This window comes from Phaenicophaeus curvirostris, chromosome 13 (assembly GCF_032191515.1).
Source record: "Phaenicophaeus curvirostris isolate KB17595 chromosome 13, BPBGC_Pcur_1.0, whole genome shotgun sequence".
In the NCBI taxonomy this organism is placed as follows: Eukaryota; Metazoa; Chordata; class Aves; order Cuculiformes; family Cuculidae; genus Phaenicophaeus; species Phaenicophaeus curvirostris.
In genome coordinates this window covers 6,161,354-7,314,786 of record NC_091404.1, presented here as the reverse complement: position 1 = coordinate 7,314,786, position 1,153,433 = coordinate 6,161,354, and the positions used below count along the sequence as shown (strand labels likewise).

At 38.3% G+C, this 1,153,433-nt stretch overlaps 6 protein-coding genes and 1 long non-coding RNA gene across 28 annotated transcripts; 4 read left to right on the top strand and 3 right to left on the bottom strand.

Annotated features, from left to right (window-relative positions):
* Positions 1-37,456: 37,456 nt before the first annotated feature.
* On the bottom strand, positions 37,457-39,461 carry LOC138726216 (uncharacterized). The gene is made up of 3 exons (XR_011338393.1): positions 39,414-39,461; positions 37,986-38,114; positions 37,457-37,781 (listed from the first exon to the last, which is right to left on the bottom strand). It is a non-coding gene; the product is annotated as an uncharacterized lncRNA (long non-coding RNA).
* Positions 39,462-39,733: 272 nt separating this feature from the next.
* GRIA3 (glutamate ionotropic receptor AMPA type subunit 3) lies at positions 39,734-186,633 on the top strand. 7 transcript variants are annotated; one of them, XR_011338334.1, is made up of 16 exons: positions 39,734-39,970; positions 40,445-40,603; positions 73,407-73,646; positions 105,935-106,122; positions 125,109-125,162; positions 126,666-126,827; positions 129,956-130,123; positions 132,636-132,740; positions 134,050-134,157; positions 135,313-135,519; positions 143,592-143,968; positions 151,409-151,607; positions 165,585-165,832; positions 166,391-166,505; positions 183,376-183,490; positions 185,540-185,679. XR_011338334.1 is itself a non-coding variant. In XM_069867312.1 (16 exons), exons 1-15 carry the CDS (start codon positions 39,880-39,882, stop codon positions 185,783-185,785), a joined length of 2,667 nt encoding a protein of 888 aa, XP_069723413.1. In that variant the 5' UTR covers positions 39,734-39,879; the 3' UTR covers positions 185,786-185,787; positions 186,385-186,632. The 7 variants fall into 7 exon arrangements, 6 of the variants coding, with proteins under 6 accessions (XP_069723413.1, XP_069723414.1, XP_069723412.1 ...); XM_069867312.1 differs by lacking the exon at positions 166,391-166,505 and adding an exon at positions 186,385-186,632 and having other exon boundaries at positions 185,540-185,787; XM_069867313.1 differs by lacking the exon at positions 183,376-183,490 and adding an exon at positions 186,385-186,632 and having other exon boundaries at positions 185,540-185,757.
* Positions 186,634-197,813: 11,180 nt separating this feature from the next.
* Positions 197,814-243,277, bottom strand: THOC2 (THO complex subunit 2). 3 transcript variants are annotated; one of them, XM_069867566.1, is made up of 39 exons: positions 243,115-243,277; positions 236,710-236,768; positions 235,231-235,322; positions 233,976-234,027; positions 232,198-232,268; positions 231,346-231,467; positions 230,457-230,590; positions 229,654-229,820; positions 229,296-229,388; positions 227,543-227,698; positions 227,104-227,276; positions 226,767-226,962; positions 224,743-224,784; positions 223,758-223,888; positions 223,569-223,670; positions 222,463-222,547; positions 221,346-221,439; positions 220,783-220,863; positions 220,377-220,473; positions 218,446-218,563; positions 217,484-217,663; positions 216,746-216,910; positions 215,987-216,262; positions 215,396-215,537; positions 212,806-212,963; positions 211,372-211,500; positions 210,747-210,878; positions 210,482-210,666; positions 209,573-209,757; positions 209,174-209,276; positions 208,361-208,797; positions 207,452-207,510; positions 205,920-205,955; positions 201,743-201,880; positions 201,368-201,437; positions 201,136-201,293; positions 200,403-200,479; positions 200,251-200,298; positions 197,814-198,602 (listed from the first exon to the last, which is right to left on the bottom strand). In XM_069867566.1, the coding sequence occupies exons 1-38, from the start codon at positions 243,174-243,176 to the stop codon at positions 200,271-200,273; spliced, it is 4,785 nt and encodes a 1,594-aa protein (XP_069723667.1). In that variant the 5' UTR covers positions 243,177-243,277; the 3' UTR covers positions 197,814-198,602; positions 200,251-200,270. The 3 variants fall into 3 exon arrangements, 1 of the variants encoding a protein (XP_069723667.1); XR_011338364.1 differs by lacking the exons at positions 197,814-198,602; positions 200,251-200,298; positions 200,403-200,479; positions 201,136-201,293; positions 201,368-201,437 and having other exon boundaries at positions 201,777-201,880; positions 206,628-207,510; XR_011338365.1 differs by lacking the exons at positions 197,814-198,602; positions 200,251-200,298; positions 200,403-200,479; positions 201,136-201,293; positions 201,368-201,437 and having other exon boundaries at positions 201,782-201,880; positions 206,719-207,510.
* A 9,315-nt stretch (positions 243,278-252,592) lies between these two features.
* XIAP (X-linked inhibitor of apoptosis) lies at positions 252,593-270,637 on the top strand. Of its 5 annotated transcripts, none has more exons than XM_069867301.1 (7): positions 252,593-252,611; positions 261,536-262,442; positions 263,981-264,080; positions 265,667-265,745; positions 266,382-266,415; positions 267,759-267,974; positions 268,875-270,637. In XM_069867301.1, the coding sequence occupies exons 2-7, from the start codon at positions 261,569-261,571 to the stop codon at positions 269,066-269,068; spliced, it is 1,497 nt and encodes a 498-aa protein (XP_069723402.1). In that variant the 5' UTR covers positions 252,593-252,611; positions 261,536-261,568; the 3' UTR covers positions 269,069-270,637. The 5 variants fall into 5 exon arrangements, with proteins under 5 accessions (XP_069723402.1, XP_069723400.1, XP_069723401.1 ...); XM_069867299.1 differs by lacking the exon at positions 252,593-252,611 and adding an exon at positions 253,046-253,155; XM_069867300.1 differs by lacking the exon at positions 252,593-252,611 and adding an exon at positions 254,304-254,462.
* A 10,194-nt stretch (positions 270,638-280,831) lies between these two features.
* STAG2 (STAG2 cohesin complex component) lies at positions 280,832-357,440 on the top strand. Of its 4 annotated transcripts, none has more exons than XM_069868000.1 (34): positions 280,832-280,963; positions 317,399-317,546; positions 319,284-319,362; positions 320,491-320,652; positions 323,253-323,349; positions 324,577-324,653; positions 325,712-325,916; positions 327,081-327,232; positions 329,135-329,208; positions 329,321-329,444; positions 330,557-330,655; positions 330,752-330,831; positions 331,342-331,449; positions 332,280-332,391; positions 332,980-333,097; positions 333,823-333,926; positions 334,802-334,894; positions 335,100-335,189; positions 336,404-336,607; positions 338,056-338,126; positions 338,548-338,635; positions 338,740-338,820; positions 341,814-341,906; positions 344,402-344,576; positions 345,048-345,187; positions 346,347-346,448; positions 348,603-348,751; positions 349,270-349,398; positions 349,756-349,961; positions 350,391-350,580; positions 350,696-350,779; positions 352,212-352,338; positions 352,672-352,749; positions 355,532-357,440. In XM_069868000.1, exons 2-34 carry the CDS (start codon positions 317,503-317,505, stop codon positions 355,553-355,555), a joined length of 3,759 nt encoding a protein of 1,252 aa, XP_069724101.1. In that variant the 5' UTR covers positions 280,832-280,963; positions 317,399-317,502; the 3' UTR covers positions 355,556-357,440. The 4 variants fall into 4 exon arrangements, with proteins under 4 accessions (XP_069724101.1, XP_069724100.1, XP_069724098.1 ...); XM_069867999.1 differs by lacking the exon at positions 355,532-357,440 and adding an exon at positions 353,293-353,596 and having other exon boundaries at positions 350,666-350,779; XM_069867997.1 differs by having other exon boundaries at positions 280,834-280,963; positions 350,666-350,779.
* A 39,871-nt stretch (positions 357,441-397,311) lies between these two features.
* On the top strand, positions 397,312-415,810 carry SH2D1A (SH2 domain containing 1A). Of its 3 annotated transcripts, none has more exons than XM_069867391.1 (5): positions 397,312-397,348; positions 402,215-402,493; positions 412,314-412,377; positions 414,579-414,714; positions 415,072-415,810. In XM_069867391.1, exons 2-5 carry the CDS (start codon positions 402,357-402,359, stop codon positions 415,110-415,112), a joined length of 378 nt encoding a protein of 125 aa, XP_069723492.1. In that variant the 5' UTR covers positions 397,312-397,348; positions 402,215-402,356; the 3' UTR covers positions 415,113-415,810. The 3 variants fall into 3 exon arrangements, with proteins under 3 accessions (XP_069723492.1, XP_069723493.1, XP_069723491.1); XM_069867392.1 differs by lacking the exon at positions 397,312-397,348 and adding an exon at positions 401,319-401,522; XM_069867390.1 differs by lacking the exon at positions 397,312-397,348 and having other exon boundaries at positions 401,691-402,493.
* Positions 415,811-420,549: 4,739 nt separating this feature from the next.
* On the bottom strand, positions 420,550-1,082,911 carry TENM1 (teneurin transmembrane protein 1). Of its 5 annotated transcripts, none has more exons than XM_069868106.1 (33): positions 1,082,825-1,082,911; positions 890,143-890,247; positions 654,879-655,157; positions 629,872-630,132; positions 577,006-577,246; positions 564,609-564,847; positions 552,943-553,098; positions 547,631-547,830; positions 546,025-546,235; positions 543,236-543,337; positions 541,956-542,150; positions 538,424-538,624; positions 519,026-519,211; positions 517,873-517,896; positions 514,865-515,011; positions 503,696-503,912; positions 496,721-496,840; positions 494,710-494,971; positions 491,810-492,077; positions 486,126-486,269; positions 481,260-481,509; positions 480,354-480,374; positions 476,635-476,867; positions 466,697-466,851; positions 448,586-448,952; positions 446,301-446,811; positions 441,093-441,265; positions 438,357-438,592; positions 432,482-432,778; positions 427,938-428,325; positions 426,043-427,263; positions 425,416-425,558; positions 420,550-424,075 (listed from the first exon to the last, which is right to left on the bottom strand). In XM_069868106.1, exons 3-33 carry the CDS (start codon positions 655,093-655,095, stop codon positions 423,317-423,319), a joined length of 8,145 nt encoding a protein of 2,714 aa, XP_069724207.1. In that variant the 5' UTR covers positions 655,096-655,157; positions 890,143-890,247; positions 1,082,825-1,082,911; the 3' UTR covers positions 420,550-423,316. The 5 variants fall into 5 exon arrangements, with proteins under 5 accessions (XP_069724207.1, XP_069724209.1, XP_069724210.1 ...); XM_069868108.1 differs by having other exon boundaries at positions 552,943-553,095; XM_069868109.1 differs by lacking the exon at positions 517,873-517,896.
* Between the last annotated feature and the right edge of the window lie 70,522 nt (positions 1,082,912-1,153,433).

Sequence of the window (1,153,433 nt, the reverse complement as noted above, 5' to 3'; positions counted from 1 at the left end):
TGCATCCCAGGAGGCCAGCAATCCAGGTGCAGGGCTTCGAGGCTGGATACAGCAGCGCAGTTCTTCCCCTGTCCAAGGCTCCCCAGGGGAGCTGACGAGGCTGGGCATGCAAGGGGCAATCACCAGCTGCTGCAAATCTGTTTATTCATATGGCAAAAGGTGGATTGAAGCATGCAGTTCACTGCTTTCCACACTATTGCAAACACCGTCAGGCCAGTGCACAGTAACATCACAAAGGCAAATTTGACAGTAACAACCAGTTATTCTCTTTTTTTCAATGAAACAGGAGGGTGTATTCTGCTCTTGTTGGCTATGCAAACATTGACTCATAGAATCATAGAACAGTTAGGTTTGGAAGGGACCTTAAAGATCATCCAGTTCCAACACCTCCCACTAGATCAGGTTTCCCAAGGCCCATCCAACCTGGCCTTGAACACCTCCAGGGATGGGGCAGCCACAACTTCCTTGGCAACCTGTTTCAGTGCCTCACCACTCTCACAGTGAAAAAATTCTTCCTTCTTATGTTGAGGATTCCAGAACTGGACACAGTACTGCAGATGAGGTCTGGAAGATGAGGAAGGAAGAAAGATAGATCAAAGCCCTGGAACTTGCAGTGATGATGTTGAATGGGATAAGCAATGAAGTACACAATGATACATAAACAGTGGGGGTAACGAAGTCATTTGGTTTCTATCATTATGATGGAAATATTTTATTTGTGATTAGAGAGAAGACCTACTTATTTTATTCCAATTCCAAATAGGTTAGTAATGAACCAAAACCAGAGTTATGCCAAACAGACAATGTTCAACGGTATCACTGAAGAAAACAAGCAGTAGTGTGGTTACATTATTAGTAGACTAAGAGCATTATTACCCATAGTAGTTCTGTAGCCATCAAACTATTATTTAATAAAGCAAGAAAAGAAATAAAGCAACATGTTAGATCCAGAATGGTGATAGAAATCTCCCCAGTACACAAAGTGGAACGAGGAATACATCTATCCTAATGCTAATGCCAGTCATTTCAACAACGTAAGGCATAAAGCATCAGACGGTTCTCAGTAAGCTGCATCTCCTTCCACCAGATCTTTCTCTTCCCATTCACTTATATCCAGCACAATAAAACATAGGCTGTGAATCCTTAATTACAGGTACATATAAGCACTCTTTTGAAGATGGTGTGTTATATTGATTTTCTCTCCTAGATGCCTCAACGTTTAATAATAATAATAAAAAGAAACATCTAAATTGCATCTGCCACACCATTAAAAACACTTCACAGTCTAGCTCTGTTAGTCCCAGATTTTCTGTTCTTTTCTTTAGAATGACCCCAGTTCATTACATGGGAACCAGGGCAGGAGGGAGCTTTTGTTAAGCTTTTTATTTGAAACTATTCATTTTTATTTAAAAGCCTGCTTCATAACAGAAAATTCACTGGGATTTTTCCATATTCTAGGGCAGGTAAAGGAGTCTGGAAAAAAAAGTGTCTTGCTGCAATACTGCTATTTCATGTACTAACTCTGTATGTGCAAATGAAGTCAAACATAGTCATTGAGAGAGGAAAATTAACTGAAAGTGTCTATAGGTTAGTCAAACAGAATCTGGAAATTAATCTGCTCAGCTGAACATCCCAAAGGCCAACCTGAGTCAACAAAGCTGTTGCATATACCAATGTGGTTGTAAATAAGCTGAAGAACATTCACTGCAGAGACTGCATTTAGATGGATTGACACTTTACGTATGTTGTGGTTGGTGGAAGTTGTTCCTCATCTTCACCTCATTGTCCTCTTTTGGTGCTCTGAAATTCAGAAGGAATACAATGATAGGAGGACAAAGAGTGCTCTGATCCTGATTCAGCACCACTTGCTTCTTTGAGTGGTAAATAAAAGATAATTCCTCAGTTTGTACAAGTGCATAAAAGCGATGTAAGCATTGTAGCCAAAATAGATGTAAACTGCACCCTTCTCCAGAGACACCTGAGTGCTCACGTGCCACCTAGTTAATAAGGTCATAGACTACAAGGCCAAGAGAAATCTCTATGCTGTTATTATCTAGATGTTTTAAACATCTATGAACTTATTCGTGTTTTAACTGGAGTTCTAAGAAAAACATCTTCTTTTGATTTTCAAATTACCATGGATAGGATTCTTCACAACCTTGATTAAATTGTTGCAAGATCTAATAACTCCTACTGTTAAAACTGTGAATCCTATTTTTAGCCTGAATGTATCTGGCTTCTATATCTAACCACTGAACCTTTGTTAAAGCTTTGTTTGCAGACTGAAGATACTATTATCATAGTTATGTTCTCCACACTGGTTCTTATTTACAGTTGTCCTCTTTCCTTTTCATCTTCTTGTTGGTAAACTAAACAGACTAAATTCCTGGTGCCTATATATTCTCCAGTCTTCTAAGTATTCCTGCACCTCTCCATTTTAACAAAAGCCTTTCGAATTGCAGTTTTACAGCACAGGTCTCACCAGTATCAAATAGAGAAATAATATTTCCTCCTAATCAGTACTCTCTATTTATATATTCAAATATCTCATTAACCCATCTTGCCTCAGTATCACACTGTGATGGTTACCTGCCAGGATCACCCAGCTGTATTATAGTCAGTGCTTCCATGTCAGTCTTTTACCTTATAAATATGTCTTGGCTGTTATGTGTAAGACTTCAGTTCTGTTTATGTTACATTTTTTGCCTATCTTTGGACATCCTAGATGTGACACTGCACACTCAGATAATTACTCTATTTACCCTATATATCAGCAATTTATTTCTCCTTCACTTTTAATCATCATTACAGTATGTTAATTTTTATTAAGTCTTAACTGTCCAAAGACATGGTCCTAGTCCCTGAAGATAATTACTAAGGAGTCACAGTTTTCAGAGTTAACAATGAAAAGACAAACCTTATAACATGACTGATTTAAAGTATGCAACGTTTATGATATTTTTCTAAGCAACAAACAGGATTGTATGTATTGTAAAGATGTTGTGGTCCACATGCTTTATGCTCAGTTTATCATGTATTTGTTTCCTTGTTTTCTAATGCCAATGCAGGGAATTGTGCATTTGTGTCCTGTGCCGCACCCTTTGACTGGTAGTTTCAGCTGTGTGGGGAAAAAAGTCTCTGAATGTAATTACTTGCTTTCTGCTAGCATGAAGTCATAAGAAAATAGAGGAAGGTGTATTTGTAAGGTTCATTATGAGTCATTAGTGCGTACTCAGTTCAGCATCTCAAATATTTGGGCTAAAGGAGTAAACTTACTGCTTTGTAACCACCAATCTTGACTAGCTCTCACAGAAAGGGAGAAGAGAAACCACGAGGAAACTGCCCTGCTATTTACAGCAAGTTTCTTTATCTATATTAAACATATAATGCTGAACCTATCTTTAAAAGTTAGCAGCTTATCTCAGGTGTAGTATCTCTCAGCTGGTTCTGTTTCAAGAAGAACCTCAAACCACCTGAGCTTTACAGAAAAGTCCTTCAGCAACCCTAATTGCCAGACTCTGAAATCGTACAATGTATAACAAAGACTGAAGAAAAGATTTTGTCTTTATTTTAGTTATTAGAGCTCAGCACTTTGACTGTAATCCATAATAACTCTCTTGAGACATCATCTATCCTTCCCCTTAATGTTAACTTGTTTCCAAGCTGTTCTCCTGTAAAGGTTGCTTGCTGGCAACTCCATTTCATATACACTTTTAAACTTGTGGCTGAAAGTTATTCCTGTTCAAATAGCTCATTTCAAGGATTCAGGTATTTGCTAATTTTCCATTAATACTATTCTGGATAATCCGATGAGGAGCTCATTGGCTGTAGGCCAAAAAAAAAAAAAAAAAAAATTTCTGGCACACATCAATTTTAAATGTTTTCTGACCATAAAAGTTCTTATCTGTCAATATTTCATGAGGGTAGTTGTTAGAATAGAATTTAGCTGTGACAAGAACATCATGTGGAAACAGGTAGTCAGAGTAGAATATAGAAGTTAAGGTCCTGTTGAGAGAATCCTTTTAAGGCTCTTCCACCACTTGGTTGGCTTTACAAGCTCCCCTTGGCACAAAACAGTTAAATAACCTTTGTATTCAACAGAGACTATATACTGGGGGGTGGAAGTGGGTTGTTTTTTTTTATAGCAGTATGTGATTTAGGGATTATTAAGGCAACAGTGGCAGAGACTCTTAAATCATAGCAGAGCTTCATGTTAAATTACATAGTGCCGAGTTCCGTGCTTCTGGGTAGTTTTTCTTATTAATGCTTGTTAGCATGTACTTTAGAGTTACATGTCTCTCACAGTGACTTATGGGTCTAGGTCTTGCTTCTGCTCATAAATAAAAGCATCCTCCCAACAGCTGCCTGGACCACTAACCACCTGTGAAGGTAAACTGTCCCAGGGAGCCACCCAGCTCCTTCCCTGAAGGCCATTACCAGATGTTCTCTCAGTCCGTCTGTGTTAGGGGGTTTGCCTGATCTGTTGCCCTAGTATCCCTCTTATTATCCACTACATTAAATCTACATGAGGAGATCCCTAGCTCTTTCTGGTCAGCCTCTTAGGCGTTCTGCCTCAGGCTAGACCCTAACCACAGCCAATGAAGTCTGTACCAAATTGGGGTTTGCACGCTCCTGTGGCTCCATTCAGAGTTCACCTTCTCCTTGTCATTATCAAGCAAACTCATGCTAGAAGCCAGGCTTCAAATGAAGCCTCATAAACATCAGTTTTAGAGACTTTTCTCCAGCTCAAATGAAAACCAAACACTATTCTCATTTGTTCTGTCAAACTATGAACAGGTAACTCCAGGAGCTATTTCATATTTCTATCCAGATTTCTAGTTCAGAATTCAGTTTCAAGGTTTTGTTTTCCTGTAGAATTTATTCCTTTAGGATGTTACTGCAATTAAAGTCTCCAGTGGTTTCTTTTTTTCACTGTGTGGAATGAATCTTGCCTGTCCTGTGATTCTTAAATACTCAGAACTCCAACAGAAGTTTGATACCAATATTTTAATAAAAATAGACGCTCACTAGGATATTTGGTGTAGCCACTCTACATGTTTTTAATTAAGTGCTCTACAGATGCAAGTTTTATGAGCAATATTTGCCTAGTAATGGTTACATTTTTACCAGTGCAAGAGAATTACATGTCCAATTGTCCCTTCCTAAGCTTCTGCTTCTCAGATGGTGAACAAATTAAACAAAGAAGCTGCTGCTACCTGTTACTCTTATTTGTTTTAGAAGAATATTTCTTGTCTCTGCAGTGAATACATGGTATAGTATTTCATAATAGACCACTCTGAAGTACTGTTGTTCCCAACTTCAATCTGGAGAGCTAAGGCACAGGAGGAAAAAGACAACTTTAAGTTGCAGACCAATGCTGAGATTCTGGAGGTAGCTCCAAGGAAACTGCTAGATCTGCATGGTACAGTACAGCAGCACAGGCTCAGGTGCAAGGAGAAGGACTAAGATGTTGCATGTCAGAGCCAGCTGGTTCAGCAGTAGCTCTAGGATTTCTGCAGGACATTGCATCACCAAATAGAGCCATACTGAATATGATTTCTTTACAGTTACACAGAAACAAATCCATGTCTCCTGCGATACCAGTAATCATGAGACAGTAATCCTCCTTCCTCCTGTTATTCATCTTCTGGGTGTGCAGATCTCTTTGCTGAACAGGAGGACTAAGAATTTCAGACTGAATATTCTGAAAGCTTCACAAGCTCATAGCTAGCAGGCAAATGGAGATAGCCAATGCTGTACTATACATCAAAGAGAAGAGGAAGAAAATATATCTGTTACCCAACACTGCTGCAACCATTAGGCTACACTGCTTTGAAAATACGTGATTATTATTTTCTTGTCTATTTATAGCTTTAAAACAAGCTTTTCTTAGCTGTAGTGTATGTAAGTTCTTGACTCTTATTTTCAAAGCTCCATATTCTTCAGTTCTAGTAAATGTCTTGAAATATTTCACCTAAATGAAAACTTGCATATAAATATTCAATGAGTTCTGCTGACCAGAATAGATGTGCTCATTTATCCTTCAGGCAGACATTTTAGAGAGTCAGGAACAGTTATGCTTACGTGGGGTTTGGTCAAGAAAGTACATATCTCTGTCAGTATTGAGCTTTCCTGTTGCTCTGTTGCATTCAGCCCACCTGCTCTTGATACAAAATATTTATGTATGACTCCTGTAATAAAAACTGTAATAAAAGATTACTCCCTCCTTTCAATTTCCTCTCATGTTTCTGAACCTGGTTTCATGTCTCCCTTCCACAGCCTCTGGTTCTTTTCTTTTTGCTCACAAGCTGTGTTTTCTAGGCTTGTTTTAAGCATCTCTTAGTCCTCTGAGAGGACTGGCCAAGGTCTGTAGGGAAGTTCCTGACAAGAATCCAGGACCTAGAATTCCTAAATCTCTACCCACTATATAGACTATCATGGGGATACTAAAAAATAAAACATTTTTACCACATCACAGGGGGTCTTAACAATGCCAATCTTGAATGATATATTATCAATGAACATTGACATTTACCAGGATCGTGAATGTGGAAGTACAAAACATAATTTGACGAAGGATTCTACTCAACTGTAGCTAACAACAGCCGTATATTTGGGAAGCTCCTTTACTTTGCTTTTATAGAAAGAGACCTGGGAATCTGAAGAAGGACATTTAATAGCATATGCAACGCCAGAAAAAGATAGACTAAAAAGGGGCAAAGTCAGATTTATCTTTGACCAAAGGTGAAAACCATCAGTGGATGGTAGATCTTTACAGAATACAACATAAAATGAAATAAACCACGTTACAGTCATTTCTGTATTCAACTCCTATAGCTGCAGTCATGGTATAGTTCCAATATTTTTTCTGGATACCTCCATAAATACAGTTATCCTAGATAAAATCTGGTTTTATCAGGATTAGCTCCATTACTAATGTGATTTCTGACCTCTGTATTCTATCTCACTTCAGACAGCACAGCACTTTCAAGTATATCAATGCCTAGGCTGGCAAAATTGCCTCCCAAGATAATCAGGTTTTGTAAGTAGTTTTCCTGAGTATGAACTACAACAGAGCAAATATCTTCCATGTTATTGGAAAGACCTTACATTTTTGTAATCAATTCAGCTTTTAAAAGAGCTCACTAAATTCAGTATTTGCACAGTTAGCCCGAAACTGCTTAACTGTAATGAGCAATGAATATCAATTAAGTCATTACTAATGAAAGCCTAACCTAGCCTAAGCACAATTAATTTCTGTTGAAAACTGACCCCTCAAAATGTTACTAAATTGACCTGATTCTGTTTTAATGGAAATATTTTTTTACATTTAAATATTTTAACAAGCCATGTCAACTTTATAAAAGAGGGTGTCCAATTTCAAAAGCTTCCCTTTTCATTTACAGATGCATACATCTTGGAAAGTTAATACACCATATGTGATGAGAAATTTCTGCATAGTGATTTAAAAGCACAGAGAGCTGTTTGTACCCAAGAGCCCCATCTTAAAAGACGTGAACACACTGATCCTAACATCCTGGGTATATTCTGCAAAAGAAAAGGCCTGATCCTTCACGTTTCTAAAGAATAATGTCATCTGATCTCCCTACCAAGGTTCCTTTAAAGGAGGGGAGCCCTTCCTATGGGGGGTTACAAACACCACTGCAAAAAGGGAGGGTCAAGCCCAGAGGACCATCAGATTCAGAGCCTATGGAACTGAGATATTAGTGCTATAAATCCCTCTCAAGACATGAAGAGGATTGGAGCTGCTCTTCCTCTTGCTTAGTATGATCTGTCTGCATGGTTCTCCAGAGTTCAAAATATATGAAGTATGTGACACAGAATAGGTTTGTTCATTTATCTCAGCTGCCAGTGAATGAATTGTATTTCTGTAGGGCTATTGTACCAAAATATCTGAGAAGACTTGGGGCTATTTCTTATAACAGAACTGAAATTTAAAATGTATTTGCCACACCAAGCTCAGGGAAAAAGTTTGCCTTGGAAAGTTTTGTTTCATATCAAACCATTATAAGACAAACAAAGGAAATGAGGCACTACAGGAGTAACCAATCAGTTCTTGTCTCTTATGTCTGATAATTCACCAGTTCTAGCATTTCATCGGAATACAGAAGACCCGATTTAAATCCCTTAAAATTCAGGACAAATGTTCTAATCTCCCAGGCCTGATGGCTCTCTTGTTTAACTCTTCCAGGTCAGTGAGTAGTGGATAGAGCTCCTCCTGCAGAGGGGACGCTGTGGATGCTGCTCCATCCCAGCAGACGCAGCGCAGTAAGAACAGATTAGGCCAGCAGCCAAGCAGCAATACCCTCCAGGCTCCCATATCCCCTACACCTTGCGATAAACACTGGACCATTGACTGGCTAGTTGTAAATACACCATTTTCCTCTTCTTCCAACTTCAGACAATTTGTGGCATGCAAATTAAATTTGGAAATTTGGATCAGCCACAGTGGCCAGCATCTTGGGAACGAACAGTAATTCATGTTCTTTTTGTGCTTGAATTTAACTGATCACTCCACTTTAAAAGGAGCTCTGAAAATCAATGCAATAAATAAATACCAGTATCAAGGTCTGTACTTGTTTGTTATGAAATCCATTGTTTTAAATGAAAATTTCAATACTCACACATACTACAAAGGAGGATCATTGTAAATTTTCACCCAACATTCACATACTGCAGGGTACATCCATAGAATTTGTAGAGGTTATTACATGTTTTTACTTGTAGGTTTCTTTATTATTGATTTAAAACCTGTTAGCCAGAAGGCTTGCTGACATCAAGCTTTATTTTTATTTATTTTTTACAGCGAGGAAAGCTAGTCAGGGCTCTAAGCCTTCAGACGCTGGTAAGGTGCACGATTTCATGCACAGCCTTTTAAAACTACAGCAAAAGGCTATGCAAATATGCCAATTTCTTTTACAGAGTTGAAATCCGCTTCAATAGTTCTTGTGAGAGAAGAGATAAATCTATATGAATTCATTTGCATCAAAAGCCCATTGACAACCAGCTTTCAAGAGTAGCTCTGGTGCTTTCTTTGTCCTAAAGTGGAACGTGGATTTTTTTATTTTCTAATGCAAACAGAACACAGAAGTGAAAATGGACTGTTATAGACTGAATACTTCCCATACCAGGCAGCCTGCACCGGTTTCTACCTAGAGGTCTATCATGCATCCTCTTCAGAGCCAACAGAAAATATTTGCACCATCAGTCATTATCTACGTAATCCTTCTCCCACATCACCCAGTTTGGAAGTAATAGTCAATGCTATATACTGGGGCCTATAACCTATATATTTAAAATAACTAATACAACTGAGTTTTCCTCATGAGTTTGGTCCTAAGAAACATTACAGAGAAAAATCTGAACTGCCTTAACTTCGCTGGTCTAGAGATTAACCAGTGAATGTGTAAGAGATTTTTAGCTCATTTCCTTGAATTGACCTAGTTATTCTCCAGAGCAGAAGTGCACCACTATTCTCATGACAAACGATGCCAACTTTGCAAGCCAGTTGGAAGAGTACTTGTGTCCCTAGTCTGTTCAACACAGTCCTGGGGTGTCAGCACAGCAGGAACTCAGAGAGGTGAGAGACAGCTCCCAAATGCTTTATGCCATTCCTGTGGGTGATGGCTGGGAGTCTAGGGTCTCCACTCAGCTGAAGATCAAAGGACAGACAGTTCTTGCTTAGTTTACCAGCTCTGGCAAAGGAAATGTGCGTGTGTTCTCCAAGACAGACAAATCTTTTGGGGCAGTAAGAAGGCTTGATTTAGTCTTGTGCTTTTTTTTCTCATTACAAGTAAATTAAAGTGTTCATTAATTCTGATCTGTTATTTTTGAAAGCAAAAAAGTTTTCTACTGTTACAGAACTCCTAGAAATTTCCTGTATGTGTTCGTGTCAGGATTAACTGAGGCCAGGCCACCTGTCATTTCTGAGGTTTTGTTCCACATTACTTTAGTTTCTTTAGGTGTTACAATGGTTGACCTTGCTTAAAACAAATAGCCAGACATAGAATCCCTAATGTTATTGGTATTCATCATCCATACACCACCTGGGTAGTTCCTGTGCACTATAAATGGCTTTGGCTGTGCTCTTTGTCTGGGGAAGGATCCTGAAAGTGACATTTGCTAGATATTTCCAGTTAAAGTAAGAGAAACTGAGAGAGAGGGAGAGAAAAAGGACAATACTTCAGTGCTTTTGTAGGTACTGCCATTTTCATTCTTAATAAAAGGCATACCAAGGACAAGAGTGACTGGAAAATTTAAGGGGAAATCATGAAGTTTAGCAGATTCTGGCTAGGTTCACTGCTCAAGCTGCATAAAATATTTAAAAGTATTATAAGAGGCCTAGAGTAAAGTACCTCTGATAGTGCTGCTTAAATCTAAGTTTATGGAGAATTAACACCCGGTAAAACTGTTTAAAAAGGAAAGATTAATAACCTCTGGGTCTTGACAAATGGCAAATAGAAACATAAGACTTTTCCTTTACCTAGTTCTGACTGAAACCTTTAATTCCCATCCAATTAAAACTAGGCAGTAGAACAACAGGGGCATTGAGAACAAAGACTGAAGTAAAAACTGACACTGAGTTACCTGAGCTTGATCCTACAGTTAATACAAAATATGATGAAGTTCATATGAGTATCTCAAGTTTTGGTATCCAGCTAGAGACAAAAGCAAGCATATAAGATAGCATTTGCTGAAGCTCCTAATTGGCTGGCATTCATAGCAAATTATTTGATTAACTAACTTGCTTTCCCACAGCAAGGATCTTAACTTTGAAGCCTTCAAAACTCAAGTACATTTTGAATAATCAGAGAACTCCAACACATGTTGCTGTAGCAGTTAAAATTACTGTTGGTTTTTTTGTGTGCCATCAGTGCAAGTTACCATTTCCTTAGAAAAATACAGAGGGAGCATCTGCCAGGGCTTTGGCCTTGCCAGTTAACATAACCAAGCAACTTAGATTAACCTTAACAAATGGAAATCAACCAAGTTGGCCAGATCTAAGCTGAAGTCATTGAAATCTGTGCATCAGAGGCTGACTACCATGAAGGTATCATCCGTCAGCGAAATACCACAAGTGGACTCCTGGCGAGAATATTTTCTGAAATGGATTCAAAATACTTGTCCAGAGTTCAGGTCACTGCCTTTTAAAAACACTTAATATTTGCTCTAGGGTTACCTAATCCTAAATGTTTGATTATCACCTTAGCATCTCAGCCTGTGGAAAGCAGGTATCTTCCCCAGATTCCATCAGACAGAAAGGTTTCTGGGAAAAACTCCTTGATGGACCAGTATGTGATTTTTCTTTTCACTTTTCTATCTCCCTATATTGGCAATACACACAAGATCATTCAACTGATTTCACAGAGGGATAGTATTCACATGAATATGCCTGCTAATCTATATATAAATCGATTAGATGCATATTTTAAAGGAATATTGCCTGCAGATTCTATCCAAGAACTGAAAATTCATAAATTTGGGCCGTATTAAAGCAATCATGACTGATGGAGAGGGTGTTTCTTTTCAGCTATGTGTGCCAAAAATTAGCTTATCTGGCAATTAACTGCTAGGAAAATCCCACCTGTCAGTCATCGCTGCATAAATAAGTACTAGATGGGGGGGATGGGAGGAGGCTTGTCATTAGTCACTAGGAAATGCCAGACAGCTCATGTTTCACTGTTATAGAACATGCAAGTACTAAGAAAAACCATGAACAGTTACCTTTTAAGGTATTATAATCATATGTTGGCCTGCAAGTTGATCATTCTTATACAGCATTTAGAGATCAGCATAGTAACTGATAAGAAAATAGGACTATACCAGATTTATAATTTTCAGTACAATCACTACTGAAATTGCTTTCAGTATGCTTTCATCACCCACAGATACAGGTAGTGAGGAGGCTTTTTTGAGCAAGGAGCAGGATGCTCTTTCAGTATTTCTGTCCACTATTGTGCTTCATTGCAATGTATAAGAAGAATAATAAAGAAGAAATATAGCAGCAATTATAAATTACTAACAAAATAAATTTATATTTCATATTTATATAAATACATATATCTTCCTCAGATGTATTTAAGTATTAAAAAATATACAAATGAGCATCACTTATATAAATATGCCAAAACATTATAAATAAATAAGCATAACCTACCTCATTAACAAAACATGACCAAATTTATTCTGTTTCCGTATAGGCAAAGGAAGCTCAGTTTGTGTTTGTCTGGTGGTCTTTAAGCTCCAGCTTGCACAGAAATAATTGCACAGACTCACTTTCTTGTGTATGGCAGATGCTCTCTTAATGTGTTTTTAAGATGAACCTTGACTTCCTCAGCCCTAAGCTGCTCTGTAGAGGCACTCGCAAGAGCACAGTATGGCAAGACACCTGTGTTGTCCTGCCCCTTAATTTTTTCAGTCCTACTGTGAAACAAATGCGAGCCATTGGCGACTGATCCCATGTTACAGCAGCCCTAAAACCACTTCTACACTCAGTCAAGTGCCCCTTCACCTGAGATTAAATAGGATGCTGCTCTGCATACATTTGTTTGTCTCTGGAAAGGTTAAAACTGAAACCCAGTTCTCCACAAGACAGCACATACAGAAGTTCACTGATCTGTCAAGGCACATATTAGAGAATCGCATGCAGTTCTGATGCTTCCACATTAGGAACCAATAGTCACGCAAAGGCTTTTTTCCATCTTGAATCTTTTTTCCATCACGAATCACCAGGGTGATTCATCCCCCTCTTCCCTTTCTAGCAGCAATATTCAGTACCAAGAACCTTCACAGCAATATATTCCAGGATGAACAATCAGCTAGTCTAGTTTACCGTGGATGCTATAAATATTACTAACTTTACATGCTGGTGCGCATATGGACTGAAATCCTTACCTCCTCAAAATGGGTGGGAGCTTTGCCAGTCACTACACTGTGATCAAGATTTCACACACTGTAGCTTAAAATGTAAAATATCAACATATGTGATGGGTACAGAACCCCACCCATCTGCTGTACCTTTGGCAGGTATTCTGTATAACAATGATAAGATCGTTTCTACATGACTTATTTTCTTGAAGTAATGTATTCTCAATGGAGTTATGTGTAGTGATGATACCCAGGCAAGAGTAGCTGCTTCCAGATATGTTACCAAATATATCTAGTTGAAATCCTAAGATTTCAGAACAAGAAATCTAATAAGGCCTATCAGAGAATATTTTAACACAGCAATCTGCCCTTGGGCAAGTAAGAACTAATGAAGCCACTGTATTGATATTTTAGCCCAGACAAAAAGCAGACTTCGTAATTTGGTGCAGACATATTCCCTTCTGCAGCAGGCCTAGCGAGTTTGTATATCATACAGAATTTGTATATAGCATATTACAAAGCTCCCTCCAGAGAAAATCAGCCAGGTTGTGTACGTGCCGTGTAACACCCACAGACAAGATTGCACCTTGCTTGGAAAAGATGCCCTAGCAAGGAGACAGGAATGGGAGAATAGTTAGTAGAGAGGCAGCACAATGTCAGGTAAAGGGGAAGATGATGATTCAGTGCTTCAGAACTTTGTTTTTCAACACTAAAGAGATCCTAAATAGAACAAGAGAGCACATTTGTTTATGATACATATGAAGTGGAAGGCATTATTTTCTATTTAGCTGGTAACCACAAATTGTAATATAGAGCATTTTCATTGAGAGAGCTCACATACTAGTCAATATTTAGTTGTAAGTGTATTTTATTTTTAAGAGCGTTGAATCTTTTCAGATTCACGAATATAAATATTACAATATCTTACAGAAAGGCTTCGCTCTAATTTTAGGTCTAATGTCTTGGATTAGGATTCAGGCAGGTGAGCTGTCAGTTCTGTCCTGCCACCTACTTTCTGTGTAACGATGGGCATATCCAATTTTCAGTTTCAGCTTTTCACCCACGGTATAGGAATAGCAGCAATCGCACTTTTGCTTGCCACAGCTATTCATCTCTCTTGCATATGCACAGCCTTCTGACTTTTTTCCAAAACCTGATATATATTATAAATTGTAAGATATACGCCCTATTGTCTTCTCTGGGAAAGTATTTGTTTTATTTATGGCTGTACTGTAGATCCATTTTCCTTGATCTTGTATGACCGCACTGCTGTTATATAAATGATGACATTGATAATTGTATAGAGTCAGCATCCAATTAAGCCTTCATTAAAGATGCCCCAAAACAAGGAAGTTGTTTGCTGATGGAAAGTTAAAGATAAAACAAATAGAAGAAGCCAGGCATACATTTCAGTAATGCAGAAAAATTGGTGTCTAACATAAACTTATCTATATGTCTAGAAGCTATGAATTCTTCTGGAGTCTGGTCTACCTGTTTATCACCTTGCCCTGAAAACTTTTCCTAGCTATTTTCAATCTTGTTAGGTTTTAATCTGAACTAGGACTTAATTTGAGGTTTTATCAGGTGTTTCTCCATGCCACAATTGTATAGTCTTGGTTTTCATCATTAAAAACTTCTTTTTTTTTTTCTACTGTGTTAGGAGTACATTATGGATGGCTGTTCTGTATTGTCCAAATGAGGTAGAGCAATGGATATGCTGCAGTTACTTGTAAACTTCCTACTTTAGAGCTCTTTACTGAAAGCAAATTGGAATAGAAATGGCTGGTTCAAAGCAGAATGGTTAAATGAAAAGATACGTATTCAGTTTCAGTTATCCTCAACGTCTAATCACATCACTTATTACTTTATCAGTTCTATAAGCATTGTTAAAGTAAGAGGTACCAGAGAAAGTACCACTATAATTTTTTGTTACTTTTTTAATGAAAAGCAAGGCCTTTCAGGTATTAAGAGCATTGCTTGTTGGGGTGAGTGTTTTGTCATTTCAAAAGTCCTTCAGAGATGAAGAGTACTTTTGGTTCTGTGTTTATCAGGCAAATGTTTCTGAACTCAGTTTAGGAATGAGCTGGTATATTCTAAGATGGAGTAAGGCCAAAGTCTTGCTGGTTCTGCAAAGTCCTGCTGGTCAGTAATCACTCTGATGGACCTGCAGCCTCTGTCAGTGGAAACTGGGCTGGGAGCTCAGGAGTGTGTTTGCTTAGACGCTAGTTCTGCTGTCTTGCGCTCCAGCTCCTGTCAGTGACATTCTCTATTACCACTGCTTCTGCACCTGATGCCCCATAACATGAAAGTGCTGCTTCCTTTGTGGGTTCAACAAGGGAGTAAATTAGAGCAGCAGCCATCAGCCCAACTCCAGCTCACAGTGCAGTACCTCTAACTGCAGAAGACTATATATATATATATATATATACACATTGCCTGTTATTTCTGGAGCAGCTTCAAATTGCCTAAGAATGTCACAATAAGCAAATGAAAGACAAATGAACTCAATTAAAGATAAAGGGGGAAGGAGGAGCTGGTTTTTCAAAACTGCTTATATGATTTAGAGCTGCAACTCCTGTCATAACTCCCAGTTCACTGGGAATTGGCTGTCTAAATCTTTCAAGATCCTTTGAAAACTACCACCCAGTAATTCTTCTCTGGGCAGATATCACTAGCTCTTGCTTTTCCCCAATGAGATAAGTGTATCATAAATAACGTTCAGCAAAATAACTCCATAATATGTGCTTTTTATACACTTTTTATACACTTTCATGAGGGTAAAATACTGTCTGTATAAAAAGTTAAAATGGTTTAGTTCTGCCATGGATTAATACTTATTTAAAATGTAAAATATTGATTCTTTGCCAAATCTCATCTAGGGTAGCGCTTACCAAGTCTGTCTTCCATTTCACTTTGGTTTAAAGGATCATAGATGTTCCATTACCCAATAAGCCAAATAAATCAGAGAGGCTAAAACCTTAGATTCAAAATGAAGTGTATCTAAAGGCTAAAAAAAAGTGTATTGTATTAGAGGTAGGTAAATACTGTAAAAATGCATTCACCTCACTGAAATTATATATACACCCCACCTCTATGGCCTAAAAAGTTTATTTTTTGGTGCACACAAGCAAAAGGATTCTTTAGTTCCAAGCCAAGATGAATTTCATTGAATGTTTTGGCATGTGTCAGCACTCATGTTTGTGTGACCCACATGGAGTATGCTCACCCCAAACAGTAAATATCTGCTCCAGGCTGATCGGTTTTGGGGACCTTTCCACTAAAACAGTATGAACGTGTCTCAGAAAACCACAACAAGAGGAAAATGAGTTAATTGGCTAAAGCAAATTTATTTGTGGCCATTTCATTGAGAAACACTACTAATTCCGTGCTTTGGAGAAGATACTTTGCATGGGGAAGCATACTTAGCATGGGAAGATACTTAGCATTGACTTTAGCCATCCGGAAACTTGATAATCAGTCTAAATTCATGTAGGCTTCCACATGGTCAAGAGATATCACAAAGGCATTAATTCCATCTATTTTGGACTCTTAATTTAGGGCAATATGAAATGCCTTCCGGTGGTACCTATCTCCTGGCTATGGATAGAGCATCAGATAATTTAGCTTTGACTAATACTAGATGTCTAGCACTAGGTGAGATGAATTCTATAGCTTTACAATTTGTTTCACACATTCCGCAAAGGACCATGTGTGATATTAAAGTCTCCGAGCATCCATGTCTGTAGCTCCTCCATACTACCTAGACAGTTCCTTCATGTTCTCCAAATACCACCCATCCCTGTCCCATCCAGGCAGCCCTGGGTCTGAGCTGGACTTTGCCACAATTATTTTTTTGTGCTCCCAAGAGATGCCATGCGCAAAGCACAGAATGTTTCAGAAGAAGCAGACAAGTTGGATAAACATTTGGAAATGTGTGTCGGTGATCATGGCCTTCCTGGTCCCTTCAGATGCGTTGGTCACATCAGATTGCATATCACTTTCATCCATGTTCAGGATAAATTGCTATATGTTTGTATAAAATTTAAAACATTGTGTTGGCTTGTGATCATTTTATCAGGTGATAGATCACACTGTAACAGCAGCCTCTCCTTCCTGCCAACTTTAGTGTTAATAAAAATACTGGAGTATGTTGGAACACAAACTAGTCCTTAAGCGTTACCAATAGAAGCAAGAAAGTTGATATCCCCTCAGTAACATCCCTCTAAGCTGTCCTGGTTTATATTGCTGTTATAAGCATTTTAAAAGCAAAATTTGATGTGGTACTAATTCAGATGCCTTGAAGATTCAGTACGGCACCTCAGGAGTGTTGCCATTATCAACCAGGTACACACTCCTGCCAAAGTGACAAGATCCACCTTCTAGGAATGCTGACTAGAATTCATTGTCCTGAATGAACTGCTTATTATTTCAGCTAGTACTGACATCAGACTAACCAGTCTGTTATTCTCCATATCATTCTTCTAATACACTGGGACCGTGTTGGCAATTACTGGCTGTTTGATGTTTTCTTAGATTGCCAAAGTGCATTAAAATTAATATTACTGGTTGAGAGTGCACTCCACCACTTTAAGACTCCTGGAGTGGACCTATCTGTGCATATTGGTCTGAAAACAGTTTTGGTTTAGTTTAAAGATTTAGTTTGAAGATTTAACAGATGTGGCTTCAGATCCTGGTTTGTTTCATTTTATAAACATTTCTGAATGTCTCTGTTTTCTAAGCATATCATGTGAGGTATTGCTGTCTTACTTGATACTAGAGGATGTATTTTGAGTCATTCCATAAGAAATCCTGTAATCCTGCATGCTGTTTGTCTTTCTCATTGGAGTAATTCCATAGAAGTGAAAAAGGAACATAAATATGAGAAGAATTTGATCAAGACTTCAGGTTGCATTTCCAGAACAAATAGTTCCCAGTTAGAAAAGTTGGATGTGGTTCGTCTGTGAGTGATGTCCAATTTACAGATACACACACACAGACATCATACTGATAAAGGTGGGTTAAACTCCCCATTTTAGTATCTGATCTTCCTCAGATCTGTATGTATTTGAACAAGGCCAAGTCTTAATTTGTAACGACAACAAAGACCTTACCAGCTTTCAGTTCTCATCTGCTCTGCAAGCAAAGAAATATATAAGTGTATATACATACATATATGTGCTTTAGAAACGAAAGCAACAAAGAAGAGAGGGAGGCAGAGGCATTGGCTAAAGTAAATTGTGGAATTCTGGGAATGATCAGAAATTTTAGAAAGTGAAATGGAAAATTAATCAGGGTTCCATCCTACATCAGGACATATTTTCAGAATAAATAGCCCAATGACTCTGTCCATAAGGCAAAGCAGGTGTTTTGAGGAAGCAAGAATGTTCTCATGTTCTCAGAGTGGGTGCAGATTTCTTGTGTATCATCCTTATTGCTCCTCAGCCTAAGCACAAGGTGATATTTTAAGGGAGGAAGCAGGGAGATCAGAAATAAGAGCATTCCAGCTTGAATGTATCAGTTGCCAAATGATATTGTAAGATTTACATATATATGATAATGAACCAAATAGGTCTACTCAGTCATAAGAAAAGAATATTAGAAAGGTTGATGTATTGATGTTATTACAAAATACAGAGCGAAAATACATTTGAAAGTAATTTTTTCCCCATTTCATTATAGTTTACAATATGCACACTCAATACTGGCCATTAGCTCTGTAAACTAGGATATAATGGCTTTTCACCTAATCCTAAGCAGTGCCATTATAAGCAATTTTAGCATATTTTATTGGGTCAGTGAAAATTTTATTCTCTGAAAGGTTGTAAGAGAACGAATTACTTTATTAAAAATACAGCATCGTACCATGTGCAGTTTGGAGGGCTAACCCACAGCCAGTGAGATTCCTGGCTTTAACAGACAACCTGAGCTCACAAGCGAAGTGCTTCTCCTCTGTGTGTGTGTCTCTTGCAGGCAGTAGCCAGGGACTGCCATCTCTAGCAACGCTCAGACCTGCTGCCAAAGTTCATGATCTCTAGGAATCTTAAGACAGATAGGTTCTACTGCAATTATTCTACAAACAGGTTAACTTAGCAGCCACTGCTGGATAATCTGCTATTAACTATCAGGTATTTCACTGTCTAGCACCTCCATCAGAGGGAGGAGGAAAGCAAGTACTAAGGAGAGCTCAAGTCCTTTCCATCTGAAGACTCGAGATGTGGGTTATTTTATCTTCCTAAGTGTAACTCCTACATAACCAGGAGAAGGGCAGCGAGTGTTAATGTCAGATTGAGAGGCTGTGGTGTGAGTGTGCTGCTCTGAAATCTGCACAGGTCTTCTCTAAAGACGGGATCTCATGGTGTAGGAAGCCTAGAGGTACAGCACATTGCTGGGTCTTCTCTACTCCATGCTACACTACTTAGAGCGCAAAGAGGCTGGGGTGAGACTGGTGTGTGAGGCTACGACACGGTAGCCAGATATGTAAGCTGATGTGTCTCAGGGCATTATAAATGACAGACTTGATTGTGGCAACTCATACACAATGATTTTTCAGGCTTTTTCAGTATAGATGACTTTCCAAACAAATCAGAGATTTGTGAGAGGTGAAGTTAAGCCTTTTTTTTTTTTTTCTGTTAGTTACCCTTCTTGGATTCCTTATAGACCACTACTCTCTGTGTCTGAAAACCACTGCTGTAAACACGCACACAAATCAAGCAGTGGCACTAATGCTGTTTGTAGGCTGTCATTCACTTCACATTTATTTTGTCTCTCTGGACTGCAAGCTTTTCAGGGCAGGAACTGCCATTTTCTGTGTATAATGCTCCAACACAGCAAGGACTTGATTTCAGGTGACAATGCTGGAACCCCAACAATGAATAACAACAATGACTGAGCACAATAATTGTCATCCAGTGTCAGGAAGGATTTCTCCACGGAAACCCAGCAAGTCAGAGACCTGATTACAATGAGGCTGAGAAGGAGGTAAAAGAAGCTTTCCCTCTGACTACTGACTCAGTCTTTACTTATTTTTGCAACTATTTTATTGGTACAGTAGGACAAAGATGTTGGGAGTAAAGTGCATTTCTTCCTATAGCTACTGTACTTGCAAAAAAGTGCAGCACAAAATGTTGCAACCATGCCTGCTCTTACATGCAGCTGTCTAAATACTGACACAAATATTGTACCCATGCTGCTCACTCTAGAAATCTGACATTTCTCAAGATGAGGCCAAATATGTTTACAGATAGATTTCTGAATTTATTCAAGCTGAAAGGTACTTCTCATCTTTTGAAATGTCAGACTGCTGCTCCAAGAAAAATGAGTACAAGAGGTAGGGCCACTGTTGCACAGCTCCATTTTTAAATGAGCAATATCTGATTGAAGATCCCAGCATTCGTACAGCTCAGAGTTTTGTTATGATATATTGGCTGCACTGGCAGAGTGTAGTTACCTGAGATCACTGATTATTTGCTTCAATTGAATGCCCACAGCAGTCCCAAAATTCTAGTATCCTTTACAACCCTTATATGTATTTCAACAGCTGTAATATCACCTGAGGGGCTGTACTTTTTAAATTAGTGGTTTAATAAGCTACAGGGCACAGGTTTCCTATAGACCTGCTCTGTAGACAGGTAAGGAGAGGCTCAAGGAGAGGACAACATAGTTGAATCTTGCTGTGAATTTGCAGCAAGGAGGTTACCTGTGTGTAAAGCAGTACTGAAAGTGTCAAAAAAATATGATCTAATGTATCCTGCTTCAACTCCCAGTACCTATACCTTTCACACAACTTATGCCTCCTCTACACTTTAGGAGTTCTCTATAAAATCCATGTATAATACCTAAGCCCTTATACCATACTGTTTGTGTACCTTCCAGCAGGAGATATTTTTAAACAGAAAGTGTCTGTTAAGAGTATGGAAAGTGCCATTTTTTTTCATTCTAGAATAACTCAATAATTTGTTTTGACTATTTGCCTCAAAATTGCTTGGATATGGTGAATGCACCACATCAGAAAATCAAGCAGAAGAACAGGACATTAAAAATGGTTAATAAATCATCTGACTGTTAACAAAAAAAACCTGATTCCTCTGGTAGTACTGGAACCATGTTAAGAGCCTGCTGCAAGATAGTAATGTGGATTTGCTATTGCTGCTGAAGCCTCGATTGAACCTCAGTGCCAGAGTACAAATTACCTAGTCTACACCTATCAGTGGAATCACTTTGACCCAACTCTTTGCTAGTGCAAGAAGATTTTAGTTTAATATTGTCCAGTACAAAATTAAAGGTTAGATCATCTGTAACAGCAGCAAGGTTTAATTGTGGTAAAAGCACCGTAAAAGACTGGGTCACCTTGCTTCCATTAAAAGAAATAAAAAGTGAAGCAGCTTGGAAAATCTGCCTGTAATTTTTTGATGTTATATTTTAGGTTTCCCTTTCCCTTAGTAAAGGTGTCTGTTGTCAGCACATCACTTTTTACAAACCTCAGTGCTCAACATAGCTGTTTTATTTTCACTTGTCTCTTCAGACAATTTCATCATGGTCTTTCTTCTCTTTTTCCCATATGGAATCCTTCTGTGGATGTAGAAGAGAGGAATAATGATACTCAAATGACTTTTTAATATAGCTAGTGCTGTTGCTTTGGACAAGGCAAGGGTACATGGAATTTATTCTAAAGATTCTATATTATAGAGAATTTTATCAGGTAGGATTTTTATAAACAGGCTGTAAATAACACCTAGCTGTAAATAATAACGGTCCATAAATAGCACTTCACTTATACAGAGGACTGTATGAAAAAAATTACAAGAACGGGTCAAATCAAGGAGAGTAAGGTCCATAAGAAATCTCTGAGCATCCCCAGCAGGCATGGGAGAAGCAGCACAACTTGCAGTCATTCTGCTGTGGTGATATATGTCTACAAAGAATTTGAATTCTTCCAGTATCTTCTAAATATCTGACTTCAAATATCTTCCTTCTGGAGACACCCATGAAACTTGCTGGAAAGTTCATCTTTGTGTAAGATGCTGATTTGAACAGACATTAGAGACAGGAAAAACATTGTTCCCTCCTCTCCCTTGATTTTGGAAAGCCAAACAAAGAGGGAGGCTGAAGGCTGTAGCAGAGTTAGGAGGAGCTGCCTCTTAGTCCAACAATTTTCTGTCCAAAGAAGCAAAATATATTCTCTGAAATGAACACCTAAGACAAAAGTGCGGTGCTTGGTGCTTCCCACGAGGCTCCAGGTGCTGGTACGAGAACTATCACAAACCTAGGCAGGCAAGTCCAGAACTTCCACAGCCTCCTTCTAGTTAATAAACCCAGGTGTTTAACTGATTCAAAAGATGTTTATTAATGTGGTCTTACGTTGAAGTTGTTGTAAAAATTACTAAGTATAAAAAAAAAATCAATTAAAGACAACGTAGGAGGGAAGGGATTAAACTGCGGAGTTCTCAGTGCAGGATCAATGCCTATATTTTCCTAGTATACTTTTTATTAGTAAAAACTATGATAGTTTCATATAAGATGGAATAAATGCACTAAATACATGAACTCTGATCTTGGGCAGGCTTTGGATACACACACCCCTACACACAATCTCTCAGAGATCCTCAGTGTCTCACACTTACGAAACCATATGTGGTAGACTGAGTCTATATTTGCTGCTGCAGCAAACGTTTACACCTAATGATGACAAGTGTATCCTCTTTATGACATAAACAATTGATTTTCAAGCAAAGATAAAAGAATTATGTATTATGTATTCCATCTGTAAAACTAATTAACTCCTTTGATTTAGCTGAGAAAGGTGATGTTTTCTGAAGCTCAGCTTTACTGAAAATTGACCTTTCCATCTACAAACATACCATTTAATTTACAAGAGAAACAAAACCTTCGGAATTGTATTTACTCAGTAACTTTAATAAAGGTCATCCCTTTTCAGAAACAATTGTAAATGTGGCATATAGCCTTTCATATTTTGGAAAGTGTTACTTGAATCTCCACACCCAAATAGAACACTGTATTTTTGAATTAAAAACAACAAAATAAATAAGAACAAAGAAATTTTACAGTCTAGATCTAAGATGTTGTAATTAACCCTTAGCTTTTATTCTTCCTTAGGACTATTTTCTTGAGTCTTCTGTGACTAAGGTCAACTAATGTTCCATACCTATACTACATATTAAGAATGAATGTTATGTGTTTTAAAAGGTCCACCAAGTTCAGCAGGAAATAGAAGGAGGCTTTTTCTTTGACCTTTAGGAAGGAGACTTGGCAAATTCACTGAAGAAAAGCTTATTTAACTGAGATATGGAGGCCTCAGTCCAGCAAAGCACTTTAGTATGTGATTGAGCTTAAGCATGAGTAGCCCCTCTACAGCCAGTGGGTCTACTCCTGTGCTTGGAGGCAGCTATTTATTATACGTATTGTAGCTGAGCCCTGGGATGTCAAGCTGGAGCACAGCCCTGCTGTGTGACAAACTGAAAAATCCCAACAGAACAATGGACTATGCTAAAAAGCTGACAACCTCAGTGAAGGGGTTTTTTTTTAATTATTAAGACCTTTCTGAGATCAGGGAAAATAATTGCTCTGGATTCCAGGTATGGAAAGGGGCATCCAGACAGAACTTCCTTGTTGCTTCTGTCTCTCACGCTTACCTGTATAGCTGGAAGGACTGAGGTTTTTAATCTGCCACTTCTCAAATAGAAACTACAAGTGAAAGTGATTTGGAAGAGAGCCCTTTAAAGTTTGTACAATCTAAAGAGGAAATAATCAAATGAGAAAGCTAAGACAAACAGGGATTTAAACTCTTTTTTTTCACTCTTGGTTTCTCTCCAAAGGCGTGTTCTTTCTGGAGAGTGGACAGTGCTAAAGATGGTGCTCAGGTAGAGAGCTCTCTGCCATCTCCTGTGATGCTGTAATATGAAAAAGGATTGGAAGTGGATGTGAAACAGTTGTTTTAAAGCATGGACCTTCTGAAGGAAAGCCATTCTCATACAAGGTATTTGTGATGCTCTTCAGTGTATAGATACTATAAGCAATTGCAGAACCCTTCAAACAGCTTCAGTGAAGAAAGGATTTACATAAATCCAATAAAAAAGCTTACATTTGTCATCATACGATAACATTTCAAACTAGCATGTGGAAAATTCTGCCTAATAGAATTAACCAGAGAATTGGATGGCTCAGGACATTTCAGTCAGATTAATACTAATCTTACAATGATTTACAGTGTGAAGAAACTTTCTCTACAGAATAAACATACCAGAGTCAGTTCAAAAATGTTATAACTGCTGCCTTCAATGCTGTTACACCTGGGATGTATTAAAATTGTCCTCCCAAGAAACCTCTTCTACAGTTTTTAACCATTACTAAGTCCCGTTGCCTTTAAGAGCCTGATATAATTGTGAATGAATCCAAATTACTGAGTTTTTTTCTTCTTCAGAGTGACATACTCATCCTGTGTTTTGTGCACTAAAATTTGTAAGGTAAAATTTAAGTTTGGGAGCTGCTGGAACAAGAAATTGTTTTGCAGAGTCAGCATAAAGAGTCCTCTAAGAAAAATCTAGTGTACAACCTATAACAGGACTAAGCCAAAATACGTTGCTAGATACAGAACTGTTCTGGACTACTTAAGTTTCTTGTGGGTTCAATAACACACAGGTCCTAGAGGCTTCTTGCTTGTAAAAAGTTTGACCAAAGGTGAACCAGCTTCCAGCATCATTCATTCGAGATTATCACTATGGTCTTCAACATTGCCATCAGCATCTGACCTTGCTCAGAAAGCAGAAATGAACCAACTTCCAAGGACTCAGCAAATAAATCAGCTAAAACTAACACAAGTAAAAATTGTATTATGCCCTGACATAATAAAATGAAGCACATCTAGACTGGACTCAGCAGCGAATGGGTGGGAGGGAGGTAGCAGCTTTTCACAGGGACACCAATTCTGTTTTGTTACCGAACATAAACCCCTTCACCAAGCTCTCAGCCAGCTTCCTGGATCTTGCAGACACACTGTCAGATTAGATGTCCAGAGCCAGGACAGATGAAAAAGAACAACTTCTCTTTCGTGGTCATTTCCTTATCCAACTGAAAGAGGAAGGAAAGCGTGGTCGTCTTTCCCTCTGCTCCTAAAGAATAAAAGCAGTTTGTTGGTGTTCTTGCAGTAAAGTGAAGGTTCAATCCCATGCTTTTTGTGCCACGTATTTTATGTTCTTCTTTGAGGCAGTGAAATTCAATTGTAAAGGCAGCAGTTTCTAAAATGCTTGTGTGTCTTTACCGATGACAGTCTTACCGGTCTGTTCCAGTCAAGTTCTACAAGTCCTTTAGTATACCTTTTCCCTGTTCCAGAAAAAAAAAGTGTGTGAATGTGGAATATGAGTTAAAAAATTGTTAATATTCAGTCCATGTGTTCAGTTGTCTAAAAGAGACACTAGTAAATGCATTTTTCTTTTCTGACTTTAACTCTGAAAATAAACATCTATAGCTTTTACTGCTAATGATTAGATTTTGTAGAAGTTACTATGTTAAGATAACATATTTCATAATAAGCACTGCCTCGAACCAAGTAGTAAAATCAGTCTGAGGGCGAGTACTGAAAAGGTTCTTTTATTAACACAGGAATCTCTTTAACACAAAATTCCAAATGACAAATACATCCACTGACAAGCACCAGCTGTGCTAGAGTTTCAAATTTATCTTATAGAGACCATGGGTACTAAAAACGTGCCCTTCACCCTTCAGACTGGGCATAAATATTTCAATAAAGAGAATTCTGAACGTATTTCATTCCATTTTTTGAAAGAAGAGTAAGAAAAATTCTGTGTGTTTGTGTGAACAGGCTCAAATGTTGCAACAGTATTTGTTATTTGTAATGGTATTTGTGAATGGGATTTGTCTTTGAAAACTTACTCATAAGGGATTGCAGATATTGCACTTGCAAATGTAACGCTTCTGGCTGCAGTTCCAACATTCAAGCAGCATGCCAAGGGGCTGATTGGGAAGCGTTTGGCACACAGCATTATCTAGCTCTGTTCACACTCCCTCATATTTTCCTCCTTCCTTCTCTTCTTCTTCGGTTGACACAATTTTCCACTAGCGGTTTAGAAACTGAAGAGAAAAAATAACAAGTTCCCATGTATTCCTTAAATATTCAGAAGTCCCAGTGATCACAGTGGGAAGTTTGCATATGAAAAGATGACAAGGTTGGGTTGTAACCAAAATCCATATTCAAAAAAATGGCAAAAGCTTATGCTCCTAAGCTTTTGAGGTGATTAGAATGCAGCGATCCCATGTTTCTGTTTAGCTGCTATTCTAATCCAGGCAACCAGACGGTATAAATATATATAAAATAGACCAAAAGTTTCCTATTGAAACTTCAATCTTGCTTAATTAGTATTTTTCTGTTCTTTCTTTTTATAATCATTCAGAAGAAATAAGCAATAAAGTGAGCATCCTACCTAAGAAATGCATGTAAAGGGCTGGAAAAAATAAAGTGGTGATGTCATTTTTTCAGTGCTTCAGTATTCCGTATCCCTTCTGTAGCTTCTAAACTGCTTCAAGCTCCTTGCTAACATTTGATTAAGACATCACATGGTATCTGGAAGGTGATATGGCAGCTGCCCCCAGGCAATTTGAAACAAAAAATAGAGGTGTGACTGCGCCCACACACATATGGACTGTATTGACTTACACAGAACTGGTCTTCTGAAACTGGTGACAGATAGCCAATGAGTCTAGGTCTTCAGCTGTGCTCAGAAAAACACTGTTCTGACTAGATTTTGCTGACTTCTTTGGAGCAGTGTATTAACTCTCGCATAAACTGCCTGCGCACATTTCTCTATTTTAAATGCATTTCATTCTTTCATGGTTTTGTGAGCCTCTGTTTGATGACAAAGTAGCTCTTCGCTTGTCAGAGGCTGAATGCCACTTCTGTACAGCGCTGGGGCTTTTTGTGCCTGGCTATCAGTGCATGCCAGTGTTCAACAGCAGAGTGATGAATTCATAAAACGTACTCGCTGCTCGGCATTAAAAATTCTGCGCCACTAGGATGTGATAATTGTACTGACTTGAGAAAATGTTTGGGGGTTTGGTATTACAAAAAGTCTTTGTGTCTGGGAGTTGATGCTCTAACCCCTACAAGTATGAGAGTACTTCTGCAGCATTCCCCTCCTTGCTAAATAGCGTTCTGGCTGATGTGCTCAGCTTTCGTCTGGAAGTATTAGCGAAGGCTTCCTTTCCTCTTTTACACATGGTGCTGCTAGAATTAATTTTCTTCCCCCCAAGACTGTTTTTGGTAAATAAGATATCACACGGGTTTGAGCAAATAAGCATTTGCACTGGAAGTATTCACAAAGCTGTTTTGAAAGGGTTGATGTGTTTGCAGATCATTCAGATATGGGCCAGAAACAATGGTATGTGACTGGGGTGACCAGTAATGCTTACAAAACCTAGAGAGCTGATACTTCATTCATTTAATATGTAAAGAAGATGAATAGTGCTATTGCCTTTAATTCCTCTGGAGGGTTTTTCACATGAATATGTATATGCAGACCCTGCTGTTCCCTTTATAGATTAAGTTTTGGAAAACTGAAAGTTTCTCATTAATGCTGAAGCTAGAAGGGGAAAACACAGTCATTGACTATATGTGGTTACAAAGTATGTATTTTATTACATGCAGTCATTAACTCCTTACATCTCTTAATGTAGTGGTAAACAGTTGCTCTTAGCAAAGTTTCTCACGTTTATGTGACCGTGTCATTTAAGAGAGAGGCTTCTGGAGGGAGATGAAGGAATGTCAGAGAAATGAGAAGAGCTACTCTGAGTATACGATAATCAAAATTCTCTAATCTAGACCTGTTTACATATAGGCTGCTGCATCTATATCTCACCAGGAAGTTACCAGGCCTCTCAGAATTATAGAGCAGCTTTTGCTGATTTACATCGTTTTCAGGTACCTAAATTAGTGACTTGATTTCAGCAGGTACTATTAGCAATTTCAACATAATGGAAAATCCACTACTCAGAGCAGTTATTCTCTCTGCTTATAAACTGTGTTCAGATGAAGAGTCAGTTGCCTAACAAGGGAATAAGAGTTTGTTTTTCACCTCTCTATTTCAATTTCTTTATACCAGTCAGTCAGTCAGTCATCCCTGGTTCTGCAAACAGAAAACTGCTAAGCCTTTTTTTAAAAAAAACATGTATCACATAATGTGTTCTTTGAGGGTTTGAGCCTGTGCCCATTGAGGTCAATGACAAAGCTTCTATTGACTTCAGTGATACAGAATCAGGCCCTGAGGCTCAAAAGAATTGGTGCATTGTTAATCCCTTGGTGCTAGCAGGCAGAAGGGGCTTGTAAACACATATCCCCCTGCCAATAAATGTATGCCTAGCAGTTAGCATTTCTTGAACCCAAAGCATATGCACTTCATTTCCATATAGGTTTTTAGAAGTCTAAATGAAGCACAGTCCCTCCCTAGGCTCCCAGAGTTAACTTTTCTACCTTTGGATTAAAGCATCATTAATTAGCAACCCAAATTTTGCTGAATTAATCAGACCAGACACAATTCCAGCATATTTATGTACAGAACTAGAGGTATAGTCTGCTTGTTTTATTATCTTCTCTGTCATCAATCATGTGCAGTACATTTTACAGAGTAAAGTTTTGAAATGATTAACTGCCCTGTTCCCCCATAGTACTTCACACATTTGATCGATTTCTAGTCATTCCATTCAGCCCTGACCTTGCTGTGTTACAGTCATTCCTATAGCTCCAAATACAGTTAATCTGTGCTTAGTGTCTGAATTTATAGCTGAACAACCAAAATATTTAAATATCAACTAACTTTTGCTTGTGTCTATATTCTTTCTGGCTTCCTAAATTGTTATGCTATGATTTCAATACTCCACAGAAAAATTGTAGGGCCAGCTCCTGAGGTCTATAATCCTTTCTCCAGCAGAAAAATCTACTGAAGATGGAAGTAAACACCCAAAATTTGCAAGGTTATTTGGCTAAATATCCTGTTTGTTTGTTTGTTTGTTTGGGGGGGGGGGAAAGCCTATTTAGAATACCTGTTGACGTCTTTGAAACACTGAAAAATATTGAGCAAGGGGGTGAGGCCTGGGGGGAATATAGACATTTTTCTAATAATCTAAATCCAGAGGTATGTAACTTTATCACGTCTGTGTGAAACAGCTTTCCTTTCCATGCTGCTCCTAGGATAATGGAGCTGCTTTTGTGATCAAACTACCTTTCACCTCCAAATCATTTTTTGGGCTAGAGTTCAAACAGGTACTCTACTGAAGAGAAGGAAAAGCCATGGAGCTGAAATACATGATAACCCCTACCTGAGCAGTTTTGCCCAGAGTGGGGAATCTGTTTATGGCGCAGTCTCACTCAGCAGTCCTGTTCACATTTTTAAGAATCAGTTATGCCGGCTTTTGTGTCAAAAATAGGCTTTCACTGCTCTCTTGCTTCTGCTTTTCATAAAGAGTCAAAGTAGTTTGCACGTGTGAGCTGGATTCTTACAAGCAACATCAGGATTGAAAGTTTCAGAAGTTTCAGTGTGTTACAGTTGACAAACTCCACTGACCGGCTTCGGTCTTCAAGGCATCATTGGGGGTGCAATTAGAAGGCAATGGTTATCATACAGAAACCATTGAAGGCCTTGTTTAAAAGACTGTACTTGGTTGTGAGATTGGGAAAGGAGAGAATATAACTTGACTCTCAGGGCCTCAAATGAGTTTGCAGAACAGAGAATTTGAAAGTGCATTTTGAATCTTAAAAGGAATATGTTTGGTTTAGCGATTGATAGGAATGGTTGGTCTTGATGATCCAGTGGGTCTCTTCCAACCTGGTGATTCTATGATTCTAAGTAATCAAGAGATACGTAAGACTCCACAGTGCTGTTTTTACAAAGCTGTTGCAGAGCATTTAATTTCTGGGTCAGCTGGGAGCATTCAACCTTCTGAATCAGAAATGTATTTCTTGTCATGGGGAATGCATACATATACATACTGAAAGGTTTTAAGATGTGATGATCATGATGAACGTGGCCTAATCAAAATAAAATTAGAATAGTATTTCCTCCTCTTTTTTGTATCTGTGATCTAATAACTTGGAACCCCGTGTGATGTTCACTGATGTCAGTGAGGGTTTCTTTTTCACTGTGCATGGGGCTAGAACTTTATCTCAAGGTTACATTTTTATATTTCTAGGCTTAATGGTCTGATGACCTTGAGGCAGCCTGTGAACTTTGAAAAATGCTGTTGCTACTAAGAGCTGCCACTCAGTTTGCCTTTGACTTGAGTAGTCTAAGTCATCTTGAAAGTTCCAAAACCTCACTAGTTCAGCAAAAGCCTTTTGATGAACACCAACTACTTTGAGAGAGTAGATCTTCCCTGATGAATCAATTTTGGAAATTTTAGTTATGTTTTGTCATCAAAAATGAATGTTGCTGACAGATGTGAGAAGTGCAGTCAGCTGATCTTTGCATTTTTAGCTTACAGCTATAGTTCTGAGAAAAATAATTTTCATGTATCTATTTTAGAAGATCACTATCAGCTTATTTCAAATGCATCATAATCAAGGCATATGTGAGTGTAAAGTTATGGGGACTCTGCTATTTGATCAAATGAGTCTTTGCAAATATAAGACCTACAGGAATAATTTCTAACAAAAAACCTGGTACATATGTTGTATACCAAAAAAAGGCAGAAATTAGTTGACTTTCAGTTCATTATTGTGCAAAGTATGGAGAATGCATTCACTGAGAACAAGTAAAACATCTGGATTCTGGTCTTGTTTTAAATACGAATCTCAGCACTTATGGAGCTCCCAATGTCATCTCCAATGTGAAATAACTGGTTTAACTTGAGCAAAGCTCATGCTGTAATCAAGGAAGCTGTGGCATAAGCTAAAACTGCAGAATGTATCTGGAGTACACGACCATACTCACATAGTTCTATGTCTGTGTGGAGACATGGCCTGACATGTACTTGGGTTTGACAGTAGGTCTGCAGAGGTATTTCTTCAGCTGCTAATTATCATTTGCTTGAGTTTCTTTATAAATTGACCTATAGAGTATTCTAGGACAATTTCTGCCTTTCCTGAATTAGTTTCATCCTCTGAATTACAGTGTCATCCCCAAGCCTCTTTTTCCTAGTCAGGCAGGGTCCTCTCCACAAAAATAACATACGAACTGACCTGTTAAAGCAACATCTCTGGACTGGTTACCATCATTTATCTGTACACAGATCCATTGTTGACTGCTACCTGAACCAGAGCTGAGAGGGCTCCTGGTTCTCTAGGCCATATTTTACAGCTACCTGTCATCGTATTTACAACAACGCAGGCTGCTGAGGTGACACCTTGCAGCATTCTTCTGCAAAAAGGGACAGGGCATGTGGAGCGAAGGGTCAAATGCTTAGTAAAGATGTATATAAACTGACAGGCAGCTTCTAGCAAAAGCCACATGGGAGACAAATAATTCAGAAACTACAGAGTCCAGGAGATGCAAATTTTGAAAAACTGTGGTCATTATAGTCGAATTCATGCAGCGTTAGAATAATGCCCTGTCTCCTTTCTTAGTGCAGATATTTTGACACTTCATGTGTGCCTTAAAGCCACACTCGCTGAAAACTTCATGAGCACTGTTCTACTTAGGAGCTGAATTCAGCTCTAATGGGAAAGCCAGGTTCAAAGTTCATATATATCTAGGCATAAGGGATTGGATGATGCTAGGTGGAATGGGGTGACCTTTAGGCTATAAATAAACTTGCAGTGAAAACATCTCCTTTGGTGCTGCTGTCATTGGTTTTCACCTTTGACAGCAGAATGTTGCCCTAAAGAATAATAGAAACAAGTGCTTTCCAAAAGATTTCCAGTATGTCAGTTTTCATATATACTTAATACTTCAAAAGCTTAAAACAGCACTCCAAAAATTTACAGCACCAAGGAGCCCTATTTAGCAATGCCTTTCCATTAATCTGCTTTTTTTTTTTTTCAACAGTGTAATTATGTTAGAAAAAAGGAAAACAACTGTGTATTCATGGTCCAATTTAATACTCCCCAATACTTTGCTAAAGCACTGCAGTGAATCAGTTGGAGTTAATTATCATACAAGATTACACTGCAAGTAACAACAATATGTCAAAGTAATGTGCAAGGTCTGCCTTGCAACACAAAAGCAAGAAATTTTGAAGTTAAGTCTAAAATTATGTGTTTGCATTTCCTCCTTTACTCACTACATCACACTTAAAGTATTAGAGCCCGAAAGAAACCTTGTTTAAGACTGGCCACTTCTTAGCTAACCCTTTTGAAAACTGTGTACAGCTGATTAACAAGAAGGTGTTAAGGACAATTCTGAAATGTCTTGCTTTTAGAGATTTAATTAGCTGGTTAATACCATGAAAGTAATTGTGGACTCGGATGCTGCTTAGAGTCAGTGTCATAACTGAGGTACAGGAGAAAGAGCTACTATTTCTGAGAACAAGGGATTTTTATGTAAACAGGTATCAAGGGAGAACTATAAGGTGACCTCTCTGCCAGCTTCTCCCATTCTGCCACATTCTTCTTATTCAAAAAAAACCAAAAAATCCATGCTCTTTTATTTTATATTTTCCTATGTGTGAAGAAGAAATATCTTATGAAATATTTTAAATAAAAAATTGTAGTCCTATCTTTCCTATTGTTCCCAAGCCACCCTTGCACCTTTACACCATGGGTATGTAGGAACAAAATAGTCTCTTAGCTTTATTCAACTACCATTGAAGTCAATAGAATGATGCTTAATGAATGTAATGAGTTTTAGATTAAACTCTAAGCTACTGCATCACAAGTACCAAGGAAATAGCTTCTGACTCATGGAAAAGAAGGATTTGACTTGATTTACATTTCTTGTTTTGCATTTGTTAAGATGCACAAATTATTATCTGACATTGAGCATCCAGTTACGGTTTTATGTTTTAAACAGTTCTCTGTAGTACTGGAGTGGCCTCTGGCAGAAAGGGGAACAATCACATTTCATTTAGAAAGCAATATAAAAGATAAAATAATTTAAGAGTAAAAAAATCTTTCAAGATTTCTTTAAAAATTTGAAGCAGAAAAAATCACAGAGCTTCTTTTTTTAGCTAATTTTGCACTCTTGAAACATGATTCTTCAGGGGGTACATATGCAGCTAAGCTGAACAGTAAAAACTATTTTTAAATTCAAAATTACAGAATAATTTTAAAATGAAAGGAAACTTCTGCCTGAAATTTAGTCTTAAGAGATGCACAGAAGGACCTGCTACCCGGTTCCTAAACAATACACATGGAAGGGTGAAAAGAGTGGTGTCAAATCTATAGATTATTCAGTGGTGTGCAGGCATTGATCAGAACCTTTGTGCCACGCAAAATATGGTAACTGCATTTACATCGCTGAAAAGTTTATCCTGCTCCACAGTAGAATCTATTTCATTGATCTAAGGTGCTTTCACTGGATGAGGATTTGGTCTAGCATATTTTGAAGAGCAAGACTAAGAACTGTGGGACTGTGGACACTGACTATGGGCGCCTCTTCCTTGATTTTGTCTGAGTCAGTCACACTGTGAAGTCTGCTTTCAAACTTAGTGAAAGTAACGGTTATATGTACAACACAGAGCTTTGTCATCAAAAGTAGGATGCTCTAGGAACACCTTGAGTTAGACAAAGTTCCCAAAAATAGACATTTAGAGATAGCAGTGATCTTACCCTCATGTCAGTGCTTGAGTGCTTAGTTATAATTGAATGCTCATGGGGACACAACAGAACTCAAACCAGGATCCTAGCAGTTTACGTGTTCAAGAGCAGTTTCAACATAAGCTGATACTAAAACAACATTTAACAGATGATAATAAATAAATATCTCTCTTCCTGCAAAGCAGGCCTGTGGACTCCTTAGGACTCATGGGCTGCTTCTGAAGAGTCTGCAAAAGGTAATTAAGAAGAGTAAATGTGCTATCAGTCCACCGCAGTTTGCTGTATAAGGACCACTGCAGATCTGAAAAATGCTTAAGATTCTTCAAACTGATGTGAGGTGAGAATTGCTATTACAAAACCCTTCTGCAATTGTTTTTTTTGTTTCTTTTGCCTTCTCTTGGGCTGAACAGCAAACAAATAGTCATTCGGTTTTATACTGTAATTATCAAGATCCAGCACAATTGCTACAAGGTGTGACCTGCAAAGCCAAACAACTTGTAATTAGGAACGGAAGTTTCATAAAGTATGAGAACACTGCTTTTAGCATTGGCTATATTAATATCAGATCTTTTCAAATAAGCCAGTGGGTTTCTGTAGGATTTTCTTGTTTCATGACACTGCAGATTATCAGAACCACATTGTGTTATTCACATCTATGTAAGTGTAGAACTGTAGTCATCTTTGTAGTCTCAGTTAATGCCACTGAAATCAATAAAATAAATCACGTTAGGTGAAATTCATCTCTGTGAAGATGGATAATGCAAGCCCTTCACAACAAGAAAAATATGATTTAAAGACTCTGTATTTATCTTTTAGTATAGAGGGATCAAAACCTCCAGCCTGTGCAATAGTGTGCAATGTTGGAGTAGGATATCTCTTTCTTCCTATAATTTTTCTCTGCTGCCTTCTCAGATTCTGGACTGTTCTGTAAATTCTCTATACTGACAGTTTGCTAGCATCCTTGGTGTTTTTCTTCAATTTACTGTCTTTTTAGACCTTGAGATGCTGTTGGAATTGGATGGTAAGTTAGGTATGTCTCTAAGTGAGAGAAGAAAAGAGGTCTTAAAGTACAAGTGCTGCTCATTCTTACTATGTCTGCTGTATGCATCTCTTTCAAAAGAAATGTTTTCTATTCATGGAAGTTCCATAGGAAAATCTTTTTACATTCAAGGCAACATTTCTTGGATAACAACAGTAGTTACTACCTTACTCTCAAAACTCTGTAACCAGACTGGTGACTGGTAGGAATCTCTCTCTGATCAATTGGAACAGAACAAATCTTAAGTCCTTAAAACTTCATTTAAAAACGTAACTTCTTTTTTGTCTAAACATCCATTTCTGAGAATCTCTGTGCTGTTTTCTAAAGACATTTTCATTAAAAGACACTACCACAAATTTGAACTGAGATGAGGTGAGTTATGGTAATATACAAGCACATACTGGGAGGAAAATAGATTTTTTATTTGCAAACAATCATTTGAAGTGATTATTCACTACTTAGGGCTAAGAGAGATTGCCTTTAAGGAGAATATAGTTCAGTAATTATATACAGAAATTAAATATTTGGTGGTCAGATCTTGCACAGTTGAAGTGGGTATGAACTGGGTGTAACTCCCAAGATTGCTTGAAAACTGTTTTCATAGGTATAAAACAAAAAGAGGGAGAGGATTCACTTTATTAACAGTGTACAGGGGATACCGCTTTTTTTCTTATTATTATTTACTGTTTCCTTAAGTAATAAATACAGGTAAGCACAGAAAAGTACAGGTTTAAATAAGAACTGCAGGGCTGTGTTATGCTAGCAGTGCCTAGTGTACAGTTAGTCAGAGAGCAGAAGGTAATATAAATTGTTTCTGACATCATGGGACTATAATAACACTACATTTCCACCAGTCCCATAGCACTAAGGAGAATCAGAAGCATGTATCCTGAAGATACCACAAACTCAAAAAAAATGAAGATATTTGCACATGCTATTTCGACATTTGTGTCTTAGCTGTGCAATTGTGATATATATAGGTTATTACTGTAATAGTCCATGTTTGGTTCTGATAAAAGTAGCTGCATGAATTTGCTTCTGCTACCTAAAGTTCAATTAGACTCCAGTCATGGAGTAATTACTTCTATTTATCAACAACCTTCCTATCTGACCCGGCTCCTATATAAAACCTCATCACCCTTTCATGTACTAGAACATATTGCTTTGTGTCAGACCACATTATTCTGCCTGGATGTCCTGGGTAAAATCCTGGCACTTATGACAAGGGTAATAAAACTACCATACATTTCTGTGGTTCTCGGATTTTACCCGTTAACTGTTCTTGGAAAAAATTAATAACAACCAAGCAATGATTCAGGTAGTCTCTTATCCTGTCTCTAACATGGTACAAAAACTTTCAGAGAATGTTAGACATACTTTAAACTCTGATCATGCATAAGAACAGGTCTGTCTTGAGGCAACCAGGAGCTACATTTTGCCATGAATTCTGAATATTAATCCCAACAGCTTCTTACTCGTTAGTCTAATGAATTTACTCAATTAACTCATATAAAAATTGAAACTTTTAAAACCAATTCTTTTTTCCAAGAATACTGTGTAAAATTTTATAAATAAGCCATAAACTGCATAGCAGAATATTTCTGTTAAACTGCCTCTCATCTGCTGGCTTTTAATTTCATTTTGTATCTCTGCTATTGCATGGTAATGAAAGGTAAACAGGAGAGCTTCAATAGTTTGTTCTATGCCCACTTTTAATATAATCAAATCTCAACTAGATGTCCTTTTGACCTGCTTTTCAAAATGTATGAAGCTGTAATACCTATATTCATTTTCCTTCTTTTGACACTGTACTTTCCCCTTGACCCCTTCTTATCTGTAGTTTCATCTTCTCCCTGAATCCTTCCTCATCTTTGTTTCTGTCTCTCCCCACTATCACTCTATCTGTTAACTGTCTATTGTAGAATTAATCAGTTTAGCTAATCAAAATGCTGACATTAACATACGCTCAGTTAATTGTGTCTCCTTTGTTTTTATGAAGAATTAACCAGTTTAAAACATAAAGGCTGTGAGACACATTTGATAATACATTTATTGGCAATTATAACCTGATTTGGTTGGTATTGGGAGAAGCATAATGATTTCTAGAAGCTCACTGCCTGAGCATCTCTTGCAATTAGAAACAAGAATGACAAAGTGATAAAGTCAGCTCAGCATTGCCAGAGTGAAGCTGGAGCCACAGAATCCTGGTGTGGATTTTGCCAGTTCTTTATGCTAACACTATGGGTTTACCCTAGTAATACCGAAAGCTCAGTAAGAACACTGTGTCCCAAATTCCATAGCATTTTTCTAATCCACTATTAGACGTTATAATGAGAACATATTAGCTAATTAGAAATCATTACCTCCTCCTGCTCAGGTAGATAGTACTCAGAATCCCCTGGTGTCCCAGAACACTATAAATCTTCTAAACATGAAGCTCTGGTTATTCTGAAAAAGCTTGGTTCTATTTAGTTAGGAAAGGTTTGGGAAAGCATCTGGTATGACCTCAGTTACCACGGAACTCATTAACTCGAGTCACTGAGCATCCCTAGCACAGTATATAAACTATTTGCACGGCATTAATATCCATATAAAGCCAACTAATCTGCTGTTTTTTCCTAGGACACACTGGGTTCACTGTAAGAAAGATAAACTGGGATAGGGTCTCTTCGGGTTTCTCCAAAATCTACACGGGACGGCTGTTGTACCATTTGTATCTGCAAATAGCACCATGAGACTCATTGTCTAAATGAAAAGCAAAGTGCATATTGAAAACGCTAATAATAATAATAATAACATGTATATTAGGAGCATAACGAAAATTTACTTTTCTCTTAGCACAAATATACTTTTGATTATAACAAGACTCTCCATTTCGAGATGAGGCTGTGAAGCACTGTTTCATCCAAGATGAGGTACCCACTCTACCTAGTATGTATGAAAATAAGATTCTGACACACGCCACCTTCATTCATGGTTATTTTATCTCTTCTCTTGTCCTAACATCTATGATGTTAAACATAATTTCTTTCATCATTTTTTCAGTACTTCGTCAGCTGTCAGTGTGGCAGGTGGCAGTCAGACTGGAATGCACAGCAGTAGGAACAGGGAGAGCAGGTGAACAGGAAGAAAGTAGGGCCACTAAGAAAGGATACAAAAAAGAGGACAGCAGGATTTTGCAGGGAATGTGTTAGAAATGGGCGAGAGGTAGGTTGAATGGGCAAAGATACGTACTTTGCAACCAGAAAGAAAAATTATTTGCCTACAGGAATGTGCTTTTCACAACTGTCTCAAATGTGTAAATGTCACGTATCTGTCTGCAGCTTTCGGGTCTGATATTCTTACCAAATGACAAAGAAAAGAGTGTTCTACAGTAAAGCTGGGCTGTTGCTCTAGTTCTTACTTCTGAGTCTTACAACTTCTTGCCTAGATGAGCTGGGCCGGTTCCTTTGCTTGACTTTTAAGTTTCCAGATCTGCAAAATAAGAATACAGCTGCGCTGTGTGGGGATGTTTACAGTAATTCATAGGTAATATTTGTTGAGTGCCTTGAGCTTGAAGAGTGCTATAAATATAAAGATGGCCTTTATACTCCAGTTATCTCTACAGATAACCACTTCTTTAAATAGAGAGATAAAGTGACAACTGCGATCTCAATCTAAACAGGGAATGCTACCAGCCACCCTGCAGCCTGATCCCTGCCTGAACTGAAATAGACTCCATCTTCTGGGCATGATCCTCCTAAAGGGACACACAACGTGTAGCAAGCAACGCACGCGCCTACGAGTAGCACATGTATGCTGCTAAAGGCATTTGTTATGCTCCTGCATCACTGGTGTGATGCCCTGTTCTTCACCTGTGCATCTGGCTTCCTTCAAGAGCAGCGTTTGGAATCCCTGATGTTATTCATCAGTGTATGTGCAGTAACCCGCCACCGTCTTACATCTCGAGTACTAGCAGGGAGCTACAGCCAGTGGCGCTGGTTGATTATTTTGCAAACGCAACACCAATTGCTTTTGATATATTACCCCTAACACGACTGAGCACAGCCCCACCGAGCACCAGAGTTTGAGATGATGAAAAAAAGGAGAACGCACAAGAGGACCAAGGGAAAACACCCTGCTCAAATCAGAGGGAAAGGAAACATTAAGTGAAGAATAATCTTCTTTAGGCTTATGAGATGGATTAGGTGACCTAATATCTCATTTCTGTCTCCATTTTGTACGGTTTTGTGAGCCTCAAAGCAGCAAAAAGAGGAAGGAGCCGCAGGATGCATGTAGCGAGGTGTCACTGGCGGGGGAGCAGCCCGCACCGGGCACACCCGCCCTGCCGGCCTTCTTCCAGCTTCAGGGATGAAGCGGAGAGACTTTGTAAGATTTCCTTCCTTTCCAGGAGCTTGGGAAACACCTAATATTCCTTCGTGTGGGCTAAACTCGTCTCTCTCCGGCCCGCGGCGCTGCGGGAGGAGGCTGGGGAGCGCTCGGGGCAGGGAAAGCGCATCGTCCCCGCTCCTCGTGTCCCTTTTTGCCGTCCCCTCCCCTCCGGCTGCCCCGTGGCCCTTTGCAGTCCCCTCCCTCCGGCTGCCGTTCATCCCCCGGCTGCCCGGGGGTCCCTGCCTGCATCCCGCATCCCGCATCCCGCATCCTCCTCCCGCCGCTGGGGCCGCGCTGCCCGCCCCGCACACACATGCACGCACACACCCGCCCGCCGAGGCGATGCAGCTTTAAAGGGACCGGCTGCGGCTTTAAAGGGACCGGCTGCAGCCCGGGGCCCACGTGAGCCGCCGAGCTCCCTCCGGCCGCAGCCCCGAGCGCTGCCGCCGCCAGACGCCAGCCAGCCCGCCTCACGCCAAGTTTGATCGATAACTAATTCCTCCCCCCAGCACCACCCGCCTTCTTCTTCTCCTCCTCCTCCTCCTCCTCCTCGCCGGCTCCGCTCCCCACCATCTTTGGGGGAAGTCCCTGCGCTGGGGGGGCTGCTGGAGACGGGGGGAGAGCAGCCAATGAGCCCTCCCAGGCTGGGGTGAAGGCAGGAGGAGAGGGGTTTGGGGAAGGGAAGAGAGGGGAAGAAAAAAAAAAAAAGAAAAAAAAAAAGAAAAAGAGAAGAAAGGAGGGGGACCATCCTTCCCACTGCCTCCGCCAGCATCACCACCACCATTGACGCGACTCCGAGCCTCCAGTTGCGCCCATGCCGGTGCCGCCGGTCTCGGTTTAGGGCTTGAACCGCAAGGGGCTGAAGAAAATGGGGCAGAGCGCGCCCCGGACCCTCCTGCTGCTGCTGGCGGGGCTGCTGGGGGAAGCGCTGGCGGGGTTCCCCAACACCATCAGCATCGGTAAGCGGCCCAGGGCAGCTCTCGGGGGGGTGAGGCGGCTCCGTCCCTGCCCGCGGGGTCGGGGGCTGCCGGGGCTGGGCTGCCTCCCGGAGAGGCGCATCCCGTGCGGCGAGGACCGCGGGGGAACCGGGGGAACCCGCTCCGGGGCGCTCGGAGCCTTCCCCCTCCCCATCCCGGCTCCCGGCGCAGCCCCCAGCGCATCCTCCTCCCCGACTCTTCGCGAGCGTCCCTGCCCTTCTTTTCGAGGTGCCCCCGCGGCTCCCGGGAGCTCAGGGGCTCAGCGTGGCTTAAAAAGCTCAACTTTAGGCTTGGAGCGTGTATTTCGAGGAGCTGCCCTGCCAGGGGGATGTGCTCGCTCCCCTGCTTCCCGTCCTGAGACGTGCAGGATGCAAATGTAACTTATTCCCGCTGTTTCTCCTCAAGAAATGAATTCTAAAATACCTTTTCCCCTTTTTTTTCTTCCTCCCATCCTAGGTGGACTTTTCATGAGGAACACTGTTCAGGAGCACAGCGCGTTTCGATTTGCAGTGCAGTTATACAACACGAACCAAAACACCACAGAAAAGCCCTTCCATTTGAACTATCATGTAGATCACTTGGATTCTTCCAACAGTTTTTCAGTGACAAACGCTTGTAAGTAAATACAGGCTTTTAAAAATAAATATTTATTTGTTATCTGTCATTACAGTCATTTTCGCCCTGGCAGCCTGTAGCGCTTTTTCTTACCATGTAGCGTGAGAGATGTGGGTACTGACGTGGGATTTAGTAGATTTGCAGCATTATATGGTTGAATAATACCTCAGGGAAAGTTCTCTCACCGCATCTTTTCACCCCTTTAGTTTTGTTTTCCACAAAACCCAACCATGTTATTTATGTAGCAGGGCTGTGTAGCTGCAATCAGTGAACTGCTGATGAAGTAATGTCCCTTTTCTGTTGAAGCTACAACCTAGCTGTGTGAAACAGCGTTATTTGTTACTATTACCATATAGGAATAAAATAGGAACAGCTGTCTGCCAGTGACCTTGAGTGGACAAAGCTGGAGGGGCTCAATTGCCTCCTCTGCCCTGAAATATTGAGTTGTTTTCTTACAGTGCGAGTCCTGTTAAAAGCTGAGGAGGCTGTGAACTGACAAATGCCCTTAGAGCTGAGGGGAGAGAAAATGGAATCGGAACGCTTAGTGTTATGAGAAATAGCTCTGCACGAGCAGTGTTTTAGTGTAATTTGAGCCTTTATTAAAAGAAGAAGCGAAATAGAACTTTGAGTGGTGTTAATGTGGTGTTAAAATGCGAAAATCTTTTTCTGAAAGACTGGTGTGTGTTCTGCATTTTAAAAAGCGCTCCTTTACCAATAGCAGTTCTTGAATATTTGTTTTCCTGATGTGTCCAAATTCAGTTTTATACAGGTTTTTATTGTAAACCTTTGAAAATGAATGGAGCCTTCTTGCGAGGTAGTTGCATGCGTTCTGCTGTATATAGATGTACGTACCTGATGTAAAGGAGTTCTGAATGCAGCGTACTAACTTTGTGTTATGAACGTAATTCCTGTTCGTTAATGAAGTATTGGAGTACAGAAAGCTAGTATCTTGTTATAAATCAATTTCATGTTTTGAAAATCTTGTTTCTTTAGATTTTTGTTTGTTGGGGTTAGGGTAGTTCTTATAACCGTGTCCCACACTATATAATCAGAAGGCCAGACAAGTAGGTATTTTATCCTTCTAGGATTTCAGGTATTTTTCTGAGAAAGGTGATGGTTAGAAAATATACAGTAAGGAAATATTTGGATAAATTTTGGATTGATATTCTAACATATCCCCCATGTGACTGCTTCTTGCTAGTGCAGCATTACACTTTTTAGAGGGTTTTGAATTAGGACCTTTAAAACTTTTGCAGGGGGGTTAATTATATAATATCAAATAAAAACTTTTTTGTAAAGTGGAAAAAAATGATAAATAAAAGCGTGTCTCTACTTTGCATCTTACTCTACTAATCCTATCCAGCCTCAACAGCTCTTACAACAAACATCAGACTATTAATCCTTAATCAGTGTAATCCCTTCAAGAGGCTGTATCTCAAATGTAGCTTCCTAAATATCAATTATATGGATTTAAACTAAATACATTAAACTGGGTGATTAATTATTAATTGTTTTTTAAAAGTTCTACCAGCACTTCTTTACGGATCCCACCAAGACAAGTGAACCGTAGGCTCATTCAGCAGCGGTCAATGTATTGTTTAGTCGGTGTGCTTCTTGTCTTCTGACATGTAATGATTTTTGTCATTGCTCAGTGAAAGCTGTGGCAATTTTAGTAAGATAAGATGCTTCTCTGTAGTGTAGGGCTGCGTGTTCCAAGACACATATTACCAGTGTAGTAAAACTGGGAAAACTTAAACTCTGGAGAAACTGTAGACTAGAGGATACCAACCTACAGTAACTGGTTTAGAAATAGAAGATGTGAAAAAGAAACAGGAGGAGGAAGATGGAAAGAGGACCTTGTCCATAGCTATGTCAACCATCTGGTTGTAGTGTTGTTAGGAAACTAAAACAGTGAGTCCAAGTCATCAGTCGTATAGGTCTCAGTAGCTCAGAATGAAAAAAAACGGAAGAACAGTTGCTCTTTTTGGATCTGGAAGCAATTATCTTTGAAAGTTAGAGTGTTCATACATATCAGTGCATTAGAGTGAACTGACAGCTAACATGTAAAATGTTCTGGCCTAACTACCCTTAATCACCTCTGCACTTCCCAGTGGAGTGGCAGATAGTCTCAGGGTGCTGCTTCCTTCCATGAGGAATTCTTTCCACAACATTTTTACTTCTCTTAGAGATAAGCATAAATTGTATCCAGTGCTGTCACACAGCCATTTGATCAATATTTACAAATTGGCAGGGAACCATTGGAGAGAAACCTGCAGTGACTGGCTGCCTTCACTGGAGAGAGGGAGGCTATGACTGACTTTGTGGTGGGGCAGGTGAAGGGAAATCGGACGAAGCAGCATGTGTAGTGTGAGCCTAGTGCCTGTACTAGCTGGTATCCATAAAATAATAACTTTTCATTCTCCTTTGCTTTGATTTATATGATAGTGGTTGTAGTAAGTGTTCATGTGTGCAGGAGTTGAGGGGGTCTCTGCTCGAGAAAGACTCATGTTCTTGATGCACAGCTGCACATCCTGCTTGGTGCAATCTGGTGCATTCCAGAGGCAGGAGAAAAAAAATCTCTTCTGAAGTATGCTTGTAAGCCAGAGCTAAAACAACCACCTCTGGTAGGGCTTATCTGGCAACACCCCAAAATGGGAATAAACTTGTTTAGAAGCAGAAGATTCCTGCCCTAAGCCCCTCCCTCTCATTCCTTTTTCAGTTAAATGATGCATAATCTGATTCATGTACATGTATTCCCTGCTTCACTGCTGGCACCAAGCCCCTCTCTGTATATTTAATTTACACGCATGCATACAGTATTCATCCACACTGTATTTATCTGACCCCCTGTTTATATAGCTGTATGATATCTTAACAGAGAGCAAATGCAAACACGGATGAAAAATCCAGCGTATTTAAAGGTGAATTGAAGTTTATCTGTTGGCTCTGGGGAGATTTATTACATCTTTTAAAATATGCAGCTTTTTGCCATCACAGAAAACAGAAGGGAAGAAAGTTAACTTGACCTATGAATGAATAAAATCAAGTAAAACACGGATGTTATCTTTTCTTCAAAAATGCTTATGTAGGTTGCGAGATGGCTTTTTCAGAATAACTCAAATGTATAAATTCATCACTGAAGCATCTTTTATTATTTTCTTGTAATCTCTGATGAAGGATGTAAGTATTAAGGTTGAGTTATGTGTGCAGTTGTGTAGATCTTATTCCCTAGAAATAACCCGCGTATGTCTTTCTGCTCTGCACTTGTAGTGCACTACACTAACACTGCTCCAGCCTCTGCAGTGTCAGCTCATTAGCACACAGATCTCATATTCCCTCTCTGCACTGTCATTGCAAAAAATTGCTGTTGTACACCTTTACAGCCAACAAATGTGCACTTGTGTTATGTACAATTTTCAAGAAATATTTAGAAAAGTAAACTCAACCTTAGCCCCCATGGAATTTCTCGGAAGAAAACGTTAGTTTTCATTAAGATCTGTTGATCATGTAATGATAGTGGTGGGATATGTGCGGGTGAAAAGGGGCTGTGATTGCAGAATCTAATTAATCTACAGGCATATTCCATCTCTCGGTTAAACCTGAGAGCTGCAAATTCTTGTCCCATTAATTTTTCCGAGTCATTTCTCGTATATCTTCTGAACCCAGAAGGCTGTTTTATATTTTACTGAATGTTGATGTGTAGTCTTTTCCACAGACACTCATTCTTTAGGAGACCAAGGGAGGATACAATTACATGCTTACCTTAAGTAGCTAAAATCCTGTAAGTGATTGTATGGGCACTTCCTTGACAGGGTCTGATTTCAGTCTTTCTTTGAAAATTTTTTGTTAGCATCTTGTGTTTAATCTTTAAAATTCAGCTTGGAAGATTTTAATGGGGAAAGTGCCCGCTTGTTGTTCTGAGACCATTGCAGAAAATGATACCATAGGTCTAGTAGCAGGCCATTTTTCCAGTTTAACTGTGTTATCCCTTTCCCAAAGCACAGGTGCACGTGTATAAGTGTGTTCACATGCACATTCACCTGCACACGTGCGTGCATGCACACACGCACTTTTTCATTAGGTGCTGCTCAGCATTTCTTTTTGCCAGTGGGCGGATAATTTTCTTGCCTTGCATCTGTGCTCTCTTTGGCCAGCTGGCAGAGGATGCTGATGCTGAAAGTGGTCAGCTCCCTTCTGCCAAAAGCATAAGCATGTCTCACTGTGAGTCTTGCCAAACATGGGCTGTATACTGGTGTTTTTGTGTGAGTAGAGACCACAGGGCAGGTGCCTCACTCTCCCAATAAGGAATGCACTGTGGTTTTTCCCAGTGTTCTGTGGTAGAACACCTGGAAATGTGCTTTCTACACAAATCTGTTCATTACAGATTCCTGAAAATGCCTTTTGTGCTGCAGAACATGCTCAAGTATTGTATGTTACTGTGGGGTTACAAAGAAAATCATCTGCTTTAGCTTAGGGGTCAAAGCTTGTGCTATTTTTTTGGGTAGGTGGAAAGGGGAAGGGTGTGTTCCAACTATGTGGAAGCGCAGATGGTTTGTCTTTAGGCTGAATGTGATCTCGGTGTTAGCAGAGGGAACCATACTGCTTCTGAGTATATTTTATTATTTCTTGAATCAGTTTTAAAATAAGCTGATGCTGCACCCTCCACTGCACCCATAGTGTTTCCATACTGTTTAGATGTCAGGGCTCCATTTTACTCACGCTGTAGAGATGGAGAAAAATCTCATACAAATTTTTTTGAGGAACTCCGAATTCCCCAGCATGATGAGGAGCACCATTTACTCGTTCAGTTTCGGACAGATTTTGTGCTGATGCAGAAATGAAATTGTTCACTTTTCCAGCGTAGCACTGGGCCTGAAGGACCCGTGAGACTATTGGCGTGGGTTGGAGAGCTGCTGATTACCTATGCATTCTAATAAAATGTGTAACGGTGGCAGTTACCTCTAGGAGGAAATGGAGGTGCCATGATGGGAAACAAGCAAGTGACAGTAGCTTTTAACAGCAGCAAAATGCCACAGTCTTGTTGAAGGCTGATTTGGAAGCTTGTCCGAGAGCCACAGAAAACAGTTCTTTCCTCTGAGCTCACTGTGTTCGGTGTCTGGGAGGTGGGTGGCCATCCTACTGTAAGTGTAGGACTGTTATGCAAGAAGGTGTGAAATGAGGGAGCTGATGTATCTTTAATGGTTCTTTATTATCACAATCCGTTGATTTAACATTTTTCCATTTAAAGTACACATTTTGCCATTACCAATTTTGGAATGCTAATTTTGATTCAGTTAGGCATCCTTAAAATGCTTTAGAATATGTTATTTTTAAAGCAGCGACAGTTGGCTTTCATAGTTCAGTTTCAAACCAAGTCAACCATACAATTGAAAACTCAGGTTTGTTGATTGTGAGAGAGATGTTTATGTTGAATTTGTATTTGGTATTACAGCCCAAGACCAGTACTTTCTGTGCTGCGGTAACATATACATCATTAGAAGGCCCCGGCACCTTTTGAAGGGAGTTTGTAGCCTAAAACGTCCGTACCTGGTTTTGTGAGTTTTGATACACAGGGGCTTTTACCTCCACTGGAACCATGTAGAGATCTAAAACCAGAGATTTAAAAACTATTGATCTAGGACAAACCAGTCTCTGTGAAGCTGATGATGATCACTGCAGTGAAGCAATTTCCAGATTTCATCCATGGGGATTCTTTTTCTTCTACATGTGCATGTGTTACATTTCTCATCATAGGCAGAGGGATGCTTTCTTCAATTTTATCAGTCGCTTTATATTACCGTTGCTCTTCAGAATATAAGATGCCCTGGAAATCTGAAACTTCAAATCATCTTGGGGTTTTTCGTGTGCGGTCATCTGATGAAGACTCCAAAGTTAAACATTCGTGTTCAGCTGTTTGTAGTCATTGCGGTGTGGACACTATCTCAGAGCTTCATAGTGTGTACGTACTCTAGCCTGGCTGTAGCAGGGGTTTTTGGGGTATTTCCACCAGATATGCAGAGTTAATTTACCGGTGCATACCTGTATGTGAAACAGTCCAAGGCAGTGCGTGCCGTTTTAGTTGATCTCACCAAGATGTCATAAATAAACAGAGCAAGAGAGAAACTGGTAAGGTTTCTGTGTGAAGAGGAAGAGTGAATGTAGGAAGGAGCTATGTCAATGAATCCAACTAGCAGTCATTCCTGCATATCCTTCTTGTGGTGACGGAGGCACTGGGTCTATTTTATCTTAACTGCTTCTAAAATAGTGAGTGGCAACGTGCAGCCCTTACGCGTAAACTGCACGGGAGGCACAGTAGCCCTTATGTGTGAGGATCAACCTACAGGGACTCTGTGCTGCAGATAACTTGCCCAGACACTTGTAAAAAGGGTAAATTGCTCTCCTAGAATTGGATAATAGCCCAGGTGAGCGCTCTTCTGCTGGAACAGTGTGACCTATCTCGTCACTTGTATGTAATTATTTTGCTCTGCTATTTGGATGTTTCAGATAGACTGGAAGGTTTTTGTTTGTTTTTGGGTTTTTTCCAAACAATTTACAACCTGTTCACTTTCAGATCACGTGTAAGTTATGTGATTGCATTTGGATACTTCACCCTGCCCTTGTGTTGGGCTTGTGTTTGTTGGAGTTTATTCAAATACGAAACAAAAAAAGCAAAATAAAAAAGCAAGAACACCCCCTCCCAAACCCTCACCTACTATTCTGGCTTGTGAAAAACAAATTTAAATTAGCACTTACGAGTTTGCTGTCCTTGCCAGAAGACAACGTGTTCCCACTGACACACCTGGGAGAACATGTGTCATAGCTGTACAGCTATCTGTCACTTGACAAAGGAAAAATTTTCAGCTCCTTACCTGAAGTAAGCAAAGCTGTTGGAAAGAAAGCAAGTTTACTACTGAAAATTTCTTTGTCTCCCTCACAGCCCGAGTCTCCACTTCTGTAGCACAGAAGTGCTGGGTTCTTGCCTACCTAACCCACACTCAGTCTGCTCATTTGGGAGTGGGAACAAAAATCCATCTTTACTAGAACCATCGGAGCAAGTTGCCTGTTGATGTCTCCCAGGGAGGTCTGTAGAACTCGCTGTAGTCAGAATCTCACAGCTGCCAGATTTTTCAGCAGATAAGTGGTAGTGCATATCAGGGATTGGTTCCTTCCATGATTTCTCTGTCTGATTTCTATTTCAGAGATCTTAGTCTGAGATAGGTGCTGCAGCCCATTTAGTGAACATAGATCAGGTCTTACGAATCACAGGGTCACTGTATCTTCACGCACATCTTGATTGATCTTTGCACCTGCTGTGTATGCTGAATTTCTTAAAACTTTTCAGTGGTTCTTGTTTTCAATGTGGTTTTCTTCTGAGGGGGAGAGATGGCTTGGGGAGAGATGGTAATGAACTTCCTGTGGCCTCGTTACAGGAGAACGTGGTAAGATGTTGGTTTTTAGTGATTACAGGGGGTTTGTCTTCTTTGGCTTTACCACTTGTGTCACTAAGTTTGGATTCTAATGAAGTCTGATGGTCAGAAAACTCAAGCTCCCCTGCATTCTTTTTTCCCAGCAGTCAGATGAGAGCTAATTAGTGTCTATTGATTTGCAAAGGACTGACCCGGGGTCTAACCCTGCATTGGAATGAAACTGCTAGGGGGATTCTAAATTGTCTAGCATGTTTAATGCACTCGGCCATCTTTCTCTGGGGTGTTTGTGCAGTGGTCAGGTCACATCTCCAGAGTGGCTTCAGTGCCTTTGTGGAGTATGTCAAAAGGAGCTGGACCTGAGCAAATGCTGAATGAGCAGGCTGCTATCACACTTTGAATTTCTTTTTCAAAACATTGCTTTATTTGTGCCTATTTACTTAGAACTTGTTGGTGAATAATCATAAAAAGAAAAAATGTACGAGGTCATCCTATCCTAGCTGATCCTCTTTCTTTCCTGTTTCAGCCATGTCAGCAGCACGATTCTCTTGACTAATGGTAGTTTTCATATATATTGAATGCCTCGGCCAGCTCACACTGTTCCTCCATGGAACCATTATCCCACTGCTGTTATGTGCATCCTGGAAAGGAATTGTATATCCCAGAATGTTATGCTGCATGATTGGAAATGATGGGAGCTGCGTGACTTGCTAATCTTTCATTTCAGATGTAGTTCCAAGAGGGTTTTAAAGATTAGATTGGGAATCAACCAGAAAATTAGAGAATTAAAAATAAAAGATTTTTAAATGGCTTCAGAGTTCAAAAAAATGACTCTGTTTCAGTTAAGTCAAACATTTTGTTTTGGAAATGATGATTTCTGGGTTTTGTACGTCTTTTTTTGTTGACTGAAAGAATTTAGTGAAGTCTGTCCGAGTTAGCAGGATGTTTCTGCAGACGTGCATCTGCCTTTTTCAATATAAAAGCACCTGTTCTGCCCAATTTTTATAATGACATATAGATAATTGATGTGGGGAAGAAAACCCAAAACTCTGTGTTTTGGAAGAAGCAGTCTACTTTTTTCAGGGTATATAGTCCAAGATGATTGTGATGGATTTTATAGACAGACATTTTTTGTCAGATAAAGTGTGTATAGCATGTCTTTCCACACCATCTACAGGCAACTAACTTTATTACCTGGAGAGACAGTGAGATAAGCCCATAATCGATCAAAATGAGATCAGTTAACCCTCTTGAAGTTTTACACTGCTTCAGTTTGGTGCTCCAGGGACAGAAGTTGCGTTGTTTGAAGCATGAATCAGTACAGCTTTTCTACATGCAGAGGGTAGTAAATGTAGTGATGGTTTCTACAACCACAATGTCCTGTTTCCATTTGTATGCATCAAGTGTGCTTTACTGCCAGTTGTGTTGTGCTATATAACATAAAAGTAAGTTGCAAGCAGTGATAGGTAGTTGGGTATATCTGCAGTGGCCACTGGGACCTAAATGTTTTAGTGCTTCATTGTTCTACCCTAACAGAAGGAAAAAAACCCAACCCTTTATATCCTGTTAGATAAATAGGGACAGTCAAGGTACATAATGGAGTCTTCCTCTGGTCTGATTTACACCAGTGTAAATTTGGAGTAGCTCTGCAGGAGTTTGAAGGAGTGAAACCAGTAAGAGGTAAAAACAGAGTGGTCCCTTGTGGAGTGTTCCTAGCTTTAAGCCTCTGGATAAGTGGGGCATGTGGGTCCAGGACAGCTAATGGATTCTTCAAGGGAGACTCAGAAGATCTTAATCAGTTGTGCACCTCTTCTCCAGGACTCCCCAGGTTGTCCAGACTCTTGACTTCAACAGCTAACTGAATACACCCTTGTGTAGCATTGCACATATTTCTTCTTGGAACTTTGGGGAGTTTAACAAAACGTTCACGTTCAGCAGTAATAAGTGTCCCTTTATAAATGATGCTGGGTATCTCAGAAGTATCTGTAATAGACTGTGTAGGGCAGAATCTGCCAGGGAAAGATTTTGTTTTTCAACTGACACAAAGTAGTGTAAATCAAATAGTCTCCAGTGGAAAGTGCTGACCTTGCTTTTAGCAGAAGTTACTTATACCAGCTCTACTCCCAGATTTTCTTCCCCCCCCACCCCCTCCTTCCCCATATATGTGGTTTTGTAGCTGTGAACCTTTCACTGCTTCTCTCTCTCTCTCTCTGCATCAGTTTATGGATTTTGCAGTTCTTTTATGAATAGACGCTGTGTGACATTAAAGACCATACTCTTTTGTGAAATTTAACTCAGTGTCTCTTATGTGCTTGCATGAATAGTGATAGTCCTGATTGAAAAACATGGCATCTCTTTTTCAGTCGCTCTAGAGGTAATTCAAGAAAAGATCTCTGGCAAAACAGGATCTTTTGGCTGAAGCATAAAGCTAACATTTGAATCTATTTTCATCTATAAAAATACCCTGTATTTTTCATGAATAGTGAACCTATTGTGGGTAGTGATGCTGCTAGCTCCTGCATCCTGGTCGGGTTCCAGCTTGGATCATTATCAACATAAATCAGTTATTCTCCTGGAAGCTTTATTCAGATAAATTATCTGCACTTCCTGTCTTAAATTCTTATTGTGTTGTTCTGCAGTGCTAGCCCCTGTTTCACATAAGATGCATTTGAGATTTGAGTTGAGGCAATCTCTGCATACACTGGAGGATACAATTTGATATTAAAGTATATTTTCCTTGTGGGCTCTCTGAAAAGATTTTATGCTTCCTGGGTAATGTCTGGAGATTCCCTGTGTTAATAAGAATGGTTTTGTTAATTGATTCTAGAATCTGCTGCTCTGGAATAGTCTGCCTTAATTAGGATCTTCACAGGAGTTTAAAAGCGGCATCTTTTCTGGACAAAATTGCAAGCAGGATCAATATGATTTCTCCTTTCTGCTATGTGGTATCTAAAAAGGCTTGTATCAGGCCTCTCTACTTCTTGTGCATGCTGGGTTGAATTCAATCTATTGCAACGTTCTCTGTGAGGAGATTAAAATCTGCTTGGAAATAACTTAATTAAAAATGATTATTAATTGTGTTTTCAAGAAGCCTGTGTGAAGCTATGTGTGAAATATAAATCCGTCATTTCAGTTTCTCAGGAATTCTGTGTATGTGGAATGCACTTGCAAGAAGTATTGGAAGGCTCCAGAGACAGGAGACCTCCTTCTGCAAAATGGATATGAGAAGGGCAGTAGCAGTTTAAGGTTCTCTATTGCTATCCTGCCAGCCTCAGTCCTGGATGAAAGATGCTATAGAAGTATAAATTGTTAAGATCAAACCTCCTGGATAATCAGGAGACTGTGACTTTGTTCTGCGTGGCAGAGAAGGACCTGCAGTTCAGAGCTGCTGCCTGCCTTCTCTGCCGAGCCTGCAAGCAAAGGGTCAATTAGTGCCAGCTCCAGGAGCGCACTTCCAAAGGCCTGTGTCCACTTGGAACTGGTCACTTAAGCTCTCGTTATGGACTTGAGGTTAATAGCAGTATACAATGCTACTTAATCTTTTACTTGAAACCAAGAGACTTTATTTTACTGGTTTAGCCATCCTCTTTGCCAATTTGGGGCGTTTTTTTGTGACTAAGCCCAACTTTAAATCTCCTGGGGGAGTGTATCATGTTGTGCTGTGATGATTACAGTTCCAGTGTGCAGTGATTTATCACCAGTATGGAATAAAAAGCAGTAACTTTAAAATATTGATGATCAAAGCAATAAAGCAGCTTGATAAATACACCCATTCTTAAAAGCTGGCTTTTCTCTATGAATGGTCTGTGTACAATGTTGTTTTTAATAATATAATCAAGAGTTTCACAAAAACAGCCACTGCCTTTCCATTTACAAAGGCATCTTCCACAGCGTGGCCTGTCTCATTTCTCAGAGATGTAGAGGCACCAACTGGCTTGTGAGCTTCTCCTGTCCACTGGAAAGCAAGTGCCCTCTTTCTGAAGAATTTGATGCCATTAATCTTTTCCTGTCATCCATTATGTTAGAAACATCCCCCTGCAATGCTTTCTTGCTAAGGCTGGGTGTGCTGGTTGTCCTTCATGTTATACTCACTCTAAGCTCTTAAATTGGATAATGCTACAACTTGAAGATTATTGTAATTGCCAGGATATAAATTTTCTGAGCAACAGGCTTTAAGACTGCAAAGCGGTTGTAGTGGTTGCTTATCGCTGTAGATGGAACAATGTGACTCTTCACCCTTGGTGCAGCCGTGCTGTGGTTACCTGGATGTGCACACATACACTGGTGTTCCCTGCTCAGTTCAGAGGGCTTGGGCATTTCTGGAGAGCTCAGCTGGTGGAGTTTTCTTTGGAGCATTGCACTCTGTATGATGTCCATGAGAAAGGAATTGCTGCAGTCCAGTGCTGTACTGAGCTGTCTGCAGCAATGCCTCGTGGTGGCACAAATCCTGCCTGGAAGAAGGTGAGTGCACGCCAACCTCTAGGTTCTTGGGAGGACTGATCATTCCTTCCTTTTCCCTAGAGCATGCACCAGGCATCTTGTGACTTCTAACCAGTGAAATCAAGTAGGAAACTTAATAACTCTCCATGGTTAGGAGATTTTTCCTTCGGGAGAAGATCCATTTGGAGCCTCGGTGCCGATGACCTCCTGGTCTGCAGGCTGAGCTGAGCAGCAGTGGTGTTGCTATGCTAGCCCAGAGCCCAGCAGAGAGTCGCTTCAACCACAGCAATTGGATCTTTTTTCACTTCAGGGCTTTGGAAGTTTTCTTTGGGATCTGTGCTCTGCAGAGATTTTTTTTTTCTTTTCCCTTCAGTCAGCTGTCTTTAGTCCTTTTCTCTGTTCTTGCCTTGCTTTGATAGATAGAAGCAGATAGACCGTAATTTGAAAAAAAAAAAAAGGAGCTATTTCACTTCCCAGTGATAGCAAACGGGCCTGTGAATGGTGCCTTCTGTTCCCTGTCTGCCTGAGCTCACCTCGCACCCGTCAGCCTCAGCTTTAGCCTTGTTCCTGTTGAGCTGTTAGGTTTGTTTTGCTCTCAAAAGAGTTTCATACAGAGGTAGTTAAAGATCCCAAACTTGCTCGCGTTTCCACAGAAGCAGTGTTAGTTGTCCACAGCTTGGTTTTACTCAGATCGCCAGAGCTTCCTCTGAATGTGGTTTGACTTTTGATGCGGTTACAAATCCTTGAGATTGTGTGAGTTTCTGGCAGAGCTAGAGTCGCTGCAACATCGGAGCAATCCTGGTGCTTTCAGTGGAGCTGGTGTATAAATACAGTAACTGGGTGAATGGAAAGCTGATAGCATAGTTCTTCAGTATTTCTTTAGTTTCTTGCAGCCTGCCATGCCTTTTGCGCTGAAATGAGACTTCTGTAGCTCCCAGTGATGAACACCCTAAAACAAATGACCGAGATTAGTATTATTTATAGATAACCACCAAGATCATTCATTCCTCTCAAGCTGTTTATTTTTGGACAGCCCAGTGAAACTGATGAAATTGCCTGTTGTCTGAAATGCTTCTGCCAGTTGTTTGAATGAACAGTATTGATTATAGTTACAGGACTATTCATCTCTTACTGGCACGCATACAATACATGTATCATAAAAGTATTGTCTCTGTTGACAGCTGGGTTATGAAATGATACACTGAATTATACGTCCTTATAGGCTGTGTAAACATAGACTTCTTGGTTCTAATTCAGAAGTATTTAAAGTTACTTAAAGGAATACATAGCAGAGTATCAGACTCTGAAGAGTATTATAGTACCTTCATTAGAAACAACCAGTTAATAAATTTATGTTGAAATGAGCTGACACGATGGGAACCCCAACAGGTGCTAACTGATCTAAACAATCTCCTGCTGTGGAGGTGGAGAAAATCTTATTTATTAAAGGTGTAAAGGATTTGTTAGATGATGTTGATAGAAAAGAGACTCTTTAAACCTACTCTATTACTGCAGCTTTTTTTTTCTTTCCTAAATCAAAGAAAACCTTGAGGCAAGGCCTTTTTGTGGTGTATACAGTAGCAGTCTTCTAGCTTCACAGCAATTACCTTCATCTTTCTGTTTTTTTTATTTTAAAAAAATGCTATGATGCAGTGATCATATGCATCTACACTTACACTCAAAAGTTTTCCATTCTTCATTCTGTCGCTTGCTTAATGGCGTGTATCCCAGTTGCATGGGTTGCTCCATCACGTTGCCTTTTGCCGAGGGATTCACTGGAGAGAAGCTCAGCAGATGGCCCTTTGGCGGCAGCTTCTGTCCGTTTGCTGGAACAATCTGTTGTTCTAACTCAGAATGGGTTAGAACAAACCCCAAATGTTGAAATAAAAGCCTCTGTTGCATTTTAGAGGATGTGACCCTTCATTGATGCATTGCTGTATATTTAAAGGATTCATATTTTGAAAAACTGTGATGGTTAAATAAAGATTAGATAGATTTTTTTCAGTACTGTGCTTGAAAATTTCCATTGTCTTGCACTGTAGTCATGAGAGATCAAAAACATATTGAAGTGCTTGGAGCAACTTTTTCCTAAGTTTTTCTAACGCTTACTTGGTTATCTCTGAAATAAAACCATTGTTTCCAGCAGATGCCCTGAGAGCAGATTTACCCTATATATGCCTGAGCTAACTGGTACATTGAACGTAACTTGGAGGGTACACAGTGGTGACAGAGGTAACTGTAGAACGCTTGAGTGTTTTTTAACATATATTTTCAGTTGAAGTAAATTTGTTAAGGAATTGAATTTAAGGTTTTATACAATCTGTCCAAGTCACAGCTGGAGTAGATTGACTTAGCATGCCGTGTGTAAGTGGATGGGAGCATATTTATATCACCGTGATTCTTGTAATGGTACTTAACAGCTCTTTTTGGCAGTATAGGCGATAGGAATCTTTACAAATTTGTGTTGCTTGGTTGCCAAATGATCACATTCTTCTTCAGCTTGCGTTACCTATGATAGCTTTCAAATGGAATTTTTTTATCATAATTTCTGTTTTCCACAGTATAAGCTATCAATTTCCTGAAGACGAAAATAATTTTTTTTCTCTTGTTCTTTCATACTTTTTCTTCATAGTCTGAGGTTTTTCTTTACCAGTAAGTAATACATTTTTAACCAGGAAAAACTTCATTTAAGCAGTTCTTGTCCTTGGTATTTCAGATCCTAGCAAGCCACTCTGCCTGCTTTGCCTACTCAGTACTTCTGCTTTCTTTCCCTTTGCATCGGTCTCTGAAGTTGTTGTAGTACAATGGCATTAGTTGATGGTGGTTTATTTTTAAATTCTTTTAAAATTTAATCTCCTGTTATGAGACAGGATATTTACATGCTCATGCTCTGCAAAAGCAGATGAGTTAGTGGAATAAACGTCCTACACCTTCATGGGAGAACAGACCCTCCCCACCCCTGTGCTGTCATTGCACAGTTGGGTTCTGTGGATAATTTGTGCGGTGCAGTGGCTGTCAGGGTACAGTAGCGAGGATGAAACTCTAGCTACTGCACTTGGCAAAATTTAGGGGTCTCTTAAGCTGTGAATGATTCTGCTTAATTGTTCCAAAGCCTTCCCTGCTGAAGCGATGGATCAGAGCAGCATAAACTGAACCGTAGTGGTGGCTGAACTTGCTCCTGCTGCTTGTGAACCGGATCTACTGTAAATGCAAACAGTAGGTGCTCTTATCGCTGATTATATCGCTCTCCTTATTGCTGATTAAAGCCTGGATGCTGGTTTGACTGTTCAGCTGCAATATCAAGTTATCAAAAAGCTAACTTTGGAGTTGAAAAGCAGGTATTTTTGCTTGGTACATATTCTCAATACCTTTGGTTTTCTGGCTTCCTTGGCAGAAAGAACAGCTTGAGGGTGAAAAAATGCACAGTGGTGAATCTCTCCTTTTTCTTTTTTTAAAGTATGAAAAGCAGTGATATTTTCTACTGCTTAGTTCATGGTAGAGAAAGCTTCCTGGGAATCCTAAGGAAGGGCAGCCTTCCCTGAGTAGTATTTTCTCACTCTTCTGTGCAGCTGCAGTATGACTGATTCTGTCCTGCTTGTCTTATAAAGATACAAGATCAATTATGATAATAAGGATTACACACGATGGTTATCTGGATTCATAAGAGAAGAATAGCAGAGAGGGAAGTAGGGAAGGGCAATATTATTATTTGAGAGAATGCTTGTACACAGCTTGTAATTAAAAATATTAATGCGTGATATTCTTCAATGTTCTGTGCACTTCTCCATGAAGATGTTAACAGCTTGTTGGAGAATTTGTATGTTGAAATTGGGCATTCTAATGTCCAAACTTGCCTTTCAACAGTCTGCTCAGCTGTATAAAATGTTGGGTGGATATTCTGATTCAGGCCCCTACTTTGTTCTTTGCCTGTAGCAATATCCATTGCAAGAGCCAGTGTGCTGGTGCATAGTCTCCACCATGATCTTCCATTAGATGTCAGTCAAATCTCTGCTTCTGGATGTGTTCTTGTCTTTCAAGAAAGTGAGACCACGTGGGCTTGCTTAGCTTAAATAACCGATTATTTTTCAGATCTAGTTAATCACAAGCCGAGGTTCTTCACCTGAACAGTCTTTCCAGGGCCATCTTTTCAAGTAGCCTTTTCTAGTCCTAGGCATCAATTTAACTTTTTAAAACACAGAAACTTTGACTATGGTGTTTTAGAGCAAGAACCCTTACTTTCTAAATCAAGTTTCCTCTTATGGTAGATTTTCCTTATTTTTTTTAAAAGTCTAATTTTTTTTTTCAGACCAAACTTGTGTTTATTCTTTTCCACTGCAATTGCCATGGATTAACTGCACACCTCCTGTGCTTATATGAAGGAAAAAAACTTTAAAATTATATGTACAGTGGCATCATTGTGTATATGACTGTAATCATTAATGTTTCCTAATAAGCTACACAGCAATATGATTGCTTGATTTCTGAGAAGTGTCATAAAGATGAGTTAAGTTTTATGAGATGAGATGAATTTCTCACTTGCTTCCCCACTGGTCTCCCAAAACTGATATTCAGAAATAAATCTTTAAGGAGAAGAATTTAATTATCTGCATTTCCCACATCATTGGCTCTAATTAACTGGCTACGCTTTGGATTCTTTCCTTCATTTGGGAAGTTTGAATGCACACTGTAAACAGGCTGGTTTTAGAAAGAGAATGTGGCTTGTCAGAAGGCTACAACTCTGTACAGCATGATGAGGTTCACTTATTGGCTTGACCCAGCACATTCATTCTGCTAAGCTGAAATAATGAGAATCTTAGATACTGTACTTATTTACATGTATTTGAACTGTCCTTTTTGTAAAAGAAAATATTTTTATTTATTACCAGCAGTTTAATGATTTCTCTTCATTGCCTAGTAATATACTCCATGTTATGTTTTTATTCAAAGTTAACTGTAATAGCAGAATATTTTTTAAGAATAGTTTTGGGGACTGGGAGGCAGAAAGGAGAGGACCATGGAATTGAAGGGAATCCACAGCTTAGAAGAGGTTCCAGAGCCAAGAGAGTTAAATTGTGCCTTTTTCAAAGGTGCAAAATTTCTTGAAAGTACTCCCTTCTAGGGCACGACCTCGGTGTGTTTGCTGGTGCTGCTTTGAAACATTTTCAATTCATGTATCATGGGTAGATTTTATGGAAGGGAAGTTTTCTTTCTCAAGAACAGAAATGAAATTGTAGTTGCTTCTTTTGGAACTAATGTGTAGTCTGTATCTGTATATTTATGGCTACTGAATTATCCTGCTTCTGTCGATCTCTTTCTGTTCCCGTAGTCCCTTGACAAAATAACAGGTCAGATGCTGAATATTTTGATTCCTCCAGAGTAGAGAGGAGGCTTCTGTCAGTTGGTCACCATCTGAATCTATGTAAAACCTGAGAATTTTAATGGAAGGAAAGATTTTTATCGAACCTACATCAAAACAGAATAAAATCCCAAAGGTTCTGTGCTTAAAGAGACACCATGAATTTATGTATTACATATACTCTGTGTAGAAGTGTCTTTCTTGCCATCTTTACTGATAGCACCTACATGACTGTCATAGGAAGAAACCAGAGGGGGGTAAAAACATTTCTTTTTCTTTTCTCATTTATTTTTTGCAAGTAGCAGCAATTTCTGACCTGTTGCAGGATTGCATCCCGGTGTTAGTTACTCCCATCACTTTCTGTCTTCATTTTTTATACAGTAACAAGAAAAAGAGGAAGAACTGTATATACAAGTATGCTGTTAAATCCATACAATTTTTTGAGAGAGCTGGGCTGAGGGAGGGTCTTGAAACTGCATTGAAAATGATTTTGAATCCAGCTGAGAATGAAACAAATACTTAAAAAAGGATGAGAAAAAGAAGTTGGGATAACACAAATTTACTACTCAAACAAAGAAAAATAAACTATTCCAGTACAGTAACTCAAATCCTGATTGCTTCTCCATAATAGGATGACTTCAATAGGATTTAATTTAAGACTAGTTGCGTTAAGCTATGGAAAAATGCAGAGCTAGGAAGGGGTGATTTTGTTTGTTTTTAAATTATTTTGATGGTTATGAAATAATCTGAGAATTTTCAGTTCATGGAGGTTGTAATTTGGTTTGCTTGAAGTGGTTTCTGGAGGTCTCAAGACTTCTTGAAATATTGGGCTGACAGTGCTTAATGAAAGCTAGTGACAGCCTAACTGCATTAGCATTTCTGGCGTGTTTTTGCAGACGTCTTGGTTTAGTGGAAAACTGTAGAGGTCAGGAGCTTGCTGCATGTCCATACAGTTACTCCAGGGTTCAAAACCATGCTCTTAACCAGAAATGGTGTTACAAATATGTTACTCTAATGAGGAAGATTAGAAGCAAATCAGAATATTTTTGAATGTTCCACACTTACTGCAGATTCAGCAGTGAGTTCAGCCCCAGAGGCAGAGTGGCATAATAGAGGGACTTGAATGCCTGTTTTTCTTTTTGAGGTGATCTCTGTAGAACAGGACGTAAGAAATATTGTCTGGGCTTCTTTGGGAGCTTGGAAGAGCTGATAAATTCATCAGTCCTTTTTAAGAAGCTCTGCTGGAGGGTTTAAATCTTCATGTCTTCAATTTATTAAGCTATTACGAGAAAGTCATTCCATTGTTATCAAATTCATATTTTCTTATAGAAGTTTCTATGCTATTTTTGTTACAGAAGGGTATTGTCTCACTGGTAACATTGCCAGTGGGAAGGAGGGCTCAAATTGGCTCATGTAAATGGCAAACATACAGAGAAATTGGGGTATGAAGAAGTCTTCTGTACCTATAACTGACATTTCTTGGAAAAATGAGGTCTCTGATGCCTTCTGTTATAGTCTGGAGAGACACTTCACATAGTCTATTAATCTGTCTGAAAAGCTTTACTGCCCGGGTTCGCCAAGTAAGTCCTATTCTGAGGCCTACAAAATTTTCAAGTTCAAAAATAATCTTTTGATGGACCACTTTGAAAAGCCTGACACTGTCAGGGAGTCTGAGACAAGGAAAATTCAGTTACAGTAGGCTGGCATTAGCTCCATACAATGCATTAATTTAAACAAATACAAACACACATTGTCATAGTCCTTTCTGTTGTCTGCTATTTCAATAGGCTGGGTAGAATTACTTAAAATATGTCTATATGTGGAGAAAGAGAGATTTCCTGGCTCAGAACATAAGTTTATGATGAGCGGCTTTTTGCTAAATGATGTGGATGCTTCTCTTTGTGACCAAGGGCATGAGGTTTAACAAGGCCAAATGCCGAGTCCTGCACTTGGGGCACAACAACCCTGTGCAGTGCTACAGACTGGGAGAAGTCTGGCTGGAAAGCTGCCTGGAGGAGAGGGACCTGGGGGTGTTGGTTGACAGCGACTGAACATGAGCCAGCAGTGGCCCAGGGGGCCAAGAAGGCCGATGGCATCTTGGCTTGGATCAGAAACGGCGTGACCAGCAGGTCCAGGGAGGTTCTTCTCCCTCTGTACTCAGCACTGGTGAGACCGCTCCTCGAATCCTGTGTTCAGTTCTGGGCCCCTCACCACAAGAAGGATGTTGAGGCTCTGGAGCGAGTCCAGAGAAGAGCAACAAAGCTGGTGAAGGGGCTGGAGAACAGGCCTTATGAGGAGTGGCTGAGAGAGCTGGGGGTGTTTAGCCTGGAGAAGAGGAGGCTGAGGGGTGACCTCATTGCTCTCTACAACTACCTGAAAGGAGGTTGTGGAGAGGAGGGAGCTGGGCTCTTCTCCCATGTGACAGGGGACAGGACAAGAGGGAATGGCCTCAAGCTCCGCCAGGGGAGGTTCAGGCTTGACATCAGAAAAAAATTTTTCACAGAAGGGGTCATTGGGCACTGGCAGAGGCTGCCCAGGGAGGGGGTTGAGTCACATTCCCTGGAGGTGTTTAAGGGACGGGTGGATGAGGTGCTGAGGGACATGGTTTAGTGTTTGATAGGAATGGTTGGACTCGACGATCCTGGGGGTCTTTTCCAACCTAGTGATTCTATGATTCTGTGACTTTTACACTGATTTTAGCAAAAGGAAAATACTTTAAATTCAGAATCATTGATCTATAAAACCTGGGAGGTATTTTGAAAAATTTAACATGTTTATATTTGGTAGGACTTGGGTGTCTTTAGTTATGGTAAGAAGTCATTAGTAGTCTCTAACTGGAGTCACATACCATCACAAATCAGTTTCTATTCTGTTGTGCATAGCAAGCTGATTTTTTTTTAAAGGTTATTTGAAAGTGAGCTGAAAAATTTATCAAGTTCATTGAGTTCATGAAACGGTTCCTGCTATGCATACGCCTGTGCCTGCTGTGAATAAAGGCGTCCTTGCTGACAGCGCCCAGCCATGTCATCCAAACTGGCAGCATTCCTCTCCGGTTTGCTATCTCTCCATGAGATCCTTCCTCTATTTAGCGCAGTTTGTTCAGTGTTTGACTCCTGGAACAGGTGATGCTGCAGATAATGGATAACCAGCAATGGGGACAAGCCTTCAGGGTGGTGGGGTTCTGCTGCAAGAGCCCATCCTGCAGCTGAGAGCAGAGCGAGAGCAGTGGTGCAAGTGTGTGAGGATTTTCCTTAAGACAGAGGCATTTATTGCTTCCCGTCATCCGCACTGCTGCAGTTAAGCTGTTTGGGGCTGGTTGGCTGGCTATAGGAACCGCTGTCATCGGGGTATGGCAGTGACATTTCAGGCTGTTGCTCCAACTTTGTGCTGGGTTGGGTACTGTACGGTTGTGTTAGAGATGCTGGTAAGACTCATCTGCTTCTTCCTTGGCTGTACAATAACCCCTAAATGGGCTAATTCCTTATCGAATGGCAAGGGACTGGTTGGGAGTCACTGGAGTGACTTACTGAGGGAAGGATCCACAGTGCATTTCTAAATTCATGCTTGTTTTCTGCCATAAGGATTAGAGATTTTGTTCCCACAGCCAGAGAAGACTTGGATGGTGTTGTGGTTCCTTGGTTGTTTTGGACTTCCTCACATCAGTTTACCTCTGCCTCCTGAGTTTACGGTGTTGTTGCAGGATGTGTGGAATTTGTTGGTGTATACAAGCAAGGTGTTAGCAGATTTAGTGATTGTTGTGAAAAGCGAGGGATGAGAATTTCTTAGATACTTCTAATAAGTGTTGCTATTACAGAGGGGTTTGGATTAAGGATGCTAATGCATCTCTGAGAATGGAGCACATCTGTGAACCAAGAGGCTAAGGAGTGAGTTCCAACATTTATTTTAGTAGCAACAAAGTTGCTTAAATTTGTGTTTTATTTAAATGCAAAGGTACATCACATTAAAACAGGCTTATGTTTGAAACACAGTACAAGTTATTAAATCAAATCACATATTAGAAACTCATAGTGTGAAACCACTAAGCAGTTTACAGTGAGCAGACTGGTTAACTGTATATACACGACAACAAGAATTCATGACGTAGCTGATATTAACCTTTATGAGTATTTGGTATGGAGTGCGCACAATCTAACCTATCGAGTTCCACTTTTTCAATCAAAAGAACTGCCAGCAACTTCAGGTGTTGTTTGCAGAAAAGATTAAAATAAAGGGACGACCAAGATGCTTTTGCACATAAAACTTTGCTTCCCTGAGTCACCTGAAAATTTTCAAGAGGAACCAAGGTTTCAGGCTTAGGAGCCTCTTGTGTAGGAGAATGTGGATGTGAAGCTTCAATTGTTACCCATTGATGATAAGCCATGGTATGAACGAAGTGTGTACCTTGGTAACTTTGAATGTCAGAGTATTTTCAGAGGAACACTTGTGTGTTACTGCTGTTTCAGATATGGAGGATCTGTAATGGAGATAGAATAATCCACATTTTTTAAAAATAGCAGTAGTTTTGCATTCATTTGTATTTATGTTGATGAGACTACAAACATGATGAGATTGCAGCAGTATCCTCTGGCCTGGGTGGTGCTTGCGAATAAAAGAGCTGCTAACTTAGAGCACTGGAAGTTACAGAAGTCTTCTTATTTTCTGCTAACAACTTGCAGGTTTGAGAGAGAGAGATGGGAGAAAGGGCTGTTCTTTGAAGTCACTGATGTGCAGGTGTACTCCTGCTAGGAGAGGTTTTAGGTGTTAACAGAGGAGGTTTAGAGGTGTTAACTAGGGAAGTGTGCGAGTGCTGTGGTGTAAATCATAGAATTGTAGAATAGTTAGGTTTGGAAGGGACCTTAAAGATCACCTAGTTCCAACCCCCCTGCCATGAGCAGGATCATCCCACTAAATCAGACTGAATCGCGTGGGTGCCGCTAGTACAGCTCGGTTGTGATGCATCACTGGCAGAGGACCTCCATCACTGAGGCGAGCCTCTTGCTGATTTGACCCTCAGCCCTCATTCACTGCCTTCTGCACACACTTCAGTCTGTGTCTGTTCATCAAAACACTGATGTGTGTGCTTTAATTTGTGCATGCAGCTGTAGGATGCAGGTCATTCAGTAAAGCCTTGCTGGTGTCACTGAAGCAATTCCGTGCCTGTAGACGAAGGTTCACCAGAATGCGGTTTTTCAGGTGTGTGTGGTTCCAGAGAAATTAAGGTGCTGCCCCATGCTGCCATTGTCTCAGAACACACTAGATTTTGATGAGAACTTCTACAATCTCTTGAGTAGAACCAAAGGGCTGCTAGTCTCCTTTGATATGAGGCATTTAGCTCTTCTCTGTCAATGGAAGATAGGAGGAGTTCCATTTCTCTATCACCGTCACAGGTAGCCCTGCAGGCCACAGCCTGATGCTGTTGGCGGTGTTTAATGGGATTATTCTCTGCTGATGAGTGCAGCAGGGTCTCATGGAGCACAGAAAATCAGTGGAGTTGCCACAAGTTAACATTTCACTATACAGCTGGCTTTGGATCAGTATTTAAAGCTACAACAATCTGTCCAAACTCTAATATTAACAAATAATTTCAAAATCGGCCTGTCTCACTTGGCTGACCCCTCCTCTGAAAGGGCAGCAATCCGTTAAGAATTAACATGCAGCAATGTGACTTTTCTTTCACAATCAGGCTCTTGCTGTACCATTTCCATCAATTTTGGCTTCCACATTATTCAGCTGTGCACCAGACAACTCTTTGTTATGTGCCAATTAACCCAGCTTGATAAATAGTGATTATGCATAATTTGTACAGAATAATATTCTTGTTTTTCCCTGTAAATAAGAGACTGGCTTAGCTGAGGGTACTGGTCTGTGGATTACTGTCAGATGTGTTTGTGAAGGTCCAGGAGGCTGGTAGCAAGGACTCTGGATTGTAAGGCAAATAGAAATGATACCAAGAATAAAACTTGACTGGGGCGGGGGGAGAAGTGCACTTATGTTTTTGTGAAGGGAAGTGAGATTTTGGTTTTGCAGTCCTGTAGTTTGCTCTTTCAGTGTACTGAATAGGTCCCTCAGTTCTAGTCCAGCTATCACTGAAGTCCATGGGAGCTTCTCCAATGATGTTGGAGGGTACCTGATTTGGACCCCTAAGGAGCATCTTGAAATGATTTCCCTGGGTGCTGAAGCCAGGTTTTCACAGCTATTCAGTTTCCTCTCCTGCAGAAACTGATCCGAAGTCTCTCAGACTTACAGCCTGACAGCAGTGGGACTTGAGGAGTAGGTCAGAATTGCCTGGCCCTATGAACCTTGAGTAAACAAGGGAGGAGATACAGAAATGTGAAATCCAGTCCACTGGTCTAAGATGTATTTGCAGTGACAGCACTTGCTGGAATTCTATTGCAGAGCCTCCAGGAAGGCGTTAGGGACTATTGCTTTGGGTACACTGGGCTGTCCGTCAGCCAGCACCATGCTCTGCACACATACAGCCAACTGGAAGCCCTCTGGAGCTGGAGGGAGGCTGCCTCCACAGCTGCTGCTTTGGTGATTGCATCCCCTTTCTCCTTGGATAACCTTAATCCTGGCCTTTACCTCATGGTGAATTTTACCCAGTTCAGTGATTCCAGGTGTGTTGCCATTTTGCCTCTTCTGTCTCATCCTCTGTAATGTATCCCCACAGGCCTATAAATGGTACCACCTCAGCAGACTCAGCTCATCTTTCATCACATTGCCAGAGCCTTGGTTTGATTTATTGCCTTTCACCACAGTGGCCCAGAATGAAGTCAACTCCTGAAATCACTTAGGAAAGGATGTGCTGAACAAGCATACATTTAATAATATGCCTTGGCGTTTTTGCTTCCTTCATACTGGGATGTTCCAATGAAATAAGAAATCCCTCCAGTGTATCACAGTGCTAGAGCTGCTGCTGATTCACAGCTCTGAGGTGCAGCATTGCCATTAACTGCTGCCTTTTTATTCAGCCCTACGTTCCGCTGAACGTCGTCAACTGCAAAATGCTGCTGTTTTCTGATGGGTCTGACTGACTTATTTATTCTTCATACCACAAAATGCTTGCTTTATTCTTAGCCTGTTGTTTAAGTATTGATGAAATATCTGAAATAGGTCATCTCTGAAGATGGTAACAATAGCTCCATGGATACTCTGCGGTCTACCACATCTTGTCAAATTCATGGAATCATAGAATGGTTTGAGCTGCAAGGAACCTTAAAGATAGTCCAGTTCCAATGCCCCTGACATGGGCAAGAACACCTCCCACTAGAATAGGTTGCTCAGTCATCCAGCCTTGGGGCATCCACGACTTCTCTGGGCAGCCTTTACCAGTGCCTCACCTCTCTCACAGGGAAGAATTTCTTCCTAATATCTAATCCAAATCTCCCCTTTTCCAGCTTGAAACCATTTCTCTTCTTCCTAGCCCCTTTCCAGCTTTCCTGTAGCCCCTTTCTGTACTGGAAGGCTGCTCTAAGGTCTCCCTGCAGCCTTCTGTTTTCTGGGCTGAACCAGCCCAACTCTCTTAGCCCTTGCTTGTATGGGAGGACCTGTGTCTCCCTCATAGGTGTTAGCCCATCTTTCATATTGTATATACATAACCTATTTATAACATAATAGAATATTGTGTTAGAATATACGTCACAGAAAGGACTGTCTGCTTACATATATAGGATAGACTAAGCTTTTTCTTAAAGGACAAAAGCTCAACGAAGTGCTTTATATTCATATGTTAAGTCTCTTAACACTTCCTAAACCTGGGGCCAGTGCCTGAACTCTTAAGCATCCAGGATGGTGGAGCTGTCCATCGGGAGCGGAGTGTTGGCGTTGCAGATACTGCTGTTGGCATGGCATTAATTCTCCTGGAGAAAATGGGCAGAGGCATCACAAAAGGTAGATACCGATGCCTTTTTCATTTCTCTCCAGCAGTGGGTTTAATTGACTATGAAAAGAAGACTCTTGCTGCTCCTCCTACATATCCTTTGGTGTCAGGACCAGCATAGGCAGTAAGTGGAAGAGCTCACAAATAACAAAAATCCGCAGCTTATAAGTCTGAGTTCTGCAACTGTTAAAGTCTTAATTCTAAGAGCTTTTTGTTTTCAACTGCGCGATATGTCTTTGATGTCTTCCTTGTGAGCAGCTTGCAGGTGTCGTGGGGTCTGGATAGAAAGTGGTCTGTTAACTGTAGAAGATTGTGGATGACCAGGATGTGTTTAAAAATAGAAAACTTGGCTATAATTTGTAGTGTCTGATCTGAGAGTTTAAACTCAATCTTATAAAGATACAAGCAAAATAATGTAGTAATCTGATCAGCATATACTTAAGTATAGTCCTCAAGTGCCTAGCATATTTTTTAAATAATCCTCAAACAGTTGATTTGTATGGCATGTGTATATATCCTCTCACCTTTAATCCATTTTAAGCTTTAAACCCCTGTTTTGCTTCCCTCAGAGTCCTATAGATTATAGTTCAAATTGAGCCGTGATAATCTGATTCATAGCTTTTCAAAATGAGCATTCGCATTGAACTCTGAATCCGTGGTGTTTTAAAAAATCAGCATGTAACAGCGATGGCAGTTAAACAAAATCTTTTTATAATTTGGACCTATTGATAAGGGGCTGATGCTTTTCCTGGAAACTGGGTGGATTGACTTGTGGGTTTCTTCTGACATCAGAAATGTCTTTTTAATGAAAAGTCTTTTTAATGAAAAGTGAAATGTACATTATAATTTGGTAGGTTTGCAGGACAAGATACTTATTTTGTGCTTTAGTTTCATCAAGGTTCTGCATTTTTATTTTATTTTTAGCTTTGTGGCCAGTAAGCTGAAAACAGAGGTATCTCAGACTCTGCATGATCTCAAGTCTGGGACTTGAGACTCGGTGATCCGGTGGCCAGTAAGCTGAAAACAGAGGTATCTCAGACTCTGCATGATCTCAAGTCTGGGACTTTGGACTCGGTGATCCGGTGGGTCTCTTCCAACCTGGTTATTCTGTGAAGTCTGGAAGCAGCTGGGGGACTAACCAGTGATTGAGTGTGTAATAGCACAAGTAGCATAGCCTGTTCCAGGCCAGTCAGACCACCTGCAGTATGTTGCACGACCAGAAGAAAACCTTTCAGAAAGCTAAGCACAGCTTTCCCAGGGCTCAACCATAGAATCATTAAGGTTGGAAATTGGAAAAGACCTCAAGTTAGCATTGGCCCAACCCCACCATGCTTACTAAACCATGTCCTGAGTAACTGTGTCTACATGTTTTTTGAACACCTCCAGGGATGGAGACTCCACCACTTCCCTGGACAGCCTGTTCCAATACTTCACTACTCCTTTGTTAAACAAATTTTTTCTAACGTGCAGTCTAAACCTCCCCTCATCCTAACTTGAGGCCATTTCTTCTTGTTCTAAATCGAGGTGGTGATCAGTCTGACTTTGTCTGTCATATGCTTTGATGCTCAAGGATGTCCTTGTTATTGATGTTTTTTAAAATAACAAACCTTCTATTTGCATATATATCAGGCTGGCAGCTTGAGGGCAGAGAGGGTTTGGTCGAGGTTTACCTTTATCTGAGTAGAGTTACGATAATGGACAAAGTACATTAAACCTGAATGAACTTCAGCTACCTTTCTCAGAGAGCTTTGTGAAACTGTGCCTTTCATCAGTCTTTCCATGTAAAAGCACCTGGCTTCAGATAATGCGCTTGTTTCTCTTGGCAGTCATTGCATGTCTCGACAGGTACCTATCACGGTGTGCGTGAGACTTTACACTGCCAGTGTTCCTACTAGCACTGTTACAGCCTGGGGTTTTTTTTGTTGCAAGTTGGCATTTTTCATACACTCATAAAATTCAAACAAATGTTTTAGCGTGACGAGAAGATCCAGCACGCAACAAATTGGTGTTCATTGTTAGGGATTTATTTGACCGTAGTAGTGTATATAAAGGCTGAAATGTTTAAAGTTTAATGAGTCCAGTCATGTACATCATAAATAACTTGGCATACTGAAGGAAACCAAGGTTGTGGTAATGTATTTGTACAGCACCCAGCACCCAGGAGCTGTAATTGTGGTCAGGGTTCCAAAGTCATCCTGAAAAGCAGCTAAGAAATAGAGACTTATTTAGTAATGTGTAGTGGAGTTGTGATAGAGTGATAAAATAATTTTGAATGGTTTCTTGACCGGAGAGTGTTTGGGGATGCTTTGATCTGGCCATGTGTTTTGAATTACATACCAGTAAATGGTTTGTAAAACATGAATCCTTATGCTTTTCATTTGCAGTTTAATAATATGGCCCTCCCAGTGCCTCAAGGTGCTGTCTTTATTTTGCCGATTCTTCTAAAAAGAAATGCAAATTGAAGGAAGCCTGTATGTTTGAAGAAGGGACTAGACAGCAAATCAACCTGAGTAGTTTGTTATAAAAGGAACTAGATGAAACACACTGCAGTTACATCACTTAGAAAACAATTGCCATAAATGAAGTAACAAGAGTAAATGATAACTTTGTTTTGCACTCTGCTGTGAGGTTTGGAGTTAGGATTCTTTTTTTTTCAGGGGATTTTTTTTGTGTTTGTAAGAGCACATCATTTGTTAGGTAGGATGAGAAGCGATGTTATAGCCAATAACTCAGGAAGATTTGTATTCACTTCAAAGCTGTAACTTCCTTGGTTCCCTCCCACCTCCAAGACTGTTCACTAATAACTATTTCAGAAATTGATGTTTTCAGAAATGCTTATTTTCTCAGCTGAATGTTAAACAATTCAGTGAAATATTCTTGACAGAATTTAGTGCCTTAACAATTTAAATGTAAAAGCTAGTTTTACTTGACATAGGTAAATGTGGTTTGCTTAATTTTTGATTTTTTTTAATATGATGAGTTTGTCATTAAAAGAAGGTCTCAAGCCTGATTGCCTGGTGAATCTAAAAAGTAGCTCCCAAAAGCAGCTCATTCTCCATTCACAGCACTGCTGTGCTGGTCTCAAGGTAGAGGGAGTGTGCCTTTTCATTCAGCGTATTAAAACAAAAGGGAAAGAGAGCAGTAGGGGCATGGTCGATCTCTCCGAGAACCTGTATGCTTACTGTGTGAAGTGACGTTAATGATAACCTTTGCATTATTCCAGCTAGGAAGTCATAGGATGGAGCCTTAGGTAGAAAATAGCAACTGCTCTGAGATGTGCTGCATATCATTCTGTTATAAAGTAATGCCATTAGTCTGCTGGCAGAGGCTGGCAATGAGAATTGTCTGGAATCCAACACAATTGGCAGAGGAAAGTGGAGGGAATAAAATTATTTCACAGCTGAGGAAAACACAGAACACAAACCCAAGGAACTGGTATGACAACACGCAATAACATCAGTTGTGATTGGGGTCCTACAGCGCCTTTCATCCCAAAAAGCTGTATGATCGTCAATAAGGTACACCTTACAGTGTCCCTTTGACATCGGTTAGTTTTGTCAGACCTATTTCATAAGAAATTGATGTGAACAAAGGGGAAATTACTTGTCCATACAAGCAGTATCGAAGAAGGAAGAGTGTCTGAGGTATTGTAACCTCCAGCCCCTGCCTCCAGAACTACCAGCCCGTTGCACCTCTGGGCAGAAGTGCACTGTTTGCCATGCTTGGGAGGATTCTGCTGACTTCTGCAAGTCAGTCATTAAAGATCTATGTGATCTAGTGGAAATGGTGTGTTAAGATCCACCCATTACCATATTTTTTTTGTTGGCGTTATACATCATAGAATCATAGAATCACCAGGTTGGAAAAGACCCCCAGGGTCATCGAGTCCAACCATCCCCATCAATCACTAAGCCATGTCCCTCAGCGCCTCGTCCACCCGCACCTTAAACACCTCCAGGGAAGGTGACTCAACCTCCTCCCTGGGCAGCCTCTGCCAGTGCCCAGTGACCCTTTCCATGAAATCTTTTTCCTAATGTTCAGCCTAAACCTCCCCTGGCGGAGCCTGAGGCCATTCCCTCTTGTCCTGTCCCCTGTCACTTGGGAGAAGAGGCCAGCACCCTCCCCTCCATAACCTCCTTTCAGGTAGTTGTAGAGAGCAATGAGGTCTCCCCTCATCTTGTCTTTAAAAAAGCAAACCCCCAAACTACTTTTAAATGTACCTAGTAATGCTTCAGGTTTTTGTAGTAAGAACTGGAAGCGAAAAAAAAAAAAGGGGGGGGGGGAGATAGGGGCAGGGAGTGAGAGAGATGCCAGAACGTTTTTACTTTAGCTTCTAAGGCAATAGACAGCAGAATTGTTAAGAGTCTGTACAGCCTGGGTGTGTCAGGAATCCTCACAGTCATTAACAGGTACAAGAACTAAAGGCCATTAGAAAGCAAAAATTAAATTTTAACATCTAATAACTTGTGTGAAGTGGAGCATCTTTTCAGATTCCCACCTGGGGTCTGAGTGGAAAAAAACCTCACATCTGGTTAATCATGGCAAGTTTCTGGAGGGGAGATGATTTGACTGGAGGGAGAATGGAACTGCTGGTGGTCATTGAGTTACACTGATGTTTGGGATGGCTCAGCTGTTAATCTGTACAGAAACAAAGATTTGTTTGGATTTGGGTTGGCATTTTTGGTTGCCTTTTCATTTTCTTTTTTTTTTTAAGCAAATCTGCTTACCACTGTGATCACTCTGGCTCTGAGCGTTTTCCTTCCCTGACTGGAAACACTTCAGTCTCATGACCTGAAAGTTCCTGATCTTCTCTTGACATGTTTGAGAATTCACAGGCTTCTGTCATAGCATCCTTTCCTTTCCTGAAAATGATAGCATGTGGCAGGTAACTTATTCTGAGAACAAGCCCAAAGTTGAGGCTCTGTTAATAAATGCACCTTGTACCTAATGCCAATATAATGGCTTATTAGGATCCCCCGTGTGATAACTGCTGCTCAGGACCTCTGTCCCTTGTTTGTGGAGGCTGCAACTTTTTCAGATCAGGTTGTAAAGCAATTTGTTTATGTGCTGTCATTGGAAATGGATGCACACCCACAGTATTAATAACAATAATTGAGAGCAGTTTCATAAAGGCATAGCTCAGCAGGAAAAAAAATTGCTCTTTTTTTTGGAGGAATGAGGTTGCTTCAGGATTTGTCCAAATCACTTCTTTAACAGCCAAAGTATGTGTTTGACCATCTGCGTTTTTTGAATAGGGAGAAACAAATATAAATCAACTGTGATTAATTGAGGAAAACACCAAAATTCTTGCTTGAACAGTGTTTATCTAAGACAGTCATGCAAAACAGAATTTTAAGGGACAAAAACCTTGAACCATTTTTAAACTGTTGGCCACAGTTTCTTGGTGCCGTATCTCCAAGAACAAGAGAGAGCACAAACTGGACCAGTTCTTAGCTGGTTTCAAGCACAAGGGAACTGGTCCGTGCTGGAGCCGGCCACTGTCGGTTACCTTCAGCACTGCACCCGTTCTCACTGCCTGATACCTGATAAGAAATAACAGGTGAACCCCTGGTTATTTGAAATACTCAGGTTTAGGATCAGGAGATATTAGAGAATATGTTTTGTTTGCCTTGCAAGAAGGGACATTTCCTGGAATACTTGCTCTTCTCTGCTTACTCTGCAGTACAGAATCTACATTTTAAAAAAATGGTAAACTAGGCCATTAATAAATGATGTAAAAGCAGCCTGATCTGTGAGGTCCTGACTCAGTGTATGTGAGGACACCCAGCTCTGCTAGCCCTGCATCAGTGATTATTCCGATGGAATGAGAGCACTTGCACACCATTGAAATGTTTGGAGACTGCCAGACTTTCTAATGTAGTCTTTATTTTTCCTTTTTTTCCCACCTTTAAGTTACTGACCTCTATTTGTTACTTCAGCAGATAATGTTTTTAGTAGTGTTTCTACTTTATATCCTGCTGCTATCTAATTTTAAAAAATGCCTTTTGAAAAGGGTATTTAATTCCTCAGTCATGCCTCTGGGAACAAAATCTTGTTTCTTTTATATCTTACCTTTACTGTGGCTGAGAACTTCTGCAAACTTTTCTTCAGAAATCACTGCTTGTTATTTCCTCTGTGTTCATCATGTGTGTCTCTTTTCTGTTTATACCAGTTGTTATTTGCTGCTGGTATCAACCACTGGTCATGTTCTGTTACAGTGGCTTAAACACTTAAAGAAATTCCTTAATAGCTTTTCTATTTTTGCATCTGGATCTCTGGGAAGAAAATCGAATTTTCACACCTGACTGCCTGTTTGAGGTGTTATCCATGATGCTGTGTCAATGAGCTGATATTGTGGAGAATCCTTTTGAAAATTACTTTAACGGGCATTAATGAGTCCGAATGGTAGCATTTATGGTAGGAAATGTTTTGTGATGGTGCTTCTAGGAGTAACAATGCTGTATATTTCTGTGCAGAAGTCATGACTTCTTTACTGGTAATTACTTCCACTTGCTTTATGTGAAGTTAAATATGCAACAATTTGGCAACAATGGCTAATGGGGCTAGTTGAAAATTGTTGTTAAATCCAGTTCTTGACAAAAGAAATTGGTAATGTTGAATTAACATTTTTCTGGGAAAACTTTAGCCCTTTACAAATGGGACTTGCTCATCTCAGTCCAGAAATATTTTGATTCAGAACTGCAGCCATTCTTTAGAGTATTTCAGTTGTGTAATCTTTATTATGGGCCAGAGCCCCAGCATCTCGCGTACCAGGCTCCCCTTGCTGTCTCTGATGCTGTCTCCCTCAATGGAGGGAACCAAGGGTCAGAAGAAACTTACTCTGTTCCTACAGCTGAACAACAAGGAAACTTTTCTGTGCAACTCTCATGAAGTTGACAGCATTTATAGATTCAATTACTTTTAATTTTTGTCCAAAACGGACATTGTTCAATCTCTATAAAATATGAGGAACGCAGTAGTTCCCCAGATAAGTGCACATGGAACAAAATACCTTTAACTGCATTTTGATTATTTTCTGGTGCTAGATGAGTTCCTTGGGACACCAAAAGGATTGACTGAAAGCCTCTAGGTTAAGAGATACCAGCTTTTGTTCCATGAAGCAACAATGTGTGTTTCTTATTTGTTTTGCCAGTAATGAGCCATATGTTTTCCAAGTTGCTTCTGAAAGATTTTAACACTCTTGTTAAGAAGCCACCATAGTTCTCACTGAAAAAGACAGCACCTAGATTTCATGCAGAGATTTCAGAGTTGTGGACTGTAACATCTAGATTTCTTTGAAGCAGATCTGAATCAGAGTGGGGTTAGCATGGAAAACTGTATCTCAGTATTTTAGGCAGACCTGATATTTGTTATGTAGATGCTAGCAGTGGGTAAATATTTTCCAGACAAGCGATATGATCCCTTGTTTGTTTTTAAAGAATATGGAGAGATTAGTGGATTATAACAATACAGCAGGAGAAATCACAATCAAAAATATGCTCAGGCAAGTTTAATTGTGACAAAGTTGGTACAACTCACAGCTGCACTGAAGTTAGTGTTGATTATCTCGTGAATTTATTCCATCTGCTGCATCATACAGAATGATTTCAGGGTTGCTTAGAAGGCTTATTTCACATATACTTTAAAAGTTTGTTTGCCTTCTTTTATATGTCAGACTTTAACACCCCTGTCTGTCTTTGTTAGTCTGTTCACAGTTTTCCCGAGGAGTTTATGCCATCTTTGGATTCTATGACCAGATGTCGATGAACACACTGACGTCATTTTGTGGAGCCCTTCACACATCCTTCGTCACCCCCAGCTTCCCAACAGATGCCGATGTGCAGTTTGTCATCCAGATGCGGCCGGCATTAAAAGGAGCCATCTTGAGTCTCTTGACTTATTATAAGTGGGAGAAGTTTGTGTACCTCTATGACACAGAACGAGGTAAGCACCATTGTTTTAAGTGATTTTTCTATTTTATATCTTGCTATAAGTATTGCCAAGATTAGTACGTGCAGCCCATCCCAATATTCTTCTGGGTGCAGGAAGCACTTCCTGATAGTCCTAGGAAACAAATCTGTTCTTTAGAAACTAAAATGGATGGATAAATTAAGAGACGGCATCTTAATATTACTGATCATTTGTAAAGAGATTGTCTGGAGGATAGTGTTAGCAGTGTGAGCATTCTTCTGGTTTCCATGGAACCACAGACTCAATGCTTGCCACTGTTTTTGAGTCCATGCAAAATAAATAAAGTTGGTACTGTGAGGTAGGCTGTTAAGCAGGACCTTACACTGTGCGTGACATTGCAAATCCTACGCCACTTTAGACAAATGTGCATTTTTTCCATCACTGGGCAAAGATGATCCATACCAAGATACACTCTGGAGACATCCAGGCTTCAATAATGGTTTAAGAATATAATGCATAAGATGTAATAGGGCTCTGCTGGAGGAAAGGTGCTCTAGATATGTCACATGGATATCCAGGGATGAATTTAGATACATGACAAGAATGACCAAAGATATATTTTGCTAAATGAAAGCACATTAAGACCTGTGTTTCCATGCTTCAGCCGATTGTTAACTACTAAGAAGCACCAAAGGTCGCAATTCCTGTCAAAACGAGATGTAAGCATATTTTCTGTGAGGGATCTTGCGTATTTCTGTGGAGCAGTGGTTGTCATCTGCTCTGAGTGTACACAATTTGCTTGGTTGCAGATTTCACTTAGGTAATATTTTTTGCAGCAGAACGATGTGCCGACTGCCTTTCTCAACAGCTTCATGATTAACTACTCCAAGATCATCTTCATATCAGAGTGGTCTGGATAGAGCCAAAGAAGCTTAGATTCCATTCTCAGCTCCCATGACAAAATTCTGATACTCCAGGCTACTGCATATTGATAAAGATCAAGATCAAGTCTTCAACTTGCTTTTCACACTGAAGATTAATAGCATTACCCAATTAAGGACATATCATATGCTAAAAGAAAGTAATTCTTAGTCTGATTTTAGCTGAATGCCAAGAGTTCAGAATTTTCTGGTTCATTTGGAGGCTTTGAGTATTTCTAGTGTTGAAAGACACCATCTGTGAGATCAAATAAGAAGGTATGGAGAAGTTAAGAATGCCATTATTTTTTAAATCTTTTAAAACCATTACCCAAATGTCCATATTTCTGATTTAGTCCACTTCTAAATGAAAGCTCCTGTGAATACGCCATTTGTCTGAGTAAGAAAGGTTTGATGTGACCAAATGCAATAAACTTTACAGCATGTGATAAAGTAAAAAGTCATGTGTTCCGGGGCTGATGAAACTTGTCATGATTACAGCTAATAAAGTTTGCTTTGGAAAGAGTTGCATTGGTCATCCCAGATCATGCCTAATAAGAAATTTGGCACTTACAGACTGAAAAAATTATCCAAAGCGGTGAGAGTTTCATTGGAACTTGTCTAGATGATGTGACTATCAGACTAACTGAGACAGTAATAGAAGTCATGAGGGAAGACTTGTGGACTCAGACTTGTGTTATTCTATAGTTTCTATACGACGTATAGTTTCTATATGACCTTTTGGTAGACACAGTCTAATCATGAGTTTATTATGATGAGTTGGAACAGTTTAGGTTGTGTCTAGGCTTCATTTTGCCTTGTTTATACTAAGTTTTTAATCACAAGCTAAAAGAGCTCTTGCTGGTAAAATTAGCCTTAGGAATCTGACTTTACCTCTGTTACCTTCTGCCCTTTGTCTTGACTGCCCATTCACATCCTACACATGATCTTAAAATTACTAATCAAGATCACGTTGTGTGCCTGCAGTGGCTCGTATGCGTGTTATGGTGGCCGTATGTTATGTCAGACATTCAGATGAAGTGTCAGAGAACAAAATCTGAATTAATGACAGTGCCGCTGACTCTAGGATTATAAAATGTAGCTCAGGGTTAGAAGATAAAGGACAGCTTCAGATGGAAGAGGCATTGGAGCATACAGGTAGCTTGGAGGTGGGCTTTGAGTTGCTTGGGGTAACTTTCCTTGTCTCATCTCTCCTTCCTGTACACCTATCCCTGTTGCTGCTGTTTAGTAACATATTTGCCATCTGCTAAAAGAGGGATACAAATAAACAGTTGATTACCTTCTCTCACTGCTCATTTAGGTTAAAATGAACTTGGTAGCAGTCTTTCAGAGTTATAATTGCTGTATTTTTCAGCATTAAAATAAATAAATAAATAAGGTGCATATAGGAGGGGGAGGCAGGGCAATCAGGTGCTGAGAAATAGACATTAGATTCCTTTGTTTTGTGAGCATTAAGTGTGGGTGACAGCATTGAAACATTTGGCAATTCCAGTAGGCTGCCTAATTTCTTGTCATAGTCCTTCAAATACAAAAAATCATCCCAAGAGGTGGAACAGTAATAATGGTGAATGACTCCTTGTGTCAGATAGTGAATAGGCTGTACATGTTCCTATGCTGAGATGGCACTGGAAATGAAAACACTAGAGCTGTCACATTTTTTAATAATTCCTATCTTAGATACTGAACTGCTTTGGGGCACAAACGCTGCAGAGAGAAGATGTTAAGCAGTTTACTGTCAGTTCCTGAAATAAACTATCATTTAAATACTGCCTTTCTATGAAGATTATTATCTCCATGGTTTGTTCTGAGAATCTGAGAAATAACAAAGCATTAGACTACCCTTTCTTACTTTGAATATTAGTTTAGGACTGAATTGTTTTTGCAAGTAGTTTTACAGTGTTCTGCTGAAGAAAAACACTGCCATGTATTAAACATTGCATTTACTATTAATAAATACTGCAGCATATTACAGATGCCATGCAGAACTGAATAAACCTTCTTGTGGTTTTATACTGCTTATTGAACTATTTCATTGTAAGCTTAGGAGAATGGAGAATCAGCTTTATAGAACTGTTTTCCTTAAGCAGTGGCTTTTTTCTTCTTTGCCATCAAATCATATAATCATACGGTTTCCGCTTTGGTGACATTAGGCACAAAACTGTGATATTTGGATCCTGCAATGAAGACAAAGATAAATCTCAAACAATAGAATAAAGTGAAGATCTACAATTACACAGATAGGTGGTGAAGCCTTTAATCCAGTGAGTTAGTGTGTATGTGGTACATGTTTATATTTGTAAGTACATTATTTTCTGTTGCTATGAGATGACTGAATGTTGCAGATTGTGCTCTCAAATGTATATTTATGTGCAGGTGCAAAATTCAGTTTCTTACTGCTAAAGCACATAGAAAGAAAAATAAAATGTGGGATTTATGAATTCCATCAGCAAGAATTACATCTTATCATTGCCTGTTTCAGTTGCTGGACATGCTCTTCTGTGAAGAAACTGAAATTTAAAAGAAATACTAAATTGCCTGTTCTCCTGTTAGTACCAGCAGAAAAAAAAGAAGTTATACTTTGCAGAGGGTAACAATGCATTGGGAAATGGCTGCTGAGGGAAGAAAGGGCATTAAGCAGCATATAGAAGAAATAGTTATATGTTCATTCCGTGCCACATGCTTTTAGTTCATGTGAAAGGGAGAAGCAGGGTGGTTTTCTGTTTGTATTAACTCATATCAGTAAGTGTTGGTTGCTGTGATGTGTGTAAAATATCTGATTAATTATATGGTGCTAACTGCCTCAGTAGGCTTCTCTGCAGTAGAACTAAGACTAATTAAGATTGCATCAGGACAAAATAAGGTGGGGTTACATACAGAAAGCTATTAAGAATTTGGGTAGCACTTGTCAGGAAAATCACCTCTTGCATCTCATGCTGAGGATTGTTTCATCAAAACCCTCAGGTTTATTTCTAGTCTTCAGGTCTGTTTCTCTTCTTGCTATGTTGCTGTAGATCAGATGTTATTCCACTGAATTCAGTGGACCAGTTTAGCACTGATATGGATATCTGGAGAAGTAAGCTTTTGGTTTTCGTAGTCATCTTAATGTTATATGAAAGTTTGAAGACTTGTCATTTAATTATAAAAATGGAATGGTAGGTTGTAATACCAAAGTATTTGTTTACTTTAGTTTCAATAATGTTTCTTAAGTAATGTTTCAGTTTATTTTTGCCTGAGAAACACTGTTTTGTACAGATTGTTCCCTTTCCATCTGTCAGTACAACACAGGCATTTTGTCCTTACTTACTTTGATTTGTCATACCTACTGTGCACAAAGACGTTGATTTCTGTCATGCAGATAATTTAGACAAAATTGCACCGAGTGATTTCTGTGATATACATCAAGTCTTCTTCCTCTTCCTTCAGATCATGGGAGTCATCACAGGACAGGCAAGTGACTGGCTTTGTGTAATGCCAGCCTACACAATGGGATCTCAGTCTAGACAGATGTACAGAGAGATCACAATCTTTATGGCATTGTAACCAAATACCTCTCCAAATCTGAAATTCTTCTCTGGTTCAGTTTTGATTTAGTATGTCAGTAGGTATGTAGCAATACCTCAAATCAAGAAAAAAGCTTCAGCAAGTAGGGTTATTGTTGGCTAATTTTATTTTATGTTTTTTTTAAGTTGCTTAACACTGTCTGGATGAAGGCTGAGGCACAGAAGCGTTCATCTAAACCCTTGGGTTATGTGGCTAAGAAGAGTTGAAAATATCAGCTTTAAAAGCAGTTACAACTTTAATGCTTATTACCACTGAAACAAAAATTTAACCTGAACTTAACGGATGGGTAAGAATGCAGAATGTCTGAAAATACAGCTTCAGAAAACATGATCTGTTTTAGTCCCCTTAAATATAAAGCATTTGGTACCCAGTTGCATAAAGCAATGGCAGCTAAAGAGCCAAAAAGGAAAAAAAATTGATCGTTATGTGGAAGGCATCGAATCGCCTTAATTTGGGTTCAAGGCAATGAGGTCTGATTCACTGCCTTTCCTGAAGACAAAGAATAACTCTTCTGTTAAGTTCTGATTTTACAAAATGAGGTTAGTTGTCTATTGCTATCAAAGGACAAGACACTTCTGTACTTCTTTCCCTGGAGAATGTGAGATTGGAGCTGATAAAAGAAGCAGTATGTAGAACTAGGCTCATTATATCTTCCATGAAATTAAATTGATGGATTTTTTTTTTTTTATGAAATAAGGATTGAACTGAAAATGACTGATACATAGAACATAACATTTCATTTTTTGCAAAAAAATCTAGGGTAAGATTAATTTTTGTGGGATCTGAAAAGGTGCTGCTTCATACCTGGTGCATTCCTACGGATTTTTGAATGTTGGTTCTGCTGGACTGAGTCTCTTCTGAAAACAGCAGTGACAGGTGTAATCCAACCCAGAATGACTGATTGCTGCTTATAAGCACCTTCTATCAGCAGACAGGTGCAAAAGAACTACTGCTTCCACTTAGCTCATTTGTTAAACCCTATATTGTCTTTCTACACATCAGGAACTTTTATCTTGATTTTTATAAATCATACTTCAGTAAGAGGGAAAAATGGAACTGGTGATAGCAGCTACACCAACATTAGTAAACCCTGAATTCAGTACCCCCTGGACAGTCAAATGTCTAAAGAATCAATAGCTGAGCTGTTCATTAACATGTTTATTCTTCAGAGCAGGGAAGTTGTTCCATTAACTGGAAAACTGATCTGAATCTTTTGCGTGATGGAAAAGGATTTAAGGCTGGCTCACGGTTTCCTCAGAATTAAACATGGGCTTGTTCCATTTTAAAATTATAATTCCTGTTTGCTAGTATGCTTATACTTGTTTAATTCTTCTCAGTTGCACCTAAAAGGTTGATGAGACATATTCTACTTACACTATGAAAACTATGAAAGGAGTTAAATTCTTGACATTATCTTCTGTAAATATCAGTCAGTAGTGAAGAATAATGGAATGTTCAAAGCATGTTTAGAAGCCTGTAAAACACCAAGAGTGATGAAACAGGGAAGAGTCACTGCAAACCTTGGTTCTTCTAAGGTTTTCTTCTCTTTTGCAGGAGTGTTTTGGATAGCAGCCCAGGATCATGGGGGTGACATGTAGACAACATCAATTGCTAGCATTTAGGTAGCTATGTAGATGAGCTCATTCTTATTTCCCACTTCCTTATATGCTGCAAAATGCACAGCAAGGAATAAAATCTTGGCAGGATCTCCAAGCTGAGGCTTGGCCTCCATAACACAGGAACAGACGTCACAGGTCTGTACATTTGAAGAATCATGTGTCCCAGAGACAACCATTCAGAAGTTTTCTCCTAACTCACGATCTCTGCTAAAGATAACTTGTAGCATGGCCACAAAATGCTGCATCTTTTGCATGGCCTTGCTTGAAAGGATGTGATGTAGGTTCCAAGTTTTCAAGCTCTGGTACAATAGAGAACACACACAGTGTAAAGACGCTTATGGTAGAAAATCGATTATTTAGATTTAAAGAACAATCCTGCTTCATATAGTTATGTGCAATAAGGAAATGATCTGTTTCTTTCACTATCAATGTTTTGGGAATGAGTGATTTTACCATCCTGCAATGCCTAGAATTTGTATTGATATAGAATGGAAAGTCATAGATACTGCTTAGCAATGTTTGTATGAAATATAAGTAATTTACCCTGACAAAGAGGCAAATCTTGACATGTTTATTTAGGGCGCATTGCTTGGTTGCTTTCAGCAGTGTAATGTATGAAATAAGGCACTATTCAGGAAACATGCCAGAACCTTAAATGAAACATTGCAGGATTGCAGGACTGTTTGACTTTACTGCCTAAACGTGTTCGGCAGTAATCTAGCTTTTGATAATCACTCTCCATTTATCTCCCCTGTAATCTCTGAAGTCTCATACAGACTCCTTTTATCTTGGTCTCTGTGGTACACAGGCACAGAAGAAAGCCCTTTTACTGATCCTTCCCCAAACAAACATAGAGACCCTGTGTGGGAGAATGGATGTTGGCTGGGTTTTTTGGGTGAACTGAGAGCCTTAAGCGTTTTTCTCCTGATCTTTCCCATTAGCTGGTATTTGTTTAGCTTACCCCTGGTAATCACTTAAACCATTTTTCTAGCTTATGAACAAGAGGAGTGAGTCAACTTTGAAAGTCATCCAGCATGAGATGTATCGTACTGGCAAGACTCAGATGCAGCCGAAGACCAGCAGCACAGAGTTCATGGCAGAATTCTGTATGGCACCTTTGTGTCTCTTTACAAGTCTTGTGTAAAGAATGGGTTCAGTTTGGTATTCAGATGCCCGGGCAAAACGCCTGAGTATCGCTTGAAGCTGTTGGTAGGCACACTGCTGCAGCAGCATTTTCCAACAACAAGAGGAGTATCTGCACTTGTTCCACAAATTTGTGTCTTGTTTCATGGGGCCCCTGAGAATAAGGAAGCATGTCAGCCCATTCATGAAAAGCAGGAACACCAGAGCAAGAGTGTAGTATGACAAAGCCCCGATACTGCTTGTGCAGTGACGACGTGATGTCATCCATTCTTCCATCTGCACACAGTAGTAAGTGTGAATCTGGTTGTGGCTGAGAAAGCAGCAGAGTCTGACCTCACTTCATGTGAAATCAGCTTGTAAAACAAGTCAGAATGTTCAGGGTACAGAGTATGAACAGGAATATAGATGTGGATAAGTAATTTCTGGCAGTCTAAACCATGCTGTGTGAAAGCATGATGTGTGCAACCCTCATGGTCCTAAAAAAAGCAGCTGGAACTCTCAGGAACATGAGCTGGAGCCCTGAATATCTTAAGTAGTAAACAGAGAACTAGCCGCATTGACACTCAGCCATGACTTAGAGATTAAGTCTGTAAACAATTGTTATTTATAAACTGACTTGTGTAAATGCATGCATTTAAATATTTAGCTTTCCATAAATATGCATGTTTTATCAACTTTTGGTATAGCCATAACATCTAACGCTTTTATTGTATGCACAAGCAATTTAAGTGGCAGAAGGTTTTTTTCCCCGCTTCATTTTGTGTTTATCAGCAAGGCTTAAATGTGAGATTCTGACCATTTACAGATTCCTTGAAACAAAGATGAAGTTCAGTATAGTTACCAAGTAGAGAATGAGGGGGGAAGGGCTGAAGAGATACATGAGAGGGTTTGTTGCCCCTTTAGCTCTGAGACAAGGGCAAGAACTTGATACAAAGCCAAGCCTTAGAGGTGATAGAAAGGCTTCACTTGGAACAAGGTGGAATTTGTTGGTCTCAGGGAGGAGATGGGACTGTTTAGACCACAAAGGAAGGCTGTAGAAAAGAAAGGACTGTCCATAAATTTTATCAAATCTATTTAACCAATCTCACCCAATAGATCTAGGAGTATACTTAAAGTTACTTCGTTTATTGATTTGCATCTGTATATGCAGTATAGCTTTAAAGCCTGGAAGTCTTTGGTGTCCAGAGCAAGGCTAGCTTCACCTGGGGAGCGGTGGTGATTCTGTTTGTGGAAGTGAACTGTCTTATTGAATTAAAGTCTGTGCAATGGGAGATGGTACTTTGTGTGAGACTGAAGAAAGCAGCACTATTTATTAATAGAATCAAGATGAAGCAATTTTCAGGCATGTATCAGAGAGATGTGTAGCATGGTGTTAGCATGTGAATTTTACTATATATTTCAGTGGAGTGGCATGTTCTGGTTATCCGGCGTTTTCAAAGAAGGAACGTTTTGACATCCTTTACCTTAATGCAGTTATGATGGCAGTATTTAGCATGTTAGTATTCTTACAAGCCTGCAAATTTTATCACCTTTCACTGGATCTTGACTGCATGTTTACTCCTCCTGTGTATCTTTCCTCACCTAGAAGTAGTTCATTCTTAACCTGAGTGACCTGAGCTATTGCTGGTGGCCCATCGTATTTTGTGGAACAATGGCTGTTTCTTATTCACAATGAAGGAACAGATACCCTACACGTGCTATGGAGACCTCACTTCTGTGGGTATAATGTGATAGTGAGAAGATCCCAGCCCAGGCAAATGAACGATTCACCAGGTGAAGAACTTCTGTGGAATGAGCATGGGCTGCTGTGGCTTGATAGAGTGACTACCATAGTTATGAGTGATTAAGAAAAAATGCAAACCACATGGGAGATTTCTCCAATGGTTGAGGAATGTGTAAGTGTCCCGATTTAGCCCTCCTGGCTGGTGGCTGCCACTGGGTAGCATAGTCCTGATTTCTACTCCAAAAAGGGAAAGGAATAAGGGAGAGAGAGTTATGGGTTGGGAAAATAATAAATAAAGCAGCTTTAATGAAACAATAACAAGGAAAAATAATAAGAAAATAATAAAATATATACAAAACCAAAATCAGGTTCCCCTGATGATAATTATGTCACCACTCATGCTGTAGGACAGGCACCGGAGACGTCTCAGACTGGACTCAGTGGCGAACAGGATTCACGAACATGAATTGGGATTGTAGGCAGAGTCTTTCTAGGATGCTGGCCATAGACAATGATAGCTTGACCCTCGTGATCCCTCAGCTTTATAGTGATATGACATATATGGAATGGAGTACTCTGTTGACCAATTTTGGGTCACCTGTTCTGTCCACTCCTTCCTGCAGGTGTGACCCTTTTTTGCCCTTTGACTTAGGGCATTTCACCAACTTTTGTAGTATTTGAAAAACATGTCCTTCAGAAAATGCAGTTTCTTGATAAGTTAGAGTATTCATTGTTGTTTGGTTCAAACCAGGACACTGAGTAAAATGAAGTATCTCAACAAGTTAGTAAATCAAAGCTTCTCCTTTCATAGAGTGGCCTCTCACATTCCAATGCAGGCTCTCAGCTGAGCAATAACATGCTGTTTTCTCACTGCCAAAGGAAAGGCATCATATGAAGTTTGAATTTTTTTCATGCAGGACTATATAGCATGGTGTGTAAAAATTGAGCTTTGTTAAAGTCTTGGTGCTTTTATATGATTTTCATTTGATAATCTCAAGCAACAATGAATGAAAATCAACAATATCTGTATGGGGCATGCAAGGGATTTCAGTCCTCTTTTTCAGATGGAAGTTGTGTTGTACTGATCAGCAGGTTAACAACCTGATCTTCATCTACTTATATACATGGAAATACCTTTGAGCTGAAAGTAGGGTGAACTTTGAAGAGACGTGCGGAATGTCATCCTGGAAGTCAGTGGCCATGGTTACTGATAAAAAACCATCTTTTTCATATTCCTACACAAGAATTCCCTTATATTTCACCACAGATTTCCCTTCTCACCTAGAGAAAAACTTGTGCCTCTGAAAAAACTCTTAATGGGTTACTGATAAGCTTTGCATTTAAAGTAGTTAATTAAATGGTGTTTGCCATGGAGTTTATATGAAGTAATCCATTGCTTATGGCTTCAATACATTCCTTCATCTATGACACTTGGCCCTTTTAGATGTAGTGTCCTCTTTCAGACATCAGGGAATTTACCAAACTGGTTTAACCACATGCCTTTTTCTTCTCAGAAAATAACAGCTGTCTCAGTAAGCATAAAGATGACTTGAATGCTTTGTAGAAGAAAAATAAATGTGAATGTATTTATGACAAACCCACTCAGCTGGCAGGTAAAATGACCTCATATTGTATTTAGGTTAAGGAGTTTTTAAAGGATTTTTCTCTTACAGAGATAGATTTTTCTCTGGTTTCTCATGACACATTTAAAATCACACTTTTTTTAAACTCTCCTTGCAATTCACAGTAGGACAGCACTGTGAGCATGCATTTCAGAAGGTACATGAGACAGTGTGCTACTGTAGTACTGTGGAATGAAATATACCCCCATAAAGTGATTAAGCATTAATCTCTAAAGAAAAAAAGTGAGAAATTCCTGACATTAATTTTATACTCGATAACAACTGATTATTCATTTCTTCAGCTCTGGATGCACAGCTTTTCCTGGCTACTTCGTTTTCTTTGATTCATGACTCAAAGAATCATTGGGAGAGAAAGGTGACCTAAGGTTTTATTACTCCTGATCCTGAGCTCATTGTGTTCCTAGCCTGTTGCTTTGTACTTAGAAGTATTTCTGACTTACCTTGGTTGTCAGCAGCCCGAAGAAACAAATCACCAGTCAGTGATTTGCACAGCATAGCAGCATTAGTCAGGGCATCTCTTGGCTTTGTTCAAGAGATTAAGCACAGAGTTGTCATCTCTTACAACAGCGAAGTATTCCTTTTACTGCTGAAGTGTTTCTCCTTCAGATTTTAGGACCTGATTCCTCAGGCATCACTCTGTGAAACGCGTGTGCTGTAGAGTCTGGATTTGCATGTGAGGTAGGTCTGTGCTCCCTCCAGGTGAGTGGGATGGAGCCTAAGTCAGGTGAGGGGTTTTTGCCAAGGTAGCAGTAGCTCAGTGAGCGGTGTGGGCTAGCACATCATATCTGAAACTGAAGAATTTCATAAGCCAGACTGCTGGAAACACAACTCCAGTTGTGTTCTCTGTCGCAGCACGGTGTTCTGTGCTAGGGCTGTGAATGCTTAGTAAGCTGTGGGCATTGCAGTTCATCACTGACACGATAAAACAGCTTCAGTCTATAGAAAGGTTAACAGATACCAAGCAGAGGTGGTTAAGGTTTCTTAGGAGCTCCTGAGGTGGTGTTTGATTTGGGGATGTTTTTTCCAGTGCTGGTAATAATAGTATGCAGTGAATTGCCAGGGCTGTGCAATCCTAGATCGAAGAGGACTGCTGTTATTTGCATAAAGTGCTAATGTCTTGATAGCATTTCTGCTGCTGCTTATGAAATGATGAGTTATTTCTCCACTCTCTACTCATGCAGAGCAGAGTTTTAATAATTCATTTTCTATAACTTGGATTACGATAATCTGCCCAACTGTCCTTGAGAATGGGTTTATAAAGGCATGTGGCCACTCCAGACACTGCATTGAACCATACTACCCAAAGACAGATTCAAATTTCTTTGTTCAGTTCTGGTGGATTTTTTAATCAGCACTTATGTGTTGTGAGCATTTAGCAGAGGCTCCTTTCCCCTTTGTGAAGTAGGAGACATGTAGCTCTAGTTTACACTAATGAAACGGCCGTTGATTGCTGAAAACCCTTTTTCGTTCACTTCATGTTCTCCTTAGGACACATTCTACAAAGGAGTCTCAGAGACAATGGCTCTGAGCTGTTCTTAAGGTTGTCTGTGTCTCAGTCATAGTTAAGGAGACTTTTTCCAGAGAAGTAAATGCATGACAGGGGGTCATTAAAGATTTTCTCATGGTACTTTAGAATATTGTAAGCACTCTGAAACTGTCAGATAAATATGACAAATAACGCAGGTGCTTTCAGGTGTCTTTTTTTACCAAGGTGTTCTGTGCTGGTCACTCAAAGGGCATAACATTGTCGGTTTTGTAGCAATGGCTATAAATGGCCTTGTAAATGTATATTATGATCCCCTTGTTGATATAAAAATAATTATGTAGTCTCAGAATTAATATGGGAAAGCATTTATTACAACTCTTGGGCGCCTTCAATTCAGTATGAGTGGTGTAGTTAATACCCAAGTATGGGTGGTTCTGATGGATGAATACATCAAATAAAATGTTGAATAAATTTATGATATAAACAATATATTTCCTCTATTGAATGGGATTTTCAGTTGTCATTATGTCCTGATGAGCCATCTAAAATATATGAAAGAATACATAATTGTCACTCATTTTTATGAAATGTCAAAGCCGTATACTACATCCATTAATTAATGAAGAATTTGACGATTTTAAGTCAGAACTGCAGTATAAAATCCTTTCAGTGCAGTTTAATTATTTTACCAGCATTATATACACATAACACCATCATAGTCCAGACTAGATTGTGTCATGATCTGCTCCTAAGACTATAGATACTGTAAATGTGTCTCTACATCATGGACTGCTATTTGCTGTAATTTTAGTTCTTACTGTCTTTTTTTCCCCTGCTTAAAAAAGGGGGTAATTATGATTTTACATGTAAATATTAGTCGTCAGTTTGTGTAGTTTATTGTTATCTTTAATTAGCAAGATAAGGCTTCATTTTTAAAGGGGCAGGGAGGGAGGACAAAAAAAAGGGAAATAAAGCAACCCGTCTTCTGACGTTGTTTGGCTCAGCAAGATCAAACCTTCCAGCTGACTACACTGGTGTCAGTAATTGCTCTGTAGATAGAATTGCCTATTGCTTAGTAGTACTAACATTATTGGTCAGTTGGTTTTGTCCATGAACTGACAATGATAACCTTAGATTACATCAAGTTTTTATTAAGAAATAAAATCAAATTATCCCTGGCTGTAGACAAATAATAATGAGTTATGTGAACATATGACTATTGCAGTAACATTTTTGCAGAGAGTTCTTGGAAATAAAACCCCATACCGTCCTGTTTGCTTTTTCTGCCTTTTGTTCCACAGTTCTTTACCTCCTTCACCTACATAGGCAATGGACAAGCCTACCTATTTTTAATGACCTTGTGGTGGTTGCCACGAAGAGGTGGAGGGATGGGGGCGGGAGGGGAGATCTGAGCTTCTCTTTGAAAAAGGAGGTATGTGAGGGGGTGAGTACAAGGATGCATAAGTTATTGCAGCCTCAAGGCAGCAGTAATTTATGCACTGACAGTTTGAGTTTCATGTTATGCTATTTTTTAAAAAAAAAAAGCCTTACAAAGTAACTGCCTCTGTTTTATTAGTGTATGTGTTGGACACGGAGATATTCCACATCATGGAGACAGTTTGAACACAAACATCTGAAACAGATTCATGACAGTGTGGCAGTCATCCTATTCAGTAAGAAAAAAAAAAAAACAAACTAGTAATATGGAAAGGATAGTTACTTTCCAAGATTTAACATGAACTTGGGTGCCCTGAAGGATTTTTCAGGATTGTTTTCATTGTTTATTTGTTATTAAATATATCAATGAAAGTGAAAATTACTGCTTTAGATTATACATATATATTGTATTAGTGCAATTATTATTGTAGTTGTCCTCTCTGGAACCATTTTGCTCTGTTTCTCAAAGAAAGCAACAAAATGGATGTGAATGGCATACATTTGAATAATGACTATTGCAGTTTGCATGTTTTCCTTATGCTACAAATCAGAGAAAAGTCTGGCTGCACAGAGCATCTATATAAGACCAAATTGTGCTTCCCATTTGACGTGAGCCATATAATAATACTGAATTAAAGCACCATTTGCTTACAAGGAAATATTAAGATTGGCTATTTGATTATGATTCCCATTTATATAGCAGTAATTTTCATTAGTTTAACAATTACTGTGAGACTACACATCTGGAATCATAAATAAGAACAGGGGCATCAGAAGTTTGAAGTGTGTAGAATTATAGAGAGTTTTCATTAATAATATATATGAAGCTGAACGTACTAAGTGCAAGCAGCTGTAGACCATTACAGTTTAGATTTAATTTAAGTAATCTCTGGACTGACCTTCTTCAAAAAGTGGCCACAGTAGGCAATGGAAACACATCATTGTCTCTCTTAAAGTGTATTTTAGATGCCAGCAGCATCCTCATAACACTTTATTTGGTCTCCTATGAAAATCATGGATAAAAAGATAATGGGAGCAGTGATGGTATTTATTCTTAAGTTTTAACTGCTATTCATTTTGCATAGATATGCTCTTGGCTTATGGGATATTCATCTGTGTTTTTCTGCATATAGTGGTTTTTGTAACTCTAGTGACCTCCATTGGACTATAAAGCTGGATTTTGTCAAAATGTTTGTAACATTAAAACTTTTACTGCAGAGGATTCAGACTGCTGAACTTAATGAAGTTGGTTCAGTTGAGTAAAAATCAGAATATGCCTGAGAGCACAGAAAAAGCCATTCATTGCATTTCTTTGAAGTGAAGCAATGGAGATTTGCCCAGGTGAAGATTTAGCCTTATGTGTTTAAAAATAATTTGACAGGTCCATTTCAAACAACAGAATTGTAGCACAGAGATAAAAACTCGTGCAAAATCACTATTACGGAAGAAGCTGAAATATTCTCCTGTAGTTTGATTTTCAAATGTGTTCTTTTTTTCTGAATCCCAGATAGGTAATTTTTAGGACTTCACACGAATAACAGATGCTATTTAAAATATTTGCTTAAGAACAATTGAGTTCATTGTATCAATAATGGGAAGTTTTATTGTGGGCCACTTTGTAATATTTTGATTGTCATGTTTTGTACCACTGTTCAGGTCAGGTGTTAGAAATCCACTGAAGTTTTGTATTTAACCTGCAGTCATTGCTGAGGGCAAGGAGGGAGTACATTTTTGCTTTCTGTTTCTACAGCATCTGCGACAATGGGAGTTCTTGAGAACTACTTTAAAAAAATAATTGCTGATTATGACACTAGAATGAAGGGAAATGGAGAGGCTTCAGTGGCCATTTTGCTAGAAAATTGAGAATTAGCTTCAGTTTTATTACTTGAGTTATGTTTCTAGGAGTTACAGTATGAAGAATAGTGGCCTCAGTTGTCATATGGAGACCTGACTCTAGAAGCAATAAAACCAGAAATGGCTGTGCCACAAGGGAAACTAGCTTCCCGTAAACTAATAAAAATGATGTTCTAATGATTTCTGTGTGATTCTTCAGGGATTTTTTAGGGGCCTATTTGTTAAAGAAGAGCTGAAAGCTGTTTTATTTCCCTGGTTTTACTTTTTTTTAATAGTGTTCCTTTTACAGAATTCTGTCCTTTACAGAATTTTCCTTGGTGCAGTGCACCCTCTTCATGTCTTTTCTCATTTCCCTTCCCAGGGCTTTCTACTTTATTCTGTCATAATGTGGCACTGGGTTCCTCAATATCAGTAACAATTGTATATTTTTCTCTCCTGACTGACAGAATTAAAGCTTAGAGAGAAAATTTTGTTCAAGTTAAAGTCAAGTGGAACTTGAGAAAGTGTGGGAAATGTTGAGTGAAACAGAAATTACAAAATTCGTTTTGAACCAAGCTGGGGGGAAAAAAGAGTCTGCAAAAAGTCTGATCCGTATTATTTCAAGTCTAACTTTTAGTTTAATCTTTGTTCAGATTTTGAAAGTAAAAGTTATTAACTTTCATTTTAAAAAAATATTTTCCTTCACTTTTTTCAGCCAGAGTTTTAAATTCATTTTGGCCTGAATTAACTTGTAGCTGTCGTCCCCTCCTCTCCTAAAGTGCTGGTCTTCCAGTAAATGTAATGCTAATTGAAAAAAATTTGCCAGCTCTCTTACTGAGTTAATGGAGCTGTAATTGCTAACGGGACGCTTCCCTAAACGGTAAGTGAAGTTATATGTCCATATGTGACTCACGCAGGACATCAAAGAACATGTTTAATTTATTTCAGAATAGCCAATGGCCACATTTTACTGAAGAAAACCAGCCAGCAGTAAACCCACTGCTTGTTGCCAAAAATAAATGTATCGGGACATTATTTTAGCAATCTCTGTGTGTCAGTTAAATGTTACATCATACTATTATATACAAGGATGTAATTTTAATGAGACTAGAATTATTTCCACACCTGCCTCCAATTGTTCTCATCCGCAATTCGTTTCATTTTATTAATAACTATTTTTAAAAAATGAATCACAATTGAAATACTCTAAACATAAATATGTTCCTATGTTAAATTTGGTCAAAAGCAAAATGGATAGTTAGCAATTATTTTTAACATTAATTTACAGAATTATTGCCCTTCTGTATTATATAAAATTATTTAGCATTCATTGATTCATCTATAGATATTAATAAACATTTACAAAATAGAAAGCATTAAATTATCGTTAACGTACTTTGCCAAGACAAATATAGCAGATTTTGCGTAAAATTTTTCAGGTGCAGAGCAAACTTTTTCACCTCTTTTTTGGTTTGTTTTTTTAATTTATTTTTTTTTTATTTTCTGCGCAGTGTAGTTTTTTCCCCTGTGAATTTTGCATACTGTTGCATAGTGTTGATCACGTTATCTCCGTAGGCTTCTTAAACATTCACTTAAGCTTCACTTAAGCAACAGCTTAGTGAAGTGAGTAATAACGTATTATTTTATTGATGTAAAAGAGAGATGCTTTCCCTTTGCCTCAGCTGTTAGTTTGGATCTGGATTGGGAATGATTCTCAGAAACAGAAGTCTAAACCATGCCCGTGGTAAGGAGCTATTTACAAGCTAAGGCTATTGAGAGCAGGTTCTACCAGACACAAGAACCATCACACAAGCAGCAGTCAGGTTTGCTTGCTGTCATATTTCTTGCACAGTACTTTCCAGATAGACCAATCTGTTATTTTTGTCTGATCTCATAAAGAAGATGAATAGTGCTGTGGCACCACTGGAGCCAAATGAAGCCAGAGTACTTAGCTGCATCTTCTAGTGATTAGAGTATTTTTGCAGATGGAGTAGATGAACCTGGACAAAATCTAGTGTTGAGGTTATCTTATCTCTTAGCCCCAGTGGCGTGTATCATTTATTCTTACACTAGTCCTGCAAATACTGTGATAAAACCCTTGTTGAATTTGGTGAGAGCTTTTCATTTGTCCTATTCAGTTTTCAAAGCAAAAATCCTAAGCAATGGGAGAAAAGCTCCAAAATCCATTAGGCTCAGTAATTAATACTCTGCTAGGAGAGCAAGTTTTTCTGAATTCCTTGTGGAGTACAGAGTAGTTGGTGTCTCTTTCCTCAACTGTAGCCCTGAGCATAAAAGACCAGTGCCTACTATTGTGTTTTAGAAAACAACTCTGCCACAGCATGAGAAGGAGAATTGGCCCTTCCAGACCTGTGGTCTCTCTAGATTAAGTCAAATTGCAAGGTCATCCTGATTTTTTTCATCTACAGTTAGTAGAAACATAGTTTAAAAGGCAAGCCTTTATCCATTGGGGTCTTGTTTTCCAATGGTGCCTGGAAGTGACTTTATGTGTGAACTTTTTATGCATGAACTCTTTCACTAATTGGATTATTGCATTCAGCTGCTCTGAGTTGCTTTGACAATGCCCAGTGGAGCCTCTACCTTCTGTGGGCAATGGTACAGTCATGGTGCATCAGTTTCACTGCAATATAGCTCTGTTAAAACCATCACATTTGCTGGCCATTCAATAAAGGTCATTCTGTTTGTGACAGAACAAACCAGCCAGAAAAGAATTACACAGCTTCTGGCCAAGAAAAAAAAAGTAAGAGCACCATAGCAGCATTCTGTCCTTTAAGATCTCTCCCTGGTTTTTTTGTCCCTTGGGATTCTTTCCAAAGAATGAAGTGTATTATCCATGCAACTTTTGGGAGAAAGAATATTTTAAATAGCCTCTTAGCAATACATCACCCAAGTCAGTGCGAGCATGTCAGATACAGACATTGCAGTTTTATTTACTATGCAGTGTAGGGGAATGCAGTCTGTGTATCCAGCAAAGTAGGGAAAAGCTGACTTCCACCACATTCCACCTGAGTGTGGGACAACTACTTTAATGCAGTCTGAATGTTGCCACATGAGAGGTTTCATTTCCCACCTTCCTTTGTGCTAGTAATGATATTCTGGAGAAAAATTCCAAGAGAAGTCAATTGGAGGTATGTCTACTACATTAGACTTTACCGTGCTGCTTGAATCTCATGTCTGTTGACCATGAATTGATCTCTGAGTTCCTAAAAGATAACAATTTGGTTTCTAATTTACCCTTTTTCTCTTCTTTGGCCATTATAAAATAAATAAATATTTATTAAATAAATATTTAAATAAATAAATAAATAAATATTATAAAATAGATCTTTTAAAAGATCTAAGTTACTTGTCATGTGTTGCAAGAGCTACATGCTCATTTCTTGTCAACAGTCATGAGTTTCCACTTTGGTAAGTGCTGCTGGTAAGAATTAGAGTCCTGGTGGTGAGTTCATCCATCAGAATGAAGCTGAGAAAGATAACAGGCAAAGCTGACAAACAGAGCTGAAGAGTAATTTTTTATGCATAAAAAAATGAGATGTTGTTTTGCCTAATCACAGAATTATCTTTAATACTTCACTGCAGTTAGCCAGTACATGTTAAAAATTAACTTAAAGAGACAAGCCATGTTGTTGTGTTCAACCAGAAATAATAAGCCACCAGCACGTAGAAAAATGGTGGAGTTTACAGTGCAAAATCATCAAATCCCCTTGCCGATGTCTGTTTAACCGTGTAAGCAGTCTGATTATAGCACCTGATGCTGTTCCTGCCACGGTGAATGACAAAACTCCTCTGAGATGTTGGAAAAGCATTCAGTGATTTGGATTAGGTGAATTACTTTGCTTCAAAAGAAATATGTGCTGGTCTAGACTGCAATAAAGACTTCTTACAGCTGTTGACAGGCTATGCAACTATGGCCTGATCTCTGAGGCAAAGAATTAGATGAAAAATGTTGCAAATTATTGGCTTTTAAGTTCTGAATGGCTTGGGACCCTTCAGGTCATTCAGGTTTATATGCTTAGGTCTATACTCAGACTTTCTGTGAAGTTTTCTGGGGATAACACGTACTAATCTGTTTGGGAATATGGCTGGAATAGTCACAAGTGATCTCTGAGTTCCCATAACAATTGCACATAGTTTTAGCTGAAGCAGATTTAGGCTTATGTTGATGGCCAGGGTTTAAAAACTCTTTGTAGGGAAGGGAGAAGAGCTGCTCTAACTCTATGTTAGAGATATATATAGCTGCTATAGCTGCTATGTTAACACAGTTAACACAGTTAACATAGCTCTCCTCGTGCTTCACCCCCAAGATGTTATAGTTCCAGGATGTGAGAAGGAAAGTAAAATATTACTGTAAGTGGAAGATTGGGTGGTGGCATTATGTGGAAGGCTGAGGAACTGGAAAGCTGAGTTGTTTCTCCTATGCTGGTCAGGATAGGTAATGGCATAAATCTACTCCTCTCCAGAGTCCTGAGTATGGAGGATGTTTGAGGGTGTGCTTAAGTCAGATACATACTGGAGGCCTTTTAAAACAGGGAGAAAACTTTTGCTGTGTAAAAAGAAAAGGAATCAATGAAGTGATGGGGCATGCTCCAAACAGTAAGCCAGAAAATAAGACATTGAAAGCTAAGACCTCAGTAAAAGCTGTTAAGTGTAGCAGTACAGTCAGAATGTGATTCTTGACCTCTTGCTACACTATGGTATATAGCCCTGTGGTAATAATAGTGTTTAAAGAATATGGGTTCTAAATGTTTGGGATTTTTTTCAGAAACAACAATAACAACTTTTTGCTGTAAAAAGAATGATGTTGGATTGATATTTCACTGCAGGGGGAGGGGTGGTTCATCTTGAGTACAATCAAAGGGGACCGGCTCCCTCGAGTAAGCATAGGCATTATATTTTGAGCCTAGAACATCTGTACATTAATAATTAGTAAGGTTAGATGGAAATTTTTTATTGAACTCAACTCCAGTTGCTCAGAGGCGTGACTGACCTGTTTTTCTCTTGCTTTTCATACCTGCATAGAGATAATTACGGTGGCAGAAAGTGTTAAAACAAAGAATTCTTATTTAGTTTACTTGACTAAACAAGTACCACCCTGATAAAGGAAGGCAATAGTGGAATGAAAATCATAGAATCATCAAATGGTTTGGATTGGAAGGGGCCTTAAAGATCATCCAGTTCCAATTCCCCTGCCATGGGCAAGGACACCTTCCACCTGACCAGGCTGCTCAAAGCCCCATCCAGCCTGGCCTTGAACACCTCCAAGGCAGCCACGACTTCTCTGGGCAACCTTGCCAGTGCCTCACCACTCTCACAGTGAAGAATTTCTTCCTAGTATCTGATCTAAACCTCCCCTCTTTCTTGAAACAGTTCCCCAACATCTCATCCCTGCACGCTCTGATAAAGAGCCCCTCCCCTGCTTTCCTGTAAAGCCCCTTTTAAGTATCGGAAGGCTGCTATAGGGTCTCCTTGGAGCCTTCTCATCTCTAGGCTGGACAACTCCAACTCTCCCAGCCTGTCCTCCTATGAGAGATGCTCCAGACCTCAGATCATCTTCATGACCTCCTCTGGACTGGCTTTAATAGATCCATGTCTTTCCTGTGCTGAGGACTCTAGAACTGAATGCGGTTCTTCAGGTGCAGTCTCACAAGAGCAGAGTAGAGAGGGAGAATCACCTCCTTCGACCTGCTGCTCTCAATCCATTCTCTGCCCAGCCTGTAATTGTGCTTGGGATTGTCCTGAGCCAGGTGCAGGACCTTGCATTTGGCATTCATGAGGTTTGCCCAGGTCCACCCTTCAGGTCTGTCAAGGTCTGTTTGGATGGCATCCCTTCCGTCCAGCGTGTTGACTGCACCACGCAGCTTAGTGTCATTGCTGAGGGTGCCTCAATCCCACTGTCCATGTCTGCGACAAAGATGTTAAACAACGTTAGTCCCAATACCGACCCCTGTGGAATGCCACTTGTTGCTGGTCTCCACTTGGACATTAAGCTGTTGACTCCAGCTCTTTTAGAACATCTTGTTTTAATGTATTGATTTGCACAGAACACCTAAACCTTTCCAGTCTATGTACCAGGGACCTCCCTTGTTCTGTGAAATTGTTCAGTTTACCACATTCGTGATAAAGGGAGGGATCAGAACTATCAGTGCTTGTGCTTCTAGCTGTGTGTACTATTCAATGTACATTTTCTCCTTCAGATTAGATAATACTAAACATTTTGCATATTTTATCGTAGTTTGCTAACCATGCAATCAGATTTGTGAGGATTTGGAGTCGTGGAAGAGTAGCCATGCATCAGTATAATAGCAAAACAAATGGAAATGAAGAGTTCTTTTGTTTCACTGAATATTGGATTGATTATTCAAATAGCATATAAACATTTTAAATAATAGTAAACACTTGGCAGTATAAGTGGGTGCAAAGCCTAAAATATTTGAGTGTAGAGAGTAACTGATCCAGACAATATGTCTTTCACAGCTTCCTGATTTTACAAAACAACTTTGAGAAAATATTAAGTGCAATTTAGTTTGAAACTATGAAAACGGGGAGTTTGTAATTTAAATGTAATCCCTTCCTTGTCTAATAGATACTATACCACTTTGCAACCTTGGAGGGGAATTTTGTAACTCTCTGTTCTTTTTCGAGCTAATAATGGATAGTCTCAGATACGTGTACATCCCATTTAGTCAGGCAGTCCTTATCTGTGCACTTGTTGAACATGTTCCAGTGAAATAACTAATTAACAGTGTATCCCATAGAGAATTCTGTGCCACTTTTTAAGCAGGCCACAGAGTACATCTTCTGAGAAGCACATATCCTGTTTTCATAAGTGATTTCCAAAGTCATGCAGGACAGGTCTTGCAGTGTTATTCAGGATTTTAACATACACGTAGTCACACTGTGAAAAGCACCTCAATGAGATACGTGCCGGGCTGCAATTTAAGTCAGTGGTGTGCAGGTACCCCACCTGCTGAGATTATTCAGCATATACATCTTCATTGCCTCTGAAAACATACTCCTGCCATCCCACCCAAGTGGGTTTTGAAACTGAAACACAGATACCTGTGAAAATTCTGTCTATGTTGCACTATGAGGTAAGCCTGTTTTCTGAGAGGATCATAGGCAAAAGATTTAGGTTGTTTCAAATTCTCTGGTCCTTATCGTTTCTGGATCACTTAACAGAATCTTGATGTTTTACCAAGTGGACATGCAAGGACAAGAATTTTTTTTTATTTTTATTGATAATATAAAACCAAGAAACATAGTTTTAGTTGTTCAGTGATTTTCCTGAATATACCCATATATTGTCCAGCAGCGGTTAATGAAGATCTAGAGGTCATTAGCTCTTGAAGGAAGCCGAACCTTTCATTGATACTGTTTCATGTTCATAGTGACCAGCAGTGTATGCTTCCATTATGCTCATTCTGGGGCGTGTTTTGTGGGTATACACTTGCCTGTTATCAAGTCCTTTATATGCAAGACAACTTTTTGTCCAAGATGGTCAAGTGTGGTAAGATTGAGCCTCTGCTGAAATTGCCTTTGAAGTCATATAGGTTATTTTGTGAGTTATTCCCTGTAAAGCCCATCATACTGGTATTTCTAAACCATCAGTTATCAGAGCAGTAAACTAGATAAACTCTGCTTGTGCCTAACTTTTGCTTGTTACTTTTTTTTTTTTTTGTGATAGACCAAAATTGCATTATGCCTTCTTATGCAAAGTCCATTTGTGGAGCATAAAAATGAATGGAATGGCACCATGGGGAATTGGAATGCAATCCATGGGAAAAATGTCTTGGAAGGGGGAGTGCTTTGGTCACAAACTATCTTGCGTGCTGTAGAAAAGTCTGAATCTGAAGCCTAGCCCTTGCTGATGTGTTGAGCCAACTCTGAGAATGGTCTCCCTCTCCTTTCTTCCCCAGCTGAACACCCTGACAGCTGGAGGAATGAAGGGAGAGTTAAACTTCTGTAGCACATTCCTGTCTCTATTTAGCAAATATTTATGCTGAAATGTTTGTACATCTCTATATAATCCAGCCTAACATTTCATCTGAGCTGCCTTCCTGAACCAAATCAGGAGTAGCATATTCAGTAATTGGCCACAGATGATTAAATCTGGACGGAGGTGCCCATCTGAGGTTACTGGCTACAGCTCCTGTATTTAGAAGTTGCAAAATATAAAGCAGCAGCCAAAAAACCTTGTGTGTTAGCAGAGAAGGGATGACTAATGCTAAAATTCTTAATGATTTTTTCTATAAGAGACCTCTAAAATTTAAATAGGATTAAAAGGTTGAATAATAAAAGCAAGGCATTGTTTCTCTTTAATCTCTTTCTTCAGCAGCAGGTAAAGGCCTAGGAATTTCCTTACTAGCAGTGGTGAGTCTCTACTCAGTAGGTTATATGAGCCTGTTGTGTGTCACCACCCTGCAGAATAAACCAGGTCTTTTTGATACACAGAACATAAGGCTGCAAGAAGTAATGGTGTTAAGGCAATGAGAGAGAGCCCTGACCCGGCACATCCTCTTTCTGCCACCCCAGCTGGGTGAAATGTTTTGAAAGGCAACCTGTTACCCCCGTGCTTTGTGCTGGGTCAGGTGTTGTCTATTGGTGTCTCACTAATTCTCTGCTGTTGTTGTAAATGGTCATTCTGGGGCCTCACTGCAGGAGGAATCAGTATGAAGCAAGTTAGAGGATATATTCTATACTCTGGTCAATGCAGTAGAACTACACTTATATGTTCAAGCCCAGTTCAGACCAAATCTATATTGCCTAGTGGTGTGGGAGGTATACAGAGCTGCTCTGAATTAATGAGGGCTTGCAATTAATGAATACACCATTGTTATGAATGCAAGCACTTGTATGGAAAAAAAATAGGTAAATGTGCTCTTTGCTAACAGCCATTGACAAAAAGAGGCAGAAATAGCCAACTGTAACTAAAAAGGAGCACACGTGCAAACTGTGAGTATGAATCCATAAATTATCATTAATATATATATATTATCATCAAAACTCATTTAAATTTCAGAATATTTTTTAAATTGGTACTCACCCTTTGATTGCTTTTTTTTTTTTTTGGTGTTCAGAATAAATAAAAGGAAATTAACTCACGAGTTGAGACATGAGACACATTCCACCTGCAAGGGCAATTAAAATGCTGGATACCAAAGGGTGAGATGTTGATGAAGAGAGACTTTGAAAGGCTGATAACATCTGTTAATGAAAATTCTCAGAGGCAAAAGATTTGTTTACTCAGGTAGTCTGAGAAACAAAGTGTAGGTAAAGGTTAGGGAGAGGAATAAATATTTTTCTAACATGATTGACTGAAGGTCAGGTAGAAAGAATAATTTTACGATGTTTGAGGACAATTCAACCAGCACAATTCTTTTCCAAGACATTTATCTGAGGTGAATCCAGGGGATTTTTTGTGATGAATATGTATTTCAATTCATAGTCTGATTATCATAATCTCCTGTGATTGTTTCTTCAGAGGAATAATATTTATCTTCTTTGGACTCAGCAGTTCCAGGCATGTTTTTGAGAGAAGGCAGTCAGCAATGCTCTTGCACACTCATTCTAAAACCTCTCTCTCTATATATGTATCTCACATATAACTTGTGTTATCAATAATTCTAAGTTTGCAGCATACATGGAAATTACGTTTTTACCTCTACAGATGAATGCAGTGATACGTGAGACCAAATTTTAGCTATTTTCAAAACCCTCTGCTGTTGATAAATGTATAATTTTCCTTTTTCCAGAACATTTAGTACCCACAACAGTATATATGCACTAATGTTCTCTTCTGGCTAAAATAGCTATTTAAGCTTGAAAAAAAAATTAATTTTTATTTCCTTTCTTAGATGATAATTCCAAAAAATACTTTGCTTTTTTTACTTTATTGTAATTATATCATAATTGCGCAACTTTACCTGGAATAATAAATAATGTTTTCCTTCAGTATCCCAGTTCACTGAGAGTGAGGTAGCTTTCGATTTACTATAGCAAATAAGAAGAAAATATATTCTGAGATATCATGCTAAAGTTTTTATTATATCATTTCAGTGACTATCATGTTTGTAGGCAGTATAGGAATCTTTAAAAGTATATGTTCAACTATGTTACAGCTTGAAATAAAAATAAATCTAGATACGAATCAGGACAACCTGAATTTGAAAATTGGCTCTATTGCTAATTCTCTGACAGGCTAGAGCATATTTTTATCCTATGTCAAATTTATGTCTTAGGTTATCTCATACGGGAATGCTGACAATAAAATCTGTTCATTTTCTTTGAGCATGTTTCACCGTGTTGTTAACATTATTTGTGGTTTTGTAGAATTTTCTCAAAGCTGAATGACTCAGAAACATCTCTTGTGAAGTGCCCTGCTTTGCGTTAAGTGTGGACCACACTGTGGGAGGGTCAGGCCCAGGTATGAGGTACTTCTGAAACAACGAAGCTGGGCTAAAACGTGTCATTAAGACAGAGATAAGTCAGAAGTTTTACAGACTTGTTGAAGAGAGGAAGGAAATACATAGAGCCATATCAGTGCCAGTGGGAAGACCAGCATTAGTGTTATATACAGAAGTAAACCTTCTGTTTCTGAAATAAAGACCGTGTTCACTGCTCCATCAGCCACAGTCAAGCCCCAAGAACGGTAGTTCATGAGCTTGGCGCATCGCTGAGCAACAGCACACTGCTGCATTATTGCTCCGGTGGCTTTTCATTTTCTGTGTTTCTCCAGGTCATCCAATAGGCCAAATAGATCTCTTGGAAGCCAGTATTGTCACCAAAAGATAAGTTAAGTTCTCAATGTCTTGCAGCGTCTGCACATGCTTCCGTTTGGGGTTTTGTAAGTTTTCCATTTGAGAACTGGCTTCACGTGGAATGTGCTACAGTTGTTTTGCAGACAAGTTACATTTTCTTTTCCAGCCTGATAGCTGCAAATTCTGTGGTTCCTAATTAGAATCGTTTTGCTGAGTTAAATACATAAACACAATTATATATGTATTTCTGAGGTGCAGTAATTAGCCTCATCAGTTGAGTACTAGTCAACATGTTTGGATTTTTGTTCTCTTTTATTTTTTCAGTTGCAGGTAAAGGTTGTGGGTGTACCTATATGACGATGTGTTATGCAACTTCATTCTTTTATATGTTTTCTTCCACTGATTTCCACGCATGTTGCAAGCAGAGAAATTATACAGCATTTCTTTCTCTTGACTAGGAAGAGAACCTAAGAGAATGTGCCTGAAGTTAAAGACAGGGTAAGGCCAAAGCATCTCACTTATGGCATCTGACATGGAGAGGGTTATGGCTGAAATATTTTCAAAAGAAAAGATCAAGGTGAAATGCATTCAGAAAGAGCCATTTTAAAAAAAAAAATCAAAATAAAGAAAAATAAGACATTTACTTGCAGCCAGCAGATCTCTCTTCCTGCATGTTTTGCTGTATCCCATCCCGAGCAAATGTGGACCAGATGGTTTCTGTAAATTCTCCTTTAGAGCCAGGCCAAGTTCACATTCACTCAACCAAGCTGACATATCTATTTGTGTACGTTTCTCTGGTTTTGGATGACAGGTTGCAATAATGTAATATATGTACAGGGGAAGCTAGAGATTTACTGAATTGAAAAAGCAGAAGAAAAAAAGTAACGTTGCTGTGTTTGCTGCTTGGTTCAGAAGGTTGTCTGCTGCCAGAATAGTGAAGTGTAACACTTTATGTGCTGGTTACCAGATAGAAGTGATCAGGCCAAAACGAGATGGGATGCAGTTACTCCATGTTTATTTAATAATTTGAACTGAAAGAGCACCCCAATCTACTAGTCCTTTGCTGCATCTCTTACTGGTGACTGATTTAGTAGCTTATTCCTTGCTTCTTCCTTTGCTATAAAGTTGTATAGTATATGTATAACATATACAAAGCATACCTGTCTTTCTGACATGTTTGGGTTTTGAATGATGGGGAGTGTTTTGGGTTGGCTAGTTGTTTGTCACTCACACCTAACGCATTGATCTGTTTGCTTTTAAATTAGTGCTAAGCTCAGAGCCAAACACACAGAATATCTAAGTATATCTCAGCTTAGAGACCTCTGGTGCATTTGGAACGTAAGCTGGTGTTATAGAATTGTCTTGGGGAAGCACTTGCCGCGATGGCTGCTTTTCTGGTGAGTTCCTTATATCTTTGTCAAACACAACTCCACATGTAAATTGCTGAAGTTCACTCAAGGGCCAGAATCTTAGTTCTTCATATCGTGACCCAGATACGTAGTTCAAAACACGAGTATTCAGATCAGAGCTGATGTTCATTCAGCTGATGCAAACACGCTCCCTGCCAGGAAAATACACCCCTCAAAGATCTGTGTTGCTCAGCAAGACAAAAGGAAGAGGGACTGCAAGCAAATGCTATTTCATTTCTAATAGGAGGCTAAGGTCCAATTCTTACCAGGAACATCCAGAAAAAGAGTGATTTACCTAAGTGGGTAATCCTTTTTCAGTAAGTACTTTGGTGCCAATTGTGAGGGCTCCTGTGGTGCTACAGATGTTCCGGTGTGGTCATTTGCTGATGGCACATTAACGATTGCTGTTATTTAAACAAGTTCAGTGATATAGTACATAGAATTTCATCTGGCTGAGCAAACTGCTCCAATGAATTTTGCTTGTATGTGGATGTCGAAAAAGTTATGAGCTTTCATATATGTAAAAGAGTGAAATGTCCTCTTTACATGTGTTAGTAGGGTCAGCTGAGAGATGTTTGTATCAAAGGGATGATCTGAAAGAATAAGATACAGGCTTTGCTTCCCTGGCAGAAGTGTGAAGACACCACATGAATTTGTGTATGAGTCCAGCTGCAGGGAGGACTGCCTGGAATGTAATTCTCTCCTGGGTTTTAAAATACGGAGAGAGAGCATTGCAACAAATAATGTTTTCCCTGCTTTGAGGGAAGTTTATATTGAGTATTTTCCTTCTTTGCAACCTTCTGTCAGCAAAATTCAAAACATTTCCTTCAGCTCACTAAGTAGTAGGCTGGACACTTATTTTGAGTTTTACTACTATAGTTGCCTCCAGCCCAATCATTTTCCAGACTGTTTAAATGAGGGTTAACTCTTTTAAATCATCAATATTCTAAGAATAAGTCAGACATACACACATTTTAATATTAAAGCAAGGATTGTCTAAGCTTTTAGTAGGTGTAAATCAGATTGACTTGGGTGATTGCTTTCAAAGATCACAGGAACAGCCCCTCCCCAGTACACAGCAAAAAGGGACCACAATGTAATGGAGGTCTGTTCCATCACCTGGCAAGCGTGGGCATCGCCATCGGGTGGCCAGACACCTCTGTAAATCAGTAATGACAACATGTTAATAACGTAGAGCAGTGGAGGGATGCAGTGCCATCAGATGAGCCTGCCTCAGAAGCAGTGCTTCCAGGGAAAACATTCTTCCATCCTGCTGCTTTTTCACATCAAAGACATGAGTAAGGAAAAAGAGATTGAAAGATCAGATTGGGGTCTGAATGAATTTTTCCTGTTGTCTGTGTTTGTGTTGATGACTAGAATGAACAACCTCTGAATTTTAATGATAGTATTCTGAACCTGTTCTGAGGTGATCACATTGCTGTCATCTTCTAGGAAGACGTCAGTTTTTCTTGTCTCATCTAATTTTTTTTGGCTTTATCAATTGAAGTAGTATAAACCTGCAATGGTATTAATGAAAGCCTTTCTTTTGTGGCTTCTTCACAGACCTGGGGCGAATTATCAGTTGTTTAGTCTTTTGGGACAGATCTGATGCAGACCATAAAAAACTACAAAATAGAGGCAGTTGCCATGACTGGCTGGTTTTCTTTAGGGTGAGTGAGATGAGGGGCACCCATGAGAGTTCAGCACCTCTGGGGTGCTCAGGGGCAACATCTCTTGTGAAGCCTTCGTGTGGTGTGTTTACTGGCAGTTAGGGAATGGCAAATCTCTGTGTACAAGTCTGGTCACTGACATGCACAAAATCAGGAAAATAATTTCTGCATTCATTACCCAGGCAGTACCTGAACTGTCACAGCTTGTGTTGTTCTGCTAAGGAGAAAGAAAAGTTCACATTTGAAGATAAAATGATCCTTTTATTTAAACAATCACGCTGCTTATGTAAGAGCTCTCTTAATGGTAAAGTACAGCTGGAGCCCGGAACATGTTGTTTACAGAACTATCATGTAACGAATAGCAATGTAAAATGAAGTAAATGGCTGTGAAGGCAATAGGCATGGAGAGAAATGGGAGACTGGGAACAGCAAATGCGTGTTTGCAAAGCTGGAGTGTGCTGCCTTCCTGAAAGCAGGAGGTTTGAGCCGTGTTTTTGTAAAGCAAAGGGAGTGGGCTGTGTAAAGGTCATCAGAGGACTGGCCTAATGAACCATCACGGGAAGGGCAAATGTACTTCTCAAAGTGAGGATGGGAGAGGGCCCAAGAGAGGGGAGCTGACACACCGCAGACAGTGACCACAGTCTCTTTCAGGAGCTGACAAGGGTGGAGGGGACTGTGGCTATAAAGACTTAAGTGTGACAAGGAGAAAAAGGAGGTAGAAAAGAATGATGAAGCTTTGGAACGTTTTCACGCTAAGATTGCAGTAATTGTATTTTCATGCATAGGATAAAGTAACCTTGCTTTTCTCTTTCTTGAAATAGTAACCACTGACTAACACACACACACGTGCAAAAGCACACACGCTCACACTCATGCCAACATGCAGCTGCACCAAACTATGGAAATTGCCCAGCTTTCTTCTGAGATACTCAAGGTTTGACAAGGCGAGCTCTGACTCAAACAGCATTAACTGAAACTGGGTGCAGTTAACCAATGGGTCTGCTCTGCAGCAGGTTCATTTTCACTTCTTGCCTTGAAAAAATTTATATGTGTTATTAGCAAAAAATAGAGCTTTTTTTTCAAAGTGTCATTTTTTTTATAATGTGTTGAAGCATTTTGTTCAGTTTGTAGTGGAAATAAAATGGATGGGGGGACAGTTTTCTGTTGTTTACAGCAAGTTCAGGGTTCAAACTTGGACATTATATGAATGATGGAACAAAGTTGTAAATATTCATTGCTTAGTGGAATCGTCATTTTTAAAAGCACATCTTTGAACACAAAGCGTTTGTAATCTCCATTAGTGGTATCTATGTTCCCCCATCAAAATTCCTTGTTTGCAGCCAACCAAATATCTTAGGCTTAGATCTTCCTCCTGCATGTAATGGAATCACAATGCTGTCACAGACATCAGAGTATTTTTGTAAAATACGACGTTAAGGAAGACCGAGTTCATTGTACTATACATATGTAAATGCCTCCCTTTCAGTAGTCTCAGGGGAAAGAAGATGCCAGAAAGAATTCTCAGCCAGCATATGTACTAATTGTCACCACCTTTCATGGGATAGTAAAGTGCATTCATACAAAGAAAAGTATTAAGGAGGCTGCACAGGGAAAGTGAGGGCATTTGAGTGAGACATAAAGTCACATGGCAAATTATAATAATCTAACTGCAATCTAGAAAAACCACTCTTTCCTTGTTTGTGTCTGTAACGAGGTAATGATGCAGCTCCTCTGGCTTCAGCCAGCCACTATAGATCTACAGCAGGCTACGGAAGATCAGAATACAGCATAAGTTCTTTGTTATCAATATGCCCTTACTACGATAGCTGAGTTCAGAGTAGCTATTGGTATAATTCGTAACAGTGAATATGTTTTGCTGTAGCTGAAACTCCTTTCGATTTCAGAAGCATAGGGTACTGCTTATCGCAGAGTATGACTGATTGATTGTTGGTCTTGTATGTTTGTGTTTGGATGTGTGAAGCTTCTCAAATCTGGCTGTGGATAAGAAATCCACTGCATGACTGAATGAGTGGACTGAAGGTTTTGCAAATAAATTATCTGGACAGAAGCAGTTCTCATGGATGCCTTGTACAGAGAAACTCGGCTGAAAACCACTGTGTGTGCTTGGAGTAGATGACCTCTGCCTTTAATTGGCATCCATCCAGATTCAAAACAGACAGAACTATGCAAAAATTTTAATTTCCTGAATCGAAACAGGTAGATCACCAAATTCCCAGCTGCCTACATATAATAAAGGGATGCAAATCAGTGTCCGGTGGCTCCTACGTAGCGTGAGTTGAAGGAGATTACTGCTCCCTGTTCCACCACCTTTCACTTAGGGACTCAACCAGAGTTCTGTCTGCTGTATAGGCACGGCTGTTCACAGGGAATGTAATGCTGTTTGCTTGCATAATTTCTCACTGTGCAGTCTTTGGTCATTCTATACTGCTGCTCTTCTCTATTGAGGCTGCTAAATGAATTGGTATTACCTTAATGAAAGCATTGAAAGTGTGGTTAATGCTGCTAGACTCCATATTTAAAAACATTTTTTGAAATCAAAGTGAATATCACTAAAGTATTCTCCTGTGGTTCATGGCTCCAATAACACGTACGATGACTTAATTTTCATTCTTGTGCAGTGCCTGGATCTTTGCCACTTAATGACCCATTGCAGCAGTCTGCACCGGCAAATTACCCCTTCTGTCCGGCTCTCCAAGCTGATGGACTTTTGCCCAAGTAATGGCTGCAGGCTCCTATTCTCAGCTGGCACAGACCCCAGCACGACCATAAACATCCCTAAGAGGATCATAATATGATATATTGGACAGATTCTGATACGTCTCACAGTAATATAGTGCCAAGCAATTCTGCTGAAGTCAGTGACTTTGGCAGTGGCGTAGCTGAAAGAAGAAACTGGTCCTTTCACTGTTGCTTTCTCAAGTAACGAAGCACTTACAGGCTGTTGGCTAGTCTGTGTCCTTTTAGATGACACAAGTTTCTGTGCACCGTTTGTCGAATGTCCAAAATAGTTTTTGTTTTTGTTTCATTTTTAAATGTTTGCATTGTCTCTTCCCCCTACAGGATTCTCTATTCTTCAGGCAATTATGGAAGCAGCAGTACAGAACAACTGGCAAGTGACAGCCAGATCTGTAGGAAGCATAAAGGATGTTCAAGAGTTCAGAAGAATCATAGAGGAGATGGACAGGCGGCAAGAAAAAAGATATTTAATTGACTGTGAAGTAGACAGAATCAACACCATTTTGGAACAGGTAATATGCTTTACAGAAATTGTGATCTCTCTGTGAGAGGCATCATTAACATTAATGTCTGTTTCTAGAAATTAATTAAATATCCATTGAGATGTGAGTCCCAACAACTGGCCGATTACCTAGTAAAATTAAAATGTCTCAGTGATGCTCATATTTGGTGGCAGTACTTGCAAATAACCTACAGGAAATGTCTCTGTGATATTTTTTCCCAAATGTTAATAATGAATTATTTTTAAGTAGGTTAAGAACCTAAAAGTTCAGCTGCCAGTGTAACATTACTGGCATCAGGGCTACTTGGAGGGATTGCTAGACGGGTGCAATTTGTTAAGTGGAACATGAAACAAGAAATAAAAAGCCAGTGAAGTAGTTTTGAATCATCTTAGAGAAGTCTTAAATGGAAGTATTGCTAATGAGAATTTCAGCTGGTAGACCAAGCAGCTCACTAGCACTTTTTGATTTGTACATCCCATCCCTCTGTACAGCTGGTGCTGTTGACAGGCTTAAATTGTGGGCGGTAAAGCCTAAACGTCTTCACTGGGGAAGATGCACTTTTGGGTGACTGTTCTGTTATTACCTGGACTTCACAATGTTTGCTTTGCCCCAGAGGAATGGCCATAATCCCTGGCCATCCCAGGGGGCTCCTCAGAATGCCTGCACCACCAGATGTGCTGTGCAGTGTCTTTGAGAGGTTTAGTAACAGATACACATCACAGGGAGTAGAAGCAGGATAGGTCCCTCTTACCTGGGCAAAGCTAATGTTGGTGTGTAAATAAATCCGTGCTGATTGTTTATTCATAGGCATGTGGGAATTCACTTACATTAAGACAGAAAAACCTGCTGATAATTGCAACTTCATAAACTTAACTCTGTGTTTATAGGTCAGAAGGAACATTGACATTTCAGGAAGTGTCAGCATGTCTCTTAGAAATGTTGCATTGTAATCTAGTAGCAAACTGACCTTACTGCCATAAATCCTGGGAGATTCAAAAGCTACATTCACTGAGTTCTTTCTCAAAACATTCAGGTCCTGTCAAGAATCAAGGCATATCGCTGAGCATCAGTCTGCCAGGACTGAATTGCTATAGTCAGGGCCAGGTCCTGTAGCTGCTGGTTAGAGAGGGTAGCAGGAAGGAAAGATGCTCAGAGAACATAGCAGAAGCCGATGATGATCCACAGCTCTCACAGCTAGTGTGGTTGTGGTGCTAATGCATATCATTGCATTTTACATTGTATTTTTAGTCAGTGTGGTAAATGCTCTTTGGAGAAATTCATACAGCAAAGTGTGAGAAACTTCTTTTTTTTCTTCCATTTGCTCATGTTGTTGCTAAAGATAAAGAACACCATACCCACAGCCATCTCCTGAAAATAATGCATGAGAGCACTCCTGAGCCAAGCTAAAGTACCTCTTTGGGACCACTCTCAGCTGGGGGACAGGCCTTTTGTTTGATCTCCCTAACTCCATTTACATTTGGTTGTCTCTTTTTCTTACATTGTGCAAGTAAGAGAAGAAAATAATCAAACCACTCTAGCCCCTAAAATGAAAGCTATATACCAAGTAAACCACATAGCAAAAATCTGGGGAGTTCTTCTGCAGGCATTCTAAATTCAAACCTAGGGAACTTGTAATTTTATTAAATGTTTGATTCAGCTTTCTATCCATCTGTGTAACTAAAGATTTGCTATTGGGGCCTCCAGGTTTCCCCAAACTCTACAGTACACTGTACAGTACTCATGCTTTTGCATAATTAGAGCCTTTCTGTTGTCATTATTGTATTACATACCGCCCATCACTGTACTGTTAGGTGACTCTTTATTATGCCAGCTGTCCATCTTTTGAAATTTATTTACACAAAATTATGACATTTCCGCTAAATTATTATCCTAAACAATCTCAAATATTTCTAAAAGACCTTAAAATTTTCTTGCAGTTGGATTTTAGCCAATCAGTTGAACGCTATCAGTGCTTTGTTTTGCAACCCAATCCTGCAGATGTTTTCACAAAGTCAGTGTGTTCTATGTCATCCTGTTGATGTAATAAGACTGTTTCTGTATAATTTCATAGAAGTTACTAATGAGCAAATTTGTTTGAATTTACAGTACCAAAAGTGGATTTAGAACGTTTTGTTTAGGAAACCAAGCAAACTAAACATACCTTCTGAGATAAATACTCTAGTATTAACAATGTCTTTTAGCAGTCTAGCAGGAGGGGCCTGGGTAGGCAGCGCTTTTTAATGAGTATAAACCCACTTATTTTACTAGGACCAGTCACTTTACAAGGAATTGCCCAAGCAGATGCCAGGCTTGTGCCTCTGACACTAAAAATATCTTTTGGCAACAATTTCCAGAGGTTTGATTTTTTTGATCTGATACTGAAAAGCAATGACTTAAGTTTCTGCAGGAAAAGTTAGTGATGTTAGACCCCAGGCTGATGGCTGAGAAATTATTTGGTTTAGGCTTTCCCTTCCATCTCTTCTGCTTACCTTGTTATCTTCTTAAGTAGTTAAAAATCTCACATATATGTATGGTTCTTAAATCCACCTAGCCAGTTTGCTCAAGGGAGTGGTGAGTTGTCTTTTTAGCCAACTGTTTCTACTGATAGTATAGCATCGAGGGGAAAGATAACGCTGGATTTGCATTTTTCAAATCTAGCATTTTATTGCAGTTTAGAAAGTCAAATTGGTGCTTTTTGTGGAGTCTGCTCAGCTTCTGCCTGCACAACTGTAGGTGGCTTTGAAAAGCTTTTTCCCAGTGAGAGCAAAGGGAAGCCAAGACTCTCAACCTTTTATGGCAGAGTACTGATGGACAAACTCTGTCCCACAGAGTGCTGGCAGAGGCTGCCTTAGCCCAGCTGCCTTCCCATTCCTTTCCCTTTAGTTGGCCTCCTTAGGAGCCTTCAAAGGTCAAACCTCCCATCACCTTGTGGGAGTGAAGCCTCCATCCAGAGAGGGAATTCGGCGTGGTCGCTGTGGGGATGTGTGGCACCTGCCATTTCATTTTCTCAGGGACAACAGGAGCATTTGCCAGTGAGCCTTGGATTTCAGAAGCTTAAGTAAGACTTATTCAAGAACAAAAGTCATATCAGAAATAAACAGTCTGTAAACCACTAAACAGTCTACGCACGTGCGGAGTTTTCTATCAGACTTTTGGGCTCTTGGCCAGGCCATTCGGCAAGCTTGTCAATTCTCTGCTCCAGAAACCGCATATCATGGCTTTGTGTTAGCACTTGGATTAAATAAGAATGACTTCTCCTGTGTCAGGCTGGTCGGCATGTGCCGTTCTCTTGCTTTGATGCTTTTTTCAGCCAGTGCAAAACAGGGTATACCTCTCTTCCAGAAGTGTAGGCTTATCTGAAGGCAATTACACATCTAAGGTTTTTCTTCATAGACTTCAAGTCCTGTTGGAATATTCTGTAGCTTCCTCCAGCAATATACAGACATGTGGAGTCAGTGACCTTGAGTATTCCATATGCCTTTAGCATCCGGCGTATCTGTATGCACCTATGTTTCCAGGATCTGAAACCTGTCATGTGAAGTAGTTCTCCTCTCAGAGCTGGCTGGTACCCAGGAAAGGATCTCTCCCAGCTGTCTCACACTGGTGTGTAAATGTAAGGTAGGGGAAGGAGGACGCCTCAGCTCCTGCTCTGCTTGAGTAACCTTTTTTTTGCCACGTTTCACTCTGCAGCGTGTCTGGTTTTGTTCCTTTTCCAGAGAATCTTGTGATGGGGCCCCATATTGTATCCTAGAGGTGGATGCGCTGCCCAGCTCACCTCTGGCCCTGTCTCTTCAGCTGCAGGGTAAAGGGAAGCAGAGAGATTAATAGTCATCCTGTAAGTTACCATCTGTTTGTTCACTTGCCCTATAGTTCTGTAACCACTGAGCATGTGGATCCTTGCACAACAAAACTATACTCAATTTAATCATCTAGTGGCCTCTATAGCATACAGATAGCAACATTTATGTCATGCAGTATTCATGCACTTCCCACATGTCTTGTCCCTTGATGCTAAAGTATTCCAGTATTCCTTCACAAATAGATAGAATTTTTTTTTCTCATGAACAGAATGTTTTCTTCTGAGAACTAACAGTAAGCTTTAGCCTGTTCAACCGTGTATTTAGAGACATGTTTTTGAGTTAAGAAATAGGTTTTTCTTATTCCCAAGATAACAAGCTGTATTTCAGACTAGAGTGGCTTTATGTCCATTTAGAAGAAAATCTCCTGAGGGAAAATAAGGAGGAAGAAACTCCATTCAGGATCAAAAATGGTAAAACTTTACAAAAGACCTGTTTATTCCAGAGACTCTGTGCTTTTATCAAAAGGATGCTATCTCAAAACATAGTCATAGAGGTTAGGCTGCAAAGCAACGTCTCTGTTGAGTGGAGGCATCTCACAAAGCAGAAGCAATATTACAGTAGAGAATGCAGTCCCCCAAATTTCACAATGACAGTCAAACTCGGCGTAAAGCGTCTGCAGGACTAAAAAGAGTGATCTGATTGACTGAACTTTGTCAAGTGCAAGCACTGAATATGGCTTGGCCTTTGAGTTTGAAATTAGGAATATGGTTGGCAGGTTTTCAATACAGCTGCATCGCTCTGCAAAGATGTGAGGAGTGTGTTCACCGCACAACAGCTTCCACATTTGGGGTGTCATAAGAGTAAACACAAAACTGCAGTATTTGATTGACCAGTAGTCACCAAAACCAACAAAAATGAAAAATGTAAGTGGAGAAAATCAACACCACTTTCATTTAAGCTTCGTGGTTTATGTGTTACATAAATGGATATTATGGGGTGGGCTTGCTTGTGTTCTCTGCAGCAATTAACAGTATAACTGCCTATAAACACAGTGGGATGCTTGAAGGAGGAGCCGAGCTATGAGTAGCTTCAGCTTCTACTTTGCTTATGTACCCCAGTGGTGCTGTGTCCTCTGAAGGTAGAGCCTCCACCACTGACCATGTCCCTGCCGTGTTCTTCAGGGCTCGGTGCCACAGCTGTGACACAGCCCGATCCTGTCCTCTGTGTGGAGCCGTGCAGAGCAGAGGAGGGGCTGCAAGCTGAAGCTCTGAAAGAGTATTGGGTGTGTACAGTGTTGTGTAACATCACTCAGAAACTGGTACAGTGCATTTTTTACATTTCCAGTGAACTAGAAACTTAAAATTTAGAACATTTCTTCATTTAGTGCCCGTGAGTATTGTTGAAACCAGGATCTAAAGCAGAATGAAGGGTCACAACTTTCCTTTCACATCTAGAGTTTCAGCAGCTCACAGGTCCATATGGGCCCATGGGGAGGAAAGGGGAATTACTTGGGTCCATCATCCTAAAGACCGTAACTAGCAGAAGGTAAGTTAAAACTAGGCATGTGTCAAAAGCAACAGTGATATCTACCTTAAAGGGCCTGCTCCTGTCAGCAGTAAAACTAATAAAAGGCTGGAGATGGGTTGCTAAAGCAGAGAGAAGTAACATTTTGGGTTAATCTGCCCCATGTATAGTACATTTCACACATATCTGAGGAGAGAATTTCTAGCTTCTACATAGTAATGTCTTTCCAAAGCCATCACCCAGGCTTCATAAAGTAAGGCGGATTCCAAATGACAGGAATTTAACAGAGTATTAGTCATCTTGTAGAATGGCTGAGGTAATGGCACACAAAGCTTAGAAGTGTTCAAAAGGCATTAAAGCACAGTTTGAAATGTATCTGATTGGTAATAATAATAATTAATACAAAATGTCTCACCGTAAATGTACAAGCTGCAGGATGTGGAAGACCAGTGCCAAGCAGCTCTGGTTTCTTATGCCAGGGGCAAATGAACCTGAAGTCACCATTAGAGTCTTTATTTTTCTGTGATAGCAGCAATTACTCATTTTATATTTTATGATAATTCATGGGATATAAATGCACACGCGTGCATCTCTGCTTTTGCTATTTTGCGTGTCTTTACCACAGCATTTGCGGCAGGCTTTTATGCAGTTACAGATGTATTTATGTGGCAACCTCTGCATTGCCATTAAGTGTAGAGAGAACCAAAACCTTTTCTCAGTTACACTGCTGCAAGCACAGAATCAACCATTATTCCGAGTTATCCTGGAGACAATATTTAAATTGATACAATGTGCTCATGGAGAGATTGTATTTGCTTTGAACTTCAGTGAATAGGTAGCTGTAAAAGCACAATTTGCCACATAGCTCGCCTTTCTCTGCAGCTTTTCAGTGCGCAGAATGTGTGCGTGTGTGTGTTTGCTCTCAGAAAGTCCTCTGGGGGTCCCACTCATTATTTAGCCTGTGTCCACACTGTCTGAGCTGCTTGTGCAGCTGGCACTAATTGTTGCCCTTGTTGACGGCCTCAGTAGAAAAGCTGAGCCTGAGAGCCGTTTGAGGTGACCTCTCACTCCTGCATTTGACATACTTTGGAGGCAAAGGTATGTGCTGATGCTTCTCGTGCCCTACCTGGACTCTGTGGAGAGGATTTGGTCTTCTGTTAGCTGTACTGACATTGTTCAAAAACAACGTTTACAAGAAGTCACAGATACAGGGAATTGGACGGAAAGGGAAAACCAGCTAGAATTTGTTCAGTGTGTGACCTGAGTTTTTTGTCCCACTCTGTTTGTCCATCTCCCCATCCCTAATTGCTCTGGGAGTCTTTATCACCTCTTCTAAGCCCCTGGTTGTTTTTAAAATCCCTTATTCACACATCTCTTCCAGGTTTTAAAAAATTAGTGTTGTATAGAAGTTTCTTTGTTGCAGTCCTAGCGTTTAATGTGGTTCTTTCTTCTCCATAATAAAGGATAAGCCCTTTCATCTTTGCAGACATTACCTTAATTTCTGCATCTGTCTCTCAAATAGTTTAATGCTTGAAACTCTGCTTCTAACCAAAGGCTTCCCTTAATTAGTTTCCAAGGCAACCATCTTGGCAACAATTCAGAGGAGCCAACTGCAGGGAGAGGAAGGAAACATGCTATCAAAATGAATAGTAATAGCACAATACCACAGTGCAACAGGCGTTGTACATCACCAGTGACAGCGCGATAGTTCTGCTGTCTCCCAAGTTCATTTACAAGGGAAGAAGTCCTAACTCAGTAAAAGAAAAGCCACACAAGAGCATATGTCTTTTTTTTATTATTATTTAGAGCTGACTAAGCCAGGATTAATGGCTTCGGTGCAATCTGAATCATGCATCTAGGGGAAGAAGAGACCCTCTGGTGCTTTTCAGGGCCCCTCGTGCATCAGGATGTTCCCAAGTGCATTTTCTAGAGCACTGTTAGACCACAGTGCAAATAGCAAGATGTTTGGAGTGGGGACCGCCGCCCTGGGGTTTTTTAGCCTAGATGGTAGTGGTGCAGTGTATAAGACACTGGCAACTGGCAGCTATGGCCTTGCAGGGGGTAGCCCCTAAATATGAGGTCCCTGAGTGTGGCCCAGAGCTATGGTGCATTTGCTTTGGGCCACAGGTGAGTTTGGATCAGGCCATAACATGGCAAAGCTCTGTCCCGGCGCAAATCACTCACTGCTTGTAATTACACGTTCACACGTGATTCCTGTCTCTCATACCACTGCAATTCCACTGGCCACTGTGGAGCAGATTAAAGCTACAAGGGTGTCACGGTTTAGACCCACACAGCTAAACTTTGGCAGCTAAAACCATACAGTCGAGCTCCCAAATCCTTTTCCCCCTCCCCACAGGCAAAGGGGACAAGGAAATGAGAGGAAAAAGACTTGCATGTTGGAAACTAAAACTACAGCTTTAATAAAATAATAATAATAATATTACTACTACTACTATTATTACTATTATTATATACACAAATATATGAGATCGTGCCCTCACCCCTCAATAACTATGTGCAGAGCAGACACAAGGGAATGGATCCACAGCTGGGAGGGAGCTGGACTCAGGAACTGGTTTCAGGATCACACAGATCTGGGATCAGGAGCGGCCAGATGGACACGGTCCTCAGTGGACATCAGCCATGGCAGAAGAGAGCAAGACCCTCATGATCTCTGAATTTTATAGTGAGTATAATGTGTATGGGATGGAATACTCTGCTGGTCAGTTTAGGGTCGCTGCCCCGTTCACCCCTCCTTGCAGGTGTGTCCCCCTTCCACCAGCTTGTGGGTGGCCTTGGTTAAGTATAAGCTTTGGCCTTTTTGCATACCAGTGCCCTGTGATATCACTTCTAGAGAAGAACACTCTCTCAAAAACCTGCAGTTAGTTTTCAGAGAATCAAGATACTTAGAGCAGCTGAGTTAGTCACAAAACTGACCCTAATTTAGCTCAAACCACAACACAGGGATAGAGTAGGCTAAATTTATGAGGAACGAGGTTCTAGAAGTCATTAACTACACCTCAGTCACAAACTCATCCCACACAATTCAGCCAGTAAGATGGAAAACAGCATAACAATTTTAGAGGAAGTTAATGTTCCCAGGCTTAAGAAAAGTCCATGTTACTAAATAAAATTTATTTGTGTCACACGGTGGGTGTGTATGTATAGGTGTAATGGCATATGTACTACTGGAAGCTCATTATTCCAAGATGTGTAATGAATAAAATATAAATAGACCCTTCAAAATACCCTGAGTATCTTCTGCCCTAGGAGAATGTACGTAAGCAATCAGAAAGGAGAAATATTGCTGTAACTTTATTACCTCATAGGAGTAAAATGGCCTTTTCTGCTGCATAGTCTAGTAAAAATAAATTAATTCTTCATAATCTCTTTGGTTCATGGTTTGTGCATGAAGTTATATGAGGAATATTGCAGAGCACTCTTTATAGGGAAGCAGAACAAACTTTTCAAACTCATTCGAAGTGTTGAAAAGAGCAAACCGAATGCAATTCTAGCCAAACTAAAATTCCATTTATAATAAAAGTATTAAAAAAAGTAGCCTTTTTTTCCTAGAGGAAGTTACACCGATTTGTTATCATTTCTTAGGGCATTTTAAAAGGAAAGGTAATGCTAAAAAGGAATAAAGAAAAAAAAAAAGAATGGCTACTATTCAGTAGTACTGTTCAGTTTCAGTATGCTTGAAGGCAGTGCTCTGCAGTACAAAACCCCTTCCCAAAGGTTCTTGTGTGAGCACTGGGACTGAATTACTGCGACACTTCTGGGTTATATCCAAATAATAGTTTGAAGTGATCCTGACATGCAGTAATGGTTTACATAAGCAGAATTCTGTTTCCAAGGACTCTTGTTCAATTCCGTGGAGTAGTACTAGGATTTTACTCTGATGTGTTGTTGGGAGGTATGGAGAAAATGGAAAATTTATATATTTTTAAAATGAAAACTGTATGCCTCAGTTTACCCAATTTCTTCCTCTCTTCCCCCAGCAGATACACACCCTTTTATGTTGTGAGCAGCTAACTTTGAAGGAGTTTTATTTTCCCTCTTGGACATGAGAACAAGAAATGAGCATTGTTTATATTTGTCTGTGATTGCAAGAGTGTACTCTTAACAGTCAACATACAGTTTCATAGCATTGAAAGCTGAAAGGGACAGTTAGATGCCATCGCCTGTGTCACAGGAGTTAGGCATGGGTCGCAGAGGTCACTGAGGAACGGCTTTTTAATTATGTGCATATGCCTTCAAGCTGCATGACAGTGCTGAAGCATTTGTGATTCCTGCACGTTTGGGAAAGTAAGAATAAATGTAAGATTACTATTATTAATAGTTTGAAAGTGACTTCAAAATTTGTAAAACTAAAGTGATGGATTCTAGTCTGGAAGTCAGTTTTGATATACCTGATGTAGACTGGTAGGTCTGCAACGAGAGCACCCACGACTGCTGAGAAGCAAGGAGGTGGCGTAAGTAAAGAGAGTATATATGAATTCGGAAACAGGGATGTTATTTTGATGGGACCATGTTACATGAAATGGGAGCTGGTTGTGTTGTAGATTAAAGGAAATTTAACCATGAATGTTGCTAGGGAAAGGCAGTCAACTCTAGTAGTACAACCAGGTGCATGTATTTGCTTAACTTTTCTGAGCTAAGAGGAATCAACTAAGAAATACTGGTGTGTTTTGAAAAGGTGGTTGTGTGTCACTGGAAAGCATGTGATGGTTAGTGAAAGTCTTACGCATTTGAGCAGTGAAGGTAAATTCCTGTTCTTTGGGGCTTTCTAGAGTATCAGAGCAGAGATAGCAGTGGTACCTTTTCATCCTCAAGTTAGCAGAACCTCATGTCTCTTCTCAGAGGTGGTGAACTCAGGCTTAAGCGACAATGTATTTCCACAGGGTCTTGGCTGTTGAACAAGTGTGATATTTGATGGGGTGAGATGCAAGATAGATTAATATTCCAGAATTTATCAGAAACAGTAGGAAGGCAGAATATAGTGAAGATCTTTCTCTGTGTACCTTTTCTATCAGCTAATGCAAATTTCAGTTTCCCTGAACTCTTTGGAAGATCCATGTAGAGAAACAGAAATGGCAGAGTTCCATTCTCCCAAATCAGTTGTCTTCAAAGTTATTCCAGCTTTGATGACAACAGTACATCAAAAATCTTCAGACCTACGTATGGAAATTACTGCTGCAAAGTAACATTTTAATGTAATTAAGTCATTTACTTTCCGTAATCACAATTGCAAAAATTCCTCCAAAACACAATTATTTTTATTTTATTAATCTCACTCAAGAAGCTAGAGAATTCACTAATTAAAAATTTCTACAACACATCTCATCAAGGAAGCTCTCTGGGAACAAGTGTCTTCTCTTGAGAATATTCAGGCAAAGTAAGGAGCGAAGGTCTTAGCAATTTTGAGTATCCCTTTCATATGCTACAAAGATTTATTGTTATGATTGTAACAACCCCCAATATCTGATCTTGGTTTTAGTAAAATAGCTTCAAGTGAGGAAGGGTATCTTGAGTTTTGGTTGTTTTAATGTGAAGGAAATGTGAAGAGAGATGCAGTCCCGAGAAATGTAACACACTTCTCATTTGCCTAAACAAATAAGAGATTTTGATATAAAGAGAAGTTAATTTAATGATTTTTATTTGACTTAAAGAATAAATAATTGTGATTATGAATGTCAGTTACCAGGGGTTGTAGGACTCTTCATCTTGGTGTCCTCCAGGGTCTAATGTTTTGCAGTAGAATGTCCGTTAACAATAACTGTGCCGGCAGATTAGTTAATCTGACAATATTGCTAAATCAAGCCAAGAAAAATGAATTCAGGAAAATTCTTTCAGGGCACAGAAAGTTCACAGAAAACTTTGTTGTCATGCTGAAAGAAATTGCAAGTATCATGCCCTCAGAACCTACCTTGCAGTTTGTAGTTTTTTTCCTAAGTAATTTCTAATGTAACCTTTTATGCACAAATGAAATGCATATTCCACTACACAGTCTTCAATCTTCAGATGTCAGATTGGTTATGGGAAAAGGAAGTTTAGCCATATGGAGGGAGAGCGAAGTACAATACTGCTTTCAGATGTTGCATTTAATTACCCTCCAAGGACTAACATGCACAACCATCATCTGTCTGGAGATGGCCCAGAAGCAAAATTTCACTCTTGATGTGACTGTCATCATGGAGAGAGGCAAGGGAGAGAAGGGCACAAAAAGGGGGACAGAGAGAGAAAAACTTCAGTAAAATGCTTCAGATCCTTACTTCGCTGCATGCATTTCTGTTGCCTTCTTCTGGGAGATTATGTTTTCTAGGAGATTACCTCCCGTGAGAGATACATTGCGGAAAAGCCAAAACCTGTTTGAAAAATAAACGAAAACAAATGATCTTGATACTGTGTTATAGAGGAAAGTGGGATTTGGGTTATGAGGTGTAGTCACGAATGTCTAAGATGGCAATTGCACAGAAGTGAAATTCTTATGTCCCCCTACACTGCACAAAAATAGAAAATCCAGCAATGGGACTGTGTATGGATTTGTGACATTCCCTAAAGGACATGAAGCCTCTGAAATGGTGGATAAGTTAATCTCAACTATATATGCAGTTATTTTTATCTGCAACAAATAATATGCATGTGAAATCTTCATCTTAATATTTAATACATTCTTCATTTAATATTTAATTCAAATGTAATACAGTAATCATTCTTCATATAAAAGAAATCATTGTTTACCGCATAGTTTACAGCATCACAATCCCTGGTGCCCAGATTCCCATCCTGTTAATACTAAGTGAAGAAATAAATCACCTTCCCTGGGTCTGCACTACAATTGCAATAATGAGGGTTTGACTCTATGTATGACAGAAGCCACGTCTACCAAACGTGGAAGTGGTTTAATTTCCGTGGAATTAAAGGGAGGACAAGAATCACTTGTTAAGCTGTGACAGACCACCAGTAGCTGAGTCATATATTTTGCCCCTGTGGGATTGCAGTTCCTTTGGAAACTGATGTTGGCATGACAGAAAGAGGGAAAACCATGGCACCACAAAAAGCTAATTTTTGTAAATTTACTGAGGGAAGAGCGAGCTTGTCTAGTGTTTATAATCCTTAAAGGGAACTCGTTCTTTCTGCAAGAGCACGTGTGTAAGTTGGAAAACAGGGGAGCAGGCTCTGCAGACTTACAGTAAGGTGGATCTGCTGAGGTTACAAGGGATCTTATTTTCTCTGTAGCATCCGCTTAGAAATCCTGTTCACATTTCAGGAGAACTTTTGTTTTCTGTTCTCCTGCAATTTATCCTACTCCTCTCTGGAAAATTTACCTGACAAGGGGTGACCTGTGCAAAGTAAACATAGTGAGGAATCATTGTGTATGGCTGTCAAATGCCGTTGCACTTTGCTTTTGTGGTAGCACTGTAGAAGGTAACTGCATTGCTGTTAAGAGTGCAATGACCCCAGAGAACTGAAAAGCAGAGGCTGCAAGGCCCCTGGGCAGTTCCCCTGACTGTAGCAAGAGTATACAGGAGCAGGAGGGGGGTCAGAGAGAGGACTCTTTTAGAGCTGAAGGGCTTCTTCATTTCTCCTTTCTTGTGTGGGAGAAACAGAGCTGAGATCTAGTACGTTGCAGATGCCGCTCCAGATAAGCCAAACGTCCTGGCTAACATGCTCGCAGGAACTTTTAGGGCCGTGACTTCAGCTTGTATTGAATTATCACCCTGATACTCTGTTAGTCTTCTTTCTTAAGTGTGTCCTGAAGACCAAATCAGCCAGTGCCACTGGTCCAGTAGGGTGCTGCATCACAGGGCACAACTTCACAATCCAATATCAAGTGGGAGCTGCTCAGATCTGGGATGAGTTATAAGTAACTCCATCTGTGGAATAGAAATGCTATCAATAGGCATAGAAACTAGAAAACACCTGACCTGATACCCAGGAGATAAGACAGTGTGCTCCACAACAATTTAGACTTGCCAGACAGTTGTTGCTGTGCCTGGTACCCATGCTGCTCCCACAAAGTGCAATCAGCACTGAGAGCTGGTCTTGACAATGCTGTTGAAATTTTTTTAGATGCGAGTCCATTTATCTGTTTTGCTTGTTTGCTGCTGAAAACATCTTTTATCATGCCATCACTTCTGGCATTTGCACGCTGCTCTGAAGGTAAAGGTGTCATAATTTCATTTCTAAAGTGAGGTGTAACAGCACATAACCGCTCAGCTGGAGGTTAAGCTCTCCCTTCCTCAGAAACCTACACCTGTACTTAAAAATTAGTGGAAATGCTTGAAGTTAAATGTGGGCTTTTTGCAAAAGTAGAACCCAAATTAATGAATAAATAATGTCAACGCAGAAAACAAAATCCTGTTTTACTCTGAGCTTATAGGAAATCTCATTTTTCTTGATGCCTTTTTAAAACCTAGGAAAGAAGAATTCTAGAGTTAAACTGCCTCACTGTTCCCAGAAATGGGTGAAATGGAAAGACACATTACAGCAGGTCGGATCCCTGCCTGTCATTCCATTTAAGTGGCATATTTCTGCCACTTGTCAGGTATGAAAAGCACAGTAAAAATCTTTAGACCTTCTTTGTGGTAATACTGCCTGTCAGCATTAGTATTTTGTGTTATGGGAAGATCTAATAGACTCATAAAAGTCTCATAGTCTTTACTTTTGTGATCTAATTTTTTTCTTTCTTTTTTTATTTGTAAAGAAAGGATGATAAATAACTTTGATTAAGGAAACTAAGCTGACCAGATGGCAATGGATTCAAATGAAGGGAAGATGAGCTCCGAACGGGTATTAATTGGACCTGGTAGTTGTCTTTTCACTGCTGCCAAAATTATGATAGCTACTTCTCTAGGTAAAAGAGCAAGCATATCCTCTTAGCTTGTATTTTTCAATTACTTCAAAATCAAAGCCCACAGAGGCAGTAAGGTGGATGTAAAAGTGACTGAACTGCTGGGCTTAGAGAGTTGTGATCAGCACACAAAGACCAGCTGGAGGCTAGTTACTATTTGGAGTACCCTGCAGGCACTGGGACTAATACTGTTTAACCTCTCTATTAATGATCTGAAGGTTAGGGGATGGAGTGCGCTCTCAGCAAGTTTGCAGATGATCCTAAATTAGGAGGACTATTTGATACACCAGGTGGTTGTGCTGCAGTGGTGTGACAGGCTGGTGAACTGGACAGAGGGGAACCTCATCAAGTTCAACAAAGGGATATGCCAAGCCCTGCACCTGGGGAGGAATAAACCCATGCACCAGCACAGAGGTAGAGGCTTCTTGGCTGGAAAGTAGCTCTGCAGAGAAGGATCTCAGGGTCCTAGCAGAGAAGCTGGGCACAAGCCAGCACTGCGCTTTCACAGCAAAGAAGACCAGCAGCATCCTGGGCTGCGTAGGATTATCATGGCTAGCAGGTCAGTAGAGGTGATCCTTCCCTTCTACTCAGCACTAGTGAGGCTGTGTCTGAAGTGCCATCTACAATTCTGGGCTCATTAGGGTAGGAAAGGCATGGACATCCTGGAGCAAATCCAGTGAAGGGCCCCTATGATAATTAAGGGACTGGAGCATCTGACATACAAGGAAAGGCTTAAAGAACTTGCGTTGTGTAGCCTGGAGAGGAGAAAGCACGGGAGGAGTATTAATAATACCTACAAATACCTGATGGTAAGGGATGAAGAAGATGGAGCCAGACTTTTCTTGGAGAGTCTCTCTGAGTTTCAGAGTTTCAGCAGTGCCCAGCTACAAGACAAGAGGCAAGGACACAAAATGAAATGCAGAAAATTCTGTTTAAAAATAAAAAAAAAAAGTCATTTTTATTGTATGGTCAGACATTGAAACAGGCTGCCCAAAGAGCTCAAGGAATCTCTGTCTTTGGGGATATTCAAAATCTGACTGGACACAGTCCTGAGCAGCCTGCTCTAGCTGCCCTTGCATTGAGTTAGGGGGCTGGAATAGACAACCCCTAGTGGCCCCTGCCAGCTACCCCTGTTCTGTGATTTTCTCCATCCATAAATGAAAAAATTTCTTTCTCTTTTATAAATCAGAGGCAAACCATTGATATTTTTAAAAGACAAAAACAAGACGCTCAGCTCCACCTTCCAAACTTGCACTGTTCTTCCATTGCTTGATTTCTTTTGAGCCCACAGTCTTGTCTTTTGTTAACCCATTTCTTCCCTGCCTCTGCTCTGTTACTGCTGTTTACCTACACACTATGTTCTTACCGTTGTAGTTCCTTGTCACATCCTTGGAGACATATTCCAGCAAAACCCTCAGATCTGTCTCTATCACCACTGTTTAAAATAGTTTCCCTGTCTTGACTTTCATCTAAATTTCCTCATAGTGTTCCCTTTGCTCTTAACTCTAACATTTTAATTTTCATGGCCAAAAAACCCAGATCTGTGTTCTGTCCCCGGAACTATCTATGGTTGTAATTTGAGTAGGGAATAAGTCAAAAAATAATGGAGTAATTGTGAGGTTAGAATTAAAGTTATTTTGCTGCTTCTTCACTGTGCTTCCTTTTAGGTGTTATGTAGCCTTTGAACTACATTATGAAAGAATCATCGTTATTGCTTTAGAAATGTCACGATGCTCCATACCAATTTAATGTCATCCTGTTAATCTCTATAATACCGTCTTCCAAAACTGTAAGAAAAATTTAAAAGCTAAGGCAAAAAATGTAGTTGTCTATTAATTATCATGATGACTGATGCAGTGGAACCAAGTTCTCTTTATGCTTTCATTCAAAAATAACTTCCCCAGGCAAATGAAAAATTAAAATTGGCAATGCTGACTTAATTTCTCAAATCTGGCTTAGAGGTCTAGACTTCCAGTAAGCCTGGTGCTGGCCAGCAGATTTGGCTTTTATTTTAAAACTAGATACATTTTTATTATTTTCCCTCTGGATTTTCTCTTAATTAATTGGAAATATCCAAAGAGTTAATTAAAAATACAAACTTTATTTGGTTCCATATCAAACCTCACATTGTGATCTTTTTATCTACAAGGGAAGAATTATGAGGGATCGGAAGTCTGAATTATTCATGATGGTTTCCAGGCATTTTTTACCCTCCTCCTTTGTTCAGTATAAAACCTTATAAGCTTTTCTTTCAGTCAAGGTGAAAGCAATATTAAGTCTCAGAAGTGAAACTTAGCAAAGGCATGTATCTCTGTGAAATCCTTGTCCTGTAATCCTGGCTTTCTATTCACCACAGCTATTCAATATCCCACTTTCTATATAAGCTTCACAATATATAAGCAGTTGATGAGATTTATGTGTTATACTCCTGTTTTCCTTCTTCATAAAAAAGCTTTATCCATCCCTTTGCTCCCCTAGGAGTAACACTCATGTCTGTGATTGCTTCTGCTGGGCTCGCTAATCCAGCAGCTCCATTCAGGTTGCTAGATGGTTCATAGAGGATGAAAAGTGAGGGAGGAGAGTTGTGTTTGTTAAGATTTAGGACAGCATATGTAATAAATTTTGAAAGCATTGTTAAGATCCAGTTAAATAATTATGAACAAACATGGTTGATTGTGCGAGCAGAAATACTGGCAGGTCACCTCTGAAAGATGCTTTATGAATCAAAGCTTGACTCTTGTATGTCTAAGGGACCTCTCTAAGGGACTAAACAGAATTATTTCGGGTCATTTTGGAGACATGACAACAGATGAGATGGAAGTTGAGTCTGATCTATGCTATGAGTCCTGCATTTCCATTTTGCAGGATTGCTCCTGATGCCTGTAGCAGCTCCATGTATGTTTTTCTTACAGCCTCTGACTTATCTGCTGTGATATTTTTCTCTTAAATAAACAGATTTCTGGATAGAAATGTAAAGGCTTTCTTACTTGATATTAAGGTTAAAACAACAAAGAGTATTGCTGTTGTTAAATAAGTTCCTTGTCTCTAACCTTTTGAAAGTAAATCACTGCCTTTAAGGTGAAATTAAAACATACAGAGAATTCAGTATGCAAATAGCATGCATACCAGATGATCTGAAGGAAGCCTGCACATTTCCATAGAAAACAAATGTGAATGTAGAAAAACAGATGCTTTCCACCAGCAGAGTGTACATACAGTTCTCAAGAGGACCCGAACAGCAATTTATTTTCAGACTGCTGGAAATATGCAAATTCCTACAGAATTAAATGTGAATTTAAAAGAAATGGCATCTATTAAGGACATGACAAACCAAGGAGGCAGTTGGGAACTTAATAATTTAATCAAGAACTTTAACAGGCTCAGCAGTATGTCTAAAGTCAATGACTCAAATGTCATCTGTTTTTAGCAAAGGCGTTAAGTGGTCATGTTGGAAAAACGTCTTTTAGAGTGTGGCATTTGGAGCATTTATCTGTGACCATAGAGAAGGATGTTAGTACAGTGTATAGAGATTTTGAGGTTATTGTTCATCAGAAATCATCATCTGTCCACTTGAGCTGCTCATGGGATATAGACAGTGATACATCTGGGGTATATCACCAGCATTGTGTTTATTAACTGTTTTTAACTTTAGCCCAGCAAGTCTGAGTAAGCTTGATTCTGTCCTGATGCACAGGTAATCACCACAATCGTTAATTAAATTCTTGCTGTTGGACATTGTTTCACCTGATGGCTGTGGGACTGGATGGATGCTATTGAGATTGTAATCTGAAGGCAAGTCAATAATGCTAAATGCAGCGGCATGACCTTGCGCAAGGGGTGTTTCTGGTGAGCCAGCAGCCAACGACATAGACACGGGAAGTGGGTTTTTAACTCCTTTTTGCAAAGGCACGATATTACTGGAGTGGGGCTGAGCACATGAGATGGCAGAATTCAGGGTTGCCAGTCAGTGCTGCCTCCACTCTTCCCCAATAACCTTAAAGAATGCAGCTGCTCAGTTCATCCTGCTGCTTTTTAGTGTCCTGGCAATTCCATTTAATGACTCCATTTGCACGGAGGGGTGCCCAAGTGGAGCCAGGGAGGGCAGGAGATGTTGATTTAGTGGAATGTCCAACATCACATTTAGTATAAATTTTGACAAAACGTGTAAGGTCAGATGTGTCCATGTAGATACACTGGAAGTGACAAGTGTTGAGGCCTTTTGAAAGCTGTCAAAAAGCAATGAAGGTCACTCCTTATAATTTTAGGAATTTAACTTCAAACGTTCATATATGACAAAGCTTGGCCAGGGTTCTCATGGCAGGAAAGCCCCTGTACGATCTGTAGCCCACAGAGCTCCACTGTGCTGTGCAGTTTAATGAACAGAGGGAGTGACTGGGCTGTGTCACCTGCCTCTCGTATGCTCCACAAACAAGCAACAAAGGAAACAGAAATTTACTGAGTGGCGTACATATAGTTTTACCTCATTTCACAGCGGAAATACTCTGAATTAACTAAAATTAACCTGGTCAGCAGGGAAGACTCTGTGATCATGAGGGTGAGTTTGCCAGGTAAGGTCATCTCCGCAAGCAGAATCTTCTCAGCCTTGTGAGATATTCTTCCTTGTACTCTGTCCAGGTGTTGTAAAACCACAAATGACTTCATTGTCTCTGTAAGCCACAGATATGTAATACTCATGTTGTCCATCGATCGCTCATAGAGGATTACTAAAATGTTTGTTCTCTGGCTCTTTTCCACTGGTGAAAAGTCATCCTCTTACAACTGAACAATATGTATTTTTTTTCTTCACACAGGTTGTAATCCTCGGCAAACATTCTAGAGGCTATCACTATATGTTAGCTAACCTGGTAAGCACTTTTTTTCATTACAAGTACTGCTAAGTTTTAGAGGGTAGTGTATTCTGTTCAGGTTGTGTCAACTTTAATCAGTAAAAAAGGAAATGCATGGATGAGTTCTTGGATTTTGAGAAATTATTTCAGTAAACACTAGAATGGTATGTTGTAGTCATTTGCACTCAATTATGGTTTTTCTTTTGTCTAAGACTCTTACAGCCTTTGATAATTTTAAAATAATAATTTAATTTTATGTTTCCCACTAATTTGTATCCTCGTAAATAAGACACTTGATAACTGTAATCTTCTCTGCAACATATTGGAAATTTAAGCACCCCAGGAAAAATAATTGTAGCTACATAAAGTAAGTGGTACATAAAGTAAATGGTGAAAAGCTGCAAATTCTATCAATTCTCTTAAGTAAACTAGCCAGGACGTTCAGCTGTTTCTTTGTATTTCAGAGTATAGAGTTGTGCCTGTGTATGTGTCGGCCAGGACAAGACTGTACATTTTTTTCTGTATCAGAGCTTCTTCTGGATTCTAGAATTTACTTTCAGGGATGTTTATGATGCCTGTGAAACACCATCTGCTAGAGTTCCTTAGAAAAAGTGTTATATTATAGCAGATCCTGCAGCAAGACTAATTTTGGGTTTTGTGTCTACTGTGAGTGGAAAGATGTTTTTCCAGAACTCACACTTCCAAGTTTGCAGTCCCACTTAGAATTCTCTCTGTATCCATGTATTGATGTGATTAAAGCAGAAAATACAAATTTTAAAATACTTTTATTTAGTCTAAGTACTGTATGACTTTAAGATGTGTCATTTTGTTTTACAAGAACCACTCATGATCTCACTGATTAGCGTGTGCACAGAAATACAGAGGTTCTCATTCTGGGTTGCCTTTTAGCATGTGTAACAATTGACATTCAGATAAACATGACTGCAATCAAGTCATGCTAATCAAAAAGACACCAATTTACTGCCTCAGGTATAAATAACAACAGAGTGGGAGAGACTCATACCCTTACATTTGTGAGTGAAATGTTAAGTAGTGCTGTGACGAGAACTGCCTAGCAAGAGGTGGGTGCTGTGCCTCCAAAGAACAGTGTGGGAGTTGAGTGGTTTTCTGCTCCCGTTGCTGAAACTTTGTGTGCATTTTGCTGGGCAAATGGGGCTGAGGCATTTGACCATGTTTCCACTGTGCTGAGGAGAAAAGATGAAATAGTACTTCAAGTTTCACCACTATTTTCTTTTTGATTAGTGAATGCTACCTACCACATTGCCACAGCACAGCAGGGCAGTTTGCTATTGCAAAGGTCTGAAAAGAAGACATCTTAAACTCTATTCTATGCTACCATCAAAATTGTGGTCGTAATTGTCTCCTTGGTAGAATGTTTTCAGATAACAAGAGGGAAATGAATCAGATGCTTTTGTGCTATGCTTATAACAGATAAAAATGAGCCAAAGAAAAGAGCCTTTGGATGGCAATGATTATTTTTTTCTACATGTGTCCTCCCAGGGCTATACAGACATTGTTCTGGAGAGAGTAATGCATGGAGGTGCCAACATTACTGGATTCCAGATTGTTAATAACGAAAACCCAATGGTTCAACAGTTTCTACAACGCTGGGTGAGGCTTGATGAGAGGGAATTCCCAGAAGCCAAAAACTCACCATTAAAGGTATTTATTTTACCTTCATAGTCATGGAGACTGTAGGAGTTGCTTTTAACAATTATTTGGGATTTTTTTAACCCAAGGTGTGTGCGTACATGTGATAAAGATCCCTGATTACATTGTCTTGTAATGTTCACTGCCCTTCCAGAAGAAAGAAAGAGTCAGGGGCCGTTAGTTGGACACAAGTGCCTACCACAGTGGGAGTTCCTCAGAGGCAAAGGCTTGGTCTTGCAAATCCTGTTGTTGTGTAGTGGATATAAAAACTTTTAACTTGAACTTCATGAGTTAGTTCTTGAGCTGGATATGGTTAGGTTGGTTTTTAGATGCCTTTTTAGGCCTTAAAATCTGTCACTCCCAGAATCCCAGTGCTCCACATCATGTATCCTGACTGTCTCAGGGAAGGCAAACCTATCGAAGAACAGCCGTGATGAGATAGTTCATGTCTTTCCTGCTTGATTTGGGAGGGACACATGCAAATTTATGAACAGATTTGGAATTCAAAATTACTCCAAGGAACAGGAGCAATGTCTTTTATCAGTAAGACAAGATTCAAAGAAGCATAAAATACCAGCTAGGAAGGAAAAACGTAGTCTAGCCAATGCATGGGGGGATACAAGGGTAGGGTGGTAGCACTGTGTTGGACTATAGATGGAATAGGAACCAGTTATGGGGTCTGCTGCCAGAAGGCAAATGCCGTTCGGAGTTATGCATTTCCATCCTTGCGATTGTGTGATTTCTGTGGGGAAGGAAAATTATCTTAATCCCACACCATCCCACAGCCTTGCAGGGGAAGCAGAGAAAGGCAAACAGAGGCCCACAAAACTCATATTAGTGTATTGTTCCCTGTTGAGTCGGACCTGGGCCTGCTTTCTAAAGCTTCCTAGCACTGATGCAGAAGTGAAGATAAGTATCATACTAATCTTAAAAGCTCTGAAATATATAACATTTACCTTGGAAGATTTTATTCCACTTGAAAGCAATTTACCTTCAGGGAAAAATGATTTTCAGTCCTTAAAAAAGAATCTTAAGTATATGGTATAAATGCAAAGATTACGTTACCTTTCCACAAATGTAGCAGTCATTATAGAAACGTGCACAGTATTTGTCAATCAGACAAAAAGCATACTTAAAAATTGAGGTACAATATTTTTGATTAGGAAATAAAATTGCCTACAGATTAAAGCCATGATGTTTAATTTATTCTGTATTTTATCAGCCTTTCCCTTCTCTTTCTCTTTTTTCTCTTTGCATGCTCATGCATTTATAAGTAGAATTCAAATAAAGTAGAAAATTAGATAGCTCTCTTGGCATGACTTGGAAGGGACTGCATTAAGGTTACTGACAATTGATGCAGTCTACTGAAAAAATTATCACCGTGTAAATTTTATGTAGTGCTAGATTGGACAGCTATTAAAGATTTTTTTTTTAATACAAGAACAAATACCTTAAAATTACTATCTGTTTCTGTATTTTTGTATGGAATGTGATGTATAAACTTTGTTAACATCCTAAAAGAGCAGGAGGTGATCATTGCAAAGCATCGCAGGAGAAGGTAAAGCTGGGCAGGATCAGAGGAGTGCCTGTACCTAAATACAGTCAGAGCTGGAACCACCCCCAACACCCTCAGTGAGGGTTTGTCATCTGCTGTTGTTTATCTCTGTACGAATGGCTGCTGTATAACCTTCTTCGCAACCCTGTCTTTACACTCTTTTTTTTATCAGATACAAGTCTCTTGATCTGCACATACAGATACACCTCATTCTGTGCAGATTTCCTGAGGCTTTGTATCAAACGGAAGAGCTTGCAATAAGATAATACACATTGTTAAGAAATGCAGACCACCAGTTGTGCTGTCCTGCCCTACAGGATAGAATTAACTTCTGAATTTAATAAGTCTTGTCCACAAAGAGAAGAGTTGAATGTGCAGTTGAAGCCTGGATTTCTGCCCTTCTAATTCACGCATGGGCAGCATGTCTTCAGGCGCTAACTCGCAGTGTAAGGTTCATCAGGAGCCAGGTTCTCTATGGTATCACACAGCCAAAAGAAGGGCAGGCACACCAGTACGTGCAGATACCCTTTATATCCTTTTTTTTCTTCTCTTCGTTCTCTTACAAACGCTGCAAATATGAAGAAGTCAGTTACCAGGGATTTGAAATCCAGTCTTACACACCGAGCATATTAAATTGTTCCCAGTATGTTCATGTTGAAACAGTCTCCTATACACAGACCATTAAATTATCAGTGTGCTGAAATGCCCTTGAAACCCAGGGATGCCATATGTAAAGCCTGGGCCTCTCTAGGAGGGAAGAGGTTTCAGACAAACAGATCAGTGTGGAAACAATGCGAAAAAAACCACCTCTGTGATATTTCGTAGGTGAGTTAAATATATGGCACTGGGAGATGGCACCAGATATTACACATACAACAAGCAACGGAGAAATTTGGCAGCAACGTGAACAAGTAGTAAGGAGTCTGGGGGTTTTGTAGAATGGTTGCTGCTACGCACAGGTTAACGCACACCCCCTCTGATTTACTGTGGAGTAAGAGAAGGCAGATCAGAAATTTCAAAGGAGATGTAATGCTTGAAGTGTATTTCGTGATTACTTGCTTGAATAGCTGTCTTCTAAGAAAAGTAATCTGATCTGTTCCTTGCCACAGATGCTACCTAATCAGGATTGTGGTCCAAACAGAAATGATCTATGTTAACTTCAGTTCAAAACTGTCTCGGCAATCTTGTTAAAAAGATAAAGAACACTCCAAAGAAAAACCAAATTTGAGCTCTTCTTTGCTATTGGTAGCATTATGGGCCAGCATGGAATTGCATACTGTTGTAGTGACCTCATTTAGATGAACGAGCTTCCAATTAAATTTCAGCTTTGTGCAACTGTAAACTGGTTTTGTTATTTTGCAGCTGTATGCTGTACAAAATGAAAATATTTTTTGTTTCTTAATTGAAATAGATGGAATTGTTAAACTACACAAAGCACCTGTGGCAAGACAGAGAGCAGGCAAAAGGGCTTGCCAAGCATGATTCTTCTGAGAGTGTTTTAATGAAGAGAAGGACTAGACCTGATAAAACTGAGGCGATTCCAAGAATGCAGTTTTTCACCATATTTTATTTGCATCAATTTTAGTATACATCTGCGCTGACCCATGATGCAGTCCTAGTCATAGCAGAGGCTTTCCGTTACCTCCGAAGACAGCGTGTGGATGTCTCCAGGAGAGGTAGTGCTGGAGACTGCCTGGCTAATCCTGCAGTACCATGGAGCCAAGGGATTGATATAGAAAGAGCACTGAAAATGGTAAGAGCAAACAAAGTAGCTCATGAATGTGTATAGTTCACAACAGCAACGATTCTGCTGGGACCGAACTTGCATCGTACTCCATGTGCGCGAAGTTTCTGTACTCACAAGAAAAGCTGCAGGTCCTCAAAGAAATTAAAAAAAAAAAGGCTTTGGCCAAAATCACATCAATCTGGCACTGGTGCAGCAGCTGCCAGATTGTCCAAAGCAGAGCACCTATAATCTGACTTCCCCATAGCACCCAAGCTTCTTGTGAAATTGAGCATGAGCCGTTTTGCAAATGAATGTGTATGGGGGGTTTCTAAAATCAGGCTGAGGCTTCAGATTTGACAAACAGAACTAGACTGGGTCCTCAGTCTGTGTATTTTAAATCTTAATGGGATTTATGAACCTATACACGTTGTGTGCAATTCTGATAATGTGCCAGTAAAAAGTCACAGAATCACAGAATCACAGAATAACCAGGTTGGAAGAGACCCACCGGATCACCGAGTCCAACCGTTCCTACCAGATTGGTCAACTCAGATTGGTTTAAAGCAGTGGAAAAATGTTGTCAGTCATGGAGTACTGCTGAATTTCAGCACCAACCTGAACCATGACACGATTTAGCCTCAAACCAGTTCTGATTCCTGGCATAACTTTGCACTAAGCTTAATATACCTTCTGCATGCTCTGTGTTTGTCCCTAACACTAGTTACTGCATAGTATCCTACCTCACTTCTGTTTCTGATTTTGTCAATTTTTAACTCATTTTAGACTGCCAAGTGTGTTAGCAAGTGACAACAGGAAAAACTAGGCAACATTTTTTGTATATAAGAGACAAGAATATGGTCTGCTTCTTCTCTGGCTCAAATAACTCTAAAACAAACATGTTAGAATTGATTATATTAATGCAGACATAGAACTGGAGTGAGGGAGGTCAAAATTAGGCCCGTGTTAGGTGTAAACAAATCCTAGGTCAGACTTCATATGCTTAGCTTAATTACTGCTTTTTCTCAATTACTAAATTGGAAGGGTTTTATCAGAAGGTTAGAATAAGTTAGAGAAGGTATAATCAGATTATGTCACTCTTAAGAGTGAGAGAGATGATTCAGTCTGACATTTCCAGAGCTCTTTTTATGCCATTATATCATGTCCTAACAAATGCCTTACTGCACACTCACTGATGTGGCATTACACACTTTTGAAAATAAGTTAAATTGAACCTTCACAGTAGTTAAAGAATTTGTACTGTCCATTTGAACTTAATCACAAGCAAAACATGAAATTCCTCCAAATGAGATGCGAGGTATTCGTGTCAACAAGGAAAACCAGTGTTGTTACAGGACACTCCTCGTTCAGGAAAATTTTAAAAACACAATTCATAAGATATACAAAGCCAAACTCATGATTGGCAAAAAATGTGTTCTGTGTCCTTTTAACTTTCTGGAGTCAGGAATAACTCACACATTCTTCCACACCCCTGAAATGATATAAACTGTTTTAAGAAAGGTTCAAATCCACTTACTGATAAAAAGCATCACACTCCTCGTGTGCCGCTCTGAATTTGGCTCACTGGAAAATTTAAGGTCCAAGGAATTTCTGCTGTTTTCTATAGCCTTGTCCACCGTAACAAGTTCAATTGCACCATCTCTGAACTGTAGCTAGCAGATCAGTCAGCAGCCCTGAGCAGTTTCCCTTTGACTAATATTCCATCACCTATTCCTGTAATTTCTACTGCATTTTTCTAAATATTAAAGCTAATTTACCTCTACTGAGGTTTCAGACTGTTACCCCTTCTGCCTGAGATGACAGCTTGTCAGTGTTGATAAGCGATAAATGGAAATATCTCAGCCTTTCATAAAAGGAAATAAGAACGATTCTTTTCTTTGAGACAAAGTACTTTATATTTCCCCTTACAGTGATTCATGTGAGTAGGTAATGCTAATGACTTACTGTCTGTACACCCATCTAACCAAATTGAGACCAAAACTCCATAAGCAGTAGAGACAATCATCTGTGCTCATTCAGAGAAGGCATTAATTGCTTGCTCCTACGCTGGGGCTAATCTTGAAAGACTTCCTGGAATGAGCAATGATACAGGATTCTGGTCCATAGCGCAAATCCCTGTGTGCCATATTGTGATGGGTTTAATGACACTAAATTCTTCCATGTGCCTCGCCAATACTCCATGCTGTATCAGTGAACTCAGCGTGACTAAGCATGACAGAATCAGTCTTACATTTAACATACATGCAGGAGTAACTTCACTTATAATTATATGCAGCTCTCTCTGCGGTAGTGAGTCACCAGCTGAGTACTAACTGACAAAGAATATGTACAGCTGAAACTGAGAGAACTGGGAATTTTTTTTTTGTTAAGAAGAATATAATTGGCTGTGTAAAAATTGCTACAAGTCTCTTTTATAGATAAAAATTATGCTACAGCTAGTCGGTTCCAGTAAAGTGTAATGGAGGGAAAAATAAAGTGCGTATTTTATTAAGATGGGGGGGTTTTATGTTTATCCCTTAAGGTGCAAGTCCAAGGAATGACAGGGAACATCCAGTTTGACACCTATGGGAGGAGAACAAATTACACAATTGATGTGTATGAAATGAAAGCCTCTGGATCGCGGAAGGTGAGTTTCTAGATATGCATCCAGATTTCACATCTTCACAGATATTTATACCAACAAGCTAATAAAACTTGAAAATACCACCCAGGGGATGTAATAACAGAGCCCTGAGGAAACCCCACCTTCTTGCCGTCTTCCCTATCCAAGAAACCTTGTTCTATTCTGTTCCTGGACCAAACTGCTCACCCTGCTTAAGTATCTTCATTGGTTTCCATGTCAACCTCAGACCCCACTTTTTCCCTTAAAACCCTTCTGGAGTTATTCTGCTGCGAAGCATAATACCTGCTGTCACGTTCCTGTACTCAGCCCTGTCTCCTAAATTCTTCTCCATCTTTCCTTTCCTCTGTGTAACAGGCCATGGAGAAGTAGAGAAGCTGGAGCCAGGGTATTAGAAACCTTCTGAAATTAACAGAAAATAACTTTGGTTTTAATTAGAATTTGTCACTCGTTCTGTTGTCTCCTAAATAAAGTGTAGATTCTAAGTGATATGGTTGTCTAGATCTCTGTTACAAAAGAAATCTAGGGCAGATTTTTAAAGAATAATTGGGTAGAAAGGTCTCAGGAGTGTCGATAGAAGAGTCTGGCCAAGGCATGTAGATCCCCCTGATTTCACCTGGCAATAGGTACTTAACCTGCTTAGTCACCGTTGACACTCCTTAAACTCTTCTGCACATATTTGATAACTAAATACCTCTGGACATGGCCCAGCCACTCAGCTGGGTTTACAATGCAGACAAAATTGTTACTTCTGTGTTTTACAGAAATACAAAAACTAATGGAACAGCATAGCAATGTAGCCCCAGCACCATGAAGGTCAGCACAAGCCAGCTGACAAATTGTCACCTCTTGCTCAGAGAGTGTTTTGTATCCCGTACGGACGACAGTGCCATTGTGCCTGCATTGCTAACGCTGTCTATGCATCTGCAGGGACTGTATTCACTGTCGGAACTGCAGTTTTTATGGATAAAAAATTCAAAAGCACTGCTATGCAGTTTATTTTCTTGTCTATAGTGTATTCTTCTGCTGTGGATACGTGGGAATTTATTCCACTGGCACCGTGATGATGTGAATTTAGATAGGGAGAATTTAATGTGTCTGTACTTTTAGATTTGGCTAGTGTTTATTTGCACATGGGCTTGAGAACATTGTTTCTTTAAGGAAATTAAATTAAAGCTAAGGTAGTCCTTTAATGGCAAAAATGTTGCCTGAATAAGTATCACAAAGCCATATGTTTTGACAGTTCCTGCTGCAAGTTCATGCACCAGAGTCCTTGTAAATGTATGTGATGAGGTAACAATCTCTGTTTTTATAGGCTGGTTATTGGAATGAATATGAAAGATTTGTGCCAGCATTAGATCAGTTGCCCTCTAATGACACTTCATCTGTGGAGAACAGAACTATAGTAGTCACAACCATCTTGGTAAGTTTTATGTTCTTAGTGTGTTTGTGTTTAGGAAACAAGGCACGTGGCTCCTGAGGTGGGTCAGGAACCTTGACGAGAGGAAAATGTTGAATAGTGTGGGACTTCAAGTGACTGAAAAGTTCAGTATCTTGCAGAGCTGTACTGAGGGCTTGACCCTGCAAACTTCTGTCTGTATCAGTAAGTTTACTCACAGGAGGAGCTCGCTGAGCTCAACGTTGCGCTTTGCTGCTTCTCAGACACTTGAACTCAATCACACGCCACTTAACTGAAGTTATTACGCATGCATGTAGATGACTGCAGGATCTGACCTTCCTGCTGTAGGTCAAATCCTGCACCCCTCACCCAGGTACTGCTCCTGTAAACTCAACCCCTGTGGACTGAGTAAGGGTGACACAACGAAGCCCACAGAGAACCAGAACTGCTCTAGCACTGGGTGAAAAGCAACTTGCACTCATTCAGTTCCGCAGGAGTAATGTTCTTCCTGTGTCTCATAAACAGCAGCACCAGTGTCAGTCCCGATGCCTCTAGTAGATGTGCTCTGTACTGTATTGTTTGTGACTTTTATGCCTGTTACAATTCTACTAAGCATGAGCCAATTTTATGCTATTTCCTGAAGCACTGTATTTTATACTCCTATGGATTTAGTGAGATATAATCAGCATTTCAGCTAGAATTTTCCAAGAAGGCTAAGGGAATTTATTGACAAAAATTGCTGCTGAAGATTTTAGCCTAGCTTCCCTCTAGGCTGCTTTGAAAATATCTATATCAGAGCCCCATCCTGGGCCACTGGGGCCCTAGGAAATTATTTTGATGGTACAGGTGTTGGGTACATCAGTTCTTCATACACCAAAACCTGAACTGTTAACTACAGTGATGCTATTTGACTGTCTATTTAGGCCTGATCCTGCAAAAAAGAGTAACGTTGTTAAAGTAGAGTAGCCCTGTTGTCTTCAGTGGGTCCACACTAGGGTTCAAATCAATAGTTTGTCAATTTTTCAACTGCAAAAGATTGTCTTTCTAACTTCTGTACCAGAGCAGGAAATACTGTAAATACGTGCCAGTAATATAAGGGATAATGACAGCTCTCGTTTTGTATGTTTTAAAGCTGTGTTTTACATTCATAGACTTTTGATCTTTACTTTTGTTTCAAAGGAATCACCATATGTAATGTATAAGAAAAACCATGAACAACTAGAAGGGAATGAGAGATATGAAGGATATTGTGTAGACTTAGCTTCTGAAATAGCAAAACATGTTGGAATAAAATACAAACTGTCAATTGTTGGAGATGGGAAATATGGAGCTAGGGACCCTGAGACTAAGATATGGAATGGCATGGTGGGTGAACTGGTCTATGGGGTAAGTTTCTCTTAACCTTCATTTTAATGTTCTTTATAAAAAGCTATGCTCAAAGTTAATGAACTGCAAAATAAAGATCATCTGTTTGAATACCACCTGTAAAATTCTAGATATTTCTTTGTAGTGCTGTTTTTACAGTCTCCTTTTCTAACTGTTTCATTGCAGGAAAGTGTCATTTTTTTACTGTTGTTCTCAAAATCAGAGTCCGCAAAATGTTGAGAATTGGCATTGGGCAAATTTCAAATTTTTGTCTATAGCAGAATTTCCAATTTGCCCTTCATATGCTGATTTTGCATTTGCCGATTCTCCTTTTGCTCTCCTGGTCTTTTAAGTGCTGGCAAGGTGCCCCTTCCGTTAAAGGTCTGATCCTGTGATGCTGACCCTCCTTGAATCACTAATGTCAGTTTGTGTTTGACCAGAGACTAATGACTCAGCCCCATAGTTGCTTTTCAGGATAAGAAGCAATGCAGGTGTGAAATCACCCACATCTATTTTTCTTTAAAAATCAACTGTCAGACAGAAAAAAAGAGAAAATACTAATTCATTACATTCCTTTTTATAGTTCTATATTGAGTGTGCATTGCTTTGCTTAGTAAGAACAAAAACAGTCCGGAATTGCCATTTTAGAAAATTCTTTGAAAATGAGAATTTTTGAATACAGATAAACCAGATGGAAGGGGGAGAAAATTGGCTTTGCAGAAAAGACTTTACAAGCTGATATTTCATCTTTGCTTTTTTTCCCCCCCAAATGCTAATGAGATGATTTGTGATTCCGCCCAAATCTTCTTTACAGTTTATTTTTAACAAGCTTTCCTTTATTAAAAATATCTGAGCAGAAGTGATTATTTCCATTGCCTCCTTTTGTTCCATGGCAGAGTGTAATTTCTAAAAGTACCTCGAAATTTCCCTGGGACAACATATCATCATTTTTACAAAACATTTGGTGAGATAATTCAAATGAATCGGTCTTTTCAAACTGATAGCTAGCTTTGCAAAAGTTTTCTTGTCCTGGAGCAGTCAGTCCTGATGTCTTATTGCATTCTTGGTAGCCTATTTGACTTAAGAATATTTTATATGAACAATGATGTTCTTGTAGTACTGTATTCAAGGGAAGGAGGGAGGGAAGTCTGCTGATCAGAGAAAGTAAACAGGGCTCTGGACCCCTGAGTTATGTCTTCACGTCCCTGTTGCATTGAGGTTTGACATTATGCAAATCTAGTCAGCTCCTCGGTTCTGCAATTTGGGAAACCAGTGTTACCTGTCTTAGAGAGAATACAAGCATATTGAGAACCTCTGAAGCAAAGGTTTAGTTCAGTTCCAAGCATAATCATGTTGCAGTGGAAACCTAAAACCTCAGTTTCCCTGTGTATGATTCAAGAAATACCAAGAATATTAAAATATGAGCATTTCTCCTCTTTCAAGTCAGTGTTTTCTTGGATAAAGAGTCACAAAAATCACCAGAAGGACAGAACACCTCCCGTGTGAGGAAATGCTGAGAGGGTTGGGGTTGGTCAGCCTGGAGAAGGCTCCTGAGAGTTTTTACTGTGACCTTCCCATACTTGCAGGGTGCTTATAGGAATGATGGGGGCAGGTGTTTTAGCAGGACCTTTTGCAATAGGACAAGAGGTTTTAAACTAAAGGAGGGGAGATTCAGACTAAATATAAGGAAGAAAATTTTTATGATGAGGGTGGTAAAACATTGGCACAGGTTGCTCAGAGAGGTGGTAGAAGGCCCATCCCTGGAAACATGCAAGGTCAGGTTGGATGAGGCTCTGAGCAACCTGATCTTGTTGAAGACGTCCCTGCTTACTTCATGAGGGTTGGACTGGATGACCTTTAAAGATCCCTTCTAACCCAAGCTATTCTGTGATTTTATGATAAACAGGTTGCCTGCAGCTGCCTTTTCCACAATCCCTTGGGACAAGCCCAGCTCATAGCATTCTGCCTCTGTAGTATCAAACTGAGCCCTAGCTACTTCCCCTTGACCTGACCGTACTTGTGAACTTCCCACACCAGCGAAAACCAGCCCTGCAGGCACCACAGACGATACCTTAAAACAACCCCAAACCCACCCACCAGTGTCATTTTTTTGTGCAAAAGGTCCGTTCCTTTGTAGTCTGCAACAAAGTTCTCATCTGTGTTTTCTCATTAATGAAAAACTGAGGAATGATTCCCACTCTGACCCCCAACAGCTCCTTTTCTCACACTGGGAGCTTAGTTACTGAAGCCTCTTAACTGCAGCACTCAATTATTCAAAGGTCAGATGTGTCCCTTGAGGTTTGACTGTAGACCCAGGTTAATGCTTACAGTCCAGTGCTGCTGAGCTAGCTCCCATCCTGCTGAGCTGAGCTGAGCTACTGGGCTGGCAAGCTGTCTAGAAATCCACCTGGCTTTCTGTAAGCAGGGAAACAGCCCCTGAACTCTGTGTACAAACCTCACCAGCCCTCCGGGCCCTTTTCCAGCCCTGTTTGCAAGCATGATGAAATACCCTTGGCCTCTTTCTCCATCTGTTGAGAGGGGCATGTGTACCACGCTCACAAGGATGAGGACAAAGCTCTTTGAAGATGAGGAGTGCTCTGGAAGTGCTAATTATTTGGAGCAAGTGCTTCATTTACGTGCTGACTTTCTGTTCTCTCAGGGGCTTAAAACTCTATTAGGGAACTAAAACTGTACGTTTCCCCTAATGCCCCTGCAAAATCACTGTCATATTTGGCTCCTCTAGATTCCATTTTGGGAAGACAAGAGGGAGATTAGATTTTAAATGCCTTTATTAGCAGATATGGAAGAGAGGCATGGGGGTATAAAAGGGGCTTGATTGGTTTTGGTACCAGTTATCCGGCAGCTGAACTGAGCTGCGGCAGAAAGCGCAGTCTTTTAGACTGTATTTGTCTCAAGTGATAACAGTGACTAGGCATTTGTCAAATGCAGCAAATTCCTGGCCCAACAGGCTTCTCACCACCACCTGGCACTGCTGTGAAGTCTCACCAGGCTTTTTGAATACTGAACCCTTTTTTGCATAGCCCTATGCATAAAACTCTTTTCTAAAATTGCTCTTAGGACAGTCACAGGAAGTGAAAGGCTTGCCATTTTAATGCTAAAACCCTAATTAACTGTAATTAAATGTTTAGTTTGTGCCAGTTGGTTTTTACTGTCGCTCTTGCTTCCTGTGGGATGCAGCGGAGAGTCAGGAGAGGAAGTGCAGCCAGGCTCTCGCAGCCTCCAGACAACTATGTTTTAGGGCTCAGAATGGTGAGGAGCAGGGGAGGGACGGGAGGTGGCTCAGTGTGCTCTGAGCTGTTCCCAAAGTGACAGGGCTGCTGTGTGCCAGCACTGTGGGTCCCCACGCTGACCAGCAGAGCTCTGAGTCCTGTGTGAGACTGACCAGAGGTCTGCACTAACTAAGCTAACAGGAACATTCTCAAGCGTTGTGCATTACTTTGAGATAGAAGCACTGAAACACTTCCCATTGGAAATTCTCCCTCCCCTGTCTCATGCCACATCAGGGCTGGGCGTACGGCACAGAAGTCTGCTAAACCATAGTGCCCCCCAAAGTCAAGGACAGCCTCAGCTGGCCTTCTCAGCTCTTTCCTTGGGGCTTCACAATGGGCTCTACAAGCAGATGTGGTTGCAGAGGAGCACTTGTTCTTTGGCACCATAGGAATGGCAGCCCTGGAGGCAGGGGGTTCTGGCCAAGCAGAGGTCCCCGGACTCCGTTGCTTCAGATAGGAGAACCCAGAGGTCTTGTTAGAGAGGAACTAACAGGGTATAGCGGTTTGTTGGCAGTTCTCTGATGTTGCTAGTAGTAGTAGTAGTAGTAATACTAGCCATAATAATGAATAACGATAATGATAAAATTTGACATAAAAATGAAATTTATTTGAGTTTTAATAAATCCAAAAATGTTGGTTCAGGTTGAAGAAAACCTTAATTTTGCTGTGTTACTCTGATGGTTTCAAAATAATACTCTTCTTCCTACCAGAAAAAAAAAATCTACCAACTCAAGCACTATTATTTTTAAAACTAAGAGAAATTTCTGAAACATAGAGGAAACTTTTGACAGAATAAAAATAGCAAGTAGGGAAAGCTTTTTTTCTTGGACGTTTTAGACAAGGGAAGTAGCTAAATCATTCTCAGTCTGGGAGACTGAATTACTATTTAAATTTAACCAGCAAAGCAAACCAGCAAGGCTGTCCTCCGGTGATCTGCCCGCTAACGATGTGTGCCCTCCACTTGGGCTGATGAGCAGCAGCACCTCCCACTGTGCACGCCCTGGTGCACCGGGCTTTGTACCCGCCAGCTGCTGAGCACTAGACAGTCATCTTTTCTCTTCTGTAGGGTAAGCCTTTTTCTGTAGGCTTTTATTTCTTCTTTCCCTTTTAAAGCAGGCTGCTGTTCTTCATTCACTGTTCAGCCAGGGAAAGCCTTCCCTCGCTGGGCCTGATGCTTTTCACATCGCTGAGGCTAATTGACAGTAGGTTTAACACAGATCTTAATTGTAACTACAAATGCTTCGGGAGTGGAAAGAGAAGCCAGAGCTTACAGTCTTCAAAACTCTCCTCAGGAAAAAAAGTCTTTATAAAAACCTTTCAGTATGTAAGATGGTATAAAGTAACGAAGCGGGGACGTAAAGGACAGACAGTCCTCCAAATGCCGGCAGCCTCCTCAGTCTGTTGCAGTGGGACCACCTACACATCTCCCTGCCTTTAACAGACTAACCAGCCTTGCATGGTGCTGGCCTCTCCAGCTCTCTCAGCAGCAGGAGAAAGACTGCAGATGGCATGTACAGCCTTTGAATTGTAGTGGAGAGGAAGACTAATTTGATTGCTGAATCTCCTGAAAATGTCCCATGTGCTCTTAGTCTGTGGCAGAGCCTGTGAACGGGAGAAGCTCGCCCTTTGTCCCTCAGCCCTGGTTTCTACAGGAGGGAAGCCCAGGTACAAGTGCCCAAAGGCAGCCACGGACACCCCAGCCCCCGTGGAGCGGGGACAGGACTGCAGCCCTGGCACACAGCCGTGCTGGTGTGGTCCTGCACTTTGACTGACCTGCATCCGAGCACGGACAGAGGAAGTGTGTTTTATATCCACAGCTCAAAAACCAGATGTACCCTTAATTCCTTCATCTGCATTCAGCAGTAGTGTCTCAGAAGGAACTGTGGGCATCTACATAAAGCACACATGGACTGAACATTAACAAACTGACAGACAAGGCCAACTGCAGTTTTTACACCTTAATACCTTTTAATACTGCTCAGCTAATACACATAAAGACTTCAGTGCAGCATGTTGCTAGTGAGATATCAGCTATTGTTTTAAATAAGTGTAACATTGCCACCGTGGCCCAGCCTCTCCACACACTCAGATATCCTTGGATGTACTGGATTCTCTTTACAAGGTAGCTTTTACCAGCAGACGCCACAGGTGATGTGTTGCTCTGTCTGACGCTCTTTTCTGATACTTGAAAGCCTCACAACGCACTGAGAAGTCCCACAATGTGCTCTGTTGTCATTCCAGGGCAGTCTCTTCTGATGCCACTGTGTACCTGCATTCAGTACTTCTGGGATGCTTGGAGGTTTGGCTCCCAATGGAAATGGGGCAGTGTCCCTCTGCTTTGGTCTGCATATAGTCTGAGTGCCAGCTGGCTTCCCATCACACAAGTGACTGCAGCCCAGACCCACTTCTTAAAAAGCAACACCAGCAAAGAAATTGTTCAGTTCTGCAAGCATGAGTGATGTTCAGGCAGGAGCAGTGGCCGGTATCTCTTGCTGTCTCTAATGCATGGCTCTGAAGTTAGGAAGACTCACCTTGAAGCCTATAAACTGAAGAATTCCATCTCTCCTTTTGGATTACAGAGGTGGAACATCTTACCAGCTTTCTTTCGCCATAAAGAGGGATGTTTCCATTTGCTACTTTTTCTCCCTCCCCTTAAGCATCTTGAGGTCTGCAGCCCCGCTGGGGTCAGCTTTGAACAGAGCGGGTAGCACCTCTTTGCTGCGTGTCCTCTCTATATCGGTCTCTCCCACACTAGTAGGCAAAGACAGAACAAGCCTCAGAGGAATCCGTGACATTTCTTGCCCAGCTCAAATGCAGTGAAGATGATGTTTGAAACACCATTAGTCATGAGTGATTAGCCAAGCTTAGTTGTTGAGGTTCTTAAACTCCCCTCCAGTTCTGCACAGGGAGAGCATAGTTGTGGCTGTGTTCTTTTTAATCGAGCTCAATTTTTATGGGTTCTGCTTATCTGCAGCTATAACAGGGAGGGAAATTCACAACTGTGCTGCAATTATTAATGATCCTTTAGGGTGCTTAGAGCTCTCCATAAGCTCTCCATTTCAAATACACTATCTCTAAATGAATAAGCAAAGAGCAGTCTGTTTTTTAGCCTCTCTGGTACAACTAATATGCAGGGAAGTGGTGAGGGACAAGGCTCGGGTGCTGGATTGTAGTAGGTCCCCTCTTAGTGCCCTGGTTGTCAAGGGTTTCCTGAGTCCCTTTGTTTGAATCCGTGCTTGTTCCCTCTGCAGAAAACAATTGCTGCCATATCCATTTAGGGCATGAGGGTGTTTGTTGCTGTTTCCAGTATATCAAGCACCAATCAAAAATGGTAGGAAAGCAGGACGACAGAAATGCATCAGAAAAATATATGTTTGTATCCCCTGTAATATTAAAATGCAATTTAAAATCATTTAAAAAGAAATCCCTACTGTATGATATCAATAAGGACATGGTAACAGTCAGGCCTTTAAAAGCTGATTTGTCTGTGCTTCAGCGCAGCATCAGCTTCATCCTGTCAAAAACCCCACAGAAACATCCTGCATCAACTCAGCTGCTCATGAAGGAGATACAGACTTTATTGCATGCTGCATCAGCACTTACAAAGAGCTCCACCGTGTCTACTTTGGTAATTAAAATATTACTTTGGGAGAATTAAATTTCTTCAAGTCCAGGAAAACGCTACAGAAACTAAATGCTCTTATAGCTGAACCAGCCTTTTCCTACCTTAATGAGCTTTTGCAAGGCTGGCTGTCCAGGAGCAGAAGTTCCAGGCAGTAAGGAACCTGCCTCCCACCTGAGCTTCACTTTGTGTGGAATCATCGCCAAGACTTTGCAGGAGTCCTGATTCATTAAACTTGCTCTAATAAGGATTAATTTGTAAGTACCTCATTAGTTTGAGATGAAATACGGTAGCCATGGTCAAAGTGCTAAGAGTTCTAGCCAACCATGGCCTCTGGCTGCATTTAAAACTGATATTCTGTGTGCATCTCATATTGGTTCAGGGTATACCAACACGGTGGTGAAAGGTGCAATGAGATGAGAACGTGCTTCCAGGTGACGCAGACCAGAGCATGGTCTACGCTATAGACCTATAGAGCTAAGTTCTGTATAATAGAATGGCATAGCTTATACTGCAAAATACCATGTTACATTCTTCTCAGGTAACCTAGGCTATTTACTTCTCATGGACCTGTAATTCTGTATGATTGTCCTTCAGTGACCACAGAAAGGGTGGGCTATCTGGTTCTTATCACCCCACTACTTTACCATCTTCTGTCTCTTATTGCAATGGGATTTCAATGGAGTATCTGAGAGGCAGCACCCAAATGCAGCTGAAATTCAGAGACTGGTTACTTCTTTTAGGTTCCCTTTAAAGATCCTGGTCTGATCAGTAAGGCAGGAGAACTTGTAGAAAGAATGGACAAGAGCAAATTAAAATATAACAAACATAATTTGCCCAGAGTCTTCAAGACAGATGAATGGAAAGAGTCTGTCGCTAGAAAATGATGTTGTTGCCATCACACTGTCCAGTTTGCGTAGTGTTTGTTCATCTATTTTAACTTATTAGATTAACAAATACATGTTGATACATATCTACCTCTGTCTCGAGGCCCTTGCACGTATTTGGTAGTCATTTTTCATGTTAATAGTTTTCTGGCAATATCACGCAGTCCTTAACTAAAGTGACTGTGAACTAGGTTGCAAAGAAAATGCCCCCTTGTAATTTATCATCTGAGACTCTAGATTGTGAATATGTTGTGACTGTTTTGTAACTAACTTGCGTTTGTTTTCGTTTTTCAGAGAGCAGATATAGCTGTTGCACCCCTCACCATAACATTGGTGCGAGAAGAAGTCATCGACTTTTCTAAACCCTTTATGAGCCTGGGCATCTCCATCATGATCAAGAAGCCTCAGAAATCTAAACCGGGCGTATTCTCTTTCCTGGATCCTTTGGCTTATGAAATTTGGATGTGTATAGTCTTTGCTTACATTGGCGTCAGCGTAGTTCTTTTCCTAGTCAGCAGATTCAGCCCTTATGAATGGCACTTGGAAGACAGCAATGAAGAACCACGTGACCCTCAGAATCCTCCTGACCCTCCAAATGAATTTGGAATATTTAACAGCCTTTGGTTTTCCCTGGGTGCCTTTATGCAGCAAGGATGCGATATTTCTCCAAGGTTTGTTCCATACCACTCCATCACCTTTTTGCATTTTATGGTCATTTTCTAATGCCATGGTGCATATATGTTACTTTTTCAAATTTCTTTTTAATTCCAACTTTTATTTTGACATTCATTTCAATGCTAAGCATCATCATAAAGCCGCCTTGCTTGCTGAAATTAACCTCCAGAGTGAGTGGCATTGTGTTAAAATGCCAATTATGCATTTCGGCCAAACTTATATACACCATGTTGAGGCTGTAAAATGCATAGGGTTTTCTGTTTTCAGCAATGCTTGGAGGGCTACCGTGTTTTTGCTGCATATCTCATTTTTACGGTCATCTCCTTGGTGCATATAACATTCTGCTTTGCAAAATAAGAATTGTTTTTGAAAACTCACATGCAACAGCACTTTAAAACACCTCCACTCCCATCGTGGCTTCTGCTGTGCTTTTTACTTTCCTTTGACCCTAATTTCTCTTAGTTTTGTTCTTCTTGAAGCATCCTTTCATCTGTTACTAATTTGCTTACCATCATCTTCCTTACGTTCCAGTCTCCATGTGTTCCTCTCTGACAGTTATTGTGTTCTACCCTGTATGTGTATATTGTTGTAATTCAGTCTGATCTGTTGTCCCTGTATTAATAGTCAATATGGTCTAAGTAAGCATTGCCAGTTTCCACAAAGATTTCTTTCTTACTCGTGAAGACAGTCTATCTATATTAAATAGCATTTGATACTAGATCTGATTTAACAGAGAGCACTGGTGTTAACTATTGCATTTCTTTTTTAAAGAAGCACTTTGAAAACCACTTGAGAATAGTGAAGCTCTCTGTAACTGAACAATGCACACCACAGATGTTTTTTGAATAATATATATAATGCTTCTGCATTTACACCGGTAAAATACTTTGGTGATTTTCCTGGGGATAAGCAGTAAAATTATCTCATTTCTTAGTGATGGGGCACTAGTTCTGTTTTGTACGACAGTGTGTTAATAACCAGTTTACCTCTATTTTAATTATTAAAAATACCTACTTAGTACAAACAGGATGCAGATTTTCCTTTTAATGAGGTTGTTAATTAAAGCAAGAGAGATCTTTTGTAATTAAGCACTTAAATTCAAAATACACCTTGTCGATCTCCATATAGCTGTGTACCTTTTTCAGTACCCGAATCACTGACAGGTTACCAGGTTTACCTGGCCATGCAGGGATCTCCAGTAGCCTCAGTGAAGCAAGTGATAAAACTTCTATGAAGTTTTATGGAAAGGATCATGATTTTACCTGTGACAATGTAATAATCCTCTAAGTTCACAGTCATTGCACATTCAAATGTCTTAATGATCACAGTGAAATCCAGGAGTTTCAGAGATGCTAGTGTGTGCCTGCTGGTATTTGATGCAAGCCGTGGATATGTTTTAGAGTTCTTGGTAGCAGCCATTAGATTTCGTATTTGTTGACAGATGCACATATATCCCATACGAAATGTGTATATTTATGCCTGGATATGGACACGTTAGACTTCGCAGAGTTATCAGTGTTTGGTTGTGCTGCCTCACTGTATAGCTAGAGCTGTGAGCCTTCTCCTCCTGTTTATACACTGTGTTTCTGCTTTATTCCTGAAGTTTGTATTAGAACTTTGCCTCTCTGCTTGCTGTTAAAGGTGATGAGTAGTGATAACATTTAAATTGCTGTTGACCATGTGTGTGCCCAATATAAAGGACCGGGAAATAAGCACTGGGACATCACATGGAAAGCTGCAGGCACTGCACTGTTTCTACTAGGTCTCTTTATTGACAGTAAATAGAAGTGCATAGGATTTTTGTTAAGCTCTCATATGACTCTCTGACATGTTCAGCCTTTTACCTTATATAATGAGTGGAACATACTCTAGTTTTTTTCAATACTACCATGATAAGTGCCTTGTTAATACCTACCAAAAAGAAAGAGACAGCAGTAAACCTATTTGTTTCATTTATCCGTCAGAAGCTATTAGCTCAGTATTAATACATGGCCCTCGTTTGAAGACATTGTCCAGTTATTTTGTTATCTTTCATGATAACAGATTCCAGGCAGTTGCATGCACTGATAGTGAAAATAGAAATTTAATACCTTGGTTTAAATTCCAGAAACACTGTTCCTTTGACCAATATGTTGATTTAAGTTGATTAAATGTCAGATTTCTTTTCCGTAGAAGGGTCTATTCCAGAGCATTCCATTCTGAATCCATAACTTTGTAAGGTTACGCCATTCACAGTACATTGATGATATGAATGTTTCATACTATTTTATTGCCATTAAAAGGGGCTTCATTCTTCCATTGTGAGTTTTGTCTGAATAAATTTCTTATATGAGAGCATGCAGCACTTGTAGAGAGATGCCGACAAGCAGTCTGGAGAGATCACTTTTGTGCTTGCTGATAAAGGCTCTTTCAGCTGCCTTTGTGTGGAACAGCTGTGACATCTAATGACTAGTTAGATCTATCCTCGGTGAGTATGCTGTGTGGATATTCCAGAGGATATATCCCTATACTCTCCTCTCTGTATTTAATAGGAGTCATCTAAACAGAATCAGATAGCAGACAAAGGATGGGGGTTAGTGCATCCCTTGATGGAATGAGCCGTTGTTCCAGCAGTTTTCTTCTGCTATCAAAGGCTGCCGCGTTTTCTGCATAGTGAGCTAAAGCATTCAAAATTCACTTTTGGTGGATCAAAAATAGATTATTAAACTTGCTTTAATGTGAGTTGTGTACAGCAAATGGAATCAGGAGCAAACACGGTCAAATTTGTAACACTATTCTAAGCAAAAGTATCTTTTAAATCTCTATGAGAGCATGTATTTTCATTTTGCTCTTTATTCATGTGGAACAAAGAGGCTAGATTAATTAATTGCTGATGGAAAAAGACAGGGGGTTCATTAAAAATTATCTCATGAGGCTGATCATTTTAAGGGGTGTATTTCTAGATGCCTGTTTTCACAGCAGAAGGCTGAAGAGACTCCTATTAAAGGCCATGGGAATGACTTTGTGGGACTTTCAAAACAGCAATGAGAGTTGGGTGACTAGGTATTTCTGAAACTCCCACTGCCAGTTCCTATGATGGAAGCATCTCAAGTCAGCGCTTCAGATGCTGTAGTTGATTGTGCTCTGTGTCCAGAGGTGAGGCGAGGGCAGCCTGCCCGGGTGAGGCTGGCAGGAGAGGCAGAGGGCTGGCTGGGTGTGTGAGCAAGGGGCTGAGCCCACAGCTCCGGGGGCACCAGGCAGCATGTGCACAGAACAGGGATGGGTTCTGGACAAGGAGAGTTTGCACCAAAGTTGCTCAGGATTATTTATCAATATAACAGCCATCTTGTATTGATCAGAAGAGCCCAGTTAAACACTGAGTAGTGTGAGAAGCTTTTTATCTCTGTGTACTGTTGGAAATCAAATCTGTTTAATGACCATAAGTAGAAACAAAATTCAAGCTATTTTGATAAATAAATGAGGTTTTGTTTGAATGTAATATTCTTCTGGAAACTGAATGTGAATTGGAATATTTATTTTGTTCTTCTCTTGTTACTAATTTGCTCTCATTTGACTCCATGCTTCCTTTTAAATTTCCTCTCAAGGTATGCACTTTTCCTGTTTACTTCCTTTTGAAATCATCATCTGACGTTGTTTTGATAATTGAGTTACAATTCTGTTATTCCAAGTCTTTGTTACGCCTCTCATATTTTAACACACTAATTCACTTTAAAATAATGTTGTTCAAAGTATCTCTTTATTGAGGTAATTTGGAAAAATGACATGTTGGCATAAAGCATTAGTTGTTTGTTTCTAAATTACAACACTGTGCACTTTGACAGGTATGTCTTCATCAGAAAAAGTGGTGCTGGTATTAAAAGCTGTGATTGATTTTTCTGTAATTATGATCTGAGTAATGGACAAATGTTTCTGTGGTTCACAGTTCAAACCATACAAGTATTTTCTTATTACCAGCCTGGTGTTTGTCTACTAATCCTTTTTTCTCCCGCATCCCTCTACACCAGCCCCTGCAGTGGGTATAAGGAGTCTTCCTATCAGCAGATGGACTGGGGTGAACTGGGATCCTTTGGACAAGGAGGCTGTCAGGCCATGCTTGTCCCATGTTTTTGGTCTTTGACTCTTGTCTGTCTGTCTTCCCTTCAGTGTCAGCTTTGTGGTTTGTTTTGGTTTTATTTTGCCCCATCCTGTGCTCCCACCAATTACAGCTCTGTCAGCCCAGAATGCTTCACAGCAGCAGCTGTTGAATCTTCCTTTTCGTGTCCGTTGGAAGACTCTGGGAGAAACACTCTGTAGTGACATGCAGTTTTCTTTCAAGCGACCTCAACTCTTCTGAGAACAGCTTTGGTCCTCATCTAGCAAGCCCCCTCTCTTGTATGTAGGACCCACAGGGAATTGCCTTCTTTGCCGAGGGATCCAGCTGTGCCTACCTTCCTCTGCCTCTCAGCTCTTCTCCTTTTTTTGTCCTGTATCTGTCTGGCTTGGTTCATGCAGGTTGCAGGATCTCTGGGGCAAGTTATTTTTACCTTTCTCTGTGTGTAGTACGTCCTGTGAGCATGCAGCTCGACACAGACCTTTTATGTTACAGCAGCGTGGGCTTGAGGTTTCACTGGTTTGGAAAGCGCTTGTCTTCTGCACATCTTCATCCCAGCAACCCATCTGTCCTGCTAACAAAAGGGGCAGCTACCAATGCAAGTAAGACATTTCCTATGGGAAGCTGTAGGCAGAATGAACACATACTATTTTGTTTCAGTAGTTCCATTGAATTTATTTAAATGCCCCAGCAAGTCTTTTTTTCATCTTTGTCTTTTAAGACCTACTATAATGCAAGAGGGCCACAGGAGCCTGGAAACCCCATATGAAGCTAGTTTTACTGTGTGCAAGTGGATGTTTCATCTGCTGTACCTGGCAGCCAAACTTCTGCTCAGTCTGGCTCGGAAACTGTCCATCTCTCTGCAGGGAGGGGGAATTCAACTCCAGGTCTTTTCTGAAGGCAGAAAGTACGTAGTGGAGGAATGAGCAAAAGGAAGATTAATTTCACCTGATGTAGCCATCTAAAAGCAATAGTCTGCGTTTCAGTTAGGCATCTCGGTTCCCTCCAAAGTCATGAGACAGATGGGCACCTTCAGATTTATCCCACACTAGAGCAGGTGCAATAAATCTCTTTTTGAAGGTGTCTGTCTTCTCTCTTTTTCTCTACTGGCTCCAAAGGGAGTCTTACACGATGAGTTCAGCAGGCACTGCTTTGTAGTTGCCTGAAATTACACCAATGCTTGTTGAAAGCTAATTGGGTGTGTAGGGTATTGAGTTTTACAAAGCAGCTAAAGCCAAGACCCTAACTGGTAAGGGATCTGGCCAGAAAGGACTTTTAGCCACCTGTAAATTCCCAAGATACTCACTGGAGACCTACAAAGAATGTAGAGCAAGGTAGAGAGATTCCTTGACTTACTACATTATTCTGGATATATATTTCTGCAGCTTACCTTTGCAGCTACTCAGCAGCCTTCTGTTAGTAAGCACAGCTGGAGACAGATCAGATTGAAATTTGGAAGCCTTTTATCCTCTTGGGAGACCCTCAAAAAAGGCAGGGAAGCTTCATCCACTTGTTGGTGATGGACGCATGTGTGCCTGCCCTGAGGAAGCGCACAGAGGCCAGAGCGATGGCTATGACTCTCTTGAGTTCACACATCAAAAATCATTCCTTCCTGATGGACAAAGAGATGATGCTTTACTCCTCAAGCTTCCCTAAGCTTTGTAACTACCTAAACTGCCTTGTGCCTTGGTAGGGACTTGATGCAGCAGTCCTGAGGTGTGTGCTGCACTGGCAGGAGCCTGCCTGCATCTGCCCTCTCAGTGGGAGCTGCTGCTGCTTCAGTTTCTTGGGCAGACAAGAGCAGAGGATAGTGCTTCACCTCTTAGTTTGTGTCTCCGCGTTTCTCTAACCCATTCCAGATTGCTCTCTATTGTGTTGGCAACTTTTTTTCATTGATGTGTTTTTTAATGTTGAATGGATACTTTTTTCTTTCTTTTGTTCATAATAATTTAATGGGATTTTTTTAATGGCTTTGCCAATCACAGGCTCTGGCCAAGACTAGGCAGTTTTCCAACCAGCTGACCCCCCCGTGTCGATGGGGTAAGGGCATGTCACAAGGCTTTTGCTTTTTTCCCGTCTCCATCTGTTGGTAGGACAACTTGTACCCACTGTCTGGGGATGGCACTGAGGGGCTTGAAGGGAACAAATAAACAGGTAAGAGTTTTCTTGCTTTCTGTTTCTTCCCTTCATACAAACTGAGGACTACAGCACACAGGTTCCACAGATTTAGTGGATGTGGGATTGATTCTTCCTCCGCTGCTATCAGTAGCGTTAAGGGAAGATATGAAAAAGCTTTGTCTCAGCTCCTGAAATGGTTCCTGGTCAACAGTCTGTGTTTGAAGAATGAGCACTGTACGTGGCAGCGCAGTCCCCCAACCAGCTGCTCAGAGTGTGGCTGTGACATCTTTCAGCCCCAAACAAATATTTTGATCCTGATGTTCCATTGCTTTAAAGCATAGTGAGCTTTTACTGAAAGGACCTAGACCTTCTGACCACTAAGCATTTTGTAATTATATGTTTACAAATAGCCTTTTGGTTTTTTTTAGTCCTTATGGTATCCCTTTAAAGAAAAAAAAAACCAAAGAAAACAAAAAAAGCCCTAAAACTACAAGCAAAACAGAACACTTTTTTTTCTGCTTTCTTCACTTTTTCTGGTGATTATATAGCAGGAATATGCTTAACTTGGAACAGTGCAACATGCAAATTTTAATTAACATAAAACAAACCAGCCTTTCTCCTCATTTCAATATGCAGGTTCAGTCTGTAATTCTTGCTAGGCTGTGATGAGAGAAGGATACTGGATCATTTTTGTTTTATTCCTTTGAATGTTGACTTGGATTCCTTTTTGCAGTTTACTCCATGTTTCATTTTGATAGTCCATGCAGTAAAAGGTACATTCATGTCCTTCAAGCTGGGCAGCCCTCAAAGAAACATAATGCTGGCATATCACAGCAGGCAAAACCAGACTCTGAGAAAGGCTGGGAAATGCTGGGCAAGCAAAGACAAAAGTTTTCTGACAAAAGACTTCTCCAGCCAAGGGTCTGTGGATGTCAGGAGAGCTTGCTCTTCTCCAAGCCTCTGATGTGGTTGGCTTAGATGAATTATTTCTTTATTGGCCGTTCTCGTTTTCACTGAAAGACTGGAGAGAGAGTTTAACTAGGTAAGACCAGGTGCACACTATGTTTTCTGGAAAGCTATGAGGAACTGTCTCACAGTCGGCCTGTTCACAGATACCTGGAGGATCTGGACAAAAGGGTTGGGCATGTGAATTTCTCTTCAACGATGGGGAAAAAAGATAATCAAGGAATGTCTTCAAAGCAATTTGATGATGTGTGTTTTTCCATAGATCTCTCTCAGGGCGAATTGTCGGAGGAGTCTGGTGGTTCTTCACTCTCATCATTATCTCTTCCTACACTGCTAATCTTGCTGCCTTCCTCACGGTGGAAAGGATGGTGTCTCCCATAGAGAGCGCAGAGGACCTGGCTAAACAAACTGAAATAGCCTATGGCACTTTGGACTCAGGATCAACCAAAGAATTCTTTAGAGTAAGTGTTAAATCTCCATTAGAGCTTTTCTAAACTCTAAGTGCCTAATATACAGTTTTCAATCATTTGTTTCTACGCAATTGTAATAGCTGTTCTTGGTAAAAGCTGCTTTGTGCAATCAGGACGGCCTGAATGCAGATTTTAATATGAAAAGGCATTTTATCAAAAATGAGTTATCTTGGTCAGTCTGAAACACATCAGGATGGAAAACCTTTGCTATCGTGGGAACGTTTTTTTAACACCAGTTTCAGACCCTCAGTCTGATGAGCACTAATGCAAGCGTTAGCACAATATTTAGCAAGGAGAACTCTTGGAGGAGTGATGCTCTTGACCTACTTGCTCTGTTTGCCCAGCTGGCAGCCGTTAATGACATCTGACATCAGTGTTTCCTTGCCAGAATGGGAAGGGGGATGGGAGGTGTGTGTTGCCATTTCTATATGATGCATTGATTGCTGCACTTGTTGTTGTGTCTTCAGTGCTCGCCAGTGGCTGACTGAGGCTGCGTCGAGCAGTCTGGGGTGAAATGTTTGTACCCCAAAGTGTATTCACCTTGGTTAGGGAAATGTTGGGTTTGCAGTATTTGGCGGGGAGGGGAATATACGCTCTTCTTTAAGATCATCTTTTATTTTTCTACTTGCCAAGCCACAAACTGAACTGCAGAGAATTTGGTGAGGGTCATTAAAGCCTCTAAATATGGCCTCAGACCTCTTTTATATTTCTAAAAACATTGTGACCTGAAAAGCTCTTCCTTCTGGCCTTTACAAGGGCGAACTGAAATGCTCAGCCCTTTCAGGCAGCTCATGGTGCCAATCAGATGCCATTCAAACCGACCTTTTTTGTGTAGAAAAGTGGTCAGTGCTGCAGGACTAATTATCACCAGTCACGTATATTGGCCAGGTGCTAGCGTGAGGGAGGTGAAAAAACCTTACTGCTGTAGGCTGATTGAATACTGATGGCTCCTTGAATTTGCTTAAGATTTCAATCGAAGACCACACAAACCCATACGTGTATGTATAAATCAGATGTAAAGCTGGAAGTGAATGCAAAGGTATTTTATGAAGCTTTTGTATTCTGCCTTACTTATATGTGACGGCTTTATATAAAAATAGATACTCAATAGTTCTTAATTAACTGTAGTGGCTGGTATGTTACAACAGCTTCTGTTTATATTAAGATCCTGTAAGATAAGCACTGACCTTGTAAGGGTGACATGAGTGTGTAAAAAATTGTATTCGCTTTAATTAGCAGCCTTAGGCAGTATTATGTGCACAGCAAAAATTAGTTGAGTAGATTTGGTCAGAAGTGGTAGCACAACTTGATTAGAAATATCAGTGCTGTTTACAGACTGTTCTTGGGGCAGGCAGGGATCTTCTTTTGAGTATCTCATTACCGTTAATACAGAAAGAGGAATTGTATGGGGGTGTTTCTTCATTTCTTTAATAGTTTGACATAACAAGGAAATCCCTTCTCACCCAGAGATCAAAGGAACCAGTGTTTTGTGTGAAAGGATACAAAGTCTAGCAAATGTATGAATACTTTGTTGTGCTGTTAATAGTCTTGAGATGAGCTGTGACTCCTGGTGCTGGAGAAAGCGAGGCTGTAAATGAGGATGATCTGTCAGGAGCTGGCAGGTCCATCACACAGGGAGAGAAGTCAGATGGGGAAGGAGGAGAGGAGAGCCCCGGTAGTGGTGGAGCAGGGTGTAATGCCTGCTCTGGGTGGTCTGGATGGGCCAAGTGGGAAAGAGAATGGGTCCCAAGTGGTGCTTCTCTTTCCTTGATGTTCTCAAGGCTGGCAACATAATTTCAGTAGTATTAACTTTTGCAGAGTAATTAATTTGAATAGAGTGATGCAGCCATGGTACTATTTTAATTAGAGTCTTCTTGATTTGAGAAGGGCAAAAGCTTTGCCTTGGATTAAATGCATATGTTCACATAAATTCTTCATTGTACAGTCCTTATTAGCTGTTTAATAAGATGGTAATGATGGCTGAAACTTGAAATAACTCTTAGAGGACTCTTGGTTTCTGAGCACCTGCTGCGCAGATTATGCCTGCTTGGTGGCTTGGGATATTTTTCTCCCTGGAAGTGCTTTTCTCACTACTATTAGAGCATCAGTGGGAGTGACAACGGCCTGAGTCAGGAAAAGCCGTGAGTTCTCCTGGGTGCAGCGTGATGCTTATTCCCTCTGTGAAGGAAAAGTCCTCCTGTACCCATTCCCCACCAGCATTTAACCACTTCAGGCAACAGCTGGATGAGTGAGTCACGATCATCTACCCAGTGAGAAAGGGAGATTCTGAGGGGATGGCTGTGTGAGCAAGTTAGTGCAATCCTTTCTTAAACTGATGGCCCATGTATATGTACAGACTGGCTGTGGTGTGTAAGAGGTGGCTAAATCTTCCCTAAAGGTGGAAGAAATTACCTGGCTGTGAGCAGGCAGTCAGCAGATGTGCAGAGGCACCAAGAGCAGTAACTTGGTTTGTAGCTGGGCCATGGCTTCGTACAAGATGCACCAAACGGAGTCTCTCTGGCATCCCATAAAGAAGCTTGTATTGTTATATCACTTCCTACAGCAGTAACGCTAAAATGTTTCTCAAGCAGATGTTAGTCAGATATCAATCTTAATAGCTGCTGTTGGCCAGTGAAAGGTTCCAGGCTGACAACAGCAAGGAATAATTGTCTCCTAATTCATCATAGAGGGACCACACATAAATGAGCTTCAGATACCCACCTCTGTGTGCTAGAAGGAGCTCCTTTAGAGCTTTCATTCCATGGCTCCTTTCTGCCAACCCCACTTCCAACTAGGGTCACTTTTGAAGGTTTCTTTTACGATGTTACCTATCTGCTAGGAACTGGACCAATACCAGCGCCTCATTTTGGATGAGCAGATGGTAATGACTTTCAGCCACTTCAGACCTGGGCAGACTCCAGCTAGTGACCTATTTTGTAGTGTTGGCTGTTTCCCTAAACATCACAATATCTCCCAGGTAGATGCTGTCCCAACTATACAGATTAAAGATAGATACACCTTGCTGTTTCAGGCACTCACTGCTGTCAGCATGACATTGCTTTCACAGTTACGACAAGAGAGCTTATTTTTTCTAACAGTTTCACAGCAGGCACTATTCACATTCTTTACTTGTTGGTGACTCTCTACATCAGGGCATTTGTCCCCCAGTATATCTAAGAAGCAGATGAGCCTTCCTGTATTTTCATGGTTGTTGCTTGTTTCTGCTCAGAAACATTTTACATTTTGCATTAATTAGCTTATAAAGGCATTTAAATGGCAATCAATAGATTACATCAATTCCCTTTTGGTTTTCAAAGGGCATTCATCCATATTGAAAAGGAAAAGAAAGAACCTCTCCTTAGATATTTATTAACATACGATCTCAGATTAAGCACTCTGAAGTAACTCTTTCTTGAAAACTGGCAAAGGACTGTACTAGAGAGCAGTTTCAAATCACAAAGCTACTACTTTTAGGGGTGTACCTATAAGAATTAACATCATCTAATACATTCAATTAAAGCTTCGGCATACCTGGGCAGCTCATCAAATCAACATAACACAATTTAATCCAAATTCAGTGCTAAGCCTAAGTATACTACCACAGTCTAATAGGTTTCACACCTCCAATATGCATATATTCAAAAGGCATAACCTTTACAACCAATTAATAATTCTCATGTAAACTTGTCTGTATTTAAACTTCAGTAGAAACAAAACATGTTTCCAGACAATTAGAAATATAATTTGCTCTTGAATTTATGGTGGTTCCTTTTAATTGATAGCAGATATCTGTGTTAAGAGGCTTTTGTAAAATAACTTGGAAAATATGTGTTAGATCACGGGCAGACACAGCTGACCTACTAGTACGCTGTACTGAAAACTTGACATTTCTGAGGCACTAGTAGGTTACACCCACTTATAAGATAGAGAGCTCACTGGTTTCCTCTGGTGATGAAGTTGTGTGAAGACAAGAGGCAAGGAAGATAAATTCTGCCAGCAAGTGATTTAGGTAAGGAAAAGACTTGAATTTTGAACCAATGGCTGCCATGTGATTTTTATGCATTCTGTGCAATCAAGCAATATTGAGATCATCATTAGAGCCTATTAAAAACACGACAGTGAACTCTGGGCCCGCAGCAATAAGGGTTTCGTCCGTAGTTAAACTCTTTGATTTTTAATTTCAAAATTTATCTTGCTAGTGAAGATGAAGGACTTATTTCTAGTACAGCATTCATACAAATGCTTTGCTTTTACCTCTGTATAAAATCACGATTAGCAGTTTTAAGCTCCCTGTGTTCTTGGCATCAGGCAAAACAACACAGTCATCATAACAAATGCCTGATGCACATATTGAAGTGTGACTGTATTTATGAACTTGAAAGACTAGAACATCACAGAAAAGTGATAGGTTAAAATATGAGCTTGTTTAGATCTCTGACAGGCAACGTGGCAGTGATTAATCAGAAAAATTGCAGTGGTTTAACTGTTTTTCAACACAAGGTGTTACTCACCTGTATATTATCTCTCCCTTCCCTGTTTGCAGTAGGTAAGGGTGTGCACAGGCATTAAAAGGTGAGTGTCTGTGCACAGAGAGATCACAGCATCTCCACTCCACAGTGTTCGCCGTTATGTGAATGATAGATGGTCGGCTTGTGGGGGGCATTCTCTTAATCAGTTGGACCTCTTTTCTTCCACATGGCTAACAGGCAGTTTTAAAGACAGCAGGAAATCAAATGTGACATAATTACAAAAGAAATGCTTTCCCATAAAGTGATCTAATGTCTTTAAGCCTATAGACTGGAGAGGAAAATGTATCCTTACGGGAACTAAAATTAACGGCTCATCCATCATCTACTCCTTGGAAGGAAAACGTTTGGCTGGAACCACAGTTAAGATGTCTGAACCATTTTACTAATTTCAGCAAACAAACCAAGATTCAACAAAGCTTTCAGTCAACGCTTAATAGCAAATATTTGAATAAATCTCTCCTTTATCTTCAGTAACTCATTACATTTGTCTGTCAGCTCTCCTTGTGTTTGTGGTTTACGCGTTCCAGCTCACCTACGTCTCGTTACTGCTCAGAAGTCACTCTTTGTAAGCAGAAGGTTGCTGGTTGCAGTGTAGAGGTGACCAATTTCCTTGGGTCAGTTGGTGCGCGTGGAGGCAGCCCACGGTGAAGCCTGGCACAGCCGCTAGCAATGGGTTAATGCTGTAACTGCGTCTGCACCACAGAGGCAAGCAGAGAGCGCCTGGGGGAAAAATCACTTGCTGTTTGAATGCTCTACTTTTTTGAGAGCAGCTCTAGGATAATGATAATGACATTGCTCAAGACAGCAAGGACCCTGGTTTTTTCAAGTCTCTTCTACTTTACGTAATGCTGCTGTGTCACATTAATACATGCTTGTTAGGGATTCATTTTAAATACATGGGTGCTGATAAATCGCACACAGCGCTGCCGCTGTTACTTCATGTAATTAGAAAATACGTGAAGGTTTGGAAACTCTAATGATGTGAATATGAAACATTCCCTCTTGCAGTCCACTGGGATTTCTCCATCATTGCCTGTATATTGGCCTATTCTGTCTGGAGCTGAAAACTCATTAGACCTGACAGTGTTCAGATCGTGTGCTGGAAACGCCGTTCTCTGTTAATTTATTACGGGCCAAATCCAGAGCAAGGCTGGTGTGCTGCTCGGTTGCCCAGACGAGACTGTTCTGCTAAAAGTGTCACTGCTGGAAAGATGCCTCTTAGCCTGAAGGCTGACGTAATCCATCCCTCCAGCCAGCTTGGGTGCATGCTGCCCCCTGCTCCCCGGGCAGACCCACAGACAGACAGACAGACAGACAACACGTGCGCGTCACAGCCCTGCTGACCCACCCCTGCCATCTCCCCGAGCAGCCTCACAGTGCTCTTCCTTGGGGTGAGCGCTGGCGCTGGCCATGAATCACGAGAGCATTTACAAAGACAGCTCGTCTCTTGGTAAAGACTTCCATTTTAATTTCCCAATCAGTAGGGCAACAGGGAGGAATAGATGGCAGCAATAAAATGAGGAGATGAGTGTGGGAGTAGTCTGAAGTTCAATATTGTGCCAGGAAAGGACGTCTTAAAATCTTGATTTATATTCTGCTGCTCAGACTGTTCCTGACATGTCAGTGACGTCTAGTTACAGCTGGAGTGACTCTTTGCTTGTCGGTATGAGCAGCGCTCGCTCCAGAAGAGATGTCTGTTAAAGCAGCTGCAGCACATTAGCTTGCTACCAAAGCTCATGTTTTCAAAATGACCGTGGTACACAGGAGGAAAGTCTCAAAAGAAAACTCCTGCAGTATTGTATTATTTTATAAGATTAAGTTTCCTTTGTAGTCAGGCCCCTACCTATGTCAGGTGTGGAAAAACTGTAGTGTTGCTGAAGCCTGGGAGGAGGCTCCTGGAGGGCTCTCTCCAGGAGACAGTAAGTGTCCTCACAGCCTCCATAAAGGAGTGTCTGAATCTTGACTTTGGGCATCCTAGAGGAAAGCGGGCAGCCCTGGGCTTTGTGGTCCTAAGCCTTCAGCTCTCCAGGCTTCATGTGGCCCAAAGGGAAAGGAAAACACCATTTCTAAAGCAGAAGTTATAATGTCATTGCTGTGAACAGCAAACCAACATAATTATGTCTCCCATCACAAACTTGACTGTGAAATATTATTCACCAGTTCACCTTTCCTTTTACATTTATGCATATGTTGTCCAGGATTTGTGTATTCCTACAAATACACAGACTAGTTTACGTATGCATGCTTTAATCTTGCTTTTCTGTGTCATCCTACAAATTCATAAACCATGGGCAGAGTTTGATAGATTTGGGGCTTGGCCTTGCTAAATGAGAAATGCCCTGTCCATGCTTGTGGCATCTGACCTACTTTCTTCTGCCAAGAATGTAATAAAAACAAGTGCTTCATGTAATGATGGGATTGATTTTTCTGTCCATATAGGTAAGTAAATTGCTGGCATCACTAGTTATCTGTGGCTAAAAGCTGTGACATTGATCTATTAGGCTTTGCCCTATGACCTTCAGTAAATGACATCTCTGCATTCATGTCTGCACTTGGGAGAGGGGACTAATGGTGCCCTCTGGCCTTCACGAGACCTAATTTTTCCTTCTCAGTAAAGGGCTTGGAAATCTCAGGCAGAGGTATCTTAGTAATATTTATCATGTTCTTATTATTAATGTAGCATCATTAGGCCAGCTTCTATGTGCTCCAGAGCTGACATTGGGTTGAGGACTCTGACCATTGTCCCTCACTCCTCCCAGAGGCAGCTGTGCAGGGGCGACTCAATGTCAGGCTTGCAGTGGAGCAGAAAGGCATCAAATCAAAGCCTTATCCAAAGGACCAAGGCAGCGGTAGCCACTCCATCGCTGTTTGCCACATTGAAAGCCCAAGAAAGCAACTGCCTAAAACTGCTGAATCTCGAAGCAATCCCCAAGCCAAGCAACAGCAGTGGTACCCAGGCAGTCGGATGGGGGGTTTTCACTCCTGTTTAGTAACTTGCTTTTTAATGGTTCATAAGCTACTGGATTCATTAGCTGCTGTAGAAGAGCTAATTGCACACATGGAAGGAGAGCAATGAGTGATAATAATGAAGTTGAGGTTCACATTTAACTACCTAAGTTCATATCAGCGAGGCATGCATCTATACAAAGGCAGTGGGTATTATTCAGATTAAATACCTGCACTGGTTTTAGTGCAGACCTTTGTGTTTTGTATCAGCAACATCTGTCTGGCTTAGGGCTATAAATTTCCCTTGTTGAAGAGCTATAAAGTGGTCATAGGACTGATGTAGCAGAGCAGTGTGTTAACTCTGCTGCTTTCGGTCCTTTATTGATGTCGCTGCTTACTTTTGTGTGCATGCCATGGTCAAGATGCTCCATCAACTTGGCACTTGTCTCATTCCCATTTGCTGCACTTCCCTGTATGATGTACTGCATTTCAATGTATGCTGCTCTACTCCAAAGTATTCTAAACTTTACATAGCCTGAATTCAGCACTGAAACCAGGCAGCTGTAACTGGCTTCCTTCTGGGTCTCCTCCCTCTCCAGTATGGCCTTTCCATGTCTTACACAGATATTGCCCAGCATGAAGCATCCTCCTGTTCTTCCTTATAGCCCTACTTCTGGATTATGGTGGGGGGGAGCAGAATTTATCTTTCTCCCCTCACTCCTTCTTTTTCAGCTTGTTTATCACTCACTTAGTTTTTAAGACAGAAGTAAAAATGTAGCATCAGCATAATCTCCAGTTTTAAACATACAGAGGAAGAAAGGGAGAATATAAAAATTAACTTTAAAAGTAAAATTGATTTGGCTGAATTTGGCCTATGACTGGGTGATCGACAATAATTAGCTGTAAGAGAACAATTTAAATTTTACTGCCGGGAAATAATTTCCTAGTACCTGTCATAAGAAACAAAGGGCCTATTCTGATCATTTTAATAAAATATCGCAATGGAGTGCATGAGGTGGGCATTTTGAAGAAGACCTGCAAGTTCCAGAGGAGGTAGCAGAGAGGGCAAAGCATTCTAAAATGATCAAAGGGCATCTCTGTAACGTACTTTAACTGGAGAGGAAAAATACTGTTTCTTTCCAATATAATAGGTTCACTGCTGCTCAGTAATGGAAGGAGGTGACGCATCATCACTTTTAGCAGAAGCATGATACAGGTGTCTGCAAAGGGGGCAAGGTAATTCGGTCAGTGGGAGAAGGCTTCAGTCACAGAGATATTTTAGAGCTAAATTTAACCAATGTCAAGGAATTGTCCAAGATGTGCTGGCTTTTGCAATATATCTCTACGTTGTTTGGGGTGCGGAAAAGTGAAACCAAGGCATCTGGTCCCGCTCTGCTGGAGCTGGGTTTGTGGGTGCTGAGGTTTTTTTCAGTGGGTTAAAGAAGTAGCTGCAACTGAGAGACAAACCTGCTTCCTTCCCTTTGCCTGGAACACACGCCCTTCCCTGCGCAGTTGCACCGTGGGGTTTGTCTGACTTTTCGTGTCAGTACTGGAGCCAACCACACCTCAAAACTAGGAGAATTAGAATGAAAGATGGTGTTAAAATTGTGGAGTGATTGAATTGACACTCACTTTTAAGATTAACACATTGCTACGCAAAGGCAACATGTATGTAGGTACCAGTTAGTAACGGGCCAAGTGACATCTCGGCATGGGAGCTACTGGTTTTGCTGACACAGAACGGAGCTGCTGGCACTCTCACGCTGAGGTGTGTGGATCATAGTTCTGCATAAACATCTCCAAATGAAGAAAAAAGCCAGCATTATTGATAAAGCAAAGGCTAGCTCTATTTATATCTGCAGTAAGCTTGCGGTAATGAAAAGATGCTTTAATGTGTCCCAAAGCCTAGATGAAACACTGAAAATGTTGCTTTTTAAAAAAAAAAAAGATAATACTATCCCCTTGAAATCCTGAGGAAACGTGTGTGACGGACTTCTTGAGAGCAATATCAAAGAAATGAAATAGGAGTTGCAGAGCATAGGGAGTTACTGCAGTTATGGGCTTTGAATTGGTTTAAATCTTTACTGTTAAGCTTTTTTTTTCTAAGTATCTCTTTAGAAGTAACACTTTAATGAGGGCAGAAATGTTTTGCTGCCACTGAACTTTAGCAGCAGTGCAGGTCTGTCAGACCTTGCTTTATTTTGGAGTGTAAATCCTTTCTCTGTGGCTGCTGCCAGGCCCCTCTCACAGGTGTCAGGCTCCTGGCAGGGGCAGCATGAATGGCTATAGAGGAGGATAGATGGGTGAAAATGTTCTTTCAGTACATGTTTTGCAGCTTTATAATTCAAAGGAAAAGAATGTTTCCTTTTTTGAAAGTCTTTTAGGGGCTTCTGGGGATTTTTTTTTGAGGCAACTAGAAAATAGGAAAGGGGAAAGTATTTACTCAAAATATTGTCTTTTGTTTCATCTCCTTGTATCTTCGACCAGCTTTAACCAACTGTTTTTTCGTGCTGTTGAGCAGGTGTAAAATACAGCTCCTGGGGCAGAAAAAGCCCTCAAGCACTTCTGAGTAGATTTGCAAGTTTCGTAATTCCTCTGCTGGCACTGTCCCTTTCTCTAAGAAGCCTCATCATAAATCATTGGTTTGTCCTCATTATGAAATTGGGGGAATGGCTGCAAAGAGCAGCACTGACTGAGCAGGACACGGTGGCCAGAGCCCATCACCTTCCTGGTCCCCACTCCCAGGATATCTGTGGGTCCTCCCCCAGGCTCCCCTAGGCAGGCTCTGGCCCCTCCAAACCCATATGTGCTCAGAAAAATAGAATCATTTAGGTTGGAAAAAACTTTTAGCATCAAGTCCAACCATAAACCTACCACTGCTAGTTCCACTAGTAAACCTTCCTCCATGGTCTTTTAGATACCTCCAGGGGATAGTGCCTGATGTGTTTTATCTTAACCTTTCCCAGTCGGTACCTTCTGTGTTCGTTTCTAGTTTGCATTTTTGTCTACTTCTACTATATCAGACTGCTATAGTCATTTAGTTAATTTGGTAATAACAGGATATTATAAAAATCCCATTTGGCAGAAGAAGAGGTGGGCAATGATCATATAGAAATGTACCGATTTTTATTAGCCACATCATCCAAAACAGTTAAATGAAGGGAGAAAACTAGAAAGCTTAGGCTATTTGTTGAACTTGAAAAGAGATCTGGTTTTCAGTTGTGGAATTTGGGTTTTTGAAGCATGAATGATGATATTCACCCTTTGCCCTTGGAGCAGGGAACGTGCTTTGTTTGGACCATTTGCAGTCCCGAGTACGCTGTTGGCACTCATCAGATAACTGTTATTATTAACAATGCACAGATGTATTGGCAATTGCTTTTAGGTAGTCAGGCCAGCTGGAAAGATTATGAAAGAACTTATTACAGACAGATATTCTGGTGTGAGTTAGAAGATGAAAAGGAAAAGAAATTCTGGTTTATCCGAGTAATTAAAGGCACACTGCAGAGGAAAACAAGCAAAAGCATACGTAGTGCACACAGTTTTTGAGGGTTAACCACTTTAGCGTGGTGAGAGATATAGAGTAGAGCTGTACTTATACCTTGCTTTTGTCCCTTAGGTGCCCATTTGCAAATATAAATGGGCAGGTGCGTTTGCATTACTTATTTTAAAAGAAGATGAAGGTTGTAAGGGCAAGCACCTTGAAACTAGGACACGTTGCTGTTGCTCACCCTGTCTCCGTGTTGGCCAGCTAGGCTGCTTCTGTTACTTGTTCTGCATGAGGGAGCTGCACAAGAAGAGCAGGGGGGTCAGCTGCCGGCAGTGCTGTGCCGTGCACCGTGTAGTGCTCTGTGTGAGATCTGCTGCCTCCAGGGCACAGGGATGGTGGCAGCCACCACAGCCCAGCACCTCTGGTAGCCCTGGGGTCTCCAGGGCCCCTCTAGCAGCTGTCTGGGAGCAGGGCTGTGCCCTGGGCAGCTCCTGGCAGGGAAGGAATTGTGCAAATGCCCACGGAGTGGTTTAGGTTGGAAGGGACATTAAAGATCATGCAGTTCCCACCTTCTGCCATGGGCAGGGACACCTCCTGTGTCCCTGGATCAGGGGGCTCAAGGCCTCATCCAGCCTGTCCTGGAGCACCACCAGGGATGGGACATCCATGACTTCTCTGGGCAAACGGTTCCAGTGTCTCACCACCCTCACAGGAAAACATTTCTTCCTAATATCTCCTGTAAATCTCCTCTCTTTCAGCTTAAACTATCCCCCTCCATCCTATCCCCGCACTCCCTGATAAAGAGCCTCTCCCCAGCTTTCTTGTAGGTCCCCTTTCAGTACTGGAAGGCTTCTATGGGGTTTCCTTCTCTTCTCTAGGCTAAACAAGCCCAACTGTCTTTACTGTTGTAAAAGCAAGAGACCTAGGTCACCGTTCTCAAAGAGGACGCCTCAAGTGAGCGGTAATAAAGCAGCTAGCAGCGAGTTTCAGCTGCTGAGCGAGATCCCCAGTGAGACTGTCCTTGGGCAGGACCTGCTGTTGGCCGAGGCTCGGAGCTGTGCCTGTCCAGGTCCCACTGCTTGAGGCTGCCCACTGGATCGAGTCCAACCATTCCTATCAAACACTAAACCTTGCCCCTCAGCGCCTTGTCCACCCGTCCCTTAAACACCTCCAGGGAAGGTGACTCAACCACCTTCCTGAGCAGCCTGTTCCACTGCCCAGTGACCCTTTCCGTGAAAATTTTTTACCTAATGTCCAGCCTGAACCTCCCCTGGCAGAGCTTGAGGCCATTTCCTCTCGTCCTGTCCCCTGTCACTTGGGAGAAGAGGCCAGCTCCCTCCTCTCCACAACCTCCTTTCAGGTAGTTGTAGGGAGCAATGAGGTCTTCCCTCAGCCTTCTCTTCTCCAGGCTAAACCATTTGTACCTCCCTTCTTCCCACCATTTCTTCACTTTAGCAAATAAAGCCAAATGACCCATCTTTAGCTAAGAAATGCTCTCAGCTGAAATCCTTCTTGCTTGTTTCTCACACCCCACCACCCAGCCAGCTTCTAATGAAGCTGCACTGTATTGTTGTCTCTCTGATTTCCTATTGTCAGCTGGGCTGATTTTAATTGGTTTGCATTTTCAGTTGTTTTTCAGCTCATCAGGAAGGATAATTAAAATAAAATTTTGCCCTCCATGCTCCTCTACATCCATTCTAGCGATGCTAGCTGAGCATGTTAATCTGTAGAACAATGAAGGCAGGGCTTACTCCCTCTGAAATGTTTGGAGACTGGTTGTTAAGCATTACATTATTCAAAACACATTAAATTGTCCTGAATGAGGAGGAAACGTGTGTTGATGATCAAGCTGATGGGCATTAACAGTCTTCTGCCACAAGTTTGTTAAATTTGAAGTGGATTTAGCTACTGCCTGCTTCATTCCCATTCTGCAAGGAAAGCTGTGGACAGGAAACTGGCAAGAAGTAGGAGGCATAAATTCGAGATACCCACAGCTTGGACTCGAAAGCCTTATAAATCCTTTGGATTTCTAGACTTCTGAGAAATACAGTTGGCATTACTGCATTCTGTCGACCAAGCAGGAAAGTTTAACTGGTAGTCCAGGATGTGAATGCTTAAGAGTCTGGAGGAGGCTTTGAAGACTGAGGGTGGTTTAAATGTTAGTGGTGGGGAAGAGGGAGAAGGGGAAGTAACACATTTCTCAGCATTTCCAGAATTACCAAATCTGTGTGCTGAGCTAGAGGCTGTTAGGATTGGCTTATACTCAAAATGAGGAAAACAGCAGAAAAAATATATTTACATGACACACAAGCAGTTAACCAGCAATTTTTTCAGCTTCTTGGTAATATTTTTTTGCTATCTTTTAGGAAAATGTGAAACTGGATTTTGAAAATTTGACTATTGATTACTAAAGGATTTCATAATTACTATTCCTATCCTTCATATGAGCATCACTATCAGAAGCCACTAGAACTATCCTGTCTTGTGTATCATAGACCTGCCATCCCTGCTGTGAAATGCATACTCCTGCCTTGCTGGGAACTTGTAATAAGCAAGTGCCAGTGTTTCATAGCTGTGAGAAAGCACAAAACCCAATGCCGAGGATTTGTGCAAAGAGGAGAGGCTGCTTTTGCATCTGTTGGCCGTGATGGATGAGCTGCGATTTAACATCCTCCCTCTGGTTCAGCAGGAGATAAACCTTCCACAGAGCAGAACTGGTGGCACTGGGACGGGCACACACCATTTCTCATTCTGCCTGCCAGGCTGACAGTTACATGGCAATTAGTAGAATCAATGTTTAAGATCTTTCCCCCTCCCCAACCATTTTATGGATTGGTTATTGTTCAGGGGGGCAACGTGTCCCACTCCAACCTACCTCAACTTTCTTTGCTTAAATCTAACTGATTAGGGGTGCGAATTATACCTCTAAGCCGACTAAGGCCAAGGAGCTCAGCCTTGTACTTTGGCCAACATGTCTCATTTCCCTCCTTTCATCTCTCCCAGAGGTCAAAAATAGCTGTCTACGAGAAAATGTGGTCGTACATGAAGTCAGCCGAGCCCTCAGTGTTCACCAAAACGACGGCGGATGGGGTGGCAAGGGTGCGGAAGTCGAAGGGGAAGTTTGCCTTCCTGCTGGAGTCGACGATGAACGAGTACATCGAGCAGCGCAAGCCCTGCGACACCATGAAAGTCGGCGGCAACCTGGATTCCAAGGGCTATGGTGTAGCAACCCCCAAAGGCTCAGCATTAAGGTGGGTGGAATAATATAACAATATCCATGTTGTTATAGTATTCCACCTACCCTGATGTATTGTGTTGTCATTTTCTTTCTTGTGGATTTTGAGGTAACTTTAAAGTTTAAAATCTTCAGTATTCCATGGAGTTAAATAAGACGGTAAATTATGGTTTTGTTTATTTAATGCATCCATTTTTTTAGTGTTCTCTTCGTGTTGTCCTTTCTGATTGTTTGTTGCTGTTTTAATTTTACAGTTCAATGGCTTTTTCAATTTAAATGGTAAAAGCCGAGTTAACCTGCCATATGTGACGAATGTTAACTGCATGATGTGGTGTTCTTGTTACTTTTTTTCTCAAAGACGATTTCCCCATCCCGCACACTTCAGTTTGAGCAAATGTTATCCTCCATGCCACCTTCCAATATTTAACCCTGTATTTGCTGTACAGACATTTTGATAGCTCCACGTTCTGTGAAATTTTAGCCAATTTGTCCTCTTGTGCTCCTTTATTTATACGTTACGATTTCCTAAGCATTTGTGCATTTTTTCTTACAAGTTATGTTTTATCGTTTCAAGAAATGCTGTTAACCTGGCAGTATTAAAACTGAATGAGCAAGGCCTCTTGGACAAATTGAAAAACAAATGGTGGTACGACAAAGGAGAGTGCGGCAGCGGGGGAGGTGACTCCAAGGTCAGCCTCAATGTCACCACAATCGGGTACCTTAGCAAAGAGTAATCGGCAAGGCTGTTATTTTACTTCGCAAGAAAAAAAAAAACAACAAAACCAGATTAAAACCACTTGAATAATTGTGGTGGGGGAAAAAGCAAGCTATTTGCTTGCCCAGTAGCTCTTTAAAAGAAACGGTCTTATTTAATATCGTCATCAGGCTTGGTCAAGCTTGGAAACCTTATTTAACTAACAGATAGAAAGTCCAGTATTGGTGGGACCTAAGCAGATCAAATCAGTGCTTGTAAATGTACAAGAAACAAGTGAACACATCTGGCCACCGTACTAACCCCTGAGGTCAAGGCTTCAAGCTGTGACGCAGAGTGGGTTTTGAGAGGCTTTTTTTCAGCAGGATCAGCTGTGCCAAGCACAGACCTAGAGGCAAGAGGGCTTTCTTCTCCTTTGCTCTTTTGGAGAAAGGTCAAGCAAACCAGTCCCAGCACGCATTGCTTTGCTGGCCTGAACTGGTGCCACCAGAGCCCCTGGGAGGAACTCTGGTCTCCAGAAAAGAGCTGCTTGAGTGGGTCTGTGGCTCAAGGATGAGAAGGGTGGCTGCTCATGTGATCGAGAGACAAGAATTAAGCAATGATCATAACAAAGGGGTAAAGTTATGCAGAGGTGGTAGTCACCTATTGTAAAATAATAGCAGTAACAGTAATGTATGAGGAGATACAGCTTGCCAATAGGCAAAGCTGAAACAAGAGAGAAGTTCCTTGCAACAGGGAAGTGTATTGATGCACTAAAATGGAAAGAAATCTTAAGGAAAGAGGGGTTTGGAATTTTGCCTAGAATATTCAAATGCCACATTTGATATGCTACCGACCAATCTCTGCACATACCTGTGCAGCAGTGCGGCCTTTGCTTGTAGTGCTTTTGAAACAGATGATTCAAATCCTAGCTCCATTGACAGTAGTGACAATGCTGTCACTGCCTTTTGATGAGCTGAGGTTTCCCTCACTCTTTCAGGCAGCCTGAATGTAAGCAAAACTCTCAAAGTTGCTTTAATGTGCTCGTGTGTTGCAAAAATTAACTAGCGTGCTTTCATCTTACCAATCATTTCCTGTAAAACTGGCAATTTCTGCAGTCTTTAACCTGGTGAGGAGAAGCTGTAGGTAGTCGGCTGGGTACTATTAGTCACCTTGGGCACAGAAATTACCACAAAAAATAATTTAAGATACATTGGGATACTGAAAAGTGCTGAGATTAATTTTCATAGAGACACTCCTACATCTAGTAAAACCAGTTCCTTAAGGAACAAGAACTCCTAATCAGTCTTATAAAAATGCTTCAGCTTTGGTCCAAAATCGATAGCGACAGTGTTCTCAGTAAACCACAATTTTGGACAATTACTGCAAATTACGGCTGCATTCTGTTAATAAGAGTTGCTTACAGTTGGCTGTGTAGGAAATAACTCATCTACTCTTCTCTGATGTTAACAAAAGCCACTGTGTAATAATACAGGAAGGAAAAGCTCTCAATTTCAGGTTTGTTCAGTAACTGGAGGTCTGCAGTGCTCAGCAGCAGCCTGGAGATGAATGCAAGCTTTTTTTCTGCTTTTTAGCTTTGCTGCTCATCCTTCACACAATGTTTTTATATAATGTTATACTTGCCAGTATATTAAATGTTTAATATTCTCCTGGGATCCACCACCGCATTGTCTAATGGTGCCTCCATGAAAGAAAACTCTTTGTACAAACCAGCTTCAATGAACTTCATTGCTTCAAGTTCATTGAATTAAACCCAGCCAACTAATGCTTACAGCCCTGAGGAAACTGAAAAGGATTTTTAGAATAGTCATAATTAGGGCAGGGCCATCCTTCTATTTTTGCTTGTGCTGAAAGACCTTTTAGAAAGAGCAGCATCGTCTGTTAACAAGCCCTTGGCCCTGGCCAGTGAGTGAGTGGAGTCAGGTGTGCTGTGATACCACGGGTAGGTGTCTCACGAAGAGAGAAGGGGAGCAAGCACGATGATGCATGTTTTGCTGGTTTAATCCATAAATCACAAAAGTGCTGTTTTTCAGCAGTTCATCATTGGACGCTGAGATGAAGGACTACTTGTTATTTTGAGCTACAGTCAGCTCTCGGGGGCATGGCTCAGCCTGTAAAAGTCCCCAGGGAGGAGAACATGGGTCAGAGAAGACCTCCCACAGAAGGAGAGGCAGGGAAAGGGTTAGTTCACTCTAGAGATGCTGTAAATTAAAGGGCTTTTTTGTTAAGAGGTGGCTTTTCCTTTGAGGTGGCATTTTAAAGGCATGGAGTGCTGCAGGCTGTGATGCTGTGGCATTGTGGCATTGTGGCAGACTGGCAGATGCCTTCCTATCAGTGCAAACCCCCATCGTTGGCCACCAATGCAGAGTTCAGGCTGTGCGAAACCCCGTGGGAGCCCTGCTACCCTCTCAGGGAAGGCGAGTACCAGTGCTGCTCTCTGGGCACTACAGCTGCCATGATCTTGCTGGCTTCTCTCTCCGCCTCTCCGTCCTCCCACCAGAATCCTGAGTAACCCTCATCATCTCATCTCATGTCTCTGGTTAATTGTTTATATGAATGAAGCTTCATTTATAGAGCATTTCAGAGGCATTGCTTCAAAACTGTTCATTTTTTACATTTTCCCTTAAAGGAGGCGGCGGTAGCTGGGGGGAATCAGAGAGGGTGGGGTGGTGAGGGTGCCTCAGGTGGAGATGCAGACCTTGCACCTCATCACACGGGGTGGCACGGGGACCATTACTCACTTGGGGCAGCTCTCTCTACCGGCTAAGCTAACAGAACATCTCTCTTAACTTCGCCAGTAGAGACCCAGCCTTGGGAAATTGCTGCCCCAAGTTTGTAATCAGCTCCTTCCTGCCTACTGCCAACTAGCTGTGTGTAGCTGCGAGTCACTGCAAACTGATAGTGCCAGTTTCTTAAGGTGATTTCTCTGTGCAGTCTGCTATTCTAGCTTGCACTGAAAGCCAGAGGTAAGTATACAGCCTGTTTACTTTTGCCAGTACCCAGTCACCCAGAAAATTCCCTCCCGTGCTCATCCTCCCTGCAGTTTAGGATGCGGTTCACCTGTGCTTGGAGATGAATGATTCCAAGTTATGAGTTCACCTCTTGATATCCTATCTTCATCGCCACTGGGAAATTAAACAGTGACTTCAAGTTTCACAAGGATTTTGAGCCTTGCAGCGGGGAAAAAGAAAAGGTATTCAATTGACTTTCTGCAAGTTTTTAAATCTGTTCAGTTGCACAGGTTAGACCTGTGAGCATCCCACATTCCTGGGGGCAACTTGTAATTTAAGATTATAGAGATTGTGCTGTCTTAATGAGATTGTTTTAAAGGCCTCAGCTGACATATGTCTCATTTTTCAGTGCTACCAGTATACGCCAGTGCTGGTGTGGAGCAGAGGGTGCCGGTCTACCCTGCAGTATCTTCCCTGCCAGTACTGCCCTGGCGAAGGAGTTAGCCCATATCAGTAGCGGTCATTATTTAAGAAGTGTGAAGTGGGACGTGCTCCATCCATACATAACTTGTCTGCAATGCATGTCAGTATGGGTGGGCTGATTTGGCTGATGCAGACATTCTGGTGCATGCATCAAAATTTACTCACTTAGCGTTCCTAAACGAGCGTAAATTTAGTTTCATCCGTCAGATTCATGGCAAAATTGTACAGTCTTTAAATTTGCTTCTACGTGTGAGCTGATTTCTCAATTATGAGAATAAATAGCAGTTATAAAAAAAAACATATTCCAGGAAATATGTTACAGTGTATTATGAGTTTGAAAACTAATTATTTTGTTTATTATACAATCCTATCATCTCAGAGCTGAGTGATGGCTGAATAGGAATTTAACAAGAAATAGACAAAAGGGGATGCAGACAGTGGTAGCAGGCTGAGTGACTTAAGTGAAACTAATTATTCTGTTGCATAGGAACAATTTTCTGCTGAGATAAATTTCTGTAGTTCTGCTGTTAATACATTTCTTGTATTCTTATACCTTCATGGTAACATTTAATGACAACTTGCACAGAAGGAAATTGTCTGAAAGCAGCGTCTCGCCAACTTCACATGCCAAGATTCCTCGCTAATTATTTGACTTAATTTCTTTAATATATCCTTTTTTAGGCTGACACCTCTTTTGGAGTACATCTGTGAAATGACATGCGATGTAATACTACTTCATTTTTCAGTTGTTTCTTTTTAACCATAGGATTACTCTTCCAGCGTGCTAGTTGAGTTCTGCCCTCAGAGCCCATTACATTCCCAAGCCCTTCTGAGCTGTGAGTGTAGCCATCAGCAGATGGGATTTGTTCCCCCATTTCTCTGTGCTATTTCACTATGATACTTTTGCAGCACAGCCGTTAGCATTTGAGGCATAATTTTTTTAAGTGGCATATTTTTAGAGGAAATCTGCTATGCATTATTTTAGATGATACCTGACATCTAAAGAGCACCATTGCCAAATGTGTTGTGCTTTAAAGAGAACATTTTGGGAAATGGCTATCTTATAAAGATGAAGCACAATTTATTTGAGCAATTTGTTTGAAATTATGTTCATCAGCATGAATTTACTTGCCACCCATTCTATAGGCATGGGTTATGAGCTGGAAAAAGATAAAATGGCTGGTCAGAGCCAGTGATAGTAGCACAGAGCTAATTCACGCTCAGAGGTAGGAAAGTAATACGAAATTATTGTGCAAATTAGTGACAAAGCAAAATAATACTTTAAAAGGACGACATCAGAATATTTGTTTAATTGACAGCTATTACTTTATAGCATATTAGGAAAAAAGTGCTGTGTATGTTTTGTGCCAATGATCCCTTAATGCTCTAGGAGCTCATCAGAGCATCTCACTTAGAGCATTGCCAAAAAGGGCAGAGAGCCTGCCCTGGTTTGTAGAAACGCCTGTGATGATGTGCAGATTGTTCAAGGGTATTTTCCTGGAAATGTAACTAGGAGACTTAGAGTGAGAATTTGGGATGCTTAGGCTGGAAGGAGCTGGTGGAGTCAGGGCTGGCAGCTGAGAACTGAGAACCATTTTATTTTACGTGTGTAGCCTTTAGCGTTGTGGGGACTAGCTTTGCTGCCTTGATGGAGTCGGACCTGAGCGTGAAAGGCAGTGTGCTTGGGCAGTGTTAACTTTGGCAGAGCAGGGCCTCGTGCAGCAATGCTACGTGCTGCATGAGATCTTAGAGAAAGGCTTGTGTGACTCATTCAGTCAAGTTGATAATACCTGTGGTGCTTAACAGTTAATTTCCATAAATTGCTTGCATGAGTCATTTATCCTGCATTGTAAGCACCAGTATGGGAAAAGCTGAGCTCCTTGGGACTGAAAAAGGAAAAAAGGAAAAGCAGCAGCTGGAAGTGGGTCTCCCAGCAGCAGGAGCTGGGCCCTTCCTTTGAACATCTCCCTGGTGGTCTGGACTTGGCTGTTTCCTCTTTAATGGTAACTGCTGTCACTTAACACACAAAGGGAAAGTAAATGCCTTTCTTCTTCTTCTTCAAAGTAATTCTAGCATTTCACACGTGGACTCAGGCAGTTGTGCTGTGCTGGTGGATTGCTCTGTGCTGCCCGCACTGTAATAATGGGTCAGAAGCCTCTAGATTTATACAAGCGACGTAGCTGTTCTTTGAGTGTCTTGTGTAGCCTTTGGACTAAGCAGCACCTACCCGCAGCCTGCTGAGGAGATGGAGAGCAGGAGTCACAGAAGAAGCCGTCCCAAGAGGAAAACAAATCATAGAAGACGGGGGCAAAAGTGGATGTGTCTAGAGGCAAGAGAAAGAGAAGGTGAGGGGATAGCCCGCACGCAAGGTAAGTTGAGTCTCTTGCTCATATCCATCCAGGTTAGAAAGGATCCAGGCAATGATAGGAAAAACTGCTCAGTTTCAGATGTTGTAGGTTTGAGTGTGACATTAAGTACTTGCCCTGCTATATTCTGCCTCCCTGTTCAGGTAGCTCTTCCTCCCACCCTTTCGCCACATCTGTACCTCAAGTCTCGGGCACTGCTGTACATGAACTACAAAGACTTGTTGTGCCTTGCATTTCCTAATCCAATAGATGTGTATCATTGCATTAGCGCTTGGCACTTCTATTAAATTACGATGCTGTTAGTACAGAGTTTAATTGATTTCAGCTACATTTATGAAATGTATAAATATACTTTCCTATAGACAGTTGCTACTGCCAAACGTGGGTTGCAATCTCTCTCCAGAGTGGTGGAACTTGCAGGTTCAGCTGGTGTGTTCAGAGTGTGTGTAGGTGTTACAGTGGCATCATGCATGTATGTCTTCCACATTGCAGCAAATACAGCAATAGTAAAACCACCTGGATTTAAAATGCATAGGTAGTTACTGCAAGGGAAAACCCCACAAATTCCACAAGGATGCAGTGATTGCTCGAACCTGCCTCTGAAAAAAAAGGCAAGAAACCCTGAACTGACTGAAAGAATACTGTTTATGGAAAAACACAGTAAAGAAGACTAGAAAAGAAGCTCTGTTCCAGAGAACTATTGCAGCTACTAAATACTCAGTAGTAACTGAAAAACCCCCGATAGATCATTTGCATAGAGTTCAAATGCCCATTGCCAAACCTGTGTTTGGCATCCTTTGCAAAGCTTCTCATTTGCCATCAGAGCAGAACCCAAAGTCAGTATGCCCGTGCAGGGGTCACTCGTGCCCTTTGAAGTGAAGCTGTCACGCTGTGTCAGCGCAGCAGGAGAGGACACTGCCTGTCTCCACCTCCTGCAGTTGTTGGCTCTGTCACTGGCAACATCACAGCATAAACCAGTTTTTAAAATTATGTTGTATGCTGCTTCGTAGGGAAGATTTTTGTCATCCTGTGACACTGCTCAGTACTAAAAGGCACAAAAAGAGGACCTGAAGGAGCGTCCCAGCCCCACTGTCAGTGATGGGCACGGCTGAGTCCACAGCCAGGGAGCTGTAGTCCTGGGGCGCTTCTCCCCAGCACCTTCCTTGGCACCTTGAGCAAAGGAAACTGCTTCTGGCTCTGCTACGGAGCATCCTTCTGCCAGGAGATCCATCACTGTGCCTGGTGCCTCCCAGAACCTTTGCAGCCACCAACATGCAGTGTATTTCTTCAGTGGCGGGGGGATATATGGGGCTCGAGGCGTAAGTTTTAATCTTCTAATTTTGAAAGCTCTTTGTCTTTTCAAACTAGATGGCTTTCACTTTTATTCCTTCCTATGCCCGTCCTTAAAGCTTTCAAATACCTCAAACATTAAATCTTTTAAACATGCACTGCTGGTAACACAGGGCAGGGAAACAATGGTGCAGGTCTGAAATGGTAGCAAAGAGCAACCAAATGTTCATTTCTTAAAGGGGAAATGCCTGGTGCTTTTTCCATGAATATGAAATGTTCAGTGTGAAATACAGATCCCTTTTTGAGATGGAAGATGACAAATAGGAATAGTGAGTGACCATATGTTTTCACACCCTTATTTTCAGGGCACTGTTCACTTCTGCCTGAAGTACTGGGTAACTCCAGTCTTCAAACAAATGTGGGTTTTAATAATAAGCCCATTTCTATCCAAAACCTTCCCCATCACTGACATGTGGGTGCATGGAGACATTGCTATATTGGTAAATTATGACAGGTAGATAAATCTGATCTCAGAAAGAGCAGAACATTTGGACAATGCATTCACCCACAGGTTTTGTATCTAGTCAGAAGTTATCTCAGTAACAAGATCTGACAAAAAGTCCATTCAATAGTTGCAGATCAGGCTGGAATTTATAGAGCTCGGGGAAATAAAATGGCTGATTTGATTTAGATGGGTCTTTAACCTCAAGCTATGGCCTCTAGAGAATAATGCTGGCTTTGGTATGTCTTCCTGGATTGTTTCTATCTTTATATTTTAATGATACCAAGATGGTTGTTAGTGAGATTTTTATGGTATCCTGTCAAATTAAAGAGAGTGCCCAGGCTTGATTTCTGCATTTGTCGGTGCCCCATGCTGCCGTGTGCCCGCACAGGCGGGTTCAGGGACACGGCGGTGAGCCACTTGCCTTCTGGCTTGCTCAGCTACAGTGAGCAGAACTAGAGCCCTCTTTTCAGCTCCTCTTCCTCCTGTCAGAACCGGGCAGGAAGGCTGCGAATCTGGCCTGATGTGTGGCTTCAAGGGGTTTCTCTGAGGTGCTGGATGCACGGGGCTGAAATCTCAGAGCAATGGTGCAGATGTTCAGGTGGTTCTCCCTGTCCCTTCACATATTTACCTCACAGAGCATGGTAAATGTGGCACTTCCCACATGTCCACAACAAGCCTCCCACTCTGCCTCCTCTGAAGTTAGTGATTTGCCAGTGGTGCCAGCAGGAACAATTATAATAATTCAGTGTTTTCAGTAGTTTTACCCTAGAGGATTTTAGGAAGCCCTGTGAATTGAGAAAATGCTTTCTTGTTTGCGCTTTAGTCGAATTGCCTTTTCTCTGACACTGTGAGGTAGATTTTAGAAACCCAGGCACTTAGTGTCTAAACTCTGAAGTTACAATGTTGGTTGGATTGTACTGAGGTCAGCAATCCCAGGGATGCTCCAGCCAGCAAGGATGGTTTTGGTCATAAGAAACGAGAAAAACAATTCTTACTGCAGAAGTGAGTGAGCTCTAAATATGTCACATTCCTAAACTAAAGGGATTTGGTACTCATAGCAGGGATTAAAAATAAAACAAGTCAAAACTCACTGTATAATGTGCTAACCAAGACCTGGTACCAGCATGGACTTTCACCTCGTTCATGTCACTGGGATTTGGATGGGACAGTGAAGAGCCCTTGCAGGGGATTCAGCCCTTGATCTGACTGCGCGGCTTGGCCAGGGCCACACACTGACTCGGAGGGAGGACGTCATGCTGCATTAATCTTGCAATCTTCAGAGGGTCAGCTTTGCCAGAAACCTCCTGTGGCTTTTTGTTGCTCTGATCCTACAAATCAGCAATAAACCTGGCCTAGCCAGATATTAGACCAGATTTACAGCTGTTCTGTGCTCATGCTGTGTGACACAGCTGGAGCCCAAGGGTGTCTTTGGTGCTATGATTTTGCTTCCCCTGATGTACCCAAATGGCCAGTGCCAGGGTACATTAAAACACAGACAGCTTTGCTGTAAATAGTGCATCCCTGGTGATGTGCGCCTGCATTTCTGTAGCATTTCTCCAACCAGAGTTATCTGGTATCTGGTATTGTACTGCTGGGAAAAAAATGAAAAAGAGCGTGTTAGTGACCATGCAGGATTTCACGTTGTGGGAGATGTGTTATCAAGTACACAGGGAAATCATGTCTCTACCCTTCTAGCCAGACCTGCTAACAGTGTTTGGAGCCAACATCCATCTGCCTTGTGAGAAGGAAACCTGTTGCACTGGCCTTGAGTTTCTTAGCTTCATCACTGAATGAACTTTTTGTCTCTGGGTGAGATGGCACACACACCTCCCCAGTGCCTCTGGGGACATAGACAACCTGCCTTTGTAGCACTGCAGAAGCCACCAAGCTCTCCTGTGCAAGGACCACTCACAAGAGCAGTGGAGCTGCCATGTTTGGAGCTCTTGCCCGGAGGTTGGCATCCTCCTGAGCCAGCCAGGCAGCCGAGCATCCCTGCCTGGGCTGAGATGCTGATCAGCTCTTCTGCAGCTTGTTCTCTGCTATCCTGAGCCTCCACTCTGGGCACAAGTAGAGAAAGGATGTTTTCAAGGGCAGAGAGGAGATCTCACTGCTGATCTTCCTCCTGGCTCTTCCTTCTTTCTTCTTCTTTTCTTCTTTCTGGTCTTCCTTCAAGAGGGTGATTTCTTCACCCTCTACCCCCCGGAAAGCTACATTTGAACTCTCAAGGTGCCGCAAGTGACAGAGCTGAGAAAATGCCACATGGTACCCTGTATGCCTAATAGTCTATGGAACATCAGAAACTGTCTGATGGTGGGTGTAGGAACACCTGCAGTTTGTAAAACCCAGATGGGGAAAGGTGCCAGGTCAGCCCTCAGGCAGCCCCACTATCTGGGAGATTCAGTGCAACCCAAGCACTGCCCACCTGTGCAACTCCCAGTAAGCTCTTCAATTAGTGCTTCAAAGAGACTTCACTTCTTACACCTTGTCTTTGGAGCTTCCTTTTCTGAAAGATTGCATCTACAAAATTACGAACTAATTCTGCATGATGGTTCATCTGGTTTGAGGGAACAACATGCTGCCTTCTGTGTTCATTTGCTCTCCTTGGCAATGATCGTTTTTTGGGTATAACATTTATATTACACCCATTACAGTGTAGAATGGGATGTGAATTATCCAAAGCTGTTCCAATCATCACTTAAATCTTTATTGATTGTAAGCAATAAATATAACTGCGGTTTTGCTGAGACTTCATGCCATTCGAACACAGCTACTCACAGCCAATGAAAGTGTACAGATTATTAGGCGAGATTTTCAAGTTCCAAAGTGACTTTGCTCCTAAATTTCACCTGTAGCAGTTGCTGGCTTTCCGCTGTGTCACCTGCTGCAGCTCGTGAGAACCAACCCAAACACTTGCTACAAAGCCACTAGCATCAGTACATCCCAATGGTCATTCCTGGAAAATGGCCCTTTCTTGGCAAGATGAGGATGTTCTTTTCGTAAATTAACAGCACTTTTCCAAGAAGCTGCTCAGACTCTTCTCTGCAGTCCAGTTTTGTTCAGGGAAAGGTCCTGCTTGCAGCACCAGAACATAAACAGGATGGCCAATAACTGGAATGAGGTTGCCAAAGAACACAACCTCTTCCAGCATTCAGAGTTGTCTGCATGACTTCATCCTGCTGGGGCTCCTTCTTAAGCTGGTAAAAGAGTGATGGCGCTAAATAAAATATATGGTTTAGGGTTATCTGCTTCATATAGGTGCAGGTGAAATCACGAAAATGAACATAAAAGGTCATGAATCAAATTTAAAACCTGTTATGATTTACAGTTTGAGGGGGGTTGAACTCATATCTCCTCACATTTGGGACTGATAAAGAACTATTTCTTTGATGATAAATTTACTTTTCTTCTAAATCAATTCAATTTCTTCTAATTCAAACTTGTTCTGGCCAGAAAGAAATATTATAATGCCACGAGTTTTCTCAATGGAAATAAAAATTACTGCAGCTAACCTGAAACTGTGGCTGTGTCGAGAGGAGGCAGGGCAAGAAGTCCCTCCCTCAGACAGGGTGAGTAAATCTCAAAGGGAAGTAGAAAGAGAGAGCAGATGACCTCTGCATCATCGTGTTCCTCCTTTTCCATAGTAAGGGCGTGGATGGAAAATAGGTAATAATGAAATAGAAATGTCATAGATGCTCTATAACACCCAGAATGGTTAACATACTCAGCCTGAAAGCAGTGCTGTATTTTATGCAAGATCTCAACCTTCATGACAAAGAAGTGCTGTAGCAATTCTTGGATTTGGAGGGAGTGGTGGCCAGGATTTTTAAACTGTACCCGAAGCTTTGGAGATCTAGTTCAGAGGTGAGATTTCAATGAGTGAATGCATGTCGCTTTTCAAAAATCAGTTCACTCTGTCAACATCATCCTGTTAGAGGCACCAGGGCTTTTGGGGCTCGTGTCCTGAGCCAAGCAGGGCTGAAATGCAGCAGGGAGGAGGCCCCAGAGCCACACAGCCAAGGGAGGAGGAGGTTCCGTTTGAGATGGTGCCATGTCGCATCTGGAAAATAACTGGCATTACTTGTTTTCTAGCAGTAACTGGTGGCCAAAGAGGGGAGGGTTATGCTACTGGCACCTGAGCAGGGTCTCCTAACACAGAGCAGAAAGACCAAACTGCTGAGACACCGATAAAGCCCTCCTCTGTCCCAGGTGTAAAATCATGTTTGCAGCAGACCGATAAAGTAAAGCCTGTGAGAATAGATGGGCACAGAGCTTCTTAAAGTCATGCTCTCTTAAACAAATCAACCATAGCAGGTGGCTTAATTTGCCAGTGAGGGCAATGCTGGTCAGTCTGAGGCTTCTAGTGCTATTTCTCCAGACTCGAGTCTTCCAGTCATGTGTAGATGACAGCAAAAAAAATCTTAGTGGCGTTTAGTAAAGCTGCCCAGTAGATCCAGCTTCATGTGATTAAGCCTGGGTCTGACAAACCTACTACATCTGGGTGGAAAGCACAAGCAAACAAAGAAAAAAAACCTTCAGTTACATCGAGGAAGAAAAACCTTGCAAGGTTCTGCCCAAGAGTGCTGTCCTTAATATCCAAAACACTAGCGTTCCAATATGAATTGCCTCAGCTTGTTTTCATGGGCATACAGAGCGCAACAAGAGAGCACAAGCTCTCAAACCTCTGAACATTTTGCTTTGATAAAAAACAACAAAACTAATAGAGAGCTGATCTGGAAACCACACGAGGGGAGATGAAAAAGAATCCCGTCATAAATTAAGGCAGAGGAAAAACAGATGAAGCCACCCGGGAAAGGGCCGAGGACCTCATAGGATATCCTGTATAGCCCAACAACAGCAACCTAATTAAAAACGCAGCTGGAAAGCACAAAATGATGAGGAAATGGAAGTCTTTTGAGATGGAGGCTCAGAAACTCAGCAAATGATCCTCTGAGCTGTTTCTGGGGTGGCACAACTGGCCAGAGTGGCTGGTGGGCAGCTCCCATGGGACCCAGACAAGTCATTCAGTCTCTCTGTTCCTCTGCCTCTAAAGCAATAAAAAAATTAAAAAAAAATCTCTTCCTCCAACAAACAGAGCCTGGGCAAGCTATGAAAAATCCTTTTCCCAAAGCCTCCAGTAGAGCCCCGTGCTTCCCTCTGTAACAGCCAACAAAACACTTAGAAACGTGGTAGCTTTCAACCTGCCAGCATGGACAGGGTGCTGACACTGCCCAGGAGCCATTTCTGGGACAAGCTGAGTTGCAAGCAGAGTCACAGTACGGAGGATTCACTTTCAACATGCACTGCTTGAGTACTCGGCAAGAAAAAATACCACAATTCAGACATGCCCTTCTGCACCTCCATCATGGCCAAAGCCACGCCTGATTCTGACTATTACATTGAAAAAGCCTAGACTGCTACTCAGAGATGAGCAGTCAGAAAATGTACCAGCAGTCAGGCTCATTTTTCAATATATTTACTTAACTCAGGAATTCAGGAGCTGGGAAGTCTATCCCGCACCGTCTCACACTGCATCCCTGTGGGTGAAGCACCAGACCATGAGTCGCGGAGGCATCACGCCTTCTCTCACCATCAGGTCACTCAAATCCTGCTGCACAGGAGAGCAGCTCTTGTATTAGGAGTTCTTGGGATTAATTTCCTGGAAGCAGACAAGATTGTCCCTTAGGACTTTGATCAAACAAGCTGCATTTCGTGCTCCATCTGTGATACACAAATCAGTGCCTTTTCTAGCACATGGAGAGTGCTTCTTCGCTCAGGTATGCGCTGTTCCTCCCAGCATCACCTACTACTTCATCTCAGACTTTCCTCCCCAGCCCCTCCTTACACGCCAGGCAGGGCAGCATTCAGCCCCGCAGCACCAGAGCAGCGCAGTATGGTGACAGCTCCATCGGCAAAGGGCTGGTGGGCCTGAAATTTGCAGCAGCTCTGTGGCGCTTGTCCGTCTGTCCTGCTCTGCTCCTTGTGCTGGGACACATGATGGAACAAATTGCTGCCTTCCTTACGGGGCCTGAGGGCTTGCAGAACCTCACCTGACAAACAGGGCCATGATATACTATAGTGAAAACCCCAGTTCAAGCAAATTCCCATCTGTTTAGTTAAGATAATTTTAGTTTACCAGGGCTTGGGGTTTTTTTGGCAGTTGCATGTGCACAATTAACTGCAATCTTGGCTTTAAAAAAAAAAATAAAGCACCCTAATTAGCATGTTAAGCCTCCTCATTTCCCAATACTGTATAATGTTGTGAAAGCTAATCTATAATGTATTGGATGTTATGCAAATTCTCTGTACTCCATATGGGGTTTATAAAGGCATGCAAATTAAAAATAGTGTTTGGAATAGGACAGGGGGGAGGGGAAAATTTGCACAATAAAATATGCGGATAGGAGAAAAGGTGTTTATAACCTTCTCCCTATTGTTTGTGTATTCTCAGCTGCACAGTGGTTTTCAAAGCAGAGAGATGGATTGCATAAAATCTCTCCAAATTGGATAGTTTTTAAATGAAATTTGAAATGAGAGCGCTGTTCTCTAAGCAATAATCCACACCACTCTTTCTGCTGGGCTTGTAACGGGTGGGTGAAGGCATTCAGCTGTCAATGACTTGCATTGCAATAGCCTAAATCATGCATGGCTTCTTGTAGCGTATTTGCTCGGGCGTCTCCAGGGGCTTTATCCCAACACAGCTGCCCAGGAGAGGCCACAGGGTTGGCTTGGCCAGGACCTGACCGGTCCCCATCAGCATAAATCAACACGGCAGGTGCGTTACCCGCGGCACCCAGGGCGTTTACAGTGTCCCTCTGGAGCATCCTTTCTGATTCTGTTGGTATGTTATAGTCCTTCCTATAGGTGGATGCAAATGTAGGTGTAATGCAGGTGGCTTTTTACGATGCCACTGGATCAGGGCAGAGGGGCTCTGTGCCTGTTGCCAAAGCCGAGCCAGCAAACACATCCCGTCTCGTGAGGCTTGTCGCTGCCGCCCATCAGCTGTGTCCAGCTGCGCGCATACAGCCTTCCCTGATTGATACTTAATTAGATTACATCTGCTGCTTAAAAATAGCAATTTTACAAAAATAAAATCTTGGCTGGTGTCAAAACAAGCCCAGTGCAGAGCAGGAGGAGCGGTGCTGCCTCTGCCTGGCCAGCCAGGAATCTCTGCAGGCACAGGCTGTGCTGGCCTCACTGCACTTGAGGCTGGGGACCAGCAGTTCTCCCCAGCTTAATGGCTTTTCCCTGCTTTCACCCTCCCTGCTGGCCTCAGTAACACCATGCCTTATGAGGAAGAGCTGAGAGAGCTGGGGGTGTTTAGCCTGGAGAAGAGGAGGCTGAGGGGAGACCTCATTGCTCTCTACAACTACCTGAAAGGAGGTTGTGGAGAGGAGGGAGCTGGGCTCTTCACCCAAGTGACAGGGGACAGGACAAGAGGGAATGGCCTCAAGCTCCTCCAGGGGAGGTTTTGGCTGAACTTTAGGAAAAAAAATTTCACGGAACGGGTCATTGGGCACTGGCTGCCCAGGGAGGTGGTTGATTCACCTTCCCTGGAGGTGCTCAAGGGATGGGTGGACGAGGCGCTGAGGGGCATGGTTTAGTGATTGATGGGAATGGTTGGACTCGATGATCCGGTGGGTCTCTTCCAACCTGATTATTCTATGATTCTATGCTGATTCACACCGGTGCAGCCTATGGAGCATGCATGTGGTGCCCCTCGACCTGCCTGGGCAGCCTGTCCCCCTCTCCACGAGCTGCCACGCTCGAGGGTGGCACCTCACACCCTCTCTCCTCCCAAAGGGCACGTAGCACTTCCAGGCGCAGGACTTTTCAACATCAGCCACCAGCAGGTCTCGTGGCCGTTTCAGAGGCAGCTTCTTGGCAGATTAGGGAATGGGTCCTTTCTTCACCAGCTACTTTTTCCAGTGTCTGCCTTCCCCAGGCAGGGCAGGGTTAAGCCGCTGCTGCTGCTTGGGGCCTCTGAGCCCTCCCAGCCTGTGGAGATTTCCCCAAATGCTGCTATGTAAGTTTACAATTCAGGTGTTTTGTTTAGGTTGCCATGCTCCCGAGTCTCTTCTGCTCTGTAGAGTCCTGCACTTCAGGCAGGAGTGGGAGACAGGCAGAGACCAGTGAGACGTGAGCTGGGTCAGGACATAGGCTGAGCTCCTGCACGATGGTTCCCCAGCCATGTGGTGCGTGCGTCTGGTGTTCACGCTGTCACGGGGAGCCCAGTATTAGCCCATGAAAAATGGCACAGCACTGGGAAGGAGCCATCCCCTTCTTCCCCACCAGCTGCCCCACACGGCCGCAAGTGTCCCCCTGAGGAGGGAGCGGGGATCAAAGCTCTTCAAGCAGGAGCAGGAACTGGAGATGGCCCTAGCACAGAGAGCCCGGCTCCAGGAAACAGGCAGGAAAATCCCTGAGACATCACACAAGGAAGAAATGGAAATGGCAAAACCCAACTGAGGGCTCCTCTGTTGCCACTGTTGCACAAGAAAGGGACAAGGGAGCTCTGGATCCCTGAGTTACGGGCTCCAGAGTCAGCAGCTCTCTCCATCCTGCCAACTTTTCCCACTATGGGTCAGTTTCCACTAGTGTTTCTGTGTTCACTAATTTGCTTCATAAAGGTCTGCATTTGTTTATTCTCCGCTGCAGTTCCCTGGCCTGATGGAGTTGGGGATGCAGCAGCTCCAGCGGTGCCTCTCAGCACGGCTCCTACAGGAGCAACTGCAGGAGCTGGAGAAATCACTGTGATACTGGCAAAAGCTCCCTCCGTGACATCCATCGTGGGTTTTTTTGCTTTGCAGATGTACACATACACCCAGGTGCAGGGTCTGCCTGGGGGCCTGGAGCCACAAGGGCTATTTTCCCGTAGGAAGCCGCGGTTGCTCGTTAGCAGGGCTTGCTGTCTGTTAGTGTAATATGAGGGGTCCTGCTAGATCCAGCCCATGCTGATCTTGTGAAGCTACTGTTAATGCCTGTGATCGTACAAAACTGGGAAATTGGCATTGCTTTGTTTATACTGCCTTCATTTAACAGTGAGTGCCGATTACTCAAAGCGATATGGGCAGGACCTGGTAATATAGTGTTGCTCTAGCATTAACTTAAGGGGATGATCCAGTTGCCTGCAGTGTAAATACTTTGTGGCCAGGAACCCTGCTTTATCGCTTTGTATAGTTTTAAAGTAGTTTAAAGATTGAATAACATAAAATAACATAATATAATGTTATTTATGTTATTTCCCACGTGAAGAACTCCTGTAAACCTTGCAGTATTGAAACTCAGTGAACAAGGCATCTTAGACAAGCTGAAAAACAAATGGTGGTACGATAAGGGTGAATGTGGAGCCAAGGACTCCGGAAGTAAGGTCAGTCGCTGAAGGTCTTTTTGTACTGATTAGCAATCACATTTTGACCCACTGTCTGTTTATACAAAGAATGACTTTCAAAAGTTGGTATTTACATTTTGAAGGCTGAAAGAAAAGAATAGAAAAAAATAATTGTCTCTGAGTATGACAGAAGTTTTCTTTTATGCAGTAACAGACTGTAGTTGTAAGTATGTTTTACTGTTTGAGTATTTTGCTAGAAAAACATGGACAGGGAAACCCCCGAGGCCTCCCAAGCTGGTATCGTCATTTAAATGTGCAAGTGTGAGCACGGTCAATGTGTATTATTCAGGCCAACATTTTTTCTTATTTTTGGTTTTATTGAAAGCCCACATTTTTGTTTCACAGTTGTGACTCTCTACATGTCAGTTTGGGGAACAGTCATATGCTTGCTAAGGGTGGGCAATTTCAGACCAGACCCATGATGGGAAAAAACACCCTTCCTGCCCCATTTCTCAGTTTGGTTTGAAATCAGTTTGATTTAAAAACAAAACAAGCAAACCCAACAAGAAATACAATTGGTAACTCATTACATAACTATTGTATGTTCCTTTTTATTCTGCTTTGAAACCTTTTGCTGCTGTGCTGCCCTGTTCCTCCCCAGCCGTGCTGCCAGGCCAGCCTGGCTCCAGCAGTTCCTCAGGCAGGATCACTGAAGAACTCGGTGGCGATCCCACTACTGAGGTGGATCAATGGGGTACCCACACACTTAAGTTGCAGGAAATATTTATTTCCACCGTCCAGTTGAAAGAAAACACAGGATTTTTTTCCTAATGCCTGTAGGGACATTGAGGAGAAAATCACTGTAGAAGTGCTGGGCTTGTTGGAGTAAAGGACATTTTCAAAGGCACCAAGAGGAGGAGAAATCCAGCTCTGGCTGAAATCAGTCACAGTTGAGTGCCTGGCTCCCCTGTCAGAGGACAATTTCAAGTTCCATGGAAGCCAATAATAAAAATCTATTTATTTCAGCTGGGCTGGAAGTTGCTTAGGGCACAACCCTGTAGCTGTTGTATGAGATAAACCTGAGATCATGGGGCATCTGAATGCACAGCAGCTGCAGAAGGAAAACATCATTGAAAAGAGGTGTAAATGTGTAATCTCTTTAGTTTAAATGGCAGGCTGTTTGCTACAAGTGCAGCTATCCAAACTGCCTCTGAAACGCACAGATACAAGGTAGATCATGTTTTATTCTGACTCTGTGGAAGTTTTTTGTTGTCCCTGGAGATACTTGTAAACTGTGTGCAGCCTACCCGGGGCCGTGGTGCCCGTATCGATTCCTGCACGCAGCCAGCCGGCCCGCACAGCAGCAACAGAGTTGTGGTTCTGTTTAGTCCCATTAGAGTCCTGTTTTTCAGAAATGCTAGCCTTCTTCCCCATCTGACATGTACTGAAGGAAGGTGAACGCTGGCCAGCATCTTCTGGTTTTATTGGACAACGGGGTTTATTCAGTAAATCGCTCTCCCTCAGGCACTGAAGGTGCTAGTTTAGCTTAGGGCCCTGCTGCTTGACCTTAAAGTAACTGACCATCTTCCTAGGGCGGGTTTTTTTTCCCCTAATCTTTGAAAAAAAAGGTAGATAAGTTTAGCAGCATCTCAGTAATTCTATTTACGTTCACCAAAACCAAGTGCGTAGTGGTTTGGGCTTTCCTTTTTCTAGTTTTCTAATGGCCTCCTGTAAAACCTGCTGTTTCACACAGCCGCTGCCTTCCCCAGCAGAGCTTTCCCAAGCTGCCTTTGCCACCAGAGATGCTCGGCCACGGACGGGTTTGCTCTGGGGAAGTTGGTGGTGAAAAAATATCTCATGGCCTTTGAGTCAGGCAGGTTTTCACCCGCCAAAGGGTGGGAGACGGAGCCATCGCGGCTGGGCAGCCCCAGGCTGCCAGGGACAGGGGGGACAGCGCCGAGCCACGAGCGGGACGCTAAACACCGTCAGTGTAGTTATGCCAGCTAGGCCTCAGTGCAAAGTAGCCTGTTGTCTGTCTGTCTGTCTGCTCCTCGCAGCCAAACTAACGGCGTGGCTCATTTCTCTTAGGACAAGACGAGCGCTCTGAGCCTGAGCAATGTTGCTGGGGTTTTCTATATCCTGGTCGGGGGCCTCGGGCTGGCCATGATGGTGGCGCTGATCGAGTTCTGCTACAAGTCGCGGGCCGAGTCCAAGCGAATGAAACTCACCAAGAACACGCAGAACTTCAAACCCGCTCCCGCCACCAACACCCAGAATTATGCTACCTACAGAGAAGGCTACAATGTGTACGGCACAGAAAGTGTGAAAATCTAGGGGTACGGCTATGGGCCGGGAACTAAAACCCTCTGAGTCTTCCTTCTTCCTTTCCTTTTTTTTTTTTGTGATATTTTGTTGTATGTGTGAGCAGACTGCTGCAAAAGGGCTTCTGAAACATCATCTGGTGGCAGTCTCAAAGTATAAGGGATTTAAGTTCCTTCCCTGAACAGAATTAAGCTTGGTGCCATCCTATTTTACGAACAGGGATAGTTGGCTTCGTGCTGAAGAGCACAGCTCCTCTCCCTGGCATTGTGCTAGTTCAGTACATATAAAAGTGTTCTGTTAATTTCTTTAAAAATTACTGTAATCAGAATTTACATATCTGTCTCTCTAGTGACCTTTTCCCCTTTGTTTTTTAAGCTATAAGGACAGGTAAGTGCTTTTAGGAAGTCCCCAAAAACATCTACAATAGAATAAAATCAAAATTTCACTAGAAAGTATGATTTCTAAAGCGTGAAAATTAGAGTTGAATTGCTGAAGAGTGACTCTGGAAAAGCCTTTTTAGCCCATTGCTCACAGGCTGCACCTCTCCCTAGGCTGAGCTTCCCTGCCCATCACTGTCAGGCAGTGATGAAATCTTTCTGATTTTATTATAGATCCTCACCCTGACAGCACGCAAGAGGAGAAGCAGCAGAGAATGTGGCTACTTCATGGATTCGGACCACCTGAGCCAGTCGTACTCTCTCTGAGGTGTCAGGCATGACACGCATTGATGATGGTGCAATGTACTTTTAATAGGAAAAACTGATATTTTTTCCTTCAGTGCCTTATGGAAGACTCTGAGACTCACAACAATGCAAACCATCACCGAAATATTCTTGCTTTGCTCGAAAGAAGAAAAAGTAAAAGTCAAAGGAAAGAAGAAAAGAAAAAAAGAAAAAAAAGGAAGAAAGAAAAGAAAAGAAAAAGGAAAGGAAAGGGAAAGAAAAAGAGAAAAAGAAAAAAGAAAAAGAAAAAAAGAAAAAGAAAAAGAAAAAAGAAAAAGAAAAAAGAAAAAGAAAAAAGAAAAAGAGATAAAGAAAGGACTGGTAAAAAGATATTAGTATGTGTAAAAAAATCAGTGCAACAAAAGCCATTCTTTGATACCACTGCACAGTAACTGAACTTGTATCCTGAAAGCAAACCGCAGCTGGTTTCATCAGCCACCCCAATCTTATCAAATTATGAAACTCCTCCTGATACAAAGCCTCAGAAATCTGCTGCGTGCGAACACGGACTGGCCTATCACTGCTTGTATGAGTTGATGTCAAGATGTTTCAGTATTTACTTACCAGTGGTGTGATTTTTTTTTTTTCTGAGCCACTTTAAACTCTCCAGCTAATTTGCGCAATTCTGTATAGCAGTAAAAAGCGTAACACCTGAGGAAAAGAATCTGTGCATTAAAACCAGTTAAGGTCAATGACTGTGAATCTGTAAATGCAAAAGAGAGGAATTTGCAGAACTGCATGTCTTGCTTCCAGATCAGTAAATTAATTTCTCACAAAGTAGCTAAAGTGTGGGCAGAAAATATTGCATTCTTTTTGGTTTTTTTCTATCATCAGGCATACCTACAGGTGCTTTATTACCATGACATTGGGTGGCTTTTAAAAAAAAAAAAAAAAAAAAGAGAAGCTACTTGCTGTTTAGGTTCAGACCATATATCTCTTTTCTTGCTGTGCATTTGTGTTTTAATTCACTGTTTAATATCAAGCAATGAAGCAAGAGAAGCGCAGGTTAGTTTTTCTAAGGCCTGCTTCTGCTTCACCCCAGTTCTCTCACAACCAGCACTGTGCTCAGCTAACGCTTCTTGGTAAAGGTCATTTTAGAACAGAGTAAGGAAAGAGGATAGTAACTCAAATTACAGCTGCAGTTGCAGAGTACTATTAAGCGATCTAACATGACTCCTGCTAGTACTGTTATATTATATCAGCTCCTGCCAACTCTTGTTTCATGGCTACTGGTGAGAGGATGCTCCTGTCCTTGCCCCCTCTCTAAAGAGGACTCCGCGCTCCAGCCAACGCTGCTACAGGTAGGGGCTCGCTATTACCTACATCCAATGTCTTAGACAGCAGCAGCAGCGTTTCAGCCTTGAACCTCTGCCTGGAAACTACTTAACTTCATCTTTAAAAATTAAAAAAAAAAAGCAAAAGACAAAAAAAAATACCTTTAAACATATTGTCAGTCACATGGGAAATATTCAGTGGAATATCTGCATACTAATTACCTCTAATCGACAATATGTATTTTCTGTAGTTTATTATTATAGAGTTTTATTTCATCAGTAACATACAATGAAAAAGAAACGCATTTAAACCAGTCTGACCTTTAGGCGTTTAGTTTGCTGATGATAGATTTGAACTTTTAATAGGATTTAAAAAAAAAAAAAAGAAAAGGATTAGATGGGGAAAGTCTTGTTAAAAATAAGGTTTTCCCACAAAAATGTAATATAAAATAATTTTAAAAGCTCATAGGGGAATAATTTATTGTTCAAGTTTTTAACAAGGTATTGAGAAAAATTTGTTGTTTCATTTTCATTTTCCTTTCATGAAACTGTGATTTTTTTTCAACTTCTAAACGCAATCGCGTCCCCAGCAAGGGCGAGCTAAAGCTGTGCAGTTATGAGTTGTATTTAAAACAAATACCTTTCTTAAAAGCTGTATAAAAGATGTATGTTTATCAAATCAATTTTTAAGAGTGGAGGCTTCACACCAGTGAAGAGAGTTTGGTAAATGGTTCGATATTTTTTAAACTTGCATGTAAAACTAAAACAAACTGTGTTGAGTGCTTACCAATTCTGGCTACCAACTTCAAGCTATCGGAAGTTTGGCAGTAGTCTCATGATGATTTGTTTCAATATATTTTTTTCATTTGTTTTGCTTTGGGGGGTTTGGGGTTCTTTCCTTTATCTTGTTTTTTTTTTTTATTTTTTCCCTCTCCTTTCGTTTTTTTGTAATTCAAGTTCCTGGTTTTGGTTGTTGAAACTGCACTTCAGTGAGCAGAAAAATTGCCAAGCAAACTAATGGCTGTAAAAGCATAAACTGCATGTGTGGGCATCAATTACTGAGCCTCATTTTAATGAGGTGTTGTACAAAGAGTTTTAATACATTTTGTAAATAAAACTGTAAAGAAAAAAAAAAATAGCCTATCTTTCCTCCAGAGGAGGGAGAGACCCTACCTACTGCTGTCCCTTTGGCCAGGCTGGCCTGTCTCTCTCTCTAGTTGGGATGCCCCACAGGTTTTTAGCTTGGGACCAGGCGGTGTCTTGGACTCCAGTGATGCCACAAATGCTTCGCCCTCAACACTGAGCAAAGGACACTGCTGGGAAATGTGGATTTGTGGTTTGGTACCCTGCAAACAAATTAATTGTTTTTTCTTGATGAATGAAAGGGGTTGATTTTGGCTGAGTCCAAGGGGCACCCTGCAGGGAGGAGGGAAGGGGCAGGGGGAGCCCGAAGGGCTGCAGCCAGGGCGGGAGACGTTGTGCCCTGCCCCTGGGGTGGCCAGCAGCACAGGTAAATAAAGTCTTCAAATGTTGGCTTTACAGATGTGTTTTCCTGCAGTTCCCACATTTTTAGCAATGCTATTAAAAAAACAAACTTGACTCAACATCGCAGTTAATCCCAACTCTGATTTATTGAGCTTACCTCATCTATGGTTGGGTTTTTCCAAGTCACCACAAATTATGAACTGCAGAAATCCTGGTATTAAGCAGACAGTGTGCACCCAAATCACACCCCAGCAAGTGCAGCCTCTCCGGGGGTACCCCTGGCCCAACCAACCTGGTGGGTCCCATCAAGAACCAGCTCCCACTGGGCTCTTTCCAGGGCCACCGTGGGTGATGTTCCCCAGTGAGCACCCAGTGCCTTCTGGGGGCTGAGCCAGAGCAGTGCTCGACTTCACTCAGGTGGCTGGGGATCTCAAGATCACCTGCTGAAAAAGAGAAATCCAACAGTGAAGGTCCTAGGCAAGTGGTGCTGCTGCAGAGAAGTCTGGCATGGGGCCTGAGTGAGCAGTCTGGTTCCTGCTGGCCAAAGCACACCCTGAAACCCAAGCAGAGGAGTTGCAGGGAGTGCCCCTGCCGTGGTGTCTCCGGCTGTGGGGATAACCAGTATGCAGACGATACTGGTCCCTTTCCCAGGTCAGCACCGTGTGTCCCGGCTGTGGGGTGCTGAGCCTGGCCCCATCTCCTGCAAAGCTGCCACCAGCTGCTTGTACGTGAGGGCAGCAGGGGTGTAGACACAGAGGCTGAACCCACCTGTGTGTCTTCTGCAGCAGCAAAGTAAACTCAGGAATAAGCAAAGCATAAATAAGTTCGATAAACAGCAATTATTTGACCCTAACTCATCTGACAAAGCTAAATGTTTCAGGTTGTTCTGAGGATGAGAAAAGTGCTGTGCTTGGCACTGCTGGGCTCTGTCCTGTGCTGAAAGGACACCAAGTGCCCACACAATGAATGCAGGGAAGCATGAAAAAAAAAAAAAATAATGTTGTTCTGTCCTTTAGCCTTCATTTCGTGCTCAACATCTAGGCCAACAAGGGTGGGGTGCATTTTCTAGTTCCCCACTGCCTAATGTCCACACGGAGCCCAGCACCAGCCGCAGGAGTGAACGATGCTCCCTTAGCCATGAAGCTGCTACAACACACCACTGCGAGTAGGGCTTAACCTGCCTGCTGAGCCCCAGCACCAAGCTGGGAGGGGGGAGCGTGACAGCCAAGCCAGACTGATGCCCAAGCCTGGTCCTATGTGAGCAGCCACTGTGGTGCTGCCCTACCAGGCTCACACAGAGCACCAGATCCTAGCAAAACAGTGTTAGGGTTTGCCAATAAATATGCATCGGGCCAAATGAGGCAATTAGGAGTGGCACAAAGTAGCATGGATGCACCCAGCAAACTGTGATGGGGCAGGGGGCAGCCCCACTTGGGGCTGTGGCCATGGGGACAGCATGTGGGAGCGGGTCCTGCTGTCCTGGCCCAGGCTGGGGCTAGCAGGGCCCCAGAGCATTCCCCAGGCTGCAGGGATAAGGTGTTTGAGGCCAAGACCTGGACTTTGCAACACAGGCTGCAGCAAAGGCAGTAGCGTTATTGCAACAGCTCTGGAATGCAGTGCTCTAGCATGTCCCAAAGTGCCTTTGCCTCTAGAGATTTGCGGGAGAAGAATACAATGAAAATTACAGAATAACTCATTGTGGTTTCAGATCCATCAGTGGGAGTAAAAGGATCTCAATGGTGTTCAAGAACAGCCCTAAAAACCCTAAACCCATAGCATCTCCTCCTTATGGCTAAGAGCACAACTAACAACAAAATAAAATAATATTAAGGTAGTAATAATAATATCGTTCATAACTAATATTAATAATAAGCTGTAAAACAACCCCTGTATTATTATGGCAGTTTTCTTTCCAAGGTTTCATAGAAAGCACTGCCTATTTTTAAAAAAAATATTTATTGCTATTAAAATAGTAAGTCATCATAGTTATTAAAATTAAATTACAAAATTTCTTCAGTCCTCATATTCATCATCTCACGCTGGAAAATTGACTCTGTTTTCCAGGCAGCAATACATAAACAAGCTCTATTCAATTAAACTAAAGGATTTAAGTACAGAGATATTATTTTCATGGATATTATAAATTTCAAAGTCATATTAACTCAGAACACAATACATGTAAAATTGGTATCAGGGAGGCCGGTGCCTGCAGCCCAGCACTCCGTGGAGCTGTGCTAGGCGCTCCCGCGGCACTGGGAATGCAGGAGAGGCCCAGACTGGCATCACACTGTAGACTAACATAACATAGACTCATAGAATCACCAGGTTGGAAAAGACCCCCAGGATCATCGAGTCCAACCATTTCCATCAATCACTAAACCATGTCCCTCAGCACCTCATCAACCCGTCCCTTAAACACCTCCAGGGAAGGTGAATAAACCACCTCCCTGGGCAGCCTCTGCCAGTGCCCAATGACCCTTTCTGTGAAATCTTTTTTCCTAATGTCCAGCCTAAACCTCCCCTGGCAGAGCCTGAGGCCATTCCCTCTCGTCCTGTCCCCTGTCACCTGGGAGAAGAGCCCAGCTCCCTCCTCTCCACAACCTCCTTTCAGGTAGTTGTAGAGAGCAATGAGGTCTCCCCTCAGCCTCCTCTTCTCCAGGCTAAACACCCCCAGCTCTCTCAGCCACTCCTCATAAGGCCTGTTCTCCAGCCCCTTCACCAGCTTCGTTGCTCTTCTCTGGACTCGCTCCAGAGCCTCAACATCCTTCTTGTGGTGAGGGGCCCAGAACTGAACACAGGATTCAAGGAGCGGTCTCACCAGTGCCAAGTACAGAGGGAGAAGAACCTCCCTGGACCTGCTGGTCACGCCGTTTCTGATCCAAGCCAAGATGCCGTTGGCCTTCTTGGCCACCTGGGCCACTGCTGGCTCATGTTCAGTCGCTGTCAACCAACACCCCCAGGTCCCTCTCCTCCAGGCAGATTTCCAGCCAGACCTCTCCTAGTCTGTAGCTGCACAGGATTGTTGTGCCCCAAGTGCAGGAAAATAGGAAGGTTGGGCAGCTGCTGCTGCATCTCACCCAGCCCAGGAGGCACCGTCACAGCAGGTGCCCCCTCCTGCGTGGCACCCTATGGAAAGGCAAGTTTGGCTAAAATCTCCCTCCTGCTCTAGAGCTCAGTTCTTTTCTTCATTGCATCAGTCATCAGCAAAGAAATTGCCGAGACTGGTTTGTAACGGGGTAGCGTCACTGCAACAGCATCAACAAAGCCCTCAAGCTTCCCCCAGGTGTGGGCAGCAGCAGCAACCACCCCGTGAGACAAGGAGCACTGGACACTGTGCTGGTACCCAGAGAGGAGCTGGAGGAAAGGAGCTGCCATACAGCCTTGCAGCCAGCAAAAGAGCGAAACCTGTGCCTGCCCCTAGCGCTCCCTTTCCCCATGTAGCTGCTGGTTAGTGTAGTTGGCAAAGCTTGCTGGAAGCACCCAGGTCACTGGTTTTGCTGGGCACGCTGGCACAGGCAGGCTGACGTGCTGAGTGACGGTGCCTCCACGGGCCAGCACCAAGGGCAGGATAATGAAACCTTCATATACACACCAAGTATTTATTTATTGCAGTTTCTAACACTGATGTGCTAGCCTTAAATTATTTATGATGGCTCTGGCATTTCAGGATGCTCCCACTCTGCAGCAACCATTAATCAGAAGCGCAGGAGGGGGCAGGATGGGCAGGGAAGGCACCGTGACAACGATAGAGCACAGGGTGGGGGAGAGTGGAGCCAAAGCTCTCCAGCAGCGCGTTGTTTCCAGGTAGTGAAGAGGGTGTTGACATCTCCAAGAAAGCAGGCAGAACTGACACCTAAAGTTGAACTAGGAGCCAATTTGTAGCAGCAGACAAGGAACTAAACTAGGATGAGTGGTGCCCCTTGGCCTGCCCTGGCAGAGAGTTACAGGGGAGTCTCCCATTTTCTATTTTGTTGTGTGTTCAGGCCTTTCTTATTCTTGTTTTAGGCAGTGTTAAAGAAGCAGTGAGGAGCTGAAGGCAGCAGAAAACAAGCTAAAGCCAAAAAGAGATGGCTCTGAGGAAGGGCTGAGAAGCACCTCATGTAATTAGAGAACTGCCCTCTAGAAGAAGGGACCTGCACACACACCACAGGGTGCCTAGGCCTGAGGAAATGGGCCAAGCTGGTGACTGGTCCATGAAGGGTTAACAGGGTCCATGCAAGCACCCTGGAGTGTGAAAGCAAGGAGAGGGTGAGGCCCATAAAACCTATAAAAATGCACAACACAAACCCCAGCCATGATGCTGGTAATGACTGGCGCTTTAGATAACGTTTAGCATATAAATAAAGTAATTGACCAATTAATGAGTGTATGACAGATGCTTGATATGCTGTAATGAGTAGGGAAATGTATGATGTAACACAATAAATTGATTAAAGGACTATAAAAGCAGCACCACAGTCTGTGTGGAGAGCGGGAGCAGTGCCTGCGTCCAGACCCGACAGCAAGATGCTGCTGGAGGGTTTTGGGTCAAGGCCACAAGTGTTGAGGCAAACAAGGACACGAAGGTTTGGTCCTGCTGCAGAGACCGAGCAGGGCACAGCAAGGGAAAGGGAATAATGCCAGAGAGCCATGGGCGTATGCAACCAGGCAGCTCCACACATAAACCTGGAGTAAATCCCATCCTTTGGGCCACTGAGAGCCCAGCAGCCAGTCGCGTTTAGCCAGGAGCCTGCAGACGCCGTGGGGCCGTGGAAACGAGTATGAATGGTTTCCCTCTCCTTCAAGCAGAAGCAAATCCATGCTGATGCTCAGAGGCTTTCACTGCAGGATGCAGGCCTGCATTGTTTGGAGCAACACTGACATGCAGCGGCCGGCTGCGCCGCTTTCCCCTAGCCACTCCTCGACACCCCCAAACCCCAGCCAGCAGCCGTCCGAACCCCAGAGTCACTATCGCTGTCCTACAAGGAGCTTGTGCAGTCAGCCCAGAGCCCCCCAGCATGTCCCCAGTGGAAAAGCACCCAGGAACCTATAGGAAAAGCAGTTCCCAGCCAGCCCACCCCTTCAGGCTCACAGCACCCTGGGTTTGCACTCATTTAACCCATCTCCATCTGACCAACTCCTGCCCACCCCTGCTGCTGTGACAGCTTTCGGTGCAGGGCTGGCATTTGCTGAGAGAGAGGTGTTTGCTGTGTGCTTGGGGAGCAGATTTTAATATCACTCGAAGCTTTTCAACAAATATTGGATTTGAATTCCAAATATGGGCTGAGAAGGCTAATTACCAAAAATCCTACAAAATTAATGTAAGAGCCACAGTTTGATCTAAGGCAAATAAATATAAATGGTATTTATTTAATATTCCCATGCCCTTTAAACAAGGGAAGTTTGCCATACTCAGGGAAAATAGCTTATTATAAAATAGCTGAAGCTGTGACCTATCACAGATGCTGCAGATTACACAGCAGAATTAGGATATCACATCAGACAAGGCTTAATTAATGGGTGCTTTGTACCAGGTTTTCCCCAAGCCATGGGCTGGGAGCAGAGCAGGATGCACTGCAGGGGGCTGCCCTCCTGCCAGCCCAGCCCCGTCTGTTCTTCCCCACCACCCTCTCAAACGTAATTGATAGGATTGATGCCAGTTGTGCTTACAGCCACACAACCTGGCCAGCTCTGGAAACACAGTCCTCTTCTTTTCCCCAGCGTTCAGGGACTCCCTGACTCTCCCTTTTCCACTCAGAATCTCTGGCCTCTCCCATTCCCCCCATGAACTGTAATCCATGCACAGCTCCCTTCCCCATGCGACTGAGTCCTCTAACTAGGTAGGTAACTCTTACCTGATTCCTTTCCTGATTTGTCTGTCTTCCTTGCACTGTGGGACAAGGGTTTGTAATCTCCTCCAATTCTTTCAGAAATAACCTGTAATTGATAAGGACAAAGGTAAGTAGAAGAGTTTGCCTGTTCAAGTCTATAGGCTCTACAATTTCTTAATATTCAGTACTTTCAAACAGCCACCAAGACAACACTGTTCTGTCCCACATCACTGAAAACACAAACTGATCTTCAGCGAGCACCAGGGATGCTCAGCTTCTGATCCAAGTTCCCTTTCTCTGGATTACATTTGAAAAAAAAACAACCACCACCAAACAAAAACCCCATAATATTTAAGAGACTCGTGTGTTTAATAGTACTAATACTTGATACAAACGTTAGGGTTTTTATCGTCATAGTCAGTAAATATTCTGTTAGCTACAGGTTTGCTTTTCTTAATGTTGAATCCATGCAAAAATTGTATTTCTAAACACTGCCTGGAATGAAACGAATTAATTCGCTTTGCAGACAGTACCTGTAGGCCAAGATCACTTTCCGCAATTAAAAATCTGGGAAGTTACAACTCCGCACAAAGCAGTAATTTGAAGCAGACGCCTGCTCCATCTCCTCTGTGCCCCATCATCTACTTAAGTGTCGACAGTGTCACACGCTTGGGCACGGCAATGGTTCAGATCCTCATCACTTCCGAGAAGACACGGGCTCATCGCTTCAGGCACAGACAAGGGCACATTACACTTTTTTTTTTTAAACAGAGAAACAAAATGCTCAGAGGAGAAGATTGCTGTATTGCAGGTCATTGAAAGGTCTTTCTGTTGCTGGCATAACATTTTCCCCATTGTTTGTCATGCATTTTATGAACCAGCAGTTGTTTTAACCAGCAGTTAAAATAGCTAATTCATGATGATGTTTTATTAGGTTCAACTCTATGAGACACACTATCAGTTTAGCACAGAACTTCCCATATACATTTTACCAATTTCAAATAGTCATTACAGGCAAATTCTAACCAAACACCAACTCACTAGCCAAATCACACTGCCTGTCTCAGCTTGATCTGCTGATGATATACAGGCTCCTGTCTGTCACCAAAGATTTCCTCGACAGAGAAATGACCCTCAGACACAGGCTCCTCATATATAATTTTTCTGGACAAAGGGGAGCACAGGACAGGAGAGATCCATACAGGTGTGACACTCCGCAGTTGGGTTTAAACACAGCACACAGAAGCTAACTTAGCAATTAAAATAGGACTTAGATTTTTATCATCATTTCCTTGTGTGCTCTTGTATTAAAGGTTCAGTTAAACAGAATATTGACTATTTAAATCTATTATACGTTTCTCAGAGCAATCATGAAAAATTCGCTTGCTCTGATCGAGCTGTATTTCATACACTTCCCCGTGAGCAAACCCCATTCCCCAAGCCTCTGCAACAGGGACCGATCTCCCTGTGCAAACTTGATTTGTATCAATTTCATTAATAAGCCTCTTTCTCGGAAGACACAGCCAACAGAAAGCATTTATGGGAATCACTGCTGCTATGATCAGAGTGCTTAGCAGAGGGACACAGAATTCAGGCAACAGAGACCAGTATTGCACGCTGATGGGAATAATACAAACCGCAGCAGCCCAGCAGGCTAATCAATCTTCTGCTTGTCAATCAAAGTGTAACTTCGCAAACTATGATCATTTTTCCCTCAGTTAGTTTGTAAAAAATGAGAACCCTTTCTTTTATGTAATGATTCCAGTATTATAGGAACTGGAAGTCCCAGGAGAAGCTGTAGGTAAAAGAAATCTCAGTTACCATCACTTTACAACAATGAAATATTTCAAGCTACTTGGATCCTACACATCCTCCAAGAAACTGGTCCTTAACTTGAATGACTTTATAAAGGGACTGTTATTTGCTTTGTATTTGCTGTGCCTTGTAGCAATAGAGGAAAACTCCAACCTTTAGGTAGCAGCTCTGACAGCTCTCACTACTTCTGCTCGTCATCTTCTGAAGCTGTATGTAGGCCGTAACATTTTAGTTTTGTTAATATTCCAGTCTTACTGTTGTGAAATGGCTCCCACTGGCATCAGATCCTCTTCTTCACACTCAACAGTGTACTGCATTGATTTTAAGATGAGGATGAGGAGCAGTATCTGAATTTAGAAAGGACACCGAAGATACAGTAAACACAAAGGCTGAGGAGAAACTGCTCGGTGCAGTCTGATATCACAACTCAACCGATCTATCTGTGAATGGCACCAAAAGGGAAGCTTCCTCTCCAGGTCACCACATCCACCATACCTGCAGATGCAGAGACAAACTCAGACTAAACGAAGACCTTTTCAGAGCACTGCCTTATCAGTGTAATTTGACTAAATTAGGAAATGAGGGGGAAAAAAAGTGTCAGAGATTTTAATTTTAATTGGATGAGGGCCAAATGCCTCAAGAACAATGTAAACTTGACTGAACACAGGAAGTCAAGCCCTGAGTGTCTGGAAGCCACTGGCAAAGCAGCACGTCTGGCACTGTACAGCAGGGATTGCACCCGGTCCACAAGGAGAGACTGAGGGCTCTCAGGTGAAGGCAGAAATCACCCTCCCACAACTCCAACTAATCAAATTTTCCTTATAATACATAAAGCAATAAAGTGACCACACAGAGAATGATTTACGACCCATTGAGAAAACTATTGTTTATTTAGAAAAAAGGTTACACTGGTAGAATTCAGCAGATAAAAAAATTCTTTTTTTTTTTTTAAAAATGTCATTGTGAAACTTTTCAGACTAAAGTTCAGCAAATACAAAGCTCCTGTAGCTGTAATTGAAACTTATTTTATTTCAGTTTTGAAGAGAGCATTTCCAATCAATCTAAAAACAACATGACAAACAAATGTGTGGCAAGGGACAACTGAGCACAGGTTTTTGCTGGGATGGAAGGGACGGGGTTCATTCTTCAATTCTTTAAAGAAGTCAACATTGTACACAATATACAAATAATCCCTTAAGCATTGCATGGAAACAGTGCTCCCACTTGACTTTTTTTTTTTTCAGTCACCGATATTAAAAACAGGCCAAGTAATAAATAAAAACTGAGTTTAAATGAGGTAAATCCAAAAAAGTTCAGTAACTGTTTATTTGTGGTTTTCAAACATCTAAAAGAATGCATTTCAAATTGAAAGAATGACTAAACTCAGGCAGTATTTTCGACAACCTAAAGCGGAACTCTGTACACATGAAACCTCATTTGCACTATGGCAACTGTTTGTTTGCAGCACATTGTGCTAAAATATGGAATAGGTAACACTTTCAGCCAGGTACTGAAAATAAATGTGTAAGAAACTAAGCAACAAGTTAAAATACAGTAATGTACAACTCAACAATTAAATCCTCAGCATGGGGAAATAAAGCAGAGAACTGAATAATTTAAGGAGATGCAGATGGGTCCTCTTCATTCACAAATTTGTGTGCAAGCTATACTCTGGAAAATACATTTCTGGTCACAGCTGGATATCTTCCCATTTCAATCTCGCCTGCAACAAAGGCATACATAACTGGAATTAGATACTGTTCAAATGAACACTGATCTCACAATCTGGCATTTTATTCTATTCACAATTCAAAGAATGAGGGGGGAAAAGAAAGCTATTTTCATCAATCGTTCATTCCCTAACTCTAGTTTAATCCACAGCAAGAACTACATTAACATAAGTAGTGAAACACTAAAAATACCAAAAAAAAAAGGAGGGAGGAAGGCGATTCTGCCCCTCTGTTCCTCTCTTGTGAGACCTCATCTGGAGTATTGTGTCTAGTTCTGGAATCCTCAACATAAGGATATGGAGCTGTTCGAATGGGTCCAGAGGAGGCTACAAAGATGATCAGAGGGCTGCAGCACCTCCCATACCAGGACAGGCTGAGAGAGTTGGGTTTTTTCAGCCTGGAGAAGAGAAGGCTCCAAGGACACCTTACAGCAACCTTCCAGTACCTGAAGGGGCTACAAGAAAGCTGGGGAGGGACTGCTCACAAAAGCTTGTAGTGATAGGATGAGCGGCAATGGATATAAACGGGAGAGGGGAAGATTTAGACTAGACATAAGGAAGAATTTCTTCACCATGAGGGTGGTGAGGCACTAGAACAGGTTGCCCAGGGAAGCTGTGGCTGCCCCATCCCTGGAATTGTCCAAGGCCAGGCTGGATGGGCCTTGGGCAGCCTGATCCAGTGGGAGGTGTCCCTGCCCATGGCAGGGGGGTGGAACTGGATGATCTTTAAGGTCTCTTCCAACCCAAACTGTTCTATGATTCTGTGAAACAAGAAACAAGTAGTCTCTTGTGAAGGTAAAAGCCCTTTTAGAGGTACAGCTCCATCAAAACATTACTACCTCAAAAAAAAAAAAAAAAAATTGCAGTCACTCAGATGTTGTATACTAAGAAGAGAGTTACAAAACATACACTAAAAAAGAGAACAGGATTAGATTCCATACCCCTAAAACTACATCTAAGTCTCCACATAATTGCATAGGTCTGAAAAAAAATTTCAGAACAGTGTCAGCTTCAAATAACAATTTATTTTTCTATAAACTTCCATCTCAATATGGGTTACTTAAAAAATACCCTGAAGATTTTCTTTTTGCAAATAGTTAATGCCTCCATATGGAAATTTTCTTTCGGCTTCTTCCTCTTTACATCTAATCAGATAACAGATTAAGCAGAGATAATGGACTGACTTACTATATTATATAGCAATATGGTTTAAAAGCTACTGCTTTTGTTAAAGATGAAAGAAGAGGATACAAAAATTGAGTTTTCAACATATTAGGCAAGGTATTCCTAATTAAGTGGTAGATTATCAAGACTGATGACTACCAGGATCACATGGATTCACTTCACCTTTCAAACAAGAAACTACACTAAACACCGCTGACCCCCAACCCCACCCTTTTCTCTGGAGCAGGGTTAGGTGGTGCAAAAGGATTTAAGCCTCTATATAGTCTCTATGCTGATGATGGGTAGTTTTCTCCCCGGGATAAAATGAAAGTAACCCAACAAATCACCAAGAAATTGGCCCAGACCAACCAAAAACCCCACAAAGCCCACCCTTTTCACACTTGGGCTGTTTGTATATCCTTCACCAATTAAAAGGAGCCACAGGAGATATCAAGTCAGAGTAAATCATATTTTTTACCTTGACTGGAACAATCTTCATTATCTGTGCTTGTCTGAGGATTTATGAGTAGATTCAACGTTAAGGAAAAAAAAATATGCATTACACCACATAAAATAAAAAGGAAGCTCATTTTCTGTATTTTTCTGAAATGTTAATGTGTACAAGGATATTGTTTCTTTTCTTCTTTCCCTCCAGTGCTGTCTCGTTTTTCTTTCTTTTCTGTTTTTTCTTTGTCATGTCTTGACTCCTTCAGAAAATACACATATTGGAAAAAGTTTACTATAGTACACATTGTACAGTTGGATTAGAAGGATTATACATACTTAAAAGTTATAACTGGCCACAGCTTAAAAAAAAACAACAGTCAGAATGACAGTAATCAGCTTCTATTATTTCTAAGATAATTCTAATTTTGTCTTACAGTTGTACAATAATCGCTATCACTAAAGAGTTACAACTGGGTGCTATTGTTTGGTATTTTACAAATATGATTACAACATACTTAATCTGTTTTCACAAAAAAAAAGCTGCTGACACATGCACTTGAAAATCTGAATACGGACTAGTTTATATGTAAATTAACCCTGCTTTCAAATATTTGCTCACCAAACCAGTCTGCAAATATTCTAGATTATTCAAAACCTAAAGTGCAAGATCTGAATTTTCCTGGCTACTGTCAAAATGAACTACTCCAGTTTACCCTGCCAAGTCTGACTGCTGAAATACTTAAAAGCCACAAGATAACAGGATTTCCAGAAGTGTTATCCTACATATTCACAGTGTATCTTTTTTAAATTCAGACCATAAAGCAGCAATAAAAGTTTGGAAAAAAGAATCAACTTGTTCTGTCAACAAAAGAAAAAAAAAAAATCAAGTCAAGAACATGAGAATTGCTTAGTTTACCTTTTTGCTACCAGAGGAGCTCTTCTCCATCTTTTCTGCTTTAATTGAATCACCTTTCTCTTTCCCAGAAGACTTTGATTTGTTCTTCTCCTTCTCCTTTTCATTTAAGCGAGGGGAATCAGAAGGACTTTCACTTTTACTATGTTTTGAAGAACCAGCTAAAAACACAAGAGAAAGTTGTAATTCACAACAAGTAAAAGCCTAATACACAAAGATAAAATAAAATACATACTTGTCCCATTTTCCTCTTTGCGTCGTTTAGTTGAATCCTGTGGTATCTCTCGGTCACTGTTTGAATGATCCTGGCACCAAATACAATGATGCAGATGTTAGCAGATTAAAACTTACTCCTGAAGTAGCACCTGCTTACAATGTTGTTTTGGAGAACTAATTTTTGAATATTTAAAATGTATAAAGCTTCTTGCAATCAGTTTTGAAGGGAAAAGTTTTGAATATGTTATTGTAAACCGACCTTTGAAAAAGTAACAGAACAAAAGAAAAACTACTCTGATACAGATCACTTCTGCTTGAACAGGCATTACTTCGAACAGGAAGTCTTCCAAATACAGACCAACTTTCTAAACTAATCCATAAAAATTTCACCAACCCTTTTTCGATCTTTCCTCTCCTTTTCATCTTTCTTCTCTCTCTCTCTGGATCTTTCCCTTGACTTGTCCAAATCTTTCTTCTCCACTTCTCTCTCTTTACTCTTGGACAGTGTTGGAGTAGTGTGGTTAATGTAGTGCTGTTAAATTAAGGCAATATCACCAAATATTAATGTGTATTCCTAGATGTGCAAATAGCAAGTCTTACTCTAGAGTAACATATCTAGCTATATCTAGCTCCAAGTGTGAAATAAAACATTAACACTTTACCAGCAAAAAAAAAAAAAGTGAACACACTTTCAAACTTGTTATCTATAATATAACCTATAGCTTTGTTTTCTCAGCACTGGAAATTCAAGAACATTTTCTCTTAATTGAAAGACTTATATTAAATACAGTTTTTCACCAGTATTGTTTGAGACATCAAAACAAATCAGACAGCAGCACTATTGAAAATGGACATGCAGACTGCTGGACTGACCAAACACGTGCAATCTTGCCTGGAATGAACGAACAGAATCAGGTTCTGATTAATTTTTAATAATGTTAATCCACCAAAATTTAAGCCAATACTTTGAATAATATGTTTTTTCATCTGAAGTAATTAAAAACTCCACCTTAAGCCTAAGCTTCAAATGATAAAAGCAGCTGAACGTTAAAGAATTGGGTTTGCTCTGTAATGTGTTCTTGGTTGTTATTCCCCTCTCTTCTAAGCAGTTTTGATAAGTTTTGTAAAACATGCTACTAATGCTGTCTTTTGAAATACAGTTGTACAGTTTGATTTCTCTAAAAAGTATTTTTCATAAAATACGAATAAGAGCACATTTTAAATAAAAAGCACCTTTCCTTGGTGTTTATATACATAAGTTACAGCAACACACAGCTTTAAACCAGTATACTTTGAACTCTCCCCAGCTTCATAAGCTATCAGTTTCATTTGGGAAAAAAAAAAAGTATCTTTAAATTAAAATGTCGTCTGTACTTCTTTTTAGAGATGTATCTTACTTAAAGGACACCAAAGAATGAGGCAAGTGGAAGATTAGTTTAGAGCAACCTAGAAATCACTTGAACCAAAGCAAATATTATTTCAAATATTTTTATTCTTTTAATTAAATTAATCCTGCCCCCTTCTCCAGTTCCTGTAAATGTTTAACTTACCAAAACTTGATGTTACTGGTCCTATGTTAAAAGTAACACTGACAATGCTAGGTCTCTTTTACTTTTATTGCTTAGCTGGATTTTTATCACCCTCCTACACCAGAGACTGAAGCTTCAATACTCCTTTCACAAGATACTTTTTTTTTCTGCTCACTCCTCTTTTCTTGTCCTACTTCCTACATCGCCATTCCACAAGTAAGTTTATCCTTGCTCCCTTTTTTGCTGTTGACTTTGAACAGTGACTTGCAAATATTCTTTTTCTATGAAGCCTCATTCAATTGTTTCCCAGAGACACGTTCCATGTGAGAAACAAACATGTAGCTCTGCCTTCTCCTGTTACATTTCTTACATTCACATGGTTGCTCACAACACATTCCACGGCTCTTCTACCATCCCAGAGCAGAGTTTTAGAAAACTGCACCCTTCACACCCCATTTACAAGAAAAGGCTGGATTTAGCTCATCAGGCTTTACAATCTTGCTTCTAGAAATGCTGCTAACTGAAACTATACCAAATTTTGGGTACTGTTACATGTTGTGTAACCTGGGCAAAGGCCCAGGCAAGAACAAACACAAACCTAACTCAAGTCTGGACCATTTATTATATAGCCTGCAATGTACATCAACACTTTAATAGTCTGGCCTCAGAAACTGGGCTATTTCAGGAGTAAAGAAAGCCTGCATGCATACAGCAGCACTAGACTTTTAACTTTCAGTTGAAGCTCAACTCATATATCTCACAGGCTTCTGAAAAACCCATCCTTTCCCCTATCAAGTACATGGCAGTAAAGCAGAGAATTTAAGTGGTATTATACCATGTATATAGAACATCATCAGGAAGTGCCTTAAGTCTGTTAGAATGGCACTGAAGAATGAAAATTAGTTCATTAAGGGAGAAAGAAGACAGCATTTAGAAAAAGGAAAGGGTTGGACATCCCCATCCCCCAAGCACTTAATATATCCATGAAAAAGTCACAGCTCCAATACACTTCCAGCTAAGTGTGGAAAAAAAACATTATAGTTAATTCTACACAAACCCATTATAGTTAATTCTAAATTTTAACTTTTTTAATTGACTGGAAAAAGCTGTTTGTTAATAATTTAATTACAAATAGCTCCACTGTCTGCTTGATTACTACAATCAATAATTGTAGTAATTCAGCTTAAGCAATGAAAACTTAAGTGAAGTTTCAGTTAACCAGTTGAAACTTGACTAATACAGTAAGGGAGGGAAGTGAGATTACGTAGACACCATATACCACAGGTCAGACATGAGCTCAAGACAAATATTATTGTTTCCTAATCTCTAAAAACCTAAACATACAAGATAGCATGACAGTGATGTATAAAATTTTTTTGTAAGTATACAGATTCAATCTATAGACGCTATAATTTCATCAACTGAAGAATCAAAGGATGCTTCCTATAAACACTCTCCCTATAAGCAGGTATGGTGGGTATTGGAACGATTCGTTTTAAAAGAAAGAAAAAAAAAACATCAGCAAGTGTCAATTATAAAATTAGAGGTATTTTGAAGTAAAACAAAATGTTCTGAACACTGTTTATACAGATAGGCACAAGTAAAACAGCACTGTAAATACAGAATAAGAATTGATAATCTATTATGCATTTTTAAATTAAGTTTATAGGAGTGTATCTAGGATTACTTCTAAGTTATTCAGGAAATTGAAATGGTCACCATTTTCCAAGTGATAAACATTTGTGCTATCTAGTTACACATGGATACTGATGCGTAATCAAAAATGTTAAAAGCAACTTCAGAAGATGTGATCCATTTCCTATTAGCCATATATCTTAATATTAGTATGTTTACTGTACTTGTGACTGTACAATGCAAGTGGTTGAGTTTAAAGAAAGAATAGCTGCAGAATCTGCCTAAAATGGGCCGTTCAAAAATGTCATTCAACTCTCATCCCACTCCACTCAGCACTTTTCAAGCCACAACTGGATACTGTGCTCAGTTTTGGTCCCTGCTGTACAAAAAAGATGTGGCCAGGCTGGAGAAGATCCAGAGAAAGTCCACAAAGAAGATCAAAGGACAGAGAAGGCTGCCACATGAGGAGAGGGCGAGAGAAAAGGAGCCTTAGGGGAGACCTTACCACCATGTTCCAGCATTTAAGGGTGGCTACAAAGAAGATGGAGACACCCTTTTTACAGGGAGTCACACCAAAAAGACAGCACAGGTTACTCCTGGAGAAATTCCAATGCGACACAAGAGGAAAATTTTTCACAAGGAAAGCAATAAGCCATTGGAATTATCTTCCTAGGAAAGTGGTGCATATCCCAACATCAGACCCTTAAGATTCAGCTGGACAGGGTGCTGGGCCATCTTGTCTAGACCGTGCTTTTGCCAAGAAAGGCTGGACTAGATAAGCCCTGAGGTCCCTTCCAACCTGGTATTCTATGATTCTAAGAACTCTTGAACATATTTTTAACACAGATTATTATAAAATACTGGATCTGAAGTGCGTTTACAGGAAGTAAATTCATGAAGAGGTTGCCCATGATGCTTAGAACTACAGTACCACAGCACTACAACATTATACAACAGCAGCAAGACGAAGAGTACTGACATTCCAGACCTAAGCCTCAAATATTTTTGGTTTTCAATATCTTATAAATAGGGACTATTTTAATTGTTCCAATATCTCTTCAGGAAAAAAAATGGCTTAATCATAAGGACATTACTTAAAATTCACAAGTTTCAGAGAGGATCAGAAAATACACTGACCCATAAAATCTCCTTTCTAATATTGACAGAAAGGTAAAGTTCAGGGGATTTTCACTATCTTCCTTTCACATAACCATTCTTCTCCTGTAAAGAGGTTCTATACAGCAGAGTGAAAAAAAAAATCCCTCTGTCACTACACTAGTATTCACAGGAATGGAATTTGAATTTTTTGATGGAATTTGCCACAAGACCAAAAAGTTAAGTTCTCTCAACTTAAAACATGGGTGAAAATATGAAAGTAAGCTTTGGTGGTGTCTAAAAGATTCAAACCTTTGCTGAAGAGTCCTTGAGTTCGTTGATGTTGTCCTGTAGAAAATGAATGGAGATGACACGTAAGCTGGAATAGTTTTCAGAAACCAGAGGAACTTTGGGAAGCATGGTCGTACCCTTGAAACAAAAACCAGCTACTCCTTCTGGAATAAATCTTATGTTAATAACGTACACTGAATAATGCTCGGAATGGAAATATTTTTTAAAAAGAAAGGAGAAAAAGACAGTCATATCTACTCTCTGGATCTAATCAAGTAAACTACAAAATGTCTTTATCTCTAATTCTTCATAGAACAGTAAAAAACACTCTCCTGCCAAGATAAAATATAAAGAAAAAAAATCTTAACTTTAAATACAGCTGAACCACAGATGAAACAGGTTTAAAATGTTTTTAAACCTGTATCTTCTCCACTTTCTGTTAAATGTGGTAGAAGACATTAGAATGACTTTACACTGCCACTCAAAAACTAGGCAAGAAAAAAATTTGTCCTTTTGAGTAGTTATCACTATCACCTGCTTCCTCAAACCCAAAACCAGTAACAGCTGTTTGAGTCCTCCAAAATTAGCCTTAATCTATCAAGTAAATTTTACATAGAAAACTAAGTACTCAAGAAAAAAGAAAAGCTTTTTCTAAAGTTGGTAAGATGGTGAAGTTTAAAGGCCCACATAATCCATCACAGTGCTCTTGATGAAGTATTAGTGACTTACAGTTTCAAACGTTCAACGTACTGCAAATTCAAAGATTCCATGAACATAGATGGTTTAGAAATAAAATAAATATGGAGCAAGGAATGGCTACCCTGAGTCTTCAAGTAGGCTACGCCCATGGTTTTGTGCTGCGCTTGAATGCTTGGGGTTTCTCTTTGCTGGGTAGTAGGCTTGGTTGCCACATCTGGTTTTATCGTAACGCAGGGCTCAACATGGTGGGAACCCATTGGAAATAAACAAACCTCGAAGGGAAGGTACAACAGAAGCTCATGCGCATTGAATACACACAACTACAGGAGAACTGATCACCAAGGAGACTTTAAAATGGAACTCCTTTCTTTCAAGGATCCTCCTTAGAAGGCACATATCGGTATGATGATCATCAAGAAGCCTGATGAATTCAGAGGCATTGTACATCCCGTATCATCCAGGAATCTTCAGTGCTATAGATTCTTCAATAGAAGTGCAGAAAAATATGCTCCGCTCTGCTGCAAAGACTCGTTTGCTTGTAGCTACCATTGCACTCCAAAAAAACTGACTGCTTAAAACCATGAGGCACTTCTGTGTAAAAATTCTCTTGCAATTTCCAAACACTATTTACAAAATTTGTGCTAGGTCCTTGAAGCATTATTTTGGTTAAGTAAAAATATTTTTATAGAAAAAAGACAGTCCACCAATAAAGAAAAGGTATGCATTTTCTAATGCAACATAAAACCTCCAGTGGCTCCAGTGTATACTTGGCACAAAACTTGAAGGAAGTCGAACATTGGCATCCCAAACTCGTGAGCCTAACATGGGTGCTGCCTTCCTCAGGCTATACTAACCTTTACTGTTGAGGAATGTGATGGAGAAGAATGTGTATCAACTTTACGGCGTTTTTGTTCTGAGGAAAGAGAAGAACAATAGCATTGTGAAATCACAATTAAAAGATGATAAACTCTCTGAAGGATCAAAATAATTTAAGCTAGATTTAAATTCTTACCACTATGTAAATTTCTTTTCTTAAGCTAGAGTTACCAACATGCCTTGACCCTCTCTTTAATAAAGTTTGCAGGAAAAACGTCATGTGAACTGACTGCTACAAATTTATGCTCCCTTCAGACTTCCATCTTATGTAAGACTATCTGAATTTCAGAGGAGCTGCTACAAAGGCCCTGAAATACTGAACTCAAATGCAAAGCAGTACTCCTTCACTTGTTTACCTTAAGCAGTGCAAGTATAAAACTCAACATCAGCCACAGATTATAGAAACTTAAAATACCAATTTTAAGGATTTGTTAACCCTTAATATAAGAAGGAACTGGTAAAGCTTACTGTGTCCTTCTTAAGGACACAAAGACCTACATATTCCACATCCCCTCTTTTCTTTCAATTTAAAGGTTACTATGAAACTCTGACTACACTCTTAGGTTTTTGTGTTACATTTTTGCAAAACTTGAAAGGCCACAGTTACATTAAAAGTAATTCAGATTTACATGAAAAAAATTGGCAGGCTTTATGAAAATGAGCACTCACGAAAGACATGAAGTTCCCACGTTCACACAGTTCACCTTTCAGAGATACCCTGACTACCTACTCGAGGCACTAACTGTATTTAAAAGCCAGTGCCACAATGTTAGTTGTTATGTAGCAGTTCTTTCTTGCCAAGTCTAGCATCTTTTGATATTCAGTGGTTTTTCAGCGTCACATTCTATTTTTCTAGATGTGAACAGAAATCAAAAATGCAAACTTACCCCTTTCAGATTCTGATGTTTCTGATCTGGGAACAGGTGACTTCAAGGACCCAGCTACTGGCATCTTTTCTCCTCCTTTAGCATTTTCCTTGGATTTGATTTCCTTCGCTACATCTCTTTCTCTCGATGGCTCCTTCTCTCTCTCCTTTTCTGCAGTCGACTTTGACTCAACGATGGTAACAACTGTCTTCGATTTTTCTTCTTTTGAAGCTTTTTCTTCTTTCTTGACTTTTTCCTTCTCCTTGTCAGATTTTGGCGTTTTCTCCTTGATCTCTCTTGCTTTGTCATCTTTGTTTACCCGTTCTTCCTTTGGTTTATCTTTCCCATCCTTCCCAAGTGCCTTCATCTCTGGAGTGGCAGCTGGAGTCTTCTCTTTTTTTTCTTTATCTTTTTCCTTCCCACTTTTTTCTTTATCATCCTTCTCTTTAATAATTTTGCTGCATCAAAAATAAAAAGGCCAATTAGCACACATACAAAGCCACCTCTAGTTTTATCACAAAATGTTTACTTCTGATGGTTTGACAAAACATCCCAAAGCAGTTACTGCGAGACCTCAGGTGTGCTGTCTCTTTATCAGAGCAGTAAAAAACAACAGGTCTCATTTGTTTTATCTTCATTTAGCTCAAATGGAATGCATTTAACAAGTGTCAGATCATTACAGTTGTATATTTGGAATAAATTATCTTATTTATTGAACTTTGAAACAAAGTATGTGGAATCCCTACATAAAAAAGACAAGGCAGGTCAGTTTCAAGTGTAATTCTATGGTCTGGACAGAAGAAAATAGAGAACATCAGAGTATTTTATCCCCACCTGTTGGAAGCACTGTTTCCATTGCTTGTCGTCACCTTTGGTGCAGCGTTGACAGCTTTATTAATAACTTTCACTACACCCTGAGATTTCTCCTTCAGTTTATCTGTTTAAAAAAGAGAATAATTTCATTTCTACAAGTTAGTATAAATCTTATTGGTTAAAATAAAACAAGCACCTAGGGACACTCGTGTAAGAACACGTGTAACATACAGTTAAAAATAGGTAACTAAATGTAGAACACCCTCTTCCCAAAACAATTCAAAATAAAGAACACACAATGACCCTATTTAGCATCGCATTTAGATATTTTCTTTTAACGAGTCAAATTTTGAGAGAGCAGCCTGCAATGTCAGAACAATTCTACTAAAAATAAATAAATTAAACAAAAGGTTTGTTTACCAGTCTCCTCAGTAGTGCCTTCTTCCAGTCTAACTGTATTTATTGTGAGAGACGCAGGCATCCCAGCACCACCTGGCCCATTTTGTACTGTTGCAGCTACAGCATTCCTGGCAGGTGGGTCTTTGTGGTGGAATTCATTTTCAGGTATCATGAAAGGCTTCCTACTTTTCAACTGCCCAGAATAGCTGTAAGTCGCACAGATTGTTAAATATGCACAAACAAAGCAAAACATGGGTTGAATTTTAAATGAGGATCTATCTAAGAGTTCATCTGTTACTTATTTCACAGTTTTTCCCAATTGATACGCAGTTTCTTCCCCCTTTATGGATGAGCTCAAAAGAGAAAAAAAAACAAAGCAAACAACAAATAGAAAGACACTGGACACCGAAGCAGCCCTACATCCACACCTTCTTCACCACCACCACACAGCCCACACACGTGCACGCCAAACATACAGAAGAACCAGCCTACTGAAAAAAGTATACAATTGTCAAGGCAACCTGAATCGTCCCTCACACATGTGGATGATTCTGCATCACACAGACTTAGAACATAAGTATTATAGTATCATATAAACTTCCAATATCTAAATGGTCCTGCATAAGTAGCCCTTGGCGTTTTTCACTTTACATTTCCCATTTACGTGCTACTATACTATTTCTCTAAAATTAAGCTACCCTCTTGTGAGTGGAAATCTTTAAAGTGTTTTACTAGAGTCTTGTAAAGGAAATGAGCGATCATCCAGCACAAAATGAAAGTTTTCATTCACACCGCCAGCCCCAAGATGCAGGATAGCAAAATCTTCTGTGATAAGGTAAAAATCAAACATTAGGACTGTAACAGTTCCGAGTCTTTAGAAGCCTTTCATGATCCACTTTTAACCACTTTCTTAAAGTAAGGTGTTGTTACCCCATAGCCAACGCATATAGGTCAGGTCTCTTCTCTTTCTCTTCCTGACATATCTTATGTACTCTTCTTTCCAAGGCTTGTCCCAGGTTCAGCACTTTTGGATACCACGGAAGGATTTTGGTCAGCACAATCAGGATATTTCTGATATGTGTATATTCACCAGTTTCAAGGCAGTGCACAGAAGCCTAGAACACAAATTAAATCTAATGAGGTCAGGTTTTATTAAAGCTTCCAAAACTCTAAGTTTCTCAGCACCTTTATTTACCTTAGTTAATTTATAGTGCCATTTGTGTACCACATGTCTAAAATTCTCATAATCCAACTGATCAGCTTTATTTCCACCATCAAATCCAGTTGCCCGTAATATAGTTAGGAAGCCTGGATAGTTGCCACATTCCTAAGAAGAAAAAAAGAAAAAAAAAATCTTTCTCTAGGAAGAACAAAACCACTAAACTCTGCACAAGTTAACGATAACTGAAGAACATTTTCACTGATTCTGCTAAAGAACTATGATGCAATCACACTTAACAAGACTAAAACACTTTCTTAAAAGCTTATTTATGTTCAAATTTTATTTGGGGGCAAGAGAAAAGTTTATTCATAATTTAATGAACTTCTGCAAGGATATTATGAGTTTCCACATGGTCCCTCAATTATGTTCAAGACAAGCTATGAGGAAATCAGAAAAATAAAACTTTTTTAGTCACTGTATTTTTTTGACACTATTGAAAATTACTTCTATCAAAGCCACATGAATTACAGAAACTCAATTCTAAGATTATGCCATCAGAAAAATTCAAACATACACAATTTCACTAAATCCATTTTTACTGTGCCGAATTACACAAGTGATCATTATATAGTCTCATAAGCAAACTCATTTCACTTACCTTTTCATATATGACTCTGTCACTGTGCCATCTAGTCACAGTCTCCAGCATACAGCATAAAAACCTGCCATATCTACTAGCTTCATTTTCAGTGCAACTTGCAACTGTATATATAATATCAGAGAAAACCTGTGAATAGGAGTAACAAAAAGTTACAATGAATTTACAAAAGGAAACCAACAAGAATTTCACATTTCTCTTATCTCAACCACCATTAAGCTCATTTCTAAGCATACAGGACCTCTCAAAAATCTCAGTTTGTTTTCAAGACTTTATTACCTAAACGCTTGTTCTTCAGACTTAGACCACAAGATAAGCACTGCATGTAGCTGCTGCTGACACAGAGTCATAGTGTGTTTTCATTGTTAGTCTGTATTCCTTGGAACATAACTGTTGTGCTTTCAAATTAACTGTTTGAGCAGGTAAAAGTAAACACCTAGCTAGGCTGATGCAAAAGGTTTTTTCCTGCAGGTTCATCACACAGGGCTCATGCAGTTGCCTCCTTCTGTCACCTAGAACATGGACTGAATATTTAACTTACAATGCTTTTTTGGACCTATAAAATCAAAGCAGACACCGACCTTAAATTTCGCATCTCAATGAAAACCAATCTTAATTTAATATTCATATAGAAACAACCTTCACCATAACTGTTTACAATACAGCCCCATAAACCTCCTTTTAATCAAAGCTCATAGTCAAACCTGTTACAACTGCACAGACAATGCGCTAACTTAATGTGACTTCTTATAGCACTTAGTGCCAGAATAGTATTGACACCCTGAACACTACAGTCAACTGGTACTGCTGGAGCTGAATGCGTCCTGCAAGATTCTTTCAGCCGTTTTCTCCACCTTTTTCCTCCAAATGAGAAAAAGAATGGCTATATGGACAGTGAGAACAGCCTGCCTCCTCCAAACTGTCCCATTTGACCCAGAAAGTCAGGCTGCTACGGCTATCATAAGCACTCCCCATGTCCCCACACGAGTCCTCCCCCATGTCTCAGCAGCGATATGAACTAGTCCACTGCCTGTAGCACCATTTGCCAGGGTCAAAAGGGTCCTAAGGGTGTTGCTGGTATAAGAAGCTTAAAGTTGATACCATGGCAGTAGGGCACACCCAACTAGAAGGGAAGGGTTGGATGAGGTCAATAGAAACACAGACCACTAGAGGGCTGCAAAACATGAATGGAACTTCTATGACCTGGCTTTAAGTCCCACCAGGATCAATCAAATATTACATTTCTTGAAAATAATGCCCCAGAAAAATTTGGTTTGTAGAATGTGAAGTACAAAAGAGAACTTTTCATTGTTGCAGATTCTCAAACATAGGTAATTACTTTGTTTACCTCTTTCAGGAGGCAAGTGGGATACTAATTTTGCATGTTCATAACAGTAATTAAGTGTATACACACACAGAGTTCTAGCTACTTACTCTGTCATAGCAGAGAAGCGTGGAGAAGTTGGGTGTTTTCTGCTGATGCACCAGTTCTACAAAGTGAGCACAATAAACGGCATCGATTGCCGAAAAAATGCATCGAGGAAATATACATAACTGCAAGAACTTCGTGATAGTCTCATTTTTGGTAGACTCTTTAAAAACAAAGAAGTTGAGAGAGAAAAAAGGAAGAAAGAAAAAAAAAAAAGTTAGTTAATGGGTTAACACTCAACTACTCTCTTCACAGGAAGTTCAGTGTCACACATCCATATCCATATCCTAGAGTTTGTACATTATTAGGCTGCTTGTAATCCAGACATATCTTTGGCACTGCCTAGAAAAAGTCAAAATAAGCTGCACTGTTCAAGGACTAGGGGAAGGGTATGAGGATGGTTGTGGCAAATCTTTATTTCTTACTGGGAAAATTCTTTTTAATACACAGTGAGGGGGAGGAAAACAAGTTCAGAAAAAATTTCAGTGAACTTCTCCAGCTGCTCAAATTCTGTGTATTAGCAAAAGGAACACCATCTGCTATTTCTGTAGAAGACTTGTTTTAACTTTTCTAGATGGAGCTGACTTTTAGCTGCTTCCTAAGAAATGGAAGAAGACGCTATCTACATACACAATCCCCTAACAATCATTTTTCCAATCAACCAAACAATTATAGGACTTTAGAGGAACAGTGTTCAGTAAACCACCATTCCAATACACACACACATTTTGTGAAAGTTGTTTTCACTGAGTAAAGACTACACTGTACACTGAACAGTTACCTCTTCCGTTTAAATCAGCTACTGGTTGGTCAGCAGAACAGCCTAACATATACCCCAACTGGTCCCATACTAGCTCTTGCCAAGTTAACAAGGAGCATAAAAACAAGCTTGGTAGGATGTACAGCAGAAAAAGAAGGTGGGAAGAAAATAAACATATGGCCAAAGCACAGAACTGAAGACTACAAATTGATGCCTTCAGAGGAAGAACAGTCATGGTCCTCATGAGGTCAACTGGTGTTTTTGCACTGGGTTTCTTGTAGAGGCTATAGGTCACAAGTCATAAGACCCAGGATTTACTTGCTTCGATTCTGTGATGCTCATGGAATAAAAGCTTGTTCAAGAACAGATTGTTGGCTTTTAAGTAAAAGTTTTATGTTGATTTTATTTCATTTTAGTATCCACCCCTCAAAGTTTACAACAAGGCTCCAATACCAAGAAAAACATAAACCAGGAGAATGGCAGGTCACAGAAGAATCAATCAAATGGGAAAGTTTTACTTCAAAAGTGTAAGAGTAAAGCAAGTACACAGCCAGCCAGAACAGCTAGTTTCCGGTTGTTAAAACTACCAGTATACTTGCTCTGCCAAAATTACCCTACTCTTAATAAAACCACGCCATCAAAGGTATCTATGCAAAAAGCCAGACTTCAAAAAAAAACAAAAACAAAAAACCCTACAACTACAGTGGCTGTGCTGTTCAATTTCCTCATGTTGCACAATTACTTTGAACAGGAAAATTGCTGAAAAAGTTAAGTTTGTCTCCAGATACAATGATGGGAAACTTCTTACAGCTGAACCCTCAGCACCCAAGCACTAATGACAGCTTCTCCCCACACATCTGTATTAAGAGCACATGTTTATATACAGATCTCACACACACAATTCTCCACATGCTTTTGGGCGCTCCCCTTAAGCAGACAAATTTGTCAGTAAACTCTAGACCAAGTTTCAGTCAGGTTGTAATTTTTCAACTGGCAATTTCACATAGCTAATTAGCCATCTCTACCACTACATCAAATATTTATTGTGAATAACCTTTCTTGATTTAACTGTCAAGGTTTCTCCATTAAACCAGTTGGGTTCTTACACGAGTCAGACAATAAAATGCTTTTCCACTGGATTATGCTAGGCTCCTTGGGACAGACGAAAAACTACTTCCAGATACAAACTGAAAGTTCTTCCAGAGAAAACTGACCAGACGAAAACATTTCAGATTAACCATACTAACAGAGTTCACAATCAATAGGAAACATTACAGAGGCTTTGTCAGAAAAAAAAAGTTTGTTCTTCCTTCTATCTGTCATATGAGCCATATGCATGCTGTTTCATTTTGTGGTGCTGTTAGGCTGGCACGATAATTGTCACTGGAGTGGAGTTTGTTACCATCCAAATACTGGCATATTTCTCTTAATCGCAGAACTTACTTTAAGTTAACTCAAACCGCTCATTGAGAGTTTGCATGACTATTTCTTGAAATGCAACAATCATCTTAACAGCACTCTAACTGAAGCAAATAAACGCAATTACAACTTTCCACTGAATTGGTCAACCTCTTATTTTCTAAATCAGTGCAATATTTAAAAGGTCTTGACATTGAAAGAAACAAACAAAACATCTCCCTGAAAATGAACTACTCAGCACTTACAGCAAAGACACATTACATTCTAATTAAAAGTTTAACTTGCTAATAGACCTCAAACATGTAAGAAATCAAATTTTAAAATCAACATTAGGAGTATTAGTTCAAGCTGAATTTTTAGTTCTGGGGACAGCAATGACAAAAACATCCAGATTGTTTCCTCCTACACACACTTACTTGCCAGAAGCCAGTTATCCTTCTCTAGTTTCAGTCTCTGTAGAACCCTCTGCACATGTTCCAACTGCTTCTTCTCCTCTTCTAGGAGCTTGTCCTGAAGAGCTGTGCAACGTTCTTTTTCTTTTTTCTTTTTATTTGGAGGCTACAAAACGTCAATGCAACTCAGTATTGTACTAACACTTACTACAGACAGAGCAACTAAACTTTTGATAATGTTAAAGAATACTTGAAAAGCTTTATTTCACTAATGTTCTGCTCTAGTAATCAACTGATTTTTTATTAACACTGGCTGACTAGAAGTTAAGAAAAAAAGGGATCAGCTAAACCACAGACATTTTCGACCACATGTCGAAGATGGCCTTCTGAAACAGATTTTCCGGTAATTTTCGTTTAATGAAGTCACTGGTACTTTTAATATGGGCATTGTAAGGAAGAGTCAATCCAAATTATGTGAACATGACAAAGCAGAGTGAATGAATCGGGTGACAAAACCTCCCACATCTAAATGACCTTAATATAAGATCACACACAAAAAAGAAGTATTTCAAGGTTAGAAAGTTTAAAGCAGACCATTAAAATATATTAGCTCACCATTTCCTGATTGTCATCTATGGCTTTCATCTGGACTTTTAGTTTATTGACTTCTCTGTCATAGCTGCTGTGTGGGACAGCAAGGTCATACATAGTCAAAGACCAGAACGTAGCATAGAATTGAGGACTGATGTCATCCCAAACCTTGGGAAGGTGCAGGGAAATCACAGCATCATGAACAGGAGCCATCACCAGCTCACATGATGTAATGTATTTGTGAACTTTGTGCTGCTGTTTATTTCCCTTCTCAGCTTTTTTTAGTTCATCATACTTCGACTACGGGTAAAAAAAAAAAAAAGAAAAAGAAAAGTGAAGAAATCCAATATAATTTAACTCTACCTAACAAACATTTACATATGTAAAATAACATTTATGTACATGATACACTGAAGAACATCGTACAGAACTTTTAGTATTCATCCACAGTGGATGAATTTATCTTCACTGATGCTGCTACCTATGTTACAGTAACACATACTGCAACAAGTAAAAACTGTTCTCAATAGTTAACATATCAGATGCAAGGGTAAATTTATTTCTGACATTTCCTAAGATACCATGCCTTCTGGTAAAGATTTCCCTCCCAGAAAACATCCATCCAAAATATCCGCAGGATAACCTGTTCCAGCCACAGCTTCTCTTTCTACCTCTACTCAAAGCTTCTGCAGGTTCTATTTTAGCAATCTTAAGCCTTAGCAAGAACCTAATGCAGATATTGATAATGTGTGACATAGCAGCACTAAGAAGAGTTTTACTTACTGAAATATGGTGTGCATACATGGGCCTTGAGAGGAAAAATGCAGCATCATGAGGTGTATGAAACTCATTACAGAGAACATCAATAGAAGGCACTCGCTTAATATAATCCTCTGTGCTTAGATTGGAGGCTAAAAACCCACCAAATTGTACCAGGGTGTCATGGCACTATAGATGAAAGAAAAAACAGCACATAGTATTATTTTGAACAAAAGTGAAGTTACGGAGAGTTTGAAAACTTTTTTCTTTTTTTTTCCTTTAAAAAAAGTTAACAATACAATACAGCAAGAATCTTCTCATGAGAGAAGAGATGCTAAATTTTCTATGCCACATCTTTCTGTCACTCAGTGACTCAACTGTAAGGAAGACAAGAGCTCTGCAAAGCCAGCACAACTCTAACAGCATTCTGTTCTACCAGAATGAAATGAAACTAGTTCCTACCAAAAGAAATCAGGCCACTGCTTTAAAAAAAAAAAATTCCTCTAACAAAGCAAGGAAAGCCAACTTAAGAAATAAGAACTTAACTTATAACAGAGGATGTTTTAATCTTTCACTCAGAAGTCATTTGTCAATATTTATTTAATACGCCCATATATTTTATTACTGAGACCACTGCAACTAATTTTGAAAATTCTTATATATTCTTATTTACATGTTGAACTCTTATACATTGTGCTGACATGCTAGAAGCTACCAGAAAAAAAGGAAGGGAACGTATAAATTGCAAGTGTTTTTACTTGCCTGATCATACAGTTTTCCCACCAGCTTCAGATGTTTTTCCCCTCCCTCTTGAAAGATCACACCATTTCTCTGTTGAGCCATAAGCAGGCACAGTGGAAGGGCAAGATCATGGTCCAATAACGCATCCTTCAGTCGCTGAGAAGATTTTTTAGTATTCCTGATTTGGCCAAAGTATCCACCCTGCATAGTACAGAAAAAGTTACCCAAGTCTGGAAACAATGCATCACAAATGAAAACCAGGTGTGCTTCTGACTGCAGAAATACTGATACATTAACACTGATAAGAGTTTCCTGTTCATCAATAAAACCCTCTCTGAATGCTGCCTTGCATGTACGTATATGTAAATCAGAGACTAACTAGTCTAGCATGCTACTGATTAGCCTTTTACACAGTAAATGAGTGACATCTCAGCTCAGGCATCATGACACTGCATTTATGACCCAAGTTGGCCAGAATCTGCTCAAAGTCTCTTCTCTGTTCAATATAGGAATTTCAAATTTCGGTTCCCATTACAGGTGTTCAGCTCCCTGCAGAGCTGAGTCTAGGTCAGACTCAACTAAGCCTTGGATGCCAAGGCTGAAACAGTTATAGCTGTTAAAAAGGTTTACATTACATCCCTCAACAGGGAGCTGCTACCCCCAGAGTAGGGCTGAAACTGAAAGACTGCACAACCTACAAGCTCACTAACTGCTTTAATTCACAGGTCTATCATATAACACTGAATAATGAAAGCTGCTTTCGTTAATACGAGATGCTGTGAAACAATAATTAAGGCTCATGTATATCGATATATATGTATATCATGTATATCAATAGTCTTAGCTGCTGTCTGCAAGGCCTGTAAGCTCAACCAAGTAGGTAGCTCTAACTAAAGCAGTAACACCTTTCTCAGCTATGCCGCTAGAGGTCATGAATTTAGAAGCACCACTACAACGCAAGAGCTATTATCAAACAAACGCACCTCAGCTTTCAGTTGTTCTCCACCAGTCATTGCTTCCAACTGTTCCATTGTCATTTCTTCTGTAATTTCTATCCCTGCCATTTTCTGTACTACCTCCTTTAAAATAAGTAAATCAAAGCTGCACAGAAAACAGAAAAGTGGAGTAAAGATAAGAAAATTCTTTTACAAAATGGAAGCTATGAGATTAAATACGCAGTACAAAGCAACACTATGACGCGTGTTAAAATAAACAACATTTTCATCCTTTTTCGAAGGAACTACTATGCTGAGTGCACAAGAATATCTTTACTGCAAGCAAAGTTAGTACCCGAAAGCAATGCAAGCATTCAACAGCTGGATTTCAGAACTCCTTCAGAACAATTCCATTGTTTCAGAAAATAGCAAGTGTGCTGCTATTAACTTTCCATCAACAAATTAATCAAAGTTTATTGCTCCCTTTTGCTCTTTTACACTGTTCATACTGTATTGAGATTGTTATTTCACAAAAAAGGAACATTTCAGATTTTATTAAAAATCTCTAGAATAGTACAGAGCCTTCAAAATTTAATGGCAAAGTTAGTCTGGAGAGACTATTTGGAACACAGAAAACATTTTTTACTTAAAACACAGAATATGTGAAACACTCCAATAATCATCCCAGGCAGAGACTAGGCTTTACTTCCTGCTCTGAATTCTGTAAGGGCAATGACTTCTCACAAAAGCATAAGAAATTGTATCATGCTCATTCAAATAAGCAATATTTTCCAGAAACTTCTGCAATTTGTGTGACCTACTTAAGAAAAATGTTGATCTATGCTCTCTAAAACAAGGTTTCATATTGAAATAATTTATATTGTTTATATTTTAGTTTGCTGTTCCATCTGTATGTACTTTATCCACTAACTACGCAATACCAGCATACACTCCAAATCAAATACTTGAATAATCCAGTGTTATGGAACTGGTCGTAGTGATAAATCTATTACATTTCCACCATCCCAAACATTAAACTAAACATTAAAAATTATATGATTTTTTGTTTTTCAAAATACTCCAAAGCTAAATACTTTATTCTGGGGAAAGACAAGAAACATTACTTACCTCTCCTCTGTAGTTCAATGTGATTGTACCATCATCAGAATACAAAACAAATTAGGGACAGGGGAGCACATGAGACTGAGCGTCTACATTGCAGGGAATGGAAAAAACTACATTTCTCAACATAAATATCCTCAAGTAACATGTTGTGTTACCTCCATGGGCAAGCTGTCTTTCAGTAAGCATAAGGGGATTCATAATACGAAAAAGTTGATACGCGCCTATGTCATAAGAGTAACACATTAAAGTTACATAAATAAATGAAACAATACTACTAAGTGATGACGATGGAAGGACAAAAGGAAACTAAAAACTCAAATTGCAAACTTTGCTTAAATTTTTTTGTGATTATTAACAACAATATATCAAGAAGCAATTTAACAGCCATTAAAAAAACTGGACAAAGTATTTAATGCAACATTAAAATATCAAGAGTCATCTCTGCAGAGAAGACAGTGTGAGGAAAAAATCCCAAAACTGTTACAGTCAAACCCTTTTATATCATGGATACTTATTTTTTAAATAACGTACAATCATCTCTGTGACAATATTAGAGGCCAGCAGGATTTTTCCTTGTCTGGTTAGATGTTAAGAAAACTGTATTAAAATTGGTTACAATTGAAAAAAAGCAGTATTTCAAAAATAGTATGTCACTACTGTAAAATCAGAGGAAAAATAACGTATTGAAGAGTATAATTTTCTTTCTATTTAAGTTTCTTAACCTTCCTGGTATTATGAATGGAGTTTTACCACTACTAAAGTAAACTACCACATCGAGTGCCTGTGTATCAGCAAATACCCAAATAATACATTATAGAAGTTGAGTTTATAAAGAACAGTTGTGGAAAACTTACCTTTTCCCAGCTTTCAGTTGATTGGCAACATACTGAAGTAGACCAGCAAGTTCAATAGGGTATTTTCGGAAAACTGCACCACAAAAGCTAGCCAGACCTAAAGCAAAGACGAATAGCTGTGACTGCACCTCATGAAATAGTAATCATTAAATAAGCATTAACAAAGTACACGTGAAATGTTAGCAATATCTACATTTTTGTAATACAAAGAAAAAAACATTTTTATTGATTAAACTTGATTAAATTCAAAGAAATAAAATATTTCTATTGATTAAGCTCATTGTTTTGTTTAAAATATCTGCTGGTAAATCCAAGTGAAATATTGGTCATAATGATTAACAGTATAATCATAGGGAACATGAAATATTTTAAACATTAATGTAACAAATAAAACAAGAATACTAACTCTGCAGCCAGCTCGAGATTGTGGTGTCATCATGCTTCATCCTCTCCTTTTCAGGGTTTGCCAGAGCTTCAATGATACAGTCTTCAGTGGAGTTAAAAAGAATATTTTCCTCAATTTGTAAAAACAAAAGCTACACAGACTGTTCTTCCAGCTACAGATTTGGTAGTGTATCATCATGATATGCAATTAGAGCAACTGGAGACCTACTAACACAGTTACGGTTTAAAAAAAAAAAAATATAATCATGAAAGGAATGGTAATTCAAAAAGGAGTATTCACCTCACTGTTTATAGGACCACTATGCTTTCAAGAACATAGTCAAAGTAGTAAAAAAAAAAAACCCTTAAAAATAAAGCATCTGTTCATACTGTGAAAGAACAAATAGAGAGGGTTCTGTAACTCATTAAGTGTGCAAAGGTATTTGCAAACTTCACTAAAATTTCCAGCAAAAAGCAGCAAAACCAGAAAATAGAAGATGTATTTACTCACAGACAACAGTTTAAATCTGGCTACAACTGCAGCTTCATCAGTAACTAGACATATTGATTTACAGAAAAGGATACATGCCAAGACATCGTAGTTCAACGAAGTTAGGTATTTCAGTGAATCAACAACTGGAGTTATTAAGTTATCATACTTTTGTATTTGTGATAATATCTGAAAGTTAGAAAAGACATTTAGCTCAACAGGAGTAGTATAGTATTCATTATCTTTCACATAATAAACCAAAATTTTTGAAGACTATGTCTTCAAAACATACACAAAATACCCTTTGAAATTAATTTTTCTGAAAGTAGTTTAGGACTTTCTAAGTAATAGGTAATCTCATTAATTTATCTAGTAACTTAGAGATATCATTGAAACATGTTTTTGATATGTTAAAACAATCTTCTATTATTATTATTCTTTCCAATTATCAAAAAATCATGAAAACATTTAACTTGGCTTCTTTTTTCCACTAAGATTTCTTAAGAATCCTAAACCTTAGCAGTAAGAGTTTCTGTTCCTATTTATAATAAAAGGCCACTAAAAAAAAGAAACAAATGAACTTAGGTCATGAAAGAATCCAAGTAAACTACTAATCATTTCGAATCTTCCCTCTGCTACAAGACAGTGCCAGGCCACGTGTGTACTGCAGTATTAATTTCTTCAAGTAAAATCTAAAAAAAATAGCAGATCAATATTCACAAGTCACATTTGTGAATAAGTTGGTGGCCAATCAGCATGCCGTCACACCTTTCAAGCATTCTGTAGCACCAGCTAATCTTAAAAACCCTCCCCATGTAGAGAGCATTTCAGCTTTTCTCCCAAATTAACCTGGTGTGTATGTGGTGTGGTGATGATACAACTGAGCAACTTAACTTGAACTGCGTTCTGAATGATGTGATCAGCACATCCCAGTACCTCTGAGACCCACCTGAGCTGTCTCAAACTAAATACTTCACTCCTATAAATAAGCGGATATCATTTTCTGTGCAGTTGCGGCTATTCAAGAGCTATTGTCGTATTTAATATCTCAGACCTGTGCACTACCAGGAAAGTACCATATTTTAAAATTTGCATCAAAAGAAATAAACAATGGAGTCAGAACTGCCCTCCCACAAAGACAGCAAGTCCCTTCCTATTCTTTAATATCTATTGTTAGGATAAAACAGTATTCAAATACATGTGACTACATACATAATCAAATAAAATTGTAGGATTGCTGTGGCTGAGCTTCCCAATTTGTCTTCCAGAGGGTTTCACATTTTCCTTTGTTAAACGCCTGTAAAAAGAAAATACATTTTATCGCAACAGACAAGCTGAAAGAATACCAGAGCAACAGGTGAGTTCCAATGAAGAAGCACCTTTATTAGTCGCAGAGACTAAAAATGCATCCACTTGTGGGAATTTAAGAAACCTAAGCAGGGAGAAGTCACTCCTCTGGGAATCTGAAATGTATAATCCTACAACATGCAGACAATACAAACAAACCAGTTGTACCTATATTACTGTGGACTGTGTTTTAGTTGCAACTTTGAGTGCTCTGCATATGGAATCTGTCAAGCGAGACCTGTACCACATAAAAATAGCATGTGATACTGCTAACCTCTCCTGCAAATTTCATTTAGCCACAGATCAGTCATTTTGCATTTACTGCATTCTGATCATTGAAAAATAATACTTATTTCATTCAGTTACACTTCCACAGCACTCCCTGCTGAAGATTCCCTACTGAGTTTAACGTGAAAACTGAAGCTGATACACAAAAGTAAATCATACATATAGCAATCTCAACTGACAGCACCGTGGTCCACCTGCACAACTGAAATACACTGTACAGGAGAAGGGATGTAAAGTTCTGTGGTCTTTGATAGCTATGCAACAAGTCAGAGGAGAATCAAAATAACCGTTTCTAACTTTCACAGCTGCAAGTCTTTTACCCAGTAATAATTATTCCACCTTGCCTATAGAGAAATGCTTTTATCACACTATAAAACCATAGCATTTGCATTTGGCAACAACAAATTTATCAAACAACAGTATGCCCACGGAAAAGGTTCCAAATAATTTAATGGGATGTTTTTCGCCAATTAAATACCCTTGTTGGCAACAAATTTGTCTGTATCCACACTTACTTGACAGTTTTTAACCACAGTACATTAAATACTTCATGAACAGTGAAATTACTGAGTCATTAGAAAGGGAATGTATTTTGTCAAGTTTGGAGGGGGTTTTTTTCCAGTTAGTGACATGCAATACATTGTATAGTGTCTGGTCACTATTTATGCAATTAGACAACTTACTTCATGATATATTTGGCTCGGTCTATGGTTTGTGCTTTAACTTTCACTAGAAGTGGGTGACTATTGTATGTATCATTCTTCCATTGCCCATACAGACGGTACCTTGAAAGGTCAGAAAGGAAAAATATGTTTAGCATTGACAATGCAAGACACTGCTTCCAAAGAAGGTAAAAAAATTATTCTACTCACCGGTACTGGTATGGAAAAGTTTTGAACATTCCCCATAATTCTTCAGACATGCAAGCATTGCAGTCCATCAGAGAAAGAGATGGAAGTAAGACTTGATCGGTAATACTCAACAAACAGCTGAACAATATCTCCTGAGAAAAAGACAAAAATTTGAGGTAATCCTCAAGTAAGCACATCAGATGCAATGCTATGCAGATGCATGGAGCTGCACATTTTAGTAAACTGATTAAAGTGCAACAGGACAAAGTAAGATTTTGGGAACTGCTCTCAACACATTAAGGTATTTTCCTTGCCACTACTTGCATTCTCAAGCTTCCAGATAAACTCGAAGGCATTATACGTACTCCCAAGGCACAGTACCAATTTCCATCTTTTCAGTATCCTATCCTCGCCAAAACAAAGCAAAAAAAAAAAAAAAAACAAACACCCAAACCAAAAACACAACTAGTTTGTACAAGTTAATCTCAACTGGACACTGGTTTCATTGAGACAATTCTTCATAATACAGTAAACCTGAAAATCTTTCAAATTAACATTAAAAAAAAAAAATGAAAGAAATTATCCAATTAAGAAAAATTAGCTATTTTACCTCCCCTACTTCTAATTTCTTTTTGTCTATGCTTTTCTGGGGTAAATTCTTTAAGATACAAGATGCCACCACAAAAAATGTATTTAAATAGTTGAAAATATTTGCTCAGAATCAAGTGGAGTAAGAAGCAGAAAGCACTGAATTAAAACAAGACGAGTTCTGAAGAACACAGGAGTGAAAGGAAAGAAAAAAAACCAAGACTAAAACAGGAGAGGCATTAAGAGGCATTAGTACACCTGGTTGACTCAAATTTGCCTATTAAAACCAAGATCAAGTATATAATCTATATTTGTTGAAGCACAAAACTCTACAGAGAAAGAAGAGTTGGACAGTTATTAAAAGTCTGGTCTCAACAACAATCTCGCACAAAACCACCTTCCTTCAAAATAAACTCACCATTTTCTCTTTATCCTCTTGCTTGCTTCCATCAGATTGAAACTGAAACAAAGACAGTCATGTTAATTACAGAATAATTATCATAACAGTTTCAGTTCCAGAACAACGCTACCTCAGCAAAAGCATGAAACTGAAGAGCCACATGGCTAGTAAATGTTTAGTTTTCCAGATCTGTCAGCGCTGCAATATTTTTGAGCAGAAATACAAATGCATACATGAAGTGCATTGGTTACACATACAAGAGCTTTGTAGACTTTTGTTCAAAAGAGGTTAATAACTAGAATATCAAGGAAACGTTATTATATATGAAATATTGGATTTTCTTACTGGAGAGCAGGGGAAAAAAAAAAAGCCCTAAGCACTCACCTTCTATCTGAAAGAACCCCAGAACTTCCATTCACATTACTAACTGCCAAAGACTATTTTCCCCATCTTTCTCTCACAATACTATCCTCTTAAGCATGTAGCCTTCATTATTAAGTTGCTTCCTTCCCTCTTCTTCCACTCACCATGAAAAGCATATTAAGCTGTCACACCAGTAAGTGCGCAATTATTTTAAAGGTACACTTGAGCATGAAAGCTGCAGTGCATTGTTAGTAGTCTTATTTTAAACTACTGTATGGGTTAACTTACAGTCACATCACCTCCAGTTATAAGTATTTCTACTATGTGTTAAATGTAGCTTCATAACTAGAACATGCTGATGGCAATAGTGCATTAAAATCAACTTTCCCTATGTTACCTTAACCACTCTGTCACTGACGAATTTCTTCACAGTTCCAACCTAGAGCAAATGAGCTAAATGTTGCTCATTCTTGTCAGAAACACATTAAACTGTTATGTTCACATATTTTCAGCAGAACTGCATGAGACTTCTATAACCAAGTAACCTCCATTCTACTGTAGATACCCACAGAAACACAGGTTTTCTCACAACCTTCAGTACTTCACGGTAATTATAAAGTAGTCCTAATAGCCTGCTGACAGCAGTAAAGTGAATTATGTCCTTGAAATTATAATTTCCAAATAACTGCAAAGTCGCTGCACAGCTTATCATTCTTCAATATCTATCTTCTCACAGGCCATCAAAAAATAAGCTTGCTATAGAGCCAGAGTATTAACCATTGGGAGATCTTATTACGGATGAGAAGATGGTGAGAATAGGATACCCTCCTACAAACATATGGAAATAGGGGAAGATGGAAATGTTCAAAGTCACTACGGTCTTATCACAAAGACTACTTGGAATCCAAACTTAATGCAGCTTCTGTTACCCTATCATTGCATCTTGGAACCACATGAGACCAAACTCTCTGGTCAAAATCTGTTAAGTTAGACAAAAATATCTTAAATCCCAATAATTATCTGTGCTCTTCACACTGCAACATCAAATGCAACTGGGCATAAAAGCTTTCCCTCAGGCAGTATGTAAATTTTGAACATTCTAATATTTCTTAGTGGTACATTAATACTTTCAAGGAAAAGAAGTTAAAACTGAAAATCTCCCCTCCAGTATCATTTAGATCAACCAAACACTCCAACTTTCACTTGTTAAGTTAAAATAAAAAGCTATATTAAAAAAAAGACATTTTTAGGATTGGGGAGGGGTTTTGGTTTTTTTTTAAATAATGAAAACATTATTTCAAAAACCATGAGTTCTAAAAGTTTCTCTGAGCTATTTTAAAAATTTAGTATAATGTCCATTTTTTTAAACAAATATCCCTAAACAAATAGATAAAGTTTTAAGAGATTAAGACAATAATGAGAAAATAATTACCACTAAATATTCTTGGTTATAAATCTAAAGTGCCATAAATTGTTCATCAAAATGTTTGTTATGTGTATTGATCATAAAAATTACCAAGAACTAAAATCAGATTCTCCAAATTTGTCCTTAGCCAAAAAAATTTTTTATGCTTCAATATTTGAACATACACAAAATTATTAAGACTTGAGCATTTTTTTGACATCAGAAGAATAACTGGTGTTTTTCAAGTTTTGACAAGCTGTTCCGTCATACCAACCTCTTTCATAAACGCTTTTCCAAGACGCACCACTTTTGCGAATAAAATGGGATCATGGGAGAGATGAGGACCAAGGTAACAAAGCATGTTGAACACTTCCTTTCTCAAGTCCTCAAAGCTATCTGCTTGTTTTGGTGCTCTCTTGTTTGGCAAAGACGAAACTGGTGACCCTTTAGCTCCTTTAGGCACACCAACTCTGGAAAATAAGATGTGCAGCATTTACATGAGTGGCAATTTTAGAAATGCATCAATACCTTTAGGCTTATTTGTGAATTTATGCTTATACGTAAATAGTATGTTCCCCTGGGCAGTAACAGAAATCTACTTTTCTCCTTACCTGCGGTACAGAGGTTCAATTGTCACATGTACAAGCTGGCATAGAGCAATTGCAATAGGCTTGTGTGAAGTAGCATAAAACGGAGGCATCTGATCCATAATGCTTTGTGCATGCTGCCAATCACCAATTTTTAATAAAGCTTCCAATAAACCAAGCTTTTGATTATCAGGAGGCTGCAAGAGAGAAAACAATGAAGGAGTATATTCATAAAGTCTTCTTAATCCACAGCTAGAGACTAAAACTAATATTTCAACTACGTCATAAAAAAAATACATAAAGCAAAATACACAAAAATAAGCACTACGTGGATGCAAAAGAAAGAAGACCTAAACCCTATAAGAAGTACCTGTCTGTTTCAAACAGACAATGTTTCATAACAACTATTTATTTTAAAAGAATTTGAACTCATTTTATTGGTAAGGAAACTATTCACACACACCTTTTCAGTTTTCTCTTCCTCTTTTTCTTTTTCCTTCTCCTTTTCCTCAGTCTTTTCAGAGGATAAGACAACCATCGTAAGCTTTCGGACAATTTGCTTAGCTTCCACTATCTCCCGCTTGTGTTCCTCAATAATGGCATTATCCCCCGGGAGAAGCTAAAAAAACAGAACAAGCATTATCTCTGAAAACTAAAGTGACCTGCTGCTACTTTTGATCAAACAAGCTCAAAGCAGAAGTTTGTCCTTCCTTTGTACTATAGTCAGACAAACTTACTCCCTGAACCATTCTTTTCCTTGGAAAGGTAAAAGGTTTAAAGAGCTACACTTTTGTCATTTGAAAACACAGGTAAACCCACTGAGCTTCACCAAGAACTACCCAGTGCAGAATTTCAAGGGGTAAATCATATCTTCAGGATGCAATATGTATTATATATGGGTGTGTGTACACATACACAAATAGAAAAAAGTTCTTACAGGCTTGGAAAGGGAAGGGCACGTAGGGGGAACTTTCTTGATAAGAACAATCATCCTGACAGCTGCTATTGTATAGGAGCTACACAACATATACTGCTTAAGATTCAACACCTACATGCTATTTTTTTCCTTGAAACTCCCATAAGTTAATTAAGCTTGAACTAGAATCAGGAAAAAATGTCATCCCAAACATGCAAAGACGGACAGAGAGAAACTTGGTAGAGACACTCGGGAATGAAAGGAGACAAAAAATGAGACTGAGAATTAACATGATGATGGTGATCAGTGTAACTGAACGCAGGGACCATGCCCATAGCTATACAGGCCACTGTAATTCTGATTTTGAGCACTTGTTCTCCAAGCTTAAAAACATTACTTAAGAAACTAGCATTATCATCATGCACTCCCTCCCTCCACACTGATTACCAGACGTACACTTCTGCTCCACCCGATACATTTTTAGCTAAAACACTCCCATGAAAGCAAAGACAGTGATTGACGAGTCAGACTGTGACTAATGCTATTAACTGCCATGCAAACTAATGTCAGGACTACAATCCTAAATTTCCATAACCGTAATTAGAGCTCATTGATTTCATTTCAGTGGAAGAGTTAAGAGTCTTAAAATATCTACAGATATTCTGCTATTAAAAATTCATGTATAATCTAAAGTTATTTTGATAACTGTGACATTCTGTTTACCATCTGTCAAGTCAGTAAGTTGGTTGGTTGATAAGACTAAATTGATTAAATCCAAACTTGTAACTACATTTTCCTCTTTCAACCTAAAAAATAGTCCGAATTCCTCTGGGGGGAATGAGAGGCCTATTCAGGAATATGTAAGACTCTTCTTAAAAAAAAAAATTCCTAGTATTAAACTAAAAAAAAAAAATGTAAGGAGGTGACTGTCCTACCACTTTTTTTCCAAAACTGATCTTGTAAAGCAAAACACTCGAAAGGTCTAGTTCTTAAGGAAGATGACTCAGGCATTTAGAGCGTTCAGGCATGTACCTCCTACCTCCTATTCAGGCAGGAGGTAAACAATCTGGAGGATGCTACACAGATAATTCAAACAAAGCGTATCAGCATTCATATTTCAGTGTGTGATTATTTAAATGTGCAGCATTAGAATGTGTTGGAAATTTTAAAAGACATTAAATGTGTACGTACACAGATATGTCCTGAATCTGAAGCTTTAGGAATACAGTGAAATAACTGGCTTTCTTTTTAAAATTTTCTTAGTTTTGGCTTTTCTTGACAGAGTAACAGAGTCACTTACGTGAACATAAAGGTCTTCCAAATCTATGAGATTATGTTGCAAAAGGACAGCAGCAACTCTGTATAAGGAGGAAGGTGTCTCCCCACTTGGATCCTAAAAGACAAGATTACAAATTTCAGAAAAAAGCAACCACTGCAAACAGTCATGAAACAGCAAAGAAACTACCCAACACGCAGATGAAACATTAAGTCACAGTTCTCCTCATCATCGTTATTTAACTGCTACTAATCCAAACCCACTATACTATTTAATTTCTATTTAAAAAAATTCACAGCAAAAATTAAGAGACACTGACTACAGTTCAAAACTGAGTGCAAGCAATCACTAAATGCAAAAATTCAGAATAGAAATATATTACCTGATAAAATTTGAATTTGAATCCAAGGATATGGCATAAAGTTTGGGGTTCACACATGTACATGTAAGACTCTATCAGTGGTACAAAGAAGTCATCGTATTCAGGCCTGCATTCATAGACTTCCAGGATTATATCCAAAACTCTATTAGGATCAAGGTTAAAACATCCTAGTGGAGAACAGAGTAGAAAAGCTTAGCCTTGCTACCTTTCATCTTCATTCTGATACTAAACCATAAACGCATTAGTTCTGAAAAATATTTTTTTTCCAATTAAAACTGAATCTGGAATTATCTACAACATAATAATGTGGATCATGTGCATATACAATACCTATTGATTTTGACTTCTGGTGAATACTGAACTAGGCAATGATATTAAACAGGACTTCCACAAAAACTAGATATTACCATCTTAAGGTGAATATTCAATAAGTAAAAAATAAAAACTATAAGAAGTAAAAATCCAACTTCACTAATACTACAGTATTAGAAAATGCACAGGCTGCTTCCTCTCCCCTTGGGCTAACATGTGTGATATATAGTCACACAGATAAGCCAGCTGGAAATTATTTTACACCCAAAACCTTGTTCGAGTTTGACCTAGACCCTGATCCACCTCGTAACTGCATCTCTCTTTCCTTCCCCAAAAGCCATTTCCACTACACCACAACCTGCTGTAAATCAGTACTTTAAAACAACTAAGAATTTACAAGAAATCTATTTGCAATTCCTCAAATTCGAGAATACTCTGTAGTTGTAAGACTAAGAAAACCAGTGCCCATAATCCTTCAACAAATTACCTACCTATTAAAGACTTGATATTTTCAAGGATTAAATCACTAGTGATATTTCCAGATAAGTCTTGCCCCAATTCTGCAATGAGTTTTGCATAACCTTCATTCTCTTCTCTTAACAAGTTAAACTTCTGTTGTTTATAACTGCAAAGAAATAGAAATTAAACACTACTGTGTAACATGTCCAGAGTAAAGTTTGTTTATGCTCCTATCAGTATTAAATTTGTTATGCAAATTGCTAATTTTGAACAGATTTTTAAAGAACTTGTAATTTACTTGATCTGTTGTAAAAATTACAGAATGGTACAGTGAATACCTGCAAGGTAAGGAGCATTATCCAAACAAACCTAGCTCTCATTTCAAATGCAGACCATTGAAAAGCAAGATTATGCTAATACTTAACAGTAAAGCTTGTTCTTCCACGCTATGCTGGAAAATTGCTCTGTAACAGCTTGTGCTTAAGGACCTATTCTAGTTTCAAGTCGTGTTCTTTGAGACTGGTAATGAAACATTGGATGCAGAAACAAAAAAACAGAAGTACACCACAGAAGCATATTCTGTGTTGTCAAAACTAACAGGACTATATTTGCTTATTTATGAAAACAAATGCCCATGCTTAACAGCAATAATGAATTTTCTTATACTTTGTAAGGTCACATTTGTCACAAATAAAATCAAGTATTTATTCTGCAATTCAGAATTGCTGTAGCAAAAGCCACAGCAATAGATAATATGAAAAAAGATTTTACATTTCTCAAGTTTGAAAGCATAAGAGAGCTAACAAAGTTCTTCTGTCAGTGACAAGTTGAAGCATTACACCTTGTTAGATAATATTAACAGACTAATTACTATTGTCCCTCCCCACCCATTCCCCAAACCACCCTTGCCCCAAAACTTACAACAGTTTTGTCTTTATTTTAACAGATTTCTGATTGAATTGCTGAGATTGCTTAATAAGTCCTAGTGACTCCAGTGTCTCTGGATCTAAACGCTCCTTCAGGACAGTGTCCGAAACAAGATACTAAAAGAAACCAGAAACATACATCAAATTTCTCAGTTATAAAGAAACTATCTGATTATTACTTTAGGCTACACACGTGTTCTGACCACAAAACAAAAGGTCAGATATCATGATACCATGATACTAAATACATTCTGCTTCAAACATAGAAGTGAACAAAACTAAGAAACTATTCAACTGAAAATAGAACTTTACAGTAGGAGATTTTACAGACAAGAGCACCTTGAAGAAACAAGCCCTAGAACCCTAACTGCTGGTTACAAATTGCATACCATCTAGATATATCATTACCAAGAACTATGTATTTACATAAAGCTTATACCCATTCTCTCATATTCTGGGAGAAAAGCCTTGTTTTCATAGGCTGAATTTTCCTACAAATCAAGCTTATTCCGTGTGGTTAGGAATGTCACTTCTAAACAAAGAGGAGGTTACATAAGGGAGAAATCCAACTCAAAACATACTTCACAAGCAAAATTTCTGTTGAACTGACAGTGAAAAATGTCAGTTGCTTCAAAACTCTTTAAAGAACTCAAGGGACAATTCTACTTTACCATAACACTTCTAAGATGCATTTTTAAATTATTTGGAAACATTAAAAGACTCTAATGGTCTTTTCCTACAAAAAAAAAAAAGCAAACAAAACCACACAAGCTGCATAACTCTTGGATTTTTTTCTTGTCAGAGTTTGGCATACACTTTACCAAATGTGTTTCTAACTGCAACTTACCAGACAGGCTAATACCAGTTGGGTAAAGTGATCTCTCTTACTTTTCTCTTCTAAACAACTTGTTTCAATATCTAGTGTAAAAGAAGATAGAAAAAAAGGAATAAAGAAATCACTACTTGTGGAATATATAGGAATTTTTTCTTTATAACTATTTTGATAAATGCTAGTGATATAAATAAGCTGCTTTGCATTGTGTTAACATGTTAGCTTCTTGCTGTTTTCCACCTTCTTATCCACCTTCAGGTCCACATAATATTTTGACGACAATTCCAACACATCCACAAATTTCATGAAGAGGTAAAACAGAAGCCAGAAAAATTTCTCTTGTCCTTCTCTCTGCTGAAATAAGGTTTATGGCAACCATTAACAATCAATAATAAGCACAAAATAAGAGAAACATGAATCACCAAAAAGAACTGCATGTTTCTAGCCTTAATGTTATGTGCTAGTCTCTAGTCTCTTTCCTTGTGTCTTCAGAGTAGCTCCCCATTTACTGACTGGTCTGCAGTCTTTTACTAGCTAGGATTCTGTATATTCTTTCTTTTTTGCATTGTCAAATTCTGAATGGAATTCTGTGGAAAGGCAGGTCACAAAACAATGGCCAAGGAAGCCCACCTGGCTGAAATAGTTACATGCAGCACATTATTACAGGAAGTGAGGGGTTGGGACTCATCCCAGAGTTTGCAAGAGTTCCTCAGCCATACTATTTCACTGATACTAGTGGAGGCATGGCATTTGGCTACACACTAATTTGAAGGGAAGGAGACATAGAAAAAAAAAATTAGAAAAGGCAGACATACACTAGTTTCAGTTATTCAAGTAGTTCAGGAAGCAACTCAGAAGTTTTCTAACTGAGCTTAAAAACCAAAAGGGTTATCAATGCGATAGTGCATTACAGAAATTAATTATTACAAAAAGACACAACAAGTACACAGAATGAACCATTATTCATAAAACAAAGACAAAATACATTTAGCTATTACATGTAACTGGGGCTGCATATGCAAACTCCATTAGGTGCCTCTGCAGAGGCAGCCACAGCACAGCCACACACCTTCAGTGCAAAGAACAAAGCAGGATCTATGATGAGCAGATTGCAAAAAACTTGCTCAAATTTTTTGAAAAAACATTGATACATAGAACAAGTCAGAAATGGCAAGCAGTTAAGCAGTTAAAATTGATATGGAATCATGTACCCAGGATTAAAATGCTAAAAACAAAAAAAAACCCCACAGAAACAGCTTTGGATCAACATTACAACATAAAAATCCAGAAGTTATTGCCAGAATACACATCTTTAAAGCCTGCTCACCATGTCATTTGCCTTTAGATTTCTGGACAATTTGTACAAGCTCTATTTCACTAACAGCAACTGCACAGATAAAAATATTTACAGGACATATTCTGAGAACCGAGGATCTACCTACCAGTACCTACCAACTTTTATTTAAAATACTTATAAGAATGATAACACTAAGTCATTGATTCCATTAGCTAACATCCAACATGCTTAGAAGCTATCTCCTTTAACTATTCTTGGTAGATCAATTTCCACTGCCTTTAATCGACAAACTTCTGGAAACAATAACAGAACAAAGCAGAAGGTAAAGACATTAACAACTAAGACACAGACACACAGAATAATCAACATGTATGTTTCTAAAGAGAAGTCATGGTTTACAGATTTAATGACATCTCCTTAAGAAGTCAACAAGCAAATGCACAAATGTACTTCTCCAAACTTTCTGCAATACTGAAAGGAAGGGAACCTAGCTTACCTAATATGCAGAATACATCAGCTAGGATGGACGGCATGTCTTCCCGAAATTCCTAAAAAGGAAAGAGATCACACTTAGTAAACACAAAAAATCAAATATTTACACTTAAAAAATTCTTATTCCATTACATAAAACAATACTCCACCATAAAGGTAAGTTCAGATTAATAACACACTATTATTACTAATTATATTGGTAATAATTAATAATTCGGATTCATCAATAATGAAGAGGTTCAATTATTGACTAATACCTAACCAAAGCACTGTACTAATTATTGATATGTAACGAAATAACATAACATTTCAATGTAATTTAAAGGAGCACCTAGTGCCAGGGACAAACCCCTCTTGTTATTGCCTCCATTTCTCTAGCACAACACAACTCCTTGATTGAGAGGCAGCACTAGCCTGCACAGTAAATTACACTTCCTCAGGCACTGCACAAATCATAATTTTCTACTGCAACAAAAGATCAAACATTATTACATGCTATCCCAACAGCAAGGTGCGCTCCGGCCTTGGCTTCTCACAAACCAAATGCGGAAGCCAATACCTAAAAAGGTTATCCAAACACATTACTGCAAAATGTACTTTTTCTTTATGTTCCATACACATCCACACAGCAATTTCAGAACTCGCAAAGAAGAACTACTCATCTTCAGAAGATGTTTTAAAAATGTATTTTCTTCATATTTGTATTTTTGTAGGAACATCAACCTTAGAAGTTTATAGAAAAATACTGTCTTCCCTACTTCCTCGATTTATTTGAAGCACTTTAAGGAAACCCTTTTTCAAACACATAATAAGCCTAACGCATTATTCTTAAAGCAGTCACGAGACCTGGATATCTCAACAGTAAAATGGCAGGCACATTGTTGCACTGTAAGAAAGATGCAAATTATAAAAGCCAGTAGGTGGCATTACACACACACTGCATCAGAAAATAAAATTCATCTTTAGCATTTACTAAAAATTTCAGTCTCCAAATGCCTTTAAAAAATTATTTACTTTTTAATTTATGGTAACATGAATACATCTATTCCTTACCACAAAAATTAGGGGAAAAACATGAAATCCAGAGAGATTACATTTATTTCAAGTGCATAGAAACAGAGAAAATTGACTTGATCAGAACAACTTTTTCAGACATGAAAAAAGCCTGTTGAGTATCACCTGGCTTGACTTTCATTTGGTTTCTATGAAGAAAACCCAAAAATTTAGTAAGTATGCAATTATTGCAAAAATATACTTACTATGACATCACCAAGAACATTAGAAGCTTGATCATGCTTCAAGTTTCCTCTGACAACGTGGTATGCAAGCTCATACAAAGCCTGTTGGATATCTGTTGAAAGAAAGCAGATAATTAAGGAACATTAAAACGCAGATTTATTTATTTTTTAAATGGACAGATTAACTTTACCCATCAGAGTGCTTTTGGCAAGGAACACTAATTGCTAAAAACCTGAATATAGCAGGACTGGTTCAGACATAAACATTAGTAAAATGTAACTCTACTACTTTGAAAGCCAGTTCAAGAGGACAGTTTCATGAAGTAATTTAAGATGAACACAAACCTGCCATAAGCATAACTTCACACACCTCTGCAAGTGGCTCCACATCGTGGACAATCTGTTACACAGGTACAGCAACAGATCTGACCTGTGCCCGTAAGCTCTGGTAAACTGGGCTTCAACAAAAAGTCTTTCTGGAACTAAATGGCAGAAATGCAAGTGCCAGTGGATCCAGAACTGGATGCAAGTGCCAGAACTGGATCCAGGTCACATGGACTCAAACAAATTCTCAGCAGTCAGCATCTCTGTACCACACTCCAGATGGCCCAAATTTCCAGGGTTTTTTTCCATCACCAGAAAGACTTCAACTATTTCTACCATCTGTTAATTCCTCCAATACAGCCACTTGTATCTATCTAGCTATTCACGCTGGATCTTTGAGATCCCAACAGCAAAAGACAAAAAAAGTAAACAGCATATAGAAATTGTCAACCTCTGTCTACAGCAGAAAACATCTGGTGATCTTTCTTCAAAAACTTCAGGAACAGGGATTTTGCTTTGTTGAACAATAAATTCTTGTTACTTAAATATTACTTATAATTTACATTGAGATGCTTTTGTTTCTCTTTTCTGCTATTACAATTGCCCACCATGACTATTTCAACAAGAACTCAAAACACAGTTGAGGTCTTAGTAACACAGAAGCTTTTCTTCCAACACATTCTGCAAAGCAAAAGAAGTGTAATTTTTCTTTAAATACCAAAGATTTCTTAAAGTGAGGATTCAAAACTTGGAGAGTGGTGTCTTTCACTAACAAAGAAGAAAATTTCTAACTCGGGTACCATTGTAGAAATCCCTTTCTGCAGTAAGCACTCACTGTAAGCATGCATTCCTGTCTGAATATTTAACTTTTAGAATAGAATCCAATTCTACGCTAGCTATGCAAAACGGAAAGCCATTTTCTATAGCACAGACCAAACACAGGGCTTCCCCATCACCACTTACTACTGCTCAAGAGATCTCTCACCTAGACCCCTGAATAAAAACCCAGCTGGGGACATTTGTATCGCCTCACTATTTGTAGTGTTCGGCTTTAGCATGCAGTACTGGTCACTATATAGGAGTGTTCCAAGTAGACAGAGGCAGAGGTACCACCATCAACTGTTTCCCAGGCCTGCTTTATTTAATTAAAAACAATCAAAAAAACACATAACTTACCTCTGAAAACCACATTATCATGGCTTTTGTTTTCACTGAGAGTGCGACATAGTTGCACACTGAAACCAAACAAACAAAGAAAAAAACCCATTAAAATAGATATTAGCATACACACACAAGTGTTTGGGAGCTTTTGTTGTTGTTCTGGCTAAAGTAACTGTAAATTTGGGCAGTTTAAATGGCTGACTATTTTTTACATTTCATAAAAAGTAATTTACAGAAGTTAGACAGCAAAGAAATAAAAGAATCCCAATAGATCTCATACATGCATATACCACACATTAAGAATATATTCTTACTATTACACGTGCTTACACACAGAAAAGTGAGAACATGAGGTAATTTTGGTACATGAAAGCAAGTGCTAGCATTAACCTAATTTTGTTAACCAGTAAGGAAATGTTTCTCATAGAAACACTACGATTGTTTTCAAACTCTGGCCTGTAAAATATTTTTAACACTAAACCTTATGGTAAGACAGATATTCACCTGTTCTAGCTACTAAGAGAATCCACTATAGGATGCAAAGATCTGTCATGTTATTTGTCATTAGTCACACCTGAGGTTCCCTTGACCAAATGAGCTGAACATAAAAAGTACTGTACTGTTCCATGAAATAACCTTTGTGTGTTATAAAATAAAAGATTAAAGAGCAGGCTTCTCCACTACACGACAGCTTAGAAACAGACATGCTCCCAAGCTACACTCATTCTCTCCCCCCTATACCACTACTGCCACCTCAGCATGAGGCTTCAAAAGCAGATTCACATTTAAAAGCGACAGTATTTTAAAAAAGGTAGTGATTTACCTACAATACAATCAATATCAGTGAATATCTTAAGAACTTTCAACCAAAAGTTTCACGTATTTTTCATCAGAAAATCTTACATGTGCAGAGGCTGAAGATGTACCAGAGCAACATTTATTCCTACCTAAGATGGCAAGAGTACAAGTTCCTGTGGGAGCAATCTTCAAGTATCTTTTCACGTAAGGCAGGTACATACAATTATTACAGTGCCTTACCGTGAAACAGAAACAGTAAAAAAGGACTCTGTAGCAATCCATTGCTCATTCTATTTGCATCCTATGCAGATTATCACCTCTCTAGCAGGACTAAACAGCTGTTCAAGCAATCAAAGGACTATAATTAGCAAATAGAAGGTATATGCACACTTTAAAGACAATTGGAAAACAGGCAGTTTCACATACAACGTAATCAGCAGAAACACGTAAACTCAGCAAAAAAACAATGGTATGGCTAAGATGTTCTAAATGCTGTTGGAAAGAATGCAATATATTTGGAAATGACCAGAACAGAGGCAGCAAAATAGGGGAACATGTAATTAGGGGTTTTTTTCATGAATAGTTAAGTACAAGTTTTTTCAACAAGCAGATTTTCCCACCCCCCACAACTGCCCAGAGAGTGTATCAGTTTGTTCTAAGTCGTATTTCCTTAAATTTTAATTACTTCTCCATATAAAAATTTACCCTATAAGCACTCATTTGTAAGCTCAGTACATAAATAACAGCAAAGTAAAACAAGCGATTCTCAAAATTATCTACTGAGCTGCACACTTTGACCCCTATGGCATAAGGGGGTATCATCAGCCAGGTTACATGAGTAACAACCCTGGCTGCTCGGACCGAAGAGTTCACATATGTATATTGTCTACAGAGTTTTAGCCTCTTCCAATTCCCTTTCCAACAAAACCAAAACAGTACTACCAACTTCACATACCCTTAAGAGAGAAACCTGGTTAATCAATGTAGCAACACTAGTTAAGATCAGTCTGTAAAGCAACTCACTTTATACCCGCAATTAACCCCCCCAAATTATTACATTGGAAAAAAAAGTAAAAAGTTCTTTTTGTGAAAGTCTACATGGAAAATTTCTGGTAGAAGAAAAGAATATTTGTACTCTTAAGATCTAAATTAATAATGGTACTTATATCCTTTTGTACAGGTACCCTGTCTCTAAAGGAGGATGACCTTTTCCGAAGGTGCAGGTAGTACAGCTAAGCTAATTTATTGTCTTGTTGCTGCAGAAATGAGCACATTCACTGATACTACTTGCCTTCTTGGCCACACAGTTCTAGCCCTCATGTCAGTTAAATCAGTTAAACTGACAAACCTGGTCAAAAAACAAGTCTCCAACGACTCTCAAGTTGAAGCAGCTTACCAGGAGGTCAGAGCAGAGAGAGTCCTGGTGAATGTAGGCACCAGAAGCAGCTCTCCCTTCCAGAACTAATAAGCTGGAGGTTAGGTCATCTAGTCCTATCTGAGTGCATCATAAATTAAAATTAATTAAAAAGAAAAAAAAAAGCCACAGTGCTTTCTCATTTAAACAATGCCCGCACCAACAAATATTTAACAGATCCACTTTTCAGTTCAATAGATCTAAACTGTCTCTTGTCTGTTAGAAGTTCCTTCGAAACTTTTATTGCTCTCATTTTGTTCATTGCCGCAAGCCTAGGATGGACAACTTCCCTGCTGTACTAAGACCTATATCCCTTCATCTGAGGATAAAACTGTGTAATACAAGTAAAATTCAATTTAAAAATAGGAGAGCCTAGAAAACAATCACCATTATCACAGAATCACTTTTGAATACTCCAAAATTAAATTTGTTTTGGACTGAAATGGGATAGATTTGCTTAAGCATCAAATTCTGAAGCAGTGTTAAGCACTCATTGAACAAGTTTTTAAGGCAGAGTCAAAAGCCAACTGAACCTAAGCCTCCTATTCATACACAACTCCCTATATCCTCAGGTACAGCAGTAATTATCACAAAGTGCATGTGCCTGCAAATATTTAAGCATATGAATATTTTAATTGACATGGGTAGTTCTTCAGTTGAGATAAAGTACAACAAATCACATTTTGCAGCCAGGATGGCAAACCTACAACTAAACTGTTTTCCTGACTCTCAGCCCTTCAACTTAACACTGTGACATTCTTAATGCAAGTAAAGCAACAAACATATTGGGAGTGCTTGAAAGACTGAGTCTCAAAATTTCATGTTCACAGAACCTTAAGCTTCTCTGCTTTTTCTTGAAGCTGAACACAGTGCATAGACTGCCAGCCAAGTCCGTTACTAAAGCCCTACTACCTCACTGAAGGATTCTCAAGGTGTTTAATCTACCACAAAAAGAGGTAAGGTATCAGTCTAACCCTAAGTGTTTGCCATTGTATGTGTATTGTAGATGCCCGTGCGGGCTACGGTCATAGACCAGCACCTTACTGCGGAAGACACCTTACAAAACCGTACAATCTCACTACAATGGACAGTGTGTGTACACACTAACAGGCCTGTGAGCAGTCCAGATTGATCAGCATAAGCAGTCCCACACAGATTCCAACTCAGCCTCTACACAATATCTGGCAGTAGTAAAACAAATGCACATCAGTAATAAATTGTAGGCAGAGAAGGGTCTAAATAAAACAGAAAATGACAGGTAAGATAACCACATCCTGACCAATTTATATATAGTTTTGGCAGCTAGGAATACTTTCAACTACCATGAGGTATGTGTACTTCTATTGGCTATTATTGCACATCAGTAGCTGGATTAATTAAATCATAGCACGTAGAGTTTTGAACAAGGTCTCCAAATAATCTCCAATACCTAAAGGGCCACTGCTACCTAAGTCCTACAATGCTGCCTTACTAATTAACATTGTAACACTTCAGCAGGTAAGGATTTTATATGTATCTTGATTTTTGGCCATTACTGTTACATCATGACAAACTGATCACACATCATCTTGGCCTGATACAGTCAGATCACCTAAGCCATTTCACACTCCAGTGAATATTTTTTTTCTTTCCTTAAGACCTAATCTTTTCTTTCTCCTAATTGAGGGGCTTTTTTCCTGTAATCCTCACTTTTCAACAAAGTTGGTATTTGTCTCCCTGTGAATAAGTCCACCACTTTGTTTAAAACCAAAACAAACCCCTCCATACAAGAGTGAATGTTCTGACTTCATGCATGGGTTTTATCAGACCAGGCTTCCAAAGAGGGGAAAAACAAGCAAACAAAACCCAAAACACTTAAAATCTTGCAAATCTTGTATTTACTAGAACTGCCAGTTCTGACCTTTCACAGTATCCCTTCCCACACCCCACTTCTACTTCTTAATTGATATAATGCATTGTCTTAACACTGAAGAATAAACCCACAAGGCTGGAACTGTAGCCTAGACTTAGGCCTAGACCTAATTTATATCTCTTTCCCACATATCTAATATTTGTTTAGATACATAATTTAATAAATCTAGGCAGTATCATTACATTTATTTTTGATGTTATTTAAAGTAACAGAAGAATATTTCATGTGCTTCATTCTGGGGAAAAAGCATCATAATTTTATTTTCCTCCTGTAAAACAGAAGACAGGAAGTTTTGGAGAAAGAAATACAAAAGTTACACACTTGAAGATTTCCCCCAAAAAAGTTAGTTTTCTAAAAAGTTGTCTAGATAGTGGCTACAGATACATTCCGTTGCTTCCAGAAAGTGAGTGCATACATATTCCACGTGTTTATAAAGCTATCGCTGCAAAAACTGACAACTGTTATCCAGAGACAATTATGTTTCTTTTAAAGTGTATGGCCTCTTTTGCAAACTGCTCTATAAATCATGCCTGGAATTGTACTGCAGCAATATTCCAAATTAAGTGTTAATGCCAGAAACACAGGAATTTAGCCTATTATTTTGTTCTATTGGTCCCACAGCAGTTTAATGTTCTCTTCCCATTGTGGTTAGGAAGTACAGCTCTAGGGGAAGCATCATCAACAGTTTTATCATGGTCAAAAGTGAAGTAACTTGCCTCTTACGCAGCTAAAAGTTCTGAGAATTCAATGCAAATCAAGGCAGCTGCCATTATATGATCAGCTAAAACATTTCGGATCCTGTGCAAACTCCACAGTCCGTGATCATAATGGAGCGTGTTACAAAAACCATGATCATATGTGACTAGTTCCAGCAAAAATGCCTGAACAACCATTACAGAAAAGCTAGCAAGTGCATCTATAGATATATGTTATATATAAAAGTCAAACTTGTTTTATTATAGTGATTTGAGTATTTTTGAAAGGTACTAGTATACACTTATTCACCATATACTTTGTTTTTCATACAGAAGTTTCTAAACTCTGAAGTCCAATAAAAAGATCTCTGTGCTTATTGCATCAACATTGCCATGTTGGATGCAAATTCAGCTATTGCCAGAAAATCTCAAGCAGAAGATCAAAAAAAGCAAAGCAAATCCCAGCACTGTTCGAGGGCTCCTGAACAACTTTTATTATTGTTGGAAATACAAGTACATAAGGGATTTTTCTTTGGCCTTGTATCATTCACACGAAAACACGTTGAACTTGCATACTAACTTGATAACAGCTCCAAAAACAATTCAAAGCCAAAAATGGCATTGCTATAAAGAGGGGCCCCTTCACCACAAAAACAGAGGGTCCAGGGAGAACGGTGTTTTGTACAGTGAGCCTCTACGCTCTCTGTTCTATACTCCACCACCTTTTTCTTCATGCACAGGGAGGATTATTACTTCAACTGCACGACCTTTTAAAACAGATGAACATAAAAAAAGAAAAACTAACAAAAGAGAGTATCAAAAAGTATTTCTCAAACTGGTCCCCCAAACACCCATATTTGAAACTGTATAGGTTTTTAGTCAAGAGAAACACCAGAAGCGCATGGAAGAATTAAAATAAGGGCGTTTAAACACGTACAGTTATCACACAGGGCAGCCTCATCCAAGCTAACACAGTAACACGAAATCGATAACTGGTGAACAGGCCGCACTCCTGAAACGCTGCCCGCAGCACAGGGAACCTGCCACGTTAGGATTGCTTGAAAGGGCCACACAGGAGGCCCTGGCCGGGAGAACTCCCAGCACACCTGGAACGATCCGGGAGGCCGGACCCAGGCCCCTCGGCACACAAAGGTTACTTTGTAGGGCGAGCAGGAACGATAAAGCGATCCCGCCTCGCCTCAACCAAGGGATACAGCGCTGGGCAGAGGTGGGAAGGGGGCCGAGACGCGAGGTAACGGCAGAAAACGCGCCGGGAGGGTTCGGTTGGATACTGGGAAACGGTTCTTCCCCCCGAGGGCGGCGGGGCCGCGGAACCGCTCCCCGGGGAAACGGCCGCGGCGCCGAGCCGGACCGAACCCCATCGGCACCCGGACAGTGCCCTCCGAGGCGGGGGTCGACGGTCCCCGCGGGTCCCTCCCGGCTCGGGCCGCTCCGCCCGGGGAGGCGAGGGGGCAGCGCGGCCGCCTCGGGCCCCGCGGTCCCGGTGGGAGGGAGAGAGGGGAGCCCGGCGCGGAGAGCCCCGCGGCGAGGCCGCGGCCCGCCACCACCCGCCCGCCCCGCAAGCCGCGCCCCACACTCACAACTCGCTCTTGCCCCCCTTCTCCCAGTTCTTTATCCACTCGGCAGGGAGCAGCGCCGCCATCTTCCCCGGGTGGCGCCGAGAGCCCGGATGGTGCCGAGCCAGGGCCCGGGTCAGAGGGAAACGCAACGGCCGCGGGGGACGACGGGACAGCGCGCGCCGCCGGGCCCGCCTCCTTTCGCGAGGCCCCGTCTCCCTCCGCGCGCGGAACCGTTACTTAGTCCACCCGTCTCCTTCCGCGCGGGACCGTCTCCTCCCACCGCCAGCCCCTTCGGGTCCCGCCTCCGCCAACCGCCCGGCCCCGTCTCCCTCCGCGCTGCCCGGCCCCGCCTCCTCCCGTGCTCCGCCTCCTGCCACAGCGCAGCGGCTCTTTTCGCCACACGCCTCGTGTTCCTCCGCGCCCGCCCTGCCGGGCCCTTTTGGAAGCGAGGGGCTGAAGGCGTCGGGGCACGGCGGGTACCTGCAGCTGATTTGTATGTTTAGTTGTCATGCAATATAAACCTGTCTTGTATCAAAAGATCACATACAATCTCCAGACGTGGATGAATAACTTGAAAGAATAAACCGTCTCTTAGAGTTTATCGTTGCACTAGCCCTTGTTATCTGGTTTAATTAGATATAATCACATTCATTCCCATTCTTTCTGACTGCAGCCTTGTTAAAATTCCTTATGTAAGCGTAAATATCCAGGCACAGGTGAGCTAGAAGTTATTATTCAAGCTAATCCCATGTTTTAGTTCTGAAAGCACAAAAACTATACATAATATTCTAATATGTAATAGGTTAGTAACTTATAATAAATAATCCTTAAGTTGCAAGAATTTATTGATGTGCTTAATTGTCTTGTTGGATGGAGTTGTCTTGGGTCACAGAGAAGCTGCAGAGTCTCCAGATGTGATTGGATAACCTAAAAAATAAACATTCCCTGGGGAATGCAGCTACACACGCTGCTTGTGCAAGCTGGGATGCCTTAAAATCATAGATTCATAGAATCACTAGGTTGGAGAAGACCCCCAGGATCACGGAGTCCAACCATTCCTATCAATACTGACTGCTCCTGCAAGTGCTCTGATCCCTCAACCATCGCTGGGAGCAGTTGCACTAAAAATATTGTCTTCCTTTTCTCTTGGCCAGAACTACAACCTTCTTTTTAAAGATCCTGTATGTTTGGGCGGGGTGGAGGGAGGTTGTTTATTTTTTTTTTTTTAAATGTTGACTTCATACTATGCCAACACCGTGAAATGCTGATTTTAACTGTTTCAGTCCATGGACTTCTGCAGCAGGTGCCTGTGGTCTGGGTCTGTGACAGCAGCACAGTGCCATGTAGTCCTAATAACCAAGTAGTATTCTATAACATTCACATTTTAGTTAGCAAACACGATAATTATTGACATGAGAGCAGATTTTCAAAGATGTTAGAGATGCAGTTGAGATGACTGGGACCATAAAAAGATAATCAGAAACCATAAAAGTAGGACAGATGCCTGGCTTGTGTGGCTACCCGGGTTCAGTACGTTTATCTCCCAGGCACTTGACTGCAACTTCAACTATATTTGGATATCTGAATCTTAGAATATACACAATTAAGGTATCATTAAAGTGCAATATAGCTTTCAAAGGATGAGAGTTTTAAGTGGTTTCATGGTTTCTGAATCTCCACAAAGTGAATGTCACCAAAAGGAATTTTAGAAAACCTGTAGGTGTTGCAGATGCAGCATTCGACAGTGACTCAGTAAAAGAGTATTTTGTTTTTGCAAGGGCTGGGTTATTAATTAAACAGCTTATTGAATACTTAAATAAATATGAAATAATTAGGCCTGGGATTACAGTGAAGTCAATTAATGTCAAACAATTTTACCAAGTCATCATTACTACATTTTCCATGTCATCTATACATTTCATTTCTATTAACTAAATATTACAGTGAAATCGTGGTGACTAGTGCAACTTTTCCAGTAAATGAAATGCATTAGCTGGAGGTGGTGATATGCTGCAATTCTTTTGTGCGGTAGATACTTTTTAAGTTATTTACAATCCATTTAGAGCCTGTTCTTGTGAATATTTATGTTGAGTAATTTTACCTGCAAAGACTTGCACAGACGTGACTAAAGTTTTTCTCTTATACGAAGATTTGCAAAGTCATGTCCTAATATATTACATTTTTTTCATATGTAAATATATTGATTTGTAGCTCAGAATTATTTACACTTTTCAACACATTGTAATTTTTAGTTCCAAAATATTGTTCTCAAGTTTTTAATAAAAACAATTAAGAATACTAAATAAGCATAGGTAGTGAAACAGTTTTCTTGTAAGTCCACATGACATACTGTCTTTTCTCAGAAATTATCATCAAACAAAAGACTATATAGTTCCAACTTCATATTTAGAATTAGAGAAAAAAAGGAAGGAAAAAGCATATAAGAAATTATGACTGCAAATTAAGTATACTTGAGTTTTAGAGATGTATTTGTTCTAGACATAGTTTGCTTGCCATTTTTTCATTAATATTACTGACAGTTAAGATTGATACAAGAGGGAAAAAATGGATTTGCATCTTTTTAAAGGACCTAAATAAAGTTATGTAGCACCTGCCTAAAATGTGTTTTAGGAATTCTCTTGCAGATAGTTTAGCCATTACACATTTGCAAATATAATTAATGTCAATCAATACCCCCAGGTCCTTCTTCTCCAGGCAGCTTTCCAGCCAGACTTCTCCTAGTCTGTAGCTGCTCAGGGTTGTTGTGCCCCAAGTGCAGGACCCGTCACTTGGCCTTGTTAAACCTCCTGCCATTGGACTCTGCCCAGCGGTCCAGCCTGTTCAGATCCCTTTGGAGCCTCCCTGCCCTCCAGCAGATCGACACTTCCACCCAGCTTAGTGTCGTCTGCAAACTTGCTAAGGGTGCACTCGATGCCTTCATCCAGGTCATTGATAAAGACATTGAACAGGGCTGGACCCAGCACTGAGCCCTGGGGAACCCCACTTGTCACTGGCCTCCAGCTGGATTTCACACCATCTCCCACCACTCTCGGGGCCCGGCCACCCAACCAGATTTCCACCCAGAGGAATGTTTGCCCGTCCAGGCCAGAGGCTGATAGTTTCCTGTCAGAAGGAAAGATGATGATGACTACAAAGGCGCGATATGTTACACTGAGGTCTTAGGTCACCTACTGTGCTTTCTGCCTGAATAGAGAAGCAATCTGAATGTTTTGTCCCAACTGCATTAAAGAAGATGCCTGTGTTCAGCACTATGGTAACAGCTGGATACCAGTAGTAAGCTATTTAGCTTAATGACAAATACAAGGTTTTCAAGGGTATAGTACATTATCCAGAAAACAGTTAGAAGAAAATTAGTGTTCATTTCATCTTATAAAAATATATTTATTCTTGGCTTTCTAAATGAATACTACAGACACCAATAAGGAGAGGGGGAAGTGAACAAAAGCAGAAGAAATAAACCGTCTAACAGCTCATTTCCTCTGTATTAACCCACTCCATGAATTCAGGTGACAAGGCATAACTTTCTTATCTGCTCTGAGGAGTAAACAACTGAATGCTTTACTTTTCTTTCACAGACATTTAAGAATGACTGTTTGGAATAAAATGTCCGTTATTTTTTGGCTTTTATATCATGTCCGTGTAAGAATTGATTACTCTGTGTTCCTTTTTTTTTTTTTTTTAAACTCTGTCATTGATGATTTTCTTGTTCTTTTCTGGGGGCATTTCCTAAATTCTCGTGCAGAAGGAAAAGGGCACAAAGAAAGCATGCTTCCACGTTTTCCAGATGATTTCCATTTGTAAATGTTGTTCAGGCAAGTAAGGATCCTAGAGATTATCTTGTACCAGCTGTTTCTATTCAGCTAGGCAACTAAAAGGAGAAACATTCTTAGGTAGTGATTGCCAAACAGATCTTACAGCTTTGGGGATTTTTTTATAGCTAAACTCAATGTCACTTCATCATCCTGAGCTATAAAATGTACCAGATATAATTAAGGTCAGGGGATGTGGCGAAACAAGCTGTTTGGGAAAGGTTTGCATGTTTTCAGCTCACAGAAAGCATAGTTGTTTCACTAAAAGTTGTTTGTTGTTTGCCTTTCCTACCCACTTTCCAACACAGGCAAGGGCCAACCATAGATGTAGGTTCCATTTCCAAACCCTGTTGACCTGCAAGTCTTTTGGTCAAGGTGTTGAAACAGTTGCATTCATCTTCTTAACCTGTTGGTTCTGTGTATGTTAATGCACATGCTGGTGAAGAATGGAAGCAGAAAGAAAGGAGCATTAAGCTCCTCCACATGCCAATGAAGAAGGGGCTCTGCTTGTTAAAAATGGTGCTGGGAGCAATGCCTGGAGCAACGCGGTTGGAAACTGCTTTTGGCAGGCAGCAGACCAGTTATTTGCTTCACAATATATTTCGTTCTACTTCAATGTGTATTTCTTTCTGATCAGGGTGTACAGCTCTAAAGAGTGCTATTTGTTCATTTCAGGTCAGCATGAATAAGGAGAGACAGCCCTCCCCTCAAAAAAAACCCTGGTTCAGGGGTTTCAATGGCTTTGAACAATGGAGAAATCCATAAATACAGGGGGGGAAAAAAGAGAACTGTTTCTTTAATCACAGTCTCACCAAATGAGAAAGTGTTAGGGCAGAAGTGGAGATCTGCGTGTCAGTTACTGCTGGGATTTGTCTGAAGGATGGGGACAAGCTGTTCTAAGGAGCTTTGCTCCCAGCCTATGCTGGAGCTATTGTACAGACAATTCCTGTTTGCCTCCTCCAAAGAATGAAGGCACAATGAAAAAAATTAGTCAATATATTAAGAAACATTTTGTCTTCCAGTACATGCACCTTCCTAGCAAGTGCTGCATCAAAATCAGTTATGGGAGTCCTAATATAATAGTCTCTAAATTGTGAAAATATGGAAAAAAAATAGGAATTTTTGCATATTTTGTAAGCTGAACGGTGGAAGTATGACTGGCAATGGAATAGAAAGTCTTGCAGCATTACCTGAGTCCACTAACGCAGAAAGGCAGAGGACAACTTGTAAAGCAGGTATTCCTGAACTCACAGCTTGTCAGTCACTTGTTTGTCTAATAGGTGGATATTCTTCAGGATGTGCCTGTGTCATTGTACCTTGTGGATTACATACATCCCACAGATAATGGTATTTGACTTAACTGCACTCTGCTGACAAAATACCTTTGCTAACTTCAGCCCGTAATTAGCCGGAGTCGCACATACGAAGGGTCTGGCAAAGCATCTCCATGGCAGCAGCTATTCAGGAACAGGAGAGCCAGGCTGGTGTCCGAGCAGCCCTACAGCATATGCTTACAGTTTATGCTCCTGTCCTCTTGGATGTGTCCAGAGACACTCCGAGATGACTGGAGCATCTGCAGAGGCTTGGCTGGGTGCTGGTGGTGCAGGTAGAAGAAACAGGATCCTGTCACCACTTGTCAGTGGAGGGGCATTAATTGCAGCTTGCCAGAGCTGATTGGCATGGTGGTTATTGAAGTTTGTAGTTCCCCCATGATACATGTGAGGAAAAAAAAAGTTTTAAAGCTGTAGGCACTTGTGCTGATTTATTATGAGATCATTAGTGCATTGAGAAAATATGCAAGTTTGAAGGTAAAACCTAAATTTGATCAGTCGAACTCATATCAACATGGTCCACACCCTCATCTGGCTTGTGTCACTTGGATATCGGGTGTGTTAAAATGAAACTGTGTCTGTGGCTAATGATAATCATGTAAGAGGAAATCTAACCTGAAGCTTCACCTAAACTTGGAGTTTGCAGGCTGTGAAGTGTCATAGATGCTATTTCTTAAATATTGGGGTTTATTTCTGTTATGTTTCCTTATCTTTTAATTCAGTGAGGCATAGGTGCTAGATCTTTTTGGGGTTGTTTTATCCAAGTTCTCAATTCAGACATCAAAACCTGCAAGTCGGTCTCTTCAAAAATGCCTAAAACCAATCTGCTTCATTTCGAAACATATCAAAACCTCAACAGAGCAATGGTCTTTGTGAAAATCATTGCTAATGAATGTATTAATAATGTGGTATGACAAGGATTTATAAGATTAAGCGTTCACATTGTTAAGGTACACACTTCTTACTGTGTCATATTGTGCCAAAGATCCTTAAATAAATGATCTTGCCTTGGACTGATGTGGAATGAGTTTAGATTGATGTGACTGCAGTAGAGCTGTTTCTCAAATGGTGAAACATGCACAGTTATCATCTTGGCATTTTTAGGCAACCAAATTTTCCCTGGCTTAAGCAGATATTGGCTGTAATGCTCAAGCATTTTACATTTGATTTTTTTTTCTATTAAGGAAATAGAGAATGCAAATGAAAACAGAAAAATGGTATGTGCATATATTACAGAGAGATCTAGACTTTTTATTTGAAAGGTGTGTTTTTTAAAATGTCAGTCAGTTGTGTCTAAAACAATTTGTTTCCACAGCACATTTCTTGAGACCGTCTCTGTTTGCATTAAAGAAAGTGCCTGAAATACTTAAGTAATGGGTTCGTTTTATTTCCCTGAAAAACAATCTGCGTTTTCCGTACACTTTTCCTGTTTAGAAAGTACTCAATTTCTTGGTTTTACTCTGTAAAGATGCCCTCAAGATTTCAAACTGAGAGAAATGCCAGAGCCCTGAGAAACTGGCCCAGGCATTGCCAGTGAGGAGCTGGAAAAGTTATTTATTCTCGTGAAAGAGAGAGGGCCATAGTAACCTCATCAGATGCCAGAAGTATGGAAACAAGGCTAAGGATATAATTGCTTTTAAGAGCCACTGTAAAATATGAAGGGCTTCAAATTATTTTTGTAGAGCAAAACCTGTAAGAATTAGATCTACAGGAATTAATTTAGATTGTGAGCTAAGTAGATTACTTTGCCTGAAGTTAATCACGGACGTAATCACATCTTTGCAGTATCAAATTACAAAAGGTTTATAGCACTGCAGTCAGGTTGTTGTTTTGTTCACAAGAAATATTAACAAGAACCTATCTGTAGCAATACCTTTTCTCAATGTATTTCAGAAGTATCACACCTTTTGAATTATTTTTCATTTAGTTCAGGGAAGTCTTTTGTTTATTTCTTATAGGCTCAGCATCACCATTAAGCTGCATCAGCAAATGTTATATTTTAGGGTCACTCTTTTTTGGAATGATTTCGAAGCGGTTATGTGGAATTGCATCCGAAGTTACTGAGTATTGTTGTTGATTACTAAATATTCATTATGATTTTTTCTAATCAGCCAATGGGAGATTGCTACTACTTCATTATTTATAGTAATGGAAGTTGCTGTAGTTACTTATAACAACTAGAAGCCTTGAATCAAATTAGGGCGTAATAGACACCCTGAACAACATGAAGTGAGATTCCAAAATGGCTTTCAGTCTAAGTGCTGGGATCTGCAAACATTCTGCCACATTGTATAATTAGACTCCTTCTCCTGAAATTGTCCAGTGCTGTCTGCCACAAGTCTTTGGAGATGAAAGATTTGAAAACATAGGTCCCTGCTGATCATATGCACAGTGGGGAAACCATCAAAGTTTGAGAAGGTTACTCTGAGTAGCTGACTTTTCTTGAGGACAGCAGGAAGCGGGTCCCCTACGTAGAGCCGAATACTTTGGCTACATTAAAACTTGTTGGATCATGAGGACAAGTGAGTTTCTAAAAAAGAAAGATTAATGGAATGTTTTATTGTCGCATAACAACCATCTTAGTTTTGAAAATTATTAGGGGATTTTTGGCTACAACCACCAAAGAAAATAGCCTCAGGCTTCTGTCTGATTTGGAAAATTCCAGTCCAAATACATGGAATTGGTGATAGCTGGAGAGAACACGATCCTGGGCAAACTTGTTAATAAGTAGCACTACCTGCTTGGCTTTAACACTCCGGTGATTTCATAGAATCATAGAATCATAGAATAACCAGGTTGGAAGAGACCCACCGGCTCATCAAGTCCAACCATTCCCATCAATCACTAAACCGTGTCCCTCAGCACCTCGTCCACCCGTCCCTTAAAACCCTCCAGGGAAGGTGAATCAACCCCCTCCCTGGGCAGCCTGTTCCAGTGCCCAATGACCCTTGCTGTGAAATCTTTTTTCCTAATGTCCAGCCTAAACCTCCCCTGGTGGAGCTTGAGGCCATTCCCTCTCGTCCTGTCCCCTGTCACTTGGGAGAAGAGCCCAGCTCCCTCCTCTCCACATCCTCCTTTCAGGTAGTTGTAGAGAGCAATGAGGTCTCCCCTCAGCCTCCTCTTCTCCAGGCTAAACACCCCCAGCTCTCTCAGCCGCTCCTCATAAGGCCTGTTCCCCAGCCCCCTCACCAGCTTTGTTGCTCTTCTCTGGACTCGCTTCAGAGCCTCAACATCCTTCTTGTGCTGAGGGGCCCAGAACTGAACACAGGGGTTTGGAAGCAATTACAAGGCAGCCCTGGCCGCACTGGGTGGCGTTACGGGTGGGCACCTCGTGTCGAGCGTGGGGGGATCCTTCCCTTGTGCACCCGGCTAAGGGAAGTCTGTACATTTCAAGAGTGAGTAACCACGCTGCCAAGCAATCTGTCAGGTGGTCCCTAAGAAACGCGCTTCATGAAGGTCAGATTTGTGACTTGGTTGGCATCGATCGTGTCGGCAGCATCCCAGAGCTGGCAGGATGGAGTCCCGGGCTCTGCCACGTGCAGGGACGAACTGGTGTCAGTACCAAAAATGACGGCAAATCAACTCTCTAAGACTCATTTTGGAGTTTTAGAAAGGAAGCACCTGTTCTCAGTGCCAGCGATCTCCAGCAATCGTGTGCAGCGAGATGAGGGCTGGGACAGAAGGGGTGTCCCACCTACACACATGGAGATAAATCTTCCCAGAAATCTTACGCATATTCTGTTACTCTCCGAGGACTAATTTTAATGTTATTATGAACTTCACGACAATCAAAACTCTCGCTGTTTGGAGCTTTGCCTCCAGCCTTGGCTGTGAGATTGGGGGCGGGGGGGGGCAGAGCAAGGGAGGAGCCCAGAAACCGCCTGGAGAACGCGCCGTGAAATGAAGGGGCTGCTCGAGGTGCTGAGGGAGGAGAGGCAGCTCCGTCCCGGCTGGGGGGCGCGGGGGGGGACGAAGAAACGCGGGGGGGACGGAGAAACGAGGAGGGGACGGAGAAACGCGGGGGACGATGCGGCCGCACGCTCTGCCCTGCCCGGCGGCGGCCGCTGCGCGCCGCTCCCGCCCCAGCCCGCCAGGGGGCGCTGCACCCTCAGCCCGCCAGGGGGCGCTGCACCCTCAGCCCACCAGGGGGCGCTGCACCCTCAGCCCGCCAGGGGGCGCTGCCCCCCCACCCCGGCCCGCCAGGGGGCGCCGCTCCCCAACCCAGCTCGACAGGGAGCGCCGCTCCCCCAGCCCGCCAGGGGGCGCCGCGCCCCCAAGAGCGTCCGGCGGGGCTGCCGGGCGCCGCCATTTTCTCAGCGCGCCGCACGCTGCCTGCGGCCGGCGCCGAGGGGACACGGTGAGTTGCGAGGGCGGGCGCGGCCCCCCGGGCGATAGGCGGGACGGGACGGGACGGGCTCCCCCGCAGCCCCCTTCGAAGGCGGCTCCGAGAGGCGGGGGCCGGGAGAGCCGCCGCCTCGGCCTGCCCGGGCGGGTGAGGCGTTGCCATGGGAACGGGCGGGCCCAGCGCCCCCCGCAGCTCCTGAGGGGAGCTGGTCCCTTCTCCTCCCCGGTGCTGGTCCCTTCTCCTCCCCGGCGATGGGTGGCAGGGCGACAGGGAACGGCCTCAAGCTGCGCCAGGGGACGTTCAGGTCGGACCTCGGGAGCAATTTCCTCAGCGAAAGGGTTGTTGGGCGCTGGCAGGGCTGCCCGGGGCGGTGGTGGCGTCCCCGTCACTCAAGGGGTTTAGAAGGCGGGGAGGTGAGGTGTCCGGGGAGCTCGTTTGGTAGTGGACGGGAGCGGTTGGACTCGGTGATCTCAAAGGTCTTTTCCAACCAAGCGATTCTGTGATTCCTGCTCGGGTCCCCGCGCCCCGGCTGCCCGCATGGAGGAAGCGCCTTTCCGTGAGCAAGACACTTAATTCCCTGTTCTCCTTATATAAGGAAAGAAAAAAAAAAATCGTTGTGTTAGTACCAACTTTTGTGGCCACCCTTGTTCTTTGGACATATTATCTTGCCTTCCCTTGCCCCCACTCCCCTTTTTATTACTAGACCCGCCCCTTTCTCCAAAGCCTTTTCTTACTGATAAAAGCAGTTTTGTTCAGGTTTTCTACGGTGACAATTCAGTAGTTACTAAGAAAAGAGTTCACTCAGATCATATTTTTTTTTCAGCTGTTATTCAAACTTCAGTTCAAGCAGTTCTCTTTTGCACCGTGACTATGCATTTATGCTGATACATTTCTCTTTAACAGTGTTTTTCTATTCCTGTACTACTGTCTCTCTGATGCTTCTGTCTTCCTCGCTGAGGCCCTAAAAATGGATGTGAGAAACTATTATTAGTCTTGGTAATTTCTGTCCTTTTAAAACTGTTATTAATCTGGATCTACTAAAATGTATAGATTTGTTCTTGAAATAGCTTTTAGATATTCTTGCAGAACTGCTTTCATTATTCCTTCATTGCTAGAGTCTTATGCTGTCATTTTAGTATTTCATACAGCTAAGTGGGAAGATTTTGTTTCTTAAATGAACAATTAGAAACTACAAGATCTTAACCTTTGATTTTTAACCTTTGATTTTTCTATTAACAGGACTGTAAATATTGGATTTTTTTCCTTAAGATTGGTGGAAAGTAGAAATGAAACTAGTATCTGCCTTGATTGGTCTATTACTAAACTTGGACTGATTGGATACTTTCTTAGGGAAAAGCTACTGCAAGTACCCTTTGCATTTTTTTGTTTTGGGAGTTAACAGCGTACAGTCCTTTGCTGTTTCTTATTTTTCATAGCATGTGGTCTGTTTTGCAGAGTTCTAATCTGAAATATTCTGAACATGATGACTGAAAGTAAGGCTCGAGAAATAGCAAGATTTTTGTATGTAGAAAAAAAAATGTAGCTGTGCATGAAGGTTGAAAGTATGTTAAGACTGAAGAAAGCATGATGCAAAGTATCAATTGAATGTCACCCCTATCATATAGGATGTAAAAAATGAAGCTGTGCTGATCTTACAATTCATTGCCTTTCCCCTTCTATGTTTCAGAGAGTTTCTTACTAAATAGAAAGGCAAGCAGAGTGCTTTCAACAGATGCAACTTCCATATTTCACTTTTGGTACAATTGTAATTCAAATTAAACCCCAAGTCATCCCAATTTCCTGAAAACTATTAAAATAGAGAAGATAATTCAGGAGAGATTTACAAATTTGCAAGATCACAAGGTGTGTATATGTATGTAAAAATATATATCGTTCTTTTGCCATTCTTTAATGGCAAAACATTTGTGCTAGTGACACCAGAAGATTTTGTGATGCTGCTGCAGCATCAGGCTGAGTTAAATGAATGTGAATAATGAACTAAGTAGCACTGGCTTGGTTCATTAGTGGTTGGGAGTCTTAGCTGGGTGGAAGTGAACCCCCTCTCCAGTGGCCAAGGCAGAAAGCAACTAGCTGTTGGTACTGATGTGATTTTACAATTTCTTTCTTTAGAATCCAGAAGATTTAGCGGTTTTACAGCGGTATTAGTCATGTTGCTGTAGCTGAAGCTCCATATCATTGTCTCCTTGATGAAAGACACCCTCTTTTTCCATCTTTTTCTTAAATTAGAAGTTTCAGTGATTTGTGAAAGAATGTAACACTTCAAAGCTAGATCACAGCTCATGTTTGGGAACGGACATTTATCCCAGGACACTGCAGGTTTTGCTAGGCATTTTTTACTATTGGCATTCTACTTAATATGCCCCTATTGATGGGGTAGTTTTTTATTTCTTAATCAAAAGAGCAGCAACTCATCTTTTAGGGATTACATTTTTACAGTGATACGCTTCATAATCACAGATTTAAACTATTTGATTTATTTATCTCATCTGCTTCACAGTTGACAAAAGCAACTTGTCATTTCTCTTTTAGGAGGGTAGGAATGGCATAGCCCACAAAATGTATTGGTAGGTTTTCCTGGATGGAAGTATGCTTCAAATTGTATTAAATACAACTTCCAAGCAGTTTTCTAGAGGGGATATGTCTGGAAGTTTAGTCCCAATTTTGTAAGGAAGAGCTTGAAGTTAAATCGAATTTCTGTTAATAATACAGCAGTTAATGAATTAAATGTTCTAAAGTTAAAACATAAAGATTATATAAAATGTAGATTTTATATCACTTGGATTGTATGTCTAAAATTAAAATGTGTACTATAAAGATGAATGAAAGATTTATTCCCCTCCCCATATGGTAGTGTTGTAGTACTGAATTTGAAATGTATTTTCATAGCGAGTTGTGTAAGAAGCCTTTTATAACAGGAAGAAGAGTAGAATAATTAAACAAATTAACATACTGGTAGGGGATATAGAAATGGGATGGGAAGTTAATTGGCTGATTTTCCGAAGCGTTGGCAGAGGGGAAAGCCAGATATGTAAAAATTATTCTTTCCTTGTGATTTGCCTGAAAGAATACTTACAGACACTTGAAAAGCTTCAGTGGCACAATTCAAGTGACTTTGTAATTAAAAATTGATAGCTGAATCATACACAGACTTCTGTATGATTTACAGAAATACAATGCTTTTCACTAAAGATATTTCATTATATTCCTACTAATGCCATGGATAAAACATGCCTTTTACTGGAAATGCCAGAGGAATTGGAGCCCACCAGGATTGCTCCTTCCTTTTTTATAGTTCTGTTCTGTTTTGGTGGGTGTTATTTGAAGTCCTATGTTCTTGGTGTTGGCTCTTCTTTTACCTTTAGTCTCTCTTTCCATCTCTTTCTCAGTATGCTTGAGGTTGGGTAGGATTTTTTTACTGTGTTGGTTTGGGGTTTTTGGGTGTGTTTTTGGGGGTTTTTTTGAGTTGCCACCCTCTGCCCTTGTCACTTGTAGGCAATTCATTTCAGCAGCAGCAGCAGCTGTCAGAACTAAACCTTTGCTTTATACACTGATTCATACATCCTGTAATGGTTCTGATTATGTCTTATGTTTGACTTTTGACATCTCTGTAGGATCTTGTACTTAGGCTACTGCATGTCCGTTTCTTTCCATAGCAGCTGGTTTTCACTCCTTCCTTCTCATACATACAGCTAAAGCTCTTCTGAAGACGTTCATCTTGCAAGTTCACAAAAATGATTTTTTTTTTCCCTCTGCCCTTGGCAGATGCAAATTCATCCCACTCTTATCTACTGGGACCACTGCCATTAATCCGTTCTTCTTGTTCATTGCTGTTTTCCATACCTATAAGACTCTTTCATGAAGGAAAATACAGTATGAAAATCATTCTCAAAATGGTATATTTCTGTTAGTCATATTTATTTCTAAGATGTAGAGTGTGTAAATGTCTTTGTGACTGGAATAAAGAATTAGGTGGATCTAATAGCCTATTATAACCTTGAGCAGCTGACTGACTTCCTGTGATGATAAATCCTGATGGGAAGCTAAGTAGGACCTGTTTGAAAAACAGACAAACGCAGCTGAGGTGATGGATTTATGCAAGCTTTGGCACTGAATCAGAAGGTGCTGTAGTAGGTACAGACCCTCTTTATAAAATGAAGTTAAAGAATACATCTAAGCAAATTGCTTTAAAAATTATATTAATAATATGTTGTAAATATGTTAAGATTTGCCTGTTTAAATAAATCCTGTGTTTCTTGTGGTTTTAGTCATCATAAATACACTTTTAGCTAGCAGCATGCCCCTTCCTTGATCTAATTACAGGTGAGCATGCACAAAGTGAAATTCAGTGAAGTGACATGTGCGTAATCTGGGTGTCAGCTGGTACAGTGTGTTCTGTTTGATGTTTACTTGCTGCACTACTCTCACATTTCAAAATGCAGTCAACGATAAACACTAGTGCTACACTTGTAGTCAGCATGTCAAGCAGTGGAAGCTCCATGTTCACGTACACTTTGGTCAGCAACATGAGGCTGTGCCAGTAGGATTCTGACTTGGAGGTTACTGCCATGCTTGTCACGTGGAAGAATTAAAAATAACTCCTTATATTGTCAATATGCATTAGGATTAAGGATGGAAATAATCATGTCTAATAAAATACGCTTGAAAGAGGAAAGTGGGATCCCCACTTTTCCTTTAAAGCGTTGGAGATCTAGGTAATGCAGTGATGTACTTTTGCATAAAATCATACCTGTTCATATTTTTAGCTGAATTGGACATGTTTGTCTTGCAAAACCAAAATGTACAATTTTGCATAAATTAACATTTTTGCTATGAAATTTTACATTTTGTTTTCCCTTCTGAAATGTGATCAATAAACTATAAGTTGGTACTTGTGCTTGAAAGTGGGAAGTATCTTGTGACAAATACCTTCAGTTCTTTAAAAGTAGGATTAAATTTGGCTCAGCTTCTGCAAGTTTTTCAGGCTAGAACAGGCTGCTGGTATGTATTGTTAAGTCTTGTGTACACAAGTTGTCTTAGTTGGCTGCTTTTTATTAATTTATGTTTCTCAGCCATAAACCATTCAAAAATTTACCTTCAGTTATTTTTCTTCTGTAGTTAGTCTTTGTCTGAGTGCTGTTATGGGGCAAGGTGTTGTTCTAAGTTGTTATTCCAACTAGCTAGAGTAAGGCAACTATTAGAATATCTGGGTAGGACTACTATTCCTAAGCTAGTTTTAATTTTATACTTTGAACAGCTGACAGTTGTTTGAACTAGAAATAATTTAACTCGATGTTGCATTTGAAGTACTACTAATGGTGTATTTAAAGCACTACTTACATAGGCAAAGAGTTTGCTTCAATGCTTAATAAATATGTTAAGGTCTCTTTCTCGTAGATGAAATTATACTGAAATGTACACCAGCTATGGTTAGAGGGTCTGGCATAAGGAAAGGGCTTCATAATGCAAACGGAGCGGATACCTGTGAGGGATTTAACCTGCTTCTGTCATTGCAGTATTTAGATGTGGTTTAGAGGCTTCTAGAACGATGTTTGAATCTTTCTGTTCCAAAAGATCAAGAGTAAATAATGTGGTTGGTATAATTTGAAACCATTACTTCATAGTAAAGAACTGTTGTGATTGGACCTTCTGTCAGTACTTACTGCTCTTTTGATGGGGGCTTTTCACGCTGTTTTGATTGTGAGGATATTGATAGATTGCTTGCCTCCAGAGAATCCAAATGTGACAAATATTTTGATTATCATTGTGTTGAAGGCATATTCTTTTTATTCACAGTGTTAACAAGAGGTGTCTTGAGGTAGAAAATACTGTTTGAAAGAATAAAGCTGCTAATCTCCATGTTGTGAGTGATGAATGCTTTATGTATAGGATTTTAGATTTATCTTAATGTTTATTTCCAATTATGTTTTCACTCAGTTGATAGAACTTCCAGTACAGTAAATAGAGAATTTTTTAAACTGTATTTTTCTCCTGCTTAAGTTACTGCTGCATACACATACCGAATTGTAGGTTGTTTTGTTTGTTCAGTTTTGCTTAGCATTCACAGTCAATTAGAAGTAATCAGTAAAACTGAAAAAGCACATCTCAGTTAACTGAATACCATCTCATTCCTGATTTTTAATATTTCAGTTTAGTCTTTGATCGTCTTCCTCCCCTCTTTGTGTCTTTGCTCAAGTGTTTCCTTCTCGCAGTCTTTATTGTAGTATTTGGTCACCCCATATGGCATAAATAACAAAAAAGCACAAACCAAAGGCGATCTTTGTATCTGCAGTAAATTCTTGAGGTCTGTCAGGCTTGAACCTTGGTCTGCTGTTATCCCTGATTGCACGAAGGCCAAGGAAGGCAAACTGCAGAGAGCAGCTGAGTCGATCACCTCTGATTTGCCACAGTTATTTCATACGCAACAGATCAAAAGGGGATGTAGAAACTCTACTCTGATTTTATAATAAAAATAAACTGAAAAAATTAGATATGTAAAAATTGAAGTAGAGTGAGTTGTTTTTTTCACTGTTTCTGAACTTTTTTCTATGTAAGTGAAATAGAAATGAAGGCAAACTTGGCAAGTTTGCGGACGACACTAAGCTGGGTGGAAGTGTTGATGTGCTGGAGGGTAGGGAGGCTCTGCAAAGAGATCTGAACAGGCTGGACCGCTGGGCTGAGTCAAATGGCATGAGGTTTAACAAGGCCAAATGCTGGGTCCTGCACTTGGGGCACAACAACCCTGTGCAGCTACAGACTAGGAGAAGTCTCTCTAGAAAGCTTCCTGGAGAAGGACCTGGGGGTGTTGGTTGACAGCTGACTGAATATGAGCCAGCAGTGTGCCCAGGTGGCCAAGAAAGCCAACGGAATCTTGGCTTGGATCAGAAACGGCGTGACCAGCAGGTCCAGGGAGGTTCTTCTCCCTCTGTACTCGGCACTGGTGAGACCGCTCCTCGAATCCTGTGTTCAGTTCTGGGCCCCTCACCACAAGAAGGATGTTGAGGCTCTAGAGCGAGTCCAGAGAAGAGCAACAAAGCTGGTGAGGGGGCTGGAGAGCAGGTCTTATGAGGAGCGGCTGAGAGAGCTGGGGGTGTTTAGCCTGGAGAAGAGGAGGCTGAGGGGAGACCTCATTGCTCTCTCCAGCTACCTGAAAGGAGGTTGTGGAGAGGAGGGAGCTGGCCTCTTCTCCCAGGTGACAGGGGACAGGACAAGAGGGAATGGCCTCAAGCTCCGCCAGGGGAGATTTAGGCTGGACATTAGGAAAAAATTCTTCACAGAAAGGGTCATTGGGCACTGGCAGAGGCTGCCCAGGGAGGTGGTTGATTCATCTTCCCTGGAGGTGTTTAAGGCACGGATGGACGAGGTGCTAAGGGACACGGTTTAGTGTTTGATAGGAATGGTTGGACTCGATGATCCGGTGGGTCTCTTCCAACCTGGTTATTCTATGATTCTATGATTCTATATGGCTAGTCATACATTGAAAGCATATGCATTTGTTTTGTCTTTTCAACATATATTTTGAAAGAGTCTCTGAAGGATGTGACATGGGCTTTCTTTGTGTTCTTGTAAAAAGTCACAACATGACTCAAAAGGCATGCAAACAAGAAAGATGGTATGCTGCTACTGGTATTTGAGTAATCCAAATTATTCTGTGAATGCAGTGTAGCACTGATGATGCTAGAGCAATAACATCACTTGATATCTTTACAGAAATGGTCTTAGGGGGTTTAAAATATGATTTTAAAAGGAAATAACATTAACTTTTAAACTTTTGTTATAAAAATTGATTGTTTCTAGGATGGATGTATTGTGACGGCTTTCGTATTACTACATGTATTTACGGATATTTTTTTCTTTGCCCTTCAAAGTCAAAACAATCATATAGGTCAGATTTGTAGGTCAGTCAACGTAATTTATTCAGAAGCTATTTTTGAATTTGCCAAGCTAAACCAGAAGACCACAGTATAATTTCTAGTGTTATTACATTGGTCAGGAACTAACTTGCAGAAGCTGGTGCTCAGAAGGAGTTCTGTATCCATGATAACATGAAGCAAGCGTGCTGGGTCTCTAACGTCATATTTTCTGAGCCTGCTCATAGGTTAATTATCTTTGTCATCTTGGGAGACACAGGAACTTTTCATAGAGGGTGTAGGGAGGGCATGGGAAGGTGAAAACACTGTCGTGGGCATGATTGCGAGTATGGGATTTATCTGCGTAGTCCCTGATGCTGATATTGAAAGCAGAGCACAGTACTTTGGTAAAATGCCCCAGTAAAACATCTGATAATTTCTAATTCATGAGGTATTTTGCTAAGAGGAATACAGAGATGTCCATCTTTACAATATAACACAAATCCAAAGGCTTTTTTCTTTTTGATGATGTTTTTACCAGTTGATGCCCATCAGTAATGGGCATGGTAGTCATGGCCTTAGTACAGGGAAAAATAAAGGTAGTTGTGTTGTTGTTAGAACTGGACTGTAAAATCTTACAAATGTCATCTGGCTTAGATCAGTATTTTAAATTCAGTAACTTCTCATTTCAGGTTCAGAATGCCTTTTGGCAGGGTTTTTGCCTAAAGCTTTTGTTAAATATTGTTGTTCATTCTTTCATTGTTTAAGAAGTAGAGCATGCTTTTAAGGCTCTAAATAAATAAACAAACCAGTGTGTTTTCCAGGTACATTTTTTTTGGCCTGTAAGACTTAATGATCTTCCTGCCTTTCTTTGTAGATATTTTTGTTCTGTTTTTAATGTCCTGATGTTTGTGTAGTGGGGGAGGCAGGCAAGAGTGAGATGGGAGGGAAGAGGCATTATTTTAATATATCAAGGATGGCTAGTTTAATTCAGCCAGTTTCCAGGCTTGCATACAGGTGTGATCTGTTCTTCTGTCTGTGAAATTAAATCATCTATTCTTTGTTTAGGATATCTGAAAAGAGAGCTCTACTTATGAAGAGATGACGTGTAATGGCCCAGATAACTCAGAAGCTTGTGCTTCTCCAGACATGGACCATGACCAGGAATGGGCACAAGAACACTACAGACTAGGAACTTTTGTTGGATTTCCCCTTGACTGTCCGGTTTCAGTGTCAGCACTAGCACGAGCTGGCTTCGTTTATACTGGAGAAAGTGACAAAGTGAAGTGCTTCAGTTGTCATACAACTATTGAAGGATGGGTGCCTGGGGATTCTGCAGTTGAGAGACACAAACAGCTTTCTCCAGATTGCAAATTTATTACTGAATCTACTTTTCTGGAAAATAACATACATCCTCTTGGCCAGAACTACCGGCATAGAACTGAAAATGGCTCCAGCAGTTCAGCGCTGCTCTGTACACTGGATGATCCATCCGACCTGGAGGCAGATTACCTTTTGAGAACTAGACAGGTTGTGGATATGTCAGATACTTTGTATCCTAAAACCCCTGCTATGTGCATGGAAGAAACAAGGTTAAAGTCTTTTCAGGACTGGCCCCCTGATAGCCAGTTGACACCAAAGGAATTAGCTAATGCGGGATTCTATTATACAGGCGTTGGTGATCAAGTGGCATGTTTTTGTTGTGGTGGAAAATTAAAAAGGTGGGAACCCAGTGACAGAGCTTGGTCAGAACACAAGAGGCATTTTCCCAAATGCTTTTTCATCCTGGGCCGGGATGTTGGAAATGTTCCAAGTGAATCTATTCCTGCTGACCACGGGAGAAGTGGTCTGAACAATGCAGAGCATCCCAGGAATCCATCTATGGCAAAATATGGAAGACGCTTACAAACATTTTTAGCTTGGATATATCCAGTTAACAAGGAGCAACTTGCTGAAGCTGGATTCTATAGCATAGGTAAGCCAGATCTTAAAAGGGCTAATATTTTGTATGTGTGTCTCGTTATGCAGAAATAAGCATTTTTAATTCTAGTAGAGAATGATCTACCAGAATTTCTTTACTCTGTAAAAAGCTTTTCATACTTCTCATGTAAAATGATATACATTATGTCAAGTATTTTTAATAGCAAAGTATGAACTCTGTCATACATTTATTTTTAGCAGTAAAACATCAAAATTTCCTTGCCTGCAAACCACCTCATTATAGATCTTTCACAATGACAACTACAGAAGTTAATATTTTTTAACAAATGAAGTGCTGTCCTTCAGATACCTACCAGATGTCTGAGGAGTGGGCTAGTGACCCATACAGAAGCCTTTGAACAAGACAATTCAGGTTGTGTGCCGTTTTATTTTGTTAACTTGTGTTTGCATTATCATAGCATTCGGACACCCAAACCTAAAAATTACCATTACCATTATGACCTGCTGCAAAACCTTTATGAAGACAGTGACTCCAGTGGAAGAGTTTTACTCCTAGACATATAGAGTATGACGTGGATAAGACTCCAATGTCTTTGTGCATTGGTCTCCCAAGTAGATTGAATTGCACGGTGCCTTTAAAGCTCTTTGAAATTCTTCAATGAGAGATGCTGTACAAGTGCAAAGTGTTGATATTATTAGATCACAAAGAAAAGGGGATTATCTGGGATAATGTCTTGCTCTCATCTTAATTAGCTTCTCTCTTAGCAGCTCTCTGAAGAATTTTTAAATTTTGATTCCGTTTGTTCCGCTTGTGGCCATAAATAAGACCTTTGATATATTCTTGTACAGATGATATATGGGCAATACTTGTACCCCGTAGAACTGTGTTTATTGATTTCTTCTTGGATTCCTAGAAGTACTGAGCTTCTGACAGTCCATGGAGATCTGTACGCGGAGGTGCACTATATGGGCCCCAGCTTAACAGACCCGATGCCTGCTGAAGTTACTTCCATGAAGACTCTTTCGATTTAGCTCCGTAGGAAAAGTGCGCCAATACCTCCTCTCATTTCAATGAACACAATATCTAAGCAGTTTCTGGCACAGTCTTTGCTTACAGTAGGTCTAGAGCTAGAACAGAGGGAACGCGATTTCTCCTAACATCTCCTCAGTCAGTTGTGCTACTGCTGTACAGAGCCTGTTAATCTGAAAGGTGAAATGGAGGACTGGAAGCATGGAGGCATCCTTAATGCTCTATGGTAGACTACTTCACGGCTTGTTTACCAGTGGGTTGAACTACTTGATAACAGATATTTTTCAGCTTCTGCTTTTCTATCTGCATAATTACTTGTTAAAATAAAATTCAGGAATATTTCATGTGATTCTTATTTGGTATTTTTTAAGCTGAAGACTCTCCTGAACATTTGTTTCAAATCACATGTCCTCCCTGAAAATGGAGTTCTTTTTGGTTTCAAATGCTAATCAGTAAAAAATATCTTTTGTTAATAATGTAAAATTTTAGTTGAAAAATTATTGTTATGCCTACTAGAAGTAACTATTCTTATGTTTCCTCAGGTAATGGTGATCATGTTGTGTGTTTCCACTGTGGTGGAGGATTGCAAGAATGGAAGGAAAATGAAGACCCATGGGATCAACATGCCAAATGGTTTCCCGGGTGAGGTGTTTTTTACTATTTTCTTGCTGCATTTCTGGATTTTATGTACAGTATATTACATTTAATGACAGAGCATACTAATAAAGGCCTCAGAAGGTTGACGATGGTTTAATATTGTTTAGGCTTTTGCAAATAGATTGATTTCTTTTTCTAATTGCCCTTCTCCACTTCCTTTTCCTTCATTGTTGTCGTGTAGGCACTGAAGGAATAGTCTTATATGCTCTACATTTTTCCTTTTCAATATGTAGAGAAGATATTAAGGAATCTTTTTGCACGTGTCCTTATTTTTGTTGTTCCATCTGTTCTACCTTCTGTAGTCCTGCTATCATATGGATAATCATTGACATAACAGCTTTCATGTTATATTGGAAGCCTCAAAGGAGGATATTGACCCTATTTTGTCTTTGAGAGGTAGGAGGGAGTTCTTCTGAAGCATGGAGGGAAGAGAACTAAATCTCAAGAGGTTGAGGGCACAATTAATTTGTTAGAAATTATCAGTTTAAAAGACTGGTCTGGAATTGTACCTTTTCAGTAACTATTATTTTTAAGTCAGCATTGTTTGTATGTCAGCTTGTTTGTAAGAATTATTAAAGAGAAGATTTCTGTGTCTGCACTTAGAATGCCAGGGCTAGGAGGGCTGAGGTTTGTGATTATGTATCTGATTTTTTTCCTCTGGTTATCCTAGTGCTACTTTCTAATTGGTATTTTAGTAGCCACATACATATGAAAGTATGTAACTTCTATTAGGATACAAAATTACTAAATTGGTGTCATGAGTCACAGAAACCTGAAGTTGTTAGTAGAGCTGGTGAATTCAAAATACTCTTCTGTATAATTTTCAAGGGTTGAGGATTCCACAACCAGAAGTAGTTTTTAGGATGATTTCCTACTTTGTCTAAAATCTGCCTTGAGGAAAGGAGGAATGACTCATGTCTTGCAGGTGTATAAAACTGTCCAAGTACAAAGACTGAGCTACTTGTATAATATTGATAAAATTAATGTATTTTATGTGTTAGCTGCCAAATTCATCTTCTGTGGTGAAAGGCTCTCTGGAGGCTGGACATTGGTATTTATGCATTAGCTGATGCTTTTTTTTTTTTTTCAATAGTGGTGCAGGCAGCTTTACATTTATTAGTGTCTGCCACTTGAAAGAGATGCCTTTCCAAGTTTTCAGATTGTTGCAGAGAATGGTTGAGACACCTTTTTTCCTACATTTCAAACCTCCATAAATGGGTTTGAATTGTGTTTAGGTCCTAAGGCACCTATCTGACCAGGGACTGCTTTTCTTTGATTGCAAAAGACTAAAAGAATCAACATTTTAATGTAAAGTTCTTTTTTATTGGAGTCTACTTTTATAAGCCTGTGACATCAGCTGTCAATGGCCAGCAAGTCTTATGTTTCTGTTTCAACAGAAATATAAAAAAGATAACATCTTATCACTTCAGCGGTACTTTTTAGAAATGTTTAAGTTATGTTAATGATGTTGGCTAAACATTTAGAGATTTCAAAAGCAAGCATTCTGTATGATGTAGGAAATGTATCAAAGTTTATGCAGTTTTATTATAACTAAGTATTTTCATTTATAGGTGCAGATTTGTGAGAAAAGAAAAGGGGATAGAATTTATAAATAATGTTCACTTAAGAGATGGATGTAGGGATTCAACAGTAAGTGTCTTTCTTATTAATGAGATATCATTTTGTTGAAATAGAAAACAATCTTACCTCTTTTTATATGAAGTTGCTCTTCTAATTATCTGCGTATCATTTGGTCCTCCTGCTTCTTCTTTCATTGGCAGAAAGGAAGAGACAGCAAAGTATGTTTTAGGTTTGTCCTTCAGGGCTTACAGATCTCTCAGTTATCCTTAGATGGATCACGGGTAGGGTACCTTGTACAAGTTGTGTATTTGATACTGAACAAATGCTGGGGGTTTTTTATAGCCTGGGAACCTAAGGTTTATGATGAATAATTTCCTTGAAGTGTAGAAGATAATCTTTCTTTTCTTGTTGGCAGAGCACTGTTAAACTTGGATGCAGTGAATAAAAAGTAAAACCAATGTTATTTTAGAATTTGATAGACTAAGAACCATGTCAATACTGTTATAGCAAAGCTGAGTTAAATTTAAAAACAATATGAAAGACGTAACAAAACACAGATCCCTTTGCAGTTGTTCAGAGCAGACTTACTGGTTTTAGTCAGTGAGATAACTGAGAGCAAATATCTATTTTCTGTCTTGTAGATGCATAGTTTTCCATCTACCTTCTCCTGAACTGTATTTTTTTCTGTTTATTTTTCACTTTTAGACAGAAGCTGCTGAACGGACAATACTGCCTGAAGGTATTTGTTTAGAAAGAAAACCCAAACCAACCAGCCCCCTTTATTTTGGAATAACCATGTTTGAATGGATAGTAAAGGAATTGGTTAATTTCAAAAATAAATAAAGTACGACAGATTGTTGGATAATACACTTCCATTGCAACATTGCTTCTAAACAACTGTGGAATGAATTTTATTTCTCTTAGGGGAAATCTAATCATGGTTGTTGGGTAAATATTGTAAAGTAAAGATTGTGAACCATTAAAGAAGTATGTATAGGAAGCAGTCTTATTTTTATAGCTGGTAAGTATGCATCAAGTATTGAATTAGTAGTGCTGTGGGATGAATGCTAAAGAACACTGAAATGAAACAATCATTGTTGCTTTGCATGAGGCAGGAAGAGATTGTCTGTTGAATGGCAAGGACTGGGAAGCTGAGAAAGCTTAAACAGCTTGTTTTGTGTTCCAATATTATGCATTCCTGCGATGCTTTTCCCAAATACCAAGCAATAAAAAGACAAGACAGTTAAAGGGGTAGCAGGAAGACAGTCAAGCAGCTTAATCAAAGGGATTAATGGCTGCTCTTAATAAGACTGCTTACACAAAAGAGATTATAGAAATTTCTCTCATGCTGCTCATTTATGGGAGTGAAAATTAGGTTAAAAAATGTTGCCCTTTGAAGAATCTTTTTAAGTGAAGAAGAAATTAGTCATTTATATGTAACAGAAGAACTGGAAATATGACAATCTGCTTACAAATCCATTAAAACAATTATATTGGAAAGAGGAAGGGGGAGGTCCCAGAGAGCAAGAAATGGTTTCCCAAAGTAATGTTGTGTGTTCTCATGGGCAGACTTACTTGCTTGCTGATTGTGCTGTGTTTTGAAGTTTTTGGATTCCAAGTAGTTATTGGTTTCTCTTAACATATGTATGATTTTTATTTTTCTTCCCTAAACTGAATTCAAATTAATGTAATGTTAACGAATACTTACGTACCTATTGCACCTTGGAATTTTGGATGAATTTCAGTTATGGAATTTGTGATGTTAATTATGTAAGACATTTTATTTAAGAAATTGAAGCAATTTATTTAAATAGCAAATTTAGGAGGATTTCTATATTATAAATACATGAAGGGAGACTGGGAGAACTAGGATGGAAGAAATTTCAAATCTGCAGTAGCTGGTGTTTTGACAATGCAGTTTTTACAACTAGCAAATTTCTCAAATCAGAAATACACTGCCTTTGGCTACCTGTTTACAAAGGTGTCATAGATTACTATAGTGAATACTGTCCGATGATTAGACGTATCCTTGTTAAATTGTTTTTTTCTTTCTTTTTTTTTTTTTTTAATTTCTTGTTTTAGATGATCTCTTACAGAATCCTTTGGTACAAAGTGCCATAGACATGGGTTTCAGTTTGTCTGAGATTAGGAACACGATGGAAAAGAAATTGCAGATGTCTGGAGAAAGTCACACATCTGTTGAGGAACTGGTAGCAGACTTAAGTGCTCAGAAAGAAAATACAAGGGAAGAAGAAATCCCAGTTGAGAAAGATGAGCTTATTCACTTACAAAACCTCTGTGTGTACTTTCATATTAGCTCTTTAGTCTGTGAAATAGATCTTATTGTTATCTGTCTATTCTGCCGTCTGATACAGGTCTCACTTAAGGTGAAGTTACAGTATTGGAACTTTAAATTCTATAGTTATTTTTTGACATACACCACTCCCCCTCAGGAGACTTGTACTTTAAGACAAGCGTACGAGTGAATTCAAATGGAAAAGACCATCTGGTTGGCATTATAGGCAGATAGCTTACTAGCCCACTCTTTTTAAAAAGACTTTTAAGGGACATCATTGGGGGAAGAGAGCTTGCAAGGAAAATGGACGTTGTTTTTGTGGTTGGCTGTGCAGAGCTTTCCCCAAGTAGCCGGGGAAGGCAATTGAAGTTTGCATTTTCAGATGGGATGTCCTAGAATAATAAAGAGCTCAGGTACAATGCAAAATTGATTCTGTACTAAATTCTTAAGCTTTTGAAGTATGGGCATTCTGAAAATGGGAGCAGGGAAGGAAATTACATCCTCATCCTTTTCCTTGGGGAAACGCTGGGAAAAAAAAAGGAAAATCCAAATTATTTCAGCAGTATCCACAAGACTTTCTTCCACCTTTTGTACCAGTTTTGTGAAAGCTGTCTATGGGAAGTCTGCAGAAAGAATGGTTCATGATTTAAATATGCATATCCTAAATTCTACAGCGTTTCAAGGTCTTGCAACATACATAGCTGAATTCCCTGCTTGCATTGGCCTGGGAAATGTAATGCGATGAGATAGGGTTTCCTATCTCTTGTAATTTTTTTCTTTTTAAAGGTGTCACCTTTAAATCGTATGAAGACAACCTTGTCCCTGTGTGTAAATTAAAAAGAGAGAGAGAAAGATTCAATGGTACTAAGTATGTTAACTTTTTTTGCGCTTATTTTCCTTAGATCTCAGTACTGAGGAGAAGTTAAGACGTTTGCAGGAAGAAAAGCTTTGTAAAATCTGTATGGCTAAAGAGATATCAGTCGTCCTCATTCCCTGTGGTCACCTGGTTGCCTGTAAGGAATGTGCTGGAGCACTTACTGAATGCCCCCTGTGTCGTACAGATATTATGAAAAGACAGGAAGTTTTTATGTATTAGTGGAATATACAGCACTGTGTATGTTTCCCACTTTTCTGCTTTATATGTGTGTAATGTAATGTAAAACAATGAAGTGAATTCCAGGATGCAGTCATATGGCAGCAGCTTTTTCTGCTGTCAAACTCTACTTTTAACAATTTAAAAATTATTTTCCTTAAGTTAATTTTTTTATATGTAAAAAAAACAATATTGAAAGGCAAATATATATATATATTCTGTAACTTTCAATGTACGGACCTGATTTGGGAAAGCTGAAATCATGCAAAGCTTTATTTATGTGACCATTCCTTTGCTTCACTTTGTTTGAACTCTGCACAACTGAAGTTTATGCAAATACATTTTCATAAAGAGTCTGTCACTATATAAAATTTGTAAATAAGAGAATTTTACAATTATTATATACATGTATGTTGTGTTTGAGATTTTTAGCGTCTCAAAATCGCTATGCAAGATTGAAAATGTTACCTTATTTCTGTAACTTTGGTTGTGACATAATTCAGCCAAGTCGTATACACCTGCTGCTGAAAGATATCACCTCCTGTTTGCTACTGCTGCTTTAAGTTTGTCTGCTTTGATACCTAACTCCTGTCTTCCCATTTTTTTTTTTTTCTGGTTTAAGATTTATAAATTGGCTCCAGTAAACTCGTTTTAGCTATCCATTTTTCGCAAAAATACCTAAATGTATATTTATTTCATTCCTTAAAAGAGAACTCAGCAGGAATGAAGGAGATTTTACATACCTTGTGCCCTTCATGAAAGGAGCAGTCTCATTTTAGAACTGCCCCTCCGCATAGGTGTTCATTGTTTGATTTTTTTTTCCTTGTGCTTTTTATTTTACTATTTAGCACTATCTTAACTCATTTTGCTAGTACTTTGCAATGTTCTGTTTGTCTATGTTTTCATAAGAGGAGATTAAACTATCTGCACGAAAATGCTTTTTTTTTAAATTCACAAATAATGTTAAAATGGCCCATTTTTGTTCTTGACAATTAAATTAAAAAGTTAAGAACTATCCTAGTGAGAGTACCTTAAAATACAGAATAAACTATTTCATATTGGACTGATCCTTCATTCTCCAGTTACAAAAATTCAGCAGCTTTGTGTTCAAGTACAGCTGATTTACAATTGCTCTGTGTAATTATGCGACTTCCTTCTTTTGTGGAGCTGCTACTGTGTCACATGTATATATTTTTATCTCTGAATCCTACACACTAATATATTTAGAATATAGAGAATATAGTTTTTCACAGGACAAAAGTTTTTAATCGAACACACAAAAATTTAATGTCTACTTTTTCTATTTTTTTAAATATGTTTTGTGGTTATGTGCTGGTGTAATGTTGTGACTATTTAAAATAAAGTGCAACCCATTTGTCCCTTGATCAGTGTATTTGATTCTCACATGCAAAAAAAGCCCAGAAATGTTTTGTTTTGTAACAAATTTAACTGTTAACTAATTTAACCTGAGTATTATTAAGGATAATAAATATATTTTAGTTGGAGAATAAGTGAAATCTATTTTATAAATGAAAGTTCCTGAATTATAACATTAAAATTATATTTTTGCTATTTGTTTGTAATGAATTAGACTTTGGTTCTTAGCAATACATGGTGACTAGAAATTCATAAAGAATTGAGCACAGAGAAGCTTTATTTTGCATTTTTGTGCCTTTGTGCAGAGTTGAGTGTTTCAGATGATTCACAGATATGGGGATTTTTCAGGACAGATACAGAGTGGCAATCCTGCCAGGCTTGTTTCTACCTCCCTTTTTCATTTACAGAGAGGGATTTCTGTACTTTCCAAGGGAAATTAAAGGGCAGGGGGTGTTTGCCTATGAGCTGGTGTATCTGGCCTGAAATAGTTTGTTTAGTCAGCAGATGGTTTGTTACCTAACCTTGACCTAAGTCATGTGAGAGGGACTACTGGATGAGCTGGATCCAACTTGCAGCTTCAGAACTTGGCATGTGGTGCAACAAAACCCTGTCTAGGGTAAGAGATCGACTAAGTTTTACTTAGAACTGTTACAAAACTAAACCCATGGTTTTGGATGCAAGTAGAGCATGCAAACCGTCTGAGGAAAGCCTGGAAGTCAGTCACAAACAGTACCTACTAAACTGAAATGTCGAGCAAACACATTGATTGTCCAAATAATATGCAAGTGGATAGCAGAAATGCTTCATGTTAAAGCTTGTTAACTTTTAACAGGTGTGCGACATCCCTTTCTGTAACTTTTTGATACATGTTATAAAAGATACAGCTGTAAAAGTAATTCAATTGTTAATTGCTTAGGAGCATTATAGGGTTACATGCCTGTTAGCGAGATGACAAAATAACTGCTCTGGAGGTTTAGGGCTTTTAAAAAACTAAAATCAGAGTTCTATTCAGAGTAGATGTGAAAAAATAATTAGCATAGTCATCAGATTTTGACAGTTTGAATTAGGAAGATCTTTGTTCAAATTACTTTTGATTTTCAGTATCTTAAAGAAACAGAAGAAATTCCATGGACATGGATACTGGGCTGAGAACTTAAGGAGACTGAAAGAAGGATGCAGATCAATGGAGTAGAGGCTCAGGTGCTTTGAAAAGGAGGTACCAGGGTGTCTTTGGGAGTTCATTTGTATTAAAGAGTTACTTGGAATGAAGAGCTATGGAATATATTTGTGTATCAGTATTCAGTAACTTGCTTCTAGCAGCTCCTATCAAAAAGCTTTCTTACTTCCATTTTACTTGCGATGGCAGAACTATTTGCTGCTCTAAATGCATGGGAAGTTTACAAGGGGTTTTAATAATATGTTCTGGAATTGATATTGTTTAGAAATTGCATGCCTAATATAGGGACATAAGTTAAAATAAGGAATACCCAAAGATCCATTTTTTTCTTATGCATTTAGCTTTTTCTTATTGCCTTTAAACATGGGGCCTGAAACAACACCAATGTACTCTGCTGGTTGCTGCAGCTTGTATCCTACAGATACTTAGCTGTCCCTACCCCTTGTGTTTAGGGACTTGATCTAGAGCTCATAGCACAAGAAAAACATTTTCAATAAGAGTATTTAAACACTTATTTTAACCTTGCCTCATCAGTTTTGAACATGAAGCTCTACTGTTTATTTTTGTTGGCTGTATCTGCAGCGTGAAGCTACAGGACAAATAGTTTGTCAAAGTTTTCAAAGCATTTTTGTTAACCTAAGACATGGGGTTTTAAAGTCAGCTTTTATGCTTGGTTTTATTCAAGATTGACAAAGAATTAAATACAGTGGGCTGTTAAACTGGAATTGTAACTGAGTGGGAGGTTACTGCAGACACTCGATCACCATGTTCATGTGAAACTTCAAGCGTCTGTGGTGCGCAGGAGGACTAGGTGTTACAAGGGGCGGGGCATTTGCTGCTGTAGTACTTAGTAACTGCTTAGAAGAAAACCCGTTCTGCCTTTCAAAGCATGCAAGTACCCATGTATGATGTTGTAAGGTCTACCCCAAGGGAAGGTTGGCTTTCCATGGAGCAAAGGAGGAGCTGGAGATTTCTTTAGTTTTGCATTGTTTTTCTGCAGCACTAGGAATGCCAGCAGCCTGCTGTTGCCTTTTGTAGCCTCTTTTGTACCCTCTGCTTTATGCCTAACTGACTTAGATTAGCAAGAAGGTGAGGTGCTGTAGAGCAGGGTAGGGAAGCGTCGCCACTGCTGCCCAGAGGCTTTGTCTTGCCTGTCTTGGGCAGAATGGCTGGAGCAACCTTAGCTCTTGAACCTGCTATGTGAAGGGTGATGGTTGTCTTCTCATTTATTGTCCAGTGACAGAGACTGTCCAGTGAGATCACCTTCACTCCTCATGGTACAGAAGTATGAGGAAAAAACTCTCTCTTTTACTGTTTTGGGTTTTTTTTTGTGTTTGTGTGTGTGTATTTTACATGCATAAATGTCACTGTAGCTTGGAAATTTGATCAGGAAAATCTTACCTCCCCAGCTATGTTATTAATTATATTGTGATTATGTAATATCTCAAGGTAGGCGAAAACTACTTTGTTGCCTTTGGATAATTATTAATTTACAGTTTTATAACCTGGACAGCTATTGATGGTGGCTAAGGTAAAATGCTCTATAAGTTAGAATATCTGGAAATGTATTGGAGAGATAATTGCATTAGGGTTTTGCTCTTTGGCTGAAAAATGGAGTTTACTATCAAAAACTGACAAGCACTCAGGCAGAGTCCCACTGTGGAAGCGTCTAGGAGAATAATAACTGCTGAAAAGACAATTTTAGTAGAGACATAGGATCACCTGCAAATTTGGAGAATGAATTAATCTAACTTCTGGAAATCACCAAGACGGCTAGCATTAAAATTCATTCATGCTGTATCTCTTTGATCTTATGAAGTTAGATCTTGCTGTAGAACTCTTGGCAAAATTTCTCTTAAATCACTTAGTTGAGAGTGATGTAAGAGCACTTAAGCCAAATAGCTAATTTTCTAAGTACAGCTTTTCCAAGGTGGGTGTCAAGCTCCGGTAGCCACCTCCTTTTGACTCTTGTGTAACAGAGTAAGGCTTCTGCATCTGGAATTGACTTTCCCTCCCTCTCCTGCATCACCAGCCTGTGTGATGTTATTGGAGTCAGGATGGGGGCTTTCTTGGGAGGGATGAGCCACCAAGAAAATAACTTGCTTCAAATGTCTCTTTTGATGTTTTGCAAAATGTACCAAAGTAACATGAATTTGACTTCTATATCTGCGTCACAATTTAGCCCTTTTATAACTTGGTTAAAAGTTGTTTTGTAAAGCTTGATCTGCAATTTCAGGTTTCTGTAAGGATGAACCATGATCTGGGTTTGAAGCTTCACCTCTGCTGGAACCAGTGGTATGGAGAAAGGAGGGGTTGGTCATTGGGAATTGCTGTCCTCAGCACTTGTAGTGAGCATCCCGCGAGTGCCTTCTGCCTTGGAGTGGAAACACACTTTGTTTGCAGCTGCTGGCACTGAGGCTTTGCAGGACTTCTACAATTGTGCTAAAGGAAGTTACAGTCTAAAAGAAGTATTTTTATCTTAACGGTTTTGAACATCTGTGCAACCCACCACAATCTCATTAACTGTTGTGTTCCTTGCTACTTGTTATGCTTTGTACCACTTAATGAAAATCTGTATTGGAGCTAAGGACAAGACCGCACTTTGCGTTGCTTCCAGCTCCCACTGTGTCAAAGAGTTGAAGCAGCAAGAAAGGCCTTGAGCACCAAGAAGCCTTGAAGCTGGTTGATGATGAAATCTAAACCAAAGGAAAGTGTTAGGTATACATGTAGGATCTTGAGAATGGGGTAGGTCAGCTGCAGAAACCCATGCAAGCTTATCATCTAAAAGAGTAATTGATTCCTTGACCTTATCTGTCATATAAGCAACAACCCCCGCATAGCATGCGCTGCCACTTCAACCCTCTAAGTTGTAGCCTCAGTAGTTTGTGGGGAAAAGAAGATAAAACAATCCACTGTCATCAACCAAACCTGCTGTTTGCCTGCAAATACAGGAGACAGTGGTCCCATTTATTTGATAGAGGGTTTTCTTCCAAGTTTAAACATAAATGTATTTGATTTTATTGTTTACAATTGTTTTGCTCTATGGCCCTTGGCAGAGTTTGAGATGAATAATGACACTTCTGTCCCAGTTCCACTCCAACCTCATCTAACCACAAGCCAGCCTCCTTCCTCCCCTTCTCAGGCAACGCCCTGGCTCCATGTCAAAGTCTCGTCGGGGCTGAAGCGCTAGGAACTCCAACCAGCTGAGAACAGCTTTATGTTCTGGACAGGTGAGTTGCCTCACATGCCAAGAGTATGGTGTAGCTTCACTGTTTCTTCTTCAGCTGTGGCTTAGCTAAAGCTGATTCCTCAGCTCTGTGCTGTTTGCTGCTGTTTGGCCTGATTGACCTTATTTCAGTTCTTGCTTGCTTCTTGCCACAGTCCTTTCTCTGTCATACCATCTGTTCCTTCCTGCATTTAATCATGCCCTTCCACGTATCCAGCTTACCCAATATGAAACACGTTTATCTGGTTCCTGTGCTTCTTCCGCAGACTTTGTCACTGATGCTGTCGTGGTGCCTGACTCATAAAATGGTCAGTGATTCATGATCCCTCTGCCTGGACTTAGCAAAAGGACACAAGCATGTCTTGGTCATGTCTCCCAAACCTCTCCTGTGTCTGGCAACAGGAGCAGATCATGTCCCAGATCCAGGACAGGTGGCCTGAATGGTTATGCTTACACTTACGTAAGGTGAGGTTGTGCCTCGGGTGAAAGCAACTCCTCTTGACTGAAGCTAAGAGAAGGGCAATTCATTATTTCCCACCAATAACTGAACTGGACTGGCCTTTACAGGGTTTGGTGATGAAAACTTTAAAACACAGCTAAGGGATTTTTTACCTGCTAGCAAGAGCACCCCACTTCAAACAGGGGAATGAGCGTGGGGCTCTGGGTAACAAGAGGCACAGCTGACTAAAGAAAGCTGTGGACAATGCAATTAGCAGGAAGGCATTTGTGACTTTCTGGCATTCTACTCATTTCCAGAGCTGATAATGAAGGGGAGTTTGAACTTCCATCCTTTTTAGTGACATAGGACAAACCGTGCTTCTGTGCTCCTTTACAGGTCTGACAACATGGCAAACAGAAACCTACCGAATCAAAGAAAATTCAGACTTGAGTTAAGTCGAGGAAAGACCTGAGGTGAGAATTAGGGACACACAGGGAGATTTATGTAAGTCACAAAAGAAGGAAGAAACTATTCACAGAACAGAAAAAGGCCTCGGCAGCTACTCATGTGCAGTCTCTCTCCTGCAAATTATGGGAAAGTAACCCATTTTTTGGTCTTTATTTTTGTTTCTTATGTAATAGCACATCTCCAGAAGGATTTAGATCAGAATTCCCTAGAGTGACTAAGCCAGTTTCAAAAATCTGGGAAACAAAATCTCATTGGGAAGACTGCTTTTCCACTCTGTGCTCAACTAAACAGATAAAAATATGGCTATTTCAGATAGGCCATCAAAGTTACCACCTCACCTTGGAATTAATCCAATATACAAATTCTGGTTTGTTTTCCAGTTCTTGTAAGCAAACACTTTTGAAAAATAAAAGGAATGAAGGAATGGTAAAAGATTATGGCTGTTTTTTAACAAATAGAAAAGAGGAAATGGAGCTGCAGAGGGGGTTCCTATTCTGCTGTTTGCAAAGAAAAGGAAGCAACATGAGCATGAATCTCCTGCCTGGAAGAATGAAGCAGCCATCTGGCAGCTTGAGTTCATTCTGATCTTCTCTAGTGCTGAACCTCTAGCCATTAATTCAGGCATGGAATCTACCCTTTATCTAACCTCTCTTTGCTCAGTTTCTTAACTGGGTGACTGATCAAGAGCACTCTTTGGATCAAGCATAGTGAAAGTCCCGTTTTAAAATGTTTGTTAAATCCTCTGTGAATTGGGCTCTGTATCAGAAATGGTGGACTTTGAAGCTCCTAAGGAGTAGCCATTATGAGAAAGGTGATATGGTCCCATAGAATACGTTCTCCTGCAGTTTTCCACAGAACTTTCTATCAGATGCCAATTCCCTCTAGGAAGGTCAGAATTTAAAATATCTCTATTCCATATCACGCTTGGATAAAAACTTTTTTTCTTTGCCTTTTACTTTTTTTCATTGTATTGGAAAGGATTTTGGTATGATCTTTGATTTCTTCACAGAGTCTGAACAAAACAGTACAAGCCCATTCTGGAATTGTTAGCTTAGAAAGAAGTGATGTGCTAGCGGAGCCTTTCATCTCATCTTCTCTGTTGTACCAACTGGAAGTCTCAGTTCCAGAAGCAGGATCAGTTCATGGGGAAAATGCAGAAGGCAAGCTCTTCAGAGAGCCAGGTTTTTTCCCCTATAAAGATAACAAACACAATGGTTAAGAACTTGTTCCACTTGTCTGCCCCCTGCATTCCTACCCACCATTTCTCAGTGTCCTGACTCAGAGGACAGAATTGTTGCATTTGCTACCTACATATGTGCTCTATAAACTGGTTTATGCATTTATTTGCATGATCCACATCTGGTGCTACATCAGGAATCCTCCCAGGACACCGCTAGTTTAAGAAATTCCTACCTTCTTGTCAATGGAGCAAAGCAGAAGCATTCCTGGCCTCCATAGGAGTGCATTGCACCTTCAGTTGTGCTGACTGAACTACTTCTGTCATTGTGCTCTAAAGAGCATTGAGAAATTACCTGGTTTAGGAAATAAAAAAATGAAACCCCTCCCTTAGAAAACAAATGGCCCACCCCCCTCTTCTGATGAGGCAACAGTTTTGCTTAGACAGCCACTACGCAAACAGCAGAATGGAACAACTGGGAGGAGGAAATGAACTGGAGAGTGCAAAACCCTCTTAGCTGCAGGCTCCGCGACCAACGGTTTGTAACATGCTGCTGCGCCTGGAGCCTGGTTTCCATGCTTAGGTGTCACAAGTTTAAAAAGCTGAATTCTGTCCTGTGAGTCAGGACACCTAGAAATGTCATGAATCTGGGCTTCCCTGCTCTGAGTCAGCTTGGGAAATGGGCTGAACTCTGCCAGGGTAGGCACATGCACACTCATTTCTTCAAAAACACACTCTACAAAACTATGTAACATTTTCTTCTGTGAAAAACGTTTACCTAAAAAAAAAAATCTCAGCCCCGAGGTCAAGAGTGAACTATGGTGGTTTTGGAATAGACCAAATATCTGATGCACATGCTAATGTGTGGACTCGATGCACAGCTCACTTGGAAGCTGCCTCTGCCTTGTACCTCTGCCAGCTCTCAGTAGGCTACTGTATTTTTACCAAGTTTTGGATTTGAATTGTGACACGAGTGACCCTACTGTGTCTCAAGCAGAGGATGCATTACTGGAATCCCACATGCAGGCAAAATGTTAGTTTTGGAAGCGTGTAGTTTATATTAATGGCAAAGTTCTCTATCTGGCAGCAGTCAGAAGGTGGCTTTGCAGGGAAGGCACAAGTGGACCAGTCTCCATTCCATCTATTTCTGTCTTTTAACAACCATCCAAATCATGGGCAAGTTGAAAATTTATTTGAAGTTTGACATTAGTTTTTTTCTTTTTAAAACATATTATCTTTTGTTTATAATTCTTCTACCATTTCCAGACTGAAGTTAACAAATTCACACCAAAGATCAGCATCTGCAGCTGTAACTGAAAACTTGAATGTAGTTTTATGAGTAGTTATTCAGGACACTATTTTAAAGTGTTCCCTGTAAGGGAATATTTTTTTTTCTTAGTTTTTACCCTAATCTTGACAGGACATGAAAAAAAACTTTCTGAAACATTAATTCAAGCTACAGAATACAATTTATTTTTGTAAGTCTGTCTCAGTACCAACTGACAGATTATATCTCGAATTGCTAGGTGACATCAACTGATGTTACACAGTTTTTTCTATTTTAAACTCTTCTTACCTGATCAGAATTTCCATTCTAAGTGTCATTTGCTCTGGATGCCTTATCTCAGTTTTTAAAAGACTGGAACTGACAGATACTTTTCTTTTAAGTGTCCTGCCTTTGTTAGGCAGGTGAGCAGCTAACTCAGCTTAATGCCTGCTTAGTTATGCTAACGCTGTGCCCAAAATTAAAAGTAGGATGATTAGAGACTAATTACCAGGACAAAACTACTGACCTAACTATGAGCTCTGTGCAACTATTCAGCATGAGGAACGTGCTTAGCATTACACAATACAGGGAAGAAAATTGAAGAAAATTGTAGAACGAACTACCAGATTGTGTGTTCAGAAAAATAAAGGTCACAAAATTTATTGCTGGTCACTCGAAGCGTTCTACACTGCTTATACACGATCGGTTCAAGTTCGCGTGAATCTTCACGCAGGGAGAAAAAAGGAATCGCACTCAGAACCTAGAAGCAAAAGTCAATTTAAACTGGGATCTCTCTTTGTGATGGGCAGAAGGAGGAAATATTCCAGGAGAAAGCTCCCGACCACAAGAAAAGCCAAGCATGCCAGCGAACACTGCTGCTGTCTGCATCGCCTTGTTCTCCATGTGAGAATTAATTGATAACTTTTGCTGCAGCTGGTTTGAATGTTTAATTATTTTGTAATGTGAATCTGTCTTATATCAAGAGATAATATGCAGACAATCTCTAGACGTGGATAAATCATAGAAGAGTTTGGGTTGGAAGGGAACTTAAAGATCATCTAATTCCAACCTCCCTGCCATGAGCAGGGACAGCTTCCACTAGATCTGGCTGCCCAAGGTCCATCCAACCTGGCCTTGAACACCTTCAGGGATGAGGCAGCCACTTCTCTGGGCAACCCGGGCCAGTGCCTCATCACTCTGAGTGAAGAAACACTTCCTTGTGTCTAGTCTAAATTGCCCCTCTCCAGTTTACAGAATCACAGAATCACTAGGTTGGAAAACACCCACTGGATCATTGAGTCCAACCATTCCTATCAGTCACTAAACCATGTCCCTCACCCAGCACCTCATCCGCCCGTGCCTTAAACACCTCCAGGGAAGGTGACTCAACCCCCTCCCTGGGCAGCCTCTGCCAGTGCCCAATGACCCTTTCCGTGAAAATTTTTTTTCTGATGTCCAGTCTGAACCTCCCCTGGCGGAGCTTGAGGCCATTCCCTCTCGTCCTGTCCCCTGTCACTCGGGAGAAGAGCCCAGCTCCCTCCTCTCCACAACCTCCTTTCAGGTAATTGTAAAGAGCAATGAGGTCTCCCCGCAGTTTGTAGCCTCCGTTTGTCTCCCCTAGTTTACAGCCATTGCTCCTAATAACCTGAAAAAATATAAACATATAGATATTACTTAGACATATATAAAATATATTTTCATATAACATATGAAATATATATGAAATATATATGAAATATATATGAAATATATTCATATAATATATATAATATAAACTATATAAATATATAAGTATTATATAAATATATAAGTATTACATAAATACATGTGACTATATATATTTTGTATATAATATATAACTATGTATTATATAAGCACATAACGTGCACTATGCATATTACACATTTATATTATGATACAGTATATATTACGTATGTATATTATAATAATTTATATTATCATATTTATAATATATATGGTCATATATATTATACATGTATAAATAACCAGAAAGAAGAAACTCCCACGAGTTACAAGAACTTATCGATGTGCTTAACCGTCTCCTAGGACGCAGTTGTCTCGGGGTCAAGCGAGAACCCGCAGAGACGGTTGGACAACCCGAAAAACAAACACCCCCCGGGGGCTCCCACGCTTCTTTGTCTAAAACCAGCAGCCACCCGCACCGCTTTCGCCAGGCGGGACGCCTTGTTTGGAAGGAGCGGCCTTGCCGGCTCCGGCTCCTCCAGGCCGAGGCCTTCTCCTCCCCTCCCCGCCCCGCAGGCCTCGCCCCCCGCCGCTCCCGCTCCTTTTACGGCCGCCCTCGCGCCTCGGTCCCCCCCCCCCCCCCCGCCCCCGCGGCCCCGCCCCGCGCACGCGCCGCGCGTTGTTTACGCCGCCCCGCGCGGCCGCCCGCCCGCGCGCTCCCCCCGGCAGGTGTCGCCCCTCGCCCAGGAGAGCGGGCGCCGCCGCTCGCCCGCCAGGTGGCGCCCGCGGCCCTCCCCTCAGCTCGGCAGCCGCCGCGCAGCGAACACCCCAAACAATCCCCCGCGCCGCCGCCAAATTAAACAACCTGCCCGCTCCCTTTCGCCCTCCCGAACCGCCCCCCCCAACACCCCCCCCCCCTCCACCACCCCCAACCCCCTCAACGACGAGGCCCGGGCGCCGGGACGGGACGGGCCTGACGGCCGGCGACCGCGTCGCGGGGCTTAAGGGAAAGGAGCTACGGGCCCGGGGCCTGCTCGCCGCCTGCGCCCGCCGCTGGGGGAAGGTAAGTTAGAAAATGGCGGCGAAGCTTCTGGAAGTTTGGCGGGGGGACTGGCGATGGCGGCGGCCGGGGCGGCGGGGCCGGGGGGGGCCGCGGAAACAAGATGGAGGCCGCGCGGGCACATCGCTCCGGCCCCTCGCGCTCCCCCCCCCCCCTCCACCTCGCTCCGCGCTTCCCCCCCCCCCGCCAGGCCTGGCGGGGGGGGGGGGGAAGCGCGGAGCGAGGTGGAGGGGGGGGGGGGAGCGCGGAGCAGCCTCGGTGCCCGCCCGCATCCGAGTTAAAATGGAGAACCAGCTCCTCCGCCCTTCTCCCGAGCCGAGCGGGGGCTGCCGGCAAGATGGAGGCTTAGGCATTGTGTGTGTGTGAGAGAGGGAGGGCAGGCAGGCCGCGCGGCGAGGGGAAGGGGTCGGTGCCCCGCGGAGGAGGGCGCTGCGCCGCGCAGCAGAAAATGGTGGGGAAGGCAGAGAGGGCAGAGCGGCCCCGCTTCCCGCCGGCAGGCAGGCAGGCAGGCGAGACCTCCCTGCGCAGGGCAGTGGGGGGGAGACTCCGAGGCGGCTCCGCCGATGGGGGGAAGCTCCCGGACGGCCCTTAACCAGGGTTCTGCCGCCCCGGTGGGGACGTGGGGATCGATTCGGTGCCTCCCGGAGAGGCTTGGCCGGCGACAGAGGGTTCCCCGCTCACGGTGGGGGACTCGGGAAACCAACCCTCTGTCTCCCCCTGCCCCAGTGGGGACGTGGGGAACCGACTGCCTATGTTCTCTTGTCCCGGTGGGGACGTGAGGACCGACCTTCGCCTCCCCCTGTCCCAGTTAGAACGAGGGGACTGACCCGCTGTCTCTCCCTGCGGGACCCCCCTGCTCCGGTGGGGACTTGGGGACCGACCCGCGCCTCCCTTGTCCCGATAAGGACGAAAGGACCGACCCTCTGCCTTCCCCCGGGAAGCTACCGAACCCCTCTGCTCCGGTGGGGACCGACCCGCTGCCCCCCCTGCCCCGGTGAGGACGAGGGGACCGACCGGCTGCCTCCCCCGGGCAGCCCCCGGCCCGGCGCCCAGCTCTGGGCAGGGCTTTGTGGGGTGAGTTTTCCTCCCCCCGGGTGCCTCGGGGGGGATCTCCCCGGCGCTGCCCGCGCACAGGAAGAGTTGTGGCAGCTTCCGTGCGCCTTTCCCTGTTTGTTTTTTGTAAGGAAGGGGCCTTTGCCAAGTTGCGCGGGGCCGCCCGGTGCCGGGAGCCGCGTGTTGCAGGAGCCCCGCCGGGCTCTCGGCGGCCCTGCTGGGGGAGGGGGCAGGGGGAGGAGGAGGAAGAAAGCTCCTCGCTGGGGGGTTTTGGCGCCACTTTTGTTTTATATAGCGCTTCTCTGCCCCCTCCTCCTCGGCACGCACTGAACTGAGCTGAACCCTGCCCAGGTAGGAAGCGAGAGCTTTCCTGGTGTTTCTCTTTTCTCGGCGCTTATTTTCTCTACACGGGGTTTAAACAACAGCGACAAACAAACAACAAGCCCCACACAGTTGTAGCCGTGGCGAGGGACCTGGAGGGGCAGGGGGCGAGGAGCAGGCCCTGGCTTTCGGGCGTCCCTGTTTTTGGGGCGTCCTGCATTTCTCCCAGGCCGTAGGGAGGGGCCTGGCGGGGCCGGGAGCGAGCGAGGAGTGGGCCCTGGCTCTGTCCCAGCCCCGGCCGTGGCGAGGGGACCCTGGCGGGGCCGGGAGCGGCGACCGGGCCCTGGCTCCGGGGCGTCCCGCTTCTATCCCGGCCGTGCGCGCCGGCCCCGCCGCCTCTCGCCGCCTGCCCGGTGCGATTCCTCGGTCCCCTAGAAGCCCGGGACCTACCGCCCCCGGCTTTTGTCCTCCGCGCGGAGCAGAGACGCTCAGCTGTTTTGTTTGGTCTTTTTTTTTGGTTTTTTTGTTTGTTTGTTTGTTTATTTCTTACGCGGCGCTCGCCGCCCGCGCCCCCCCACGGGATGCGGCGCCGGGAGTTAACGCGAAGTTTGCGTGGCCGGAGTTGCGGGGGGCGGCCGGTGCCGGGTCTCCCCTCCAGGCCGCGGTGCTCGGGGCGGCGGCGCCGGCGCGGCGCCATGGCGGGGCTCGCGTTCCCCAAGTGCGTCACGGGCGGCCCCGCGCCGGGCCCGGCCTGCTCGGGCCGCCGCCGCCCATTGGCCGCCCCGAGCGCCGGCGGCGGCGCCAAGGTCACCGCGCGGAACGGGCCCTTTACGGCTGGTTTTGTATCGTCCTGCGTGGGGGCAGGAGTTGGGCTCGGTGGTCCTCGTGGGTCCCTTCCAACTCGGGTCATTCTGTAACCGGCAACAGCCTTTCTCATGCTAAGGGGTTCCCGAGCGTAGGTCTCGCTGCTAACTCTTGGCAATTCAGCCTCCGTTTGTGATCGATGATTTTTCTTGTTGGTAATGCTTGGCCGTTTAAAACAACTTTTCCCCCTTTCTGTAGCGTCTTTTCTCTGTATCCATTGTCTATTCCTACATTATTATTCCTGCAGTGTTTATCTGGTATTGAACTCTCCAGACTTACAAAACGCCAGTGGGTAGGCTGATTGGTCATGTGCAGGTAAAAAAATACCACGAGGGATTGTGTAACTGACAGACATTCTTCTGTGGCTTTTTAGTATTACTTGCTCATTATCCCCGACTTTTAGTTTTCCAGGTAAATCTCAATGGTGGTCAGTCGCAATCGCAGAGTCACAGGTCTGTTGTGGGGTGCTCTACTGTTGGTTTTGTTTTGGTTTGGTTTTTTTTCCACTTTGTAACCATGATAACAAGGAGAAGGCAGCCACCATGCTGGTGGCGCTGGAGCTGAATGGAGTGGAATCCCCACTGCTGGTCTGAGTAATTCAGCCAAGACTGAGACAGGTCCAGAGTTATAGAAAGGAGAAAAATATGAATTAATTCCCAGATCTAACATATACCTTGGTATGCAACTGATGCGGCTAGTGTGCTACCTTAGCAAAACCAGTGGCATCTTACTGTGTTGCATATAGGTTGATTTTATGCAACCTGTGAGAGAAATCCATCAGTTTCTGTATCTGCCTTTTGTATGAAGTTAGCTGTGGTCAACTTAAGGTTGGATATTGTGTAAGCTTAAATTCAAACAAACAAAAACAGTCATGGAACTAGGGGATGGGAGAGACTTTTAATATTCCTGTGAAACTTCCTAGTGCTCAGGTATCTTCCCAGTTATGTGCTTGGGCCAGAGTTAAGTTTTTGGAGGTTTTTCATCCATTTACAGTTGCAGGAAGAGACTACTGAGTAAAGTAAATGGTCAGTGTAAAAATTTGTTAAACCTGTATTTAAGTAGGCTAGTTACATTTTATGTACAATTTTTTTCTTTTAGTCATAGAGTCTTGATGTTTTGTAACCAAAAGCTGAAATTATTGGTTTGAGTAAGTTGGCTCAAAATAATGATGCTGCGATATTCAAATATATTTTTAAAAAACTGTGTTCTGTGAAATGACAAAAAATGTGTGGGTTCGTGACTTCATAAGACATTGGGATTTAAAATGTTTTGTGCTGCTTGCTGGGTGTTCTGTTTTTAAAACAGGGGTATTCAGCAAGCTGGCCATTAGTTTAACTTGGATTCCACAAACATATCGCATTCCAGCTTTATGTGTTGAAGTCTTCAAAGGCGTAAATGTGTGGAATTAAAGAATTTTCACTTGGAAGGAGCATAAACAGAATTGTCAGTTAAATGCTCTCTTTAGTTGTTTGTTTCAGTGTGACTTATCAACAGCAACTGAATTATTTTTTTAAAAAATGTAACGCAGACAGTGTCTCCTGAATATTGCATGTTACTACAGACTCCTGTAGGAAATAGCTGTGGGCACAAACCATTGAGAGTGCGTGCTCTTGCTGATGGGAGCAACTACATTAGACTTAGTCACATTGTGAAATAATGTTAGCGCATCAGAGCATTATGAACTTTTTTTAATTAGATCACTCTTTGTCACTTATGGCTCAAATTTAGAGTGATTTGAGAGTCCTCATTTGTCATTATTTGTGGTGCTACTCTCTTGGGTGTTTTACTGCAGGCAAATATTATAGGAGAGATTAGGTTTCCTGGAGCTTATGTGCTGGCATAAATGGGTTGTTTAAGGTTTCTGTAAAACATACACTTTGCTTATGTTTACTGATTGAATCCCCAAAAGCAAATATTTCTGCTGGTTACTTAATGCCTCTTGGTTTTGTTACTGGAATGCTGTGTTTTGTCAAATGAGAACTGTGTGATCTCTGTGTAGAGTGTGACCATTTCTTTGATTAATTTAGTAACTTAGGAGAATGTTGTGAGTGTGCAGAATGGTGCTCTTGGGTTTTAGTGGTGTGATGTGTTGTGCGTGTAAGTAAGAAAACATACTGGAAAAGAATGTGTTGTAGATTTTATCTCTGTCAGCTAAATGCTAGAATTTCCAAGAGCTTCATCTGCTTCAGTAATTGTCTTGTAATAGAAAGAAGTGATTGATAGCAGCCATCAACATATCAGTTTAATATTCTTAAAAAAGCTCAGCGTGCTTTCTCAGTATCACTTAAACCTCCCCGTACTGAAAACTTCAGCTTCCTCGCGTGGGGATCATTGATGAAGAAGGGAAGAGAATGAAACGATAATTTAGTTCTTGGGAAACTGGGATAAGCAGGGAGTTGGAGTTTTAAGGTTGAAAAACAGGAGGCTTATGGAGGCATGGAAATAGCTCATTTCCTTGTGCATCAAGAACATGTACATGATGACATGTAAGCCTATTGCACTGGTTTAGATTCAATGCTATCCGGCGTTTTAGATAACTTCTGCTTTTGGAGTCCAAAGGTAAGTAAAAATGGCAGTTCTTTATGGTCCCAAAGCTCTTCTGCCACTATCCCTCCTAGTCCCACAGTTTGATCTCTTCTTCCTGCCTCCTAACTCTTCTGTCTCTTTGGCTACAGACAGAGGTGGGACTAAATGGAGCTACGTGAAGATTAAACGTCTTGGTTAAGATATTGGATTAATTCCTGCCAGGCAGGAGTTTCTAGTGTGCCAAGTCACTTGCCACAGTCAGCTGGGGTTTGGGCTCCTCCTGGAGCAGCAGCTGGTTATGCCGAGTCAGTGGTGGTTGTCTGTGGCCTCAGGTTGTGGTGCTGCAGGGGCCACCCCTGTCCCCAGGGGGTGCTGTTGGCCGGGAGGGTGCAGGCTGGGCAACAGGAGCAGTGAGTGCCGGAGACTTTTGGTAATGTTTGTGGTGTTGCAGCAGCACAGCTGAAGCTGTTGCATTAGCATTGTGGTTTTTTCTAGGAGACTGCTTTCTGGAGTAAACCGGTTAAACTCTTCCACCGCTTTGTGAGCAGAGTTCATGTTTGGAGATGAGTCTGGTGACTTCAGTTGGCTTTTGTATTAGGAAGATATCTGCTTTCCGAAAGTTGTGTATCTTTGCGATTTAAGGGTAAGCCTTTGAAATCTGATGTGACTTTTAGCTATGTCTGATATGTATTTATGAGTGGTATAGTGAAAACTTCTGTTACTGGAGTTGGAAATAAAAATCTTCTTCTAATTGTTTATTGTTTCAATTAGAATTGAAGCTTTCTCATGTTGTTGTCCATAAGTAAGAATTTGGTGAAGTGGTGAAGTTGGTTTTTTTTGGTTTTTTTTTTTTTTTAATCATCTCAGTTTGATGGTCAGGATCTAGATCAGAGCCCTACCTTGAATGGGTTGTCGTAGCCGTATTTCACAGTATCCTCTTTCACTTGTACAGTAGTAGCTCCAAGTCTTGTACTATTAAGAAAATACCAGATCTATGAGATACTGGGTAGGAAAGAAGGAAAACGAGAGATTTCTTTCATCTCTTTAACTTTTTCCCTCAGCTGATCAGATCTGAGGAGAGACCTGGCCCCCAGTTTTGGAGGTAGGGATGTGGGAAACTCCGATCCCCCAAGGTAACCCCTTGACTTCCATTTGACAGCTCTTTTTTAGCCTTTACCAGGGACATAGTCGAGTGGAGGAACCCAGGCATAGTCTGGTTTTGAACTTTTTCATCCCAGTTTGAGTGAGAAATAAAGGGCACGTAGGACTGCATTTGTATGCAGTTCTCTCTTACTGTGACTTCAGAGGGAAATTAAGTTAGCTGTCATCCAACTTCTTTATCCGAGTACACACTTTATGTTCAGGTATGTACTTTATTGATGTCTGTTATGTACGTTTTTTGATTGTGTAACTGTGTAACCTGTAACTTCCCCCTCCGGAGGGCTTATTTTTGAAGAAGCATATAATCAGAAGAGTGAGTAGATGTGAGAAGATTGGCATATATTGGGAGGTAGATTGTGATCTGTGATTGCAAAGTTAACCATGATGCTTGCCCAAAAGCAACTATCTAGAGTTGAGTGTCTGTGTTGTTTGGGGCTTTTTTTTTCTTTTTTTTTTTTTTGGTAGATGAATGTTGATTTTTTTTATGGCTCTGAATCTGTTGGTTTATTAGTTCTGCCCTTGCACAACCTTTTATGCATTTTACCTTTTTATGCTTTTATTTCAGCAAAGGTGAGTTGTTGGATTAGAGTGAGGAACTGCATGTGAGACGAAGTCAGTGGGACAGTATTTGTTTTCCACAGCAGTTTTTTTGTTAGTACTTCTGTGCAGCTCCTAGAGCAAAAAGTAATTTTGCATTTGTTCCCATTGTTTTAGGGTTCATAGGGCAAGCCCATGACTTCTGCTTATACTTCGAAATTGGTTTCAGGTGGTGCATGCTGCTGTGTAATACTTATGGCTGCAGTGGTCTTGATTGATAAGTAGTGTAGCTGGAGTCCAAACTTCAGGGTGTTCTATTAGCAGAGTCATGAAAATAAATTGACATTTCAGAAAACACAAAATGTTTCTGAAACTACATGCCATTTAAAAAAGAAACAACAGACTGTAGGAATGTGTGCTTTGTTTAGTTGAGATTGCATTCCAAAATTAGCTTTGAGTTGCTGTCCAGGTTTGGTGAAATGATGCTCAACTTCTGGCTGGTGAGCTTTGGGAGATCTGCAGGACAACTGACCTAACCTGCAGGCTTCCCCTGCATTCCTCTCTTCCCCAGTTGTTCCCTGCCTCCACTGAGTGACAGGCGTCATTTACTGTACATGCTTCTCAGTGTGATGCTTCCTGAGGAGATGTGATGTAGTGCATGTCACATACAAAAAGGGCCTAATTGCATTTCTTTTTCTATGGCTTGATACATGTGGCCTGCTTAGAAGGAGATGGATATTTTTGATATGGAGGTTATGTTGTAGTTCTTGGTTATGGCTGATATTTTTTTTTTTTTTTACTTAAGGTAGGATTTCATCCTAAGTTTTATGAAATAATATTTTCCTCACGGTATCTCATCTGGGGGAAAAAAACATCAACTTTTACTTAATTTGCAAAAAAATTAACCTGTTCAAGATATGGCGTTTCTGTCTTTCATGCAATTACCTGTTGTTAATTTAGGTAAAATTCCCAGTTCGTCCCTTAAGATGGTCCAGCTCTGGAAATTGGGAACATGTCAAACCTTAATAAGCAGATAATATACAAGTAATGTAAATGGCTGATTTTATTTGCCAGAGTGTAATCTTGAAGCAGGGAGTGTTCAGTATTGGGAGATTTTGTGTAGAGTAGGGGTGTGAATATTGAAGATGCGATATTTTTTATGTTACTTTTATTATTGTACTGTGGGCAATGGAAAATACAGATAACTGAAGTTACTAAAAAACCCAGTGCAAATCATAAAAGATAGTAACACAGTGTTGTAATTCACGTAGCATGCATTTGAGGTGTCACTTTTAATTTGAAGGTGATTTTATATGACATGAGTCCTAGAATAAGATTTTTTTTTTTATAGTTGTGGATATAGTTTCTGACTAATTTAATTTGGTTAATAAGCGGTGCATCCTGACCACTGGCAATATTTTTCATTTCAATTCTGATCTTCTTGGAAACAGAGACTTGATTAATTATGTTGTTTTTTTCAAGGGAGAAGACTGGAAACTTGATAGTGACTTTTTTCAAAACAATAATCACTGGTGGCTGCAGTCAACATATGGCAGTGCTATGTTTGTGGCAGGAAAATAGGAATTAAAATTTACGTGGACTATTGTATCATGGTTTAGGATAAAGAATACAATTTAAATGTAATTGAAAAGGAAGAACTGTAGTATTAATAATTTAAGATCCATGACATAAGTATTTTTCAGATTTTATTGTTCTAATGGTCTTTTGGGATGGGAATGATATCCTTATAGGAAAGTTCCAGTTTGGAGTGCTTCTATGTACTCTGGGGGTTTTTTTGATCATTGCCTTATGTGTCTATTTGAAAACTATATCCAAAGTACTTGCTTTGAACTCCACATAAAATTTACGTTTGCTTTATGAATGGGCAGTTGCTTCCCAGAAGTGGTGCCGCAATGAGAAAATTGTGTTCTGTGTCACAGGATCGTATCGGGGGAGAAGGCCCTCTGGAGGTCTGGTCCAGCCTCCTCCTTACAGCTTGTCCAGTTAGACCAGGTTACTCAGGAGTTTGTCCAGTCAAGTTTTATGTATCTCAGTATGGCGTTCCTACAACCTCTCTGGCAACTTGGTATGATCTTTTTATTGGAAGGTTTTGTTTTTTTTTTTTTTATTTTGGGTACTGAAGTCATCTTAAATCCCTACGAAGATTCATGCCCTTCCAGCCCCAGGTATATGATTGGAACGTATTCTTGATGATAGATGCCTGGGAAGCTAATGACCTGGTTTGGAGCTGATTGTGATTTTTATTGGGAATTATTGAAGAGAGAGAAGTGAATGGCTGCAGAATTTTTTTTTTTTTGGTGCCTTCTTTCCTCTCTCCTCTGGTCGGGTTTGCTGTGTTTGTTCTCCTGTTGTCCATGTTAAAGCTTCATTACTGAGTCTATGACAAGGGCTTGTAAATAAAACTTCTTTCCTGAGCATTTACCTGTTTGCTTAAGTGTCATCCATGCACCGATCAAAATGATTGTTCTCACAGTTTTCATATTTAAGCGGTGATATTTTTATTCCTTCTCATAAGTATTTTTTCTAGAAATCTACAGTTCAGTTGAAACTATGGTAACCAGAAAGGAAAGCTGCACAGTTATCTATCGCATCTCTGGTATAGCTCTGTCATTACTTGCCTGGTAAACAGTTGGCCAAAAAAAAGGTGAAACTGGCTCTTGCATATTGATTTACCAAATGTAGAAATGGTTTGTTAAGGCAGGTACTTAAATGATTATGGAAAGCATTTGGGTTTTTTTCTCATGTGCTGCTGGATTACATTTGTCTTAAATGTTCCATGTTCAAGCTGCTATTGTTTTATTAAGTGGGCTTCCATTTGACTTTGGTAAGCTGTATTTTCAAAACCAATGTATTTATAGTGGCATTTGTTTTAATTTTCAAGATGTTCATGAACTAAAAAGTAGTGGTTATGTATCAAAGTCTGCATACTGCATTACTGCTCTACTGTGAAATAGAACAGATTTTGTAAACCAGAAGACCTGTGGCTTTACAGTTGAAAAATAATCAGAAAAATCAGCCTTTAGGCGTTTTATTTCTCTTGCTGCATTGCATTATCTTTCTGGTTATACTGCTCAGTTTCTATTCAGCAATGTAATGGTTTTATGAAAGTTAATGAAGTTGTGTACTTCTGAGAGTATATTTGTGCCTCAGAGCAGTAGTCGCTGCTGAGCAAGAATTTTCAAAGGTGGCAAGACACAGGTTGTATACATCAGTACGATATAAAAGGTCAAAAACATTTTTAGAAACTCTGTTCAGTAACACTTGAAGAAAGTAAAAGAAGCCATGTTCCTTGTATGCTGTTGGTCAGGCGTTAGGGTTCTTTATGCTTATGCCAAACGTGGTAACAGCCCCTGTAAAACTAAATTATCTTTTTTTCCCCTTTTTGTGCCAAGGGGACATAAACGATATGTTAAATGCATACCTTGGATTCAGAACTGGTTAGGGGAGTGTTGTTTACAGACAGGATTTATGCATTCTTGCATAGACTTGGGCTTAGTCTTTATGTATCTCAAGTGAAGAGAACGTGGAAAAATCCTGACAGTTCTTGGGTGCCAGATTGAGTCCATGTTCCTAGTAGCTTGAGGTTTTAAGAAACTACTGCAAGTTTTCAATTCCTTTGCAGTAAGGACTATTTGACAGTATATAAGGAATTAAGCATTCTAGAAGGTGCTCTGGGATTACCAGGATGAAGGAATGCATACCAAGGAAGATGGGAGAGACAGGTGAGTGTAGGAATATGTTGGTGCTTACTAGAACCATTTCAAAAGTATATTCCATGTCTGCATCACTGTCACTTTTTTTGTTTCTATTGTGGAGTATGTTTGCACTGAATTATTGGGAACATCCAGTATAAATAACTGCTTTTATGTAAATCTTAGTTTTGGAGTGCATTGTCCTGTCAGGTGTGGAATGGTTGTCTTAAATACTTGATCAAGTTAGGAATTAAAAAATTAAACATTAAATCCTTTTTTGGGGGGGTACCTGGAAGAGAGAAATCAAGCTGGCAATCCGTTGAAAGCAAAGTTCTTTCTTTACCATGAGGGTAGTCGATTGAGTGGCTGGTTACTTATCTGGTGTGAAAGAATGGAATTGAGCAGCTGGGTAACTGGAAATAATTTTTGAATGGAACTCTACATGCAGAGTTTCCTCCCTCTTTCATAGTGTTCTTCCTTCCATACTTGTTCCCTTCAAGCTACCGAAGAGGTTCGTTCCCCTTTTGCTAGGCCAGTTCAGTGGCTCACTGCTGCTGAAGGGGGTGGTCCTGTTTGTGGTCTGGCCACATACTTCTGTGGTTTGCCTTCAGCCTGTGCTTTCTGTCCATTTGAGCCCCATAGGTGAATTGCACTGAGGAGCTAAACTGTGAAGAAGAGTAGTTTTCTGTGCATTAAATATCTGTGGAGTCAAATGAATGCTATTTCTCCATGGGAAAGAATACAGGAGCTTTTGGCTGGTAAGAATGTAGAAATGAGAAGGTTTGCCTCCTTCAGTAGTTTTAAGTGTTGCATCAGTTGTGTGGTCCAGCTGAAGTGGCAATGTTTTCCACAACTGTAGGACCAGGAAAATAGAACTTTACTCTTGCTGTCATGTGTTACTTTTCTACGTGATTTTACTCTTAAAAACTGGATGATACGGCAGTTTGAAAAGTAATCCACTCATCTTTGCAGTGATGTGAGTTTTACTTTTTTTTCCTGAAAGGTTGCATAATCTGTCATAGATCAATTAGAACTCTGCAAGGAAATTCAGGACTGCTGTTGATTTGCATTAATTTATGTAGGCATGAAGGTCATGTACGTTTTCCCTTGGTTTCAGTCTATGCACTGGTTAGGGGTTGTGCAGGTGTTACTTGGAATGAGGTGGCTAGGGGTAAGAGAAGATCTGGGAATGGTTATAGAAGAGCTCCCTCCCCTCAGGATTTTCTTCCAGCCTCAGCATGGTTAATCAGATGCTGTTGTCAAAACCCTGCTAGACCTCCTCCTTCAGTTGGATGCTTACCAGCCTGTTGTGGTAAGATCTTATTATAAGCCTTTGCACTCTTGAGTTTTCCGTGGTTTGTGGAAGCTGTAGTGCCAGTTCTGTACGTGAGGTCTGTCTTCGTCCTTTCTACAGAATATGGGACATCCTATGCAATGATCTTATGTCCCATCCCTCCCAACTTGTCTCCCTTTCAGCTTCTGAGTTTCTCAGGGTGTGCTGAGGCTACAGGTCTCACCTCTGGGAGTACTTGGTAATTGAACCAGACTTTACACTTTCTTAATCTCATAAAATATTAATATTGTCCTTCAGAGATACTGAGAAAGAGAACCATTAGTTCTGGGACACAATGCCTGTTTCTCCTTCCTACCTCACTTTAGGGTCAGTTCAGAGCGTTTTGTTTTCTTCCAGTCTTGGAAGAAAACTTGCAGAGTGTTTTTTTACAACGTGGGATCCTCTGAATACCTTTTTTTCAACTAGCTAAGAAGATGCCAGCTTTCTTCTTGAGGTGTTTAGGAAGAGCTTTACTGTTGATCGATAAGAAACTATGGCATAGTGATTCGGTGCTTAGTTTCTCACCATTTTAGAATTTAAATCTGGGGAAACTGGTCTGCTTAGGCAGAAGCTATGATTTGTCGAAAACAAGCTTCTATCCGAATAATCAAACTGACAGTTACACCGTAGGCTGTGATCTTGTTTTACGAAGCTGTGGTCTGGTCAGAAACATTAGACAATGGGAAAGCAACACATGCAAAATTTTTGGTGTTCCGCAGATCATGTTACGTTGTACAGAGGGCTGTCGAGATTTAGGTTGTTCAGCATCCATTCATATAAGCCATGTTGGAATGGGAGGTATTTTTTTTTGTGTGAAATTTGTAGAAGGTGGCGAGCACAGCTAGTGGGCATTTGTTCTTCCCAGTTTTGCAGGTGCTCTTTTGGAGGACTGTTGTGAATATAGCCATAATTGCCTGAGCGCTCTCAGTTTCTCTTTACTGCTGTTGAAATGTTTCTGTGGGACTTCCCTGCTTGGAGGCATGCCAAAATGAGTGTGTGGGAAGACTTAATACTTGCTACTTACATAGCATTTTGTGTGTTCACAGTCTTCTGCAAATATTAACTAATCTTTATTTAACATTTGAGCCCAATTTCTGTCAGTATAAATCAGTAACAGCCAGTTATGACCCCTACTTTTTTCGATATCAAAAGAATGAAATGCTGTAACTAGTGTAGTTAAGAACAATCTTTATCATCTTATTAACATACTGTTTTTGTCAGTCTACCTTCTGGCTTAGTTCAGTGTAGAGAAAAGTTATGAATAGAGTATAGTACTACTCCTCAGGAGGTCCATGAGTTGTAGGATGCTGACTGCTGGAAAGAATGGCATTTCGTTCATTTTGCGTGTGGTGCTTCAAGCTTCTCTGTGCTAGTTTTTGTTTGTGTTGTATTAGGGTTTATTTCTTTCCAGTCTGGGAAGCCATAGCGTGTTCATAATAAGTGATGCTTGTTCATTCTGAACTTGCTTCTTAAGAACTGTCATTCATCTTAAAATGTAGTTTTAAATTGAGTTTTACTTTACTTGCTGTATACCAGTACTGAGAAGATATTAAGGCTTTCCATGTCTCTTTTCTGGCATTACAGGTAGTAGTTTTCAGGTAACTGGTACTTATTTGTAACTGGTATGACAAATTCATTAAGCTGTTAGTGTTTTGACTACACTAAAGTTCTCACAGTACCAAACCCAAAGTAGCTGTGTACATTTTCACTAGGGTTCTGTATTCTGCTTTGAAAATTTACTATTACTTTGGGGTTTGTCTATGCTCTTGGTAAGCTGTAAATGACTTGTGTATTGCATGGAAGTATTTTGTTGCGGCAGTGTCTGGAAAATCAGCATACAGGTTAAACCCAAATATTTATAATTAATAAGAATGCCCCTTTTTGTGTGTCAGTTTTTGTAGAAAGCTATGAAGTTGTAGCTTTTACTACCCAAATTTTCTATTGCTTGTTTTTCTTTTGAAGAGATTGTTAAATATTCTTTTCTTCAGGTAGTTTAGAACTTTAACGTTCATGAATTGATGAATATGTGTCTTTGCAAATTGGATTGGGTATGTTTCCACATTACCCATCCCTTTAAAGAGAGGCCTCAGCAGTTCTGACTTAAGCTTCAAAATTTTGTCATTCTAACTTTTCCTTAGGGAGTTACGCATGGAAACTTGCAAGAATGGTTGTCTATACAGTAAATAGCGTGCTAGAAATGGCGTGGATTGTTTAGGAATAAATACTGAGATCTGGGCCATCTTAGTGCAGGTGGAGTACCTTGCTAAGTGCTCTCTTATTTTCTGCACCAGGACTCATCTGGTTACTTTTCTCCGGTGTTGTATTGCACCTTGGAGACTTACAGGGAACACTGAGCAAAATGAAGTGGTGCACGGGGCATATTGGCCTTAAAAACTTTTAACAGGAAGAGCTGAAAGAGAAATTTTCTAATCAGTGTAAATTAATCAATCTGACAGTAATGAATCGTCTCTGGAAGTACATAGCAGAATTTTGAAAACAAAATATTGTTAGTCTGCAGGCAAGTTTGAATTGTAACATGTAACGCAATTAAAGGCTATAGACTTTCTCCCTCAGAAATTTACTGTTAGAATGGTTCATCTCTTACTTCCTTAAATGTTTTGGTTTTGGCCAAACAAGTCACTAGCTTTAAATGGGTTGTTAGGTATTAATTTCATGTCGAGTTTTAGTTAATGAGATTTTTGAGTTTTGGTTAATGAGGGGCTTTGTTGTAAAGTTTGTTAGCTTTAGAAATTAAATGGCTCCGGGACTTTGGACCTTTATTATACGTTTTAAAGGTAGCTGGCTTTTTAAAAAAAATAGTGTTGTACAGAAATTAATAGCATGCATCAGTATCTTATGAGCAGGCTGGGTACTGTTCTAAGGATTCTTCTCATCTTAGTTAAAATGAAATAAAAGTGTGTTAACCAAGATAAGTTGGATATGAACATAGTAAAATTATTAATTTTGTTTGTTTTCTGGTAATAGCATGGGTTTTTTTAGAAGCTACACAGATGAATGAAGGAAATCATTAGAAACAGAACTAGTTCTCATTACGTACTCTTATGTTATTAAACTGCTCAGTGGTGAATGCTGTCTGTAATTGAATAAAGCTAGTCGTGGCTTTATGCAGAGTAATGGCAGATTGTAATCATGTCTGATACGCTGGAGAAACACTGTAATAGTAATGGATTATGGAACCTAAATGAGACCACTCTTGGCTGTACTTAGTAAAACGAGCTTGTAGTTCTTTGTTCAGTGGGAATGTATCACCTTTCTGTTACATCTTTGCTGCTTTCACTGCTGTTTTATGTAGGATTTCGGTAAAGGTGATCACCTACAGAACAGAGCTTATTCAAATGGCACAGAACAGAGTGAGTTATGAATTGATGTTGTTGGAAAAGCAGCACGTTGGGCTTTTGTCTCATAGCTGGCTGGGTAACACTTGGTACCGGTATCTGGATGCTGTGCTAAATATGCGCCGTAGTGTGACAGTCGTAGAGGTTAAGCTGGGTCTGGAGCAGCGTGTGGTGACTTTTAAAGCAGTTGTAGCCTACCAAAACAGTATGGGCTGTTCTGTTGATGTAATTTATCAGTCAGTCATCTCTGCTGTGGCGTGTCTCTCACTGATTTTGAAGAGGTGTGTTCTTACACTAGCCACAGAACTTCAGTTGAGCCAACTCAACGAACTGTTGGAAAGCTAATTTATTCGAAGAGAAATTAATAGATCATTGCTCAACAAATGATCTGACAAGTGCCCTTGGCTTATCAGGTATGGACAAAAGTAAATGCAAGGAGAAGGGGACAGTGGGACTGTTCCTTTCACCTGTAGCAACTCATCTATTTTATCGTGTTATCAAGCTACTATGAGTATTGTTTGTAGTTTCTTTCATTACTTAGCAAAGAAGAGGAGGGATACAGTTAAAGCTATCTGTTCATATTGGTATAAAATGTGCTGTCATCTGTTAATTGATGGGAACAATGGAAAAAAATTTTGCAATTGCTAGTACTTGGCCAAGTTGTTCCCATTGAACAGCTTCCTTTTCTGCAGGTGAATGGCAATCTGAGAAGGCATATAGAAGGCAGAGATTGTGAAATTGGGAAGCAAGTGGAAGTACTGGAAGCGCTTAAGTTTGAAAAATGTATTTCACGTAATGTCTATGTAACACATTGTGTATTCTAAGTTTTTAGTAATAACAGTGTAAAACCTTTCACCGCTGGAGAATATGATGGTTTTAAATATATACTTAATGTTTGGGAAGTGGTAGTTTCTGTACAAAAGATTTAATGACATTTAGAGTTGAAGGGCTTGTGTCGCAGGTTGTACCTTGTAACTTGTGTAGTATAGTAGAACATAGCCTGTGGGATAGCATTAGACATCTGGGGGATCGGTGCTCAAGTGTCTCTCTGAGCCACTAATGTGGGAATAGATTGTGCCCCAGATAAAATGGAGGAAAATGCTGCAGTTGAAACATGTAGATGATGGAATTAACCAGTTAGACACATCAAACAGTGTAAGCTGCATGTTGCTCTGAAAATACTGCTATTTCGGGCATCATGCAAAAGCTTCACTATTGCAGTTGTCATGTGCAGAAGTGATACAGCAAATAAGAACAGTTATTATAACTTCATGATAATAAGCAACAAATAAAAACTGCTGCTGGAATGAAAAATGTTACTTGAAAAATATATTTCACCAGCGTTCTTACTAGATCCTCAAGTTTTGAGAAAGCAACGCTAAGGAATGTTTCTAGATACATGTGGAATGAGATCAAAAGGAGAGGAAAATAAGTTGCCTAGTTTGAGAGAAATATAAAGTATCATGTAATAGAATTGTCAAAAATGGTAAGAAAATAGCATGTTCATTATTGTTTACAGTGTGTTGATAAATCAGCATTACAGGAAGTGCCAACTTAGGGCAGTAAGGAGTGTCTGAGGGAAATGTTGCAGAAGGTATTTAGTAACATGATTGGAAATACTGTTTTGCATTGCTATCTACTATATACCGTAGTATGTACTACAGTATTTTGGTTTATATTTTATGTCTATATTTTATTTTCCTTATAGTTTACTGGTTTTAATGGACAAAGGATGTATTTATTTTTACTTCCGCAGGTACTGTGTTTTGGTATGTATATTAAGATTGTGCTTCTTCTTGAAATACCATAGGATTTTAATGCTTTAGAGTAACAATGACGTTTGGAAGTCATGTGCTCTGTGCCACCTTTTGCATCCCTTCTCCCCTTTCTTCTCCGTTCTTGGCCTCTTCCACCCCTAGGTGTTCTTTCAGCACTAAATTCAACCAGTACTTGGTCAAGTAGGGGCCTTTGTTATCTCTATTGCTTAATGCTGATTTTAATGTAACACATTTAACTTCCAGGACTAATCTGGCATTATGTGTTCACGCAAAATGATCAGCCGTGTCGCTGTGTGCCTCAGTGTAATCTATGTTCAGTTTCCACGACTGGATGATCTGGTCTTGCTTTGTCCAAGGACTCTTGCAGTGTGATTCTGTGTCTTGTTGGCACAGAAGGCAGATGCTTTTGCAGAATCCTGAGAGATGGTGTGATTTAAGTATCACGCTGCAGTTTTTGATTGTCCTGTAAATTAGATCTTCCTGTGCTTATACTCTTCCCCATGTGACTTAATTTTGGAATGAGACACTTATTTATTCAGGAAATACCACAGAGTTACTTAGAGCAGACCCGGTTATTCTTCCCCTGAGCGCTGTTCCTTGTGGACAATGACAGTGTAGATGGGTATACCTGTTGGTGTGCTGTATCTTCCTGTATTGCTTTATGGGATACACAATGAAATTCCTAAGTTATATTGAAGTTTCTAATAACTGTGAATTATTACTAGAATACTAAACTTCTCTCCATTGAGAGCCTAATTGAAATAAAGGCACAATATACTGCAGAAAAGTCAGTGCTACTGATTTTGTTTAATAAAGACTAAATTATATGGTAGGTAAATACTGTCCATTTCATAATGACTGAATATTAATCTTCTTATTCTAATTTGGTAGTAGTTACCTTCCTGAAGTAATTCTTTATCTATACCATTTTAATTTGTTTCCCGTCTCCCTCAATCCTGCTCCCACATATTTAGATTTATGAATAGCATCTGTCTTTTGACATTGTTAACTCCTCTGTCTTTTGGAATTCTCTGAATGATGTGGTAGTGCTGCTCTATTGAATTGCATTAATAATAAAAATAATAGTCTTGCATTAATGTTTACTAATTCTTTGTAAGGTAAATGGACTTCAGTGTAGCATGTGGGAAGAGGAGAGTTGCAGATAATGTTGATGTACACTGATGGGTTTGCATTAGCAACTGCCACCGACAAGGGGTAGGAAACTCCATCAGGACTCTATAAAAACCTTCTACACTGAAGAAAGCCCAGGAAGGACACTGGTTTTTGAGGACCCATTCATAACTGTGGAAGTGGGCCTGATCACTTAGTACCAGTTAAGGCAAAAAGGTGGAAAAGAGAAGTAAAATGTTTTCTGTCACTGTTTCTTGGTTAGATGTGCGGCTTCCTCTGCAGTATAGCAAAAGTACTTTTTTTATAAATATATTGTTAGGCTTCTGTAGATTTCCCTGCTTCTTAGAAGTGTGAAGGCCCAAAGTCAGCTTAGTTTTAGTTCCAGTTTATAAAGCATTTCTTGGACTAAAATTTCATTTTGGCCTTTTGATGGAGAGTATAAAAACCAAGCAGTTTCTCACTGGCCTCAGGAAGAATTTCCACACCAGACCAGTGAATTTCAATTGAAATGATCAATTACTTTTGAGTGAGCGTATAGTATTGTACTCTTGAATAAATGTTTGTAAGAAATTTTCTGTTTGAATAATTCTCCTTTATTTTTTGGTGTGTACTGCTTTTAAAGTATGCTACATGAACTATGCTGTGAAAACACAACCTTATGAGAATATTCGAAGGCCACAGGTAACACATGAGCTGGTGTGTTGCTGCGATTTGAGGAATGTGGGGTTTGTTCCTGTACTCGGGCAAAGCTAGTGAAGGGATTTTGTCTGAGTGTTGGTGACCCTGGTTTTGTGAGCTCTGTATTTTTAGTGAGGGAAGCTTGATACTGGGTTCTTCTATGGTATTTCAATTGTTCTTTGGAGTAGCCAAAACCATCTCGGTAGGTTGACTGTTCTCATTTCTTTGTACAGTATGTCTAGCTTAAAGGCTTATTTTAAAACTCATTCCCCTCTAAGAATTCCTCTATTTCATGTCAGTCTCATTTATTCTGGTGTTTTTCTGGAAACTACACTGAAGTCCAGTCATGGGGAGAAAAAAAAAAAGTATGTATTTGGTTCTTAATGGTTTTTTTTTTTCACATGTCTAAAGCATGTGAGATTGAAGTAGGTAGCCTCTTGAAAAATGTTTTGGATTCCACAGTATTCTTAGCAGCTTAAATTAATTTTTTGTGTGTGTGTGTCTCACAGCCCTGGTTGAACACACCGTAGCCTTTTCAGGGAACAGGACAAAGCTTGCCTTGTCTGAAGTGTAACTGTTTGGTTAATAGCCTGTTTTAAGGAGTCAGTTTGGTGTTAAAAAGCTGTCTTTTTTTTTTTTAAATAAGTAAGGGTTACACATTTGCAAATATTTGTGGCGGGGAACTTTTTTTAATAGATAGACATTCTGCAAATGGGTTTCACTGAACATCATCTCACTTGTAGCCTGAGGACTGTGGCTTTTCTTCCCAACCATGGGTAAATCTGCTGGTGACTTCTCGCCTGGATATGGGCTTTGACTGCCTGTACTCTGTGTGCTTGTAGGCTTTTTAGTGCCTTAGAGAAGAACTGTGGAAGCCTTCCAGAAGCTCCAAGCAGTTATCACAGGTTGAAGTGAGAGTTATAAAATTGTGTAAAAACGCAGAACTCGTGGTTTCCTTCTGATCGGTATGGGATCACAGAGGATGTGGGGAGCCTGAGCTATAGGGGTAGCTAAATCAATCGCTAGAGATGCAAGTGACAGTGCTGTCTGTATGTTAACACTCAAGAAGGGTGGGAGAACTAGACAGCATCTGTTATGATGCATTGCCCTTTTTTTGTTTCACCCCACATATGAAAACACAGGCTCTCTGGAGTAGTCATGGCGGAAGTCTTGTCTACTATAAAACAGCTGGGGGAAGACAGGGAAGGTGAATACTTCTTATTCATCTCTGCAGTTTTCTTTGGGTTGCGGATGTTCATTACTCTTTGTGGTTTCGAGTGGGTTTATTGGAAAACAGGTAACCTGTATCCAATGTAACGAAGTTTCTCATCTGTGAAAGTTTTGTTTCAAATGGCTGGCAATTGATTTATTAAATGATAATGTATTCAGTTTTTCTTAAGGAAAACTGCTCTTCACGGGTGATTTTATGTCTGTATAAAAATACTCAAATACCAATATTTTCTGTGGAAAAGGGGAGTTTTGACTGAACAAATGTTTTTGATAGTAAATTCTCGTCACTCATGACAAAATGCATGTGCACCCTTTCATTCACGTGACTGAGGGGCCTGGAATGCTGCGGTACTGCTGGTTCATTTTGTTAGCTTTTAACTGCCAAGGTTAACCCCAGTCATGTGGTCTTTTGCTTTTTCCCCCTCTCACCAGCAGTGTGGAGTGGTTGTTACCTGCCTGTGCAGAGCTGGATGGGCGCTATTGATGCTGCTTTCATCAGCCATAAGTAGTTTCTAGAGAACATCTTGAAGACATATTGTTTCCTTGGGGATTTATTGCATTTGCAACATCACACCTCTGTTCCTGCTGGTTACAGAATAGGATTACCAGCCATTAGTATCAAATATTTAAACATAGTCACCATATAGTGTCTCCCTTCTCATTTGTGATTTTTATCCTAGTCATTATCAAGGATCTCTCTAGTGTGTTTTTCTTGACTTCTTTCATGGTCTGGTTTTTTTTTTTCTCTGTACTCCTCATTCCAGTATAAATTCTGTTTAGTTGTTGGTCTTGTTGACAAAAATGTTGATAGATTTATACAAAATGAATTTTTCTGCAAAATATTTTTTCTTCATTTTTCTGAGGAAGATAGAAGTTCGTTCCTTCCCACCCACCCAGTCATCAGTCAGTCTCTTTTTAAAAGAGCTATTTGAGGTAGGTGCTTTGTATTGTTTCTCCCTGTTTTGTTTCCCTAAGAAAACTGAAAAATCCGTCCAGAATTTTTGGGTTTTGGCTTCGCGTTGCCTAGATGAGAACTGTTAACAGATACCATGGCATATTGCACATCAGAGGCTATGTGATACGTGAGAACAAATGGTATTTCAGCCAATGGCTTTAAACCCTTTTTCTTTGTTTGGTTTTGTCTATTAGAGCCTATGCCCCTGCCCCTACTGTCATACTTCGTTTACATTGTGCCATTGTGCTGGAGATGGATGTGTTTTAAACCACTGCTGCTCATACAAAATGAGATTCAGCACAGGGAATCATCCTAGTGCATGAACCTTGATGTGTTCATTGCTGAGAGATTTAGTTTAAACAGGCAACCGGAGCACTTCTTTGTCACAAATACTTGCTTCCATTTTGAAGAAGAAAATTGCTTTGGTTAAGGGAAACCATTTAATGGCATCACTTTTATACTAGTGCTTGAGTGATGTAAATATTGCAATACAGCAAACACTTGGAGATCTCTTGAACTGAAAATTGCTATTTGTGTTGCTCCAAGGAGTCACCTCATGTAAAGTGAATTGCTTGATGAGTACTTCACTTTCTTCAGGGCTATTGGAGGAAGTGAAAGTATTTTGGTATCTGCCTTTGGAAATAATGCTGGACAAGTGTATTTTTCTCTGTAAAGTTATTTTTTTCGCTTCTGTTTAAACTCAAGGAAATAGATTCTTGGAAACCAGGTGAAGATACATTGAAACTATTAAAATTCCCAATTTATACTATATAGGTTTTCACCTATCGGAGTCAAAGCAGCTTTAATTTTCCCCCTAATGTGTACTTTTTGGAGGATTGAGTGGACTAACTGTGACTGCAATTCTAAAATGTGTATACTCAGTTGGGCTGTAATACAGAATTAAATAGAGAAGTACTGTCATGTTAAGAATGGTTAAACCTTTGTTGCTGTAGTATGTTACTTGTCTGTAGTCATCGTGCAGTTAATAACGTCATTATATGGTCTGATAGAGAATGGCATACAATTATTTTGCTTGGGAAGAAGAGATTACTTGTAAATTGTACAGAGAAACCTGATGACATTCTGTTAGACCTAAACTGGTGAGATGTCCTTTGTGTTTTGGCTTTTTTGTAGTCAGTGTAAAATGGCAGAATTATTTCCTTAACTTTGTCCTATATGTTAGGTGTTTTATGCATTTGTGAGAAAGCTGTGTTAACAAAGATTTTGATGGGAGTACTTGCTGTTTCTCTGTGCCACTACTACCAGGGTGAAAAGGCTTCTTTAGAGCTTGTGCATTTACTGTGTGTAAATTCAGTGCTAAGAGTTGATATCTAATTTTTAACACTTGCTATACTTTCTTATTTATATCATTACACATAGATCTTGATTGGAGTTCATTCCCTGGGAAACCTGTGCAGAGCTCTGTAAATCAAGAGAGGCATCTCTGTTTCTTGTTAAAGCTTTTTTTTAATTTCTCAGATGGTGTTTGTCATTTCATTTTGCTGTTGAAACTGCTGTGACTTTGCCACTCTTGTGCTTTAGTTCTTCAAATGCTCTAGCTGCGTTCTTAGACCTTCCCTTACCATGCAAGTTGAAGTTCATGAGTAGTTAATTACCTCATGGTTTGTGGTCCATCATCAGTCTTCTCTGACCTTTCTGAAAGTTCTGTGGTGCTGTCTGGCTCCTTCTCTGCTGTTCTTACCTTTGTTTTTTCCCTGCAGCTAAGACTTGCAGAAGAGGATTTCTACTAGTCTGTGGCCTAGCAAGTGTATCTTGTTGTGATCAGCTGCAGAAGGTGTTTGCATACCTTTTGGGTTTTTTTTCTTTAGCCTTGTTTTCTTAGTGGGCTGTGTATTGCACCAGATTCTGCGGTTCTAGAGTAGTGCTTACGCTTATTATAAAGTCTTAAGTTAATTCACATAGTAATAAAATTTATGTTCTGTAATTAATTTTTTTTGCAAGTGTCTGTTTGACAGTAATGAATTGGTAGCAGTTCCTAAAATGTCTGTTGACTGTCTAGAGAATTGTAGGAAAGCTGGCATTTTAAAATGTTTCTCCTAACTGAAAGAAGTGGGCAGCGTTATATTAACCCATCTTCTCTCAGAAAAACTTCCCAAACTTACAACTGAACTATATATATATAAAATAATAAAATAGATGGATTATTTTTCTCTCAACTTCTGAGTTTAAAGGATAAATACTTACCTTTATTCTCAAAACCACCCTGAAATTAAAATGCCATGGGTAGAGGTAGCAGCTATGTTTCTAAAAAAAACAAAACCAAAACTGAACCACCAAACAAGAAGCCCAACTTGACGTGGTGTGATCTATTATCACTCTTGTCTCTTTGGCTCCTAATAGCAGTTGAAAATGATGACTCTGATTGCAGGTTCATTTTAGGTTGCTTGCAAGACTAAATTCATAGTGTTTAATGATCTACGATTTTCGTACCCTAGGGCAAGATTATAGTAAGTGGAGGTCAAGCTGAACAACTGCCAGACCTAATTTGCACTCGGATAAAAATGTTCTTGTCTAACAATTAGATGGAATGTTATTACCTCTTTCCCTAACTTTTGCTAAAATTTGGTTTATATTGTTTCAACACCAGGGCAGTCTGATGCCAAGAAAGCATCCTCTGAATGGAATATTAGGCTCACCTTTTGAGTTTATGAAATTGGTAGGATTGAGTATATGTATTAATGGCTCCTGGCATAGTTGCTGTGGAGGGGATAGGCGAGTTATTCCAAATAGAGTGTTTCCTTAAGATATTAACTCTTATTATTATATCCATGAGAAAGCAGCAGCCAGTGATGCTGAAATAGAGGGAAGAAAAGAAACTTGGAACAATGTAACCCCTTTGATTGTTTCCACTGGAGTCTTCCAGGACAAATCTGATAAGCCTGTTTCTGTTAGTCTGTTATGGTCTTCAGCTGATTTGTTAGTAACCTGTGTTTGGCCACCTATGTAATTGATCATGATGAAAGCAATGAGAAGTTTTTTCATATACATTAGATGAGGAATTAAATGTAGCTGTTTTGTTGGGTGATGCTGATTTCCAGTGGCATGGCTGTAGAGGAATTTCGTTTAAATTTTAGAAAATTTTGAGTGCAAACTTGTTTGAAATCTGTTTGAAAGATATACTTGTAATCCCAGTAAGCAGTACAACAGCATGAGAATTCTGTACTGCTGATTGATTTTTAAGAGCAATTCTAAACATAAGTGGCTTTTTGAGTAAGCAGAGCGCAATGTTGGCAGTTTGCATTACTAATGTAAAGAGATTAATACAGCAGCTTATTGCTGATCCAGTCAGTGCCTGGGGCATTAAAATCATGACTTGAAAAAAAAATGTTAGTTGGTGATACTTAAGTATGCTAGATTATTTTTTTTTCTATAAAAATATTTTAAGCGTGCATGAATCCTCATCCACTTACTTAATTTGTTGTCTGTTCCCTTTTCTCATAATGATCAGCTAGCCCTGTGCTAACAAACTATATGTAACCAATTATTATGTTTTTTAAAAAAATGAGGCCTTAGTTTCAGGAGCTGTGAACTTCCTCTAAGTAGTAAATGATTTCGCAGAATCTTAGCAGGTGGAGGACTTTTAATTTGCCACTAGATGTTATGATTAGATGTTAGAATCTTGAGTGGCGATCGTAAGCCATAAAAATAATTTGTAAGAACAAAATCCGTTAGCCATAAGTAAGAGCAGAGTCTGAGTTCAACGTCGGAGTAATAAATATTATGTCATTGATGGCTAATTAAGCCAAAGAAACACTGCTCTTGAATAAGCAGTGAAGACAACCCAATAACTTAATACGGGGAATTCAACTAGGCTCAATTTTGTATTCTTAAAATTGAAGTATGTGGTTTAGAGGAAGTATATTGACGTATCTCAGCATCACATCACTGTACAACATAAAATGGAGTAGAAAGATCAAAGCAAACTGAAAGAGGTATTGCCTATTTCAAATAATCCCTCTTCTGTCTAACTATTTAAAATAGCTGGAATTACTATTCACTGAGAAGTCAGAGAAGCTAAAGGAGGACTTAAGCCCCCCTGTACACTTAACAGTACGCTGTGTTCGTACCTGCTGAGTTACCATTTCCAGTTTAATTGTGGGGAGATAGAGTGGTATCTGTGAATTTGGTACCAAACGGGGGAAGAGAAGCCTGCGCCAAGAGTAGGAATGCAGTTAATTATGAAACCACAGCAATTGTTGGGGTAGATGTGTGGACAGATACAGCACTTGAAATCTAGCAATTCTTGTTTTAATAATTAGAGGTCATTTAATACTGCTAAGTCAGATATGATCAGCAACTGAAACGCACAAGGTGATGATGCAGTTCAGGTAATAAATTAAAAGCTGAAGCTGTAGTGAGTGACTGAAGCATTTTTTTCCCATGTCATTGTTGGACAACTGTAAGTTTGGATAGTTGAACTCTTGTTTTCCATCCCACTATTGGAGGTTGCCACCCATGTAACGAAAGCCAACAAAATGGGGTTTGTCCGCTCTTTACTCCTTCCTGATTTGTGGATCAAAATATTGTCTTTAATTGTTAGTGAGGATGAGCTGTCACCAATAGATCTGACTGCAAACGAGAGCAAATGAAACTTGTTTTCTTTTGTTGTTTTGGGTTTGCTGTTTGTTAGTTTTTTTGGGTTTTTTTGTTCAGTGGAATGATAATATTTGATCTAGTTGAGTTCTCCCCTCAGGGCAGCAGCCTCTTAAGAGCCCTAGGAAAAGACTGTTCAGCAGTCAATTTATCTGAATTTGGCACACAAAATCATCAAGTATTAAACTACTGTATGAATTAAAATGCACCTGCTGTAAATGCAGGCAGCATGCGATGAAATGTTACTTCACAATTTATTTGTACTTGGTGGCTGACTTAGCAGAGAAAACTGGGTTTGATATGCCTTGTATTAAAGGAACTGGTAAATTATGATGGCTAAAGGGAGATTTTGTGTTTGAGGTAGGGAAAAACAATTGCTTGAATTCTCTGGTTGTGCCCAAGATGGCATTTTTGTCTCTGCTGTAAGGAAGAAAAAAAAAAAAAAATCCCACCTTTAGCATGTGAGACTTGTTTCCCCTGCTGGAGGTGATGGCATCGGTGAGCAACTGATACCTCCCAGGCCAAGAAGACTGCTGAGAGCTCCATGTGATTCCAAGAGCATGGGGCAGGTCTGAATTCAGCAAACTGATGCTGTAGGGTACACTCGATTCCAGACTGCCTTTCTCGGAGTGGGGGAAGGGGGAGGAATCATAGCACATGTAGCTTATTTAGGAGACATCTGGCACTACTGCACTTTTTTTTTTTTTCCTAAGAAGAAGAAAATACAGGAAAAAAAGAATGAAAGTAACTACCTGATCTCAACAGCTTCTACTGTGTGACTGGACTAAGTGAGATAGAAAATACTTCTAAATCTACAACTATCTATTGAACATTTGTTCAAGTAAAGTATTTACTACAAATTATGATACTTTCATAGCCTGACTAGCAAAATTTCAACAAAATACAAATTTAGCTGTGGGCTCAAACTGTCTCTTGAAGAAGGAGGGGAACTCATAGCTTTACTTACATGATGAATTTACTCAAGAACAGGCATGTAAGGGCATAGCTTTTTGGTAGTTTTTCTTTTTAGATTAAATGAAGAAACCAAATGTTTAATTTTGGTTGATTTAACAAGCTGTACATTTCATATTTTTAAATCTGTATGGAATGGATGCTCCTGCGTCCCTGTGGTGCCTAATGCATCGTATTTTAAAGACTTTCAAAGGAAGATAATTTCTAAAGGAGAAATCTCACTAACCTTTGCTTCAGAATACTTTATACACATCAAGAGTTTCTCAGCATTTGTTAGCTTACTTAGTAAAATATTTAGTTTGTCTCTAAAAAAACTGGCTTTGATACTTTTTCTTCACGTTAGCTTTTGTAAAACGTACTATGGTATAGGTCTCCCAGTTGGCACAATTTATTACCTGCCACGAGTAAGCAATTACTGCGTTGAAAGAACCTGCAGATCTGAATAACGCCAATATTTTTACAGTGTTCTTAGGACCTGTGCAAGTGGCCAGCTGGTTTCCTCTGGATGCTAATGAATGGCAGTAGCTAACTCTAGGTCCCAGTACATTAGCACCAATTAGCACGAGTCATCTCCTACAAAATTCTAAGAGGGCTCTGTTTTGGGATGAAAAAAGGAAGAGAGTGATTTTTAGACTTGGTGATGATAATGTGGGGTTTTTTTTGTTGTTGTTGTTTTTTTAATCTGGTAACGAATTTATTAATGTATTATTAGCATTCTGCATTGTGGATATATTCGGTTCTCTAAATTGTGTGTGGGAAAGCCATGCATGTCACAATTGCTGTTTCATACAAAATTAATATTCAGTGCTGCAAATCTCTGAACAAACCAGTTGGGATTTTAGCCCAAGTGTTATGAGGGAGAACAAGAACAAAATGCTGGGTATTAAAAATCTTCAAGTTATGACTGAGGATGTATGGAGCACAGATGTTCTGAGGTTGGCAGAATCGCAGAGAACTTTTAATGAAAGGTAACAAGGTTTTTATGTCTTCTGTTTTAGAGGTGAAGCCAACTTTTGCATACATGAGTAGTTGCTTCAGTTTTATTTTGTAAAGATGATCATTTAGATTGATTGTTGCAAGAGCCATAATCCATTTATGAAAGGCTTAAGTTTTAGCTGTCATAGTGCTTGGTTTGGATGCGGCACGATGTTTTTATTCCTTGTTTCTTAAATATTCCTTTTCCTTTTGGATGTCATAGATTTTCATTTCAGCCAGAGAGACATAGACAACTGCTCTTGGTTATTTACGCAAACATCAAGGTAATGGCAGGTTTTGGAGCTTCACTAAAAATGGTTTTATATAGCTGTTGTGAGGCTGATAATGCTGCTAGTCATTGGGCTGAGGGTGCAGGGCTGCTGTGGTGCTACAGGTGACCCTTAGGATGCCCGAGAAAGGGATGTCCATTGGTAGTCCAGCCCTCTTACAAAAAAACACGTGGGCTAGCATGGGGGAAGAAAGCAGGATGGAAGGGGAACGGGGCATGAAGTCTTCCGACACACCAACCACCCCCAACCTGCTCCCTACACCCACATCCCCTTTTATTAAAAAAATAAACATATATATATATTAAAGATCCATCTTAAGACTAATGCACTTTGTCTTGTGCTGGTATGCTTTTCTGTTTATCTGTGCTGGACTTAGTTATCGTTTGGAAGCAGTTCAGCCATTTTTATGTTGTGTTGAAGCTTCAGCTAGCAAAGTCTGGTGGATCTCAGCTGACAAAATGCAGAACTGAGTGGGTTCTCCTTTTCTCTTCTTTTGGAAGGCTTGGGATCACAGGGCATAGGTGTACAGTGAACTCTTAAAAGGGCTATCCACAGTTTGCTATGACCTGAGCTGATGTCAGCAGACTCTGGGAGATGGGCTTGAGGGATTTTAACTTTCCACTCTTCAGCAGTTTTGTTTTACAGGGTTTTCCCTTCTTTCAGTCATCTAATGTGTTACAATAGTAGCTGCTGCTATTGTGGCATGTACAGTGTAGTCCCCCCACTAGAATTTAAAATAAAATGCAGTTCTTGGAAATCCCCTAGCAAAGTTTTGAGGACAAAGGCCCGCTGACCTGGACTTTTCAAAGAGGAAAATCTATGTGGTAGGAGGGGAAGCTGAGGCTCCTGTAAAGCAAGACAACTTGCAGGGTCACATTGATCAGTGGAAGAAGAAAAAATAGAAGTTGCCAGATGGGATACCTTATCAGTTGGAAAACCCTGCCTCTGTTGTGTGTACTGAAGCAATTCATTGCTGCTGGCTGCACATTTGAACTGTGCTAATCCTGTTCTAGACTTCTGCTGTGCAGCTTGTTACTCGATTGCTGTGGACAGTGCGTGTGTGTCTTCATCCCTAGCATGTGTAAGAGTCACATTTTCAAGGGATCATGGAAAGGACTGAATTTAAGAAAAAAGTAGTCTGGAAAGGGGCATATTGATCTATTCTGTAGTTTAGTTTGGAAAATTAGGGCGTTTAGGCAGCTGGGAGGTATGCTTGTCTTGTATTATAAATGAGCTAACCCTCCTCTTTTGGCTTGTCTTGACTTTTTTTTTTTTTTTGGTTGTCATCCGGCTTGGCTTTTAGTCTTCCTGAGAGTCTCATTTTCCACGCAGTTGGACTGCAACATCTGGAAGCCATCTCTTCTTTGGCAGGGAAAGACGTGACAGACACAATGAGGTGTAACTTCTACTTTTGTTATCTTACCTTTGCCTTTTTTAAAAACATTCAAACCCAAACCATTTTAAAGATGTATAGGAATTTCAGGTGTATTTTAGCAAAGCTCAGGAATACTGTTGAGCAGAATCACTAGAGACTAATATAGCTATTACTCCCTTTAGTAAGGGCAATAGTTTCATTTATTGCACAGGTGATAAATATTACAATATTTTATAATGGTTATTCTAAATGTTTTAAACCCATATTGCAATGGACAATGTAGATTGCTGAACACCAGTATAAAAATCTTATATGATGATTCAAACCATAATATAAATATATTTGAAATAGTATTTAACTTACTGCGTTAAAGATACTGGCATTATTAACGGTACTTTAATGAATAGTCGTATGACTGTGAAGCACTGTAGAAAATTCTTTTCCTTCCATAATAAATGTTGCACATATGTATTCAATAAAAACAGCAGAAGTTCAAAAAATACTTCTAATGATGATGAAGTTGAGGTTGGCAGAGTTCTTAGGGTGGTACTTGCACCTTATGCACTTTTCAAGTCTCGAAACTTTAGGTTTTAGCCTTTTTTTGATGCGCCTTTCAAACCTTCCTTCACCTCCAAATAAAGCCTATTTAAGCTTTTGCTTTCACAGCATTAAACAGTGAAAACAAATCTTGCTTTCTGTTCACATTCCCTCTGGGGACCTATGTTTTCCATGTTTGGCTGTTCCCGGGCTGTCTGTCTCTCAGGTTCTAGTGGTCATAGTCAGATGCTAGCTGGGCTTCTCATCTGAAGGGTAGGAAGTAGCAGCAGGATATGTAGGTATATGTACAGTCTGGTGTTTAATGAAAATGTGGGGAATGTGCTTGGAAAAGGAGTAAGGAGAGTGCTTTGAGGTGGTGGTAACTAAGACTGGGCAGGTGCCTGATGCGTTTCCAGGTGCAGCATGCTTGTCTTCCTCTCATGGGTTGGTCACAGAATAGGTGCTTCCCTGCAGGGCTGCCTCCTCCCTTGGCAGGTAGTTGCGTGCACAAGTGGGAGCCCAACGCAGCATCTGGCTTTGCCTCTCCAGAGCCGCACAATGTCAGACAGTTGCCTGCAGCTGCCCACCAAAGGGAAGGAGAGAAATATTAGCAGTAGCTATTGCAAGGATTCCAGTTCGCCACTTCTCTTCAGTATGTCTGGTCCTTCTGGTGGTGCGCTGTCAGTGGCAAAGCTAGTCATTGGCGTTGTAAAGGAGTACAGTTCAGCTACTTGGGATACTGCATCTAGTGACTTGCGTGGCTGGAAAAGGTGTTGATTCAATTGGCTGATCCAATGGAGAGCTAACCATTGAGGGAGGAAATGGTTTTGTTTTCCAGACTTGGTTGCTGCTAGTTTGAGTGCTAGGAGGGAGTAGAAACTTTCCTGTGTGTTTGGGCTGTGGGAAGGGAGAGTACTGCTTTCAGCAGCAGCCCACAGTGACAGAAAGCATGTTCCGAGATGGCTGTTTGCCACTTAATCAGCAGACCTGATGCATGAACTAATGAGCAAATATTATAAAAATTGAATAAAGAGCAGGCCAGGGGAAAAAAAAATGGTAGTGTGTTAGCATTAAATCCACAGCCACTGTAATGCTGCTTTTTCTTTCTTTTTTTTTTTTTTTTTTTGAAAGATGAAAAGAGGTGTATGGACAGAAGTGGTGTGGAGGGGGGTGTAAGAGTTGGAAGCTTAGAAAACAATAAATTGTGAAGAAAGAGACTGAAATATTAAGACTTGTGTAAATTGGGTCATTTAGGTTCTTTGTTGGAATGTTAACTGTTCAGCGACTTCCGCACTGTGGACTGTTGTTGTGGATACAGACCATGTCTCTGCTGGTAAGCGCGGAATAATGTAGATTGATGATGTCTAGTTCAGGTCTTCTTGTAAAGGAATTAGAGGACCCGTTTGTTAAGTAAACAGCGCAAGAACAACCACACATCTGAAGGTATTAATTGCATTATTGTTCAGTTTAGTCTTCATTATGCTATCATAATATGATCAAAACTGCTGATACAGGTGTAATTACATCATGTTAAAGTACAGTTGTTACAATACAGAATGCTACTTGAAATGTGTTTTCTGTATTTTACTCAAATTATAGAATTGCTTTAAAGCTTATTTGCAACTGAAATATTAGGTTGTGTAATATTAGTAGGAATAGTACACATAGAATACACAATACAGTCTTTCAGATCTGCTGGGAATGTCATGCAGTTCCTCAAAGTCTCGCTTTAAAGACGAGATTAGTGCAAAAAAATATGAGGAAACAAACTTATTTGAGGGGGGGGAAAAAACCCCAAACCTTAACAAAAGTTTAGTTATATTCTAGCTTTGCAGAAAAGGAATGAGGGGCATGATGTGGTTAACAGCTTTCTCTTCCAAAATAGTTAAGGGAAGATATCGGACATACTTCTGATCCTTTATTTAAATTTGATCTGACTAGCATTGTGGCTGTTGTGGCGGCATAATTGGTTCTGAAACATCAGCAGCTCTCATTCATGGGTAGATAAATAATTCAGGGATGAACTTTAGCCACACACTTCAGCATCGGAATTTTAGAAGCTCCTGTTTTCTGAATTAAGCAAGTGAGGTCCTTGATTTTTTTTTTTTTTACAGGTGATGATCAGAATTACAGGGAAAAATCAATACATCTCTTGATAACCATCCTGCATTTCCAAAAATCTTTGTCCTGTCCACATAGCCATTTTTAAACTTTGCATCTCTGCAAATAACTGCTTTACTAGTTTGTCGTGCAAAATGTCCAGATAATAGATGCCAAAAAAAGCACCTTGCTGTGAGCTTTTTCAGTACTACTCTGGTTACTGCGTGTATACAAGTGTGTGAAACACAGGCTTCTTTGACAAGTCTTGTGATTCTTTGTATTTTGTGTGTGTGTATGTGTATGCTTATTCCTTTACCAAAGTCTGCTTGTTAAAGTATATTAATGTTTGTTTAGCCTATTCATGCATGTAACAGAAATGGTAACAGGACAGGTAGCACTCAGCAGCTGCTTATTGCATGTGTTATTGTGTGAATCGCACTGGTGAATTTTGTCACTTTCTTGCCAGTTCTTAGCATTTGGCCCATATATTTGGTTAAATCACAACCACACTGAATGATTTATTTATGTGTTAGGGAAAAATGACCTTTTAAAATTTGAATCTGTTTTTCAGTGATGACATATTAGAGTTCTTTACAGTGCTTTCTTCTTAGCTCTTGCTTTTATCATTCAAACAATTTAAATAGAAACTCCTCTTAGATTTTGAGTTGGTATCATTATATATGATGAGTGTTGCTGGACTACTACTGTTGTTCCAGTCGTTTCTAGTTCATTAATGTTTCGTTAGTAAAATCTTAAATAGCATGGTACAGTAAAGGGATACATGATTTCTGCTTTTAGAATGGGTTTTGAAATTCTTCTGCTTGCTTTTGAAGAACGAATACCGAGATAGGTTGTACCACAGCAGCTGTATGCGTTTCTGTGTTTGGAGGAGTCATTGAATCAAATGTATATGCGTTTTTTTCGGAAAAGGTGCGGGAATCTTCTGGAGTCTTTGTGGCCTAAATATAAATCTAAAGGAAATATACAACAATATTATTGCAGTTTTAGCAATGTATTACAAAGTTTATTGCTTAGAAATAACTAGGTCAACCTCTGGATGACCTGTCTTTTGGAGTTTCTTCAGTTAGCTTTAGGCTAGAGCTCCACCTTGTGATCTTTCAGCAGGATACATTTTCCTTTTATAGTTAATAATTTAATTATGACTTCACAAAGTTGAGTGACTTCAAGTTTTCACAGACTTAAGAGATTTCAGTATCTCCTTGGGAAAATTCAAGTTGGAATTCTTTGCACCAAAACGAAACTGAAGCAGGGCTGCCTTTAATGATGCCTTTCAGTTTAGATTTAACTTCTTCAAATAATCTGTTTATTAGAGCACCTTTAGTATGTAACAGACTTTCACTTTTTGGAATGGCATCTGCAAGAATTTCACTTTCCTCGTTCAGACTTCACTGTGGTAAACTTGGCGTGTTTTAGAAGTTCTGGTAGGATGCTCATATGGACTGTTTTCCTTTCTCATTCACCCCGACCCGGGTGTTTTGAATGAGTCATCAAGTCTGTGCACGAAGAATACATGGCTGGCTGTGATCCTGCATTTCCAGAAGGCATTTACTGAGATGATGGATAATGGGGAGTGACCAATGCCAGTTGTTTTCCATACCAGAACAAGAGAACATCAAATAAAATTGGAAAGTGGTAAATTCAAAGTTTATGAATGTGCTTCTTGGCAGTATGGAGTTTGCTGGGGGAGTTCTTACATGAAATGCTGTCACTGCTGGATTTTGAGTTCAAAAAGTAATTGGAAAAGTACTGATAAGGGGTTGTAAGGTACAGGGACATACTCACTAGATGAAAAAAATCCCTGAGTTGTTTCTGGATGCTGGGAAGGTATTCAGGGAAAACCTTGCTAATAAGAACAAAGCAAATGTTTTTTTTCCGTGGGCAGCTCCTGTTGGCCCCTGCCAGAGAGGACATGCTGAGCTGGGTTGGCCCTGCTGGTTGAGAATAAATGGTCTCTGTTGTGTCCTGTACATCTCTTAAAATTACCTTTACTGGGATAGATGCAAGGGTGGGTTTTTTGGTGGTTTTTTTTTTTTTTGGTCATTTGTGGGAGTTTGAGCTTGATGCTGGAGGTCCTTTACAGTCTTACTGATGTATTCTTTCAAGGTGTTCATCTGTAGCTACTGTTTTCCATCATACCAGTATATGGTTGCACTCATGAGGGGGCAGAGTTTCTTCTTCATTCAAGAAAAACTCTGCCTTGCCTAGAAACTCACCAGTTTACTTGAAATGCAAAACTTAGGAGTTTAATGCTTCAGCATCTAACAAGAACTTGATATTTCTTTCCCGTTCTATGAGGTGATTCTGACCAAACAGTGCCATGTTTTTTTTTCATCTTCTGTGGTTTGTACTGAGATGAACAGTTCTTACAAGAAATTCAAACTGGTGTAAACTGCAGTTGGCTGCTTTTGTCAAGTGGCTTGTTTGACTTGTTTGATGTAAATAATGTCTTTCATAATTGTTTGCCTGTCCTTTTTCATAGTTCTGTTAATAATTTTTTTCTTCAAAATATGTGTGATTGTAAGAATTTTATTGGTAATTTTTGTAAAATTTGATAGGACAGTAGATTTGCTTTCCGTAAAGAGAGCTAAAATACATTAATTCTGTGAACAAGTGGTCAGCTTGCTTTTTTTCTCAGCACTTCAAAATTTTATGGAATGGTTAATTTTGGTATTGTAAATAGGCTGTACTAATGAGCCATGATACAAAATTTGCATGTCAGTGTACAGATCCTCACTTCAGTAGATTTGTTGCTTCTCAACATTGAAAAATGTAAGCTAGAAAAAGTCAAATAACTTGTTGAGAGACAGGCTGAACTTGAAACTGTGCAGTGCAGGTTTTAAAGTTTTCATCTTTGCTTTGCACTGGGACTGAATCACAAGGATGGCCTCCAAAAGCACTTGTGTGGCTGGATCTCTACGTTTTTTTAACTTCTTTTCATTTTCTCTCCTGTCTTCCTTTCCTTGTCTCACCCCCAGGCCCTACACACTAGAGCAGGTGCTGCCCTGATGACCAAGGCACTGAAGCGCACTGTGGTATTTTCCAAGTTAAAATTGCTGACAGGAATAAGAGCAAATCTTGTATATATGAATGTATGTGTATACAAAGTATTTGTAATCTAGTGTGCAGGGCATTTTGATGCATTGCCAACTGAGCATATAGTTTTACAGACAGCCTGGATGGTATAATAACTCCTTGCCACCATAGAAGGGACTTTTACTTTTCCCTCCCCTGCTCATGGCTACAGAGTCTTGTGTTTCCCAGGCATTGGCTCTGGATACCTGCTGTTCCACGAGTTTAACTTGATAAGTCAGGGAAAAAAAATTCTTGAGGTATCTTTTGCCCATTTTACTGGGGAATTGAATTGGGTGATACTGAATGGCAGTGCCTGCAAAGATAAATGGCTGGGACAGGGATATTACCCTGCCTGTGAATAATGGTTTGCTAAAGAGAGTGTATATATGGAGCAGAAGAAGAGGAAACACTCTTGTCATGTGTCCATGTGGTTTTGGAGAAGAGAGGAGTGGGGTGACAAAGGTTGCTCTCATTCTGCAGCAGTGATGTTTTTGAAGCTTCATCTAATACTGTGTTTGGGATGGAACATGCTTTAGCATTTACAGACTGTCTTGAGATTCACTTGTCTTATCTTGAACCTCCCCTCTTTTTGCCACTATCTCTTTCCATTCTGGTTCTCTGCTTTTATGTAATTGTGTGAAATGTGAAGAAAGAGAAGATAATAAGTTCAGGGCTTATGCTTTCCCTCAGCTCTCTGAATTCTGGAAGCTGCAGTGGCCCCTAGCATTCAGAATAAGCACTTGCAGGAAAAAAAAAAATAGTCCAGCCTCTATCTACATGCTCAATTGAAATGCAGTCTCTGAAGCACAACTACCAGACATCGAGCAATGTGTGCTTAGCATGCCAAAATCAAATCTTTCCCTTAAATACCTAATCACTCCAGCAACCTGTAGAGTCAGCAGACTTTGAAAGTTTTTCTCCTTGCTGTTCCATCTTTAAAACACCTGAACATCGTGCTTTCCTAATTCAACTGTGTAAAAGTTAGCCTGGGGCAATTGGCATAGAAAACTTCAGCTTGCATAGTTAAATATTGCATTTGAAGTACCCAGTGAGTTTTTCCCCGTAAAATATTGGAAAATGAGATAAATAACGAAGTTTATGAATAGTTGGCAATATTATAAGTAAGCTGAAAAGCAATCATTTAACAGTCATGATGAAATGCTATGGTTTTTTCTGATTTTTCTCTTAGTAATATGGGTGGTATTATCTTCCTTGAAGTTCTTAGTCTTGTCAAATGCTTTAAATGTTAAAACTGTTGTAAGCCTGGTTTTATCAGCTCTGTAAGACAGGGAGTTGTGAAACAGCTGGTTATAAGAACTTGTTGTAATAGCTTATCTTTATGGAAAATGTCATGGAACTTCATAAATCAGAGATACAAAGGCAGTGTATATAATGTCCTTAAACGTACACATACTGTGCTTTAAATTTAACATCAAATCTGGTTTTGGTTTGGCTAAAGAGAAATATCCTAGTGTTGCGAAGCCTGGGCTCTGCAGTACATGGTGTTACAGGTCAAACTTAGATCTAGTATAGATTTAGAAAATATAAACTTATTACTTGCAAGGTGTTAATGAAAACCATTCCAGCTTGCTCATCCTATTCAAAAACTGTTTTTTTGCCAAATGCTTTTGTATTTTTTTATCTTACTATGATGCTTTTAAGATTTTTTTGCAGGTACTTTGTAGTAAGATAATTGGAGGAGTCAAAAATATAAAATCTTTAAACAGGAAAAAGCTTGATTGGAAACAGAGGGCAGCATAATCTGAGTCTTCTGTGTTTCTAACTTTTTTATCCTTTCGTGTGTTGAAAAAGTATTCACTGTATTTATTCATTTATTTTATTCTAGAAGTTGTCCACTGCAAAGGAAGAAAGAAAAGTAAGCGTGTACCTCTTTTGACCAGTTTTTAAACATCTTTCTAATCCAGTGGTGTTCCAGAAGATGATAAAGAAATGATAGCAGCTCCAGAAATACCAACTGATTTTACTCTCCTTCAGTAAGTGTTTTAAGAGTTTGTAATTTTTTTTGAAATGTGCTGACTCTTTTCAGTGTTAATACCTGTGGTTGGTTTTCCCTTGGAAACAAGGAAACTAAATGGGAGGATAGAGTTCTAGATTTTTTCCTGTTGAGATGTTGATAAAGCATTCTGGATTACTGAGCATTAATTAAAAGAGTATTTTAGAAAGGCTTAATTATTTTAAATAAACTTTTAAAGTTTGCTAGTAGGAAGCCATTGTGACGGACAGTTTTTTTTGTGGTGTACTTCTCATGATTTTGTCTTCAAAACTGAAATGTTTGAATAAGGAACTCTTATTAGTAATACCAAAAGAAGTTTCCTTCGTTAAAGCATGTTTATGTAGAGAGAGGAAGCAGTTGAGGTATTTGTCCTTAATAACTGGGGCAGGACACCTAGTATTTAAAATGCCTAATGCCAAATGCCTTAGTTAAAGCCAGAATCATAGCTTCCCTCAGGCGTCATCAGCTACTTGGTGTTTTTGACATAATTTTATTATCTCGCTAGTCTTTGCACAGTTGTTAAGAAACAGATTTGTATCAGTGAGGGTTGGTTATATGGGTTTACTTCCTTTAATGAGATGTAAAGAAAAACTGGAACATGGTTTAGTAGGAAATACTGTTTTTACAGCTGTTTCTAATGCTTTTTTACTCAGTTCATTGCTTGGAGATACATTTAGAGTTTGTGTTCTATTATTTTCTGTGAAAATAAGAAAACTTAAGTTTTGAAGAAGAAATAGTTTGCACCTTTTTCTTTCTTTCTCTTTGCCCCTGCCCCAGGTTGGGACTTTTATCAGTCCATATCACAGTACATAGCCAACAAAACCAGAAATTGCAAAATGCATGTTAGAGGGCAGCGAGCTCTTGTCAGACACTTGCAACAGTTGAGGGACCTTAAGTTTCTGGATTACTGTAAAACGTTATTAAAAAATGCGTAGGAATGGGTTTTCCCATGCGCTTGGCTATCTTTGCGATTGCCTTGTTAATTGAATTAGGTGGTGTTTATCAGGAATTTGTGATAGCAGCTGGAATTCATCATACTGCATTGCATGTATGTGTTAAAACAAGATCTGGTAGCATCATTTAAGTTGTATTCTACAGGAAATGTATAAATAGAGAACACTTAGCTTACATATTCTCTAGTAATTCTGGTGATTTCACATGCCATCCACCCTCAGTCAATATTGGCAGTAAGGGATTTTTATATTGATGCAGTATATTTTAATGATGTAAAAAAATTAAACAAATGAGAAAATTCATTTGTTGCTTAGCATCTTTTTATCTTCTGAGCCTAAACAGAACTACAGTCCATCTTCTAGATGAGGGAATGTGGTAGTTTCCTTTTTTGCTGTTGGGTTTGTCCTCTTTTTTATTTTGTTTTATTTAAGTGTTTGTGGCAGATATTTATAGTGCTCTCTGCTTTTTGAGGTGGTGTAATATTTGTCACGTGCCAAAAGCAAGGTTCCCAGCCTGTTGTTTTTTTCTACCCACTTTCACATCTTTTTACCTTCTTCACAGGAAAATTGTTGGGAGAAGGCAAGGTAGGGTTTGAGTGTGAGGCTGTGCTCTAATCTCTTCCTTGACAGTAGACTTAGTGAAACTTTTTGTTTCGTCTGTTAGAGTTGACTTACTGGGCTGAGAGCATAATGTGACTTTGTATAGTGCATTTAAGAATGTTTCTGATGAAATTTGTAAATGAATTATCATTTTATCCTTGCAGGGAGTCTGAAACACACTTCTCTTCCGATACAGACTTCGAGGATATTGAAGGAAAAAACCAAAAACAAGGCAAAGGAAAAGTATGTTCAGTTTATAGGGATACTGAAACACTTCTACGGTTACCAACTGAAGAGTTCAGCACTCGCTTTGGAGCTGAATGAGCTAGGAAGATTTTCTGAAAATGCGAGTGTTCTGTGAAGGGTTCATATTTGTATTTGCATTGAAATGCGTAATCTTGAGTATTTGCATGATACTTCCTTAGTGCTACGAAGGCGTGATGGGAGGTGTGGGAGAATAAGATTAGCTTTGATTTGATTAGTTCCTCTGCACGTGTTCCATCTTACACTTGGTGCTCATACAGCCTCTTTTGGCTGGTGTTATTAGACTTGTAATTTGAAAAGTGAACAGAAACCATTAAGGCAGTTAAAAGGGGTATTTCTATAGGTCGCAGAGAGTAGGTTACAGTCCCTGAGTAGGGGGGCGGTCTGACTCAATGAGCAGTCCTTCTCTTGCGGGACAGTTGCCCTCCCACCTGGGTGACTCCTGTGGTCCTGGCCTGTCACAGCCGCAAATGGCTCCTCCGTTGCTCTGACGCAGGCAGGCTGCTGCGTGCCTGTTGGCCTGGGCTGTGGCTGCCTCACCGGGTACCCCACGTACCTCTGCTGCTACAGAGCACATGGTTATTATGGGGTGGTGATAAATAGTTTTATACCACAGCCATTTAATTTCTGGTTGTTTTTTTTTCTTTCTGTGAGTCATACTTAATTTGAGGAATTGCATACAAAGACTCCTGTCTGCTCTTCTTCACCCCCACTATATGCCCAAAGTAAAAACCAAAAGGTTCATGAATTGCAGGAGAGACTTTATAATGTAATGTGTTAAGGGAATTGCCATAGCTATTTAAATAAGATGTGTACAGTCTGTTTTGCAATTTAAACATGAGAAAAATATTTGTGTTGTACATGGTCATGCTGTTTTCATTTGCCAGAAGATTTTAAATGAGGGAAGGAGGGAATGGAACCCGTACAATTCCTGTTAGTCCTTGAATCCATCAGGATCAGCTATTATATTCAATATTTGGATTTTAAGTCTGGTTCCTGAAAATAAAAAGCCATGTGTCTAGTTGTCATGGTAGGATTAACAATTTTTTTTTTTTTCAAAATTGCTACTGAATACCTGATTAAAACTTCCTGTGTGTGTGATTGCAGACCTGTAAAAAAGGAAAAAAAGGACCAACAGAAAAGGGGAAAAGTGGGAACGGAGGAGGGAAACCTGGTGGTCCGAATCGGATGAATGGACATCACCAACAGAATGGTGTGGAAAACATGATGCTGTTTGAGGTGGTTAAAATGGGCAAGAGTGCTATGCAGGTAAGACTTTGGATATCTGTGACTTGGATGAGTAAACAATTTAAATACAGCAATATTTTCCTGTACGTGTGATTTAATTAAATGAAGCCTAAAGTTAATTTTCTTCCTCCGATTTGTAGTTTTTGGTTCCAGATGACGTTTAAAAGCGGTTTTGCACTGTTAAGGTTTGAATTTTAACAAACTAATGTTTCATTTCTAAATGTCAGGTGTGAGTAATCACATATATTATGAAGAAATTTAAGCTATGATTCAAAGTCAGTTTTCAGTGTCCTGAATTAAGAAAGGTTATTTTAGATTACGTGACTTTAAGGCCTTTTTGTGTGTCTGTAATTAAATACAAATGTGGTTTATGTCTGTAGTTGTCATAGAACTTCAGAATCTATTGGTTTTAGGTGTTCTCAGAACTTAGATTTTCTGACAGGAAATAACTGCTTCTCTTCTCTCACCCAAAGTAAAATCACTAGTTGTAACCTTAAGACTGCTTTTCAGATGTCACCCAAGTTGACTTGGCTGATGTATATTGCAACACTTAAATGGGCTGGAATTTAGGTCAAGAAATTCTAACTTGTTAGAAGTCTCTGCGTTTACCAATACAAGTCAGTCTAGTAAGAAATGCAGCACTTTTTTTTTTTTTAAATTTATTTTATTTTGTTTATTTTTCCCCTAAAATGAAGCAGTTAAATCAGTGAAGCGTTTGCTTGGCTGTGAACCTTTGAGTGACGAGTGGGTTAATGTGTCAGCCTGTCAGCCATGAAGCTTTCCTGCTGACTCACTCATGTGACTCCTCAGCAGCCTCCCAGAAAGGCTTTCTTTGGGATTGGCAATCTAGAGTTTACAGTTTCTGTGCTACCCGTGCAGGAAGCTGGGTCTGTGTGCAGTCCTCGGGCTCTTGCATTAGAGCTGGAAACCTTGAAGCCTGAATTCCTTGGCAGAAATTCAGTTCAGATTTTTAAAAAAGAACAGAGTACTTTGATGTGTTTGCAAAGAGAAATTGTAATACTTCCGTCGTTTGTTTTGTTCTGCCATATTTTGAAGTGAGTGGAAACACTGGACTTCGAATAAGTGGTATTGTGTGTGCTGCGTTTTCAGCCAGTTATCAGCAATTGTATCTTTGTGGCATTTTAACTGTTTAAGATAATATATAGTCAAAATTTTCTACTTTACAAGAGTAAGAGGGACTTTTGCCAGGCCTGATTACTCTATTCAGTTGGAGGACTGATACCTGAGTAATAGAGTGAATCTTAGTCAATGTTTTTGTCAAAATAAAGGAAAACAGATTTCTCAAATTACTTCTAAAGTCAAGTCCACTTCAGCACTCAGTGCAAAAGATTTTTTTCTGTGGCCCTCAGCACTTGCTTACCTGAAAAGATTTTTTTTTTTAATAATAATTTTTATTTTATTGTATTTTGTTTTACAATCCCTTCCGTACCTTCTTCTGAGCTAGTGTTCTCTGGCAAAACCAGACAGTTCATCAACTGAGTTTCAAGAAACTACTGTTTTGCTGGAGGTTCTTTATAAATACATTCTGAAAACAAGCCTGTCTTACTGTTTGTCCTGTCCCTAGTATTATTATATTCTTGCATGATGTTCTTCTTTATAAGGTGAATTTGAGATGGTTCCTAGATTATTCCCCGCCCTTCCACCCCCCCCCCCGAATAGTCAGGTCAGTTCTAGTTTGTAGGTTCTGCACCTCCTTGGAAGACTGTGAGTTTTACTTGGAGTTTTGTATTTTTTTGTCTTGCTGACCCAAGTTGTCTGTCATACCGTAAATGATCTTGAAATTGGGGAAGAAGGATTTAGCTGTAACTTTGTTCAGAAATTGTTCTGCATGCAACATATTAAAAACCTCAAAACTGAGAGTTTGATACTGAAGCGAGTCTCTTGTGCCTGTGTTAATAAATTAATTGTATGGCATATGCTTTTATGACTTGTGAAGAACACAGTTTGTACCATATATGTGGATAATTTAAACATTAATTGCATGTAAATTCTGTTTTCTCAAAACCATTATCACAGGGTTCCTATTAATTTGCTTCCCTTTAAGGCATTTTTAGTTAGTTTAGTTAATGCAGAGTAATTAATGTCTGTGCAGTATAGGGCAAGGCTGTAAATTCTGTCACAGCTGATGTGCTTGGAGCACAGCTTATCAATGGAGCAACATTTTTGTTGAAGAGTATAGGGAGTTGTAGCTCTTGGAACTGAGTACTTAATAATATATGTAGAGAAAGGGCACTAGTTTAAAGGGAAGAAAAAAAAAAAAAAAGAAGGGTAAACCCTTTTCTGTGAAATAACCACACTCTTCCTTTGCATTCTTCCTCAAAAGTTACAGTAGAACCCTTTACGTAATTCCTGTGCTTTGTGCTTATATTTAAGTGTCAGTTTTGTACTTGCATATGTTTATAGAATAAAATGAGTTCTTCAAAAATCATTCTGTGGCAGTAAAGCACCATTCAAACTTTTTGATGTGTATTAATAAAAAATCCACAGAGTTCAAGTTATTTTATGGAGGGAACAAGAATCACTTACTGGAAAGCAGTTAAATAGTGCTGTCTTCCGTTTATGAAAACTAAAAAATGACTTTTGTATTTGTTTCTTTTCAGTCTGTAGTGGATGACTGGATAGAGTCATACAAACATGACAGAGATATAGCACTGCTTGATCTCATTAACTTCTTTATTCAGTGTTCTGGCTGCAAAGGTAAGATACTGAAATGTTTAGTCATCTAAGTAATAGCACATTGTGATGTGATGTCATTCTTTGCTTTTATACCATGTGTTCTGTAGGACTGTTCCATCCCTGCAGCTACTTTACATTATTAGATTCTTGTAGTTAAGCTGAAGGTGGGAGCAGGAAGTTTGGATATATTATACTGTAATCACACCAGAGTGTGCAGTACTGGTGTTGTTTCACAAAACCCTCCCCCCACCTCTCTCCCCCCATAGCCTGGCTTGCTCAATCCTGGAATTCTACTTTGGATTTATGTACTTAATCATTTGAATCTTTTAAGATTGTTTCATATCCTTTGTAGAGATGCTTGATTTAAAAGATATTATGGACATCTTCGTGGTAGCTGGTCCACTGTAAGATTGTATTTCCATAATTTTTCTTAGTTTCTGGTTTTCTTTCCTCATTTCCATGTCTTGCATTCTTTTTCTTCTTGCCTCCTTTTGAAGAGAAGGCAACTTACCCTGCAGTGTTGCTGCAGTAGAACAGGATGTAATTTGTTCTGCTCAAGCGTTTCTCTGTCCTGATAAACTTATAATGTGCATAAATCTCCAGAAAGCTAACAGCATTCCTTAGAGGTTATCCATGCTCTCAAGAGCAGTGACCTTTTGATTATTGTTACCAGATAAATCTAGAGTCTTTGAATGCTCTTTTGAGGTAATCGTTGTCGTGAATTTTGCAGTAAACTTTAGGAGATCTATTTGGTTTTTGTCACCATTCACACTCTAACAGTTTTAGGCTAAGTTAAATAGACATTGAGTGAAATGGCTGTATTTATTACAGTACAGAAGGTAATAAGTAGCAGTAGAATTGTTCAAAACTGTCTTACACCAAGTAGAGTTCTGAAAGGTCACTTCTGATTAGTGTAGTCTCTCAGCTGATGAAGAGGTCTGGCACGAGTATCTCTGACTTCTGAATACGAGCGAATGAGTAAATTCTAGAGGTGCATGTGTACACAGACAAACATGCTTGTAAAAAAGAATAATAATAAAACCAGTGTATTTAAGAAAGAGAAAGTATTCGTGCCAGGTGCCTGTTATAGACTGACACTATACTAAAAAATGTGTAACTTCTTAAAAAGTGCATATATAATATGCGGGTTATCTAAAAACTGATCATTTTTAAATGGTAGCAGGAGGTATGTCACTTATCTACCTCTTTTGTATTAAAAGTGCTAATAATCTAATATCTGAATTGTAGGAGTTGTTACAGCAGAGATGTTCCGACATATGCAGAATTCTGAAATAATCCGAAAAATGACTGAAGAATTTGATGAGGTAATTTAATGAAGTGCTGATAATGTATTGATAGTAATTTTTCATTTTACCTGTCTTACTCCTTTTGTATTACATTGCTACGTGTTTCTTTCCGGGGTAGTGTCAGCTGCAAGAATGACAGGACTTGTATGAATGAAAATATTGCACTTCCTTCTTTCACTGAACTTGTGAGACTAGGGAGAAAAACTCTGCCTGTGTATTATTTTATTAATGGTTTAAGAAGTCAATATCGACTTTCAGTTTTTGAATGGAGGGAACTCCTACTACTGCAGGGCTATGTGGGATGCCTCCCTGTTCCTGCTGTCTGTGTAAGGCTTTTAAGTCTTTAACTTCTGAAATGGTTGCTGAATTTATTCCTATGCATTCATTAATTACAAATTGTTGGGATTTGAATTTGATAATTCTGCAGTTGAAGACTTACAGCTTTGTCTTTCGTAGGGATTATGACTATTTTTTTCCTTTAAATTGTCACTTCTTTGCTTTTCCGCTGAGTATTGGGGTAAAAGAGATGCATTTTTGAGTGATTTTTTTTTGGGGGGGGTTTATTTTTGCGTGGTATCCTTTTCACTCTGTGTTCCACAAACCGTAAAGGTAGCTTTAAAACCTTCTACTTAAATTTATCTAATACAGAAATAATCCCCATCCCAATTAAAATTCAGAAGAAATTGTTAACTTTACCAGAGTTTACCAAAACATTGTTAACTTTTCCACTAGAGGAAAAAATCTAGTATGTTTTTGTGTAAAAGTATTATAGCATTCCTTAGAACTATCTCAGTGCATGAATATATTTGATTACTGTAAGGCAATATTGTATGAAATCTATAAGGTAGGACAGAAAGAAGAACTAAGTAGTTATTTCACTATATCTGGTTTTATGCATTTTTGATGATGGGTATCTCTGCATGTAACAAGTCTGAGCTGCAAAGTAGATGACTATTTGTGCAATCAAGAGGTTTGGGCTTTAAAGTTACACCCGTCTTTTTTTAGTCTTTGTTTAATAAAATAACTGTAGAGATATTTGAAAGAGTCTCCTGTTACCCTTTTTCTTTTTTTAATAGGATAGCGGAGATTATCCACTAACTATGGCTGGTCCTCAGTGGAAGAAGTTCAAATCCAGTTTTTGTGAGTTCATTGGAGTACTCGTCCGACAATGTCAATATAGCATCATATATGACGAATATATGATGGATACTGTCATTTCACTGCTTACGGGGCTGTCAGACTCGCAAGTCAGAGCATTTCGGCACACTAGCACTCTGGCAGGTCAGTGAATTATATTTATCTGTGTATTGCTTCCGTGTCGTGTTTTGTGTTGCACAGGGAAGATTTGTTCTACTTGTTGATATTCAGTGTTCAATGTGTTTCATTGTGTGATACAGACTATTATTTTGAAGCATTCTCTGCCAGCTGTCTGGTACTTTTTTTTTTTTTGTGTTAGCTTTGAGTCTAGTAGAAAAAGTTAAACAGAAGGAAACTTCTCAGTTGATCCTACAAGTTTGTCTTTCATCGTAATAAGGCTGTAGGTTTTTTTTTTTAAACCTCAAATGCAGCTGAAGTTGCTTATGCTGTGCATTAAGTCAAGCAGGAGTCATATTTTAGATTGGCTGCAATTTTTACTACAAATTTCAATTGTGTTGTATATTGAGGCCATGGCATAATGTAATTGAAAGTAGCATTTCCAGTAATTACATTAGAAATAATTTTAAATAATGCTTCATCAGGGGTACAGCCACAGTTATGAAAGTTCTGAAGAAACGCAAGTACGCTATTGCCCACTTTCGGGATCATGGGGTGGGCATATTTGTCTGCACTCCGTTGAAAAGAGTTGATTCAGAAGTAGGAGCACAAAAAAACCCTGCCCAAGTGTGTTTTATATTTTGGCTTCTGGTTGGCCAGTGACCTTCCTCTGCTTTGTCAAGTAAAGGCATATTTAAAGAAAATGCCCCTCATTAATTAAGTTGAGAGGGAAAAGAGTGGTTCAATACGGTGGCATTGTTCAGGATGTTTCCTTTTGAAGGAAGAAACCTTGCGTATTTGAGGTTGAATGATTCGGTAATACCAGTCTGCTAACCAATTCTAATAATGGAATCCTTTTAGTATTTCCTGGGTTATATTTGTAAATACTGCATTTCATCTTCATTTTTGAGGGGAAGCACAGCCTATATCTCAATTCAACAATAATGGTTATTGTATTAAAAAATTGACAGAGAGAAAAGAACAAATGGTGAGTGCTTTATGTATTGTGTTGATAAGTACTGATGCAGTGCTTGCTAAAACACTGATAGAGTCCTTAAGTTTGCATCTCAAGAAACTTACAGTGAATATATTTTCATAAATACAGAAAAGGTCAACACGAGAACACATCGATTATTATAATTTTTCATAGATCGGGTACTCTTTTAAAAAATTCCTCTCACTTCTTTGTAGCCATGAAGCTGATGACTGCTTTAGTGAACGTGGCATTAAATCTAAGTATTAACATGGACAACACACAACGGCAGTATGAAGCAGAACGAAATAAAATAATTGGGAAACGAGCTAATGATCGGCTGGAACTCTTACTGCAGAAAAGAAAGGAGGTTTGTGCAACTGTCTATAGCTGGTGTGTGTAGGAGGAGTGTTGATAAATGTTCTGTAATTCTTTTTTTCTGTAAAGGTAGTTCTTAGTCTGCTTCATTCTTTAAGTGCTAATATTTAATGTTTGAAGAAAATTAAGTACATTGAAAGGTACTTTATACTGTCTTGCTTTCTGTAAAAAGAGAGAAGTGTAGACTCTTTAAAAAAAAATTCAGGTAGTGCTGTCTCAGTAAAGTTAGCAAAGGAGACTTCAATCAGTAATAGATAATTCCTTGTATTTCCTGACTAGTTTCCTAAACTAAGCTCCAATAATTAAGAAAAATTACCATGCATTGACTGGTTTTTGCTTCTAGAGAAGGACCCAATGATCTTGGGGCAAATACTTTTATGATGTCAGTACTGATTTCCACAGAAAGTGTTTAAAGGCTTTAGATAAGGTTTTTTCTTCTACAGAAAACACTACCAAAATTGAAATGCGCAATTACTTGTATTTTCCTTATTGCTGTGTAAAAGGGACTTGCTGATTCACTGCTGACAGCAGTGTCTTGTTGAAAGCCCAAATTCATTCACATTTAAGGGTGTGTTTTCTTTTTTTGAGGGGAACCAGTATTTTGTTTTGTGTTTTGTTTGTTTGGTTTAGACATTAGAAATAACCTTCTCGTGAACAAAGGAAACATTTCCCCTTAGTTCTTCAGCTTTTGTGTAACAGCCTGTTAATGCTTCTACTTTCTTGATGATTCGGATAAATTTGTCCCCTGCATCTCACAAAAATCTTGCTGTTCGAGTTTCCCTCTTCCTACTTCAGAGGCCACTGTGAGCAAGTGCTAGGTTTAGGCCCAGAACGTGTTTAATATTTTGCTTTATTAGTCCTTTTCTTCTGCTGCTTAGTCCTTTTCTTCTAATTGTACGTTTTCCATTCTTACACAAATTCCTAAATCTTACGATGCTATGGAAACTCTTTGTTCTCGATGGTTTTCTAAACTCCTGTGGGAGAGGTCTTTTTAGCTTCTGTATCCATACCCCCGCGCTGTACACCATGCCCTTGCAGTCTGGTAATATCTCTTGATGGTTTCCTTAGGGGAAAGGACAAGTCCTTGACTATTAAGTCAGTTGTCTCAATTTGTCCTACCTTTACAGTTTGAAGTGCAAAAAGAATAAATACTTGTCTGCTGACAGTATTTAGTTATTTTCAAATCTTTTAACTGACTTCCTTGCACTTTCAAAACAAATACAGTGTTTAAAAACACTGCAAATATCACTGTACAGCTCGTTTTCATGCCTTGCTCTTGTGTTGTTACTCTGAGACTGGATTTGTTTCCTCTGTTATTTTTCAGCTCGATATTATTAAATTAACATTTCCTATAATACCTTACTTTGGTTTGTTTCATAATTAAGTAATAGATGAGGAGGAAAGAGGTATTCAAAGCAGTTTATGCTGCTCATGTAGACATAAAGTTCTTCATCTATATCTTGCCTGTTGAGTTTACAGATCCTTTAGTTGATGGAAAAAACTTGTAATGGAATTCACACAGTTTAGGTATTGTTCTAATAATGTGTCCATAAGAATATCATAAGTGTATTAAACATTGGACTTAAAAAGTTACTGGAAAATTAAATCAAGTTCTCTTTTAAATAATTTAAGAAGGAGCTTGCAGAAGCCTAAGATGTCTTTATTACAGTTGAACAGTTTTCCAATGGTCAGAATTACTAAAATTTATATGCAATTGTATGCTGAAGTTCCATAAATAATAGCATGTTGAAGTGTGAAACAGATTTGTGAATGTTTCAGGAAAGGATGTAGCAGCCACACGTGCAAAAGTTAACCTAATGTAGTTTGTCTAGTGTCAGTGCCATCTTGACTGTAGAAATGCCGCTCACTGTTTATGTACTCTTCATTCTTCCAGCTTCAGGAAAATCAGGATGAAATAGAAAACATGATGAATGCAATATTTAAAGGTGTTTTTGTGCATAGATACCGGTAAGTTTCTCTTAGTAAGTAATTTGTAGTGTCATTGATGTGTTTTGGAGGCTGATGACAAGCTATTTCTAATTATTCATCTGTTTGATCCTATTGCCCTCTCTCTCCACAGGGATGCAATTGCTGAAATAAGAGCTATCTGTATTGAAGAGATTGGAATATGGATGAAGATGTACAGTGATGCTTTTCTCAATGACAGCTACTTAAAGTATGTAGGGTGGACTATGCATGATAAGGTAGGCTGCACTGGAGAAGAATAGCATAGCTTTATGTTTTCAGTTGTTGATTTGTCAGGCTGGGTTCTGATCTCTTAACCATCAGTCGCTGCTTTCCTTATCACTTGAAAACACTGACATTTCAACGTATGTATAAAATAGACTGCATTCTTCTGAACGGTTTTAAACAGTATACGTAGGTCCTGAAGGAACTGTTATTTGTAATAAAATGGCTTTTTCTGTATATTTATTGCTGATACAGACTACTACCTCATATGACTTAACTATTTAAAATTAATGCATTTCACATGGAATAATCCAGCCATACAGCCTACCTGTCCTTCTGTTTTACCAAGTTAATAAACCTTTTAGCATTCTCGACTAGCTGTAAAGAGCATGGGAAAAGTCCCGTTTTGCGCTCCGAAGTGCTTCAAGCTTCTACCAGCTGGCAGCTAGAGATTATTCTCTGCTTAGAGTAGTCAACAGATATAGCTTACTCCTTGATTCATTGATGAGTATTATCGCATTGTCTCCGTTCTTGTGCTGAAGACTTCAAGCTACTGAATATGAAATGAAACAGATGAGGAGTGCTCACTCATGATATGGTGTTCTTGGGTTTGGTATCAAAAATCAATAACCTCTGGCAGTGGGGTGGTAAGCAGCTGCTAGTTGTCCTAGGATTTTGCAAAGTATTTCTGTATCTGTACCTTTAAAAGCATTCCCTGCTAATGTAAATCTGGTACTTCAGGAGCGATGTTTCTCTCTATCTACTTGGTAATTCTGATCTAGCAAGATAGGGTCGCTAATAATACAGATGCTGTCAGTTTTAATTTAAGTGAAAGGCAACACTTTGAATCCTACTTAGAAGTATCTTGAGCATTAGAGTACATCTTTAAGTCAAAATACACTTCATTCTTTACAGAGATAACTGCAGTAAGACATTGGTGGGGTTGGGATGGTTTTTTTCTTCACTGGCTTATTACAAACAAGGACCTGTTCTTATGTCATTAACATGATTAGTCATAGTATATCTTGACAAGATTTTGTCTTTGAATTTAGACTGCAGTGTATGATTTGAAGATCACGTCTCTTCCTATACTTGACTTTTAATCCAGTTCTTAATTTTATTTTAGCAAGGAGAAGTAAGACTGAAATGCCTAACTGCTTTGCAAGGGCTTTACTATAATAAAGAGCTTAATTCCAAATTGGAACTCTTCACCAGTCGGTTCAAGGTTAGTGTAACTTCGTATTTTTAGGTACATATGAATATGTTTAAAGTTGTATTATGCTTCTTTCCTCTTTGAAAATACTTTCTTTTGTGTTCTTAGGATAGAATTGTGTCTATGACCCTTGACAAAGAATATGATGTTGCAGTCCAAGCAATAAAATTACTCACTCTTGTTTTACAGTAAGTACTTGTGTACCTCCTTATCTGACCTACAGTAGATACTGAAACTTATAAGTATTTCTCATGATTGTGGGCGGGGAGAGCAGCTTGACAGAATTCACATAATCCAAAATCCAGAGAAATGCCTATGCATCTTACACTTGAAAAAAATGTTATTTCAAAAGCAGTCTGGCTAGGTAGTTACATATTTACCACAGTTAAATATGTGTAAAGGCTAGAAACTCCCTGAATTCTGGATATCGTGGAATATTTGAACTGAAGAAATATAGGAAATATTGAACATTACACAGTAGTTGAACTTCTGAGCATAACTTTATACCAAACATTCTTGCTTCAGCACTGATTTTTTTTGTTTAGGAGGACTTCGGAAATAACCTATCTTGTTTTGGGTTTTTGGGTGATAATTTAAGGAAAATGTTTACGTTCTCCTTCATTTCCATCTCCTTTGTTAGAGTTCATGCTCTTCTTGACTCAGCTTTTTTCTTTCCTTCTTCCCATCCCCACCTCTAGGAGTAGCGAAGAAGTTCTGACTGCAGAAGACTGTGAAAATGTCTACCATCTGGTTTATTCAGCTCATCGGCCAGTGGCAGTTGCGGCAGGGGAGTTTCTGTATAAAAAGTAAGATGGAGAAATTATTGTTAACTTCTTGTTCCTGTAGATCTTATTGTGCATTAATACTGTGATTCTCATTACTTTTAATTAAGAAAAGGAAAAACTGAATAATGAAGTAGCCTTAAGAAATAACTTGCATAAAAATTAACACTACTACACTTTGTGAACTGTTGCAGTTTTTCTGAATGGAAAATAGAGACTAATTTCCAAGGCTGTGCTTTAAAACCTACAGGGAGTATAAGACAAACGTTCTTATGTCATATTTTTTCCTATCCTTCCTGTGCTCTGTGAATCATGTTAAAATGCACATATAGTTGGGTACCTAGAAGTTGTGCTTGTGTCATAACAAGTGTTTTCCCATTTGTACTTTCTCTGTCCCCCCAAATTTGGCTCATAGGACTGTTTCGTGTGTTATTTTTATGTTTTTAAAGAAGGGAAGAAAAAAAAGGGAGATTTGACACATCTGTCAGCTGTGTAGGGAAACAAAAGTTTACATCTATACTTTTCAAACCTTCCAATATTTCTTTGCTGCTTTAAAGTCTCGTGTGGGGAGAGTCAAAAATGTAGTTTGCTAAAGAGGAGCATGAGACCTGAAGCACCTGCAGTTATCGGTCATTTCTGTAATAATATGTTCTACTACAAACAGTCAGTGAAATAAGAACTCGGCATATATAAATTGTTCAAATAGTGCTTGTCCCAAATTACTTCCTTTCAAAGTAGAATGTGGAGCCAAGCAACATGGTATTAAGTATGTGTTTGTAAAAAAAAGGTCTTGATATGACCGTGGCAAAGGCTGTGAAGAAGAAACTTATCCTGAAGTAATTATTTTTCTTTAGGCTTTTCAGCCGCAGAGATCCTGAAGATGATGGAATACTCAAAAGGAGGGGAAGACAAAGTCCGAATGCTAATCTTGTAAAAACATTAGTGTTTTTCTTCTTGGAAAGTGAAGTAAGTTGTGTTTCAGGGATATGCATGGGTTTGTGTTGTGTGGTTTGTTTGTATAGTCATTGCTTTGTTTTTCCCCACTCACTGGTTAATAACAGTGAATCTGTCCTGGTTTTCCTGTTACTTGAGCAATTTGGGGATTGAAAGCCTATTTTATGTGGTTGTGTTTATTTAAAGGATCTGTGTAGTACATGGTGTTGAAACAGACTGTGATCTCTACTCTGACAAATAGGCTGAAGAATGATGGAAGAATAATTTATAGATGGAAAGAAATTTTGATTTAGGAGATCTGTAAGGGGGGCAATGGGAGGGAAAAAAACCCCAAACAAAGAACCCCCCCACAATCCATTCCACCCTCCAACCACCAAGTTCTGACAGATATTGTGGCACTACCCTTCATAGCAGGTGGTCTGGATTCATCTTCTGAAGTTACTTAGGGAAGTGAGGCTTCTGTTGAACTAAAGAGCCTGTGCAAAATTTTCTGTGTTTTTTTGGCACAGGCAAGAGCCAAGAGAGGAAAATAGCCTGTATTATAGCAAATTCTGTAATGAACTGTATCGCTGATAAAGACTTATTCTGTTTTTATTTTAGTTGCATGAACATGCTGCTTATCTTGTGGACAGTATGTGGGACTGTGCAACAGACCTCTTGAAGGACTGGGAATGTATGAACAGTCTTCTGTTGGAGGAGCCTCTCAATGGAGAAGAACGTAAGACATTTTCTTAGTTCTTTCTTCATATTGCTACGCGGTTTCTTAGTCTTGATTTATAAGGAAAATAGAATGTTTACCTTTATGAATCTCCAGATACTTTCTATTTTTACATGACTATAATACATCAGTAATACTAATTGCAAAATGTGAGGAAGAGTTCCAGGAGATCACTTCTGGTATGGAAGTGAGACAGAACAGTGGTGGAAAGAAAAGAGGGAGAAAAGAGAGGTAATAAACGTGCAGTGTCCAGTTGCTCTATTTTTCCATAGGTTCAGACTGCACTTCTGGCATTAGAGAAACTAAGTTGCTTTTGAAACTGTTTGATTTATTGAGTATTATAATGACCCTATAGAAAACCAGTGTCATCTCTTTAATGTCAGTAAGACCAAACCAATACCGTGGCATAATTTTGTAAATGGACCTAGGAGATGGACCTCTGAAAAATGAAGAGGAACTAAGTTTATAATAAGCCTTGGTATTTGTTTCATCCTGTCCTGTGACTCATCAAGTGATATTTCCTCCATTTTAAATATTTTATTGTGTTGTTTTGTAAGGTGCTTATCTTCTGTCCCGTGTGCTACCCTCACCCCTGGACAGGAGCTATTGGCCTAATTGCCTTCTTTTTTTCTTTAAAAAACAAACACATTTTGATCCTTAGACACTAATACTTGTGGAAAATGAAAAATCAAACTGTGTGTTAACATCTGTTTCTTAAATTTCAGCTTTAACAGATAGACAGGAAAGCGCACTGATTGAAATAATGCTTTGTACAATTCGGCAAGCAGCTGAATGTCATCCTCCTGTGGGAAGAGGAACTGGGAAAAGGGTAGGAAGCAAAAAGCTACTTGTCTATCTAGAGATATGGGAATGGCTTATGTGTGGACAGTGTGGGAAGAAGGAAAAAACTGTAGGCTGTCGCTGCTGAAGGGACTGAATTCATAAATTCAGCTTTAGTCTCTACAGCCTCTAGTATCTGACTACCCTTGCTAGTTCACTTTTCCTGGACTTTGCATGTGCTTAATGCTGTTTGAACAACTGTATTTGTTTTTACTATTAAAATAAGAAATTGATTCTGAAAGAATTATAGGTTGGGAAGGAGAACAAAAAACAGTGTTTGGGAAAGTTAAAACCGTTTTCAATTTGAAAGAGCAGAATTGGGGAAGGGAGTATACCTCATAGTCTCTTTGGAAGGAGGACAGTGCACCAATTAACTTTGATTATATAGAGTTTAGGCAGCCCTCTCGTATTGAGGCATTAAGCAGGCAAGGAAACAGTTTTCAAGTCTGGTGCAGCTTTTGGTAAGAAACCCATTTAGGTACAGGTTTAAAAGTTGTATGAAGATCAGATTGATGTATGAATTGAGTAAATATCTTTAAAAATGTAAGTAAGCTGAAAGGTTTGCTGTTCTTTCATTGTCAAGAAAAACAATTGGATCATGATGTTTTGTTGCAGGGAAGGCAAACCTTTTGTTCTAGATTGGCAACTTCTGTTTCCAAGATAATCTCAATGGTATTAGGTTTAACTTTGAATTGCATTTTTTGAGTGCTGAATATTTTTTAATAAGCCATTTTGGGTTTTTTTACTTTGGTATTTTACAGTGATGTTAGAAGGTCTGTGTACCTAATTGCCATTTTATTAAAGATAATGAAACTTTGCACCAGAAGTTTTAGTTGTAAAATCCTCACAATACCGATGTTTTAGGTGCTCACAGCAAAGGAGAAGAAAACCCAGTTGGATGACAGGACAAAAATTACTGAGCTTTTTGCAGTGGCACTTCCTCAGTTGCTGGCAAAGGTAGTTTTAATTGTGCTGAATTCAAACTAATGAACTGTTGTTGTAATGTTAACAAGTATAATTTCTGTAATTGACTGTTTGGCTTGTAATAGACTGTGTGTCTTCATTTTCTTCTTATTACTCTTTATTAATATGTGATTGTTCTGTAATGAATTGTGTTGTCCAAGACTTTTTCATTAAAACTTTTTCCTTGTCTATTTTACAGTATTCTGTAGATGCAGAAAAAGTCACCAACTTACTGCAGTTGCCACAGTACTTTGATTTGGAAATCTATACAACAGGGCGATTAGAAAAGGTAAAGTAACAATCAAAAGCACTTGACAGAAAACGAGAAAACAGATTTTGCACTCAGTCACTGGAATTTCAGTCACCATTGTAGGTGCAGGTCTTTATGTGAGATTTAACTTATTGTAACCCTAGTTGAGAATGAAACTTGGACTTCAGAGCTGTGACTGGCTGCTGTGCTTAGACATACAAAAGTTTGTTTTCTAAGGCCTGTTTATTGTTTTTTAACAGAGTCTTGTTAGATAAAAGTTAGATAAACTTGATGTGACAGCATTTATTGTTGGGTTATGGTCACGTTTGGAGGTGTGCTGCCTGAGAACATAAAGGCTGTAGAAATAGCATGGTAATTTTTGTGTTCACTAAAACTAATAAACCACCATGCTCATTGCATGAGTTGCAATATGAGATGACAAATTGCGTAGTTACTGCTCTCATTTTACCTGCTATGGTGATGAAGTTGGTGTGAGCTGCTCTAATCTCTCTTTTTCTCTGTCTCAGATGCGCTATTTTGCTGTATTGTGAAGCAAGTAGCTGGAAATCACTAGGGTCAAAAAAGTAATAAAAAATTCAGTTCACAGCGTAGCCTAGCAGTGATAGATCAGCAGAGAGCAACTCAAGTTGGGAGGAGTCATATAAGGACAACTGAAGTTGGTTTCATTGCCAGCGTTTAACTGTTATGAAACTAAATCTTCAGTTGGACCAAGTTGCCCAGGGAAGTTGTGGCTGCCCCGTCCCTGGAGGTGTTCAAGGCCAGGTTGGATGGGCCTTGGGCAGCCTGATCCAGTGGGAGGTGTCCCTGCCCATGGCAGGGGGATTGGAACTGGATGATCTTTAAGTTCCCTTCCAAGACAAACTATTCAGTGATTCTGTGATTAATTATACAGCTTTTAAGACTGTGTGTAAATGTTTGTGTAAGTCAGAGATAAATGCTTCTGTGTGTTCAGCAGTTGTCATTGAAAATTCAATTGTTAGATAAAACCGTACTGACAATTGGAATTTTTTAATGACTTTTTAAAATGCATTGGCTCTTTAGCTTTCGATAAGCTCCTACTTAGTTTTTGCTGAATACTTTCCAGGAGTGTTTTGTGTTCTGTGTCATAGTTACAATAGTAATAAGTTGAATTTCCTTCTTATAATTTGTCAAGGTTTCTTAAAAGTATATAATGTACGTGTGTGTGTATTTATAAATACACTTTTTTTTTCCATACCTCATCTTTCTTGTAGCATTTGGATGCCTTACTGCGACAAATCCGGGATATTGTGGAGAAACACACAGACATAGATGTTTTGGAAGCCTGTTCAAAAACATACCACGCTCTCTGTAATGAGGAATTCACCATCTTTAACAGGGTTGATATTGCAAGAAGTCAGTTAATAGATGAATTGGCAGACAAGTTTAATCGACTTCTTGAAGACTTCCTGCAAGAGGTATTTTAGTGTGCAAGATCAACCTTTCCTGCCCCTGTAAATATTTCCACTGTGTTTTTCTGACTTCCTATGGAAGTCAATGACTTAGGAATAGGAACTTACCACTGACTTCCAAAACTGTTAAGTCAAGCCCAGTAACAGAACGGTATTACTACTGTGATTGTGTGAACTCAGACTGGTGTTTTATATTAAGGATGGTGGGTTTAATTTTCATTTTGTTTTGACAAGTGTCTTTTGGGAGTTAAGTATCAGATAAATTATGAAATTACATAGACTTTTCACCTTTAGGTTTTGAAGCTCCTGTTTTTGAGATATGGCATTATAATTCTACTAGGATTCTGTTCAGATGTACTTGTGTTGCTAGCCTGCATATTGCTGTTGATAAATATCGGAATCTCTGGAAAACACTCCCCCTCCTTCCTGAATGCAAGCAGAAGCAGTTAATAGCTTAAAAATCACTTTGTTCTCACACTGTGCTAATCTGAAGAGTGAGGGTTTTCTGATACAGTATTTAACTTCGCTATGTGGTATCTTTTGATATTCAGACAAAACTTGTTTCTCTTCCTCCTCATCTGTGATAAAGAGCATGGGAAGTGTCTTTTTAACAACTTCATTCTCTACATTTCCAGATAGAGACACTTTTTATCAAGTTTTGCTACTGTTAGTCTTGCTTACTGGCCACTGTAGAAAACCTAGATAGATCTGGGCTGTGTAATGCACCTAGTAATCTGTTTATTTCCCTCTTTGTGAGTAAAAGAACAAGAGGTAAAGCAAAGAAATGAAATGTCAAGTGGTTAGCTTTAAGGAAAATGGCAAATAATGCTTGTAATAGTGTTGAAATCCCCAGTGCTTTGATAAGATTGTGCAACTACAGAGCACTAAAAAGCATTGGAGAGTATCTCTCATACACCAAGAAGTTTCTGTGACCTTAAGTAGTTTATCCTCTGTACTTACATACTTTTTGGACCCTTCCCTTTTTTACTCCTTTCTCCAAATGTAACTTTATTAGAACTTGTGGGAAAATTGAACAAAACCTTTCCCTTACCTTTCTCAAGACTCTTTCATGATTAAAGTATGACTGGGGTACTGACCTGTCGCCCATCTAGTCCAGTATCTATTGTCTGACAGTGGCCTCTGCTGGATTCTTCAGAGAAAATTGAAGCACCTACATAATATGTTGTATTCCACCAGCCTAGACTTTTCTCTTTTTTTTCCCTCCTCTTCTCCGTCTTTTCCCTGCGGCTTGTCCTTGCACTGTGGGCTGTTTCTAAACATGAACGGCCACCTTCTATCTCACACTCTTTAACTCTTCTAAAAACAAATGTGTCATAGTCCTTTTCTTTTTTTTTTTTGATGGTGGTTTGTTTTTTAGTCTTCTTAAATTCCCTGATTTGCTTAACATACATTGCTTGGGGTCTAAGTGAGATCATTATGTGATTACTGAATAGGGCGAAGAACCTGATGAAGATGATGCTTATCAAGTCTTGTCAACACTGAAGAGAATCACTGCGTTTCACAAGTAAGCAGGCTTCTGCAAACATCTGTCAAGGCTTCGAGGTGGAGTCTTGTCTGTGCTTTTTTTTTTTTTTTAATTTGGTATTTCAGCTTTTTAAGCTAATTTGGAGGTTTTGGTGTAGTGTGAATGAGAAGTGTGCAGAACATGATGCATTTTGAATATATGAAGAAGTATATGCAAAACTGAAATCTTGTGGGGTTTTCTGCTTTGGTGTTTTTATGTGGATTTGTTGGCTTTTTTTGTGGGGGGAATTTTTGTTTGGTGATGGGTGTTGGGTTTTTTGGTTGTTTTTCTGGGGAGTGGTTTGGGGTTTGGTTTCTTTTTTTTTTTTTTTGACCAGTTAAAGCTTTAGTAGTTGTTAACATGAAGTTGCAGAAATAATGTTAGTTAAATTACAACTTGGCTTTATTTCTAATGCTTCCAGTGCTCATGACCTATCACGATGGGACTTGTTTGGCTGCAACTACAAGTTATTGAAAACTGGTATTGAAAATGGAGACATGCCAGAACAGGTCTGTAGTTAAAATATGTTTTTTAGGTACAACAATAAATAGCTTTTGTTGCTGTCTTTTGTTGCCCTTTGTCATCTGATGCGTTTCTTTCCTTTTGGTTTCAGATCGTTATTCATGCACTGCAGTGCACTCATTATGTAATCCTCTGGCAGCTAGCAAAAATTACTGAAAGCAGTTCCACAAAGGTATGCCTTGTTCCAGTTGCATGAGTAAATAAACATTTGTACAGTCCTGCAGTGTCATTAAGTGAGATCTGTGATGGAATTAATTAATACTAAGAAGTTTGGGGTTTTTTTTATACTGATACCTGCCTGTATCTGCATTTCTAATAAGTTCTTCAGAATCCAGCTTTAGGAGGAGGAAGGCTTGACTTTCAAACCTGCTGTTTCTCTAAATTATTACATTTTTATTATTTCAATGTCAATATTATGTTTAATTTGACAGATTTTTAAAGTAATTGTAGTAAATAAATGCAATGCCTATTAGTGTGGTACAGTATCAATACTAAGGAGGGGTAGAATACCACTTATAAAACATAGTATAATAAGTCTTCTCTTAAGTAGTGGGTTTGAATCGTTTGCAAACTGTGAAATATAAGTGACAAGTCAGTGAGATGTAAGCATTTGCACACCACTGTGGTATTCTTGTTGCTCAATATGTTGCAATCACTTTGCTGTTCATCAGTCTTTTAAATGTGTTGTTAAAGACATGAAAGTAAGTTAAATTTCAGACTTCCTCAGGGAATCAGGAGGCCTGTTCTTGTTCTATGTATAGTAATCCTGAAGGGCAGAGCGCTGGCAAATGTCATCTTTCTAATTTCACTTCTTTAAAAATCTTGGAGGAAGGATTAAGGTTTCTTGTATGGACAGTGTTGCTTAAAGAAGGTGATTGTGATCCACTGTGCTAACTGCTTAGTGAAACTCTTGTAAAAGTCAGATAGTTTACAGGAGAGTTTTTAAGTGCTGAAATGTTTTGTTGGTTTTTTTACATTACAAAAAAAAAACCAACAAACCAAACAACCCACCCGCCCAAATTAAAATCAGATATACTCTTTCTGGAACCCTTCCACAGTCCTGTATGTAGGGAGTATTTTGTGCTCTGTTTCTGGAAATTTATTCTGGAATTGCACCGTATTATTGAAGCTAGTGATAACAAATACTTCATTTGTGTCAGAGTTGAAATACCTAAATTATTCAGGTTTTTTTTAACACTTTGATTCCCATACTTATAAGTAATGTAAGAAAAAGAAGTTAGAGGCATCTGTCATAATTTACTAGGGAATAAACAAAGAGAACTCATTACATTACATTAATAATATATGATCAATAGTTCATAATTTATATTTAATAAATAATCCATTACAATAAACTTAATTTAATGTGAGGATGTATAATTTTTTTTCTTTATTCATCATGTTAACACTTCAATAGTCAAAGGAATAATTGCGGCTTTACTGATTTTCAGTAATTACAATCTGAAGGTCTGTAAATGGGAACTCCTACAACACTGGGTGGCTGGCTAGTTTACCATGTAGGTTTTAATGGCTTTTAACGTTTCCAAAACCAAAATTGTGAGATATAGAGTGGATACATAGATTGGTGAAAACCACTCATATGAGTGAAAGGATATGGTATCTTTGTTAGCTTAGTCTTCCAAAGGTAAACAACAGTCAGTTATTTCTACTAGTGAATAAAGCTTTATCATGAGCCTGATATCAGAAGCTGAGCTAAATACTGAAAAGTTAGATTAGAAGTTAAGATTAGCTTAGCTATTTTGCAGAAAATATAATTGTGGTAGTACTTTGAACAGGAATGAAAAGAACTTATTTGAAATGTGGTCCTTATATTGAGACTATTTTCTGTTCCTGTATAATAAAACTTGGTAAATCGGAGCTTTCATAGGTTTAACTACTGAGCTACAACTATTTTATAGTACTTAACTGCTTAACTACTGCCAAGTATACCAGGTGTGTATTGAAATTCCTTTGCTTTCTGCTCAGTGGCCATGGAACATAACAGCAAAGAGGTTGAAATGTGAAACCAGAAGTGACAGAAATGTGCTGTGTCTAAAGATTTTATTTTTTAATTTCTTTCCTCTGACAGAATTAACTGCTCACTACGTGCTGTTTGTGAACAGGTTGACTCTGTATGGGTGTTAGCTTCCTAATGCAGGCTGCTGAAATAGACTACATAAACTGTTCTGGTTTTATTAAGATTTAAATGAATAATTCTGTATGAAGGGAAGAAAATATTTCCATGTGTAACTTTCTGAACATCAATATAATAATCTCAGTGGTAAATGTTGAGAGAAAAGGTTTTATGTAGTGAAGGTGTTGTAAAATCACGTTATAGTTAAACTCATTGTCAAGAAGCAGCTGTTGCTTTTGTGATTCTTCTTCAGATTAAATGACAGATGGTACCAATGTGTTGCCTACTTTCTTGAAGGAAAACTTATTTTGGTTTAGATTGCACGGATAGTTGTTAAACTTATCGCAGTGGTATTTCTTTGTCTGGACTGATGCTGGTCTTCTGTAATATGACTTCCCCAGTTGTGCATGGGCTGGTATCTTCACATGATTGAGTAATGCTAACTGTGCAGATGGTATTTGTACTAATGTAATCCTTCATTTGTTCAATAATCTACTGTTTTGGAAGTTACTGCAACACTTAAAACTACAATTTTTTTTGTTCAATGGAAGAAGTGAAGAAAATGACAACTCTCACCTGAATTTGTTACTTTATACTCATGCAGTGAATTTAAAAAAAAGAGGCAGTAACATGAAGCCATGTTTGTTCTAGTTATAAATGTTTATCCAAAATCGGTCCTCTAGATTGAAAATGCAGATATTTTAAAGAGAAAACATTTTATGCTGTGGGGTTTTTTTGTGTGGGGACATGTTGGTGAGGTTGTTACAGTTTTGGTTTTTTTGGTTTTGTAACTTCGCTAGTTTCATCCCAGCTTTCATTTCTTTTTGCAGTACCCAGGATGACAAAATTGATGAAATTGCTACTTGCTATTTTTATTTGTAATGGCTAATTTTAAATAATGCCTTAAATGAACTAGAATGTTACAACTATGTACGAGGTCCGTGGTGAATAGCTCTCTGAAAATGCATATACTAAATGTGACTATAAAATTACAAAAGCCAAACTGTTACATGAAATCCTTCTCTTTAAAGGAGGATCTTCTACGTCTGAAGAAGCAGATGAGAGTGTTCTGTCAAATCTGTCAACACTACCTGACCAATGTAAACACTGCTGTTAAAGAACAGGTCAGTGACTTATTTTTACTTCTGGTCTTCTAATATTATCAAATAATGAAAAGTTCCTCTTGCTAATATTTTTAGAGTTTACATGGGAATGTGATGTGTCTTCGATGTTTAGGCCAAGTGCCTTTTTAGTCTGAATACATATCGTACTTGAGTGCTTCCCCTCCTTTAGGTAATTTAGATGGGGTTTTAGAATCAATTTAAACTTGATTCTAATAGTTTCAGGCAGCATAAACTATTATTCAAAGGGGGCTTTTGTTTGTTTCTTCAAACCATGACTGAGTAGGCACACTGTTAGAAGCCTTCTGGTTCATAAGTTAGGTGGAAAAGTTCCATTTCAAAGCTTTTGCTTCCCATGTGGCCATGACACATGCCTCTGGTGCAGCTGATTGTGGGTTTGTAGGCTTAGAGTTGCAAGAGTTAAGGAGAACTCTTTACAAGAGATAGAACTAAAAAAATAACTTATCTTTGCATGCTTTTACATTCCCACATTTGTACTATATGTGTGCCCATCCACTCAAGTCCTGTGAATAGAACTTGCCTCCTTTTGCTGTAAAACTCTGAGGACTTATAGAGGCAGCTTCTCATGTCTGTTTCCCTTCTCCATGATGCTGCATACAGAATGTATTCCTCTGTTCTAGAGTCCCAGGATTTTGGGCATCTCTGAATTGGGAGGAAAAAAAACGCGTACTTAACATGAGTGTGTATGTGTGTTTTATACATGCACAGATGTGCACTGTAACCTAGGGTGTTTCATTGTTGGAAAGTGGTATTTCTTTTTTTGTGGTCACCCTTAGGTACACTCACAAGCTGCTTAAATATTAACGATATTGTTTAGAGTTGTTTGGAGACCATTCTTGGCAGGTCCTTGGAAGCCTCAACAATGATGTACTGCTCAGAAGACGTGTGAGCAGTTTTCATTTTACCAGTCAATCCCTCAGATATGTCCTTTGTGGGAGAGACTTTTAAATGTACCTAAGTTGTTAGAAACTTCAGAAATAAAATATGTAGGTTTTTAATCCACACAAATAGTGCCTGACATTTTAGGCAAAAACTCTTCCCCCACCCCCCTCTGAGAAAAATGAAGACATGAAGGTTTCAGGGGCTGTTTTTAGTTTTTCTTCTGTTTCAGACAGAATTGAGACATCAGCTTGGGAAGTACTTGTCCTGAGTACCGAGGGCAATGGGGTTGAAAGAGGAGATTGGGCTGTAGAGGCTGTCTCTCTTCAGGCCTGTGGTCAAATAGTTCTCTAGCCCGGACACTCACGGGAGTTTCAGGTTCTGGTGAAGAGCACAGGTTACTGATAGCAGGATCAATTCTAAGTAAATGCCATTAACAACCCTTACAATGTTAAAATTACTGGGGGACAAACCCCATCTCTTTATGGGGGAAGGACGAAACTATCTTCTGGGTATGTTTTTTAATTAAACAAATAGAAAAACAGGAGGTTTTTTGCTGCTAAACGTAATAATAACCTGCTTGAGCTTGAAGTTGAAGGTCTGGTCCACTGAATCACACAGCTGCAGTTTGTGAAATTTGCTGTAACAAGAATATTCCTGGAACTGAATAGGCACATCCTGTGTTGGAGAGCTGTCTAGTGTCAAAATCACAAGGTGTAGAGTGTGAAAGTGTGAGCTACAAAAATTACTGAAGCTCTGAGTAGGTCTTTTTAAAAGGCTGCTTAACTCGCAGTCTTGGGCAAATGCTCTAGAACTGCCTCTGTCATGTACGGTACAATAGCCACACTTCTGCTTTCCTTCTGTAATATCATGAAAAGGGCACAAGGGACTTCAGAGGACCACAAGTATTCCTGTGACCAGGAAATTAGTAATGTTTGCTTCGAGGAGTTAGAGAACAGATCTTTCCATTAAAATGGAAGTACTTAAGAGATTAGAGTCAAAGAGATGAAATGCAACACTAAGTAGTGTGTTGCCTTGGTCTGTGAGTTTGAAGAATGTCAGTCCAGGTGTTGATATGTTGGAACTTTCAGGGAAGGCGGAGTACAGACATTTATAGCTCATGTCAGATGCCCGAGTTAGCCACCAAAATGAAGAGATGGTTGCTTTTTTGGAAGCAAGACATCATTTATGATTTAGAGGGATTGAATGACCTCAGCTGTTAGATGTTTTACAAATGTGATTGAAGCCATTTTCAAAAAAAGAAAGAAAATGGCAAACTGTACCGTGAGTGGTGTACGCGGAGTTTTCTTGTGACCTAATGTAGTACGCATTGGGCAGAATTTCAGGCTGCTCATTTGTTAATCTCACAATGTTTTAATATTTAATTGACTTTGTGCAATATTTGGAGAACCAGTGTTGATAAGAACTCCTGTAAGAAGCTGTACATATTGTGACTTCCAGCTGGCCTGTGTAGTTGATTAGGACTTAAATGGCTTGTGTACCTCATTGGCCTCTAACTATTTTGTTAAGTGGGAACATGTTATTCTAAATAAAATCCAATTACGGAGCAAATATTTACTAAGGTTTCTTTTTAATAGGCATTCACAATTCTATGTGATGTGTTGATGATCTTCAGTCATCAGATTATGACAGGAGGACGTGACATGTTGGAGCCACTTGTTTACACTCCTGATTCTTCACTGCAATCCGAACTACTCAGTTTTATTTTAGATCATGTCTTCATTGATCAGGATGATGATAATAATAGTGCAGGTTTGTAGAAAACTTCCATTTCCTTTTATTTTTTGCTTTCTAACTAATGCACTTGGGTTTTTATGTTTTTTGTGTTTTTATTTTCTTCTTTTCTGGCATTGGGAGGTGTGCATGGACATAAAAGTAGGTTTGCCTTTTAAATGTTAGCAGCTGATGTCGGGGGGTAGCCATGGCAGGGTATTGGAATTAAGTGGTCTTTAGGGTCCCTTCCAACTCAAACTTTTCTGTGATTAAAGCATTTTATGTTTTGGGGACATAGGATAATCATGGTTAGGGGTTTGATTTAATTCGCACAGTTACATATGTCTGTATCAGGAAAAGTGACTTGTCAGTAGGTAATGAAATGCGGTGCTGCCAGAACTGAGATTTGTTTTTCTGAATCCTAATCATCAGCCCACATCACTTTGTATATCAGTGCTTAGATATGAAGTACTGAAACCTGACAGTGTTCATGTTCTGAACTCTTTCTAGATGGACAACAGGATGATGAAGCTAGCAAAATTGAAGCATTGCACAAAAGAAGAAATCTGCTTGCAGCTTTCTGTAAACTCATTGTATATACTGTGGTGGAAATGAACACAGCTGCGGACATTTTCAAGCAATATATGAAGGTAAATTTGAAGCCTAGTAGTGATAATTCATATGACTACTAGAATACAGTAACTGTGGGGCTTTTTATCGTTATTTTTTTTTTTTTTACCTAGCAAGGCTACAGATTCAGAGTGTGAAGACTTGGTAGTTTGTAGGCGCTTTAAAGTTCTTTTTCCATAAGAAGGTAAACAATGACTGAGAAGGGAGCTGTGAAACCAGTGTGTTGGGTAGCAGGGAGGGAGGAAGGAAACCTGATAATTATTTTTACTCTGTTTTTAATAGATTTATTTTCTTATCCTGATTGATAGTGTATTTTTAATTTAGTTATTAGTTTAGCAGGCCTCTGGAGAATCTTCTCACACAGGACAACTCCATGATGTCTAGCTTCAACAAATAATTTCAGTTCAAACTTTGTAGAAGAGAAAAAAATATGTTCTGTGAGTTCTACCTACCAACTGTGTGCTCCCCCAGCAATGTTGTCTTTATATCTGTTTCTATCTTACTTAAATATAAAAAAACCTTCTTGGCTCCTGGGATTCACAGCTGCACAGTAATACAAGTTCTCATTTTGTGAATGTGATAAAGCTTTACTCCTTGGTGATTATCTTAAAAAAATTAAAATTTGGGCAGCCTGCTTTTGTCTGAGTGTCCTACATATATTTTGAATCTCTAAATAACTTACTGGGTCTTTATCAAACCTGAAATACTTAAAAAACTGAACAGGCAGCTGTCTTCATTGGAAAAATCATGGCTATGTAGCTATCTATAAGTGCTTACTTTCAGAGGAGAAAAGGGAAAACTGCACACCACAGTTAAAGGAGTTACTAAAAAGGTTAGAATTTAATCTTGTACCCTGAAGGGGTGAACACGTCACTAACAAATGTGTCGTGCCTTGAAGATAAATAGGTCATTCTGCCTCTGAAGTAATACTGATTACAAGAATGAAAAAAGTGGATGTGCTCTTTCTGATCTGTATTTTTCATCATTTTGGAGGTCTATAAGGATATCTTTTTTGATGGTGTAATCATGAACATGTTACATGTTTTCCTTATAAAAATACTCGAACATTTCTTTCAAATAGCAAATCCTACATGTTGTTTTCTGAAGAATTTAGTAGTTCAGTAGTAATGTTTTCTACTAAAATCAAAAGTTAACCTTTTATTTTCTTTTTTGTCCTAGTATTACAATGACTATGGTGATATTATTAAAGAAACGATGAGTAAAACAAGACAGATAGACAAAATCCAATGTGCTAAAACACTTATTCTTAGCTTGCAGCAGGTAAGAATAATTTACAATATTTTTATGCATGAAATTCCGTACTGTTGATCACATCCTGTTGTTTAATAGCTAGTGTGAGGTGTTGATGAAGAATTTCTTACGTAAGGTCTAAATAGAGACACATTTTCTGCAGCTATTCAAAAAACTGCCATAAGTCTTCTTATACTTACACTTTCCGTAGCACAGTATTTGGTATGTGGGAATCCAATAAATACAAAGTGAATATGACTCTGTGGTACCTTCTTAACTCTGGAACAGTGGCCTGAGTCAGGTATTCAGAAATGTGTTATGGAATTTGTAGTTTACCTGCCATGAGCAGGTAAACAAGGGAAAACACATCCAGCCTCCGTGGTGGGGTTTTGTGGTTTTGTTTGTGTTTAGGGTTTTTGTTTTGCTTTGTGCTTTTGTTTTGTGGTGTGTTTTTGTGTGTGTGTTTTGTTCTATTTGTTTTTATAAACTATACTGAGAAGTAATGGGAAGTTTTAGTAATTCGGTATTTCTTAATGTTTGGTAGGGACTTCACCCATCTTTGAAATTAAAACATGATTTAATGCTCTCTTCAATAAATGAGCTTGTTTGTGTGGAGACCTGATGAATTCAGTGGAGGTCAGAATTGGATTCATCTGTTCACATGAACCATCTGCATGAATCTTATTTACAGGATCAGAACAATAAAGTCTTATCTCTGCAAACCACTGTATATAGATCTCTGCTGTTGTTGAAAGGAAAAATGCACCCCAACTTGTCCTCTGTTTCCACACCCCTCTTCGTCAGTACTAGCAGCCATAGAGCCACATAGTGTATATGAATCACTGATACTGGTTGAGAACTAATCAAGGTCCTTAATGAAGACCTTAAGCTGGTGTATCTGTATGGATATTGCTAATGCAAGGGAGGATAAGGCTTTACCTTTTGGTAGCAACACGACTTTAAGTAGCTGGTGAAACTGCAATATAAAATATGCAACTAAATACCAAGTTCTACAGTTTTTGCTGACTTTTCACCAGAGTTGACAAACTTTTGTTGTATTGAGTAAATGCTATCCTTATTAGCCTTTTCTGTCTAATGAATAACTGGCCCTTTATATTGTAAAGGGGAGACAGGGGAAGTGAATGTACTAAGTGCAGTTTTGCACATAGTAGAGAGGTAGTTACGCAACCCCGCTATGACAATAAGAGTAACATGAGGAAACCCAAGTACTGTAAAACAAACAACGAAAATAGAAGAACACCTGTTAAGTTAAATGTGAAATTAGCGCTTGTTTTCTAGGAAAACATCTTAAAAAAGAAACTAACCATAAAATAAATACTACGTGTGATAGTGGATAAAGTAAGTAAGAGCCAGTGAGCTGCACCAACATAAACTGGAAGTATGAAGCTATGGGCCAAAGCATTTATATAAATGAAAAGTTAATGTTTATAGCTCTAGTAAGTCTGGATTTGGTTTATTCTGTGTTATATGAGACTGTGAAGAATGTGTGTGTTACACAAAATCAGAAAATAATAGAAAAACTGTTGTTAATTTGTTTTAATTGAAAGGAATTACAGTCAAATTCAGTAAGCTGAGAAAAGGATTGGTCAAAGCATGAGATTGTAAAGTTCAGGATGTTCAGCTTTGCCAGCTGTTGATGAATAGTTAAAAGTCTAATCCTCAGGGGCAATGTTTCTGCTGTCTTCAGCAACTTCCCTGTAGACCTGTTTCCATTTTAAAATTTCTTCATTATTCTCTGTGTTTTGGAAAGGTGAAAAAAAGATAATTAGAAAGTAGTAGTTTGACAAACTGTAATAGTAAAGACCAGTTGAGAATTTACCCCATTTATTTCTTCTCTGTTCACGTATGTATTTTGGAATCCTACTAATTTTTAATATTCTGAACTGTAGAACACCTCATAGAGGGAAGTGCTGCAATCTGTTATCCAACATATTTACGCTTTGTGTGCTCGGACACTGCATTTCAAGGATGAACTCTGAAGTGCAGACTGTTCAGGGATAGCCTTGACTTGGCTTTCCTAAACCTTCATGCTTGTCTTTTGGGGTTATCAAATTAATTTAAAAAAAGCTGTAGAAAAAACTTTTAAAATGAAATATAGCTCTGTGTTGATTAGTTTAGCATAATCTTCTAATAAATGAAAATCTCCCCTTTCATTTCTTACAGCTTTTCAATGAAATGATTCAAGAAAATGGTTATAATTTTGACAGATCTTCACCAACATTCAGTGGCATAAAGGAACTTGCTCGACGTTTTGCTTTAACATTTGGACTGGATCAGTTGAAAACAAGAGAAGCTATTGCTATGTTACACAAGTAATTGCATGCTTTTGTATTACTTCCCTTTTTGTAAACACTTCTTGACTAATAGTAAAACATCTCTTCAGTCTTTCAAAATCAATTTGCTAATGCAAAACACATCAGCACTAGAGACTATATATCCCGTTTGTAAATTATCAGATTGTTGTAGTTTTGGTTTAGAATTAAACTGAAATGCTAAATAACATTGTCTTTGGCATCATTGTAAAAGCCCATAAATGATAGCAGTGTTGATGCTATCATGCAAAGCATTTTTAATGTCTTGTCTGTAACAGTAAGATGTAATCCACTTCACTGTTAGTGGTGGTCATGCAGAAAACTTGAAATAAGAGGTATGGTAGAAAGGGTCCAGATTCAAATTATGAATAGTGTTCACTTTTTTGTGAGAATGTGGACACATTGAACTACTGCATTTTGATGCAGAGGAAAGGCTTTCAGTTTTGACAGCTCCCAGTGCTTAAAACTTTTTCTTATATTTTGTGCTTTATGTGACTTAATTTTTAACTTTTTCTTAGGGATGGCATAGAATTCGCTTTTAAGGAGCCTAATCCACAAGGTGAGAGCCACCCACCGTTAAATTTGGCATTTCTTGATATTCTGAGTGAGTTCTCCTCCAAACTTCTCAGACAAGACAAAAGAACAGTGTAAGTATTTTCTTAATATTTTTAATATTTGTAATGATAACTGTAGAAGACATGCATTTGAATAAACACATATTTAGTAGATGTATTGCATTCATCTGAAGTGGAATCCTTGGCATATTAAGATAATTTTACACTTAATGCAGTGAAGTATAATCACAAAGGGTAAATCCTATTTACCCTTGTTATTCTTATTTTGTGGTGGATGGTCAGGTACTATATTCTGGGTTTCCTGTTGTGAGACCTTTTTGTTAAGGAGATGAGGAGCATTGGGTGTTCATTTCAGTAATTACTTATCTTGATATGTTAACATTTTGTTACAGATGTTCTGCATCTTTATATTATTTTTTCCATTTAAAGGTATGTTTACTTGGAGAAGTTTATGACCTTTCAGATGTCTCTACGAAGAGAAGATGTGTGGCTTCCTCTTATGTCGTACAGAAACTCTCTGTTAGCTGGTGGGGATGATGATACTATGTCAGTGATTAGTGGAATTAGTAGTCGAGGATCTACAGTAAGAAATAAGAAGACAAAGCCAGCAACAGGGAAACGGAAAGTACCTGAAGGTAGGTAGAACTTTCCTTATCTTAAAATTTTCTGAAGTAGATATTCACGTGAACCGCATGTCAGATGCTGTTTGTTACTTTGAGTGAGTTCATATGCTTTAAGGTTTTTTATTTTTTTAAATGGAATAACTTCTGTGCATATATATAGGTCTTAGAAAACTACTCGTTTGAAGAATCTGAATAACATAACACTGATTCACAAAAGGAAATAAAGGCACTACACTGCATTAAGTGGCAGGGTATAAAAGTGTTTTAAATAGTCCAGCCAGTGGTTATAGAATCCAGGGCTATGGGGCCCTTGTAAGGCTGTGGCAAAGGGTAAAGAAATTGATTCTCAGTAGTGGAGAGTACATGTATTTAAGTCATGTTTGAATGTTCAGTTTTAGACTAGCTTGAAAAGAGTTACTGATGTCTTGTGTTTCATTCAAGCTGAAGAAAGCAGCAGTAGTGACAGTATGTGGCTGAACAGGGAGCAGACAATGCACACACCAGTCATGATGCAGACACCTCAGCTAACTTCCACAATAATGAGGGAGCCCAAGAGATTGCGACCTGAAGAAAGTTATATGGGTGTCTATCCTATGCAGCCTGAACACCACCAAGCTCCACTCGATTACAAGTACGTAGATGAATAGGTCTGCTTTGTGTTTGTGTTCATACACAAAACCAGTTTGTGTTTAAAATAGAATAATGGTCTTTTTAAGCACGCAAGTAACGTGGATGTTGGCTCAAAGGCAACAGGAAGAAGCCGCGCGACAACAACAGGAGAGGGCAGCGATGAACTATGTCAAGCTGAGAAGCAACCTGCAACACGCTATGTGAGTGAAATGTTCCTTCACTGGTTTGGGAAGGGTTTATTAAATGCAATGTTACTCCTGTACGTTCTAAGAGGGATATATGTTCTAGTTCTTCGGTAGCGTTCTTCAGTGTCTTACAATTTTAATTTGACTTAGAAAAGCACTGGTCAAAGTGCATGGTGATGCTTTTAGCAGAATAGATCAGTTTGACTTCTTTCTTATTTTTGAACCTAAGTTCTAGAAAAATTAAATAGTAGTGAGCTTTGTAATAACAGGAACTGGTTGTTGAATTGAATCCTACCTAGCAGATACATATAATCAGTGCAACATGTGTAAGTAACGCCATAATGTATTCCTAACTGCGGAATCATTTTTAGAACTGAAATACACTTTAAAATAGATGTGCAATGTGTGAAGCAGAAAGTTTCCATTCAGTTTTTCTCCTGTTTTTCTCCTTTTGACTTCAGAGTTCAGCTGCTTTTTTGTTTAAAAAAACCCCAAACTATTGCTTTTAAAGAAACTGTCTCCAGCATTTCTGTAATTAATGCAGATTTTGCCTGACCTAAACTGACACCAATGTTGAGAGGAATTCTGTAGTACCAGTTTTTGTAGAACTTCCTAACCCAAACACATGTGAAGGAAGGTGAAGACAGTCTAATGTTTCTTAAATGAATGTTGGCCTTCAGAGGTCATACATTCTTACTGTGGTGTCCTTTATTTTATTGTTAGTTGCATGTCCATTTTGACAAGAATGCTAGTGAAATTATGGTCTAGAGCTAGTTAAACTTGAGGGAGGGGAAGGACAGCTTTAGAAGCTTTCTGCTTTAAGGAAGGCTATGTTTCTATAGAAGAGAAGTACGAGAGAAGTATAAATTCAATACCATTATTTCTTGTAACACGGTAACATAGTGACACTAACATAGTTTAGTTATCCTCACTCCTTAAGTTTCTCATAAGGTCTGATTGTTGCTTGTAGAATTTGGGAGGAAAGAGGATGAAAGACTATTTGGGAATATCTGAAAAGGGATTTAGGCATGCAGTGTATCACTAAATCACTCTTCCTTGCCTTGTCGTAAGACAGGAAAAGTTTTTCTTTAAGAGGCAAAATTTATGTTATTTCTCAGTTGAGCATAAACGCTTGCATTGACATCTCTGAATTAGATGTGTTTTTTCATCTCCTGTCAATTTCCACAACATCTTGGGATACCCATTTAGAGATGTATCACAAAGTTTCACAAGTTGATCTTCGTTAGTCTTTCTCCCTCACTCTCTTAGTATCTTCTGTCTGGCTAAATACCAGCCTTCTTTAATAATTGTTATGCATTTATTTACTTTATTTTCTATCTAATGGAATTACCATCTTTTGGCAGTTCCTTACTGAATATTAGCTTTCTAAGCATTCAGATAAAACTTGACTTGATTTAGTGCTAAAATTTATGCTTTCTCGTTTCAGTCGACGTGGTACAAGTCTAATGGAAGATGATGAAGAGCCAATTGTTGAAGATGTGATGATGTCATCAGAAGGGCGGATTGAAGATCTCAATGAAGGCATGGATTTTGACACCATGGACATAGACCTAGTAAGAAATTTGGTTGTCTTTTTAGTGGATTTGGGATTTTCTATTTCTGCTTTTAAATAAGGTCTTTGAATCAAATATTCCTTTTGGTGAAACAGAAGAATCATTCTTGTTGATCTCTGCATTCTTAAATGGCTGTGCCATTATCTGTATGCAAGTGCCATCTGTTCAAACTGCCACACAAAAAGCAACACTTCCTGTAGCAATAATGTGAGAGATGAACATTTATCCCAGTAAATTCTTACCCCTTGAAAGCTGAGATTCGTTTATAACAGTTGAAAAACTGGGTTTTTTCAGATGTTACAGTTAACATGTTTATTTGCTTGCTTTCTAAAGCCACCATCAAAGAACAGGAGAGAAAGAACGGAACTAAAACCAGATTTCTTTGACCCCGCTTCAATCATGGATGAATCGGTAGGTTAACTTACATAAGAGGAAAATACTATAAAATCAGGTTACCATACTCCTCAAATTTTGAAAGGAAAGAAAGCAATCTTTAGGTTGTCTTCATTAGCTTATTTTGGCAGACTGGTACAGTCAGTGAAATATTTTATGCTGTAATTCGGCTTCATAAATTCTAAGGTAGTCAGTATTCTTTGCAAGTTTATAGGACTTTTGTTCTTAATACTTTGTATGTAGTTATGTAAAAATCAAAAGCCTTTCAATCTGTGAAGAATACACATCTAGTGTGGGAAAGATGATTGCAGAAGCTGGTAGCTAAGAGCTTTTAAAAAAAAAAATCAGTTGTGCATACACCATACTAAAGAATGAGCTTAGCTGGGTGACTGTGTCATTGCCAATTGTCAGCATTGGGTGGTTTGCGGATTAGGCTTTTTTTTTTTTTTAAATTGGCATATTTATTTTGTGCATAAGTAAGATAATGGAGAAAATAGATAATAGAGATAATGCAGATACCTGTTTATAGAGATGAGAGGTATTTTTTCTTTCCATATGAAGTTTTAGGTCCAAAACATCTGAAGTCTGTAGTTTCTGCTTGCAGTTGCCCTTTTTTCCGACTTGATAAATCTGCAGTCTCTATTCTTTTAAAAATCTGCATGAGGGATTCCTTCTGTCTTGAACCACTTGTAATGTATGCAGCCATTTTTGACCTTGCGTAGCTGGTAGAAAATTACACTGGAAATAACAAGCTGCAGCCAGCCAGCAGAGGACAGTACAACAAGGCTTCCTGGGAAACTTGGACAGCTTGGTGGAATTTGGAAGACGGTTATGTGGTTTTTTTACAGTATTGTTGCAGCGTGAACTTGTTCCTGTTATGGGAGAAAGAAGTCAAATACTGTTTAAAATGCTAATCCATATATTTTGTACCAGTAGGCCTTTGCTTTAGTAATGATGAATCAGATTAGGTTGTGCATCTACCTGTTGTGCGTTCTATTCTTGAAGTAGCACCAAGAAAGTAAACCACCTGTTTTCTGATGTTCTGTTTTAAAATAGTTCTTGCCCTCCTCTTCCTGACTTTCAATTGATTGATCTGTGAAATGCCGGTCATTTTTTTTCAATCCAGCGATGCTGAAAATTTGGTCTTTAACAGGTGCATTTCATTCAGAAACTGTTCAGCTTTTCGGTTTCCAAACCTAATTAAGAATAGTTTCAGTAGGTTTACTGTTAGCTAGGTTTCTTTCCTCTGACTTTATATTTCTCAGTCATCGCCCCACGTGAGCCCGGGCTTTGCCAGGCGCTCCCTGGCTGCACTGTGGGAGCAGCACCGCAGGATGGCAGCCGGCTACAGCTGCATCGCTCTGCAAGCTTACGGAGTGGTGGCCGGCTCCCATCTGCCAGCGGAACAGATGCGCTTCTGCAAGGAGGGAGCGGGGTGCTCCGTGGGCACGGGGGTACCAGCTAGTAAACCTTTCTGCCAGACAGGACACAGCAAGGGTGGGGATTCTGGAAGCAGGACTGCAGAAAACGGTTGCATCACAGAACGCAGCTGCTCTTTAGCATAAACCCTGCTGAAATGAATTCAGCCGTCTAGATGGGGAAGGCTCTGGAGTTTAGGAGACAAGATGAATCCGTATTAAATCAGAGCTGAATTTATCAGTTGATATTTTAAATGCAAAAAACCAGTTTCATAAATGCAAAAACCCTTCTCTGAGTAAAGTTAACTTGCTTTATTCATATAATTTATTTCAGAGGCCCATTGTCCTGGGAGTTTGTTGCACTTTTTACATAGACCCAGACATAATAAAGCTATTTCATTTTTTCAAATGCACATTGTTTATGATGAAAATTTTAGTCTTGTCTTCTCACTTTCTGATATGTCCAGTTATTGCTGGCACCAGAGGCAGTTTTATCTTAGTGTGCTGTATTGTATGATGCATCGAAACTGAATTTAATACCAAGAACAGTAAAAATCAGTCTGTAAACAGATAAATGTGAACAGCAGTGTTAAGGTTCAAGAACATGAAGTCTCCTGTGGCACTTTCTGATTTTATGAAGTCCTATAAAAGCTAGGACAGTCACAGGATCTAGATCTCTGGATTGGGGTTTTCCTTTGCATCTCAGCGGCAATACCTACTTTAATTGGCATAGAAGACTATATGACTTGCTCCCATATTGGAAGTGGAAGCAGATTCTCCATTGCAGGAAAGCTTTTTCTTCACTTAATCACACAGTCTCCTGGAGGACAGTAATTTGATTTTTACCTGATTATTGTTTGATTTTTCACTGTCTTCCTGACAAGAGTTGATATATTTAATGGGAAATATTAAGTTTGCGCCCTGGCTAGCTGCTGCGAGCTTGCCTGTTGTTTTTATGAACACAGACACAGCAGCAGCCAGCATACAGAGTGGTTTGTCCCAGGCTTAGCTGCTGGAAGCTACACACTTGGTTTGAAGTGAAGGCCTGTAGAATGCCATTGTCAAAGAATTTGTAAGTTAAGCAACTAACTAAAAATTATTTTGCAATTAATACCTAAAATAATTAAAGCACAGTCTTTATCACATTCCTACTGGTGTAGTTAATTTCAAATGTGGGAAAAATACTTCCTAATGAATGAGGTGCCCTTTTCATAGTATTACATAAAATCAGAAGTGTGGTTGATTTGGTTTGGAAGAGAAATAAACTTATAATGCCTTAACATATCTTGAAGTGTCTTAATCTTAAATCATATACTGATTGCTTTGTTTTGTTAAATGTGTAGTAGACTACAAATTGACACCATTTCTAACTTTTTTTTTAGGTTCTTGGGGTGTCAATGTTTTAATACCAGAGCAGCAAATAAATCAGTGGTGAAGTCATTTTCTAAGTGGAAGAGGAAGTTTTTCAATACAAAATTGTGATAGATACAGTGAAATTCTGAACAGATTTTTCTCTAAGGAGAATGACATGCTTTCAAGATCAAGTGCATTGAAGGGGCAGTTTTGTTTGCCTGAAAAAAAAGAAATGTAAAGGACAAGTAAACAATTTGAGGATAAGCTACACTTTTTGTTGGGAAAAAATTTCAATATTTTATTTATGTGTTATCAGTTTATTTCTGGATCATAAGAAGTATTCCCTCTGAGTTTTAATCTAACAGTCTGAGAGGTGTTTGGTACAGATTTGAGCCCCTCTCTATACGTTTGCTGGCTATACTAAATAATCATGAGCTCTGCTGGATTGCTGTTTACATCCTTGAACTGAAGTAACAGGCGAATTGGTTTTCTCAGTGATAGAACCAGAAGAGTGTCGGTATTTTAAATTAAATGCAAACTTCAGCAACAGAAGGTTTGTATTAATTAATCATGGGGAAAAAAATTACATAAAGCAGAATTTTAACAGCTTTATTAATCTAAAACACACTTTTATTCTGAAAGCTTCATGCTCGCCTTCTCAGAAAAGTGCATAAACTATGAACTACAACGAAGTAACAGATCTCAGTCATGCTTGCCCATTACCAACCCTGAAAGTTTGCTTGTCCTTTAAGAAAAATGTAATGTTGTGAAATTCCTTCCAGTAGTGCCACTGTATTTTGTCTCCAAATAAAAGAAGCTTATTGTAGTATGTTTGCAGAAAAATTCTAAACAAAAATTATACAGCTTATTAGAGTGTGGGAATAGGGATCTAAATTTTAAATAAAATTATATATATATATAAATTGGTGCTGATTTTATAATTGCGCAGTTTGTTTAGTTTTTTCTTACTTTTAAATTCCAACTTAAAATTATGAGGTTTCAGAAATATATTGAAAGTTTAACAATGTTTAAAAATAGAAGAGCATGAGAATTCATGCTTTAAAAATGATTTTTAAATTTGTATTTTATATTGTTTTATCTATCTGTCTTTGCAAGCAGTCTTCAGGTTAAAGATACTTCTAACAGGTTACAGTACATTTCCTCTGTATGTAAATTAGATTGGATAATAGAAATTCATAAACAACCCATAATATTCTTTGAAAGCTAAGCTTTAAACTTCATTTTGTGTCCATTCACAAATAAATTAAATTTGGTCTAAAACAGAAAGTGGATCTATGCCATTTTGACATCAACTCATTTTGCAAGGCTTAGGCAGCTAGACATCATTTTAAAGGAAATATTAACTTATATTACATATGTATATTTTTTGTCAGTTGTCTCTCAGTTCTTGAGGTATATTATTTTAATCATTCCATGCCTTAATATGCTTGCAATACAAGAACCTCCCCAAATGGGTGAATACAAAAAGGCTTCCTGTTTTTTAGACTCAGAAATTAAACATTCGGCTGTGGTAGCCAAAAACCATAGATTATCTAAAGGATCATGATAAAATATAATTATTTTACTAAGTCATGGGTTAACAACAAACTCAAAACTAGATCTGCCTAACTCATTTTACATAAATAAATACTCTCATGTCTAAAAGTACTGCCTATATTGTTTTTCACACCACTGCATTTAATAGAACTGCTGAGAGGACTGTATATATGATTTTAAACTTAAGTTGATTTTTCTTACTCTTGAAGGAGTGTTTCTTTGTGAAAGCAGTTCTTACGGCTTTGTTTTCAACCAGCTAAAAATGTTTTATATATTTACCTTAACCTGTTGTCCTCCACATTCTATTGTCCTAATTGTACTGTTTTCTGATTTGTATTTATGTCTTGAGACAGTAACTTTTTGAATAAAAATAAACCTACAGTATGTTGTATGTTTGATCTTTTTAAATCGGGGTTAGGGGAGGACAGTGAAGAAAGGGGTATGAGTAATGCAAATGTTATGTTTATAGAAATCAAAATCTTTTTCCATGTCTTTTAAGTGTTTGTCTCAGAGTTGGGATAATGTATGGAAAACTGCACTGTTTTATATTTGTAATAAATTGTACAAGTTTTTAAAATGTGAATAAAGCACTAATTGGGTAATAATTTAAAGTAGAAAAGTTAATGCAATCATGATTGTTTTAAATATGATTTAATTTGAGATGAACTTGTTAAAAGAATTAGTGTATATACAGAGTGAGCTTTTTGAGAGGTTAGTACCTGCAAATAAAATTTTTAAAATTTGTATAGAACTTTTAAATGCCAAGAAATCAATGCTTAATTATTTTGTGTTACATTTTCTAAATGTGTATCAATAGCCTTTCTGTTGGTTTCCTTTTCCTGTTAACTTCTATCTGATGTTATTCAAAATGCTTTTGGTTCAGACATTGGAGATATTGTGTACAGTCCAATTGAGCTACCACTAAAAGTGTATGCTACTTTCATTTCTTACGTTTATTATATACCTGCTGATAACAACATTCTGAGCTTAATTGGCAACACGGCAAGGAATTGAGGGGAGAAACCCTAATAAACACCTCATCTCCTCCCATCCCCCCCTGCACAACTACTGAGCAGCTCTGGCTGTGTCTTAAACTCCTTTCTGTTACAAGGCTTTTTAAAGTAGTCATTTAAAAGTCTTCGAACGCTTCTAATCCTTGCTAATGTATCTTTGGATGTTTTTTAAAAAAAAATTATTATTATTACAGATGTTCATTCCTGTCTCTAAATCCTGCTGTAAGTTCAATAGTATCTTGTGAAAAATGTTTTTAGTGGGTTCTAAGTTTATAACACAAGCAAAATTCCTTTGCTATACAACGTAAAGTCTGTTCTAGTTACAACATTTTTGGTACAGAAGCCTGTAAATGGAAGAAATTCAAGTTTTGAAGAGATATGATAAAAATGTAGAAAACAACAATTCAGAGAAATTAAAGCCTGTCCTCTAGTTTGCCAAAGAGGCCACAGAGAAGATCCTGACATAGAATGAAATTCAAAGGAATAGTCTTCACATATTCTGTAACAAGTATTTCTTGATATTAAACAACCAAAGACAATATATAAGAAGATAGCGATTGCTGTTGTTTGTTTGGTTTTTTCCTTCGGACGGTGTGGTGCCGATTCCTGTAGCTTGTTACAGGCAGTAAGTCCCCATCTTTAATCTCAGTGTAACTGAAGAATTGCCCTTGTAAAATTTACTCCTCTCTGTTTTCATGGCAATTTACACATACGCTTGTCCTAGCATGGGATTGTAGGGTGCCAACACTCTTAACTTCTACCCATAAAAAACCTTAAGTTTTTTGAGACGCTTTGATTCACAATAGTGTTGTGCTGCTTTTCAATCTATAGCTACCATTTTTTTACTAGCCTGGTGAACGTCATGGACTTGAGCATTTGTCAAAGTTGTAAATTAGTGCTTCAGAATTACTTCTTTGAACATATACTCATTTCTACTTTTAATTTAATTTTTTTTAATCAGTTCATGATTCTGAAACATAGTTTATGCCATTCCCTCAGTTTTCATAATCCTAAGCTATCTCTAGTGCTGAGATTGTTTACTTCCTGGTATTTATTGGCACCCAGAAAGGATCATCTCTTTGTAGGAGGTGGATGATGATGCGGAAAACAAGGTAATGTAGGACGATACTGCTCTATAATTCTATTTAAAAAAGTAACAACTCCATGTCAGTTGTGCTTCTCATTTTCCTTGGTTGTCTTTCTGTCCTGTATCCCTTCTTCACGTTGCTGAGCTTTCTTCAGTGTATTTCTTCGATTAAATTTTAATATTTTTTTTAAGTTTTCAACAGCTAAACTTTGAGTTGTTACAGGTTCTTTGAAAATGAATGCCTTCTGACTAAGGATTCAATTGCTTATTTTAATGCATTTTTTGTAGCTGTTGCAAGATTTCATAGGTGTAATCTATAGTGGCAGTACAGTGCTAAGAAGTGATAACTTTCCCCTCTAAAATGATCCTGAATGTGTTGTATTGTCTGGCAGCACCCTGCATGCAAACTTGCATTCTACTAGAGAAAACTTATGGTTCTTCGTAATGTAATCATGCTTCCCAAAACTGATTGTGTTATTTCTGCTAGGCTTTTCCAAGTATTTTTTGATGGGAAAAGAGGAAAAAAAAGCTGATTATGTTTTGCCTATATTACTATTTTTGTCCAAGAAAAAGCTGCAGCTACCAGTTTTAAAATTGAAATCTATGTTCAGCTGTGGAAACAGCTTGAATTCTGCACTTTTGGAAGAGCTAATAAAAAAACCCCAAAACAGTAAACTGTAAATCAAAATGATGAAATCTCTAGGGGTCCTGGAACATTTCAAGTCAGGAAAGGAAGTGAAGGTGGTTGTTAACTTCATGAAAGCATTCAAGTAAGGTTTTGGAGAAATGGATTAATTAGTTTGGTCCTGACAGGTCCTTGTGTTGAGGTGGGTAACAAGCAGGTTGGATTGATGCAAACAGTGGTGGTTTGTTTCACGTTTGCCAGGCTGTGGACGTACCTAGAATGCTCTCTTGAATAAGTAACCAACATCCTGTTTCTTTCCATTCTCTAAGACTGCCTTTGAGAAAGCCTTTTCTTTTTCCCCCTCCTCCTTCCTTCTTTTCTCACCACCCCTCAATACAGTTGTGACCGATTAGTCACAATTTCAGGGGGGAGTGTGTCCTTGTGCCTATTTAACTTTTTTCTAGACTGCTTATTAAATGTATTTGACCTGAACTTAAATTTTTTCCTGTGCACCTTTCTCTCAAAATTGCCTGTAACGTCTGTCAACAGGCATTGTGGGAGAGTGGTTCCTTGGGAATTGATGTGAACACTGTGCAGTAGTTAATGCAGTCAGTGGTTGGGTTGGCTCAGACCTGTACGTGTGATGGGGCTTCATTCCAGCCTTCTGATCTTGCCCTGCTCAGCCTGATTATTTGTCAGATAGAAGGCTTCAGCCTGAGTTCTATGTTGGCAGCTCCATGTGAAACCCCTTTCTTAACACACCATATGGCCATTCCAGGAAGCCATGCAATTTGTTGTCACTTTTTAAATAGCAGTTAAACCACAGTTCTTGAATGATGTACGCACGGATCTTTTGTGACTTTTTCACAGGTTTGTATTCTGTTCTGTTTCCTTTTTTTTAGACAGCTGAACCTCCACCAAGAGCAAAAAAGCAAACCACATCCACTTGTTTTTCATATTGCATGCAAGATATGGCATATCTTGTATTTAGCTTGCTTTTCGTATTTTTCATCTTAAAATACTGAACTGTCCTTTAGACAGCTGTTCCTACCTATCAACTGACAAAACATGTCTTTTCATTATTTCTGTTGCTGGCTCATTATCTTCTGCATCTTGAAAAGTACATTTTTGGGGTGGTTTTTAGACTGAAGTCTTCCATTACAACCAGGAATTTAAGTGCTCTACAAAACCTAGTGTGGATTAGGGAAGTAGTTTTTCAGTGACAAAGCCATCTTGTCACTTCCATACTTTTGAGGCACTGTTGTTATAGTTTAAGGGTGTGTTGTTTAAATACAAGTACCTGGAGAAGCCTACAGATTTGGATTATCGGGTTCCCTTGTTTAGGAACTGTTTTTTTTCTTACTCATATCCATAGCTTGTACTTGGTGAAAACAACTTGAAGAACCATGGAGCTAAAAAGAACAGATGTTCTATTTAAAGTTGCTTTCATTACAGTTTTTTTTTTTCCCCACAACACTTCATCATCTGCTTCAGAAGGCCTTTTAACTTGTGTAGTTCTCTAGCTCACCTGGGTTGGCTTCATAGATCTGACAGAAAGCAGTGGTGCCCAGTAGAACAGAGACTACCAGGGACATGATTCTGGCTGTCTGCATTATCTTTCTTTTCCTGGGGTTTGTGTCAAGTTAACCAAAGAGAACAGCTCGTTTATGTTTGTTGTGGCATACTGGAGATTTGTCCTAGAATGTGACAGATCCACAGGTTCAGTAGATTCAAACAGTTCAGAAGCATCATCTCTTCACATGCTGTTCCTTTTGTTAACAGTATTAGATTTAGGTCACTTGATCTGCTATTAAAGTTCAAAAGACGTGTCTTTTAGACTTTTCTTAAAACGCTATCTGCAAGGAAAGTCAGTTTTATTTAATTTTTTTCCTTTAAATTTAATTTGCTGTTCACTTCCTGTGATTTACCACAAATCATGTGTGGAGGGATCCATAGAACCAAAGCACATCTTGCAGTGGTGTATGATCAAAACCATTGTGACTTGGTAGGATGGACATACCATGTCTTGCAGGTGTGCAGTGGCTCACGTTCTACCCAACACACACATGTATGCGTGAATCACGGCACCAATCTAGTTTACAGCAGCTGGGACCAGTCAACGTGCTGGGCCGCTGGCTTGACAGCTTGGCCACAGAACGATTTCGCTGCGGGCTCTGCCTTGCAGCATGGTGTCAGACGTTTGGTGCCCATCTCTCCTCTGAAAGAGTAATTGTTTAGTCCTCTGCTAGCTCTTCAGCAAGCTGCCAGTGGCCTTGCGGTTCTGTAACCCTGGGTCAACCACCTTTTGACTCCACCAAAGGAGTTACCTTTGCTGTCCAGTTCATTTTCTCTTGATCGGTGTGGTCAGCTTGAGCTGCTCAGCTTGAGCAGTTGGGTCTCGCCTGCCTGCGAGAAAATTGCAGAGAAATAAACCAGCTTGGTTTTGGGCCAAGGCTTTCAGACCACTCTGTTGTAGGAGCAAAAAGCCAGATTTGATGCATCAGCGTGCGAGAGGTCTCTTGTCCCATAGCTAATGTTTTACCCAAGACATTGTGTTTTGAACACTCAAAAGACTAGAAGCAGTTGTAACTCATTCCTGCTTAGCTTTTGAGGAAGGCCACCTGAAACGAGGACCAAAAACGTCAGTGCTTTTATTCCGCAGTCTTTGTGTGAGTTCAGAAGACCCTTCTTACTCCACTCTAACTGCTCAGGAGAGCAGTGTGAGCTACCATCTCCATCCTTAGGTGCTGCTGTAGGTGACGGGCAGTGAGCAAAAGTGTTTGAGGGTATTGAAATGGCAGGCAGTCCATGACCCTCTCGAAGCCTCTGCTGGGCTCTCCCAGTTCCTTGTGCTCCTCTTCAGCTGCAGGCTCAGCAGTCAACACGCTACTCCAGGCATGACCTGGCTGGAGCCGAGACCCACCACGAGTTGGTCTGCCATGCAGGGGGGCTGCCCTGAGGAAAGAGAAGATCATCTTTAATTGACTTAATTCAGGATCAAGCAGTTCTCACATTCAGCTGTCTCAGCAGGCATTTCCAGAATTACAAGGCAAATATATTTTACTGTATACCATATTAATATTTTACTCTTTGAGGGAGTACTTAATATTCTGCATGTACCTGTTCAGTCACTGGATCTGCATCAGCAGAGGTTTCGTCTGTTGGAATGAGGGTTGATGCTGGTTGGGAGAGGTGCAGAGCCCCCTCGGCCCCGCAGCCTGCCCACTTTCCATCTGGTTAACACTCGTGGCAAGACTAAGCGTGATAAAATGATCTTAGGAGAATGGAGTGTAAAAGGTGGGGTGTGGCGTGACCCCTTCTGCGGGGCCCAGTGACTGGGATGGACCTGAGCCCCATGATGCGAACGTCGCTGCTGTGCTTGGCTAATCTGTGGCTGCAGCCTGGGAGGAGGTCTCTGGGTTTTCTGTGGGTTTTTTTCTCTTCTTCCACCCTCACCCCCCACGCTTTGTACCTGCAGATCTTCACAAACTGTAAATGTCTACAAGAACAAACAAATAAGCAGAGATGTTCCTATTGCTTTATGGTAACAACAAAAAAAATATCCCTTTTTTCAGAGGAGAGAAGGTCATGATAAGCCACTTCAGGGTGAAGATAAAATTGGTTAACAAGCCTCTTCGTACAAAGTGCTTCATGTTCTCCTCTCCCAAGAACAGCTCTGCAGCCTTCACCTCTGCAGAGACTTTCACCTTTCAGCAGACGGAGGATTACCTCTGTGCTAATGAACAAAATGCCAAGTACTCTTGAAACCGAAAGGAATTAATTTCTAGATTAAAATGGTCTAAGTTCTCTGTCTTAGGAAAATATTAATATGTTAGAAAAATATTAAATTACAGGAGCCTCTAATAGAAATAAAGGAGCCAGCAGAGTGGAAAGGTAAAACATGAGATGTTTACGTGGTTTTAGTGGCTGAGAAATCTGAGAACAAACTGTACTTTTCAGTACTGTCAGGATGCGATTTACAGATGTTCTGGTTTGGATGTGTAATGGAAAATATGTTTTAAGTGCTGGAACGTCACTGTGGTGAGGATTGCTGTATTTCCCACTGGAAGAAAAGGTCAGGTAAGTGATGCTTTGCTCCTGGGAAGATGACTTAATTGTTCTCTCATTAGGCCAGAAATTTGGGGAAGAGAATACTTTTGCATTCAGGCTTAAGTGCAGCATAAACATGGCTAAATTTATTCTAGGACCTAGAATAGCTCAGGAGTGTAAGTAGTGGTGTGCTACGCTGTACAAAACCTCTTTTATCTCCCCTCATAGATACTCCAGGAGCCTGATAGACGCCTGTCGTCTGCAGTGTAAAATGATCCCGTTCTGTCGCATGATCATTGTGTTGGTTTTCAATAGGTGCGTGGCCAGTAGAAGGGCTCCCTTAAGAGGCTCAAGCCCTAATACGAATTCCACGCTGACCATAACGCCTTGTGGGGAAGCATTTGGGCTTGTTTCAGGTCCTTATAATGCCCCTCACTATGGGTCAGTGGGACCTGAATGCACTTCAAGCTGGTTATTCCATCACAAGGACCCACTCTTCTTGCTTTGTCATGTAGGGCCCTTCTCAAGGTAACGCTCTAAGGAGATTCTCGCCGTACTGGAGTGATCTCTTGTTGGGGCTTTGGGAAGAGGTTCTTTCTGAATCATCAGGTTAAAAAAACATGTGTGTCAACCTCTCTTGGACTGTATTTTCTCTACTAGAGTGTCTTACTGTGCCCTCCTAGTGGCCCTCCAGCTAGAAAGAAAAATTAATTCAAAGGTCTGAGCATGTTCAGTGGGAATCTGGGATGGAAGTTCCACAAAAGCCAGTTATCCCACTTCCCATATTTACCCCTAATTTCCATTTTCTTAGCTCTTCTGAATGGATTTGTCACGGCTATGAGATTTTTTCACCCTGGAAAATACTATTCTGATTAATTTTTCCCTTTCTCCCCCGTTGTGGTTGCCTGATGTAGTGGTTGGGTCAGTGTCTTACCACCAGCATCCATCGCCTTGGCCCCTACAGTGGCGTCTTGAAGCAGTAGGTGCTGTGAAGTGGATACCAATAAAGCATAAAGGCAGTAAAGTGAGAAATCACATAGCTACTGCTGTATATTAGATGATGGCATAAGATATACTTGTATATAATTTCATTAACAGCACTTAAATTAGTTCTTTTCAGCCTAGGGTATGAAATCGGCAGTCTGTCCAAAGTGCTGTCCTTCATTCTTTTATTGCATTCTTTCCCCTAAAGTTGTTAGAGTTTATTAACTTATTCCACAATTGATTGTCAAATGTGTTCTTGGCATAGAGAAAGACAAAAAAAACCCTCCAAACCCTACAATTTTTATTTAAAATTTGAATATTTTAAACTGGAATTTATTTGACTTCACATTCAGCTGCCGAGCTGGTGTGATGCAGACTCCTGCACCTATTAGGACTAATCGGTGTCATTTTAAAAGGAATTTAGGATCTATCAAATTTGATATGCTTTTCACTAAATGATGAATATCTCTGTCTCCACCCTCTCTCAGTGGTAGTCAGTGTCCTTGGTGCTGTAGGTGGATTTGTTTTAAGCCAGGCTAAAACTCTGCAGGCTCTTCCAATCAGCAAAGCATCGTTACAGCGATAAAAAGAAATGCCAGAGGAAGTGGGAGCAAACCCCTCTTCTTTCTCAAGCTAGGATCGTAAAACCTTGGCTGAATTGGTTTTCTTTGCCTCCTTTTATGGTTCACGTAGCTGGCTCCGTAAGCCTGATTTATGTTTTACAGCATCTCTTCAGTGGTGGCTCAGCATCCGTGTGCTCCCTGGGGCCGGCGCCGGGGAGGGGATCCGGGCTGGGGAACCACAGAGGAGGGAGAGCAACTTACTGGAGATGGACTGGGAGTGGCTGGGGAGCCGTGGCAGCACAGGAATGGGTGTCCTCTTCATCAATGGGGGAAACCAACGCCTCAGAGAGTCTGTTCTGCCCAAGTGGATGGCTCTGCTGGTGGATCCTCGCTCTGGGGTGGTTGGAGGGTTTTCAAACTGCTCCTTATTGCTCTCCTTGCAAAGATGTGCAAGACAGTGCTCTAGGAAGGGCTTGTGTTGGAAACTTTCCATATAGATGAATTTTCACCACCCTGTTACATCATGCTCAGAGATGGAGAGGCTTCTGCTTGCCTTGTTTTAAGAGTTGCTGTGTGTTAAGCAGGGCAGTTTCTCACAGAGAGGTTCTGCAGCAGAGGTGGAGGTGCTGGAGGGGAGGGGTGAGGGTTTGCACCTCCAAGTATGGTTTCTTGGGCTGTCTTGGTGGGGCCACGAGTCAGGTGCTGCCCTGTCTGACACCAGGTAGAACATTTCTGCATGGGCACTATGGATGCAAACGTGAAGATTCACACGAGGAGATGGTTGGGTCCTTGCTCGGCAGGTGACATCGGCTGTTTTGAATGCTCCAAAGTGGAATTTTAGCAAAAAGAGGATCCTCTGTCACTGTAACTGCTTGACAGAAGGCTGAGCTGTGGGGACCGTAGAGCAGGTGTCTGACTTAGAGACGTCTTCTCTGGTGCCAGAACGGTGTCTAAGCTGTTGGACACATTTGCTGGAATCGTTATATTACCTTGCAGAATTGGTGAAGTCTGTGATTCTGTGCGAGGCGGATGGAAGCCACATGGAGCCTCTCACCTAAATTGTCATTTCTAATCATCTCTTTCTGTGTATCCCAAAAGACCGCTTTCTACAGCTTTTCAAAATTTACGTGCAAATTAAAATCAAACTTCCTCTTGAACAAGTGCTGCGTACGTCTGTCTGAATAATGCAGTGCCTCGCAGCCCAGCAGAACACAGACATTCGAAATTTGGGGTCCATTTCACAGCGTCCAGGCACGTCTGTACAAAAGCGGCATCACACAGTGGGACCGAGTGCCCTCCGTGGAGAGGAGGGGATGCTACAGCCCCTGCTAGTGGATTCCCAGCTTCTAGGAGCCTGAAGGCAGTGATGAGCCAGAGCTGCACAACCTCAGGACAAGTGGACAAGGAACAGGGGTGAGAGAAAAGGGACAGTAGCAAATTCCAGTACTGCTCGGCTTCATTAATTTAGATGCCTTCAGACACCTTTTGCCGCTCTGCAAATGCTCATAAATGAAGTTGGGGAGTGCTAAAGGCCATTCCGGGCATCCACCTAAAAAACCCAACATGACGTGAAGTGTGGGATCATGGGGTGTGAGCTGTGGGCTGGGCTGTGTGGGCACGATGAGCTGAGTCTGTTGTGCTTGGGGGGATGGACCTGCAAGTGGAGAAGAGGAGATATTGAGATGCATGTTAAAAACCCAAAAGTATCAAGAAAGGGGGAAACCCAGGAAATTTGTTAATACCATTCAAGCTGGTTATCTGGCAGTTAGGTGGACTTGGTCATCTCCCAGGAAAAGAGCCATTAAGGAAAATGGACCTGCCAGCAAGTGGAGAGAGATGTGATTGAGGAGGAAACTGCTGGTGCTGCTTTATAAAATCTGGGCTTTGAAGGAAACTGCGGTGTTGGGTGGAAAATCTGAAGTCATTAAAATGGAAGAGGAAGTCGCAGAGGTACGTAGAAGGCAAAAAGCTCTGCAGAATCATTGATGCCGAGACAGCGGGAGCCCTGCTCAGGTAGGTGAGGGCAGGAAAAGCAACTCCTCGCTGTGTGAGAACAGGCCCCTTTGGCTGGGAAAGCTTCCCCGGCAGCGGGGCTGTAATGCTCATCCTGGTTGATCTCCTGCAGCTTTCTGAAGCTTTTCCATCACAAAATCCCGCCTGTCAGATGAATGAGAGGGGCCCTGTCTCACTAGCTGTAAAACTCCAGCCAGGTGAGAGAAAAGCTTGTCTACGCAATGCACCAGGCTCTGGCTTCACTCCAGACTCGCAGCCCCAGAGTGGTCCCATCAGTGAACACTCAGTCCTTCCCCAAGCCCAAGACCTGTTTGCTTACACTGCTGGGTCCATGGGCACAGCCCCTCCTGCAAATGAGTGTGACTGGTTTGAGCCTTCTGGTGCGTGTGGAGCCATTCCCTGGAGGTCCCTGGGCGCTGATGTGGTGATTGCAGATGGCCTTAGTCCCACAGCCAGATGAGACCTGGGTGGAAACCAGAGCTTGCAGACTTCCAGCGTGTAGGGCTTGTGGCCCCTATTGCAGTGTCTCGTGGCTCCTGCTTGTCCCCTTCGCTCTTCTATGCAGACACAGGCAACCTCCACCTCTGCAAACCTCTGAAACCTGCAACAAGCTGCACAAACTGCCAAGAGATGAGGAAGCCGCATCATTGTGGGATTGGCAGGTTTTATTGATCTGTTTGAAATGTAAGTGCTTATGGGAATATAGGAATCCTGGGAGGGTGATGATAAGGAGATGCGATGTTTTCTTCAAGCAGAACAGACCATAGATCAGTAAAGACCAAATGCTAAATTGTGGCTGTCTGATTTTGCAACATCAGATAAGGAATCCATCTTATGTCTAAATGAATGGTTTTATCCCTCTGGATTAAGTATAATAAGGCACATAATGTAATACCTGCTGTTGGTGAGGTTAGTGAGACCTTTCCTCGATGCCACTAAGCACTGAGCAGGAACCTGGGGACCTCGGCCCCCTCCTCATCCCTGTGTTGGCGGTGGGGGAAGGGATTTGACTCCACTGTGCTTAGGCTGCTGCTGCTTCTTCCTCCAGGTGCAAGTTAAAAACACCAACAAAAGAAAAAAAAAAAAAAAAACAAGTAAAATGAGCAGCAGCATTTCCAACCTGCCCTGTGGAAGGTGTAATAAAGGATTTGAGTCTTTCCTGAGAATTAGACTGTGGATTAGTGGAAAGAAGGCTTCAGGTTGGGGAGGCTGGAGGAAATGATCCCCAGGGCACAGTATTTGGAGGGGACGGGGCAGATCAGCCCGCACTGCATACCTCCTGCTGCCTGTACTCTGCCAGCCTGGGTTCCATCCTGCAAGTGTCCGTCTGTCCATCCCCTGTGGCCCAGCACAGGTATCTTTCCTGCTTCTCGTGTCTCGGGGCTTGGATGTGAGCACTCCCACCACCTCACGCAGGGTGAGGAACCCCCATGTCCTCTGGGTTTGTGAGAAAAGTCTGTGGACAGGTTTCATGGCCTTTCCTGGCAGTTCTGTCGGGGGAGGGGGGAAAAAAGCATAAATCCTTTTGAGGAAGGAGTTTCCCCCCTTCCTATGGGGTGCTCCAGCCTTTCAAACACATAATTAAATGTTTATCCTAGTGAACTGCTCACTCTGTGTCTCTGCAGCCAGGCTCGAGTGGGTTGAGTTGGGTCACTAATGAAAAACGGATATTTGCATTTCTGTTTCAAATGGTGTTGAAAGCAGCAGACATGAGAGGTGCCACTTGGTGAGTGATTACTGCGTTTCATCACTTGGCACGTGACTCTTGTCTGTCCAGTGCTTTTATGCCAGATTTCCAAAAAGACCCATCACTTGCCTGGGGATGATTTTTTAAAAGTGCGTCATCTGCTTCAAGTACAAAGCAGATGAACAGTCGTATAAACGTGATCTGTCATTCGTGTGCTTGAGTCAAAGCATTCTCTCTTTGAAAATCCAAATACCTGTTCATCTTCAATCAGAGCTGCTGCCTCCTAGTTTTTTTCCCAATTTATTTATTTTTAATATCTTGCTGCTACTCTGGCTGCGCTCCAGCATTAAATACCGGGGGACAAAATGTGTGCAACTCACTGGTGAGAATGTGCTGGGAAAGGAATGTGATTTGTGTTTGTTTGCGTGCAGTGACAAAATTGAAGTGTAAATAAGGGTTCAGGCTGTTTAAATCTGACACTGCGCTCCGTGCTGCCTGGTGGTAAATCTGCGTGTCCTGTGTCCCAGAGGGAGGAGGTACAGGAGGGTGTCTCAGCTCTGGCTGCAAAGCAGAGCCAGTTGGTAAGGAAAAAACCAGTGAAATGCTGGGGGGAATGGGCTCAGTGGGTAAGGGGAACGGCTCCTGCCTCCAGCTCCCTCAATAGCTGGATTCAGGGAGAACCAGTTTTCAATCCAGGAGGGGATTTTCCAAGGAAGCAGAGGGACCACCTCCCAAAAAGGAGAGGTCAAGTCCTGGGAAGAGGGTTGGTCTCAGCGCTACTGAGGGCTGTTTCCAGAGAAAAAGCATATTTATAGCGTGACCCGGCAGTCGCAGTGTGATATATCTGCAGTGCTGCAAGGCCCTTGTTCCTGCCAAGATATTTGGGGTGGCTGGGCCATTGAAATATTTTAGGCAAGGTGCAACAACAGCTGCCATCGAAGCTTGCACAGAGGAGAAAGAAGAGTCTGGGCACGGCAGCAGCAACCCTGAGCCCTCTGCCCACAACAGCACATCAGCTCTACCACCCCTCCCCAGACTGTTTAATTTCTGAAGGTGTCTGCAAGAGCTCAGGTCTATTATTAGCATCTTTAACTTATTTATGTTTGGAGCGCAAGTATGATGAAAAGAAAAAGGTTCAACTCTTCTTAATCCTTCTGTTTATTTATTCCTGCCCGCAAGCCTGGCTTTCCCATGGGAGACACAGCTCAGCCTTTTCATCCTCCCCATTCAGGGAGCTGCAGGAGGGGCAGAGGGAAGGCAAGTACCTGTGTTGCTCCCTCCACCCAGACCCTCCCTGGTCTGCAGCCAAGAAAAAACCTGCTGCTTTCGGTTCAATTCTTACCTGTCCTAGAGCTCCATATCCCTCCATTTCCCCGCTCTTGTGCTCCCAAGACCACAGCTACTGCTGGGGTTGCTTATTTTTCAAAACAAAGAAACAAAATTAGTGCTGGGGCTGCTGATGTGCAGCTGAGGAGCATTTCGAGTAGACAAGGTGCTGAGGGGCATGGTTTAGTGTTTGATAGGAATGGTTGGACTCGATGATCCCGTGGGTCTTTTCCAACCTGGTGATTCTATGATTCTATGCCACCCCATCCTCCCAAACTCCACAAGGATTTTGACCAGTCTCATTTAGAGCCTAGGAGCCCTGCTGGGGGCTTTGAAATCATTCAGCAATTTGTTTTGGGTTTATTTTTCTAGATTTCCATCCTGTTAGCAGGATTCCTGCTCTCCAGCCTGCTGCTGGCAGGGCTGCGCTGGGGCTACAGTGCGCAGCAGCACCTCAGCCCACCGCTCCCTTCTCAAAGGTGGAAACATCCCTGCTCTGTGTCCCCCTGTGGCACAGCCGGACTCCAGAAGGGGCAAAAATCACATTTTTATAAAATCCACAATCTTGCACTTGCCTTGAGTTAAGAACCTGTACCCCAGGCTCCCACCCACCCCAGAGCCCTTCCAGGCACTCAGAGCCACCAGGAACGTACAGAACCGTGTCCTTTGTGTTGTGGGTCACTCACAGGCAAAGAAGGGTGCTGGAAAGGAAAGAGGAGTGTCTGCTTTCTCCAAGGATAAAATCACTGTTTGGTGGAACCACAAGAGACTTTGCAGATGGAATAGGTGGAAGAAGGAAGCGGCTCTGCTGCTGCCCATGCAGGCAACACCCAGCATCGGATGTTTTGGACCTTGCTGTGGGTTCCAAAATACGGAGGGATTTGTGCAGCCTGAAGGAAAGGACCCTGCAGCACCGCCCCACAAGCCACAGGGATCAGTGTGATGCAGTTGTACGTGGCAAAGGAAATATTTCCATTGATTTCAAGAGGCTCAATTGAGGCTAAAAAACGTGCGTGTTAAGATGAGTTTTGTTCTCCATAGCATTACATTGATTTGTCCTGTACTGGCACCGCTCGGCACAGGAGCAGGATGGGTCCCCACGGGGCCACTTGTGAGATCAGATCTATACAACGTGCAGTTGGGGAGCAACTTATCTCTGAAATCAGCTGCCTAAAGGACAGCTGGCTTTTCCACTACATTTTCTGGCTGTATGCTCTTTCCTGATAAAAAGGGGAAAAAATAGCTTCATCCTTCCTTCCTGGCAGTGGCCACTGCAAATTTAATTTAACATATGTAATTTAAGGACTGGGGGGCAGCAGTAAGACCAGAGCTTAGGAGGTTTTGGAAGCTATTAAATAACAGTGCTTAACAACGATTAAAAAATTAACTTTATTTCCTTCCCACAGGTGAGAGTTAGATCTTTCCTTCCCCTCAGAGCGCAGCTGAGGCTTGCAGGCAAGGGGAGGGGGACGCTGATGAGATTAAATGGGGTTTTCTCAATAAGAGCAGGGGGCCCGGCTTTGCCTTCCTGTAGGAAACGGGGAATTTGCGTAGCGGGGGTGGAAAAGGCCATCAAATCCCTGCTGTAAGATCCAGGTGGAAACAAGCTGCGTTGTTTTCCCGTGAGACAGGCAAATAGGACCAAGGGAGAGCTGTTGCCTGTGGTTGACTGTGGTATCTTACCCCATGGTAAGCCCCCAGTGATTTGCTTGTTTGAGCTTGGATTTTATGCAGATGCTAATACAAGCCGTTAGCATAAAGCAGCAGCCACAGGCACCGTTCATCTTAAGCAGTGGAAACAACCTGTCTTAAACCGAACACCTAAACCACAGCAAAGGTAAAACCTTGTAGCTGGGGGTTTGCATGAGGAAGTGGGATGGTTGTGCTTTTCATGGTCTGTTTTATTTATTTGTTGAAGTTATGGGCATCCTTACATGATGCAAGCTTCTCTTTGTTTTAACCAGTTGTTCCTCATGTTAATCCTACTGCCACTGCTCTGGAAGGAGCAGAGAGAGTTTTCCCAGCAATAACGTGATAAATGTGACAATCTTTCAGTGGTTTGGTGTTAGAGGGGCTGGAGGTTTTGCCCCATTGTGTTCCTTGTGGTGTTTCTCTTTCACACGCTCTCAGGAAAGGCAAATGCATGAACTTAAAACCAAACTGGAAGGTTCATTTTTAAAAACGATACAAAGAATAAATAATCCTGACCCAAAGCAAGCTGCATGTCTCACCCTGAGCACATCCCATTTGATTCTGAGGCAGACAGACCAGGCTTTCCTGGGCTGCATCCCACGATGGAGGCCAACGTGAACCTTTTGTGTCGAACCAAGCACCGAGCAACCACTGGCACTCGTGGGGATGTTCAAGGAAGGTAAGTGACCAAGGGGGAGGTAGTGAGGCAGCGGCTGTGAATGGGTGCAGCATCCACTTGTTGTTGTAGTGAGAGCAGGAGAGGGCAAGGATATTATATGAGGGTGATGTTTTGGACAGCAACCACACCGTGTTTCCACCTCCGTATTCCCAGCATCAGTGGGAGCTGCCAGCGTCCCATGCTGCGTGTGGCCCTGCTCTGCCTGTGCTGGGGGGTGACATGGCAAGGGGGAGTCTCAGCGAGGAGCGGGAGGCCCTGGGTAGACCGTGGTTAAAATAGCTGATGGTGGAAAACCCCTTGGTGCGAGAGGATGAGGAGGAGCCCAGGCCCACCAGATGTGCAACTCTGCACTGTTCCTAGGGCTTTGGGCACATCATGCTTTGGGCTGAGGCAGAGCTGGCTTCACCAACACCCCAGCCTGACCCATCATGCCATCTCACAGCCTTCTCCTCTCTAGCCTGCCTGTGACTGCCTTTTCCCTGAAATCTCTGTCCTTCTTCATCAAATTATCCCAGTGCAGTCACCAGTGAGAGCATTCCTGGAGCAGACGCTCAGCTGTCCTGGGGCAGAGGCGCACTTGCTTCTGATGCTTCAAAAGCCTCCTGGTTGTTCCCCGTGTCCCCTTTGGCACTGTGGTGCGTAGGCGGTCTAGCAGGCAGGGGGACGCGGTGCCAGCACTGATTCCTCACTGCCCTCCCTCCTCCTCCTCATCTTGCACACAAGAGAAAGGCATAAGTGATGGTAGATGCATGGGGCAGCCTGAGCACGGCGTGTCAGCCACAGGGTGAGTGCCACGTGCCACAGTGAATCCCCTTGGCCTTCCCAGGGATGAGTGCATTGGGTTTGTTGATTGCTTTTTTCTGGCTATGTCCTAGTACTGCCACTGCCCAGGCACCTGCTGGGCCCCCAGCCACAGCGGTTGTGGTTACGGCCCCTCTTCTTGCAAAGCATCCCCCCCAGGTTAGTTATGGCCAAGGCTTTACTCTAGACAGCCTGAACAGGGCTGCTGTGCTTATGCCTCTGTCTGGAAGGCAGAAATATGAACAATGGTGTTAGGGTGTCCCAGCCCCTTTCTCCTGCTTTTTGGCCTGGGTCAATCATGGGCACTGGGTCAGGGCTGGTTTTCCAGCTGGACTTAAGGCTGAGCCAGGTTCTGTCGTAAAACCTGTGCTCCTTCATCTCCTCTTTAATATTTATGTTCAGACTGCAGAGGTTGGAAATACTTCCAATCGATAGAATAGTTTGACAAAACCAATCAATAAAACATTATAAAAAGTAGTGAAAGATGGAGGAGAGATCCATTGGCTGTAAAGCTCTGCTGCTGAGCACAGCCTCTCCAGACAGGGAACGTGAATTGCTGGCGGTTTCCAAAATCTACCTGTTCCCCTGGGGTGAGGAATAGGAGCGTTTAACATCTGCTGCTTCTGGGGTGGGTTCTGTAGGGCTGTAATGGCATCAGTGGAGCACCTGCGCTCTCCTTTAAGAACAAAACCATCAGCTAAACCTCTTGTTTGTGGGCCCAGACTGAGATTGTGCAGAGGCTCATGGTCTTCAGGGCATCCTCATGCCCCTGAGCACCCTCATGCCTGCGTGGAGTGAAGGTTGGGGGTCTAAGGGCGGGTGCTGCTCGGGCACGGGGCAGAGATGCTGAGGTGGCAGCAGGGAGCGTGGTGCTGAGGAGTCGGGATCTGCATCACCAGTGCAGCCAGTAACTGTACCTGGGGACAGGTAGCAAAGCTAGCCTGATGCCATATCAGCCACTGAGATCTGCAGATAACCCAGCTCATGTTTCATGGCAAAAGCGTATGAGATTCCTTGGGGTCTGGCTAACCTTTCCACCTGGGAGAAAGAGGCAAACAAAACTTGAAGTCCATAGCGAGGAACATCAGATTGTTCTGCAGAGCCTCTGTTACTGATGCAGCCACCCACATTATTTTTCCTTCATTTAATTAAAACCCAGGAAATGTAAACTGTGACAGTTCTGCTAAGAGGAAGTGGTGCCACAGATCACTTCCTCAGCAAAGACAATTATGGCATGTTTGTGCTTTTTGTTTTAGTCTGCAGCTGTAGGTGCATCCCTGCTGGGCACCGGCATGGAATCACCAGGTTGGAAGAGACCCACCGGATCATCGAGTCCAACCATTCCTATCAAACACTAAACCATGTCCCTCAGCGCCTCGTCCACCCGTGCCTTAAACACCTCCAGGGAGGGCAACTCAGCCTCCTTATGATGCTCTTTCCTCTTGCAGGATGTAGAGAATGTACTTCAGTGCTCAAATCCTGGTGCCATGCAATGCAGGTCGAGAGCTATGTGCGAAGGAGTAGGGGGAGGGAGCCAAGGAGCTGAGGATATGGATTTGCAGAGCCTGGACTGAGAAGGTAACAGGTAATACAAAAACCCAAGCAACTACTCCACTGTACCTGAGATGGGTCTGAGTGCACCACAGTTAGCAGCAGCTCAGTTGTAGAGCCACCGCGTCCTCAGTCGAGGCACACGTGAATTGTTCATCTCAGTAATTACTGACTTTGAAGCATAATTTCCACACATCTCCTCATTACTTCAGCTCCTTTTGCTGCCACTGTTTTACTCAGGGGTCAAATCTTGTCCAGCAAACCAGGTGGACTTTGTGAAAGACTCAGGACAGGGAGAATCGTGGGGCCAGGCTCTCTCACCCCACGAAGCACCAGTTGAAGGTGTTGGGGTGTTCCCCTGGGGAAAAGGCAGGGCTGGAAGGGAGCTGCCCTGCTACCCCAGGGTTGGGCTGTGGGCCATTGAGGATGGAGGGAGGCTGCTTCTCTGTCTTGCTTTATTCCTTTTGATAGAACAAATAGAACTCCACTCTAGTTCCTCCCTGTCTGGTGAGGCTGTGCAGCATTTTGTGAGGCCCTGGGAAAGGCAGTGTTTTGCAGCTGCTAGTGGTCACTTGGTCCTCTGCCTCGTGCAGTGTGAATGGCTCCCTCACCTCCTGGTTTCAGGCCAGAGAGATGTTAGTTCCATTGAAGATGGCACACTACTTGCAGAGGGTTCCTTTTTTTTTGAGGAGCTTTAATTTTCCAAATTAAAAATGAAAGAAAGAGAGGAAGAGGCAGGCGGGGCGAACAGCAGTGTGCGTTGACCCTCACCATCATTACACATGGATGAGTCTCACCAAATAGTATTTCAGGAAAAAAAGGGAAAGCGGAACACAGAAACAAGCACATACACTGGCACCTTTTAATTTGTCGTAAGCCCATGTGTGCATGCAGTGCATTTTGTTGAAGCCTTCATCAGCTGCTCCTTTAGCGCCTGGTGCCCGTGGGGACCCCTGGAATAGAGTATCTCCCAGGTCTTGTGCCGGGGGGGCCCAGGGGTGCATTGTGCAGGGTGTCCTGTGCCACTCAGACACCAGTGAAGAGGCTGGAGAAGGCTGAACTGGAACCAGCCTTTTCCCCAGGAACCACTAAAGTCTTTAGGCAGTGGGAGTGCCTCACCTCGCTTAGGGTTCCCACTGGATTAGTGCTCCTGGAGTTAGATATACACGTTAATATTACCGTTGCAGAGCTAACAGTGTTTGGCTGTACGGGAACATTGTAAATTTGAGTCTTTACCTGTCACCTGCGCTCTTCTTGATTTTAGAGCACTTGGTGGAACCCAGAGTATTTAACAGCACTCCAGCTCTGACAAATGGTTACGGATGCACATAAGATAGAAAGATTAGCAGCTCAGCTGTCTGATTAATATGTAAATATACCCAGTTATGTATGAGTGCTCTTAATGAAGTAACGCACACTTCTACCTCCATATATCAAAGGTGATTGATGGAGAAAGCATTTCAGGTGCCTGCTGGAAAGTGTAAAAGTTGTTTTTTCTATATCTTTCCTTTAAAAAAAAATCTGTAGACCTAGGGCTGAGATTTCCTAAGGGAGAAAAACTCAACCCAGTCTGAGTTTAATCTAAACTAATCCAAATTGTTGGCCATGCTCCTGCAGTATCTGTAAATTCTCAGATAGGAATAATCCATCAGGATCTTGTATAACAATCCACATGGTATCTTAAATAAACCTTCTCTTCGGCTGTAGCTTGCAGCTGACACCTACTGTAAATTATTTGATGATACTTTATATGAAAGGCTATAGGCTGGAACGAATGTTGTGGTGAAGGCAAGAGGCTCCAGCCCTGTGAACGCTGCTCCTGAGCTGCTGCTTCCACTCTGCTTGTGTTGCAGCAGATCCCTGCTCCCCAGCCTGCCGATCAGTCGAGCGGTGCCTTCTGTGGGGCTGTGCGGGGCAGATGTGCTGCTTGGGAAAATCAAATACAAATCCCAAGGCATCAATGGATTTGTGCAGTACGAAGGGCCACTGCGAGCTCAGATCTTAGGCTGAATATCAGGAAAAAATTTTTCACAGAAAGGGTCATTGGGCACTGGAGCAGGCTGCCCAGGGTAGGGGTTGATTCACCTTCCCTGGAGGGGTTTAAGGCACAGGTGGACGAGGTGCTAAGGGACATGGTTTAGTGTTTGATAGGAATGGTTGGACTCGATGATCTGGTGGGTCTCTTCTAACCTGGTGATTCTATGACTCTATGATCTGCAGTGCGGGGTGATGATGGCTGCACCAGGGCAGGGGCTGTCACCCTTAGCTTGTGCCCCGTCCCGTGGCCAAGCAGCCACATGTGTCCGGCAGGTGAAGCTGGCAGCACTCGGGGCAGCGGGGCATGTCGGACAGGCAGCACGGTGACGTGGCTTTGCCTTGTGGGGAGGGCAGCCCTGGAACCACCCCTGAGAACATCACTGTGACTCACATCAGACTTTCATCCTGCCCCTAAAAACCGCTGTGTCTGTTTCAAGATCGCTCTGCAAAATAAAGACCATTATGCTGGAAGCGGGTGGCGGGGTTGGGGGGGAAGTTTTGCAGTGGTAGTAAAATTGGGTGCGATGCTGCAAGCTAAGCACTGCATAATGTCTGCTTCCCGGGACGGGAGCTGTAAAGTGCTTGATTGCCGCAAGATCTCGCACAGATAAATGCACTACAGTGTGTGGATGTCAAAGGAGTCTAAAATATTCAAATCCTGTTAGAGCTCTCCTTTGCTTCATCCTTCTTGCTCCTGCAGGGATCTGGGGGGCTCCGAGCACACATCATTTTCACCTCCTCTCCAGGCTGCAGGGAATCATAGCCTGTCACCCTCTGGTGAAGCTGGACTGGATGGGAGTCCTGTTCAACACATCTCGCCTTGCTGCCTCCTTGTCCTGGTGTCTCATAGCTAGCTGAGGCTATAATTGCTTTCTCTAGGTTTTTCCGTGCCCCTAGCCAGGGTTTTTTTGGTATTGGTTTTTGATAGTCAGACCTGTTCTAAGAGCAGGAGTTGGAGCAGCGTGAAGTTTCCATATTACAAATATTTGCTGACATTCTCTCTGTAAGCAGAAGCATCATCTTGGTCAGCAGGGGAAGGGGGAGTGACAAGGCAGAAAGGTGGCCTGTCTTGATGCCACCAGCAGAAACATAAAGCACTGCCACACGCCCACTGTGCGCAGGGCTGGTTTCAGCTCTGGAGAGGAACATTTGGGAGGCAGCTTCCCTTGTGTTGGCTTGAGGGAGAGCCCTGTGGCAGCTGTGAGGGCAGCAGGGTGATCCATGGCTCCTGCCAGGGCGGGTGCCAGTCCCTGAGCACCATTTGCACATTTCTCCATAAATAAGTACCATTGCTGGCTCTGAAGGCTTTCCTACAATCATCTTTACTGGCAATCTTTATCACAGTATTTTTCCCCCTAAATGAAGCAACCTGGACACGTGCTCTGGCATTTGAAATGTTTCCTTTTATTTTCCTCCAGTTCCTCTGATGCAGGAGAATGAACTCCTTGTAAGCACTAACCTAGATAATGGTTTATTGTATTCTGGATTACAAATTCATTTAAGATAATTATTAGGCTGACGTTTAAAGCTTTCAATGCAAACCAATGCAACTAAACATGAAATAATACTTCATAATTCATGCAGAGAAAGGTCTTTGTCTGCAGCTAGCATTTCAGAAGAAAATGTTATATGAGAACATTCAGTCCCCATTACACCATTGTCCAGCTAATGGGTGCTGAACTGGGAACGTAATGCTGTTGTTTCTCTCCCCTGATGTCTTCATGGGTTTGTCCTGGTCATTCCCTTTTACTCACTGTTTATGTATTAAAATAAAGCTGTTCCTGCAGCGGTCACCAAGGTCTCTGTCAGGAATCCCATCCTCCCTAGGATGTGCCTTGCAGCATTCAGTGTGCGTTAATGCCGCTGATGAGGAAGGAGATGTGTCCTTGGCCAGCCTGGAGCAGGGAAAGCTGACAGCACTGGCCACCACGTGAGAGGATCCCCAGCACTGACTCAAAATGCTGAGGGACCCTTCTTCTGTTTCTTCATGTGAGTCAGTGGCTTCAGCACCTTGTTTCAGACTTCCATCATCCTCCTGCTGAAAGTCCCTGCACTGCCTTCTCTTCCCACCCTTCCGTGAAAGGTACGTAGAAGAGCAAATCAATGGTGATGTGGGTTGTGTTCCCCATGAGCCACTCTGGTTTTCAGCTGGAAGATGTTTAAGTGTAAAACAGCCAAAAAATGATCTCTGAGACAGATTGGGTAAAAAAATCAGTGAAGGATACAGCTCTCCTTTGAAAGACTGAGGAGACTGGTCCATCACCAGTGTTTATAACAGGTGTGAGACACCCAAAATTGATTATTTATTCCCACCCAAGATGGTTCAGTTTCGTGTCTCCCCATCTTTGGAGATGACCCTTGCTGTCAGGCTTTGGGCTCCCCTGAACATGAGCTCCCACCTAAGCCACCGTAGTCAGCTGCAGAAGGGGGTTCATGGGGTTGGGATGGGATGCCCGTGGTTGGCAGGCTCAGGCTGTCCTGGGAGAACAGCAGTCTGAGTTCTGACTTTTAAGTCAAAATTATTTATAGGTTTTTACCCATTGACTCTTTGGTGGTTTTGAAACAGAAATACACTCAGGGTAGACCGAACTTTAAGTTCTTCAGAAAAGTTGGTCACTCCTTTATTAAATGTTGTTGCAGCTCACAGACCTAATATAAATATATATATAATATATATAAAATTTCTGTACATATATATAAATATGGATGTAGTATATTCACTCTGCTGTCATGTAACAAGTTACTTATGTATTAATAATTACTAACAGCACAGATCTTAGATCTTTCTCAGTGGAGAGTGTCCAAAATTTCTGCTGTTTGATCCTTCCTTAAGGCTTCAAATGCTTTGATCCTACACTGCAAAAACAGGCTTAACGTTATTCAAGAATCATCCAGTATTTCAAAGCTGGGCTTCTTAATTTAACACTGTTTTTAAACCATGGCTGCTAAGCAGAGCCAGCCTCTGTGTCCCTTGCTGAGGGTCAGCATTGTGGGTGTGCATTGCAAAGTCCAAACCCATCTTCATGTTGAGTTCAGCTTCACTCTGTCATTTGCATTCAGCCCTTTACAGCCATATCTGGATTTTTTTATGGCAGATTTTTTTTTTTCTCCTTCAATTCTAAACCAATTTAAAGCCTTTTAATGGCAGTAAGTGTACACCTGATCTGCCATTTTCAAGCTGCAATTTATGTTGTCTCACAGCAGCATTAATTCCAGCACCCGAGGCGGGAGAAGGGCTTACTGCCGTCAGACTGATGAGCAGGAATGGATCTGTGCTATTTAATTAGGAGCAGCAGCTGCTTCCCACAGAGCCGCTTGCACGTTGCCTGGAGGCAGCGCGAGTGCCAACCATCCTGTAAGGCACGGGCCAGACCTGGCCCCCTCCTCGTACCCACCCACAGTGGGAAAAATCCCTCTGAGTGGGGAAGCAGCCTGGCATGGGGCTCCCAGCGCCTCACCAAGGCTCCTCCACTGCCTCGCTAGCTACAAATTCATCAGATCAACCCTAGGGGCACAGCACTCCTGGTTTTTTGAACTGAGATTCAGCTTGAGTGCAATCATGTTTTGGGAACCTTAAAGATAACGTATCTGTGAGGTGTAGGATAAAGAAACCCACCCCATTTCTTCCTTCCTGTAGGAGAGCGTTGCTGTTTTTCATGCTACAAATTTCTTTGGTTTTGCAGAAGATTTTGGCAGCCCTGGAGAGTCCTGCTTGCTCCAAATGATTTGGTTCAGCAAGGTTGTCACTGCAGGAGAGACACTGGCTTACTATAAACTCTCCATATTTTTCAACCAGTGAAAAATTGTCGAGGAAGAATGTATATTGGCAGTGGCCTTTGATCTATTTTTCAAGGGCAGAAATGAAACCCTACATCTCATGATACAGACATAAACCATCAGGAAACTTGTACTTGTCAGAAGAAGTATAGTGCACGATATTTTCCTTTTCACTGTCTTTGTCCCAAGCCTTGTACATGGGACAAACACTTCTTATAAGCTTCTAGGAGACTCCAGGGGAAGGGGAAAAAAAAGATTAGGAAAATGACAGATAAAACTGGAAACAGCAGGGCGTGATGGAGATATTTGCATATAATTGTGTGTGAGCACAATCATAACCCTCTTACAGAAGGATGGCATCAAAGTCTACCCTGTCAGCAAATCAATTTTGAGACCCTTCATTTTTTTTCACCACATCAGTTCTCTACAGTTATTTTCCTTTATAATTTAGGCCCATCCAACCTACCTACTGGGATTTATGGACTGAAATTTGGCATAGCTTTGTTTTATCTGTCATGCCAAAAGCCAGATAAACATAGCTTTATTAATTGGGGCTGGAAATTGCGGGGTTAAGGGGTGATGAGAAACGTGCCTGAACCAGGGATGCAGGCAGTGGTCCGACACAGGCAGCTTCGCAGCGCGGGTCCAGTCTTTAATCATCCAGCTTAACGGCACAGATTGCTGGCAAGCCCCCTCCGCTGGGAGAAACCAGTCCTCGATCCCTTCTCTTGAAACATTTCCTTATCTAATTCTGTCTCCAAACCTCTTCTGTATTTGAGAAATGTGTTGGTTTTTTTTTTTTTTTCATATGGGAAGGAAAATGATACAAACGAAGCTTAGTAATTTTCAGAATATATTGGGACGAAAAGGCATTTATTTGGTCAGATACCAGCTACACTCTGCAGGAAAGTCATTGATAATGCAGGAAAGGCATTCGATACATGCAGAAACATTCAATAAATGTGTCATGTTTGGGGAAAACAAGTTTCAGCTGGTGTCATATCATGGGATGGAGAGTCCCACAGTCACCCTCCCCGTGCGGCACAGCACAGGGTGACACTGCGTACTCCGCATTGGCAGGTCCGGGGGACTGGTCACTGGGAATGGCCCCACAGCTCTCCTGAACTGGTTGCATGGATTTTCTGTGGCAGTTGGGTCATCATGGTTGGGCAGCAATGAAAGCAAGATGCCGCTGTGCCAGGATTCGGAAACCAGCTGGGGACAATCCAGCTTGACACCAGTCCTAGACAAATATGTAACAGTGTGTGCAAGGGTATGACTAATGAAGGATGGAGAGTTATTCCATCACTGTAGGGTTACAGAAAAGAACTTGATATCTTTTTAATGAGATTGCAAATTAGACTGCTAAAGGTAATAATGTTGTTGTAATTTACAGAGATATTTGATTCTTCAAAGCTATTGATTAAGGAATTAGAATTATATAAAATTAATATAGTACATACTGAGTGGATTTCAAGGCAGCAGATTTACAAGCCTCACAACACACCTGCAAACGGGAGAGAGTGAGTATGTGTCTGCCCAGGTCTGGTGCGGCTCAGGTCTTGCTCTTTCACAATTTAACATGTCTGTCAGTGGTTTGGGGAAGAAAATGGAACATACATAGGTGACTTTAAACCAGAAGAAAGGTGAAGAATGAGGTAGTAAGTCACCAGGGCTGAGCATTTGGGCTTTGTAACTTGGCACAAATAAACAGTGTTTGTTTTTAGTGAGGTCAAGCATCAAGCCCGGCATCCTGGAAGCCAGGAGCGAGGCTGTGTTTGCAGGGCAGGGATTTCTGCCCAGACAAGCAGGGAGCCAGAGAGTGACTGAAACATTGCGGTGAATTAAAGCTCCTCATCCAGCACTATAGCCTGAAGGTACAGAAACAATTTTGGTGGGATAAAGAGGGTCATTGCAGCACTGGTCAGGAGGCGCTGTTGTTTCTGTGTTGGATGACATGTGAATATTTCTGAAACATGTGCCTACTTCTGGTCTCTTAGGAAAACCTCTGCTGCTGTGGAAGATCCCCAGAGGAGGTGGGAAAGCATCGTGCGTTGCAGTTTCTGCCTGGCAGAGAGAGAATGAGCCGTGTAACCATCATGCCTGGCTGCCCACGGGGCTGTCTGAAGGGCTTGGCACTGCTGATGTCCTGTCCTTGCTGTGGGTGCCTGGCCACGATGGAGTCCTGAACCCCTGGTGCCTTCCAGAGCTGCTCTGAAGAGGTGTATGGAAACACAGGTTTGGTAAACGCTGTCAGAGGTAGGAGAAGATCCTGTGGCAGGCAGCCCAAAGCGGGAGAATGCAGAGCAAAGAGGGTTGTCCCAGCGAGGAGGCATTGCCGGGGTGATTTACCACTGCAGGGCTTGGAGCAAGAAGTGACCGGCTGGAGTGTGTTACAGGAGCTGATTGCAGGGGTCCTTTGTGACCTTATGATCTATGAACTGTGCTGCACGTTTCAAGTAATCCCTGGCACTGGTGGATTAAATGTGTGACAGCTCAACCCAGATGAGCTTTGTCTTGCTAAAGCCCCACCTTGGAGTGAGTTGCTCGCTCCCATTTCCTTGCTGCGGCTTTGCGTGCTCTGGGCACACTGATGAGTACGGGAACGGGGAGGGGAACAGAGGGATTGAGGCAATACATGTTGCATTTCCCCTTTGCTTCTGCATTTTGCTCCTCCATAGTTGCTAGGTGAGAATCAGCTGCAGTCTTCAAAGATTAGAAATATTTAAAAATCATCCCCTTTGCTCAAGGGAAAGGTGGCATAGCGAACAACTGCTTCTTTCCCTGCGAGATCAATAACACCCTGCAGGAAGCTAAATCGTCCTTTATTAATCTGATGAATTAGCCAGATACAGGGAGGAAGAGATCAACAGCATGGAAAATAAATGCATGCCCTGAAGCAAAGTTTGTCAGCTATGGAAATAGAAGTGTCTTTCCTTTTATCCATAACAAATAATCTTGAAAGTTAAACTAGGAGACCAAAGTGACTTCTGAGGTTTATCAGTGCGACGCTGATAGAGGAACTCGCTTCTCTCTTTGAAAGGCAATTACACAATCGCGCAGAGACAAGCAGTTTCTCTGCTGTGCTGCTGGATTAGAAAGCTTGAATATCTTCCTCTTTATACTTCAAGAGGGCCTGATTCAGCAACGTACTTATGTACATGTTTCAGTATCAGAGTCACTTAAGGGAGCTCAGCTTTAGCCTTGCAGAGTCAGGATCCTGGAAAAAAGTGAAATGAAACAACATCAGATTTCCATCTTGTATTGAAGAAGGCAAAACTGAATTTTCACAGAATCACTAGGTTTGAAAAGACCCACAGGATCATTGAGTCCAACCATTCCTATTGTTCCTATTTTCATAATAAGGAACAAAAAGCAGCATCCCTAAGCACCTACCCTGGAGACACAGCCGTGGCCCTTGTTTTCTCTATTGCCTTCATAGGGACAAACTGCACACCACCAAGAATCTCAGTGGCTTTCTTTCTGAAAATGGCATGGTTAAGTCTCCCTGTGTAAAATGTGGTCAGCTTTTCAACAGTTTCTACAGAGCCTTCAGTTGCATTGATTTGACTGAGTCAGGGCTGCTTTCTTTTTGGATTTTCAAAGGAAAACACTCAGTTTGCCAGTGTGGAGAGACTCCTGCTGTAACTTGTTCCCCAGTTTTTGTTTTCCTTCTAGACCATGGTATAGCATCACCCAGCCATGCCTTCCTTGGGCTGGAGCAGCCCAAACCCAGCAGCTCTGCCACAAGAAGCTGGGGCAGATTCATGTGGCAAAAGGAGAGTTTTGCTTTCTGCAGCTGCATTGTCTCTGCAGTGCTTGCAGGAGCTTTTGCACACCTACTAATTTCCTAGTAAAATAAGCACGAACTTCCGTGACAGAGCCAGGATGACTGAGATACCGACTCTTACATCATTAGTGTTTTCATAAGAATAAGAATTTAAGTGTTTATTCTCTAAGTCACAGTTTCTAGGTTAAATTGTCAGAAAATGCTTGAAAAAAATTTAAGTCAGATTTAGGATTTGAGAGCATGTCAGAATTTGAAAATAGCTGAGCTTGGCGAACTGCATTGATAGCTATGGCTTTGAAACTGCCGTTGGGGGGCAGATTTTTTAAGGTGCGTTAAAGTCACTCTGGAAGATCTTCAGGCAGAGAGAAGTGCATGGATCTTGGTGTATTTTCACAAGAGAGTTAAGGGCTGCATTTTCCCCACAGAACTCTAGAAACTGAGTCACAATTAAATGTGACTACTACTACTTTCCAACCTACTTTTATTTTTTATTTGATAGAAGATAGAAGTACACAAATAATCGCTTACCATTAGTTGGTCTGTGCAAGCCACAAGCTGTTATCAAACAGGAAGAGAGGAAATTTGCAGGTGCAAAACCTACTTGAAATGTTGAACTACCTCCAGTGTCAATGCTTTGCTTATTTCCCACCCTATGGGCAGATAAAATTTTTTTGAACCTTTAATCTACAGGACCGAATAAAGTTATGTAAATCTGGTGCGATGAGGAAGGCTTTTAAGCTATGATGGGTATATCATGGTCCTCTCCCGTTCTGTGATATTGTTTTACAGCCAGGCCATAATAGCAATGACAGACATGCTTGATTGAGTTTTGTCTCTCTATTAATCTATGGAGTCATTTGCAGGTTGAAATGAAGATCTATGTGTATCTGTGAAACTAGGAATACACTGAAAAATTATCCTTTTAATACTGAGCGTGGAGATTCCCCTGTGTTATTATAGGAGTGCATTTTAGTATTGGAGTCTTTGGAAGCTTCTCATTATAACTGTGATTTATTTTTTAGTGGTTTTCCCCCATAAAGTAATATTAGAGATTAAGGAGCATATATTTCAGGTAATAGTGAAAACCTGAAGATTAAGGCAAGGTACTGAGAATGTGAGTGCATGAGAGATGGTAAAGATGACTCATTTCTCTAATGCATGGGGTGAAAGCTTAACTGAAAGGGTGAACAGATGAGAGGCAGAGCACAAGTGGTGTTTTATTGTCAGATCCAGAAAAATGTCATTTCAGACTCGCAGGGGAATTCTGCCTGGGCTCTCCCATTATGAGTGCAATTTGTTCTACATGAAAGAAACTGATGACAGGGGGACAGGTGGCCTTTTGCAGCAGGACGAGGAAGAGAGCAACACGTTCCAGGTGGGGTCTGACTTGCAATGCCACGTACCAAAGGAGCCAGGAAGGCTGACTGTGTCCTTGATGGTGAGGATGAGGCAAGGACACGTATGACCAATGGGGAAAGCCTATCCCGAGTCTGCAGCAGTGGAAGGGTTTGGAGAGACCATCGAATCCCTTAGATGTAAGGTTAAGTCCACCCGTTGCAGCACTGGAAGGGCTTTTGTCCCTTTGGTTTTGCAGAAGGGGATATCTGCATGCTGCTGTTGAAGCCTTGTGCAGCCGCAGTCATCCTATGCAGCCCTGGAGGGTTCTCGTTGCCTCTGTGAAATGGAGATAACAGCCCTTCTTATCTACAAGGCTTTCTCTCAGATATCAAGATGATTAAACACACGCATTTGTAAAATGCGCATCAGCAGCTCTTATTATTGATGACAATGATGACTGGGAGCAATGAGTCAAAGTGAAAAGTCAAAATACAAGGTGAGGCAGTGGTGAGATGGCAGCTCCCCAGTCACCGAGCCCTCTTTCATGGCTTTTGCTGCCGGGGCTGCTTCCCATCCAGAAGCAGGGATTCTGCCAACAGCCAGGCAGCCCCAGTTGTGGAACAGGCAAGGGGGTTGTAGGTACTTCTTGTCTAATTGAGACCACATCCCTTCACTTGAGAAGGCGTGTCCCCAGCCACCATGTGCAGCATGAAGCAGTGCCAGAAGCAGACATCAAGATGTTGAGGTGGGATGAGGGTCGCTGGAGATAGCTCTGAACATCCTTGGTGGTACCTGGTCTGAATTTCCCTTCTCTCTTTGAGAAAGAAGAGGAAGAGAAGACAAAGTGAAAGTCTTCTGTGCCCAAAGTCCATGTCCTTAGGCTCCCCACCTACTCACCTCATCTGCACCCAATTCCACACTCTCAGACGACGTCTAATGGGAGATCTGATCACACACTTGTCAGAATCAATGGCAAGGCTTCCCTGCTGCAGGACCAAGCTTCTGCACGGAAAATGTCAGTAGGAGAAAAAATTCTTTGCACTAATCATCTTACCCATCCAAAGACTTTTGATCCAATCTAAGTGGAAAATTATAACCTTTGCCAAAGAGTGGAAGGTGTTCAGTGTTCAGGCTGTTCAGTGGAAGGTGGCAGGTTGCTCCGGATCTTGTGGGCTTGAGCTTGAACCCAGAAGGTGGTTTGTTTTTACGTCTCATGTTGACTAAGTTCTCCTCTCTCATTTAGAGAGGGTGGTGTTGCTGTAAGGGAGGATATTCAGATGATTGTTGCCTTGGGCCCTTCAGAAAAATTGCCACATTTTACATTAAGGGCAACCTTCCTCACGTAGTACATCGCTGCAATTAATTGTCTTGACACATGATTAGTACCTAGGGGCAAGGACAGATCGTTCTGTTGATTGGGCAGGGATGCATTATTAATTGTATAAACTGGCTCATAGTCAAAGGACACAAACCAGTGGCTGTGGTTGTTGTCACTGTGGAACTGATATTTGAAAGAGTGCAGATGATTTGTGGTGGGGCAACGCTCCTTGACCATCACAATATTATTAAGATCCTCTCACTGCAGCTTGTAAGAAATGAATCTTTAAACCTGATCGTCCCCTAACACCAGGTCACTCACTATTTCTGTTGTGCTGCACCCTCCCATTTGCTCCTGTTTCTTTTGCCTCCTTGCACAGACCCGGCATCTGGCAGCCTGAACAGTGCGGGTAGCTTCTCCCTGGCTAGCAGTTAGGGGTTTTGTACTTAAAAAATGAACTGGCTGACCTTGACTCATTCTGAAATGATGTGCTGTCCCATTTAGAGATTTAGTTCCATTTTCTGCCAAGAAGTCATTTTGAAAGGAAATAAGTTCATGAAGGATGCTACAAGATTTAGTGGAGCAGAAGTAAAAGAAGCAAAAATAATAATAATGGTTGTACCATGTCATTCATACTCTCTGCATCCCACATAGCTGAAGCAATTTTATAGCTATTGTTAGACTGTGCAGGATCTCTTCTTAGTATTAATTACTAGACAATATAATACAATTCAAGCCTTACATCCTTCACTGAAATGAATCCTAAAGTATTTCACTGCTGATTACAGGCTGTACATACTAATGCAGATGCTTTGGAGAGCACACTTGGGCATACAGGAGGCAGCCACAGATGGGGAGGAACAACGGCACCTCAGAGGTGATCACAGCATCCACGGGGTCCTGAATTTGTACAGAGGAAGCTGCCAGGTAGAAACCAAATAAAAGTCAAAAATCCCAGGTTGAGAGGAATATGTGAGTTGTGATGCATCATGAAGGTGGGATGACATATTATGTTTTTTCAGGTGGATGCTGTTAATTGTGTCATGCAGCACCTGCAGCATCTCTGCTAACCAGGAGGTGTTTCCATGCACTGTATTTCATTAATATTCATTCTCTTTTTGTTTCCAGGCTGTGCAGGCTCAGATGGGAGCAGCTGATGCTTACACACTTTCAGTTATGTCTTGTGTGAGCAGCTTAAGTGCTCATTTCTAAACCCATCTGACATGTCTTCAGCTGGTGGTGGTGGTAGGTCTCTGGCAGTGCCCATGATGGGGAGGACACTCCTGCCCTCACCAGGGCACTGCAGGAGCCTTGGGATGCCTGTCCTGCCCCAGCGCTGTGCTGGGATAGCTGCCCAGATGCCTGATGAGCTGCCTGCCTGTGTGCAGCTTCACATCCACAATTTCTCATCTTGACAGCATCACTCTCCACTCTCATTACATTAGAACTAGAAATTGTACATACCAACTTTTTAGAGGGACACCTGAAGGGAAATGCATGTTATGTTACGTGCTGTTATTAGGTGCCTCAGGCTCCAGCAATCTTTTTTTCTGCCAGCACTGATTCATTAAACAACATACGGAAATATAATAGTGGCCGATATTAGGTTATATCCCCCTTGCTAACCCTAATTTTTCTTCTTAATTTTTAGTTCCAGCGTTTTGCATTGTTGTAATGAAAACAAATTGTACAGGAGAACACAGACCTACTGAATTCTAGCTTTTTGTCTTGTTCTACAAGGCCCATGTGTTTCACTGACAGGACTTTTATATATTTGAAATTAAAAAAGAGAGACTTCTCAATCTAAAAATTACCTTTATTTACTTGGGATGCCAAATGAAGAATAAATTTCTCAACTTTAACAACATTCAAGAGTAGCAGGCCATTGTATCAGAAAACGTCCAGGGCCTTGGAAAGTTTATGTAGAAGACAAGGCAGGGAAAACAGGAAGATACGTGAGATATTGAAAGAAGATGACCAAAAAAATGACTTAAGAAATATAGAAAAACATACTCTTTCTCACTTGAGAAACTCCCTAATTCGAATGGCAAGAGTAACTTAGTTTTGGTTTAGCTGATAGCAAGGCTCGATGCACGCAGAGATGTTCTGTGCCATCTTCTGCAGAACACACTGAATGGTTGCGACATTCTGGTTTTCACAGGGACTAAGCTCTGCACCACCTTGTTGTGTGGACGTGCAATACTGTTTTTCCAGTTGATCATCTTTGCACTTGTGTCAAACCTCATAACCAACAGAATTAAAAGTAAACTAACGTAAACCACAGCACGTAATAAGTAAGGTATGGGAGCTGCTTCTGGGGGACCACTCAGTGCACACAATGGGGAATGGACAGGCAGTTACAGTGCACGGCTAAAATACTGTAGTCAGGTGGGAGTTTCTGTCTAGCTGAATTGTGTTCTCAGCCACTTGCACATTATTCCCTTGGTTTCTGTTCTCTGTTGCACCTGTGGTGATGGTGCAAGGGAAGATGTGATGGAAAATCTCACCATATCAGGAGCCCCAGCATGTCTTTCTCCTGTGAAGCTCCCATGGCATGGACACTATCACTAAAGCCTTTTTTGTTAAAGCCAGGGCTTGGGAAGTTCTGATTAGGTGGCATGTTGCTGGGCTCTGTTTGCAGGTTTTTGTTGCAGTTGCTCAAGGTGTTGCAGGCGTGTGGTATTGCCCCGGGGCTCTTGGTGCCCCATGCAAAGGCCAACTGGCTGGCAATGGTGTTCCCTCTGATCTTGGGGCTTGAGGAGGGTTTGCCTGCATGCATCCATCCTTGTGCCTTCTGCAGGTGGATTGCCAAAGGATTCGGAGCTGCAGGGCAGCCCTGATGCCTCATCAATCCGTGGTGGGGTAGGGGGCTCAAAGGTTCAGGACTTGATGGGGATGGAGGGTTGAAATAGTGGAGAAAAGGAGAAGGATGGTGTTTCCTTTCCCATGTTGACTATGGTCTTTCTCTTGGCAGAAGTCTTGTTTCTACAACCATTGCAGATGATTTCTTCCTTCAGATGAAGGTCCGCGTCAGACCTCACGATGCCTCTTGATGCAACAATGAGTAGCTTGACTTGCACAGCTCATAGCAGAGCCTCATGAGGGAAACCCAGCAGCCCCAGTGACGCCACAGCTGCAGGAGAACCTGAGCTGGCTGCGGAATTATTGCATAACACTTCTTTCCCCATCCTGTCAGAAATGAGCCCCCTGCCCTGCTTCTACTCACATTCTGAAATTTAAAACGTCCGTAAGTATTAATGACTTCAGAGATGCTCCGGAAAAGAACTTGAGAAGATTAAAATGGTAATAACAGTGATATACTCATCTGTAATAAAAGCCAAGTGCCCTGTTAACCAAATACTTAATTTCTTAATTCAATTTAAACCCTGCTATGACAAATTTGCTCTTTTTAAGCAGACAAAAATATTTTCAACTGGTGACACGTATTTTACATTCCTTTAAAAATTATTATCTTAAGATACACTAATGACAAAGAGAAGACATGTGTGTGGGTGCTTGGGGCAAGAATAGGGCAGACATGTTTTTCAGAGTGAATTTATTACTGTTTTCACTTGTTATGATATCACTTGTCATGTTTTTTGTTATGGTTAATAGTTAATTTGCATATTAATATTTATTATTGCTCTGGCCCTCAGAAGGTTTCCAGGGCTTTGGAGGTCAAAGGGAATGCTGACAAACTTCTCACGCTCCAGCTACAACTGGAATGTGCTCAGCCAGTGGCAGAGGAGTTCTTTGTTGTGTGATTGTATCGCTCCACATAGGCAGAGGTGAATTTTGCATGTGAATTTAAAACTTCACTGAAATTAAAATGGAAAGATAGCCCTGTGGACTGGCAGGGCTCCCCATGTCAGATTTTCCTGTAGTGTCTCTGGTACTCTAGATATGGGTGACCTCTTCATTTTTTGTTGTAAGCACTAATGTGTGAATAATTTTCTAGGTAAAACAAAGGTTGAACTTTTGAAGCAAATGTATACAACATGACCTTTGCATCTCTTAGTCACTGTCAGGCTTTGCTGAGTGCTCTGCACCTTGTCATTCAGTAAAGCAATAAAGAAATGAAATGTACTAATGTGACCTTTATGAAAATATTTAAAATGATAGTTTAATTTTTAAACTCCCTTTATGGTGTTAAAATAAGCTCAATAAACTTTGATAGTAAATTACATTCAGATGGAGGTCAACTTAAATAACATTGTCTTTACGATAGTCAGCAAATTATGTCCTGAACTACTGCTTCAAGAAAAAAAGCCCCATGTTTAGGGTGGGACTACTGACCTTTTCAATTTTTTGATAATAAGTCAGCTGCTATTGAATCTTTGGTACTTGACCTGGAACCTTAGGTCTTTTCTTCCTGAACGTGCTGGCCAGGCTATCAAGAAGATATTGTAGACGAACATCTCTCAGCAGCTACAGCAGATGGGTCTTATACATTTGAGCCACAACATTGTATATAGTTTCATCTTTATAAAAGACTTGCACAAAAAGAGGACCAAAAGACTATTTGAGGGGAGGATGAAGAAATGAAACGTAATAGTCTAAGAAAGATTATAAAGTTTTTTGATAGTGAAAAAGATTTCTTGGTCTTCATATAAAATGACATGGTTTGCTGGGTGATCATTACAGATCAGGCTGTAATATCAGGCTGAGTTCGTGACTCTGGAATACCTGTTGCAAATTGAAAATGTCATAGGCTTGCAGTTCACAAATGTAAGCTGGAAACGAGTGCTGTGTGATGGCTGAAATTTGTATATGAGATACAAGTTATTTAGAAATGTGTATACAAGACTCTGTGTTACATCTTATATGGAGGGATCTTAAACTATTTCACAAACACATATTTCTCAGAATTGTTTTGCCAAAGTGTGTTCCTTCTGTGGTTCGTGGTGGTACAGCAGCCTTCATCCAGTGACCTGGATACAATTTTGATCTCTGCTTTGTCTAACTCAGCAAAACATAAGAAGGTGAAGGATGTGTTAGCATGGGCTCTGTTGGTTGTTTTAATCCATGAGAAGTATCAACTTTCTACTTGTCCTCTTGCAAAATTAAGTCCTTCTCCACAGAGCCATTCTTTAGTTGCCTGTATTGACTAGACAGAGCTTGAACAGGGACCAAAATTGCTTTGATAAATAGATAAGATTAGAGGAAACAATGGTGCTTCAGCTCTACTCACCCTGTCCTGCATCTGTGCTGGCTCAGGCTGGCTGCAGTACAAGGTCCGACACAAAATAACCAGAGACTGTGCCTATAACTCTTTTTATTTAACAAATAGTAAGGTAATCAGCTATGATCACTTTCAAAATAGTTCCCTTCTGAATTGACACACAACTGCATATAGTGCAGCCAACATTCAAGGCAATTCCGCAGGTTATTTTCTGAAAGACTGTTTTTTCTGCTTTCACATCTTCTACTGACAAAAAAAAGGGTTCCTGAGCACCATTTTTAGCTTTGGAATCTCTTGACTGTAAGCCTCGGTCAGTAATGTAAAAGTTTCTGTCTCGGATTTCTTTGGTTTCACAAGAAACTTGGTGTTAACTTGCTGTTCACACCAATGTTTTCCGGCCAAGGGTAGGAAAATGTCTATATTTGAACATGCATCCACTCACGCTGAGTGAAGCAAGCGAGCTGAGCCTTGTCTCGCTGTGACAGGTTAGACCATGTTCTATAACTGTCTCTTTGTATTTCCCCTTCCACTCTTTGCTCCCAAGCTATAGGGTTAGACTCAGGGTTTTTTGTGCCACACTTTGTATATCATAGTGGAAGGGGACATGTTGCCTGTCATGAAGGAAGTGCCAGGGAATCTAAATACAGTGAGAAAATACATTAATGCCCACATCTTGGGTAGACCAGGAGCTATTACTGGAGGGCTGACTATTTCTTATGGCTGTCTGGAGGTTTCTGTTTCTTTGAAGCTGAGGACAACACAGTGAAGGCATGGGAGTTAATGTTCAGTGAGGGGAAGAGAGAAAGAGGAAAAGCAGAGTTTGTACTAACAAGGAAAATGAGCAGAAGGGAAGGAAACACATCTTATCTCTGGGTGGTAAAAAGGTGGATGCACGTTCTATACTAATGGGTGCTATTTTCTGGAGAAACGGTGATATCTTCTAGCAGGTGATCTGGATTGCAGTACTAAAGGCTCATTGCTTTGCTCCTGATGCCACTCTAGGCTTAGGTAATTTAACATTTTCTGTATAAAGAAATAAACTCCTGAATGAGTTTTACTGTATAATTTTCAGTGAATGTAATTTGAAAAGGCTTCAGTAAAACAGCTCTTTACCCCTTGTAGGAAACGGAGAAGTAAGAGGTCAAAAATTAGTGATCTAGTTTCATGTTATTAGATTTCCCCCAATAAAGGTGGCAGTGAATATACTGCATTAACAGAACGCCAACTATGTAGAACAAATGGATTATGATACTTTTTTTTATGGTCGTACTATAAATACTCTGTCCCTGCATACCTTTGCCATTGGAAGTTAGGAATGACATTTAAAGACATGTAAAGAAAGCACATAATCTCTTCTCCATAAAAGTTACTTTCACTTTCTCATGACTAATTAAGAATAGGAGGACATTTTTAAGCACTGGTCCTTTCTTCTTGAAGAAGTAATACAGACACTGGATTGAAAGTCTTCCTCATCTTATCCTGGCTTACTTTGACCTTGACTCTGAGGGTTCAGACATGCTTGGGACGTGGCTTCCCAACCAACAGTGCTGCCCAAGCGTGCTTGCCAAGTGGGAAATGATTCACTGCAAGCACTTGCCTGAGAGCCCCTCCTCTCAGAGAGTAAATATCTGGTATGGATTGAAAGCAGTGACCTAGAGTTACGTGGATCCCCTGCATCACTCAGACTTCATCTGCTTAGCCTCTAACCTTTAAGAAACCCACATCTGTCTTAGGGAATGTCCTTCAGTGCACAGAGCTGTGGCAGTGATATGAGGAGTAAGAGTCTCTCTTGGCCAATAAATGTTGTCTTGGCCAGCTCAATTTCATTTGCTCTTTTCTCTCATTGTATTTGATTTAGTCTGCAAGCAATAGTCAAATGAAAAGGACGAGGCTTTTGTCCACCCACAGACTTTCCCTGTGCTGTTTGGAGATGCTAGAACTACAGGGCTCTGCCAATCTGTGCTACGCATCGTGCCGTGCAGGAAGGGTCTAACCAGAAGTTGAATGCTGGGTGGTCCTTGCTTAAAGATTGCTGCTCTCCAAAAACACGCGCTTCCTGTTGTCTGCTGAGAGGAGTTTCACCTGCTCTTGCTACAAGCAGGGCAGTGTTGCTGTTGATTTCAGTCAGAACAGAGTTAGAGCTACTAATCATCTGACTATCGGTGTAGCTTATGATCTGATGGTACAGCCTGACGTTGAGTCCAACGTAAATTTTCTTTCCTGGGCTGACGCAAAGTAACTCAATTGCAGTCTTTCACCAACGGGAAAAGATCAAGCTTAACGAGGGCATTTTTCAGCATCTGTCAGGAAAAAAACCCAAAAAATCCCCTTAATATGCACAGGTATTTTAAAATGCATAAGCACCACATATATATGTGTGTGTGCATATACACACACATCTTCAATTCTGTTTTTTTTTAAAGAGTAGAAAAGTAATTTTTTGTTGCTGAAGTCTGATGTAGGCCAGAAAAGCAGACTGTGCCCAAAATACTACGGCAAAACTTTCAAAGAACAAGTAACATGACCAGAATTTGTTCTTTTTTTCCTTATTGAGATCGTGTGTGCCTGTTTTGCTGACAGTCTAGCTTGTGAAAGGAACATGCAATGAAGTCCACCACCAGTGTGCTCTCTATACAAAGTACCCAGCATTGAAGTGTTTGTGTATTTTTGTGTGCTGAGACCAATGTAACATCACTACAACAGATTTTGATCAATTTATGAACTGAAAAATGTCCCCTTAGTGCAACAAAAGAATACAGGCTGTACCAAACTATTTACTCTGACAGTTTGTTTAGACCTGGCTAATAAAACACCTAAAAATTAAAAAAAAAAAAATCTATATATTTCCCCTTTGTGCTGTTACAGGTAGACTTATGATTGGCATCTCAAAATACTAGAAACTCAAGCTGAAAACTGGAATGTGCACACAGAACATTTTTATTTTGCCATGAGCAATGTTTGGTTTAGGGTGAAGCAGTTTGTGCATCATCACAACTTGATAGTGTAGGATGATGAGGTGAGCACAATCATAAAAGAAAACCAGATTATACAATAAACTGTTCCCTTTGCGATCAAAGGGTACGTACTGCATTCTATATTTATGAAACTTCAGCACAGTGTAGTTTGCCTGACCCTACAATTGTGTACTGGGAAGGAGAGGCTTCATAATGGACCAGAGGTTTGTAGCAGGAAAGCAGTTCAATATGTGCTTCCAGGGCAGTGGAGGCCTCTGCGCTCCTTGCACACATTATTGGCATCTTGAGAATGGGCTGAGATAGATATCAGGTAAAATAAAAATGCATAAAACACTTTATTCTGTGAGTTTTCAGAGTTCAATGAAGCCTATTAGAAAAACCCAAAATGTTTGAGAAGTGACTTGTCTCCAGAGAATAAACACTTACACAGGGAAAAAATAATGGCTAGCAAAGGACGTTTTAATGTAACTCTGAAAAGTATAACGAGATCCAGTGCATGGAATCTGGAGCCAGGCAAATTCAGATTGGAAACATGACCTACATTTTTAATAGTGAGTGTGATTAGCCATTGGCACAAAGTACCCACAAAGTAGTGAATTCGCTCCTGTTGATGGCTTGAATCAAAGCTAGATGCCTTTCTGGGAGATAAGCTTTAGTCAAAAATAGTTATACTTTAGTCAAACACATGCTCAATATAGAGGTAATTGGGGAATGTAATGGCCTGTGATATCCAGGAGGTCAGGCCAGATGGTATAATGATCCCTTCTGGCCTTAAACTCAATGAATCTCAGAATGAATATAAATGCTATCATCTGGATGTGCATTTGAAATAATTGCAGGCAGAGATTAGACACGCAATTGCATATGGCTCAGAATTGATAAACTTTCCTCCCCTCCAGAACAAAAGCCCTTATTTATGCCTAATTACACGGTGCTGTTATAATTTAGATATATTTCTGTTAGGAACTCTGATGGGATGTCAGCAAATCAATTTTAACTACTGTGTATGTGTTGTGAGCAAATCCAGTTTCCAAAGCTTGCTCACACAGGATTGTATCCAGGACGAGCTCCAGCATGGACACTTACTCCACCCTGAGAGTGTCATTATATGATTTAGGCTTGTTGACTTTGAAGGTGATTCAGTTAAATCATAAGGACGTGGAAGTCCTAGTTCGCAAAGCAGCTGGGTGCCTAATGCTTATGACTACTCATGCACTGCTGAATTTTATGGGAAAGGGTTCAAAGAGTGTTAGCAGAAAATAAGAAAGTGCAAGCTTCTGTGAGTAGTTTTGCTTATGCTAACATTATCTCAAATGACATCTCCGCTTCATAATGCACAAGCACCTGCAAAATAGCCAGCTGTTGCAATGCTTCTGGAGAAAGAAGTATGAATATCAACTGGTAAAAGAAACCGCATTAAAATACAGATAACTTTTAATATGAATTTCACCATACTATGTAACTTTCAATTTTAGTGTTATCTCACTTACAAAGCTTTCAAAACAACTGCACAGGTAAGCAGTGAGACCATACAGAGGAAATAATATTGTTATAGTTCAGCAAAATGTCATAATTTACGGTATGTGGGTATCTACCTGTGCTCAGAAGACAAATGTTGATGAGTATAAAGTTACATTCATAAAGGCCCATAACCTTTCGCATTTTTGGTTCTCCCCTAGAATTAACTCTGACCGCATCAAACCCCCAATTTCCAGGTAATGAGGAAGTTTTTTTTCTCAAGTTCTGAGTTCAGAAATGCTCACAGTACCTCGTGTGCCACTTGAGGAGTTCAAATTCTAAGGTAAGGAGATTTTCTTCGGGCTATATGTTTAATTTGAAGAGGGCAAAGCTTGGAGCTGCCCTCACAACTACTTAAACATTCGAGCAGGTCTGTGACAGTCTAGTCCTGTACGTTGGCCTTTCTCAAACTGAATGAGATCTGAACAATGTATGTATCCGGGAGCATAAATCTGGAATCTGTACCTGCATCCACACTTTATTTATTATAAGCGTCTTTCATTATCTTCAGGTTTTTTTTCTCCCCAGGCAACGTACATAGAATATAATGACTAACATAATGGCTGTAGAAATATATGCTAATCTGAACTTTAAGCCAAAATTTCATAGTTCTTCTGTATCAATGCTTAGAACCTTACAGATCATTGTGCAGTTTCTAGTTGTGGCTTGCATCTTCCAGCCTCTTTCTTTTCAGCTCAGGAGGGAAACTTGGTATTGGTGACTCTGCAGGGACTCTGTAGAACAGCCAACATTTTACTGAATCTCAGCTTTGCTTTCTTATGTGAATAGCAAGTCTCTGCAGATACTATTCTATCCTGTTGTTCTGAATATTTTGTTAGATTACAACAAAAATGAAAGTGACACGAAATAATGAAAATCATATTTAAAGTTAGCTGTGTTTTAATGTGGCATTTTGCCAGTTAAGTATTTTCTCAAGAACATTGCAGTAGCTGCTGATTTTGAAGCTGCTTTTGTAGTGCTTATATAAGGACAGCATTTACGATAATACAGCCGTAAACTACCAATACAGGTGTCTTACTTTTTATCTTGCTTTATAGCCCTTTATACAAGGCCTTCGTATGACAGTTCTGCAGTAACAGTAATTTCATAGAGGTCATGAAGGTCATTCTTATTTTCAGTCAAATAACAATATCTGAGTATTTTAATGATGCTGTTGTGTTAGTTTTATAATGTTCAGAATTGTTATAAAATTCAACAATGTATGAAAATGTCATCGCTAGGGCTGAATGAAGCAACTCATCTGAAAATGAAAATCTGCCCAGTTCAATGAAAATGTTCAAAAAAACTTCAGGCAGTTTCATTTTGTCTCACCTACCTCCACTTCTCAGGTACTTCTACAAGTCCCAATGCCTGAAATATCATCATAGTTGATTTTTCTAGACAAAGGAAGTGTTTAGGGCTAGTTATCTAAACTTAAGTACAGCATTTGGTACAGTGCCACGTGGAAAGTTACTAGCTACAATAGGAGACTAGTACAGAAATTGAAAAGTTACTAACAAAGTGAGGAGGAGTAGTAGTAGTAGAAGGCAATAGAGGGAAGGCAGTAGAGTTTCCCAGGCATCAGCCTTGGCCCTGATATTATTTAACTTTTTTTTATTAATGATGATCCCATAAAAAACAAGTGTGTACTAATGGAATTTACCAGTGGCATAAGGGAGGGAGGTCCTGTCACTGCAGAGATGAATAAAACTCTCATTTAGGAAGAACTGAATGACCTTGAGGACCAGGATAGGATAAAATGGATTAAATTCAGAAGTATTTGAGTGCAAGTTCATGCATCTGGGTCTTGTTAACCCACAGGTAAGTAAAGAATAAGGAGGGGAAACGCAGAGAACATACAAAACGAGGTATTTTCATTAGGGTAATGAAATGCTGGTAATGCTGTATGAGGTACGTGTTAGAAATCGTTCAGGATAGTGTGTGCTGTTTAGAAATAATTCACTTCACTTTTGGGAAGCTATCGAAAAAGATGATTAGAGTGACCATGGGAGGGGAGAGGCTTAAATGTGAGAGAAGTTTGGTAAAATGAAGGCTGAGGGAGGCTGCTATAAATACTGCATGGGCATAAGCTCCAGGAAGAGAAAACATCTATTTAAACTAAAGGACAACACTGGCACAAGAACAAATGAGTATAAATTGGTCATGAATAAATTTAGGATGGAAATTGGAAGCAGGTTCCCAAACAACAGAACAATGATGTTCTGCGATTGCTTTCCAATAAGAGTGGAAACAACAACAAAAACCCCAAGCTACTTTCAGATGGAGTATAATGAGTTTCTGAAAGGGATTATATGATGTGTTTGGCTAAGATAGCAGGGAAGTAGTCTTGATGACCCAAGAGGTCTTTGCAGGCCTATCTTTCTAAGCCTGTTTTTCATGACCAAATATTTCAGAGCACTTTTAAGTGCTTCCTTTCCTTCATGTATTTTTTAGATAATTTTTTTTATAGTATACTGCAGGGACTGCTAGCTGGACTGATTTAGGGAAGGCACAAAACTGTGGTGTTCAAAATATGCTGAATACCCTTCAAATCAAACAAGAAAACTGTCCAGCATCCTACAGGGCAAGGGTTGGGATGCTTAAAGAAGTCACCATTTTCAGTGGAAGGCAATGGGGACTAAGTCCAAACACAAGCAGCACATCTTTGAGACTTAGTTCTGTGTCATTTCTCCTGCTTTCCTGAGCCTGCTGCTCTGTCTTATAGTTTGTCTTCTCATCCCCACTGCTCGTATGCAGCAGTACAAAACAGGATGGCTAACAACACTCTAGATGCATAAGACATGGTGCAAGGCTGTGCTAGTGATGTCATGGATATGACTCCTTCACAGTCAATGAAGCACCTATGTCCTTCGGTTTGGTTTATCCTGCTTGGTTCTTCCTTAATGCTCACTTAGTGTCCCTTGTTCCAAAGTCCCACATTTCCATTACTTCTTAAAAGGTGCGTATCCCCTAGTCAATGTGGCCATAAAGGGATTTGTATGGAAGCCCTGGCATCACGGTTCAGTAGCTGAAATTTTATGGGTTACTAATGCACAAAAGCAAAATTGGGTGTTTACAGCTCTTTAGTATGCAGGCTGGCCTTGTAAGGTGGTGACTCCCTTATGAAGAAAACATCTCATAGTCAAAGGTTTTATGATTTTCTACCTATGCTTTAGTTGAAATCTGATGAGTGGGGCAATGAGATCTGCATGATTGCATGATTCAGATTCTTTTACGCTCCACCAAACTACACACACATTTTTTTTCTGAAATAAACCATTAATATTGAGAATAGGTTAAGAAATGGGCAAGTTAGATGTAATTCCCAAGAGTTAAAGGCAGTCTGGAAAAGGAGAAGAACTAGGCAGCAGCTTTATGAGGGAAGGGTGCTTTGCTTCCACCTTGTCACCATCCACATTAATCACATTTGTAGCAGGCAGCAGTTCTACCTTTTAGTGCAAATACTTTAACAACTGGTTTAAAAAACCGAGCAGGATAGCGGAGTCCCCAGGTCCACATAAATGGGGTAATGAACACCCGCGTAACAATATAGAAAAGCTATAAACACGGTGGTGGAAGTTTTCAGTCCCTCTTCAGCTGAGGTTTTCTGCAGCTTTCTCAGCCCCTTAGGTGCTAGGCAGGGGGACAGCCACATGCTGGGGTGTCTCTGTGAGGCAAGAGGCTCACGGTGCTGCTGAAAGCTGCAGCTTTGCCATCGGTGGCTTGGTGCAATGCACCATGTGGGAGCTACCCTGTGACTTGCTGGTCAGAGATACCCATCCCTCAACAGGAAAACCTAAAGCATTTTAAGGGAAAAGCCATACTAAAGGTCAGAATTGAAAGTCATGCACCGTGAAACAATCACGAGAAAACATTTTGATTGATTGAAACTTACGAAGAGCAACCCATCTTTTCAGTGTTTTTTAAATTTAATTTTTGTTCCTGAAATGTGTGTATCTAGAGAGCTATTTTTTCACCCATCCTTAACTTCAACCGGGACATCATGTTCTGTGAACACCTGGATGAGATGATTTCATTCTGCACTGTCCTGCTAGCAAACTCAATTTAAAACGAATCAATCATAAGCACAACCTGTACTTATTGCTGTGTTTTAGTGAGTTATTACTGAGACACCCAAGTGTGAGAACGTGGCTCATCAGTGTAGCAGCCTTGAGCAAGAGATGAATTCAGCCCTGAGCTCACTACAGCCCAAAGGGGCTGGCCGGGCGGTCACGGTCACAGGGGTATCTGTGCATCGTTACTGCTGTGCGGTGCCACTCAGCACCAGGAAACCTGCTCAGTTTTTCCATGGGTGGAAAAATGGGTGTATAAAAGCACATTTTCAACTTGTTTGCAAACAGGCTCGTTTGTAAGCATGTGCGTATAGGAGCTTTCAAGTGACAACCGTGCTGAGAAGATATCTGTGACCACAGCGGGTGAGAGAAATATTTTTTCAGGTATGTTTCTGGATTTGGCTGCCCACTCATGCCCCACATGTGCCACCGATGGTGTTAGGAAGGATGTGAGGGGCCTCCTTGCCTGTGTTGAGGCTGTTGCCTGCCTCCAAGCAGAAATAATGAGCGCCCTTGATATTAACAGTGGTTAAACACAACCACAGGGAAAAAACCCACTCATGAGGTTAATCAGCCAGGGGCTGGCATCTGTGGGTGCTCCCATGGAGCATTGTCCACGACCTGAAGCAAGTGACCTGGCAGGGCAGGGACGGCAAGGTTGTCTTTCTCCCTCTAGTTCCTCACCATTGGGGACTTTAAAAATGAGAGGTTAAAAATAATCCGTGCTTTGCAGAGGACCTTTGGGGTCCTGTTTTGCCTTTCTTTGTCACCCATTGGGTTAATCCTGGAGGATAAAAATGCCTGATGGCAGCTGCTGACAATGGTGCCGCAGTCCTGGCCTCCCCGCCATGACCCAGGGTGGCCACTGGCCCTGCAGCCGTTGTGTCCTTCATTGTCACGTCAGGTCCCTGGTGAGCGGGGAGTCGCATGGGTGAGGGTGGGCTGTGAAATGACACCTCTATGCATGAACTGCGAAGCCGTGAGGATGTTACAGCCTGCAAAAAAAGGAAAACAAAAAGGGGCAAAGGAAAACAAGATCACACAAAAGCTGTGCTCGTTCCTCACTCTTCCCTCAGTGCTGTCTCACCCTGTGCGAAGGCTTCAGAAGTGTGAACACATCCTGTTTACTTCTGCCACCAAGACAGAGATGCTGAGGGGAGCACGCGGCTGAGGAGCAGTCGGAGGCAGCGCCGTGCGCAGGGAGAGCTGCAGCCCAGCATGGATGCACTGCCCATCTACCATGGGGCCATCACCCGCCAGGCTGGAGAGAAGCTGTTGCTGGCAGCAGGCACGGATGGCAGCTACCTGCTGCGGGACAGTGAGACCATCCCTGGAGTCTACTGCCTCTGTGTACTGTGAGTGCGGGTAGCCCCATACGGCTGCCACCAACCCCCTGGGGTGCAGGGCAGGGGTCTAGGAGTGGGGTGTTGGGAAGCGCTGGTTAGGTGGTAGCTGATTTCCAACCTTAGCATCCATAGTACAGTGACAAAATATATCCTAAAATTTGGAGATGTGTGTGACTTTTATCTCCTTCACCTTGACTTAAGGCAGAGGCGTGCATAAGGAGCGCGGGATCCTTTGCAGAGAAGCACGTTTTGCCTTGCAGGGCCCATGCTTCCTATGGGCTTAAAACAAAAAGAGAAAGCAGACCTGGTGTACGGAGGGAGGACGAGTGAGGTATCACGGAAAAGTGCCGGGAAACTTGGGATGGTGTGCACTACATCTACGTGCTGGATTAACCTCTTGCTTTCTGCTCTGCTTCTCTAACGCACTCGTGCTTAGCAACATCTCCAGCATCCTTTTTGGTTTGGGCTGCTCTTTGTCAGGTGATGTGTCCCCGGAGCCATTGGGCTTGGGATAAACTACCTGCTAAGTACACGAAGTACTGATGGGTAACGATCCAAGTGGTAATGTTTCATCAAATAGGGTGAAAGGGGAAAGATCTGATGGAATGATCTGTCAGAGAGAGTGCAGAGAGGTTGCCCTGAGAGAGCTGGGGGACTTTATAGTCATGCGACCTCATTTTAATGAGACAATTTAATTACCCTACTTCTGGCAAAAGCAGAAGTCTTGCAAGTTCTGAGAGATAGCACTGTACAACTAAGTACCATTGCATCGAATGAACAAAGATGTGTCTACCAGACACAGACACTTGTGTCTTGCTTCAGTAGGAGAAGGAATACAGGAGAATACCACTTTAGAGCCAGCCAAAAATTAGCTAACAGAGGGCACTCAGCTGTCTTGCAAAAAAACAGAAGAGGAGGAAGAGTCCTAAGTCAAGTTTGCCCTAATTATCTTGAATAAGTTTCCAGTAATATGTAATTAAGCCCTGGGTGAGCATAATAATTCCCTGGTTGTAGACCAGTAAATGGAATCATGCAAGGAGGTTATAGGCAATCCAGAAATACAGAACCTTCTTTTCAGGGAAGATCTTTGTGACAGAAGATGTATTTTTTCTTTTCTTGTGAAATCAGAAGGTGAACCAAGATAGGCGTTGCTGCTAACAAATTCCTTAACAGCTAGCTGAAAAATGGGGAATAAGAAGCATCTTGAGTTAAATGAAAACAGAATAGACATAGCAAAAGGTAAGGACTGCTATGATTCCTGTGATGGGAATAGGCAATAAAAGTAGAATCTCTTTTAAATAACCATCAGAGGAAATGGTGATATATCTCCTTAAGACTCAGAAGTCATTCAGTGCAGGCGAAACACTAAGGCATTAGAGAAAGGGTCAGGCAGAATGTTACAGTACTGAATAAAATAGAGAATCCTAAAATTAGTCCACCATTACTCTAAATCAGGGTGTAGGTATGTTACAAGGTCTTTCATCTGCACACAATCAGTTGGGATTTTTTTTTCTGTATTAGGGGTAATTTATGTCCTTTGGAAGAAATTTCGTGAATGAATTAAAATATATAAAATGAAAATAGGAAGAGCAGAAAGGATTGCTACCTATGAAGCACTGTCCTTGGAGGAAATGAAAAGAGACTTCAATAAGAAACAGAACCCTACCTAATTGTTTCTGGAAGTTAAGGGTCACTCAAGTCTTCATGTTACTTTGCATTCAAATATATATTCTAAGCAAAGAGGTAAAAGCAAAAAATATTACTGTTGGATGTTATGTAGGCTTCTTGTAGAATACAGATCTCAATAAATTTTTTTATAAGGAAAATTTTCAGTGGCATCTCGGCTAAATCTAGGTAACATTTACCGAAGGAGAGTATTTTAGTGGAAAGATTGGAGGAGCCAATGGGGAAGGCATGAGAGATGTAGTTATATATTCAATGGAGGATGCTAGGCCTGGTTTTGGTAAAATAAACCAATGGACAACCCCCTTCCCCAAATTCCAGTCTGAACATCATGCACAGAGATGAAATAGGTGGCAAACTTTTGTGCATGAGAGCTTTGATAAAAATTGAGGGAAACATGTATTTGCTGTGTTCACTCTTTAAGGAAAATGAAAATAAAAGAAAGAGTAAGTATTTCTCTGCTTTTTAAATATTTCCTTCTAAATAAATAATGGACATTTTTAGGAATAACAAATTAATAAATATATATTTTGGTTCAGAATCTGTGCTGAAGATCACTCTAGAAATAGCTAGATATATCAAACATGCAGTTACTGGAAGTACTGAAGGGATCTTTGAAACATGAGAAATGAAGTCAGTTAGCCATTAGATACATTGCAATAAGTATCAGAGCTAAACAAAGAATTTTACATCTTTCCAGTGACAATTCCTTGTAGAAGGGAACTTTTTCATACTGCCAGTGATGTTTCTATTGCTCTTAGAAAAGAAAAAGAGGAAAAATCGTCCTGTTTTCCAAAATTAGAACTTGTCCTCTTTCCCCTCTCCTTGTACTTCCCAGGAGAAATAAAACAAAACAAACCCAACCCCTCTCCCCCAGTTCCCCAGATCCAAGTCTTCATAGGATTGTGGTATTTTTGCTGTTTTTTTAATTCCCTTGGGAAAAGAAAGGAGTTGTTGAAACTAAAAGGCACAGTTCTGATGAAGAGAGATGAAAATTTAATCAAAAAAGTCATTAACAAAATATTTGGACGACAGTACTGTCGTCAGCTTGAATTCACATCGGTGGCTGCTCTGCACTCCAGCTCCAGGCACAGTAATTGGTAAGTCCTGCTTAGGCTCAAACAATGCTTGTTTTTCCAACTGCACAAGCTTTTAAAGGCAGTGCCACCTTCCCTCCCCTCTACCCAGGCTCTCCCCAAAAGCCCGAACATATTTGGCTGGTCCTTCAGTCTCCTAAGGCACGTAATAAGGGCAGTGTTCACGGTCAGGCTCATTCGCCTTTTGATTTTCCAATTAAAAAGCGGAGCCCTGACCTTTAAAAAGGAGAAGACCTTTAAAACCGAGAAGAGTCAAAGCCTTCACGAATCCCTTGTGACTGACACTGATTTTACAGGGCAAGCATAAAAGAGGTAGTAGCATAAAACCTGACCTACAGAGATGGGTAAGTGCAGCAGGCGGGCCCCTGTTGTTGGAGCGTTTGACTAGAAAACTCTGCTTTCTTTCCTCTTTATTTCTCCTGAGGTACTGCTTTATCTTCTTTGAATGTTTCTTTCCACTGTCCGAACTCACTTTGTGCACGTGGCATCCTGCAAGCCTTCAAAGAGAGAGTGTTTTTTGGTGTGGCTGTGGCAAAGCACAAAGAACCGACTTTCATAAATATTTAAAGGCCACAATTAAATTCTACGTGGAAACGGGGAAAGGTTTTAATTTTCAACAGTGTCCCCTGGGACTCTTGCAAACAAAGGTGCTGCCTGCAGATTTTGGCAAAGTTTTTTAATCATGAATGCTCCCAGGACCTTAGTTGTATGAATACCAATATTAAACTGAGAATAAACACTTCAAGGATGTTGTTCATCAGATTTCAAATTGTGCTAGTAGAGGAGCACAGTCTTTTCCTGGATATTATTTAGGGTTGCATTGAAAGCAAGGAGAATTTTGATGTTCCTGAAAACTGGGCTAGGGGAAATGCATATGCTTAAAAAAATGTACATGTTTTACCTGTTTTACATGCTCTACATGCAGTACTCAAAGGTTTTAGTATCAAACTCTGATTGTTCCAGGGAGCTTTCTTTACTGGTTGTTTTCCTCTGTGCTCAATACCCCATTTGACGTTTTTAGCACCCTCAGAAATCCTCTCTGCTCACCGCTACTAATGAAGTCAATGGGGGACACAGGGCTCAATAACGGTGGCTGGTTTGAGAAGCAGCCTCTTAAACCATGCCTGAAAAATACATAAATAAAATGCTTGAGAGTGTCAAAATCACCGCTTTCCTTTGCAGATATATGAGTGCACATGCAGAAACAAGCAGCTCATGCACGAATTGGCAAAGATAAGGCATTTGTAGTCTGGGTCTTAAAATTCATATACATGAAAATACTTGGAATGTTAGTAGTTGTTTCATACCTTTAAGTAAGGTAAACAAGACACACTTGTCAAACTCCGTGTTCAAATTAGTTGTTCAAAACCAGCCATTCAGGTACCGTGCTGCATTCAATTTGTGGAGAACTATCAAAAGCTGGAAGAGAAAGCTGTTTAGAGCTCTTGAAGCAACAGTAATGGCAACAGGGATAGGCTGCAGTTCTATCAGATTTTACGTGTGTTATTTATTCTGTCACCATAACCACAAGTGCACAAGTTCAAGCAACATGCTGAAACTTTCTGATGCAGGAGATGTATCAGCTGTATGGCACTGAAGGTGCAATACAGGATCACGAGCCAGCTTCAGCTTAACAATTCTTTTGTTTCCCATGTAGTATTTTTGATAGAAATGGCAGAATAATTGCATTTATTATAACACTGCACATGATAATCATCATCATTTAAAATGTAATTTGGAACAAAAGTGTCTTTCTGAGGAAGAGTCCCTCAATTCAAGGTTGCTGTTGTAAATGTTACACGCTATTTTCAGCTTTGAAAAAAGTCGTCTACAACACAACGATAAATTCCACTGAGGTGAGTATTTCAACTCCCTGGTAATCGATGTGAGCTTCTCTTTGCTGAGAGCAACTTGTCTAATGGCCTTCAGATAATCCAATGTCTTGTCTTGGAAAGATTTTAGCAAGTTGGACAACGTGAAATGTGGGTAACGGCTATGCTAATGAATCTGTAAATGACAGAATAGACAGAAACGTTACATCACAGAACCTAGATTAGCTCTACTCTGGTTTTGTAGGCTTGAGTTTCGAGGATTTAGTTGAAGCAGTGGTTCAGGTTCAGGGATTTTGTGGTCTGGACAGTGCCTACCTTGCTTTGAGAGAAACAGGAAATCTGGCAGCGGGCTCAGTCACTCCCAAGCAAACTGAGAAAGCAACACACGTACATCGCTCATGGCTTGAGATTGTGGGTGCTGCTTAGCTGAGTGCCCGTGGTAAAACCAGCCCAGGCACTGTGCGGCTCCAACTGTTACCAACATTTAGGGAGTGTTTCTCTTGCATCCTAGACAGTCACCACTGCTTGGATACTGCAAGAGATGTATATATCTTCCTTCAAACAAATTATACATCGTACTCTAAAAACTGGGCAACACCCCACCAGCAATTGGAAGATTATTGTTTTTAATGTGGGAGAAATATTGTTTTGCCTAACATGTTTACTTTCCTGGCACTTCTGCTTTCTCCATCCCTAAATAAGGTTGAGACAGACGCCAAAGAAACATAATTTCAATCTGAAAGGTTGAAAAGTGGCAAAGTGATAAGAAACTAAGTACGGGCAGTGTATAATGTTCAGGACCGCTGTCTGTATGGCACATCCCTCTGGTTTTTAAGCAATATTGTAAAGTCAAATTCCAAGGTGAGGTTGGGATGCAAATATATCAGGTAAGAAGAGATGATTGATACAGGGCAAAGAAATCAGATGAGAAAGCTATGTGAAGAGGAAGAAAATGATGCCATTTATTGCTGACATGGCTTTTCCTCATCTCTCTGTCTTTTTCCCTTTATATTTGTTACATTGCAGACCCAGAAATGAATACAAATTAGTTTAACAACATTTCCCAACTGAGATATAAAACATTTGGAAATGATTTTAAAATACACCATGCAGCTGAAATGTCATGGTTAATTTTAATCTGCAGCATGCGGCTAATCTCCTCTGACTATTTCAATGGCACAGAAGATTGTAATTATTCACCTGTTAAAGTAAATGTGGCTTTAACAAGTCTGATCACAGTTGAAAAGGAGGAGTAGAGAGGACAGGTAGACAGATGCTGTCTCAGTATGTCATCTGTGAATGATGCCTTTGTAGCTCCTTGGGAGGAATTATCTAGCTATAAAGGAAAAACTATGAAGTGGATTGTTTCCTTTAATAGCAACTTTTTCCACATTTTCCTTGCATAAAGTTTTCCTGGTGATGGTATTGCAACAGAGACAGTGCTAGTGCAGTTCCCAGCTGGTTTAACAAATCTTTTGTTACGGGGATGAAAAAATAACAGAGATGATATAAAAATGTAATTAGTGATGACAAACCTACTCTTTCATAAGTGCTGTCCAACATTGTCCTTACAGCAGTGGCTGTTCTCTGCTTCCCCTCATCACCATTTGGGCATCTTTTGCCTTTGATTAAAAATATTATAGGGCCTTGTCAATCAAGCTACTAATAGCTCTTCTCCCTGGAGCTTCAATGTCACAAAAGAGGAGCTTTGCAATTGGGATTGAGACTTGTGACCATCCTCAGGCCAGGGGGAACCCTTCATTGGGTCTTTGCCTGGATGTCAAGAGCCGGTCCTCCTCGAAGGTGTGCTGTGAGAGTGCTTGCTGAAATCCTTCTCTCAGTGACATACGTCCACCTCCTATTGATTTTTTTCATCAGGGAGAGGAGTTCAGGTCACTGAGAGACTGTATCTCACCAAGTAATGGCTACAAGACAAGAGGGAATGGCCTCAAGCTCTGCCAGGGGAGGTTCAGGCTGGACATTAGGAAAAAATTTTTCACAGAAAGGGTCATTGGGCACTGGCAGAGGCTGCCCAGGGAGGTGGTTGAGTCACCTTCCCTGGAGGGGTTTAAGGGATGGGTGGATGAGGTGCTAAGGGACACGGTTTAGTGTTTGATAGGAATGGTTGGACTCGATGATCCGGTGCATCTCTTCCAACCTGGTTATTCTAGGATTCTATGATTCTATGATTCAAAGCACAGGCTGTGACAGAGACTCCTAGGAAATAGCACCATGCCCAGCCCACGCAGTGTTTGGGTTTAGGCTGTAGCTCTGTGGCCACACCACATAGAGGAAAGCTGTGTCACAGTAGGAACTTTTTTTCTGCCATGAGCCGAGTGTGGAAAAGCTGAGCTGTCCCCTCATGGTGGCTGAGGAATTTCTCATCTCCCAAGAGCTAAGCAAGCTCCAGTAAATGCACTTTCGCACTTACTTTTGTTTGATGTTAAGTGTTTTGCTCTTTGGAAAGTAATGTTCAATCCAATCTCAATTTTAATTTTTGTAATTAACTTTTGTTTTAAGAAAAACATCTTGATCTTCCTTCAGTCCATGCTGATCTCAGTTAATGTTGGGTAGTTTCAATCACAAAAACCTTTCTCACAGGAGGCAGTGCTCATGTAGCAGTGAGGAGAACTTGTCTCATCAAAATCATGCCATTCTCACATGGAAGGTAAAAAGCACTTTGAAGTGGTAATGAAGTAAGTTCCTGCTGCTTAACAGAAAGTTTTGATAAGATCATGTATGTTGGGAGAGAGCTTATGAGAAGGGCTGTAATTTATTTTATGGAAACAAAGACCCCCATGGAAAATACATGCACAGCTTTCGGAAGTTTTAAGAAAGGACGTGTTAGTACAAGATGGTCCAAGGTCCCTACTGGGAGACAAGGTCCCTACTGGGAGACATTGGATTCCCTGACCATGGACACATCTAGTGGCTTAGAGGGATGTGCTTTTAAACAACCAGATTTTGAGCTGTAGCCTCAAACACCAGTGACTGTGGTGCCATGCATGGGCTGAACAGTGTTGTCTTTCCACATCTTTCCTTCCTCCCACAGCCACAGCAGGTCTCTCATGCCTCTTCACAAGGGCCCTTTGTGGCCCTGTTGAAATCCTTGGTGGATTGCAGCAGTCGACCTTGCTGGGGAGAGAAGTGGGGGCAGCAGTGGCTGTTTTCCTCCTTAGGTTTCCATGAAGTGAGCACAGCTGGCCACTTTTCATGACCACAGCTGGCACCTTTCATGGTGCCAAGAGGAAAGTCGTGTCTCTGGGGAAAATGCTCCCTCGTTAACAGGAGGAGGTGCATGAAGCTGTGCTGGGGTCTTGGGGTTGCATCCTGTAGGGCAACGCCTCAACTGCTGCACAAGAAATTTATCCCTGCAGCAGCCCCAGTGGGAAGGAACATCTCAGTGTCTTCTGCCTCTGTATTTAATCACAGTGGGAGTCGAGTGGTGAGGGGAGAGCTCACAAATCATGACAGGCATTTTTGCTCTCACTTCCTGGCTTTGTAGCCGTGTGACAGCTGTTAACAACTTCCTGCTTGGGTGAATTTCTATCAGACACTGCTTTGCAAAGGTTGCTGTAATGACTTTTTAACAAGAATTTATCCAGAAGCTATGACACAGAGTGTAAGTAATTGCAATCATACGGTATTTGTGTCATTGATGGTTTTTGCTATTTTGTAGTAATTACTATAATACCATGTATAATTGGAAAGAAATATAGTATTTTTCTGCTTCTTAAGAATAAGAATTGATAGTGAAATAGGGAATGGTCCCTAAAGTATTGCTGACTGTTCATGTAAATCTTTATGGTATGAAATGAAATCTTAATTCTTTGATACCATCTAAACTAGTGTCTAAACTAGTTCCTAAACTAGGAACTACTGTCAATTGTCTCAGCTTCTGAGTCAAATTTTTTGATATTGGTATAGTAACCTACAAAATATGTAATTCACTGTTCTGGGTTTGTAAGAGAAACAAAACTGACTCTGGACATGAGTATGTCTTGTGTTATTATTGTATGACGCCTTATTCGCAGAAGACCAAGAAGGCCAATGGCATCTTGGCTTGTATCAGAAACGGTGTGACAAGCAGGTCCAGGGAGGTTATCCTCCCTCTGTACTCGGCACTGGTGAGACCGCTCCTCGAATACTGTGTTCAGTTCTGGGCCCCTCACCATAAGAAGGATGTTGAGGCTCTGGAGAGAGTCCAGAGAAGAGCAACAAAGCTAGTGAAAGGGCTGGAGAACAGGCCTTATGAGGAGCGGCTGAGAGAGCTGGGGGTGTTTAGCCTGGAGAAGAGGAGGCTGAGGGGAGACCTCATTGCTCTCTATAACTACCTGAAAGGACGTTGTAGAGAGGAGGGTGCTGGCCTCTTCTCCCAAGTGACAGGGGACAGGACAAGAGGGAATGGCCTCAAGCTCCGCCAGGGGAGGTTTAGGCTAGACGTTTGGAAAAAATTCTTTACAGAAAGGGTCATTGGGCACTGGAACAGGCTGCCCAGGGAGGTGGTTGAGTCACCTTCCCTGGAGGTGTTTAAGGCACGGGTGGACGAGGTGCTGAGGGACATGGTTTAGTGTTTGATGGGAACGGTTGGACTCGATGATCCGGTGGGTCTCTTCCAACCTGGTTATTCTGTGATTCTGTGATTCTGTGAAGACTCGATTTTAAGAAGAAGGAAGATTCCACACTTTTATAAGTATCCTTTATTAGTATTTGAGAGTTAGGAATGTATGAGTAAGGCAAAGAGTACTGTATCTCGCTTTTGTGGGTCTAGCTTTGCAAATAAATTACACACATGCTATTGCTTCTGGGAACATCTGCATTTAAATCAATCACAATATAATAATGCTACCTGCCAATATTACACATTCTCTTTCCCAGGGAAGGTATGTTTCGTACATGTCACTGAAAGAAGATCACTGTAAAAAATAATAAAAATGCTGAAGGAGGAATAAAAGCAGCATCACTTAACCTAGAATAACTGAATAAACTAGATCTGAGTCAGACTAACCATACTCATCCAAAAAGAACTCAGTAGGTTGAACATTGCTTCTGACCTGTGTCTCAGTTTCCCTATCTACCTAGAGCCTTTATGGATGAATTAATTTCTAAGGAAAGGTTAGCAGATGAACTGACTCCCATATGACAGAACGTATTCTTTTGAAACCTGACAATAGAAATGGGTAATAAATACCTGTTTATTTTTCTTTTTTTTCACAGTCACCAGGGTTATGTTTATACTTACAGAGTGTCCAAGACAGAAACTGGATCCTGGAGTGCTGAGGTGTGTACTTCTTTCTCTACTGAACATTTCTACAGCCTGTTTTATGTTTGTATTGATTTAATGAAATATATTCAAATTATTCATGTTTCTGCATAGTCTGATTTTCATTGAAGGTAATTGATCTTGTGTGTGCCCATCACTAAGATGTCTTGGTGCCACTTCTGACAGTCTCAAACTCATAAATTAATTCCCTGTTACATTTCAGCTGTTGCATAATGCACTAGTGCATTATTTTGCATCATTTTAAATGGCAAAAATATTGTGGTTTTATATTTGACAAGCACAATCACTTCCCTTCTATCCCACATACCTTTACCATCAGAATATCTAACTAAATCCTTTTCAATCTACAGTGTTATAAAGTTATTTTTTCTCCAGATTAATACATAATGGGTGATATATATATATATATATGGTAGCCAAAACTTGATACAGAATACATTTTCACCTATCTGATAAGAAACTGATAACTCAAGTCTAGACCAGCACAATTTGCAATATGGATGCCTATTAAGTTGATGGAACTGGGATGCTAACCTGTATTTCTTTTATGACGGTCTTGTTCTTTGGATGTACTCTGTGCATTATTTAATAATTAGCTTTCTGTTTGCACATTAATGAACACTGGCCGCAAACATTTTTCTGGACAGGCATAATTCCTTGGCCATTATTATAACAGAAGTGGTTTCAGTGCTTTAGAAGACAAGACTGATTCCTGGGGTTACTCAGAAGCAGACTGGGGAGTAAAAGGGACTCACGTTACTATGGAGTAAATAACTACTTGTGTCACCCTTGCTGCCCAGGAACAATCCACCCATTCATTCCTGTAAGGCATTAGGAACACCCTGTGGATTTGTACTGCCAAAGCAGAAGGGTTTTTGGGGCAGGATGGAGCTGATAGGGCACCAGGCATAACAGGATAAGCATCAATGTCCCAGAAAGGATACTGGGGCCCCAGGGAGCCCCACCTGTGGGGAATAATTCCCCTGAGCAGGGCTGCATCCTACTTTGGCCCCAGGCAATGTTAGTGCCTGATGTGAAGTTTCTCTGGTATTACATAGGCCTTCTTTGACCACCACTGGCCTCCTACTTATGGGTCTTGGGCTTTTCTTCACTGTATTTTAGGTAAATCTTATCTGTACTTCACAGTGTAGACGTCCTGAAAGTCCAGGTCTCTCTGTACATCCTCTGCAGGGAAAGGTACTAGCTATCGACCCGTGATGCCAACCCATTCTTTAAGCAAATGGAAACATTTAAGTAAATGTTGCTGAGACCATGTTGGCCTCAGCCATTTGAAACAGCAGCCTAAATCCAATTTATCCCCATAAGACGTGCCTTCAAGGTGAAAACAGCTGCAGCTGGTGCTTTCCTCTCTCTCCTTCCTTCCGAGTGGCTGGCTGGCCTCTGAGCAAGCTTGAGTTGCGTCTGACTTCCCAGGACTAGGCAGGGTAATTAAAACAGTGCTGGTAAAATCTCAGCCCATGAAAAGCCTCTAGCTGTTGCCAGTGCAGGCAGGGTTTAGCCCACATCTGCTGGGGAGAGCAGCATCCCTCAGGTTGGACTATGACAGCAGCACCTATGCTTGTCCTCCTATGCTTTGGTGGAGAGGAGTTACTACAAGCGTGCCCTGAAGGATTTAAGAGGAACATTGGATTTTTGATTAAAACCAGACACAGTTTCATTTCACAGTGTTTGAAAAGATGTTAATGTGGGAAGTTAGAAAATCTCGCACTTTATATAAATAGGTGACATTTTGCTTCTGCCTTTATACAAGAGACAATAGGAACACTCAATGAACACATAAGCCAGTAGTGACTGCTCAGAGAAAGGCTGGCAAAGAGGCTATCTTCATGCCTGAATTTAGTGGTGTAAGGACTCCCCCTCCACACTGAAGTGCCAGGTAGCTCTCTGGGTTGTTTTACTGGTATTTCCCAGCTGGAAGTATCTTACTGATACATACCAGGCTGGAGATTAAATCACCGTCTGCAATAACTCAGAGTCAGATATAGTGAAAGATCGCTTGGGGATTTGCCTAATAAGCATGCAGCTCTGGGTTTCTCTTATAGTGGGACCCAGCCTTATATCACCACACTGCTGGAAACTGCTCGTAGCGCAGGGCAGCAAGGCCTGGGAAAAGGAGTAAAGTAGTATGGCTCATTGACTCAGCTTCCCCTCTCGCCTCTTGTCCCTTGGTTTTGCAGACAGCACCCGGGGTCCACCGGAGGCTCTTTCGGAAAATGCACAACCTCATTTCAGCCTTCCAGAAACCCGACCAAGGCATCATAACGCCCCTGCAGCACCCAGTCATCAACTGCGCGAAAGCCAAACGCTCCCCAGGTACTCATGGAGCAGAGGGAGCCTTGGGTGGGCTGAGCAGAGCCCTCCACGGTGGGAGGGATGGAGATCTTGGATTCATTTGCACCTTTGCCACGAACTAGCCAGCAGGGTGGCATAGCAAAAGTATGTCCTAACTGTGCTACTATGTGATTGAAAGGGTGGCACTCAGGGGCTCGTTAGGGATGGGGCCTGTCAGTGTGATGAGGAAATGGATTTTGAATATGCATCCTTGAGAGATATACCAGGAGTGGCTACCTGCCTTCCCCAGCATCCACACTTTTCTATGTAATTACTTTCTGGACTCTCCATTTTCTTGTAGTGTTCATCCTTTCATATCTTTGTGATTATTTTTCTTAGGGAGAAATGAAGGCCATGACTTCCGCCTGCAGCCATCATGAAGACATCTCCTTAAGTGTGACATAACCATGTCTTCCAGTGCCTCCTCTAGTCCATGCTCTAAACCCGAACAATTTATATGATAGTTAATACAACTCCATGAGTTTTCTTGTAACATTTGCAGAAATGTGTATTTCATAGAATTTATAGCTCAAAATTTAGAAGTTTTAAGTTTCAGAATGTTTTGAAGTTAAGGTTTATTTTTTTTGTAAGGGAAAAGATAAAAATATCAACTACTATACAGTGTAATATCTTTTTTTTCTGTATGTACTCTCAAGTACAAAATATTTTGCACTTCAAGATTAGTTCCTAATTAATAATTAGTACCTTTTCTTTACTTAACTTTGGACTCAGCTTTCTTTTTTGCCTGGTTGGTATTTCTGCAGATCTGGGCAAGTCCTCTTTTCCAGCTTCAGGAAAATTGCTTACGTTAAGATGTCTTTGACTTGGGTGATCTGTGCGACTGTCATTCATGCAGTTTCTTTCCAGAAGTGGCACCATGAGAATCCCCACTAACTAATTTTCAGTCATACCAGGCTCTCTGTGCTGTAACGTGGCAGAACTAGCTGCCACTATTTGGGTGTACAAAATGCATGGTTTGCACAAACAATCAAAAGCTTAAGCAGTGCACTGCATAACCAAGAACAACCAGTGACAGGAAGAACACCCTTCTTTGCTTTTAGACTTTCTCTGTACTTGAAACTGCAGCCAGTTTAAAAGAAATAAATTATTTTTACATTACACTGTCTCTGCTTTTCCTTTATCTGTCAGTTTGTTGCTGTGCTGCTGATAGGCTCCTGGAAGAGAGGTTTGAATCTGCAGAACTCATCAGCTGTTCAGGGTTAGCACCCGGCTACTGGAGATTGTAGAGTATTTGCCTTTTACATGCAGGGATTAACAAGCACGATCACACTGCCCTACCTGAACTGGTGGATGGTAGAAAATACTTTTGAACAGACTGGGTGTCCTACAGCCCTCTTGTTTCGCGAGATATACATCCATATATATATATGAACACTCTTAAAGATTGTGTAGCAGACTTTGTGTTGCTCTTCCATTTTTTTCTGTACAGCTTGGAAGGAAAGAACTGCTTCCTAAGAGGTAAAGAGGCTTTTTCCAGAAACACTAGGCTACAAGCTCAGGAGAGCAAGTCAGAAAAAATTCCACCATACACAACCAACCCATGGCTTGGTGGCAGGGTGAGAGGCATCTCAGCCACCTTCCTCTGAGAGTCCCAATGCGTTTGTATCTGCATTTGGGATACTTTCACGGGGCTTATGTATACTCCTCCACACTTAACCATCTTAATTGTTGGTTCCCTGCATCCTGCCTTGTCTTCACTTCACTAAAGGCAAGCTGGATGCAAACAATGACAGAGTTAAATGGGCTGTAAGTGCAGGACTTGGCAAGGTTGCACAGCTTCAAGCAGCGTTTGATAAGGCTGGAAGGTTTACCTGCTTTGTTTTTGGGTGGTTTTTTTTTTTTTGTTTGTTTGTTTGTTTTTCATTACCCATAGATGGCTGTGTGTGAGGGTGAGAGAGAGTGGAAGCAATAAAACATCTTCTTTGAAGCACATGTACAGTGTAACCCAGCAACAAGAATAAAAGTAATAAATAAATGGCTCAATTGTAACAGGGACTGGTGGGCAATACTATTGCAAAGCTGCAACAATTTCTGTTTATTACTCAGTTTCTGTCTAAACGAAGGCCAAATTTCCTTTGCAGTGAAATATCCTGTCCCCTTACTGGTTACATCTTATTTTATACTGTGTGTGCTTGTGTTGCACCTCCTTCTTTCATGCACTTGCTGGTTGAAACAAGGGTCTTAATACAGTGCCATACTCTGGCAAATCCAGCACGATTTTATGATTTACTCTTTAATAAAACATTTAAAGGCTTCCCCCCCCCCCAATTGTTACATAATTCAGCAAATGCCAACCATGGAGGCGCTACCACCGCCAGCTGGTTTGCTTGTGCCCATTGAACCTTTCCCTCCTGCTCTGTGCCTTAAAGGTTTGCTGTCTTGCTGCATGTCTGTGGTGGCTGTCCTTGGCCGTGTCTGTCTAGCTTTGTGCTCCTGCGAGCCATCTTTCCCCGAAGCCACCCGACTTGCTGAGTGCTGGCAGTGTCTGTGTGTGCCCCCAGGCTTCCTGAGAGAGCTCTTTTGCTTTCTTTGCTGGGTCTAAACTCCTGGTTGACATGGCCTCTCTTGGGACCAGGAAAGGGTGTGTTTGGAAATGATCCGTGGCAGATGATCGCACTGCGGTGGGGATAAATGTAGTGGGAAACACTTTGCCCAAGGGCTGTTTCCTATAGAAATGTCCTGTTGGCTTCAAGCAAGCGCTGAGCCTGTCAGAACTGCCTGTGCAAACATAAACTGCACAAGGACAGCAGCCGCTCATCCACTCGGAGGTTCAGTGAGTTGAGGATAACTACTTTGATGATGTCTGACTCCAAAAGTGCATTGTTCTTCTAAAAAATGCATAAAATATGCCAGGAGATGCCATTTTTGTTCAAAGCTGAGAATGTAATTTCAGTTTCTGACGTAAATTATTAACACAAAGGCTTGTTTCTGTTGTTTCTTTTTGGGTACTCATGGGTCTGCAATTGCTGTAGGCATAAACAAGGTGGAAACAGAGAAAAGCTCATGGTACCTGAGGGACAAGGAATTGATGTTTGGTCATGGGAAGAATGATATGGAAATTATATAGATCTTATGCTTTGACTTAGGTGTGAAAAGCTACAGATTTTTCAGAGAGCAGCAGCTGACTTGTGGGCATGACTTCCCGGGTAAAGTCTGTATCTCCTGCCTCTTCCTTCCCAGCACCACTGCCGGGCTGCAGCCAAACTGGGACACAGTCCCTCCCTGCTGTGGTTGTTCTGCCCTGTGCCCCCAACCCTAGACTTCCCCTGTCCCTTTCCCCTGGGTGCCCTGGCTCTGACAGCTGATTTTGCGGCTCTGTGTGGGGACTCAGCATTCCCCGCTCTGGCTTCTCCCCAGCAAAGGTAATGCCACTGCTCTGCAGCAACTAATCCTGCCACAGCTCTCATTTTGCCTCCACTAAGCCCTCTCCTACTCCCGGGCTATGGCCATGACAGACCTCCTGTGGCACTAAATCAATACCATCTCCCAGGCTGCTTTTCTTTTTTTTTTTTTTTTCTACTGAGCACCCCTTTGGCCTTGCTTCCTTCTTATCCATCTAACACAACTATTCCAGCCTCAACCCTCACACTGAGTTATTGCCTAGCCCAGCTGCTCCCATCTGTTTTTCACCATGCAACCTTTCCTTCAGCCTTAAACACTCCTTCTGCCCCTCCAGTTTACTGTGTGCTCCTCTCTGCTGCACACACTGGGCTTTTTGTTTTTCCTCACGCACATGCTTTTGTTACACGCAGTCATTCATCTTCATCTATTTGAGGCAGCTCTACAGAATGTGCTTGTACTTAAACTTTGCTCCTCATCTCCTACCACCACCATTGACTTCACCCACTCAGTTCTTGGAAGTGCAAAGGCATTTAGCAGAATTTTCTTCTCACTCGCATTTGTTCTGATGAAATGTAATAATCTGTGCACAAAAACTGGCTGTATTTTCACCAGGGAAACCTGCAGAGGTATACAGGTGAACTTTGGTCAATCAGAAGTAAAATTAAGTCTTACTAGGAAAACCCTGCCCCCAACTTCTGAATCAACCAATATTGTCTGAAGTTATACGGAAGCACCTGTTGCTAACATGACCAGAATATCCCAAATACCTTGTGTAAACAAACACAATGTCACACACCATCAGTTTGCACCTTTATTTTTTAAAAATGAAATAGTCAAAGTACTTTCTTTTTCAAATATCGACACATAATATATTAACTTTTAATATTTACAGCGTGTTGCTGGGATGTTCTTGTAGAAAATGCATGCTTCTGGTCTGAAACCCAGAGCAAAATGCATCAGACCATTTAACTGCAGCCATATAACATAAACCTGTACAGTACCCAGTCACTATTCAGCACAGGAGTTAGAGCAGGAATAAAAAAATTGGAATCTACTGTTTCCTAGCAACAAGGCTGAGGCCATTATAACACAATTTCTGTAAGATCAGAACCTCCAACTGGTGTTAGACAGAAACTGAAGATCTTGGCATACATTGTAAACATTTTTATTGTTGATGAGAAAGCTAAAAAGGAACGTTACTTTGACATATATCGTATGCTATGCTTCTCTTTCTCGTTTATTGACACTTCTGCCTGAAGAGTCTGAAGATTTAATGCTTTATCATGGTTCATACAAGTAAAATACTGTCAAGGACACGATTTGATATACTAACATTTATTCAAAGGCTGAAGTCCACCATGAGATCTAAGGAAAAACTGGAAATTGTCAAACACATTTCCTTAGACAACGAACGGCAGGTGACAAATGCCTGGACAAATCCACAGCGAGTCCGACTCCATGGTTCCCAGTTTCTGACGAGAAGCGATTCCTCTGACAGTCAGGATGCTTTTGACCTGGTAATGTTTTGTATTGAGTATGGGTTTAAATAACAGTCAGCATTTGACAGGGAAACCCTTACGGCTGTTGCTGGCAGCTTGATCTGAGCGTCGATGTACTAGATCAGCTGCACTACAGTGAATCCACCCGAGCAAATTAACACCCTGCCAGGGATCTGCCCATCTCTTTTTGCTTAAGCTAAACCAGAGGCTCCTCCGCCTTAAACTGCTTTCCCCTTTGGAACTGTACCTTGGCTTCCAGCAGCACTGATTGCCACTGCTCACGCTGGAAAAGCTGCTGCTCTGTAACCCTGGCCCTGGTCACTGGTGGAGAAGGGGCTTGGTGAGCAGTGGAGACCAGGGCTGAGACCCAGAGCTTCAGGAGTGCTCATGGCCAAGGAGAGAGAGGCCATGTCCACCTAGCTAGTGCACAATTGAGAGGACGTTAAAGAGCTCTAACCAAACAGCTAGGATGTGTATACCGGATGCACATTGACCAGTTCATATATATTTATTTGGTTATGTTCTACATAGATATCTATCTATATATATATTTATACCTTTGAAATGTTCTAGATTTGCTAAATAAATATGAAAGCAAAGGAAACCTTACATGTACACACTATTTGTTTGGCTATCATAAAAATATAGCACGCAATTCTCATGGTAGGTATTTGCTACAGGATAGTGTGCAAGAGTGGTTTTTATCTTATTTTATTTTATTTTATTTTATTTTATTTTATTTTATTTTATTTTATTTTATTTTATTTTATTTTATTTTTTCAACTTTCAGAACCTTGCTTTCAGTGCAGAATGCTACCATCAAATTATCTGGTCTATATAACAGTTAAAATTTCCATGCCATTATTTTTATTTTTTGCTTTTTTCTCATTTGGGTTTCTAGGCTATAGTGCAAAATTAAAAAAAAAAAAAAAGGAAAAGCTACAAAAACACTAGGGCAAAAACAATGGAGAATGAAATGTTCCCTGCCTCCATCTGAGGTTGTTCATGAACAAGATGGTCCAAAGCTATTTGTTTGCTACAGTTCTCATGAATCACTGCTGGAGAGCCCATGTGTAGCTATGACATCAGTCTCCAGTGCTCTTTCAAATATTAACTCATTTCTTTAGTGCTGTCATCTCAGCACGACATTTTTATTTAGTTTCCTAAATTTGTGAAACTGTTAGAATGAAGGCAATTTTTTTTTTTGCTTTTGTAACCGGGCCACGTAATGTCCTGTGATTCTTTATGCATCCATCTCCTAAGAAATATTGTTCAAAAATGTACCTTAGACTGGGCCCAGGAACTGGGAAAAAGCCAAATCTACTTTCAGCAACAAACTTGCAACACATTTCACTCTGACCTTTTGGCATAATATGAGAACAACAGTAATCAAGGCAGTATTAAAAAACACAGCTGTAGGTAATACAAAGTGCATTTCCTGCATATAATACAAATATAACTTTAAGAAACTAAAGGCACAAGCTAACTAAATATGTATTAGATACTAGAAATGCACAGTTCAAGGTATTCTAATAGCTTCAAATATCTGTTTATAATGGATATTTAAAGCAGATTGAAAATGATACCTCATTAGTGAATCACAAAAAAGTATAATTGCTTAAAATATAAGTAAAATAGACTCTAATATTGACATCTTGGATCAGTGATAAAATACGTCATCACATTTATGAATGCGCTTCCTATATACAATTCATAAATTATTATTCCATTGATTAAAAGCATATTAGAGGCTCAAGGATCTGAAGGTCCATTTTTAGGCTGGTGTGGAGGTATTCAAGTTCTCCGTGATTGTATGGAAAATTACGGAAATCAGAGCTGTCAAATGTGGGTGTTGTCAGCTCCCAATTCTGTACATTAGTTAAGGATGAGCCTGATCAAATTGTGTACATGCAGATTTTGGTCCACAGTTCCCCCTGGCTGGGGAGTAGAGGGTGGTTTTTAGGATCAGGCTCTCACTCAGCCTGATCCTGCACCCCTAAAGCTGTGCTGGCTCCTGGGGGAGCGGAAGGAGTCTGGAAAGAGACACTAATGGTGTGAGGTTGAGACCTGAGTCCAAACCCCTGGGTGGTGGGTAGGTCTCAGGTGCCAGTTCAGGCTCATCTCTAACTTCAGGACAGTCTGCTCCACTTGCCCAAAATCAAGGGAAAAAGAAAAATAGAGAGAAAGGAAGAAAGACAAAGAAAGCACTTTGTTGGCTTCTGTAAATACGAGCAGAAATTGTTTCAATATATTTACTATGTTTTGAAAGAAATGTGCAATAACATCACTGTTACGGATACACAGGCTCTATAACAAGACTTCTAGCTCCCTTGGAAAGTCAGCAAAGGAAATCAGCGTACCCGTCCCTCCCTCTCTGAAAGCCCCCCTCCCCTCCTGAAAATCAGGTCTTTTAAAAATGACAAGCTGAAAGAAGGATCACCCACTCTGCTAAGAAATAACTGTGCCAGCAGTGCATGATACCTTGGGAAATAAACGTTTCTGCCCATGCAATATAATGCTTTTATATGTGCTCTGGATACTGAGCTGAAATGTGAAGTCACCCCCAAATGTTCTACTTTATCAACATATTTACTACCCATAGATTCATCAACTCCCAACCCACCGATCTTCTTCAGACTTGAAAAAAATGAGTAATATAACAGGATTATTAATTTGAGATGAAAAGAATGCAATGCCTCTACCTAAGAACACTGCAATTTCCAAATGATCCGTGGAATCCTGGCCTAATTACAACAGACTGGACTGATGCTGCATGGCTCATTGTTACTGCACTGTGTGGCCCCTCCCAGTCCCAAAAGCGCTGAGTTGAAGCCCAGTCTGGGGCACACAGATGTCAGTGGAGGGAGTCCTATTGACTACAGGGCTCACAAAGCCCTTCTTTGGCCACCTCCGACACCTGACGAAGCCCAGCAGTGCCACCCTACATCCCTCTGCCAGGAAGATCTACGCTTCGGCTTAACCCAGTGTCGAGCAAAACCTTGGGAGAGAGGCCTCGAGTGCAAGAGTAGATGCAATGTGGTGTTAACCACTGAGTGGCTGAGAGGTGGCTGTGGCTGAACAAACCTAAAGGCCATAAGGGACAGTCTTTTATGTACGGTATCCAATAAACGTCAGATTTCCCAGGTTAGAAAAATCCCCTAGATGGTAGCTGTGAGGAATGACATGTGCAGGGTTGGTGAGCAACTACGAAGTTTTCATACACGGTCTGGTTTCTGTATGCAATTCCTTGAACTAATGGGAGATCTCACTGGGATAAAAACTACTCAGTAAACACCGGTTTCAGAATCAGGTTCTATAACCTTTTAAATAACTGGTGAATTATTAAATTAACAACAACAAAGAAGTTGTGTTTTTTTAAGAAGAAGGCAGAGCATCATGTGCTCTCCCGTGCCCTGCAGAGATGTGCGGGTGTCACCCCGGGCACCTCACGTGCAGGTCATGCTGCTCAGCTGTCAGGACTCTGCCTCTGAAATTTTTGAATACTGCCACACAAGAACTAAAAATCGTCACTGTCATCTCTCAAAGAGTTAAACGAACAATATTAAAATACCATCTTCTGTCACATTTAAAGGCAGTTGGATATGTTTTTTCCTCTATATTTATATATACAGAGTTCTGATCTAGAAAACCCAATACAATAAACCATTTTTACGTTTAAAAACAGGCAGTCTTTGGTGACGCAAAGGCAGAAATTTTCTTTGTTACCTTCTGCCTATTTCACTCTGTCTCATAAAGTGAATATTATTGGCACTGTCAGAAAGTTCAAGATACTGCTCCACAGATAAAACAAAATATCCATCGTAGCCTTGTACCCGCCCAGTGCTTAAAAGCTGCTGTTTCTCTCCATCTGTCCATGCCCTAATACCTTCTTCCCCATCCTGCAGCCGTCTCTGCTCCTTAGTCCAGGCCTGAGCCACAGCCCTCTGCCTGGCTATCTCTAAGACATGGTTTTTTTCTTCCTCCACCGTTGTTCCATACCGAACATTAAAGCACAGTGCGCCGTGCTGGAGCTGGATGTCAGCGAAGCGTCTAGTCCTCCCGTTGATCACAGAAGTCATCTGCGACACTGTGACGTTGACACCGTTCTCCAAAATGCGCCGTCCTCCAGTGTTGCCTATAAGGGCCAAATCTTCTTCCAAAGACCCCAGCTTGATGAAGTAATGCGTGTCTCGGCCCTCTATGGTGAAATGAAGGTTCTCCAGATAGTGAGCGTTGTTGAGGATGGCAGCGATGCGCCGGCTGTCCTCGTTAGCCACGCCTATAATGTCAGCGGTCACTATACCATCCTTTATAGCAAATTTGATGCCTCTTCCAAATACTGAAGGAACAGCTGCAAACCTCGCTTGCTTCACTCCCTCATAGCACTTGCCTTCACTGTACCTGGGTGTCATAGGAAGTTGATCCAAGGATATAAAGTTTCGGAGTTGCTTTTGTAGCTCACACTGAATACCAAGGATAGTCTGGAAAAGAAAATATCAATAAAGTTTGCAGGAGTGGCATCTTGCAGTTCATTATAGTGTCTCACAGACCCTGCCAATCTCTTAATTTCTTAGAATGGATCTTCAATTTGTTTGTAAGACATTGTGCAGCTACATCTGCAGAGCCTGCATATATGCACAAGCTTTCTAATCACCTAAGGTATTGCTTTCTGTCTCATGGACTCTTTAGTTACTAGAAAATAAAGGTAAACTGTGTTTATCACAGTTTATATTTTGGCATTTATTCCTTTTTTCCCCCCTCCTTTCCTTTATTCATTATTCTAATAGTTGGTTCTTCGACTCTTAGGCATGGGGAAACCTGAACTCAAAGCTGTACTCTGACCCATGATTACATGCTTCGTCTCTGTGCATCTAATTACGCCTTCTGTAAAATAGCAACAAGTGGTTTTATAGCCCATTATTTAAGGAAAACAAGCTGTGAAGGTCTCATGACCTCAAGACAACAGGAAGTACTTCAGATCTGAAGATCTTGCCCCCCATTGAGGCTAAAAAGCCCCTCACTCCAATCATCTGTTTTGTCTTTTAACACTATACCCATCACTAAATTTTTTCCGTCTTTGTAACAGCTTCTTTAATTGTCTCAGTAACAGTTTTACATGGGCATGTAATTATACTTCCTTTTCCTGACTACATTACAGGAAAGGCATCTTTTCTCTTTTATCTTTGCAAAATTGTATTTTTTTTTTTAACAGATGCTCCTATGGTCAAATGTAAAACATGAACACCTGCTCAAAATATCTCCTGCTCCTGCTGCAGGTACATTGATTGCTAGACCCTGATAGCTGCTGCATGGCTCTTCTTTAAGCCCTGGAGCAAGGCTGACTTCTACACATTCCTCTACAAAGCCATATCAAAATTTCTGTTTCCCTGCAATAATTAGACAGAGGTACAGATTTGAAAAGTTGTTTATACTCTCAGTGATTTAGCATCTTTTATAGCACCTTTGCCTAGTATAGATGAAAAACAGTGTGTTTAATGGTTTTATTTCCACAAATTCTTTTTGTAGCTTTTTCAATTTTCAATCTTCAATCACTTTATTCTTTTGCCTCTCCTGCCCCTCCAATTGGGATGATTTCTCTATAAACAGCTGCAAAGTTTCTTCCCTGTGTTCTCCTTAAAACTCTCCTCTGCTCCGATTCCTGTACAGGCTGTGACAACTCTAAAGTTTCTACCATTGTTAGACTATTTGCTTTGCCTATTATATTGACTGTTACAGTCACATTGTTTCCCCGGTCTCCAACATTTTCTAATCAAATTCCTTAATTTAGAATTAAAAGCAGCTGAACAGAGCTTTTGCTAACCTTTCCGGGATCCCACTCTTGGGTTTTTGTTTGAAGCTGTAGAAGTTCATATGTTGTCTCCAAATCTTCTATCTCTGGTTTTGGGAATCCAGGTAGTACATTGTGCAACTGGAAACCAAACAGCTCTAGCCAACTTCCAATGTCTACAAAACAAGAGAAGAATGCTGGAAATAAGCTGCACGTAAATCCTAGAAAAAGTGAGGGTAGTTTGCAGAAATTCTAGCTATGCAAAAATAACGATTTCATTTCAGTTTATGATTTCAGTACTGGTTACAGCATTTATTGTAGCAAACAAATTATTTGATTACAAAGCATAGCCATACTCAAATCAATAGTGTACCTTCTATTTGTTTATAATGGAAAAATTTTAAATTAATCTGCTTCCATTCTTCCCCTAATTTTAGCACTTAGAAAGCAGCAGAACAACTATTAATTATTTTCTTGTTTACCAGAGAAGGCTACAGAACAATTTCAGTAAGACATTACCTATTAAAGAAATGACTTTACATATACATAAGATTAAAGCCAAATAGCAACTTTGGATGCACACAAAAGATTTCTGGAATCCTGAATCCATAGCAGAATTTGATCGAAAGTTGTATATTCATGATAGGCATGTTATTTTACCTGTTGTATATTTAGCAACATCTTGGGTTCTGCCAACTGGGTAATTATTTTCAAATGAGTAGAGATTAAAAGGTTGTGGGACAGCATTCAGGTGTTTCCATATATGATGGTTTGGCGTTGTCCACCGACCAGCAATGACATCATAGTCCCGCTGACCCAGATGAACTAATTTAGTAAGAGAATCATAAAGACCCCCATGAAATCCAATGATGACCTGGAAATCTGGATTAGTGTCCTGGTAGATCTCTCCATATGGGGTGTACAAAATTTCTTTTATGACTTGGCCCCGACTGCTAAATACAGCTAGAGGTGTTCCAGTGTTATCACAAGCAACATAATATTCTTCTCCACTGCTTAATTCCATTGCAATGAGATGACCTTGAAGATCATAATATAGGGATGTTATTTCTGAGCTACTATGGTTGTACAAGTGGGTAACTCTTATGGGGTTGGAGAGATCAGCGTAGAAGAACTGTAAGTGTTGTCCTAGGCTTGATTTGCTTGCAACTCGTCTTCCAAGACCATCATAACAGTACTGCACAGTCCAGCCAGACACTTTGTTGTATGCTTTGTTCAGCAGACCATTAGAGTTGTACTCAAAGATCTCATTGCCTCTTTGCCTAAGAAAACCATCTTCATCCATCTTATATTGAATTTCTCCAAGTCTGGTAATGCGATCTCTCAGATCATATCTCAGAGGAGTGAGGCGTGCACTGTTTCCATGGCTCAGCAAGTTGATGTTGCCATTAAGGTCATAGCTGTAGCGCCACTGGGTTTTATCATTCACAGACACAGTCTGAAGTTGACCATCAGCATCATATTCGTAAAAATATCTTGTTATATTAGCATCTACACCTACGCGTATATCACAGATCACCATACGACCCATATTGTCATACTGGATGGTCATCCAGTAAGCGATAGACTTGAGAATTTCATATTGCACTTCAATCACTTGACCATTGGCACTAAAAATTTTGGTGTGTTTCATCACAGTGGTGGTTATAACTTGGTTTAAATCATAATTAATTACACTGAATTTCCCAAATTGTTCAGTCCTGCCGGAGACATCAACGTAACGGTACAGATCTATGGGAAGAGGCGTCTCGTTTATCATGGCTTGCATGCTTGTGACACGGAAATTGTTATAGCTGTAGTCAAATCTGGCATTTACAAGCCCTTCTTCACTAAACCTGAAGATTTGTCGACCAATCAGCGGACCTGCCCAAAGCAAACAGGGAAAAGAGGGAGAGTGAGAAAAATGATGAATGACGTCCACAGTATACTTAACCTACAGATCTAGCACAGATAAAAGATGAACTCAAATACACTCTAGAGCCTTATTGGTACTTGGCTGTCTCAGAACGTACCATTAACTAAGAATACGTAAGATTATTCTCTCGCAAACCTTTATTAATGCTTGCTCTGCAAAATATTTATATTTTATTAACATGGTTTAAATGAATGCTGTTTTATTAATAACTATGATTTCTATTTACTCACAAGATAATTCTAAATGAAATTTATTTTACATGGTGATTTTCTTCCTCATATAAGCAGCCCTTTCGAATTTATGTTATATTATGGTATAAACAGGGAAACTTGAAAATATAAACAATAAAACAACATGATTTAGTATTTAGCAAATATCCACACAGTGGAATAAGAACAAATATTAGAAGAGCTATTCCACACCAAGTCATAAAAAGAAAACTATATTTCAAATGGGACTGCTATATATGCCTGTGGACACAGACATAAAGATATACACACCTATTTTTCTATTGAAACATAAAATACAAGAATGTGTAGACATAACAATAATGGAATTTCCTGCCAGGTAAGTGCAAGGTAGGGGCCAAAAACTTCAGCAAAGTAGTTGCAGTTACACAAACCTGTTTGCCTGTATCTGATGGTACAGATGAACCCATCATGCATTAAATGTATTGTTTTAATAACCCCAGAAGACTCCTCATAGGTGAACGTGACTTGAGTAGTATCATAAAGAATCTCGGAAAGTCGGGACTGTTTGGTGTATTTGTAAAGGACTCTGCGTCCTGTCCCAGGATATAATGTTTGCAGAAGGCGTCCGTCTCTGGTGACGTCCTGTATGAAAGCCGCGTTGCTGTCTGGAGGGGTATAGATGTTGCGGTAGTACCCGACGGACAGCATGGTTTGCAAGGCGTGGCGCACCATGCTCGGCATGGTGACCGAGAGCAGGTAGTTGGACTGGTCGTACTCAAAGATGTAGCGGCGCTGGCTGTGCAACAGGAGCATCACGGACTGCAATCAAACAGGAATGGCAGTGTAAGTGGCTGATCAAACAAATTATTATTCATGTAGTGAGCACCTTAAGGTTAAGGAAATGCTGAAACAACCATCTATTCTTGTAGTTTGCTTTTACTGTCTGTATGCCAAGTGAAGCTTTCAGCTCCAGGAGACCTGGCCAGCAAGGTGGTACAAAACAGGAGGAGAATAATAAGTCTGGCGGTAAGGACCCCCAAACTGGAAGGCAGATGTGGCTCTCAGTAGCATTTCAGCCTCATGCTGACTTGCTATGTTGCTTTGAAATATCTAGGTCATCCTTCCAGGAAGCAATAACAGAGGGAGCGTCTTTCTTACGAACAGGCAAAGCATCTGCATCGGCAGATGTTTCCAGGGGAGGTGGAAAGGGAAACTTTCAATGATATGTACAAGGTGTTTAGGTTTTATTGGCACTCTGCATATCTTTAGCGCACACCTACCCCTTTTTCTGTATGTCTTCTATTAAATGCACATCGCACCAGAGGTCACAGTATCTCCACACATACAGATGGACGAAAATAGTCTGCAGGTTCTTTGGTGTGACTACTTCTATCTCTGTTTTTTAATGTTTACAAAGAATATAATTTCTACACAGGTACTTGATATTTGCCTTGTGTTCATAGAATCATTAAGGTTGGAAAAGAACTCTAAGATCATCACATCCAGCTGCTGGTTAATTGTGGCTGGTCAATGAAATCTGTTTGGTTGGTTTGGCAGATCAATGTGTCAGCATGGCAGACATTTTTCTGTGCAAATTTAAAACTTGCGTTCTGTAAATCTTTTCACCAGTCAGGTGCAAAGTCACAGTGACACACAGTACAAGCTTATTTGTTAACAGTCACTGTTCGAACAAGTATAATGAAAACACAGAGTGAAAATTATGGGGGAACTTTGTAGCCTTCCCCCACCAGTGGCTTGGCTGGACTAGAGCACTGCACATCCTTGTCACTCTGAGCTGAAACGGAGAGCTGACACTGCACAGTTCTTAGCTCACGGCTCGAACCGACCAGGCACATAAGCAAATTTGTCAGACATCTGCATTATTGAGACATCATGGTGAAACAATGTCTTAGGAGGACGTATGACTGCTTTTTCATAGAGCATTAGGGAAAGGAATCAGAAAAAAAAAGGCTTTTTTTTTTTTGCTCTAAGCTCAAAAACCTTCTCTGGGAAGAAAACACCAAGAGCTCAGCCCTGCAACGTATTAAGTAACTGTGGCCCAGAGCCACTTTCCTCTGAAAAAAAACCAAGAGCTTATTCAAAGGCTCAAAGATAGGCTAAGCTTTGGCCATCCTCCCTGCACTCCACCCTCCTAAGATGTATTTCTTCCCGCCCTTGGTGAAAGGCATCTGTCACCGATACACAAACCAGAGAGCACCAACATATGCCACTCACAAGTTACTCTCTGCCAACTGGTGACGAAAAACCTTTACAATGAGCTTTTTCTGATCGCTTTATTGCTGGTCTGCCAAGCATTTCTAACACGCACAGTGTTTATTTTGTTTTCACCTTCAGTTAAGAGTCCCCAATCTGCAGTAAACCACTGGCTGAACTCTCTCCTAGCACTGATATGACGCCTCTCTCTATATACTGCTCCCGGGCCTGTTTTTAAGCTGTCTGCCATTGACAGAGTATGAATAACAAGATCAGAAACATCTCTAATATAACTTTAGTGCCCCTGTGTGCCGATTTTACAGCACTTTGTGGTTTTTCCACTTCTGTCCAGGACAGTAAAAGGATAGACAGTACAAGGGTTGGTGACTTAGTATCCTCTCTAGCCTATTAGAAGATACCATAAAAAGAAAAAAAAATTAATTCCCAATTCATCTTAATAATATTACAATAGATTTTTCAACTCTTCGCACAAACTGGGTTCTAATTGTTTTAAAGGATTTCAGGGGGTAGCTCATAAAACATCCAAAAAGCTGTCATTTTATAAAAGCAACCAGTGTCTGTTCAACCACGTAATGATTGATGCTGCATGGTATATTGAGACAAACAGCGAGTGGCAATTACTTGGAGCTCTATTGGGAATACACAGAAATGCTGAGCACCACCACTAGATGTCATTTCTGTCCAACATACACAAACAGCCACTCATCTGTTTTGTCTGGTGATAAACCGCAGGATTTTGGAAGCAAGCTTGGAGTATTCAGGAGATTTTATAACACCATTAACTAACTGAAGGAAGTGACCAAAATAAGAGGAAAAGAATCTCGTCAGTAACAATGATTTACAGTGCTACCATCATAGTGCTTTTTGAAACTTAAAGTATTTTGGCTGATTTTGGAAGGGGTAGAGATTTTTGAAGATGTACAATTAACTAACTCATCAAATGGTAAAAAATGAAGAATTAAATAACTATGAATTGGAAGACAACTATAGAATTGCTTTTTTGAAAAAAGGAATCGTGTCTTATGAGGTTTCAGACAACCTTTAGCAGTCATTACATAATTAACATCATGAGTTATTGACTTTAATGGAGCCACAAAATGATATCTCAATGTCTCATTTTGACAGTGAATCCATCTTTCTTTGGCACAAGGAACAAACACTGATGAAAGTACATTAAATAGCTGAAGATTATGTCCATATTCAGAATGACTTGCAATGATTTTAATGATGAGTTACACACACGAAGCCTGCTGCTAACTGAACCAGTAATCTTTTGCTATTTGCTTCTACAACATCAAGAGTTGGCCACTTATACAGAATTCCAGAATAACAGTTTTATGACTTCATTTAAAAGCTCATCATAAACTAAGAACAAAGTGGTTTGGAAAGATAAGAAGCATCCATTTTTCCAAAATTACAGTCCATTAGTCCCAAAGGAAAAATAAAAGATTCCTCCAAAAGGCACATTGCTCAAATATTTGAAAGTTGTATTAAATGTCTGTTTACTTGCAATTTGCAGGAGAGCATACAGACAAAAGAAGCCCTAACAAATTTATCTGAACCAAACTTCTGAAGCTTCTAGAGTTTGACAATCTTGTTAACACAGGCAAAAACCATACTGCATGCAGACAAGAAAAGAATCGCATTTTTATGCATTCCCCAGTCTAAATAATTTTCTTCTCTGGGTTAGGTTTAAGTTTTTTCAGGATCAAGCTTAAATGTATTCGAAATAAGTAGAGCAAAGTTTATCTTAAAGGTACACATTTGGAACTTTTTAATGTATAAATAACTTCAAAGTCATTGGATTTGCTGCATGTAATAACCCCTATCTGTGTTACCTCACCTGCCCCCTCCTACCCTTTCCCTGTGCTTAAGAAGTTTAGAGAAAATATTCTGCAAACTCAGGACATGTTGGATAGTCCAAGACGTTGCTGTTTTTAAAAGAGTTGTTAAAAGGACATTGTTTGAATACAATTTCACACTATGTTCTGAAAGCTTTAAAGAGATAGATTGTTTTTGTCGCTTTGAGAGACAAGACCAAATGAGATGCCTCTGCAGATGAAGGAGATGCTGTTCTTCCTTAGGCTGTAGACTTATTCCCTCATTTTGTGAACATTACCTTTAGACATAAATGAAAATTACAATGCTCAAGCAATTTAGACATGAAGACACAATAAACGCAGAGCAATAATTCATTCCACAGTAATATTCCCCCCGCCCCCCAAAATGGCCTTCATAAATATGGAAGTCATCTTTCTCCTCACAGGTCCAATCTCTTTTTTACAACACAGCACTGAATAGGTGCAAGCTTGTACTCACAAGGTTATTGTTTTGGCTTAAAAGAACTGTGTTTGTGGGGAGCAAAACGTTTCCTTCCAGTGACTGTTGTATTTTTGACTATGTTATAACGAGTAGCAACATGTTTTTGAACAGCGAGACTGTCCTTTGTTCACTTAAACTTAGACTGAGACCAAGAAGTCATTTTTACCTACCAATTAAATATGCGGTGCTGATAACTTTCTCCAGAACTCAGCTATGCCAGGTTTGAATGGGTGACACATAGGCCTATGTGTGCCCAGAGACATTTTTATCTACTTAGGTAACTGTACGTATATTTCTGTTTTAAAAGTCCTAAATACTCTCGACAGAGGTAGTATTATAGGATAGCTCACCATGTAATATCTATATAAAACCAAATATTTTGGCCTTGGTACAACAATCCACTTTTAAAATTATTTACCTTTTCTAAGTATGTGTAACTCCATATTTTACCATCTGCCCATGTTCTGGAAATAATGTTCCCACTCGGATCATACTCCATTTTCTCCGTCCAGGTTCCTCTTTGGATATAGGTGACTAATCCAGAATGTGAGTAAGTGATATTGACCTCATTGTACTTGCTGATGGGCGACCATAAAACTGGGCGTCCTATCTGATCATACATAATCCGAAGAGTGAATTTTCGGTGATCATCATAAATCTTCCCTGTTCTGGTTACGTGATCGAAATCAATGGAAAGCAGATTTCTGTTGTGGGCCTGAACACAAAAATACAGTAAGGTAAGAAAACAATGCACCTTAATAACACACAATGAAAACATTTCAGTGCCTGCTCTAATCAAAATGCGCAATCGTTTAACATTATGATGTTAAATTTAGACCTTTTTTCAATACAAGAAAACAGAAAAATATTCAGTGAGAAACAGGAGGACCAAGAAACAAAATGCTGCTTGCATTTATTATTATGATACTTTGCATTACAGGATGCTTCCTATTTCCATGTGCTAAACCCTCACCTCTGCTCACACCTTTTCCTAAGTTTTTTTTCTTTTTTATCAACTTTCACCTCTCTGTGGTTGAACTTCTTGCTTCCATCAAAAGAGCCCGATTCGTGATGACAAAATGTATCTGTCCAGTGCCTTCATCATCTACCTTCCTACACCATTCAGTCACCGGGCAATCACTATTAAACTCCATTTAAATCACACATATAATTTAAAGAACCATAAGACATCGTTCATCGACTTGCCTTTTTCAGATCAATACTTGATGCGCTCACATTAATCTACTGCATTTTATCTAATCACTTGTATTAATCTATTTCAATTAATAAACTCCTTGCAGCAGAGAGGATGCCAGCGCAGGTGTTATCGCAGTGCACAGCGCAGTGCTTGCTCCTTACTGAGACCTGGAGGCATAGCTATAAAGTAAATGGTTAAGAATACCTGTTTAATAATTCAAGCTGGGATCATATGGTGGTAGTGATTAGAAAGAACATTTTTTTTCTCTCTCCCCTTTCTGTTTTTAGATACAAAATAATTTGAAAATCAAGAAGAAGCAGGTGTTCTTTCTTCAACTACCATTCCTGGGGTTTTATATACACACACGTCTAACTTTAATAGTGTTCATTTACAATAGCTGTAAAATACCTATATACCCCTGTAGACTGCTGTAACTATTACAATTTATGCTCTAATGATGGTTAAGGAGCCCAAGTAAAATGTGGTACTCAGTTCAGCTCAGCTATATTTGCTTGTATGCAGTCTGATGGATAAAGTTTATTATATTTCTTTGCAAACTTCTTGCAGTTTCTGAAAACAAACCCTCTTGGTTGTAAAATAATTGAAAAGCAAGCAGGGGATATACCCTGGCTCATATTCATTTACGGTCTATATACTTATTTAATTTTCTTGTTGCTGTTATTATTATTATTACCGTAGAAAGCAGCTAGGAGAAATGAAAGTCTTGAATACAAATTGCTTTCAATATAAATTTCAGGGACGATAGAATAAATAAAAATGAAAACCAAACAGGCAGAATTAGCAGCGAAGTGGATAACAGCAGTGTTCGAAAGCTCAGAGTTAAAATAAGGTTCGGGTGGATGCCATTACTTCCCTTATAGTCCATGTTTTATGTCTCATTTGTTTGTTTTCTTACACTAGATTTAAGTTAAATTTAACACCCTTCTTAAGGCAAGACAATATGATACATGAGTAGCAGGCCTCATTTCAATGTTGTCACTGAAAAGCTGATTTCAAATCCCCCTGGCTCCTTAAAGACGACTCCTGCAACAAACATACAATGTAGTAAAAAGCTCCTGCGAGAGGCTGGAGCTCGTGTTCTGTTAGAAGCCCAGGAAAAGTGGTTTCTGAAAGCAATATCAAGTCAGAATTACAGCTGATGAAAACAGGGAGAAAATTCAGCTTATTTCAATAATAACACTAGTAGAGCATTGAAAGATAGATTTATTATATATTTTTAAACACTCGTTGACTCTACTTCTATTATCTTTATAGCTAGAAATTTTGCAGTGTAAATATTCACATAAATGTGCTCTTCTCTTGACTTTCATTCTGAAACCACCTACAAAGTGTGGATAAGATGAGATCTTGTATTATTCCCTTATCTGTGTTTTGATTTGAGTCAATATAAATTGATACACACTGGCAGAGGATTTGGTCCTATTATTAGAACTTGCTGTAAGACTGGTAAATAAAAGGAGATCATTTGCTAAACGCAATAATAAACATAGCTGTCAAAGCCTGTATCTGCACGACTTCTGAACTGAGGCCAGTGAGTTACTTCCTTTTTTGTTATTATAAAAAAAAAAAAAGGCAAAAATAAGTAAGACCAGCCAAGCATTCAGTTTTCAAATTTGTAGGTATTCATTTGTAAAACCTGGACTGCATCCAATGCCAAGTTCCTCTAAGTTATGCAAAAGACATGAGGGAACAGAGCTGCATTCTAATCAGTGCATTACTATGCATCATGCTCATTGGTTTTAACAACAGACTTTGCTTCATTTTTAGAAGTCAATTAAAATAGCAGTTCGATTGATAAAAAAGAAGTCTTGCTAGATTAAGATTGATGTTAAAATGCCTGATTGTACATAGATTTATTATTAATATAAAATGCATACATGCCTACAGACTGTTTTATATATTCTCAGGAAGCACCAGGGCAGGCAGTTCCGCACTTAAAGGAAACCTGTGATGAATTCCTGTTTCCCACATTGATTTAGATACTGAGATAAAGTTAGATGTCTGTTCTAGCATTTCCGTTAACTTACTTCTGCTCTAGCTCTAGAGCAGGGAATCGCACCATGCAAAAAATCTCACTTTTTAAAACACAATGTTTACAGTATTATTCAAAGCATGCTAACAGCAGCCTCATTCCAGAACTGTAAATAACACTAATATAGTGGTGTGCTTTCAAGAAGGTCGCTAACTGCAATTAAGAATTAAAAATGTTAGGACCAGGCACAAAAAGAAAACCTTTCTTCTCTTAAACTAGGTCATCCTTTATCTCATCTCCAGTTACCTGCCTTCTAATTTATACCTCTTAGCATTCAAAGCCACTTGCTTCAATGATGGTATCAGCATTGATCTCTAAGTAACATCTTTAAACCTCATTCCTATGCTTTTTTTTTCCTCAGAAAACTCTTCCATTGTGCTGGTTTTTTTTTCTTTAACTGAGGGCTTCTGCAAGTCTATTCATTTCCGTTGAGAACTGGTCCAATCCCCAGAGCTTTTCTTTACATATAGTTTCAAAGTTCAGCATAGTTCTTTCTGTCCTACATTGCAAGCTTTCCAACACAATTCCTATTACACCAGTCATGGCATATTAAGTGTTTAAAAACTTTCTTTTTAAATGTACTCACTAGAAGTTTTCAGAAGGTCCCAACAGAACCTCACCCAGCATAAGGGCTTCTAATGATGCTACGTTTTTTTTCCCACAGTACTCAACAGCAAGCCTTAAATCCCTTTCATTATTTGGTGTACTGCTTCAAAGACACTTTATGATGATATTTTTGCTTCTGCTGTCCTGCATATTTTCTTTAATCACCAGGGAAAGACAGCTGTCTCTGGGTAAATTCTGCCGCTCCCTTGCCTTCCCTGCCAGCTGCCTTGTTCCAGCTCCTTCTACCTCCACCGACTTCCCATTAGCATCCTTTGCAAACTTCTCAGTGCTATAATTAAATACCAGGACCCATATATTTCACCTATCCTCCAAAGTCCTTCTTCCTGGCAGTAACAGCCTTGATAGTCCATTTGTCCCATTTTCTTGTCTATTTACACGCTGTAGCCCATGCACAGAATATTTCTCCTCTTTCCCACTATCAAACCCTCATTTAATGTGCTTTCCCACTGGGTTCCCTCAGCCTCTCCCTAACAGCTCTCAAGCAGATGGTCCTAATGTCCTGTATAGTTGAGGAAGGGGAAAACATTTTAATACAGGTAGCTGGCTTGACTTCTGCATAGACAGGGACAATCCCTTGGTCTTGGGTAGGTATAAAAAGACGCAATTTACAGAAATAACAATGCAATGGCCAGCTGCTGTGATGCTAGTGGATACTTTTGGAAGGACAGACAACATAAGACAGCAGCGCATCAAAAATCATTCCAACACTTCATCTTCTACCCCCTCACTGGATAAAGGTGAAGGGGGACAAGGAGGAGTACATGAGCAGTTCTGTGCACCAACAGCCTGATCCAGAGGCAGGTCAATCAGTTGAGCTCTAGCTCCAGCCAGAATCCATTTAATCCTACCAATTTGTGAATTTCCTCCTCTTCTTTTGGCAGACAATATTAAGGATCATGCAGAAGCAAGTGAAAATGAGTTAAAAGAACCTGCAATCAATTTCAATACTAGAAAATATAATCTGCACAACAGGAAAACTGTGCAGGATGAGGAACTTCTATTTAATATAACTGTAACAAACAACTTGGCCCAGGCAACGTAAGCAGAATAGATAGTTGACTCTATCCTTTCTGTTTAAGATTTTATTACATAAGATTCCTAAAGAAACATGTGCCACAAAGTCATTCAAACACAAAATCACACAAAAGTCAATTAGTGAATGTGAAACATGGAGTCCATACTTTGGATCTTGCCTTCATAACACATTTGCCACTGTAATAAGTTCAGCTGTTCCCTAGACAGGGCTATGAAAAACCACATTATGCTAGAATGAAGGCAGGCAGAAGGTGGGTAAGGAAAACTAAATGAAGCTTTTCTGCACTTGTAAGATCCTAATAAAGTAACTGTGACTATTAAATCTGAAGATGTTCTTTCAAATCCTAATGAAGTAACTGTGACTATTAAATCTGAAGATGTTCTTTCAAACAGGTGTTTCACATGCACTGGTCAGTCTTGCCAGATCATCCAAGTATTATCTTTTTAATTGATCAAAGCAGTTGAAAGCTAAACAGAAAATACACTTAAAAATATATAGCATCTTATAACCAAAAGATAATTCAGAGACTTTAATAGCCATCTTTATATTTTAAGAGTTAATAGATGTACCTTCAGAGATAACATCTATCCAGAAAGGCTGTGGTTAATAATGCAACATTTTTTAAGGCTGAAATTCCCAGTTGTACTACTGGTACAGGTATTTTAAGGGGTATTCATGTGAAAACCAGAACTGATTTCATAAAAAACCTGTTCTGCAAGGTAGCAGTCTCTTTGAGCCTTAGTGTTACCTAATTAAATGCTGAATGTTGACCATCTGCCATTGTAATCTGTGAGTTCTCCTCACAGATAAAAATAAACCACAGATGCAGTGTTAAAGTAACTCTTCATTAGAGCCACAGTGTCAGAGGGAATGAGGGGGTTTGAGAGCATGTGGTAGAGAGCAGAATACATAGTGTCTGGATACATAGCAAGGAAACGCTCTGGCCAGGACACCCAAGATGTGCCCTGGGAGACCATCTGCCCCCGGCACAGACGGGCACCTGTCATTTCCCCCACAAGAAAGAAGGTCGATAGATCTGAGAGAGGCAGAATGTGGCTCCAACTCTCTGCTGTGCCAGAGTAACTACACATCGTCCTTTGCTCACAGCTTCTTCCAAAGCCATAATTAAGTTCTTAGTTGAAAAAGAAGAGGAAGAGAAAAAGTAATTATGACTAGAGGTCAAGTCTCACAACCAATATCAAACAGAGATCAAACATCCCTGCGACTGTCACAGAAATTTGGTTTTGAAATTCATGGCTGGGGCCCACTATTGATACAAACTTTCCATTGCTCTTCCTAGGAAGTAGCATATTTCAACAGGATTTTAGTTCAATGGTTTTCAAAGGGAATACTGCACTTGACACAAGAGGAAGCCTTACCCTTAGCCTTCTCTCAAACGTGGAGATATTGCCTTTGGTCTGCTCCCTCCTTTGCCTCCATTCAATAAGATTTGAATTATGCTCTCCAGGAAGGGAGATATTGCACTTCCCCAAAGTGGGGCTGACAACCCCTGCTAGAATATGAGGCTCCGTGTTAAGCGTTATTTCCATTCCACTGGCAAAGGTGACTCTCAGAGACCCATCTGGGCTGACCCGGTAGATATTCTGTGTGTTATCTGTCAAAAGAACAACAAACAAAAAACAGTGAACAGAGGAAAGTTCAGATCTCCAGATTTATGAAGCAAATGTTAGGTGCAAAGGGCTTTGTCCCTAGGTTACACACAGCTGAACATACACCAAATGCAGTGTGTTTTTTGCAACGGTAACCTTCAGGCCTTCCGATGTCTAAAGAGCTTTTTATTGCGATTGGCCTGATGATTTCCATGGTGAAGGTTTCCTGCAGTAGGAATAAAGAGATTTGCTTGCAGCTTAAAAGAATGTAACCCCATAGGCTGGGTTTTGACCACCGATATTCTGTTTATTTTAGCACACAGGGATGCGTTAATGGAACAGAATCATAGAATAGTTTGGGTTGGAAGGGACCTAGATCATCTAGTTCCAACTCCCCTGCCATGGGCAGGGACACCTCCCACTGGATCAGGCTGCCCAAGGCCCATCCAACCTGGCCTTGAACACCTCCAGGGATGGGGCAGCCACAGCTTCCCTGGGCAACCTGAGCCAGTGCCTCACCACCCTCACTGTGAAGAAATTCCTCCTTATGTCTAGTCTAAACCTGCCCCTCTCCAATTTATAGCCATTGCCCCTAGTCCCATCACTACAAGCCTTTGTAAACAGTCCTTCTTCAGCTTTCTTGTAGCCCCTTCAGGTACTGTAAGGATAGTGTATCAGAATATCTGAGGTCAAGCAAGAAAGCTGTTTTCAGAATGTCTAAGGTGATGGCCAGTGTCCCATTCAGTCCCTTTTCCCCGTATCACTGTACTGAAACCTCTTCTCTTTCCCATTAGAAGCAGGAACCTGGGGTAGAGGCACAGTGAGAGTCAACCATGAGCCTGAAGCCTGGTGCAAGAGACCCACTGGAAAGTGGTTGTTGGCAGAAAAATGAATAGGTCCAGAGCAGGTCTCCACTGGAAGGACGCGATGCTGTAGAGCTGCTGCATGCTCCCTTTTCCCTGCCTGTGCACTGCAATTCCTCCAGGGCAGGCAGAGCTGTGCCACGTTACCTTGCATTTGGTCATGCTAGGGATATGTGTGCAGGAGGTTACTGTGGCTCAGATGCCTGGGGGCAACTCCATCATGAGTCCGGACATTTAGTGCTGCGAGATAAAGTGAGAGTCTCACCCTTAAAATGCAATCAAATTCATACCAGCTAAGGACTATGAAAAGCACACAGAAGTAACTGCTCCAGCTTCTGAGACCAGAATATGTGGAAAATAGTTGGGTGTATCAGAAAGTGAAGATAGCAGGCATTAAGTTAAAAGAGACTTTGTAACTTGGATGTAAGGGCATCACGCCTGACTGGTTGTTCACAGGGTGCTAGTTTCATGGAGATGTGGAAATATGCAAATTATATGAATTCATAAATATGATAGGTATGATAATAACTACAGCTGTTCATCTCTGGAACTGCCCATAGAGAGCTAGCACTTTCCTGAGACAGAATGTGGTAACATACCAACTTTGAGGGGTTTCAGATTTAAGGACAGACATACAATCAGGCAGTCAGTAGATGATGCAGAGAGCAGATGGGGTCACTTGGACAGCCTAACAGGTGATACAGCAACATAATACACTACTTCCATTTCTTCAGTGCTATCTCTGCAATGCAAGAGTGAAGATGAATGAATGAGTATCTGGTGAGGTGAGTTCTTCCTATTTTTTTTTTTTTTTAGATCAGAAGCTGAGAGGCAGAAAAGCTTTGTGATTTACTCAAAGTTACAAAGCTTTTCCAGAGCAGACCTGGAAGGAAATCAGAGAGCTATTTCCCAGCCTCTGCTCTCTCAAAGCCTGAACAATCCACTGATAACAGCAAAATCCCCAAGGAGAAAAAACACTCAGATCAATCAAACTATATAAAACCAGAACTTTGATGATGAATCTTCAAAATATGGATGAGGACAGTGAGGCACTTCCATTAGGCAGAGGGTAAATTCTCCTCGAGAGAGATGATATTGCCAGGGAAATACTGTGGTGTCTACAGGGGTTGAGTCAAAAGCTCATTTCTAAGGCAGCCACCAGCAGAGGTGGGTCATGCTTTTCTCCTTTCTACAAGCACTGTAGAACCAGGACACTGCACTACAAGAAAGCATTCACAACATTGGTCAAGCAAAGCATTTCGGTGCTAAACGTCAGCGGAGTTTGTCATTCTTCTGGGCAGCAGTTGTCAGAACAGCAAAGCTCAGTGTATAATAGGTCAGTCCAAGTCCTCCAGATGCTGAAGGAGAAAGTAGCACATAAAGCCTGGAGACATCAGAGATTTCAATAACTACAATCTATCCATGGGAGTCTTCTAGGAGGAAAAGTACTCACTTGTGGTTTGATTCTAATTGGTACCCCAGGAGAATTATAAGTACTATCTAGCTATTTGTATTGAAGCAGGGAGGAAACAAAAGAACAAATTCTAATATCTTTCTTTTTGGCAAACAGTTAAGAATGCAATAATATCTAGAGTTTGAAACTTAATGATTAGGGAAGAAATAACAGAAATGCTTTCATTACCTTGTTTTAAAGTATAAATTGTAGAGGTAGCTGAGAAGTTTGTGGCTGTGATCACGTTCTCTCTGTTAGAAGTATCCAGTTCTACTCGTGTCAGTTTTTCAACATCGCTGTGAAAACTGCTGACTTCTCCCGTCGGGAAGGTCGCATTGGTCAGATGGCCATCTGAGTCATACCTGCAAGACATGATGTTAAAAGAGCCATGAAGAAAATCCATCACTATTGTCTCCTAGATACTCCTAAAAGCAAAAAAAAAAAAAAGAAGGAAAAAAGTAAGAAGCATTGTCAGCACTGCACAATAAGGTAATAATCGGTGCATTTATTCAGTCAGAATACATTCATTCCCAAATGCAAATTCCTGCTTAGACTCTTTTTTTCAGTGCTGCTGGATACAAAAGCAACTGAGATGCTATCTGCATCATTCAGCTTCTGCCAGATCCAGGGTTTAGCCTGCTGGGATGTGATACGGGAGGGCGGCCGCTGGAGGTCACTCAGCATTCAGCAACCAACTCACCCTGAAAAGGCGTCTCCTTACCCGTTAAACTTAAATAACACCAATTCTTGGATTCTGCAACACTCAAACCCTGCCTTTTGTTGCTGATGTGTGAAGTGCATAATATGAATGGTGAATTTAAAAAGGGCACATAAAGTGTAACAATAGTGACAAAATTAGATTGAAATCTGCAGCGATTAAGTTGCTACGTTGTTTTTCCCCTTGAGTTATGTTTCCCACAAGCCTATTCAAATCGGCAGGAACTTCTCACCACAAGTAACAGCACCAGAACCTAGAGCACATTTTAGTTCACCTAAATTTCATCAGAGCTAAAGAAATTGTTTTTGTTTAAGGTACTTTATATGAATGAGGCCATGTTATAAAAAAGTCAATAATTAATTCAAAAGCTCTGGAACAGTGTTTCTAACAGGTCTTTTCAGTTCTACAGATATATTTGTTGTTTCTGATGGTTCCCAGGGAAAACAATGCACAGCACTGCCTGGTACTTGACATAGTTTCACATGAATGCCTTCCATCTTAAAAACCTTATTGATGCTAACACGTTTTTATTCAATCAAGACACCTCACTGATACTGCAGATGTATTTGAATGAGTAAAATCAACTCATGTTCATAAAACAGAAGCCTATTTGTGCAGGTAGGAAAACATAATTAAGTTTTCATGTTTTATTAACTGTCTCCTCTCATTCACAAAACATATTCTCAGCCGGTCTATCAACTGACAAAGCTCCACTACCTCCAACTAAGCTCTTCCAATTCACATCAGCAGATGATCTGGCTATGCCCTTCACTTTAATGTGTTGGCATCATCTCCTTAGGATCTTTATTTCCTGCTATTTAGTCAGACAAAATCTATATATCACAAGAAGTTTTGGTGAAAAAAAACAGGAATTTTTCTCTCACCCCCAGTATAAAAAAGAAAAACAGAGCTGCTCTTCTTTCCAAACAGTGGAGAATGAACTAGTGACCATCTTGTGGGTTTTGACAAATAAATTAATCAAATGTTAAATAGCATATAATCTCTCTCTCTCTCTCTCACCTCTTACTGCCCTCAAATATATCATGAGACTTATTTGCATTCTCCCCTTATGCCAGTTCTGTGTAAATAGACTGAGTGCCACACCCAGCGATTAAAACTGACTCTGATCTCTACTTTTCATCATTAGGAAACTCCATTAGCATTAGGCAGTTATATTTCATTTACTGCTTGACCACAATCTGTTTAGATATCACATCTCTGCTTAGATATGACAGCTTGCTAGGTTATTCAGATTTTCTACCGTACCATAGAAAAATCCACAAACCACGCATTTTTAAGGCGTAAATATACCCAATTTAGTGGAATGTACTTGTGTGCAAGATCCATCTTTGCTAAGGATCCAGTTTTGCTGCTGATGGTGCTGATGATCAGATACAAAACTTACTGTGTGGCTGAAAATGGGATAAATTTGTTACTGGATGGCTGGCCAGATGAGGTACTGAATTATAACGAGACCAGAACACATGCCAATGGACTCTTACTCATGTAGATGGCCCCACTGACTTCAAGGAGAACATGCAGATTACTGACTCAATAACTATTCCACAGAGTGACCATCTAGAAAGGTTTTTCTTAATTCTAGTTGGCTTCAAGAAACCCAGCCCTCTGAGGGCAGGTTCTGCCACGTTTCACATGATGAATAATAGCACATGCAGACTCGATTCCTGCAGAGCAATGTCCTACCCATATTAATAGGGGCAGAATCACGACACATGTCTTAATGTTAGTTTGGGGCCCAGTTATGCCACTGTTAATCATGTCAGTGACCGTTTAATCATGCAAATAATTGCATTGATTTCAGTACTCACATGAGGAAGTGCTCACCAATATTTGAAATACACACTTGGGGATATAGCTTCACAATCCATTTGCATTTCTCTATGTAGTACAGTTAAGAATTATATCACTTCAAAGGGAAAGAGGTCTAATTAATTTTTTCAGAGATAGTTGTTTCTTGCAGGTGTTTTCTTGTCCTTGATTTAATAGAGGCCCAGTGCTCCCCCTCCCATTTTACAGCTTTAATGATACAGCATTAAAAAAATCTAGATGACTGAAAATTGTACATTAGCTATAATTTTATGCAAGAGCTCTTTCAGTACTTCCATTCCATCAGATTAGAGTAGATTGATGACAAGTACTTTTGTAGGTGGTTTTCTACCTCTTAATAATTTCCCTCTGTGAGTGAATCTGACATATCCGTAGATGTTCTGAACAGTTCATTATCTTTGCTCATATTCCCAAGCGTGTGTGATACGTGTTGTTAAACAAACTCATCCCCATTTCAGCTTGACAGTGCCATGGGTTGAACTTTGGGATGTGAATGCAAATCTAGCTTAAACAGAGAAGATGATTCGAAGCAATCTGAAAGTTGCTCGTATGATAATTCTCTTTGCTCCAATGCTATATTCATATAGGACTCAGAAGCCATTCGCCTGTACGTTAAAAAAAAAATCTAATTTTCAAACTGAAATTGGGTTTTAGTTTGAACGTGACCTGTCTGGAAAACAATGTCTGGTAAAAGGATAACTAAGACCATCACGCCCCTTGACCTGTGTATGGCAGAAGGTGAGCAGTACCTCCTGAAAGCTCATCTACTCAGCACAGCGCTGACTGCAGTCAGCTGCCCCTCTGCCTGCAGCAGGCTGGGTGACACCCTGCGCATCAGCCATTCAGGAATTTGCCATAGATTGTGAAGGTCACTTAAAATATTGGACTGAACATAAATACTGATGACACGACTTCATTATTTAAACTCTGCTGATGTTTTTGCAATGCTAACAGTTGTAATCCTGTTAATTTCTACTCACTGATCAAGACTGGTGGAAGTGCATAGTCATGCAAAGCCTGGACAACTTCAAGTGAGGACAGTGTTATCTAGCCTGCAGTTAAAACCATGGAAGTATGAACAACTGTTTAATTTAGCAAAAATTCTTTGTGTTAATCACAGATATCATATCAATCCTTCTAAGACACAGGAATCTCTTTGTGAAAACATCTCTTACATACAATGGGAGGCACTTGAAAGCAGGTGAAATCCTTTAAAAGATCTTACTAAGCATGAGTCATACTTTAACAAACAACTTGCCAGAAGACAATAGGCACAAGCAATAATTGTGTGAGTTTACACTCAGTGTCAATGGGACAGAGTAAGAATACTGAGACTGAGAAGCACATGACTAAAAATAATCTGCTCTAACAATAAAGGCTCTGCAACAATGCACAGTGTTCAGCATTTTAAGAAGTCATAGGCATGACTTGGAGCTATGGTAGAAGCTTTTTGAAATTGTCACTAGTCCATGATCTGGATTATGCCATCCTCAAGAAGGGATTTAAATGGATCACTCTCAGTGCTAAAATTATTACAAAGCATATACTTTAAGTCAATCCTGCTTATAAAAGGTGACACTCAGATCGGTGTTTACACAGCACCAGGCCAACAGTGAACTTTGCCTTGTTGAAAGATCATTTAAATTAATATCAACAGAGGCCTGACAGTGAGAACTAAACCAGGAAGGCCCTGTATAATTTTGTTTTCCCATACATTGTCAACAATGACCCTCTCTAACGGTTTATACTTATGTCCACCCTATCAACTTAGTCTTTGGCATAATAATAGAGGGCAGGATGGAAAAACATCCCCTTGAATAAAAAAATCCCACACGCTATGTAGTAGATCTGCCTGCTTTTACCCTGCTTCCATTTTAGGAAAACATAATTTAAAAAACCTGTAACGATGGTGACTCAACTACCTCTCCAGGTGACTTATGCAGTAACGTAATTCTCCTTAATGTGTTTTCTGTTCATATTTCACCTGGACAGCTTTTCATTTTAGTTTTTGACCATGAACTCCAATGCTCCATAAAAAGCAGGCATTACTACCCTCTTTAAGACTCCAAACTAATACTGCAATGTTAACAAATTATTTCCACCCGTCTTTTGTCACACCCTCAGTCAAGGACTATGACAAATAATTACAAATAACGAGAAACTGATACATCACAACTCTTTATAAATAAAAAATGAACTTTCTCTTGGCTTGTTCTCTCTCTGGGACCAGAAAGTGATGTTCTGACGGCATCTTTAACTGTCTTGTCCTGCTCTTTAGAAGTCCTGTCAAAATTCTCCCGAATGTCTTTCTTACGAGGCTATTCCTACTACCCTTATACATATCCTTTGGCTATTAGATACCCTTTTATTATTATTATATATCCTCTCCCCCTACTGATAAAGATAAATCCACTCCTGTCTTTGAATATTCCTTTCGCTGGGATTCTCAGTTTCCTTAGCAACTCTCACTTCTCTGGTAAGTATTCTAATTTTCCCGTTTTTACTTTCCTCAGGAATTTTGTAACAAACTACCTCTACCTCTTTAGTTACAAAAGATTCCACAATCATATTTTCATTTAGACAAACTGATTCTCAATAATAAACTGCAAATGAAGTATAACTTCAGGCAGTTTCTGCTACACTTAATGGGCACTATGTACAGAGCTTTTACATGTTTCATTGTAAAATCTTGTACAACAGCACTACTTGTCCTTTCTCATGCAGCGTTGGTAGCAGAATGTCTTCTTAAACTACTAGAGCTGACTAAAGATTTTTCAATGTCCCTTGAAAATAGGGCTCCTTACATCAGATATTTAATGTCATGGACTTACTCATACACAGTTGTCCATCCGTTTTCATCACTTTTGGTTGCTAAAAGCCCTGTGTTTCCAGGATATGTCATCAGAGCCAGGTTGTAGCCTTGGGCATAAACTCTTTTAAGAACACCATTGGTGCTTATTGTCAGCCAGTACACTTGGCCCCCGGGCACCACAACCCACAGGGGCAGCCCACTCGTGTCTCTGCGGATGTGAACCGAATTCCCGTTGCTGCTGGTGATGGTGCCAATATCTCCATCCCCGCTGTAGGTGAAATTGTAAATGTAGTCCCTCGTTATGAGGTTGAGCGTGTGCAGGTGGGTGCCGTTGATGGTGAACTGATACAGTTCTTGGTCTGCTGGTGATGCAATCTCATACATATTCGTGTCACTAAGATGAGGCTTGTTTCGGCTAACAGCACGGATGCGAACATTGCCAAGGTCTGCTACATACAGTGTGTCATCAGGAGACACTGCTAGAGAAGAAGGAGCTTTCAGCTTTGCGTCTTTGGCATATCCACCATCACCTGGAGAAGAAATGGTAATTTTAGTAATCTATAATGCCCACATTTAAGCTAATCCTCATAGCCTGACATGCTGCTTCTCCTCAGTATCATTTACAGGTCAATAAAACAGTATCTTCTTCCAACTAATTAAATCCATATTACCTAAGGTTGGTGCAATTCTATATCAGTTTCAGTCAAGGCAAACAAGAAAACAAATTATCTAATTTAAACCATTTTTGCTAAGGCCAAAACCCTGCTGCTCAGGAAAGCATTAATGGCAAAATTGTGTAAGAAAAAATCCATGACACCTGAAGTTTAATTCCCCGTTCTTTGTCTGCTGGTATATAGTTAAAGTAGAATTGTGTTATAAATAAAACAAAGAGAAAATAAACCCCAGTAATTTACCTTAAATGACACTGAAGCAAAACATTAGATCATACTTATTAAAAACTCGACACTACAGGAACATAAAACAAGATTAATAGTAAAAAAAGGGCCTTGAGAACAACCCCTACCACTATAACTTAGACAATTTGCTTGGTTTGTATACTTTAAGGTTTGAGGAGGACATTTGCATTATCATGGACTGTATATGCATATCAAAATGACTTTATATGAGCAGAATTTTCTGTAACTAACAAGAAAGCAGATTAAACCTCACTCTTAGAGAAAAAACATTATGGTTTGCAGTGTTCCCCTTCTCCTGACTGAGAAATGAAATATGGTGGAGATTTTGAGCTCACCCTATGCTTCCTTAGAGATGGATGAATTAGCTGGTGTTCTGACCCCGCCTTTTACCAACACAGCACTGTCACAATCATTAGATTTGCCACAGTTTTTAATTTGTGAGCACTGAGGGCAGTTTCCCTCAATAGGAACTCTAAAGGGGGCCCTTTCCAGCACTGATCTGCCATAGCTGTAACTGAAGCTGGCAGCGCTTGGCAATACACATGAAGCTTTGACTATCATTACAATGCTGGGTCAGCAGCCCACCTTCTCCTGATGATCATTTACATTTTTTCTCTCCATTCTTGACATACTTAATGTTTTCTTGTCAGCAGTTAACCTTTTAATTGAAATGAAGTCTTCTTAAGACTTAGGATGACATTATGGAACTGAACACAGTGGTTCCTAGAGACGACAAGATGACAACATAGAGCACACCTCTGCATATGGGAACGCTTTCCTTTGTCCTGGTATGAAATATGCTTTTATGAGAAATAAAAGCCCCAATTTGTTTTGGCCCACGCAGTAAAGAGGAGCTGGGTTGCTGAGAATGTCCAGTGGTGCAGTGCATATCTGGCACTGGCTGTTCCAGTTTAAAGCACACAAAGAAGAAATTCTGAACATTATGTGTTTGCATTATTTTGCTTGTTGTGCAGCATGACACAAGCGATGAAAAGGCTTAAACTAGTGTTTATCACTGGATGTGAAACACCTTGGCACCATTATTGGTGAGAAGGGCTGCCAATCCAGTAGCATTTAGGTATTATCTGGTACCATTTTCAACATGAGCAAACATTGTTGGAACAGAAAAGGCACACTTGGAGCTGTGCAACCTCTGTATCAAAAGAGGAAAAGCTAAGTCTACTCTGAGGTTTCTTCAGTGCCAACTGGAAGACTCGCATCTCTACATCCCATGGATGAAATCCACACAGAGCTGCTCATATGGTTCTCAGCTTTCCAAGGCAAATGAATCATTGCTCATCTCTCCTTCCCCTTGTCATTTTACTAATCTGCATCTGTGCCAGGGGTTCTCAACAGATAAGGCAGGAAACAACGAGCATCATCTTACCTGAAAAACAGTCACAATTTGGATCAATCTTGCAGTCACAATCTGATGGGGCTCCAGCGATTATAGAGATCTCACCGTTGGTTGTGACCTGTTGTATACGGTTGATCTTTCTTTCATCTGTCTCTGCAATGTAGAGTATCCCGCTGTGAGATACAGCGATTGCCCTGGCTGACTCCAGGGTGGAATGGATGGCCACCTTGCTGACGATGAAGTGGTCGATGCCCGGCACCTGGCAGTGAATGGGTCGCCCTGCAATAATGCGCACACGCCTGTTCTCAGAGATCTGCAGGACAATGTTGTTGTCAAGGACATATAGTGAGTTGTCCAGAGGGTTCACCGTGAGGTCTGTTGGCCACTCCAACCGCACCTGGAAATAAAAAATTAAGGGTAAGGCAGGGAAAGAAAAAGGAAAAAGAATTACTAAGGCAGTAAGGCAGTTTCATTCAGCCACCTCTGATCACCGTGCCATCAACACACAGTGGATTCACTCAGCACTGCTTCTCTAGTATGTACCTTTAATTGGGTTTGGCATTCAACAAGTATGCTCTTTTCTGAGGCCCAGCTCCACTGTGGAACAAAATGTGATTTGAAAAGTAATTTAGCACCCTCTAAGAGGTATTTGCACAAGTCCATTAAGGTGAGAACTTTATTATACCTATGCAGTCATGTAAATAAAACCACACATTTCATGCCATGCAACATCAGCCAGATAATTTTCCAGGTCTGAACGTTATTGTTTCAAGGTTGCAGTCAACACTGGCAGAGAGGAAAACAGTTAGCGGTCGTCAATGTCCTAACGCTTTAATTGACTGTTAGTACAAAAGGGAAATGACATACTAAAGAATATGACACATTCCCACAACTTATTTACTAAGCAAGAAATGATAATATGATATAGTCCATATGAAATATAAGCTCGTTAATTCTTTGCAACATAATAATACACCAACATATCACACTTCACATGATACAATAGCCAAGCTGTAATTACTTATAATGATTTTGCTTTATGAATTCAGTTTTCAGAAATTGATTGAGTAAATTCTTCACATTTAAGGTCAGCTTTTTGCTTTTCTCCGTGAAGGTGAGAGTGCCAACCAAGCACTTTTCAGACCATGCTGGAGGAAATTCCAGAATGACTTCACTCATCTAGTACCTGTTGCATCAGGATGTGGAGGAATTAAACATGCTCCCAATTAAAGGTGGGGCAGCCTGTCAACCTGAAAGACAACTGGTATGCAGCCTGCTGATTGTAGCATTTACTGGCCAGAGCTTCATATTCCTCCTGTGGAGTAAGCTCAATAGGCAGTGCAGGATTGCTGAAATGGGAAACAACAACAGAGTAGACCAGTCCCTCTCCCCAGCTAATGGCCAGTGAAGGATTTGGATCGCAGCTTGTCTATGGAAAGGTCAGAGAACAACTGAGCCACCGAGATTGCAAGACAGCCTGTTTTTGTCTGCCTGAGGATGCTTTGCTTGTTATCCTTTGTGAAGAGATAGCTGCTTTTATCTGAGAGGAATTTTTCTAGACTAAATATTTCAATTGTCAGAAGAGAATAAATACCAGGCTGAAATGTAATGGTTTTATATCCTTTATATGTCACAGAAGCTTCTATTATTTCATTTACTGATTTTGTTGCTGGTTTTGCTCATTTTTCCACTGAGCTAATTAAAAGGTCTATGAATGTAGAAATCACAGATGCTAATACAATGCTCAACATTGAGGAATAACATATGGTGGAGTGTGTGGCCATCGCAAGCCACCTGCTCACCTGGGGTCAGGTCAGGAACCAGGCTGGAGGCCAAGTCTCTCCCTTTCTCAAGCATCAGTATTTCCTGAATAATCTCATTTCCAAGAAGTACATTGCTGGTTTGATAATTGATGTTTTAATAAAGTGAGGGCATTGCGGCTACCGTGTCTCATCCTGCATGGTTACAGGGCACACCACACAATTATGAAGGCTCACAGAGTAATCGAATTCCTCCTTGTGCCCAGTCCATTTCTAGACAGCATAATAACTGGCATTAAGACTAATGCTGTTGGGTTCAAGATCTCTTCTGAACCAGGTGGCAGAGTCCTTCCAAATGATGATAAATGTGGTGAAACAGTTGGAAACAGAGTCCTTCCAGAAAGGTGCTGATTTCTGTGTGTGTGTGTGAGATGGTTCAGACTCTTAACTGCTGCACTAGGGCTGGTTTACACACTGCTGTTAGCCCATGTGTTGACTGTGAGTTCCCTGGGACACCAAATAAAAATCTTCAGTTAGCATTAAAATCTCTAAATGGCTATCTTCAGGAAACTTGGAGAAAAAACATATTTGCGAAGCATTGCAAATTTTTAATGCAGAACATTTGATTGGTGTAGCAAAGTAAATGGATTATTTTTAATGGGAAACAGACATCCTCAACCTTAATGGTCTCCTTCACAGATCACTGTTGTAAAAATTATCTTTGATTAACTGTAACTAGATTATTAGTGATAAAACTTTGAGCTGAAACTATCTGCATTTGCTGTAATGACTCTGCATAACACCTGCCATGCCTTAGCAGCTAGTTTTGCTTTGTGGAGTAGCTACACTGCCTTTGCCCAGTGAATAATTTGAATTCCTCCTGCTGTGCAGCTATGTGGCTGATAAACAGGGACTGGTTTGGGCCAATACAATTGCTTCTCTGGTTGATTTGAGGCTGATCTGGTTTACTGAGACAGAATAAACTTCTATGTAACTGTCCATTTCACTTGCAGTGATATGCTTAAAGCTTAGTCCTAACAGCTGTTAACTGCCTGCATAGTGGTCACACCTTGCATTGTGGTAAAATAAACACAATTTTAGTTACCACACCGGTACCTAGCTCTCTGTTCTGCAAATCTCATGGAGGACATGGCTACTGCTTTTCTTTTCTGGGTTTAAACTGGTCATGGATGTATTTATGGTTTAATCCAAGGTGGATTACCTGTCTGGAGACTGCAGCACAAAAATCAGCTGCTGCTCACTGCAAGCTTATGCTAGTGCAGCTGGAGGGGGAAAAATGGTGTAATAGGCCAATTAAAACCAAACATACACACAAACACAAAGCCCTTAGCATTCCTAATCTGAAGAAGAATTTAGCAGATTTAGAAAAAAATCTGCAATGTTCTTGTCAGGATGAGACTTCAAGCCATCTTAAACTGGTGTAAAATGGTGCTACTGCGGTCCCACCCCATCCCTTGCCCCAGCAGCAAGGCTGGCGTTAAGTGCTCCTACAGAGAGCAGGTACAGGACAGTTTGCTGGTTCAAAACTAATCACCTAAATCTGCTTAAACTGAAATGTAACTGCATTCAGGTTCACTGTTAGCTTGAAAAGCCACTGATTGTTTCTTTTCCTTTAAAGCAAGCTGCCCTCTGGCAGGTTTCTGTGACCAAACCATCAGTTGTGCTTCACTTGGAGCCAATAAACGTATTACAGAGAAGCACTTCAATTCTCAACTGATACAACTGTGCCTATTAAAAAGTTTTTCCAGACAAAACCTCAGTTAAGATTAGAATATTAAATCATTTAATATACATTTTAATTTGAAGCAATACTTCATAAGCCTCTGTAAGAAGTTCTCTCCCACACATCTATGTTTTTCTTATAACTCAAAACCGGTCCAATTGCAAATGTTTTTCCTCATGTTTAATGGGGTCTTTTTTTCAGGCAGTGTACAGAAATGGTATTGCTGATTATCCATTATAAACAACCAGACAAGGCTTGTTCAGTAGCAGTCAGTACCTCACCGTGCTTCACAGACTGAAATTTTCAGGTGACAGTTCTGGTTTGGTTCACTGAAGACTAAGTACATGCAATGGAAATCTCTGCTGAAACAAGGGAACCCTTCAGCAATAAGACGTTTTGCATGTAAGTATTAACATGTCAGCTTTTCTGGGAATTCAGCATTTAACTGTCACCATAAAGGCTCTAGCTATATCTAATAATTGATGTCTGGCTTGAGATGTGCAAGAACAACACCTACTGGTCTGGCTTTCTAATACATTTTTTCATGTCAAGTGTTCTGGAAAACACTAAGTGCACTAAGGTGGCTTCAGTTTAAATGGATTTTCACTGAGATATCTACATTTAGGTGGTTAAATAGCTTTCAGACCCAAATGGTATTTTTTGTGTTTGTTTCTTTCTTGCAAAATGTACATATGCTTCCATAACTTCTCCCTACCTAGCAAAGCTTTACAACTTATTAAATAATGTGAGTTTTTTTGCGAAGTAGCACAGATAGGAAAGCCTGTACTCATATATTTCTTAAACATACACACTCGCACATGTACACGCATTTAACTGTTAGTTTGTGAAGAATACCGTTTCACTTCTGGTTTTGACCATATGGCTAAAACTTTCTGCACATTTTGCGTGACATTTTATGGCTGTGGCATTTTTGGTACTGTTTTAAACAAATTAGATCAAAACAAATTCTACCGTTCATATCCAAATAAGAAAATTAAACAGGGAAAATTTATCCTTGTCTGCAGATGCAGGTTTCAAGAGCTTAACTATTGGGTTCCAGGGGCAAATTTCACTGGGACAAGTTTCATTTATCATGGATTAAAAGAAGCTGCATAAATCCCTAAAAAGGCTTCATCGTCGCTTTGATTTCTTGCCATGCATTGCTTGTATATTTTGATTCAATTCCATGTAGTAGCATGAAATTAATGCCAATTTTTTTTCTGATAGTCTTGACTGATGGATTACTTCCTATCTGTACTGCTCAGCTTCAAGCATTTCTGTTTACGCTACCTTTGCCTTTATTTAGCTCTATGATATGCAGTTGCAGACCTGATCATAGCTTCTTCCGTGCTTCTCTTTTGCTGCTAACTTCCTTTTTCCATCCCTTCTTATTTGTACTCACTTCAGCTGTTGTCTCCAGGCCAAACTCTTTTACTCAACACAACATACTTCTACATAGTGTTTTGCTCTCTTCCCACATGAACTCCTCTTTCTCCTTCCTTCTGCAAGAGCAATGGCTCCAAGGAACGACTTGCACAGACAGCCCATCAGGAGTGCACATGTAGTTTACAAGGCTGAAGGAGACTGGGTTCTGCCTCCCTGAACTTTCTACAGGATGTCTCACTGCATATATTTCTCTCTATTTTCTCACAGTTGACAACCACAGATATTTTTTCATCATTTTCTGTCAGTTTGCTCTCACTTCTAGACTCTTTCTTTTGTTGACACTGAAACTGTCAGCGCCTCTCAGCAGCTTAGCTTTTTTTTATTAATGGCACACAGAGATAGAATTCAGCTCCTGTGGTCTGACACCGGGGAACCCTTCCCCATGGGGGGAGCACTGCCTCCTCCCATGCTGGAGGAGCCTTTGTTTCTCATGCTCCTTATGCTGCTTATTATACAATTCAGAATTATACAGTTCAGCTGCAGCAGTCCCTGCTCTAAACTTTACAAATGTTGCTCTCTCTGCATTCATTGTTCCCTAGTGAAAAACCCAAATACATGCGTTTTGCAGCCTAATGACCACTGTTTTCTGCCCTGAGCTGAGAAAGCAGCGGTGGCACATGTACAGATGCAGCTCAGAGGTCTGAGGCCACCAGTTCTGTGGCATCAAGACTCAGGTAGTCTCCTTGCCAACCTGCCTTTGCAGTCAATTATTTGCAGCAGATGAGGGACCCAGCGCGGAAACGTGAAGACAAGGCACCACTCCAGCAGTTTTCACTGCTTGTCTTCACTTCCCTTGCCACAAGATTTGCTATGGTCTCGCTTTCCAGCTCTCAAGTTTCATAATTTCTTTTTAAGGATTTTTCTGCTTCACAACTTCAAAGACTGTATGAGGATTCTTGGGGCTACTAAATCAATAGGAAAAGTTGATTTCTATGGGGATAGGTTTTGCACCATCTTTATTTAATAACAGATGGAATATTATCCAGAATCACATAAGCCCACTGACTATGAAAATCAATAAGATTTAGATTCCTAAGACAGTTAAGTCTGTTTAAACATGGTACCCTTGTTTTATACAGGCTATGGAAGAAATACTTTGTTAAATGCCCAGAAGGAAATACGAAGTACTTTGAGCAGACTGGTTCCTCTGAGAGGAGGAATCTTAGATTCTTCAATTAAAATACCTCAAAATAGACCACAAATTTGAATCTAACCCAAACACATTTCCAGTGCTGGAGTGGGAATAGATGCCCTCCAAACATACTACTGCTGTTAATGTGCATGGCCAAAAGGAGGGAGTGGGACCAGGTGGAAATCTAGCTAACACAGTTCTGTTTCCATTTTGCTACACTTTCTAAGTTGCGTTTCCAGGTCCTGCACTTGTCAGATGAGGTGGCACAAAAATAAGGCTGCCTAATTCTTAATAAATCTCTCACCAGTTTTGGCCTCAACTTTCCATTTTGGCTCAGAAGTTCTAGGTACAGAAAGCCAGTGTGCTGCTAATGCAGGAAAGGTGGGAGGATGATCCTGAAAAGCTTTAATTGAGGCAGTAATTAGAAGCTGTTTGAGACCACTGGAGGCTGGAGCTAGTACCTTATAGCGTCTTTTGCTTCCAGTAACTACTCAGGTTCATAAAAGCATCAGGCATCTTGCATTTTGCAGAACAAACAAGACAACTACATTCCATGCAGCAATCCTTCTATGTAAGAATTTATATTGCCCAGATACTCTTAAGAAAACACACTGGAGAGTGTTTGAATCGAGTCTGAGACTCCAAGCAGGCACTCTGCTTTAAATTTATGTGAGCTAAGGGCTCTGGTTACTGCTGTAATACATATTTGAATATGCATTATCAGATTGTGCCAGAAAAGTTTACAGGAGTGAATTTTAGGACTAATGTTTTTTCAAGCACAATTCAAGAAATCCCACTCAACTAAGTAATTCATTTTAAGCCTGGCATGTAAAAGGAGAGGCACCCAGTTTTCTGCCTTCCCAAAAGACTCCAAAGATTTTAAAAGTGCACCTGAAATTAGGTTTTCAACAGATTACTAATCAGATAGCAAAATAAAATTTTTATAGCTAAGCTCTAGAACTAGAAAGGCACAGTAAGGCTCTAAACCTAGGAGGGCTCAGGAAAGCTCTATAAAGCCTCTTGCAAAACAATAAAAAAAAGGGGTGGGGGACAGGGACATGCAGGAGGTCCTAGAAAGGGTCCCTGGGAAGTTCTGTATTCAGAAAGGGCTCATAAGGTGCTGGATCTAGAAAAGCCTGCTGAGCTAGAAAGGGCTGCAGAAGGGCTTTGGAGAAGTGCTAGGCAGACTCTGAGAAAAAGCTCTAAAAGGTTTCAAACCATCCCAAGTAAAAGATCTAACGAGTCTCCAGACATGCTCCAGAAGCTATGGATGCCTCCCGCCCTGACTCAAAAACCGTTCTAGATTTAGAAAGGCCACAGATCTACAAAGGCACTAGATGTATTCAGAAAGCCTCTTGACAGCTCCAGCAAAGTTCTAAATCTCTGGATCAGGCTCTCAGCAACTTCTAGATCTATTAAGCAACAGGAATCTCTAGACAGTGCTAGATCTAGAAAGATCCATTTAAAATGTCTTCATTTCTTTATTCTCCAAATCAAATCCAAAAAGACTCAAGCAAATAGTGTAAGTTATAACTCCTTCCCAATGGGAGCATACAAAAATCATTTCACAATACAATTAGTTCCTTATGACAAGGCTACTTATACCAAGACTCAACCATCTGACCTGTCCCCAGATTTCTGGCATCCTTTTCATGAGCACTTATTTTAGTTCATGGCAGTAATAGCAAGAAACACATTGGTTTTATTGTCACTATTCATACGGACACAGAAAAATAGCTCTGAACTGGCAAGGAAAATAGAAGAACAAAGAAATACATACGGATGGAGGACCTAACAGGTTTTACATCATACCATGACTTTTCCCAGCTCTCACCAGAGAGCTACACACTGTTCAGTTTCCCCTTTTGCTTTGAGCTGTTGATTGAATGGCTATGGAGTGATGTTCAGACATTTATGATTTTCCTGCAATGTGACCTACATTGCTAAACTTCACAAATTTATTCTCCAAGGCAATGCATCATTTTGCATGCCATACCCATCCCAAAGGAATTTATCAGCAGAAGATGAGGCCCAGTTTGTAAAAGCTGAATGTCCTTCAGACATTTTTAGCTAATTTGTTTGTAAATGTGAGTGTTATTGTCAGAGTAACATCCTACATAAAATGGCCCTCTCTATCATTCTGTGTGCATCTCTCTCTGTGGCCTAAACTTCATAAAACACAGCTATAAACCTAATGGCTCTATGGCATCAAATGGATACAACCAATTTCTGGCTTGACATTTGCATTTTTTTTAACTCCACTGACAGTGTCTTTTCATTTTTTTTTACCCTTGGCAGAAACAAGGGTAGAAAAGATGCTGAAGCAAACGTGGAATATTGAAGAGGGGAAATCAGACATTCTGAGCTGTCATTGCCCAGGCTGCAGCTCCTGCCACGCTACAGTCTGTGGTTGCCACCGCTTACTTTCGTCTGAATTCTGCAGCTTGTAAGCATAACTCAGGGCAAACCTAGTCCTAATAATAATACAGGAGATACAACTAATACCTCTAAAGCAATAATTCTTGGTACTAAAGCTTTTTCAGTCTTTGTTTATAACCAGCTTTGAGACCTGAGAAGTACCCAGGCAGCAAGGGAACAACACCCTCTACAGTCCCCTCATGCAGACATGCTTCAAAGTTCTGCTCTTTGCAAGCTGTTATCATTACAGGATTGTTTTGACAGGATTTGCAGATTTTCAGGTTCCCCTTAGCACCTGGAGCAATTTGCAGGCCAGAAGTAACACTGTGCTGGCTTTTTTTGACCCTCCTTCTGCTGGTTATTGCAGTAAAATGCTTTCAGTCATAAAACCGTACCCACACTTTCTTCTACAGCTTTCAAATGCAGCAGTTTGCAGCTATGTAAAATTTAAATGACCTGACAATAGAATTAAATGCCTATCCTGCTTTTTTTCATTTATGCTGGTTTTATGCTTTGATTTCTGTGGCTTTCTCTCAATCTGTGCTGCTGTGAAGACAGACTAGAAGGGGAAAGACCAGTCCCCACTTCTCTAAGATGTACGGCAATCTTCCTCTCACTTAGTCAATGCAATGGGCAATATGAAAGGCTTGGAATAGAGACAATAAAGACAGCTCCACATAAAGCTTGATGATGATGATGATGATGATGATGATTATTCAATTTATAACACAAAACCTGTTACATCTCTGTGTCTCCCCTAGATGTGCAAAGGGTTGGTTGGTGAGGAGAACAACATACACACAGTACCAGCCCTGACAACTTAAGAAAAGCCAGCTAATGTAGGAGTTGCCTTCATCAAAGCAAATATTTCATAAATCAAAAGCAGCCTGTGTTATAAGTAGATGTGGATGAACAACTGGATTAAAAGAAAAGGAGGGACATTTTCTGCTCAACCTGCCTCTGCACGTTCCTATCAGCATCCACATTTCCTTGTCAGCAGACCTTCTTGGGGCTTTTACTCCAGGACGTCAGGGACCAGCTTTCACTATCCGATTACTTACCTACAGTACATGTAGAAACCATATACATACACATGTACATAGACATCATTATATACGCATATATAGGTATATATTAGGAGTACATGATGCCCCATCCCTAGAGGTGTTTAAGGCCAGGTTGGATGGGCCTTGGGTAACCTGATCTAGTAGAATGTTCCTGCCAATGGCAGGGGGGTTGGAACTGGATGATCTTTAAGGTCCCTTCCAACCCTAACTATTCTATGATTTGATATATATTCTTCACGCATACAATTTGTCCACTGTGTCTCCTCAACAGACAGAAATAGTGAGATGTAGACACTGATATATCTATCCAACCCGCTGCAAACTCCTACCAGTCTGGCAAAACTGTGCTAAACATTTTCAGCAGCGTAATTCAGCACAGCAGATACAAGGCCTCTGCCACAAGTAACTCGCCAGTTAGCCTCAATCATACAGAAATCATGTGTAAATAAGAGAGGTAGTCAAAGGCTACATGCACATAAAGAATAAAAAGTGAAGCAACCATATAAGTTCTTCCTTGGGAAGGACCAGGTGGAGAGCCTCAAAAAGAGCCAGGCTTTTCATCTAGGAACTCCTTTCCTGGAGAGCTAAAAGAGGATTAGGTGTTTGGGAAACTGGGCAGTGTGCGAGGTCCTCAGCTGGTGGGCAAGTTGGAAGAAGCCCAGGGGAGGCAGAGCATTTTGGGTGTACTGGTATTGCTGGGTGGATACGTATGAGCCTTGTACACATTTCACAGCGTTTGGTGAGTGTGGAGGTTTCATTTAGTCACAAAGGTGAACCTGAAAGCAACTAGACTCAGGGCTGAGCTACCACCTTCTTGCCAGCCTTCCTATTCTTACAGAATTTTCTCCCTTCTTGCAATTTCTCATTAAAAACAAATACTTAAAAAAGCAATTTAAATTTGGCTCTGTGTGGCAAAAAGTAAGAGAAAAGTCATGAGCAGAGGTCTGCCAGGTCTCCTTCACTCCACCATCGAGTGTCTAGCACTCCGTGCCTCAACAATCAAAGGAAAGGATGCAATCACTGGAAGAGCTGATTAAAATGTGCATAGCCTTTTACTCAGTAGTAATGCATTATTTATGGCAGACAATTGAAATAAATTGCTATTTTGCAGGTGACCAATATAAAAAGAGCACTTGGGCTTTAAGGAAGAAATTGCAGCATGACTTCATCGCACGCTATCTCATTTCTATGACTAACATTGCAAATTCAGAGATAGAATAATTTGGTTAGAATATAAATTAGTTGTGATGAAACTATATTGCTTTCTGTTTGATATTCTGAAAAACACTTTATACACCTACAAGTTTGATTCGTGAGCTCTCACAGACTTTTTTCCACCTGAGGTCCTAATCCTATGAGCCTCTTTTCTCTCAGTCCCTGTTAAAGAGAGGCTACTTAACCTCTCCTCTACCCTGGGAACAGCTTATTTTATCTTCTACCTGAAGATCCTTTTTTAAAAAGGCTTTAAGCTTGCTTTTGCTTGAAAGTATGGATTCTAGCGACTGCTTGGTTCCTACATATGCTATTATAGCTGGAATTATTTCGTATAGGCTTTTGGTTTCCAAAGGCTGACAATTAAGTGGGGGGAGGGGTGTGTGTGTCTCATTTTTGAAAATATTTGAAAATATCACAGTAAAGGCTCTGTCCATTACCTGTTCTGGTCTCTTTTTCAGAAACATAGACCTTCTCTTAGGGTACAGTTGCTCCTTGCTACACACTCACCACTCACTACCCTTTCAATTAAGCCTCGAAAAGCACCCAGTGAGAAGCCCCAGTTGCACTGAAGTCAGTGGCAAACCACTTGATGATTTTGCTGGGCCGTGACTTCCACTCTAGTTAGCTTCTCTGGTACTCCAGCAAAGCCAGAGAAAAAAGAACTTGAAATTAAGCAGCAGAGTAAAAAGAACCAGAGAATAAGATAACTTTATACTGGCAAAAATAACAGCTTTTCTGGGCTCCTTCATACAGCAAAAATTAGAAAAAAATAATAATAAGGATATTTTCTAAAAAGCAAAAATGGGAAGATCACAAATAAATATTAAAGGGCCTAGAAATTGTCATTTCTGCTTCGTGTACTTTTTGTTCAGCAATTTCATGAATGCACATAAAACATTTTTCTGCAAAGCACTGAAAAACACAGTTCAGAGATTTGGAATATTTATGAAACATGAATTACATGCAACCAAAACACTGTATCAGAAGCCTCACACTGGTAGAGGACTAGAAGTAAATCAAGAGCGTGGGGAGTTTTACAATACTTTGCTACCATGAAAACAAAGTTTTCGCTTTTTGATGTCATGCAGCCTCCTTAATACAATTAGAATATTATGCATCTAGTGTTTAAAAAAGCAAATGAGAAAGCATTTTGTGCTTTCTACTTTTACAAGAATGCAGTACATACTGTTGCCTGTGTAGCAAAGCATCTAAACAGATAGTGTGTCTTCCTCTGACCTGCAATGCTAATTAGATAATTGGCTCCATGTAATCCCACAGTTGCTTTGTGATATCCTATTCTCAATGTGGCTTAAAGGCATTTCAACCTACAATCAGTTTGATATTTATACTAGCAGCTTGCTCCTCCTGCTTCTCACCCCTTCATCAGATATTTTTGACTTTCACATTTTCCTTTCCTGCCTCCAAACATACCCAGCAAAAGTTCTGTTCAGGCTGTGCTTGCTCCAATGAGCAGACCCTCATTGCTGCTTTCAAGTGAGGTCACCATGTCCTGGGAACTTTTTGTTCTGCTCAAAAGGTTTCCATAACGCCACTGAAGCATATTGTGCCTGTGCAGATGCTGGTGGGGAGTGCCTGCAGTGCTTGTGACTGCAGGAGCAATGTCAGCATTTGCATTTTTGAGATATATTTTCAAGCAATTCTGCTCATCTTTACTTGTGCTTTCCACTATCCTGTCTCTCGCTTCGCTATTTCAAGTAGGTCATCAACAGCATTACTTACTGCTCTCTCCTCCATCAATCAAAGAAGGCTGTCCAAGACATGACATTATTGGCACGTGTGGGTCACCTTTAAACCCTGGTCTAGAAATCAGCCTTTTAATTTGACCTGCGCAAGCAAATTGCCTATGTCACATTTTTATAAGGAAGCAAAACATTTTGCAGTGTCACTGAAGTTTATGTGAAGCAACACAATATAGATGGTTCCCTCATGCGGAGAACTGCTGAACAAAGGCTGATGAAGTGCAAATGTCAAGAAAAAGTCTTCAAACCAGACCTTTCATTTTGGAACACAGCAGTGACAGTTATTAACACCATCAATCAGGCTGCAGCTATTGCTTTGGCACAGACTCATGCCTAGCAAGACTGACATCAGCACGAGAACAAGGCCATGGCTGCAGGCTAAGAGAAAGCTCTTGGGATTCATTTTCTGTTGCCTTGCAAATATTTGGTCTCTATATTTGCAGAGACTGTGCTTGAGATCGGCTTAAACAGTTCCCAAATACTAACTGCTACCACTCGCACAGATAAATGACTTGAGGTTCAGACTGGTTGAAATTCAGCCCACATATTTCTCATGGGAGGAAACATAAAGTATGACATTGCAAGATGGTAGAAATATCTGCTAATTCTCTTCTCAGCTTTCACCATGGCCATGGAGACAGAAGAGAAGTGAAGGTTATTGCTCAAGCTGAACTGAAGTGTTTTTACTTTCACACAAAACCTCCCACAACATCAATATAACTTCTATGAACAGTGGATCTAATGAAGTCTGGTTTCCTAAGGACTTCCGTCTCATGGCTGACTGACTTGGGAGTTTAATAAGATCCAAGCACCAAATGAAGCTTTTCCCGTGAATGGAGCATTTATTAGATCCTGAGTAGAATCTCTGGAGTTTAATAAAAGAAAGTTCATGCTGCAATATTTCCTTTTGAGAGGGCACTTCAGGTCTCTCTCCTCCAACTGGATTAATACTTTTTATGGAAAGAGTAGGAATTTAATTGCTGCAAAGGCTGGTGGCCTTACACAAATTTGTCTGAAATTGGCCCAAGGTTTGGATTCACTGTGAGGAAACGAATACTGACAGACAGACATACCACCACAATGTGCTATCATTTGCTACTAATTACAAGGCTAAAAAAATTTCTGTATACCCTAGGGATGCAGAAAACATTACAAGAGTTTGCACATCTGAGAAAAAGAGCAACATAGTGATGCCCCTGATCTAGACAGAATCAAGCTCAACTTCATCAGGCAGCAAACCAGAATGATAATACCCTCTCTTTTCCTTCTCTCCCTCTTAATCCCAGTCTCCTCCCTCAGTGGCTTGTGGCCAGGAGGTGCTGCCACAGGTCCTGCTGTGGTGGTGGTCCCCTTCGCCAGCCCAATGCTGGTACATGCTCAGAGAGCAGTCAGCTGTGCAGCAATTCAAGAAGTCAGTAGGAGTATTTTAGACCACAGCTTATGTCCCTGATTTAGAGTACCTACAATAGCTTTCCTATCCAAAAGCTATGGGGAGGTAGGGGATGTAGCAGGGAATTCTGTTCTCTTTGGCTGGGCGTCAGCTGACAGAAGGAAACACTCAACAAGACTGTAGAGTTGGGAGATCAGTTAGCTCAGTCCACGGGGCCTCCAGCTCGGATGCAGACATATAAGGTTCAAGATGGGTTTATTATTCATTTAATTAATCTACAACAAAACAGTTTTCAAAGAACAAATGATGAATGCGGCCAAATTATTGTCAGTGGTGCCCCATGACAGGATGAGGGGAAATGGGCACAAACTGGAGCACAGAAAGTTCCACCTGAACACGAGGAAAAACTGCTTTACTGCGAGGGTGATGGAGCTCTGGAATAGGCTGCCCAGGGAGGGTGTGGAGTCTCCTTCACTGGAGATATTAAAAACCCACTTCGACACACTCCTGTACAACCTGCTCGAGGTGACCCTGCTTTACCAGGTGGGTTAGACTGCATGATCTCCTGAGGTCCCTTCCAATTCCCACCATTCTGTGGTTCTGTGAGGTGAATATTAAAAATCACAGAACAGATGAAGACCAACACCATCCTTTGATACTCTTGAAAAATATTTTGTCTTGAAAATTGAGCTCTCACTCATGTTCTAGTACGCAGGGTTTCACAGGCAGCATTTTAAAAAAATATGACCAGCTCTAACAGAACAGAAGATACTGGAATAACTAATTTAATATAGGTGTCTGCTAAAATCCTGGCACCAATGGTGACTGTTGAGTATATATACATATATATTCATAAACTCAGCTCTGAAGAGCCATTTTCTTTAAAGTCGCTCCTTATTAACTCATTGAAGAACACTAAAATAATCTGTGCTGAGAAGAAAAGTCCTCCAAGTTTTGTACACACTGAAACTGTATTGAGAACAGCGACATACCGTATAAACATCTCAAATGATTGCCCTTTTCCTTCTAAATTCAGATTAACATCCTCTCAGTGAAGTCCGAGATCAAAGTAATTAGTCAGGGCTTCATTTGCCACAACATACACTCTTTCCAAGCCCAGCTGTCCTTCCTTCCTCCTGTTACAAAAGCAGACTACTATGCTCCAGAATGAGAAGGAGGTGAATAACCAACACAGAATAAGCGTTTCTATCAAAACTGATATTAGAATAAATGATTAAAACCTTTCATAATCAACTCATTTATTAAAGTGAATGCCTTAAAGTGAAAGCTTGTTGTTTATGGTAGTTTTTGCACTGGGCAGCTATTCTATGCGTTTACTTCAAGAGTATATTTTTGTACTTTGGTAAATCAAGAAATATTGATTTTGATCAAGTAATTGATTTTATTGTCAGAACAAATTTAGCTTTAAGAATTGATTTTATTAACCTACTTCATAACTGCCTCAAAGCAGCAATTTGTGAGCAACCCACAATCTCTGGATGTAAATGACATTTGTAATTTAGCCAAAAAACAATTTAAGTGGAGACTGGCCAAATTAATTTTTCATTTATGTTTATACCATTCTGGAATAAACTCAGCAGTCTTGCAAAGATACATAACTGTTTCTGACTAAGTGAAAATATCATTCCCTTATTTTCAGTGATATAATTTCAGATTAACATGCTTGACTTCAATAGGATGTGATTATTTCATAGGATTTTCTGGTTATCAGCAACAATTTTGAAAGAAGACTGTCAAGCAAATTTGGTACAGCTACTTTTCAGAACATACACTTCTGGCATTCATTTTTTGTCTGTGTTTTACTGCATATGTGGAAAACTTCAAAAGTATGGATTTTGTGAAAAAGTTCAATAAATAGATTCACTTAAAGCCCCACAAAAAAGTCCTCCAAACAAGAAATGCTTCCAAAAGTACATCTGTACTGCAGACTGTCAACAATGTGACTTATTATACAGTATTACTACACTCAGACTTAGAAAATGAGACTGTCCACTTTTTAAAGACACTTTAATATGCCATGATTTATTATGTTGTTTAGAATATTTACTGGCATGCATTCACAACTTATCTGAGGATTATCTCTATCTACATAGCAAGAACACATCTTGCTTTGCAAGAATGCTGAAACATTTGCAAAATTTTGAGAATGCGCAGCGATAGTTTCCTGTAGCTGCTGCAGCACGGAAGCACCTGAATTGTTCATGGCAAACAAAAATTTATTTCTGCTTCTCTGAAAAGAAGGCCCTGCCCAAGCTGAATGTTGATGTCCGGAGAGCAATACGAAGAAGAATTTGCTCTATGACATGCTTTTTCTTATCTATGATTTTGCAGAAGCCCTTTCTCAATGGCTTTGGAACTATGTTGTTAAGTAAGGTAAACTAAACCTGTTTCTGGCAAGTAGTCAACCTCCCCAAACCCAGGATTTTAAGACTATTTAAATCTAGTCACAAAAATTCAGCATATTTGGTTTCAGCCCCAAATGTTTACCTTTTAAATTTAATTTCAATTTAAAAAAAAAATTATTTCTACATTTGTCAGACCCTCTGCTGCAACTTATTTGCTTAAAGGTCTTTGTGAAAATTTGAATACATATACACAGCCACACTTGAAATGGCCAGTAAAGCAATTATCTGTACAGCCTGGGATGCAGATCATAAGGAGATGGCAGGGAGCAGACGTTGCACCTGGCACCATTCCTTGCACCTCAGAGATGTCTAATCTGGTTATTGATGCCCCAGGCAGTTGTTACATGTACCCAAGAAGCAAGTAAATGTGCTTCAGGGAGCTTTAAGTTCCACGAAGCATTGCTCCTGCCAGCTGGTACATAGCAATGGAGTGGTGAGTCCGTGCCTCCAGGTGGGGAGCACTGCTTGCTGTGGTGGCTTCATCTGCAGGACTGGCTCTCCTGCAAGAATTGGTGCCAGAGCAGAAGCCAAGGTGCCCAGAAGCCATATGATCAAGATGGTTACTAGGCTAGTTTAAACTTTGGCTTAGCACAACTAAGCCAATGGACCCTATTCTGCTTTACATGGATAATTATGTGTCTATGGGACCAGAGGGTACACGAATGCCTGTCTCTCCCAGGATTGGGAACAGGAAAGCTGAGGTTCCTCTGCCTGCATTTGCAAACACATAGGGTGCAGTGACAGGTGAAATGGAACAAGGACACATATTTGTGCTTTGACTCTAATAATAAAATGCTCAAGTGCTTCTGTGACAGCAGCATTAGATTCCATAGTATGTCCCAGTGAACTCTGGTAGGAACTACCCAAAGTATTGACCCCAGATTCTTCACGTATGTGAATACAAGATCATAGTCACCTGCTATTACTCCACTTAGAAACAAGGAACAAGCCCTTATCATTATTACAAAGTTTATTTTAACTGTGATTTTCCAATTGTGAAAGACTAAGAAAACGGCAGGGAGAAAATTACATGCAAAATTAACCGAGTCCTGGATATTAGCTTACAGAGGCCATAACATAACTTTAGTACGTCACTTGAATGCCTCAGGGTTTTTTCAAATATAGCTTTCCCCTCATTCTGAAGCTGATTAATTCAAGTATATATTGGCAAAGGCAAATCCTTTTCTTGTGCTGGCTGTAAGTATGGCTTACTGACAAGTCGAGAGCACCATTTATGTTTCTCCATGTTTATGTATCTCTTTTAGAATTAACTAGAGGTGTGGTAAGTGTCTTTTAGTCCAATTTCTTTTACACCGCTTTTGAAATAGGAACTGAAAGGCACTTTGAGAAATGTATTGAAATGCAGTAGCTTCATTACAATACCACCGTTGTGGTAATTATTTACTGTAACATGCATTTTTCACATTTAATAGTTCAAGAAAATCAGGCTGAATGCTGGACTAAAGGATAGCACTCTAAACTTCTGACAAACTCTTAGAAGATATATCTCAGAGTAGCAAGCAACTTTCTAAAGCAGTTTGTACTCTTTATATAAACCCCTCTACACATTCATATGCCATCTTCCAAAGAAAGGTCAAGATTGTGCATTTGTATGGCACACCTTAAAATAATAACATGAAGGGAATTTCGGCTGCATTTTGTGCAGCCCAGAATTATCTGATTCATCCAGCATATTCTAATATAAAATCCTTACACAAGAAACTAGGTTATCTGTCTCCACAATGTGTAGAAAAGTGACAACACATGAAAACCAGGTGTCTACCTGAGTGATGTCCATTCCAGAATCGCAGCTCAATGGCTGGGTTGATGTGAGGCCATTCGAACCTATTATTGTTGTGATCACACCATTCTCATCAATTTTCCGAATCATGGTACCGTCAACGAAGTAAATAAATCCATGCTTATCTACAGTGATACCTGGATGAGGGGAAAGGGTAAAAAAGAGGGTTAGCACTGACATTATCTAGATTAAAAAGTATGAGATGAAAATGTTTCCTCTCCCCTTAAAACTCTGAAAATCTGCTGATTAAAAAAAGTATGACTGTAATTTTTTTCTACTCATTGCTTATTTGAGACTTATACAACTCGTACATGGGAAGCTCATACCCACATATCAAACTGTCTTTGACTTACAGAGAAAGCAGGAAGATACGAACAAGAAACAGTAGAAAACAGAACAAAAAAGCAGAGGCTTTGCTTGCAGTGTAATTCCATATATATAGAATTTAGCTCTTCAACCTTTGCTTCATGTCCATTACAAAGTGGGAGAAGACAAGCTTTTCTAAAACGTTAGCTTACAGTTGATTTTTCTTCATTTTCATTCCAGCTCAAAAAGTACTTTATCCATGTTAGATTTGTGAAATCCTTTCTACTGAACCTGCTCGATTTCTTGCTTTAAAGTATTTCATAGTTTCCCATTTAAAGTTGCATAACTTTGCAATTATAGCAGCTGCTGTGCACAGCCAAGCTATTTTAATAATGAATTTATGTTGTGCTACACAGAAATGAAAGGCACAGGACTTGAACAGATGGTTTGGACAGTGGCTTATATGGTTCTTGATTTTTGTCCCCTGCATTTAGCATAACCGAAGGCTGCATGTACTCCGAGTTTACAAAACACTTGTCTACATGCCAGTTTAGGATCTCACACAGCAATTCCACATACCATTAAAAAAAGAAAAAAAGCCCAAACTGAATTCCCTCACCTCCCAGACCCATTTCCATATACTTAATTTAATTTCTTTAAATATCTAGGAACACTTGCAGCTGGGGGCAAGGCAGAGTAAGCAGTCTTGGGGGCAGGACCAGGCAGCACTGATGGGAAACATGCATCTCCCACACAATCTCCCCAGGGCCCTAAGTAAATCTGTACCTGGCATTTGGAAATGCCTGGTAACTGAGTTTAAGTTACACACATGTTTGAGTGTAAGACGCTTTCTCTTACAGTGCTGACTGTAACCCAGTAGCAGGGACCCAAACCAAACTGCCCATGACCACTTCTTTTCTAACAGAAAGCAGCAATAAGATCTACATCAGATTTCTACAGCAACCAGGAGATTAGCGAGGGCTTGACAGTCCCTTTGCCGGAGCAGGCTGACCTCTTTCACCAGAGGATTCCCATCCCTTACTCTGGCTGAGAGGGAGACAGACACTTGAGCGAGGCTGCTCTTGGGTGCACCTTGCCATCATACTCCCACAGCCCAGAGGTGCCTCTTCACTGTAGGTAATATTTAGGCACCTTGCAGAGCTCTGAGAGTATCATCACAAAAAACCTCCCAAGGCCACAGCAGTAAACTTCAGTGGTCCCTCTGTGTCTGGCTTTCAGGATATCTATCAGCACATCGGTGGAAGCTGAAATTAATCCTTTAAACTGCCAGTCAAGTGTATTCATGTGGCTGTGAGCTGCCACTAGAAACCGCCATCCCCTCACCTTCTCCATCCAGGACAAAAAATACCTGCAGACTGCTGAAATGCCACAGGATATCGTGTTAGGCTAGACCGCTTTGTTACGTGAAACAGGTGATCGCTGACGTGTCCTGTTCTTTAGGAGAGATGTCACCTGGGGGTTAGGTGGAGCAGCTGTGGGGATATCTGGGAGGTTATAAAAAGGCAAAAGGAAGCACAGCTATATTAAGGTCTGGTTCCCTGTCAGTCTGAGCTCACAGATAGTGCCTCCTTGCTACTTACTACCCCAGAGCAACTTTACTCCTTGGAGAGTAACAATGTTTTTGGAAACTACACAGTGACTGGCAAGCTTACGGTTGTTGTCTGCTTCTGAGAAGTCCAGTTATAAATCCATGTGGCAGAAGGTTTGAAGGTGAGCTGAGGTAAAGAGTGCATATATGAAGCAAGACTGCGTTGACTCTGCTGCCACAGTTTGGGGCCATGGAGCAGGTGGAGCTGGGCTCTGAAGCACCTCCTGCAGCTCTCACTGGGATGCTCAGAGGTTCCTGCCCTCCTGCCTGGGCTCTCCCCTGCTCCGATCAGCTTTATGCTGTAAAAGCTGAAGCATGCTAAAGGATTATTAGTAAATGGAAAAGCTGCTAGGAAATTGTTCTAGGTTTTCTTTCTTCAGGGATGCGTGACAATTGGACACAAAAGTCTCTTTAGTCCTAAGCTCCTACCACTTTCTTGAAGGTCTCTTCAAGACTCCTTTTGAGAAGAAAAAGCCATGCTGGACTGCTGTGGCAGAGAAGGTGCGAGGAATGAGGACTGCTATCTGTTATAGTTACGGGTTGTATGCAGCTGTGATTACTGGGGATGGTTTTAACCTTGTTAATACAGCACTGTGGAGCAATATTACATTTGATTTGCTTTCCAGTGTGGTTCACAGGCTCAAATGAGAAACCTGATGTGGATGGGAACCACAGCACATGTGCTGTGTCTTAGTCTGCCTTTGCAGAGGAGTGGCAGTGCATGGTAAGCAAGGAGCTATGCTTCTCACCTGAGTAGCACAGCATGGATCAGATCCCTGCCATGGATAATACAAGGCCAGGATCTATTACTAGGGCAAATGCATCTTCTGTTTTACGCAATTTTCCTGTGAACAGATGGCTGTGTTGGCTGCAAACCATCCATTATATAAAAATCAAAAATTATGCTGCAATGAAATAAAGCTACTCAGCTGTGTTGCTGAATGGATTTCAAACACTGACTATATAGGAAAACCAAAGAGCCTTTAATGTTAATAAGTGTATATTTTGCTTTCCAGCCCTTGCAGAAAGCCAATCTATCTGCAGAGCAAATACATATGCCAGTGCGATGTTGTAAGCAAGCCCAAGTCTTCAGTATCTGTACTAGATAATAAATTCCTATACTTCCCAATCAGCCAGTTTCTTCAAGCACCAGTGTATATATGTTCAACAACAAACTACTGCTTCCAATGCTTACTCTGTATACTAAAACAACACGACTTTGCCCTTTTGAACAAATTACTTGTACATTTAAGTCTTGTTGACAAATACCTTATATAAGGCATCCATTGCAAACCAAAACACTGATTTGTGGCTAAACTGTCCCAATTTATTCATTATTCAAGTTGGATTCATTAATGATCCTGTCACATCTTGCATGATGCTTCCCGTAATCTGTATTCCAAGAGCTTAATTTTAATCCTTTTCTGACGTATGGTGTAATGCAGAATCAAATCACATGCAGCACTTCAACTGTGCTTTAATCACAGATAAGAGGAAGCATGCACATGCTGAGTGCAAATAGGAACACTGCTCACTCCATGAGTGAGCAAAAAAGGTCTATTTTTTATGTATCTTTTCTTTGCACAAGAGAATGAGATGTAGTTTGCATTAGGCTCTCAGTCTGATTCTGGTTTTTTTTATGGAACCACAGCACTAAACCGCATGCCCAACTGATACTGTCTTTGGGCACAAATGTGATGTGTTGCACACAACAGACTTACCTTGCTTGGATATAAGATTCCTCATTAAACACTGATGTCTGAGTAAGGACAAAATAACCTCGTGCAAGGATTTAGTCTTGTCCTTTGACTCAGGGCTCAGCACAACCCGTTTTTCCAAGTAACATGCTTGTACTGAAGGGCTGTTTTTAGTCATGTTCAATCCCTGGGACTCTCTTACATAGGACTACATTTTATACCTGAATGTAAAGCAGTAGCTCTTGTGAACATCTGTCTCCAGTAGATTTGTGTGCTGACATTTTGGAACAATATTTATAACACTTAGAGATCTTTTAATCAGTACCATTTAAATTCTGTTAACTAACATTAACAATGAGCTGCTGCTAGTGCAATTGGACATGGCTACTAAGCATCATCACTAGAAAGAATGCAGAAAAAGTTTTGCACTTTATAGATGCTTTCTGCATAAACGAAAACTTAGGAGATGGGCTGAGAACAACCACGATAAATATAGAAGGCTAGCTATAACTTCTCCTTTTATATGCTCTCAGGAGTGATTTTGGCTAAAGGGTTACTTCCCTTGACAGATCTGCCTTAGCGTACGTATGTACATGATTACAATACAAACAACACTTTGAAAGTTAAATGATCACTTTTGCATGTAGTTCTCATAGGTATAAATTCAAAATGCATATGATTATTATAGCTATGATATTTCAGTCTAGAAATTTTAGCATTTCATCATTAGTGGAGCTAAAAATAGTGATTAAAAGATATACAGTAAATTTCCCATTAAAATAAATTCTTCCCCTCCTTCCTCCAGTACAGCACGCACTTGCATTTTAAGAGACACTCTTTTTTTGGAATAAATCCTCTTCAAACACATCAATAAACAGCAGCTAGAGCTATATATTTCCCACTTACAGAAATTCTACTTTACACTTCTGCCTAGCTAAAAACTTCTCACATGAGCATTTTACATAGAAAACTTCTAATTAAACTTCTGAAGAATTTGTACAAGAACATCTAATACTACCTGTGAGGACTGATAAAAGAGAATGCCACCTTCTGCTGAAGAAAAACTATATCTAGAAGGAACTTCAGATTCTCATAAAACTTTTAATGGGAAGAAGTGAATCAAATTGGTTAATTATCATTTTATGGTTGGTAAAAGGGCAAATTACATGCCATCCATTTCTAAACTTCTAAATGTCTCCAGTGCTTTTAATTAAAGCTGCCATCTAGAAACTACTAAAGCAATTTTATGCAATTAGTTATTTATAGGTTACCATAATACACCACTCAAAATATGATTCAAGTGATTTGCAGTCTGCTGCTTTGTGATCTTTGTCATCTTTACTTCATTACTGTCTCGGTACTAGCAGCAAAATATTCAGCAGTTCTTTGTCAGCTGAAACGTGACTTTAGGACTTGCACTTGAGCATTCTCTTTAGATGCACAGAGTTGGAGCAAACAGCATTTTTAACTACTTGACTGTGAATGGAAATGTCCTGCTTCCAGTCTGAGACCAGGGTCATACTTAGTGCTGACAGTGGCTAGCAGAAAAGCGGATAACATGCATCCAGATGAAGGTTGGATGAAATTGAGGAAAACTTGCTATCCAAAAAGTTTAACTTAAATGATCTACAAGATTTCTAGACTTCTGAAATCATAGCTAAGACTACTGAAGAGAAAAGTAAGGAATAAATTTTGATGAATCAAAAATGGCACGAGGTGATTTTTTGCTGGTTCTGATACACACAACAATGATTTGAGGCTGCAAATCACCTTGGTCTGTCTACTTCTTACTTTATATATTGCTAAAGAAACATATCATCCCGTTCTGTTTTCCATTTTGAATTGTATGGAAGCATTGAAAATGTCATAGGAATTTACAGAATACCAAGGATTCCTGAATAAATAGTATTGACTGCTACCTATGACAAGGTGGTCTTGTTTTCACAGAACACTATACTAAGAATTTAGTCTGCATCCTACTCAAGGTAATAGGAATCTATAAACTGAGGAGAAGCAGGCACTAAATGGGCTACTGTCAATTGACAGATGTAAAAGTTTAATCTGAGCAGTTGTTCTTACAGCTTTATTTACTTTAGAAAGTATTCCTGCAGATGGTGAGTAACAAGACTGATTATTTCAGGATGCAAGCTACTGGGGTTGAACACATTTTCAAAACCACGATTTCTTTTAGTAGTATTTCCTTAGTAAAGTAATTTCAAGCAAAATGAATAAAACTACACTGCAGAACCAATTTTTAATTTAAGCTTTCATTTGTGTTGCTGGTTCATGGCTATGAGTCTGAGTGAAAAAGGTTCTTTGCTACAGCTTTGTATAAGGTATTTTTATGCATGGGATTTAGAATTTACTCCAGCCTTCTACATTTCCCTAGAGTTTACTTTGAGGTCACTGCATTTGTAGTGAGGTCACTGCAATGCATTCCACTACTCTGTACTCAGCATGCAACTTTTAATTTCTTGAGGCGCACTGACTGTGTACACAGCTTGCACAGACAGTGTGTGCATCTATCTTCTAATTCCAGACTCCAGTCTCGACCCAGGAGTGAAAAAGCAGACACTGCAAGACCTTAGATGTTTACATATTGGGATTTAGTACCTGGGCTTCCAAACCTTGTAAATCACTTCCAATGCTTAGGGTTAAACCATTGGAAGGACTTACTGTTTTCACAAAAGTTACTTCACGTTTCCACCACAGCTGTCCTGTGTGAGTGCTCTGAGGTGATCACAAATACAAGGTAATTGAAATCAGATGTTAATCTAAGATACTTTTGTTGGTATACTTGACTGGGAGACACTAGCTCAGCAAAAATGTGGTAACTCAATTGTCTCAGTCTCTCACTGCCTCCGTCAATTAAGCTTGGAAAGTCAAATCTACTTACATGTCTAAAGCCCACTTATTTTAGAAGGTCAGGGTAGGTAAATGTTTAATGTCTTTGATCCAGGCATTGGCTTTGCAGTGCTAAGTAGAACAACTCCCAGGTTTTCTAATTAATGTTAGTGCTTCTCACTGCTCCGATACTCAATGACTAATCTAGTTAAAATCAGAACACTACGCTTTAGTGCGCTATTATAAATACTAGTCCAGATTGTTTAAAAGATAGTGACTGGATGTGTCATAAATACTTTTTATCAAAAAATTCCCAAACCTACCAACAGAATTCCCCACCCCAAAATTAAAATCTGTTACTTGGGAAAGCTCAAGTGATTGGAAATCAGTGATTAATATCATCCGTAGTTACTTCTTCATTTTCAATATCTGCTTGTGTAATAAATGTCTTCAGCTTGTCACAGATCTCATTTTACGTCCCCACCTTGTGTTATTTCACATTCTGCTTAAGTACTTGGTCATCTATTACATGACTCATTAGTCTGAGTTCTCTACAGAATTAAAGAAAGTTGCAGTAAAAATAATATATTGAAGTTCAAATTTCAACTACATCACCCATGCATGTTTAAAAGCATCTTTCAAAGTCAGCTCAACATACAATAGTGCAAGATTAATGGTCACTAAGCCTCATCTCTAGTTCTTCACTGAAAAGTGGGAACAGATTGAACAAAGCTACGTGTGTTTGTTACCTGCAAAATAAAAGTTGTGGAAAGCAGATCAAATCAGAAATGATTAGTGCGACTTCATGATGTTTTCCTCTCTGGCATTTATTTCCTGATCACTAGGCAAAGGCAGTCTTGCCAAATAAATATAATGTGAAATAGAAGTTGAGGAAAGACCTAAATCATTAAATAATAATCTAGGACTCTCCCAAAACCTACCTGCATGCCCACTGAAGTAGAAAAATCATTATGAGTTAAAAAAGTTATACTATCATTTGAAGCAACTTTTATTCAGGAAAGCAAATAAGAGTATTTGAATTTCCACTTATTAACCTACTTTTGAGAATGTTAAGAAACAGGATGAAGTTTCACAAATGTTACACAGTTGGTATTTCTTATCAATTTTGCAAATGGATAAATGGAGTCATACAGATAAGCATTCAGTGTCACAAGCAGCTGGCAGCAAAAATAAGAATGAAACTTTAGACCTGTAACTAACCAAGGTCAGATGGCCAGTAAACAGAGTTATTTCTCAGATACTACCTTTCTACCAAGGAAGAGGTAAATTTACTTTTCATTTATAACAGGGGGAAAAAGGAATACTCAGGACAAAATAAGGTGGCAAATGAAAAAAAAGCAAAAAAAAGCTAAGACATGTCAACTTAAAAAATAAATGCTAATCTGGTCTGGTCATGGAGTAATGCAAGTGATTATATTTAATAAAATCTTGGCAGTGACTCCGCCTCTCTGCATTGTCAGTTACTTATTTTTGCACTGTAAAAATCTCAGAGGTGAGAAGTTAGAAGCAATCAATTTATTTCTGTAGTCAAATACTACATAACATTTTGTCACTTTGTGTTCAAGTACTCTTAAACATGGATACGATGCTACTGAGTCTGTGGAATCACCAACATTTTTGACAGTTTTCTGCCTCCTAGAAAAAGATATTTGTGCGCATACTGTTTGCTGTTATTTCAGTAGAAATGTGATGTCTTCTGACTTGACAATTATTCCAATAACAAGCAAAATAAGTGATTCAAAAGAATCTCTAAAATTGTATATATGTGAGACTTCCAGGTTTCTTAATAAATTGTAGATCTATGGGTAACCAAGCATGTACTTCCTATACTTTCCCAGATTATTCAACTAGTTTAGAGCAAAACAAGGACCCGTACTTATTAATAAGTACCATTGTGATAACGCACAGCTAATTGTTTGTGCTGTGCTGGTGAGCACAGGTCAATGCTACATTCTCCTAGGCCCTGTACAAAAACAGAATGCAGCAGACCGAAGTTCCTTGAGATTAAAATCCAGATCCCCAAACATAATAAATCTGACAACTTCAAACTGATGTAATTTAGAGTAAATGCAGAAATCAAATGCCATTCCTTCAACTTGCCAACATACTAGCGTTGGCTGCTACCAGTTAATTTTTTAGTATTTGCTGGCTGCCCCAGAACTCATTAATTGTACTTTTATTCCTTTTAATTTCTTTATGACTAGAACCTTCTGTTAAGGAAGCCAGCATGAGTATTTTTGAAGTAAATAGCATATTACAAATTTTCACCAACACACTTCCCCAATAAGAAAATAAGATAGAACAACTACTTGTAATTAGATATGATCAGTTGTAATCAGCAATAAAACATTGATCATTTTCCTGCTAAAGGATTTGAAAACCTTTGTTTTCTACTACTTTTAGAATTGATTCATTACATTAATTAGCTGCCCAAAGATTAACATTTATTTGCATGTGCTTCACACTTACCTTCCATCATTAAAGACATGTTAAAGTCACACCACAATTACAATGTGTCCCTTGCTAAGCCCTGAAACAGGATTATTTGCTTGTCTTAGGGACATTTCTGCCTTGATATACATTCTAATACAGCTTTCCTTTATAGCTCATGAACAATAATCAAAACCCTTCCTTAGAGCTAGTCATTAAGGGGGGTGTGGGGTGTGTGCTATGGGAGGAACATGCCCAGAGCACACTCAGAGCTCTGCCATGGCAGATTCTGAGTATCCTTTGTTTTGGGAATTTCAGTGGGAACTGAGGGCGTTCAGCTGCTTTAGAGCACCAAATCCAGAGATTTTATTTATCACTGTTCTAATGCACACTGCGAGGGGATTAATCATGGCTCTGGTGGCGATTCAACCCTTCGTAAGTGTTTTACATGTGACAATACAGGATGCACTCTTGACAGGAAGGCTGCAGCAAAGTGCTGATTTCATGTGCAGTAGATGAGACGTTCATAATTTACAAAGTGCATTTAATGAGGAAGGACAAGCTAAAATTCCAAATAAACCTGATTTTGCTGTCTGATTTGAACAGCACTGACTTAATGGGTATGAGTAAGCTCCATTAACATTACAAGAATCACCTGAATGCATAAAATATAAAAAAATTGACTTTGCGACCATATTATTTGGCTAAAAGTTAATTATAATTAAATGCTACCACCTTGCAATAGAAAGGTAATAAATGAGAAGTGCTGTCACACAAGGAAAGGGTATTTCAGTGATGCCAGCTGGAGTGGGCTGCTCATGCTACTCCTTCATAAAGGACTGGTTGTATTAAAAACATGAGTGAGCTTTATGAAATGATTTAGCTATTTTATATTTGGTTAAATCATCACCTCAGACCCATTTTTGTACATCCAGTTGTATCTGAGTTTCTAAATAAAGGAAGGAAATGACAGATGACCAACACTAAGTACTTCAGATATGTTCTTTTCTTACCTCTTGGACTGTTGAGAGAGGCCTCGGATGCCTTTCCACCATCGCCACAGTGACTCTGGTCAAATGGAAGGCACTGATCACCTGTTCCTGCAACCACATCTGCGTTTTTGGCCAGATCCTTTGTTTCAACGAGAGATTTTGCTTTGTAGACTTTTCTGGTGTTTGTATCTGATAAGTAAAGGGATTCTGATACTGGATCAACGGCCAAGTAATATTTATGTGCAGGGCTTGTACTGAAACAGAAGAGAAGAGCATCAAAGTTAAATTGTTTTTCTTTTTAATCTCCATTCATGGTAGCATAACACTTCTGAAGACATGTGTTCAGTGATAGGGAGGTGACAGAGGCATAAGTGAGACCAGCTTTAAGGTAGCTGGTAGCAAGCACCACTGCTGAGAAGGAAGGAGCCAGTGCCAGTGGCAGAACATGACCAGCCAGCTACGTACCAGGTAGCAAGCTTATGTAGCGAATGGTACTGGTGGGGTTAGTCTGTCCATTAGTACCAAGCCACCCAGTACGAAGTAACTTCAGCTTAGTTATAATTATTACTATCAACAGCAAGGTCCTTTTTCTATACCTGATAAGTCTCAGTACACTTAGAACTGAAAACAAATCAACAACTTGCGGCAACATGAATCACAGACTGCTCTGCATATACACAAATACCCACTCTTGGTTATTTTTATCAGTTTCTAGACCTTAGGAAATATGAAGGTGTGAAACATGGTGCCTTAATTCATGCCGACTGTATTGTCAGGAGCAAGGCAGAAGGCCAAGTACTGTCAGTGCAAATGGGCATGAATTAATACACCATAATTCATGCACTGAAGTGCCTTATTGAGATTATACAATGTTATTAAAAATATTTACATATGTTAATTAAATGGTGAGGATCATAAATTCTGATCAAAGAACTTGGCTGCATCTTATTAAGAAGCAAGACTTTTTGTTTCTATTTGAGTCCTATCTGCTCTGCAGACTACAAAGATTTTCAGATTTCTATATTTTTTATTTTTGTAAGAGACATTTAACTAACACTTAAGATTAAGGAAATGAGCTACCCCTCTCAGTTTTGTCAGTTCTGTTTGTGGTGGGTTTGACAACACTTGGTGTAGAGTTTCTTCTGCAGGGCTCGTTTCTTATGCCCACAACAAACCAGGAAAGGAAGAATCTAGATAAAATAGAACTGAAGAACTGGTAGAGGCTCCAGGACAGATATGTCATGTCTGAGATGAAACTGATTTATTTTACTGATTGGATTTCAGGTTGATTGCGACTCTAAATATGAAGCTTTTGCTTGGTTGAGGCAGATACTACGCTTTATTAATCATTTATTAGACAGTGCTACCTTACTGAGCAAGGTTGCAAAACAAAGTAAATATTACTTACCAGTATATTTTATTTTAGCAATCTAGTGAATACTTATTATAATACTAAGGAATGTCTAACAGATGATCAGCTGAAATCCTATTTCCATTTATAAGTGATAAGGCTAATGTTGTACCATGAGAAATGTGATAGAGCTTGTGCCTATTTCTCTCAGTTCTCACTCTCCATTCAAAAAGGGATAGGAACTACTTGGCATCTTTGAGGACTGGGCCACAAGCTAGGCTGGTGTAAAGCTGACCTTAGTCATAAACATCTATAAAGACAGAAGGGGGAAATATGAGAAGAGGTTTTCCCACATTTGGGGAACAGATGTGAAACCCAGCTGAAGGAAACACAGGGAATGAGACAACAGTTGTATGATGAAAGATGAGTAAGAGGATGAGCTAAAAGCAATTAACGTGAAATTATATATGACCAGTATTATAAAATTTTGTTTGTTGAAGACATTAAGAATCATTAGTGCTCTCTGGACTGAGCTCAGAAGAGACTGGTTAGCCAAATGATGGCTTTTAAATAAAATACTTCTGTGGGAAAAGTTGCAAGGAGAATTCTAGATTTTAAGTAAACATGCTGTTCATCATGCAGAAACTGGGGTCATTATATATCTTCCTTGTAGGCACATTTTCTGTCATCCCTGTCATTTCACTTACTAGACCGTCTGTTAGATAGAAAACTCTTGAAGTTTGTGCTTAAAGCCTTGCATACTGAGAGGTTTAAATTTAAAGAGCATTAGTAAAAAATGAAACAAAATGAAGCACTTGATATCTTTCCAGAAGTTTGCAATCAAATCTGATTTTATTTAAATTAGCCTGTTAAAAACTATGTCAAGTAGACTAGGATTTACAATTAATCTCTCCAAAACAATTTATTACTATCCTGTAGGAAGTTTCTTCCCTATAATCTCAAGGCCTAGTTTCCAACTTGATGACAAGAAAAACAAACAGAAGTTGTTGTTAAACAGTTGAAAATAAGATCAGTCACCTTCTCTGTTTACTGGTCTCCAGACTCCATCCCTTTTTACACAGTATTCTCTTTGTCTGGGTAAAAAGAACCCTTTTTCCTTGCTCTTTCGGAGACTAAAATTGTGTTGAAGAACTGGATTGTGAAGCCTTTTCCTGCTCGAAATATCATGAGCCTCTGACACCTTTTACGTGTTGCTTCCTCATGTTTCTTTGAGAATCCTAAAAATTTCCACTGTGACTATGGTCTTTACAGCCACAAGAGAATGGAATATAGTGGGAGTCCTGAGTACACTTCCATAACCTCAAACACTACCTTAACTTCAAGTGATTTCCTCCAATTTTCCACAGATTTCACTTAGAATACACTCAGAGGCAATTGTTATTGTAATTAATAGGGCTGGGCATTTGCACTAAAAGATAGAACCTTGCAGTTACCAACTAGGAATTATTCTTTCTTTTTGAACTTTCACTCTAAAATGTAAGATGTAGCATCATCTGTAAGTAGGCTAGCAAATAATCCGTAGCTTTTAATAGCATTTGTGTGGCTAAAGCGAGTAATCCAACCAGTACTCTCATCTGGCAAACATCATTTTAGTCCCTGCTCTGCTTCGTACTAGCTTGGGTTGTCCTACTGCTGGTTTATTTATCTCATTTAAGTACTGAAAATCAAAGAACTTTGTTTCTAAGGATACAGAGTGCCTTGCAATCTCTTTTTAGACTGCAAGGTAGTTTCTGCAGCTGGATTGTTACAACCAACTCCCTCACTGTCTGTCACAGAAGTCTGATGTGCAATGTTTATTCTTTTAAAGAAATCCCTACACTGCAATGCCAAAATGCTAACTGGAAAGCGGGGAAGAAAGCCACTTTGTTTCTCTTTGGCTGGATAAGCAAGGACTCAACTATGACAGTGTCCTCAATTCTGGGGCTTGCTCTGCACCTTCTATGACTGGGGCAGACTTTGAAGTCAGTAGTATCCTAGAACTGCTAAAGCACAGTCGTCTATGTGTGATTCTGAAGCCTTTTTTATTATTCCTTTATTGCCAAAACTCCAGTTTTCTTTGTTGACTATATCCATGATCATTCAAATACTACGTGAAATGCATATAACAGCTATGGAATGCATTCGCAGCTTTAGGATTTGAGCCTCTCCATCTCTACTTGATGAGCAGCAACATGATTTTTAGAGAGAGACTTCACTTCTTCAAAGGGAACAAATCAAACCTACTTTACTATAAACAAAGGTGAATTTGATTAACATTTGTATTTATTAAATTCAGAGTGTTTCTCTATATCCAGATTTCTTAAAGGCTTTTTGTAAGACTGTTTCCTTGAACGTGGTTCACATATTACTGTTTCTGTATTTTACTTACCTATGTCTTGTGTCTCTATTCCTAGTAAGACAAATTGGTTCAGGTTTATAAAAAAGAAAAAGACAAGAGACGTTAGTCATCAACAAAACACTATTCTCTGCTATACAGTTCACAGAGCTGTATCCATATAACAAAACGTTGTTTATCCTGTTACTCAGTATTATTTCTTTCTCTCAAACTGCTTCCTTTCCACTGCCTGCATATTGTCAAGTTAATTCTGAACTATCAGCACACGATAGCTAGTTGGAGATTCATGGGTGCTAAATAAGAGAAATTTAGTAACAGTGTCTGAACTCTCTCCTGCCTCCCCAGCCGGCCCTGAAAGGGAATGAGAAGCTAGAGTCATAATTACAGGGGAGTCATTAATGATGGCACAGGCACTGCCTGAGACATGTCCATCTGCAATGCCAGGTTTGCTCTTGTCTGCTTAAACTCGTCATATCCTCTGTTACAGATGAGGTACAATTTCATTGCATTAAATATGCTATCTTCAGCCATGACGCTATGATCTGACATCATATTGCACATACTTGCTATTGAAATGTGGGGTTTTCTTCAAAAATGGATTTGGAATACATGGAATATTTTACGTCTTTTAGAGAAAACTTATGAAAAATCTCACAGGAAATAAAAGTAGCTGTATTAATTCTGCACTTTGTATAAATTCATTATGCAAAACTCGCTCTAAAGGCCTCTTAAGATGCCCCTTTTAACTGATGACTTAAAAGTAAATGTAAGTTTTCTGATGAGTTTGGTTGGCAGTCCATGAGACTGATGCTCACAAGGTAACTAAATGTGGTGGCTGCTGTAAGTCACAACTGAAACAAAAGGCTCACTGTAGTTTGTATAGGCAAACCACAACCATGAGATTGAACACTAGTCAGAGAAAGCCGGTTATTTTTTTACCTTAATTCTAATATCCCAATTGAATTTCCAGAGGGAAAGATCCGTCTGACAAAATTGAAGTCACCAACATACATACTGCCATCAGGCCCAGAAGCAAGAGCAACCGGGGCAAAGAGTTTGCTGTTGAGCGCGAGACTGTTGCAGTTGGAGCAAGAGACACTTCTCTGGTGTCCATTGCCCATCACGGTTGAGATGACTGGCGGCTGCTGGGAAATGAACATGTTTTCACCATTTCCTTTGTGTACAATTCCTGAGGGGGGTGCCGAAAACAGAGATTAAAAAAAAAGCAAGTATGTAGCATTGAAACTATTCCACAGATTGTGATTATGCAGTCGTCTAGAAAATCAGATTACCAAAACAGCAAGAACCATCGGATCTTTCAAAGACTTCCAATTCTGTTCAGTCCCACGCTTTACCATCACCATTTTGTCGATTAGTGGTTAGTGGTTATTTTAAAAGCCTATATCATGAGGAGAACTCACGGTTGGTTAATGCGCTAACAAATTGACTGTTAATTGCAGTGCTATCTGATTTCTTAGGGATTGCTACTTTAATATTCATTTTATTCATAAATTTTTATTAGGTAGCAGAGGAATTTCTTAGGCAGTTTGAATATTTAATTAAAGGAGATTAGTAGCAGGGCTGCCATGCATTTTTCAAAAAAGAGCACTGAGTGGCAGTACAAAATCAGTATTCAAATTTAAATGCAAGTTCTTTATGGTATATAAAAATGGTGCCAAGTGCAGCAAAGCCAGGTTAAGTCAAAGAGTAATTCTGAGGCACAAGTGAATTTCCTATCAGCAAGACTATATTAAATACTGCTATAAAGTTTAAAGCAACCTTCCAATGTGCTGGTATTTTAGCACTGGTCTGTAGCATACCTTGTTTAAAGTCTTCCCAATTACTACGTTGGTGATACCAGAACCAGTACAAATGGATATTTTATCAAGCTAATAGCTGTAGCGATTATTTTAGGTAATGTGGCAATATAGTTGAGAAGTACCTTTAAAATGACATGTTATTGTGATATTTTGGCTATTTCTGAATGGAGGATAGATATTATCTTAGACCACAGTCCAAAATCTCTTATTTCCCTTGGACTTCATCAGAAAAGCAGCACAATTAGAGGAATAAACACAAAGAAATATCCTTTCTAGAGGACTTTCACACTGGGGAATGAGCATATTCTAAATAACACGGGAAGTATATGTTGAGATTCATCCCAAAAGTATTTATGTACCGTTTCTACCAATTTCTGTTAAACTATTCTTTTGTAGCTTTCAGGTATGTCTGAAGCTAAAATTCTCTTTGGAAATTACTGAGTGCTGCCATAGCTATTTTGAAGGGAATTGTATTTAAAAAAAATATTTCTGAACAACAGAGGACAGAATACACGTATTTGTCTAAACATTGGCTTATAAAAAGCATCTTGGAAATATGCCAATAAAATTACTGGCAATATCCTCCCTTACACACTGGATAAAAATAACAGTAGATGAAGATGCTGTCTTTTGTCTGAAATTAACAATGTAGTATTTCGACTGCCTCATGCAAATGCCAGTAAATAATTAGGGCTCTGGAGAATATGTTTTGCTGTCAATAAATGTAAGCATGTGACTAATTTCAGGCTTTTGAATTGCTGCTTTAATTTTAGTCACTGCTGTATTGCACTGGGGCTGAAATTACCGTAAAGCATAAAGTCCCTGTAAAATTACTCCTCCTTTGCCCTGATAAATAAAAATGGAATCAATACACTTGCCCATCAGAAGAAAAATCTAATTCAAAGAATACTCTAAAAAAATCGGTTAACAGCACATTCATTTTTATTCATGAGATATAGGTATCTTTAAAAGGCTCCATACAGGAACTAGTATTTATGGTATGCGTTCACTTCTTGATTATGAGAAATACCCTGAAGACCTTCCAAACTGACCAAAGCCTTTGTGTTAGAAAACATTAAACTCAAATCATGTAATGAACTGAAAGTGATCAGACCTCTAAACTGGAGGGGGCAAAACGTGGGAAAGGAACAGTTCGGTACAGCTGGGAGCAGGATGTGATCCCTTGTTAACCTCATAGTTATATCGATGCTAAACCATATACATTCAAAAAGCTCATGTTTCCAATGGCAGCCACAATGGAGCACTATATGCTATTTCCCATCTACACTGCTGGAAACAGACATCTTTGTCTTTCCTTTTTTTTTTTTTTTTTTAAAGAAGCTTACATTTGGCAGGAGAACACAGTTTTCACTTGCTCTGGTTTCTACATGTCAATACTTGTAGCTCAACAGCTTAGACTGTGCTATGAAGTACAATTCCATAAAGCTGCATCTATTTATTTTTAAAACTTTCCTGCTGTACTTAATCTATTTCATTACATCTCTAAGATGAATAGTCTTTATGGGGTGGGAGGTAAGCATATCCACCCTATCTCTGAGCAGGAACATTGTGCACAGCAGCAGACCAGCTGGAAGACAAGGCTTCCAGGTTGAAGTTAGCTAAAAGCTATTCAGGACTAATCAATTAACCAAGCAGAGTGCTCCGAATTTTAGTTTGAAAACAAAGTTATAACTTGCAATAGAAATTTTTTAGAAATACATTTATGTCATATTTCTGTAGTTAGACCAGTGACAGTGCTTCAGAAACAGATGCAAATTTCATGCTTGTAAAAAGAGCAGCTATTCATACATACAGGAGAAAGTGAAAAATCTTAATATACTATTACTAGAGAAGGCTATTCAATCTTTTCATTTCGCTCAAGGTGGCATGGAAAGAAATCTAAAATTTATAACTCTAAGTTTGAATCATATTCTTGTTCTTATTTAAAGTACATTTTATATATCTGAAATAGAAGAGCAGTTCACTAGTTTATAGTTAAGACCAGAGGCACACTTGCTACTTTTATCCTTTTGGTTAACACAGTTCATTATTTGGTTTTGTTGCTTTAATAAGAGACTATAGGCTGCTCTGCTAGGTATGCACTAACTATAGTACAGTCATTATTTTTCCGTTCCTTGCTGCTTTTCTAGTTTCTACACTTGAGCCAGGTGTGCATGCTCCAAGTCCATCATAATCACGAGGAACACCTGAAACATCACTGGGCTTTGACATTCTCACTGGAGATGCTCTTGCATGTGAACTATAAAAACAGAAGAGACACACCTATTTTCAAGTCAGACTTGCTTACGCCCTCCCCTCCTCATATTGTATCCCTGTAAGTAATGGATAGATGTTTATCACCTGTCCTCTGGCTTCAGCCTTGATCACGCCCAACGCATTGGGAACAGGAGAGGAAGAGGAGCAGGTATAAGAAGCTGCGCATTCCCCATCCTTGTTATCATGTAGCAGGCACAGCCTGCATGATTTCATGTGGCTAGCAGGTCAGTGCTCTCTGGTGTTCTCAGCCACACAGCTGAGATAGGGCCAGAATGCAATTTGTCACCGTGTTTCCATGCTCAAGAAAGCAATGATTTAGCCCCGTTCAGATTACAATTGTAGACTTTACAAAATCTCAGAACATGTTAGTGCCTATGGGGTGAATCGCGGTAGTAACCGCTGCAGTTAGCAGACAGTCATATAAACTGGAGTTACTGCCAGCAATTTAATCTTGAAATTAAACTATGCAAGTGGTAAATTGGCACTAAGAAGTAGACTATGGGGCTCACAGTTGGGGGCTGAGCTGACTGAGGTCAGATTACTCTTTGTGTTAAATGTCAATAGCTGGCATTTAAAAGAGACAATCTATACAAACCAATAAGACAGGGTATGAAAGAATTGCTGTTTAAAATGTCAAACTATTTTAAATCAAAACAGAAATCCAGATAATTTACAAACTAAAGCTGACCTTTTGTATTTGGAATATTTATACTGTAGCTGTGCATTCAACAACAGAACTTGTAAAAACCGGACAGCCATACATCTGTGCATGAATCTTCATTAACAGAAGTTTGGAGATGGAAATAGATTTTAGTGGACAGACTCTCAGCTGGAGGAAATTGAGAGAACTTTACTGAATCCAATACTCTGCTGATTTATAAGTGCAGAAATCTGACCCCAAGTTTCTCTTCCCCTGGACAGTGAGATATGTTTATTGGCAAACCCATATTTTTCTAGTTACCATAATTTATCTGCAAGCATTTTTTCAGTAATTTAATCCCGTTAGTTCCTGATTGTAGATGTTAAGGGAGGAAAAGAAAAACCTCCAGGAATAAACCAAAAGCAACCAGAAAATGGATTCCAGTCTCCATCCTTCAAAAATCTCTGTGCAGGGTTAATGTTATGACACCAAAAGCATTTACAGTGTTTTTCTAATGCTCCAAGGGGTACTGAATGACCTGCCCTGAAGAATAACTTATTGTGCTTCTCAACAGAGTGGGTAGCCACAAAAGCTTCTGCATGCCAGACTGGTGTTGTGCTTCTGGAAGTGCCACCTTGGACTCAGCTGGTTTGTTTGCAAGCAGTATTTGCCTCCCTGGTGCTGTAATGCTACTAACTGATGTGAGTAATAGGATAAATTAGGTGTGTAGACACTTCATCTGAGAATATAACATACCCTAAATTGACCTAAAATGTGGTACTTGTATAATGAGAGGGTGAAAATGAACCCAAATTAATTTGCCTGTTTCCCATCCAAGTGACCACAATGCGTTAGTGATCGCAAGAGTTACTGATATTAAATATCTGCAAGACAGAACATTAAAAATATCCTTTCAGTTGGCATTTACAGTTCAGTTCTCAATAAATGAGGGTGCACATTCAAAGAGGATTACACATTAGGAAGTGTAATGCTTAAAATCTGAACAATTAATTCCTTTAAAATTTGTATTCTTCTTTTACGCGGCCAGTTAATACAGGAAGGACTTACCACTTTGTGGATTTAATACATGGTGTTTGTTTATAGACCAGCCTCCCAGATTTGAAGCATCCATTTCAAAGCCTTGAAGGATTACTGTTCTCTTCTCCCACAGAACAAAATCAGGACATGTTTCATATTCATATCCCACCGACACTGCAAACAAATAATTAAATGTCTATCAGTCTACCTTTTTCTCTGTGAACTGCTGGGTAATTTTTCATTCCTATCATTCCAGGTTTTGATAGTCAACAGTCAAGTAATGGTGCCATTAATTTTCCTCTCCTTGATTGCTATTGTTGAATGGCAGTTTTTAAAAAAAGGGTTTTAAGAGATTAGTATGTTATTACAGCTATACTTAATACTGTTTCAAAGCAGAAATTTTTCTGTTGTATCAGTTATGGATTTCTTAAGAGTAAAAATCTCTTCCAATGACTCCTGACTTGATTATTTATTGCATTTCTGCTAATTAACTGAATAACATCTTAGACAGAAAAAAAATCCACCTTAAACCAAAACAGTTTTAATTTGTTTGCTAATCGTAAAAACTGTAGTTAAGCAGAAATGGATTGCCAAGCTGAAAATTTCTAGAATTAAGCATTGATTTGAATAAGACTGCACATCACACAACTCCCCTCTGCAACTGTCCAAAATACCTACTGAAAATCTTGTATTTCCCTAAGGATGATGGTTTTCAGGGGTGTTCAAACTGACCAAAACACCCCTTCCCTTTAGTCCTTCAGTAAAACAAAAAAACCCCTTCAGAATCGAATTTTGATATCTCTTATATACAAACCCTTTTCTTTTACAAGTTATCTCCTCCTGCTAATCTTTTTAGGTTTCAGTGCAACCCATTCATAAAGGCAGAATGTTACTTAAGACACAAACCCCCCAAATCTATCTAGGAAATACTGAGATAGTTCAGCCTTTCCAAAATAAAAACGTCTTTACAAGTATTTTAAGATACAAAATTAAAAAAAAATTTAATAAACAGTTTTCTGACATTTTCAATATTTTCTTCTCATTTTTTTGTATGTAGCAGCTTTTAGGTACGTTTTACCTGAACCATAAATAGCTTTAATACCAGCTAAATTCCATTACTGGATGCAATCAAAATATTTTGACCAGCTACAGTAGGGAGCATTTGTGTAAGATGAATGTTTTATGGCAAAGTGAAAGCTGTTCCTTACAGCAACTTCACTTAGAGCTGCTTCATCATTTTAGAAGAAAGAACCTGTTTGTGCAGCTAAACTCTGTCTTGTAAAAATCACATCTCCTTAAGCACTGTAAATATTGTATGTCGCAAACATTACAGGTTTCAGTCTGAGGGTCCAACAGCCACTCTTTCAAATTTTTCTGTTACAGGAGCTCTTGTGACTAACATCAGCAATATTTCTGGGTAACTCCCTGGGCTGAGGGCCCAGCTGCGGGCACGGAGCTTTTTCCAGAACAGCCGCATCCCGTGCGTGGATGAGACATCAAGGCTCAGTAACTGACACGCTATTTTCTACGTGTTAATGCAGAGAGGAGACAAAAGGGCACATCTGTCCTATCAAGCAACCTCACACTTGCCACCTACACGTTAGCATCTTAACTCCATTCATCCACTTAACAAGTTCAATCCTGGGTCAGATGCGTATACAAGGACCTATTATACAAAGTCACTCAGCCTTGCTCAGTGAACCGTTACAAGCCCACAGGACAGTTCAGCGGTGACTGTGAGGTACCATGCTGATACTTGGGTCAGGGGAGGCATAAGCATCTGAGAATCGGTGCCAATGGATCCACGGTGGCACATTTACCAGGGCTGTAGCTAACGCTGTAAAGCGCCTGCTACTCCCTGCCTATAACTGAAGTTTCTGAGCTGCCAAATACCCTCTAGAGGCTATCATCCCCCTTCTTCCAAGTTCACTGTTCCTTGCTCTCATAGTTACTGTGCATCGCTGCCTTTTTCTCCCTTCTCATCAGTGAGGGACCTGTGGGTATACACTCACTTCATGGGTGTCTACAACCATGTTTCTATGTATACTTAGGCATATTTATGCAAGAGGGCTATCTTCCAAAAAGGAATGCTAAACTAGCATCTCCTGAAACATTTAAGTGGAGATAATGATGTGCCATCGATAACAATTTCCTATCAGTTGTTTTGCATGCAAAGTAATTAAGGTGAACATAAGAATTGTAAAGTCAACCAAGTGACTGCAGTGCCACTCTAAAAATGTTTTCTTACTGGCAGGTTTTGCAAAACGTAATTTTGGAAGTGAATTGACAATCTCAGCCATTCTACCCTCATTGCAGGGTGTTATTTTCTGGTCAAACTAATTTATGGCCCTTTTTCTGAGATGAGATTTCACTGCCTGAAGGAGAATTGTAGTGACTATATTTTTGGACACTAATAGCCAGCAAATACAGTTCTTTGTAGTCATAAAATGGATTTAAAAAGATTTACTGAAATCATCTGTACCAAAAATCTATTCTTCTCATACAACTATTTAGAAGATGAACAATAATTTGTTAGTAGTGCCAGCGTATCACAGTTTAAGGTCTGTTGCCAAAATACAGGTAAGAAATAAAGGACACAATTAAACAGGACAGTAACCTCTACTTCAACCTCTCCTGAAATATTTCTACTTCTCAGCATCTTCTTTGAACAATGAATATAATGAACTCAACCAAAGTAACAAGTAGAGTAATAAACAGTGTAAACGTTTGACTATTCTGCTTGACAGCTGGTTAATATTCACACCCAGAAGGGTTAGTCTTTGCACATGACTTGATGCTGCTGTGTGGGTGCCAGTGTTTGCAAGAGTAAGACTGAGTATGTCAATTATACAAGCACATTTATTGACATTTCTACTGAAATCCTTCTTTTCCTATGTTAAATTACAAGGTAACAAAGACTTTACCAGCAAGGTTTAGTGTGTCAACATCCACATGATGTTTTTTTCATTCAGAACAAAGAATGCTACTTTATCATCATATCAACTGTTACTCTGAGAAAATGGCCTCTTGTCAGGGACTTGGGGACTAGACAGACACCACTGAACACTTCTCCAACAAATTTAAACACAACTACTTGTGCGTGGAAATATGCTCAGAAAGTCTTCTTTTCTGTAATTGGTTATGTGATCATTGCTGTCAATAATCCTGAAGAAGAATAAAGATGTTTATAGTACATATAAAACCAAAGACAGATGGTTATATTCCTGAGTTCCAGGACTTCAACCTGCTACAATTTAATTTAATTAAACTGAAAACTGAACAGAATGCATTATTAAATATTGGTAATGTACTGGCAGAGGAAATTATTTTGACAAAAATTCATATAATGGATTCATATAAAGGGCCCTGACTACTACAGTGTGTCAAATTAAATAAAGTTTTATTGGAATCTAACAAAGCATGCTAACAAAGCACTCAAAATATGAAGATTTTTGTTTCTGTTTTGCAAGAAGCATAATTAAACTAAACTTCAAATAAAAGAAAAAAAAACAAGCAGCAATTAAATAATTTATGTGTTGTTATCCAGCACTATTGCATAAGCCTTATTCATATTTAAACTTATTATGCTCATCTACTTCTAATTTGGGAATCTGTAACTACAGTATCATTTCATAAGATGTTATGCATTTGATTTAAATTGTTTTAAATTCCAGATATGTACTGGACTTCATGAGCATCAGAAGACTCTTAAATGATGCAGAAGGAGCAGGCATACTCAACTGTTCTCCCTTGAACATGTTAGTGTTACTGTGCAGTGACAGACTCTGAACACGGGGCGCGTGTGGCTGTGCTGCGGAAAGACCCAAGTTGCACCCATGACCCATCTGGTCCTGCCTGATCCCCTACAGGAGTGCCAAAGGACACACTGGAATTTGTTTTCATTTCTGCATTTGCGAAGAGCTGCGCAAGTGAATCCCACAACCCACTTAATATGTTCCCTCACTGCAGAACAGTAGCAGGAATCTGCACCTGCAATGGGCAGGGCTAGATGTGCCCCCTAACCAGGAGATTTCATGAGACTGACTGAAACAGGCGCTCCTGCTCCCCACTGTGCACCACACTGGGAAGGCTCAGAGCCCTCTCTGGTGTCAGTGCCAGTACTTAACCCTTTGAAAACTTGGCCAGCCTTCTGCAGATGTGCCAGATGTGGTAGGATGCAGACAAGATGAGGCAGCAATTCAAGACGCCTTGCACTAAGGCTGGTGTGTTGATCACTTTAGGCCAACGTAATGTGTGAATTCCAGCTGCAATGAGGAGACTTGGGCTTCTGCACTAGCACTCATAGCAGATCAGGAAACTAATGAAGCTGAAAATTTATCACTTATTTTCTAGTCGCTTCGGTTTTCAGCTGAATTCGTTCCTGATCTGGCTCATTTAATGATCAAATGGGTGTGAGTGGTGGCCCAGGGGTAAGGAGAGAATGTGGGAACGTCCCTTCTGGCAGCAGCCTGCAGTTGTATCTGTTGAAGTAGACTGTGGGACCACAGCCCTAGAATAAACTCCTTGTTTTCTGATACATTCCTATGTGCGTTGCATGATTTAAATCATACTTCATATTTTGGTCTTATAATTACTTGTGGACACCAGTGGCTGTGTCTGCAGTATTCTCTAGGTAGAAATTACTAGGCAAGTGCTATAGTCCTCCTTTCTCCCACCACCTCTCCACACAGTTGCCCCACGGACTACCTGGCTAGGAGCATACGATAACACAGTCACACACTAGATGCCCTGGGAGTTACAGGGCACGCGTAGACTGGATGGCACCTTTTGGCTTTGCATGAGTCAATTTGCAGGCACACTACCTGTATGGACAACACAGCAGGTTCTGAAGAGAGCTTCTGGCTACCCCTCAGAACAGCATTTTCACGTACAGAATGAGGCGTATTCCTCGCAAGGGCAGATGGCTCCATGTGGCCCTTGCTATTCTCGTTTTATAGCCTGCTACAGCTCCTCTGACTTAAAAAGCAAAGCAAAACTGCTAAGGAAGTGAATAGGGCTTATTCACAATACTAAGCTTCGCTGGTAAGGTAAATAATCTTCATGGAAAATATCTATAAGATTAGTCCATTAAGGAACATAACCCCAAATTCAATTTAAAAAATAGTAAGCCTTTTAAAAAACAAATAATGAAATTAATCAAAATAAAGTCCAGCTAAATAAAATGTATGTGCACAGGCAGCACTTCTGTAGCTATTCTCAGCATCGTTGCTTATGACACTTGGTAAAGAATGCCTGTGAAACATGATTTTCACATAAACATCTTTAAACCACAAATCAAGAAGTTTTAACTGTTGGGGATGTGAAATGTAGTAAGAAAGGATGCCTAAAAGTTAGAATTTTGTGAACCTTAAGTGGAAATGACATTTTAAATGTCACAGCCAAAAAATGACAGAAACAATGACACACCAAAGGTCATATTCAAAGTAACATTCAAAAACAAAGACAGCTGAATATAATGCCATTAGTACATAACCATTCTCCAAGGGAAAAGGGGATTTTCAAATTGATTACATTAGAAAGATGACATTGGAAGAACAAGAAAATAAATGTTCTTAGGAAATCATACCAGTCACTTTAGCTGAAGAGGCATTTGATTTAAAAGAATGTAAGTGCAGTAACAAAATTTATAAGCCATATTTTCCTGGCTTGATGTGCGTGAGCACTTCTGCTTACATCAAGGTGATTCTACATACCCATTGCCTCAGCCAGACCAGAAACCTTCTGTCCGTATATATCTGTCTTATTCCAGGCAAATGTGTACACCAAATTGGCTGCAGCAGGAAACCATTTTTGAAGCAAACGTCCTTCAACAGCAACTATCAGATGGACTTTTGTCATTCCAGAAGGAATGGTTGTGTGTGTCAAAATAATGCGCAGCAAAGTTTTATACCCAGGAGTTCGGCTACTGAGATAACTCAGCTTCACAAAACTTGAAGGAATTGGGATTTCCTCTTGAACCACCTTGGAAAAGAACACATAATTATATCTGTAGCCAAGAAAAATGCAAAATTATAATAACAGCAGCAGGTGCTTATTTTATGTTTCACAATCATGATGTGCACAACAATTCCACTTAGAACACTGACGTCTTCTGTGTTTATTTCAGCAATGCAGCAGCCAGGCATACTGCAAAATGTCCAACACAGGAAACTGCTTGGTCAACTTACTGGATGGCGGTTCGTCTATTTTGATAAAGAGCCTCTTTCTCCAATGCTTTAATCTTGTCTACTGAGGAGCAAATACTATCTCTGTGGACATGTTCTTACATATAAGCTCTACAACTTTACGTTGGCTTTATTATTTGGTTTACTTGATAAGTTTTCTTAACCAGAATATAGTTAAAAACTTCTAAAAAATCCGTACGCACTTCAGGTACTCCATTATGATCTGAAGATATTATCCTGCAGATAATAACTCTAACTTGGTGAGAGCTAAAAAAGAAAACAAATCTTCCTGCTAAACCTTCTTCTGTGCAAAAGTGCTTGCAGAAAGGCTGAGCTCCAGCAGGAAGGGGCACAGCGTATGCAGGAGCAGCATAAGGAACATAACAAGCTAACTGGGGACACATAGCAGTGAAGATAAAACAGTCTGGGCGTCACGGTCACCTAGCTAACAGGTTAGTCCCCAGGGAGTGCAACAGGGTTCATATCCCATGGCATTGCTGTCAGTGCCGCTGCCTGAATCCCTTGGATTAAAGCTGTCTTGGATATGCCCACTGCAGGGTAGTATCAGTTCGTGGCTGCAATGAAGATAAGCTCTCAGCAACTAGAAGGACTGCAAAGGCTGTTAGCTTGTGAAGGAAAAAATGAAACTTGGCCTTGACCTTTTGAATGATGTGGGCCTTGGAGCTACAAAAACGGATTTAGCTCTTGTGATCTCCTGAGAGAAAGGAGCTCTTCTGGGATAGACTGTGAGGAAGAGCAGGCAAGAGAAGAAAGCAGCTTCTTGGAGGATGCCACCACAGTCACTCAAAAGCCATTAAAACTAGACTGTGTTTAATAAGGTTAACAATTTTAGTGTATTTCCGTAATAACAAGCCAATCTGTCTCAATGTTAAATTTGTCATGCTTGAAAAATACGAACCATTTTGTTTATATTCCCCAGTTTTTCTTTTTTTTTTTTTTTTGTTTAACAATAGATTACTTCACTTTCAAAACATTTTTATTTACAAATTGCAACAGCATCCCTGTCATAGTATTGCTGCAGCAGAGCTGGAGGCCTGCCAGCACTTGTCGTTTTGACATATAAAATGTAGTGTTGCCAGGGAAATCCTGCTCGCTTTACTGTTCCTGATTTGCAGCGTTCCCCTTCTTTCCTGCTGACATCCCAGCTGCCCCCTCTGTCATACATCTGACATCTCTTCTCATTTTTTTAATAGAAAAGCAGGAAGAAATATTCATGCATTAATACTTGCTAATATATCTTCTTCTCCTATTATTCTGGGTTACTCTTTGTTCATTTCTCACTACTGTACAATGAAACTTAACACTCTAAGGACCTGCAGTGACAAAAAAAAGGACTGGAGGCAGTTTCTCTCTGAGTAGACTGTGTCTTTGGGTACCTTGCTGTTATAAGACGACACAGGAATACCTCACATGGAGTAATGTGACCCAGTTTTTTCCTGCTAGTGTGCATCAGTTATTCTTAATTTACGTTCATTAGTTGCACTTTAATACTTTCTGTGAAACAACACTATAGCCATCAAATGTGATAATGTTTTTAATAGTTATGGAGACATCTAGACATAATTGAGTTCAATCAGAGGTCTCTTACATGCAGATTAAAATCCCTTAATCAGAAGCCACACTTCTAAGAGAAGAAGAGAAAAGACTGGAAATATTCCTGTCTACAGGTAGCCTCCAAAATATCTTCCAGACTCACTCACTGAAATTTAAAGGGAACCCAAAAGAGGCCTTATGCTTGAACAACAAACTAAAAATTATGGGAGTTGACGTGATCTGAAACCTGTGTGGTTGTATTTTGTTGGGTGTTTGACCCATATAATCCTTTAAGTCCCAAATAAAAGAATGGTTAAAGGTTAATGAGCAATTGGTTTGAAACACTTAAGGGAGTGCCAAGAAAAAAGACATTTAAATAAAAAAAGTCCTAAAGATGATGTTAAAAATGCCCTACCTCAGAAAAAGAGTAATAAAACCCAAGAAGCTAAAACATAGCTGGAGATACTACTATAAAGAAATAGAAGATGTGAATGGATGAAATGTCCTAGGAGTCTTTATAGCACCTTGGGTTCTGTTTCACGTTGATGTATGGGGAAGTTGTGTATCCGTAACCTCGGAGTGGTTTTGTGCATCACTATAACTAAACCAGAATTTCAATAATAAATCATGTTAGGACTCCTCACTTTATTCTACTTGTAGGTAAGAAATTAAATACATTGAAATATTATCAGAAAATAAAAAAGGAGGAAAAGAGAAAAGCATCCCGTGAAACAGTACTAAAGAGATACGGATTGTCACTCTGAAGAGTGAATAACATGGTAGTTAACTGTTCTCTATTTGGTATCATCTCCTAAAATTGTCTAGAACTCGTTATGCAACTGAACAAATTGTTAATTTGAAAGTTCTTTTATTACCTGTAGCTCTGGAATAACGGTTCCTCTTTCAGGACAGGACCCTCCAAATGCTGTCAAGGGTGAAGGGAGTACAATCGGATTTGGGCTGATAAAGCTACTGATGTCACAAGATGGTGTGTCTGACTCTGTTCTTTGCATTACGACTTTGTCTATGATGATAAATCTATTCCAAGGCAACCAAAGTGTCCGTTTTTCAGATATAAAAGGAGATCTGTCAAAAACCAAAGTGACAGAGATGCCTCCCACAGCCACAAGGTCAAAACTGGAAGAGAAAACAAAATGCTTTGTTTCTTATTTTTTTATCATAGTATTGCCACAACTTTAAATGCATCACAAACAATGTTGTGTAATGATGCTCATTACACCCCTTAATGCACTATGTGAAATCATTCAAGCAAGCCTTCCTGGCACTACTTTAGTGTGCATGAAGAAGCTTTACCTCTCTGTGCTTTCTCCCTGTAAGCATCAATAGCAAGGTACAGTGCTTCGCTGTTATTTGACCTATCTCCCCGCTATTTACCAACTAGAATCAATACTAATGAGTCATCTGTAACAAGAGCGTGGACTCCCTTACTTTGGCTTATACGAAAAGCAATTCCTAGCCCAGAAAAGGGATGCTACTCATAATCTATGCAGGTACAGCATGCAGAATAAGAAGACTTTAAGTCTGTTAGTCCTTTTCTCTATTAACATATCCTTTTCCCTTCTTCTAAAAGTAGCAGGAGGAAAAGGTTGAGTACACTGAGCAGGAGACCCCCCTGTGAGGTATATGAAATTTTTTGGAAAGATGCAGATTAATTGCACTGAGAACTGAATCAGCTCTTGTACATAAGGCAGGTGATCCTCTTGAGAGCTATTGTGAAGAACCTTTGGCATATCTGGGCTGCAAAGCAGTGGGACATAGAAGGCACAATATAGTCTCAATTTTCTGAGTTTCTGACATCCACAGTCAGGCAACATAAGGTAATATGTAAATAGACACTTCACCCTCTGTATTATTGAATGCATCTATTATGGAGGCTTTTGATGGTAACAAACTGTGATAAGAAGTCAGACTTAATTATGCATATCTCATCACATTTCCCAAATGACACCGATTACAGTCACAGCGAAATACAGGTAGCATATTTTAATGCAACAACTTTATCCTGGGTAGTGTTGAGAGGAAATGATAATTACTAACTTTCAGTAGTGCGATTTGAAAGTCAATAACTGAAGTAAAATAAATATGCATGCTCCTTACTTTTATAAATTGATAAAGCCAAATAAAAAAAAAAATTGTGGAAGCAGTGACCAATTACACTTTTTCCCAGTTGGAAAGCAGTTTCTGATTTTTTGCCATTCACAACTAACCAAGGAAGATGAAGTCCTTAAACTGCCCTTAGCACTTTATTTCAAGTTAATGAGCAAATTGCAAATAGATGCCCTACCCTAGAGTGGAATGTAGAGGAACTTCTTCTCTCTTCAAGAACTGAACTCAGCCGTACAAGGCTGGGGAAGAGAGGGAAGGCTGCATTGTTCAGGGCTGGCTGTGGAAAAACAATTTAACCATTTTGGCTCAGGAAAGAGCCTGTCCTCACTTTTACTTGTGTGGCTCTGGTGATCAGCTAAAGGAGTTAACTTAATTGATGCCTGAATAAACCACCTGGGAGACTCACAGTTAACAACAGAAAAAAGAAAAGGAAAGACAGGAAATTCTCTAAAAAACCTGTCTAGTGAAAATATTCAAATGTTGAGAAGGTACTGTTACAGCAGTAAAGTTTTGACTCCAGGTGTTTGAATGCCACTGTCACCTTGTTGCTGTGGAGTTTTTTTTTTCTCTTTCTTATTTGGTCCCTTTATCACAGAGAGCTCTAATTAAAGGTACTCCCAGAACAGAGGACCAGATGCTATCCTTGATCTACACTATGAACAGTGACATCTATGCACATTTTGTACATAAATAGAAGATCATATACAGCCCTAACTGTGCAAATCTAAACCAGCCAAACACCATACATGAAAGTCTGACCTTCCATCTTGTCGACTGATGGTGTATCCATACTCATTGTGGTGCAGAAAACTGACATTCACTCCAACCAAAGGCGTTCCATCTATTGCTGCCACCTGGCCTCGAATGACACAAGCCCGCCTGTAACAAAAGGAGTAGAAGGCAGCATGTTAGACACATCAGGAGGGTGAGAAGGGCACTGACTTCAGAAACTGTGCTATAATTCTGTCCCAGACAGACAGAACTACTCTGATATCATTATGACTGTTGATTTTGAAGGAAAATTCAAACAAGTCCAAAAGATTAATTTGAAAAACCATTATCTCATGAAGATGACACACATACACTCTTGCAGGAATTGCTGTTGTATTGAGAATATATTTCCATTTCCGGCTATATTTCAGGATATCATTTGTTCTGCCACTGAATAGCACAGCAAACGTTTCACTGATAGTGTGATTTAGCTTGCTGCAGCTCTAGGGGGTGATGATTTGTGAAAGGGGAGAACGAAACCTCATTCTCTGCTGCTAAGAATAGGGCATCACTGTCTATTAGAAAAAAGCTGAACTAATATGATAAGGCAGCAGAGAGACGCGTGGTCTTCACTGCACTTCAGAAAGTTATATAGGTAAATTCAGAGAATGCCTAATCAAGTGTAACATACCTTTTTCTCAATCCCCTGTCACATGTTTTGCCCTTTTAAATTCCCTCTGGGATGTGTTGGTACCCACTTTCCAGCATGAAAATCCTCCCATTCGAGTAAAGAGGTTGGAATAAGGCAGCACACAGAATGCATCGAAGTCAACGGACAGGAAAGTGAACTCACTACTAAGTGGGTCTAATCAGAGGCTAACAGGATCACAGAATCATAGAAAATGAGAGCTGAAAGGAAATACAAGACTTTACCTTATCCATTCCTTTGCCTCAGGTAAGATCAACTATACCTACATTACTCCAGACAGACGCTTGTCTAACTCCATAACCTCACCAAATAACCCATTCCAACTCTTCTTTAGAAGGGCTTTACTCATGGCAAATTTTTCCTACTGTCTAATTTGAATCTCCACTGCTGCCCTTTAAGACCATTACTTTCACCCTAGAAACAGAAATGGTAAAGAAATCACTCTCTTTTTCTCAGCTTTACTTTATTATGTATTTGAAGACTGCAATGGAAAGGAAACAAGTCTCATCAAGGATGAGGAATAATATGCAAAATACCCTTATGGTGCAGATTAGGACCTAGCTGGATTTTCTAAGGGCTTACAGAGGTACATTCCACTGCAACACCTTACAGTATTTTGTCTTGTGCTGTCAGGTATGCTAAATTAGCGTATTTCCACCAGATGAATGGATCCAGGTCTTGGGATCTAATGATACAATTGCACATATTTCCTGGAATTGTGGTTCCACATAACGAAGTGAAGTGTGTACGCAAGAGTCTTTTGATAATGTTAAGACATTTTAGGTCAAACTCAATAGAATACATACAAAAGTAACCACTGCTAATTACTTGATATAAGCAGTAAGCATAAATTTAGACATATTTGTTTCTCTCTCAGTTTGAAAGTTCATGGTAGACCTCAAAAGGTACATCCTACCTTTGCTCAGTGAATATGTAACCTAAAGGAAAAACTTAACAGCTCCTATGATGAAAGTTATTTAGGAGTCTATATATGAACTTAAAAAATATCCCTTGAGTGATTTAATTAATTATGATCCAATGAAATCATATGCACAAACCGGACACTATAAATTTCTGAAATTTCTGACTTGTTTCATAAGGTGCCATTCTCCAAAGCCATTCGACAGGACACTCATTTATCACAATGATATCATCAAAGCCAGCTGACTATGACCTGAGAAAATGCAACTGGTAGAAATTAACCCCTTTGTGAGTATATAATTCACTATGGTTTTTAATATGAATTCCATGCTCTCAGAACACAGAAAGCACCAATTTTCAGCAAAGATATTGATAAATTCCCGAGGAATGGGAGAGGCTGAATTACTGCCAATATGCAAAATGGAGTTCTACTTTACCACCTTTTTGTTTTATATATTAACTACATTGGTTGTGACCCTATCTGTGGGCAAAACCTGCTGCTGCACTGAAGGCAATCAAGCTCTTGTGTGTCTCAACAGACTCACCGAACAGAATAGCCGGGTTCAATTACTCTTTGATTTGTTAGAGCAGAAAATGCCAGTTTCTCTTGTTTTCTCATATTTCTAACGTCAATAGACCTGCCTTTCCTTTTCTAATCCCTTTAGTAGTGTAGTCCATACATTTACAACACACATCGGTGTGAGAGAGACCCCTAAGAGTGATCATTATTCAGTACATTATTCTCCTACTTCTGTTTGTTCATTCCACACAGGCCTGTCTTCTGACTCTACTCTGTCCTCATATTTTATCAAGCAGATTTATGTAATAACAACTCATCAAAGTCTTCATTATTTCACGCATACTCTTTCCTTCCTCGACTCATTCACTTTTCTCGTTATCCATAAATAATATGAAGAGACATATCTTTCAACTTTCTTGCTCCTATTTTATTTGTCGTATTTTACAAGCCACAGACATTTACAGTATGTGATAAAGACTCATAAACCTCATTATTCTACATTTATCTGTAGTGAACTGTCTTTGCAATCTTTTAGATTTTAAATGTTTTAAGCCTGCCTCTGTGTCGCTACATTTGCCCTCATTATTTATTGTCTTTTTATTATCTACTTCAAGTCGAAAAGCCATCTACTCTCTGGCCCCTCTTGAATTACTGGCTTCTACTAAATCTCTGACTAAGTGTTTGATCAGAAATAGTTTTAATTTTTGCATTTACTGTGGGTAGGAAAACATTTTTCAGTTACTTTATGACTGGCACTAATCTCAAAGGCTTCGGGAGGTAACAAACAAGTCTCCAGTCTGCAGCAGGTTCTCCCTCCTTTCCCAATAACCTGACAGCCCAAAAAGCAGATAACTGTGCCTGGAGGCATGCTGGTATGCAGATTCCCTGCAGCTTTGCTGCTTGCAGAAGACCTCACTTAATTCCTTTTCTTACCAGAGCTTTCAGGGCATGTTCTCTCCAGTGATGTCACTTCATACTCAACTGCCACTTCACGCTTCCTTGCTTCAACATTTACCCTCTTTCCAGATGAGCTATAGACCTTGCTACCACTCACTGCTTCTCTTAATTTTAACAGAGAAACCTCTAAAGATGATTCTTGATGTGCTGTATGCCCCTTTCCTATTCCCAGCATCTAAGATTTATTCTACACTATTTACTCTACATTGTGATTGGCCTGTTTTTCTTTATCATGGGGATAATACCTCATACTGCCTCCCCAACAGTCACCTACATGCAACGATTGCATAATCTTGGACTAAGGCTACCCAAGTTGTTTTAACAAATGTCTTTTCTAATTTGGAGGAGCTGGGAAGGAACATGCTCCTGATAAACCACCCTAGTGTTTTCAAATGCATTAAGGATGTTTCTAGTTCCCTGGCAAGTTGTACTAAATCTGCAACTCCAGAGGGAGCAGTTGGCTTTTTGAGAGAAAAGCAGAGATTCCCAGGGGTTGCAGGTGGCCTAAAAGAAGCAGGATTTCTCTGCCGGTGCTTCACGGGTCATTCCACTGAGGATCTCAATTCAGTGTGTCTCAACTCTGTGCCATCAGGCATTTGTTTGACATCTCTAATTTAAAATATAAATGGAAATTTAAAATTCTAGATGCATTCTCTACTTGTAAAGCATTTTATTATTCCCCCACCATTTTGCTTTGCTCTGCTACTACTTATTTGCTATTTTTTTTGCTCTTGTTTTGTGTGTTACATTGCCAGTATTTGCTGAGACATTAGGCTCAGATGTGGAACTCTGTCAGGCAACTTGTGAATTCACACGTGCCACATTATCAGAAGCTGTCATTTACTGTATTACATTTCTGATTAAAATCTTCAATCAGAGAAATTAAGCTAAAGGCTAGTAAGGTACATTCATTTCTTCCTGCTGACAATGTTGCTGTAAGCAGCCTTTGAAGGGTAATTAATTCAGTACCATACACTGGACCCTTTTTGTAGGCAATTTGCAGCGAGTCGAATAGCTTGCCAGCAGCATGCATTAAAAATATTCAGCAAAGAAACAAGCTAAAAACCTTCCTGAGAACAATAGTTGATAAAAACATTTTAATCTGCTACACCCTGCTATATGCAGTAGGTCAAAACCGTTCCCGATGTAAGCAAGTACATTTCCATTTATTCAGAATGTGTCTAATCTACCTTTCAGCACATTACAGTTTAAGTTGGGAGCTTGTAAAAACTCAGTAGAAATGACATAGCTTTGGCATAATAAAAAGCAAACTATGTTTTGAAAACATTTAGCTCCTTGACACTATTCCTTGTGTAGTATTTAGCCACGGCTCAATGCAACACCCTGACAGCACTGCAGAAGCCAAATGTTAAAAAATTAGATTTAAGCTAAAGTTCAAGATGCAAATGAAAAAGTATGGTGTCAAAACAGTTTTCAAAACAAGTACTTTTACTATTTCCCATGATGTTGAAAATGTCAGGATATAGCAGAGACAAAACACTCTCAGTCTGAAGGACAGAGATAATATTCATCATTTTTTTGATAGCTTTCCCAAATCTATTCAAATTTACTTTGGCTTTATCTACAGTGAACTCCATGTAAATATCACCCATACTGGAGTTCTACCGACCTATTGTACAGTAAAACACTGTAAAATACTGTACAAACATTGTAAAAAACTTCTTTAATCTTCCTATTGGTCTCAGAGAGTATTTGCAAAGGAGGAAAAAAAGAAAAGTTGAAATTCGAGCACCAGTGGGAATACATGCCGGTGCTCTGAAATAAATAACTAGTTCATCCAGTCCTTCCAACACTTAATGGTGAACCACCAGTGCTATAAAGCAAGTGACACTGCAGGCAGCCATGACTCGATATCATCATCTGCCTGGATGCAACCTTTTCAGCAATAAATGCAAGAAGATTAAAAAACCCTAAGCATTCTTTGGTCTGCACTAGATAGGCAGGATCACAGATTACTGATATTTTAGTGTAGTAACAGTTGTCTTTCTATATTTTTTTCAGTAATCTTAATTCCCAGGAGAAGAACAAACAGTAGATGACAGTCAGATTGACAGTGTCAGAGGAAGATTTCTGAACAGAGGCAGCACAACCAAGCTGTTGCCTCCTCCTGAGATCTGTCATCCTTGAGGAAAATTCTGGCAGTTTTTAATAATATTTGACTTACGGATGAGCAATTTTTCAACAGCCTGGAAGACCTGAGGATCAAGCAAAGTGTGGACCAATGAATTCCTCAAGGTGCCCAGCACATTGCAGATTACTGTTGACAAAATCCAGGAGACATGGCACAGTGAAAGTCTCCAGGCACCGCCCTGATTCCAAAGATACTGCCAGCTTCATCTGCATCCCAATGATCTTCTCACCAAACTAACTAGAAATTTCTTTACAGTAAGAGGAAATGATATCTTGGGTGTGAACAATGCACCAACACAAGTACAAGTTGTATTTCTCAGTTGTATAAAGTAGCAAACCATGGCGAGGGTGGGCTGCTGCTTCCACACGAGCTTTCACTGCTTTTCGTTCTTCAAAGGCATGGCAGATATCAGGGTAAAGAAATGAAATACTGTACTCAGAAAAAGCTTTTAAATCCAAGTTAAATCCTATCAATGATAGCTTTAAAAGATCAGTTCCTTATATCTATAAAAGCACGTTGATGGGATTATGTGCAATCTGGCTGCTAACATTTGCAATGTCACAGAACATTGTACAGGCAACTTGAGTGCTCACCTCCTCTCTGGAAACACCTCACTGTAAGGCATTTTGATAAGAAAATATTTCACTGATGACTTTTAGTTTAAACGGCCCACAGCCTGCGAAGGACCTCACACCGGGTGCAATGACACTGTTTGTTCAGCCAGAGACCTGCCACTGGTGGGTGCTTTGCATGGAGTTCATTTTCATGTGCTATTGTTCTACATATTTATAACACCCTGTTACATTATTAATAGTGATTAAATGTTTAGCTATTTCAGATCAATAAAGAGACTGTTTACATATTTACTTTATTAAAAATGAATAAGTTGCAAAAAGAAAGTGAGCTGAATTTGTGCAGAGCTACGGAATGAAGTCAAGGTTGTAACCTAAGTGCTATGCAGTATACTGTGAAAATATAATAATTCTTATGCCCTTATTACTGGAACACGGTTTACCTAATGTAAAGGCCTAGTTGACAGGGGTAATAGTTAGGTGATGTGGATGATTTGTGGATCTCTGTCAGCATTTAAGTTATAGCTTCCCAGGCGAACTACAGCATAAAACCTCATGTGCCCCTGCATTTCAAATGCTCAAGAAAATATGCGTTACCAAGTTTTCTGAGGAACTAAGTGCCGCTTTTCCTACAGCACAGTCTCTTTTCCTGTTAAAGGGCAAGCCAATCTCACAAACTCTCAGAGATCACTCTGCTGTTCGCATGACAGCTTGAGAGTAACACACAGCACAAAACGGCAAACTCAACACTAGTCTATCAACATGCAGTGAAACAAAAAAAAACCCCGTTTAATTAGGTATCTCGATTATATGTAAGTGACACATGTCAATTACAATGTGCAATTACAACTACCAATCAAATTCTAATGGGCAGAAAGATGACTGAATACAGTGCATATGAATCCAACTTGTCCTTCAGCATCTTGCCATTACACGTAGCTACATCACTTATTTCGTAACTATAAGATAGCTTACCTTCCACAACAAAGTCTTGTTGATAAGCGTATTAGAGTTTGTTGTAACACTTCTGTGAGCTAGACAGGTAGTAATGAGTATCTGATAAATGAGATCCTCATTTGATCACCAATGAAGAATTCTCAGCTATCCAGATATTGCTGTTTCTTTCCTGGTTAAATAATTTCATTGCAGTTCTCAATATTCAGAAAAGTCTTTAACCTGTAAGAAAACTCACCTGCTCTCAAATAAGACATCTCCTGGGATTACATGAGTGCTTTCCTTCCCAATAAGGAATCTGATTCGATCGTAAAAGAGCCTCGGAGGATGCTGAGAGAAAGGCGGTTGGCTGTGCTGAATGAGATCAAGGGGGTCAGGCGAACCCTGGCAGAGAGGACTTGCATAACAATTGCTTTGCTGACAACAGTCAGGGTCTACACAGTCTGTCAAGCCATCTGAAATGAAAAGAATGGAAAGTTCAGAAAATTGAGTGATTCTGATAATGAAACACTGTGTTTACTATGGGAGAGCACAGGAACTTTTTAATCAATTTAAGGTATGCTGATTATGACACATTCAAACTCAATAAAGCATTAAAGTACAGGCTTAGACCAGGAAGGCTCTTTCTGCGTAGTCATTAGCACCGTATCACCGTACTCCACACCATGATAAGAAAACAGAACCTAGATACTAAGTGAATATGTATGGAAGAGTGGGACTGCCCTCACGGCAGAACAGGCAGAAGAAGAAAACCACTACAGTACTTGTTAGTCCAATGGGTGCATGATCCACACTATGGAGCTGATATCCCTAATAATCCTTTATTGTTTATTGTCACTACTACCTGTTCACTCCTGTTGAAGAATACACATTTGCTAACCAGTCTGCAATAATGAATCTGAAATGTTATCTAACTCTCATAAGCATCCTCACTACAGCAGTAAAAAAGGTATTTGTTATAGCTGTCTGACTTCTATTTTAAGCCCTACAATAGTTTTATTGGTGCTTTAGGATGTTTACTATTCATTTATTGGTTGCAATACTAGAATGATCCAAACCCAGCAGAATCATGACTACAGCCCTTTTGTAGTTGGTGATATATAAATATACACCTTGATGCAGACTCTATCCCAGTGACCTGACAGATACCGTCTTCTCCACAGGTGTTTGCATCAGGAAAACAAATTTCGAAAGTGACAATAAGCCTATTCCTCCTCCCTCCATTCTAAAATATGAAACCCAGGAGAAATAAGTGATTTTTTTTCAAAAAACTACATTTCTTCATGGAGAAACTTGCAACATTTGTGGCTGAAATTCAGTTACTTAAATGTCCAAACTTTATGACAACAAGTGAAGCACTGAAGTGCATCTAATTTAAGCACCTAAATAAAATTAAAATTGGGCTATTGGCTTTTAATTGCTTCTATCAGCAGCTTAGACATCCAAACTGCCTAAATTACACTCCCACCCAGAAACAGATTTAATAAAGTATAGTAAAATATCCAGCTATCTTCTTAAGCATCTATTTTGTGACCTGGCTGTTTCTAACTCGACAAGCACACTGTTGCACATAAAGCAAAATTAAGGCATTGTATCCTTCAACAAAGACATCTCTTTGCCTTTTAAACAAGGTCGGTCTGAATAAATGTGGAGCCATCATAGTGTTGTATGGATTTCCCTCGTGTTAAAATCAGAATGCTATAGGATTAAAATACTGTCAGATGTTTTCACTTCATGCTTCGACTTATCATGCTCTGCTCATACCAACACTTTGGTGCCTATGAACTTTTAACTCCAAAGGGCAAACTGCGTTATCAGGGAAGCTGCTGCTGTTTTGTTATTTACTTCAATGGGTGCGAGACCAACCCTCAGACAACTCTGCTCTTTTCTCAGTTGAGCACACTGCACTGTCTGAATGCTTAGTAAATAACAGCATAAAATATTCACTTTGAAAAGAAAGCAAAAGCCCTTCTACAGAACAAACAAGTATTAAGAAATGGGCTTTCCTGGAATCTGAAAATCCTTGCCTGACCTTGAGCAAGGTAATTGCTTGGTTAAGCAAAAAATATTAACAAATCTATTCTACTGCAGCTGGGAAATCAGCTAGAGCAGGCTAGTTTTTGTGAAAATGAGCCAAGGGCAACTGTAGATAGCTAGCAACACTAATCGAAGACCCTTGCATCCAGCAAGGCCGGCATAGCTACAGGTCAGTGGATGCTTTAAATTCTTTCCACATACCCCCAGTCCTGAAGACATTTGCCAGTGGTGGGAGGAGAGCGTCAAGGGAAACGTTGATTTCACTGACTTCAAGTGTTGACACTTTATGTTCACGAAAAGTGCTTCCTCTTATTTATCTAAGAATGAAACTTCCTATATTACTAATAAGTGAACTGAAAAGCATCAAATTAATATTAGGTTCTCAAAGACTGCATATATTAAAGAATTCCACTAGACTTGAAAATGCAATAAAGAAATTAAAATCTTTTGCTTTTCCTTTATACTGGGGCAGATGTCTGTGGAAGGCTCTGATGTGGCTAGGCATAGCCACTGACGCCTGGTCTCTACGGATGGAATGGTAATGGCAGTGACAAGTCTTGCTCAAGGAGTCAAGGCACTTTCTGGAAGGGACTAATTTCTACAAGGTGACTGCTGCCTGCCTGGGAAACTCGATAAACATTGGTCTGGCAGAAAAAGCATCAATCGGAAAAAAGGCACAGTTACTTCAGAATAACAGTATCCATGGGGAAGCTATTTTGGAGTAATTTATTCCACAGTAGCTATTCTGATTAATTTTTATCTTGTCAACAAGCCATTAGATGTGGGAAATGAGCTGACCTGATTCTCTTATTTATTTAAGAAATAAACATGAAAAGTCATAGAAATATTAGAATATGAAGATTTGCTTAGAAAAGAAATAGTTATAAAAATATCAATTAAATACTCGGCTTTATTTAATAGAGTCCTCATTCTTCTTCACTTCGGTCAACAGGTTACATGCCTGGGAAAAAACACTGCATTCATGTACACAAAAAGAAACCAAGTAAAGGTTCCATCTTCCAGTCAGATTCAATTTTCATCTTTTCCTTGCAGTTTACTTGTCAGCAAAGTGACGATGGTATAAACTCTTACAGGTTCTGCTAATGGAGTTATTTCGGTATAAATTACTTGCACTTGGTTTCATTTGCCTCTCCAGGCTCTCAGGGCTACAAAAGAGTGGCTTTCTCATTAGTAAGGTTATGAAGTCCCAGAAGAATGTCTGAATAACCCATGGTGAGCACAGCATTTGTTCTAACACCACCATGAAAATACGAAGCACTGGATACACCAAAACCAGCTCACGGCCTTGGGAGCTGAGGCTGCAAAGCTGGCAGAAGGAAAAATTGCCAACAAAAATATAAATGTTAATGCAAAGTAGCAGCCTTCAGGTTACAAATTATCATTGATGGCTTTTCTCTCTTGCAAGCTGTATTTTTTTTTTCAATTTTTAAATCTTTTCATTGATTAGAGGACAATTTGTTTTGGTCTCTCCTTTCAACTATGCAGATTGAAACAGATGATAGGCCTGGAGAAGACACTCCATGGCAGTGAGGCAGGAGGCGCAGCAGCACCAGCTCCTCTAGGGACTCTCGACGTTGCATATTTGGCTCAGGCCTAACTCAGGTCACTGGGTGTATGTATTTAAGAAGCATTAACTAAAATTTTCTGAATAATGGAACTTCTAGATTTTCCACGCAATCAAACAACATTTAGAAAAGAAATCTACCTGCATAAAACTGAAAAATATTTCTCACATTTTGTACTGAAGTAAAAGAATAAAACACCTATTTTGGAACAAACAGGGAACTCTTAAGGCCAGATAAAATCTTTGTTCCACTTGAGGCTCATTTATGACTTTGTTTTTAACTTATATGATTTAAAAGAAAGAAAGAAAACAAATCTAAATCCCAAAACCAAATTACAGTAATTCAACATGACATCCATTAAAATGAACCAAGTAAAATAAACCGGTACAGAATTCACAACTTACATATGGAGGCAGTTTATGATAATGGAAATCATATTAGTAAGTGCATGCATTTCAACAAACTAATCCTATTTGAAATGAGACTTTTAATCTAGGAGAATAACTCAAAATCAAATCTGGTTTAGAAACTATAGCATCAAACTCAAAGTCACTTGAAAATGCTACAAATGTATTACTGAATTGTCAACCAACGGTCACATTTTTTAGTTAAGTTTTCATATCAGCAACTAACTATTAAAGAACTTACCATGTTAAGAAAACAACAGGGTTTCTACTAAATCTCAGAAGGCAAGCGTCAGTAATATGAACAAACTACCACAAACAGCAAAACCTGTAATTCTTACAGCAGGGGAACCTCTTTACTTAAGTTTTTACTGTCAATTACCACAAAGTGCATCAGAGCACAGGTGCAGAATAAAATGTATAACAGGGGTGTGATAACAAAGTGATTCAAATTTTGATGAGTCTGAGATTATGGTTTCACATCTTCCAGGTATGATGTTTTGAATGCAAGGGACAACAATGGACTAGGACTTTCATTTTAGTAAGTAAATTAGGCAATTAAAATATTTCTAACATTACTACTACAACAGAATTCACAAAGATCAACTTGAGGGTAAAAAGCACTTCATAGCATTCAAATAACTTAAACTCAAAGAGTAGGTAAAGCATGCCAAGCCAAATTGCTCTGTTTGCAGTCAAACCATTCTTCTCTTCATTTCTGTAGTTCACAGTTAGGACAAGATTTTCCCATTTCCTTGCTGAGGAAGGAATCCTTTCAGGAAGCTTTCCATAAGGAATGATATTAATACCTACTGTGTCAGCAGTTTGTGTCAATGGAATCACACAATATTTTCCATCAAATTAAATATATTTTATAGCTTATACATTTATATATTTATTTATTTATGTTTTTCTTTTAATATGATGTAAAGAATGCCATAAATGTGATGAAATGAACCTGCAGTCATGAAAGACACTGTGCTAAGTACAACACATTCTCTAATGTACACCTTACAATTTTTAATACATGGATGATTGCTTTCAGCAGCTAGACAAATTGGGAATGGCGCTATGGACCCACCACTCCACTGGTTACTGTCTGGCAGTTTACTTCTTTACTTACCATGTTTAGGCAAATGCTCTACAATAACTGTATTTCATGTTTTGTATTTGAGCTTTCCAGATGCTGCATAATATCTACATTAAATCCTCAATGAAATAAAATAACAGTAAAAAATGATAAAGGCCTTTTGTCAGCTATAAGTTAATAGCAAAAACATGGAGGAAATCACATATTTTGGGCCTACTTTAAGGGAGTTGTAGAGAGCAATGAGGTTTCCAATGAGGCTCCTATTCTCTACTCTAAACAATCCCAGTTCTCTCAGCTGCCCCTCATTTGACTTGTTCTCCAGCCCCTTCACCTCCTCTGGACAACACCACGAGGACGTTAAAGAGGTACTTGGTTGGTTCACTAGTAAGTGAAGTAAAGAACAAAGCAGTTCTAATTTTGGCAGCAGTGGCTTCCCAGTGCAGTACACAATGTTCACAGCAGCTCTGTTCAAAGCACAGAGACTCTTTATTGACTGGATTTGAAAACAACAAATTCAATCAGACTCTACCTCCCACATTACTCTGTTAGTCATGTTAATAAACCATCGACTGTTGTTAGGCTCTGGCAAGCAAAATGTAAACAGTTAGCAACAAGTTGCTATTCTGCTTTAAAGTTCATTAGAAGAGCAGAGTTCTCACCCTTTCAAGCTTTTGTCACTGATGGAGAAGACACTACTAATGGTAAAGATAATAGGTTTGAAGCTTGCCAGTTAATGCCAAACCCAGAATGCTACAAGAAGTGGTGCATATGCTCATATGTAGGCATACTCGCAAACACACATACTAATAAATACATTTGCTCAGTTACATGAAAATCAGCCCACCTCTATATAAAATATAATGCTTATTACAAATAATATCTACGACCTTCATTTTCACTGCTGCAGACCAACCCAAGGGTGTGTCTGTAAGTGCTCTTCCCAGTGTACTGTACTGATGTCTTTATATTGATCCCAGTGAGTGCAAGCCAGCCACGGAGCTATGAGAACAACGTCCAGAACATTTCCAGTGAAAGTAAAAAATTAGCTTTAAGTTTCACCTTACAGTAAGCAAATTTTGTTCTCTGAATTCCTTATGCAGGGCAACCTAAAAAACTCAACACCGTGACTCTCAACATTTGAACTTTTTGGTACATCTGCATGATCAATTGTTCAATACTGTTGTTGTTTGTGAAAAAGATCCACAGGAGTCTTCAACTTGCATTTGCCTGCTTTCTTTTACAGATTTCAAATAAGCATTAAACTATGACTGTGTCGACTTGTTCCACCAGAGACTCAGTTAGGTTCAGTCAGGGTTCTGGGCCCCTCACCACAAGAAGGATGTTGAGGCTCTGGAGAGAGTCCAGAGAAGGGCAACGAAGCTGGTGAAGGGGCTGGAGAACAGGCCTTATGAGGAACGGCTGAGAGAGCTGGGGGTGTTTAGCCTGGAGAAGAGGAGGCTGAGGGGAGACCTCATTGCTCTCTACAACTACCTGAAAGGAGGTTGTGGAGAGCAGGGAGCTGGGCTCTTCTCCCAAGTGACAGGGGACAGGACAAGAGGGAATGGCCTCAAGCTCTGCCAGGGGAGGTTCAGGCTGGACATTAGGAAAAAATTTTTCACAGAAAGGGTCATTGGGCACTGGCAGAGGCTGCCCAGGGAGGCGGTTGAGTCACCTTCCCTGGAGGTGTTTAAGGGACGGGTGGATGAGGCACTGAGGGACATGGTTTAGTGTTTGATATGAATGGTTGAACTCGATGATCCAGTGGGTCTCTTCCAACCTGGTTATTCTACGATTCTATGAATCTAAGCAAACTGAATCAAAGAGTAACTTCAGAAAAGACTAAGCAGCAGTAACTGCCATGAGTCTCTCATGTTTATTCGTATGCAGTAATCCAGACTGCTTCTCAAATTTTAGCCATAATACACAGCATGCAACAGGCAGTGATGCTTTTAACTGGGAACACTGGCATTTGTACAAGGACATCTGAAACCCACCAGTGTGCCTGTGAAAAGACTGCAGTGTTTTATCCAGGGAATAGCAGTGGTGTTTGGCCCCTGACACACAGGAGAATGCAAATATATTAGGGTATATTTTTCAGAAACTGTGAGTATCCCTGGGGAGTCCTCGCTGCTCAGCAACAATGAAAATCATTCCCATCAGTATTATTTATACTATGTAATAATAGCATATCACTTATACATAGACTCAATATCTCTGTGATGGATAGGTTATTAAAATGCCAATAGATGGGTCAGAAATACATCAATATTTTAGCAGCACTGGTTATCAACCCAAGGCTATGCTGAGTCATATATTTTTGTGTGCTTAGAAAAGCTTGAAGAAAGCTACAAAAACTGTCTGAAGAAACTGAAAGGATATTTGGGAGAGAATCCAAAGCCTGTAGTAATTTCCTTAAAAACAAACAGCAGAGATTGATTCTCAAATGAAAAAGAACACAAAAGATACGCAGGCATGTTTGAAAAAGGTATCTGTATTAAAGAAATTAATGGGAGTAACAGGCTGCAACTTTCACCCTAAAAGACAGACATGTACATGCAGCAGCAATGTAAATATATCACAGAATAGTAGGTAAATTGTGGCTTGGCAGGGCTGGGGGAGGTGACCTGTGAGCTGGTGCTGAGCACCTTGCATGTCCCAATGCTGCGGCAGCTTGCTCTGCCTCCTTGCACCCAGGATACAGGCACTCACTTTGCAGAACTCGGCAGAGATTTCCAGCAATCTCTGGGAGGTGCTGAAGCTTCTAAATGAGTCTAACATAATGGCAGGACAAGAGAAAATGACCTGCTCAGGTGGGCTGCATTGTCATCTTATAAACTGAAAAAAAAATCAGTCATGACAATGAAAGAAGGAGAATGAGAAATGGGGAATAACGTTATGTGGAGGGAAGCCACGGTGAAGGAAGGTCCCCACCACAAAGGACATCTGCCTGACTTCTTGGCATTATTTAATGGACATCACACTCCTAACAGACTGCAGATGCACTCCACAAGAGCAAGTGCAAACCATACCGTCGTGCATCTGTTATAATGCTAAGACCTTTTCAATGATATTTGTAGTGATATTTGAAGAGGTAAATGTGCCCTTAAGTCTGCAAGTAGAAAAAAAATCTAACAGAGAGTTATGAGATGGAATGGGAATGGCAGTTATGGTACAGTCAGGTTACAAGTACAGCATATCCTAATGGGGCTCTGAAAGAAAACATTCTCCCTGCTCAGGAAAATATTTCCGTGTGTGTTTAACCTTACTATCATGGGTAACTGCATTGATAAGGAATTTGGTGCCTCAGTGTCTGTGCAACTGGGAAACCTGTGAATATACTTGTGGCTTGCCTTTATGTAATATACCAGTCCTTAAAAAATGAATTCAAGACTTCCTCCCTCCCAAAGCTTTTTGTGCTGTTACTGCAGATCAAGTAATTACCCTATCACTTCCTCATGCCAAATAGATGACATTATTCAATCCCTACAGTTGGAGCATTAGTTCCAACTTCAGTTTCTAACACGTTTTTCCTACTGTGTGTTTGAATATATTTTTATATTGTAAAAATCTCAGTTTTCAGTCTCTGAAAGTACCGCATAATAAATCAACTAATAATTACACAAAACTGTCACTCTGCCTAGGTCCTGAAATTAGAATTTGTTTGAAATTGTTCAACTTTACTACAACTTTATTCTTTGGTTGTGACTTCCTCCTAATGAACTTTAGGCACAAAAAGCCTCCTAAGGACTGAGATATAAATGTTTGATTTAAACACAACTGGAAGGAATAAGACCTTTGCTAGGTGAGAATACTATGATTTGGAATATACAGTGGCACTTAATTAGGCCTAGAGCATGATATCCTGGGCCATGCATCACTGACTGAACGTGATCACATCCTAAAGGGTTAGGAAGTTACTACCTGTCAGCTGAGTTTCTGTAATTCAACTGAGCACATGCTCTTAACTCACCACAACTATAGTGAAAACAGTAACAGTTTCCATCTTTATGAATCTAATCCAGTTATATAGCTTGATGGATGGTAACTTGTTACGCCACCATAATATTCTCATAGTCTGAGGCACAAGCTCCCAGTGAACAGGATTTAACAGGTAATGTCATGTCTCCTTCCCAATTTCTGTTTTTACTGTTGTGTCTACAAACCCTGAAACACTAGGAATCAGCTTCTGATTTTGCATTAATGTAACACTGCTATAACTCCAATTACTTCCCGGAATTTTTCTAATTTATGCTTACGCCAAATCAGGTCCTATGAACTTTATATATAAAGAGAAGTGGTTTTAATATGTAGATATAATTTTCTTTTCTTATATAAAATTGATTGTGAAGGAAACTTAATTACTTTTAGCCCATCTGTAGTAGCCAGATTAATTAAATATTTCTCTCTGCACTTATCTCTAATTGTAATGCCAACAGAGCTGTCCTAGTCCATGTTATGTTGCCATTAAAAAGGAAAGAGAAAATTGCTTTTAAAACCTGCAGTGAAATGATGTTAAGTGTCTGCCTTAAACTGACAAATTCAAGGAGATTTAGAGTTAAAACTGCCGACTCTTTCAATAACTCACTGTTATTGCAGAATATAAAGCACCCAAAATCACAATAAAGGGCAGTTTATACAGAGCCAGTTCATAGAGTGTATCAGAGAATGCTTTACATACATTACAGGCTAAACAGGGTTTTTGTGGACAGATTTAAGAATGCAGGTGAGTGAGTCAGTGGCCAGGACAGCAGGGGACAACATCAGACAGATGGGAACGCATATAGGGGGCAGCGATGCCAGCTGTGGGACCTTGTGTGAAAGGGACACACACCAGCGCAGAGAGACTGTTGTCAAGAAGTCTTGGAAATAAGGTGAAAAAGGAAGGATAAGAGAAGAATAAGGAGATTTTGAATGGGGGTTCAGAAACAAGGAAGCTTTTGCCAAAGGACAGCATGGTCTTAGAGCCCACAGGATACAAAATCAGAAGGTCTCAAAATGTATCAGTAAATGAGGAATCATCACTGAGTCAGAATGTTTCTATTGAGATCCCACAGTGACTTCAGTTCTTGGCCCTAAATCAAGCTTAATTTATCAATGACCTAGAAGAAAATAAACAGTCATTATATTAAGGTTTGGCAGTAGAACGGGGTATGGGATCTCACCCAAGACGCTAAGATGGTCTGTAAGTGTGACACAATAATATATGTTTCAATATATCTCAGTGTACAAGCTAAAGAAAAAAATGTAACTGTTTGAGGCATTCGCAGTCTGAATGAGAAAGCTGCACAGCTGTGCGTATGGGGGCAAGCACGCTGTAAAGTATGGTAGGGAGGAAAGCAAAGTCCTTCTTAACAGTTGAGTAAAGGAGTATTACTGAAATAGATTGGAAAAATAATTGGCTTGGAGAACAATCAGGAAGGAAGGTTGCGGCTTTTCTCCACCAGTATGTTTGAAACAGACTCTGAATGTTTTTCCTGAGGAAAAAGCAGAAGCTTGTGGACTAGAATGAACTACTGGAAAGGAGGCAGAGACTAACTTATGAAAGAAGAATGTTTTTCCCAGCAAACCTAAAAGTTACACAGCTTTAGAACAAATCAAGAATAGAGAGGTCTGAGGAAGGGACCACTTAGTGCCAAATGCTCTGGTCCAGTTGGTGGAAAAAAGTGAATGATTATTTTAGCACAGGGCTCTGTTTATGGTACTTTCAAGAACTGCTTCTGTATAATTTCTACACTAGCTTAATCAATGACTGTTCAAACGTAGATCCAGACAATGGCAAGAATGGCATCGTGTCTCAGTGGAAACATCAAGAAAGATATTAATGTTAAAAAAAATCTCTAAATGTATGCTTTATGCTTGCAAATGTATTCATTTAATATTAACGTAAGACTAAACTCTGGATGCATTTTGACAGGCACAAAGTTTTTTTCATTTGTGTATTCATTGGCTGTCTTTTCCAAAACAGATGAGAGAGTTATCTTGAACATGAGGTAGAGTGGAAAAAGGATATAAGAAATTACTTGTTACATGTTGGTTGGTTGGTTGTTTTTATGCAAAAAAACCCAAGTACTGGGATGATAGGTATGGCACATACACTGTTTCTGCCTTGAATTACATCTAGCATAAGGGTCTGTTCCCTTATAGATGAAGTCGGTAGAAGAACTTCCTTGAGTAAACAGACGAACACTGACATTCTGTGACAAAAAGGAAAACATATACTAAAACTATACATTTAAATGACAGTCAAGGATGTGACAAATAGGCAGAGATACATGAATTATGTATCATACCTCCATCATTGTCCAGGTTATCTCCACACACCATTTCCATGACAACGTTACATCCCAAGCCACTCCAGCCCACTTGACAAACACAGTGCCATCCATTCTGATCAAGAGTGCACCTTCCATTTCCGTAACAGAGACCTGGACAGCCATCTAGAAAAGAAAATGTAAAAGAGAAGTTTTCATGGAGGACTGTTCTTTTCAGTTGCAATTATTCTTTAACATTATTTCATATAGTATTATATTTGGTGCCTTCAAATGATCACAGCTCCCTTGCAAGCCATTTATAATTTGGCCAAATATGGAAAAAATCACCACCCTGATCCCTCCCTTTGCTTGCTCAAAAGTAATTTCTCAGAGAGGAATGAGGAATTTTCAGTGTGTAACTTTTTGTGCACAGGAAAAAAGTGAGTAAACATATAAGATGATGTTTAATAGTCTGTCGTGTCCACCTCTTTCTTTACTCATTGAAAAATAAATTGTATATCACAAAGGAAGGTATCTACATAATCAATGTTTATAACTGAGCTACATGGAAAATATTGTTTAAATGACAAACTGGCATGTATGGCCATAATCCTACACATCACAGAGAGAAAAGGTGACCTTTTTATTCTGTTCATAAATACTCAGCTGACTGAGAAAAAACCATTTTGATTTACACTACACTACAAGTCATTCCACAGAAAGCAAGGGAGGGAGCATTTTCTTCCAATGCCCAGTTCCACTTCCTTCACATTACAGCTGATTGAAATATGACAAACACCTGACCTTAAGTGGCTCTGAATGTAGATCAAAACTAGAACAACGACTGTAGCATCCTTGGATTACACACTTGCAAGCTCTGAATCAAAAGTAATTTGGACATTCTCAGCTAGATCTCTGAGAAAGGGTGAGAGGGGAATTGTCTCTTGGATTTGTACGCTCATGTCCATCTGCTTGCATAGCTAAGTGCCAGCTCAGACATTTGTCAGATCCACACCATGTCACACATGGTGCCACAGGACAATGGATAAAGCTCAGTAATATGCTTAACAGCTCAAGTGGCGTTCCTTCCAAGAGAGCTTCTTTCTTTTTGCCAGCATGGACATACAGGAACTGAGAGTCTTCTGTACTTGATAGTGAACATAAACACTTAGATGTTATCAGAGATAATTTTTTTTGCAGGAGAAAAAATAAAGAGGCCTCGGTCTGCACATCTGTTTGGCAGCCCCAAGATGCTCCAAAAGGGCTTTGGTGGAGCCAACCAGGGAGTCGGACAACTGAACGATTGGTCTGTCAGGTTGTGACATACAGACCAGCATGCAGCACATTTCCTGGCAACTAGACACATCATCACTACTCTTCTTACACTCATTACAGTTTATCAATGACACCTGCGCAAGGATAGCGGAAAGTCTGACCCTCTTGCTGGTTATAGGCGAGTTAGCATAATTTTCTCACACTGGAATTGTGGAAATTACTGCTCTAAAATAGCATGAGGTTGGCCGCTACTAGATACACTATAAAGGCCAATCATTTGCCCTTTCTGGGGATCTGGGGAAAAGGGCAGGATGTGAAAGCTGTTCTGAGAAGTGTGGATGTGTTTTCCACTTCAGTTCATTGTCCTGCAGAGTTAATTATTTTCTTGCATGCGATTATATGTTGCTGCTGTGTGTGGTTATCCTTCAAGACTACAAGGGTAAACAAATGAATGCCTACATGTTTTTATCATTATTTAATTCTGAAGAAATAACAAAATAAATAGAAAATAAACACCCAAAACTTTCTGGAATATTGGATTGTTTGATATTTCAGCTAGCAGTGCATTTGTAAAGGGCATGTGCACCATTGCTCTGCACAGCATGGCCAGAACAGAGACACTGCTGCCAGACTCAGGGAAGGTACTTAGAATCATAGAATAACCAGGTTGGAAAAGACATGTTGGATCATCAAGTCCAACCATTCCTATCTGCCAATAAACCATGTCTCTGACCACCTCGTCTACCCATTTTTTAAACACCTCCAGGGAAGGTGACTCAACCACCTCCCTGGGCAGCCTCTGCCAGTGCCCAATGACCCTTTCTGTGAAAAATTTTTTTTCTGATGTCCAGTCTGAACCTCCCCTGGTGGAGCTTGAGGCCATTCTCTCTTCTCCTGTCCCCTGTCACTTGGGAGAAGAGCCCAGCTCCCTCCTCTCCACAACCTCCTTTCAGGTAGTTGTAGAGAGCAATGAGGTCTCCCCTCAGCCTCCTCTTCTCCAGGCTAAACACCCCCAGCTCTCTCAGCCGCTCCTCATAAGGCCTGTTCTCCAGCCCCTTCACCAGCTTCGTTGCTCTTCTCTGGACTCGTTCCAGAGCCTCAACATCCTTCTTGTGGTGAGGGGCCCAGAACTGAACACAGGATTCGAGGAGCGGTCTCACCAGGGCCGAGCACAGAGGCTGAATAAGCAAAATACTTTTACTGACATGACCAAGTATGACCTGTGGCAAGGCACAGAAATCAAATGAACAGCACCAGGTACAAACCAACATAAAATTTAACTCCTGTATCAAATGATTCGAAGAGAACTATACGGCATCTAGCATAGACAGCTTTTAAAAGAGTTTACTTCTCCATCAAAAGAAACTTCAATGACAAATGACAGGGAAAAACAAAAGAAAATTTTTGCTCTCAAAGAAGACAGATTCAATACAATTTTTTTTTGAGCAAGTCCTCGCCTTTGTCATCACTTTAGAATGGGAAGCAAGAGCAAAAAACTGATTTCCCTAATAGCACATTAGATGGCCACATAAAACACACTTACATTGCTACAATTATGCAAATAAATTGAGCACATTATTTGTTAGAAACCAAATCTTTTTTTTTCTATTAGTCTCTGTGGGTGTATGTATCTCCATTAAAAAAATGTTTTACCTATTCTGGCAACTTAGCAGCACAGAAGCTCAGACAAAACAGGTAACACAAAACACTCCATTCTCAATGCTTTTGTGTCTTTTCATTATTCTTTGACAACACTGACATGAAAAACTTACCTCGAACAGCATCTAAGTAGTGAGCTTAAAAAAGAAAAGAACAAAACTGAGATGGATTGAACTTCTGTACCCAAATGAAAATATAGACACCATTTGCTTACAGCTTGCCACCTGTTGGTTAGCTGTAACACACCTCCCTCTCCCTGCGGTCAGATCTATTCCTGCTACTGGGATCAAAATACATTGTGTATGCGATAGTTCTCCATTTGATGATGAGCATGCAGAGGACAGCTTGAGTCATATCTGCTAGTGCCTGCAATGTGAAGAGCAGCTCTTTTTAATTATTTTGGTCCTTTTCTGGATTTGCTCTAGACAATCTTTAGAAAAGATTGTCTTTTCCTCCTTCACAAATCTAATTTTTCATTTAGCAATTCTGATTTAGTAAGTTCTAAAGCAGGTGAATGAATTATCTTAAAAGGATCAAGATAAAGATAAAACATTCTACTTTTTTTTTCAAGAAGCAAACATGAAAAATTATGCTTGTTACCTCTGAAAATTAGATACCCTGCTATTATAAACAATTAAAATGTTTACTAATAATATTGCTTCTGGGCAGTTTAGGGCAAAATGCTATTAGACTTTGCAAAAACCTTTTGTATTTAATTGAAAATATAACTACTATGTTGGTATAGTAAAGTAATGACTCCTATAAAGATCTGAAAGCTTTACCTTATTGGGAATAGTTACAAACCAGCTATAGAAAAAACACCTCTAGTAATAAGTAAAATACATAAATCCTCAGGCATGAAGGCAAGAGATTTAATACAAGAACTGCTTAGGCTTAGTAACAGAAAATGTGAGGGGACAGAGCTGTTTCTTAAACTTTCCTTTCCTTCCTGACTCAAAGTTCAAGTATGAACACAGCCCGAAGATACGTTAGGACTGAGATATTTTTCTTTCGTATATTTTTGTGGGGTTTTTTTAATTAATTCATCTGTTTTATTTCCTCTAAATAGAAAGCAGAACTGAGTTGTTATGCTCTGGGACAAGCAGGATGCGTTGTCAGTGCAGAGGCACCTTTTGACAGCTGGTCTGATTCTGGGTCTCTGTTTATTCCAAAATTACTTGAATCAGCCTGATGGCTCTGGCAAATGTTTGTATAACTGGTTAAGACTGTATATATTTTATTTCTAGAGGTACAAAACTCCCTTACCAATGGTGCAGTGGTCGCCTTCCCATCCAGGGCTGCACTCACACTTCCCATCCTTGCACTGGCCGTGTTCCGCACAGTGAGAGTGGCAAGTACGCTCTTCACAGGTTGGTCCCACCCAGCCCTCTTCACACTGGCATATCCCTCTCGAACAGACACCGTGGCTGCCACAGTCCAGGGTACACAGCTCTGCATCAGATTACAAAAGCACATAACGTGAAAGGGCAGTTTCATACTGCAAATAGACTTTGCAACAATACTAAATTTAATCACTTCCACAGTAATATCACTCATCAGGTGGATTAGATGGATATGGGATTTCATCACCCAGTACAGACCTTACACAATCTGACTTACACAATCTTTAGCAGTTACTTGCAACATCATTTATTTGTTTGGGGTGGGAACTGCAAAAGTGATGGCTTTGCCTATGGTAGGGCAGTGGGTCTGAACCAGACAAACAATGACACAAAAAAATTCTGCATCTTTTCACTGATTTCAGGTGAGGCCTTTACTAACAACACGCCATATCGTTCCTAGGTCCTGCTGCCTCAGTTCTGAAATTTATCATAAACTCAAATATTGCAAGTGAGCAGAATGAAAGCATAAAGTAGCACCTTAAATCCATGCAAGCAAAAGTCTTTGGGATATTCAGACACTTGTAGTGATGGCCAAATGGCCTTCACTTACAGTAAGAAGAGCCACCAGAAAGATAAGAGCGAGAAAGAAGAAGAGAAAGCACTCCACTCTGACAGCAGAATACAATGTTACATGGCTTGCAGGACAGGAAGATCTGCCTAGTGCTAAAATAGCTTTCAAGGATTAAAACTTTTTATTTCCTTCCTGACTTTCATGAGAAAAGTGCTAAGGAACTAAAAAAGCTGTTTTGGAAAGACAGGATTCCCTCCTTCAGTGCACTCAGAACAATTCCTCTACAAGGGCATCATAGAACACCACTTATTCTGAAGTGGAATGAAAGTCCTGAATTGTTTCAATATATCACAATACGCCAATTGGTATTCTAATTCCACTTAGACTAAAGTTGTTCTTTGAAAAGAATGCCTTCATTATAAAAGGTTTCTATGTAGTTTGAATTTATTTAGAATAATTAGTGTCAAGAGACAGAATTTGCTTGTTATTCTGCAATTAACCTGCCACAGAAATGTTTCCTCCTTCTTCCTCTCGGAAAGCAGCTGAGAGCACTACAAGTGCAAGCCAAAAAATCATGTCTGCTCTGATTCCAAATGTCAGTGTTACATATTTAGTTGTGGCAATACTTTTCCTTTGACAGATTTTAAACAACGATCGTTTATATCTTGGAACTATTGTATATAAACATTCATAAAAGCATTTGTAGTGACAAACGCTGTCACTGTATATAGCAAGCCAAGTTTTTAAAGTTTAAATTGAAATCTTGTCAATTCCAACCATTTTAACACCCCCCTCCAAGAGCACAGAAATAGAACTGCACGGTGACATCGCAGACATGCTGGGCTCTGTCTCAAGTTAGAGTCGAGCCATTACTTTTGTTAGTAGCTGGGGTGATGGCACAGAGTGCAATCGAAAGAATTGGTGAGTGACAAACTGGAAGAGCATGATCAAACTCAAATTAACCCTCAGAAGAAGGAGCTATGGTAAAGAACCTAAGATAAAATTCAGTAAAAACAACTGCGAGGTATTAAGGAAGTCAAAATCAGCTACACAAAAAATAGCTGATTTTACTCTTCTGACATAATTATCTGATGATATTACTGCAAAAGGGTATATAAGACAAGGAAAGAGATTGCTCTGCTATATTCAAATGAAAAAATGTGTTGAGCTTGGGATAAGTCCCTTCTTAGAAAGACTTGATAGCTGCCTGCCGATCATGTATTAACGTAATGCTTCATGCCTTTGCCTGCCTGGCTGCAGGTGCTTGGAAGGATTTCTTTCCCCTTGTTGCATAATTTGGCTTGGCTTTTTTGTTTTGTTACTTATTTGTTCCTTGGAAATGTGGGAGACCACTCAGAGGACTATAGGGGGGATGTGCTCTGTTATTTCACTGGTACTGAAGTTGCCCAAATACTTGCTCCTATGGTCAGGAAGTAAAATGATCCCACTGGATCTGGGATCACAAAAGAATCACCACCAAGCCAGACTGGCAGAGGAACACTGATATTATTTTAACCTATCTTTATAGCTTGGGGCTTGGGCTAACTCCTGAGAATTAAATCTAACAAATTACCTGCTACTTCAAGGATTTAGGCTGCTAGAGGGGTGCCTTTGATCTCGCCTGATCTCCCTCTAGCCCATTAAAATTATTGCTTTTGGTACTTTACTGTAAATGGTAAAGATTGCTAAGAGGATTTTAAGAAATATTCTGTAGCTTACAGTATTTGGGGGCAAATTGGGGAGATCTTTTGACCCTTATGGACTGAGCGTCTACTACAAAGTTTTTTCTCAGTTGTGAGACTGTCTTAGCTCAACTGATACCAAAACTAGGAATATTGTAGGCATCAGTACACAGAAGTGGCAATGGAGGAACCAGCTGTGGAAAACCTTGAAAATATTCCCACACACGGCATGCATGCTCAACTAACCACTGTCTGTCTACCCAGCAGTCTAGTCATGACAAATTCATTTTCCAAACAAACAGAAGAAATACCAACATGGAGCCAAAGGCAATGTAGGCACTTCCCTACCACAGGGACACAGATCTTGCACGTATTCCTATTTTACAACCCCAAATTAAATGGATCTTAAAATGCTTGAAAGTTTTCCATTATTTTCCCACATTTCACACAAGGAATAAAATGACTATTTAGGCTCATAAGTTCAATCAGTTTAATGGAGATATAAGATTTCCTATCTCACAAAAAATATGCTAGGCCGGTCAGCACACAGTATTCACTCAAGAGGGTCCTTTTTTAAATCTTATTTTCCCACATAAGATCACAGCACAATCAAACAAATTTTCCTTTATTTTTCACGTGTTGGAATACTCTGGATTCCTCAAACCCAACCACATTGTCCTGGACAAATGATACAGTAGCACAAGTTCTGGACCCCAAACTGGCTGTGTGATAGGAAATGTCAGGTTAGTTGTCCTGCACCCAGCTGTTCAGTTTTCACACTTCGTCTCTGTCAGCAAGCCAGGGCATAGTGACCAGATACTGGTAACTGAGTGAAAAGTGTTACAGAAAAAGTAAGTGTCAAACCTACTCCAGCAAAGGAAGGCTGGAATGATCTTATCTAGCTTTTGCCTTTCTTTCTAGTAATGCATTTCTCCCCAGCATTTCATCTAAATCTTCTCTGATGCGAGTCTAACCAATTCTGTAAGCACTAGATATAATGAAAACTGGTTTCTTAGTTGGGGCCAGACACTTTCCTCAGTTACCCACATTGTTCTGCTGCTCAGCCAACACATACTTTATGGCCACTGAGGCCTTTTTGAGACTTACATTTGTTTTGATGATTTAATACAAGGCTTCAGAAATGTTGTTTACTGTGATAATGTATTTTTCTGCCATGCAAATCCAAGATTCTCCTCAGACTTCTTATGCAAGGCAAGGGAAATTAAGCCTAACGTCATCCTATTAATGCTGTGGCAGTACATGCAGCTTTAATCCATAGCTAATTCAAACAACTAAGATTAAAAAAAGGCATCATCAGTTCAGGTTGTCCTGTTTTTAAATGCAAAACAACTCCTTAGCTCCTCCTGAAGACAAACAAGTACAGAAATATCAGCATAGCAGGGAGCCACGTTATCATTTGTGTGGGTATTGAGAGATGGGGTTTCCATAGCAGACTAGACAAAATGAGATATTTGAGTGAGTGGACAGTGACCGAATGCAATGGCAAATGATACAATAACTTGAAATAAGTAAATAGCTTTAAATCAAGCTGATGCGGTAAAAATTCAGAAAGCATTGAACCCAGTCAGCAAGACTGATATCATGCAACTCTTCTGCTCAATGAAGCATCTGTCTCCTTCCACAGCAGTCGATTCTACAGAATTCAGAAGCACCTCAAAATTCTATGGGTAACCCCTGAAAGGCCAGCAGAGCAGGGCAAGGGCTTTGAGCTATGGGTAGGTGCAGCACTTGAGCCACACAAAGATGTCACCTCCGACCAAAACAGCTATTCTACTCCGCCTCCTCTCCATCCCTCTCCTGGCTCTGTGGTTGTTGCCTGGAGCTTATAATCTGAAGCTGCGGTGAGCTGATTCAGATAATGAAACTGGCAGATAATTATTCACTTTATTTTCCTAGGTTAATACCTGGCAGCATGCTGAGCTAAATCAGCCCACTGAGGAATAAAAGAAATAACACAGGCAGAGCAAGGGAGGAGATGCAGATCAGTCTGGACAGGGACTGTCCTACTGAGGAGTCACAAGCTCTGCCATCGGACAAGACTGCAAAGGACAAGAGCACGGGGGATTTGACTTATTTAAGGTAAGAAGCAAGGCAGGTGACAAGAGGTTATAGTTTGGGTTAGAAAAGTCATCTTGGGCGTATTCCGTCACAAGCCTTCAGTTATGCTGTTAGATTAATTGCTAACCATCCTCACAGTATACAGTGCAACACACAATTCGTTAAGTCCCTCAACTGTGTTGCTGTTTAGGCTTGTAGGCTTACATAAAGGCTATCTCTTCTCTCCCACTCCTCTTCAACGCTGCTTAGTGGGATATGTGCCTGCTCAGCTCGCCTGCCTGTGCTCTAGGCAGATCCTGTGTAGTGTCGTGGGTTGAAGGCTGGTCTGTGGCCAAGAGACCAAATCCTCAGTAGGCTTGAATTTTCATAGCTCCCATGAAACCAACAGAGTCACCCTAATTCACAGTAATTCACGGCCTTGTTTCAGCTCTTGTACCTGTACACTTTGCAGTCAAAACAAGGTTCTCCAAGTGTAGGGCTGGAAAGTTAATTTCCTTATTTAAAAAAAAAAAAAGCTCATCTGTGCAGACTCACTGCAAGCAACGTACTGGCAAACTGCTGGGAGCTGGCCTGAACTGACCCCTGCAGTTTCTTACAGGCTTTCATGAAACACAGTCTTTATCAGATCTAAAATTCAGAGTCCTTAGACTTAAACCAATTAATGAATAAAAGACTTAAAGAATGTTCACCTCAGATTAGAATTTTTACTGACATGTCCTTAATTCTTGGTACTCATTAAGTTTATTGGAAGAAAGCAAATGTCAGCTGTGAAGCATTATTTGTACGTATTCTCGAGAAGGAGACAAATATGTTGATCATTCCTGAGCTAATCTAAAAAGCATTAAAAATTCACTCCACATGCTTCATTTTAATTACCTAAGTCAACAATGAGTTCTTTCAAATGTGTTTTATAATAAGTTTCTTTTTATGTGATATGAAAGGCAAATTAAAGCTAAATATTTTATAATTTGGAATGATAAGGGAAGATCTTATAGTTAATTTGACACGTTTCAGAAATAACTCTTAGAAAATCATGCTAAGGATACAAAATTATATGTAAGCAAAAGCGGTCAAATACTACAAAAACACTTGCTTTTTACTTTTCTTCACCTTCACAGCTGTCTTGTTCTACAGGCACTCGAAACCTTATGTATCACATTCATAATTTTGCTATCCATTTTTTAATAGCGTGGTTTCCCATAAAGATTTGAAATTAATCTATCCTGACTTTCGCCCAAGAAGCTTAACTGCTGCAGGCAGCAAAAAATCACCTCTCAAGGCCTAACAAAGCAAGCTTTTTCAGTTTAAATATACATTGCATTTAATAAGCTCGCATGATAATTTCAACAATGTTCCTGAGCTTTTTAAATTACCTTCCTGCTGTGTCCTGGAGACAACTCCGGTCTAGCTTTCATTTTCAGCACTGACTTTATTAATATATTAATATAATTTTTTACACCACAAAAATGTTCAAAAATTTAGTTTTAGGAATTTCAAAAGCACCTGAGCTATTTTTTTCAGTAAAACCTAATGGAAACTTGTCCCAACTAGAGAAGGCTACCTGAGAGAGTGCATAATAGAGGTTCAATGTACATACTAAGTTTTAACTGTACCACAAAAGATGTCACTATTATGGTATCGCTTATATTATTTTCCCAATTTAAATGAAGTCCTTTGGCAATCTGAATGTTATAGTTGAATCTAATTCAGGCTCCTCCAACAGCATCACAGTATGTCAGTTAGGTGTGCAATAATTTTACAGTTTTAGCCAACCACATCTATGCCAATAAACCATCAAGCTAGGGACAGTTTTTCTACAGAGGCAACACAGAAGTATTACAGAGGCTACGCCAGTATTCAGTGACACCTGCTCTTCAATCCTGAACTGGAAATCAAAGGGACTTGGAAGTGTCTGCAAACCAATTTTCAAGTCTTTGGCTGTCAGCTGCCAGGTTTTCTGAAGGTGTTTCCTCTCACAAACAGAAATCAGGTTCCTGTGTGGAAGAGGCAGCAAAGGTGAATTCGCTAGCAATTACTGCTACACCTTCTCCCTACCATTCACACCACCAAGCACCACTTGATGGGAAAATGTCATAGAACTTTATGTGAAATTTGGTACAAACAAAAATAAATCAATATGATAGATCATCGCTGACTGACTGACAACCGTTTGGCAAAAAAACCCCAAACCTCTATTGCTCTACTGTCAGAAAACTAAGATAACACACAGTTCTGACATGCATCTACTTGCATAGCCCAGTTTGCCTATTTTATTGTAGATTTATATAACAGAAAATAGAGGTACAGAGGACTTTACTCCATCACCTATTCTTCCTTGTTCCAAATTAAATCACACCCGGCATTCCTTAAAAGCTCCCAGCAACAAAGAACCTACAATCAGACTAGGTAATCCATACCACCACCTCTTCAGAGATAAACATTCTCTCAATCTAAATTTCTCTTGCAGTACTTCTTGTCCTTTTCTCCATGCATCACATGCATACATCTGACAATGAAATATATAAAAGGTCACCTCACACTACCACAATTTGCGAGTTTGAGTGCTTTGTTATATTTTTTATATAAATTCAAATCAACACTTTGATGTTAATTACATGAACACTGCAAAACTATTGCATTTATTCAACATATACCTGCAAAATAATTTCCACAGTCATTCCCACAGGTTCTGCTCTTGTACAAAGTGGGACTTGGTGGCCCATACAAACAAAAGACAAATGGTGAAATTCATCTCATTCAGCTTGAGACATTTGTGTCTGAAACAGTTTTCTATTACGGTTTGTTATTGGACTGCAATGCTTAAATTTATTCAGCCATTGGTATTTATCCTTTCTGACATTGTCATGAAGAAAGAGACTGTAGCAAGTATATAAAGCTATGTTAAACACAAGAGGAATGATATTGGAAAAATTCTCAAGGAGAAAACAGGTCCTGCTCATATTTACTCTCATTTCTGGCTCTGAACAATGCTAGAGTCTCATAAGACATCACAACTATTTACAGCTTTCTGCGTGTTACACAAACCTGGATTTTCCTTAAATATCATTCTTTTCTTGCACGTTCTCAATGTCTTTTATTACTTGACTTGCATTAAGTACCCCCCTTCCCTCCCGATTATGTAACTGATACTGTTTCCTATTTTATCATCAGTAGATCTACTGGCTTTGCTATGAAGTAAATTAGCAATTCAAGTAAGTAAGTTTGGGGGTCTCACTGGCAACTGAAAAATAGCAGAGTTGAGATCAGTCTAACTGAATAATAATCTATTCACCATTCTCCTTCATGTTATGAACTGCATTATTCTAGGAGCCGTTCTACCAGGAGACAATGAGGTACTTGATGAGGCTGTGTCTTCCTCAGGGAGTCAAGAGTTGCAGAAAAGTACTACTGAATAGTCAGTGTCTTTGGAACAAAATGGGGCAATCTAAACTTCACACAGCCCTGACTATTATCTGGGGTAATTCAGACCGAATTACTGCACATTGATCAACTATTTCTATGAATGGCAAAACTTGTCCAAAATTTCTCCATTCTCCAAACATTGTTTCATTTTAAGCCTTCCTACTGTAAGCTTTTTCCAGAAACCCTTTCTGGCATGTTGCCTCACAGATATCTAACGGCTTCTGTTATCTTTCTACCACAGGCCACAACAAACAAAATAAAACCACTGGAACTAAAACGCCATATCCTTGCTGTTCGTTACTCAGAATGTTTCATCACCAATTTAGTGATGGTTTTAATTGCTTTCTGGAAATAATCCTACCATCATCTCATTGAACTTATTTCTGATGCATTAAGTACTCCAAAAATAGCTCTTCTGGCTTATAGTGGGAAGGCTGCCATTAACACTATTGTGTATCTCAAAATACATGAATGTAAATGCATTTTTAAAAAAACCCTTGTGTAGTCTCTGATAATGCTACACCTACTTGAAAGTATCTTTTCAAACTGGAAGCTTCAATTTGCATGAAAATTTATTCATGTAGAAAAGTAAGCAGTTGGCAGACAGAAAGGTCCAAAGGGCAGGTATATAAGTGGCATGGGAAAAAACAGAGAAACTTTTCTTCCTTCCTAAGTCTTTTACCACAGGATTTTTTTTTCCAGCTTTATTTTTAATCTGATGAAGGATATTTTCTTCCTGATCCAAATCCAATTTGTGTGTATATATATATATATAAACTCTCTCCCTCTATCGATTTTGCTGTGGTTCAAAATGGTATTTTTACAGTGCAAAAATATAATCAATACAGCCTGATGAATCTGGACTGGAAATGGTAAACATACTAACAGACATTTCACTTCAGGCAGCCAAAGCTCTGAAAACTGATACCACTGAAAAGGACTACTCATTCGCTATCGGGTGTATCTCTGTTTACCCAGTCACAGTACCAGTGTGAAGCAGAACACAATTATGCTGTGCTTGCCATGCATGAGACTTAAGCTGCAGAACCCATCTCCTTCTTAGAGATGATACAGGTTGGCAGGTCAGACAAGGCTTATTTAAAATAAACCAGCAAAAGTGTAACCTCATGGCAAGGAAAATTAGACTGACGCAAGGGTGAGGAGAACCACACAGTATTCTGACCAGGACATTTTTTAAATACCTGCTTCCCAAGTAAATGTGGAGTTTCCTTGTCAAAACTGGTCCTGTATTCTGATTTGTCTCCATTGTTTGATTTCAAATCGTACATACTGTAAAGCAGTGAGATTACAGTCATCACTGGAGATTCATACTCTGACTAACAAGCTCTGAAATCCTTCACAATACACTGAGAACCACAAAAAGAAATGCTGTGCAACGTCTAACTTGTTCAATATTTTATTTCATCAGGAGACGAGTAAGAAAGCAGTCCAGAACAATCTATCGTGAGCCGTAATGAGTGACATGAAAGCTACGAAAGCTATGCCTTTGTGTTCACTCACAGAGGGGAAAAAGCAATCCGCAGTTCCTCGGGCTGAAAAGCCAGTTGTGTAGGAAAAATGGGAAACCTGTTGAGTAAGTGACAGACCATGAGAATCAGGGAAAGGATGAGGCCTATGATAATGATGAGAAACATGGAGAGCAACCAAATGACTTCTTAGAGAAAAAGGACACAAGCAAATAGACAGCTCAGTAGGTATCTTTAATAAAGCTGTCTCACAGGTACAGCCTGAACTAACACAACATCAAAAGAAAATAAAGACTTTGAGACACCTATTTTCAGCAAAGATTCATCAGATTGCCTGAGTGGGTCAGGATATATCTTTATAAAAGCACTAAATCTTTCATGATACACAAAACTACTATTATTAACACTGACTAGGGCTGTGCTCACAGCATAAAGTTTTCCACAATTATTTAATTAGTAAATGTAATAAGTAACTAGTAATATTCAGTAAACAAGTAACGATTTACTTAAGCACTATTTGCAAAGCGTAGGCACCATTTTTAATTCACTGGCTTACCTTTCAATATGAGTCCACTCACAAAATTTGCTACAGTGAGTGCTTACCACATCCAGGTCCTGTGTTCTGTACACTAGAGTTACCTGCTGACTTCATTAATGAAGATATATTTTACTTATCATATAGCTGAAGGGCTCAAAAGGTGGGCACTGGTACTAATTCTCAACATATTACAGGAACATCACCTCAGATTCATCATTCAAGCAATGACAGCCCCCAAATGGCAAAAATGCCACTGCTGCCTAAATTGGACATAGAGTTGGAACAGAGAAGGAAAGGGGATAGTGACTTTCAGAACCTGCATCAACATGCTAGGACTGGATAATTTTAAAAAGACATACTTTCATTTTTAAAAAATTATTTTTTTCAGGGAAGAGCAAGGCTACACCGACAGACAGAAATAGTGGATCAACCAAAATAAGCCTGAGGAACTAAGCGTTCCCAACAAACAAATTCTATCACAATAATGACTGCTGTGAGAAACTAAAGGTCACCACCAGCTTCTGAGACATATCTCGGTTTCGCAATCAAAAGTCAAACCAGCTGAAGAGGCTGGTCTTGCTTCCTCTCTTTTTAGTACAAATAAGCAGTTTCTTGGCCAAACTCAACGGCCAGGCATAAGAAGCTCTTTCACAAAACCAAGGACTGCAGTCTCAATTAGGAAAAGTCATACAGTGCTTGGTGACTGAATCTGAAAAGTGTTTACACGGACAAGGAGCAAACATTTCTATGTTCATCGCTGCATTTGTGAAGACGAGTAGAGAGAGAGGTGAAGCAGCTCCCAGTAAATAAACCATTAACTTCCTCTGTGTCAGCAGCACGAACAGAAATAGCACCATGCATCTGGTAGCTGCTGTTCCGTCTTGTTGCTGTTAAAGCAAAGATGCAGCTCGTGACTTGCATTTTTCCTGCACAAGGGAGAAGCGGCACCTTGGGGACACAACCCTGGCTTTTAAGTGAGCACTGCTACCACACTCCTCAGCGCCTGCGATACAACTGCAGTAGTGATTGTAAATCTTAAGAAGGGAAGGAGTGTCCTTTAGAATTTTGCTCAGTCTCTTCCTTCTGTGCTGCCTTCATTGTTCTCCTAAGTCATCACTTCTCACGCATGCAAACACTGCTTTGCTGAGGCAGTACTGCTACCCCCAGGAGATGGTGCCCAGTCACATACTCCTCAAAGATTCCCTGCTACTTCTCATTCCACAGAGCTGACAGAGGCATTCCCAGGCTGGCCACCCTTCTTCAAGGCATTTTTGTAATGAATGCATGGGTGATGAGAGTAGGAGCTGAAAATGCAAATGTGCCATGGGAATAATCAGCTCTCTGCAGTCCATCAGAAAATGATTTTGGATCACAAGGTCATAGTTACTATTTTAATAATCTGTTTATAAAATAGCCAAGGCTTCCTAAGCTGAAGAGTGACATGCCTGAATGTGCACTGCAGCTACAATACACAAGGAGATTTTGCTCTATCACCACTGAAATGTTCTTGAGTAATTACTATAAATTTTTTTTCATTTAGAAAGTATTACTTGAGTCTAAACATTTAAGCAAAAGTCCTTCAAGAAGGCAAAATCCACGAATTCCTTAAATATCCATATAAGTTATGCCTGCAACAATCTACACAATCAAAAAGATAAAAAATGCAATATGAAGGAGAAAATAAAGTTCCCATGAATTTGACTTTTATCAATAGCACTTTCCTATTTTGACAGGTAAGTTAAACTGCATAGACTCTGCTGCATAAGCATATTGAAATGATAGCTATTTTTGTAGCACTCTTACCATGACAATAAAAAAATATTATAAATATCTGCTTTTCAGGGGCCTATGCAACACATTTTGTGTAATAGATGTTCTGAAATTCATCGAAGGACAAAAACTGTAGTTATTCTAGTACTTTTTTATACTCTCGTTTTAAGAATTCCCATTTGTGCTTTTCCTGCTGTAAGAAAGGGAAGCTCCCTTGTAACACAAGAACTCTTCTTTAAATATTGGTGTTATGGATAACTTGTCGACATTTCATAACTAGTCTTGGCTTAGCAAATTAAGAGTGGAAGATTTTGTATATTGCTACTGTTTTGAAGTCCACCTAGGCTGCTTTTCCCCCTCCGTTACAGCATCCACAAAACTAGCAGAACATTCCCCAAACTTCTTTACTTTACTTAAACCTCTTTTATAAAGGATTCTTGTGGAGTATTTCCTTGGATACAGAGTATTTGTAAAAGTCCTTTCCATACTACAGCCTGCCAGTTGTTTTACTAGGGTTCTTCATCACTGTCTAGTAGATCGAATACCATGTAGCTGATAAGGCTGAGATGCAAAAAGAGATGCAGGCACCTAACTACTTTGAATGTCTAAATCCAAAAGTTAGACCCTTAAACGCTTTGCTCAGCTTGCCTAAATCTGGACGTGCCTGAACCACTTTGAATTGCTACTGAAATCCCCCTTAGTTGCTGGGTTTTGCTACTAAATAATCACTCAACTGAGGTCATGACAGCTTTATGTTAAACTCTCATTACTCTTGAAACAGATCTGCTGGAGCTGGCCTAACGCAAAACACATTGAGGTGGACAGGTCCTGGACACAGCAGACTCCCTGTAGAGACCCACTGCCATGCGTACAGAGAGGAAAGGCTCTGTTAAGTACCTAGAAAGCAGGATAAACAGGACCACAATGCTGTCACCAGAGTAATTAATGCACCTTGCTCCTGGATAAGGGAAGAGCTGCTGGGATAGAAGCATCCAAAATTGGGTCTGCGGATTCCACTTAGTGACATAAGAAATACCTTTTCCTGGATTAGACCAGGATTTACAAAAGTTGACTTAAGTAAGGGACATTGCCAATAATTGCTGAATGAGGTGCAGGCAGCAATAGATTAAGAATCTTAATTTTCAGGACGAAAAGGGGAAGGAAAGAGCCATTATTCTTGGCATATCTGCAAAATAAGCAGCAATCAGTTGAAAAACATCCCAAGTCTCCTCATTGTATATCTCATACCCTTGACTTATCCTATTTCTTAAATCAATACATGATTACATCAGGTATTTCTGGTTCCCTCTGGACTGATTTCAACATGCAGGAAAATTAATTTTTATTGGAGTGCTTCTTCACTGCCTTAAATTTCTCATGTTTTAAATTTTCCAGCAACACATATTAAGTGTTCCAATCTTTAACTACTAAGTTTTTAATAGAAATCTTGCTCACCAGATATCTTTTTGCAAACTCTTGCAACTCTACAGGAGATACAAATCAAACTAGTCACACATAGTATTTTTTTTTCTCTTCAATGAAATATACAGTACTTTGTACAATGTCAGACAATGTACAGCAGGGGAAACTTCAATCATCCTTTTAATTAGCAGAGCAGTAATAGTCAATGCTCCTCACAAATTAAAAAAAGGGGACAGTTAGATGAAATTAAGTAAGTCCATCATTTCTTCAGAACAAAGCAATGAAGAATGGTTATAATGTAATTAAAAAGTTATTGAGATTTGTCTAAAACAGGGCATAGAGTAGAAGTACCAGCACAGAGCAGAGCAGTCTATAGAAAATGCATAACAGATCACATCATGTACTGAAGAAATTTCAAGGCTATTTTTACTACTGAGAGTTGTTTGTAGTGAATACCCTTGTCCTTGGCAAATCAGAATGACTGACACCCATAATTTGCAATTTCCTCAACCTGAAGAGTTTTCTGATTGCACTGAGATGGTTTTACCTAATTATTTTTTCAAGCTGTAGTTTTTGATGTTTAATTTTGGAACCAATTTGAGATGTCTTGAACTATATTAATACACTGTATTATGCCTTCATTTCTTTTTGAAGCACTTTACTTTAAAAAATGCATACTTCTAATGATTTTTAAATTACTCTACTCTGCACATATCAATTTACAACAATTACAACATTTTGCATTTTTCAAACCACTTCAGTTTTAAAGAGGTTTTATGCTTCGCAAGATACTGAAGGAAGAGGCTGCTGATCCATTTTTATCCTTTGTAAAATTACCACCAATCTTGCTAGAGAGAGCTTAACCAAAAATAGATATGCTAAATATATACCATCTCCATATAATCATTTTAGGATGAATGTTTTTGTGACTAAGAACTGCCAGTATTCTTTTCCTAATCATAATTAGGTTGCTTCAGCAGTATAAATGGCTTCAGTGAAATTACAACAAATGTCCTGCAGTAAGGAGGACGGAAACTGTCCTACTTTGTCTGAATAGAGTCTAGAGAAATGAATGCAGGACAGGATGTCAGAGGCATCAGCTCTGTCACGGATTTCATTACTTTTCAGTTTATAATATTTTAGGCATAATGCTGCAATTAATTAGCGACTCTGGGCTGGATTCTCACCTGAAACACACTGGGATTGCACTGGTGGCATCACTGCAGTTACACTAATTGATGCTAGCTAAGACTTTGCCCCCTTGAACAACTCTGTCATCCATCTTCTCTGATACTTGACTCCCTTAATCTCAAGGCTCCATATTAAAGTTGTCAGTCCAAAAACAGAGGATGAGATTTGTTGTTTGTATTGTTAATGCCGCACTTGCAATTAGCCAGAGCTTCCCTTCTACTTGACATGAGCAGTCAGTACTCACAACTTTGAAATCTGTCTTTCTGAAACTCTCATTAGCATCAAGGGATTTTGGATGACAGCCTATAAGTAAAGCAAGAAAGATCCACAGGCAGTAAGTAGAAAGTTGACTATACTTAAAACCTGTTGACACTAAAATAGTGTACTATCCTTCTTCCATCCTACTGTGCATATTTCAAAGTAGACTACACCACAGGTAAAGACAGCAAGCAATGTCCACTCAGGCCAGTGGGAATGAGAAATTTGATTACATTAGTTGAATAATGACTGCAGCACAAATCCTTGCAACAGGAATTGTAACAGCTATGTCTATAGTACAGTATTTGGAAGAACTCAGCTGGAATAACTCAATACTGCTTCTCTACAATTTTCTGGCACTGGTATAATTTTGAAGCAGTGAAAGCCATAGGTTGTTTATGACCTTCAGCATTCAAGCCAGGTGGCAAATTGGCAAAACAGTCTAATCCATCTCCCTCATGGTAAACATGTCAGTGTATAATCAGATAGAGCAATTAAAGTATTTTGAACTTGTCTATATAAAAACTAAATCTTACGTGCAGGTGTAAGTTAAGTTACAATTTTTTTTTCTCCATATGTCACATCAGGATACTTATCAATGTTGGTTTTGATTGGTGTAGCCAAAGATATGCCAGTATTTTCAGAGAGAATTTCAGGTAATGCTGCCTAAATTGGGTAAAAGAAGGAGGAGCATATTATCTTTCTGTTTGAACATTAGCTGACTGGAAGAGTCTTTACAAAGAAGAGCATAAGTTGCAAGTTGGGATAGGTAAATTGAAGTCTGAGGGAACAAAAGAAAATGGCTTTTCATGGAAGTTCAGTTTTGAAGGACAGAAAGAGACCAAATACACAAGTATCAGATACCCACCTAACAATGTTAAAATGACGGATCTTAACAGAGCTGAATAAAATGGCAGCATGGGTTGTGTCCTACAAGTACACCTTACAAGTAGTGCAGGATTTTAGCAATACTAAATATCTGACCAACTTTCAAACCATACTGAGCTGCTCCTATTGAGCAACACTAATTCAAACATGATGAGAACATTTCATGACAGCTGTTTTGGAGTTCTGTTAGAGGATTTTCTGGACCCCAATGGATAGCAACTGGCCATCAAGAACTTTGGATTTAGAAGGAGTAACTGGAGGTGGCAATGAGATCAGCTTTTGGCAGTCCGCAGATCAGAGCAGAGACAATGTTGGACATCTGTATTAAGTCAACTAGCCAAAACTGGTTTGGACAGTGTGGGGCTGTAACAGTGCAGTGGCTCTGCTCCTTTTGGTCTTGGAAATTGGGAATCAAAGCAAAGCAAAGGAAGTGAGCAGGTTATGTTACACTGGTGAAGGATCCTGGCTTCAGGCCTCTGATAATTACAATAAGATTGTGAAGCACTTCAGAATCACCACTTTTTTTTGGCTAGAAGCTGGTGCAATGGCCACATCAGGAGAGGACGTCAATGATTTTGGCAGCAAGCACCTGCTCTCCCCAGCCCATAGCTGTTAACAGGATGCTCCCACATGGCAGTGTTACAGAATCCCCCGATTGCCAACACACATAAAAAATGTTCAAGCTGATGGGTCATGCAGTACAGCTAAACTAAGTCAGTATGTCAGATGGACTCTGCACTGGTTATACGGTGGTTAATTCAGCATCACGCCGCTTTACTCCACAGTCATAGCGTAAGAAACATCTTTAACACTGGAGTTTTCTTTGGATAGAAGAGTAATCCTGAACTCTGGTCACAAACCAGCACTACTCTAGTTATACCACCTTTTGTAGTACAGATGTTTTGTGGTGAATTATTCTATTCTATTGAATAAAATAGTTCCTTAAAAACATACATAAGAGCTAAAGAAAAAGGAAGACTCCTTCAGACAAAGCATTGCAAAAGTTAAATGGACAGTCTGAGACATTTAACTGCTGACCAGAAAAAGGGCATTAATGGCAGAATTCATATTCCTATAAGGAAGCTTCCAAGATGGACTTGGCAATACTTAGGTGGAACATAGCTATGGACTCCTCATTTTGACAGTCCCTTTAGAAACTATACCCCTTGTGAGGTGAGACTAGAAATAAATCCAATTCACTCCATCAGTCTGCTTTGGTGCGTGTGCTCCCTCATTTCACGTTTTTTTAAACTAGCCTCTTACCAAGCAATTAATTCAATCATGTCAGAGTTCAGTGTTGTATCCAAATAGTCTCAACATGCAATTTCAAGTAGAATCTGATTTGAACAGTTTGGCAGATTAGAAAAAGACATTGTCTTCAGTACAGCAACTGTGCTGTGTATATACAAGTATATACAAGAGCAAGTAACTGCTTGAATGATCAGGCCACACATTCTTAGAAAAATGGTATTTCTTTAAGTGTGAAAAATGAAACCTGTTTCATAAGAAACACAGGAAAGATGAGTTACTTAAGGTACAGGTATCTCCTTTTGGTTTTTTTGACCTTTGAACATTTAAGCTTGGAAATTTCAGCGTTACCTTGATGCAATTTTTTTTTATGAAGCAACAGGAAAAGAAAAATGCATACTTTATGTGGTCATACTTGCCCAAAAGCCAACTCAAAAAGCAAGAAATACATAACTCTTTTTCTGGCGTTATTCTTCTTCTGGAGGTGGAGATAGAGACAGGGAGAGAAAAAGAAAGGGTGGGGTGGTGCAGAGACCGTGTGTATGTACCCATATGGGAATAAAAGGGATTTAAAATATTGACTCTATTTATAAACCTTAAGGACAAAAAATACAATGAACGTGACAAAGAATTTGTCAGTCTTTCACTTCACAGAAAGAAACACAATTGTAGACTTTTCACCTACTCAAACTGGGAGTAGAAGGTGCACTTTTTAGCAGAGAAGGTCAGACATAGTTGAAACAATTTGCCTAAGGACATGGTAGACCATTCTTCATTTTTCAGTCTTTGTGTGATGGTTGAATTTCTCAAAACTAAACAGAAATTATGAGGGTCAAGCAGAAACAAAAAGAATGATATTTTTTTTTCTTTTTGGTATGTCTTACAGAAAATCAAACAGCATGAACACCATGGTCTTTTCCAGCCTCAAAAATCCAAGAACAGTTCCAGGAGAGGAGTTCGTGGTTTACCGTTTTCATCCTCTTCATCGTACAGAACCTCATGATTTTTTCCATTCACATATGACAGCTCATTTATTCTGACCTTGTTGACTTACTCATATGATGTTTTCCTTCCACACTAAAATCAAGCTTTACTTCCAGCATGCACAGCAATCACTGATCTTAGGAAGAAGGTCTCAAGAGCAAATGAACATCTACACTTCAGTCTTAACACTTACTGTATTGCCACAACGATCTTGAATCTAGTTAATACATATGAAGAAAGATATATTTGAAAGGAGAAATCTGGTATCTAGCTATTAAGAGCAACGCCTGCTGGTGGCTGTAAAAGCATTCTTTGATAACTCAGAATACAGTAAGGATGAAGAGTGGTATTTTCTCTACTGGTTGATCGATGTAAGAAAAAAAGCTACCTTTTGTCTAAAAATTAATTAAAATCACTTTTGAGGTGAGAAAAACATGAAAGCTATGATCCTAGCACAGAAGATAAAAGCCTCATTGCTGCAGTTATTTATTAGCTCTTTGCTCCCATACTTAATATCTAATTGCCCCATGCAGCTAACACAACAGACCTACTGGAGATTTACGTATCTTTTTGAGCGACAATAACATTGCATTTAGAACAGAATTAGCTTGCATATATTGTGAGTATAAAAATTAATACATATCTAACACCTTTCTTAATTATTTGCTTCATTAATGGAAGTAATTGCATTTACTAACCTTCAGGGAATATTTTTAATATATAATGAAACACATGATAAAAATGCAAGCAACTAGGCTTTTGCTGAAAGCCGATAAAAAGTCAATTCTCATCAAAGTAAACACCATACCTGACAGCGTCAGACTGAAATTACATGCGTTAATTTTGGAGCGTAGAATGAACACAAGGTGTTTGTAACAAACACTAAAATTATTATCAGGTTAATATTTTATTGCAATTTTATTGTTATCACAAAATGGGACATTTTGTAAATCCTAACTTAAAGATCACCATACACTTAAAAGGTCTGAACGAAAATTTATACTGTCTGAGTGTTCTTTTGAATGATGATTTCTAAGGAAAGTTGGTGACTTGGACGACTGGTTGTATTCCACAGTATTCAGCAAACCTGTCACTTGGATGTATTCTATACTGGGGTGAGATTCTGGTCTTGTGAACTTTATAGGAGAAAAAAAAATAGTAGCACATACATTGGTAATGACATGCTCCATTAGGGAGTAAAATGTCCACAGTGCATTCATTTCAAGAAAATGAAACATAAATGTACAAAGCTCTCAGGAAATCCATTTCAATTCCTAATCAAATTCAGTGGGATCAAACCTTGACGATCCTCCAAGAGAGAAAAGAGTTTTTATCCCAGCATTAGAGAATGGATGGTCATTTCTGTTTAAAGATTTTTTGACAGACCCTTCTTCCTCATGCATTTAGACCATTATTTTTTTTCATATCCCTGCAGTCTCTCCAAGTTGTGGATTCTCTCATTGTATGAGCCTGATAAGTGCTTAACATCTCATGTGACAGTCACACATAACTCATATCCATGCCAGGAGGCTCTTGCAGGATTACTGATCTCACTGGCAGACCATCAAGCAGTGAACGTTCCTGTCACAGAGAGAGACCCTTTCTATCCTTGCCAACAGAAAGCCAGTTGCTGACAAGCCCATTAAGTGCTATGCCACAAACCCCTTGTTTGCCCATCTTGTTATTTAAATTCATACTAGCACAGTAACAATAACCACATTCTTTCATGACTTAAACAGAAAGCATAGGTATTACTGAAAAAATAAAGGCACCAGCATACCTGTTGAACAGTCTGAACCCGTCCATTGTGGTTCACAGCTGCAAACTCCTGTGTCTAGGAGGAAAGTCCCGTGCCCCGAGCACTGCTCCTGGCACACAGGGAGCGATGTCTCACAGTTCACACCGCCCCAGCCTGTGGAGCAGTGACATTCCCCTTGAACACACACACCGTGGCCAGAGCACATTGGATCCAAGCAGTCCTCTGGAAAGCAGGGAATATACAATTTAGAGCATAGAACTAGCACCTCTACAGTAGTTTCCTAGCGAAATACAACATCGGGGTATCAGATTAGTTTAGTGATTTTTGTGCAACTACCCAAACTGAAAAGATGTTAACAAACACAAGGAAATAAAAGCCTATGCTAACATCTCTGCAAAAGTACAAGCCAAAACCAAGAAAAAAGGAAGCGTGTAGACTGCTAGAGATCATATAATTCTGCTTGTCAAGGATATTGTCTTATTTTTAAATGTAGATTCCCTAGACAGATCTAAGTCCAAGTCAGTGAAGTTGGTAGTAGGGCTGGGAAATAACTGTAGCAATTAATAATTACTTCTACACTTCTGCATTGTGTTTCCATTTGGGTATTTGTGCTCTGTGTTTTATTTACATCTGGGAAAAGTAAGATTTATTCTTTCATCTTCCCGTGGAAAGCTATCTCTATAGCTGAAAATTTGATAGAAAAAAAAAAAGGGCCATCCACTAACCCTGAGCAGTGCATCTCTGACTGAATGCTTGCTGTAAAAAAATCTCATATGCTTCTGAAAAGTATCTGCTGGGCAATTGCAGATAATGAACAGATTCATAAAAGTCATAACGTACTGATGAGCAATTTGCAAAGAGACAAAGAGCTAAATTTGTTCTCAATTTGGATTAAACAATTCCTAGTGAAAAGTTCAGGAGCGCTGCAGAAGAATTTAAATCAGCTGGTTAGACCTGTATAATCAGCATATTCTTTCATAAAGCCCCAGCATTTCTTTAACAGGGCTGATTTTAAGCAGAACACAGCTGGCCTTCTCTGGAGGCTGCAAGTAAGTCTGCAGAGCTGAAGAGGAATTTGTGGGGTCCAAGCATGGGAAACAATTAGCCAAAAGCCTACTCATGTCAGATCACGCTTCAGACTAGTGTTAAAAAGGCACTTTGAAAGTTCTTGTACGTATTTTTCAAGTATCAGCACAAATACTATTTTAATAATTAAATTGTAGACTTAACAATCAGTATTCTGTGCTGCACAAATGAAGGGATGCTCTCTCCTTCAGACAGGGAACACTAAATACTTCAGACAGAGATTAACGGTCTCTAGTTTATAGGACCTTTTGACCCAAGAACAAAGAAGCCAGGCTTTATCTTTTGAGCTGCTAGGCCACCAATTCAAGATTCTATTTCAAGATTTATTTTGAATCTTTTTCAGCCTTCTGGGCTTGTGCACAGCACAATGTAATTCTGAAAGAGAGGAATCAGTATTTCTGGACAATGCATATCTTGCTAAGCACGGGACAAAAATACTCAGCAATTTTCTCTCATCCTGAGACAGCTCTTTATTTTGCTGTTCTAAAATTAACTGTGTGACTCCATAAGCAGTTTAAAAAATATCACTCACTTTTGTAATGATAATCGGTTAGGACAAATTCAAAGGGCTCCCATAGCAATGACTCTACTGGTGCTCCCTAGACAGTACATCTGTTACTATGTTTGCTACATTAACAATACTGTTATAATACTAAACTCATAATTACATACAATAATGTAATCTGAATTCCTGACAGAATTACTTCCACTCCTGCACAAGTTATGTTGTACAATACAGTAAACTGAACAGTCCTGTCATGCACACACTGTTAACTCACTGTACTTGGTTGCACAGGTTTGCTTCATCACTCCTCTTTCTACATAACTGCACGTTTAAAAAAAATTAAATACATCTCTTACTTTAAAAATCTGATGTTTTCACACTTATTTTCAATAGCTCTCTCAGTACACTTATCTCAATTTTTTCAACCATTTTGCAGGTGCACATTATGGCAAGAATCAAAGTAACTGAAAACAGTGGTCAGCCTGTCATCAACTACAGGCTTGTTTGGCAACACAGTCTCAGTGAATAAATATGTGGATTACTTGCTTTTTCCCATTTGGGTTTTCTTGCTTTTGTCTGTTTCTGAAACTATCAACAACTGAGTATGCCAGAAGCATTCTCTTGATCCTCCCTTTAAAAATTGTACCAGGTATGTCAAATCCATCAAATCCATCATGGACATTTTTCTGACTAGAGAATTCAAGCCACATGAAGAGCCTCCTCTGTGTGCTAGTCAAAAGAATTACCTAAAATCTATATAGCAGGAAGCACAAAGTATGCTGTCACTACCTTCAGGCTAAGGGGAATAGTGAAAATTCATAAAATCAGGGCAAGCATGAAGAAGAGTTCTGCTTTTCGAGGCTATGCACAAGGGAAGAAACTCAAAGCTGATGAGCTATCTCAGACATGCTAACAGGCAAACCAAAACTATTTCTGTCTATAGATGAGGGCAGAGACACACTGGAACTATAACCAGCAAAAGTACGCTTACTTTTTCTCAAGATTTCCCACTTTTCATTAGCCAAGCCTTAAAAGATGCGAGTTTAGTACTCTGAACACAGGCTCACAGTAAAAATGACATATGACTAGAGGATTACACAATATGCTCTGCTAAACTGAAATTGTTGGCCATTTGGCTTTATATTGTCAGTACATTCTTCATGGAAAAATCTAAGATGTAACAGAATGAAAAAAGGGAAAAGCTGATTACAATCTGCTAATGACTTTGGAGAACCACCACATCATATTGTGTTTAAGTGATCTTCTGACTGTCTTACCCTTTGTTTTTCGTCAAGTAAAAAAAGCCTGCACGGGCTCCCTGACAGTGTGTGCTAAGCGACTGAGGTCACTGAGAGTAAGGGGGACCGGGGACGCCAGCCACCCTTGCTCAAAAAAGTATCTGGAGCCTCAGAGAAGAATAGCGGAGACAAACATATCAAGATAGTCTCACAACTTTTGCAGAAAAAAAGAAAACAAATCCCCCTACCTCTCTGCTTGCTGGGATGTTTTCCAGGAAATGTTTGGAGGATTGAGAATACTCTGCTTATCGAAAGGCAAAAGCTTCCACCCGGACCTGTCCTTGCTACTGAGATTTAATGGAGGGAGGGAACTGAAATCAAATGAGTCCTCATGGACCAAAAGAATATTTCAGAGGACTGACCACGCTACAATTATTAAACAGTCTTATTACAAAATGTTAAACAATTTTATTTTTTTTAGTATAGAAACTGGAGATTATGTAATTGTCTCCAGCTGTCACTGAGACCTGAATGCCTTTACCTTTGATAATTTTCTACCTTAGCATTGTTCTCCATGAGACAGTAAAGGTGCTTTTCAGCAAAACAGTGCTGCTTCACAGCAAGCTTCTCACATCTACACAAGTTCTTAATTACCTTAAGGCAGGCTTGGAGATTCAAACCAAAAATCAAACACCCTAACTATAGAGAGGGAAATTTCACACACCTTCCTCACAAACCTCTCCTTTGTATCCAGGGACACAGATGCAGATGCCCATGATACAAGTTCCATGGCCAGAGCATGTTGGATCAATACACTGTTCTTCTGGAACATCACACTCTGGTCCTTTCCACCCATTTCGACACACACAGTGACCTTTCTCATATTCTCCATTTCCGCTGCAGAGCACTGGACAGGAATCTGAAGAAGGCAGATTGACCTTTTTACTGTATTTACATACTTACATAGATTAACATTTATTGCATTTATTGTTCTGCAAAATTGCTTTTCACTCCAGCTCTCCCCCCCCAAGTCCTCCATTTGATTAGAGGGCTGTCACAGACAGAAGTCTTTGAAATACATAGTGCAGCAGTAATACAGTGTTCTCATCTCCTCAGTCTGCTTCACTAGTATACCTTAATTTTGACCTGAAATGGCATATCTTAGGAGATAAAAATAATACCCTCCCCTTGATTGGCCTCTGCAGAAAATCTTGCACAGTGATGCCAGCTTATGATTTTCAGTAAGATTAATATTTCTTCTCTGTGAACTGAAGCAAGATAATGCCATTTTCTTGTTTCTTCTAAGCAGACTTAACATTACTGAAGTTTTAGCCATTACTGATCTGCACGTAAACCAGCGAAGTGGAAGCTTAGTTTTACAATCCAGTATCAATTTCTGAGCCAATCAAGCTCTTAGAAAAATAAAGTCAACCCTAAATTTGAGGCAACATTGGGAAAACATGAGAACTTTCAGACATCATATGCAGCAGAAGATGGATAATACCAGCAGAAATAGCTGAAACAGAAATAAACTCAAGTACAATCTTTTTAGCATGTTTTTTTTGCCCCAGTGCTGGAAAATAGTGTCTAAGCTGCGTTAGGTTTATTTTCTACACCCTATTTGAGTTAAGACCATGGAAGTGTTTGACTTACATACGCAATTTTCTCTAAAGTGAAACTGTTTGTCAATTTTAAATAACAGAAAACATTATGTTAAGCTAACACACATATTAAAAAATGTATTTTATAAGCACACAGAGGATGTAAAGAGGGATGGAGGAATCCATTAACTCTGAAAGTCAAAGAGAGAGAAGTAGCTCACACATCTTAGCTCAAGTACAGCATAAAGAAACTTTCTATGTGTGTGCTTGTACTGTATCTGCCATCTGGCTGCAGAAAGGAATTTAATCTCCTTTAATTGCTTTGAATCTTTCCAAGTCTAGCAGTCACACAGCATAATCACGAGCGCTGACATGCACTGTGGGTCAGTTAATGTGAGATTACCTTTCGCACAATCAGGACCAAGGAATCCTGGGAAACAGTGACAGTGCCCCGAGATACATTCTCCATTCCCATTGCAATTAGTAGAGCAATCATCCAGGACTTCTGTTTATTCAGAGAGTTGTGCACAAAGAATAACACAAATTGGTTGAATATGAAATGAATAGCATCTTCACCTTTCTCTGCAGGACACGTCTCAACATACAAATAGATGCAGAAGCAGAAAAGGCCCATTTTCATTTATAGGGAGCATAAAACAAAATTCCTGTTCAAGCAGCTTACAAATATTAGATTTTGTCTTGACAGCTTCAAGATAACAAGTGCATCATTTATATTACACCAAAAAGCTTTTAAAGTAAGTGTTCATGTAAAATTCACCACCATTAAAAGCACTGCAAGAACCAGAGTATTTGCTGAAAAATGTCCACCTTAAACATTTTCTTTTATTGCTGAAGTAATTTGTTTGAAACCTGCTTATAGGGTAAATTGCCTTCTATGGTGTTCATTTGAACCATGTGAATTGAATTCCTTGGAGGAGGGTAGGATTTCTACTTCTATACAATCAGATGAAAAAAAACCAGTCTTTTGTACAGTAATGAAACTCAATGCAATAAAGGATTGTGAACTAGATTTGAGCGAAAAAAAAACCCCAAACCCAAAGCCACCTTCAATTCTGATCTTAAACTTGCCCATGTTTCATCACACAGCTTTGGACAGTAAACCACTTAACTTCACACATCTAGGGACAGGCTCATATGGATTAGCTGGTTTTAATTTACACATGTATTTCCTATAGGAATTCAATGGATTCACTGATTTATATGGGTTTCCTGTAAAGCATATGAAGCAAATCCAAGGCTAACATGCTCCCATGTGGAGTAGGTCAGCATCAGGCCAGCACTAGGACTGAAGGGCTCTGCAGCCCCTGCGGCTGCTGGGCAGGATCCTGATCCCTTTTCAAGAGTCTCTGTCCATGGTGAGTGATTTGGGAGGAAAAATCTTCTCAAGGAAGGGCAGACCACTGGAATATTAGTCCAATCAAAATTGATCCCTATATTAATCAGAAATGAAGAATTAACTATTTGAAAAGTTGCTTTCCCTCAATGCAATGTCCAGTTTGGGCTGGCCTTTATTCAGTGCATATAAGTATTTGAGGCATGCCAGATTTTGCATGCAAATTATGCCCCTCAAGGGAAAGTCTGATCAGAGCTTTGGCTAAAGTGTCAGCAAAATCCATTTTTGTACATAACTAACACTGAGTAACTTGAAATACCACCTGAACAGATACTTATGAGGAGGCCATGGCTGCTTCACACAGCCCACAGTCGCATACAGCAGAGATGTACCCAAGCTCTTGCTGTATTCTGAGTGTTTCAATCTTTGGTCCTGAGTGATTCCTTTGCTGGCAGAGATGTCAAATGTGACTGCTGCCCAGTCTACGGTAGGAGTACGGCTCAAGTTTTTTTTATGGAAACACCCAAAGAAACAACCAAGAACCATTTTGCAAAGAAAAGCATGAGAAGAAGATATACAGGTTACAAAAACAAGATAGCTAGCATTATTTCAAAATGTATTGGCAGTAGATGTTTTCAGTATGAACGCTGTTTTTCCCCAAAACATTTTCTCCTAACTGTTTCTGAGACTACGTATAAGGCTTCCTGCCTGCACTGTGGCTCCATAAAAACACTGCTGTCTTACAGTAGAAATAAACAAAGAGGCAGGTATTTGGATTCTGATCTAGACTGGAGGATGGCCAGGTTTTATGCTCTTCATAGAGCACCCGTGAAGATGCTTCATAAATTGCTTGAAGATTTTTTTTCTCACATAGCATTGAATGATGACATTTTTTTCTTGCTTGTAAAATACTAGTTTTTCTTAACAGAGCAAATATGAACTTTTGAACCAAAACCAGCCATTACAATCCTATCTCACTTTCTGAATTATTTTCCTGCAAATCTTTCAAAATCTTGGTATTTGAATCATACGGTCCTGGTCTGCAAGGTGTTTACCATCAAATAAAAATAGCATCCAATTGTTCTAAAGAGCAGATGGCATGTCCATTACTAGTAAAGACATCTTGCTAAACATATGGTAGAACAGGTTCACTAAAGGGCATAGTGGTTCAAGTCTTGCAGCAAACCGAGACTGTCATAAATACAACACTTTACCTAAATTTAAATTCCAAAGTGACCCCACGTGTGAGCATTGCTCACTAACAACACCTATATCTATATCTATTAAAAAGGCAGTGGGGATCTGATATGGCACCAGGACACTGTTTCCAATATGGGCCTTCTGTGTTCCCAACTAAATGGTGCATTCAAATAGCTATAAAGTGACCAAACCCATCTATAAAAACAATCACAACCAAATCTACAACAGCTGCCTTTTATGTTTTCTAACTGACTAAAATACTGGAAATAAGAACTCGAAGCCTCAATAATTTTTGTAGGATTTATGGTTCCCATGTAAATAGAGAGGGCAGACATAATCTCTTTTACTTTGACCAAGATAACATCAGAAATTACTCAAGCATTTAAGCTATGGTATAAAAATCTTAACACACATGAAAACTTCACACTTAATTAATTTGGTAACATCCATCTTTAACACACAAATGTTGCTATTTGTCTAACATTGGCATAAACATGAAGCCACTCCACAGAGGTTAATTGAACAAAGCTGAAATAAAACATTTAAGAGAACACTTAAGAGAAGCCAGAATCAAAGTCAATAATTTCTTTTCAAATATAGCTTTCCAATGTAACTGATTCTAATTTAATTTTTCTTACCAATTGCTGTAGTTAGCACAAACACTTGCTCCACTTTCTTTCCATCATTGTAGAATGCCATGTGCCAAGCTCCTTGGTCCATATACTCGATGAAACCTGTCTCTTGCAGTGAAGTTAAGATCAGGTTCCTGGGAGCCTGCTGGGGCTCCTCGGAGTTTTTTGGTTCCTGTTTAATTAACTGTTTTCCATCCATCAGTTTTACAAAATCAAACTGAAATAATAATGAGAAAAAATAACCAGCTAGCAATTCTTTGAATCTACTCTGCAAGTCTCATTCAAACAGGAATAAAGAATTGAAATCTTAAGAGGAATTGCCTGCCTGACTAATTATTCACCAATGTGGACAGCAGTTGCATAACCTAGTATATTTAGCTTCAGTTTCAATATAAAAAGCATTAGAGTAGGTCAGAAATCTGGCATCAAAACTTGCTGCTTGCTATGGCAGGATAAATTCAGACTCGCTGCTCTAAATGCGGCATATTTGCTTCAAAAATTACATCTCTTTAATGGGAATAATTCCAAAATTTCCAAGTTGTATTGCAGTGATTAATCTCAAATGCCAAGAACAGATTAAAGAACCTATTGTTCTAGATCAGATTTTTTAATATTTGTTTGTTAATATCATCTATTAAACACTAAATATAGCTTTTATTTATATTTAGTTTTATTAATGCAAATAAGTTTCTTTTTTTTACAGTGAAGTTCTAACCAAATCGATGTTGTCAACTTTAAGACCAGTAAACCTCAAAGCATCAGAGATGTAAATCTTCCTATGAATCCCTAAGAAGTGTATATATTTCTTTACATTTTCTAGGCATTCTAATTTTCAATAAAGTTCAACTTCAGCTCAACTGAAGACCCAGCTTCAGTTTAGGTCAATAACAGCTAAAAGGTCTTATTTTTAAAATCAAAACTCTAGTAAATAATCTTTGAGGACAGACTAGGTGATCTGCAGAGACCCCTTCAAAACAACCTTTCCATGATTCCATATACCATTTTTTCACACTCTGTGGAGTTTGGTCCTTCTATAAGAAAGCTGAAAAACCTGTCATCCATAGAAATTACAGTTTCATACGCTGAATACATTAAGCCTAAAAAAACCAGTTGAATCTGACCAGCAGTATCACATATTCTTACTGCCTAGCTAGGTTTTCTTTTGCAAAATCCCAGGGAATAAACACTCAGACCTTATCTTCACATTAGAAACCAGAAACAGCCTTTCACTCTTTTTCCTATTAGCTCTTTATACTGACTATGTAATCTGTTTGTTTTGATGAAGTCATAAAAAGATTAAAGCATTTTCAAATGACCTGGTACTTAATCCCATTGCCCCTGCAAAGACGAGCTACACAACAGTACATTGTGTACTTGTCCAGCCTTCTGGACAGTCACATCACAGCGTTTACAACTGCTGTTATGACACTGTCCCTTCCACTGGTTGGAGGGTATAGATAGACCTCAGTAAAAGAAGGGGATAAACAGACTGCTTTTTGTGGTTACGGCCAGCAGCTTCCTCCCTGCCTGCTCTGAAAGCGTCTTGTGAACATTCCCATCCACTGCTGTTGGAAAATGTTAGCACGATAGAATTAGTATTATTTCTAATTACCTGAGTGTGAGTAGGTGGAATGTTTCTTCTGCCATAAATTCCCAGCAGAGAATCCTTTGCCAGCGAGATGTTAAATTTCAGGTACATGGGGTGATGTATGGTAATCTGAAAGCGCCAGAATAAACCAGGGGGGATCGTCTGCATAACTTGGGATCCAATCTCAACTTCTCCTGTGTCTATGGCTCGTCCTTTCTGAAACACTAATATTCCAGAAACAAACAAACCCATCATTTGCATATTCACAGCAGGTGAAGATAACAGGTCATGAGGTATGCCTTAGACATACTAGAATATACTGAAAACAACCTTTAAACAGAGGATGTTTCACTGAAACCTTTGCATTTTTTTATTCAACTAGCTGAAAAATACAAATAAATTTGCAGGCAACATTTATAACCACAGGGGTAGCAGAGAATTTTTGCCCTGGAAATCTTGGAGTGCTTTATTGAATATATAAGGCAGAAGGGCTGCTGTGTAAACCACGGTCTTCACCTGTCAGCTATGCAAACAAAACTCATTCAACTGAGAATGCACAGAGAGAAGGCAGCAGGGCAGTTTCCTCTAGCAGTATTTCAGACTACTGCCAAACGGGCATTGCATAAGCTATACAAATGGACACCAGTGAAGACAGAAAATCCATCAAACTCGGGAGGCTGGGGCCCACGACCAAGCCTAGATTTCTATTAATCACCATTCCTAACGATTTTATTATGGTAGTGATAATCTAGTCCTGGAGAAATAAAGAACATCTGTTTTGGCTTGGATTTCCTGCATGAAAGTGTAACAGGGGCATGAGGACAGTGACAGGCAATCTAAAGAGAAAGCTGGCATAATTTCACAATGCCTAACAATAAATTTGCAGACATCTACAGTACGTAACTTCACACATGGGTATGAGAGAGCTGAAATAGAAAGGGAAATGGAATGCATAAAGAAGAGATTGCCAAACTAAATTGGAGCTGACTTGCTTTGCTGGCTCATATCACTATCTGTGTATTGTAATGCCTGCCTGTGATCAGCATTGTGACACGCTGCAAACCGCAGACCCAATCCTGCTAACATCTGAGCTAATTCCATTGTAAGTTTTGCAAAACTCCAACTCATATTTCCATACTTCCTCTCAATTAAAAAAAAAAGAGGGGTAGCGTGCTATATTGGAGGAAGAGCCAAGAGAAGATTGAATTCAGCAGCCATATCCATTTATGTTGCTTTTCATTCCGGTATCACGGTGAAGGATAAAGAGGAGCAAATTGACTGGAGCCTCATCTTTTACAATAAGGCATATAACTATCTAATGCAACATAACACATATGAAATTTTATAAATTGCCATTGGAAACGAAAACAGCAATAGCAAAGCTTGGGCCAGCTTTTTTCCTGAACGTATTAATAACAAAGATCCTCAGTGGGTTCTTATGGAGGTTTTAACTAGTGTAGGAAGTACTTAGCATTCTTAATGAATAAAGATTTAATTTACAACGAAGAAGCAATTGTCAGGGTACTGGATCTTCCAGCTTTATGGCTGCTTTGTGTCATGAAACCTACAGCAAGAACTAGGAGGTGACTTTTAACACCTTATCACATAAAAGCATCTATTTTTACAGCATAGAACTTGTAATCTAATATTCTAAAAATACACTCGTTACTTAGCTCACAAGTTATAATATTTCCAAATTATTGCTCTAACAATATTCGAAGTAAGATTACTTCTGTCCAGTTTGCTTCACAAAAAAATTCTTCAATATTGAGCTTTGAAAGAGAATTAAACTTTCTGTGTTGGGCAACAAAAGGGGTTCTCTTCCTACTCTAACTCATAAGATCTTACTTGGCTGATGCAAATTTAAAACCCTTTTCCCCTATTTCCAGTCCTCCAGAGATATTAAATCTTAATGATTCTTTGAAAGCAATTACCCCAGGTTAAGTAAAACACTAAGGAACTTTTTTGGTGATATTGACACATGGTAATTAATGTGATTCAATTACAAGACAGTAAAGCAACTAAGAAAAAAGTCGAGGATACAGTATAATTTTTGAAGTAAATGGCAGCACTGGTTGGTGTTCAAGGTCCTTTAAGATACAGTAACTGCTTTGTTTGTTGAAGTGAGGCAGACTGATTCTTTGTTGAAAATAAAAAGCATTACAACTTTTGTCAGGGAGTGTTTTCATGAAGTGATGTTATCAAATTATGCTGAATACCACATTAGTGTTGCTAGGCTCAAAAGAGCATATCTCTGAGTTTTTCCACAACTAGATGAAAATACCTTTACTTTAGTAATAATTTCATATAATCTTTAAAAAAAAATGCATTTAGATTTACTTTTATCTCATTACACAGTAAAGAAGTGCATGAGACTGTTCACAACGGTAACATGAAAATACATATATTATCTACTGAGAGCTTACAGTCGCAGCATCTCTACCTTTCAAAGAGTATTTTTTCAGACAACTGCATAGCATGAAAAGGTTACTGCAAAAGCCATGCCTGAAGTGCATGTTTTCATATTCACTAAGCCACTGTGCCTTCTTTATAGAAAGAGAATTTAGCTCTGTTTCTGTGCTTACTTGAACAAAGCAGGTATACGGCTGCACAATAAAGGCATCTGAAGGTGCCCTGTCCACAGATTATCCTTGCTCTTTCTTGAAAAAGTCCCAAACAAGCGTTTAAAATTACAGTGCTGCAATTCAAGTTCTTCCCTTGTTCTAAAAATATCTTTCTTGTACAACATTTTTCTTAGGACAAAGTATCATTTAATTATCTAGATTCAATTCTTTGTACAGCTCCCAATCTTGCCAACTGGTATTAATTCTTCCTTATTCTTTCAAAGCACAATTTCCTTGCAAGTCTAAAACAGAAGATAGATTCCCAATCACAGGTTTCTCTTGGCTTCAAGAAAGTAAAACTCTAAACAGCGTGTGGCCAATTATCTTCACAAGAAAGTACCCATATTCTGATTATTACTGATCCTGAAACAATCAATCTCCTTGTACTCCCCTGGTAAATACCAGCATCGACAGGATGTCAGAGCTTTTAATCACATTAGTACATATTAAAATGTTAACTCATAGCCATGGGTCAGTTTGTTATAAAGTGACTTCTTAAAGAAATCTGACTTACTCATTTGTAAACTTGATTTTTGTTAAAAGATTGGTTAATACATATGCTTTCAAAGTCTGGAAAAACACTCTGTGCTGCTGCACTGAGCTGGGAAAATAGGAGGTCGCAATATCTGACATTAGTTATTTATCCCTGTGAAATCAGATCAGAGGCTTCAAGTTTACAGGCAAAGTATGAACTTTCTGTGGTATCCTATCCTGCTGTAGTGAAAGGAGTTGCCTGTTTCCAAATCCCCCTCCCCAGCACATCTACATGAAGAACTTGTTATGAGCACTGGGAATAAAGTTACTGATATATATTAAAAGTGATAGGAAGAAATATAAGCAGCAAAAATCAGCCACAGCCAGACTATGCATGTGCTAATGCCTGGTATTAAGCTCATGTGATTTTTCTTATGTTTTCCCAAGTGTACACCCTTGTTAACATACATTCTGGATTACAGGCTTCCCCCAAAAGGTGAAAGGGTACAAGTGGGACAACAGTCTAGCTATATTCACGACTGACCTCTGAAACTGCTGGATAAACCCTCAGCGAAGTGGCTCTGCTATCACAGCCTTCCGTGTTTTAGTGTTGTAAGGTTACTGTGTAGCTACACAAGACTTGAGAATTGCCTGGGGAAAGGTATGTGGTTTGGCGTTCAACCTACTACATTGACCATCCATTGACTTATACATTCTTTTCTCTGTTTTAAAAGCAACACGTTTTCTAGGCTTTTGATGTTTTTGATTTTCCGTCACATCCTCCTTTGGGAGCAAAATACTTTTGAAATGCTTTTATTAAATCCGTAATATATTGACAAAATTATTTAATGCAGTTGAAAAGAACTATTTGAGATATTTTCCATGGTGCGCCACGACAAAAATACAAAAGTGTATAAAACGTTTACTGCAATTCATTACCAATGCATTCTAAGGGGTGAAATAATGGATAACAACATAATTGTCTCCTTACATGTATTTCTATTACTCATTTATCTAATATGTTCTCTGTCCAGTTGTGCCACATTGATTTGTAAGGCTACTGATGTGAGATGTAATCTTCCTTCTGGAAGGTCTGGTACAACAATGCCCCATCTTGTTTCACATTTACAGTAGTAAATCTTACCTGCATACAAAAAACCAGATCCCTGCTCTGCTCTAAAATTTGAAAGCTCTGAAAATCTCCTACCACTGCAGAGCTCTCAGTACAATTTTACCTTCCTCCCAACAACTCGAAAGACAAAGGATTGTATTCTACTCCCACTCACTTTTCTCTGATCTGTGCTGTTTTATCTGCTATTTCTGAGTATCATAAAAAAAGGGGAGGCCCAGCTGTGTCTTACAGTCAGAAGGCATCACCATGCTGTTCAGTGGGAAGCATGGGCCAGAGCTTGTAACTAATACTGGAGTAGGTGACCTAACAACATTAAATTACAGGACTTGAGGGAAAGAAATTGTGCATCTCAGAGATAGTCCTGCTGTCTGTTTTGCATTCCTTTCTGCACAGTCCACTCCTTTCTTACGCCAGCTCTGGAACTTCTCTGCTCCTTCAAAAGAGCTGGTTCAGTCACTTACATGGCAGATGACTACTTCCATTTTTTAATGAAGCCAGTTTTTTCTGCCACAGTGAACTAACATGTCTTGGTCATGCCGTGGGCATGGGGACACAGGGAGCCACAAAGGGAGCAAAGCAGGACTCTGCCCCTGGCAGCAGGGAGCTGCCAGACTGGGTCAGGCATTTTATCAAACCTCCGTGGATTCCTGCAGGCTGATTCACTGTGACTGGTTAAGCTAGAATGTGACAGGACGCCGTATTTTAGCTTATGCCTTCAAGAACTGGATGTCTTCAAAAGCATTAAGGTTTCTACCCTTCTGCATATTCTAAATTGTCAGTACAAAGGGTTTCACTTTGCCCAAGACTGACTTTGGTTGCGAGACAGGGACAGCATCAAGCCCTTTGCACAAATGGGAACAAGGTGAATATGGTCCCACTTTGCCTATCTTAAGACAGAAGCCAAACACTTTAATCTCTTCTCTCACAAAAGAAGGGCAATAATTTTGCTATTGAACATTACCTTCCTGCCATTACCTTCCTAATGGCTTGGGTCGGTTGCTAATTTCAGTGACAGTTCTACTAAAGCAAACAATCTGGTTATGGGCTTCTCACGCCTCTTTTAAAATTACACTAGAGAAGGGAGAACTTGGATTCAAAATACGTACCTTTTTTTTCCATTTTATCAGAAGCTTTTCCTCCAATTGGAGAGTAAGTGGTATCCATGGATTCTGCTCCTTTATTTCCCTTGCTAACTCCGTTTTCATATAGCTGCCCTTCAACAACAGGCTGTAGTTGCCAGGTTAAACCAAACAAGTGTACTGCTGCAAAAAATGAAGACCAATTAATTGATGTCTAAGCTACAGCACCTTCAGACTAAGAAAGAATGCAATGACCCGGTTTCTTCAAAGTCAAGTATTACTTTGTTCTGTTAGTAATAAATCAGAATTTCAAGGGGCCTAATGAACAATTTACTATTTTACCTTAAAACTTAATGTTTAATTAGTTTCCACACTTTATTTTGGAGCTCAGCCAGGTCAGGGTGATAAATTTCTACAGCAATTAATGGAAATACTTGCAATTAAAAGGATAACAGTTGAATGAATTTAATACCATGTCACAGATTGTAATGCTACATCAATGCTGTCCCTCAGCTTTCAACTGTCAAAGAGCCCCGTGTTTGTTGATTAAAGCACTGCCAGCAAGTAGAACTTCTCATCTTTCCAAACCAGTACTAAGTGAAACTGTGCCCACTGCATTCCCAAACCTTTTCATGTAGGTTAAACATTAGTAAAAACACTGAGCCCATAGTTTTACTCCAGAATGACACTGCAGATAAAAAACTGGCTGTAGATCTAAAATACATACAATTATTCTACAACATATATAAATAGAAATACACTTGTTATTTATGTATGCACTGGGAAATCCGCTAAATTAGTCCTTTCACAAAGTTATAAACCATCTTTATTACCATACATGGGGGCTGCCCACTCCACTTTGCCTACACAGCCACTCGCTTTTCTGCTTTCCTTTCTGTTATTTCTGATCTGAGGAATCGAAGGATGGTAAGAGAAAGACAACAACAGAGGACTTTAATTTAAGCATAATATGACAGTACTGCAGTCATGCTAGACAATTACCTAGGTTTTACTGAGAAGGGCAAATTCTTTCAAGGTAGAGGTTGCCTTAGCATTGAAGTAACTCAGCAGGGAGGACTGATGACCCACTAAAACAGGGATGGAGGATACCCCCCAGAGAGTGGTGAAATTGTCACATAAAGAGCAAAACTCAGTAGCAGGCTCTTTAGCCACATGCAGCAATTTGCACTGAGTAGGATCTGCCTGCAGATCCTACTTTTTTTTGCAAAAAGGCAATCTATTTTGCAAAAAGGCAATATATTTGCTCTTCCTCAATTAGGTAGGAACCTCAGAGACTCTCAGGAGAAGCAAGTGTGATCTAGTTTACCAAATTCTCAAACCACTGCTTCACCATCAGATCTGGACTCTGGATACACACCACTGGACAGTAAATTCCCACACCCCAGAAGAGATACTAGAAGCTCACTCCACTGCTAGTGGTGAGATCTCAAGCCACAGACTTGCCTGGACTGCTTCATATTTTATGAACTTTAAATTGTTAAGGGACTATGCTGATACTTTGAAAAGGATCTTGCAGTCAGATCACACAGACCTAAGCTCTGATCTTTGAGCTTATAAACACAAGACAGATTACTTCTGTGTACAGAAGGTACAAGAAAAATCAACGTGCTTTGACATCTCTAGAGCAGGTGGCTCTGGCTCCTGTCTTGAGCTTTTAGACACTTAAAGAGTTAACAACAAAAAGGAATAAAGTTCAATGGGACTGATAATTAATGAGTGCACATTTCATTTACACTAATGCATATAATTATATAAGCAGTTGAAACAGATCAACACTAGATGCAAAACATAACTGAACACATCAATAAGCTTTTAGTGGTTATAGCATCATGAATATAATCTAGTTGCTTTCTTATGCTATTTCCATTGTTGGTATTATTCATTTCCTAAAGACAGTATTTGCACATGCTGCAGAGGGTACGTCACAAAGCATGGACTCGGTATGCAATGCACTTTTTTCCTTACTATATGTCTTTTCTGGATTACGTGCACTATGTATTTTGTCTTCCATTCACACTAGTTCACATAGTTTGCTTGTGTCTTCCTTCAGGCTGGGGAAGTGGTGTTGTTCTTATACTTTGTGCCAAAGCTTGGCAAGCTAGCAAAACTGTTTGGTTTTATGTCTGACAGTCAGCTCCCTCCCTGAGAAATACCAGCTGCATGTTAGAGATGATGGTCTCTGCCATCCTTGAACTTCTAGATCATGGGAGATGACACAGGACGCTGGTAGAGCAGCTTCACATTAAACAATGTGAAAGACAGAGTGTTTGAACGACAAAGCAGAGTGGTATGAAAATAAGGTCCTTGAATTAAACTGAATGGCTTCTGTCACTGCAGAAACCTGGTCATCTTGCAGTCTTAAAATCAACCCAATTTTCATAACATTAGCTAAAGCTCTTGAGAAATTACCTTCAGATCCAGGTATCACTCTGGTAATGACCAGACCACATGCACCAGTGAAGACATTAATTTTTAGATATACCTTTTCAACCTTTTCAAGATGTTAACTACAGGGAATAATAAACATTTATTTAACAGAAACAGAGCCTTACCTTGCCTCTTAATTTTCTGTGTTACTTTTCTTTTATCTAGGGTATACATAATTCCTGCAAAGCTGCGTTTGCTACAACATACATACATCATGTTTTAAATGCACAAATATTTCACAAAATAAGATTAAACAAAACTTTAATCTTTCTCTCAAATCTCTTCATCAATAAGTAGACAAGTAATGAATTTCATTAAAAATCTCAAAAGAACTTATCTTTTGAGTCATTCACTCCTTGATTTTCCTAGTGGATTTCTGGCTTTTGCTTTTTCCCTTTTACATAAAGGGGCACAGAAAATGCTCTAGAATCCAACAGTGGGCTACAAAGTCATTTCCCACAGCAAAAATCCATTTGTAAGATTCTCAGCCATATTTTCCAGGTGCAGTGACCAGATAAGACCCCCACCCCAAAGACCAAGTTGAACACCACTACTCTGTCCAATTTAGAATTGGGCTAGATAAAAAGGAGGAAGGTTTACTTTCTGATGAAGGTCTCTGCCCTTTCCTCAAAGGTCAGCCTTCCAGACTAACATTTACACAAAAAGACCTCGACTGCAGTGCATTTGAGGGCTAGCTCATGACTAACAGTACTAAACTCCACCATTATGACTAAAGATGCATGATTGGATGTAGTTTAAGTTCCCACAGAAACAATAAGAAGTCTTTGAGGTTTGATGACTACACTTGTATTGCAAAAAAGCAAAAGCTGCTTTGGCTCTGCCCACCTGGTACTCCAGAAAAATTCTGTAATTCCATATTCAGTATTTTGCAGCACTTAAAATGCCTCAGCTACTGGTAGGGTGTGTAAGGTCATTGGTGAACTGCTACAGTGTCAAGCAAAAACCAAGGACTACCAGGCAAGTGGAGATTAAACAGCTTATTAGCAGCATCACTATGCTTAACAATTGCAAAATTCATACTTTAAGTTCAGAGAGGCTGTGGTGAGTCACCAGGAGCATCAGCCCATAACATTCCCTCATCCTGGTCTAACTTAATCTCTTCTCTAAAAACTGAATGCCAATATTCTCCTTGCTGCTAGCAATCACTCTTCTTTACCTGGCATTCTTGAACTTCCAACTTGATTTCTTTGTTTCCTTGGCTCTTCCATCCTACTGCAAAGCTAATCTGAAAAGATTACTTGTTTGAACCTCCAGTACATTTGTTCCCTCTATCATTATGTTATCACTTTGCTATGTGCTAATTACAAGCAGAGGAGTACACTGTGCTCACTCAGGTGATCCAGAGGCAGGGAAATATATACGAGGCAAAATGTGATCTACTCTACATAATGTTTGGAGATAGAGTTTATGCAATGGATGCCAATATACCTGTATTTAATTTATAGTTTATTAGATAGCCCTGCTTAATTCAATGTTTCAGATAAAACTCTCACACAAAAACAGACATACACCTTTTTTTTTTTCACATTATTTCAGATGCTAAATTTCGAGGAGTCGGTAGTCAGTGGAGCTAAAGAGACTGGTATATGCCATAAGATTATGGCAAAACTAAGCTACTTTCTCAGTTACTCTGTCCTGGCCAGGCTGCTGACTGAAGTCATTCAGGGTAACTTTAAACGACCTCTCTCTCAAATACAGAAGATTCTACTCATAGTACAGAGTTTCTTGAATAATTTATTACATGTCTTAGGTAAAAAATAATTATTAGGTATAAAACAGATCTCTTGCAGAAGAAGATAAATTAAAGGCCTGTATCTTCTACCCTTTCCATAAATTTCCTTCACGGAACAAAGACATGAAAAGCTAGCATGACTTTATGCTGCCTAAGGGATTTTCTCTATCCAGAAGCAGGTTTTTCATTGCTTCACATAACTGCTGTAAGTGAAACAAGTGGGAGTTTGTTTGGAACCAAAGCTCGGGTCTTTATATCTGAAGTAAATGGCCAAATTGCTTCTTTTGTTCAACATTTAAATAAAGCAAACTGACACTTTCAGATAAACTAACTCAGTCCCCTAAATTCTGCAGCATACAAGTAAATATTCACAAGTATATAAGCATTTTTTTCAGGACTCACTTTGTAAACTGGATTAACCTGCCACCTGCTATGAAGCCAATGATCTAATTTAATTTATTCTTATCTACCTTCTGTGTAAGCACAGCTTGTCAACTCCTGTGCTACATGTTTGGCAGAATATGAATAAGAGGCTTGGCTCCAGTGCAAAAGAGACTCTCGGTAGTGAGGAGATGTCAAAAAAGTCCTGTGCAGTAAGTACTTATCAACCTGCAAGACGAACTTCAGAGGACAAAAAATCCTACAAATGTGAGGTCTTTCCAAATTGCTGACTTTGGTGAAAAGCTTTTGTTTAGCTTTCTCTGCTGTTTTCAGTTATTTTATAAAATCTCAGTACATCATCCTCCTGAAGCCTAGACTTTAGAGGACCTGCAGTAGAACACATATCAGTAGCTGACTATTCCTTCTGCACCTGCTCTGACCAAGTGCCAGAAAAGTATTTATCTTCTGTAAGTGCTAGCAGGGTCTACTTATAAAACTGGATTTTGTTGTGGCATGAAGCCATGGGTGCATCAGTGCCTCAGGTCCAGTTGGGTGCTGTAAAGATGAAGCAGTATGAAAATACTGAATGCAAACTAGAGTCAGAACCAAGGTTCTGATCCCGGCCTAGAGAATGTGTATTCTTTTGTAAGCTCATTTTGTAAATAAAATGCTAGGTCATTCTGCTCTAACCAAATCTGAAAATTTGAGACTGTAAATATTTGGTTCAGTCTTAGGGATTTTTTTGCTTTCTTTTTAAATCCATATCGAAACGATTAGTTATTTTGAACCATATTTTTCCATTTATTTGCTCTAGCCATCCTAATGCTCAGGTATTCTCCTCTTACTCAAAGAGTCTTCTCTTTATACCTAATATATTTTTACACCTGAGAATAGAAATATCCCCTCCTCTCCTGCAGTCCTCCTACTGGGATGTATAATGACTTGTCTGGTTTCATTTTTCACTACTAAGTCATAGGGAAAAAACAAAACCTAATCAGAGACAACAGTACAATGTCGTCAGGATTTCTTTTCAATATACTTCAAGATTTGTGACAATATCAAGATAATCAGCAAGACTCAGGCTCACAGAGAATAAGCACTGTAATTCCCAGCTGTTGAAACCCTAATGTACCAGTCTCGGTGAGAGCTACCCCACTAAGTAGTTCAGTGACATTTCAGAGTTGCACACTTGCATCACAGCTTCCATGTATACCTGAAACATCTAACAATGTTTACTATACCTATTCTTCAGTCTAAAATCAACATATTTCTCCCTTGAGCCTTCTCTGCATAATTTCTAGTTCTCAGAGTTAAAGACTTGTATTTAATATTGTATAAAGCTATGCAACCAATAGTATAAATCTAAGCACTGAGACACAGACAGCTTTAAAATTTGGTCTGGCCTTTCCTAGTGTTGAAACCATCACTCCTCTGCGTGGTGCACAGTGTGATAAATGACAGGTCACAGTGGCAGACAGCAGAGAGGTTTTAATTTCCTCACCCTCTATATGAATATAATTTAAGACCCCATACCCATCTCCAGTGAATACTCATAAATAGTGATAATATCATGAAGCATAGGCACAACTTCATAGTCACACGTGAGAATTCATTTATGTATTAAATGGTCATTTTGTAGTCAGGGTTGGTTAAATCTAAGAACATGGGATGCAATTTTCAGAGGCACTGAACATTTGCATCTTCTGCTGAAATCAATGGGAACTGCAGGAGTTCAGCACCTTTGATCAATAGGACTAATGATTTGCATGTCCAAATCAGCTGCTGATAAAATGGTAAAGTATCACGGAAGAAAAATGCTACTTACTAATGGGCTAAAAATAACTGTCTAGATGAGCAGCCACAGCAAAGACTGTGGTGTATTTAAAATGGTGTGGTGTTTAAAAATTACAGAAAATGTTATATTTCTTATTCTGTATCTTGTATCTGCCTTGTTTACTCTTATTTTTTGGTCAAACGTCTTTAATTGCTGACGGATTCTTAGGTTGTTATTACAATGAGATGAAAAAAAGAGAATATTTGCTACACCATTCCATAACAGCAGCCTGTTTTATACTTTTTATGCAACACAGACCAACAGATGAAAAGAAAGACACAATCATGGACTGTGTTGAATTAAACAGGTATATTCTTGTCTTTCATGTAATAATTTGGAATCTCTGTTACAGCCTTTGGACATCAGTATGTACTCAATGTCTGCTAATCCTCATCTTACCAGATAAAATCAACTATTTAAAAAGTATTAGAGAAATTTCAGTTTTCTTTTACACATTGTCCTTCTGTGAGGTCCTGTATCTACATATCTGAGCCCAGACTGGTGACATGAGTCCACCTCATCCCTTTCAAACACCTCATGCCACACAAACATACATCAACACATAGCCAGGGATTTATCTGCTTCTGTTTTACAACCAAAAATAGAAAAACTTCAAGGTAACTGGATTTCAAAAATGTTCCCTCAAGACTTATTTTTTTTAAAATTTGAACATGCATTTGCATAAATCTTTAACACACACAGACACACACACACACACACACAGAGTCAGCCTCTCACTCCACTGGCAATTTCTCTTTGAATTAACTGAAGGTTCTGCCCAATCCCCACAGCCCTGGCCAGGCTCTCAGGAGCTGCTGGTCAAGCTGCTGCAGTCCCTGATGCACCCGTGACCTAAGCCAACATCACCTCCCTGCTGGTTGGCTGCTCACCTGCCCTTCCAACTACTTTGTGGGCAAATTCAAGCAATTTTGCTCCAGCGCCATGAATGCATTACAGTTTTCAGCATATATGAAAGTACAGAAGGAAAATAAAAGTATATATGCCTTTATTCAACAGAAAATAACACAGTTGCAGTGTGGAGAGGAATAACTACTATAACTTTAGAACCTATTCACAGAAAATACGCATGTTGAAGTGAAAATGTGTTTTACTTGATCAACTAAATATTATGACTAAAGATTTTCAATAATTCAGCTGTTACACAACTATTTACAGGGCCCTATAATTTCCTTACTGTCCGTGTATTAGTAAAATTTATTTCAGCAAGGACGAAATAATAAGCATAGTGATTATAGGCTAATAATGGAAATAAAAAAAAAGGGTTTTTTTTCAACTGAGTAATAGTTCAGAGGAGAGAAAACGCAGGAGAAGTATGCGTTCTCAAGGAAAAGCTTCTCTACTGAGTCTCACTGATAACAGTGAAAGACTGAAAAATAAAAGAACAAAACCACTTTGCTAATGTACCTTTTGATAGAAATGAACCACAGCTCAGAGCATTCTGGCACAGGTTCATTACAAACATAAAAGCCACCTGCAAATTTTTGATCTGGAATCAGCTTTGAGTTTCCAAGACTTCGAGGCTGTTCTGACTCGAGGCTGAGATTTGGGCCTGTTTTTAATGTAATGTGTAGCTCACACATGTAAATAGCAGTACAAGATATTTAAGAAAGCACATTTAAGTTATTACATAAGGGGAAGAAAAAGCTTAATGTTAAATTTTGATCTGGATTAATTTGGCTTGAAATCACAGCTCACCTAATTTCATGCAGTCTATATAAGTCTCTCTTATTTTTCCAATCGCAATTGCAGAGCTGATACCAGGTTAAGCTTGATCCTGAAATTAAAATGAGTTTTGTTTTGCAGTCTGGGTCCAAGTCTGCAGTCACTGCTAAGACCTGACTCCCTCTGACTTGAAGGACATGTGCCTGGAGTGAGGACCAAGGGATCTGAATCACGGTGAGCAAAGAGGAAATATTAGGGGAGACTGAATTTTAACTTCAGTGTGTTACATACAGTTTCATTTTGTATATTCAACTACTCTCATTTAAAACACGCACATTTAAATCTTTGACATGAAAAGATATGCAAATATGAAATCCTACAGGGCAAGAAAGCTTTGAAAATAGTTTATATACTATTATTCATACCTAACAAAAGGGAAAGCACTAAGGTCCCTGACTCATAAGAAGAGACCATGAACTTATTTAAATATTTAACCAACTAGAAATGGGTATCATGAATATTAATTTGGAATAAGCTAACTAATAGTACATGAATCTGCAGGAAAGCTTATGCAACTGAAAAATTTCTGGGGCAAACAAGAACAAATAATGTCATCTTGGTTCAGAGATTTATATTTTGCTGTAGGAAACATAACTAGAAATATGAATAACTGAGGAAACATGAAGACCTCTTTATTTTACTTAGTTCTGCCCAACTAAAGAAAACATGTTACACGTTTGTATTACCATGTTAAGATAAACACAGACACGTCTACAGGAAATTCATAGAGAGTTTTTTAATTCATAGTGACACGGAGCGCTTGCAGCCTTCTCAGGCTGATGACATGCAGCAGTATAACTCCAGAAAGTTAAAAAAATTTCAGTGGCAGACTGAGATCTGAGCAGGGATGAAAAAGACAGGGCTTCATCAAGATAAAACTGAAATGGTGTGGGTGGGATATATATGTAGCAAACAGATGAGGCTGCAAAAATTATACAGCCAGTCCTAACTGAGGGCATATGCTCACCAGCTGTTATGTAAATCTGCAATTAATGTAGCTCACTAGATACTCAGGTGCTTTCAAATAATCATACACCAGAAATGATAAAATCTGCTTTCCCATCTGCATTAGATGAGGGTGTTAGGAAAAAAAAAGAAAATCCCCCTGATGAGCATCTCACTGACAGTAGAGTTTTGTCACTATGGGTCAAAAAAAACCAGTGTAAACCCAAGTTTATTGAAATTGTAATGAATTTTGACTACAAAGACATTTACTCAGAGAATACAGAAAATCAATGGCGACTTATATGATAAGTGGAAATATCAGTACTTGTCCCTCTATACAAGTTTTATCAAGTACGAGCCACTCTTTCAGCAAACCCAGAGTTATTCCCAGTCAAGCTGTAAGATGCTGGGGAGACTGGCTCCTGCCCACCTGCAAACTGGCAATTAAATCAACAAATCAAGAATGCATGTGAGAAAGTGCATCACACAAGTGAAAATTAATTAGATTCCCCTATGTTTATAGAATCTACAGCTGCATTCCAATACATATTCCATAATGAATGTTTTGTACTGTTTTCAATTCAGACTGAAAAAACAATGTGATAATTAATGTTCAGCCAAAATGTCATGTAGTGCCAAAGTCTTGCTTTCCCACGTATGATTGTAATGACACTGACTCCAAGCCCACCTCCAATATATCTGTCTTGCAAAAAACAGGAAGGAGTTTCTAGCTATTGTGATAAATTCTGCCAATCTATTGTAATGACAGAATTGCAAAGTTAGGCATTTACAAAGAGGAGTTTGAAATTAAGTGACTGCACTTCAATCTATGTAACATCTTTTTGAAACATAAATTCAATAAAGGGACAGCAAAATACATCTTAGAAAACACTGCGTGTAACACTACATATTTTTAGAGCTTCCTGTCATTCTAGCTAACGATACAAGAATTTAGAGGAAAAAGTGAAAGATTTAAACTGCAATCAGACTGAAGAAATGAAATAAAGGTAGCAAGGCAACATACAATCAAGAATCACAGAAGCATAGAATAGCTTAGGTTGGAAAAGACCCTTAAGATCATTGATTTCAACCCTTAACCTAACACTGCCAAGTTTACCACTAAGCCAGACCCCTAAATATCACATCTCCACGTCTTTTAAGTACCTCGAGGGATGGTGACTCAACCACTTTCCTGGGCAGGCTGTTCCAGTGCTTGACAACCCTTTCGGAGAAGAATTTTTTCCTAATATCCAGTTTAAATCTCCCCTGGTGCAACTTGAGGCCATTTCATCCTGTCCAGTCACTTGTTACTTGGGGGAGGAGACCAACACTGACCTCACTGCAGTCTCCTTTCAGGTAGTTGTAGAGAGTTGTCTCCCTTCAGCCCCCTTTTCTCCAGACTATACACCATCAGTTCCCTCAGCCACTATCCAATAAGACTTGCATTCCAGACCCTTCATCAGCTCTGTTGCCCTTCCCTGAACGCGCTACAGCCCCTCAATGTCTTTCTCTCCATGAGGGGCCCAAAACTGAACACAGGATTTGACTCATCAGCGCCGAGTACAGAGGGACAATAACTCCCCTGTTCCTGCTGGCCACACCATTACTGACACAAGCTGGGATGCTCTTGGCATTCTTGGTCGTGTGGGCACACTGCTGGCTCATGGTCAGCTGGCTGACAATCAACACCCCCAGGTCCTTTTCCATCAGTCAGCTTTCCAACCACCTTTTTCTTAAATAATAAAACCTGTAGCACTGCATGGTGGGGTTGTGACGCAAGTGCAGGACCCAGCACTCAGCCTTGTTGAACCCCATACAATCAGCTTCGGTGCGTTGATCCAGCCCCTTCAGATCCCTCTGCAGACCCTTCCTATCCTCAAGCAGATCAACACTGCCACCCAATGTGGTGTCATCTGCAAACTTACTGAGGGTGTACTCAATCCCACCACCTAGATCATTGATAAAGACATTAAACAAAACCAGCCCTAACACTGAGCCCTGGGAAACACCACATGTGACTGGCCACCAACTGGATTTAACTCCATTCACCACAATGTTTTGGGCCCGGCCACCCAGTCAGTATTTTACCTAGTCAAGAGTATGCCTGTCCAAGTCATGAGCAGCCAGTTTCTCCAGTAGAATGTTGTGGGAAACAGTGTTAAAGGCTTTACTAAAGTCCAGGTAGACAACATTCACAGCCCTTAAGAGTTATCAATATTTTCTGAATAATTCTTTCAGAGCAACCATGTTTTAAGACTTAATATGAAAATCAAACGTTTAATTTGAGAAACACATGACAGCAATTAAAATTAGTAGGAGTCCTCTGCTAGTATAATCACATAATCTTGAATACTATTTCCTTCTCTATTAGGCAGTATCAAGGTTAACAGAGTAGAAAGTTAATAAGAATTCCATGTTATATTCAACCTCTGGCCAACCTAGTGTTTTGCTCACTAGAATTTACAAACCACTCAATGGTAAACAATATTAATAAAACATGATTTGTATTAGTATAAAAGCAAGCAAGACAACAGATCAGAACAGAAAAGGTAAAGAATAATTCAGCATAGAAAAGCAAGAGAGGCTTACCGATAACATAGGCTAGCAACAACGCCAGGGTAACTGTAATAGCAGTAGCACTCAAAGCAGTGCACTTCCAGTTGCAACACCTGTAAGGTTTGTTAAAAGTGAAGGTAGGTCTAGAAAAGGTACTTCTAGGAAGAGGCCTAGGAGGTGGAGAGTAAACAGTATTGGATGTTAAAGGATAGTTCTGACTGGCTGCGCTGAAGATAGCTGAAGACCCAGATCCATGTTTAAATAGGAAATGCCTACAAAAAGAAGACAAAGAACCACGTTGTAAAAACCACTCCGTGATTTAAGAAGCGAAAGGAACTGTAAAAGCACTGTATGATAAATACTGTACATATCCACAGAAAATATCAAAGACAGGAAAATGTATTGGAACGCCTTCTGAACTGGAAGCTTCTCAACCACACTGCAAGATTTTCAACAATTTTTTAGTGAAACGACATAACATAAACTAATTGTAAACAATCGTCCCAGTGCTTCAGAGTAATGCTGAGAAAAGGTTATTTCTAAGGGCTGTACTTGGGGTTCTCCAAGACAAGCAGCCCCTGTGTGCTTTGTTAAATGGGTGTGTCTGAGATATGGGAACTGTTGCCAGCAGTATCCACAAACACATAACTGGGTTTATCTCACCAAGAGTACAGGAAAGTGCAGAAGCCAGTACCACTCTGAATATTTATTTTTACTATGGGTTCTGCTTAGAATATTGGAAATAACAAACAAATATAAAAAAGAAAAAAAGAGGGGAAAAAAACAAAAAAAAAAGAGGGAAAAAAAGACTGACAGGTGACTACCTAGTGGAAATCTGCAAGGATAATCCATTTTGAAGGACTGTAGTTATTGTATAGGTAAGTACAATTTAGTTAGTATTCTTAATTGAGCTATTTTGAGAGAAGTTTTTCTTCAAATGCTTTTGCCTACTCTCATGATTCTCAAACACAGTAAAAAAGAATTCATTTGGAGGCCTATTTCAGCATATTTTGGAGGACTGATTGCCTTCCAGAAAAAATAGTGAAGACCTTTATTAGCAAAAAAAAAAAGTGGTACTGAAATGTGCTTTGCAGAATGGGCTCTGGTGTAGTAATATAGAGTGGTTGTCTAGAGGAAGATGGATGGTTTTCAGGACTATTAAGTGCTCTCCAAGAGAACTTGGGAACTATCCTGTGTGCTTAGAAATTTTGGCAAAAGGACATATTCAAGGCTGGCCATACCAACAGCATATTGTTTTGGAAACGCCAACTCTTTTTGGACCTTCTTTCTTTGTTTTATGTAAGTGAGCAAGCTTTTTGAGTGCACTCTTTTCTGAGAGGCGCACACCTACATCTTATGCCATAGCATGTACCCAAAGAAGTTAATAAGAAGTTAACAAGCACCTTGGTGTTCCTTGGTCTCAAACCATGATGACTTAGTATTGTTTTGGCCTGAATCTCTGTAGCTTTTCTACTGAGTACCATGACGTAGAGAGGCATTTCCTACACAACAGCAGTAAACTCTGCCAAGCTTGCCAGCTCTTTGCTTTGGGACCCAGACAACTATGTGAAGCAATTACCTACTTGCAATTCAGGTGCTCTGAACTGTGCCCTGTTCATACAAATTCCCAGCTGAGTAAGAACATCTATGACTGTTTTTGCCGTTGGTCTCTATACAATTGATTTCTCTGTTCTTCCATCACCTGAGCACTGTGCAAGTGCTCTGTGGATCTCAGGCAAGCATTACCATGTCACTTGCACTAGCAGTGCAAGTTGCCCTCAATTGCTTCTGCCAAAATTGGAGGGGAATCTTGCATTTAGAACCATGCGGAACCACGATGCCTGCTAGCCAAAAGCCACAGACACACTTCACAGCTGAATTTAACTGGCCAGTGTTGACATGGCCCAGAATCTTTCTGATGACAAGTAGACTTTACACCTTCAGCAAGGCAAAACACAAGTTTTTAAATATGTATATGGATCAACCAATCCATGGTAGAATTTCTTTGATGGATTCACAGTAGGATGCACATGGGATCAAACACTTAAGGGTATGAAACATGACTGTACCGTGACATTTGACTTTAAGAATATTGTAAATATACGTTCCTGAAAAAGTAATTGCTAAAATGGTGTAATGAGTGTGATATTATGCATTTCCATTATGAGATTTTAAGAGAAAGGTTATGGTTCTACAAAATGCCAGATTATAAAAAATAAGAAGGTATTCCAGGGCAGTTTTATGTTTTAAAGGGCCATTTAACGAGATACATAGTCATTTAGAGTTTTGGTAGGAAAGCGCGACACAGCAGAATTCCTACTCATATTCAAGGGAGTATAAGTACAATCACCATATAAAACAAGAAATGTGTTATTATATATAAGCATACACATAAACACAAACACACACACACATAAATTAAAAAAATATATATTAACCACTCAATAGTTCTTGAATTGCCTCACATTTTCAAATCATAATGACGAGATGCTAATTATTTGATAATTTTTCATTTAAATTTTTTTTGGAATTACAGCAAACTGGTCTGATATTGGCAGTATTGATTGTCCTTTATGGTGCACAGCTCAAAGATATCAGAGGTAAAAGGAAGGAAATGCTGAACTCAAAGTTATTATTAAGGCTTTAATAGCCTTGCAATCAATAGCCAGGAATAATTTCATTCTCTTTTACACAGGGATTTATAAATGTGGCTACCCTGGTAGTGAAACGCTAGTGTGCAGAGGGATTTCTTTATTAGCAGAAGAGTGCACAGAAGCTGGATTCAGCTCACACCATTTTAGACAGATGTCTCTGTTCACACACAGGAGAATTTACGTAGCTCTGACTTGTAATCCAACTGATATTCAGAGGCAATGTTACACTGAAACTGAGCTACCAGTGAAATAACATTGAGAAAACATTAAAAATCAAAATTATTTATGCCTTCCATTTCTGGGAGAGTATATTGAGTATCCAAAGACATTTCTATAGAATTTGAAAAACACTGGTGGCACAAAGACAAATTTCCAAAGCTAGACTGTGACTATGTTCTCCTAAACTCAGACGACTCCCTCATCTGTCAGAGCATACAACTGTTCCCAAGGGACATTAGAACACACTAAACTGTTGCTATCAATTCTATAAAATCAGGTGCTCTCTCTCAAGAACAAAATAATAAAAATTGCAGTTCAAAAGTTTAGATGTGACTGCAGCCTGGTGTGTGCTTTAATATTCATTGTAAGAGAGAAGCTTAGGTTTTTTTTTTTTTTTTTTTGTAAACTGAGAACACAAGAGAAATCAGAAAATTTATAAGAATAATTGATATAACTACTTGTTTCAAGTGGGGAAGTTCTAAATGTTCACAAAAGCATCAAAAACATCCATAAAGAATACGACAATATTCTCTTAAGAAGAGAAATACAGGACATAACTACAGCATTTCTTTGGGAAATAAGTCACTTAATAGTATCGCAGTGCTAATTCCAATATATAAAAAAATATTAAAGGCTCTGTAACCAAACCCTAACCTCCCTGAAAAACCCATCGAAAGCAGAAGTCCCAGTAAGCTCCTGTTTCTAAAATCAGTTTTTTGTCGTCCCTAAGCTCCTCTAGCCAGCCACCCAGCATCACATATGGTGGCTAATGGAGCAGAGCACATATTGCCTGATCAACAGCTAGGTCTAAACCTGCCACACTGACATGCCCAGTAAAGCGATAAGTACTGAAAGGAGGGGGTTATTGGACAGTTCAAGTGACAGAAGGCATGAAATTAGACCTTTTAGGTCTGCTGATCACAAAATATCTTGCTTTCAGTTTCATGTGACTCATCTAAGTGCTCTTGTTCAGCCTTAAGAGGAAAGGCATGTAACTCCAAGAGCGTTGATACAAAAATGATGAATTCTCAGCTAGGAGAAGGTTAGAGAACAGGAATTTGTTTCCTTCTTTACACCCTTCTTTATTAGGAAGTTTAGTCATGCTCTTCTTCTTACCTGGACTGATAATTTAAGTCTTATAAAAGGTACACATGAAACAACATCCCAACTGAATTCATGTAGCAGTAACATAATACTATTATAGAAACTAGACTAACCCCACACAGACTTCCTTAATTAAATCCTAAGAAAATATTTTAATATCCCAGTACTGTAGTAATGTCCCTCAACTTTGTCAAGGGCTTGATATCACTTCTCTAAGTTCTATGCATTTACCCTGTGCCTAGTGTCCGCAGGCCTAGGAGTCTACCTGCATTTGGACCTATAACAGTTTTGCCTTCCATTTCCGTTAAAAACTACAGATTTGTAAGAGAAAAAAATGAGGCACAAAAGCAGATTTGAAAGTGAACCATCAGGTGAGTTAGTAGAAATAGAAATCTTGCAATACCTTGGCCAAAAAATGAGTCTGCATTTCTCCTGGGTAAACCAAGTAGGAACACATTCGTACATGTATATGTTTCACACTCAAGAAATAGTTACCTGAATTCTTACAAATTCCTGCACAGCTATGTGACAGGAAAACTAATTAGACTGCAGTTCAGTCATTTAATTTTTTCAGTTTCTTTTCAATAAAACTCTATAATATCCAAACCAATGTTTAAGTAGGCAATTGAAATATTTCTTTTAGATGTCAACAGAAGTGCAAAGGGAATTTTTAAGAAGCTTAATAGCTGAAACATAAGAAAGATTCTGATTTTTGGCACAACCAGAAAATATATATGTAGACATTAGCCAAAAGGGAATTGGAACTGATACAGTTGTCCATCTACTGCAGCAAATATCAGCCACGTGTCCACTGTTACCTGACCCTTCAAAGCCATTTAGTTTTTCCTGATAGTGTGGGAAGAAGAAGAAAAAGTGGGAGGGGGAAAAAAGGGAAGCTTCTAAATTTAGATAATAATCAGAATACGGACCTCTGTTTATAAATCTTGCACATGGTACTCAGCAAATTACATAGTATAAAAACAAGACAGCTATTCTGAGGTAAGTATATAGTATAAAACCAAGACACTTACTTGACACCAAAGATATATACACTATACCCTTCATCTTGAAAAACAACCCTGGAAAACTGTATGTGAACATAAGACATGACTTATGATTATGGACAGAATCTGATCTATGATTTTATCTGCTTTGTTTTATCCTTTTGTGTACAAGAACTGTAGGAACAACAGTGCTCATGGGTAAAAGAAGAGGGAAATGGCCGTGAAAACTGTTTATCTAATTTCTTTTATAATTCTATTTTTACATGTATAATTGAAATACATTTGAAACACCCGAGAGATTTGTCTTTGGGAATAGAAATGCTTTGTTAAAATTTCCTCTTTGAGCTGGACTTGCCTTTTGAATCATTCACATAGAATTGCTTCCCTTTCTTCACTCATATTTACATAACATAGTGTTCAAGAACTTAGCCCTGTGACCCTGGATGTGAAGGGACATAAAAATACTCTGTATCCTTTACTTTTTGTTTCAGTACAGAACAACAAGTGACATGAAACTGACTCACTTGTCTGTTTTTGCTGTAGGCAAGCTAAGCCTGTTAACCAGGTGACTAAACTTCCAACTCCCTGGCAGAAATCTGGGACAATAATTATATAAATATAGGACAGTGCCAAAATCAATCAAGAACAGTTTCTAAAATGGAACAGATGTCCAAAATACAATTGTATTCTGGTTTCATTGGCTATTTAATGAAAAAAGGATAAAACAAAAGCTGCCACACTGGGGACTTAAATTACTCATGCATAGATCAGTATGGGCTTTATTATGATGATAAATGGCGACAGTGCTACATCAATCCAGTAGTTTTCGAAAGTGCTGTTCTGTGGCTTAGGACTTTAGCACTACAATTCAAACAACAGCTGAATAAAACTGATCAATGCACACAGATTTGTGGGGTAAAGAAGGAATAAGGGAGCTCATGATTTGCTCATATTTTTCCCCAATAAATTTTAACTTTTAAAATTTTGATCAGGAAAATGAGAACAACAGTTCTACTATGACACTAATATTTACAACGCTTATATAAAGAACAGTATGTAATATTCACAGAGTACTTTGAAATCATGAATCGGGAAGGATAAAAATACCAATATTGTGATTTTGCTTCTTATATTCTGTGGTCAAAAGAAAGATAACTGAAGTAGAGGTTGCTGCACAGTTCTCTGCCATGAATTTCTTCCTGTAGGTATACATGGATATGCTAATTGCCTTTTCTTCCGAGCACTGGACTCTACATCCAAACAGCTGCACTCACGTGCATATTGGCTAAAGCCAAGCTATACATTTACTGTGACAAATAACACAAATTTTACTTGACAAGAGGTGTATCACATTACATATGTAAGTCCTAGATTTCCCAGAAGTAGCCATCAAGGGGATGGATACACAGTTCCGGGCAATAAAATTACACCTACATATGTGTTTTTCTTGAAAATTACAGGATCTTTTGCACATCTCCAACCCTTTCTGCTACAGATAGTCTCTGCTTCCCAAATCAGCGTAGACTGTTTCTATTAACCTGTAATTATCTTTCTTTCTCAAAATTTATATTCAGTCTATTTTTGGTTTTGTAAACGAAAATGCTGTGTTTCATAGAAAGCTACCAGGCTGCTGGCTTATCAGTGGCCATAAAATAACAACATATCTATACTTTTATTTATAACTTTATATACTATTCCTTTTTTTTTCAAAATAACGAGCGAAGAGTATCTGCAGTGTGATTGTTCAAGTTATTACATCAAGCCTGCAAAAAAACCCCAACCCTTAAACATATACATACTATGACACTGTTCGAGGGAAGGCCATATGAGAGCTTTTCCCAAAGAAAAAATACAGTAGAGTGTATGAACAATTTAAGTAGTCTTATTGTCTTTACTGACTGGATTTCAGACTATCCAAAAGGACTGTCAGGTGCAATTGCTGCTAACATGAAAATTGTACTTCATTGTAGCTGACAAATGTTTATATTTTTATTTCCATAAAAGATGCTTTCATTCTCATGTTATTAAATTTAGGTTCATATTTACAGCTTTTCTTTTAAGTTCATGGTCCCACTTGCAGTTTTCAATTTATCTTCTACAATTCAGAAGTCAAATGTTTTCAGGATCTTTTGAGCAGTGAAAACACATGAGACTTGGACCAAATTTAAAACCCTTGCCATATGTCTGGTTTTAGTTTAGTCAGCCTCTCTATAGGTTAGATTTATTGTTTAATTAGGTAGAAAATGACAAAACTTAAGTGAAATGTCATAATAGCAAATACTGGCCAACATAATTCGAAAGAACGATCATAAACAAAGCCCTTCCCTGCATTTCTGCTTGGAATAACCACAAGTCCAGACATTTAACTCAGGACTAGGCTCAGTTTGCAAACAAGTTCCTAATGAGTTGCATTACTCGGATAGTAATTGTCTCCCTGCTTGGTGGTTTATGATCATCAACACCTCTGTGCCTTGGGAGCTGTAAAAGTCCTTCTGTTTGATACAGAAACCTTGAACTGGAAAAAAGGAAGGCACAAAAGTGCTTTCTGTATCTTTGCACTTGGAGAGGATTCACAAGATGCTCAAATAAAGAGACCAAAGAAAAAGAATAAACCTTCCAAGAGCTCACACTGAATCGTGCGAGTGCGTATTTATATACACATTCTTCTCTAATTATTTCTGCTTTAGCACTACTCCAGCTTAAACTGAAACTAAGTACATACACGCTCCTGTGATTTGAAAAGCTATCAATGTACTTTTTGAAGAGCATGAGTATTTATGAGCTTGATTAAAAAAGAACAAGGGAAAATCACAGTACAGAATAAATCCCTTCATAAATGATAGTTGTCAAGACCCTGCACACTAAACAGAATTATAAACATGATATATTCAGTAAAAGAGAAATCCAGATAGTCTTAAATATGCACCTTAAATAACGATATAATGCAGAAAAGAACAATTCCATCTATATGATGAGGTGATTAAACTTGTTGAACTCCAAAGCTCTTAAAGTTTTTAAGTGTTTAGAGCCATGATCAAATGTTAGGGCCCTGAAATACTGCTGAATAGCAACTAAAAATCATACCTGCCTTGAACCCCAAATACTTCTCTTATTATTCTAGTACTTCAAAGTTTTATCTAAATTAATGATAATTGAATCTCAGGTTCATGGTCGGGTACCTCACTGTCCCCTTAGTGGAGCTATTACCATGGTGATAAGATTGCTTAAATTAAGCTGTCTTTTTTCCACAGTACTTGGCTCATTGCCAGTGCAGTGAAGGGAGATTTCAGTCCATTCAGCACAGCATTAACCTTCCCGCCAACACTGCTAAATCGGTGAGGGGAACTAGAAAGAGATTTGATTTAAAAAAAGAAGGAACAGCAAATATGTAAAATGGTGAAGCACAAAACAAGACTGAAAAATCCCCATGCTGAAACAAATATTAGGTAAGTATTGGTATTTAGACAGAAAACTTCAGAGCTGTAATGCTTGGGCAATCAAACTGCAAAACTTTACTCAAAATAACCATGTCCAATGGTTTATCCATGAGAGACCCGTAACAGGCTACAGGGAAGATCAGAAGTAAACATGTACAAATCCCCACTTAACATCTAGTTTTTTTCTTTTATTTGGGAATTTGACTGAAGTGAGAAAATAAATAGCAAATACACAAAAAAAACCAAACCCCAAGCCCACAAAAAAAAGGCAAGATATGGAAACAAGTACTGAATCAACTAACAAGACAGAAAAAATGAAAAAAACTCCTTTGAATTGTCAGGGTTTAATACTCCATAAAAAGTAGCAAGCTATGTTCAGATGGGGCTGTAAGACATAATGACAATGTATTTCACCGCAAAAATCATAAGATTTGAAATATTAGAGCAAAATATCTATGAAACCTGAAAAAACCCAATTATTTTAGTGGAAAGGAAGGGAATAGGCAATAGGTTGCAAGTACTTTATTCTGGGGTAGAAGAAAAAATCAATTTATGTAAAAGCCCAATAACATTATCCTAAAAAAGCAAATCAATGTTTCCTGTGTTTTTATGCCCTTGAAGTCTTTTTGTGTCAACACTTACAAATTATTTTTCTGTGTGACAATGAAATTACTGCATGTTCATAAGTCATTTTAATAATGAACCTGTTTTTTTCGAAACTGCGTGTGCATGCATACAGATAGAGCCTGTGTTTTCATCTGCAGGCGCAACTACTGCACCGGGGGCTGCAGTGTGGTCAGCTGGCAGCTTGAGCTGTTACATCTCCTACAGGTGCAGCTCTTCTCCAATTTCTTTATCAACAATTATTCTATGACACATCCTCTGAAGTTTTAAAAGTGTTCCTAATTCTTATGTTCACTTGGGCTGCTTTATGATCGGAATAATTGCCAGAAACAGAGAGCTGGCCGTGGCAACGACATACACTTAGACTCTATTCTTGGCTTTGCCAAAAACTTATGTGAACTTGAACAAGTAATTTGGTCTTTCCAAGTCAATCTCCTCATTTAACAGCTGGGTGAGTAAGGTGGTTCCTGAGAAAACTATTTTGCAGATTAGTCCATGCATAGTCCCAGTATCTGAAGGGGCTACAAGAAAGCTGAAGAGGGACTGTTTACAAAGGCTTGTGGTGATAGGACATGGGGCAATGGGCATAAACTGGAGAGGGGCAGATTTTCACTAGACATAAGGAGGAATTTCTTCACTCTGAGGGTGTTGAGGCACTGGCCCAGGTTGCCCAGGGAAGCTGTGGCTGCCCCATCCCTGGAGGTGTTCAAGGCCAGGCTGGATGGGGCTTGGGCAGCCTGATCCAGTGGGAGGTGTCCCTGCCCATGGCAGGTGGTGGGACTGGATGGGCTTTTAAGGTCCCTTCCAACCCAAACCATTCTATGATTCTATAGAACATCTCTAGACGAAGTACAAAACAGAATTTCTGATTTGCCCATTTCAATAAAAATATAACAAAGGTTTACTCCATAAAAAAACTTGCAGGACACATGCCTCAGCAGACGTCTTTACTGCAGCCCTTTGTGGTTTAATCTAGGGTTTCAGATTCTAATTACATAAGAATACACATTTAATCAGAGCACCACAAACACTTTCAGAACTACAGAACTTTCTTTTAAACAAATATGACACGTGAGCAGACTCACAGACTTGTTTCATTTCTGACTGATCAAAGTGAACAGGATTTACAGATTCACATGATCAGTTCGAGGAAATCTTTCCCTGTCTGAAAATTCTTGAATATTATATGGCTGTAGATAAACCATGCAAACACACGTGCTGTTTATGGATTAACAGGAGACACAGCTGGGAGAAAAGCTGAACATGTGCATTCTGGTTTTTGCCTACTTATTACAGTAGGGAATACATTACTGTCTAAATCTGCTTTTTGATTGTGAATGTTCCAAATTAAAAACCAAAATATCTGCTTAAACATATTAGGTATGTACATATTAGCCAGATCTGGTACTATTAAAGATTTAGCACAGAAACACAGCTGCCATTGACATGTTACCTTTTATTTTGTAGGATTATTTTTAATGGGCAGCTGAATATTAATGGAAAAGGAAAGTAAGAGGATCCAGATATTAGACCAAAGTATGTTCAATTCTAGCTGAATCATTCCCTGTTAAAATAAGTAAAAACAAGCTGCAAGTTCTTGTTTTTCACTAAGGCTGTGTTCTGTACGATTGACTTCTGAGAAGCGGTGATCACAAATGTTTTTTATTAAAACGTTCCCCTGCTTTATCACTTCTCTGCACATACATCTGCAGATACATCTTGGCAAACAGTCTCACAGATTCTACTTTCAGATTACTTAGCCTTTCAGCCAGCTTCATGAGAGGCTGTAGCTAGCTAACAGAGGGTGCATGAAATCTGCTGAAGGGTAGGAAAACGTGGAAAATTTCCAGATTTTGTGAATTGCTATAGCATAGCCCACAGTATGCTTTCCAGTCTGAATTCCTTTCTGAAGCCCTTTGTCAGTACCCAATTTCATGATTACAGATGTAACTATATTTCTATGTATTTGTCCTTCAGGAGAAATTTTCAATTTGCAAAAATAATAAGAAACCAGAAAGATTAAACTGAACTCAAAAAGTACTTAAAATGGCAAAGTATTTTCCCCAGTGAGGTTTGATAAGAATATAGTGAAGAGCGATGCAAAAAGGCTAAATAAGATCTACCTAACTGTTAATCAAAGAGAACTGAAAAATACTTAACCAGAACAGAATGTCTAGCAATCAGCCTTGTATACAGCAGAGGTATATATCTATAAGACTGTTACACAGGAGATGACATATTTATCTTTATACAGTTTGTGTAAACAGAAGTTTCTAGCTCTAGAAGGATGAGCTAAATTAAAATTTTGTTTATGTTCGCTGCCTGAGAAAAGTTTCCATCCTCCTTGATTCCTTTTTTGATTTGTCCTTAAGACAAATAAGGAAAGTTTTAGTTCAGAATGAATCAGCTTATTCTCTAATCCCAACTTTAAAGCCTTTCAGAGAAGAAAAACTTAAGACACTTCTGATTAGCAGCAGATAAATTTAGTGTCTATCTTTAAACATTTAAGTTATGTCATAAAATAGATGATAAAATCTCTTATCAAAGAACAAAATTTAGGTTGCAGTGATTAATTGTGATAATTGGCCCTTGTACATGTGTGTATTGAAAAGAAAACACTTCCATGCATAACACCTTATAGTCTCTGGATCAGCGTAATCGGATTTCAGACATCTGTTTCACCAAGCACAACTTTCACAGTCATGCTCTAAAATGCCAAAACCCAAAGGAAACCCTAGTAAAAACTTCTTGGTGGTCTCTTCACAATGAAGAGGAATAAGGTACAGAAAATCAAGGCCTTGTTTTAAGCATCAAGTCAGCTCGATACCTGTCTTGCATCTGTATCATTTCTCCATTAACAAATGGCTAACGAACTACATTCTTTGTATATATATGTATTGAAGTGCTTGAATATGCATTGAGGAAAATATTATTTTTCGTACTATTTCCTAGTTTTTCTTGTCCACAGGAAAGCTACAGCCTGAACACTGGCTGACTCCAGAAGTGCCAGAGTATTCTCGTTAAATAAAACTTCCATTTGCTGATTACAAAATGGCCCTGGGAGAATGTGAAAGCCAAGTACGCAAGCACAAATCCTGACTGCACACAATCCTAAAATACCTATGAAATCCACACACCTTAAGGAAATCAACATCTTCCAAACATTTGCAAAACATGCTTTTACAAGCATTAAGAATCAAGATAAACCAAGTAAAAATGGCCTCACGTGGCTACAGGACATGTCCTCAAAACAAAATGCACTGGCATGTCCTGAATGACAAACTTGTCATTGCCCATCACCTTCTCATGTCAACATCAGGCCTCCTCCCCATCTTTTTCTTTCTTTTTAACATTTGAGAGATGCTGTGCAGAACAGGTTGGTCTCTACCTGGTTTCTAGTGGTATGTTGCTATTCAAGACCCAGCTGTTATGGAGATGCACCGAATCTTGCGTACTGGTGGGGGGAGTTGGGGCAGCAGGACTGGGCTGGCTGCGGGTGGTCATCGATCTCCTCTGCAGAGAATCAGCTGTTGGAGGTGGTTTTCTGGCACAGGTGCACGCGTGCGGTGGTGGAGGTGGTGGTGGTAGGGGTCTGAAGGTGAACTGGTTGTGTGGGCTCTCTGGCATGTCTGAAACAACAAAGAAAAGGCAAAGAAACCCACAAAGCATTATTATTTTAAAAAGAACAAAACAGCATAAGCATGGTATAGTATTCACTGAAATTAAAGCATTGTGCTTTTATCATGTCATTAACCCAGTTGCCTGTCAAACGCTGTAACATATGAAATAATTTAAGATACAACACTCTGCTGAAATGGAGAATATCAGACATAGACACACACCCTCCAGCAGTGTAGTTCAGTAGTATGACAACAAAAAAAAAACAAAGAAGAAAAGGGAAAAAAAAAGAATAAGATATAACATTCACTTAATTTGCCACAGGATTTTTTGGGGAGCAGGGTAAAGAACAAATAAATCAAATTGACACTGAATTGCAGCACAGATACAAACTTATTTCATGAGGTATAAATCTCATTTAGAAACATGTGTGAAAGAAATAGATGCAGTATAAGAATTAGTCTTGCACTTCAAATCAAGAGAGAAAATAGCTGAATAATTCCTACTACCTAAAAAACACCTTTCATAAAACAAGGCTAACATGTTTATAGGAGTCTGTTACTGCAGTTGTTAAATGAGACCAGAGAAAAGGCCCTCTTCAAGATGAGCTGAAGCACTAATGATCCGGATACCCAGAGAAAAGGTTTTGTGGCAACTAGAGGCAGATCAGCTGGCAAGTTGCTCACAGCCATTGGACCAGGCTGTGAAGGAGATGGAGTGAAAGGTGTGCGTGGTGGGTACCCAAAGCCCTGCTACCTGAGCTGCCGCTGACCTTGAGCACCTGAGAGGGATGCTGTAACTGCCCACATCTTGCCCTGTGCTAACATTGCTGCGCAGCTTTCAAGTAGCTCAGTCTGTGCCAGTGAGCTCAAATCCTCCCGTAAAAGCCAACGATACAAACACGGTGTAATGCTGCTTTGAAGAGACAATAAAACCTCATTTTCTCTACTTCGCACAAGAGTCTCCAAAGCCTCTCAGTACAGCAAGAAACACAGCTACAGAGAACTGAGGCAAGAAATTAGTTTTTAAAAGAACAATAATAAATACTTTGCAAAGAAGTAAAATTTGGTGAACTGTGAAGCTGTTAACCTGAAACTCTTCCAGCTAATTTACCTCAGTGTCTAACACAGCTTTGTCCCATTTCTATACTTACCTTCGCTCTCCTTTTTTCTCTTAGCAGATGTCCAGTTAAATTTGCACAAAACCAGCTGGAGCAGAGCTCTGATGAACCTGCAAAAATTCCCTGCAAGAACTGTTGATGCCATCCATTTACAACACATGCTTTCTTTAAATTATGACATGATGTGTCTTCAAGGTGAAAGATGAAAGCATGCCCCTTCCCTTCTTGGAACGCTTGGTGGAAAAAAGCACTTTTTTCTCTGTGACAGTCACAATTTACCCCAACTGGAGAAACAAGGTTGTTTAGTGCTCCACATAAGCTTTTCTATGCTGGGGTAAGCAAAGCTGTCATGGATTTGGCCTAGGCTTAATCCTTTTAATTTCATTGATCTTTTATCAAGGCAGCATTCTTACAGTTGCATTAAGGTTTATGCTGTAATAATAGTTTGCATATACCAGAAAAGCATTTCTAAGCATATTAGAAAATTGGAGACCTCAGTAAATTAAATCACTGGAGTCAACAGTCCAGAGCTCTGAAATAATCTGCTAAGGCACTTTCATATAATAATTAATCTCAGTAAATCCTGTATCCTGCTATTTTAGAATTGAAAGCAACCCAAATTTTGGACATAATATTTGATGTCCAGCATCCTCAACTATTTGATGAATGACACTCCTTTACTTTGTGGCACCAATCTTAAATTCACTCTACGGAAAATTTGCAGGATTATTATACATCCTATAATTTGCATGACAAGTAATTTTAATGGTTGTACCACTGCCTTGTTAAGAGAATTGCTGATCTTTGTCAGGACACACAGTTAGACTCTACAAGGAACATCAAGAGCTGTGCAGTACGTACCGAGCAGCCAAGCTGAATAAAAAGGAAAAAACGTATAATCTATATGGTAACACATCTTTTGATTCCTTTCTTCCCCTTGCATCTATACTGTCCCTATCCTGTCAATAGCACACAATCATCTGACAAATAGGTCAGTGTGTTCAATGCAACAGCCTGGTTCTGCTTTGTGAACCAGAAAGTATTTCTGGCCATTTCTTACGACTCCCAGTGCAATCTATCACAATACATTAACACATCAGATTTCCTGGGGAATTTCTTTTTAATTATCACACTTGTCACTGCTTGGTCCAGCTCCTGGCATCACAGAAAACGTCACATCAGATTCTGAAGTATTTTGGTGACTGAAAGACCAAGTCTTCTGTATCAGACCATTCAGTGAAGAAATGCAAATTCATTATGCTGAGAATAACACTCAAGTTTCCAGTTACAGAGTTTTATAGACTTTCTATTTGGCAAAGTTATTTTTATTTTGCTTGAAACTAAGTCTACATCTCATTAACTTTACTTTTATATGATAAAAAAAATGTCTCTTGGGACACAGAGCAGTGTTATACCTAAATATGCACGCTCATGATTCTTCAGGATTCTAAGTAAACAGTTCGCTCTGTAAAATAACTTAATGCAAAATCATTTAAAAACCTAAAAAGGGATGTTACACAAGATAATTTTTCTAAACCCAACAAGTTTTCAAAATGTATGAGAGTGATTCAGAAATTAGCCAAGCTATGAATTTTCATCCTGCTGCTATCATTCAGCACAATGCAGAACAGCTCCTTTTTTTAATAGTTGCTAATGACGTTCAGAGTTCAATTTTTTTTTTACAGCAACATGTCTATGCATGATATAGAAATACAGCATTATTTGTTCTCAATAGGTTCATTGACACCGTATAAGTTTCCATTCATATAAAAATGTAACTATAAAACATGATTTCAGCTTAAACTTTATATTTACAATAGCGTGCTTCAAATTTTTGTCTGAGGAGCCTCTGAGCCAGAAGAGATGCTCTTGGCCCTCACTATTGGCCTTCTCACCTGTACTTGCGCTTAAATCATTTTTCTTTTTCAGAGACAGGAGTTGTTTAGAAAATGTTTTCCCTTGTTTAGAAAATCATTTCCCCTGAGAATACATTTTTAAATAGGTCTCTCATTTCAGTGGAGCACATCTAGAGCTGTTATGTTTCCTGAAAAGATCTACATAACAACCTTCTTCTGGATCTGCTTTGTTTTACTCTAACTCACACTCTCCCTACCTGCTCCACAAACTTCAGTTGAACTCCTCCTACCCCCTTTTTCCTATTTTTAGGGGTTTTGCTTTCAGTCTTCAATAATGATATTAATTTGTTTAGGTCTTTTATTTCAGGACACTTCCAAAACTACATGCACACACTCTGAAAGAGAAAGTGCTGTATTGATGCTAGCTGCACAGAAGTAAAAACCTTCATTGTAATTCTGTTAGTGTGAAGGATTTCTACTTGCCTTCCTTTCTTTGACGTTTGAAGGGAGAAGTTCTGCTTCTGTCCTGATTATTTTTTCTCCTTTGGTTCTGACTCATTCTTTTGGCTTGCTCTTGATCAATGTTGAGCACACGCTGTTCCATGGCAGTTCCATAAAGGAGCTTGGTATCCTACAGCTATAGGGCACAGACCTCAACAGCTCCTCTTCAGCTGCTGAGTTCTACTACTACAGCTTTTTCCTTCAGGAGACAAAACAATTCAGATCTTGCTTTTTCACTAGGACTTTACTATTCAGAAAGTGGCAAGATAATTAACTTAGATGCTTCCCTTACTCTGCCATGTTGGTTAAGTGCTGCCATCCTGCTCAAAAGTTATTGGAGATACAGACCAATGGACAAGAGCAGCATTAAGAAACCCATTTTCCTCATGAGTCAGGCTAAAATGACTTGTAATCATAAACATGGACCCAAACTACTTTATAGACTGACAAAAATGAAATAAGCAGATTAATCAATGAGTTAGTACCTAACTAAAAATTATTTTTGAAAATAAGTCAGGACTTAGCTGAAGCAGTTTTGAAGTACACTTTACTAGACATTTTGGATCCACATCGAAAGAAGGGTAATAGAACTGTTTCATCATTTACTGACAAGACTACAATAGCCCGTATCATTACTAAGTGAAGTATATTAGAGAGAAGATATTAAAAAGTAATGAACCTTAAAAGGTTTGCATCTAACCTGTAGTGGTTTTGAGATATTTTAATTTTTTTTTAGGTTCCTAAATTCATTATTTATTGGTATGTTTGGATTTTTCTATTCTTAACTAGACATGTCTCAGCTGAGCATGAATTGGCTTGCAATCCGTTATTTAATGAACTAAACAGCATCAAACATTCAGAGAACTTAGTTTAGCTTATTTAAAGGTTCCATGTGTGTACTACTGCTCAGTTACAACCCAATCTGTCCTTTTTTCTCAAGTAGAGATGAATGAACATAACGGTATTTACCAAAACAAAGCCTTGGAACAGGTAAATCTACATCATGCAGGAGGGTGTGCCTGACACCATCTAACAGAATGGAAGGGTCATGCCCAGAGCACTGCGCCCAACTTATATAAATGAGCACTGAAGAACTGGAAAAGAATTATTGCATGGAAAACAGAGAATATGAATGCATAAGACTAGAACTAAAAAACATAGAATAAAACCTCTCAGTTTTACAATAAGATTTACGCACTGGGCCTAAGAAGACAAACTAGGAATTAGACGTAAGAGCTACCATTAAAGAGTGTTTGGTCTGCTATCTGTTACTGTACTTACTGATGTTGTGCAAGTCTTTACACTCTTTCCTTCCATTCTAAGTTTAAAATTATTCTTTTTCTATGCATGCACCCTACAAAGCCCCTCAAATCTCTCAATTCCTTTTCTTTTAGCTGTCACATATTTTGAGAAAAGCAGAATATGAATAAAAACTATATATGAAATTGCTCTATGGATGTATAAATTTAAGCTGTGGTTCAAAAATGTGTTCAACGCTTCTTCTGATGCAGCTCAACATTCAGTTGGCCCACCTTACTTGTAAAACCCTTTGCTTTGTGAACTTTGTCAGACCACAAGGGTATAAAAGTATTTAACCAGTACCTTTAATAACAGTTTACCTTTAGATTACTCTTTTGCTGTATATATATATTTTCCCCTCAGCCTCGCTACACAGTAAATCTTCTGGAATATAAAATATCAAACATCTCCAAAGAATTCTACAAACCATATGGCTTTATGCAAAATAAAGTTTAGAATGTAGCGAAAGTGTATAAACTAAAGGTCATATGAATTCAAAGTTTATATTCTGAGTAAAAGAGATTTAGAGACCTCTAGAGACGCATACTGTTTCCCACCACAGCCTAACTGACTCATGCCCACGGTGCCTTAAGCTTACGCCTGTGCCAGCAGGTTTTCCTTGGTAGCAGGTTGGGATGACTCAGACCATACAGAGAAAGAGATAGACCAGTTAAGCATTGAGGATCATCAAGGGACTTTGGACACTTTATTTGTACAGGTGCGCCCTCAAATAGTCACACACATATATATATATATATTTTATACCATACTGCCATTCTAATAGTAGAGTGGATCCAACTTACCATTATTTAGGCTGTGCTAAAACCACAGCACTTCACTTCTAAAGAAAAATTAAGAGAGATCTTATACTACATACCTTGAATGGTGTCAATGAGCATAAAATCCAGCTGGATTTACATTATAATAACATAATGATGTCAAACAAATGATGTCTGATACTTAAATACCAGGTCCAATGTGTTTGTATGGATCCCATAAAATATTTCCTTTATGTTCTCAGCATCACATATGTTTAGTTCTCTTGAATCCCTTACAATTATAAAACACATGATAACAGCTTCCAATTTGTAATTTGTAGATAATTTTAACAAAAAGAGATTTGGCAAAATAAGTATTCCAGTAATTCCCTAATGCTAACAAACTTATTTCTCTTTCAGCATTTCCAGGTCTAGTCAGATTAAAAAATGATAGCAATTCTCTTTAAGACATAAGTAACATTTACAATGAATGTTGCATGGGCTAACTATGTAGGGAAAAAAATTATTCTACATATAAGCCACAATGATAGGAAGGATTTCTTGTGATGGGTGTGCAACGCTTCCTTTTCTATTTTTACATTAACAGTCAAAACTTGTACTGCAAGACCTGAGTGACTGTCAAGATCCCCAGTGGCATGGGGGTTGGAACTGGATGATTTTTAAGGTCTCTTCCAACCCAAACTATTCTATGATTTTATGGTTATATTTCATAAAGAGTCATAAAGGACCTAATTCTAGGAAATTTTACAAAAACATAATTATCCAGTTTTGAACACCAGACTGAAAAAGAACAATGGGAGTATCACCAGCAAGTCTTTATTGAAAACACCGCTCCTTGTACAGGAGTAAATGCTTTATGTTTCTTTAATTCTGTTGAATATAATCTCTTGTGAAATAGTGCTAAACTCAGCTGAAATTCCTTCTGGAGTTTGTATTTATATAGGTAGACTAATATGAGCCTGGGATTTTTCCATTATTTTAATTTACATTCTTGGTCCATTTCAATGCACAAATGCTGGATTACTTAAAGTCTATTAAAAAGCCTTCACAAATCAAACAGTATAAATGGATTTCATTACCTGCATACGATATTCATATTACACATCAATGCCCTAAAACTTGTAGCAACAGAGAGCATAAGGAATTTTCATTAGCAGGACTCTTGCATTTGCCAGTAATTTGTCATTAGTGTTGCACATCAGGATGGTAACGCTGATGGACTTTATTTTGGGTAAAATCTCAATTAGTACCATGATAAAAATAAAAAAAGTACTGAGGATCCATAGCGTTTTGGAAAATAAATCAGAAGAGTCTCTGCAAACAAACTGATTCTTAACTAAGCTGCAGGGAGAATTTTTCAGGCATAAGAATGAAGGTAGAACTCAGAGAGAGAAAGGCAGTGATTTATCACTAGGGAACTATCACATGGCCACGCTTTCCAACTTTGCTGATAGGATGCATTTAATAATATTCTGCCTTTCAAGACTCAAAAGATTCTAGCATCTGTTGTCTTTGTACCATATACTTAACTTGTCAATTTTACTTTGTAAAATTCTTGAAACAAGGGTGATACACTTTTTTTTTCAGGTGTGTGGAGGAGTGTTTTTGCTTTTTCTGATGATAGAAATGTTAATATGCTCAAACCAAAAGCAGGGCTTGTGGGCCCAAAGCTATGCTTTATTTTTTTTTTCTCTCCAGCTGTATCAGCTGGTGCAATGAAAAATATTACGTTTCCTGACAAATTTTGCCTCACTCAGAGACACTTATATCTGTAGACCATTAGAGCCTCAACAGCCTGACTCCTCCTTAATTAACTCCATCACTCAGTGTTCTAACTTGGGAGCCTGATTGCTGAAGTAGAATCATTTTGGACATAAAAACTGCACTATAAGATGCCACTCTCTGTGCTGTAGTTTGTAACCAGAAATGAGTTTCAGGTTATAACACCATGTACTGTGGATAAAATGCAAGTTTTCAATGTTACCACGCAGTAGCACCTGATAATATAAACACACTGATTTGTGTTCATATAAAATAAACATTGCCAAAAGGGAGTGTAGAGCTAGAGCTCCCAAGGTGCTTTTCTTCTGCTGAACTATCTAAACTATAGCTTTGTTCTAGAGTACTAACATATAATTGTTAAGCACCAATCCACTCTATGTATATTATTTACCTGAAAACATTATTCCGTTTATGTGGAATGCTCACATTTATGTTAATTAATATGACAAATTCTAGATGAATCTGCCCTACTCACTGCCTTCCACCTCCTTTGCATCAGGTGGTACATCCATTAGATTCTCTTAAATGCTGATCCAGTTGAGACAGGACACTTCTTAAGTCACCACACTCTGCTCCAACACAAGACAGGCCTGCTGGTGGCTGAGTCACAGAGGTAAGGCACAAAATGTGAAGGGAGAAGAAAAGCAGGATTCCAGTTATGATGGAGACCGAGGAAACAACCTAAACAACCAGCTCAGGCTTCCACTTGTTTGTTTTCCAGATCAAGCACCTGCTGGCACAATTAGCATCACACAGCATTCAAAGGATAGAAGTAAAGACTGACAGCTCCCAGTCAGCTTAAAGGTGATAGTTCAGAAGAACGTGTAATTCCTCCCATTACTTAAAAGTGGTGGGTTCAGTCAATATCACAAGTTGTAACTTCTGTCAGTGGCAACTCACAGGGGAGAGTACAATCACTATTCTAAAACTCCGAAGAAAGCGGGAGAGATTATAGCTTACAGAGTAAGCCTATCATCCAGGTTTACAAAAGCCAGGCAGTTACAAGTAGCCTGGCAGCAAATTCTGAAGACCTTAGAGGTGAACAGATTTTGATTAAAGAGCAGTTTATGATTGGTAAAATAGGTTGCGAGCAGCCACAGCTCGAAAAATTAATGTTTCCCCGGTTATTGATGGTTTTTGGCAGACTGATATATATTCAAGTTTTGGCCTTTGTGTCATTAAATTCATTAGCTGTGAGGGCTTTCTAAAAGGGATCTATGGGTAATGGAATTAGCGACTATAAATCATACTGAAATACACAATGTACTTAGCCCAGTAGTTTAGTGCAAATACCACGCATATGGGCAGATTAAGCTACTTTGTCATCAACCTCTCCACAGTGGACGATAACCTTCCCAGCCTGCTTCCTACCTGCTTCATCTGTGTTCCTTTAAAACATTTATAGGAAAAAAGACTGCTTGAGGCCATGCCCTGTTACAGACCCAGGTAACACACAACCCTGCAGTGTTTGAGTTCACTGCACAGTGACAGCTGAAGGGAAGACTTCTCAAGGCTGGGACAGTGACATGAGTCCTACCAGTTGATTGAAGCACAGAATCCAGTTCACCTTAAAGCACAGCTATGACAGAGATCAATTTGTTGAGTCACGTTTGTAAATACAAAGTATTCTGTGGCTTTATAAAAATATGAAAACATGATAAGCCCTAAGTCACGGTTAAACATGCCAGTTACATCAGGACCCAAACTCAAGTCTTTCTGCTTCACTTATATTCTACTTAACAAATCTGAGTTGTCAGATTTCTTTAATAAGAAATCTTTAAGACAAATTACAGTCTTAAAACATATTGTCCTTCTGAAATTTTGCTTTAGAAGAGAAACAGACTTTTATATAGAGAGTAATTTTCAATTATCTTTTAATTCTCTATTTAAACAGAAAATTATTGTTTTAAATATCAGAAAAAAATGTTAAGATAGCATCAATTCATTCTGGGTAACCCTTAGATGTGCACGGTATTATTTAAGAAGGAGGTTGCATGTAATTGTCAGCTAGCGTAACGCAATGTTACTTGTCACACACCAGATGATTCTACATGACATTTAAATTACATTATATTTGTAAAAGGAAACACCTCAGTGTAGAATTAGCTGACCAACTACTCCTGCCTTTTATTCCTAGAAGTAGATAAGACCCTGTCGCTCTAACCTTAATCCACAAATAAAAAAAAATAATTCCACAAGAAGATCTATTCCCACCATTGATGTCTACTAACTTTTCATTTAGGAATGTTGACACTTCTCCTTTAGCACTGAGCTTGCTGGGAGGAAAGACAATGGTACACATGTAACTGATGGTAAACAACAAATCAATTATTTTTTGAAGAAAAGAAAAACTCCTGAAGGGAAAGATAAAATAACAACACAGAAGCAGCTAATGTAATGCTGGAAAATGAACATAACAGCCTAGGCACAAACCCACACTTTTTCCAGGCAGTATCGCTAACCCATACTTTGCATTTACAAGCAAGCATGCAGATTTTCTGAAATGCCAATATGCTTCTACCAGTCCACTAAAACAAGGGTTGTGTTACTCAGAACTATTTAGGACTTTTAAACTCCACTCTGCATTTTATTAATAAAGACCTGTCTGCTTAAACACCTTTAAAGATGTGAGCAGAGAATCTATAAAGTACCAACAGGGCCTGTTCTGCATAAACCGATGCAGATATTTAACTTCAGGCAGTAAGGGCTGACCAGCTTCTCCTCCTATTCTTGCTCGACTTGGAAAAGAAAGCTTGTGTAATGCAAAATTAACAAAGATTATATCATTTTACAGCATTAATAGGTTATGGAAGTTCTTGGTGACTGTATCCTTAGTTCACCTCAAAATATGTTTCTGAGGCACAATTCACTCTAAGGTTATCTATATAAACTTATTTAAACTCTTTGTAAATAAGACATGCATTTCTGAATATTACTTAAAATTGCATCTATAAAATATTGAATAAAACCTTCAAAACAAATGCATAAAGAATTATCAAGGGAAACATTTTTTCATATGAATCTAACCAACAAAGTATTTTAATGAGTGCACATCTATTAAGAGAATTCTCAGGATACTGTAATTATTATTCATTTCTAGAATTGTTTCACCATGAAGGTTTATGCTACTATGGGGACTTTAATGTTTATGTTTTGTGATGGCTGCGTTGACTATTAAAAAGCAATTTGGCTGACATTTTAAGTCTTTTGTTGCCAGTTTTAATTGGATTGTTCACCAAGCATCAACTCCCCCGTTAACTGCAAAAATTACAGGCCAACGTCAGTTTATAGTAATGACTGTTTAATGATTTTATATTGTCAGTATGCCAGCTTCACATGGATGCATGCATGATTAGTTTCATACCAAGACCTGTAATTAAATAACTCAAACCTAAACAAAAGAGAATATCAAACAGGAACAGATCCTTAAGAAAGACTCAAAGGTTTATCAAGGTGCTCATTGCAAATTAAAAAAAATAATGGATGTTTTGAGGTCAAGCACTGCAAGAGTTGGTGTTAAGGGGAAAAAGTTCTCTGCAATTTCCCCTTAAGTGATGCAAAGTTGGAGAGCTCACTGAAGTGAGTCTTTGCTTATCATTCTTAATACTGACTCAAAATCATTCAGAAGTCATTATTAGCAATTTTTGTTTGCTTTCCAGACTAGGTAAAGTTGCTTTTGTAATAATAAGATATAAAAATAATTATACCTCAATTGAAACTTATGGTACTTATAATCAAAGAACAACAAGCCCACTAACTCCTCAGAAATTCAGATTCTTGAAAGAAAACCAATTATTCTTCTTTGTTTAGCTCTGAATCCTATGCCAAACTCCAACATATTTCAAAATTTCAAATAAAGCAAAAAATGGCTTTTAGAAGATAACGCTTCGAAAGTGTGAAATGTCCATGGAAATAAAGCTGGAAAGAAAGACTCAGAGAGCCAGGCCAGCATGGCAAAGGCAGCAAGTGCCTCCTCCTCATACTGCTCAGAGATCAAGAAGCTGGGACCTTCTTGCAGAGTTTCACGTGGCTTTGGCCATCTGACATGAATGGCAACTTCCTGTGGCAGTTACGCTCTTGAATTTTGAAAAGAACTTAGTATTTCACGTATTTTTACACCTAGAAAGTTCAGGGGAAAAATTACTGACCAAGTGTTTTCACTGTCTTATTAATAAGCACATCTGCACTATAAAATTTGGGATTGGGTGTCTCTGTAAACTGAGCTGCTACATTTATGGATTCCCATTAAACTTAGACCTCAAAGGTCAAGCACCAGATTTTATTGTGTTCTGCATTCAGTAACTATTCAGGCAAATTTCAGCGATTTATAGAAACTTAGAAGAACTTACGTTCATCTGTTTTCAGGCTTGACTTTTATAGGCTGTAGTCACCTACTAGAAAATATTAACCTACTGGAAAGTCAATAGATTTTCAAGGTTGCTTCATTTTTATGTACAAAAAGCTATATGCCTTGCAGAATCATTCATTTTCCTTTTATTGCCAGGATGATGGCTTAAAACCTGTTCTGGCCAAACTTTCGAGCAGATAGCTTTATTTGAAAGATTTAGGGGTAAATTTAGAACCCAGCTCTTTCCTCAGTTACAGCAGCACAATATGGGATTAACTCCATTGATTTCAATTACGTTATTCTGCCTTGGTTTGCTAGATGTAACCAAAGAAGCTAACAGTCCAACTTTGATAGGACATATCCACTTTTTATATATTTAGAAACAGAGAATTTGTCACTTCAAAATATAAGCTGTTGAATACTTCACAATTCTGTTCCATAAATGGAGTGACTATGTTCGTGATTTAGAAAGAGATGAACCACTGAACCAGTAAAATAGTGGTTGGCACAAACTTATTTCGATTTGCAAAATAAGAAGGCCCAGCAGAAGCATGTGAATGGACCATACATCAGCAGATGAAAGCTCACATTGACCAATGCAAGGTACCTCAAATTGATTGCCAAGATCTAAATTAACTCCAAGTACTCAGTAAATGGGCCTGTGAATGTCTATAAACAGCTCAATGAAAATCTCTTTTCTATGTACAGCTTTAGTAAAAGAATGTAACAGCATGGAAAATAAAGCAAATTGGACAGAAAGTAAAAAGGCAAATAGTGTTAAATCATTGCATACATGTCATGTGGAATACTCAATTCCATTCTTCACATTTTTTTTTTTTTTAACAGAGCAATCTGGTAAAAATAGAATGGATTTTACAAACAGGTGACTAGACTAGTGATGTGAAAAAACAATATGTGAGGAGACACTAAACAGGCTATGTAGTTTAAAGAGAAGCGAGATGTAAAAGATAGAGAAACAACATAATGAACTCAATAGGTAAGCAATTATTTCCACTCACAGTAAAAGCAGAGTGAATCACTAAATGAAACTGTTTGGAGAGAAATTAAAGACTGATAAAAAAGAATACCCTGAGGTGTTTCTTTTTTTTTTTTTTTTTTTTAACAAAACATTTAATCTAGGAACAATGCTACGAACTATCACTGAGATGACGAGGTTGTGAACATTTTGTGCATAAAATTTTATAAAGACAATTATTCATCCACACAGAGTAATATACACAAAAATCTAAGCATATCTAAGTACAAAACCTACATATAAAGAGTAAACATTTTATGCATATAAGTATATAATATACCTTACAAAAACCTCCACTGAATTCACATCCCAGTGAAAAGAATAAAAGTTAGACTGATATTTGCTCAATTTATTCACAAGGCTAATTTTCTATTATCTTGAAGGATTTTATTTCGCATACTTCGATAAAACAGGATGGAGCAAAACTGCACTTACTGTTTGTTTCCTACCCCAGCCAGAGAACCTCAACCAATCCCAGCCATTATGTGATCAGGCCAGCCTTGGTTTAGTAAGAAGACACTCATGGAAAACAAGAGGAGTATGTAACTTACTCAGTCAACTGCTGAAACAAGTTTATGGCACTTCATTCTAATGGTTGAAAAAGAAGAAGGAATGTGCCCTAAAGTCATGTATCACCAATAGTGCAAAATCTAGAGATGAAATATCCAATGTGCAAATCTTAGAGTGAGCTCAGTATTGACACTTAAATAGCAATTTGAAACTCAATGCACATAAGGAACTCATGAAACTACTTCTATAGGATTTATTGTCCAGAACAGAATAGTAACTCAAGCCTCCTTCTGATCCTCATCCCGATGTTTAAATTCTAATTTTGGTGCTTTCTTACAGTCTTTAGAAATATGTGACTCATGGCAAACATTCTGAATAACATCATACAGATTTTGTTAACAATACAAACAGGACTACTGCACTTCAGCCTGAATGATGCAATAAGCAGGTAACAAAGTACCCTCCGTCAAAATCATCTCAACATCAGAATAACCAGGGAAACTAGGATAGAACAAATAGTTCTGTCCTATACTTGTCCTGTGCTTTATATACCTGCCTTTATCATGGAATATGCAGGCTGAATGCAAACAAGGAAATGTATTGAGATGGAGGAAATAGTTGGCAATAACACACGCTATAGTTACCTTTTACTAAAGAGGATGGACAGAATGGGTGAAGATCAGCAGGCAGCTCCAGCTTATGCAATTTGAAAATGACCTTTTAAACGTAATTATTAGAGCTGAGTTGTAGCACTCAGCTGAAATTGAACTCTTCAGAATTCCACGCACTTATGAAGTGGAAATTGTGAAAGAGAAATGCATCATATGCATCAAAAAGGAGGGGGGCACTCAGACACAGCTTTTCTCCTCCTCCTCAAATTTTTTTTTTTTTTTTTTTTTTTACAATCTTACACTGAAAAAAAAGCAACCACCACATATCTATCAAAATAAAGCATATCTTATTGTAGACAAAATACACAGCTGAAAAATGTACAAGTAAGCATGTCAATGAAATGGTTCCAACTGAAGAAAGAAAAACTGAGTATAAAGATATAATCCAAGGCAGCTGTATGATAGTTCATAGTCCAAATTGGGATGAAAATTCTGCCTAATGTACGAAGCAATATCTGATGGCTGCAGAGATGCTCCCAGGCTAGTTTACAGCCCACAGCGATCACTTTTGAAATAAAGACAATAAGGGAAGAATCTAGCAGCAGCTTGGTTCTGCAGTGTATGTGCCAGCATCCGTACTTGCTCTGCATGCCGCAAAGCAATTGCACTGGTCCCAAAGAGACTGTGAAGAAAGAACTGGTATCATTGCCTGGGACACCTGCTGAGCTAAAATTCATTTCGTCCAAATATCATTGTGCTTTGATAGGACAAATATTATTTTGCTACATCATTTATATGAAAAAACATTACTGTACACTACATGTGACAGCATAGCTAATGCAAAACCAGCTTTTACTTTGTGAGACTGAATGAAATGACCAAAACGATGGCTGACATTTAAGGTATTGATCGGTCCAACATTAATACAAAGTACAAAGGCTTGGGAAGTTTATCCATTTACTGATAATGACTCATCTCCTTCCAGATGATCTCCGAGTATGACAGCATTGTGCACGTTTGCATTCTTCTTCACTGTGAAGCATTAGCTCCATTTCACATGCTGTAAAGGCAGCACTAAAATTAACCTGCTTTACCTATACAAAGCTAAACACCTTATGCTGCTTTCAAAATGACTCTATTGCCTGCCTCCCAGCCTCAACCCCATAGCAACAGCAGCAGACTCCACGTCTACTAATAAAAGCCTCCCCCCCTGCAAGGCATCCATCAAAGACAAAGCTGTTCTCCTAGGTTATATTACTAGAGAATCCTTGAATGGCTGCTATTAAAGTGAATAATATTGTCCGTGTCATCACTGAATATGTAAAATCACCTGGAAGATTTCCAGCGCAGAGTCCATTAATTGTAAGAAAATTCTGCACACCACAAGTTCCAGGCAGAGCAGGACTGTAGGCAGCTGCACCATGGAATATACAAACAGCACAAGTGGCCCCTACATATACCAAAAACAGGGGCAGACTCTTGTCGCAGGAGCACAGACAATGCACTGAGATGCTCCCTTCCCAAAGGCAGGTAGGGAGAAGCACAGATGAACTGAGACACTGCCTTATTTTCCTTTCACATAAGTCAGGTGAATGCAAGGGAACTGCTAAGTGCACTCTCTTGATGGGTATAATAACACATTCCTCCTCTCTCAGTCTCTCCCAATGCCTCCACGGGTGCAATGAAGCTCTTTATTTTCTGTCCCAAGTTCTTACTGTCAAGCAAAACTGAGCAATCAATGGAGATACAGTTCAGCTGAGAGCAGAATTTGATTTAATATTCCTATAACACTTCGAACATAAAAATGCACTATAGAAGTGCTAAGTCTTATTAAGCTTAGCAATAGTGAATGCAGGGTGACAGTTTCCCTAGACTTGACAGTACTGCTCACCAGAAGACGCCAATGTACAAAAGCACAACCAGGCAACGCAGAGAACACTTCAGGGTAGAAAACAGAGGAAAAACACCTCTCTTCCTCACAAATCTAGAAGGCTGGTCTTTATGGCTTTCATCTGAGCTTTATTTGCTCCGCCTGACACAGACATGGGACTTGAATCTCAGGCACTCATACCATATACCTGCTACCTGGGACATGCTGCTCTTAAAATGCAGTTGGCACAGGGAGTTGAGCTTCTGCCAGTCACGTAACGTAAGCGAGCCTGAGCACTCTGCTACAGAGCACACTGGTGTCTGCCTCTCTGCTCCAATAAAGAGTTGATTATTTACATGCAGGGAAGTAGCTCCCAAGAGATCAGGAGAGTGAGAAAGAGAGAACGCTAATTGTGTACCAGGTGCGAGGGCATAATTTTCAGTCTTCTCCTTCACTGTTACTTGACTTTCCAGGTGAGTTTCCTGGCAAATGCCTTTCTTCCGTAAACCTATTGCTCTGATGGATTTTCACCTCCAAACAGAGATCTCTTTCTGGGGGAACGTCACTGGAATTGACACATTTCCTGAAATGCTTGGATTTCGGCACTCTTTCAAAGGAACAGGATTTTACGTTGCAAAGATCTACAATAGAGATACAAGAAGCACTTTAATGTAAGGCATGATTCACAGTAGTGGATTTCTTCTTCACAGACGGTGGTCAAAGTCTTATGTGAAACAGGAGCTTTCCTGATGAGGCGTGGGGGGCTCCGCGTGGTGCTGGGGCAGCATGCTTGCCCATAGGGTAATGCCATGAATACTCTGGTCATTTATTTCTCTACCTACTAAAACCCAGGTAAACAAAATACAGGCTAAACATAGCCAACAGGAGCTTCTTGCTGATTGCAGTAGGAACTAAGTAAAGCTGTATGTGCAACTTGAAGTCATTTAAAATAATGAATAACCAATTTACCAGTTTTTCCTCATATGTAAGAGAAAGACTTAGTAGATTGCGAATGCATCCACACACCACTGAAACTATAAAGACAGACTTATTCTACTATGTAGCCCAATAAAAGACGATACTTGGCAATCTGTCTCTTTGTGAAGCAGTACCTCTCATCTCACACAGGAGAGATAAGAGACAACATGGAAAGCTAAAAGGACAGCACTTTATCTCTTTGAAAATTTTCAATAGACAGCATTTTTTTTTTAAATTTAAATGGGTTCTATTCAAATACAGCACGAAAGAAAATGGTGTCTGGTTCAGGCTGGGCACAGTGACCTGCCCTAGTTTGTAGCTGAACAAAGGCATAAAAGCAAATGATAAAGTTCCATTTTGTGATATAATACTTCATTAGGGAGATAATTAAACAGGCTGTACTTGAATGTAGCATATAAACAATATTACATATGAAGGGGAGCATTTCTGGGAAGATACTAGCTGATAGCACTCACATAAATGATTTATTTTTTTCTTTTCTCAACAGTTTGGAATAAAAAGCTTTTCTCCCCATTACCTCATCCTAAGTAGTTTTTCAGATGAAGCCTATGTTCACATTCACGCTGTCACTGATAATGGATCTTGTGTCAAATAAGAAGAGCGTAAAGGACCTGATAATAAGTGCAATTATAAAACATCAAAAATGGTAGATCAAAGTGGATTTCCTTTATTCCACTGTGTACAGTCACTTCACAGCTTTTCAGTGTTCCTGTCATGCGGTCCTGACAGGATGTATTAATTTTCTCTATTATCATAGCAACAAGAATGGCACACTTCAGAAAGCAGCTGACAAATGCAGCTCCTCATTATTACTCTGTCTTACTTTTATTCATTTTGTTTATAAAAACACTTTTAAAATCCCCTTCTCCTGAGATTCTCAGGCATGATGATAGCCATCAAATGGTTAGTAACTTTGTGACAAACACAACTTGGGGACAAACTCTAAGCCTTCTAAGTACTGCCACTCTCCAAAGAAACAACTAAAATATACAGTCTACAAAAATGTCAAACCTAGTATGAGTTTGAGAAGAGCTTGAAAACTTCAGCAAAATATTCCCACTCTAATTCACGTTAGAAAAGTATCCATTTTTTAAATATTTACTAAAATCTGTATAGGAATTTATAGCATAGATTGGTAATTTATTGCATTTGAAACAAAATAATAAAGCTCAGGAGTTAAGCAAACTGGCTCAGCTTCATTCTTCCTGCCGTGGCCCCATGGGTACCATGATTCAACTCCTGGTGCAGCTGCTTGGGTTTATCACCGCTGCAATAGTTACAAGCTTCTGAAATGAAATGTGCATGCCAAGAAAATGGTTTTACAGCATTTTCCCGCAGAAGAAAAAAATATGAATAGAGACTTTGAGCTGGTGGTCTCCTCAATAAACTATGCTTACCCTTCCCGACATTAAAGCTTGCTAGGAGTGTTTGCTTCTGAGCCGATCACAAAATGTTGCAGCTAGTATTGCTAATACGCAAAGGAATACAGACTTGAACTGAAAGAAAGCAGAATAACAATCAAGCAAATTGCATAATATAAACAAGTGCATGAAAAATAAAGTCCTGAAGCCATAAACAGCCATATAAAATTGCATATCCCTGTTGAAGTGAGCAAACCATAACTATTTGTAGTAAGTGAACATAAAATATTCACACTACAACCTGACAACTATTATATTCGACATGTAGAATTTCATAGGATAAATTCTACTCTAAGCATGCATGCTAATGTAAAGCATCATGTTCAAACAGCCTACAACATTAGTTTGAATTTAGAGCATACTTGACCAGTATTGACTTTCATGGCTAGTTTGAAAGAGTAAATCTAAATTCAATTGACTATGACACAGCCCTACATAGCTGGAAATAAACTGAGGTACTATACCATGCTGCCATCACAAAGAGTAACTGTCTTAAAAATAAGTATAAAAGTGGATGCAGCAGTTTCATATTCTATCACATGAATATTATGGCAATGATGCGTAGAAGTGATTTACATCTTCATTATTTCTAGACTGCAAGAAATGCTACTGCTAGCACTTTGTAGAGTCATTTGCTAACATTTGAGCAAGTTATGATTAATGCAATTTGAGTAGAATGCATATTGGACAGATAGATTATAGCCCTACTGATACTGTATGTACAATAATTAGTACTGTGACAACAGATAATTATTTTTAATTTTAAACCTGAGGGGTTTTATCCATAAATATTGTGCCTGGAGTTAATAGATCAGTTCTTTTCATAGCCAAAACAAGTTGACAGAAATTATGCATTAAATAAATGAATAATTTCTTATCAATATTTAAAACTAATGGATGCCAATCAATACCACCACTAGACATTTAAAGTACTGCTGCAAAGCATTACTGACAAAATTAGTATATAAAGCACCCACAACATCATCCCACTCACTACGCTCCGCAACACAATGAAACTTACTAAAAGACAATTGAAAACATTAAAAAATACCTCCTTAAAATTCAAAAGATCTAAGACACCAGCACGGAACGGTGTTCCAGCTGTATGGAAGACCATCTGCCTGGCTTAAGAACAGGAGTGAAAAAATGGATTCTCAGATGGACTCAAAAGGAATTACTTCAATGATTTTGATGGTGCTACTCTAGAAGAGCACATCCAAATTGTATGGCCTGCAGTTAGCATCGGAATCTTACTTGTCTGATAATGGTCAAAGTAATGTTCTGTAAAGCGTGAACACATAGATCTAAGAAATAACATAGCAGAATACTGATGAAACTCTGAGGAGTTCACTTATAAATGAGCACATAGTTTATTTCAAACTGGAAGTTCTGCATTTAAGAAATCCTATTAAGTTTGAAAGTTTAGGAAAAGTGATTTGAAAGACTTTGGGAGAAAATTCCTAGAACCAGGGTGAAGTGGCATGAAGAAAAAAAGAAATAAAAGCATTTCACTGGCTCAAGACAATGCTGCACAGCTTGCAGTAATCCATAGTGAGCAATGAAAGATTTACTTCAATATATGGCACTATTCAGCCACCTCAGCCACAGGTATTAGATGGCAGAGGACAACAGCACTGAGGTGATTGCTTCCAATGTTAATACCTACTTCTTCTACCCCTGGGAAGTCCATCAATCGCCGAGCTACAGATTTGTGCATAAACAAGGGCTAGAGACGATACCAGCGCGTACCAAAACCCAAGGCAGCCCACTGCTGTGCCACGAGAGGGCCTGAGCTGCTGCCCAACTCGACAGTGGAATCCAAAGATGTCAATGGCCTATATCAACGGGGCACTGAACACGATTTTGGAATGCAAACAATATTTATGATCCAACTGTTCAGAAATAATGAAAAAAGTCCCAGAAAACAAGGATTAATTCTAAATTATGAGATTTCCTTAAACCCTTTTATCCATTTCTCTGTGAATTCTTTTCCTCCCAACAAGAATCATTTCATGTTTTCTCATGACCAAGAGGAACACTATTTCACTTGGAAAAGTGGAAAAGTTGGGGAAGGCTCTGCTTGCAGTCTGGCCCACATTTTAGAAGAACCTTGGGTGTGCTCATCATTCTCTGGGATTGCCGCAGCATACCGATTTTCTTTTAGCTCTTCCAATTTTCTGGCAATACAGAACATTAATAATTGATGCTTCATTGATTTGATTATTTTCTTTAGAAAGTTGTACAGTTCTTCCACAGTTAAGAGCTGCAGAATGCTCCCCAAAGCATTCCCATTTATCAGCACTTCTCTGACTCACTCAATATCAGTTTATTAGCCTTAATTTGTACTCTTGTGTTTAACATCAAGGAAGTTACTTTTTGATTGACTCCGAAGAAACAACCTTTAAAAACAAACTAAAACAAAAGCTTTCCCAGCAGAACGATTTTTAAAACTCGATGATACCAGAACAAACTTCTTAGTTTCATTTACTCGAGTAGTAATTGCTCAGTGCAACAAAGAAGCTGTTTCTAATAGAAAACTTATATCTCCTTTAAGTGCTTTTGGTATCAGATTAAATATTAATACAAAACAAACTGTACTGTTCAACTACTTTTTGCATTACTGTTCTGTCAAGGATCACACTATGAAGCAGATGTAAGACTGATGTCAATATTAAATGTACTTAGCTGTACTTTAAAGTCAATGTGTCAATTTATACAAACAGAAAGGTACCTTCTGGCACTTCAGATTTTCTTGAGCATCTACATTTCAGAATCATCACGAGAGGAAAGAACTGGTCAGAAATGCAAATTGTGTATTTTATTTGACGGAGGTTCCATTACATTAAGAACAGAAGAACCTAAGAAAGCCATAGAGAACTATGCCTGGCAGAGTCTATTAAGAGCTGAAATGGACTAAATTTCAAGGTATGCCGTTCAAGTGAGAAATCAGTTATTATAAAAGATGCACATCTTAATTGTATTCCTGCCACAAATGTATAAAAAGAAAATACCACTACAAAAACCTTATTCTGTTTGATTTAGAATTCACAAACTTTTGCCTCATAGGGTAGAGAAAGTTGAAGAACCAATAATTTTTTCCAGATACTCCAAAACAAGTTCTTGATAGCAGACACTTAAGCAGCAAAATTTCCTGCCACAACTGAGATCAACAGCACCCAGAGAGTCCCAGTGTCAAAGATGCTGAAGCTTGCTGAACAGAGGTACTGCAGTGCTGCAGAACAGAAACTGCATCTAACTGTTCAAAACAGCGTGCCAAGGCTCACACTACCATACAGAGGTTTTCTAACATTAAACGGTACTGGATAAAAACTTCTTTTAGCAGTTTGTGCATAACTGGACAAATGCAAACACCTAAAGATGCAATGTTTAGACAGCCTGCCACATAGCATGCTTATGTCCCAATCCCAGTTATCGCTGGATACAGAAGGGCGCTCCAGCAATGGAAAAAGATTACCAGAAGACCAAGACCTATGAGGAACACCAAGACGACTGTAGAAGCGTAGGCTTTTGTGGAGGTATAGAGTAAACGTTAAGCACACTAATCAGCATATAATCAGTATTAGCTTGCCTTGAGCTCAAATCTAAGCATACTAAAATTGCGTAGATGACAGAAGTAAATTTGATGGCACAGCCATGCGCTATAAATAGCATTTTATTTAAGTATGTGAGGAATATAACCAACAAAAAACTCATTTGAACTCAGGTGTTATGAAAAAATAAGTGACCAGTGATGCAAGTAAGAGAATTTAAGGTAAAGAATGTGATAAGCACAAGCTACTGCAAACCGACAGGGCATCCTCAGCACAAAGTGCATTGTCAAGGAATACATCTAGTTATGGTTTTGTTTTGAATCTAAAACTGGCTAATCAGAAGAATGACTATTCTTTTAACTACTCTCCCCACAACAATCTCCCAACTCCCTGTCTGATGCATAGATGTACACAAATATTCCACTGCAAGAGACAGGACTCCAGCTTCCCTGTGATCCATGAGGTTTCAGATAGACCTTATGCCCTTTAGACATACAATAAAACACAAAGTTAAGTGACATAAGGTGATTAAATTCAACCTAACCTGAGTTTCCCTTTCTGCATTATCATCCAGAGCCTACTCTCTTCACATACCTAACCTGCCAGATGCAAACATCAGCTTGAAGCCTTAGAGTAATCAAGACAAAATGATAACAGATGCCTAAAAAAAAGAGCTAAAACAGTAAACACCACAAAAATAGTATGGGTGACAAACTGTGTTCCTGTGGATTTTAATATTTCTTTTAAAACCATAATTGGCATTAATTGCACTATTTACATGCTAATGCACGACACCTGGCCTCAGCTGGATGTAAAGAGGCTGACAGTGTTTTCCTCTCACCTCACTGACAGGAAATTGAACATGCTCAAAATTTCAACTTTCCTGTTTTCTAACTAAAGCAGAGAGCCTTCTTCCTACTGAGATGACTTGGACCAATTGAAAACTACACTACTTATTACTTTGGCCAAATCAGCGAGTCATTTCCAAAACAACTACTCTAAAAAATACACAAAGTTGATTTTCTTTGTCTTTTAAACTCTTGCTTTATCAACAATATGATAGATGCTATAAAACTACTGTTCCTGAAAATGCTCTTTTGTTGTTGCTAATGACACCTCTCTGGAATTCACTTCATCATTCCCACTCTTCAGCATCTTGAACACAAAGAAAAGCCAGGCAACTAAACATTGACCTGTTCCTTATATGGGTTCAATGCACAGCAACCTCTTCTGACCAATATTCACACTACGGCATAGCCTGAAGGATTCTGCCCAGCTTCTATAGATCAGATAAAATATAATCTCTAGATATGACCTAGAGAACTCTCTCTCTTCTGATGTCGTGTTCAGATTTTCTAATAATTCTAAATGGATTTCTGTAGTCAGTAAGTTCAGGAAATATTTGAGTTTTAATTCCGAGTTCTGCTTTGTTTCAAAAACTTAATATCCTCTTGAATAGAAACATAATTAACAATTAGCTATATGTTGCTAATTTTACATTTAAAAAAAATGCTTCAATTGCTGATTGTTTTTTTCAGTGTTCTAATTAGGAGCTTCCTAAACATTATTATAGTTCAAATTACTATTTTCTTATACAGTATTTATTGGAAAAATTATGTGGAAAGGCTTAATCCATTCAGTACCGGTGCTTTTTTAAGACTAAGCTATACCAAACTGCTATTACTGACATGCAGAGAGCATTTATGAAGAACAAAACATATTTGCATACAATACTCAGGCTATGTTGATTAAAAAATGTTCAGAATAGCAAAACGTAATTTGCTTAATATTTTACAAAATACAATAAAAGGAAATTCTGTAAGGCATGAGTTCCACAATGAATATAAATTCACTCTGATCACACTTTAACAAAGGACAAACAAGGAAGATGCTTTTAAAAGAAAGGGTCATATCTCATTTAGAAAAGCCAAATTTTAACAAAGACATACTCTCATCAGGGTTTACGAACATAACGTAGGAATAAACAGGACCACAAACAGGGCCACATCTAAAATAAAGGTAGACAACATAGAAACAAACACAGCTCATTCAATCTTTCTACCGAACTACTAGAAGGTGTTACTATGTACACACAAGGTTTATGAAACATTAAGAGATTTGTGAGAGTTCAGGAAGAAAAATCTAAGTCTGCAGCAGAATGTAAGTGGCATTCCAAAAGCTGTGTGGTTCCATTATAGTCTAGCTTCAAAGGGAAAAGATTTAATGTGAGATGAGAGGCCTTATAAATGTCTAATTGACACACAAAAAATATTTTGTTTGTAAAAAACCCAATAGATAAACAGTGATTTAAGCATTCAGGACTGCAAAACAGAACGACAAAACATTAATAACAGTTAAAGCTGACATTGTATGATGAATGATTTTGTAACTCACATCTGACAATACTTGATTTTATAGGAGAGAAATTGTTCAAAGGGATGATTTGGTACAGATTTAGCATTTGAACCTAATTTCTCACTTTTTGCCAGTTTCAGTTGTGGCACTCTTATTTAATGGCATTTAAAAAAAATCACAATTCATCTTAAAGAATTCTTTTCTTGAAAGCTAAAATTGTATTGTACTTACAGTTCCTAAAATAGCGATTTGTAACATAGGTCAGCCAATACAAGTGCTGAGGTAGCTTCTTTCCCAAAGGAAACCGGAGCTGGCAATGGTCGTTACATATACTTAAATCTGACAATGAGAAAACTACAAATTTAATATTGAACTAAGTTTCAAATTAACATGGGATAGTTTGAGGCCACTGTGAAGAAAACTCTCTCTGGTAGAAATTATTTTCATCTCTTTCCTCTGCATAAAAAACAGACCTTGCTGGCTGTTGTTTTATGTCCTGAAGCACTTCTATTTAGTTTCCCGAGCAACACTTTACAGAGTATGTAAGTTCCTTTTCTTTCACAACTGCAGGCAGTTCTTCTCATTCATGTTATTTAAAGCAGGTTTACATTTGTAAGAGAAAACAATGTTATTTGCCTTCTTTATATTAGAATCTTCTAACATCATAAAGAAAACAAGACTCAATTGAAAAACATCAAATAGTCATGCTCAGCTCTGCACGAATGGATGGAATAAGGGAAGAGTTAATAGATAAATTTACATGTTGCAGTATAAAACCCCAACAAACATACAGGGGGCTTGCTTTGGCTCTTTAGATATTTATTGTTCTGGAAGTTCAGATTTTGTAGCAAAGCATGTTCAATTAATAATAGCATGGCGGTTTAACTCTTCTGGTCTTCTTGCTCAAGGCTATCACTTCCTATGAAAGCAAATAGCATTCAGAAAAAAGGGCTCTGAGCAGCCTGACAACCAGTAAATCTATTAAATTATCAGCTATAAGTCAGATTGGACAGCTAAGATTTTCCATTTTGAAGTTCCAATTTTCCTCTTACAATATGCTAGTCACCAATGTTTTTACAGCTGTACCTTTAATTACCCTTTCTATCACTTCAGAAAGTCATGAAATAAAGCTTGCATCAGTAAATATCAAGAAAAATCCTTGTCTGACATTTTAAACCAACTCTTGAATTTAATATGCATTTTTCCATTATGTTTATTAATAAGGTTTGAGGTAACTTTCTTCTTATTAATAAGATTTACTTTGCCATAGCATAATCCCTGTATCCGAGGTATCTATGTACATATTGGGACACACACAGATCAGAGATGTTTTGTGCCTCTAAGGGAGATTGACCTCCCTTTGAGAGCTGTCACACCTTCCACAGAGGTATGGGAAGGGCTGGCAGTGCTTCCAGCATAGTTACATCTACAAACACCATGTTAGCTTTTCTCACTCCCATATATGCTTTGGGGACCACGGATGAAATGTTTAATACACCTCCCACCTCCATCCTCCTCCCAAACCCTCAAACAAAACAGGCACAAAGAAATTAAAGAAAGCAGGTCAAGACAATTGAATAGATTATAATAGTAACAATACAGCAAACAGTAATTTTGGGGTGATGGCTTAACTGGGGAGAGGAAAGTGAACACAGTGTTGGAAAACTCACACCAATACTAGTAATATTGCCTTGGGAAGTGATCTCAAGACTCCTTTATGAGAATTACATATTTGCTGAATATCACTGTTCAAAGCAGACTGCAGAGCTGAAGCTGCTTATCCCAAATGTACAAGTTTACATGGAAGAAAACAAAGCAGAAGAATAACACAGGTTTATGAACACAGCTGGAGAGAGATGACATCTACACTCTGATCTTCTATTGTACCAAAGGACTATGAAAAACATCTCCCATGTGCCTTGACAGACTTGTTAGATAGTTTTATTTAGCAGATTTTTTTAAGAAAAATATTAATCTAAGAAGTTTTTAAGGAGACAACTCCATCACATTTTTAATCAGTTGCTACAAAAAGAAATGCGGTTTCAAAACACAGTAACAGAACTGCAAAACCTACCAGGATCGATTCTCCTATATTGACTGTTGTTAAGGATTTAAAGACCACACAGAAGAAAATAACGCAAATGTCAATTTGTAAACTTCCAGCTCTGTTGACTTTGCCTAACTGCTAAGTGATACCCAAAGGTGTCGTCATCAGCAAGGGATATTTATATGTATTCTCAGAGAAAAGGGGAGATTTCTTTTTTCCCATTTGACCTTTTAAAATACCTTTGCAGAACAGAGACCTTATGATAGTTAATCTAGAGGATCTCTCACAGCAGTGAGAAGTCACAGAGACAGTTCCCATCTTCTCGAGATTTCTTCACATTACATATCCAGCCAGCCAGGCTCTGCTGCATGCCTCTGGTCACTCAGAAGAAAATACAACGGTTTCTGTGACTTAGATGATTTTTGTGTAACAAACACTGCAAAAACTACAGCCAGGACTCAGGACATGCATAACATCCATTGACATGTCAGACATTCTAAGCTACACAATCACTTCTGGAGAAGTGTCTAGAAACTCTCTTTGTGATACAAGGGAAACTGATACTAAGCAGTCAACCTCGAGCAGCCACTTCAAAGCCTTCAGCCATAATGTGAATGTGGGGAAGGAGAAAGGGAGAGAAGTAACTATTAAAATTTTATTACTATGAAACTAACTATTGAATGTAAAACAAACAAACAAAACAAAAGAGTAGGTCATTTAAAATAAACTTACATGAAAATAAGTATGAAAAACAAGCCTTGAACTTGAGAGGTGCAAAAGCCAACTTCCACAAAAAGAAAAGTTGAAGCACATTAGGGCTAGATCTTGCCTCCCTATACCTCTCAAAAACCAAACAGAACTCAGACTAACAAGCTGATCTGAAAAATAGTAGCACACCAGTGTGAAAAATATTTTTTAGATTAAGCTATAGTTAAAAAGAAACTTCCTTGCTCGTAGCTTATTCGTAAGGAGCATGGTCAAGCCTGAAGGTATTGCAAGAGCTTCACCCACCCCATACAAATCAAAGTAGATTACAATGAACAGAACCATCTGTATTGACAAACTACAGTCAAAAGCGGTATTACAGAACTGAGCTTGTAGCCTTTGGTACTTTGAAAAGCTATTCAGAGTTAGACCTTCCTGTGACACGTTTACAGTTTCATTAGCTGTGTTAGATTACAAATAAATTGAGATATTCATCAAAACAATTAAATGTAAGTCAAAACTTGTTGAAAACAGAATCTACTGGGCTTTCCAAATGTGATTTTATCAGTACATGTTGCTACAACTAATTTTTTTCTTAAATTTCTGCCAACTTTTTATCATCCATCAGCATATCTTCAACATGAGGTCAGCTATCACATGTCATTTAATAAACCTGCAAACAAGCTGGATGCTGTAAATGAATTAAATGTGAGAAAGAGAAGTTGGCGACTCAGCTTAAGCTGTTATACCATTCCCTCACCTTAATATCAAAGAGGTAGCTACCTGGCAATTTAAGTTGTAACTCAGAGAAGCTATAATTCTGTTCTCTCTCTCCAAAGTCTGGTTACTTCATCTAGCCTGGCTCCACTGTGCAATTGCATCATAAACTAGTTCAGGGATCTGTACTGAGAATTAACCTAGCAAAAGAACTGAATATTGTTTTCTGTAAGTCAGCTCCGACTCCTGAGAGGAGGACAGGTACACCAGGCTAGCATCAGGGAGATGGCAGGATCATGGCAATCAGCATGATCTATGCTGTAAGTGAATTTTATGTGTGATGAAAGAACAGCTTCAGGGTAACACAAGGAAAAGCACACCTGCCCCTCCCCCAGGGCTTCCAGTCAGAAATCTGCAAACACATATGATCTGCCTCCTAATCATGTCCACAGTAATAAAAAAAAATGTAATGTTATGATTCAGCCATGTTTTCCACCTTCCCCAAATATGAAACAATAAATTGTATTTTTAGTTTTAAATAGGCTCTATTTTCTGCCAAATGCAGTGAGAGGACTGAAGCCATTTCTCTTAAAGAAAGAATAAGCACTGCAGACATTGCTCCCGCTAACATGCTGTCTTTAAACTTCAGTTTTGTAGACCTCTTTGTGGAGTCTGTGGTGCTTTGGAAAGGCTCAGGCTGGCAGCCCTGGCGCCTCAGCCCCACCTGTGGCTGAACAACCCTGCAAGTGCCTCTTCAGTGAGCGTATGGTTAATGCTTTCCGTGCTCTGCTCTGGCCTGGCCCTCACTGACACTGACAACCAGGGCACCCATTAGTGCCAAATGTGGTTTTCTGCTAGGGAACCCAGGTGACTAATTACAGGCACTTAAATGCCCAGATCCCCTATTAACCATTTCATTTTAGAATTGTGCAACGGCAAAATCCAAGTAATGTGCTCTCTAAAGCAGCAAGGCATCCTCATGGCTTGACCTTTCATTCATTTGGAAAGATGTTCTGTGAGAACCAAGTGAATAATGTATTTCTCTCTTTTTGACAGCATTTGTAAGTACTCTTGTGAATATTCAGGCAGGCGTCAGCTCGGGGAAACTGCTGTTTCAGGAACCTCTTTGGCGGGACTACATTCACTGGTTGGAGAATGCTGGATAGAATAAAACCATTTCCTACGTGTTTCATCAATGGAAAGAGCGTGGATTGCTAATAGCTTACCTGGGATTCAAAGTATTATTTCCTGCAACATTTTCAGCACCATCATTATTCTTCCTACAGCTGGCTTCCATAAGATCCATGCTCTTCCCTCTGGTTTATCATAGCACCCTCTTCCCATGGTTACAGAGATTGCATATATACCTTTTACACTTTTTTTTTTTCTTTCCCCAGACTTCCCTCTCTTTTTCCTCCCTTTCTTCTTTCCACCACGGTTTCTCTCTGAGTATTCCTCATTTCTTTTTAATCTCCGCTTCTCTGTTTTATTGTACGTTGTTCTCTCTGTCACATTCTCAAGATACATCTCCACAATTCTTCATGACGCATACAGACACTACAACATGCTAGAAAAATGTGTGTTTCTAACCCAGAGCAGGCATGGACACACAACAGTGCTGCTCGCGTGCTAACCACAGCCACACAATGCTAAGCTGAAGGAGTCCAACACTTCTGCATCAATGGTTTCATAGAAACTAAGCAATTTGATTATTTAAAAGATTTCAGTAGATACTGCAAGAATTGCCACCAATTATCCTTAATTCTTATTTTAATGCTAATACTACAACAGGGAAGATGCAGTCTCCAAGTAAAGAACTGTCAGGAAAAAACTTAATCAAAATAGATTTATTAAAAACAAGTTCAAGTATGAACTAATATTCTGAGTCAGTTCCCAGCTATTTACCATTTCATACATATCTAAAAGCATATTCCCATAATACAACAGAATGATTGCTCAACTCCTTTGCAAAAACAGAAGTCAAGGTACTACAAAACATTTTTAAAAATGGCTTTTACATAACAAAGACATTTAAACTACAGCTTAATTAAAGAGTAGTTTGTGCATGAAGAGAATAGAGGGAGTAGGAAGACCAAGCTGTTCATAAAATATGAATTCAATTTATCTTTCCTTTGTCTAATGCAATTCAAAAAGGGACTCATGACAGTGTGTTGTAAGTGAAAACAATTAATTATGTGTGTCCAATGACACTTTTTGAAATGACAATTTAGTAACACAAAACCATCTTATTTTCAAAATGAAGCTTTTCCTATTTACAAACACAGAGTAGTAGTATTTCAAGTTAGTATCCAAGTGATTCTAACCAATCTGCTAATGAATCACGCTTTTCAATGCTTTATTTCTACTGCTTTAAAAGACTTTAATCTGGTTTATAATCAAAATGCATGGCTCTGTCATAACAGATTATGAAACTGCATCTATGTCAGGTCTAGAATACTGCGTTTCCTTGTACTTAAATGGCATGGGAAAAATCTTCAGACAGAGGAAGACTGCAGAAATTTTGCTTCTATCTACGGATTCCCTGCCCTCTCCTGCCCCCCAGTAGCTCCATCTGCCCTTCCCTGGTTTTACTAATACATCATGGGTGACCTCTAGGAGCACCTCAAAGTGATCTGAAAACCCGAGTTCCCTAAGAACAGTATACTCGATACTTCTTACAATACATCTTTTATAAAATATTTCTGCAACCAGGAAAACAGAAGAAAAAGTATAATCTAAAAACATTTAAGGGCCACCACAAAACTGCTAACTCAGAAAGATGCAAAGGAGGTTGGATGGAAAGAGAGCATTACAGCTGCTGTGTCTGAGTTCCATATTCTATAAGAACACAAAGACGTCAAAGCTCAGTTTTGGAATATGTACAGAAACTACATTCCTCCTCAGGAAAAGACTGAGGAATCAAAGTTTAAAAGCACAAAACAAAACACAGGCGTGAAATAGGAAACCTTTCTGATTTCAAACGAAGTGTGCAGGAGAGGAAGGAGGAGGGTTTAGGGGACAGGAGGTCCAGGACAGTAATACAAAGAGGAGCTACTTCCCTCTGCAAAGCATGGAGGTGGAGGAGAACAAATTCCTACATAGCCTTGCTTGTCAAAGCAGGAAGTGTGCCTACGAGTTTCTTATCATCCCAATGGAACCATGGCTGTGTGCTAAGTAATCATGGAATACTTGAGGTTAACCCTAGCTCGGCTTTTTGAAAGTGCTGTAAAATCTGCAGAGGCAAAATCATTTTTTCATTACAGTATCAGTTTGTAGCTTTTAGTAACCACACAACACAGAGAATGTGGGATTCTCACTTTCCAAGAACATAACTCAATAAAACTGAAGATGAAAGATGTTTTCTCCATTCTTCCGGTCAATAAGTGGTAGCAAATGCTTAATTTCATAAATAATTCAAGCTAATGGGAAGTATTAACTTTAAAGAAATAATTAGCAAAAAAAAAGTGCTTTCTATAGGAAGCACAGCCAGCAGTATAAAAGATACTTGTACTCTTGGGAATAATTACATTTCTATTCATTAAACGCATCTTTTACAAGGACATCAATGTAGATAAAAATGGGTTAGTGCATAGTATTTCTTGCAACTTAAGTATGATGCTGCATAGAAAAATGTATTGGGCTGAACCACAATTTCAGAATGGAACCAGGGTGAAATTAGGTACAACATAACTACAGGTAAGTTCAGCTGTCTTTGCAACAGAAATTAAAAGTCAGACAGTTGTATTCTTCTATAAAATACCACTTTTCTCAGTGCTCTTAGATAAAGTTGATTCTACCAGGAATGGACTTAATTTTTTTCTTTTTATTTCCCCCAAATGTTGAGACAGGTTCTTTAGAACATTGTATTTCTCAGATCATCAAATATCTATCAGAACAACTGAGGGCAATGCAAAAGAATGATTCACTCTCCCTAGTCAGATTACATGGGTCATCCACACCGTTAATAAAACAGAACTCTGCAGTAAACTTTGGATAACGTCCGATTCAGAAACAAGGAGATACTGGGCAGGAGTTGGCATAACTCTCCAGCAGAGCAGATGAATTACAGTATACAATCAAAGTGACTCTTGGATTTACATTGGTGGAATGTTGCAAGTAACAGATACTAATGTAATACACCGTAATATGACTGCTCACTGGCTGTATTTAAAAAAATTGAAATTACAGCATGCGATAATCACCACATAGCTGAAAACAGAAACAACCTTCACCTTACCTGTAAATTAAAAGCCCCTCAGGCTACACATCACTTCTTTTACTGAGTTGATAACCGTAATGTGTGTGCACATACATATTTTTAACACTGTCAATCAATTTTTATGTACTGCATACAGAAATTACATCAACCAATGTATGGATTTACAAAGCAAGCTTAAAACAGCTCCTGAATGCAGTTCTTTCCAACTGCTATGTCAAGAATTAAAACTCCAGAATTTACAAACCCTGCAAACATATCCCTTCAAATCCAAAGCAGACAGGCAGGACAACATGCCACCAGCAAAACTTGCAACACTCCCAGAGGGAAAAAATCTACCTTTAAATCCTAGGTAGGACAACAGCTGTTCAGCTGCTCCTGGAGACACTCATCCCAGAGGTTACCATCTGGGGTCTATAAACACATGAGCAGTCATAGTTCCTTTGCTGAAGCAAGAGGAATGGGAAAAAAACCCAAAGCTTGCCAGCTTCCCAGAGAAAGGCCAAGGTAGTATGGCAATTGCATACATATGGCAATGTAGGAATGACAGGTGCTATTTTAAGGAAGCCTAAAAAAAACTTAGAAAAGTCATAGATCATAAAGAAGTCTAAATTTTATAATGGACAACTCTAAGTATGCATTGAAATACAAAGTAATAAATTAATATCCCTTAAAATCTTAACAAAAACTTTATATCTGTTAACATACAGTTTTATATTTGATATATCAAAGATATATCTTTCTGTAGAAGAAAAAATACCTTATGAAAAAACACTCCAGGGTCTTCCTTCACAAATTCCATTGTACTTCATTTAGAACACTAACTGAGTACCTTTGAACAAATGTTTTTAGCAGGCAAGGTATAAATCTTTGTAAAATTCAGTTCTGTTTTAACGGGTAGAGATAGATATCTGTCTTTTGATTATGTGATGAGATACTCCTAAACCCACAGACTGAAATATGCATACATGTGTATAGGTAACTTACAGTACTTGAGCCCACCAATTTTATTAAATCAGAAATGTGATTCCAGTCACGTCCACGTAACAGGGATTATGCTAGAAATTTTTTGGGAAAAGGGCTCCAGAATATATTAGTAACCAGGGCAGGAGAGTAGGGCACAGATCACAAATGTAATGTTACAGAACGTCAAAAATTGGATTATTTCTGAAAGCATTATTTTCAGGGAAAAGTTGTAGGAAGCTAGAATATCGCTTAGCTATTCACCTAACCATTTTAAAATATTATTTGCTGCAATATGACATTTGGTTTTGTCTGAAATGTTAACCATTTTGAATGAACCCCTCCTACCAATTCTCTACCTCAGGGTGATCAGGGAAGCAGGGAGGGTTATTCAGATTCACCCAGACGTCTCTGGGGATGATGTTAGGGACAAAGTGTTTTACATATGTTGCTAGAGACTTTTCCTCTAAAAAGCTCGAGGGCTCCTAGCTGTTGCTGGAACAAGAGAACTGCAAATTGTCATGACATTAGTCTTTATGTCAGTCTCTCATCCAAACCGAATGCACGCAAGTCCTCAGAGGTCTCTGGGTGACCAGAAAGTGCTGGCACCACATTGAAGAGAGGCTAAGACTTCAGGCCAGGGCTACAGCAGTCAGGTCTCTGCTCTCGCTGCTATGCATGCTCATCGTGAGCCAGCGGTTCTCTCCTCCTATGCTCATAAAGACCTCTGCGTGACGACACTTAAGCACAATGGAGAGGACAGGCAGCTAATTTAAACTACTACAAAAGAGAGAGGCCAAGACGAAACCATCTGGACAGAAATCAGATGAAGGAAATAGTTCTAAACAAGAAGCAAAAGTGAATGATTAAAACAGACCAAAATGCGAAAGGGGATAAGAGGGGAACACATGAAAATGTTTTGAGCAGGAGCACTGAGATCAGAGCTGTTGAAGGCTGCTGTGGTAAGATGACCAGAATTTGACTGGAAAGTCCAGAAAGAAGAAATTAAGAAGGAGAAAAGCTCTTGGGCAAAGCTCAGGCTTGGAAAGAAAGAGACTGGGACCAGACCAGGGAAAGAAGTCAACTTCAAGGAAGGGAGTTAAAAAAAAGAAGCTGTCAGTTAACATTTATGAAACCCAACAGCTATACGTGGATTTCTTTTCCTTTCAGTGTTGGTTTCAAAGAGAAGCTGATAGCTTGCTACTGCTATCAAAAGTTCTCCAGCTCAAGTAGTGTAAATCTTCATACTGAACATAGATCTTACAAACTGCTCAAAACCAATTAATGCCACGATAATTTCACTTCTTATTTTCCCCTTTTATAAACCTACAGAGCTGTAGCTTAAGTCAGTGAAAGCTATTCTTAGTATTATATTACTCTGATGTTTGAAATATTCTGAAAACCAATAGGTGTTGAACAGTTCAAATCAGATGCCCAAATTTAGCACATATTTTTCACTTAATTGGTACGTACGTGAAGTCACCATCCATAAAATGGAGGTAATAAGCCCATTGTTTCCCAGGGTTATTGCACAGAGAAATACATTAGTGTGTGTGAAGTATTTGAATACTGGAGTGATAAGCACCACAGAATTGCCAGCGGAAAATTAATATTGTTGTAAGAACAAGGCCTGAATAGTGGCAATAAATAAGGCTTAAGGCTATACATTGAACAATTAAAATAAACTAAAATATTGAATAGCTCGTCATCATGCTGGCACAGTCTATTTCACACACTCAATTTGAAGGGGGTCCTGAGGGAGAGGGCACAAGCGGAAAATGCAGGCAGTGAATGTAACATAAGGCAAATGCATACACACCTTGAATTCTGACACTGGAATTTTTTTGACAACTAGATTTGATATTGTTAGAATAATGATCATTATCACATCAGAAAGAACATGAATACACAAAAGCGGCATTGTTCTCATGGAAAAGTAAACAATGCTGAGAACATACCTGTAGGCAGACAGGAATATTCAGTACTGCTCTAAAGATTAAAGTTTAGGAAAGGTGGTGACACATAGTAAAATTCTGTTTGCTTTAAAGCTTTTAATTTACCAGTGAACATTTTTTATAAGCAATGAATATGGGAACACGTGTTTCTTTGTTACAGACCTTTTTCCCTTTATGCTTCTGTCTACAGCTGAGGAAGATCATGATTCTAGTTTCTTTGGGAATATATTTTGTTTAATTTCATGGCATAATAATTCACAGAAGAACACGTGCGTGCACACACACACACAACTCTTACTTCATTCATCTGTTCGCTTCTCTGTGATCTTTGCCTATGCGAAGAAATAAGTTAAAGTAAGATTTCAGTATTTGATTTTACAATATGATGAAGCGAATTCTGCTCCCATATACATGGGATTATGCAGCAGGGCTGAAATCTTCTCATTCATAAAATGTACGGATTAGTTAGCATGCAAGTTACAGCAATAATTAAATTAATTTAGCCATGTGTATTTAGACATAATGGGTGCCTTTGTCACGATCTATTATTAGCACTGATAAGCTAATTCATAATGAGGTATTAGAACAAAATGCTGATGTTCGCAAAGTGCTTGCATTTTAGAAGTAACTTCCAGAGGAGCACAGGATCATGGTTTGTTCCTATTTTGATAACTCACTCAACACGTGCCAAATCATGCCGCCCTTCCTCAGTTAAAAACCCCAGTTCAAACAAACGACTTCACCCAAGGAAACAGTCAGAAGCCACATAAAAGTATTGCTACTTTTATAAATAAAACAAATTTTGATTGGGCTTTGCGATACGTGCTGAGCCAAATTGAGCTGCTCAGAAGCCCAGTACTCACCAACTTACAGAATACGCTGCTGGTTGGAGCTCAGTGCGGTCATATTTGCTCACTGCGCTTTTAAAACAAAACCAGACTGACATATAACTCAAATTCTGGACATCATTAAAAAAATTTTAGGCCAAGGGTCACTGTTTCACATGCCTTAATGTTGATGGGGCAGTCATGTAATGTAACGCTCTACTGCAAGATAATAAAATGCCTTAAGTGCATTCCTCTGCCTCTTTAGATGCAGCAGTCACAAAAGAACAGTAACACGCAAGTGCAACAGATAATAAAAAAGAATGTAGTCTGTTACACACTCCAAATGCTCTTGTAAACTTATTTAAAAACACTGATCTATTGCAGTAAAGTTAATACACTGTTTTACATTCGTGTATAAGTCTCATTTCTCCGGCTCTCGAAGAACAACGACAACACCTACTATACAACATTTGTTTTGAGACATTTAATTTTTTCCACTGGCATTGAAGTAACTACATACCAGTCGATGGATAAGAAAATCAGTGCTAGCTCTTTCCTAAAGAAATAGGTTTAGACAAGCAGAACAATCTCTTTACATTAAGTTTCAGTTATGGATAAGCAAAGGATTAACTGCTAAGAGAGTCATCAGTCCTGTGCATTAATTACAAGACACATCCTGTAAGTCAGTCTTTGCAGATACATGACTTAGAGGGGAGTGAAGTTACTGCGATATCGATGCTTTGTTAAGAAGTAGATAACAGCCGTGATGTTCACACTTACAATGTACCTGGAATAAAGACAGGTGAGGACTCATCTTGAGATAGAAGTCTAGAGAAAGCATGGCAGGCTGTAAATTTCTGAATCAGTAGGTCAGACTACAGAGTCGTGTCCAACAAGATTCCAATTTACAAAAATACCTACAAAATTACTGACTCGGAATTTAGCTTTAAGCCAGTTAATTTAAATATGAAAGGATTTAATATTTTTCTTTACATAAGGCTAATGACAAAATTCTGAAGCAAAGACAAACTACAACAGAAGATTTTCATTATCTGTATCAAGGTTTTGGCAAGGCATACAGACAGGCTCAAGAGATTTACAAAATCCTCAATTCAAAAATTTCCAAGGCTGGTATTTGGCAAAGCTTGTTTCTGACAGATGAGATAAAAAGTAATCGCAGGTGGGACACACTGCACTGAGAGAGACTTTGTGGATCAGCCACTCAAAATGCAAAGTGGATTAATTAGCAGTGTCCACCCTTAATCAAGAGTTCTGGGAACAAAAAATTTAATCTGCCTGGACCCATCAGAACGTTACAAACTCCAACCAAGGTAGAAAAGCCAATGTGCTTGAATGGATGGAAAACGTTTATAAGTACTAGACGCTGTCATGTCTGGAATCTGAAGTGCAAATTGTACAGGAGAAAAGGAAGCCGTAGTTAAAACCTCGTCAGGAGAGGGTAGTGATGTGGTAAGATAATGAAGAGAATGTTCTGATTTAATCTTGGCACAGCATGATTAGATATGTTTTTCTAATTTCTTTGCATAAACCTTTATTAAACACTTTTCTGTTTGGGCTATTCCAGATAAATATCTTGACTTGCATTCTACCTGAACTCTCCTTTATTTAACGACCGGTTACTGCACAAGTGCTTCTCTGATGTGTTGGCATTATTACTTTAAAAATGGATTCTACCAGCTCATTCCCAGACGTACAGTCTTTGGATTCAATAAGCTCCCTGTACAAACAACAGATTGAATGGCCTTTGTCCTTATTAGCTTATAGAAAATTAATTTCTTAGTGTTAATTTCTGGGCTTGGGCCAGCTGCCAAGTATTTAGGGCAGCTGCTAGAACTATAGACGATATCACACATTCTGAGATGGAAAGATCTATTAGGTTATTTCCTTTGACTACAAACTGATGAAGAACTGCAATCAATGAATCACATGCTTGTCACATCCTCTATAGTATATAACACTAGTTGTGTTGGCTGGTTTTAAATAACTGCAGCCGCAAAGCTGCTTCATTTATTGCTTCATACGACTCTAAAAAGATGTGTGAAAAATTTAAGTCACTAAAACCATAACATCTTTACAGATCATGAAGCAAAGAAGGAGCCAATGCACACATCCAGTCTCATCTCCTTCACAATCAGAACCACAGTTTCAACACCAATGACCATCACATTAACTCTCATAATGCAAGTCTCAGCTGAAGCATGTTTTGACATGCATTCAGGCTCCAAGAACTGTCCTTCAGCAAGTTACTCCCAAGTTGAATAAGCCTGTTTTAAAACTTTGATTTCAAATTTAAATTTCTCAGATAGCCAATTACAGCTACTGAACCATCACTGCTGCTAGCAGATATGTCTGCTGTATACTCTTCACTGCGTTCTTAGGGAAACACCTGTGATGCTATCTACCTTCAAAGTCCTTCTTTCCTCCTCCCCCACACTTGCTTCAAAGTTATCCAAGTGACAACTCAGACATCCTCTACAGATTCAAACCTTTTAAAAAAATCTTTCCTTGAATAACAAGACCTGAAGACATAATCATATTCTGCACTCCTCTGAGAATCTCTTCAATTTTATACATCCCTGGCGTTGAAATGCCCAGAACTGACTCGTCAGAGAATTCTTAGCAACATCTGCTATATTTCATAGATCCTTGACAAGACGCATGTACACAGGCAGCCCAAAGTAGCATTTGACTTGTTGGCTCCATTTATCTCATTTACTAGCCCTTAAGGTCTCTTTCAGCATTACTGCTTTCCAAAGTAGTTCCTATTAAATATTTTATATTTGGTTACTATCCCCCGTACTGAATCTCATTCAGTTTTCTGTGTATCCTTGTGGATCTTTGAAGTGTTCTGTATCGACTTCTGTGTCAGCAAAGATGTTTTTAATGTCTCCAGCTTAAATATCAGATAAGCAGCACATTTCTGACATCTTTCACTACAATTTCTCATAAAGATCTTCATGACCCTAACATGGATACTGTGGCATGCTATGCCCCCACGTTTCAGATATTAGATATTAGAGAGGCAACCAGCTACATTTTAATAATGTGATAAAGATGTACAGTATCTATAATTTAAACTTTAAAAATATAATACTTAACTGCATTTGGTCATTAAACATACACAACAGCAACAAAGGGAGCAAGTACCTCTTTTGACTGTTTGCTCCACTTCCCTATCCCAACTTCTATGCTAAAAAATACTATGTTGCAAACAAAGGTTTCAACGAATTAAAAATATAAACCCCAGCTATCCTTGACATAATAAAAGCTTTCTTATGCAGAAACTAAAAATCTGTGTAAATTCTGACCTGATACCATCTTAATAACAGATAAGGATAATAATGAAGTTCTTCACAGTTAATAACAAAATTTGGTATTGAAGACCTTTATGCATATTAAATGAGGCTCAGAATGAACCTGTGAAAGATAACAGATAAAATAAGCAATATACATACACTATTTTGACTCTTCAGAGGACTGGCTCATCTTTTAACCATATCTGTGTTAATGTGAAGTAAAATAAGCCTTGATTTTGATGACACTCTATTAGCATTCTTGTAATACAAAGAATAAAAATCACTGCCTGGAAACACTGTTAAGGAGATTAAAAAGCTGCCAAATTATAAGGTTAACACAGTTAACTAAAAACTTTGCTTGTGACCTGCCTCTTTGACAGTGTCTTACTCTGATTAGGATCACTTTTTGCATTTTTCTTACTATTCCATTAACTGATAAACTTAACTGTGTATGCAGAACATAGCATTCAGAAGTAATACTGTAAAAACTATAGAGAAGAGGAAATCCGGTGTTATGAGCACAACCAGAGTATTTTCGAATGTTTTAAATTCCACCCAGCAGAACGGGAGTAACTACAGTGTTCTCATCACTACAGTTCGTCATGTTTCAGACTCTGAAATGACTGCTCAATCAAAATGGTTTTTTTTTCTCAGTTTTCTTCTAGGATGACTACAAATATCACCTTATCACACAAGTGAGGGAACCCAGAAGCATGCCAGAAGCATGTCTCTAACTAACTCTCTTGCTGCCCTCATATTAGTAGAAACAATCTACATTCAAGAGAAAAGTCATATTAAAAGATGTGGAGTTATGAAACGCCATTGAAACCGGTAGGCATTTAAAACCAATCAGGTTCCATTAATAGAAGGTTCTTCTTTGTTCTGCTATTCCTAATGAAATGACTGATCAAAAAACTAAATATATTAAAATAGGTGTCATCTGTTTTCAGATCATTATTTCCCAGTCAAACATCAAGAAAATATTTCTAGCAGTGATCAAATCAGCCAAGCACAGTCACCTTGTAAAACAGACCTTGTAGTGGAGAATTTGTAGGTAATTGTACCTACTTATCTTTTTCCTGCTCTGGTGGCTTATTGGAAGCACCCAAAGAAGGGTCCAAACCCTATATCACCAACACAAGCTCCTTGGCATAGCCCAGTTGAAGAACTCCAAATACAATTATTATTCATACGAACAGAGGCAAACGCTTAACTGCCCAGACAGCTGCTTTTTGGGATGTTTGCTTTCCTTGCATTTATGCATGGATCAATATATGAAAACAAGAGGAGGAAACCTCTAATCTCAGGAATTTTGAAACACTTTTCAAAGTAACTGAAATTTTGATGTATTGATTGTGCAAGTCAAACTCATAACCAACAGCAAATTCATCAGCTGAGATAAGCCAATTCCATGCTCTTCCCCTGCTTACCTTCTAATTCTAGCTGCGATTGCTTTCTGTGCAACCACTCCCATTTATGAGGTACACATATGCCACCAGGACACAAACTGTTTAAGCCACTACAAGTAGCAGCTGTATTGAGACAGAGCAGGTGTGTATTTGCCACCTGCCAGAATAAGCAACACTGCCAACCCCAAACGCACATCCTAGGAAGGCTATGCACAAAATGGCTAATATATACTTCAAAAGATCTCTCTCTGCATCACAAGAGTATTAGCAGGTCCTAACTGGAGTAATACACAGACATTTTACAACTAATTTAACACCTTAACTTGACCTGAGTTAGCTTGATTTTTCAGCTTTATCAGCACACTGATACTTATTTAGGATTCAAGCTCAGAATATTATCAAAGACCTTATCAAAATCATTGCAGAAATGCACTGATGTCCTCAGAGGACATAAGGAGACTTTAAGGGAGGCAAGCAAGCACAGAACATCACGGTAGAAAGAAGAGAAAGCAGCAAGATGGGAAATTTCTGCCATGTATTTTTGGCAGCTACGCTGTACACCTGAACTGGAACAATACTCCAAAGGGTACTCGACTACAATATTTTTTCCCATGAGCATGTAAAACTGCAAATTACGTCATTGCATACTAAAAGGGCAGCAATGAGAGCGATGGGAGTAGAGGAGACTATGTTTTTTTGGTGACACAGGGAACTGCTGTCAAAGATTATCAGCAAAACATGATCTGAGCTGGCAGAGCTAACAGCCAAACACCTCGACTTCGTGGACTGTCCTTGCTGCTTCCAAGTTGGCTGCAGGTTCTTTCTGTTTCCACATTCTGACTCCTAATGCAAATTTTCCCAGTGGGAACCAACAACCTGCGCTCTGCCAGCTGTCTAGAGCCCAGATCAATTTACATAAGTTCACAGCCAGGAATTGTATTTTGTTTCGTGATCGTGAAAACCTAAAGTTTTGGAAGAAAATAATCTGAAGCCATTTGAAAATGGCAATGCAGTCCCATTTCTCCTAATAGAGACTTCTTGCCATAGATTTGACCTTGATTCAGGATCTTACGAGTTCTTACTGAGCCTGATAGAGAAACTTAACCAAAATTGCAGGCTTTTGTATAGCTCTCTACAATGGAAAAGCATATGTGGGTTTTTTTAATTTTTCCTTTTTCCCAAGCAGAAGTAAGATAATCATTCTTTCTAATCTATCATAGAAGAAATGAATGAACAAATAATTCTACAAAGATTTACGCAACCCTCTCAATAGATTTAGACTGTTTACTTATCATGACTCTTCATTTAACATTAATGAGCACTGTTAAAATTCTAAAGTAATTGCACATAAACATGTTTATTTTATTTTATATACAGCTGTAGTATTGTACTTTTGATTTTTCCCTTTTATTTTCCAGATCTTTATGATTTAGGGTTTTTGCCATTATTACTCACCAACCAATTTAGAAGATACGTAAAAGAAAGCTCAAAGAATTCCACTGTAGTTGGTTGGTAAAGTACAGAAAATGCTTTCTATTTGATTTCATATTAAAGGAAATTGGATATCACAGGACTAAAACGGTGATGGCAGCTAGAAAGATATTTTGAGACAAAATGCAGAAGACTGTCTTCAGAGAAAAGATGTAAACATAATTGAGTGACTGAAATAATGTGGGCTACTTCAGACACAGATGAGAGGTACTAAGGATCAAAAATGAATTATTATGCTCTAAAATGATCCAATAAAAATCGAACCGTAGTGCAGTAATCAGAAAATGTATTGGAAAAGATAGGTTATAAAAAGAAAATGGAGCTTTCAAGTACTGTAGATTATTAGATACTATGGAGATTCAGGAGATTATATTTCTAACAAACTATGCACACAACCAAACACAGTTGCATTTGCTGTTCAAAAGGAAGTGAACGATAAAAATTAAAAAGCTAGATTGGAGAGAAAATCACAGGCTAGAACAAACATAATCAATGCAACCATCAATAGGAAAGTCGAGATGAACATTGTACTGACTGAACACACAGCCATGCAGGCTTGAGGAAAAATGACTCAATTATATTTTTCCCCACGGGCAAAGACATAACAGATAGTTGTAGACACACTGAGCACATCGCTAAAAAAACATTTGGGCAGCGCCCCTTGTTAGAAAGGAAGAACTACAGTTCTGTACTGGGAATACAGCCACTCCAGGAAAAAAAACCCAAACATCTGGGCTCTATTGCCTTCAGCAGTGAGACCACAGCAGACTGCAGCCACTGTATCCACCTTCACAAATGCTCACCAACACCTAGTAGCCCACAAACTCACACAAAACATGAGGGAAGGCTTTCCCTTATTGAAGCATTGGAGAATCATTGGAACAACCATGTTTGTACCAATTTCTGAGCTGGGTTGAGGATTTTTGAAAAAGGTACAAGACCCTTAAGTAGTTTGATGACAAGCTGAGGCAAGGGAGAGGTGGAATGCAAAGGTTTCCTTGTGCATCTGCACCACGGATCATCCCTCATACTCACTTCCTATCAGAGTAGGCATATTTCTCAGGACTGATGCATCTCTTACATCACCAGCCCTGAGAAGACACCAAAAGACAGCAGGGACTTGGCAGAACAGCAACTGCTAACCCCAAAGGCACTGACTGTGTATGAACAAACATACACAACTTCAAAGCACTGTTTTGGGAAAAGTTATTCAAATACGTTGTTCTCAAACCAAAGTGCCTCTTGAATTGGCTGTGGAACAAAACAATGAGAAAGGCACTTAAGTGTAACCAACACCTACCATGGGGCTTTGGTACCTATAAAGTGCATGTATTAATCCATATTTCACATTTACTTAAAAATAACTGTAGGCAGAGAGGGAAAAATCATACTGCATTTACAGTTTAAAAGCTACACTTAAAGATGTGAGTACAGAAATCTTGGGGATTTGTGGCAGGAAGACCCCTTTTTGCTTGTTGTTTGTCCACAGAGACATTGCTTGAGAGCATAGGAGAAAGCCACTTAGCACTGCTATGAATGTTAAACAACCCAGCAGTGTGTTACAGCTAAGAGGAGTAACCATATGGTAAAGATCCTACAGGCAGACACACCATACTACCAGGAAATTATCTCCTTCTTAACATTATGTTCATTAAAGAAATGTCTTCAGCCATTCCTGCAGTAAATATACCTTTCAACTCTTCCTTGGCCACGGTACTCGATTCATAAGAAACGTAACAATATTTTGGAAAATACAAGAATAAATCACCACGAAATATTCCAGACTCATTTGCAAATGTGAATTCATTTCAGCTTCAAAGCAAGTGACATGCTTACTGCATTGATGCAAACAAGCCCAAAGCAACATTTGGTAATGCTCATTACAATGACTAGATTCAAAAGCCAAAAGAAAATTAACAGTTTATCAGTAACTGTCAACTGTTTCACAAATAAGAGTTATCCCTAAGATAAGACAACATTGGCTGCATCAAAGTGGTGTCATGCTCTGCAGTATTTATTAGCATAATGAATGCTAAAACTATATGGGATATTCAAAGAAAGAAAATCAGGGAGAAAGTCTAGTAGCTGGAGTCACAGAAATCCAAATCTATTGATATTCATGCATTCTCACTTGTTTTAACATGCATAACATCTGGGGGTGGGGGGACATTTAATAGATACAAATATTTCTCTCTTTCCTTGCTTATAGTTTAAATACTGATGCCTTTCTTCTTTTAGTTCCCATGCACCACGCTGTCTTGATGCCATTTCTAACAATGTCAGAGGCGATATAAAACCCCTTTAATGTACAAAACTGATGATATGGGGAGGGAGAAGTGTTATGAAACAGAATAAATACTATATAGCAAGGTTTCTAGCAACAGAGCTAAACAACTCTGATCTGACATCCTAACTCATCTTTTCTTCCAGGCATTTCCTCCCACATACAAGTCTTTTAGGAAGTGTGGTTTCATGCAATAAAGGAAACTTCAGATCACTGATTTTGCCTAGCTCCTTTTCTGGATAACACCCGTGGCAAAGGAAAATAGTTACTTTACAGCATTTGGTTTCTGTTGCCTGAAGGTCTGCTCCCCCATACTGCCAATACATCTCATGGTGAACAACTTACGATTAGATGCTGACATGTGCTGCTCAAGTGAAAGTCAGTGTTGTGAAGCACTGTATAAAATTGACATTGCAAATCATCTGGAGTAGAAACTTAAGATAAAAAAACAACACTAGCAATATAATTAGTCATCACAATATGTGAATCTAATTAAAATTATTCAAAAACATCTGTTAGGAAGAGGAAGCAGCCTGCAGGAATTATTCAGTGCTCCTAGACCCATATTCTAGGAGAGCTAATTATAAACAATTCCTCTTATGCTCATGTTACAAAATATAAAGTCAGGGCATAGTGCTAGGTATGATTAAACAAACACAAATCAATACTGAATTTAATTTTCTAAGACCTGTAAATGAAAACAAGTTGAAACAATCAGTATTCAAATCTACATTACTCTGTACAAACTAACGGCAATTTTGCATACAACTTCTCATTTTTATCCTATTTTCTGTTGAAGAAATAAGAGATAGTCAAATACATTTGGCTTAGGTTTCCCTTTTCGAAGGCTATGAAGGTTGCAGCCATGGGAACAGGCACTTTCTCCATTTTCTATGTTACTTCTACATGGTCTGACCAAAGCTATTTACTACCATCCATACTTACCATCTGTGAGATGAGGATATGCTAGTATTTGTAACTCTGAACAATACAGATTTATGATGATCTTCATGTTACTCCTAAGCCCAAGAGGAAACAAAATACCAAAAATTTGAAAATGGAAAATAAGACTTTCTCATGTAAGTTAATACACAACTAATTAAATGAGTAAAAATGAGAAAAAGGTTGAAGAAGAAGTATGAACAACCTTTTGTCACCTCTGGTAAGATGACAATGAATTCTTAAAAGATCTCATACGGTCAAGAAGTAATGATATTTAGATTAAACCTTGCTAGACCCTAAAAGGATAATGTGTCAGGATTTTCCACATTTCTACCAATCCTCTATTCATTTGCTAGACCCTTTCTTTTCATCTCACTTACAGTATTACAGCTTGGAACAGCTGAAAAACATTTTGCTAGGGGGAAGAACAAAAGCTCTAGATATCTTTGCATTTAAAACCATACTGGCTGAGGGTACGAGGATCCAAATAAGAGTAATTTGATTTTATTTGTCTAGTAGGCTTAACTATAATCTTCTATGATCAGAGTTTGCAAGTTTTCATGTTAGTCTTATTTCACACTAACGATGTTCGATTGGCAGCTTTCAGAAGAACATACCAACTTTGATGAAATACATGTTCCAGCTGTCAGGAATATTTACATTTTAAGACATATAAGTGAGAGTTGCTTATATTTCAAAATAAGTATTAAACTAAACCAGCACTAAACTAAACTAAATAATTTATTCCAAACGATATACATATAAAATATGACTGTAGGTTATTTCTGTAAAGCAGATTTCTGTTTTTCTAATACATTTTAAATTTTAACAGAAAGAGATGAGAAATAAAACAGATGATAAACTTAATAATAAACCAACATAAATAAAACATCAGGATAGACATGCTGATTGCTTAGAATGGAACTGTTTCCAGCAATACACTAGTCCAGAGATGTACTCGTACAGAATTCATGGTAAATGTGTAGCAACCAGTAAAACAATTGCCGTTCCCCTACTTTTACAGAGACTGCTGAAATGAAGAGTCAGATAATCCTCACACTTCTGCACTGAAGCACACTCAGCAGGTGCTTTACTGACTGTCCCATCTCATCTTTAGCCCCTGTGGCAGCTTAGATAACCTGAGCTCCCAAGAACTGCAGCAGCACTGCAACATCCTTTTGCGCCGTGAAATATCTGTGGAAATACTTTTCCTGCACGCTCATTTCCATCTGAAGAAGTCAAAAGGATTTAAAAGAAAGAAGCAACAACAATTTATATATTGCTACAGGCTCCTCAAGCCACATTCACTATCCTTTCTGCATAGCACAGGGCAGGCAAGCCAAGTGGTTTTTTTTGAGCTCTAATGCCAAGTTACTCATTTCTGGGATAAAAATTAGACCTGACTGCTCTCCGCAAGCTCCCCTCCCTGCCCTCTTTTAGCTACCCATGAAAGAAAACAAAACCGCAGGGCTAAAAATATTACAAAATATTGTGCAAATGCACAGACACTGTTTACTAGGCTGTGGACAAAGGCAGTTTGGATTATGGTATATAAAATGTTTTACTGCTATGTTCTAAATACCATTTCATTACCTTTAACGTAAAATATTAATTACTGTTTGATGTTTGTCTTTAACTTAGTGTTTATTGTGCTTAAAAGAAAAACAATAGAGTATATGTTTAATAGTGTGTACTGATTTTAATATACCATATGAAAACTCTAAAGATTAAAATAGCAGATATGCAGATGCAATGCCCCTGTCAGTCAGAAAAAGCAATGAAGATACCAGTTTTAAAAGGCACAGTTTTCCCCACAGCACTGACAAACAAGAACTCATCGTTAGCTGAATTTTCATACATATGAGTATTTTCATAAATGGCTTAAATACTAGGCACACAAAGGCAAGACTGGTGATATTACAACTGAGGGGATGTTCCACTGCTTACAGAAGCATCACACTTATCTAAAGCAATTCAGATGACAAACATGCTTCCTTTGAGACAGCAACATTTCCAAAGGAACCACTCTGTGGTCAACAAAAGCGTCTTACACTCTGAACAACTCCAGCAGAGCAGTTAGAATGTCAACGCACGCTCTGATGCTCCCCAAAAGGCACGGCTATGGTACTGAAGAGATTCATGCCCTTCCTTTGACTAAAGAGGCTTTGAAACAATAGCAGAAGCAACCAACATAAATACCATCTGAACACTAAAAGAGAAAAAAACCAAAATACAAAAGAATCAGATGAAGTTTTTCCTTAAGAGAAGATAAGTGCCCCTTTTCTATCAAATTTCTGAAAGTATCATGTATCAAATATCTGACAAGCTATAGTAAACTCCAGAAGTTGAAGAATTTCACCATGGGGGCTTTGTATTTCAGTGATGAGGTTACCTTAATCTATTTGGTGACTAAAACCATTCAACAGACAAGAGCGCACAAACATGAACACAATCCAGGCCATAATAAAAAGGCAAGGAAAAGAGCACTAATAATGAAGAGAAAAATATTAAATGGCACAAAAGGAATGGGATTAAACTGCTGTTTACCTTTGTCTTTTCAAGGCTACTTACGCATATTTGACCTAACTGATCTACTTCCAAATTAGTAACTCAATTTCTGAATTCCACCTTTGTAAAAAAGAAAATGACAGGACAAGAGTTAATGGAAAAACTTCAGAGACAGCCATCATTATAACACAAAATCTCATATAGACAGTCACATGTATACCTGTTCTCAGAGCAGGTACTGTTATTATAATGTAGCTGTTTGTAATAATTTCCTGGAGAAATGAGAAAGCCAGAGACCAGCATAATGTCTGGCTTGTTTGCAAAATAATAGTAAATAATAGCAGCATTAATCCCAATGCTCTTTCTTCCATAAATACAAGACTTACATGAAGAAACAAATTCAAGTCTAATTTGAACAGGTGTGAATTCTCAGTAGGTCTATTGACACACTCCATAAATTAAATCAGAACCTTGTCCTTAGCTAAATCCTCCCCATGTTTGAATAACTACAGCATTCACAAACCTGCATTCTCAACAATTCCACTATTTATTTTACTAATTAAGCATCTTTATCTCTGTAACAGATACTGTTGCGATACTGAATCTAAAGTGTAAGGAGCTGAGGTGAGTTGCCTAAAAGCCTCTCATCTGCCTAGTAATCAAAGTGAAAAAACCTCAGAGATTTAAGAGAGTCAAACGCTCTGTTAAACACACCACAGCTCCCAGGGTATAAAACAATGGTAAATCACACAAGATTAGTCCCACATGTTTCTATATCATTAAACTCAGCTTTAACCTGCAACCTACTAATTTCTCTACTACTTCTACTTTCTAGTATATGGCTAATATTATTATTCTATCTTCAGAGTCTGCTGTTTAAAATTACAGATATTATTAAAATTATGATTCCAAATACTATCTGATTCTGTACACTCATGTTAAGAAAGTAGTTTCCCAGTAATTTCTGTGGCAAAAAAGAAACAACTACATTTTTTTCATAGGTTTTATTTTCCCCTTGCTTTGTTTTTAGAAAGAGAAACAAAAAAACCCAATCCCCATGCCAGATCTCAAGCACTCTAAAGCTATATTCCATGACCAGTCTAGTGCTATTTCAGCCTGCACTAACACCCTAATTTCTTGCCTAAAAATCTCAAAGAAGCTGTTGTGAACTACAACCAATGCCTAGAAATAATACAGCCAAAGAAGTCAAACATGAACCTGGCTTGAACACTGAGTGTGTTTCACAGCACACACATCCAGTAGTGGGGATCCAGTATTATTGGTTCTCAATACTTAGTAGTTTGCTCAAAACCACCTGACAACCTAGAAGAAGTTAAAAATTGTGTTAATGTAGAAAAGGCTCAAGTTCTGTACTAGATCTCAGCTGAGATGTAATAGCTAAATGTAAAAAGTTATGCAAACCAGTCAAATGTGGCTCAAAAATGGATTATGGCATGGCATGAATGCACTTGAGGTAAAACTCATTGCTTCACAGCTGCACAAACATCCTGTAAAGCAAAACATAAGAACTGTATGAACCATTTAATGGGGAAGAGTATATGGATACAAAATGGACTGTAGTCTCCAGCGTGAGATGGAGATCCATGTCACATGATGTGGTTTTAGATATATATCTGAAGACTGCCCTTTTTTGTGCATCAGGATTGTATCCTTTCCTGGACCACAGCTTTACTATAGAAAAAAGAAATATATAAATAAATTTGCCAGCTCAGTAATCTGGCAGACCACTGAACTCAATGTTCTAATATGCTGCAATGAGAAATACCATTGTTTCAGTGAGCTGAGGGTAAATGCAGTCTTCTTCAATGGAATAAAGCATCTATTTTTGGTATTGTTATTCTGTAGTGTTTCTGTCTGACGTTTACATTCAATATTTTAAAGTAACAATGTTCATGTATAAATAGAACTATTTATACTATACCAGAGATAAGCAATGATCCTCAAGAAATTGGTCATTCATTAATTGCAGTTAATATATATTTTGCTTAGCCTCAGGCAAAGCTGAAGGCAGTGTGTGCACTAATAGGCTATTATTAGTTGCCATTAACACTGACAACGCTAATTTAAATGGGAATGTTGGTGTTTCACACAATCTGTTCAATGCTGCCAAAACAACCAGAGTATGTTTAAACAGTGATGATGACAAAGCCGGCACATCTATGAAAGAAAATAATCCTCAAATACATTCTCAAATTGGGCTAGTCAGAATACATAATCAAGTATATCTCCTGTGCCAGGAAACCTCCTGATAGTACCTTGAATGGACAGGAGAAATTAATGGAAAATCTAAACAGTATAAAATTTGCAAAAGTATATTTGCTTCAGGTTAATATAAAGCAAAAAAATGTTCTGAAAGGAAGTTTACCAGAGTCTACACACTTAGTTGTCCTAATGTCACCACAAAAAAAGCTATTCTGCATTTGTAGCAGATTTGTTTTCATAGTGGAAAAAAACAGATCAAAACAAAAAAAACAACAAAAAAGTCGACTGACCTTTTCAAGATACAGGCAATAATAGCAATTAGTTTTTTCAAACAATGGAACAAATGCATCTTCCTCATTACAGTTACAAATAACGGTGTTCACACACCATTTGGTCAACCCTTTCAAAACCAAAACTTCTAAATGCCGGTGTTTTCAGCAATTAGAGAGATATCATAGAAACTAGCATTTCATGAACATCCAGCAACGAATCTTATGTGCTCACCCATTTTCACACCACAGAAGTTGCTGGTTGGTACAACAAACTTTTTACTCCCATGGCAGGAACTGACAAGGATAAATACAACACTTGTGTCTTTCTGATAAATAACTTGGTACAAATGACTGCATAAATCCAGAAAGATGCGCCATCCATTACTTGACTTAAGTAGAGATTTATGAACTTCTGCATTCAAAAAGTGCTTTGTTATGGAGTGCTAGCCCGGAAGGAAAACACACTGCTCTCTTGATCAGGAATCTTGACTATGAACTTACCTCATGAAGTACCAGATAATATAAACATATATAGCTTGAACCATCATTGCCTTCAAATCTACCCACATTAACTTTGAAGATGGTATTATTATACTGCGTGAATGCCACAGGAAGAGCTGACACATGCTCTGTTGATCCTGTCTGGAGGCAAGTGAAGAGTTCAGATGAGGTTGTGCTCTCAGGTTCTCACTCTTCCAACTTACTTTTGCCTTCTCTTTCCTCTCCCAACTACTGTCTTAAAATCTGCATTCACGTACCTAAACTGTGAAACCCTGATGAAAAATTTGTTATAAAGCTTACGAAGAACCAAATATTAAAGCCACATGCAAAAGGATCACTCTGCCTTACTCTAGACCACGCAGGAAATGAGTTTGCATTGATTAAAATCATTCTCCAAGACAAATATTTAGAAGGAACCACGCCATTCTCTGTTGGTTAAAGACAATGATTATGTGTCCCTGGCTTAACAATACTTAACCCATAGTCTCAGCAATGTAGGATTTTCATCTACAGCATCTAAAACAAGATGACTTATTTAGTGCCACTTGTATGGTTAACAAAAGATCATGAATACCCAGCAGCACCACTGCTTTCCAGACTGGAATATGTAATTTGAATTATATAACTTTTCAAGACATAGCCTTCCCAGGACATTAAAACATAAATGACCATGTGTATTTCTTAGCTTGAATGGTACAAGTATGCATATGCCTTTCTAAGATAGCATTCCCTTTAAATAATTTTCATAGTTAAGGGCCAACCAGTTCCAGGCAGACCAGATTCAATTCTTTCAGTCACCATCTAAACCCAACTATGTTTGGAAAACACGCAAAATAAACCCCCAAAACCAAACCCCAAACAAAAAAGCCCTATGCACCACTTTACAGAACATAGATCCCACACAAAATGTGACAAGCAGGAAGCCAGAAGGCAGGCATCCGTTAATGGTAGTGAAAATGGGGTGGCATGTGAAAATTAACTGATTCTAGCAATAAAATACAATGTCATAGTACAGAATGCCTGATCCTTAAAGGCACATTTAATGAAAAATCAGCTGGGCACTAAAACATACATTGCTTGGTAAATAATCAAACATCTTTGAACCTATATTGGACATTATCATTGGTACTGACAAAAATTCAGATGAAATTATAATTAAATTACTAGCTATGTACTGACAAATTCAAAATATGTTACTACTGAAATGACATTCCTGACTGAACTCTTTCATCTTATGACTATAGATCTGTCAACAATGAAATGTCAATCTGTCACTTTCACTAGTTCCCCCATCTCTTAACTACTTAAAAATACATATTGGACTACATTTCGAACTGCAATAACACGTAGTTAAACAGAGAAAGTAAAATACGAGCTAAGCTTGTTGATTCTAAGCATGATGAATTTGTTTACTTACTGTAATGTTTCTTTAAGGAAACATTTAGAGAAGATTTTCATTAATTTTGATGCAGAGAGAAAAAATATTAATCCCTCCATGTTACTTAATTAAATACACATTTTCCCCTCCTGTTACACACTAAAATATAAGAAAAACAAATAAGCAAGAAGGTCCTGAAAGAGAATGAATATTTTTAAAAAATACGAATACCCAACCTCCTCCCTAAGTCCTCCCCCCTACTCAGAAACCCACCCTACGTATGGAGAGAAATACCTAATGGAGATATGACAAAGACCTGCTCAATCTGTCCTACTGATAAAGGCATGTCCTCAGATGAAGCCTGAAATTACAGCTGAATTAGAGCATTTAGGATTCCAGGTTGTCTTTCTGATGTCACCTGGCTGTAAAGTCTTAACCCTACGCCCAGAAGCCAACTTGCACAGGATAAATTCTACAGAAAATGTGATATAAATGTACGTATACAGATTTATTTTAAACCTAATCCATAGCCCACTAAACTCAAATGATAAATGTTCTGTTGCATAAAAATGGAGAATGTGGGGAAATAATTGGTGTCTAGAAGAATGATGGTTTAACAAAAGCACAGTTTCATTTTTTGTCTTATTCTCTATCTACACTATAAATACAATATACATCCCGATCAATTTTTTCACTTTTCATATAATACAGAGACCTAAGAAGGAAGGGATGAAAAGAAAGAAAACAAACAAAAAAAAAGAAAAAAAAGAAAATAGAAGTAGGAAAAAAGTTTCAAATAAATTACTTCTTCAATTCAGTACATTAGATGCATTTCTTTATTACCATTCTCCCCATCAGACTTCCTTTCATGGTCAGTGTCCGTGAGGGACAAAGCTGAGTTTGCCCGGCTTGACAAACAGGAACTGTGTTCTGATTTCATCCCCCTCATCCACATCCTCAGGGCATGATCCGGGGACGCAGCACCTTCTGTTTCAGTGTCGACGTCTGAACCCACCTCTAGCGGGTAACTGTGCTCAGCTACACCGTGTAAATCTGTCTGATAGCCAGAGCACAGAATATGGGGAGTCTCACAGAATTCCATGTCTGGAAAATACAAAAGTTCAGAAAAAAATTTAGAAGTGAAAAGCAATAAACCTTTGATTTTTCTTTTGGAGAACCTGTTTTGAGAATTAACATTGTTCTTACTAATAGAAGAATTTGGTCAGTGACTCACTCTGCTATCTAATCTACTGGAAGTATGATACAACTAAAAGAAAGCAACTCTAAAATATATAATACTGTGCTGTAATTGTGTCTTTTTGTCTGATAGAAGTATATATTGTATCTCAAATACGTGTACACGCCCACACACTGATAGCAGTACATCAATTTCCAAATGAACTGAGTACTTACAAATACAGATAGTTTCTTGTTTTTTTTGCCAGAAAGGCAATTGCTCTAAAATTAATCTCAATATTTTTTTTTTATCATAGGGAAAGCTTAGCAAATTCGCAAATATGGAATTTAAAAAATAACATTTTAAATATTTGGTTAATCATAGAAGACAGAGAAAGGGTACTTACCATTCTTTGGCTTGCTCTTTGAGAGTGCTGTCCTTGCATATTCACACCAGTGGGTTTTGGTTCTCCAGTGCTGGTGACCTACAGGAACTTCCTAGAAGGGCAGTGACTACTAGGACTGTACAAGTACCATCTCATGACTCCAAGTGATCAGAGATTTTAAAGAGTTGTACAGTGCTCAATAGTTGAGTTACTTTTACTAAATACCACAGTTGTAGGACAGCAGAAATTTAAGGACAAACAGATGGTGGACAGGACCCATAATGTGAATATGCAGAGGAAACATTCTCGAAGAACTACAGGTAAGTAACACACATTATAACTTCCCTTTGAGGTAGCCTCTGCATATTCTCACTTGTGAGAATCCAATTACAAATGCAACTCTCAGGGAGTAAGACAAGGAGTTCTAATTAAATAAGGATTACAGAACTGCAGTCCCTAATTGAACATCAGACCTGGGATGACATCTTGAGAGACTAAATACAACATCAAAAATGCATACAGTATTCTCTCAGTTTCTGGAAAAGAAACATTAGAGACAAGAGTCATTGATACAGACTGAGGACAAATACGCTCTTCTACTGTCATCCTAACTAAAGCTTTAATTTGCCAAACTAATCCACTTACCAGCCAGTGAGAGTATTTTAAGCACACTCTCAGAAATAACAAAAAGCCCTGGTATTTTCTTGAAAGTATTGACCAAAATCTACCAACCAAGTGCTAAACTAGAATAGGCTGAGGTGGCTCGATTTTTAAGTCATCTATCTCTGCACATTTTTATTTTGCCATCAACACTTTCCTGAAAGTCTCAGTTGTAGTGATAGCCCACACAGGCTGCCTTTCAGCTCAGGGAATGACAACCACTTTCCTAGAGAGCAGGTGGGCAACGAATGGAAGGAAGTGGTGACGGCCTCACTTTCCTATGCAAGAGCCATAGAATGGATTGGGTTGTAAGGGACCTTAAAGTTAATCCAGTTCCTACACCCCTGCAATGGGCAGGGACACCTTCCACTGGACCAGGTTGCTCAAAACCATGGAAGGTCATTCTGTCTCCCTAATGTTGTCACTGCATTATCTGGCCCATTTCAGAAGCACCAGCTATCGCTGTTCCTGCTCCTTTTGGAGCAGCAAGAGAGATGTGGGGGCCCTCTGGAATGCTCCATCACTACTCTGATCTCTTCCTCTTGTTCACAGGAGGAGGACTTGGCCTCACCCCTACACTTGAGAAGCTGTAACATATGCCACCTTCACTACCTCTGTTCTCCAAGTCTCTAAATGTTCTTCTCTGGGGCCTGTTTAAAACTGGCTCTTGGCTGACTGGTAGGAAGAAGAAGAGTTCAAGGCAGTACCTGGGGACGTAACTGGAAGCTGAGACTGGATGCTTCTGGTTCTCAATCCTACACAGAAGCATGCAAGAGAGACTTTGAAACCTAAAAGACTATCAGCAAGAAACACTCTTCTTCCCCTAAGACGGTAAACAAAAAAGATTCAGTTTTCAGAGAAGCCTTGTTTTTTTCTGAGATTTTCAAAGCTTATGAGGCATGGGAGAGACAGAGCCAATCTCACAGAAAGTTACTGGATGTAACTAAGTACAGGACTGCTCACACAATGCCCTATTTCTAAGTTTTGTTTTAATTATTTATTATATACACAACAAACAAGATCCATTTGGTTTAATTAGACAGCATGGACCAAATCTCTGTGACAGGCAGTGTAGGTATTAACATTGTACACTGAACCATCATAGCTTTTGACAGCCCTAAATATATAAAATCACCTTCATACAAAATACACCTCCAAATGGTGCGTGTCAATTCTTATTTTCTGTTACCAAATTCAAAAAGGACTTGCACAAAACCCAAGAATTAAAAAGGCAGCAGCTGTCACAGATTACGAACTGAGAGCCCAGTATCAATGAAATACAGACTCCATCATATAAGCAAGGGTGATTCTACTCCATCCTGAAAGGACTAAATTGTTCATTTAAATGCAGGTTGCAGGTGCCACTATTTCATGAGGCATTTTCCAGTAACAAAGAGGCGACTTGATGCTTTCTTGTGAAACATCTGACTTACAATTCTGCTAAGTTGAGCTGAGCTACTGTAAAAAAGGAGACAGGAGCTTCACGCCGTGTACTGTACCCATGCTCTGAAAGGAAGGTGAGAGCCAAATCTTGCTGGCAAGTAGCTCACAAGCAATGAGCTAGCTTTCTCATACAAGGCTAAAGTCCAGAGTGTCCATTCCATCAAAATTTTATGACGGCTAACAAACGTTTTAGTAGGTGACGTAAAAAGAGGAATAAATGTACACTGCCATTAAAAGAAGTATATTATCACGAAAATTAAGATTTAGCTGCTAAAACTATATAAAATTCAAGGAAAGTAAATTAGGCTCTCACACTTGGCCAGCTGCATTTAAAGACACCAGCAGGTCTTTAGCGCTTCTCATAAGCACTCATGAGAAGGTACTTCCCAAGGGGATAGTTTATTGATATGCATCAAGAAATATAGTTAATTATTTCCTCATGAAATAAGAGAAACAACACAATTAATTATCAGCCTTAATACAGTCTCATTTTTGACTGAGTCCCTCGCTGCAGAAACAACCTTCAATGCAACCACTCCATAAATATTTTAAAAAGGTTCTCTCAAAAAGCTGTACAGTACCCTACAGTACTACAGCAGCACAGCTTCTCTGAGTATGTCTCTCTCAACTAAATTACACCTTGTGATCTCAAGAAGCATCTTCTAAAAGTCCTCCCCCTTCACCAGCTGAGGAACTTCCCCATAATTACAAAAGTTCTCCTAACTTCATGAACCATGTCAGCTGATACCAGGTCCTCATGTGGGAAGGATGCAGGTACTTCTCTACACGGCTGCCCACTCCAAGCAGACGTCTGCCCCTAGCAGCTTTTGCAGCCCATGCTCTCCCTGTTTGCAATTGCATATGCCAAGGGAAAAATTCATCCCAGTAAATCTCACAAATGCTAATTAGATTACACACATTTAAGGAGCAAAGAATTTATCTCTCAGTCTAAGTCTGTATGTTAATTCAAAATGTAGCAGCTGTAGTATTAAATATTTCAGCCACTTTGTATTTTTACTTTTGTGTGTAGCAAAAGAAAGTGACTTTTTTACACCAGAATTCATTGTCCACTGAAGTCTAACACAATATATCGCCTTAATAGTCTACCTCTTAAGTATACAAGCCTTTGTATTATTTTAACTCCCACAGGATGCATTTTCTGAAAAGCATTTAGAATGGCAAAAGTGGCTACTTTTAGTCTGCATAGCTAATCTTGTTACCTAAAATACTACAGATTTCCACAAGGAGATAAAGTTCAAGTGTGGATTTATGATAGATTTAGTCTTGCCAAAAAGAGAGCCACAAAAGACATGAGGGAACATTAATATGTAATTCAAGGTTTTGCAAGAGCTGTGGACAGAGAAAACAAGGTTGTAGTTATGAATGTATATAGGAGATTATAGTAAGATTTTCATCACTGGAGCCTGAACACAACTGCTCAAAATACAAGTATTTTATCCCTCACTGGTATTAATTTCTTGTTAAAAAAAGTAGTGTATAAAGAAATGTAAAGTATCTAACGATCAGTAAAACAAAAGACATCTGGGTGCATTAAAAAAATAAATCAGCATTTCAATTAACAGATCCTTTACTTCCTACCTTTAAACAACTTAATTTTCCTGAAAAAGAGTCCTCAGAGATGAGCAGCTGAAGAGAAGTTTGAACCCACTGGCCAATGGTGCCTTTCCCATTTAAGGTGCTCATGTTGACTGGAGAATCAGGCAGCTGAGCAGGCAGCCAGCTCTCACACTGCTCCAACTTTGTTCACCCAAAGAGAGCTGCTGAAAACTCTGGATACACTCACCAAGTATTTATTTACTACAGCTTCAACTTAGCCACCAGTATAGTTACCAACTTACAGTTAGGATTTTTGTGCATATGACATGCGTTTATCCCAGTGCATCTTCAGGACTATTTCACTCCTTTACATGGCCAGAAATAACTGTGTACCAGCTACTCTTTCTCTAACTCTGCAGTTTCTCCAGCACAGGCAAAAAAAAAAAAAAATATTACCACAGAAGCCCTACTCTTCAATTTATTATTTCTCCAAACTTAGTGGACTGGCAGGAGCTGTGGAATTCCCACGCTGTTGCTATTTTCAAAGAATTTTGTTAATTCAAAAAACTGGGGGAGTAAATAAATACATATATTGATAGTTAAATATCTAAAATAAAGAGAAGACTGTCCAAACAAAGTAGATAAAAGAGAATCACAAAACTAGTGTATAAACAGAGATGAGCATAAAGAACATTCCTTTCAATTTTCCTATTCCCTTATGGTAAAATGTTATTTTGTTTTAATGACTGATGACAAATAACAGTTACTTAAATTACTTAATCGACCTATCTGTTCAACTAGAGAAAGAGCACACAGAAAAATGTGAATTATTTATAAACTGGAATAGTTTGTCAAGTTGCTAAGATGTGCTTTTTATGAATCCTATCATATAATTAAGCAATTCGGACTTACATATTTTAAAAGTCTCTTTAAACATCATAGATACACAAACTTATTTTATCCTTGATTCTTGTTTTAAGGTGGTTCCTTCTCTGAGGATGCTTCCCATCCAAACACTAACAAAATCAATTCTTCAGATAAAAATGTACAAATTGCTCTATCTCTACAGAGATAAAACTGCAAAGGAGTTTAATTAGCTCTATGATGAGAAAACAACAATATATTGGAAGTTTAAATCCACGGTACTTATTTTGGGCCAGTCTCCTTCCTCTTTCACTCTGGAGGTTATTTGAGAATACTGGGAATATACAAGTCTAAGGAGCAGATCCGATAGGAAGATACTGAACAATAATGGAAGGTATTCCAGAAAATTGAATCTGAGAACTGTTAAGGTTGGAAAAGACCTCTAAGATCATCAAGTCCAACCATAAACACAACACCAAAACACCTACTAAATCATGTCCTGAAGCGCCACATCGGCCGATTTTTTTGAACACCTCCAGGTTGGCGACTCCATCACTTCCCTGGGCAGCCTGTTCCAATGTTCAATCACCCTTTCAGTAAAAAAATTTTTCCCAATATCCAATATAAACCCTCCTCTAGCACAACCTGAGGCCATTTCCTCTCATCTTGTCACTATCAATCACACATCATAAAATGCATTAACCTGAATAGTGTCATGTTTGCCAGTCTGGTGTCTGGAGGAGTGATAAAGGGAATAAAGGGGAAAAAAAACCCCAAACATGCAGTTCTGAGGTCGGTGTAGGGTTTGGGATTTTCCAGTGTTACACTGTGAATTTCTGGGTGCTGTTTCACTCTGACCTTACACCAGCGGTTTCATCTGCAAGAGTATTTTATGTGTTTCAAAAGGAGAAGAAAGGAAGACTAGTTACTCACAGCATAACAGACTTGAAGGGGGTGGGGAAGGAGAAGGGGTAGAAAGAAGGAAGAAATATAAATCAAGTGGGGAATGTGATGTTCACATTCATTTTTGGAAGCAATACATATGCACCCTCCTAAATGAGAAATTTTGAGGGCTATTGAGCACTCTGCTAAATTCAATGTGTTCAATAGTCCTTAAAATTTCTCATTTCTCACCTGAGGACCATGGTTTACTGGGGCTGTACACTGGTCTTGAGAATTAAATAGGCAGAGATCTTAAGCCACTTCATAAAGTCATTCGTGTAACACAATATGCTAGATAACTTTGTGAATGTCTGTGTGTTCACATTTCATTTAGTTAAAGATATTACTTCTTTCCATGTTGAGAACATGCCACATCCTTCCTAGGATGACATAATTCAAAGACATTAAACTTCAGTAACCATTCATATGAAAATCATTGAGGAAGAAGCCAAAAATTAAATAATTTGCAAAAGCACATTATACTGACAATTAATTTGCTTTAGAAATCTCATGTCTGTCACCAATTGCACTGTTATCACAGCCCCAAACAGGTTCTCAGATGCATTTATTTTAATTAAGAAAATGCAATATACCTGTTATCCATAAATAATTGCACATAAAAGATACCATTTGAATTTTTAGGCCTACATATCAAATGCATATTGTACTCATTTTCTTTTGTTTTATTTCAACTTTTCCATGCATTCCTTTATCTATGTAGTTTATTTTCTTACAGTAATCTCCAGTTACCACCAGAGATGCCGGAAAATTAAAAATAGCGGTAATAACAAATAAAGGAGGAATACAATAGGAATCAGTTATAATACTAAGGAGTTTCATAAAATTTGCAGCTTAGGCAGCTAACGGATTAGGAAAGGAGGCTTCACTTTCAGGAAACTCTTTGGCTTATGAAATTTATGAGAAAGAAACTCTTTATTCTCCAAGTCTTTCCCTAGAGGAGCCAGAAGAGAGATTCCCACCCATGCCTCGGGGCAAATATCCTTCTAGTCTCAATTCAGACTATTTCTTCAAACTTAAAGAAGAGTGCAGGAACAGAATTCATTTTCAAAAATGCTCCTGGAGTTTTAAGATATTAATTCTTATTACTATAAAAATCAACACGAATCAAAAAAATGTACTACTTAAACTCCGCAAAGAAATCACCCTGATGCTATAAGGAAATAGACAAACTTCCTTTCTCACCAGTAGTGGGATATTGGTTTTGTGGGTCACTGGAAGTTTTAATGTCACAAATTTTGGTTTTCAAGACTAACTAGGCAAGCTTCCATAGAGAAGGCTCCTGAGGCTACAATGTGGATGCAGTGGGTGTCAGTTTAATTTAGGAAAAAACATTGTCATTATCAGATTGACTAGGAATTTATTACTTCAAGTTCAAATATACCTTAAGCATTGCTGGCTATAGCCTTTCCTGTTCCTGAAGTGTGGCTTTATCAGGCAAAGTACTTCCATTCACAAGATTCTGTTAAAGAGAAATTTTCTATTGCAGGTACACATAAATGTCTCTCTTCTAATGAATTTTAGAGTTATACAACCCACAGCAAATGCCAGGAGTTAGCATTTAACCTGAATTTCTGATAAAGGAAACCTACTTAATCTCAAATAATGACCACACTAACTCTATCCTATTAAAGACAAGGGCGGAGGGGAGGGGGGTGGAATATAACTATCACAGATGAGAAAGAACCTCAGTATCATTTACAAGGATAAATTAAGTTCTTCTAATGCTACAGCTCAAATAGAGTCTGGAATCGTTTGTATTACAATACATTCAATTACAACTTCATTCTCCATTTGCAAAAATTATGAAATTGAGAATTTTTAAGAAAAAAAGATTCTGCATTTCCAAAACCTCTATTTTAAGAGAAAAGCATTACAATTTTCTGTTTAGAATTTTTAAGGTTCCTTCATTCTGAAACATTTTTTCAGTTGCAAGTTTTGGCATTTGTATGTGTTCCAGAGAAGAAAAAGATAATGAATTCTTGTCATTAAATTCTCAAAATTAAAGCTAGCCACAGCTTTAGCCTGTAAATTCTCTTAAGTTTCTTTACTTTAAAAAAACACCAAGCAAGATAAAACTTCTACGAAGGACAGCAGAACTATGATTCAGAATCTAGAACAGATTAACAAATCTTTCTCTTAAAGGAGTTTTTATGAACAAATATTCTTCCTAAAGACAAACCAGAGAGCATGAAACAGTGGAGTACAGTTAGCTTTAAGCCAGTAAATTTACAGTTCTTAACAGGCGACATTAAGGCTGTGGTTCTAACTTGTTTAAAAATCTGTATGGCACTTAAGGGAAGTAAGATTGACAGAATTATTAAACACAGTGTAAGCTGTATACTAACATTCTTCAAAGTGAAACTACCCTTGGATTGTTGCTATATCCCTATAAATTTGAATTTAGCTCAGATATGCTTTTCTGAATGGAGTTACATTTAAAGCAGAATCACTTTCATTCAAACATCAGTCTTAGAAGTTTCATGACAGGTATCACTTTCTAATAGAACTTAAGATGGAAATATGAAATTAATTTATACCAACAGTTTGAATTCTGGTTTATAACATATTTTATAAACACACCTTCTCTTTCTAAAAATATTGAAACTGTTCCTTAAAATTCCTGTTCAAACTTTGACTTGAGTTACATGAGCATCAAAGCCTTCTTTTTTTTTTTTTTTTAAAAATAAGAGATGTGCAATGTTCAAGGCCAGGCTGGATGAGCCTTGGGCAGCCTGATCTAGTGGGAGGTGTCCCTGCACATGGCAGGAGGGGTTGGAACTGGATGGGCTTTAAGGTCCCTTCCAACCCAAACTATTCTACGAGTGCATGTACAAGGCAGACTGCAGCATCACCTTGTTTGTTTACAGAACACATGGGAGAACATTGTGCTGTGCACAAGGGCACAAAGACTAGTTGCTGCTGTCATTGTGCTGCCACCACAGTGGGTGTGAGGCCCCACGAGCTGCTCTGGGCGAGAGGCTCTTGCCCCCAGCTGGAAGCCCAGTGGTAGAGGAGCAGGGGCCCATGGGCTGCAACTGCCCCTCGGCAACCAGCCAGAGCCAGGGTACAGTCACCTTCAGGGCAGGAGACATTCTGTTTGTCTGGTTTTGTTTTGACCTCAGGGGCTTTCTAAGAAGGCTTCATATGAATGGCAGATCTATGCTGCATTTTGCCTTTAACAATTACTGTCAGAGCAGTAAGTTGCAGAAACGAATAAGTAAGGGTTTGCAGTCAAACCTCTGTAAGAAGAAGGGCTAGGAAAGCTAACAAGCAACCAGGTCATTTGGGCAGAGTATGTAGAGAAGAAGATTGATGCTTGTTCCATGTTCCACAATCCCTGCAGGAATCAGTGGTAGCAAGGTAGACCTGTTTGATACTTCTTTGACTTGGGGTCCTTGAACCGACCTTGGGTTGTAAGAGCGGGAAGCTGAACAAAGAGGTGAACATCAGAGATGCAAATCAGGGTGGAGACAGCATTTCGGGGCAGCATGTGGGGTTTTGGAGGTCAACCAATCGAATGTTGATGCTGGTGATTGCAAGCGCGTGGACAATAGGCCTGGGCCAATAAGGATGCTATGGGAAACGTGTGGACAGATGAGCAAAGGTATATAAACCTGTAAGTTGCAATAATAAAGGTCTCTGCTTTTACACCTATCTGGAGTCCGTCTCATCGTTTCATTCCTGCAAATCCCCAAGCATGTGGCTGCACCTGGATGGAAAAAGGTGAAGCAGGAAGGAGGGATTTCATGCAAGCAAACCTCAGACAGGATTAACAGGTGTATTCTTTCCTTTTTGTTGTGAACATGCTAGAAATCCAGAGCAGAAAATGGCTAGCAAATCAAAAGAGAAAAAGCTGCTAGTGAAAGGTATAAGACAGCAGCAGCAGCAGCAAGAGTAAATATCTTTGTAAATCCTGACAGATACTCCGGGTTTTGAAGGATGAATTATTTGCTGTGATTTTTGAGAAGACAGGAAGCATAATGAACCAGAACCAGCATTACATATTACTTTGGAAACAGAAATGCTTGACCCTCTCTGATTATTCAGGTGAAAATTTGACAAATCCCAGTCTGCAGGCTTCCAGTGTCACTAAGTCTGCTGGTCACAGGAAGCCGGTACACACGCATTGCCAACAAACCTCTTCAGACCCTGCGGATCCACACCACTAATGCTGTCAGTCCTGAAAGTACATCTGATACCTCTCCCAAGCATCCGCAACTGAAAAGACAGCCTAAGGGAGTCAAAATTTGAAATTTTCATCCACTGATTTTTTGGTGGGATATCCAACATGTGCAGAATACTATACCTGATTTTATACTTCTTTCTCTTGCTTTTTTATGTATACATACATATGCACACGTGTGTAGAATATTAAGATACACATAAACATAGATACAGAAGTATATCTGAATAGAATTTGCAGGGTCTAAAAATAACTGAAATTGGAAGTGCTTTTGGCAGTCAATAGAACATCCTCCTGCTCAAAGGAGGGCCAAGTTACATCAGGTTTCCCAAGGCTCTTAATAGAGTATGAGAGTCCTTCTACAGAGCAAGGACTGCTCACCAGGTTGCTATTGCGGAGCATATAGCGCTATGAAGCATTTAAACTCTGAAGTTTTCAAGATACACTGGGTTATGCCCCAACAATAAAAGTGGAAATCCAGCTTTGCTTCCATGATTTTTAAAGTCCAACGCACAAATTGATTTCTTGCTGTTAAAATATTCCCTTTTCCCCATAAATTCACTAACTGCATTTTAGTGTGTAATCACCCTTTGTGCTAAAATAATAAAATCAACTCAAACTGCAAGTTATTCCCTATTGGATCTTCGGACACCTAGGCAGTTTGACTTTGCCCTATTTCAGATTATAGGTGCAAATATTTGCAGATATTTTTCTCTCCCGCGCCCCTGAACTTTCTAAAATTTACATGCAATGAACACGATCCTACAAGATCTTAATAAAGTAACATCTACTATGGATGCAGCATAGTTGTTAATGTAGACTGAACCACTAAGTAATATTTAGACCAACAAATACATCCTTCAGGTAAATCTCGGAACAAGGAAGAGAGAGAATGTGCACACGTGCACAAGCTCTTCAGTACTTCTACTTACATTCAATTACACCCAGCTGCAGATCTGACATAAGTAAGAACATATGAAAGACAACTTGGCACATCTGTTCCATTTGATTAGCCAACTGGGGATACAGCTTGTCAGTCAAAGAACCCTTCTTCCCCCCAAAACTCTTGAGGGGTTTGTCAGCAAATGTTCCATCTGATCAAGAAATGGGAGATTAAACTGCCTTCAAAAAATTCTGACTACTTCAGCTCCCTTCTTTTTTCAAGTGTTCAGTTTACTAAAGGGATTTCAGTAACAGCAGTTCAAATTTAAAGGTCAGCTCTACTGCAGTTTAAGTACAGTAAAACAATTTAATGCAAATCATTGCGTTTGTGTACCTTATTTTTGATATATACAATCACACTAATTATTTTTTCAACTGTTTAACTGATTTTCTTCCAAGACCCCTATTAGATTCTCCAATATTTCCAGATATTATTTCTTCTACATTATATTTCTACAAGTAAATACATAAATTATAAAGACTATTACATTCAGTTTCAACAACTACAAAAAAAGATCATTTTTGGTTTTATACCATCAAGATGTGCCAAAGTAACTCAGCTGAAAACGACAGATTCATTCCAAGCGTGTATCCCCAGAAAATACACTATGCTAATCTCACATCAATATCACACAGCATCACTATTATTAACGTTAAATAAACAGTTCTTAAAACATATTTTAATAAAGAATGCACATCACAGTTATCAAGGAAAGATTAAAATCAGAGACTTTTGTGTCAGCATAATAAAGTTCCTAAGCATACAATATTATATCTACAAAATTTTCCATCTCAAGATTTGATGCCACTGTTGTTCCTGCGCTGCACCAAAGGAAATGAAGTATGAGAAGAATCCCAAAGCACATCAAATCAAAACACCTCTGTACATTTTCATGAAGTTTAAAAAGAAGTGTTTTAAGTCCCCATGATCTGTCATCAAAACGTATCCAAACTTTGGGAACACAGCCACTACAGGAAGAAATAACTCCAGTATTTTTATGTAGGTAGGAGCACTTGACTACACTTTTTTTGAGCTCTAGACCTCTGATTTCCTTGCTCTTTCTTAATGTGAGTTATAATTGTTTTAAAATACTAAGTGAGTTTTTTAGGTATGTAATAATCATTTTAGCAGCTATTCTAGTTACTGACTTTGAAAACTCCAGCCGATGACTTAACCACGTAGCATTTTTCTCTTTCACACACACACCGCTCTATAATTGATACCTGGGAAATAACAAGTCACTAACTGGTAAGCATTAAAATGTAATTTCTCACCTTTGAAAGTCAGCAGGCAGGCATCTGCTCTTTCTAATGCAAATCACATGTACTGTTGACTATCCACAACTAAACCCAAATCCTCTTCATCAAATAAATGGATATATTGATATTGCTAATGTGTATAAAGATGGTTGGGAGGTTGGATACCTAACATGAGATAGCTAGAAGCTGTTTGAAATGTTCTAGCATCAGCCTTTGAGACATTTTATTTGTGGAATATAAGATGCACTCTACTACCCTTCTTCACAGCTAACATAGCTTCTATTCTGCAGCAGCGGGCAACTGAGAGCCTGTGAGGTCACCATAACTCTTGGTTCCGTGAAGCTGCCTGATCAACGATGCTTGGGAACAGTCAAAGTTACGAGCCTCTACAGCAGCTGAAAGTACTTTAACCCAAAGAAAATAAATCCAACCAAAAGGGTAAGATATCTCACTAATAGATTAGCCTACAGCAACCTTGTAAACTCTTCCATGACCTTAGGGAAGCTTGCCATAGGCAGATAAGCAAAGCTCAAAGTTCTGTACTGCTGGAAATACTTAGTGCCTCCTTATTCAAAAATTCACACAGTTGGAGGTGAACTAATTGAGGTGGTGGAGACAGTAACACAGAAAGCACTTAAAATGTAATTAAGCCCTGATCAGAAATGGGACATACAATGGAGAAAGCACTCTAAACAGAGATTCCAGGGGAATACCAGATTCAAGCAAAAATGAAAGCAACTGTTTTTTTAAACCATGTTCAAAGACATTTATATATAGTGCTAAAACAATCTGTGCAGATATCAATTTAAACACTAAAGCCACAGCTAACCAGAACAGAAGGAAATATACCTTTGTTTTGGATAACCCCTCATGTGCTTTAACGCACACCATGGAGACAGAAGAGGGCCCTATCCTGCACCTGAGCGATTCTGGATCATGCCAGCGACCTAAGAATAAGAACACTACAGGAGTGTTAAAGCGTCTCAATTCTTTTGGTTTTAATCTATAAAAACACTTCAGCTGTACTATTAGCTTGCTGAAAGAATTGTAGCAGAAACTATTGCATATATCAAACCCCACATATATCCACTCACTATATAAAGGAGGGGGAAAAGAAGTAAACTAAAAAGAGTAAAAATATGAACTACAAACTTAACAATCTTGACTTCAACACTAGTTTACAGGGGGAAAATAAAGTATCAGAAAAAAATACAAGCTAATATCACATTATGTAAGGGATTGTTTTCAGAATAAAAGAAAAAAAATAAAAAAAAGATGGAAATGCTTAAACATCCTTTTGTACAAAGGTTTCTTCTAGCAGACATTTTTATGTTTAAACATACCTTAAAGCTCTTTTCCATTGTTTTCTTCCTATTAAATTTATTTCATGGGAACCAGCTGAGTTCAGACCATTCATGAGAAACAGTTCCCCCACAGGGTACAACCAACATGTGGGTTTTGCCTTTTTCCACATTATCCACCATTCAGTAATGTCTCATTTCCCTACCAGCTGCTTCATCATTTCCTGAGCTTCACCATCTTGTACCGAGCCTGACATTAGACTCAGCAGTGACAGAGCAAATGGGAAATAAACAGCACAGCTGATTAGGACAACTGGCGAATGATGCAAGCAGCATAACCAGAAGTGGTTATGAGTGAAAAACACCTACAATATTTGTCTGTAGGAGCTTAAATCACTTCTCTCCAAATCACAGCAAGATTCTCTCTGTTTCCACTCTCATCAGACAGAGCGCTTATAAACCCGGCCAATTCCTATTTCAATAAACACATGAGGAATTGAGCACTGAAAGAGGAGCAGGCATTTTTTAATGATAGAGCTCCCAGTGGAGGGGGAAGGAGAGAAGGAAAGGGTTGGACGCTGTGGATTTGAATATGAGGATGACTCAAAACCAAGAAGGATGAATAGTGAGCTGCTGCGTAGCAATGGAGAAAGAGAACATTGGACAAAGAACTATTTCCCCCAGGCTAATTAAATGCACTTATTTGAACCATCTAGTCAAATACATATACCTTCAGAGGAGGATGTACATCCCTCATCACTGTCCCCTTCCCACGGGACAGAAAGCAGAACACAGAGTGAGAAGCAACTCCTGAAAACCTTAAGAGATGCCGGCCAGACAATTTCACAAGTCAGAATTTTCTTGTTTAATGTTTAATACAGTTGTTGTCTCACATAGTTTGCTGAAATTATAACAGGCAGATTTGTCAAGCATGTTTTGCGGCTAATTTTACAGAATAATGATATGAACATGGAACAATTGTATTCAATGTTGCCAAAGACAAGTCAGTAAACACCTCACCTGCAAAGAATCTGCTACTGACTTCTAACCACTTCAAACACTGACTGATCTCTTACTGATGTTATTGCAGCTGTTTTTTACTTAGCACTTTCATTCATTTTTAAAATAATGTTTAAGCAAAAGAAAGAAAACAGCCTTTATGTCCCTTTTTCCTCCTTTAGAAGGGCTTATTAGCCATTAGAAATCTATTTTATGCATGTAAATCTTCTAAAAAGGTCATAAAATTAAACTGAAATATAGGTACTTGCTAGCAACATTATTCCATTCAATTGACAGTCTAGATAAATCCATTACCATAGCCAATTTAAGGACTGAGATTTCTTTTAGTAACTACTAAAAGAAATCAGAAAAACTTGCAAATACTGAAATGTAATGTCTAAACACTCAATTGATCACAACAGGCATCACCAAGTTACAGCAAAGCAGCACCCTGCTTATGTCTGCTGTGCTGTTACCTCACATCCAGGTGTGAGATTTAAGGCAGCATATGAAAAGATGAGTGGCAGGTGCCTCTCTCTTCTTTTCCCAAAAACAACAAACATGGTGGAAAAGAAGAGTTTTCTAACCCTCATCATGGTCATTTGAACCAAATCCACAGATGATGGAGCATTATTAGAGCATGAAGAACCATAAGCTTCACGTTGCCAAAACAGTGACAGAAATGCTTGGTGGTGTGAGAAGTTTGGTTTATTTGAGTGGAGGTGTTCAGGGATGATGATAATTATCTGTGAAATGAATATTCATCACCTGAGTGAATTCAAGGCTGAATAATACTTCACTGGAGAGTGGGAATAATCTTAGGAAGAAGCTGGCCAAGGCAGACCCTGCTCACTTTGTACTTGGGTCTAGAGCAGCTATATGACACACGGATGGGTGCCAGGAATTCATGAACTGGAGAAACAGACCTATCTCCTGTGTTAGTTCCTAAATGCAAAGCTGAATATTAGCTAAATAAGCTTTTATATCCCTGAAGGTATACCCAGCCCTACTCCAATAAATACACTACTGCTATTATTTCTACAAGAAGTAAACAGCACTGAGGTATCCAACCCCTCTTCCTTTTTGTCTTTGCAATTCCAAAATCTTTTCCTGTCAAGAGCACATTTTGCCTACTCCGAGTAACAAATATTTTTCAGAGGTTGCCATTGCAGTCAATCTCTGCCAATTTCTTTGCTATTTTTTTTTTCTTTGTAAAGCAATGTAGAAAACAGACTGGACTATTCTGAAGGACCTTTCCCTTCCTGACCAAAAATGAGTTCAACAGCTACGTGGGGCAACAGAGACTTGAGAACACTGAGAGGAGTCCAACAGGATAATGAAGGAAAAGGGGAACATTACTTGTATCTTCTGGCTCTGAAACAGCATGGAGTGAAGCTGTGACAATCCTTAACTTCAAATCAGCGGTACTGAAATGAGTAACAGCAACTAAACCTACCCTGCTGTGACGACAGTGGTGAAGGTGCACACAATGTATTACAGTATGTGTGACTGCTCTAGAATCATATGGAAAACTAGTGTGATCCAGTCCACTGACCACAGACATCGCTGATCTCCTGTCCCTTTGCCATTTCTGGGAAGCAAATCAAACTTTAATACTAGATAGAACCACTAAAGTAGTAAAAGTGTGAGGCAGAGCCAAGAGATAGTTTAAAAACATTTATCACTGAGCTCTTCAGAAGTCTGATCCAGCAGTTATGACATAAAGATGGACAAATAATTCAGTAAGTTATTTTTTTTTTAGTTATCTGAAAGCAGATTCATTTTCTAAGCACAAAACAAGAGCAAACTATTAGCAACCTGTTAGCTGAACACCTAAACTCTACAGATCAATAGCCAACAATTAATTTCAAACATTAAGTAATCGCTACTACAGTATCAGCTTAAATTGATGTCACACCTATAAACATAATTCTCACTGATGCCAGGAAGAACTGTATCCCTAAAATCAACAGCTCAATTAATCCTTTGAGAATCTGTATGCAAACCAAACCAACCAAATAAATACTACAAATATTTCCTTTCCAAAACCACTAATTATACACTTCTGACAAAACACTGCTCAAGGTTATGTATTCACACGTTACAATACATAATTTGTAGCATGCTTTTTTATTGTCAAAACCAGACAGATTATTTTCTGATTTACAGTAGCATGACTAGTGAAGTCAAAGAACCGACTACATACAGAATTGGTAATAAACACAGACCTGTGTTTTTGATATTTTTATCCATAAGCAGAAACAGAAAATTGATTTTCCCCTGTATCTTCACAGAAAGGTTCTACAGAAAAAAAAACCAGTTTTAATCCAAAATCCAAAACTGCATGTCAGATAGTTTCTCTTAAGACTAAAAAATCCAAACATATCAAAATGAATACATTGACTTATCTTAAAAAAATTATCACTGGAAAATGAATTTTTAAGATCATTAAAACCTCTGAAGTATCTTAGAAAATTCCTCAAGATAAGTTTAAACATTGAGGGAGTAACAAAAACCATCAAGCAGCATATCAAAATACCATTTTGCCATAATGCATTCCTGAATAAAGATGCCTAAGTTCATATATTCAGAGTTAGCTTTACCTGTAGAAGTAGCATTGAAAGCCTTACCTGTGCTAATACTTTGTCCTTCATCACAGATATAAGTTGTGTGTTCTGACATTGAACTGTGTTGTGTTCAATAAGATCATGCAAACAGACACTCCATTAACTTTATTACTCTTTTTCTCATTTTACTTTAGAACTCACTAAATATTATTGAATATTGAACTGCCTCAGAGAAGTTGGATACAGAGAGGAGAAAATAAATATATTTAAAGGAACAAAGATACACTTATGTGATGGCAGTCACAATGGCAGTAGGAATGCTGTCAATGCAGACAGGTACTGTGTGTTTATCCTTATTTTTACAATAGGTAACATTCAAGATGGTCATCCAAGATATGCTCCATGAATGAAGATTTATCCAGAACAGGCAAATAATTTCCTTTTTTTCCTTTCTCAACTGAAATATAAGGATTTTTTCATAACATGCCTTTCTCTTAATGAATTCTGTATTTCCTTCCAGAGATCCAAAGATAAAAGAATTTTGCAGTCTGTCCCCAAGTACACAATGAGAAAAGGAACCACAGTGAGAGGAAATTACCAACACATTTTCCAAGCAGCACAGGGGAATACCTCTGGGGGCAATTTTTCGACAATATTTCTAATATTTAACTCTATTTAAACTCTTAGTAACTGACCCCAATTGCAAACCCCCAAACCTATTAAAAGCTAGAGTGCATGTGCACACATTTCTGATTTCTGCATTTCCATACGTACAACAAAATCTCAGAAATAAAAAAGTCTGGCTGTTTTCCTGGTGCTGACAGCAGGGAGATCCAGATAACAGCTAACGGTGCTAACAGCAGGGAGATCCAGATTCTGCTCCCCTCCCAGGTATGCAGAAGGAGTATTTTTGGCACTTCAGCCTCAGACTTGTCCCGCTTCCAGGGGCGACGGGCAGCAGAACCTGCTGCTGCTTCCCTTTAGCTAATAACAGCTTCCCCTACAGCTCTCTGTTGGCTGTAAAGCATGGGAACAGTTCTGGCTCACGGGATTGGGGTTTCCTTGGGAGTTCAAAAATCACATGTGAAGATATGCATCTTATATTGAGTGAAGTCAAAGGCAACACTGAATCTAGCTTTTCAGATACTACTGCTCTCAGTTAGAAAAAAACCCCTAGGGTTTCTGTGACAGCCTGTTTCAGAGTACAATATTTAATACAGTCCAGTTGCTAATGTTTTCTTACAGATGCAGCTCTTATAGAAGTTATGAATTCCACCACATTAATACTGAATAAAGCATTTTATTCAGTCTTTCAAAAACTCTACAAAAATTGACATTTATGTCTCATTAGTACCTGCACCAATATTATCATTTCAATTCACTGGCTTCATAATCTGTTGACAATTTTCACAGCAATTGTTTATATTTTGATATGTGACATTTCTAGGTCCTCAGACTATTTTTCCTGAGGTTAGAGCTGGAAGCGACTATATCAACCTTACTCAATATTCATTGTTCTGTTATAGAACTGGTGCTTGGAGGTGGTGGTGCTGAAAGAATCAGTCTGCTGCTGTTAAACATTACTTTGTTCCTCCCACGTTGTTTTTTTCCATCTGAGCTAAAGATACTTTATCTACTTGCAAAGCATTCCTAATGAGCGACAGTCAGCAGGAAACTGATTTTTGAGTTGCTTCCAATAAAACTGAAACTTTGAAAGAACCTTAGATTTTAAATCATATTCACACTTTATTTCACATAAATACCAACAGAACTAAGTTTAAAAGTATTTGAGTCTCATGCTCAAAAAAACCCTCTAATTCAACCTCTAAATGAGTTATGATACATACACCCTGCTGTTCAGCCAGACACATAGCAATGTCATCAACTCACTGAGCTACTTCTTGACAGTTCTTTATATCAGGAGGTACAAAATCTTCTGACAGATACCTAATTGAGAAACCCTGAAAAGAAATGTTACTGTATTTCAGCATCTGCTCTACAAATGAAGATAAACAAACCAGATCTCTAGTTTCAGAAAATAAGACAGGTTTTCTTTGTTTCAAAAAGTGTGACATCAAAGACACAGCAAGAGTATTTATATTCAAATGACTTATAGGACAAGTGCAGAACCATTCACCAGTTCCCACATATTTGCTTCGTTGCTCTGTCCTGATGTTTGTTCATACCGTGGTTTTAACTTAGGACAGATCTTGGGCATTTTAAATGTTATAGGGAGAAGCTCTATTAATATAGCAAGAACATTTTGCAAGTACAATTTCAAGCTTTGACTGAGTTCGAAAACATATTAACTCAAAAATTTAAGCCTCTGCTGTAGAGACAGTCCATTAGCATAGGGCACAGGTTGCTGTAAGGACTGTCGTATCTCAATTTCTGTTATGCTGACTGGGTTATTTTCCCTGTCTCACTTCTACTTCTATGATTTGTGGCATTTTACACCATGGAAAAATGGAGATTCAGAGAAGAGAATGGAAATTAGGATAGTCGCTTGCATTTGTACTCTGATAATGCATTGTTAAGCTTGTGTAACATTTGAAGAATGCTTTTTTTTATTCCTTGGATGAGATTTGTTAGCAGGGGACTGGAAATGCAGTGATCCTCCTCTAATGTATTTCCATTCTGAATAGGTTCTTTTCTTACTTTTCCCCTCTCTGAGATATTCACTTTTCAAATCAAAAGCATTACTTAGGAGAATGAAACTATTTTTGATTATAGAAGGCATTTTTTTCACCGAGATGATGGCAGATATTATAAGATTGGAAGCAGCATTGCAAGAATGGTGACAGCAGGTTAGAGGCTTTTGTAACATAGTTGTGATCTAGGAAAGGGAGCACCCACTTCAGCCTCGTGGGAAAGAGTCTCTTAGCACATTTAGTTTGCTCGTGTGTTTTGATTTGATGAGTGGAAGGAAAAGCAGTCCCTCTGTGAGATTTTAAATGAAGCCAGAAACGTACAGTTTCCTCACCCCAGTTATTCCAAGGAGAGACATTTCCAATTACCTAGCGAATCAAGAAAGAATATCCAGAGGGGGCTGAATCTAAGTGCAGCTTTTCCTTTCGTTAGAGTTTGAAGATACTCCCCATATCGAGGAGAAGGCTGCAGCCCAGGAAGCCATGGGGAACGGCGCATCCCACTGTTTCTCTCTGGCAGACAGTATCATCACCATGACTAAAATAACACCAGCCAAACGAAGCACAGCACAGCATATCAGGAATCCCTATTTCTGCAAGGGAATACAAGAGGAGAAAATGCACTAAAGCTTTAGGAATACAGAGTCTTTTACCCTGCCTCACTTGTCAATTTTTTTGGACAACATGAAGCTCATAAACACTCAGGCCAGATGGTGTAACAAACAGGAGCAGGACATGGAGCTTATTAGCCACTGCTTCCTTCCATCAGTATACGGCCCAGAAATCTGAAGGACCTTTAAATTACCCTCTACTGAAAGCCGAGTATCTTTTAAGAGACAGTATGAGGGAAATATCGTGTACCTTTACACAGATATCATTCCTTCACTATGCTTCAAGTCCCCTCTCTGAAGTATGCGGGTATAAAACATTCTTAATTAAGTGCTCAGATGATTTTTTTTTTTAAATTGGCAAAACGATGTTGTAGAGAGAATTAAAAGTCTAAAATTTAAATGTCTGGCATTTGCAAACAAGTGAAAAAAGATTGCAACAACACAAAATACCTCAATAGTTTTGATACAAGCCCTATCTTGGAATAGTATGTTACCTGAAGCCTTCTGTTATTTTTGTATTTTCTTAAACAATTCCAAGAGAAGTGCTTGTAAAATGAATTGGTTTCCTTTGTAATCAGCCTGTTCCTATCTTCCTCTTCCAGTACTCAGAAAAACTTCAATTCCACTGCGCTACAATCACCTTCCGTAACATCTCAATATGCAGCTCTACACAAATTATACAGCTTAAAGGTTAAAAAAAATTCCACCTTTCCTTAGCCCACAAATCTCATCATAAAGAAAACATGGGGAACAAGACAAGCAAATAACTACCCAGCTGAAGAGTTCAAAACTGTCACATTTCTAAAAGCCTACATAGCAGTAGTTCTTTTAAGACAGACGTTTTATTTACATTTTACATTTTCCCTTGTCCTTCTCAAAACTAATGATCCCCCCTTTCAGACGCAAACATAAAAATGCATTTTACTGTGTCCTGTTTATTGTTCAACAAACAGCCATTATAATATTCTTTATTTTGATAGTCTTTACCAATGAATATTACTGGCAAAGGCTCCAAAATATGCAGGTAGCAGGGAAGAGCTATATTGAACTGTTCTACCCTGTTGCGTTGATCGTCAGGTTAGCACTGATAGTATTAAAACTCTACTTTCTTAATGTCAACAAGAGTTTGGGCATGCCCTCTGATAAAATTTTCCCCTTCATTTACTGCTCTTTGTGGAAGTTTGAAAGCATAGTCCTAAATTCACCCAGATAAGTGCTCCAAATCTCTATTAAAATGATGAAAATCACAGCTACTCCGTTAGCATCAATTTCCTCCAGGAAAGCTCACAAGACCACAGACTTGTGGTACATTACAGTATTATTCTAGTGTTGTATATAACAGACTAAGGGGAGAAGCTAATAGAGGTTGGCTTATTTACCTTTACACGTCATTTAAAAACACAGTAATTGAAACCAAGAGCATATGCTATACAGAGCCCAAAGTCAGCTCTCCACAGCCCTCGTGCAGACAGAAAGCAGACCTGTTGCCCTGAATGGATTTACACAATGCTGAAATCAGAGGTGAATATGGCTATGAGGTAAAAAGCTTTTGCTACTTCACAGATGACAAAGAAACCACCATGACATTTTCCTGACAGGACAATTTCCTACCACTGCTTGTCAGCATGCCTTGTATTTATGTCTCTGGTGATAAGTGAAACTGGATTTGACTGGTCATATGATGTTAAGAGTAGCATGTATTTAAATCTTGCTTCCTGGTAAGCTTAAATTTGCTGAACTTTAAAGCAGAGCAAAACACACCACTAATTTCTGCACTCTAGATGTATTTTTTCCATTCTAAGGAGAGAAAGTGCTTTTTAGCACTGGAGTATTTCTACTGCCTACTTATCCCTCACCAGAGTTAGAGCATAATGGAGGGCAGAGAAGAGAATGGGGTGGCAACAGTGGTAAGCTAAAAAAGTCAAGGATGAAACAGGAGTGGCCTTAGGATGATGAGCGCAGCTTTCTCACCTTGTGACCCAAGCCTCTTCACACAGCCAGTGAAGGTCATTCAAAGAAGATTTTGAACATTTAGCTGGATCTGTTTACCTATTGCTCTCGCAGACAATTTTATATACCTCCTCTATCAAACATATTACCAATCTTCAGCTTTTGTTCTACAATAAAGTGTTACTTACTTCTTAGGCTAAAAGCAGAAAAGGTCAGTTCGTTGTGAAGCACTGTAAACCATAATTTTCTGGAATATTGGTAATGCTGATTTTTCACGTAGATTTACCAGAATATATTTGTTGTTGGGTTCTCCTGATAGGAATAACTCCAGTTTGCCTTGCATATAATGCAGTTCAATATATTTATCTTGCCAGGAAATACATGTTTGGCTAACCAGAAATTTACCACCATATGCTTATATTGTTAACGATCCATAAACTTTATCATACCAATGACACAATCCTAGATGCTGATCCTATCAGGAATTCATTCCTCTAAACTAGTGTTTTCTACAAATTCATAATTAACCTAAAAGCCATAAAATCTTCTTTGTAATGCCAATATTTGTAAAGCATATCTCCCTTCATATTTATTCCAGTGGAAACAGAGAAAACTGTGGAAGAAAGCAGTTTTGATCATGTAAACACGTCACAAATAAGATACAAGTGCAATCTATGTATGGTACAACTACAAGAACATTTCTCCTCACAGCCTGGTCTATCAAGGAGTTTCCTAGCAAGAACAACATTTCTGATTACTTCTGCCAAATCTACCCCATCTCTTTTAAGTACAAAACACTGTTTACCAATTCTTCCAACCATTAATTTACTATGTTTGCCAACAGCCCCAAACTATATGATGATTGATCTGCCAGGAATTTAATCCAGAGGATCTTGCCAGGATGAGACATTGCAGATTTACATATCTTCAGATAAACAGGAGTTTGAATATTCCAGTGACTAAGAAAATGCATTTTAGGATATATACATTATGCAATTAGCAGTGACCCTTCAGGAGTCAATGACTTTGTCAAGAAAGTTTTGTATCTGCTCACTTTGAGTTATCAGGCCAGTAAAACAGCTCAGCTTGAAAGAGTCCGTGGTGTTATTAGTTAAATAAACAAGTTTTTGATGCAAATAACTCCAGAGACACTATTTATCTTGCAATGGATTTTCCATGAGGGACACCTGTAGTAGACCTAAAGATTAACATCCAGAAATCAGTGCTTAATCAATAAATTAATTCTGTACTTAGTGTTTGGTGTTTTGTTTCTTTCATATATCTATCTATAAGGTGTGTGAAAACCAACCAATAAATCAATCCTCTTTGAAGTGAAAGATTTGAGATACAATTTCTGAAATTGTAAGGAGTACAAAAATATTGAAGAGCTCTATATTTGGGTATTGATTTCAACTTTAAAACAAAAACTTTTGTAATGTGCAAGATCGCATGGCCTTTCAAACAAAACTTTGATACAAAAAGTGTTTCATAGAATACTTAGCAGTGCTATGAAATTCTGTAAGATATGTTTGAGTGTTGGGAAAATGTTTCCTTTCAGTTCCTGCCACGTACAATTCTTACTTATAAAGATTGTCTATATAAGCAAACACATAAATACCCACACATAATGATTCTACATAAACTCAGATTTCAATTGAAACTCTTCATAAAAATAAATCCTCAGCATGGATGGTAGTCAAATTGCTTGTAACAAAACCTTCACAGAAATTGCTGATATACCAGTATTTTAGGCAACAAACCACTTCTTACTCTGAAGCTATTCACTAAATTCAGATGACTGCTCAGTTTTTTTTTTAATAACCTACAATGCTTAAGTAGGAAATATAAATTCTTCCAGCTTCCATAAACATCTAAATTGGTGATTCTTCTCACAAAACTAATGACATCAGTACAGATACTCCTACGCTTGTTTCTGTTGGAAGCTTCTCTTTATTAATTTTTTTATTCTGCAACAATTCAGAATTCAAAACTGAATAGACTTTTTTCTGGTATTGATTGAGCAACTACCAAGAGTCACCAAGAACCCTCAAGCTTTCAGGCCCCATACTGTGAAATTTAATATCCTGTCTATAGCTATTATGTGATGGTCTCCAGAAAACCAGTCAGTCAATCATGCTAGAAAAGGAATTTTAATTCCAAAAAAAAAAAAGTTCCTAAATTTCTGATATTATGGTGTGGTTAAAAATAGTATAAAACTGCAATGTCTCTTCAAGCCTTTGAAAACAAAACGTTTGCTTGTCTGCCGACAACATGATATTGTTTAGTAGTAAGTAATCAGAAAGTAATAACCATAATTAGTAGAGAAAATAAACAATTTACCTTGCGTGGACTGGTCAATGTTTTTTCTTTTTCTGCTATGACTGTTATAGTTAAGTCTTAGCTCTTGGCTATATTCATTGAGCGTTTCTCTTGAGTCATAAGATTGCCTTTGCTTTCCCCCATCTTCGCTTTCATCTGAAGAACTTGTGTAAGTTAGATCCACTTCATGTTTAACTTTTGACAGTGGCTGGTAGGGCTTGCAGTCCATCTGCTCCATCTCTGATTAAATAGGCTCACAGTCATGAAAACAAGCAATTGGAACTTCTTAAGGAAATAGTCCTGAGGGGGGAAAAAAAATAAATAAATCCATTTCAGATATCACAAAGACCCAATTTTATCTTTAGTTGATATAAAACAATTAAATTGTATTAATATCACTATAATCCAGGAAAGAATCTAAATATGCCTTCTTTTATTGTTTTACTTTTTAAAATCTGAATTAAAATAACAGCAACTTGAAGATAAAAAAAAAAACAAACCCAAATCTCAAGCACTACCCCCTTTAAACAAGCAACAACTGTACCTAATGCACAAAACACATTACAAGAACTTCTATTTTGTATTAAAGCTAAGATGGAACAGTTACTGTTTCTCTAAAGGGATGCATAGTCATCTTATACAAAAAGAAAATTTTCTGTCTTTTAAAATACAAAGACTAAAAAATACAAAGTTCACTCTTTTGAAGTATTTTGCTGTGAATTAAATTATATTTAATAAAGAACAAGAGATTTTACACTTTGGAAAACCACGAGGCTTAGTAAAAATAGAACTACACCACACAGTTACTCTACGGTTCAGAAATGGACATTTTCCTTTTAAACTGCATGGACATTTCAATAGAAAGAGCCTTCCACCCTGCAGTACAGCCTCCACTTTTTCCTCTGCATCTCCTGCCTAAACTTATACCCATCCTCAATGAAGCCTTGCAAATTGCAGGTTGCAGTTTCGTATATCATTAAAATGATGTTCAAATTCAGTATCATTAAAACTAAGCGGTTAGAGCTGCACGTGTAACTGGTGCACTTGTCCTGTAACCTTGCCTTAATGAAGTTGATTCCATCACTAATTTTAAGGTGAACTCTGTGTTGGAATAACAGGGGCTATAAGGCATAGCTTTACAGCAACATGGCTCACGCACAAGGAGCTCTGTTGAAATAAATTTGAGGAGTTTGAGTTTTTTTAGATTAACAAATTCTATTAACATAGAAAAAGACTGTAACCGAAAAAAAAGGCAGCCATAAATATTATTGCTAGAAGACCAAAACCAGAAGTTAAAAGAGATTTTGCTTAATTAAAAAGCAATTGCTCACAGTTTCTTCATGATTTTTAGGTCATCTGCAAAAGGAAGTTAAGTGATAGCCACTTTGATATCATCCCATTTCTCACCTGCAACAAGGACTTTTAACCCCGTATTTTGCCAGCTGTGAGCACACAATATGAATCTTTAAAAGAAACCACAAAAAAAAGTGAAAACACATAAAAGGGAAACATAACCCCCCCCACGGAAACCACTTCTTATTAGAGGCCTACAGAGATTAGTTTAACTTCTGAAATTGTGTCTGAATGTTTGAGAGACAACTGATGGTAGCTGTCACTGTGTTCCCTCCAGAGACAGAGTGGAAAAGGACCAACCTCCTGAGCAAGAGTGGGAAACACCAAGCACAGTGTGAAGAGAGAATAAAGCTTCTAATACAGTAACAGAAGAAGAAAGTCCAGGCTCATAGAACTCTTGGAGGGATGGCAGAAAGGGAGATAGACCACGACCACAGAAGCAGCAGGGTACAGTGATGCCTCCCCTTCCCTACAATTCAGCACTCTATCTGGAGAAAGACATTTCAAGTCTTTGCTTGAAACACAACATCTCAGGGAGTCTAATCCAATCATTTAACCTGAAATGGAACAGCTCTTCAGAAACAAATAGCACTTGGATAAAGAGTTCTAGCTTTTCTTTTCCTTTTTTTAAATGCAGTTCACATCTCCTACTAAATAAAGTGGGCTTGATAGTACCCAAGTCAATAAACACTCTTCAAATAGAGAGAGAACTAAAAAGACAAACTAAGGAGCTGCCAGACTGCCGGAGACCAAGGCCATCTGACAAGTGTGTCATGGGGCTTCAGCAAGGAACACCAGTTTCTGTGGCCTGGATTGACTGCACTGTATCAAGTTGGTGTTAAAACACTTCTGTAGACAAGTTACTAAGAAGCACTATTTGCTTCTCAAAAGCTATTTACCTACATAATTTGCCTATTATTGCCTCAGAAGTTTAGTACTTATTTATGAGTTGCTTTAATAGTCTGGCACATGCACGTGAAGCCACAGCTTAGCTTTTCTCAGCAGAACATTGTCCACCAAGGCACTTCGACACCAGGCACTAACACTTCCCGTCTTCAGAGCATGAAGCGCAAGACCAGGGAGCCTTTTGCACAGGAAAGATGCAGACACAGCTGCAATGTAGATAGATTTGGAGTTGCCTACTCATTCACTGCCTGAAGGAAGAAAATCTTTGGCACAGGTGGTTAACTCCTCCTTTCCCACCCCAACCCAATTTTACCAGCTAAAACACAGCGGTGCTAATGGCTCACAGAAGGGCTGGGCATGGGCTACAGTAAACAGACTTCCTTTCACACACAGACTAAACTTGTGCCTAGGGCATTAATGTCTCATAAATCCACAACTACCTGGCCTGATAAGAAGGCAGGTGATAAATCAGTTGCAATAACTGGAAAAATACTTCAGAAAATTTTCCATCAAAAAATGCTTTTATGATTCAGGAACACATGATAAAAAACAGATCAAATCCTCAAGCCTTTCTACTACGATGAGAGAGTCAGTTAAATTTAATGAATGATGGTATGTTACAATAACTAGAACATAAACACTGGCAATCGAGTCCTTTAACCTTATTTCATATTTTGTTTGGAAAAAGACAACACACTAAGCAACTCAAAATGCTGGAATATAAAGAAAGGGCAGGAGTATAAAGCACACTGCTGGGATGTTTACACAGGTTTCTTGAAATAACTGGCCTTCAAGTAACTAAACAAAATACATAGCCGATCAATATCAAGTTGACCTTGTAAGCAAACTGATAAAGTCTTATAAAAGCTTACAGTTCCTATTAAAGACCTTTGTGCAAGTGTCTTAATGCTCTCCTCCTCATGACAAATAGCACCTTTCTGACCTTTCCATCACTGTTCTGTCATTGAAAGGTTACAACAAATATTTTATAAAATATTTTATAAAATACTATGTTTATCATACAAACAAATACATGAAATATATATATAGACCCTGAATGCCAAGTAATTCTCAACCATATTTTAAAACAGATATCATATATAGTTTACAGTTAAGATTTACAGAAGAATACATAACTAATCATTTGGCTTCACAACGAAAATCTTTCAAATTAAAAAAAAGTCAAAAAGCTCTATTAGATGGGAAAACACCACGTTATAACTAATGGGATTAATATAGATAGGTATATGGCTTTATATTTTTAATATATGATTTATGCAACTTTCTAAATTCATGTTGTGCATGTTATCAGAAACCATTTACATATTTTGCTTGCATCAAAACCCTCTTACATCAACCGCCTAACTTTCATTTTCTATTTAGATCAGAATCCTACATGCTCTGAAGCTCAATAACATTAAGATAACCACGGCTTATGAGAAAGCCTGTGATGAGGCTTCTTGCAGTGCACATACTAATCAATAGGTATTTTATAAGAAAACTCACTATATGCATTTATACTGCAGCGGCTCTGTTCTCAAATATAGTGATGCCACAGAGGTCATGTTACTTTAATAGTGCTTTGTATAAATTCTTATCAGGCTGCTCTGATATGGTGCCCATTTAATGAGCAGATTTCCATTCTGAATACCCGCTGTCAACCCCATGAAACTAGCAGTGACATACCCAGGTGGGTTATCAGTAAGTCCAGATTTATTTAGAGAGGTCAGGATGTGGAGGATAATAAGCATCACGTAGCTGAACATGGTCTTCTAGAAGAATCCAAGAGTGAATACATGAAGAACTGCAAACATTTTTGACCTCAACTAAGCTTTATGTCCAACAGCCAGATATTCCAAACTACAATTGCAGTTTTGATGCTAAAAATATAACCAAGAAACATTCCTTGTTTGCATATATTCAAAACCTAATTCAGAAGGCAGCCTCCTGTGATTCCATTTTTCATTCTCAGAAGGGGTCATTCAACCACCTACAAATCCCAGCTCCACATTTGCTCATTTCCTCCCGTATTTTCTTTTAAACTTCAACATATGCCCTACCTGAAAGCTACCATTTGCTTATTAACTTTTCAGACCACTGGTTTCTGAAAATGAACTACTAAGCAAGTATTTCAGCTCTGGATTGCTGAAGGCAAAAAGAATAGTATTTTTATTCTGCAAGTCTACTCTGAAACACAAAACTGTAAATATGAAAGGCAAAACAAAGGCAATCCTTTAAACCTTTGAGAAATGCAATATCAAGGAAAAAAATGGAAAAAATCTTCTGACCTTGTACATACAATTCAAAACTATATCCCTCAAATGTTTGTTTAGCTATTATAAACAAAGGAAGCCCTTATGTCATCCTTAAAGTGCTCTGTTTTACAGAACAGTTGCAGGCATTGAGAAACATAACAGCTAAAACAGCTGAGAAGCAGTGCAACAGGAACAAATTATGTTTCTAGATGATGCACGGAATTAGATAGGACTACAAGATTCTGGGAAGTCTGATTTATCTGCAGGATGGAAGCAGACAATACTTGCCAATGGAAAGAAAAAAATCATACTAAAATCAAGAAAGAGTGAATGAAAGCATCCCTAGAAGACTGATTGAAGAAACCGAGAATTTTTAAAACACACGTAGTATCCAAAATCACATGAACATTTTCTGTGGATCATCATAAAACATCAACACATTGAAAGATGTTTGTAGATGACATAATGAAGTGTGGATCACCAGGTTCAACATGCCCATTATTTCTCTGTGTATGAGCAAGACTATGAAATATTGAGACATTGTATTATTCCTGCAAGTGGAATACATGGTACTCCTTAAAGAACAGATGTACAGAAAAAAGAAAACAATGTGAGAATATGTTTTTCTGTATTTCTTTTTAAACGAGACATGTAAATGCAAAATGCAGTTTTCAGGCTTGTACCATAGATTTAACACACTGCCTAGAAGATTTGCTGGTTTAATCTATGGATGGATTACACTTGCCCATACATTTATATCCGTCATTGTGATAGAGGCAAGTTGAATAAGGTTCATTTTCGCATTTAATGATCTTCATTTAAAATTACTCAGTCTAATTTCATTCAAGTTAACAAAGTAATTCAAAGTGTTGCACATTTTATCCAAAGTTGCAGAGAGAAGCCACTGAAGAACAAAATTGTAAAGGAAGTCAGATTGTTGCAGTATTTTGTGACATATGGCAAGACTGAAAGTGAACTGAAAAACATACGTTATGTCAGCTACTCAACTGTGATACAGAATTCTTGGCCAACATGTGCCCTTCACTTTACTTGGAGAATTGCCACTGGCAGTAGGAAAAAAAAAAAAAAATCACTCAGCTCCTTAATGTTTGCTTCTGGAAACCCATCATTTGATGTTAGTGAGCGTAAGCAATGGAGGTTCAAGCAAAAAGATCAAGCTCTGTTGCTGGGAGACAAACATCCAAGATTCAGAGTGATAGTTCCTGAATAGGTTCAGAATATCTCCTGAACTCTAAGTCTTTCTGAAGAACTGTGTTTTAGGAAACAATTCCTGGTTATATTGCAGGATAACTCCTGGTATGAACTTGTAATTTCAAATAAAGAAAACAAAGTGAAAAGCATCCCAATATCTCAACACCTCAACTAGGAATCCTGCAGAACATGAAAAATTCTGGTCTTAGGGAAAACTAACCAAGTGCTTGGCAGATTGGATGAACACATGGGTGAATCACCAAATGCCGTTGCAATTTAATTCCTAACTGTATGGCAGGGACAATATACTGAAAGAGGTAAAGGAAGTTTGGCCTATATAAGAGCATAGGTCAAGAATCCAGTATCAATATTCATATATCGATCTCTCTGAAGTTGTGTTTTACTCCAGGGAGGGTGCATGGTCAAATCTGTATTTTTGTAGTAAAAGACAGCATAAGAAGAGAAGAGATCTGAAAAAAGGGATGTTCCTCTTTATATTCAAGTATGTCTGTGACAACTAAGCTCCCTCCCATTGTACAGGATGTTTCCAATATATAGTACGTGCTTCTTTCTACTAAACACATCCACATGAAGCATTAAAATGCTTGTCAGTGGAACCTCAGGTTGCTGACATGTAGCAAGTATTGTATTCATTTATATGTGAGAAGAAAACAGAATTGTTCTTTGGCTATTTGTCGATAATGCCATGAAATTGAGATAATTATTGCTATGTCTCTTTTTCAGTAGTGTGCTTAATTAAGAAGATCCAGTAAGACCTAATTAGCAACAATATAGTTTTTAAATCCAATTTAGTAGCTCAAAGATTACAAAAATTGAAAATAACATGTTCCACTTAGATATTATTAATTTTTTGAGATAACAATTTAAATTTTGTAGTACAATAAGGTTGTCACGTGACAATGATATAAAACACATCAATACCATTAAAAAACAGTTCACTGAGAGTACGATGCCTTGATAAGAGTGTTTTTAAAAATATTCAACTGACAATTCTGTCTACATTTTCACTTTTCCTGTTTCTAATTAGAAGAAAAGAATAATTCTTCATTGAACAAACTAGACTTAATCACCAGGGTATCTATGAACTATCAAACCATAAGAACAAGTCTAAGTGCCATCATGCTTAATGAGACAGAAGATTGAATCAGTTGACATCACAGTGAAAAAAGTCACAAAAAGGGAATCTTCCTGGTAGATTTTTTTTTTCTTGGCATTATTCATATGTTTTCCTTCTCTTCTATAAGAAAGATACCACAAGATGTAGTAGGTCTCAGGGGGCCTTAAGAATTTTGTTTTCCACTTGCAAAACCAAAACCCACACCTAACAAAAGTCTCTGAAACAAAAAGCTGACACCACTCTCCATCTCCAGCTGAATATCACTAATGGGACATGTTGCCTTTAACATCATCAAAATCTCAAGAGCATTTGTCTATTCCTCAGTTTTGCTGTGGTTTGTTCATATTTAGATTAAGGACCTTTTTAGGGTCATTTATTTTTGCTACATTACAACTTCTAGGATTTCTAGAAGTAGCACTGATTCAGCAACATGTTTATTTTCAGTACAAGCTCAAAATATTACTGCACTTATAGTAAGCATATAATCGATAGCTTAATGACCTGTAAGTATATGAAGTATATATAACATATTTGTAAGGAAGTATATGATTCTGTGATCCTATATCAAGTATATCCATCTATTGATATATATCCTGTAGTTATATCAAGTATATATAACAAGATAACACAACAGTGTGTAAGAACTTTTATAATACCACCATTATTCACTACACATAGAAAGTGAACTTTTCAGTCTTTTCCTTAATACTTAGTTTTCTTAACTTTTGCTCTTCTAACTCTAGAAGAAGTACCATCAATTATTATGCAGTTTTGATATCACCTACTAAGCTAAAACTTAAAAAGCTTTTCAGGCATTTGAAGTACTTTTTGCAAGAAGACCTGACTACTGCCTGACCACAAGGCCAACATCTGCATCACCTTCATTTGAAGTTATCACTCAGGTTGCTATTTGTGTGCCTGACACCTTCATGCCTGAGAACAGATCTTACCATTCCTTTTCTTCTAGCTTTGATGTCTGTCAATGTATTCAGTGTCTTCAAGTGCCATTGTTCTGACAAGCGGACCGTCCCAATGGACTTGTACTATATACTGTGACTCCCAGAACTGCTATTATTTGAGCTAGTGTCAGATTGATTTTCTTTCTGTTCATGATAGTGCTATGATCTTGTAGGGTTGAAATTACTGCTGATTTATGCCTTGATGCAACCTCTCGAGAACTGGCTTGTATCAGCATGTCACCTATGAAAAGGTACATCTGAATCCTCAGAGATCTTTCTAGTTGAACCTTTGTTCTCATTTCAATAAAGAGTCCTTTGTAATGTTTGCTAGAAATTTCTCCTGCAAGTACCAAGAGTCTTCTGTAGTGCAAACTGGAAGTATATTAAACATTTAACCATTTTTACCAGTCTGTGGTAAATTTTTTACCTTGGCAGAAATTAATTGAAGTTCTCCATCCACAATGTTATGGTTCTCATAAATTGACTGTACCTTTTTCTTTAGCACTCCACAAAGACAGGGCAGGTTGTCAGGCACTAAAGAATGGGAATATTCCCTAGCTTTATGTCCAAAGTCTCACCTATATAAGGAAATGTAACAGATTAAAAACGTACAATTATGCCTCTAGTGTGTTTCTGGAATTATCTTTTATGCCAGGGCCATTTGGACTTTAGAACAGGAAATAAGTTAATCTATTGTTTAAGCATTATTTGCATATTCTGCCTATTAGAATCGCAGACAGTTTTTGCACTTTCATTACAAGTAGCCTACGTCTTTGCAAGCAATTTTCTCATAGAACATATGATCTCTTCTGCTAAAATACATTAACAGGTAGGCATTGATTTACATTTAAGTAACTTAACATGGTAAATTGCAATCAAAATCTGCTTGCCTGTTTTTTATATCAGCCTCCGAAATGTTAAGACTTTTTTCCCCCTGTTGGTAGAGCCGATTTAGGTCAGCTCACTATTTTATTTTCACGTATGTTTTCCCTCGTGGTGGAAGAGAGAAGACAGACATGGGGATCAGTCATGTTTGTTATGGCTTTATACAGGACTCGTCACATAGTGTCATACTAATATACAATTCCATACTAGGGAAAACTTCTTACGTAGATACAAAAATACCATATGAATACAGACAGAGGCCCAAAGTTGAACATGAGTTTGTGTAATTATGTATGAAAAAAACAAGAACTGCACTGAACGTGCACTGAGGTAGATGCAATTTTTGAAAAAACACCTTACCTCACTATAAAAAAAATTTCTACTAAAAATATTTCTTAGAAACAAGTGGTTGTTTTAATTAGTAATCCATTTATACATAAAAATCCTTCTCAGTAGGACCTCTCAGTGCTCCTAGACAGAATTAAATAAAAAACATTTCAATGAGGAGTTACTGACCAACTCTTGTTTGCCTGTGTCTTCTTCCAGTACAAGGGCTTCTGGTACAGCTACTGTCCTTTCTCTTAATTTAGGCATCACTGTCAACAGTAGTCTTCTCAAGAACACTACAGGAATGAGTGAAGCAGACAAATTTCTTTGAAACTGGTATTTTACAATACCCCATTTCAGTTCAAAAGCAGATGGGAGCTTGCTCCAATTGATTCTTCCCAGTAAACAAGAAAGAAGTGTTTAAGAAATCCTAGTTGCCTATGTAGGTGCTGCAAGGAAAACGAAACTTGAGAGATGTCAATAGCCTCTGCATCCCCAACAGTCACCAAGGAGGATGAGGATGACTACAACCCCATCATGGGCACATGTTAGGAGAAATGAAGTCATTCCACACTTCATTTTTTTGGAATAACTTCTCAAATCCCTGAGCAATGCAAGCTCTTATATAACTAATACATTACTATCACTATGACCACCCTGCTAAAGCACTTGGCAAGAGTACAGCCTCCTTAGCACTTGTGCAATGACTCCACTTCGCTAAGCTCCCTTTCTTTAGCTGAATAATCGTGCAAGGAGAGAGAGGATGAAACTGAAATATGTGGCTCTTGTCTGTTGCTTTTATACATACGTGTACACATACACACAGAGCTCTATACTAGCTGCATTTAAAAAAAATCTGAATCATTATCCTTCCCTTAATATTAGGATGTGCTGTTGTCTTGGTGAATCATTTTTCCTCAGGGACATTGTGCGGATAACAATTCTGCTCATGTTAATTCTATTTACATTGAGCACTGTAGTAGACATTTAATGTGAAACTGTGTTTCTTTCATAAGCAAGAAGAACGTCACTTTCCTTTCCCAAAGCACCAAAAGGCTCCTTTTACTGTCATAGAACACAATTATATGTTAGGGCTCCGCTGTCTCTTTCCAGCCAACAAGGTAAGAAAATGACCTGTCTTTAACCTATGGCTGAATTGCATTATATTCGGTTCAGTGGATATCCTTTTTTTATATTCCCTCATATCAAATGCTTTCTTACTGAGGTCATGAGATGGGCACCTGCTTTTCACATCAGACGGTGATTTAATTTTTTCCAAAAAACTTGCTTGCATTTGAGGAGGGATGTTAATTCTCATTTCATACTCTGGTTTGTAACATTTGTAAATACCTGAAAACACTCAAAAAGCTGCAAGGAGACTCTGCCAGCAGAATCTGGATACCGGCTGCTGCATTTTGCCCCGTGACACAACCATGTAAAAGGTCAGGAAGAAATACACCACGCGCACTCACTCACTCAGTGTTGTGCTGTTGTCTTGTACAGAATAACAACACCCTGAAACAGCTTCCATGTTCCTCCTCCTTCCATTCTGTGAAGCAATCAGCATGTCTGCTCTGCCTTGTTTTATGGTTACATCGATAACGAAAGGAGAGAGACATTCCCCACAGCACAGGTATCTCAACTGTGCTTTGGTTTACACGAACAAACTGCTTGGGGAAGCAGAAAAAGGTAGCTGTGACATTAATGAAGAAAGCCACTGCTGATCTGCACGAGCGAGCAAGTCAGCAGTGGAGGATTTGTGAACATCATGATGAATGGCAAATATCATCGCTGAAGAAAATTGCACCATACAGCTGCAACAGAGCATTATGTTTTAAAATTAAGAAAGTTCACAGACAAAAGACTACCATGCAAATCATTCCTTACACACATCGCTCATCTCACAAGTAGTCACATAAATAAGCCCCGCTATAAAACATTTGGCATCACTGTTGACCCGGAGAGAATTATTACAACTCATTTCAGTGCTCTTGGGTGTACAGGAGTTCTAAGGTTTGGAAATTTGCTATGTGACAACAAGGTTTCTGTCAACTATTATTAAAGATGACTCATATTCATATCTCCTCTAAGAGGGAAAGCTGTGCAGCTTAAGGATACCTTCCAAATGCTACCATTTCACCAGTACGCTGCCTGTTACATTAACACTGAAGGTGTTATTAACATGGAGGTAAAACGTGTCTGTAGGTACCAAAGCAGACTGACTAGGAACACGCATCATACCAATCTTGTGAAGAACACTTTTCTCTAAAAGCTTAACACCGAGTTACTGTGAATTACTGCTGTGACATTACTCTGAAAACGAATTGAAAGCACCAAACATTCAAACCAAAACGAAACAGTAATTTCATGTTCTGTAGTAAAAGAAATCTTTGGATACAGCTGAAGCCCTTTACAGAGATATGGATGCTGAAGCAATTCATGCCCAAGTGACTGGTAGCTTGTGAGATATCTGGGGATACACACAGTTCTGGCATATTCAAAATCCAGTGGATTTTAACATCATTCTCCACAACAGACTTGCCATGCATTGTTTACTTGCATATTATGAGGTATACTTGCATATGACATACAGGTCCTATACACTTTCAAATGGACAAAAATACTTTTTAGTGAAAATACTGTGCAGAATTGTCTAACCAATTGTTTGCATACATCGATTGCCCCTACTTCAACATGATAGTCTGTCACGGTGATTTTATTTGAAAGTTGATACTGCCTTTGGAATTCACTGTAAACTAAGGATAGGATCTCTATTACCAATAAATGGAAAAACAACCTGAGAAATATCTGCATTAATTTCTCTGAAGAAGATAAAATAAAATACAGACTTCACATCCACCTGCAATAGGCTGCATAATTATGGAACAAAAGTGCATTGTCTCGGACAAAACAAAAACAAAACCCAAGCCAACCAACCAACAAATCACCACCAAGCCCCCTCCAAACCCACCGTAGATACACAGTATCATTCTTTTCCTAAAATCAGGAGACTGCATATACTACAAGAGTGCAAATTCTGACACATGCTCAGTTACTACCTACCCACCTCTCAAATAGTGGTATTTGTTTATGTTTTTAACAAACATATATATAGATATAGGCTTAAAAGGTACTGCAATTAGAACAGTTATAATCTATGCAAATTTTTACTTCCTAGGAAAAAAAACCCAAACAAACCAGAAATTCCTCCCACATACAGTCTACTCACATCTTTATATCTTATCCTTATAAAATTACAAGGAACACAAATCTGCAGTGTAAACTATAAACATAAAATTGGCTACTAAAATGGTAATTAGAGGGCCTATTCCTCATTTCAGCTCCAATAATTCCCAAATCTTTTATTAATAGACTTCCAGCTAAGCTTTACTCAGGATTGGAGACCTGATCACAGTTAAAATATATACAAATATGAAATTCTTATTCAAACTCCTACATACAATTCTTTCTGCAGGTGATTTTTAATTACATGTGGTGAAGATGCTTCCTGAAAACCAAGAGAGAGAAATGAAGTGTCTCTAGTGCTGCATGTTCTATGGAGTGTTGTCTGAGAACAGCAGGATCTGGTTCCCGAGTGACATTCCAGTTGGAGCACTTGGAAGGGAAAACAATTATTTTTCCAGTGGCTTCAGCTCATCTATATATTTACGGAATGGAGCACTGAATGAGCATGACAGAGCATCATTTTAACAAAAAGAAGGGGACAGGCAATTGTTACTGGAAAGAGCTGAAGAAAGGAAAAAAAACCCCACACTATTGTTAGACTAAGTGAAAAGAAATCTAGTTTCACTTTCTTCTGCAGTTAATGGAATACTGTCACTTTATGTGACAGATATTGTTGCCTAGTAATACTACATCACTCAATTGATTTAAATAAATTTAAGGATGACCTCACATACAGAATTGATCAAAGGACTCATCAGAACTGTTTCCAGGTATTAATATCTGGAATAACATGATGGCCAGTGTGCTACTTGTGTCAGAAGAACACACAAATATTGGTATACAAATTTTTTTTCCTCCTAATTAAGACTTTCAGTAAGCTGGTTTGCTTTTAATTCCTATAACATTTATTATTCTCAAACACTTCAATGTCAATTGATCTTCAGGGTCTGTTCAGTAGCCCAACAGATTTCCTTTTATTGAAACGAACAACCAATTCTACGTTTGAAAAGCCAAATCTCAACAACTCATCAATCTGCATGACTTTCTGTGAAACCTTCCTGTTTAATACCTAAACCTGCTGAGAATGAAGCATGATTTCCCTCTAGTTCTTGTCAAATGCTTTTTGTTAAGTCAAGAGCCCAGGAGTCTTGTAAAATCTGGTAAAGCACAAAGGTCCTTTGTTCTTTAAAGTGACAATCCGACCTAAATTTCTTGCTTAAATACACTGTTTAGGAAGTTAGTGTGTCCAAAACATTGTAACACTAGTACCTTAGCAAAACAAACAAATAAATAAATGATCCTCCACTTCAGTAGAGGAATTTTTTTATAACATATGATTGGAAAAATGAGCTCATTAAGATTTCAAAATTACACAATTAAGGTCATGCTTGATATTATCCACTTAAATAATATTTCAAAGTGGATTCTGAACAGATACAGTGCAACTGCTGAAGCTGCAATACTGTTGATTTTGAAAATTAGAAATACTTTGGTTTTTTTTCTGGAGTGGGAGCACACATTCTTCTAAAATCTGCTTTTCCTGCAAAATCTACATGCATTCCTCTAAAACCTGAAGGAAACTGCACTGAGGCACAGTAGCATAAATGAATTCACACTGAAACTTCAGGTATTTAGCAATGTAATCTGTGATTTCTCCTTTGATGTTCAAATAAGAGAACTGATATAAGCATTCGAAAAGCACTAGGAGAAACACTGAAAAAAGCGTCTTTATTAGCTGCTTGAGAGGGTCCATTTTACAACCACAGATGTTTGGAGGCTGAACTACTTCAATAACTTGGCTTTACCATCTTAAGCTGTATTACGGTCCAAAACTAATTCAGATAACAAACTGTATTAGGTGAGTTTGGAATTAAAAATCCTCATTTATCTATTCAGTAGAAGGAAAGTAAAAGACAAGTTAATATTTCAGTGACAGTGTTTGGCAAACAAAATGTCAAAAAGTGAGTTGAAAAACCATTGTTTTTTTTGGATAACAATCAAATATTGGTGCAGATTCCAAATTAATCAGTTGACCAGAACATCAAGTAAATTTATCTCCCTGATGAGTTTAAACATAAAAGAAATCATTAGAAATTGCATACTTATAGCACAAGTATCTTGGCTGAAATCTGGACTGTAATCAACATTATAATATTTACTGAAAGTTAAAGACTCAAATTAATGAGTACCATGTGTTTATCTATCAAATTTCAATTTGTTCATCTAGACCGATCATCACTTTCCAAGTCAAATGGTTATGAGCAATGCTCAATAAATATTTAATATGATCAAATGCCTCTTTACATCAAAACAAACCAAACTTAACAGAGAATACATTTTCATTAACACACAAAAACGGAAAATGGATCTGCTAGGGATACTGGTTTTCACAACAGAAAGTAACCCTTCAGCATAACGTATGTGTTACCTGCATTGACAGGATAAGAAAGCAACAGATTTAGTGATCTGTGTGGCTAAATTCAGATTTTAGCTATTAGCTACTAAAACTTGTATCAGAAATTTAATCTTTAATCTACCATAATAAATACATTTGTGAAAAGTTATTTGGAACATTTAAAAATAATATAAAAAGTGAAGTATTCTGCCCATGAGAAGTATCCTGCTCGGAAAACATGGATTAATTGAGAAAAAGCATAAATAATCATGACAAACACAGAAATCTACTACTGCTGGATTCCCACTGACAGGGCCATTAACATCAGGATATCGATACTGCACAGCCTGTATCATGGTCCTTTTTATCAGGTTCATTTTTCCAAAAACATAACTAAAGAAATAAAGAACAGTACTCCCAACTGTCAGTTTTTTCAGTTCAGTATTCAGTCCTCTATATCCCTAACAAATGAAAGATTATTTCTGATTGAGTCACATTAAGCACTGAACTCCAGAGTCGATTTAGATTTTGTAATTCAGAGCTCTTTTAGCAGGATTAGGTTGATCTCAGCAGAGATGCACAGATTCCTAAGAAGTTAAGGTCTCTCAGATTTAAAATAAATAAATAACTCCAAGTTAATAATCAGAAACCTAATCAGATTAGGGTTGTGAACTCTGGACTACTACAGTGTTTTCCAGCAGCTCAGCAAGCTTAATCCACAAATGGATAATATGACACGAAGCATTTCTATCAAATATTCCCTTGCAAGAAACTAAACCTATGATTTTGATAAAGGAAACAAATATCTTTACTAAAATCTAATAAGAGATTTAACCAAGAGCTTTAAGCAAGCTATCAAGTGCTACAACTATTGCCATGTTAATCCTTTTTCTCAAAACAAACATATTTATTTGGGTATTCAAATACACTGCACTTTGAAATAAGGTAGTTAAACAAATATTTCAATAATAATATAGTAACATTCTTTCCTCTTACAGCAGCTTCTCATATTAACAATTAATTTAAACCCTAAAATATCAGAACCACACCTCTTCTACACAAGCAGAATGCTTCTCCATCATTTTATGCTCCCTTTTGCACAACAGGGGCAGGACAAGAGGGAATGGCCTCAAGCTCCACCAGGGGAGGTTCCAGCTTGACATCAGGAAAAAATTTTTCATGGAAAGGGTCACTGGGCACTGGAACAGGCTGCCCAGGGAGGTGGTTGAGTCACCTTCCCTGGAGGTGTTTAAAGGACAGGTGGATGAGGTGCTAAGGGACATGGTTTAGTGTTTGATAGGAATGGTTGGACTCGATGATCCAGTGGGTCTTTTCCAACCTAGTGATTCTATGATCCCTCCCTTCACCCTGAATATTTCACAACCCCCTGCCTCCCACTCCATAGAAGGGTTCTCAAGCTGTGAGGCTCCCCATATTACACTGAGGTGTGAACGCAGTTCTGCTAAAGGTCCAAAGATTAACATTGATACCATATTGTTTTTGAAAAAGTATGGACATGAAATGTCACCTCTCATATGTTACCATATAGACTATTTTTTCCCCCCACTGCAATAGCTTACTTAAAAGGCGAAATGTTAAAACCACTGTTATTCATAGAAGCTTATTTTTACAGATAATGGTACATTATAACACTAGACATTCCTAATAAAGAAGATTTCCCCATTCCTCCTTTCACAAATCAGAAGTCAAGATTACATTTAAAAATAATGCCCAATATCTACAATTAGCACCCAACAAAAATTTCTTCCCATATTACCTATTCCTCGAATTACTTTCTGTGAAATGTAGGATTAGTATCAAGGAAATACACTACTTCACATTTAACTATAGTGGTAGTAAAGGGACTAAGGAGTACAGAGCCATTTCAAAATACCATTTCATCAGAAGTGGCTTAGTGTACAGCATGTGTGATGTAACTAAAATTGCTGGTGTTTAGCTGCCAATCAGGATGGGCCAGGGCTAAATCGTGACACTTATTAGCAAAGGTCATCCCCGTATTGGGTACATTTCACTTGTCAGATAAGCTTGGATGAGCACATGCAGTTAACAGATTGAACAAGCCATGCAGATGTCTCCTATCAACTCTTGACAAATGAGAGAGATAAGGCCATACAGTTCTTATGACTTGCTGATTCTGACATGTTGAAATCTGTACAACCAACCGTTCACAACTAAAAGCAGAAATTAAAACTCTGCCGTGGAATTCAACATAGCCAAGAAGCTGCAGTTGTGTCTCACAGATACTATGCCATTCTAATCTATGATATTTGCCATGGAAAATAAAGTTTTGGTGCGAATCAAGTACTCCAAATTGATTTATCTATTTCTTCTACAATGATTACACAAAATTGTACTTCTCTGAATGTATGAGGAAGAATCTTTTTCACTCTAAGTTTCTCTTTTGTAGCTATTTGTCCAAAAACCTAGAAACACTTCTTCCCAATGCTACCCTCATGTTCCCAGTTTGGCTTTCTACACCTCTCAATCATCTCTGATCTTTCTGTTGCTTTCCTTGAATTATTTTCAGTCCCTTCTTATTTACACTCAGCCAAAGTGGAAGTACAGTGCCCTTACATAGCTCAGATGCCTGCATACTGCTACACAAGGTGTTCGGAACATGTAATAATGTTCCACATTTCAGCTCTTATAATCTGTAATAGAGGTTAATTTTTGCTTATTCTTCACTTGAAAGCAAGACAAGGACTCTTGTCTACCAGCCCTGAGATTTACCTCAGCCCCCTGCAGAAAAGTATTAAAATTTCATGGCACCGAAAAAAGCTAATCAGACTATTCATGCATAATCCTGCTCAATTTACAATGAAATAAACTACATTTTAAAAACATGAAATTTCAGAATATAGACAGATAATCTTTGAAGGCTTCAGAATGTACATTTTGGTGTTTGGATATTGGAAAGTACATGACTGCCACTGTTTCTGAAGTGCTCTTATAATCTATACAATCCTCGCTCTGCTAAACTCGGGGTAGAAGGAAGAAGATTTAAGTGTGGCTGGTGTTTTCCCTGCACATTTGGAAACAGGATCCATCCTTAAACACAGAGCCCAAGGAGACAGAAAAAAGGCCAGGTCTACTAACACATGGCTGTCATGGTCATGATTTGTCTAGGACTGAGAGGAATTGCCATGGAAAAGCAGCTTTTTACTGAAAGAAGGAAAGGTACACAATGCTACTATCTAAGAACAGTTTCAGGCCAGTATTTTCCCCCAGGATTCATTCCCTGACAAGCAGAGATCTTTGTGGACAGCAGGACAAGGGTTGTCACTTTTCTGCCTGCAAAACCCCAAGCAGAAATGTTGTGTTTATGCCCCACAGGGAGTTTGAAGCTTTTGGAAATGTTAGACTCATTGTGCCTCCACTGCACAGTTCATCTGTGCATGTGCAGCTTATTCAGATGCATGAGACTTGCCTCATATGCACAGCTCACCTGTGTGGTACAGACACTGTATGTTTGTGCATATGCAAAAGTCCTCTCAAAAATTCCCCAAGGAAATAAAATTTTACCCAAACAAAATTTCTGCAGAGAAATAGGACTCGGTTAGAAAAATATCTCTGGCCTTAGCTTGTCTCCTGATGTGGCCAAATCTACTTAGTGGTTTTCAGGCTGACCCATGCGAGGAACTCAGGGAAGGCATTCACGCTTACTCGAGACATCACAGGCTGGATAAGTAGGCAGCAGAGCAATATTCAGGAAAATAAACTGTTTGTTAGGGAAGACAAAACATGATAGTACATTTTACTACACCTCCAAAATCTCAAGGCTTATCCAAGAGGCAATACTGACAAATACAGAAATAGTCTTAACTTTAGAATGAATCTAGATTGCTTAAGAGAAAGACACAAAACTGCACACATGTATATGTAACTTAATGGCTATGGAAAACATTTTCCATTGGTCAAATCTTTTTCCCCAAGCACATACCAGCGCTAACATTTTACCATTCATTTTTCATGGAAATGCTCTGAGTATGTATTGGACAACTTCTGATTAATATTAATTTGTTTTCTGAAAAAGACGACACTTTTCTTTGTGTCATAGTTTTGCGAGCTAAACAGTACACAGCCGTTCTCTCACCCCTCCCTTTCACATGTGGAATAAGGAGGAGAATCAGAAAAGAAAAGGAAAATTTGTGGATGGAGATAAAGTTTTAATGCAACAAAAAAAAGGATAATAATATTAAAAGGATAATGATAATATTTAAAATAAATGTGTACATAAATAAATAGGTAAATGAATAACTATATTAAAATACAACCACTCACTACCTGAGGATTAGCCTGTCCAGAGCACTGACAACAGTGAGCGTACAGATCAGCGAGCGGAACACCAAGCACAGAATCCAGATTGCCCACCTGTCTCCCAACCAAATTCCCATTTCTATACTGAGCATGATGTTACAGTATGGAATATTCTGTTGGCCGGTTCGGGTAAGCTGTCTTGGCTCTGTACCTGTATGCTAGGAAAACATGGGAAAGTGAAAAAATCCTTGAATTCTTAGCAACAACTAAACACATCAGTGCATTATCAACAGTCTGCTCATAATAAATCTAAACACCAGCAGCTGCTATGAAGAAAATGATCTCTGCCAAACATAAACACCACCTGACAGCAACCAAAACAATATATGTTATCAAGGCTATTCTCATACTAAACCCAAGATGCAGCAGCTACTAAGAAGAAAATAAACTCTATGCCAGGTGAAACCAGGACACTAGAGAACAAGATTTCTCAAAACAGAAGGGTAAATTAACCATCCTTTTTTCCTCCAAACAATACCCATTTTTCACCACAAGCATGACATCTAATGCCAATGGGTTTCTGTTTGTTTTCTAAATACAACTGCATCCACCTCCTCAGTACAATTAATAGACAACAACTTGACTCTTGAACAAGTTTTTTAAATACAGCTTAAGCAGTCATACATTTATAAATATTGCCTCAATTTACTTAGCTTGTTATTCCACTGTTCATTTTATCCTTATGAAAATTACAGAGATAAGCTTGAAATGTGCAGAGCAGACACGCTCACTTCATTCAAAGAGCTGCCATGAACAATGGGACCATACATCTAAGTTACGTAAAACCATCAGCGGCTCTAGATTTCTTCAACAGTGTTTATCCTTTCCTGGTTTCTGAATAGCACCCATATAGTATTATCAGAGCCTGTAAGCGCTATTCTTCCACAAATAATACACATTTCCTTTGTCAGTTGCACCAGAAGGAGGAGACTTTAGCTATGTTGGACAAAAACATACTCTAAACATCTATGTGCAGTTTATTTTTCTATCAATAGGTGGCAACACTGTTATGTCTAACACAGGACACGTGTTTAAGCACATGCACATGCCCAGACAATTTCTATAGCACTACTGCACGCTTCTTCACATGTTGCTTCATTTTGCTTTAAGTGTTACCCGACACCATTATCCAACTACAGAAAAGTAAAACCTATCTAGTTCGTATTCTTTTCATAGAAATCATATGTATGGATCGTTGTGATACTTTAGGCTGTGTTAGTAAATCTCCCTAACAGGCTGCAAACTGCACCAGTTGGGTCAGGAGGAACAATTGGTGTATGGTCAGCTGGAGAACACATACCATGCCTGCTACATGGGGACTTTGAGGATTTTTCAGGAGGACTGAAGAGTTGCTCGTCTCTTGTAAGGCCACGTGGCTGCTGGGGCACTTATGGAAGTTTAATTATGGAAGGGGTGTTAAACCTTTAGATCATTTGTCATCAGAAATTTTATATTGCTGTGTGATGCAAAGAAAGTCCAACTCCTCAACAGAAAACTTTAAATGTGCTTAGTGTGTCTTGAGTCTCAAATCCAAAGCTAGTATGGAACTTGGTGGGAGGGGGAAAGAACTGTTTGGGAATGTAAAATTTCTACTCAGTAGAAAAGGCTCCTGAGGTACAGCCAAGGCATGAGATTTGCTGGAGGTCAGAGAAGCCACCAATAGTAATCAGATACAGAATCTGCCACTCCTGCGCCAACTGCGAGCTTCAGCCAAGAGGCAGATGCCACCTTGCAGATTACATTGTATTTGGCACAGTCAGCAAACCCAGAGCTCTGGTAAAGGTAAGACACCTTCACAACAGCTTTCCATCACAAAGCACAATGGACTCATTAATTCAGTTTCCTAAGATGTTTTTTTTAAACTTCTATCACTCCAAACAAGAACACTAGAAAGCCTAGTGCAACTAAACCTACATTTGTGCATGTGCTGTTGGGTCTATAGAGAAAAGTTAAACCTTCAGAGAGACAGGATTATACACTGAGATAGCAGTTCAAGACACAGATAGCCTTTTGTTGTTTTCTGAACTACATTCAGCTCCCTTTTCAGTAGAAGCTTTTTTTTATTAAAGAAAAATCCAGCTGTGTATTCTCAGCTGATAAGAAATGAATTTGGGTGTCAGTGTAACAGGAAAGCTGTAGAAAGTTTGATAAAACCTCTTTCGGGGGAGGAGAGGGAAAGAAAAGGCATCAAAAAGGTTATGTTGGACAATGTTTCAGATACCATGGTTACAGCTGACCTGAGAAGGAGGCTTCCTGTATTACTTCTCTTTGGATACTCCATTAATTTTCAGTTTAACAGCAATGCCACATGCTGGCTAGGGTTCAAATGTGATAAGAGAGGCATACGAATGAGAGAGATATACAGATTACTTGGATAACATTAAAAGTGATATCAATTTAAAATATTTCAAGTATTATGAGAATAGTTCAAATCCATCAAGACTAACAACTAAAAATTGTACAAACTCTTTCATAAATTTACATACATAAATACTGATATATCTCAACACACACACACAAGCCCACAGCCCAGTTTTTCTTATCTGAAACGCTACCTTTGCACTGCCACAAAACTGATATGGGACTAGAACTGTTAGAAGAGAACTCTATAAACAGACCAAATACATGTTTTATTTGACAGCATGATGCAACCAACTCCAGGTTAAACAACTGAAACTCAACATATGCATCTGTATAAGTAGCAGCAATATTGTTGGTCAGATTTAAAACAAGAGAGGCAGTAACTATCAATGATCTTGTCAACTACATTTTCACCTGGTAGGAAATAATTGGTTTATTTTAAAAAATACTTCCAGATTTAAGCCTTTCCTCGTTCTCTCTCCTTGCTCCTTATTCACTTGTTTGTCAAACATGGATATACATGACGCACATCCTGAGATGGCAGCATTTCAATAACACTAAATCAGTCAGCCATGCTTACTGCTTGCAGATGATGAAAAACGATGTCTCTAGGACTGCAATCCACACTACTTTGTGAAGGCAAACACATACCTTGGTACTGCAGTAAGCTTTACTGAAATACATTTCTCATAGCAAAACCATAAGACTTATTTTTTCAGTCAGAAAGACTGCAAAATTCCTCTTATTCCTTCAGGAATCCATTCAGATTTATAGAGTTTTAGGCTGGCCATTTGTTTATTTACTGCCTCCTAGGCAAAATACTGTGCCAGAAATCACTATGTAGAATAACACTCATCTACATTTTCCTCACATAGACATATTTGTGTTCTACTCATGCATCTCTCCTTCACAGTACTGGCAGATGAACCCATGTAGATATGCCTTACCAGAAAGCTATTAGTGGTAATTATAGAAAACATGCATTAACTACTTATTAAGGTGACTTTAGCAGGTTTATAACTCACTAAGGCCTAGTATATTCACTGTACACTTAGAAATGTTTGCCCCATGCTCTCTATCTTATTTCTTGCCTGCAGAGTGAGAATTATGCATTATCCAGTCATAAAAAAGGATTGCTAGTATCCATGCAGAAATTCACAAAGAACTATGTGTAATTCAGCAGCGTCACAGATGAAATAAAAAATATTCCTATACAAAAAAAAACTTCTGAAAGCAAAAACCACATACATGTGGTGACTGTAATTTAGTCATTAGTTTACAGAACAATCCAAAGTTTTACAAGTGCCCCATAAATCTACATAACGCCTCAATTACTAGCTGTTACATTTTCAGCTAAATGAAAGATAAAAAGCATAAAATATCATATCACTAGTCAGCTCTTTACTGGCTATCCACCTGAAGATGCTCAGGAGAGTTATTCTAGCAAGAAAGATGGCAGTAATTGCCACTAAAAAAAAAAAAATCTACATTTTTCTTCAGGGTGAGCCAGGAACTAATCAGCTCAGCTAAGTCTCCATTTTGGCAGGTTGCTAATATATATTTTGAGGTGGAAGGAAGATGGGCAGAATACTTCTATGGGAATTCTACCCTAATCTTTACAGACTGAAAACTTGATACATAGCTAAATACATTTAAATTCTCCGTCAAAATTTGGCTTACAAAATATCCTTGGATAGGAGAATCTTGATTTGCACAGCCATTTTTAACCTGATTTATTTTTACAAAGAGAAAAATTGAAAACATTCTTCAAATATACTATGTTATGAAGTGTAGAAGAAAGAGAGACTCCCCCAAAGGGAAGCACTGGCAAAACAATTCTAGTAAATACATATTGGCTACATGGAAAAAATGTAAAATTGTTCTTCTTCCAAAAGCATTTCCAGACACTTTAGAAATACTGCATGGTATGTTGATTCATTTCATCCTTCACTGATGCACAGTCACCCTGAACCAGATGGGCAGCGGTTCTTAAGACTGTGTAAAAACACCTCCTTCTGGTTAAAAGTAAGAGCAAAGGATAACTTGCCAAGTAAGTTAGGTTAATTTATGCTAAATATATTAATTATGGTACAGGTCATAAAGTGTGTTTTTTGAATGCTTCTAGCAAAGACTATGATGTCGATAAGACCCATGTAAAATACACAGAAGCCCTAAAAATATACATGTAGCACTCGCATGCGTATGTGCAAAGGCAGGCATAGGGAACAGCTCCAGAAATAAACCATTAATTATAATATCTTGAACATAAATGGAAGTGTGAAGTATAAACATCCTAAAATAACACATCCTTGGGGGTGGTGGTGGTGGAATTACTCTAACAAAATGAAGTCTCAAGTTCTTGTGACAGCACACAGTATTTCCAGGGCTAACTCCAGTATAATTTCTTACAAAAATGCGATCAACAATCCTGCTACAGTAAGTCCCTGGAGATAAAGGATGTGCCAGCTCAGATTTTGCAAACAGAGACAAATCTCTTGGAGGAAAATAAAAAAAAAAAAAAAAAAAGAAAATGACAGTATTTATGTGGAGTTTCTAATATGCTGAAATGATTTTATCCTGACATAATCAAGTTGCCCTCCCTTTTCAGTTTGACAGTATAGCAAGAAAGCAAGATCTGCTTTTATACAGTGTTAAGAAAGAATCACAGCTCAAGTTCATTTGATCACCTTGCATGCCAGATTGTCAGAGCACTAAAAGTTTAATTGATAATAAAGATAATATCATCGCCTTACATTTATATGGCACCTTTCACAGTGAAAGATCCCAGAGGCACTGTTGACTTAGAGGTACCACCGGAGTGGAAACATGATTGCTATTTGCTACCATATAGCAAAAGAGCTACAAGATGGCACACAAAATGAAATCACCACCCAGTAGTTCAGGATTCTCCTCTTTTCACTCCCCCGACCCTGAGAATTTTGGTCCAACGCAACAACTGGGCTAGATTAGACAAGTAAAAGTAAAACTGAAAAATCAACCCTGTTTTTGATAGCTGCAGACACGTAAGATTTTCTTCAAAGTAATTTAATCACAAAGATCCTCCAAAGCACAGATACTGAAGTGATGAAATGTTCAGTTTCACCTTGCCTGGGTGTCACAGGGCCAGAGCGAACGACTGCACCTGAGCCGTTCACCATCACGGTTTCTGCAGAGCCACAGCCACTCAATTCTCTCCCAACCCTGTCCTTGTACAGTGGAGAACTGCAATTGAGCTCCACTGATTACAAAAACTTAGAAAAAGCTTCTCAAAAGCATGGATCCTCTCCACATTGAAAAAAAAAGGACAAAATCATCTGAACATGATCAATGTGTTTTCTAGCTGACGGAAGGGTAACCATCAGCTTGTTTCTCCTGACTAGAATGATCACTGTCTTGGCAGGGATGGGGAAAAGGAGTAAACCTTCTCTCCATTGTTTTTCAGGCATACCTTAGTGTAACTAATACTGGAAACAGCATGAAAATATTCTGGATGTTCCCAACCAGGACGTGACAGCAACCTGCTATTCAGAAAGCAGAAGTGGTAGCCAAAGCCAGATGACCAGCTACCCTCCTAGACCCCAGCAAGGTCAGGATTTTGCTCAAGGCACGAAGAAAGAAATCGGCTTCAACAACACTGATACACAAATCTTTCTCCAGTGATGAATGGTAAGCAGACATCTGTCCTCATACTCCTAGACTTCCCTACAGCATTTAGCATTGTGGATCAGAGAGATGGCAAGGATCCAAAGAACTGCACTGAAGTCATTTAAGTCCTTTTTGAAGGCACATACAGCAAGTAAGGAGGCAAAAAGTCTCAGCACTGCAAACATCTCCACAGAGGACTGACGGATTCTGTCTCTCCATTTGTATTTACAACATAGACTTAAGCAACAGCAACAAATGGCATTGAAGCCAACATTGTATATACCTCATGTAAGCATAAAGAAATCCCGAACCCCACATTTTAGTAATGTTTAGCTGAAATAGGAACTAGAGACTAAATCCAAACCTAGACTTACGCAAATATGAAACACTGAAGACTATGTAAACATCTGTCCTACAACTGATGGCAAATTTCAACTACAGTCACTGATGCATGGCCAATACAGTTCACTGTTTCTGCATTCCCCATGACTTCTTGTTCCCAGAGGGAACTACTTAGAAGTGATATTTGTTGTTCTCCAAGTCTCATCACTTAGTCATATACTGTAATTGGTATAAATCACTTAAAACCAGTCTAATTTCAGACAGGGTGGAAAACCTTGCAGGAAGAGCATCACTACCAGAAAAGTCAGCATCGGAATTAAGCTTAATTTCATTTTACCTCTTAACTTCCTAAGTATGAAGAAGTAGTTACTCTCCTAAGCTTATGCTCTCGGCCTTTGTTCTTTGGGGATACAAGGAAGGGAAAAGGCAGATACTCATTAATCCCTCCCTCCCACCCAGTTTGTAGTATGATATAACAGAATACTTGAGAGTATTCTTGCATATTTAAAAAAAAATGTTTATTAAGCAACCATAAATACATTTCATCTCATATCCCCAGTTGCCATGTTAACTTATTTTGCCAAAAGACAGAAAAAAGAAAAAAACTACAGCCTTTTACCTGTACTGAAAATACTAAACTGTGTATTTCAAAGGGAGGAAAAAATGCTAGATTTGTTTTCTTACTTTAAGGTCTTTTAGTCTTCAATATAGTAAAGCTTTAACAGAAACTAAAGTAAGTGACTTCTGTTGTGTTTTGTGGTTTGTTTGTTTGTTTTTTTTAAGTATCATACAAACTGGATCCATTTCATCCACTGCATTAGGTTCTACCCATGTCAAAAGTTTTCTATGGACATGATAATCACATTTTCACTTTCTCCGTTTATGCAATCCATTTCAATTGAGTTACTGTGGATGACAAACAAAAGCCCATAAATGGATCCATTCTGTTTTTAGTGGAGACACACAATCATTTTAGATTTATATCTTTGCTGCTGACAACAGAATACATCTTCATCTTACATTTTCTGTTTGGATATTTCTCAAAGTATTTGTTACTTCGATGTATTTCAGAAAACCAAAACTTTATTATTAAGATAAATGCAACACATGGATGTATTTTTTGGTTTATGCTTACAAGAGCAGATGTTTCTGGCAACAGAAATACTTTTACGGAGGAGTTATGTATTAAATTTGGAGGAGAGGGAAGCTATTAGTAGATTTAGATTAATTTTATTGTTGACAAATGCCAGGCAATGCATACATAGACACAATTGGTCTCTAAATGAAATGCATTTACTCCAGAGTAAGATCTTACTATTATCATAGACAATTTAATGAACATTGTTGCTCTCATATCCTGACAATCAAAAATAACACAAAATGAAATATTAAGGTGCATTAAAAAATTAAAGTACAAAATGAATCATTAAATGTTCTGAGTGACATGGCATACAATCAGTGCCAAGCCTTCTCCTGTAATGCTATACTTACACTGTTTATAGTACAAGTAATATAGATTCAGAAATGGGCAATGAAAATTATTATTGAAATAAATATCCTTCAGGCTTTGAACACTATGTGGATGTCTTATCTGCTGCTATCATGTGAGGATTCTGGATTACTGATCTGTTGGACTACTCACTATTAGTCATAGCAAGCTGGTTCAATTTTCCAGTAAGCCATAAACTAGACATGAGGCCTCAAAAAACCCACAAACCAACCCCAAATAAAGAGTAAATGGAAGACTAGAACATCTCTCTAACATGCTACGGCAAACTTCCATGCAGATCAGAATTTCATAGTTCAGAACAGTCTCTTTTACAAAACAAGAACTAGAATGTGTATCACATACTTATTCTCAGTTAGAACATCTACAAAGAACAAAGTAAATGAAATATCTCTTGGGATCTTGAGCAAAAAAAGCATTGAAAAGCTCAGCTTCAGCTTAGAAGTCTGTTATCCCATGTGCTACGTTATATATAAACACTGACTGCTTCAGCAAATTCATTTTTCTGCAATGAATTATGTATGAACTGTTTTAACCCTCCCCTACTCCCTCCCTCAGTTAAGGGCAGCCAACGCTATGGTCTAAGACTGGTAAATCACTCAGATCATCTGTGGCTTTAAGCCATAATTTCAGCTGTGTCAGTCACATTACTGCTTACGATCACCTCCACGGGCTGTTTTGTTTTCAATGAGAAAAATGCCTGAGAGCAAACTTTTCAGCAACAATGACAAACATTGCCTGTTCTGCTGCTAATCCTTTTCATGAAGCTTCTCTGATCTATTACAAATGTAAACCCTCATTAAGATTCATATCTTTTTTTTTTTTTCTTTCTGTGTATATTACCACAAGGAAAACTCTAAGTCATTTCTCTGTCACTGATCCTTTAAGAGCCCGTGGCTACTGCTGATCTGTATTAATTGCTACTGAGAATTCAAAATCTGCATCTTCAAAACAGGCCAAAATAGCTTCCTTCATCATTATGTCAACCGCAGTAACATTTTACCATAGAAACCCTAAGCACAATGAGGCTGGAGTCTGCTCTGATTTCAGAATAAGAAATAATTTCTGGTGAATTACATGAACAAAACAATTTAGGGTTTTTTCTTTACAACAGTGATTTCAATAAGCACTTCACTCTTCCCAAGTTCTTTTAAGCATATCTGAACTTTTCACAGTTTGCCAACCTAGACTATTACGTTTTCTTTGTTGTATTTAAGTCATTAGGCATCCTATTTTCTATTCTCTAAAGCAGCCTTTCTGGTAGAGAAAACATCATCTATATTTGGCCCAAACCTGCACAGTCAAAAATAGATGTGAAATATGCATGCTCAAGTATTGAGGACAGGTTCACTGGGATTAAACAGAATGAGCACAAACATTCAAGAAGAGCAGAAATAAAAGGATCTCTAAACACTGTTATTTCTGAAACCTCACTACTTCAGAAAAGGACAGGTGTACTGGAAAAAACAGTAGGGGAAAAGGAAGCCTGTTGTAAAATATTATTTCTGTGTGAATTTATACAGAGAAAACATGTACAAAGTTTTCATCCTAGACCAGATACATCCAAAATGCAATTTCCAATTGTCACTAACTTTACTGGAACCTCAGAGCGTTTTAGCATTATGTGCATTTACTGACAGAATAATCATAAAAAAAAAAAAAAATTACCTTAAAATTCTTTCTCCAGAGTCACTGCTGTATCAAATCCAGCAGTGCTGCCTTCCCCGTCAAAGTCTGCTTTATTAGCCCAAGAGCTAATAACAGTCTTCACATACAATACCTTAATCGCTTCAGGTATCATATGTACAAATAGAAAAGAGAGGCTTCCCTATCTCTTGGCATTTCCAGGGAGAGAAAGCACTGCTTCCCCACAACAGGTGCCAAGAAGGAGAGACACCAATGCATCATTTAAATATAAAGTAAGAATCCAGAAGCCATGGAGATATCCAGTTAAGGTCATTTGAAAGGAAGTAAAAAGTTTTCAAACAATTTAAGCAGCTATAGAAGTGAAACTCACTGCTATGACCAATAACAGCTCACTGAAACGTTTAAAAACTTCACAATGGTATTTTCACATATTCTGATAAAATGCTGATCATGTTTTAGCTCCCGCTGACTTGTATCTGCATTCACTAAAAGAAGCTTATTATGAATAGTGCTTATTTGATTTCAGACATTGACTGAAATAGCCTTAAAACAGTGAAGTAGCATTATTTTAATTTTTATATGAATTATTTACAGATCAAAAATGCTTAAAAATAAAACCTTCAAGAACTGTACACTAATGAAGTTGGGGGTCCAAGCCCCTTAATTGGAAGGCATTTTAATATCCAACAGCACGTAATTTCATTTGCAAAACATGGATTTACCGAACGCTTGGGCAAGCCAAAATAGCTAGGTTTTAGGATGTTGCAGAGTCTGGAGAAGAAGCTTATGAAACGTAATAGCCTGAAAGACAAAGTATGTTATTACATTGTTTTATGTTTACTACTGATTTTCAAGCCATTAGATACATTGTAGAGAACAGACTCTACAATAAGATGCAGGTGAATAAATCTGACCAACAAGCTGTACGTTAAAAAAATCCAGCAAAAACAATTTTCTGGTGAAGTTTCATAGAATGGTTTGGGTTGGAAGAGACTTAAAGATCATCCAGTTCCAACTCCCTTGTCATGGGCAGGGACGCCTTTCATTTTAAAAAAGACGAAGAGAAATTACAATACTCGGCTATCAAAAGCTCAGAAGTAAGATTAGTGGCAAAGTTAAGATGCTGTACTTAGCTCAACATCAAACCTTGCTTAGCCTCTCAAGCCCAAATGTATTTTCCAAACAGTTACAAAACCCAGAAATCTTCCCCTTCATACACTATCGCAGTAAGCAAAGACACACTCCAGGTAGAGGAGCACAGTGCAAGCCTCTGCAGCATTTATAAGACTAAAGTGCACATGAATAATGTATTTAAGATACAAGCCAGACAGAAATCAATGGCCTAGATGCAATTCTGAGAGCAGAATGCAACACCTATGCTCCATATTAGAGTTATGGAGAGGATCTTGCATAAACATATGTAAAAAGTAGCATCTCGATGTTACGGACCTTTGACCCATCTTAAAATGCAAAAAAAATTCCAGCTTGTAAGTGGCATGGAGATTCGCAGAAGATCACTCGGTAGGTGACATCTAGATATGTGTCTCAACATTTTATGGACAGACAAAAGAATAGACAGCATTTTAGAAGGGGGAATCCTGAACCAGCAAAACCTAAATAGTTTCAGTGTATTTTGCAGTCACTGCCATGTCTGCAGAGCAAAAAAATGTTTCAGTGTAAATCCATTTATTATTATTTTAAAATAATGTCAAGAAGTTCTCTAAAACTTTTCAGTCATACATCATCTCTGTCCTAGAGAGGATTCAGGTAGCAAAAAACAAACCAAACAAAACCAAAACCACTTTTTGTGATATGAAAGGCTCTGGAAATAACACTATATATCAACAAATGAAAGCTTTAGAGATGCTGTCGTAAAATACCCTAAACAACCCTGGATTCGCTGAAAGAAAAAAATATCTCTTTAAAGGAGCATTTATTTCACATTGCTTCATCTAGAAGTGCAGTTTTGTCTAAGATTTTCACTTCTTCTCTACATCTTCACTCCCAGGATTCAAATCCTGATGAGTATGGGATTGTTTCAATTTAGCTATTTTGCTTTCTTTCAGTGGCAAGTGCTCTGCTCAGCCTTTCACTCCAGACTCAAACTCAAAGGTCTTTTCCAACCAAACAATTCTATGATTCTATGAAAATATGTATGATATGTGCTCCTGATATGGTCCACTGTCATTGCCTGTATCACATATACATATGAAGTATGTTATATAGTAGTGAAGTATATGCATATGTCAGCATGAAATGCTCCTTTTGTTCACCCCATATACTTCCAGCTCTATTCTGTGTATAGATTTCTGTCTGAAAAAAAGAACATTAGGGCCTGGAATACAATGTGAATTTCCACACTTCTTTAGCTGCTATATTCTCTTGGCGGGTACCACCAATCTGAAATTGCTACATTGCTAGCATCCACTTTAGGCTTCTCCCTAAATTGTCAATCTATGCCCCCAAAATAAGCCTAATCAGAAAACAGATTCAAAAGTCAATGTCATATTGATCTGCTAAATAGCCTTTAACCATAATTTTTCAGAGACAAAACAGAGGCAGACTATGGAAGTCAGTGCACTACTGAAAGTCATGGCTTATTTGGTTTTCGCACAAATCTTCACTTATTCCTTTCTCAAAAAATGTATCTTCAAAAGACTGCAGCCCTTTTGTTGTACATAACATGAAATTCTGAAGCCTACATATGGCAAAACCAATAATGCATTCAGACTAACACATGCATTAAAACCTGCTTTCCACAAGTTTTCTATTAGGAGAATCATAGGGATGTCCTAGCTCCTGGGGCTGCGTGGATACCGTTGCCTGCAGCATGCGTACCAGTCTCCTGTCTGCTTTTGCTGATTATTTCCTTTCTGCTCAGGTTAGCTGTTAGGGCTGCTAAATCAGATCACTAGCTCAGCTGCTCTTGTACAGATTTAGTATTGTTTGTAAGGTTATGAGATTGGAAATTAGGTCCATATTTTTATCTTTGCAATCTCCTTTTGCTAAGGCCATAATACTGTGTGCATTAAGGAATAACACTGTCCCTAATGCTGTGTTAAACTGAAAACTAAACAAGAACCCTTCCACTCAAAATCCACAGCTTGATCTTTTCCAGAAATAATATCAGAATTCTGTTATTGCACAAAACTACAGAAAGGAGGCTTTCATGATCAGGTAAAGGAGAGGGGATTCAAGTCTTCTGTTCTTAGCACCAGGATAATCCTCCTGCGAGAGCTTTGAAAATCTCTTTTATAGTTCCATCAATAAAACAGAAAAAGGTTTTTCCTATTTCTGCAGTGCAGCTGCATCACTTCATCCACTATTTACAGGTTCTGGATGCTGTAATTTTAAGATTCATACAGGTGCTTATTAAAGAAACTGCAGACGTGGGTTTTGGAAGAGACAGGTGTGCAACACAAAATGCATCAAGTCACTCGCTGCTGGGAAGGTTCACACATAAGATATTTCAGAGATGTTCAAACTGCACCAAGAACTCTGCAAATATTCTAAGCTATCTCTGAATCTTAAGAGTAGATGCTGCCCCTATAATAAATTGAAAATACTGTCTACCTATTTACTTACTGACATCTCGATTTTAATTTAACAATCAACTTGATATCCAGTTACTAAATACATTTCTTGGTTTTAAAACTTTATTCGTTTAGTTAATTAATACTTCTTGGACTCCTTTCTGAGAAAGAACAGGCAACAATTATCTGAGAGATTTTCAACACAGGATGCCCATAACCAATTCTTGCCTTTTTGGTAACTCGTTGTGTTATACAAGAGCACATTTAGAATCAACCTCCCCATCTGCTCTTTAGCTAGTTATACCAAACCTTACAAGGACAAACAGAAAACTCCAACTCTGTTGTCTCCGGCAGAAATAAAGGCCTAGTTCTCTTAGCTCTGTCCCTGTCTTCCCATTGGTGCTTTGATTTTGCTACAGCTCCCAAAAGCAGATCTCCTTCCTGCACTTTAGGTTGATGTCAACAGGAACTACACTGTGACAAACACGGGGGGAAGCACGTTAGGCAGAAAATAAGGCTTTCATCGAGTAACAGATATAAGAAGCATCTTCATACAGTGAATGTTTTAAATAAATGCTGATTTTCATTCTTCCCAAACTGCACTTATAGTATAATTATATGATTGCCGGGGGCTTTGTATAGCTGAATTATAGGGTGTCTCTTCTACATTAAGGTTTGTGAAAGAGTCTCTCTGCTTCCCTTCATATTTCTCTAACCACTGACAAGGATACTCTCAAGGCATTCCATAATTCAATTACAACTATCCTCAGAGAAACATATAATTTTACAGAAAGAAGATTTAAGCCATCATGTATCCATTTTTCTCCTGTTATGAAAGCATTTGTCTAAAGCCTGGTGTTAAATTTAAATAGGTCTGAAACATTCTTAACCCAAGAGTTTTAAACTGTGTAATTTGACAGTTGTCAACCCATTCAAACTTACTTTTAACTTAAGTGTGATATGGGGTAGATTCATGTTGAGGACTATTGTATGGAAAACACCACACAGCGAGAGCATGATGTGTTGTGTGCGTGTGGATCAGTATATATCACATATGTGTTCACCTCGTTTTCCATGAAACTAAATTTTACATAAACACACACAATAAACAGATTCAATGCAATTCAACTGTAACAACACATTCTTAGCTGCTGTACTAAATGTGGTGTGCTAATTAAAAAGAAAAACAAACCCAAATGTCTGAGCTAATTAGTAAATAGCATTATCACATCAAAAATGCTTCCCCCTTGTACAAATTTTTCCATGCACAGAAATACTGGTTTGTAAAAAATCAGGAAGTGGTTTATATGGTTGTGGGTTTTTTTTCAACGGTACAAATGTCAACTGTAGCCAAAACCTAAAAAAGTACTCAATGCACAACTCCTACTCAGCCGGTTTTCTCATAGGCTTTGAAGGCAAGGAAAGCCTAAGTACTGCAAGTAACTACCCCAAATAAGCTAGAGGTGGCCTGAATTTATATTCTAACAAAACAGCTTCAAACTTGCAAATAGCAGGATGTCTACAATAATTGCATAGCTCATAGATGCAATAAATCCTTCAAGATGGGGAAGGAAAATGGGTTTAGATTTGCAAATCTTAACCAAAATGAATTTCTGTTATTTTTACTCTGGCAATTTCCATTGAATCGTAGAATTAAGTTTCTTGTGTCTTATATTTTAAAATCACTGTAGGGGTTGGAAAAAAAATAATTTAAATATAGTTTATTTCACTGTTTAAAGATTTTATCTAGTATTACTTTTCTAAAAATCAATATTTATCCTACCACTTATATTTCATATTATCAATACTCTGTGCATCACAAAGTATTATTGACAACACATTTGAAACCTGAACTTCAGCTTGATCTAAAAAAATAGGATGGAAAAGTAAGTAAATTGTAAAGAAACATAATGCAAATATCTCATAAATGCACACAATTATGAGAGGTACAAAAGATAGCAAGAAATCCACTCACAGTTCTGGAACGCTTTGACATGGATGAGTTTAACCTTCTAAGTTAATCGAGTATCACTAGGGCTTCCTAACATAAAGACTACTTGTGGTAGGCATCTGAATTGTTCTCCCAAGGCTACCAGCAACAACTTCTCTGAATGCCCAAGTTCAAAGAGAAACTAGCTTTGATTTCAATATATTCATCAGGAAATTTACTATCTTGAGGCGTTTGGACCCGTCTATAAAAACAGCAGATCTGGAAGGAATGACGCTTGTTGTAGCTCAGCTTGTGGAACATACCAATGAACCTAGTGCCAAATTCCAAAAGCAGGTAAACAACATTTAGCCTCCTCGACAGCATACTCTTAGTCAAGTCTTTTCTGATCTACTATTTTGCAGTTATTTTAACTGTAAGGCCAGAAAGCAAGACTTTTCATTGTTAATACACGCTGCTTTGTTTATACACAACAAAAAATACCTTTGTGTATTTAAGTCATCACTTGTGTTTTTTCAGATGCCACCTGAAATGGACTCTGAAAGCACCCCTGGGGCACAGAACTCCAGCTGTATCGTGCAAGGAAAAAAGACCCTGTGCATTTTCAAGTCATCTTTACTTGAGTTTATTTTAGTGTTTTTGAAATCTGCAGCCTCAAAGCAATCTCTGACTCATCTCTTTCTTCAGCAAATTCAAAACAAGCCATCAGAATAATTCAACAGCACCATGGCAGTTATTTTCTATTTCCTAGTATTTCAAGCATGACTGGATGTCAGCCAATGCCAAATGCTGATTTTTGTAAGGGCAACCACTAGCTACCTAGGGAAGGGAAGAAAGATGCCGGTTGACATATCATACTTCATCTATCATAATTTGTCAGCTAAACCCAAGAAGGATTTCTAAAAAGACGATCTAGAAAGCACTTCAAGGGTTTTATTTTTTCAGATAACATTCACAGTTGACAAAAACTAGTTCTTTAAAACTCCTTCAGACTCCTGATGAAATTAAGGAGATATACTGAGCCATTGCACAATTATTTTTATGTAAGGATGTTCTCTGGATCAAGCAGTTCTAAAATGGTGTTACAAATGACACTGCAGTAGCACTAAATAGGCACTTAAAAATAGAGGTGAATTTAATCACCTTTATTTTGCAAGACAGACTGCATTACTATATCTTTCACCATGCAATCTGAATGTTCTATAGCAACAATCTAAACATTAAACATATTCAAAAAGAAGTTATTTGTGCAAATTCATGAACTACACGATCAAAAGTAACTACAAAATTGTAACCTAAATCAAAGTAATCCCAACATAAATACATCTGAAATCTAAAATTGAAGAGAACTAAAACCTACACCAAATGATAAAATAAATATCTGCATCTTCCACTTTATATCGAACAATGGATACTTTGTGAGATTCGCGTAAGTAAGCCAAGTATAAACCATTGCACAGGCTCTGTCTGCAATGCCCAGCTAGTGATGCACTAATGATTCTCAGAAATCAAAAGGATTTATGGGCAAATAAGAAATAGTCAATACCACAGTTAGACTATTAAGTTTCTACCCACAGACCAGTACAGCTGTCAACATTTCACATTCTTCTTCAGTTTTATGAGTTGCTGTTCACTAGAAAATTTTGGTGGTATGAAGGAACATTCAATTTTGGTATCACTTTCCACCAATTTTAAACCAATATGAAACAGCTCATCATATAATAATCTGAGCTGTAGTTTAAACTGTGCATAAAAATAATGTTTACTTCTGTAATGAATGCAGTTTTACTCCATTTAACTAGAAATAGGTTTTCATTTGAATTCTTTCATTTAAGAAAAACTGTCCCAATACTCACCCCTCTCGCTTGGGGCTTGAATGCCTTGTTCAGCTCTGCTCAGCCATGAACTGCCCATGTGACCTTGTTCAAATCACTTTTCAATGTGCAAGACTGAGATAACAGCACTTCTCTACTTCACAGGAGTATTTGGTGGATAAATATGTTAAGGAGTGCAAATTGCAGGGAAGCTACAATCATAAAAATTTCCCAGAGAGAGAGATTAGTCTCCATTTATTCAACCATCCATTGTCAAATTCAGATACAGCAGGAACAGACTGAAGACCAGTAAGAATTACTTCTTTTCTTGGATTTTCATGTGCCTTATAGCAACAGCAACCAGTTTAATTTTGTTAAGATAGATATTGTTTTGATACTTTCATACAAATCAATTTGTTGATGCCTTGAAACTCGATAAGACCAAGCAGTAAAAAGGATGGCAGGTTGTTCCAGCTGGACCTCTGCTTCCCACTCCCTTTGTGCTCAAGGACTGACCAGTTTACCATGCACCTTTATTTGCCTCAGTTTTCCTGAGGCTCGTCTATTTAGTCCAGAACCAACTTCCCTGTACACGTAACTGGGACTGCATACAAAAAAACCCAACACACAGACAAAACAAAACAAATACCACATTTTGTCTAGAATTAGAAAGCAGTATCATTAACACAGGAACGAAGACCTAGAGCTGTCTTTGCAGCTGGTCAGACCTTGGCACCCACAGAACACGTCAGGCTTTGTGACTAGCTTCAAAGTGATCTAACAGAATTTAAAGAAAAAAAAAAAATCTGAAAAAGCTACCTGGAGTTCATGGCCTAGATAGCAATAGCAAATGTGCAGTAGTATCCCAGATTTTTTGGGGAAAGGGAAGTATCTCTAGGTTCATGGAGACTGGGGCTGTTTCCAGTTTATGATAATGGGACACAAATGGATTCTGTCATCATCCTGCCTCCAGCTGTGCTGCTTAGAGTGCTTGACATATACGACAGAACCTAATATTTAATTTCCTTTCACCTACATGTCAGGGTCAGAGAAATGCTAGACATTTTTCCTCTGTTTCAGTAAAGGCTATTAATTGGAGAAGGTCAGATTTAGACTAGACATAACGAGGAATTTCTTCACTATGAGAGTGGGGAGGCCCTGGCCCAGGTTGCCCAGGGAAGTTGTGACTGCCCCATCCCTGGAGGGGTTCCAGGCCAGGTTGGATGGGGCTTGGAGCTCCTGATCCAGTGGGAGGTGTCCCTGCCCAGGGCAGGGGGCTTGGAACTGGCTGGGCTTTAAGGTCCCTTCCAGCCCAACCTATGATTCTATGAATACAGCATATGTGCCTCAGTGCAGCTAATCAGTAATTCTGAGGGGTGACTGCTTACTCTAAGACACCTTACACCGCCATCACACCAATCTGATCGACTACCAAAGCAGTAAGCTTCAACAACAGAAACATTCCTTAAAGATAAAAACGTATTTGAGAATGACGCAGAAAATTTCGAAATTATGTTTCAGACTTACTACCACATGCCCACCTGTGGTTCCACATTTCCTCTGTACCGGTCCCCATGACATGCAGAAATATTAGTTTGGATATTGTTGGCAGGCTGCCTGGAACTCCGCTGTTAAACGTAAGGACTCAATCACTTGATGTTGCCAGAAAGAACCCTAGGCTAAGACAGGGAGCCAACTTGGATGGAGGAAAAAGATTAGTACAATGAGAAAAAAAAAAAAGGTAATGGGATAAATAACAACGCTGCAGGCTTTTAAGGACAAAGCTTGCTGGAAAGAAAATATCACATCAGATATGTTTCTAATAAGAAAGTAAGATTACGCTGGGGAGCCCTGAAGAGGAAAACTGCTAAATCTTTGTGACACTGATACTTGGAACACAATGGAATAATACATTTTAATATGGTGTTGAATTTTAACAAACTGCAAAGGCCTTATTAAATGTTAAGAAAAAAAAAAAATTATCAAGATTTTCCAGTCTGTGAATTCCTCATAACTGCGATTACAAAAGGAAAATAAAATAGACCAATAAAAATGTAGTGGGCAAATGTATCAGAAAGTATCTTGGCAGTTAATGGATAACCAAAAAAAAGCATAGTCACGCTTAGATTACTGTTGTGACAATTCATACGTAGGGGTAACAAAACAGAATTCTGCTTTCTATATATAACATGCCTTTAAAATAGCTAAATGATAGCTTTGGTTTTCTACAAATTAAAACCTTTTTCAAGGGAAAATCTCTTGTATGTTATAGTACTTCTATGAATATCATAGTTTGCCAGCCTTTGCAGCAGGACAAAACCAACCTGATAAGGAGTATACAGTATTCCTTTTGAAGTTTCTCATTTGTAAGTTTTCCTACAGCTTCCAAGAGCAGTCCAAACCTAACTAAAAATTACTGCTTGTCTTGAGATGATACATCATTAACACAGTATTCTGAACTCCAAGGATGTTACTGGCTGCTATGCTGAGTCCTTTTTACAAACTTCCAGCTTCCCGGTGCCCCAAAAGAACAGAGTAGCTCATTCTGGTTAAATATGTAATATCCACAAGAATGAGTAAATATTAAACTGAGTTAAAGCAGATTATTGACACAACAGATTCTACAGGAGCTTGACACAGTAGGTCTTAAAGTGTAATTATCTTATGAGGAACTAGTTAGAGAGATTGATGTTCGAAGGAAATGCAGAAGTCAGGTCACAAAAGGTAAGCGAAAAAGGTGTGTTGGCTGTTGCAGCCGTCCCACGTGCCTTGGAAGAAGGCACCTTTCCCTGCCCCTTGAGCCGCCATCAGAGAGGGCTACAGTGTGAGGAGAAGGACACCCAAAATAAGCACTCCACGTGCTGGGACCATATGATTCCCATTTGATGTTATCAGTTTTATTTTGCCACTGGTTAATACAAAGTTCCTACATAAAATCAGCCAGGTAAGAAACAAAGAAGCATTGCCCCATGTGCTACCATGTAGATGAAACACACTACTTGTATGCTCTCATCAAATCCATTCTCACTAGAGGCCTAAGGACTACCCTGTAGAGTCCAGATGTACACTCATTTTTAACAGAATCTATTTACTACAGAGATTATTTTGGGATTCAAATTAGAGTATCCACAGAAAACTAATTCATCCACCATTCAAATGAAGGCTACATCCTACCACTGTTCCAGGTGTGAGCAGATTTCTATTCTGCAAGTGGAACAGTACATTTTCCCATAAAATAAATTACTAGTTCACCTAATGAGATTGAAGGACCCGGCCTATGCTATTTATTTATCAACTGAACCAAAACCACTTACCAAATGCTAGCTGAACTGAGCTTTTACTCAATGGTAACTAGAAATCTTAGTAGTGTTTATGGTTCATAATAGCTACGTGCTTTTTTATGGTACCAGTATAAAAATAAGAAAAACTTTGCAATTTACTTTATGACAAGAAGTAGGAGGTCTTTGAACAACACTACAAAGTAATCTTCAAATAAGACAAACAACAAGGAAGCATGCCTGAAAATGGTAGATCAATTACTTTCATTAAACACACGCCAGTATCCTTCCAAAGATTCATTTGGTTTTGACAGTTAGCTAATGATAAAACAACCTTCCAAATCTCTCAAGGCAAAACATAATAATAAAAAACTCAAATTTGGTAAACTCCCCTGTTGCCCCCATGACAATCCTCATATGGCTGAATATTGCAGCACACTAATAAAACAAAACTCTTCCAACCACACAAGCTCCCTGAATGCTTGCCTCTTTTCCACAGTCCTAGAGGTTGATCATATCAGCCTGCAACAGATAAGTGAATCAAGGTGGGAGGAAATTGTGAATTGTTTTCATATAACTACTAGATCAAATAAACAGAACTCTGTCCAGCTAAGAATCTAGAGGCAAAAACTAAGATCAAAACATAGAAATTAGTCAAGCAAGAATTTTGAGGGTTTTATAATTGAAGAAAATATCTGTGAAGGTCCAAGGCAAAGCTGCATTTACAGTGAATTAAAAACTATGTGCAGAAAGGAATAACATTTTCTTCTGCCTCTGCTCCACATCCTTCCAGCGTTCTCCAGCAATTAGGCATGTATTACTAATAAAATAGATGTTATTTAGTGTATATCTAGCATTTGGTATAAAAGCTCACAAAGTTAACATCTCACAACTTCAGTTTGTGCTCAAAGACAATTTTCTTTGCAAATTTTAATAACCTTATCACCATAAGCATCATGATTATCATGTACACTAATTCTCTTGAAAAAGATTCGGGAAAGTATATAACTGCAAACACATTTACAAGAAAGTATTGCATTCTGGGATTGAAAGGTTGTTTGTTCCTCACATTAAGCAATGAGTTTAGAGTTTGCCCAGAACTATAAAGATGAGGAGAGAGAACTTGTGCGTGCTTCCCTGCTTGACACCGGTGCCATTGCTTTTGATTATTTAAACTCCCTGAAACTCATGACCATTATTTCTTTGCATTTTTCTGAAGATTTAAAATAAAACTAAGAAGTCTGGAGAAAATACGTGTACGTGTGGATGCTGAAATCAAACCATCTACTGACTATTGTTGCTAACACCAGCCATTTTAGTGATTTCTTCCCATCAGCAGTCAGATAAGCAATAATTTCAAGAGTCTGACAAAAAGAAAAACTCAGAAGAGATAAGAGGGAACAGGAACGTTTGAGAGTTTAGATGCATCTATCACATTCAGAGCATTTGCACACCTGACTGGTAACGTAAGCAGGAAGGTTTACTAGGAACTGATGACAGGTTTTGGTCACTTACATCCATCAGGTTTTTTCCCAGAAGCTTGGTCTGGTGTCCCAGTTCTAAGCCTAAAATGCTGGGGGAGGGAGGATATACAGACAGAGGGAGGGGAAAGATTTCACCCAACACAACGAAGCCAAGTGGTGTCTTTGAGTGCTAATGACGGGTATGCAATTATATACATATAAGGCATGTAAATATTTTATATTAACATTAAAAGGAACTTCTGGATGTCATGAATTCCATAGATTCCATCCCTGCTAAGTACTGAATTTATCTGTAAGCATGTAATGTAAAATTTCATGACCCTTGCTCTTCTAATGTATAAAAAAAGCAGCTAAAAGGTGGGGGGGGAAAACTATTGGCCTATTGCAAAAAGAGTAAGCAAGGCATAGAAGTATCAGACTGTCAAAAGCACCAAATAAAATAGAACACAGCATTATTGTTTAGGAAGGTTATTTTCCCAGAAATACCATAATGAAGGGAAAAATGAGTATTCTATCTCACATTAATTTCCACTGTAATCTACTGTAATAAGAAAATATATAACTAAAGCTTAAATGTACAGGAGGCAAGAACTTGGTAGAATTTTGGTTTCAAAATTATTCATGTTGGCCTTTCAGTTACTCCGGAAATACTCAGCTATTTAATAAGCAAGCCACTGATATATTATCCCTTAAAAGCAGAAACAGAATTGGTAAAATAGGCTGAGCGCTGGCTGGGCAGATCAATTTTTTATTTATACACTCCACTTAGTAACATATGAACACTGTTGGCCTTGTAAACTTTCCTTCAACCCTATTCTGACACTTCAGACACATCCAACTAAGATTCATGCACCTATCAAAGGATTCCTTGAAATTATAATCATAGCTTTCACCAACGAGGTTGTCTTTGAGCCCGTTTCTTTCCTTTGTCTGCATTTACTTGCCCTTCCTTTTAAGATTTGAAGAAATTTTTGATTCTCAGACTGCATGGCATTATTATATTAGTCAGAAAATGAGTAATTTCTAATTCTTGTATTAGTCATCTGCGTCAGTGAAGGGGAAGGGACCTGGGCTGAGGCGCATCCATATCAACAATTGCTGCTTCCCATTATAATTTTCACACTGATTTTAGTATACATACATACCTAAGGCATGAAAAGTACCTAAAATCCTTTTCCCCAATAACAAAGAACAGTTAAGGTGCACAGAGTGCTAGCTACTTTACAAAAGCATAACTAATTCAGTGCACTCAGTTAGGATAAAATTTTCTAACTGTTAAGGCCAACTAGAAAAAGACAATAGTGCCTTCCAACCCTAGCCCAACAGCGCAAATGAAAATCTGATTCTAGCTGATGGATAAAAACCCCCCCAAAGTATTGGGATTTTGACTATCCTTTCATTCACAGCACTGCTGTCTAATCAGTACATGACACGGGTCAAGACCCTCTGCCTGAACAGTTATATTCAAAAGTTTTAACTATCACTAAACAAATGGACAGACACCTGCATTAAAAGGTATTTCTAATTCGAAGTGTAGGGTGTCAGTGGGTATAAAAGCCTGTTAGCATTGCTAATCTGATTCTTCTAGGTGCTAAGGGGCATGGTTTAGTGTTTGATAGGAATGGTTGGACTCTATGATCCAGTGGGTCTCTTCCAACCTGGTTATTCTATGATTCTATGATTCAGATGGGGTAAGGGTGATTTCCAGTATGCAGCACGTCCCAGTTTGCGGCACCGTGTGACCTCTGAATGGAGCAAACAGGACCAGACTTCTGTCCAAGAGCTACTGGATTTAAGGGACAGCCTGGGGGTGCCAGGCAGCCAAAGCCACGGGCTATCTATGGTAGCAATCTCCTTACAGCAATTCAAGTCGTGCACTGGTACAAAGCAGCAGCTGTCAAGCTCCTTACATCTGCACTGTGATTAGGACAGAGGATTTAGATATTCGGATTTAGATATTTTAGTTATTTATGGATTTAGATAGTTGCAAGAAATGCTCTGACTCAAAATGCTACAGGAGACATATTTAGTTGTTAGTATTTTTTAAAGAAAACTATTAAATGCATTTAGGTCTTATAGAATAAGAAAGAATGCTATGGATAAACAATTATGTAGGCACAGAATGTTAGTTTATAATCTAAAGAAAACCCTTACTTTGGACATTAGTCTAGCTGGGCACTAATTTAAAAAAATCCAACAACTTCCTACAGAAAAAGTGTCAAAAACTGACCCAACTACTTCTAGAACAACTCTATATAAACCAAAAATTAAAAAAAAAAAAGGAAAGAATTTTAAAAAATCAATGAAAATTAAATAATACAAAAGTAAAAAAGTTTTGTTCAAAAAGAGCCTCTGGAGGTCCAACATCCTGCTCAAAGCTTCAACATTAGGAAAGGTTCCCCATAGCCTTGTTCAGCTAGATTTTGATATGCTTCCAGGATCAAGATGCTTCTCCAGGCAACGCGCTCCCAGGTCCCCACCAACTCTCATCAGGAAGAATTTATTATCCTGCCTTCCTAACCAGCATTTCCCTGTGCTCCCTCCTGACCACTGACTCTTGCTCCCTTCACTATGAGCCTCTGAGGTGAGCCTGGCTCCTGCAACCTACCATGCATGGACACAGGGGAAGCCTGAGACCAATCCTTGCTGGTGAAGGCTGTGCTCAGCCTTTCCATCTGTCCTTCCCCACAAGATCACTTCTTCTCCCCCCCACTCCATTCAGCAGCCTGCCTACTGAAGCACTAGAGTGAGAAAGACCTTGTGTGGGAGAGTTTTAAAACCATTTGGTATTGACTTCACACTGTTCCCACGACTAAGCTAACACCAAATGCTTATGAAAATTCCAGCCTACCAACCTGCTAGCTGAAAATACTATTAATAATTAAACAGATTAAAAAAAAATACTTTTTTTTTTCTGCTTCCTCTATTGCAGGCTCCATCTGTTGTCTATTAACCCTTAGTTTGTAAGGAAAAAGGCTGAAATTCTTCCTGTTTCTTGGCAGGCTGGCTATATATACTCCCTCTCAATGATTTTCTTTCAGTTTTTAATGGCAGTGAAAGGAGGTCTGCAAAGTATTTTTATTTATTCATAACGCACAGTTTTCAAAATGTCTTTTGAGAGAAGAAGGTCAAAATCATGTATATATCATAAAATTCTTGTACCTAATAGATTTTGCCTAATAACCATTATGTACAAATGTGTATTTATAAGTGTACATTTATAAGTACAAATACAACTCATTTCACATGCATTTCATGGGTGCAATATCTGTTCTTTCCTCCCAGATGATGACCTGCTTTGTGAAGGATCCTGATGCATCCAAAGTGAATAATTTTCTGACTTCACTGGTGAAGCATAGAGCATATACTAAAAGCAGCTTTTCCTAAGTGACTGACAATTACTGTAATATTTTAGTTAGGTTTCAACACAGTTAAAAAGTATACTGGTCAAAATGTAACTATTTTTAATGAAATTATTAACTACCATTTTTAAGGTGAAGAAAATACTGAAGTAATACTTGAAAGCAGCAACATAATATGGAAACTAAAAATTTAAAACAATATTTAGTGATACAATAGTCACTGGAACATCAGTAGGAAGACCTGAAAAGCTTATTCAGTGTTTCTGTGACCAACCAGCATACGCTAAAAGTCTACACGGTGTACCAAGAGCTGTTGTATACGCAGTGCATAACAAAGAATTTTATATGAAGCAAGATAAATATACACCCAGTAGTAAGACCCAACTATGCTCAGAGTTATAAAAATAGAGCTTGTTACTTGCTGCCACAATGAAGGACGAGTGCTATCACATCACAGTCAGCTCCCTGCTCTGCTGCTCACCTACGCTCCTCAAGGAGACCGGGCACCCACGGGAGGGACCCATCCCAGGCAGGAAGGCATCACACCTGGCTTTTTAATTTAAACTACAGGATTTCCAGCTGCAGGACTTGTGAGTCATATCACCTCTGAATTTTTAAAAGACTAGTGAACTCCAACATAGAGGAATATTAATATAATAAACAATCCTTTAAATTCTGATTGCAGCAGATTTGGGAATATGCTAATGTACTGCTAGAAATTATGATCAACCGCAATGAGAAAATTCACTATTGACTTGTAAAAAGGTAAAAAAAAAAAAGTCACTAGAGCAGAGTATGACAGAATATTTTGTATGATAAACAAATGAGAGGGAATAAAAATGCTAAATTCAAAACCTTCTATCTCATCTCCTCAAAGCACTTTCCTGTGTTCTTTCAAAATTAAAAAATATGGACATTCTGAAGGCAAAAATTGTTTTCAATGTGCTAATTATAATCATGTTTTTGTAGCGAATGCAACACCTTTTATGTGTTTTCTATTTTATATACCTTGCATGGGTGGATGCAGCTCCGTACACTGGGACATGAGGACAACTGGGAGCCAGGGAGACTTTAAAGGCACAAACACAGTACATGAAACACGACTCAGCCAGCACTATCTGAGATGACTTTCACAGGGCCAACCAACTTCAGATCCCTGAAGTAACCTACCAGTCTCAATGAGAGCCAATTAATAGTTGCATGTATCCAATTCACAAATAGAATAATTAAAGTGCACTAGAGAAAACAGTCTCTGGGAAATGCAGTGCACTATGCAGGCTTTCCACACATCAAATGTACGCAACTGCCGTACCAGTCAGCAGAGAGGTTTTTTCCCTCCTTCACATTTAGAGGAGCATCCTGTTAACAGTATAGTAAAGGCTCTAGGACTTTCAGGAGTTGAGAAGAAGGAAGAAGCGGCTAAATACTCCTTTCTAATTAAATTAATCATTAAAACCCAGAGAAGAGGAGAGGGCAAAACTTTAATCTCTTTAAAAAAACTAAGCAAGGATTTAAGCATAAGAAAAATACCTGTATCCAAATAAACATTATCTTCCAGAATAGTAAATCAGATAAAAACTAAGCCCTGGCTATAAGTTTAGGGGGCTATTAATTCATCAGCTGGGCAACATAAGGAGAATGAATTTTAATTTTTTTTGGTGGAGGCATGCTTGTCTGTATTTCTGTTCACCCTTCCACAATGTCTGCAACTCTTTTTTGCATTTTGCCTTGGAAAATACTATCTTTATTTGTATTCCTGTTAATATTTTTGGTGGTTTTAGCAGACTTCAACATAATTGATCCAAAAAATGGTAATCCACTGCTACAAATGCAGCAGTCCTTAAAAGCAGTATACTTAATAACTAGCATTGATTAGAAAGTCTAAATGATCCTGCTGGGATTAGACATGTAACAAAATGCTTTACCGTGAAGTCACATTGGCCGATGAAAGAGTCAGAACAAGATAATGTGTGCAGAGGTGATGTTTCTTTGACTTTCAGCAGGAGTTCTCTTTCACATGCTATATCTTTTCACACCCTAACTGAAATATAGTCAAACAATTGTATTTCCTTCCTTTCTCATCATCAATCTGGCAAATTGAATAGTAAACCCCACAGTACCATATGGTAAAAGACAGCTGAGATACAAATGTGTAGTGTAACGTTAATCCTAACAAGTGCCAGAAACAAAACTTCGATCTAAATATCCATCTTAAGCACCAAAAAGCATCAAAAATTCATAGTTAAGGGTACAAGCCTATTGTGCAGCCAATGCGAAAGTATTTCCAAACTGTAATATTGTACCTTATAGATGTGTGGTACCACTTTTGCTCCTGACTAAAAATAGGCTTCTCCAAAATTCTCAGTGAAAACCTCAACAAAGCTATCAGCTGTGCCTAATTGCTCAATGCTGCTAGAAGAAAAAAGGAATGTAAACACGTGTATTTATCTTTTTCCATTTGAGTGTGGAGATGAATGAAGCAGAGAAGAACTAGAACTTATTTTCAGACTATCTTCAGTATAGTTTATCTGATATGTAAAAACTCAGCTTGAAATAGCAGATAATAATCAACAGAGAAGCACTTAGCATTTGAGAAAACATAGGTTTAAGACCTTTCTCAAACATTTTAGCTGCAGTTTTGTTCAACATCAAACATACTAGTGACAAACCCAAAGAGTTTCAATACCAGAAGAACAGCAAGTAAATTCCTGCTCCCTCCTACCCTCTCTGCCTCACTTAAAAATATTTCTATAAATCAATCTTTCCCACTAACATCATAAGAAAATCAAGAAAACCAGATATGATCGTGCCTGCAGAGCTCTGCCTTTAAAAATGGAGAAAATTAAGTCTCCACCAAGGGTGGCAGTTATCATCTGCATGGGCCTAGAGTTACATAAGCACCACAAACTGACACATTTTGGGGCAGAAAAAGGTACAAAATATCCCACAGAAAATAATTTCTCTTATAATGTACAAGTCAGAGGAATAAGTATTGAGGGAGGAACCTAAGCCTCCTAAATAGTGCCCATGCTAGGCTGATGCACTGCATGCATTCCTCAGAGAAATCAATCTTGGTCACTGTGTGCATCTCCGCTTAGCTGGCAACAGCAACAAAGGCTTTGGAATTCAGTTTCCTGGCATTCCCTCCTCCTGTACTCCGCCCTGAAAACAGGTTTTACAGTGCACAAACTGGGTTGCTTTTACATGAAGCTAAGCCAGAAGATCCACTCCAACCACTAACAGGCAGTCAGTCCACAACACTAAACCAGACTCACCTGCAGCCTTGCATGGCTAAAAGGCACAGACTACACACTCTACGTCTTACTCCACTGACCCTCTGGTCCTGCGCTCCATGTTAACTTAGCATGGCCATCAAGACCCCCATACCAACATCATCCACTTCTCTGTAAACTGAGGGTTTGGATCTGACTTCTTAAGAAACACCACAGTCTTTGACTGGAATACATTAGACTTTACTCTCTGGGTTATAGACTGGTATTTTATACAAGTTTTCACAACTAATAACACTTTTAAAGTGAAATGTGTGCCCTTACTGTTTCTTTTTAGAACAAAGTCATAAAGTTTATGCTCAGTCTCCCCTCTATATTTTTCCTCTTGATATATGTGTTACCTGTTACTATGTTCTGTAAAATTTGTTTTGTTACTGCATCTGCAAAATGAAAACTAAGAATTCTTATCTGCTTTGCTTCCAATATCTTGCTCCACACCTGTGACTATTTGAATTTCAGGAAGACTCTACAGTGTGACTTTTCTCTTTTTAAGGTTTCCAGCTTTCCTGCAAGTCTGCTGGTCTATTTAGACTTTTAGGCAAAATAGTTCATTTTCGTCAAGTACCAAAATGTTTCCCACACAGTCTCCCCTATAAAATTATTAAAGACAACTCTTCTACTTGAAACATGGCAAATTTAAATCACCATTTATTCTAGTAAGAGACATAATTGAAAGAAATGACTATAAAACATAACTCAGGATGTAAAACGCACACTTGCTAAGACACTGAATGCAGGCTGGGAGAGTGCGCGGATGGAATCAGCACCCTGGACAGCAACCCCGACACCACAGTCTGATACACAGACGCTCGCCATTCACTATTTAATTATAAATGATGCCCCAACACAGTTATACATGCTTCTAAATTAAGTAAACTTGTGTGTAGTGTCTGAACAACTAGCGCTTAATTCAAAATCTCTAAATAACTGTTGCTGAGGAGACCAATGTTTCACCTCAGTTTTGCTGCCAGGTAAAACGTAGAAATAAGTTTTGAGAGACTCCTGTGCCTCTCAGAGAAGACTTATGTGCTATGACTTGTCTTTAATCTCCAAACAATGTATTAAGCATAAATTCTGAATGAAGGGACAAAAAAGAGAAGGTAAAAGAGTAGAAGGAACAGCTTCTCCACATGTTTACTTGACACACCCATTATACATCGCTTAACAGTACTCCCAACAGCATTAGCTTTTCCTTAGAGCTATCACTCACTTCAAGAGATTTTGCAGACTCCTATTCTAGCAGGTACTGCATAAACACAAAGTAGAAGTGATATGAGTCAAACAGTTTACAATTCAAGAAAGAGACAGGAGACAAGAGATGAATACAGCGAACAGATGGGAAAAGATAAAGGGAACAAATAAGGATACAATACTGGTTAAAAGGCAGTCTCAGAGCACAATCTAAAGTGACTGTTAAACGCTCCATAGGTATCATGAATGCAAAGTTCTAGATGGGCATTTGAGGATCATGAACTAACTTGGCAGACACTTATGGGTAACCTTTTTGTTGAATAAAAGGAATAGATGTGATTTTCTAAACACTTTACTAGACAGAAATGAAGCTTGGCACAAGCTGATTTGGGCACAAGTTGTCTCTTCTTCTGAGGTACAAAAAGAGAAACTCTGCCACAAAAATCCAAGAAGAGAAGTTAACCGTTTTGTATTTGATGAGGCAGAGAAAATTATTTGGAAGAGACATTGAAATGACAAGCCAGAAATCTAGTTTTTACATAACAGTCTTCAGATGTTAAAAAGGGAATGCGTTTAGGGAAGACTAGAAGCAATGGAGTGGTTTTATCTCAGAATTTAACTGCAAAAAGCACACTCACTTTGCCAGTTTGGGTCAACCAGAAGTCATAGAATGGGTCTGCTGCAGCGCTGAGCCTAAGCTACCAAGCTATCCTTCATGCAGAATGCAACAGCAGATAGAAAAAAATAACCTTCCAAAACTGCTGAACTCATACTGTCAAGAGAAAAACTGTACAGAGAGAAGTGGAATTGGGCAGGACAGGAATGATAGAAATTTAAGGAACACAGTGAAAACTCAGCAGTAAAGGTAAGAGGAGGGAGGATAACAAAGAAAGGATTAGAGGCAAGCAGATGATCCAGGAGAGGGCTGAGTCATGAAAAGCCTGAGGAGGAAAAGATTTCAGGAACGGAACATAGTACGAAAAAACATGCAATGGCTTTCAGAGGATAAATGGCTTTTGTTCTGACCTTTTCTTTGCTATTATTTCCTAAGCAAACTACTAGTCATTCAGCACCCATGCATGCAACTACTATCATAGGACTCCTAACAAACTACGGGAATGCTTGGTCACCAAGAATTATCTTTAACAAATGGGTAAGTTGCGAAAAATCACAAAGTCTTCACAGTGAGGCTTCCACCATTAAGTCCCTCCTTTTAAGATAATGTTATTAATTATTAGACTTCAGAAAAACAAGCTCAAGAATATTTTGTATTGACATTTGCTATATGCCACAAACATCCTTCTGTTCCCATGAGCACTAACATGAAAAAAACTGCAAATGACAGGATATCAAGGCTCCCATTGCATTCAGCTGCCAATGACACCAAACACTGCAGAATATGGACTCCACTGGCCCTCTGTTATGGAAGAATTTCCACAGCAATGAAGACTATATATTTTAACTTTTATAGGTTATTTCTACCAAAGGAGAAATAAAATAAGTGAAGACCAATAATATCACTACATAAAATCTGAGGAGTAGAATCTGGCTGCATCTTAACACATCTGTTGCTTTTTCTTTCTTTTCTTATCTTATTTCCATTTCCAGTGTGTGAACACTGGAAGACAGACTTTTGATGAGGGCAGTGGAAAGCAAGTCCCAAACTATGAGATGACTGTGTTGCTTGAGCTGAATTTTCTCACATAGCTACAGGAGAGGAAAAAATATATTTATTATTAAAAAAAAACCCCAAGCATATTGTTCACCTAGTTAATCTTTTCCAGGGTAGAAGCGCAGTGAAAATAAAGAATAACACAATACTGATAAAAATTCTAATTGTCCAACCAATTTGTCAGAAGAGAGTTGCCTTTTAAAGGCAAGAAGAAAGTGAACCTTATCCAAGTTTGTTAATTAATAGCCTCCCTAGATAAATTCCTTCTTACTGTTGTATTTGATTACTAAAATCTCTCTGCTTCAAAGCAACAGATGGCTTATGTTCTTCCAAATTAAAAAGTCCAGAACTCTACATACTACAACTTAAATTCAGTCAGATGATTAAGTGTTAATATTATTTTTAATTGAGTAATGAAACATCCATGGATACATGGAAGATTCACACTTGCAATTTCTGGCCAATTACAAGTTCGGAAAATTCCCCTCATTTAGTGAATTATTGATCAGCATTAGGAACATAAACAAAAGCACCAAATACTTGACACCACATCTGAAATCATAATGACAATAATAGGTCAATCACACCATTCTGTCAAAATTGTTAGCTGAACATTCTCCATCACAAGAAAATAAAAAACGTACTACACACTCAAGTTTTCAGTCAGGAATCTTCAATTGCTCTTTCCACTTTTAACTCCTTCACAACAGAAGGAGACTTTCTGAACTGACCCAGAATATTTGTATAGTTTAAATGAAGGCCACAATAAACATTTTCTTTGGTGGCTACACACTGAAAGACTCCAAACACAAATGCCACTTATTTTCTCCTATTTCTATGGCATCATGACCTAAGGGCCACTAAAGTCAGCAGAAACCTTTTAATTGATTTGAGAAAGTGTCCTCTGACCCTGATGTTGTAATGGCCTGCACAGATAGATCCTGGCTTCAATGACTGCACATTTCTTTGTAGAATTAGTTCTCCTAAAATACAGCTGTTGATTCTTTGCAGCAGTTTCAGATTTTACTGCATTCCAAGTTATTGAAAATGCGGCAGGGTTTCTTCATCAAATTACACTAAGTCCATAAAAGGAAAGATCTAATTTTTGGCGTTGTATGAAGGTGAGTATCAGAATCCAAGTGCAAACCAAACAGGTCAGTTGTCTGAACTCCTGACACTGTTGCTTCTGAGTATATTCTGCTTTCTCCCAAATTAAGTCACAGAGAAGAATTCATCAACATTTCCACTAACTTTTCTGTTTTGAACTTAAAATTTCAATCCATTCATGAGTGGTTATTCTATTAGAAATTATTATAGAGTGTCAAACCTCTGGGAACTGAAATTCCATTATATGTACGTGTCCAGTGCTGCTGAGGGAGAAGCTAATCTATATGTGAAAACCCCAACACAGAATTCTCCATTGGTTTATGTGAGAAAAACAGCTTTTGTCTACTGTAATCATCAGTATAAAAATATAAATTTATAGTCTGAATTTTAGTTTGAAATAAGGCAAGAGAATGCAGTTTCCCCTCCTCAAATTTTCCTAGCAGGTAGTAAATTATCCTGAAAAACATATATAAAATATATCTTAATACGTATTATTAATATACTTCTATCACTGCTACCAAGAAGACTGACAGCTTTCTATCAATTTTACAAAACACACACACGCACACAAAGAAATGTGAGAAACCTTCAACCAGTTACTCGGAATTATCTGTTTGACTATTTAAAAAAAAAAAAAATCACATAAAATATTAATAAATTCTTCATAAGTAGTTATTTCCTTCCCAGAAGCTCTTTGAAGGTATAACTGTAGAGTTGTCCTAGATACAAAGGCTATCCCATCAGACACGCATAAATGCAACACATAGATACCAAACGCTCATAGGCACCTTGGATTTCACTGCACAGGGACAGCAGTAAGATACTTGATTTTCAAGAAAAACCTAAGTACTGTAATAAGTGATCCCAACGGAGTAATATACTGTATATTACAGACAATATAATTGTCTGCCTTGAAGCAAGTTGTCTGTTGAAGGTGAGTGTAATATTAAAGGTACTCTGGTACATTGTAGAAATGTTAAGAAGCTACAATTCTTGGTGGAGAAAAAAATCTCAATACCATAAAGGAAAAGCGCCCAGTCCTGCAGTTCTTACTTACATGAGCAGCTTCCCTGAAATCTGTAAAATCACAGGAGACAAAAAACCAGGCATCATCTCACAGTTACAATCAGAGACTAACCGGACAATTCATGTACATAAAGTTACTTATACAAGTGCAGTGAAGTTCTGACCTCATTACAAGGAACATCAGAACCCTTCAGTACACAGGGTTTACTACTTGCAACTATATGTTGATCCAGGGGCTGATAAATTACTTTAAGCCAACAAAATTACCTAATTATTTCGTAACAATTCAGCTGTATATTAGACTAATAGAGCTCTACATACGTTGCTATAAAATTGATGCTCAAAAGAACCAACATGATTTATTGAAACATAAATTCTTAATTACCTACATATAACAAAGATTGCAATTCAGAGGAAAACTAGCTAGATTCAGTAACATTATTTCTCACTTCAATTCACTTTCTTCTGTCCATATATTTCAAATATATTAAATTTAATTCTTTTTTTTATTTTATGCCTGTATGCTTAGTTTTGAGAGATAACTACTGCATGCAAAATGAGTTTAAGTATATATAAAATACCATAGTTAACTTGCCATTTATTTGCAAATACATTATTCCAGAAAGACTCCTCCTGTGTCACATTTAATTGCCTTTGAAGATCCTGCCATTTGAATCTGTCTTCTGGAACATGCATTTCATCATTATTTTTTAGCCTTGTTACATCAATCACTACAACTGCTACAGAAGATTTCTGGGTTGTGAAGTGATAATTTGTTCCAGCGATATTAATGAGGCAAACAGTGGTCTTGTGGGAGGTGACAGCCCATTGCTTTACAGATAGCGGCAGATTAAGGTGTTGTACTATAGCTAGTTTGAAACATCACTGGAGCCGTCACAATATTATATACTATGTCTTAAGGTATTTTTGCCACTCATATCATGGATTACCCACAGAGCAACAGCACATTCTTTGCCATAGTGCAATTGCTATTCAAAGAAGCAGTACCAATGCTAGATGGTTTGGAGCTTCTGGGAATGACACTACAGAGCCAGAAAAAAAGAAAGATATGTTGATGCAGTGGTGGCATTCCCAGTATACTGCTGCAGGAAGCAGTACATCTGGAAACAACAGATGGTCAGCGTTTAAATGGGAGTGAATAGAGTATTTTAATACCCACACATCTCTAATTCAGTTCTACAAGTTTGATTTCTATGGTTTTTTTTCAGATTATGGAGTGTTACAGGATCTGTATGACAGGCTTTATCCATATTACTGTTACTATCAACATTGCCAGCTAAAACCCTAATGTTGTACTATCTTTATCTGTGAACTCTGACTTAGCCATATGTGCACTTTCAGAAAAGCAGACTTGGTCTTCAACACAAAGCTTAAACCAGAAATTTATATGAAATAAAACACTATTCATTACGAGCCAGATGCTCTACCACCCTGAATCATTCATGATCATCTATTTAGCCTTTTACATTACTTTACGATGTACTTCGTACAGGTACACATGGCTCTAAAAATAATTTTAACTAAAAGGAAAAATAGTAATTTAAAAAAAGACAGCAGAGAGAACACACTCAGGATCTTTGACATGTATCCTTTCCACATAAATGCCTCAAGGTCTTAACTGATTTACACATAAGAGCTACTTACAGGCGTTCTAAAGAATAATCCTAGCCATGCATGATTTACATTTACACATTTTAACGCAGAGGAGAGGATGTGGCCATCTGTGTAGTTTCAAAGCCTTCTGCAGATAACAGCTCGTGCTACCAGCTCTCCTAGTTACTCATGTCAGATTGAGCCACTTTAAGCGGCACATAGGGAGTGGCTGGCTAAGAGCTGAAGGTAAGCTTCTAGAAAAAGGACCATGTACATTTTTTAAGGAGAAAGCACAATTATCTTCCCGGTGATTAATTTCCTGTAGAAATATAACATGGCAAAGATGAATGAGGTGCAAATCTTCTACGAACACTTGGCTTCATCTTCTTTTCAAGAGTATGCATTCAAGGTACTGAAATGTTGAGCCTGACATGTCTTAAGAAAAGTTTAACACGTACATTACACTGATCTAACAGAATATATATACCCTTGGAAATGTAAAAAAGTTTCTCATAGATGGCTAAAACTGTAAATTTGTTCAAGCATAATTAGTCCTTATGCCTTAGTAATATAGAGGTCAGCATCTGTTTAAAGTAGGATTTGACATCAGTTGAAGCATATGGGTGGGAATCCAAACTCTTTTTCTCATTAAAAATACACCATTTAATTTGGCTCAGTTCAGGACGATTAGCAATACGTGCTCCAACAGCTTACAATTGGAACAGGGAGAGTTGGCTCGGGCAGAAAACCATACACAGAAGAAAATCCAGAAGCTTGTAAAGATGGCGTGTTTATACTATGCCAGATTCTTGTTAACACTATTAGCTCTTCATTTTCATAAGTACTCAGATATAGTAAGTAAAACACTCAGCCAACAAGAAACATAACAATTGCATATAAACAAATCAAACACTTTACCTTCCTAAAAAAACTCAAAGACCTATCTTCCAAGCTTTCCAGAAATAACAGGTTTTCAAAGCCAAAACCCATCCTGAGGTTATTTACACTTAAACACTATTAGAAACAATTAGACAAAATATACATTTGAAGCAGACAGACTGAATGCTCTGATTCATGGTTTAGAAGAATATGCAATCAAATACATTCCCAAATCTAAGGCTTACACAGCTACTGAACTATAAGGCTCAAGAAATGTTGCAACGCAAGAAGTATGTTAGAGACGAGATTTTTAAAGCAAGTTATACCACGTTCAAGTATATGTCCTAGTAGGAGTCTAAAGAAAAAAACATAGAATAACCCTCTCCCAACTGAAAACCCACACCCTATCATCTTGATATTCTCCTCTGTAACTTCTGTGCATTACTGCACAGAATGGTAATCTGTCATTTTGTACTAACAAACAGAAGGTGCTAGATCCAACATCATCAAAAATAATTAGCTGTTTAATAGAGTTGAAGCATTTTCAACTGAAGGTGAAGTAGCAAACTAGTACCATCAGCACTGATTTAGCACAATTTTATCTAAATATATACACACCTATGCTTTCATATAAAGTTTATCTTTATTAATAAATATGCCTTTTTGTTAAGAGACTTAGTAGATTGTGTTTAATTACAGGCTATTTTTTGCCTGTTGGAGTAATGACACAAATTTTAGAAAAAATGCTTTGCACTATAGCTTGTTTCTGGGTAATTTTAAACCCCATGACATTCTATTCTTTGATTGTAAGTCTGAAAAGCAGAATAAGCTAACTAGATCTCTATTCCTTCTGAACAGGACTTACTGTTCTCATCAAATATGTGGAAGACGAAAGGAAAACAGGCACTTACATTTCCCCCTTTAGATTTCTCAGCTGGGGAGAATACACTTACCAAACAGTTTCAAGAATATCAAAGTAAAACCTAAATCTTCAGCTGCATAATACAGTAATTTTCAAAGAGTATTCTTTCTTGGTGTGCTGAATATAACAATATTAAAATGTACTGTAATTTACCACTGCTTTTAAGGCACAGCAAAGCAACAAGCATGGCTATACAACACGGAGCTTTAATCTGACTAATTCTAAGAATTTGCCAGCTTCTAAGCAACTGTTGATTAAAAAAAGAAAAAACAACAAACTACCATTAACACTGATTTAACCAATACACCATGGTCACTGAAACTAGGACTGTTTCAACCACTGGGTCTGTAAAAAACAACAATAAAAAAAAAATCATTTGAAAATACTCAATACGGTGAAATGAAAAAAAAATATGGAAAAAGTCAGAAATACGGACATTCCCAGAAAAAAGAAAATCATGAGTATTCAAACTGGAGTTTTCCAGTATTTTCTTTGTCTGGCCTGGAAAACAATCCTAATCCCAAGTGAAGATTAGTAGTAATATATGAATAGGCTAATTAAATCTTCTGAAAGCAGTGATTTTCTATGAATTAATGCACTGTAGTGATAAATATTCTGAGAAAAAAAGTTTTTAGTTTTACTGCTGTGCTGTAATATCTTACTGTAAGTTAGCACTAGGTGTGGTGTTTGCATGAGGACTTTCACACAGGGGAATACCAAAATGGTGTTAAGTGATATTAAAGAAATTCTAGTAAATTCTTACCATTTTCAAAACAATCCTCAAAATAGGGGCACAATTATGACCACTCAAAGACAAAATGCTAAAGTACAACTAAGAAATCATAGCCCCATTCCTTAGATCATTCTAGAGAAGCTACTTACTCATCAAGTAGTGTTGTCTCCTGGGAAGCAGATACTAAAGCATTTGTTTTCTCCTTGCGGTATTTAAGATTTCTTTATTCTAAAGGAAAACTGATATATTTTCACAATAAACAACTTCCTAATGCATATGTATGTTTTGACTTCCTCAGCACAAGCTCATACTCACCCAATACTTTTTAACTGTATGAAATATTAATACACAAGTCATCTTCTTTACCTTTAATAACAAGACGAGTCCAGTAGGCAGCAGCAACAGCTGCCTGCAGAGCTCCAGCAACCATGCATCTTTCAAGAATAATGACTGTTTTTGATGACCTTTCACTGCACAAAGATATCTTCCTCTGTTTCAACCAGTACTTGAGGATATAGTTTAACATCTCTTCTCGTTAGAAGAGACAGTAATTCTGTTAGTTTAGAAATAGTTTAGGTAATTCTGAAGTTTAGAAACTGGAAATCAAAACAATTTTAACTACCTCTGAATCCTACCACAAGACTTATCTCTTTCAATAATCGAAACAGTTTAAATAACTAATGCACAACAATAATAATAACAAAAATAACAATGTTTTCTAATAGAAAAAGTTCTTTAACCCAAGAAGACAAAACTAATTTTGCTTTGAATAATTCCCTATCTTTCTGTATAATCATTACAATATAAAGACAATAGAGAAGATTTCACACATTGTCTTACAATCACTACAAAAGATTAACAGGAATGCTCTTTTCATAAATACAAATAATTCACCTACAGAAGTTTGTTTAGAACATATTCAGCTGTATGTACCACATTCCTTCAAAGCCAAGACCGCTTTAGATGATACCCTCTCATTAGCCTGGAGAAGAGGAGGCTGAGGGGTGACCTCATTGCTCTCTACAACTACCTGAAAGGAGGTTGTAGAGAGGAGGGTGCTGGCCTCTTCTCCCAAGTGACAGGGGACAGGACAAGAGGGAATGGCCTCAAGCTCCGCCAGGGGAGGTTTAGGCTAGACGTTAGGAAAAAATTCTTTACAGAAGGGGTCATTGGGCACTGGAACAGGCTGCCCAGGGAGGTGGTTGAGTCACCTTCCCTGGAGGTGTTTAAGGCACAGGTGGATGAGGTGCTGAGGGATATGGTTTAGTGTTTGATGGGAACGGTTGGACTCGATGATCCGGTGGGTCTCTTCCAACCTGGTTATTCTGTGATTCTGTGATTACAGAGTAGGAGGTTTCCGTAAAAGACGCCATCTACAAGAATACAAAAAAATTACTGCTGTACCTTGCCTTCTGCAGCTCTTGGTTTTACCAAATCTAAACTGATTTTGAAGACAAAAACTTACACTACCACACAGCATACATACGTAAAGGAGTCAAATTCATCTCCTATTCTGTGGGAAGTTAGGAAGAGCAAATAAAACACATAACAAGCAGTAATGACTTGTTCTGCATTCCATACTAACAACGATCAGCTTAGCAGTAAACTAAGTAAAGCTACATATAGACAATAAAACATAACCTATAAGAAGACTGCAACGTTCTCCTGTCCTTGAAGATGAAACTAATAAAGATGCATTTCCACTTCTCATCTGCCAGTTTAGACTAGACTTAAACTCCAGTAATGAATGAAGCAGAGAAGTAAATCAGAAGGAATTACGGATTTTTTTACCAGGCCTTTCCCGACCGGCATGTTAATTCAAAGTTCACAACTATAAGTCAATCAAAAAACTAACCTGGAATTAGCAAACATATTTGCACTAGAAAATACTTCAGGTCTTATTTTACTATATTAACAAAAACTATTAAAACCAGCAATAATTTGACTTCCAGATATGACAGAGCAACTTAAAAGAATGGAAGATTACTATGACGTCAGTTTTAGCTTTTTCTTATTTTAGTTTCTTAGCTAGGGCATATGCAACACGTGTAAAGTTTTACAGGCAGATTCCTTCTCAAATCTCAATGAGATCACTATTTCTGAAAAGCTACTTTAATTAACTTCATTCTCTGAATGAAATCTATGAGGTACTACTTTTTATTAATAAACATCTTAATCACGGACTAGTACAACGATAAGAAACAAGAAGAACATTGCCACCTAGCTGTTTCAACAGACCCCATAGAAAATGGCAAGTTCAGCTCAAGTCTCTTAAATACTCCAGAGAAAAGCTAATCCAAGTCAAACATGTAGGAATGGCTACCCAAAAACATGGGGCAAGAGTAAGTTTATGTCACTTTTATCTTACCAACTGTGGAAGCAGCTGGTCACAAAATATGTTCAATGAAAGGCTTTTCAAAAAAAATCATTCAGTACAATCATGAATCTGTGTCTGACACCATCTTTCTTTTGTCAGCTCTCAGTAGAAAGTCAAACAGACTAACATATAGGTGCATACACTGATTTTTGTACATTAAACAGCACTGTGAAATCCCGGCAACACCTAAAATAGCCTTAGATAAGATATTCATGTATATGCAATAAATGAATATCTCTGATGTACAGATCTGTTAAAAACATACTTCCTAGGTTTTTGTTTTAAATATATATAATTTAGATTGCATGTGAGAAGTAGTCCCTGTACAATTTACAAAATGCAACCACACACATGCAGTATAACTTCCCAAAAAATTCAGGATAAAGTAAACCAGCTGAAGCCTGGCACTGCAGCTGTCCAGACTGATATTTTCCAAGGAAGTAATTGTAAGAAATGCCACAGTAGAAGGGCACCCTGCCCTATCCCACAGTTCAGCAAGAACAAAGGCAGGGATAACAGAACTGGCACATCATCTGCTCAGCAGCTGTGGATTCCCATTCTGCAGTTCTGCAGCTGGGAGCTCCTGCATTTCAAAAGCATTTGGTAGTTTCTCTGAAGCTCTTCAACCTCGCTTAGGAAGCCGCGGCACTGAGTAAACAATCAGAAAAGAGGATAAACCTTCTGTATGACTGCAAGGCTTCCGCCAGTGATTTGATGCCCCCTCCTATCAAAATTTTTATCATCCATAATAATGCCATTTCTAAGGAATGGAACTAACCTATGTCTCGTTAGGAAATGAGGTGTAACAACACAAAATGTCAAATTTTACAAAGTTTTCCATTAAAACCTGAACCCTTACCATTTAACTGCTGGTTACTCCCCAGCACTGCAGCTCTCTCGTCATAACAGCCTGTGACTCTCATCTGGGTCACTGATCCCGCAGGCAGCCAAGTCTCGATGAAAACAAGCTACTGAATTTATATAGAAACTTGGCAAAATCTGACTCTTACATACAAGTGGAAGGAGTAATTATTCAAAATAAAGATCACATTTCCACAATGAGGATGAAAACAGTCAATTCAACTGGAAACAGTATGAATTAATTCTGGACTTCAGTAAAGCCTTTGACACAGTTTCTCACAGCATTCTGCTTGAGAAACTGTCAGCCTCTGGCCTGGACGGGCGCACACTCTCCTGGGTGGAAAACTGGTTGGATGGCCGAGCCCAGAGAGTGGTGGGAAATGGTGTGAAATCCAGCTGGAGGCCAGTGACAAGTGGGGTTCCCCAGGGCTCAGTGCTGGGTCCAGCCCTGTTCAATGTCTTTATCAATGACCTGGATGAAGGCTTTGAGGGCACCCTTAGCAAGTTTGCAGACGACACTAAGCTGGGTGGAAGTGTCGATTTGCTGGAGGGTAGGGAGGCTCTGCAAAGGGATCTGAACAGCCTGGACCGCTGGGCTGAGTCCAATGGGATGAGGTTTAACAAGGCCAAATGCCAGGTCCTGCACTTGGGGCACAACAACCCTGTGCAGTGCTACAGACTAGGAGAAGTCTGTCTAGAAAGCTGCCTGGAGGAGAGGGACCTGGGGGTTTGGTTGACAGCGACGGAACATGAGCCAGCAGTGGCCCAGGTGGCCAAGAAGGCCAATGGCATCTTGGCTTGGATCAGAAACAGTGCGACCAGCAGGTCCAGGGAGGTTATTCTCCCTCTGGACTCGGCACTGGTGAGACCGCTCCTCGAATCCTGTGTTCAGTTCTGGGCCCCTCACCACAAGAAGGATGTTGAGGCTCTGGAGCGAGTCCAGAGAAGAGCAACAAAGCTGGTGAAGGGGCTGGAGAACAAGTCTTACGAGGAGCGGCTGAGAGAGCTGGGGTTGTTAAGCCTGGAGAAGAGGAGGCTGAGGGGAGACCTCATTGCTCTCTATAACTACCTGAAAGGAGGTTGTAGAGAGGAGGGTGCTGGCCTCTTCTCCCAGGTGACAGGGGACAGGACGAGAGGGAATGGCCTCAAGCTCCGCCAGGGGAGGTTTAGGTTGGACATTAGGAAAAAATTTTTCACAGAAAGGGTCATTGGGCAGTGGAACAGGCTGCCCAGGGAGGTGGTTGAGTCACCTTCCCTGGAGGTGTTTAAGGGACAGGTGGATGAGGTGCTAAGGGACACGGTTTAGTGTTTGATAGGAATGGTTGGACTCGATGATCCGGTGGGTCTCTTCCAGCCTGGTTATTCTATGATTCTATTCTACGATAACTCATGTGCTGCAGATACGTCAAATAACTAGTTGCATACCTTAACTGCTAATTATCCAGATAGACTTACAGAGATAAAAAACCTGGAAGTTATATAGACATTAATTAAAAGTACCTAATGTATACACATATATTTACAACGTCTTCAAACAATGGATAGCAGTATTGCACCAAGTAATGTTAATTGAATTTCTTTTTTTAAAAAAGTTGTTCTTTTTACCTAAACAGAAAAAGGAGGTATCTATAAAAAGACAAAGTCAAAAGCTCTGCTTTAAGCTGTCCAAAGGATAGCACTCCTCGGGGAAAAAACGACATTGGTACGTCACTGGTGTTACATTAGTATCTTATGAAGATGGAACACGTACAAAGTACCTGAAAACCTGAATCAGTAAAAATTAAGACACTCAGTAAAACTATTAGTTTATCACACATGCAGACTCCTTAAAAGGAAAATCTCACTTAATTTCTCTTCAACATTAATAGGTTAAGAATACTTTATACCTTCATAAATGAGAAACATACACACTGCTATTAGTTAGCAGTAAGTAGAACTAACTGCAAATTTTTTTTTTTTTATGACTGCTTAATATCTGCAGATCTTAAAGAAAATGAAAGTAACATGACCTTAACACTGCCCATATTTTAGTTAATCTTTTCTCATGAAAACTGAAAACAGGGATAGAAGAAAAGCAGCTGCTGGCACTATGTAAGGAAGACACACTTTCGATAATTTGTTCTTCATCAGTACAAAGTACTCACACATTTTCCCTGATTTCAAGACTAAAATTCAAAATATTAATTGTCATTGAGGTGTACTACTGGTATAGTAGCAGTACACCAAATATTGAGTAAAAATTCTAGCAGCTATACATCTGACATACATGCACAAAGAAAACAAGAATCACTGCGTGAAACCCAATACTTCTATCCATGAGACATCACATAACTCCTGTTAATTTTTATGGATGTACATGAAAAAAGTGTTGGGGAAAAAAGGGACGCTCACTGCAAAGTGAACCTTACCTTTAACCGAATTTATGAAGTGTGAAAAAAGTAGTAGTAATCTCCTTGTAGAAAAGGGTATTATTGGCCACACAAAATGGAAAGGAATATAAGCTGAGAGATGCTCGTAAGGAAACAAGCAGAAGGCTGATGAAAACGTGGGCCATTGTCACTCACATAATATAAAATTAAAAGCTCATAAAGACTCAGAATATATCTTACAGTTCTGTAGGAGGGCTTCTGCTAATTAGAAATCAGACAGTATTTCCCCCCCCTCCAAGTCTGCCAGAAAACAGAATCAAATATTTACTTATTTAGTAACATTTTAACAAATATGCTCTGCATTTGTCTGCATACATTTCAGTTCTAACATGCAAGTGGTAAGACAAGTTTAATAAGTAAATTCCTGCTCCTGTTTTAAACCACATTTAGCCTAATGTAAATGAATCTTCTCTTCACTTTAGGAAAAAGTTGTACTTACATTTAAGATGTACATAAAACTTCATTTTCTTTTCAGCTTAAAAGAAGTCTATTATGTTACATTCTTATTCCAGTAAAATCAAGAGAATGAAAGCCCATATGAAGAACACTATTTTGCTTAAACTCAAGCCTTTAGAGTTGTAAAGAGAAGCTCAGGATGGACTATGAACTAGATTAGCTCTACAGAAAAAAGAATCATGAAAATGAGATTTGGGTGAGGGAGCAGGAAAAGTAAAAATTCTTTCCTTCCATGTGGATATTCCTAAATACCTACTATCTAATCACTGTAAGTTATACAGCAAAGACAGTAGGGGGAAAAGAAAGTCATTAGAAACAGATATACCTTGTGGGAAAATGGTAATTCCTAAATCCTCAGTTATTTGGTATGGAGAACTGTATGCACTCTCTTATGAAATACGTTGTCCATGGTACTTCTCTTCCGTCCTGCCAGGCTAGACAGCACAACCGTAACACTGTTGTTCCCTGCCTCCTAGTCTTGAAAACCTCGACTTTTTAACCTAAATTTTAAGTTGCATTCTGCTCACATGCTCAAGGCCAACAGCTCACTTTCCAAACAACAATTATATTAGCCTCTCCGGAGTCAACAGAAAGAGTTAACAAAGGCGTCACTAAAAAAACTGTCACTGTAGACTGAACCAAGAAACTGGTGTCAGACTGCTGGTGATCTGAACTAGTCCTAAATATCTTTTGTGGTAGCTTATGCCTATGCCTCAATTTATGATGTCAGGCAAATACCTTGGGTGACATTTGAAATAGGTACAGAGCTCAAAAATAAAGTCTCCAGATATAACGTTTACTGATTTACAGTAAGCGGTTCTTAATGCTAGTATAACTCAATATAATACACTATCAAGAATCAGGCATCCAATATAATTTGGCATTAGTTATTCCTACACGTTATACCTAGTAACCAAAAAACTGTGCTGTTCAACACTCAACACAAGTTTGCCCAAATTAAAAGGCCAAGTACAAAGCAAGTAGAAGTTCATTTTAATGATGGAGCTTAAAGCACAAGCAATACCTAAAAATAATACCAAGATGATTCAAAAAGAGAATACAAGTTACATTTATCACTGTTGGGTGGTACATTTATTTTGAAGTGCAATACAATGACAACTGAAAATAAAGTCTTTATCCATTTCCAAAACACGCTGAAAAATCACTTCAGCTCTTATGTTGTTATAAAAGCAACATATCAATCATTTCACAGTAATACTGTGCTTGATTCAGTACCAATGCCAGTTATATTACTCATATTAAGTATATCAAAGTAAACACAGTTTCGCTTTACGATCACTAATTTTCGCTACTTAATAGCAGTATATTCAATGCCTATAGATATGCTGTTTGAATACTGAAATAGAAAGAACTTTACACAGAAAAAGAAGTTTTAATCTCTGGTCTTCCACTGGGAAACTTTTCTGTTAATAAGTAAGTTAGGCCATGACTAAATTATATGACTTATATTTGAACCCTTTCCTAGGCTTCTCTGAAATCCTTAAACAAAGTATTTAAAAACAGTTTATTTTTAAGGCCCAACCACCATTAATCTTTTGGTGCCTCAGCCCTTCCATCAATAACTTGCACATAACAATATGACTGGCATCCAATTTAAATTCTGAGCACTCCAACAACCCATTAGCATTTATAAAGAACATTAAGCTTATCAAAGAAAAGTTGCCACAGATGGAAACACAAAATATTACTGTTAATAAAGCAGGACAGCTCTCTAATAAGTAGCAATGAAAGGGAATCCCATGTAGAAAATTTGCAAATACTAACAGCAGTGGCAGAAGAAACAAATCACTAATAATGGAGTATTTCTCGCAGAAAGCAGGCAGAGGTAGCTGGGCAAATCTCAGAACTACAAATTCCAGCAATGCATAAAACGAAGGAAGTAGCTGTCCATCCTTTTAAAATTAACTACATTAATAATTTCATTAACAGTCTAAATAATATGTTGGGAAACAGTAGCAAATTCTGTTAATGGAGGCACAAGGATGCAATCAGCACTTCCTGCTGGATACATCCTCTGCTAAAGAAGTATATATTTGGTAACATAAACTTAAGTTTTATCACAGGAAGCACTTTCTGCATAGTAAGAAAAATATTAGGTGCTGAAGAAAAATAATGGGACCCGTGTCAGGGACCCTCAAAAAAAACCCCCAAAAGTTCTGTTGTGTATTTCTTAAGACAGTTAATTCAATGCCTTTTATTTATTTATTTACACAGATATGAGAACTGTGAGTTGCAATATGTTGCACACCATGTAAAAAATAAACACAGTACTAAGGTCTGCAGAAACCAATAGGTATTTCCTCAGTTTACCTCCCAGACAAGTTACTACTCTGTAGATGAAGGCTACAAATACTCATTTTTTCCTTTTATGTAAACCTGAAAAAAAATACTGACATTCTTATACATACAACTAAAAGACTAAAAGTTAATTGCCTCAAGAACTAAGCAGATAAGACCTACCTTCCAAATTCTTTCAGAAAAGGGTCTTTAAATCCCAGTCAGTCACCTTATCATTACAAATTATGACTCCAGTTCCATTAGGCAACTTGAAGGAATGGCGAAATTGTTATGCAGCCACCAAACTCCAAGTCTCTCTCTTTTTTTAAAAATATTCAGAACCACTCATTGCTAAGTTCCTTTCATTCATTCTACAAGCAGCTTAGAACCTTTTACTATGGAAACAATTCTTGTATGACATCCTTTGAAATTCTTTTGTCTGCATGACTACAAAGGAGGAAATGAACTGATTTTAATTAATTTTTCAGTGAGATAAAATTCCAGGAAAGTCTACAGTATTCAGAATTCAAACTGATGATTGTCATCTTGTGTACTATTCATTAAAAAGTCCTCATCGCTGCGAGACATACATTCTTTAGCTAATGTCATCTATCCTTAGATTTATCATTTAAATAAATGTTCATTTACTTAGAGGTACATTCTCTGAATATATTTATTTGTACTCTATAAATATACATTTGTTCAGATCAGAGGTATATTAACAATAGGACTTGTATTCTAAACTGAGCCTTCCTCGGTCTACCACTATCTCTACTGTCAACTAAAAAGTATCTTAAGTCAAAATAGCATTTCTTGTTTACAAGTTGCTGTCACTGGTGTTAGATAACTGCAGTCCAGAAGCACTACACTGAACTAGATCACCCATTTGTTTGATCCAGTATGGGAAGTCTGACATCTGACCCTGCTGAATCCTACTACCCCCCTACTCGGGTAAAACCAGAACTGCTTGCCAGTATCAAAGAACCTCCTAATAGTTCAAAGCTGTTCATGAAATACCAGAGAAAGAATTAAAAGGGATATCTTTACTCGTAACTAAAACCACAGAACTAGATGCCTATTTGGCAATGCAGATCTCTGGTTCTAAAAATAATTCCCCTTCCACCCACAATCTCTTGGAAAGGTTGACAAGTTGCCCCAAGAGCTTAAAACTTTCACGGAGTATTTATGTTTCTTTTGCTCTGCTTATAAACAAAGATTCCATATAATAGAAAAAATACTGACTGAATATGGCTTTGAGTGAGCTTTACTGGTTTAAAAACCTAGAAGGACAAAAACCTAAGCAGTGTACAGTTCGCCTATTTATAAATACATAACGGGCACTTGATGCTTTACCATTCAGCAACCTCAGAATCTGTTCCTGTTCCAGTAGAAAAATCTGCCCAACGACTCTTTATTTGGACCTCTCTTACTCTGCCAATGCTACCTACTGACTTAAGGGATCTTCATAGAGCACTGGTGGGCCTGTGAAGGGAGGGAAGAACTGGAGAGGTAAAACAGACACCCAGGAGTGAAGAAGTGTCATGCACATTGGAAAGGGCAATGCAACTTCAGAGGCAGGTGGAACATCTCTCACAGACATCTAAGACCAAGTAGCAGAGGCAGATAAAATACTGCTAGTTTATTTCCCCAGTTAACTATGTTCACGAGAAGGGTAAAAGTGAATTTGGAAATGATCTAGGAACGCTCAGAAACTGGACACAACAAACTGCACTTCAGGGAGTACTATCTGCATATTCCCCAAAACAGATGAGTTATTTCAGCAAGCTGGAAATAACGAATCTTTATTTCGACTAATTCTGTTATGGTAATCCCTCAGACCTATACAGCTCATCTACTGCTCAATTCTAGCTATACACTTCCCCAGAAACAATGTTTCTGAAACAGGGTCCTTTCCTGCCTTTCTTTTTTAATATAAAAATCTCATCCAGAGTAAAGAGAAGCATAAAAACATTTAAGAGAGCTAAAATAGCAATTCCTTTAAATGGTCATAGTTTTTAATAAGTACTGTTTAACAGAGAGCTCTATTTGAATCACTATGATAAAGACAGTTCTGTTTTCCCATCAGTAACGAACCATGCATTTTTACTCAAATGTAACAGGATGTTCAGCTCCCAGGATAACGATTAGGAGAACAGCTCCTGTATTTTCTGCAGACAAAGCCGATACCATACTTAAGTTTTTGTCCCTAAGAGCTGAAACCATAACAGAAGACAAGCTTTTTTAACAGTTTAAGGAAATAACCTTTTAAAAGTTTTCATATTATACAATTATGTCCTAAAGCAACTTTGATAGAAGTTTCCTGTGATCATAATCACCTTCATGGTACATATAGTTGTCTTCTCATCTATTAACAGTCTGGTAATCCCACAGCTATTTTGCGTTGAAACATTAAATCAGCTTTGGGGGGGAATTTTGCACAAATGCAAACAACCAACTTCTATTAATAGGCACAGAGCTATTTAAGCGTTCTAGTGTCTGCAGACAGCAGGCATCAAGAACAAATTTCTGACCCCCCCGGGCAAGGCATCAGAGAAAAATCAAGAGAACAACTTTGAAATTTGTCTCTTAATTACAATGAGCTGTCTGAAAATCTGGGCATGTCAGCCTTAAATTGATCTCACTCATGCTCAGTGTAGGAAATGATTATTTATGTTGTTTATGGGCATTAGTTTGCAGTAGATAAAAAAGATTTACTGGAGTGTGGCTCTATTTGAAAAATCCCTCATTTCCACTTCTAATTTATTTCAAACTTGATCATTCATAAGATTCCCATTAATATATTTTTTCTGTGGACTACTATAATTTAGTCATGAACTCATGTTCCAAATAATAATGCTTTGGGAAGCTGGTAACTGATTTGCTGTCTTCCTTCACCTCCCTCATGATCTTCATGAGAAATCTGCAGAGCACATCACAGTTAATTTAAAACAAACAAAAACCCTGCACACACCAAAACAAAGTTTCCCCTTAGAAACCACAGCAATCTCAGTGGTCACGGTTAGAACAGAAAAGGTGTCTAAAATATATTTATAGTTTGCAGTCTAACAGGAGTCAACAAAAACAGACTGAGGAAATCTCAAGCTCTACAGAAGACAGCCAGAACCACAGAGCATGCAGGTGAGCCACCAATGGCCTTTCTTTTCACCCCATGGAAAGTGCTTTCCTTTCTGGTGGAAAATTGGAAATACTTTCCAGACTACACCCCAAATCTGAAGTTATTAGGAGTTATTTTTAAAAACCCACTTACGCACACACACGTAAACATACGCTAATGATGTTCCAGTGAACAACAGAAAAAAAATTCCAAATCCTCCACTTCCCCTTTTATCCTCAAGTTCCTAGCATTGCTCAGAATGAAAAAGCTGTTTAAAAGCTACAAGAATTAGTGACATCTAAGTGGAAGTGGAAAATCAAAGACAAAGTGAAATCATCTAAAGAAGAGAACAGACAAGCACAGCTTCAAGCTGGAGCGCTTCACAGTGGCTTTATCAATAAATATGACAATTCCATGTCAGTTCTAGAAAAGCTGTCAAATTGTGGGTTTTGCTGACCCTGTTGCTGTGACTCTTCCCATGAGATTTTACGTAAACAGAAAATACACAAAAAGTTAATTATAGAGGATCACACTGTAATGTAACACAAGTTCAGAGCCAGTGGAAGAGCATGTACATGTCACTACAAATATTTAAACAAGAAGTTCAGTGTTTGATTACATCAGTCAAGGCAAATTTGGAATTGTTCAGATCTGCCAAAAGCACTTTTCTATCAAGTGACATCAGGAAACCGACAGTGTGTATCTGCCAGCTACAGGCTATCTGGAGCACTGTAGCAAGAGGCTGAGGTTTTCATTTTGAGGATGAAGACCATTTCGGTTAAATTTTAGAAGTAGATAATGGGTCTTAGGCATTTTGCCTTGATTTTAAACTCCTCCAGAAAAGTATCATCTTAATTTTTACATGTAGAAAAGTGCAGACATAGAATGCAATTTAGAAACAAACAAACAAAAAACTTGATAATGTAATATTCAGTTTTATTCAGAAAACCGGACAACTACTAAGGTATCCTAGGACCATAACCCTGCCCCTTCTAACAAAAGGTTGGTTGCTCAATAACTTATTTAGGAATACAGGCCAGATCCTTAATATTCTATTAATACTATATTTTTAACTGACATGGTGCTTATGCTTGCAGAATACTTAGATGCACTTACACTGCATTTGTAATTTAATCTACAGCTCTATGCTTATCCCTTAGGTGTGCGGTAATCCCCACTGTTAAAAAGGCAAAGCAAAACAAAAAGGCTGAATGCACACTATTTAAGCAATCTATTCCAAACAGATGCCAGCAACGTTTTTTATTATTTCTAAATCAGGCCATTGATCAGCCAGATGATGAGCAAAGAAAAAGATCTGCTAACCTGAAACGTGTGACTTCTTCACTCTGCATTTCCAATCAATAAGGTAAAAACATTGCCAAAATGTGAAGAGTCACGGGTTTGATTTTCTTCTGCTTCTCACATTCTGATATGAAGCCCACCATCACATGGTACTAGAACTGACTGTACTTCATAACACTATCACCTTGTCACTGTAACACATTAATGCCATGTTAGTTACACAGAAATGTTTCAAAACTTTTAAGCTCTAATAAAGGTGCTAGACATCTCCAGCTGACTAACACATCTGTTTTCTTGGTCATTTTCCTCAGATATTTGCTCATCCTGTAAATACTTTGCACACTGGGAGCAATTGCTATGATGAAATAAAAGCTGGCAAACATGTGCTCACAGCTTTTGCGTGTTTTTTTAAGAATAGGTCCACACCAAAAGCACATCTGAAGAGAAGGGGGCAATACAAATTTCTCTTGTATTACTTCTGCATTTGACCTTGAGTAATTTCTTTTAAACTTGAGAATTTAACATACATTTAGCATCCAAGATGATAATGTTTACTGAAATGTCAACAATTACTCATTAAGAATGGGACTAGAAGCACTAAGACTTAAAGTGCCCTGTTCCTTTTTGGCTTGGTGATTTATGGCATCGTAGTAACGCATGATGATAACACACAATACGCTCATAGGTCTGTGAAAAGTTCTGGACACTGAAAACTTAAGACAATTTTTTTAATCGGCAACAGACATCTACTTTCTACAATTCCTCTTCTGACAATTAGGATATAAATTCACTTTTTATTTAATTTCTTGGACTTTTATTATTTTTATTAGTTTGAGCAGATGGTCTAAATTTAGTGTAACAGCATGTGTGTGTATATACAAGTTGACTATCAGTATCGCTCAATTTCCATACATCTGGCCTTTCTTGATACAGTTATAATTCTGAAAGCAAAAAGGGTTACATGGCTAATATGTAATGGGACTCCAGAAGCTGCTCCGTTCAACAGCCAATCAATCAAACTCAAGAAATCCAAAGTGTAAATAAGTTCCACATTCAGAACAGAGAACATTTAAGTCTTCTGCATGCCCGTTCTCCAAAATAAATCCCATCCGATGAATCTAACCATCACATTAATTTCTGACTTCAGTTCAATATAAAAGCTTCAAGACTAAGCCACAGAACAGACGAAGCTTTAGTGCTATTGATAAGTGAACTGTTCCTGGCAGCATGGAAGGAAAATAGCTTCCTTCTTTACAGTCTAACTTGAGCTTTAATAGAGGAACTTTGAAAATACTGATTACATGCTGATACACAATCAGAATCCAGCTAGATTGGAAACAACAGCACTCAACTAATGTGCCTGTTCTGTGGAAAAGCACAGGAATATTGAAACATCCTTGGCTCAAGAAAATAAGGGGCATAAAAACTTATGTCATGGGAATAAATAAAGACTACTCAGCAATAGGAAGATAAGAAATGTGCTACCTTCTTGCATACCAGAATGCTCTTCACAGTCATCTGTCTTTTCTTCCCCTTAGGGACTTTTAATGAAGATTAATTTTTATGCCTTGTGTCACTGCTATTCAAGAAAATTTAAAAAAATGCTTTACATTTTCTGTTCAAATGTAACATCGACAGTTAAGTTACAAACTGCATTTTTAGGATGAATGTCCCCAGCATTTTAAGACTCATTTCAGCTTTTAAAATACCCTGAAATTACTCTCAATGTAGAAGTCATAAATAAAGAGGTTAGCATTTTCATCCTCTGGATGGTATTTTTTCCTGACATTCAATTAACCCCGTATTGCTGATATTACTATTTCAATTTCCACTGAAGTTACATTTCTGGTGCTTTTTTGGTTGCTCAAACAAGTTTTAAAATATATTAAAGGCACATTAAGGTAAAAACAATGGCATTTAATATAGTGAATTAAGGGAACAGGTAACACCTACAAGCTATGCAAAAAAAAAAAAAAAGAGAAAAAAACACCTAAATTACCTCTCCTGTCACATATAAATACTAATGACATTACTGCATTACATATTGCTAACTGCAGCTATAATTTATACACAGATTTCCACATTATATTATACCAAAATTTAAAATGGAGGAGGGCTTTCAAGCAACTACCTTAAAACAAACAGAAACCACTAAACAATAAAAAAGACACAGCTTTTCAGAAGTTAGACAGCAATTACAGACATTCCTAAGCTGCATAAATGGGTGAAAAGGATTACAGTATTTCATGCATTTACCACTTTGAAACAGTGAAAAAGCTAAACAGAACAGTGATTACAATATGTAAACTTGCTTACACCAATCTTTGCTAAACTACAGTCTGACTTATTTGTATTTTCACTAATTTCAAAGGCAAAAAATCCTGTAACTCAAATCAGTGGGATCAGGACTGGGCCTTCAGAGAGTAAGCAAAACTACACTGAGGTCTGTTTGGTCTCAAGAAAACGGGCTGTTTTCACTTGTTTATTATTTCAAGGGTATTATTTCAAAATAAAAAAGTAGACTTAAAAAATCAAACAAAACTCACTTAATCCAATTGCTCAGCAAAAATAAATGGTATCACATATAGAAGCACTGTCTTTTTTCCTTTTTCTTTACTATTATGATCAACAGTTTCACAGCAATAACTAAGTAATTTTAAAGTATTTTAGGATTATAATGTATCCATTTCCTAAGTCTTCAATGATTGCCTTCAGTTAGTTAGGTTCCTGAGAAACTTAGAAATGTTTACTTGAAGGTAACTGTCATTATGTTGATTTACAAGCAATATAGCCTGCTACAGTTCCATTAGATTACCACACGTGGGTTACCACACATTAGCTGTGGTAACAGCTCATGTATGTACATATAAAGGCAGTAAATACATCTTGTACTAAGAATAAAACACATATATTATGTATTGGGGTTGCGTAGTGTCCTGGTTCTGGTTGGGGAAGGATTCATTTCCTGGTTTTGGCAAGGAAAGAGGCAATTTTCACCAGAAGGCATCCAGTATCTGAGGGAATTAGCCATGCTGGAGATGATTTATAATGATCCAGATAACGAGCAGTTACCCAAAGATCCATATGAAGTCCAACATGCACAACCCATGTGGCAGAAGTCCCTACAGAGGCACCATCGTTGTACGCCAACTCACTGGCAGTAGTGTCTTGGAAAGAAGGTGAGGGACAAGTAGTGAATGAACTGGCTCGCCAACTCCAGCGATGTGAGAGAAAGCTGTTCTTCTCTACAGGCCTGTACTTCCACTGTGGAAAGACTGAAGAATCCAAAAACATGTTCAAAAAAGCTGTCCTGGAAAGTCCAGCAACTCAAAGAGGAGGGTGTGGAGAAACTGTCCTAGGAGGTCTGGCAACCCTAAGAGGATAGATCCTACTTCCTAACTATATGGACCTGCTACTGCAAGTAAGCATCCCTCTGCTCAAGAGACACACCACAAGGCACCCTGTAGTTTTACCTGCATTGCCACGGAAAGGACATGAGAAAGTGGGATGGAAAACTCATGTAAAACTCACAGGTATGAATATGCGAGTTGCAAGGAAAAACAACCACAAAAAGGGATTCTTCCAGGAAAAAGGCAACTCCTGTTTGCAATGGGCTGCTTCCCAGGCAAAGAAGGGTTGATCTTGCATCTGATCCTCTTGAAGGGATTTCTACCTCATATTTACAAGTAATGAATGCTATGACCGGGATTAGAGGGGCCCTGCTTCTAGTCAGGGGTGGAGAGGAACAACCACATATATTGGATTGTGTGGATTCAAAGGCCTGGTATGTCAGAATTGCAACAGTGTAAGGCTCTAGTGAGCACCCTAGCGACATCAAGCTCTATTGAGGCAGAACCTATCTGTATTTCAGAAGTGACAGGAGGATCCCAACAGCTAACTGTATAGGAAGCTAGTCAGCCAGCCCACCGTGAAGGGCTAAAGGGCTGGCTTCTGCGAGAAGTTTCTCCCATATCCAACAGAGTCGATGCCAGCTGACTCCAAGATGGACCAGCTGCTGGTAAAGGCCAAGCTGATCAGCGATGGTGGTAGTGCCTCTGGGATAATCTATTTTAGAAGGGGGAAAGCCTGCACATTTTGCAGCTGAAGAGAGAGAGTATGTGAGAGAAACAACCCTGCAGACACCAAGGTCTTTGAAGGATGAAGGTGAGGAGGTGCTCCAGGTGCAGAGATTCTCCTGCAGCTCACAGGAAAGACAAGGGTGAGGCAGGCTGTGCTGCTGCAGCCCATGGAGGTCCACAGTAGAGCAGACATTCCCCTACAGTCCATGGAGGACCCATACCAGAGCAGGTCGATGTGTCCAAAGGAGGCTGTGACCCCATAGGAAGCCCACACTGGAGTGGGCTCCTGACAGACCCAGTGGAACCATGGAGAGAAGACCTCACACCAGAGCAGGCTTGCTGGCAGGACTTGTGGCCCCATGGGGACTCACACTGGAGCAATCTGTTCCTGAGGGACTGCACGTTGTGGAAGGAATCTACATTGGAGCAGTTTGTGAAGAATGTGAACCTGAGGGAAGGGGTCACATTGGAGAAGTTCATGGAGGATTGTCACCTGTGTGAGAGATCACCCAATGTAGTGTTCCTTAGTCCCAATTTCTTCTTAATTCACTCATGAAAGAAAGTTCAAGTCATTCCTGGTTTTGTTCTATTCCTCGTTCTAAGATAAAGAGACAGCATAAGACAGAGGGTATCAAATCCACCTGTCTCTCCTGATAAAGTCTTTAAAGATTTCATCTATTGCATTCATAGAGAAGACATCAGTAACAAAGGACAGAAAAAAATAAGCAAAATGAAAAAGAAAAAGGAAAAAGGGGCATCTTTCATTTGTTTTACCATATCGACTGAACAGTTACTTCTCAGACCCCGAGTTAAATGCATGTCTTATTTGATTTCTACCACTTATTTTTATTAAAAAACCCCAACCATAAAACCAAAACAGCCTGAAGCTTCCAAGCTCACCACTAAAAAAAAAAAACTAATTCCAAAGGAAAAAAAACAACATAACTCAATTGCTAACAGTACTGACCTTGTTAAATTATCTAAATAAAGTCTCAAAATAGCAGTACAGTAATTTATGGTAATCTCTTATGCACATTACAGGTTTGCATTTGGGAGTGGTAACATCAACATATAAACCAATCTCTCATGGTCTGTGGCTGCTGCTCTAGTAAGCTTAGTATGAATTGCTCCAAGCAGTTCAATGCAGCTCGTATGCGCTTTGTGATTCCAAAATTCAATTTTGCAACTTGTAATCAACTACAAAACCGTTATGAACCGAATATGAGTGACATTAAAATGCAATTTCTTCTTACTATTGACTACTTATCAACTGACAACTTAGTCTGTTGAAATTAAAACAATTGGTATATTTTATGGTGATTGCTAAAGCTGCTGACCATAAGTAAAATTATTGTGCTTTATAGACTTAAGAGTCTCTTAATCTAAGCAGACAATTTAACCTAACATTGCTAAAGACAACAGCTTTAAACAAAATGTGTTAATGAAACACTGAAAGGTTGAACAATTAAATTATGGTTGAATATGTTTGAGTTAACTCTTCCCTCCAGTAGGTCTGCAGAGATAAGAATCAGCTTTAGTTACGGAACAAAATTGTGCATCACATCATAGAAATGATAGCTACCCATCTTTGTTTACAGAAGTTCAGGTGAAAGACGTCTTACTCCTTCGCTTTCACCCCCTGATCAAAGAGTTAAATAGGCGAGCAAAACAGGAACAAATCCTCTGCTGAACCACTTAGAATGACTTCGCTAATGAAGTAGTAGCAAATTTCCACATAGGCAGAAGTATAGTGGCATATGCCACGTCAGTAGAACTACAGCTACTTACACTTATGAGAAACTGGCCCATCTCCTCTCAATTATTACTTTATTTAATAAGCACCACCAAAACATTAATTCTCAAACCACTACTGGTTCAAACAACAGACAGTGGTAAAGGTAAAGGTCCCCCACTCATCTTCACATGCCGCATCTTCTGATTTTTTAATAATCAAACCAGTTGCTTACTACCAAGATTTATTATTTTACTCTTAAAGACATGTACTCCATGGTGAGTTTAACTTACTGAAATGTATGGAATTCACAGAAATCCACAGCACAGCTAATGGGCTTGTAAACATCCAACTATTACAATGTTATAATTATATTGCAATAGAAGTTAGCTCTCAAGTTCTAACAAACAGGCATGAAAACGCACAGATAAGGAACGCCACCATTTGCAGACACCAAATCATTTGCACAAACGCAAAAGACATCTTTTGCAAAACCACACAGAATAAGTTTTATAAATACGTTGTAACCAAGACAGTTCCCACCTATTAACTTCAAAAATTCCATAACCAAAATTCTATTCTGTACAAAGAACAGGACGATCTTTGCTGGCAAAAGTAACAAGCCTACATGCTGTAAAATCCATCATTTCCTAGTCTAGGAGAGATCCAGGCACACACTCTTGACTGCAAGGTTTTTCTTCTGTAACTTACTGCCTACCTATATTACAAGGAGAAAAAAGAAAAAGAAGCAATACCAGTCACTACGCCTACAACCAGATCTTTGCCACTTATACGCATTTAATAATACAATGACGAGGGTGCACTTAATAATACAAACTTAAACAACAAAAATACATTAAGATACACATTTAAATGTTATTTTACTGGTTGAGGGCACAGCACGGGCTCTGCATCAAAGAGAAAGAAATGTATTTTTTAGGGGTGGAATAGAATTGCTTGTGGCAGCCGTGGTACCAAAGAAGAGGGAAAGGCAAATAGAGACTAAGGTTCACAAAGCCAGATAGTTCTCAACTCAACACTAACCTAATGTTGGAGAACCTGGTATGTGGCCCTTCCCTAACAAAAAAATGCAACAAGGGTGGCAACTCCTTCCCATTTTGTCACCCAGAGGGACCTAGGCAAGCTGAAGAAGTGGGCTTGTGTGAACCTCCTGAGGTTCAACAAGGCCAAGTGCAAGGTCCTACACCTGGGTCAGGGCAATCTGGGGTTCCAATACAGGATGGGGGATGACAGGATTGAGAGCAGCCCTGTGGAGAAGGATGTGGGGGTGCTGGTTGATGAGAAGCTCGACATGAATCAGCAATGTGTGCTCACAGCCCAGAAACCAACCGTGTCCTGGGCTGCATCCAAAGAAGCGCGGCGAGCAGGGCGAGGGAGGCGATTATGCCCCTCTACTCTGCTACATTGCACCTGGGTATTGTGTCCAGTTCTGGAATCCTCAACATAAGAAGGATATGGAACTGTTGGAATGGGTCCAGAGGAGGGCTACAAAGATGATCATAGGGCTAGAGCACCTCTGCTATGAGGACAGGTGAAGAGAGTTTGGGTTGTTCAGCCTGGAGAACAGAAGGCTCCAGGGAGACCTTATAGCGGTGTTCCAGTACCTGAAGGGGGCTACAAGAAAGCTGGGGCAGGACTTTTTACAAGCACATGTAGTGACAGGATGAGGAGGAATGGCTTTAAATTGGAGGGGGGAAGATTTAGACTAGATATTAGGAAGAAATTATTCATGATGAGCGTGGTGAGGTACTGGAACAGGTTGCCCAAGGAAGTTGCAGACACTCCCTCCCTTGAAGTGTTCAAGGCCAGGTTGGATGGACCTTGGGCAGCCTGATCCAGTGTGAGGTATCCCTACCCATGGCAGAGCGGTAGGAACTAGATGACCTGTAAGGTGTCTTCCAACCCAAACCATTCTGTGATTCTATGATATTCAGATCTAGATAAAGACAAGGAGGAAAGAGATGGTGGAGAAAGGCTTACCTCGGGGAGAGACTGTAGGGGAGGCTAGTGGTGGGTAAGACCAAAGTTGTGAAAAAGCAGCTGAAAGTAGAACTGTGGGGATTTCAATTTGCTGGACTTCACGAAACAGAAGGGCTTGACATGATGATAAAAAGCTTTGCAGAAAAGCAGACAAAATTTCGGATGATCTGGGAACTCTGAGGAAAAAGCTGGGCAAGAAACTGAGGAAAACAAAAAAAAAATCAAAGTCTGCTCATAGATGCATCTACAACCTGGATACAGAAAAAGTGAGGGGTATTTAGTTGTTATGGTTTATAAAGCACATCAGGTAGCTATGAAACAGTGAGACCTTTAGACATGGTTCTCAAATGTCGTGAATAGGATGAGCTGAAGAGCAGTGCAAAAGTGGTAGTAAGAGAAATCTAAAAAGAAACAGGAAAGACCGGTGAATGGGGCAGAGAACAAAATCAGAAAAACACAGCAGTAGTTTGGAGCAAGAAATAATTTGATGATAAAAGGGCACCAGAAGTACCTGTCTATAGGAAAACAGTATGGTCTTCAGAGGTAGGAAAGGCACTGTGGTGAGTGGTACATGTGTGTATGACAGAATTTGAAAGAGGAAACTTGTATATGAGGAGTAATAGATATTCCTGCTGAGGATGGCTTATAGGAACAAGCAAGAAGGCTTTTATCCAGATCATCAGGAAGCCAGCAACGAGCAATGCTTCTTTTGCATTATTTTCTTTCCCAGTGACACCTCCCTGGTCCAGTAGTTGGCGAATGTCTTGTCTAAGAAATGAACTCAGAAACAAAATGGGCCTTGTAGCTATATCAGAAAAATTATATCACACATCACAGTAGCTGAAGAAGAAAGCGCCTTTTAGAACAAAAGCATGTGCTATAAGAAAAGCAGTTTACTTACTTACTTGAAAATGAAGCTATCTGTGTTGTTTCAGATAAGCAACGCAACCTCCATGAATCTTTCCTACTCTGCAAAATGGAGCAATAAAGTCCTCCAACAGTACGTGAAAGCCTCATTACATTCCCCACTCTGCCACTGGCTGCTACCACCTTTTGGAACCAGTTCCCATAGGATCAGAACACTGGTAAGAGGAAACACAGTAGAAGACGGTTGACCATCGCCTAGGTTTGGATCCTTTACCGAGCACAGTCTACCACCCATTACCATGGAAATGGCTGGAATTTGCTAAGGTCCCCATCTCAAGGTTCCTCAACTGGATTAACAAAAACTTTATCAAAAGAAAAAGTAAAACAACGGTATTATTTACTTACAGTGCCCTTGAAAGGAGCAGTCAAGTCACTGGTATACTGCTCAAAGCAAAGTCAAGGAGGTCTCATTCTTATATACCAACTAAAAATCTTTACTCCTAAATTACGGTGTTCTCACTAAGTTTCTGTAGTTACTATGACCCAACACAAAACTCTTTGGCAGATCAGGCAAATACACTCCAACACAAACTGCAGTCAGTATCTCATTAACAATGACTTAAGTTCCAAGAGACTTCTCTTTTAGTAGACCTTTCTTTAAAAGCTGCTTTGATACAAAACACACTCCTCTGCAACCCCAGCATCAGATAGCAGTTTATGAACCTTCGTATGAACAAAATGACACATAAACCTATTATACCTTAGAGTAGAAAATGATGCCAGAGCAACTGCATGAAAATGTCATCCAAAACAGCATTCTAAATCTAACTACAATCCCAAAACAGAGTCACAGAAGGGACTACTTGCTTACAACCTTTTTCAGACCTAAACTCCAGCATTTCAATAATGGAAATATGAATTCTTAAAAACATGTCAAAATGTTGTCAGTTATTTAAAATAGAAATCCATATGGTTAGAAAGAGATGTACATCTAATACACACACACACTAGATAGAAGCAGAACTTTACAGCTAAAAACCTCAATGTCATTTCTGAAAAAACAAAACAAACAAACAAAAAAAGGAGTTTATGGACTCCTCATAACCCTTAGCAGACATCTGTCTGCATTCAGGAAAACAAACAAGCCAAAACACCAAAAATCCTGACAGCCTACAGGCAAACCAAAAATGTACACCTATAATTTGGAATTACAGTGCTGTCTACTTAAAAGAGGCTCTGAACTGGAAGAGTGCAGTAATTGCTCATTAAGGCTACAGAAAATAAGCACTTCTGAGTGAAAGCTTCCGAAGCAAGAAGCCAATGCTAAACCCAATTCAGTAGAGTCATTTTAATTTCAATATACTTATAGACAACACATTTAACTAGAAGTCACCTCTTCCTTCCAATCTTACGCTTCTTGTTTTTTAAAATCTCAGAAATGAGAATTCTGTACTGGAAAGCAGAAAACAATATCAATAGCCTCACACAGTAGCTTCAGTCGAGGAGATTAATATCTAATATATATGATTTTTTGTTCTTTTAAGCAGAGAAATTCAGATTGAAAAGTTCATTCCAACACAGTGAAAACAAAGAAGGAATATTTATTTTCAGTAACATACTCAATATACTGAAGTTTAAATTCATAGTAGAGAAACAGTTTTAAAACCCCGAAGTAGTAGCTTAAGTATTTTTTCATCAGTTTTCAGACCATAAATATTTTGTAAAAACAGTAAATACAGCAAGGAAGAAATTGACTTGTTTTCTCAACGTAGATTAGCCCAGTGGCTCTTTAGTACAGTTTTTACAGCTGAGGCTTTGGGGCTCCTCAATATTTTACTGAACGATGTTTTAGAAAAGACAGGTTCTCATTAGGAAAACCTACCTATAATCATGGTTTTAACGTATAGGTATGCATTTCTATAGGTCATAAAGGATAGTCATAAAATATCCTGTTCTTAAGATCTCTGAGACTCTGTTTAAGACACCAAGACCATGACATATTAGCAAGAGGTAGCCAGTGCAATCAACTCTGATTGACTTGACAGTAACACCTATAACTAACTCAGTTGTGATGAAACCTGGAAACATAATCAACAGAGAAATCTAGATCAGTAAGTAGCAGAGAAGAAATCAGGGACTCCTAAATTTCAGACACGGCGCCATCACCAATTTAATATTTGATCTCTAGAACATTTTAAACTCTAGTCCCACTAGTCGCTGAGATACCACCAGTCACTGCGACTGAAGCAAAGAAAGGGCACAGTGTTCTCCCAGTCCACAGTACGGGAACAAAAAATATTCCTAACCAAATGGAGAGGACTGTTTTTCCATAATCAAAGCCCTGAAATAATGATAAATTAAATGCCATTATTCTTCTTGCGTTTTTCAGATTAAGATCATTCAAACATTAAATTCAGACCATTTAGACCTCATGAATCACACTGAGATAATGTCCCGCCTGCTCCAATTAACATCAGTGCCAATCCTCAGAATTTCCTGCCTCATTGAAAAGAAGAAAGTATACGCTTACCTATTGCTAAGCCATTAGTGCAGGGCAAAAGTGTTGCATTATCTCCAGATACACGTGACTACAGGCCCACCATGTAATTTCTTCAGTTTTAAAACCTATCATTTTAAATGATGATGTCACATGAAACGAGTAATAATAGATTTCTTTTGCTTCATCTTTTCTCACAACACTGCTTTTATAGAACTCTGAATACATTTCAATGACTTTTTTATACAGAAGCTATCAATACAATATGTTCCTTTACTTCCACGTTTGACTACTTGAAGTGTTAAAAGCAGTAATTTGCATTCCCACATTTCTAAGACTTGCTTTTAATAAGAATTTTCTGGGTTTTGAATTAGAATTGTCATTTAAATATTTTAACTTTGGCAAATGGAAGGCACTTTTTTTAATAGAAAAGATGTTTACTTATGTATATGAAACATTTTTGTTTCAGTTCAGACATTCATAGAACAAAACCTACTGAGAATATATTATTCAGAAAATTTCTAATAATTCCTTGAACCAAAATTGTCATGTAATAAAAAAAAAGGCAACATCCACAAAGGTTCCTAAATCCCCAAGCTGTTAAAAGATTTGAGCTCTTTAAAGAAGCCAAAACCCTTAAACCACGCAATTACCTTAAGATACATTAACAAGTTGTGATGGTGTTGTATTATCAAGATATGCTATCTGTCAGGAAAACAAGAATTAGTTTATTAACAACCCTATATTTCACCAGAGGAAAAGCATCCTGAAATTAGCCCATAGTATTACAAGTCATGCATAAAATAAGCTTTGAAAAGAAACTACGGACAGCAAAGAAGGGAAACTATTTGGCTGCGTTTCACCTTCTGACTGACGACTCTTTCCCTACTACAGCGTATCTTGCTATTTATGACACACACACAGACTGTTCTCTACAACACCAGGAATTCCGTACCTCAAATATCAAATCGCTCTACGTTAGGCATCATAATCAAGAGCCAAAACACAGGCACTAGGAGGAGTGGTGGTTTGTTGCTGCAAAAACATTTGGAGGCAGAGGGGATGTTTGAGATGCTCGCCCCACCACACGGCCAGTGGTATCGATATCCATCCTACAGTGTATGCGACTCGTTAATTATCAGAGAAGCATCAGCACGATCAAGATGGGTATCTACAACCTTTGCGTAGCGCGAACATAATCAATGAGAGACCATCACCTAGGCAGTTATTATACAGTCTGAAAAAGCGGCATATATTTAAGCCAAAGAGCGGAGGGGAGGCGGGAGAAGTTCTTGCCTTCGATTTGAGAATTAGAGCACGCAAACCCCACAAATGTGTTGATATTGAACACAGTAAATCACGCAACTGGCACTCGGGAAGCAGAGACCCCTCTCCGCTCCACAGCCGCCCCGAGAGCCGCTCGGAGCCTTCCCCAACAAGCCTAAAGCGCCAGCTGCGAGGCATTTAGGGGAAAGAAACAGTCGAAAGCAGCAGCAACGATTATTCGCAGACCTTGCCCAGCGCTGGAGATGACCGGCTCCCCCAGACAGCAGCAGGAGGGCATCCTACACGTCCGTGTGAGCGCCGGTGGCAGAGCTCAGCCCGCGGCCCCCGCCCGCTCCCCGGGGATGCGGCTCCTCCAGGTGGGCGCTCCCGCACCGCCCTTCCCCGCTCCGCCCCGGCCCCGAGCCCACCCCGCGTCCTCCTCTCAACCGCGGGCGAAGGAGACCCCCTATAGGCGTGAGGAGCGCCGGAGCTCAGCCCCGCGAGCTCCCGCCGCCCCGCAAAGGCCGCTCCCCGCCCGCAGCGCCGACCCCGCGGCACCCGCCGAGCCCCCCCGAGAGCACCTAGGGGCACCCCCTGGCAGCACCCGCACGCACACACGGAACCAGCTCCGACAGCACCTAGGGGCACCCACAAAAGCCTCTCCGAGAGCACCCAGAGGCACCCACGAAAGCTCCTCCGAGAGCACCCAGGGGCATCCACACAACTTCCCCCACCCCCCCCCCCCGAGAGCACCTAGAGGCACCTACAAAAGCCCCCCCGAGAGCACCCAGAGGCACACACAAAATCCTCTCCAAAAGCACCCAGAGACACGCAAAAAAACCTCTCCAAGAGCACCCAGACACACGCACAAAACCGCTCCGAGAGTACCCAGAGACACGCACAAAAACCCTCTGCAAAAGCACCTAGAGACACGCACAAAAACCCTCTCCAAGAGCACCCAGAGACGCGCACAAAAACCCCCTCCAAGAGCACCCAGAGACACGCACAAAGCCCCTCTGAGAGCATCCTAGAGATATCCACAAAATCCTCTCGGAGAGCACCCAGAGACATCCACAACCCTCCCTCTGAGAGCACCTAGAGGCATCCACAAAACCCTCTCCAAGAGCACCCGGCAGCATCCACGCAAACCTCACCGAGAGCACCGAACAGCATCCACACAAACCCCTCCGAGAGCACCCAGCATCATCCCCGAAGCCTTTCCAAGAGCGACCCGCGGGGCAGGGCACCCCCTGGCTGCCCCGCGAGGCGAAGTTGGGGCGCGGGCGGCCCCGCTGCCGCCTCCCCATCAAACTTACCGAGCGCGGCCGCCGTCCGAAGTTTCAGCAGCGCCCCGGCTGAGCCCCGCCGGCGGCTGCCCCCACCGCCCCTCGGCGCGGCGCCCGCTCCCGGCGAATATAAATCCCCATCGCCGGCGCCGGGCGGCTCCCCGCCCCGCCGGGGGCAGCGCCGGCTCCCGCAGCCGCTTCTGACCCGCAGCTACCGGCGAGAAGCCAAAAGGCAGCGCGCCCCGCGCCGCCGCTGCTGCTGCCGCTGCTCTCCGGCGGCTCCAGAGTCAGCGGCGCCGCCGCTCGCAGGGTGGGTGGGTTTTGGGGTGGGATTTTTTTTTTTTCCCTTTTCTTTTTTTTTTTTTTTTTTCCCCTTTTTCGGCTCCTTCGCTGTTAATGAGCATGCCCGGGAGAGCTGCGCAGGCGCCTTACCGGCCAGCACCGCGCCCGCAGCCGCCCCGCACCGAGCGGGTTGGAGCGGAGGGAGGGCAGGGATGGCACCGGGAGGGGATGGAGCACAGGGATGGGATGGAGCACAGGGAGGGCAGGGATGGCACCGGGAGGGGATGGAGCACAGGGAGGGCAGGGATGCTCTCCGAGCAGGGCTGGTACCGGGATGGGATGGAGCACCGGGAGAGCAGGAATGGCACCAGGATGGGATGGAGCACAGGCAGAGCAGGGATGCTCCCCGAGCAGGGGTGGCACGGGGGTGGGATGGAGCACAGGGAGAGCAGGGATGCTCCCCGAGCAGAGCTGGCACTGGGATGGGACGGAGCCCTCGAAGCGGGGAGGCTCTCGGCAGTCAGAGAAGCAGCCGGGGAGCCGAGGCGGGTGAGAACAGCTGCCCCGGCTGGATGCGCCCCTGGACGGCAGCTTCACCTGCGCCGGAGAGGGAGGGGCGAGGGAGAGGCACCGGCGAGTGGGAAGAACGCAGAGTAGCCCCCTTTGATAATTTACTTTGCCGAGGAAGAAAGATTGACAGTGAAGTCAAGGCTTGGGAGAGCGCTGTTGATTTATAGACGGTGCTTCAACCGCTTTGCTTTCACGAGCTGAGCCTGTTGAGGTGGGGAACTCCTGTGGCCACCTGTGTTACCAATCCCGGGTCCTGGAGTGGGGAACTTCATCTCCTGGTGATGTTCTCTGTAACCGCACCATTTGTATGCTGTATATACTCAAGGGGATGTGTAAAAGGCATACAGGTGATTACTACCAGCTTTAATGTAGCAGCTAAATCTGCATCTGCAGTTCTTTGTAATAATTATTGCAGTGAAGAATCCAAGGAACTGGGAAAAGTGTGCCTCAGGCTGGACGCAGCTCATCAGTCTGTCTCCATCCAAGCTTTAGCTGACATAGAATCATAGAATAGTTTGGGTTGGAAGGGATCTTAAAGATCATCGAGTTCCAAACCTCCTGCCACGGGCAGGGACACCTCCCACTAGACCAGGCTGCCCAAGGCTCCATCCAACCTGGCCTTGGACAACTCCATGGATAATCTACCATGCATACATATATCTATCCATTCCTTAAAATCACTTTAGTTATTTACATTATTTAGCTGGTGCATTCGAGCAACAGGCGTACACCAGGAAATAAATGCGTAATTCACAATTCTTGCTATTTCTTTGCAAGGTTCTGCATACGCCACCTGAAGTAGAGTTTTTCTACCATGCTCCATGTCATCTTTCATTTAGACAGCTAGTTTATGCTATTTTGATATTTGGGGAAAAAGCACATCTTGAGGAAACTAAAAGAAAACATCTTAAGAACTGGCTCTTAAATAAAGAGAAATTACAGTTTTGTCCATATAATGTCTTGCAGTGCATAAATAAAAGAAGAATAAATTAGCTGAGGCCATCTGTGATTTTAATATACTGCTGCTCATATATAACTTTTCTGTCATTTTTAGGGCTCTGATAGTCAAAATTATTTGCTGCCAATGTAATCACTTTGTGGGGAGCAAAAGAAAGAAGAAAATTCCTCACTAAACAGCATGGCAAAAGTGATGAAAGAACTGGCCTGAAATACAACTCCTTTTCCAAAACATGCATTTTAGTATCTCTATAAATATGAGATGTGTCTCCACAGTTTATGTAGGCTGCAGCCCAGTTCTGAAAAAAGTGGTAAGATTTTAGTAAGTCCAAAGCCAGCCTCTTTGAAGACAAAGGATGGCAAAATGAAAAAGAGAAGAAACCAGAAATATGATAAGTTTTCAAACCTAGCATAAAAATTGCTGCGTATGTGAATGACAGAGTACGGATTTTTTATCTTCCTTTCGTGATCTCAGGTATTTATTTACTTCTATAGATTTCAAAAGATACAAATTTAAGATAAGGAACTTGGTCTCATTCTTCAGAATGAAATCTCCTTTCTTCAACAATACTCTGGAAATCTAAATCTGCCTCTTCCTAAAGAAAGTACAGCTGTAAGGATCCTGAGGTAAATACAGGGTCCTCTAGGCTATCTTCCTTGGATTAAATGGATTCTATGCAGCAGAAAGTAAGTCTTGAAATACTGGCTATATATTATGTTCTTAGGAAGATCAGAAATAACAAACCAAACCCATTTCTCATGAAGCTTGAAGCCAGTATACAAACTTCACTATGAATGGAATCTAAAACTCAATTACTCAAGGTCAGAACTGTCCTCTTTCAAAAGTTTGTCTCAAATATCTGTGACGTAGTTCTGGTAGGTGTAGTAATTCTTCAGCAGCATAGATCAGTCATAAATATTGTAAGCCTAGAATAAAGAGTAAATTTTCCTTCACGACAGACATGGTTATTTTGGTTTCTTCTGTCTCTGGATAAGCTTTAACATTTGCTTTTTATTAACACAAAAATTAGATACAGCAGGTTCAGCATGGGAATAGTTCAAAACAACAACAAAAGTTATTAATGCTTCTGATTAGAATGCCTATTCTAATTGGAATTGCCTATTGTAGTTAGTAACATATAGAAGTCATAAAAGGATGGCAGACTTATCAAGGGAAGACATAAAATTATAACCAGGAGAGGTGACATTCAATCCCACCTTTGCATCTTGTGCCACTGCTGAGATAAGTGAGCCTAAATTTATAAAGTCAGTAGTGAAAAATTTTTAGCAGATATCAAGTGGGTATCTGTTGCGTGTGGTAGTTTCAGATACCCATGGGATGTTCCCTACTGAATTTGGAGCAGTGTAACCAAAAAGGTCTGCTTGGAGTACTATACAGATACTGTGTATTAGTCCATGAGAAAGTCACATAGGAAGGTGTGAAATGTCAGGTGTATTGTACTCATACTCCAACAGAACTAGAAGGAGATTCTGAAGCAAGAACCATTGGATAATGAGTATATTTCTTTTAGAGGAAGTACCCTAGTTGAAGGAACAGATACAGATTTTTGCAAGAATCGGAACAAAGATTTTTATAACTGGCAACAAGAGTCCTTAAGCATGAAAAACTTAGACGTACCAAATCCCAGAAGTGCATTGAGCAAAAAAAAATTCTAGCCCTCAGGTTTCTCAACCAGTTATATTAACCTGGCTTAGAGGAAAGCGACAGGTAAAATGTTGCCAGATACGCTGCGCCAAATGGAATTTTCTTATATGAAAACACGTGCAGTTTATACAGTATTGCAGTTCTCTGTGATACTTTTCTTTGTGAGTAGCAAAGGGTGGTATCTCTAGTGCACAGCTGCAATACTAGTCAATGCAGGACTGTTGCTAAGGACTTGACACGTTTTGGCTAGCCCAAGTTCAGAAAAGCCTCCTGAGTGATTGTCTTTTCTTGAACAGGTAACAGTTATGCTGATGCACTGGTTTTGAATTGTATTCATGTCTCCTGTGGGAATAGAGATCACTGCCTGGATTGCAACAGTCTCTGTTGAGACCCGAGACACAGCTGCTGGGCTCACTGCTGAGTAGGATCTTTTCAACTCACCTGGGGTGGGATATCACCCCACTTAGCCAGAGCTCTGTCAGCCTGTGCTTCTGAGAATGATGCTGAAAATTTCTCTTTTTGCATCCTTCTCTTTGAATCAGATTAAATTCTCAAAAAGGTCACTGAAATTTTAGGAAGTATTCCTAGTTTACCAAACTGTTTCCTCGACAACTGTAAGATAGGATAAGGTAGTTCCCTAAATAATTGAACTTCTTGTTGTTTGGGGGGGCCGCTTATGGAAATTGCTCCTTCACACAGTTAATAGGCTCCAAAACACAGTGGCAGGAAATCAGCCAGATCCCAGCGTTGACTATGTTTCTGACAATGTTTGAAATATAAGGGCTGAGTTGTTTGTTTTGGTCTTTTCAACAGACTAAGAGAAAACTATTTCAAAAAGGGGGTGAAATGTCCCTTAACGCTGGTAGGAAACTACACAGACATGAAGGACGCTGAGATTCCAGCTGACTGCCAGGAAGTTACAGAAGGGACTAAGCAGCACTAATAACATTGCCCTGCCCCTTGCTGAACACACAAAAAAGTTATAGGGACATTTGAGGCACTGTCAAACTCCAAAAGGACACTGTTGAGGAACTCCTGATTGTGTTTGTGAATGTGGGATCCCAGCCATACCCCAGAAGATTAAATTATTTTTAAAATCTAGTAATTTATACTTGACAAAACTATTCATTTAGAGTTGTTCACAGTGATTTTGGAATGTTGCTATATTTTAAAATTATACCTTACATCAGCCTGATGCAGGTTCATGTGATGTGTAGATGGAAAACATGATCAAAAGAGAACAACAGAAGTCTAGCTGTACCCAACGAGTATTCACTTTGATAAGGCACAGACCATTACACAAACTGAATTGTAAAGGAGAATCAGAATATTTTTTATAGTTATGAGTGTATTATGTCATTATATATTTTGCTAGTTATGTTTCTACTGCACAGAAAAGTGATACTTTCTGCTAAAGTGACACACAGACACAGTCTTGCTCTTAGTCTGGGAGCATTCAAATTTGTGAAAGATTAGGAAGGAGAAAGTGAGGTAAGAAACACCAGTCAGAAGTTTTTACTTTCTGGACCAAAAGCAAGGTCCAGAAAGTAGGGAAAAGTTGCTCTTCTGTTTCCCTCTCTGAGAAAAGCAGAATTTCATGTAGGTTGGCTAAATACACATAGGTATAGAAAACTGTATATGAAATTGCACTACCTCGATTAGCAGTTCCAGGCAAGAACAGGTTTTGCCACACACTTTTTACCAGAAACTCTGCATTATGTAGTAGAGCAAAGACAGATGTAAGTAAGTGCAATTTCTGATGGGATATCACTTTTTCAGGAACTGTACAACCACAACCAAGTAAATTTCTAAAGAGAAGTTGACATTTTTGAGAAAGATGAAAAGTGATGAATTTTGGTAGTCATCTTGGTGAAAAAATGTACCGGAAAGATTTGCTTACAAAAAAGTTTCTACCATGCAAAAGACTGAGGAAAGCAGTGCTGCCTAGTGCTATGTTTACAGACTATGAAACAATAATACAAACATGATATTGACTCTTTCCACAGCTTTCCATCGTTGCACAATGCCCGTCTCCTTTTCTCACTTTTTACATTTTCAAAGAAATAACTACCATAGTTTTCACAGTGTTCCCTTTCACATTCAGAAAGAACTCCTATAAATAACTCCCAATTCTTCTTTCAAAATTCACCTCTAAACTGCCTTGTTCCAGGATGCCTACCAAAAACCAGACAATAGTTAGGCTGCCTAGCACATTGACCAAAACTGCAAACTTGTTTCCTGATCATTTCCCAACTATCTGGATGGATCGATTATTCTGAACATATGGTGCCAAAATCATACGCACTTTTTCCCACAGATATGGCTCCCTCGTTAACACGCAGTAGAGAGAACAGAAAGGAATTACAATTTTAATGGCTGGGGAGGGTTGTTAGTTACTTTCCTATCACATGAACACAAGGTGGTGCTAATGCTCCTGTCACCAGTACTGATTCACCATTTCCCCAAGGAAGCCTTACTTGGGTGATGGTAACTGATGTGTAGCTGGTGTACTAGGTACTTCGTTTTCCTTAAATTAATTATAAGAAATAATATACACTAAGATTAAAAAAGAATCGTTTAAAATTAAACTCTTGTTTTTGTTTTTCATAAACTGAAAAAAAATCAATTTCCATTGACAGAAATATTTTCTTCATTGTTTTGATTTGAAGCCCAGAACCTTCCAAACGGACCATTTGTATTCCCAGTTTCTCATCAACACCCGAATAAAAGTGAATTCCAGATCAAGAAATAAAAGGTAGAAAGCCATGAAAGCATCCATATTTTTTCAATTCTTACCAACGAATTAAAAAAGAAAAATCATGTGAAATGAACATGTGAAGTATATAAATAAATATACTCTTGGGTAATTGAAAAGAACTGGAGATGGAAAAAGATCAGTTTAAATGTTTTCTTACTCTTAGAGGAAAGTCATTTGGTACTGCAGAGAAGTGCATCTAAACTAGAAGATTTAAGAAACCTTTTACTGAGAAAGATGACCATTAAAAGCCATTGTTGAAAAATATTCGATGAAAATGTTTATTGCTGAATATGAATACATGTTAAAAGAGGTTTGACTCTATCATCTTGCCCAATAGATCGGAACTAAGGTAAAGTGCTTTTGAAGAGAGATTAAAGTTCCAAATAGCAGGGATAATTTCTTTCCTGAATATATAATGATAAATAATAATGATACTTCTCATTGCATTGAAAGCTGTCAGTGAAGAAGATAAGGAACATAAAAAAACCCAAAGACATGTTTCACACAGCATTTTGGATCCATTGTTTCATCAATCTCATGGCTAGCATACAGAGAATTTTATTTCATAGGAAAGAAATCATAATAAGAGTCTTTTATATAGCGTATAAAGACATGAAGTCCCTGCTTCCATATTTCTCTTCAGGTTCATCTAAAAGTTACATAACTATTGTGCTAGAGAGAAATTCTGACTCACAATGCAGTGCAATATTTTTTTGTGGCAGTAGAAAGTGAACATACTTTATGAAGGATCATCTGCCCGACCTGCTTCTCCCTTTTCATGTTCCCTTTTATTACATAATACTCCCCTATGTTCCTGCTGCTTTTCTTCTTTCTTGTATTTTTGCTGATCTCTGTTGTTGTGTATTTACTTTTTCCCTTAGGAAAATATATGAAAACAAGACCTAAATATCTTAATCTCTTCAGCTTAATTAGACATGAAAGTAACTCTGGTCTCATTAAGAAATGTCCTAAAGCAACAGGTAAAATAGAATCAGATGAGTTTGAAATCTCATCTAGAGATCAGCTTGTCAGACAGTCCTAGTTGTTAAAGAAGTCTGGGATACAGCTAATGTAGGGAAGAGAAAAGCTAAATGCTTAGTATAAATCTCAGTGGAAGAGATGACTAATTAGAGATAATTATACACAGATTTCTTGCATTAAAAGAGCTTTAAAACATAAACATTCAAATTTTACTTAGGCTCCCAAGTGCTTCCTAGGAGGCAAGCTTGCAAAAAATGTATTTTAAACGATGTCAAATGCTTTTAAACAAAATGATTTTTAAGAGACATCTCATTGACAATTGTGATGCCTTGAATTTTCTTGTTCATCTTTGGTTTGGTATGAAATGATAATAAAGTTTATGGCCTAAGGTAGTATCCTAATTGCCCTTTGACAAAGCCAATCAAGAGTCATGCAGGACTTATTTGCTACCGTTCTCTAGCAACTTCAAAACCTGGACCCAAAATTTAGTTCATAGGAAGACATTGAACTGTCTTCAAAACCGAGGATGTAACTGCATGAACATTGATAAAGGACATGAAAAAAGATGCTGTGCTAAAAATGTCTCATCTATGAGATCAAAAAACCCAACACAAACCACAAAACTGAGGACACAATTGATAAAAGGGCAAGTTTCTGCAGTATTTATTGAAAATTCTGAAAGTCACTGTAGAAAACTATCTTAGATTCCATCCCTCAGTACTACACTGGAGCAAATAGAGAATTTCAGATTTTTACAGTGGAGTTCCATTTTTCTTTCAGTTTTATATTCGTTATCAAAATCTATCACATGGTACTTGAACTTCAAAAAGTGGAATTTATATCATTTTTACACTTCCAGTAAATTAGTCTTCTAATTAGGATCATTGCTACCAGCATATATTGAAAAAGACTAGCCATTCCAAGTAGGTAAGGAACTGAAATATGTAACTGGTCTTAACAATAATGCATATTTAATTGCTGTAAAAAGTTTTAAATGGAGCAGATCCTTAAGTATACAAATCTCAGTTCTTTTATAACTTGAATTGGTACTTTGTTACTAGCCATGTAAAAGGTTAATATTCTCACTAGTTATCTTATTTTCACTTGCTTACCATGGGAATACACTGGCAGCGATGATGGGGATAGAGAGTCAAGTAAAGCAAAGAGTGTAAAGACCCACAATCATATAAAACAGACTGCAATGAAAATAAATATTGCAGGGGCTTTATGAATGTCCAGAAAAAGCAATGAATTTGCAACATTTGTCATGCCAGTACAATGCAAAATAAGAATAATACTGTGGCCACATTCGTTCTATAACTGTTTTTTCACCAGATAAGAATGTTTTTAAAAAGAGTCCTCCAGACAGGACAAAATTAGATGTCTATTATTTATCAGACAGGCAATGTTAGTCTGCTGTTGGAAGTTGTCTGAGTCTTACAGTCTTACAGCATATAGACAGTTATAGAAACATTCTGATAATTATTAATGCAGTTTGGAGGTTCCAGGTGCAGGAGACTGGCTCCCTCATTCTGTAGTACATTTTTAACCAAAAGTAGTGTGATTAAAGTGTTAGTATTCAAGGCAGCTAGTTCTTCTCTGCTAATTTACATTTATATCCTAATGTCTAGATTGAGCCTGGGGAAATTTAAAACTCTGTTTCATTAGTGCTAACTTCTACAGAAATCCCAATATGCACAGAAGTTCCTAGATTGCAAGGCTAGTTAGATGAGAATGCAGAAACTAAACATAATTGCTGGGTGGTTATGATAGTTAAATATGTACTGTCAGGTTTGACTTTTGAAATCCCTGTAGACATAAACCCACTGTTCTAAAAGTTAAAAATATGGAATAACAGAGTAATGGATTAAAATAACTTTAAAACAAGTGCTTTGAGTTTAAGTGCTTGTTTGCAGATATATATTAAACTGTCACAGCGTAACAGCATTGTTTGGCTCTTCCAGGAGAAGCTTCTGTGAAGAGTTAGATAATTAAACCTTTCTTCGGTTTTTTTTTTTTTGTTTTTGAATGGATAGCAAAATACAAATACATGTGGAGCCATTTTAACAGTCCAGATTGGGTCATGTTCTGGCAGGCTCTTGTGAAGTGCTGCAGTTTACAATGTTAATGCAGCATTAATATGCACCCGTTTACTGGCTGTCAGCAGCTCTGTGCAGGAGGTTCTGATGCAATTTCTTCTTTAAAAATAATCCATTAGAGATCTGGATGAGGAAATCTTGGTCACTTGCAGAGATCCCTGCAGATATATATTTATAAACATGACTCTCAGTGCCTGAGGTTTGTCTAAACTGGCTGCATAACTTTTTTTTTCTTTCAAAGCTGAGCACCACTGTTTTTATATCAATCAAAATGAGGAGCAGAAAACAGTAAAGGCATATGCATACCAAATCTACACATCTTATTAGGCAAGAATTGGCTCAGGATTAATAAGACTTGATAATTTCATTATACAGTGATTTAGTGCTGTAAGTCTATCTGCAATTTCTGCCACGCATGTCACCCCAAAACTTAAGTTCTGACCTGCCTCAACACTATGAAACCCAGGTAATGCGTATTCATTCCAAAATATATACAGCATCTTTGCTCTAAGAGATCAGAGAGATTTGCTTTCATCTAGTATGTATCCATCTTGCACAGGTCTGACTGCACCGGTATGAGACTGTAGAGAGCCAGATCCAGAATAAATAAATTTATAGTGACTATATAATATGCATGGAATATTTATGTAAAAACTTATTTTCTTCAAGGTAATCTCTTATGGAATTTATAGTACTGTATATCACCAAAAGGAGAAACTGTAGAAAAGGTTAATAGCTGGACTAATTATAAATCCAGATCTGTATAATTCAGCCTCCTAAACAGCATCACACCCTTGTGGTTTAAGTAAGAAGTTATGAGGGAAATACTCTTTTGGAACCTATTGGTCTTTTCTATAATATTTACGAGTATACTAGCGTTTAATACATTATTTATAGGTTTCTGACATGCATCTCATTTGTTTGATATATAATTTTTATCAGCAGGACTTTGTAGACAAGCAAGTACTTCAGCAAAGTAGAATATAACATATGTCTGCTGTGGCCTTTGGGAAAATGTATTAAGTATGTAAACCTGACTAAATAATGTATAGGGGCATAGGACAGTATGTTAAACGTACAATTTTCTGTAGCTGAGGTAAATTTTAATGTTTGTGTTATTCATCCTAACTGCAAAATCTTTAATTTTAATTTTCACTATATAGCAATGGATAAGAAGTACAATCATTTTCATGCCAATGAGAACTAAAATACCAGAGAGTTCCCTCATGCTTCTTTAACCTAAGGCTCCTTTATTTTTCTGTATATTGGATAGGAAGAGGAGAACCAGTTTGCTACAATCCTGTGTAATATTTAGCAGAAAAACTAATGACTGGCTGAAAGATCTGTTTATGAATGAGTGAACTATATGCACTTTAGCCATTTTTACACTGATAAACACGAGAACACATATATAACAGGAAACTGTATTGTAGAACTATTAATATGCATCTTGTAGTCTACAAATGGAATGTACATACAGTAAAGCAGCTCCAATAGCTTTTGTAGAATTTGGGATGATGAGACCTTAAGCCTATATAATTATTTAAAAGACACTAATATATGTCTGTTAAAATGCATTGGAAAGGTTTCTGATGGGACAATAAATCAGATATTTCAACATAAGAAGAAAAATATAGCAATACTATGAGTCACGAGTAGAAATCATGATGAGATATAGGCCCAGTTGAAAGATAAATGGAAAAAAGCAGCGATACTCCTTGAAACTGTGCTTTGCAACACAACATATTTGGGGGGTTTAAATGCATTTCCCCCTCTTTCACGGACCTTGCATTACTGTAGCTGCCACAATTCCCAATTATTTGATAATTTTACATAAATTGTTACAACAAGGCAATAAATTTTTTTAAGACCTCATCAGAGATAATTATCCTTTTACTAGACAACCTATCAAATGCGCAAAGAGCTTATGTTCCAGTGGTCACGGAGAACAAAGAATTATAGGCATGCATTTAATTTCAAACTAGTAGAAATGACAAGCCTCACAGTACCTACAACTAAATGGAAAGATTTTCAACCTTTCTGGAGCAAGATTCACTGCTGACATTCTTCCTGAATCCTGTTCCCTCAGTCCTTGCTGGAGATAAAAGCCAAGAGAACCAGAACTGGTTGGGATGCAAGCTGCAAGGGTCAAAGGAGTTCCTGTAGCGAGTTGTACTGGAATTAATCTTTGCAAAGGGGAAATAGGAAAAAAAGTCTAACCTGCCCTGTAGCTACTGTTTTCTTCTTGACTGATGATGTGGGAATAATGCAAAAATAAGTAAAGCCAGGTATGTCACTGTTCGAGAATCACTAACCTAGGAAACATGCACTGAGTTAGGTCTCTGCAAATTAGGTTCTACTCCAATTTGGCAGCTAGGCCATATTCCAAACTTCATTTTTTCAACTCTTAGGACAACATAGACCTCTACAAAGAACATTAGTCTCCATTAATGAAAGGTACATTGTGAGTGAAAGAAGGATCAATTGTTATTGTGTGGAAGAACAGAAGAGAAAAGGGTAATAAATATTTTTACCAATTTAGAAAGGAATGTTTTAGATATTTAGCTGTGTGAAGATAAGTATGTTATGTTTACTGGCATATTCTTTTGAACCAATATGCTATCCTTTTTAAAAGCAATTGACAGCAATCTATTTTCAGTACATTTAAATTTTTACTTTCAAATATGACTGGAAAAAAAATCAAAAATCAGTCAAATAAAAAAAAAACCCAACACTTTTGCCCCTGTTGATAATCTCACACAGGCCTCCTATAAACACAGGCACTAAATCTTTAACTCATTACTCCTTTCCTTGTTAGAGGCTAAATTATACTTATTTCCATTGTAAGAGGAATGAAGAGTGTGCATTTTCTAAGCTGCTGAAGCTTGTTATTGAAATTAAGCTTTATGACACTGCTGTTTTCCATTCTTGGACCCAGTCTATCGGCTTTGTGTGGCTGCTTCCAGATATAAGGAGGGCAAATGTCAATGTGTTTTCAAAAGCAAAGGCAAGGAACAGGTTGTTAAATGGGCTGAGTTAAACAATTTCCTAGAAAGGACACCTACTAACAGTAGAGCTTGTCCTAATGTGCTCCTCCATTTCTATGGCAGTACAGTCCAAACTCAACAATGCTCTTTGTTTTTACATTTCATACCTTCTCATCTCTGTGGTTTTCAGCAAGATTGATTCCTTTAAAAAGGCTGGATGACAAGGAACATATTAACCCCTTCGCTCCTCTTTAAATAAAAGAACGCATTTTTCAGCGTTTATGAAGTAGTGAGGAAGTACTGCCTCTGTTTTCCAAAGAACTCTTGTCAATTTTCCTTTCTACATTTTATAAACTATATTGATGTGAATGTCTTCTGAAGTTACTCGGTCAAAAAAGTAATTCATTTCAGTAGAGCGATTTCTGAGGCACATCACTGCCCTGTAGACTTTCATCAGATTCCTTTCTTCACATGAAAAATGAGTATATTTCTAAACAGCAATTTTAAATATTGAATACAGCTATTGATATCAATAACTTTGATTATTCAAGACATGAGCTTACAAAATGTTCAAAACTTATTATCAAGGTACAAAGGAAGAGCCTTTTCTATGTAGTACTCAGTACTTCAGAGGATTCAACCCTAAATAAAGAGAATTAACAGTTTATAGGAATTAATGTAGAGGAAATGGAAGCAAAGATATTACATGAGCCCAATAGCTGGCCTTTTAGATTGTTTAGATGTCTTAACTTAGAAAGATATGTGTAATTTATATTAAAAAAACAATCAACTATAGATCAGTAGACTTTTTTCAGCCTAGTCATGTATCACATCTATTTCATATTGTTTATATTCCCTTAGATGGAGGAGTCGGCAGCTCTGGATATTTAACAATTCATTAACACACAGTATTGGCATATAATAGCAACAGGTTGTACTGACAACAATATGCACTTTGTAATTTGAAAACGTTCATTTAGAATTAGCAACAGAGGTTTAGGTCAGAAGTAATTATACTAAAAATGGCATGGTAGTGAAAATGAGAGGTTTTTTTTTTTTTTAATTTATTAATAACATATATTTCAAGGTCTGGAAGAGCTTATATGTTACCTTCATATTTTCACATGATTGCAAATGGAAGTAAGACAACTGAAATTAGATGTATGACTACAACCCTAAGTGTCTCTGCAGTTTGTCAGTATTTCACTGTGTGCTAATTCTACAGAGAAAAAACAATAGTTTAGTTCTGCATCCAGTCTGTTTTCCGGTCAATTTTTTCTCTTCGTAAGTCAAGTGAAATTCTGATGGGAAATGGGCATGTATTTATCTTTCTGCCACATATGTATCATCTTGGAACATTAATGTTTTCACTAAAGAATATGCCATATTTCTTGAGCACTTTGACAAATATACTTGTTTATGAATTAGGATCTCTGTTCTGTAAGTTGATTTTAACATACTTAATATGTGCTTTGATTCTCACAGCTCTTTATCTTGCTTCTTGATTTCAGTAGAGTTTTCTTCTTCAAGGAGTACATGCTTTCAGATGGATGTTTTCTGTTTTGCCTAGGGTATTCTGATTCATCTTATTCTAGTGTGGTTTCCTATTCAGGTAGTTGTCATGAATTGAAAATTTTCTTTTCATCAACAGCTTTCTCTTTCCATGAAGTATAATTTTATTTACTTTTTTGCTTTTCTTTTGCCCTTGCTTTCTGGTTCTTTTTGATAATTCATTTGAAGAGAGCAACATTTTATTTAATACTGTTGTAAACCATTGCTGAATATATTACCACAGTGTAACTTATTCCTCTTTCATGAAACACTTGGTTGAATGGGAGAGAACAATATTCTCTCATTCCATCAATCTAGATCCTACAAATGAGGTAACAACACATCAGTAAGCACTGATGATGCTGGTTTGCATGTGAGTAATTAAGGGCCAGTAGAGACTAAGTAAATCTCTAAAAACCTCCATCTTAAATTGTTTGCCCAGGCTGTTTATGCTAGACAATTCTTGGAACCAGATGTCCCATGGAATACAGCAACACTGGTTTTAGCAAACCTCCATTCTTCTCTGCTGTCCTTAGGAATCTTTTGCATTACAGTTCCCAGAGACTTAAAAAGAATCAGTAATCGCTTTGCACAGCTTCAGGGCCTGAAATATCATGTATAAGATGAGAATACATTTTAGGACACAGTGGAAAACTCAAAACTATTTTTCCTCTGAGGTGGTATTAGTATTGCAGCCTTTAATCAGCAGAATCTCAATCCATTATTCTATCTTTTTAATTTGTAATATTAAACCTATTTTACACACATATGCTTAATCTATAAAGACTTATTTTCCACACTGAAAGGATAACTAAGAAATAAATGTTCCACACATATGATAAAATTCCCAATTTACATTGGAAAATACACTAGTTTAAAATCTAGTGTGTCGGATAGAGGTAAGAGATTCTTTTCCCAAGCTAAGAATTAAATGTAATTGAAAAGAATTCCTCAAGAATCAACAATTACATTTCCAATCCAATATCTAGAATAGAACCCAGTTCAATATCATCAGTTTTTGTTGGCCTAAATGGGAGAACATGGCAAGAAAATTATTTTTGTTACTGAAATATGTACAGAAAGCAGTATTGCTGAGTAAGTAAACATCACATTTGTAATGACCTGCATATGCTTCTAGATTGGTAAACAGTGCATAAGAAAGTGTATGGCTCATCAAAACAATGGTTACGTTTTAAGTGACGTTCTTCCCTTTAGCTACATTTAACCAATGTATAGTTAATGCTCTTTGCAGTTGCTCTGCCACCAAAAATCTACGGTAGTTCTGTCAGGTTTTCAGCTAGTCTGAGTAGCATTTACTCCATGTTTCCAAAGGGCTTCTCTTATCTGATCTGATATACAAAAGAAAAGGCATAACAGATGAGGAAACATTTATACCGGCAGCTATCCATTTGAAAATATATGCTGGTTTATTCTTTAACTTTTTACAGAAGTTGGTCTGCTTATTACAACATTTCCTGCTATCATCTCTGATAGCTGTCTAAAGAAGATATCCACAAGCTATTACAATTCATTTCCACGTAGAATGATACTCTCAATAGCGTAGTTTCAGGTATTTAGACTACATGACAATAGGAAATCAGTGATAAACTGAACCCCCTTCTTCCTCAGAACAGATCCGCATTGATTCTCATCTCTGATCGTGAGAACATCTTTCAGTTTATGGTTGGGAGACAGGCTCATTTTCTTCGAGCGCTGATAGGAGCGATCCATCTCTGCTCTGGGAGCCGCTCATCTGCACTCTCAGACAGAATGTTCTGTCAATTGGTTAAGGCAGCTGTGATGGAAATTTTTATCCAGAGGACATTTCAAATACAGAGAAGCAGCACCATGCTGACATCAGACATAAGTGCGACTGAAGCCATGCAGCTGGCGTAAACAATGTGCCTCCCTACTACCTCTGGCCGTGGCATGCCACCAGCTCCGATAACAACAGTCCTGTCCATAAAAGCTGCTTTTCAGTGTTAAAATGGACTGTATTCACATTTCTTTTGCACTATGTGGTAGAAGAATAACTGATCAATAAATAAAATACTTTATACTGTACCGTGCAAAGAAAATCAGGAATTCTTGTCAATGGTGTTCAGCAAAAGTCAAAAGATGCATAATTTTCACTTTAGCTACCCTAACAGACCACAGCCAGTTCTGTGGCGGTGATCCTTGGTGCTGTAGATATCCACGGCATTAGCAGCATAGTAACTAATATGAAGTGAAGGCTTCATTAGCAGCTTTGAGAAAGAGGCAAAGCTGTAAAAGAGGACAGTGTGAAACTTTATCCTGTCTTTTTAAAAGTGACTCATGAAGGTCGTGGCATGGTAACACTGAGAAAACTCCGATGCTGCAACCTATACAATGTCTGCTCTTCAAGAAAACATGCCTTTCAGTGCTGTGTATATAGCTTCTCTTAGTAATAAAATTTACTTTTAGAAGATTACTGTATCATCTGGAATACGTTTCAATCTATAAATATAAATAAGTCTTTTAGCTTGATATGACACCAATGAATATTAAGAAGTGAATATCTTTCCATTACTGAACTGAGTTTATTCCTTTTTGTTATCTGAGAATTCTGATCAGTATTCCTTTGCCTTTACTGAATGAATGTCTCAGTATTCACAGCATTTTGATAACTCCTGTTTTAAAATCTATTTGTTACACATATTGCTTCCCCCACCTAAATTTGTCATCCACGTGGAAGATATAACACTGCAACCCTGAGTTAAAAATGATTAACATACTAAATAGTTGTTTTGCAGAAAAATATTTCCATAGCTTCCTATCTGGCTGGCCTATGAGTCACTCCAAATTAAGGCCCCATTTTGCTGTGCACTGATCACAGAAGAGTATCTCGGAGCTTAAGACAATCTTGAGCAAAACCTGCATGTAGGTATGAGGTGAACAACTAACATTTGCTGTCTTGTATTTTACTTATTGTTTTAGAGAAACGGTTCTCTATGAAAATCACATGGCTAACAAGATTCAGCGTAGGACTCGTACAGTGGAATCAACTCCCCCTCCACTTCTAACATTCCACCTACACCTCCAGGCTCTCTCTCATGGTGGTTTCTCACCTCTCGCCTATCCCAGTATCCCACGTGTAGCACGAAGACATCTGACGAATCACTAATGTGGCATCAAGATGATGTCCTCACACACAAAGAAACCTTGTCTACAACACATTTAACCATATGTGCAGCACATGCTTCAACCCTTCTTCCAATCCCACTCAGCCATGTCTCTCCATCCATCAGAACATATGATGTTTCAGAGACTGTACTTCAGTGGTTAATCTGTTTCCATTTCATTAAACTATGTACAATTAATGACTCTGCTTGATTCAACTAACACATCTTAATCTGCATATTTTTCCTAGAAGTCTTTGGTGATATCGGGAGATGATACCAGTGTCATAAGATGCAGATACCAGAGTCATAAAAGCATCCAAAACTCAGGAAAAGTGCTGCAAACCAGACTGGTCTAAAAGAATATTCCACAAAAGAAAAAAAATATAGTTTATTTTTTTTCTACACTGTTCCAATATAGAATGTACTTTTAAGAAACTTATTTCAGGTCAGACACATTAACAATATCTCAGATAGGCTCTAGTGGCTTAACTTCTAGATTTTTTTTTTTTATTACACAACTACATCTCAACATTACTTTATTTTATCCTTAGATGACTGCAAGCTTTGTGTATTCCTTTTAACTCCACCTGTTTACTAATGGTGTCACATCTGTATTTAGGTTTTTTAGGTTTTCAAGCTTGCTGTTATGGAGAATTTTTCTGACAGTTTTGTACAGCATTTTCCATTTTAGCAGTAATGCTACTGACCTAAGAGGCTCCATCATGCACTAAAAAGTATTACTAGTATAGATCTCTGTTTCTTTCTAAAGATCCATAAAATGACAAAAATTTCTCACAGCCATGGAAAAATTACAGGACCATGTTCCTATCGCAAAAGAGAAAGCCATTCTAGAAGTGCTAACGTAACATGAGTTATTTGAATTCTTATTAAAATATTATTGCAGTATTAGTACAAGTACTTAAATAGACTGTGTGTAGCTATTTTAGAGAATAGCTAAGGGATATTTTTAGATACCCAGCCTTCTGAGCTGGAGTTTTAAAAACTCATATCGCATAAAGTTAATATTCCTGGACTATAAAGTCCCTTAATAATAATGAGAAACAGGAAACGGGGAAGGGCTGTATGATCTCTCCATTTAATTCAAATATTTCAAAAGGGAATTTTACATTAATTTCGACAAAACTTATCTGGCATTTAAGCTGGAAGCAAAATTACCAATACAAACTTTTATATCACTGCAGAATGAATTCAAGATGTATATATGCTTTATTTAAATCCATTCATAGCGGTAACACCTATTACAATTGGGATGACATGAATATCAAAGATGCTTTAATAGGGACAAAACTAAAATCTGATTTCTTAGAATTCTACCGCAGAAATATATAGGTTCAAGACCACCAGCTGCAATAAAATCAATGGTATTGTAGCTACTCTTAACCTCTAAGAATCCCACTAAGATTTATCCACTACCTGGGAAACACAACAGTGAACCATCGCAGGAGTCAGCGTATGGCAGAGGCTCTTTATTTCATAGGAATAAACCTACCACCTTTTCCACAAATCCTATTTCGAAAAGAATAGGATAGAAAAATCAATGACTGGAAACAGATTTTCCTACTTTTTATGCTGGAAAACTACTTGCAGAGATCTGATTTAGTCCTGAGTGTTAGGTTTAACATTGAATGACCTGATTTTGGTCAAATGTGTCACAGCTATAATGTTATTTAAATGTAGGGTTTTCTTTGTCTGTGATTATTAGCAAAGCCTTTGCTGCTTTAGATAAGCAGATGACATTCCATTCCTCTACGTTTCCCTCATTAAAGCAAAGGAGCTGAATATTAATGAGTGTGGAGAATTATGTTGTCATGCATGTTAGTCTAGAAAATATAAATTCGTCTCATAAAAAAGTCAAAGGATCAAAGAAGGTTTTTACTGTTAATTGGAAACAAAGTGTCAACGGTGTCCTGATTTAAAGGGCACTCAAGGATGATGAGAAGGTTCTTTTTTTCCAAAAAGGAAATGTAATTAAGGTAGAAGTGGGGTTATTATTAATACTTCTTCACCAAATTCCTTTTCATTGCCTGTGGCATTCCCAATGTTCAAAGTAATTTTAAATTAAAAATTATATTCTTGCAAACATACTCCAAAATTACTAAAAGTAATATTTTTATAGCCAAAAGCCCTATAAACATTATTGTGGAAAGTATTTCAGATATGGTAGTTTTACATGGCTCTCTTAAATCTACACATTTAATGCAAATAGTACATTTTCATTGTTCTTTTGGTAAGTGCATGTAAAAATGTATGGTTGCTGCAGTAAACAATAAGAGCCTTTTGCGAGATATATCCGAAGATTAATGCAATTAAATGATCTTAAGAAAACCACGCAAATGACCTTACATTTTGTAAAGGCACAGACGTTATCTCATCAGAAAAGTGAGAGATCTATCCCCTAGAGATTACAGTTTGTGTATATAATTAGAAAGAACATTAACATAAAAGTTATCACTGTCTGTACTCCTGTGATACTCTCTATTCTGACCTGTAAAAAACATTTTCTCTTTCTTGGGAGTTACTTAGTGACACCTAAGCAGTTAAGATACGCTTCTAATACTGCTGTTTTGAGTATATAGTGATTATAATACTATTCATAACTAAAGGAAATACTTAACAATGTACTCCACACTGGTATAAGCTCAGCCTGTTACGTGCATGTGCAAGAAATTTGTTGAAATGCTCTCCAGATACATCTTGCAAACAGCTTATTGTTTACTGCAGCAACCGCACGTGCCAATCCTTATTTCCGTATGAACAGAAATTTACTGAAAAAAAGTGAAAACCTATTATTTACATTAAACCTAAGAGACAACGCTAAAGTCAAGTGAAAATTGACAATACTATCTGAAACTTTCCTGATCTTTTTATATGATCTCTAAGGTAAATCTTAAAAGCTTACAAAGTCCTATAGTTTGCACAATCAATCAAAATGCTCTAAAAGGTAAATATTAAGAAGGCAAAATCCAAACAGAAATATTCTGTATGGTCCTTCATGTGTATCAGCTGAAATACCAGAAGAACATATTAATACTATTTTATCATTATTAAATTTTCCTAGACTACTTAATATCAACAACAAATAATTATGATACGAAAGAGATGATATTACAAATTTTTACTGCTTAGAACCGAGCTGTGTGAAATTTTTGCAGTAGTTACAGAATGTACGTGGCACAGTGGGTGCCATTACAATTTTGACATTTGCCACTTTTTGTCATTGTAATTCTGTATATATTCAGGGGCAGTGCCTTAAAGCACCTGCTGCATCTATATAAGTCACAAATTATATTTCAATATAAAATAATTTGAATGTTCTGCTGATGGGATTATTTGGCTACCTGAACTTGCTGCTGTCATTTTAATTTGAATGTGCCCCTCTGGGGATATGTCAACTCAATGGACTACTTCATTACTATTATTCAAAACACAGAAACTTGTTTTCAATTGAAAGTTTCAGAACCACTCCTTTAAGCTTGCAAGATGGCCAGTCAGTGAAGAAAGTCCCCTCTTAAAAACGTGCCCACAAGGGGGATATTTTAGGATATAATGAGCAATTATCCAACCTGGTGATTCTATGATTCTTTGGATTACTCCCTCATGTAATAGGTAAGCTGGAGATAAGAATTAATTGCTCAGCTTTCAGAAACATGTCTTTTGTGTGCATGCTTGGGTGGGGAATACCTCTGTGCCTATCAAGCCATGCAGCAGTAGGCATTAATTCCAGCATGACATGAAGTAAAATCTAATGTAGTTTCAGACTGGTGAGAAATTAATAATATATTCCTCCTCACCATTTAAGACATGGAATCATAGAATCATTTAGAATCATAGAATCACCAGGTTGGAAGAGACCCACCGGATCATCAAGTCCAACCATGCCTATCAAACACTAAACCGTGTCCCTCAGCGCCTTGTCCACCCGTGCCTTAAACACCTCCAGGGAAGGTGACTCAACCACCTCCCTGGGCAGCCTGTTCCAGTGCCCAATAACCCTTTCCGTGAAAAATTTTTTCCTAATGTCCAGCCTAAATCTCCCCTGGCGGAGCTTGAGGCCATTTCCTCTTGTCCTGTCCCCTGTCACTTGGAAGAAGAAGCCATCACCCTCCTCTCTACAACCTCCTTTCAGGTAGTTGTAGAGAGCAATGAGGTCTCCCCTCAGCCTCCTCTTCTCCAGGCTAAACACCCCCAGCTCTCTCAGCCGCTCCCCATAAGGCCTGTTCTCCAGCCCCTTCACCAGCTTTGTTGCTCTTCTCTGGACTCGCTCCAGAGCCTCAACATCCTTCTTGTGGTGAGGGGCCCAGAACTGAACACAGGATTCGAGGAGCGGTCTCACCAGTGCTGAGTACAGAGGGAGAATAACCTCCCTGGACCTGCTGGTCACGCCGTTTCTGATCCAAGCCAAGATGCCATTGGCACTGGTTGGAAAATACCTGTTGGCTCCTGCCAAAAGGATCAGCCTAGTTACAGTCCTCTGCTGAAAAGACTTTGACTTCAAAATGGCATAAATAGGTGTTTCTATTCAGCTCCAGTGAACAGATGAACAAAATAAAGCAGTTGTTAGCTAAACAAGAATGTTACCTTAATTTCAATTACTGCTTCCATATGTTTACGTATGTTAAAACATATAGGATCAGTGAAGTTAGATATGTAAAAGACCTGTTTAGATTACCTAGTCCATCTTTGCCAGCAGAGCATTATTTTCATTGCTGTATTGTCCATTTTCTCTTTAAACCTTGATAGGTTTTATAAATAATGCTTAGCAGAAATCATGCAGGTGGTAATCACAAGGCAAGGAAAACCAACACTGCAATACACACTCCGTTTATGGATTGGGTTTTGTCCATTGCAATATGGCTACAGCTATTGGTACCAAGCTACCCGTGAGGTCAAGTACCACACAAGTAAGCCGTTCGTGATTTTTATGCGTTTTTGAGTACAATATGCTACATAGAATTGTCTTTACTGTTTGAATTTGGCCTAGGAAAACAAACGCATGCTAGTGCACTGACAGCAGAATCATGCTGCCAGGAAATTTGTTTTAAAAAATATACATCCTAGAACCCCCAGGCACAAGCACTTTACTGTAGAAACACAGTTCAGGATAAATGTGCACACATGTGCAGAAGCACACAAAGGAAAGACATTTTTGGAGGTACTTATTAACAACAGAGGGAGCCTCTACAACCAAGCATGGTTACCTGTCTGTTACATTCTAAAATCAGTTGCGGTGAATTCACTTGTTTTAAATGACCATAACTATGGAAACAGCAAAACTTGCCACCAAGCCACAAAGACGCAACATTTGTGGTACAAGTGAAAAAGACAACAGCCCTGGAAACATGCTGAAAGCTGCTACTTCAACTGAAATGAAACAGAACAAACACGTATGACTTGCAAAACCACAGAACTGCTTCCAAACAACTCGTACCAGTTATCACAGGCTTCTTAAAGGGGTGAAACAGGACTCAGGAAGCCCTTTTTTTATATGGTTTCTTTTTATATTATTTGTGTGGTGTGTGCCTGTATATCTATAGAAATGTGTATATGTATTCAAATGACTTTTCTTATTATGAAGGAAACGTTCAGTTTGGAACCCGGTGTTAATAGACTGTTTTTTGTTAAGCCTGACAAGTCTGAAACAAATGCCTCAGAGCTTTCCACACTTTCTTAATGAAGTAAAGACTTGAAACTTAATGAGAACAATTAAACCATCCATATTGTCAATAATTGTACTTCAGAGCATTTTCACAGGGACCTGTGACTACTGAGGTGCCTGTAGTCCAAAAGAGCAACAAGTTCTAGAGTGAGGAGGAGCAGAAAATCTGATATCTGAATAAGACTGCTGGGACAACATAGGCTGATATAAATATAGATTAAATACAAATAATATAAATATAGATTAAATATAGATTTAAAATTCAGACAATTTGGTCACTAAAGCCTCTACTTCAAAGAAAATGAAGGAAGCGAGACCTTTCCCAACATTATCTGAAGGCTTCAAAACCTTTGTTTGCCAGAGCCAATTGTCTCTAGGCTCTAGCCAACTGTCAAAGGCTCTAGCTGCAGATTTCCAGCTTTTATCTATTTTTTTTTTTTTTTTTGAAACAAACAACTCCCCAGTTCTCTGTGGAGTACTCTAATTAATGAAAGCTCATGCATTTATTCTGCATAGTATATAAACCTACTTATAAAACAAAGCACAACGAGGTTCATCATGTCACTCAGTCTGAATTTTCCATCACTGGAAAGCAAAAAGTGTAAGATCAGTTGACAGATTCAGGGCATGGGATTGACAGTCAGCGAATGGAACAGGGGCCCAAAGAGTTTGTGCAGTTTTTGTCCTTGGAGGATTTCAAGACTCTATTATAAAACCCTGAGGTGCTTGTATGGACCTTAAAACTGACCCTGGTTTAGTCAGAACCTGGACAACATGACCTCCTGAGCTTTCTTCAAACCTGATCTATCCTATGATCCTTGACTTTATGTCTCCATGCTCAAACTGAAAAAACCAGAACCACCCATGCAACAAAGAATAATTAAGATGAGTGATAAGTAGACTCAGTTATCAAGGTTTAATAGAACTCCAATATCACTGAATACCCCCTTGAACAGCTTTGATCACACTCCTATTTCTAGGAGTCTCTTCACTTTATGATTATAAAGTCCTTCAAGATGAAAAGCACTCCATGAATGGCATATATATTCATTTTTCCTGAATTTTTAACCTACTAGAGGGATCAACAAAGACACAGTTTACTTTCATGACAGTTACCTGTTAATTTTGTTGTGCCTTGTGGAAACATGTAGCTAATCTGAATGCACTGAGGTGATTAATTTTCTTGTTTTATCATGTCAGCCAACTCTCTCCTATTAATTCAGGACATTAAAATCTATGCCAGCATGCAAAGAATACAGAAATACTCCACTATTTATTTTATGTGTATCAATCTGAAGTTAAACTAAACAACCACAGCACAAAGACTCCACAATACAGAATTAGTGCGCAGCAGTAATCAGATTTGTAACTAGGATTATGACCAGACAAGGTAAGGATTTCAAAAACTAAACGAAAATGTAGAATTTCCTCCAATGAATCTTACATAAGTGCTAGCACAATCTTATTTATTTTAAGTTTATGCTATACTTTTCCAATTAGTTTATGAAGAAAACATTTCGGAAGATGCATTTTCTTCTCCACTGGTTTTTATTTGATTTATTCGTGTATTACATTTATCAGCATCAGTTGTCCTAATACTTAGAGGACAATTAAAGGCATTACACAATGAATGCAATGGTGAGATTTCTTCCTAAACAGCACAAGATTTCCTCATTCCTGTGGAGAAATTGTATCCACACTTGTGTGTCTCATCAAAAATGCCGAATTCATAAATGCAATGAAATTATCCCCCTCCCTGCTTCCTTGTACTACAACATACAAGATGAAATGCATGCAACAGCATGAGGGTCCGTGGAGCACAATATTGTATTTGATGGAAACAGCAATGAAAACTAAGTTGTGCATATCGGAAACTGAAGGACATAGGTAGCCTAATGTAGCTTTAGTAGTGAAAAGTTTCAGTGGGCCTGAAACTTGCCGATTGAACTTGTTGAGAATCTCCACTCTTACACTGTCCAAGCCCTCTGCCTTGGAGGCAAGACACACTTCTTACAGAAACTTTCTTTTCTCCTTAGTCTGTGTAAAATTACATTTTGCAGCCTGTCTCTCTGAAGTGGGAAAAGGGGACCTGTAACAGAGTGAAGGAAAGGAGAAGATTGCCTAAATGTAAACCAATTTTTCTCCCAAGATCCTTGCAGTAACAGAAATAATTGCTTAGTTTTATGAAATCCAGGAAATCCTCCAAGTAACAGTTTATCCCCGGCCTCACAGCAATACTTGAGAGACATAGGTGGAGGCTGAGCCAGCTCCCTTGTAAGTTCATTTCGTGATGTTACAGCCCTGAATCTTGCACATGACTTCAAATTAGTTTCTCTTCAATCAAATACTAAACTGACTCACACACCATGAAATCACATGAGACTTCCAGGTCAGGATAGCAAGTCTGCAAGGCTTACTCAACGCAGTTGAGCTCTTCTAAGTTTCTTTTTTAGAGAGGATGACCTTCTGACACCCAATCCAAAGCTAAAACCCATTTTATAGAGAGTGAAGTTCTAGTAAGAAACATGAAAATAGTTAATTTCTATTTAAAAAGGCCTCACCTATTAGGTTTGAGATGAATTGCAACAGGAAGTTATAATTTTTTACTAATTAAATTACTTAACAATCTTTCAGCTTGTGTGGCAGAGTCAAAATATCACTTTTTGCCTCTGGGTAGCTAACTAGGTTTGAACTAGACAACACATTTGAAAAACAATGGTTTAGCAAGGGTATTTTTTTGATAATTTTATACTTCATGAGAATATATAAATAAGTTAATATGCACAGATTGTTTTAAGTAGAAACAATGCAACGTTCAGTGTATTGTATACAACATAGAGGTGATGTATTTCACTTCCATCTCACAGACACTAGTGAGACTTACTTCCTTAAAATCACGTTGCCCTTGTACGGAGAGTGATCCAACTTAAACTGGGATACTGATTCGACCTGTTCTTGTGGCAGGCAACAGCAAAACACCTTTCTGGGAACAACTTCCTCCAGACTTTGCATTTCGACCACTCATATGACATTAACTCATGGATGGAAGAGAAACCTGAAGACAGCAAAGCCAGATACAAGACTATCAGGCTGTAAGTATGGAGTCAAATATTTTCTGAAACAGAGGTTTTACCCATTTTCTCGAGAAGCTTATTAGGAAAGTTGGTCTGTAGAATAGAGGACGTCAATGACAGGTAAAGATTTTGAACAGTAGGATGAATGCGGCCTTGAGCACAGGCTCAAACTGAATACTGTTATCACTCCAAAAAACGTAGCTCATGAACTCATTCCTGCAGAAGTATTTTGCATGCCATCCATGTGCAGACTTATTACTGATGTGCTTGGGACTCATAAGCAGAACAAACATAGACCGTGTCACTTAGATTTAGAAATCGGTATAAGAAAAATAAGGTTTAACTGGGAATGTATCTGCTTCAGACAGGAGAATGATGGATAGAACCACTTTATTTACCCTGACAGAAATATCTTTGTTGATGAGCTTTGTGTTTTGCAAAAGAAAAGGAACAGTGAGTATCTAGATTTATATATGTGAGGTGAAATATTGCTTTTTAGACTGGAATGTATAATTTCATAGATTATGAGTTTTGTTTAATGACTGACTGCAAAACTGATATTTCAGGGCTTAGCATTTCAATGATTTATGGTCTTGTTAGTGATGTTTTTTTTAATGTGTTTAATGTGCACAGATGTTTCTGCAATTTTGACATGCTATAAAAAAAAAAATCAGTGGTCAATTGCCCTCCAGTGCTTTTCATATCAAGTCTCTGGCAGAAACGTCAGAAAACTGCACAGTGGAGCTGCAATGAATAGCAGGTAGGGATAGTTTAGTCATTAACTTGTTAAGTTTCTTGTTGTTAAAGACTGCTTGCAGTCCCCTGTACTTCCTAAGGTATCAAGAATTGGAAGTTTTTTTTGGAATAAAAGAAGAAAAAATTCAACTGAAAACATTGCAACAATAACACCTTTTCAAATGATTAGATAAATAAATAAATTATACAAGCTAAACTGTCTTCCTCAAACCTAGTTTTGTGCTAAGTTGCTCCAACTAAATATAAACACCCTTAGTTAGAAACTATTTCCCCCAGTGTCTCATCAAAATTATTTTCTCAGTAGAAAAATCTGACTCCACAACAAACAAGCAGGTTTCTTTGCAATAAGTGAATTTCCTGAGATTTGTCAAGATTTCATGCTACAGTACTGACAGTAAAATGTGGCTCTCCGGCTGCTTTGGGGTCCACCAGGATGTAGAAGCACCAGCATCCACAGCAGAGCTGCTTAACACAGAAACATCTGTACAATCTCTTGACACACATTTCTATAAGACCTGAATAAATTTAAACTTCAAAGCATCCTCTGTTCTCAAAAGCAGCATTCACTAGATCCCAAGGCTCCTATTCTGAAAGTAAAAGATCTGGTCCTTAGTTGGTTGTTTATTTTAAGGTTTATTTTTATAAATCAATAAATTAATATAATTTTTAAAGTTGTGTTCACTACCTGTAATTCTGGTTTTGTTGGAATACTTTTGTCTCATCCTAGGCCTATGACAGCAGCAGAGAACTGTGATATCATATTGTTATGTGGCAGGCCAAGGGTAATATAGCCAGCCTGGTAGCTTATTAAGAATTGATATCTTTTCTTCTCTGCCTTCCTTCAAACTGTTTCTCAGGCAGTCATCCGTTTCATGTTTTGTTTGACAGACCTATTTTCAGTCTAACTGATCTCATTGAATTGCAAAGGAAACTAATGAATATGAGCATTACAACACTCCCACATAGATAGACTCTTCCAACTGGATGCCTAACTGCCACACAAAAACCTCACACAACCCTACCAGATTTGTTGAGCAACAGTGATGTATCAGAACAACAATACACTGCTTTAAAAAAGCTCTTCTTTCATATATAGGTGACAATACAAGTAAACAAAGTTACATTTTAAAAGCTGAGAATCATTCTTAGAGTATGTTTGGGAAGTGAAGACACTGTACATCTAAAATCAGTATGACTGCTATAATCTGCTGTTATTTTGGCTGCTAGGAAGCAAGAAAAAGAAGGAACAAGAATTGCTGTATTTTTTCACCTACTGAATCGGAATAATTTATCCAATACAGCAAAATTAAAAGGACATTCCCCCACACACTAGAGAAGAAAAAAAGGAAGGGGGGGGAGAGGGAGGAAGAGATGAGTTTCATCATGGTGCTAGTATAGATCTCTTCTTCCACAGCATGGAACCATCAGTAGGTCTGACTCTTGCATCACTGTCAATTCCCTGTACTTCCACAGTTCTCCATGCACCTCTGCAGGCCTCTCTATAAAGCTCACACAGGTTGAAGAAGGTAAGAAACCAGCTGTTTATCTCAAGAATATGAAAGTCACTGGTCCTGGGATATCTGGCCATGCCTGCTTTATAATTATCTGTATATTAACAATGCCTTTCAGGAAGACTAATTATTCCTACTTTAAGTAATGAAGTAAGAATACTACTTTTAATATTTTTTGGAACTCGTTATTTAAGAACTTCATTAGAGAGAAGTAATACCGCCAAGTAATGAACTTTGCTGTTCTTTACTGTCCTATCATTATACCTGACTTCATAATGTATCTTTTTTAAAAAGAAAACCAATAGGTTTAACTGTGAAAAACAGAGAAGCCTTAAAAAATAGTACGAGTAGTCAAACACATGGCAACAGATTTTAACTCAGCTAGAATATGAACAAACTCCCATATGGTAGCATGAGCAATCATGACCAAAACAAGACTATATATCTTCTACAGGGAATAACAAACAACTATGTTTTAACAAAAAAACCCCTACAAAACTTCACTATTTTATTTTCATTACAAAAATAACTGTGTTTTTCTGGAAGTTTAACTACAGAAATTGCTGGATTACTAAAAATAAAATGTCCTTTAATAAGCTGATCTCAGAAGTAACAGATGATCATAAACAGCTTATATTCTTATTTTCAGTAGAAACTTGTTGATTGAAACTACATAACAGAAAATATATTTATGTATTTGACTCAGTGCAGATACAAAAATATTCCTAAATCAGGACTCAGAGAAAACAAGCTGGACTATAGCTGAAAAAGAGAATAAATCAGCATATATCTGGACATTCTCCCTGAACCAATGTATTAAATATTCCTGCAGAAGTCCAGACAGTGAATGATATATGCTACTTCTACTTAGAGTTTAGCCCTCTGGATCCTCTGCAGTAGCTCTCCAGCCACTGCAGAGCTGTGAAGCAGAGAGCTGCACTGCAATAAACTTGGAGCAGAATACCTGCTTGCTTGCCAAAGGTTTAATTTGCTGGACTGCTCTAGATAAGATATCTTCATTTCTTGTATGGAGAAGAAGGATAGGATGGCTATCTGACCATTACAGAAAAGCTGTTTTACCTAAGAGGTCTTTACAGATTTCATTACAGCTGCACGTATACTCTTAACATTAAGCTCGTTGCACTGAAAATGAGCAAGATTCTTTTTTTTTCCTATGAATGTTGACTATTCTGATTTAAATATTATAGCAAATAAACACTACTGTAATATTAAAAAAAAGGTAAAAAAAGCAAGAGCACTTATGTGATAGCCTGCCCCATTAGAAGAATTCTCTGAAATTTTGGTATATTTTCCCAACAAACTTCAGCATCACTTGCCAGGTGGCAATGTCTGATCTCAACATCTCTTTCCAAACAGGCTGCTGTTGCTAATGCAGTAAGAAAATAAAAACATTTGTTCTAAAGAAACAGGTTGAGTCAACATTCAGACAAGATGCAACACCTGTATTTGTTCAATGTTACACTTCTGCCTAGTTCAGTACTGCATGCCTGTCTCAAAGATGACAAGAAGGAAGTCATTTGTAAGGAGTATCACCGTGCTAACTCGTGATGTACGTAGCCCAACAGTCTGAGCCACTGTGTCAATCTCTTACTTTTCACAAGCATCACACATAATCCATCTCCTTTTTGAGCATAAGGTGGGATCATAGAATTATCTAGCAAAAAATTTTTAAGTTGCTTAAAAATTATCTCACAATATGTTCATACATTCATCAAGATGTTAAAAATAGCTAACTCCATACTTTGTCTACGTTCTGCATTATTCTTGTACTGCATGAAACGCAGAATTTTAAAGTGCACACAATAAAAAGAAAACCGTATCCTTAGACTGCGCTGGAATTTGCCACATACTTGTGAATTCAGTATCAGGAGCTAAGACATTCACTCACTAACAGTAACACCATCCACTAGCTAACATTTAGAGGTTTGAATTTCCATATCTCAAAGATCTTTGCCAGAGATAAGTATCAGCATCAGTATCCCCATGTTCCAGCTGAAGCACAGAGAGATGCCTTCAGTCCTGGCACAGCATTCTGTCCACTACCTTCCACAAACACTTCTAAAAACTAACTAGGTACCAGACAACAGCTTTAACAAAGTCAGAGATGTCACAGTATGTGTGATATTCCTGTCGTACTTCTTTGGGTAAAAGCTGCATGAGACTGAGTAGCCTCTGCACAGGCAGTTATCATTTGCAGGCTCAAAAGGTATTGGTGCTTTTCCAGTGAAGCTCTTATTCTGATACTATCCAGTCAGAAGATGGTTATTGTAATGACAGTCATGCCAGGAGAAGGATCAAACCCACTATCACGCTACTTGCCAAACTCACTCTTCGTCCTACAAACTCCATTTAAATTGTTTGCAATGATTATTAAGACCAAGAAATGACCCATGCTGAGAGTCACGGCAACCCTAAGGGGTATGTGGAAAAAGTGGAGTCATAAAAACCACAGAATCTCCTGCCTTGATTAGTATGACTTGGAGTCGAAAACAGGAAGCATGCATGCAATAGTTTTTGAATTTGTAAATAACTGCCAAGCAGCAAGTTATTTTTTCCTCTCTCACCCTTTTTTAATATAATAAATGTCACTTAAAATAACAATTGTAATTGACAATTGTAATTTTTCGTAGAGACTCTCAAGGGAGATTTACAAAATAAATTGTTTTTTTTTTTCTTTATACCTGCCACAAACTTCTGTATAGTAATGTGATTTAGAAAAATTGGGTTGTTTGCCAGTAATGAACTGAAAAGAACATCTGGACATGTGCAACACAGGCAAATTCAGCTCCAGCCAATCAGTCTGGTGTTGGTGAATCTTACTTTGCTTCTAGCTATTTTTTGATTTGTGGCCAATTGCTCTTGACCTCTAAAAAGGAATAAAACATTCCGAAACTTGTAACTTTTTAGACATACACTTCTTGTTTACTCTGTAATATCAGATTTTAATATAGTCTTTCACTAGAGATAAGAAACATAGTTCCATTAGTTTAATGGAGTTTCTTTATAGATACAGATATTCATGATTCACAATATGGTAGCATGTACTGAACGCTTGCAAATCTGTAGAAATATTTATTTTAGAAACTTTTCTAATAAAAGCCCTAAGTCTCTGGAGCTCATTGTTCCTTTTGGAACTCACGCAGTATATCTGACAGAGCTGGCTTCATCCCCACTGTCACTGTCCTGACATCAGCGGTGTCAAAACTGCAGTGAAGTATGAAGTTGCACCAGGGAGGCATTGAACTCCATTGGGATTTCTCATTAGTAACAAAAGATTTTTGAGGAGTCCTATATGATAAGACCCAATGAAAGTGCCCAACATCCAGCGGAAGTATTCAGCCTGTTACAGGACTGAACCTTATAGCCTGAAAAATGCTGGTTTTTATGAAAAGTGGACACCTTAGCCATAAGATACTTTTATGTATGTTTAGATCCTTTCCTAAAACTTGAAATTAAACTACAAAAGAACAAAGTTAACATGTAATGAGTCTGGTGTCTTGTGTGTATTCCACATGATTTCATGTTCACAGGTCAACAAGGTAAAGAACTGTTATGCTATCCAGTGAAGTCTGACATATACTCTAATAAATATGAGTATTTCTTAGCCAGAAGTATAAAATAAAAAAAAAATTAAATCTAGGTAAAAAAATAGCTTCATGGACATGGGCTCACCTAGCATTATTTTTCTTATGGAATATTTTCTTTGAGTAACAGCAATAAAATTACAAGCCAGAAAAATACAGTATCCCTATCTAAACAATTAACACCACTAGGATTATAGATTTTTTAAAAACTGCAATACTATAAAAGCCTGAGAATGCTGTAACATTTATAACGTTAAAAACCAAGAGTAATTGTTAGACCACTAACAATTTCCTCGTGATAGAGAATGGTAATACTGCTAGTGAAGATCCTTTCCTGAAGATCTATCCACTGGAAGTCACAGGAACAATGACTGCCTGATGCTGGGGAAATTCAGATCTGTTCTTACCTTCTTTATGCTAGATCTAAACACTCAGGTAAAACTGGATTTTTTTTCTTGTGAAATCATGACAATTAAGGAAATTAAAAAAAAATAGTTTGGTTTGTCTGTATAAATGACTTTGAAAATACACATTTTTCTGCTTTTCATGGTATAAGTAACTAGATTGAAGAAATAAGAAGTTAGCAAAAAGACAAGCTTTGAAGAGCATCTCACAGCATGTAGTAGGCTGCAACAGTTTATTCTTGATATCAGTAGTGTATCAGTTTGAGCTCATTTTTTTCACTGTTCATTGTCTGTCTACTTCCCAAGAGAATATTTCAGAGATTAGTGTATAATTATAATCAACAGTTATTTTATGAGGCCCTCAAGACCTCCCTGAACTAAATGACTTTTCCCGTTTAGTCACAAGCCTTTCTATAGCACTAGTAATTTATTTAAGTGGTCAATCATACAAATTCAAATTATGAATAGCAATCTTTATTAATACTGGGTTCAGCTGCTTTATCAGTTGATGAATGTCTTATGTAATACATTTTTTCATGTGCAGTCACTTCTATTTTTATTATTATTTTCTATCTGAAGTGAGTAGAAGTTCAGCAAGAGATTTTGATCAGTACTGCAGCTGTATCAAAAAAAAGGAAAAAGCACTGATATCTTTTATTACTTCAGTGATCATCGTATCTTCCTTTTTAATATTTTCCTTATAATGTGAAGGCTGCCATGCAATTCACTACTATGTAATGACCAAGTGGAAGGAGTCTTTCCAAATGTATTTTGAAAGTCATTCATACTTATGACAAATCAGAGTACTGTTAAAAGAAATATTGACAAGGCAGGACTCCACTCGCAGTCTGAATTTCCTTTTAAAGTAGCTCACATTTCTCTACTTTAAACCTCTGACAGAATATAATAAAGAATACTAAAATAAAACAGAGTAGTGATACTTCAAGTGTTTCAAGGAAAGATGTCATTTGTAATAATAATCACAAGTGTGTGTTATAGCCTATTGTATGCACCTGCTTTTCATTGTGAAAATGTGATTACAAGTTCCACTCATAGCGATTACACTTCATAAACCAGACAAGAAGTTAGTCATTCCCAGTGGGAAACATGTGACGACTATTATTTTTTTATTTCCACTTAGGGGAAGACTCTAAGACCCAGCATTCTGAGTATTAGACAAAATATAGCAGATGGTTATAGGAAAAATGAGGCCAGAATAGTAGGCGATGGGTTTAGAATACCAGGAGCTGAAGCCCTGACAAGTTTTTTAGGGCTGCACAAAAGAGAGCACTGTGGATCTGAGGCAGAATATCGATGTGGCTAGACAGATGTTTGCAGAAAAACCTCCTCCCCGAGTTCAAGAGTGAGCAGGGAATAAAGCACATGGCTAAGTAGCCCTCACCAGTTGGAGGCAGCAGTTGGCATCCTAGTAGCTAGTGGAACATTACAGAGAGGATAAGTACTGCAGGATCATAAAAATGAAGATAAAAGTTTATCTCTGACGAGTGGGAGCCAAAAGAACACAGAGAGAGGAGTGATACAATCAGAACCAGGGGCTGGGGGGATGAGCTCTGTAGCAGAGTCTTCCAGATAAGCCACCACTCTGTCATGGTTGGACTCGATGATTCGGTGGGTCTTTTCCAACCTGGTGATTCTATGATTCTATGGTTAAACAAAGGATACTGCAGCAGCAAGAAGGGAAGTGAGGTACCACTTCTGAAGGGGTTTTTTTTGCAACAGAACGGGCTGTTAAGTAGAAGGGGAATGGAGAACAAAAAGTTCTCTGAGCATTGGTAGAGCTGAATTACATCAGAGCAAGTGTAGACAGGTAAAGCTGTTCCCTTGTGTTTCACAGCAACCCAGAAGCAGACCCAGCTCTTCCACGTTGCAGCCCCTGTCTTTGCAGTAACCCTGAGGCAACACGAGCTTCCTAGAAGCATAGCACTTGCTGACTTTTTTTTTTCTTTACATAAATATGTACAGGTATAGTGTACAATTGCAGTCGTCTCAGGGAAGGACAGTTTCTTTAATCTAAACTTAATCTAAACGTTTATCTAAACTTAATATACTTGATTACCACCCTATCCCAAACGCAAATGTTAATGAAGTTGTGTGAGCATACACGTTAAAAAAAAAGATTGTTTGGAAAAGGTATTTAGAAGACATCACTAGAAAAGGAGTCAATGAACTAAATGTAAGCAGTTTATTACATACGGTACCTTCCCTGTATAAGCACAATGCAGCTGGTGAGATTTGCTCATACGGTAAGCATTCCTGCCAAACATCTACAATTATCTCAAATTAAGGAACATTTTTGTTAAATTAAAAATTTCCCGTGGTCACATTATTCACCTTCTGTAGTTTGCTCTGTACACAAAAAACTGTTGGACTGGAAACATCCATCATTTACTTAAACAAAAAACAGCCACAAGGTGTGTGCTAAAAGGAGATAATGCATGCCCTACTGGCCTCAAATGATCCAATAAAAGGACTACCTTACAATACCATGCTCTTGGAAATGTCTTATTGCAATAATGAAATGACACCAAAGTTCATTTTGTTATAGGAAAGCTGTGTTCATTCACACACTGAGTAATTTTATGCAATTTCAAGCAAAAATATCCCACCTTCCTGTTATTCTAAGGCACAGCAGAGAAACACCTTCTGAATAATTTAGTATATTAACTGTAATGCAGTAATATATGGTAGTTATAAAATGTATTTTTTTTTTATTTCTATGCTGAGCAATATCACAACACTGTAAGGCCTAGAAAGAAATTCATTACTGTTTCAGTTTCCAGTAAATTTCTGGACAATAGATTGCCACTCTTTCTGTATCAATAATACTGGTAACACTGTGGAAGGAGAAAATAAATGAGTATTTCACAGAATCACAGAATCACAGAATCACAGAATAACCAGGTTGGAAGAGACCCACCGGATCACCGAGTCCAACCGTTCCTACCAAACACTAAACCATATCCCTCAGCACCTCGTCCACCCGTGCCTTAAACACCTCCAGGGAAGGTGACTCAACCACCTCCCTGGGCAGCCTCTGCCAGTGCCCAATGACCCTTTCTGTAAAGAATTTTTTCCTAACGTCTAGCCTAAACCTCCCCTGTCGGAGCTTGAGGCCATTCCCTCTTGTCCTGTCCCCTGTCACTTGGGAGAAGAGGCCAGCACCCTCCTCTCTACAACGTCCTTTCAGGTAGTTGTAGAGAGCAATGAGGTCACCCCTCAGCCTCCTCTTCTCCAGGCTAAACAACCCCAGCTCTCTCAGCCGCTCCTCATAAGGCCTGTTCTCCAGCCCTTTCACCAGCTTTGTTGCTCTTCTCTGTACTCTCTCCAGAGCCTCAACATCCTTCTTGTGGTGAGGGGCCCAGAACTGAACACAGTATTCGAGGAGCGGTCTCACCAGTGCCGAGTACAGAGGGAGGATAACCTCCCTGGACCTGCTGGTCACGCCGTTTCTGATACAAGCCAAGATGCCATTGGCCTTCTTGGCCACCTGGGCACACTGCTGGCTCATATTCAGTCGGCTGTCAACCAACACCCCCAGGTCCCTCTCCTCCAGGCAGCTTTCTAGACAGACTTCTCCCAGTCTGTAGCACTGCATAGGGTTGTTGTGCCCCAAGTGCAGGACCCGGCATTTGGCCTTGTTAAACCTCATGCCATTGGACTCTGCCCAGCGGTCCAGCCGCTTATAGTATGGCCCTTTACTTATAGGGCCATAATTATTTTTTTCCTAGATCTTGTCTTTCTATTGTTATTACTGAATTATTTCTACTGGACAATTATCAACATCAATGATACTAAATTTTCTTATCATGTGTAGTGCTCTGTAATTAATACTTACAGACAACTAAACTATATTTGCTGTCTGGACAATCCTAACTGAGAAACTCAGAAAGCAATGAATCGCTGCAAGACAGGAAGAAGTAATGACATTTACGATCCTGCATATTTCCAGCCACACATCAGAGTACACATCAAGGGCACTTGTCTGTACAGCGATGTTGGAACCAGCTGTTAAAGGCTCGACTCCTTCTTCCATTTCTCTTAGCAGAAAAGGGCTATTTAAAGCAGCAGCAGAAGTAAAATGCCTGCCACATTATTCTCTCCTTTTTCCTTCTCTAGCAGGTGGCTAAAACTGAGGGACTAATGTCCTAGTGCAATTCTGTCACTGCTGCCATAGATTACTTCTTAAATCTTTGTTTCATCTTCACAATGAAGTGAAAAAAAAATTTTGCAGTTTTTGTAAAATGTTTTTCTCCCAATGAAATCCTAGGAATGAAAATGCTTAAATTGCCTACACTTCTACCTAGGGAGTAAAATCTATTTAAGTGCTTTAGAGACTCAACAAAGGCCATCTTTAGCTTCTGCCCTTTGAAAAGGAAAAAGGCCAAGAAGAAAATCAGAAAAATAGGTCAGAAGAAAAAAATATATTTCTGAGTCCACCCCATTGTTATATTTGAAACTAAAGTAAGAAACAGTGAATGATGAACATGAATTCTGTTTATAATTCTTTCTCCCCCTTCATATCTGACATAGATAGTTGTTATGGATAACATTAGTTCTTTATTTTAACTGTGAATATTAAGATAATGGAAGAAATTGGCTAGTCAGTTGTGAAATATTATAGCAATAAAAGTCTTTGGTGGAAGATGAATCATCTTCAAAATAGCACAAGGGTGTCAATAAATGAAGAGTAATGTGAAGATTACTTATATTTATTGAGACTGCAGCATTTATCAAAGTCATCAACATTTAATTGGAGTTAATATACTTGCCAGGTTTTTATTTCAGCTGGTCAAGTTTGTTCATATATTTAGGGATAAAGTGCTCACTTTAACTAGTTATTTTAACTCTTTTTGGCTTTTATCATCTATCTTTAAATAAACGTGTATTTAAATTACACCTGTAGTGTCCCATTGATGGAACAGCCGGGCTACTTTGTAAAGCATCTGCACTTCCTATGGTGGATTCGCATGTTAACAAAACCTTTCATGTAATACAAGTGAAAAAATAGGAATTTTGGAATTTGAAGTTAGTAAAAGTACTTTACTTGCATATGTTTATGGACCATTGCTTTATGTTTATGAAAGAATTACATGATTACTATATTAGCTTGACATGAGATACCAGTCACGGTGTCTTTCAACCAGGCGTGAACCTGAGGGTTGTTGGAATCTGGGGATAAACCTAAGCATCTTGCCTATCCCAAGCACTGCTCTTCCTGATGTCTCAGGCCCTGAGACGGAAAGGAAAGGAGAGCAGAGATGTCAGGATCTGATTCCATGTCACAGATCAGGCCCTCTTCACTTTCAGGGGATGAAGGAGCTGTGAGAAAAACAGGAATTCACACACTTTGCATTTGTTGGCACTGATCTTTTAACGTCACACTCGGCTGATACTGTAGGGTTCAGCTGTACGCAGTGGGCAGCAGACACCTGCTCACCCTCTTTCACTTGAGGCTCTCGGGAGCCAGTCATCCAAAAGTAGTTGTGGTAGCTCAGGGCTGTCTTTCCTCATTCCCTGCAGCTGACATCATGTTGTGTGACAGGGTCACATCACGTCTCGGGGTGGCAGGGAGGGAGACGGGGATACTGAGGTAACCAGGCCCACCCAAGAAATTTGAGAAGAGGGCTCAGTGATTGTTAAGCTATGACAGCTATCGTCTTTCTTAAACATCCTCTGGCTACCATGTGAACTGGGCTGTAAGGAGGAAGGCTAGAGGTGATGTAGTTGCATGTGCAGCACAAAGTCAGGGCTGCTGGGAGGAATAAGAGATCTGACTGGCACAGCAGGGCTGCCCTCTGCACACACAAGTTTCCAGGAGCAGCTTTGCAGAAAGTCCAGCTGTGCCAAGCCCAGCATGGCAAATCTGTGTGTCCCATAACCGGCAGGGCAGTTACCACTGCACACCAAATTTATGAAAAAATTATATGTAAAAAGAAATTACAGAAAGATGACTCAGTTATTGTATTTTACTGGAATCCACAGACCTATTGGGACACTTACATTATTGATTTTTTCCATTGATAGATTCTCTTTCAAAATGTAAAGGGAGCAATCAGACATTAATGTATGCATGCAGATTGCATGAGGCTCCCTAACCAGCTGCTCATGAAATAGTAATGTCATTTTTGAGTAAGGGAAATGGTGAATCTAGTGGTCACTTTAACTGCTGTCAAATTGCTTGACAAAAAGGTACCTACACGATACAACATAAGATGATTTTTTACTGCAGTTCATATTTCAGGCTTGAATTTGTAGCATTTGGAGCACAATTCCTCAAAAATCCTCAGATGCACTGTAAGCTGTAAATTCCTACTACACAGTAAACAGGATGTGTTGTTTACAGCTGTTTAGATCCACTAAATATTTGTGGATTTGCTTCCTCAGCTATAGCAGGAACTTACTGGTCATAACTCCCTGCTTTGTTCAATAACTTCCAGTAATTATCACGAAGAAAACGCAATAAATCTATGTAATAGACTGCCCCTTTGCTATAATATACAATGAGAAGCAATCAATGCTCCTTACAATAAGGAGAAGAAATACAACTCTGTTTTATTTTATAGCTTTGGTAATGCAGCTTTGGAAACCAACAGAAGGAAGGGAGTGAAACTCCAGTGGTCAGATTCCAGCCCCGTAAAACATAGCCCAGGGCTGACATTTCACAAAGTAGCAACACAACACCGGGCTGCGTGCTTCTTAGTAGACTATTTTATTTGTTCACCCATCCAGCAAATAGAACAACCCCATTAATTGCTGCTCTTATTTCATATGCTTAGAAGCAGGAAAGCTATATGAATCTTGTAAATAACCCTCAAACTTAACCTTTGGCAAAATATTTACAAAAAAGATGATGTAGGAAGATGATAGCAAAATATCTGCTTTTGCAGTTACCAACGCTAATGTCGGAAAACAAGATAGCTATATTTAATCATGGTTTTAATATATAGTTTTACTGTAACTTAAATCAAAGGGCATTTTTGAGGCTGTCCTTGTTATGCTTGAAGTATAATTACACACTACATATCTTGGAAAGTAAGTGAAAGCCTTTTCTTGGTGATTTGTTATACATTTCTTTTTTGCCTCTGGCTAAGTGAAGGCCAGGCCTCTGAAGAGTTTCAAGTATAATGCACAGTGAATATAAAACAGCCCATTAATTGGGATAATAGGTCCTGGCATGTAATTGCATTGCTAAGGTACTATGCATAGCTGCTGAGTGAAATGGTATTTATTCAAGGTTGTTAGTCACCCGTGGATAACTTTATTTGTCCACTGATGCTTAAATAAATGCATCATCCATCAGTAAGAACACTTACGAAAAAAATTTATAGCAAAAATCATTATCATGTCTCAAATTATGAAAGGAAACAGTATATAAAAATTGCTGAACAGTAGTACAATAAAGCTATGCCATACTGTGGATTGAATGTTTTTCTACCAGTGGATGGTAAAATATGGTTGAAAAATCAAGTCTGATTGGCAAGTTTACATGCTTACAATATTTATTCTAGCTACTGAATGTACTACCTTTAAAAGCAATATTTTTTCCTACTAATTCATTCTGAAACTATTGTAAAAATTAGCATTGTCTACATAGGAGAACTACCTTCAATAACAGATGCAGCACCAACTGCAAAAAAAGAAATAAATTAACAGCGTGTTTAAGGCAGGTTTAAGGTGGCAGGTTTTGTTCATGTCATTTTGTTGTTATTTTGCAATGATCACTAATCCCTTAGAAAATAATGAAAACCAAATCCTACCTACATAATAGTAAGACACAAGTATTGCTTGATTACAGACAATCTTAAATAAAGCTTAAATAGGACAGAAAAGACCTACAAAGGATTCCCATTGATACCACCAAAAGCTCAGCTCAGAACACCTTCGCATCTCATATAGATAAAGAAATTATTATCAAGGACTGGATTTTCAGATAGAGTGCAGCCACATCCTCTTTTATCTTCAGCTACATATGCAAACACTCATTATTTTGACAATCCTATCCTCAAGATCTTATCTCATCATGCATTCTTTCTGAAAAGAACTTATTATCTAATATATCAGGGATACAGATTTCCAAACAAAGTTTAAAAGGAAATATGTACGTTTATTGAAATAATGGTGCCTATAGCAGCAACAAATATTATTCATATTTATAATTTCTAAGTAATTATCAGCATAGTTTGACTGGGCTCATGAATGAGGCTTTGTCTATTGAGTCCCTGTTGAAAGGGTCACTGCTGTTTTCTTAGGTGGATACAAGGAGAAAAACAACCTCTTTTAAGCTCAAAAAAGTAGCATAAGCCTTCTTTGCTATCCACAGAACTAAATCATGGATCAGCTTTGGTCATGTTTGATTCCCACATCTCCCACTGGCTGCAGGGCCACTAGCCGCCTCCCCATCTGCACGGGGTGGGGCTGGATCAGCACGTCAGTCAAAGCTGTCCCGTTTGTCCAGTGGTTGAACCTGCCATATTCATCCATCTCCTGGGATACAAAGGTCAGCAAATGGAATGGTTTGATGAGAAAGAAGTCCATTTTAAAAACACTTTACATTTTTACAGTGCAAAAAAGGGAGGCCACACAACACCCACTCCTGTCTTCCTAACAGACACATCAAATTTCACAGGAGGCAGTGAAAATTCCAACTCACAGAAGGGTTATTAGTTACATCTAAATATAAAGCTGATCCTGCAAACATGTATGCATTCTATTAACTTTAGATATACAAGGTGTTGCAGCAGTCTTAGTGAGGTAACTCACGCATTAAATTAACCACACATATATTATGAGGATTCAAATATAGCAGCAATGTCTTCCTTGAGATTCACTTTCCAGAACTTCTGGAAGGTTTCAAGTTTTAAATTACCAAATAACATAATATGATTCAACAATGGGTAAAAAAATAACCCTCCAACCCTCTGTCCTCAAATCAGATTTACAGTTTTTCCTCTGAGTTCTGCACTCCAGACAGGGGCTTTCAGCCTTTCTGCTTATTACATTATTTCCACCTCCCTAGACCACATCTTCCCAGATTTATCAACTTCACTGAATATGCTTCTTTGTTCTCTTTTATTCCCCAATATTCCTATGTTTACAGATTATATGACCAAAACAGGGAAGTTTGACCTAATGATTATTCTGGGTTTATAAAATAAGTTCTAGTTCATATTAAAAGTCCCTTTGGACATGTTAGTCTTTACTACTGCTACACAACGAAGTAAGCATTTAATGTTGAATCTGTCAATAAGCATGCACTGAGAATTTCTTCCTAACTATTACCTAATTCAATATCTAGTTCAACTACACTTAACTTGTGTAACATTCAAACCCAGGAGCATCACTTAACACTTAGATCTATTGCATTTAATTTTCCACCTCCTGCTCCGTTCACTCAATTTATCAACAATTATACTCTAAAGCAACTACAACCATCTGCCATTTAAACAATCTCTTTACTTTAGTAGCACCTGAAATATTTATTGCCTTACATGTTTTAAACTAAATAAATAATTTAAATATTAAAGAGAACGATCCCAACAAAGCAAAAGGATTCTTCTCTTCAACAATTCCCCCAAATGCACTTTCCAGGCCCTGCTATTCTGGTTACTTATCAGTATTAAAAGTCTTAAGCATCTATTCCATATTAAGACAGGTTATACAAGAATCCATTGCATGAAACTTTGGTAAAATAAAAAAGCTTTATGGAAATGAAGAAATACTAAATCTTGTAAAGAAGTAATCTTATTTGCTCAAAATGATTCACCTTTCAGAAATCCGTGCTTACTTATGCCCTTTAAGTTGTAATTCTCTAAGCATATCCTTTTGGCAACCATAAATTTAGTATTCTCTGCTAACATACTGAAAATATTATACTTAACAGGACTCTAATTTTCGACCTTTCATGTTTGCTCTCATTTTAAGAATAGTAACTAATTTCACAGTTTTTCAGTTTCCTGAAGCCTTTTGTATCAAATATACTGTAAAAAAAATAATAATTACATCAACAGTTTATTCTCACTGTCACATATGAAGCATCTGCACAGTCTGTCTCTATACTTCACCTAATTTTTTATTTGCCTTTCCATTTGCTTACTAGTGCTTCTTCAAATATTTGACACTTTTCTACTTCACCAATGTTTCAGAAAACATTGAAAAACCCTAAAAAACCTCTCAGGAACTCCCTATGACCTTAGGGAAAACAATAAAGAGAATATTTATTAACACAACTATAATTAAAACTTGTGGTAGTCTCTTCAGTGTGATACATTCTTGTGGCTCACATAGGCTAGATGGAGCTTTGACCTGGGCCCCTGCATCTCAAAAATGCTGCTGAAGACTTGTGCATAGAATCATAGAATAGTTTGGGTTGGAAGGGACCTTAAAGTACATCCAGTTCCACCCCCTCTGCCATGGGCAGGGACACCTCCCACTGGATCAGGCTGCCCAAGGCCCATCCAACCTGGCCTTGAACACCTCCAGGGATGGGGCAGCCACAGCTTCTCTGGGCAACCTGGGCCAGTGTCTCACCACTCTCATAGCGAAGAAATTCGTCCTTATGTCTAGTCTAAACCTGCCCCTCTCCAGTTTATCCCCATTGCCCCTCGTCCTATCACTACAAAGCTGGAGAGGGACTGCTTACAAAGGTTTCTTGTAGGCCCCCGTCAGGCACTGGAGCTGGACTTCTGATATTTCCATTTTGCATTCATTCATGCCAGTTTTTAAGCATCTTTCCAAGTATCAGCAATAACCTCTTCTTCCTTGTGTTTAACCCTCAGTTTTATTTGTAAAAATGGATTGTGTACTTCTGTCTTCATTTTACTAGGCTAAACAGGTAGGTTCTATTATATAACACACTTTAATTTCTTCTCTTATGATAGATTCACTGTTCACTTAGTCACCGTAATTGCACTTCTTTCCATCTGTTCTCATTTAAATTCATTTTTCGTGAACAAGGATGACCAGATTGTACCTAGTATTCTAAATAAGATTAATGCCTTCAGTAGCTCTCGTTCTTCAGTTTTTCTTTGGAAATGCTTCACATGATCTTCACAGACTACGCTTGCCTTTTCTTTTTCTTTCTTTTAAATCTATCACACAGCTACAGAAGAACTGAATAACCAGAGTAATTCAGTACCGTTTACAGTTGAAAATCTCCCAATATTTTAATATCAAGTCCTACTAATAAAAATTGTTACTTATGGATTTGGAACTTAATAAGAGATGTCCTTTGTTATAATCACACATCAGTGTGACACTAGGCACCCACTTGCACTTGGATTTTAAATCTTAGGCAATAACAACGTTCAGCAAAGCTTATCTCCTTTCAGAGTTTATTTTACCTTTAAAACCATGAAGTTTGAAGTCCACCTTGAAAGCAAGGGAGAAAATGATCTACATAGGAGAATTTGGGATATTTTTTTCTATTCTGTCCCCCCAATTTCAATTAATTTTCCTCACTTTTGCCACAATACCCTGCAGCAATACTGTTGGAAAACAAAAGATAAAGCAGTAAGGCTCTGTTACTACTACATGAGCTCAGAGAAGTTTCATGAAGTCAGAGACCAAGTCAAAGGTACTCTACTTTCTTTTTCCTCATTACTACTTTTTTCAGACTAAATAACACAACCAGTACTATCAACATTGTAGTGAGAAGAACAAATGAAGAGCTGTCATCTGAAACCGGATAATATATTTACGTAGGAGAAAGGTAAACTGGAAGTTAAAGGCTTCTTTATTTATTTGTTTCATTCAATGAGGAACTTATTTATTAGGAATTTGGGGCACAATTATTTATTGAAAAACCAAGCCCAGATATAAGGCCTTAAAATAGTGAAATTCTAGAAGAAAAATATCTAGACAGTCATTATTAGAGCCATTTATATTTTAGCAATGAAATAAAACATCTATACTATGTGCCACTGTATAAATTAGGTTTCTAAAGTAATTTTCAGAAGTGAATCCACATCATAAGAAAGACTCATTCTCTCTATAGGATATTTTACCAGTATCTTAAAAATCTCAGCACTTTCAATTATTTGCCAGCTATGTTTCATACTAAGAAAATATGGGAAGATCACAAATGCATTTCAGGTCCTACTGTATGAAACTACAGTCAATTATGTTTTGCTTCCTCTGAAGAATTTCCTATTAGCCTATGATGCAGCAAGGAAAAGTGAAAATGGAAATGGTAGGGTTGTAAATGAACACAAGAATCCTGCTGTATAGTACTGATAACATTAACTCAACTTCTCTGTTTCTGGAGTGGAGTAACAAAGTAATTACTATTATTTTTTCTCTATGTTTTCATTGCAATTAAGAACCTACCAAATAAACATTACTGCAGCCTGCTAGATTGTTTCATGTTGTAGGAAAGCTTTATCACAGAGACAATTAAGAGCATCCTATCAAAATATCACTCGGAAATCATGTGTAGCTTCTATCACAGCAAAGCCTGACACACAACTCTAGGACTGCATGATTTCCTGGCTGTTCTGTAATTTACATAAACACAAAACACATAAAACTGTTCCAGCTACTTTTCCAAATGCATGTCTGAACAACTGACACCAGCAATCACAAAGGTAGAAAAGGCTAAAGGAAAAGCCAGTGATATGTTCAATCAGGAAGGGAGATTTCATTCTTTTGCATATAGTTTTCACATTTCATGTTCTACAACAGAGTTCACCTTTTCATGCTGTAAAATCACTCTGTATTTTTTAAAAGTTCTAGAATTCAAAGATAGGACATTGCTCCCCCCGTCCCAGCCCCCTGATTTTCATGTTTGCTAATTTTGGTAGAGTTTTCCATATCCACACAGCAAAAACATAGCCCACCATTTCTAGGTTCCCTGTAAGAAATTAAAATTCAGCTAAAGACTGTAATAAAAACTAATATTACACTTTAGACTAACTTCTTAAAGATATTACCTTTCCTACTTCTATCCGGCTCCAACATAAAGCACTTGCATAACACACTTACCAAAATTAAAATTACCTATTTCTGAATGTAGGAATCACAACTTTATGAGGCTTCTTGAGCTAAAACTTGTTTCACTCGTAAGGATTCAGGACCAGCTTCTGTGTTTTCTGCTGTTAACTGGAGGCAGCAAGATAGTTTAGAATGCAAAATGAAGAGTTTCTTCTCCTAGAACACATTTAGAGAAATATAAAGGAACTTCAACCTACTTTGCTCAGGCACCTCTCATTAATTAATGATGGTTTGCAGTTATTAAGCACAGCTGATCTCTTCAGGAAATCAGGAATATCTCTTTCACAGATCACTGCTCCAAATAAAAAATGATATTTGTGACTGTGATTTACCTATATCACGTGGCAATGTTTTTTTCTATGAGAGTTGGTTAGATGCACAAGCAATTATGGAGTTAAATTTTTTGGGTAGATGTGAAATGTGAGGAAACAGGATCTCTTATTTCAAACAAAAATGCTTCTATTTGGCAAAACAACAAAATAATTTCGCTTAAAGAAATCCTCAGGTATGGAACAATTCTAGTTTAATTAATCCATCACACATCAACAGAATTAGCATACGCACATTATCCTTTATAAAAATCAGTGTCAAATGACATGTTACAGACTTCTAAACACATTTTTTGAGTTCAACATCGCTGCCTCTGAATGCTGCTTTACAGTTTTAGACGCATGCATACGTGCATGAGGTACAAACTCAGAGCTCTGCACATAACAACCCCCCCCAAAAACACGGTAAAATATGTACAGTGGGTATAAACTGCCTTTGGGGATGAATGTTATCTCTGACTTTGTCTTGGCTGATGAGTAGAATGTGAGAGGACAGAACTCAAGTGCCTTTGGCCAAGCCTATTCCCACTGGTAGTCAGCAGCTCTAGAGAGGAGTGCTTCAGCCAGAAAGTAAAATCTATACCCCACCTATCCCACCTTGAAAACTCAAGGAATACAGCTCACTTTATATTTCCCTCTGTATTCCTTCTACATATAATCATATTACAAAGTGGAGAGACCTGATCCAATATCATCACCTCAGCAGAAGTCTCTCAGAATTGGAGAATCATGCAGTCCTAGATCACCAGGTTGGAATGGACTTCAGGATATATCTGGCCCAGCCCTCTCTTGGCAAAAAAAGCAGTCTAGACATGATCGTCCAGCTCCCCATTCAGTTTAATCTTAAAAATGTTGGGGAAAAGTCAGGGAGAGAACTGAAATGAAAAGCAATCTAGCGTATCAGATAATGGAGATAACCAGACCTTTAGATTTATTATTTGACTTTGTTTGACTTTGCTTGTGCTACTACAATTACAGATTTCTAGCCTTTGATGGTGCAAAGATACACATTTTCTCAGTATACATAGTTATAATGATATAAAAAAGTAGTGTATTGTTCTATATTCCCCTGTCCTGCCTCAAATATAATGAGAAAGCCTAATTTAAACAGTGTAGGAGCCCATAAAGAAATTAGTGGTAAACATATTTTTAGTAGCAACAATAACAGTCACTGGAATGCATAATCTGTTTTCCTCCAGTTTAACAGTTAACTAAAATTCATAAGCATTCTAAAAATCAAACCCACAGTTTATCCAATTAAGCTCTACACATGAAACATATCCATCAGCTGTCGACAGCATGAATTTAGCTTGGAAACAGAATAAATGCCGTATTTCAGATGTTGGCAGGCAGTACTTTGTACACATGAGGGCAAGCAGAACAGTAAAAAGTATTTCAATTTTAGCTACTAGATTTGAGTGAAACTCGAGCAGCTGAGGGAATCTGTTACACATGAATGGGCCCATAGCAGTTCAGGAGAAGTCAGTGACACATGTACTCCTGAGTCTCTAGGAGACTCACTTTGATGAGGACAGATAACAGGAAGGCTGGTTTCTGTATAGGAAACTGATATAACATATTGCCCTGTCCTTTGATAAGAGAAGACAGAAACACACCACAGGTTTTTGGTTTGAAAGAAGGGAAAAAAAAAAAAAAGATGAAAAATCTTGCTTTGTTTCTATGAATTTTAGCATCATATTGAAAAAAAAGAACATGAGAGCGTGACAAGCAAGAGGCTTACAGTCAAACCCTGGAATACAAACTAGGTACTTTCACAAACTCAGGGTATATGGGTATGGTATTATAAGATGTCATTATTAGGTCTATGAACTACACACAAACAACCATCAAGTTACTGTCTCCCCATCCCCATTTTGGATGGCAATCTGAAACAGTGCTTGACAAAATCTCCTTGCTTGACAGAAGTAATAGCAGAGCTGAGCAAACTTAAAATATGCACCAGTAAGATCTAGTACCCGACAACTATTAGAAAATTATATATTTCCGCTCTGTTACATACAACAAATGATCACTAAAAGCGAATGCAGGGTTTATGTTTTATTCTTATAATGACAGAGAAAAAGAGACACAAGTCTGATGTAAAATCACATTACGTATTTTCCAGTTGTCATAGCGAACAGTCTGGCCAGCTTTCTTAAATGTTTGTTAGTCAGCTACTGTTTAGCTAATAAAGTTGCCTGCTGATTAAATTTGGATTTAGGTAAATTTGTTAAATATGTTCTAGATGATTAAGTAGCTGCCTGGATGACACAAATGGATTTTAATTAGCACAGTACTAGAAGCTGGCCACATTTTAGAAGGAGTATAAGGAGTATAAAGTGTAGGCTGTGTGTGAAGAAAGAATTATTCTTCTTGCTTTTTTCTTTCAAATTGGCTGGAAAAGAAGTCAGAGGGGAGGTCTGTGGCACATCAGACACATTTGATGCAAGTATTTGAGGATTTGTTTTCACAGAAAGCTGGTGATAGATTAGAAATGTAATTTGTTTTCTTAGTTTGTATTTGTATTTTTAATTGTTTTAAGTATTTTTTGTATTTATATTTACTATATATTATTATTATCTTTTAATGAAAGCAGAGGTAATTTATTCTCTGTGGCAAGCACTTTCCTGTGCTGTTACAGTGGAGGAAGCTGTATCTACTTCCCTGAAAACACTTGGTATGTTTATAACAAAATCCATGATAATTCACCAGCAACTTTGTTCTTTTCTTCCATGTCTTCATGAACTTCTTGAAAAGTCTGAGTAGTGATCTTAGCCCACTAGTATAATTACAGCACTGTTCCTTGCCAAGATATAACCTACGATCTTTTAATTGTAAAACTAGAATATGCACTTAAATCAGTTGATTATAAAAATAATGTCAGTTTTATTATAGAACACCTTTCACACAATTATGAAAGGGTTGATTACTTCTGTTTTTATCCAAAGACCTGTCTGATGCCTTTTATGTGAGAACATAGCTGTATATTTAACGTATTTAATCTCATAGTAGTACTCAAGGTAACAAAGAATTAAGTCTATAGCAAAGAATTAAGTTTATTTCCTGGATGGCAAGCCAAAGTAGAGAAGAGATAACACCAATTTGGTCTATATTCCCACAGAAAACCAATAGTATGGTCTCAGTCTAGTATCACAAAGTCCTAGGCTAAATGACTGATCACTTCTTTTGCCTTTTGGACCCCATAATAGTAAAATGGCATTAGAAAGAAAGCCACACGAAATGTTTTATAAAGTTTTTTCAAGAAAAGTAAATTGTATTTTGAAGGAGAATGCGTTTTACCAATTTTCTTATAAAGGTGACACTTAAATATGCTTCAGTTGTGGATACTATTTTAAAAAAATGTATTACCAATTGAAGACCACATCACTTTTGACTTCACAGCAGAAAAATCACTAGAAAGCTCTAAGAAAGTTCAAAATTGTCTTCTTTAATTTTCCTAGCTGAAAGGACTTCATCCCTTCTGTCAACACAGTGTGTGTACTATGAGTCTCACCAAGAACCATCTTCTCCCTCTGCCTTGCAAACACATAGTCTTGGTGCATTAGTCTCTCAGCACCACGGATTCAAGAGGAAAATCACCAAATTAATGCTATGAAACCTGTGTAAGAGCTGTCTCTCTCTTGCTTGTTGAGCAACTCTTGGGAAAGCAGGACCAGTTCACAGCGTGTTGCAGTTGGGAGCAATAGCTCTGAGGCAAATTATGGAGCTGGGCAGTATAAGGCAGCAAAAGTTGCCCATGCCGTGAGCAGGGAAGCTTCTGAGACCTATATTTCCTTTTCACATCTAACAAATCTCTTCTAAACATGTTCAGAAATTTTTCTAAAGCTTAGTATTTCACCAAGTATGGATGGCTTTTCATACAAATGACAAAACACGTATTTCTGACACAAAGATTTCCCTCCTCCTGCCAAACTTCAAGCCTCTGCTTTGTAAACTGTAAATCAAAGCAGAGTCAGACCTTCCATTTTCAGAATATCTTTGAATTTGCCGTGACAATTTCCTACTCTTTAATGAAATAAAAATGAATCATCTGAGAACTCCTGACCTATACAGCAAGTTTGTTTTGGTTATTAGCTGTTTTTAAGATAACTGGGCTTTGTTTTCTTCATGCAGCCCATCCGTCAAAATTAAGACACCATTTTCCCACTTGTATTAATGCAAATATTTCTTAGAGAAGAACATTTAAAAACAGGAGAAAGGAAACTTTTCTACAACTTTTGTGACAGGCTGCTTTCATAATACATGTTTTTGCAGATTAAAAGTTAAATGTTTAAGAAAAAAAATAATAATTTATGAAAAAGTATATTTACGAAAGTACAGACACTCTAAAAAAATAAAATCAAGTGTACATTATGGATAAATAAAATCTATCCATACATACGTTGAGAAATTGATTCAGTAGGCCAGAGAAGGGGATACAAAGTCTCTTTGCCTTTGAAGTTGAACACTTGGCATAAATGGGATTGCAATATAAAGCAGACATTGTGTAAAAAACGTTCAAGAAATATTAGCAAGTGGAAGTACACAAATAGATATAAGATAGCTGAATAGATATAGATATCGAAGAATTTACTGATATGTTCACTCAAGGGACAACATTTTTATTTGGGATAGAAAAGAGCAAAATAATTTTCAGAGTTTTTGTTTTGTATCAGTGTTAACTCACATGAATTAAAAACTCTACTAAATAGGAAAAGTTAATTGAATAAAAAAATGCTGTTTGTTTCCACTTCACATTATAGCAACACACTTTCTTCAGCTGTAGGAAAAATATGGAAGAGTCCAACTATCTTGTAGTTTTGGGAATATGATCAAATAATAAACAAAGATTCTTCTAGCACTCTATGCTTTTCAAACTACTGAACAATATTAATATTTAATATATGAAATGGATAAATATTTTTAGGCATCCAAGACCAGTAGAGGTTATATTATTTACTAAAGGCCACATAGTAATTTGGAAGCAAACCTAAGCTGCAAATTTGTATATATAGCATATATTTTCAGTGTTTTGGTTTTATTTTATTATTATTATTTGCATGTTATGAAATATGTTTTAGATTTCTGTTCTTGCGGTGGATGCACTACTTTTCCCTTGGCCTTAAATGTAAATCTGCTATAGAGGTGTTTGCAAAGAAATTTTCTACAAGAAGTCAGCCTGAAACTGTTGAATATTCCTCCTTTTGTCATGTATCATCCTTCAGCATAAACCTCCACTTCCCTGATCTTCTCCATTCTTTTCTTCCCTTCTACTGTCTTCCACTACCAAAACATGAATGATAATTGAAAATTCTTTATATTCTTTACCCCGTTCTTTTCATACCAGCATATTTACACTCCATATCTTTCTACACTGTATTTTCTTCTGTAATAATCATAATTTCATTCCTTTATCCTACTACAGTTAAGTACTTTTCAGGCTAATCTGGCTCCTATTAAAATTAATGGATGCCTTGCCATTAATTTCAGTAGAGGAAAGATTAGCCTCTAACCTTTCTACCCTGTTTAGTTCTTTCAGGAGAGAATTAAACTCTTAACGTTTTATTCTTTATTTATATATCAAAGGATCATAGAATAACCAGGTTGGAAGAGACCCACCGGATCATCGAGTCCAACCATTCCTATCAAACACTAAACCATGCCCCTTGGCACCTCGTCCACCCGTGCCTTAAACACCTCCAGGGAAGGTGACTCAACCACCTCCCTGGGCAGCCTCTGCCAGTACCCAATGACCCTTGCTGTGAAGATTTTTTTCCTAATGTCCAGCCTAAATCTCCCCTGGTGGAGCTTGAGGCCATTCCCTTGTCCTGTCCCCTGTCACTTGGGAGAAGAGCCCAGCTCCCTCCTCTCCACAACCTCCTTTCAGGTAGTTGGAGAGAGCAATGAGGTCTCCCCTCAGCCTCCTCTTCTCCAGGCTAAACACCCCCAGCTCTCTCAGCCGTTCCTCATAAGGCCTGTTCTCCAGCCCCTTCACCAGCTTTGTTGCTCTTCTCTGGACTCGCTCTAGAACCTCAACATCCTTCTTGTGGTGAGGGGCCCAGCTATTATGTACATATGGCATATTCCTTCCATTTCCTTTCCAAGTGCTCTCCCAGTTTCCTTGTCCATATTATAAATCTTTCTACTTTTAATTTTATTTTTTTTTATATATTTCAAAATGTATATGTGAAAACACATAAACATGTTTGAGCCACAGTGGTTCATTTCTCTGTGGTTACACATGAACACAGAGTAACTTCTCTGCTAACGCAAAACAGCTCTATTAACTAGTTTTTGTGTTGGTAAAAACGGTTAGCTAATAAAGTTAGAAAATAAACTAATATGCTTGCTGCATACATGACCCAAATCAAACATCCATAACGGTTTAGAAACTTTTCTCTGGTGAATATATAATTTCTATACTGTTTTCCGAGTACATCTATGTTATTGTGAAAAAAGAACCCACATTTCTTCTCACTGAATTTGGCTTCACAATGGTGGCGGTTAAGACAGTGACCCATACCTTCAGGGGACTTAAATGCTGAATTATTTCTTTTCTTGTTTTCTTGGAGGTTTTTTTGTTTTCAATTACATAAATAAATACTACTCTAGATGCCTATTTTCTCAAGTAAAGCATTTTGGCAAATAAGCTCCTGAAACTCATCAGCCTCCTGACTTTCCCACAGAAAGATCACATTTTACCTGGAGCCTGTGTGGTGCAGACTGAGTCTAACATAATAATAAGAATAAATCTAAATAGTGCCTCCCAAATCACTAGGCCTTTGGGAAATTCACACTTCTTATGTGAAAAAGCCAACAGACTCACTCAATAAAATGCTGCTTTACTTGACTTGTCTACACACAGATAGAGCATCATTCTCTCCTCTGTTATTATTACTTGACTGTAATAGACTCCTAAAAGAGAATAATTTGTATCTTCCTGCTCAAAATCGATCTGTTTCTAATTTTAATTGGTTTGGGTTTTTTTCCCATAATTGAGAAGAAAATCTGGTGCTAGTAATGATGTCAAAGTTGCTGTACTGCCTAGTAAAGTCTTAAAAGACTTGCATGTCTATATCATCATCCAATAAAATTGCACTCTAAAGTTTTAAAACATTTGCTTCTATATGTGATAAAAGTAACAGCTCAAATACTAAGCAATAGACATATATAAAAGAGTATAAAATAATTAAATGCTGTACAAGGTCAGAGGTAGCAAAGGTATTCCTCTTCTAGAAATAAACTGCACAGATCACAAGAGTTTCAGAATTAGGCACCCAAAATTAGGAAACGTCGTGATTTAGATGGGCTGTTTTCATATACACAGTTCAGTTCATAGTCTCCTTGTGATAAAACCCTGAATTAATATTTCTGTAGAAAAAATGCCCTCAATCAGTGCACAAGATGTGAATAAATCATTTAGTGATGCTTATTCAATATCAAGCTTCTTTTCGTCACTGTTTACTGTATCATGTCATGTCTTGTCACTGTATACTATTCAAACTGCATAGACTAAATGATTAATTTCCTCAGAGCCTTTCTGTGACACTCCTCAATGCAGTATTTAGGTCCTTCACAACATGTTCTTAACGACTATATGAGATAAGTGCGTATTTTTATTCGCATTCTAAAGACAGCAGATACAATGCCAGAAATCTAAAATTTGATTTAGTGTTATATTGTACGTTATATATCCAAGGCAGAGCAATTTACTTCAGTTGCAGCCATGAGGTCTCAGCACCGATATTTATTACAATCCCAAGTCAGATGGCCAGAACATATACAGCTAAGGTAAACCCCTTATCAAGTGTGGGTTTAGTAACCAGCATAGCATTACTGTGTGTCAGGAGCATGAAGAAAACCAATTCTCCAGGTCACTAACCATAAGGACACCTTTTTTTTCTTCCTGCAACATCCTATCTGATTCACTGAATGCTATTCAGCTGCTGAAATAAATGAGACAGAGGATCTAAACAGTTTTCTTTCTACAGAAGTTGCTGGGCCAAAAACTGCTGGAGATTCTGAGAGTTTTCTAGATGAGCATTGCTACCTTCTCCTGTTCTGCTCTTGTATGAGCATCTCTTGTAGGTAGTTACCTGTCACAGGATACTGGGATAGATCGGCCTTCTGCTTTGACCCAGAATGCATTCCTTAATTTTGTTTTCTTCAACAAAACCCACTTAAATTCTCCTAATACAGACCATCTTCTTTAAAACTATATACTTCCTTCCAAGTATTGGGAGCCCTAACACAGGTCCAAGTGCTGTAAATTTCTTAGTAGATCAGTTACAGAAAAGGATCTGAAACTTCCATACTGGGTTTCCTATGTTTACTGACAACTGTGGAATTGGTAAATCAAGCTATTTTATCCCCTCTGCTTTGGGACTACAGAGGACACAGGAGGGACAGTTTACTTGCTCATGTGCTCTAACTCTCTTCTGGCAAAATCTACACAATCAAAAGTTGCAGTCACAGGAAAAATCTTGTGTGGCTCTAGGGCTGGATCATACCCACTGCGAACAAAACCTCTACAAAGTTTGCTGCAAAAATGAAACCTGAGAAAACTGAATTTACTGCAAGGCTTTAAAGTAGATTGAATTTTCAGTGTTTCACGTTAAATATTCAAGAATAATACCTTGGATTTAATAGCTACTCTTCCTCCCACCTACTTGTAGGGCTATTTTGGATGGCGATATGAGGTATCGGATCATCTTTTAGTTGAGCAAACCAATATATTTTCTCCTTGTCTCATTCTGAACATGTATAGTGTTTTGCTGACATATTTTAAAGTATATTCTGATTTTCATGCACAAATTCAGTGTGAGTAGTTAAAGAGTGATATGAACATGTGAAAACTAGATCTTATGATCTATTTAATGTTGATTTTGGGTGGTGCTTCCTCCTCCAGTTGTAGAATAAGGATGCTTGTACATTTATCCATGCATTTGGCATCTCAGATTGTCACTAAATTATATTCAAGTTCATAATTTATCAATATCTAAATAGCTTCATGGAGGTGTGAAGAAAAAAAATATACAGCAAGACCCCGCTGAAAATTCAGCTAAGAAAAAAAAATGGAAAATAAAAAAATCTGAAAAGTAATATGATTTTACTTAAAAAATGCTGAATATTTCAGAATAATTAGGGTAATGAATTAAAATTGGGTGGAGGAGAGTATACAAAAGCACAATATCTGAAAATCAACTTCAAAACTGCAAGGGAAAGAAGATTATTATCAGGGTAGTTTGTTATTGAAAATGAAACAAAACACCATAAAAATATGGCAGCTGATTTTTTCTTGTCTTATTCAGGAACAACTTTGCTTTAATTGATCTCGAGGTATCGGAATGAACTAAAGGGTCTCTTGAGACCACTAGCAGGTCTAATCCTCTACGATGAGTACCCAGAGACATCTGTAACTTGATCCATCTTATCAATCATAAAATAAAAAAAAAAAACATACAGAGTGCATAGTGACCATTACAGCACTATTTCTTGGCAGACAGTCATTCTAATTGTAGTATGTTATTTAATTATGACGTGATGCTCACAATAAAGGAAAAATAACACTCAGATGCATGAACTTTTTGAATTAAAATGCAAAGACCCATTCCAGGAATCTCTTACTCCTCAAGCCTATTGCATTCCCATTGCAGTCATCATTATCATGGTACAAAGCACTAAATATTTGAAAGACAGATTTCAGTAAGTCACAGTATATCCCAATAAAGCATATAAGAGAAGCACAAGAAAGGCAGTATATTCCAAGTCTTACAACAAGCAGTAAACAACAGAATTTATGCAAAGTCTAGTGTGCTGGTGAGAAAACTCGTTCATTCTTTTTATATAATTCCATGCACGTCCTCACACATTTCACGTTTCTTGTTGACACAAAGCATAGTGTTGTTTTATCTCCTTGTCTACCCATTCTTTCGTGATATAAAGCTTTCCCTACCTCAGTAATATCAGCTCAATTTATCACTTCACCCTAATGCTCTCATCAAAACCAGGCAGTCTCACTCCATTTCTCATTTACAGTATGTCACTGATTCATGCATCTTAACCTTCCTTGAGAGCTCAGGCAGCGTTCTGGTATCCAGGTAGGATTTTAGTCCCTTCAGTCATTGCACATTGTGCAGATGACATGAAGGAGATCATAGAAAATCATAGAATCACCAGGTTGGAAAAGATCCATCGGATCATCGAGTCCAACCATCCCTATAAAATACTAAACCATGCCACTCAGCACCGAAATGTGTACGTCTGATCTCACACTGACCTCACTTGCTTTCCTCTTAAGTTTCTTTTCTGACTTTCTATAATTACCTCTGCAACATGTTCTGTAGTCTACTTTCATAACCCTATTAATTAAGACAAGTCCAACTTTAAGTATTCACTATATATCTAGAACCAGCAAAAGGTGTATGTGAAGTCCAAAAAGAAAATATTCTGGAACAAGTTTCTATAAACCCCGGAAATTCACACTGATAGCAAACACTTACTCATTTATCCCCACTTTTGGGAATATGAAATGAGTTTTCATGCACACACGGTTTACAGAGCAAGAAAAACTATAGCCTTTAAGGAATATGTGTCTAACTAGCATCAATGAACAGCTAATTATGAACAGTAAACATTAAATGAAGACAACTAGACTGCACAAAGAAGCAGAGAATGCCAGTTTGATCACATAAATCCTTGATCAAATATTTCAGGCCAGCTAACACTTTAACAGGAGCAAATTAACTATTTGCTACAAAGTTTTCTCAGGTCTATAGAGATTTCTTTCCTATACCAGCACCTCACCCTGGCCCTACATCTTACAAAGTAAGCAGACAGAGGAAAATAATTTGGTCATTCAAGAGGAAAGGTTCTGTTTGTATCAAAATAGAAAATAACTGGAAAAAATTGAGCACACTTGAAACTTAAAGAACCAATACTGTTATAGGTCTTATTGTGATGTGCTGAAGTCTATCCAAGTACTGTCTTATATCCCAGCTCAAATCCTCTGACAATATTTTGGGTTTGGTTTTATTTTTTTTTCTTTTTCATTTCAGTGTTTCTTAGTGTTCCCCAGAATAGTCCAGAGATATTCTCCAGACTACCTTTCTTACAGGGTATCTGAAAGCTTCTTTCCCCTTAAGGCAGCTGTGAAATAGCACACTTTAAACCTTATCCAAAAGTTTTGGAAGACTAAGCAGATCACAAAGCAATGTTTCATTTTCAGTTTGTCTTAGCCCATTAAGGGATTGCTAAGCGAGTAAGCTGCATGTAGCCAAATTGCTGGGGGGTATTCCAATTCAATTCAATTCTTCACCTCTTTTTATTGCTTGTTGTAAATGTCCTGCCTAACATTTAACAGTTAATAAGAATCTCAGACAAAGCAAATGAAGAAATAAAGAAATGATCAATGCTTTGCTTGACTCAAAAACAGCAAAATCCCTGAGCCAATATGCTCTTTAACGCAATATTTGGAAATCCTGACAATGTGCTTTTCCATTTTTCCTGTATTTTTGCCATAAGATAAATACTGTCAGCATGTTAGCTAATGTGCTTATTTGAAATGTTAAAATATCCTGTTTGCCTGAAAGGGAGAGAAAGCTACTTTTTCATGTGTTAACATGCAATAAAAAACTACTAATGAAATACTGATTATTTATATTGCAAAGCACAGACATTTATGGTGTGTAAATGCTGGTGCTAGTTACAGAGTATACTTAACACATAACAATATGGCTGATGCTCCCAGCAATTCAGACATTCATAGAAAAAAATGCAAGGCAGCTTGGCACATATAAATGGACATGATTTCAGCAGCTGAAAACCATAAACATTGCTGGAAGTAGCATCCCATGAGATTTTAAATAGCTGCTAAGCTATTACTCCAGGCCAGATAGAAAGACAACCAATTTGGAAGCTTTTCTGGTAGGACAGTTCCGCTCAAGATTTGGGATTCAAACAAGGATCTGCACATTCCCCTCTGCCATTAGGGCAGCTTAGCTATTGCGTGGTGGTGCATCTTTCCTGGGGGGCTTTGCTCTGGTGTGTCTACAGGCCTCCCAAGTCATCTCTCACTTCTGTTTTATCGGGAAAACACGGACATTTGTGGATGGGTACGTGCATCCCCCCTCACACCCCCACTGGGTGCACCTGAGTGCACCATAGTACTTTACAGTTGGGTTTTTAATGCCCCGTGGCCCACAACTTCATCTATTCTCATAAGTATTATATGACATATTCTACAGATAGCTCGTATTAAAAATGTTAAATTAAGTTTTTGCAAAGTATTAATACAATTCTTACTTCCTTTACCTGTCCTGGGCCCAAGTATGCATACCTCCATAGAAGAAAAAAAAGAATTATTTAAAAGCATCTATGTTTTTTCTTAGTTTTGCAGTCTTGCTGAGAGCTTTGTATAGTTTAAGAGGATCAAGAACTGTTATGATGCTGACAGTTATTGCTAAAATAGATATATACATTGTTTTCTACTAAATAGTAGTATCTAAAACACTCCAAAACATCTAGGCAATAGGAAATATCAATGGTAATACAGACTGTAACATGAGATAAATGTAAACTTTTAATTAGTTTCAACAAGGTAAAAAAAAAAAGGTAGAAAATCCCAGAGCATATTTCCTTACAGCAGTATGATATATGCACACTTTTTAATTGGTTTTTTTTTGTGAACATTTGAAAATTTCATGTTGGGTGTGTTTTAGTTTTGAAAATTTCATGTTGGGTGTGTTTTAGTTGTACATAGCAATTTTTTAAACCTGCAGCATCTATTTAAAGGTGAGCGTAATTATTTAGAGTTGCTCAGGAGGAGATGATTTATTTGGCAGATTGAATTTAAGACTGTCAAAACTGCACAATGTGTAGTTTATCATATGGATATCAATACTGGATGCATTGTGAAAACAGGAAAATTTTGGAAGTGTAATTTCTTCTATATACATCATTAACTTTTGAAGGCACACCTTTACCACTGCAGTCCTGTCCCCAGGATCTCTTTACAGCCTGTATCACTTCAGCAACAAACTGAAAGGCTAAAGATAACTCAGAAGAAAACGAAAATGTACAATATTAAGAATAATTTTCTCTCTCTAGCTTTTGTCTCATTATGTGAATGGTTAATCTGTGTAAATACACAAAGGGTGCACAGAAAGTTCATCTATGATTATCAGATTGCTTGTGCATTAATTATATATACGTGCTCAATTCTTTCTTGTTAAATAAGAAACTTGACAAGAAGCATCAGAAATATTCATAGTGTCCTAGATGTGCTAGACTGCTGTTTGATTGCGGTGTTTTTAAGAAAGCCACTGTGCAAGCACCGCAGAAATTACAGATGATAAGTGCAGTGCTGTAACAAAACCACCAGTTCCAGGGACTTGTAAAAATCTTGCCCTTCTTATGCTCTTGGTAGATCCTGACCTTATTGCCAATTCTTAAGCTGTTTTAAGCTTTCTTTAAGCAGTAAAGTATTGGCATATAGTCTAGAGTCTGAGTAGATGATGAGCTACTCGAACAAACTGATAGCATGGGAGCCAAAATATAGAGGTCAAAATCATAAACTGTTTCTCAAAAAATATCTACTCATTTGGTTACATTAAATATAACCTCAAAAGACTGTTTAACAAAGAACAGCAAGGACTATTTCGGCTCGATATGCAAAAATGTTGATGCTCTCCCATGTTCATGTATTTACTTAATTTAAGGTTAGGCTTATACTGCTGTTATTGGTAGCATTACTGCTTTTTACATGCTGTATTTAGAGAAAAGAAAAAAAATCCACAGGAGCTAGAAGCCACTAACAATCTATGTTAAGTATTACTGAACTGCATAAGTCTCTGACTAGGTTTCAAATGGAGATGGACTTAAATGAACCTGCTGCTGGTCCTAGAAAGTAGCGCACAATAATTCTGGAGCACACACAGTGAAGTCAAGCCACAGCAAGGCAATATATTGAGCAGAGCTTTGTACTCCCTGAGCAGCAAATGGGTGTGCAGCCTGTGTGGCACAGAGCACTATGTCTCCCTGAGGAAATCTCATCTGCAATTTAATACTCTGAATATCATGAGAACGTGTGTGTTATTAGAAAGTCGTTACTATAATGTTTAAATGAATTCATGTAACAGTACAGGTTCCTGTAATTGTAATTACATGCATGTGGGCAGTTTTCACATGAATGAGCCCCATACCCACCCACAACACCGCTCTAAATACCGAAGAGATTACAGGAGTCACACATGAAAAGGCAAGTGGCTTGTCCTCTCCCACCAATGCTCCACTACTGCCTTTCACCTTCCCACTCTGCCACCTCAGCTAATGCTCTCAAAGACGTTTCCTGGCAGTTGGCAGCCACAAACAAGCTCTGAAGGCTGCACCGTGGTCTTAACAAGCCCTAATCCTGCCTGGCAACCTTTGATAAATAAGTTGTTAGGAGCCATTGGAAGTTGGATCGATGCAAAGAAACATCACCCCAAAGAAATATGCAGAGAAATTTCGCAGAGCGGGGAACTGCTGAGAGAGAAATGGCATTGTTAGCGTGTTGCAGCATCCAAGCAGCTGTGCCTGGGCCTTGGCAATACCAGTGAAATGTCAATAGAGTTGCTCCAAATGTTTCAAAGACTCTTAGCATTGCAAAAATAACTATGAATTCTACCATTACATTACCATTACAGAAGTAATTCATGCTTATTCCCCCCTGCCTTCCCCAGGCCTGGGCTCCTTAAGTTGCACTTACACTTTCAGTTTGTATTTTACCATTCAGGGTGCCAGTAGGACCTCTTCTATGAAATGTTAACAATCCAGTGTTCCCATTATACTTATGTGCATTTGTATGCTTAATTGTATAGCTCAATTACTTCAAATAAAATGAAAAATAGCAGACTCCTATTTGGACTATACAGCACACGATGCATACAGATCCTACAGATTTGGCTTCCACTGTGCAGTCCCTGGATCATGCCACAAAGCACATGTGCTACATCTCAAATTTGTTAGTTTTGTACTCGATGGTGGTGGAATCAAAAATATAAACATTAAGGTAAATATTCTCTTAGACAATCTCTGAACTTAAGTGCAGGGCTCTGAGTCTGCTTAAAGTAAGAAAAAGTCATGGCCCAGTGATCTCAAAAAGGAACTAAAGATTGAACAATGTGAAAACCACTAAGATCTTTATTTCACTTCAGGCTTCCAAGTTTTCCTTAGAAATAAAATTGTAGAAGGAAGAAAAAAAGGTAAAAAGCGAGATAAATTTTTTTTGTATCAAAACATGAGTACGTTTTAAGATTCCTTTTTTAAGACAGATTTCAAAATCCACCTACTTTTAGATATTTGATTGATAACTGGAACATTTTAAAGGATTCTGAATTACACTGAAAATTTTCTGCACTCCTCTAAGCAGAATACTCATGAGTTCTGATTCTGTCTCTTCTATGACAGTTACTCCCTCTACAGCTTTTGGCAAGTGACTAAGGATGAAATTGTGTCTAGTAAAGTCAAGGAGTATTTTAGTGGTGCTTTAAATGAGGCCAGCATTTCTTAATTTGATCACTCCCATCTACAATAAGGCAACCAGAAATGTCTGAAGCATAAGATATTGTAGCATCATTTGTAATTGACGTACAAAATAATATTCTAAACTGCAACATTTTCAGTCCTAAACTCTAGTTGCTCTAGTAAATAAGTACTTCATGATCATGAAAGATCACCAATATTATTTTTCTTAACTGCATTTGCAAGTAATTAATGCCATTGCTGCAATCCTGGATTTGTAATATCCTCTAGATGTTCCTATACTGAGCAAAGGGGAATACTGTGATAACGTAATCTAATTGCAAAGTCAAATTGTAAAGATTTTTAATAGCAAACACAGTGTAGCTCTTTTAATCTTCTGTCTGCTTCATGAGCATTAAATAATTATCCCTCACATTACCCATGTGAGTAGGTTACATCACTTCTGTCTCTAATCTTGGTAGCATGAATACTCTCTCTACCATAATGCTGAACATATTGTGCTTGAGAGGCATGTATTTCCGACACAAAGAGAGACTACCAGTGTTTCAAATGAGTCCCGTTATTGAGTTGTATAGCATCTTTCTAGCATCATCCATGGAAAATTGTTTCATGACCTAGCTGCTGCACTGAGTCAGATTTCGGCATGCAGGGAAGATTTGAATGACGATCTTTTCACATTAGCAGATGAAAATTTAGGAAATAATCTGATGCCATCTGCTTTACTCTCTTTAAAGTTTAGTAGTTCATGTTCTAAATACCTGCAATCAAATACATATTTTATACAGTCATTGCTAGGAGCCAAATTAAGGTCAAATTTGATGCTACAATAAGAAAGAAATGTTGTAAGAACATACATGAAATAATTGTTAACATATGAAGATGAACAAGCATTCTTGCTCTCCACTTGAAGCATATTCCTTTTCGGACACTACAATGTTCTATTGCAGACCGAGTGAGTATAGATCTTCAGCTTTCTCAAGCAAATGATAATTTTATTAGCAAAGGGACCTATGCAAGTCTACCCACTTTCTCTTAGAGTGAAACCTTTTTAAGCCATATATTACTATGTGAAATTCATAATAATTTGCTATAACAAGGGCAGATTAACAGACTACCACTAGCTGCCCTGAATCCTGACAGAAATACTGGCTGTAGCAGTTCATTTTACATACAGGAAGGTGGGGCACTTAGAGTGGATTATCTCCAGGAAGTCTGAAAGTTTTTCTTCAGCACAGCTCAAGTTTTCCTGAGAAATGTCTCACCAACAAGTAAGCAATGAACTTTTCCTTTGAATGTCTACCTATTTTGGTTCCTATATAACTATAATTTGCCTGGTTCTTTTGATTTCAGAATCTTTGGTACATTTTCTAAAGTGGCAGATTATAAAGAAGGGAACCACTGTAACAATTTACTTTGACATTTGAATACAGAATGCTTTACAAAACATTTCTGGTCTTGATTTAAAACTACCATCTGGGCTTTTTTTTTCCTTTTTTTTTTTTTTTTACTTTCCATTTCCAGCCAAATTCAGTTCCCAGAAGTACTTATTCTTGCTTGTCTTCTGTGAATGCTGAGGAGGAGAGATCTGGACCCATTTGCGCACAGGTACACACACAGCTGAAGTAATGGCTTTGACAAATATTTTGGAATTAATATATTCAACTTTCACATAGCTTAAAGTACATTAAAAAGATGGGAGATGTACCCCACATGTGCACGTTTGGGTTAGAAGCAATTTCATAAATTGCTAGTAACTCAGATTGGTAAAATCCAGATCAAGAGGTAGGAGATGTTTAATGGAACAAGAGTGAGCTTTTGACTAAGGTTAGTAGGGTTTTTTTTTCTGAGATCTTAGAATATTTAAGTGAAGTATATTTTATGGCATTGGTAATTTGACTTTTTAAATGCTACAAGAATTCAGTCTTTAAAATTGGTTTGAGAGTCCTTTGTTTCTGCTAATCAAAGGAAATTTTCCTTTTGACTGCCACCTGGACAGAAGCCTAGTGAGCCTAGCCAGGTGAAACTTGAATTTTCTTCTGTCTTTTTAGATAACCACCCTAGTCATCTTTCAACAGTCTGCCCTATTGGGTTCAGGCAAAAATAAATGAATCAAGCTTAGAGGGTGAGTGAAGAAAAATGAAAATGAAACAAGATTTACTATGTGTTCTTGTCCTATCAAAGAGAGAAAGGTTTGAAAAAAGAATTTGAGGAAATTGTTATTAAGAGGTTAATGTGTTTGTCAGACCCTTAAATCATATTGCCAGTAGACTAAACAGAATGACAAATTGAACTATAGAGGAATATACAAGAAATCATTCTTTAAGCTAGGAATTGAATAACCAGTTCTCATTGGTTTCTACAGTATTTTTGTCCTTCTCAACTTCTTGATGCTTGCTTGAGCTAAGTGTCTGAGCTCTGACATTCACCAGCAATCTTAATTTTATCTATCCATCACATTTGTTTTTCCAACACTGATCAATATTAAAAATGTAAGAGAGTTTTTCTATGAAATTAAATCAGAGCAGGAGGAATGCAGGAGAAAGGAGGGAATAAAATTCCAAACTAAATGATTCTAGGTTTAAACAAATACAGAGATAATTTCGAATATAAATGTGATATGTAGGACTTACCTGTATGAAATATTATGCAATGAGAAATTTTTAAGTATAATGTACTTTTGAGTCTGTTTCGTATTTTATTTTTCTGCAATTATTATAGAACAAACAGGATACACATCAATACAGCAAAATTAGGCAAAGTAACCTTGTTGCAGGAAACAATTTGACAAGGAATAATAAACTTTTCAAACCATAATGTACTTGAAATCTTCTGAGCTCATTCAGGACACCAGTATAACATCGTCTCTTCCCTCATATCTCCCCAATGAGATAAATCTTTACTTGAAAAACAAATCTCTTCTTGTCTCTCATTCAGCTTCTATCAGAATTATGCTGTACTCTGCACTCCACTTGTCCTTTCACCTTGGGCCTTTTCATTCATTTGATTTCTGTCCCTCCTCTCCTACGTTCTTTTTCTCTGCTCCAAGTTCCATTGCATTTTCCTTATGTTTTTCTTCTCACTGTTGTGGAGTCCTTTCCGATTCCAAAGTTTTGCTAATTAACAATTAAATTTCCTATGAGACACACTCTGAATGACAATGCCTGATAGACAGGTAAAATTAAAGAAAGAAAGTCTAATTAGTTTGATCAGGCTCCCACAGGATTCAAAATCAGAGGTGTTATTAGGGCATATTCCTTAATGATGTTTCTTCTTCCCTAAGTAGAACAGGCAGGTAAGTATGTATGAGATACACTTCCGAGATTGTCAGTGTTGGTGGCAGCTTGACAAGCATCTTTCCAATGCTACCATTGCTCTTTGCTTTCCTCAAGTCCATACGAAGCTGTAGTGTGGGCACTTAATGATTTCTACAAAGAAATCAATATGGTAACTTTTTTGTATTACATGATCACATTTCATATTTATAGCTTTTCAATAGGACTGATGCATTACTTTTAAAAATGGTGTTTCGATATCAGGCTCAAAGTACTAAAAATCACAGTGGCAGCCGGGATATTGAACTAAAGAGAGACACAGACTTACAGCATCTGCTGTCACCATAAGATGGATGTTGAGGTGCTGGAGCGACTCCAGAGAAGAGCAATGAAGCTGGTGAAAGGGCTGGAGAACCGGCCTTGTGAGGAACGGCTGAGAGAGCTGGGGGTGTTTAGCCTGGAGAAGAGGAGGCTGAGGGGAGACCTCATTGCTCTCTACAACTACCTGAAAGGAGGTTGTGGAGAGGAGGGAGCTGGGCTCTTCTCCCAAGTGACAGGGGACAGGACGAGAGGGAATGGCCTCAAGCTCCGCCAGGGGAGATTTAGGCTGGACATTAGGAAAAAATATTTCACAGAAAGGGTCACTGGGCACCGGCAGAGGCTGCCCAGGGAGGGGGTTGAGTCACCTTCGGTGGAGGTGTTTAAGTCACGGGTGGGCAAGGTGCTAAGGGGCATGGTTTAGTTTTTGATAGGAATGGTTGGACTCGATGATCCGGTGGGTCTCTTCCAACCTAGTTATTCTATGATTCTATGATTCTATGAATAAACTTGTAAAGAACCTCTACCTCCACGGGAATGTCATGAGTTTGATTCAGGTGAGCAACACAGGAGCCAAGCAAGAATCATTTCATTGAGGGAAAGGAAGAGCCAAAGCATATCAAGTGTTGTTCACATGTCCACCAAACACGTTTACCCATATAAACACTTCTGTTGCTTTTCCACAGTTCCCTGACTGCAGGGAAGTCTGAAATTAAACTGCCCAGGACTGACCTCAGTCAGCAAACCCAGAAGATTCTGGGATGGTGTGAAACCCTCCTTATAGCATGTATCATCTTGTCTGGAAAGGTTAATTTTTAATGACTATATAGCATAGATAGAAAAAACCCTGTTAATATTTTTCACCCGCACCATCCTGTTGGTCAAGTTATGATCCTTATTTCTTATTTTCCTTGTATTTTGGGGACATAGGGAAATAACACACATCATTCTCTCAAAAGCAGAAGAAAGAGATAACTATTAATTGCACCTTCATTTCAAATACCCCAATAAATGGCTGATTAGGGAGCAAACCTTATAATTTCATAAGGGTAATTGGACACAATTTCTTCCATTGCAAGCAAATTGCCCCCTGGTGCAAGAATTTTAAAATCTTTGGCAGCAGACCTCCTGAAACCCATCTGTGTTGGAAATTAATTTTTTGCTTTGGGGTATACTATATTTACATATTTGGGTTTATTTCTCAATATTTAATCTAGTGAGAAAAGAGACTCCTAGGGCAAGCACTGAAACTTTCAACAGATTTTTAAATATCTTTAGGTCTCCAGAAGAAACTGGCCGTACTAATACAGCCACTATGCCAAACTGGAACTGGCTTGACTTTTATTAGACAGGCAAATGTTAATTCTAAGCACACCTATTTTTAAACATATTTATGATATTATACTGAGAGATATTACACTGTAGAGATTTGCTACAAAGGCAAACTGATGGCTATTCTCTCATATGCTTGTGATTTCCTCAAACTCTCCTTTGGTGAAATCTGTCAGGCAGGATTTCCTATCAACATTGAATTCCTGTTGTTTTCACACGTCTGTTCTATTTCATATAAAGAAATTAGAGAGTAATTTTGACAGCCAGAGCACTGGACACTTGAGCACAAACTTATCCCCTTCTCATTTCGGACTATGGTCCCCCTGAGTCAATGCCTAGCAATAGCAAGAGATGGACAATCAAGATGGTAAACTCTAAGGTAAACTCAGCTGGTTTGATTCAGGGTTCTTGGTTTGCTTCTGATCAGCATTCCTCTTGCAACTGTAGCATTGCAATAAAATATAAAAAGCAAGGTACTATTTCACTACTGCAAAAGTAAATTTAAACTGTGTTTAATGTGATACATTCATACGGATTTTTGGCAAAAAGCAAGAAATGCAAATTCTTTGAAAGTGAAAGTGTAGTTGCCTAAGTAAACCGCATGAATTCCTACAGGAATTGCTAGCATGAAATGTCTCAAGCCCACCATACTACTTAAACCAGAAACAAGTCAGCATAGGTAAAAGCTCCTTCATAGTAAGTGCTGTGCATGCAAGGGAGTAGCACTCACTGTAAAAGCCTGACCTCTGTTGTAGGAAACTATCACTTCTAAGACACCAACCACTTTAAAAACTAACTAAAAGTATTCAAGGTTATCAAGAGTCCAACCTATGAAAAACACAGGCTATTAAAAGAACCTGAAATGCGGAAAGATGATTTACAGAGCTGACACAACTCTAAAACCATAAGTGGAAAAAGCAAATGTGACATTTTAAAGGACACATGTTGTGAAAACGATGAACTTCCGGGCATAAGCTTGTTCCCAGATGAGGTTTTGGAACAAATTATTTTCTTGTGCAGCATCTGGCATGGTCCACTGCCAAAGAAAAGGATACCCAAGTAGCTGAGCCACTGTTCTACTTGGCAATTTCTGTGTTCAGAATTATTTGAGGTGACACCTATATACCCTGTAAAAAGTATCTATAGCCAAGGACAAAAGGAAATTCTTTTGAAGGACAGATATCAGAAATTACTTGTTATTGCAGACATAAAAGGACAGAATAACTCAAACTGTAACAAATAAAAAATGCTTGAAAAAGAAATTCTAACTGTGAAATACTATAAAAGTGTCTACTTGTAGGCACATTGGCTGGCTATGGTACTGCTGTCTAAATGATATTTATCATCCAAATTCTGCATTAACTTCCCCAAGCAGACACAGGTAGATGTCACTGCTAGGAATCACAGAGCCAGGAGAGCACATTAGTACTTTAAAAGTACATTTTCTACAGTATGACATGACTGAAGTATGATAAGATTCCCCTCTGAAACTTTGATCAAAGAAAGTTAAAGGCACTAAAACAATTGACCCTTGAGGAAGGTAGAGGACAGAATCCACAGATGATAAAATAGTCCTGACAAGCTCGACAGCAAGGACAAGAGGCTAGGTACCAATACCTCCTTGTGATGGCTGCACTTAATATGATGATACGTACGCTCTTTTTCTTATCTTTAAACCTTTCTTGATCTCCTCATTATTTCCCACTGGGTAACTAGAGCACAGTGTTACAGCTCAGGCATTTTCTTCTGTAGTACACAGGGTGGAAGGTAAAGGGAGTGCTGTCACTCTGGAGGTGTCAGAGCTGAGAGGAGCTGTGGGTGCTGCCTGCAGGGACAGGCAGATCTGGGCTTAGCACCACCAACCTGCGCCCTCAGCAAAGTGTCACATGTGCAGATTACCCTGGAGGCATAGCTCCAGGCTGTGAAAAGCATCAGATGGGAAAATGAGTATTCTCCACCGATTTCTCTTGCTATTTTCATTTGTATTTGGTATATTTTAATTTCCCTCATTTTTCCAGATTCTGGATCGGGTGCCAATATTTCAGACTTCAAATGTCAAGTTTCTGGCAGTCCTCCTCCAAACTTTAACCCCTGTTAGGCCAGCAGTGAGCCTGTACAGCCAGATCAACTTAATTTCCGTGAGACTATGATACTAAATGGTCTTTTCCAGTCTTCTGCTACAATATACTAAGTAAGTTTGGGAATAAGATAAATTACCATTACAGGTCACATGTGTGAAATCTAAGGGTGTGTCAGTAAGTCTTTGTCAGAATCACACAGAAAATAGCTATTTTAGCCATTCAAGGTGGAGCAACCTTCAGAATCAGGGAATAAGAAATTGGAAGTAGACTTCAAGGCTATTTGGACTGGATACCTCACAAGCACTCAAGGATACAAGCAAACACACAGAGATGATCCTTTTCCCTCTGTCAATACACAGCACTGAAGGAGTAGAACAGGAAAACAGTTTCAGTATCTGAATCTAGAAAAAGCTGGAAGTACTCTGCTAACTCCATAATGAAATTAAATTATCTGCCATAATACAGGCATCTTCTTTACTGAGCAGTTGTGCTCATTTTTGGATGGAGAAGAACAGTTCTTCATTCAGGATGGTCAGGGTAAATCATTCCAAAATTTTTCTGACCAATGTGATCATTATGATATTGCATTATGCTGGTTTTGCATTAGGATTTGGTTGAGTATTTCCAGCACCTGAACCATGAAAGCTAAATGTAACAGAAATAATGTTGACTTAAAAAAAAATTTCTGGTTATAAAACTGAAAAAAAAATTCTAAAAAAATACATTTGAAATATATTTATAAATTTAGGAAAGGACTGATTAAATAACAAAATCCCTAATTTACATAAGTTTGACAAATATAAGCAGTGAAATATATTGGGAAAAACTGAATCACATTTTGTGACATATAAAATGGCATTGCTGCACTGTATTAATATTTTAAGTAAAGAGGTAGGAATTCCTATTTCTCATGATAAGGGAAGCAGGAAGAAATACAAAAGTAAATATACCCCATTTGGAGTCAAACCAATGAAATACTCTTTGAGATGTGTTGCCATGCTGGTGTTATGCTATGAATATTAAAAGAGCATAGGAAAATTCCTATTTTCCAAAAGATGAACTCAGAGAAATTCAGAACTGCAGACACTTTTGGTTTATGAATGCGATGTTCAAAATCTAAATAGTGTTTCATATAAATATTAAACAAAACTATGTATAACAAAACAAACCAGATGTGCGGTGAGAAAGGCAAGCAAATTTCTCTCTGAAAGACTAGTTGCATATTATGCATATCTTAAGTACTCTAGCAATTCATTTGCATTTTCATAGTATTTATACTCATAGTGTAAGTCCCCAAAATAATATGGAAGGAACTTAATGTACCTGCAGAGTTTTGCAACATTTCTTTATGAAAAAGATTTGGCTTTTACTAATTGTTCAGTAATTGAACAGTCTCAGCATCCTGTTCCTTTCAAGTAGGAGAAAACCATTTCTTTTGTTTTGGTGTATTGAATATTTTTAAAGAGGTGCAGTGTACAGTCTGTCAGTAATCTAATTATTAGATAATACTGAATTTTAAAGTTATGAAAAAGAAACATTGCTTTCTTTGGCCAATCTTCAGTGAAAAAGAGATAGAACAGATTCTATGAAATAAATTACATAATCAGATTAGCTTTAGAACACTGATTACTGTACTTTCTGTTCAAGTAAAAGCCAAAGAATAATTCATTTGATGTATTAGTTAAGGTAAAAATGCAGAATTAGTAGAAGGTGGAAGTTCTTTGATCTTTTGTAGGTGTTCAATATACTCCCAGTGCTGATAGATGAGTGACAACAATTCATAGTGTTTTAAAAATAAACCTCTATGCACAGGAGATTTTTTTTTGCTTTAAGCTTATGCTTTCATTATATAACAGCTGCTTTGACTTTGAAGATATTTTTTTTCTTATTTAAACAACATAGTTTATTCTCATCTTAGAATACAGGACTAGGAGCTGAAATAGGTTTGTAAAAAGGGAACAAAGTTGACTCATTCTTTTTAAGGAAGATATTAAAAATACGGTTACCAGGGTAAGTTTCTCATTTACTTTCCTTTTCAAAGCTGATAAAAATTGACAAGAGTCAATTTGGGTTCATTCTTGTAGTATCTAGGCACATTTTTCTGAATGTCAGGTTCAGTCAGGTCTGCCTTCAAATTTGTCTCTCATTTCCTATTCTCACTTTTAGCATAAAAAAAAAGAAGTGTGAAATAGGAAGGGAAATTACGAGCTGGGAATAAGCCCCCCTTCCCCCCTCATTTCCCTCATTTCCTAACACAGACCCATCTAGTGCTTGGAAGCTTCTAGAAGTAAATTAAAATTGTCTAAAAAGTACAGGTAATCTAATATTACCTAATATTAATCTAATATTACCTATATTATTAATTATTAATATATTATTTATATTAATATTATATTAATATATTATTAATATTATCTATATTAATCTAATATTACCTAATATTATGCTGAAGTCTGGAGTGTTTCTTGAAACTGCAAAACCATGATCCATTCCACTGGTGATTTCATGTCTACAGTGGGCACTGGACAAAAGGGTTTTTTATATCAGGTTTCCCCCACAAAATTTCAGAGATAAGAAGCAGGAATCTGCAGTCATTTCACTAGCTGTGCTTATCTCACCAAAGTCTGCATCGGGACCATTCTTGTAGAGCAACAAGGCTAGTGAGAGAACGGGGGCAAGACATTCAACCCAGCTGAAAATCCATTTTCAGGAATCTGTTGGTGTTGGTAAGATAATAGAGAGAGATTATTTCACAAACTGTTCTTTGTTTATTTAACTGTGCTTTGAATTTGCCTCCGAAGCAATCTGTGATATGAAACACATGATTTGGTGCTGCACTGTTGAACTATGCTCATCAATTCCAATAGAGAAGAATGGACTGCGACATTCACATTCAACAAGGCTAAAGTGAAAAAGATTTTGATGAAGAGACCTGAACATATCTCAGTGAAATGGAGAGCATTTACATTTTCACAAGACATGATTTTCTTGCCTTTATTTATACAATTTGTGATATTGCTTCCCCAAATAAAAAAACCCCCAAACAACCATCATAAAAAATGAGGTTTTAGTTGTATTCCAGAGAGAAAACAGTAAAACCAAACCAGTCACCTGCACTAAGGATGTGATTCCAAGTGTATTTTACATGCATGAAAACATAACTCTCTTGACACCTAAGAACATAATACAATATTGATATTTAAAAAGAGCTCAGTTTATATTTTTCTTTTCTTCCTAATTCCTTGGATGTCAGCACTTCGACCATTAATATATTTTCATTTAATTCCTTTTTTTAGACCTACATTGAAAGTAGTTTTAAAAAGTAAAATTTCTGCTTGATAATGTGATCACTTATTCATCAAGAGACTTGGACTGCAGCAAAACAGTGGGCTCTTTTTGCATGGGGAAGCAATTACAAGATTTTTACAGCTTCTGAGTTTGCAAGATTTTATTCTATAATTCCACATCCCATGAAAGAAGTAGAGAGGTAACTAGGATGGGATTTGCTCAAAAGGAGATGTCTGAAGGAGTAATTCTGTAAGCAGTTGTACTAACTAAACCACCTTTCCTCTGCCTAGTGCATGCCTAGCAGCCAAATAGTAGGTCTCTCAGCTCCTCTTTTTTAACTTGCTCCTACTGCATCATCCTCAGGCATTTCTGCTCCTTCCCTGCTTTCCTCCAACAGTTCACCACCCTCCAGAACCACCACCCCTGCAAGTCTGATTCACTCTGAAACCTCATCACAGTTTCTGCTATCAATCCTCTCAAATCTGTACATCTACTACAACAGTTAATATGCCCTAGAGATAATTTCTAACGTAGGCATAAGTATGTCCCAGTATAACTCCTAAGCTGGGTTACAGGAGGACTGTCCCAGTAACTGAACTCGATCAATATTTTACTTCAGTCGTCTCTCTAGGATGTGAAGATCTCAGCAGTGTTTCTCTGAGAAATCTCCATCCAGATGATCAGCTTTTAGTAATGGAATACAGTTCATGCTAGAACAAAACCTCAGTCTTTGAGTAAACTGTAAAAGAGGCATTGGTGGCTATAAAGCCTCAGCTGCACGTTGCTGCTCAAACATCAGCATCAGAAACAATCTCTTTCCATGATTAACTGCTCTCCCATGACCTTGTAAAGTTGAGATCATGAGGGATTTTGTGAAAACCTGTGGTCTTGAGCATGCAACGGTGACTAAATTCCTCACAAATCACATGTGATTTACATAAATGAGCATCTCGACTCTCACACAGTCAGCACTAGACCTAGTTACTAACACATGAAAAATGCACTCCCAGACTTGGCACAGAGCTTTTGCAGCTGCCAAATGCACCCCCTGTGAGATGACGGCAGGTTGATGAGGTGGGCAACAGAAATATTTTCAACACTGCCAGCGACAGGAAGAAGAATGAGAATTCTGTTTATCTTGTTAGAGATTTTCTGATCATATTAGTGATTTCATTATGCTGCTCCCAGGGACCAAACTTTTTAAAACAGCGTGGAGCTCAAAAATACCCTATGAAAATTGCTGCTATAAATCAGCCTCACACTATATTAACAGCACAGGAATTATACAATGTCATGAAAATACAGACGCTCCTTGTAGCTGGTTTTGAAAGCACTTTGGCATGGATATTCATACAGGTGAACCTACCTCCACATCATAAATTTATTCTAGTATCTGATTTGTGGCATGGTCTGACTTCACCATAGGCTATGGGTGCATTTGCCCCGTGCTTTCAGTCAAGACCTGTAAAACAGAGTGACTGAGAAGATGCTCTCTCTCTGAGAAGGTGCTGAAGAGCACCAAGTGCAGTTTAGTCATGATTGGAAAAGGCCCCAATTCTTCTAAATGCTTAAGAAATTTTCCATCTGGATAGAATTTTAAAAAGGTTATCTCAAAAATCCTGGTGCAACGAGAACAGGATGCTGTTTGACTATTAAGACGCAATAAATGACACATAATCTGATTGATAGGTGCCTGTAACAAGGTTAGAGGAATACTGACAACTAATCTGTATATGCTTCTAAGACTTGGGTTTTTTTACGTGTGTGTGCAATCAGTTTAATTTCTTTGTTCAGATTGCTTGACCTTCTCCTCTTTCCCTTTCTTCAAAACAATACAAAATTGCTGTTACACCTGTACATAATTTCTTTGCCTGGTTTCATGTGCCAGATGATCTCATCTCCTGTTTATCAAAGAATTCAGAAATAACAAATAATAATAATAAAAAAAATTACTTTTTGGAGCCATCCTAAACCAATCCTTATTAAAAGACTCTCACAACACAGAGATATTATGACCTACCTAAATAAGTGGTAAATACAATCTATGTAACATAAATTGTGTACCATCAGTAAACTTAAATATATTTTGAGATGCTTGTATGTTCAGAAAAGTACATGCTTATATTCTTTCAAAAGGACTGGTGAGGATGAGAGCTTAGAGCAGCATAATCATTAATGAAAAAAATCCTTACCACCATCTGTTGTAGAGTAATCCAGTAACTGGGGTAACACTATGATAATAAAATGCTTGATGACATAAGTAGATTCGTATCATTACATGTGTCATTACTTTTGGTATTACAGAGGAATCTTACATTTTGCTTGAAAGGCACAACAAAAAAAGTACTAAGATTGGTATCTAGGCAGAAGACTTTGTGTGTGTACGAGGGGCTACTCTGAGTAGTTTCCTTTCTTTTTTTAAAGGCAATTTTAATTGAAGTCTCAAGACAAAGCTCCAGGGACTTCTATCCATGTACCCAAAGCAACTACTAGATCAAGAAACTGTGTCCACTGTCTTGAAGAGAAAATGGAGCACAAATTATTTGCTGATTTGTCTTTTATATTTCAATGTTATTACCCAGTCATATTTGAAAAAGTGAGCTTGTACTACATATAGCTAAGCTTTACCATCTTCTTATAAATTTGAAAAGAGATACTTGAACAGCCTGGATGCTGTATGAAAAAAGGAAATCTCAGTTGTTAATACCACCTTGCAAACTTCAGGAAGGTCTTTCTTTATAGTAGCTGTCCAAAGAAAAAGACTCTAATCTTCATAAATGGAGAATAAACTGATTTCTTTTTTTGAGATATACAGAATCCCTTTGTAGCACAAGGAGGTAAAGATAGAAGCAGACATTTGGCTTAATCTTTCTTGTATTTTGACAGTCTACAGAAAAAGTGGCAGACAGGATTTATCTGGAATACAAAATCCTCTCATCCTGGACAGATCAGAAGTACCACTCTGCTGGGGTTTTCTAACAAATGCTTGGTTTCTGGATGTTATTAAAATGGAATATCTACAGCAGGAGGGTAGGGAATAACAGCAATACTGAACACAGGAAGGGAAAATCAAGGCTATCTGATAGTACTGAAAAGCAGTACACGTTAATTAGATGCATTATAATACACAGGACCTGCTTGGTAGTCTTCTCTCTTTGAATTGATGACAGCATTAGTGGGACAGCATTACTCAACTGCAAAAACAGTCCCCAACCCCTTTGATAAAAATTACTATACCGCATCACACAGATTGAACATTTTGGCATTTCACGAAAATAAAATGCATTTGAACCCATCTCAGTTGGCATGCCCAGAAGGATCCAGGTAAATTTTGCACAAAATACACAGGAGTATTTCAAAGATTACAATCATTTCATAGATGAAACAAAGTATTTACAGTCTCAGTACTCTTTCATACAGCCCTCCTATTAAACCTTTTTTTTATTCAGTTTGTATATATTATTACCTAATTATTAGATGCCTGAAAAGTCACTTGGCCAAGGACTGTAAATGAACTGTAAGGTGCTTTAAGTTGTTTTAGAAGTACCTGAGCAAACAGCTCTGCTATCACCCACAGTAATGCAATAAGGATGCTCATTATCCATTGCTCATTATCCATTATCTTATATTTTACTCTATGAATGCCACAGTTTCCGATGGTTCTCTGATATCTCCATGAAAAGCACTGGTGTAATTTTTCATGCTGTTGCCTCATTTTATTCTAATTTATGAATATTAAATATCTTCCCAGGTTATTAGTACCTCGGTCTTGTTCTCAGTCACTTTTTCATGAGCATGGCATACTGTCTCTCCCCTGTGCCCTGCCCTAACCTGACAGTAACAGGTCTCTCACTGTTGTATCACAACCAGCAAATCCTTGATTCTGTCATGATGCGTATCACTCTTCTCTACACTTGCAACAAAAAAGGTGCCCTTACAGCTTTCCTTTTCTGAGCAATTAGTGTCCCATGACACTGCCAAATTATCTGGGAACTCAACTTTGCTGCAAACAGAACAACAAATATCTGGGAACTCAACTTTGCTGCAAACAGAACAACAAATACACTGTCTTATGTGCTTTTAGTGCAATTCCTTATAATAATCTCTCTGGGAAAAAAAGAGGCTACAATAAATGAAACACCACAGCAACAGAAGTGAAAGAAATATAAAGAAGTGAGTACCACAGATGCTCTGATATCACAGATTACTGCAGTGCTTTGAAACTATTATTCATTCTAATATATAAAAATATATGTGATGGCTAAAGTGCCAGAATGGTGGTGATGATGATTATGATGATACTTACCGTTTGCATGGTTCATCCTCACCCCTGAATAATTGTACAGCTCTGCCAATATCCCAGCTATATATATATAAAAAATATACACAGTACTATTTAACTCAATATTTAATGGATAAAAAAGAACTTACTGAAGTGAAACTTTATGAAAATAACAGAAAAACTCCCGATCTGGATTTTCAACTGCATAGTCTAAAGTACTGAGAATAAAAGGCACAATAGCCATTTCAAAAACTCAGCCACAGGATTGCCAGCTTGTGTGAATAATATGCACCCTGTGAGCACTGTAACATGGGAGTTGTAATCCATTAAAATAAATATCTTTAATGGTACAGATCAGGTAAATAACTATTCCTTAGACAATAAATACAGGACAAGATCTTGGCAATTTATATTGTATAATTTACAGATAAGATTTCTCTTCCTTGTTACATTTCAGTCCTCAGTTGCTCAACGTGAAAGTTGTTGCCTTTCAGCCCATAAAATCCTTGATAGATGTAGTTTTTAGGTAGAATTAAATATTCCTTTTTTTTGCAGTTACTACAGGAGATATCACTATGACTTGTCCCTTATGATATAGGTGACTTTGGTTTTCAGATGGTCATGTTCCTCATAGGTTCCTAATCTAATTGTGTTTATACTACGTTTTACTGAGAGGCTACACAGTAGTCAAGTAGCTTTTTAGGACTATGCAAATATATTCTCTATCATAATCTTATAAAAATTTCAAAGATACATATGATCTTGGAAGCAGCAACACTTACTTGACATGCTAAATGATGTAAAAATAGAGAAACCATATGTCAATGTGATACTGGAAAAGTATTCAGATACATCAGAAAGTACTGAACTACCTAAATATCAAAATACAATAATAACTGAGAGTGCAAAATCAGAAACAGAAACATCAAATGCTAAGCTAGAGAACTGATTTTAAAAACTGGATTTGTAAACTTATTTGGCTATCAGGTACCCTTCACAGAAAGCACATTGGATCTGTCAGTGTCACAAATCCTCCACCTAGATGCTGCGTGAGAAGGATTGCCATTCTTTTGATCATCTAGGGTTCAAAAATATGGCCTTTTAATGACACTTCAGCAATAAGCAGCAGTGGAGAGACAGTAGAATGCTTCAGCTCGAAGGGAAAAGATAAATAGCCTTGTGTCACATTGTTTTTGCAAAACAAAAAACCCCAGAGTTATGTAGCTGATCATTAAACCCCCTTAATTTTATTACAGAGACCTTGATCAAGATACTTCCTTTCTAAGCCAATGATGGTGTCGCAGGGTCCTGTAGTGTCTCCTCTTTTGCCATTAGATTTTTTGTAAAAAATTTAGATTTTTTCATCATGACCCCTTTTCCTTTACTTCATGTATAGCAAGAAAATATAATAAACCTCTTTCAGAAAATAAGGAGACTATAGAATTGTACATTCTTTATATAATTTCAGGAGAAAAATGGTTAACATTTTAGCCTCATGACTTGCAAATGAAAGAAAATAATAACGCTTAGCAAAAGACATTAGAAGAACACATTCACCATGAATCATACTGCCCTTGAAGGTGCAGCTTAAAAAAGCAGAGAAATAGATTTGACATCACTTGGACTTGCAGCTTGGACATGCTGCATTAAACTGTTCAAAATTAATTTAATCTGAGCATGGAGAATAATAGCCTCTCAGTTCAAGGCTTCTGATAGCAGTAATTTGCACTCGAAAGTACTTCCAAAGGGAAAGAATAAATGAAGGGCGACTCTCCAAAACTGAGTGAGCAAATGTATTCACTAAATGAAAGCCTCTTGATCACCCTGTAAAAGAGCATTCAGGAAAACGACACATTCTATATCATTTTGTGGGTTAGGAATTTTTTCTTCAAACTGCTTGCTGCTACAAGGAAAGATACTGTTCTTCCTGGACTGATGATGGGATAAGAAGCCATTTACTCTGAGCTCTTGCATTTTAACTCAAAAGCTGTGACATCCATTTGCCTTAGAAACAATCAAGTGAGACTGGCACAGTAAAAGAATTCTCTTGCACATTTGTAGTAAAGCACATTGCAGACTAATTGCATATAGGGTATTGGCAGTTCCCTTTCATTTTTCTGCAGGAATAAGAGCTGACCAACAAAATGTAAACACTTCAGCCCTTAAACCTCAGCTTGTCAACCCCCCAAAATTTTATATTTTTAAAAAGTCCTTTTCTCTTCACTTACACATCCATAACTTTCAATTCCATTCACCATGCCTGCAACGAAAATCTTTGGATACCTGTTCCATTTCTTTCTCAGCTCCTAGGAGGCACTTGATCTTGTTGAAAGGGCACTGGAATAGGAGACAATTAACACTGTTTCTCTGCTTTAGCATGAAAGATGTAATCGCTGTTTTATAGCAGCACTAACCCAACAAAACTGCTCAGGTCACATGTGGCTGTGCCACATGGACACCTGAGTAGGGAGATCTCATTCCCTTCAAAAGTCACATTCAGGCAGAGAGATACCCAGCGTGAGAGACTGCAAGGCTTTACTCCACTGTTAGTTTCTGGCATATATTATGACTTCTTGAGCCCAAAATGTCCCAGTGTATTCTTTAACTATAAAAGCAAAGTCTGACCACTATCAAGTCCAAGATTGCTGGGGAAGACTGTGGGGAGAATCACAGGGGTCAAAAGTTAATCTACAGCTTTGCAACAATTAGTGCTGTAGCAAGAACAGGGGTGAAAGGAGGTTAAGGCGACTAACGTTGCTGAAAATGTGGATTCGGTCCAAGCAAAAGATTTCACAGCTTCTCAAACAGACTTTTAATTTTTTTTTAATGGAGGGTGGGTAGAACAGGAAGTAATCTTCAACTTTTCATTCAATCTTCCAATTATTTCTGTATTATGTTCCTAACCCATCTGATAATAATAATAATAATAATAATAATAATAATAATAATAATAATAATAATAATACCCAACAAGAATGTATTCCACATTACACATTATCTTCATTTATTAGTAAACTAGACAAGCCAAATATCCCACCTGCCATGGTTAACTGTGCAGTTTGAGCAAGGAAGCAGTGAAGTACATGTGAGAGCCTATGCAGGCCTGGGGAAAGGTAGCAATAAAGAGATGACTGAAAGCCCTAAGTCAGGGTCTTGGGCTGCTTCTTTTCAGGTCTCTCTTTCAGAGTCCAGCAGTCTCTTGGGCTGTACCTTTTTAGCTACACTTCTGAAGGAAAAAGTCAAATATATGCTTGAGGGAGTGTGTATGCGCACTAATGTGTATGTACATGTCCCCATTCTCAGCCACATAGCATCCGTCCTTTACTAAATCTAGTATTCTTGGGAGCTCTTATACAGCACAAGGCAAACTGTGAGCAAGTAATAGTAAATAATAATTAATAACATCCTTTCTAGACAGAGAAGTAAGGACAATGATTTATACTACAGTGCACTGACAGAATGAAAGAAGAACTACAGTCAGTGAAAAACAAAATTATCAGACAAAATGAGTTCTTGACTTTATTTCTTTCCATAAATTATGATATTTCATTGCCCATTTCTCTCCCTCCTTTTTTTTTTTTTTTGGTGCACATTATAAGAATCCACTTTTTTGAATGAGAGTGGCTGTGAGAAAGTATTAGGAAGAAACACAAAGCAACAGTTTCATCAAATAACAGGAGAGTAAGTAGTGTATCAGTATTCAAGTTTCACTCCCAGTCCCACAGTTGCATTACTTTTGCAAATTTACAACAAAGCAAGCCAAAAGGTCCTATCAAATTCTCTGGTACTGCTTAATTTCTTCTGAATAATTTACCTGCCAGTAGCTGTTTGTTCTATAATAATTCAAAGAAAACTGGTTATGCCAATAGTGTAAAAAATGAAAAGTGCTTCTAGAATATATTAAAAACTTAAAGTAAATTGAAAGCCTTCAGGATATTGTCACTTGTACACAGCTAGTATGAACAGCATTGCTCATTACTGGCTTAGAAGAATAAAACTACTTCAACCATGATGCTTCTTGTACCTCTTACCAGATCAAAACTGGAGGATAAACTGTGAATTTCCATTATCTTTATGGAAACTATTATTTGAAGAAAATGTAGGATGCAGCTAGAAATATTTTGGGGTTTTGAGGGCTCATCCTACTATATCCAACAGCCTTCCTTAAATACCTAGTATTCTAATGCTCTATGGTTAAAAAAAAATGAAAGATGTATCAGTTTTTAAAGTTTGCTCTTTCCAGCACACAGCCTATTTAGTTGGCTAAATTAATTTATCAAAATGCATTTGAAGTACACTAGTATTTAACTCTTCACTTTGCAGATGATTTAGCATACAAATTGAGATAATAATGACGGGTCAATATTTCAACTCACTTCTGTCTTTCAAAGCTAAAGTTCAGTTCTACATCCACTGTTTCTTATGAGGGAAATCACTTTTTCTTCAAATAACTTCTCAAGAATAAAAAGGGCTGCTTTCTATACAATTAGCCTTTAACTGAACTAGATTTAGGTCAGGAATACACCTTTCAAGAAAAGAAGAGTGGAATAATAGCAACCTACAATCTTAAGTAGAATGTCACCACTTATCAGGAATATCAAGAGGAATGGCAACTGGCACGCACCCCATTTCTGTTATAACACAATGAATGAGTTCATAGAGTTTAGAATACCTTTGTGAGAAAAAAATCATAGCAGTTTGTCTTACAATATTTTATAATTTACACAGATTTTTCATATTTACATTTCTTCAAGGAAAAGATAAACAGACAATTACTGGACATGACACTTTAATTTTGTTAGGCCGTAAAGTTTCATGGCCCTAGTTCATTTGGAAATGAGAAGCTCTAGCACCTTTGTGAAGAATTAAATGGTATAAAAGGGTTTCATCTAAACATTATATCTTTGCTTTAGAAGATAAATGCAGGCAATTAACCCCTTCAATGACCTTTGACTGTACATCCAGCTAAGGAGCTCCCTCATGGCCCTAAACCAATGTATTCCATTTTTTAAAGATGAACAAAGGAACTTGGACGCAAGGTTCACTCAAGGTTTATGCAATCAGGAGATTAACAATGGTTATTACTGTAAGAAATGAAAGTCTTCCCCTGGGAAAGCAAAACTACATATAAAACTTCTGTATATTCAGTTTGGAGTCATCAGCTTCCTGCAAACCCATAGCATGGGAGACTGTGTAACTTATCCTACTCATGGTGGAAGGAGTTGAGCTGCAATTCTCTCCCTGCCCTATGTCCATCCCATTGCACAGGCAAAACAGAGGGGACTGGAGAATGAATTCACAGCCACATGCTTCTGAAAAGCTTTTTGTTTCATGACAAAGAAAGGTCAGAAATCATAAAATAAAATCGGAAGACTCAGTTTTACAAATCCTTAACAAAGTCATTTTCCTAAAATGAAGAAATATTGATTTTCACCATCAGATGATTCCATCAGAAAATTTGAGGAAGCCAAGTTATCATCCTCAGAAATGTCGGGGTTCCTTTTGCTTATTTGTTTGTACAGGGGAAAATTATTCTGACAGTTGAAAAAGTTTATAAACATTTACAAATGTTTACCATTTAAGGATAAGATGGAGAAAATTAAGGTGCCTGCAATTATGATAATTCCGAACGGTGTAAGTGTCTTTGTGAACTATCTCTGGCATAGCATATCAAGCTTTCTGTGTTCATGAGCTCACTAACAAGAAAGTTCATAGAAATTTAGAAAGTTGATGACCCTTTACAAGGAAGCATCTGTGCAAAACAAATTGTGATTGTGGGAACTTGTGCAGGGAACTTGGAGAGTTATTTCTCTCTGTTGGGAGAAAGTGATAGATCACAAACTACTCAACCAAGACCAGGCTGAACTAGTCTAATTTCTGGTAATTCCATCCCATCTACAACTCTAACTATTTCTGTACTTAGTGAAGTGATAACCAGTCACATTGATGTGGTAACCAAGCTGCAGAGATAGATGTGTGCAGGAGACAACGGAGAAGCTGAGGTAAGAACGAAAAATTACTCCTGGCATAGCAGTGTACAGAGAACTGAACAAACCACAAACCACTAAAACCCAGTCAGGCTTGCAGGCTTGTACACTTACATCTTATCTTACCATGCCACAATTTTCATAGCTGACAGATTTTTTTTTTTCAGCACCCACAAGTTTTTATCTTACCTGAACTGCTAGTAAGTAATATTGCAAAGACAGAAATAACTGAAAACAATACAAGGTTCTGTTATTAAGCAACAAGTTGTTATTCTTCAACTTCACAAAATTAGGATCTGTTTACTGAAATCTTATCAACGACTTCCCAACACCACTCCTATACAACTGGAAGCCCTGTTAGTTAAAATAACACACGGGGACTGTAGGAGATTTATGGCACCTCCAGGCTTGTTTCTGACTGTGTGCGGATGCGTTTTGTGGCAAAAATGCCACCAGTATAGAAGCTTTAGTTCACCCTGGAGTTCCTCCTCACAAAACCTCTGTGAGGACTGAGAGAACATGGCGAAGATATGATGTAGGTGGATTCATTACACTTTAAAGGTATGATGAAACTGGGAGGTCAGTCTTCAATCTCAGGAATACCCTTAACAATATAAGAGACAGAGTAAGAGAAATAAATCTACTGATATCTCCAGATCATCGACAGGAAGGATAACAGTTGGGTTAAAATCTGCAGATTAGATAAACAACAGAGAAAAGCAGATAGCACTTTTTTAAGCCTGCAAATTATATTTGGCCCTTCTATGAAAAACAAGTGAATTCTGTCTTCCAAAATGACACAGCAGATACAGTCTGCTTTGCCAGACTAAGAATTATAGTGTCAGTGCTGTGGACTACCTAAGAAACTAACAAGTAGTGAAAAAAATCAGCCTTCTGATAATATTGCAGCAAAGGAGTAATGTTACTTTTGCAGAGTATCTCAGTTTAAAGAATAACTGAACAAAACCAAAAACATGAAGTATGAAAAATATTCAACAAGCAGATGGTGTGAGAATAATTTGGGAAGCTGATATCCAGTTAAAAACACTGCCTAATGACTAGCAAGACAAGGAACTAGTGGCATTTGTTATGAAAGTGGATACACTGTGTGTTACGCTCACCAAAGACCAGCTGCAATGCAAAATTACAGAAAGGAAGCGAAAGGGAAAGTAGAAGCAATTATTGCAAAGACGAAATAGAGCAGAAAAGTGGAAACATGGAATTGAAATGAAAGCTTGGCAATCAAGCCAAAGCATCAGGAAAGTAAAATGAAAATATTTTGTTTCCAAACAATTAATTAGAAAGCTAATTTAGGATCTTTATCAACCATATCTTAAGTCTACTGGTTATGGATCACAAACTCGTATGGGTACTATTATTGTGTCAGTCACTACCCTTTTATTAACTCTATTACTTTATATCACACTTCATTCATGCATTTACCTATAATTAAGCACCTCTCTTATGCTGCATCTTTTTAACAGTCTAAATCACCTTGAAAATACTACAGGGCAAAATACTGACAAGCCTCTCAGCACAGATATCAGAAACAAGTTTAAGAACATCACATTAACCGTGACTGATTCTAAGAAGGATCCTTCAAGAGCACATCTGTACTTGACATCATTCCCAGCCTGGTTAAGTTCTGACAATGTATTTTTACCTTGCAGCATATCTGGCAAACCTTGTTAATCTTTCTAGGGGCATGTATGTCACCAGATTGGAGATAACACATGAACTGCATTTTAAGAAGCTAAATGTCATCTCTCTAGAGACCTCTTAACACTTTCGAAAATGCTGATGGACAATCTAGTCTTTTCACTATGCCCTGTCTTGCCCTCTCAAAGCGATTAGCTCCTAGAAAGCTCAGAGAACTGCAGCTCTCAAAATATCTATTCAGAAACTCTCCCAACTGGCCAAATATTAATGGATTCTTTGTCAGAATATTCAAAAGGGCTTCTGCAGAAAACCAGGCTTTCGAAATCTTTTGCCTTCCCATTTTCTCCAAGGAAATACACTATAAAATAGATGCCACAGTAATGTCCAGTAATTACTTGTATAAAACATCAGCTTTTGACAGAGTTATCCTCAACTTTTTTGTGTGTATTTCCATCTGTGTTCAGTAAACATTTGCATAGCAAATATTTCTCATGGACTTGTGTATTTATTATCATTATATCATTTTTTCTTGCAGCTGTAATGAAGATTGATTTAATCTCAACAGCACCAGCCTGTTGCCAACTGAATACTGTGTCCTCATAAGTCAGTAACAAAATTCTTTATAATGGTGCTGTTTAGCATTCTGCTTTTTAAAATATTGACTTCCATAAAACACTGTTTATTTATTTATTTCTATTTAAAAGATCATTTATACTAAAGAACCAAAGACGATTGGGAAACAAACAGACATATTTTTGCTGCTTCTCTGAAGGATCATCCAGCAAGTTATGAGCATCTCTCTGCTAAGAACTATAAGGAGTTAAAAAATTTATCTTTTCAAGTGCACCTGAATTAAACATCATTTTTCTCATTCAGGGCACACAGTATCAATTTCATCAAAATTATAGCATGCACTTAACAGTGTGTTGCTAATGACTGCAATCATTACAAACTTCTCACAGAGCATCACGTATGGGAGAAGGCTACACACCACAGCTTTTGAAATGAACAAGAGGTTCCTTTCTTTGCCTTTCTCTTCTAAATATCTGTCCACCTAAAAAGCACATATCCATCTGCTACAGTATTGAAGGAAAGAGCTCATTTCTTCTTTGTTTATAATATGTTGTTCCCTGCATGTTGAAATGTTTGGATTCATTGCTAAAATGGAAGGATTCATCAAGTTTTCCTCCTGGACTTAGATCATCATTAAAACTCCTCTCAACTGTTTTAATTACATTTTCCTAGCTGAACTTTAACTACACAGCTAAAGCACCACCCACTTCAGTCTATTCTGCTTTCTCAGGATGTGGAAAGTAAAGGCTAAATAGCATGTTCATGTTTGACAGAGCAAGGTGATTCCCAGCACATCCTAAGACAAAACATTTAGACGTAATAGTGCAGATGTTTGGTTTTACTAATACAAATGTTCCCAGGCTACCTTTAGAACTTCACAGAAAATCACTGATAACAAGAATTAAATCGTTCTGACAAAGCTGGCATATGATATATGGCATATGCTTGATATGGCATATGCAAAATACTGCCATATGCAGAGATCTACATATGGCAGTATTTTGAGATCAGTAACTGAAAAAACATTGGACAAGAATAGTGAAAGAATAAGAAAGCAGTGTTGTTGATACTACTGTAGCATATTAATTAGACTATGATGACTTTTCAAACTATTAAATGAAGAGCTGATTATGTTGTCATACTGTGTCTTTAATGAAAAACTTAATTGTAAAATTGCCCAGTATTTATTTTTATTTATACAACAGATATTATTAAAACACAGTGTGTAATTATGTGTTAGGCAGAGGTTTATATCTTAGCAAAGATATAAACTGAGAATCTTTGTACTGCTGTCAGGTGATTCATGAAAGATACATTCAATTCCTAAAAAAAACATTGGATGGTTGTATGGAGGAGTTCATCTGTCAGGGAATACGACAAAAAGGCTTTGTTCCAGTCTGGAATTCTCCATAGGGATCCCTGTTTAGCTCAGCTGCCTTCCCTCTGCACAAGTTGTTTCTTTCTTGTTTTTCAAAATACAACAAATGATATATTGCAATAAACAATGTCTGGAATCTACTAATACAACTGTTCTGACAGGACGGAAAGCATTCCTTTTTATCAGGGAGCAGAGAGTCAAACCACACATGGGAAGTAACTTTCTGTGCCTCCTAGAAAAGACTAGGCCTAAATTTGGACAGACACCCCTCAAATATATGACTGAAAATAAAAAATAATATGGGTTCAGGTTTATATTTTCTAGAATTCTTGATTATCTTAATTTTCAACTTAAAAGTCTTTTTTTTTAGCACCATATAATTTAGAGAGGTGGAAATGAAAAGATTTCTCAGTTTGATTCCTTGTATTTTTTAGGCATTTCTAAATCAATCCTTTCATAGGTCAACAGAAATACCTGTCAAAATATTCCAGCTTCAAACATAACTTACCTATGACATATCATCTCTACTTGAGAAAGATCAAAAGGTACTAAATGAAAGTGAATTACGAAAGCTTAACTTTAAAGAATAATTTTTTATTTGCTAGTGTGAGGTTATTTTAAGTCCTTGGTAATATTCCAACACTTTAAGGAGACTTGTCAATAGCATGGGCAGACATATGCAACTTAGATTAGATAACAAGAGCTGTGAAGATGTGGCAAGAGCAACCCTGAACACACCGAGAACCTAAAGTATTAACTGAAACAGCCTGGGCTGATGTTCACGCTGTCACTTCTTCACTATTACAAAAATAAATTAGATTATGGCTTGCTTTTGTAAACTTAACTCATGCAGCAAGCAGAACTTTGGATAGGGATGGGAGCTTAACAAAACACAGAGTTTTTCAGAATTTTTAGAGCACTATTTTCTATTTGAAATTTCTAAGGTGAAAGCTCTGTTTAACTGTGCTTTATTGCACACTGGTTTTAAGATAGGATGTTTAATGGAAAAGCTATGGATTAGATAAGAAGTTGCTGTGGAAAAAAAATAATTTTCATATAAGAAAGTCTAGAAGATTTCTAATGAGTCATTCCTTTGCTAGACAAGGTGTATGTCCTCACAGAAACAGTGTGTGTACAGGGGCAGTGGGGGTGGAAGGGGGAATTTCAGGACTTCACACTGACATTGAACAGAAACTGGGATTTGGGGACACGTAGGGGACATCATCTAGATGCTGCTGAAGAGCAGCACATATAAAGAGATCCTGTGAAGAGGGTCTTCACTGTAATTCTCGTCTCCTGTAGCTCTGACTCATGACCTCAGGTTGTGTTTCAATGAAATATTGGTCCTAGGAATTTAAAGCAATTTCTAGCATCTTGTATTTTAGGAGGGGTGTCTTAATGCCTGTTTGCATGGATGGACATTTTCCTCTGTAGTCTACTCTGAAGCAGAAATAAACAGAAATTTAGGACCTGTAGGAAGACTGTGAAGCAATGAAAGGACTTATAATAACAGGTGAAATAAAAGTTGTATGTGCAGCTTCACCTTATTTATTGCTGAACTTCTGCCCACATAATTCTTGCAAGTAGCTGTCTTATTGGAATTCTCAGCATCCCTAATTTCTCCTTCCACGTTTTAACCAGTTGTCTAAAATATATCAACTTGATGAATAAGGTGATATGCAGTTCAAGAGCCACTTGATGTTTAATCAGACTGGGGATATGTTCTTTTCTTTTTAAGTGCCTAGGCAATCTGCTGCTGAAATTCGTATCCTTGCTAGTCATGGTATTTATTAATATTTTTTGAAACCTGATAAACTTATCCCTTCCCTCATCCTCATAATACACTCCAAGAGAACCCTAGGTTTTAATGATTTTTGAGCAGAGTAACAAATAGTCTGTGACTAGACTTCTGTATGTGGAAGTACTTTTTGAAACTATGCTGACATGAAGTGAATGCAAAGTAGAAATAACCAATTTTAAGACTTCCGCTGAGATTTGTTCTTTGACAATTGACAGAAAGACTGAGAAATTAGCATTGTGGTAAAACCCTTATTTGTTTAAGATGCCTCTTAGCCAAAGAGACTGTCTGTACAAAAGGATTAACCTATTGACAATGACTTTCTAAATCCAAACTCATTGAATAACAAGTACTGAATGTGTTTACCTTCCTAATGCACCCACAATTCACAATGAAGCAGGCTTTCTTGAAAAGGTCAAAATGCATGAAGAGCTGAATTTCAATAGGAAAACACAGAAAGATATAGAGCTGGAAAGAATAGAATTTATGTCATGCAAAAATCGGTGGGTTTAAATGTATTTTTGCTATCTAAATGAATAAAAACCTGAAAGGGAATAAAATTAAAAGACTATCTTTGCAGGCCTTTCAGGTTTATCTGGATCCACATTTAATTGCTTGTGTCTTAAACGCAATATCCAATCATTTCTCAATTTATCTGCTATATATGTGCTTGCTTAGAAGTTGAAGTAAAGAGCACAGTATCCCAAATAACTTACACAAGTGCATCCATGTATTTATATTTTCATGTTCATCACAGGTGTATGCTCCCTTTGGGCAGACAAACTCAAAAATGAGAAATGAACAATTATGACTTATTTTTCTCCCAAGGAACGGTTTCACCATGTGAGGCAGGTACACTTGAAGGGTCATTTTCTGAGCTGAGTTATATATAAAACTGTCTTATATATTTCACAGGGTGTATTGAAGCAAGTTGATTTTTCACCATAAAGCACACTAAAGAGATAATTACCAAGGCAGACCACTTGTCATACACTGAAACATTTTCAGGTAAAACTGCAAATGCAAACGAACCATTTGAGATTAGGCAGCTGTCAGTAGGTTACAGATATTGTAATCTAAGTACTACATATATATGTGAAAGAGAACATTTTTACAGTTGAAAAACATGATATAATCAAAAGAGAACGCTGAGCTTGTAAGAATAAAATCTTCACCACCTTATAGAAGTGTTAGCTTCCTTTGAGTACTTTTGGCTAAATTTTCTAAGGTCTTTAAATTATGCATGGACTTTAAAAGTAAAGTTTAAAATGTTACTCTGGCACCAAAATCAGGTGTGATTTTGATGACATATAGTGTCTGAAAGCAATACTCGAACACTAAAGTCAAATTGAAGCTTTTGAAAACTTTTGCTCAAATCTGTGTTCTTATAGTCTTTAGGCAGCCTCTTTTCTCAAAATTGCAAACCTTTCACTACATCCAGAATACAGTCGTCAGGACATTTAGGTCTCATCCTTCAACGCTGCAGCTGGATCATGAATTCTGAACTGCTCTGAATTAACCCAACCTGTTCAGTATTTTATGGTGCTGGTGATGAGACTTAAGGACACCTTAACTGTGCAAAAGTGGGAAGGATATGAGGCGAAGCTGATGGAGCAAACATGACAGAAACACTTAGTAGTGTGTTCTTGAAGGTTTTTAAATTTGGCTGATATAAGCATGATAGAAGAATATGGACAGAAAAGCATCAGTATTGTTTTAGTAAATATATGCTACAGTGCTGAAAGAAATAAGAATGCTAATGATAAAAAAAAAATAAAAAAGATGAACTAGTACATTATTCCACTTACAGAGATACAGTAATGAAATATGATATAACAGATGACCTCATTAAAATTGAAGCAATATTCTGTTGAAATAATAATTCAATATTTTTAGAGTGGAACTTGAAACGAAGCTTGTGTGTCTCTGTATATAAATATGCTTATAGGTGTGTGCATACTTCTAAACATGCATAGTTAATCACAACTTTGCCCTTCAGGAGATGCAATGTCAAATAAGTTGGGAAGAAGAGGAGCTGAAATGATAGTATTATGCAGAACTCATATATTCTCTTGTTTTACAGCATGGAAACCTGGAACTATATATAGAGTGGGTATCATGCAGAAAAAGCTCTGAAATACAAACTGCTCAAATAATCAGACTGAACTTGTCTAATTTTCAGGAATATGATATGGAAGACAAAAGCAAAGACTTAGAAGATGATTATTGCAGTGTTAATGTACATAAATGGCAGTAGATCATTCAGAATATTTCAACCAAAGGATGACTTTCCGCTAATACCAGCTGAGACAAAGAGAGAAATTTAATATATGGTAATGGCAAAAGAAGGAACAGATGTAAAAACTATTCTTAGCCATGAAGCACAAGGAAATGACAATGTAATAAAACTATACATGTTTGAGAACACTGCATCAATTTCCTGTATTATTTGGAGACTCACAACCAATACAGAAACTCTTAAGATCCTTTCAAAGTTTGGAATATCAGAAAGGATTACTATTGTCAGGGGGAAAATGCTCACAGTGCTTTCTAATGTGTTACCATGTATAGTATAAGTTTTTTCATCCTTCAAAACCGTGCACAATTTTATTTAAGTCAGTTTCTAATATTAAGTAGAAATATTAGACAAAATGGAAATATCTATAGTTCTTTTAACTACATACAAATTTACTTCTGCCTAATAATATATAGCAGGAACAAGTCCATAGATGAATATATTTAGGGACAGCTCTGCATTCACGCATAGTCTTACTGACATGAACAAAGGCCTGTATATGTTCAAAGGTCTAATTCATGAGCACCTGTGCACAAAATTGACAACCAAGTTAAAAGTGAAATCTCTTAAGGCTGTTATGCTTTTTTTATATGACAACTTGCTCTAAAAATACAGTCTACAAACAACAGATTTTAAAAACAAAGGGTTCAGTAATGCAGCTTTGGGAAAAAAATTTCAGAACTGATGTCTAAAAAGTGGTTAATCGAGTCTTTCCATGAGAAAAATCCACCATAATGGTGTAATTCTGGCATTTGAAGTAAAAGTCAGTAAACAAGCTATGGAAATTAACCATCTGGATTATAATTTAAATGTTAAAGGCAAGCTAAATACAGTTAAAATAAAACCTTTCTAAACTAAAGATGTGTGTTGATGTGAATGTTTAATTGTCCTCTTGTTATTACACTGATTGTATATTCAAGGTGGGATGGCGTGATATTTGATCCTAGATTTTTTTCAATATTTTGTTGCCACTTCAAAATAAAAATTGCTTTCATTTAATTTAAAACCAGTGTAAACAACTAGAAAATATTTGCTAGGCTTGCAGATGAGATATGTTGTTCAATAGTTGTAGGAATAGTCAATGTGACTAGAACAACCTAATGAAATAATGAAGAAGGGGCTCTGTTCTTCTTTTCTTTGTGTTTTTAAAGCATTGTATGTATGACTTCCATTGTATAACTCTCTGTTTTGCTATTTCTATTTTAACAAAATATTTTCTGTCAGACTTCTGTTTATTTATGATAAAGAGAAATCTGAACTTTATATGCAGTGTTTCTGAGCCACTGAGAACAGTAACTGCACATGCAAGAGAGCTGTTGCAATGCTGCCTTAAAGCAGGTCAAAATTGTGACACAGTTGAATGCACTTACTTTTTCCTTGCTTTCCTAGTACGATTGAATGTAATTTTCACTTTATTTTTCTTTTATATTATGGTAGATCAGTTAAAGCGATGTTGAAATGGAGTGTCAGCACTGAAGTTTGTACTAGATATGAACAGTCATATCACAATCAGCTGTTCACCAGATGAGGACATATCGTCTTCTGTGCACATGTAACCCTACATACTCCTATCTTCATGAAATCTTAATAGTGCTGAGATAGAGTAAACTAAAACAATTACAAAACACTTCATCTGCAAAGACTTCTAACTTCTAAAGGCACGCAGGTTTAACCTGTATGATAATAAAACCCACAACCCTCTTAGAATAAATAGTGCTAATTTGTTTTATATAGGTAGGGTTTCAGTAAGTTATGCATGTGTATCTTTCTACATATATGCGAGAAATCTAAAAAAAAGAGATAATATTTGGGAGACCTTATTTTAAATGACAGCATTAACATAATAGGCACATCAGAAACTTGATAGAAGGAAAATGAGTTGAAAACCCTAATATCAACAAACTTTATACAGAAATACCACAATAAATCACTCTTCTAGAAAAGTGCTCTGTGTTAAAGCAAGCTTAGGACCAAATGAAATAAGTTACCTGTATCAGGGGTTCAAATTCTAAGCTTAAACAGAAAGAAGATTAGTCTTAGATCTACAATAGTGACAACTTGACCACGTGCAAAAGAGACTCTGAAATGCTAAGGCAGATTAAACTGCAAGGACAGAAAACAGAGCAGGATTGAGAGGCTTCAATTATTTCCAGGCAGACAAGGTAAATGTCACAAATGGGTTTTGGTTCTCACATCAAATTCACTTTTATAAAGGACACAATTTTCCCACAGAGAAGTATCAGGATTTTCTTATGCAAAACAACACATATGCTCTTTGCCATCCTGTGCCTCCGAGTGTTCCTTTTCCTACCATCTCTGGAGCTCAGAAACTAAACTTTTTCAGACTCATGCAACTAAATGCTACAGCAGGAAGGCGCACTATGCAGACAACAAATAAATTACAGACAGAAACCAGCTGTAATTGGACACTGACATAGGAAATGCAAAATGACAGCTAAGGAAAGTTTGTACATGAAGACATGGAAATAACAACAGTTCTTTGGATAGGATTTAGAAATAGTGAATCATTGAAATTTGGTTTCAGGCTGAAGTTGTAGCTATATATGTTGGTTATATTGGATATTGTTATCACCTCCTGTTCTGAGTTAACATACGGAAGGGAGCTCAACAGCATACAAATTGGCTAGTAAGAGAATAAAATCCATAACAAGATGATCTTACTTTCCAAGGATGCTAGGGGAATATTTTGCTATAGATGAGCTACACCTTTATGCACTCCACTGAAAATTAGCTGTATTGTTTTACATTCATGATATTGCTTCAAGTACAAAGAATGGGTTTAGAAGTAAGGTATAAATCAGAGGCTGGTTTGCATTGTTTTATCTAATCCTTTTCACATATATTAGCCACACTGAAAAAGAAAGATGTAATTTTCCTTTCTTGAACCCTAACTAAATCTTAACATTATGTAAATAGACATCTGCTCTTTAAAAGACAGCTAGAAAACAAGCCACATTTACTGGAAGATAATGTAGGATTAAAGGATATTGTAACATAATTTTGCTTTTACTTTATTTGTTTCAGCAACATCAAGGTCTAAAAACACTGAATTTCACTACGACTAATGTTGCAATTGATAAGTTTCTTCAAAGTGCTGGTACCACAGCAAGAAACAATATGCAGCAAATCACCACCATTTACACATAGCATGTTTCAGGTAGCTGCTCCTTTTAAAAGAATAGCCTGCAGTATGATATGAGTAAAGAGATTTAAACATAAAAAACATGAGGATAAAAGATATATATGGTTGACCAAGAACCCTTGCCTGCAATCCAGCTATCTAAATCAGGCACTGAGTAAACACATCTCTCTAGGTGTGTCTTTGCAGGTGCTTTGTGCTCACACCTCTTTATCTTGCAAGAGTTACTTTTTTTTTCTAGTGGAAGGCAATTTTTCCATTTTTTTGTTTTTATATTTTGCTAGGAGTTTGGTAAAATGTGAGATGACATTCATCTACTTCAGTAATGTAAGAAGAGAAAGGGGAAAACAGACTAAAAGGAAAATTTGCAAGATGGTGTTTCTGAAGGACTAATGAAACAGAAATATGAAGTTCCCAAGAGAAAACAAACACAAATTCAGACAGATTCTGAAGTTCTTAATCATGGGCAAAGTGCAAACTCTTTTAAGTGAGACGAGGTGCTGAGGGACATGGATTAGTGATTGATGGGAATGGTTGGACTCGATGATCCAGTGGGTCTCTTCCAACCATGTGATTCTATGATTCTATGATTCTCTCTGAATGATGATGGTTGTTAGTCACTGCAAAAATCTAAAGATATGTCTGATAGTTACATTTCAAAATTCTACAGAAATGGCATCAAGGCTTCTAAGCTCAAGACCAAGAAAAACAGTATCAGAATTTGAAGGTTCCATGCAATAACAGAAAACAATGCTGCTTGTTTAGTTACAAAACAATATTCTTATACATTTGGGATAGTAAGGAACATAAAAGAAAAATAGAATCTGCTCATAATTCTTGACAATATCATGCATATGCAGCAAAACAGCTCTCCAGTTGGTTCTTTATTTTACCCTTCCCTGGACAGACTGCAGACCATGCAGCTTTCCAAACACAGCAATATTGCATGCTAGACAAAAAAAAAAATTATCTTCTGCTTTGAAGAGTTGGGACTTTAACCTAATATGCATGAGGCTGATTCAACTGAATATGAGATTTTCTTTATTGTACTGAGAACAGCTATGTGCTTATTTTGAAGCTAGGTCAAAATTGTTAGAATTCCCTGAAGGGGCTTCAGATTTTTAATGCTCTGTCCACAAATACAAACAAAGATAGGTCTTGAAATGATTTTTTTCTTTGCATTTCAGATGGTGAAAGCAAGCAGTGTAGGGCCCAGTATAGACGTTTTTTATGAAGGATTTTTTAATGCTAGAGCGTACCTTTTACAGACTTGTTATTTCTGATGAGAAACCACATGAGAAGTCACACAGCCAGAAAAATCCCCATCTTAATTAGAAAGCAAGAAGGCAGATAAGTAACTAACTTTTAAAACAACATATAATAATTATATATCTTAGGCTTCAGTACATATAGCACAGTTCTTCAAGTGCTAGAGAAGTATCTTTCAAGCTTTTTTTGATTTATAATCTCTGAATATTTAATGAGAAAGGTAGGGTCACTGTTTGCCTGCTGCATTTATACATTCTGAAAATACTTCCGTTTTCCTTTCCTACCTATTATACTATTGAGAATAAGAAACAGAAAGCATTTGGTACAATTTTTCTTACACCAGTTAAGGATATCATTTCTACTCACGGCCCCAAGTCTTTCTATAAGGATCCTGCACTTCTTTGTCTGCCAAAATATCTGAAATTAAGGGTCTTCATTAAAAACGTAGTATTTGTTATAACAGAAATTCATGGTCTTGTTTGATGTTGTTTCCCAGCCCTCATCATTTCTTATAGCCTTTACTTCCAAGTACGTAAAAAAACCTAGTCCAGAACATAGTAAATCTACACTATTGACAGGTTGTCTCTAACAGGGATAAAAGGGGGATAGATTTCTTTTCCTGTAAATAAGGTAGCATCAGTGTATTTCATGAATAGCTATTTGATTTCAGGTCTGAGTGAAATAAATGCTATGTTTCACAAACACTAAAAGCATTTCTTTGGTGGTGACTAGAAGCAAATGTAGTTGTCATGCTCCAGGATCTTGCTCTTTTCTTACATTTCATTTACTGACAGAAGGGGTTTAGAAAGCAGAGAACAACTGCTGCATGAAAACACTTTTGCTATTAGCTGTAGTTTAAAAACAAGATCTAATATAATTTTTTCTCCACCCTACTGTAAAAGATCCCTAAAAAGATCATATTAGAGGACCAAGAACGTAGCTTTACTCAGTGCTGCTCATTGGTGCTGTGCAGATGACCCCCCTGAGGGAACTGCAAGTGCAATCCCGAAGGCAAGGCTGAAAAGTTATCAATTATTAGCACTAGCCATTTATTCTAGTGATAATCACCACATTAAAAGTGACACCTAAAAAACCATTATTCTTTGAAAGAAATCACAAAATATAAATTAAAGTGGATGCTTATAGGAGTTTCCTTTCTTTATGCTTGTATAACAGCTGCAAAATCATGGTAACTATATTAAACAAAACAACAAGCCAACTGCTATAAACCATCATTAAGTTGAACTGGGAAGCCAATGTCTCGCAGCATATCCAATAACTGAGGCAGGTTATGGTAAAGGTTATGATGCAGTATAGAACTGGCAATCACGTCTGGTATATCCTGAACATATGGAACCTACAAAATTAAATATTCTTGGCTGTATTCTATGGACTTGTCTTTCCTAACAAGCATTTTTGGGTGAATTTTGGTGAGATCTGTCTAAATCCATTCACTTTTTCTCTTTGTAAATTGATTTCCCACGTAGTAGAACACTGCATACCCACTACGCTTACTTAATACGCTGGAGCCATTCAAGCCTAACCTGAAAAGACTTGCAGCTACTTCACGTGCTCTATCTCCATCCACACACCACTAAGAAAATTCTCCAGTGTGAGAGAAAACAGACCACAAAATATGAGAGCAGAACATCTTGACAGATTAGGGAAGAATAAAAAATTATCAAATCTTGCTCGTTATAATGATAACATAATATCCTAACTTCTCTCCACTTTCTGTCTTCCTTGCCAAAATCCCAAAACATCCAAACCAGAGCAAGCTGGTTTTATTTCAAAATTCACAACATAATTTTTTTAACAGTGAATGATTCAAAGCCTAAAAATTAAGGAAAATAGCCTTTCTCTGCCTAATTCTGAACAATGTATCCACATGAGCTTGACATAATGATTAGTGGACAGAACCTTATTAAGTTTATGAAAATTGCAAATTCTTAAGGGAAATACATAGAACTCCCAAATATGTTAGTGGAGCCAATATTTCAAAGGTCAAAAACAAGCTTGACAGCAGACACAAAGCCATTCCACTATAACAATACACCATGGCCCAGTCTAGTTTAAAATTCTGGGACTCTGAATGATTTTCAAGACAGAAAGAAACAAAAGAGATTTTGGTAGGAATTACAGGAGACATGCAAGACATGGAGGAACAGACGTACATAGGAGCTGTAATAGGGTGTACAAAAGCCTGCGTTAGAAATCTTTCTTGAGGTATTCAAGAGAAACCTGTTTTAGATATTAGACTTTTAAGATGGGAGCAATCAAGATAAGTGAAAATGCTGTAAATAGAAACACAGGATCATGTCCAGATTTCCAAAGAGCAGGCTTATGTGTGCTTCAGTAAGGGGACTTTTAAAATGGGGATGTTATTTTGATGGATGTAATGTTATTTTGTATCTTCCAATAGACATTACTGCACTAGGTAACATAGATATTAAATAGTTTTCTGTATGTTATTCACGACATGTACCTGTGCTTTCCTTATTTATTGCATTTCAACAGCTTATGGAAAGGTAGAGAAGAGTAAAATACAGCCTGAAATTTTCAGTGGCTTCCACAAGGCTTCTAAATACAACTTAAGCAATAGGTTTAAATCCCAAAGGTGTTAAATATTTTGTATTCCTTGGACCTTGGTGCCTACCTGGTTATTCGTGTTTACAGAACTACTTTCATATAACAAGCCTTATGCTTAAAGGTGAGAATTCCAAAAGCAGTGGATTTCCAGGAAAGGTTTTTATCTTTGTAATTTACTTTTCTTTCTTCAAAGGTTTGCCAGGGTTTGTCTCCGTTGTTTTCTAAACTACACGTCTGGATGTAAGCATGAAAATAAGAAATATGTAGTGTTACATTGACAGGCATACTAGAAATGTTTGCTTCTATATGGGCCCAATTTATCTGTTAAACAAGCTTCTCTTGTATGCTGAACTTTGTAAATGGGATGCATTTTAAATTAATTGTGTACCTGAATTTTCTAAAAATGTTCTAGGTGCAAAAATTGAAGTCTAAAATACATTTTTAACATTTCACAATTGAAGTACAGGGTCAGCAAATGAGACACCCCAATATTCCATACTTCAGTCATTTGCAACACCATAGCAAGGATTCCACCTGCTGAGCTATCTTGATATCAAGAAACTGAGGTCCTACCCTCCAGGCAAGAAGCCGAATAAGCCTCTGGACACTTCACAATTCACAAAAACACAGTTTCTCTGAAGAAGCATTATTACAAAGCCAAGGCTCTGCTGATGATTCCTTTTCATCAATTAAATCAATAGAACACTTAAAAATACACAAAGAAGATGTATACATGAGGTAAATGGGATTTCTGTTTCACAGCATGAGCCGTAAACCTAAGGAAACAATAAAGACAGAACTACTAGGAAGAGGTTATTCTTTCACAGATGTGGTGAACACAGTTTAGGAAACTGCAGGAAAATACATTATTTTCTATAGTTTAAGAGAAGTTCAAAGGAAATGAAACTGTCACTCATAGCCTTCACTTTCTGGTATTGGCTTTTTGAGGAGACAACAGTTAGTGTACAATGCAATACAGTTTGTAACTGTTGTATATTAATAAATGCTAGCTTTAATAAGAATTTTATTTAAAGGAAGGAAAAAATTAGCATCATCTCACAGTTTTCTTTATCATCATCATCATTTTACATTAATAGTATAATTTGTTAAAGCTTTTAATCCAAATCTTAAACAGCCTAGGCCTACATGGCAGATGGATTAAATTTTTTTTCCAAAATCTTGCACAAGACTGAAACACTGATGTCAGTTTTGCTTTCTAAAATCTGGAAAGTTCATTACACAAACTGTTCTTGTACAAATGCTACAAATTCACCAAAATGTCTGACCCCATGATGTGACAGAAAAACTGTTCCATTCACAATCTTATCAAACTCTTCAAACTGTTGGAGGCATGATAGCATGGGAGCCCAAGATCAGGTTCATTAGGCTATCTAATCTTTATTTCTTACAATAGTTACCCTAGGAATGATTCTTATCTGTGAAAGCTATTGTGTGGAATTTAATATAATAAAAGCATTAAAGACTGTTACAGAGCTTTCCTGCTATTTCTTTTTTCGCTTTGTTTTTTTCTGATAAATAAGACAATTGGTGATTAGGTATTGGGTGAACACAAATAACTGCTAACTTAAGGGACATATGAGGTCTGACACAAAAAATCTGAGACTAATCCTATAGTTCATATCTTCCAGTACAATAAATTAAACCTAGACATCTCAGTTTAAAAATGCTGGCTTTTGTTAGTCAAAATGACCTTTCCCTTTGTCATATCTTTTTCAGTGTACTGATTTAAGATTATCGAGCCTATTGATTTAGGAAATATTGAGTTTATTTTTTATTCTTAATCATTACTGAAATTAACTTAAAGTCAAGAATAATGGATTCCACACTTTCCCCAGCCTAGAAAAAGTACATAAATCAAGATATATTTCTTTTCTTCTCCTCATTGGTGTCATATATAGATTAAGTATTTATTTTTAGATCCATAACTTTTTTTATTAATGGCTAAATCTCTTGGAGATCCTCCTTTCTGAGGTTAGGGATAAATTGTTGCATGATTGTTACGTTGCTTAAACTTTAGGCTGAATTTAAAGAATTCTTTGCATATTAATTTAACTACTTTTCAGAGATTACAGGTATTAGGATTTAATTATGTCTTTCAGGAGGAACACAAGAAAATATTTTCAGCATCATCCATAAAGATGCTAAGAAAAAGGCACTATAGTTGAGTCTGTTCAGGAATGTGGAACAACGTAGGTAAATTGTGAAACATTTGGGTGAATTTAGAGATAATTGTTTTGTGTTTGTGTGGACTAGAAAACATTGGACCTGCAGGTTAGATGCCGTCTCAGAGCATAACCAGCTCTGATGTAGAATTAGAATTGTCAATCCTATACGTACTAGTGATATCAGCCCCCAGCTTTGCTAGTCTCATAAACATCCTATGAAGAAACTGTGTTGCAAACCTTTCCAGATTTCCAAAGTAAGGTGCAATGTGTATTCAATTAGATTGATGTAGGCTTTGCTTCCAATTTTACATGTGTTCAAAAAAAGTCTCCTTTTAAAAGCTCTGACTGAAAGCATGGCACAGAAAATTACTCTAAGACATACTTAGTTTCCACTATATTACGCTTTTTAGATTCTGAAAGGAACCGAGTACTTTAGGTTGCAAACATTTCTACCATTACTGTAGGTGATGCATTAAAGGGAAACAGATTTGTTCACATCCAAACTTAATGCAGTCTTTTCACAAAATGTCCCCCATATGACCCCATGTAACAGTTCTTTTTTTACATCATGGGACCTAAAAGCAGCGCTGAGTCTTCTGATGGACCCTTCATTTCAACCACAGCTTCCATTCCTCTTAGGCTTTTGACCTGAGCCCTGCCTTCCATCTTGCCATGTGTTTGGCTTGATGAGTTAGAGCTTCAAGCTCTCCTGCTCCTATCTTGTTTTCTTTTTTTTCTCTAAGAAAGCTGTAATAAGAATAGTTCCAGGATTTTTGCCAAAAGTCATTTCCATCTCTCAAATAAATCAGGAAATATTTCTGCCTTTCTTAAAGCCAAAGCCTCCATATTCCTTGGAGTAAAAACTGCATTCCTAGATGTCCACAAGGCACTTAAAACTTTAAAATGTGCCTTCACTGAACAGAGAGCATGCACAATTCTCACTTGTTTGCTCTGAATAAATGAGGTAGCTTTACAAAACAAAATGAATTAAAATCCATCTAATCACCTTAAAGAACAAGGGAAAATATCCTGATAGTACTTCATAATTATATGTGTTGTAAAGGTAACAGCTGCTACAAAAATGGACAGTTTTTAACTGAATACGGCTCCTGTTTTCAACACGGACACATTAACTGGAATTCTCTACTGCAGGTTCCAGTACTCAGTACATTGTTTTTAAATATGAAACAATGCTACTTAAAGTCTGTAGACTTACACAATATCTGTGATTTTGTCACTTTTTTTTGCCGCTTTGCAGGTGTTCTCTAAATTCCACACATCGTTTTTTTTAGGCAAATGCTTCTTCTACCACTTTCTCTAAAAGTGAAGTCTTCAATTACTGTGCTATGTATGGTGCAGACTATAAGTTCTTTCAAGTAGCAAATGCTAACTACTGCAAGGTCTGACACACAGAAGAGGTCGTACCTGTAAGTCTTTTTACTTAAAAAATTAAGAAAATCAACTACAATTGCCTTCAAAATAGTTCCCTTCTAAGTTGACACAACAGCTGCACACAATGCTGCCAATGTTCAAAGCAATCCCGCAGGTCATTTTGTGAAAGATTGTTTAGAATGTCCAGCAGTTTTGCTTTCGTATCTTCTACTGAGAAAAACTGTGTTCCTTTGAGCACCAACTTGATCTAAAAACTGCTTCACAGACAAAGCATTGTGGGCTGGCTCATTGCCTTGATGTTAACCCACTGTTCACTCACACACCTACATTTTCTGACTGAGGGTAAGAAAATGTCTATATTTGAACACACATCCACTTGTACTGACTGAAGCGATTAAGTGGAGCCTTCTCTCACTGTGACAGGTTAGACCATGTTCTGTAACCATCTCTTTGTCTCTTCCCCTCCCACTCTTGATTCCTGAGCTAAAGAGTTACTCTCATTTTTTTTGTGTGTGTGTCAGAACTCATATATTGGGCCAAATAATGCATGTTCCTAAGTAAATTATTTGAAAATAGAATCAATGATGTGAGATTTACTGGGAGACTGTTAACTTTGTAGTGAATTGAAGTGTTTGTAGCATCAGTAAAATTGATGGATTGTTTCTCACAGAGCTAGCGGCTCAACAGCAACTATAGCTTTTATGTGCAAGAAAGCTGCAAGATCAAACACTACACCTTTGAAGGGTATACTGGATTCACAACTGATTTCTAGGGGACAAATGCACACCCTAGAACTTATTATTTATTTCTTTGAAATGAGAGTAGATGTGACAATATCCACAAATGTCATCCATTCTGTTTTGCCAGCTTCATGTACCTAAGATGAACAGAATGGCTAGAAAATTAATTGCTAGGTTTTGGGTTTATTTTTTAAAATGATTCAATAGAGAGAAATCCTTTTTTAATAAGATTTTACAACCTAAAATATCACATCTTCCCCAAAGTAAGAAGAACACCTAGTGTGGCTGTGCTACTACTGCTAGACCTCAGATAAACTAAAAAAAAGGGGAGAGAGAACTGTTCTTTTGTTTTCCTACTCAAGCATTAAATAATTGTGGTGTGAGAAAAAGCAAATGGTCATTTGAATTTTATTTTTTACTCCTTTCCCTCTATGTCTTCTGTTCGTACTTTTATCTTAAATTAGGGGAGAAGAGGCAAATATATTCTCTTCAGAGAATGTATTTCTTCATTGCATGGAAAAGTATCTTAAGTTACTCAAAGTAAAAGTCTATTGAAAATTTCACTGGGAAAAAATGCATGACTATAACTTTTAAAGCTACATCAAATAACATTTGATCAGATCTTGTAAAGAATCAAGACATTATGAAAAGCATGTGAATTTATGATACAGTCTAGTTTAAGATCATCTTCAGCTCTACTGCATCTTGTCATCACTGAAGAAACATGATCTGTTAACTGTAGCAGGGAATCACAGGTATCTTGCCCAGCTGGGAAAGCTGGCATGACACTGGCTATTACTCAAACAAGCAGCCCTAACTGAAGTGTTAGGAAATTGTGTTAAATAAATACAAAACTAGACAATTATTACAGATCTCTGTTTAATTTCTGGCTTTGTTAGTCTTCCTGTGTGACCTTCAATGAGGCATTTAATCTCTTTCTCTATCAAACTGTAGAGAGTTATCTTAGAATGACTATGGGATACTTGAAGGCATATAAACATCTAGCAGACAAGGAGTAAAATAAATTATTCATCTATTTTATGAAAAGCTTGATCCAATTGAATAAATAGAACTTTTCAGTCTGAATTACTGTGTATGTGTAATATTTCCTTTGCAATGAATTCATTTTATTCTCTAACTACATTATATTCCTAAAATACCAGGAAAATGGTGTCAACTGTACCTTTCATCAGTTCTGATGAAATTGCAGTCCCATGAATTAGACATGGGGCTTTAGCACTATTCCTAACACCTCCTTTATGTAGACTGGACTCTTCAAGGTGGACAGTTACCAGACATCTTGCCCTCACAAAAAATATGCTAAAAAGTAGAGAGCAATAAGTCACTTACTTAAAACCATTTGGCAGTCTACTTGGAATGAAGTTTCACAGATTTAACCTTTTCACTTAAATAATGTTGCTCCAGTTAGTTCATACTGGCAGGTCAGCCTAGCCTTCTTTCAGTACAAATTAAAGTATGAGTTCCTACAGGCAGTGTATGCTCTGTAAGCAATCATGATTTCTTGGCATGGAAAGCAGAAATTAAAAAGCTGATTATACCCACATCCAGTAACCGAACAGCAGTGCAATGACAGTAAAGTATTTCCCCCTCATTAAAATGCATATAATTAATTTCAAAATCGTGCATGTCTAATAGGATGCCTTGCTATTTAAGGACTCCTAACTCTGCCATGATGTCATGGAAATAAATTCACAGAACTTCTTTCCTATCTCATTTAACAAGAAGATGCAAATATAACTAATGTTTCCCTGAAAATTGAGAAAGATATCAGCATAGTGCCTAATCAACTTCAGTAATGTTACACCGTTTATCACCAACCACAAGTGTAAAATTGCTTCAGCAAAATAAATAAGCACCTTTTCCAGTTTGCACTGCACTTAAAGATAGCTTTCAAACTGAGAAACGTTTTAGCTAAGAGATGATGAACAACAGATTTAGATTTTACTTTAACCTTTCATCACATACACCTGGGCCTGATTCTTATGCAGGTTCAGTAGAAGAACAATATGAAAGTATCTTCTGTGAGTCAAGTACGTACATGAAATATTTATGATTAATGAACATATATAATCATATACTATATATATATGATTCAATGTTTCTGAATACAAAGCAGTTTCAGAAAGTGGAATTAGGAGTAGTAGTATTAACAGGAAAGGCTTTACCTTGCTGCTTGGTTTTAGTAGAATAAGATATCAATTTCTTCAACAAATATCCTACAAGCATCAAAAGCCTAATAGATCACAGGCAAAAATTCCCACTGATTATATTTCTCTTCCAGATAACTGTAGTGAAATAATTCTTCATCTGATAAGAATTTCTCTTGGTCCAACTCAAAGTAATCCAGCACAGCAATAATTATCAGCATGTAATAAGTGAGGAACAAAAAAATTTACGAATTCATTAAATACAGTTTATTCCACTGTGAATCTGATAGCAGACATCAACAGAACATCCCTATTATCACTTTCGTTCCTATGAAGCTCTTTAAAATAGAAAACTTATTCATACTGATGGTTTTGGATGATGATCGGCACTGCCTACATCTCCCAAAAATCCCAAAACAACAATCAGAAGGTGTTGGAGCTTTTTTTGGATGTTCTAATAGGAAATTAGGCCCATTATTTATCAAAAAGTAAAGGAGTAACAAGCTAAAATAACTATGCTATTGAAGGTTTTATAACAGTACATTTGAAAACAGTGGAGAATGTAAATATCAACTCAGTAATTCAAGTTCATATCTTAGATGTGAGATCAATCAATTCAATTCTGTGCTTTGCTAGGTTAATTTTACAGAGTTCCTTAAACACTTGTCAGGACCCCCTTATCCCATCTTCAAATAATATTCCTACTGATGGGTCCACTGTCTCCGAGAGCAGTCTGAGCACTGCAGTAGAGTCATAGAATGTTTTGTATTATGTAATTCCAAATCAATGCCCTCCAATTTAATTGATTTAATTGAACAAGTTCCAGTGGACTTACAACTTTCCAGATTCTTCAGCTCAAGTCTATTCAATAAACTACCTTGCCAGATTCTTATTACTCTGATTAATTGATCAAAGGCAATGACAGCCATAAACGTGTAAATGGAATGAACTCTGCTACCTTCATATTTCTTTGCAATCCATATTTGCTTGGGCTACTGAACATATGTGAAGTAATAAATCTCAGAAAATTGTTTATCAAGAGCTGTTGTGGAGATCAACCTGGAAGTTAAGCAAGCATAATTTATCATAGATAGAAAATTATCACTAAGCTCTTAATAAAAGATGGTTTGCACCTTTTACTGTGGTATCTTTGAGAGTTTACCAATATTAATGAAATCCATTTCCTACTCTAAAATGACTCCCTTCCCATCCTAAATCTAAAATGAAGTTTTCTATTCATTTAACAGACATTAGAGATGATTAGGGGGAAAGCCCTGATTTCTAGAAGTGTTATGTTTCCTTGAAGAAAGAATCTGAAAATGGAAGAACATGAAGTAGCTGCAAAGTCGTGTATGTGCTGTAGTCAGAGCAACAAAAAGGAAGTGTATGTAATTTTAGTTTGCATAATCATTATAGCTGGCCATTCAAGCATAAAAGTGGATTTTCTGCTGTAGCAACAGTTTTAGTTTCTGTTTTTCATCATAAAACTAATTAAAAGTAGAGAAGGGTTGAACTGCTAAAAAAAAGAGTTTGTATATATTCAAATACTATATATCACTTACCAAATAGTATTCCACATGTATAGAGTTGAAGCTGTGCCACAGAAAAAGCTCCAGCAGACTTTAGCTGAAGTATACTTAACAAACCTATACTTACACAGACTTAATATCCCTAAAACTACCCCAAAATATGTTTTTTTCCCCCTCTATGATTTGCTAAAAATATATTTCCCTTTTCCGTAGTGGTTAATGAAAGACAACATTCTATTGTTATTTTTTTATGAGAAGGCAATGACCACAAAAGCTGTATAAAGTGTTAGAGAGAATTTTATTAAATGCATACAAGCCCCTTTTGTTGCTCCTAAAGGTTTGCTTTTAAACTCAGCTGTGTCATAGCCCTATTTAAGCACATGCAAAACTAATGGAAAAATTGCCTGATCTAGAAATACAAGCTGGAACGCTAGGTAGTCAAAATGTTTCAAGATCTAATCCACAATGCCTTCTGCTCATTTACTCAGACATATGGGTGTAAGTTGAAGCATTTTCAGGAAGAAGAGTAAATGGAAGAGACAGTTGGTGCAGTAGATCTGCCATATCAAAACTCAAGAGAGATTTTAACATGAAGGTAATGGATGTGCGTTACAAACAGTTACCAAGGACTTGATAGAATATAGACCTGGAGGCCAGAAGATGGGCTAATGAACCATAACTTCCCATTTCACATTTCTAGAACTTCATATTTGAAATGCAAAATACACAATGCGCAGGAAAATGCACACTTTTAGAATCCTTCATCCTTCAGTTACTGCAGTTGAATGTCCCCAATGTCCTCTCCTCCCCACCATACACACACACATCTATAAAATTAGTTATAATATTTCAAAAGTATATGGTGTGTTGATATTCTTAGCCCCTTGCACCTGCCTTGAGCTGCTGCTGTGGACAGGGGACCCCCAAAGTGGCCACTTCTGGGACATTCTCCACGTATCAGCCCCACCCCACATGTGTATTATAACAGCTCTGTTAACTATGAGTCAGAAGTACTTGTAAAGTTCTTTTCAAGAGTACTGAAACAATGTTTTCCTCCAAATACATACAATTATTTTCATATTACATACTTGGTTAATGCAAACACCCAATCTTCATTTCTGGGGAAGTAAATTATTTGAATAAATCCTCCCCTTACTGAATGTTACACTTGTCCTGTGGTAGGGTAGAAACTCAAGTTCCCATCCAACTTCTAATTAAACAATACGAATGAAAACCACTCTATGCAAATGTTCTGAAAGTTGGTTGTTAATCAGACATTTGTAATACAATATTTCTGGTGGTCATATTGCAGTCAGTTTATAATATTCATACACATATCGTGTTACTTTCCATAGCAGTAAAAACTCAAGTACATTTCTCCTAAATGCTTGCAGCCTAGTAAAATAATTTACATTTGGAAGGAATATGTATCATAATCTAAGTGTAAACATTATTAATAACTAGTTTCATAACTAAAATCACTTACAAAGCAGGATTCAATTTTTAATAAACTTGTACCAGTCTATAGGTATGTTTGGTTATACATCAAAAACTTACTGGTATTTTAATTGCTTTATTTATCATTATTACAAATTTCTACTATAACTACTACCACAAAGATAAATGTTTTTTGTCATAGTTCATCAAAAGAAAGTTATTCATGTTAAGATGACATAGCAACTAAAATTGTAGAATAAAACCATAATTTCTTCCATGAGGCATATTGTAGAGCATGTACTCTATGAAAAAACTGTCTGAAACAATTTCAAGAGTCAAGTAACTAAAGGTCTACTTACACTGTAAAATGCCTTGATGTGTTGCAAAGGGCACTTACTCCATAGACTGTTTGTTGTGATTTTTCTCACTGAACTTCTGTCCCGACTTCCACTCAGGCAAGAGCAGCTAATCTAAAGATTGACTTAAAAGCAAGGATTCAAATGAATGTGTTCTACTACTGTACAGACAGATCTGAATGTCCTTCCAGAACCTCTTAGAGATTGTTTCTGTTAGGAGGAGAAACTTGAGTCCTGATTCAAGCATCCATTGGATGTAATTAGCATTATATTAGAAATTAGAAACCTAATGTTACCACACCTTCTATTTGATCCCAGTTCTCTACCTCATTCAGCTGTCTCATTAATCAAAGGAACTCTCTTATCATGTAGTTTTCAAGGTCATATCACAGCTGCTTGGTTTGCCTGCCAAGCTTCCTTACTACTTATTTCTACGTTTAGCTTTTCCTTAGCTTAAAGTCTTTTGTATAAGTTTCTTGACACCAACTTTTACATTCAGGTCCCAAACTTTCTTGGTCTATATGGCTCAACTTCTACTCTAGTCTAAACATCACACTTGGTGGTTGCCACTGCTCTGCTGACTGTGAGTAAAAGTGTTTATTTCACTTTTCAACTTGAATGAAAAGCATTGTGTCCAGCAGCTTCACTGAGCTTTCATGTCTCAACTTAACTTACACTACTATATATGTGCATATGTATGAATACATATACACACACATACATGAAATCTCCTTTGCAAGGAAGAGACAATATTTTCTACTGGTGCCCAAACTTTTACTCTTCTAATTTTTTTGAATACCTAACATTTATCAGCTGTGAAATTGTTTCAGAGAAAATACCAAATCTGTGTGGTTCCTCTGTAATTTCCCAGTGTCAGCCAGACAATGCTGAAGAAACAGAACGTCTCCAGACAGCCTATAAATGCCACCTCTAAAATAATGACTCTGCAAAGTGAACAAGAGAGAATCCTGATCGGTTATTAATGACCATTTCTTTCCTCTAGTGACATGAGAGAAAACCAGGAGCTTCCTCTCGACCTTCATGCCCAACACATTGCTTAGACTGAAGTGCTGAAGTTTCCACAACTGCCTTCTCCTCACAAGTACTGAAGAGATTAATGTAGTCCTAATGATAAAGTGCATTTTACATCTTTTAAGTATCAAGTGGGAGTCAAGGATGGAAGGTTAAAAGTTACACAAGCTAATTCAAGCAAGATGCTTTCCTATTTATTCTTACCCTAGGGAAAGATAGACACCAATTTTCACAAGCTTTAGGCTTTCTTCTGAATATTCCTGAACAGATATTTCACTAGCTATTAGAAGCAAGATTGACTACTTTTTCCAGATAATTATTGCTTGACCTCCTTTTCTTTTAACAATTTCTATTCAGGTATGTATTTCAGCTACTATACTTGGTATCAATTGTTGGTGAGCTTTTGGGCTCTTCTTTGAAACAATCTGTGTTCAAAAACGTAGATTATCACAGCAGCTGATAATCAAACAGATGATGGAGTTTTTTAATTTGGTGTTGTTAAGATGCTTGTGTATATCTAGGCTTGACTTTTCGACCAGTTCAAGCAGAACCTTGTCTTTACGTATGGCACTTAGCACTAAGGTTCATGGTTTATTCCTAATGAATTGCTGCAGAACAGAGCCACGATTTCCAAAGCATTTATCAATAGCCGCTGACATGAAATATGAATGTGTCTCCTTGTGATGACATTTAATGAGTGACACACTTCCCATGTGACAGTTGCTAAGTCTGCTCCCCCACCTATCCCACTTCTGTAAAGGAGAAATAACTGATTAAACAGCCTCATAAAGGAGCTCAAAATGTATGGAAGGATAGTATTATAAAAAAATAAATACTAAGTGATGAGTCACAAATAAAGAATTATTTCACAGAAAAGATATACATGACCCTGAATACTGGCTCCTCCAAGGAGCTGTTTGTGCTCTGATTGAGTAGTGAAAATGAAGAATAGGCCCTTTGTGTTAGTCAAGGAAAAGACCTACCCTCTTTCAGCTCATTAAAGATGCCTCTTTCTACAAAGCAGAGTAGGTGCCCCATGAGACAGACACATGTTAGTATTATAAGCAAGGCTAGCTTATTTCTGAATGTATAAAAGTCACACCAGTTGATAAAATGCTTTGTTTTCAAAGAACAAAGTTAATGTTTTTGCTCTATTACAAATTATTCAGAATTTAAGAAAAGAAAAGAGTTACAAAGTACCTCGTTGGAGGCTGGCAGTTCAATCACTCTCATTTCACAGTTTATTTTCTTAGAAATAAACTGTAAAGATCTTTATGCTCCTGGGGTGTGATGGGGCAATGATGCTTTTGGTTAAGTCATGGAAAATTTTGTATCTCTACAGTGAGAACAGAATCAGTCCCCACACAAATGATGTGGTAACTACAGTCAAGGAAACACAGTCACACAACTTTCCTCAATGGTAAAATGACAGCAGAGATACCTCCTTAGAATCCATTTCTTTATGGAATTAAACTAGTGGTTCATTGAGCTTTGTCTTCTTCCTTCCTTCGGCTCTTCCCCTCTTCCATATATGTGTGAACTGTTCTCTGTCCCTTCTGAATGTCTAATCCAAACTAGGTTTTAATCAATGGGAACATTCCCATAGCTCTCAGGTCATCTTAGATAACCTCACAAAACTCAAAATCATCTCTACAGAGCTTCTGTTGAGCACAAGAATATCGAATACAATAAACAGAGGCTTTGGGATTCCAGCATCACAACTCCTTTTACTGGAAATATTTTGGAAATTAATTTCAAGCTGGCAAGCTTTGTGAAACGCAAACAGCTAAAATTGGCTGATCTACTATTCAGATAAAAGTGAAATATTGCACTTCTGTTGTTACTGCTCCTGCAGAGATTAAGCAATTTTCTATTGAACTGTTTATTGTTAGTATTTTAATTTACAATATGAACTACACTGACATTCTGAAAGATCCAAAGAACATTCCTTTTTGTGCCTTTTTAATGAAATAAAACTTTCGAAGAAACACTAAAATACATAGGATCTAAGAAAGTTCCACTGTATTCAGCATCAACAATTCCTGCTGGACAAGAGAAAAGCACCAATCTCACTTGCAATGAAATTTAACTTTGTTCTTTATACTTAACATCCCCCCTCCTCCTAATTTTAAATAATTTGCATACCATTTTATCATTGTAATCTTTGCTGTGCTACAGGACCATTATCTGTCACTAACTGTGAAATAAATAACTGCTTCTGAATTGTATAGTCTGACTATATTTTACATATAAAAGAGAAATACAACTGAAAAAAAAGTCCTGCATTTAAATGTATGTAGAAGGTACAACATCCCAGCTGGAAACTGGATTTGATGGTGAGTACCAGTGATGGACTGTTTCCTGTGGAGGATATCAGAACGTAATAGAGTAGCAGCTGAAACACCACTTCCAGTAACACATTATACTAGCTTCATTTATCTGTTCAATGAATAGGAAATCTACTTAAGCCATAGTGCCAAGATATGCTATTCGTTTTGCCTCAAATGCATTTTTCACATTGCCATAATACTAATGGAAAATGTGTAGTAAACAACAAAAAAATGTATTTTATCTCACAGAACACTTAATTCATGCAGTGAAGATTTTAACTGAAGTTTCTATCATTTTAGGTATGGAAGAGCATTTTTTTTCCTCCCAGACTTCACCGGCACTTTAAAAATGAGGTATTCAATATGTTAAAAATACCTATAGACATCATAGTTGTCTGTCAGCAGCACATAAGGCATGTAAAATATAACTGCCTTCTATATAAGAAAGCATCTGTCTTAAGATATCATCAGCTTTTAAACTGGTGGCCATGCATCTCTTCATTTGCACACTCAAATTTCAGCGGAGGCCAAGAATGCCTTTTTCCAAATTCCATTGGAAAGAAATCTGATCCAAATTTACTGTGCTGTGACTGCAGTCATGGAGAAGCATAGCTTCATCATTTCTGTGCTTGACCAAAGCAGCATGATCCACATAGCACTTGACTACCAAGTACAAGGCTACCTGGGCAGATCCATATCATACCTGTCCACAGTTGAACCAAACCAGAAGGAAAAGCACACCAGGTGTCTTTGCCTTACGGTGCCTTTCAAGTTCTTGTTAAATATACATAATAGCATTTCTCTGGATAACAGGAAACAGGATGGTATCCAAAATTCTGTCATGAAGGCTCTAATTTTTTTATATCTGTACTGTCCCATGCATAAATGACAGAGTTGGCCTGGACTCAGGACCACCTACAACTGCAGGCATGTCTTCTTAAGTGTCATAAAATGCAGAATGCGAAAAACTGCCTAATGTCATCCTATATAAATAAATATTAAATTGCATTAACGGAACAAGAATGTTGAGCAGGATGAGCAATGATTTCCTAATTTGTAATCAATGAATCATGTCAGGTCAGAGGCACATTATGCGATGCTATAAATTATCAACAGTTAGACTGCTTTATATTTATGGAAACAACAAAGGCAGATGAACAATATTTGCACTTTCTGAATTTAGCAGTCTGTTTTCAGCACATTCAAAATCAAAGTACAAAAGTTCATGCAAGAGACGACTTGTGTGATAGAAGAGAACAAACAACAAATTTAGAGCTGATGGATATTTATAGGGAATAAAACATTTTGAAGTTTCCTGAGAGGGAAAGGTGTTGGAGGCAAGAGTAGTACTATATTTATTTCTCAATTTTACTATCCATTCAGCAGACTTTCTTAAAAGATACATGGCTATAAAGGGCCACTCTTCTACTATGACAGCACTCACTATGTTACACTCACTGATGATCTGACCAGAAGAAGAAAATGTTCCTGGTACTAGTAATAAGTATTTATATAGTAAGAAAACGATGGAAAATAGCATCATATTTTACTCTTTAGGTTCATTGTTGATATCAAGCAATATTCAGAAATATTTGTGGCCTTCAAAGTTTACTACTTCTTCAGATTTCATTTCTAATCAACAGGTTCAGGTGGTTCAAATAACAGCATTCAAGCTCCTTAGTGTGAACATTTCAGGCATGCTGCCCCAATTCACATTAAATTGTTTTATATTCAGTGCTGCATGGCTGCATTTTTTGATAGCATGGAGCGCTATGAAATAAGTTTTTGTGATTTGTGAAGGGCACAGGCAATCAAACACAGCTTTTATGTCATTACCACTGCATAAAAGTGTATGTTCACTATAACGTTCCAGAGCTATAGGAAATGCCAAGTAAAAGAAAAACAATGTTTGATTGTTTACTCACTCCATTTATCTCACATTTAGGTGAAATAAATAAAGGAGTTGTAAAGGGGCTTCACTGGCATACTATGTTTAACTCTTGCTGTTGAAACGCTAAAACATAATAGATAAATACCAGAATATTTTGGAGAAATATATGCTATCCCCTTTTCCAGTACAGCCTATCTCCCAAAACACTGCAAAAACACGGGGAGGAAAATTTTAAGAATATATATGACGTAAACACGCAATTTTTTTGTGCATTCTGCTGCAGTCAAAAAAACTGGTTTTGCTTAGGCAAATAACCATTACTATGTGAATGTTTTGACAAATAACTGTAATTTATTCTTTAAAACTCTGGTCCATTGCATTGGGAGGTGGGATTGTTTATCACCCCTGTTGGCAACTGCCTGGAATCCTGCAGACTCCTTCCTTAAATGGATACTTAACTGCACTTAAGTAGCATATAAATTGTATTTGGTTTTAGACAGCAGAGAAAAATGCACAGTTACTAAGTAGGTATGGCATATGTTTTCAAGTTTTTCATACGGATGATCTTTTACTCCATAAAACTCAATGTTATGGTTAACACATACAATGGGCAAAATTTTCAAATAATCCTCAAAAAATCTGTGTAAGAAGGTAAGAGTTTACAATACACCAGGTGGTGTGCTGTAACTCCTATGTTTAAACTCTTATCTGCAGCAAACACGAGGGGAGCTACCTACACCACATTATTCTACTCAGTGTTAAGCAGAAGAGATTTCAAAACTTAAGAGCTTAGCTTATTGCAGCGTACGATGCTTTTACTCTTTCATTCAGCAATGGAAAAACAGGTGTCAGCAACAAGAATTTTCTTTTTGCTTTACACAATAACTTATTCTAGACCCAAGCTAACAATATTTTTAATGAACGACCGTTAGACTGTCCTGATCACTGTTCCATTGTCACGCTCCTTGTATAACAAATTGCCATTCCTGTATTAAAACAGTGATGTCACTCTCATGAGATCAGTAATCCATCAAAACTATGTATCACCTGTTACAGGGTCCAGGAACTGAAGCTTCAGTCCAACTTGGAAGGAAATCTGCCTGCCCAGAGTTACCTACAGAGAGGAAGTTATTTGTAACCACAGGCAGCTGATGGTTTGGATTAAACTTAAAACTTACAAACTTTTATCTCCTTTAAAGAAATGTTTGCCCACTGTAATTGCTTTCTGATTGTGCACAGACAGTGCCAATTCCCTCTGGACCCTTGAGACTCAAGATATCTCATTGAATCTAGCTTTTTGTTTCATCTTTGCCTTTGTTCCTTAAATATTTAGGGTTTTTTTTTAAATTTCATTTAAATTTCTCTTGAAATTTAGTGAAAAACAGGTGCATGATACACTTCACTCTGCTATTCAATAATTTCTACATAACACTACTGTGTTCCAAGGTAATTATCTAATCTTAAAAACATTTCCATCTTGTCCCACTCCTTTTGAAGGTTCCCTTGCCTCTAGTGATTTTTTTTCTAAGTATTTTCTATTTAACTACTCTGTGACCAGGGATGATTATAATACTGCAATAAAAGGGTTAGAGTATAACATTTTTTCTCTAATTTTGATTACTTGTATACTCCTATATGTTAGGTTTACCTAAAAAAGCACAGTAACGTGGCATGTGGATCAGTTCCTCACTAATGATACCTAAGCCTTTCTTCCAAGGCACTGCAGTCAAAGCCCAGTAACAGATATGACTGACTGAATTGTTTTTCTGTCATGCAATATGTGTTTAATTCATAAAAAAGGGAATCCACTGTCCACATACAGCTTATTCACAAAGTATGATAAAAGTGAGACCTATAAGTCTTCAATAAGAATACAAAGAAAGCTGTTTTCTGCAAACTCTGGTACCTCAACTGTGCTCAGAGTAGTAGTAAACCTATTAAGCAATATTGTTTCTAGTAAATACTTTAGGTCTCTTGACAACAGCATTAACCTTTTGCCACACTGAAAATTGCCCATTTATTTCTACTTCTTTGTTTCTGTTTTAGCCATTTTCTAATTCAATACAGTACTTTACCTTTCAGCCAAAACTATTTATTAGCTTTGGCAAGGGACGTCTTTAAATTATGTCCTCAGTCTATTATTCACTATTTGATAGACAAGATAGCATATCTCCTTCTTAAACAAAGCGATACCAGTTTCTTTGTATCAAATATAGATGTTTGCAAAATATACTTTTTTAATTAAATTTTGCTATCTCTAATTCAATAAAAATTCCTCAATTAATTTATGAACATAATTGACAAGAACTAAATCTTGGAAAGACAACCACAAAACTGAGTTAAGAGAGACAGATGCAGCTTAAAAATGTAGATAAAAAAATCAACATAAAATATTCTGATGCTATAAATCAAGTTCCTACAGTGATAGAGGTTTACCTGAACAACAGTCCATGTGTCTTGAGAATTTGGTTCAGACGTCTGGAGATATCACAACTGTGTTGCTAAGGTAACAAATGTGTTTTTTTGCTTGGAAGAATAAACAGGCATGTTAAACCAGTATAAAATCGACAAGTAATATCTTGATGCCCTAGGGCTTTTCTAGTTTATATATGGCACTTTGTGTAGATGCTTGATATTCATCTTTCACAGATGAGTACTCCTTTCCTTTTTCAAAGATTCTTTTAGAAACCTGTTGTGTAAAATTGAGAAATAAATAAGGATTCAGAAGAAAGAGCAAACTGGACTGTGAAGGTAGTGCTACCGTCCTAATTCGCTGCAGCATCCACAAGTGAAATGCTGAGCATTTTTATCTAAAACATAGCAGAGAGAATGTCAGTGTAAAGCAACTCATGCATAAGGGACCTCTAAATCATTCTATAAATAAAATAAGGTAATATTAGAATTGTGAATATATAAGAAAAATAACAAGAAAAGGATCTGAGTCCATTTTTAAAGTGGATTACACTAGAACCTTCCCCTTTTTATGTTCTTTTTCTATGAAGTGTGACATTTCATTTGCATGAATCTTCCTGAAAATTATATTATAAATTGCATTATAATGGGAAGTCTCAGAGTCCAGAGAAAAATTAGTTACTCTCAGCACCCTAATCACTATCCTAATGTTTTGTCAATTAAATGAAACAGACAAGAGTTTCAACTATAAGTATCTCACTTCACGTACTTAGACAATACAGGTCTGGGATCAGATGGTATTATACATCAGCAGTTCTTTTCACTGATGTCTCATTGCTAAGTTTTATTCAGGGAAGGTAGAGGCTGAAGTACTAGAGGTTTCCATTTTACTCAAGTGCAGCTGCGCTTTTCCACTACAATCTTCTTTTCTTTGCTTCCTTCCTCCTACTCAGTGCCTACCTCCTCCCAGAGAAAGAAGCATTAAATAAAGATTCGTAGAAACTTAAACAACTTACAAGTTTGAATCAGACATTTACAGTTAATTTAGTTTAGCTCTGAGGCTTTTAGTCGCTGTAAATCCACTCCTTGCACTTCTGGGAAATCCTCATCTTTCCATCTACTTTCAGGCAATTCAAAGCTATACCCTTTTTGGGAAGTGAGGTCAAAGGCAGACTACGCAATACAATTCTCAGCACTTCTAACCTGTCCTCATGCATCATCACTGTTAAAAGAAGAGTTACTTACACTTTAATGAATAGTATTTCAGTGCTTTCATAGGCTAATGAGCACCACTAGGTCATATTTTAAGACATGATTTGCTGTCTGAGAAGAGAATTCTCTTTTGGCCATGGCAGTCATTAGTGATATGGTAACAGTAGGTGACAGTATGAAATGGGTGTGGAGGAGTAAGATATGATAGAAGAGGGAGTATCTCATTGAGCTGGAGAGGGAGCAGAGTAGGAGTAGTATGACCAGCTGACACAGACATTTAGAACAAATAATTAAATTGGTGAGAAGAGTATTATTTTGGATGCTGGAAAGAGGAATAGGGACCTCTGAGATGGGAGTAGTGTTGAGTTTAAGACATGACGGGGCTGTCATACAGATGGAAAAGGATGGGTGGAACGTGAGGTGGAAGATTGCTGAACTAAGTATTTTGTGGCAGGAGAAGGAACTTGAAGTTGATAGCAAGGGGAGCATGTGGAAGTCTTACGTCCACAAAAGTGAGAAGCTACTCATTTGTGGTGCAGGAACAGTATGGACAGAAGACCCCAGGACTTCATTATAGTAACTAGAATAATTCTGACTGTGATCCAGTTCAGCAGTGGACATCATATACAAACCTACCAGGCCTCTCTCACCATCCTCTCTCTTTCAATACAAATGCATTTGCTTTTGCTAGAGTTCTTTCTAACCGTAATGCTTTGGGGCAAAACAATCTGAACCAAACAACTTGTACAACTGGAACACACTAGTTTGCAAGATTTCCATACTAAAAAATTTGGAAATCATCTACAATCAAACCCAATAGTTTAAAACATTAGAATAATTCAGCACAAGTATTTTTATCTGAACATATAAGACGCTGAAAATGAAATTAGTTTGAAAATGGTATCTTCCTACAGCGCACATTGTTAGTCTACGAAAATAAACCCCTACTACAGAAGCACGGTTGCACACTCCTTCATATGACAAAAAGCCTTAAATTACACATAACTAACCCAAAAGTAAAGTTTGTATGCAATAAATGTTAGTTTGCATACTGAGGATTTAACTTTCTGCATTCTGAATAGAACATATTTAATTTTACTAAAACTTCACCTGTTTTATTCATCATCAGCTACTTGAGATCTGTCATGCTTATTCATACATGATGTAATATATGAAGCTTTACAAGGCAGCATTTGAAGCTGCTGCAGCCATTTTGGTAGAAGAACAAAATCTATACAAATCTAAGATAGAACAAACATATTTAACGATACACCAAGCAACTGGCCACCATACCTTTTTCCCACAGAGATCTGCAGGTATTCTATCAGAATCCTGACAATTGCTGTTATCATTTGTTGTGTTCAATTATCATGTATTCAATAACTGTTCTCTAGAAAATAAACCAGGAACAATATCTACAATAGTTTAAATTAAATGTCAGGTGTTTTGTCCATGAAAGAGCTTCCTCAACAAGCTCTCAAAGCCAACGTCCAATATTGGAGTTAGAGTGCTGCACAGGCCAGCATCCTCAGATGTTAACAAGATGTTTCTTTGAAGTCTTTCAAATGCCTTGACCACCTTCAAACAATCAACCCCTTTTTTCCTTCATGTCTCAGGAACAATCTTTCCACAAAACACTTAATGTAGTTCATTGATAACTTTGATACCATCTGGTCAATTGGATAATTCTTTTTTATTGTTTTTCCAAAGAGAAAAATATTTTTAGAAGAACGAAGGTAATTAGTAATATCGATAATGACAAGGGTTTTGTTTCACATTCAGAGGCTGGAACAAGTTGAGATGTTCTCTTTGATTGGTGAGAGGATTTAGTAGTTTGTTTAGAACCTCTAATTAACTTCAAACCTTCACGACTGAGTAGAAACACCAAGGGGAAGAACTTGTCCCTGCACAGACATACACCACCTTATTTATAAGCTGAGAATTGACTGCAGTCTTTGGGAGCTAATGGAAGTGGTAATTAGCAAAATCAAAACACAGTTCTGCACGTTTGCTCTCCCTTTTTTTTTTTTTTTGCTATTACCTGGAGCAACTGCCCTTGCTACTAACTTCCCAACTGAAACCTTAATTATCATTAACAACCATTATGATATCAAAACATTATATAGTAATTCAAGGCTAGTAACGTGTTGTGGAAATAAAAATATGCTGATGAAACAAAGTTACTTTTATGAAAACTATTTCAACAGCTGCTGAAAATAACAAACCCTATAGTTGGAACATTGTGGATTCTTTTTAATGAGCTTTGGAAGAATGAAAAGAAAACCTTTCTCTTGGGTTGACAGGGTATGTTGCATATCAGGCCACAGAGAAATATGTTTCCATACATTATTTCTACTCTCCATTTGAATAATGTCATAAGTTGACTTGAAGCTTGGTAACTCTGAATAAAACAGAGAGCTGTTTTTAAGTAATAATATTTTCTTTTTCCTCTGAGACTAACGTATATAGATACTTGCACATTAAAAGTCATACTCAAGTTTCTACAGATCTTACCCCTTGATCCTTGAATTATGCTGGCCTATTCCTTCAAGTACTAGGAGGTCTCAGGGCAGCTGCATCTGTAAACCAGGATAAGTTAAACTACTTGATTTGCTTAAATTTCCTTTAAAAAAAAAAATCTTGTGACTGAAAGATATAGAAGTATCCCGAAGAATTTTCCATGGGTTTTAAAAACAGGTCTCTTGAGAAGGTAAGCAGCTCACTGGTATGGTGAGTTGTCAGCAGAGTGAATGATCAGCCATGCTCAAATAAAGCATGTATCTAAGTTCTGGCTAAAGACACCACTGAAAATATATGAGTATTCTCCTACAAAATGAAGCAGGTTGGCTTGGAACAGTCCCAATTTTCCAGAACAGCTTGGCTTCAGCTATGTGCCTCTGATCACAGAAATGTAAAAACAGTAAAATGCCACCTCCTTCACTCTTGGGGTTTAGAAGAAAAAAAAAAAAGTACTAAATGTCCCATCTATCAAAATAGTAAGAGGATTCTAAATTTTGAATAACCTTGATGCAGATGGAAAGCAACAAAACGGCTATATCTCAGGTTTGAGAAGAAGCATCACATTACCATCACAGAGCTGACAAGAAGTGACAAACATTTGCTTCATCCTATAAGCTTGTTTAAGAACCAGGAGGGGACAAAATGTAATGTGTCTGTCACAGGCTGTTCAGGGTTCGAGTCGTAACTCACTGTCTCAAATACAGAATTTTAAAATGAAAAAAACAGTGTGCCCATTTCTATTAAACTAGGGCAAGATGCAAACTCATTGTGATAGCCCTGTCATCCAGTCTTATCCCCAGCTCCCCAAACTTGCACAAAGAATGTTGCAATCAGCTTCAGGACGACACAAAATCTACCAGGCCCTGACAGGCATAATCCTTCGGTAAAATAGGTTTTTTTATTTGTAATGCTATCACCTGTCAACAGAAGTGATGTGATGCTACATCAAGGACAGCACATAATGTGATTCAGAGATAGATTTTGCTTATAAAAAAAAAGTTTTCTTTTGCATGAAATAATCCGATTTAGTGATTTCTGACAAGTGTTGTAATTATCTGAAGTACTTATGACAAAATGGCATAATTTGTCAATATAGCACAGGTAATTGCAAGGTGACTAGTCAAAATAACTGTGATTAAACCACTTTCTAGCTACTGTTTAGATGATGATATAATGAGAATGACAACACAATTCAGCAACTGACATTTAGATCTCTTAGAAATATTTCAAACATCTTGGGAATAATTTAGATGGGAAAATGTTTTCTATTTCGATTTTGTTGTTACAAAGGTGTTTAGTTCTGGTGTTTGCTTTTTTCCTGTGGGCCTGTCACTAAAAGACTCAAGTCAGCTTGCCAGATTAAAAATCATGTTACAAGTATAGTTCATCTTTTTTTAAAAAAATCTATTTCATATTTAATGTCGTTAAGCATCAGCAACGCCATCACCTTCCCATATAAAGATCTATTTTTGTCTTTACCATGGGGCATCTACTGGGATCTCCTGGATATGTTACCAAATTCCCTGCTGTCATGTAGCAATGCAGTGATGCCCTTGATCTCTCCCTATTCCCTTTCTGCTGTAACCAGAATAGATATAGGTTTTGGTCTCGTAAATAAGTCTTAGTTTTATAATTTTCAATACGTAAATGTTTTCAGCAGGCACAGTGCAGGAGTGTTCAGGAAAGATATTCCTTTGCATACTTCCAAGCTTGATATGCAAAGATGAGATTAACTGGATCATATCCAGATCATATTTACCACCGAGAGAGTGGTGGTAAATGGTGTGAAATCCAGCTGGAGGCCAGTGACAAGTGGGGTTCCCCAGGGCTCAGTGCTCGGTCCAGCCCTGTTCAATGTCTTTATCAATGACCTGGATGAAGGCATCGAGTGCACCCTTAGCAAGTTTGCGGACGACACTAAGCTGGGTGGAAGTGTTGATCTGCTGGAGGGTAAGGAGGCTCTGCAAAGGGATCTGGACAGGCTGGACCGCTGGGCAGAGTCCAATGGCAGGAGGTTTAACAAGGCCAAATGCCGGGTCCTGCACTTGGGGCACAACAACCCTATGCAGTGCTACAGACTGGGAGAAGTCTGTCTAGAAAGCTGCCTGGAGGAGAGGGACCTGGGGGTGTTGGTTGACAGCAACTGAACATGAGCCAGCAGTGTGCCCAGGTGGCCAAGAAGGCCAATGGCATCTTGGCTTGGATCAGAAACAGCGTGACCAGCAGGTCCAGGGAGGTTATCCTCCCCCTGTACTCGGCACTGGTGAGACCGCTCCTCGAATCCTGTGTTCAGTTCTGGGCCCCTCACCACAAGAAGGATGTTGAGGCTCTGGAACGAGTCCAGAGAAGAGCAACAAAACTGGTGAAGGGGCTGGAGAACAGGCCTTATGAGGAATGGCTAAGAGAGCTGGGTGTGTTTAGCCTGGAGAAGAGGAGGCTGAGGGGAGACCTCATTGCTCTCTACAACTACCTGAAAGGAGGTTGTGGAGAGGAGGGAGCTGGCCTCTTCTCCCAAGTGTCAGGGGACAGGACAAGAGGGAATGGCCTCAAGCTCCGCCAGGGGAGGTTTAGGCTGGACATTAGGAAAAAAAGTCTTTCACAGCAAGGGTCATTGAGCACTGGCAGAGGCTGCCCAGGGAGGGGGTTGAGTCACCTTCCCTGGAGGTGTTTAAGGGACGGGTGGACGAGGTGCGGAGGGACATGGTTTAGTGTTTGATAGGAATGGTTGGACTAGATGATCCGGTGGGTCTCTTCCAACCTGGTGATTCTATGATTCTATGATATGGTTACCTGTAATGGTAAGGGAGTGGACTTGCTAAATCAGATGGTGTCTTTTCATTCTACATTTCCATATTGCTTGAATGTTTAATGGCTCCATTAAAAATTAATGTTTTAGTTCTTGTGTTACACCATTTCCTCATTGATCTTGCTATGTCTTTATCTACTAGTTTAGAACCCATGTCAAGATCTTCACTCGAGCATGTACCTCTAGATATTTTTCCGGAAGTCATATGTCCTCCTGGGAAAACTAGAGACAGGTTTTTTTTGTTTGTTTTTTTATTTTTTTTAATTGTAAGAGAGAATTCTTGCATTATTTTTAAAAACCATTTCCAATTTCGACTTTATTTTGAAAATAAATGGCTTGTTTAATGTTACACACATGCGATAAAGCATCTGCTTTGACCTAAACTATTCCCACTTAAAGGCAAGATTTAAAACTACGTCCCAGCTGTCTTTTCACACAGGGATAAATTACACCGGGCTTCGCTCTATTGACATTTTAGTTGTTTTTCAGAATTATGTTTTTCAAGATTATATTGTCACTTTTTGCCTCCCTCCAGTTTCCCTCTTTCGAGTATGGCAAAGCATCATCGAGGCATGCCTTTTCTTTTTAATAAAGAAAAAAACCTGAGTGTTTTATTTAACCAACTGGCAAAGCGCTATTAAGTTCTTTGCTGAACTAAGATATTTATGACATTCATTCTTTTAGAAAGCTTCATTCTCTGAGCAAGCAGTCGCAACACATACAAAATTACAGTATTTCTTCCTCAAAGCTCAACTACAAGCCAAAATTGAGTTTCCACAAAGCTATAATTAGTTTGCTATTTTGAACTCAATCTCTAGTCCACAGTCTTCCTACTGCTTTTAAATAGCTTTTAATAAAGTTCTAATAAGTAAGGCAATATTTGTGTCATAGAATCACCAGGTTGGAAGAGACCCACTGGATCATGAAATGATTCTTGCTTGGCTCCTGTGTTGTTCACCTGAAGCAAACTCAGGACATTCCCGTGGAGGTAGAGGTTCTTTACAAGTTTATTCATAGAATCTTAGAATCGTAGAATAACTAGGTTGGAAGAGACCCACCGGATCATCGAATCTAACCATTCCTATCAAACACTAAACCATGCCCCTTAGCACCTCATCCACCTGTCCCTTAAACACCTCCAGGGAAGGTGACTCGACCATGTCCCTGGGCAGACTGTTCCAGTGCCCAATGACCCTTTCTGTGAAAGACTTTTTTTCCTAATGTCCAGCCTAAACCTCCCCTGGCGGAGCTTGAGGCCATTCCCTCTTGTCCTGTCCCCTGACACTTGGGAGAAGAGGCCAGCTCCCTCCTCTCCACAACCTCCTTTCAGGTAGTTATAGAGAGCAATGAGGTCCCCCCTCAGCCTCCTCTTCTCCAGGCTAAACACCCCCAGCTCTCTCAGCCATTCCTCATAAGGCCTGTATTTGTCTTTGCTTGTGGGAAATGTGAAATATTATGGCCAGAACTCTTGTGTTAGTTGTGCATGCAACTAGTATATCAAATTAAAAAAAAAAAATAAAAAGCAAGTAAGAACTCATGAATACATGCTATATATAAACAGTCTATATCAGACATACTGATCCAAACACAGCATCATTTAACAGACCTTCAGATGATCTATTGAGCACGCTTATTGAACCCTCACAGCCCTGACAGACTCATGAGCCTGTAAAAGGAATATCACCACCAGAATGCACCCGTGAACTTGGGAGGACAATATACATTAGATACTTTTAATAGCAACTTGAGAGTCAATGTCTTTTAATATTTCAATAATGCTGGCTAGTATTATAGTAAAAATAATGTGCTTGAACAGAGGTTTGGGTTTTTTTCCTCAGAAAAAACTCTTATTTACTTTCTTCCTCTGAGCATATAATCAGAAATAAGTAAAAAAAGTTGTGTGCAAAGGCTGTGTGTATCTGAGAAATAGATACTTTGCCATGGCACCTCTTGGAAAAGAACATCAGAAAGACACAGAAGCATCCACTTTGATGTCAAACACAACTTTCAAAAGGTATATGGACGAAATTGTTCTGGGAAGGACTAGTGAGTATGAACTAATTTCAGGATCTCAGCTGCCAGTGTGGCTGCTTCAGGAACTCTTATATGATCTAAAAATCAAAATAGTGCTCTTAAACTGGATTTGAAAACAACTATTATGATCAGATAGCTGGCTTATAGTTGGGTTTTATGCCAATACAAAGAGCAGAGACAGAAATAATGGAATAACTTAGAATTATCTAAGTTGGCAGATGAAGCTTTTTCAAGCACCCTACCTACTCTAAAAAGTCAGTCTTGGAATCTCTAATATCTTAAAATAGGTTAAAGGGCTACAGGAATAGAAAAGAGAACATCCAAAGAATTGTTTGTCCTGCCTTCCTAACTCTGGAATCCATAAAAAAACAAACAATAAAACAAGCACTTTATCAAATAATGAACCAGTCTTTCTGAAGGCGTGTATAAACAAGTAACATTCACTTCACAAGAAAAAAAACTGCTAAACAGTTACAGTTTTTTCTTGATACTAATAATAAATTTCCATTTCAAAAGAACATTTCTTATAAGAAAAAATATAAACTTGAATATAAAGTAAGGAATACCTGTTGGTAAATTTTCCAACAGCTAATTCATTATCATTATTTAATTTTATCTCATCTCTGCCCTAAATTTGTTGATCTTCAGCTTCCATTTGTAATACCTGTCTCTGCTAGATTGAAGGCATATCTGCTAGGCACTTTCTACTACACTGACATATAGGGAAAAATCTGATCAACATCTTGTATTTGATAAACACTTCAAAACTCAGATTCTTGGATGTTTTCTCTATGAATTGCATTTTCTCTTTAATCTTTCCCTTTAATCATTCTTTATTCAACCTGCTGAGCCTCTCTATATTTGTAACATTCAGCCTGAATTGTGGACACTGGAAACGAACACACTGCAGAGAGAAGTATTGACATAGAGAGCTTGAACAGGAATAAAAACTTATTAGGAGTCTGAAAGAGCAGGTGCCTGTGTTCGAAGGCCACCATCATTTGAAACTCAAAGACACAATGGAGTAAGAAAAGCTCTGTTCAGCTCTTTATTCCACATGAAGATAGCTTATATCTTACTTTAGCAGTGTCCAACAGTACTGAGCCCGTTAACAGTATTTCCTTCATATTAGCGTCTTCCCACTGACGCTAGTTCATGGTGTGACCCCATCACAGCAAAGGCTAAAATCCCAGACTAAATGAATACAGATATTAAATTCTTCCTGCTACTTGCAGTTATTCACCACTATCATTTCAAGGACATCATTTAGGGCTACAGCTGGCTAATACCTTATTAATTCAGTTTAAAATCATGTGGCATTCAATAAGTTTAAGTTCTGGTACCTTGCTGGCTGCACTTTTTATGTTTTAGTCTCTGACTCTGTTACAGTTTTACAGAGGAGGAAGTTCAGATAAGTTTAAATGAGCATGTAAAGATGCACTATTAGGACTTTGTCCAGCGGTGGGCCAACAAAAGAGGAAAACAACATGAAACACAGTAAGTTACAAATTTCTTTGATAATGGTGTTTAATCATTGTTTGGTTTTAATGTTAGGGGTGAGGAAGATGAGACAGTGAAACATTCATTCTCCAAGTTTTTATTTTAACTTCCTTCCAAGCACTATATTTTCTTATTAAAAGATATTGTTGCTTCTTAATTCTTCTCTCTGTAGTATAAGTACTTCCCTCATTTCTTTCTCCGGTACACTTTTTACAGCAACATGCAAATCTCTTCAAGTTTCAGAAGAATTTTTCTTTATCTGTGGTTGGATAATGGGATTACTAAGGTAGATCAGCCAAAATAAATTTCTTTAGTCTCAAATGGAATAAATAGTTAGGTCATGGCTTTTGGTTCACTATCCTGGTCAACTAAATAATGCTACAATGCAGCAGACCCTTTTATATACAGAAAACCAATCTAGCATGAAGTGCTTTGAAGTTGGTTGCTTACAGTACCTGAAAAGGAATGTACTTAAAGTCTACTTATTTATTTATTAAGCAGATATGGAACGATGTGCAAGCAAAAGTAAATGAAAAATCAGTGAATAAAGCAACCTAGCAACTGGATTTAGGAGGTCAAATGCCCACATTTTGTCTGCAGAGAGTGCATGCACAAACATGGGAGGGATGAGAATACTTCATTGTCCCAAACTGAATTCTCACCATTTTATTGTTTTCTTTCAATCTTCCTTTGGAAATCTGTAAATAACAGCAAAACGTATTCTGTTTGTGCCAGTTTCAAGGAAGATTGATGTACACTCTCCTGCTCTAAATACAATGCTAAGATGTCACAAACCTGTGTAGGGCCATCATTTTTAAAAGTAGTATAGAAACAGTGCTGTAATCATTCAAAATTACACTGAACTCTATAGTCCTCTATTACAGTAATTTTTCAATACAACATCCCATCCCCACTTTTAAAGCACAGTTGCACTCAGAAGATCATAACAGGCCTTGGATAATAGGAATAACACTAGTTACTGTAATCCCTCTGACACGAGCTTGCTAGCAGTAGCCAGAGTATCCTCCCATTAACTTTCTATTATATTTAGCTTCATTTTTGTCACTGTTGTGCTATTACTCTCAATATGACTCACTGCAAAAAATAGCACCTGTAGTTTGCAGTAAGGCATCAGCTAAACACAAAGGAAAAAAGAATGCCATACTCAAATTCTCATCGTAAAACAGAAAAGGCAATGTCCAGGGGACAGGAGAAATGCATGGTCCCACATTAAAATAAATGACTTGAGTACTCTGATTAGGAAGACAACATGCAAGATGTAAAACAATTAATCTTCTGCATAGAAGTGAATCATATAACTGACCCCTTGGATTTCTATCTGTCAGTGAAGCGATAAAGTAAATATCTAGCAAAAAAAAAAAATCTTTCCTCAAATGCAGACACTGAATGAATTTTATTTTATATTTATTTTCATCTCCTGGCAATTGATTTAGTAGATTTTATGTTTTCAACCATAATAGGTTATAATCTCTATCATTGACTCAGTTGAAAGCACTCATCAGTACAGTGAATTAGTTCATTGCTCCATGTATCACTTCTACCTACTACAACATAAAAAGACCTTTTTTCTGATGATGATTTAATGAGTGGGGATCAGAAGTGCAGTGTGTATTTTTCATATTCAAATTCACTTCTTGAAACATTTTTAAACAGGTGGTCAATGATTAGCGAGTATGTTTCTTAAATAATGTTTATATGTTGTATATAACAATACAATGACAAATAGAAAAGAAATGGAAGTTAAATCGAGTTCCGAGAAAAATGCTTCTTTTATCAGTCTGCAAGAGACTGAGTTACCTGTGAGATTATGCTGGTTCTAAAAATAAAAAATATAACACTGAATGGGAATGCAAGAATTTTTCTGCTTATGTATTTTCAGCATCATAAACGAGCAGTTTTCGTTAAAATCCAGGTGGATTGGAAGGTGATAGATGTAGCTTCTTGCTTCTTTTTCTCACATTGCACATTCCTTCCATATATCTTATTGATATGAAATGGTTGCATTTTTGCTAGTAATAGCAAGAAAAAGTAGACTGGGAATGCAAATTTGTCTTGTAGCCTGAGATGTCTATCGAAAAACATTTGACTAGGACTCATTCAACTTCATTTTTACACAATTTCCCCACATGGTCACTCCAAGCCTACTAGCACGTTATTCAAGTGCATGCCAACCTGATGCAAACATTCGTGGTTTTACTGGCTTAGGGGACAACCACAATTTACAACAGCTGGCAAGCAGTTGACAGAAATGGGCATACATTCATATAAAACCAAACTATGTATAAATCACTTTTACAAGTAAAGAGAATAGAAGTTGAAAATGTTCACTTGCTAAAGGAATAAGCTGTATTTATGAATTCAAGATTTACTAAAATCCTAAAATACTTAAAATACAGAAGGCTCTTTCAAGATAGGTTCTGGGTAAGGTTCAGCTAAATATTTCCTTAAAGAAAGATCTCACAGGTAAGATAAAAGCGAACTTACTTGCACTATTCACATAGTGGAAATTAGTTTCACGTTTGCACATTTCTTTGTCAAATATTTACATATATATTTGTGCCTGTGTTCCTCCTCAGTTTATATTAGTCATTACATGATAACATATAGTCACTTCAGCATGCAAATATGAAAACTAGGAACTTAAATGGGAAATCAAATATTAAAAATTTCGTTCATATCTAAATTCCATCACTCTATATCATAATTTGCTTCATTCCATTCACCTTGCACGTCTCTTTCCTCTCCCTCTGTAGCTATTTTAACCATTTATCACACAAAAGATGTTTCTATTACTAATCCACACTATTTCCAGTTGACACAAAGAAAACATAGTAGCTGCTATTGATCTATGTTTCAGTAAAATATTTAATTTGATGTCCCAAGGAAAAATACTAGCAAAATATTATAAGTTAGATCAAGAAATAATTACAACTAGATTGTAAAAAGGGAATGACAACAGAAGCTATTGGCCTTAGAAAAGGTTGAAGAGACTTTATTCCCCAAGGGTCAGTTTTGGACCCACGTCACTGTTAAAGAGAATTCTTTGTAATAAAAATAAAGACTGTCCTAAGCAAATCTGCTGATGAAAAATGTCGGAAGATTTCATCAATGCAGAAAAAGCTCAGCATATCATACAAAAGAACTAGATAACCTTGAGGACTCATGTAACAGACAGAATGAAGTTCAGTAGTGCAAGAAAGGCAAGGCTAGAGGATTGGAAACTATTAACAAAAGCATCTACTAGAGTTGAAAGATCGTGAAATAGAAAATATGAAAGAGCGAAATGTTTGGTGCCACATGGTTAGGAATGGGATAACCAAATGTAATTCTAGGACACACCAGTTGGGATGGCTTGACCTGAAGAATCTCAGAAGACATACAGAACTATTAGCGTGATTCAACCTCTGTATAATTCATCATACGTATTCAAGGAATAGTACTGCAAACTGAAACTAAATAGAGAGCCGAGTTCCCCAATTGATCAAGAAAACAGATTCTTAGCTTGAGGGAAAACGACCAGACTGATTTACTTTGAAGGTGGGCTGAAATCCCACATAAAAAAAGCCAAAGCGCAGCTAGGTTTCAGAGAAGAGTTCAGGAGACAACCTTTTACATAGTTTGGTTCCTGTAACAGAAATTTTCAACTTGTTTCCACTTATGGGAGTGAAAAGTAATTGCCTTTGAGGTACATGCTTGCAGATATGGAATACATAACTGCAGAAAGCTTCATTATCTGCTTATATCAGCTAGCAAATAAAATGATTTCTATAGCATATCTGTAAACCAGGAACTTATGAGACCTTATTTTTCTTTACATTTCTTACTGTGTTGTTTTTATAACACATCAAAGATCTCTCATTACAGTTACATCAACAAGAAGCCCATCACCATACCAGCATATTAGACCCAATTATAGAACCTGAGCTGCTTTGTTAAGGTATTCATTAACCTTTTCAGAACTTATAATAAGAAATCTAATCAAATAGAGGTGGTAAGGTGCATTCTGAAATGAGAACAGTTGTCATGTATAGTAAATTTTAATACACTGACTGTTCTTAAATTAGCTAGTTTTATTAAATTGCATGAGGTGAATTTCTTTTAATCAGCACTAGCTGTACAAAACGGGAATTATTCTGCACTGTAAAAATAATATATATTGTCTGGAATGAGCGTCGCAGACTATTTTGACTTCTATTCAAATTAAAGGCATAGCATTTATGAAATTTATTCTTTTTAATTTTGTGCCAGGTGAATTTGCATTCTTAAAATAATTGCATAAGCAATTATGAATAGAACTAATTAATTTCTTTAGTATTTATCATTCTAGAAGTACATAACATGCCTAAAATATGTAGAAACTGAAATGGCAGGCAGTTTATAGAGCAATTTCAACCAAATAATCAGAAGCTACCTTACAATACTATTTCAGTAAATAGTCCTTGTAAGAGTAGATTGCATATGAGATAAAGCCAGCTGGTAGAGGAATGTGTTGTACTGTCTGAGGCCTATAAACCTAGAAAAATCCTTCCGTGAAATTCAATCTGGTTATGAAAGTCCAAGAAAGAGCTCTTGGAGAAGGATAGTTGAATGCAGCAGCTAATTAGATCAGTGCCCTGAAAGATGTGACAACTGGGATCTAGTCCCTTTACTAATGAAAATGTAAATATTCTGTATGACGTGAAACAGTTTCAAAAGGAAAGACTAAGAGAGACCTCAGAACACTTTATAGATTGACATTTTCGAAATACACTCGGGATAACAATTATTTTGAACCTTTGCTCTGAAAGATGTTGGGAGAATTTGAGCCTGTCTGTTACTTCCAAGAAGAGTTTCTATCCTAACTGCTAAAAAGTATTTTGCAAATGTGAATCCTCATTGTGAATCTGGCCTTTTGCTTTTATTTACCTTTGCTCTTCTTTTTCCCCTCCCTGTCATTTGTCCAAATATTCTGCTTCACACATTAAATTTTCTTTCCTAAGACACACTTAACTTACTAACTTGAACTATTTAAGATCATTTTTTCAGATATCATTAGAATTTCAATTATCTTTTCAAGAGCACCTTTAACTCCTCCTTCCTCCAGATCCCATACATATCTCCACGACTTCATTCCTAGGTGTGGGAGGACTCAGATGGAGGCAGAGTACATGTACTTTGGGCTTAATAAAAAAAATGACAATATGCACATTTCAGCCAGGATACGCTTGTTCTTTTCACAAAGTTTTTTTTTTTCCTACTGGCTTCTCCCTCTTTCAGGGAGTTTAGTGATTCCAGCAATATGGAATTTGGTTGATATTCATACCTTGTTCTCAATGCTATTTGGAAGTTGCAAGGTGATACTTAGAGAGCTTATGCAGCTGTATTCTGTTGCACAAAATCAAGTTGGCGCGAAAATAATGACAATTGTGCACAAAATAGTTAATCAGATTTCAACTTCTAAGCGCTGTTAACACTCAACCTTTCATCTTATGCACTGGCAACAGGCTTTCTAAATTTTGATGTACTGCCAGAAAGATTCATTGTAAATATGTAATATTTAGATTACAATATCAGTTGATAAAAACCAGTTAGTGCTGTACTTGCCCTATTATGTAGATAGAAGACAATAAATGGAGAATTTTATGAAATATATAACATTTACTTGCCATAAGTTTGGCAAGTTGCATTCTACCTCCTCTTATATCAAATTCTTATAACCTGTCTCAATGATAACAGCCGGTTAATCATCAGTAATTATTCAAGGGATTATTTCATATGCATAATTACAGTTTTTGGTTCACCAATTCCCTGTAAAATATTGGTCTATAAAAGCTCCTGTTAACCTGACCTTGCTGTAAAATACATTATTAAATGACCAAAGCCATTAGTGAAGAAAACTAAAGGCCGATGTGTGAAGGACAGAGGCAGCTACCTCCATATTTAAATTTCTCTCTTACTAGATTAAAGTGTATATGAAGCCAAGGTCAATTAACCGAGTACTTCCCGATTCTCATCAGTAGTTTTCTTGGATAACTGAGCAGTAGCAATTTTGGAGTTGAATGAATATAAAGTTAGATGTGTGGAAACAAGTAAGAAATTGTCGCTTGTATCTGTACAATTTCACTCCAAGTGCTGAACTTTATAAAAGACTGTCTGAATGAAGAGACTACTGAAAAATTCAGCAATATAGGAGGCTGTTTAAAAGCTAGGAAGTGAAAGTGAGCAATAGGAAGTAAAGGAAAATAACACTGTCCCAACTCTAATATAATATATATCTATTAGAGGCTAATTCAGTAAAACACTCTTCCATAAAATTCCGTCTTCTATTTTGGGTACTTTTGGAGGAACCTAGGAAAGCCTACTGTGACATTTCTACCAGCAGACCCCACCAAAGCATTTCACTACATGCAACTCTGGTTTTGGAGCTGTGTAATTTTTGATAAGGATTCTGATTTTTATACAGATTTAGGCATTGCTGAAGGTTGGAAAAATGAATTGAAACAAAGAAAAATAACAAGAGCATGAAAAAGAAAATAACATCTGAAATGTAAGCCTAATGCTTAACCCCCAAATTGATCAAAAGAGTATAAAAGAGAGGATCACTCAGAAAGCAATAAGGAAAAAATTGTTTACATTGGTATAGTTTGTAATAATTTTGATTTTAAATGTAGTTCTGTTACTTCAAACATAGAGCCTCTGGGCAAAGAAAAAGCATTACTCAAATCATCCTTTTCTTCTCTTGTTCTCTCTACAAACTCTTTTGACTGCATCAACAAATTCTTTTGACTACACCCTCCACTGAACAAGTGTTCTGCAGTGTTCAACACCATCAAAAAGAAAATGAAAGACAAAGGTGAAATCCTTTCCTTTCAACGCACTTGAACTGCAGCTTTGCTTGTGCAAGTTGTCAGTTTTCCCCCATTTCACAGTGCTGTCTGCCTGCCACTGACCTATCACTCCCTCAAGTCCAAAAGCTGCGTTTCCAGTCCCTGGTGATTTTTAGAACTCCTTACCATCCTGCTCTTTTCTATGAAATAAGGAAAGATTAAAAATTCACAGTGAGCTCATGTGTAGAAGAGAGACAGTTCAGTGCTGTTTTGATTCTTACATGAAATATTGCAACTCAATTACTTGCAAAACTGAAAGAAGAAATATTTCTACATAGATCAAGTTGTTTCTTAAAGAAATGATTCATATTGATTTAAAAAAAAGTTCTAAAAAATGCAAAATCTGCCAGGTGATAACTCAAGGGATAATAAATGATTAGAAACAAGAAGGTTTAGGGTTGGGTTTTTGTTTGATTGTTAATTAAAGTTGAAGTAGAAAAGCAGTATACTTTTTGAGAGACTTAAGGATGGTCTTTTAAACAGAATAGTTATAAAAAAATTAGCCTTCAGTTTTGCTATTAACCTTGATATTCAGTGGACAAAAACTGCACTGAGTGGGAGTGGATGGATAGTCCAAAGGACCGCATTTGAATAAATTTTTGAAATTGGTATCTGCAACAATGTGGTGACTGTAAAACCTGTAAGAATTCTTACATAGCTGTATGATCCAAGTTGAATTTGGAGATTGTCATGAAAGTTAGTCCTGCATTCATGAGGTAATTTGAAGTTAAAAACACCTTATCAAAGGCCTATATAAGGAGTTAGTTCCGTATACCAAATTAATATTCACCTATTCACCTCAAGTGTACAACACAAATGTTCTCAGCATCATAAGTGATGTTCCACAAGCAAAGTTCTGTCTGGAACACCAAATATATTCCAGGAGAACAAGTAGGTTATATAAACTCTCCTCCCGTCCAACAGAATGAAAAGGTAAATTATTTGTAGTAAATTATTTGGTTCTCCTTTCCTGCTCATACATCTCTGAATACATCACATAAACTTTAATTCAGCCAATAACTTAGGTAAAATGCAGGCTACTAATGCAGTACTGCAAGATGCGAGCTCTACTGGCAGGGCTACGTGAAAGGACTTCGGTCTTCACAAATCAGATATCTGCAAGTCAGCAGCTGTACCAGGGAATTGCCAATAAAATTACTTGGTAGACGGGCTCAAGCCAGAGCCAGTAGTGCACAGTGATGGCTTTTAGATTTGTGATAAGTGACTAAAGATATGTAGATGCTGAAGGGGTACATGGGAAGCACAGTGTGAACATAAATGAATACAGTACTAGCTTTTAATTTTTTACCGTACTAACTTAAAGCATCTTAAGTTTTAATGGAAAGCTGGAATTGATGTATGTTGTCACAGACGACAGCATACATCAAATGTGCTATTTTAAGAGGCTAAGGAAGCCAAGAAGAGCTGAAGAGAGAACTGCTCAAGGGCTTAGAAATAAAGCAGAAAGGCTAAGGGTGCAGAGCAACAGTATTGTTTGCCTGGCATCTTACAGCTTAGCAGCAGCAACTGTCTGGTTGCAGGGAGGCTGGGACTTTCTCCTGACCAGTGCCAGGGTGCTATGCTGCACTGCGTATGTGAGTTTGCCTGGATGAATAATTTGGCTTTCTGGCAACAGACAGTAAACACCTGTTTGAGGCAATATGCTCAAGCAGCAGATTTAAAGCTTCCACATCCTGATATCTGGTAAAGATTCCAAACACCTATCAGGCCCTGCTGGGACTGAAGAATTAATCCCTCATAACAGATTATTGCTGATTATGAGGCAGAGAGAAACCTAATTGATGGGAATGGTTGGACTCGATGATCCAATGGGTCTCTTCCAACCTGCTGATTCTATGATTCTAAAAGAAACCCTTAAGAATATTGCTTCTCACTTAGTTTCACTAATAATTTACCATTTCATATAGAACAGAATGAAAACTTATTAGAACAGGGAACAGGATGGGGATGTTTTCTTTTCAGTTTTCAATTTAAACATCTTATTTTTACTTGAAAGTAGACTTTTAAGCAGATTCACGTTCAGATCTAGCTGATTTTTGGAAAACTGGAAAACTAAGAACTGAAACAGAATCAAATAAATTGGAATTATTTACACAGGTCTGTCTACATGATCTGCAGTCAGAAGTCATACTGTGTCTACCTCTTAAGGTTCATATATACATATCTTAAGCACGGTCTCAAGCAGCGTTTCACATAACTGTAGAGATGTTGGTAAATGTAGGAGAGAAAAGTCATCATTCTGTTCTGTTCCTACTCTTCCATTTGGAGAAGATTAACCTATCATTATTATCTAGAGGAATTGCTTGTCCACAGGAATGGATATTGCAGTTACTTCATGCAGAAGTATCAATATAAGAAGCTCCTTTAATTCCATCATTGAACGAATGAAGTATGCCTGAGTACTCTCACATTACATACTGCTCTTTAGAAATTAAATAAAACAATTATTTCATCACCATTTGAATTTGTTTCTCATAGTCATGCTCTAGGGAAGATGAGAATTTAGTTTTAGTTTATTTTTAATGAGCTAAACATAGTTTGAAGAAAAGAATACTACAATAATACTGGATAATCTGAATGCTGCTTTATAAGTATAGAGCAGACAGGGTAGAGTGCTCGTAAGTAAATTACGCTTTATTACTTTTTTGCTGTCTTTGCTTAAAGCATATTTGTGAATTCATAAAAATAATACCTCTGGCCAAATACACTTTTTAATTAGGTGGTGTTCAGTGATACAGAGAAATGTAATATGTGACTAGGCTGGTATCCAATTGCTCGTGTAACTCAACATCTGCATTGTTGCTAGGGAATATGTTCACATCTTATCTGTTTTTCACCTTGCAAAGAGTATTCCTAATGTTAATACTAAGTTTAACATGTACTTTAGATGGTAACAGGTCTGTTTGTTGTTAACTATTTGTAGATAAAACATGCAGAAGTCTGTGACAACTAACCTTAAAACTACAATAACTTATAAAAGCAGTCTTGTCTGAATTTTAGAGTGGTCTGTAGAATTTGCCCTTAAATATTATTAAATAGCTACTCTTCTAATGTAAACATCACCTAATAAGAGGTCAAATAGTACAGAGAAAGCATTCAAGAATTACTTAACCTACTACTTCAAGACTTTTACTTAGAATTTGGAGAGGTTTTGGTTTCATTCTGCAAAATGGCTGTTTGCTTTGTACTGTTAAACTGTTTCAGTAGCTTCAGAGCAGAGAATTGTCAAATGCTCATTACAAAATCTTATTAGACTGAGAATATCCCGCAGCAGTGCAGTCCTTAATTATTTTTGTAAACCTGGTCATGTATTTATATAGAGGCATATACATGAGTTGAGCTCCACAGAATACTGAGCACTTTGACAGAGCTCATCTGAAAACGTATACCAAGAATCACTTGCAACACTAGAATTTTTTGTTTAGCCAAAACAATTAATTTGATAACATTAAGAAACATTTGTGAAGGAAAGGACTGAGAGTTGACCAGAACTTTCAAGCTGTGAAAGTTCACTTCTGAATGAACAGGAGAAACATCTTTTCCTGATATCACGTGGTATTAACATGTTACACTATTTCACTTTGCATACTTCAGTTATTTGAATTTTGAGTGACGCTGCCCAATGACATATGTACAACTTTACAGTCAATGTCTAACAATGAAAGGACAAATACCACAGGCAAGGCAGAGTTGTTCTGATCCCAGAGCCCCCATTGTCATGTAAGCCAGAACCAGAAAGTTAATACATAATATTGACAGATTTCTGCTCCAAAATAAATATTATGCCACCCAAAAATTATCTATCTGCTTAATATTGACTGTCTGCATTCTATTACATGTTATATAAGAACATCTCATGGCTAAATTAACTGTCAAAAATTTAAATGCTTCAAAAATCCATTTAACTTTAAATCTTTCTTGTGTCTTAAGGCAGTTCCTTTGCCTTATTTGCTTTGGGCTGGGTATTCAGGATTTTTAGTGGTGGTGGTTTAAGATTTTAGTCCATTTGTTTTCACAAAGATGTGTGTTGAAAATGCTCTACTGTTGCCATTGATGAAGTACCCTCTCTATTTCATTAAAAATTAAATAAAGACCCAAGAGGCTGAAGGAAAATGGATTTTTCATTTTTCTCCCCTTTTGCTCTTGAGAATGATTTATGAAGTACAAGTGCATTCACAAACTAGATACTATACCCTGGAGAAAATAAACTAGGTATTATTCAATTGTTAGTGGCTCATATTATAAATGGCCACCACCAATTTTACATTGTTTGTTGAAATCATTTTTAACCACATAACTCTCACTCAAACCACGAAAAACTGGATTAAATAATGTCCCATTTATCATTCAGATAAACCTTAAAATCACGTCTTTGTTCCATAGTTGAACCTGAAATTATACTGTCATATTTTATTCCACTCATTAAGAGTTACAAACACATGGAGATAATATGGTGTTAAAAAAGCTGGACATGGGCTTGACTGCCAGATTTAAGAAGCAAACATAAATGCATGCAGTTTGGTAAGACTTACTACAGGATTTCAACCTTTACTTAATCTGGATCTTTGTGTCAGTATCATCCCACAGCTTTCAAATTCCACCTCCCTTAAGCAACCTTTCTTTCCCCGTCAGGTAAAATTTACCTAAGTGGGACATTGGGACACCAAAGAGTGGCATAAGAGACGTCCTAATAGGGCAGAATGTAACAGGTCAGATAAAAAAAAAAAAAATTAAGAGACTAAACCTATAGCTCAGGAACCAAGAGTGGGAGGGGAGAGACAGAGAGATGGTTATAGAATATGATCTAACCTGTCAGAGTGAGACAAGGCTCAACTCGATCACTTCACTCGGTACGAGTGGATGCGTGGTCAAACGTAGACATTTTCTTACCCTTGGTCGGAAAATGTTGGTGTGGAAGAGAGAACAGTGAGTTAACAAGTTCCTCGTGAAACTGAAGAAATCCCTGACTTTTTGATTATTGAATGAAGCTTATGGTGAAGAGATCCCAGTGATCAAGTTTGCGCTCAAAGGAATTCACATTTTATTGGCAGAAGATATGAAAGCAAAAATGACAGAGACCCTCAATGGTCTTTCAGAAAATGACCTGTAGAATTGCTTTGAATGTTGGCATCATCATATGCAACTGCGTGTCAAGATGATCATTTGATGTTTTGAAGATGATCATTGTTGATTTTCTTAATTAAATTAACAATTACAGGTACAGTCTCTCTTTTTTTTGTGTTGGACCTTGTAGGCATCACATCATTCAATCAAGATTTCACATGCTCAGCATCCAAACTGAGCCTTGTATCACTTGGCCATGTGTTTTCTCAATTACATACACTTTTCCAAATGTCCACCAGGAATTTGTAATACATATGTTCTTTCGAATGACTCATGAAGTGTCTATGAAGTAAATGTGAAGAAAAGGATAAAGATGAATCCTTAGACTTGCCTAAACTGCATTTTTCATAAAAATTAACACTGGCAGAATGACAGCTAGAACACATCCAAGGGGAGGGAGCAGGACTGCTTGGTGTGACACAAAGGCATAGAGGAGCTGGTGTAAAATGAACCTGCACCCTTAATATATTTTTCAAGTCTTTGAAGTACTTGGAAAAGAAAAAAAAGACCTGTTCTCCCTTAACCCCCATCTCACTGTATAATTTCAGTGATGATTTGAGCATTAGTTAATATTTATAAGCCATGCCAAAAAGAAGCTAATAGATACTGCTACTTCATAACTGTAGTAATTTAAACAGACGTTGAATGGGGATTTTGTTGCTGCTATTGTCAAATGTGCAGTCAAGTTCACAAAAATCCATTTTTTAAATGGATCTCAGTTTAATAAACACCAGTGAAATATACCTTTAATGATTTGAGAAACATGATTTAAAAATTAATGAGCGCCTATATTATCTTACAGAGCTTAACTTGCCATTTCAGATAACACTACGGACCGATAGCAGCTACCCATGTATTTAAAGTTCAATAAATAGCCAGTGGCAGTAGTAGCACAAGGAACTGCAGGTAAACACAACCACTGTAGCACTTCTTTTTCATTCATCCCTAGCTGCAGAACTCCTGCAGCAAAGCTTTTAAACAGCTCACATGTATTGGAATGAAGCTGGAGATTGTAATTACCCTGCATTGGCCCTATGTAAGAGCATCTCTGAGGTTTAATTAACGAGGAGACAAAGAGAGCATAAAGCCTCTGTTTTTAGGAGACAAAGTGATGCAAGTCCTATCACATAAATGTTTGCTAGCTCTAGGAGCATGTGCAAAGAGTGTAGAAGAGAAAAATTATGAGATTCAACAGAGCTGGTTAACCTTGCCAAGGTTAGAGGTATCCCCACCCTCACAACATCGGAGTTTCACTGAGCTAAAGGAAGATGACACCTCTTAGCAGCTATTGTTCAGTCTTGCTGTTTGGTAAACTCTGCCACATGCGAGGAGTAGGCATTTATTTAATGTAAAGGTCTGAGGATACCTACTTTGTCACACCAGGGTGGCAGTTCAAATGCAATACAATTAGCTGTCTAGAGAAGTCATGTTCCAGAAAGGAGCAGAAATAACAGCAAGAGCCTCTTTTCTCCTATTAACAGGACAAGTCCACTGAGAACCAATCAACTCTGCCACTGCAGAGCCTGTGCGAGGATTGTTCTGCACTAATAGACTGGAAGAAAGTAAATAATGACTTTTTAGTATTCTGAAAGTTCCCTCCAAATCACAGAAGGCTCTAATAGCATAGTTACCCATTTAAAAATAATATTCACGTTTCAGTAACATGAAATGCTTGGAATGATTCATAGACTAAGCTTCAAACCCTTCCCATCCCCCACCACACCACAAAACAGGAAGAAGCTGTTACAGAAAATGTTTTTTGCTTTACAAACATGATAGTTTTTGTGTAGTGCCTCACCAGCTGGCCTTTAAACAATTACTGAAATAGCATTTTTAAACTGAGTACTAAATTCAGTGCAGTATTTAAAGAAAAGCAATGGATTTGGGAAGGATGCAAATCACACATTTAGTGTGCTTATATTTCTTCCTCAGTAGAGGTTATGGGCAGCTGATGCAAGGATGCACCTCTGCATTGACTGTCTTACTTAGACTTCTTGAGAACATCAAACTTGAGCATCAGTTTGCCACTGCTCATTCTGCTGAACTTCTGTGGCATGCCAGCCACAAGAAAAATGCAGACGTGTTTTACAACGAGGAGAGAAAGAAAACACATTTAAGTAACACACTTAAGTATCAGTGTGTAAAGTATCACATATATAATCTTGATTTATTTGTAACCACACATTCAATAGCATTCCAGAAACTAAAGCTGGGCCCAAGAATACAAGTCCAGTGGGACAGGAGTTTATTTTGAATACAGCATACAAGAAAAGGCTAAGGCTGCTGTGCTACAAGGACAAAGCAACACTTGCGAACAGGCTAAAAACTTTCATGACCAGACGTATTTGATTCCTAAATAAAGAGATAAGCGCGTCCCTGCAGAATGGCTGCAGATACACACTAAGGTACAACACAGCCTAGTTTCAAGAGTAGATTAATAGTATTTGTAACAGACACAGTTTGTTAAGACTTTAGAGCAACTGTTGAGTGTACACCGCTATGTATTGCATAGTTGTCTATCATTTACCATATATAAGTGCTATTTCACGCATTTTTCTCTGTGATCGTATTCTTTTCACGTAATATCAGAAATCTTGTCTATAGCTGGTTTTCTAAAATAGCCAGACAAACAGGTATTCATCTTACCACATGAAAGAATGAAGTTTATCAGGACTGGTATATTTGGACTAACTGTGCAACAAAGCATTCATTTGGAAAACATTGGGTTATTCTAAACAGAATAGGTCCTTTTCTTTCAACCTACACTTGACTTCTGTAATTTAATTTTTCCAACAGCTCTCCACAGAGATTATATTTTCTTTCTAAGGCAGCGCCTTTGACAAGCATTTTTGAAATGGGACAGGATGGCTTCAGACATGATACTGTAGTTGAACAGTCTTTTCACCTGACTGAATAGGGACACTATACAACAAAACTTCTGCTCTGCAATTCCAGAAAGGATTCACCATGGATGATGAAAACAACTTCTAAGGAAAGAAGTACTTGCTTCAACTATCAGCCCTACGTTATCACAGAAAAACGAGGAGATGGTCTGCAGTTTAAAACATCTAATTGATTATAGTACCTACTGCTATAGGCTACAGCTAGTTTCTGAAAAATCTTATCCAACCCAGTTCACCTATGCTTACTTTTAATCAAAGCATATTATTAGCACATTCTTTCTCCAAACTCTTAGAATAACATTGGGTGGAAAAAAGTAACAATATAAATGCAATTGTCTAGAAAAAACAGTTTTCCTCAGATTTTCACAATTAAAGCATGATGTTCCTTTAAGGAGACACAGAACACAATAATTTACAGCCACAGCCCATACACTCTTTCCTGCATCCTCATCTCCTCCCATGAGATTCATACACTACATTACTTTGGCATTAGGCTAGTACTCCTTAAAAGCTGGCTTTCAGCCTGGATTCTGTTGGCAATTAAACCACTATATTGTTCAGATTTATATAAGCCAAACAAGACATAAATGAAAACAAAACAAACACAAGAAAACCAATAAATCCCATTAGTTCTGTAACTCAAAATATAATTTCACAATGGGTATTAAAATATTTCACACCTCTTCTGTAAGAGAGAGCATCTAATATATCACTGCCTGTTTCAGATATGCAGGAAGCCAACAAAGCTGCAAGGGATGTGGTGTGATTACTCAATAACTTCATTAACTTTAGAAACTGCGCAGAGATAAATTATACAACATAGACTATCACGTACCTCAAAATAGGTTCTATTTTTCTCACTATGTTATTAAAAGTTTTAATCACATTAAAAAAATAAAGATAACGATTCTTGGAATAAGTAGCAACTTGATGCCTAGATCGTGCGTGCCACCCGGCTGAATATGTAGCATAGATAAACAGGGCCAACAGGAGAAGGTTGGCTGCATCTGCTGACATTCATCACTCTTCTTCTCAAGCCAAGGAAATCCCTACAGGAGGAAAATTTCATTCTTCATTAAGAATGTCTTCATTAAAAATCAGGTGAGTAAGGAGCTACTGCAGCATTTGTAGCTATTTGTACCCAGAGAGTGCAGTATCATCTTAACCCACGTTAACATTCTAATTAGTCTAGCTTTGTAACTCACCTGCAAAGTTTTCTTCCTAAGGTTCCCACAGAATCTAATTAGGGCTGTCACCACTCTGCTAACCAACACTGATCACCCGTTAATGAAGCGGTGACTTGGGGCATTTGCTGGGATCTCCCTTACGGGTGGTGCAGGTTTCACTCAAGTTCTCCAAACCCCGATCAGAGCTGAGCTGCTGCACATCTAGCAAGCATACATACAGAGGGACAAAATGCTTTCATAAGCCTTCCCAGACAAATATCCATCGAGTTCTACACAATAGTCATTTCCTTAATGGTAGTTACACATCATAATAGCCCATACTACACCAAAATGAAATGTATGCTCCAATACTTCATTTGATTTTCTTTCTTTTCTAAAGGGAATACAAAAAAAGTAGACATAAGACCCAATGAGCCAGTAATGCCCTAATAGAGCAATCTCTGAGTATTAAGAAATGATATCATAACAGCATCAGGAATTATCATAGCAGTAAATCATCACACTCAAAATGTTATGAACAGGGCTAGCTGTTACCGTCTAAGCAATAACTTGAAGTTATTTGCTCCTGGAGAAGCAGTGACTGTTCCATGTTGTTTTGGGATGAAGATAAGCCCATCACACAGCAGTGAAATGTGTCTTGCACAGGGCAGTCCCAGCAGCTCTCTTCACCCTTGGATCACAACGTGCAACCAACAAAGTAAGTGAAGCTCAGCTACAGCAGGGCATGTAGCGCCTGCCGTTCTCAGCAAGCAAGTTGGTGCCTTGGAACTTGTGGTTCATTTGGAAATTAGCTGCCACACACACAGAAAACTAAGCAACGATATCATTGTTAGTGTGAAATTCACCAAAGTGGTGCGTGATGGAGTGTTTCTAACACACGGCGAGAGCTAGGGGACAATTCTTGTTCTTACTTATACTGGGTCCAAAGAGAGGATCATGCCCTAAATCTCTGTTTTAGGAGGTGCATATTAGGAGATAATAGAAAATATTTCCTACATTTTTCAAGACTGTTGTGCATATCCAGGATAAATAAAAACATCTGAATGATTTGAGAATTATAATATAACTTTATATATGCTATTCTGTTATTATTAATAATTTTGAAAGGTCTTGTTCTAGGATGCAGGGTACAAAATTCATTCATCAAGAAGGCCCACAACATATTTTTTTAAGTACTACAGTATATGTACATGAGATTGGAAACCGTACAGTTGATCTCTGTCACAAATAGCTTATTATCCAACAAGTAAGGATAGAGATTCAATAATGGAGTACATGAATATGTAGGGAGGATTAGACATGGCTCTGCAGAATGCTGCAAAGAGTAGAAGCATAGAATGGTAAAAAAACCCAGACAATACAGAAGCATGGAACAGTATGGGGAAAGAGGAAAAGCTAAAAGGTGAAGACCTAATTGGGGAAAATATGCAAAGATTCATAGGGTAAGCAGGGTAGATTAAATGAGATAAGAGATAAAGACAAATTATATCGGAACTTTGGAATATGCTTTTACTGCTAGAATCAGGTGCAGTAAAATTCAGTGATGGCTTAGAATTGCTTAGAGAGAAAAAGTAATAATGTTTGGAGTTGTGGGAATGGAAGATTTCTCATCTGATCTCTACAAAACAATTACCAAGGAAGATGAAGGACAGGACAAGAATAAAGGAAAGACAGAATTTAACTCTATTATAGAATGGAAAAAGTAAGTCCCGGGTAAAAATGGATAGAAAAATAAAAGCAGGTAATATGTGAAGTCTCAAAAGGAAAAGTGCAACCATCAGTGAAAAATCAAGAAAAAAGTAATTGAAAAATTCAGAGAAAACATGATGAGAAGACTAGTTTTGAAAACGGAGCTGTGTGGCCACATATTTATTTTCTCTTTGTTGGTTTTTTTTTTTTTTCTTTTTTTTTTTTTTTAAGTTGGTTTTAAAGCAGCCTGTCAGAATGATCTCAAAGTGTTACAGAGGAAGCACCATTTTATGAAGAGACTGATTCACTTTTAGCATATATATCAGAATTCTTTTTTCTATTATCCAAATAATTACCTTTTTTACATTCAAAGAAGTCATCAATACTTATTTGGTGATATACCTCCTCTGTCCTTCTGTTTGCACCATTTTTGGACAAAACCTGCACCTTTTTTGCACAAAACCAAAATCCCATGTCAATAAAGGTTTTATCTGCACCTCCCCCCCCCATTTAATTTGTAAGAGTGAGACTTTTTGTGCTGTACTCTGCAAATACAGACCCTATTGTACAAAATTGATACTTTAGCCTTTTCATGATTCTCTTGGTGATCCGTAAATCTAGCGTCTCTGCAGATGCATTATGAAATGACTGATTCTGCAAGAGTATTCCTTTGTATCTTTGAATGTTTTAACAATGCAAAAATAAGTTCGGTTTGGAACTTTCTATCCTTTTCCTCTTTTCTCTCTGAGGAGAACATGCAATATTTTTTTTTTCTCTTTAAAAAAAAAAGGGGTAAAAAAGCAACCACACTTCAGCCATTAGTGTTCTCACTGAAACTGCAAAGTATTACACTAAGTGTACCAGCATCCCTTTGACAGACACGTATAAGTGTACCTACTCACTACTGCAATGGAAAAAGTTAGTGATTATATATACTGAAGTGATTGAGCCAGCAACGACTATAACAGAGGCAAAAAAAAAAGATTAATAACAAGTGCCAGTAAAAGAACAGATTGTTTTATGAGAAATGAACGACAAAATAGGCAGCAATACAGTATGTCCTTGTCCATTGGCTGAGAATTGCTAAGGGAAGAAATAAAAAGACACAATGCCTGAATATTGGTAACAGCTTTGCTAGAAAGACTTTTAAATTAATTTCTCCCCTTATCTCCTCCAATTCACAGTGTGCAGATATGACAGAACAGGTATTAAATTGTTGCGTGTTTCTGGAAAACTCTTCCTTATTAACAATGCTGCTGTTTCAAGCATTACAACTAAGGAGAATGCAGAACGATTTACCACAAAACACTGTTTTTGTATGCTAAGTTAGCATACCATTGCTACAAATTAAGTATTGCATGTTTGCATATTCCTAAACACTGAAATGTAACCCCCTCCAACACCTTTGAATAATGTTGATCCAGTTAATACACAGGGCAGGAAAACCTTTTTATCATTAAAGAAAGCAAAGCTTCAGGGTAGGGATATGACACATGCTTTAGTCTAATGGCAAATATTTGCATGCAAGCAATGTTCAGGAGTGAATAAAATGAATCAGTGTCTAAATGAATCGTTTACTATGATTCCATAAAAAGCTTTCTACCTTTATTTAGACAAACATCTTGATTTTTCTGCAACAGAAAATGTATTGGTTTGAAGAACAACCATAAAACACCCACATATCTCAGCAGTATTGATAATCCCATGACATTTAGAATAAAGTAAAAAGTAAAGTTTGTGAACTGTCCCAAACAAGAAATCCCACACAACTGGTGAAACTCTACAGCCATCAGCAAAAGACTGTTAATATCCTACTGTAAATCAACTTACTTGTTATTTATAGCAAATACTAACAAACAGAACTTGAGAAGGATATTTGAGTCAAAAACGAAGTCCAAAAAGAGAGACCTTAGATTCCCTCCCCACCCCGCTGCTGTTTTTTACCTCAAAAATAATTTTGAGGCAAGATCTGAGTAAGTCAAAATCTGAATCAGAAATTATAGTTTTGGAGAAAATATTCTTTTATGAGGTACATAGATGTACATTTTAATATATATAATTTAAAGTCAAAATATCTGATTACAAAATAATTTTACTGTTTTACCATAAAATGACTGATGGATACTCTATAGCCAGATGTTGCAGCTACACACATGAGACTGAGCACAAAAATATGATCCACTACTGATCTGTGAAAGCAAGGGGTACATAAATTTCCACTCTCACCTGACTCCAAGGAAAGCAACCAACCACAGCCACCACCACCAGTGGAGCCCACGGTTTCCTTTGGTTTGGTCCTTTAATAAAATATCTGAGGAGCAGTTTTAGAGATACCACAAAAAGCTCGTGAGTTACCAATGGTTTCAAATCAACAATGCTAAACATCAGAATGCAAATCTTATCTATACATTCTTGTACCGATTCCCTTGCACTTATCCACCATGGCATTGATGTAAAACGAAGTAAATACTGTTGAGATTTAGTTTATGGTCCATCTCCCATTTGTGTTCAAACCCTATTTTGTGCATTCAGTGCACTTCATCCCTCACTTCAACATTTTTCACAACAGGAATTTTTCAACTCCTTTCTCCTGAGCAGATGGGCTCTACACACATGAACACATGTGATGGAAACTGTGACAGCCACTAGTATGTCTGGCACCACCAGACTGTAATGAAAAATCACCTGTGCTGCTACAGCATGCAGTTCTGGATATGAACTTAGTCAACCCATTCCATTGCTTCTATTTTTTTATCAATATTTTATTTGTTAGAGTGCTTAAATTAAATCCCCATAGCCAGAATAACTAACTTGGTGCATATTTGTTTCTAATGTTCTCAGGGGAATGAACAGACCTGCTTTCTTATGAGCTAGAATCCTAGCCTCTTTAACAATAACACTAAACAGATATTGGCATTTTTCCTGAAAACATCAAGATTTGTTGCTCTACAACAAATTGTTTCTGACACAGTGTCAGTGTATTGCAGCTTGAGAAAGGATTTTGGTGAAAACAAGAGAAAAATCTGATTGCAAATAAATAATAAGGCTCACCCTACTAGCTGTTACTGTTATAAAAAACAGCTACTCCCTTCTTGTAGGAAAAAGGCTAATTTATATATTAAGAATACAAGAAACAGCTGAAGTCAGTGATGGACTATTAAAGAATTTGGTAAACAGACTGCAAATGGTATATTTCTGATATGGAAGGCTTTGCAGAGTGCTTGAATATTCTGGCTCCAAATCAGCAGAACACTTAAGTAAGTGTCTTAATAGGATAATTATACCAATAAGTATAAAAGTCGTTTCATTGATTTTAGTGGTGTGACTCGAATATAAGTGCATGCATATTTGAAGTATTTTTCTGCATGGTCACCTTTAGTGTCCATCTAAATAGGAGCGTTTATAGCTATTCCCGATTTCAAACTGGACCTTTATATTCCAGATATGTCCATATTTTATTTTGAAAACAATGCAACAGGCTTTCTTTTGCTGTTATTTAAAACTGAGCTTTTTGCTGTTGCAATAAAACAGACCAATAAGCTCAATAGAATAGAAATAGGAATTGGGCAAATTTCATGTTGATGACACTGTATTATTAATAAATTACCTACTGTGAACTTTCTATGAATTATTAAAGAAAATAAATCCTATTTTAAAGTGTTATAGATACTAGATAATTTATAAAATGTGATCATTGAATTATAATTCAATCTTTTCCTCTGGTCTCTCTCAATACTTCCATTTCCAAATGGCTTCTAAAATGTCCATGCAGGATTATTAGGTATAGCTGTTTATATATGAATTTGAATGCTCCTACTTCAGTGCACTGTTGTCAGCCTTGCTATGTACCTGATGCACAGTGGGTACCCACAGAAGGATAATTGCTTATCCAGAATTCATTCTTTGCTGTGAAGGTCCTTTGCACTGCATTTTCTAACAGGATGTACACACATCTCCTTTTGCACCAACATTTAGAGTTATTCCTGGTCCTCACCCCTGGACAGGGAATGTTTAATTGCATTTTAAAGAGAATGACAAGGGGAAAAGCAGGTAAAATGTGGAGGTGTATGTCAAGTACTCGACGTTTACTAGCAAATAACCTTTCTTCTCCAAGTTCAGTTCTGCTCTCTAACAGTTGACGGCTCCCAGCAGTTCTGGAAGCACTTTCTCAAAGCGCTCAAAGTAAGCAAAAACAGCATACCTGCCATGCCTAAGGCTAATTTGGGGGTGGCACAGCACTTAGCAAAGGAACGGTGAAGTGTCCAGCATGCTGATGTCTGGATGTTGCTGCCTGAACTCTGGTAAAATGCACGGAGACAGGTTTGAAATTCTCCATTCCTACTTACGCAACCAGACTATAAATATGCAGAGATGCACTGGTCAACTGGTGTGCAGAAACTGCAGATTTTACACGTCCTACTGATGAAAACTAAGAGTTGGGTGACTGTAGTGGGCCCACACTTATGCAGTTGAAAGAGTCTTCCTCACACTGGGGATATGAGTTTTCTACAAGGGGATATCTGAAGAAGGCAGGAAGAGTAATATGACAAATCCAGGTTTCCTCAAGTAGCTGGCCCTAAGCTGCTTGACGTTATAAGGTATAAGCTACCCTACCAAAACAGTTTTCCAAATCCAGTGTCTATCTTGATATGTTTTTAAGTTGAAAATAAAATGCAAAATCTCCTTAAATATGGAAATAGAAAACACAGGGACAAGCTCTTTAGGCTTGTAAACCTACAGAGAGCTTAATGGAAAATACTATGCACTGGAATGATCTATTTTTATTCTAGCAAATGAATTTTCTCTTTCTTCTGCCTGCTGTGTTCAGATACAAATCAAAATAAATCTGCAGTAATTAAATTAAGAGCTTACACATGCGGTTTTAGGTTTTTTTATACCGTTTTTTCCCATACTTGACACCTTTTTATATTTTTATTTCTCAGGTGAATTTAGTGTGTGCCACAAAGGACGCTGCCACAGTTACCACTGTTCATGCTTTCCCAGCTATGTAAGTCCTGACCTGCAGTTACAAGTACTGAGGTACTTGGGTTATATAAAAAAAAAAAGAATTTTTGACATGACTGCAATTGCAGTTTTAAAATTTGGAAAACTGCCTACCAGAGAGAGATTAGGATGAGATCAGCCTACTTACACAGAATTTTATCTAAGTCTCCAGAGGCAGAACTTTAGTACACTAACCCACCTGAAAGCTACATAACAATTAGGAGCCAAGAAAATCACCAAACAATCTTTCTGGGAATAGAGAGAGCAATGTTGTACAGATTGCTGCAACCAAAGAGAGATGCTCAGAATACTAATTGTGACATTACTATTTTTTTTCTTAGCTGCAAATAAAATCAAATTATCACTAAAAGGCATTGTTATACATAGTTTTAAGTGAAGTTAGATGCGTACAGCATCTTGTAGTGATCCTATGCTATCAAGGAACAGACAAAACGCTGTGCTACTCTGTCTCATTGCTCCAACTCTAGAATGCATTGAGGTCCAAACAAGTGCACAAACGTGCTTGGCAATTTAAGTGAAAGACCTTGCAACTGCCATCATGCTAGAAGTCTGTGGTAGGATTTCACCAAGGTAAGATGCATCTTTGAGCCCTTGTGCATTCAAATGACTTGAGTTCCTCTAATGTGTTGATATTTCTAGCCTTGCTGCTCATTGACAGCCCGAGAAACACAATACTTTGCTGAGGAAGGCAGCAAAGTCTTCAGCCCCAGCAATGTCTGGGGAATTGCTGCTTGGTGCCACAGGCCTCCCTTGTGTTGGAAAGCATTGAGAGTCAAAAGAGAGAAGGAACAGAATGGAATCCCTTTTGTGGAAGTATCAGTGAAATGCATCAGCTGGAAGATACATATTTGATTATTTGCTGCCATTTTGATACTAGCAAGATACATCAATGTACTCAATTCTTCTAATGCTAGTAAAAACATATGATTATAGAGTATAGTGATCAATTGTATTTACTGAAAAACATATTTTATCTGTAACATTATGGCCTACAGGCACAAACCCAAGGATATATTAACATATTAAGTATGTCTGGTCTTTGGTCAGCACTGATCTTAAGAATTACTTATTTCATATTGCCTGTTCCCAATTCACTGGTTTATAGAATTTGCTGGAAGAAGTAAGAACATCTCTACCACATACACACTTTTACTAGACTAAACTCAGAGAGATGATTAAGCTAAATTAATACATCAATGATTTGTAAAATGAGGCTTTAAAGACTGTAAAATAATTTGAATTACGTAAGAATATATTTATCTTAAAGGACAGAACTCTGGAATATTGCAAGGAACTGTCTCCAGGGTGAATTACTGAGAAATCGCACTCCTGCAATTCTATAACAACTTCTATTTTTTTATTTTATGTACATAATTAAAGGAGTAATAGCATCACTACTTGAGAGTTCAAGTTATCTCTAAAAATATACTTTAGTTCTATCTTTAAAAACAGTATTTTGATGTTATAAGCAGAAACGAGAAGAGTATATGAGGCCAAAATTCAAACGGTAAGGTACACGTGTACGTGATTCACAGTACCAGACAATGTGAAAATTGTCACCTTGGCATCATGGATTTCCATTCATATCAAAAGGAGGTTTTGTTGCACAAAAGAATAAAGAATCAAGTGTACTACTATTTGCTTTTCTGCATCTGAAACTTACACTGGCTCTGTAAATGTATCTTGGAATCAGTGTGAAATACATTGTAAACATTTTTAGCCTGTGAAAGTAGGAATGATGTCACAATGAGATGTTAATGAGACGCAAGCAGAATAATTTGCCAGGCAGTTGATGGCAACGGATAATTCAGTAGATCCTACCCTATATTAAGACATCTTAGCTAAGAGTAGTAAATACAGAATTAAGTTTTACATTAATATACAAAATAAACAAACACTTTATGGAATTATGGAGTAAGATGGAGGAATGGCAGGGAAAAAAAAGAAAAAGAAAAAGCCTGTCAAACATGGATAAAGCTTTGCTTTTTAAAGTTCGAATAGATGGCTATTCCTCCTTATCTGTAATTCTTAGCTGTCGGGAGTAAGTTTTCAAAAGTGTAAAATGGATAGAACATTGAACGTTATCGTTCTAACTAAGAAAGTTTCCATACCTAGGGAAGGTGACTGCTGCTATTAGAAAGCTGAATTTCTTTTCGGGAGTTTCAATAAACTTGTATTTCCTCTAAAGTTAGTGGGGTTCTTTGCTTTTGATTCTTCAGATTCTTTCAGAATTTAGGTCAAGTTAATAAAAAAAATCCAGATTGACCAGAGCCCTAGTTGAAGGATCAAAGCTTACCATCAAAAAGGAGACTCCAGAGCTGGGAAACTCCAACTCGTGAGCATTTTTTGAAATAAAAGTTTACAGGTGTCCAAGTAGGTCCACAATAAATGAAGACCAGCAAAGGAACAGCTGGTTTCTGTTGTCATAGCATAGCTGTTAACTGTTTTTATCTCAGTTTAAAAGTTCCGAGGATTGAATGCTCACAGTGATCTATCTTCAGGAGCTTACCATAATGCGTTATTAATGTTTGTAAATTGCTTTCACAACCTTTAATGAAAGTGAAAGGGATGGTACTGTTGCAAAGTAATTTTCATTGATTGCCAAGATATTCTCAGCAGTCAGTCTCCTGTTGCACTGTGACAATATTACTAGAGAATCTTGATATGAGAACCAGTTGAAATGAATGTTTTAAGATCCTCAGAGAAAACCTTCCACTGTATGGAGGGGAAGTCTCAAACGTTTTAAATGGTACTATATCCAAATAAAAACTGCAAAGTATGTTTTATCTTTTACAGCTTGTAAATTCAAATGCATCTTGAAAATATGAATGCCTTAAAGATGCATTACACAAATTATCCAGGAAACCACATTTCATCTTGAAGGCCTGTAATATTATCAAGACTTGGCAATGGCTATGAGCTATGCTTTGACATATATTGCATCTTCTTAAAGGACTTCATCGCAGAACCTTTCCCCTGACTGTACAAGCTAGCAGGAATTTATAAAGTAGTGACATAAGGTATGGTTTATGAGAGTGATGTCTAACCACGTACCTAGTATACTTAATAATGCAGATAGATCAAACTCTTTCTCCCATAGCATAAGGTTTGTTAGTGTTCAATAAGAACAATAAGCTGTCCCATAAGCAAAATAGATGATTTTCTGTGTTTACTGCAAATATAATGAACCATAAAGCACAATGCTTGCCAACCACACGGACGATAATGCTTTTTGGTTTTAAACACAGGCTATAACCTGAAAGTAAATGTTCCTACTGCTGCAAGACTAAGCTTCTTGTTTTGATATCAGTTATCAGTATCCACAAAGAAACAGGATATAAGTACCACAAGGAAGAGAGAGATGTTCAGAGCCACACAAGGACTAAGGCAGCCTGATTTCCTGAGAAGAACCCTTGGACAATTCCCTGCATTCATAAATTTTCTTTGTGGATCCTCCTGTGTATAAAAGGTGCAAGTTCTGACCAAAACACCTCTCCAAACATGACAAATTAATTATGTGTTTTTCTGTTGAATAATCTTTTAGAGTGGCTTTCCCTTAATCAGGGCAATTTAAAAATCCTTTTGTTTTCTGCAAAGCCACGTATCTTCACTAGAATGTTTGGAACATAGTTTTCTTTGAAAACTATGTCTTCCTGTTAATGTCAGTCATTGGATTGAAGAATACCATCATATCAGTCAACAGGTTAAAAATTATTGGAGGATACAGACACGCAGACATCCCACTCATACATATGAATTATTGTACACATATAAGCTTTGTTTTTGTTAGAAACCACAACAAAACTTTGATTGTTTTCAGTATCAGTAGGGGTTCCATTTAAACTGCATACGCAATTAGCACATTATTCATTTTAGACACCAATTCAGCATAAGATTTTATTTTAATGCCATCCACACTCATCATGATAAGGTAATTATGCTTATAAGTAGCTAATAATTTCCAAGTTTAGGTGTTTTAAGTTGTTAATGGGTTTTGAAGAAGCAGAAAGGTTTAGAAGGTGAAAAAGTTAATTTTTTAAACAAGCAAATATGAGAGAATCTTTAAGGCATTAAATTTGAGATATCTATCTATGGAAAGAATAGCTTTGAAATGAAATTGAAAGAAAGTTGAAGAGCTACAGACAAATCAAGTGTGCTTTTTTTTGAATCCTATTAAGAGTAGTTAATTTAAAGTTTAATTAATGTTTTTCTAAGATGGACCCTGTGAGTAACTAATTCTACATAAACACCTCATCTTGCCTCCGTAAGCAATGCTACGTAGTAATTTTTATTAAATTATATGAATTTTTTTTGGTTCATCATCTTTTCCATCTTAGAGACCAACAAAATGAGATCTGTACTATAGTGGCTCAACAACTGGATTTTTCAGTCAAATTCTATAAGATCGAACATCAGTCAAAAGTGTTTGCTGAGACCATCCCCAGATTTTAGCAGAAATCATGTCCTGGATGGGCAATATGAGACAACTGTGCTGTAAGACACGGTTACAGGAAGACTGGATTCAGAAACCATAAAGCTAGTTGTCAAGCCTCAAGTATTTACGTTGGGTACCTAACAATCTATGTATGCAAGAGCAGTTTGTGACAGTAATGGTAGAAAATATCTTAGGATTGCTTATAACAGTCAGTTACATATATTATCAACCCTTGGATCTGGAGGTACAACTCTCCCTCAGCAGTACATATGCTTTAAAGCCACAGCTACTAAACCCAGTTTCACTTAGGGTTGATAACTACCACCAGCTATTTTCTGCATAGCCTACAGCTACGCGTAGCTGAGCATGCCACATTCAACATTTTTTCCCAGCTACTTAATGATACTCTTTATGCAGCTGGAAAAGCAACATTATAAATAGTACTCTTGAGAGAGACTCTAGGTAAGATGCATGCTTAACAGTTCCAAACAAAATATATGATGTTGGATGTTGAAAAGATGAGAAACCAACAAGTTTTCTCGCCTGCTAGATTTTTATATAAGGGGACTGAAGTGAAAGGATATCTAGGAGCCACAGAGCCTGGTCTGCACCACCTAACATTAGTTTGAACAGAAATCAAACTTGGCAGAAATCTCAGAATGCAGAAAAAAAATGCGTGAATGGGAAAAATAAGAACTGAGATCCCAATATTCTGTCTTGGTAACTGTTAGCAGTGACTGCAGAGGTAGGCACTGCAGGCTACAGTTTTCAGACACAAAAAAGGCTCATGTTTTTCCAGCTGTGCCTTCCTTACATCCTTATCCCATCAAGGCTAAATCACTGTACTAGTCTTCTCTGTCACCTCTAGTCATGCCTGCCTTATTATTATTTTAATCCTAAGTGACATAGCAAAAGCCAAATTCAGGTATTTTAAAAACATCTATTATCAACAACAAAGGATAGCATAGCTCCAATGGTGAAATGGGTAACTCTTAATACAGTACCTACTATGGCATTATGCACATTTGGAGAACATAAATCTAGACCCACCCAAAACTGAATTTTAAATAATTTCAGAAATGTTAATTATATTCATAAGTTCAGCATCAAGATGTTAAACAATCTTCCTAAGCACTCCATAGTACAGAGAGGTGCATTTAGCAATTCCAGAGCTCCTGTCCCTATTATTCATTTGTATCCTGTGGTTACATCAACAGTAAATCTCCTTAAAACAAGCAACCAAACCCTCGGTGTATGCAAGAACATAATAGTAGTTACAGATCCCTTAGAATTAAGATGCTTAACATGAACACATTTAGTGCTCAACAAATAATTTTTTAATGTCATTGATCCTGGATATTTTTTTTTTAAAGCTACTTTCTGTTCCTTTGACGGATGTGCTATACTGCATTTCATTACTTTCTCTCCTTACCTCGTTCTTCTTTTGTTTTAGATAAGTGATGAGGCTTTCGGAAAAGATTAAGTACTGGCAAGCAAAGCAATGGTCCAAACACAGTTTTAATTGGAACCTCAAATCCTGTGGAAAAAAAAAGAAATTAAACCATTAATAATTTAATTTTACTGGCAGAGTGAGTTCATATGTTCTGTTTTAGACAGCTTTTACCATATTTCTTTGTATTTGATTTCACCAGGTATACAAAATGTTAGTTAAATGATGTTAAAAATAAAATCATTACCCCAAGATTTCAGAGAGGGAGGCATAGTTGCTAAGAAGCGTGGATGTGAATAGTTCTCATCTAGAGTAGTAGCGCACTGCTTATTAGTAATAAGTCAGAATTCACCGATTAAGCCTTAAGTACAAAAATTGCTTTCTTCTGTTAAATCTAAAAATCTTCCCATCTCTGTATAACATTCATAGTATTTGGCTTTTTATGCTGCTGCAATATGCTCTTTGCCCCGTGAATGCTTGACAGAGTACAACCATTATATAGCAATATGACTCAACGGCAACTGAGAAATAATGCTAAACTATTCAAGCTTCAGGACAAAAGATAGTGAAAGAAATTTCATTTCTCTTGAGACTGGCAAAGGCTCTAAACATAAATACCTCTATAAAAGAAAACCATAAAAGCAATTTTTTAGAGTCAGAGGTTATATGTCTTAGTATTGGGCAAGCGACAACCAAATAACCAACAAAAGAAAACAACTCAGCATACGAGTAGCTTGCTTATTTCTGAAAATTACGTGCTTGCATTAGTAATCTTTATTCAGATGAACAGTATGAAAAGTCTCAGATACATCACAAAGCTCCTAAATTTTTTCTGAGAATTTCACTTTGTGTTTTAAAAGACTATAGACCCAGAATCTTACAAGGGTATTAATACAATAATTTCAGTGGACCAGTAGTAACTCCTACAAATCCTAATCTGACCAACTGGGCTGAAATTTTCTAGGTTCTGGAAGCTAAACTGGGGAGGAGGCTGTGTTCCAGTTCCTTATTTTGCTGCTATTGTACAGCAAGTATGTGTAAATTTAATTTGGGATTACAATCAAATTTATGTACCATGACCTCAAGTCACACTAGGGCACTGGAGTTCAATAGACATTTTGTAGTAGGCAACTAGTTATAAGTAAGTGTGTTCAATTATATATATTGCTGTTATTTAATGCAGCAAATATATCTAAAGCCCATGTAGAAGTTGGCATTTGGAACTGCTGTTAGACCATACATATTTACGAAAGCACCTTTTATAATGATAGTTTGGATAGTAGTGAATTTATTTCTTAACTCCTTGTTAATTGAGGGCTGCAGGATGAGATGGGGGTTTTAAAGACTAAACTGATCTTTATGACCAGAATTGAAAGCAATATTTTTTATTGAACTTTCTTTTCTGAACATCCCATCCGAAGCATCTCTTTGGATGAAAAGGAAACTTCTGGTGAAAACGAGACAGAATAAAAATGGAAAACCTAAGGTCAAGTCTGTAGCCTGACCAGTGTTGGAGGAACCTTAAAATCTTTCCCTAGATAGCATTTTTTTTTCTGAATTCTACTGGTGACCTAACCCCCATAACTGCAAGCAATAGCAAAGCTTTGGTCCGTAGTCTATATTATATTTATATATGATCTATATTATTAGATTATCTAGTCTATAATTTCCTTTAAAGAATTGTTTAGGCCAAGACACATCAATATGTTTGCAAAGCTGCTTGGGATGGAAAGCAGAGGCAGTTTCTTTGCATGGCGTAAAGACAACATGCAAGGACAAGATTAGATGTCTCTGCATCATATCCATCTGCCCCATTATACCCTCCCAGAAATCAGAAGCCAAGAGATCACAGCTCAGACCTGCATAAGAGGCTGTGCAAGAACCAGTGCAGACCAAGCACAGCTGAGGAAGCATGGTTAACCTTTGCATTCAAGCAAATCTGAGTGCAGCAATTCATGTAGGTGTCTGCATCTTGCTCCCCGGTATTTCTAGTTGCTCCTATATTATCAAGATCTTTTCCATTACCCAGGTACGTCCACCTTCCCTCAACCTGCTAGATAACAGAGAAGAAACAGATGTCATATCTTCATTGAGTGCAAAGACAGATAGTAGGGATTCTAGAGGAAGGGTAGCACGAGTACTGGGAATGGATTTTAACTTACGCAGGGCTGGAACCAAAGCAGAAGCAACCTACACTGTCAGCTTAGTCCTAGCCAACAGATAATAACATACTTGTGAATTCCCAATGTGCAAAAGACAGGAAGCAACTGATACTCCACTCTGGTAATTCAGCTTTAGAATTCTTTAGGGGTTTATAAGGCTGCTTTTTCTACTGAAATTCAGAAATTGCCTTGAGGGGAAAACAGGCTGTTTCTTCCTGAAAACAATTCTTTGTCCAAATACCACTCCTTCACTTCTCCATCAATAAATAATTTTAAACACAACTACCAGGCTTCTCTGTCTACATTTCAAATACGTCTTGCAAACTGCAAGGTCTCCAAGCAGCACTGCTCCTTTTAGTATAAAAAAAAAAAAATTTAAATCAGTCAGTCAATACATAGCCATTCAAAAACATTACCAAAGTTTCGCAGGAGGCAATTTTAGAGCCTTGTATTCTAAATGAGACCCAGATAGATACTAAGTCCCTGCCTAATTTTAAAAATGTATTTATTTGCCTATGGAGATATAAAAATAACAAATACAAAAATAACAGCAACAACAATAACCATGATTATAGTTTTCTTCTAAAGCCTGCCGGAAGCAAAAAAGTACAATATCTTATCCTGAGCAGTAAAAGCAAGACAAAGTAGCTGTAAGGCTGTGTCTGGAAATACGTGAACCCTTGAGGCATTCAGATTTCATGCAATGACACATAGGAACACCCTGGTTGGGATTAATGAGAATAATTATTAAGAAAAATAAAAATTGTTGAATAGCTTGACTATAAATATGCTAATTGATGCTTCAAGCACAGAAAATTCAATAAAGTGGTGAAACGTACAGCAAAATAAATCTCAAAATGGTCCTTAAATTAATTCGCATTCACAGAAATGTCAGAAACGTAACTTTAAGAGAAGGAAGAAACTTCATCTAACTAAGAAACTCAATATTTATTTAGAGAATAACCTCCTTACTTGGTTTACTGCCAGTATGTTCTTTACTGCTTTAGCTGTTGTTTTACAACCGTCAAAAATTGCAGTGTTTGAAAGCGGGCCACAATTCACCAAATTGCTGTTTACTATGATATTAAATTTCTTATAAGGTTACCCTATCATGATGAATATGTGCTTAGAATAGAACAAAAGAAGAAATGACAACATCTCCACAGCATGTGTTTGTGTAAGAATATACTTGAAAGAAAAAGTATGAGAGAGCTTGACATGTCTTTGGGGTATGATTAAAAGCTTGTGAAATAAAATAATTCAAAAAAAAGACAGCTCTGACTTTAACCACCACTGGGGACAAGAGATCTTTTTCTGAAGACATGTCAGTCATTCACAGGTATAGCAGAAATCATATAGAAGACATTTTAAAACCTGGTGATTCAGATACAAACCCCAAACAAGAGAGACCCTGTGGGTGACATAAAAATGACGCAAAGTTTAACCAGAGTTTCATTTTCATGATAATAGTAAGCCAAAGCCTAAAAACCTACTTTCCTCCTATTGATAACATTGAATGATAAAGAAAAATACGATTTAGAAAAAAAAAATAGTCTGGGAGGAAAGAGATAAAGCCCCATGTAGAATATGATTCTTTACTAAAGAAGAAATAATCTTCCCCAGGCAGATTTCTATCTAATGCCACATCTGGGCACACTCACTCAGTTCTGTAGCAAAGGTCTGAGTTTATTCAAAGCTAATGAGATTTGTTACCTAGACTATTTTATGTTTCATGTAACGCTGCCTTTTAAGTGGGTGTATTTCATTAAAGATATTCTTTCCTAAGCTGCTGAGTGTGTTCCACTTTTGTGAATTCCCTTTATTTCTTTTCTGACAGTGCTAAAAGTAGCCATCTATAGAGATACAAAGCTTATCTTTGACAATTTATTTTAAAAAAGTTATGAGACTGACCCAAGTGTGAGACCACAGTACCTGGCATATGAAACATCTTGTTAAGCGAACAGCAGAACTAGTGAAGTTTGCTTCAGGGTCTAATTTTTTCTTCTGCGTGGATGCTTTGGCATCCAAGTAGTTCAGGACTGACGTTATAATTTTCAGAGTGCAAACACTGATCTTGTTTCTCTCCTGTGTGCAGTAGATGATGTTTAATAAAGAACATACTCGCACTACATCCTCAACAGGAGCACACATAAAAGCTGTCACTGAACAGCTTAGTCACTGAACTCTTGACTGTTGAGAAGAACTTTGAGAACTGTCAGTTTGCAGGATCTTACTGTCTGCCAGACCTCTCTTTCTCTGTGAACTGAGTTTCAAAATAGTTTCAAATAAATGTAAGGGATAAACTTTGTTTCCTTAGCAAAAGGGATCAAAAACGTAGTGCATCACAGACATTTTTCTAACTGGAATGAATAAACTAAAAGACCAATAAAAAAAAAATGCATTAAACTGCCTACAATATTACAGCATGTTTAGTTGTGAGAGCGAAGTTCTAATCCACTTGCAGTTAAAAGAAGTGGAGAAGTGGACTTTAGCACAGTTAGAGTTTTGCCCTGGTTCTATATGGCCAAATATTCAGAGGAGAGAATTGCAACAGCTTTTAGGCACAATTTTAATGGGACCCAGAATTCTAAAGTCTTAGAGACATTTAGAGACTCATCATTGTTCTCAATAAAATTGCTGAGAGCAAGGAGGAGACTTTGTTTCCCTTTCAGAGAAGCACGATGTCCAGATTATTTAAGTGCTTACTTTTAACACAAACACAGCTTAAGTTATCACTACTGAGATACTTTGAATGGATCAGTCCTGCTGCTCCTCAACAGTAATTACATGTTAAGGCTTAGATTTGAATCAAAGGTCCCAGATGCTTTACATTCATATTAAAATCAGTCTCCTTGTATAACAAATCTTAGAATACTTGATATTATTTATTCTCAGAGAGATATTTACAGTTTCTGTAAGTCAATTTCTAGCTTCCATTTGGAGCTGCTAGATGTATTTTTTTGTTGAATTGTTCAAATAAATACAAAAGCAAACGGGTGATTTGTTGCATGCTTCCTTTTTTATATGTTTGTATCTTCTGAAATTAGTTGTGACTGTGCTTCTGTATTAATAACAAGACCATTAGTAAAAGACTAAAGTGATTAGGAGATAGTCTTTTTGTCTTTATCAAGCATGAATGTCAGCTGAGATAGTACATAGTAGTTCAAGATGCATTCACTAGTGTGGATAGTGTCATAATTTTGACAAGATAAATATGCATAACTTCCTGACAGAACTGAAAACTCCAAACACAGGCTTTCCCCAGCTGTGGAAAGGTGTTTACAGACAAGAAATTTAGCAATAATAAAGCAGTTAAAGCTCAGAAGGCATTTTTCTAACTCATACATTCATGATTTGCTGCACTCTCTTCTTTCACATCCTCTCTCTTGAAAGACTGTCCTTAATTTGTTCTGAACTCTTCTACACACTATTTTAGCGTATATTAGATCTTCAGGCTCAGTTCAAGACACATTTTCATTGCGCTTAAGGATCTTTCCTTTCTCAGTACTACACTATTAAGAGTTTCTGTTGATTTTCCAGTCTAAATCAAAACTAGCTTCTGTAGCCTTCAGAGAATTCCAAATTCAGGATCCATATTTCCTGAACAAATGTAGGGTTTGGCCTTTGAACACCAATCACTTTTCTGCTAACATAATAAAGGTTAGCTGAAAGCCTGCTTCATAGAACTATAACTGCAGAAAAAGTACTACTATTTCCTCTTTCTTTTTGTGCTCTCCTCTCTGCAAAGCGCTTATATACTTCTACCTTAGAAATATTTTCAATTTTATTACTATCAATAAATGAATGGCATTCAATAATAACTATTTAATTTACATTTTGCTGAAGCTACTTCTGACAAATAAATTTCTAACAAGTAAATGTTTATTAGTTAGTTATCCCAGTCTCTATTATTTGCAGTTATGACAATCTAAACACGTAGTCACATTAGTCCCTGCCCAAAAGGTCTTAGAAATACCATGTAATTACTTAGTTAAGCTTCTAATTCATTTGTTGTTAGTTTTATTCCTTTGAAATTTCCTCATTAAGTTATTGCAAGAAGCTGTGTTTGCACAGCAAAAGAGAAAATACAAGCTCTTTATTGGATTCTTTTAATACTTCTTTTATCTTTAAACTAGCTAATTAGCATATTAATTAATTAGATATAGTACTCACTCTCCTACAATTAACTGCGGGTACCACATTCTACTGATTTAGTGTAATGCCATTTGTACTTACTCATAATATCTTCACTTAACTTTCCTCTGATATGTCAAGTATTTCAAAATTAAAACAACTAGAATTGTAACATATCTTATTAGCAGTAAGCATGCAAGTGAACTGAACTTTGTCAAAACTCCTTGATCCTAACAAATAAATACCCCAGGCTTATTAATTAAGAAATGAAACCCCACTGACCTCGCATATTAAAAACTTATTCCTTCTCCACTTTTACGCTTATCATATTTCTATCTCTGCAATGGCCTATTGATATTAAAAGGTGTTTATAAAGTCATATGCACAAGACAACAGTGTTTCAAGCTGGCTGCAGCCCTGTGGGAATGCACATAACGTGCATTATATTTTTTATTAAAGAAACTGAGCAGACCTGGACATATTATATTCGGTTTCATAGAGACATTGATGCATTGGGTGTTTTACAGTGCGTATGCTTTCCATTTGTTTGAAATCTCTGTGACACGTAGATATTTTTGAATTAGTGATCTAAAGATTTTTTTGATGATATAATTATGAGCTAGAGGCTGAATTTTTAGAAGGGAATTTGGTGGTAGGTTTGCAATTCAAAGAAGTTATTTAAATTAACAAAAGTGCCCTAAAAGAACAGCTGTCTACCTGAATGATCCAAGAAAATGAATGTTGAAAATAAACAGCTGCCCTGTAGAAGACTATGTAATAAAACTAATCACCCTTTGCATAATATATTTATTTTCCTCTGTTCTTATTACAGAATTGGTGAACCTTCAAAGCTATAAATATTTAAATGTAACAGACATCCTCAGGCATGTGAGTTCAAATGAAAGTAGGGTTTCAGTACTATGACCTATGGCAAATCCAGTTCTCTTAAAGAAAACACTTCTGATCATTGCAAAACACTCAAAAACATTTCTTAAACAATTTTGTTGTTATTGTACCAACAAATCCTTTTTAAAGGACCTTTCTGTTGAAATTTTAATGTCTTCCCAACAATGCAAGGCTCAATGTCTGGACAGAACTACCATTCTACTAGCATCATCACAAAAACTTATTACAGAGAGCAAAAGAATGGTATGTATTTAAACTTCTTCGGATAAATATCCTCAGGTGTTATTCTTCAACATCAGACTTCGAAAATCAAGTCACTAATATTAACCAAGTGATGAAAATGTCCAGTAGCTGAGATGCCTTAGTTACGTCTTTTTTCACTTTCAAAAAGCTAGATGCAAGCAGGTATGGTCGCTGCACTAAAATGCCATCAACATGTCTTTTATTGTTTCAACTACCCCAACAGTCCCTACTACACGCAGGGCTTTACTCCTAACAGACTTCCAGCTTCAAGTCCTTCCAGGTCTTGTCAGCCCTGCTGCACAATCTGCAAAAGGAGTACCTTTATTTGTTCTCAAGAATGGAACAAACTCTTTCTCTCCAGGGGCTCAGTCTCACTCTGCAGCAAAGGTGAGGGAAACAGGCCAGGAAACTCAGACATACCCTCCCCTAGGTGTAATGCATGGTCCCCACAGAGCCAACTGAACAGTTGTGTCATTTGTCAGACTTAGCGTTTTGCTTGCATCCGTATATAAGTCTTTATCAGAACAAACAGCTGCAAGTTTCACTGGGCAGAAAGACCATGATAAGCAAATATGTAGTATTTACTGTACTCCCGATACTAAACTGGACGATTTCAGTTTATGCTAATTTATTAAGGTGAAGACCTGCCTATTATCAAGTCAGTACATTGCCTCTTTCAAATCCATCCCTGAAAAAGCAATTGTAGCTATCACTTGCCCAGATGCACAGAAGCAGGAACAAGCAAGGAGCACTCTTCCTTTGATTCTGCCATGAGGGATGCACTTTCAGACTAACCCCTGTAAAAAGCAAGGAAAGTAAACAGAAGTGTTTCAATGAGTCAGCAGAGGTAGTAGCCTAAAAAGGAGAGCACCAAATGTGCCTTACAACAGGTTTACCTTTGAGGGCTCTAAAAGATATTTGTCTTGTTGAGGAATGTATTCTTGTATTTACCCCTTCAAAAGCACGCTGAGAGGATCCAGTTCCCACCCAAGTCAAGAGGAGTCATTTTAGTGAGAGCTGCGGTGTGGGCCCTCAATGAGGCCAGCATTTCTTTCCTTTCTTTTAAAAAAATATAAATTTGAAAATTGCCTTACACAGACTGTCTGGAAGGATATAAAGAAGATTAGCAACAATATTCTGAACTAGCTTGACCTAAAAAGAATATATTTATTCAAAAAGGTCTTAGCACATCCAGATGTACTACATCTTATGAATATTCAGCAGAACCCCCTCCTCCAGAAGCCACTCTCTGCAAGACTATTTTTACTAAAAGCCATTTTGATGTGACATATAGAAAAGATAAGACTTTTTACACAAAATAGGATTCACTGGAAGTACTTTCTAATGAAATTTTTATATTATGTAAGCTAGCCTGCCTGCACTCCTTTGGCTCATCCTCCATTTGCTGCTATAATACGTTCTACTGTTAAAAAAAAGCATGTTAAGGAAGGATAAACATGGTCATCCTTAAGCCCATGTATTTGAATATGCTATTAAAAATAGGAAATGACACAGCAATTTCTCAAAAGACTTAAATTACTACCCTCACTGTACCATCAAATCTGTTCCACATTCTTTAAAATTAATAACAAAAATATCTCAAAAGGTCATTAAGAAAACAAGCACAAAAGAAAGGAATTCTAAATAGCTCATGTTTATTGTGTTTATCGCAGTGTGAAGCCATGTCAAAAAACCTGTAGCAAATGTATTTTGTTAAAAGTACCACTTGAGCAGCAAGCGTTAGACATTAGAAAGCAAGCTTGTCATAAGTGGGCTAAAACTGAAAAGGCTACTAAAACTCAAATTATTAACTTGGTATCTTAAAAACATGAGATGGAGAATTAAACTCCTTTTACACCATACAAGATTTTAATGCTTCTTTTTCATCATGTTTCATCAGTAGCATCCCAGCTTTTGTATTCTTAGGAAGGTAGCTACATGTCAGCCTTGGTTTGCATTCTTCGTTACGGGAAACTCCACTGCTCTCCTCCTCTACTTCTAGGGCTCCCATATTTTACTCATGTGCTTATCCAAATTAAGCTGATAATTTTACTAATTTCCTCACCTTATTTGTATGGTTAATGAAGTATAAAAGATGAGATTTTTTTTTTAACCTAAACTCATTGAGCTCTCTGGGATCCGTGGTATTTCTACATACGTGGTTTCAGGTTGTAGCTAAGCCAGTTTAACACTGAGCAGACAATGAAAAGGGCCATTCTGCTTTTCCTTGCCAGTTTGTGTCTGGCTAAGAGTCAAATCAGCTAGCTTATGAAATTAAACATCGTGCTGTTTCAGGGTTATTTTTCCACTGGATCAGACACACTAATAGTATGGAAAAAAGAAGCATGAGGAGCACCAAGGTGCAAAGCAGGTAGCGGATGCTGATTTTAGGCAGTAATATGCCATTGAAAATGCCACTTCCTTGAACACAGTGTGAAGTCACCAAATCTGCTGGTTTAAAGAGGAGGATTGATATCTAGAAAACACCAGTGTCTTCGAACAAGTGCATGCACAGAATATCTCAGAGGAAATGAGACACGTTCTGTTTAAAAGTATTGCTTGCTTTTACAATTCATCCATAAGTCTGCCACAAACAGGCAATACATAGACACAACGCAACATTTTTTGCTGTTGGTTTTTGAAATCTGACAGAGAATAAGAAAGAGGAGAAATGAGAGATCCCTTAGCAACACAGCTATGATTAGAAATTGTGTTGCTTTAAAACGTGAGCAGGCTCTCACCTCAGCAGGCTATACTCTCAACCAGCAGCTGCATGGGTCAGTGCACACATTCATCTATCATACTGAGAAAAGAACTTCTAGCGGTTTGAAGTTGATTTTGTTTGTTTTATTTTTTTTACTTACTGAAGTTTACTCTCATTCTACAAATTACTTTAAGTCACAAAACCATTCTGAAAAGACAATGGAAACCCAAACACATAATCCTACCCAATTCCTAGAGCTGAAAAAAGGTACCAAAGGTTATATGCTCTGATACCATAAAATTTCAAAAACCAAAAGCTTTACAAAAGAAATATTTTATTCAGAAATCTTATATCTGTAATACATTTGATATTGGCTCCGAGTCTTTTTTGTAAAGGAGTTTGTTTCTAACTTCACAGAGTATGGGGATGGCAAGAAATGAAATAACATGAGAAAACTCACATTTGTGAAAGCAGAGTAGAAAATGTCTTGGTATCAAACATAGATGCTCGTTTACTTCCAGATTACTTGTGAAACAATGAGAGAGGGAGAAAGTAACTAATATTGTTTACCTTCATCATTGCAAGAGATCAAATGTGCAGTTCAGTATGTCTTGGATGAAGGTGCTGTGACAGCCCAGCATGATTTTCTGCTGGTGGTCCAGAAAACTAAATCTGATACCAATGGAATGCTCTGGGAGTCCAGCAATCTTTCCTCAAGCTATAGGTCATCTACTTCGTACAGAAGTCTTGGGGAGCAAAGGAATGCACTCCTTCCAAAACTTCAGTGTCTTACAGACTGAAAAATTGCTCAGGCTTTTGTTTAATCACCAACAGAAGTCATTTTGTGTCAGTCATTCACAGTCAGATGAAAAAAGCAGATTTCTAAATGTAAACCAAAATTATCTTATACATTTGAGTTTTATTCTAAATAAGCCTCAGAAAACAAATATCTGGAAATAACATACTCTTCAACTCACTGTTTCAGGCAGCCTATCAACTTGACCCATGACAGATGCCCAGACAAGGACAATATATGTGCACCACCACAAGCCAGGTAATCACCCCCTTGTAGCCCTCTCTGCTAAATGAAGCTTAAGGTCTTTGATTTCACTTACAAAATCTTCGTTTCCAGGTTCCTGCCTATCTGAAAGATCATATTCTCCATTAAATATGGTATAAAGGGAAAGCATTCAAGCCTGAAAGCCCTTTCAGTTTCAGAGACTGATGTCAAGATATTATCCATCATAACTCTCCAGATCACATGTTCCTTCTCTCCACTTCAGTGAAAAAATACAAGTTTCTGGTGATATAAGACAACATTGTCCTTCATCAGAAAATGAGGAATCATGAGCAGCCATTTTCAGCTAAAAGGATGGACAGGAGCTAGAAGAGACAATTGAAAGAACAGAACTGAACCAAACTACAGGGAATGGTGTAATTTGATTTTTAAGGGCAAAATTGATCTTAAGCGACAGAAATAAGTTGTAACTAAGGCAGCTTCCAGAAATTTCTCTAGGAAGGTTGTCCTGAAAGCTTTGACAGATCCAAGATTTGCACAGGATTGACTGATTCTGTGGCAGTGACGTGGATCTATTTCTAGGGAAGACCTACCATGCAGATTGCTCCCTGGTCAAGGAATCCTCTGGAAATCTGCATAGTAAAACCAAAGTATCTGGAAATAAATAAATAACTCCTGTCTATCTCTAGCCAGCAAATTATTTTGCTTTTGACACTTAGGTTGAATTTCATATTTTTAATCATTGAGCAAGATTGCCCTTCCTCCCTCCCCAATAACTTCAATTCTTTAGGAAGGTGAGCTTGTGTTTTTTTAAACTTTTTTCATAACAAAAACCCAAACAAATGTATTAAAGTACAAATTAAGTAGAGGCAGACTGTAGAAAACTCTTTGACAGAATTGAAGAATAAGGGAGACAGACAAGCTGTCTTTGCTTAACCCTTTCTTACAGTCTAACATTAGCTACCACTCAAATGCTTCTCCTACTTTCAGAATCTACTCTGCCACAGAGAGCACTATTAAGAAACACTAATTCCGTTTACCCCCCTTTCATAAAAATATAAAAGAGGCTTGTCATGTCCAGCTGTTGCTTGGCTATCCCCCTATCCCCTGTTCAGATATGAATATCAAACTTTTTGACTGCAATAAACTCTTTAACTACTTCGGTTTTTCAGCCTTCTTGAGCAGCTTTATCAATCACTACCTTTTATAGGGAGGATCCCAAATGTTGATACACATGTTATAAGGTTGACAGATTAAGCCAAGAATAAATAAAACCAGTACTTTATTGTGGCAAGGATGCAGTCAGCGTTGTGTGAAATGAGGTAGTCTCTGTACTCTGAATTGGTTTAAGAGACTGTGGAACATGCAGCCATCATTTTGAGCACAGTCAAGGCCCACTTAACATCAATATTTAGAAATACATAAATAAGTCCCAATGAGACCTAGACTTTGCTGAAGAGACAGACCTATTTAGTGGGTGTTTAGAGTCTATGCTTTTATCTTTAGAATGATTTACAGTACTTGGATGAAAATGGAACAATATTTCCATCAGTTATCTCAAAAAGTACATGTCAAAGTACGCCTGAAGATATTTAAGATGGTTATATCTTAACTTGATCTGTGTTTACCTTTGTTAAGATAACTAAAGCATCCCATATCACAACAGCACCAGTAAAGAACTACAGGTTCTTTTGGCACTTGGCCACATCACAGGGACAACACATGAGAAAAAGAGGAAATTTCATGACAGAGGTTCAGGTGTCAGAATTTATTCTTACTTCATAGAGTTCAATTATACTATTTCTTTTTCTCCTAAATCAACGTCTCACGTTGCAATGCTTTACACCATCTAGCAGCATCAGATAGTCTCCTAGTCCCTGTGTAAGAATTGGTTACAACAGGATAAAGTTTAAGTCTCTTTTTCAATTAATGGTTAAACACAAAGAAGAAAATAACTACAAGTATTAGCTTTTTAAATACAGGCATTCTTTCGCACTAATCAGCTTCTTTTTCATTTGATACATTAGTAATGTGGAGGTAAAGACTTTGTGCACCACCCCTGTCAAATAGTGAGGTTCTGTCCTCCTTTGCTGCTGTGATAAGGACAATACTCCATCTACAGAGCACTGCAATGAAAATATTCCCTTTACCACAAATTTTTAGAGGCAATAGCGACATCCTTGAATGAAAGGCAACGTTTTTCAGTAAGGAAACGGATGGATATTTTTTAAAAAAAATCTCAACTTTGAGAAAATATCCCAGACAGTCCTTATCAAAACTAGAATAAATCAGGACCTACCGTAACTTTCTCAAATACTTGTTTTCCTAAAACAGGCAGAAAAATCTAAAACTAGGCAGATGCATTGACATTTTTCTTGGCAGATTCATAACCTTACGGTTCCCAAAACTTTAACGTTCAATACCATTTCATTAGTATACTCCAGTGTCTTTATTACTATACATTATTAATACAGATATGTGCCTAGGAGATGTACAGTTTGTAATTATTTTTCCTTTCAAAATATAATAGCTTCACACTGGGCTTGTTGCAGCTACAATATTTCATATCTGAATGCTCCTTCAAACATTCTGGGGCTGTGACAGAAATTTGTATTTGAACAGAAAAGCTGTCAAGAAGGTGCTGTGGTGTTATCCATCACATTTTTAATCCTGACCATACTTAGATGTTAGTGAAGCTATCTGTCCAGGACGCTAAACAAAGACTGAAATTATCCCTTTTGTTCTTACACATCAAAGTTACAAAGTTAGACTGAATTCAATAGGTCTGTATTACACTCTATTAATTTCCTATTAGTTCTTAGCTATGCAAAAAACCAGCCCCGGTGTCACTGTGGTTTAGACATGCAACCTTGATTTCAACATCAAAAAATGGAGCCTGTCACTTCTCATAATTTTACAGGAGATTCTACAAATGTAAATCCTTTTTCATCCTGTCGTGCTTTTATGTCTTTAATGAGTTTGCTCACTAACAGTGCAGAATCTTAATTTCACATTCAGAAATATTAACAGTTACTATAACTTTAAGCATCTGAAGTAGCTGCTCAATTAAAGTGCAATTTATACATTTATACTTGGCTTTATAAAAAGAAATGACATTCAGATTTTCGATTTTCTTTTTCCTTCCCTCTCATTTACATTTTACATTCCCAAGGAAAAAAGTTGCAGTTAAAAACAGAACTAAAGATTTCAAAACAAAGTCTTTAATATGGAGCACATTATGTAGTTTAATATGATACCCTAGCAGTTAAAATCTAACATTTGTAAAAACAAATGGCACGCACTTGACAGGCAAATTACACATGGATTACCATTTGTTAAAATTTCATCACAGAAAATAGTTTAACTGTTGTGGATATGAGCCAAGATCAGCCTGACAAGTACTTTACATGAAAGATTAGCATATTCTCTTCCAGAGGTTTATGCTTAATTTAGATGCATCGACTTTTTGACATCATTGCTGACCTTTATGTCTAATCGAAGTCCCTTTGAATCCAAATTCCCAACCTTTTATCTCTCCTGACAGCTTTTAATTTGAAGGCTTGTAATAAAGTCTATTAAAATTCAAAATGTATCTGTGTTTAAAGCTTGGTTCACTTTGCTGGATTTTCAGATATTGAAACTTCAAATGGGCTGATTACAGAGACTCCAAACTTTTCATTTTAAGCTTTGCATCAGGCTAAAAAGCCCTTCAGAAGGGGAAATCAATCTAGATTTTCAGTGATAATGCATAAAGATTACATATGTGGCAGAGCTATGAAAAATTTACATCTATAAGAAGTACTGTACATAGTTATTGGGTAAGTTGGGACTCCAGTTTCTTCTGTGATAGTCCTGTATCTGTAGTTAATTTTATATTACCATTTAATCCAATGCATCATATGAGACACTGAATTCAGTGCAATGACCTCACGTAAACAGCCAGTGCTGTTACACAGGGTGGTTCAGCAAGGTGCCACATCGCACCGTGTGGCTTGCAGCTCGACAGGCTACATGATGCCAATGCAAAGCAGCCCCTCCATAGCTAAGTCTCCCCAGAAAGCAAGCAAGGCCTCTTCCCCTGAGTCACCAGCAACTATCAGTTTGCAGAAGACCAAGGCAGTCATCTTACCCATCTTCATTAAGATATTTATTTTTAAAATATGGATGTGGTTGGGAGAAAAATTTGCTGAAACTTGTGATTCAAAGCTCTTTTGCTTTTATAAAACCTCTTATTGTTCAACTATGCTGTTTCATCAGTTGGAATTTTTTTGTTCTCTCACAGTAGAACGCACAAAATGCAAATATTATATATCTGATTATCACACATAATCCTATGGTTTCATCAGGCAGACACTATCATCAGAAAAGGAGCTGTAGATGTGAAGATTAAAAGTAGCCTAAAACAAGCTGATGTTACAAATTCTTTTAAAGAATACCTATCTGAAGTCTACAATGGTGTGAACACAGGTGAGATTTATCATCTTTGCATGGCTATCTATTACAGAATTATGTAAAATCCTGTATATTGCTGAACCTATGGAGAGCACAGGCTACTCCGCAAGGGCTCAGAGATCACTCCACACAGAACTCACACTAAGATAAGGACTTGATTTCCTTGTATTTCAGAGGGCGGGGGGGGGGTTTGGGGGGTGGAACTAAAAACCCAAACATCTAACTTTTGGAGCATTACATTCTTTTTAATACACTTTGGTTAAAACTCTTTAATTTGTTACAGCGCTATAGTTATAAATACAGTATTTCTTAACTGCCATCGAGAACAACTGGGTTTAAATTATGGATTTTTAAATTATACCGTTGTTTAATCCTTTACAGTTGCTTTTAGTCTATGATAAAACAGCAATACTTCTCGCATCTAATTAACTTACTGTCTAATTCGAGCCCAGCAAATTATGCGCCACCCTCATCTCATGCAAGTGAAATGCCAGATGACACAAAGAACATAGAATCTAGGACACCAGTTCCAAGGATGCACTGAAGAACTTGGAAAGCTTATTAGCAAAATTTGCCTAGATATAAAAGACTAATGTTTGCACTCATTTCTTAGTGTTGAAATCACTAGGAGGTTGCAGGTGCAAGTGTAGCTACACTGCAGCAATGGACATTTGTCTTTCTTGTATTTCCTCTGTTGTTCTTTTCACACATTCCTCTTTACGGCTTCCTCCTTTCCAGAGGCTGACAACTAAAACAAGCTCAACATGTTCCATTGTTTCAACTGCTATCAAAATATGATCAGAAGCTTTCTGGACAGTGCCTCCAGATGGATGTTCCTCACATCCCAATGCCATTTTATGGCACGCTGGTGAAACATGTTGCAAATGTACTTAATGTCAGTCCAGGATCAGAAACATCTAAGCTGTTTCTCCTGAAACAGCTGTTGTGTCATCCATAGAATTTAACAAGTACAAATATACTTATAAGCTTATTTTCTGAAAGCAGCTTTGTTTTGGCCTTATTAGAGACTTCACACGCATAATCATAGAATAACCAGGTTGAAAGAGACCCACCGGATCATCGAGTCCAACCATTCCCATCAAAAACTAAACCATGCCCCTTAGCACCTCGTCCACCCGTGCCTTAAACACCTCCAGGGAAAGTGAATCAACCACCTCCCTGGACAGCCTCTGCCAGTGCCCCATGACTCTTGCTGTGAAGAATTTTTTCCTAATGCCCAGCCTAAATCTCCCCTGGTGGAGCTTGAGGCCATTCCTTCTTGTCCTGTCCCCTGTCACTTGGGAGAAGAGCCCAGCTCACTCCTCTCCACATCCTCCTTTCAGGTAGCTGTAGAGAGTAATGAGGTCTCCCCTCAGCCTCCTCTTCTCCAGCCTAAACACCCCCAGCTCTCTCAGCCGCTCCTCATAAGGCCTGTTCTCCAGCCCCTTCACCAGCTTTGTTGCTCTTCTCTGGACTCGCTCCAGAGCCTCAACATCTTTCTTGTGGTGAGGGGCCCAGAACTGAACACAGGATTTGAGGAGCGGTCTCACACAGTATTCGTGGAGCAGTCTCAATAATGTGCCTCTTAATAAATGTGTCATTAACCAGCAACCTATGCACTTTACATAGCGGTCCAACAACACGAAAGTAAGAATTTCTCTAAGCTTGAAACAAGCTCTAGGGTTTCTCTAACTCTAGAGGTCTGTTAAATAAAGTTTGTATTTTAAGCAATTTTTCCTTATGATCCTCTCTCTTTGTTAATTGAAATATTAAAACGTTCTTTTCTTTTTCCTGTTAACAGTACTTTTGCCTTGACAGATAGGACACTTCTTTTAACTCAAGGACTGAAATAAAGTATTTTATTTTTAAAGCAGCAAAAGATTTAAACATTATTTTACCTATAGATAAAGAAGTCAATAATAACAGCTGAACTTCAAATCACAAAGAATTGTCCCTATAAAACCAAAATTCTACAAATATGATTACCCTAATCAAACAAAAAATAAAATGTACTTATAGGTGTAGATTCAGTGGTGACAGAAAATCTCTCAAATCAAATAGTTGTTTATATATCTATAGAGATGTAGAATTCCTCAGATAATTAAAAAAACCCCAAAACCCTAAAAATGTAAACAACCCCAAATCAAAAAACAATTCTTCAGCTCTGGATTAAAGCTTTGCAAGAGTAAGATTTTCAAAATGACACCTACATAAGCTAAATATTTATGGCTGCCAACCACTCTTTGGATTTTACAAATTACTAGTCAGCCTATTTGTCCTGAATTTCCTGGGTTATTTGCAAGCATTTATGCAAAACTCTCACTACATTCTGTTGACTGAAATAAGAAAAATGGGACAAGGAGATGAGACAAGTTGGACATCAGCAGCATTTTCAGAATACATCATTCCTCTGACACATTTCTCCACTGTTTTATCACTTTTTTTTTGTCAATGTTTCTGCATTAACATTACTAAGAAAGCCCTACTGCTGATTCTCACTGGGATTTTAAATCAGCTTGTATAATATCTGCTTAAATCGATATATATGCAAAACATTGCTGTCTGATTTGGCAAGCGGTCTCATATTAGCAAGCTCTTCCTATGTGTAGGAAAAGGAGCACTTCCAACCTGTGCAGCATCAGACAGGAGATGAGGTTAAGTGATAAAGTGGTTTTCCTTTTCTGTATTTTCCCCTTTGCAGGTATTTCGTATGTATTAGTCATATGATTTAGGAAATTCTTTACTTCCTGAAATTAGGCACATATGTTCATTAAATATAATTACACAGATTCAGGTTTGAAGTTCATCCCTATGAAGAGAAAAGTGCCCAGTATTGTCTACTGGTTTTGATCAAATGTGCTAAATAAAATGTAAAAAGTTTATTCTTGAAACTAAGTCAGAAGGGTGATGTGTCAGAAAACAGTGAATTCTAAGAGCAATTTTTAAAACAGTCTTTGGAGACCTCAGATCAGAGGCTAGATTTACTTTCAGGGACCCATGTTAAAATTCCTCCTTTCCACTGTTCCTTGAAAGAAAAAAAACCAACAATTCTGATTTGCATACACTGCTCAGCCCTTGCTTTGAAGGGGATTAGAAGAATTACTTCCAATTTTTAAATGTTTTTTTGTTATATGCAACTGCTAATCAAGGAATAGGATAATTTTCATGACAAGCTCAGGTAGAAAAAACAGCTGCATTGTTCTCGTTTCATGGATGAAGCACAAAAAATTATCAAGTAAACAATAAGCCTGTTTGTTTCACATGCAGAATTTGAAAATGTAGGACCTCATTGTTTACATAATAGTATTTTCTGATATATCAGACTGTGTTTATTAGGTTAGACAGCAACAAAATGAAAAGCAGACAGTTAGTGACTCTCCGTGAAACCCTGTTTTCCTTGAGTGACAGAAGAGCTTCGTGGCAGAGGCTAGGACATAACTACTTCTTCAGCAGAACTGCCTTGCATGAGACTTGCTATTCCTCACAGTCCTCTGCATTGTTCCCTTAACATTCTCCAACTCATGTGACCAACAATTTGGAACTAATACAGAGAAGATACACTTACTACGTAAGACAACCTACTCCAAAGTAACCTTATCACATATATTCAGGCAGTTTTACAAATATGGGCATTGGCTGTCCTGCCTATAATTCCCATCAGAGTACCCACGCATAACTGTCACGATAAAAAAGGAGAGAGATTCCATACTAGATTACTGTCATTATTTTGATATAGAAAGTAGTTCAATTATCTAAACAATACCAGAAATAAGTTTGTAAGTGTATATGAGGGGAATCTTGTGATTCTAAAAACATCACAACAAATTTCAAACATATTTCAGAATAAAACTGAAAAATCTGCAATATGCCACCAGTCTAAGTAAAAAAAAAAAAAGTCTATATAGTTTCCCATGCTTTAGGGAGGTATTATCATTTCAGCTAATTAAGACAAAATGTCAACGAAGACAAAGGAAATTGAACTTTTTTCTGCAGGATTTCCAGAGTCTCAGGGGATCATCTCAAAAACTCAAGCTCAGTATTCAGTGGAATATTTAGCATGGTTAAGGACAGAATGTTTAATATTCAAAGTAGACAGGTAATTTTCCATAAAAAGATGGTTCATGTGAAAGACTAATCAAAATATTCATTTCCTGTTTGTACCTTGGGCCCAGATCAATTAAACAACAAAGCCATAAAATACACCTAATCGTTAAGCAGCAATAAAATTCTTAGTGAGACAAACAATACTTTCTAATGACACTGTTCCCAATTTGCAAGGAAAAAAACTGCGGGGGAATACCCAAACAACACACACCAAAAAAATCCACCGTAACTTGGATGTAATTCTCATTTGAAATATTGCTTCTCTGTCAGAAGGAAGACGCCTCAGAGTTGTCTAACATAGTCTACTGGGTATTGAGGAAGGAGAGAGATATATAGCATTGTTCCCTTGTCTTTATAGATGGGAGTTAGAGAATGAGTGCAAGGTATAGTAAAAATCAGCTGGGACAGACATTAGAAAATTATCCTTTGAATCTCACACCTGTAGAACTGAGATGTGAGGCTGGGCCTACTAATTCTAAACCAGAATACAGAAATGCAAACTACCTGATTTCCAGAAGTCATGCCTCACTAACATTGGTAGATCTGCCTACAGAGAACAGCTACATCCTGGGCAAGGTTTTCCAGGAGCACTGCACTCAGATAAGATCAAAGTAGTACCAGAAGAAGCAGCAGCAAACTTAATTCTCAGCTTAGCTTTCCGTAATAAAAGAAGGCACCAAACCTAGTCTGTATCTTTACTTTCTAATTAGCAGCAAAAAAGCACATAAAAGAGCCCTTGGAACATGCATACAGGAGGCATAATGAACTATATCTGAGACACTACTAAAATAATGAAGAAAAACCTGATAAGATTTTCCTATACATTTTAAGAGATGTCTTTTGTCAGCATTGGAGACTATTTTAAAGAACACAGCTTTTCATTTTTTCATTACTGGTTTTGAGGCTTTGCCAACTCAAGAGTCTGCACCACCTCATTTTTAAATAGGATATTGAATGACCAATGGAAGTATGGTCTGCAAAAAGACCTAATTGTTTAGTTCGTATATAGAAGCTTTTCAGGAGACCAAAAAAGTAACAGTACCGTGTATTAAAATGCCTCATTTGACCATCTCAAGGTCCACAGCTTTTTAATGGGGCAATGCTGTCACAAGTAACACAAAGGCCTAGAGAAAGGACCTGAAGTTCTGGAAACCTTTGAAGCTTGAATTTCCAGACTAATCAAATCCTGTTGGAAACTGAAATCAGTTTATTGGCTTGATCTTCTCAAGTAAACCTTTTATATAGGTCTTGAAAAGCAGCTTTTATTTTCACCATATTAAAAAAACACTACCTGATTATCCTCCTGAGAGATTTGCTTGTGTTCCTGGTTATGACAACTCCATGGCACAGGGTAGGGATAGATTAGTTCAGCATAAGCTCATTCCATAGTCATAACAGGTAAAGAGAACACTACAGAGACACCCATGGGAATTCAGTCGTTCAAGTTGGTCTAAGCTAAGAGGTTATTGGCTTTTCTTCCATTACAGCAGACAGCTATGCCAGAGGATACTTTTATGGAAAATTTGTACTGATGGTTTTCCCAAGCTGATCGTGAGGAAGAGGTCAAGTTATTCTCCTTCAATATCTACACTGCATTTGTCACCATCCCATTTTGGCTCACATACAAATATGAGGCTATTCTTTAGTGCAACCTCTAGGACAAAGAAAAGCTCTGTCCCTTTTACATGACTCTGGAAAGGAAAAACAAAGTTTTCTCAGAGGATGTAGGTCATGTAGGTATGTCCCCTACCATCTGGTCCTTAAAACCCAGTAAAGGAGGCTGAGTATATCGCATTCCAGCCATCTCCATTGACAGGCAGTCTCTCAAGGACTGTAACAGATGAAGTTTAGAAAAACCTCTCATTTTCACTTAGCATCATTAGAGGTACAAAAGTCTTATATTGCCTGGCTCTGTAGGAATCCGTGGTCATTTCCTTCATCTGCCTCCCCTTTTACTACAGCCAGTCTGTATGTATTTGAAATGAGAAGCCATTCATACCTGAAACTCAACTATTTTTTTTATGTAATCCTGTTAATCGGCAACAGAGCATTTATATATTTAATTTTAGACAACATTTGATAGTGGTTAATACTGTAATTAGCTATTTACACATGGTAAAAATTACAGAAGTAATTAAGGATATTCAGATTAATTAAAAGCATTAGGCAGTATTAAATGTGAGGGAACAGATTTTAATTAAATCTTTCAAGATTTTTTATAATCTATTCTGCTGAGAAACAAACTGCAGTAACACAATTAAATCTGAATCAGATAGTGCAAAGCTATCATCACCAGAACGTTTAAAAAAAAATAAAGCTAAAAACACTGCACAAATTTATTCTTTACTGTTTGTTAAAAATCCTAACCTTACAGATTAAATTTCTTTTCTCTCTATTTGTTTTACCAGTACTGATGCAGAATGATTGATAGTAAACTGAATTGACTGAAATTCTGTCTTAGTATCACTGTGGCTTTCTTATACCCTTCTAAAACATTTGAAATACCTCTTAGCCTGTCTGCAAAATACCATTGAGCCAAAGATTCCTCTTTCTCTGCTTAAAACTAAGCATAATCCAGAAGACTGTATACATCCTGCAGATTCCAGCAGCACTGTTCAGACAATCTTTACGTAAATCACACCATCATAAATGTGTTATTGTGTATACAGGTCCCGAGCTGATATTTGTGGATGGGGTGGTGCTGAGATCTGCTGTGTGGTGATTGCACTTTGCAGCTACCGTCTGGGGCACCTTCAGCACGACTCTCTGCTGCCCAGCACAGACCTGAAAAAGCCTACAAGCCCCCTACACTTGTGGGCTGAAAACCAACATGTGAAGCACATGAAAACACTGAGGTGAAATATCAATTTTGCGATTATCTACACATATAGAATGTGTCCCAGAGCATGAAACCTGCCTAGCAACAATGGATTGAAATATACAGATAGCCAAGACAAAAAAGCAACAGGTTAAGACTTGGATCCCAGAACACAAAAAGTGAAATTCTTAGATACCAGAAAACCTGGCATTATGATTGGCGAATACTCCCTCCACCAACATAATTCCCCCAAGTTAAACTGCTAGGAGTAAGATCTATAATATTATATTGTCAATAATATGATATAGTAAGTATCACAAGGTTATTAAGTCAAGCAGTTTAAGATGTTGAAACACGAGAGAAACAAATTGTGCAACTATTTATATTCAGACGATCAATAAGATGTGTGCTACTAAGTCACATAGTTTGTTCAAAATATCACGATGAAAGTTAAGAGACTTTTATATTCAGTGCTCCTTCTGTACATATGCAAGCCAGAGTAAGATATTTCAGTTATTTTACTCACAAATGAATCATCCACATGAATGTTGGTGCTGTTTGTTCCATTCCCATATGTTCAAGAAAACTATTTTGTCCTACTTTTGTCCGGATACAAAATTAGAATTGTAAGTTGCATCAATTTTAATCTTTAAATTGGTTTTATTTACAACTTCTAAAGTTCCTTGATTATTTCTAGTAACATTTGCATCAATGTTTTCTTAAATTATTCATGAAATTTCAGTTATATCATTGACAGCTTCAAAGTAAAACTCAAAGTAACTTTTCTTTCCCGAGAACAAAGATATACTTCCCTTGCTCTCAAGCAGAAATTTACTGGAAGATGAAAGAAATGCCAAGAATTGTTAATAAACAAATTTGCAGAGTAAATTATAAACAAAAAAATGAAAATATTCCCAGTAGAAACAGAAATCTATCTCTAAAAATGCCTCCAAACACCAATTAAGTCTATCCAATTAGGATAATATTTGATATATCTAGGTCAGGACACAAGAATTTTTTTGCTACCTAAGCAGCATCTGAATTACACGCTCCTCCCTGTGTGGAACGTGACCAGAGAAAGTTGTAGTACCATGAGCCAGACCCAGAGGAGGAAAGAGCCACTTGGAGACCCACTGTGTGATGCAGAGTAGCTGCTGATGCCAGATGGAATCTGTCCCTAACACATGAAGGGATTCAGCTTTGGGTTGTGATGTTGCCCTCATCTCCTCCAGCCTTAAGCCCTAATATTATGAAAATGGTGATAATATATTTATTTTCTAGTACTGAGGTGAATTCTTCCTCAAAGAAGTCTTAATACAAGAGAAATAGAGAAATACTTTTTATAGTAATTTAGCTTCCTCAGATGGTTGCCTCAAATGCATGATTAAACATATTTATGTTTTCACAACACATTCATGATTTTAGACTAAATGATGTGAAATGTGAAGTTTCATATGGCTTTGAATCAAAACCAAGCAGAAATGTGTAAAAGTCTGCCAATATTTGCTTGAAGCACAACATTGTGACAAGAGCAGTTGATCCAGATAAGCAAGTGATAAACAGGCCACAACAACTTACTGAAGTAGGTAAGGAGAATACAGAAAAACTTGGACTGCGTAACCTTTCTTGAAGAATGATTTTATTGAAGGCTAGAAAAAAGAGAGTGCTAAACTATTTCCTTCATCATCAACTTTTGTGAGGCACTGGTACAAATTGCACAGAAAAGCCATCGAAGTCTCATCCCTACATGTGTTCAAAGCCAGGTTGGATGAGTCTTTAAGCAACCCAATCCAGTGGAACACATAGCAGGGGTGTTAGAGCTGAATGATTGTTAAGGTGGCTTCCAATCCAAACCCTTCCATGATTTTAAAATCTACTAATATTTCTGTCCATTACGGCAACACAAACAAGGAAGGGATGCAGTGAAAACTTACGTTAAGTTGTTAAAACTGTTCAGGCTTAAAGAGATACCTTACATGGTGCACATGAATATCTTGAATATCATTCTACATTAAAGATCTTGGAGAAATGTTGTGGAAAAGAGAAACAACTGCTAAGCATTATCTGAATAGAAAGAACCAACTAATAATGTAACACTAAGATGACAGATTGCCCATACAGAAGCTGCCTGATATGTAGAACGAGGTCAAGCAGTCCTTCAGACCTAGATTGGTAGAATGGCACAGTAGGAAGATATCTACATTTGCTTGAATGTTTTGATAACATTTTCTTTACAAACCTCTTGAGTTCTCTTAGAGTCTGTCATCCTAACACGTTTGTTTGATCCCAATATAATTAGAAGATGTCAAAGAAATTTTTATAGTCTACAAAACACCCAAAGGAAAAAGGTGAGATGGGAAACATTTAGTTCTTAAACAACATACCATGTAAATGAAAATGTCTGATATAACAAACTAACAAGCTAATATCTTTCTAAGTGGGGAAAAAAACTTTGGACTTTAAAATCTAGAGTGGGAGAATTTTAAAAGGCAGTATATTGTAATTTCTCAAGATGCTCTTCAATGATACTATTCCAATCCGAAAGATCAGTAAATTAAAATCTACTGGGGTAAGCATGCTCTTGTAGCTATGTTAGACACATAATCACAAGGTGACATATAACTTCAGAGATGAAAACTGCCAACCTAGTTAAATTTCATTAAGGCAGTCACGTTCTCTAGATATGATCACACTGCAAGCATTGTCAACTAAAATGAGATCGTTTGACCTTCATTGGGGGAAAAATAAACCTTCATTTGGTTAAAAACAAAGTTACCAAGATACCTACACACAGTAGGAAAACAAAAATTTATTTACTCTTCATAGTTCAAACAGCCACTATTCTTCATGCTCTTCAAGATCTTGAACCAAAATTTAAAAGTCAGGAAGGTCTACTAAAACAATTAATTAGAGGAGAAGCACTACCTTGTCTAAAAATGAAGATTTTCTCATAGCCTGCTAAAAAGTTAGACTTAAGGTTCAGTTTTCAAAAACAACAACAACAAAAAATCCCAACAATAAAAAAACCCTCAAAACCAACGAAACCCCAACAGTTATCCTCATTAGTATTTGGGATATCACATTTATTTTACAGCTTTAGCAGTAAACCATGTTTGTAGACATTACTGCATGGGGACCACAAGTGTTGGCCCTAAGAAATAAACACTCTATTTCACATCTTTTGTTCCTGAACTCTGACTTGTGCATAAAGGTTAAAAGATATGCAAGAGAAATTCTACAAATGCTTAGTTGTCATAATTTCAGAGATAAAACTAAACAACATCTTATAACAACTTCTAATGATAAAAAGCTACATTAAGTGGAATTTTATTCTAGAAACACACCATGATGACAACACTATTTCTTGGTACATGGATAGACCGGAGATCCCACAGTCACTCATATTGAATAAGTTTTACTGACATATATTGAATGACTAGTACTTCTCTTACTCTCTGTAATGCTTTAGTATCTATCTTATTTCTGCTACACTAAAAGGACTTTATTATAAAGCTGAGAAACCATTTCTTTTGTTGTCAAGATGTTGACCAAATCAGCAAAACAGAAGGCTTGGGTTTTCAAACATGTCAATTTGAGTCTTGTTGCTCCGTATTAGGCACTGCATCAACATATATATTAGGATGCTTCTTTTCATATACTCACAAAATAATTCACTAGGCATTCACACAATCTGTACTAATAACATCAGTATTTCAGCTATTTTTAAGAATGCTTCCTAGAGAAAAAGTAAAGTAGTCAAGAGCAGCAGCAAATGACCTTTGATATTCATGCGTATGCATTTATATGCAGCTAGCTGTCAAGAAAAAAAAAGCTAATTTCACATCAAAAGCATTCTCAGACAGTTCTGGGGGAAAAATACAGACAAACCTCTTACTCCTTCATTGCATCATTTCTCCAGATAAAAATAAATAAATAAAAAGAACACAGCAGTGAGTGAGTTAACAATCATTTATTTAAAACAAGGAAGATAAATAAAAGAAGAAAAGAGGTCCTTTTTTTTTTTCTTTCCCTCTCGTTATTTACATCCTTGGGTTTACACTTAGGTCTGCTTATGATGACATACAATGTAGCTGTAAAGAGCAGTCATTGTTATCATGACGGGTCCATATCAGCTCTATTTAATAAAGGAAGAGTCATAGTTACGTACTCTCTCTCCAATTTTTACATTTTCCCCATTTTACATTCCCCAAAGAGCTCTTGGGTGTGATGCTTTCTTTACCTGGAATAACTCCAGAGCAGTCATCTACCGTTTGTTCAGCGACTACTTTTGAGCTGGCCCCAAAGTGGTTAGGTGGTAGGACTAAGAAGTACCACCAAGCTCAAATAACTCCACACTAATTAATTAGGGACTTTGGGACACAAAAGGGATGTTTTACTTTTAATATTTTTATTGAAACATCTGCCCTCTCAGATGGTCGTCTTATAGGAAATCATGGGCTAACTGTACCCTTTCAAGCTGCCAGAACTGACATTTCAGCTTCTCTTCTACTCTGCAAAGTAAATAACTCTTTGGGGACCATTAAGGGTCCATTCACGTGCCATGATTTTGAGGGAATTTTTACTGCACTTCCCATGATAAAACTTTTAACAGCACTAAGGCATATTGAAAATATGATTTAAAAAAGGATGTTCTTCGAAATTGCTAGAATCCTTAAAAAGCAGCTTGTGAAATACTTGTGAACACGGTGAAAAAGTGAGACACATGAAAAAAACAAATAAAACAAGGATGAGTGAATCATAAATGATGAAAGCACAGAGGGATGCAGTTCCCCAGGTCATAGAAGCTTCTGCTATGCACCTTTATTCTTCAGGCAAATAAATAACTATGGCCTCATTGATTTACTGTCAGGAAAGCATTATCTTTGACCACATGATAAAATACAGAGGAGAAAAATGTACTTTTTCCAGAAAGAAAAAGGAAGGCCAATCCTACTTTTTCTGAAAGAGGTAAAGATTGAAAGTCCTCTGGAAACCTTTAAGTGCTGTTCTTACACCCTTACCTGCCTCACACACAGTAAAGAAAGCGAAGCGTATCACAGTAAAGGTAGTTGGTTATGTTTTTTGAATCCTCAGTGCAGACTAAAATGAGAAATGGAAGCAAAAACTGACAGTTGTTGCTGCCTTGGTAGTAGAAATGTAAACGCACAGCATTCTTTCAAGTGCTCATCTGTACCCCAAAGGCTTAGGTGATGGAGCCTTTGCTGCCATTCCTACAGCCCCTGCACTCCTGCAAGATCCTTTTACTTACAGGCTCTTTCTAAATAGATTCTCTCTTGGTCTGGACAAAGGTCCCTTTCAGTCCCTGGTAGGATATGCTTTAGATGCCTGCAGTTTTTTTCCTTGCACCTGGAAGGCTTTATCCCTGCTGCTTCTTTTACTTTAAACTCTTCCCTGACAGCAGCTTCCCAAAACAGAAGTAATAGGGCACTAATGATTTTGTTCTCTTCACAATATTCACAATTCAAGGACAATACTTAGATACAGCTAACATTTCAAAATTCACTTCTAAATGCCTGTGTTACAAAAAAACTGTTTCTGTTCCCACAGAGGACACGCTTCCCACAGCTACAAGGCCAGAAAACCCCTTACTTACAAGTTTTCGCTCACTCTCTGAAGACTACTCAGTTTCTAAAGGCTATGTTTCCAGCAATATTGATGTTGTGCCCATCTACAAGAAGGGTCGCAGGGAGGATTCAGGGAACTACAGGCCTGTCAGTCTGACCTCAGTGCCAGGGAAAGTCATGGAGCAGGTGATCTTGAGTGCTGTCATGAAGCACATGCAAGAGAACCGGGTGATCAGGCCCAGTCAACATGGGTTCACAAAAGGCAGGTCTTGCCAGACTAACCTGATCGCCTTCTATGACAAAGTGACTCGGCTGCTGGATGAGGGGAAGGCTGTGGATGGATCTTCCTGGACTTCAGCAAAGCCTTTGACACAGTTTCTCACAGCATTCTGCTTCGGAAACTGTCACCTCTGGCCTGGACAGGCGCACACTCTCCTGGGTGGAAAACTGGTTGGATGGAGGGCCCAGAGAGTGGTGGGAAATGGTGTGAAATCCAGCTGGAGGCCAGTGACAAGTGGGGTTCCCCAGGGCTCAGTGCTGGGTCCAGCCCTGTTCAATGTCTTTATCAATGACCTGGATGAAGGCATTTGAGGGCACCCTTAGCAAGTTTGCGGACGACACTAAGCTGGGTGGAAGTGTAGATCTGCGGGAGGGCAGGGAGGCTCCAAAGGGATCTGAACAGGCTGGACCGCTGGGCAGAGTCAAATGGCATGAGGTTTAACAAGGCCAAATGCCAGGTCCTGCACTTGGGGCACAACAACCCTATGCAGTGCTACAGACTAGGAGAAGTCTGTCTAGAAAGCTGCCTGGAGGAGAGGGACCTGGGGGTGTTGGTTGACAGCGACTGAACATGAGCCAGCAGTGTGCCCATGTGGCCAAGAAGGCCAATGGCATCTTGGCTTGGATCAGAAACGGCGTGGCCAGCAGGTCCAGGGAGGTTATTCTCCCTCTGGACTCAGCACTGGTGAGACCGCTCCTCGAATCCTGTGTTCAGTTCTGGGCCCCTCACCACAAGAAGGATGTTGAGGCTCTGGAGCGAGTCCAGAGAAGAGCAACAAAGCTGGTGAGGGGGCTGGAGAACAGGCCTTATGAGGAGCGGCTGAGAGAGCTGGGGGTGTTTAGCCTGGAGAAGAGGAGGCTGAGGGGAGACCTCATTGCTCTACAACTACCTGAAAGGAGGTTGTAGAGAGGAGGGTACTGGCCTCTTCTCCCAAGTGACAGGGGACAGGATGAGAGGAAATGGCCTCAAGCTCTGCCAGGGAGGTTCAGGCTGGACATCAGCAAAAAATTTTTCTTTGGATGTAATTGAGTAACTTGCACTAGGTCGCTATCACAAACAAATTTCCTGGTCCAGAGATACTTCCCACAACCCACCTTTTTACGGCAAAATAATAACGCAGACATTTTCTACTTACAAAATAAACATGTTATTTAATTAAAATGATCTTGCCTAACAAGAGGTGAAAACTAAATTGCATTAATAACTTGGTGGATCATTTGTCACTGTCCTTACTGTAGTATAATCCAGTAAATGACAACCTGGTAGAAAAAAAAACCCAAAGTACCATGACTTAGAAACACTTGTTCTTACAAAGAGCTGTAGCTTAGAAATGACAGCATCCCAATTAACCACCTATCTGTTAAATTGTGTGGCTGTTTCTACAGTCACCATTTGATAAAACTTGATGATGCAGAGTTCAGCTGCAAAACTGCATATAATGAGAGCAGGCTGGAACACCGCACTGTCTTCCTGCAGGCTAATCACTTTATAATGAGTTTAGTGAAAAGTACCTGTGCAATAAGTTGTAGCTGACAGCAGCCCAAGGGAACCTCTAAGTGCTAAAAATTAGCTGCTGAGGGACGTTGAATCTCATCTTTTTGAGGACAGAAAACAGGTTTCTCTCTAAAATACAAGCAGTTGAAAATAGACATAAATCAAATAGATGATAAAAAAAAGGTGTTTTGCTGTGGGCTTTATCCTGGTTTTATTCTTTCACTCTTACAAGGTAACAGATACTTTAGAAGGAAAGTAAGAGTAGTCATCCTGCTAGAGATCCAGTTATACTAATTTGTGACACTATACTACTTAGGATTCAAAAAAAAAGGTTGTTTTTGAATCAACATTCTTCAATGAGCTACATAGCCTGAGTGAAGACCTGTACTCCCTTCTTTGAGAAAGTCAGAACACAAAATTCCTCCCATCCTGATCCAAAGCATGGAATTAAGCCTTGTACATTGGCTTACCTACAAGAAGAATTAGTTGCTACCATTATATAGCAATTAATATATATATCATATTACATAAATGTATACTACTCTGAATAGCATATTATACAAATAGAGGTTAACTGAGAAATCCATCATTCTAGAAATAAACACTTTAATGTTACAGAACATAAAGCTAAGGAGAAGATCAGCCCTTTAGATTCCAGGGCTATGAATCACGATAAATACTTCTGAAATAATGAAGTAGTAATACACACACACACACAAAATCTCTGAACAAATCCACTAATTCTTACATTGGTTTTGCTACTGCGATCACTGTAATGATGGACACTCCACCTGTCTTTATACAGTTTCCTGGTAGCTATTATAAACAGTTATCATATTTATAACAACTTCTTTAAAGAAGTCTGACAACAACATAGATTTCCAGACCCAGAGCATTCAAGATAAGCTTCTAATATGAAATACCAGCTGCTTATCTGAATTGGAATCCACATCCAAACCATTTCAAGTGAAGGACTGTATCTAGCAGCCCTTAGGTTGCTTTAATATTCGGCAACTTAGGCTTCATTTGGAGATGGGATGATGTTCATAATTCAATTACAGGCGAACTGCCTAATCTGCTGAATAAAACAGACATAAAAGGTAAAATGAAAAAAAAAATCCCACCTTAATTTAGTAAGAGTCTGGAATAAGAGAGGTAGATTTAGCCAGTTCACCTAGAAATATGTGCTGAAAATATAGATATTATCACTTAAGCCCAAATTTAATTTTAACAAAAAATCAATTTAAACAGAGTGCACTGACTTACAACTGTGTTGCTGTAACTGAAAACATGATTCATCCATGCTTAATAGTTAACATTAGTATGGGAAGAATAACCATACTTGAGTAACTACAGTTTAAACTCACGAGCATGCTATCTGGAATTCTGCCAACAAACAGTATTTTTAAAATTGCAAAAACACTTCCTACATTGTTACAAGTCAAAGCAATAATTGTTGGTCTATTTTTCAGGAAATATTGATTGCTAGAATTGATGCTGCAATTAATATCTATCAAGATGCAATGTTAATTAAATTAATACAAATTAAATCTCAGAAAGAGAATAGCTATTAATTTAACATTATAACACTAAAAGGCAAAAAGAGGCAAATAAACAATAGCGGAACTAGTTTTAGTTATGTACGAAGAAGTTCTAATATAGCAGGAAAATGTTTGTGATGTCACGGTAGATACAAGTGAAACAGTTCGATTTCCACTACATGTTTTTATATTCAATTCAACGTGCTAGGTAATTGTTTTGCGAGACCACTAAACTTCATTCTGAGGAAGGCAAGTACACAGACCCACAGCAAACAACAGACAGCTTGGAAATTCTGCAAGACATTGAAGTCTAATAGCATGCCTTGATCTGACAGGTATAAATATCTCTGACATAGTGAAAACCAAATCCCTATGTTACCGCTTTGGAGGAAGCATTTGTTCTCCTTGGGTATTAGCTTTTAGTCTTAATTACATCATTAAATAAGATAAGAAAAGGTACCAGTTGGACAAAATTACTTTTGCTTATAAAAGTACTTTCATAAACCTATATCATTTACTCTTATGCAGAACAAAGATCACCAACGAACTGCATCACAGTCCGTATTTCAATTTCTTACACAGCCATCAATAGCATCATTTATTTTACAGTCTTCATATACTTAGATGGAAATGTATCTAAACAAAAGGAATTACTTCCAAGACAGTGACAAAGCAAGTCAAATACCTAAACATTCAAAAAGATTTTGGAAAAGTAAAGGCAGGAGATGCACAGGAACTTCCAGAAAATGCACACACTTCCTAAAGTTAAAAACATTTATATAATCTGTGCTAAGATGCAAAATATCCGTTGAATGGGGAAAGAAATAAAACCAAAACCCAACAATTGAACCCAAACTTCTCTCTCTATATTTTAACTAAACAAAATGCATGCACCATTAAACAATCAGGGGATTGCAATCATCACTCACACTGACATGAGCTGTGGTTTCACAGAGCATATTTGGTCTCCTGATATACAAGGACACAAAGCATGCTTTCAGTCTGTTGCAAAAATATTGTAAAGGTCTGATTATTCTTTAACCATAGTAAATAAAGTTGCAATTGTTTCTACTTCATTATTACATGATGTAAGCTCTTCAATACATTCTAGCTTTGCTTCACTCCAGTCACAAAAAACACCCTTTGAGGACAATAGATTAAACAAAGTTGCCAAACAAAAGTGAAAGAGACTATGGCTAGTCAAAAAAAAAAAATTAAAAAAAAGAGGGGAAAAAAGCATTCCCTCCATTGCAGTTTGCACCCTGAAAAGGCAATTTAAGTGTACAATTGCTTTATGTGACACAAGCCAAGTTGACTGATTAACTAGCAAATACATACCCCTATAAAGGGCTAAAATCCTATAAAAGGCTAAATCTTCAAAGAACATTTTCCTGGTGATGTCTCTTACTAAGTAAATACAATCTATAAATTCCTCTAAGTTTAAATGGCAGGAACAAAACCCACTGTTATAATTACAAGCCAAAGATTAAAACACACTTCATGAATAAATACATAGGGAAAATCTCACACTTGTAGTTGCTACTGGTACTGTTGCTCCCATGGGTGAGATAATAACTAGGAAGAAATAGAGACTTGCACTCTCAGCAAAAATGGAAAAGTTTATGTACCAAAAAACAGTTACGTAGTCACATAGCTTTTTACTGGTGAGCAATGAACAAGCAGGTCAACATGTTTTGGCATCTAAGCACCTCGCTCAGGACCCAGTGAGCAAGGCATCAGCGGCAATGCAACCTCTCTTCTGCAGTGGTGCACTAACTTTGGCAGACAGCTAAAATACTGCAAGCATTCGTACGTTAAAAGGTCAAGAGAAGATCTGTTTCTATATGAGGCCATTTCTGCATTGCACCAAGTCTCTTTAAAAGAGGCTATAAAGACAGTAATTTCCTAATTTGGGAACACTCCTAGAGTACAAGGTCTTTGGAAGATAAAGTACCAGTATGTGCAACTCTGCACTGCAATGCTTGAAAAGTCTTCAAAATATACTGAAGCAGATATCGGTATAACAGAAGATCCTGAGGCTTCTATTTGCAGTAAAAAGTCAGATGCTATCATTCAATTTAGATTTTTGAGAAGCTGGTTTATTAAATATTCACATACAAATATTTGATTCCCTTTTGACTTCCTAGAATCGGAATGCCGTCTGTTGGTGTCAATGAGAAACGGTCTGTAGGTCTTTTCACTTTTTATTTATATGTTATTGTGACTTTTACATAGAAAATTTCCATTTTAAAAGTGGTGTAGTCCATAGGCACTGCCAGGCATGAGCATTCTGATTGTCCATCACAAGTAAATACAAAAACAACAGGATGAACTGATTATCACATACAGTTCCTCGGAGGAGAGACATCAATTGGAATTTGCTTTCACAGCATAAAAAGAGGAGGAAAATTACATGAGCTCAAGTCCTGTTATTGTACCACTGAAATTTCATTCCTTCTTCAATACTTTGGCAAAAAAGACTTGAACCTTGTGATGTAAAATCATTATTGATTATATTCCCAATGCCCAACTGCCGTGATATACTCAAGTTAGCCATCCTCTTGTGCTAAAAATCTGTTGTTACCTAAACATTTAGTTTAATCAAAGCAAGAACACACTTTGTTACTGAATAAAGACTATATTTAGTATCTAAAATGTTTATATCACACTGCTTTGATTTGTGAAAAAACCTCCTCTCCACCATCCTTTTTCTTACACCAAACCCACCCTCCAGCTATGTTGCCCATCTGACAGGGATGCTCCTTTTAAGCCATGGTTCAGTGTCAGAGTTACTGTGAGGCAAGTAACTAAGACAGATTAGTGCCTAGAAATAATCTTGCAGGCTCAAGAGTTCAGGTATTCACCAACATATAGTGATGGAGTAATAATACTAGAATAATTGAACACTGACTTAGTGCATCTCAAGAATACAAAGCTATCATGCATCATTCCTACTTCTAAGGGATAAAGATTTGGGCAGATGGATTCTGAATGCACAAGAAAAGTAATTCTAGCATTTGCAGCTTCCCCCCCCCCCACTTATAGCAGTTTATCAACCACTTCTGAGTCGCCTTGTATCTAAAATATACTGTCAGGAAGAAAAAAGCTTAAAAAATCACTGACTCACAACAAACTATAATCCCTTCCACCTTACCCAGTGACAGAGTTAATTGGTTAGTGAAGATTATCACTAAAGCCAGAGACTCGTGTGAAAGGCTGCTTCCATCTCATCTATTTTGTTATTATATCTTCCTTGATCATAAGCATACATGTTTTGCTAGATCTTCAATGCAGTAAAGAAATTCCACTGCACAACTTAAGGCACCTTTCTATTCATTGCGAATTTGTTTAAAACAGCATCACCATTACCATAAAAAATACTGTTAAGGCCTTAGTAAACATATCTGCTCTGACAACATGCTTTTACTAGTGTTGATTTCCATTGTTCCAAATGAGTTAAAAGCTTTAAGAGAGTTAGCCAGGAACAGCTTTAACTTAGAGTTGTGGTAACAATAGAAGTTAATACAAGAAAAATATTTTTAAAAAGAAAACACCAGAGAAGGAGGTTGCTGTTTTCACAAACAAGCCTTATGCACTCCCCTTAAACAGACTTTTAGGACTGTCCCTTTGCCCTTTAAATTGATTCATGCCCACCCGTAAGACAGGTCAATATAATATTTACCTTATGTTCCTAATGTTGTCCTTGCTTTTAAAAATTATTGAGCTTTTTTTTGTTCAATTATCTATTTAGTTTATTAAAATAAGGGTCTCTGAAAAGACGCAATAGATAATGTCTGTCTATTTATAGGAAGTGCAGGTGGAAACAATGAATCTTCAAAGAATTCATTGAAATTCTAGATAAATACTGCACATTTATTGACAAGCTTTTAATTGGAACTCAAAGAACTGGCAGGATTTCATACTGCTGATATCAAACTTTTAAATTTTTATTAGTTAACGGGTTTGTGAAATTATAAGCCTTTGCAGATAAATATCTAATTAAAGATCCTATAGAAAAATGTTATTGCTACATCAATCCTGCAACAAAGTGGATAACAAAGACCTGAACGCAATTTTGTTTATCAAAAACTGTCTGTATTTCCATACAATCCTTTGAGTTTGTTCAGTAGGGAAAGAAAAAATCTTCTAGCAAGTCACTGAAGTAAATAAGTTCTGCTTTTTTGTGTGTTTTGTAGAAAGTGTACGTGGGTTAGTGAAAGTTTGCGTCAGATTTGTTGCTCCAGCCATCAAATCAAAGTTTAATTTTGTATAGCTCTGTAAAAGAGGCTAAATCACTTTTCAATTACATAGTCCAAAATTCACCTCTGTTCACTGGATCAGCTTGGGAGCTAAGAAACCTTACCTTTGCAAATGATACCTTTTAGATAGTCTCTTCTACCCTTGTGTAATGAAGCACAAAATCAGTGTCTCCTGTACTATATGTGCAGGACAGCTGAAGAATCTGGTCACATAAATTTGCGACAGTTTAATGTATTATTTGTTTTGAGCTAGAGTTCCACACTAACTTTGATTCTTCCTGTTAGAAGGAGCTTGATACAAAGAGTTAAGAAACTGGTTATATAATACATAGACTGTACTGGTTATATTAACATGTGGTACCTTTATTCGTGTTAAGGAAGAGAGCACTTCTCCATATATATGCTCTTTCAAATAATGTTACTTAAAAGAGTACTACCCTGTGTCTGGTTGTTACAACAAATCAGTCCTACAGTATAAAAACCAACGCAGTTTTCAAGCAGAAGTGTCCGTAAAGATCTTTTCCAATGAAAACATCCTGCATCTCCTTTTGTTCACCTACGTGAATAATAGAAGTTCCATTTTCAATATAACTGGAAATTAGAGATGTGATATTTCTAAGCATGCACTGTGTATGTCTATTTGACTACAATGACCTACACAAATCTGAGGCAATACACTTATAAAACTACTGTCAGATTCTGTCTTTTCTATTTATTCCAGTGAGTTAAGACTCTAGAGATGCAATGTTTACTCCTGTCAGACATACTTATAATGAAAAGCTTTTATGGAAAATTTGGTTTCTTTTATGAGGAGATTTTCACTGATCCTGACAAAAAAAACATGTGTTTAAGGATAGTATTGCAGTAAATGATTTTTGCAGAAGTTAGAAAAGAAGGGTCTTATTTCCATCCTTTTACTGATGCCCACTTTAAAGACACAGTGCAAACAAAACAAGAAGTTCATTTTATGTTTAGCTGGATTCAAAATGCAATAAAATATTAAGTGTGTTTATGTTTTAAAAATTCAAGGGGATGCTATGGATAGACAACCTCTGGGCTGCGATAATGCCACAGGAGGTGAAAAATCTAAGGAAACAACCAGAATTTCCAGTGTAACTTGGAACAGCTTCCATATCAACATAGAATGATTAAATAAGAATCTCCCTTTCCACTGTAAGAGGAAAGCATTCCACTGGCTCCTGAAACAACACCTTTTACTCTTAGGAAAGATGATACAGTATCAGTGTAAGCCCAAAGTACATAAATAATTTATTTAGGCCAAAAAACCTAATTATTTCCCCAAACCTGTTTGAAAATCCAAATATTTATCTTCTAAGGAATTCAGTGGAGAGAATTCACCTTTCCATGATAAAGATCTCTGACACCAAAACATTTCCTTTTGTAAAATATTAAGATGAAGATATACAGATCCTATATCTAAATTTAAGCGTTTACCTCAGGTTTTGCAACAATCTCAAAACCTAAGTATTCCTGTCCCACCTTCTACTACTATAAGGGTTTTTTTTCCATATTACTTAACCAAAAAGCAAAGCAAGTTGTCTTAACTAACCATATATCCTACATTTGTGATTTAAATGGAACCATGTAAATGAAATACAGAGGTAGCCAATCTGTATCTGGAAAGACAAAACCAATTCTTATACAGAACCTCTCTGGAAATACTTGAAAAGACGAATAATTCACTGGGTACAGAAAATCATCTGTTGTCTTTCACCTGGACTATGGTGGCAGCCACCTGCCTAGGCTGTAGGTACTAACATCACCTATTATATCCCATATTTTCTGCAGTTTAAGACATGCCTTCATTTCCCATCACTAATTTCCCAGCAATGTTTAGTTTAACATGTGAAAACCCTGCTTTGGACATTCTTCTTACTTGTTTTGCACAATAAAAAATACTTGGCTCAAGAACACATGCTGCTGCTGAACACTGGACTGAAATTACAAAAATCCAAATGTAATTCTTGAGGCTTTATTGCTATTAACCAACATAAAACGCGGCAGAAAACCAGAAAGTATCGAAAGAAGAAATTTCTGCGGCTCAGCTTGCACCAACATCACCACTAGCATAAAGATGAGCTGCCAGACAACCCGTTGTTTCCCCAAAGACTGTCACTGGCACGTTCCTTGCTCCGAGTCTTCTGATCTGATTGCATCTTCTTAAATTGTGGCATTTATGAGGAAATGCCACTCTTCTTCCCCCATCAGCCCCTTCTGCTAGCCACTGTGTCAACAGAGGTTGTTTCAGTGCACCTTTGGAGGTAATACAGTTCTTCTATACAGCAGATAAACACTAAGTATGCAACAGACTGTTTATGTTATACAAACACACTTTAGCAGAAATTAAACAAGTTATAGTAGTGCCACTGTCATCTTCAATCTGTCAGTTTTGCCTTTACAATCCTATATTTCAAGGAGTTTTTAAACAAATATATTTTGGCTATCTATTATCTTGGGAAGATTAGGCATTCAGTAAAAATACCTTAAAATCAGTTCTAAACATGACTTGTGCCTAAAATCACTACAACAGCCAATATTAACCATACCCTTTCTCCAGCTATAGTTTTTCACTTTTAACTAAGCCACAAAGGGTGGCAAAGGCTGAGAGGCCCTTCACCAGCTCAGGTAAGCTTCTGAGTTGGTACAGACAGAAAAAAACCAAACGCCCATGAAATTCTCTCTCGCATATATATCAAATCACTGCAGAGCAAATCATTTGGCCAAAAAACAAATCTCAAAGACCCTTCTACTTTCTGAAGAGCTTTCTCCCATATTTACTTTAAACTGACACTGAAAGTTTCACAAGCTCTTTCTACAGCTTTGCTACACTATGATTTCTTTTTTAATCTGATATAGATAAAAAATACATGGCCAAATCAACTGAAATTTATGAAGAGTGAGAGGGGACAACAACACACCACTTTATTAATCTGGTTTTTATCTCCCAGAATTAAAGGACGAAAGGAGGAAATACTGTTTAATGCACCTTGTGGTGTCCAAATACAGTAAAACTATTTCCTGATGTAAAAGAAGCATCAAGGAAGACCAAAACTGTAGGTAGGATGCCTGAAAAGATGCTGCAGCCCATAGATGGAATCTCCCAGGGGCATTGCATGTGTGTAAATGGGTAGTATAATCATTCCGCTAATTGAATAATCCCTCTGTTAAGAAAAGTGGACAGAAAGAACCCCAACAGAAAAAACAAACCCAAACATTCCTAATCTGTTTACTGTAATCACAAAGCACAGAGGAAAATGTGATAATAAGCTGAGACTACTACTACTTATCAATTGTAATTTGCAAAACAAGAAATTAGGTAATTATGTTAATGAGATAATATTCACAGCCCAGAATTAAAGGAATTATTATGCAAATCACTTCATGAATAGGGAAAGGAAGCAAAGGAAAGGTTTGCACACCATCGTCAAACAATTATTCATGAACATACACACCCTACTGAACTTTAATTTGAATGAATGGAATTAAGTAATGTATTTTCATATTTTTCTAGGCATAAAATATAGCGTACTCAATTCATCACAGTATGAGTAGTCCCCATGTAAGGCTGTACACACAGAGCACCTGTAGGCAGAACTGAGATTAAAGCCATATTGCTTTAAGTAAAGTATCCTGAAACTCTTTGTTTTGGTGGTGTTTTGTTTTGTTTATGATTTATTTGATTTCCTCCTTTCCTTACAATCCTTCCCACTGCAGCCAGGGAAGCTTCTTGTATAACAGTACTTGGGTGCTTTGTCAGAAAATGAGAAGCGAGGAGTTGCAAAATCCTCAGATTTGGGTAATATTCAAATACAAATATTTAAATACTCTTTCACTGCAGGATTATAACGCACTGACTTTTACACAGCTTAAAAGTTCAATGACCTGATAAAAAGTCTCCAGTAAATTACACCACTCTGCTAACCTACCGCAAGATGTTTGAGCTCTAAAAGTAGAATACTTCAGCTAATTGAGATATCCTTAAACCCTGGGAGTGGAGCTGTGGAAAAATACGTTGACTTGGAGATGTTATTCCACAGTAAGATCAATGAGGCCATGAGCAAAACGATAGTGTGGTCCCCTTTAAAACTGTAAGGTCAACACATTCATTTCTCAGTTCGTTAAACCATGATATCAGTGGCATTTTTTAAAAGCTCTGTTGATGAGCTAAGGCTAATTCAGCGGGAGAGAAGCCAAAGAAAAGTTTGAACCCAAGGAACTGCCTGACCTTGAAGAGCTGCTTGACTGTCATTAGACGGCTGGACTAGCAAAGGAGCAAAAACTGAGGAAAATATACAATGTGGCCAAATGTATGCAGGATAAACAATACAAAACCAATGCTTATTGATTATGTCATTACTTTAGTGCTTGTCCTCCTGATCCACAAAAAGGATAGGTTGTGCCTGGGATAGATCAGCCTTTCATGAAAGGGAAATCAAATAAGATTTACTATTTCTTGAATGTAAGACTGACTCTCATAGTGAGGAGGAGGGGACTGTGATCCCAAGACAGCTTTCCTCATTAAACCATCAATTCTACGCTTCTAAAAAAAATTGATTGAGAGGTACATGTCAAAATTCACAAGATCATCAACTTTAAGTCAATTACACCAGCATCCAAGCAGAGTTTCAATATTGATGGTGTGATATTATCTTTTACATCTGATTTAAAGTCTTGAAAAGCTAAAGCCAAGAGGGATAGTTTAAAATGTGAGAATGCAGAGCAGCTCCGTCCACGTAGCTGTCATAAAACATAAGGCTGTTTAAAGCATTTTGTGATAAAATGCAACAAGTTCAATTGGAAATCATGAAAAAACATCACTTCTGAAAGCCAGAAATTACCGTGATAAAGATATCATTTCCTCCTGCTATACCTGTAACTCAGATTACATAACAGGAAGGTAAAATGGAAGTCAGTAGCAAAGAAACTCTAGAGCTTTTATCATCTTTTTAAGCAGGAAATCATGCAGACTGTTACCAGCATAAGGAGTTACAAATGTCCCCTTAGGGAGGAGTAAGTGTCCATATGCCCTAGCAAAACCCAGCTGTGGGTACAAGGGAAAAAACCTAAGAAATCCAGAAAAAAACCCCATGCTAAACCAGTCTGAAAAGTCAGAAATAGGTCATATTTTATCTCTTTTCCCCCTCTACTTGCAGCTTCTACCCTTTGAATCTGGAAGCTGTGATAACAAAAAACCAGTGTACTGTTGGTGCATTTGATGTTTCCAAGACTGTACGTAGAGGGAGAACTGTCTCATAGTTATAGTTCATTAGTTTAAGAACCATATTGCAGTTACAATGACCGAGAAAGACATTTATTTTAATGGAGCATTGCCTTTCATACAACAATTGTATCAAATCTTAATGTCACAAAAGTTTTTGTTGATTGAGTGTGGTCATATGTGGACAGGGTAATGCTTATGAAATTATTCTTAGGGAGTAAGTGTATAAATTTCCATCTTATTTCAACACTTAGTATAAACTTGAAAGATTAATGCTGTATCTAACTTTTAGGGGAGAAGAACAATCTGCTGGATAACAGAGGTTTTTAAAAATACACTGATAAATCTCTGCATGACTAAGTTTCAGTATATATTATCCATACTATGATGTTTTCTAAATCTGATGAAGACAGAATGGACTAATGTATGTTCTAGGCTAGCTACTGTCCAGCATTATTTCTCACTATAGATTTCTATACAATTGATATTTTGCAGAAAGAAATACTTTATATTACAGACAAGCCAAGGTTTTCTCAATATATATTATTCTTCTACAAATACTTTTGGAATAATTTTTATGTTGTACTTCTAGAGCAAAGGCATTCAATACTTTCTACCTGTAACTAACAAAAAGGGACCAAGACTAAACACTGTATTTACTACAGAAGTATTAGTCCTGTGTTAGAATTTAATGAGAATTGGAAAAAAAAGTGCTATTCTATGAGGGTGAAATGAATGAAATCATTTTATTATCTTCAAATCTAAATTAAAAATCCTAGTTTTGGAGAAAAAGAAGAGTTGGGTTATTTTCTTAGTGTTAATTGATTCTTTCATTTCATCTGTGTTTAAGGTATCTTTCAACATTACTGTAGTTCAACAACTGCTAACAGTCCAGGATGCAACTTCTATCTATACACTGATCCATATGTCCCACCCAAGAGCACCTTCACCAGGACAAAAGAAAGATTAATAACAATAAAAATGATACAAAGGTGTTATGCCTCCCCACTATAACTAAGCCAAAGAAACACTGCTGGTTTTTGACAGGTTTTCTTAATCATATGTTTAAAGTTAAGAAGCACTCATCTCTCCAGAGTTCCAGTTCATCAACACACTGCCAGTTTGCAAATGCTTGCTAAATTAAGACCCAAGTATTATTTTTATCTAGTCTCAAAATTGTGCTGGGATTCTACATTACTAGTAGTACTACTTAAACAAGTAACTATTCCTAGAGATACTGCAAAGGAAGAAAAAAGGATTATTTTTAGTATGAATTGCATCCCACTAAACGTATTAATATAAATACTATCTTTAAAACCAAGCTTTTTATTACCTTTTAATTAAAAGACCAATAAATGATCTACCACATGAACAGATGTCAAATGAAGCAGCATTTTTCTTGAAAGTATTGTTGGAGTAATTTAAGGAAGTTTATAGACTTAAAATGGTGTATCCTTAAGGTATTTTTCATTTACTTTATGAAGTTAGTAGCATGTAGCTGAATTAGTCGCAAAGTGTAAATATGAGGAAAGTACAAATAAGTATTTATTTAAAAATGATTAAAGTTTTTTATGTATGTCAGAACTTGGACATTTTCATGTATGTATCACATTTCATTAAAACAATCTCAAGCTATGTATGAAAGCTATTTTGTGAGTGATTACTGTGCTGTTTCTGTTAATACCCTTCCACATCTTCATGGAAGAATATTTTTTTAATTTACCATAAACCAAAAGATAAAATAGCAAATACAATATATTAATCATGGCTAACCCCAAGTCAACCTTAGGACAAGTAAATGGATATTCTGAAGCTATTGCTTATTACGCTCACATTTCTGCCTTTTTCCCTAGTGAAGCCCTAAACTGTCATTGTTTTATTTTAGGTTTAGTCCAAATAAATTGAAATCTTCTACAATAAGATAGCACAAACCTCTGCTCACCAAATCAAATAATCCGTTCAATTTTTAACAGGTTAGGCCAGTGGTTTTGTAGTTTTAAAGCAGTTCTAGAGGCAAATTCTATAAAGATCTGCATTTTTAAGATGCTTTCATTGGGTTGTTGACCTAAGGGACTTTAAAACATCAGATTAGAGCTCGTGAATTCATTCCAGACTTCTGTTGATAAAATTGAATTCCTCAAAGTCTGACCTGTGGTAATGATTTTGTTTTATTTTGCTTTCTTCCCCAGCAGCAGAAGTTTTCAGAAATATGCAGCAGTCACTGAATGACTGAATGCACCAAATATTGTCACAACACCACTCACGTGGTCGGAAAAGGATGGAAGTTAAAAAGACAAAAAATTATTAAATGACATTCATTTTATCCCTTGCCCAAAGAATTGTCCATTGGTTCAACAGCTGATGTGAGGCACATTTTGCTAATAAATCATACTTGTCCACATTAATCTTTACAATGCGACTTATTCACAACTCTGTATGCTCAATAAGGTTTCTTTTTCCTACAGGGAAGACTTGGGGACATTTGAAATACATTTCTGAGTGTAAGCTGCACAGAGAACAATTTGGCAAGTGTTAGATTTATTTCAGCTTTGAAGTCTAGCAAATCTATTGGGGACATAAAACTTGGACAACATTGCATCTGCATTCCCTCTCTGCACAGGAAACACGGCTTCTCCCTGATGTGTGGAGGCTGCCCCTTTCCAGTCATGGCATTGGGAAGTTATGCTTCATAGCAAGGAAAATTCAGTGTCACTAGCAAATTACATTTTAGCCTTAAAATCATAGGCTTAGGCTAGTAGAGAAAGGGAACATTATCTTACCTCCTTGTGTTATCCCACTGTTTGATTTTAGGCAACTGCAATATTTTCCCCATTTATAACTGCTCATCACAGATTCTTTTCAATCTTTTAAAATTCATCCCCCAAAAGAGTGTTGTTTTCTTCCTCACAAAAAAACCAAAAGAAAAAACCCAACTCTTTCTCCTCACTCTGTATAAACTTAAGATTTACTTTCATGTGTAGGTTCATTAAATCATTGCTGAATTCTCAACATCTGATACCAAATAGCTGGAAGCTAAGGATGAACTGGTTTAGATTACAAATACACAATTTTACCATACAGTTCTCCATCACTTGAAGTTCCGAAAACTAGCATTCAATAATCTTAAATTAAGATCATTTAAGATCAACCAGGGACCACATCATAACTGATGCAAGAGTCACAGCAGGAAATTCTAGGTTAGCATTACACAGCAAAAGGGACAAAACAACCACTATAGGACTATTTAAATTCTGATAATAATTCCGTGTAGTTGTTGGGAGAAAAGATAAAGAAGCAAACATAAAACAGTAAAACTTCTGTTAGCAATGGCAGAATAGAGAGGCTGAACTTTGATAAAGCTAGTTTTAATCAATACCAACAATTTAGAATAATCAAAAAAATCCTTGAAAATACACTACAGTTTTATACTGGAGAAAGCAGGAAAAGTCTAAGCAGAAAAAACCCTCACTGCTCTTGAGTGACTGGGGCTGGCATAGCACATTTCTGCACACCCTCTGAGCTTGGCCCATGAAGCACTTAAAACCTTAATAAAACTGAAGTTACTAAAAATATTATTGTTAGTGATTAATTAGCTATGACAAAAATCTTCAAAACAGCCAAATGAATAGCTATATGTTAAACAGGTTAAGAAAAAAAAACAAACAGAGCTTTTAGGAAGAAACATCAAGGTAAACCCCAGCTTCAATGTTGTCCATAGATATCCAGTTTCATTAGCATTTGATGAGAAGTCACCTTAACCAGGCAACAGCACTGCTGAAAATTCTAAGTCTTTTGTCCACTTCAAGTAACCTCTTCTCCTCTGAAGTGCCCTTACAGAATAAAGAACATTAGCTAGTGAGAAAATGCTGTTCTTCGGTTCTCAAACTCAGTATATGAATTTACTTGTTCTTTAACCCACTAACAAACCAACTCTGAGGCATTCCAGCACCGTTTTGTTTCAAGTGATGTTTGTCTGATAAAGCCATTAAGAGAGAAAAAAGCTGAAGTGCTAGAGTGTGCTGTTCTGCAGCAGTGTGATGAGAAAGTTGGTAAAAAATGTCAGGATAAACAATTCTGAAAAAAATAATGGGGATACAAAGAAGCCTGGAATCTGGGTACATTCTTCTGATTTCTACTCTCCTCTTTATTAAACCCTTTTTACATGGCCACTATGAGACACTGATCCTGCTACAGAACCACAAGGACAAAGATCTCTCAGCAGTGCCATCAGATTAAATCAATTACTAACTTCCCTAGAAAACCACAGAGCTGTTTTCCTGTGGTTGAAATGGCAACCAAACAAAACGAGACCTACTCTATCTGCAAAACTTAAAGTAGAAAATTAAATTTAAACTCAGAATGGATGCCAGATTTGTGAATTTTTGGGGTTATAACCACCATCTCAGTAATATAGCTTAAGCAACAACGTAACATATAGGAACACTCTTTCTGAACTGCGGCTGCCATGTCTGAGGATAAGAGAAGGCTGGATGCCTCCAAATGTATTTTTAAAAAAAGGAAAGAACCAAAAGCTATTAGAAGATCGTTGTCTGCACGTGTTCATGCTTCAGCAGAAAGAAGTAGACGACACTTAATAGCAAATGTACTTAGTAGCATCATAGACTGTTCAATGTTTTCTTTTAAGAGTTATGGTCAGCACTGATATCACTAGACATACACAGATTGGATTTAATGCCAAGTTGTGGCTAAAGCAATTCACCATTCTTACGAGTCCAAGTTAGGAAGCCAGAAGCAGACACCGTAGGGATTTATCTGATACCCCATACTTCAAAACTTCTTGTAGCATTTGAATTTAAGGACAAGTTTAGTGCAAGAACATGAAAATATTTCACAAGAGAGTGAGAAATTTCTTTAATTACGATGTGACATCCACCTGCTGAAGCTCTCCTGTGTCATACTTTACACAGAAATGGCTGAAGGAACTGGTTTCATTTTCATATAAAAATTACAGTGAACTCCCTAGCCGAGTTCTTGAAGTAGAAAATGAATCTTGTATTACCATTATTTTCTGATGACATTGCAGTCTAAAATATACAGTAAGGTAGTGCCACTTTGGATATTCCTAACAGAAGAAAAACTCTTATTGCAACTGAGTGCCAAAGCACAGAACATTTCTACCATCACCAATAATATTTCTATTGGACCAGTCAGTCTCCTAAATTACTCTCCTCCTTGTTTACTCCCACCCTATTTGCGCCAAAACAGGCCTCTCTCCCAACTTGTCAGTGGAAGCTTTGGCAGCTCAAATCCTTCCTTCCAGATTGAAAAGAAAAAAAGTGTTGCCAAGGGTAGCTTTCACACTTGTAGAATGTGTAAAGTTTGAAAAATGGAACGTAAATAACTTTTTGCATATCAGCTAGATGGCAGATAGGGATTACTGTATGCTAAAATTAATTTATTTCTTCCCTCTATTGAAATAAAACAACCTTCATTTTCTATTTTTCAGAACTACTGTATTCTCCAAATAGTGTTCAATTCAATGAATCACTTGTATATATGATTACAGGTAAATTGACTCTCACAGAGCTGTATTTAGTATTAAACTTGTACTGACTTTACTGAATACTGATAATGTCACTATATTACTTAGCCAGCCCACCTTCTGTACCTCCCAGACACATCACAACCACAGTTATATTTATGTGAATTCATTTTAGTAATGCAGCACTTGATACACAAGATACGTTCAATAAAGACAGTGCTATAAAATACCATCCTGAACCATTTATTCTACTGGAAAAAAAAAATCTGTAGAGGCACATATTAGGAACAACCCAATATCTAATGCTTCATCTTTAGGAAATCAAGGGCATACAGTTATCCTACGTTACAGGAAAATCAAGTGACACATGGGCATCAAGTTTTCCATGTAGAAAACTCCATGCACTGAAGTCTTCAAAGAACTTAAAGGCAAAACAATTTCTATTAATAGACATGCCAACAAACCCGACAACAAAAAAAGCTTCAGTTCTCAAAAATCCACCATCAGTAGACTTTTCCATGTTGTAAATCAAATGGAATTTCCAAGAAGGTGTTCTGAAAACAATCAACAGTAGCACCAAACCGTGAGTAAGTACTGTTTGGTTTTTAAAATTCAGTATGAAACCTTACATTGATCCTTTTCTCAACATCTTTGGTTGTAACACCTAACCTTATCATTTACCCAGGTTTCATATAATTTAGATTTGTGTGTGCAAAGCCCTAACTTCTTTCTTTTTCTTCTATGCATATAAGGGGTAATAAAGATGCAAAGAAAATATGTCAAGTATCTCATCTGAAATGAGCATTTTATCTTGTGAGTAGGAAGCATACAGCTTCAGATGGAGTGTGTCTCTGGGGAAGCAGGTTGTTGCAGATGGAAGAAAGGCTGTCTAATGTCCAGTGGATGGGGAACTACAGAAATAATTAAGGCTGGATTGAAACCTTAGCCTGAATAAATACTAGTGGTGTCTGGTCAACTTTCACATGCAACTTCCAGGGTTGTAAAACTTTTTTCTCACTGTGGAGGAACAGTCCCCTAGGAAGATCCTGAGCCCTGAGCAGTGAAAGTTGACCTCAGTGCAGACAGGGATATACAGGTAGCTCTTCCTGTGGATACCACTCGATAGACAGCACTTGCACCAGCTCCTTTTTGTTCTTCTGTAACTGCAATCCCACTGCCAACTTGAAAATACTTGGAGAAATACTTTCTCTTTTCTTTAAGGTCTTTTCTACAGATTTTTACTTTCTGAAAAAATTACCTGACACTAACATGAGAATGACAACATTAACAGTGTTTCTGAACGTCCACATGCTTTAAGGTTAGTTTTTTTAGCATTTTCTAGAATATTTGGTTTCCTTTTTTTTTCAGGGAAAAATCCAACTGTTTTTGAAGACTTGATAGGGAAGACCACCACTCTTGTCAGTTTGTCTCCTAACTATCAAGAAAATATCTTTTTGAGGGTTTTTGTGATTATTGCAGGAGGGTTGGACTAGAAGACATACAAAGGTCCCATTCAACCCAAACTATTCTGTGGCCCTATGACTCCAGCTGACAAGGCTCACATCAATGCACTGATATTCCTTCTACTTTGGTTGCACTTCTGTTATGGGTTTGATTTAATAGCAGGCTGTCACCATTTCATATATTCATGTATGTTAAAATGAAGAATAATTAACTGGTTGATTACAAGTCAAAACCTATTCTAATTTATCTTCAGCATACTATGGGGATTTGTGTCTGTTCTTGACCTCAGCAAAACACACCTTCCTGATGATTACAGTGCAGTATCACAATACTTAGCAGTTCAACTATTCAGCTTACAAATCATTGGGTTTTTTTCTTAGCATATTAATCATCTTAAAATTAGTGAGTTGAAAACCCTAAAAGCACTCTTCCCAATCTATTAATAGCTCCAGAAATACCTGTTCTCCTCATAGCAAGGAGGAGCAGGTTGGTCAGTATTGTAAGGTCACATAGATTTTTTGACCTGACCACTGAATCTGATTTTTATAGTGACAAAGTTGAAACTGGTAAGACTGGTGTTAAAAAAACAATGAAAAAAAAAAAAAATTTACTTTACACATAAAAGGCAGTTTTGAAGAGAAAATAAAACATGAGGTATAATTTTACTGAAGTCACTACACTATTCCCTATAGCATAGCAAGTGTTAGTACAATCACTCATGCAAATACATAAAATTCTATCAAAATGAATAAAGTTTCCCAACAAATTTTAATGCATTTATCTCTTTTACTATGAATCATATACAGATGTTGCACAGGTCTCCAAAGCCCTACATTTCCAAAAACTAATTACATGCGTACCAGATAAAAGAATGCATTAACCACCAGCTTGTTAATTCTTTCGTTAACAGAGAAAGTTCATTATGAAAAAAGGCAGAGAAAGTGGATTATGAGGCAAATTCCATTTCCATTCTTTTCTGCAGCAGAACCCTCATTCACTGGAACTGGTCAGAGACAAAATTGTGGGGGTGGAGGAAGAAAGGGAAATGTGCCCAAACTCGAGCCAGAGAACTTTCAAGCCTGTATTAACAACTATTTTTTTCATACAAAAAGGTAGTATTTTCTTTTTCTACAAATATTAATCCTATAGCACAGGAACAACTAATCAAAACACATTATAAGAAACAGATTGAATATATAAAATCAAACCCAAACTTCTACTAGCATTTCTCTTCCCCAGCCTCAGCCAACTCAGTTTTCAAGACCTCCAACTCCATATGAGTGCAAGGAGCTACAGGTAATGGACAATAAGCATCTGCAAGCTGGCATAAAAAAAAAAAAATATGAGAATATATGCCCAAGTATGTACCTGAAGTGAGTTGGTCACGAGTTATACTTCCCTCTAACCATTATATAGTGGATGCTTAAAGCAGTGGCTATGGTATACTTAAAAAAAAAAAAAAAAGCATTGTCAGCCTATACCTCCAGTTTTTTCTTATCAACATTGCAAGATAAATGCCAGTGACACAGGGATCAAGTAGTGTGCAAATTATTTTTTATGGTTTTATTTTTAAGATTAAAACATCGCTTTTGAGGCACTACAGCAAGGAAATAGAAATACATAGCTCATGAATCATGTAGTACTTTTAAGGGAAATATCTATGTTCCCCTATAGCATAATGTTAGAGAGATTTGATTTAGAGTTTAGTGCTAGTCTAGACAAAAAAACCCAAACATTATTGGACAACATTGCCAGCAGACTACAAGTGTAAATTGCAAATTACATTAACCGAATTATAAAGGAAACTGATGGAAATATTTTGTTATTGATATGTCATAGATATATTAATGTGTTTTCTGGCACTAAAAGAAATGCCTTATTTTATGCATCTTCTCTGCTGTGAATATAGCATATCGGGTTTACGTCTAATAGGGTCCAGTATAAAAGCCCTCAATTATTTTTAGATGGATACCATTTCTTTCTTTTCTATGAAATAAAGATCCCTTTCACTTCGCAGTTTATCATATTGATTCATACCTCCTGTTTCCCAAGCCACAACATCTACTATAATTCAAGGAGAAGTGAATCAAAGATAACATGGGGCTAGTGATTCAGAAATTGTTTTTCCGTAGAGAAAAACCTCATCTGCATGAATTAAAGTACTAATGAGCTAAACAGCACTGAGACAGTCTAGAAAAAAGGGAAAAAAGATGATTTTATTATACCACCTACATGCAATGTGGAGTAAATCAAAGGATCTCATTTATTAATATTTTATTGATTGTTATTTATAAGTGGTAGAGAAAAACAGCAAATTCAGTGGACAGAGTGGGTGTAATAAAGCAAACTACATAAGCCACATACTGCCTTAGTGAAAAAATGAGCAAAAGTGAATCTTTAAGTAGTGAAAGACCTACTTTAAGTAGGCAGCTCTTTTTGAGGATGACTAAAGTGTCAAGTCAGCTAATTGTATGTCAGTTTACTGCATGTAAAAAAAAAAAAAAAGAAATGTTTATGAGCAAGTGAGATATATCAGCTGAGTACCTCAGACTTCCTATTAACCAAGAACGGCATCCTGACACTTTCGCATAAATGTAGCTTGCAAAAATTTTCAGAATAATTTTTAGCATTTTTTTTCAGTGAGAACAACCAGTTTAACTACTATTTCATCAATATGCAAAACAACTAAAAATCTCTATACACAAAAACATATAAGGAAAGTGTGATCACTCATCCTCTGGCCACTCTGTGGGCAAAACCCAATTCCAGCATCTCTGTGTTTAGAAGCTGGTGACAAATCTCGATATATCCAACTGCCCTTGAAGTTAAAGCGAGCCAAGCATCTCTAAACAAGTGTCCTCATTCTTCAAAACTTCCAATTGCCTTTCTCACCTTTAAGAATTCCCCTGCTATTACCACAGAGCAGATCCTGACAGGCTCTTTGCTGGTGCAGAAGAGGCAGCATTTTATAGAACCTTTCATGCTTCATGTATGTGTATGTCAACACTGCAGTTCCAGGAGAGGAAGAATATGTCACAGTGAGAGAGAGGAAGGCATTTTGAACCACATCAAAGCTTATCTTCTTCCTAGGCATCAAATTAATGCCATGGAAAAGAAAGGGAAGAAAGAAACTCTGCTTATCTGGGAGAAGGGAGCACTAATGGAGGACTATGACAACCGGTTATAATTTGGTTGCACACAAACCTTTGGGAAGAAAACATTGATTGTGAATCCAACAATAGGCTCCTGCAGAAATGTTAATAAAGCACAGTGGCAAAAGGTGCACGAATGTCCCAATAAATCATTCACCAGTTTGTTACACAATTGACACGCTGAGAAGAAGCTCTGAGACATAGTGCCACCTTTGCATTGCTGCTACGAACACGCATGTCCCTTTCCTTCCCCTCATCCTGGTTACAACTGAATATTACTTGCAAAAAACAGGTATATGCTAGAACCTCCAACATCAAGCCTCCGGAGTCTCAATATGTTGAAAAACCAACTTTAAAAATACCCCTGAACTTTTGGATCCTGCAAACATAGTAAAGATGTGTAGTTAAGACATACTTACTAGTTATGAAGAAAAGATTATTTTAAGTTTTACTTATTACTCATCTTGAATTAATTTGCAATGAAGGAATAAAATGAACAAAAAAAAAAAAGACGAAAATAACCCATTATCTCTACAACACTTAAAATTTGAGGTAGAAGTTGATTTCACAGTCGAGCCTATTTCTAAGGCATTTCCATGCAAAACCACATAGATTTAAGCATCCTGTTTTGAGGCCATTTGTCTGAGACTGTTTTCTTTCACAACCTCTCCTACACTGTTACCCTTTTACTTCCAGGTTTAAGTTTAATTGACATAGTTTAGAGTGTTGCTCCTATATTGAAATGGTACTTATCTTGTTTTCATAAGCCTTCTGACATTTTGTCATCACAGGATACGCAGAGTAAAAACCCCAAACAAGAAACAATTGTACAAGGGCTTTTAAGCTTCACTTGCACCAGAGACTAATGGAATAACAACAAAACTACTAACATGCATGAATAATCATGAAGGTCAGAAAGTGCTTGCAAGAGAGGCTTAACACTATGTGGGTCACTGCTAAGTTACTGTTCTATGCACTTGAAACTTCCATTTGGTCAGGTACTATGAAACCTAAATACCATACAAAAAATATATGAATGTCTAGTGCTGCTAAAATATAGGTTTTCATATGGTACTATTGCTAATAGCAACACCACATCTTTCAATCTGAGATGAACTTCATTTGATCAACTATGACAGTTTATTTCTATCTATGTATTTATTTTACAAATAGAGATTCAAAGGTAAAAAGAAACGGTTTTCACATTGGGTCATACTTTTGGTATAAATTCTATCTACTCTATAAATTCACATAATGTATCCAGAAGTTCTCTTAGCTGTTAACTTTTAAGCTTTTTTCTGGGCTGTGAGTTATCTCTAGAATCAGAGACTCAACATAGATAAACGCTCCAATCCACCCGGATGCACACGCAAGTCATTAATACACAGGGTCACATTTTTGTGGAAAGTCTGTTACAGTTCTAGAGGTGGGAGGAATTTCTCTCCTGTGTTTGGTGTATATTGTTATTCGGCACTGATGCTCTAGGTTTCTTTTATGTTTCCAGGCATAGATAAAATGAATTAAGAGTTAAACATAGATCAAAGATAATCTTTCATGCCTAATACAGACAATGCATATCACTAAACTAATTCAATGTAATCTTAAACCTACATTTCTACAAACCATTTGTTATGCATTTCTTATCCTTTAGGTCATTCCTCAACAATCTGCAACAACTTTCTACTTATTGAAATATCTCTTTCTGAACTAAGGTAAAATACCAGTTCTCTGTTTTTTTTGCCAATCTCTAGCCAAAGACAGGTGAGACAAAGCACAGGAAGAATGCATTATCATTCTGAAAAGAAAGTCTTCATTATCTCAAGATAATTTTAATTGGCAATACATTAATTTGCCCCAATTTAAGTCTGCTTTTTCTTTGACAGTAAGTAGTTATTAATTCCACTGCCTTTATCTCAACCCATGAGGTTTTTAATTTTATTTTGTCCCCCTTCCTGCTGAGGGGATTGGACTGAACAAGCAGGTGGGTAGTCAACTCAACATACATTAACACAGAAGATATAGACCTTATCATTAGACATTTGACTTTGCATATCTGTTTGTGATCTGTGTACCTACTACCAAATGCCAGTCCCTGTTTTTTTTTTTTTTTTGTTTCATTCCTTTCAAGATCACTATATAAATAAAACTTTGTGCCATATGAAATCATTGAGATGGGGATGTCTCCAACAGAAACTTTTTGGATACATCTACAGTATAGTGCTTCATCAGTAGCAATTCCAGTTGTTCAATCCTAGCTGATAAAACAGTAAAATCAATTTAAACAGTCAATATACTTCACTAAGTTAGTAAACATACACCAGTCTTGTACACTGGAAATTAAAATAGGCTTGCTTGTCTAGGACAGAGAAGTGAAACATAATATTTTTAAGATCTCATACTTTCCAGATAACAAGATTTTAAAATTTAATTTATAGAAATTCTATCTTTCCAAATGCCTCTGTATTTTTTTTTAATTTTTAATAATATGCTTGTTAACCTAGGAATGATTTACTTTCATCTACATTCTTATCGCCAGTAGAATTGACTGTGATTGGGCCATGGAACCACAATAATACTGTAATGAAAAGTGTAAACCTATTTTCAAAGTCTCTTCACATCTGTTTCCTAGCATTTTATTTCCATGCTTTGCACATCATGCTTTTTTCTTCACCTTCACAGCATCGTGTATTTATTACATTTAAGTAATCAGTGCCTTTATTTTATAATCTATGGGGTTGTAGCATTTTAGTCTCTATAGAAAGTGAAGACTATCAAGCTAAAATCTGATTATTAGAGTACATTAGGTATTCTACTTAATTATAGGCCCAGTGGAAGGCTAAGCAGAATAATGCATTACAAACCTCATTTACTAGGGGTTATTTTTTATTACATAAATTAAGCTTTCCTTATCTTAAATTGTATCGCACTAGAATTCTTGCTGAGCATGAGAACTGTTGGCCCCTTTTTTAAAGTGATCATTGTTGCACTTTGCCGTGTGTCAGCAAAAGGGTTCTGAAATGTAAGGACTCTCTAGAAAAAACAACAGCAACAAGACCTTCACAACTAAGGACCTGATGCTTTATAACTTGACAAGAAACATCAAAGCAAAATAAATAAAAATGATACACCACTATAGCGAGAATGGCAGCCTGTCATATAAATTCAATCCCAAGGATTTAAATTGGTGTTCCACAGTAGCATTAGAAAAAGATAGAATCCAATTAAAACCATGCTGGATTCCAAGGACATTGCAATATTCATTCTGTTTCTGTCATGTAAAATAAATTTAGCACTGATTCAGTGCTGAGTGCAAGGAATTAGATCATTACAGAATCTATTTCCTCAGGTATTTTGCAATATTACCTTAAAAATACTGTATAACAGTCAATAAGTTCACTGAGCCAGGAGGTATAGGCATATTTATAATGTAAATCCAACCATGAGGCAAATCATTTTCAGACCCAGGTTTCAGTCCCCAAATCTACATGCAAAAGTGAGTCTTAAGCAGTTTTCACACCAACGCCCACCCACCCACTACCCCCCTTAAACTACAAAATATATAATTACTAAGGTTATTAAAAAAACCCAAAACTGTTGCCTGTTTTGTTTGGGAAAAAAAAAGCATAAAAGCCAAAAAAACACCCCAATCCACTGCTGGACAACAGGAAGAAATGTTGCCCATTTACTATGTCCTGGCTTCTACACTTTGGGTTAGAGTAAACTTGAATTCAGAAGGGAGAAGGTTTCTCCTCCACTGGGCATACACAGCAGGAGCTCACCCCAGGGCACTGGAACTGGGGAGGGAGGGAAGGCAGAAATGATGCAAAACCAGTTGATGCAAAACCATGGGCACGCCCAAGCAGATGGCCAAAACCAGCAGGTCTCTATAGCAGAGAGTAAGCCCAAAAACAGCCTTTGGAAGCAGATGAGACCAGAGTATCACTCCTCTGCACCAGCAACTATTACTTAATAAGACATAATGTACGAATTAACAGTCCATTTGGAAGGGTGCATTTGCATACAACCAATTGCTAAGTTCAGCCCCACGCCAATATTGCAGCAAGAGGAAACCACTGTAAAAATTGCAAGAGGAAAGGTCATGAAGGAAGCCTGAGCACCCAAATACCCCAGCACATCAACCAAACTCTAGCTATACCACTGCACCAACAATTTAACAAGGAAACAGTACTCAGTATGGGAATAAGAACCAGGCACCTATATGAGTGCTGGTGTGCTATCAACAGGAGGCTATATAGCAATGTCTTCTGTGAGGTGACAGGGAAAAAAGCAGACTTATGCCGCATCTCCACGCATAACCTCATGTGTGTAGGATTTGAGCAAACCTAGATTCAGTTTTCATGAGTGGGTTATAAATAAATTGGTTCATTGGATCAGTCACACAAGCTTGGTAGCTACTGAGTTGAATTTAAATAGAACTATACACTGCTTTTAGAGTGTAGGCTGATAAATGCTGGGATTTGCATGAGGTGGACTTACTGACCTTAGTTTGGGAACTACTGGCTCTAGAGTCATTATTGCTGTCAGTTTTCCTTTTTGCCCAAGAGATGTAATCCCAAGCTCTTTCGTAATGCAAGCTCAATTTATGGTTTTGCTTCATTCTCCTCGAACACCGATAGGTTCCATTGTAACCCTCCTTGTGTGACTGAAGACAGTAACCTTTACTAACTTAGACTTGATATTAGCTATTGTGCTTTTTTTCCAAAAAAAGACTATTTTTTCCAAAGTGTCTCTTATGAAAAACATAATTAAAATAAAAGCACAACCTCAACTACAAGAAAAAAATGTCCTAAGAATTTGTAGACACCTAATTTAAGACAAAGTTTTAAGATGACCTTCTCTGCCTGTGTTTTGGTCAAAAAATCATTAAATGAATAAAGCACCAGCCACAAGTAAAGTTCTTCAGTGATTACATACAACAGTGAAGAATTTGCATATAACGGCATACTGATTATGGTATTATTGCAACACAAACCAGTCTTCAAAAGCCAATGTTTTTCTCCTTTGTATTAAAAATATAAATACTGTTGTGCTACACACAAGAAAATCTTAACCTTGTGAGTACCTCTATGCATCTCTTAGAAGCAATGAAATAAATACACTCTAATTGTTTCCTATACATAGATCCTATTATACATGTGCCTTCAAAATTTGTAGTATCTTTAGCTATCTGGTATTTTAATTAGTTCATAAAAGCAGGAAAAAACTCTACAGAGACAGTTCTAATCTCAAGTAATACAAGAAACATGCTTTCAATAGGTTTTCTATTTTTAGATATGATTGCTTATTTATTTTTTAAGTCTTGGACAAACAGTATGTTCCCATTCCCTACACATATGCACTTAATGAATTGGATTATATATAATAATGTTTTAGCACAGACACCACTGGAGAAAGTATCATTCAGACATTCATACGGAAGGTATGAAAACCTTGATAATGAAAGAGCTACTAAGACACAAAAATGAGTGTATTTCCTAACAGGTGATTAATTTAGTCATTGCTGAAAAGTTAGGTTCTAGTAATTGTTTTTCAATACAAATGTTTTACAATCAGGTCTGAAGGCAAGTCCTTACACAGCACACCACTGAATTCAAATACAACATAGTTTTCACACTACCATTGTGACAAAAAAATTATAAAAATGCTATTTATGTAGCAACTTTGAGGAGAATAATACATCTTCCATATCTTCATTTCAGCATAAAAATATTTCAAATATTTATCATGCCAATCTGTTACTGCTGAAGTGAAAAACCTCTTTTCTTGTAGTAAGTCTTTTCCTTTTATCTTCAATGACCTTTTTGGAAGTTTCAAGTCACAAATGATATAGCCTAGTGACCCAAGATTAGTGATCAGTGAAAAACAGGCTTCATAGCTATCCTGCCTCCACTGAGAAGAGATTTGGCACAGAAGCGCTTAGCAGAATCTCCAGGTAAACAAAGTTTTCCTGTCTGTGTAGGGAGGAAGGGAAACTCCACTTAGCAGAGCTTAGACCTAGCCAGTTCCTGAACAACAGAAATCTCTTGGGATCAGGGAAAAAAATCTAGCTTGGATTCTCATTTTTAATAACACCATGAAAAAAATTACACATTTTAATATTTAAAAAAAAATTTTACACACTTTCTTAAAGCTAAATTAAATGTACAGTGAACAAAAATAATGAGAAACTCTTCAGTGGCAGTGTCAATTTTGTGCATCATCATGTTAAGATGTATTGTAAGACCAGTTCATACTATCTGAAGAAATCTTGCTGGCAAAAAATTAAAACCCCCAAACAAATGACTGAAAATCTACCTTGATTTCCAAATTTAGACTGATCAATTTGATTCTGAAATTACTTTTAAGAAATTAAAAATTTTATTTAAGAGATGATAGTGAACTATATGAATAATTGTGAAAGTCTGTATCTCAAGTAATTGATATGGATATACTTTCTGAACATGCGGTCCATCGCTTGGTCACTGTGTCTTATACCAGAACCAAAATGAAGCCAAGAATACTACAGTCTCCTGATCTACTTATATTCATTCTGGAACCTATTCAGTCTCAACTGGAAGTTTAAGTAGCTCCAGAAATTAGAGGACCCACAGCAAAATGCATTTCCTGATTTCTGAAGTGTTTTCACTAGCTTTCTAATTATCTCTCCTATTCACATTTTCTTTTTTTTTTCACTGTACAAATAAGACAGGAACTGCAGAGAATAAGTGTAGTGATAAGCTCATACCGCTATAGTCTACTCCAAAAACAATCTTAGCTAAGCACGGCAGACAGCGTGTTCGTATTGATTGCCCTTTTCTATTTACCATTGTGAAATATTTAGCATGTTCTACAGTGCTTTGAGGGCTAGGAAAACCTCGGTTAGAGATCACATATAACAAGGAGAATTTCTAATTTGATGAGAAGAAATCAGACTAGGTACTTTTTATGCCAGTCTCAGGCTTTTGCAAAACTTTGTCACAGTTTATACTATGACAACATTTTACACAAATATGTTGTTCCAAATATTATTCTCTTACCCTGGAACAGATAAATACACTTTATCTAATAGTTTTTATAATCAGTGAAGCTTTCTAACCTTAGTATTAGGTGACCACATCAGATATAAAACTACTACTAACAAGAAGCACATTGTAGAGAGGAACATTTAAGCACGAGGAGGTCAGATCAACTGACAGTAACAAGAATCTACGTAGAGTTCAACAATTTTGGAGATATGGAAAGCTACAAAAAGCTACAGTGTGGAATTGCATAAATATAGCCAAAATATGCAATTATACATATTCGTGTTATTGAAACATTATAATGACACTGTCCCTCTATCAAATGGTCAGGATATACAGGAGATATCAGGGGGTCATTGACTTGTATATACCAACATTTTCCATTCCCAATATTTGTCCAAGTAAATGACAAAGGATTAATAAAAAATGCAATCAATTAATCAGGTGCAAGATCACAAGGCCAACAAGAGAGAAAAAAAAAAAGATGCAGCTTTTGCATCTCTTGAGCTGTTCCTTCGAAACCATACATTATTTCTGCTTATGAGGAAAACTCAAGGAGTGCTCAGGCATCTCAGCATTTGACATCTAACTCACATTGCTAATTGTGTAAATTATTTGTGGATGTAAATATGCTTCTAAAATGATTATAATCCCCCATTGCATTTCCGTTTAAGAAGCACTACTGCTTACTCTCCTGCTGAAAATTACCCGCCTATACCAAATAAATCACATTGATGCCCTCATATGTAAATCAAAATAGTATGAGCATTTTACCTGTGGGCTGGCAAATACCACAGAGTTCATTGCTACATCAGTTTCTGTTGAACCATAAAACACATCAACACTTACTATATGGACGCCAATTTTTAAACCTTTAATAATACATTAGCCACGTCCATTTTGAAGAAACCAAATGAATATAAATGTAAAGACCTGAAAGAGAATTTCAAATTATGATTGCATGGCTAAGTACTGTAACATTCAAGATTCATATTTTATACTTAGTCACTTCTTTCCATCAGAAAATATGATTTATAATTTAGAACTGTAGCTCTGCTCTCAAAATATTGGGGTCTTACATTATAAATCTGACACAAAAACTTTCTTTTTAAAGCTCAAGTTCTTGTACATATTAGAGTCAGATAAACCTGACTTCAACAGGCACAATAGATAATTATAAACATGAATAAAGGTTCTACAGAGCTTACTCATTCTTTCTTTCTCCAAACATTTGGGCCACATGGACCCAAATCTGCTTTTGCAAGATACAAGTCACTCCCTGTACATTTCCAGAATTACTTGGTTTCTGAAAAGCACACAAAAAGTGCCTCTTGGGGGATAAAAGGGAGGCAGGCTCTCACCCAGCCACTGTCTTCCCTGAGTAAGATCTTTCATTGCAGATGATGCTTCAAGGACAAAGCAAGTAGTCACTGAGCCTCACAGGCACCATAATTTTTTCTTTCTGCTTTTGGGGGTTCATTGCTCAGTAACAGAACAATATATGTAAAGCAAGGACTTAAAGCAAGTAAAGTAGGACCTGATAACTAATCCTTCAGTTTACTCTCCTGGGACATAGGAAAGAGGTCAAAAAGCAGCATCCTTTTAATGTGTTATGTCTATTAGTTAAATTTCCTGAACGTAAATGAAATAGGCTTCTCGCTTTCCACAGTAACAAAGAGGAGAGTCACGTTCATAGGACTTTTATCTGTGACACTTTGTTTTCTCATCTGTGACGGTAATAGCCTTGTAAACTCTTAACTTGCTCGATACCACTGAAGCCTTATGACAGGAAACACGTTTTCAGAAAAGTGCATATTTGAGCAACATTAATAGATTTGAAGACAACTTACTTTTCAAAGCACCAAAGACAGCTTAGCAATTATCTTGTTCAAAACCGAAGTCTGATGACAATTAAACAGAGCACCAGATGTAGAAAATGACATTCTAACTCTGAGAGTCGTTCAGCAGCACAGTCAGATTTAGATACTTTTCATAAGGAAACTGTACAAGAACTGTGAAGAATGTACAGAACTTTGACATTTAGTGGTATAAAATTCTTGAATGACTTGTGCCATGTGGAGGGTCAAATTTTAAAATGCATAGTTACTGAACACCAGGGCAGAATCTATTAACACTACAAACATCAAGAGGCTTTCCAAGCATGTTTCAGCAACTGTTCAAAGCTATAAATTCCACATCACAGCGAAGTGTGCATCAAAGGGAGAATAGAACAGCCTTTAAGATGTGATCACTTCTGGTTCTTTAGTGTTCACAATATAAGCTCCTATGATTGCTTTATTTAAATAGCTGCACATTTTGTCTCTGCAAATCTCAGCAGCATTCATATGGCACTACCAGACTTCCAGATTAGTAAACGGAGAGCATTTTTCACAGAAAGGGTCATCGGGCACTAGAACAGGCTGTGTAGGGAGATAGCCTTACATAAAACTGAGAACTTGAAAGGTCAAGACCTTAGAAGAAACCAAAATTATTTTACACTACTTACATAGCACGTTTTCAAGATTTTTAGCAGAAACAGGGAGATAAGCTTGTCATAGCAGTATTTGCTGGGTTTTCGGTCTAAAGATACAGGTGCATTCACCTGTATCACTTCAGGAGATGAGGCTTTAAGGGAGGTGGAGGGGAGGAAATATGCTGTGAATACCCAATATGACTCTGAGCTGGTAACCCAGATCCTGACACAAAACAACTGGGTTTATTAATGACTATAGCCATCTTCAAAATTCTGTTGCTCTTGAATCCGTTTCTGTTACAAAGCACCCCTTTATGTTAGATACCACTCTACTTTCCTCTGAAACCACTTTCCTCTGAAGTTATTTAAAGTGCTCCTGGCATCACTCCTACTATGATTCACCTGTGCAATGAACTTGCAAAACACTGCAATAAATTATCACATTTGTGCTCAAGATCTGCTCCCACATGTCATCTGTTGGCTGGTGGGGGTTGTTTGGTTGGGTTTAGGGTGTCCCCCCGCCCCCACCCCAACTCCCCCTCCAAGGAGGGGGCAGGCAAAGAACATTCAAATCTGTTTTGATTCTTGTATGGTTTATGCATAGAAAGATCTGCCTTTCCTTTGTAGTCCCTTCCAAATAATCAAGAAAAATGTCCTAGTTTTCACCTCTGGAATTACTTCATAAAAATTAGGCAAAAAATATTTTAATAGAAATAGTAAATCAGTCCCACTGAACAATATGACTCAGTAGAATTCTGGAAGCTCAAGTCTATTTGCAATGGCTCATTTGGTAATGAACTGGTAAACACTGATAATTCACCCTAAAGGCAGAACTGTAAAAAAGCCCTAACAACTTTATCATTTGCTGCTTTTCAGCCATAAGTAAATAAAATACTTTTACTCCATGAAATATCCTTATCTGAGGAGGTACAGAGAACTAATCCTCTCTTTGATCTCTGACAGATGCCACTACTAGAAGAAAATCTGAAGCAGGATGTACATGAAAGAAAATCCATCTTGGGAAAAATGTTGTAACTAGCCCAAACAGGTGTGCCAGGCACTGAAGCTCATTGTAGAGACATGAAAAATTAAATTAACATTAAGAAATAGATGTAAGGAAGACAAGGTTAGCAGCCTTAACATAGATGACCCTTTCAGGAAATTACAGAAAACAGTGCTTTTTTTTTATTAAAAAAAAAAGAGAGAGAGAAGGTGAAGAGGGACCCACATATTCAGACATATCTCCAGAATGAAGCATATCAAAATGTGATCTTCCTCTTCAGATCATCAACTAAAGGTCACATTCATTATTTTTAATAGCCAGCCCCAATACTTTTATCTCTCTATTAAACATTTTCTAAGATCTAGGGCAGCCAATTACAGGATTCAATAAATACATGAAGAATATGTATAACATGGAAGTGAAACCATATGCAAGGAAAAAGGAGATATGTTTCAAAGAAAATGTGGGCAAGAAAACTTTTTCATATAACCTACTTCCCTGTTGAAAATGCAGTCTAATTTTACCAAGATCTTGAAGTAAGCAACTGCTAAACATGAATTCGAGCAGTTAATCAAAACATTACACTGAGAGTACTCTTGCCTAAATAGACACACAAAAATAGAGCATTAAATACAGAAGAGCAGTGGCCTGCATCAGTTCTCATTCTTTCTAATTTTGACACGTATTTTTTTGGCCATTAAAATAAGTCAGATCTGATATGAATTAAGGTGATTATCAGCAATCTGAGACAGCTGAAAGGCTAAAAACACTCTGCTAAAAGTTAGGAGCTCAAGAAGAGTGACCAGCCAATACATGCTGCAATTATGAATTAGAAGGCAACTCGGTCTTTAAGTAATTTTAGAGTACAGTATTTCTCAATCACAATTCTCTGCTGGCTCTTAGAAAAAGAAAATGCTAAAGAAAGGAAAACAATGGTGACATAAATATCTAGAAGAAGCTCGGCACCCCTAGACAACTCACTGCAATTGTTTAATGGATTGCAACCTTGAGGCATCTTTTGGTACAAAAGCTAAGTCATTCCAGATGAGGAGAGAGATTCTGGGAAACATTTCTCATTATGATAAATTTACCAGCGTTACTGGAAAGACTTGTCTGAATGCTAAACTCACTTTTAAGAAACACAAAAGCAACACCACCACCCAAAAAAATCCAACAAACATAAACAAAAAACTAAACCAACAAACAACTAAATTCCAAAAGACAACCTCATCCTCACTCCGGACTATGAAATAATGATGACAATTAAAAAAAAAAATCATGGGGAAGGGGAAGTAACAAACAAGAAAACACTGCAAAGCCAAAACCCTGAGAATGCTCCTTTTTACATTATTTATTAAGTTGTAATAATGCCTTACTTTCATGAATGCAAGAATAAATTAATACAGGGTTGGGAGGTTTGGTTTTACTCATAGGCCTCTTCTACATGCCATCAAATCCAAAATTGTCTCTAGAATATTCACGGAACTGATTTTTTTCAAAGCTCTTTCAGATTATTTGCTGGCTTACTGGGATGTGTCTGCTCTAAACTCTTGTATTTACAGCCTCTTCCACTTGCACATCTAGTTATTCTCCTTTCTGAACTTACTCATATCAAAAGGCACATCTATTTGATGGTCAAGTATACCTGAGCTCACAAGTAAAGCCAACATCAATTTATAAAAGCAGCATAGCTGACAGTTGCATGTTTTTATGAAAAAAAACAGTAGTTAGATTAACTTCGATGGCATTTCATTAACATCAGAACAGCACAAGTAGAATTAAAAAAAAAATAATCATATTTCAAGTCCACAGAAGACTCCTGTGAAGCTTAGAGAGCAGTATATCTACACAGTTATGAAGCACAAGTCAATTCAACATTTATTATGTTTAATTTAACATGCTGTAACTTCCAGCAGATATTATACAGTCTTAAATGCACAAAAACTCATTTATGGTAAAATTTCATATATTTCTTAATTACTTTTGGAACAAGTCTGTATGTTACATTTTGATGAGCTGATGTTTTATAACTTCGCTTAGCTGATATATTACTACTCTCCCAGTAACTACCTTTTTTTTTTCCAGCTGCATATCTAATATTTTATTCCTAAATATGGTTAAATGAATGGCGATACCAAGACAGACCAAAGTCAATGCAATCTGGTATCTCAAATCCAGTCTTTTCAACTATCTTCTCCCAGGGTCCAGTGGAGCTCAGGAATCTCCTAAGACAGAGTTGGCATCATTCTGCTGGAGTAAAACCACAAGTACCAAAATCTAGCCCAAAACTAAGTTCTGTAGTTAATGATCTAAAGTTCAGAGAAACTCAAAACTGATAAAGAACTTGTATGCGTCATGGAGAAGAGAATAAATATAGCAATTGTATTGGGAAACAAAAAAGAAGAAAAAATCTTCCATGGAAGTATTTTAATAAAAATTGCTGGAGAGTTTTGAGGTAAATATTTATTTACCTCAGATTTCTTAATCTTAAAAACATAATGTGGTCCTGCTCCTATGTATGTGTGTATATATCCTCCTTCAAATGCACTGGTATACATGCAAATCTTGTGTATATATATTTGTTCCCATCACCATTCAAAATATGGGCAAAAAAACAAACCATAAAACAAAAGAAATCAACCAAACAAAAAGCAACGACTACCACCACCCTCCAACATGTACAGAGGCTGTTCAGCTTTCTGTATTGTTGTGGAGAGCTGTCTTTGTCAAAGCAGCCAATTTTACCTGACTGCTCATAGTAAAATTCATCTTTTAACTGTTACAAATGATGTTTTTGAAGAGCACATTAAAGAATCCACACATTATCCAACATGGTTCCATGCATTATCCCTTATCAATGCTTATTGCCGCAGAAGTGCTGTCAGGACCACATGTTTTATTTCTTTTTAGCTGATATCATGTCTCTTCAGAATTTGTGCACTTCAAGCCATTAACTGCTACTAGATTGCCATCCTCTCAACCATTACTGCTCAATTCTACCTTCCAATGTTGCAAATTCTCCTTCACCGCTTCTGTCTCTCAACCATTTTTAGGTAATGTCCCATCTTGTATCACACAGTTGAAATACAGGCTTGGTAACAGATTAGTGCTATTACGTTAAGAACACTTTGTTGAGAGTATGGGACTGTCAGAAAATCATCTACTAAGGCTTTAGTCAGGGATTGCATCCAGAGGTTATTCTGATTTAACAAGTACTGGAAATCTCTAACAACTCTTTTAATGCTCACTATTGTGAAGAACAACAGAACTAAGGGAAACTCAATTCTTTCCTATCATTAAAATTTTAACAGTAGATGCCTTACTATAATTATTGTCAATTTAAAGCACTGTTTGCAGCACAAGGCAGTTCTGAATAGCAAAGTGATATCAGGGATAACACCAGATCTAACTGAAATCAGTGAAACCTGTAAAACACTTCCCAGTAGATTATGAAATGGGCCATACTAACACTGATAAAGCCCAGGTGGATTTGCAGTTGTTGGCAGTTACATGGTTACTTAAGGATGACATTACATTAGAGGTAGGATGAATGCACAGCACTCATCTAGAAAGATTTGGGAAAGTGCAAAAGCTGATGTTAAAGTAGGAAATAATTTTTCAGAAAGCCGAAGCCATGATAAAGACAATCAAAAGCTGGCCAGTTCAATATGAAAGTACTGAAAGATCAAAAAAGGTTTAGACCTGGTCAGTCTTTAGGCCTGGTGTTATGTACAAAAGCAGTACTTAAAGTAAATAAGGTGATAGCACAAAAAGCTAGAATACCTTTAGCAAGTGTTTCTATAAACTCAGTTCAGAGCAAATGGGCATGAGCTGAAGTTGTTACGTACTTTGGGACATCTTGGACCTCATCAGTAATTATAGTGTCTATATGCACACTGAAGACTTGTTACCTATCAGTATAACTCAAAAATCAGGTTTAATTTAACCTTTAATAAAATTCCATCTTTTCTCTCTTTTTTTCTTTCTTTTCTTCCCAAGGAAAGACAAAGAATCTCAAATATTTTACCTAAGGTTTTTTCCCTTCTGAAATAATAGAATGAAAGACACTAGCAGCCAAGAGAATCTCACAATACTAGAACTTTCTGAAACGAGGTTTTGCATATCTCACTTGGCAGCTGGCAGCAGAATGTGACAAATGAGAATTCTCACTGCAAGCTGCTGGCTGCCAGTCATGAGTTATCTTATTCCTTGCAGTGAGGGCAGACCACAGAAAAACAGGCAAGCAAATAGGCCAGAGTTACAGGAAAAAGACTGGAGAAAAACTTGAATAAAATAAAATAACACCTCCACACACCTAATTACAAAGCAAATGATGAATACAGTTGTACTCTCAGTACTTTTTTTAGCATTAGAATTCTTGTATCACATTATCACAGGCTCTAATGAAGGTTATACAAAATTAAAAACACGGTCCTTGCTATAAGCACATTTTAATTTGTTCTTCAGTTCATTTAAAGTGTGCTATTTTTTAATTGTTCTTTTAGAGGAACTCATGACTAACTGAAACTGCTTGTTGTAATGCAAGGCCTATAGCAGGGCATGAGTGGCACCCATCAGACCATCTTCAAGTGATGTTACTGACTTCAGCATCTTTCCTGGCCAAACAAACACTTAAAAAGTGAACTGTGAATGAAGCTCCCCTATCCCTCAAAGAGGGAACCTGAGCAAAAAGCATCTCATTTTCTGTGCTCAACACATCATATTTGCTTTTACTCCAAAATGTTTTCTGCATAGTAACTTACCCACTGTCAAGATGATTTTTTTTTCCTCTCCAAGAGCCTCCTCTTTTCCATTCTTTTAACCATGCACAGACTATTTATCTTTTCTTAGAACTTAAACAATCACTTTCCCACACTTCCACCCCAAAGTCCTACTCTTCCCATCTAAACTGGCAGCTGGTAACCAAGGGAGGAGCCCAATAACAAGGCAGCGTTTTTAAGAGTGTTTCCTTAGAGGAAAACATTACAACAACAACTAAAAACAAAGGGAGCTGCTTTCCAAGAGGTAGAGTGAATATGATTTTCTTTACCTTCCTCCAATACTGCAACATGGCTCATCCTTTTCTGGATCCTTCAGTTCCTCTGGCAGCCACAGGACTGATAGAACAGAGGCTGCTGAGGCTAAGTTTAATTTGCTGCAGCTTTGAAGCAATTAGGGTTAATACTCAAAAAGAGAGGCACCAAAATGCAGCAGGGGTTTTCTTTGGTGACTGCATTCCTCCCCACCTCCCTCTCAGCTGAGGCAGAGTCAGTCTGGCTCCAAGTATCTCAATTCACCTATGGTTCATATTTTTATGCTAGAAACATGTTAATATTTTTATGGTTCCTCTGAAGTTTGAGGCAGCAACAGAAAAGAACAGTTAGCACCACGACCTATTGGTGAAAAATGAGATTTTGAGTTATTAATTTGTATTATATTAGGTAAGTTTACAGTTGTTAACCTTTCAGGTTTTAGGGAAGATACTATTAATTCAAGAGGCTGCATGAGTATGCTTAAAACTGAATAAAGTCCTGAAAATGATAGGTGGTTTATTATTTAAAAAAAAAAAATATCAAGAGGAAGAAGTAGTAAAGCTTTCTATAATCAGTAATGAAAGCTGGGAGCAGGATACCATAAACATGTGGTTTCCTAGGCTTTTTTATTTTATTATTTGGATTTACTTAAACTTTAGAAAGGCTTAAAAGAGGTTACTTATTGCCAGAGAGTAGCACAATTACAATCCCTGTGAGAGACTTATGATTTTTCAGGCATTTCATGACAATATACAGGAAATTCTCAGAATAATATGAGATTTTAGGAAGCAGGGGAAAAAAAAAAGATGACTTCTAGTATCTTCTTAATATCTTACAGTCTTGCAGTTGTCAGGATTCTACTCAGATTTACTCCCATATAATTTAAAATTTAAAAAAATACATAATCTTGTGTCTGATTACTTTTGCCATCTGGGATTATGGAGCTAGGATAGTCTCTGAATCTTACTAAGTATTCCCCCCTGACATCCATAAACATTTTTTTCAGGATTAAAAGAGTATAAAATTTATTTTCAGTGACACTACTATGTTCTGCTCCTGTCTTTCTCCTTACCTATCCGTGTCTGTGAGAGCAGAAAATCTGCAGATTAAGAAACTGCATTGATCACTTCAGACTATACATGCCACAGGATAATATGCTATTTAGTTAAACACTAAATTTTGCTAAATGGTATTTATTGATTCCTCAGGTATTTTCTAACAGTGTGAGATACTCAAAAAGACCCTGAAGACTTTCAAATAGCAATTTGAAGAGGTGATTCTTCTCTGGACTAACATCTGAGTAAGATACTCCTTAATAAGATAGAATTAGAGGTCTTGTAGATGGATCCTTCCAGTAAGAGGAATAATAAAACCTGAGACAGCATACTTACCTAGACATGCACGAGTTCAGCAGTGTAGTGAGTGAAGAGATGCTTATAAGTATTGTTTTGAAAGATCAGTTCATTACCTCCCACATTAATAAATAACAGCTCCTTTTGAAACACTTGAAGAAAGAAATTTTGACTGACAACACTTGCCTAGGATCCAGCTGTTTAGAATAAAAATGGTGTTTCTGATAAAAGCCTTGCTGATGTCTAGTGATGTCTATGTGGGGAAACACAGAGACTATGTCCAAGAAAATCTTGAATAAAGGAAGAGAAGAAATGCTGGAGCTACTTCTTTCCATTGGCAGTAAAACGGAGGAAGCTTTAAGACATACTCCTTGAATAACTTTTTATCAGAAGAGAAGTTTCTTTTAGAGAAAAGCTGTTTCAAAGAGGCAAAGCAAGATATCAGATAGGAAAAGTTACTAGAAATTACCAAAATGAAGCAACATATGAAAAGCAGGCAAAAAAGCAGATCATACTTTAAAAAATAAAATAAAATCTTGTTTAGTCCTTGAAAGAACAAACGATTGTTCACCCTACAACCCTTAGCAGAGGATTGAAAGTCTTGTGACCATTCCCTGCTTTTCCATCATGTGGATACATACAATGGTATCTGACTGAAAAAGTTGAGATCTCAGGGCTGCATGAGCTCATGGTCACATCTATCAACTGTGGTATCAGTACAGTTTGAAACAGCCATTGCACAAGTGTTCAAATTTTCTTGGACATCATCTATTTAAAAACACCCAGAAGACACAAGCTCAGTCCGATGGTCATTATGAAGAAGCTAATTTCTGATGACAAATCAGTCACCTGTCTTGGAAGCTCATGCCCACTGAAAGAGAGAGGTTCTTACAAAGGCAGTACAGAATACCTAGTTTTAGTGCCCTCCTCCCTCACTTCACAATTCTCATGAAACTATCGTTGTTCTTTGGTCCCAAGTAACCATAGTCAGTTCAAAAGCACACTGTTCTACAAAGCTAAATTTTTTTCCACACACGTCATTTAACATACACCTACAGAAAAAAAATCCATTTGCTGCTATGTTGTTCAGTCTCACGTCCTATCAATCCCAACAGGGACATGCAGAAAACTTAATTTCAGACAGAATCATCACTATTAAAACCAATTGCCTCCTCCAAGCAACCAGTTCTTATATCTGCATACAGATAATAGTTTCAGAAAAAAACCCCAAACCTCAGTATCCACCACCTCCCCTTTACAGACTGCACAAACACAGCCACACAACTAAGTCTCACATGTGGGTTTATATATCCTAATCAATCTGGATGATTTTAATTAATCCTAATTGTCCTATTAAGACTCCTGGCTAACAACAACACAGCAAAAAGGATTCCCTAAGCAGCCTAATTGACTTAATCAGCTCCTTAATAATCCTTCCTCAGGCCTTTAAAATGAGCTAACCTCTAGTTCATTTTAATAAGCATATTGAAGAGGAAGCTAAAGCGAACTACTTGATTCCAGGAGTCAGATTTCATCACTGCGATGAAAAGCATGGCAGGCAATAGATGTTTGGATCCATAAATGGAGAAGGACTGCAGAAGTTACAGAAGTTTAGAGATCTCTAGCTGCATTGTCCCACAGGGAAACATGGGATTGTAATCTTAGACTGAGATTATAGCTGATGAGTTTTCAAAGGCTAATTGAAGGTACTTAAGGTATTAGTATAGTCATTAATTAAAAGCCCTATAAATTAAAAATATCCAGTTAAACTAACCTGAGAAAAACTAGCAAGCAACTTTTATAGTATTTTTAGTGCTGAACTTTCGCAGGGTACACATTGAAGCTGCATAGAGATTTATGACATAGCAGGGGGAAGAAAGCTAAGTGCATGTTATTCAGTTCTGACAGCGATTTGTATCCTGCTTTACACAAATGAAAAATCCCACATTTTCGATAATTTTGAGGGTGATAAATTCACGTCAGCTTTCAAGAACTCTAGCTGTGCAGCTTATTCATCAAACATTTTCCCTCATTACTCTTATTTGTAGAGCACAAAGTATTCCTGGCACTTGAAAAGAAAAATGTCATGATATGTTCTGATCCAATAAATTTGTCAGCTGGAACTTTAGGTCAAGATTTTTCAGTCATTATGTGTTTAAAAATGCATATGAATCTCAACTGGATTTTCAAAATCACCTCTGTGTTTTGGTTTGGCCCTATATTGGCTCCATCTTTGTATTTCATACATGTAATTAGGACTTTGTTTTCACTCATTTTACTGAAGACAGCAAGATCAGCACAGGGTTAGGATGTGTGAGTCAAAATTAAGGATCTTCATCAGGATTATAGTGACACCAAATTTTGCTTACAATCATAGTGAAAATTCATTCATGCAAGTAGTCATTAGTCCCTCAGGGACTTGCACATTACCTATACATTGGAGGTTTACAAGTGCAAGTCAAAGTAATGAAAAGTCAATTAGAAAAGCCATGTGTATTATTTTCTTTTTAAATTATATTTCATTTTAAATTATATGAACTACGTAGCATGAAGTGAACTAACAAAACAAATGAAGTGCAGCATTGCGTTTCTTTAAGTTGTTCATCCTAAAAGATCAGAGCATCTTGATGAAACTAAGTTCGGCCCGCACAGCGATGCCTTTCCTACAATCTGTTCAAAGAGCTCTCTGCAAAGATTTATGTGAAAATAAAACACATCCTGAGAAAGCAGAATTTTTAATTAAAAAAAAAATAGAATCATTTTACATCCAGCTTGCTTCTATCCAGACAACCTCAGCTAACATTAGCTTCTCCTCTCTCGCAGTGTGAGCAAGGAGAAACTTGAGGTACCAATAGATAGTACTACCAATTCTGAAATAGGCCAAGTGGGTGGCTTAGCCAGTATTTGCCATGCTGTTTTCAGAACTAATAAAGTGCTTGCTCAGAGTGTGTACATGCCCTTCTCAGCAGCAGTCATAATAGTAAGTAGGTGGCAACACACCGTTTGTAGGAGTCCCTAGCTACACAAGTGGCTTGTTTTCCTGCTGGGAGAAGATAATACAATTCTGTCCTCTTCATGTTCTTTAGTCTCCAAAACGAAAACAGGGCAATATATGTGAGATATTATAAAGATACTCCAGCCAAATTCAATAGAGAGCAGCTTCCTTTAGAATAGTTACAAGCTTCAAGACAAAGTACTGATCATTCAAAAGTTCTCCAATAGTTTTATTATCAGTTGCTGGACACTAATAAATTGTGCTAGACAACATCAGTAAGATTTCAGAAAAATTCCAATTAGAGTCCACAAACAACGTAACATTCAAATTAAAATATGATGATTCTGTTACAATGGTTTTTCTTCAGAGCAGGACCTAACTTCATATTATGCCTTAAAATAAAGGGCAGTCTATTAGCTCCTAAGTTAACAATAAAATTCCCATGGATCTCTACTAAAACAGAGCTGTCAAAGCTATTGTAATCCCCAAGGCCATGTATTACAGGAGTATGGAATAATGCAAGTTTTCCAGGAAAAAAAAAAAGAATTGTGCAACAAAAATAGCCTCAAACACCAGTCCAGAACATACAAATAGTTTCTGTATCTGCCTCCTTAAACCTCACAACCACATTCTTGACACTCTGATCAAGTGACCTGAAGAGATCTTGATGTTTGTATATATACTAGAATCCTGAACTAGCAACAGCTACTTAAAACAAGCCTCATACTGGGAATAATTTCTTTACTATTTTTCAAACCAGCACTGCAAAGAACCCAGTGAAATTCACATATTGTTTGTCCTTCTGCTGTATGTTTGAGAAGAACACCCCAGTTTAAGCGTTTTGAAAGTATTTAATCTTAATCTTTCAAGCTCACTTTGATAATTACTTCAAACTGATATGACAGTATGATGAATTACCCTATAAAAGGCATAAAAAATGGCACAATGTGTTTAGACTTTGCAGACACATACAAACTATCAAACTGCTGATAAACAAAGATCTTGGATGTGGTAACGGCTAATTTGCATATGTACCCATTCCAATATTTTTTAAAATTATGACACTTCACATTTAATTAGAAGCAAGATCATCCAAATAGAACTTAGAAATCTGAAGACAATTGCTTTTTGAACCCTGTATCCTGGAGTTTTGTAGGACTTATTTTATGAAAATAATACACTGCAATGCTTGGGATGAATTTCAGTGTGCTTAATGTACATTAATAGCCAAAAAAAATTCAACATTAGGTTGCTGTAGAAATAAACCCCTGTAAGAGTGCTACTATTCTTCTATTCAATAAAGGTCAAGCTGTTAGTTGACTGTCATTAGGCATAGTCTCTTGACTACTTAAAGGTTATATAAATATTAAATTTTATGAAGTCAGCTAGGAAATGTTCTTTAAGAATACCTTGTCACTTTATTTTTAACTTTTCCCAGAAACAATTACACATTCACTCAAGAGGGTGATGTGCTTTTCTTTCGATACAAACCCCTACTTTCCCATATATTTTTTTTTCCAAAAACTTACATTAAATAAATAAAAGGATAAAAATCTGTGCTAAAAGTGATGATTCGTATGCTTATTAAAAAAGCCCAAAGCTACCCGATGACTTCATTTCGTTTATCCAGACTCTGAACAGCGCGGCTTTCATTATTAGGTTACAATAGATCAAGATTTACGTTCACACTAATATTGCCCTCATTTCCATTTATATTAAACTGGTATTTGTTTTTTAAAGGAGGCACATGAATGAACAGAAACTTGCCCAATCTCTGTTTGTTCAGCTTGTAACTCGCACAATAGCAAATTCAATCTTGTTAAGAGGCTTATTCTTCCATTGTAGAAGTTACTTGAATTGCAAGAAAGTTTGAATCTGCATAGACTGCATATTTACATCAAAGGAAAAAAACTAATAGAGAAAGGGAGTTTTGACTTGCACTAATAAATTGCATATAACTGGCTCATTTCAAATATCCTTTGCCCATTTTACTACAGAGCTAGGAGAAATGCCTTCATTTGACTACAGCAAATGGAAGTTCCTCTGATAACACCAAAAATAATAATGTAACCACATTTCCTCCCCCTCCATCAATTGTTAAGGCAATTTGTAACCTGAACATCTGTCCTTGCCCACTGATCAGGAAGTAACTGGAAGCCAGCACTCCTCATGTGATGCTCTGGCCAAAAGCAATTAATGAAAAGCTATCACTGATCATAATTGTTCACCTGAATTATATTCCTAAGCCTGACTAGTCACTGGATCTGTAGTGGCCTCAGTAAGCTGTTTATAGCACCTTTTTTTCAACTCCCCTATTTGTAAACTGAGAGAAATAAATTAGGTCTATATCATAGAAGTCTCATTTCTCAAGATTTCTAAGCCTGAACTTTCAGTAACATTACCTGAACAAAGTGATGGAAAAAAAACACTTGCTGAAAGGAGTTTAGCATATTGGAAACCACACTGATCTTGAACTAAGGGAAAAAATGCAAGTTTCTGCTTATTTGTTCTGTTTTCCTCAGTAAGAGAGGAGAGAAAAAACCCAAGTTCTGCAGAGCTGCTCACTTATTTCAGAGCAAAACAAAAAGCAGCAGACATGACTAACCAGAACACGTGCTATTATTTGTTGATGTGTCATGTCATCTTTCCCTTTTTCTTTAGTAACTCATCAAAATTTTTGAATAAAAACATTGCTAAAGTTTCTGGTCACTTTCCAGTATTTTCTCTGTTTTTGGGTATTATTTTATTTGCTGGACACATACTAGCCCCATCTATAATTTGTTATTAAATATGAGTCTTATGCAAATATGACATTTCTTCAATTTATTTATATTTTGGATGGTTTTACACTTGCTTCTTCATGGTCACATTTACTTCTTGACCTCTTAAACTCCCCTAATAATCCCTGATTCCCCCAGCCAAAAAAAAAAACAAAACACAATCAGGAAAAAAAGGGGAGTTTTTGTGGGGTTGCGTTTTTTTTAGAATAAAAAAATGATATTTTTCAGAAGATAAGGAAAACTAAATTGCCAAGCAGAAAATAAAAACAAACAGCAACATAAAGCAAACAAGTAATATTCTTGACATTATTTTGGTTATTTTTTTTGTAATACAATTCTTAATTATGGTTGCTGTTCTTTCACTGAAGGGATATATCTGTAATTGTAGTTATAGTCCTCAAAAAGTTGAGAACAGTAATTTCCTAATGAAATAAGGGGTATTTAGACTGTTCCAGAGAGGCTAAAAACGAGTTACCGCATGTTAAAGTGAAAGTAAATACATAAATGCTTCCCAGTGCCTAAGAGCACCATTGAGATTTGGAGTGCTAGATCATTAATTTCTGTGAATAAAGAATATTCTAAATATTTCTCTAAAGTAGTTTTATAAAGATTCAGGGGTCATAAAGAGAGAAAGTTATCTTTTCATCCTAGAAAGCTGACACTTTGGAACTTTTATGGAAATGACTATATGAAGAAAGAGATGAACAGACATAAAAATAAAATGTTTGCTTAACCATTAACTGTATCTTGCAGGCAACTCAGCAGAATGATGAAATTTCCTCTTGTGCAAATATTCCAATATAAATATACAGGAATTACAATTGACTGTGATATTAAATTCACATTATACATCAGCTAAGATCTCTGCAGTTTAGCCTCCTAAGCTAATGTTGAAAAATGGGTGAAGTAAAACACATCCAGCTGAAATCCTGATCTATAAGATGTTATAGACAATGTTTGCCCTCCCAGTCTGGTATTCACAACTGAAATGAATCTCAATCTATGATTATTTCTTCCTAAAACTAGTTCATATTACAAAATTCAGGAAGAACAACAGAGCTTAAGCACATTCTGCATCTTCTGCCTCATCATCAATAGCCTTTTCCAAGGTTTCGTATTTACAGAGACAGAAAATCTTATTTTAGAGATAAAAGGTGGATCAGCTGTCAAGAAGCTTAACAATATATTGGAAGGGCTTTTTCCAGTAAGCCCTATTAATGCTCTTCCATGCTGCAATACTACCAATAGCTATTTTATACAATTAAACTTTTAAGGTCCATAAATAAAAAAGAAATTGTGGTGCTTCTGAACTTCAATTTTTCTTAAGCTTCTGAAAACAGAGGGGGATAGAGCATGCTTGAGGTTGCAGTAAGGAGGGAAAGCAATTTTTCAGGGTAATTGAGAAGGTACCAACTTAGTATGGCTTATTTCCATTAACAGAAATGATCTGACTACAATAATTACGTACAGTTACTATCAAAGGGCATTTATTGTTTTACATTATAGCCATAAGGCACTTTAGGAAATGCCAGACTATTTGTTTTGTCAAGATCTTACTATTTTACATCTAAAAGAACTATTGCTCCCTATTTAGATGACAAGGTGTCTAGATTTCCCCCAATTTCAGTAGTAGAATGCAGTGGTGTCATGAGAAAACACATCAATCCCACTTTCTTATGCTTTACAACTCAACCCCAGCTCCCCAGACATTGTACCTGATATTGATTTCAAACACCAGCTGCTCCTAATATTTCCCTTCCCTCATAGCCCAAATGCTTTTAGATAATTAATACATCCCTCATTGCAATAATTAATCATATTTGCTCCTAGATCTAGTAACAGCAGAGTAGCCAAACTTATTATTTAGGTCTATATTCAGTGCTAAATATTTAGATTATTATTATAAATGCTAAATAATATATGACACATTCATTAATTATGTAAGCATATCTAGGAATATCCCAAGTTACAGAAAACTGGCCTGGTATTTAAGATCCTTCAGGATCTCTAGTGAAACAAAAAAATGCCTCTCAGCTGTAAAACTGCAAACAGACCACACTAAGGACTAACTGAATTGTAATCCTTAAACATCACTTTTAGTATACTGCCAAAGAGTGGGTTAATTATCAAAGATATTATGCACTACAGAACTTTTGGAACTACAAAAATAATGAGTCTTCCTGTGGAAATATCAGTTCCAAAGAATATCATCACTAGATCTTCAAAATTATTAAGTTATTATTATTATTAAGAAAATAATTAAGTATTTAAATGCAGAAGACCAACTTGAGATGCTCAGACAGACAACAAGAGAGTTTGGTAAAAAAAAGCATTATAGTATGTTGATGTTTCATTTTTAAAACTACAATATTCAGTACTAAGAACCCATTACAAGATATGGGCTGTGAAGCAGTGCAACAAATTCAAGGCAATAAGAAGAAGTTCTTGTGCAGTATAGATAACTTGCAATCTAAAGTGATCATGACAACTAAAAATAACTTAAATGAAATTTATTTTCGAGTTTTTATTCATGCTTTATCTTCTCAGTTAACTTCTCTGACTGAAGTAACAGTATTTTTGTTTGCTTCCCAATTTTGTATCAGTTTTTAAGCTCCAATTAAGGCAAAAATTCATACTAACAATGCATAATTGCTTTCAGGTAAAAGGCATTGATCCTCAGATACGCTAAGTGTTTAGATTAATAATTTGCTGCACCAATGTTACCGACTACATTAGGTTGAAGGAAGAGAACAACTGATTTCCACTAAGTGATAAGGAGCAATACAAACATTTTCCAGGCCTAGGAGTCCTCTGTATAAATCTATTTGGTTAACCTGGTGGTATGTTTCCTAGGTCTTGTTTGTTGACTTTGGCATTTTTGGGTTTTTTTTTTTTTTGCTTGTTAATAGTGATTGCAATGACTGACATTAGGCTATTTGAAATAATGAATTACAGTACAAGAAAAATTAAACTGTACATAATAAAGGTAGAGCTAATCCTGGGTTATAAATTGCATACAGATAGCTCAGATCTGTTATGGAGAAATCAGAACTGAGCATGTTTAGAGTTCACACAATTTCTGAGCCTGGAATATTTCATTGACTCTTAATGATACTGAATAATGTATGTATTAAACCATTAGAAAATTGTTTCATAAATGGGTCAAACTGATATTATCTCCCCTGAATCACCTCTGCTGTACAACAATACTTCAGGGGCAGAGAAAAAAATCCCAAACTTTAAATTCTGAACTTGCTAGAATTATACCAGCATCTTAAAGCAGCATTTACCTTTAAACAAGCATTTGGATAAACATAGACTTTGGACATTTCTATCTCTCACAGAATACAGTAGAAACACATTCTGATAGCTGAAAACTCATACAGAGAATTTTTTTCGGAGGACTACTTGGTAGATAAAGTGTGTATCTACTGTGTATTTGGTATACCTGCTAAATTCTCATGAGGACACTTCTAGTGCCCAAAAGGAAAGTATAGCAGATTACTAATCAGCTGCAAATACTTTCACAGAGCAAATTCACATGGGTAGTTAACACATCATAAACTCAACATTGCTTATTAACCCCACTTATAGAGAAGCCCTAGTTAAATATTACCACTGTAGTTATTTTACAATATGAAGTAGGTGGCTCCTTGAAATTGGTGCAAAAATTACTATTAATTCACATTAGTTGTCTTGAAGGTATTCAGTCTGTTTTTGCTCAGTTTGTAGTAAAAGGACTCATTCTCAAAACAGTCAGTGCTACAAATTCAAGTACAAACTTGAAAGTTAATCTCACAGCCTTATTGCTTGTTTTCAGTTGTCTAACATGAAAGTGGAATTGAGCCTTTAACTGCAACCTTTATCAGCAGAAATGCCCAAGGAGAACCCAGCTCAAATGCACACAACACTTTTGTCTCTGCCATGGGACTACCACAATTAAAAACTAGCAGCTACTTTTTCTTAACAAAATACACATTTAGAGCATCCAGGCAGCAGTAACAACTTGCCAGTTTTAAGTGCAATTTCTCTCCTAAAAGCAAAGTTCAGAACTTTTTCCTACCATATTTTCAAAAGCATAACTCTAGTGAAAGAATATAGCACTTGTTATAGCAACATTCCTGATTAAAAGAGAACTGCTGCAGTCAGTGATTTGCCATGATTTATCTGGTAATACAGAGTATTAAAAACTTTTAGAACTCATTTAGTGTACTGCAGGTGACATGTGATTGAATATCACTGTAGAACCACAGTTCCCACAGGGTTTAATCAATACATTTTTATGTTTTCCTATCATATCTACCTTGCTTTATTTCCTCTGAGCACGCTCTAAATATAAGGGGTAGATGTTTTATATTTAAGCAAATATGGAGAACCCAATTACTTAGATACTCATCATTTAATTTGTCATCTACAATACAAAGCACATAGTAACAAATTACACTAAGGAAACTATTAACAATATCCACCTGCATTCCTTTCCAATAGGATATTTTAATAGCTTTCTGGAGAGTCTGGAGTATATTTTTCTATGGTACAGATTTGCAAAAGTCTATCTGAAAGGCATTCTTGTAGAATGCCTTTCATTCATTCAATGTAGAAACAAAACCAAACCCCCACTAAACTAAAACAACCACCTCTTCTCAAAACCACACAAACCAATCTGAGAAGGCTGGTGAAATCACAAGTCTTACCCAGCAGCACTATACGTGTGACAAAACAAATTCTTGTATACACAGTAAGGAAGTCAACAACATAACTGCAAAATATTCTTTATAGACAGCACTCCAAATTTCTATACTATTAGCAAGTTGAAAACAGGTTAGGAGGTTCACATGTTATTGCTTTTCAGGGTTTTTCCACCAGATGGCAGGTGAAAGTTTTTATTTCCATAGACAAGTCTGTTACAGCAAATTATACTGGTACTATAGTTCTTACAAGTGGCATCTTGAGTCATTTGCACTTAATGTTTTGATTCACTCAGAAGCAGTTTGGTTTCTGTATTAGCTGTAAGTTGAATTTCAGAATTAAAAGTGCATCAAGTAAAAGCTGAAATACGCTGAGCCATTCACATAACCTTATCTTACAAAAATAAGATTAAGGAATAAAATGAATGTATACCAGGAAGTGAGGTATGTCTATACCAAACAATTTTAAATATGACTAAACTAATAAGAACACATTTTTGCTCCATTATATTTGCTCAATTCTGGAATTGAATCAATTCCCTTAAGATCATGCCTCTTTTTTCTCATTATTCTGCACCTCTAACATGATTCTTAACCTCAGGAACAAAGCCATCACAGGGAAACGCTCTGAAAATACCTACCCTTCCTAGTTTAGGTAGAACTCAATATTCAATAAAATAAACAAGAAAACTTGCTTTCACAACTTTAAGTCCAGGACCTCAATTCTGTAAAAGTTCATTTTTTTCTACGCACATGAAATACCACTGAAGACAAAAAGGGTACAATTTGTCTCTCCTCAAACCAGAGAGAGTGTCTAGTTGGCGTAACACCAAACAACTCAAACAGCACTTATAGCATTATAGCACATCAACATGAGTGTTTTGGCTTTGGATCCCCTAATTGCCCCACTTACCATGTTTTTCACACCAAGAAACAGACTCAGGACACCAGATGTATGCTGCTCAGATGAAACTAGAGAAATACCTCTAAGACACATCAGGCACTAACAGACGTTTAGCCCTCACTAGCAGCCTAAACCCAGACTGAAGCCATTCCCAAACCATTTGTAGGGTGGATGTTGGCTCATCAGCACCAGCTGTTTCACTCACCAGTTCTGACTCACCCCTGCACAGCCCTAAGCAATTAACTCCAAGATACTGAACTAAGCCACAGGTTTTGTGGTTTAGTGCTCGTTACTGATTGTGCTGCCTGCATACAAGTAGCCTAAATAGATATATATGATATACTGAGCCTTCCCCGCAGAGAAAATAAATGTTCATAACAAAAATTTGAGGGTTATACTGTAAGAAAGAACACTTCTTATTAGAGCTGGACACCTAAATTATGGTAGTTTTGTCACTTTTATTGAATTTGTTCTCAATTATCTACAATTTTTGAACATTTGATGTTTATCTCCTCTATTCAAATACTTAAATATTTAGAAAAGAGAATTTACAAAAAAACCAGGATACAGAACGGAAAATTATTGAGCTGTTGAACCCTAAACTAAGTTCAGCAAGCTGGATTTAATAGATTCTAGACACAAAACATTATCTGGAAACTGAATGGTGAGATTTATTAGAATTAAACATATCTGTAAAATAGATCTAAGTTATATCTAATGTGGTTTAATTATAGTAAGCAACACAGCATATTTTTATCTCAATGAGAATTAATGAAATTAGATTCAGAAATCCCTGTGCAACAGGATTTAAAAATAACTTTTCATTTTTATGCTGTTTTATAATGAAAGCTACGTATTTGATAGTTTTATACACATTATTACATTCCTAACTACATCTGTCTTCCAAGAACTCTGCCTTAAGCTTCAGCAAAAGAGTAACATTACCTTACAGGCAGTTTTCGTCTGGTTATGGTTAACTAAACCATTAATACTTAAAATGAGTTTATCTTTGAAATCCAATTTTATCATGGCATAGTATTTACATAAGCTATATAAAAAACATTTACAAATATGCTGTAGGGCAAAGACATAGCAGGGTACTTCATAATTTCAAGACAGATAAAAATGTTTAGTCTTATATGTTTTTGAATTGTAAGAAAATATTACTGACCCTCATTTTCTTCCACTCAAAAAAAATCAATAGAACCTGACACACATGTGTGTTACTCAAAGCTCTTCCTTTCAGTTGGAGCTTGGACAGAATTAGTTTGACTAAGCTCCTATACAATAGGCATCTTTGTCTGTAAAACAAAACAGTCATAAGTTGTGCATACATACGCAGTATTATGATGGTGATTGTGCATGTAACCGAGAGCCCCATTTCTGATGTCAGAGAACAACATGAGTGACGTCAAATGGCACTTTTAAGCATAGAGCAAATTAGGGAATATAGAGCTGAACACCATGTCATCCGTTTGTGATTTGGTCAAAATAAAACTACTGTGATCATAGTTTTTAAACTCCAGCTGTTCCAGAATATCTCACTATCCTTCTTTGCTAACGCTGGCTGAGAGGAAAACACAAAACCTTTCCATCTAAAGTAGTTTCTCACAGAATATTCAGCCAACATTTAAGTTCTAGTCCATAATATCAGTACCTGTGACTTGGGCTCAGGGCATTTGGTGACCATAGAGTCAGCATAAAGCCTAGTGACAAGTTTCCTCCTCTTGCACAATGGGATTTTCTTCAGGGTTAAACATCTCTCACCTGTGCAGGAAGCAAAGCACTGAAGAACTCAACCTCCGTCTGAAGAGACAAATCTTATTACCTTTTGTTCCAATAACAGAGCACAGACACTTGCATTGACTTTCATAGCAAACATACTGACACAGTGTTATCTAGAAACAAATAAACTCTCCCACAGTCATGGTATCTCTCTGAGAAAGAGTGACAAAACAAAGTTCTGTCTGATTATCACTTTGCTTAATACGCTATCAAGTGTAGCATCAAGCAGAGCGAAGAGTGTATACACCATACTACAACCCACTATCCATACACAATTAAACTGAGGAAAAAATGTTGGAACAGTACCAAATATATCAAAACATATTCATAGAATCATAGAATAGTTTGGGTCGGAAGGGACCTTAAAGCCCATCCAGTTCCACCCCCTGCCACGGGCAGGGACACCTCCCACTGGATCAGGCTGCCCAAGCCCCAACCAACCTGGCCTTGAACCCCTCCAGGGATGGGGCAGCCACAGCTTCCCTGGGCAACCTGGGCCAGGGCCTCACCACTCTCATATTGAAGAAATTCTTCCTAATGTCTAGACTAAATCTGCCCCTCTCCAGTTCATACCCATTGCCCCCTTGTCCTATCACCACAAGCCTTTATGAATAGTCCCTCCCAAGCTGTCTTGTAGCCCCTTTCAGATACTGGGAGGTCTCTGTAAGATCTCCTCTGACCCTTTTCTTCTCCAGGCTGAACAAGCCCAACTCTCTCAGCCTGTCCTTATATGGGAGATGCTCCAGCCCTTGGATCATCCCTGTGGCCCTCCTCTGGACCTGTTCCAACAGTTTCATATCCTTCTCATGTTGTGGATTCCAGAACTGGACACAATACTCCAGGTGAGGTCTCACAAGAGAGGAATAGAGAGGCAGAATCACTTCCCTCACCCTCCTGGCCATGCTGCTTTTGATGCAGCCCAGGACTCTGTTGGCCTTCTGGGCTGTGAGTGCACATTGCCGGCACATGTCAAGCTTCTCATCAATCAGCACCCCAAGTCCTTCTCTGCAGGGCTGCTCTCAATCACATCATCCCCCATTATGTACTGAAATCGGGGATTGACCCAGCCCAGGTGTAGGACCTTGCACTTGGCCTAATTCACCTTTGACAATGTCTACACCCTCCCTACTGCCCACATACACAAGCTATCCTACGAAATAACTTTAACTTTTAAGACATCTATTTTGCAGAATCTAAAGAGGCCCATTAAATCATCCACTTTGCCTAACACTGCAAACACCTGCCTATCTCACTTCTAGTTATATACTTGAAAAAATGGCTGAAAGGCTAATAATGGAGCGTAGACGTTATTTACCACTGCAAGTAAGTGCCTAGTACTCAGTTTGATCCATCACCTATCAAAGTATTTGAGAAATAATAAGCGAATGAACAGTTCAGACTAAGAAAAAGCATCTTTCTCACTTCCTGAAGGGAAAAAGTGTCTAAACAGATAGAGGAAATGGGAGGTGAAGAGTAGGCAACAGAGCAATGTGACTTTTCATTGCATCTTACAGAAAACTTCTATACATTTAGCACTCAGTTGATGCCTAGCATAGTGATATTTCCCCGAAGCCTTGTTTTTCTCCTAAATCTAATCTAAGCCAGTATGACTCTGTAATCAAAAGAATAGAGGATAAGCATAAAATTACTGAAAAGCAAAGGGGTGTCTTCCCTGAAACACCACAGTCGCATACCTCACTGGTCAAATGGGCAATTCTGTGCCCTTTGAATACATGTACTAAACTGCTGCTCTTATTCCCAAATTAGAATGAGGAATCCATATCACTGAGTGCTGATGCTCTGGTAACAGCGTTAGTCACAATGTCTCCCATCTCCACGTGGCAAGAAAAATCAAAAAGTCATGCTAGCTCAATATTGAAGAAATAGAAGAATGACTCCACTTACTACTGTTTTTATGGAGAAAAGAAATGACAATATAATATCTTATTTTGCACTTGTAAAATAACCCCAACCTAGGCAAATTTAAATTCACTTATAAAGAAGCCCCAATTTCAACCATAAACCTCACTCCTGCTAGAAAAAGTTTATTATCTGAGCTAGGGAAAACTTAAAAAGCTGCTAAATGCGATGGTTCAATCACAAAAATTAAGAAAATAGATCAATAACTGCACTTATAAACACACATCTGAATCGGGCAAAACAAAACTAAAGAGGGAACTGGCAGAAAGGCATGACTGGTGTTTTGCCAGGCCACATTCCCAGCAAAGTCAGAAGCAAGAATGGGGTCAGGAAGATAGACTCCCGCAATGAAATACAGGCAGCAAGAAAAAATGGGAGCGGAGAGACAAGGAAGGCAGAATGGTATAATTTTAAGATAAGAACAAACAGATTGATTCCAAACCAAGGGGGAACAAGCACAGAGGTCTGAAAATTTTGATTGGAACAGAGCATCTCTTCCAAATTTCTGTTTTCCTGCTTAACATCTGCAGCCTAATGTTTGCCATTTCTGTGCAGCTGTGCGATGTGAAGAGTGAATATAATAAGCTTTTCTCTAATGCAGAAGGGATCAAGGTCCTTCTGCTACTGTCAGCCCCAGAATATAGCGATGGGTCTGGCTCAGATGACTAGGGAAGCACGGATACAGCCCCTAAGGGAACAGACACACATGGCTGGGTGCAGTTCTGGTACCCGAATTCCTGCTCAGTAGCTGTTATCTGAGGCTACGCAGTGCAGCTGGGTTTTTAACAAGCATGCAACAAGTCTAAGAATTATGGTTCAGCTTTTTTGTTTAAGAGAAAGCCCCATTCCTAATAATCAGTTGCATCAGAAGCTCTGGTAGGATTAGAGTTAACGTGATAATGGAAATAGAATTAAAAACTGCAGTATTACAATGATACTTCATTAAGTGTAGAAAGCAGGCCTGTTTGAATCAAAGACAATATATTTTATCTAAAGAAATGTCCTTAGGGAGTTTTCAAAGGAACTGAAAGAAAAATGCTTTCTCTTTCAGTTGTAAATAATGCAGTTTAGGATATAGGCTTTTTTATCAAAAAGAATAAAAATTTCTTTTTGATAAGAGAAGCATTTAGAAATTGCTTCTGTAAACAAGTCTCACTTCAGACTGAAGCCAAATGTTTGCCACGTCCAGCAGGAGCTGGACTACTTCTTATATTGATTGGAACTGTAATTTAACACATTTAATCCTTGTTCCAGAAAAAGCTGTCTACACACAAACTAACTGCACAGTTTCTACTTTTTATTAGCCAGCTTCATACTATTTGGTTTTAAAGAACTAATTACAGCAACTATAAGACTTTTGTTTTCTCTGAGTAAAGGCAAGATTTCATTTGGTTGCAATGAACAAAAAGTGAGGAAGGTAAGAACATTTACTACTGGCTCCATGGTCTACGGGTCAAGCCACACAGATTGAAGTCCAGGGATTTTGATATGACATCATCGCTCTGTCTCTCAAAATCAAACCAGCCTCATTCTGTGGAAGTAAGCACAAAGCAGCACCCTGCAGCCTCAAAATGACACAGTAGGGAAGGTTCACCAGGATGCTGAAGAGACTCAGAGAACTGTACACTTATATTCAGCTTTAAGTCAGTAACACATACCAGGTGTATTACCTGTGGTACGAAAAACAAATGTATACTTTGTGGTGAAACACCTGATGTTTTCAAACCAGATGTTTCACATCTCTGAGAAGTACCTGATGGGACAAAGAACTATTGGAAAGTATAAGTCAAAAAAGGCAGCCAACTCCCTCACCTGGATCCACAGAATACATGCAACCATTTAGTAATGAATAGGTTGTATTTTTCACTGGTTTGAAATAGCAATTTGCTGGTGTAGCAGAGGGAATACAAGAGTTAACTTCATTTTTGAAGTCTGTAAAAATACTGAAACCAAGGAACTGAGTGGAAAAGTAAACACTGCTGAAGTTAAAGACATAAAAATCTACTTTTCCACATTTTTTTCCAAACCATCTAAAATAGAAGACTTTCTGTATCAGTCACTTGTAACCATAAACACTTCCATGCCATACAAATTAAAAAGATAGTCTCATAAACCAGTACTAGAGCCAAGATGAAAACATGAAGTGGGAGAGAAAAAATATTTCTTCAGAGACACTGATGGCAAGGAACAAACTCTCCTAGACAGGTAGCATGTACTACAGAATGCTGCAGTGTAACATTTTCTTTCTTCCATTACTGTAATACAAAACAAATATAATAATTAATAGTAATCCATAAAGATAAATCCATCATAGCTAGTTGATCATTAATGTTAACTTAGGTCTAATAATAGCATTGTAAATTTTAAAGAACAGAATGGACATACACAACTGTCTCTCTTAAATAGTATAAGCAGAGTTCAGAATAAGAAAAAACCGAAAACAAACCAAAATGAAAACACATGGAGATTATTCTTTTGCAAGGTTTTGGTACAAATTTGACATCCCAAATCAACATCTGGGTGTCTCTTTTTTGAATCATAACCAAATCATAGTCATCATAAATCAGAGGGAGGTGCTGCTTTGCAAGAAATTTTTCCACGTAAAGATTTTATATTTAAAAATTAACGATCTGTACTACTCTATACAACCAGAGCTAATATCCGTAGAGTTTCACCAGGCTAAAACTTAACCTCACATGAAACACGATACATAACATTAAATTTTGTTTTGGAATACAGAAAAGTATCAAGAAAAATTCATGAGTAATCAGAAAGCCAAAGGGAAGATATTAATAAGAATAAATTTGAAAAATTCCATAATTTATCTCATAACAACTGAATGGATTGTCAATCAGTGACTTTTGTTACAATGACAAAGGAAAACGAGAGAATCCTCCAAAACTAAGATGTCTATTCAGACTGCAGACAATCCAGTTCTTAGAAGCTGTCTGAATCTGTGAATTTGATTTCAGTCCTCTCTAGAAAAGCACACTGTACAATCTGTTATGCCTCACAATCCTGGCAAATGCAGTGCATTTATGCCTATGTTATGGAAATTTATTACCACAGAGATATCAGAGGAGATCATTAAATACATACAGACACTTTTAAGACATTGGTATGAATGGTTTAAAATAAAAATTGGGTGACTCAGAATTCCTCAAAGAACAAATTCATTTTAACAGATTAAAAAAACTTATTTGCACAACAAATTCTACATGTTTGGGGTTTTTTTAAAGAATGGATCTGAAATTCTTCCTATATGACAATTCTGCTCCTCCAACATGCAGCTTAGTAGAGTTTATGAACAATTGGAAGGATGCGAAGGTTTTTCATGGTAAATATAGAAGTCACTAGAATTTCAGCTGCTTATACCAACACTATATTTGCTCTATCATTTTATGTATTAGAGATCGCTGGGTGAGGCACCTGAAAAAACCTGGCTGGAAGATGAACTCCTTTTGACCCACTTCTCTTTTACTCATGCACTACAATAGTGTCCGGTGGCTCTCTTCCAACCTGGTTATTCTATGATTCTATGAAGATGGCATCGCTGCATTTGTTTTAGAAAGAATAAAACATACATAAAAATGCATTTTCTTGCTTTCCTGTTTTCTCAAATCCTTCATTAGCACTTCTCCTTCAAGCATCTACTGTGTTATTTATATGAATGTAGCTGTATGTTGTCCAACACTCAGTTGTTGTTATAAAGTGATTAGACCCCAAACACACCCGAATAGTTTCCAGGCTACTAGCTGGATAAAATGTTTACTGCTGCTTTTGTAGATATTTGGAATATGATTTAACTCTTTTCTCGTATTAGCAGAGGTGAAGAGAGGAAGAGACCAAATAATTCAGTGTGATGTAAACCTCATAGTAACTCAGACTTATAATTATGTATGAAATGGAAGAATTAGTACAGCATATCTATCAGGCTCTGTAACACAGGTGGGTTTGCTTCCTCAAGATTTCTCTCTCTCTCTTTTTTTTTCCTTCTTCATCAGCATATTAATGCTCTTCATCATCATTCTTTGGAAGTGTGACATACATCACATTTCCCATCCTTCTGAGCATATGGTCTGGAACTATTCAATAGCTGCAATATGATGATTCCGGGCTACTGAGCGCAACTGATTGGCACATTAAACTGTGGGGAGACTCTTATCTGGGGTAGACAGGATTCTTTCTAGTGCAGTCCTAAGGGGCCCTCAGTAATGAAAAATAGTAATTCTAAGTCTTTTCTACCTGTCTGTTGCCAGGAATTTTAAAATGGAGCTTCAATAGTTTTTCTTTCCTCATAACCCTTATTAAAGCAAATCAAGTGTAAACCAGAAGAACTTGGAGAGTTTCACTAGAGACCCTGCAGTTATCAATTTAAGAATAGGGTTTTCAAAGCTTACTTAGCCTTGCTTTTAGCACTGTAAAGCAACCTAGTGTACAAAAAATGTTAGTACAAATAGGTATCAAATTAACTAAAGAAATACAGCAGCAGGGTGCTTTGTTTATAATAAAAAAACTCTTATTTTAAAAGAGAGTTTTCTCTTTATTATTGAATCAATAAAGACTAAAGAAAAATAATTTCTTATGGATATAAGCAAGAGTAGGGAAGTCAAATTCTAATTGAAAATATAAAATTTACCAGATATAAAGTGAGTCCTTCGGCTACTGCAGCTTCCTCTTAACTGTGATTATAGCGATAAGCACATATTCTATTAACGGGAATGACAATGAAACAAGTATTTGCTTCCCATCCCCATTTCTTCATCTAAAGGGAAAATATCAACTCCGGGACTCATGACTCTGCAAAATAAAGGAAGAACAGTGATTGCTTGAAGAATTACTGCTGGAATTGGATATCAGCATCATGATCCAAGGACAGAGATTTTGCACTTGGAATAGGGGCAATTTAAATGGTTTACACATATTGTCTTTTAACACAATAAGATAACGCTTATCTTTCCTTTCATCTGTACAACTAGAAAAAAAACGAATCTTTAAACTCAGTGTAAGTTTTATTATGTTTAGATTCTTAAGCATTGTCTGTGATGCTTCCTTCCAGGTGATAACATTAAATCCTGAATGAATTTAAGGATGTACAGAACTGTGTGCCCAAAACTAGATAACTGGAGCATCAATAAGAAGTCTTGGAAAAGTTCTCAATTGATTAGAATATTTAATACTGTTTTCTTACTTATGCTTTAAAATTTGGTAACATTCCTTGCACTGGATGCTCCATGTTTCTAAACTCTAAATATTAGTTTCTGGAAGGTTATGGATTTGCCACTTTCTGTCACGGCCTTGCAGCTTATGAAATATAAATAGAGAAAGGATTTTATTCCGTTGTTGCTAGGGATTCTCACTACACATAATGTTGGGAATTACAGTTCTTATTTTTGAGATCACAAAAAGATTTCAGAGAGAATTCCCTACCCAGGTCTTCTTCAAAAACATTGCAAGTATTTGAAATTACTGACCACTTGCAGGAGTTAGCTATTAGTATTTTTATTTGAAAAACTTCTCAGAGGAGAAGAAATCACTTTATTTTAAGGCTTGCAGAAAGAAAACAGAAAAACTAGCTTATTTTCACAAAGACTAATATATAAATTATATGGTCGTCTTTATGCCTCACATAAAAACTGTGTTAACGTTTGCATTCTTCAGGGGCTAACAATTTTTTTGACTTAAGTTTCTGATGTGTTTCAAGTCCTTTTTTTCCCTCCAGCATCTCTGTACAGTGCAGTTCTGGAAATATTATTTGCATTCACATTGCTAAAACGTAATTATTTTCAATGCACTAACGTTTGTACAACTCTCCTGCAAGATATTTGCAAGACCTCTCATTTTCCCATTTATCTTTAAAAGATAAAATCTTTAATTTGGAGAACTTTATGAGTGGATTCTTGCAGAAAAACCTGCTGTGAGAGACGGAGCTCTGGATCTCAGTAGGACAACAGCCTAACAAAGAATATCTCAGATACACAGTTGCATTTAAAAGTAAATAAAAGGGTTTTTTTATTAAAAAGTTTTGCTGACAAAGTTGTGCAATTAGATGTATTGATTTTAATAGAGTTAATAAAACAATGTTATCAAAAATTGGCATCAAAACAAAAAATTTTCTCTTTTCTCCTTATGTGTTGAGGAATACACTTTCATGAAGACAGTAGTACATTATTAATATCACAGAATAACCAGGTTGGAAGAGACCCACCGGATCACCGAGTCCAACCGTTCCTACCAAACACTAAACCATATCCCTCAGCACCTCGTCCACCCGTGCCTTAAACACCTCCAGGGAAGGTGACTCAACCACCTCCCTGGGCAGCCTGTTCCAGTGCCCAATGACCCTTTCTGTAAAGAATTTTTTCCTAACGTCTAGCCTAAACCTCCCCTGTCGGAGCTTGAGGCCATTCCCTCTTGTCCTGTCCCCTGTCACTTGGGAGAAGAGGCCAGCACCCTCCTCTCTACAACGTCCTTTCAGGTAGTTGTAGAGAGCAATGAGGTCACCCCTCAGCCTCCTGTTCTCCAGGCTAAACAACCCCAGCTCTCTCAGCCGCTCCTCATAAGGCCTGTTCTCCAGCCCTTTCACCAGCTTTGTTTCTCTTCTCTGGACTCTCTCCAGAGCCTCAACATCCTTCTTGTGGTGAGGGGCCCAGAACTGAACACAGTATTCGAGGAGCGGTCTCACCAGTGCCGAGTACAGAGGGAGGATAACCTCCCTGGACCTGCTGGTCACGCCGTTTCTGATACAAGCCAAGATGCCATTGGCCTTCTTGGCCACCTGGGCACACTGCTGGCTCATATTCAGTCGGCTGTCAACCAACACCCCCAGGTACCTCTCCTCCAGGCAGCTTTCTAGACAGACTTCTCCCAGTCTGTAGCACTGCATAGGGTTGTTGTGCCCCAAGTGCAGGACCCGGCATTTGGCCTTGTTAAACCTCATGCCATTGGACTCTGCCCAGCGGTCCAGCCTGTTCAGATCCCTTTGCAGAGCCTCCCGACCCTCCAGCAGATCGACACTTCCACCCAGCTTAGTGTCATCCGCAAACTTGCTAAGGGTGCATTCGATGCCTTCATCCAGGTCATTGATGAAGACATTGAACAGGGCTGGACCCAGCACTGAGCCCTGGGGAACCCCACTTGTCACTGGCCTCCAGCTGGATTTCACACCATTTACCACCACTCTCTGGGCCCGGCCATCCAACCAGTTTTCCACCCAGGAGAGTGTGCGCCTGTCCAGCCCAGAGGCTGACAGTTTCTCAAGCAGAACGCTGTGAGAAACTGTGTCAAAGGCTTTGCTGAAGTCCAGGAAGACCACATCCACAGCCTTTCCCTCATCCAGTAGCCGGGTCACTTTGTCATAGAAGGCGATCAGGTTAGTCTGGCAAGACCTGCCTTTTGTGAACCCATGTTGACTGGGCCTGATCACCCGGTTCTCTTGCATGTGCTTCATGATAGCACTCAAGATCACCTGTTCCATGACTTTCCCTGGCACTGAGGTCAGACTGACAGGCCTGTAGTTTCCTGGGTCCACCCTGCGGCCCTTTTTGTAGATGGGCACAACATCAGCCAGCCTCCAGTCCAGTGGGACTTCCCCAGTCTTCCAGGACTGTTGGAAGATGATGGAAAGGGGTTTGGCCAGCACATCCGCCAGCTCCTTCAGTACCCTAGGGTGAATCCCGTCCGGCCCCATAGACTTGTGACTGTCCAGTCGGGCTAGCAAGGCTCTGACCACCTCCTCTTGGATCATGGGAGCCTCATTTTGCTCCTCTAGCTCCTGGGTTTGTACACAGGCGGAACGACCCTCCTTACGACTAAAGACTGAGGCAAAGAAGGCATTAAGTACCTCAGCCTTAAGTACCTTATCTTATATCTTTATTATATCTTTGTTTAATGACTCAAATGTCTAATTAATTATAAGATACAATATAATTTGGGGATGAAAGAAAATGAGAGCGTGCTGAAGCTAAAATTCTTCATCTTTTTTGGCTTCTTCCCACTCAAATCTGAGAGATGCTCTCCTTTTCCCACCTTGACTAGGTATCGTGTTCCCTAAATGACTTTAGAAGGCACTCTTCCTTGAGTCAAGCAGTCTGTCATTAGCACAAAGTAATCTTTACTATAATGGTCTTTAATTGCCTTTAATTATTTTATATCTGAATTACCGTACACTGCAGGACATTTAAAGCCATAATAATAAAATATCTTATTACAGTGGCTTATTGAAGTACTACTGGGCTTTGACTTCTGGGAATCATTCTTAAGTCCAGTAGTGATTATAAATCATTCTGATCTCTACTGTGTAAGTCAATGGGGATACTGCATAAGAAACTTGAACTTGTAAACTTCGAAACATTAATTCCTACTAGAACCAAAGACACTGAATTCCTTCATTCATCCAATTTGGGTTAGACTGAGGCTCCAAAAGTAAGGCAAACATCAACTATGGCACAAAATCAATGCTTCCTTTACTCCTAAATACACCTGTGACCCATAAAATCCCTGAAGATAGCCCAATAAGACAAACACTGCTCTGTAGTTATGAATGCTGCTTCTACATACGCTGTGTCCTGGAATCACCACTTAAATCCATGCTCTCAACCTAGGAACATTTTAGGGCAAGGTTATTTTTTGAAAGGCAAAGATAAAGCGCAGCCTATCATCAGCAAGATCTGCAAAATGGTCATTAGAAAAGACATTTAACATGTTTGCTAAAAGTAAATAAGTTTTTTTTAATAAGTCAATTATATTAATGGCAGAAGGGGATCTTAAAAGTATTCAGCACTGTCTGAACAACGACAATATTTTCTAAGGGACTGTGAGCAAGGTACGCAGAAGACGTAGGACTGCCATCATGCAGACATGGTTTTGCTGTACAATCAGCACCTCATCACTATAATAATACTCCTGTCAGTCCATCGTGTGACCCTGTGCGTGACTCCTCTCTGTGCCAAAATGTCAACACTGAAAAAATGCAGTCAGCAACACTGCAGCCATAGGTTGGTATGAGTGCCTTATTGTTGTATGGTATCCAGACTCAGAAACAAGGATTATCTTCAAAGGACACAAAGCAATCAAGACATGAGATACTGTTATTGTTTGTTTATTACATGTACAGAAAACAACTTGTCTTCCTAAGGTTCAAGTGTCTGAACACCACGTAGCTTTATACAGGAGGAAGCTATAGCCTAAGACTTGGATCGTCCCAGCTTACCTGCAACAAAACAACAGCAGAGATGGGGAAAACAGGTCCAATTCCTGTCACAGATAGCTGCCCATGTGTTCTGATTTGTTCAGCCATCATTAAAGCTTTGAGTACGTACAGGCCTAAGCAGCTCACTCTTATCAGGGCAGCAGGACCTGGAAATAGGCAGCCCTAACACATCACGAAAACTAAAGACAGCTTCAATGCTTCCCTCGCCATCCCACTACTCCCCTTCCCTTTTGTTTTCCCAGGGTTTGTTAATAAACTTACATATTTCAAGACACACTACCCTTCCAAAGGACACGTCACAACTACTTTTAACCTGGAGTAAGTCAAAGTGGTCTCCTATAGGAATCAAATTGTACTAAAGTACGGTAAAAGCTAAAGAGAGGCTTCTTTACAGGAACTTCACTGGAAAACAAGACAGACATGGGGTTCTCAAGACAGAACACTAGAAATAATATCAAACAACTGATCAGCTTTTTCAGATATTCATATAGTAGTAGCAATATTCTGTATTAATACTACAGAAAATAAAAACATTCTGATTTCAAAGCTTTTTTTTTATCTTGAAGGAGTTTCTTAAACACTTTTGTCTTACTCATTCGTGGGATCATCCTTTTCCTGTCATCAGGTCCCTAAGGCAGATGTCAAACAACTGTAACCCTCTCCATCACAATGAGTTTTACTATCAAATCTTCTCTGTTCAGATGTAACACAGGCAGTCAATATTGTGTCACAAAAGTGTGCTTTCAGCAAGTTCAATCTTTTCATTGTATTGTATTTTATTTCTTTGTCTCTCATTAACACTATGTATTAAAAATCACTTATGGAGAAAACAAGGAAACATAGACTTCACTCTCTGGAAGAACAAGATTTTGTTAAATTTCTTGGCATATACATACCAAACCGGCACAGCTGAGAGTGATAAATAAGAATTTAATTAGCATTCAAATTATAACTTGCCCATTCCTCTTCAATATGACAGCTTGACTGAGATTGTGTTTGTCCATTTTCAGAGATGAATAACTGTGGCATTTAGTAAAGAAGTAAAAACAAAACATGTTTGTTTTTTAATTTGCTTTAATGACTTTCTTGGCCGTGGTTATTTGAAGGAGCCTCTAGCCAGCTGCCTTTATTTCCCCTTCTGTTAGATTATGATCTCTCTCAAAACAATACTTGAAAATGGCTCATCTGAACAAAATTCAGAAAGTGCTACAGAGCAGCTTACTAGAAAGACAAAAGAAATTGTGCCAGTATCACTAAGCTGAATTCAAGGTATGTGAGCAAAGTAGTTTCAGCAGAATGATTTATGGTAAAAACATGAAGAAAATAATTTGTCCTCAATCTTCCTTATAAATAATTTGATTTATTTTCAAACACATTATAACACTAGGCTCTGCTCTTTTTCTCTGTCCTGAGGCATGAAGCATGTAGTGTTGTTCGACACATTTCTAAGAACGCATTGCATTATGCATAAATAATCCACAAACAAAGATAAGGGAACTGCTTTTTGCTGTAACTCGGAGGCATGTCCTGCATACCTATGCAAGTATACATGTAAGCCACACGTGAACTTGACTGCTGTGTTACTGTCAGCTCTGAAACACAGGCCAGAAAATATGTTTCTTAAAAGTATGCTGCATACTAATCATTCTGTAATGAAAATAGTTTTCAGGGCACTGCAGAGAGGTTGTATGTCATCTGTGATGGTTTGCTTAAACTAGTCTGTCTCTTGCTTCTGCATAACAACAAAGCAATATTCCCACAAGTATCACTCCCTCATTTTCCACAGGACACATGCCACTCTAAGGTATTCCCATATTCTTATTCCATCCAGTGAAGAAGTAGTAAGAGCAGTATTTTATAAACAGAGAACACTATCAAGTGGTAAGACACAAGAAGATGAATTGACCAAAGAGGAAGAGAATGTGCAACAGATCTTAGACTATGCATGCTAAGCAGAATGCAAATTACTTGTCCCAATTTTGTTAGTCTTTATATGAAATGTTTCATCCAATTTGTTGGTTAGCATCAAAATCACTAATTGGAGGATATTTGATCACTGTTCTTCAGTGTCCTTCTCCCTTTCACAAACTTCTGTGATTTATTGATTTAATTATGCAGTATGGATTTTCACTGATTTATGTTACATATTCAAATAGTATATGCTAACATAATTCAAGTTAAATTTCTCAAATGCGCTTAAAATCTAACCCGTTTAAAGACATTTAACTAGTCTGTCAGAAAGAAAAAGAAGCAAGGATTACTTAGAAGATTACTCAGAAGCTGAGCTGACACATTCGATTCACTTCTTTCTTTTGCATCACACTTATCCTCAGTTTTAGGCATGTCAACTTTATATGGAGATGGACCTCCCGCTAAATGGGAAACTGCTTAAACTGCATACTGCCAACCAGCTGTTTGAATATGCTGAACATCAGTTTGATGTTTGACAAAAAGTCAGTCTGTCTTTTAGAAATGTAGAGGAATGTGTGTTGAGTAATATATGTTACATGGTAAAAGTCACAAAGCTAAGAATTTAAGAACAGTGCCTAAGAACATAATGGAATTAGAAAAGTCATAACCTCATACAAATAAAACAGTTGAGTCTACAGTATTTCACTATGGGATGAAAAGTAAATAGTGCCAAAAATATTTTTTTTTGTAAATTATTTTTCATATTTTTTATTTATCTAAATGTGCAGTTGTAGCTGAAAACAATGTTTTAGACATAGTTTGATATCCATGACTGATAAGCAGGAAAAACTTAGCTGGGCATACAGGCAAAATTATTGTTTGCAGGTTCAAACCCTCTCCATGCTGTGCAAATTCCTTACTTGAATCGCTGCATTCTACAGCAGGATTTTTAAAAGTGGATTGAAATGGTGCAATAAAGGACGGTCAAAAAGGTAATGCCAAAAATCTCATCAGGCATCTCAAGACTGTGTCTCTATTCATTACACAGAGTAGTAAGTCAGTGTGTCATGCAAATTAAAGTTTATCTAGGCATTACACTACCCAAAGACCACAATTAAAAGCATGAAGTGGTGGCCATCTAATTAATTGCAGTAGTTCTTTTGTGCAGTAGTATAAAATCCTATTCCAAGATATAGCAAAATATTTGGGGGTTTCTGGGCACCTGACAATTACTTCTTACTGAAGATTTGGGAATGCTTCTCTGTGTCCAGTTGCAAAAGGTTCTTATGTATGGTAATTAACTGAAATGAAGAAATCCCATGTGGCACCAGATTCACACTGGATTAGAATAAGCAAACTGGTTCCCTAGTCAACAGAGTATGTTTTACATTCATGTAAAATGTATTCAAAACAAAGTAGTTCAGATGGTTCAAAAAGCACCTACTTTACACAATATTAACCTTTGTAATGTAAATCAAAATATCTTGCCTATTAAAAATACAAAGCCAAGAATCTCTGCTATTCTAAAAGAACTCCACCACCACCACATCTTTTAGAGTAGCAGAGGTTTCTGCTTAGAGTCCATACTGCCTATTTTTACACGAATTCCTGGTCTACTAGGGAATCCTAATGTTATAGTATATCTGGTATGATTGGTGTTAATGTGCCAAAATTTAGTACGTGTCCAGAGGCTCATTCATTGTGCAGCTTTGCAACGTGTGACAGTATCTACAAATGAGCATCCTCTCTGCATACAGCGGAACCTTGCAGAAAGACTTCTCAACTGCTTTTATTTTTAATTTAGCTTATTTAATACAAGTGAAATCTTTATAATCAATACTAGAGGTTTTGAGGGGATAGGTGCTTCCAAAAGAACTTGCTTCCAGATTTCATCTTACCATTGAATTTCCTACATCCATGCATTCACCCAGAAACAAAACTTCCTTACACCTGTGTGACATTTGAATACATCAGCCTAGAATATTTATCATTTGGATATGTACTGGGTTCAAATGAATTGACCATTTCTTCTTTTTACAACTTTTTGACATATTCACACTTCATTAGTATTTTCTCTCTTTCCACAATTGTGACAGGATTGGCTGCAAGCTAATCCTCTGAGAAGTTTCCTTAATTCTCATTCTTTCTATGAGCTACAAATGATGTTGTACAGGTTTTGTTTATGATGTCATAATTATCATATTTCACCAACTGCTGTAACACAGCAATAATGGTTTCCTGCAGTTGGTAAGGATGAGGCATTTTCTCCCACTACAAAAGCAGAAGACACTGAATACTTGCTGCTCCCAGCAGCCTTCCTGGGTGCGGCTAGAGATCCTTTGCATAACTTCACATGCTCTCATATGGCAAAGACTTTTCTATAAACTGTTAAAAATCTGCAAATAATGAATACATGTTGAGAATGTCATGGTGGCAGATGAGAGACATAGTGTAGGCATTAAAATAGCAGCTGTCCACTGTTCTCTCAGATTATCCTTGCTCCCCTCACTTAAAATTGCACAATGGGAGGGGAAAGTAATCTTTACAGGGCACCCCAAAAGAGAAGAAACAGCAACCACCTGTACTGAGATGGAGCAACAACCTGAGCCAGTGTAAGCAAAGGAACTCTCACCACCCTCCTCAGGTGGCCGTGCTGAGCACCCTGCATTGTGAGGGGGCGTTGTGGGAGTTACTGCCCAGTCTTCTGCAGCTCCCAGGTTTGGGGACTCCCGTAGCAACTGCTTAGGGGGAGCTGAAGTTCTAGAAGCTCAGCCCAGCTATTAAACTCAGCTCAAGAGTTCTGGTGATAAAGATTTCAGGAGAAGCTGTAGCAGAATTTTAGATATAGCTCTTCCTTGAAAATTGGGGCAAAGACAAAAAGTGCTTTCCCTGATAAGTTGCAATGCATTTAATGCAGGTGCTCTGCTTGTTCTATGCACTAATGTATGTATTTGTATAATTCAACATGTATATTCACAATTGCTCTATATTCCTCAGTTTAATATCACTTTGTTTATGAAACAGATACTCTGCTGATAAAGATACTGATAGTCATATTGATTTCCTAGTACTATGTTTATTTAAATCAGTCCAGAAATATGGTTCCACAGATATCACCGTAAACTCATCTGTGTGGGCCCCAATGTGCAGCAGTGCAAAATTCACGAGTACCTACCCCTATTTTTACATATTTTTCTCTTGCCTTGGAGAATTTAAGAATCAGAAGCTGCAGTCTCACATGTCATACTGTGAAAGAAAACATAGAAGTGAGTCAAGAAAACCCATTTTTCTGATCTAGCTCCTGACACTTCACAGTTGCAGAATGTAAAGATGCCCTACTGCTGCTGCTGAGCTGTCTGCACGCATCAGACACGTTGAATTGACTTACCCCCTCTTCTGCAGAGCCAGTTTACCAAGCAGATTCGAAATTAGAGTGAGAGAAAAGGAGAAGAGAAAGAGAAGGAGAAATCGAAGCACAACTTCATTCCATCTCTGTCATTAACATGGCCCAATAACTGTCATATTATTAAATCAGGAATGTGGAGCACAAGAAATTATGTAGGATTCCAATGCCATCTGCTCCGAGATCCAACACTACCAAAGAAGTATAAGCAGCTCACACAGTTCACCATGAACTGAATGTCATATATGTATCATTTAAAAAAAATAAAATCACTTGCTTAAAACTATATATCTACTGTCTACTGATACACCCTTCTTTGCTCTCTTTTCACAAACTCTTACTAAAATTTTCCTCCCCTTCTGAGGAAGATGAATTGTTTACTGAAGACACTAATAAATAAAAATACGCATATAAATTGCATCAGATATTCAGAGACCCTTGACATGAATTTATCAGCAATACAGAACTCTTATCACACCAGTTACAATTCCATTTTCACCTGCCCAAGAGGGTATTGGCATTAATGTTACTTACTGCTTATAAGCATCCCCGGGCTCTAGGTAGTCCTTGTTATTTTTTTATTACAACTCTTTGAATCTGATTCTACTTCATACCAAGAGTTTCTGAAAGGTGCTATATCTTCAATTCACATAGACTTTAATAGAAACTGGGGACAGATGAACTAGGACCATTTTCTACCTGTGTTTTTATAATGCATATTACATTTTTTAACCCATATTTTAGACACTTGCTGGTGTAGTTGACAAAACGTAAGAAAGCATGATCTGGACACTCCATAATCTTTAAAATGGTTGCATCTGTAAAAAAACCTAACATTTTTCACATAAGTGTTGTAAAGTCCTTTTACAAAGCCTAATAATTCACATTTCACAACTGGAGAAGCAGCGATAAATACAGGTTAATTTGGTGTTAAGTACATAAATTATTTGCAACTACACACTTTGTTTCAGTTTTGTTTTGCAAGATCAGAGTGACCTTTCCTGTTCTAGGAGTAGTCCTCCATGCATTATTTTTTGCCATGAAAGATTTCAAATAAGACATCTTGGAGAGGCAGCATCCTTCTGGCACCAATAAAATCTTTATTGTCTTCTTTTGTCTTAGGTTAGAAATCATTCAACGTTCCTTTTATTTTACCTTCACCTCTAATGAATTAATTTCTTTCCCTGGTTCTGTATTGGTTACACTTAAATTCCTACAAGCCCCAGTGGTAGGGATGGAATTGTCTAATTACACCACAGTTTATTGGGTTTTACATTTAAACATAATCCAACTACCTCTATGTTTGTTTCACCGTAGTGAGATAATGAATTTCAACACCTGGAAAGTAATTTTCATTTAGAAATGAGCCTATTGCAGTTGATGATCCAGTTCAAAAAAGTGTTTGTTGAGAGGTCAAAGAACCACAACAGAATGCATCATTATCTTATTAATGAGAAAGAGACTATGCAGGTGTTGAATACTCACTGGCCTTAAAAAACGAGATTTAATGAGAAGCTGCTGGGTGTAAAATTCTACATTGCAGCACCAACTTCATTGACCTCAAAAGGTAAAAGACAAATACCAGAAGGGTATCTCAGAATCCAATATTTTAACAGTATATGATTGATAAGTAGGAAAGGTGGATAAGTATTAAAGCCTAATTATAATGGGTTAGAAAGTGATACCTGATATTATCTAAAGGATATCCATCATCTACTAGCTATTTTAAGCTCAGTTCTCAGTAAGAAACATGAGTGATAGGAAAATAAATACATATATAATCTTCTCTCCTTCTATGAGGAAAACAATTATTGGGAAATTATATACCAGGAGTTCAGATACTGCTATCTTTGAGACAGTCATTAAGGAACTGTTAGGTGAAATAACCACATTTCTAAATGCCTCTGTCTTTAACTTGATTTGCAAAAGATACAGCAGACAACAAGGAGACTGTTAATAAGAGTTTCTATTCATGTGAGTTTTGCATTTCAGTACAAAACAAAAGGGCAACAAAGCACATGAAAGCTTAGTGGTTACACACCTATCCTGAGAGCCCATACTGCTGCCTGGCCAGTGGAGCCCTCCATTGTAGACAAGGCTTCACAAACAACCTTGTTAGTAAGGCAAAAGATTAGGTGATGACTGTAAGATTTGCTTCACATGCCAGGGATCAAGGGGTTTAAGCCTATTTATTCTTCATGAAAGAGACTGTGAAGTCCATCAAGACAATGAAAAACATTTCTTCTTTACCTTGTCAGGTCACCTCTTCTCTTGATTATAGAGAAGATAATCCAGAAACACTAATCTGCTGCATTCCAATTAGAATAGAGGCTTACTTATTCTCACAGCCTTAGAAAAAAAGATAGACAAGGCTCCCTCATATAGCATTTCTCTTAACGGCATCTCTATCAATGTCCTATGAGCACTTCACATCTGGTACTTCCGTTTGCCTAGCCACTCTCTTTCCAGCTGACTGTCAGGAACTTACATTTGGAGCAGTGAATTTAGGACAATAAGCACCCTTGTTTATGCAAGTAATAGTCTGACAGGATAAGCTAGATAACTTTACTGGGGTAAGACAAGACAGCGCAAAAACTGTTGGGTTCTTGCCAATGCAGGAATACTGTCAGGAGGGGGTTTGTCCTTTTGTTCAGAAAAGAAATGCAGGATTTTCTTCATTACAAGAGGCCTCACCTCCCATTCCTTCTGCCTTCCAAAGGGTTGGAGTTTAATTTTAAACTGAAAGCCACTAAGTGTTTATAGTGATCGTAAGGTATTAAGACAGTTTGTGTGCAAACACTGTCTTTGACTTATTGCATTTACAGAGCCAGAGCCCTCAGTTTCCATCTGTCAGGAACGAGAGGTGCATATAGGTGCCAGTTTCAGGGGAATTCAGAATCCAGCAGAATTCATCTTCAAAACGGGTGACACTGTTAGGTTGTGGGGCTTTTTGCTAATTTAGGAGACCCATAACCTAGCTAGAGCTCATTACAACAGTGGTCATCAGGGTCCTCTGGGCTATATTTGGGCTTAGTCTTCCAAATAAAGGATAAAAACAAAGCTCAAGAGCTTGCACTGGAGCTAGAGTTATTTCATACCACCAGGAGTATTTATATGGAAAAGGGAGCAGTATGTGACAAGTATACTGTAATGACCATTAAAATTGTTGCAAGGTTTCATATTTAATCCAATGTGAAGCAGATCCAATACAGGGAAAGCGGTGAGGAACTCTGGGACAGTTTTGCCACACAGAGTGAACAGTTAATGGGTGAAGAAGTGCAAAGGAAAGGGAAAATTTTATACAATTTGCACTCCTTCTAGGCTAGGACCTGCCTGTTGTAACACAGGAGGCTCTGTGAGAGCCTCTGTTCACACTGTTATCACATTAAGATGCATTAGGTACGAGTGGAAAATGGTGTGCAATACATTCTAATTCAGCCTCCCCCGGAATGCTGTATGTCATACTAAGGAAGGAAATAAAAATAATACAAGCACTGAGAAGCTTTCATGCAAAGAGAGACTGTAAGTCTTAGATAGGTTATCTTGGAAAAGAGACAAATAACAAAGGACATGAAAAGGGCATACACAAAAAACAAAATAGCAGAGAAGATAGATCTGACATTACGATTCCACACACATCATAAAGCAAGAGTAAAAGAAAAGCTAATGAAAATGAAAGATTGTGGAATTGAAATCACTGAATAAATGCTTTCACTGTGCACGGTTAGGTTATGAAACATGCTGCCACTAGTACTATGGATGTAAAGATGTGCACATAGGAGTCTGTGCTATTTCAGCTGGATCTGGACATTTATACATGTAGATTAAGGAGATCCTGAATTACAATAGTAGAAAAGAAAGCTGAAAAGAAAATTCAACCTCATTCTCTAGGGTTAAGTTGATATCTAAGTAGGGCAGTTTAAAATCTGACCTCAGGCAAGAAAGGATGTGAAAACATTATTTTACATGTATCTGCTTTGCAGTTTCCAAAGTATCTGCTACAAGCCACTATTGGAAGGCAAATCCTGAGCAAGATGGATCACATTTAGTACAGCAATTCATGTCTGTTAACGATTAGCTTTCCCAAGCAAATTATGATTTTATATGTTTTTAAACATCACGTTGTTTAGTCTCTCCTCCGGTAAACACTTTCTGTATCAGAAATTACTCCAGAGAGGAGCCAGAATGTCTGACTCCTCAGACTTAGGGACCTGCCAGCCTCAGAAAGGAAAACAAAGAGGTTTCACTGCTTATGATTTTGCATATCTGTTTAGGCCTGCATATGTATGTTTATCCTAGTGTCTATCTGGGCTGTCTAAAAACTGTCTTAACACTTGCAGGCAGAGGTCTGAAACTAGAAAACTAAAAGATGCCAAAGTGTGAAGAGTTGTACTATAATTATAAATTACACATGCCAAAACCCATAAGCATGTGTATCAAGAAACCTTAAAGTTACTCATTAAAAACAAACAAAAGAACCACTTCTACTTACTGCTTCTGATTGTTTCCCTTAGCTATTAAATTCAAATCAATAGGGCTGATGGGAATTTGCTGTTGCTGTTTTGATCCATTAAAAAAATGGTACACAAAATCCCAATCCCCTCAAGCAATCTGAGAAACAAGAAGATAAAAACTTCCAGTGTCTTCTATGTTCCCATAGTTTACTTGCTATGGAGCTGGAATACATTCTTTTTATCTCTTTTTTTTTAAAAAAAAAACCAAAAAGAACACACCATCTCTTCGTTTCCACTGTGGTATAATACAGAGAAAAATGTGATTGCAGAAATAAGTCTAATAACCCTACTGCCTGATGTCTGAAATTACTCTCCAAGAGAAAAGGCTTTCACCAGAAACACATGATTTCAAATTCCTTCTTCTTCAATGACTGTGAGAACACATATTTCTCAAAGAAACTATGGCTAAGATGTATACAACAATAACGCCATCATCTTTATCTACAAGATTTTAAATATTCATGTGTTGCCAACTACTTTCCATTGTACCACATTTTTCATTTGCACACAGACCAGCATAATATCCTGCACTTTCAAGGAATAACTAAACCCGTTCTGATGCTCCTAAAGAACTACAAAATTAATCCTGCCTACTCAAATAAAAAAAAAACCAACCAAATAAACAAAACCTCTTCTTACTGCTTTCCCAGTACTATATGACTTAGCTCTTACCTGGTCCTTGAAAGAAGGTTTAATTAGGATTAAAACAGCTCTCGAATAAAAGCAATATTTTCTAATGGTCCATAATCTCATACTAAAGTAGAGATTTCCTGCAGGAAAAGCTGAATTCATAATTTTCAATTAATTTCACATTTGTAAAAATGGAAATGACTACAGAGGTGAATTATCACACAGCATAATCAAAATATAGCTTGGTATCTTAGTTGATATGGCTTCAGTTTACTACTGTAGCAAGTAGACTTTAAACAGCAGGGCATTTGGGATGGATAGTCATCATTATCTATTCAACTGGACACAAAATAATTTGTTACAGCCACTTGGTTTTATCATTACTTGATACTGAAAACTGACAAGCATCATAACTCACCAGCATTTTTAAATCTCTTAATGTTTTGATCCTTCAGAAAATTTGTTTTCACTGGCTAATCTAGGTCTAGCCTGCTAGGCTTATCGTAATTAGTTTCTTAAATGTATATACTAATCCAGTGTGTCTTATGGCAAGAATGAAAGTGATGAAAAGGTCCTGTCATGGTTCAAATGAATAGTTTCTCCAGCCTCTTTATGAATTCTCCAAGCGCATCCTCCTCAGCTGCTACGCTTCAAGACTTTTATCTCAGGTAAATCACATGAAGCTTTCAGACCAGAAATGTCCTGCTGATTAACCGTTCATATCAAGAGGGCAGTTCTCTAACCTCATCTATTTTTTTCTACCGTCTACTGCCTCCTCTGCGTGCTATATTATGCTGTCCCTTCTTACTGGTACAGTATTCCTCAAACTCTGAGTCCTTGATTCCCTCTGTCCCTGTGCTCCCTGCTGACAAAGCCCTCTCTGTCCTGTCCTCTCTGTGTCTCCTAGTCACCCACTCCTGTCTGCTCCCCCTCTGCTGGGAGAGCTGCTGTCCTGTGATCTAGCTCCAGTCTGGTTTTACTTCTTTAATGTTCCTACAGGCTTAATCCCTTCTACCACTCGCTGCTTATTCCTCCTCTGCTGTTGCCTCCCACACTCTGTTGGCGCATCCCTCTTGTGGGACCAAGGGAGGAACTGAATATAGGAGCTGTTCCAGCAGGAAACTGGAAACTTTTTTTCAAGCTGGATCAGTTCCTTGATGCAACACGCTAAACAGTCATGTGAGCATGAAAGCTGGTAACAAAAGTTGATGCTGCTTAGGGTAGATGAAACAGTGCAGTTGCCAAATGAGATACCACAACCCTGGTGTCCTTTCATCTTAGCACTCAAAATGAGAGAACACTGGAGGCACCTGACAACCATGCCTTGGTCCTGATTCCCGGAGGTCCAAAATTTTAAGCAAAGTCTTTTGTCCTCTGTATCCACTTCACTGGGTTTTCAAATTACCAAACTTTCATATAAAACCACAAAAGACTAACAAAAGTATTATTTTGTGGATGTTCCTAAATGGACAGCTACCTGGCTCCCTTTCCCTTCTAGAGTCACTAGAATTACTCTAGAGTCACCTTACATTCAGTAATCCTCATCTGAGAATTCAAATAAGTGCATAAAGTATACAGTACTCGTAATTTCACTTAAAATTCATCACATACAGATTGACATCTAGAGAAAACACAGAATACATTATCACATTAGAACATATACTTTTCTCCCATTTTGAATTCAAGCAGCTATGAAAATCCAAAGTTCACTTGCCATACTGAAAGGAAGATCCCCAAAAGTTAGTGATATATTCTGTATTGGATGCTACTTCCCTCTAGTGTGTGGTCCCTGTAAAACCCCAGTGATACCGAACTTCATAATCCTTAAAATTTACTTCAAAACAAAACCAGCTGCAAAGCTGTTAAGTCTTTAAAGTATGCCGACTGGCAAAATAATCTGATCTTTTCAGACTGCAAACAGAATTTGGTTCTAGCACTTTTTCCATCTTCTGGGTAGAGCCAGCATACCTAAATATAATGAAGCAGCCATGAAGCTCAGGAACAAAAATTAACAGTGCAAGTTATTCTCATGACACTATAGAAAACTCAGACTAATCTATCATCTAGGACTTGTATGGGAAGGTGATCAATAACAGATAACTGATTACTCCTTAGATCCAGTAATCAGACATTTGTAATAGGATATTTTATCAAAGGAAATTTAAGAAGTGTGTCAGAATTTGATATAGTCTCCCTCAAAAGGTGTGATTGTTTTGAGTGAGTTTTCCACCATCTACACTTAATTTACAAGTCTGCACTAAACTAGCTTCTCCATTCTGAGCATTATTTGAATCAATGTAACACATTTATCTTGCTGACAATCTGACTTTTGCCTAAATTGTAGGTAACTGAGAATAGGCACTCCAGGAGAGTAATTTCTGTCATTTTAAAGAATAGTTGGGCTTCTGCTGTTCCCCTGAATATTATGGGTATTACAGGGCACGCTTTCAGAAGTAGCTGCTTAAGCTAAGCATTTCAAACCCCATATTTGTGTGCAAAAAACCCCTTTCCTCTTAGACAATCCTTCTAAATTATCTTAGAAAACATTTTTTTCTTTTCCTTCTCAAGTTTCAAAATCAACTATTAATGAGCTATATGAAGTTGTCATTGGGCCTTGAGAGAGAAGAGAATATGGAAACCCTGACTACATAGCCAGAATTAATGGTCCCTGTTTTTCCCGATGCTCGAGTACTTTCTTGAGTAGAGGATTCATTCTCTTAAGGTATATTATCAATTACCCATAAAGACTAAGTGTCCTTCTTTTTCTCAGTCTGCTTTTGCGGGCCACTTGTACAATCCCTAAAGAGAAATCCTATGGCTTCTCTTTAGCTTCTCTTTCACTAACATGCATGTAAACCAGCTGTGTCTGCCGCAGTGACTCTTGGAGCAGGAAAGGAGGTGTGCAGTGGTACAGTTTTGTTGCCTGGAAAAATCAAACAAATTAAAGTAAACAAGTTTGGCAACAACCACCAACCCTGCAGTAACTAGTGAGATGCTAAAATGTAAATAGCAAGTAGGTAGAAAGGAGATGTAGATATACACAGGTGTATGCTTTTACTATTGTTATGTAACTTGAATTTCCCGGGCCCTTGATAAATCCAGGAACCCAGAATTATGAATGTATGCATCAACAACAATGGATTAAGGTGATCTTGAATCCTTTGGGGCAAATATCAGTAAGATACTGTGCCCAAAATGAACTAGAAGAAAAATACACCCTGATGGTAACCCGAAAACTGTTGATACACAAGATGAACAGGTATTCTATGAAATAATACACTGATAGACAGGTCACCTTCACTGAGAAAACCATGTAAAACCTTATAATTTAACCCTGAAGGGAATTATCAAAGCTGACCAAACCTAACAGCATAAGCAGAGCCATCTTTTTGTTGAATATAAGGGTGCATCAAACTCGAATGAGTTGCACAGGCACTTTCTTTTTTTTTCCAAATAGGGTATGCAGAAAGGTACTTCTACAAACTACAATTGTACTTCTGTATTGAAATTGAGTAAGTATTTCTTCATTATTACTGTAGGCCAAGCTGCAATTCAGATGTGAAAACAGCAACAGGCTTGCAGTACATGACTATGGCAATACCTGTGCATGCTATCCTATTCATTCATTTAATAGCAGAGTATTGTGCTGATTTTGATAAGGAAAATTTTCAACTCATGTTCTGCAGTTCAGATGTTGGCGTCAAGGAACTGAATTCACATTCAACCTGACACCTTTGGGAGATTTTTATTTTGTACAGTGTTCTATTAAAGAAGCCATTATCCTCTTTCTTCCACACCCTCAAAACTCTTTCTGTTCTCTCAATTGCTGGATCAGGAACAGAAGCAAGAATAATGGAGTACCTTTCATATAATTTAGGACACACACCACACAAGCAAGTAAAACATCCTCATCCCTTATCAAAATACAAATTGAGGGAGAATGAAGATTGACTTTTGTCCTCTTTCTAGTTCCGTTTGTCCACCCGTCTAGTATGTGGGAGTTAACAACCCTATTTCTAGATTCATTACTAGTAGAACCTTCTGTACAACAGAGAAAGGTGTAACCACTTTACCTTTCAAACCAGTTATCCTTACTCACATTTTGTGTGTAGTTCAACCAGCTCTACTAGTTTATTACCTATATTCAGCTCCCACTCCCTTCCACTCTGCCCACTTACTCTCACTTCTGTGTTGAAGTTCACTGCCCCCTAACTTTATTGAAATGTTCTGAGTTAAAAATAAACATTTATAAACAACAGCAGAAAGAAAGAAAAAAAAAGAATAAAAAGGGGGAAAATGCATGGTTGTATGGTGAATGGTCAGAGAAAGGGGTGAAAAATATTTCAAGCAATTTTGTTGCTGAAGTCAAATACATCCAAAACATATAATAGTCCTTCCAGGCAGTGACAACACTTGTTTCAATGGTGCCTGGTATAATATAGCCTCAGTCACCCCTGGGAGTCCTAGATATTGCAATACAAATAATTACAGACTAAAAGCAAACACACCATTTAAATCTTCAGTATTTCTTTCCTGTGAAGTTCCTTCTTCTTCAGTTGCATCATTTCAAGAATCTTAGACCATTCAATCCCTAAGTTATCCCAAAGTACCGGAAATGTTAAATGGTCTTCACAGGTTATATACTGAGAATGTTGATTTATGTAATGTATAACACAACACAATAGCTCATATTTGAACAGGTGAACCAAATTCAGCCTTGATTTTCAAACAAAACATGTGTTTGTGGGGTTCCCCCCCCCATTAAACCCCAAAGTCTGTTAGGGTCATACCTGCACATATGTAGTTTACAAAACTACTAATTCTACAGGAACTCTTCAAGTATCATCATACTTTATTTCACATGTCTATATTTAAAATCCTGTGCTAGCATCACAACTGCATTTCTATGTATTTTTTACAGCAGTGTCTAATAAAGAGCTATGCTCAAACTTGTAATGGTAATGAGTTTATAGACCCCCATCTGTCTCATTTTTTATCCATTCAAAGTGTTTTCAGCCTGTGGCTGTGCCTGAAGCAAAGTTATATCATCTTGACACACAGAAATATGAAGTCTTCCCTTGGAGATTTCCCTTGCTTGAAAGCAGCAGTACTGTAAAAGCTCCAAGGTGTTATAATTAAAAAAGTATCAGTTAGTTATACAGTCAACTAAAAGAAAATGACTGTTAAGAATTATTTTCACCCATATAGCAGGCCATTCATTATTCATCTGTGTTTATACTTTTAAATTACTGATTAAAATGCTGTGTTCCTTACAGAAAAAAAAAAAACCAAAACCCAAACAAACCATATCAAGTTTGTCTTAAATGCCCCCAAGGATTACTAATCTATGATCCCTATGTACAGTTTGTTATGTATATATTTAACATACATTTGAAAAGACATCAGTTAAGATGCGTGTTTCCTGACCACTGCTTTGGGCAGCTGAATAAAAGGTGTCTCTCTAGAAATGCTAATATCATTTTAATAACAGACATGAAATTGAAATTTTAATTAAAGAATGCTTCTTTTTTATTATTTGATCCTTTTTGTTATGTATACAACTGTGGGATATAATTAGAAACATTGTAATTAAAGAAATAATTAGGCACAGCAGTCTGATATCACAAACATTTAGGGCAATTTCAAGCTTTTACCACCAGGTCACATTAGCAAAATCCCTCCCTCATTCAAAGTTTACTAAACAAAATCACCAGCTCTTTAGCTGTTTGATATTAGTAAGATACATTAAAAAGAAAATGAACATTTTATCTTGTCGGGAAGGGGAATAAAAAGATTCATGCATACATTAAAATGCAGAAATCAGTTTTACTTGGACAAATCTGTGCAAACAAGCTCCTTTCCATGGGTAGTTTTATTTTATTTTAATTGACACACTCAACCCACTGCAAATAATTGTGGTGTTAATCTCACTACCTTACTTTGAACAGTAACTGAGGAAAAACTGGTCAATTTTAATCAATTGCCTTGGAGGAAGATGGTATTTTTTGACAGACTTGCATAACGGATGGAGCGCAAAATGAGATAATTGGGAGATGTTTGTCCTAGAGGGCACTAAGTTTGTAATTACATGTAAAAAGTTTCATTATACCCATATATTAACTCCCTTCCATGCATGAACATACGCTCATAGAAAAATTCAACAAAATAGGGGTTTGGTAGTTGTGTCAGCTTATAAAACCTGTGCTTACTTTATTATGTTAATGAGGGCCTTAGTCAATAGACTTTCACCTTAGGCAATCTTCTGTAAACTAAATTAATAAAATATTAGAACAGTGCTAAAAATTTGCCAAGTAATTACTTTGCTTACAATGCATATACAAAGTACTTAAGTTCACGACGATTATTAAATCCTAACTCAGAAAACTCTAAATGTCAATATTTACTCTTTCCTTTACTATGATCCCTCGTGTTACCACCAAAATAGTATAATAAAAACGGACAGCACACTGTAGAAAACACCAACATAGAGATGGTATTTGCACAGATTACTTGGATTACCTGGTGGATGATACAGCCTGACATCACAAGCAAGAAAGCAGAAAATCTAGTGCTGGTCTGAAGACCCAACCTTAGAAGACAAAAATCTTTCTCCTGTCATTAGGAGGTTTCGATCAGACTCCTCATTCACTCTTGTGCAGAAGTTACACAGCACCTGGTTAAATTTTAAAAGTCATCTTAAAAGCAAAATTTTAAAAAAGCAAAATACAAGAAGCTTAAGAAATATATCTCAGTGTCCAGTTTTGAATTAATTTTCAAGGATTCAGCAAAGAAATTGTGGATAATGTTTTAAACATTTAGCTGATCTAAACTCACCCCCTGCTCAAATAGTTAATACCATAATTCAAGACCGTAACAACTGTGGGATTCATCAAGGCTTGCACGGGGAGAATTTAACCAATTCTGCAAACATTCTCCAGAAGTCTGAGCTTTATGGTGAATATAGTCAACATAATTGATAATATTCTACTCATGACACTTTCACTTGTAAGGAGCAACAGAGTTTACTAATTTGCACCTAGATTTAACAGCACAAGTAGGCCATACACTTCATCCCAGTGCTACACTTTTCTCACTTTTGCATTATTTTTTCACCTTTTTTAATGGTTTTCTGCCCATGTATGAAGGTACACATCTGTTGAGATCAACACCTAAATTGCACATCAGTGTTTCTGATGAAAATAAAAAATGTCATGGCAATAAGAGAATGTTTTGAAAGCAAGACAGTTTGCCAGTAAATTATAAGCTTCATTATCATAAAAGTCTAACAAATTGAACCCACATCTCATTAACTGAAAGTACAATATGACTGCTGCAATATTCCTCTCCCAGAAGAGTCCATATCTATAGGGGGAAAAAGATACAGCTTTTGCTGAGAGGTGCCACTAATGATAGTGTTAACTTTATTTATTAAACAATGCCTGAACATTTCTGAAAATACACATTTCCACCTTCAACCCCACTGTTCTGATTAAGTAAAATACTAATAAATTTTATGATTTTTAACTTTTCTCTAGCACAGAACTGCACTTTCATTTAAAGACTGAAAAGTAGTTTATCTTTGCTTTTATTATCATTAGCTGGCAATTTTTCCATCCCTTCTGAAAGAACAATCTGTAAATTGAACTCTTTTATGTCTTGCCCTACACTTTGGACATATTTGTAACTAATATTAAAGAAAGATTATCCAGCTGTTACTGCACTTGCTAGGCTTAACTTTTATTTCTAAAGAAATTGCTTGTGTTTCTGTAGACTGTTGGAAACTATAGAAACTTCTGAGAGAAGTCTGCTCTGCGATACATGAAATAAAGCTGGATGTTTCTGAAACTCCAAGTAGTTTACTTTGACCTGGTTATCACTCTCAGACTCTCTAATTTTGGTACATATGAAACTCTCAAGAGAAACTATAAGTTTTCAACAATCGATAAATTCAAATACACCATGCAAACACGTATCTCTGGAATCTGAAAATCATACTCTTTCCAGCTGAAATGCATGGGGGTTCTGTACAGGACTGCATGCATTGAAATGAAATAGAATAGGTGGAAGGTAGAATTCTAAGGTGATATTACAATATAATTTGCTTCTGAAACCATGCCTGTAACAGAAAAAAATACAGACAAAAAGTTAATATGAATATATCTTGCAGAGAATTACTGGTTGTGAAATCCAAATAGCTCCTCTTCTTTTATTCAATAATGAGATCAGCCTATTTGGTTTTCTTCTGCAATAATACATATTTTAAAAAAATATTTGAAATCTTCTTTTGATATCATGTAATTCAGTGAAATCTTATTCTACCATTCTTTACTTTCCAAAAGTATTTTAGACCTTGATATTGGACTCTAGCTTACAAAAACAACCACAAAAAGACAATTACAAAACTCATATATCAAGTAAATATTATATAAGTAATTATATATTCTGAAGGAAAAATATCAACTCTGTGTAGTGAAATGAAGAGTGGCTTGTTTCTAAATGACATTGGACAGCTTAAATTGGCAAATACATCCATTCTATGAAATCTAAGATACTAGAAAATATTTAATATCAAATGTTGTTTATCAAATGCATGAAACTAAGGAGAGAGCAAATATGTTAAGTGTGGATGGTCAAAAAGGGTAATAAGAAATACAACTAAAGAAAATAGTCCATCTACAAGAAGTTAATGAACCCTTGACCGATGTAAATCAGAGCAAAATTAAATTTCTACAGTAACAGCATCTTTCCTATCTGGTGGTTCTTTTCAGACCACCTGGAGCTGCTTGTACACCTGATGCTGTAGCTGCTATTCATGCCAAGTCACACGCAGCTACTTGCCAAATAAGCTTGCTTTGATAAACTGCTAAAATAACAGGCTACTTCTTTATTTCGAAAAGTCTCTCTGAAAGTGTAAAAATAAGAGACAGTTTTAATTCCTAGGATATTTTAAGCCTTGTGAAAACCATGGATTCTGCTCAGACTGATGCATTAAACCCTGTGTGAGGCTCTCAGTACATTAGGCCACCTTGCATGTCTGTTTAATTACTACAGGTTGTCTCTTGCATTTATCAGTCTGTATGTGCTACTGCAAAGATATCATTTCTTGCTTCTCCTATTATTGTTACCTGTAGATGCCTCAGAGGAGAAAAGTTTCAGTTTGACTACCTATCTTCTTTACTACCTTGTCACAACAACTCTCACAACTTTTTCTTGCTGACAACGGCATGAAAAATAAGAAATATAGCAGCAAACTGCTCCTGTTCTTATTGAAGGGTACCTTCCTGCTAACAAAGCTATGTATATGGCCCAGGTATCCACAAACAGAAAGACTGTGCTCAAACAAGTTCTTGCTCCACTTGGTATTCTGTTTTTGTTGCTGACCCTTAGATATTAACCCAAATATGTGTCCAAGACAAGAGACTTGATTTGTGGCATCTATGACACAGAAAGTATAGGCTGGATGGGACATGATGTGAATAGATGGTGGAATGTGGGAGGGCAAGAAGCCTTTTGAGGTAGCCTTGGAAGGTGGTTTTGAGCAAATGAGCCAAATCTCATGTAGATGATATTTGTTCAAAATGACCACAATAACTGTTTCTTGGTCTGAACTATTCTGATCTGTGCCCAAGTTTCTCTGCCTTGAGTCTCTCTGGAAAAAAAAAAAAAAAATCATACTTGCAGTAGAAAATTAAAATACTTAGAGACCAGAAGAGTATCTCCAAAGGTGTTAGAGCTAAGAGTCCATCCTTCCAGAGATCCATCAAAGACCTCTGTCCTTAGCAACTGTACTTTCTTGGGAATTCTGATATAAGCACTAGCTTAATGTGTGTGATCTGAAATCATAGCCTGGCAAAGTTAAATATTAATAGACTTTTCATGTCATTGAAGTACTATCAAAAATTTAGAACTTCCTCCTAAAATAATTAAGCCCTTATTTTAGCAGAAAAGTCATCACACTTCTAATACTTCATAATCTGTTTTACACGGGTAATTGCTTTCAGGATGGCATGTCAAATTTAGATTCCATTAAGTTATTGTATTAATCTGAACAATATTTACGAAAAACCCCTCTTGGTTTTATGCTCAAAAAGGATTACTTTTTTCCAAAAAAATTCCCCAAGCATTCCAGCATATTTTTGACTTCAAAAGACTTTATGAGTTAAAATCTAGCCCACTGCCCAGACAAGCTGTGTATGTTATGAAGAACAAGAAATACATTATATTGACACTTCTAAACTTTCCTGCAAACATGCCGAAACACATATCTGCATTTTAGCTAGGCTAAAGAAATATAATTAGTTTTTGTTGCATAAAGTTATTGTTTGTTTAAATATTGTAATTCTTATACTAAATTTAAGACAAAATTCAATTTGATGGCACCAGTAAATACTTCAAAGCAGTTTCATCAAAGCTACCTAACATAATTCTTCTTTTTTTCTCCTAAGAACTATTTTACATTTACATAATTAGATCTCTACAGTTTCTCCTGCTATTTCCTATAGATTGGTTAATAGATCTTCTATGAAGAAAAAATAATTTTAAAAAGGAGCAGGATATCAACTAATCTGTGAAAGATACACTGATTTCTTTCTGTATATACATTGGATTCATATGCAGATGTGATGCAGTGAAGAAGAAAACCATATCATGCACCTGAGACTTTTGGCGCTTGGTTCAGATGTTTCAAAACACCCATCTTATCCCTGGGAGATGGCTTATCTGCAATCTCATAGATTGAGGTATACTCTGTTCTTAAATCCCGGCATTTTTAAATTCCACCCATGATCTCTTGTGATTGATGCAGAAATCGAGGTTGATTTAGTAGATGCGTAGGAAAAAAAAAAAAGGGTCTTAACTATTATGTTACAACTTTGATGCCACTAAGTGTCAGGTACCCTTACCTTCTCAGTGCATTTAAATACATCTGTTACATAGAGAGAATGTTCCAGATACCTTCATATTTTTGAGCTGTAGTGCCTCAACTTTAAGCACCTCCACTACTGTCAAATCGCACCATTGGAGTGTGTGACAGAGAGTGAAAAGACAACGATGTGTCTGAAAGGGCAAAACCAATTCACTTTCACAACTCTTGAACACTTCTGACACATTACATAGAGATCCTAACCATGAATCACGACCAATCCGATTTCAGCAGGAGGCAAAAAAGAAATCTGAGCCATGCTGAATCTTCTGCTGCCTTTGGATACTGTTTGTTAGTATCTAGGGGTTTTTTTGACAGCCAATTCTTTTTAGCATTAACGAACTGCACAGGGTGAAAAGTATCTATGAGGATAACAGAGAATATGAGAACCACCTGATTTTAATGCCAATCAACATATACCCAGGCTAGATGATCAGACTAGCACATGTATTTGTAGAAACATGAACACACAAGTATATGTATATATACATGTCCTGAAAGATTTATGGAGAGAGTGAAAAGCAGAAGGTGAAAATACATTCAGTCTTGAGCTCCTGATTGTTACGGTCTTTCTAAATATCCAGTTCTATATTTGCTTGTATTCAGATCTCACTAGCTGAAGAGACTCACACTGCTGAACTCTAACAATGCAAACAGTCTGTGTCCCAGACACTCAGAAAGCAAACGCAAATGGAAATGGGAAAGCTAAGATTAAAATAAAGAGGAATTCACTTTTTCTACATCTCAGCTTACTAGTGCATCTGCTGGGACATGCTGCCTTTTTCACCCTTTCTGAGATCTATTTCACTGAGCAATAAGCAAATTTTGAACAAGTGCTTCTGAACATTTCTGTTTCCAAGGGATGAAGAGTGTAATATTGAAGCCTCCTCCTGACAGTTTTGCCCATATTTTCAGTGGAACAGCAATCCCATCTCAGGAAAGAAGAAAGCAAACCTCTCCGCTGTTCTGGTTATTAAAGTATGGATTTCAGCTCATTGGAATCCATCTTACACTTCATTTATTCCCTTTAATTGGTTTCAGTATTAAGAGCAAGATGATATTTATGTTTCTATTACACTGTAATTTATTTATTAACTTTGAATAATGTACTAAAGTGGAGAGCACTGACTGGGAAGAGGCATTTATGAATTATAAGGGTAAATTATTGTTCCTTCAAAAGAACACAATGTCCCTCATCAAAGGCCTTGGAGTCACAGTCTAAGCACTAATTCTTACCTAATTTCTTTAAACAAGATCTGATGAATATCAATCCCTCCAAATTAGAAAACACTTAGAAAATAGGCTAGAGCTGACTGTAGCAAGGTGAAAAACAATTAAATCTGTCATTACATTTTTAACTCATCAATGTGAATTTACACAGCGCTGCTAATGCAGGGAAGCAATGGTCTCCCTAGCTCAAACAGACCTGGCAATTTGCAAATTCCTACCTTTAGTTACAGCTACACATCGAGAAGTTCTGCAGTTAAAGAGGGTTTTCATGCTTTTCAGTTGGCGGTAAAGCATATAATTAATCAGTTTCTAAATGGTGATGCAAATGCTGGGGTTTGCATGTGCATATTTACCATCTTCAAAATTTACCATTTCAAAATTTGGACCACTCAAATAAATCATCTATAAACTGCTTCTTGTCTGTTGTTTATGTCTCTTTCACAGTAGTTTAAATTTCACAAGCTGTTTTGTACCAAATTCTTTGTTTCTTTGCATAAATAAATAAAATGCACAAAAATAACAACCATATTTCTATGTAATAGCAAACAATTTCCAGGCAAGACAGCTGTCTTCAACTGACATTGGACCTACATTTGCACTTTGGAACTGAGGAAACATTTCTGTGTTTTGCAGCTAAAAGCACATCTAATAAATGCATTTCCTTCAAAAACAGATATCAAAAGACAAGATAAACGTGCATGGAGGGGCATGGAGGTCCTATTGTCCTTCACAAATAAAGAGATAGACTTTTTGTCAGTAATGGTTAAAAGGCAGTTTTACCAAACCCAGTGACAGCAACGCAATAACACTGTGTAATTTAATGAAGAATTAGGACTGCTTATTCCGGGTGGACTTGTATCATTATTTTAATTTGGGGCCCCATCAGCATATTTTCTTGCATCTTGAACTACAGGCTGTATATGATGCTGAACTTTGCAAGCTGTTTATTTGGCAATGTAAGGAAATAATTATTACTAGAATTCTTTAATGTATTAAAATCATTTAGTCGATCACATAAACATACTCCAAAGGAAAAGGAAACATCCAGCATGCTTCCTGACTAATTTAACTAATCATCTGAACACCTCAAGGTGCTTTCTTCTGTTAAACTCAAAATCTAAGGCAGTTCTTGAAAGGTGAGATGTTAATTATAATTTGCAACCTTAAAAAGGGGAGTTCCATGTTACAGAAAAGAAAGACAAATGCTTCCAGCCTCTTGTCTGTATGCTAAGACATTACACATTGCTCTCTATTGCAGCCATTAAATGGAATGAAAAGAGAATTCTTATTTCTGATGAGCATTACTGTTTTCTAAAAAAGCTCTTAAGCTTTCTGACAAAAAACACAACAGCAGCCAGTTATACAAGGCTCAAGACTTAAAAAGATAAAAGCTATTTAGTTGTTGAGGCTTCAGAGTATTAAGCATCAGAAATGCGATCCCAACTCTTCAGAAGGAAAAACATATCTTGGCAAGACTACTTTATACTTAATACAGTGAACAATGGAGAGATGAACTTCAGTCAATAGTTCATCTTTAACTAATTTTCATATTAATATAGCTCTGTTTGCATTTTTTTTTAACTGAAATACTATCCAGGCATTTCATGCTAATCAGACTGTCAATATTCTATTGTGTGACATGGACTATATTCATTTAAGATTCTAGAAAATGTCCTGCATACTTAAATGGCTGAAAGGCAAATCCTTCTTACTGTGGGCCCCAACACTCATACTGGTGCTGCAGGGAATCATTCTAACTCTGCTACGTGGTGTCCTTCTATAGGCCACTTCACTTTTCTTTTTCTCTACCTCTTAAGTGCTGAATAATAATAACCATTCTCTGTAAGATTTCACATCTGCCTTATAGAATGAATATGCCAAAAATATTACATTGCATATAAAATGTTCTCCCTAAATCTTGACATGCTACTCTTCCCCAGTCCATTTTCCTCCAGTTCTAAACCACATACATCACAGCAAGATCAAAAAAGAAGCAGCTGAAAAATACAATTAGCATTTAAAGGGATGCCTGGAGCTAGTGCTGAAGTAGTTACTATTGATTTAGCTAGAAACTTCTTACCCTTGACTCAGCTCAGCATAAGAGAGTTCAGTCTTTTTCTTCTTTGACCTTCTTGGCCTAATTACAGGAGGGATTCTTGTGAGAGCAGGATAGCTGCTGACTGACAGCTGTATTTTACCCAATCACAATCCCAATGCAACTCTAGCACGGACATTTCAACTTTTTAAAAGCCTTTATTATTTACTAATTAGCAAATTCTAGTCTTTCCAGTCTCATAGTTTCTTAGCAACACTTACAAAGTGAAGCATGTGTGCTGGCCCAAAGCAGCGTACTTACAGCATTAACTCACATCTGTTAGCAGATCTTTAATTTTTTCAGACTTCATTTTACAGGAAGCACAATATTTTAGAAGCTCTTTATTAAAAGCATTTTGAGACCTCCATTTTGTGTAAAGTAAAACCAAAGAAGTTTAAATGGTGCTTTCTCTGTTTTACACAAAGCTCATTGCAAGAAAAAAATGTATTTTTTTGGCAATAATGAAAATTTTTAACTGCTTCACTATTATTAAGAAAGAGTAAATACGTGCATGTAAGCTTCCTGGCTGGAATTTCAAGATAAACCTCAAAAGAGTTCAACAACACAGAAATAATCTTTACAGTCTTTTCAGATGAGAGGCCACGGATAATCATTACAGGCTGAGAAGTCATCCGCTTTTCCAGCAAGTCCTCAATTTCTTCTACCCATCCAGCACCCTCAAAGATACTTAATTCTCTAATTATCTGTGTTCTTTCCCCTTAGTCAGGGTTTAGAAATTACATCAAACTACTCATGTTCTACTTAATTCCTTGCCCGTACTAAAGTGTCCAAAGTCCCATCCCACCCACGTGGCTAGATTCAGGTTGCTAAGGGACTGAGATGGAAAAATGAGTTCAATTTGCTGCCAGGCTACTTGATGGAGGTAGATTTAAAAGACATCAGAGTACATAACTCGAGGGAGCTCATAATAAGGAAAGTGAAAACCTTAAATAATTATGAATTATTTCAAAGATCCAAGAAGAGAACACTAAGTGATCTCGGCGATCCTTTCTAATGTTAAATTAAGCCTCTGGGAAGAATCCGATGTATTGGATTCTATGACAAGCAGATACGTATGAAATGCAATTGGAGATGTGAAGACAGTACTAGTGGTATAGAGCTGGTTTGCATCTCCTGACCCTCCACCTATACACTGCTCAGAATTTTACAAGAAAACTGTGCTGCTTCTTTTCTATTCTTAAATACTACGTACCACTACCATAATTCCACCACTGGCATATGCACAGTTATTTTTTATTTCTCTGATAGTTAAATTAATAAAATGTATTTTGTTAGTGCTTCTTGGATTTACTTCAACCTGAAGGAATTCCTTTTGGTCTGACATCATTATGTCTTCATTTCATGTATATAATTCACCAAAATATCAGAAATTCAACATTTTATACCAACCCTAAAACTTAAGTGTTAATCTCAATTTAGTCTTGGTAACACCATGATGAAAACAAGCAGGCTTTCTTGGGAGAACTAGTAGGCAAATCAATGGTTAAAGTTCAGAGAGCTGAAGTTTTGACAATTTGTAGTTCCTGACAGTTTTCAATGGCTCAGTCAGAAGATTCCCCAAGATGAATACATTTTTCTTTAACAAGCTGTTCCTTTTTAGTTATATCAACATCACAAACAGCAAAGCGAGCTTTTAAAAATATATCCAAATTGTAGATGAACTTCCTATTGTATTCTGTACGTTGTGAAGATGGAAGTTATTCCAAAAAATTACAACGGCTTGAACTGATGCATTCAGCAAATCAGGTCACAGCTCCTAGCTGTAAGGAAACATCCCCAGTGCAGTGTGAGTATATACTTCTTGCATTTTCACACCTCAGAATGAAGGAGTTGGGAATCATTATGAACATCAAAAATAGTTTCTGTACTATTTGCAGTTGTAGAACCAAAGCCAGATACAGGCAATTTGTCAATAATATCTTTCTAAAAACTGGGTCTGTACATAGTTCTATGTAAAGGTGGCAATGACTTTATTTCAGGCCTATGGATGTTCTCACAGTCTTATTTTTGTTCTAGTTATTAGTAACTATCTATTGACATTTATCCACAAAAACCTTTCATGTAAAAATTGTTACATTCTAGAAGAGAGTGTCCACAAATGCTAGCACATTTAAATTTCTGTCTTCTTTGCTGGATTCAATTATACTGTAAAATTCTTTTTTTGTTCTTACCATTACAGATGCTTACAACACACACATCCAAGGAGAGGTTCTATTAGTACAGTGAGAATGGGTTAAGGGTGTTCTCCCTCTTATGATTATTATAATCATTATCGCAAGAAAAGATTCATGTTGTGCTGTTTATTATTTATAGTCCTCATTATATTCTTTGTCATAAGACCACAGCAACAGAATTTTAATGCTTCATATATTCTGCAGAAGATAACAGTAAAGTGTACTGCTTTGACCTTTTCAATGTCCTGTAGTTTGATTAATTAACCATTCCTATTCTTTCATATTAACAGCATCAGTAACCTGGGAAGAAGAGGTAGATCGGGCAAACCAGAATATTGAAAAGTTTAAAATCTAGATTTATAAATCTGTTCAAAGTTTATAATCATTTCCAAACTATGGTTAGTATGAAAATTATATCTCAGTCTTCTGGCAAATATTATCTCTGGAATACAACTAATGTAAAAAACCTACTTATATTAGCTTTTGAGATTGAAAGCCCTTGCTCTTTAGAATAAGTCAAAGGTGAATGAGCTCATTATACAGTCTATTTCTCACATTCAGTGTCTATCAATTTATAGGTGTATAGGTGCAGTTTGAGGAAATACCATAATTGTTGCATTATCATGTAATAAAGATATTAGACGTGCTGGTGGGAAGTGCTGTTTGTAAGACATTGTAAGGAAAAAATACATTGAATAACATGCTTCTGGTTCCCAATAAAGATTTCAAGGTGGAAAACCAGCGTGGCTTATACACAACTATTTCACGATCACCAAGTACTCTCAAATGATTTCTTAGACAGTGTTTACTGCGCAATATGATTAGACTCTTGAGTACAATATAAAGAGACTCCAATTATAAGTAAGGTAATGATGTTAATAGCAAATTAAAAAAATATAGGAATACAGAGGAGAAATAAGAAATTCATTCATAACACCATTCTGTTTTACTACTGCAGTCACAATTTAAAGGCAGGATTATTTTAAATTTCTTTGATTTGAAAGTTAAACAAATGATAAAGTATCAAAGCCATGTCCTTTATGTGCCTTTGCTTAGCTTAAAATATATCACACTACATTTGCTTGTGCTATTGACTGTAGCATAAAGAAGATACTGCAGTTCAACAATTCCCTAAACTAGTAAGAATTTTATAAAAATTTGGTTATGCTAAAACTCCTAGAAAAGCTCTATATCCCAGGGCAATGTAGCGTTCTGTATGGGAAATATATACACACAAACGAAGTAGATGAATTCTGTAAACTCACAATTTCTTTACCTGATTCCTATTAAATTTGGGGTTTACTATGTATCCATAGATAAAGAACCATCAGACATTATCATTAAAATTAGGTTTGTTAGAGCAAAAGGCCCATGGAGAATGAACTTACTGCTTCAAACGCTCCGCCATAACAGACATTGAGGGCTTTAGGAAAGAGAACTTTGCATTCCTTTTCTCTTATTGGATATTTGAGAGCTTATTGTTTCCCTTTTTCACATTCTCTGCCACTGTGTTGTTTAACAATTTGCAGAGGTGAAGCTAAGAGGGATATACCTGTTTATATTCAACGCAGTCTTCATCAAACAGCCAATAAATGTGTTTTACTGCTCTTCCCATGGTGTTATCGCCTCCTCTATGTAAAAAAGGCCATATATTTCGAGATCTCATAGTCCCTCAATAGCTAATCAGGAACTCGTATCATGAGAAACGTGCAGAAGACAATGCATAATGTCACAGCTGAATGTTGATTATTCCTTAAAAAAGAAACTTCTATTAGCAATAGGTCACTTTTGCAGTATAATGGCTAACTCTCAGCATAAATTACTTTTTAAATCAAATATGTTTATGTACTAGGTATTCTTTAAAGATCATCAATAGAACATAACATATTTAGACAAATCACAGGATAAAAATTCTTTCCTGGCAGTAGGTTTATTCCTTCCTCATTATTTGGACCAGTGCATAAAATGTATATTGTTGTCTCTACAATCTCAACACAAACTCATCTTGTGTTTGCAAAAGTTTCCATATTAAGTTTGTTTTCAGTATTAATAAGTCATAATATTTCCACAAGATGCATTAAAGAAAGTATTGTTATGCAGAGTACTATAAAATTCTTTTAGTATTTTCATATTGGCAGTGGCATTTTATTTCATCTGAGCTATTTTCATGGTATGCTTGCACTGTATTTAGCTTTGCCAGATGCAAAAGAATTTACCATTTATCTCAAGGCACTGGTGTCCCTGCCTGCTTGCCTTTCTGCACCTGGCTCTGTGCTTACACAAAACTCCCTCTGAGGTAGTTTTCAGTAAGTACTGGCTCAAGGAGTTATACAGAGTTTTCCACGCTTCAATCCAGCTCACTACGGTAATTCCTGAATAGCTCAGTAACAAGTTAAAAATAAAGCCATCTAAACAACAATCTCACCTGACAAACTAGCCTAGTAACACAGTATTTAGCCTGAAAACATATTGTAACACCACCACATCTGTCCAGAGATATTACACTCTTCCTGCCGACTCACAAAGCTTGAATTAGGGGAGATTTCAAGCCTTTACTCTCCAGTTCTTCTATAATATCCAGGATCCATAGGGATGTTTACACTTTCCAAAGAGAACTTGCCCTTCAAAAGCATAGGGGCAAAATGTATGATGAAGTTTTCCTGGAGCTTCTTTAATTTAGCATTTCAGAATCAGAAAGGCACGTGTGCAACCTTTCACATATTTATGTATGCTCCTGTGTTTTCTACTACTTTCTCTCCTCAATACTATAGAGGTTTTTCTCCTATTTTTGGTCAAGAGGATGTTTTAAAACAAAATCACATAGAACATGAGCAATTCTTTGATATCCCTAACAGTAAATTTTATTCCAATTTCCTTCTCACCATAACATTTAATTGTATTAGAAAAAGCTCTGTGGATAACATTTATCATTTATTTAACATGTCATAAGTTTGAGAAAAGAAAGCATTAAGTTGTCTTTAATTTATTATAGATGTAAGGTCTAACTATCCGTATTAATTTTTCAACTGCAAACATTCAATTTATATGTTTTGAATAAGGACTGAGTACAACAGCATTTTTAATGTTCATATTTTATGCTAGAAAGGAGAAAAAGGGTAAATTTATGGTAGAAAATCAGAAAAAGGTGAATTACTTCCCCCCCCCCAAAAGGCTTCAATTATCATCACATTTCTTCACTCTTTCATGTTACCCCTATCACTAAAATACAAGATACGGATGTCAGTAGAGATGCAAAATAAAACTCTTCAGAAATATTCACAGCCAGTGTGACACAGCTGGGTATATTTCAAGTACACTTGCTGGAGGAAAAAAATACCATCATTAAGGTGCTAAAATATTAAAACCCTAATATAATAATTAACATACAATTGCAGTATCATACCACGCTGCATACTGAAATTGCAGGGAAAGTGCAATTAAGAATTAAGGCCTTTCCTTTTCACAAACTAGAAGGAATCACGAATATGTTAATAATGCACTTTCTGTGAAATAAACAAGTTTTTTCATAGTACTCCTTTGTTTGCCACACTTTCAAAGGCAAAATGTGCCATACAACTCCTTGTAGGTAAATCCATCAAGCACTGCAGATCTATTCACATTTCAAGTGAAGCAACTTATTTAACAGTTTCTTAGGTAATGTCTCTTGGGTTTAGCTGTAGGCAGGAAATGAAGTATAATTAGCACTTTTATGTGGCATTAACAAACAATCTTGTTACTTCATTACCTTTTAATATTTGCACCAGTCTTCTGAAAGCAGATTAAGACCAACCATAATTTCCATATGTGAGATTCAGTGACTATAAAGCTCAAAGAATGTTCACTTTAATCAAAACCACTATGATGTCCTCAATTATTATTTTTATTTCCCCAAGATCTTTTTGCACACTTAGTTTTATGTGAGGGAAGTGCTAATCTAGAATGTTTATTCACTTGATCCTGATTTTTCAGCTCACAGACGTGGCCAGGGTCATGAAGAAAGGGTACATTTACCAGGACAGAGCTGAATTAATTTTTCATGGAAAAAATATAACAATGTTAACTAAAGTCCTGAGATGAGGAAAGAAAACCGTAGATATTCTGAATTAGAGATAGGTCTGACTGGAGAAGTTAAACAATCAAATAGGACTTCTCAGCCCTCTGCCTGTGGGAATACTTGAATCCTTCAGTTTTATTTGTTATAGCAGTAATTGATACTGTTGGACAGTTTAGATCCTGGTATGTGTATTCTCTGGAACACTTTCTCAGAGCACTGGCACATGTGTCTTTGGGGTGTTAGGTAAAAGCCACCTCTGATTCGGTTTACTACACATACTGTAAATGAAAATGTGATATAACAAGCGGTCTAACACTCAGACTGCACATGTATGCACAGTTCCCCAAAAGCTGCGACAGAGAAAGAATTTCAAAAAATTCTTCAGCAATTTAGCCCCACATTGATGCTAAACAACAGCTTTCCTTCTTAATTGTTTACGCTGCAAACCAAGATCAGTGGCTCAGAGCTTGCGTCTAAATTGGAAGTGGTAAAGGGTATTAAAATCTTTGTAATCTACATCGGTTTTTTTAGTCTGGACCTTAGGAAACGTTTCTTTACTTACAGGGTGGTTGAACGCTGGGACAGGCTTCCTAGAGAGGTGATCGATGCCTCGAGTCTGTCACTGTTTAAAGAGGCACTTGGACAATGCACTTAATAACATGCTTTATCTTTTGGTCAGTCCTGAAACAGTCAGGCAGACAGACTAGGTGTTCACTGTAGGTCCCTTCCGACTGAAATAGTCTAGTCCATTCATTAGCTTCCATCATAACTCCAAATTACATACTGAATCTTTGTAGCCACAGAGAACCCAAAGGAAGTAATTTTTTTTTATTTTCAGGACTGCTCTTTAGCTTCAGGTTTTACACTTAATCAAGGATTTTATATTTGTATTTTATTAATTAAAGACAATACATCATTATAGGAAGTTTACTTTTTATGGCCAAAATCTACATCTTTGATTAGTTTCTTTTTGTTTCGAGTCGCTTTGCCCCCTGCTATACAGAGAGTTACGTCCTATAAATAACAAGCAGATTTGTATCACAGTATCTTTTCCAGCAGGACTGGAAATAACCTTAGTGAATATGGGATTTATCCACCATCATAAGCTTACAAGTAAACAGGTAAAATTATAAAGTTAGTATGTGAAGGTTCATAAAGCATTCACCTAACTGATATTTAGTGGAATTTTTTTTGTGGGGAGAGATGTGAGCAGCACTTAGGGGTGGGAAAGTACTTTTTTTAAAGTTCAGCAAGTGATAAAAGCAGGCTTAACTGTATCTAATGATAGCTGAGAGTCAATTTACCCTTCCTAAGTGAGAAACATTAGGTAGACCTTGGTAATATTTGGAGTAAAAGGCATTCATCCTTTGTCATATAAGCTAGAATCCAATAATCAATGCAACCAACACATTGCATGGCCTGATCACAGAACATTTTCTAATCAAAGCTGAGTTGTTTTTGTTTGAACAGTGCACTTTGATTGATCAAGACATTTCTTTGTCCAAAATACACTAGGTTCAGTTTACTTTCACCTCAACCAAAGTAGGACTACCTATATCCTTTTATATACTCCTAGTGTGTTTTGCCTGTAACCAAAGGCAGATTTGATCAAGTTATCTAGGAGACCTGCTCCTGATAATTATTTGGTAAAAAATGTAGTGTCTGCAAAATGAACAAAGCAGCATGTTCATACACACACACTTTAAAAAGAGAGAAAATTCAAACAAAATAAAATCAAAAGAAAAAGAACTTAGATCCAGAAACCCAGGTCCTCCAACACTAAAACAATAAGACAGAAAAATTTGAGACATCAGTCTGAGTAGGCAGGAGAGGGGAAGAATCGTATTTATCAACCAGAGAAAATGAAGGCACAGTAATCAAGACATAATGACAAAAGTCTATATGACAGATTAAGTTATAAGAAAATTCAAGCATTAATAGATTTGGTGCCTTTTAGACATCCAAAGCTGTATCTTAGCAGGCACAACTGCATGCAAAATACCCTTGCTGAAATGCAAGTAGTATCCACCACATTCTGTTCAGCAGGAGCTATTTATGAAGGGCGGCACGGCCAAAAAGTAAATTGTAGTGAATTACAGCTACAGTATTGGCTTCAAACAGTGGTCAGTCTAGCTTGAAAGTTCCCTATATGATGGATTTTAGCCAGATCCTTAATTGCACTTGAATATTTTTATTGTGGTAGCATTATGTACTAGCATATTAAGCATTTACTACAGGCATTTTCGGGATGTGAGTTGAAAGATTTGAAATGCTCCTCAATGTCTCTGAAGTGCTATGAAAAGAAAACATAGAGACTGGATATATCATGTCATTTCCAAATCCAGTGTACATGACAAATGAATGTAAATTGTATTACAAATTATCTGAATTTCCTACTTTCATTTAAAACACACCTCTTCGAATATAATTTTTCATTTTATGTTTCACACATATAGAGGTTGGCAAAAGAAAGCAATGACATTCACAACATCCAAAATCAATACAGCAGCAATTTAGTTGATTAGTTAGACTGCGTTCTCCAGGTTTTCAAAATATTTTGGGCAGCATATATTGAACTCTTGACAATTTAGCAACTGGTGGTGTAATTGGAGGTACTAGCTGGCACTACCCAAGCACTTAGACGTAAAGCTGAGCTCTCAGTCCTAACTGCAGGTAGTGAACTTCTGAAAATGTGCACTTGCATTAACTTTTTGAGCAATGCTTTAGTTTTTACGCTTACAAACACTAAGCTTTAGCAATGGAAAGAGATTTACATGTTTCAGTGCCCACTGACATTTTAAGAACAAATAATAATGGTACAGTCTTTGAACCAAATGAGCACAAATAAAACACAAAATGAACTAAAGCCACATACTGTGTACCCTTTCTTCTTAAAATATTTGAAATGTGCGTAGATTACAGTATGATCTATTCAAAATCTATTTTATGCATAATCTTGCTCTTTCCTAATATCAGCAGATAAGCTGATTTTATAATCAGAGGCACCGTCAGCTTGACACATTCTGCGGTTCAAAATGTCAGATGCACTGTAAACAGGCTCAGAGTAAGCCAGACACTTTAGAACAGAGAAACTGCATGCTGAGTTCAGATGTAGAGGATAGATGAACGCTCTCTAAACTACACAGAATAATACATGAGCCAATAGTTGTTATGAGGGCAAATTTCTTTTGAGGGATTATGATGAACAGGATAACTATGGGAACTGGAGCATCTATCAATAAACCTCATTACTTTTCTTCCTGAGTTATCCCTTAGAAACATGTATGATGTATCAAGATAAATGCAGTAAAATATCTACTTATTTCAATTTCTTTCCTATAAATTTTGTGGATGTCCACTCTTTCTCTCTCCATCACCCCACAAACTGTTTAATTAACATGTGAACGACAGAGTTGTCTACGAGTAAACATTTGAAGGAGATTAACATCTACACAGCCATGAGAGTGAAGTCTTCCATGTTTTTGAAGGAATCAGGAAGAATCTAGGCCTACATAGAATGTTGTTTGTTGAAATATAGTAATTCCCATTTTTTTCAATTTCCGTTTAGTTGCAAAGAATAACTTACTTACGTTTCATGGAATATCTGAATAAAAGCTATCAAAAAATGTGGATTTCACTAGAGAAACTAGCATTTAATTGACAAGTCAACGTGAATACATCAAAGGAAAACCTTTTTTTAAAGCAAAGAAGTTTGAATTAACCAAAGGTTGATAGGATGAAAGTAATATTAGCAGCAGTGCACTATTTCTATGATTATAAAGCTGGCAGATAAAGGTTTGTTTGAAAGAACTGTTTTTAAAAAAAGAAACAGACTATGTATTATTGTAACAGTAATGAGGCCAAAACATTTTAATCATACTTTCCTCTGGGACCAAACAGTGAAATAACAAAAAATCAACAATTTTGCTTTTAGTATGTAAGAGAGAACACATCTAAATTAATCCTGAAGCCTTTCCCCTAGCAAATTTTTCAGTGAACAATAGGCACCAAATTTCACACACAGTTAGCTTGCTAATTCTCCCACAGGAATTCCCCAGGGACAGTTAGGGCTTGGTAAATAATTATGTCCTAGAGAACAAAAGCAGGACTTCCAAAGACTGGAAAGCAGAGTAGCTGAACTACTGGCTCCTTCAAGCACCTTTTAATCTACACTAGCAATTGTGAAACAAGTAGGGTGGTGTCAGTGAAGGACTTAAGATACCGGAGTCACTCCAGCCTAACTCTATCTTTCATTAGCTGAAATAGTAGAGAAGGGTGTAAAGACACAAGCAGGTCATTAAAGACAAGATGTTTCTCATCAGCATCGCACAAAGACCTGTCTACACTCCATGTGTAGGCCAACATACTTAAGAGTACAACAAGTCTTCACCTAAAAAATTGCTTTGAGCAATCTCAGCAGTCAATCCCTAAGACTGCCTTTAACAACGTGAGGTAAATTTTAAGTTGGAAAATGTTGTTGACCACCTCTGGAAACATATTCTTTTTGCTGTGTTTCTCTCAATCTGTGTAAGTTTGTTCTAAAAACATTAGCGTCGATGTCAAACATTTTTATTTTACTGGTTAAGGTTTGTTTCTGTCAATACCTGCAGCTGCCACTGACAGAGGCTGCATTAACCAAATATTGCTCATAGCTCTCAGTCAAGTCTGGGAGGATCGTGGTCAAATTCTTTCTCCCCATACAGAATTTAAAAGAAAAATCATTCTCACTGTTTTTTTTGTCAGTTCCTGATTTAAAACCAAAGATTTGTCAAGATTCTAGTTAATATTTAGTCATGGGAAGGTGGGGAGAGAAGAAATGATCAGTGTTCCATAACATGATCGGATATTCCTTTCCAATACATATATATAGATATAACATGTAAAATTCCCTTATCGTTGCTATATTTGCCAAACTTCAAAAGGAGTTTTGTTCATTTAACTTTTGTTTTATGATAATTTGGTGTCACTGTGTTACCTTGACAATTTCTGTTCTGAAAACACTAGATTCAAAATTTTGTAACTTCTTCTTGAAGGTAGTGTATGTGCTTACTAAAGTATAATCTCAAATCAATTTAGACACCTTTTTTGATCAGCTTAGGCTTAGTAGGTGCATGCACCTCAACTGATCTCTAAATGACTATTAGCTACAAATCTATCTCAACTTGATGCAATGCTCAAGGTTATGCTGTGAAAGGTGAAACATAACATTTCCATTGCTTGTGTTATTTTAGTGAACACACTTTCCTATTACACTGTTCTAGAGGAATTCAAGCTGGAAGGTAACTAACAGTGCGAGACCACACAAAACAGCAATGCACGTATCTCACAGCCACACAGGGTCTACCATTAATAAAAGACAGATTATAAGATAAAGGTAGTGTTAATCAATGAGATTTAGTGCACATAATAAATACCAAGAGATGAAGGCTGATCCTTTCAGTCAAGAAGCTACCTATGCAGAGTGGTTCAGGACCATTAATGATGATGACAAACAGTAACAGCTCTAAAAGGCACGTTACCTACTGAAAGGCTGTAGTGGAAAAGTGAAACTGATGCTTGATTCAGGCTTGTTCCTGAACCGTATCCATCCGTAACAAGAGGCAATTAATATGTAGTTATATATACAGTAATATCTTACTCTGTATAGAAAATTAAAAACTAGGATAGAGAGAAAGATTTCTAAATGTAATAATCAGATTTTATGCATTTATAAGGTACTAAAGTACTTGATAAATTCTCTTTTAGGGCAATTATGTCTGCAGACCAGGAAAATTAATTGCCAAAAGATTACTACTTCTGCACTGGTGCAAATCTGGTGGAACTGGTATAACAAAAAACCCTCTGCTGCTTGTTGTCTAACAACAAAATATTATTTTCCTTTAGCCTTAATCCTCAAAATTTTACTGATACTAAACTTGAATTTCTTTATTCTGTTTGAAAATGTTGCATATCCAGTTGAGTTGCCATGATTAATTCATAATATATCAGGTGACTAATAAAGAATGGTAGCTGTATGTCACAGAATTTCTAGGTTAACTTCAGCTTCTGAAGGACCTCAAGCTGAAAGTTTTCTGCTGACAAATGATGTAATTGAATTTCAATGAGCTGAAAATCAAGTCTTTTTAGACTCCTTAGTTTTTATTAGTAGCTTTCTTTGTGACAATCCTACTGTGATTACATGTAGTTCAAATTATTCTACATCACTTACACCTCAAATATAAGTCGTCTTCCCAAATCTATTACCCTAATTTTGAAAACATATTAATTGCTATTTTTAATTGACTCCTTCATATTTTATTTTTAACCTACATCTACAGTGGGAAACTTACAAGCACTTCCAAGCATGTATGGCTTTGCTTTAGAGTAATTTTTAACACCACATGAGTAATGAATATGATACATGTCACCTGTGCATTTTGAATGAAGTCTTCACCTACTGGAATATTTCATCATAAGTAGTTACACTGGTAAATCCCAAAATAAACTCAAAAGGCATGTAAATAACTTGATTTTTCCCATGATGGCAATGGCAATACATATAACTAACACAATTAATAGTAGCTGTTAACCCTAACATTTATTGATAAGCACACCTTCTGCAAAAGAGTGAACTTCCTTTTCTCATAGGTTAGTAATGACGAGACTTATCCTCAAAGACATCATATCTGAAGTACATTGCAGTACATTCAGCACCGTGAGGTACAGTCTGGCCTCCAGTCAAATAACAAGCTTTGTGGTGCTGCTTTAGATCAAATATTCCCTAGAGCTACAGACTGCTGACTATACATGGAAAAAAGAACAAATGTTTCTCCTACATTTCTGTGTTCCTTGGACGTGTCTCCAATAGTAGGTAATACACTGTTGCCACTCAGTATGAGGTGAGTAGGACCAACTTGCTTGATGGAATGATGCATTATTCACAAGGAGAGAAACAGAGAGAGCTGGCTCTGAGTTGCTGAGTGGTTTTGTTCCCTTTCTGAGAACAATACTTCAGCTTAACAGCTTTCTTCCTTCAAGATTTATCTCCAGGGCCTTCTAACTGGCCCTCTGCAGTCTCTTAAAAAGAAAAAAACAAAACAAGCAACCAAACAAGTTAAAAGAGGCAGTACGTGGCACGAAGAGTCTTGGCTAAGCATGCCCATCTGAGGAAGTATGCTGTCAGATGGAGAGAAAGCAGTGGTCACTGCTGGGAGCAGATCTGAATTAGCATCAATACAAATTGAGGACAGCTGGGAAAGAACACACCTTCAAGAAAGTTAAGTTGAAGCAAGCTGGCTGCATGTGCAAACTGCACTGGAAAATCAGTTCTCTGAATAAAGGAGTTCAAAATTAAATAAAATAAAAAAAATAATTAAACACTTTGTAGCCAAGTTCACTGAGCATGGGTGCAAACACACATATCAACACACCATAAAATGGCTAAGTAGAAATTTCCATTTCATGATGCAGCATATGTTAAAAAAACAGAAATCTAACTTCATGGCTTTAATTTAAATGATTCTGTATACATACAGAAAATAACTTTTTCAAAAATAAATACACAGTCTTACTTACATTTGCTGCTAACAACAAATATAGGAAGAGACTGATAATCCCCAGTGCAGAAAAAAATGAAGGCAAACTTTTGCTACTCATGTGGTGATGTGCTCTAAACATACAGAGACATCCTTCTTGAAAAGGAAAACAGTGAAACCTATCCCTTTCAGAGGAGCAGTGAAATATGACCAAGGAGAACCTATCCTACAGGTTTCTCTACATACAAGTGAGATCAACAGAATACACCTTTAAGCCTCGACAGGCAAATCCACCTCTTACTTCCTCTAAAACAAGGTTGACTCTGGAAAGAAAACCTTTTGACTCTCAGTTAGGGAATGATACACAGTGCTTGCCCCAGGGCTGAAGATCTCAGGTCATGCCAGGTACTAGCAATGGAGAGGATCCAGAAAGATTCTTTCCCCAAGTCTTTTCTTGCAGAAATACTCTTTTCTCCTTTTTATGATCTGCAATTCCAGGGATTTCTTGCACCAATCTGGCTTCCATTACAGTGCTCTAGACTTGAAAAGCTCTTCCTAAGGCATGAATAACCACTTACAACTGATGATCGTACAACATTGACAGAATGTAGGAGTCACACATCTTCACTAGCAGAGGGGACACCAGAGATCCTAGTAATTAGAATTCCATTATTTGGAGAATTTATTTTATTTTGGCAAAACACATGAATTCTGTTCAGCTGGCCCAATTAATTTTTGTTGCCACTGTACCTAGCTATTTGAAACATAATCAAGTAGTTCAGAAGTGGAAAACAACAAATTACCTGGAAGTATGGAAAAGGCATGTTCAATCCATTTACCTCCTTTTTTATAATCAATTATGAATGGTTTTTAAAGTTTAGTTGAGTTTTACTCATCTAAATTGTCCTCTGGAAGTACCACATTTCTTCATTTTTAAGATAGGACTGCTCAGTCCCTTGGGTGTTTTTGCTGAAGTACAGATATATTTGGCTTGTTGACTGGTTTTGTTTGATGATCAGCAGCTACCCCATTTGTAATCATTGCAAAGCAGATGGAAATAATTCTTTTACTAAAAGATCATACAACTTTAAAGAGAAATTTAATCCCATAAGTAATTCTTAAGGAGTAATAGCAGACTGGGACAAGACCACATATGACAAAAATGTCTCTCAGGTTATATTTAACCTGATTAAATAAGAACTGTTTGTCTTTATCCACTCCCAAAAGCCTTTTTGGAGCAGATGTTTGTCACTACAGCTAGTCACTTATTGCAGTTTCACTCTGATGAACCTATTCTGGTAACAAGCTAATGAGATGATCTGCAAGAAACCTGTTTGGTCCCCTTTGGCTAATATTTCATTACTGATGTCATTTACCCTTCATCATTAGGCAGAAACAACCTTTACTTACTTGATCCTCTAAAAAGAAATTGAAACCAAAAAGCTTTATATAACGTGTCTAAAAAAATCAACTTTGCACAAGTGTATGTAACTCTTGATAAAGACTTTCCATTGAGAAAAGGTAATTTTCCAAGGATAAAGACTCCTTTTCCAACTACTTCTGGGCGTTACATAAAAAAGTAAGTTCTTTTATTGTATAATTTGCAAATGAAAATGTATCATTGAAGATACGTGCCATTTTGTATTTACTGGTCCAAACTACACTCTTTCCCTACTCCACAAGCCACAGGACCAAAAAATGACCTGAAATTTCGAAGTGCCTTAAAGCTTTAGGAAGTACAGAAGTACATACACTATTTAATGTATATTATTCACACTAAGATCCTTCCAAAAAAAGAGAAAAAAAAGTTTATCTGAGGTAAATATTATTACATTAGTGAAGAGAATTCTAGCAACATTATAAATTGTGTGGAAATGCATTCCTGGAAACTTCACATAGTTGCATTTTTAATTAAGCTGCTCATTTCTGTACTCATCATGACAAGACAGACAAAGGAAAACAAGAACATGAAAAACAACAGGAAGAGTAAGTGAATCTGGAGTCTGCTGCTTTTTTTATGCTAACAACTTACTGTGCGTTTCTTTAATAAGACATTTTCGCATTTACACGTAGTTGGTTAAAAAGAGAATTAAAAGTACTTTCAAACACTACATTTGCCCTTGACTCATTCTGCTGGATTTTGTCATTTTACAAACATTTCTTTCCAAACATTTCCTTCTCTCTAGTTGCTGTATAAGCAATCACACACAAACCACACCAACTGAAAAAAATGCTTTAATTTATGATATTGCTCTCATAAATTAAAGCAATGGAAGAGTAAAGACATTGGAGGGTAATACAATGCTTACATTGCAGCATTACCTTTAAGGTGGATATCAAATAATTTTCTATTTATCTGCAATGGAGCTGGAGAACACTCTTGAAAGCAGAATAAAAAATTAATCTTACGGGGACAGAAACTGTGACACTGTTGGGTGTGATGAACTGAGCCACAGTTTTAAAAGGGATCAAACAAAAGCAGATTAGCATGCAGTTAGTTCTGCTTATATTCTGTACAACTTGTGTCTAGGAAGATCAGACAAAGCAAATTTGCAAAGCCTGGGGGACAAGACACAAGAGACAGGTGATGGCAATACCACTGTATCCAGAGACTGTAGGAGCTATGCGGAAAAATCAAATATTTACAAGGAATATCTGTGCAACATTGGCCTTTGGGAGACAACAGAATGGCTGAAGAAAAAGGCAAGGCACAAAATTGCCACTGGAAAGATTTGGGCCTCTCAGCATTTCCCATTATTGGTGTTTTACCTCAACAATTGTGAATTTTACTTGAGTTCTGAGTTTAATGCTATATAAAGCTGATAATTTTAAGAATGGCACAGTTGAAAGGTTTCTCTCTTGGGAGCTGGCTGCTTTACAGGTAGCTGAAAGACTGAAGATTTACAAAACATCACAGAATCAGCTTTGTTGTTTAGTAACGAAGTACCTAAAAATCACTGTCAGTCATTCTCACATGGCAACGTCCGAAGATATCGCTCAGAAATTTCAGAGTCATGACTCAGCAAACTCCAGTCTGTGACACAGTGGTTTAGACAACTGTAAAGTCACAGGATTGTAGGTTATGCTCAGACCCTTGAAATCTGTCCTGGATGAGCAGTTATTAATGGAAATACAGTCACTAATTTGTAACTGCTTTTTCAGAGATCCTTGCAGTCTGATGGAAACCGCATTATGGAGTCCTAAAATATTCAGATTCTTATTCCTTTGCATTGTAAACATTGACGTGTTTATCTATCCTGTGCATTAGTTTCACTTTGTGCTACGCAGCAGTGGGGAACATGAACAAATGGCTTCCAGTTAATGAAATTAGTTGTTTAAACTAAAGCAAATGACCACGTAATACAAGTGGGTTAGATGGTCTGATTGATTTATTGAGGAAACTGGCAGGTAGTAACTGCTTATGCTACAAAGACAGTTTAACACGGTCAATGAAACTGCAAATTAAAAATACATTTGCAAAGAAAAAGAAAGGAAAAAAGAATAGATTATGTGCTGAAAAATGAAATTAATCAACCAAAATTGAAATCTACTTACAATTAGTAACACACTCAGGACTTAATAAACTTCTGCTTAGGATGACAGAAACAGTCAACACAGTTTCCATGAATTGAAGTTCAGGCCTTGGCCAGACACTCAAAAAATCAATGAGATTGTACAAGTCACCTAGTCTTACAATCTCTAGAGTTCCATCTGTACCCTCCTACAAAATACTCAGTATGTGCAGAACAGCTTAGAAAGTAACATAGGAATTCACAATAAATCATTCAAGTCAGGTTAGATTTACATACCTCTAATATGCAAGAATGAACATTGTCTCTATTAAACTTCATTAACTTATGAAGTCCTGAAATGCATATTTAGAGGTTTTGTTTTTTTCACATTTTAAAGTTAAATAAAAGGGTTAAAGTTCTTTTTAATCATAGTTTTAGTTCACCTTCAAATACAATTATTTAAAAGTGTATTTTTTAAAATATTTGAGGTTTAACAAAGTCATTCAGTTTGATAGTTAATGAAATAATGTCTTGAATGTATTACTGTCAGTAATGGTTGGAAAATTATTTTTCAGTCTGTTTTTTACTTTTTTCCTAGTTCATTACAAGCCTTTTCACATGATGTTTCTGTTCCTGATCTTCATTTGCTTCTACATTCACATGAAATTCATACCTTTAATAATTAATTTCCTTTGAACATTACTATCACTAAGAACATAGAAAGTCAATCATAAAGAAATCCTTAACAGCGGACACTTCTCATCTTTGCTGTTTCTCTGGCACAATATGAGTTCCATTATAAGTTTCTTGCACCTTTTTCACATTTTGGACCAGGTATAGATGTAAAAAGAATTAAGTCTTGCTGATGCAACTGAGGAAATATATGTGGAGTAAAGATTTATATGGGCATTTAATATTGCCTTCTTGAATTATAGGGGACATCATCGTATCCTTTTCTACGGTAGCTTACGAGTTTACTCTTTCTTTACAGTCAAAGAATGGACTGAGTAGAGTTACATGACAAAGCAAAAGTTCATGCTTTAAGTACCTCATCACAGAAGTGTTTAAAAAACAAACAGGGGACAGACTAGGCAGATGCAGAAGGAACATGATAAGTTATACAGCTATTTGTACTCAAAATGCCTGACAAATCTCGCACTATGGGGATACTCAGCGTTGTTTCTGTACTGACTTACATAGACTCTACTAGAAATAAAATGGCACTGTTATCAATCAAGTCTATTAATGTTTAATTATCACTCACTTACAATTTGTAGTTAAGAAAGTAAACAGGACTGAGAGGAGAAACCTCAACTCTATAGATCTAGGAATCAAGGTGTATAGGTCTCTTTTCAAGAGCTTCAAAACTTTTTAATAATATCTTCCTAGAAGAAATGGATCTTTTATGAACCAGATCTAAAGCCAGCATCAATGGGCACAGCTTTGTTTAGCTCCAGTCCCAGCCAGAACTGGGATGATAAACATGGCGCGCAACCTTCTGGTCTCTGACTGTCATGAGATTAAAGCAATACTCCTACTACAGCAAGATGTTTACATCCTCTGGTAACTTCCCTTTCAGGTGCTGAATTTTCTGAATTGCTTATAAAACCCATTCACTTTACTTATTTGTATTCTCATATTTAATGATATAGCGTGGATGTAACTTTGAAATCGTGATACATGAAGTTTAGAATTTATATTCTTGCTTATTTCCATTATTTATGTACTTGATAAAATTAAAGTGATATTTCACTTATATTCAGAAATAATATTTTTTTTCAAAAAAATGCAAGCCGAAGAAACACTTCTACATAAATTATTCCAGAAGCCTTCTTAATTAAATTTTTAACTGCAAATGATATAATAGTAAAACCATCACAGGAAAGTAAATTATATTTATTTTTTTCTATGCTGAAATATTTGGGATTGTAACTGTAACATTTTAGAGGACAGAAAGAAAATATGTATTCCAGAAATATATCAATTTTCAATATAAATCAAAATATAAATTAATCTGTGAAGGAGGAGTTGATAGATTTCATTTGCAGTAAGCAATTCAGAAATCGAGTAATTTCTATCAAGTGTTTTTATTACGCTCAGCTGAAGGTACAAGAACCTTCACAATGGGTTCTGTGATATAGAACATACTCAGTATTTTAAAGAACTGATTCTCCTATTATAAAGCTAGTTCCTACCATAAATAATTCTACATACTTTCAATCTTATCCAAGTACCCTTCAGAACATTTTTTTGAGTTAAGCAGAGCGTACTTGTATGAAAAAGGTGCATTTCTCTCAGATGCTTAACTCAATACACAAATCTTGTGGCGGTCAGTGCTACAGACGTGAACCTGAGTATTCATTTGTATTAACAAATCTGTAATTAACTGGGTAGTGTGATGGTTCATCACAAAATCTACTGGAGGAAAGTTCTGCAGAAGATATAATCAACTAGAAAAGAACCCTAGCTGACTGCTTTCATATGTACAAGTGAAACTTTGCCAAGCATGCATTCTGTGAGATTAGAAATGTTTGATAAAATTTTGTGTTAGAATTATTTCTATAGAAAAAAACAGTGCTCTGAATTCCTTTGTTTTCTAAGTAAAATGTAAGCACTAGTTAAGCAAGACTACAATTGATGATTCCATTCACATTTTTTCACAGTTATTTGCCAAGTTTATTTTGCTACAGTTTGTAAATTTGCAGTGTCATAGAACTTTGAAATCCCCGTGTGGAAGGCTGTGCATCAGTCTTATTTCTAGCAAAAAGCATAATTTAAAAGCTTGGATTTTAATTTTTTTTAAAAAGCATGTTGGTTTTATGGCAACAGTAATAAAAGAAGTCCCAGTGGAAATACAACTAGATTGTCAAGGACTATGGAGATGATAAATAAAAATTGTACTAAATTTTTCTTCTTACAAATGCCTTACAAGTAGAAGAACAGTCATAAGAGATGGTGAAATAACTTAAAATTTGTTTTCTTAAAGCTGTATTTGACTATTTTAACTTGTTTCATTGTTTAGATTGCTTGTGTTTCTGTCCATTTTTAGTAAAAAATGCTGCAGAAACGAAACATTTATGTTTTAACTGGCACAGAGCAATTAAAAGGAGGATACATGTGTGGCTCACCTTTGATACAGGCCAATCAACCCAAGGTATAAGAGTAGGTCACCCTGCAAGGGATGCCCTGATCCTCAACTGCTTTACTTAAGCAACCAGATCGGATGACATCAACGCTGACCATAACATCTTAATACAAAGACAACTAAAAAAAAAAAATCAGGCAATTATTAATTGATTTTTTCAGTTACTACACATCTAAATGGTGTAAATTTCAGCTTTTACTTAGGCAAGTGCCTCTTTTTGCTTTTCTTGAACATTCATTATTGCCGTTTATGAAAGTATATAGGAAACATTTTAATAACAGAAAACTATTTCTTTTAATTATTGATCTAAACTATTATGAACTAAATGCTACATGTTCCAGAAATGCTAATTTAAATTTACTTACACCTCTGCAGGCCACATTATAATGAATTAGTAAGAGAATGCCCTGCACAGACCAATATGCTCTATCACAAATCTTGAGCTGCATTTCCTCCCTTATTTTTAGTCCAAAACACGACTGCAAAAAGATATTATTAAGTTATAACACCATAGTAATTTTCAAGCTCCAGGCACTTAAGGTGCTGAATTTTAGATTCCTTTTTTATATTCTGCCCGTGCTTAGCTTCCTTACTCTATGTTAAGTTATTAAAGCTGTCTGCTCCAATTTCCCCTCTGCCTAAGAAGATATGACAGAAAGATGAAAAAGACTACCTTTAATCTTGAAAAGCTAAACATACCATAAAAAATGAAACAGTGGAAACTATAAAGAAACAGTGGAAACTAATAATGCCATACCAAGGTAGTTTACATCACGTGGTCACTGAAAATATGCTACAGTAAGAGTGTATGACATTAACACAAGGATGGCCCTGTTTCTCCTAGAAACACTACAACTGCTATTCCTCATATTTTAAGCTTCCATTAGTGGGTCCTAATATGAAAGAAATGCCATGAAATTAGTCTCATTATACTGATTTAAAAAAAAAAAAAATTGAAAGGTTATTCAGTATAGCGAGATCACCAATTTTTAAATTTCACTTTCTACTTAAATGAAAAAGGTTAACTTTGAGGGAGAAGGTTTCCAAACAGTGATTAATGACTAAAAAGCTAGTCTGAATCAATCACTGTTCTCACAGCTTTCAGTGCTTGAATTGAATTGCATCCTCATGGTACTTTTATGTACAACTCGCAGTCTTGTTAAAACAAGGAAGAATCAGGTATGAATCTGTATAACTAAAGTATTAGAGGATATACTTATGTTTCTAGGTGGAATTTGAGGTTGCAGTATGCAATCTTAATGACTGATCCACAATAAAGGGTATTATTTAGAAGAAAACAACAAAAAAAACCCAAAACACTTTTGCATACATCTATTTAACTAAGAGCCATCAGGTATAATTATAGTCTGCTTGTTCCATTTAAAATATGACTAGCATATAATAAATTTCTTCAGATGCATTTCAGGGGCAGGAGTGTGAGGGGACAGGATCTCTTCACATACTCATCTGAGAACAAGATAAACTGTTATGTTTCTATATATATTTAATTATATATATAGACACGTACATAGGAGTCTAGCTTCCAGCCATCCTAATACTCATGGCATTTGCCCCAACACAGACTAATAATATTACTGTATGTCCTAAGTCCCTTTGCTTAACCAGGACATTGGAGATAGGAAGCCACGACAGCAAAGTTCTGAGCTATCCACTTGTTCATACGTAACAGGCTGATTTTGTTTACCCTCATAATACTTCAGAAGATATATTCTGAGCCAATTAAAAAAAAAAACAACAAACCACCAAAAGTAAATAAAATTGGTGGTTTCAGAACAGAAAAAAAAACACACTGAAAAGGCTCATTTAAGCAAACAATAGATGAGTTGTCATGCCAGACTGTGTCAGCTTGAGGAGGTTCCACATGGGAAGAGCCCACAGCCCAGGTAATGGAATGCTGTGCAGTTTGATTGGCCAAGGTAAGCACTGAGATCCTCTTAGAGCTAAAGAAGTAGTTTTATGGTTTCTCCTCAGAGCATTTGTCATTAATGGTTAACTGAGCCTGTCCCCTTCTGGCTGCTCAGCAGAGCTTTGGAAAGGCAGGATGGCAGTGGGTTGCTTCAGGCCACTTCTGGAGTGCTGGTGACAGGAGCACAGCTGATTTTACGCAAGATATTTACACCTCTTTTATGCTAACAGCTTACTTTTTAATGTTAGGGAAATCAAACATGGCATGACAGGATAATAAAGCTGCATTTTCCTAAGTAAGGACCAACAGTTAATTACCCCTCTCCACAGAGATGAAAACAGTAGCACCTCCTCAGACACTGCCGTAAAACAAGATAAGGGAAGCAATAATTTGAAACTAGTGAGTATTTAAAAAAAATACTTATTTATGTGTCCACTGGTGGTGAATTTACCCTATAATTGTTGGGGCATTTTTTTGGACTCAGAAGATTATTACTTAACAACTCAGAGGTACAGTTCTCCCATATTGATAAGGGGGGGGGAAGTGTCACTTAGTAAAGTTATAATATTTTCCTACACACAACTTGTGATTCCATATCGGTGCTGACCACAATACGCTCCAGAATTTTCTCCCAAAGAACGTGGAACAATGAAGACAAACTATTTTTCTGCACTGCAAAACCAAATTTGAAGATGTCAACTCCTGTTTGTATCCTACAAGCACTTCATCTGGAAGATCTGAAAGGAAGAATTTCCTTTTAATTAGTAAGAGTGAAGTGCTAATATAAATATGTTGCAATTATGTAGGATAAAAATCTATCCATCCCAGAATGTACAATGATATATATATATATATGTATTCAATCTACCAGCTTAAAATTCGAATTACTTAATAAAGACTAATAATAGTCTCTATGTCATATAAAAGACAACATACAGCAGAAAGAGGAGCAAAAATGAGTACAGTAATCAATGTGATTGCATATATATGTTTCACATTCAACTTTTTTTTTTCTGCCTTATAATGCATCCACTTGTTCATGCTATCTTCCTATGCTGCACCCCATTGCAGAAAAATAATAAAACCAGTAAGCAGAACAATGAAGGAATTTAACTTGCAGACATAGTACAAAGCTTTGCCGCACAAAACTAGGAACTGATTAAATCTATATATTGATAAAATAAGACTTCATTAAGTGTTCAGGTGGCAGGTTTTTGAAGCAGCAGAGAAAATAGATGTCTGTATATTTCTCTAGCTGAGCTATGCTAAAAATCCCGCAATTATTTCATACATCTGGATGTCAATATTATTTCTACATAAATTGTTACATAAGTAGCAAAGTATTTTAGTAGAAAAAGTGATACATGTGCTACAAAATGAGAGTGCATCAGTTTGGTTTGTAGATGGTTAGTTTCTTGTTAGTCGTGTTGAACTGAAGGAGTCATTCTAGATAGAAACCTTTTTATTTAGGCTATTAAAAAATGTACCAGAAAAAAGACCAACCAGAAAAAAGACCAACCAAAAAAAACCTCCCCAAGCCTTCCTCTGCTTACGTACCATTTAGCTTCTGAAATGAGACAGAGTAGTTGCACTATGATTACATTCCTGCAGAGAACTCCAACGGGTACCTCATTAAGTACTGGGAACCCAAACACCAATATTGATTTGAATTTCCACTGTGACTGTATCTACCTCTCTAGATACCGAGGTGAAGGAAACATCCAATGAAATAAGATCCAACTCAAAGCTAAATAGTAACAGTAGTCAAACAGCAAGCTTGGCTGCATCTTATTTGCTGGTTTCTATTAAAACAGCCCAAAGCAATGCTGGATATTTTCCAGTCAGCTATAATAATCAGAACTGCATTATTTTGTTATTTCAGTGCTTTGAAAAGGTAAATAAAACAATAGCAGATGAACACAACCTTTGCTTTCATAATGTTCTTCAAATCCCACTTATGAAAGAATTAATTTTCACACAGTAAAATCCATCAAAAACTTTGTAAACACCAACAATTTATTAGCTCCAGTATACTGTTTTTCTAGGGATTTCACATCCATCGTCTGCTGAGCACTCAACAGACCTAGCAGAATATTTATGGCAAAAGAAATATCAAAACTCAAATATCTCAGTGTTAAAAACCATGTATTTGGTGGAGCTTGCAGTGGCATGTGGAAACAACTGAACTGTCACAACCATGAGCATATGATAAAAATATACAATGTGTGGACAGATGAAAAAAAGAAAATACTGACCTTATCTCAAATGACACTGAAGCGAAGTGACATATAACCACTAGCAGAACAGTAATGGGTTTGCAATAACAATAAACAAAAAATTCTCTCACATCAATACAAAAATAATAGAACAAAGAAAACCCAGACTTTTATTCTTGTCTTTGTATAGCTTGACTATCAATTTTCAGTGTGACCTGATGGCTTTCTGGTCTCTAGAACATGGCATTCAATATTTTGTAGTGTATGCCTGATATTAGGTGTGCATGTTATGCATAAAATGTTCTAAGATTACCATGGAAACATATTTGCATCCCTGGAAATTTTTGTAGAAACTCCAGTGGAAGAGTTTTAGAGAACCTAAAGAAACACCTCTCCATTATAGTAATGTCCTTCTCACAGTTTCTTAAGAATTTTGGAAGATGTCAGCCTGTCTAATATAGGAACTCTCTTGGCAACAAGTCTACGTATGAAGAGTTTATTAACAGAAAAAAGCAGATAGAGAAATTATGGACAATAGATATTTTCATCAACACATCTTGAAAGGTGTTCGAATTTTGCACTAATAGACAGCAGCTACTTCACAGAAATAAAGGCAAGAATCCAACCATGTCAAAAAACCAGAAATTTTGAGCAAATCATAAAAGAAAGTTGAAATCTGTGAAGAGATTAAGAAAAAAAGTTGTTTCCTATGTGACAAATGTGGGATGTATCGCATGAACACAGTTCTCAGTACACAGAAGGAAGAGCAGCAGCACTAGAAAGGAAGAGAACATGATGACAGGAATACAATTTCTAAGTAGTATATTTTCACTGTCTCTTTCAACTAGCCTTTTGTCACCCAGTAGAGGCAAGGAATAATCTACAGATGGATCAGGAAGTTGGGCATATTTGGCTCAAAGGTGTGTCAGTTCATATTTGCTAGCAAGTCAGCCCGCAGGCACACATCGCAGAAACAAGGGATGGGATCGATACAGACGTATGTTAAAAAGAGCAAGTCAGTCTGTGTGGGGGCAGTTTGTGTCCATGTACAGCTCTGTTGCAATGTGCCTACGTACAATGGTCTGTGCATTGCTGATTCTCTGGTTCACTTTCTTAATAGGGTTGCTCTAAGAGTTAATGTGCCTATGACCCAAGTTTCAGAAATAATTCAGACGCCGTTTAATTCAGAGCCCATTTTCCCATTAAGACTCGGCTCACTGAAACTCTAGGACAGTAGGACAAGGTGATAGAAAACAGTTATTTTGGGTGATTTCTCTTCAGCAAAGATAGCATATTTACTTTTTAAAAAATTATTTACAACTAAATTACTTTCATCCATGTAAAATATTAAATACTGTGTCAGTTTTCAGTTGTACTGGTTATGCACACATAATTAAAGAAATTACAATAAAGAGTAGGAAAGAAATGGAGAGTTTACTACTCTAGGATGTGGGAAAAAGTAACTTACTCCACATCTAAGAAATTTTAGTTTTTCTCAAGGTTGTTGTTCAGTCCATATAGTAGCTAGTAATGTTGTTTAGATTATGTTGCTCCACAGAGATTCTTGTCCTCATGTATGTAAGAATTATGAATTCTTGTCGTCTCTCTTGCAAAAGTCTAATTTATCTTATATCTCATTCCTGGGGTGACCAAATGAGAATCTTATGTTTGATTTTTATTTTAAACAGTAACGTCCTGATTACAAAACTTTGAGGAAAATCTGAAAAAGCAAATCTGCATTTAGCCAAAACTTCAAGGAATATTCAAGTATTTAGACTGAATATTTTTTAATTACAGTTCTGATTCAAAAACCATCTCATAGCTTTTAAGATCAAATTCATTATTCTTGAATTCTTACAATGCGAGATATTTTATCTACAAATAAATGAACATGAACACCATATCTGAAAAATATGGTCTGGATTTATTTTTTTGGTCTATGACTATTTTTGTAGGTAAACTTACAAAGCAATATTTATTTTATAAAAGAGATGTATAGAGATCAGAGCCCACACTTTACTAGATTTCTTATCAGGTTATCATATATACATATTTCCTATAAGCCACGTCCCCCCTACCCCTCAACTTCTTATCTTCCCTCCTTCAGTATATTTCCTGATACACACGTTGCTTCTAGACTCCTCATTTGTTCTTCAAAACATAATTGCAAAGCTGAGAAAAAGAAATAAAAAATAATAGCAAAGCTCCATATGCAGCAATTCACTGCCTAGCAACCTGTGATAGACCGAAGGAAAAAAATCACAAATTATCTGCAAGAGGCAGTTGGAACAAGGGCTTGGGGTAAACAGACACACAAACAACATGTCAGCCATGATAAAGAGTGTAAATTTGAACAGATGTCACTTCCAGAGCAGCAGCAGGCAGATTAAACAGAATTGGCTTTGGATGAAATCCAAGGAAGAGCAAGAAAATATAATGCCTTCGCCCTGAGCTCTTACAGAAATCTAGTCTCCAGAACCTCTTTTCTATAGTAATAATAATTGAGTCAGGCTAAAAATGGGAAGAAGCTTTAAGAAAGCCATTTTAAAATAAACACATTTATTATACATACCTATTGTTCTGTAAATACTTCATTTTCAGGCAAAAAGGAGAACTCCCCCTACCAGCTATGAAATAACTGCTAAATAAATAGCCTTCATGTTATAATAATTTGCAGTAGTATAGATTTCATCAACATGCTACTAGTGTTTAATGAATCTAGGCCACGGTTGTGAAACAAAAATGATGATGCAATTCGCCAAATTGAATTGTAGCCATTACAAGTTTTTGTTGTACCTGTTGTAACTCTGGTTACTAATGTTTTTCACGTGAGTTTTTAAGTCACTATCTCTTCCTACTTCATACGTGATAAATTGATATATAGAAGTACACCAACAGAAAAAAAGAGCATACAGTACAACTAAAAATCTGATTCAAGAATAACAGACATATGTATTTGGATTTCCCCTAAAAAATTTCTAACTTAAGTTTACTTTGTCATTCCGTTCCGTTCTGTTCCGTTCCATTCCACTCCATTATTATTAACATTTGTAAATCTCTAAAGACTGACCAGTTGTGTCTACGTCTACAGTACACAGATTTGTGTGTTGGCTTTTGGGTTAGTTTGTGTTTCTTTCCAGGACTGCAATGTCTCTGTGGCTTTGAATGCTGTACTATGAAATAAAACTTTATTCTAGTGGCCATAAGTTTAATGAAGACGTGACATAATTATGAGTTCACATATTCCCTTCATAAGCATAAAACTATTCTATATATTTGAAATCATAACACTAGCAGAAACAGACACCAATAAATTGTCATCTGTCCACATTTCCACACTGCAAAGTTAAAAAAATACTATCTAGAAAACATTATTAAGCCTGAATTAAACCATTATCATCATTACCATTATTATCTTTAACCACTAGACACAAAAAAAGGAGTAAAAAATTTTTGAGAAGCCATAAAATAAATAAATAAATCACAGATGTAGAGTATCCAACCACCTGATTTTCAATTATTGTCACTAAAATTAACTCCACCAAATGACTCAGGATTATGGCTTTGGTTCCTTAAAGAGAACTTTCAGTATGGTCCTCAGAGCAGCCTAAATATTTCCATAGAAGTAAAATGAATGCCAAGTTATTATTTCTCAAATTAATTAATATCAACTTTCCTATTTAATGCTAAGCTCCACATGGAAGAGATAAAAATCACACACTTTAATATGCACAACAGATGTCATTCCACACACCTGAATAGTGTTTTCATATTTGTAAGTCAGTATTTCAAGCTGAAATGTCTCAGGGTTTTTCTAAGTCAATAACACAAGCCTACAAAATTAAAATGTACTACTTGTGTCAAACACAACAAAAATATTGTTTGTTTATTTTTAAGGTGATAATAAAAATGATTAATGATACAGCTGGATAATGAAACAATCTGCCACAAGGCAAACTGTGGAATATAGAGTGGAGCTCTAGTAACAATTTTAAGGAAAACTTCAACTTCCTCCCAAAAACATTAAGAAGTCCTTTTTATTACCAGGTGAGGTTTTTGCATTTAAAAGAGAGTTGATTTTCATGTGGTGCTTAAAGGTCGAACAGTTAATCTACCTTTGTAAGGAGAGTGTTTTCCTCTGAAGAGATTTCCAGAGGAGATCAAATCAATAAGAGTCATCAGACTAAACAAGAATAAAACCCTTCACTTTTCTCATGGCAAAAGCTTGTACCAGTCCCAAAGAAATTGCAGCCAGCTCATGCAAAAGATTCAGACATTAAAAAGTAGCAGCCTTTATAGTTGAACACAGATGTAAAAGATTTTTGTAACATTAATTCCAAAGAAAAAGCTCTTTCAGTGTGGAACCTGGAAAAGTATCAGTTCCATTACTTGTATTCATTATGCCTTTTCTTTTCTAAGCTGTAAAAACAAGTGAGTAAAAAGATGAACTTACTGCAGTGCTGTGTACTGGAATTTTCACTAGTCTTTTCTTCAACTTTCAGATTATGTGATACAACCCCGCAACGTTTCTGCTGGAAATAAGGGAGGAAAAATGGATCCCCAGTGAGAAAAGGATGGGTCTATCTGTACCATTACTCCTTGCTTAGTTAATTCGACATAATAAACCTATTTATTATTTTCCAAAGGAAATAAATGCCACTTGCTCTGCATATAGTGGCTTAAGAAGTTCATCAGGGACTCCTCAAATGAAAGTTTGAATGCTGAATTCTGGAAAGCCGGGACAACAACTCTCAAAAAGTTGTTGGAAAGTCATTGACCTCAAACAAGGCTACTTGAGAGTACGCTGTTTTAGAATAGGATTCCAAAGAACTGTTTGTGCATCCTAGCTCTGACACAACCTTATACAAGACATTTTTTCTATCAGTTTCCCATTTATAGCATATATGTAATAATATGCTCTTTAAATCATTTCCATAGACCAGGAACTCCTCAAGACAGTGACTGTGTGATGATAGGACTTGCATATATAAATATATACACACTTGTATAAAAGGTAACTTATCTTAATATCTGAATCTCATTTAAAGCTACAAGGTGTCTCTATAGCACAAATAGAAAGACTGCAAAAAAAATAAAAGGATAATCAGAGCTCAGGTTTTGATTGTCATTTTATGTGAAAAACTCATGTGTTTGAAAGGGAGGGTTGAGAATTACATAGGAACATTGAATCTTCTATGAGGACTGCTTTTCAGTATCTTTCTATATAGGCAGAACGACACTGTTAATGATGCTTTTCGTTTTGGAAGGAAATAAAAAAAGAAACTGCAAGGAAAACAGAATGAAAGAACAACAAATTCAGGGAAAGGTAAGACAGAAAGTGAGAACAAAATTAAACCCACTAAAATACAGAGCTAAAAGACTGCATTATGCAGACATTACTGGAGGATAAGTATTTAATTTTTTGGAAAACATTTCAAGCCATAGCAAAACAATACAGCAGCTTGGTCTATATTGTGCCTTGAGGAATTCACCTTGACAGTGGCATTGTGATTTCTATCTCAGTTTTATACTGAAGTTACGTTATACGCATTTTTAATTTCCAATCCTGTTTCAACTAATCTGGGAGAAATCGCAATCATTACTCTGCCTAGGCTTGCTTTCAACCCCAGGAAAAAAAAATCCATAGCGCATAGACTGCTTTGATGCTTTTTGTTCGTATGAAAACTGCTTTTAATTACCATTTTGTTTGCCAAGTCTCTTCAATGAAATCTAGACACAATTATTTTCCACTCAAATAATTTGAGCTGCTTATATTTTGATATAATTAAGGTATAACTAATCATTATATATAAAACAGTTTTTAACATTTCCTGACAAAATATTACTTATTTTTTAATTCTCATTTCATTCACCATTCATCTTGAAACCTTTCCCGGAGCTTTTATGGTATCTAATGATTGATTTTACAGTTATTAGATGTAAAATTGTTACAGGATTATTTCCTAAACAAAACTCTCTTTCCAATTATTTTAAACTGTCTGAAGCAGACTCTTTTCCTCTTTTAATTAGTGTCTTTTGCTTCTATAAACAGTCATCTTTGTCTGAAATTTTTATTTAAATATTTTAGAGTCCTTTGGAGAAGAAAAAGAAAATCCAGATCCAGGTCAGAGGAAGAAAACACATAGAAGGAAAATTGTGTTTACCTTTCTGTGTCCTCTTCATGCATCCACACATCAACATACATACTATTACATTCAAGGAACTGCACTGTATCTGAACCCTGCTGCTGAATAAGCCCTGAAGCTTAGCGCGTTTACAGATATCTGAAACCTGAGCTAACAAAAGACTGTGAAAAAGGTGTGGAAGAACGATATCCCAACTTCCAGACATTTGGAGAAACAGAAGTTTGGGGTCTGACCTTGTTCACAAGGGAAGAACAAATGCATGGTCTTTAATAGAACTGAACACAGTAAAAAAAGTCCATCGTGCACACCATGAGGTATTATAATTCTAAAATCTTTCAGAAAATGAGTTTTCACTATTCTCAACTTACTTGCATTCTAACCTGTCTTCCCCACAAGCATGTATTGCATGGCAGAAGATAAACTTCATATCCCCCAAAACAGGTTCTCTTCTCCTAAGTTTAGTCAAGAGAGGTATTCCAGATCTAGCCTCTGACAAAGTTAAAATTTGTGCCTGAAAGCGCTCGTGGACTTAGATTAAATCAAGCTCACACAGCTTTTTCTCTTTTCTCATATCTTGAGCAGTCCAGTCCCAGGATGAAATTAAAGGGTGCAGTTCCACAGAAACATAAATAAATCTAAACTTTGGGCTTTCTCAGCCCTCCCTTCCTCTTCAACTCCTCATCTGCTCTTGGCTACAGGATTTTTGCTCAGTAAGCTCAATACTGGATCGCCATCATGAGTTGAAGCTGTTCTTCTCTCTTGCCAAACTGTACCCGAGATTCCTCCTCTATTCCTTTCAGGAAGCACTAGTATTCACAAAACCAGCAAAGAAGCCAGACAGAGGAGCAGCCTCAGCTGGAAATCCTAACATCCCATACTTCAGGCCAGTTTTCAGCCACTCCATCTTGTGAAGAGTTTGGTAGGGATAATCAAACAAGACAATCTAAAAGCATAACACTACAATAGAAAAGCCCCATTCATTTTAGACAATAAAATTATAAAATATTAAATTATAATGAGGTCTTTATTGTATAAATATATCTATTTGCAGGCTCACAAAGATAGTCAAAACAAATTTCTCAGTTAATGGACTTCCATGAATATTAGATGTAAATATTGGTCTTTGTGAGCAATACAATATAACCAATACCGAGTTACCCTTTCTTGCCAGGAATAATAGCTACTAATGGTCCACTGCTCAGTGAAATTTTACTGATTGTAAACAAGCAGTATAAGGACTAATACTCCCCTGATTACTGTATTTTTCCTGATGAAAGTAGTAGGGAAAGTCCACAACATAGAAGTCTACATCTTCTGTGAATGGAAACTTGGGTAGAATAATACAAGGATAATGAAAATATTTCCTTTTGAATATAGAAAAAAGACGGACAGAGACTACTGGATGAAAGGATAAAAAAGCAGAAGGAGAGTATGCCATAGTTTCCACGGTGGTTTATTCCCATAATGAAAAAAAAGCTAAATTAGCTGCATAATCTAAAATAGAAACTGTTGTACAAATGTTTTGATCAGGCTTCCCAGAGGACACAGCGGTCTCCTTAAAATCATTTGTGCCCTAGAAATGTACGTGAAAATGCTAAAGCCAGAGACTGGAGGAAGAATAACCTTCTGCGTTCTCATGGTCAGACATTCATAGAGTGTTTACTTCTATAAAGCTAGTCTTATTTACTTAAAACTTTACTAAATCCTCTGCTTGGTTTTAGCTGTCTGCCTAACTACTAATGACTACTTCTAAAAGTGCATACCTGCAGCCAAATGAATCAGTAAGATTCTCCTCTACAGCACAGTTTCTTTGCATCTGTTAGCACAATTCTGTTGCAGGAAAATTTCCTGAAGTTTTGGAAGCTTTTTCTACAGTATCACATGATCTAGCACATCCCAGCCCTGCAGCCTCCTCAGGTGCAGGGCTGTTGGCAGACCTCATACAGCCCCTGAAACAGAGGCACATGTGTAACGAGTTCTTGGCAATGCCAGCTGGCAGAAGACACACGTGATTATAAGAACAGCCCCTGTGAGAGCTGCCTCCCTCCTAACCTGCAAAAAGCCACTACAGTAGCTGTAAAGCTTATAGGGTTACCCTCCTAAAAGGCCATCTGGCTTCTGTGGGCACATCAGCACAGCACATCCTGACTTGCATCCCTCTACCCTCAGCTTCTCCAGCTTAGGCCCAGCATGAAGGGTTGGATCATTCTGGCTCTAACAAAACAGAGAAATGGTGATGCTGAACAGGGAAGTAATCTGGAACGAGTGCCTTCCCATTCATCTGCTTTGGCTGTGATGTTCAAGGCTCAAATATTATCTCTCCTTTTATATTTATATAGGGCTCATATTGTAAAATGAGGGAAACAACAGATGTTTGAGACTTTTAGTAACAGTAATAAATTACAAAATGATTAGATAAGACGTGACATGAGTTGCACACTATGAAGAAAAGAATGAGAGTTCATCCAAAAAAACTCAAAGGTCAGAACTCTTCCAACAGTGGGTTCAAATCATGCTCATTACAGAGAAGACAGGAACAACATGTTATAGGAATTCCATGTGAAGTTTTAGAGTATAAAGACACAGTACAGAGAATAGATCTTTTTGCAATGATTCAGAAAAGTAAATGTGACTTGGTAAGAGGAAAAAGAGAAGCAGTTCAATAATATCATACAGTTTTACAGGGCAAATTTGATAATTATCTGAAACTATTGGCTGACCAAACACTGAACTGGATATATCGATGTATATGCCAAGGCATACTGAGACTTTCCCATCCTGCTGACTAGTCAGCCAGCAGGCAACTGAAAGCAAGTTTTAAAAGGTCATACTTTCAGAGATTATCTACCATTGTTCATGAAGTTACTTCCAGACCCAAAAAGCAACAGGTGTGGCATGTACTGTAACTGTCCACATTCTAATTTCAAGAGGAAATTGAGGAAATCTTTCTCCTGGTGCTGCAAAACATCTTTTTACCTAGTGCAGAAAAATAATACAAGTCCATCCAACGGAAGAAGAAAAGCCAATACACAAACCCATTCATATTTAAAAGAGTAAATTATAACAGAGGAATGAGGCCTACAGTGAAATTTAATTCTGACCTAACTTAGAAATTAGGCCTCTCACATAGTGTCAATAGAATTGCCCAAAATATTACAGTGTGATTCAACTATTTCCTGAGTAATCCATTACAATGAAAATGACAAAAAAACCCAACCAAACAAAAAAAAATCCAAAAAAACCCCAACAAACGTAAAAGTTTAATGCAAGAAACTTAAAAACATTTTCACAATATTATTTTTTTTTCCAAATCTGATTGCACAGATTAATATCACATGCATTTCAGCTATGACCCCCCTCAATACAGGGATAATTTTAATGTGCTTACTTAGGATGTTTCTCCGACTTTTAAAGGTCATCAGGGTTTAAGAGGTATATTCTATCCTTAAAGAGTTCTCTTGAGTTTTAGAATTATTACTAGATCTCATTATATTTTCCATATATGAATACATCTCTTACAGTTTACATTAAATTTTAAATAACTATAATTTTTGAAAGGTCAAATAAATAATGAAGTATCTTACTCTAGCATGAAACATATTCACTGCCTTGCTATAAGGTTTTATAATTCAGTTACTTCTAGAAGAAAATCCTTTGTTGTATTGACTTCTTGCATTAAATTCTCATCATGCCTATTATTAGAGAACATACAGTATAAAGGCTTGTTAGACAGAAGCATAATAAAATCTTTAGTGATGGTTTAGCCATGATAGCCCCTTATCAGAAATGAAAATATGCCTAAATACTTAAGAGCAGCACTGCACCACCACCAGAGTGAGTCCTAGAGAATCATATAGTTCCTTTATTGTTGCTTACTCCACAATAGTGGAGACTGAAGTTCCCTACGTAAGATTCTAGAGGATATCAATCTTTTCTGCGTGGAACCACATTGCCCAGAAATTGATACAATCCTCATTTAAAAGGTACTGTTTTCTCTTTCAGCATCCTCCTTTTCCGCAGCAATTGCTGACACACCAGGTACACTAACCCACAACTGGTGGTCCACTCCACTGGGGATAGGTAGGAAACAAACTGAACAAGGAAAACCACTTAAATTTTTTGATCCAGACAAGTAGCACAACATCACAATGTTTGATATTCATTACTTTGATTCCTTCTTCACTTTTCCTGCCAGCCAATGTCTTCTTTATGTTTGTTATACACTTCATAATTGCTTAGTAACTTTACTAACTGAAAAATACACTTGAAAGGGTTCTGTTATCAGCAACATCTGTTTAGCCTTGTGCATTAAGCCAGATAACTTAAGAGGCTACCTGAATATCCGAACTACACTTAGGCTGCACAGTGTCATCATTGTGTAATGCCTTTTTATACCAGGTATCTTTCAGATCACAAATACATAGTGAGGTCTAAACTTTTGTTGGTTCTTTGTTATTTTCCCTCTTTTGAGGAAATCAGGCTTTCCCAGGCACAGCTGCATTTCTCTAATACAATAAGAGTTGCATCTCCAGTTTCACATGTCTGTGGTGCATTAGCCAACAGCACTATTATCTAAAGCTCAGAGACTTTCCCTAAACTGAAACTCTAAGTAGTACAAATATATTATAGGATGCTACAACTAAGTGAAGGAATGCTTTGACACTGAGGACTAATAATTCAAATCAATCTCAGAAAAGCCTATGTGCAAAATGATTTATGTAAGAATGAATTAATGCCTGAAAATCTGTAGTACAGATGGGAAATTTCACCCTCTCACTCCCCAGGCCTAGAATCAGCATGTTGAGTATTCTGGGGGAGAGTTTCTCAGACTCCCTCATGAGCCACTCTTTTATTTTGGAGAAGTAAGCTGCACTCACATTGTAGTAATTCTAGATTATACTCTTGATATTTTCTGTTCAATGGAAACTTCATTTAAAAAAAAAAAATCTTCAGCGGTCCCATCTGAATACTAATCATTGGGCTAATTAAATATACTGAGGACCTCTCTTTTTTTTTTTGTTATACAAATCCAGGCAAGTAAGTACATAGTCAAATTTCAAGCTCCATAAATGGTATCACAATGTAGGAAGCTCAGTACCTGGTTGGTGCAACTTATGCTCTTTGCCTTTTATTTTTTTTTAAACTTCATCCAGAAGCAGCTCCCTGCACAATTAAACCAGCACCTCTTTATATCTGAGCAGCCGTAGACTGTATTTCATTGAATTATATCTATATGTCAGTACTTTCAATACTTCTCAGAAAGTACTGCTGAATATTTATACATATACACACACACACACATAAAATGTACCTCTCTAGGAAAAAACCCCCCTTGTAATTAACAAAATCTCCATTAGATAACTCCTCTTACTCACAAAGAAGCATAGACGAATTATTAAAGTGTTTCTTAACTGAACATCCAGAGAGAGACTTGAGCATGAGAAACTGGAGTCAAATCCAAACCTAAACCTTTTCCAACTTCGCAGTTGTTTGGAATGAAAAGAAAAGCCCATCAGTTAGAATTTTCAACTCTAGCTTTTAAGAGTGTTTAGATATCCTGAACTTAGCAGTCTCATAAGCCAAATATACATTAGCTTTTATTATCTATTACTTTTAGTACACAGTTTTACAGCTTTATACTTTCTGTATAGCTTTCTAAACAGTTTAACTTTCATAAAACTTTCTATTTGTTAAAGCTCTCAGTTAGATTTAAAGCTGGGTAACATAAATTTAACCCAGCTTTATGTTATGTTTTCATTTTTTGAATAATTCTTCACAAGAAAATTCTTTTATGTTTTGTTTCTTTGCCATAATTGTGTAGAAGAACCTTGAGGCAAATTAGAAATATAATAATCAATAACTGAGTTTTATTAAGAGACTGACTTTAGATAGACATGCAAACTGAACATTAATGTACCGATTTATTCTGCTACTCAACTTTCTACATAAGATTTATTCAGAAAGATGCTGAGTGAGACAAAAGAGTTTTTATTGGTGAACAATAGTTTTTCTACTTCAGCACTATTTGTAACTGTTTTCAGTTTTTTGACTCAGCTACATTATTCCAGGGATGAAACTTTCAACCAATACTATATGATTTTCAGTGATCACGAAACTGGATATCCGAAAATCATATCACTTAGTAACTTCGAGAAGGAACAACACATATGAACCATGACCAATATGCTGTCACTTACTAAATTATATTGGGGATAGTGTAGAAGGAAGACCGGGAGAGAGATCCACATAAAAATACCTCTACTTTTGTACATAGCCAACTTTAATGAATTTGGAAGCAGAAAAACAATCCAATTAGTTAAGTGACTGAGCAGAAATAAGAGATAGTAAAATGCTTTTGGCATTGTCATAAGTATGATAAATATCAGTATACTTAAATATTTTGGTCTAATTAGCTTGAAAAAGTATAAAACAACTGAACGCTCAATCTCTGCTCTTCTGAAGTTACAACACTACAGTCTAGGTTTATGTGAATCTAAAACCCCCATGCTTGTAACAGGGCATAGTAGCTTGCTCTGTGAGGGACTAGTTAAGGGTCAGTCTTTAACCAGGACAACATTTTGCCTCTATTATAGCATGGAGTCCCCAGAAGAGGTACCATACTCCTTATGAGATCAGATCAGCTAGGCAGATGTGAGGACATTAGGAAGAAGAGGAGATGCAGAGAAAGGCTCTTCCAGCCAAGAGACCGTACAGCCATACCCATCCTGGCTTCCAGAAGCCTTACTGATTCTTTTTTCATCCCTTCAGCCTCTCTGGAACCTGCCACTACTATAAAACTATGCCTATGAGTCACTCTGCTTTGTTGAGGCAACCCTCCTACATCCAGACAATCCTATAGTAATTTCACAACAGCAAAGAGCTAAGCCTTCAATCAGGCTGTCGCTCACTGACATAACACATTTAATCACAGGAAAGTTAAAAGAAAATATGCAAAGAGGTATTGCCTGTCCTCCTCTTTCAACTCTCAAATAAGCATGAACAAACTGTCTCACACCATGTCAGACCTGTCTAAATAGTTCTATATCTCTGGAAGAAAAGGGCTGATGCAAAATAGGAAAGACATAAGTGGAAATAGATAAATAATGCCCCAGAGAATGTGGATTTTATTGATTTTAGTTAATAACTAAAGTGATTAAGTATTTAAAAAAAAATAAATCAAAAGAAAGTTGTGGCTTGAGCTAGCATTCCTTTAACCTTTAAGAGTCTGTGATCAACAAAGACTTCATCAAAAAATAGAATCATTACCCTAATTCTTAAGAGTGCTTTTGCAGGTGATCATATTTTAAAATTTTTAAACTAATGTAATATAAACAAAAGGTACATGCCACAGAATTTTCTCTCCAAACACATTAAACCATAGAAAATTTTCTTTTAATTTTGGCTATTTCTAGGTCAGTCTTTTTATATCATCACTAAGCCACATGGTATCCACCATATGCCAGATTGTAGCCACAAAAATAAAAGATCATGCTATTTTAATAGGGCTGAAATAGAAAAGTTTCAAGAAAGAATATGTAATTATTTTCACATAAAGACCTTAGAGTGACGTTTCTTTCTTCTGCTGTTTACTTACTTAACGCTGTTTTGTCAAACAAATAAATCCATTCAAGTGCAACCATTGTGAACATTTAAAATCCTTGATTTCAACAGAGGAAATCATTACACTCAATCTTAGCACAGATGTTGAAGTAGTTATTGGATGGAGGAGTAGAGCTATCTGAAATTATCTTGTTTGATACATAATGAAGTTAATGTTTTAACTAAATTTTCATAAGAAATTCTACGATATATTGAATAGTTCCATTAGATAACCATAAAGAAATGCTAATTGTTTGTGGGCTCTTCATTGTATAAGAATATAAGAATGATTGTTTGTTTTTCTATTTTTCCTTTATATGTTTTTCATACATAAGGTTTCAGTTCCGCCTTCAGTGTTCCATCTTTAAGGCACTGTTATAGTATACAATCTGCTATATTCAATTAATTTTGTCCAATTTTTCACTTCTAGCCTTGAAAATTCAGAGCCAGAGTTCTGACACATCAGTCACACAACCAGCTAAATTAGGCTCCTCCAGTTGGTTTAACTGGCAACTTTCAAGCGTGCAAAACAAAGCAGCAAGGTTTTAATGGTTTAAAGCCTCCAAAGTGGATCATAATACAAAATGTGTTGCTCATCAGCTGGCATAGAAGGCAAAGAATGCCATATGCTTCCAGTTTCATTTGTGTTGTTTATCTTTAATACTAAACCCTAATGCAATACACTTTCTATTACTCTGCCATGTCAATCTTTTTTATATCTGAGGAGGTCAGGAAAACAAGACGATATTGGTTTCAATAGTCACAAGCCAATACAGGCTCTACTAATTCCAGGGCAGCTGAGAGCTATAGAGAAGTAAATTACATTCTTTTAGTGCACGAATTAGAAAGCACATAGTTAACAATACAGTCAAAATAGTTACTTGGACAGCTAGATATATTCTTGAAGCTAATGTTTAGCCAAATTTGAAAGAAAAGAAGCCAGCAACATCTGAAAAATATGGATGAGCAACTCAAATTTTAAAGCATCAATGCCATAGTTAAATACTACATAAATAAATTCAGGTTAACTAAGAGGTGGAGAAGGGAGTTTTCTGCATTCATGGATTTAGGAGAACACTTCTTCGTTTGCAGTAGGGGAGGAATGACAATGTCTTGGTGACAGTGATCCTTCACATTGCAGAGCAAGAAATCAGTACTTATGAAAAGCCAGAGTCCATCTGATCCTACTCATAGGTTCCCATATTTCTACCGCGTTGCTGGTGCTTTCTTTAATCATGCTGAACAAATATTGACAAACATCAGCATGGGAAAGGCAGCAACGAACATCTCTGAAATTAAATTATAAAAGACGAAATATTTCATTCCAACCACATTATGGATTAACAACACTACTTTCATCTTTGAAGTCAACAAGATGAAGATGCAAACACATTCAGGTAATGTAAATTATCCTTTCAGTCACCAATGATTTCTTTTTTATGAGTAAGATGGTGGAGGTTAATTTTGATGACGAGGTGTTTTTGTAAGCATGCATGCTAGAGTTACCTTACAGAAAGTGATGTATTGCTGCTTTGCTCCCATTACAATTTGTGTAGAATTCGAAGCACTATCCTTGAACCTACTGCAATCTCTTTTAGTTCTCTGTCTTTCTCTGGACCTGAACTACCCGTTGTGAACAAGAAAGATGCTGCAATATGACATGATAAGAGTTTAGGGAAGGCAGTTTGCCAGCTGGCCATTGCCTTGAAAACTCTCTGGGAGAATGACAGAAGGCAGCAAACTGAATTGTTAAAAAGAAAATGGACCTTAACAGAGATGCTGTGGAAACTAAAGCATGAAACAAAATGAATTAGATAAATTTGACAGTCACTGGGGACACAGTCATGTAAAACTGTACTCAAACTTCAGACCTAAGAAATTCATCTTGAATCTGGAAAACAACAATTGTCTGGTAAGGACAAGAGAACGTTGACTACATCAAGTTCTGTGTGTTTGGATAATGGAAAACTGGTGGATATGCAACTGAATTAGGAGAAAAAGAGTTAAAAAGTAAACATATTTTTGCTGAAGAGGATCACGTTAATTATCTTCTAGAGAGAATTAAGTCCCTGCAGTCTTAAAACACTTTGAACAGAGTTTCACTGGGATAAGGTCAGAGAGGCAACTGCTTTGTTCTCAGTCAAAACAAAATAAAATCAAGCTAAAAAAAAACACGTCAAAACAGAAAACAAAGACAACCCCTGAAAAACAACAAAAAAAACAGGAAAACCCAACAAAAATAAACCCAGAACGAAAACAGAAAAACAACAACCAAAAAAAGGAATATAAAACAAACAAACAAACAAAAACTCAGAAACCCCCTAGGGAATCATGTGTTTGTCAAATTGTCTGTTTTATTTTAGAAAAAGCAATTAGAAATAAAAATTAAAATGGAATTAGAATGCAAATCCCAATCATCCTTCATGTATCTGTAAAGTATTCATCAGCTCAACAATTATATTTGTCAAGCGTTGCTTCATATTTACCAGACAAAAAGAAGATCACAATCCAAAAGTTTCTTAGTGGTAAAGGGACACATCTGCAGAAAAAGATGACTTTCAAAGAACTTGCTAGAGGGGTTCCAGAGATACCAGCTTCCTAGTAAAAAAATATTTGCTTTGATGATTTTAAATAAAATGCTGATTTTACTCTAGCAGTTTATGACACAGCATTTTCTTCAGGTTTTATAATCTTCTCTACTGCTAGCTTTAAGACCATCACCTCAGAAAGTTTCCAGTGCATGTAAATGTAAAAAGACATAGATGAAATTTTAATTAACCAGATTAATGTTTGTCAGTGTCATCCTTGCAGAGATGGACTATATATATGTAGATAAAAATACTTATAGAATTTAAATATTAAATTTCACCCAGTGCATCAGGAAAATAATTCATAGGAAAATAATTCATTCTAAGAAATTATTATATACTTAATCTCAAGGTGATAACATTCAATCCTACCCTGCTGAGACGTCTGGAAATGTTTTGACTTGCATAAAAAAAACCCCATACAATAGCTGTAGTTGAACTTTCTGGGAAGATATTTAATTCTTGGTGTGAAGTCTTCCCAGCTGTTGAATTTATCAAGATTCTTGGCAAACATAAGATGATTAATTGCCTTCTCTTAAAAATTTACTTACAGACTGAATTTATATAAATTGAACTTCCGTCCATGGAGCCACATTATCCAAGAATCACAGAACAGCTGAAATCTACTGGGATCTCTAAAGATCATCTACGCTTTCTAATCTGTTAAAGCAGGTTACTCAAGATCACGTGTTTTCTTTCGTTAAAAAGGAAATCCCAATATTTCAGTTTGTGCCAGCTGACTATTGTCCAGTCACTGAGCATCGCCGTGAAAAGCCTGGCTCCATACTGTACTATCTCCCACTAATTATGTAAACACATTGATGACATCCTCCTAAGACTTTCCTACTGGAGGTTAATTAATACCAGCCCTCAGCCTCTTCCTTTATGTCAGATGCTCCTCTCCTTCAGTTGTCTTCCTGGCCTTTTGCTGCACCTGTCCAATATGTTCACCTGTTCAGTACCACAGAATCACATAATCATAGAACAACCAGGTTGGAAGAGACCTACCGGATCATTGAGTCCAACCATTCCTATCAAAAACTAAACCATGCCCCTTAGCACCTCGTCCACCCATGCCTTAAACCCCTCCAGGGAAGGTGACTCAACCACCTCCCTGGGCAGCCTGTTCCAGTGCCCAATGACCCTTGCTGTGAAAAATTTTTTCCTAATGTCCAGCCTAAATCTCCCCTGGCGGAGCTTGAGGCCATTCCCTCTTGTCCTGTCCCCTGTCACTTGGGAGAAGAGGCCAGCACCCTCCTCTCCACAACCTCCTTTCAGGTAGTTGTAGAGAGCAATGAGGTCTCCCCTCAGCCTCCTCTTCTCCAGGCTAAACACCCCCAGCTCTCTCAGCCGCTCCTCATAAGGCCTGTTCTCCAGCCCCTTCACCAGCTTTGTTACTCTTCTCTGGACTCGCTCCAGAGCCTCAACATCCTTCTTGTGGTGAGGGACCCAGAACTGAACACAGGATTCGAGGAGCGGTCTCACCAGTGCCGAGTACAGAGGGAGAATAACCTCCCTGGCCCTGCTGGCCACGCCGTTTCTGATACAAGCCAAGATGCCATTGGCCTTCTTGGCCACCTGGGCCACTGCTGGCTCATGTTCAGTCGCTGTCAACCAACACCTCCAGGTCCCTCTCCTCCAGGCAGCTTTCTAGACAGACTTCTCCTAGTCTGTAGCACTGCATAGGGTTGTTGTGCCCCAAGTGCAGGACCCGGCATTTGGCCTTGTTAAACGTCATCCCATTGGTCTCAGCCCAGCGGTCCAGCCTGTTCAGATCAACAAGGCCAAATGCCGGGTCCTGCACTTGGGGCACAACAACCCTATGCAGTGCTACAGACTGGGAGAAGTCTGTCTAGAAAGCTGCCTGGAGGAGAGGGACCTGGGGGTGTTGGTTGACAGCCGACTGAATATGAGCCAGCAGTGTGCCCAGGTGGCCAAGAAGGCCAATGGCATCTTGGCTTGTATCAGAAACGGCGTGACCAGCAGGTCCAGGGAGGTTATCCTCCCTCTGTACTCGGCACTGGTGAGACCGCTCCTCGAATACTGTGTTCAGTTCTGGGCCCCTCACCACAAGAAGGATGTTGAGGCTCTGGAGAGAGTCCAGAGAAGAGCAACAAAGCTGGTGAAAGGGCTGGAGAACAGGCCTTATGAGGAGCGGTTGAGAGAGCTGGGGTTGTTTAGCCTGGAGAAGAGGAGGCTGAGGGGTGACCTCATTGCTCTCTACAACTACCTGAAAGGACGTTGTAGAGAGGAGGGTGCTGGCCTCTTCTCCCAATTGACGAGGGACAGGACAAGAGGGAATGGCCTCAAGCTCCGACAGGGGAGGTTTAGGCTAGACGTTAGGAAAAAATTCTTTACAGAAAGGGTCATTGGGCACTGGAACAGGCTGCCCAGGGAGGTGGTTGAGTCACCTTCCCTGGAGGTGTTTAAGGCACGGGTGGACGAGGTGCTGAGGGATATGGTTTAGTGTTTGGTAGGAACGGTTGGACTCGGTGATCCGGTGGGTCTCTTCCAACCTGGTTATTCTGTGATTCTGTGATTCTGTGATCCCTTTGCAGAGCCTCCCTGCCCTCCAGCAGATCGACACTTCCACCCAGCTTAATGTCATCCGCAAACTTGCTAAGGGTGCACTCGATGCCTTCATCCAAGTCATTGATAAAGACATTGAACAGGGCTGGACCCAGCACTGAGCCCTGGGGAACCCCACTTGTCACTGGCCTCCAGCTGGATTTCACACCATCTCCCACCACTCTCTGGGCCCTCCATCCAACCAGTTTTCCACCCAGGAGAGTGTGCGCCTGTCCAGGCCAGAGGCTGACAGTTTCTCAGGCAGAATGCTGTGAGAAACTGTGTCAAAGGCTTTACTGAAGTCCAGGAAGATACATCCACAGCCTTTCCCTCATCCAGCAGCCGAGTCACTTTGTCATAGAAGGCAATCAGGTTAGTTTGGCAAGACCTGCCTTTTGTGAACCCATGTTGACTGGGCCTGATCACCCGGTTCTCTTGTATGTGCTTCATGACAGCACTCAAGATCACCTGCTCCATGACTTTCCCTGGCACTGAGGTCAGACTGACAGACCTGTAGTTCCCTGGATCCTCCCTGAGACCCTTCTTGTAGATGGGCACAACATCAGCCTCCAGCCCCGTGGGACTTCCCCAGTCTTCCAGGACTGTTGGAAGATGATGGAAAGGGGTTTGGCCAGCACATCCGCCAGCTCCTTCAGTACCCTTGGGTGAATCCCATCTGGCCCCATAGACTTGTGGGTGTCTAGTCAGGCTAGCAAGGCTCTGACCACCTCCTCTTGGATCACAGGAGCCTCATTTTGCTCCTCTAGCTCCTGGGTTTGTACACAGACGGAACGACTTTCTTTACAATTAAAGACTGAGGCAAAGAAGGCATTAAATACCTCAGCCTTTTCCTCATCCCCTGTCACTGTTGTTCCTTCTGCGTCCAATAGGGACTGTATGGTCTCCCTAGTCCTCCTTTTATTATTTATATATTTATAGAAGGATTTTTTGTTATCTTTCACAGACTTTGCCAATCTGATTTCTAGTTGAGCCTTAGCCCTTCTGACTTTTTCTCTACACAATCTCACTTCCCTCCTGTAGTCCACCCAAGCAGCCTGTCCCCTCTTCCAGAGCCCATAAACATTTCTCCTCCTCTTGATATCACTCAAGATCTCTCTGTTCAACCAAGATGGTTTTCTCCCCTGCTGGCTTGTTTTCCGGAACATGGGGATGGCTTTCTCCTGAGCTGCTAGGATTTCCTTTTTGAAGAGCTCCCAGCCCTCATGGGCTCCCTTGCCCTTAAGTACTGTCTCCCATGAGACTTTGCCAACCAGCCTTCTGAAGAGTTCAAAGTCTGCCCTGTGGAAATTTAATGCTACTGTCCTGCTAACCACCCTCTTCACTTCACCTAGAACAGAAAACACTATCATCTCATGATCACATAGTCCTAAGTGCCCTCCTGCTGCCACTTCCCCCAGAAGGCCTTCTTTGTTCACAAACAGCAGGTCCAGGAGGGCATGTCCATGTCTCTCTCGAACAGGACAGCCCAGAACTGGGAACAATGCTCCAGCTGTAGTCTCACCAGTATATTCTTATAGCGCACAGATATATATATATATGTTTATATGCCAGAACAATGAGCTTAAAAATGTTTTATACAGTAGTATTCATAGAAATTCACCCTAAGATTTCTCTCTTCTACATTTATCTTATACAGTTACAAAACAGCTTTTGTCTCTGCTGCTCTCAACTGCTCAGCTGAGCTGAAAAATTTTGTTGTCTGTTGCTTTGAGATGGCACATTTGAATCTCAATTTTTTTCTCTAAGACCTCCTTCTATCTTTTAGAGATGAGTTTCTATTATGCATGAATTCTGCTTTGCTGACTGGCTTCAAGAGCTGTATTCTCTGAAGTGAGATTTTTAAGCTCTGGATGGGCACAGACGTTGTCTCTACTGTTCTGGCAAAAAGCACAAGCACTAGCAGGTGCTCCATTTGTTTGGCCTTTAAAACAAGAGCCAAGAGGGATCAGCATCTTTAGGATTTTAAAATTCCCAGACCTTTTAGCTCTTTGGTAATCTGCAGCTCTAGTATTCTCAAAGTTTCAATCCTGCCACCCTTCTGAAAAAGAAAAGAGAATGGATAAAGAATTCACATGCTTCAAGGCCATTCACTGTTTGGCAAACCTATCCTAATTACCACGTTTAAATAAAAGACAGAGCGTTCAGGAGCCGTCTGTTCTTCAGTCTGCTCCCTGCATTTTGGTGCCACGGACCTACCAAAGCAACCATCACCCAACTACACCAGGATATAAAGTGCTTCTACTTACTACTCGGATCTCTGCAACAGGTAACTGCTCTGGAGTCTGAAATGCAACCAGTGTCTATGAGTAGAAACCAATACAGCTTCAGAATTCCTGTCTCCAGAGAAGTGAAAGGAAAAACCCTGACATTAAAAGTCTTCTATAATTCAAGTCTTGATAATATATTGCCAAGCATCTGTGTGTGAGTGACCTGGATATGATTGTGAGCAAATTCTCAAGAGGAAGCTAAAGCAAGCTGTGGAAATTCTTTCTTTATATTACCAAAGCACTAGAATAAAAGTAAAATGGTATGTACTTATTCATTGATACAGTTTACAATTTCTGTAAACCCACAGAAGGTAGTGTAGGTTACTGTTAACCTCATGAAATTCCATTTCCTCGCCTAGATTTTATTTTTCTTACTCTTAGAATGTATACTTATATCCACACAAATTAAATGTGAGAGCAAATCCTCCCTAGTATTGCCATAATTTTCTGATCTTTTGAAGTAATTTCTCAGGATAGCTTATACTATCCCAATCACCATGATTCTTGGATATGTTCAGTTATAAAATGAATATAGACAACTCTTAGACATTTTAGAATCATTTATGCAACCTAATCCTTCTTTCCTAAAAGCTATGGCAGCCATGGGACAGGAAAATTGAATCTCTCATAATAAATGAATATAAACATATGAAATACTTTTAACAAAAGATTTATTTTTCTATCTCAGTAGATCTGGGAAATTCTAGCATCTCTTGGTGCTTCTGACAGAGTGGCTAGTACACTTACAGCAGGATTTAGTGGGGGGGTTGCTATATATGCTAACTACCAAGGGAAAATCCTCTGACCATTGTACTTCTGTCTGTGTTAGATCTCATTAGTCAGACAAAAATATCTCTGAAGTCAGAAGCCTAGAAATCACGAGGCCACTCCATGAATCTCTGGATCCTGTGCTTTACTGCGGCTCTTGGCTCTAAGCCAGCTTTCTAACAATATACAGAAAGCATCAAGAGGGTCCTTCTTTCATTCGCAAGCCAGAACTCAGGAGCCAGAGCTTTCCAAATGATACTGGGATGGTCTCCCATCTCTTGTTGTAACTACACACCCCACTCTTGGACAATGGTGGAGTTTCACTGCAGTTAGCACATTCACATCTTCCCAAAACCCTTTGCCATCTATCCCTTCCTCATAACACACCCTCGCTGCCTTTCCATTGCCTCTGTACCTTATTTTCAAAAGTATTTTTCAAAATTTCTTCCATCTTAGCAACAGTCCATGTTAAGTCCATGTTATATATATAATAGTCCATGCTATATGCTATACATGCTATACATATTATAGTCCATGCTATATGTTTATAGCCATCTAGAGAATCATCTTTTTTAAGTGTTGAAATCTAGATACCGCCTGTAATAAAGAATTTTTTTTTCCCATTTCCTCCTAATAATTCTAAGACAAATATTTTAGTTATTTAGTTATTTTAGTAAGTGTCTGACTGCTTAAGCAAGTCAAGATTTTTCCAATTGTTTTCTCAAGACCTTGTTTTCTTCTGGTTTCCTCTCCAGTGAGTCTTTATACAATATCTCCGTCCCTTCCATGAAAGCCAACTCACCAACAAAGCTGATTTCAACCAAAGAAACACAGAATAAAAATATTAAAACTTTCCATATGATCAATGGGCTTTTAGGGACATTTCCATTTAATTGAAATTCAGTTGATACACAAGGAAGCCGAATGAATCCCTAAATACATGAAGACAAAAAAATAACATACAAATAGAAGGTAAGGAATCATTACCGTGTTCTCAAAAAAAGGTAATAGCATTCATCAGACTCATTTTAGTCCTCTGGAGAAGCATTGGTATGGATAGTAGATAAAAATGAAGTTGATAAAGGAAATGAATAGAAACTTTCGGAAATAACCACAGCCTTTAAGGGCTATGCATTCTGAACACAGGTAGATGAAAACGGTATGCCTGACCTTAAATATAACACTATTCTTTATGGATCAGGTTATTTTTGTTAGACTTGTCAATCAAATACCGCATGAATAAGTTTCAGCAGCTGTGAAATTTGATTAAAACTTAATGTAATGTTTCTTTTTCTTAGTCTGAATGTATTTGGATGTCCTCTACCTGTAAAATTGTGAATTCGCTTATTAATTGGGAAACATATTTTTCTTTGCTTTTAACTGAAGGGCAGTTAAAATCAGCCCTTTTATATTAACACTTTCATATTTAAAAAAAAAAATCTTAAAATACTTGTGTTATACATTACTAGAAACTAACACTTTGGAACTTCAGAAATCCAGTTCTGCCTGACTGGATGACTTCTTCACACACACACCTTAGAAACCTAAATTGTCTATCAAAAAATGGGAGATATAATGAATTCTTTTGTCAATATGAACGATAAAAGTCTACTAGGCACAGTCAGCTATCAGGATAGCTACTAAGTATTACTGCTTTTTTATAGAAAATGAAACACCACACTGAAAATACTTTGTTAGCAACCACTCTTTAAATACTAGATAACTCATTAAAGTATCAGAAAGGCATTGCCATTTACCATAGCTTTGGAAAATAAAGTTCTAACTAATATAATTCTATCTCTTCACAGCAATAAGAAAGTTATAGAGTTCTGAGTCATGATTTTCAGCCTTCCCCCTATCCCTAAGAGGAACAGTCTGAAGGTGCAAATGGAAGTGAAGGCATTTTATGATTAATTGCATTTTATGATACTGATCTCAGCTAGATAGACCTTTCTAATTGTGTCCATATTTCAGATGCAGTATTTCTATAATTAAATTACATCAATTGCACTCATATTATCTGAAGCTTGAAAATAAGATGACTGGATTTAAAATTCTTTTGCTACTTATACTTCTTTAAAGTAATTTCAAAACCTACAATATACAGCTGTCAGGGTGTAAAGAAAAAAAGATTTCCAATTGTTCTTCCATAGGAGACTTTTAATAGCAGTATGTAATTATTTCACTGTTTCTATAGAGAGAAATGTTGCAGTTGGCTGAAAGAAATATAATATACTGTGTGCATTTTAAGTGATATGCATTCATCATCTCCACACAGGCAACCAAGTTCATTTGAAGCTGCATAACCAGTTTTCTATCCTTCCTGAAGTCAGCAGTTTGAAAGGCTGTATTCCTTCATTCCTCACAATCGAACAAACTCATTGAAATCATAATTTTAATTCCAATTTCTCATCTAAATTACAGGTAATTTAATACTTTTTCAGGTTGTCAGTACAACGTACTGCCTACCTCTCAAGTTACAGATAAATTTATGTTTGCAACACTCCAATACTTTGGTCCCAAAAATCTAATCTAACTTTTCTGTCTATAATTTTAAGACAGTGGTGCATTTTTAGAAATATTATGCATAAGGCTTTGTGAACTTTCAGAACTAGTGTTGAAAATTATCTTTTTCCCAGGAAGCAATATTGTCTGTGCTTAATAAAAAAAGAGGAGTATTCCTGGAATTCCATTTTTAAAGTTAATAATATCCTTTCTTCTATCCTTTTAAAAGATGGCAACTGTTTTTAGGAGAGTCAGCTGTTGGGCCAATACTATAATACAGAGAAGACTTAGACTACTATGCAATTTCATGATAGACGCTTTAACCTGTACCAGCATTTCTGCATAAACACCATTAGAAATAATTTTGACCTTTGATTTCAGCATTTTGGGTCTTCACTGAAAGTGGTGGGTTGCACCTCAGGGTTATTTGGAGACCTGTTCCTATTTCAATTTCTCGTAGCAGTGTTGAGTCTCAGTGCTGCAGACTAGCACTTCCCAAACACCCAAACACTTTGGAAGATGTGTCAACAGAAAGACCTTAAATTTCCTCAAGTCAAGTCTGTTTTGCCCATGATGGTCACTGGTCTTTTTTCTCAGCCCATTACCTTTTCCCTCTCAATTTTTTCTCCTGTCTTTTTGAAGAGGGGAAGTGGCTGGGTGGGTGTTTGGCAGTCAGCCACAGGTAACCCCCTGCACCCCACTCCCTCAACTGTCTAATGGTTTCATAGCTGTTTTCTTAAAGTCTAGAAGATGATTAAATGTTGTGCTGGAATAAAAAAAATGTAATCATCAGCTGCAGCTGAACCAGGAACGCTTAACTGTAAAATAACTCTATCGAACCACTGCTTAAGGAAGTGAATCAGCTGAAACTGCTTGAAGACAATGACACGTTATAGGTCTTATGTAGTGGCCTGTTCACCAGCAGAAAACATCAGCTTATATTACCTTAGACAGTAATATCCAGAAAAATTTAAGACAAATGGAAAAACAAAATTCCTTAAAACTATAACAAAGATCAACAGATCCCAAATCTTTCAGCTATGCTGATCACATTAATTATCAAAAACCAAGTTAGCAAAAAAATTGAAAATATGTTAATTCTCTTAATTCACTAACGTGTTTAGTCTAGTAAGACATGTTAAAGTGATTCCTTTAGTAAAAACGAAAGGGATATATATATAGTTTGAAAAGTTTGAGTGTTATATTGGTAAGAAGTCAAACACGCACAGTACATTCCCATCCCTGGAAACTTTCAAGGGCACATTGGGTGGGGCTCTGATCATCCTGAACAAACTAGTCTAATGTAGCTATGCATGTGACATGCAGCTCTCTAACTCCTTACTAACACCCACAAACAAAAGCAACTTTTGCCTATGCCGAGTCTATTCCCCTTGAATTATCTGTCTCACCATCAGTAGTCACTGACCGTTTTCTTTTTGCTTCTGCCTTGAGTTTTATGCACCTTCAGTTTTATGCACTTTAGGTCCAGTAATGAAATTAAGGTAAATCAGGAGGCACTTTTTTTTTTCCTTTAAACCAGGGACATTCAAAAACTGTGTAGTGGAATTACACTCACGTAGAAAACCCATAGCACTGCACGTGTATCAAGGCCATCTCAGATGACACTTGTACGGCAAAGGATTGTGTCATGCAAACACAGCCCTAACTTAACAGAGTGATATGGGTCTCAAAGCCTGAACCCAAGACACATGATTGTTCATAATTCCCACTGAAGTAATAAATACAGTCACTCACTTATGCTCTGAAACTTAAATTAGCAAAACAAGAACCTTAAAACAAACAGAAAACCTCCGCTTTTACAACCATTAGTGGGGAATTCAAGCACTAATTTAGAGGCACGCTCACAGGCAGATAAGTACAGTTTCAAGACCTTATGGAAATCACAAGAGTACAGAATAATGTATAGGTCAAATTGGAGAACTGTTGCAGGCTTACTCTTCACACACACTCCTGTAGTCTAACAAGCCATGGATCAGGTGGTGTTCTCTGCTTTCACACTCTAAGTTATTTTTATAAAGGGGGCTCAGACATGCCTTTTATGAACACAGCACTGTTACGAGGATAAACTCACCAAGCATTAGTACCACTTTTAACAAAAATATCATCCATTCAGTCCAAAATTTATAAGAATAATAACTAGGCTATTATACAGATCATAAAAATCTTATTAGTTTAGCGTCTGACAGTGCATTTTAGTGTATTTCATGTGCTCTCCACTTCCTTTTAATTGTTTAATGAAGGAGCATCACAGATTTCATCACTAAAAATGTATTTTCTATTTCCCTTGGATAATAACATATAAAAATTGTTAATAATTCTGTCCAACAGTAATGACTTGATAGAGGAGGATGAATGTGTTATCACACTTGAAATAGATGGCTCAGGCTGTCAGTAGGAACCTGATTAGTTTGCAAAAGAAACTTGCTCAATTTGTATGCTTATGAGACACACTGTCAAAGTTCTTTGAGATTAAAGACAGATTCCCCATTGGAGTACACAGGTAAAGTTAAGGTACACATAAACATACCATCAATCCAGATAAATCCACATTTATCAAAGAGCACAATCTAATTCAGAAAGGTCTGAATGGTCTTCTGCAAAATGGGGTAACAGTTTGAGAGCTGAGTATTACCACTAGAGATATTTTTTATGTGAATTTTAGATTGACTGACATCCTGAAATATTTGTTTAGTATTTGAGGTGAAGCAAGGCAAACTTTTCTTATTCGGAATGCAATAAATGGTACAAAAAACTTATTTTGAATGAAGAAATCTTTGTTCCAAATGTTGAGAAACATAATGAAACTGCAATGAAGTATGCTATTTCACATCCACATCCACACTTTCATTTATTACAGCATTGCAAGATAGCTATAATAATAACTCAAGCAAGGCTTATTACAAACAAACCTCCTCTCTTCACTGTGACCTCTACAGAACCTGCTAAAGTCATGGTTGTGGTGACTTATGCATCAGAAAAAAAATACTTCTGATTGATTTATTCTGATTAAGCACAGGGACACATGCAGAGGTAATGTGTATGGTGGTAGAAAGTTACACATCAGTGCATGTAATGTCAGATGTCAAGCAGTCTTAATCCAAAGCAACCATGCTAGTATAATTTATGTGCCAAGATGCTGCAAGAAAGTGTTCTATTTGAAATAGAAATATGCAATATTAAATCTTCATTGTTGTTCTTCCTAAATCGGGTTGGTCCTGGCATGTAAATAAACACCAGCCCAGGCTTCTCATGTTTCTGTTAATTCAGAAGTGATCCCTACAAATCAATAAGCCCTGCATCAGGCAAGTGAGAATAAGTCCTAGCAAGTCTAAACTTGTCAAGTAGAAAGTGTTGAAGGAAAAGCATGAGTTACAAACAATTTCTCTTCAGTCACCTTTGAAACTCATCTCTAATATCCTGAACAGAATAAGGGCAGTCAAGGCTCAGAAAACACAATAGTATTTGGTACTCAATAAGGAAAGTAAACACCTAGAAATTTCTGCATATCTCTGTAAATCTTTTTTTATTCTGATCAACTAGTTGGACTGTATGTACTTGCAGCCAATTTTATGCTTACAACAGACCCTTCCAATATTTTACAGTAAAGAAACAATTATTTTTAATAATTTGGGGGAAGCTTCAAGCTATTCAAGACTGGAACAACTTTTTTAGCTGTTTCTTATAAGAATGAGGACAGAGATATTTGATGGACTACTGTTGCCCAGGAAAAGAGAATCCCACCATTCCTTTCTCTTTGTTTTACATAGAAAAGAAATCATCTTATTTGTGAGATATATTAATCCTGCACAGCAATATAGCAGATTTTGACTTTGTTACATGTGTGAGAGATATGCTCTGCCACTATAATTTGTAAGTTACACATCATTCTCTACAGGTATTGTTCATTAATAAAAATGCCACTAACATTCAGACAACACTAGGATCATCAAAAATTTCTCTCAAGGAGGATAATGAACTTAGAAGCAAATATCACTACTCATTTTGGAACCCAGAAGCAGATGGAACTGTCTTACCATCTCATAAGACATTAAAGTATTAACACCCCAAAGCCTGTTAACAACTGTTAATCTAATTACAAAGAATGTTCATCTGTAATAAACAAATTCCTAAGTCACCTAGCTTCCAGCACATTTAAGACCGTTGATTTGAAAGTCTGACAAATTAGTTTTTTCAGAAAAGTAACCAAAACCAAACAACAAAACATCCTCACCTGCCAGACATTTAAAGATGTTAAGGGATCAAACAGCTATCCTTTAGTTAGGATGCAAATTTTCAACCTATGCAAATATGACACCAAATACAAGAATACCTACAAAAGTCTTCTTAAAGCTAGTACTGAGACTTAAAGGTATTTGGACTCACTTTAAGAGCTTTCTTACCTGTATCTCTGTTTTATTTTCCAAACTTCTCAGCTTAGTTTTGCAGTTGTTACTAATGATTTGCATGCATGTGAGAAGATAAATGGGCATGGTTAATTATCCAGTATCTGGTGAGAATAATGTTGTTTCTGTATTATCCACATGTATCATTGAGAAAGACAATTCTATACACGAGACTAGGTAATTGATTAAGATGAATCATCAGATCACTGAAGCTCATTTTACAGCAATCATTTCAATGGGCTCTGTTTGACAGTTTCAGCACTTTGGGTTAACATGAACCTCTTTCCTTGAGCTCTTTTGAGGGAATAATTTAAGAACAGAAAGGATAGATCTTTACTGTCAAATCCGAGGCAGGGGGGTATTATCATATGCTATGTATAGAGTATGAGGTTTATCTTCCACTTTCCAACATTTCTTTTGGGGAAAGTAATTAAATGTCTCCATACTAAAGCAGGTAATAGTATCACCTCCTGGCTAAATACAGTCATACGGTTAAATTTATCTGGGTTTATAGATAATTCATCAACAGAGCAAAAAGACCTGGCAAACTTGCACTATGAGATTTACCACATCAGAGATATTGCAATGACTTTCATAAATTAAGGGTTTAATTGTACTGTCTTCAACACTGCCAGCAACACTTATAATTCTCTTTTTTAAAACAAAAATTCAAAGGCATTCAGAGGTGTTAACTTTTCTTCAATGCTTACTGTTGATCCCTATGTTTGCCAACAGAGTTTAAGAAACAATATTTATTATTATTAATATTTTTATTTTTTTAACAGACCACTACAATTTGAGAGCAGTGGTGACTGAACTTATTACATCTGTTGTATGCTTAAGAATGGAACCAACTGGTGATCCTGAACATCTTCCACAGTTAGGCCATGCCAACTTAATAACATCTTTATTACCTATGAGACAATAAGTTTGGCCTAGATTTTTATTTCAAGATTAAAATTAATTTGCACACTTTGGAAACTGAGTTTGTGTTCAGAAAAAGCAAGATTGCAGAAACATGTCTTACACCTGGAGTGGAAGTTTTGTAGTGACGACCAGCAATTTGGGGAATTTGTCCAAAAATGGAGCACTATTCCCAGTAAAGACCTATTTGCTGAATAAATGGGTTTAAGTCTTTCTGGAGAACATTGCGTGTGCTTTGTCCTAGAAATCACTATCACTTAAGTGATATTGGAGCATTCATATAAAAGACCTTGAGAGTTTAAACCTAGTTATACATATCATGGGCACCACAAAGAGGGAGGTTAAGGGACTTACTGATGTAAATCACCTGACCTAGATATAATGGTGAAATCAACTGGGGGTGACATTCTAACAGCCTACACTTGTTTCTGTTTGAAGAAGCTTTCCAATTTAAAAGCAAGCAAAAAACTAACAAAAAAAAGAACTCATGAAAAAGAATGGAAGCTTAGAAAACCAATATATTAAAAAATAAGCTACATTAAAAACATTTTTTGAAGTGTTAATGCTTTCCATGTAGCAAATTGCATGCAATATTATAAAACCTTATGGTACGTGAAGCACGATTTACAATATCCCTTAAAGAGAAATACAAGCAGATGGATGATGTTTTAGTGGCAATCTCTTCTATGCGCATTTCCAATTAGATAAAGAAATGAAAATTTTCCTGTGATGTCATGGTGATATAGATAACAGAACTATGCTGTGGCACAAGCATTTAATAAAGCTTCCTATGAATTGTGCTTTTAAAATTTGGAGGAACACCTTCATCTACCACTCAGGGAGATATCATTCCCTTTTCAGATAACTGGAGCGGAAGAGAGCAAATGATTACTTGGTACATTTTCTCTGAGGAACATTTGTATAGGTGCAAGAGAAACTATAAAGAAAAACAATATCCAGAGAAAGCATATTGAAAAAAATTGTTTCTTTGCTTGTTTGTTTTGGGGTACTTTTTCATGGAAAATATGGTCAGTATGGAATTAGCCTATGATCAAGGCATAATATCTCTCAGAAATCCTGAAGGGCTTTTCAGCCCCTACAGGTCTTCAGGCCATTGCATTACCAACATGCTCCAGCTAACTGAAGTCCCCAGAAGACAGTTCCATTTCTTCCAGTTCCCTGCTGCTCTCCTGACTGCAATACTTTCTCTGCTGGTGCTCTATTACTCCTTGACAAGGAGTAGCAAAGCAGAACCCCAAATCCCTGGCATTAGCAGATGCAACAAGCTGCCAATCGCTCTCAAGGAAATTCATCAAATCTCACATTTAAGTCCAGCATTGATAACCTTTATGATCACCTCTGCAGTATGAGTGGGTGCTCAAGAGCAGCAGCCCAGAACATAAGGTCTAATGCAGAAGCAAGACTACTGAAAAGAAAAAAAAACCTCACAGTTAAAACAATAAAAAAAAAAACCAACCCCCCCAACATCATTGACATCAGTTAGATCAGAAGCAAATTGATACGTTGCTCATGATTTGAACATTTGAAGCACAATGACTTGTTTTCATTTCCAACATCTCTAATTGAATCACACTAACTACCTGTTTTGTTTCATGCTACAAGAGACAGTGGTCACCAAGCCTAATAATGCTTCCTCGTCCCTACAGAGTACATTGATTTATATGGTCTAAAAAGGAGCACCTGAGAACACCAATATACTTTTTTAATCACATATTTTCCTTTTGTGTAAATACAGTCCTTTAACTAGATATATTTTACAATTTCAAATGTATTTATAGAAGCCAAAGTAACATTCCATATATTTTTTAACAGAAAAACAAAGGAGAAAAGCAGAACACTTTTACCCAAATATTTTGAATTGTCAGACATCACCTAAGAAGGAAATATTCTTTTCACTCACTTTTTGATGTATCGTACTATGCTTTTATTTACTTTCTTGTATGGCTGATAAAATGCTAAGTTCTGTAACTCATAGATCTCTGCATTTAGTTACAGAACAGCTGTTAAAGGCTCTATGCAGCTCTGAAAAGGTGATGAAATTCCACTTTTTTAAATGGCTATTTGTTGCAAAAGACACTTCAATGTTTCCTATCTTTTCCTCTATATGAAAGCCATTGTTGAGGTATCAGTTATAAATAGACTTTGCTTTGTACACTAGATGCTTTTCTCTCACCCTTTCTTCTTCTCTGTGATCCTGCTCACTGAATAAGCACTTTGCTAAAGCAATTCAAGAAATGGAGTGAAATCATATATTCTCCTGTCTCTCTGCTTCTTTTAAAAATAATGAGGTCTGACTACAATTTTTTAAATGTTTCCATCTACTGTAGTAAACCAACAACTTTTTCCAAACATTTTCCTGCATTACAGCTGATTGCCTTGATTTTGGAGGTTTCAAGTGCTAGTTTGGGGTGTGGGGTTCTTTTGTTATACTTTTATTCCTCTTAAAAACAGTTAATGTTAAAATCACTCTTTTTTTAATTAAAAAAAATCTCAGTAGATGTTCAGGTAGTGAAAACTTCATCCTAAAAGGCCAGGACCCATTTGAATGGTTCTTGAGTCTAATAAAAAGGCTCATAACCTCCTGAGATCACATTTGACCCATGTGTTTTTTCCATCCTTCACAAAAAGCAAAAAAATACAATAGTCAATCTCCAGACAAGATTGTGTCAAAACCTGGACAAAAGAGGGAAGTCATCAAAATGGCACAGGTAAACAAAAGGTAAAGTCTTCCACTCACCCTGAAAACAGTAGAAATCAAACTAAGTTAGAGATACATGTTGCTACACTAACCTTCCAACAAAAAGGACTGAAGACAGCAAATCACCACTCACACAGTTATATACTCTAAGATTTTAAAAGCTTGAGCTAAATATCTATATTGAGAGAACACCAGTGTTTAGAATATTCATGGTTCTGATAATGTTATTTAAGAGTTTCCCAAGTAACAAGACATAAACATATGACAGTTTCTAATACATTGCTGGCTGTAAAACAGCTTTGATTACAATCCCTGTGTTTTCCCACGTGGTGTGATTTGAAAAACTGATAGGAAAACTTAACCTAGTAGACATTTACATCGCTTAAAATTTAACGCTAAAAACTAGTAAAGGGAAAATTTAGGTAACAAAATCCACCTGACATTAACCCATTACAAAAAAAAAAAAGTGACTTTTGTACCTGAAAGAACATTGTTTTTTTCTAGTTGTTAGTAGAGACATTAAAGGCATGGTACTGCAGAGATGAAAACAGAGATGTGGCATCCAAATGTGTTTATAGTACGACATGTTCTTCCCTTGTGAATTTCTTTTTCAAATACATTTTCCAAACTTCTTCCCATAGCCCACTGAAGTCTTCTTACTCATTATTTTCTTGCACAGTTCCGGCCTCCAATTAGCTTGAAATATATTTGCTAGCTGCATCTATTTCATATTCCTTATTTTATGTCAGACACAAACAATTTTGTTCCCACTAAGCTGAACAGAAAGTTTATTGTTGTTTCAATAAGATTAGCTAGATATAAGGGAAATTTTTGGAAGAGACATCCTGCTAATTCTTGTAGTCTTTGCGAAATGCATGTAGGTAAGAATACTTTAGACTTCTTTGTGCCTTCTGCAGAACTGGACCTGTTATATTAACTTCCATTTTCAGACTATGAAAACTTTTGCATTTACTGCAGTACTTAAATCCTATTCATTTATATAAACTGATGAACCAGCTTATATCATCTCATCAGTGGAGTCTTCATCTCTGTTGCAAAGATGCTATTACTGACAGATTTTAAAAGAGAGTTATTTAGTTTGTTCTGTAAAAAATCTTACTATTAATAATGCTTCTATGACTTGTAGAGGAAAATAAACTAATCTCACATTCAGCATTTCTTGATATCTAGCTCTTTGCAGAAGCTAAGATTATCAGAGAAAATGTTTCCCAAAAATACATGAAATCCATCCTACACGTCAGATTTTAGCCAAGACTTAGAAAAGAAAGAATGGATTCATTGTTTTGATTTCTTTTATGCTTGATTTTTTGGATGCTGCCCAATACAACTGAAAGAGCAACTCTTGAGTCTTTCAGCTATGTTAAGAACTGTTCAGCATGAATTTCTGGCACTAGGATGAATGTTTGAACCATTAAGCACTTCTAGAAGCATCGTAAGTTGAAAACATGACATTTTGGGTTTTAAAAATAATTTTTACACCAGAGACATGTATATTGTGGTATATTTATGTGCTACTCCTTTCTTATGTAATTTTGGGATCTCAAAGCGAGACCTACTTTGCTACATTTTCCAGAGATGAAAAAATAAAATCAAAATTGTACCGTGAAGTGGGTGAGTGCAGCCGTATTATAAGAAGCTCAAAGTTACAATTCAGTTGTTGAGATCAGAAGATAAGGTACTCATGTTCAGATGCTCAGGTCCACCATGAGGAATAAGGTTCATGTTGGTTTTTTTTTAAACCGAGTCAGATATCTATCTAGGGTAACTCTCAGAAGAAGAACATTTTTTAAAAAGCAGATTTGATGCTATTCTTTATTATACTTACACCTTAAACTAAAAAAATAGCATATCATTCACTGCAGGGTAACCACGCTTCACAAGTGAACCTATTATTTTTCAGGAATAACTGTGCTTGCTTTCTTCTGCCTCCTTCACTCTATTCAACTGTGTCTTCTATGACCACTCAATTTGAAAATGCTACATTCTGGTGTATTATCTGAGGAACAAAAATATTTTATCTGGGCTTACTGCTTTTATTCAACACCCAGAACAATCTATGTCTATTCCTTTAAGCTCCTTTAGATGTGAAAAAATATGGTTACATAAATCTGTGTAATCCTGAGGGGAGGATAGCATATAAAGAGTTTACTGGCATTAGGATTAAGCCTAGTGTATTACAGTGCAATCTTTAATCTCCTAAAATCTACCGCACCATTCCAAGCTGTTTTGTGCTAGTAGATGAAGCTTTGGAAATAGGACACAGCTGGCAACAGTGATAGAAGGAGACACTGAAAAAGAGAAAAGAAAAGAAAAAGAAAAAGAAAGAAAAGGACTGGTGAAACTGCTAATGAAATGATTTAACACAGTGACCTGCACACTAGATTTTTTATTAATCTAGAGATGACAGAAGTTGGAAGAAGTTCTTAAATCAGAAATTAGGAGGAAAAAAAAAATCATGGAAGTTTAAAACCAGGGAAGCTACAAATGTGGACCAAAACCAGTGTAAAAATATTGTACAACATATAAGAGACTTGCTTTGTTTTAAGATTCATTGATGCAAATGAATATAACAAATGTGTCTTAGGTAATCAAGGAAAAATGAAAAACAACTCATACTGTAATAGATTTTCTGTTCTCTTTTGATAAAACTCCATGGAATGAACACGCTGCTGAAGCCATGTATTACTTGAAGAAAATGTAGAAAACTGTTATTCTTGGGAATATTTCTAAAGAATGCCACAGTTACACTATTCAGACTAGTGATTTCCCAGCCAAATAGTTTTCCCGTGAGCTATGTACAGTCTCTGCTGAGTTTGAAGATTCAAAATGCCAAAAGCAATGTAACTCAGCAACTAATGCACAGGTCTGACTGGCAGAGGTACTGAGCACTGATTTCTACCTCTACAACCTTGGCCAAATCACTTCCCCTGTGTAAGTCTCAGTTTCTTTGGCACAACTGTGTATTCAGGAAAGCATATATACCTACATCGAAATGTAAACATTTGTTTAAGGGATATTGTGACCAATGATGTTTAAATATGTGATTAAATGACAGCTTAATTAGAGTCTTTGATCATGAATACAGATTACATGTTATTGCTTTATCTGAAGAAAAGGTGCGTGCTCCTTTTCTGTGGCCCAAATCCCTGAGCACAAGAACATCATACATTGAAACAAATGAATAAGGAAGTAAATTCTTTCCTTTCTGCTCTGAAGTGATACTTCAATTTTGAACCTGAAACCACTATTTTGAAAAATTATGGGTCTGAGTGCAATATATTATTAGATGTCACAGCATACCTCTGTAACTACCTAAGACACTGATATTTAGTATTGTTTGATCTGCCTTTCTCAAGTTTTAAATATATTAGACCTTTTTAATAGCTACATATGAGCCATAATACACAGTACTATATCTATCTGATAAAGTTATGCAAATAATTATGGACACAACTGATATTAATCAGTATTTCAGCTGTTAGGTAAGTTAAGTTTTAAGCATTTCCAGCATTGAAGAGACATATTAGCAGAAAGCAATCATGATATTGCAGAATCTAGAGGATAGTAAAATAATAGCATTTCTTTCTTATTTAGTAGTTTGTACTACACAATCATGAATAAATTAATCCAAGGCTTACACTGAATTTTACTGATAAGGACATTAAAAGCCTTTCGCAAATGTTTAATTGAAATAACTGCTGCACATCAATTCCAAGAAACTTGTTTTAGCATCATAGAGATTTAGCAAACATTTAATGAGAATGAACTCAATATGCCCTGGTGCACAGAATCCTGTGCGTGCTCTTCTTGAGTCTCAGCCAGCAAGAAACTGCTTTGACATGACATCTTAGGAGCAAATGAGGGGCACTTTAAGAATAGAAAGAACCTAATGATACATTATCACATAGAGCGTGAGCAGAAACCATAGGCCTTAAAGCGCTGATATCAGTGTTCCACTGAGGAAAGAAATTTCCACTTTGTCCTTTCATGAGTTTGGAATTTGACTCCCAAATCAAAAGGTTTACCCTCTCTTAAAACAAGAGTAACTATCACCTATTTTTTCCCTCCAACATTATTCTAACAACTGAGTAAAACCTGCAGAGGATACACTGTGATGAACCCAAAGTTTTTCTCATGTTTCAAGGAACAGCTTCATCACTTCCTTTTCTGCTTTCTGCTGTCTCCAGATGGGAATCAGAATCTTTAAGGTTCCCTACTAAACATCACTGTCATAAAATAAATTTTTATTTGGAAATTTTTTTTTCTTGTACATTCATTTTTGAACAGTGTCTGGCATTTAACCGGTTGGTTATATTCCCCAGTAAAGGTCACATGTACCAAGAGAGTGTGATTCTTCACATCCAATTATCCGTATCTTAAGTCATTTTTATATCGGAAGATTTTTGGCACATCTCAACCATTAGGACACTTCTTTTCCCAGCACAGTACAAAATAGACTGTTTCTGAAATCGATATCACTGTAGAGATTTCACTAGAAAAGGGGAAGGAAAAAAAACCCTAAATATACTACAAAAAATGGCCATTAAAATTTCCCTATAACATGCATATTGGTTTTGGATTACGTACAGGTACAGGGTTTGCATCTGCCCAGCCTGAAGCATGGAATCTGGTTACAGACTTTTTAAGAGATATCTTAATTGTGGTGGTCTACCACCTTTGGATTCCTCTGCAAAACAAGCTTAGATCTCAGATGTGAATACCTCTGTTGCTGTGCTTTAGAATTCTTGGTTACCTGAGAGAGTCAGCAACAGAGGATCTGGAATATTTTGAGAAGGGAAGAAAAGGGAAGACAAATGGCAGAGTAATGGGTAGAGAGTGGAGAGCAGGAAGGTGATTGAGCACTTCTATGGGAAGAAGGCATAATGGAAGAGGATATTGCCAGTGGTGGTGGATGTACTGCTGTTGTAAAGTTGAAGTGTTTTGAGATCTACCCATCTAATATTAGCCTATCTAAGCAACATTTTGCTGAATCTTACCACATTCTCTGAACTCTATTATTACCTATCTTTAGGGTAACATCTTCACATTTGTATTAAAAAAACCAAAACAATAACAACATTTCAAAAAGGGATTTTTATGTACATAGACAACAGGCTGAATTTCAATTGAACATCAACTTTAATAAGTAAACAGAAACAATAAAGTAAGTGTACTAAGAAGACAAACAAAAAGTGAAACCGCTTAGTAAATAAGTGACAGTCCATAAAGAAATAGAGCTAGACGTGGTCTATCTCACTACAATGTACCTGCCTTTAATACTAGATACTTTTTTCTAAATTAATGAGCATCATTTTACTTATATACTAAATAAATCTATACACACTATGTATACCAGTCTGTGCTCAGACAATCTAACAATGAAAATACAGAGATACAGTGAAAAGTACTCACTTTAAGAGCCTACAGGAAAAAAATATGTGTTCAGCATTTGATTAGAGTCTGACAGGATGGGTTTTCTGTGGGCCTTCCAAAATCCTTTCCAGCTTCCACAAAATCAGAACATAAATACTTACTATCACGCCCTCACAAAGTAAAAATGATACCTAACATAACAGCAGAACTTGCCAGGCAGATGTGAAGTGGATTAATTCCTCTCAGTAGATACACAAATGCAGATGTTTGCCCTAGTTCTAGACATGAACATTTATGTTACACTGCCTTGTATTATGAAGTCAGAGAAAGTGGTTTTCACCAACACCAATGGGACTTCAATTTCTTTAATATATTTATATATCAAATTGACTTATTTCACGAAACAGTTCTTAAATCTATAAATATTTTTATTTTCAACATTTCTATGAAAGGGAAAAAAAAATCTTACTATGAATGTATATTTATAAAATACTACCACAGGAGAACTCAAACTATATAACTTGTGAACAAATGTTTAATTGTAGGGTGGGGTTAAAGCAACTTTGCATTAGTGAAATATCCTATGGTGGCTTTCATTATTGATTCTCTGTCAACATAATGTTAGTTCTTTTCTAAATTAGTTCTGTGACTTGAACTTGAAAAGATCGTGTTGTGGAGTCCACAGGTTCATTCTAATTGCTGTTTTTCCTGGTGGGCTGCATCACGCCAACCTGTCACTCATCAAGACCATTTGTCTGTGAACAGACTTAATTAAACACCTCAAATCCAATTTCTTTGATCCTTTCAACTATTAAAAAAAACACACACACTCCATCAGCTGTGAAGAGTTTTCTAAAGAAAAAATTCCTTAACTTACTCATTGGCATTATTGTCTAAAGTTGTAGAATCAAGCAATTCAAAACCAGAAAGATTAATTAGGAAGGGAAAATAAAATAGCTCTTAAGACAACTAAGTATTTGTTAACTCCTAAATATTCAGTAGAAAATTAAAGAATTATTCATAGCACCTACAAATCTCTTCCTTTTTTCCTCTCTCAAAAATAAGACCTTCAATATGCAGTGCAGGCTTGATTTGAATATAAACGATCCTTCAGATTAAAACAGGTAATGGCATTATATTTTGTGAAAGATCAGCATCCTGACTTAACCATCTGGCACGTTGGTAGAAATGGTTAAAGTGAAAACACCTCAAATATAAATGTGTAGTTTTATGAGAATTATTCACAGGGTGTGTTTGGTTTCTATACATAACAAACATTCTTCCAATTTAGACTTTATTTATTAAACTGTTTTAAAATAACGTTCATTCATGTCTAGTCTTATAACTGCATTTGCAGAGTCTTTTGCATTTCAAGAAAGATCAAATCTCACAGAATTGTAAAGCAGGTCATTCCGCGTTTGACGGTTATTCACTTCACCAGCAACAAGTACACAAAGTCTTCAATGTAGATTGCTGAGAGATATAATTACAAAGCATTTCTTGATGATAAATTTATTAATAATTAATATCTCCCATGTTGGGAAATAAGTTATTTGCATTTTAGAAAATGCTGTTTCTATAAGTGCTTTTATGAAAGAAAATTACTGGTTATATCTGGCTTTATTATTGCAAGGTCTTTAATGCCTGCTGGGCTAATTCACTCCTCTTGCTTTTAGTTAGTTATTTTCCAGAATTCTGAGGCTGCACAACAGAGATCTGGTCTCTGCAGTCATGTCCAAAGATGACTTCCTGCATGACAGGTACTTAACTAGTTAAGTAGTACTATATTACACCAAGCTGCTCTAACATGCACTAAATAAATATTCAGCACGACCTCCGAATTTGGAGATTTTTATAAAAACATCTATAGATTTATACCCTTCTCAAGAAAAATGATAAATGAGTTTGATTAGCTTGTTATTTTACGGCTATATCCATTTAGAGTTTGAGAATACAAAGTTTATATCATAAGGACGTGTAAAGAAGAAATGCACTGAGGTTTCAGAATTACTTTGAGCTTCTAAAACAACGTTCAAATATTGCCATAACAGGATGTTATCATTAGAATTTAGACATTTCATGCTGAAAAAAACAAATGCAAAAAAACCCCAAAGTCTTATTTTCATGTTTGGTGCAGCCAATAACGTAATCCATCTTAAAATACAATAGCAATCAACCTTGGCAAGACAAACATTTCTGAAGCAGTGAATCTATCCAATCTGTATAAGGCCATGCTTGATACTTCTCTTCCACTGAGTTTGTAACACCTCCGAGAAATCTAAAGTAACATGACAGTGTCAAAAAAGGAAAACTAATGTAACACAGTTGATTTCTTGTGTCAGGACAGCTGGACTCATCCCTATGTCATTACTAGGGCCTGATGAGAGACATTTCCCTTAATATTTAAGAACCTATTGTATCTCTATAGCTGCCATAAGACCTGCCTTGTGCAAATACATGCATTAGGTCTTTACAAAACTGGCAAAACTTTCTGCATACAAAAGTTTCATTAACTCTTCATGCCACTGAGACTGAGAAGGCAGAATAAATGAATAAATAATAATTAAAAAAATAACATAACAGGACATAATAGAACATAACATAAGACTAGGTACAATGGTTCTTTCATATGAATGAAAACCACTCCCGCGTTAAGGGAGCAGAAGTGCCTAAATTAGTCAAGATTCAAAGTACTACTGTAGGTGATGGTTTTACTGCATACATGCAACATAGTTTATCTGTTACTGAGAGAGACCAGACATCTGCATGTTTCAGACTCACTGTCTTGGCAGAAAGACAGCATCGTGAATTTGAAGACTAAAAATAACTATGCTGAAAGTATCCCCCAGTTCACTCTCTTGATGACTACCCCTCTTATTAATTTCTCCCATTCTAAAAGTTCTGCTTTACATCACAAAAATGTACATCTGAGCAATATCATTGTTACAAATAGAGTTACTCGAAACTCAGCATTATATGCTCGGCAACACTTCTTTATTCTCCTAACTTTATTAGGCTTTTGAACATCAGTTTTGGGCGAAGTACAGTAATGAGAAAGCAGAATCTTAAAGATGTTACCTACTTCATAGGACCGTAAATTACAAGCAAATTTGTGTTGCCATCCTGCATGATAAAATTAACAATAATAATAGTAATAATAATAATAATATTAAAAATGCCCTTAGACCACTTGTCCATCTGGCCCACTATTCTGCTTCCGATTTCTTCAGTAAGTGAAGCTATATTTAGGCAGCACCAAAGCCTTGCAACTTTCTGAGGTCCAGTCCCTTTATAATTCCCCAGCATCCACAAATCTAGTACTAGGGCTGTTAGAGGGTACAACCTGCCCCATTGCTTTCTGCATGCTTTTATAGCCCTATTGTTTGTGAATTTGTACAAACCTTTTCTGGAGCTGCTGATGCTGTCCGCATTCACAAAGACCAACAACTAGATTTAAGACTCATGATTCTTTACATTAGGGATTCAAAAAAACCCCATACAAAACCCAGCAAAACAGCCTGACCCTGCACTGGTCTGTTATTTCTACTCATTACAACTCTTGCTATGCCAGTGTTACTGCTTTACAGACATTCAGAGACATCCTGTCTTGCAGACAGAGGACACTTCTACACCACAATCTAAACTTGTCTGTGCCTAAGCTCTGAAGTAGGAAATTTGTAACAAGAAGTATGTGGGTGACAATTCACCTTGGAAACATTGTGAGAAGGCTCAGGTAATTATCATGTGCTGAATTCCAGTTATGCCTGGCAGTACAAATTACAGCTAGTTTAGAGATAGCCAACCAAAACCTACGCTTTCAAGAGATTTACTAATGTGATATCTTTTTGCACTAATACATTGCTGCCACAGTTGGTTCTCAGCAATTACCACCTTTATCTTATAATTTCATACATTTTAAGCTCATCCTGACTCAAAAGATCTATTGCTCCTGTTTCAGACTTAGCATTAATAACAAAAAAAGCAGTATAATTTTTGAATGCATCAAAACAGCAAAGACAGTATGGAAAAATCAATCTATAGATAAATTAAGATCAATTCAGTAAGTGGGTGGTCTCAAGCCTGACAATCTAGTAATAAGTTACACTTTTGAGTCTTTTATTCTGTAAATGCACTTGGAAACTTTTTCTGATTACCCAAGTAGAGATCGATGTGTACAAGTATGACTTAAATGTCATAGTTTATTGCTTCCATTAAAACCATAGTTCCTGCATTTAAGCTCCTTTGTCCATCTGGATAAGAATCGAGATGTCGTTCCTAGATCATTATTTTTTTTCTGTGCTGACCTTTGGAAGACTTCAGAGTTGGCTTTTTCTATAATTGTAAGGATGATTAGAAATAGACAAAAGCAGTTCATTAAAACTTTGTGATGAAATTTGCACCTCTAATTGGATATTAAATATTTAGTTTTTTTCTTGAATATGAACCTGTTTCTCCTACCAACAAACCTTTATGGAAACTACATACAAATGTAATTGAAGTAGAAATCTCTTACGCCACAGTCCACTAGAATTTTCTGACAAAAATCACTGAATACAAACTGAGTGAGAATGGGGAGAAGTGGCTAACACAGCCAACTCCAATTTCCATGAAGTTTTCAACTAGGTCCAGTCACCAAAGGGTCTTAAATTAAGCTGAAATAAGATAAGAGAGAAGGTCCTCACAGGGATAACTAACTAAAAGAATGGAAACAAAGAGCTGTAATAAATGGTCAATTTTCTCAGGCAAGAGTGGAATCCCTCAGGAATCGCTGCTGGGGCTTCAGCTGCTCAACACATTCAGGAATGATCAGGAAAAGAGAATGGAGAGGAGATTAAGTTTGCTACTGATGCTAAGTTTTTCAGGGGAAATAAAACAAAAGTTGACTAAAAAAAGAGTTGCAGAAAGACTCTGTGGCACTGAGTGATTGAGAGTAAAATGGCAGATGACTTTTAAACTAGACAAATGTAAAGTAATGAATTTGGCAAAAACGCAGTTCTCATTTTATGCACCCAGTGCTTGATTCTGATTCAGCTACTTCCAAAACTGAAAGAGATTACACGTTAAAATAATAGCTTTATGAGCATATCGGCTCAGTAGATTAAGTACTATTACTAAGCAGAGGAAAACCTCAGAAACTGCAATGCTACTGGGTAAAGGCAGTGTCATACACATATCGTGATTGTTGTGTGGAACACTGTTCCTTTCATCTGAGAAAAAGCATGGAGTATAATTTGAAAAAAAACATTGATAAATACTATCAAAAGTTACCAAATAACTTGCAGAGAAGGAAGATATTGACAGGCTAGTACTCCCGGTCTAGAAAAGGGTCAATCAAGAGCCAGATAAAAATGATGACAGGCATGGAAGAGGTGAAAGAAAATTCAGTTAAGTGCTTCTTTCACTACAATAACAAGAAAGTCTCAAACACTAATTCACAAGCAGAGGTTCAAAATTATAAAACAGAGAGGCACTTCTTAACTTAATGCAAAGATGAACTGTGGAACTCCCTGACACGAGATACTACAAATGCTAAAAATACACCTGTATTCACAAACTGGGAAATATTCATAAAAAAAAGAATCTGACAGGTCATTAAAAGCAAAAAGCCTACCCCTGATTGAAGTAAACTCTTTTCTTCAGCAGCCAGGAAAGTGTTTATCAGACTTAAACACAAAGTCTCCTCTTCTCATACGCATTCATTTATAGCCCGTGTTTGAACTGGGACAGTGACACAGATGGAGAATTAGTCTAACCTGTTATGAATATTATTATGGGCTCTGCAGACAGGATTCCAGCAGACAGAACAGTCACCATGTTCATAAAGCGCTGTAGTGCCAGCATCCCAAGGGTACTAATTTCAAAATCCTGTCTCAGCAGGACTTATTCTGAGTATGCAATATTAACCAGGCAGTCTGTCTATCTTCAGCAATTGTCCTTAGCTTTTGTTTCAAAAAGACATTACTAGAAACAAACACGTTCATTTTAGAGAACAGATTTCCATTCTGGTGGAAAAATAATTTTAAATGAAAGCAGATAATAATATGTGTATTAATAATTTCACAGTAATCAGTGGGTTCAAAAGTTCTTTATGAAGGAAAAGAAGATTAATAGCCTGTTCCGCAGAGGAGAGGAACAAATAGCAGAGCAAACTGTACATAAAATCAGCCTCATATGCTCTTTCAGTGTTCTGTACATTGAGCAATGCAGTCTCCTAGGACTTATAGGAAAACTTCAGGGAGAGGTAGAACAAGAATTATATTCTGTACGTTATAATAAAAGAGGGATTTTCTCCATATGAAATGATTTATCCTTCACTCTTACAACTAGTCTGAACTGCAAGAAATGCAACACGAAAGTCTAAAACTTTTTAAAAAAAATACAGAGAAAAAAAAGCTGCATCTCAGTTCACCTATACTACTAACTATAATGAACTCAAGAGTTTTTAATAACAATTTCAGGTAAATTTGAAGTTCCTGTTCACAAAAACTTGGTGGGTTTTGTTTGTTTGTTTTTTCCTTAACCCACAAACTGTACATAAAACATTTATCTGTCTTGCATTTCTAGGAACGGGAAACAAAAACTACAGCCCTACAAAATAAAAATGTATTTGATCTTGAGATTAAATTACACATTCTGCAGACAGCTTTAAAAATCCTAGCACTGTGTTTTGGTTTTCAGACTCCTACTTTGAACCACTATGTATGACCTATAACAAAACCTGTAAAACTGTTAATAGGCTTTGATTCTTTATTTACTCTTTAATTCAAGGCAAAACCACACAATTGCATTCACTAGTTTCAGGTATTTTATCCTAATTTTGAGAATTTGATGATCTTTCAAACCGTATCTTAAACAGTCTGTTGTCTTCACTGAAGAAGTTTACTGCTATGATAAACAGAAATACAGGAAATAATTGGTCATCCATCTGTACACTGATAGGCTGAGACATCTTCATAGTATCAGCAATTGTGGTCTCATAATCAAAAAATAACAATTGAAGTTGAACATTTAGACCACTGGGTGAATCTCAGTAAATACTGTGAGTTATTTTTCCTCACCTCCCATTCCAATATTGAAAAAAAATTATCCATACCCTCTGAAAAAACAGATGTGGCATTTTAATGCCATGGTTTGCTAAAAAGGGCGGATAATGTTTTTGCTCTCTAGTTTAACAGCAGTTTTTAAAGGAGCCGAAAAAGTCCACCATCGCTTACGATAGGAAAGTATCTACCCATCAATCTATGAATCATAATTCATTTTGTTCCACATATCATCAAACATTCAGATTCTTTATTTTAGGCTCCAGGCAATAGCTACTCTATTGTTTGTTAGTAACATTTCTAACTTCAGCACCACTGATTTTATGACAGCAAAATCAACAACTGTTATACTACTAAGTCCTGAACAAAAACATCACACATTTTGCATCAAAGTCATGTTAAAGACAACATCAAAATAATGGAATAGGGAATGAGAAGTGAGCTAAATTTCAAATATTTAACACCTAAATGCCTTTGGCTACTCAATGCACACCCCAATGATAGCAGCTTGACTTTGTAAACAGCCTAGGAGGAAACTATGAGGTAATCCTAACATGTAGGGTCATTACCATACAGAATGAGCATAAATCAGTCAAACCTCCCTAAGCCTTGGCCACTGATCATCTCATAGCTGTGATGATTCATTTCAAAGATCAAAGTGAACAGCCGCTTGAAGGAGCTCCAACTAAGTCCATTAACATTCCTCCTCCTGAGAATCTTTTCCAAATGCAGCCAAAACTGCAACGCATTCAGATGATCAACAGGTTAGAAAAATACATAGCACTGAGATAAATGATTAATGGTTACAAAGATAAGTAAGCACAGATATTTATACCACTCTTACATTAACACATCTGATATTAGAGAAGGTTTCCAAACACTTTGAAAACAGATGGTTATGCCAGAATTTTGCAGTGTAAGAGCAATTTATTGCATTGCTAATAGGACTTTAAATTTTATATGCATATCCTCATGACAATAGACTTGCAAGTGTGCTCTACCTTTCTGTTGTTACGTTGCCCTCATTGGTGTTAATTTGTCTTTTTCCCTGGTATTTGAGGCTAAAAACTTACTGCAGGTAAAGGATTAGAAGGGACAGAATTAAAGTTCCTTCACTGGCCGTAACCCTGCCCTCATTTATTTGTGGATGAATCCTTATGCTTTAACAAACAAGCATTAGCATGTTAATGAGAAGATACTCAAATTTGTCTTGTGCACTCTGATATTTACGAAATTCAGATTGTGGGCTGAAGAAGTAGTAATTAATTGTCATAGCCTTTTCTAGAGCTGTGGCATTTAAATTATTCACAAAAAAAAAATGTTCACAACTCTCCTTAAGGACAAGTAGGGCTAAAATAGTAGTGAGTATTATGATAAAGCCATAAATGAAATACAAGTTTCTGATTAATTTTTTTTCACCTCTGGATTCTATATTGCATTTTTTTAAGGAAATTGAAACTTTAGACTCACTTCATGTTTATCTGCCTCTTGATTACACAGAACTAACTGACAGAAGTATTGCCTTTTAAAAATTTTCCTAGTCAAATTAGCACCAAAGACTCACTCATTTTTACTAGGAACTTACTTTTCAAAGTAAGGAACATGGCACTCATTGAAAAGGAATATGATATTAATAGCAGTACTTTAGCTTACAAAAGTAAAAATCTGCTCAATTTAAATAATATAGCCAGCTGATTTGAAAGACTGTCCAACATCTGAATTAATATTAGTGATAAATTATTTCACAGTAGAATTATTCATACTCAGTAGGAAATTAAGTTGTCATAATATGATAAAGTGTTAAAGAAACAGTATCTCCTATCTACGCCTACATATGTTGTATGAAATCACTGAGTAGTCATTTTTCATGGTGTTATCTACGACACTCTATACATGCAATAAGGTAATTTTGCTTATTTAGTACAAGTTACAGACTTGGTTGACTGTATATCAAAGTCCTGCTCACCTCAATAAGGGAGCAGTGGAGTCCTAGAACAGCAACTTACTGACAGTGTTATTACAGAACAAAGTTACTCTCTCAACCAAGATTCAATTTTATAAATGTATGGATTAATCCATTTAAGGTTTAAATGATTGTATAGTACAAACTAATTATTACTTGTAAACAGAGTTCTCCACTTTGTCTTAATTAGGGGGTTGGGGAGTGTATTATGTAGAAATATAAGTTGGTCAGGAAGGTTGAAGTCATTATTAGTCGTATATGGACAGAACAGGAAAAGGCAACAAATATGAATATAACTGAAAGTGAGGGATATGTGGGGGTTTTGTCTCAGCTTGATATTGAATTGCACAAATAATGTCTGTGGTTCAGATCCCAATGTAGTTTTATTAGACAAGCATATCTGTAGTGAGTTGCCCATAGCATTGTGTATTGCTGTCTTACAGAAATGAACTACAGTGGAGACATCTAAAATGTTTAGATGTGTCAGTCCCAATTTTCATATACAACTGTTGCAGATCATTATTTATCACTTATCATCTAAAGTATATTTTTGTTGTGAGGAAGATGGAAGTATTTTAAATAAATTTGCTGATAAATACACCCCAAATTTTCCAGTCTTTTGAATGCTATGGTATAAACTTACTGTTAAAATTACATCTGTTGATACATCAGATGTTCCACAGAGTGGCCAGAGGTGTAAGTTGAAATTTTGCAGACCTGATAGTTTTTTCCTGATATTAAAATATGTGATGTGTATGCATACATACACATAGAGATATATAGATTGTGTATGTCCAACTTGAAATGTAATTATTAGGCCTAATGTAGACCGTAACACAACACTAAAATAGCTGACTTGAGTTCTCTTAAGAGGTTTAAACGTATTAATGGAATTATCTATTTTCCCAACCGAGGAGGCTTCTGATTATTTTATAACACTGTTACTTTAGCATTCATAGCTTATAATAAACATGCAGAAGAGCTACAGCCAAAGGGCTTACACAGAACTGAGATCTCAATAATGCTATTCACTAAATAAACCAGAGACAATGTCTTTCATGGAAATTTATATCTGTATATTGTGTGCATTATATCAAAGTGCAGTGTACTCATAGAACTCTAATGAGAAAATAAACAACACAGAGGGTCAGAACAGAGAACAGCAACATTCTGCTCTCTACAGGAAAAACAGGAGTTGAATTAAATCCTCTGTTGGTAACACTGTCACAGGTACGGATGTATTTTACTCTTTAGAAATATAAGCTTTTCTGGAAAACCACTTCCCAGCTTATTGTCACAGAGGTCTTCTATTGATCGCAGCGAAACAACACCATGATTAATCCTTCTTGTCTGCAGCACTTCCAATATGCACTTAAAGTAAAAGTCTAGGTACCGTTTCTGTGGAAGTTAATGGAACAGTATGCTTGAGCCTAGGTTACCCAGTACTGGCACAATTTTATAGAACAGAGCCCAACATCCTTATGTCTACTGGTTTTTACTGCAAAGGATCAGCAGACTACTTAAATAACATTTCACATGAAAATATTGCTTGATAAACCTATCACAATGTATACACTTCAGCATTATATCATACTGATTTTATAAGTTTTTCCAGCTTTAGGATGTAGTAGCTGTTATATTTATCACCTCAGTGTTCAATGCCATCTTCTGTTATTTCAAGTCTTACCTTCTTTTCTATCAAGCTGTGCTCCAGGTCCTATATTTACGTTTACCCTCGAGCTTCACAGCAACGACTGGGAGACCTTTGTGTCTCTTAAAAATTTAGCTCTCCTGCTGGCACATGTTCTATGCAAGCATGCAATCTCTTCTCTAAAGAAAAACAATCTTTGCCTGACAGAGCTTACCACAATAGCATGTAACTCAATGAGAAGTAGAAATTCAGCAAGAAAAGGAGGACAGAAGAAAATCAACAGTAAAACTGGTGCTTGCCAAGACAACAGAATAAAATTTGTGTGCTATGTAGACAGCACAAAAGTAACTGCTTTACCCTGGTCCATCTTGTGAAATCTATACTCGATTCTCTGAAACCAAGGTACATACACACTTCTCTGTCCTTCTGCTACCCTGAATCAATTTATTCAGAGAGTAACGAACTTCCCTTCCTTATAAGTGTGCTACAAATTTTGTTACAAGATAGGACAAAACATCTACATCAGCAGTATAAGGCTGATCTTTCTCAGGATCTTGATTTTTTGCGATACCTTGGGCAACAAGGTTAAGAAAAAGAATTACATACTAAAAAGCCAACACCTTGTTATGTGAAAGTTTAGTGTTTGATAGGAATGGTTGGACTCGATGATCCGGTGGGTCTCTTCCAACCTGGTTATTCTATGATTCTATGAAAGCAAGCAATACAGGAAAAAAGGAATAAAAATTGGCTAATATTTACCAACTGTAAGGAGGAGGACAACACAGAAAATTAAGAGTAGTATTTATACAAGTAGCATTACCTAGAATTGGTTCTGAGGGAATGACAATGAATCTTTAGGTTTTTTTACGATGCTGGTGTCCACTTGTTGGATGCATGTAGCATGCTCATGCATTTACCAGCATTAATGCACACTTAAAACATGAAAAAGCAACATCTAATACAGACTATAGGTGCAGCATAGCTTTGATTTGAACAGAAAGAGGTAAGGCAGCTTGACTTCATGCGAGTTATACAAAACTGTATATGGCTTCAGGCACTACCAAGTGGCCAGTCAATGAGATGCACTTCAATATCTTTCCCTCTGTTCCTCAGAAATCCACCTTTTCAAAGACACTTCAAACAGAGAGAGTGCAGAAAATGAAGCTAAAGGAGGGAAAGGTGAGCTGCACAGAGAAAAAGAGTAACTCCGAAGTCAATTTGGAGCAGAACTGTCTGCAATTTTACTATAAGTTAATGTTTGTATTTAATGAAACACTCTGTAATTTAAGGTCTGTTATTCCAACCACATAACAACTTTTGTAGAAGTTACATAAATGATAGGAATTATTGTTGTATTCAATTCTCTCCTGAAGAAAACTCCTTCACTTTTAAAAGCTAAATCTAGAGGCAAAAAGCAATTGTCCATGGCATTAGTTTCATTTGTTCATTTATTTCACTACATCATTTTTCTTTTTTTCTTTTTCAGAAAAATCATATCTATTCTAAAATAAAACTCAAACATTGTCACAATATTCCTGTTAGCTAAGAATAAATTCTGGGAACTGGAAAATGATCTAAGATTTCCTCTGCAACATTAAGTCAATTTGCAGAGATACTCAGCTGTTTTCGGCAGCAGCAATGAGTGTTCAGAGAAAGAAACGTTTGTGTCTTCAGTGTGGTTGTTTTTCTTGTAAAACAGAAGGAAAAGTCCATTCACCAAGCACAAACTATGATTCTCATGACAGTACAAAATAGATTGCAGGGGTGGACAGACAGAAAGGGCAGAAGAACACCTAATGTGAAGAATTCTCTCCCAAGGAGCAACAGGCAATGCCTAGAAGTGCAAATGCTGTTACTAAAATGGCTGGAATAAATGTCAGCTGTAGAACTGAATAACAATGGGACAAAACCCAATCCTTTTATGGTAACTTCATTGTTTAGAAAACAATATTTGGAATTTAGAATAAAATCAAAATATGTATCGTTTATCAGCAGTGAATCTTGAGCAGACTTCCAAACAGAGTAAGAAAGAAATGTTTCTATGCATATTCAGTTAAAGTTCTGAATTTGAATTTCAATTTGACTGTCTTCACACTGTTCACCTTAATTTTTAATACACTTCTGGTTAAGAAGTCAGTTAAGAGGAATTCTATAACATTGGTAAAGGCAAAAAGTATATTCTTATATATGTGCATATATCTCAGGAAAGTGAATCCTCAGTTAATTTTGCTTTTACTATAAACATGGTTCTGAATGAACAGTCATTCCTTCAGTCTAAAGAAACTTACTTGTCATACAAGACCAATTTAGTTTACTCACAAAAAATCTTGAGCAGATAGTCTTCACTGATAATGAGCCGTATACACACACATAATCTGCATATTAAATATTATTCAGAAGTAACTTTTAAAAATGTAAGGTCTATACAAATGAGCCTACAAGGAAGCAAGTATTGATGAAAGGCTTATCTCTAATAATTTACTAAGGATTTTTATTAGTCATTACCTAAAATTTTCCAATAATTTATTCTGATACCATATCTGTGACAAAAGGATATATTGCAAAATGTTGATGCAGTTGCTTCTCTTAAACTCACCTAATTATTAGTTCCAAGCTTCTTCCCTTTCTGAAGACTCATCAAAGCCTCTCCATCTCCTGCAAGCTCAGCTGAAGAGTGTGACAGACCTACGCTGCTGGAAAGAAGATGACAGATGAAGAAATTTTTATTCAAATCTGAAAAACTAACTTGGATTTGCAACAGAGCTCCAACCTACAACAGATGTTTTCAAACCAGTAAAGTAAATGCAAGTCATTGTTCTAATACAAGCAAATCATAGAATCATAGAATAACCAGGTTGGAAGAGACCCACCGGATCATCGAGTCCAACCATTCCTATCAAACACTAAACCATGTCCCTTAGCACCTCATCCACCCGTGCCTTAAACACCTCCAGGGAAGGTGATTCAACCACCTCCCTGGGCAGCCTGTTCCATTGCCCAATGACCTTTTCTGTGAAAATTTTTTTCCTAATATGCAGCCTAAACCTCCCCTGGTGGAGCTTGAGGCTTGACAGATCAGTACTTCCCAGTCTTCCTTTCTATCTTTTTTAAGAAAAAATGATGACCTCATAAATGCAAGGCTTCTCTTAAGGACTTTCATATTATCTTAAATTATTTCCAAAAAGCACTTCTTAATTTTAGCTTGAAATGGAATTCCATTTGAAATAATGGAAAAGAAAGGGTCAAATTAAAAAATTCTTAGGTCAAATTCCATGTCTGAAGTGATACGTTAAAGATTATTTGTAATTTTTTTCTGTTTCAAACCTCCAAACACCTCCATTTAACCACCACCCCAACTCCAATCAATTTTTCCACTCAAGTCTGATTCCATTGCAATTTCCTAGAGGTCAGTTTAGACATATATGGAATACATATCATTTTAACCTAAGCAAAAAACTATAAGACACAAAACTTGTAGCTTGTAATTTCTCTCTACAATTGACCTTTCAGACCTCCATCTATTTCATATTTCCTTTTAATCACATAACCAGGGTTGTTCTCACTCAGCTACTCTTTAGGTACTTTCCAGTTCTTCTCAGATTTTTGCCACGGTTCTCAAATCAAATCTGAGACAGTTCACTTTTTAATAAAAATATTCTTGAATTTTTCATCAGATTTAACCATTACAACATCCCACCTTGTTCAGAAGTAGTTTATTCAAACAAGTTGTTTCAAAAAAAAAAAAAACACAAAAATGGAAGGAATTAAACTAATCACAGCTGAATTGGCTGTTATTTCTCCATAAAACCAACAAAGAGATTTGGCCAGCACTCCTGAGGATACTTTTCAATAGGCATGAATATAGGCTTCCAGCAGTGAGAGAAGAAATGAGTCCTATGTGCACAAGTACCTCAAAAGAGGACTTCTCTATAACTTCTGAGTCAGGAACTGTCAAGTGTATTCCCAAATGTTTTGTTAGTCCACAGTACAGAAAACTATCAAAACTGAAGCCCACAGTGTAAACAATTCCCATTTTTACTTTCTAGATTTAAACTAGTAATACTTCATTTATACCTTTGGTAGCTTACTAGGTAACGTGTCTAATTTTTACATTAAATCCCTTAATTTTCTAATATTTACTGTAAAGCAGTTTGATTAACATTTTTGAGGGGGAAATCTGAATTTGAACAGTTATTGTTCTGGAAATCTCGATGTTTCTTGGAACAGCACAATATTTCTACCATATGTTTTGCTTGCTTTGCTGCAAGTAGGGACCAGGTTGCTGTGGCAACTGAATTACAAGATGACTACAGAGCCACGTTTGCTGACACTATGCAGTGGGATTACTGTCCTCCTTGAGGGAAGAGTGCCATATATTACATTTCAGTTATTTAGAATCATGGAGTCATAGAATAGTTTGGGTTGGAAGGGACCTTAAAGATCATCTAAGGTTAAAAGAGGGTTAATTTTGGCTCTGAAGTCAAGTCATCATCTTGTTTGTATTTACACCTTCTTAAAGGTCTGAAAAAGTCTCAGGATCTTGCTGTTGTAACACCACCTTGGTGGCTGGGTCAATAAGATATTTGTTCCTGACTGTATGTGGGACTGTAAAACTAAGATAAATGAGGTCCTACCCTAGAAGAAAGGTTTACTCTGTAGTACAGATCTGATAAAACTAGTTTCATACTTTTATTTTTATTTTATTTTATTGTTTGTCTGCAGGTCTCAGTTTAAAGGACAAAGTGGGGTCAAGGTTTGAACACTCAATAGACTTACAAATACTATGGTATAAAGGAAATCATGTAGAAATTTCAGCACCCTTAAAAATCTGCTACCTGGTGGGTAACCTAACAAATGAAAACTTGAACAGTGGTACGTGCTCACAAAAACTCCTATTTAGCATTACCCAAGGGTATTTCCTCTTTATTATTTGGGAAGGACTAGTAATTAAAACTGTTCATACAGACAAAACAGATCAAAAGAAACAAAGTGACTATTATATAGAGATTAGTGTTCAGAAAATTTCCATTCGCTGGCCATAAACTCAAAAATGTGCATAAATTATCCCATACGAGAGACCTCCTGAGCTGCCTCTAAGCGTGACCCAGGCTGGATACTTCTAACCTTTAGATATCGAGTGGGAGCCAAACATATCTTAGCTCTTGGTACATCTTCAAGGCTCTGCTACATCAGCAGCTTTTCAGTTATAGTGTATGAGGAAGATAAATAGGAAGAGTCTCACATAGATTTTTGAAGAAAACATGGCTTTCCACTGAACTAGTGACTTGCACCTCCTTGTGAATACAACATTTAGGAGCTGCAATTAGTTCGTTGGTGTCCAGGCAGTCTGGTAATTGCCATCCACTAATGAGTTCTCCCAACAGAGCAAGTGCTATGTCAGGAAAGGAAGTTCGCTTTTTTTTCTGTCTCCAGGTTTCTCCTTAACAGCTCTCAAAGTCCTTCCTTCATCATATTACCTTCATTTTTTATATACTGCCCAACAACATATCACATATTAATATGAAGCTTCAGGGCAAAATCCCAATCTCTCTGAAGTTAATGTTATAGCACTCAGCTTCCTAGGGCCACAATTAAATTGCTGGAAAAGGTAAGTCCAGTCTAGAGAGTATGCAGGTGCTACCACTGTAACTAATGTACTCTCCAAGGTAAACAAAATCCTGAGAACATCTTACTATTAACACTATTAACCTAACACTCCTTTAGCTCAAACCCAGGGCTTGTCTTCATTAAAATTGCATCCAAATATCGCTTATCAAATTGGCATATCTCATTAGTTAGATTTTGCCTTTAAAATCTAAACAGTACTTTAGTCTCAAATTATTTCTGTGCTCCGTCCTTATTACAAAAACTGCTATTTTCAACTTAATCAGTTTTACTACTTAGTTATATTTCATCATACACATAAAAGCTGCGAAAGTGGGGTAGTCTATTAAAGAAAAGATTAAACTTGGAGTTTCATTTTGGAGAATATGCTCTACAGGACTCCTAAGAGAAGAAGCTGAAGGAAATATCTTCCTAACAGAAATTTAGGAATTATATTGCAACATATTATTAGGCTTAAAATGCACTCTGTTTAAAAGAACTCTCAAATTCATTCTAGTGGAATTATTGCTGGCATATAATTAGTCTCACACCTATTTTTCCTATGTGCAAACCTCCTAAATCAACAAGAGTAGCATTTAAGCCTCAGGTATGCATTCACGGTGCAGACCGACCATTTATCAGCTCAACTAGGCTGAGGGGAAGGGCCAAACCACAAACCCAAAAAACTTTCAAGAGTTTTTTTGAGGTGACAGCCGTGACAGACAGCAGTGAGCAAAATCCCACTGTTTCCATCTTTGCTTGACGGTTATGAGGTTGCTGGGCCAAGCCAAAACCGCCCTGAAAACCCAATGATGCAAAGGTTGCAAGATCTTATAGGAGACATATTTAACTACATTAAACAGCGAATCTCTACTATCATTTTTGGGTGTTCCTCTGCTTGTAGGACAGATGCCAAAATCTGACCACAATATTTTTGTTTCACAGCAAAAAGAAGCTGATTTATCTTTTGTTCAGGCTTAAGTCATGGTTCAGTTCAATTCAACTTGTATAAGAGAAATAAAAGCAAACTACAGAGATGATCAGCGCAGACTGAAACCTCACAATGATACTGTGGGGAAGATATTATTCAACCTCAAGTTACTCCAAGCTAAAAATGATACTAGGTCCATCAAGCTCAAGGCCAAAATTTTAGATAACTATAATAATAATAATGAGAGATGCCAAATGCTCAAGCTGCAATTTCCTAAAAAGACCGATCTAAACTATGAAATGGGTATAGATCTGCATGTCCATGTCAATAAGTCTGCTAATGTCTCATTTTCGGCAACGGAATTGTCCAACCAAATCCTTTTTTTTTTAGGAACTAATACATTTTCTTCAATATCACTGCACAGAAACTAAGAAACTAACATTAAAATATTACTTCTGAAGGTTAAAACAGACTAGGAGAAAATACTGCTTGAATACAGGTGACAACACACACAATGTAATATCCAGATATGTAAGAGATAGCGCTGATGTGTGTTGCTCAGAAAAAATTTACAGCACAAATGTTAGATGAATCAGCGTGATGATTGCTGTCAGCTACAAATATCATCTGCATATTATGCACCTACCACATGCAAAATGCTCCCACAATAATCTTATTTAGGAGGCTGTGCCATACATCAAAATGTTTTACCTACAGCAGCCCGTAGGTACTAAAATATGCCCTTCTTGCCTATTTTGTACACACTGAAAAATGACACCATTGTTGGTAAACTTGCACATTAATTCTGACAGATAATTCGGAATACATCATGCTTGATAGCACAGCTTAAGTATCTGAAAGCTGTAGAAAGAGGAATGTTCTAAATGTTAGTGAAAAAGAAAGAGAAAGAGAGAGGGACAGAGATGACAATTATTTGAGCTACATAGAATCTTAGCTGGGTAATAATTAACTTGGTGGTAAGTAGCTGAGATGACTGATAGAAAAATCTCACAAGCTTTCTTGAATAGTATTTAAAAATATCTGGGTTTGAAACAGAAGAGAAACTTTTTCAACAATTATTTCTGAGTTTCCTTCGCCCATCCTTCGTGAGAGAATCAGCTTCTCTTATTTTCTTTATTATCTAAAAAACCAAAAGAAACTGCACATAAATATGCAAGAATGGAAGACTAATGTACTTATTCACAGCCTAGAGAATATTGGCATTCATTAAGGTGGAATAAAACTGGAGAGAATTCTAAAAAGTTTGTCTCAAAAAGACACAATTAATCCCAGAGCTGCCTTATTTGGCTGAGATCATCCCCACCTCAAAATCTTCAAGCAACATGGATATTTTTCTACATTTGCTGCTGAGCTCCTACGCATAGCATGGTTTAGTTTCCTGTCCAGGTCATAGCGTACCCATTGAATATCAACATATTTGCATAGCTCTTTGAATATCTATCAGCTGCAAGAGTAGCTTTGGCAGGACAATCTCTTCTTTCTTTACTCAGATTTAAAGACAACCAAGCCAAAGGCTGAAAGGAAAAGGAAGAAGCCCCTATTCCATTAGGCATTGGCAATATGGGTTCCAGAAGAGAAGGCAGCAACAACAGAAGGAAAAAAAGGGAGATAACTTTACAACATGCATGTCAAAAAAAAGCTGTGATTTCACCAAGTGCTGTGATCAGACAGAATCAAAGAACAGCTTTATGTCAGGAGCTCAACCTGCTCCTCAGGAACCAAGTGGATACCTGTCCTCTGCTTTTCCATTGCTGTATGAAAGCTATGCATAACCCATGCTGCTACATATTTTTTAAGCAGGACCAATTACACTGTTCATTCAAAGGTCAGCCTACACATATGGCATGCATTCAGAACAGTAAACATGGAAGTATTTGTCATTAATTATTATAAACCCCAAGTAAAAAGTAAACATAAATAGTTACCTACAAAAATTTTCATCTTCTTTAAAAGGAGGAGGTAGTGGATGCTCACTAGAAACAATTTGTAGCCAGTGCAATAATTTGAAAATTTGTATACAGAGTTGGTGCTCCAGCCAGTGACTAACGTATGCAATTACTGCTACTGTTAATGTACCTGCATGCCTAATTTCTGGAGCTGCATGCCGAGTGCTTTCCCCTTAAGGTGGCTTGAGCTATTGGTCTGTATTTTAATGGAGAGAACCATATGTAACGAAAGCAGATTTTTCAGGAGACAAGCTACACTTTCAACATGCTCTTTCTGCCAGAGTAATAATTGCAGTGAAACAGAAAAAAAACCCAAAACAATTACACACCTACTATAAACAGATGGCTAATAAAAATTTGGGGAGAACTTTCAATACAGGAATTGAGTACTCTAAAATGACACCTACATAACAAATGGTTGGACATGATGTCTCCCTTTACAGACTACGTAAAGGTGTGCACTTAACTCACTAGCTGAACTAATTGTTCCTTTATTGCCGATGCCATACACAAGATTCAGAATATGTGTATATCAAATATTTAAACTCCATAGTACAAAGTATCAAATGTACTCATGCAATACAAATAGTAGGTATTAACAACTAGTGTGGCATACCCAAATAGGGTAACAAATTTTTATGTTACAGATCACAGCTTTCAGTCTACTATCTTTAGATAAAGAGTACTCTTGATGAAATTAGGAGGTTACAATATAAAGTAGAAGCACATCTTGGTTCCCTGAGGCTTGCTCATGCCTGCTAACATCTGCTCTTGTTTTGTACTTCCATTTGAAGACAAGAACAAATATTTCCTTTTGCTCAAAAATGTTGACAGGTGAATCAGTGTTTCAACATGAAAGTAGGTCAGCCCATATTGCATTATTCAGTGTAGCAACATGACGCTTCTAAATGATAAAATATTGTCTAATACAAATTTGAAGTGATACAAGCATACATTTGCTTTCTGCAAAACAAAAGCTGCTTTAATTTGAAATTTTTCCTAAGAAAAATGTGAAGTATTACCAATCAATGTTTTTTTTACCTGCCTACCTCCTCTTCATCCCAGTCAATAGCTGGTCAAACACTTGAAATAAAGACAACTGCATGTCTGTTCCCATGCATCACAAGTGACAGCAGATTTAAAGGGACATCATCAGCTTCAAACATAGTTGAGTAAAAGCAAAAAGAAGAATAAAAGATATTACAAGTATTATGAACTGCCAAGAGTTTCCCCTACCAATTTAGGGAAGCATAACCAAGCCATTTTCTGTTTCTTAAAATGTTTTCTCTCACCTGTTTGTATTTGAAAACTCATGGCCCCAAGGAAAATGTGGTCTCACGTTCTACATTACCTGTACGCAGAAATACTTGTCAGTGGGAAAAATAAACAAAGCAAAGTTGGCACCTCTCACCTGCCTCATTTGCAATAATTCTATCAAGCAATTTTAGTAATAAGAACCTGGAAGTTTTCAGGAAGTATTTATCGAACAAGCACTTGCCCTTGAGAACAGTAAAGAAAAATAAAAAATTGTAATTCTACCAAGAAATCAATAACATGATTTACATCAAAAAATACTGTTATATTTTCTGTTTAGAATATGTTATTCTGTCACAGATTGGTAGCACCAAGCATCTACTGTAGAGTTTCCTCCACAGAAAGAACATGAACTTTTAAGACTGGAGACACACAGCTTGAGCTAAGCACTCAATTTCTAAGGTGTGATACTTTGGAGTGAGAAGAGTCAAATCATTTTTCAAAAAAACTGAGCAAATTCAGTATTTAATAAAAAAAACCTTTGTAACTTAAAAAGAAAAAAAAAGAAGAAATAGAACCACTTAGTGTCCTCTGGATAATCTAACTATTTATTTATTAATTAGATCACTGAACAATGTATTTGTGCACAGTCTCAGACATTAATTTATGGATTAACCAGCCTGAAATGCCATTTTTGGCACTGTGGAGAACAGGCTTCACAACTTTAAGTATGTTCATTCATCTTTATGTGAAAGCAATCTGAGTGAAAAGACTACACATATGCTTAAAGCTAAATATACCTGAAAATACCCTTGAAGATGGAACAGACCATAATCATAAGTGGAGTAGATATAATGGAAGAAAAATCCAACAACCTCTTAAAGCAACAGCAGAGGAAACTGTTGTAGATTTATCCCAGAATGGAGAAAGAGAAGAAAAGTATGTCATATCATGTACCATATCACCTCTCCATGAGGAGCATGCTCCTGTGTAGGGGTTTTATTTGCCTCTGACCCTTAACAGAAGTGATAGAACAGATTCAGCCCTTCTCTGTCACGCTTCGTAAAATTTCCAAAATGACAAACAGATCAGAACTGGCTGGAGAGAAGAGAGAGGAACAGAGTCTCTAAACATAAAACAATGGTAAAAGAATCCCACACAGCTATAAACTGATTTGTCCACTTACAAACAATAACAACAAAAAGTAATTGATTACAATAAGGTCTTTCACTATTCTTAGAATGTTTAAGATTAACAAAAACACCCTCAGAGATTCTTCAAAGCCATGCTTAAGGTAAAAATCCAACAACTCTGATCTCACTGTGTGTACATGTAATAGCTCCACTTTGACACTTTTAGTAGGAAAGGAAAAAATAAAAAGGGCACTGACTGTTCCTGGCAGAACTAAAATTTTGGAAAAATGTGTGGGTAGGAGGCTTGGTTCTAGCTACTGATACTGTTTTTCTTACTTCAGAAATTAAGGGGAAGGAGTCTCGATGAAGTCATAATGAATAAAATCACTGATATTCTTTCTCTCAGTCTTTCCTCAGATCACAGATCTTATCTCTTCCAAATGCTCATTTAAAGAACATGCCAAATAACCCAAAGCACAATATTACTGCATGTGTGCTCCCACATGCTGTTGATAACTCACTGGTAAACACATAGCCAGCTATTTTAATGGCATGAATTTCTGTGGGTCTGTCTTCTCGAACATGAACTCTTCTATAAAGCTCGACAGTAAAGCTGGATGATAAAAATCCAAAATTTCAGCTATAAGAACCAAGCTTGTGCATCCTGTCATTAAACATATTTTCTTCCAACTAACCCTCCTGTCTAATACTTATCTCCACAAAATGACCAAGACATTTTAACTTCCATCACATTTAAGGTTAGTCACACTGAAATACATTTTTTTTTAAATTTCTGATCAACCACATCTTAATAGATTTATCATATGAGTGGACTTCATCACTCTATCTGTTCCAGTCACTGTACTTATCAGAGTTGTTCTTACTAATTTTTCTTGGTAGTCGTTTGTATTTCTCTTTCCCTTAGGGCAGTTATCACAGTTATTTAGAGACCCAAAATGTTGTTTATGGCCATTGTGTTGTCACACAGCACTAGAGTGTGAGCATTTAAAGTGCCCCTGACAGCTCTCATTTCCATCCAGGTGATTCTGATTGTGTTGAGAGACAGATTTCTATATCTACAGATTGCTATATACTACCATCAAAAAGCATGGATGAACAGGTTCAGAAGCAGTTTTTTCCAAGCAGGAAATGGCAGTGCCTGCACTGGAAAATAGCGATAGCGTATGTTTGAGATTTTTTTGCTTAGAATCTGCTAGTGTGTCCCCCCGCCCCCAATCCCTTTTCCTTCACTAATGGCAGTGAAATGCATGGCACGGAACAATCACATTCTACGCTGAAAGAAAACCTATGATAAGGAGACAAATCAGTTATTTTAATTTATTAAATTAAATTTTATTTTACTTATTTTAGTTTACTGATTTTTCATGTGTCTCGATAACACACAAAAAAAGCTTGGTTTTCCTCTCAAAGTGTGATTCTCCAAGGAAAACTGACTAAACAGTGACACCATGGGGTGCCTTGCCTATTCACGCTAATTAATTTTCACCTAAAAATTACATAGTATGTTAAGCATTTCAACTGCTACATCTATGTAATAAATTTTAAAAAAGGGTGCCTTTTTCACCTGCCACATGACTAAACACTGAAGATTATTTAATAATTATAATATACTTGTGATGTCAGTTAAAGAAAGTAGCCCATTTCCTCTCCTGCAGGTGTACTGGGCAAGACCATGAACAACAATCCATTGCAAATAGGGACCCCAGGGTTTATCCAAGAACCAGACAGATCAGAGCTGTTGCCCTAGGTGAGACAGTTGACAAGCAAGAATGCTCAGGGTTGCTGCTGAGTAAGCAGCTACCTTATTACAGCATCATGCGCTCCAAATGTAGCTTGTTTTAAGTAGAATCATAGACTCATAGAATAACCAGTTTGGAAGAAACCCACCAGATCATCAAGTCCAACCATTCCTATCAAACACTAAACCATGTCCCTCAGCACCTCATCCACCCGTGCCTTAAACACCTCCAGAGAAGGTGACTCAACCACCTCCCTGGGCAGCCTGTTCCAGTGCCCAATGACCCTTTCTGTGAAGAATTTTTTCCTAATGTCCAGCCTGAACCTCCCCTGGCAGAGCTTGAGGCCATTCCCTCTTGTCCTGTCCCTTGTCACTTGGGAGAAGAGGCCAGCACCCTCCTCTCTACAACCTCCTTTCAGGTAGTTGTAGAGAGCAATGAGGTCTCCCCTCAGCCTCCTCTTCTCCAGGCTAAACACCCCCAGCTCTCTCAGCCGTTCCTCATAAGGCCGGTTCTCCAGCCCCCTCACCAGCTTTGTTGCTCTTCTCTGGACTCACTCCAGAGCCTCAACATCCTTCTTGTGGTGAGGGGAAGCACTACCTTCTACTAGTAGAAGCACTACCTTCTGTCAGCAATTACTCAAATGCTTTCATGATTGTGGTCCTTACCACAGCCTCTCTGTGTGATCTGGCTGGCACAAAGCAGAATACTAAACTGGTTTCCAGGGCTTTTTCCAGTGGGTGATGGGTAGCCAGGTGAGCAGCTCCTGATTTAGGAGACAGAGCTCTGGGACAGGTAACAATGTCTGGCCAGTCACTAGTCCCTTTGACAGACCAATACCTCCCAAGTTAGTGTTGCTCCATACAAGTGACGTCTCTGATCTCATGTAAGCTTTCTAATTGCCCTATTTCTCACTACTGTTGTTAAGAGATACCAATCTCTACACAGGAACACTTCTTTCATGAGTTCAGTTTACTTCTCAGAGTTACAAACTTTGATGATGCCTTGATTGCCCAGATGGGTGTTTAATGAGTTCAAGCTAGGCTGAAATGAAGACCAAGAATCCTATTCCAAACAAAAAAAAACAAAAACAAACCTGCTCCCCAGACCCTGGACTGAAAGCTGACCATGCTTTAGGCACACATGTAGCAAACCAGTACCCTTGATATCAAGTAGCCATCAGCTTTGAAACACTCAGTTTCAAATTACCACAACCAGGAATGGGCTAATCCCCTGCAGAAGGATTAAACAGTATCACAGAATCATAGAACAGTTTGGGTTGGAAGAGACCTTAAAGCCCATCCAGTTCCAACCTCTTGCCATGGAATCCCACAAGATCAGGCTGCCCAAGGCCCATCCAGCCTGGCCTTGGACATATTCAGGGATGGGGCAGCCACAGCTTCCCTGGGCAACCTGTTGTCTGCCTCGGCACTCTCCTCGTGAAGAAATTCCTCCTTATGTCTAGTTTAAATCTGCCCCTCTCCAGTTTATACCCCTTGCCCCTCATCCTATCACTCCAAGCCTTTGTAAACAGTCCCACCCCAGCTTTCCTGCAGCCCCTTCAGGTGCTGGAAGGTAGCTATAAGGTCTCCTTGGAGCCTTCTCTTCTCCAGGCTGAACAAGTCCAACTCTCCCAGCATGTCCTTGTATGGCAGGTGCTCCCATACATTGTATATATTAGGCAATGACATCTTAAGAATGACAATGTTTTTGCTAGAAATCAGTGGGTTCCTATACTGGGCAGCTCCATGGCCACATCCTTACATTTTCCACAGACACCGTATAAAAGCTGTTCTATTGCTTCCTCAATCAATGCTTCCCAAACAGCAAAACAATGTTGAATGAAAATTAAGCTGATGAAGCTGAAATGGATCTAACTTCAGAGACAGCAAAAGTGTAACTTGGTCATTAAAATGATGGCGACAGACATGCAAACAGAGAAATATTTGCTTTTCTGTATATTTTCTCTTTTTTAGAAAAGCACAAATTATTTGCATTATTTTTCCCTTTGTGGGGGGGAATATTCAGATTAGAAATGCAGTTTTAAGAACAGATATGAAAAGATACTGCTGTGAGATAGAGACAGAAATACAGATTAAGTTCTGTAATTTTAAAACAGTTTTGGTAGCCACATTTATGTCCAACCTATTAATTTGAAAGTCTATTATGATTATGTCCTTGCCTATAAACTTGATGATGTCTCTGACAGAATTTATGAGTCCAGAATCAAGGTAATATTTATTATTTTTATTTTAGTCATATGGATGAATCCCAAATCAGGACTTAGTGCCACATTGTACTTGGTATTCTAGATACTAGCACACATCTAAGCACACTTAAAACAATAAAATCTGTAAGAGATAAAGTCAAAGATAAAATAGATGGGGACTGCACAGCAAAGTTTGGTTTGGTGTTTGTTTTTTTTTTCATATAGCTGTTTCTTTCACTGTTCCTGATCAGTATTTTTTCCCAATTCAATGGAATTTTCAGTTCTCCCTTGCTTAGGTGATAAAAATGAGGTAGATTTTCACAGGCTCAACATCCTCCAGAGACAGTTCAAGTGGTACAGCTTATCCAATTCTCACTTTAACAAGCTGGACAATTTTCTTCAAACAACTTCAAGCTCAGTCAGTACCTAAAGCACTCTCCACGTCTGACCTTGCCTTGATGAAGTAAATGGGAAGCTTGGTATTGACTTCAGTGGACCTCAGTTTTCATATGCTGTTCTAGAGGTAAGGAAATCTATAGCTGAACTTTGGATCACAAAATACAAATAAATTTGGGAGATGATCGGGTCCAGCCAAGCACTTCGAATGTGGCCTCTGTCTCTAATGATAAGAAAAATCATCCCTGCACTGACTACACATGAAGAAGGGTGAAGCTTTGTTTGCAACTGAGCTGTTTCTGCTGCAGCAGCTAAGCAGTAAGAATAGTAAAATACATATATAAACAACACCAATGAACACACTCGACATGGAAAGTAATCACAAGATTTACCCTACACAATACCTTCCAGATTTCCATGCATTTCAAATCTACAGTCTTATGGCTCATCTCCTTGACAGTCTCAGTTTTTGAGAGCTAAATATATATCAGATCAGCTCTTTAAAGCCAAGCACATTCAGGAGGTCACAATCTGGGATCCCAAAAGGGAGACACTCAAAATAACTATTCGAAATGTACACAATAAAGCTTTAGATGAGCAACAGAAAGAAAAATTACTGTTGAAGAAATGAGGTTCATTCAAGTGGCCTGAAAAAAAACACTCTCTGCCCTAAGGAAATGTATTTAGCGCACTGGTCTTGTTCTGTCCAGAAGAAGCAACTTGGTTTGGGTGCACATCTCTAGACACAATGCCCTGGGTTATTATTCATTTTCTAAAACAACCCTTAGCTGTGTTTTTCTGAAACCTGCATCTCTCTCGATTTCTCAGGGTGACACAGTACTGTGAGAGACATCGTGTCTGATTACATCAGTCAGACTGCATTAAGCTGTGTCAGTTATGACTGCCAATGTCACTGATGTAATTGGGTGTGACACACCATCACACTGTTCCCTCGTCTGTGAAATATGAGATGGACTTGGGGACAAGGAGAAGAGGAAAAAGAAGAATCACAAAATATTCATACCAATGGGAAATGAATTTAAAAAAAAACCCTGCTCCTGTGCTCCCTTTCAAAACAAAAACTGATTGGAAATCTTTTATTATGCTAGGAACTAAAGTAATGCTGGTGAGGTATCTCTGCAGTCAGCTGTGCAGATGTCTGCATTGTGCTGAGTACACCTTTTTAAAGAAAAGGTATGAGAGCTGCAGGATGGAGTCTAAAGTTTTGTACATAAGGAAATACCATTTATTGGAAAATGTACACTGCCATCCCTTTGACACTTACAGAAGAACGCTCTCTTCTTTAATATTTCTGTATATGCAAACACAGCAGGTAAAACAAAGCAGTTCAACCCTTGATCACTTTTGGAAAAATGTAAAAATTTGGTTGACACTAAAGGCTTGTTGTTACTGTTTTACGATTAATTATTTTACCATTATTAACATGGCACTCAATAAAAAATTTCTAAGAACTTTTCCTGTGGCAATCTGTGGCTTTTGGCACTGGCTCAGGACCGTCAAAGGCATTTTCTTCCCTAACTGACTGGCAGGGGATTATGATCCGAGTGTGCCTGGGCTGCAGAGCAGGGGCCAAGAAAGCCTGCAGTAATAGACCTTTAAAAACCTCAGTCTTTCAGTTCCAATGTAGGCTCACAGATGAGATTTAAACTATCTTCAGCAATGCCAATGTGACAGAAGCCAGATATTACTTGCCATGGCTACATCCTCCTAACCCTCAAAAAACTAGGCAGACATGAGAATCCAAAACAAATCAAAACCTGGAAAGCAGCTAGAACAGTAAGGCTTTCATATGGTACAGGGTAGAAAAAAAAATAAAAATCAACCTCTTCCAAAGCAGACCACTTTCTAAAATCCCCCACAAAACTGAGGCACAAGGATTATCAGCAGTAACAAGCACATAAGAACCATTTATCCTTTTAACTTCCTACTTTCCTACTATGGTTTTTTTTCTTTCTTTTTTCTTTTTTCTTTCCCTGATCATTTACAGAATCCTCACAGCCAAATTCTCAGAAAAAAGAGCTGTATGAGCTACCACATTGCTATTTCCAATATCAAGCACTCAGCTTGAATTGACAGAGTCATATCTTGAGAAACAAGATGAATCAGTGGCTCTTCATCTTCCACCTTTGCCTCTCTGATAAAATCATTTGAGGCATGTTAAAGTTTTCTGACCACCAGCACTAGAAACTGGAGTTACCAAATATTTTGTACAGGCTGACACTCACCTGATCATAAGAAATCACCCGTAATCAAATCACTATACTAAATGCAGTTCACAGTTTAGAGGGTTCAGATGAAGAGAGTAGCCTTTTTATAGATAGCAGCTAACATAAGAACCCCAGGTATTTCATATTATCATGCATTGATTATATACAGATCTGGCTTTGACTTCTGCTATTGGCTTTTCTTTCTTTTTTTTTTTTTTTTTTTGAGTAATAAGACCCAGCAAAGCATCTCTAGGTTTGACACTACCCAGTGCATGGCAGAGTGCAACATTGCCAGGTAAATTGTCTCTTATCAATTAAATTCATTATAGCAGCATGAATTACATCCCATGTAATTCTGGGGAAATAGAGTATTTTTTTTTCTTCAGTTGCCTCAACAGTTCAGAATATTGTGACCTACCAAAATAATACAGCAGCCACACAGCAAGGTAAAGGAAATATGCCTTGCAGGGGCTGGAGGAAGACAAAGTCACACATGCAGCAAACACACAGAGGAATGCACGACGTTCAAAGCCAACGTATTGATCTTTGGTAAACCGATCCTACAGCATGCTCTCTGCCAAGTGCACAATCCTGTATTAGTTTTAGCTAATGGCCCAGCTGCAGGGATAGATATGCCTGCCAGTAAACCCGTAAGCTCATACGCCAGCGCGATTTGCAGGGAGGGAGGGGGAGATGACTGTTGGAGTTAAATAGATCTTCGCTCCATTTGTAACGAAACAGCTGACAAGGTTTTTGCCCTGTATACAAATGACTGTGGTGCAGGTCTTTAAGCCAGTTTTGTGGTTCAGTAGGAACTTGACCACGTATAAGCAACAGATAAAAAAACCTTTTGAGTATGCTTGCTGCACATATAGAGTATAATACGGCTTTATAAATGCACTAAAACCCATTTTAAAAAACCCATTCATTTATATTAAAGCAGTTACTTTAAAAAAGTTTTTTCACATTTATACATACACAACCATCTATTCTGGGCTTAACACACAAACGTATTTAAGCACCTTAACTGCTCTGAGCTTTTACCTCAAACACCAGGATATGATAAGCAGAAGAAAAATAATTGGCCAGGTAATATTTAGAGTTACACAGGTACATTTGAAGGTCCATCCCTGTCCTTAAACTCCATTTCTAAATGCATCCAAGTGTTCTGATAAAAATCAGTCCTCAATGTGAAATAGGAAGTGAATGCATTTTTGCTTCATTTCAGCCTTATCTCTGAAGGTCATCTCTCCCCCCAACACATTTTGCTTACAACAGAAAAGAGACTATATTTTCCATGATGTTGCCTCAGTAAATTGCGTGAGTCAAATTAATTTCTAGGTCCATTTTTCTCAGAAGTATTTCTGGTGCCTAGAGCTCTGTACAAGAGAGTATGTATCAATTAATTTTATTCAGAAGGAAATTATGCAAATATGGAAACTGGGAACTCAGTATGCAAACTTTACCATTAAGCAGCTGAACAGAAAGCAGAACATAAACCCACAAGTGGAAATAAAATTTACTACAAATGGCTTTCTATCTCACGCAAAAAGTTGCATTTGTCACTTCTCCAACTTACAGTCTGCTAAATTGATGTGGAATTACAGGATATTGCTCACTGGACTTGTGATAGGGAAGAAATTGATGATACTTCTAATTCTAATTGATCAAACTTTAATTCTAGTTTCTAATACAAATTCTGATTTCCAATTTTACAGCACACCTTGGAGAAACAGTTTTTAAATCTGTTTGAACATCTAGTTCCAGTGACACTATCAAACACCATTATAGGACACCACAATCCTTGCTGCTTTCAAAAGATTTTACCTCTCCAGAACAGTCACAAGGCTAAACAAAACAGTGATATGTATCAACACATTAGACAGTGATAAGGTCATGAAGTCAAAAATGTATTTGCTATATCACCTGATCCAGTGTCATTCTGGAATCAGCCTATGCTAGCTATATTTTCAAATTACTTATCCAGAAATTTAAAAGAATCAGCAAAGCTATAAAAAGACGAAGGAAAATTCATCTCCTTTGGACAAATGCCATATAGTCATATCTCCAGGGCCCCTAAGCAAATTCACAGTTTACTTTGGTATCCTTTTTTTCAACAGGCAATGACAGTTTGAAACAAGTTCTTGAGCAAGGAAGCACCTTTCTTTTGGGAAACCAACCTCTAATCAAGACATGGTGTACGTTCAAGGTAAAGGAGAGTGAAACTAATAGAGTTTTTCAGTCTAGTCGACTCTGTGGCACCCTACTCCTTCACCCAAAAGGATTTCACTCTGTTTCACGCAGAGGCTGCTGTATCAAAGCACACACATGCACATTACTAAACATGTGAAAATTGTGAAAGGATAACCAGCCAATGACACTTTGATGACCAACTACAAGCAATAAACACCAACATAGCTGAGATGTCTGCCTAGAAGCTTTCTTCTAACTCAGATGACAGCAACAGAAAAAAATACATTTAAGAGCTTGGCATCCGAGTCTTGCAGCTGTCGAGCAGAGAGTGGCCACAGGTGTTGCTTCCATCAATGAAACCCACTAGGGAGGGAGAAGGCAAATCATAGAATCATAGAATAACCAGGTTGGAAGAGACCCACCGGATCATCGAGTCTAACCATTGAAATGAAAATGAAATGAAAGCACAAATACTACTAGCAAAACAGGGAGTACAGGGCAGACATTAAACCCCTTTCAACTGCCAACATAGCATCATAGATGTCTTCTAACTATATTTACAATGACAGAAATAGTAATCTAATTGGTAGTCTTATTAACCTGTTGAGCATGTGACTTTCATGCAGGCAAGTCAGCACCTTCCAAAGTGTCTTAAAATTCGCAGCAGGGGATAAGGGCTGGGAGTAGTATGAATATATATGTATTTATATATAGTCAGAGCATTAAATGACCAAGGGGAGAACACATAGCAGTCTCCCTCTTTGCTCAGTGATCTGTAGATATACTAATTTCTACCCGTTTTTCCTCCTGCTCTGTTTAGGCTTTCTCCTTTCATCCCTGTGGTCAGCTGTCATTTCTCATTACACGAGCCATCTATGCAGGATGCTACTTCTCTGAGTGTCACCCTTACAACTTTACTCATGTCCTCTGTAGTCCTATGTAAATAGCTACATCAAGACTGGTAATGCTAGAGGTGACTCTGAAATGGCAAAGGAGCTCATGTCAGCTTTCTGTAGTTACAGAACTAGGGTAATGAATCATTTGTAGCAGAAGAAAGGTCACTTCCAGTGAACCCAAGTAAAGTCACTCCCTCCTTTTTCCTTTCTTCTCTCTAAAATACACCTACGCATAAGGTGGGAAGTTTCAGCAGCAGAATACTGGGAAAGTCATTGCTACAGTGCAGTAAGCAACACAGAGAAATAAATTAGACAGATTTGGTACTGCATCCAATGGAAGATGCAAGTTTCTGCACCGTCCTTTAAGCTGCTTGCAAATTCCAGAAATGGAACCTACCATTATCTCTATACATATTTTAATTACCCCTTAAAAATAGAAATTAACTTAAGAGGGCAGTAGAAGAAAATATTCTTCAAGAAAAATAACTTAATAAGAACAGAAAGCATTAGTTCTATCTCATGGAATCTGAATTAAAAAAAAATTGGTTTTCCGACAATATATTGAATATAGATTTGTAAAAATGTTATTAAATCCAAAGGTTTTGCTAGCCATCTTCTTTTCCCCATTTCCATTTGTTCCTTTTATTTATAAATACATCTGTAATAATCAAGTATGTACGTAACACAAACTTGAATCCTTAATCCACACAAATTCTGAAAAATTAGCTAAATCCCTTCCTGTTATTTCCTACCCAGCTTTAAAAACAAAAACAAAACAAAAAAAAAGAGAGAGAGGCACATATTTTCTCCAAACAAAACAGCTGGATCTATTTTTTTAAAAAAAAAAACGCAAGAAATCAGTTGCTGTATAACCCCAGTGTTAAGGTCTTTTTGATGTATGAAACACAACATGATTTAAGTGGCTTAGTTTTTAACTATGGTGTGTTCAAAATACTAAGGTGGATGGCAGCTCTTTGTGAGCCCTTACAAGTGTAAGAGTAAAATATGGATTAATCTCATGCAAAATTTTCTACAGATCCATAAAAGAAAAGAGACTAGTTCCCTTAACAGCTTTTACATTGCAATTGGTCTCTATGTCCATTGCTTTCAAATTTTTTGCTTTTAGTAATCACAATTTGCAACTTAAACTCTGGGAGCATGAGTATCTAAATGATTTACTCAAACCGAAAATCTGATGCTGATGTTTAGCGCTTAGTTACTATCTAGCTGCCAGTTAGATGATTCATCAGGGTGATACCTGCTTAAATGTGATAGCACACACAGCATCCACACTGCCACAGCTTCCAATAACACCGGACTGAATGTTGTACATTAGCAACACACATTGCCAGCCTTTTCCAAAGCTAAATTACATTCTGCCTTGTCCAATAATTTTGTAGTGAGGTAAACAGAGAAATCTGAACTATGCAGGCAACAGCTTCTACAAAAGTCAGATGGGCAATTTAGAAGAGTAGGGGATACCGGAAAATGTCATGGTAGAGCTGTTCTAAGGAAGACATGACTCAAATCTAAAGATTTCCAAACATTTGCTACCTTCACAACCTATCAAGTTCCATCTTCGTGCAATGAATATTATTTCCAGCACAAGCCATATATATTTGAAAATAATATCAAGTGGTTTCCCTTCCCGTTCCAACACCGCACAGTTGCATTGTGCTGACCTAACCCAGCCTCAAGGGGATGGGACCTCAAGCAGCAGTTACACTGAAATGAGGCTACTCCAGTCATTCTTGAAAACACACCTGCTGAAACATTGCAAAGGAAATATGGTATTTTTAGTCTGTTGCCCCCATCTCTGCCTTGGTTTTATCACAATGGGAGGACTCCAGCCTATCACAGTTAGAGATGCCTTAGGGCATCTGGTGTGTCTGCATGGAATCGGATGTTATTCAATTATATAAATGTGTATATAAATGCTATCCAAGGAGTTAGTAGCTATACCCAAGAACATAGGGTTAAAAAAACAAATATCAAATCACCATTATCTAAATAAATGCCCTGGTAAAGAAACATTTTCTGTAGAAAACTCACCATTGTTGTGATTGACTTTTAATTGAGAGGTGCCAAGTCCCTTCAATGGAACAGTGTTCCTCAAATTCCAAAAGAGCAAAATAGCTTTGTCATATCACTGTAACACTATGAAAGGCTTTTTACATGAAAGTAACCACCATTTATGTCTCGAGAAAGAAGGGATGTTGCTAGCAAGAAGTCAGAACACACTAGTTTATAAGAACCAAACAGATCTCAGTCAAATTATGATTTGACATGCCACTAAAATAGCACTTAAGAAGCCACCTGTTGTACCTGAAACATATTGCAGTGTGTCACACGTGCAAAATTCTCTACTTCAACAAGAAAAAATATTACAATATTTTTCTTTTGATTTATAGGATACCTGAGTACTGCTATGTGGCAACATGTGATGCTACACATTTCAAAAACACTGTTTAAAATTATTATGCAATTGGTCTAGACGCCAATATTTAATTCTTTTCCCTCCATTTGTTTTCATAAGGGGACATACATATCATAAAACATAGGGTGAAATTCACAACTGAGGTCAATGCAGCTTTTTAGTTTTACAAATGCCTGACAGAAACAGTGTCACCCCTTAAAGAAGTTGGAAAACTGAACTTTTAGCTTTTATAAACCATGCTCCATTTGTTTTGAAAGAGAAGTAATAAAAACACTACTCTTAAAAAAGATTATGAATGCCTAATAGAGATAATTGGTTTTGTTTGGGTAGCCTTTGGTAAAACTTAATATAATCAAGTGACACAGATAGGTTTTCTGTTCATTCATGTGTAGGTAACTACTCTTCCAGGTAGCCGTTTATCTTACTGGATGCTGCATAAACCAGCTGCTCCTGAAGTTTATCCCTCCTTCAAAACTTTCAGTTGTATTTCCTGACAGAAAATAACTTTAAGGAACAAAGTTAAATTTCCCTGCTGGCCTGCACTCAATTAAAGTCTATGTCACAAAATAGGATGCGTATCTCAATATAATACCAAAGAAAAGTTATTAAAACATTTTACAGTGAAATTAACAGCAACTGCATAATATTTCCATATCATGGAATTTGACAAAACACCAATTATGATCAGACACTGAATTTACTTGAGTCAGATGGGAGCTTTGTTACTTGAATTCAAAAGATCAGACCAACACCTTGAATGCTACTTGAACCTTGAGGATAAAATACTGTTAAAAGGCCATTTAACTGCTGCGCTTAAGATTTTTAAGACTGTGAAAGCGCCCTCAGTGTTTTGAACCTGTAGAAGAGCCTCTTCTGACTTCAAGCTTGGATAGCTCTTTCAGGTTTTGTGTATGCCTGCTGTATTTGCTGAAGATAAACAACTCTCTAGTCAGACTTTGTCTTTATGAGCCATGACTAAACACTACGCTCAGTTTCAATTTACTAGATGAAGGCCATAAAAATGCATTTTTCAAATTAGTTTTTTCCTTGTTAGCATTTCCATTTGTATTCTGGTATAAGGGAAATTCATCAGCTAAAAGACTTCTAAACTATGCAAGCCTGGGTAATGAGGCACGTAGTATGGGGGTAAAGAGGGGGAAGATGAACTGTAGGCAAAAGCATGTGTTAATTACCATATTGTGTCCAGCAGTACACTCAGGTGCCCTCCGTATTCAAGGACCCACTGAGATGTAGTGGCACTTCAGCACAACACAGCATTGTCAGACTGAAAAGCTATTCCCTTCCACTGTCAGAAACTGAGAGCACTGAAATTTTTAAATTAAGACCAACGGCTGCCATAAGTTTTTGTTAAGTTACTGATTACCCAGTTTCCTGTCTGCAAAACAAGAATATTTCACTAGGTGAAATTCAGTTGTATCAGGGCCGGTCTAATCTGCTAATTCTTGATGCCTGCAGGTTTCATTGCAAAACTGGCAATTCACTAAATCTCCATCCAAAATTGTTCTCTTTTTTGTTTGCTTGTTTGTTTGGCATCACTATAAACAGCACAATATTTAGTTTGGAACAATCCAAATCTGTGATGTTTCAGTTTTTCTTCAAACAAGACACGGAAAAAAAATATTTACATTTGATATGAAATGTTCCCCTTGATCAAATGTAAAATGTAAGGAAAGCTTTGAATGTAATCATCTGGATGAAGGAAAGTGTCATACACAGCATCACTGAAGTACATTATTTCTGATCATTTCTCCTTGCTAAACATCTGCTAAATGTTTAACAACGTGACAAGCAACTTATTTGCTATTTTCAGAAAATGTTTCCAAGCAACTTCTTCGCTTCTCTGAAGAAAAGCCTTGAAAGAGCTCGTAGGTCCCAGTCTACCTGCATTCACCTCGGGCTCTAGGAATTATCAGGAAACCTATAGCTATTCACTATCCCCACAGACATGGTATCACAGCCACGATTTGGGCTGCTGAATGACTTTGAATTTATTAAAGGCAAAAAAAAAAAGAATTCTATTTTGTACCTGCTTTTTCCAAACTATATAACTTTCTACACATTAATCACTATCTCATATTCACCATGTTTTAATGAACCCTTAATAAACTGTGAGTATACTGATGCACAATATCCAAGCTCTTTCAAATAATTACCAACTTCATACATGTCAAAATCACTTCACATGCAACACAAAAGGCAGTGGAAACAGTTACCTTTGAGGTGAGCCTCTGTAAGAAAGCTGTTTAAGAAAATTTGTAAAACCAAAAAATATAATCTTTCCAGTTAAGGAAATGTTTTTATAAGGCTTTTTTTGACAAATCCAAAAGCATTACACCTGTACCTTTCCATTATGATCTCTCTTGAGCCCCATACTGATTCCACTCTCAAGTATCCCACTGCCTTAACTCCCCCATTCTCTATCTTTGTCCCCAACTCTGTCCTTTATTACTTCTTGATCCTTACTCAATTTCTTAATTCGCACCAGCAATCATCTCTACAGAAGGCTTTCCTTCACCAAATGAGGTTTCCAATATAAGCTGTTCTATGAGCTGTTCTCCAGCACCTCCTTAGGGGAAACCTGCCTACACCTTAGATGAAACACAAAGAAATTGAAACTTTTATGTTAGCAGCAATGGGGTTTATTATAATACCATGCCTGCTTTTTATTTCTTATAATGTAGTTCCAACAAGCAAACCCAGAAGAGAAATCAAGTAAGATTTTCCTCTAACCTAGAGCATGAAAATGCAAGAAATTAAGCACGACAACGGTTTTGATCACCTTACAGATTCCCATGCCCCATATAGACTCCCACAATTTTCCACTTAGCATTCACCATAGGGGCAAAGGACACTGTGCTGGACTCTTGCAAGATGAGAGCCAAACATTATTATAAATGACTAGGGTTTTCAACACAAAACCACCTGTACTAAGACTAGAAATCTGCAGGACCTAGACAATTAACATGTATGATTAATATTAGCATAGGTAACTGTACGTCATATGAAGTAGTATTTGTTTCTTTTTATACTGAGTATCAAAGAGACATCTGATATTTGCATTTACCTGTAGAGAATTCTCTAAGTATATCTCCTCTATGCAAATCTGTTTACCATGAGGAACTCATTTATTTCATGACAGAATTGTTGATAGCTTCCAAAAACAAATAGAATTTCTGACTTAATAAAGAGATTATATGTCTATTGAATTTATGAAGCTATAGAAAATATTAAACCCATGAGAACTTTACTTCCAGTGGTTCGTAAGTGTTATTTCCAACTGCTAAGATAATGTCTTCTGATATCATTATACAACTTTTTCAATCCCATTGGAGAATTTCATCTATTCTCACTTCTTGAATAAATAGCCTGAAACGATGTACTCCAAACTGTTCTGGCTGGAAATCTTATGACACCCTGTTGAGAATCATAGTTAGATTATTATTTCTTGCAAATACAAATATTTGCTTCTCCAAACATCCAAGGATGCCACACTACTGAACATTTATTTCTTATTCATTTTTCAACTATATTATTAAACCTCTAAGAAGTTATTTTCAAAAGATTGACAACTGAAAATGAAGTATTACCAGTTGTCTTATTGTTAAGCTTAAAATTTATGAAGAGCACAGGGACAAGTAGTTGGTCTCTACTTAGAATGCAACTGGAAGTTTTTCAGTGTTTTTGTCTTGTTACTGTGAACACAATGAAGATTTCAACGTATATGAGGTGCCCTCTTATGACAGAGCACCTGGTCACGTTACTAACTCTTTACTGCACCAGGAAATGCTCCATTTTGGAAATATGCACACAATTAAAAAGAAAAATAAAAACAACTACATGAACACCAATTAAAGCTGCCACCATTTGGAGAGAGACCTTCAGTCAGCAGGAGAGTTGTCTTTCTTTTAACTGCTGACAGCATTTCTCCCCTCTAGAATAGATGCTAATAGATTAGTGGAAAGTTACACTTCCTTAAAAACAAATCACTCTTTCTCCTGGATCCTTTGAAATTTGAGAGCTTGTATGACTATAACACCCAGCTTGAATTAGCCTCAACAGTAGTGAATGTGTGCCTGGGCCTGGGAATGTCAAAATAAAAAAAAAAAAAAATCAGCCAACGGATATGGGAAAACCCTACTGAGGTCCCATTCAGAGATGCTGACTGTTGCAACAGTTTATTCGGAAACAGAAACCACCAATGGTTTCCCTTAAGTAAAATGCCCAGTCCTTCTAAAACTGAAGTAAAGGGGACTTAGGTCAATGCTTTCCATGAAAACAACTTCTGTTCACTTGTACAGTCAATCCGAGAAACGCTAACAAGTGTTCGATTCCTCTTCCAGCAACTGGTAAGAAAGAAATATAAAATCGGATACATTCTACCTTTGTGTTTAGGCTTTTTTCCCCAAAAGCTATTATACAAAAGGTGAGTTGTTTTGAGTTTGGTGTGGGTTTTTTGGTGTTTTTGGGGGGCTTGCAGGGGCTGTGATGCTTTTTACATTCTCTGGAGCAAATTGTTGTTATTTATAAACTGAAAATATTGTTCCTGCTAAAATTGATCTAATCATTATTCTTCAGTTACACTATGAAAAGCTTCCATTACAGATGACTTTCAGGAATACAGTAATTTCCTTCTCTGAGGCTAACAAAGTTACATGCCACTGTTACCTCAAAATGTTATAAATAATGATAGTCCTCATTTTTTTCACATTATTTCATATTTTAAAAGTTTCCTAATAATTCCTCCCAGCCATGGAAACATTACTTCTAGGAAGCAGATTTTCTATGCCCCTTTTTTTTTTTTTGCTTATGTCCATATGCCTGGCTCCATTTCAAAGATACCTAATTATATTTCTAAATTTACTTTTTGTTTTAGCTAATTGATTGTATTCTGTATGCAAGCAATGCAGTTTATGAACTCTATGTTTTAAAATATATTTTCTATTACAGTCCTGAGAGGGTCTTGATCTTTGTTTTCTAGTCTATATGCAGACTAAGTAAACAAATGCATCATCTTTAAGCATTTTATCTCATTCCTGCATTGTCCAAAATAGTGTATTTTAAGCAGTAGCCACCTATTCCACCACATTCAGTTTTGATTTATATTGTTATTTTCAACTTTAAAAGATTTTGAGTTTCTAAACATGGCGCCAAATTCTAAGATACTATCCTGGTGCAAAGAAATCAGCTGAAAGAATCAAATTTATAATAATTTCTGAATTGATGGAGATCAAGAAAGAATTGAAGGACAGGGGGAGAGGAGTGTGCACTAGGTTGCAAGGAAGGGATTATAAATTCACAGCAGACAGGGGGAACAGAAGAGGTGAATGTGAGCAGCTTAGGAAAAAAAACAATATTAAACAGAAATTCACAGAACTTGGTCTGCTAAAGGCCAAGGCAATGAGAAAGAGTCTGACTCCAGGCCTATATTTAATATGTAACTTTTACAGAAAAGTCTGAAACTAACTTTCCTTGGAATAGACATATGTCATACTAAATTGAATTCATTTATTTGTGATCATAAAACTGAAAGACAGAAAAAAACCCTGAAAAATATGCCAGGAAAAAGAGGGCTGAGCACAAACTCAATTAAAAAAATTAAGGACAATGCACCTGTGAAGTCATCACTAAGCTGTCTAGTTACAACCATGCAGCTGACTGCCGTCCCATGAGTTCTTACACAAAATACATGCTTATCAGTAGAAAGCAGTAGGATTGGACACGATGTTTGTCTGTAATGGAGAAATACACAACCAACACAAAACACTGGACTAAATATATGGAGGATTTTTATGAATAGACAGATCACTGGAGAGAAAGAAAAGAGAACAATAGTGCATTTGTTGATCCTCACTGGGCACAACAGGGTCAGAGACTGAAATACTTCATTTTATTAACTAATTACAGCACTTGGGCTTTTAATTTTTTGACATTAAAATTTCATAAGAAATTTAATGTTGAGGTACTACACATTTGCAATATCTACACTGATCCAATCGACCATGATGACTCTAAAAGCCTTTTAAGAAACTGCATGAACTATCAACTAGCCTTGACAAAGGAGCCTCTAGAGACTTTCCTGTTTGTAATTTGTGCTTTAATAACATTTGTCGTTAATTCTTTATGACAATCTGAAAATCTGTCAGGTGTTTCTTTTCGCTAAAACTTGCTAAACTTCAGAGTTAGTAAAAAGGGTGAGGTGTGGCCATTTGCAGTCAGCTTTGAAACTTCTCATAGTTTCTTTATCTCTTATCACCTCAATTTCAGTTGAATTTCCGGCTATATATCTTTCAGGATATATAATAACAAGCCAGAAAACATAAAGCTCTGTTGGCAGTCCTCAATAAACCTATATAATATTTTTTTCCAATTTTTGCCTCTATCCATAACAAACCAATTCATTAGCTGCTTTTGACTTTCTTGAATGTATTCATATCTCACCTTTCTTCAGAGCCAATAACTTAATTGCAAGAAATTTTTAGTTTAGCTACTCAAAACTCACAGTAAGAGAGTTCAATCAACATAGTCTTAAGTAGAGGAAAAAGTCTTTTTGTTTTTCTTATTTTAAAATATAAACAGCATATGCAGTTTGAAACTAGTGGTAACAGCAGCTATCAGCTCATTTCTCTAAGCTGCACTTTGACAAAAAGATTTCTTAAAAAGATGTCACAAATCAAGTATGATATGTTTCAGATTTTATTACTACTATGTGTGAAGTAGTCTAGACGATCCTCAAGGAAACCAAAAGAGAGAACAGAAAAAAGGCAAATGTATTTTAAAACACCCTTTATATATAATATATACACCTAATGTATAATATCCCATCACCTAACAGGAGGTTGACACATTAATCAAAACTGCTCCAAGTCAAGGCATGATCTGCATGTACAGTCCCACCACTTCATTCAGGGCATAGAGGCTTCATCCTAACTCTGGAGTGTGTCCAGAGAAGAGCGATGAAGCTGGTGAAGGGGCTGGAGAAATAGTCTTATGAGGAGTGACTGAGAGAGCTGGGGGTGTTTAGCCTGGAGAAGAGGCGGCTGAGGGGAGACCTCATTGCTCTCTACAACTACCTGAAAGGAGGTTGTAGAGAGGAAAGGGTCATTGGGTACTGGAACAGGCTGCCCAGGGAGGTGGTTGAGTTATCATCCCTGGAGGTAATGTAGCTTTCAGATAAAGAAATACCTTATTTTTCTCTAAAGTTATAAAAGAGGATAATTCTACCCTCATATCATAATCACTTTCTTCATCCACATATTATTTTTTTCTTTTTTTAAAAGCTATAATTTATTTATTATTTTTTTTTTAGCTATCCCACAGTGTAAGAAATGTGCTAGCAACATTACAAGTAGAAAATTTGTTTGTAAATGGGTTTGGGAAAGGCAACTCAAAGACAAGTGGAAAGGTGAAGAGTTGAAATATCTGTTGGAGTCTTGTTTGTTTAGATTAGCAACTGATTGCCACTTGCCCACATCAATTGCAATCAACAGTATTTATATTTATCCTTGGCATTTCCTTCTGAGCTATCAATCAAACATTTCTTGCTGGTTTTAACATTAATTCCTGCTTCTAATCTCCAATACATGTACACTTAGTTCCTAATTCAACAACACTTAAACACATATTATTAAAAGCAAGAAATAGGGAAATAATTTAGTGAGTATGGGTTTATCTATATTCTTGACAAAAAAAATTGATTTAGGTTTAACTGAATTGAAGCTTTATTAAGGTCAAAATTGTGCCAAACATCTGAAAATTTACTTTTGCAATTAGGACTAATAATGAAAGACTATTATATTGTAATATAGCAGTATAACATCAAACAAATATCCAGTCCTTTTTGCATTTTTCCTTAAAATATTTTTCCAACTCAAAGATTAAGCTATAGACTCATCAGCTTTTCATGCCAAGTTATAAGTGGTCCATCTTTATGGCCATCCTTTAAAAATGAAAAAAGTTAACAGAGATTATTAGTTTCTATTTACTACAAAGATTTATACTACATATTCAACACTGGGTTCACTTCTACTTTCTGGAAGATTCCTGGGGTTTTGTTCATCTGATTTGTTTTTTTTAAAAATTCCATTAGTTTATTTCTGTAAGTACTCACAACTGCTGTCCAAATAAGAGCATACCAGAACCAGTCATTCTCAGACATGGCACAAACTGCTAATCTCTTTTCCAAATACAAGACATTCCACTTTGCAGCAGAGCTGCAGTAGCAGCTATAATAAAGAAAGAACTAATGCAGCGCCAGGTAGACAGAAAAACTTCCTCAATGTTTGCAGCATTAGGGTCTATTTTTGCAGTTCTTGCACCACCAAACCTCAGTACAATAAATACTGAGGTACTGTAATGCAAGAATGCTCTAGATAACTAAGTGAATGTTCTCGCCCTGTTTAAGAAAGCTACATCTCAGTTCCTCATATTTGACTATTAAGAACCTCAGAGCATAAACTGTCTTGCTCGCAGATGTTCATTGAAAATATTACATTCAAAACTCAAGCTGTTCATTGTACATAAGACACATGGCTTGCTTCTGCACCACATTCACTATGGCAAGGATTCCATGTAAAATCTCCTCATTATAAATTCACTCTTTCTACCTTCAAACCTGTACATTTACAGAAAACAAGGAGCTCTATTGAATATTGAGTGAAGTGATATTGAAGGCATTGAATATGAAGTGATAAAAAGGCATCCACACAATGTAGATTCTTTTGCAAATTTACTTTGTGTCTTTAGGCACACAAGTGTACAATCTTTAACCAGTTCTTCCAAGTAAGTTGGAACATGTAAAGAAATTTCCTTGCGGTATTGTCAGAAGTGCCCTAGAGCTAGTAGGTTGTACGGTATTCAGCTCCCAATAATACACTGAATTATTGTTTTAAATACAAGTATATAGAACTTTCAAACTGATAGAACCTTATGAATGACTTTTGAAAACTTAAAAGCCAGGCAAAGACTTTGCATTTAAATTGATTTTTTTGAAGGGTTTCCCAGAAAGGCCTGTTTTCATGACGATACCTAGTGATATCTAGCAGGATATCATAAAGCATGGATAGCCTAGAATAGAATGACATTCATTTACATACAAATGAGCTCATTACTACTGAATTTTTTACCAGCTGTTGATTCAAAATTTGAAAGCTGTTTTATGAATCTACATAAAATATTAAGCTATGGCCATTCTATTATCAGTGTCCCTTATAAACGTTTTGTATTAGTTTTTACCTGCATTTTAGTAAATGTCATTCCATATGTTGATTTTAATCAAAACCCTCATATGCCCAAATTTTAATCAATGTTAGCAAGTATTTCCAACTCTAGAGCACATTGCATTGCCTAGTCATGAGAAGTTTAAGCTATGACATGACAAGCTAACAAAATATATACTCATATTTTAATGGAACCAATATGCTACACTTCCTTTCAAGGAAATATGTATTTTACCCATTGCTTAAAGCAACATTGAATTTATGGGCAATCTCTACAGAAACTTCCTTGAATAAACATTCACTTCAAAAGGATTAACATACATCTTTTCAGAAGCCTGCTCTTAATCAATATTCTGGTTGTCTTGCTTTGAAGCAGGAGGAACACTTATTCTTCATCTACTGTATAGCAGGTAATATGCTAGACTCCCTTCCAAAACCCTCCCCTGGGTAACTCCAGGGAAAATTTAATTTACGCACACAAATCTTTATCTAGTCATTAAGAATGACTTATGTTCTGAATGACTTTCACTAGATTTATTTCATTCATTCCCTCACATGGTAATAACATGAGCAGACCCAAGGGACATGCCCTGACTTAGGAGAAGGTCTACTCAGAAATATCTGCCAGAAGGATATCGCACACCTTCAGTGGTGTTGTCAACACTTCCCTCTGCAGATGAGCAGCACCAATTAAAGCAGTTTATTGACCATTCAATATGAAAAAAACAAAACTATCCAGAAAGAAAAGATCCAATCCTAATGCAGCAGCACAAAGCCTGGATCATGTGCCATAGTGTTGCAAAACATCCCTAAGGAAATAGTCGTCCTAAGCAGAGGCGATCTAACTGAACTAGGACTTGAAAGCCTCACCAGCAAAAAAGATGATGCCATGAATATAACAGAAGGTAAAAGGATACAATAGCCTTCTGCTCTCAAATCAGTAGGCTTAATCAGAAGCATACAGTGATAACTAGTAGCTCTTTGTGTCAGTTTCTTACACATCCCAGAGGTACCAGATTTCATTGCTCTGCCATCTCAGAAAGCCCATCTCCTCCTCTTGCCATACTCAGATCCATGGTTCATCTTACGCATGGGTGGGGATCTTTGTATTGCCACTTTCAACCTTGACTAAAGAGACTACACAGCCTTTCACCACTATGAGGCAAAATTTGTTTAGGCGGCTATCAGGCATGCTCAGAATCAAAAGATGAACAATGCAAGACAAGAGAAAACAAAACAGGCTTGAAAACTTGTGAAATTATGACTGAAAAATAGCCCAGTTTGAGGCTTAGCCACAAAATTTCAGAGGAATTTCTAAAGGTGATTTAGACACTGACACCATTCTTACATGCCAGATTTTGAGTTTCATAAAGCCACAGCAGTGTATCATTCTATTCAGATATTATTTGGACTATAAACTTCTGTATCACTGAGCATGAATTAATAATTTCTAAAGTGATGGATTTTAGTTTTAACGTTGAACACGTGTTACTATTAACATTATAGCCTCTGAAACTGCAGATTGCGTACTATTGTTCATGAGTTTTCTTCCTGCAGAGTTTTAGGAGGAAACAAACATTCGAGAACAAAGCTTTGCTAATTAGCTCGGAGCCTGCCTGTCTGAAGGGGCCTCGAGTAATGAAAAGTGAGAAGCAATCAGTAAGAGACTTCAAAACACAAAAAACTGGCAAGAAGAGCACAGCAACCCAAAACATAATTGTATTCTAAATATTGCATCAGCTCTGATATTAAAAATATATAAATATGGAAAATTATTTATTAGAGATAAGCACAATAAGAAGGTATCTAGAGCTGATTAACAGATTCAGTAAAAACCTTTATATTTTGAATACATTATTCTCATGTACTGGGGGGTACATGTCTATCCTTCACGTCAGCAATTCTCATGAACAGCCAAGCTAGAAATCCATTGAGGACATCAGCAAAAATGCAATTGAATTCCATCTTATGAACTTAAAACCTAGTTTATGCAAATTCCATTTGTCACTGAGATCTCACAGACATCAAAATGCAACATTAGACCATGAAGAGGGGTGCTACAGCATTAAATGGAACACTTCAGAGGAGATGCAAAAAAAATTATCTCTGAGCAGCCACCACACACAAACATATTAAAAGATGTCATTGCGATATCACACTGAAATACTGGTGCATCTTCATACCAACAGTACTCCAAACTCATAAATTAGGAAAGGAGTATCAGAAGTCCAACTGTATAATCTGATTAACAACGACATATAACAGAAGAACCTGCTCTATTTCAGGAATCAATCAATGAAGTGGTTACAGAGTACTGCGGAAGCAAAATGTATAACAGTGACCCAGCATGTCATGTGGCCCTAATACACATGCAATCATTCAGCTGTATCCCAGATTGTTTCTGAGAAAATGTTTATATTTAACATAAAATGCTAGAGTTATCCATATATTTTCTAGATATACCAATTTTTCTCTTTTTTCCCCAGTGCTGTTTCTCAGTAAAATTCAAAAAACAAACCAGAAGTAGATCATCATCAGAAGATATTTGCTTGTTTCATGAGGAAACTATTCCTTTAAGGGGTAAGTGATGTCAGAGGTTCAGAAATTTTAATTTCCACTACATTTGTATTTCCAAAACATCCTACTTGGCCCAGGATTGTTTCCGCTGGTGAATAAGACAGCTAAGAATTGGACTAGGCTTTGAGAGAAGACAGTATTTCAGTGTATCTTATACTTCAGTGTCTATACTTATTCCATGTAAATAGGCAGCATCAAACCAGATGTTCAACATGCTAAAAGAAACAATTTCTTTAAATTTGGAATTTCCAAGGAGAGATAAAGTAGGTGTTTATTAAAATCTCAGATTTGGGTTCTCCAAAGAAGAGTCACATGCAGATATTATTTTTTCAACTATTTATTCAAAGATTAAGCTAGTCTTTAATCCTGTTGAAGTTTGACTGCAACTAATTGTTTGTCTGTAGGTTGCTGATAATTTTCCAGAAGTTAAAGGTCTATTGCATGAACTTCTTTGCAGAGCTGAAGAATCCATATTATTAGCATGATAGAACATGAAATCATTGAAATATTAATGGTTTGGGAATAGACAGACGACTGAAGTATTTAGTACAATCCATAAACCTATTTAAGCAAAAAATGGCTAATAATGTAGAAACTGCTATAAGATTGTATAAGATTGGAGGGATTCCTGCCCTACTCTCCACCCCAAAGTTATAAGGAAATTCAGAGAAAACTGTGTAATATAAAGTTAATGCATCACATACCTCTTTATATTTACAACTGTCTGGTTTTGTCATCTTTTATTCTGGAGTTACGATGTCTGTTCTCCTGAAGACCACAACTATTCACTGGCCCTTCCCTGTATTGCTAGCACAAAACAACAGTTCCCAGGTTCCAGGAAGTATTTTCAGAAATATCACAAAATAATATTTATATACGTGCTTATAAGCAAATACAGATGTGTATCATGCATAAGCACCAAAGACAGAGGGTCACTGAGTTGGATGGGAGGGACAGAAACCAGAGAAACAATACTGCACTGCAGAATCTATTTTGCTCCATGTAATTGTAAAATACAAATCATAACAGTGGAAAATCATAAAAACCAGAATGCTGAAACCTTTACTGACTTCACTGTATTACTTATGAATAAACACCTACAATATTAGTAATGTACAGACAAGAAGACCAGTAAGAAACACTGCATATTCATCTGCAAAAGCTACTTTTGTCCTCTTCTAACAAGCATTCCCAATAATCAGACATCTACATCACCTAAAATGCAACATTCTATTCCTTTTTTTTCAGTTTGATTTGTAGCAGAAATACAGCTTTCTTGTTGAAAAATAAATGTTTAATGATAAACTCTCATACTGATAATTACATGAGCACTTGAAAGGCTTAAAACAGTTTTAAAATAACGTAAGTAGTTGTTTTAGAGAAGCCTGTCCACGTAAGTGCATTGGAACAACTATTATTAAATAACTACACAGTCTAATCTATGCTCTGTTTGCCTTTATAAAATACTTTATAAGCCAAAATACATATTTTTCCACACACAAAAGTACTGTGTAATTGTAGGTGAATGAAAGCATGATGTAAACACCAGAATATTCAGTAGAATGCCTTCTCCATTTTGACTTATAGATATGAGTAAGAATGCATAGAACCAGGAAGGAGATAAAATTGCACAAAATATTGGTGTCAGTTGGCCAGGATCTGAAGAATCCCCCACATTAAATCCACTGCTCATCCCAGTTACGACATTATCCTAACAGACACATGTGTAACAGTCCAAATCATAGAATCATAGAATAAGCAGTTTGGAAGAGACCCACCGGATCATTGAGTCCAACCATTCCTATCAAACACTAAACCATCTCCCTCAGCACCTCGTCCATCCATGCCTTAAACACCTCCAGGGAAGGTGACTCAACCACCTCCCTGGGCAGCCTCTGCCAGTGCCCAATGACCCTTGCTGTGAAGAATTTTTTCCTAATGTCCAGCCTAAACCTCCCCTGGCGGAGCTTGAGGCCATTCCCCCTTGTCCTGTCCCTTGTCACTTGGGAGAAGAGGCCAGCTCCCTCCTCTCCACAACGTCCTTTCAGGTAGTTGTAGAGAGCAATGAAGTCTCCCCTCAGCCTCCTCTTCTCCAGGCTAAACACCCCCAGCTCTCTCAGCTGTTCCTCATAAGGCCTGTTCTCCAGCTCCCTCACCAGCTTTGTTGCTCTTCTCTGGACTCGCTCCAGAGCCTCAACATCCTTCTTGTGGTGAGGGGCCCAGAACTGAACACAGGATTCGAGGAGTGGTCTCACCAGTGCCGAGTACAGCGGGAGAATAACCTCCCTGGACCCGCTGGTCACGCTGTTTCTGATACAAGCCAAGATGCCATTGGCCTTCTTGGCCACCTGGGCCACTGCTGGCTCACGTATTCACATCTTTGAGCATGCAGTGCTTAGATGCATAAGAAAAACTAACAGAGTTCTCAAAAAAAAAGCTGAGCTTTTCTTACATCTACAAGAAGTCTTATGCATTAAGAAAACAAAATAAAACCAGATCAAAGACTTTATTTACAGAGCAAGAAGGTACACCACAGTACTCCATTAAAGAAAGTATTTGCAAGATTTAAGGCAAAATCTAACCACAATTCGACTGATATAAACCAGAATGCACCACGGGATAAAATGGTCAGGGTTATTTAAGACTAAGTTTTCAATTGCAGGGAATGTATATTACTGTGTATACAGTTTGTAGGGTCAAAGAAACAGTCCTTGAGCTGAACTCCCAGGCACTAAGAGTGTACATTAATTAAGACATAGCTTGATTTAAAATACAGTAACTATTTTATATTAAAAATAAATAATTAAATTACTAGGCTCATAAATCCACATTTTTTAGGGGACGAACAGGCAGTTTACTGATGAAGTTATACTGTCCTTTATATAGACAGATTATTTGACAGACTATTTTAGTGATTCACATCAGAGACAATATTCTTAATTCAACAAACCACTGCTCTATTTCATTGCAGAAACTCATGGATTTCTAAAGGGTCTTTATTGCAGTTGTTAAAGTAGAAGCCTTTGTTGTTGTCCCGTAGGGCCCAAAACAGCCTTGAATATTTTATCAAGATATCAGGATATAAAGAACTTCTGGCTTTTATGAAAAATAGTATTGCTTATACTGATATCAGCAGGATGTTTTTCTCCCCCTAAATAAGAAAGAAGATTTATTTTTATGTATCATTTAAAGAACTCGTACAATTGCAAAGGATACACGTGGGAAATAATGACGGAAATCATTTGCTGATAGTAATGTTTTAATAATTGCTTCTATCCACAGGAAGTGGAAAAATATCCAAGAGTTGGGGTTTTTATCCCCTTATTACATCGACTTGATAATTAACCATGAAGTAATATGCTTACATTATCCTTTGATATTCTGACTGAAATACATAGTTCCTTTTCCTTCCTATTATTTTACTTTAGAGGCAGCTTCCCTCAGTACGCGTAACATAATGATAAATTTTTGTGTACTTTTGCACTGAACTGTTCTAGGTGGAAGGACCCATTTTTCCAACACGAGTGGGGAGATATCACTTCAATTGATATGTAAAGATCTAACATCTTCACCTTTGGCTGCAATCAAAGTAAAGTTCAAACAGTTTCCTTCTGAATGTCTGACCAAACCCCTTGTTTTTCCACAGAACTGTGGTACTTTTTCATCTATTTCATCCATGTGTAGTTTGTGTGCTTTATTACAGAATCAAAAAATGGTTGAGATTTGAAGGGACTTTTGGAGGTCATTTGGTCTAAACCCCCTGCTCAGGCAAGCTAAAAATAAAATTCGTGCTTAAATCCTACAAAGGGCTAATATTTTTAAAAGCATACTCATAAAAAATTGTAGGATTCTTATTTGTTTTCTGAGCATTTACGTATAGCTTTCTAAGGTTCACTATAGTTTAAGAGAGCCTGGTTTTCTTGATTGGCAATAAACCTAAAAGATCATTTCATAGAATATATTTTAAATCTACTGTAAGCTTAACAAGAAGGCAAAATCTTTAAAATGAATGTGTCAGCAGGCAATATGTCCTTTCTTTCCTTCTTAACTGAGATTTATCTTCTTGAACTAGTACAGGTCCTTGGAATCGAAGACAGGGAATAATCTCATTCATGTTTTTGTACTCCGAAGTCCTTTTTTTTGGAAAGAACCTAGGTACACTTTTTTTTGGCTAACAGTACATTTCTGTTCCAATCTTCTTCATGCGTTACCTCCAAAACCTGGCTGGAAGTAAAAGGAGATCTCAAAGATAGGACATAGTGACACTTCACACTGATTTCCTGACAACTCTTCAGGTATTTATTTCCCAGCCATAATCAGTCCTAAGAGCGAAACTGGGGTGTTGAATCTTCTTATATCCCGACAGGCCCTGGGAGATTTGGAGAATGCACACACAGCTTAATATAATTAATTTCATTTAAATTAATTTAGTTCATGTCATTTAAAATGTCTTGTTTCACTTAAACTTGTTTGTTTACTTCAGCTAAGACCCTACCATCGCGGTGAAGAGGCTGGTCCTCCCCAAATGTCTTTCAAATAGTCCAAACTTCACAGCGTTTCTCAGATTTCCTTGATATTTGACTTGTTGCATGAGGGCTGGATTCTAATTTCAGAGGTATGTAAACCGTTAATTCCTGAGATAGCATATATATTTTTAAAAAATAAAATATATGTTAGGACAGAGTTCTACAAGGCGTATGAGATGTTTAGCTTAAACCACAACGTATCTCTTTACGAGGCTCTAAAGGAGTTTAGTCAGAAAACTTCTGCTTCATTAAGTTCAAGCAATAAAAAATCTATTTATACATTAACATTCAACAAGTTTTTGAACAAGGAACTAAATGCTGTAAATATGAGCAAACACCACTGCACTAAACTAGGTACATGCTCTGCAGCAGTGTGGATTAATTTCTTTCTAATATCACCAAAAAGCACTAATCTGGAGAGATTTCCATGCCCTTTGCATGTGAAAATCTCTCAGAACTACACATGAAAATCCATGAGAAGAGAAGTTTTTAATAAAGTCCTCCTGGAAGAAACGCTTCTTTCATTCAGATGTACAGAATGCTGTTTGCAACTCAAAAGTGCAAGGCTTGTTAGGCACTAATGGTTTCCAAAATGTTAATAGCTCAATTAAATGAGAAATAGGGAGAACTGGATATGAGGAAAGGGGCCCAGCTGCGTGATTGAGGCATCCAGTATGGTGCACATCAGTATTTTCTCATGTGCATAAAGGTTACTGTAACTATCGTGTAATAAAACTGTTAAGTTACTGGGGCACAAAGTCCCAACATGGTGATTTCTCTCACCAGCCCTGTTAGCATCTACAAAACTTGAAACTATAACAATGCACAGGATGACATGAGAAGAAAATAGAATCTCATAATACCTTTCACCTTCAAGGAAGATCTTCACAGTAAACCTAGAATTCTCTGTGGAAAAATATTTTTCCCCTTAAAAAATCCTGCAGAATTCAATGCCATCATCATCAATGTGGAGTTATAGTTGCCAGGGAAGAACTTCATCCCTTCCAAAATATCAAGATTACTCAAATTGTAAGTCCAGTTTAGTCAGTATGTTTCTTATTTTCATCTTAGTTTTCTGCTACCGTGTGATCCTAATGCAGTTAAACACCTGTTTTTGAAAGGTACTGATTAAAATATCATATTATCATCTTACTCCACAAATATAATTTAACATTTGCCAAATTTTACAAGCCTAAAACTCTTCTCTTCTAAGCATATAATACTATCTTGCACTACACTTCTAGTTGCCCAGAAGTCAAATCTCAGAGCTGCACCTATAGTAATGCAAGTGCTGATAACGACCACAAAACAATCTTTGCTGCTGATACAGCCTGCCTAATGCAGATCTAAAATAAGGCCTGATGGGACCATACATATCACGTCCTTTTGAGCAGATGGACATAAGAAAACAGGACTGGGTCCACCAGCTTCTACATGCATAATAACCACAACTCTGCCAACTTATTTCAGGTAATACTTCAGTAGCATAACTACACAGTTACGTCCAAACACTCATTACTTACTACTTCCGCTAGCCAGTTGTAACACAGGAGAATTAACATTTTCTTTCTAGATATTTAAAATTTCACTTTTAGCAGTTTCAATACTAGACAAGAGAGAGGCCTCTTCAAATTTAATTCTATTAAAATGTCTTCCATTGAATTTTAAATAACTCAAAACTGCTGATAATTTGTCCTATTAAAACAGCAATATTATCTAAATGAAACTGACCTTTTTATATACACAACAGTACTGCCAATTTTTTTTTATTTAAAGCATCATCTCTCTTGAATAATATAGATCTTATACTTAGGGCAACCTGAATTTAAGTCTAAGCCAAAACCACAATAAGATTTTTTTTTTTTAATGCAAAGGAAGAATATAAAATTCATATAAACAAGAACGAGCAATACTCCTTCTCCTTATGCTTCTCTGAAAGTTAAAACAACCAAGTTTAATACAGCTGGGATTTCTAAATTACCATTTCTTAGGTCTGACACATCTCTCAGAGGGAAAGAAAGAAAGTTGTCTAATGCATTTCAGCAATGAGTTTTCTTCCCTGCCCAAAAGAGAGAGTTAATTTTAAAGCTCTGCAGCTTTCTAAGTTTCTTTCCTCGGTAAAAATATTCATGCATACTGAGGTCATCTGATACAGGTGTTTACGTCTACTTTCTGAAACAAAAGTAAACTTAAGTACATCTAAGTATGTGTACTTCAGGATTTTTTGCTCTTTAATAAGCATTACTGGCTACCTGATATTCTGGTTAAAAAAGCTGACGAAAAAAGGCACTTAAATATATACATATTTATTTTTTCTGTGTTAATAAAGTGTGTATATGTATGTGAAAATACAAAGTTCATAGAAAAAGCAGAAGGTTTCCAGAACAGGTAGTACCTGACTTCACATTAAAAATCGATCAGCATTATAAAATACTTAAACATTTACTTGCTATAGAAAGGAAGATGAATTTGTAGAAAAAAGAAAAAAATGAAACAAAACAAAAAAAACCACCTCACCAACTTATTTAAAGCACACATAGATTATAAGTCTTCATATAGCTATTGCAGTCAGTGAGGTTGTTCATGGCTGAGATTTGGCTCAGTGAAAACATTTGATCATAGCAAGAGAAAACCCTGGGAGTAGAACCACCCAAACCATCACAAGTAGATATTCCTAGAAAGTGCATAAGGGGATCACCGTAAACATCTGCCAAGTATAAAACCACCCCAGAACTGGGGTGATGGCAGATGATGTGTAATCATATTATGCCTCCTTAAGTGGTATATTCACCAAACCAAAATACTGTTATAAGCATCAAAACTACACATGTAATTGCAATGTCTGTAATGTCACTGATGATGACTTTATTATGACTCTTTTGGTCACCTACCATGGGATGTAGCTACGGCTACACAAATCCAAGTGGACCCTGGCACACAACAACAGCCTCATTAAGACAGAATGGTTTGAGTTGGAAGAGACCTTAAAGATCATCCAGTTCCAACCCCTGGGCCATGGGCAGGGACACCTCCCACTCTTTTAGGTTGCTCAAAGCCTCATCCAAACTGGCCTTGAACACTTCCAGGGAGAGGGATTCCACAACATCCCTAGGCAAGTCACATCAGTGCCTCACCACCCTCCCAGGAAAAAAATTCTTCCTAAGATCTAACCTAAATCTTCCCTCTTTCAGCTTAAAACCATTAGACCCCATCCCATCACTACATTCCCTGATAAACAGCCTCCCCAGCTTTCCCATAGCCCCTTTTCAAGTACTGGAAGGTTCCTTAGAAGGTCTCCCTGCACCCTCTCTTCTTTAGGCTGAACAAGCCCAACTCTCTCAGCCTGCCAAAGAATCTGACATTCAGGTTAAAGGTAGATGGATTAAAGTTAAAATAACCAGCAATCACCTGCCACTAAAGGCACACTGTACTGCTACAAATATCTGCACAAGCACTGCAGGAAAAAAAAGTCAGTATCTTTTACAGATGTGCATGTGATCATGCTGTGATTTGTATGAATTGCAATAGACCTAAACCACAAGTATTTCTTGTGGTAGAAGTCAGAGAAGTAACTCCTAAAATAAGGAACTCTTCAAAGTTTGTGCTTGGCTGAACACTATGGAATCCCCTCTTCAGTTCAGGTTTCACGGATTAGATGTTGGTTGTTATGCTGCAAACTTTGATCAAAACCTTGATGCAGACAGGATGCTGACAATGCTTGATGTGATTTCTTTAAAATGTCAGTTGATTTTTTCAAAATACTTTTTAAGAGGAGAAATTTCACACTGTGTATTTCCCTGGCTGCCCAGAGCTAGACTTAAAACAACAACAACAAAAAATCATCTTAAGTTGACAAAGAAATTAGACAGCACTGAAGATTGATATTTTTCCATTTTTCCCCAATGGAGAGTAACCAGATCAACTTACTTCATTTTTGAAATCTCTTATTTTCCCTTTTCTCTGGATTTGTATGCATACCTACAGACAAAACCATGGATTTATGATCCCCAAAACCTTTGTCAAACTATTTAGATGCTTAATTTCAAAGGAAAACAAACTTTAGATAGCTAAATGTATATGCTAGCCATAATAACTTAATTATTTTTCTATTGATTTTTTTTTATTGCTGCATTTTACATTTTACCTGATTATTTATTGAATACCATAATGAAATTCCATGACTGTACTGCATTATTTAGTAAACAAAGTAGAAAACTACAAAAGTACAGCAATAAAATTAAGGTGATTTAGCAATAAGGATGAATTTTATTTAAGTTATAAGAAGATGGTTTTGAAGATGCTAAAACAAGACAGTTTAGTTGACAAAGGCAGAAAGACAGTTCCTTCCTATATGACAGAAATCAGGAAAGCATTCTAGCAATATCTTCATCTGAAGTAAAAAGAGGAGAGAAAAAGAGAAAGAAAAAACAGATAGTAATTTTCCTCAGTAGAATGAATATTGATTACTTCATATTATAAGACAGTTCTGGGAAGAAAATGAAAATTAACATGCCAGAAGATTCCCTTGCCATCAGCATTTCTTCAAGCTTTTATTCCCCAAGACAGACATTCACAAAACACACAAGTGATGATCATGATGAAAATCCTCTGAAAACCAAAATGCACAGCTCCCTTATGGTCTAAAAATATTAATGCATGCATGAAGTTTATACAGCTTTGCATTTATGTACAGGTGAGTAGATTTTTCAGCTTCTCATTCCCTTTTGTAAGATGTTTTGTATCTGTAGTATTATTACTACATTTTACAAAACAGCTTTCCTGAATTTCCCGTTACTTGGGAAAACTACATTACCATAGTGCTCCAACTTGTGATGGTTTTGTTCCTGAGCTCATGTACTTCACATTGTTTCAATTTCAGAGGCCAATTCTTCAGTGACCTGTCACTAGATGTAGGTTTTGTGCTTTTGCATTAAGACATAATGTTTCCAAGCTAGGGAATGACATCATACTCTGGACACAAATTTGGTTTCTGAAACCTGATTCATAAACTAAACTTCTCTTCAACTATGACCTCAGCAATGTGATTTCCCTACAACATATGTTGATGGGTTTGGTTCTCTTTGGAATGTCTGAGCAAAGTGGAGAACAGACCAAATAGTCAGACCAGGCTCCTTCACTGTAGGTGTAAGGAGAGTCAATTCCCACTGCAGCAGCCCATGACAATACACATTGTACATGTACTCTGCACAGAGCCAGATGCCACTGTGCAAGCAGCATAAAAGAGTCTATAATATATTTAATAAGGAGTAACAGCAGCATATATCTAGCCAACATATACTCAAAACAACCAAATTGTTTTCTGGTATGAGCTAAGTTCTGATCAAAGAAATTCAGCTATTTCATGCAATATCAGGGTGCTTCCATTCTAAAAACAATGCTTGTTGGTATGGCAAATTCTATGAAAACCAAGTGTTAAATAGCTCCTTTTCTTTGTTAATAGTTCTTTTCTCAGTGATGTTTTATTCTCTCACCATCTATCTTTCTGTTGTTCAGAGAGATATTCTACTTTGTTTCAGATGTAGAATAAAATTCCTGGGTTTTGTAAATTTAACTTACCTTCATAAACTAGGAGGTAAAAGTTAGATAATGAGAGTGTGAGATCATTTCAGTTGTTAGTATCACCCTCTAGCTTTCTGAGGATAGGAGTAAAAATTTTAAAATTATGTTTCGGAAAGATCATATTCTCCCTACTACACCAAAATAACCCAATTAAATAGCATGAGCCAGAAAAAGCCTTCGGTCTGCCAATGACATTGTATAGCTTTTATTCTCTTATGGAACATAAAGGAAAACAGAAATAAAATGTATTCCATAGTCTAAGATAAAATATATACTATTCTTCAGTAAAAAAACATGCACCACCTGCAATAAAGTGTACACAAAGTGAATGTAATTTTTAGGCATGGATCTTTTTCCTTTGGGAATATTCTTCAGGTGTCTTTACTTATATAATTCACGAATCTACATGTGGGATGAAGGACAGAAAGGTGGCACCATTGTGAGCCAATATAACACAAACTGAAATGACAAACTGACAGAGATGACTGGGTGACAAATGACAACATTCATATTAATAAGCAGTAGATGACATTCAATCACTGTCCAGTCCTGGCTACAATGAAAGGTAAAACAATGTTTAGGCACAGCAGCAGAGAAGGGATGACAGATTTTTAAACAACTTCCACAACTTAAAAGGTCAGCAGGGAAGGGAGAAGGTTATACACATCTGTGAAGAGCTTTTATTGGAGTTCAGCAATGCAGAAATTACTCAGAAAATCTATATGAACAATTTCTAACTGATCCAGTTAGCTATATTTTCTTTTCTCTTTTATTTATTTTTTTTTAAATCCTCCCTTTATATATAAAATGGATGAAAAAGAAATTGGTTCTTGCCCTGAAATGGGGGCATGAGAAATCCTAAGTCTCTTTACATCACTCCTTCAACAGACTTTTTGCAGATTTGATCCGTATAGTTTGAGGACCAAATTGCACAGCTGATACCACTCGGGCTGCGGGCAGTGGGTTTAATTACAGGAACATTCAAATCCCCTGCTGTTGCTAACTGCCTCCCCCCAGTCCTTGGTCCTTCCTCCAGGGAGCTACAGCATTTATTTCAGTCTCCATGTCAATGGAGATGGCAAAACCCTGCCCTTTCTCCAAAGTGGGTGGCCTTTCCCTCTCTGCCAGCCAAGAATAGATCCCACACAATCCCCTGAACCACACCCTTGTAAAATGCTCCTCGATGCAGGCCAAAAAAGCTCCGAAGGGATCGTACCATCAGAGATGAGCGCTTACCAGTGTCCAGCACCGGTAACCGTTATGGCACTGACAGGGCCTGGCTGTACCAGGCTAAGGTCCCCATATGCTTTGTAGGAACATATTACAACTGTGGCAGCAGTCCTGGTGTGCTAAGCAAAAGCCAAATTTTATTCTCAGGGAGAGAACCACAGTCCAACAAAAGGCATCATATAAATATAGAACTATTCATAAAAATAATCTAATTCTCTCTATAGAAGAGACAAGGATAATCTGAGGGCTGGAGAACCTCCCATATGAGGGCAGGCTGAGAGTGTTGGTGTTGTTCAGCCTGGAGAAGAGAAGGCTCTGAGGAGACCTTAGACCAACCTTGCAGTACCTGAAGGGGCTACAAGAAAGCTGCGGAGGGACTTTTTACAAGGGCAGGTAATGACAGGACTGTGGGGAATGGCTCTAAATTGGAGAGAAGCAGATTTAGACTAGACATAAGGAGGAATTTCTTCATGACGAGAGTGGTGAGGCCCTGGCCCACGCTACCCAGGGAAGCTGTGGCTGCCCCATCCCTGGAGGTGTTCAAGGCCAGGTTGGATGGGCCTTGGGCAGCCTGATCCAGTGGGAGGTGTCCCTGCCCATGGCAGGGGATGAAACTAGATGGGCTTTAAGGTCCCTTCCAACCCAAACTATTCTATGATTCTGTATAGTTAAACAACACTAAGTACTGAAGTCAGGTACCTGAAGTAAGGAGTTTAGTCCAAAGAGACTGTCATATATGTTTTGTCCCTTTCCTCTGTACCACAAATACACCCCTACACTGCACCACGCTTTTCCTTTTTAAGGGTCAAGCTGACAAAATGACGAAAGAATGGCAGGACTCTGGCCCAACAAGGCGTTTAACTCTTATCTTCAATGAAGTACACAAAACATTTCATACACAGGCTGTGTAGTTAATATCCAAGATGGCAGATTTGAGTTTTGAGAAATGCTTTGGTCTTGCCTTTGCTTTTGCTGTAGTATCACCATAGTCAGAGCTTTGCAAATAGGGATAAAAGTAGCTAACAACAGAGTGATACAGGACATTTGGCACTATAGGTAGAAAATTCCCCTACAATGCAGTAAAATGGCTCATAAAGACTGCTGAAAAGAGCACCCAATAGTCTATCTTTGGTCAAGTGGCCAATATGGTTAGATGCTGGAGTGCACACAAAGGCTTTGCAGATAAGCCTTGTGGCAGCAACGTTGGGTAAATTCAACTCACTGTACTGCAGGAGGTTTCTCTGCTAAACTCTATTCAGCCCCTCTATTATAATGTTAGGCTTTATAGACCAAGTGAACTCAATGAGGCATTCTGCCTTTAAACGTAGATTTTTCCAAGAAAATCTACATGAAAGGATCCAGTCAAATACAACCTAATTGTTAGCAAAAGAGTGTCCTCTAATACTTTCAGAGCTCTTTTAAAACAACAAAAATTTCTATGTCTCTATGAAACATTGATGAATCAAGTCTTGCTGTGCCTGAGTAAACATGTAATTTAGATCTGGTATAATGTTTTCTGAATATTCAACATTCAGTTGATTGTGGAAAGCATTTAGAATTCAATAGCTGTATTAAAACAAAACATACGTGCCAGAAAAATAATTTTTTAAAAAAGGCCTTGTGCTGTATCATTAAGTATAAGGGTATGGTGTCTTTCTGACTGTATTTGAGTTCTCTTTCTTAAGAGATGAATAATCTGTCCTTTGGCAAACATATTCCTTCCTTTTTCTTTTGTCCTATACTAAAGCTTGTTACATTGCATTAGAGACAAGAATGGTAGATTCATTAAATTATCAAAACAGTATTTGAGTTTAACATAAACAATGGGGCCTAAATTTGATGTTAACTTATCATTTTGCTATGACATAGTTTCAAACTTTCTTATCGAAACAAAAAAAAAACTTTACTAGAGGGATAGATCAGCACTGACTGTTATCTCTGCCAGACTTCTCAGTTCTTCCAGCAGCCATGAGCCTTGCTGACTATGCAGATGAGGGTTTTCCTTCAAGATCCATGCTTTTCCTATGACAGAAATTACTCCCTTCTACTGCCACTTTCCAAATCAATTGCTTCTCTATTGGTTCTTCCAATGTGTATCCCCTTTCCTCTTTACCTACTGTTACCATTTTGCTCAGTCTGCCATCTTCAACAGGAGCTGGTTTAGTTGGCTGCTTGCTTGGAGCTGGAGAATTTAATGAGGTCCATTAATGCCACTTTCCAGACTTATTTGGAGTGGGTATATCCCATATTTGTTCTCTATTACATGATTTTTCATAGATTTTTCACTTTGGTCCTGCCAAGAACACTTTTCCCATGCCAGAATAAAAGACTTGGAATCTACCTATGTAGATAGAATAGCACTGTACACCGAGGGTCCAATAAAATAAAAGAAGTACTTCCAACAGAATAAAAATGTCCTCACTGCTGTGAGAATTTTTAAGCCTTAGGAAAAAAACATTAAAATAGAGATGTGGAAAGATACAGGCTTCTGCTCTACAGGCTGTAGGAGAGTGCAGCAAAAACTCAAAGTCAGCTTCAGATGAGTGCATAATCAATGCTAGTCCATTGAGCTACAAAAGCCTTGCTCGAGGCAACCAGCTCAGCTGCTCTCCAGCCAACATCTAGCCACCTCCCCAAGCTTATCTGCAGGCATTCTCCAGATCTTCAGGAAGAGAAATCAAAAGAAATTGCTCTTCTCTACAAAAGGATAACAAAATAAAGTTATTTATCCTACATTTCCTACACTGTTAGAGCACAGTTTAGCTTTCAGACACTCTACAATACACTGATTTCTGAAACTATTTACTATTCCAGTTAGCTATGTTCCTGGGAAAATGCTCTTGCAAAACAGAAAAAAAGTATACATGTTTTCCACATATTGCGGACGAGAGGAGTTATCCATCATCTACTAAACTTTTCAGTCTCTTGTGGTGTGAAAGCTATGAGAATTTGATTCTTGGCAGCTAGAATTATCGGAGGGGTGAAGGCAGGAGCAGGGACAGGGGTGTGTGTGCATACATATAGATAACGCAGTCTTCTAAGCTTATTTATAAATATGCTAACACTAGGTTTATGAAATATATAGAAAATTCACAGAAAGTTAGGTGCAGTCAGAGTGCTAACAAAACTTCATAAAAAAAGAATCCTGCTATAGGGAGAAACAATGTGAATACTAATATACTATTTATATAGTTATGTATTATTTGTATAATACTATTTGCAAACAAGATGCAATGGAATAGAGTGCAGTGTTAATCTACAATATAAATTATTTGTACAGGATGTTTTCATGTTTTGCAATTACAGAATATGCAACAGATACTCATTTCAACATACAGGGCAGAAATAACTACTGATCCCACGTGCTCTGTTGTTTTGTTTGGTTTTTTAAAAAAATCATTTGTGCATGCTTGTATTCGCTACCAACAGAAACAAAGCATGTTTTTCAAATGGAGTGTTTAGTAATTAGTAATCATAATTAAAAATATTATACAGAAATTATCGAAGATTTTTACCGTCCCAGTCACTCCCCTGTTTCAATACCACGGAGAATAGTTCAAGTCTCAGATGCAATCAGATTATACCAATATGCTGAAACAGAGAATATAATATCTGTTCTAACAGGATCAAAAATAGGGATTCTAACAGGATCAAAACCAGACAAAATGTTGAGCCACAAACCAGAGAAAGGATAATTTGTGTCTATACAGAAAAATTATGCATCGAGTAGAACACAGCCTTTTATTCTAAGTAAATAAAGGAAATGGGAACAAAAGCAGCAATTTACATAACAGTTTAGTATTAGGTGGAGAGTTTCTAATGAAAAGTCAGAACGAGAACTGACAAAAGAAATACTGAACACACATCGACTACATCTGCACAGGCAGCTTAACCCTCCAACTTGAAAAAAAACCTTCATTTGTTTTTGATAAGACCACTTATATTTCATTTTAAGAATTCATACCGAAACATGGCCTCCAGTCGCTGGGAATCTTAGAGCTCCTATCACACTACATGATGACTCATAAAATGTACAAAGCAGCCAAAACTTGAACTCTGAACAAAGCCAGCTTATTGCATGCTCAGCCACCTGAAAACTATGTCCATATAAATAAACCATTTAATCCACTCTGCCTTAAGAGTGGATCAACTCAATGATCTTTCCCATCTGCTTTGTCTTTCTCTGGAATGCAATGCAGAGGTATTCCTGATCCAGAAGCTCAGTTTTGTTCCAGAAAATTTGACAGACCTGCCCATTCTTCAGCCTCTTACCAGGTTTACATCACTAAACAATTCTTTGATTTTCTTCTGCCTACCAGAGAAGAATGCTAATGACCAGCTACATTACAGTGGCATATTAAACCACAAAGAAGATAGAATCCTATTGTCTTCATAAGTTTCAGTAGCGCTACACAAGCTGGTTAGGCACTGTGATGCTAGAACATTACCAGGAAGCCCTCAGAATACAGTAAATGAATAACCTAATACATGCAATGAAGCATGCATTAAAAATCATTTTACGTAAATGTTGTCAAAACATTGTCATTTGAAAGTGCCTGGAATGGTTAGGATAATTGATGAGGCAGAACAGCCATAGAAATATTTTTTCCTGCTTTTTGGCAAAAGCAACTCAGATAGGATTTTTATACTTAACTGATGAGTCCAGTGCAATACTAAATCCAGCCTGTTAGTACTAGAAAATAGCTTTTCATGTTGATGGGATGAATGTGCGATAAGCTGCATAGGACGGCCGCAAATTCAGCATGACTTGAAAATTGAAAACTAGCTTGAGATGTACAGCACATCTGTCTAGACTCAGCCACACTACCTCTGTGAAATACTCAGTGATGGTTAGGGGTGAATACAAACCACATAAGGAAGACAAACTTACTACCAAAAAGGATGCAGTACATCTTTTCATACTGCAGTGAGCTGTGCAGGAAAAGTGTGCAAAGTTTATGTTGACATTTTATATTAAAAGTTTGACATTGTCTATTAAAATTTTTCCTTTCAAATATGACTAGTTTTCACAAAAATCACAGCATATATTAACCATTCCTACTGAACAGCCTGTGGAAAATAGAAATTTAAATTTGTTTTCTTTCTTATTGTCCTTCATAGTTATCAGGCCAATTATTTACTCTTACTGCTTTCTTTGATTAAAGTCTGAAGTTCTATTAGGCTGATATAACATTGAAACTTTTATAAACAATTTCCTATCAATGGTGACTATGATCAATCAAAAGGCAATTAAATGTAAACACAATTACTTCATTTAGGTCCTAATCACCCAATTGCAACAGTGCATCATGTATTTGTATGGCTAAGTGCTGTCAATTTTATCAATAACAGGTTGCATAGATAAAATTGCAAGTGCCAGACAGCAATCTAGGAATTAAACCTTAAAAGCAAAAGAAAAGAAACCATCTTAGCGATTGTCACTGGAAATTCTCTATTCCTCTTTGCTAGAGTTATTCAAAGACATGCTAACATTTCTGACTCACAAAAAAAGGACTAGGAAGAGGTGGAACTGACTTTGTTTCCAGCCACTGGAAGGTTGGCACAGTAGAAGCTATTCTGTTATGAGCCCTTTGTTCATAATACATTATAACTGGAGCACCATGAGGTTCATCGCTGAGTGACAGACCCTTAAAGTTTCCTAAACTTTATCCAGATTACAACAGGATCCATGAAAGCTCCTAAAGTAAAAAAATCTGGCAGTTTTAAACTCATTATATGTTTAAGTAGATATATATAACCAGGTTCTTCCAGCCAAATCAATTTAGATGAGATTGCAGGGCCAGGGAGATAACTGGCACTGGTTACTGTGCATACACCGCTTCTCAACACTAGCATGCACTGTTGACAACAATCTTTAGTAGACTCTTCAGCTGCCTTGTGATGCAAGTTGTACAGCACTAATACATGTTCCCAACCTGAGGATGACAAGCAAGGCAGGCCCAAGCGCACATCACCAAAAGCTGTTCCTAAAGGTCATTCTATTCTCTTCCATTCTGTTCCATTCTATTCTCTCTCCCCTCCGTTGCAATGGCTATTAAGTGAATGGCATTTGACCTAAAGAGGGGACTGCTATGAATCCTTCTCTGTGTTAAAAATCCATACTTACCATGTCAAAAGTAGGACTTATGAAGGTCTTTCTCATAAGTGTTGCCATATCCATAAGCTCTACATCCATTTTACTCAAGTGACTTAATTATTTTTTTATCCATTTTATTATTTGGACCTTCCTGCTAAGCAGTAGGCTATGTTTGTTAAATTTGTTCTACCAAAAGGTGAATCTAAACACTTCTCAAGCACGCACCTACCACTACAGATATATGCATAGACAAATCAGCTGAAAAAAACAAGCTATTCCAGAATTTCCTCCTCGTTCCTCCTTTCAACTCTGTGACCCAAAACCTGCTTTGTCACTATTTTTTTTCCTAGATAATGAGTTACTCATCGAGGTTCTAATTTCTTCAAACACTATATGTGAGACTAATTATTCAGCCTAGAAACACCATTTAGCAAAATCTTAAAGAAAGAAAATAATTTAAGTATGGATAAACCAGAGGCTAGGTTTTCTAGTTAATTGCAATACATCAGATTTTGCTGACAGAACTTCATTTTATAGTAAATTACCTCTACCATTTTGTGGAAAAAGAGAACTTATTTTTCAGCCTTCCCTTCATGAGGCAGAAGAGATTGCATTCTGCAGTGCAGCCTTACTTCTCATCCTTGTTTTGATCTGCTAGCTTGGCTGTTCTTAAAAGACTTTCTAAACGATCTGAATTTGCATAGACATGTGAAGAGTGGCTGATTGGTAATCACTTTGAATGACATGGGCTGTGGGGTTCACACATGAGCCCATTCTACTCAATAACCAGCAGGGGGTTAATGATAAGCAGCAGAACAAGATGATACAACTTCAGAGAAATTAATTTTCTAGCTAGCCTTGCTTATAAGATGACAAGAGGTCATTCTTATCGTGTGGGAGTGCGTTTTACAATCTATGTCCTCCTCTCAGAAAAGATATTATGAATGTTACCTGCTGGTCAACTGTTTCATTCTTCTTATTTGTTTCTCATTTGTATTTGTTGGGAAAAAAACTTTAAACAGGAGATGGAAACAGTGAGATCATTATACTCAGTACTGGCCAATATACTGAATGTAACTGTTGAGTGATGTTTTAACAGTGGTGTTACTTTGCAGATGTTTTATCTATGTACTGTTTTATCTTCTTCAGTTAATACTGCTGCTGTCCAAGATACAATAAGCTGCAGTAATTAAAGCCACAGGTCATCCAACTGTGATTTACAGAACAAGTTGCAATAAAAAAAAAAACCTAGGACGATACATGGCAAAGTTTGTTATGGCTTAGTCATTATCTGACAGATTAAGGTATACGGGTTCAATAAATCACTTCAGAATAGAATAGAAAATATTACTACATTTGTGGCTACCTAGACATGCAAAAGAAGTGAGAAACAATGAATGAATAGCTATCAAAAGCAAAATGGTCCACTGCTATTTACCTCATAAGTATGACAACTCTTTCTGAGGTTTTGTTTATCCTGAGAGCATGAAATCCTGCACTTTCTTTTAGTTAAGTTGTATTCAGAATTATTTGTACAATTACAAATCCCTGCTCCTGCAGTGGGCAGTGAGAGAAAAAGTAAGACAGAAAGAAAGAAAAAAGTAGTATGTTTAAAGAAAAAAAGAAAAAAAGAAAGAAAGATCAGATTGAAAATGTGAAACCTAAACTGGTGAAAATACTTGCCAAAGGCTAACCTGAAGACCTTTACATGAGCAAGAAAGAGGGCCCAGCATCCTGAACTCCAGTGTAGTACTTCATTCTCTCAGTCACGTCACATCAGAAATTAATAATTTAATGTCTTCAGCTATCAAAGTTGAGACATTAAAGAATGGGACCTTTACTTTTATTTATTGAAAAACTACTTGTAAAGGGTTAATATCCAAGATCAAACAACAGCAAATGGAGTTGAGATATAGGAACACTGTCATTTTTAATATATTACGTGCTGTTGCATGAGAGATGTTATCCCTCGGTATTTGCTGCAAACAAATTACCAGGCTCTGTTTGTAACTCTTACACTTAATCCTGTTTGGCCTCATAGACATTACCCACCTTCTATGTGCCTCGATTTCCTCATCTATTAATTGCATAGTAAATGCAAAAGGATGTTGCTGTTAAAATATCAAGAAAATGCTCTGTTGAAAATAAGCATTATTAACTTCTAAAGTTAAATATGTCCCAAGATTCTCCTTTAATCGTTTGTATAAATAAGCAAAAGAAGCTGCTTTTGTTTAATGTGGAACATCTTGGGTGTTGCTTTCAGTAGAAGAATCTAGGCAGTACACTCACATAATAGCTGCATCTGCTGAAAATGATGGCTGTATCAAGGGCTGAATAACAAACATTTTCTCATTTCAAAATGCTATAGTCTTCAAAAACTTTTCCACAACTGATTGGAAAATCATTCCCACTCCCTTGCACAAATCATTACAAGTTAAATGTATTTAGTAATAGCTTGTCGGACACAGCTGAAAGAAAAATCACATATGAGGCTGAACAAACTATCATTTTATGAGAAGATATGGCTTTCACTTGATGAGCTGTATGCAAAGTAGTCATACGGGAATCCTCACTACTCTGTTTTGGGATTAATGCTACTTCTCTAGAATTTTAAAAATTACTTTACATCTGTTTGATATCTTTTACAGTCAGTCTCCCTCAGCTGAGTATGATTCACAGCTGAATATGCCAGCAGTTATTAGCCAATTACATGCAGCTCATGCTTTCTTGTATATTCTTGCTGGTGTTATTTATTCTTGCTGCACTTCTAACGTGACCTACAGACCATGCTAACTCTTAGCCCCTAAATCACAGCCTAATTTTTTAGAAATGCTGAGCTTTACAAGTCCAGGGAAAAATCTTCCACTACTTAGTATTTGATTGTCAGCCTCTTACATTACCATGCAGTTAATGCAGATGTGCTTTCAACAGCTTCAACGGAGCAATATATAAAGGCTCTGAAGTAAAATATCCTTTAAACACATGTCACTAAGCAGGTATAGGATTCTCCACAGGCTTTAGCTGAGATGTAAGCTCATGATTAAATACTCTGCAAAATAATACAATCAGGCTTATATTATCATTGTTACTGTTATTGTTACAGACCCCTGTAAATAAGAACTCCGGGAATCTTTATATTAGAACAGAAACACCAACATTTTCTTCATTATTCTGTATTCTTTCAATTGCCACAAAGTATTTGTTTATCAATGCAAAGCATTATAAATATTTTATCATTATATTTTATTTTACATAAATCACACTTTTTGAAGTATTTATAAAGTATTAAATTACATTTCCCAGGCAATAAAAAAGGGTATTATATCAGTATGTTGGTTGGGTGGTAGATGAATTCTTAATTTAATAATACATATGTAAGAAGATGAATAAACGTGAACTGCAGTACAAAATCTAGTTGAAGGCATTTATTTAAAAATGTACATTTACTCAATTGCTTAAATATTAATTAAAATTAGTAATATAGATTTTGGTAACACACATTTTGAAATTATCTACTTCATAGCAAAACTAGAATGATTCTTCACAGGGGTTCTTCTTTGAAATATTCTGGCTATCTCTAAAATATCTCTGAGTAGTAGCATTTCTGGGAGCAATACCTGCCACAAAACTGAAATGGGGTATAAATATGCAAAGACTATAACACCAAACACAGACTCTAAACAATTAACACTGATAGGAAGACTTTTAAGCTTTTAAGTCCTAAAGCTGAGGTGTGTCGAATTACCACATAGAGTAGTTATGTTTGGATATGAACTTGAAAAGCAAAAATAATTTGTTTGCCTCTTTCATTACAATTGCTAGCAAAAAAAAAACAAACCCAAAACTTAAGGTGTTTTTAAAAGCATCTTAGACTGACTAATTAGCACTGTTGAAGAAAGTCTGGCAGGTCACTAAAAAGTGATTTCTGTTTTCACGTATGATTACACAATAAACCTTGATTCAACCAGTACAACGTCATCCTTTCTCTCCCTCTCTCCTCACACTTTTTGCATGAATAGTTCAGCCAGCAACATTATTCCAGCTAGTCAAGTAGCACACATCTTATGTGTGAGAGATGGATATGTCAAGAATATTGTTCCTTAAAAAAAGGACAGAAAATAGAGATGAAAAGTCAGTTCAGTTTATGATAACTTTCCATCTGAATCTGTAAGGATCTGAGCCTGTCAGTTTACCAGATAAACTGGAAAATTTCTTCCTTCTATTTCCCATTTTCAGTTGCCTATTTTTGCTTCTAGTTTCCTAGTTAATGTTACTACACTGGAATCATCTGTTATAGCGATAATTAATAATTCACAGAAGTTTTTTTAAAGATGGTGATTGATTTTATTGGCTATGTAGGTGCCTGTTTGATAAAGAATATGACTATTGCATTGGAATCTTAGTTTCAATAGTTTACATTTTTAAACTCATATACGTATATAAATCCAGGTTTTGGTGTCTTTTCTGTCAGCTGAGGTGATGGCTATTTTATCTATACAACATAATCTCTTCCTCTTAGCACTAGTTGCTCACCCCAATATGCTGGATCTTGCTTAGTTTTCCTGGCCCTGGAGTCCTAGATTCAATCCCAAGAGCTGGTCACTTCCTAAATGAAACCAGGAACCAATAATTGATCTAAAGCAAAGCCACTTACCTTTTTTCTTAACTGTATAAGACTTATGTAACTTAGCAATAAGCTTTCATCTTTGACCCTAACAATACAAAATACTTCACACTTAGGCAAGCCCAGAAAACCACACCTACCCAGAATTTACCATAACCCTTCACTGCTAAGACTATTCTCCCTCACCGAAAACCAATAAGCCTTTCTGAGCCATGAGATTACCTGAGATTTACTCTAATTCTACCCCCTGGCCTACCTTAAAACTAATGATAAGACTTCTTCCCTGCTGGTATTTCACCCCAGCAACTCTTCTAGCATCCCAAACAAAAAATTTGGAGTTTTATAATCCAAATATACTCAGCATCTACAAGACCTTATAGCCCCAACTCTAGCCTGACTCCTACATCAGCTCAAGGCATCCTACAAAAGAATAAGCATAAATGATAAGCATCAGCTACCCCCTCCACCTCCAAAACTTTTTGGTCAATCCCTGACAGCAGCATTAGATGCACATCTGAGACTTACACTGGATTAGAACTAAGCCCGAGAACGTCTGAGTCTTTACTCCAAATCCAAACCCCAGGGCCACACCAAGTCAATGGAATCCAGGCGCAAGGCATTGTCCTAAGCTTGTAGACCCTGCAGAATAGAGGGATAAATCTTTTGCCCTGTAATTCAAACCCTAACCCTAGAGACACCTTTTGTTCACCAGAACTAGTCAAGAAACACTAGTTATGTCAGCATCACTTTTGATCTTAGCCTCAAGGTTTGTCACCATTATCCTAGTCATTCATTTTTTCCATTGTAAATGCTAATGTCACCACAAATATAAAACAAGCCTTACCCCACATCACCAGGTGACAAGGGTCTATTAATCTCTAACGTAATCAGTTTTAAGCCCAGCTGGCACACACTACAAGCATTCATTCTAAAATGAATCTGAAGAATCCTATGTTTTATTTAACCTTAGGGATCTTTACCCAGTCACAAACCATAAGTTTTCCATCAGTATCATCACTGGACTTCGCCTAATTTCTATCCTAAAATGTGGGCCAGAACAGAGAGCACCTAATCTTCCCTTTCACAGGATTCCACAAGGCATTCTTAGGAATAGGCTTTAATCTAGGACTCAGGAAAGGAACAGCAGCAGATCTTGATTTATTACTTGATCTTGCAAGGCTGCAGGACTAACATGGACCGTGTGACAGCAGTAAAAAATACATTATTGCTATTTCTCAGGAGGCTGAACAATGCTTATGGCTAGAGTATGAAATAGGTCTGAATTCACTGTGGAGGACAACCATTTATTGCCATACCTCAAAGGGCAGTCAGAGGTAGATTGAATGCTGGGGTGAAGTGGGCCACCCAGTTTGCACTTAGTTTCAAGCAGATATGTACCCACTAGACTGTGGTTCTATCTAGAATTAAAGGCCATCTGGGAAACACAGGTCAGGATCTTAATATAATGCATGCTTCCATTCTTGTAAGTCTACTGAAATCCAGGAATAAACTTAGCTGCTCAAATATTGCTCTCTCAAGTACCAGTCCCTATTTTATCATTAACTCTAGATATACCCTAAAAATAAATTTTCTGTTTCTTATTCACCCTCACCCTAAGACTTTCATTGCCACCCAAACCATCTCCTTGATACTAAAACCTACAAGATCTAGAAAAAATGTCTTTTGTCACTCTGTAGTCTCCAGCTCTAATCTTTAACTCTTCCTTAAACTTAATCTTAACATCATAGCATAGTTGTTGCACATTCTGATGTTAAGCACAATCCAATTATCCTGCTGCATATCAGCTTTTGTAACCTCAAGAACTTTGTGTGATTCAGAAAAAAAATTGAGCTCTTTAACCAGCTCCCCATATTGCTGTTTTTATAAGGTTTAGAATTAATTTTTCTTTTTGTGGTGTTTGCTCATGTGTACTTAAATCTAGATAGGCTTAGATAAAAAATGCTATAATTTGTACCACAGACATAAGCTGGAATGGTTCAGCTTTCAGCAAAATGATAGCATGTGTTTTCTAATGACATACTTAAAGTAATTAATAGTGTAGAGCATTAATTTCCTAGCTTGAAGTGTTTATATCTGAGGTAATGAGGATATCTGAACTTCAAATGTTCTGATAAGACATTTGTGAAGTCACTCAGTGTTAAAGCTAGGGTTTTTAAGTTGTTTCCCAGCTGAAGTTCTTATGATGCATATGGCTTCATGCTGTTATTAATATCCATGTAAAGTGAATGTAATGCTAAGTAACAGAATAAAGTTTCCAAAGTATATATTATCAGATAACTGAGGATGTAACTGTAAGATATTAAGGGATGAAACTATATGTTCAAGAGAGCTGGTTTGAAAGGTCTTTTCTGAAAATGAAATCCCTTTTAATCTTATTTGTCAAAAGCCAAAAGACTAGCATATGAAACTGCATTGTTTGAGTATGTATTTTATTCAACACACAGAGCAGGAAGCACACCTGTTTTTCACTGTGAAAACATTCAGCACTATAATAAATCTAATTTTTTTCTCATGCCTCCAAGTTTTTAACCTGATCATGAAATATTTAACTAACTTATTTTCTGGCATTGCAGTCAATAGATGACAGATATTTAGTCAATAGGCATGTATGTCTTCCTTTGCTTTATCTTTAATACAGTGACAGAAAAGATGTTTCAAATGTTCACTTCTCTGTAACTTGGTTCAAATCTTAAAAATACCTCTTTAAATTCATTAAACAGAACAAAGATTTACTAGTAGTTTAGTTCTGCAGAACAGTATACTCAAAACTACTGCTAGCTGACTTACACACTAACATGTGCTCTTATCATTTTGCTAAATTATTGTAAATTACGTGAAAGCAGTTCCCAACTCTTGTTTTATATAACAAACAGGTTGTTCCAATGCAAATGCCAATGTGCCATGGTCACCATTTTTCAATTCAATGCAGTTTAGTATTTCTTCACTCTTAAAAATTAAATAGCATGGTTTATAAAATCAACAGAAATATGACTTTGGGTATAAAAGAATAAATTTTTATCCATAATCTAGAAAAACTAGATTTTTAAACATATTAATTTTAAACCATTACAATAAATATCTTTAAAATGTGAAATCATTTTAACTGGAGAAAGCAAAATGTCTAAGCTAACTATAGAAAAGATAACTTTCTGCATTTTTAAAACAATGTCCGATAAAGTATGTTTTTGAGATAGCCAAATTTTCACTGTTATGCCCAGCTCTTTTAAGGGCAATCTACTCAAAAATACCTTTGGATTTCAGATCAAATTCCACTTCAATTTATATTAAAATCTGTCTTAACAACAAAAGCATAAGGCTGGGTAGGTAGCCAAGCGAGCCCTAAATACAGAGATACGGTAAACATACACCACAACTGTGGCAGCACAGCATTTCTCAGCAGAGTGAATCAGGTTAAGCAAAGCACTGTTTCTGTACTCCTGTGTAGGGTTATCTCTGAGCCACGCTTCACTGTGGTGTGCAGAAAAGTCTCTAGGTACTTTCAGAAAGATAAATGCTGGTGATTAGCATCCTAGGTGACTTTTAAAAAATATAACTCAACATTTGTTAACGCAATAAAGCAAGCCAAGTGTTTTAAAAACAAGAGCAGACTACCAGCAAGACATCAGATGCACCTAAAGAAAAAGCTTTCTCCTATCCTGCAAACTCCTTTCAGACTTCTTTTGTCGTTCTTGGAGTACCTGTTTCTTATTTTCACACAGTATATTACTTCTCATTAACCAGTGGTAGTATTTTGAAACCTCACAAGCCTATTTAAAAACCAGTTCATGGTTCTACATCTCACCTTTGGTAAACTTTGCATTCATCACTCTCTCAAACTTGGAATAATCAGCAGATCCACTGCTTCATGTTTGGATTCCACTGCCTGAGCCATTTATGTAAGTTAGAAAGGGGGCTAACAAATGACTTCTACCAGAACACACTTAATTCTCTCTGCTCTCAAATGTACCAAATGTGTTCATTCTCAAGTACTCTGTTCCTACTATTTTAAAATCCAATTCTTTATCTGTTTTCATACTCTGCACTCTGGCTTTAAAAGCATATGCTGTGTGAGGAAACCTTCCATATGGAACATAACTTCAAATAAACCCTAACAGTGCATGTGTTACACTGGCCATTCTAATCTAACATCAAATTCTCATTGCCTTACTCGTACACCATTCAAGACAACAAGGAGTAGTGTGAAGTAAACTAATTTTTCTCTGCAGTTTTGAAAAACAATCATAGAATCATAGAATAACCAGGTCAGAAGAGACCCACTGGATCATCGAGTCCAACCATTCCTATCAAACACTAAACCATGTCCCTCAGCACCTCATCCATCTGTGCCTTAAACCCCTCCAGGGAAGGTGACTCAACACCCCCTGGGCAGCCTCTGCCAGTGCCCAATGACCCTTTCTGTGAAAAATTTTTTCCTAATGTTCAGCCTAAACCTCCCCTGGTGGAGCTTGAGGCCATGTAGACCGAATAGTATAAAGCAGTCACATAAGGCAGTAGCAAGAGATCAGATAAACCATTTTTATGCTGCATTATATGTTCATATATACTGTGGGATGTTTATTAGTTTGACCTTTATTCAAGCTCTCAACTTGGACTTGCCCTCCATTGCTTATAAAAAAACCCGAAAAGGCATGAATTCAGTCCTTAAAACTGCAGGCTTAGGAAAGCATCCGGCACAGAAGACTGCACGCTGCTTCTTGCCTAAACAAGCTACTAAGAGATATCAAACCTAAGTGACTCCCAAAGCTTCCTTAAGGATAGCACAACACCATCCTCATACCGTAGGTTTAACTAAGATTGAAGGAGCAGGAATGAAAAAAAGATGATGCCTTTATCTGCTTTTGTTCTTTTTAATCTGTGTTGATTGCAGAGTAAGCGCCCAACATTTCACTCCCGTTTCTCCACATTTTCTAACAATCTCCCAGCTTTAAAAACATAACTGCCTAATTTCTCCAGTATCCTAATAATGTCAGAACAGCTACCATTTTATACTGTGTTGTTATACCTCCTTTAGCCCTAAAAAACTCACACGGCATGGTTATTCCAGTAATGTAAGAATTGCTTTATATGGAAAAGTACTATGAAGTCCATTCAACACTACAATGTACAAAAACATCCTCAGGGCACAAGTGACTGACAGAGAGGATCAGGTGGCATGAAAGGACAACACGTCTTTTGTAGTGGTAAATTTTTCTGTGTGGGCACCGAGGCTTAGATCTCCTGAGGAACATGAGAGCTGTGTTGTAGTGGTTCTCAGACACAGCAGATACACACAGATGTACAAATTTCTCACAAGAAATTCTATGTCCAAGACAAAGCCGTCAAATATCCAGGCAAGTTCAGTTCACTGCAGATTTTACCAAGCACAAGACCGAGATTCAACTGTGCTATCATCAGTACAACAGCCACTTGGATCTGTAAAGAAAAAGATGCCAGTCTCTGAGTTCTGCCATGGAATAGCCGTGCTTTGTGTGTATTCATGGTTATTGAAGCTTCCTGTCCATGTACACAGGGAAAAAACCTGGAAAGAACAGCTGAATCCCTTTCTGAAATATATTCATAATCAAGTATTTACATGAAAAACATTGTAAATATCGATTGGGTTTGAGAGGAAATAGAAATAGGTAAGGTTTAGGCTCAAATTTTATAAACAGGTCAACTGAACCTGATGTATCACCAATGAGAAAGTTGAGACAGTTATCAGAAGGACCTTTAATATTTAACCAAACTATATGAACGCTTTTGTTGTCGCTGACAAGGCACACATCCACAAAAATTTCCATATATAATTGGAGCAAAGACATGGATGAGTAAGAGCCTAGGAACGGCTATAGCTAAACATACTCTCCTCACTTCCCTCTATTCCTATAGAAAGGGTGGCCACAGTCTTAATCCTTGAGCTCTGCGAGAACATATTCACACTCAGAAGCTCTGGAAAAGATACCGACTCAGCCTTTGCTCTTATCAAACAATATAGGCAAATAATTTGTGATAAAATATGTCCAGAGTGTAAAACCAAAAACTACTTTCTGTCTGAATACGTCTTACATACGGGAAAATGGGAATAGGGTCCTACTTTCAAAATTAAAGCAAGCAAGCCTAATTGTACCCATGATTTTGCAAGGTGGTGTGAAACAAACAAGCATACAAGTAACACCATTTTATAACATCTCAGGTAATTTTCTAGTGTGGAACTCCATGGCTCTAATTCTAGTTTTAAGGAGTTCTCAAAAGTTCAAGACAGCTCAAAAAACTTCTGATTTCAAAAGCAAAATGTGTCTTAAAAGCAAAAAGACTAGATGAAGCTATAATTATTACATATGCTGACTGTAGCAGCACTGAAGTCTGCATTTTATTGCTTTGACTCTGATCAAATGCATGCAATCAATGTGGATTATTACAAAAGAGTTAGGAGATAATTTGGAAAATATGTCAAAAATGCAAAAATTTGAAAGTTAGATGAAGTTGAGATGGCAGTATTGATTTTGAGAAGGTTTGTAAATTAAACAGAAATATCACCCTGTTTCAAAGTAGATCCCAAATCTTTTTAAGCAAGCTGTAATATTATACACAGTTCCCAGTACTGCATTTCCAGCTGTGAGCAGATTTATTCTTAACACTTAACTTGCCTGTTTAACTGCTGGGTTTTGGAAGTGGGAGTGAGGTCCTCAGTTGCTAATGCCAGCCATCTAGCTTTCTAGCCTTGCTGTTTTGGAAGACTTCTAGACCAGTTTATTAAGAAGTAAAAGCACAGTCTTAGTAGCTATTTATCATTCAATATTGTTATTTCTAATGAACATTCATTTTGTAAAGGCAGTCTGCAGCCTAACCAGTGTGTTATTGTATTTTGTTTTTCAAAAGTTCATGCCCATGTTAGATTTTAGTTTGTCTACATGAACAAATCCTCTGTATGAGGCTCAAATTGTATGCAAATCTAATTAACAACATCAGCTTCTTTCAGGTTCACGCAGAAATAAGTTGTAGTAAGTCTTACATAACCTACATTTTGAACTTTCAGTGAGATCCAAAGAGAATAAAATATCATTCCTAGCTTTCAAAGGTAGCACTGAATAAACTCTAGTTCCTATGCTTATGTTTATGTTAAAGATGATCCAACTGCCGGAGCACCTCCCGTATGAGGATAGGCTGAGAGAGTTGGGCTTGTTCAGCCTGGAGAAGAGAAGGGTCTGGGGGAGCCCTTATAGAAGTCTTCCAGTACTCAAGTAAGGCCTATGGGAAGGTTGAGGAGGGGCTCTTGATCAGGAAGTGCAGGGATAGGACAAGGGGGAATGGTTTTCAGCTGAAAGAGGGGAAGATTTAGATTAGATACAGGAAGAAATTTACTGTGGGAGTGGTGAGGCCCTGGCACAGGTTGGAGGTAGAATCATAGAATAACCAAGTTGGAAGAGACCCACCGGACCATCGAGTCCAACCATGTTCAAGACCAGGCTGGAGGAGGGCACAAGCAATCTGATCCAGTAGGAGGTGTCACTGCCCATGTCAGGGTGGGTGGAATTGGATGATCTTTAAAGACCCTTCCAAACCAAACATTCTATGATTCCATGATTCTATGATGTAAGGTAGCCACAAGAATGTTGAATCAATAGAATCAGCGATAGAACAAAACAGAAAATTTCCAAGTGCGACGCAAGTATATTCATTTGTAGATGTAATCTGATTAACATCTTTGTTTCTTTGGGTTACTATTGTAAAATACTCCACGGTATCGACCTAGGCTGAAGAAGGTAATTTTTTGCACATTGAGGTTTCCACCCTGAGCCTCAACCTTCCAGAGGATTCAGGGAAGGTTCACTTGAAAGTACTCACATTCATCTAAAATTTACCTCAACTGTGAAGAACCAAAGCAAGTCAAAAGTTATAGATACATGAAACAAAGAAATATACAAACATTCAAATATCCTCCCAAATAATGGCAGTCTAGGCTTAACTGTAAGATAAAATTTGTTTGACCTTGTTCTTGGTTGTCCATGTCAGATGATTCAAAAAATCAATCAAACTTTAAATACATTGACAACAGACAATTCTAGATGAATCTCCTCTCAGATAAACCTATTTTGGTAGAGATAACATCAAACAGAACATTGTGACTCTAGTAAATTCATATAAAAACCTGCTGGTTTGCCTTGTGACCAGATGATAATAAAGTATATGGGAAATCTCAAAAGCCTCTCAGTAGGACAAGTGGTATGTGTTTTCAGATGAAACCATCAGACTCCAAACTCTCTGGGGACAGGGTATTTTCTTTCATTTGACAATAGAAATTACACATATTGATCGTGAACTAAACACAGTAACACATAAATAATAGAGTGAAACAGGACGAATGACAAAGGCTGATTGGTATTTGCAGAGTGAAATATTCTATACAGTTACCAGGAGACTGTGGTTGGCAGTTTCAATAACACTGAAGCTCTCAGCTTCTGCAAACAAATTCTGTCGGAGCAAGAGAGTTCTAGCTTTCTCCCCCCTCACGCACCCTTATGGTATACTAGAAGAGCAACAACATTTTAAAGAATAGTTGCCATTTTTCATTTCACCTTCAACGACTGAGAGTGGCTTCCAAGAATTTTCCTAAACTGGAGTTATCAAATCATCAATTTTAGCTTCTTTTCAGGAGCTTTAAAGCACATAACTGAGAATCAGGAATCAAGGTCCAGAAGATCAGTAGTATAATACTCAACTATTTGATGGTTGCCTTGGCGTAGAGAATAAATTTGATCTGTTAGAAACATTTAAAACACCCTGAAGCTATGTAGGTAAAATAAACAATTTTTAAAAAAGGTAAATATACTACTAACATATTCAAAATTTCAATGTTCAAATCCCTTTTTTCAGTAAACAATCAGATCAAAGTGCAATTACTATTAAAGGGAACTTAATCATGATTATTAAAGAATATTACAGGTAATTAGAAAAGACATTAAATGTAAAGTCGAACTCATCTTCAAAAGAATAATGTTTTTCCTGTGCATTTAAACTATGCCTTTATTTCTATTAACAAGGTGCATAATAATGGCTCTGGCCATTTCAATAAGCTAAAAGTCTGTAATTGAACAATTATTAGTGTCACACTGCCTAAGGGCACTATTTGTCAAGAGATTTATATGATGGGCAATTACACCCACTCAGCCTTGAAGGATAGTTAATATTATCATCTGATGGAAACAAATTACCCTTTATGTTCAATTTAAAAAAAAAATTTAGAAGTTTAGCTTCTCCATTTTATTATTTAGACTTTCCATACTACAGTCTTTGAGAATACCTTTCTTTCCACTATAACACAACCAATTTCACTGGGGTACAGTATGGAAAATTTGCCAGTGTCAACTCATCAGGGCAATAACTCCACCAAAGGGGAAAAAAAATAGAGTATTTCTTTAATTCATGTCTTTGACCTATTATGTTTTGTATAACTTTCATAATGAATACAATTGCATATATAATCCCTATTAAAAGACAGAAGCTTAATGAACCCACAGAAGTTCTTCAAACCTTCGCACATATTTAATTACAAACTCATTTATTTTTTATTATGTCAATGAGTCTTTTACAGAATGTCATGCTAAAAAGTGTGTGGAGATAACCCCCACTCTCTCCTCTATATATAGCTTTATCATCCATAAAATAAAAGAAAGAAAGAGAGAGAGAGAGAAAGAGAGAGAGAAAAGGAGAGAGAGGAAGAATAAGAGAAAGAGGAAAAAAGAGAGGAAGAAAAAGAGAGAGAGAGAGAAAAAGAGAGAGAGAGAGAACAGAACAAAAAAGCCTTGTAATTACCTCAGATAAGAAAGACTGTGGGTGAGCTTTCACAGCATTACACATTTTGTGAAGTCCAAATTCTAAAGTAGGTTATTAAGAGCTTTAAGAATATAAATGTAATGGTTTCTAAATGCTGAGATTTTTTCTTTTGTTTTTCTGTTAATTTATCAACCGGGACTGATTAAACTTAAGGAACCTGATTAGACTAAGAGGGCCGTGATTTGAAGGAGAAACATTTAAGTAAAGGAGTTTGAAACCCTGGCAGAACACTGATCCAAAGCCTGAAGGATACCACAAAGTAACAAAGGCACATAAGTATATTATTTTTCCTCTGTCTACCTAAAGCAGAGAGTGATTAGTCCAAGAACCATTCATTAGGCCTTCACATTGTGAAGGCTTCACATCTCTGCATGTTCCTGCAGAGATGAACTAAAAACTGGCAATCTTGCAATAAATTTTTACCTCAGGAAGGTTCATATACCTCCTTGAAACATTTCCCACAGAGATAACAAACTAAGAACTTACACGGAAGGCCAAAATCCACAAATACAGTGGAGCAGAGATCTACAGTGTTATAAACCTTGAGTACTTTACTGTAGGGAAAATAAAAATCACAATGTAATCAGCCCAGCCATCCTTTTGTGATAGATAGGGTGGTATACTAGCAGTGCACTGGCAAGTACTAGCATCATTTTTTGTAATCACAAACTAGATATTATTTGGAAATGAAATTGTTACATTAAGTCTACTATGACTGTGCACATTCACAAGAAGATAGGAAAATCACTAGCCATTTATTAAGTATCACAGAATCACGAATGGTAGGGGTTGGAAGGGACCTCTGGATCTCATCCAGTCCAACTCTCCTGCTAAAGCAGGGTCACCTACAGCAAGTTTTACAGGTGTGGGCTTTGAATACCTCCAGTGAGGGAGACTCCACATCTTCTCTGGACAGCCTGTTCCAGTGTGCCATCACCCTTGCACTAAAGAAGTTTTACTCATGTTCAGGTGGAACCTCCTGTGCTCAAGTTTGTGCTTGCTGCCCCTTGTCCTGCCACTGCACACCACTGAAAATGGTCTGGTGCCATCTTCTTGACCCTCACCCTTTAGATATCGATAAACTTTTATAAGATCCCCTCCCAGACTTCTCTTCTGTAGGCTAAACAGACCAAGGTCCTTAAGGCTTTCTTCATAAGAAATGCTTCAGTTCCCCAGTTATCTTTGCACCCCTCTGATGGTCCCTCTTCTGTAGTTCCTCGTCTTTCTTGAGCTGGGGAGCCCAGAACTGGACTGCAGATAAAGCTTCCCTAGGGCAGAGTAGAGGGGGAGGACATCCTCCCTCACCTTGATAGCCACACTCTTCTCCATAAGCCCCAGGAGACCACTGACCTTGAGGGAACATTGCTGGCTCAGGGTTACCTTGTTGTCTACCAGGACTTCTCTGTAGAGCTGCTAAAGGCTTCCAACTAGACTCAACACCACCATTTACAATGCTCTGAGCTCTGCCATTCAGTCTGAAAGAAATCTTTTCCCGGGAGGATCTAGTATCTGCCACTCATTATCTCTGGTCACCAAAAAGAACTAAGAACCAAGGCTGTAAGTTCTGATTTTGGAAGCCTTACTCCACACGCTTCACTGACACATTGCTATTACCAAAGCCTGAAATTCTCTTCATTGTTACTATTTGTGTTAAATAAAACACAGTGGTAAACACTTACTGCTTTCACAAATTCTGTCAGCTCAGCCATTACTGTTTTCTTCTTGTCAGTTTCTGCAAATAGCCTACTAAAAAGCTATCTGCAACTTAATTAAAATACACATTGTTAATGTCATGTTTATATGGAAAATCTCTGGCAAAATAAGTAGTCTCTAGCTTTTGAAACAATAGCTATTATGTCTGTCAATATCTACTAATCACTGAAATACACAAAGAAAACAAGACTAAGAGAAGAAATTTGACCTCCTTCAGCTAACTTTGCAGAAAATGGCATTTCACAGAACATTTAATCTAGAAAACTACCCGTGGAACCATTCTAAGAAACTGTTCAGTAGTGCGACATAACATATAACTGAAGGCACTAGATAAATTAAAGATAATTTTCTTTAAACAAAAAGAGTAAAATCCTCTCTCAATATGTATACATGGAAACTTTACCACTAATTTCAATAAAAACATCATTTCTGGTAGTACAGAGAAAGTAATTCTAATTTAACCACAGCATAAGCAGTGGCCACTCTAAGATATCTAGACAGATTAAAGCATGCTGGATTCTGAGGCTAATCTTTTGCAAGGTCTGTTGGTGATGCTGGCTCAGGAGGATTTCTTGCCCAGGTGGGGAATTCAGAAGCTGAGAGCAGCACTGGGCAAGATACAGACAAGGGGATGCGCTCAGAGAGCTGGGGTGGAACAAATTCAAGAAGCAGATTCAAGTGGTGGACTTCTAAACATGGTTGATTTAGACAGGTTTTAAAGCCCTGAAAATCATGGATCTTACTCTTTCAGTCTGAAAATAGCTGTAAGGTATTGTCCAATAGGAAATTTCTCTGATTTCAATAAAAATTATACTCACACACAAATATATAAAAGCATTGGCATACCAGTATGAACATTATCGACATGAAGAAGCCGATCAGTACCACACTTTGGGAACTGTGCATCTCTCACCAGTTCTGCCATTTGCAAGTCTGGCTTTTTCTCCTTTCCTCTAGCAGTACTAGATGAGAAGATACACCAAGGTTTGATTCACTCAGTGTTATAATGGAGGTAGGAATGAAAAAATCCTCAGAATATATTTCTCAACTCCCCACAAAGTGGGGTCACATAAGAGGGGAAGGTGCATATAGACATAAATGATGGGAAATTACCAGAGAGACAGGAATAGAAGAGATGAGGTGGTATTTAACAGACTATTCTTTTAAAGGTCCACCTGGAGCATAGATGAGGTTTACCAGCCACATCTGAAGCAGAGGCTGCTGTGAAAGGGGGAGGTTGCAGAACTGCCCTGTAAGTTCATGAAATATAAGTACAATGGCAAGGTAATGTGATCACAGCCAGATATGCAGCACTCCCGCTGAATACATATACCTGACAGGTCTGTGAAAAAGAAGAGGTTTTTTTTTTCATCCTCTGTCTCTGAGAATGCCAAAATCTAGTTTTCCTTTATAAAATAGTAAATGTTATTTAAAATGTTATTATTATGCAATTTTGACCAAATGAAGTGTTAAAACACTGGTGGGAAGGCATTTAAATAGAACATTATAGAAGCAGATACTGCATTTAAAATTATTATAAAAGGTGTATGAAACTTTGGATTTACTATTGTAAATAACAATACTTTTGTTGTTTTAAATTCCCTTATCGGGTGCTATATCTGTTCAGAGTTGTAATACTGTTCAATGCTCTTTGATATTAACAAGACAGTAGACCATTTTATAATGAAAAATAAGATGATCTCTGCAGAAGAAGGGATAATTACAAAAACAACCTATAAATAGCTAGTTTATGCCCTTTAATAATGCTTCATCTTTATGCACAGATATGGGAATAGGAATCACTTGGTAGTGTAAAAACAAACCTAGTTGCAAGGTGAGCGGAGGAAAACCTATGGATGTGGATAATACAAGAAGAAAGAGAGATCAAGGTAAATAAGAACAGAAAATTAATCCTATATTAACTGCAAATGACTAAGCTTATCAATGTAGGTCCTAAGATGCTGTGGGAGAACTATTTCAAGCAGCGAGTAGAGAAAGAACTAATGACATATGTTTTCAAACTCCTACTGGCTGAGCACAGCCCAATAATATTAAAATAACAGTAAATTAATTACAAGAATTTCTATAAATTTGAGTACTGTAAACTGTAAGAGTTCAATCCAAAATTGCATCTTACTAGAGTCTATTTTTCACTAACGAAATGTTATCAATATTTCATTGCAGAAAACTAAAGGACATTTATATGCGACAAAGCACAAAGGCTTCCCTCTCTACCGTCTGCTAGGAATTCCATTTAACTATAAGAGTCTTTAAAAACACAACCCCCAAATTACTGAAATTGCCTAGGTACATAAAGTCATCATAAATCAGAGCAAAATGAAATATTCAAGCACACACTAAAATTATTATCCAAGACCAATTCCAACAAGCTGCCTCTGATTACTGCTTAGGAAATGTCTAGGCAAAACCAGAAGCGATGAGAATGAAAATCTCCCTTGCTTGCAACCTGCAAGTGCTGCTATTAAACTAAAGTGCTGCGTGCCCCCAACATAAGTGCAGTAGACGCTTAGAAAGAATCCTTAAAAACTGACTTCAGATCACTTTCCTTTTTATTTTATTTTTTTTTTGTCAAATTGCTTGGTTACAGATATCCAATAATAAAATACAAGATACTACTTTAAAGTTTCATTTTCACTGCTAAGAAAAAGCAGAAAAGCTTTCAGGAAAAATCAAGTATTTCACTGTTTTATTAAATGCTTCCTTCAAAGACATCTTCACAGGAACACAAATTCCAAACTGTATTCATGCCTTGAAAAGCCTATATTAAACATTTTTCATTCTGCCAGAAGAGCACTGTGGATCTTAAAGACTATCTGAAGGACCAGATATACCCATTTGCTGAAGTATGTGCTATTGTCTGTGGGAGCAAAATATACTATTTTCACATTATAAAAGTGTTTACATACCCTCCCAATAATTAATTAGTGCAACAAATGCTTCTTACATAATAAAATGCCATCCTAATATTTCCTAGAAGGAAGACAGGAGAATTACATGTTTTATTTCAGACCAAGGAAACAATTGACTGAAGTGACGTTTGAGACATGAAGGCTGCATTATTTATCTGAGCTTTAGACCTACTTTTATTTTTGTGCTGAAGTTCTATGCTATCGATAGTTGTGAAGCCTATACTAACACAAAGCTAAGAACCTTTTCCGAAGCACTAGCCTCATGTTCCAATGAAAAAATGAAGTAGAAACATTATGATGCAGAGTACGTGGAGCCCAAGTGGAGACAAATAAATTGATCTGTTCACATACGTAAATACGGAAAGTAGCATCTACCTCAGTGTCAATGCAACAATGGATGCAAGAAATATCAAGTATAAAAAATAACTCATTGCAGTAAGAAGCATGAAGGGAGTGGAAGCAGGAAGGGGGGGAAAAAAAGTATAGGGGGAGAGTGGGAAAGACTGAAATTGCAGAACTGAAAAAAAATCCCAAAACAAAAAATAAAACAAACAAACCCACAAACCAAACACCCTATCAAACAAAAACCCAAACAAAAATATATACCCCCACACCTACACAGAGACACAGAGGATGGCTAGGTGTAAAATGTCTGCTGATTTCTACAGGTAGCCCAGTGTGCTAGGTGCCCAATGGGATAATATCCCTGCTAGCTCAATTATCCTCATCACTCAGAAGGTACCAGCTATATTTTATTATGGCAATGCCTCTTCAGTGAGAAGCCATAGAACAGCTGATAAGCTTTTGCAATGGGAACTACAACAAGCCTTTGGAACTAATATTTGGATTATATTTCAACCCAAACCCACCAGTATTTTTTTTACACCTTGAGGTTCAAATGGAATTCAAAGGTAAGTTATAAGGTATCATTGAACAAATTCTATTTATTCTTCATCTCAAATGTTTCAGTTTGCTTTGGGTTCTTCTCAATTTATATCTAGTCTAAGCAAATTTAATGTATTCTCATGCCTCTGGAAACATTTCATATCCCTTTTTCCTGGTAAACAACAAGGCTAGGATAGAATGGGATCAAACATATTGTGTGCTGACAAATACTTAATACTAATGTTTTGGAAAAAAATTGTATTAATTAATAAAGAACCTGAAATGGAATCCTTTCTTGTAAGTACAAAAGATTGAGCAAATTTTGTTCTGCATTATCTGAGATGTATTTATAAGCCTCCAAAAGCATCTAAAATAGGGACAACCTGAAAACCTCAAGGCTGACATTATAGTGATTGACAAGAGAAACTAGGGCTGTAAAGAGAGTCTTCAGGCTAGAGAAGATAATGCCACAAGAAAAGAAAACTAAACTCAAATTGAGTTGGTGCACTGGACATCATTAACTAGCGAGACATTTCTCAATCTTCTTCATAAATAGGTGTTTATTCAAAAAAAGGACAGAGCTGTCAGTGGATTTTTAAACATTCTAGATCTTGTACTATATAAATGACACCTTTTATAATTCAGTATAGGCAGGGCTAAACCTGGACTGGTTTTCTATTTAACTCTGATGTGACTGACCTTTAGATTAAATTTGCTTGAATAGATTTTCCATTAATATTAAATGGCACAAAAAAATTTACCTCTGAACTCCAGACTTAGATTTCCTTGGACTCTTGATTATTTCTGTCCTCCAATTATATACTTAGCCTACTGATGTAAAGATACTCAAACCAATATCATGACCAGCCTATCAGTTTCAAAAAATGGCCAAATTTGAATTACTTTAAACATAACAGTACTCTGATACAGAGACAAAAAACCTCCTT

Excerpts from the sequence above, each read along its gene's own strand:
- GRIA3 (XM_069867312.1), top strand. The coding sequence starts at position 39,880 with ATGGGGCAGAGCGCGCCCCGGACCCTCCTGCTGCTGCTGGCGGGGCTG. Across the intron at positions 73,647-105,934 it reads CCTCTATGACACAGAACGAG|GATTCTCTATTCTTCAGGCA; the intron begins GTAAGCACCATT and ends TTCCCCCTACAG. Across the intron at positions 126,828-129,955 it reads CCAAAAACTCACCATTAAAG|TATACATCTGCGCTGACCCA; the intron begins GTATTTATTTTA and ends CATCAATTTTAG.
- THOC2 (XM_069867566.1), bottom strand. The coding sequence starts at position 243,176 with ATGGCGGCGCTGCTCCCTGCCGAGTGGATAAAGAACTGGGAGAAGGGG. Across the intron at positions 218,564-220,376 it reads CAACTGAAAGCTGGGAAAAG|CTTTGATTTACTTATTTTAA; the intron begins GTAAGTTTTCCA and ends TTTTCTGTGCAG. Across the intron at positions 200,299-200,402 it reads GGGAAAGAAGAAAAGAAACA|TCATAAATCCTCAGACAAGC; the intron begins ATATCCTTGTAC and ends CGTTGAATCTAC.
- XIAP (XM_069867301.1), top strand. The coding sequence starts at position 261,569 with ATGACGTGTAATGGCCCAGATAACTCAGAAGCTTGTGCTTCTCCAGAC. Across the intron at positions 262,443-263,980 it reads AGCTGGATTCTATAGCATAG|GTAATGGTGATCATGTTGTG; the intron begins GTAAGCCAGATC and ends ATGTTTCCTCAG. Across the intron at positions 264,081-265,666 it reads CATGCCAAATGGTTTCCCGG|GTGCAGATTTGTGAGAAAAG; the intron begins GTGAGGTGTTTT and ends TTTCATTTATAG.
- STAG2 (XM_069867997.1), top strand. The coding sequence starts at position 317,503 with ATGATAGCAGCTCCAGAAATACCAACTGATTTTACTCTCCTTCA. Across the intron at positions 325,917-327,080 it reads GCACACTAGCACTCTGGCAG|CCATGAAGCTGATGACTGCT; the intron begins GTCAGTGAATTA and ends ACTTCTTTGTAG. Across the intron at positions 348,752-349,269 it reads GCTATTGCTATGTTACACAA|GGATGGCATAGAATTCGCTT; the intron begins GTAATTGCATGC and ends ACTTTTTCTTAG.
- SH2D1A (XM_069867391.1), top strand. The coding sequence starts at position 402,357 with ATGGATGCACTGCCCATCTACCATGGGGCCATCACCCGCCAGGCTGGA. Across the intron at positions 402,494-412,313 it reads GTCTACTGCCTCTGTGTACT|TCACCAGGGTTATGTTTATA; the intron begins GTGAGTGCGGGT and ends TTTTTTTCACAG. Across the intron at positions 412,378-414,578 it reads CTGGATCCTGGAGTGCTGAG|ACAGCACCCGGGGTCCACCG; the intron begins GTGTGTACTTCT and ends TTGGTTTTGCAG.
- TENM1 (XM_069868106.1), bottom strand. The coding sequence starts at position 655,095 with ATGGAGCAGATGGACTGCAAGCCCTACCAGCCACTGTCAAAAGTTAAA. Across the intron at positions 494,972-496,720 it reads ATCAGTCGACAAGATGGAAG|TTTTGACCTTGTGGCTGTGG; the intron begins GTCAGACTTTCA and ends TTTCTCTTCCAG. Across the intron at positions 441,266-446,300 it reads GGATGGACAACTGTGTATGA|GTATGACTCAGATGGCCATC; the intron begins GTAAGTCCATGA and ends CATGTCTTGCAG.